General features: G+C 38.0%; 1 protein-coding gene, 1 long non-coding RNA gene and 2 pseudogenes across 4 annotated transcripts; 1 reads left to right on the top strand and 3 right to left on the bottom strand.

Annotated features, from left to right (window-relative positions):
- The first annotated feature begins 211,653 nt into the window (after positions 1–211,653).
- DIAPH3 (diaphanous related formin 3) lies at positions 211,654–696,216 on the top strand. Of its 3 annotated transcripts, none has more exons than XM_070578871.1 (28): positions 211,654–212,382; positions 239,635–239,667; positions 259,541–259,708; positions 285,816–285,920; positions 328,836–328,966; positions 353,886–353,960; positions 354,047–354,116; positions 359,195–359,331; positions 361,468–361,573; positions 384,300–384,410; positions 384,687–384,805; positions 385,628–385,744; positions 389,923–390,041; positions 392,849–392,913; positions 396,992–397,096; positions 400,356–400,664; positions 401,426–401,540; positions 438,588–438,683; positions 445,794–445,888; positions 450,423–450,524; positions 482,348–482,587; positions 498,467–498,596; positions 515,400–515,525; positions 523,502–523,665; positions 542,938–543,073; positions 579,715–579,810; positions 580,292–580,351; positions 694,994–696,216. In XM_070578871.1, exons 1-28 carry the CDS (start codon positions 212,203–212,205, stop codon positions 695,254–695,256), a joined length of 3,573 nt encoding a protein of 1,190 aa, XP_070434972.1. In that variant the 5' UTR covers positions 211,654–212,202; the 3' UTR covers positions 695,257–696,216. The 3 variants fall into 3 exon arrangements, with proteins under 3 accessions (XP_070434972.1, XP_070434970.1, XP_070434973.1); XM_070578869.1 differs by having other exon boundaries at positions 211,695–212,382; positions 361,468–361,577; positions 384,304–384,410; XM_070578872.1 differs by lacking the exon at positions 239,635–239,667 and having other exon boundaries at positions 212,014–212,382; positions 361,468–361,577; positions 384,304–384,410.
- Positions 332,039–356,912, bottom strand: LOC103568052 (uncharacterized). The gene is made up of 3 exons (XR_011528105.1): positions 356,736–356,912; positions 339,063–339,220; positions 332,039–332,239 (listed from the first exon to the last, which is right to left on the bottom strand). It is a non-coding gene; the product is annotated as an uncharacterized lncRNA (long non-coding RNA).
- On the bottom strand, positions 630,610–694,457 carry LOC103551339 (large ribosomal subunit protein eL31-like; annotated as a pseudogene).
- A 330,626-nt stretch (positions 696,217–1,026,842) lies between the features above and the next one.
- On the bottom strand, positions 1,026,843–1,038,659 carry LOC103551340 (small ribosomal subunit protein eS7-like; annotated as a pseudogene).
- Positions 1,038,660–1,082,184: the final 43,525 nt, after the last annotated feature.

Below are 1,082,184 nucleotides of genomic sequence, written 5' to 3'. Positions count from 1 at the left end.
CTTTCTTGTAACGACTCGCTCCATTCACCCCGCTTTTCGACGCGCCCCGACGCAAAGAAAAGAATGCAGTCGGGTTTTTTGGAGGCCCCACCGGCAAAGCGGGTTGTCCAGGTCGGACATAATGGAAGTGAATGGTCAACCCAAGAAAACCTGCACTTAAGGGACGTGAGAAAATCGGGAAGTTGTGTCAGTGCTTGTTTTTCTTGTCGCTGTGCCACTGGGCCTGATCCTACCCCACCCTGGGACGTTGGTGCGTACACTGCAAAGCATGGTTCCCATGCCCGTTAAAAGCCATCTGACGGGTAAAGCTCAGGGGCGGATCCCCGAGTGAGCATGCGCGGCGGCGTCGCCGAGCGGCGCGAGGGCGCTCTAGCGCGATTGGGCGGCCGAGACCCACGCTAGCCAATCAGGGAGGAGCAGGCGGAAGAGGCCGCCCCCTGGGGAGACTAAAAGTTTGCCCCACCCTCCAAGGTGTTTCACCTCTACGATGCGCTCGGGAAAAGGAAGATTTTGAGCGTCTGTGGTCCCAGCTGCCAAGTCTAGGGCAGAGACTGTTAAGAACTTAAACCACATTGCGGCGGTTGCTTCATCTGAAGCAGTCATAACAAACACAGACTTAAAGCAGAGACTGCGGAACTGGGCAGAGCCGCTCCTGCGACTGGGGTGTAAATTGACAGTTACAGAAGGAAAGAGATAATTGCCCTGGGTGGAGCTAAAATGGCTTAGTACAAATTTTTCTCATTTTAACTTGGGTGTTCCATTTGGGCTTCCCGAAAGTCATAGTTTTAAAATCTCAATGCTTAGCTTAGCTCTAATGGTATTGAAATACGTTTTCAAGCAGTTTTAGAATCAGAAATAACTCCATCCTGTTCCCTACAATTTATAGTAATATGCAATGTTTAAGCCATTGTATGCTACTAATATATTTCGATAGGCACCAGTCATCATATCCTGGAGTCAGGAAAAGATTTACCATTCCGAAAGTAAATAGGTGACTCAAAATTAAATTGCTAATCATTTTTGTTGGTTGTTAAATAGTATCTTTTCTTACCAATTATTTACGTTTTGCAATTAGCGTGGCTTGGTAACAATGAAAATGATATGTTGTCCTAATCATCAGAATTCGTCACTGGTTAATGTGAAGGCTTTACACATTTGTTCTCACATGAAGTGTAATACAACAAGAAATTATCATTGCGTGGTGCCTACAATAACTTTAATAAAACGCTCCACAGAACACTAAGTTCCCATACTTCAGGAAATGCTTTAAAGAATGGGTTGAGGATTCACCTTGCAGAAATTTGAAACAGTATGAGCATCAAAAAGAATAATTACAATAATTGAAGAAAAATTTGGATAAAGAAAATGCATGAGTTCAGAGTGCCACTAAAAGAAAACAAATAAGGGAGGATGAAAACTTTTCTTTCAGAGGAATACCAGATAATAAATGTAAAACAAACAATAAAATTAGAAAAATCATGATTTTCCAAATCGATGACAGTTGATTCAGGCAAAGTTATCAGAGGATGCTGCAAGCCACTGGGTGAATGTTTGTAGGAGTACAGGATCTTCACATGCTCTCAAAGTATCAAGCCATAACTTACTTATTACAAAAGAGAAAACATACCTTTACCTTAAAAAAAAACCACTGCCTTAAACAAGTGACAAATGCTGGAATCACTAATAATGGGATAATCTGATATTATGTGCTTACTAATGTAATGCAATTAGAAATATACATCATCTAAGAAATACTCTTGCCAAAATTGTTTAACTTGAATTTAACCAAGCTTCTAGACAATGGTTCCCAACCAAGGGGTGGATCCCCACCCTACTCCCCACCTCGTATTCCGCAGGGCACATTTGACAATGTCTAGAGACATTTTTGTTTGTCATAAACAGAGGGGGGGAGAGTTGTTACTGCATCTCATGGGTATAAGCCAGGGATACTGTTAAATATCCTGCAAGGCACAGGACAGCCTACCCCAAACTAAAGATTAGCTGGCCCAAAATGTTGAGAAGCCCTGGTCTAGATATAATCACAAATCTAAAGCATATGTAGGCGATATTGGAATAAGTTAAACATGAAGAAAAAGGCAGATAAATCCAGAATGTGGCATGTTTCACAAGAAACCTAGCCTGGACTGTTCAAATGAGCCAATGTAACTTTTTTAAAAAGGAGAATTCAAGGGGCCAGCCAGGTTGTGTAGTGGTTAGGTTCATGCACTCCCCTTCAGGAGCCCAGCATTTGTGGCTTCAGATCCCAGGCATGGACCTACACAGCACTCAATCAAGCCATGCTGTGGCATGTGTCCTACATACAAAATAGAGAAAGATTGGCACAGATGTTAGCTCAGGACCAACATTCCTCACCAAATAAAAGAGAGAATTCTTTCAGATTAAAGAGATTCAAGAGCCATGACAACTAAATGCAATCCTGGATCTTAAAAAAAAAGATTTTGTGGTCCCTAATCTTGGAAATTTTATGCCACACCATTTATGGCTGAAGAGTTGTGGTATCTACAACTTATTTTCCAATGATTCAGAAATAAATATATATATATATATATATATATACACACACACATATATGTACATGTGAGAAAGAAGGAGAAAAAATAAATGTGGCAAAATGTTAAAAATGAGTGAATCAAATTGAAGGGTCCAGATGCTCATTATGTATACTTCTGAAATTTTCTCTAAGTTGAAACAAAATAAAAAGTTAAGGAAAACATACGGATTATACTAATTTCTTTCATACCAAAAATTTTTAATTGGAATTTTATAGTTCTGTTATAGTTCAGTTAGTCCTGTATAGTTCAGTTAGTTCCATTGAAAATGGTAGCAGCTGACTAGTCGAAAAAATGGATTTCCATTTTATTAAGATAAATCATTGATATACAGTAAATGTAAGGTCTACAGTGAGCTGAAAGTTGGTGGAAATGCCAAGGATAAGAAAAGAGCTTTGTTAGGTACAAGAGGACAAAAAAGAAGAGTTAGATTTATCTTATTAATTTATTGGGCTCAATGGAATAGGTGGACCCCTTCCTCACATCATATACAAAAGTTAACTCAAAATCAAATATAGATTCAAATGTAAGAGCTAAAAATATACTGCTCCTAGAAGAAAATTTAGAAGTAAATCTTCATGACCTTGGGTTAGGCAATAGATATATCCAAAGTACAACTGAAAAAAGAAAAATTAGATAAATTGGACTTCATCAAAAATTAAAATTTTTTGCTTCAAAGGACACCATTAAGACAGTGAAAAGACAACCTACAGAATTGGAAAAAATATGGGTTAGTACTGAGAATATATAAAGAACTCTTACAACTCAGTAGTAAAAAGACAACTCAGTTAAAATATAGGCAAAGCATTTGAATAGATATTTCTCCAAAGAAGATATACAAGTGGCCAGTGAGTAAATTAAAAGATGCTCAACATCATTAGTCATTAGGGAAAAGCAAATCAAAAACACAATGAGATAGTTCACACCCACTAGAATGTCTGCAGTTAAAAAGAAGGACAAAAACAAGTGTTGGAGAGGATGTGGAGAAATTAGAACTTTCATACATTGCTGATGGGAAGGTAAAATCGTGCAACCACTTTGGAAAGCAGTTTGGCAGTTCCTCAAAAAGTTAAACATAGAGTTACCATAGGACTCAGCAATTCTACTCCTAGTTATATACACAAGAGAAATGGAAATATATGTCCACACAAACATTTGTGTGTGGCTGTTCATATCAACATTATTCATAATAGTCAAAAAGTGGAGAATGAGTGATGTCAGCAACACGGCATAGTGAGCTATTCCCTTTACCTCCCCCCCTTCAAAGTACAACTAAATGGACATTCGCTGATCAATGGAGGATACCCACACAGTACAACAGGACCCTTGAGAGACTCATGCAGCTATACATCTGAAGGTTGATGGACTACCCCTGGGGAGGGATTGGAGATAGGTGAACACTCTCTGGCTGCCCAGCAGCCCTGTGCATCCATGTGATTGTTCTCCCAGCTGGAGTGCCCATAGCACTGCTGCAGCCCCAAGGTGGGAGTGTGCCTTGGCACAACTGCAGGAACAGGTGATGGCAGTCCTGAGTGCCACATGATCGCTTTCCCATCTGGTGGGAGAGTCTACAATGCTGCCATGGTCTGCAGAGAGTGGCTCAGGCTTGGACCCAGTGGTGAGGCCCCACGCAACAAGCACAACAGCTGGTGCAAACTAGGAGGAGATGGCAGTGGATCTGCATGCCCAGGAGAACAAGTTCCCAGCTACCACAAATCCCCATAGTACTACTATGGCCCAGAAGTGGGGAGTGCATCTCGACAGGACTTTGGGAACAAGTGGCAGCAGGACTGAGCCCTCATGCGGTCCCTTTCCTGTCCAGTGGGAGAGCCCACAGTGCTGCTGTGGCCCCCAGGGAGTGGCCCAGGCTCTCATCCAGGGAGGAGGTCCCATCCACCAAGCACAACAGCTGGTGCAACCTAGGAGGAGATGGTGGTGGGTCAGCATGCCCAGGTGAATGAGATCCTGGCTTCCATAAATGCCCATAGTACATCTGCAGCTGCAAAGGGGGTAGTGTGTCTTGGCGGGACTGTAGGAATAGGTGGTGGTAGCCCTGAGGTGCTGCATGATCACTTTCCTAATCAGTGGGAGAGCCCACAGGGCCACTGTGGACCTAAGGAGTGGCCCAGGCTTGAACAGGCACAGCTGACAGGGATTGCAGCAGGCTCAAAATACACAGCTCCTGATCCACCACCCAGTGGTGGCAGGTGGAATCGACAACCACATACTATCACTATGTGAAGGAACAAATCCACTCCATCAAATACTATGAGTAGGTATATTAATACTCCAGACCAGGCAAAGACAAACACCCAGAAAGCAGTCCTGAAGGCAAAGAAATTTATAATCTAAATGACAGAGAATTCAAAATAGCTATCATAAAAAACTTCAATGAGTTACAAGAATAGTCAGAAAGACAGTACAATGAAATCAGGAATAAAATCAATGAACAGAGGGAATTCTTCACAAAAGAGATTGAAACTATAAAGGAAAACCAATCAGAAATGTTGGAGATGAAACATACAATGAATGAGATAAAGAAAAATGTGGAGTCCTTGAATAACACAGCTGATATTATAGAGGACAGAATTAGCAACTTAGAGGACAGAAATATAGAAATGATTCAGATGGAGGAGGAGAGAGAACTAAGACTGAAAAGAAATGAAAAAAAATTCCAAAAAATACCTGACTCAATTAGGAAATGCAACATAAGAATTATAGGTATTCCAGTGGGAGAAGTGAGGAGAAATAATCAGAGAGGTTATTCAAAGAGATAATAGATGAGAACTTTTCAAACGTGGGGAAGGAGCTTGAATTACAAGTAAAAGGAGCTATATAACTCCTAAGTATATAAGTGTAAAAAAACCTTCTCCAAGGCATCTGTTAGTAAAACAGGCAAAAGTGAATGACAAAGAAAAAATATTAAGGGTAGCAAAGCAGAAGAAAATAACCTACAAAGGAATCCCTATCAGGCTTTCAGCAGATTTCTCAGCAGAAACCTTGCAGGCTAGGAAAGAGTGGAATGATATGTTCAAAATTCTGAAAAACAAAAATCTTCAGCCAGGAGTACTCTGTCCAGTGACAATATCCTTTAGATATGCTGGAGAAATAAAAACTTTGCCAGATAAACAAAAGCTGAGGGAGTTCATTGCCCCAAGAACCCCCTACAAGAAATGATCAAGAAGTCTCTCATACCTGAAAAAAAAAAGAGAAAGTGTTTCCAAAGCATTGAGCAGGGAGATAAATGGGCAGAAAAAATTCAGAAAATTGTGACTCTCTATCAGAACAGTTTAGCAAACAATTATAACATTAAAGATAAAGGGAAGGAAAACATCAAGAATAACTATAATCACTTCATTTTAACCACAAACTCACAACACAAAACAGAATAAGTTGTGACAACAATAACTTAGGTGGGGAAGAGGAAAGGAGATGGAAACTGCTTAGATTAAGGAAATAAGGTGCTATCAGAAAATGGACTATCCCATCTATCAGATCTTTTATACAAACCTCATGGCGATAACTAAACAAAACATCAGAACAGAGACACAAATGATAAATTAGAAAAAACTATCATAGAGAACCAGCACACTGAGTTGACAGTCTGAAATACGTGGGACAAGAAACAAGGGAAATACAGAACAACTGGAAAACAGGTGAAAAAAAGTTAAGCCCTCATATATCAGTAATCACTCTGAATATAAATGGATTGAATTCTCCAATCAAAAGACACAGTGACTGGATGGATTAAAACACAAGACCCAACAATATGCTGCCTCCAGGAAACAGATCTCAGCTCTAAAGACAAGCACAACCTCATAGTGAAGGGATGGAAGATGATACTTGAAGCTAATGGTGAACAAAAGAAAGTAGGCATTGCCATACTTTTATCAGACAAAGTAGACTTCAAGATAAAAAAGGCAATAAGAGAAAAAGAAAGGTACTATATAATGATGAAAGGGACACTCCATCAGGAGGACATAACACTATAAATATATATGCACCTAACACAGGAGCACTAAAGTACATAAAGCAACTATTAGTTGATCTAAAAGGAGATATTAACAGCAACACAATAATAGTAGGGGACCTTAATGCCCCACTTACATCAATGGATAGATAATCCAGAGAGAAAGTCAACAAGGAAATAGTGGAACTAAATGAAAAACTAGAACAGATGGACTTAATAGATACATAGAGAACACTCCACCCCAAAACAGCAGAATACACATTCTTCTCAAGTGCACATGGAACATTCTCAAAGATAGACCACGTGTTGGGAAACAAGGCAAACATCAATAAATTTAAGAAGACTGAAATCATATCAAGCATCTTTTCTGACCATAATGTTATGAAACTGGAAATCAACCAAAAGAAAAAAGCTGGGAAAGTGACAAATATGTGGAGACTAAACAACATGCTACTGAACAACCGATGGATCATTGAAGAAATTAAAGGAGAAATCAAAAAATATCTGGAGACAAACGAAAATAAAAATATACCATTCTAACTCATATGGGATACAGCAAAATTGGTCTTAAGAGGGAAATTCATAGCAATACAGGCCCACCTTAACAAACAAGAAAAATCGCAAATAAGCAATCTTAAACTACACCTAACACAACTAGAAAAAGAAGAACAAACAAAGCCCAAAGTCAGTAGAAGCAGGGAAATAATAAAAATAAGAACAGAAATAAATGAAATTGAAACCAAAAATCAGTAGAAAGGATCAATGAAGCTAAGAGCTGGTTTTTTGAGAAGATAAACAAAATCGACAAACTCTTGTCCATGCTTACTAAGAAAAAGAGAGAGAAGTCTCAAATAGATAAAACTAGAAGTGAAAGAGGAGAAATTACAATGGATACCACAGAAATACAAAAGGTTATAAGAGAATACCATGAACAACTATGTGCCAGCAAATTGGACAATCTAGAAAAAATGGATAAATTCTTAGACTCATACAACCTCCTAAAACTGAATCAAGAAGAAACAGAGAATCTGAATAGACCAATCACAAGTAAAGAGATTGAAAAAGTAATCAAAAACCTCCCCAAAAATAAAAGTCCAGGACCAGATGACTTCTCTGGAGAATTCTACCAAACATTCAAAGAACATTTATTACTTATCCTTCTCAAACTATTCCAAAAGGTTGAAGAAGACAGGACACTTTCTAATACATTCTACAAGGCCAATGTCACCCTGATCCCAAAGCCAGACGAGGACAACACAAAGAAGGAAACTTACAGGCCAATATCGCTGATGAACATAGATGCAAAAATCCTGAACAAAATATTGGCAAACCGAATACAGTAATACATTAAAAGGATCAATGGGATTTTATGATCAAGTGGAATTTATACCAGGAATGCAGGGATGGTTCAACATCCTCAAATCAATCAATGTGTTACACCACATTAACAAAAAGGAATAAAAACCACATGATCATTTTAACAGACATAGAGAAAGCATTTGACAAGATCCAACATCCATGTATGATTTAAAAAACTCAATAAAATGGGTATGGAAGGAAATCACACCAACATAATAAAGGTCATATATGACAGTCCCACAGCCAACATCATACTCAATGGGGAAAAACTGAAAGCCATCCATCTGAGAACAGGAACAAGACAAGGGTGCCCACTCTTGCCACTCTTATTCGACATAGTACTGGAGGTTTTGACCAGAGCAATTAAGCAAGAAAAAGAAACAAAACAAGTCTAAATAGGCAATGAAGAAGTGAAATTCTCACTATTTGCAGATGACATGATTTTATATGTAAAAATATCCTAAAGAATCTATCAGAAAACTATTAGAAATAATCAACAACTACACCAAAGTTGCAAGGTACAAAAGCAACTTACAAAAATCAGTTGCATTTCTATACTTTAATAATGAATCAACAGAAAAAGAACTCAAGAATACAATCTCATTTACAATCACAAAAAAAGCATAAAATATCTAGGAATAACTTTAACCAAGGAGGTGAAAGACTTTTACAATGAAAATTATAAGACATTATTGAAAGAAATCGATGATGACATAAAGAAATGAACAGATATTCCATACACATGGAATGGAAGAATAAGCATAGTTAAAATGTCCATACTCCCTAAAGCAATCTACAGACTCAGTGCAATCCCAATCAGAATCCCAAAGGCATTATTCATAGAAATAGAGCAAAGAATCTTAAAATTCATATGGGTCAACAAAAGATCCCGAATTGCTAAAGCAATCCTTAGAAAAAAGAACAAAGCTGGAGGCATCACAATCCTTGACTCCAAAATGTACTACAAAGCCATAGTAATCAAAACAGTGTGGTACTGGTACAAAAACAGACATACAGATCAATGGAACAAAACTGAGAGCCCAGAAATAAAACCACACATCTACGGACAGCTAGTCTTCAACAAAGGAGCCAAGAACATACAATGGAGAAAGCAAAGTCTCTTCAATAAATGGTGTTGGGAAAACAGCCACATGCAAAAGAATGAAGGTAGACCATTATCTTTCATCATACACAAAAAAATTAACTCAAAATGGATTAAAGACTTGAAGGTAAGATGTGAAGCCATAAAAATTCTAGAAGAAAATATAGACAGTACACTCTTTGACATTGGTCCTAGAAGGATCTTTTCAAATACCATGTCTACTCAGGTAAGGGAACAAAAGAAAAAATAAACAAGTGGGAGTTCGTCAGAGTAAAGGTCTTTGGCAAGGCAAAAGAAACAGGAATCAAAACAAAAAGACAACCCAAATGGGAGAAAATATTTACAAATCACATATATAACAGGGATTAATCTCCAAAATATATAAAGAGCTCATACAATTCAACAATAAAAAAAACAACCTAATTGACAAAATAGGCAGAGGATGTGAACAGACAGTTTTCCAGAGAAGGTATACAGATGGCCAAGAGGCACATGAAAAGATGTTCAACATCAGTAATCATCAGGGAAATGCAAATCAAAACTACAATGAGATATCACCTGCTACCTGTTACAATTACCAGGACAAAAAACCAAAAAGTGTTGGAGAGAATGTGGAGGAAAGGAACCCTCATACACTGCTGGTGGGAATGCAAACTGGGCAGCCACTATGGAAAACAGTATGGAGATTTCTCAAATAATTAAAAAGAGAAGTACCATACAATCCAGCTATTCCACTACTGAGTATTTATCCAAAAAACTTGAAATCAACAATTCAAAGAGACTATGCACCCCTATGTTAATTGCAGCATTATTCCTAGTAGCCAAGACGTGGAAGCAACCCAAGTGCCCATTGACTGATGAATGGATAAAGAAATGTGGTCTATATATACAATGGAATACTACTCAGCTATAAAAAAAAAGACAGAATCATCCCATTTACAACAACATGGATGGACCTTCATGGTATTATGTCAAGCAAAATAAGCCAGACAGAGAAAGACAAACACCATATGATTTTACTCATATGTGGAAGATAAACAAACACATGGACAAAGAGAACAGTTTAGTGGTTACCAGAAGGGAAGGGGGTTGGGGGCAGTGGGCATAAGGGGTAAAAGGGCACATATATATGGTGACTGACAAATAATAATGTATAACTGAAATTTCACAGTTGTAATTATTGTGACCTCAATAAAAGTTAAAAAAACAAAGTAAAAACAATCCAAATGTCCATCAACTGATGAATAGATAAATAAAAGGAATGGAGTTCCACAAACTAAAGACAAGGGAATTTGCTGTTAACTCTTTAGTCATGATTCTAGAACTTAGGATTTAGAACTTGAATTTTTAGTAGGAAGACAAATTGAAATAGCTGACCTGTAAAAATTGTTTGATTCCTAGAATTCTATGATTCTAAATCTTGTCATATGAACCTCATTTCCTTTTTATAAAACGAGTTTCTGGGCCAGTCCCAGTGGCCTACTGGTTAAGTTTGGTATGCTCTGCTTCAGTGTCCTGGGTTCAGTTCCCAGGCACAGACCTACACCACTCATCTATCAGAGGCCATGCTGTGATGGCAGCTCACATACAAAATAGAGGAAGTTTGGCAACAGAGTTAGCTCAAGCCGAATTTTCCTCAGGAAAAACAAAAAGTTTTTTAACTAGTAAGTACAAGAAATAGGGTGTGGCCATCGGGATAGACTAGGTTACACCATGACAATAAACCACCACAAAATATTAGTGGCCTTTAATCAAAAATGTTTCTTTTTCTTTCATGTTTTAGTACAATGTGGATGTCTGGATGATAGGGAGGAAGGCCTCTGATCTTAAGGGTCATCCCCACTCCAGGACCCTGATAAAGCACCATCTAGAAGATTGCTCATCAAAGCAGCAGAGGAAAGAAGGCTCTGGAGGATTTCATGCTGGAAATTAAATGCTCTGCCAAGACTGGACTTGTAACAACACAGAAAGTCAATTACCAGGTGCCAAAAGGTGAAGAGCCAGAAAGACTCAGTCAGCAAGAGAGATTAATGGCTATGGTAGCCAATGAGGTGCCAGTATTGTTTGTAATAACAAAGCCCTGAAGATAACCAAAATATCCATCAGTGGGGGAATATTTATATAAGTTATAGTGGGTACTATGTAGACCTTACCAAAAAAACGATGTAGATCACTATGTACGCACTAGGATATATTAGTCAGATATTTATGAGTAATAAGAGAATAATAGCAAGGTTTTTTAATATGATGAATTATTACAAATCATTAAGAAAAAGGCAAAATTCTCAATAGGAAAATGGGCAAAGTATTTGAATAGGCAATATACAAAAATAAAATCTAAATAGTAAATAAATATGTGAAAATGTTTAACTACATCAATAATCACAAAAATAAAAATTAAAACAATGAGATATCAATAAAATTTTCATTTTCACCCAACCAAAGGGCAAACAAAAGGTATCAAATGTTGGCAAAGATATGGGGAAATTGATTCTTTAATACACCGCTCATAGGACTGAAATCAAAACAACCACTTTGGAGAGTATTTTGGCAATATCTAGCAATACTGAAAATGTGCATACCTTATGATCGAGCATTTTCATTTTCATTTTTATTATTATTCTAGAAAAAGATGCTCATTGATGTATTGTTTAAAATAGAAGAATGAAAACAACTCCAATATCCAACTAGGGGAAATGGGTTAAAAGAACAAAAAAGGTGGTATATTCATAAAATAGAATGCTTCATGTCAGTTTAAAGGAATACAGAAGACCTCAGTAGCTCAGATTGAGTAGATCTCAACAACATAATGCCAAGCTAAAGAAAAACAAAAGAAGAAGAAAGCACCTTGATAAACATACACAGAGTATTATTACATTATGTGAAATTTAAAAAGCACATGCTAAAATATATATGTATATATTCCAACACAGCTCTCTGCAATGATGGAAGTGTTATATATCTATACTATCCAATATAGTAGTCACTAGCCCACATGTGCCTACTGAGCACTTGAAATATGGCTAGTGCAAAGGCAGAACTGATTTTTAAATTTTTTATTTTAATTAATTTAAATTTAAATAACCACATTGGCTAGTAGCTACATACTAGACAGAACAGATATATTTGTGTCTGGATGTATAGATGCATACATATGTATGTAGAAGTTGAAAATAGATTTGAGGGGTACATACCAAACTCAGAATACTGTTGAAGTGGGGAAAAAGAGAATGGATCTGGCAGTAGTTGCCAGAATTTTTTGCTTTTATCAGTAAAGTTTATTTCTTTAAAAAAGAATAGAAGCAACTATGACAATATATTAATTAGTATTCCTTGGGTAGTAAGAATATGGATGATTTTATATTATTATTTATGCCTTCATTACATTTTAAATATCTCAAAAAAGCGAGTTGTAACACTATTACATTACGTGATACTTTATAATAGTATGCTTTTTTCTACAGTATACTGTCCTATTGTTAATATAATCAATATGAAAAAAACAAGAAGAGAAAAAGGAGGGGGACAAAGAAAAGGACCATCATAGTGACCTTCAGAAATTTGAAAGACTCTCATGTAGAAGGAAATTTAGGCTTGTTCTGGTCAGTACCAGAGGATTGTCCAAAGGACTAAAGAGGAGAAGATTTCAGCTTAATATAATAAAGAATCTTCATCTAGAGGCAGTCCAACAAGGAAGCAAGCAACCTCCAAACAGACTGAGTTCTCCAATGGTAGGAGTATTCAAGCCTCCATTAGATGATCAATTAGTGGGAGTATTATAGAAAGGAATGCAAGCAGTTAGACTGGATCAGTGGTTCTCAAAGGATTTTCTAAGGAGCCCTATTGGCTCCACTTGCCTCAAGAACCACAGTAGGGGGCAAGGAGAAGGGTCAGCCAGCTGGAGTCTAGGCCCCCAAGCCCACTCAAAGCAGAATAGCACTTCTTTTATCTGCTTTATACACTGCATTTTGATGAAAGATTTAATTTGAATAAAGGATTCAACAAATAAAAAAGGGTTTTAAGAACCATGAGACTAGATGAATAAACCAGTCATTAATTCAGCAGGGATTTATTGAGTCCGCAGTATGAGCCCATCACTGTGCCAGGCCCTGAAGGTGAGATCAGCAGTCCTGAGCTCTGCCTTTGAAGCTTATAGTCTATCTGAGGATAAAAACATTCAATTACTTATACTCAGTTAGTTAATTTGTTACAGTTGTAGGAAGTGCTATGAAGCTATGCAACCAAACATGAGATCTTATGTATGATACTGTGGATCCATATTTTCATCATTAAAATGACTAATTTTTAACTAACTTGATTTTGTGTTATGTATTTTACGTGTCTTTGAATGAGGCTCTTGTCTGTTTATTCAAATACCATTTTAACAAAAATGGACTTACAGACTAGGCATGGGCAGATAGCAGTGAATAAGACTAGTGGGGTCCCTGCCCTCACAGAGATTTCATTCTAATTATTTAGAGAAGAAACCATGTGTTTTATTTAGTAAATTAAATATTAGAGGTGAGCACTGTGGTTTTTATCAATTACTATAAAATAGAATGTGAGCATAATTGGGTATAAATACAGCAAAATGAGTTATAAGTGAAGAGAAAGATTGAGAGGACATATGCACAAATGTCACTAGTGAGCTCTCTGGGTGGTCATAGGAAGATGATTTTATGTCCTTCTTTAAATGTATGTATATTTGAAAAAATTAGCATGTATTACTCTTATAAAAACATACAGAACCACTAACAATATGACAGAATAGATTTATGTGGCATCTCTTTTTTTTCTTGAGGAAGATTGGCCCTGAGCTAACATCTGTGCCTGTCTTCCTCCATTTTATATGTAGGACGCCTGCACAGCACTGCTTGATAAGCAGTTCATAGGTCTGCACCTGGCATCTGAACCAGCGAGCCCCAGGCTGCTGAAGCAGAGCATACAAACTTAACCACCACACCAGCAGCCTGGCCTCTATGTGGCATCTTTTATTCATGAAATCTTGGAGTGTCACATATATGTCATATATATTTTATGATATATATTTTAAATTTCTACTTATGTTATTTGTTGTGGATATTATGAATTATATATTTAAAATACTATTTCTCTAGTTTAATATTTCACTTGACCTAGGTATCCTACACATCCTTTTCACTTAATCATTTCTTTTAAGTCACTGAATACTTCAAATATCTTTCGTATTTCCCTGAACATTTCCAAATCTATATTAAGTAGTTCTGATATGCCATTGAAGTTCCAGTAGATGTAATAGAAGTTGTCCTGGGACTCTTTGGTTTCAATAGCACCTAACTTTAAGTTGGAAAAAAAAAAAGGATGTATAAAGATACGGGGGATTCTATAGAACCCAAACGCAGGAAAGTGGGAAAAACCTTAAGAAGGACTGGAAGCAATAACTGAAAGCCACTGGACTCCCAGGCAAAAGTCTGTCTCTACATCTCTGCTGCTTCCTGCCCATCTTCTTTCTTTTTTCTCTTCGTTTTTTGGATTTGCAGTGAAGAGCTGCAAGCATGGGGACAGGACGCATGGGCAGTGAAGAGGTGCCTCTTTTCTCTTTAATTTGCATGGCAGAATATGTCCTTAACCCTTACATTACATGTCACAGTTCCAGCCCCCAGAGAGACTCACTCTCAATCTTGACCCCAAAGGGAAATTTCAGGGAAGGCACTCCAGCCTGGCATGGGTAAGGAGCCCACCATGGGGTTCAGTCAACATGGTTAGGTCGGGTGTAAATGCGCAGCTTTGAAGCCTTCCCCAGAGCTCACTTACTGTCATTTACCCCTGTTCCTGGGTACTTTAGCCACTTTCCAGCACACTGATAAGACTGATCTAAACTCATTTGTATTAATTTTAGAACTAACATCTCACAGGAAACTACATGAAAGAAAATATAAATATGCATTATTCTTTGCCTTCTTTTTTCAGCTGATGTGAACTCTTCCCTTAGAGTGGTCAGTTAAGCAACGAAACAAAACAAAAAGCACAGCAGGCCTCAAGCTGAAAATCTTTGTAGACAACAACATCTAACTATAATTAATAACATTGCTTTGTTTTCATTGTATTTAATCTTTACAGTCAATTTATGGCAAATTATTCCGATTTTCCATTTTCCATAGTGAACAAAGTTTCCTGTCTAAATACACATAAGATTTTAAAAAGTGGCTCTGGTCAAGAACATCTATTAAGCAAACAATAATACAGGAAGTATATGGATATGGCAAAATTGTGAGGGCGGCTTGTGAACGACTAAAATTAGGAAAAACTGCATTATGTTAAATATCTTCCCCCTTTCTGTGAAATCCTTACTGATAAGCTTGGTGCCAGGGATCAGGTATTTATTTTCCTCCCTCCATTCCCGTCACTCTTCCTGTAGCACTGATCCAAGCAATGCCTTCCATGTGATTATCCTGTGCATGTGGTAGACTTTTTCGGTTGTTTTTTTTCTTTTGATCCCTGCTCACTAGCTGGCATACTGCGCTTTGACGGAATGTTAGTAGGCCAGAAAAGTTGAGCTGGGCTTTGAGACTTTGCTCTCACGGTCCAAATCTCTTTGCTGGCTTTCCAGGGCTAAAAATAGTGAGAGCTCTGAATTACCAGCCAGGAGACACCTCTGATAATTTTTGCTATAAAGGACTCGGAAGTGGAACTTTCTAAGCCCAGGGAAAATGAAGCCGGTTCACATTTGCTTTCATGCCTAAAACGTCTCAGTAATAAATAAAAGATTGGTTATTACTTTTCAAAGCTTTGTTATTTTAACCCCTCTGCTCATTCAAAACTATCCAATTAACATCTGTCTTCCACTTCTCCAGGAAGACCTTTAGACACAGGTCAGCTCAAGCAGAAGAGGATCATGTGGGCAGAGATTAGGGAGGTGTTTGACAAATGGGCTCTATCTAGTTAGCACTTTTAAAAAAAAAAAAACTTGGCTCATAACTCTCCTTTGACCTAGGTAATGGGAGTTCTTACAATGTGCTACACATCTTTCTATGTATTAGCCCATTTAATCTTAACAACAAAGCTTTTAAGGACAGTCTGTGTGTGTGTAAAATCCTTATTTTGCAGATGAGGAAACTAAAGCCAAAATTTGCCTGGTTGGTCAATGGAGAGCTGGCGTTTGAGCCTAAACTTCTGATGACAAGTTATCCATCCTCCACTACCTACTTAACCCCACCCCACTAGTACATGCTATTCCAACCACATTTTTGTGATTTTTGTAAACTCCCAAAGCTACCCTGGATTTGGGGTGGCACGAGAAGACTCGAAAGTGAGAAAAGAGAGATTAGGATTCTAGGAACAGCAAAAAATCAAACAATAAACAAGACAGCCAGATTGAAGAGAGTGTGGATCTCTAAATTTCAACAACGAAAAACTATAATGATGTTTTCAAATAGATATTTTAGTAAATGTTCTTGAAAAGGATGATAAATGAAGTAATTTTGTAATGCTTCTGCTTGACTCAGAATGAACGGAAGAGAAGGTAACAGTTAAGTTTTTTTTAGACATAAGTTATCCAAATCATTACTCCAAATATCCTTCAAAATTCTAAGTCAAATAAAATCATGGCTAATTAAATGTTAATTATAGAGAGTTTATTAGCGTGATCCAAATTTTCACAGACCTTATCTGCCTGTGGCTTCAAATGAGGCTACATTAGCATTTAGACACCAGTTTGACTGTCACTCTTCACAACATAACTACAGAACTTAAGCATTACTTGACTACCGCCCCCTGCAACCTCCCCTGCCCTGGCCCCCAAAATAACGAATCCTAGTTTTGCAAGGATTTCTCAGGAGCTTTGTAACACATGGGCAGCAACAGTACTCCACTGTCTTCTTTTCTGGCCTCTTGTTTCTATCCACTGGCTTGCAACCCACTAGGGGAAAGGACCTGGATATTATAATTGCTCCATGACCTCTTTGAAAATGCTTTCTCTGTCTAGACTGTTTATTACTGCCCCCAAACCTGCAAAACCTAGCTATGTCAAAACAGCAATGTGTTCCCTCCGCTGTTTCCTGTGCATAAAATGAGGACTGCCCCTCTCTGAATCCTGGTGCACTTGGGGCACCTGGGACCCAAAGCAGCCCTGTTCAGTCTGTGGGTCTCACAAATTCCTTTTGAAACAGTTTTTGCTTCAGCTCTTGGATTCCCTAAAGCTCAAACAAGAAACGGCACTGCCCCCTCCCCTCTTCAGTCCTGCTGAAAACTGCCCTAAAATCTAGCTCAAGCAAGTAGGTGTCAGGGAGCTCACGAGCCAGCCTGTTTATCAGACACACCTACACTTAAACATCCTCCTGCAATATTAGTTTCAATAATTAAGATTTCTCATATATAAGAGTTGTATTTTTTTTACACAGATGGATAGTTTTAAATGCATTAAGCTCTTTTTCTAATTAATGAACAAACACAGACCCATTTTATGGGATATTTGTACGTTAAATTACTATAGAATTGAGATTCAGCAAACCTGGGTTTAACTCCTGACCCTAGAATGACCAGTTAAATGGCCCCACTCACATCATTTACATCTCTGGGACCCTGTTTTCACTTTAGAGGGTTGGATTTTTGAATAATTGGATTATAAAGTCTTCTAGACTCTCCTAATTTCTATGATTTCAAGTGTGATTTTATAATTTCAAATTATTGGTAGGTTGGCAAATTGTATTTTCAAAGATGGCTGCACCAATATATACCCCATCCCACATGCTCTTCTCACAGTATGACATTCACATGCCTCCAATGACAGGTGGAGTTGATAATTCCTCCTTTTGGATCTCTGTACCTTCTTTGATCATTCCAATGTGGCAGAAGTAAGGCTGCTTGATTTCTGAAGCTAGATCATAAAAGACAAAACAGTTTCAGTGTAGTATCTCTCTCTCTCTCTCTCTCTATATATATATATACACACACACATTATACTTGCCTTTAGACTCCAACTATCATATTGTAAGGAACCTCAGCCCACAGAGAAGGGCCATGGGTAGGTGTTCCAGCCAACAGCTTTAGTTAGACCCCCAACAGATAATCACCAGTAACTGCCAGACATGTGAGTGAGTGAGTCTTCAGATGATTCAGCCTTCAGCCTTTGGCTCTTCCAGCTGAGGCTCAGATATCGTGCAGCAAAGAACAGCTGAGCCTGTGGTGCCTTGTCTGATTTCCTGCCCCTTGGGAACCATGAGAAGGAATAAGTATTATTGTTTTAAACCATCAAGTTTTTGGGCAATTTGTTAGACAGCCAAAGTAACCAGGACCTGGGATATGAGAAACTAACATGTACAGATTGCCTACTATATGCCAGGCACTATGCTGGGCCCATTATTGGCATCATTTCTTGTAGTCTGCACTATGACTCAATATTTGCTTTTATGCTATATTATTGGACATATCTATGACTTGTTTTATGCCAATTTTTGGGTCAGTAATGCAACTCCAAGCTACAACATTGTCCCTTGGGAAAAATAATTAATCCTTTAAGAAGTTCCATTTCCCAGTGCTCTTCCCAGAAATGCCCTGTGCTGCCTGATTCATACAAAGGAAAAACTACCATGAAGTAATGAAAACCCATTTCAGGGTTGATGCTCAGAGAGAAATGTTTAATGTTGACACTTTTGAAAAAAGTACTTTTAAAATGATTAAAATTGAACTCTAAACTGCCTTTCAATCTCTAGGGTTTAATTCTGTAAAATTATCAATCTATTTTTCGGACACCTTTTAAACGAGGAATTTTAGTTACTATTGTAAAATATTTCTTCTGCCTCTTTTCTCATAATAACTAATATCCAGTTTTCTTAAGCTTTGCTGAAGGTAAGAAGTATAAAGAAAAACAGCAGTCAAATGAGATACAGGTGTTTACTCATAATTTTTAAAAAATATGTTTTATGACCAGGCCCTGATTTTTTATAGACATGCAGCTGGGGCTTATAGCTAGTGTTTCAGGAGGATACCTGTTTCCCCCAGTTAGTCTCTATTGTGCAAAAATAAAAATAGTAAATGTAGTAATGTGGTAAAATTATATATTACACATAGATATTGATATATGTTTAATTTTATGTATTCATTATAATTGGTGCTAATTACTATCAGACACAAATATTAGCATTATTTATTATAGATATTTATTACAAATATTATTATCACTATTTTTGTTGACTACTCAGGGTGGAAATTCAACCCACATTGAGTTCAAAACAGCAATGCAAACTGCTTTGTTTTATCGGTCATCAACAGATGGAACAGATGCAGTGTTTTGTTGACAGATAATATTCAGTGGTATATTGGATCTTCAGCTAGAAACACTGGTGAATATTAAAGTCATAAATAATTCAATCCTTTGTAGCATCAGTGTATGACCTCAAAATAACTCTGTTAAATCTGAAGCCACTGGTAATGGCCCAAAGTTCAGGAAGGTCAAATCATATCTTGCCACATATAGTAACACACTGTAATACAGAGTTTCAACAAAGAAAAATACGGTTAGCATAATAATGAGGCATTAGCTGAAATACACACAGAGTTGTTGACCTGAAACAAAAAAATCTACAGAAAGGATGTGTTCTGAAGGATGCTGACAAAGTAATTAAAATAACTAGAGAAATAGACCTAGCTTAAAACTCAGCAAGTCATAAGTCCTGTCTTAGTCACTTAACCTCTAACTTATGCTCCCTGATCCTTGAAGACTATTTTAATATTCAGTTATTCAATAGAGTAAATTCAGAGCATTGCCATATTTAATTCCAATGCTCCTGCCATAAGCACCTCTATTTCCAATACCAAAGTTTGCATGATTTCCATAATGTGCTAATAATGTCTTTTACTCTTTGATGGCTCTTTACTAACTGTGCTCCTAGCTCCTTTCTGCCTCAGATTTCGCCTCTGTGAATCCTCGCCTGATTTACCCAGACAGGATTGCTGCCTCCCACCTCTATGTTCATATACCGTTTTGTATATACATTTTCTAAAGTTCTCACTGTATCACATTGATATCACTTATGTATTTATCCATCTATCCATTTCTCCTTTCACATTGTGAGGTGTTTAAAGGCAGGAACTGTTATTTCATCCTTTTACTACTCACCGTGGTCTCAGAACTTGGTGGTCAACAGTGAGGACCTGGAAGTTAGACACCCAGGTGTGGATCCTGGCTCCACCTTTTATTAGCAGTGTGATACTGGAAGAGTTGCTTAGCTTCTGACCTTCATTATCTCCTAAGGGACCACCCTAACAGGATTGCTTGGAATATTAAATGAGATAAAATACGTGTGCAATACCTGTTACACAGCAAATACTCAGTAAACATTGGCTACTGAATGTAATAAATGTTTACTGTCATCTGATTAACTTGAAGTGTTTACTCTAGGTTAGATCAAACAGACTGAAACTCTATACCATTCATCTTTTCTGGGTTAAAAGAATTTCACACTCTTATGAAGTTTATCCAACAAATCTCCAATGCATCATGGGCAGTAATATAAAGAATCCATAGACAAATCCATAGTCAAAACCTGCACCTGTTCCAGGACAGCCTCAAAACCACAATATGATCACCACCATTTTAGTAGTTACCAACTTATACTAAATTCACTCCCCACAATCTTTATTGATATGGGAATGCATTCAAATTAACTTGTTAAAATTTAAATATGAAAATGGATACATTATTATCATTATAGAAAATATTTTATTATGTATGAAAGATTCAAAATATATCAAATATTTAATATCTTTAGAAATGGTAACTAATGGTAAAGAAGTAGGAGCCATGGTGGAATAGTTTTTAATTGTGTTTTTCCATAAAATAGCACTGGCATTATGCTTAGCCCTATACTAAATAACGTGAAAGTCAATATTGCAAAATATACAACCTACAGGCTCATGTGAAACATGAGCACGCAGCAAAGGTAACAATCAAGGATGTGACCTGTTCAGTGTGCAGAAGGGCAGGTGAATTCGGTGTGGAATCTGATCGTGCTCCTGCTACAGGGCCAGGAGCTTGAAACATTTTGCATTATTCAGTATCAAACTCACCCTGAGGATGAATTTCATCTGGATAATTGGCTGGATATAAGTTAACCTTATTCATGGCCCTGGACAGTAATAATAATGAGCTGCCAGCTGCTTGAAGCTATAGTCCTGAATATAGGACAGTGGCTGAATGAAGTGGAAATGTCTGTGTAGAGCAGAAAAGTCAGAAGTCCTTCTCACGGGAACTGGAGAGTGTTTCTGAAATAGAGCAAAAATGAACATGTCTCTCCCATCCATGCCAACGTCTTTGTTGTATAAGGACTGAAGATCCTTCCCTCCTCTCCACGTGAAAATGCAAAGTAACACCAAGGACAGCTCCTACTACTTAAAAACAATGTGCAGGAGGTAGGAGGTAAGAACTGAGCTGAATAATAAACTATTCAACATTTCCTTCCATTATCACTGCTCTTCATTTCTTTTTGTACTTAAGCTCTTTTCAGAAACGTCAAGCAAATAGTCAGGATGGTATTACCTCTAAATGCACACTCCATCTACAAATGGGGGGGTTGGGGTGGGGTTTGATCCTTATTAAACTGTCAGGCTTTTAAAATTCAAGGCTCTTAGAAAAGCCTAAGTAAATTAATTTATTCTCAAATTTAGACCTTTCAGCAAATGATAGCTTAAAAATTGATTATTCTGACTGTAACAAAGTAAAATGAGATTTCCCAGTAAGTATTAATAAGTGGAATTAAATGTAACAAATAAAAATGTAAATAGATTAGTAATGCCTTGAATTTAGATCATTTTTGTTCATTAGACCTCAAACTATTTATTAAGTGTATTTCTTTGTTCTTGTTGCAGCACCATACAGGTTTCTTTTAATCTTCATTTTAGCAACAAAAAAACTATATATGTGTGTATATATAAAGCTAAGTAACGCTCTTGGTAATTTTGATGGTGAATGAGTTAAAAGGAGAACTCAGGAATCCTGAGCAACTTAAGTTAATAAATATATTAGCTGTCACAAATTCTCAATCAATAGCCCTAGCTAAGATCCTTGTTATACTATTGGCTAACTGAGAAGAATAGAAGGTTTTTTTGGTTTGTTTTTTAACTCATCCTCGTAATATCTATCGGTACCCTCAGGTGGTAATAAGTTAGCATTCACTGAAGTAGTTAGAGGAATGTGACCAACCCAGTAGAGAAATACCTTTCTTATTGAAGGAAATCTACTCGTGGACATGCAATCAAAAACTTCACAGGGGTAGAAATAATCTTTAAAGCTCTTCTTTCACAGCAAAACTCCACCAAAGACTGACTTTCTCCAATTCCTCTCATGCCATTCTCACTTAGACTCACTCCAACTTGCCCCTGATGCTCCACTGAAACTCCTCTTGTCAAAGTCACCACAAACCTTCATATTGCCAAATCCAGTGCTCAGTCTTTCCTCTTCATTCTTTTGGACCTATCAGCATTGACATTTAGCACATTGTTTTATCAGCCTTGACAGTGAGCACAGTTGAGGACTTCTTCCTCCCTGATACAAATTCTTCGTTGGCTTGCTGGACACTATACTCTTGATTTTCTCCTACAAAATAGACAAAGAAACTCCATAGAAATCGACCCATTTGAAAGATTTTTTTAAAATGTATCTATGCTCAGAGAGGCACTCTTTGCCAATACCCTACAATCCAAAATGCCTGAGGATCCAGCAATCTGAAGATTTGCAATAATATAAAAACACAATTCTCTGCATCAAATTAGAGAAAAGCAAACAAGGCAGGAGGTGGGAAACCTAGCATGAGATGAAACTGGCACTTAGAAAAGTCTGATGCTCAGGCTCCTATCTAGTATCTCTTGTTATGAATTCTTTTCTTGCAAAAGGGGATTATTCTAATTGCAAATAATTCTAATTATTCTAATCGCAAATATTCAGTGGGCTTGCAGCTTGAGGGCTAAAAGCTGTTTCGTTATTGCCTCCTCACTTGCAGACCATATGTTCACTGTGTTGTGAGACAAAGGACAAGATAAAGGCCTTGACACTGAGGTCTGGGGAAATAAAGAAGAAACTGAAGGTGGTGGCTAAGAAGTACAAATGCCCTGCCCAGATTCTAAGTTGAAAGACTCTGATTTAACAGGATAAACAGATTGGGTGATTAACCCATGGAATTGCAGACACAGAGTCAACTAAATTCTTAAATTGCTTTGCTAGAGAAATCTTAAATTTAATAAACAAAGTTAGTGATTGCTCAACCCCTAAGTTCTAAGTAACACTAGACCTCCTCTCAGTGATGTCCTGATAAATGGTAGAACTGGCTGTAGGGAGGGGGACCTTGATTCATAGCATTTTCCAATTTCTGTTATATAAATACCCTCACCATTGCCATTTCAAGCTGCCAATGTAGGTCACTGAATAAGCAGTTGGGAAGAGGTATACACAATTGGCTCTCACATTGCCTTCTTTGCACTGAAAGGAAGTGGGCTGCTAAAGACATGCATCCACCAGCAGCGGACTCCTCCCTAATGCTCATTATCTGTGGAGGATACTAGACTAGGGAGATTCTTTCAGAGAGAGGACCAGAGGCAGCCGGATGGTCTGACCAATGAGTTTTCTTTACTTCGCAAGCAAAAAGTCCATATTTTTCCCTATCTGCAGGATTTGAGATGTACTATTGAATCAGTGACCACTCTCAACTTCTTTGAATGTTTGTTTCCTAGTCTAGCCTTTAGGAATTTATTTTAGAATTTTTAGGAGTTCTAAATTGAAATTAGCCTATTTCAATCTATGGTTGCATTTTGAGTATATTGGAAGTGATTAGGTTTTGCATTTATCCATAGGTTCTCAGATCATGAGAATTATATCTGGACTATTTGAAAACAAGCATCATCCAGATATCTTAAATTTAGAGTTAGATGCAGTAATTAGACTAAACAGTGGAATTGTCTCCCTTTGGGAAGGGCAGGAGTGCACATGGAATTGTGTGTCATTTTGTGCCAAGCTAAGGCATGTTTGGAAGTTTATATATCTAAAGAAAGATGCATATTGGTGTTGAGTTGTCACAGGGTAGACTCCTCTTGATTTTCTCTAGCTAACAGTCATTCTCCTTCTTTTGCTAACAGTATTGTATCTGGATATCTTTTGGGTCCCCATTTCTCTCCCACTCTCCTCCATGCAGTGAGGTACCATTTCATCTTTTGTTTCAGAGAAAAGCATATGACTTAGGCCTAACCAGTCAGACCACTGCTTTCCTCTAGGGAGTAATTTGATCTAGGATGGGCATGTAACCCCAGTTGGTCCAGTAGGAATGAAATCTAGGACTTTTGCTGGAGTTCCCAGAAAGCTTTATTTTCTCTTTTCTCCTGGACTTGAATCTTTTGAGATATAAGCCTGGAGATCCAGCAGCTACCATTTAGGTCCTTAAAATGATACCCCAAAATGGACAGCATGATTGAAAGAGGTAAATTGATTTATTTTAGCCCCTGGATTAAGGCTAACCTGAAGAAATATGGTTACATGAGGCAATAAGTTCTTTAGGCAGTTTGGATTGGATTTTCTACCTCTTAAAACTACTTCAAGTACTTCCCTTAGCTTATTTCAAATTAAAGAGAAAAAAATTTACACTAAATTATGGAAGTTTTATCTTGTAATACTTAGGATTCCTCAGATTCCCTTAGTCACAATCTACTTTTTTAATTAAATGGAATGCTACCATTTCAAAATAATCAAATCACATTTAGGAAAGATAGAATACTGATTACTTTATTCTCTGTCTGCTACCTTTTCAAAAACTCCAGAAAATTAACGCATAAAACAAACACTTGCGTATTTTATGTTCACTAAATTAAATAGAAAAATCGAGATGTCCACAGTAGCTGGTTTCTGTGACATTGCCCCAGCCCTGTCATCTATGATCAAAAATGCTGCTGCCATCAAGATCTTGTCTCTGCCATGTTCCATTCAATTTTATTGACCCTCAGACCTGTCAGATTTCTTGTTTCTACAGAAATCAAGATGATAAATAGCTCATATAGTGAAATAATTTATATTATCATAATAGCAGAAGGGTGTGCTCTAGTAAAATATCCCTTTTTGCCATAGCATATAGAAATATTTTGAAACAAGCTGAATTTTGTTGCCCTTCAAATCAAAATTGTACTGGAAATTCCCACTTTGCCAAATTATTGCAACAATTCTAGTGACTTCTTTTTAAGGCATAAGTTAAACTAAATATGTCTTGAAAGAGCACGGGATTTTGATTATGACAAACCTTCACTTACAAAGGACAATTAAGTATCATCTGATACAGGTAAATTGTAACCCATACATAAAATTAATATATCTGTTTCTTACGTTTAATGATCTATAGCATAAAATAATATATTTGATCTTTTATTGAACAAAGGTGTTACATTTTCTTTTTCCCTTTCCTAAACAATGTGTTTCTTTAACATTTCCATCTTCCCATTCTTATATTCACAAGAAATGCTGTGTTCCCACTACTACATGAGGATCAGATAAATTCCCAGGTTGTTTCTTGAACTATCAGGACTTACTTGTTGGTCTCTGAAAGGCTATAGTTTGAACAGAGGAAATTAGACACCAAATTTATATCTTAAGAAAAATATGTAGGCACTGAATAGGATACAGGAATCCAGGGAAAATTCGTTCTTCATCTGCTGTGCTGGGGCTAGACCCTACTCGTTCAGAGCTCAGAAGGCACTTGGCAAAATTAAGTAGATAAAATGCTATATCTAGTCCTCTGGCTTCAAGTTCCTTCTCCTTGAGATAGAAGTGGATTTATTTTGCCCATTTTGTAAAATTTATGGAAGAAGGATATTTTAATCACAATGAGTTAAAACCACTGTCTTTCTCTACTTTGTATTGGAATTCTACTCTGTAGGCATTTTGGGGACTTGCCTAAGGGGAAATGAGTTAGGCGTACATTTAGTTTGGGTTTGGTAATATATATTTATGTAGTTTGTAAGCACTTCCCTCCATAGTTGTTACTGCTAGCTGTCCCAGTGTAGGAATGACCTTTACCTTACTGTGCAGATCCACCCAGCCTCATGATACAAGGACACCAGTGACAAACTGGTTAATGAGAACTATCAGATCAGTCACTGCCTAAGAGATCTTGAAACATCCTGAAATCCAATAGCTCTTGTATGAAAGAAACTTGATAGAGGTTTTCCCAAATTTAGCACCAATATTAAAATTGTACATGGATTTTTTAACAGGGAGTTGTGAAGCTGAAACATTTCTAAACTTTGAACAAGAATAAATAAGTTTAAATTAACTAAGCTAGAGGTAAGCCTGAGTTATCTTTCTGTTCTCTGGATAAAAAATTTATGTTCCGAAATTATTGTCATATAAAGAGATAAGCAATGAGTATGCAGCTAAAATGTGTAAGGAAAAAAGGATTATAGCAATGTATCAGGAAGTTCATCAATTAAAAGAATTTTGTTAATTTTCTGGATTTTGTGATCTTTGTGGTATTTCAGGCTTTTGACATTTGTAGTTTGTTGTGATTTCTACTTTCTTTCTAATACTCACTTTCTTACCAAATTTTATATTTATAATTTTGTATTCTTTTTCTTAAAGAAGTCCCCTCACCAAAATTGTATAGGCTTCAAGACATGCAAAACCTGGATCCACACACACCTTCAAAATAAATATCAGTACAATTCTATTTGAATGAAAAGTAAAAAATTCTGTCCATTATCCAGGAGTTTCCAAAAGTCTAGATGATTTGCTGAAATTTTAAAAATCCCACATTCAAAATGACTATCTCATCAAATAGTCATAATCAATGAATGACATGCCAGGAATAGATACATTAGAATCTGATTTACAGCCTCAGCCAATTCCCCAGGCAATGAAATCTCAGTTGTTTGTGGGTTCAGACCCACAAAAAAATTAAAGAAAATTTTAAATTACTCTGGTTATCATGGAAAGTCATGTTCTGGCTCTTTGCCTACTTATCATATGGTTCTTCTCATCTAAACACAGCAGCAAGTTCTTCCTTTACATTTTTATTCAATATCTTTTGGCTAAGCATAAAACAGTTGCTATCAATTTCTCACCAGTTCCTGAACATTCCTAAGTCGAAATTATTTTAGAGTAGTTATTCATGGGGCTTGCGAGTTGAAATAAAAAATTACTGAAAATCAATTTCATTATAAGCTTTGAAGTAAAGGGAAGTTGCATCAAAAAACTTGACTGGTTGGTAGGTGGTATTTACTTATTTTACTCTGGAATGCTACAGCACAGCAGCTTTTAAACCACTGAAAAACCCAGCTGGTGATTTTCTGAAATACGTTCCCTGTACATAATCAGGGAAGTCTCAGCTTGACTGGGTGTTTGCACAGAATTCACTGAAAAGAATACATCTGTATTATTTCATAGAGTGACTTCATTTATAACATTATGCACTTTCCTTCTCATAGTGGATGCTTCAGTTAATGATCCTGTTCCATAGCAGGTTGGATATTTTCCCTGGTGGGTATCAAAATAGTAAGACTAACAAACGGTTCTCAAAACCCTGAGGACAGTTCAAAAATCAAAGTTTGTAGTATTTAATGGGCCAAAAGCCTAAGGTTTGAAAATCATGCATACATAAGCAATGTGAAGTGGAGAACACTCACAAATTTTAATGGCCCAAAGTGTTACTAACTTCTACGAGGAACAAGAGCTCTTCCCTAACCCCATTCACTCCAACTAGTGAAAAGAGTCGAGGGCAAAATGGAGTCCCAAGTACACACAATTTAAGTCTTGATATCAGGAGAGGACATTTTAGTGGTTATGGCAAAGATATAGTCAATAGAATTCAAATGAGTCCGTTATCCTCCCTTCCTATGCCAGTGGACTGGCTTCTTCACGCTCTTCCCCTCACTGTGACTAGTATGTCAAGGTAGAGCCTGAGGGTATTTCCTGCATGGGAACCACACCTCACCCCAGCTTAAACGATGTAGTCCTTTGGGGTACTGAGACATCTGAGAGCAAACAGGGCCTTTTACCAGCAGAATCCTTACTGAGGGTGCTTTTACTTTGGAGGGTCTAGTGGATGGCAGGGTGGGAGCAGGGGAAGAAAACACACAAGCTCCTCTCATCCTTTAAAGAGAGAGCTCTCTTTTTTTCTGCCGAACTTCATAGGTGAAGTTTCAGGGCATCAGGGTCAGTGGTTTAAGCCAACCAAAGTAGACGAAGGAGCAGGCCCCCACTTGCCTCTGGTGTAACCAGAAGGAATTCTCAGGCTTCTTGTATCCAATTACTGCACAAGCAGGTGGCTAGTTAGAGGGTTTGACCAAAGCTCAGGCATCAGATTTGTGTATTATGATGCTTGTGGGCATTAGGCAGGTAACATAACTAAGCCAAGCAGGCCAGGCCTAAGGAAAACAATGGTATGAATGCCATGACAAGTGATCAGTGCTGCTCACCTTCAGAGTCAGGGGGACAGGAGCTGTGGCAAACTGGAGTGCCTTCTCTGTCCAAAGTGGGAAGCTGCCCCTCTACTCCAGCTGATTGTTGCCAGGCATCCTAATTTTTAAAGGAAATTGGAAATTTTTGTGTGAAATTTCCCGATTTTTAAAGTTTTAAGATTAATTGATTAATCAATTAATTGAGACTTAAAAAACACCACGTTGGCTGATACGATGCAGGCCAAGCAAAAAATTATCTGCAGACTGGCTATGCTTTATGAGCTGCCAATTTGTAGTCTCTGCCAGGTGTGTACCATGTTATGTGATCTTGATGTCCCTGTGACTCTGTGTAGCAGTAAGTTTTTGTCTGAGGAATCAAGAGATCTGGGGTTCCTCTCATACACTGCTGGTGGGAATGCAAACTGGTACAGCCACTACGGAAAACAGTACGGAGATTTCTCAAAACATTAAAAATGGAAATACCATAAAACCCAGCTACCCCACTACTAAATATTTATCCAAAGAAGCTGAAATCAACAATTCAAAGAGATTTATGCACCCCTATGTTCATCACAGCATTATTCACAATAGCCAAGATGTGGAAGCAACCCTGGTTCCCATCAACAGATGAACGGATAAAGACGATGTGGTATATATATATATATATATATATATATATACACACAATGGAATACTACTCAGCCACAAAAAAGGACAAAATTGTGCCATTTGCAACAACATGGACGGCCCTTGAGGGTATTATGCTAAGTGAAATAAGCCAGACAGAGAAAGACAAATACCATATGATTTCACTCATATATGGAAGATAAACACATGGACAAAGAGAATAGATTAGTGATTACCAGAGAGGAAGGGGAGGGGGAGGGAAAAAGGGGTAAAGGGGCACATATGTATGGTAATGGATAATAACCAGACTATTGGTGGTGAATAAGATGCAGTCTATACAGAAACTGAAATATGATAGTGTGCACCTGAAATTTACACAATGTTATAAGCCAATATGATCTTAATTAAAAAAAAGAGATCTGGAGTTCCTATCACTTTATATCAGATGGTGGAACTAACACTACCTACATAATAAATAATAGATTTTAAAAACCAAATGGGACAGGGCCGGCACCATGGCTGAGTGATTATGTATGCACGCTCTGCTTCGGCGGCCCAGGGTTTGGCCAGTTCGGATCCTGGGTGCAGACATGGCACCACTCAACAGGCCATGTTGAGGCGGCATCCCACATGCTATAACTAGAAGGACTCACAACTGAAAAAATTATACAACTATATACTGGGAGGATTTGGGGAGAAAAAGCAGAAAAAAAAAGAAGATTGGCAACAGTTGTTAGCTCAGGTGCCAATCTTTAAAAAACAAAATGGGAGACTAGAATTCAAAGTAATGTAATTATTATATTTCATTGAATTGGAATTGAAGGTAATAATTTTTCTTTCATTTTCATCTCAAAAGCTACATAGAAAGAGAAAAACCAATAGGATATAAGCTAAGCTACAAGCTATAGAGAACACAGAAAGACTGAAGTGCTATAAAATACTTAGGACAATACCTAATATGTATGAGATTTTCGAGGATAAGCTTTTACATAGGATAAATTAGTCAATTCTCTGATTTTTAGAATAGATAATGTTAGCACCCAGAAAAAATAAGTTATATTATATCTGTAAGTAAGAATAGGAAGCTCTATCTATAGAAAATCTGAAAGTGTACCATTAATATATGAGCTTTCACAATATGATTCAACTCAGGGGAAAACCCCAAAAACTATACCACATTTGCTTCATTTTACAAATATAATAAAATAACTGCATTTATTAGGAAAAACATCATAGATTAATTTAAAGCAAATAAGCCACAGGCTCTCTGCAGATAATTTAAAAATAACTCATTGGAAGCTCAAGGAAATGTGAGGCATGAATTAAAAAGACCAGGTTTCTGGAAGAAAAAAATTCTTCATGGTTGATTGCAATGTCTAAAATAATGCAATGTCAAATACACTATCACAGAAAGGGATAGAGCATTTCTTTAAAAATACAAAGATTGCTCAACGGGCAGATAAGGCAAAAATAAAATTATGTGAGGAAGAAATATCCAGGGCTAACCTTGAATTAATATCTCAATGATGTATAGAAACACATACACACAACAGGAGTACCAGTAAAATGGGAAATGTGAATAAGTCGATGGACTGGTCAATGTTAATATGTTGATATCCTCGTTGTGATATTGTACTGTCGTTCTGCAAGATGTTACCACTGAGGAAACTGGGTGAAGTCTGCATAGGATCTCTATCTATTACTTCTTAACAACTGTATGTGAATCTACAACTATCTCAAAACAAAATTCTTAACTTTAAAATGGTAGCAAAAATGTAAAATATCAATAGTAAGTTTTTAAAATATTGAAAGGTAGGAATCTTGCTAGACAGGTACTTAATAACCACCATGGAAAACACGTACAGAGGAGAATAGAGAGAGAAGAAATGTGTTGTTTGCTTCAGTCAGAGAAAGACATGAGGGAATTTCTCATTTCCATATTGTCCTTTGAAAGAGAAAGGTAGCTGGTACTATATGAAATATTGGCAATTACATACACTAGCCTCAAGTTAGTAGTAGTTAAGTTATGGTAGTTCAGAATCTGTAACCTTGCTGTTAGACACTTATAAGCCTGAGGGTAGGCACAATGCCTTATTATGTTTGTATACCTACTGCCTATGAGAGTACCTGGCACATAATGGGCATTCGATAAATGCTTATGTCTCTATTTTTAAGAAAAGGAAAGAGTGAATGCCTGAGGATTAGTGAAATGCCAGGGTGAGCACTGTCCTCAGGAGGCAGGATAACTCGGTGAGTAAGTGAGTGGGCACTGGACTAAGACTGCTTGAGTTCAAATCCTGCTCTGTTCCTAACTAGCTGGGCAAGTTAGTCAAACTCTCTAATCTTTAGATACCCACCCTTGAAATGAGGATGATGACAATAACATTACCCACTTCACAGGTTTTGGGGAAACTCGAAAAAGTTAATGCAATAAGAGCCTATTAGCACAGAGCCTAGTACACAATAAACACTCAATGAACATTAGTTGTTACTGTCCATAAGGAAGATTCCAGTACTAACCTTGACAGTTATAGACCAGTAATCTTTCTTCCATATTGGGTAAATTAGTTACAACTGGGATAATAGTAATCAGTAACAACTAAGGTAAATAGCAAATGCAAGAAGATAATCCTTGCACATCTACTGGAGTTCTTCATAAATACAATCGTTCACTAAATACTTAGTAAATGGCAGATGCCTTATGAAGTATTTAACTCAATTCTAATAACAACCCTAGGAGATGGGTACTGTTATTATGCCCGGTTTAAACATGAAGAAGCCAAACAAAAGAGGTTAGTCAACTAGCTAACAAAATCAATCAACTTGGAAGTGGAAATGTCAAACTTTAAGCTGAGGGGCTGCCCTGAGAGCCCGTGCTTTGATGTCCACATGACAGTTGCTCCTTTTGTGGGATAAAGAAAACTAAAGTGTGATCAAGGACCTAAATACCAAAGGACATACGGTAGACTGTCAGTGAGTACATACTTTATTAGACAGTAAACACCAAAAATAGTGAGAAGGGGATCTCAAGCGTTAATAGAAATTATTTCTAATGGGTATCTAACAAGTTTGGGATAGTTTTATAAATAAAAAGTATGCATGAAATACTTCCTAATGCCTTGATGATTCTAGAAAGAAACAACTAAAATGATCAAGTAATTTCTGGAAGAATAAATAGAACATTAGTGACTTGGTTGCCTCTGAAAGAAGCTGAGTGACTGGAAGACAGAGAGGGTTAGAGACTTACTCTTTGTTATATGCCTTTTACACTTTTCTAATTTTTTTCTTTTCTTTTTTTGTGAGGAAGATTGATCCCAAGCTAACATCTGTTGCCAGTCTTCCTCTTTGTGCTTGAGGAAGATGGTACCTCACTGATTCATGCCAATCTTCCTCTACTTTGTATATGGGATGCTGCCACAGTGTGGCATGAGGAGCCGTGTGTAGGTCCATGCCCGGGATCTGAACCTGTGAACCCCAGGCCACTGAAGCAGAGAGCACGAACTCAACCACTCCACCACAGAGCCAATACATTTTTTTTTAATCATGTATTTACAAAAAGAAATGACTAAAAGATTAAAATGACTAGGGCTTGAAGAGTATGTTTGGGTATCCATTTTGATACTATAGAAATCTAAAGTCTCACATAAATTATCCCTATGTAAATACTGGACTAGACAGAACTTGGCTTCAAACCAATATGGTATTTATGGTTTTTCTTAAACTTGAATTTATTAATTATTACATTAACTCTAGACTTCACATAATCTCATTACTAAATACGTTAGTAATTTTTATTTTTATGTAACTTCAGTCTTTTGATATTAAAGTTTAATTAACATGTTAGACTCTGGTCCTAATTTTATATATTTGTTTGCTAGTCCAGTATAACAGTAATGAATTTTGTGGCAGGCTGAATAAAGGTCTCCCCAAAGATGTCCACGTCCTATCCCTGGAAACTGTGAGTATGTTACCTTACATGGCAAAAGGGACTTTGTAGATCTGATTAAGTTAAGGATCTTGAGATGAAAGATTGTCCTGGATTATCAGGGTGGACCCAATGTAATCAGAAGGGTCCTTATATGAGGAAAGCAGGATAGCCAGAGAAGGAGATGTGAGGACAAAGGCAGAGGAAAGAGTAATGCAGCCACAAGCCAAGGAATAGCATCTCTAGAAGCTGGAAATAGCAGGGAGCAGATTCTGCCCTAGATCCTCCGGAAGAATGCAAACCTGCTAACACCTTGATTTTAGCCCTGAGAGACTCATGTCAGACTTCTGACTACCAGAACTGTAAGATAATAAATCTGTGATGTTTTAAGACACTAAGTTTGTGGTGACTTGTTGCAGCAGCAAAAGGAAGCTAATACAAATGCTGTGTTTCCAGTTCTTTGAATATTGTAAATCAGAGAACAGATATATGGATAATAGTAAAATCTGAAGACAATGCAACACAATAAATAAAGATTTTACTATAGGCAAGAGGTTTATCCACAAAATTAAAGGTTATTATAACAGGAGGAAACAATGACAAAACTAATTATATCAACAACATATCTGTAAACACTAAATAATTGTAGAAGTGAAAACTCATTATTAAAATTGTTTGATTAAACAAATATTTATTGACCTGAGCTAGGTGTCAATCAAGGTCTGAGGCCAGGTGAATTGATCCAGATCTATAGAGCTGAGCAGAGAGCAAGAGCAGAATGTAAATGAATAGGTCAGCCATGAGGCCATGAAGGATGAGGGAGTGTTTCTGGAGAGAGAGCATGCAGAGTGGCCATGACACAATAGAGTGCACAGTGGTGGGAGCCTGTGGGTAAGGAGAAAGCCTGCACTTGCACCTGTTGGTTAGGACGGAGCTGTTAGGATTTTCCCAAACACCCAGGATGGCCACGGTGGTTTACCCAGTTCATGATTTCATCCCTTAGCTGCAACTCAATCATCTACAGAAGACAAGTAGACTTCCTATTCAGACCTGCAGTATGAGTATAATTGATTTCTCAATGGCTATAACGTCAGCACATGGGGAATCAGAACTCTTGTTCTATCACCTAGTTTTATAAAAGAAGAAAATTGGGGCTGGCCCCATGGCGGAGTGGTTAAGTTCGCACACTCCGCTGCAGGCGGCCCAGTGTTTCATCGTCGGTTCGAATCCTGGGCGGGGACATGGCACCACTCATCACACCACGCTGAGGTGGCGTCCTACATGCCACAACTAAGAATATGTAACTATGTATTGGGGGCTTTGGGGAGAAAAAGGAAAAAAATAAAATCTTTAAAAAAAAGAAGAAAATAATCCTGATAGTTTATTTAATTTCTATGTCCCTTCATTCCCTCCTCCTCCCCATTGTCATTTGGTCCTTGAGCCCAATAAGGATTGTGAAACATTTATAAGAACCTTTTGACACATCTTAGTTTTAACTTTCTTTACCATGAGTTTTTGTGAATATAAGCAATAAATGTTCCAAACACTGTCTTTGGTTTAGAGCAATTTACTTGTAATGACCTAAATATATCTTCTCTTAGAAATAAAAAATGGAAAGAAGAGAGTGTTGCTAAGCAGAATTACAATTCTTTGGTAAACAGAATTAACATTTGTAAGATGCAAATATGAAGAGTTAAATTTCATATAGACTAATATAATCGTTCTATTTCACTGTCGTGACTTCTTAAACAAATTTACCTAAGTTTTAAAACAAAATTGAAAAAGTTTCTTGTCTTAACTCATTTAAAAGCAAGTTAGATATTTTGTGATTATATGGGATAATTCTAACTAGACTTTAAGAGATAATTCAGAAAAATACTTGTATATACCAAAGGACTGTTAAAACTTAGCTTGTCTTTACTATGCTCAAATTAATCACCCTATTATCTTCATTTCACAATTCTCTACACTTAGTTAAACACATAGTTCACAATATATTAAAGGATGATACCAGAAAATAAGATTAGATAAGCCTTCGATATGATCAGTAAATCAAATTAAGTTGACTCTAGACTAAAGATAACGGGAGAAAAACTATCCTTACACTTACAAGGAGATGATGAACCAGGAATGTCAAGCACTTAATACTATGCTGTCATTTACAGAGTATCTTCCTACAAGGAAGGCTGAAATTGACTCTTGACCTTGGCTGTAGTTACGTATTACCCAAATTTTTGCTTCTCCTGATTTGTTTTAGAAACAGAGAAAGGCTTGTACACCCTGTTTGTTGGGGTGCAAGGAGGTACTTTGCTATGGGTCCTTTCTGCTCCATAAATTGACTTCCCTGGACCCAGTGATGGATCCAGGCATGAGCACTCAGCCTAAGCTGGGCTATTTATGCCACCTCAACTCCCTGCTACAGTGATTCCAGGAGATGGGCAAGTGACTCAAGAGGAGCCCATCAAAACTTTCCCCAGGAGCTGAGGTTTCCTTCTTTCATGATGATGAAACTAAGAGAACGTTAACTTTGGGCTGGGCTTCTGCTCCCTCCACTGCCCTGAAACTGCCCTTGTCCATAGCACAAATTAACTTCAGGTTGCCAAAGCTAGTTGTCACTTTTCTCTTCTTCTCTTACGTGACCTCTCAGCAGCATTCAAAGCAGTTGACCACTTTGTCTACGAGCTGAAAAGTTTATCCTCTTCGGAATTTTTCTCTTGGCTTCTATGACATCACATTTTCTGGATTTTCCCCTATTTCACTGGCCATTTCTTCTAAGGTTTCTTGGCTGGCTCTTCCTTCTCAGATGCTCTAATTGTTGAGTATGTTAAGATTCTTTTCTATTTACACTTTCACTCTAGAGGTTCTCATCTAGACCCTAGGGTTAAATACCATCTGTGTGATTATGGAACCCAAATCTCTGTTTCTCCACATCCATTTTCTCACGTTTACCTATTTGACATCCCTCTTAGATGTCTTTGGAATCTCAGACCTACCATGATGGAGCATAATTTGTGATTCTCATACTCTACCATCCCTGAAACTAAACTATCTGCTTCCCTCTCAGTTTTTTCCACCTGACTAAATAATACCACCATCAACCCAGACCTAGTTGGAAGCATCAGAAATATAGTCATTATTCTTAATTCCTCTCATTCCCTCAGCTTTCAAATCAACAAGATATGTCGATCTACCTCCAAAACGTACTCCAAGTCCACTCACTTCTATCTCCGTTATTACCACCCTAGTCCAAGACACCATGATCTCTTACCTAGACCACGGCCGTACCTTCCAAACTGGTCATTCTACTTCTGCCTTCTGTGTACAGTCACTTCTTGCAACAGCATCATCTAGCTTCTTGTCCTTCAGATTCAGTTTAACTTTCACCTCCTCAGAGGAATTTTTCATGACCAGTCATCGTCAGATAGTCACCCTATCCAGTTTTAATTTTTGGCATAGCTTTTGTCTCTCCCTCTCTGTCTCTCTAGCTCAGTCTCTTTATCTCTCTTTCCTTAATTGACAGTTTCTCATAGTTGGAACCTATGCTCCATGCCTTGTGCACCTCTGTGCCCCTAGCACTAGTACAGAGTACAGACTTGATAAACATCTATTTAATGACTAATCAAAGGAGTAATTATGCTCCCCAGGAGCCTCTTTGAATAATTTTAAATCCCTTTAAATCCCTTCCAACCCATAAACCTCCGTGTATTTCACAACAGCTCTCTATACTTCTACGCCAAGTCATCGACCTTGCCCCCATCATAAACTTATTGAGCTGTTTCTAAGAAGCACCTAAGTTTATAAAACTGAGGTCTTTATCTTTTACTTAATGATTTGAAAGGCTCTTTATATGTTAAGATACTACCTTTTGTCTATAAAATTGCAATTTTTTTCTTATTGTGTTATTGGTACTTTAAATTTGGTAATGAGTTTTAATGATTTTTATTTATTATTGTGTAGAAGTTTAAAATTTCATGTTACTATCTTTAGTGTTATGCTTAGAAATATTTTTCCTTCCCTAAAATTATATGAATATTGATCTATTGTTCTCTGATATATTTTTTTGCAAAGTGCTTCATTTAATTCCTCTGAAATTTGCTTCACTATCAGGTGGGTGGCAAGGATTCAACTTTATTCTCATCCAAATGGTAAGCCATTTGTCCCAATACCAGTTATTCATAAGTCTGTCCTTTTGCCAGCAACGTGAATTTGAGGCAGTATGTGTGGTGGTTAAAAGGATGGCCTTGAGTTCAGACAGCCTGGGTTAAAACCAGGCTGATCCTCTTATTTACGTGTTGTCTAACGTTTCTAAAGTTCAACCTCTTCATCTGCAAAAACGGAATAATAGTACTATCTATTTCAAAGAGTTGTGGCAAGAATAAGATGAGACAATTGTGGAAATACTCAACATGATTCCTGGCACATGGTAGGCTTCATTACTATTCTTATTAATGTTAGTATTACTATCCTTATATATATCTATTTAATATCTGGTAGGGTAACTCCCCATTTTTTCCTAAGTTTTTCTAAATGTTTTTATTTCTTAATATAGCCTTTCAACTTGAAATGGAATTTTGGTTGAAATTGTATTGAATGTATAGATTAAATTATAGAATTGCCACATTTATAATATACAAGTCTTCCCATTCAGGAGGACAGCATATTTCTCATTTTTCAAGTCTTGTTTTAAAGAACTGTTTTCCTTTTTTCCATTCTTATTAAGCTTATTCCTAAGTAATTTACATGTATATAATTTTTTTTGCAAAAAACAACTATATATATTATTACTATTTTGAATAGGATCTCTTTTCTCATTATGTTGGTCTAACTGGTTAGCTGTACTCAGAAGTCTATCATTATTTAACAATTTTTTTCTGAAAATGTGGTCTTAGCCTTTTTTTATTAATGACATATATTTTTCTTTACTCTCTTTTTTCAGTGGTCAGACTTTTGCAATATTTGTTTATCTTAATGGCCTTTTAAGGATTTTGTATATTGATTCTATTCTTGTTTTGTATATTTTATTGTTCCTGTTTTTAATTTCTTTTTCCTTTTAGATTTATTAATTAATTCTTCCTGCTTTCTTTTTGCTTATGTTTTTGGGGTTTCTTTTCCTCAACTTTTAAGCTGTGCACATTATGCATTTAAAATATAGCTTTGGTTATATCCCATAGAATTTTCTCCCTTGTGCTGTTCTCATGCTATTTTCTAAATCATCGAGGACTTTCATTTCCAGTAATTTTAGGCTAGAAAATTCAACATTTCCATGGAAAACAACTCAATGTCAACTACCTCCTTAAAATGTTATTGATTAAATTATTGGCATCCACATATATTCAATGTACTGTCCCACTTACTAGTTTCAGTTTTCACGTTTAATTCTCTCATCCTTCTGGAATTTAGGTTTTTAGGTGTGTATTTGTTATATCTTGCTGGGTAACAAATAGTGCAGCTCAGTGGCTTGATACAACATACATTTATCTCAGTTTCCATGGGTCCAGGAGGCCAAGTACAGCTTAACTGGCTCTTCTGCTCAGGGTCTCACAGGCTGAAATTAGGTGTCAGTCAGACTGTGATTGCTTCTAGAGTTTGAGGTTCTCTTCCAAGGTTACATGGTTGGTGGTAGAATTCACTTTCTTGTAATTTTAGGACTTAGGACCTTCTTTCTTACTATTAGCTGAGGGTCACTCTCAACTCTGAGAGGTCCCCGCAGTTCCTCACTACATGGCCCCTTCCAGACCCTCTCACAACTGGGAGGTTTGCTTCTTTAAGGCCAGCAGAAGACTCACTGACATCTAAACCCTCTTTTAAAGGGCTCACTTGATTAGCTCAGGCCCACTCAACTTTTGATTGATTTGAAGCTGCCCGATGAGATACCTTAATCTAATCTACGCTATCACAGCAGTGACAGCCATCGTATTTAAAGGTTCTGTCTATCGTCAAGTGCAGGGGATTATACAGGGAGTATACACTGAGGGGCAGGAATCTTGGGGGTCATGTTAAAATTCTGCCTACCACAAGGTGTGAAGTATGTCACTTAATTTTTTTACAGAAAGAGCCCCAGTTTTTTCAACACAATTCATTGAATGGTCCTTTTCTCAACAGGTCGCAGATGCCATATCTACCTTACAATATGTGTCTCAGCGTGTATTTGGCTTTATTCTGGAATTTTGATCCTGATCTATTGGTTTGTCTGGAGGTCTTGTAATATTTTTAGTATCTGGTAGGGCTAGTTCTACCCCACAATTCTTTTCTTTTTTAAGAATTTTCATGTTTTATTCTTTTATTCTTGCTTTCTACTTTTCCTATGTAAAATTGAGAAACAAGTTTTCTAGGTAGAAATAAATCTGTTGTATTTTTATTAGGACCACATTAAATTAGCAGGTTAATTTAGAGGAAACTAATCAAGCATATAGTATGTCTCTCCATTAATTCAAGTATTCCAAATGCATCCTTCCTTTGTGTTTGAATGTTTTCCTCATATAGGCCTTGCAAACTTATGAAAAAGTAGGTTTAGAATTTTAATTTTTTTCCATTCTTGGAACAGTTACAAAAGCATTGGAGTTATCTTTCCTTAAAGGTTTTACAAAATTCCTGTAAAATTGCCTGGGCCTAGTAATGTTTTTAGAAGATCACGCTTTGACAACTGCTATTTCTTCTTGGAAATTGGTCTGTTTACATATTCTATCTTTTTTATGGTAATTTATTCATCTCATCCAGGTTTTTCAATTTATTTGCATAGAGTTAAGCAGAGTGATCTCAAAATTCTTTGAGTGTCCTCCTTTCTGGAGTTACTTTCCTACTGTCTCTGTATGTATAATCTTTGTAGTTACATTTTCCCTATGTTTTTCCATGATTAAGTTAACTAGTTTATGTACTCTATTTTCTTCTTCAAAGACTCAGATTTTGGATTTATTTATCAATTCTATTTTTCTATTTTTTAAATTCATTAATTCTGCTTTTGTATTTATTAATACTTCCTTCTATTTCCCTTAGGTTATTTTGCTTTTCCTTTTCAAAGCTTTGAAGTTGCTAGCTTAGTTCATTTATTTTTATTCCTTCTTTTTTAAGTAAAGTAAATATTTAGGGCTATGACCTTTTTTTGAGCACTGTTATATAGTGTTTTCATTACCATTATTGTTATATTTTTAAAATTCTTCAATTTCAGTTTATAGCTCTTCTTTGACCCATGACCAGGTTGTTTAAGAATTCTTTAATTATCAAATGAAGGGATCTTTTTGTTCTGATTTTCTTCTAGTTTTATTTTATTGTAATCAAATATATCGATCGAGGATTACTCTATGGTCCAATTAGAATCAATTTTTGTAACTACTCCATGGGTATAACAAAACAAGTCATATTTTATATTTTCAGGAATAGAATTCAACATGCTTGAATCAGATTTCTTTTAATAATGTTTTTCAGGTCTTTTAAGACATTAGTCTTCTACGTTAGTGTATTTTTGTCCATTTCTCCTTGTAATTCTATCATTTATGCTTTATGAATGTTATGACTCTTTTGAATAGTGCATAGATTTTCATAACTTTTATATTTTCATTGTCAATTGTCCCCTTTGGCATTATATAGGACATTTTCTATATAATACCTTTTGTCATGAATTCCACTTTATCTGATATTGACCTCTTAAGATAGACTTTAATTTCAACTCTTCCAAAAGTTTTAGATTTGCCTTCTGCATACAGAACAAAGTTAAGTTTTGCTTTGGTCTGTAATCTGAAGAGATTTTTTCTTTTAATAAATGAGTTAAACTCATTGACATTTATCAGTATGATAGATATGTTTGGCCTTAGTTCTGTCATATCATTCTATGTTATGTTATCTGATGAGAGTTGTTTGTTTTTAAAAGTCTTTCCAATGTAGCTTGTTTACTTTTGTGTGAATGCAAGATTTTTTATGTTTAAGAAAGCCTATGTTTTTAACTCTCTATTTGCCTTTATTTCTTTGACACTATTAGTTCCCTGTGAGGATCAATTATAATATTAGAATATTTTCCCCTCTTCTTGTTCACTTTTGTCCCCCAATATGAGTCAAAAAATTTTATTTCTTAGTGTTTATTAAATTTTCTTTTACTTCCAGTACTTGACTGTTAACTTGAAATAATATCCTTTGACTTCTAGATATTATAGACGAGACTATCCCCATCTTTCTCCCTCTGACTCTGTCAATTTTGTTAGCTACTTAATTTTGAAATTGTGGGGACATACAAGATTTGCTTTCTGTCACCCTAGTCTTCTTGTTTGTTTTAGTCTTAGTTCTATAGTTAAATATATTTAATTCACACTGTAAGTTCTTTTGCTACTGTTTTCCTAGTCATTCTCAGTTGACGAAGTTTATACTCCAATAATTTCCTCAATAAGGGTTCATGAGGATTCTATTCCTTGAGTTCTTATGTGCTCAAAATGTTTTCCAAGGCCTTGAAGGAATATTTGGTTGGATACAAAATTGTTAGCTTAGTAGCTTTACTAGGATATAGCTTGGTATTGACCATTTCAGGTCAATTTTCCTTGAACTAGTGTTTACCCTTTCAATAGGCTGATTTGAAAATTCTTCTCACCTAAGAAATTTTTTTTGTATTGTTTTCCACTGATCTGGTCTTTTCTTTTCAGGAAGATTAGCCCTGAGCTAATATCTGCTGCCAATCCTCCTCTTTTTGCTGAGACAGACTGGCACTGAGCTAACATCAGTGCCCATCTTCCTCCACTTTTTATGTGGGATGCCTACCACAGCTTGGCTTGCCATGTGGTGCCATGTCCGCACCCGGGATCCGAATAGGTGAACCCTGGGTCTCCAAAACGGAATGTGTAAACTTAACCTCTGCGCCACCAGGCTGGCCTCTGATCTGGTCTTTTTTAAGGACTCCAGTTATGTACACCTTGCATCTTCTTTGCCTGACTTCTCTAATTCCTCTTAACTCCTTAAAAATATTTTTTTTAACTTTTCCTATTTCTATTCCTTTAATCCCTTATATCTCCATGAACTTTCCACCATGTCTATTATCTTTTGCTCTATTACAGTCCATGTCTATTTTTGTAATGCCTTTACCTTTTTTCTTTTCTTTTTTTTTGAGTTCTGCCACTTCATATTTCATTTCTTTCTATTTCACAATACTCTTACATATAGTCCCTTTTTGTGGTTTCTTTTTACAGAAATAGTTTCATTTACCATTTTAAAAATATTTGTTGCGAAGCACTTAGTACCAAATGTCAACTATTCCATGGTATCATTTTTTGGAGAGTATTCAGTTTTTGACTACTACTCACTTTTATCTTTTTTCTATGGTATCTTTTTATCAATTCTGTGTGAGTTTCTTTTTCTGATCAATGGTTTTTAATGAGTGAGATTTTCCCATACTGGGTATTTGCACTTGTTTCCCATGGCAGGGTTCAGAGCATTGACATTAAAACTACTACAACTACACTTCCAAGGATCTCTTACTTTTAATTTAATACTGTACAATTAACAAGGCACTTTGGACACATGCTCTTATTTCAATTTTCGTTCTATCGATACCCTGTGAACTAAATAGGATAATTATTATACCCATTTTTCAAATGAGAAGATTTGGGATGAAACAGATTATAAAACTTTTCTGAGTAGTAAGTGATGAGAACCTGATCTCCAAGTCTAGGCTTCACTAACAAATATACATAAACTAATACCTCTTTTTGTGCTTAGCGTAGATAACTTTCCTTTAGGTGCTTCTACGCCTTCTTAAAGTTGGCAATGAGACACATTTTGTTACTGCAGTTGCTATGAAAAGACTAGACGAAAGAGTAAATTTATTTATTGTTCATTTCCTTCTTATTTGAACTTTACGTAGAATTTGGGATGATCTTATGGAAATATTGTATCTATTTCCTGTTCAATGGGTAACTAGCTGATTATTTAACTTTGTGGGTCTCAGTTTCTTTACCTTTAAAGTACCTAGGCCTAAACTCAAATATCTAAAACTAGTATTCAAAGACACTAATTCTCATTATCCATTGAACTGAGGCAAGACTATGACATCTTGAATCAAACACAAGATTGAATCACAAGATGAGACTCTCATAACCCTAATTTTATGCAAGAAAAGTAAACACACAGTTTCCTTATGGGAGGAGACAGCATGAGAAAAACAACATACATTCTATAGACCCCCTAGTGTCTTTATCAGCCTTAGTTCTCCTCCTTGCACGATAGTTCAGTTTCACCAAGTATCTCAAGGTAAGACAAACTGAAACTGATAAACTAATGCCCAAGGTGATTCCATGGGACAGAGAGTTGGAAAGCCTCTTCTTCTGCTCTTTTTTCTACATTTTGTTCATATCTCTATGTCCCTCCCCTCATTGCCTTGCTTTGATGTAACATTGACTACTGTTTTACTTTTCTGACTCAACAAACACATAGTTTGTACCTACCACATGCCAACACAGTGTTAAGGACTGGAGTCAGTGCTTGAGAAATAACTCTTATCGAAAGTTATAAAACTTTGATCTATTCTGAGGGAAAAAGCTATGGAAATTCAATCAATAAAGTAGGGAGGCTGTTGTACTACAGCTTATTGTTATATTCAATCTGGAAATGTAACAACAAACATACTTCGTGGTGTGCACAGTTTTTATTTATTACATATCATTTTCTCCTTCAGCCAGATTTGTGGCTTATAAAAATAACCAAATATTTGCTTACAAATTGTTATAATGAAAATCTGTAGCCTGCTGCAGTAAGATTCATGGTCATGATAACTTCGAAGGCATTTGTTTGTATTTAGAGTATGGGGGAATAATTTAAATTTAAAATTTTTGCATAAATTATTTATATGTTGAGTCCAAGATACAATGCAATTACAACATTTTTTTAGAAGTGAGGCAGAAGTTTAAAATTTATAAATACCTCTTTACATTTTGGTAGCACTATAGTTTTCTAGAAATCTGTATTTTTTGTTGTTTGAATAGCAGTTAGTTGTTTTCACTCTCTCTAACAGATGGAACCAAAGCATTGTGAACATTGTTATTAAAACAGCAAATGAAGCTATGAAAGAAGTGTTACATTGCCAAGTATTCATCTTGCAAATTAAATTCTACAACTTAGCAGGTGGTTTAAGTTCCCTTTAGAAATTTAAAATGAGCTTATTTCATTTCTCTGTAGTTTCACAGAAGCTCAGGTTCACTGCTGCATTCACTCACACAGAATCTGTTTGCATGTTTCTTAGAACTGACAGTTGGGAAAATATTTGCCAACTCTCACTCAAAACGGCTCGTGATTGCCACACGCACAGAGGAGTCTTCAATTTCCTTCACTATTAAAGTCTACTATTTGTTTCTGGAGTCTGTTTGCAAGGCCCTGATGGATCCAAAAATTTAAAGCCCACATTCAGCGTGTTTTTTGACTATCTGATATAAGTTATCATTCAGGTACTGGCACTATGTTACCCAATACAGAAAACTGAATACTAGATGATAATTGCTATAGACTGAAAGTTTGTGTCCCCCCAAAATTCATATGTTGAATTGTAATCTCCAGCATGATGGTATTAGGAGGTGGGGCTTTGGGGAGGTGATTAGGTCACAAGGGTGGAGCCCTTATGAATGGGATTAGTGCCCTTATAAATGAGACTCCAGAGAGCATCCTCTCCCCTTCCACCATGTGAGGACACAGCAGGTGTCATCTATGAACCATGATCTGGGCCCTCACCAGACACTGAATCTTGCAGCACCTTGATCTTAGACTTCCCAGCCTCTAGAACTGTGATAGATAAATTTCTGTTGTTTATAAGCCACCCAGTCTATGGTATTCTGTTATAGTAGCCTAAACTGTTTCTAATTTAGAGAATGACAGTGAAGTAACTGGCACTTCCAAAACTCTACAGGACTGCGCTGATGAACCATAGCAAATCAGACACATTAAAGAGCCACCTTTCGCAGTCATTTCAGAGGTGATGACGTAGAACTACCTTTACTGCTTCTAATGTCACTGCCATAAGATTAATATCACAAAAACATCATTTCCCCTCCAAAAAATTTTCCTTCTACCTACAGAATAAAACTTAGACTCATCATTCACAGACTTCTTCAATTTTGCCCCCAAACTCTTTTTACAACTACTTTCTCAACAGATTTTCCTGTTCCAGGTAAACTGATCTATTTATTCATTGTCTCCCAAGCCAGTTGGTACTACTTTGCCTACCCCTCTGTTCACCTGTACCTTCCTTCTCCTCGTTGATCGTCTAAATCCTTCTTTACCCTGCAGGCACAACTTAAATCACAACATAGCGAAATCCTCCTTAACCATCCCAGATCACCCTTATTTCTTTTCTTTTAAGCCACTTATTACATGGTAGCTTGCACTGTTCTTTGTTTTCCGTGTATACATTCAATCTCCCTAATTAGAATGTAAGGTATGGATGCCATTTTACACACCGAATTCCTAGCACTCCAGTATGCAGGGCATAGTAATCAGCAATATGTGTTGATGTTGGTAAGAGAACCAAGATTTCTCCAGGCTACATCAAGAAATATACAATACAATTAGGGCTAGCTCATAGCCCTTGGAGTATAAAATTATAGCTAAAGTTTCGCTTACCCAGCATGCTTTCTCATTTCCCTTCTTGTGGCATTTTTTTGGGGAACTCCACCGTCTGTGTGAAGTTGTAAATTTTAGCACTGAATTTGTCAGAACAGGCTGGTAACCAACCCCAGGATATTAATAAGTTTAAGCAAAAGTTGATTTCTCACTCACACTATGTCCAGTGTACTTTGATTCAGAGCTCTTTTTCACATTATCCTTACTCTGGAACCCAGGCTAAGATTCCAGGTGCTATCTGGTACATTGCTAATGAAGAAGCAGAGGAATAAAGTGTGTCAAGTCATGTACTGGCTCTTAAAAGTTTCACATAGAAGTGACACACATGTACTGGCAGAAGGCTAACCATAGGGATCAATGAAATAGAATTGAGAGCCCAGAATTAAATCTTTACATTTATGGTCAATTGATTTTTGACAAGGATGCTGAAAAAATTCAATGGGGAAAGAATAGTCTTTCCAACAAATGGTGTTGGGGCAATTAGATATCTACTACCTCACAGCATACAGAAAACTTAATTCAAAATGGATCATAGACCTAAATGTAAAAGGTAATTATAAAATATAAAGTTAAATGCAAAAGCTAATATTATAAAACTCAACGTAGGACTAAATCTTCATGACCTCAGGGTTCTTACATATGACACAAACAACAAATAGCTTCTTCAATATGACACAAACAACAAAAACAATTGATAAATTGGACTTTGTTAAAAGAAAAACTTTGAGCTTCAAATGATGTTATCAAGAAAGTGAAAAAACCCAAGGAATGGGAGGCCTCGCAAATCATACATACTAACAAGGGACCTGTATCCAGAATATATAAAGAACTCTTACAACTCAACAATAAAAAAGACAAGCAGTTAAAAAATAGGCAAAGGATTTGAATAGACATTTCTCCAAAGTAGGTGTACAAATGACCAATAAACACATGAAAAGATGCTCAACATCATCAGTCATTAGGGAAAAGCAAACCAAAATCAATATGAGGTACTCACAAGGATAGTTAAATTTAAGAGACAGAAAATAAGAAGTGTTGGTGGAGAAATTGAAACCATTATATATTGCTGGTGGGAATGTAAAATGGTGCAGCTGCTTTGGTACATAGTGCAGCAGTTCCTCAAAAGATTAAACATAGGGTTACCACATGACCCAGCACCCACTCCTAGGTTTATACACAAAAGAAATGAAAACGCATGTCCTACACAAAAACCTGTAAACATCATAGCAGCATCATTCATAATGGCTAAAAAGTGGTGGGTGGATTTTATGGTATGTAGACAACCAAAATATCCATCAATAGATGAATGGAAAAACAAAATGTGGTAAACCTATACAATGAAATATTATTCAGCCATAAAAAGGAATGAAATACTGATTCATGCTACACCTTGGATGAACTTTGAAAACATTATGCTAAGTGAAAGAAGCCAGTAACAAAAGGCTACATACTATATGAAACATCCAAAATAGGCAAATCCATAGAGATAGAAAATAGATTAGCAATGGACAGGGGAAGGGAAGATGGGGAAATGAGAAGTGACTGCTAATGGTTATAAGATTTATTTTTGGAGTGATGAATATGTTCTGGAATTAGATCTTTCCACAACTCTGTGAATATACTGAAAACCACTGAGTTGTACAATTTAAGAGGGTGGATTTTATGGTATGTGAATTAGATCTCAATTAAGTTACTTTTTTAAGTGACATCCATCACTTCCGCTCACTTTCATTGGTCAAAAAAGTCACCTGGTCATGAGTTACTCCACTGAGACAGGGAAGCGCAATCCTACCAAGTGCCTGGATGGAAAGTGGAAGTATTTGGTGAACAGTATTAATGATGACAAAAGGTGCCCTCAGTCTTTAGTCACACAGGTAGTTGTGAGTCTAAGGGCAGGACAATTGTGATACGATGCCCTCCTGGGTACAATGATTGGTCCAGTAGTGGGCATGTAACATAAGCAGAGCCAACCAGTCCTTTCTTTCGATGGATGAATATTACAGACAAAACATTCTTGGGATTACTAAACAGGAGGATGGGAGTCTGGGACTACCAGAAGCTCTATATGAGCTATTGGCCTTGTGGAGAGAGCCTGCATCCAGCTGTGACTTTTCAACCCCTGGATTTTAAAGATGCAGAAAAATTCCGATTAATGAGTCATTAACAGCAAAATGGAATTCTAATCTTGTAATTCCTTGCCCAGCAGATGTCTCACATATTTCCTGAGAAATCCTGACAGTGCTTCTTCTTTGCCATCTTCTGGAATCTGCTCTCTTCCCCATACTGTTTGCAATGCCTAAAGGCAAAACGTTCCTCCTTCCCCCATTTCTCATGCTCCCCTCATGAGATCCTACAACCTCAGGATCCATCTTTGATGTTGCCCCAGAGTGAAAAGGTTTTAATGGGGCTTATTCTTTCTGTGTTACTGCCTGTGCTAACCACCTTCTAAAATAGCTCCTAATGATCCCCAACTATTCACACATGTATGTGTAATCCCCTCCCCTTGAGAGTGGGCTGGACCGAGTGACTAGCCGCTAGCAAATAGAACATAGCAAAAGTGATGAGACGTCACTTCCAAGATTAGGTTGCAAAAAGACTCTAATTCTGATTTGCTTGCCCTCTCTCACTCTCTCACTCGCTCACTCTGACAGATGCCAGACACTATGTTGTGAGCTGCTAGATGGAAAGACTCACATTGCAAGGCACTGAGGGTGGCCTCCAGCCAACAATCCACAAGAAACTAAACCCTGTCAATATCACTTGAGTGAACACGGAAGTGGATATTCCCCCAATTGAGCCTTGACATTTCTGCAGCCCACCTGATACTTTGATTGCAGCCTGTGAAAGACCTTGAAACAGGGGCCCCAACTAAGCCATGCTCAAACTTCTGACACATACGAACTGAGATAATAAATGTTTTAAGTCACTAAGTTTGGGAGTAATTTGTTATGCGGCAATAGATAACTAATACCATGCCCCCTCCTCAAAATCTTGACACAAGCTTTCTTTAGGTCAGGGTTGCGAGTCATTATGTATACCTTTGCCCTAAACTGTTCTAAAAAATTATCCATCCTTACTGACTCCTTATTCAAGGCCCTGAACCAAGCAGATTCACCCTGTTTCTCTTCCTTTCAGTGAGCTGCTTCCTCACCCCAGTATGCTGCCCAGAGTGGTTAAAATGGGGCTCATGCCTCCTTCATTGCTTGGTGGTCTTAACCCCAGAGTTTCAGCCCAAGGTACCCAGTTGTTTCCTTTCCCAAGGCTGCAATGCTGCTTTCACACCACAGAGCCTCGTTCCTCCTGGACACTCTCCAAAATGCTCCAATCTACAGTGAGCATGCAGTTAATCACCCACTATGGGAAGCTCATTATAATAAGTTCTGGGACTGGATGAGAATCAGGATAATAGTAAAGAATAGGCTGAAGCAGGCTTTTTATATGAGCAAGTGATGGTTCTACAATGAGCGTCTGATCGTGTCCCTGCTACTTTCAATTCTCTGGTGGCCCATCAACCTCTACAGAATGATGTCCCCGCTACTTAGCATTCCCCTTCTCATGCTGTCCCCATCATTGTTCCTCGCATCCTGGGGTCCAGCCATGCTGGATTCCTTGGCATTCCCTAGACTTGCTAGGATCTCTCATGCGTGGTGTCTTTGGCATATGGCTCCCTCTGCCAAGGATGCTAATTTCCAGGTTTCCTGGTGCTTCAAAACTTAGCTCCTACAGCACTTTCAGACTCTCTAGGGAGGTCATTGCTCCTCTCCACTCTGTCCCTCCTCCAAGCAAACTCTTCCCTGAGGTAGAGAAATATTGTTAAGATTGGTCATTTTAAAGGTATTTTACTGATCACTGTGAAAGGAAATGTGCTTTTCCCCGGGCTGTGCAAAGGGATCAAAAGGTGAATCCATGTGAGGCAGTCCTTGTGGTTTCCTGACACGCTGCTGAAGACATGCAGTGAGCTCAGAGACTGCTCTGCAGCCTCAGCCTGAGGGGGCCAGAGATCGGTAGGAGCTGGGGGGAAGGACAGGACAGAGGACACAAAGAAGGATTTTGGGGCCATTTTTGTTCTAGGCAACTTGCCTAGCATAATCCCCATAGTCTGTCATAACTCACTCATTGCAACTGATTTAGGACCAAATCAGATCATTACTTTCTGTGCATACACTTCTCTGTGGGACTTTGACAGAAGGGACTACTGGTTAAAAAAGGATTGGGTAACCCACGACTCCTCGTCCCAGCTGTCTATCTCTGTGTATGTAAATGTATATCAACATCCCATTTGATGTGACCCTTTTCCTCTGAGAGGCTGTCCATGGCTCCCAGGCTGAGTTGGGTCTCCTCCTCTGGGCTCCCATAAAACTTTGTATTTACGTCTGATACAGAACATTAGGCGTTGATTATTCTTTAACTCCGGTGTTTCTCCACAAGACGGGGGTCTTCTTGAGAGAAGTGATAATGTCATTCACCTTAGTATCCTCAGGCCTAGTATGGTTCTTGTCCCATGGTATTTTCTCAACGTGTGTTTAATATATGAATCAATGCTCTACAATGCCCTAGTTCTTATCCAGTCTTTGTCACATGATAGCAATTAATCACATATTATCTTGACCTGTTCTGTAATAAGTTAGTGTTTACAAGTCTCATCACTCCATTCAGAAATCAAACTCCGTTCATATTGATGTCAATTCCTGTCCCCGTCTTAGCCCCATTCCAGATGGTCTCGATCACTCTTGCATCTGCAATCTACTCTGCCCTGCTTCAAAATTAAATGAGAAGATATTGAATCTGTATATCAACTTTCTCATCCAAGGAACCAAAGGGGTATAAAATATCCAAGCCTAACATAGAATTGCTAAGTGAGCCCATAAATCCATCCAGGAGAACCCTATAAATAACTCCACTGGCAGCTCGGGCTGCCTAACTGGCTTCTGCTGCCTGGGTCTCTAGGATTCTTCTGTCCTAGCCAACACCTCTTCACGTCCCCACTCACACACACACACAACCTTAACCATGCTGGTCAGAGCTCTGGCTTCCTGTGCGAGCTCTGGCTTCCTGTGCGAGCTCCGGCAATGTCTCCTGCCAGCAGCTGGGATCTGCCCATCACCTTCTTCCTGCCAGCCCTACTCCCAGGGGATTGGGCCCAGCCTGCCCTCTCTTGATTTGGTGACTCTAGTGACATAAAAGACCTAGCCAGCGCCTGAAATATAGTAGGTAGTAATCACTTTACTTCTCTTGTGTAACCTAGTGGTCCCCTAAGGCTCCCCTCCTCCTCAGATCCGGGAGAAATTCCCATCCACAGGCCAGTGCCGCCTGGACCCTCCCTGCAATTTCGCACAGCGCACTTCCCTCAACTCCTCTGGGAAGGCTTTCACTTACGTCCTGAACATCCATCTCTACCTTTACACCAGTTTCTACAAGAAATCCAACAAAATAAAATATTTCATAATTTTCTGTGGACTTTTCTTCAAGTTGGGAGTCTCTGGGAGCATGGGGGTCTCCAACACAGCCTTCTACTATCTGGCTCTGCTTCTTTCACCCATTGGTGTCCCCACAGGGGAGGACACCTCCCTGACCTCACCTGCTGAGCACAGACCCAGGGACATGTGTCTGGCCTCACGCAGCAGTGCCTCTGCCAGGAGTTTTGGTTAAAAAATGTTTCCTCCTTCTCATTATGCTTGTTTTGGATGCAGTTTCTAGTACGATTTAGTACTGTGTCTGATAACAGTTCCTTCTCTGGAAATCCCTCCACTTCCCACCCATTCGTTCACCTTCCCCAGCAGCAAAGCACCCTTTTGTTTCTGATGCCTATTCTAGCACTGGACTGCATTTGCCATGCCTTGGATGTGTTGGCCTGTCCCCCAAGATTTGGTCTCCTGTCCCCCAACTGATCCTATATTGCTTACCACTAAACCCCTGCCTTCGGATAACCCTCCCAATTGACAGGGACAGCAAAGCTTTCTCCATTTCATAGATGTGTGTGCTGAGCCCGAGGCGGTCTTTTCTCCTGGATCTGCACGCAGGGAAGCAGATTAATCAAAGAAATCTTAAGCAGGCACTGTTTGTTTTGCATGAACAAACAGCAATTGCTCTTTGTTTAAATTTAATAGTTAAAAATGAACAGTTCTGGTGATAATTACCACATATTTATATTGGCATTTTACTTTTTAAGTTCCACAAGAACAGCAGTTTAACTAAATTGAATCATATTTATCAAGCCAAAGGTTAAGTACTACTGCCTTTTAAAATTAGAGAATCCAGTGAACTGACTAAGAAAATGCCCCAAATTAATAGCCATGTGTAATATACATGTCTTTTGTTGGGGAAGGAGTGAGAAGAGAAGAAAGAGGAATTAACAGTAAATCAAAGGAAATAAGTATAACATTTGTCTACTAATATAGGGGAAAGTACAGAGAAAATCATCATTGCCACTCACATTTGTACATGCTGACTTTGGTCATTGGACGAATGAAACATTTGTCATAGAACATACTGCAGTACAAACCCAGCACTAAAAACTTCACACCACTAAACTAATCCTGCTGAGGCAGCGCTTACCACTATAAGTGCGAATGTCAACAGTGGCATTTTTAATAAGAATATGGTTAATGATAATCTTGTGATTTATGAAATACATTGCTGGTTTAAGAATCTTGCTTAATTTTAATCCTATTTCAAACCACCACAACAAAGAGACATTTTTTTTTTCATTGTGACACCTCTCCTTAAAATGTGTCTTTTCAGTGCGTGATACACAGGTATTTTAATTAAAACTCATTCACTTGGGAGCTTCCTACCTCCTCCTAGTAAATAATTCCAAGTAAAAATGTTTGAAAAGAGACTAAGTTACGAATTGAAAACAATTACCAGTGTAGAATTAAAAACAGAGTAGATTACATAGAACATGTTTATAAAAATGTGCCTTTAGTTATTTTTACTTTAGAAATTTAAGACACAATTTAAATTATAGAATTAAAGAACTGGAAGAACTTTCCAGGTCCCCAAGATCAACCGCTCCCCACTTTCCTAGTTAGGGTAACAAGAGGTTAATTATGTACCTGAGAATACACAACTGGTGTGTGTGTGTGGGGGGGGGGGGTGCAACTGATACAAAAAGCTCCTGATTTCTAGATTAATATTCTTCCTACAACCTCAGTGTTCCAGTAGTAAATAAAATTAATTTGATGTATTAAGCTTCATTGTATTTTAATAGATCAATTTTCTAAATGAAATTAAGATATCAATATTTCAACCAGTCAAACCATTGACTTTGTGTGGATATATTTTCATGTTTATAGTATTTTACAGATTTAATATTCAAGATATTCTTTCCATAGATCTAATTTTCAGTCCCTACAATTACTCAAGGTTGAGAGAAGGGTAAGACATAGACTTTCAATATTTGCATCTTTTATGCCAAACGAGAGTTCAAAAAATTAGTTTCGGTGAGGTTTTAATATTAAAATACAACTTGAAATGTAGAAGAACACATTAATAGGAAATATATATTCATTCTCAGATAGGTAAAATGCTTAATCCATTATTCCTAAGATGATTTTTTCTGTTGTCTTATAAGATTAGTTTGCTGATTCCATTTTATTAGAAAAGTACTTTACAACACCCGTTGAACAATACTTCAGACAAATAATCCTTCTTGAGAATTTGTAATAAATCAGTGACTTTCTGACAATTAAAAATAGAAATAACCTTCATATATCACTGTATCAGATAAGCTGTTTCCAGCTACAAGTAACAGAAATCCTAAATTAAACTGCCTAAACAACAAGAAAAGGTTTCAGTTCATGAAACAGAAAGCTTGCTTTGGTCGATTGGGCAGTTCAACCATGTCGTCAAGGACTTTGGTTCTTTTGATTTCTTTGCATGAGTGTCCAAAATGCCAGCTTCATCCTCTATGAGGTAGGTCCTAGCATTATCCCCCTTTTACAAATGAGGGCACTTATGGCCTTAAAATGATGCCTTCATGGTCCCTTCATGGTCATAGAATGCATACCAGTAACAATTAGGGCTATATCATTTACATCCAAAGGTAGAAACAGATGCTAGCTTCCTGTTCATCTCCAGTAAAAGAAAGGAAGAATTTTCATAGAGGTCTCTAGTATACTTCCTCTTGGATCTCATTGGCCAGAATGGGGCCTCACATTCATTCTTGTACCAAAACACTGGCAAGCAGGGTAGGATTACTTTTAACTTAGACCCATCCTTGAGTCAGGGTCAGTTCTCCAACATTGCATTGCTGTTACTCAATGAGGAGGGGAGAAACTCTGCACTGAGCAGAGGAGGCCCCAACTTCCCATGAAACACTTTACTGTCTTGACTTCCATGACATGACGCTCTTGGTTGGCTTTCTAGCTCTTGAGTCCCCATTTCTCTGTCTCCTTTTCAGGCTCCTCTTCCCTCCTTCTAAATGTGGAGTTATCCATGCCTTGGTCTTCTTCTTTTTTCTTTCTCTAAATCTCTCCCTGGATTATCTTACCCATTCCTGTGGTTTTGAATATTACCCTGAATTGGTAGCCTCCCATCCAAAACTTTTTCCTGAGCCCCATTCATATATCCAGCTTTATTCCACGTGGACATTCAGAGACTCATGTTTCTTCCATTTTGTGTCTCCTCTCTCTCCTACAACAGTGGTTCTCAAACTTAAGCATGCATCAGACTCACTTGAAGGACTTGTTAAAGTGTGAGTTGCTGGGCCCCATTTTCAAAGTTTCTGAGTCAGTAGGTCAGGGTTGGCACTAGAGAGTCTGCACTTCTAAAAAGTTTCTGGGCAATGATGATGCTACTGATCTGGAACCACACTTTGGGAAAGGGTCCTAGAGTGTTGCCCTCATACAAATGTCTAAAGCTGAGTCACTGCCACAAAGAGGGTGCAGCCAGTGGGAAGGGAGGAAAAGAGAGGATAAGGAAGATATGTCCATTGTCCGAGGCATTAGCCCTAAAGTTTTATACATCACTCCCACTGACATTTTATTGGCCCCACCTAAGGGAAGGGAACCTGGGAAATATAAGGCAGTTGGGTGGCCATTTACCTGGCTACGTTCTAGAGCCATAAAAGAAGAGGAGAGTGGGTTTTGGTGGATAGCTGGAAATCTTCACCCTTCTCCAATCTTATAATACCAACTAATAAATAGCCACACTTGCTTTCTTTTTTCTCCAGTGTTCACCAAAGGTCTTCACACTTGCTTCCACACTGTCCTATGCCCAAGTCTTAATTTATGAAAGTGACTGAGTGACAACATGGAGCAGCTAATGCCATTGGAAAAAGACTTTTATTATTTACATTTCCCAAGAAAAAGGGACACACATATCATACCGTGCAGGGACAAAGGAGAGGTACTAGGTATTGGTCAGGTGGCAGAAGCCAAGAGTGAGTAAGAGGAAAGCCTAGGCTGAAGTCTTTATTGGAGTTTCCAAGGGAAATGTGAGGCAGGGCAGAGTAAACAGTTGAGGATTGGCTAGTTTGAATCATTCCAGCAGGCTTTGGGCTATAGGAGTGGTCTCTAGTTGCCTGGTACCTGGCCTTGGGATGACTTAGGGCAGGGGGGATATTGGCTTGGTGTGCGAGAACTAGATAAAGCGGTATTTGGGGGTATAGATTCAAGTTGGTTGGTTGGCATACGAAAGGAGTGCTTCCAGCCGGGCCTTTTGCTATCTCTAAGAATCGGCTAGCCCTGGGAGGGATAGTCTTTCCCTGCGCCTGTAAGGCCTCCAAAATGTCAAACATCATAAGATGAAGAAAATAAAAACATGACTAATATACACATACTTCTCTCTGCTCTGCATATGGCTGATTCCTTCTCATTCTTTGGTCTCAGTTTAAATGTCACCTCCATACAGGGGTCTTTCCAGAAACATCTTGCTTTAGGCAGACATTAGTATACTCCACAGATCCTTGTTTATTTCCTTCTTATCACTCATCACAATGTAAACTGTATTTTATTTTTTAATTTAATATCTATCTCCCTTGCTAGGAGTCAGCTTCATCAGGACAAGATCCATGTCCCTTTTGTCATCTCTCTATTACTCATCTGGGGAGATAATTTTTGTTGGTGACTCAAAACCATTTCTCTTCCCCTCTTTCTTACTAGCAGAATCCCAATTTCATTCAGGTATTGGGAGATTCTTGATGTCAGGGAAAATGGTCTAGGGGCACGCAAGAAATCCAGTTCTAGCCATTAAGATACAATTAGAAATTGGGAAAATCTTCTGTGAGTTGTGTGAGGATGTAATGTCTGGAATTGAAGCAGCCATACTGCAACCATGAGGGAAAGATCAAGAGAATTGCAGAGATACTAATTCTGAGACCTGACGTCACTACCCACCTATAACCACCTATCAGTTATTAAGGGAGATAATAAAAACCACTATATGTTTAAGGCATTTTCTGTTGAAGTGGTTAGATGCAGCCTAAAGTATTGTGACTTAGCATACTACTCGACACATATAAGCAGTATATGCACAATTAATGCAGGTATTTGCTGTTGCTGAATGACTGGAAGACTACAAAGGTAAGGTAAAATGGGAAAGGTTAAGGCAGATATCCAAATATTTTAACCTACATGAAGGACACAATTTTGTTTCTTGGGTTTAAATTTAGGGAGAAAGAAGTGGGTACAGGGCACATATTACATAGACTAGCTATCTTTATTAGCCAACTTATACAAATGCTTTTTTATTCATTTAAATAAAAATTTAATGAGGACTTACACTTTGCAAAGTAGCACATTAAGGAGTCATTTAGCATACTATTTGAAAATACAGGCCACTTAAATAAAACCACTTAAAATCTGGTAACCTTAAGGCAAGTCACTAAATCTCAGTGAACTTTAGTTTACTCCTCTTTAAAAAGAAAATATTCACACTTTAAAAAGTTTAGTGTGATGAGATAATACATGTAAAATGCTCAGTGTCCTACATGCCTAGCAAATAGTAAACACTCAATAAATAATTTTATAATTGTTATTATTATTATTATTAAGCATAGTTGGAAGAAATGGAACATAAAGGTGAAAAATACATAGCCTCTTTCCATAACTAAAGTATCAGAGAACATGTAATTTACATAAAACAACGTAAAGAATGTCAAGGAAGGAAAAGCCTTTCTGCCTTGGAGAATCAAACGATGTTTCACTAGAAGAAGAGACAGTGGATCTGGACTTTTGAGGAAAGGTTGCATTTTAACACACAGAGATGTGCATGGAAGCACTGGGTCGTGGTGGCTGGAAGAGGGAGAACTGATATAAAGTTATAGGCCATAAAACATGGGGAAAGGAGGGCAGAAGAATACAAGGCAGTTTGGGTAATGGCTGATAGGATGGCTGGGTACCAGTATGACTTACAGAGGAGGCCCGTGGAGATGAGTCCAAGGAAGGGCTATATCATGCAGGAGTCTCAATACCTCACTAAGAAGCCTAGAGCCTTTTTGGCAGGCAGTGAGGTGCCATGAAAGGGTTTTGAAGCCGGGCAAGAAAGTGACGTGATGAAAGTGTGGCAGACACTGTTAATCGTCTTCCCACAACCATTCTTTCCTTTGATTTGCCTAGCTTGAATGGATGACGGCTACCAGCTCTGACAATGTAACACAACTCTGAGCGATGATGTATAAGGAGAAGCTACAAGGTGCTTCTGGAAAATAAAATTTTCTTTAAAGGGAAAGATATATGAGGAGAAAATCATTTTGCTATCTCCTTCTGCATCTGCTTCCCCTTGCTGAACTCAGGCTGTGAATTCTGTTGTGTGGGGTTGTGGTGCTTAGAGCTTCAGCAGCAATCTTGAGCCCATGAGGAAAGATCTTTCTCACACACTGAGATAGGCTAAGTGGGAAGATTCAAGAAGCCTGGGTCTTTGATTACGTTATTGAGTCAATTCTGGGCTTGCCTACTCCCAGATGGCCAGTTAAGTAAACTGTAGATATATTATCATTTAAGCCACTATTGGCCAGGTTTCCTGTTATTTATGGCCACACCATTGCAACTAATGTTGAGAGGGATGTTTTAGGAAGATCCATAGGGATCCATGAGGATGGATTGATGCAGTGATGAAAATGAAGGCAAGCAATAAAAAAACAACTATTGAGCATTTGTATGCAATTTTTAAGTTAAGAAACACATGTATAGCACTTACAATGTACGAGACACTATGAAGCACTGTGCTCACTTAATTCTCATAAAACCTCTATGAGGTTAGTACCATTGTTATTACCATTTTTCAAATGAGGAAACTGAGTCATAGACAGGTAATACAGTTTTCCCAAGGACATGGAGCTGGTTGGTAGCAGAATGTTTACCCAAGCAGTCTAGCTCCAGAGTCTGTGCCCCTGACCACTAGCACACATTTGATTTGCACACAAGTGCTATCTTACTTCTATATAACAATTCTATGAGGAAAATGCCACTATTATTGCCATTTTACAAATGAGGAAACTGAAACAGAGAGGTTAAGTAATTTAAGGTCACACATGTAACAGGGGATGAAGTAGAAAGTCAAACCCAGTTCCACCTGACTCCACAGTTCCAAGCTCGATGCCAGATTCTCAGCAAGAATACTGTTCCAGACGTCTGAATCAGAGGAGTAGCTTCAGAAAGGTAAAGGGAGAAATTATGCAATGCAGATTGCGAACACAACTTAGACAAGAGTTAGGGGTAGATTATATGCAAGGGGAAAGGAGGAAAGGTGATTCTGTTTTTTCAAAGCTAAGTGAAAACACAAGGAAATTTTTTAAAAAAGGAAGTCTCAAAAATGAATATTTTAAATTTGTATTCTGAATGAACTCTTCAAAATCATTGTCAGCATATCTAATGAGTTAGGGTCAATGCCAAAAGCAGATATTAAGATGAACTATTACTTACGTGGCAATTTCTGTGTGCATCTAAAAATGCGGTCCAAGAGGAATGAGTAGGGGCCTCTTCTGCTTAACGCTTTTGCAGTTTAAGATCCTTGGGGCAATCTCTAAACAAAGCTCCCGGATAACCCCCTTCCCCTAGAAGTAGGGTAGGATTGCCTGCACAGACTCAGGGCTCTGCCACAGCCATACATAGTTTCCCTCAGGTGTAGGAACAAGGAATCACTTGTTTTAAGAACATGAGATATCATATCAGTACGGAAGGAGTCTCATGATATGACCTATAGTCATAGGGTCTCTGTGGGCTATTTCCTGGACTTCCTTCCCAGGGCCTATCTGCACACTTGCTGTAATCTTTCATCACTCTGTCCTTCCTCTTCCAGAACCTTACTTCTACCCCTTGGACAAGGCAGATGATTTTTCTTTGTTTCTGTAGTCACTGTGGGAGTTTAGCTCTAGGTCAAGGCTTTGGTTTGGAGTTAAAATTACTTTTTTTCATCTCCACCTGAAGCTCTATTTGGTGGCCTCCAGAAATTCAACTTCATTCATTCAATGCACGTCCATTAAGCATTGACTAAGTGCCAGGCACCATGCTAGAAGCTGAAGATATGAAAGCGGTGCTTCTCAAACTGTAACCGCTTAGGAAACACCTGGGCACCTTGTTAAAACTGTGGATGTGAATGTAGCAGGTCTGGGATGGGGCTTGAGCTTCTGCATGTCTAAAAGGCTCCCAGGTGAAATCCGTTTTGAATAGCAACAGGGGAAGGTGAGAATATAAACAAGCAACAAAGATTTATAGATGCTACGATAAATATGTGAGAAACTGAGAATGGAAGAGGGTTTCCCAAATTTCTCTGGTCTGCATTGCTTCCTCAGTAACCTCCTCTGGACGGCTCCTGATTCATTTCAGTCCTTCTGGTTCTAGCCTAGACCTCTGCCAACAACTCCTGCTCTACATATTTGCTAAACACCTACTCACAACGAATCTTCTCTCCATGTCTGCAAAAGCATCTTTCTGCACCACTGTTTCCCTAATACTCTTCCTTTGTTCCACTAAAACCTTTACAGAATTCCCACATTCTGGCTTCTAATTTCTCATCCATGGTTATCAATCACCCTTCAGGAAATGCAATTTTCCACACATACAATGCTGAATTCTATAATCTCATACAACACCGAATTCTATGATCTCATCCTTATGAACACTAGTGTATAAACATACACATTATACATTTATATTCATATGTTGATCCTTTGTATATAATCATAATAATAGGTAACACTACGGAGAGCTTAAAATATGCCAAGCATGGTGATATATCATAAAATCCTATGAGATAGGTACTAACATTACCCCATTTTGCAGATTGAATACAACTGAAACAGAGAGATTGAGGTCACATTGCCCTCATGGGCAACTGGTGGAGCCATAATTTGAATATCATATCAGCAGTTAGGTCTTCAGAGAATGAAACCATTTAAAATAAAACTAGTTACGGTTACGTCTACTCACCATTGTGGTAAGTTTGGGAATGTGTGTTAATCATTCTTATGGCATCGGAAATCTCCATGACACGGAAGGAATTGGACATTTTCTCCTCTCCCTATGGGTGGAAGGGTCCCGGGGGAGATCTGGTATCTAATAAATGTGCTTTCAAACCTGGTTAAGTGGCTGTGCCATGGCAACTTATGGCCCCAGATGAGTCACTTAAACTCTTAATTCAACTCTGCCTTATATAGATGAGAGATTCACTTTTATTTGATGCTTTAGGTTCTGATGAAGCTTTTCAGTCAAGTGTCTCGAAATGCAAATACAAATTTTGGTTTTATAGAATCATCTGGGTTTAGCAGGAAATCTGATCTCACTAGAGAATTGTATCATGTTGGGTTCCTTTTATGCTGTCACTATAATTGAATTGCCTTTTCGCCGAAAGGATTATTCTGAACTCACGGAAAACGTCTTAAAAAAAAATAAATGACAATGAAAGCCCAAAGGACATTCAATATGAAACCAAATTATTATAGCATTAAAGGATCTAAGTTAAAGCCATGAAGGCAAGAAAATTCAAAGCAAGGTTTTAGGAATAAAATTCCTTCAGTTTCATGCCTTGCTGCATGTGCACGCGACCACTTTCTTAAACATATAGAAGGGAGGAGAGGCAGTGAAATTACTTAGCTGTCAACTACCTTGGACCTTTAGATCAGTGAAGGAACTCAAAATGTTGGTAATAGGAGCAGGATCAGAAGGGAATAATGATCTTTTTTCTGTTTTTTTTTTTTTTTTTTTCAAATGAAGCCTTTCATTATTACTATTCTCATCTATTCTTTGTCCTTGGTATTCTCTTCGGCATATTTCCCAGAAGCTATCTTTTGGCCATCAAAATGATGCCACAAAAAATGAGATTCCATTTCAAGAGTTATTACTCTCCCTTCATCTGACCTAATTACCTCCCACCCCTAACCACCACTGCTTCCCAGATTCTGTCTCCTCGTCTTCATTTTCTTTCTCCCTATTGGCCCATCTGAACAAGAACACTATTTCTTTATTCTTTCCATCTGACCCTCCATTAAACCTCAAGTACAAATGCATTCCTATGTTAGTGCCTTGACTAGATCTCTGTACCATCTGATGACCACGTCCGCCTGTTTCACTATGCATGCACGTGGGGTGTTCTAATATACGCAGGCAAGGACAGTGTTCCTGAATCAGTGGGCAAGGAGCAGCTCTTGTCTATTGCATCAGACCATTCAAAGGGCCTTGAACTTAGCTATCATGTGCTTCTTATTGAGCCTAAAATTAAATGTTTCCTGGCTCTTCCTACAACAGAGTAAATATTCTAGAGTCACTTTCATTCATACTGGATAACTCTTTTTCTGTAAGTTACAATAATCTCTGTCAGCTCCCCAGATTCTTTTTCTATGACAACTAGAGGGTGTCCCTGCCTTGTATAGGCTCTGGTGAGTACACAGTGCAGGTGTTTATCCAGTGTTGGGAACAATTCTCTCTCAATTGTGTTTAGCAGCATCTTTGGTTCAGTCGTGTACACAGATTTGCAATTCAGAGCATCAGGCTTAATATATTTCTCTTCTTTCTCCCTTTGGAATCAAAATGGTCTGAAATTTGGTGATTCCTCTTGCATGGTTTCAATTCAGTAAGTTAACTTTTCCTTTCTGACTATTATCCATGCTACAGGAAAATCACAGAGGGCAGCAAATCCATCTAGATTCCATTTTTTTTAACATTAAATCCAACAAAGTCAGCAGAAATATGCCGATTAATCTTTACTATGCACAATTCTTTAGCTCTGTATCCCTTCTCCACCTATTCCAATTTGTTAACACAATGCAGTTCTGTGTCTTTTTCACAAGATGGCACTATAACTTTCTGTATTTATTATCAAGCAGGGAAATACAATAGAATTCTAACATTTATAGTTTAAATTACATAAATTGTAGTTGAATATTAAAGGGAATATAATAGCACAGAACTATATGATGATCTAATTTTCTTTAAGATATTTTAACTCCCTTTAAAAAAGTAATCAGTGAAAATCAAAATGAACTCAAGGAAACTTGTGTTTTAATTTCTCCCTTGTTTTTAATATCAATTAAATCAGGAAAGCCCTTTTTCTTTTAGAATGACATGATATGGTATTTCCAGTGGTGCAGAGATACTAGACTTCTATTTATTTTCTACTTTCTTGATTCAGTTTTTCATAAATACTTACCTGGAGGGGCCTGCCCAGTGGCACAGTGGTTAAGTTCTCACATTCTGCTACGGTGGCCCGGGGTTCACCGGTTCAGATCCCAGGTGCAGACATAGCACTGTTTGGCCAGCCACGCTGTGGTAGGCATCCCACATATAAAGTAGAGGAAGATGGGCGTGGATGTTAGCTCAGGCCCAGTCTTCCTCAGCAAAAAGAGGAGGATTGGTAGCAGACGTTAGCTCAGGGCTAATCTTCCTCAAAAAAAAAAAAACTTACCTGGAGATCAACCATTCCATTGTCATTAATATATAAAAATGTCAGGGTTTGTTTTTTTCCAGAAATTTAGGCTTGAGGGAAATCATAGAACTATGAATTCAAGTTGGAATCTTACTATCATCTATGAGTGCAACCCTATAAAGAGTAGACATTTTGCCAAAGAAGACATAGACAATGGAAGTGATAGGAGAAATAAAAGAAAAGGTAAAGAATTCATAATTATTTGAATTCTTCTATGTCTGGGCCCTGAGATATGCATCTCATGTAACTCTATGGAATAATACTAGTGAACAATTACTGAGCACTTACTTTAAGCTAAAATACTATGCCGGATTCTTCAGTTAATTCTCAAAGCCCTGTGAGGGGATTACTATCATTACCCATGTTTTTACTTGGGAGGAACTGATACTCAGAAGGTCATTCATTCATTTCTTCTCTCAACAAGTGATTACTGAGTGCCTACTATGTGACTTGAACATTTGAATGTGACATATTTGGAATTAAGCCTAGAATCTGCTGAGCCTAAGACTCCTTCACTTAATTACAGAACTATAAATAATCAATTTCTCAACACTAATGCATAAAGATACATGCAGCCCTATGTTCATCACAGCCTTATTCACAATAGCCAAGGCTTGGAAGCAACCTAGGCGCCCATCAAGGGACAAATGGATAAAGAAGATGTGGTATATATACACAACGGAATACTACTCTCCCATAAGAAATGAAATCTGGCCATTTGTGACAACATGGATGGACCTTGAGAGTATTATGGTAAGTGAAATAAGTCAGAGAGAGAAAGTCAAATACCATATGATCTCACTCATAAGGAGAAGAAAAAAAAAGGGACAAACACATAGTAACAGAGATTGGATTGGTGGTTACCAGAGGGGAAGGGGGGAGGGAGGAGGGTGAAAGGGGTGATTAGGCACAGGTGTGTGGTGATGGATTGTAATTAGTCTTTGGGTGGTAAACACGACATAATCTACATAGAATTTGACATACATTATAATGTACATCTGAAATTTATATAGTGTTATAATCCAATGTTGCTGCAATTGAAAAAAAAAAGAATCAATTTCTCAGATAAGCCTAACTGGAAATTCAGTGGTGGAAAAGAGAAAAAAATTTCACTATAAAATGAGTAAGCAAACTGATACACCACCAAAAGCAGCATTAGTGTTTTGCTCTCTGTGTTTTCCATAATGTTGATTTAAAGCTCCTTTACACAAGGTTCAACTTGGCCAGAATATGATGTATACTTTAATTATATAACATTTCAATAGCCGCTTCTTGAACACCTAACCTGTACCACAGTAAAAAACAATTTGAGGGTAAAAATAGACCAAGAACGAATTCTCATTAAAATGGTAGGCTGAGCAGAAGGGGAAAAAAAACCCCTCTATCCCTCCAACAACAACAACAAAAAAATAGAAATCTCATAAAACGTTTTAAAGTATTTTATTTTATTATTTTGTGCCGCCTTGTAGCTTTTGGTAAAAAGGTCCCCGGCAGGGGATGGGTGCGGAGGCAGCCCCATTTAAGCACAAGCTCATGCTCTGGGGCCATAGCACCCCACACCCCCACCACTGCCCCACCCTACAGGCACCAGGTGCAGGTGCATCAAGGGCTCAAAGGCAGCGTGTTAAATTATTTTAACAGTATGTAGCCAATCTCAACACTTGGAAAAAAATCTCCAGGTTAAAATGAAGATGGAATTTAAAGGCTCAGAGTAAAAAGGGATTAAAGTTGCACTGCCCATGAGGCACCAGGATACCATAACAAGGGCCTTAATACTTTGTGGAGATGAAACTTAAGGGACAGATCCTGTACAAGCAGGAATTCCATTCTCTGCCTAAAAGGAGAAGGTGAGAAAGAATTGTCCTGCCATGAGGTCATCAGGCCTTAGAGCCCAGAGACAGCCATCTATCTGCCTGAGGATGAGGAGGAAACAGTCCACATGGAGGAATCAAATCTATACTTAAGGGAAATGATCTAAATTGACACCACCCACATTATGCAGAAATCTCAAACTAAAAAACATGATGGTTCAGAACTTCAGTCAAGCGGATGTAAAACCACCTGTGAGGGATGCCTTCCAGGTTCAGGTGAAACTGCTAGGAAAGGTAACTCTTATGGAAGATGAATTTGTAAGTAGTAATTACATGAGAAAGTTTAGTGGCCAACAAGAGGACCCTCAGTCCCAACAAAGTGGAGATTTCACAACTATGATAATAAGGTAATCTGAAGGGGAGTTTAATATAAACATGTTTAAAATGTTCAAAGAGATAGAATATATAGTTTTTAAATGAGCAGATAATTAAAACTGAAAGAAGTTGGACCATTAAAAAAATCATGGAAAGGAAACAGAGTCATTAAAAATAACTCAATAGATTTGGTAAATAATTGTTTAGATACAGCAGAAGAGAATATTAGTGAATCAAAAGATAAATCTATGCAGATAACCCAGAAGGCAACACAGAGAAATTAAAAGATGGAAAATATGAAAGAAAAGTTAAGAGAAGGAGAAGATAGAATGAAAAGATCTGGATAGGAAGAGAAAATGGCTAAGAGATTTTCAGAAGTGAATAAAGACATGAGACCTCAGAATAAAGAAGCACACATTGTTCTGAGCACGATAAATAGAAACAAATTCATTCTTAAACCCATAGGAATATTGCAAGATACAGTAATTAAACTTAAGAGTCATGTGAAAGAATCATGTTTACTTAGAAGTAAACAGAGAAAAGACATATTAACTCCCAAAATGGACAATCTACATGAGCATTGACTTTTCATGGGCATGAGAAGATAGTTTAAAAAAAAGAAAAAGTGCCAAGAGACAGTAACTATACTAAGCCAAATTTTATCCTACAGCAAGGGCAAATTAAAGACACTTCCAGATTTATTTATAACACCTAAAAGAAGTATAAGTTGGAGGAAGGGGTGGAGCAAAATGGCAGGTTGAGCTGACCCTGAATTCTCTCCCCTCCAAAATACAACAAAGGATTGGAAAAACGGAATTTCAGAGAATAAATCTAATGCCAACACGTTAGAGACTTACAATACCAAGAAGGCGAAGATCATAAACCTTGCTGACGGCCTCAGAGGAACTGGAATGGGTAGGAGAGAACGTGGCTCCCCGCCTAGAGTCTGCGATCTGCGGCGCGGGTCTGGGAAGGAGCAGAGGAAGGGCCGCGCGACCAGGGGATCATCCAGGACTCCTGCCACTGGTTCAGTGGAGACCCGCTGACGAGGAAAAGCTTCCGTGTGCAGGGATCCCATAAACCCAGGGCCTCAGGAGATCAGAGAACAGAACTGATCTGAATCCAGATCGGAGTGGGAGAATAGCAGCCCTTCAGTCCTGGCAAAGCGCACTGGGTGCCGCCATCTTGCCGGAAGGCTGAGAGCTCAGAACACGTGGCTCTCGACCCCCATCTAGTGGCAACAGGCTGTAACTGCAACCGAATTCTACCACCATGCGAAAAAACCACTCCTCTACCATCCAACAATTTATAAAAGCCCCAGACCAGAAGGAAAACAATAAAAACATAGAATTAAGTCCTGAGGACTTGGAATTAGGTAAACTAAGTGATAATGAGTTCAGAGCAGCTATAATAAAAAAACTCAATGAGGTAGAGAGAAAGATAGAGAAACAAGCCAATGAGTTCTGGAGTTACTTCACAAAAGAGATTGAAATCATAAAGAAGAATCAAACAGAATTACTAGAGATGAAAAACACAATGGAGCAGATAAAACAGAATACGGATTCCCTGAATGCCCGTGTAGACACCATAGAAGAGAAAATTAACATAATTGAAGATAGACAGGCTGAATGGCTCCAGACAGAGGAAGAAAGAGAACTAAGAATTAAAAAAAATGAGGAAAATCTCCAAGAGATAATGGATTCAATGAGGAGTAAGAACTTAAGCATCATAGGAATTCCTGAGAACATGAAAAAGGAAAATGGAGCAGAAAGTGTGCTTAACAAAATTATTGAAGAGAACTTCCCAAATCTAGGGATTGATGGAGAAATGTGTGTAGAGGAAGCTGTCAGATCTCCTAGATTTGTCAATGTAAAAAGACCTACTGCAAGGCACATAGTAGTACAATTGGCAAGAAGGAAAGATAAAGAAAGAATACTCAGGGAAGTAAGAAAAAAGAAGAGAATAACCTATAAAGGAGCCCCTATCAGACTTTCAGCGGATTTCACTACAGAAACCTTACAAGCTAGGAGAGAATGGAGTGGCATATTCAAAGCTTTAAAAGATAAAAATCTACAGCCAAGAATACTCTATCCAGCAAGAATTTCCTTCAGATATGAGGGAGAAATTAAATCTTTTCCAGACAAACAAAAGTTAAGGGAATTTGTAACTAAAAGCCCTCCACTACAAGAAATCCTCAAGAAGGCTCTCATACCTGAAAAAAGAAAAAGGGAGAAAGGGGTCACAATCCACAGACTAGGGAGACCGATGGATAGAACCAGAACAAGATAGTAAATATTCAACTATAGCATTAGGGTAAAGGTAAGGAAACTACCAAAGCAAGGACAATCTTATCAGTCTAACTACAAATTCATAACACGAGTTGAAATAAGAAATGAAAATAATTATTTAGGAGGGGAAGAGCAAAGGGTCTAAATCAGTATTGGCCAAGAAAGTAAGAGACCACCAGAGAATAGACTATATTATACACGAGATTCTAAATACAAACTTCAGGGTAGACACTAAAATAAAATACAGAAGAGTCACAAATCATAAATAAGGAAAAATCTAAGAAACCCAGCATAAGAAATTGCAGTATTAAATGGGTAGGCTAAAGCACACAGGAAAAGAAATGCAGGAAAACAAGATAATGAGTGACAGATTGAGAGCATTAAGTCCACATGCATCAATAATCACTGTTAATGTAAATGATTGAACTCTCCAATAAAAAGACACAGAGTGGCAAAATGGATTAAAGAACAAGATCTAACAATTTGTTGCCTCCAAGAAACACACCTCAGCCCCAAGGACAAACACAGGCTCAGGGTGAAGGGGTGGAGGACAATACTTCAAGCTAATAGCAAGAAAAAAAGGCAAGTGTTGCAATTCTTGTATCACAGAAAGTGGATTTCAAAATAAGACAGGTAAAGAGAGACACAGAGGGACAATATATAATGATCAAAGGGACACTTCATCAAGAAGAAATAATGCTTATAAATATCTATGCACCCAACACAGGAACACCAAGATTCATAAAGCAACTATGAACAGACCTAAAGGAAGATGTTAAAAACAACACAATAATAGTAGGGGACCTCAACACCACACTCACATCAATTGACAGATCATCCAGACAGAAAATCAACAAGAAAATAGTGGAGCTAAATGAAAAACTAAAACAATTGGACTTAATAGACATATACAGATCACTTCACCCTAAAAGAGCTGAATATACATTCTTCTCAAGCATGCAGGGAACATTCTCAAGGATAGACCATATGTTGGGAAACAATGCAAGCATCTACAAATTTAAAAAAATTGAAATAATAACAAGCATCTTCTCCAATCATAATGCTATAAGACTAGAAATTAATTACAGGAAAAAAGCTGAGAAAGGCACAAAGATGTGGAGACTAAACAACACACTACTGAACAAGCAATGGATCATTGAAGAAATTAAAGAAGAAATCAAAAAATACCTGGAAACAAATGAAAATGATAGCATGCCATACCAATTCATATGGGATACAGCAAAAGCTGTATTAAGAGGAAAATTCATCACAATACAGGCACATCTTAACCAACAAGAAAAATCCCAAATAAGCAATCTTAAACTACACCTAACTGAACTAAAGAAAAAAGAACAAATAAAGCCCAAAGTCAGCAAAAGGAGAGAAATAATAAAAATCAGAGCAGAAATAAATACTATTGAAATGAAAAAGGCAGTAGAAAGGATCAATGAAACAAAGAGCTGGTTTTTTGAGAAGATAAATAAAATTGACAAACCCCTAGCCAGACTTACAAAGAAAAAAAGGGAGAAAGCTCAAATAAACAAAATCAGAAATGAAAGAGAAATAACAACAGACTCTGCAGAAATACAACACATTATAAGAGAATACTACGAAAAACTATATACCAACAGAATGGATAACCTAGAGGAAATGGATAAATTCTTGGACTCCTGCAATCTCCCAAAGCTCACTCAAGAAGAGGCAGACAATTTGAACAGACCAATCACAAGGAAAGAGATTGAAACAGCAATCAAAAACATCCCAAAGAATAAAACCCCAGGACCAGATTGCTTTCCTGGGGAATTCTACCAAACTTTCAGAGAGGATTTACTACCTATCTTTTTCAAGCTATTCCAAAAAATTAGGGAAGATGGGACACTTCCTAACACATTCTATGAGGCCAACATCACGCTGATACCAAAACCTGACAAGGACACCACGAAAAAAGAGAACTACAGGCCAATATCACTGATGAACATAGATGCAAAAATTCTAAACAAAATTTTGGCAACCAGAATTCAGCAATTCATCAAAAGGATCATACATCATGATCAAGTGGGCTTCATACCAGGGACACAGGGATGGTTCAACATCCGCAAATCAATCAACATGATACACCACATCAACAAACTGAGGAATAAAAACCACATGATCATCTCAATAGATGCAGAGAAGGCTTTTGACAAGATCCAACAGCGATTTATGATAAAAACTCTGAACAAAATGGGCATAGAAGGAAACTACCTCAACATAATAAAGGCCATATATGACAAACCCATAGCCAACATCATACTCAATGGGCAAAAACTGAATGCCATCCCCCTGAAAACAGGAATGAGACAAGGATGCCCTCTATCACCAGTCTTATTTGACATAGGACTGGAGGTCTTGGCCAGAGCAATCAGGCAAGAAAAAAGAATAAAAGGAATCCAAATAGGGAGGGAAGAAGTGAAACTCTCGCTGTTTGCAGACGACATGATCTTATATATAGAAAACCCCAAAGAATCCATTGGAAAACTCTTAGAAGTAATCAACAACTACAGCAAAGTTGCAGGGTACAAAATCAATTTGCATAAATCAGTACCATTTCTATACTCCAATAACGAACTAACAGAAAAAGAACTCAAGAACACAATACCATTCACAATCGCAACAAAAAGAATAAAATACCTTGGGGTAAATTTAACTAGGAAGTGAAGGACCTATATAATGAAAATTACAAGGCCTTTCTGAGAGAATTGGATGACGACATAAGGAGATGGAAAGACATTCCATGTACATGGATTGGAAGAATAAACATAGTTAAAATGTCCATTCTACCTAAAGCAATCTACAGATTCAACGCCATCCCAATCAGAATCCCAATGACATTCTTTACAGAATTAAAACAAAGAATCCTAAAATTCATATGGGGCAACAAAAGACCCCGAATTTCTCAAGCAATCCTGAGAAAAAAGAACAAAAGGGGATGCATCACAATCCCTGACTTCAAAACATACTACAAAGCTACAGTAATCAAAACAGCATGGTACTGGTACAAAAACAGGTGCACAGATCAATGGAACAGAATTGAAAGCCCAGACATAAAACCACACATCTATGGACAGCTTATCTTCGACAAAGGAGCTGAGGGCTTGTAATGGAGAAAAGAAAGTCTTTTCAACAAATGGTGCTGGGAAAACTGGAAAGCCACATGTAAAAGAATGAAAATTGACCATTCTTTTTCACCATTCACCAAAATAAACTCATGGATCAAAATGGATCAAAGACCTAAAGGTGAGACCTGAAACCATAAGGCTTCTAGAAGAAAATGTAGGCAGTACACTCTTTGACATCAGTATTTAAAAGGATCTTTTCGGACACCATGCCTTCTCAGAGAAGGGAAACAATAGAAAGAATAAACAAATGGGACTTCATCAGACTAAAGAGCTTCTTCAAGGCAAGGGAAAACAGGATTGAAACAAAAAAACAACCCACTAACTGGGAAAAAATATTTGCAAGTCATATATCTGACAAAGGCTTACTATCCATAATATATAAAGAACTCTCACAACTCAACAACAAAAAATCAAACAACCCAATCGAAAAATGGGCTGGAGACATGAACAGACATTTCTCCAAAGAAGCTATACGGATGGCCAATAGGCACATGAAAAGATGCTCATCATCACTGATCATCAGGGAAATGCAAATCAAAACTACACTAAGATATCACCTTACACCCATTAGAATGACAAAAATATCTAAAACTAATAGTAACAAATGTTGGAGAGGTTGTGGAGAAAAAGGAACCCTCATACACTGCTGGTGGGAATGCAAACTGGTGCAGCCACTATGGAAAACAGTATGGAGGTTCCTCAAAAAATTAAAAATAGAACTGCCATACGGTCCAGCCATCCCACTACTGGGTATTTATCCAAAGAGCTTGAAGTCAGCAATCCCAAAAGTTCTATGCACCCCAATGTTTATTGCAGCATTATTTACAATAGCCAAGACATGGAAGCAACCTAAGTGCCCATCAACAGACGAATGAATAAAGAAGATGTGGTACATATATACAATGGAATACTACTCAGCTGCAAAACAGAACAAAATCATTCCATTTGCAATAACATGGATGGACCTTGAGGGAATTATGTTAAGTGAAATAAGCCAGCTAGAGAAGGATAATCTGTGTATGACTCCACTCATATGAGGAATTTAAAATTATGGACTAAGAACAGTTTAGTGGATACCAGGGGAAAGGTAGGGTGGGGGGTGGGCACAAAGGGTGAAGTGGTGCACCTACAACATGAATGACAAACATTAATGTACAGCTGAAATTTCACAAGATTGTAACCTATCATTAACTCAATAATAAAAAAAAAAGAAGTATAAGTTGGCCAACATTTTCCTCTTCCACAAGAATGATTTTCTTTTGAATGAAAACTTGCCTGGGGTGGCCCCTTGGCCAAGTGGTTAAGTTTGTGCACTCCGCTTTGGTGACCCAGGGTTTCACAGGTTCCAATCCTGGGCATGGACATGGCACTGCTCATCAGGCCGTGTTGAGGTGGCGTCCCACATAGCACACCCAGAGACATTCACAACTAGAATATACAACTATGTACTGGGGGGCTTTGGGGAGAAGAAGAAAAAAAAACAAAAAACACAACAAGAAAAAAGGAAGAGGAAAAGGGGCCAGCACCGTGGCAAGTGGTTAAGTTCACACACTGTGCTTCGGCAGCCCAGGGTTTGGATCCTGGGCATGGAGCTAGCACTGCTCGTCAAGCCATGCTGAGGCAGCGTCCTACATGCCACAACTAGAAGGACCCACAACTGAAATGTGTATATACACAACTATGTCCTGGGGGGCTTTGGGGAGAAGAAGGAAAAATAAAATCTTTGGAAAAAAAAAACAACAACTTTCCCAAAGCGGAGATGAGAACTGACGAGTACAGTAAAGTCCACTTCTGGTTAAGGGAATATGTAAATACTGGGATCAAATCTGGAAAGTATTTGCTCTGTTATTGTCTGTCCTGCTACAAGAGGTTGTTAGTTACCTCCTGAAGAAAACTCCTGTTACATGAATGACAAAATAGATTTAAAAAAACCAAAAACACTTTCCTTTCAGTGAGACAGTTAGAGAGCCATAGTTTCAGATTCCAAAATGTCAACAATAAAGGTTTTCCTTTAAGAATTTCGTGTGTAGCTATAAACCCAATGCGTTGCTTTTTCTCCAGCTGCCATGTCTATCCTTGAGGCAGGAGTAGACTGAGGAAATGTAACTTTTAACATTTTAAATTTGGGGCAAGCCAATTCTTCCTTGTGTGGGTCTGTCCTGTGGATTGCAGGGAGTTTAGCATCTCTGGTCCCTACCCACAAATTTCCAGTAAGTCTCTCACCCATGTCAGCTATTTTGACAACTAAAATATTCCCTATATTTTTGGAGGCACAGTTGCATTTCACTGCAGGGCTGATCGCTTTTCTCTTTTTTTTTTTTTTTTAAAGGTTTTATTCATTTGACTTTTTTTTTTGAATCACCACCAGAGCTACCATCAGCACAGTGCTTATCTAAATGTATGTTCCTATCGTCTTCATCATCCATTGTCTTATCACCTAGGCATTTAAACAAAGCTGGCTGCCACCAGAGCAGCAGTGTTGTTCTGGTTGATGCTAATTACCAGTCTCAGTCCAATTAGAGCCAATGCAATCTATAAAATATAATGTCCCCTAATTAATCATATTAAAGTCAATTCAAGTTATGATAACTCATGTGGTCGCAGAGAGGCTCATACCTTTGTCACCTCTGCACTGTTTCTGGTCCCCTACCCCTTGACAAATCCTCCAGATTGTTCTTCATTCTGAGCCCTGAGTACTCGGCCCCTCAACCTCTTACCCACACATCCTGTGTGCACCTAGAAATTCAACCTCAGATTCATATTGTGTAGAATATATTAGGTCAAAGTCTGGGGAAATCAGTGTTTAAGCCCATTTGAAAGTCAGTGAGAAAATTTGGGAAGAGCACCATTACTTCCCTCCTGGAGACAGAGCATTTTCAAAACCATAAACAAATAACAGGCAGAAAGCAGCGAAATGTTTCTTGCTGACCTCCCACCTCCACCCCCAACCCAAAATCCCAGGTATAACTGAGCCGGGCAAGTAAGGATGTGGTAAAGATCTTCAAATAGGAAACCAGTCTATTCTTTTATGACAAAGTATTTTCTCATGGAGATAAAACAATCTCTCCCATTAGAGAATAGAGTGAGAAAAAATGCATTTGGTAAAATGAGTCCGTAACAAAGTGATGAGACAAAAGGTTGCTTCCTTTAGCAGACAGGGTATTTTTGAGGCCCTTTGAGATTGTGCAGCCTTGGTGTTGGAGGCACATAACACAGAGACTACCTATGTAAATGCAGGAAAGGAAATGCAGCAAGCTGTCAGCCTGGGCCTGAGGCTTAGGAAGAAGACAAAAGGGAGTGACGACAGAGCTGCCCGGAGAAGCAGCAGCCTCTCAGTCCTGTGCTACACAGGTAAGATGAGTATCCAGGAAAAAGCGTGCAGGAGGCTGAAGAAAAACACTGAAAACTGCTGAAGAAAAAAGAAGGAAGAAAGAAAATTGTGCCTACATCTGTGACATTTATACCTGGGACATCAAGGATTGAATAATATCCAATGATTCATTCTTGCATCCATCTTCATTTGTTCAACAAGTTTTTATGGAGCTGTTATTACATGCCTGACACTGTGCAAGGTGCTGCACAAAGATGAGCATAATAAAATCCCTGTCCTTCAGGGTTTGTGAAGAAAATTGACAAATAAACAAACAGACACAAAACAACGTGATCAAGTGCTATAGCAGAATACGGGATGCTGTGGGAACTTAGAAGAGAGAATGACTTTTTCCTGGGGTCATAGAGAAGGCTGGAAATACTTCACAGACTGTGTCTTAAATGGTGAATTACAAAACTAAGACAGAGCTATAGGACAGGATGCTGAGGTACAGGAACTACAATTGGTCCATGATGGTCAGAACCCAGGTTGCCTATGGGACCTGGAGGATGAGGCTAGAGAGGCAGACAGAAGCCTATTTATGAAGGACTTGTGCCAAGATAAGAAGTCTTGACTTCATGTTGTTAGAAATCCAGAGAGAGTAAAGAATTTCCAACATGGAAAATATGGCCAACACTTAAAGAACTATCCAACAGCCATTCCCAACTTCTTTCTTCCTTGCCCATCTCTCTCTCTAGAAACTACAAAAAGCTATATATTCATTTTCCCGGTCTCCCTTGCAGCTTACATGGCCATAGGACCCAGTTCTGGTCTATGTGACATAAAAGGAGATCTCCTGGGCAGGGTTCTAGGAACAAGTTTTCTTCCCTGATAAAAGCAGACAGGCAAGTGACAGCAGCTCTGTCATCACCCTAGCCACACCCTTGCTTCTTGTCTTTTAATTCTGAGGCCTGAGGACATGATGCCTGGTGCTGCAGGGAAGACCAAGAGAACCGCAGAAACGTCAACCAAATGCCCCAAAATTTGGAGCTGTTGATCTAATGCCCAAAACATATGCATCCAGGCTTTTGTTACTTAAACAATATTCTTATGGCTTAAGCCACCGTCAGCTGCAGTTTTCTGTAATACAAAGCCCAAAGCATTCTTAACTGTTACAGACAGTGAGTTATTAAGAATTACCAAAATGTGGGATTCATAAACTAAATTTATTCTAGAATTTACTGAGGACTCTAAATCAGTATTCCACTGGCTATTAAACAACTTTGCAGTGTTTGCTACTTGTGCATTGCAGATACTTGAAAGGCCTCCTACTTTCTGGAAGTATCTTTTATTATCAGTATATCAACAGTGTTATGTTGGGGTTGGTCACAGTTCTTATTCACCACTATTCTTATTCTTTAATTATACAGGACTGTTAGCTTCATCATTATCAATTTGTTTTACATTCTTTGGTTAACCTTATAGTATAGGCTTATTTTCATTTGACCTATAATTTTCCAAATACTAGACTTTAGTTCATGTGTTCACTGTGGTTCAAATAGAACTCAGCCATGTTGCTACTGACAAAGCAGTAACTCTCACCAAAAACTTGTTCGTACAAGGACATTTCACTGGTGATGGGCTACTACTGAATTTGTAATATTTTTTTACTTACAAATGCTATCAGGGTGTCATAAAATAGCATATGATTATATGAACTTAAGTATGAAATTATGCTTGTATTCTTTTCCTAAAGAGTAAGCAATTCGTGTGTTATGAAATACAAATATTTCCTAGTTCCCTCTTTTCCTCATTCACAGAAGTATTCTCCACTCTATACGGGTGAGCAGGTTTGGTCTTAGATTCCTCTAGAATATTTTTCTAAGATTGCTCCTGCTGGGACTGCCTAACAGTACTGCTAATCACCACTTGGTACTCTGACCCATAGACCACTCAGCCGGGCTGATACCGTCTTCCCTGAGGCCAATGTGTTTTTTTGGTCTCTTCAGATAAGTACATCACACTGTGCAGGTATCTGCAAATTTCTCTACTGGAGCACTGGCAGGGAAAGGATAAATTTCTAGCTAACATGAAATTTTTAATTTGGGCATCAAAAGGAAGGGCACCAGAGACTTCTACCTTCACAAGGAGGTCAGTCTTCCTTCACAGCCTGCCTCTCTTGCTTATAGGATGCATCATGGCCCCTTCTTCAGTTCTCTCCATCTGGACCTCTACTCCTGGGAACACACAACATCTTTGCACAGGTAAGAGACCCCATTTCCCGGTTTTTCCCCACTTCACATCACACAATACTCCAAATATAGACTTCAGTCAGGAGATTAGGGTTAGATTCCATTTCCATGTATGAAAGTGGATATTGATTTTCTGTTTTGAGAGCCTGTTCTACTCTCCTGGTGGTTTCTTTACGTGTAACATGCAGATAATCACAGTATCTTTCTCACAGAGTGGCTGGGAGGATTAAGTGATAGTGCCCAGCTTATAACAGTGACTGGCACATAGAAATTGCTACAGAGGAGTTTGTTTTAAAAAAATAATGTGGGAGTTCCTTTGACTAGCGTATCTAATTAAGATAGGTATACCTCCCAATGACAAATACCAACTTTTCCTGAAATAGGATGGTCAAGTCCTGTGCCGGGGCTATTAGTTTGTTTAAATAAATGAATAAAAGTACTAAGAGGTTCAAATAGTACTATTCCAAAAAAATTTAAATGCAGGAAAAAAAAAAACAGACTAGAAAAGGGCGTTGGACAATTCAAAAAACAACGTAAGAAAATAGTGAAATTAAAAGTGAAATAACAGAATGGGAAATATAGTAAGAAAACATATTATGGAAGCACAAAGAAAAAAGAGGAAGAAAATCAGGTTTGTTTCATTAAGCAAGCCTCAGAGTTAATGAATCCAGTTTCCTGTGGATTATGGCCAGGAGAAAATGAACAGTTTAGGCAACAGCCAATCCTCACTGGATGCAGAGGTCCAGAAAATTGCCAAGGCAATAGCAGCTATTTATGACATTCTGAGAAGAAGGGATATTGGGAATTTCTTTTTATTAAGCAGCTGAGACAATGGCAGGATCCCATCAAATGGTGGAGGTGAGGAACAGAGCATGTCCAAAACTTGGCAGAAATGCAGCCAACAGCAATACAAATGTCAGGGATGCTCTAAGTGTTTCTTGAATTCAATTGAGTTGAACGATAAAAGAGTTGTAAGAACAGTGCTAAGAAATATAGAAACTAAAGGAGAAACAGAAGGAGAAGCTGTGTGCTTTACAGCCTCTATAAAGCCGGGCATGGCTTTTAATGCCAAAAGAAAACTTGGCTTTGAATCCTGACTACATGTCATTGGACAAGTTATTTAAATGCTCTGAATCTCAGTTTCCTCACCTGCAAAAGGGAGACAATACCAGAGGGTTGTTACAAGTCTGAGTGAAATAATGTTATGTTGTTCCTGCCTGTTTTCTAGGAAGTGCTCCATAAATTACGGACCTTTCTCCCTTTCTGTAACTAAGAAAGTTTTTTCATAATGAAAAATAAGAATATTAAAAAATGAGAAAGCATGAAACATAAAAAATGCTTTGAATGGGATTGGATTGTGTTTGGACTACAATTAAAAGTGGAAAATAGCTGAAAGGGGTCTGAGATTTATTTCAGTTCTCTAAAAAATCAAAGAATTAAATTACCAAGCATAGTCCTCCATGCTGTATATAGTTAGGCTAATCAGAATAGGATTGGCTTTAGACTTATTATATCTAACTCAAACTTATATGTCCTATTTCCTAAAGTACATCTTTACTTGAATATCTCATAGGCATCTCAGACTTTGCATGTTCAAAGCCAGTCTCCTGAGTCTCTCAACACACAGATCTCTTTAGGGATTTCTCAGCATGATACATGGCACCATGTTCATTTAATTGAAATGCTACAGACAAGAAGTTCCCTTAATATATCCTTTCCTTCAGCCCTCACATCCAAATCACCTTTTCAACCTACCTCCAAAATCTGCCTATTATTCTTCATATCTATGGGTACCCTCTGCTCCAAACCCCTGTCATCTCTAGTCTGGAATATTGCAATAGGCTTCTACACAGCTTCCAACATCCATTCTTGCTTGCTTACAGTCTATTCTTCACACAGACGTGAGTGATCTTTTGAAAAGGTAAATCAGATCACGCCATTTGGATGCTAAAAGCCTGCAATGGATTCCCTTTGAACTTGGAGTAAAATTCCACTCATTTCCAATGCCTACAAAGCCCTAAATGATCTGGCCCGTGGCTGCTGCTCCACCTCCTCTCACCCCACATTCCACCAGGCTCACAGACCTTTGACAGTTTCTAGAACATTCCACGCTCTTTGTTATTTCTGGGCTTTCATGTTTGCTACTTCCTTTGTCTGGAAAGCTCTCCCCCCAGCTACTGACATAGATGACCCCAGCCTTCTTTTAGTTCTCAGACAAGCCTTTTCTGAACATCCAATGTAAACAATTCCTGCTTTTTACTTTCAATCACTATCACAACCTGTAATTATTTATTGATTTATTGCTTTAGCTTTTACTTATCTGTCTATCCCACTAGAATTTAGGCTTTATCAGTGTAGAGACTGTGTCTGTCTTATTCTGCAGTATATCCCTTACATTCAGAACTTGCCTGGCACTTATTAGATGCTCAATAACTATTTGTGAAAGGAGTGAATTTTTAGCATATTCCTTATATTTCTCTTTCTGTTAATGTGTATGTGTGGGTATATACATTTACACATATACTCACTGCTTTAAACAAAAAAAAAAGTAAGGCCCCATAAGAGTGCAATCAAAAGGTTTTCTTCCTTCAATTTTCCCATCATTTTTTAAACATGTGCATTTTCTTGTTTCTGTGGTTATTCAAGCCAAACATGAAGATTACTTTCTCCCGCAGTAATTAGCTCCTTCTGGGAAAACGTTTTAGAAAACTTCTTTGTCGGTCTTGCCCAATTTGAGCACTGGTCTTAAGTTAATTTTTTTATTTTGCCCCTTATACTTCATCTCAATTGGCAAAAATATTGATTGACAGCTTAAAATCCACGTCCCTCTCTTGGAGAGGGAATTAATACAGGGATTAGGAAAGCCCAGCACAGGTTCAGAAATCCACTGGCTGCTACAAATTTGAAGTCCAACAGAACACCTGGGCCAGATGGTTTAAACGTGCCTCTTTACTAAGAACTTAGTACAAAGAGGAAAATAACTCCCTTGCTAGGTAGTATGTTTCAAAGGGTTTTAGAGATGGGAATTAAGCTAATGAAAACTGGTGAATAAACCAGGTGAATAAACCAATTTTTCTTGTTGAAAATGCAGGTGGTACTTTCCAGCGCAGCTGCTACATTTTAGGGGAAGATAATAGTAATATATTTTTCTAATTTTTCTATTTCAAACAATTGTTTTTTGAAAAAGTTTGAAACATTACACAGATGCAAGATATTATGATAGTTTTTAATATTATTAACATTGACATTATCATTTGCATAAGTTATCGATTGCTGTGTAAAAAATTTGCTCTGAAAACTTGGTAGCTTAAAGCAACAATATTTATTATCTCACAGTTTCTATAGGTCAGGAATCTGGGCCTGGCTTAACTAGGTCCTCTGCTCAGAGTCTTTCACAGGCTGCAATCAAGGTGTCAGCTGGTTTGCAGAAACCTCAAGGCTCAAGTGGAGGAGGGGCCACTTTCATGCTCACTCACGTGGTTGTTGGCAGGATTCCGTTCCACATGGGCTGTCGGCTGGAGGCCACCCTGAAATCCTTGCACTGGGGGCGTCTCCATAGGGCAGCTCACAAGAGGCAGCTAGCTTCAGCAGAGCAAGCGAGCAAAGGGGCAAGAAAGAGTTCTATTAAGACTGAAGCCACAATCTTTTATAATCTAACGTCACAGGCACATCCCTTCACTTCTGCCATATCCTATTGTTAGAAGCAAGTCACTAGCTCCATCCTACATACAAGGGGAGGAGATTACACAGGGAGTGAACCCCAGGAGGCAGGAATCTTTGGGACCGTCTTAGAAGCAGTGTTCCACATCATTATTGCTTTCGGTATGCTGAAGTAATGTCACATTGTACTTAAGAGGACAAGCTTTGAAGTTGGAGAGAAGAGATTGAGTCTCAGATCGGCTGTTTATTAGGCATGTGACTGGACAAGTTGCGTAACCTCTGTAAATTTCCATTTCCAAACCTCTCAAAGTCTCATTACAGTGTCAGAGGGGGCATTAAATGACTAGTACTTAGCAACTAGTAAGTAATCAACTAATGCTAGTAATTATTATCAGTATAATATGAGACCATACAAGTGACAGAGCCATCAATATTTAGAAAGGATTTGTAAGTGAAAAACCCAAAACCTGGGATGATGTTGATGATCTCAATATAAGTTATATTGGCAGTCAGATCAACAATCTATCATTAGCCCCTGTGGATTCTACTTCCAAAATATACCTTCAATCTATAGGTTTCTTTCTTTCTCCTTGGACACATTCTCTTGCCTGATGACAGAAACATCCTCCTAATTGGTCTCCCCAGTTTATCTCTTTAAGGTTCTCCACTGAAGCTTCCATACAGCAACCAAGGTGATCTTTAAAATATTTTAAAAGACAAAATCACTTTCTAATACTTTTTAATGGTTCCTCATTCAACATGAAATTCAAGTATTTTAATACGATCTACAAGGCCTTGCCTATTTTTTCAACCTCATCTTCTCTCACTTTACCTGGCCCTTTATACTCAGCCACACCAGCTTTCCTTTGAGTCCTTGAACTTGTCAAATTCTTGCATGCCCCAGGGCCCTTGCACATGCTATTTTCCCTGTCTGAAATCTTCTTCCTCAAAGACTTCATCTAGCTGACTTTAGTCATCCTTCAGGTCATAGTACGTATCACTTCCTCACTATGGGCTTCTGTCATCCTCCTCCTCCAATTCAAATGGGGCTTCTCATTATTATTTCTTATAGTATCTCGTGTTTTTCCTCACAGTTTCTAATTTTGTAATTTTGGGGTATTATATGTTTAATGTCTGTCTCTTGTGAGAGGGCAGAGACTGTGTCTGTTTAATTCACCATTCTATATTCAATCTAATGTAATACCTGACTCATAGTGGTTGGGGTTTTTTTTCAATGTTAGCTCTATATATTTTGAGAAACACTTAAGTATACAAAAGAAGCATGCAATGTTAAAGAGATGATGTGAACAATATGGGTGGCTTGTCTAATGGAGAGTCGTGTTTTTTCAGGAAACTGAAGATGCTCAAAAGTTGCTCCCCTGGGGCTGGCCCAGCAGCATAGTGGTTAAGTTCATGCTCTCTGCTTTATCAGCCTGGGGTTCGCTGGTTCAGATCCTAGGCTAGCTCCACTAGCACTGCCGTCAAGCCATACTGAGGCAGCATCTCACACAGAAGAACTAGAAGGACTTACAACTAGGATACACAACTATGTACTGGGGCTTTGGGGAGGGAAACAAAAGAGGAAGATTGGTAACTGCTGTTAGCTCAGGGCCAATCTTCAGGAAAAAGAAAAATTGCTCCCCAATTTTTGTTAGCGACTCTCTAAAAATGAAGATCTCCATTTGATAAAAATATACAAATTTAAAGTAAGTGTGCAGTTCAGAATAACCTGCCATTTTCATATTGCCTATGTCCCGGAAAATAAACAGTCAATAAAAAAATTCCAGAGAGGTGAGACAAAAGACTCTCTTGATCTGTACCGTAAAAGTAAATATCACTTCAATAGGTAGGAATTCACAGAGAAAGTGGCGTCCTTGAAAACCAATAGCACTGAGATGGCAGGTCACGAATCTGGTGATGGGGCTAAGATGTACAATAAGGCCTATTTTCTCTGGCATCATATTTAAGGACAAAAGAACAAAATCTCAGTGCTTGAACAGCAGCATTCACCCTAATATGAAACTCCCTCCTTACTTTAATACCTCAGCCTACCTTCGACACTCTATCCCCTGGTAAAAGAGGCACCTAGATGTTCCACACCTCAGGAATACCCATATGCATTAGAGAACAGCTTTCTCCCTATTTTGTTCCACTTTAAGGATAGTGTTTGATTTTTTTTTTATTTTAGTGAGGCCATATTGGCTTATAACATTGTGTAAATTTGGAGCGTACATTAGTTTATTTTAGTTTCTGTATAGCTTGCATCATGTTCACCACCAATGGTCTAGTTTTTATCTGTCACCATACGTATGTGCCCCTTTACCTCTTTCACCCTCCCCCTACTCCCGTCTCCTCTGGTAACCATTAATCTGTTCTCCTTGTCTATGTGTTCTTTTTTTTTTTTATCTTCCACATATGAGTAAAATCATACAGTATTTGTCTTTCTTTGTCTGACTTATTTCACTTAGCATGATACTCTCAAGGTCCAGTCATGTTGTTGTAAATGGCATGGTTTTATGTTTTTTATGGCTGAGTAGTATTCCATTATGTGTGTGATTTTTAAAAATTAAGTATTTAAAGATGTAGAATAGTCTTGTTATTTTTTATTTTATTTTTTAGCTGAAATAATAATATTGTGGGGTTTTGGTAGAATCAGTATCTCTTAGAGATATATACAACACTTACAGATGAAATGACATATTGTCTAGGAATTGCTTCAAATGATTTAGGGCACTGGTGGGGGCTGCAGGTTTAGATAAAGCATGAGAGAGAATTTTTGAAGCTGGGTGATGACACAGGAATGTTCATTACACTATTCTCCTTATTTTTGTTTGAAATTTTTAAGAATAAAAAGTTAAAAAGTATCCTTACAAAATGTCTTTAAAACCTCCTAGATTCCATATGCCTGCTTTCCTTCTCCCAACTGCACCTTAGGTTACAATGCTGACCATACCACCCTTAAAACCCTGGTAACTGAGAGTATGGTCTGGTCCAGATGCTTACAGTTCAAATTCTGTCTCCACCACTTATTTAGTGGTGCCTTATGGTATAATACGCTTAGTCATAACTTACTTAATATGCGTTATGGCTACATGCTGCAAGAGGCAGCATAACCTTTCTGTGACTCAGTTTCCTTTTCTGTGAAGTAGGGACAAAAATACCAATCTCAAACCATTGTGAAGAGACAATGAAATAATGAATGTTAAATGCAGAGTCGGACATGTAATAAGTGATTATTCAGCTAAGAATGCCAATCATTTCTAAATTAATTCAACCGATTACTTATTGAGTGCTTACTCTATGTGGGCAGTGTTCTAAAGGTAGCTATTATTCTTCTGAGACTTAGCTATCAGCTATAGGTACACAGAAACACTGAATAGGGGAAATTTGCAGAAACTGAAGAGTTGGGCTGAAAGAGGAAAGGCACCAAAGAATCAGAATGAGGGAAAAGGAAATAAAGTCGTGGGTGCTGGTTTGACTATGTTTTCCTCCTTTGTCCCTGTCTCTTTACACAATAAGGGACAGATAAGAGGACATCTTTGGTTTTTGAAGGACTTAGACTCCATGGGCAGAAGATGTCCTCTGAGCGTCCTCTTTATAAAAGATAAGAACACAATTGCCTGGTTAATACGAAAAAAAATCTATTCACTGGGAATCCTTATCCATTCAGTAAGGATAAACCCAGGAGAATTTTTAACTCAAATTCAAAACCTCAGGGGAAAAGATTCATGTGGATTTTATTTGCATTTCTTTTTCAGGCCCCTCATCTCAGTCATGTGTCTGTGTCACTTATTGACCCCATAGCCACCATGGTTTCAGAAAGACTCAGAAGCAGGCAGGAAGTTTCTTCCAGGGAAAAAACATCATTGTCAGTCAGTGCCACTATTCTCCATATGCAGCTGCCCTGTCCTGTCCCCACCCACTAATTCTCCCCAACCTCTGGTGAGGGACCTCAGACCCCCTGGGGCCCGAGCCCTGGTATGGATCCTTCTGATTTCCTGGTCTTCTGCTGCCTGTCTTGACCGCTGGCCCTCCTGCCCGGGCCCTGCAGCCCTCCTGGCCTGGCGCTGTCCACCTCTCTCTTCTCCGGGTCAACAGTTTCGTGCACCTGCTGCCACCTCGCACCTCAGTGCTGTCTGGAGAAAGCAAGAGCAAGAATCAGGACCTTGGAGACTAAGACTCAACCGTAGCAGAATTATTGGGAGGTGGATCACACACTAGAAAGAGAAACAAGTACACAAGAAAAAAATTTTTTTAACAGCATATCAGTTTCTTAAAATGTGGAGATTTTGTCTCTTTTGGAGTGTATTTGAAAGACTTAGAAAAATAAAAAAGTTTACATGAGTCTCAATTCTATTATCTAATGCAGGGTGAATGCAGGGTGACTTTGCTTTTCATGGGGAGAGGCCTCCTCTCACCTCATCCTGTGGTATCTGACAAAATGAGTCGACCATTATATTCTTTCGAGTCATTTCCTCTTTCATCATATGTGTCAAGATCTGAATTAAAGGCTATTTATTTCTTTTAATTTCTTCTTTTCTTTCTTTCATTTCTTAAGTCAACAGCCAGGGAGAGAAAGAGAACCATCCCGTAGTATCCACCAATGACATTTGTAGCAATTACAGGAGGCAATTTGAAACTATTTGGCTGACATGATCTTTAAAAAAATTGCTATGAGGGGCCAGCCCAGTGGCGCAGCGCTTAAGTTCTCACATTCCGATTCTCAGTGGCCTGGGGTTCGCTGGTTCAGATGCCAGGTGCAGACATGGCACCGTTTGGCAAAAGCCATACTGTGGTAGGCATCCCATGTATAAAGTAGAGGAAGATGGGCATGGATGTTAGCTCAGGGCCAGTCTTCCTCAGCAAAAAGGGGAGGATTGGCAGTAGTTAGCTCAGGGTTAATCTTCCTCAAAAAAATAAAAATAAAAATAAAAATAAATAAATAATCGCTATGAATTTTGTAGAATAAATGAGGCTCTCCAATGACTTTTTCCTAATTTGGATGTATAGGAGTAGTGGGAGTTGGCGGAATACCCACTTTGAGAATTCCGGGGGGAATCTGCAGAATTCAATTCTCTAAGTGCTCAGTGTTGCCCTGTACCTATTTATCCATCCCGTGTTGATTTCCTCTTGCTAATTCCTCTTTTACTACTCCTTCTTGTGCCCTGTCTACTGTCTCCTCTCTCCTTCTCAAAGACTTCGTCCCTTTGATTATTTCCTCTCACTCTTGCATTATCCCCACCCCCCTTTCTACTGGATCACTCCCATCAGCACAACAGACATGCTCTGATGTGTCCTATTTAAAACAACCACCTTCTCTTATCCAATATTTCCTTCCGGGTTTCTCCTTATTTCTCTTTTGCTTTTCACTGCAAAATACCCCTCAAGACTTCTACACTTAGTGTTTGCGCTTCTTCATCCCATTCTCTCTCCAAATAACTTCAGTCTGCTTTCTGCGTCCACCATTCTACCTCAATGTATAGTGCGCATCTAAACCTTGACTGTGCAAAGCATCCCCGCCTCTTTCAATCATCTGTCGTCCAGTCTTCCACAGTCCAGATGACCGAACCACCATCTGCCCAGAGGCTCAAGCCAAAAATCAAAGGGACATTTGTCTTCACCTTGTTTCTTCCTCCTCCTTATTCCAACCATGAGCAAATCCTGTCCTTGCTTCCTCAACATATTTCTAGAATCTGCCCATTTCTCTTTCTACTTACTATTACTACCCTCTTCCAGGACAATGTTTTCTTAAATGGGTTTATGCTTCCATTCCTGCCCCACTTCAATCTATTTTGCACAAAGCAGTCAGGAGTAATCTGTTTAAATGCAAATTGGATCTTTTAGCACACCCTTTAATGGCATCCCATTATACCTCCAATACACTCCAAATCACCTTATCTCCTACTCTTCCCTTAGGGCACAGCCCAGGTGTCACTTTCTCCAGATTAGTGTTCCATGGCTCCACCCCCAATTCTGCAGCAGTTGCCCTCCCCAGAGCCACTGAGCAGCCTGCTCTCCCCCTACGGCCCTATCCCACTATTTTCCTTGCTGTCTGCTGATCTCATTATGCTGCAAATTCTTTTAGAGCTGGGAATATGCTTATTGTGCTCATGATTATATCCCAAGCTCCTAGCACAGTGTCTAGCAGACAGGATGTCCTTGGTAAGTAATTATAATACAGATGGATGAAAGGCTCTCCCTACCACGTATGTCTGTCCCCTGTAACCACAATAGTTCACACTCGACATCACTGTGGTAGATCCTTCTCCACACATGTTATTGATAAAGAATCTTGTTGCTGATTTAAGTGAATTTTTTTAGTCAATACAAATTTATTGAACTTTATTTGATGAACATAAGGCAAATAAGATAAGCAAGCAATTTTTGCCGTCTGTGGAAGACTCGGAGACACGAGAGGCCTCTGTGAGGGAATTTTCTCCTGTAGTGCCAGCTGCCACAACTACATGTGGAATGGTGACAGATATTTGAGAACTTCAGTCTGACGTTGCTGCTCACACAAAGATCTATCCTAAGGGCCTACATCTAGGAAAGATAGTCAGTGAAAAAAATAAAATTATAGGCACAAATGGGAGTAAAAAGGTTCAGCTTAACCATTTTTCTTCTAGGTATAGCTTAAAATTAATCCAAAGCTCAATGTAAAGTATATCCCATTTGAGTTCTTCTGAACTTGATTTTTTTCCAAAACACCTACAATATATGTTAAAGAAGATAAAGTTTATTCTGTTTTAATTAATTAATTCACTCATTCATTCAATAAATATTTATTGAGACCTTCTATGTGTAAGGCATTGGGCCAGGCACCAGAAATACAGCAGAGAAAAAGGCCCAAAGGGTCCTCATGGAGTTGATATTCGAATAGAAAGGTAGATGCTAAACAACCACTTACATAATCCGTTTTTTAGTTATAATTGTGACAAGTGCCATAAATAAGAAACCAAGAAACTGAGAGCACATGGAGTGGATGATTTCCAGTTGTCCTTCCATATGTGTCCTCTCCTTTCTCTGCTCTGCGCTATGGCCTGGGAGGCGGATTTCTTTGGGCTGCATCCCTGAATTTCCTTGCTCTCTGGCTTTCCTTCTGGTTCAACAGGAGAGATGAGGGCAGAAGGGAATCAATGTCAGGGCAATTCCTCCCCGCTCCCTCCCGGCCCACCACGGTGTGGCAGCAGTTGCATTGCTCTCTTCAGGTCCTGGGAACCACTTCCTTCCCTTGTCACTCAGGCCTAGGGGTGGTCACAGCTCCCACACACCAGCCTCACATCGGTTTTCCTTAACCCTGCATACACCTGAGTGAATCATCTCCTTGTTGAACTCAGCGGTTTTCCAGTTTGAATGTGCCGTCTATTTCCAGTTGGGATCCTGACTGAGTCCGAGCAAATGGCTGGGGAATCTGACTTAATTTAGACACAAGGGGTGAGGACAAAGAAGACTTCATTGACCAAGTCATATTTTAGCTGCATATGCTGAAGGACATAGCTTTCCTGGTTGGTTCTTCTTACACCTCCTCTCTTCTTTTCACATCAACTTAGAAACATCGGCATGCTCAGCGGAAAGTCACGGCAAAACGTCGTCAATTGTTCTCTTTATCCCTTTTTTCCACTGCCCTCCCCAAATCCCAGCAATAAACACTTTCTTTTTCTGGTTTCACCAGAATGGTCCCTCCTCAGATAAGTCTTTATATCCTCTAAGATATTTCCTTCTTCTTTACTCTTCCCATCCCCCTCCCTGATCTTTCCTATTCTGTCAATATCCCCGAAGTATGTGCACCCTCCCCAGTGTGACCACAATGTGACCAGTGCACATCTTCTCTCTCACTGCTCCTATGTCTTCGGCCACACCAGACCACTCGCTGTTCCCCTGCCTGGGTTCACAGTTTTTCTTCTCCTGGATAATCCCAACCTCACCTGTCCCTTCTGTTGAAATTCTATCCAGTTGAAACGCCACTGCTCCACAAAGCCTTCCTAAAGTTCTCAGCAGGAGATATTCACTTCCATTTTTTATTGTTCCCATAGATACTCTTTTTTTTTTTTTTTACCTTTCTTGCACTTCCCACATGATTTATAGTTTTGATGTTTGTGAAATGTCTTATTTCCCTCCCATGATCATCAGCACTGAGAAGACAGAGACTACTTTCTCTATGGAACATCGACAACAAAACATCTAATACAATGCCCAGCACACAGTAGGCACACTATGGCTTTTAGTATCCATTTATACAGATTTTATCTTCTATGTTGTAGAAAATCATTTTAAAATTATTCCCTTATACCACAAAATAAACGAAAACATTAGTGTGCTCTGTTTGTATGTGGTCCTTGGCATGGTTACTTTCATAATGTGCTTTTTTATTGCAATGTAATTAAATTGTACAGTTAAACCAAACATAATTAGGGGAAATAGAGCTAAGAATATTTCCTCCAGTTACAACTTGGAAGGCCTGAGTTTCTCCCTCCATTTCCAGTCTTTCACCATTCAAGAACCAGTCATGCCAAAATATTTATCATCTCAGGAAAAATAAAATAGTCTTTTAAGGGCCTCCAGATACCACATAGCCGCACAGAGCTAGAGCAGTGGGACTGGGGCGTAGACGGATTAATTGAGGGGGAAATGAGAATGTTTCCCCCAGCTTCATGCTCCATGCCTCAAATTGAGATTTCCAAAAGTTCTCCTCCAGGACGATTTTGTTATGTCTATTGTTTGCTCTGATAATGTTGGAAGATGAGGAGTTTGGGAATTTTATCTCAAAAGAGACTTTTCAATTCTATATATTCCGTGAAATTGAATTTGGATTGAAATGAGAGTTTACTTTAAAGAAATATTTAAAATAAAGTAATAATAATAACTACCATTGATTAATCATCCAATAACTCTTTTAACCTGATAGGCAGCTCCAATGCAGATATTATTGTCCCCATTTCATAAGTGATGAAACAGAAACTCAAGATGTTAATTGCCCTGTTGCAGGGCACACTTTTTAGGCGACAGCTCCTCCTCGGTCCGGTGCTCATGTTCTTAGATACTGTGCATACCTCCTCCTGGCAATACCACTGGGGTGAGCGCACATTAGCTTGGCCATCCTCTGTGTATAGTGCAAATGTTCCACAACTCTCTGCAACCTGCACTGCCCCAGAAAGGCTCCTCCTGAGGGAGGAGAGCTGGACAGAGAACTAGAGAAGAGATGGCCTGGCTGGAAACACACTGGGGAAATGAACCAGACAGGATGCACCCGGAGTGGACCGACTCTATTCAGCGTCCTCCTGGGGCTTCCTTTGACTTCTAAACTGACAACAGCTGGGAAATGAGTCTGTTAATCAGCTGGGAAGGAGAGTCTGTGGAAGGACAACAGAAGGACTTCCTGCCACGCACGCACAAGTGAGCATGCTTTGAGAGCATATATCATCTTCTATTTTAAAAATCACCCCTGTGAAAGCGGGTTTTAAAGTGATTGGATGGTAGATTTTTTACCTCACTTTCTGCGCATATTTAAATACATTTTTTCATCAGTTGTTACATAAGTTGTTTAAACATCAAAACCCTCAAAGACATAGAGACCCAAGAAACACATTTCTTACTGAATTTGAGCTATATTTTTTTAATCGAGAAAGCCGTTGTCGAGTGGTTTTTCCTATTTTCTATCTCACGTATTACAAAACACCTCAACAGTAACATGAGAGACAGTGTTCAGAAAGCAATTCCAAACACATTACAAGAGCTGCTTTGGAAAAATGAGTCAAGTGAGTTTTTTCCTTTTAAAAGCCACAAAAAAGAAACACCCTTCTTACAGGGCAATAGGTCGAAAAGGGGATAAGAGGGGGAACACACTATCTCATCTAAAATCTTGCAGGCAAGAACGTTTATTACGGCAGGAAGCAGAAGGTGAGCCCAGCTTATAAAGGAGATCCTGCAGGCGAGGGAGATGTGTCTTGCTGAAACATTGCTGCACAGAACGAACCTTTAAAGCTCGGACTCTGAAGGCATAAACCACTGTCAAATAAATCTCAACTGATGTATTCATTTTTAATAAAAGAAAATGCAACATAGCATGGCCACAATAATATGTAATTTCATCCTTGCTTTTCGATTCTCAAAGGTTATTTAATTTTCCTTAAAACATTACAGAAAACTGGAAAGAGTGTGATGAAAGTAAATATTCTCACCTAGAATGATATTAATTTCATCAGCATTTTCCCTGCCATTGAGAAACAACAGCAGAATATTCAAATATGAAGGTCCATCTGTGATTTATCTATATAATAATTTTAAATTCTCAGATTGACACATATTTAGGAGAGCGGGCAGCTAAATCTTTTTTCTTTTCAAATTCTTTAAAGGTCTTTTATTTGGATATTTAAATTTCCTACAAAGAAGGTAACTCCCACAGAAAAGACATAAATATTAATTGTGAAGAATAAAAAGAATTGAACAGACATGGGGTATTTGATTAAAAACGGTTTTCCATATGAATAATCCATGGGATTAACTGCAGTCCAGAAGCAAACGACTACCAAGGCTGTTTCCAAAAAATGTCTGCCTTAGAGAAACTAACACGTGGCAAAGAGAACAGATTAGCGGTTACCAGAGGGGAAGGGGGTTAGCGGCTGGGCATAAGGGGTAAAGTGGCACATTTGTATGGTGACTGACAAATAATAATGTACAACTGAAATTTCACAATGTTATTAACTACTATGACCTCAATAACATTTTTTTAAAATGTTTTCTTTACTGTGACACTAGGTTTTGACCTCAGCTTTTTCTCTCTCTCCTTTTTTTCTTCCCTGTTTTCCTTCTTGCATTCCTTCCGTGCTGTTTTCAAAGTAGGATTTAAGTTACTGACATTAAAGAACACACAAACAAGGAGGTAAATGAAATAGAAATAAGTTACTTGAAACTAACGACTTTACTACCGTCCTCTACGAAGAGTGTAGACTCTTTCTGTGTCACTGACAATGCAGCTGAGTGAGTGTCATGGTGACCCAAGCAGATGTCAGGCATTCTTTTTCAATGACCAGAGTCATTAGTTAATTCCCCTCCACCAAAGCCCAACATATCAGAGAAAATTCTAGTTTCGAATACATAACTATATTTAATGTAAGGACGCCTTTCTTGAAGCTCACTTTTTTCAAAGGAACAGATATAATTAATCAAATAATTCATGAGTTTGGTTCAAAATATCTGGATGAAATTCAAGGAATACTGACTTTTAGAGATATAGTGTCTAAAACTTTAGTTTTTATGTTGAAGAAAACCTTAAAAAGTTAAGGAGGAAAACAGTTGGCAGTTCCTCAAAAAGTTAAACATAGAATTACATATCACACAGGAATTCTACTCTTAGGTGTATGCCCAAAAGAATTGAAAACAAGTACACCAACAAATACATGTATGTGCATGTGCATATCAGCACTATTCCTAACAGCCAAAAGGTGGAAACAGCCCAAATGTCCATCAACGGATGACTGCGTAAGCAAATTGTGGTCTATAAATACGATGGAACATTACTAAGCCATAAAAAGGAATGAAGTACTGATACAGGCTGCAACATGGACAAACCTTGAAAACATTATGCTAAGTGAAAGAAGCCAGACACAAAGGTCCCATACTGCATGGTTCCCTTTATACGAAACGTCCAGAAGAGGTAAATCCATAAAGACAGATGCGGGCTGGGAATGAGCAGCAACTGCTTACTGGATGCAAGGTGATGAAAATGTTCTGGAACTAGACAGAGGTGGTGGTTTCATAACATTGTGAATGTGCTAAATGCCACTGAAATGTTCACTTTAAAAAGGTTAATGTTATGGGGGCTGGCCGGGTGGCATAGTGGTTAGGTTTACACTTTGCTTTGATGGCTTGGGGTTCATAGGTTCAGATCCCAGGTGTGAACCTAGGCACCACTCATCAAGCCATGCTGTGGTGGCAGTGTCCCACATACAAATTAGAGGAAGATTGGCACAGATGTTAGCTCAGGGCCACTCTTCCTCACACACACATAAAAAAGGTTGTTATGTTGGGTGAATTTCACCTCAAAAAAAAAGGAAAGAAAACCTTCCAGAAAAAAAGTTAAGGAAGGAAAACACAAAGCCATGGAACCTTAAATTATGGCTCAGAAAAATGTGGACGTGAGGCATCAGATAGTCAAAATTTGATGTAAATGAACATGCAATAAGATCAGGAAACAGAGAAGAAAAGTGAGCCCAATAGCAAGTACATTATGAACCAAAAACGTCCATAGAAAGACCTACTCAACGAAAGCAAACCCTCTCTAAAGCAAAGTTGGGAAAGCTCTTTTTAAATGAATGAAATGTAAATAACAGAATTGTTTTCAAAATTTATATTATTGAACCAATTACCTAGTAAAGGTCCTAATTTAATTATTTTGGTTGATAATAGGTAACCCATTTATAGTTTATTAAATTAAATAGTTATTATCAAATGTATGATGTAATTCAAGGAGTTTAAATATGCTCCTTCAATCTTATTTACAGTAGAGTTTTGCTTCATAAGCCCCATTTTCAGAAATTAATGCAAAGGAAAATTTCGGTCTGTCTTTAGTCTGTTGTCAAAAAAACTCTGAGTATGTTAGGTTTAAATATTTTTTAGCACACAAAACAAAGAACTATATCAGAATAAGGGATGTGGAGCAATTCTTAAATACAAAAAGAGCACTATAAAAGTCCACATTTTGGGTCTGAGTTATATAGATGGTATGATACAGTTATTTCAAATAATTTTAATGATTAGGGTAAGTTAATCTGAAAAAAGGAGAAAAGCAATTTGAGAAAATGGAGACCATGTTGAGTACAATACAGAAGGATAAGAGAGCAAATAGGAAAAAGAAATGGAAAGTGTTCAGGAAGCAATTACTTGCTCTCCCAGGGTTCTGTGAATGATCTAACAGTAGGTGCCCTGGGAGTGGAAAGGGGCCACTGCGAGTGAATAGGACCTGAGGGAAGTAATCAGAGATAAGAATAACGAGTATCAGAGGCACAAGACACAGAAAAGAGAGAGAGGATGACAAAGTTTACAGCCTGAACTTCAAAGACATTGCACAATGAGAAAGCAAGCTAAAGCTGAGAATTGAATAAAGAGTCTGCTTGCAAATATTATGAAAATGTAAGTTGATAGAATACAAGCTCACTGAAGGAGGCAGCAAGGGCGTGTGGCGAAACCTAGGAATGATGTGGAAAAAGCAGAAACATTATTAAAAGCATAAATGAATATTTAGCGTTCATGTTCAAATGGGTAGATAGAGGTGAATAGGTCCTGTGGTTCAGAACATAATTCTGAGAGGAAACAATTTTGGAAAACTACAGTCTCACTTTAACTGAAAAATAGAAAATTAGTCACTGGCAATCAGGGATATACTGGGGCCAGAGTATCTCTTCTAGAAGTTTCAAAGAGATGCAGTTAAGAGAAACTAAAACAGAAAAACCCAGAGCCTTTCCCAAACACTGTGTAATTGGGGAAATATCTAACAAATAGCACAAAGTAAATATTGGGCAGAAAACAACCAAGAAAAATCATATGAGAAATCATTTCTTATTATATATCACATTTATGAACAAATGTGAAAATTGAGGAGCATATTTAACTATTTGAATTATACCAGAAACATGTTGTTCCATCACCTCACCACCTCTTCAAAAATATTTATTTATACTTATTCATAAATATTGATGTCAAGCGAAGTGTCTTGTCTTTAATTACTGTTTTAAATATCAAATGATATGGTTTTACATCCAACTTTGTCTCTTTCCAGCTGTATCACTTAATATTCCTAAGCCTCAGTTTTCTTCTCTGTGGAGTGGAGCTAACATGCAGCATATGCCACTCCTTGTTGTCATCGAAGGATCGTATGAGATAATGTTGTGAGGCATTCTGCAATTTGTGAAACCCTACATTAATATTAATTTTGTTGTCACTAGTATTATTATTAGTCGTGAATGGTCATCTTGCCAGTATGCCTCAGTCAAATAATACGGAAAGGGTAAAATGGTTATGGTCGAAAACAATACAAAGCTTATTTGGTATATAGATTTAACATGAAGCTAGAGAAAATAAGTTCACTTTTTTCCTATAGAATTTTTTTAATTAAATGCTATATTTTATTAACAACCATATTTTTTGTCACAAAAGAGGAAAGGTGCACATTAAAAAATGCTTCAAACAAAAATTAGTCCAGTGTAATTAGTGTGAATTATGAAAATGCCAGCATATGAGTATATGTGCCCTATTATAAAAACCAAGTGTTTAAATAAGATAAAACCGCCTCCTGAATCAATATGGGGTCTGAGTTGAGTTGCGCTTTTCAAACATAGAAAAGATTGTTTCTAATTACTTTTTCCATAGGTACCAAATTTGTGCGTTTTATTAAAATGTTTCAAAAAGAAGTTATCAATGTGGTATGAACATTTGTATGCATTTCAGCCACTCTCAACGTATCTTTGGCCCTGACTAAGAAAGGGAATTTAAACATCAATCTAGTATAGAATAATAGATGGGAAAATGCTAACTAAAGTGGAAGGAAAAAAAATTCTTCCAGAATTTTGAGTTCAGCATAGAAATACCTGCATAGATTTTGAATCCTAGGAAGGGCACGTAAAGATGGAACAAGGTTCTGAAAGAGGTAGAAAGTGACTGACTAAAGAAACAGATAGAGGGTTTGGCCTTGGAAAGGAGAAGGGAGCATCTGAGCCTCAGAGACAGGGTGAAAGGAACGAAGTGCAGGTGTGAATGCAAAGAGTTTATAGATGGGGGGCAGGATTTAAGAAAGGTCATGCTCAATGGCCTCAATTTTCTTGATTAATTGGGAGGCAAGATTGTCTTCTGAGAGTGGGGCAGGGAGGGGCAGGTGGGGGAGGCTAAAATTAAAAGCAAAACCAAATGAAGCATTAGTCATTGTCACAGATTCAGGACTGTGATTAACCCTAAGAATGTTAAACTTTTTTTGTCCTTTTTACATCTTTTCCTAAAGCTGTAAAAGATGGCAAGCTAGAATCTTAACTGTGGTACATGGCCATCAGATTATCCTTTAATTGTCTATGTAGCTTCCACATTTTCTCTCATAAATATTCTTCACTAGACTCCCAGAGATACACATAGTTTGTGTTTTGCTCTGGTTGGAAAACCAATACACTAATCTCCAACTCTTCCAAGTTATCCATGCTCGCAAAAATTGGTTCTCCTCAGATTGATAAGAGAGGTCACTTCCAGGGCCCCATGTATGCATGAGGCTGTCTCTTAGCAATAATATCATTTTGAAACCTTGATTCCTACTGAATATCTTAGTCTCCAAAGATAATATTCTGGGAAAAATGCCTACAATTTCTACACTAATTACTACGGTGTTCCAAAGGAGGCTTTGTTTGAGGGTGAAGTCAATTTGTCCTCTTCTTTCAGATTGTCAGGAAACAGCTTAAAGATCTTGTCCTTTCCATTTTTGCCAAAAAAAATTGTCAGATAAAGAAAAGTTTTGAGTATCTTGCCAACAAAACTTACCTGTCCAATTAGCAAAAATGAGCATCTTTCACCCTCAAACATTGACAAAGATTCTCTCCTTGACCAAACTAATCAGCTCCTCTGAGCTCTTTTTCAACTAGGCCTTGACTTTTGAATTTCTGTGTACATCTCTGCATTGTCTAATTTTGGCAAGAATCCTGGGAAGTCAGTTTAGCCAGAATCCCTCATCCTCCATATCTGGTCACCCTTGACATCTAATCTTGTCCTCCACAATTGCCCAGGTGACATCTGATTACCCTGGCCTGCCTTCAGCAAGAATCCTGTTAGGTTGGTTTTGCCAAAATTCTTCTTTACCCCTGATGATTCCTCTTAGCAATTTTCTATCCACTGACCCCCACCCTGCTCCTTGACTCTATATTCCCATTTTTCCTTGTTGCATTTGGAGTTGCTCGAACCTCTCCCCTCATTGCAAGACTCCATTGCAGTGGTCCCTACCCCTATCATGTAGTCTCCCTGAATAAAGTCTGCCTTACTATTCTATAAGTGTCAGGATTTTTTTTCTTTAACAACATCAATAGTTAGTTGTGGACTTAGAAAGGTGACCCAAGCTTCAGTCCACACAACGTAAATTTATCAAGCCACAATCAAGTGGGACCCATACTTTGTGGCACCTGGTGAAATAATTCTTACTTTTGGACAAGTCTTTTAGGTGGATCCAAGATAGTTGTATCAGTTTATAGCTACATTCAAGGGAAACAAGATATTGGAATCTCCAGGAGAGAAGTCTGCTGACATTTTCTATAAATAAAGGAGCCCCCTTGAGTCTTGAATTCATCTTCATGAAGTCTTGGAATAGTTGTTCAAAACAGCTGGTGCAAGAAGGATTTTGGACTCCTGGGGCTGGAATATGTGAAACTATTAAGCTTAAATACCATCCATAGGTGAAGAAGACAGGAGAATATATACCACCTGAGCCTGACTCATACTGAAAGCACAGTTTCATCACCCACCTCCATCTACAGCCAATTCACATGGAAACCCAAAGTTATGGGTTGTATACACTGCAATAATAAAGCCTCCGATGGATGGCTGGGAGAAAGGAAATGACGAAGCTGCATCATGTCCTAGAAATAGCTGAGAGTGATTCAAAGAGAAGGAAGCTCAATTCGCTAAAGCACATCCTGTCCCCTTACTAACGATCAGCCCACGAAAAGCTGTTGCCATGGCTGGTCCTACACATGTCTGAGCACTGGGAATCGGCGGTTTGATAGTGTGCATTGATTTGAAAGTCACGCATCTCAGAGATCAGCAAAGACCCAGGGCCCAACCAAACATGAACACCCAAGGAGAGGCAAAACAGGATGGCATGATTGCATTTAAGCACATCTGCTAACTCACCTTCCAACCATCCAACTATTAATAATCGTAGTTCTTCAATAAGAGAGGAAAATGCAGGAAGGCAGCTGCTGCTCAGAGCCACTTTATTTTACCCTAGGCAAAAGCAAATGTAATTTAAGATGGCAGTTCTTCCTTTGTTGCTATTAAATAAGATCCTCTGTGGGGCCAGCCTTGTGGCTGAGTGGTTAAGTTCGCGCACTCGGCTTTGGCGGCCCAGGGTTTCACCAGTTCGGATCCTGGGTGCAGACATGGCACCACTCATTATGCCATGCTGAAGCAGCATCCCACATAGCATAACCAGAGGCACTCACAACTAGAATATACAACTATGTGCTCGGGGAATTTGGGGAGAAGAAGAAGAAGGAAAAGAAAAGAAGAAGATTGGCAACAGATGTTAGCTCAGGTGCCAATCTTTAAAAGAAGAAAAAAGAACCTCTGTTAATAGTAGTGTGTGAGTGTCGATTTCTTGATTTTAATAATATATCATGGTTATGAAAGAGGCTATTGTTGGAGAAAGCTGGGTGGAAGGGTCACAGGAACCCTTTTGCAACTTCTGTGAGTCTTGTATAAACAGTTTTTAAAAATCAACCAAAGCAAAACAAAAAGATCTTTCGGCATACAAATTTGTCGCAATCTGTCTCCAATGACCTAATAGTCAGAAAAAGATTATATACATTATCAGCAGAGGAAGTGGTTCCCTTCCTATCCCTGGTCCAGGAGACTTCTACCTTGCTCACTGCTTCAAGGTGGCAATAAAGGAGATGTGAGGCGTAGGGCCCGTCTATGCAGGTGCAGCACTGGGGCAGAAATGTATTAGGGCTTCTGGGTATTTGTCATCTGTGGGGAAACAAAGTTCACAAATCCCATGGTTTATGAGAGTGTGGTGCAGATGGGCCCAGGCTGAGAATCCCTGAGCACATAATTTATGTCTCATACCTGAAGTGGGCCCTTGATTGGCCCAGGGACTGGCATCCCACTTCCAGGTCAAGGAGAGAGGGAAAGCCAACCTCTCAGGCCCTCTACCTCCTCCATTTATGTCCCTGTCCTTCCCATCCTGCCAGCCTCCCCCCTGCCAGCCACACGAAACCAGCCTAGCCCTTATTGGTCCTCCATCCACCCAGAGGTGAACTAGAAACTACTTCTCTGAACTAGTAATGCAGACCTGTCTTGCGCCCATGTGCTCTCCACTGCTCACTGCTCCAGCCCTACCTCTACCCTAGGGATGAGCCCTTCTCTAATTTCCCACCAAGCCAAAGCAAGGCTCTGTTACTAGACAGGGCCTAACTGTACCTTTTATTTTCTTAATTTGGCCTATCTTGTTTGTGACTATCACATTTGATAGGACTATACCACACCTGCTTGGATCACGTGTTACACACTACCAGTTCATCAGAGGGATGTAGAAGAAAGCATTAACACCATGCTTGTTAGCTAGCTATGCATTTTGACCAATTTAGACACTATTCCTGAGTCTCCAGAAACATGCAAGAGAGATTAATGGGAGAGGTAAGGGTCCTCATCTCTACATGCATTTGACACCCACAATATTTTTACTGCTGAGATACCACCTGTGGCTGATGTGGGAAAGATCTCAGATGGGCGACGAGTAAAGCGTTGGAAGAGAGTGTCATGAAAGATACTGGACAAGCCGGTGCTTCACTGTGACAGCAGTACTGAGAAGCATTGGGTGAGTATGAGGAACACAAAACAGAGATAATACAAGATATAAGAAGACAGAAGGAGGCAAAAGATAAGAAACGGACGAGAAATGGAGACACAATATTGACTTGAACCATACGAAATAACCATTTGTGTAGGTCAAAAATGGAATATTAGCAATTTCATAGTGTTTAGCCTAATAAAAAGAGGCTTGGTATGGTCTCATTTATGATATACTTCAAGAAATAAATAAGCTACCTCATGTCCTTGATTAGTTTATTCATTCATTTAGTAATTCATTTAACAATGACTTATTGAGCTTCTACTATGTGCCAGGTAGTGTTCCAGGTACTGGCATTCAGCAGTAAGCAGGACATCCAAAAGTCTCTGCCCTTAGAGTTGACATTCTAGTAGAGAAAGACAATAAATAAAATACATACATATATATATATGTATCTATACACACACACATAAATACATATACACACACACAAAAGTATTGAAGATATATATAGTATGTTAGTAATATATGTACATATAGTATTACTTTCTATCATAGTATTATCTAACATGTCTAATATTTCATATATATGTATGTATAAGTAATGTATGTATTAATGTATATGTAATGTACGTTTATATATGTATGTACACATATATATGTATGTGCATATATGTATATATTTACACACATATATGTATTACAGATATGTAATATGTACTGTGAAGAAAAATAAATAGAAAACGAAAATATAGAGTGACAGGAGGTAAACAATTATAAATAAGGTGATTAAGAAAGGCTTCATTGATAATTTGACCTTTGAGCAAAGATGGAAAGGAAGTAATGGAGTAAACCATGAGGATATCTGGAAGAAGAACCAAAAACATCAAGGTAACACAAACGCAATGAGCAAAGAGGAGAGTAACAGAAAGTGAAGTCACAGAATTAATGGGAGCCTTGTCATATAGGGCATTGTAAAGCTTTTGTCTTTTACTCTGAGTGGCAAGGAAGCCACGAAAGGGTTCTAAGCAGAAGAGAACTATACTCTGACTGACATTTTTTTTTTTAAAGATTTTATTTTTTTTCCTTTTTCTCCCCAAAGCCCCCCAGTACGTAGTTGTATATTCTTCGTTGGGGGTCCTTCTAGTTGTGGCATGTGGGACGCTGCCTCAGCGTGGTTTGATGAGCAGTGCCATGTCCGCGCCCAGGATTCGAACCAACGAAACACTGGGCCGCCTGCAGCGGAGCGTGAGAACTTAACCACTCGGCCACGGGGCCAGCCCCTCTGACTGACATTTTTAAAGAACCACTCTGGCTGTTCTTTTGAGAAGAGACTCTATAGGAACAATGACGGGAGCAGGGAAAGGAGGTAGAAACTATTATGGTAATCCAGGGGAGAGAGCAGGCAACGGTGATGGAGACGGTGACAAGTGGTCAGACTTGAGGCATATTTTGAGAGTAAAATGAATAGGATTTACTGAAAGGCTGGACATGGGATGTGAGAGAAATAAAGGGTCAAGGAAGACTGAAGTTTTTGGTCTGAACAACTGAAAGAGTAAAATGGGAGGAAGTGCAGTAGAAGCAGCTAGGGGCAGGGTGTGGGGAATAAACTATGCAGGGTTCAGTTTACGTGGTGTTAAATTTGAGAAGTCTATTAGACATCTAAGAGTCATAATATGATGATATTCATTCCAGAGCCAAGGCCATAAACATTTTCATATATTTATAACTTTCAAGCCCCCTCAAATGATTGCTTATGCTGTGATATAAATATCTAGTTGTTTAAAATTAACTTTACTTTTACATAACCCATATGTTAACATATTCTTTTTCCAAATGCACTGGAATTATAAAAACTGACTGCAAAGAGTGTCATGCACGAATAATCAAAGGTAGAATCTGATCCAAATTATTTTGCACATTAATCACATAATTTGGAAAACTTTGCTTTAAAAAAAAAACATAAACATACTCTTCCATTCTGGCCAATGTTGATTTCACTTCCAGAGTCATCTGTGTTGTCAATACTCTGAAAATTAAAAACTATCAATTCCACTTTATCCACATGTACATGAGAAATAAAATCTGGCTTATTTCAAATTTTTTAAAAAATTCATGAGCTTATATCTGCTGTTCAGTCATGCAGGACTGTAATTTGCTACTCTTGTGTTCTCTTCATTTTTAAAGTTCAGCTTATTTGACTCTCCGGTGTCAGAACAAATGTGTCTGGAGTCTTCCAAAAGCATGTACATCATCCCTTTTCACTTCACAGAGTTCCAGAGAAGTCAGGATCTGAGCCTGGGGCGCTCAGAACACGAGTTTGCTGACCCCAGGCCAGTGGGTCACAGCAATCATCATGACTGTGGATGAGAGACAAATGGATATGCGAAGCAGAAATACAGTTATATGCACGTCATTACTTCTGCGATCGAAGTGGCTCAACTTGAGCATTTTATCCCATCTGTCATTTGGTACAACAGCCCTTAGGTAAACAAGAAAAGGGCCTTGGATTTCAATTAGCAGGAGAAATTCTTGGATGGCAAAAAGAATGAAAAGAGAAATGAGGGAAAGATGCAGTTCAGGATAAGGATAGAATACTTTAAAAAATGGACAGAAGAAAGAATGGAAGGAAGGAGGGAAGGAAGGAAGGGTGGGAAGGAGGGTGGAAGGGAAAGAACAAGCCAGGGACTCTCCCCAATCCAGCTTTGTGTTTATAATATTTCCTCCAGTTTCTTGCTGCCTCTTATTTCCTAGCCACTATTGTGCTAAGTAGTTTTCAGATTCTGACTAGGATGACTTTGTGATTTCTGTCCCTCTATTCACCTCACCCCACCTCTTTCCTTCTATTAACCATCAAAAAGCTTTGAAACAGACAGGCACGCCTATTAACCTAAACATAACATTTTGATCTAAGTAAAAATCCAGAGTGAGTAGCTGCTTGTACAATTAACAGTGTACTCCATTTTAACCCCAAGACTAGCAGGGATTCCTTCCCAACACCTCGTAAGGAAAGAACCGCTTCCTCCCAGTCAGCGAGAACTACAATAAACCCGCTCTCTTATGCTTGGCATCCTATATGAGAGAATAAGGTGTTTGAATAGGGAAGGCTGCAGACTGGCATTTTTAAATTAAATTATCCAGATAATCGCACAATTCTTTATATCATTATGCTAATATACCCACACAGCAAGCTAAAGGCTTGCCTACCATGCTTTTTATTCTGCTTAGGTGCAATCACTGAGCTCTCCTACGCTCTTTTTCAGTCGCTAGATTTAAAAGAAAAGTAAGCAAGCAAGGGAAAAAAACTAGAAAGAAGAAGGAAAGATGAGTGATTTGATCATCAAAAACCCCAGAGCCCTGTTAAAAAGTATTTGTACTTTAAAAAATCTTTTTTGCTGAAAGCTTTTTCAGGAGAAATAAATTATACCGACTCTATATAAATAAAAGCAGAAAGAGCAAAGACAAACATGAACATATATTACCAATGCCATTCGTCACACGTAGTTGACACTTCAATCTAACCCGGCAAATGAAAACACAGAAGTTTATAGAGTTATAGGAAGTAAGCAATTTAAACATACCAGGGCACAAGGTCATCTAATAACACAACTGGGAAGATGTGCCCTTTTCTTTTCTCTTTTTCATCCTTCCAACTCTGTCAGATACTGATTGATAACCGTCTTCTTCACAGGGCGAGGCAATCTTCAAATCAGATAATTAATAACAGCAGTCCAAACGGTCCTTAACAGGTCCACCTTCCTCTAAAGTCATAAAACAAAAGGACACTCCCTACTATCCTTACGGCACAAGGTTTCTCTTTCTGTAATAAAGTAATACATTTCTTAAGTAATTAGTTCATTAATTTTAAATGTGATTCCCAGGACAAACTCTTTGAGATACTTAATCTTTCTTAAAAGTGCGTGTGGTTGTAAAAATCAGTTCTCAGAGCACTGTCACCACCAATCATTAACGGTCTGAATGGGTCAGGAAATACAGAGCTGCAAAAACACATCCCATTTGTTTTTGAAAGCAAACCTCCAAGGCCGGTTTAAAACCAGAAACCATATCCATGTCATGCAGATGCCGTGCTAAACTTTACGGTTCCAATTAGGAACGGACAGTTTTCAATGCACTGCTCAAACACTTTGCTAGTCTATATGTAAATACTTCACTAAAACCACTGAACGGTGATGGAGTTCAATATTAATATCACAAATTAAAGATGACATCTGAATGCCTACTATCCAGAAGAGCGATCAGAGCTCATGGCAAGGCAATAATCAGCGGCTTAAGCAACTTTCAAGCACCATGGGGGAAAAAACAAATGTGATGGAGCTTGGAAATTGCACTGGTGCATGAAGAACATACCGTATTAAAGAGCAACTGCTGATTGACCTGGCGATGAAGTGGAGGATATGACCATATGCTTCCATAAAGGACATTTGGAACTGGTTCGAGATTATCCCCTGAGAGCTCACGACCATTACGTGGTATATTCCTATTAATTGACAATGTAAACTTTATCTGTAACAGTGAAATAAGCTGTCAAAATAACAGCCTGTCCCCCTGGGAGGAAAAAATTACCTGAAAATTATCATGCCCAGCATATTTTCCCAACAGAAATATCAAGAGTTATGATGCCTGGATTTCCCTTTAGTAGTCATCATCTTGGAAAGAGACATGGTTCCAACTTCTTTACTGGGATAATTTGGATGGAGAGACTAGGTATGTTAACGTGGGAATAGGAATATCAAGTTAGAGAAGAGGGAAGAGAGCAATCAATGAAGAGTTTACCATTGAGCAGGAGGCCCTTTGCCATATGCTGAGAATGCTCTTCGGGGCCTGCTTCCTTTGTTTAAAGATTGGCACCTGAGCTAACAACTTGCCAATCTTTTTTTTTCTCTGTTTCTCCCAAAATCCCCCCAGTACATAGTTGTACATTTTTAGTTGTGGGTCCTTCTAGTTGTGGCATGTGGTATGCCGCCTCACCGTGGCCTGATGAGCGGTGCCATGTCCGTGCCCAGGATCCCAACCGGTGAAACTCTGGGCCGCTGAAGTGGAGCGAACGAACTTAACCACTCGACCACGGGGACAGCCCCATGGACCTGCTTCCTTTGGTAAGTCATGTTTTGCTATAGAAACGAATAATAAAGAGCAGGGAAGGGAGTGTGTCTGATGGCCCCAGCCATGCCGAAACCGAAAGATCTCCACACAGGAAGCTATGCAGTTCCCAAAACACTGTACCACCATTTCTTCCTTTACATTGGGAGAATGACAAGAAGTAAAGGTGAGCACACAAGTAAATAAATAGTATTTCCCTGTGACAGTGTGTGCAGGGTCAAAAGAATAGACCCTGAAGTGAGGCTGCTGGTGTTCAAATCCCGGCTCTGCTACCTACCAGCTGTGTGGCCTTGGGCAGGTTACTTAATCTCTCTGTGCTTCAGCTTTCCTATATAAAATGTGGCTACCTCACAGGTCAGGGTGTGGTATAGACTCTATAGCTACTGCCTCTTATTCTCATCTCCCTGAGCTTATAGCAGTCTAGGGACATGTTTAGGGAGCAAATGAAGAGTCCAACAGTTGTTCTGGCCTCAGTTCATCCTCTTTCTGCTTCAAAAGTGAGAAGGGGAACTTTAAGACTCTCATATAACCCCTTTTGGCTCCGCTGAAGAACCCACATCCTGGGCTGTTGTTCCTGCGAATCTGGGCCCAGGCAAGGCTGCTCCTCCACAGGCACCTTCTCTACCTGGGACAGACACTGGGTAGCAGGCGGGGCTGCAGGCTCCGCTCATCCCCGCTGCCTTTCTTTGTACTGTGTCTTCCCACAAGTTGCTCTGCCCCCAAGCACAGGGAGATAGACCCAGCACCATGTAGAAAATAGAGTCACCCCACTGTGAAGCCCTGTCCCCCTACTCTTCCTCCATAACTACGGAAAGCACCATCTCACCTGGTGTCCTGGGATCACCTCCTAAACAAACAATTTGCATTAGAATCCTTGTGTTGGGGTCTTCATCTGGGGAAACCCAAACTAAGACGCTCGACTGGTGTTTTTTTTGGTGGTATCACTAGGGCCTGAAATAGGGAACTTCAGTGGTTAACACGGCTTTGGGTGTTGCAGATACTATGTCAGCCACAGCAATGAGGCAGGCACCTGTCAGCAGGGAAGTGAGAAATTACCATCAACCCCAGCATCTTATGCCAATCTTCGTGATTTTTATTTATGGCCTACTCCTTTTCTGAATATTCTTTTGCTCCAAGAGGCTTTCAACCTGGAGTGTTAGAAGAAAAGAAACAGGATATAGAAACAGTACTAAAGAGAATGTTGCTTTATGCTATAATTGCTGTGAGTGTGGAGACAGACTGCGAAGAACAGATGCCACATTGGACTGAGATTTTTCTCACCTGCACATTTTCCAGGAGGCCGACACAAATGGGAGGATGTGACATGAGAGCAATCTCCCTGTAACAATCGTCTACCACAACTGAACAATCCATAATGGATATAATGGAGAAAGCAAACAGTAATAAAGGTACACTACCTCGCCTCTGTGAGATCAAACAATGCCCAGGTTGATGGAGGGTACACTTTGATATCTCCTGAAAAGTCCATATTTCTGAATATCGCTGAACTACTAAGACTTTTCCTAAGGTAAGGTTAAAAAAATAATTGTGGTTTAGCTTCTATTTCAAAAGGAGAACAAACAGCTATTTAAGTTCTGTGAGAGAAAACAGAGACCCAAATATAGACAGAGTCTCTGACCCATTGCAGAGCAGAAGAAAAATAAAGCTGAGCTGTCCGTTAATACCTGCCTTGAATTCAGGTTTTGTCGGAGTGGGTAGGACAGGCAAGATATTATTATTTTTTAATGGCTACTTCAACAGAGATGTTCACACTAGCATTGTTCTTGGGAAAGAAGCTTCCATTTTGCAAGATGCTTGTCATACTCCAATTAAAAACAAATTTATTGTTAAGGGGAAGTAGAATATCGGTTTCCTTCCACCTGTATTTTGTCTATTGTTGGAAATCTTACATAAAGGAAAAGTTAGAGGCCGAGAAGAGCTTTTTATAAGTCCAGAGTGGGAAAATATTGCCACTTAAAAAATACCATTTCTGCAAGAAAGCAGAGGTGTCAGAGACAAAGAGAAAAAGAGGGAGATGTGTCAGTCCGTCAATAGTATTTATTGAACACTCACTGTGTAGGGAGAACACAAAGGATGTAGCACACTCCTCGTTAATGTTCTCCAGGAGCCTGGAAACTGACGGAAGGGCAAGCATTAACCCGAGGAAACACTTGCAAAGCCTATGAGTAATTGCAACTTTAAAGACTTGTGTGTGAGCCACTGTGAGAGTGAGAGAAAGAGTGTGTCTGTGTGTTTAAAAGGAGCTTGAAAGTAAGAAACAGCCATGGTAATGAAATCAGAGAATAAACGCCGCTGAACACAGGAGAAATGAAACAAGAATACAAATTATCCTGTGGCACTTTTGTCTTTCAGTTGACTCTTCTCTGAGTGTAAATCAGAAGTGGAAAGAGAGCACTTCCTTGTCATTGGGACATCGTGTAACTGGCATCCTACCATGTTTGATAGCTAACGCTTCAGAGATATGCATCACATGTGTTACTGTTCCACCTCACGCAAGTGATATGACTTGAAAATGCAATGACAGGAAGCCATATTGGGGAACAGAAATTGTTTACGTAATTGCTTGGTCTGTTGGTGAATCCAGGCCTTCATTTAGAATTCATTATTTTATAAACTGCACAAAGGGATTTCCAAGTTGTCAAGCTTGGTTTGTAAAAAATAAAATAAAAAGATATGATAAAATGTCTGGCACAAGCTTTTCTGACTTTAATTTTTTTTCCCTCCATACTATTCATCTTCCCAGTCATAGCGGGTACTCCATCAGCTGTGATAGCTGCTATTTTCTCTGGATTTAGATCAAACAACCTCAGAACATCCATCAGGGCCATTTTTACATCCTTTCTCCTTTGATGCCAAACCCCAAAGATTCCCCATCATGTACAGTCTGCAAGTTGTTGGACTGACAAGCATTAGTAACCTTGGAATGTCACCCAGACACCAGCTTTCATCCTGGAGGAGGCTAATGAATTTTGCTGCAACCAACTTGGTCTTGAGATGATTTTTCTTTAGGTCACCTTTCATAGTTAAAATAGTTTGCTTTCTTATAGTTTACTTTTTGTCTGTAAAGTGTGGGTGGCAGAAAGGACTGAGCCTGAGGACAGAGTCTAGAGCACAAAATCCTGATACCCGCTTTTAACACTGTATATTTTCAATCATCTGGACAAAATTCTAATTTCTTAGAGTGTCTTCATCTGCTAAATATGATTATAAAAGTATAGTCCACTATTTAGAGTTTTCAACTTTTTAAGCATGAGATACCCTTTAAAAATAAGTACATACAATATACATACATTTAATATACTTTTATATATGTATGTGTAAGAAATTAGAATTTTGCCCAGATGATTAAAAAATGTACAGCGTTAAAAGCAAGTATCAGGACTTTGTGCTTCAGACTCTCTCGTCCTCGGGCTCAGTCCTCTCTGCCACTCTAACTCAGCAGACAAGAAGTAAACTATAAGAAAACAAACTATTTTAGCTGTGAAAGGTGACCTAAAGAAAAATCATTTCATGCACACACACACACAGACTCCTATGTGGAATTAATTATTCATTCATTATACTTTAAAGGAGAAAATACAGAGTGACATAAAGCTAACTGAATAAAATTTTCAATGAATTTGTATTTTATTAAGCACAATAGCAACTCCATGCACTTTTTAAGAGGATAGTATACACAAGTGGGAGACATATCAATTGTCAGTGCAATCTTGGCCTGCATAAAAGCTTGCCTGTCTTCAGAATAACCTTGTGCCACAGATTTAAGAACCACTGGTCTACGGATATAATATGCAAGAAGTATGTCTGGGTCTGTTACGTGCTCATGGAGAGAAGAGTGTTAATGTGGCCCAAGTCAAGTGTTCAAACTCAGCATTCAAGCATTTTTGGAATTAATATTTGTTGAAGACTAACCACATGCATTTCACCAATGTTAACCCACCCATCACTGGGAGCTGACTACACCTCAAAATGTCAAACCCAAATAAATGAATAAATATATGTAACCTAAGTTTTCCTCCCTCTCCAGTTTATGGCTACTGGTGGAGGTACCTGAAAAACTGACGTCATCACTGGCTCCTGCCCTCACCAGCATCTTGCAGGCCTTTGGCCCCTTGAAAAACCCACCCACCGGGTATTTCTTTCTGCATCTTCACCACGCGACTCTCACGTGCCCAGTGCTTTCCTAGCCTCACTCCAATGGGCCCACAGATCCACTGGGGGGCGCCAGCGCCCTCCACGAAAAGGCGGGCTCTGGGGCCTCCCGAAGCAGCCGGCCGGTCATCGCAGAGGATTGTCGCCTTCCCTGACGGCCTCTCACCGACGCTTCACCGTGTTTGTCACAGGAGAGGAGGGAATGCCTCTCTGTCCCACTTTGTGTCACTCTTTATCAGCTAGGCATCCAAAGAGCAGACGTCTCCCTAACCCCGCATGAAAACAGCTCCCTCGGCTCTGCCTGCAGGCACCATTCCACGGAGCTCGTGAGCAAGAGCTGAGGACCTCACATCTGAAATGTGCCTCGTGCTCCCCTCCCGGTCCTAGCCTCTCTCAAGCCTGCCCCCAGCCCTCTCCCCGCCACTTCTTCTCAGGGCAACTATAGTGGTGCCTCTCAAACTTTTATGCATCCGAATTACCTGCGGATCTTGTTAAAATGTAAATTCTGATTTAGTAAGAGTGCCCTGGGCCTGTCTCTTTTATTATCAGGCTGACACTAGGCACAAAATTTAAGGGCGCGACAAAAAACGCAGTCATCAAAATAAATATTTTAATGCAACATTAATAGTATTTAATGCAATATTTTGAAATATATTTCATTATAATCTAGTTATTTTAATATTATATTAAAGTCATATTGATATTTATTAATGATTACATATTACTATAATATTTATAGAAATATTTCATTAATACAATATTGAAAATAATGCAATATTTTGAAAAATACAAATTAATACAAAAAATCTGTGATGAACAAAATATCAGATTTTGAATGCAACATTGAAGATCCCCAGCGATGTTGATCAGACTACATTTTCAGCAGCAAGTTCCCATAGTCAAAAACATTTTTCATTTCCTCTGAGAGGTCTCACACCCTGTTTTACCAGTTACGCACCAGTCTGCTAATTTGGGCGCATGCTAGGACCAGTGATATATATACAACATCTCATCTCATCCTTCCAACAGCCATGTGAAGTATTTATAGTTAGCTGAGGAAACATACTCTAGAGCAGTGCTTCTCAACTGGGGGAGGGACAAGTTTGTGCCCCTGGGGAGACTTAGCAATGCCTGGAAACAGTCTGGGTCGTCACAAGATCTGAGGGGTGTACCGGCATCTGTCGGGGAGATGCCAGCGATGCTGCCAAGCATCCTACAATGCACAGGACAGGTCCCCACAACAGAGAATTATCTGGCCTATAATGTCAATAGTGCCAGGATTGAGAAACCCAGCTATAACCCACATGAAGATGAAACCGCAGATAAGAGATGTCATAACTGAGTTCGAATTCAAGCTTTTCTGACTTTAAAATTTTTTTCTACTCCTCTTTCTTCACCAGAAAGAAAGCATTTCTGCATCTAACTCTGGGCATTGATGTAGTCACAGTCAATAGATAATACCTCTTTATGTATAAAGGCACAATATAAGAAAATTAATAATACCTGTTTATGTATAAAGGTACAGTATAAGAAAATCAATATTCTTAGAGGAACAGCCCATTGAGCGACAAATAGAAAAGGTTAGGAAGAGTTGGTACATGCTACTAATTTAGAGCCAATTAAGGATGCAAGCTCATTGTGGTTCTGTAGAAAGTTGGCTTCAGCTATGTTTAATGACAGTAAATCTCGAACCACAGTCTCCGGTGTGGAATTTGGAAAGCTTAACTTACCCTGGAATTTTGTGGCACCTTGGATTTGAAGTCAGTAGAAACTCCTCCAGCTTTCTAAAATTTTTCTATATCTGTCACTTGATTCATAATGTCAGATGCAAAAAAAATGCTTGGAAACATCATTTAAATGTGTGACATATGAATTAATGAAACATCAATATAACGTTTCCATCTCATAATGACATTTTAGGAGCATCACAAATGATAGGCGCCAACCTTACTCTGTACCCCTTGTGATCACAAAGCTCCAAGGTGTAAAACAACTACAAATGGTTTTAAAGATCTTAAAGTTCATTTTGCCTGCTCTGTACAAATATTTAAATATACATGTACTATATTAGTTGATAATTATTGCGGAGCTATGAATTGATTATTTGCATATCCTCTTTCAGCTCCAAAGCCACCTTTCTTTGATCTGCTCTGGGATGCTGGGGCTGGGGTTCTATGAACTACATTTCCAGGCTCCTTTGACATCTACCTTATGTTACGTTCTCTAAGGCAAGTACAGGAGATTGGAAAGCAGAAGGAAGAAGGCGTTTATGTCTTGTGCTTCAGCTTCTGGACACCATTGCTCCAGCCTCCCTGCGCCAGACATGTTGTCCCCCCTCAAGGGACTGACACCAGCAGTAGGGTGAGCTAAGGACCTACCCTGAACTCCTAGGTTCAGATGACCTCTTTCTTTTTTTTCAGTGAGGAAGATTGGCCCTGAGCTAATATCTGTTACCAATCTTCCTCTTTTTGCTTGAGGAAGATTGCCACTAAGCTAACATCTGTGGCAAACTTCCCCTATTTTGTATGTGGGATGCCACCACAGCATGGCTTGGTGAGCAGTGTGTAGGTCTGTGCTGGGATCAAAACCCATGAACCCTGAGTTGCCAAAGCGGAGCACAGGAACTTAACCACTGCACCACTGGACCACCCGATCTCTTCTCTTTTGTTCTCCCAGGCCTAAGGATGGTAGCTGCTCCCATCTGTGGGGGATTGGTTCCAGGAACCCCATGGATACCAAAACCTGCTGATGCTCAAGTCCTTTAGTGGCCTTGGTTCCACGTCTGTGGATTCCACGAACCGTGGGTCGTAAACACAGCAGTGCGTGATATGTGGTTGGTTGAATCTGCGGACCTGCATCCCACGGGCTGCCTGTGTTAGAGCTACTTCAGCATTTCCTTTACGCTGTTTAAGATTTCAAACTACTTTGTAAATAATTCCCTGGATGACATCCCCTCTGCTTGACATACTATTCTGGCTTCTATTTTCCTGACTAAAACCTAGATATAGGATATTATAACAATAAAAATAGAGAGTATATGAGATATAACAACAAAATACATGCAGGACTGCTGATTCCACCTTTTTACATACAGCTCATCAGTCGTGCATTTCTCAGTGACCCTACTGGGAATAACATATGTAAAACATTACTTGCTTGGAACAGAAAAGATTCATAAAAGGGGTATATTTCTCTGCCATTCATAGTTTGTTTTTTCCCCACCAGAGGAAGTTGAAGATTAGGCGGATCAAAATTATTGGGAAAAAAAAAAGATTCCAGCTGTGTGACCAAAAGAAGCAATGTCTGGAATGTATTTCAATAATGTATCTCAACCAGATGTTAACTAGAGTTTTCTCCTCCTTAAAGAGCACTGATGCCTGTCCAAAAGAAACACTTTAATCATCCCACTTTCCCTTTGGGACTGTGGAAGATTGCCACTTGCAAATGCTGAAGGCCTAGTCGATCATGTGTGAGTGTGTATATGTGACTGTGTATAACTTATGTTATTCTATTTCTGACTTCCCTGTCTATTTTTAACAAATGCTTCTCCATTTTTCCATACGTCTTGGATGCTCTTAAGTCTTAAAGAAATGTGAATATTTTGGCAGCCTGGCTTCAGTCATCTAAATTATACTACGCCATAACTGTGTTTTCCCTAAAACACAGAATCCTAGGAATGTTGAAATTTTCTGAATATTCTGACAATCATTTTATTCCATATAAACACAGCAGTTAGTGATTTTATATCAATTTCGATAACATTTGGCAGGTAGGTAGGTAGAAGATAGATAAATGTATCCTTATAAAACCAGCTAGACATACGATAAAATATAATACCTTATTGTTCATAATAGTTACGTTAGAAGAAAATATTTCCTTGTCTTCATTCATGTGACTGCACTGAGGTCTACAGATAACAGAACTTTTTTTTTAAAGATTGGCGCCTGAGCTAACATCTGTTGCCAATCTTTTTAGTTATTTATTTTTTATTCTTTTTCTCCCCAAAGCCTTCCAGTATATTCCAGTTGTAGGTCCTTCTGGTTGTGGCATGTGGTACGCTGCCTCAACGTGGCCTGAGGAATGGTGCCGCTGTGCGCGCCCAGGATGGGAACCGGCGAAACCCGGGGCCGCCAAAGCAGAGTGCGTGAACTTAACCACTCGGCCACAGGGGCGGCCCCCAATAGAACTATTTAAATGGCCACTTTTGGGGTAAATTTTATGGTATGCAAATTATATCTCAATAAATTTGTTTAAAAAAGAAAAATAAATAAATGGCCACTTTTTGCAGGTTACCAGTGGTCCAACACCATGAACTGTCCCATGAATGTGGAACGACACCTTAGATGCTAGCAGGAGTACCAGGGAACATGAGCTATGGGCCCTGCTTTATTATTCAATAGTCTCTAGCAGAAACGGATGGGATAATCACGTGTCCTTATATCAGTGTGATAAACTTTGTAAATGCATGCACATACGGAGGGCTCTTTGTGTTACACTGAGACATACTTAAGTGGCAGATAGTTCACGGTGGAGAGGCCACGTGGAAGTTGGGGGAATAATTACAGTGACCTGTGATACGAGTCTGTTGTCTTAGCCTAAGTCTCTCCCAGGAGAACAAAGCCTGAGACCTAGGGTTTTGTGCATGTAGTTCATTTGGAAAGCAATGCCAAGGACCAGGAATGCAGGAGCAGGGAAAGGACAAACCAAGTGTGCATTATTGAGTTGGTCACCACCATGGACAACCAGAGCTCTACCCTGCTGGTACCTTCAGAGTGGCTGAGTAGAGTGGTCCATCCAAAGGATCACAGGGAGAAGCATTGATCTCTTGGCCCTAGGATCTCCCTTGCATCTCCTTTGCTTGAGAGTTGCCCATTGGGAGTTAACTCCCTCCAATTCCCAAAGGCCATAGGTGTCCCGTGCCACAGCACAAGGAACCCAGGGCAGGGAAGAGAAGTGGTGCTTTCAGCATAAAATGGGTCAGAGCTTGTACAGACATGTTCACAGTAGCCACGGCTACGACACAAAGCAAGACTGACAGGACAAGGGGCAGTGCCCAAGATAGGGCCAAAAGTCTCTAACAGAGTTTAAGCGAAGAAGTCTTCTACAAAAGAGATTTGGCCCTCTCTTTCACAATCAATGTTTTCATGAGGAAGTACCTGTCAATATGTCCTGGTTTATATTTTCTTATTTTTGTAAACTATCTCATTTTCCCAGACATTTCACTAAGAACTAATTCATTTCTTAGCTCTTGTGTAAGTGACATGTCATCAACTTTGAAGAAAGGGAAACTTTCCTGTCTTCTTTTAATCTGGCTAGGATTTTAATCCTCATTGTTTACCGTAACTACCTACAGGGCCACCCCTACCTTGGGTGGGGGCAAATATTTTTTTCAAAGAGCTACTGTCTATATGAACAATTTGAGTTACCCAAAATCAGATTATTAGCACCATTCTGATGGCTCATACAATCCTTTAAAAGAAGTATTGAACTAGGGCAAGAAGGATTTGCTCACCAGGCTGCCCTCCAGGAACCAGCAGCTGGACATAGGGCTCCAGGACAGCCCTGCCAATGTAAGTCTCGGAGCTGCTCAGAGCATCTGGCTGACCCCACACTTGAGGGGTGAGCGAGAGGATTAGGGAGCATCTCAGAGAGGAGCAGTGGAGCCCAGGCCCACACAGTAGTGGTCTGGCTTAGGGCACCCTGCTGGGATGGCATTGCTGCTCTGGCTGGTCCCAGCCACCAGAGGAGGACTTTGAAGATTTTGAGGAGGGTGCTCCCAAACACAAAGGGGAAGGAGGAGGGAGGAACTGAGGTCCCTCTGGCCCAGGGCCCAGAGCTTTTTCCCGCGTCTAAGGCAGTATTGGTTCTCCTAGTCACCTGCTTTTTCAAAAGCATCTTTTCTAGCAACCAAATCACTGTTATTCTGGCAAAATAAACACTTGGAGTAATGGACTTTTTCTTTGTGTGCTAATGCCAAGCATTTATAAATTGGGCTTTATAAAGTGCAGAAATATGTATATATATTGGGAACTCAGTTTTATCTGCAATGCATCCAAGGGGCAACTCATTAGCAGCATTAAAACACCATCTCCATGCTTTATATATTACTCTCCAGACATTCATATTCCACTTAGAATGTACTCCTGGTTTGAACAGAATGGAAGGCATCTCATTTTCATTTGATCTGTAACAGAATCGATAGGTAACACTGTATGTTTTCTTCTTTTCTTTATTTTTAAAGATGCCTCTTTCTTATTTTAAACTTGGTTAATATTTCTTGCAACCTATATTTATATCACAGATTCTACAGAAAACCACATTATCAAGGTCAGACAGTACAGATATTGTCACATATACCCTTTCTTAAGAAGACAGCATTAATACTGCTGTTGCTATTGAACTATTCCTGTTTCCATGAGGTTAACATATAAAAATGTATTATTCATGAAAGAAAATGCATTTCATATATTTTGCCAATTGTTATTATTGTTCTAGAGGGGGAAATAAATGAAAATGGTGGTAGTTGTAGAAATGCATCCTTATTCAGAACTTAATACACAATACCAATTTAGACCACTTACCTTCTTCAACTTTAAGCCTTCCATTAAACTGCAAAGCTTGATGTCAGCTAAACTCTATAAATGTTAATTTAAGGTCAAGGTGCTCCCGGGAAGCATTTGAATGCTTAGAGCAGAGCCGGAGAAAACTTCTTTTCAAAGATTTATGGGATGATATGGCTCCTTTCTGAAAAATAGGAACTCTATTTCTACTTTTTCCAATCATTTTCTATTTCAAGCTCTAGGACACACTTTCTTTTATGGATCTTTCTGAGATATTTAATAGCATTCTGGAGATGTTAAAATGCAAATTTTTTCCATGTGTAATGTGTAGTGTCTCTCCAATTTAAACTTCATATAGTAATGCCAAATGCTTTGTATAGTGAGGAATGAATCATCCGTAACGTGGGAGCACCTTTGTCCATAAAGATAGCCAAAACACAGATGCATCATTTCTAATATTTAAATCCTCATGAGATAGGGTTTTTAGCCAATAGTCACTTTTTCTGAAACTGAATCATGTGCCAAAATCCATTTACGGTTTGGTTCAAAGAGGCCCAGGGTCCATTTTCCTTTGTTGCCTAAGTTTGTGTTTGGAATAAAGTTGGACACACAGGAATCTAAATATGGTCCCCTTTTTTAGACTACTAAAGTTTCTTTCAACAGGAATCTGGAATCTTTTTTGGGGAGTGGGTCAGAGGCGGCAGCACAGTTTATTATTTGCCTGGAAGCCACGAGACCATTCTATGCATGAATGTGAGGTGTGAGAGTAAAGTCTCCCAAGGAGAAAGGAGGCATCAACACATATTCATACCTCTCTCTGGGATATGGACTAGACAGGCCAGTTTACTGACTCTCCTAGGAGGCCCCCACCACAGCCACGGGTCAAGGAAGGCAGATCTACATGGTCCCTTCTGCATTCTGTATAATGTTTGATATAATACACCATCTCCTACAGCAAATGATGAAAGGCCAGCAAAGATATAGGCTACCCAGAAGTTTGTTAGATGGTTTGATACAACAGCTTTGTCCAGAAAGGGATGCTGTCGATTAGGCAGGACAATGAGATTTTGCTCTCAGACAATTCAAAGTGAAAAAAGGAAAAGAAACAAGTGAAGCATTTAGCAGAGGGGTGGAAGGTGAAAGGATACACAGAGAAGGCTGTTTGCAGAGACCATGAGGTAATAAAGGTTATAAATGAGCAGAAGCCCTAAAAATACCAGAGTCGTAAAGTAGAAAATGGGCATTAGAGAGAAATTCCTCATAAACGTGAGGAGAAAGAAGTTAAGTCGTCTTAATTACAAAATACCAGAAAGCACACCATCTCTGCCAGGCCTGGTTGTGAGCCTTTTCCTAATTCCCTGAAATACTTGCAGTCCTCATCCCATTTTTTCACAGTAAAGTTCTTGTTCATTGAGATAAGCTGAGTTCTTTGCACAGGACCAGCAAAAGGGGCCATGCTGGTAGCTTAAGGAGCTTCCAGGTAAGGCTTTGAAATTGACTAATGGCCCCTTATCTTCTGATGGAGGACTCTGGAGATCACTCTGGAGACAAGAGGTTGAAGCACGTAGATTGACAATGGTTGCACTCCTGAGGAAAGTTCTGTCTAAATAGTACCTCTTTTTTGGTGGGGTTGGGGACCGCTGGGGGTGTGGATGTGACTTGCACAGCAACAACAGGAATCCAGAGAGAGGCAGAGTAACTGCTACCCCGAGGGCCTGGGGGAAGAATGCCAATCCTAGACTCACCTGAGTTGATCCTGTGAGACCTGGTTTTCTAGAGAAAAGCACATCTTGAGGCCTCTCCTCTGGTTATCTGAGCGTGGAAGAAAGACTCCAAAATGAAACAGGGTCTCTGAGGCCGTGACACTACAGATTTGCTGCAACCAGTGTTGGCTTCCCATTAGGAACTGGTTCTCTAAGGGAGAATCTGGTCTAAAATAGAGTCAAGAGAGTAGGAGTGAAACTCCAATAAACTCATTCAGCCTCATGTGTGGGGTGGTAGGATGTGGTAGAAAGAACCTGGGGTAAGAATTGGGAACCTACTTGCAACTGAGAGCATCTTGCTTCACTTCTCTGGGCCTCAGTTTCATTGGTGAAATTGGGTGGGGGGATTAGATAAACATTGAGAACCCAATTCTAAAAGCTCAGGGTCTTTGATTTGACCCTAACACTTCCAGAGATTGGAGCTCTGCTCTCCCTGGCACGAACTCAGGGATGGAAAGGAATATTTTTCTGATAAGAGCTTTGCAATTGTTGGTTTTAATTACCATCCAGTAACTTCCGAGATTGTGGGTAGGTATGTAAATATTGAGTCATAGTCTGCTCAGACTCTATAATGTTTTGACCTGATCAAATGTATAAGATGCACATGTGTGAGAAAGGATATAAGTCTCTTTAGTAGGCAATGTAAACAGCAGCCTATGGGGTAGGCTGGAAGGGCCAGGGAATTGCTTCCTCTCTTGAATCCTCAGGCAAAGACTGACCACAGCTGGTATACAACTGCCCGTCAGGTGGGATAATTTCAAGGCCCGTGTCCTGCCCTGGGTCCCAGAGTGGTGGGATTTGGCTCCAGTTGCTCACAGCTAAACCACTCTGTAAACCTGGCCCTCTGAGCTAGCGTCCATCCTCAATCTCGCACCTGCCCCATCTACCCGCAGTTGAGGAGGGAAGTCCTTCATAGAATTCCCATTGGTCTTAGGCTTCTCTGACAGGTTCGCACTGCAAGATGAGAGGACCTGTGCTTGCCAGCAGTCGTCTTAGTTTGGGGTTTCCCTAGAAGCAAACACTGAGACAAGATTTTGAGTTTATTTGGATGTGATCATAGGAAACCATGAAGGAGAGTATAAGGCAGGAAGACAAGAAAGGCGTTTTCAAGCCAGCTTGCACTGCAGACAGCTGGAACCAAATCTTACGAGGGAAACTCTGGGACCCAGGATAAGACACGTGCCTTAAAGTTATCCCACTGAGGAGCAGTCATATACCAGCACTGGTCAGTCTCTGCCTGAGGGTTTAAGAGGGGAGTCATTCTCTGTCCCTTCCACTCGGCCTGATAGACTACAAAACGGGCTCTGGCAGCAAGAGAAAGCTGGAAGCAAAGAAACGCAGGTGCTCACAGTTGGAAGTCACTGAAGCAGTAAGGGCAGGGAGATGGGACTAGGGGAAGACAGGGTCTGTTATGAGGATGCTGCCACTTTGTACTTTTACATGATATGAAAGGGCAAAATAAAAGCCCATTTCCCCTTAAACTCAGCCAAGTGGCCCTGTGTTCCAGCAGTCCGCCCAGCCAGCTTTATGAAGCTTGCCAGCCTCGGTTATTCCTGCTATGGAAGCGTATTCTGCTCAGCAACTGCACCCTCAGTGTTTCACCCTGAAATTAAAATTTTGCCCAGTTGAGAGAAAAGATCAAGGAGTCTGATCATTGATGTCCGTGGATAGGAAATAGTTCATAGATTATTTACTTATACATTGCCTCTTTCTAAAAAGGATCTAATACAAATATCATCATAGCATCACAATATTTTAGAAATTTTCGAAGTTTTTGAAACAGCCAGTCAATTGAGATGTGTAACATATGTTTGTATGCTGATAGGAACAGGGATCTTACATCCTCATGTTTTTGGACAGAGTTATTCAGAAGTTTTTTTCTTTACTCGTCTATGAAAAAATACATCGTTGCTCTTAACAATGTAGTCAGAATTATGTTAGCTTCTGGGACTACAATAATGAAAAAGATATGCCCCCTACACTCAAGGAAGTTTCCCTCTAGTAAAAAAGATGGAAAAGTGAACAGCCAAGCACAATAGCAACACAATATGTGGGATGAGCTCACTGATTAGATGCATACGGAGGGTGCTACATAGGAGTGTACCCACAGGAGGGACAGCACTGAGTCTTGGGGTGCTGTGGACCAGAGGGAAGAACATGAGTTAATAGTGAAAAGGGCAGTGTCTGTGTGTGTGTGTGTGTGTGTGTGTATGCACCTCTCTTTTTGTATGTCTGTTTGTGTGAATTTTGAGGGCAGGGTAGTTCGTTTCAGGCAGAGAGTGCACATGTGCAAGTGCCCAGGGCTCGGAAAGAAATGGTGACTTAGGAAAATGGCAAGTAGGTCGTTGTGACTGGAGCTTAAGGTGGAGAGCAACGAGAGAAAAGATTAGAGATGGAAGCAGCAGCCAGTTACACTAATAAGCCAGATTGAGGGTTTGGATTTTAGTATATGGGAATGGAAAGTTATTGAAGGCTTTTAAGGACGGAAATGACATAATCAGGTTTCCTTTTCAGAAAATTACTCTGGCTGCAATGTGGATGAAACAGCAGAAGCAGCAAACTGGAGGCCAGAAGACCAGCCCTGAGACAACTGCAGAAATTGAGATGAGAGATGATGGAGTTTTGGATGAGGTGGTAGCAGTGGGGATGGAGAAAAGTAGGCTATTACTCAAGCTTTCCTTGTCACCCCAAGCAGATACAGGCAACCTTCCTCTATTCTCTTTGAATACTATACATAACTCTATGGTTGCATTTATCATGACCTATTATAATTGTTTGCTTGCATGTCTATTTCTCCATTGGACAGTAACTTCCCTGAAGGAAATAAATGCGTATTTTCATCTTGTGTCCAGTCTGCCAGCTCTCTGCCTGGTACATGGTAGTTTCCTAGACACTTGTTGAAGGAGAAATTTGTATCCCTTATACATTTCATCCATTATTCTAGTTCTACCACTTGGTACATATGTAAGCCTGTTTTGTATTTAAAGTCTCCTCAGAGCTCCCCTTTCACTTCCAGGTTCAACAACCTAATCTTTTCAATGGTTCTGTGTCTGACTCGGTTTCGAATCCTTCACCATCCTAGTTCACCTAATTATGCTAAAATCCTAGGACTGTGCCTTGCACTTCTGGAAACTTCAAAGAGAAAAGCCAAGTTCCAGAAGGTTAATGAGACTGAAGAATCTAGCCAGCACTATAATGTTGACTATTGCCCACCTGCAGCCTGCATGATCCCTTTGTCTAAAGGCCAAGCTAGAGACTAAAGCAGAAAGAAAGTCCTTTAGGGAAGTGCATAATTTCCCCATATATCCTACAATAATACCATCTATGCAAAGATTAGGGTGGGGGTGGGGAGACTGTGGAGGAAGTTTCAAGTGGGCAAAGGTGGATCCAGCCTCACTAGCAAAGAGGACAAGGAGAAATGACAAGTTGAAATGAGAACCCAAGAGGGTCTGCATTGCAGTCTACCCCTTAGGCTGCCCCAGAATGGAGTGTCAACTTCAATCCCGCTCACAAGTTACCAACCTTCTCTTGTCCACAAAACTAAAGCGTTTAACATTCCTTGTCATTTTCCTTTAGATATACGTATATAAGCACATGCTTTCTAGCAGGAGAAGGAGAGAGACAGCAACATTGAAGAATAAAAGTTCCATTGTTCTGTTGCTTCTAAAGTAAATGATGGAAATTATAAGCTAATTTACATATGGGAGATTAGCAGAGTATCCCTTTATTCCTATTAATATATTTTCCCTTCCTAATTATAAAGATTTGAATCTTTTTGAAACAACTTTATACAAAACATTTGTGTGGATATAAGAACTGCATGTTAAATGCTAATTCTGGATGAGTTATTTGCATAACCTTACAAAGGAGCTAAATTGCTTGTATTTAATAATAAATAGAGAGTTTAAAAAGGGTTGCGGATATCTTGAGAGAATGTGAAACAGAGAAAAAATTTGCTTCTATTTTAAGATATGGAATTTTTTTTTCCACTTTGAATTTAAAACTACTCTCCGCCCTCCAGGGAAAACTTGTCCTAGCTTTCCGATAAGCTTAATATTCCAAGGCTCCTACAACATGACAATTCAAATACATTGAAGGTGAAGAGCTAACATGTTTTTAAATGAACATGGATAATTTTCAAAAGATAATAAGCTGCATCTAAAATAGTTTTACATTTGGAAAGTGGACACTTTCGAAGACTGTAGATTCTGCATGCGATAGCGAAATGGAGAGAATTGTCGAAGTTATCCAGAGAATTCAGGGAGAATCAAAACGCAGAAAGAAAGATGAAAGACTTTCCTTTAAGACATGTGATTTGACAGTTCACGACTCATGTCACAGTTGTCATTTCTGTGGGTGAGCAGGAAAAACATGCTAGTAGGTAAAAACATGAAATAACTAAGATGATAAATACATCTAATTTTGATTTGATGCTTTTGCTTTTTGAAGACAGGAATCAGTCTTTTATCAGCACTCAATACATAGACACTTCATCCATCTCTTTTTCCTCCTCTCAACTCTTTGCTTAATTGACTCCGTACTCTCGTGGTTTTCCTGCTATCTCTCTGCCAATCCCTCTTCAGACTCTGTGGCTGACCCTTCTTTCTCTCTTTGACGTCTAATTGTTGACCTCTAATTCAATCCTGAGCCCTCTTTTCTTTTTCTATCACCTTCTCTCTACGTGATCTCTTCAGTTTCCATGGCTTTAAATTCTGTCTCTATGGCCCAAATACCAAATTTACACCCCAAAACCTGTCCTCTGAGTTCCGGTTTGCAGACACCTGCCAGCCATCTCCTCTCAGATGTCTGCCAGCATCTCAAATGCAACAAGTCAGTCCAAAACTACCCTCTTGATGTAGCTCACCACCCACATCTCCCCAAACTTCTCCACTTTAGCAACTAGCACCAACCACTCCACCCATTCTAGCTGCTTGATATCAACACATTATTTCTGTCACTTCTACGTTGAAAAGGCATGTGAGATCCTTCCACTGTCTTTCACTTCCACCACTGTTACCCGAGTCTGATCCACCGTCTCACATGAACTATTTTGTTGGCTTCCTTGCCAGCTAGTGACACTCATGTCTCCTCCAACCAGTTTTTCTCACAACAACAACAAAAAAGTAATCTTTGTATCTCATAAATTGTTACCAGCTGCCTTTCCTTAGAATTGACAAGGATATTCTATATGCTACTGCAAAATGGCTAATCTAGGTTGCCACAAGTTTGACCTGATCTAGGAACGTGTCACTTTTTTATTAAAACCCTTTCGATGGCTTCCTATTGCATAAGAATAAAATCTAAACTCCTTACAATGATGTTATAGACTGAATGTTTGTGTCCCCCCCAAATTCATATGTTAAAATTCTAACCCCTGATGTGATGGTATTAGGAGGTGCATACTTTGGGAGGTAGTTAGGTCATGAGGGTAGAGGTCTCATGAATGGGATTAATGTCCTTATAAAAGAGATCTCAGAGAGCTTCCTCTCCTTCTGTTATGTGAATACAAAGCAAGAAAATGGCCGTCTATGAACCAGGATGCTGACCCTCACTAGACACCGAATCTTCCATTACCTTGGTCTTGGACTTCCCAGTCTCCATAACTGTAAGAAATAAACGTTTGTTGTTTCAGCCACCCAGTCTATGATATTCTGTTATAGCAGCCCAAACGGACTAAGACAAATGGTCTACAAAGACCCCTCATGATGTTGCCCTTGTCCATCTGACAAAATTACCCATCTCCTGTCCCCTCCACCTTTCTCACTTCCCTCCAGCCACTCTGACCTTCTTTCAACTCCTCAAATGTTGCATATTTTTTCCAGTCTCAGTGACTTTACACATACTGTTCCTCTACTGAAAATAACCTTTCCCCTCCTTTTTGTGTAAGCGACTCTTTCAGTTCTCAGCTTAAATGCCCCTCCCTTGGAGAGGTCTTCCCTGCTACCAGTTCTGAGTGAGCTCTCCTCTACAATGTACCATTTGTCACTCTACCCAGTTTGTTGCCTTCAAAGCAGTGATCATCATTTGTATTTTGTATTTTTTTGTTTACTTGTTTATTGACTGCCCCTTCTAGACTGCTAATACCCTAAGGACAGGGGTTATACTTGTTTTATTATCTAAGAAGCTTAATATAATGCCTGTCACATACTAGGCCTTCAATAAATATTTGTAGAATGAGTGAAGAAACGAATAAATGAATGAGCTGAGGGCAGTTACAAAGGTAAAGTTTTCTACAAAATTCTTGGCAGGGGAGTGACACCAGTCAACTGCTTAGTATCTGAAAACTCAGTGGTGGGTGGCTGTAGTTAGCTACTTGAGGACTTGCGCTTTAGGGAAGAAATTACGACCAATAGCAACATTTTCATTTCTGAAGAATGTTAACAGTTTTGGAATATAGCCTTTCAAAATGTCAAGTGCCTATTGTATTGAGGTTTTTAATGTTTTCAAATGATTTAAACTAAATTGCATTCTTATTATTTACTCACAAAACACTTGTATGGCCCCGAGGAATAGGGTCAAAGCCTACAAATGAAGACAGAGAAGTCAGCACACAGAGACTGAAGTGGACTGTCAGTGCAGGTCTCCAATATTTCTGGCGTGAGATGGAAAACATCATGGCAAGATGACTCTAGAGTAGAATTACTCACCAGTGTGGGTTGAACCAAATGACTTTAACTCTGAGAGTATATGAGTCGATGACTCTCAATATATTCAATAAGTTGATATGGCTCCTTGGATTTCAATGCCATTTTCTCTGTTCCAGTATAATATTTCCTTGAGTCCTAAATATTGCTTCTACAGTTATCCAGAATAATTACCTATGCAAGGATGAAATAAAACCCTTGGCAATTCCAAAAACTGCATTACGATCTGCCAGGGAATAGCCTCTGCCCCGCTGATTCCTTTGAGTGACGTTTCGAAGCTGATTATTAGCCCTATCCCGACAGATATCCCACTGCAATCAACATCCTTCTTGTGTTTGCCTCAATAGGGATTTTCCCTTAATAAGAAATATAGAATTGGGTTCTTAGTGATAATTATGATAATAACTTTCAAAGGACAAGTATTTCCCTTAATAAATAATCCTTGTCTGAGAGCAAGCATCCTTGAATTTTATCTTTGCTGTTTTTCAAATGAACATTTTAAAAATTCACTTTTGATACTTGAGACTTATGCAAGGATAAGTGGAACTCAGAAATGACAGATTCTGCTTTTATGTGGATATGAATGCACCCAATGACAACAGTAGGGGGAAAATAAGCAAATTTATTTATTAAGGTCTTCTTTAATCTTCCAACGCCAAAGATAACCTCAGACTTATATTAAATAAAATATCCCACCTTTGTCCTAAATTAATTGAAAGGAACAGAGGATACCATATCAACATACTGTTAACTTTGTAGTTTAATACAAGGCAGGTGATGTTAGGATGGCTTGAGGCGACTTAGCACCTCCTATTTTCCATCTGCCATCCCCCAACCCACCTTCTCCACCTTCGTTGATACATAGTTAAGTAAAAACAGAACATTTGCTAGGCTATAGCTATAAGCCCCCTGTCTTCCCTTAAATTCACATTGCTGCCTCTAAGCTGCTCATATATGGTAATTCTGGACCCACGATTGGAGACAGCGATATGATGAGGTAGCTGAAACTATACAAAGGTTCTGAAGGAATACAAAATAAGACAAGTGGCTGGGAGCCAGTGGGAGTCTGTACAGGGTTCTCATGACACAGTCTCTACACCATCACAGTTCAAGGCTGATGCCTGAATTTCCCTGTTACAATGTAAGAGCCCTAAACAGACAGTTGAGAGAGCAGGGACCTAATTCGGTCATGCCTCCATTAGCTGGGGAGCCTTACCCAAGGCTTCAATTTCCTCATCCTAAAAGTGACTGCATGCGATTTCTGTTTATGGGAAGATAAAGTAGATGTCATTTCCCTATTTATCCTGTCAAATACAACTTCAAAACCCTAGATATTACATATAAGACAGATATAAGAAGACACTGAAAGGTAAAGAGAAGGTAGACCAACAAGAGACCTTGGACATGAGAAAAGACACGGTGACAAGTTCTCTAAGTTTTCTTTTAGTCTCATATATCCTAGACTTGGAGTTAAAGAAGCCAACAAAATGGAAATGCCAGTGGGGGTAAGGAAAAAGCCACAAAAAAACACCTGTTCTCTCTAGCCAAAGGACCAGCAAACAGTAGTCCAGTAAGACAGAAAACTTTTAGACAATAAAAGCCATGCACCACAGAAAAGACTGTGGCCTCACCCTCACCCATGCTAAAAAACGTTGAGTGGAGTGAGGAGCTGAGAATTCTGCTTCCACAGGGCTATAACAAGGTGCCCCAACACCCAGCAGGGTGATGTCTGAGAAGGCCAAGTAGGAAGCCAAGACATTCATCCCTGCCAACTGCTAATGGGCCCCCTGCCCCCATAGTATCATTGGAGACCACATGGGAGTCTGTAGTTCTGCCCTTGTCCAGCAGTAGTGAGGCACCCCTCCCCCTCCTTTCTGGGATAGTGACAGAGGAAGTCTAAACGAGAGTCAGGACTGTCACCATCAACCAGCAGTAACAAGGCCATCTCCACTACAGTGTCAATGGAGACCACAAGGGAAGCCGAATGTCCTATGCCAGCAGTAATGAGGATCCCCCCCATCAGGTGTCAACAGTGGCTGAATGGCTACAGAGGCTACCTCCACCTGGCAGTAATAAGGAGGTACCCTCCCTTTTCCCCAAAAGAGCAATGTCAGAGAAAGAGAGTTAAAATAAAAGGCTTAAATAAGATCTAGAGTTTCATAAAAAATACAAAAATGTCGGGGCTGGCCCCGTGGCCGAGTGGTTAAGTTCGCGCGCTCCGCTCCAGGCGGCCCAGTGTTTCATTAGTTCGAATCCTGGGCGCGGACATGGCACTGCTCATCAAACCACGCTGAGGCAGCGTCCCACATGCCACAACTAGAAGGACCCACAACGAAGAATACACAACTATGTACCGGAGGGCTTTGGGGAGAAAAAGGAAAAAATAAAATCTTTAAAAAAAAAAAAAAAAAAAAAAAAACAAAAATGTCCACATTTCCTTCAAAAATCAGTCATCATACAAAGAACAAGGAAGATCTTAAACTGAATCAAATAAGACTATTGATAGATGCCAACATTGAGATGACAGAGATGTTAGAATGATCTAACAAAGATTTCAAAGCAGTCATCAAATGCTTCAGTGAACAATTACAAACACTCTAGAAGTGAATGAAAAATAGAATGCTTCAGTAAAGAAATAGAAGATGTAACAAGAATGAAATGAAAACCTTAGAACTGTAAAATACAATCACCAAAATAAAATGGACTCAACAGCAGAATGGTGGAGGCAGAGGGAAGAATCAGTGAAGTGGAAGATAGAACAATAAAAATGATCTAATCTGAACATCAGAGAAAACAGACTAAAGAATAAAATGAACAGAGACTTAGAGACCTGGGGAACTGTAGCAGAAGATTTAACATTTGAGTCATCCAAGTTCCAGAGGAGAGGAGGATAAGGGTGAAATTGAAAAAGCACTCAAAGAAATAATGATTGGAAAATGCCTGAATTTGGCAAAAGACATAAACCTACAGATTCAAGAAGCTGAGTGAAGCCCAAACAGGAAAAAAACACAATGAAATCCATGACAAGACACATCACTAAACTTCCGAAAACTAAAGACAAACACAAAATCTTAAAAGCGGCCAGATAAAAATGACACGTTAACAACGGGGGAAAAAATAATTCATGTGACAATGGAATGCTCATCAGAAATCCTGAGGCTCAGAAGAAAGTGAAAATCAAAAACACATTGAATGGGATGAAAATGAAAATACAACATACAAAAATTTGTGTGACACAGATAAAGCAGTGCTGAGAGGAAAATTTATAACACTAATAGAATATGTTAATAAAAAGGAACATTCTCAAATCAATATCCCAGCTCAAGAACCTGGACGAAGAAAAGCAAATAAACCCAAAGCAAGCAGAAAGAAGGGAATAATAAAGAGCAGGGGCCAATGAAATTCAAAGCAGAAAAACATTAGAGAAAATCAATGGAATAAAGAGCTGGTTCTTTGAAAAGATCAATAACATTGATAAACTTCTAGAATGAATAAAAAAGAAAAAGACAAATTACCAATATCAGGATGAAATGGAGGCTATCATTAAAAATCCTGCAGACATCAAAAGATAGTAAGAGAATACTAAAAACAGATCTGCACACACAAATTTGACGACTTAGAAGAAATGGACCAATTCCTCAAAAAATACAAATTACCACCAAATCACCCCATATGAAATAGGTAATTTGAATAGCCCTTTAACTATTAAGGAACTGAATTCATAATTTTAAAAACTACCAAAAATAATTCTCCAATCCTAGATGGTTCTACTAGAGAATTCTACTAAACTTTTAAAGAAGAATTAACACCAATTCTACATGTAATCTCTTCCAGAAAACAGAAGAGCAAAGGACAGTTCCCAATCCATTTTATGAAGCTAGTATTACTCTGACACCAAGACCAGACAAAGACAGTGTGAAACAAGAAAACTGTACACCAATATCATTCATGTATATAGATAGAAAAATTTTAACAAAATATTAGCAAACAGAATTCAGAAATATATAAAAAAGAATTATAGGGCCAGCCTTGGTGACCTAGTAGTTAATTTCAGTGTGCTCCACTTTGGCAGCTTGCGTTTGGTTCCCAGATGCAGACCTACACCACTCAGCTGCTGGCGGCCCACATGCTAAAAAATAGAGGAAGATTGGCATGGGTGTTAGCTCAGGGCAAAACTTTCTCAGCAAAAAAAAAAAAAAAAAAAAAAAAGAATTATATATCATAAACAAGTGAGATTTATTCCAAGGATGCAAGACTGGTTAAATATTTGTAAATTATTCAATGTAATCAATTCTATGCAATCCACTAAATTAAGCAAAGAAGAAAAAAATGATCAAATCAATCAATGCAGAACAATCATTCAACAAAATTTAATATTCATTCAGGAAAAATAGGAATAGAGGAGAATTTACATAACTTGATAAAAAGCGTCTACACAAAAACCTACAACAAACATTACACTTAATGGTACATTGTAAGGTCATCTGCTTTTATTATTATTATTCAACGTAGTGCTGGAGTTTCTATCCAGTGCAATAAGGCAAGAAAAGGAAATAAAAAGCATACAGATCAGAAAAGAAGAAATAGAACTGTCCCTATTACAGAAAACATGTTTGCCTATACAGAAAATTTCAGATTCTACCAAAAAATCTCCTAGAACTAACAAGTGAATTCAGCAGTGTGGCAGGATACAATCTACATACAATAACTGATTGTATTTCTATCTATTAGCAATGAACATATGGATACTGACATTAAAAACACAATACCTGTACAATAGCTTAAAAAGAAAAATACTTAGGTGTAAATCTAATAAGATGTGTACAAGATTTATATGCTAAAAGTACACAACGCTGAGGTAAGTCAACAAGATCTAAACAATAGATAGAAATAATTGTGTTCATAGATTAGAAGAGTCAACATAGTAAAGATACCAATTCTCCCCAAATGGATATACATGTTTGACACAATTCCTACCAAAATTCCAGAAAGGCTTTTTAAAGATACATGTAAGATTATTCTAAATTTTATATGGTAAGGCAAAGGAACTAGAATAGCCAAAACAATTTTGAAAAAGAAGAACAAAGTGGGAGGAATCAGTCTACCCTGTTTTAAGATTTACATAGCTACATTAATCAAGAATTAAGACAATCCAGACGTCCTCCAGTGGGTGAAGGAGTAAATAAACTGAGGGCCATCCATACCAAAGAATACTGCTCAGCAATAAAAAGGAACAAGCTGTTGATATATGAAACAACTGGATGAATCTCCACAGAATTATGCCGAGTGGAAAAAAGCCAATCCCAAAAAGTTACACTTCTATAACAGTGTTAAAATGATGAAATTATAGAAATGGAAAGCAGATTAGTGGTTGCCAGCAGTTAAGGAGAGGGTGATGGTGGGAGGGAGGTGGTGTGGCTATGAAATGACAACATGAAGAATATTTGCGGTGACGGCAGCGTTCAGCATCTTGGCTGTATCAGTGTTAATATCCTGGCTGTGATATTGCATGATAGTTTCGTGAGATGTCACCATTGAAAGAAACTGGGTAAAGGGTACACAGGATCTCTCTGCATTTTTTCTTTTACAATTGTCACAAAATAAAAAGTCTAACTTAAAAAAGAAGGTATCAGCTAGGGTAGTTTCCTCATGTCACTTCTTAACTCTGAGAGACTCTCATTCAGTTATTATTTTGGTTGAACTATTGTAAATACATAATAGTGTAAACATAAGACACAAAGGCTAAAGTAAGTAACAAACTTTTAGTATTTATGATTAAAGTAGAAATAGGTCACTAAGTTGAAAATTAATAGACTATATTCAGAATGGTAAATTCTCCTTGCATAGTCATCTCAGGTTGAGAATGACAACTATAGGGTCAACTTGTGAAATACTATTTGGAATAATGCAAAAGTCTTATGTTCTTTTTACATAATCCTGCAAACAGCCTATAGAAAAAAACTTCTATCATGTGAATGTGGCCCGGTGCCACAATAGGGGAGAGTGAATGATAATTTTGCATGCTCCACGAAATGCCATTCTAAAGAAACACAGGGTTATATAAATACTGTTCATTCTGGCAAATACAAAGAGAAAACAAACTATACACATCAAAACCATGCAAAATAGAACAAAACAACCACCCACTTCCGCAGAATCGCATTCCCTAAATGTAAGTCATCCACTCATTCTGACTGACTCTTCTCTTTCGCAAGCAGGAGTCTCGCTGGATATGGACAAAGATGGGATGAGTCCACAATATACTGTCTAGCGCTGAACTTATGTCAAGAATCAGCACTGGGGGTCAACATGAAATTGAAAGTCAGGCAGGCAGTCTAACTGGCTTTAGTCCAAGGGGTCCAAGATGAGAGGCCAAGTTCAGATGTGAGGCAGCGGGTCAGAAACCAGGAGGAGCAGAAATTCCACCCGGAGCAGAAAAAGCCTGGAGAAATTCTCCACACTATTGGGGCATAACTGAAGACATGTTTATATGGCACCTGTGCTCTCACTGTAGGTCAGAGACAGCTGCTAAAGGTTGCAGGTCAGTTCGGACACATTTATTTGACAGATATTTACTAACAACCTCCTATCCATGCTGGGCTTTGTGCCAAGTACTGAGGAAGCAGAAGCCGTTAAATGCTTCAGTTGAGGTGAGGCTAAGGGAGCAATGATCAGGCCTGTGAAAAGATGGAGGTAAGGATGGGGCGAGATGGGTGCCCCCAAAGAGGCATTTCTATTGTTCTGCGGGTTTGTGGTGGTAAAGGGATGGAGAAGGAGGTGGACCAGAGAAAATGTTGCTGAGATTATGCCGCTTGAACTGGGTCTTGAAAGGACGAAAGTGAAGGTGAGAAGGATTGGGAAAGAAATTTCAGGCAGAGGAAAGGAGAAAGAGTCTGTGTCAAGGTACTGAGGCTGGAAAAGCCATGATGCCTCTAGAAAATTTACATTTCTGAAGAAATTGACCAAGTACAGTTGAGGATTTGGGAGAGACTAGACAGAGGCACTGGTGAGGGCAAGGCACAGAACTGAGAGCAAGGGCATTAAATGAGGACTGCACAAAGAAAGGTGGATCCTCAAGCCCTACCCTATGCTCAGGATGCCAGGTTCCAGGCTCCACAGCAGAGGATTATTCTAGACCGGTGGTTCTCAAATGTTAATGTACATTTGACTCTTTTGGGGATCTTGATAAAACACAGATTCTGATGCAGCAGATTTGGGCAGCGGCCTGAGATGCTGCATTTTCAACAGGCCCCCAGAGGATGCTGATTCTGCTGGCCCATGGACTTCACTATGAACAGCAAGGATTTAGAGTGCACTAGACTCCAGAGTGGTCATGGAAACGTTACATTGGAGTGAGAGAAGAAAATGTTAGAACTTATGTTTATATTCTTTGTCAAAAAAGTAAGAAGAACTTTGCTACAGTAATAAACAGATCAACTCTGACACCTTCACTCACTCTGTGTAGACTTGACGTGGTTCATATGTAAAGCATTCTGAAGGAGGGGAGGGCATTCTATAACTTTGAGGCATTGACAGTGGCACCTTTTCTCCTACATCGTTTCAACTTGTAGCCACATACTACAGTTATAATATAGTGTTCTGTGGATATCTGGATTATATTATCTAATTTTAACTGGTCTTCATAAAATAGACAAGTAGCTTAAAAGGATCCCTACACACAAACCACTGATCAAAAGTAATACTAGGAATATAAATACAAGTGAGCAATCAGGTGGCAGTATTAATGCTTCTACTGCTCCTGGAATAAGCTCTTGGTAGCCACACAGTGATGTCAGAACAATGATTCCAAGCTCTGACTCCAAGTTGGTTAAAAATAAATCAAAACTACATATGACTATCTGAAGTATGGATTTAATCTACTAACATTAGCAACTAACCTTGCCAATAAATGTGTATTTTTCTTTGAGATATTAGCAAAGCTGTCATGATTGGCAAGACTTTTTAAAACAAAGCATCTTCATGGAGCAAACCTCTACTACTTTTCAGCCACATTTAAAGACATGTGATACTCAATCTGGGACAAAATTTTATTGAATTTGATGACATTTTTACCAACTGCTTTTGCATTTTCTTACATAATAGCAGAGGCAAAAAGTCACATACTGAAGAATGACTTGGTCTTTCTGGTGGAGTAAAAAATTGCTGAAAGACTGCATGAAAACAATATGGTAGCCAACCACATGAATACCAAATAGTGATTTGAGGACGCCCCCTCTTCTAATCCCAGAGTCATCTCCAATCAGCCAGAAGCTGAGCATAGCACACAGGAGATTTTTAATGCACCTGAAAGTGGCTTACATCACTTTTGCTCATACCCCATTGGCCTGAATTCTAAACTTGACTGCAACTAACTGAAAGAGGTTGGGAAATGTCTACCAAAATTTTTAAAAGAGCTGAGTTGGAAGTCAGTATCTCTGAGTTGAGTCAGACTGGAGGCTGAGAAGAAGTAGACCAGGAAACTATCGTATATCATATACTTGATGGTTAAACTGTGTGCATGTCGAGTTTTGAAAATTATTTCAAAAAATAAATCTTTAAAAATAATAGGGGCCGGCCCAGTGGTGTAGCGGTAAGTTCGTGTGCTGTGCTTCAGCGGGTGGGGGTTCGCAGGATCGGATCCCGAGGATCTTCAAGCCACACTGTGGTGACATCCCACATAAAATAGAGGAAGATTGGCACAGATGTTAGCTCAGCAACAATCTTCCTCAAGCAAAAAGAGGAAGAGTGCAACAGATGTCAGCTCAGGGCCAATTTTCCTCACAAAAAAATTAAATAAATAAATATAAATAAATTTTTAAAAATAATAAAAGCATAAAATAAATAAGCATCCAGTCAGGCATTTAGGACAAGTAACCAATCAGTTTTGGGTATGCGATTTTCTTTTTTAAAGTTCGTATTGCTTTTTGAGGATATACCAGTACTTAGGCCTGATGAAAATGTAGGTGGTAAAACAAACAGGAAAATAATGATTAAAGTCAGCTAATATTTTATTCAAAATACATGTAAATGACTTTTTACCAGATTCCTACAAAAATAATGACAACAGTAATAGATATTAGGTGTATTATGAAGACTAAGCATTAAAATGTATGAATCTAGATGGGTTTACTTTTTAAAATAATTAGTCTATAAACTAGTATATAAAATAACCATTTTTGAAGGCTTGATTGATGTCTAATAATATTCTCTAGAATTTAGGGGATTAATCTCATTAATTTTGCTAGGCTAACAACAAAAAGCACAGAAAAAAACTCACAAAATAGAGACCATATAACAGATGACTGTTCTTATTACCTCCGGAAATAGTAACTCCCAGGGAAGACAAACTGTTCATCATACTGCTGTAAAATGAATGAAAGTTGCAATTTAAAATTCTAAATCCTGATAACATAACTGTATAAGAGGGGAAAGTGAAATTTACAAGGAACAATTAGAAAAATTATAAATACTTAGGTTTTCTAAAATTATTTTGTAATGTATTTGATTGCTGAGCTATTAAGATTTTTCTCTCATAAAATTATAATAAATTCCAGGCAGTCTGAAAATCCTATCAGCAGGAAGCATGTGTCTTTTTTTTAATGCAATGTGGCTTTAAAATGAGCAATTCCCAATTATTAACCTTAAAACATCTCAACAGACAGAAATAGAGATAAATGCTTTGTTTTTCTGGAGCTCCACACCAGGCATTTTCACCCTCTCCTCCCTCCTTCATAGGAAGCAATTAAATCTTTGCATGTAAGATTTACAAGTCTTTGGAAAAGCAAAATCATTACAACAAAACTATGTGACCATTTGAAAAGAGTATCAGGGTAGGTAATAACAATTGAACTTTGAGTTATTAAAGCAGTAAATTTTTTAATCAATTTGGGAGGTATGATGGGTGTCTGAAATCTTTACTTGATATTAAATGATGTTTCTCTCCTAAGAGAAGCATTCTTAGACTGACCTCTTAAGGTTTCTTCAAGACCTAAGTCAATTATTAGTTTTTCCTCAGACTTCCTAAGGAAATAAAGAACCTTTAAAAGTCAGTATGGTAGGGGGGTGGGCACAAAGGGTGAAGGGGTGCACCTACAACATGACTGACAAACAATAATGTACAACTGAAATTTTGCAAGGTTGTAAACTATCATAATCTCAATAAAAAGTTAAAAAAATCAATATGGTATTTGTTTTATTTTGTATAATTCTTAGGGAAGTTAGCTGTCATATAAGTCTTAGTTTTTTATAAACACACTTCTTTTGTAACTTGATGCCAGGTCCAGAGTTGCTAGAAGCAATAACATCATCATTTGCACTAAAGTTTAATACGTGATGATATTTGACAGGTCACAGTTGATGACATCATGTCAGGACAGTGTCACCAACAAAGGAAGGAAACAGGGTGCTTAACAGGTCCAGTTTTAAAGTAAGCATACTTGAGGTTGCAAACAGGATCTGAAAAATGCACGATTAGAATTTGTTTCAAATCTTCTGGGAAATTCTTTCAGCTCAAGAGAGTGCAAACACCATAAAAAAATCTTTCGGTTGTCGAACAGCTGAATGCTGATGAATGTGGACCTGAAGTGCTCACACCAGCAGATTTGCTGGATATGGTACTGGTTTGGGGAGTCAGCACAACACTGTGTCCTCATGACCCGCCAAAGTCCAAGGACAGGCCGCAGCGCAAAGATATGGATAACTAAAGACACAGTTCAGAAACATACAGCTATGAGCCAAGATCAATTCAAATATGCCCCAAAATATTTTCAAACAGATGGAACCGTGTATTTGGTAGTAAAATGAACAAAAATTCTTACAGTACTACCTCTATCCTTGATGTGACCTGCTATGGTCTAAAGGTTTGTGTCCCCCTGAAACTCATATGTTGAAATCCCAACGTCCAAAGGGGATGTTATCAGGAGGAAGGGTCCTTGGGAGGTGCTTAGGTCATGTAAGTGGAGCCCTCATAAAGGAGATTAATGCTCATAAAAGAGACATCACAGAGCTCCCAGCTCCTTCCATCAGGTGAGGACACAGCAAGAAGTCACTGGCTATGAATCAGGAAGAGGTCCTTCATCTGAGCACAACGATGTTGGTCCCTTCATCTTGGTTTTCCCAGGCTCCAGAACTGTGAGAAACAAATTTCTGTTGTGTATAAGCCACCCGGTCTGAGATATTTTGTTAGAGAAGCCTGAATGACTAAGACATGACCCTCACACCTCTTACCAGGATTACTGATACAGCCCCGAACTCCTTCAGTCCCTCCCATGACTTCTCAAGTTTGAATGTGAGCTCTAGCCGCACTAATCTTCCTAAAAAGATACTCTCACTATTTCCTTATCTTTCCACGACTTCTGTACTTCAGTGAGGTTGGCCTTGGTAGAAGATTGTTTGCAAAAATGGCTGCTCCGTGTGTTCTATACCCTTTGCAATGTGGCTTTGCAGTTCCTCCTGCTAAGACGTGAAGTCTAATTCCCTACCACTTGAATCTGGGCTGGCTTTGTGATATGCATTGACCAATAAAAGGTGGAAAAATGATAGCGTGCCAGGTTCAAATCTAGTCCTCAAGAGGCCTGGCATGCTTCTGCTCTTGCTCTCTTGTACCCCTGCCACGTGAGAAGAACAAACACAGACCAGCCAGCTAGAGTATGAGAGACTACGTGGAGGTAAGCTGAGGCGCGCCGGCCAACAACCAGATGACAAGCCTAACATGTAAGTGAGCTATTCTGGACCAGCCAGCCCCCAGGCGACAGCAAGCCCAACTGAGATCCATTGAGCCTGGCCCAGATCAGCAGAACCACCCAGCCAACCTGAGACTAACAGGCAACAGCAAATGTCCTTTGTTTTAAATTGAGAGGTGATTTGCTACATAGCAATAACTGATAAATGTAGCCCCCACAGATTCCATGATGTCAAAACAGATGTTTGGGCACCTTCCTCTGTCCACTTTTAAGACCGAGGTCAAATACCATCTCACAAAGCCTCTTAGACTACTTCTGTCTATATAAATATCTCCCTTGTTCAGCTTAGTATTTTTCATTTTTCGTTTTTCATTTTTCTCTGTAATGTTTCATATGCACCTATTTGATTCTACAAACCCTGAGTTCCCTCAGTCCCTAACACAGAGTTAGCTCATCTTGGATACTTATTAAAAACTTACTAGCTGAAAGCAAACAGATTTGATATTCTCCCCACCCATCTAACCTGTGGCCTGGTTTAGGCGTCAATACCGGCTCCCTCAATTGACCATGTCTTAGAACTGATTCACAGGTGCAAAAATTTCCCTGTTGAAGATCTTTATAAAGAGAATTGATGGCTATATAAACACACTTTACTTAAACCATCAATTTCCTTTAAGTGAAAGAACTGTGTTGATAGATTTTTCACATAGATAGTTTTTTTAAAAGTTGAAGAGAATTCCCCCTTTGTAAGGGCTATCAGTTTTTGTTTCTGCTTATTAAGGATGCACTTCATATTCATTTTACCTGACACCACAGGAAATTGTGCATGCCTCAGCCTACATAATTCTGAACTTATCTCTGGGATGCTTTGTCTATTATTTCAAACTGTCACAAGGTCGGTTGACTCTTAACATGCATCAGGTAAAATAAGAAATATGTATATACATACTAATTTAAGTACCATAATAAATTCCTATATTCAGTATCATCCATGACCACTTCATGTTCTAATATCACTTTTTTCAGAATAGATGATCCTTCCACACGATGCTGCAGAAGTTACGCCTTGGAGCTTCAGTGCAAGAAACAATGAGAGCATATTCAACCCTTTGCTTTCATTCATCACCTCAATACAATTTCAACAATTAGATTGAGTAATTTAACTATTTAAAAATTAATTTCTTTTAAAGGTAAGAGGTTTTTCTTTTACAGGCTTTTCCTTAGAAATCAAGAAATGCATGGCCATTAGTGAAAAACTTGTCTCAGTTCAAAACTCTTATTCTAAGATTAGTGTTAAATAATGAAAGTACTAAATATTATATACAGCCTACTGAAAAGGCAAATTTAAACCAATTTACAGCTTGGATCATGCAGAAATAGTTATTTGTTAGAAGTGGTATAAGAGTAGCTCTTCTTTATTTAAAGGTAACTATTGACTAAGTATTTGCTTTGTGACAGGTACCTGTAAAGAACTTTAGCTTTATGATCTAATTTAATTTTCACAATAAGCCCATGAAATAGGTATTAGTATTAGCTTCATTTTTTGCTAATAAGGAAACTGAAGTTCTGAGAATTTAAGCAAAATTGCCCATAATCACATAGATAATGAACCATATTTTTTTAATTTATTTTTTTATTGTGAAATTTCAGTTGTACGTTAATATTTGTCAGACACCATATAAGTGTGCCCCTTCACCGCTTGTGCCCACCCTCCACCACTCTTCCCCCTGGTAACCACTAAATTGTTCCCTTTCTCCATAAGTTTGTTTATATTTCACAGATGAGTAAAATCATACGGTGTTTGTCTTTCTCTGTCTGGCTCATTTCACTTAGCATGATGCCCTCAAGGTCCATCTACGTGGTTGCAGAGGGGATGATTTTTGTCTTTTTTATGGCTGAGTAGTATTCCATTGTATATATACAACACATCATCTTTATCCAGTCATCAGTGAATGGGCACCTAGGTTGCTGCCGTGTCTTGGCTATTGTGAATAATGCTGCAATGAACATAGGGGTGCATAAGTTTCTTTGTACTGTTGATTTCAAATTCTATGGATAGCTACCCAGTAGTGGGATGGGTGGGTCATATGGTATTTCTATTTTTAATTTTTTGAGAAATCTCCATACGGTTTTCCACAGTGGCTGTAGCGGTTTGCATTCCCACCAGCAGTGGATGAGGGTTCCCTTTTTACCACAACCTCTCCAACATTTGTTGTTTTTTGTCTTGCTTATTATAGCCATTCAACGGGTGTAAGAGGCTATCTTAGTGTAGTTTTGATTTGCATTTCCCTGATGATTAGTGATGTTGAGCATCTTTTCATTTGCCTATTGACCATCTGTATATCTTTGGAAAAATGCCTATTCATATCCTCTGCCTACTTTTTGATTGGGTTGTTTGTTTTTTTGTAGTTCAGTTGTGTGAGTTCTTTATATATTATGGAGATTAACCCCTTATTGGATGTATGATTTGCAAATATTTTCTCCCATTTGCTGGGTTGTTTTTTCATTTTGATCTTGGTTTCCTTTGCCTTCCAGAAGCTCTTTAGTCTGATGAAGTCCCATTTGCTTATTTTTTCTTTTGTTTCCTTTGTCTGAGTAGCCATAGTATTCAAAAAGATCCTTCTAAGTCTGATGTTAAAGAGTACACTGCTGGGGCCGGCCCAGTGGCGCAGCAGTTAAATGTGCATGTTCTGCTTCTCGGTGGCCAGGGGTTCGCTGGTTCAAAGGCCGGGTGCAGACATGGCACAGATTGGCAAAAGCCATGCTGTGGTAGGCATCCCACGTATATAACAGAGGAAGATGGGCATGGATGTTAGCTCAGGGCCAGTCTTCCTCAGCAAAAAGAGGAGGATTGGCAGTAGTTAGCTCAGGGTTAGTCTTTCTCAAAAAAAAAAAAAAGTGTACTGCTTATATTTTCTTCCAGAAGTTTTACGGTTTTAGGTCTTACCTTCAAGGTTTTGGTCCATTTTGAGTCTATTTTTGTGTATGAAGAAAGACAATCGTCTACTTTCATTCTTGCATGTGGCTGTCCAGCTGTCCCAGCACCATTTATTGAAGAGGCTCTCCTTTTTCCATTGTATGTTCTTGGTTCCTTGTCAAAGATTAGCTGTCCGTAGATGTGTGGTTTTATTTCTGGGCTTTCAATTCTGTTCTGTGGATCTGTATGCCTGTTCTTGTACCAGTACCATGCTGTGTTGATTATTACAGCTTTGTAATATATTTTGAAGTCAGCCACCAGCTTTGTTCTTGTTTCTCAGAATTGCTTTGGCTATTTGGGGTCTTTTGTTGCTCCATATGAATTTTAAGATTCTTTGTTCTATTTCTGTGAAGAATGTCATTGGCATTGCATTGAATCTGTAGATTGCTTTAGGTAGTATGGACATTTTAACTATGTTTATTCTTCCAAGCCACGTGCATGGAATGTCTTTCCATTTTTTTATGTCACTATTGATTTCTTTCAATAATGTCTTATAGTTTTCTTTGTATAGGTCTTTCACCTCCTTGGTTAAATTTATTCCTAGATATTTTATTCTTTTTGTTGCAATTGTAAATTGAATTGTATTCTTGAGTTCTTGTTCTATTAGTTCATTATTAGAGTATAGAAATGCCACTGATTTTTATAAGTTGACTTTGTTCCCTGCAACTTTGCTGTAGTTGTTAATTATTTCTAATAGTTTTCCAATGGATTTGTTTAGGGTTTCCTATATATAAGATCATGTCGTCTGCAAACAGCAAGAGTTTCACTTCTTCATTGCCTGTTTGGATTCCTTTTATTTCTTGTTCTTGTCTAATTGCTCTAGCCCAAACCTCTAGGACTATGTTGAATAAGAGTTGTGAGAGTGGGCACCCTTGTCTTCTTCCTGTTCTCAGAGTGATGGCTTTCAGTTTTTGCCCATTGAGTATGATGTTGGCTGTGTGTTTGTTGTATATGGCCTTTATCGTGTTGAGGTACTTTCCTTCTATACTCATTTTATAAGAGTTTTTATCATGAATGCATGTTGGATCTTATCAAATGCTTTCTCTGCATCTATGGAGATTATCATGTGGTTTTTGTTCCTCATTGTTTTAATGTGGTGTATCACATTGATTGATTTGCAAATGTTGAACCATCCCTGTGTCTCTAATATGAATCCCACTTGATTGTGGTGTATAATCTTTTTATTGTGTTGCTGTATTCAGGTTGCCAATATTTTGTTGAGGATTTTTGCATCTATATTCATCAGCGATTCTGGCCTGTAATGTTCCTTCTTTGTGTTGTCCTTTTCTGGCTTTGGTATCAGAGTGATGTTGGCCTCGTAGATGCGTTAGGAGTTTTTCCACCTTCCTCAAATTTTTGGAATAGTTTCAGAAGAATAGGTAGCAAATCTTTGAATGTTTGGTAGAATTCTCCAGAGAAGCCATCTGGTCCTGGACTTTTATTTTGGGGGAGGTTTTTGATTACTTTTTCAATCTCTTTACTTGTGATTGGTCTCTATTTCTTCTTGATTCCCTTTTGGAAGGTTGTAAGAGTCTAAAAATTTATCCATTTCTTCTAGATTGTCCAGTTCTTTGGCATATAGTTTTTCATAATATTCTCTTATAATCATTTATATTTCTGTGGTATCCATCGCAATTTGTCCTCTTTCATTTCTAATTTTACTTATTTGAGCTTTCTCTCTTTTTTTCTTAGTAAGTCTGGCTAAGGGTTTGTAAATTTTGTTTATCTTCTCAAGGAACCAGCTCCTTGTTTCATTGATCCTTTTACAGTCTTTTGTTTCAATTTCATTTATTTCTGCTCTAATTTTTATTATTTCCCTCCTTCTGCTGAATTTGGGCTTTGTTTGTTCTTCCTTTTCTAATTCCGTTAGGTGTAGTTTAAGATTGTTTATTTGAGCTTTGTCTTGTTTGTTAATGTGAGCCTGTATTCCTATAAATTGCCCTCTTAGGACTACTTTTGCTGCATCCCATATGAGTTGGTATGGTATGTTTTTATTCTCATTTGTCTCCAAATATTTTTTGATTTTTCCCTTTGTTTCTTCAATGACCCATTGGTTGTTCAGTAGCATGTTGTTTAGTCTCCACATTTTTGTTCCTTTCCCAGCTTTTTTCTTGTATTTGATTTCTAGTTTCATAGCATTATCATCAGAAAAGATAGTAGATATGATTTTGATCTTATTAAATTTATTGAAGTTTGCCTTGTTTCCCAATATGTGGTCTATCCTTGAGAATGTTCAATGCTCACTTGAGAATAATGTATATTCTGCTATTTTTGGATGGAATGTACCCATTAAGTTCATCTGGTCTAGTTTTTAATTTAATTCTACTATCTCCTTGTTGACTTTTTGTCTGGATGATCTATCCATTGATGAAAGTGGGGTGTTGAGGTCCCCTACTATTATTGTGTGGTTGGTAATATTGCCTTGTAGCTTTGTTAATGTTGCTTTATGTACTTTGGTACTCCTGTCTTGGGTGCATATATGTTTATAAGTGTTATGTCTTCTTGGTGGAGAGTACCTTTTATCATTATATACTGCCCCTCTATGTCTCTCTTTACCTGCTTTATCTTGAAGTCTACTTTGTCTGATATAAGTATGGCAACACCTGCTTTCTTCTGTTTGCCATTGTTTTGGAGTATCAACTTCTATCCCTTCACTCTGAGCCTATGTTTGTCTTTAGAGCTGAAATGTGTTTCCTGGAGGCAGCATATTGTTGGGTCTTGTTTTTTAATCCATCCTGCCACTCTGTGTCTTTTGATTGGAGAATTCAGTCCCTTTACATTTAGAGTGATTATTGAGACGTGAGGGCTTAAGACTGCCAGATAACGAGCCATATTTTTGACATTACATGCCCCCAGCTTGCTCTTGTTTTCAAGAAGTCCAGATCTATCTCTAAGGTTCCTCTTGAGATCATTCTGACAGCAAAGCTTCTTCCTGCTTTCACACCATATGACCTTTATCTAGGTAGCTGCTACCTTCTCTGACAACCAGCACAAGGGAGTGGGTATGCTGCATGTATAGTTTCTTCACATGTATAATTTTAATGTCTGTGTCTTGTTTTAAAAGTCTGAAAAACTCATTAGTCCTAAATTTTTACAAACTTGAGTGTTGAATCTTTGAAAAATATTTATGTGTTAAAAGAAGATAACCAAAAATGAATTGCTTAATCCAAAGGATGTAGTTACTAGTGGTAGAATTTTAGGCAGTTGTGAGGTTGTGTAATTAGATCAGTGGTTCTTCATCTTGGCAGCATATTAGAATTATCTGTAGAGCTTTAAAAAAAAAAAATCCTTACCCAGGTGCCAGCCTGGTGGCATAGTGGTTAAGTTTGCACACTCTGTTTTGGTGTCCCAGGGTTCATGGGTTCAGATCCCAGGTGCAGATCTGCACACCACTCATCAAGCTATGCTTTGGCAGCATCCCATATATAAAATATTGGAAGACTGGCACAGATGTTAGCTCAGAGACAATTTTCCTCGAGCAAAAAGAGGGAGATTGGCAAGGGATTTTAGCTCAGGTCCAATCTTCCTCAGCAAAAATACCCCCCAAAAAAGTCCTTACCCAGTAATCCCCAGAGGCCTGATTCAATTACTTTGTGTGGTGGATACTGGATAGCAGTGTGTTTTATAAAAGCTCCCAAGGTAATGATAATGGTGAACCAGGGTAGAAAACCAGTAATTTGGTTAAGAAGGTCACAAAATAGCTACATATTTAAAAAATTGGATCTGGCCTTGATTTTCCTCAGATGGTGTGTCAGTCTGTGGTTCTCCAAATGAAACACAAATTTCTCACCAACATGAAGTAGGGGCACTTCAAGACTTTTAAAGAGCTTTTTCTATGAAAGTACCAAAAGAAAACATGGAGAGAAATGTTTGTAACTCTGAAGTGTGAAATGCCTAAGTAGACATAAACCCCAGAAGCCAAAACAAAAAAAATTGTTAAATCTGGCTACAATATGATCAATTACTTTTGCATAGGTAAAATCACCATCAATAAAGTGAAAAGAGGGATGGCCTGGTGGCATAGTGGTTAAGATCATGTGCTCTGCTACAGAGGCCTGGGGTTTGCAGGTTCAGATCCCAGATGCAGACCTATGCACCATTCATCAAGCCATGTTGAAGCAGAATCCCATATACAAAATAGAGGAAGATTGGCACAGATGTTAGCTCAGGGCCAGTCTTCCTCACCAAAATAAATGAATAAAAATAAAGTCAAAAGGAAAACCTCAAACTGAGAAAAGATATTTGCCACATGTTGACAAATGAATAATTTCTCAAAATATAAAGGGCTTGAGAGGGATGAGTGGGTCAGGAGCAGCAAAACCATAAAAGCAGTGACACTTTGCAACCAAACCTTGGTTTCTAAATACCATCTTCCATTAAAAAGAACTAGATTCCTTAGAGAAATGGCTGATTCCAGTGCTAGAGTAGTGAAAGGATGAGATAAGCCTGGATGTCAAAGGAACCAGCAGGAACTAGCTTCTCACTGGCTAAATCTGGGACAACTTGAGTATCAAAATAAATATAGTAATTTATTAAAATCCGTTTAATAAAATAGAAATCCACAAGTCCATACTGATATAAATAAATAAATAAATTGAAAGTTAGGTGAGGAACAGGATATTTACACAGTCTTAAAGTATCTCCCCACAAAATACTTACTAATTAAAAAGGAGAACATGTAACTTTACAGACAAAACTGGCAGACATCACTTTAATCAGGTGATCTAAGTTAATATCATCAGTAATGAGATAACTCAAAATCATATTCCATCTGATAGGATACAATGAGAACACAGCATCCTTTTATGGTATTCATGCCAAAGATGCATAACATGAATCTAATCACGAGGAACCCAGTCGAAGCGTATTCAGTAAAACACAACCAAAGACTGCTCCGTAATCTTCACAGTGTTAAGATCATGGGAGTCAAGGAAAGACTGAAGAACCGTTCTAAACTGAAGGAAACTAATGATACATAACTACATGCAACATTTGATTACAAACCAGATCCTTTTTCTATACAGGACGTTATTGGGACACTTGGCAAAACTTGAATGGAGTCTTAGGATTAGATGGCAGTAAAATATCAATTTTGATCTCCTGATTTGGGGACTTGTCTTGTTATCTAGGAATATGCCTTAGAACTAAAGTGCTTGAGGATTATGAGATGTCAGGTCAGCAATTTACTCTCCAATGGTTCAGATAAAAAAGTCTTTGTACCATATTTGCAATTTTCCTGTAAGTTGGAAATTGTTTCAAAAAGATTTCAATGCACTGGAATTTATTAGGAAAGCTCAATGAGATAGAGATATGAATCTACATATTTTCCCCTAAGAAAAGAAAGAGCAACAACAACCCTCTAGATCCTAGATAGGGCCAAACAATATGAGAATTTGCTGGGTAAGTATCAAAAATCTTACCTTGAGGTTCCAACCACTGGTCTTTCCTTGCCTTCTGACATTTAGGATGACTGGGAATAGAGGGACTTCTTGTAAGAGAAATGACTTTTATTTCTTTCTCAAAATTCAATGGAAAAAGGAAGGAATCTGTAAAGAGAAAGGTATATTAATAAATAAAGCCCAAAAGTTCTGCAGCAGCTCTCTAGCAAATCTGAACATTTAACTGCATTAAAAAAATTGTTTTAGCTACAGGTATTTATGAAGTTTCAACAAATATTTCACAAGTACAGTTTTTTCAGAAGTATACTAAATTTTTTTAGAAGGCTACCTCTTCTCAGAGACAAGAAAGACGTACTGTTCATTGAATTAGACCTTAGACCTCTGGAGCGCATCTAACCCAAATACCTCCTGCTGGATTATAACCCCCATGCCTTTTGTTCTGCCCTGGTGGGTACAGAGAACAGATGGAAGTTGTCCTCTGATCCTGTGAGCTCCAGGGTCTACAGATAGACAGCTTGCCCCCAATGCAGGCCTGAGCACGCTGCAGCCATGCCATGCCCCGATTCCCTGCAGATCTCCTCCAGCCCATGTCAAAGTTGATGTTTCATGGTTCACAAGCTTCACAGGCAACAAGTTCTTCAGAACAGCAATGCTTACCTCCCAGCTGGTGGTGTTAATCCTCCTGAATTGTGTCACTTGTGGACCGAGCTAAATGAGAAAGGGTTGAAACTGCCTTTCATTATACTCTGAGGATATCTATGAGACACACAATGGTCATATTTCACCCCTTCCTAGAGTATAATCATCTTTCAAACAAGATTGCTTCTTAAGAAGAAACAAGAAAGCTTCTCTTCCCAGACTTCACCTACTCTACAGAAAGAACATGCATTCAGTCTCATGCTCCTCCTTCCTTACCCATCCTCCTATGAGATTATTAACCAGCCTTCAAGTGGAGTGACTGAATTGCCCCTTCATTTTTTTGCTGTCACCTGATAGGAGATGAGGGCCCAACATGGAGAGTGCCACAGGAGAAGGAAGCCAAAGACAGTGATAACGCTAAAAATAGAGAAATAACTAGGGATTTCTGTCCCTGGGAAATCTGAATTCAAATGGTTTTTTTTTTTTTTTTTAAAGATTTTATTTTTTCCTTTTTCTCCCCAAAGTCCCCCGGTACATAGTTGTATATTCTTCGTTGTGGGTCCTTCTAGTTGTGGCACTGAATTCAAATGTTTTATACCTGAAATAAACCACAGGAAATCAATGAATCTTCATAAAAGCACAGAGTGGGAGAAGACTTTATAGCCGCTTGTTCCGGTTATACCCTGTTCACCACGGACATTCACAGAGGTCCTTGAGCTCTAATTCACACTCTTCCTTTGCAAAACTTTTTTCTTTCCTCCTTAGATCCAGAGGAAGCAAGCCTGGTCACTATAGTTTATGAAGTCCTGACCCTCTGCCTGGAAAAGGATACACAGATTCTATATTTCTTAAGCTTCTCAACCTCCCTATGAGTTAGGAGGTATTATTTTCCCCATTTCTCAGATGAGAAAACTGACTCTTAGGTCAAATGACTTATCCAGAGCCACAGCGCCTATGAGTGACGAGGCAAAGATTTGAAGACAGAACCATCTGATTCTGAGAAATTATTTTAGTAATCTTATTTTTGAAAAATAATTGTACTATTTGATGTGTAGAAAAGAATATATGTAACATATTTATAATGTTCTGGTTATCTATTGCATAATAAATCACTTCAAATTTGTTTGTGGCTGAAAGCAGCAATTTATTACTGTCTCTCACAGTTCTGAGGATTGATTCAGCTCCGGGGGGCAGTTCTACTTGGGGTTTCTCATGCGGTTGTAGTCAAATGGTGGCTGAAGCTAGTCATGTGCAGGCTCAACTGTGCTGGACACCCATGATGGCTTCTTCACTCGTCTAACTGGTGCCTCAGCTGGGATAGCTGGTCAGACACCTCCCTGTCTCCGTGCAGCCTCTCCACGTGGCTAACTTGGGCTTCCTCATGGTGTGGTGGTCTCTGGGTGGTTGGACTTCCTATACGGTGGCTTACTTCCTCAAGGTGTGTGTTCTAAGAGGCCAAAGAGGCAGACACATGGCTTCTTATGGCTTAGGTTTGGAGTCACACAGCATCACTTCTGCTGCACCCTCTTGATTACATCCCCAGGTTCAATGTGGGAGGGGACTACACAAAAGCATGAATATTGGGATGCGTGTTGCATTGGAGAGCCATCTTTGTAGACTGGCTACCAAATATAAGTTACCATGTATAATCAAAACACCAACAGGGCCAGCCTGGTGAGTTTGCATGCTCCGCTTCAGTGGCTCAGGGTTCGCCAGTTCAGTTCCTGGGCACCAACCTATGCACCGCTTGTCAAGCCATGTTGTGGCAGGTGTCCCACATAGAAAATAGAGGAAGACTTATTCTGGGTTTTTTTTGCTTTTTATTAAGATTATGATCATTTACAACCTCGTGAAATTTCAGTTGTACATTATTGTCAGTCATGTTGTAGATGCACCACTAAACAGAAAGAAAAAAAAAAAAGAAAAAGAAAATAGAGGAAGATATACACAGATGTCAGCTCAGGGCCGATCTTCCTCAGCAAGAAAAAGAAAGAGAGAGAGGAGGATTGGCAGGTGGATGTTAGCTCAGGGCTAATCTTCCTCAAAATAAAAAAAGATAGAAAAAAACAAAAACCACCAATGGCCATCAATCCACCAGTCATCTAAAGAAATAAAACATTACCAACGCTATTGAAGTTATTTGTGTGTTTCCTCCCGACTCATCTCCTTGCCCTTTGTAAGTGGTAAATCCTATTCTGAATTGTGTGTTTTTATATCCTCACTTTGTTAAAAAACAGTATAAGAGTACAGACTGTTTAATTTTGCTCATGTAAAAACTCTATTTGAATGCTATCATACAGTATATAGTCTTCTGTTACTTTCTCTTTTACCCTCAAAACTCTATTTGTAAGATTCGCCTATTTAGTTGCATATAGACTTGACTCACTCATTTTCACTGCTGTAAAATATTCTGTTGTGGGAAATACCACAATTTATCCATTCTCTTGTTAATGGATGTTTGAGGTGTTCCTATTTTTTGCTACTATACACATCACAGCTATGAACATTTCTGAGCTTTTCTCTCGAGGTACATATATTAGAGTTTTTCTCAGACATAGACCCAAGAGGAGATGCTGGGTTATAGGTCACAGGGAAAATAGTCTTTTAATTAGTTTCCCTATCTCCAGGCTCACACTCTTGGTAGAGTGATCTTTCTAAAATACATATCTGGTGTTATTCCCATTTGTCAGGGCCTCCAGTGGCTCCCTACTGGCTATATCAGTTGTTTTCAAACTTTTGTGTACATTAGAAGCACCTGAGAGGCTTGTCAAAAACATTGGTGTCCTGGTCCTGCCACTGGAGGTTCTGATGCCATCACTAAAGGCAGACGTGTGTGTTTTAACAAGCTCCCCAAATAATTCTGTTGCATATCAAAATTTGAGAGTCACTGGATACCTGCTAAAGTCTCAACTCCTTACTCTAATGTGAAAACCACTCCACAATTTGTCTCCTGCCCACGACTTCAGCTTTACCTTTTGCCCCACCTTGTCCAGCCGCCTTGAAGCCAGCAAGGCCAAAGGGCTTGAAGTTCCTGAAATGCTGCCTTCTGCCCCGATCCTCATCCCGTCTATTTCTTTTTTTTTTTTTAAGATTTTATTTTTCCTTTTTCTCCCCAAAGCCCCCCCAGTACATAGTTGTGTATTTTTAGTTGTGGGTCCTTCTAGTTGTGGCATGTGGGATGCCACCTCAGCATGGCTTGATGAGCGGTGCCATGTCTGTGCCCAGGATCTGAAACGGCAAAATCCTGGGCCGCCCAAGTGGAGTGCACGAACTTAACCACTGGGCCACGGGGCCGGCCCCTAGTCCCATCTATTTCTTATTGTTGCACCTGTAGTTCTTTATTATGATTATTTTTTACTGTCAGTCTCTCTTTACCAAGGAGAAAGAAATTAGAAGTCAAGAAACCTTTCCTACTGTCAATGAATCTCCAACATCTTACCTAGTACCTAGGGGTTTAAGGAATATTTGTCAAACTCACTGATTTTCCCAAGTTCACAAAATCAGTTAATGGGCCATCAGGGACAAGAACCTAGAGCTCTTCGTTTCTAGTCCAGTGATCTTTCTACCCCATGCAGTTGGTCTTAATGACTAAACATCACATTATCATTGGGTTCCCAGTATCTGGTCTAGAAGGAGAATGGTGACCTTCATTCCTCATTCTTAGGAAAAAAGTGCAAACTCAGTCCTGAAGGATAATATTGAAGAGAATATAGGAATATACATGTAACTGCTCAGACCTCAATTTCTTCCCCAAAGGACTAAATTATGGTTTTCCAAAGCATAAGAAAGTTTGGTTCTATTCACTTTGGTAAATATCTTAACTTTGAAAGTCTACCATTGTTTTTAATGTTGCCTTCGGAAAAGCCCTATCTACTTATTTCATCACTCATCTTATTCCTATTTGTTATAACTTTACCTTCTCTTCCCTGTAAGTCTTTTCTGTATTATTTACAGTTTTTCCACTGTTTTTATAGAAACCCAGACAGAGTATGTGGAATCTATACAAAGATACCCATATTTTATAATGCATGTTTGGGAGATGTATTTTGGAGTTCCTCCACAGAACAGAATGTGAATGGAGTTGTTGTTGCTGTTGTGTTGTTGATTTGGCTTCTAGCTCTAGAATTCTCTCCAAATGCTTTCTCAATCAGACTTCTCAGCTCTTCCATAATTTAGTGTTGTCATGCTTCTGAATTTCTGCTCTTTGTAGAAAAGCCATGTTGTATGCAACTTCAAAGAAAATATAAACAACAAAAAGATTTATCTGGAAAATCAATTAAGGTACTTATTGGTTAAACGAGATTAATTCCACATTGAAATAAGCCAGGATATTTCCCTTTCGTGACAGATCCCATTTTACTAATATGAATTCTTGCCCTGACAGTGAGCCACAGCAGACAATTTGAGACAAGAATAACTAATTAAAAGATACATTTCATGAAGCAGGTGACATTGACAGAGTAGGAAATAAGCAAAGCAGAGAGGCAAAGCAGAATTCACAATCTAAAGATGAGGCACCGAAAAAAATTCCACCCTTTCAAGTGGTGTAGGTATTTTCTTCTGATGCACAAAAATGCAGAAGGCAATTCAACCCTTTAAAGGACTGTTTTTCATCAGCTTTGATCTGAAAATTGAGACAAGTGTTTGGAGCGCTGTCGCTGATAAGGAGGAGAGTGAGGGCTGGAAGCATCCTTGAACAGAATGTGGTTACTCACACCCTGAACGATTAAACACTCACTGCATTTTTTTAAAGGCAAATTCCACAAGTCACACGGTTTCAGAAATCATTACAGAGAAAAAAATCACCGCACACAGTACTTTCATAAGAGCAAAAGCTGTCATGACCACAGAATACCAAAGCATAAGCTGTGCACGGATTCCCAGTTTCGTCTTTAGTTTTTCTTATTTGTTTCTAGACACTGTTTTTCTCTGCCACAGACAGTGTTTACAGTCTCTGGCTGGCACATAATGAAACAGAAGCAGAAAGCCTTTATTATGGTGTTAGTACTTTAGAAAGATACCGACATAGCTGAGTATGGGACTTCCTTTTGCTTTATTTTATGTTTGCTCTCTCTCCTGGGGAATGCTATGTCCTTGATCTGAGGATCCTAAGGAATCCTAGGTCAGCAGGTTGTTGATAATTCAAAGGTCAAATCATAGACCAGTTGCATGGTTGAGATGCAATCAGTGAGACCTAAATTATTACTGACATTTCCCTCCTAGAAGAGGAAGAGACAGCCCATAAGCCAATCTTTCTGTAATTCTAAAAGCTAGGGTCCAGGCCAGAGGTAGACTGATAAAGAGTGAAATTTCCCCAATTGGCCTGGGTTCAGTTGTGCAAAATTTGACCATTTTATTCAGCAGCCCTCTCAGCTTTAAGGAGGCAAGACAACACTCCACAGCTAAAAAAAAAACTTTTCACTTAACCATTGGCCTTTCATTCCCTCTTTGCATTAGCAGAATGTGTGAAATCTCTTTAGAGTTGCACCTTTTCTGTATCTGTGCTAAATGTGCATGTGAGACAAAGTAGTTAATGAAATAATTTAAACCTTACTCAGCACCCACTATGGGGCGGACCCTGCAAGACTCTGGAGACACAGAGAGGAATCAGACGTAATTATGCCAGGCCTCAAGTGGTCAAGGTCTAGTCGGGGAGACAGATCTGTAATCACCCAATTACAATATGATGACGTAATGTGGCAAATGCTGTAAAAGGGCCTACACAGGGAGCTGTAGGAGGAGAGAGGAGGATGAACTCATTCTGCTGGGTTTCCAGAAAAAAAGGAACCTCGGACCATGGGGCAGAGGAAGTGAAGTATTTATCAGCTGAACTGGAGGTCTCCAGGTAGAGAAGGCATAGAAAGTCATTCCAGAAAGAGAAAACTGCAAAAGCCAAGACTGGTTGAGTGTTTGAAAAGGTGTCTAGGAAACAACTAGCGTGGAAAGTTTGTTATCTAGTGACTTCATCCAATAAGGGGAAACCTTGGAGGAAAGAACTAATCGCCACTTCTAACACTGGCTTACAGAGGAAAGCAGAAGAAATCAACATTAGAGCTGTTTTGAAAAGGGAAAGAAGAGGTAGAGATGGCTCAGAGAGGCAGCAGGCAGCGTGCCAGGGAGGGAGGAGTGTCAGAGAAAAGAAAGCCAGCTCCAGACCAGGGTCCTTTTTACATCTTGTTTCTATGTCCATATGTCTGTATGGTGGTGTTCCGCCACACGCCCATCTGGGTGAGCAGTGCAGGATAGAAGCCAAGAGACCAAAGAAAAGACCCAGAGACAGCAAACTAGACATATGGGTTTATTGGGAGTTACTTACAGGGAAGGTCCAGCGGCAGCCAGCTGGACAGGCAATGTGCATCTGCTACTGGCCCCTGAGAGAAGCTTACTTAAGTAGGCAGTGGAACAAAGGCTGCATGCTTGCCAAGGGGGGCTGTCTCTCTATGACCTGCATTCCAAGGACCAGAGTCCCCCCAAAAGGCCCCCACTGAAGGGCATCCATGTTCCCTCAGACCTCCAGGTCTTTGTGCTAATTTTCCCACGAAAAAGGAGCTGGGTTGACCAAGCCCAGGACTGTTATCATCATGAGTGCTGGCACATAGCCAAGACAAGAAGCCTCAAGGACACATGGTTTTTAAAGGGGCACGTCAGCTAATGCCCCTACAGGTGGATTCTTATTCATTTTCACACATTACCCTGGTCATCAATCTGGTTTCTTAAGCAGAATCCCTTGAGTGACTGGGTTCAAAGATGTTTCTGGGCCTTGCCAAGCCCTAGAGACAGTGCAGTCTAAACCCCAGAAGAGAGACATAGGCTAGAGGTCCCCTTAGAAGAAGAAAAGTAGAAGCCACACAAACACTGCCTCCACAGAATCTGGGATCTTCCAGAGACCAACTCTTTGGGAAAATTGAGCCCCTGACAACAGTAAAATTGGGGAGAAAAGCAGAGACCTGTTACCTGAATGACCGGGGTCACTCAGCCGGAATTGTTACTGACGATGGGAGCAGTGACTGAGGAGAGAGAATTTCCAATCCAGTCGGGGGCTCTCCAAAAAGTAGGGGCAGATTGAAATTTGAACTGAAGAGAGATTTCTCAGGGAAGTGTTCCCTTATTCCCATAATAGGTCAGGTTTCTTTGTTATATTCTCTCCAAGAAGCCTCTCTCTCACATCATAGTCCTTACCTCAGTTTAGATGACCCAGTTTCATTTTTATGATTATTTCCTTAACATCTTTCCTCTTCCTGTTAGAATATAAGCTCCCAGAGAGAAAATTCTGTCTTTTTGCTCCTCATAACACCCTCAGCACAGAGCCTGGCACATAGTAGGTGCTCAGTAAACATTTGATGAATGAATGCACAGTTCTTTCCTTCTTTGGGGAGATTGAGCCATAATCACATACATGGTCATAAGTGTAAAATGGCTGCTGGGTGTGTGACCCATGAGTATGTCGTAGATGACTTACAGTCAGGAGACAGGAAGGAGGGTAGCATTTGCTGAGTGAAAGCCTTGGGGAAGGAGCTAAAGACCCCTGAAGGCAGTCCCCCCTGTTACTGAAGGCAGGTGTCCTTCGCTCAGCTTTCTCTCCGCTCGACCCTCCACCACAATGAATTTCTTTCTGCCCCTTGAACATGACATGTTCTCGCTTGTTTCCAGGTCTTCATACATGCTTTTCCTTCTGCCTCAACTGACACCGTCTCACCGGTTTTTGCAAACTGTTTTATTAAAGCATAGCTATGCCCATTCATTTACATATTATCTATAGCTGCTTTTTTGCTACAATGACAGAGTTAAGTACAGTAGTTCCTCCTTATCCACAGTTTCACTTTCCACAATTCCAGTTACCGATGGTCCAAAAATATTAAATGGAAAATTCCAGAAATAAGCAAATCATAAGTTTTTAAATTGTGCAATATTCTATACTCGGAAGGTATGATGAAAACTTGCGCCATCCAGTTCCCTCCCTCCCAAGACGTGAATCATCCCTTTATCCAGCGTATCCACGCTGTGTACGCTACCTGCCTGTTGTCACTTAGCAGCCGTTCAGGTTATCAGATCGACTGTGGCAGTATGGCAGGGCTTGTGTTCAAGCAAACCTTAGTTTGCTTAATAATGGCCCCAAAGTACAAGAGTACTGATGTTGGCAATTGACATAGGCCACACACTTGATCTCATCTCATAGGCATTATATCATCTCACATCATCACAAGAAGGGTGAGTACAGTACAATAAGATATTTTAACAGAGAGAGAGACCATATTCACATAACTTTTACTACAGTATATCGTTATAATTGTTCTATTGTATTATTAGTTATTGTTGTTAATCTCTTACTGTGCCTAACTTATAAATTAAACTTTAGCATAGGTATGGATGTATAGGAAAAACCATAGTATATATACATAGTTTGGTACTATCTGTGATTTCAGGCATCCACTGGGGGTCTTGGAACGTATCTCCCACGGATAAAGGAGAACTCCCATAATTGTGACAGAGAGTTTATGGCCCATAAAGCCTAAAATATTTACTATCGCTCCTTCTGGGAAAAGTTGGCAACATCTGTTCCAGATCTATCTTACAATTTTCAGGAAATATAGTGGACTTAAGATTAAGTTAAATGATACAACAATGACGCGATGAGCCAAATCCAGAATGTGGCACGTTCTATCCCAGTTTCTTCAACAAATCAATGGCATTGAAACAAGCAGAGAGATATCATAGTATCCAAGAGATGTAACAAACACATATGCTTCCAAGAGGCCAAGGAGATAAATAAATGGGTAAAATTTGCCAAATATAAAATAATTGGGCATGAGTGGTAGGATCTAAATGAATTCAAATACAAATTTAAAAAAATGTCATGGACCCAACAAAACACGTTGGCTGACTGAATTTGACCAGACACAACTAACTTGTGAGCTCTTGTATGGATGATGAATGCTCCTTAATGCAGTTGTGTACTACTATTCATTTATTTCTCAAGCTTCTTCAAATTAAATACCTGATATTTTATTGTCTTAGTTACTAATAGGTCTATTTATCACTCCCCTGTCCTTTGGAATTTTATCCTCTTAGCTTCTTTTGACTTGCAATACTAATGTTTTTCTGCCAATGAACACTAGTAGGTGTTTTCCCAAGAAGAATCACGTCATGATTGTCTACTCACACATTTTTAACCTTGTTAGTTCCATATGTACTGTGTTTCTATTCTTTCTTCTGTTGGAAACACCTCGTTGAGTACCATCTGAAAGTTTAATAAATTCTTTCTTTGTTCCTTCATGGAACTAACAAGAATATTAAACGAAACCTTTTAAATAGCAATCAGAAGTTGCACAAATCAGTCTTTGACTAAGTATGTGATCTATGTAAAACTACTTAATCTCGAGGTACTTCTCCATTTTGGTACTTTTCTCCATTGCTTCATTCTTTCCACTTCTTTTCTTTACTACCTTGAGCACAGTTACTTATGAATCTATCTCCTGCTTTTTATAAAAATCAATGTCAAAGTCATAGAATGGCCAAGTTGACATACTTTCCACTTTAAAAATATTTTTTTGTTTGTTCTCACTAAGTAAATATTGCATGAAAGAGTCAGAGGAAGGAGTTCTTGCATGAATTTGTTTCTTTGGTTCTCATTCAATCACATGGTGATTAAAATGTATGTTTTCAAAATGCCAACAGTATAATACAAATAAAATATGTGAAGTGTTCTAAATTTCTTCTAAAACAATGATAAGATATGTAAGTTAAATGAAACCATATGAGATAAATGAGAATTTCTCACAGGAGCGGTAGAATATGTATAGAATTACAAATGACACATCTATAAAAAGTTGCCTAAACATCCCCTTTGAAAATTGAGGGCCAAAGAACCAGCAACTTAATAGAAAAATAGGGGAAAGACACAAATAGCAACTCGCCGAAAAGATACAATAATGGTCCATGGTTTATAAAAATATATTCAATAATACATTTCCCACTCAAAATAAAAGAAATTCAAGTTAAAATAATGCTGATATACAAGTTCTCACATATGTAAGTGGTGATGCGAAAAAGTATGACAAAATATTTTGTTGCCCAAGTTGTAGGGAAAGAGGCACACTCATACATTGCTGGGGAGAATGTAAACTAACACAACCATTTTGAGGGGGATTTGGCAATATCTAACAAAAATATATATGCACTTACCTTTTGGCTCAATAATCCCACTTCTAGAAATTAATCCTCAGGATACATCCCCAATAATATGAAAATGTACATGCACACAGTTACTCATTTCAGCATTATTTATAAGTGCATAATATTTAAAACAACCTAAATGCCCATACATCAAAGAATGGTTGAATAACTGTGGTATATCCACACAGTGAAGTGCTATGAAGCTGTAAAAATAGATAATTAGGAAGATCTTTATTAACTAATATGGATTAATTTCCAGGATATACTTGTAAGCGAAAAAAGCCAAGTGCAAAAGCATATCATAGAATGTATAACAGAGTGTGAGAAAATATACATATATCTTCTCTTTTATGCAAACAGAAACACAGGAAGGATAAACCAGAACTAGTGAGATTGGTTACCTAAAGGAGGTGGATAGGGACTGGATGGAAAGAATGGGAGAACAGGAAGAGGATGAAAGGGCTGAGGAGAGAGTGACACTTTTCTGAGTATATCATTTTATTTTTACACAGTTCTAACTTTTGGAATCATGGTAATTACATAGTAATGGTAGTTATACTCAATAAATAGTTAAAATGAATCAGGAAGTGGAGGAAGACCAAAATGGAATACAGACAGCAACAAATTTGGAAAGAAGTGTTTGGACTATATATTGTAATGGTAAAGACAAAAATAAACTATACACAAATATTATTAGTTACTAAATCTTTTCATCCTGGGGTATGGGTTAGCTACTCAATAACTACTTTATGTGTATTCTAGAACTACGCAAATAAATACGTTGTCGATAGTGGAAGTCTAGTTTTTCACTGTTGGAGAAGGAAATGAGGTACGCTGCAATGAACCATGAAGAGATGGTTCGGAATGAGAGGTATGAGTATGAACTCATGGTCTTTAATATATTTAGAGATGGATGGAGTAAAAGATGTAGATGAGAGTGTGGGGGATGTATGTGGGTGTATACATGCTTATATTTCTTATCTCTTTTCTCTGCGAGAGCTTAGAAACAGTGACACCTCAGGACCGAGCCCACCTGGCACTCAGATCTTCATTTCACTTTAAAACCATTCTCCAGGGCCGGTCCGGTCGCCAAGTGGTTAAGTTCGCGCACTCCACTTTGGCAGTCCAGGGTTTTGCCAGTTCGAATCCTGGGTGTGGACATGGCACTGCTCATCAAGCCATGCTGAGGCAGCAACCCACATGCCACAACTAGAAGGACCCACAACTAAAAATGCACAACTATATACTGGGGGGCTTTGGGAGAAAAAGGAAAAATAAACACACTGTTTTAAAAATAAAAAATAAAATAAAACCATTCTCCAGTAAAAGTTGCCAAGCCTCCTTGGCTGATTCCAGGGTTGGGGCAAGAAATATACAAGAGGAGCCTGGAACATCTTGTGGTGCCACAAAGCAAGGAAATGCTCAAAAACTGATGAGGGCATGTGAAGAAGGGCACAAGATTTCACTTGAGAAAGGTCCCGTGGCCAAAGCTGGAAGAACCAAAAAATAAATAATGAGACTAATAGATTATAACCTATAGAACAAAATAAAGTTCCATTAGTCCGTACTGACAGAAATAAGTAATATTTTTATGCGGGCCTTTCTTTTCCACAATACCTGCATCTATCAAGATAGGGCTAGTATTATTTATCTTGCAATATTGTTGTGAGGATTAACTGAGGGAGAGGGTTTGAAAGAATAGTTCAAAACATGTGGAAGGTATCTATAAATGTTAATTTATTTTCCTGCTTCATTTTCTTTGCACACAATCATTTCCTGGAAAACCAGGATATCACAATTTTGAAGCTGAATAACTGGTAGAGTTTTGATTTAGTTTTAGAAATGTGGTCTTGGTCTTTTTTTAGCAGCCTCCTTCAAAATGGAACTTTCTACCTATAGAAGTGATAGTTAACCTAGAATAGTCATTAGGAATTCATTATCATTCCCCTATGCATTCCTGCCCGCAGCTTCTTCTTCCTTCCAGGAAAATTGTGGAAGTGATGCTCAGACTTAGCTGTCAGAATGCTGTGATTCTGTGCAGGCCCTGGATAGCTGGCTGTCGGGGAGCACTGCAGGCTTAGAAGAGGCATCTTGTCTCGTCCTCGGTGCACAGCCCTCTAGGTAGAGCAGCTGTCATGTGAATAAAGATGCTGATCTCCCCTGGAAGAAGTCCCAGCTTGGCCCTTTCAGCAGTTTTCTTTTTTCTGTCTTAATATTTGGTTGATCCATTTTTAGGGTTATTAAAAAGAGTTCGATGAACCAGTATTTTCTAGGCATATTGTCTTCTCCTTCCGACGGTTAGTATGATCCTTGAAGGCAGACAATATTTCTACTTCTCTTTGCTAACCCCTTAGCATCTAATTTAATAATCTGCACCCTGGACTTGATGCTGTCAATCCAGTTTTGGGTGCAAACGAATCTTAGGAAACAGATATAAATCCAATCCTTCTGTTAGATAGAGATAATACTACCTGCTTTTTACCTATTATATAGAAACGTGTGGTCATATCATTTTTGAAAAGTTAGAGAAACATACTATGATTTGTGTATGAGTGCTTTGGACTCTTTGGCATAAAGACAGATAATTCACTGAATATACTACTTCACTTACTCAACAAATATTTACCAAGCATTCATAATAGCCCTGGCATTGTGTTAAATAGTGAGGATGAAAAGACTCTCTTTAATAACCCTAAAAATGGACCATTCAAATATTAAGACAGAAAAATGAAAACTGCTGAGAGGGCCAAGCTGGGACTTCTTCCATGGGAGATCAGACTTAGGGGTAAATAAATGATAGCATCTGCCCTCAATGTGTTTGCCGTCAAATAGAGTGTGATATATGTGTAGATATGTACACCAAAGTGCCATGGTTTTATGTGCATGGCACAAGGTACACCGAGGCACAAGGAAAGGCAAGTAATTCTACTGAAATTATTGAGAAAGACTTCCCAGAGAAATCATCAATTTGAGCTAAGTTGTACAGGTAACCTGCCAGCAGCATGAAGAACAGATAAATGACTTGACTGCAAGCAAGGAGATCAGTTAGGAACCAATTGCAAGGGTCCAGGCTGGCGACAATGAGATCTAACGCAGTAGAATGGAGAGCACCCAGCACTGTGCGGGGCTCGTAGGAGGGGCTGACTGAATATTTATTGAAAATGTGAAAGAGGAACTAATAGAGATAATAATTGATAAAGCAGATGTGACACAAATTAATCATTCATTCACCAAGCATCTATTAAATGTCAAATACTGTTCTGGGTGATGAGACTACAGTGTTAATAAAACAGACTCTGCTGTCAGGAAATTTGCATTCTGATGGGGAAGAGAGAATAAACAAATCGACAAGTAAGTATAAGTCATGGGTGTGTAGGTTCTGTGAAGAAAATGAAGAAAGATAGGAGCACTAGAGAATAGTAGAGGTGCAGGTTGCTTTTGTTATGTCATGTGGTCCAGGAAGGCCTCTCTGACAGACTTTTATATCAGCGAAGAGTTGAAGGTGGGGAGCCATGCGAGTATCTGAGGGAAGAAAGGTGCGGGTGGAAATAAGAAGGCTAGTATTTCTGCAATGAGAGAGAGAGGCAGAGGACGAGGGCAGAGAGGAAGAATACGATGGGATGATCTTGGGCAGATTGGTATTTGCCAGAGGCGGTGGGTAGGGAGTGGGAGAAATGGGTAAAGGTGTTCAAAAGGTATAAATTTCCAGTTATAAGATAAGTAAGTCCTGTTGATGTAATGTACAGCATGTTGACTCTAGTTAACGATACTGTATTGTATTCTTGAAAGTTGCTAAGAAAGTAGATCTTAAAGGTTCTCATCACAAGAAAAAAATATTTATAACCATGTGAGGTGATGGACGTGAACTAAACTTATTGTGGTGATCATTTCATAGCATATACATAAATCATTATATTTTACACCTAAAGCTAACACGATGTTATATGGCAATTATATCTCAGTTAAAAAAAAAGTGACCCCAGGCTTCTTTGTTGGATTCCTAGTGCCATCCAACCAGATACATAGTACAGGAAGACAAACTGGGGAGGTGGTGAAAGATTTCAATTTGAATACGTTGAGTCTGAGGAGTCTAGGGGACAGCCAAGAGGAGATGCTTAGTGAGTAGTTGATATAGGAATGTGTAGCTCAGGGAGACTTTGGAGCCGGAAAGGAGAGTCATACGCTTATTTGTAATAGATGTATCATGGGAGTTGATGTGGTCACTGGGGAAGGGGTGAGAGGAGGAGAAGAGGACTGGAGTCAGCACCTGAGGATTACCAGAATTTTAAGAAAGGGCAGAAATAAATGAGCCTGCAAGCAAGACTGAGAAGGAATGTTGGGAAGCAGGAGGAGAAATAATAGAAATGTGGCATCAGAGAAGTCAAAGGAGAAGAGGTTTCTCAAGAAAGGTGGCTCACCCTTGAGCAGTCAGTAGGCTTTGGGGAACAAGTCTTCCTTAGGAAGAAGCTGGAAAATCCAGGAGCGAGAGGAAATAGCTAACTGAGGAAACTCTGACAGGCGACAAGAGAGAAAGGGAAAAGAGCATTCCACTCGGAAGACTGCTTTACACGTGAGAACACCCACTCCTTTTACTAAGCTATGATCCTGGCATTATTTAAAATTTTGATACTTCATAAATTGTGGATTTTTTAGCATTATTTTTTTTAAATATTGCATTAAAATATTATGAATCTTGATTATGAAGTTTTTTGGTGCCCCTTAAATTTTGCCCCAGAAGCAAATGCCCCACTTGCCTCATCCTAGTCCCAGCCCTGTGTGACACAGACACATAGTTTGTCCACCAATAAAAATGTTAGGATTAATCATACAGGTAAGAGGTTAATTCTGGAACAAGGGTTGAGGACGAGAGATGTAGGATTTAGGTAGAGATGGAAATGCTCTGGGGCTCAGGGGTGTGATGGGCCTGGATTCCAGGAAAGCAGCAATGGTCAAGGACTTCCTCTGAAGGACATTATACAGAAAGGCAGCCGCAAGGGACTCCCCCTGCAGATGGGTCTGGCTTTGAATGTCAGCACGTATGATAACAGCCATTAGATGTTCACTAAGTCTTTCTTCTATGATCTAACCCTGTATCTTCAGTAAAGTCTTCTTTCTTCTAGTGACAAATGGTTTACTGCCCAGCAAAAATATCCCAGACTCTCACTAATGAGCTGACATTATTACCAAATCATGAACCCACGCAGTACATTTCTTTATTTTAGTACATTCCTTTCCTTTGATGTAGCATAATTTATGTCCTTCCTCTTATGATAGCTTTTTCTCCATCTCTGTCTGATATATCATGCAATAGAGTTATGAGTTTCATATCTCTACTGCTTTTCTAACAGTAAAGTGCCACCCGCTCCATTGATTGGCATAGTTTTTATTCTGGTTGAAACTTAATTCTTTACTGCTACTGATTTGCAATTTTCACTGGTGATAAAGAGAGAACAAGGAATCCACTTGTGAGTATCAGAGTTCATAGTATTATAAAAATAGCTAGTTGACGGCAAAATGTCCCACTAGCCAGTCTGGAAACTTAAGTAATTATTTTGTCAGGTATCAGAACAGGCATGTATTCATACTCTCCTTGCCAATGGTGTGATGGTAAACATTTAACAAAGAGCTCTCCTAGTTTCTCAACTAGAAAATAAAAAAGCCCTAATTTTAGCAGATGTTAGCTCAAAGCTAATCTTCCTCAAAAAAAAAAGCGCCCTAATTTGTTTTTGTATTTACCAATTTCCATGGTACAAATGCTCTTTCCATGATTGATTTCAAGCTGCCAACCTGACATCACTAAATGCAGAATGGAAAGACTTGCACAGTGGCACACTCTTATATGTTTCTACCATACAGACACAATGAATGCATAAAAGTATAAATAGTTGTAAAATAATTAGGAAGTGATGGATTTTGAGTATCTTTTACTTTTAAAAAATAATAATTTACCTAGTTCTAAGTTTACAGAATTTTTTAGCAGTCACTTGCAAAATTCCTAAAAATTTACACTCAGCTCTAATGAGCTTGTATGACACAGATCTAGCACAAAACTGCTCCCATTCACCTTAGTGAAAAGGAGTGACTTATGAGGAGACACATCTGAAGCATAAAACTCCTTCTTGATAGGACTAGCAGCAACTCTGAGAGACGGTGGCTGCCGGCATTGAAGAAACAGTGACAGAGAAACTGGGAGACTCAAGAAAAGAAGCTTTCATTGCAAAGGTACAAGAGTAAAATACATTATCATACTGTCTTATCCTCTGAGAAATTAATGAAGCTTTGACACATCCAGTTTTGTGCTATACAAGTAGGGCTATGCTATTGGATCTGCCCTATTCTGCTACTCTGCTGGGTAACTTTGTTTAGGAACTTGAAATGCTTTTCCTTTCTAGGTTTATAAAAACCAAGCATCCCACTCGGGAGTTGGAAAATGGGGGCTCATCATAAAGATGTTTAGTCTTCTTCAAAAACAATATAGGATATTGTTATTGTAGAGTAATGTCTCCAGAATCACAGTTCCTTTGAGCAAAATAAGACTGAGCAGTGCTTGGGTTGGAAGAAAAATTCCACTCTCCTCAGTCTTATGTCAAAGCCAGAACAACTTAGGAGAATGTCTTTGCACTATTTCTGCTATAGATTCCCTCCAGATGGGCCGTATTCTGGACCCACGTTCCCAGTGATCAGTCACCAGGATGGAAAGGCCTGGACCTAGGACAAATGCAAACTTTGATTATTGGGAGGACACTCATTTGGGAGAGAGGCCAGAGAGCCAACTGCTTATGTGCTGCCCCAGAGCTCCAGACCATCACACCTGAACGCAAGTAGGGAATGCAGACTTGAAAGTGCAAGCTTTAGCCTGTGGCCATTTCTATTTCTAGTGACAAAGCATAATACTGCAATGCAACTTTTTCATGAATTTAGTTACTATATATTATTATTTTCTAGTTAGGTGCTACTTAATGAATTTCCATTGTTTGAGGAAATTACATGTTGATTGCTTCTCTATTCTGGCTATGAAATCTGCAAGTCAAACAAAGCATTTTTGCAATAAGGCAGTGGTTTCCCAATGACCTTCCAGATAAGGGACACTTCCTGAGTAGTTCCACTCTGCTGCGGAGTTCTGAGTAAGATTTTATTTGATAAAAGAGTTTCCTCTGCTCAAAAATTAGGTTTGAAAACCACCAGTAAAAGAAAAAGAAAACTGTGCCTGTGTTACATGACAAAAGAAATTATGAATTCATCTGGAAGCATTGGAAAGTCACTGTTGGAATTTGGACTATGATACAAGCAAGTTGGTTTAAAGCTGAAAGAGATGTGAAATAAGCCCTCAATATTAAATTGAAGATTGTTGTCCTGATATCATTCTTACTCAAAGACTATTGATTTTTTTAAAAAATCAAGCTGTTTAAAAATATTGTGCTAAGGAGGAAACATGTTCAATGACAAATGGACTGCATAAGCGGTCTTCACAGGGCCTTATCAAAGCTTTTCACATGGTGCTTGGCTGGTTTGTTTTGATGGGCGGAATCTGAGTCAGGCACCCTTATCTAGCTTCATTATTATGGATATAAACATGGTTCCTGAGACTCTCACTAGTTGCACAAAAGGAGATTTTTTAAAATACAGCCTGATAAATTCCCCATTCAATGAGAGCTGGACGATGTTTTTATTCCACTGCGCTGTAGCCTGAAGACATCTGACCTGAGTTTCTGCAAGAAGCTGTTGTTATTGGAGGAATATTTAGAGTACAGTCCTTGAATATGACTCTCCTCTCTTCTCTTTCTCCAAGCCAGGTTTAAGTGCTTTTCCCTCCATGTTTAGTAATCCAAGAGAATCTAGAATGAAAAACAGGAAAGAGGAAAGAAGGAATTAAGAGCTCTGCCAAACATCTGGAAAAGCATTTCAGAGAAACGTCAAGCTCACTTTATCACTATTATTAATTCAGATCAGTCCAACTCACTTGGAAAAAAAAGAATCGTTTTTGATCTGAAGCCCCACAGAGCACCACGTTTTCTACTTCTAACCATCCCTAGTTTGTACAGTTGTTCTCTTATGTTCTTTCATGACTCAAAAGTCAAAAAGGATTTACTTGGTAGGTCAGGAAAGAAAGAAGTTTTTCATTGGGGTGAGTAATATCAGGCTTTCAATTTCTTGGCAAGGGTGTTCTCTACTGGCTGGGTATTATTTATTATTTCTTGTAACAACTGAGTTATTTCTTATGACAAATCTGAGGAAGGAAACCTTATTATCTGTACTTTGTAGATGAAGAAATTGGAGCTTAGAGAGATTACACAACTTACCCAGTGTTGCTCAGGGAGTAAGTGGTAGAAAAAGGATACAGATCCAGGTGGTGGGGTCCCAGGGTCTATAACAGTAGAGTCAAAGGAAATGGGAAGTGTAAGTGTACCACCTGTCAGTCCAGGAATTGAGACACAACAAAAGGTGAAGAGCAATTGCTCTTTTCCTTTGTGTAAGGTCAAATTTGCATAGGTCAAGTATTGAGTAACCTAGTGAGCATGTGTACATCATCATGCTGTAATTAAATAGAAAGGGAAAGGAGAAAGATGGGCAGGATAGGATGGGTTTTTTTATTTGGAGGCTAGAAAGAAGGGATTATAGGGAATAAATAAGTGGGAATGGGGAGGAAAACAGAAATTATGAGAAAGGAACAGAAACTAGAGAGAAGTTAACTCATTCAAGTCTAAGAATGCATGCTTTCTCCTTTCCTTCTTTCCTACCTTCCTTCCTTCCTGGTTTTGTTATTAAGCTCTTTCAGATTCTGAGGATCATAAACGTGCTCAGGGCATCTCAATTGTGGTAGTTATGTGCAAGGATACTGAAGAAAATAAAGAAGCTAAGGAAGTCAGGAAAAGCAGAAAAAAATCCAGCAGCTAAACCACCAGGCCTTGGGGATAACAGACGTTTGTTCACAAAGTCACAACTGGAACAGCATTCAGCTACCAGCATGGTAGTATCTCATTATTTGTCCTCCCCTTATCAATGGGCCTCCAGTGTCTCTCTCTATCTCATCTTCTACTTCTCTTGCCACCATCTTGATTCTTCTGACTCTCCTTTCTACCTCATGGCTTTTTCTTACTCTTGACTTCGACTGCATCATTGCTTTGCCTTCTTTCTGTATACATCACAGCTTCTGCCAAACCATCCAAGAAAGTCTAGTTCATTAATTCTTTCATTTGCAGAATATTTAGTTAGGATTAGACTCCTCTCTTATATATTCCCTTGACATTCATTTCTTCCCTGTATTGAATACTTTTTAGAACAACTGACCACTGCACAAGAATCCCCATAACTGTCCTTTCACCCCCATAAATGTGGACCCAATAGCCATTTTGTACATGATCCCACTCCTCTATCAGCCAGACCAGTGCCCAAATCAGCCAATCCCAGTGTCTTCTCTGGCAATTTGAAACAGTAACAGAGAGAATGAGTCAGTGTCTCCAGGTAATTTGGCGGTCCTTTCTCCTCGCCTATTCACATACTGTCTTGTTTTGCTCCAACCAGACAAAATTCAGCTCTCTCACTCATTTCCATTAAAATATCTGGTCATCATGAGTATTTTATAATTTTTGTAGTCTACTGTAAATGAGGTGAAGGGGAGAGAAATCATTCAGTCTCTTCCTTCGCTCTCCTTCCTGACTCTGTCTCTCTCCTGGGTCACATTCAATCTTCTCCCTGTTTTATGCATAGCAGTTTAGAGTAATCATCTTTTGCAACTTGAGCATGCCCTGAGGGCTCAGCCACTAAGCCAATCAGCTTATCAAAGTATTACTTTCAAACTAGATATTCCTCCTCAGGGGAATTCTGGTCAATATAATTATCTGCTTCAGACAGGTTTGTACTTGGGAGCTGTGACTAGCTTTATAACAGCACTCAGACTGGGGAGCAAAGAAGTCAGTCTTTGGAAAAAGATAAAGAGAAGCAGAGAGGGCAGTCGGAAAGAGAAGACTTCTTAGGTAGACGATGGCTCTCGAATTCTTGGCCCTGTCCTCCCTGAGGTCAGGCTGCATTCCTCCCCCTGTGGTCTGTGAAGTAGCCCATTACCTAATGAATTCCCTTTTTAACTTAGATTAGCTAAGCTACTAGTTGTCACCCAATAACCCTAATTAATTATTCCCTTATCAAAAGAGCATCACTTTTGATTACTATTGTCAGTTATCTCACCTGTGCTCTCCATTTGATTGAAAGCTTCTTAAGGGCAGGGGCTGCATTTGTCTTGCTCACTGTTTTATTCTCAGCACTTAGCACGTTTCCAGGACACTCAACAAACATACAGTTACTGACTGCCAACTGTGTACCAAGCACTATTTTACGCACTGTGATGATAAAGATGTAAGACACGGTCCTTGACATCACAGTGCTTAGAGTCTAGTTTACTCCCAAATCAGCCCAGCTCTACTTCTACTTTAACTGTCCCTTGCATTAGTTAGGACTCTGAGCTTTGGTGAATGGGGCAGTGTTGGCTCAAGTGACTAAATCTCACAAGGGGCAAGAATGAAACTGGGCCTTGAGGACAGCTGGAACCAGGGACAAATATGGTTAGGACTCTTGTTCTTCTCTTGTCTCTATCTATAGGTTGACTTCACCAAGTCAGACATTTCCTCCTAAGTATGGAAGAGTAACCATCAGCAGTTTTCATGTTTCCGTTATTCCAGCTTTACCATGATTTTCCATGGTCCCCACTTGAAAAATCCTGAAGAAGACCTCCAGTTGGTTCAGTTGGTATGAAGTATACTTCTAAGGGCCGTCACCAGGATTATTTTAGTTTGGGTTTCCATCCCTACAGCAATCACGACCAGCAGGATCTGTACAATGGTGGCAGTTTCCAACATTAGCCACACAAAAGGGACATGGCCACGAAGGAGGTAGGTGCTCTTCTGGGCAGACAAAATAACAAAAGTCTGCCCACTCCATCCCTTCATCCTCACATCTAGCAACTCTTTTCTCTGACTTTACTTAACAAATATCTATTAAATGCTCATTTAATGCAAAGCATTGTGTCAGGCTTTTAGACTAAGCATTTACATTTTATGTATCAAAATTAATTTTTTAAAGGAAAACAAACATCTTTTCTTAATCCCTGTAATCATAACCCAATTTTTCTTTCACTTATTTTTCAGAGTCAGCACAGCAAAACCTTCAAGCACTGGGTTATCTGGACCATCCCAGTGCACATGAATTACGTGATTTTATCTTTTGTTCCTATCCTTGCCATCCCTAATCTGTCAGGCAGTCCTGAATCTATACCACCAGGCTTGTTTGTTCTACTTCTCTATCCTTTTATCATGGTTCCATTAACTCACATCCAAGGATGTCAAGAGAATAAATAGCCCAATAAAACAAAAGAATATACTTCTAGATTTAAAAAGAAAGAAACATACAAGAAACACATAAATCATACTGTATGACAATAGCCCAGAAGATTGCATGCGAGGATCTTTTTGTTTTCTGTAGAAGAAATGAAAAATGGAATTTCCACGCCTTGCATTAGCACTTGACACGTGCAGTTACTGTATACTGGCACCAAAAAGGAGGGATGAGTGTCAGGAATAATTTTGCCTGAAATAAGCACTATTCCATGGTGGATGACCATACATTTTCTCTGGTGATCATCTTATAATCGGGGATAATTTAAACATGAGTCTAAGTTACATTTTGTCTAAGAAATCCTTAATCATGGACATTTCCTCCTAGAAAAGATGGTCCCTTACAACATGGGATGGGCATGCCAACTTCCTATCACTTAACGTCACACCTATATAATGGAGACTCATGTCTCCATGAGCTCTTCCCAGATAAACAGAAGGCGCTTGTCCAAGAGGAATAAACACCTGGCACACAGGTTGCTAAGAGCTCAAATGAAGATCAATTTGTTAGCCCGACCTAAATGTTCTCTGGATCTCAAATTAATCTAATGTTATCTGACAGTTGGCACTTTCTCTATCTAACCCAAAAAGACCACTCTTTGCTCAGGGTCTCATCACTCTTTTTCAAGCAGTAGTTGTTATTTTGCCTCCTGGTGCTTACCTGCTGCTTCAGTAGGGTACATTGTTTCCAACTCTAGCACCCAAACTCCAGCGGAATATAATTCTAAGTCATTCTAAATCAAATGTTTCGTTCCTGGAGTCAATACTAATGTAAGGCTAAGCCTGACAGGAAAGGAGAACATTTTTTTTTAGATTCTCTACATGACTTGAATTAGAAATAAATTATATTAGCATTTAAAAATGCACTTTAAAAATCTCTTAATTTAAACTTGTAGTTTTACAGTTGAGGAAACTCAGACTCCAAGAAATAATTTCCCCAAGGTCACACAGATCTTAGTGACAGAGTACTAACTTACGCTAGAACATAATTTTGTTTTATCTTAATTATGGAGAAAGTGAAACTATTTAACTGTTCAAAGTATGTTCTATACATTTTAATATGTTTGGTTATGACAAACAAAGGAATTTTTTTTTCTGTCAATAGAAAGCTGGATTGGCGAGCAACCAGCAAGCTTACCCACCAGCTTTTATAGGTTCACAAGTTAGGAACTGCCTTACCTTTCCAGGAAGTGAAGATTCAGTATAACAAGCTTGGAGAGAGAGAAGGCAATGCAGAGTGGAAGAGAAATCACTGAGGAGGTCATCAGCTGCGGATTCAGAAAACCTGTGCCCCACTCTCCCCATTTAATGAGAACAGGCTTATACTACTACTATCCTTAGTACTATTACTATTATTATTTAATGTAATCTAACCTCTGATGTCCTCCAGAGCAAGCTCTGCATGCAGTTTACAGCTCTTAGGAATCTATTCTTTTCTGACCAAAGTCTGTCTGCTGTCCTCGGGAAGCCTGCGTTTTGCAAACAGCAGCTTGCTGACAGCTAAGACTGGAACCAAAGCTTTTCCTTATTATTCCCCCTGGAATCTAACCTGATCTCCTGCCTGAGACAGGGGAGATGGCTTAACAGGAGGACAGAACACACCACCGGAATCACACTGCATGTGCCTCAAACCTAAGAGTCCAAAGGGCTGTGTGCTCCCTGAACACCCTCCTGGGCTTGCAGATTTCTCTTGTTTACCATTTTGGCCAGCTGGTCAATTCCTCTCCTTTCTGGCTCTGCCTACCCTCTCTGCAAGATTACCATACAATGCTACAGATTTTCCCAAACATCTGCCCATTTTATTTATTCAGAAGTGACAGCTCTCCAGCTGGCTATGTCTGACCTACTATGGAGACCAAGTGCTGTTAGGGAAATTTTGTGTGTGTGTGTGTGTGTGTGTGTGTGTGTGTGTGTTTATGTGTGTGAGGAAGATTGGCCCTAAGCTAACATCTGTTGCCAATCTTCCTCTTTTTGCTTGACAAAGATTGTTGCTGAGCTAACATCTGTGCCAGTCTCCCTCTATTTTGCATGTGGGATGCCACCACAGCGTGGCTTGATGAGCGGTGTGTAGGTCCGCACCTGGATCCGAACCCATGAACTTCAGTCTGCCAAAGTGGAGCATGCAAACTTAACCACTACACCTCAGAGTCGGCCGTGGGAATTTTTTTTCTTATAATTTCAAACTTTCTCCTTTTAAGATAGTTTAATTGTGCATTTGTTTAACATCGGAGTGAAATTTAAATAAAGGGAAATTCACTAACCTTTCTATGCTCTGCGGGAGGCATATTACAAAAATTACAAATCCAGTGACAATAGTACCCAACAATGAAAAAGAATGAATTCTAGCTGCACATACATCATGGATGAATCTCCCAGACATAATGGTAAGCAAGAAAAGGGGGACACAAAAGAGTACATGCTGAATAATTCTGTATTTATCAAGTTCAAAAGTAGCAAAACTAATCTACAGTGATATAGGTCAGACAGCGGTTGCTGTTGGCAAGGATATCAACTGCGAGTGGGCACCAAGAACCTGCTGGTGCTGCCAGGAAAGTTCTGCCTTGATCTGGGTGGTGGCAAAATTAATTTATACTTGTATAAACATTCACCCAGTTGTAGACAAGATTTGTGTAATTTACTATAGAAAAATGTATATATAGTATGCTTTAATTTTTAAAATTATAAAAGTATATTTATACCTCCATTTAAAAAAAATTTTTTAGGGGCCAGCCCTGGTGGCCTAGTGGTTAAGTTCTGTGTGCTCCACTTTCATAGCCATGGTTCAGTTCCCAGGTGGAGACCTACATCACTGATCTGTTAGCAGCCGTGCTGTGGCAGCAACCCACATAAAAGGAGAAAAAGGGGAAGATTGGCAACAGATGTTAGCTCAGGGTGAATCTTCCTTACCAAAAAAAAAAGCTTTTTTTAGTCTGTAGTCCTAGCCTTTGTCAGCAGGCAGGCCAATGGCTCCACCCAGCCCAGTTGCTCCCTCAGGCAGCAAGCCTGGCCCGGCTGTTCTGCAGACGGGGTGGCTCCCCACCTCCTTTATTGCACTCAGCTTGGTCTTCCAGTGCTGCCACGATCACCTGGTTTTCTTTCCTGTTTAGAATCATCTCCTAGACATTCAGGGTACCCACAACCTCTTTCTGGATATGCCAGACATAACCAAAAGAACACTTAGAACTCCTCCTTCAAATATTTAAAAATTATTTTAAATATAACAGCATCATAATAGCAAAGAATATTCTGGTAGATTCATAATCCTCACAAAACTAACGCAAGAAACACAGGAGTGGGATCCCAATGGCTATAGCATGCTAACCAGTCACCTGTTTTCCTATGTCTATTTTCTTTGTCCCTCCTTGGCTCTATGTATAAATAATTTAACAGATATAATCATTCATATATGTAATATTTTTATTTAAAAATTCATCATAGTATTTTGAAAAATGTTTCATTAAATTGATATACTATTATTTAACTGCCTCTTCTCATTTTGTAGAACATTTGAAGTGTCTCCAGTTTTTTGAGATTGTCAAGAACGAATATCTTCAAGTATGTAACTTTTTTCATCCTTTTGACACTGAGCATTGTTTAAATTCCCAGGGACAGGATTACAGAATGGGAAGACCTGTATGACTCTTAGGGCATATAGGCAAATTTGCTTGAGAAAAGGATCTTACTAATTTCTAAGCTGCTAGCAATGTTTCACCACAGTCTTGTCAATATTAAATAATTTCTTTTTTTTACTAACAGTTTTATTAAGCTATCACTCACATACCATCCACACTCATTAGCAGTCATTCCCCATTTTACCTCCTCTCAGCTCTTGGAAACCACTAATCTGCTTTCTGTCTCTATGGATTTGCCTATTCTGGACATTTTGTGTAAGTGGGCTCATACAACATGTGATCTTTTATGTCTGGCTTCTTTCTCTGAGCCTAATGTTTTTTAGGTTTGTCCATGTGGTAGCATGAATCAGTGTTTTATTCCTTTTTATGGCTGAATAATATTCCAATGTATGCAAATGACACATTTTTTAATCAGTTCATCAGTTGATGGACATTTGAGTTGTTTCCACTTTTTTGCTATCATAAACAATGCTGCTATGTGCATTTGCGTAAAAGTTTTTGTGTGCATATATTTCAAATTCTCTTGGATACATAACTAGGAGTGGAATTGCTGTGTTATAATAGCTCTATGTTTAATTTTATGAGGAATTGGTAAACTGTTTTCAAAAAAGGCTGCACTATTTTACATTCCACAAACAGGGTACGAGGATTCCAATCTCTCCACCTCCTTGCCAACACTTGTTATTATTCATCTTTTTTATCATAGCCCAGTATGTGTGAAATGATATCTGACTGTGGTTTAATGTACATTTTCCTAATGACTAATGATGTTGAGCATCTTTTCATGTGTTTGTTGGCCATTTATATGTTTTCTTTGGTGAAATGTCTATTTAAATCCTCATCATCTTTTTTTTTTAAGATTGGCACCTGAGGTAAAATCTGTAGCCAATCTTTTTTTCTTCTTCTTCTTCTTCTTCTCCCCAAAGCCCTCCAGCACATAGTTGTGTATTTTAGTTGCAGTTCCTTCTAGTTCTGCTATGTGGGACACTGCCTCAGCATGGCTTGATGAGTGGTGCTAGGCCCAAGTCCAGGATCTAAACTGGCGAAACCTTGGGCCACCGAAGTGGAGCACGTGAACTTAACCACTCGGCACAGGGCTGGCCCCTTAAATCCTCATCATTTTTTATTGTGTTATTTGTCTTTTTTTTCTTGAGTTGTATGAGTTCTTTATATATTCTGAATACACTTGATATATGATTTGCAAACATTTTCTCCCATTCCTTGGGTTGTCTTTTCACTTTCATGATCGTATCCTTTGAAGCACACATGTTTTTAATCTTGATGGAGTCTAATTTATTTATTTTTTCTTTTTGTCACTTGTGCTTTTGCTGTCGTATCTAAGAAACCATTCTGTAATCCTAGGTCACAAAGATTCGTGCCTATGTTTTCTTCTAAGAGTTTTATAGTCTTAGCTCTTAGATTGGGTTTATCAACCATTTTGAGCTAATATTTGTGCCAAGTAGTGTCCAATTTCATTCTTTTGCATATGGATATCCAGTTGTTCCAGCACCATTTGTCGGAAGACCATTCTTCTTCCATTGAATTGTCTTGGCATTCTTACTGAAAATCAATTAACCCTAAGTGTAAGGATTTATTTCTGGATTCTCAGTTCAATTCTATTGATCTATTTTTTTCTGTCCTTATGCCAGTAACATGCTGTCTTGATTACTGTATTTTTGTAGTAAAGTTTGAAATCAAGAAATATGTGTGCTCCAACTTTTTTCTTTATCATAATTGTTTTGGTTATTCTAGATCCCTTGGATTTCCATATGAATTTTACAATAAGCTTGTCAATTTCTACTCAGAAAAAGAAGCTGGATTTTGATAGGTATTGTGTTGAATCTGCAGATTAATTTGGAAAGTGTTGCTAAATTATCAATGTTATGTCTTCCAATCCGTAAACATAAAATATCTTTCCATTTGTTTAGATTGTCTTTAATTTTTTTCAACAATATTTCCTGGTTTTCAATATATAAGGCTTGTGTGTCTTTTGTTAAATTTATTCCTAAGCATTTTATTCTTTTTGATACTATCACAAATGTAATTGCTTTCTCAATTTCATTTACAGATTGTTCATTGATAGTCTATAGAAATACAATTGAGTTTTCTTATATTGATCTTTTATCCTACAACCTTGCTAAACTCGTTTATTTGTTCCGATAGTTTTTTGTAAATTCCGTTAGATTTTCTCTATATAAGATTGTCATATGCAAATAGAGGTAATTTACTTCTTCCTTTCCAATCTGGATGCCTTTTTTTTTTTCATTTTCTTGCCTGCTTCTTCTAAATAGTACCTATAGTACAATGTCAAAGAGAAGTGGTAAGAACAGACATTCTTGTCTTGTGCCTGATCTTAGAGGAAAATATCTATTCTTTCACCATTAAGTATGATGTTAGCTATGAGCTTTTATAGATGACCTTTTTTGAGTTAAGACAGTTCCTGTCCATTTTTAGTTCACTGAGTACTTTTCTCATGAAAGGGTATTGGATTTTGTCAAACGATTTTCTGGGTCTGTTGAGATGATCATGTGATTCTTTTCCCCCTTATTCTATTAATGTGGCATATTACATTGATTGATTTTTGTATGTTGAATTACCCATGCATTCCTGTGATAAAACCTACTTGGTCATGTTATATAATCTTTTTTTTATATGTTGCAAGATTTGGTTTGCTAGTATTTTGTTGACGACTTTTGCATCTGTATGCATAAGAGATCCTGTTTGTAGTTTTCTTGTGAAGTTTTTGTCTGGTTTTGATATCAGGGTAATACTTGGCCTATAGAACAAGTTGGGGAGTGCTCCCTCTTCTGTTTTTTGGAAGAATGTGACAAGGATTGATGTTAATTCTCCTTTAAATGTTTGGTAAAATTCACCAGAATATGATTTTTCTTTTATATATTTAAATAGTATGATATTAACACAATGTTATTTTAGCTTGTATTTCTTTAATAACTAACAAGGTTAAACATTTTCCCATATGTTTGCTTGCTAATTATCTCTGTTTGTGTGTATTGTTTGTTCATATCCTTTGTTCATTTTCATATTGGGGTCTCAGTGTTTTTCTTATCAATTTTAATGAGATTTTTAAAATAGTAACCCTCAGACTGTTATATTTTCATCTAGTAATTTTTCACTATCCAGAAGTATTAATGTATTTTAGCCACGAGGAGGAAAAGTCAGGTCTTAAAAACACTTCTGTTTATAATTTTCTCACGATTTTATCCTGTTGGCATATAAAATTACTCCATATATAGGAGGGGAAACAGGGATTCACAAATCTAATTAAAAATAAATTTATGGGGCCGACCCGGTAATGCAGCGGTTAAGGGTGCACATTCTGCTTTGGCGGCCTGGGGTTCACTGGTTCGGATCCCTGGTATGGACGTGGCACCGCTCGTCAAGCCATGCTGTGGTCGGCGTCCCACATATAAAGTGGAGGAAGATGGGCATGGATGTTGGCTCAGGGCCGGCCTTCCTCGGCAAAAGGAGGAGGATTGGCAGCAATTAGCTCAGGGCTAATCTTCCTCAAAAAAATAAATAAATAAATAATAAAAAAATAAAAAATAAATAAATTTATATTCCTTAATACCCAGACCAATTTTTTAAAAATTCATTTTCTTGAATATTTGTTTTTCCTATGCCAAGCTAGGCATATGTATCAGACATATCAGATCCGTCAAGTTTTATCTTTCCCCTGACTTCTTGCTGATGGTTCCATTTAGTGAGTTTGACGTATTGAGTTACACGTCTAAATGCTCAGTTCAAAATTTAATTCAACTTTCCCTGACTTTTGTTTATGCCAGGAAAACATCAAAATGAGAATCAAACAATTTAACCAATAAGAACGATAAAAAATTAACTCTATTCACTATGCTAATGAAGAGTTAATGAAGAAGAATTGATGAGTCCTCTGTAGTGTCAAACATTTGAATAACAAGACCAGTTGGCATAAGTTCTGATTAGAGGGTTTTAAGCTAAAGTATCATTCCCCACAGGCCTATCACAGTGCCTGGACATTCCTCATTAAAATGTATTATTTGTGACTAGATCTGGAAAAGTCTTATTCTGTATATATTTTATACGGGTTATGTTTGTGTATGTTTAAATGCAGGAAAAGTGAGTAAAACACACAGAGACACACAAAGGGGTATTTTTGCTAGCACACATTAGGAGTCAAATCACTCTTAAAGTCTGCCTCAAGAAACTAATTTAAACTGGCTAGTAGAGATTTTGCTTGGCTCTTTGCACTGTCACTGGAAACAAAACTGCAGTTTGTGTTGGATGATTTTTCTCTTGTACTCTGTCATCACATTAGATGGGTATGCACACGGCTATTCAATGTTTTCTCATTCCAGACCTACAGAAACGATGAATGCACTGACTACACGGAAGATGGCGAAAAAGTTTACTTTGTTTTAATCATTCTTTTGTTTTTCTTCCTTTTTTGGTCCATTTTTCCTGATCATAAATTGTCTCGATTTCTATAAATTTTATTCCTTTCAAAAGCATCCCCAAAGAATACCTATCTATATATGCAATTTAATAAAGTATAGCTATTGCTAGAAGCTTGCTCCTTTTTTCCCTAAGTTATAATTCTCATTCCATTTTTTGAATTAGAGGAAGCTACAGGCTCTATCATTTATGTCTACATGATCCTTGTACAAGGTACCTAACCTCTCTGGGTCTCAGTTTCCCCATTCTTAGTAGAATGATAATTCTTTCCTTTCAAGATGGTTGAGTGGCCGAGTGGTTAAGTTCGTGTGCTCCGCTTCGGCATCCCAGGGTTTCACTGGCTCCCGATCGTGGGTACAGACATGGCACATCTCATCAAGCCACACTGAGGCGGTGTCCCACATGCCACAACTAGAAGGACTCACAACTAAAAGTATGCAACTACATACTGGGGGGCTTTGGGCAGAAAATGGAAAAAAGAAAAAAAATTGCTGAGAGAGTCTACCAAACTTTTGCTCCAGCCCTCTTAGCAGATGTAGCAAGAATAGAGGCTGCTGGCCAAAGGGCAGATAAAAGGCAGCATAGGACCGAGTAGGATTATCAAGGATCCAATCTTGTCTTCTCTGCTGGCCAGATGACTCATAGCCCTTCTCCATTAACTGAAAAGTCATCTAGGATGATGAGAAGAAGAGAGAGAAACAAATCTTGAAATACCATGACTGTAAAACCACAAGTAACCTAGCTAACACAGCAGTGACTGAGCCCACCGTGAACCGGCCGGATTGACTTTTTTCATAACCTGCAGCTGTGAGGCTGCCTCCTTACAGTCCAATAAATACAACAAGCCCATTCTCTTCAATCATAGTTGGATCTAGGCTGACAGATAATTGGAAGATTTGAGGAAGAAAGTTTAAAGACCATTTCTGTACCCTTTCTCCTTATTATTATATCCTTCGTGGATATCCTATCCATTATTATATCCTAAGTGTTGAGGTCAACACTTAGACATCTGCTTCCTTTTGAAGCAGGAAAATTTGTGAATCTCCACTTGAAAACTTTTCTCCAAACTTAAGTCACCATTTATGTTTGATCTATTGCTAATGGAAATATTCTACCCAAAGTCCAGGAAAAATGTACCCTTTACTCACCTTACTCACCAAATCATCAAATTATAAAAGTGTCTGCAGTTCTGACTATCATTGTTACAAATAATTTCAACTAGATCTTCAGAACTTGAAATAGATAATAAGCATGACCATTAGCAAGAGCCCAGAGAGCAGAGGTCAAGAGTTAGGTTTTCAGAGAAATTCAAGGCTTCTAAAAGCTTTAACATAGGAAACTATCAACTCTTTTTTTTTCTGAGTAAGATTAGCCCTGAGCTAACATCTGTTGCCAATCTCCCTCTTTTTTCGCTTGAGGAAAATTAGCCCTCAGGTAACATCTCTGCCAATCTTCCTCTATTTTATATGTGGGTCACTGCCACAGCATGGCTGTCTAGTGGTGTAGGTCTGCACCTAGGATCTGAACTCGCAAACCCAGGCCACTGAAGTGGAGCATGCCAAACTTAACCACTAGGCCATGGGGCTGGACCCTTATCAACTCTTTACATCCAGTGAATGGATATGTTTTATTCATCCAGGGAGTACACATTGATGCTGTGAAGGAAGCACTTCCCTCCCTATAGACAACTTTCTTATCACCATTGCTGATAAAGCTTCCGACAAGAGTCAACACTATGCCTTCACAATATCTCTTTCTACAACTGTGAGCCCTTCTCAGCACATCAGTGAGAGCAGGAAAGTGAAGAGCAAATGAAAACAACTTGAAAGAAACGTATGCACCCCATTTCTCATTACAGAGTTTAATTAAACTGAAAAATTTTCCCTAAGTTTGGCCCAAACTCATTTGGCAGCAAAACCTGAACTGAAATAAGACTGTTTAACAACTAGTTATCCTACTTAGTATGAATATTCATTTATTTCTCTGCAAAAATAACAATGTGCTTGATTACAGGGCACAGACCTGTTGGGGATGTTATATTATATATGTCAGCACATTACGTAAGTTATATGCATTAAATTACCTTCCTGAAACTCAAAAATTTCTGAATTCTAAAATACTTCTACCCTCAAAGGTTTTAGCCAAGGAAGTGTGAATTTGTACTAGTTTTTCCACTTAGGTCTGTAGAATTTTTCTAGACACTTTTACTTTATGTGGCATTATACCTAGCCCATACTCCTGATCCTAATTGTCTTATCTGTATCCATAAATTATAACATATCTCGTCTTAACCAGAGTACTAGGTAATTAATGGTTGCTAAGCACTTAAAATGATCATATGTGTGTATACATATATATAAAACATATGTATGTTTATGTGTATGCAAATACAAACACACAGAACTGCTGTACCAAACACCTCGAATTTAGTAAACATGGGTTTATAATTGATACTTTCATTTAGTGATCTATTTCTCAGAGGCAAATCTTTAATCAAAAGCCGTGACAGCACGTAGGAAGGAGCACCACTGAAATATCTGGTTTTAAAGAGGCTATCTTCAGGCAGAGAACTCACAGATCTCTGCTCACGTTGCTAAATATCTTTTTGTCTTTGTGTGTGAGGAAGATTGGCCCTGAGCTAACATCTGCACTAATCTTCCTCCATTTTGTGTGTGGGATGCCGCCACAGGATGGCTTGATGTGCGGTGTGTACTTCCATGCCCAAGATCCGAACCTGTGAACCTCAGGCCGCCAAAGCAGGGGGTGAACTTAAGCACTACACCATGGGTCCAGCCCTAAATTGCTAAATATTTTAAAGAAGCCTGACATTCATCACGGAAACTGATTTATCTATGTATTGTTGAAAGAGCTTATATGTGACATCTGTCTTCACACTGAGCATTACAAGCATTTCATGTTGCTTACATTGCAGGAAAGCTTAGGTTATATTATGGTCTTCAAAGGTTGCAATATATATTCTCTCTATTTGATTTTGCATAATTAGGATAACAATAGCCACTTCAAGAGTTCTTTTGAGGATTAGATAACACATTAAATGTCAAGCCCCATGCATTCCACATGGTACCATTGTGAGATAATATAGTTAGCATTATTATCCCCAGTTTTCAGATGAGGCCCAGAAATTGTAGGTGGCTTGTCCAAGGTCACATGACTAGTAAACTGGAAAACTGACACTTGATCTCATTTTGCCGGCAACAAGTTCAGTGTTTTTTCCATGCCATCTCACTATCTAAAATAATGCTGTTATCTTTTACCATAGCTTTTTGCAAAATGGAAATTGCTTTGTTATTTTTGCTGATTATTCAAATAATACTTATTATATAAACAATTGCACAGATCTAAAATTGGATAGGTATAAAGGAAAAAAAGTAAAAAAATCACTCATCTTCTAATCATCCAGAGAGAACCATGTTTAATTAGGCGTGTTACATCTAAGACATTTTTCTATGCATAAACACATGTAAATGCAATATAACAATAAAAACAGGATAATAACATATCACATTTTATAGTGTGGTTTTTTTCAGATACAGTAGTCCCCCCTTATCCATGGTTTCACTTTCTGTGCTTTCAGTTACCGGCAGTCAACCCCGGTCCAAAAATATTAAATGGAAAATTTCAGAAATAAACAGCTCGTAAGTTTTAAATTGCCTGCTGTTCTGAGCAGCATGATGAAACTTGTGCTGTCCCTCTCTGTCCCGCCCAGGACGTGAATCATCCCTTTGTCCAGCATATCCACGCTGTACATGCTACCTGCCCGTTAGTCACTTAGAAGCCCTCTCAGTTACCAGATTGGCTCTTGTGGTATCGCAGTGCCTATGTTCAAGGAACCCTTATTTTACTTAATAATGGCTCCAAAGCACAAGAGTAGTGATGCTGGCAATTCAGATATGCCAAAGGGATAGTGTAAAGTCCTTCAAGTGAAAAGGAGAAAATTCTCAACTTAATAATGAAAGAAAAAATCATATGCTGATGTTGCTAAGATCTATGGTAACTTTTATTACAATATATTGTTATAATTATTCTATTATTAGTTATTGTTGTTAACCTCTTACTATGCCTAATTTATAAATTAAACGTTATCATAGGTATGTCTGCATAGGAAAAATCATAGTATATATAGCGTTTCGTACTAACCATAGTTTCAGGCATCTACTGTGGGTCTTGGAATGTATCTCCTGTAGATAAGGAGGGACTACTATAATAATCTACTACAAACACCTTTCCATGTCAATAAATAAATGTTTTAGTAATGAATTTCAAAATACATAATAAAATGTACAAAACTGTACCTTTCTAAAACACTACTTAATTTAATCTTAAGATCCACAACCAGTAGAAAAGTCAGTCTGGCCAATTCTTGGTTAGCTCAGCCACTCAAGTGTTTTCTTGGTTACTCGTGGTTTTACGTAGCCACATCACTTCAGGATGTTTTTCTCTCTCTTCTCCTTCCCTTCACCCAGCATGATTTTTCGGTTAATAGCAATGGCTATGAATCATCTGGGCAGCAAAGAGGACAGGGTTGGATTCTCAATGATGCTCTTCTGTCCTATGCTGTCTTTTATCTGTCCTTTGGTTAGGAGTTTTTATTCTTGTTACATCTGCTAAGAGGGTTGGAATCATTCCTCTACATTTGGTTGTCAGATTGTACATTCTCCATCCAACCTTGTTTCAAATACAAGGTCTCTTCGAGTCTGCTTACCATCCCATCTTTTGTGGTCTGTTCAGTCTGCTGTAACCAAAATACCATAGACTGGGTGGCTTAAACAACAGACGTTTATTTCTAACAGTTCTGGAGGCTGAGAGATCCAAGATCAAGGCACCAACGGATTCAGTGTCTGGTGAAAGCCCACTTCCTGGTTCATAGACAGCTGTCGTCCCACTGTGTCCTCATGTGGCGGAGAGGACAAGATAGCTTTCTGGGGCCTCCTTTATAAGGGCACCAATCCCATTCACAAGGTCTCCACCCTCAAAACCTAATTATCTCCCAAAGGCTCCACCTCCGAACACCATCACATTTCAGGGGTAGGACTTCACATGTGAATTTTGGGGGACCAAACATTCAGTCCACAACACGATCTGTACCCTTTCAGCTGCTCTCCCAGTGCCAAACTAAGGCTCCCGTGTGGACCACCTGCTGACACACCTAGCACAGTCATTGTTATTCTACTGCTAGGGTACCATGTTGTGGTAGGCTGAATAATAGCTCCCAAAGATATTCACATTCTCATCTTTGGAACTTATGAATATGTTACTTTACATGGTCAAAGGGATTTTGCAGATTGATTAAGCTAAAGATCTTGAGAAGGAGAGGTTATACTGGATTATTTTTTGGGCCCAATGTATAAGTCCCTTATAAGAAGGAAACAAGAGGGTCAGAAGCAGAAAAGGAGATACGATGATGGGAGCAGAGAAAAAGAGAGAGTGAGAGAGAGAACAAAGGTAGCCTCTAGAAGCTAGAAGAGGCAATGAATAGATTTGCTCCTAAAGCCTTGAGAAGGAATGCAGGCCTCCCAACCATCTTGATTTTAGCCCACTGAGACTAATTTTGGACTTCTGACCTCTAGAATTATACGTTAATAAATTTGTGTTGTTCCAAGTCACTAAGTTTATGTTAATTTGTTATAGCAGCAAAAAGAAACTAATACACATACTGAACAGTTTCTTTAAAAGGCCTTCAGTGTCTCTGGGCTATATAGCTAGGGAAGCAAAACATAGATACCCTCTCCATTGGCGCCCCCCCCCCCAACAGAAATTGGATTCGATTGTCCCTACTCATCTCACTTTCAAAGCTTGGCCAAGAGGGATGCAGGGAGCTATATTCATTCTCAGAGACCACCAGCAGTAGCCAAGTCTATTACTCTACTCTCTGTCTTTGAAAAACAAATCTGTATCTCTTCCCAGAAAGGGGGAAAATTTGGCCAAACATTCTTCCAAATATATCATTGTTCTTAACACTTCATAACTTTGGCTTCTAATATGCAAAACCAGACTTTTCAAACTAGCTATCTTTATCTCACAAAGTCCACTTCTTGGAAAGCTAAAGCTTCCTGATTTAACTTTAAAATTTCATTCACAAACAAATGAACAAATGTGTTCTCTTTGTCCTCTTCTTGAGTCAATGAAAGCATTGATTCAATGATAGGTGGGTTAATATTACCTGTTGTATCATAACTCTGTTTGTATAGACCTCCATTAACATTTTTAAAGATTTTATTTTATTTTTTCCTTCTTCTCCCCAAAGCCCCCCAGTACATAGTTGCATATTCTTCATTGTGGGTCCTTCTAGTTGTGGCATGTGGGACGCTGCCTCAGTGTGGTTTGATGAGCAGTGCCATGTCCGCGCCCAGGATTCGAACCAATGAAACACTGGGCTGCCTGCGGCGGAGTGCGTGAACTTAACCACTTGGCAACGGGGCCAGCCCCTCCATCAACACTTTTAATGACTGTAGAATATTCCATTATATGGTTACTCTAGAATTTATTTACCTAATCCTCTTTCATTGGACATTTTTATTGTTGTCAAATTTTTACTAGTATAAAAAAATACGGAAATGATCGTTCTTGTACATGCATTTTTGATCAGTTATGAAATCATTTCTTTAAGGAAAAGCCTTAGGAACAGATTTTCTAGGTCAAAGTATGTGCACATTTTACATTTGGAAACATTGCCAAATTGCTGTTCTTTTTTGTTAAGTAAAAGAGGAATCATTCCCTTGGTTGTACCAATTTTTGCTTGCACCTGTGCTCCAGTGTGTGAGTACTTAATTATCCACACTCTGTCCAACTATAGGTGTTATTCTTTTTTTTGTATCCTCAATAGACCAAAAATAATGTCAAATCTATATTTCATTTTATCTTTGATTATTAGGTTAATGATCTTTTTTGTGTTTACTGGCCGTTTTATTCCTTTTCTAGATACACAATCATAGTCTCAGCCCATATTTTTATTTTTGTCTCCTTCATATTAGCCTTAATATGCCATTCCAATTTTTTCCCCATGCTTGTCACTTATCTTTTTACTTTTTATTTTACTTTTATGGTTTCTCTGCCCCATAAGATTGTCAAGTATATCAATCATTCCTTTACATGTTCTGATTTAACTAGTATTCCATCTTTTAATTTTTGTGCTGTTTGTGATTTGCAGAATGTGATCCCTGAATGTTTGGATTAAGTAGGAACGTTTAAATATAAAAACTTTTCATTGACACATGTCAACAGGCCTTATAACAAATAAATAAATGTAGTTTGATTTACCTGAAGATTCAGGGTCTTTAAAAGCTGTCAGTCATAACTGAATGACTTTCTGAAGTTATACAGTAATATTTATAACAGCTTGTCCCCAAGAAAGCACAGTCATCTAATGTTTGTGGTTCAGTTAATGAATTATGTTTCACTTTTGGCATCTTTTACTTCTACAAACTAAAAGACTCTCTAGAAGCCATTCACCTGAGACTTCTCTTTCTGCCATGCCTGTTCTTCACAGAATTGTTTGAATTTTTAAGAGCATTTGGAACACACGGTCCCTAGACAGTTTATTTTAATGTTGCCTCCTGCTAGTCATACTTAGGTGACAGGAGTCGAATCACTATTGAATGTTCCAGAATTACCTCTGCATCTGCTGAGAGGTTGGTCTGCTTTATTCTGTAGGTGCATACCTTGCGTCTTTGAGGGAAACGTATCCTCTAAAATTGCCAGGGGAAGCCCTGGGACAGTGTTTACACTAGACTACCAGATCAAGCGTTTTGACTAAAATGAACAGTCAATTCAGTTAGGCTATTTAACTCGCAGTTAAGCAAGCAGCTGTTATGTGAATTAACGAAATCAACCACTGATTTGGTATTTTGTGAACACAAACTCTATCTTGGATTCTTTAAGATTGAAATCATTGTTATGGCTGTGATATTTTTTTTCCACACACTATTGTCCTTGGTACTCTGGAGTGTGTGTGTGTGTGTGTGTGTGTTGTGGAAAGGAAGGTGGTAAAGAGAGAAATTCATCATTTAAACTGTTTTATAGGTAAAAGTTTTTTTTTATTAAGATTATGATAGATTACAACCTTGTGAGATTTCAGTTGTACATTATTGTTAGTCATGTTGTGGGTACACCACTTCACCCTTTGTGCCCTCCCCCCACCCCCCCTTTTCCCTGGTAACCACCCATCAGTTCTCCTTGTCTATATGTTAACTTCCACCTATAAGTGGAGTCATATAGAGTTCGTCTTTCTCTGTCTGGCTTATTTCGCTTAACATAATACCCTCAAAGTCCATCCATGTTGATGCAAATGGAACGATTTGGTCCTTTTTTATGGCTGAGTAGTATTCCATTCTGTATATATACCGTATCTTCTTTATGCAGTCATCAGTTTCTGGGCATTTAGCTTGGTTCCATGTCTGGGCTATTGTAAATAATGCTGCGATGAACATAGGGGTGCATGGGACTCTTGGGATTGCTGATTTCAGGTTCTTAGAATAGATGCCTAGTAGTGGGATGGCTGGGTCATAGGATATTTCTATTTTTAACTTTTTGAGAAATCTCCATACTGTTTTCCATAGTGGCTGTACCAGTTTGCATTCCCACCAACAGTGTATGAGGGTTCCTTTTTCTCCACAACCTCTCCAACATTTGTCACTCTTGGTTTTGCATATTTTTGCCAATCTAATGGGTGTAAGGTGATATCTTAGTGTGGTTTTGATTTGCATTTCCCTGATGATTAGTGATGATGAACATCTTTTCATGTGTCTGTTGGCCATACTTATATCTTCTTTGGAGAAATGTCTGTTCATGTCCTCTGCCCATTTTTTGATCAGGTTGTTTGTTTTTTTGTTGTTAAGCTGTGTGAGTTCGTTGTATATTATGGAGATTAATCCTTTGTCAGATAAGTAGCTTGTAAATATTTTTTCCCAATTAGTGGGCTGTTTTTTTGTTTCAATCCTGTTTTCCCTTGCTTGAAGAAACTCTTTAGTCTGATGAAGTCCCATTTGTTTATTCTTTCTATTGTTTCCCTCATCTGAGGAGTTATAGTGTCCAGAAAGATTCTTTTGAAACTGATGTCAAAGAGTGTACTGCCTATATTCTCTTCTAGAAGACTTATTGTTTCAGGCCTAATCTTTAGGTCTTTGATCCATTTTGAGTTTATTTTTGTGAATGGTGAAAAAGAATGGTTAATTTTCATTCTTTTACATGTGGCTGTCCAGTTTTCCCAGCACCATTTGTTGAAGAGACTTTCTTTTCTCCATTGTAGGCCTTCAGCTCCTTTGTCAAAGATTAGCTGTCCATAGATGTGTGGTTTTATCTCAGGGCTTTCAATTCTGTTCCGTTGATCTGTGCACCTGTTTTTCTACCAGTACCATGCTGTTTTGATCACTGTAGCTTTGTAGTATGTTTTGAAATCAGGGATTGTGATGCCTCCAGCTTTGTTTTTCTTACTCAGGATTGCTTTAGCAATTCGCGGTCTTTTGTTGCCCCATATGAATTTTAGGATTCTTTGTTCAATTTCTGTGAAGAATGTCCTTGGGATTCTGATTGGGATAGTGTTGAACCTGTAGATTGCTTTAGGTAGTATGGACATTTCAACTATGTTTATTCTTCCAATCCATGTGCATGGACTGTCTTTCCATCTCTCTATGTCATTGTCAACTTCTTTCAAGAAAATCTTGTAGTTTTCATTGTGTAAATCTTTCACTTCCTTGGTAAAATTTATCCCAAGGTATTTTATTCTTTTCGTTGCGATTGTGAACGGGATTGAGATCTTGAGTTCTTTTTCTGTTAGTTCATTGTTAGTGTATAGAAATGCTACTGATTTATGTATGTTGATTTTATACCCTGCAACTTTGCTGTAGCTGTTGATGGTTTCTAATAGTTTTCCTAAGGATTCTTTGGGGTTCTCTATATATAAGATCATGTCGTCTGCAAACAGCGACTTCTTCATTGCCTATTTGGATTCTTTTTTATTTCTTTTTCCTGCCGAATTGCTCTGGCCAACACCTCCAGTACTATGTTGAATAGGAGTGGTGAAAGTGGGCACACTTGTCTTGTTCCTGTCCTCAGAGGGATGGCTTTCAGTTTTTGTCCGTTGAGTATGATGTTGGCTGTTGGTTTGTCATATATGGCCTTTATTATGTTGAGGTACTTTCCTTCTATACCCATTTTATTGAGAGTTTTTATCATAAATGGGTGTTGGATCTTGTTGAATGCTTTCTCTGCGTCTATTGAGATGATCATGTGGTTTTTGTTTCTCATTTTGTTAATGTAGTGTATCACATTGATTGACTTGTGGATGTTGAACCATCCCTGTGTCCCTGGTATAAATCCCACTTGATCATGGTGTATAATCTTTTTGATGTATTGCTGTATTCGGTTTGCCAGAATTTTGTTGAGGATTTTTGCATCTATGTTCATCAGTGATATCGGCCTGTAGTTCTCCTTCTTTGTGTTGTCCTTGTCCGGGTTGGGGATCAGAGTGATGTTGGCTTCATAGAATGTGTTAGGGAGTACTCCATCTTCCTCAATTTTCTGGAATAGTGTGAGAAGGATAGGTATTAAATCTTCTTTGAATGTTTGGTAGAATTCTCCAGAGAAGCCGTCTGGTCCTGGACTCTTATTTTTGGGGAGGTTTTTGATTACTGTTTCTATTTCTTTACTTGTGATTGGCCTATTCAGATTCTCCATTTCTTCCTGGTTCAGTTTGGGGAGGTTGTAAGACTCTAGGAATTTGTCCATTTCTTCTAGGTTGTTCAATTTGTTGGCATATAGTTTTTCATAGTATTCTCTTATGATCCCTTGTATTTCTTTGGTATCTGTTGTGATTTCACCTCTCTCATTCCTAATTTTATTTATTTGAGATTTCTCTCTTCTTGGTGAGTCTGGCTAAGGGTTTGTCGATTTTGCTAATTTTTTTGAAGAACCAACTCTTTGTTTCATTGATCCTTTCTACTGTCTTTTTTGTTTCAATATCATTTATTTCTGCTCTTATTTTTATTATTTCCCTCCTTCTACTGACTCTGGGCTTTGTTTGTTCTTCTTTTTCTAATTCTGTTAGGTGTCGTTTGAGGTTGCTTATGTGAGCTTTTTCTTGTTTAGTGAGGTGAGCCTGTATTACAATGAATTTCCCTCTTAGGACTGCCTTTGCTGCATCCCGAATGATTTGGTATGACATGTTCTCATTTTCATTTGTCTCCAGATAATATTTGATTTCTTCTTTAATTTCTTCAATAATCCATTGATTGTTCAGTAGCGTGTTGTTTAGTCTCCACATTTTTGCACCTTTCTCTGCTTTATGCTTGTAGTTGATTTCTAGTTTCATAGCATTATGATCAGAAAAGATGCTTGATATTATTTCAACTCTCTTGTATTTATTGATGCTTGCTTTGTTTCCCAAAATATGGTCTATCCTTGAGAATGTTCCATGCGCACTTGAGAAGAATGTGTAACCTCCTGTTTTTGGATGAAGTGTTCTATATATATCTATTAAGTCCATCTGGTCTAACTTTTCATTTAATTCTGTAATTTCCTTGTTCATTTTCTGTATGGATGTTCTATCCATTGGTGTTAATGGGGTGTTAAGGTCCCCTACTATTATTGTATTTTTGTTGATGTCTTCTTTTAGTTCTGTTAAGAGTTGCTTTACAAATTTTGGTGCTCCTGTGTTGGGTGCGTATATATTTATAAGTATTATGTCTTCTTGGTGGAGAGTCCCTTTTATCATTATATACTGTCCCTCTTTGTCTTTCTTTATCTGTTTTGCTTTGAAGTCTACTTTGTCTGATATTAGTATAGCGACACCTGCTTTCTTTTGTTCATTATTAGCTTGGAGTATTGTCTTCCATCCCTTCACTCTGAGTCTGTGTTTGTCTTTGGGGCTGAGGTGTGTTTCCTGGAGGCAGCATATTGTTGGGTCTTGTTCTTTGATCCATCCTGCCACTCTGTGTCTTTTGATTGGAGAGTTCAATCCATTTACATTTAGAGTGATTATTGAAATGTGGGGGCCTACCACTGCCATTTTATGTCTTGTTTTCCGGTTCTCTTCAATTTCCTTTGTTTCTTGTCCCATGGTTTAGTCTGTTCTGCTGGAGAGCTGCTACTCTCTGTTGTTGTCCTTCTACTTATCTCCTTTGCTCTTGGTTTTGTAGCCCCTTTCCTTTTTTTGATTTTTCAGGAATGAGGGTTTTCCTGAGCATTTCTTGAAGAGGAGGTTTTGTGACAATGAATTCCCTTAATTTTTGTTTATCTGGGAAAGATTTTATTTCTCCATCATATTTGAAGGATATTTTCGCTGGGTAGAGAATTCTCGGCTGCAGGGAATATATCATTCCACTCTCTTCTAGCCTGTAAAGTTTCTGCTGAGAAATCTGCTGATAGCCTGATGGGGGTTCTTTTGTAGGTTAATTTCTTCTGCCTGGCTGCCATTAGTATTCTTTCCTTGTCATTGACTTTTGCTAGCTTCACTACTATATGCCTCAGGGTTGGTCTTCTTGTATTGATAAAGTTTGGAGATCTATTGGCTTCGGTCACATGAAATTCCATCTCTCTCCCCAGGTTTGGGAAGTTCTCAGCCATTATTTCTTTGAATAGGCTTTCTGCCCCCTTCTCACTCTCTTCTCCCTCTATAATCCTTACGTTGCATCTCCTAATTATGTCAGATAATTCTCAGAGAGTTTCTTCATTTCTTTTTAGTCTTAGTTCTCTCTCCTCCTCTGCCTGCAGCATGTCTGTATTCCTATCTTCAAAATTGCTAATTCTTTCCTCCATATTATCGGCCCTACTGTTCAGTGTGCCTAGATTCTTCTTAATCTCCTTTATTGTGTTCTTCATTTCCAGTATTTCTGTTTGGTTCTTCTTTATAGTATCGAACTCTTTTGTGACATAGCTCCTGAACTTGTTGAGTTGTCTATCTGAATTCTCTCTTAACTCATCGAGTTTTTTAATGATGGCTGTTTTGAAGTCATCATCATTTAGGTTATATATTTCATTGTCTTTGGGATTGTTTTCTGTGTATTTGTCATTTTCCTTCTGTTCTGGAGATTTAATATATTTTTTGATATTGCTTGATGGTGTAGATTTGTGCCTCCGCATAGAGATAAAGTTTAGTTACTGCTTCCACTTGTTTCTACTGGTGTGGTGGGGGGACAGCTGTTTATACTGCACCAACCAGGAACCCTATCAGCTGTTGCTAACTGGGCCTGGGCCCCTCCTCGCAGTCACAGTGGTCCTGTGGGTTCCCTCTTCAACTGTGGGGGCCGTCACAAGGGGGCTTCAGGCTGCTGGTGCCTACTGTTGCAAACCACCTAGATGTGCTCCCTCCTCAGGGTCTGCAGTGGTGTTATGGGCTTTCCCAGAGGCCAGGGGCAGGATCACTTATATTTGCAGCTCTGTCACTGTCGGCAACCACAAAATCTCTCTTGTCCACTATGGGTCACAGCAGGCAGCTGGCGGGCCGCTGCCCCGTTTGGGATTCTCTCCGGCAGCCTGCTGGCATTGTGGATGCTGGGTGGGGCCTCTCCGCTAATGGCAGGTAGAGACTTTGCCTGCTGCCCAGACAGAACTCTGGAGTTTCCCCCCCGGGCTGTGGGGCCTGCCGCTGGAGCTCCACCCGGCCCCAGTCCTCTCCCAGGAGATCTCCGGTAGTCCCGAGCCCCTCCCAGGCAATAGCCTGGTCAGTGGGGCGTGCGGCGGCAGCTGGTGGGCTGCCGCCCCGTTTGGGATTCTCTCCGGGAGCCTCCTGGCATTGTGGATGCTGGGAAGAGCCTCTCCGTTAATGGTGGGTAGGGGTTTTCCCCACTGCCTCCGGTGTGTAACTCTGGAGCTTCCCTCTGGGCTTAGGTGTAATTGTGGGGGGCTTAGGTGGGGCTCTGGTCACCTGTTTCCACTGTCTCTCCTCTGGTGTGCGCTCCCTCCTGCCCTTGGTGTGTGGTGATGTTCTGGGGGCGTCCACTGGAAGAAAGCCACTTGCAGGTACTAGGCTGTTCAGGGGTCAGGGTCGGAGAGTATTCACCTATCTCCACCTCCTCCCAGAGGGAAGTCTGTCCACCTTCCTATGTATAGCAGCGTGGGTCTCTCAGGCATCCTGAGATGCTATATGGATATCCTTTGTTAAGCGATGAATGTCCAATTAGTTGTAGATTCGAAAGGGGAGAGACAAAGAAGACTACTCACGCCGCCATCTTGGATCTTCTTAAGTGAAAGTGTTTTAACATGAGATTTGTTTTTAAATATCAGTAACTCCTTCAAAGACGTTCTTGATGAACTGATATTAATAAACGATTCTCTAAATAAACTATTATAATTATGTTCCAAATAACGTAAATGTCCCTACTTAAAAGAACTAAGTAAAAGATACTTTAGAATATTATACAGCCATTAAAAAGAATGAACATAAATTTAAAACTCCTATTTGTTGATTTTTTTCCTAATCTACTTCTACCAAGTGAAACTTACTTCATCCAACTATAAACATATTCAAGAATTGTTAAGCTGTGAATGGAAGTAAATCCAATGCATTTATTTTTAAAAAAATAAGAACTTCTGGCTCAAAAAATATTGTATTGAATATTTCTAAATGTTAGATAGCCGGAATGCTAGAAATCTTTAATTTTGCTAAAACAGCTTGGTTAAAAGTTGAGTCCACAGGTACTATGTTTTTTCCCTGATAAATTCAAATAGATTATATGAAAATATCTGATATATTTTCATCTTATAATCTTTACTACAGACATTCAGAAAGCTTTGATTTCTCTTGAACACATTATATCTAAATCAAATTCACTTTTTTCCAGCAAAAGTTTCAGAAAGACTGCACAGAAGTATTATTAATGTTCAAATACTAGACATTTTCTAGATAATTCTATAGAAAAGATAATTCTGAATAGGATTTTTTTATCTTGATAATGTCTTGCTATTCGTTTTTCTTGGAACCATTTTTTCCTGAGATATGCAATTTTTCTCCTGTGGTGGGAAAACCACTATTTTGCTAATAGCTAACAATATATCTCCCAGATGGCCATTTGCTCTGCTTTGGTTCCTTGACCTCTTTTTTTGACAGTGCGAAATTCTTTTCAACAGATTCTTTCTAAAGATACCCACTAGCTTTTAACAATGAGATTTGCAAGGAGCTCAGTAAGCCCTCTGTCTAATTGCTTTTCATCTCTGACCAGCTTGTCATTTTCAGCTGCTGAGTTATGTGCCCAGAATACCTAAATTCCTTATCATGCTTGTTATCAATTGTTACTTTGGCAAGATCTTTATTATTCCTAAATTGCATAAGTTCCTTTTCATTTTTTTTGTTGAAGAAAGATTTTTTTTAAAGCAATTTCAATGTCATAGGCATTTTAGGGACATAATTAATTTCATGCTTGTTCTCATTTATTAGCAAGCTTACTTTCTTTGTTTGTATCTCCTTCCCTTGATGTATTTGTTAACACCCCACTGATTAGTGTTAATCCTCTATATTATTAGAATATTTTGCTTACTTGCAAACACATATCTTTTCAACTACAGTCTTGTCTCCTTATCTGATGTGTTTGCTTTGCTTCCTTGTCGTCTTCTCGTTTCCCACACAAATTTTATTTGTCAAAATCTTTTAGCAGTATGTACTCAAGCCACTTGTTCTATAGAGTTCTCATTCCTAAAGGAGTTAAAATTTGCTGGTTTTTCATTAAAATCTCTTAGACTGAGTGCTTCCTACACACCTCTTGATTTTAATACAATTTTTTCTCAAGCACTTGGAGTATTTGGGATTTTTTCTCATGAATATTATATAGTCAAGTCTCTACTATTATACTGGAATCAATAATTTTCTGCCCCCACATCTGCTTTTATATCTATAATATTCTACAAAATGTCTTTTAAAAATTCCTAAAAAGAGAAACATTATCCTCTGTCTCTTTTGTAACACCTAAGTCTCTAACATTTAAGAAAGAACTAACTTAAGAATATAATGATTCAGGGCTGGCCTTGTGGCCTAGTAGTCAGGTTTGCGTGCTCCATTTAGGGGGCCTGGGTTTTCACCAGTTTGGATTCTGGTCGCGGACCTAGCACTGCTCATCAAGCCATGCTAAGGTGCTGTCCCACATAGCACAACTAGAAGGATCTACAACTAGAATATACAACTATGTACTAGAGGGCTTTGGGGAGAAGAAGAAGAAAAAAAAAGATTGGCAATGGTTGTTAGCTCAGGTGCCAATCTTTTAAAAAAAAAAAAGAATATAATGATTCATTTTGAGGACTTTTTGGATTTTGGAATTTTCTCTCTGTACAAGACTACCTTCGGGCTGGCCCGGTGGCACAGCGGTCAGGTGCGCATGTTCTGATTCGGTGGCCTGGGGTTCACCGGTTTGGATCCCAGGTGCAGATATGGCACCGCTTGGCAAGCCATACTGTGGTAGGCATCCCACATATAAAGTAGAGGAAGATGGGCACAGATGTTAGCTCAGGGCCAGTCTTCCTCAGCAAAAAGACGAGGATTGGCAGCAGATGTTAACTCAGGGCTAATCTTCCTCAAAAAAAACAAAAAAAGACTACCTTCTACTTACTTATTAGCAAATAACTTGAGACAATTTTTTGAAATGGAAAAAATACAACCTATTTTTTAAAAAGTGAGTCTTAGAACTGCTATTTACTAGCTATGATCTTAGATGGGTTATATAAGTGATCTGTGTCTAGTGTCCTCATCTATAAGTGGTAATACAAGAAGTAATTTTGAGAATAAATTAAGTGCATATCATTGAAAGAGCTATGTAAATTGCAACACATTCTACATAAATTAATTTTCATTAAAACTCCCTCTTTGTTGATGTAAGAGAGCAGAAAAATGTAATGTTAATTAATTTATAGGTAAAAGTTTGATCTGGAGGAAAGTGTATCCATTAAAATGAGATTAGGTGCAGGAATTCAGGTTGGAGAAAGGAGGAAAAAGAGAGGTCTTCTTATTCTTCTCTTGAAAGGCTTAATTCTCTTTTTTTTTCACTTATGAGTTATTAAAGTTAATTAAGAGAGCCCCTTTAATCTCTCACATCATCTCTGTTTTCTACTTTTCTACCTACCTCGTAATCTCAGAATAGCTGTGACCTTGAGCTGGAGGATGCAGCCAGGTCATACAGACTCTGTAGGACAATGTGTCATTATCACTGCCCCAAGGGGCCTTTATAGACATTTTATACCTAATCAGCTCTCCCCAGTGAAAGTTTAATACCACAGATTTAGTGTACATCTATTTCTGTACTGTGGCCCTTTGGAGAGCCACAAACCCTTATAACTAGCTCAAATTTTTTTGGCCCTAAGTACTAATTTTAACTGTCTAAAGGGTTATTTTTGCCCCTGTGGGAAATTTGTGCTAGGGGGACAGATGGGAGAATTAGCACTTCAAGTTCATCATCATCTTCCTGTCCAATGTCATAAAAAGACTCCCCTTAGCTGAAAACAACTGAAAGCCAGGAGGCAAAGGAGTACACAGTTATAGTCTATACAGGTCCCCCTCCTAGGACACGGAAATGGATGGAGAAGGGTGAAGAATGGATCTGAATGGGTGAACAGGAGATATTAACACAGACAATAAGACAACAGCCATGGGATACATTTTTTATGCGGTGGTTTTGAGAACAGCAAAGTCAAAAGTCAGAGGAGTTGATGTTCTAGAGGAGACAAAGCAGACAGGAAATCGGAGTAGTAAAGAGAGAGCTTAACACAAAAAGCAAACCAACAGCAAATGGCTGGCCAACTCAAGACCGAGCTCTTCTTCCCAAATCTTAAATGCAAGAGTCATCAAACCTCACACTAGGATCGACACTCTTCTGCTGATATCTCAACGGGTTCTTAGCTCATTAAGGTTCTGCCGTGGATGTGGTCCAAAAGATTGAGTACAACATTTCATTTAGTAGAAGGATAAATGAGGTTCAGGAGAAGAAGGCATGTGGAAGATAAGAACTGGTGTCTAAATCTCTAATACACCCCAGGGCTTTCCTGGTACATCCCGTTAGACCACCACATTTCTCTTGCCGATCCAAATTTCCCAATTCTTTCCTAAAGGCTTCTACTTAATTCTTTTCCATTTCACTTACCTTCCCTTTAGATTTTACAAATAGTTGTAATAGTTGTAAACTTTTACATTGGGAAATCACACTTAATAAATTATTCTCAAGCATTCACATATTTGACTTTTCCAGTTTTGACTAATTATGAATGATGCCAAATTTTCAGGTCATGTAGTAATTTGTAATTTTGCTGGGGGTGCTAGTTTTAATTCTTTGGTTTACAAGGTAGCTATCCCTTAGCTAGGAAGTAAGGTTAGCCTACTTTCCTACATCCACATTCAAATCAGCTTTGTGTTCAGGCAGTTTACATTTAACCATACAGAGCAACTCATAAACACAAACCCCTTGTGTTTAGCAACTCAGATGGTCATTTTATGGCAAGAATTATGCATTATGGTGGTATTTAGAAATTGAGGAAATTTCAAAAGTATGCTGAGGGTCCATCATAGTTGAAAATCTAAGGCTATAAAACATCAAAGAATGAAATTTCTCACAGGATTTTAATTTTGTTATTTTTTGGATGGCAGCAAGGAGAAGTCTTCAAAAAATGCACAATTGGAAAGAAAAAGGAGACAGACTTAGTCATTACTCTCTTCCTGATAAAGTCCTACAACAAAGCGAGTTTTCTCAATTTATCTAACACCCTTCATAGGAAGCACAAAAATGAAACAAATGTTAATTTTAAGAGAATAAATACTGACTCTGTTCTCCTTAGAATAAAATTACATATTCCTTTGTAAAAGAAAAATGGCAGAGTTAGCACAGAACAATGAACTCATGTTACTAAGAATTCACAATTAAAATATTAAAATTCTGACATTATAAAAGTGCTCATAAACCCACAACCCTCATTTGATGTCAGGATGATATTGTAGTCATTAAAAATAATATTACCTAGAAATTCCATTCTAAATGAAGAAATTAGATAGAAGAATTTTATTAAATAAAATTAGCATTCCTAAAGATGTTTGAAATCTACTTTGGGTAACTTTTGCTTTTGTGAACTATAAATATGAGCATTAGGTACGTATTTAAACCTGATGAGTCCCATTTGCTTATTATTTTAATCACATATTGAGTTCTGCAATTTGCAGGAAATACCAGCGAATTTATATTCAGAACACCTTTCAATGAGTACGTGCGTATTTAAATACGTTAAAAGTAAATTTCTTAGCAGTATGACACCTCAATAGGCACAATATGTAGTCAACTTAGCACTAGAGAGGAATTGTATTCACCAGTATGTTCATCAGTAAAATATAGAACATATTTATTTTTGTCTACACAGTACAGCAATATTGGCAGACTGTCAAACTTTAAAAGAAAGTCTGAATCTATCCCTTAGCTTTACTTTATATGGTATTAGAAGTAAATATCAATTAGTGATACAGTTTATACAGAGTTGGAAATACGCAATAGAACTGCAAACTTTTTTACTGATATATTTAATCACACAAATGACAGTATGACAACAATAAATAGACATTTTAAAAGGTTATTTTTCCTTCTGCCATGTAAAATAGAAAAAGTCTTCTATGGACCATTGTGAAAAATCAACTTTTTTCGTTGGCTGAGTTTCCTTCCATTCAAGGGTGTATGCATTAGCAATGAAATTCTCAAACTTTATTAGTGGGGATATTATTCTGTGAAAAAACGTCTTTTTTCTTTGTGACGGAGAAAACAATATTCACTACTTTATAGAGTCTGACATTTTGCTTTATCATACTGCAAATGTAGAAACAAAGATTTTATGAATGGTTTTGTTTTCAGATTTTAGGGGATACATAAGATTTTTATAACAAAATTATCACTTTTGATATACTCTAGTAAACTACTAGTTTCACTATCTTCATATATATACTGACTCTCTAAGGGGACATATTTTGAAATCTCAGGGTTCGTTATAGTTCTACCGCAATTATCTTCGGCTTAACCAGAAACATCTTTGCAAATCATACCAAATTAATTTTTTCCACACCTCTTTTTAGTTCTAGTGAATTACTTTTCTTTGAGTTAACTATCAGCCTTAATTTGTAGATAACAGTTCTGCTCTAGGTATATTTTAGTTACTTCTAAGTAGAATATAGGACATAGGACATCATGGCCCCAGTTACTTATTCTACCTCTTTCATTAAGAATTAACGTTCCATGTTTTCTTTTTCATTGCCACCTACATAATACCTTTCTCTTCTCAGTCAAGTATACTTCCTCCCCTTCTTCATAGTCTTCTTGAAGTCCTACCACCCTTCTATAAACCTTTTGCAAATAAACAGAATTGTACAATTGCCTTTCCCAGTAAGTGGCATTGAATACTGGCCACTGTGGAAGACAGGATAATGGCCTCCCAGAGACGTCTGTTTCCTAATTCCTGAAAACTATAAATAAGTTACCTTACATGGCAAAAGAAAATTAAGGTGCAGATGGAAGAAAGTTGATAATCAGCTGACCTTAAAATAGGCAGACTATACTTAATTATAGAAGTGAACTCTTAAAAGCAGAAGGGAAAACTGCAGAGTCAGTGAGAGATGCAGTGATATATAAAAAGGCAGGCAAGATTTGAAGCACGACAGTACATGCAAATCATGACATTTGCAACTATTTAAAAAGAATCCACTAAAATTATACTAATTTTTGAGAGATTTCCATAAATAATTATTGAGTGAGAAGAGAAAATGCATAAAAGTGCAGGCAACATGATCTCAGTTTTGTAAAATAAACATTGACCAAAATGCCTACACAGGAATGATGTCTTTGCATGTACAGTAAGACCATAAAAATGACCATGCAAGCTGAAACCATGCAAATTGATCTTAATAACAAATGGAGAAAACTGACTTTTCTGAGATGTTTAAAATTTTTAGTTAAAATATTGAAGTTTCTATTACTGCCAGTTAGTTACAAATGTACAGAGAAATTAACAAATTATAAAGCTAATATTTAGTAACCTGTAAATGAAAACATTAGGAGTGTTAAGAATGAAATTATTTTATTTCTTTGTAAAAAAACTTAATCTTCTCAAGAATACTTAGAAGAGTACTGCCTCTTTCTCATTGGATAACTTAAAATGGGAAGCAAGCATCTTTTCTATGCCTTGGTGAACCGTTTGATTCAGCTTCTGATGCTTATCCTTTGCACTTTTAATGATGTGAAATATCTCCAGAAATGCCTTTAACGTGAGGTTTTTCACTAGCATCACTTCCTCTGAGACGTCATTCTTCTCATCACAATCACCTTCCTCATTTGTGTTGATAAGTTCACCTTTGCTAAGGTTCTCTGGCTGCATAGCTAGAGTCTCTTCAATGATAGCAGTGGCAACATTCCCATGGCTGGTTATTTCTTTCACAACACCATTTATGTTTCATTCAAATTTCACTTCCAGCATTATGACTTTTCTTTTTTTGCTGCACTTTCATCTTTGTTGTCCATTTCCCTCTTTTGATTATTTAGTTTTGTAGAATGTCATGTGATTTTATCACTGGGAGACAAGGAGGCAACACAACTACATGCTTTGCTGTCTCTGCATGAACTGAATAAAAGAAGTACAGTGACCAATCACCAAGAGATTTTGAAAGAAGTGACATGATTGGTCACTGATCATGGTACACATTTGTTATTTACACAATGATTTGTTGGCTGACAAGCTATCAGTGAAGTTTGTACTTTATACTATCATTCACAGTTAATATACCACGGCAATCAAAATTTGAACCACTTTGTTGGGAGGCTATTGTTATTTAACCGAACTGTGGTGAGTGAAATTCATTTATGTAGGAACTGTGCAAATGAAGACTTCCTGCATATAAACATATGTGCATGATTATATAATCATATATTTAAAAAACTTTTTAATTGTAATAAAAACATGTAACGTAGGGGCTGGCCCGGTGGCGCAGCGGTTAAGTTCGCACGTTCTGCTTCTCGGTGGCCCGGGCAGGGTTCGCAGGTTCAGATCCCAGGTGTGGACACGGCACCGCTTGGCATGCCATGCTGTGGTAGGCGTCCCACGTATAAGGTAGAGGAAGATGGGCATGATGTTAGCTCAGGGCCAGGCTTCCTCAGCAAAAAGAGGAGAACTGGCAGTAGTTAGTAGCTCAGGGCTAATCTTCCTCAAAAAAAAAAAAAAAAAACATGTAATGTAAAATTTACCATTTTAACCAAGTGTGCAGTTCAATAGCATTAAGTATATTCATGTTGTTGTATGACAGATCTCCAAAACTTTTTCACCTTGCAAAGCTGAAACTCTATATCCATTAAAGCAACATATAAGTTTTATATGGTTATACAATCATGAAGAAATATCAAAGGATTCTTAATAGGTTGTAAACATTTGTTAATGGAAAGAGACTGTGCTTCTGAATTAAGGGAGGGAGAATTAGGCAAAAAAAACAGAAAAAAAACTGTATTAAGACAAAACATATGCCATATTATCACATTGGTATACATATGGTAAACATAAAAATATTTGTGTGTATATACGTGAATAAAAATAAAAGTAATTGAACATAAAATTAAATTAGCAAAAATTGGGAGGAAGAGATAGCAGAAGGAGTAGAAGTAAGCTAATTTTCTCACCTTTCATAATGGAGTCAGGTGATACTGTTGAGCACCAATAAATTGAGGAAACAAGGAATAAGTATAATATTCAGTATTATGGAGGTAATGACCAGAAGAACTTGAAATAAAAACAGCTAAATGTGGTTATCTCTGTTAAATAGAACGAGGAGTAAAGAGTGAGATATTTTTTATTTGGTGCTTTATAATCTTCTATAATGTTGGACTTTTTATTACCATTTTTATTTTATTTTTATGACTTAAAAAAATAGTAAACCTAGTATTTATTCTCTGGACGCTCACAATCAAGTTATACACTATGTGTTAAGAATTAAAGTACCACACAGGGCAGTATCATTCAGCAGTATAATGATCTGTTAGGAAATATGTATATGATATGATGAATTTCTCTTAAGAGGTGAAGTTCAGTAGCAGCATTAATGAAGAGAAAGGAGACACTACATTTAAAACTTCTGTGATCATTATGCAGACAGTAATGTCTAACATCATAAAATACTAAGATGAATTAAGGTAAGTAGCAGGACAGCAATAAGAACATTAACCTAAAAATTTGAAACCAATTTAAATGTTCTATGGTCAGCTACACTATTTAATGGGAAACTATGTCAGTTTCTTCCTTAAGTGGATCAAGGCCCTTTAGCGTTACTAGCATTAGGCAGATATAATAGAAAAATGGATCCTGATCTAAAAGGTTTCCTAAAACATGCTTGATGTTGAGTAATTTTAGTAGAAGTCATTCATTTCTTTCAAAACTAGTCACATTTAAATCATGGCTTTAAATATAATTGTGGGCAAATTTCCAGACTTCCAGAGAATGTGTGGATGTACATGAATATGGGAGGAGGAGAGTGATTGAATTTGCCAGAATTTATGAGTAAAAATCAAATAATGTTTTATAAGTGTTAAATACCTCAGATAGCATGAAGTGTGGCAGCAGCTGTGTTTGTTTTTTTCTTACTGCTGTTCTTAGAAGAATGCATTTTGGTATTTTTGCATGGAGCTAAAGAATGATGTGGATTTTTTATTTATGCATAATGTAAGGTTGTGGTTGGTAATAGATATTCTTCTCTCTAAGTTCTAGTATTGAAAGATGATATATTAATGTGAGAAATTAGATTTTGTTTACCAAGAAGAGCAGAAGATTCAATTGCACTTTCTCAATACTAATTTTCAGAATGGCTCATGTAAACAGACAGAAAGAATGAAATAAATTAGCAAACCGCATGTAAGAGAACATCTGTTGTCCAATCTTATACATGGTAATTAAGGCAAATAGACTATTCGTTTGGTCCCTGCTATCTCTGAATGCATGTGAAAATCCATCTTGAAGCTATGACTGTTGCTTTTCCAGGATTATTATAAAGGTTTTGAATCCTCAAAGTTAAGAGAGAGAGAGAGAGGGAGAGAGCAGTCATATATTCAACATTTAGCATACTTTCTTCAAGAAAAAGAAAAGGATTAAACATATACAGAGGAGGTTCCATGAATCAGTACACATAGAAAACTTTACATTTTCAGTTACATATTATACTTTGCAACCACACACACACAAAAACCTACTAATTATCAACCATAATTTAAAAACTTTTTTACTTCTCAGTTTAGTTCTAAGGGTATAGTCCCTATTAACAAAAGTAAAGCAGGGAAAAGAATCAAGGTAGTTAAATAGATAATTTTCAAAATGTTTAACTTTTAAGATCGACTGTTTATGTTGGTAATTGGGCAATTCTCCATGTTACTTGGACTGTGTAACGAAAGTAAAATGTTCCTTTATGTTTTTCTTTTACCAATTCTCTTGTCTATAATAAATCCCCTATTCAGCTCTTCCTAGAAATTAAACTTACTCTCTTTCTCTCTGAGGGTATGGACAGGCTCTTTCTAGTCTTCGATAAACTCTCAATAATGCACAGGCAGGGCGCAACTAGTATACCCACGTGTGAAAGAGAGGAAGCTCTGGAATATAGTTCAGACAGTTGGATGAGAAGGGCACAACAATAAAACAGGCTGGATACTGGAAAGGCGATGGCCAGCAGGGAATATCTATAAAAGGGCTTACCTAGGATTCTTAGGAAAGTTCTATTTGGTAAACTTTTAAAATTCTCTCTGTTTATCTTCAAATCTTCAGAAAACCTTCTTTTATCATTACAGACTGTCCATCTATAATGAGGGGAATTAAGGGACAGATCGAATCTTAACAAATAATGTGCATTGTATTGTCTCTACTTGTGAAAGCCTGCTCTGGAAAAAGGAGCCATAGTCTTCATATTATAAACATGAAGTTTCTTGTCTCCTGCTCTGCCATTTGTCCTCCAGCTTTCTCTCAACCATTCTATATGTGTGCTTGCAGAAACGGTTTACAGCCTCTCAGAGTCACTGTGCAATTTATCTTTACATATAAATTTGAAAACTGTACCACTATCCCAAATTAATGATAAAAATTTTTATACCTCAGGGTCCACACTAACATTAGAAAATGTAAAAGAAACTAATATTTATTGAATGCTAATAAAGTAGTATTAATCTTCACAACTGTGGATCAAAAGATTTAAAAACTACAACCATTAGGGTGACAAGTAAAACCCAGTGGGTTTTAGGTGGAAATTTCAATTTTGCCTGCTCTGGATATTGTTTTATCTCATCTTTGTCAGTAAGAGTATCCCAATTTCCTTTGAGGAACTTCCCGCCAATTCCTTGAGGATTGGACATATCTATCCAGCCTTTTATTCCACTCGTATAACTTCCCTTCTCCCCTGCTGAGTCCCTTCCACAAACCTAGGTATTTTACTCAGGTCTGACCCATCAGAGCCCTCTTTGAATTTAATTGTTGAATTAGCAAAGAAGACTGGCTAAGGGGCTAGCCCGGTGGCGCAGCGGTTAAGTGCACACGTTCCACTTCTTGGTGGCCTGGGGTTCACTGGTTCGGATCCTGGGTGCGGACATGGCACCGCTTGGCAAGCCATGCTGTGGTAGGCGTCCCACATATAAAGTAGAGAAAGATGGGGACAGATGTTAGCTCAGAGCCAGTCTTCCTCAGCAAAAAGAGGAGGATTGGCAGTAGTTAGCTCAGGGGTAATCTTCCTCAAAAAAAAAAAAAAAAAAAAAAGACTGGCTAAGCCACTCTGCAGTAGAAGAGAATGAGGAAAACAGAAAGAGAAACAGAGAAAAGTGGATATGAGAGATATTAGGGAGAAAGAGAGAAGGTAGATCCTGGTTGGCCCGAATCTCTAGCAGGACCATCTTTATGGGCATGCAAGCTGTGCAGTCACACAGGATTCTGAACTTGGAAGGGCCTTGGTTTAATGCTCTATTGTAGCCATCTTGAAATTCCCAATCATTTTTAAACAAGGTATCTTGCTTTTGCATTTTGAAAATTATGTAGCCAGTTCTGATCTCCAGGTCCAGCTTCTGAGATCTATTTCCTTCTATTGTATGAACTTCCCTAGTATTGTTCTCTGCTTTATGGGAAAATAAAATGCCTTTTGAGCTTAAGCTAGTTTGAGTTGAGAATTCGTGACTTGCAATGGAAACAGTTCTTGACAAACCTGCACTTTCTATCAGTCCTCAGGTTGGATACCTTCAACCTGATTATCTGTGAAGGATAAATTATTCACTTATGAATGATTTATGACACAGTTTTAACACTAAATGTTGTTTTCCTGCCATCTGTCATGCTTTCAGCTAACTTCACAACACCAATTAGATAGTCCATGGAATGAAAGCTAATGTTAACAACTCCTAAAAATATACGTATTTCATATACATATTTTAATATATGTAAATATTTAAAATATATGTTTTTAAAATAGAAATATATATGTATATATATTTGATGCCTATATAGCATATAGCAAACACATGTCATGGAAAATTATGATTTATGTTTTTAGAGTGATTTCCAGTTTATAAAATGTTTTTACATACAACATATTACTATAGGAAGTTCACTATTTTGAATAGAACTACGAGGCCATTGATAGGTATGGGGGATCAGAATTGGCCATCCCAAAATGTGTCTCTTTGGCTTGATTATGTTTAAGAACAAAATACTCTGAAAGAAACGTTGACCTTCCCCCTAACTGCCTAAAAGAATTTAAGATAGAAAGTCTGTTGTTAGGACAGGCCATCACCATAGATAACTCTGGGTATAGGTAGACTGGGAGGGTTCTTGCTAAGCCCATTTTTAACTATCAAACATTTGCTTTTCCATTTCCATGTGAATTGCCTTCCTCGCCTTTGAAGTCCCAAACCACTACCCCCAACATCCTCCTTTGTATTTAGCTGAAGATGATATTTAAGCTGGCAGCTTGGCCATTTTGGCAAGTTACTCAGCTTTCTTGGGTTTCTCCCATGTATACATGTTATAAAGCTTTGTTTGATTTTCTCCTTTTATTCTGTCTCATATCAATTTAATTCATATACCATCCAGAAGGACCTAGAATGGATAGAGGAATTCTCTTCCTCCCCTAGATAGGTAAATAAGCCATCTGGTAATGGGTACATTTTCACATTTGAATATTTCATAGATAAATGAAAATTGTATATAAAAGCATGGTTTACCTACATCTGAAACTCAGTTTGTGGTATTGGTCATCAGATTTTGGTAAAGACATGGAGAAGTAGAAAAAAATCTATCAATGATCAACCAAAACAACTTACAAGATCAGGTGCTGCTGCATCAAAACAGAATCAAAGACAGGAACGCCTTCAACTAGAAGAGTGAAGACTAAGGGAGGAAAGGGTCAAAAGGCATGAAATCATATGTATTAATTAGATGAAAAAGAACATGTACTTCACATTCTGACACGTTAGAATGAAGTTCTGTCTTCTGAAACCTCACCTTAGACAGTTAAGTTGAACTAGAAGTATTACTTCACTTCAAAAACCATTTGGGAAAATTTATTAAGGACAGAGGAATACATGGTTACTAAAAGTAAATAGATTATGTCTGAATATTAAGGTTGAACATAGATTTGGTGGAGGGCTAGCACATGTTTCCCAGTCTTGTGGTTTTATCTGACAACAAAGTGAAAAAAGGAAGAAAAAATTCTGGGCTAGAATACCCTGGGTGTTCATCTTCCCTGAGGACTTCAATAGGGCTGTGATACTGTCTTTTCAGCATCCTCCACAGCTCTCCTCATTTCTTCCTCTGCCAGCTTAGTTTGTCCTTGCTCAAGACCACTCTTCAGGAGATGGGTAAGGTGCAACTCTTCCTTGTCACAGTGTAAATGAAGACAGAATGTTTTATTTTGTTTATAACAGCTTACTTCTTCCTGTTAGTAAGACGTGGAAATTAGGTTTAGGGAATCATATAACTGAGAGAGGTGAGAAATAGAGTTATAGAAATGGCAAGACCTTAAAATGAATTCAGGATTTAGTAACCATCTGAAGGAAGACGACAGATGGTAAGTTTAGAGATGCACAAATATAATGGGAAGAGGTCAGATGAATTTCGATCGCAATTGCAGAAGAATTGCGTGATAGTTTTGAGGAATAAGAAGAGAAGAGAAACCATATGGTGAGATGATAATTAGGCTCCAGCATTTGCTTTTAAGAAAAGAAAAATCTTGGAAACTTATTTATGAAGATATAACCTAAGGTAAAGGAAAAGATTTATTGGAAAAGAGAAGAAAGAGATGGTCATATAGGTCTAAATTGCAGAATTTTGGAGAGATTTTACAGTAAAATTAAGACTAGGAAAATGAAGAAAGGAACTATATAGTAATTTAGACAACACAGAACTATAAATCAGGCTTCCTAATTATAGAAATAGTAGAACAGTACTGAGAAATTGAACAGAGTTCCCAAAGAAATTATTTATAAAAACTAATCAAAAATGTTTTGACACTGAAAATAAACAGAGTGAATTCCCTGCTTATTAAAATGCAGATCTCCCTGGGGGCTGGCCCCGTGGCCGAGTGGTTAAGTTCGCGCGCTCCGCTGCAGGCGGCCCAGTGTTTCGTTGGTTCGAATCCTGGGCGCGGACATGGCACTGCTCATCGGGCCACGCTGAGGCAGCGTCCCACATACCACAACTAGAAGAACCCACAACGAAGAATATACAACTATGTACCGGGGGCTTTGGGGAGAAAAAGGAGAAAATAAAATCTTTAAAAAAAAAAAATGCAGATCTCCCTGTTCACGTCCAGGAAGGGAAACTAGACAACTTGTGACAGTGCAGAGAAGGGTCTCTGCTGAGTGTGGGTGGCTGGCTCAGTGTATTAAAGCCTTGCTAAACTCAGGGACCACTCCATTCTCTAGGTTAGGTCTGCGAGTTTGTTTCTTTTAAGGTCAACAGAAGGTTGCAGTTTCATGACATCAAAAGCAAGTCGAAAGGTTTTTCCTCTGCCTAGTCTCCAGTCTAGGCAATATTACCCCACTGGTTCGCGGCAGTTTCTATTTGAGAGGTCTCCCATCTTCTCATTCTTTTGAACTATCAGAGGGGTGTGAAGGTGGAGTAACTGGATTTTAAACCCAAGAAGTAGATGATTACATAACCTTTCCAGAGCGGCTTTTGTGGCAGTGGCCCGTAAAATGCGTTGGAGGGATAAGAGTAGAGTTAGAGAAAGCAGTTAGAGGCTGGTTTGGCCACGAAGGTGAACAGGGAGCAGGGCCTGGTCTGAGGCAGGGGCAGTGGAGCAGAGAGAATGGATTTGAGAGGGATTGAGGAGGAGGAATTGACAGGATTCAATGGGTGTGAAATGGAGCAGGTTCTGGCTTAGATCACTGGATAGGCTGTGCACCTATTCATTGAGGTGAGCTTACTGGGTGAGACACAGATGCAAAGAGAAGGACGCTGAGTTCGCTTTTGTATGTGTTGGATTTTAGGTGTTTGTGGGTTGTCTCAATTTTTCTTCTTTCCAGTTCTGATCACCAAATTTCTGATGAATATTTTTCTTTACATTAATTACTATACTCCTTTTTTAAAAAAATTAATACACTGAAAGTCAAAGTTATCAATCCTTTAACCTCATCCCCTACTCACCAGAAGAAAAAACCCAACCTCCCATTATGTGTTAATCTAATTAGTCTAATTCTCAGAGGGCAAATTTATTTCATTCTTCCTTTCCAGATTTTGGGGTGGCGCTCACTGATCACCCTGCACCATCTTGACTTGGATGTAATTTGTCAAATAGAAGGAAAAGTCAGAGAGAACTTTCAAGATTTCTATCTAGAATCCTGAAGAACAGTCGTGGTGCTGGCAAACGTTGGCAACTGGAATTGGGATTATGGGAGGTTCAATTTTGTTATATGTTTAAATTAGGAATATCCAAGTAGAATTGTGATTTCATAGAATGTCAGACTAGATAGGACTTTCAAGGAGAAGGAAAGTTAACATTTATTGAGCATATAATACGTACCAAGCACTTCATTAGCACTCTTTCATATCTGTTACCTCAATTAATCTTGATAAATGCTAGTAAATTATTTCTCCTATTTTGTAAATGGAAATGGAGATTCTCAGATGATAAGTAAGTAGCTCAAAGTGACTCACTTATTTAGTGGGTTATTTAGAGGACTTAGATCTCTAAATGGAGGGGCACTGAGATCACCCTTGGTACCACATACCAAAGGCATGAAAATTGGTGCTTAGGGGGCAAAAAAGTTGGTCTCTTTTTATGTATAAAGCACAGTGCATAAGCAAATATACAGTATATCTAAGGTATCAAAACTTCATAGGGTGGCAATAAGGAAAAATGTGTACAAAGATTCTTTAAAGGGGTGATAATAAATAAAAGGTTGAGAAACACTGATTTAGATCTCATTTCATTTAATAACGTTTTTACTCTTTTCTTTCCTTTTTTGCAGAATCCTTTTTTTGTTTCACATGAAACCTCATGTTGAACAATAATACATACAACATGTAAGAGCAGTGTTGGTTAAAAATGGAGAGAGGGCCCAGAATCATGCCATTTCTGGTTCCTTTTCCCTCACCTTCTGCGGTGGCCCTTGAGGTATGAAAGCTTAGGTCTCTGAGCATCTTAGCTTAAATATCTGAGGGACAGAATTTAACCTCTTCATTTTGCAGATGAGTAAACTGAGGCAAGCTTGCAACATGTAAGCCTAACTCCTCTGGTCATTTTATCATTTGGAGGTCACACAGAAAATGGACCTGCATCAGGCTTTCTACCTTGAGGCATACTACAGGTGAGACATGCTATCACACTGGGAGATGGGAAGAGAAGGAAGAGCCCAAGCAGAGATCAGGGAAAGAATGTTTAGAGAGATGATCAGAGAAACAAATGAGAAGAGATGTTCAAGAAGAAGAAAAGTCACAAGAAAAGAAAAATTTTTGTAACTATGTGAGGTGACGGATATTAACTAGACTTATTGTGGTAATCATTCTGCAATATATACAAATACCAAATCATTATGTTGTACACCTGAAACTAATATAATATTATATGCAATTATATCTCAATAAAAAATAAATTAGGGCCGGCCTGGTGGCATAATGGTTAAGTTTGCAGGCTCTGCTTTGGTGGCCTGGGGTTCGCAGGTTCAGATCCTGAGCACGGACCTACACACCACTCATCAAGCCATGCAGTGGTGGTGTCCCACATACAAAATAGAGGAAGACTGGCACAGATGTTAGCTCAGTGACAATCTTCCTCAAACAAAAAGAGGAAGATCGGCAACACTAATTAACTGGCAGCATAAAATTAATTTTTTTCTTTTTTTGAGGAAGATTAGCCCTGAGCTAACATCTGCTGCCAATCCTCCTCTTTTTGCTGAGGAAGACTGGCCCTCAGCTAACATCTGTGCCCATCTTCCTCTACTTTATATGGGGGATGCTTGCCACAGCATGGCTTGACAAGCAGTGCATAGGTCCACACCTGGGATCTGAACCGGTGAACCCAGGGCTGCAGAAGCGGAGCATGCTAACTTAACTGCTGTGTCACTGGGCCGGCCCCCAAAATTAATTAATTAAACGTTCTCTGGTGACGTGTGACAGCAGTTTCAGGACAGCGGGCAGGCCACGCTTGATCTCACAGGAAATTACATTTCAGACATGGTCAGCAAATTGGTAAGGATGCTAACTTTGCTAACTATTGCAACTAATTCTACATTACCCTTCATGACTGAATAGAAACGTCAATACGTTAATCATGGCAAATTGACAAAACAATTTTTAGTCTATTGTATTAAGAAGGGTTCAGCTAAAGAATTAGAACACAAAGCAGATAATGCATGCAAATGGACGCCTTCAGGAGAGGCCTCACTAAAGACAGGTTTTGTGTACATTTGATTTTATAGTATGTCCAGAACACAGCGATTCACCTGAGAATAAAAAATGCATATATGAATGATGACACAGAGACATAGACGAAAGAAAAAGAAAATCTGAAAATCTCTATTGGGCACGATAGAATTCTCCTAGTTTATTTTACACGTATTTTTAGCTTTGAATGACATTGTTATGATTTGCTATTGTCAGATAAATTATTATCCAAGTGACTCAACAAATTATATTTGGGCTTTAGTAATTGTCCTTTAATATGAAGGAATTAAACCATAATCTTACAACAGTCTTAATAATTACTTAATTCCTTTTTGCTATTTATTTCAAATATTGTGCGTGTGATCCTGGTGGTGACATCTAACACTTTCAACTGAACCTTAGTTAATGTCTCACACTAATAGGAATATTTCTGTTCTCCTTTAAACAGCTCTATCATCTACAAACATGGGCAGATTAATTTTCTAATCAAAACATTCTGGGAAACTATTAGGCATGACATTAAACTATGTTATACTAATTGTATTCCCTATGAAAAATTTCTATCTGAACTTACAGCATAAGACCCTAGAGAAAACTTACCAGAGCACAAATTGCTGAAATATGTTTTAAGAAGAATCACATATCCATAGAATAATTTAGCTTTTCATACCTACCTTCAATCAACTCAGTTCTCCACAGTGATTCCTTATGGTAGCAAGATCTTCTTGCCCTTGTTAAATAGATTTTTTTTTTAAAAAAAAAAAAAAGGTGTTACTGTCTCTGTCAGTGTGTAATATGGCAAAGAAAAGTATTTAGCTCTATGGAAAACATTTGTCCAAAATTAATATTCGCTTCTTGCTGGAATACTCCTCTCATTGAAGAAAAAGAAATAACCAAACCAAAGTAATTGTAATATACCAAGGGAAAGAAAATCATTTAGCAGGGGTCAGACAACATTTTTCCATAAAGGGTCAGCCAGCAAACATTTTAGGCTTTGCGGTCATATGGTCTCTGCAGCAACCACTCTGCTCCACGGTTGTAGAGCAAAAGCAGCCACAGACAATTGTAAAAGAATGGGCAAAGCTGTATTCCAGTGACATTTTCTTTTTCTTTCCTTTTTTTTTTTTGAGATTGGCACCTGAGCTAACATCTGTTGCCAATATTGTTTTTTCTTCTTCTTCTTCCCAAGTGGAGCGCACAAACTCAACCACTCAGTCACAGGGCTAGCCCCTAGTGACATTTTTTTTTTTTTTACAACAAATAGATGGCAGATCAAAACCGCAATGAGACACCACTTCACACCCACTAGCATGGCTACATTCAAAAAGTCAGATAAAAAAAATTGTTGGCAAGGATGTGGTGAAATTGGAACCCTTATGCCCTGATGGTGGGAATGCAAAATGGTACAGCCACTTTGGAAAAGTCTGGCAGTTCCTCAAACCTAGTTACCATATGACCCAGCAATTCTTCTCCTGTGCATTTATACAAGAGAAACAAATACTTATGTCCATACAAAAACTTGTACATAAATGTTTATAGCAGCATTATTTATAATAGCACAAAGGTAGAAACAACCCAACTGTCCATCAACTGATGAATGGATAAACAAATGTGGTATATCCATACAACAGAATATTACTCAGACTTTCAGGGATATTTGGCAACGTCTGGGGAAATTTTTGGTGACATCTAGTGGGTGATATCTAATGGGTCAGGAATACTGCTAAACATCCTACAATGCACAGGACAGCCCCCCGTAATAAGAATTATCCAGTTCCAAATGTCAATAGTCCTGAAGTTGAGAAACCCTGGTGTAGACTCCTACATTGAATGACTATATCAGTGATCATTCTGTGCATATAATTTGCTTTTTTCCCATCTAACATTATGTTGTAAAATAACAGCAATTTTAACTAAGACAAACAAGTGTGTGGAGAGTGTAGAAAGAGCCATGACCCAAATTGGGTAGGGCAAGCAACACTATTATATCTTGCCATTGAGAGTTTGAAATGAAAGTGCAAAGTCAGTGCTGATGGCCAGATAATTATTCAAATACGATGTCATTAAGTACAAAGTGCTGTAGAATTTGTGTACAGTGAAAGCGGTAAAGTTAAATCAATTAGGCTTGTAATTAAATGGTTCTTGTTTTAATCCACTGACCACTTGGAAAGCATTCACAAAGAAGTGAATTTGTAATTTAATCCAAAACTGAAAGAGGGAAATGTTGGTTTTCCTTGTTTCCTAGCTCTCTGCCTCTGAACTACTTTACGAGAGAGAAGGGAAATGCATATGGAAAAGAGAGAACAAAAGAAAGTGGAAAGACAATCTGGAGGGGAGAGAAGATATTTTATTATTCAAACTTATAAAGAAATTAAACTTAATGGCATCTTAAAAGGAAATTAATGATTTCTTTTTTCCTTACATGGACTTAATAGCTCATTGTGGTCTCAATGCCAATAAACTAAGATTTTTCTGGAGGAAAAGGAAGAGTTAAGGAACTCACAAGTTCCCATATTTCTGTTAATTTGTGTATTTTGTTAAAAACTTGATATGAAGCATTTCCAATAAACAGAAATGTACAGAAAATAATAAAAGAGACACAAGATACCCACCACTGAGATTAAATATGTGTTAACATTTTGCTAGATTTACTTCGAATCTTTCCTTCTTAAAAAATAAAACATTTATAGACACTTCGATGAGGATTATTTTGGGCTGGTTACTTTTAAAAACTGCAGACAGGAAAGAAACTCTGAAAAGTAGAATTTACTTACCCTTTGTTAAGGCACATTTACATTTGTAAAGGAAATCTCCATCTGTAAAGGTGTCCCCCTCTCTGCATCAGGAAGGGGGTATGACCTTATCTCTAGAAACTCTTAATGGAGAAGGCAAGGACTTAAGTCTGCATAATAATCTTACTCTTGTTTACCATACTTGTCTGGTAACCTCATGTAGCTGACTCCCCCCACCACCAACATCCTGCTTTGTCTTTGCCTGAAGATGATATTTGGGGTGGTTGCTTCAGCCATTTTGGTGAGTTGCTCAGGTTGCCTGAGCCTCTCCCATATATACATGTTATAAAGTTTTGTGAAGAACCCAGAGTGGATAGAGGAAATGTCTTCCTCCCCTACAGTTTGGGGGACTTGGATGGGATAAAATTTCACTGGCTGTGATGAGGATCAAGGCTGCCCCAGGGAGAGAAGCCTAAGGTGACCTGCCCTACATACTGATCTATATCATCCTAGGGAAGCATAGGATATCCTGACTTAATCTGATCTGATTCTTATCTAAAGTTATAGGACCATCCAATAACCAGATCCCCCCTGCACTGATACCATTTTAATGACTTTTTTTTTTACCTTTGTCTTGTAAAGAGATAACTCAATACCTATGCCTTAAATTTAGCCCTAACCTCAACCCATGTTTGCAGCTCTTTACTGCCCATGGGTCCTGTCCCACTGCTATCCCATACTATTCTCTGAATAAAAGAGCACTACTGCCAGAACTTGAGAGTACAAGAAATCTTTCTTTCAACTCCTTGACTCACCAAGCCCGCATCAGCTTTAGCTATCAAGTTTCAGTTTTAATTCCTTGCCCCTTCTTCCTCTCTTCTCTGGAAGTAGGTGAAGTTGTTGTACGTATTTCCGTGGTGTTTTTGCAGTGTTATTATACACACACGTATTACATTTATATATATGTCAAAAGTTCAGAAATAGATGAAGTAATTAGTAAAAGTTTATTATGCATACACCAAAAAGACAATTTGCAAACTGAGAACACTCAAAGCAAAACACGGAATGAGACTCAGGGGTATATTGTTAGAAAGCAGCTTATATAGTGAAAAGGCAGTGACTATTTATTCTTCACAGTGATTGGTTATAATATTAGAATTTTCAAAAATGATAGGGAATTGGTTAGCGGTCACTTCATATCAACCCTGGAAAACAGTTTTGCTTGTGATTTCCACAGGCACAAGCAAGAAATGATGCAGGTCAAATTACTCTCGCAAAATAAGCTAAATTAAGCTTTGCCTGTCTGGCACAGACCTCCTAAAACGCTTGGAATTTCCTAAGTGATGACAGCAGTAACGCTGTCTTTTGGTATATTAATGAGGAGATTTTCCACCTGATGTTGGGGGCTGGTTGCCAGGAGAACCAACCGTGTGATTGGAGGGTTGGAACTTTCAGTCCTACCCACCTGACCTCTGGGGAGCAGGGAGGGGTTGAAGATTCAATCAATCGCCAATGGCTAATGATTTAATCAATCATGTCAAGTAATGAAGCCTCTATAAAAACTCAAAAGGACAGGGTTTGGAGAGCTTCCGGGTTGTGAACATGTGGAGATTTGGGGAGAATGATGAGCCTAAGAGAGCATGGAAGCTTTAAGCCCTTTCCCTATACCTTGCCCTATGCATCTCTTCCATCTGGCAGTTTCTGAGTCATATCCTTTTATAATAAACTGGTAATCTAGTAAGAAAGATGTCTCTGTGAGTTCTATTAGCGACTCTAGCAAATTAATCAAACCCAAGGAGGTGGTCGTTGGAACTCTCATCTATAGCCAGTTGGTCAGAAGCATAGGTGACAACCTGGACTTGCTACCCTAGTGTAAAGTGTGTGTGTGGTCAGGGGGATGGGGGGACGGTCTTGTAGGACTTAACCTGTGGGATCTGATGCTATTTCAGGCTAGATAGGGTCAGAATTCAGTTGAAGTATAGGATGCCAAGCTGATGTCTGAGAATTGCCTGGTGGTGTGCAAAAAGACCCTACACAATGAAACCATTTTGTGCTATTACAAGTGTTCAAGGAACATCTTTGTACAAGTATCTTTGGGCTTTTCTAGGGAGACATCTTGATATGGAATTGTTCGGTCATGGGCACATGTACCTTCTCCTTTTCTAGGTATTACTGAGATGCTATCCCAAGTAGCTGGATCGGGTTTGCACTCCCATCATCTGTGTAGGAATTGCCATATCCCTACATCTTGGCTAAAACTTTGTGACATGGGATTTTGTAATATTTAGCAATATGATGAGGATAAAATGGTATCTCACAAAATTGCTTGTCATTTAAAAAAATTGATTGGAGGCGATCAGTCTCTTCCCTTAACTTTTCATAACTTTCTCTCTCATAATCAGTCAAGTGTTGCATGACAATGTTTCAGTCAATGATGGACTGTGTATACGATGTTGGTCCTATAAGATTAGTACCATATACCCTAGCGGTATAGTAGGCTATATCATGTAGGTTTTGTGTAAGTACACTCTATAATGTTCGCACAATGACAAAACTGCCTAATGACACATTTCTCAGAACTTATCCCTGCCCTTAAGTGACATAAGACTGTAGTCGTGAAGAGTGAACCCTCACAGGATTTCATTAGTGATTGTCTGGATGCTGGGACTGAGCAGAAATGATAAAGGAAAGAAACATGTTCCTGATTCCAGGCTTCTTCAAGCTTGCCTTTTGTCTCAGCCAATTTTGTCCCACCTCTGTGTACCCAGCCGGGCACAAGGTAGCATTTCCAAAATTGTTGACTCAGTGGGGTCCACCATCTCCTTCTTGTTGGGAGGGAGTCAGAATGAGGGGCAGTGCATGCTGTCATGAGGCTTAAAAAGTAAACACATATAAAATGTACTTCAAAGAATGGAAAACTTAGACAAAGGTATTATTTTCACAGGTTGCAGTTGCGAAGAATTTCTGTGAGAAAAGTGTCAGAGCACTCTATGTGAAGATTGAAAATTAGTTATAATAGCTTTTGTTTATTTATATTTGGTACCTTCTACATGTTAAGGACATAAGAAAGAAAAGAGCAGCCCTTGACATCAGCGAACTAGTTTGGCACTTAGAGCTAGGCTTCAGTCTTTCAGAAGCTGGCTTGACACTATAGCTAGGAGATGTTGTTCTCCTGAGGGACATAAACAATCTCACAGAACAACAATATCAGACAAAGTCACTCTGGAACTGTGTTGAAGTGAGACAAAACAGGACCACTTTCAATTCTGTCTAAGCACAGACAACAACAAGGACAGCGTGCAAATCACAAAATACCAGACACCCCTCGCTCCATGGCTGCTGCTTCATCAGTTATAGCTTTAGCCTCACTCTTTAGCCTACCTTCTAGATAAGATTTATTAAGATACTCACTCATTGAACTGTCCCCAATTCCTGACAGCACCCAAGTTCACATCAAGCCTTCCCACTCTGCTTCCGAGGAGTTGTCCCAAATCCCCTACCCAAAGCCCAAACCCTTTACGTCCTATCTATCACGCTCTTCCTGAGCAACTCCATGGTTCTCCAGAGGGCACATTCTCACCCCCCAGGAGAATAACCTCCATTGTTCAATTACAGGTGTTCTTCCTGGTGGTCTTCGGTAAAAGGGGCTTTCACAGACATTTCCAAGAGCTTTACATAAGCTATCTCATTTAAGCCTGACAATACCCATTTGGTTGGTATTATTATTATCCCCCTTTTGCAGATGGAAATGCAAAGAAAATTAAACATCATCTCCAACATCACATAGCTAGTAAATGACAAAATAAAATTTACATTTGGGTCTAATGGTCATCGAAACATATGGAACTACTTCAAGTTCTCCTGACCTTTCTGTCCTGCTGGAGTTTTCCCTAACATTAGGTGCTCTCTGAGGACAGAGACAGGCACAGAAAGTCTGGTACAGTAAAAACAAATAAAAGGTAAAAAAAAAAAAAAAGCTGTAGCATGAAGACTTCCTGGTAACTAAGGCCCATTTTCTGAACCTCTGTGATAATCTGTCCCGAGTTCCTACAGTTGTTTCTTGTACCCAAATCAGTGCAGCATGTTTACCAGTCTTGGCCCACATCACCTCCTTATAGTCAGAAGATGGATAACTTAAGGAAATAGTTCAAAGGAAAAGATGACTTTTAAAGGGGGAAAAAAAGCGCACTAATGTGTGAGAAAACTTCCTTAGCCTTGTAGCTTGACCTTGGGCATACACAACAGACTCTTGCATGGTTTCAGCTCAAGGCCCCTCACTACACGCCCTTGAAAGTTTTTCAACTCTGCTCTTGACCCCTCTTGGCTTGCTCCTGCCTGGAACGCCGTTTATCTGAGGGTCCCACAAGTCTTTTCTGCCTAGTGAAAATCTGTACATCCTTCTTTTTGCTTTTCCACATCTGCTCCTTCAGATTTATCTCCCCTCTTTGTTCTCAATGAACTTTTAAAATAACTGCTTTAATATTTACATTACTTCATTATTTCTGTAAGTTTGTGAACCACAATAGCCTGTGAGCTCCTCTAGGGCGCGGCCCGCGCTTTCTGAATTTTGGCGGACCTGACACCCAAGAGGCGGCACTCAGTAGGCGCTCAGTGAATAGGTCGAAAAAGCATCCTTTTGGAGCGTCGTAGGCGCTGTCGTCATCTCCCGCCTAGCACTCCGCCAAGCACAGATCCTAGAACTACTTTTCCCAGTGACCATCGCACCGGAGCCTCCGAAGACGTGCAAAGAGAGGGTTAGACGGTGATTTCACACTCCAGCGCCGCTCAAATGGTGGTGCAGAGAGGGTCTCGCCTGCCTTCCAGGTTAGCACGAATCCGTTCTCCAAACTCCAAATAAACACAGACAAGTGACTTCCTGGTAGGTTCTCTGCACATCCCCAAACGGAATCCTACCCTGTGCCCTTAAGGTGAGCTGTCTGGGCCGCCAAGAGGCTTGAGTGGGGAAATGAACTGACAGCGCAGCCAATCATGTCTCGTTATGCCCGGAAGGGGCGGCTCCCGGGAGTGTCATTGACCAAGGGGCGCGGGATTGGCGGGTCCCGGGCCGTGCGCGGTGGCGGGAGTTTTCGGATGTGTTGGCCGCGGCCCCGGCTGCAGCGGTTGGGCTGAGTCCGGCCGGTGGCGTGGGCGGCGGAACCGAGAAGGCGAGTTCGCCACTGATCCTTGAGCTCCCAGTCTGTGGCTTGCAGAGCGGCTGCCTTCCTTCTGTCTTCCGGAGCTGCGGGGAAGGATGGATCGGCACCGGCCACGGCTGCACCACCCAGCGCAAAGCTCCTCCGCCGGGGCCCCCTGCTCCTCTTCCGCCTTGCCCCGCAGCAGCCGGGAAAGCAAGATGCCGCGCAGGAAGGGCCCCCAGCACCCTCCGCCGCCCGGCGGCCTGGAGGAGCCTGGAGAGAAACGCCCCAAGTTTGTAAGTTCTGCCTGGAGCTGGGGTGGGGAGCTCCCGCCTTGCTTGCGGCTGCGGCTCAGTCCTGGCATACTTAACTTTAGTAAACTGACTGACTTGGCTGACAGCAGAGGGTGGGTCCACAAGGGCCTGGGAGGCTCAATTTTGTTCTAGATTTCCAAAGCTGCCAGTCTCTTCTTAGGTTTACGACGACAGGGTCCAATTCTGTTTGACTCCTTTGATAAATACTGATCATTGTGTTGCCCAAATTTCTTCAGGCTAACGTGGAAGGCAGTTCAAATGTGTATGTATTGACGTCACCTAGGTGGACACTGCATTTTTTAAGGGGGACTTCTCCCCACCCTCCTAGCTTCTGACGGTATGAGATGAATCAAAGTGAACTTTCAGGTGATTCTGTTTCTTTTTCTGCTTAATATTTTAATTCAAGAAGAATTTTTTAAGGTACATATAATTTTCCAAGTCGAAACAGCTCGTTTTAAAACTTGGCGGGCCATGTAGTCACTGCTAAAGAATGTTTTGTTTAGATTGGAAAGAAGTCGAAGTATTTGAAACTCGCTGTTCTGTTACTTAGTCACTTTAACACTAAGGGAAGTGCCATAATTAGCGCTTTGTAAATAATTTTGTTGGTATCAGCTTGTAAAAGAATAGGCAGTGATGATTGTTTTGTTGTGTGTGTGTGTAAATAAATCACATAGAAGGTTGATAGATTTGGGGTGAGTCCAACAGAATTGAAAATTTAGTACTGACCTCTCCATTTTCCTTGGGAGTATGGAAAACATGTTTTTTTTAGTCATAGGTGAACTTGTACAGTCTGTGCCTTCTCTAAACAAGTAAAAATTGTTAGGAATTTAAGTCAGGATACACAAATTAAGTGAGTAAAGATTTGTGGATGAGAAGTGAGTTGCTAACAGAAATGATGGTTGAGTAAAACTGGGAGCAGAGCTGTGAGATATATCAGAATACTGAAAATGAAGGACAACATGGATTAATTATGCTAAATTGTCAAGATGGCCATAGGAATGGTGAAATTTTGCAGGAGGATCAAATATGTTGTTGATTGTTATCTCGACAGAGCTGAGGAATAAATAAGGCATGGTTAAGTTCACAATAAAGATTCTACCCAATCCGAGAAGCATCTGTGGGGCAGTGACTTTTCTTCCTTTTACAGTCTACTCTCTCGGTTAATAATGTCATTCTATTTTGTGTGTTAAAAAGGTTATCGTAAGGATGAAAAGACATCTAAAAGACTTTTAAGCTCTAAAACTAATAAACATATCTAAAATACTGTTTGTTTTTAGGTAAGGGTCTGCTGTGAGTCATGACTTCATAATTAATTTGGAAGTAATTTGGACCTTTCATAATCTCTGAAACTAATTTAGATTCTTGCTTACATGGTAATTTCTTCAGATATGTTTTCCATTTCACTAATTCTGTCATGAGCTATGTCTAAACTGCTGTTTAACTTGTTCTGAATATTTAGCAATTTTTTATTTCTGTAAGTTCCATTTGCCTCCTTTCAAGTCTGCCTGGTCATTCCTGATAGTTCCTTGTTTCTTATTTTTTTATTTCTTTAGAGATTTCCTACTTGGCTCTTCGTGTTCTTTATTTGACAGGTCTGGTGTGTGCCATCTTTGAACTGTCTGCATTGACTCGCACTCGTGGTGGCTTGTCCTTTCCCCCTGTGCTTGTTGATTCTTGTAAGCTCGTTGTTTTATCTTAACCTGTCTTCTAGGAGGCCTAATTGGGGATGCTTTTCTCTGGAGGTGATTTGAGTCTGTTTCCACCAGAAGCCAGGGGGTGGTGCTGATTTGGGGCCACCTCCCTAATGAACTAGGACTTTCAGGGGACCTGGAGTTTCAGGCTTGGCTCTAACTCTCTCCCTGGCCCGAGACTCAGTATCCCAGTCTGAAGGCTGCCTTTTCAGCAGCTGTTCCCACTCAGCCTACTTCTCACTGCTCTTAGTTCCACCGTGGTAACTCTTGTTTTGAGGATGGAGGGTGATCTTTGGAGATCTCATGAGATCTCGGCAGTGCTTCAAAAAGTGATTGTTCTCTAGTTCAGGCTGCTGGACTGCTGGACGTCAAGTCGTTTCTTGGCTTTCTCCTGATTTAGTATGATGTGATGTTAGCCTGAATCTCTTCAGGTTACCTAGTCGTTAGGTCACCTAGTTGCCTGGGGCAGCTGCTTTTGAATGGAACAAGTAACGTATGTATTTTAGGTGTCTGATGTTTGTGTATTCTACAAAGCTGCAAGCTGGTAGTGCAACTGAGTGGTAAACCGGCCGCTTGCTCCTGTCTTAGTTTAGGAAGTCAGGAGCTCTGTACCCACTGAAATCCTGTTTTACTTGGGGCCTTGATAAAGCAGACAAACAAATCTTTGTTTTTTACTGAATGTATCGTTGTGGGTCTCAAGTTACTTTTGAATTGTGTATAAAGTTTGTAGCATAGAACCTCTATAGATGTGTGTAAATAGTAGAAATTAGTCTATTGTAAATATATGATAGTTTGGCTGCACAGGGAATTAATTGCTTTTGGGCTGTTTGTGAACCAGCCAACTTGACTTCAGTAGGAAATATGGTAAGCAGTGAGTATTGAGATAATTACTGAGGATGATTACTAGGGGACCAGAGGCAACTGGAGGAGGCTGGGAGGACAAGGCAGGTACCTAGGTGAAGGCATTGTGAAAGCAGATAGAATTGAGTAGGATCATTAAACTGGGTACCTGCGCTAGGTCATACCCTCGGTACTTGGACCTGAGTCCTATTTGCCTTCTAGGACCAAACAAAACAGTTGTTCTGCTCATCGTGAAAAGCCTTTCAGTGATACTGAGCACTTCATTCCTACGTCCCACTGTTCTTAGAAACACACAGTCCATACTGTGGTGGCCACCAGATCCAGAGTGAGAGCAGGACATGCACCTTCTGGAGAAGTCTCCATCTCTAGGATGTGGGTTAGTCTTTTGAAAGGATGCCTGTAAATTCTGTGATCCAAGATGACAGAGTAGCTGTTCTTTTTAATTAAGAATATCCTGTAAAAGTTCTCATAGACTTTAGTGTAAATCTTGCATCTGATCTCATGGTTTTCATTGAATAGATTGTTAATTATTGTCTAATTATTTCATTACAGTACCCTCAGTTTTGGTTGTGAGAGATTTTTCACCCTGTCCATTAACATCTGTATATCCACCCTGTTTGGGCATTGCTAGTAATAACAGTTAACCTTTCTGTGTGAGCCAAGCACTGTTCTAGGTGCTTTATAAATATCAACAACCCTATTAGGTAGGTGGTATTATTAGCCTTGTTCGTCAGATGGGAAAATGAGGTACAAAGGTTAAATTGCTTTAGGGTCACACACCTGCCAGTTGGCGAGGCTGGGACTTGAATGTAGGCAAGCTGGTTCCAGAATACACATCGTTAGTCACTGTCCTGTATTACTCTCCCATGCTGTTGGCAGTTTTCATCTTTACTGCTGCTTTTCTCATTCAGGAACCATGAACAATGGTTAGGAGTGCCTTTAATGAATATAGAATTCCTGATTTCCTGCTGATAGGCAGGTTGTTGGGTGGGAAGAGGTATCAAATTGGAGAACTTTTGTTGTTTGTGCTAGGAACTTGAGGAGAGTTGAAATCAGAGTAAACCATGAGATTAGAGCATGCTCACCTAATTGCTTTGGGTTTATTTGGAGGCAGGTGTGGTAGGCTGGATAATGAACCCCCAAAAGATATTCACGTCTTAATGCCCAGGACCTGTGAATGTTACCTTACATGGCAGAAAAGGACACTGCAGGGATGATTAAGTTAAGGCTTTGTAAGAGGGAGGTGTAGGGGGATTTGATTACAAAAGAGAAGGCATGTGACTACAAGGCAGATTTTAGTGATGCAACCGCAAGTCAAAGAATGCTGGCAGCTGTCAGAAGTTGGAAGAGGCAAGGAACTGTTTTCTCCCAGAGCCTGCAGAGGGACACTGGCCCTTCTGATATCTTGATTTCAGCCCAGTGACACTGATTTCAGACTTCTGGCCTGCAAAACTGAGACCATAAATTTCTGCTGTTTTAAACCCTCAAATTTGTGGTAATTTGTTATGGCAGTTCTATGAAATGAACTCAGCAGCTACAGCGATGAGGATGACCACATGCAAGGGTTTGGTTTAACAGTTTATAAATGGATGTTGTGGGAGAACCATCAGATTCGTTCAGATCTCTTCCTTGTGGTATCATTTTATTTTGGAAGGTTTGTGATTTGGGGGGGATGTAAGATAACCACAGCTTGGTCCTCTGGAATAACAACTAGAACCGTCATTCATCTTGGTGTGCTGCATCGTTTTCATAGTTGCTAGAAAGCTGAGGAAAGATGGAGGTGATTTTTGTATGCTCTTTTTTGAATTTATTTCTTAAGTCTGTAGCTGAAGTGATGTTTTTAGTTGTCCTAGAGGTAAACTGGGAAGAATTGGAGATGATGTTCTAAATTGAAGGCATTAGGCACCTGAGTTTTATTCATGTCAAAATTCCACCTAACCCATCAGACATTGAAAGAAACTTTCCTAAAGTAAAATCATTTTATTCAGGCCAGACTTCTAAGTAAATTGCTCTGAATTGTCCCAGACTTTCTTTCCTTTCTCTTTCCTAACAGAGAAAATAAATTTTTTTTCTTGGTTAATATATGACTTATCAAAAGAAAATATATCAGGTGGATTTTGGGGAGTACATTTACTGCTGAAAATAGATGATACATAGTATTTATTATTTCTGCATTGCTCTGGATCTTTTCTTTGTGGGTAAAAAGGGGTGGGAGCAAGGATGATTGTTTCAGATTTAGAGCAAAGCTTAATTGCTTTTTTTCAAAGACTCATGTCTTTAATTATGAAGCAAGCCAACTGACATACATTTATTATGCTGTGAAACCTTGCATCTCATCTAGTCTGTCTTGTAGCAATTGCTTCTGAACAGATGTTACCTGAAACACCTTTGTGCAGTTGGTAGAATGCTAAAATTTGTCATGCTTTTATTATTGTTGTCTTGAATTAACTCTACTTTATGGCATAACTTTATTGCTGTGTCCTAGAATCTTTATATATTTATTGCCTTATAAATTGGATTTAAAATTGGCTTTTTATATAGAATATAAATTAACATGTGTATAACTTGTTTATGCTTGCAGAATAATACAAGAGAAAACTGCTACGTATTACACTAATGTAATTGTCTTTAACTCAGCACATAGTATCCTCCAAACTAGGAATGAAATGAATGCTACAGAATATGCTTACTATTACACTCTGCTTATTTATCCCAGAAACTAATTTGACTTTTAGATCTATAAAATATAGATTAAGCGTAACCTTTTACTTCATGGGATATTAAAGATCAAAGCATGAGCTTTCTTTGAACAGAATCTACAAAGGTAACTTTTCTCTCAGTAGCAGCAGGGTAGCGTTGAAATACCTTACCATTGGGGTAATTTTCTCAAATAGCAAATCCAATAATCATTATTAAATTAGGGGAGAATTTAAGAGTTTCAGTAAGTTAAGTTTGGTGTTGGGATATTCAAGTTACTACCTAATTAATGTAAACTATTTGGAAATGCTTGTTATAGGTTTTATTTTTCAAAAGACCCACCACCATCCTTTCTTACACTTTTTTGTAGAAAAGGCATGAATAACATTTATGAACAGCGACTTGTATCACTTTTGGGGCTTGAATCCTAGCTGTATGAACTTGGGCAAGTTACTAAACCTCTCTGTGCCTCCATTTCCTCGTGTTTAAAACGGGGTTGTTGAGAAGATTAAAAGTTAATGTGATGGTCCTAGAATAGTACCTGGCTCATTGTAACCTCTACATAAAGATTTACCGTTTACAAGGGTTGTTGTCTTTGTTGTTATCATTTGTAGTAATAGTTGTAGTATAATTGTTGTCTATGTTTTAGGGCACTGGGGATATTACATTGGATGTTTGAATAACCTTCTTATCCTGGGAAAATTTTAGTTGGTCCAGGCTTTTTCCTCATGGTGTGGCAGAGGCAGAGTCATTGTGTTCTCAGTTCTTGTCCTGGCATGCCATGTGCCATTCAGATTGATGCAGAGTTCTGATTCTGATGACTGCATGGTCAGAGCAAGTTTCTGAAGCTTTCTGAGGGGTTAGTTCTTTATTTGTAAAATGAGGATCAGGCAGCTATGAAACTTATGCACAAATGAAAGTTACAGAAAGAAACCTACAAAGGAAACAACCTCTAACTTAGAAAAAAAATTCATGTGATACTCGTGTGGACTTGAATGATAAAAATAATGTTACTTATATATTCATAGATATAAAACTAAGTATAACTCTTTATGCTCATGGCTCTTTTACAACTATAAAACCAAAACAGATTTACATATAAAATTCAAAACAAGACTATAAATCTAATAAAATTCAAATTAACAACATTAATTTAATGTGATTGATGATGTTTAGCTGAAATGAAGTCATCATTGTTGGATTTAGTAGTAGAAAGATATGTGTGTGGTTTGCTGTTTTCCTTTATGTCAGCTTGACTCTGAGATGGAGATGGAATCTCAGAGGCTGAGGAAGCTAAGTATAGACTGACGCATCCAAAGACCAAGCCCCACACTGGTGGTAGAGGCCTGTCATTGAACGTTGAACATTTCTGTCTTTTTCACAGGTCTTGACTTTAGGCTCTGAGTGAAGCAGTTAACTCTTATACATCTGTTTATGATAAAAAGAAAATAGCCATAGGTAAACATTTTTTTAGGAAATTGTATGAAACTGTTGAAAAAGAGCAGAAAGAACTGGAGCCAATAATATCAGCATCTGTATTCCTTTTTCTCTTGAAATTTCACTTTCCATAGCTGTGGGCACGTGGTTCCTTAAGGAGTGTCGTTTTAGAATTATGAACAGTGTTTTGGAACTGAATTCTTCCTATGTGGAAGAGCTTGTGAAAACCTATGTGGCATGATGTTGCTGTTGTTTGGCTTTCTTCTGACGCCATATTGGCAGTACCCACAAATGCAAGTGTGGTCAACAAAAGTGCCTGATGGAACATAGAGTGGTCATTCAGATTGTCCAGAATATGTTTACTTTACTTCTCATGTTTACAATAATCTTGGAAAAATACAAAATTTAATAAGTCTTATAAAAATGAAGAGTCTGTGGAAGGACCCTGCAGATCTCAGTTTGAGGAACCTGGAGATGACTTATGTCAGGAAGTTAGAAGACAACTTGAATACGGCGAAGGTTTTGCACCTTTAGTCCTGTGTCTAGTGATGAGCTGAAAGTGATTAGTAGGAATTTATCAGTAGTGAAGGATGCATACAACATGCTTCAAAACAGTTTATTTCTAAATAGTTTTCTAAGGGTAAACGTTTCCCTTGCAATCTTTAAAAAATATATTGTATCGTAACGAAGAGGTATAGAATGTCATGTATTGCTCACCAATAACCTTCGGAAAGGAAGCATCATAAATTCCATTGAAATGTCCATTTCCTCCCATCATGTCTATATCTCCTTCTAATCTTTGCCTTCATTTCCTTGAGGTAAGGGTTTACAGGGCTTTTAAAAAATTTTAAAATTTTGGTTAGTGTTTTTTTTTTTTGGGGGGGGCGGTGGGAATTCCTATTTATATTTGTCTCTCTTCCCTAAAAACAGATCCGTTAATGGAATTAATACCCACTAACTTTCTAATCTCTCCATCTTTGGGGATCATAGTCCATCTTAAATACCAGAAAGGAATGGGGGACTAGGATTTAATGTATCAAGTATGTACTAAGGGCATTCTGTGTGCTGAGGGGCTTGGGGTATACCCAAGTAACTATGGTCCAAGTCAGATCTTCACGGTTAAAGATGGCTAAATACCTCTTTGTTTCTCTCCAAGGAAATTATTCCTAATTCTAAGCATTCTGAAAGTTAAAAAAAAAGTGGGTACTTCTTTTGGAGTTATGGTGTAGAATTTCTGGAAACTCTTAGTAAGATACACAGATTAGTCTAATTGTAAGATCCATAATATTGCATTTATTTGGCTAATTTTATTATGAAGTAACTTCCTAAGATGTGGAGAGTTTATCCTGTAATTGCTGCATTTTCCTGTTTATTTGTCATAAAATGAAACTTTGTATCATTCAGTTTTTAACTAGGATTTGCAAATTGGTGACATTAATTATGGACTGTACTATAGTATTAAACTGTTTTTGTTTATCAAACCCTTGGATAGAATGCAATTCATGATGACAATTACAATTCATTTCTAATGAAAAATTTGACAGTCTGAGAAATGAACATGAAAAATAGAACGCATATAATCTGCATTCAGAAATTCAATGTGACAGTTTCATTTCCTTCTAAAAGGTGACGGTCTCCAATAAAACCATGTTCTAACTTCACTCAGCCTCTCTTCTGAGGTATTATTTTGCTCTTATTGATATGTTATCTTGAACCTGCTTTCAGTTGCTTTATGCAAGTGTCTATAAGCTTTTGAAAGTCACTTTCTCGGAGGGGCCTGATACAGGCTTGAGCTTACAGCAGGAATTTGAATGCTTGGCTAATTGAAAGTCTATGCAAAATTACTCTTGTAACCTTACACCGCCTGGTTCATTAATCTGTTCATGATTAATTTAAATTTAAATGTTATTAATATACTCTAAATGTCTATTTCTTTTTTGTAAAAGATTTCAGTGGTAGTGGGCAAGGGCAGATAAAGACTACCAGAAATATATCTGGGTCACTGGAGAACTGAGCCTGCCAACTCAAGCTCCTCCAGGGCCTGGCAGTGTGGCTTTAGAATCCCACCCCTAACCACTGTGATAAAAAGGGCTTGGGCTGGATTCAAATATGGCTATATATCCTTGGGCAAATAATTAACTTCTGTGCCTCAGTTTTCCTGTCTGTAAAATGGAATAGATAATCGCAGTATCTACGTTTATAGATTGTTGTGAGGATTACTTGAGGCAATGCATGTTACAGTAGCTTGGGCACAGTGCCTAGCAGTTAATACATGACAGCTATTATTCATTTTATTCTTTTGATTCTCAGACTCCAAAGTAGAGGAGATCCCATTTCTGTAGTGTTGAGCTCTCTAGGCCTGGTCATCTTGAAGGGTCTGTGATGGGATCTTGGTTATTGACAGCCTTTTGACCTTTCTTCTCCTGCTTCCCACCCCCCTCCCTCCTCATTCCTCCGTTCCTGCTGGACCCCTGCATTGTTTCCAGGGACCTGACTTTAATTAAAGTGGGGAACACACCAAGAGGTTTGGTCCCTGGATGTATTCCTCTCCTTTTGTTTTATCCAGACCTCCAGGGCCTTGACCTTGCCTCTCTTTCTTTCTGTCAGCCTCCTGCTGACAACATTTGCTCCACACTAAACCCACACTCCACAAAAGTAACCCTGGACCTCCTTTTGAATGGGATGCCTTCACATTCCTCACCTCCTCAAACCTAAGGTAGAGTATAAATAAATAATAGAACCTCTGGCCTCTTGTCCAGTTGTCTCAGCTTGCCAAGCGTGGTGCAACCTGATGGGCTTCTTTGTGGCTTAACCGGACCGCTGCTTCCTGGTGGAAACCCCTCCCAGCTGCATGAACTGATGGCCTTAGACTATCGGCCCCCAAATTAGCTGGCTCCTCAAAGCTGCTGGATAATAATCCTCATCAAAATAGCTACATTTATTCAGCTCTCACAGTGGGCTGGGCTCTGTTTTAATCACTTAATCCTCACACAATGCTTTGAAGTAGGTACTCTCACCCTCCTTGTGTTGCACATGGTGAGGCTGAGGCGAGGGAGAGGTTTGGGAACTTTCCCGAGGTGCCACAGCTGGGAATAGAGAATGATGGATATGAACGCAGCCAGTCTGGCTCTAGAGCCCTCACTTTGAATTAACTCTTTGGTTGCCTCCTTTTCCATTTTTCTCAGCATTTATGCTAAACCGTTATCCTTCTCTTGACCTCCTCTATGGGCCTGATTTCTTTTTGTTGTAGTGTAAATAGTTTTTTAAATTGACAAAGTAATGTATGCATCTCTTAAAAAGCCCAACAATGTAAGAGTACAGAGTGAAATTCACTAAGATTCTTCCATCCCAGACCACCAATTCAGCTTTTTCCAATGCAGAGGCAATGATGACTTTTATGATTTTCCTTTGTATGCTTTAGTGATATTCTGTGTGTATATGTAAAGCACCTGCTTTGTACCCACACGGGAACACAGCATGGCATGCTTAAGAGATCTTAAGAGATAGTTACCCCTGACACTCACCTTGACACCTTCAGAGAGAAAATAAAGGCTGTATTACTTGAATCTGCTCAATTTCCTGCTATTACAGCTGTAATCTTCTATATCTGCAACTACTCTTCTTCCTTTCTGCTCCAATATCCACAGAAGAAATGTCTGCTTTCCTGTTTAAGGCTAGTTCCTTGACCATTGTACTTGACCCAGCCCCATTCCATGGCGAATGTTTCACTCTTTACTGGTTCCATCCCATAGAATGTTCAAACATCTTCCTTTATGAAAGAAAAAGCAGGAGCAAAACCAACAACCTCCCTCTCCAAGTTTCCCTTGACCCATCGCACCCTCTGAATACTCTGCTCACCCTCCTTACTTTATAGCCAGATTCTGTGAATTAGTTGTTTTCATTTATTCAGTAAATATTTGAATGCCCTTTCTACCACAGTACAGGTGGGTACAGTTTGGTCCTTGACTTCAAGAGGCTCGCTTTCAGTCTGGTGTGGAGAAAAGACATGTGAACCAACAAGCATGAAGTGCTCCCGGGGAGTCCATGTTGTAGAATCTTTAAGAACTCAGGCTCTGGAGTTAACCTGTATTTGATACCTGCGTGACCTTGGAAAATTACTTTGTTTTTTGTTTTGCTTCTTCGTTTATGAAATGGGAGTGATGGTACCTATATTATAGCTTAGATATGATGATTCCATGTGTTGTAATGGGGGTTAACACAGATAATAGTAAACAGCTCTTAGCTTGTTGCTGCTGCTACGATGGCATCGTGAAATGATAGAGGGCGCTCACAAAGCAGGGATTCGGTCAGCTCCCGTTGGTTCCTACACCTTGTCTTTGCTTCTGTCGTTGCACTGAAATTGCTTTGGCAGATCAACAACTGCCAACCTCGTGGCTGATTTGCAAGCTTCATCTTACTTGACTTCTTCCAGGTGTTAGCACTGACCCCTCACTTCTTGAAGCCTTTGCTATGACGCGTTCTTCACTTCTAATCTTTGCTCATCCCCCTTCCTACCCTCTTAAATTATTGTTCCCAGAGACTGTCTCTTTGATCTGTTACTCGTTTTACTTTGTACCTCCTTCCAGCATGAGCTCATCCATTTCTTTAGCTTTTACCACCACCTAGGTCAGTGCTGTTCTATAGAACTCTCTGTGATGATGGAAATGTTCTGTTCTGCTGTGTCCAATTTGATAGTCAGCGGCCACATGTGGCTAATGTTACCAAAGGGCTGAATTTTTACTTTGATTTAACTTGAATTAACTTAAATAGCCATATGTGGTTAGTGGCTAATGACGGACTTTGGCCCACATTCATGTTTCAAGGGACTGCCTGTGGCCCTCAGAGTCTTCACCTGTATGCCAGACTGCCTTCCAATGATGTGATGATTTACTCCTGCTGGATAACATGCACATCTTATTCCAGCAAAGATGATACAGTTTCATAGCCTCTGAAGCTGCCCTCAATGGTAGGTTTATGAGCAAAACAACATCAGTGATGACAGAAACAGGTATGGGATCACACCTGTTAGAATGGCTGTCATCAAGAGGACAAGAGAGAACAAGTGTTAGGGAGGATGTGAAGAAAAGTGAACCCTTCTGCACTGTTGGTAGGAATGTAAATTGGTTCAGCCCCTATGGAAAACAGTATGGAGGTTCTTCAAAAAATTAAAACTAGAAATAGCGTATGATCCAACAATCCCAGTTCTGGGTATATATCCAAAGGAAATGAAAATTGGATCTCAAAAAGATATCTGCACTCCTGTATTTATTGCAGTGGTATTCACAATAGCCAAGACATGGAAACCACCTAAGTGTCTGTCAACAGATGAATGGATGAACAAGAGGTGGTACATAGTACAGTGTAATATTATTTAGCCACAAGAAAGAAGGGCACCTTGGTATTTGTGACAACATGAATGGACCTTGAGGGCATTATGCTAAAGTGAGATAAGCCAAACAGAGAAAGACAAATACTGTATGACATTCCTTGTATATGGAATCTAAAAAGGCTGAGCTCGTGGAAACAGAGTAGAATGGTGGTTACCAGAGGCTGGAGGGTCAGGGAATTGGGGAGATGTTGTTAAAGGTTACAAAGTTACAACTAGACGATAAATAGGTTCTGGAGATGGTGACTCTAGTCAACAGTACTGTCTTATATATTTCAAAGTTGTGAAGAGACTAGATCTTAAATGTTTTCACCACAAAAAAGAAATGATAATTGTGTCATGTGATAGAGATTTTAGCTAAAGCTACAGTGGCAATCATATTGCAATAAGTAAATGTATCAAACCAATACATTGTACATCTTAACCTGACACAGTGTTATATGTAAATTATATCTCAATAGTAATAAAGAAATAGATATGAGAGAGTTATCTTCATATTCTTGCAAGATCTGCAGTCCTCAGTAATTTGCATTAGGTTATTAGGATCATTGGGTGCCTTCCCAAGCCTGTCTCTGTCAGCTGCTGACCTCCCCATAACCTTTGTCAACTTGTTTTATTAGTGTGCTTCAATGGTGTGGTGATCAACATGAAACTATGTATTTTTAGAAGTCCTTTACAAATATACTTGGGTTATTGCTACAGTCATTGTTGAAGTCTCCTTTGGCATTGTTGGAAGATTGCCAAGGGCACGTTAGGCTGCAGTTGCTTGACCTTGCAGCTTGATTAAAGAAACTGGTGTGTTCAAAACCTAACTTGTGACATAAAATGCTATGTGTTGGAATTTCACCGTGTCGTAATATGACTGAGCGCAAGGTTGGTGCAATATTGAGCTGCTCTGGATCTAACCCATTCAAGGAATTCTCTCCCCAAGTTCCTTTGGATGACAACTGCAATGAAAAGTGTTAAGGTGAGGAATCCGTGTATTTCAGTTTGTGTAGCCCTGGCAGGACAGTTATTTATATTATTTTTTGAATCACCAAAAAGAGAAAATAAGTGACCCAGGTTACTTAATTTTTCCTCTAGAACCTACTGGATTATGAATTCCTTCATGGCAGATGGTGTGTTTGATAGGCCTTTATATGCCAGGCCTGGCGTGATATCTTGTTAGTTTAGGTACTCAATCACTATATCCTGCTTGGTTAATATTTCCAAAAGAGATGTGAAATGTAATCCACATTTTTTTTTTTTGTTTTGAGCAAGATTAGCCTTGAGCTAACTGCTGCCAACCCTCCTCTTTTTGCTGAGGAAGACTGGCCCTGAGCTAACATCCATGCCCGTCTTCCTCTACTGTATACGTGGGACACCTACCACAGCATGGCTTTTGCCAAGTGGTGCCATGTCCGCACCTGGGATCCGAACTGGTGAACCCCGGACCGCCGAGAAGCGGAACGTGCGAACTTAATCGCTGCGCCACCGGGCCGGCCCCTGTAATCCACATTTTATGCTTAGTACTAGGACTCATGTAACAGCTGGAATTGTGCTCTTTTTCTCCCTTTTTTAGATAGTAGCTTTGTAAATATGCAGTAAACCTTTTGACTCATTTTCAGTGACAAACCAATTTAGAGGGTAGTAATAAAAAGTGGTAATCAAATTATGCAAGAAAACTTAGTGGTGATTTAGTTGTTTAAAAAAGAGTTCAAATTTTATCAATAATTTAAAAATGAAATTTTCTTTAATTAGCTCTTGCTCTGTAATTAATTTCTTACTTGAGTGGGTTTCTTTTTGAATGACATGTTGGATGTGGATATTTTTGTGCCTTATGTTTTAGTTTGAATTGGGAGGGCATGGTTTATCAGACTTGTATGTACTAAAGCTTAAATCCTGCAAATAAGAAATAAAAAAACTATTCCTTACATTTCTATTATGTGCATGAGAGAGCAACTGTAAAAAAATAAAGGGGGAAACTCTCTAGCAAAACATACATTCTTGTTAGTATTAGTCAGTTTATGGAAATTAAATTTCCTTCATCCCCACCTTCTTATAATCACTCACCTGAACTTTTTTTTTTTGTTTCGGTGAGGAAGATTCACCCTGGGCTAACATCTGTTGCCACTCTTCCTCTTCTTTTGCTTGAGGAAGATTAGCCCTGAGCTAACATCTGTGCCAGTCTTCCTATATTTTGTATGTGGGATGCCTTCACAGCATGGCTTGCTTGATGAATGGAGTATGTCCGCACCCAGAATCAGAACCTGTGCACCCAGGCTGCCAAAGTGGAGCTTGCAGAACTTTAACCACTCAGACACAGGGCCGGTCTCTCACCTGAACTTATTGTTTTTTTGGTGAGGAAGATTGACCCTGAGCTAATATTTGTTGCCAATCTTCCACTTTTTGCTTGAGGAAGAGTGTCTGTGAGCTAACGTCTGTGCCAATCTTCCTCTAATTTTTTGTATGTGGGATACCACCACAGCATGGCTTGATGAACAGTGTGGAGGTCCATGCCAAGGATCTGAACCTGAGAAGCCCGGGCCACCAAAGCGGAGTGTGAACTTAACCACTGTGCCACTGGGCCAGCCCCCTCACCTGAACTTCTAAGATAGGATTTTGTAGTCGGTGTTGTAACACTTAATAATCATCCAGTTGGAGTTATGCTCATTTTTCTAAGATTTCATTTTCAAATGTATTGTCCCGTAAACAGCTCAGAAATGGCTTCGTTTCCACTGGAAGTCTTCCTCCCTAGGTTTGTTAACAGCAACTGTCCCGTGGAGCAGGGGGCACTGAGCGAAAGGAAGGGGAATGAGCCTGGGTTTTGGAATCACAGTCAGCAAGGTTCCATTCCCAGCCAGGCCGCTCAGTCAGCTCTGGCAAATCACTTGTGTGACACTTATTTTCCTGATCTCTGAGATGGGGATAATGGCTAATTTATAGGATTGTTGGGTGTATTTGTAATTATGGTAAGTCCTCAGTAAGTGGTGGTAGTGATGATGATGGGGCAGGCTATGTCATATGGGTACCTAGGGACCCACTTTGCAATTGGGTTCGGTCTCAGTTGAGGTCTTTCTTGGCTTGAAGGAACAGACCCCACCGCCCATCCCCCCTTGCAATATCTAGTTTAAGCTTGGAAAAGACAATTGTAATGACACACAGGGGTGTTTCCAGGGATCAAGCACAGTAAGTGTAGCTAGGCCTTGCAAGGGATTGGAAGTGAGAACTGAAAGCTGGCAGCTTCTCTGAGCTGTCTCTTAGTGGTCATACAGTCTCGTTTTGCTTCTCACTAGGCATTTCCTCCACTCTTGTATCTCTGTGTAGTGCGGCTTCTACTGCTTTGATCTCACACAGCCCAGCCCAGAGCCTCAGTTCCAGATATACATGTATGCTCTTGGTCCATGTAAGAGCAGATCCTGGTTCTCATCTCTGAATCCCAAATCTAGATTACTGGGAGAGTGAGGATTTACTTGGCGCTGCATGGGTTTAAGTGTTGAGCTCTGTTCACATCAGCTGGCGCCAGAGCAGGCTCACAAAGAACAATGAAGACTGCTGGTCCCCCATGACATAGAGAAGAGCTGTTGTGCACGAGTCAGATAAATGACATGTGTCTACCGTATCTACCAGTGTACGTCTTTGGAGATTCCTTGGTGACAGTCTTGGTAGTAGAAGACTGAGTTCATAATAGTTTGCCCAATTTAGTGGTTTCTAACCCTGGTTGCACATTAGAGTCACCCTGGGGGAGCTTTAAAAGCACTTATGGCAGGTCCCACCTTTGGGTATTCTGATACAGTTGGTTTGGGGTGCTACTCAGGAATCTGTAGTAGGAAAAGCAAACAAAAGGTCTTCAGGTGATTCTCATGTGTAGTCAGATTCAGAACCACTGGCCTAAAATGTTCCCTGCACTGTGGTAGGTCTAGGGTCTCAAAGATGAGGGAAAAAAGATCCTTACCACGTTTGAAAAAAAAAAGATGTAAACATAACTGTAAGACAGTCATCAGTGACCCAAGGGAATTATAAACAAAAGAGCTATGGGTGGACAGAGGTAGGATCATCATTTCTTTTTTCTTGAGGAAGATAAGCCCTGAGCTAACATCCACTGCCAATCATCCTCTTTTTGCTGAGGAAGACTGGCCCTGAGCTAACATCCGTGCCCATCTTCCTCTACTTTATATTCGGGATGCCTGCCACAGCATGGCTTGATAAGCAGTGCGTAGGTTCATGCCCGGGATCTGAACCAGTGAACCCTGGACTGCTGAAGCGGAATGCATGGACTTAACTGCTGTGCCACTGGGCTGGCCCCGGGATCATCATTTCTTGATGGTACTCAAGGTTAACCCACCCTTACTATAAATTTATATGTGCAATACATACTTTGTCTGCTTCCCTCACATCTCATTCACCCTTCTAGCTGTCAGTCTCCTGAGGCCCAGGTGACATGCTGGCTCTAGGGATGGCGTTGGGAAACTGCCACTGCTTGGAGTTCTCAGCCCCAAGATCTCAGGCCCAAAGAAAAATGACAGCATGTGAAAGCCCCAGCAGCTGACATGCAGCAAAATGGAGCTGCTGGCAAAGTGACCATGACAAAAATCTGTGCTCACAAGGAGCCCAAGCCCAGTGGTGGAGACCTGCACACATTTACATCAATTACAAATGGATTTAAGTGGATTAGAGAATGATTATAGGGCCCCAGGGGAGGAGGCTGTCAAGGGGGACCTTGAGGAGAATGATGATGACCTGAACCAAGGTGACACTTGTGGGGATGTTAGTGGGGAAGGAAGGGGACCAATGTTTATCAAAGCCTCCTCACCACCAGGTGTCCTAGGTTGTGTGCTTTACTTGGCCTTCTAATTAAGGCTCCTAATAAGCCTATGATGGCAGATGATTTCTATTCTTCTGGTACAGATAAGGAAACAGGCTCAGAGTTTAAGTGCCCAAGGTCACACAACTGATCAATATCAGAGCTGGATTCCAATCCAGGTGAGTTTGATCCTAGAACCCAGGCTGTTTGCCTCTGCCTGGTAAATGCAAGGTAGTATATAAGCCTCTCACAGAAGAGACATGCTTGATGTGGGAGAAGCTAGAGAGTCTTCCAGAAGCTAATGGCATTTGAAAGGTGAGTAGGTGGATGAGCAGGGTAACAGGAACAGGCTGAGCCCAGGTACAGAGAGGAAAGGGACAGGGGTAGTGTCTCTATCAGAGCCCAGACAGGAAATAGAAAGCTTGGTAGGTTGGTTGAACGTGGGGACTGCTTACAAAAGTATTGAAAGGGAAAGGGCAGAAAGGAGATGCTGTCTGAGACGGTCCCTGTGGCTGTGCTCAGATAGCTGTGGGCCACTATTCCATTTGTGTCAGACCCTGAGGGAGGATGCCCTGGGGCTGCCGCTCAGACTTCTGAGGGGCCTGAGGGATTATGTAGGAATTAAACTGTTGTAATTAGAATTTTTTCTCGCCTTCTTTTCTTCAAATGTGCTGGGTTATTCCCTCCACCCCCTCAGACTACTTCTATATTTAAAAAATTGGTTTTGTTAATGCAGTAGAATTAACTGAGTTGGTCCAAAAATTGCCTTTGTGGGCTTTACAGTGTTTTGGGAGTATTTCTAATACTTTCTAGTCAATGACTCCTTGTAGCAAAACCAAGTCAGCCACTTAAAGGGCTCTGAAGGAAATGGTTATTTGAGAACAGACCTGTTTCCTTCCCTGCTGTGTATGTTGTATAATGTGCAGATTCAACTATTACTTATTGTTTAAGTTGATTATTTATAACTTGTTTTATACTGAAGCATTTGTGCCTATTTCATTAGAAGAATAAAAGCCCATGTCCTTAGGCCTGGGGCTTATCTGTCTCCTTCCTTTTCTCTGACTTCAGTTCACGTAGCCACGCTGGTGGCCTCACACACGGGACACGCTCCTTCCTGATGGCCTTTGTTGTGGCTGCGCTTTCCATCTGAAACACTTTCCCCCATATCCACACAGCTACCTCCTTAGGCCACTTTCAAGTTACTCAAACACCACTTCTCAGTCAGGCCTACGCCGACCTGGTCCCCACGTTTACAATTGCAACCTGCACACCCTCCCACCCTGCTTTCCGGCCTCCCCTTTCCCTGAGCTGCTCATTTTTACTGGAGCACTCATCACCTTCTAACAGGCTCCCTAACTTATTTGTTGTGTTGATTGTCTGCTTCCCCAATGGAAGGTGAGTTCCTTTAGGACAGGAATGTTGTTCTGTTTACTGATGTGTCCCTTGTCAAGAAGAGCAGTGCTTGCTGAGTGAATGAATGCTTTAGGAATCTCTCATTCTGTATGAAGAACAAATTCTGTATTATAAGTTTTGCCTAAATCATGGCTAGAAATTCATTTGACTTTAGTCTTACATCATTGCTATGTTTGCACGTTAATGTGTATTTAATCATATATAATCATTTATAATTAGCAAGTAGAGACTGCTTTTTCTTCCAGTCACCACTGAATACCTCTGTAATGGTGCTTATCACACTGTCCTGTGTTTTGGTTATTAATTTGTCTTGCTGCGCTTTTGGTTTAAGCTTCTAAGGGCAGGAACTGTGTCCTCTATTTTTAATGTGGTGTCTCGCAAATATTGGCCGCCTAATTATGTTGCATAGTAGAAAAAAATTAGGATTATGAGACTAGGTCTTGCATGAAAAATTGTAAGTCTTTTATTATATTTTGGTATCATGTCCTCATTTGCATTAAGGGGTTATCAGCTGAGTGGTAATTTACCTTGACTTTCTCAAGATAGCATGAGATCGTTTACATTTACAAGAAAGAAAAATGATAGATTTCTTTTATTTCTCCCATTAATAAGTGTCATAAAATAGAAAAATAAAGCTAAGTCAATATGTTATTGTTGCCACAGAAATTGAATTTGTGTCAAAAGGATTTGCGCTTGTGATGTAGTGATTCGCATATTTTTCTTGGAATTAAGTCTCTAGCAGGTGACAACATCAATAACTCAAAAAACCAAGGAGCTTTTTGAGATTGGTTAATTTATATATGTGAATTAGAAAACAAATGAATAATGTGCTTAATGGATTCTGACATATTTGAAAATATGCATTAAAAAACCCCAGCCTATTAAAAAGTCTGTGTTCACAGTATTTACTAGATTTTTTAGATTTTCGTTTTTACTTCTTGTGCTAATATGTACATTTTGATTTGAAAAGGAACTAATCTATATTCTCTGCTTGGTGTGAAAAGTATTATCCATAGTAACGTAAAAAGCTTTTCTCATTATAAGAATAAATATGCTCATTCTAGACAACTGGGAAACTACAGGAAAATATGAAAAAAATTGCTCCAAATCCCACAATCCAGATACATGAAATCAACAATGGTTCCTGTCTTACTTTTTCCGTAAATGTGTGTATTAATGAAGTTGGAATTATATTGCATATGCAATTTTAAATACAACTTTTTTTCACGTAACCATGTCTTGTGAGCATTTTCCTATGTCATTATAGTCCGTATGACAGAACTATAATTTATTTAATCTGTCTCATATTCTGGGAAGTTTTAGGTTGATTACAATTCTAGCTACTTAAAATAACTGTAGTGATACATATTTGTGTATAAACCTTCGGTTGTATTTCTTATTTCCTAAGTATAGATTCTAGAAGTAGAATTACTAGGTTAAAGAATATGAACGTAGGATTTGTTTCGCTGAATTGTTCTCTGAAAAGGTTTAACCAAATTTGCTTTCCTTATGATGATGCTAGAATGTAAACAAATGAAATCCTTCTCAAATATATGTAAACTGATGCATGGGCTGTATTAGCCTCAGAAATAGTTTAAGTTTGTGTCTTGGACAAGACCTGCAGGGGGCTGAGGCACTCTACTCAGAAGTAACTGGTAGTTTGGATAGGCTTCAAGGTGATTCTGGAAGCTCTGGGTCCATTTTAAATCTTCCACCTAATACTTCAAATACTTTTCAGCTTTCTTCAGATGATGGAAAAAGTTCTTGGGCTCTTGTGACCTAGAGCTGAACCTCCTTGTAAAGTGGTTCAGAGATTTGAATTGCTTTTCCCTGGACCTATTGCAGAAGAGTTTTTGACCGGGTGTAGTGTAGTGAGAAGAACTGGAGCAGCTGAAGAGAATGTCTTAAAATAGCTATGAAAACTCTGTTACTAGAATTTGCTATTATGTTTTTCCTTTAATTTTATCTCATTGTTGAATGAGTTTATTGAAGGGAAAAGAACTCTAGAGTTCTATTAGCATAAAAAATGTCTTGGTAGGTGTCCAGCCCCTGTGATGTGAAATGTAGGTGAGATGTCCAAGGAACAATTTGATAATTGATGTCTCTAGAGAGGTGGTTGTTTTCTAGCAGTGATAGTGCAGCCTCTTGATCCTTTTGAAAACCTTGTGTTCTCTTAGAAATGAATCTTTTCGGGGCCAGTCGTGTGGTTAAGTTCACATGCTCTGCTTTGGTGGCCCAGGGTTTGTGGGTTCGGATCCTGGGCACAGACCTACATACTGCTCGTCAATCCCTGCTGTGGCAGCGGTCCCGGTACAAAATGAGGGAAGATTGGCACAGATGTTAGCTCAACAACAATCTTTTGTCAAGCAAAAAGAGGAACATTGGCAACAGATGTTAGCTTAGGACTAATCTTCCTCACCGAAAGAGAAAAAAAAAAAAAGGAAATGAATCTTTTCACTTCTGTGGATGCTTGAATGATGCCTCCTCCTGAAAGCTGATCTTTCTTGATGACTCTTCTTTCCCAAAGAAGGAATTATGGAAAAGGGAGGTTTGGGTTCTTAGGTGGGTGAGAGCAGAGAAGCCTTGGTAATAGATTATGGACAGGTGTCTGTCTTTCTGAGGTAGGCAGGATTATGGGTTTAAATAAATGAACAGATCAAAAGAAGTTGGAAAGCTTTTCCTAATTCTCACCTGTTCCTAACATCTCCTCTCTCGCTTTTATCCACCTCAAACTAAAAAAAAAGACCACATGAAGAGCCAGTCAACTTAAAAGCTTTTCTTTACAGTATCAAAGAGCCAGCTCTATTCTTGTCCTCAGTGCCATGAAAGCTACAGTATTATTTTTGGACCCTTCTGAGATGTTAAATCTGGAGCCCTTGAAGAATATTTTCACATCTAGGTGTGTTGTGTAGTTGCCCGGGAGATGACCCTCAGACTCTGTAGGTGTGTTCAGTGTCGTGGTCAGTAGTAATAAAACTTTACACTTATACAATGTTTATAATTGGTATTGAGATTAAAATACAGATGTGTGGACCAGAAATGTTAGGTTAAATACATATTCCTAAGTGTATTGATGGAAAGGAATAATCCAGACTTTAAAACAAAAAGTGAGCAACACTTGAACATACCATCCTCACCCACATATTATGGTTAAGACTGATCCTTGCTTTTCTCCATGAAAATATAACTTTGTTGTGTCAGTAACCTGTTACTGATTCATTTTGACCAGCAGATAGTGTCGTGTCATGGTTTGATATAATAAACAATCTTCGATACTTTGGAGTAAGTATATGCTTATGAGATTGAGTTTTACCTTAGAGATAGACTAAGTGTTAGAGTAAATGCTGCAATTGGTAATTCATCCCACATACCAGAGATTGTTGAATTCTCTTAAAACAGTGCCTCGCATTTCATGGCAGTAAAGCCTGTCCCAATTGCACCAGCTCACTGTCTCTCTGTTCTTTGAAATCCTCTTGTACTTCTCTGTACCCTTCGTTTAGCTCATTTCAGGGACCCTGGTTTTAAAGTGAGCCACGTGACGGGAGATTCCTACATATGTAGGCTGAGGGGATGTTTAATGGCGAGAGTGGTGGAGTGTGGAGCCGAGTTTCTCACACGGTCCTGGGCTTGCTGGTTGCTAAGCCCTGCCTTAGACATTGACTCAGAATCTTGGGAAGCTGAGGCTATGCAGTCTCTGTTTACAAAGATAACCTTGGTGTGTTTCTTTTTAAAGGTTGGCACCTGAGCTAACAACTGTTGCCAATCTTTTTTATTTTTTTGCTTTTTCTCCCCAAAAACCCCCCAGTATGTAGTTGTATATTTTAGTTGTGGGTCCTTCTAGTTGTGGCGTGTGGGATGCCGCCTCAATGTGGCCTGACGAGCGATGCCATGTCTGCGCCCAGGATCCAAACCAGCGAAACCCTGGGCTGCCAAAGCGGAGCGTGAACCTAACCACTCAGCCACGGGGCCCACCCTTCTTGGTGTGTTTCTTGTGCACATTAACAAGCTGAAAATTAGCTGGTCTCTCTAGACCTAGTTTATGAAAATTGGGTCCGATTCAAGTGCATTTGAGGCATTCATCTTACAGGTTTTCCTCTAGTTGGTGATTCCTCTTAATGACCCAGTTAAATGATGTAAATTTAATGTAATTAAATTGCAATAGCAAAAAACTGTTTTAAAATATTGCCATGTATTCGGCTTTGAGGACAGTGATCCAAGTCTACCGGCTTGACACCTGGTGGTGGCTGTTGTGAACCTAATGACATCAATAGAAAGGTCTTTTAATTTCTGCTGGTTCAAATGTGCTCACCAATGAAAGAAAAAGTAAAATTGGCTGAAAGTCTTGGGCTACAGCTTGGGATCTTTTTTCCCCATTGTGTGTGGAGCTTAGGAGTTTGTTGCTTTGTACTATATAATTTATCTGGACTTTGTTACTTACTTGTAAAGTAAGTTGGTGGGGGAAGGACTGTTTGTTCACACCTCCTGATATTTACAGCCTTTCACACAGCGCTCTGAAAACTCTAGATCTATTTTTTGACAGCATGTACCGTCTTCAGTGAAGGTTTTGATGCCTTGCTTAGAGAGGAATATAGAGACCTATGTTCTGTGTTTCTCCCTTTTTTTTCAGATCCTATGTTCTTTTGAGGAAGAAATCTATAAAGCCTTTTTCTCTCAATTCCAGAATGGTCCGCTTGACCATTCATCCTAGGAACGGCCATTAGCAGAAACGTTGTCACCTATGTATGTGATGCTCCTGCCTTTTTTAGGGAGAAAACAGAATTAGCAAGTCGAGGAACATAGGAACACAGGAAGAAGGGTGAGGTTTTGGCTTAGGAAAAGAGTCCAAAGGTGCTTTCATTCCACACGTTAACCAGTTACCAGTGGTCCTGTCTTTAGAACTGTTTATATTTTGATATTATCACCAGTTTTATTCTTTCACGTTGCTATAAAGCATGAATAACACCTATAGAATCCTAGGCTAGGTAATATAACTAAAGATCACAAAGTCACATGTAGGTGTGAATATTTTAATATGTCTAAAACTGTATGCTTTTAACTTTGTTTTGCAAAACACTAGAGTTGCTATTATTTTTAAAAAGTGTTCCTCTTTGCTTCCAATTAATAGTCAGATTTTAAGTTTCTATTTCCTTCTTGGTGTGGACATCAGCAAATACTGCTCATGGACTGGATTGCTGTGTGAGGTTCCTATTTTCCCAACCAGAAGATATAGTTAAAGAGCACTGCCGGTAAATACTTCATGTAAGTGTCTTGGTTAACCAGGTCTTTAAGCAGTACCTCAGTACCAGTATAAAAGCAATACTTTTTTATAATATTTTTTTTCTTCTTTAAATTAAGGATGCTAGCCTTGTAGTTTTATATCTACAAAAACAAGGCCAAAACCTCACAAAATTACCTGAGGATTTTATGTCAGTCATTCCTTCCCTTCCTCCCCCTCCTTCCACTTTTTAGAAATCTATAAACAGGTAGGACCTTGAGATAATTAAACTTTATAATAAACTTGAATTAATATTAACATTCAAACATCCTATAAAAGGGTGCCACTTGATAGAACTTTTACAGTTTTTCATTAAGTATTTAGTGTTTATTTCTTTTTCCTTCAGGTTTGAAGTGGACTGCGATTGGGCATTTCAGTTTAGGGAGAATTGCTCATGCTTAGATCAATTCGAATTTTTTAATGCTAGCGTGCTTTAGTGATTTCCTTCAGATTGCGTGCTTGCAAACAAATAGCTATGTAATCTCTATTTTCTGAAAGCTGAATCTTGAAGTGAAGCTTATTCTGGCTTTACTGTTTTGACGTAGAAACCAAAATTTTTAGATCAGTTTTCCAGCTGTTGACTCTGTTAGTCAATATCTGCAGCCCTGTCATGGGCCCTTGAATTTGCTGTCATTTCCCACCCTATGGGCTTCTCTTGCTGGTGGTGCGAATCGATAGGTGAGTGTTTTCCAGAAGAGAAGGAATAATGAACTTGACCTTAGCTTCTTGCTTTTCTCTCAGACTGTTAAACTTCCCACACCTAAATTCCTTTGAGTTTTCTTATTTTTCCATGCAAGCTACCCCTGCATTATAATTCTAATTCATCACATGTTCTTTTTTGTGAAAGATTGTGTATAATAATAGTTTGTAACTGAACTCATGCATGCTTATATAGTTTAAAAAAGGTCAAGCATTTAACAAATTAATTGAAGCCCTTTAAAAGCTAGACTCTCAATAAGATGGTTTAAGGATATATAATATTTTAAAAAATGACAAAAATGGATCCTTATGTGTCTTGTTTCTACACAAGAGTGACTGCTCTTTTTCTGAAAGTTGTGAGTCCACCTCTAAAAGATTGTCCAATTCTAGGCCTTTGAAGGTAGATAGAAGTGCTCCTCTTGGATATTTACATCTTCTGGATTTTGTATCATGTAACCCATATCCCCTGCTTTTCCCATCTGGTACTTTACTTTCTATATCTTCTGTGCAGTCTTTAGTTCATAAATCTTGCATGGGCTCTACTCTCATTTCTCTTAAAATTGTGTATTTTCATTGTTCTGTCTTTTTTAACATCAGTTTTATGGCATTTTCCTTAGGCAACTCAAACTAGTATTTGGGAATATTTCATTTGTGTAAGTAGATGTTTTCTCTTTATTGTGGCATCCTATTCTAAATAGAATTTCAGCTTTATGCTTTTTCTTTCGCCTTACTTTCTAAGCATTACGCCACCTAGAATGCTATTGTTAGAAGTTGGCTATATTCCTTTCTTCTTGTCAGAGGAACTTGAAATGACCCCTTTCAGGTGTGATGTGCATTGTGATTGGGGTGGTAACTCTATCTGGAGAATGAAAGAGATGTGGTTAACCAAATGCACTGGGCTAGAAAGCTCTGTTGACGGCAAAGCACACAGACAAGGGGCGGTGAGAGGAAGGGAACTCCACGCCACCTTTCCAGGGCTCCTTTCTCTGTCAACTCGAGAGCCATGCAAATTTGGGTTTAATTCTAGTAATGATCTCCTGGATGAGACTGTGGCCTGAAGTGCCTCAGAAATTTTATAGTCCTGCCTAGGATCACGCCCACTTTTAAGGACCTCTGTGCGTACTTGTTAGTTTCAAGGGCTGAGAGTAGTATTGATGAAAAGCAAGTTCTTCAGTCCAGAATTAAATACTAACCCTTTTTAATTGAGTATTACTTCTTTGCTCCTAATTTAGTAGGCACTTCATTCTGGAACCTAGCGGTGTGGCTAATGGCTAGTGGTGTGGTCATTTAGTCAGTTGTGTTCTCTTTGCTAGATAGAAAACTCATTCTTGGTCCCTCCAGTTAATGTTTTCTCTGCACTAGAAGTGACATTTTGGTGGAAGAGAGAAGAGAATCTGGGATAGTGATTTACTCTGGACAGATTTTTAATCTGGATCATCACTGAGGTAGATCCATGGTCATAAAGGTGTATTCCAGCATACAAACATAATGATAAATTTTGTTCTGTTTGGGGCTGGCCTGGTGGTACAGTGGTTAAGTGCACACATTCCGCTTCGGTGGCCCGGGGTTCGCCGGTTCGGATCCCGGTGTGGACATGGCACTGCTTGGCATGCCATGCTGTGGTAGGCATCCCACATATAAAGTAGAGGAAGATGGGCATGGATGTTAACTCGGGGCCAGTCTTCCTCAGCAAAAAAAGGAGAATTGGCAGCAGATGTTAGCTCAGGGCTAATCTTTCTCTGTCAATAAATGTTGAATTGAACTAGGTACCACTTATTCTGTAAGATGATGAATGCTAACACGTGTTCTTTTACACTTATAAAATTAGTGCTGTTGAGTTTGGCGCTGTATCAGACAATGCTTCGCTGCTATTCATAGGGTTTTTCAAGGCCAGTTTTTTTGGAAGTGGGTGGCCAGATCTTTCTTCCTAGTCTGTCTTAGTCTGGAAACTCTGCTGAAACCTATCCACCATGAATGACCCTGCTGGGATTTGAAATACTGGTGGCATAGCTTTCAGCATCACAGCAACATGCTGCCACCACAGTATGACAACTGAGACAGGTGGTGTGGTTCCCTGACTGGGAAATGAGCCCAGGCCACAGTGGTGAGAATGCTGAATCTTGACCACTAGACCACCAGGGCTGGTATTTATAAAGTAGTAGATCTGATTTCCTATTTAAGAAATGCACTTGACCCTTTCTCTTCCCATTTAAAGATCTAATGCTAAGATGAATAAGAGGAGGGAGAATTGGAAATTGATTCCAGCTACTTGAATACAAAATCTTGCCCAACTCCAAGTTTATAAAACTTAGATTTCTGTTTTTTTTCCTCTCTAAAGACTTTTTCTTTTGAACTCCACTTTGCAGGAAACTAATTTATTCACTTTCTAAAGTGGCCTTATGTTTGTCTAGCAAGGAAATCAGCAAAAGGGTTCTCAAAGAAGCTAACAATGAAATTGAAAAGTGTCTACTGTCACCACTGGTGATAAATCAAACTGATGTTAAAGATGCAAATAGTCATTCCGGTACTCTCTTCTTCGTTACTAGAATTGTTTAAGTTAATTAAGCCAGCAAAGTACTTCATTATCTACTATGCTGCATGCTAATGGTAGATTTAAAGTTTCAGTGTTTTATAATATGAAAAACTTCTCAAAATCTTATGTAAATCTCCCTCCATTGTGTTCTAAGTCCATATACTTAATGGTAATTAATATTGTTAATTGGGAGAATATATTTATTGTACCGCAGTTAGGTTTCTAGTTTGTGAGGTTTACAAATCCAAGAAATTTTAGGAAATGTTTGAAACTACCACATTCAGGGTGACTTTTGTCCATCTTCTTGAGATAGTGATTAAGACAATATATGATGCATTTTTTATTAGACTGTCAGGAATTTAATTTTACTGAACTTAGCATTGTAGAATTTAAATGTACTCTGTTAACTGAAATAAAAAAACATAAATTTCTGACATGATTGGTTTCTTTTGTTTGCAGCACTTAAATATTAGGACACTGACGGATGATATGGTAAGGTTATCCTCTGTTTTCTTTGTTAATCTTAACTAACCATGTATTGTTGATGGTGTGCTGCACTAACCTCTTTGAATTTGCTAAAAACCGCATGTTTTGGAAATGTACTGTTTTTATAGTGCTATCGTAAGAAGCAGAACTGGTAAAATACCTTAAATTGTTGTATTTAAATAGTAAAGGAGACTAGTTGATATGTTAACTTGAAAAATTTGTTTCATCACAAATTGTTAGTCAACTTGGAATCATTCACATCAGCTCTCATTCTCTGGGATGAATTGCACACTTCAAAAAGAGGTAGGAAAAAATAGCTAAAGACATGTCAGCTTTTCAGGAATATGTAGCTGCTAATTAAAGTAAACCAGACTAAAATATCATATATTTTTTAAAATTTTGCTGAAAAATGAGAGAATCAAGCATGCCTTACTGTATGTTCTGCATGTTGAAAGTGATAGGCTTGCTTATAAGTAATTAACACTTTATAGCATCGTTATAGATTTTTGTATGTTCAAGTACATTTTTTTCTGAGAAATGTATTTTTGAATGTGACTCTGGTTAATGGTAAAAGAGTAACAACGAGAACAAGACCCAAATAAACAAAAACACCAAAAATATATAAGCTTGATATAGAGGACAAAGCATGGCATTCTATTGGCCAGGCTTTGAATTCAAATTCACCTTATATGAAATATGAAACAGAGTGCCTAGGACATAGTCAGCACCCCAAAAATGTTTAGCACCTGTGATATCCAAAATACCGTCTTAAGCACCTGGGTAAGGTGGACATGTGAAGATGAATGAGACATACATCTTGATGTGAGGGATTTAAAAAAGTTGGGATAGAATGTTTATGCTTTATCCCTATGGATGGTGTCTAAGAAAAGGATATTTATGTAAACTTCTCTGGGTAATATTTATTTTTCATATAATAGCATTTAGAAATCTGTAGCAATGTGGAGCAGTTATGCAGATTATGTGATTTCTCACCTGGAAGGGTAGACGTTGTCTTCATTGTACCACTGAGTGCATTGCGGGTCAGATAGGTTAAGTAAATAGCTCACCCAAGTATGCACAACTGGCAAGTGGTGCGGCTGTGGCTTGAATCTTGTTCATCATATCTCCAAACTCATACTTTTAACTGTGCTGACTCAGCCTTCAGATGGCTTCCTAAGGCTGATAATAAAACCATCTGCAATTTTTTAATTATTATTAGTTTTTGGGGAGGAAGATTAGCCCTGAACTAACATCTGTCGCCAATCTTCCTCTTTTTGCTTGAGGAAGATTGTCCCTGAGCTAACACCCATGACAATCATCTTCTGTCTTACGTGGGATGCCTCCACAGCATGGCTTAGTGAGTGGTGCCGGGAACCTGTGAACCCTGAGCTGCCAAAGCAGGGCATGCAAACTTAACGACTACGCCACTGGGCTGGCCCCCCGTCTGCAATTTTTATGTTTGAACTTTTATGAGAATATACAATGGTATATTTGTAACAGCCTTATTGAGATATAATTCATATAGTGTACCGTTCACCCATTTAAAGTATACAATGATTTTTGGTATATTCAGAGTCGTACCACCATCACCACAATCAATTTTAGAACATTTTCATCACCCACAAAGAAACCTTGTACCCTAAGCAGTCACTCCCAATTATCCTTAATTCCCCCAACCTAGGCAGTCTACTTCCTGTCTATAGATTTTCTTCTTCTGGACATTTCATATAAATAGAGTCATACAATATGTGATCTTTTGTGACTGAATTCTTTCCCTTAGCATAATGTTTTCAGGGTTCATCCATGTTGTGTATATTGCTACTTCATTCCTTTCTGTTGCTGAATAGTGTTGTATAGGATGATACTTTTAGGTTTGTTCATATTTTACGGGCATTCTACATTGTTTTTCTCTTCTCATCCAGACTCTGTCCTAGCACAGTGCCAACCCACAGTCTCTACCCCAAGTTCTAGAAACAGTTATGTTATGGAGTGGCTTCAACAGGCCACTCTAGAAGGCGACTTGCTCTGATCTTATATTAATCGATAGGTTCCTCCTCGGTGAAGACTTTCTTAATCTCCCTTCTCCATCCTGCCTGCATTTCTCGACTCTCCCCTCGTCCTTGCAACTGGTCAGAACTTGTGGGTTTTACCATAGTGCCCTGTGTGTATTTTTATTAAAGCAGTACATCATTTACTGTGTTTCTCACTAGTTTAAACCTTTTGGAGGCAGAGACAATGTGTTATTGTTAAGGCTTCCAGGCATGTTGTCTGGCATGTGTGAAGCATTTTCATAAATTTATTGAACAAATGAAAGAATGAGTCGCTATTTTGATAATCTGCCTGGTGGTCTAGTTTCTTTGGCTCTGGGCTGGACTTGGCCCTGGTCAGGCTTCCCAGAGATGGAATCTTGCCTTTGCACAGGGTAGTGAAGCTTTGACAAGGACCTGTTATCAGTCTTTCTGACCACCTGCCTGGATCGCTGACTGTTGCCCTGCCCCTGCCTTCATCTTAGATGTACGCACGACCGTCTCTCCTGGATTCCTTGTTGACCCCCTTCATTTTGACTCACTGGCTGAGCCGCTGTCTCCCCAGTTCTCACTGTTCTCTTCTGATCTTGCATTTTAGCCTGGCTCTTGTTTAGGCCGGGGCTTGCGTCCAGGGAAGGCTCCAGCAGGCAGTCTAGTTTAGGCAGCTGGCTCCATTGTTGTGGAGGTTGGAGAATAAGCATGGCAGTCTTGAGTACGACGCACTGAAAGTAAATTCTTTCTTACTCGTTGACTGATGCAGTGTGGAAAGAGCATTGGATTTGGAATCAGAAGACTTCTTGTGGAAAGACAGGACTTCACCACACTGTGACCTTGGCAAATCAATTATTCGATTGTTCCCTTATTTGTAAAGCAGGACTGATTATACCTTGTCTGCCTTCCTCATAGGGTTTGGTGAGTTTCACTGAAGCAGCAGTATGTTGAACTGCTGCATTCAGTTCTGTCCCTTTTTAACCTCCTTTAAACATATTTCCTGATGTCTGGACAGGGTGGTGTGATGCTTTTGCAGTTGAACCTTACAGGGGGCGTGCGTGTTGCAGATCAACGCAGAGCTGGGAGGAGGGAAAAGCTAGCTGGATACTGAGGGCTTTTTATTTCTGGTGAGTTAGAGCTTGGGGAAGCATTTGCTGCTGCTGCTTTATGTGCTAGCAGTATGTTTTCTAATTAAAGGTTGCCACCCCCACAACATACACGTTGCCTGTGTGCTTTTAATTTAGAACTTCTTAATGTGAATAGCCTTTTTTGGGCAGAGCTTGAAAGAAGGTGTGTAAAAATGGTGTCTGCTGTAGTCATGTGTTTGAATAACAATATTTCAGAGACAGGAAATAGAAACATCCTGGGAAGCGTTAATGTTAAAAACCCATTTCTTTAAGTTGCTTTGTTAAAGTCCTGCAAAAGTACTTCACATTTCAAGGTTATTTCTTGAGTCTCTATCAGAATTTAATTTCATAGGATGCTGTTCCTTTAAAGGAATGAGGTATTACTCTAGCATTGAGGTCCCTGGGCAAGAGTTAATATACTTTAAACAGTGTTCGTTCTACAAATATCTGAGCATTCACTACGTGTAAAGTGTGGTCCAAGGTGCTAGGGTAATGGAAAGGTGGAAAAAAATCATTTAGCTTACAGCTTCCCATTGTTTATACCTGGGTTGAGAAGAGAGCTTTCCTTGTAGAGGCAGAAATGTTGGGAAGAGGACAGCAAGGGGAGACAAGTTGGAAAAGGTAAACTGGAAGAAATTGAATGTGGATGTCACAATACTGAGTTATCCTTCAGTTCTACTGAGGGTTTTTCAAGTCTAGGAAGTATTTTGTTTTTTTTTTTTTCTCTCGAGGAAGATTCTCCCTGAGCTAACATCTGTGCCAATCTTCCTCTATTTTATATATGGGATGTTACCATAGCATGGCTGATGAGTGGTGTAGGTCTGCACCCGGGATCCGAACCTGCGTACCAGGGCAACCGAAGCAGAGTGTGCCAAACTTAACCGCTGTGCCACGAGTCTGGCACCTAGGAGTTGTTTTTGATTTGTTTTTTTCTCCTTCTTTACAACCATTTGTCGAAAGTGCTGTGCTCTTCCTGATCATTTTTATCTCTTTAATCCCGCTGCAGCCAGCATTACCACTGTAATCCCTTGTTTGGCCTGCAGCAATGGCTTTCATACTTTTTGGACTAGGACCCACTATAAGAAATTTTTATTTTGTAGCCCAGCGTACATATACAAATTCTGTCTCAGTTGAAAGAAAAGTTTCCAGAACCAATATTTAATGTTTCTGAGCATAATGAGCTCTGATCTTTTTCTTTTTTTTTTTTTTAAAGACTTTTATTTTTTTCCTTTTTCTCCCCAAAGCCCCCCAGTACATAGTTGTCTATTCGTTGTGGGTCCTTCTGGTTGTGGCATGTGGGACGCTGCCTCAGCGTGGTCTGACGAGCAGTGCCATGTCCGCACCCAGGATTCGAACCAACAAAACACTGGGCCGCCTGCAGTGGAGCGTGCGAACTTAACCACTCGGCCACAGGGCCAGCCCCTCTGATCTTTTTCTTTCCATTCCTCTTTACTCCTCTCCATTCCATTTACAAAAAAAAAAAAAAAAGAAAAGGTGATTCATTCCAGGGCATTGATTTCATGACCCATAAATGGTTCACAGTTATAGCTAGAAAAACACATTGGCTTGTACAGCAACTAGAAGAAATTCCGAGATTTGTTCTTACTTTATGACTTGTAGTTGAATGTAGGAGACCTGGGTTAGAGCTGTGTGACTTTGCAGAAGTCATTTAGCTCATGAGCCTCTGTATCCCTGTTTCTAGGGAATTTTAAGGGATAGATTAAAAATCTATGCCAAAATGCTTGGTCAATCATGGATTCACAGTATTAGTGGTGTGATTAGTAACATGTACTTTTTTTATCGAGGTATGATTTACATACAATATTGTGCCCCAATTTTAGGTGTCCAATTTGGTGAATTTTGACAAATGTGTGCAATCGTGTACACACTACAATTGTGATATAAAACATTTCCATCACCCCTAAAAGGTGTGCCCTTTGCAGTCAATTCTCTTTCCCCTTTCTGGCTCTTGGAAAACACTGATCAGCTTTCTGAACTATAGTTGGTTTTTAGGATTTCATATAAATGGAATCACATAGTGTATTGCCTTTGTGTCTGGCTTCTTTTACTTAGTGTAATGCTTTTGAGATTCCTCTAGTGCTTGGGTGTATCAGAAGTTTGTTCTTTTCATTACTGAATAGTATTGCATTGCTTGGTAGTACTATTGGTTTATATGTACAACAGTTAGTGTTCTAGCCAGTTTTTGGCTATTAGTAAAGCTATGAACCTTGGCGTGTAGTTCTTTTTGTGGATGTGTTTTCATTTTGGGTGGGGAGTCATGGTAAGTGTATGTTTAACTTTATAAGAAACTGACAAATTATTTCCCCTGATGACTAATGAAGCTGAACATCTTTTATTGTGCTTATTTGCTATTCTGTCTTGTTTGAAATGTCTATTTTTTTTTAAAGGAAATTATTTTTTTTTAAAGATTTTATTTTTTCCTTTTTCTCCCCAAAGCCCCCCAATACATAGTTGTATATTCTTCGTTGTGGGTCCTTCTAGTTGTAGCATGTGGGACGCTGCCTCAGCGTGGTTTGATGAGCAGTGCGATGTCCGTGCCCAGGATTCGAACCAACGAAACACTGGGCCGCCTGCAGCGGAGTGCACAGACTTAACCACTCGGCCACGGGGCCAGCCCCTGAAATGTCTGTTACTAGATATAGGGCTATTCAAGTGATCTATTCTTGAGTGAGCTTTGGTAGTTTGTCTTTCAAGGAATTCTTTCCTATCTATGTCATTGAATTATGAATTGTTGTGATATTTCCTTATTTTAATGTAGGATCTGTATTGATTTCCCCCTTTTCCAATCCTGCTATTGATAATTTGCCTTCTGTTTTTCTTCCCCTCCTGCTTAGTCTGGCTAGAGGTTTGTCAATTTTATTGGTCTTTTCAAAGAACTAGCTTTTGATTTCACTCACTTTCTTTGTAGTTCTTTTGTTTTTATTTGTTTTGTCTTGATTTCCTTCCTTTGGCTTTATTCTTTTTCCTGGTTTCTTAAGGTGGAAGCTTACATAATTGATTTGAGAAATTTGTTTTCTATAAGAATTTCATGCTATAAATTTCCCTCTGAGAGCTACTTTAGCTACATCATTTTCTGAGTGTTCAATGTGTTTTCTAATTCCCTGTTTTCTTCTTTAACCATTGGTTGTTTACGTTTATGTGTTAACTTTTAAATATTTGAGGATTTTCCTGCTATCGTTAATACTCATTTGTAATTTAATTTCCTTGTGGCCAGAGACCCTAGTTTGTGTAATTTCAGTACTTTTCAATTTTTTGAGTCTTGCTTTCTGTCCCAGAATGTGCTCTATGTGAATGTTCCATGTGCTTTCTGCTTATGTTAGAACTGGTCTATGACTAGTAAATAAGTCAAGTTGGTTGATAGTGTTTACGTCTTACATTCCTGATTTTTCTTTCTGCTTGTTCTAACAATTTCTTGAGAGAGAGATGTTGAAGTCTCCAACTATAATTTTGGATTTATTTCTCCTTTCACTTCTGTCACTTTTGCTTCATGTATTTTAAAGCTCTACAATTAAGTGCATGTACATTGAGGATTCTTGTAAATCCTTTATCATTATGAACTGACCCTTGTTATCCTCAGTATTACTCATTAGTTTCTAGTCTTTGGAAGTTTACTGAATTTATCCACTCTTCTTGATACAGTTGTCTCCTTCCTCTTTGATGAACAAATATTTCTTGGCGTCTGTGACACCAAACTTTATTGGTTTCATAGCCCTCTGACCTTTTCTATCTCTAATGTATGTTTTTTCTTTCCCTATCTAAACTATTGTTATTTCTCAGATTTCTTCCCTGAAGCCACTGCTCTCCTTTGTATATAGTGCTTGACTTGGGTGATTATCTTTGTCTGTATCTCCGTCTGTGACCTTTTTCTTCAAGTTGAGACATGTTAGTACACTGGTCTACTGAATACCTTCATATAGATGTCTCTTCTATACTGGAAACCCCACATGCCCCAAATTAAACCTTTCATGTTCCTCTTAAACTTCTTTCTATTCCTATATTCTCATAGAAGGTAGCGTCACCCTTTCAATGTTTCTTTCTCTTTATTCTAGAATGTAGTTCCTTCTCTCAATTCCTTCTGTCAGAGTGCTGGGCTCTGATTGTCTCTTGTTAGGACTCTCACAACAACCTTCTTTTGCTCCCTAAAAAACCAGCTCTCTGCATAGCAACTAGAGCAACCTATCTAAATTGCATATCTGAACATATTTTACCCTGTTTGAAACTGCTTCATTGCATCTGTTATCTACAGGTCAAGCTTAAGCTCTTTAACATGGCATATAAGGCCTTCATGGTAGGACCCTGCCTCTCTAACTCGATATGCATCTTTCAGTCAACATCCAGGAAACTTCCGGGGAGTAGAAAGATGTGAGATAAGTTGCTGGAGAATTTACTTAGGGAATGTAGAAACATAACTAGGGAATTGGGGTTGCTGACTGGAAGAAGGTGTGTTTAGTGATAATAAGGACCCTGTAATTGTTAGCTGTGTGCTAAGTAGTATTCTCAAGGTTAGCTTTATAAACACACTTAGTTTTCACAAGCCTCTGAGTGCGCATTATTCCCATTTTTAAAGATGGAGAAATTGAGGCAAGAGAGAGATTAAGTTACTTGTTCAAAGTTGCATGGGGCAGCCAGGAAAACTCTGGCAATCTGGCTGTAGAGAACATAATCTTTACCAGGAGAGTTAGACTGCCACTTAAGTGCTATGCCTTTCTCCACAGAAAGTGCCAGTGTACAATCTAAAAGTATCTTTCCGTATTTTCTGCTTTTCCCTTGAAGCCATCTATATGAGACTTCTGACCTTTAAATTGACAAGGAAAAATTGTATCAGCCATTGATCTTAATCCTGAGAAAATTATAATTGTAAAGGCATTGTATCTAGGATATTTTCTATGGCATATGTTTCCTATGATAAGAAGTGATTTTGAATATTTCTAGAAAACAAAACAGGTTTATCCCAAAGGAATAATGATGTGTGTGACTGAGAAATGTCAACTGGTAAAGGATAGGAGATTTTTTTAATTGCAGGGGACAAAGTGGTTTCTGCATGGAAACCACTTCACAGATCCAGCAATTGCAACCTGTTCCCAGATACAAGTGCAGGCTTTTCTGGTTCCCCTCAAAGATCCCCACCAGGAATGGGGTCCTAGAGCCACTGAGGATGTCATCTGGGCTGTGGGTAGGTTCTGATGAGTGCTTTGAGAAGCTTTCACTGTTCTCTGTGGGCCTCCTGACTCACTCGATGTGACTAACTGCTACGAGACAACTTGAGCACATTCCCAGTGTCTTCTGTGAGACTGGTTTGCTCAAAGATGAGTTCCCCAGATGAACATTCCTGATAGGACTGGGTTTTGTCTACCTGCAGTTTATTCTTGTACCTACTTAGATATGATGTCTTGTGAGATATATGCTAGATCAAACATCATATTTATGAAAGAAAATAGATTGATTTGGTTATCTGAATATGTGCCTAACTTGAGAGTCAGTTAATAGAACATAAATCATTAGCTTTAAAAGAAAAGAGCTCAACTTAAGAGAGTTATTTAAAATAATTTTATTGTATTGGCATAGTAGCATATAAAGCTTCCTGTACTATAGTTCAAGTTCATTTTGCATTTTTATAAACTTGTTATATTTTCCTTGGTAAGTTAAAAACAATGTGTGATAAAGCAAAAAGTATAGTATTTTCCACAGTTTTTCTGTAAAACTGTATACTCAAAATGTACTCTTGTTTAAAGTAGAAATATCAGCATGGACTGGGGCAACTGAATGTATGTGGTAAAATACATCAAAACAAGTTCTATAAAATTAAACTATTCATTAAGTCAGGTGGGCCTTTCTGAGCCCATTAATGTGAGTTAATTAGAGCTTCCTGTACTTAGATTTTCAGTAGTAACACTTAAGTACTATCTTAGAATCTTTAAATATTTATGGGATAGTTTAGAGTGCTCCTCCTCAAATCAGTGGAAACTTGGGAATAAGATCAAGAGCTCTCAGAGTTGAATATACAAGATGTAGTAGGGTGTGCAGACTTGTTTATTCATCCCTTTATCCATTCATTCATTCGTTAAGCGCTTATTGAGTGCCTAGTACTGTTATAGGAATAGAGAGATGAATAAGACTGTCTCTGCCCTCTGGGAACAGCGGGGAAAAAGATACAGTGTACGGAATCAGTGTACAGTTGTATTGCAGTGTGATAGTGGATGGAACAGTGTAGAAGGTTCAGTGGAAGTGATTACTTTGATCTCGGGGAAGGTGACTTTAGCTGAGTGTTGAAGGACAAGTCACAATCCAGGGGCAGGAGTTGTAGTAATTGTCTACTCTGTAACAGTTTAACTTCCTGGATATCAACTGAATTGGATTCCTAGTGTCAGGTTGGCAAGTTGAAAGCAATTGTTGACATCTTTAGATGATTTTTGTGTATTGGTGATATTGCTCTATGTCTTTTAAAAACTGTAATATTTATTTACAGAGCTAATTTATATTTCCTTTCAAGTATATAGTATAAGAATATTTGAAAATTTGCAATTAGAATTGTACTTTGAGTAGATCTGGGTAGATATAACTTTGGGATTTTTTTGGATATTAAATCCTTTTTAAGTGATTTTTTGTGTTCCTTTCCTTTGAGTGGATGTTTTCCTTACCTACTCCATGGTATTGTATTGCAGAATTCAATTCTTGTGTTTAGTGGAGGGGACTGCTCTTTGATCAGTGTTGAGAAGAGTCTGGGATTTCTTATTGCATATGTAAAAGACATAACACCTAGCATTCTTTCTGACATTTTTGAGAAGGAATTAGCAAGGCAAGAAGCAGTGGCTTGCATCCCAGACGTGGAAGATGGATAGCTATTCATTAATTTATTCACTTAACAAATAATAATAGAACACTCATTACATGCTTAGAACCATGCTAAAGTTCCAGGAGTAGTTTAATGAATAAAATAACAATTCCTGTTCTCAAGGACTTTTACCTTAGTTGAGTAAGCATATGTAAGAGGCAGTTTCAGAATAGTATACATATTATGTAACGGTATGTACTAGGTCTGTGGGCCTCAAATCCAGTCTTGAGAGTCATGAAGGCTCCTTCATAACATATAGTTCAAACTGATTGCTGAAGGTTGAGTTGAAATTAGCCAGATTAAGGGGATGGGATATGAGTTGTGGGTGTGGATAGGTTCTAAGCACAGGAAACAACATAAGCACATTTAAGACACTCTAGCTTATTCATTACATTTAGGTCATAAAGTGTACGGGTGGTAGGGTGGTGATGGAGATTGTCTGGAGAGGAAGGTAGTTTCAGATCAAGATGGACCTTCGAGCCATGGTAAGATATTGGAATGTCACCATCTGAGTAATGAGGATACAAAGGTTGAAAGGTTTTAAGCATGGGAGTGAGGGACGTGATTGGATTTGCCTTTCAGTAAGATCAAAATGATGTTGGTTGTAGAGAATACCTCAGGAGTGGTAGGGGTAGAGGGGCAGTGAAGACACGGAGGCAAGTTAGGAGGCTGGAGCAGTTGTCCAAGTGGCATGAAGTAGGGTAGAGCCAGCGGAGACAGAAGATGAATTAAGAGGATATAGTCCACATGATTTGATTTGTTTCATTATTAATTTTCATTAGTTATTACAATTTAAATCACTTTTCTGTGACCTAAGTCACTTCAGAAGTCATAATCAATCCATATCATCAACAAGGACCTAGATGCTTCTCTCCCTATTCAGCTCCATTTCTTCTTCTAATCTGGCATTAACTCCTCTGGGCTTCTCAGACCCTCCCATTTTGCCCTTTGGAACTCAAAGCCTGTCTTTGAATTTTGCCTTCTTTCTTGCTCTAATGGAAACCTAGATTTTCTTTGAAGACTTGACTTTCCTGGTGGCTTCTTCCTTCAAAAGCTGCCATCTCTTTTTGAGCGTTTCTGTTGCATTTCTCCTGTTGGGCTCAACTGTGGGTCTTCTAGTCTCTCCCACTGATTCAGTGAAGGCGTCAGAACTTGAGTTACTTTCTTTTCCATTACTATTTCTGTTATTATTCCATAGCTACCTAGCAGGTTCTTAACCTGTGGTCCATGGACCACCAAGGGGTCTGTGGTAGAATTCACGATGTCGTTGAACTTAGTGGGGGGTAAAAAGATTAAATCTTTATTTTCATTAACCTTTAAGTAAAATTTAGTATTTTTTTTAAAAAAATGAAATAGGTGAAATAAAAATACCAAACACACACAGTGTGGCATTTGACCTGGGACTTTCAGGTCAGAAATCACAGATATTGTCAAAGCACATTAGTTTTTGAAGATTTTTCAAAATATGGTTTATATTCAACACTATGTTGAAATTAGACTTTGTTGCCTTGTGTTGTGTAATACATTCATGAAGATGAATACATATTACTCTTAAAATTTTTATATATTTTCAAAACCCCATTTATTTAGTTGTCTTTGTAATTATATATATTTTAGGCATTTAAAAGTGTTATTCTAGGAGGAGCTCTGTATTAGTCATCTATTGCTATATAACAAATTATCCCCAGACTTATTGGCTTAAAGCAATAATAAACACTTAACATTTCACTTTCTTGGGTCAGAAATTTGCCAACAGCTCAGCAGCATGGTTCTGGTTTGAGGTCTTTCATGAGGTGATGATCAAGACATTGGCTCAGGCTGCAGTCCTGTGAATCATTGACGGGGCTGGAGAATCTGTTTCCTGGGTGGCTTGCTGCTGCTTCTTTCTTTTTAAAGATTGGCAACAGTTGTTAGCTCAGGTGCCAATCTTCTTTTTTGCTCTTCTTCTCAAACCAGCCCCTCCCTCCCCACACCCCAGTACCTAGTCGTATATTCTAGTTGTGGGTGCCTCTGGTTGTACTATGTGGGAGGCCGCCTCAGCGTGGCCTGACGAGTGGTGCCATATCCGTGCCCGGGATCGGAACTGGCGAAACCTCGGAAACTTAACCACTCAGCCACGGGCTGGCCCTCAGGGTGGTTCACTTCTGATTGGCAGGTTCATGCTTATTGTTGCTGGGCAGCCTCGGTTGTTCCCTGTGCGGCCATCTCCACTGGGTGCTCTGCAGCAGTTAGCTGCAGGGTGCATATTTCGTGTTGTAACTTATTTTCAAGCAGTTTAAAGGAATTTCAGAGCATGATTATTAAATATGTTTCTCATTTCATAGTATTAAAATACTATATGAAATCTAAATATGAACAAATGATCCTAAGTAGGTAGTGTTTTTGGGGGCGTAGCGTAAATTTTCTTCATTTCTAAGAAGCCTTTGGCTAAAGAACTTTTTATAATTTCACCAAAATGCAAATTTAAAGCTGGGGAAGCGTAGGATTATTGAAGTTAGAATGCAGTAGCAGGTGGGTCGGTGGGAATGTTACTGGTTGATAAGATTGTGATCTATGACTGGGATGGTTAGCCTTTCACACCGGAAACAATGAATGGCCAGTTTTACCCACACAATGATATTTCTTTACAATAGTGATGTCACTAGCATCTTAGTAAAGACCATGGAGCAGGCAGGCATACTGTTGAGCTGTTAACATGTACCGTCTCCTGTAATTCTCATGTCAGCCTCACAGGGTTTCCTGATGTATCGCCTTTCCAAAGGCTCTTTTGAGGTTCTTTCTCCACCCCAGAATTAATCACTGATTCCTATCTGCCGCTGATTCACCTGGATTAGGATTTTCTTGAGGGCATTTACAATATTTTACCTTAGTTTATAATTAGTCTTTATCGTGTTATTCCCTTTAGTGGTAAACATCTGCAGGGGCAGCACTATATTTTATGGATTTTATCATCTAGTCATTGTTCTTTCACTCATACCTTAATTGACTGCTAGCTGTCTGCCAGCTACTGTGCTATAGGCACACCATGTAACAGTGCCTGTCATAGTTATCTGTTGCTGTGTAACAAATTCCTCCAAAACTTGGGGACTTAAAACAGCAAACAGTTAATATCTCCTACTGTTTCTGTGGGTCAGGAACTTGGTAGTTGCTTAGCTAGGGGGATCTGGCTTGGGATCTGATGAGGTTGCAGTGAAGATGTTGGCTAGAGCTATTTAAAAGTATTGTTCGTGAGGAGCTCTGCAATAGTCATCTGTTGCTGTGTTATAAAAGTCATTTGAAGGCTCAGCTGGGGTTTCCAAGATGGCGCACTCGGACTCACGTGGCTGTTGGCAAGAGGCCTCCATGCTTCTTTAACTCAGTTCTTTGCCATGTGAGCCTTCCCTAGGTGGTCTTGAGTGTCTTTCTGATCTGGAAGCTGGCGTACCTCAGGGTGAGTGATCCAAGAGGGAGCAAGCCAAAAGCTGTAATGTCTTTTATGATCTAGTCTTAGAAATCACACTCCATAATTTCCACTGTATCCTATTGGTTACACAAGTTAGAGGACCATTTGGGGCCACCTTAGAGACTGGCTACCACAGTGACCAGGACAGTTGATGATTTGTCTAGCATGACACTTATATTTTAGTGGGAAAGAGAAAGAGTCAATTACAAAATAAATGAAATAATTGCAGGTTTTCATAACTCATATGAAAAGACAGATAAAGGAAATAAATGTGTGCTGTGATAGAGAATGGGGAGTGTGTAGGCACAAGTGCTGCTTTAGATAGTGGTCAGCTAAGGCATTTCAGGTCTTTTAACCTGAAGCTGAAAGGTGAGTAGTAGTTTTATTTGCTATTTACAACTCACTGTGATAGGTACTGTTGTGAAAGGTTTAAGTAGCTTGGTTAGGTTAACAAGCAAGTGGCTGGGCAGGATTCAGAAGTCAGACTCTGGAGTCATGTTTTCAATCAGCAAGTTTCTTGTTTAGTAAAACTAGTTAAGAAGCAAAGCTATTTTACCTGTTAGGTGTTTTGCTCCTCTTAAATATAGTAGAAGATTGTGTGAAAAGTGATAATTTTGAGTGATATATTTTTTTTCTGGTTTTCAGGTATGCATTCACATACAATTGATTCTATAATTATGATGAACTTTTATTTGCTTAATTCTGCTGGATTGCATGAAAATATCTACTTCCTTTTAGGTTCTGAGGAAGTATGTTTATGATCATACGTAGTTTTTCAGACTTTTCAAATTGTAAGATGAGTAATTATATCTTCCTTTTGTTTTAAATTACAAAAAAATTGGTGCTGTATTGTTTAATATGTTGGAGTAAAAATTGTTTTCTCTGTTAGTGTCATACTATAGCTAAAAATTCAGAGTTTTTTAGAGACTGTTTTTTGGTTTAATTAATTTTATTTAAACTGTCATTACTGATTATCAGTGTGAGATAATACTCAGTAGGGTGCTCACTTAACTTCCCCTGAAGATAAGTGATATTAATTTATAAAACAGTACACCCCAGACACAGCTGAAGCCATATTAATTAATTGTGGTGTCCCACCACCAAATAGCATTATAATAGGATCCCTCAGTCTTATGTGTGTTTAACCAGTTCTTCAACAAGGGCAAATTATTTGTGTGTTTCACCTATTTGATTTATGTTTCTAGCTCAACTTTAGAGAAGAATGTCATATAAAACTAAAAATAGCTATGCAAGTGCACAAATTGTAAAAGACACTCCCAGCCAAATACAAAATAACAACCAACTTAGTGTAGGTATGATAGAGATTTCTGTTGTGTTTTTATGTACAAAAGTATTTTAAAAGTTTGCTTTTATGTTCTCTTGTGACTTGCTTTAAGCAAATTGTATGTGCAATTCCATGAAAGATAAATTAGAAGTGATTTTTTTTTTTCCCCGCTTATGACTGGGGTCATAGTATCATGCCTTTAAAAAAAAAATTCTTTAGGACATTTAAAATGATTTGATAAAGTTCACTTTGCACCTAGCTTTGTAATAGTGTCCAGATTATGTGGAATCTACCTCTGTTGCTCAATAGAGCATCACATACCTGGGATTGCTTTTACTTTAAGCCCAAGGTATTCAGCAAATTCAGTTTACTGTTCTAGTACAGGAGGGAGGACTGTATTTATTTTTCTCCTGTGCCTCCTTCCTTATTTTGCCTTTCATCTCTTATAATCAGGGAAAATAAATAAAAGCATTGTATTGAAATTATGAAACACTGATCTTTTGTATCATATTACTGTTTGGATCTTTGAAGATTTAGAAGCTAGAAGAGGGATATGCTAATTTTTTCTATCTTGCCTTTAGCTAGCCATGCTAGTTGGTAATGTGCAAATTTGTTTTTCCACATTGACAAAACCCAAACTTGCCCAGAATTTAGGTGCTAAGCATATGGGGGAGGTGTTCTAATTCCTCTTCATTATTGCTGTACAAATTCTGATATTGTTAATTGATACAAATGCAGTTCTAGTTGTAAAAACATAATGGGTTGATTTTCTTTTTTTCTTTATGCTATTTTATAAGCTAACTACTATGAATCTTTTTTTTTCTTCCTGAGGAAGATTTGCCATGAGCTAACATCTGTTGGCAGTCTTCCTCTGTTTTGTATCTGAGCTTCTGCTGCAGCATGGCCACTGATAGATGGGTGGTATAGGTCTGTGCCTAGGAACCGAACCTGGGCTGCTGAAGCAGTGTGCGCTGAACTTAACCGCTAGGCCACCAGGGCTGGCCTGAAATTTTTATGTATAGAAGTGTTTTGGAGTTTGTCCTTGACTATTTAGTCATGTAGTTTCCTTATTGTAAGGATTAAACAAATGCATTCAACTTGGTGCTACATTTCAAGCTCTTAGCACAGTGTGTGACATATAGAAGGGGCTCAGTAAATATTAGCTGTTGTTATTTTTGACTTAGATTTTTATTTTAAAAAGTTTTGGGTTTTGATGAAAACTAACATTTGTTGATTTCTTCTACCACTGATGGAACCATTAGGTAATGTATTCATAAGTTAGCTTGTGAATTGCTTAAGCTTACTATTCCCATTCATTGACATGTTTACATTTGTGATATTGATGTTGCATTAATGATGTTTTGCTTAATTTCACTTCATTATAAGTTTAGCATCTTAATTAAGTTACCTTTTTTTTTTTTTTTTTTTTTGTGGTGTGTGAGGAGTCAGCATAGTTTCTACACCCAGGAATTGCTATTACCTGTATAGAAGTGATGGCAGTGAAGTAGTGATTCCGGAGACAGAGTAACCAGTCCCATTTCTTAAAACAATTTTTTTGGTGTCTCCTAGTTTTTTAAAACATGTATCAGAAATTGGGATACTTATGTACTGGGGATAGTCGCTTCTGGACATATATTCATGTAGAGAAGATTTTATGTTTCTGGGTTATTCCAAAGTAGGGAATGTTTACGTTGGTGAATGAGATGCCCCTCTTTTTTGCCACTGTAACACATGGTATGTAACTCTTGCTACACTTTCTATATAGCTAATTATCTGTTTATGTGCTTGTCTCCTCCACTTGATTGTTATTTACGTCATAAATAGCTCATTTATCTGTGTACCACCATCAACCAGAATAACTTGTCCACTGCTCTTCGCTTCTTTTTGTAAATTTGGGCTTCTATCTGGTATCGTTTCTATTCGGCCTGAAAAACTTCTTTTGACACTTTTTGTAGTACAGGTCTACTGGAGGTAGATTCTCTCAGCTTTTGTCTGTCTGAAAATGTCTTTATTTTGCCTCCATTTACAAAAAGTATTTTCACTGGATATAGAATCCCAGGATAACAGTATTTTTCTTTTCGTACTTTAAAGACGCCATTGCATTGTCTTTTGCCACCATTGTTTCTGGTGAGAAATTAGTAATCATTTGTCTCATTTCTCTCCTGTGTATAATGTCTTCGTTTCTCTGGCTGCACTTTTACTATTTGCCTTTATATTTAATTTTCAGCAGTTTGACTATGAGATGCCTAAGTGTGGTGGTTTTTTCTTTTTTCTTTTCTTTTTTTTTGATATTTATTCTCCTGGAGTCTGCTGAGCTTCTTGGATCTGTGAATTGATATATGTATACATACATGCATATATATATGTTTATCAATTAGCTCAGTCATTATCTTCTGGCATATGTCTTTTGTACCATTCTCACTCTCTCTTCCGCTTCTGGACCCCAATTACACTTATGTTACAACATTTTGTATCGTATCCCAGATCTCGGTTGCTCTGTTCTTTCTTTTCCCATTCTTTTTTTCTCTTTGTTTCGGTTGGATACTTTGTATTGATTTTATGTTAAGGTTCACCAGTTCTTTCCTCAGCAATGTTCAGGTTCTGTTAAGTCCAATCTAAGGAATTCTTCATTTTCTGATACATTTTTCACTCTAATCTTTTTTTAAAAAAAATTTCATGATTTTGCTGCTGAAATTCCCCATCTCTCATGTGTGGTGTCCACTCTTTTTATTATATCCTTTAGATTTTTCTAAATCCTGTTTTAAATTGTCTAGTAATTTCACCATCTGGGCCATCTCTAGGTCTGCTTCTTTTGACTGTGGGCCACATTTTCTTCTTTGTGTGTAGCAATATTTAATTGTATGGTGGACATTTTATTTAACTGTAGTAGAGATTAATATTTACTTCCAAGAAAGGGCATGCCCTTGTTTCATGCTGCTAGGATAGGGGCTGAGTCAATGTGATCTCTAGTTGAGCTGGGTTTGGGCTTCCTGGCTGCTTCAGTTTTACTCAGCTCATCTGTGGCCTCAGATGTTTTGAGGGCTTGGGATCTGAGCAATAATGAGGTTCTGGCAATCAATTTTTTGACTTCACAACTGAACTATTAGCTTGCAAAACTGGAGTATCTCTTTCTGCTTTAGAGTCCTGATGCCCATTTTTAGAGTTACTGAAGAGTTCTCTTTTCCAGTTTTACTTCTGGCTCTCTGTTGCTTTAGGAAATCTCTCTGACCTGGTATCCTGCCCCCAGTCTTCAGATGGCTGCTGTCCTGTTCTCTCTGAGGGTCTGGAATGAGTCGTTGGGACTTCTCTCAGCTCTTTGGCCTAGTCCAGAGCCTTTGGAGGGCAGCTGCTTTGCATTGGGAGAGAACTTGCATGCCTCAGGGAACATCTCGATCAGCTTTCCTGCCCTGTCCCCAGCCTTTGGCATACTCCTCTGTGCAGTTGGTGAAGACCTGAGGGAAAGAGTTGGTGGATGGTAGGTGGATGTAGACTTGCTCCATGGCTGGGGCTTTGTGACTGTGTCTCCTTGGAATTCTAATCTCTCATGCCAGCACCGATGCGGCTGTCAATAGTTCATTTAAAAATTTGGCTGCTTTTTCTTTACCCTTGTTTAAGTTATTCTTCTTCTCCAGCAGGAATAGAGCAGCTTGTCACTTCCCAGCGTTCTCACAGCTTTCATTCTGTCCTCAGCTCCCTGATGGCTGGAAAACAATAGCAAGTACAGTTTTGTAGGTTTTCTGGCTTCTTTTGGTTGTTAGGATGAGACCAGTGGTATTTTGTGACCACTTGGTAATCCTGCCATAAGCTGTTGCATCCTTAGTACTTTAGTGCTTAAGTCATGTTAGATGGACTGTGTATGACTACAGTACATAGTAGTTTTCTTAGGCATTATCCTCATAGTGATTTTAAAGACCTATTTTGAAAGATAAGCATCATCTTTGTATCTCATTGCTTGATGATGCACTTCATTAAAGAAGTAGGATTTTTTAAAATACTGTGACTTATTGTCCTTTTAAATTGAGAATTTTAAGTGTCGTATTTCTTGGGGCTCTAGTAGGTCTATCCAGTAGAACTTCCTGTGGTGATGCAAATGTTCTGTATGTGCTTTGACCATATAGGAGCCACTAACCTCATGTGGTTCTTGAACACTTGATATGTGGCTAGTGCAAATAAGAAACTGAACTTTTAAATTTAATTTACATTTAAATAACCACAAGTAGCTAATGGTTACTACATGAATAGCACAGGCCTGTGTACTACACACATGGTGGCAAAAACAGTAGTTTAATGTGCACAGTTATGCTGAACCAAGTCACAGAATTGTTGTGCTTTTTCAGTACACTTCCATTCTTAATACCTACTTTAATTTTAATTTTGCCTTTTTAATTGTTGCCGCTTGAAGCATTGTATGTGTCTGGGTTCTTTGTGTGGAATAGAACTCAAGAAATTCAAGCAATTTTCAATAAATGAACAATTAGCCTTGTAAACTAATAGACATTTTCTGATATCAGCCAACTATTGGATGAAACAGTTGTAGAAGAAATCTCCTTACAACAAAAATCCAGCTTTATTTCCTGAAGCTTTAGCCACCCTGCTCTCTAGTTGTTCATGAAGCTGTTCAAATACAGACCGGCCCAAGTAAAGAGAAATGTGATGTTTAGCAGGCCAACAGCCTATGGAGAGAGAGGTAGAATTCAGTTCTTAAAATTCCTAAATCTCTATCCCCCCCACCCGTTACCCCTAGGAGTGTAGTATGCACTATGGAAACGGGGCTGGGGGGCAGGGCACTGAGTACTAGTTTGATTGCCACCTGCTAAATTAGCTAAGTTACCTTTGTAAAACTGCTAAGTTTGCTAATCTGTAAAGCAAAGGTCACTTGTTATTAGAATCTAAATTCTATGGTTTTAAGATTAGAAGGAATCTTTTGAGATTGACTGATAGCTCTTCTACCTTTAGACAGGATGGTTACTGAAAACTTTTCACTTACTTTTACATTATTTCTTTTAATTTTAAAGATGCCAGTGCTGAATGCCTCCTGATGAAATCATAGTGATGATGTGGTTGACCCTGTTTGTCTTTTCATTTTGGGAATTAGATTAATGTTGTTGGAGAAGGAAAATACTTACATATATGCTATTTTATCTTTCTTTGTAGCTGGACAAATTTGCCAGCATAAGAATTCCAGGGAGCAAGAAGGAGAGACCGCCACTTTCCAACCTGAAGACTGCGTTTGCAAGCAATGACTGCTCTTCAGAGATGATGGAAAACATCCCAAAGCCACTGTCAGAGAACGAGCTCTTAGAACTTTTTGAAAAGATGATGGTAGGAATTTTGATTCCTTATAAAATGTTTGATGTAAAAGCCTTAGCTTTGGCTCGTGTTGATGGAACACTAAACATATCTGGAACTCATGTTTCATAGGGTGATTTCTGATATCATTTAAGATAGTACTTCAGGCATAGAGAGCTTTAGGATTATAAAAATAAGAATCTAAAGAAAAATGTCACACCAGTTGTTTTATACAGAATACATAAAAACATAAAAACTCTAAAGTATCAAAGGATATATTTTTGTCTTGAATAGATTATCTCAGTGGTTTGTCTGGGTTCGGTTAGATATTAAAATGATGGTGACAGTGCTCTGCTGTGTGCATTGTTAAGTTTGATTACTTTCTTAGTTCGCAGGATACCCAGGTTCATATAGTCCTGCAACCGTTATATCTGTAGAGACTGGAACTCACTCGTTTTGGAGGATGCCTTTTCTGGTGGAGATGCCTGGTGTCATTTGAGGCCACCTTCAGTTGGTCCTAAGTGATGATGATTCTCTGACAGACTCAGCTTCTGGCTTTCAAGGTGGCTGAACTAGTTTATATGACCAATAACCCCCATATGTTAAGCATCTTCAAACCATTTACTACAAAATGAATGCTAATTTCATCTAAATAGATTATTTTCATATATAGTTCCTCTTAAGTTGCTTGTCTCCTAGGATTCACAACAAACATTTTGCAAAATTAAATGAGTAAGAAATGCTAGAAGGTAGTATTTAATGATTAAGTTCTTTATAAGTTCAGAGTAGACAGAAATTACTTTAAATTTTGAAATACCTCATTAGCTGCAGGGGAAACCCAGAATGGAAAGGATATTGTAATAGTTTGGGGGATTTAAGCGGAGAGGGTGAATTAGGGGCAGATCTTAACTTAGGTGAGGATTTGGATAAGCAGAGGGAAAGGGCTTTCCTGAGATGAGTAAACTGCAGTGAACAAAGAGCGAGGGAGCAAATTGCTCAGGGGGGGACCAGTGAGAGGTTGGAAAAATTACACTGGAATGATAATTTGGGGCGGTTTATGAAAGGACTGTGTATGCCATTCTAAGGAATTGTATATTATCTCAGCATCGTGATTTATTTTGTATCTGTCTAATCTTTCACCTATTGCTTTTGACAACCTTATTTAGTTTGTAGGGAAATTATTGCATTCACCTATTTATTTTAGAGTTGTAAGATGTGCTTGGAATTTGAGAAAAAGTTGATGGCTGGTCTCTTCGTTATTCAGCTGGAATCAACAATATATTTGCCATTGTGCCGCCTTGTTTTCTATGCATCAGCAAGTGTTTGTGTCCAGCATTACACATGGGGCTTCAGAATATCCCAGAAACAAAGAATGCCGAGTTTGTGTCTTCATAGGATTTTCAGTTAGTGTTAGGGATCACTAACTCTTCGTCACTGAGCATACATTTTATTAGTCTTGTTTTGCTTGAACCGCAGGCTTGGGAAATTCTTACCTGTTGTATCAGCTCTTGATGAAGTGCTAATTTTGGTTGTAATAACCACACATGTATAACTCTTTATTAAGTCTTTTGTCACCATGAGTTGATATAATTTCAGCCTAGAACAAAGAAAATCTAACCTATTTTTGCTAGCTTTTGCCTCTCTTAATGAAGCCTATATAAAGGTAGCTCTCTTTAATGCCACTGTGGAAGACTCCAGATGGAAAAGTACCCTTTCCTTCCCCTCATTCGTGCACTATATGTGGGACCACTCACCTTAATTCTCTGTGAGATTCTGGAATGGTATTTTTTTGGTTTACTTGTGACTACCTTGTTAAGAAATACCAATTTTGCTTTTGGATCCTAATTGCTGGTGCCATCTGAGTAAGTAGAGTGAGTAGGCTAGTGACGTTAGACATTTACAAAGACCACATTTTATTACCACAAGCCATTAAAAGTACAATTACCTAAAAAAAAGTAGTGAACATAGTTTGATATTCTGTTCCGAACATGATTACTTTAGAAGTATTTTTCTGTTAGTCTTACCCTTCTCCCGGCTAAGAGTATCAATTTTAATAGTATGTACAGGGCAGATGGATATTGACACTTCTGAAGTGTTTACAGAATACGTATTTAATAACTGGGCCAAATCACTTGTTAAATCTAAAACAGGTCTCCCTCTTGGCAGAAGATCTTTTTCAATCAAACTCAGTTTACTCAGCAGAAGTAAAATGAAATTCTTGCTTTCCCAGGGCTGCCCAATTTGCTAATGAATAAGTTTATCACAACAAGATCTATTTAAAAAATGAGTGCCAGCCTGGTGGCATAGTGGTTAAGTTCGTGCACTCTGCTTCAGTGGCCCTGGGTTCGCAGGTTCGGATCCTGGCCATGGACGTACACACAGCTCATCTAAACCGTGCTGTGGCAGCATCCTACATACAAAATAGAGGAAGGTTGGCACAGATGTTAGTTCAGGGCCAGTGTTCCTTAAGCAAAAAAGAGGAATATTGGCAACAGATGTTAGTGCAGGGCTAATCTTCCTCACCAAATAAAAAAAAAAATAATAAAAAATAAGGAATAGGTTAACTTTCCTTTCTGATTCCTTGGCCATATCACAGCACATTGTAAGGAAAACCTGCTGATTCTGAAGCTGAGCGGGGTCTTTTTCCTTCCTTAAATGTGGGTTAGTGATATTTCTCAGGCTTTTCAGAGTACCACAGTTTTGACAAATTTAAAGCTATTTCTGTGGAGGATGCTAGATTTAGCTTGGGTTTGACTTTTGGCTTGTACCTATCTGTACTATTTCTATTAATAAAAATTCTTTTGAGGATGCAACACTCAATCTGCCATTTTAACCTTTTGGTATTTGCACCTACCGAGGTTTCATACCATTTAAAAGTTGCATCTAGAGTCTTTGTTTAGACATTGTGCAATTTAAAAATAATTTTTACTTAATGTTATCCAAGGTATTTAAATAATTTTTACGTGAAGTGAAAACTTTGTTTTGAAGAACGCCTCTTTTCCCTCCTCAAGACAGTCCTTTGAAAGACAGTGTGCTGACTTGATTACTTAATGAATGCGAAGTACATGCCATACTTCAGCATTTGTACTCCTTTCATTTTTATTTAGGAAATTGGTTTGTTTGGTCTCTGGGTAATAGTTTCAATGTGCTTTTTTAAAAGTAGTGATGAATGTTGAGTTATACTTCTTTTTAAGGGCTTTTCCTCTTATCTGTCTTCTGATTAAAGCAGAATTTTTACCTGAAAGCTCATCTTGGTTTCTCTGTGGGTCTTGGCTATAAGAAACAGTTGTGTGAACATCATTCTGTATACAACTTTGATTTCTGGAAGTCACATGTCAGTGGTTGTTCTCAAACTCACTATAGACATATGTAACTGGTGTTTTGAAGTGAGCATGGTAGGTACAAGCTGAAAGTGACTTAATTATTCCAGCCGTTGCCCCTTTAAAACAGCCCTCTTTCCTTATCCTTCCTGCCTCTGGATTAAATTCAATGCAGGTTCCAGAGAGTCCCAGATAATAAAAACCCTAGTTTAATGTAAATAATTTAGTTTTCATCCAAAGAAAGCTTCTCCCTTTCCTGTTCTAAACCTGCTCCACTTGGAGCCTCCAGTAGGGGCTGCGGTTGTTGGGAGTGTGGTTGGCCTCTTCTTTTCCCCGCTTCACTTTTCTTTCCTACTCTAGACTGAATCTGTCACCTCCAGGATTAGACTGGAGGTGAGGGGAGGAGGAAGAATAATATGCTTTCTGGTTTAGAGGATTTATTATCTGGCATTGGTGCCCTGGGGTGTCCAGTTAGTTTCTCATTGCAGCTGTAATAAATTATTACAGGTTTAGTGGCTTAAAACAATACCAACAGGCTGTCTCATAGTTCTCTAGGCCAGAAGTCCAGGTTGGCTCAACTGGGTTTCACAAGGCTGAAATCAGTGTCTGCTGGCTGGGCTTTTATCTGATGCTTTGGGAAGAATCCTCTTCAAGTTCATTTATGTTGTTAGCAGCATCCAGACCCTTGCTGTTGTAGGACTGAGGTCCAAGTTTCCTTGCTGACTGTCATCTGGGGATGGCTTAGCTTCCAGAAGCCTCTTTCCTATCCTTAACGTGGGCCCCTACATCTTAGATACATCAATTTCATCTCATGCTTAGAATCTCTCTGACCTCTCCTTTTGTGGCATCTTATGCCTCCATCTGGAGAAAGTTCTCTGCTTTTAAGTGCTCATGTATTAGATTAGGCTCACCCAAGATAATCCAAAATAATTTCCCTATTTTAAAGTTTGTAACCTTCATTACATACAAAGTCCCTTTTGTCATGTAGTATAACATATTTGCAGGATCCAGGGATGAGGGCATGGGCATCTTTGGGGGACCATTTTCCTGGTAGAGGTGTTGGAGATGACAGGTGCTGATTCCTTGCTCCTGTGGTATTTGTGTGGTCCGCCTCCTCCCAATCTCACCTATAATTCCCTTGTCACTGGTGACATCTCCTTTGTCTGGCCTTCTGCCCCTGTCTTCCACAAGCCCATTCCTCTGCTGGGGTCACCTTTTGGATGCAGTATCTCTTAGATGGCCCAGACCTTCTGCTTCCCTGGGATCTACATCCTGTTCACGGGAAGTTGATGTATCCTTTGCCCCTAGCTCCTCTCTTTTCTCTTGTTTTCATCAGAGCTTGTCCTCTACAAAGAAGAGTTTACTCTGGCTCTTTCTACCCATAACTTTTAATTTTTTCTATTTTTTTCCCCACATGTTTACCTCTCTAACTGTAAGTGGCTTTCTAATTGTCAGATCCTGTTTGCAACATGTAGCACTGCTGACCATTCCCTCTTGTTTGCCTTTCTCCTTTTCCTTTGGGTACCATGACACTTCTTTCCCTTTCCTGATTTTCCTCCGTTCTGGACAATGCTTACCAGTTAGTAAACTGGTTTCTAGGTTTCCTCTTCTGCCTGTCTCTCTATTTCCTCTGACTGTTGCCTCTGGGTATCTCGTCCTGTCTTTCTGCACTTTGATTCCCTACACTCTCCTCTGGGGGGATTGGAGCCCTTTCATGTTGTAGAAGATCCCCTATAATCAGATACCTTGCTATGTCCTCTACAGAAGAGCAGCTGTAATTGAGCTCTCAAAAAGATGCTAAACCTCGACAAACCAGAAACTGAACTCATCATTTTCTATTTTTTCCCAGTTTTATTGAGATACAGTTGACCCATAACATTGTGTAAGCTTAAGGTATACAATGTGATGATTTGATAAATGTGTGTATTTGGAAATGGTTACCATAGTAAGGTTAGTAAATAAATCCATCACCTCACATAGTTACCATTTTTTTCCCCTGTAGTGAGAACTTTTAAGATTTACTCTCTTAGCAACTTTCAAGTATACAATGCAGTATTTTTTTTTTTTTTTTTAAGATTTTAGTTTTCCTTTTTCTCCCAAAGCCCCCTGGTACATAGTTGTGTATTTTTAGTTGTGGGTGCTTCTAGTTGTGGCATGTGGGACACTGCCTCAGCGTGGCTTAATGAGCAGTGCCATGTCCGTGCCCAGGATTCGAACTGGTGAAACCCTGGGTTGCCGAAGCAGAGTGCGCGAACTTAACTGCTTGGCCGTGGGGCCGGCCCCTACAATCCAGTATTCTTAGCTAGAGTAATCATGCTGTACACTAGATCTTGAGAACTTATTTTCTAATTGCAAATTTGAGTCCTCTGACCACCTTCATCCTTCTTCTCCACCCCCTGGCAACCACCAGTCTACTGTTTCTATGAGTTTGGTATTTGTAGATTACACAGATAAATGATACCATATAGTATTTGTCTTCCTCTGTCTGACTTATTTCACGTAGCATAATGCCCTTAGGGTCCATCTATCTTGTCACAAATGGGAGGATTTCCTTCATTCTCATGGCTGAATAATATTCCGTTGTGTATGTATGTGTATATATACATACCACGGTTTCTTTATCCATTCATCCCTCAATAGCCACTTAAGTTGTTTTCATGTCTTGGTTATTGTGAATAACGTTTCAGTGAACATGTGAATACAGGTATCTCTTTGAGATACTGTTTTCATTTCCTTTGGATATATACCCAGAAATGAAATTGCTGGATCATGTGGTAGTTCTATTTTTAATATTTAATATTTAATATGGAATCTCCATATTGTTTTCCATAGTGGCTGTACCAATTTACATTCCCACCAACAGTGCACAAGAGTTCTTTTTCCTTAACATCCTCGCCAGCACTTAATATCTCTTGTCTTTTTGATAACGACCATTTTAACTAATGTGAGGTGGTATCTCGTGGTTTTGATTTGCATTTCCCTGATGATTAGTGAAGTTGAGCACCTTTTCATGTACCTGTTGGCCATTTGTTTATTCTCTTTGGAAAAATGTTTGTTTTTAGTTCTTCTGCCTATTTTTAAACTAGATTTGCTTCTTTGCTAATGAGTTGTATGAGTTCCTTATATATATTTTGGATATTAACCTCTTATCAGATTTGTAGTTTGGAAATATTTTTTTCCCATTCCGTAAGGTTTCCTTTCATTTTCTTGGTTTCTTTTGCTTTGTAGAAGCTGTTCAATTTGATAAAATCCTATTTGTTTGTTTTTCCTTTTGTTTCTTGTGCTTTTGTTGTCGTATCTAAAAAATTATTGCCAAAACCAACGTCAAGGAGCTTTTCCTCTGTTTTTGTCTAGGAATTTTACAGTTCAGGTGTTAAATTTAAGTGTTTAATCCATTTTGAGTTGATTTTTGTGAGTGATATAAGGTAGCAGTCCAGTTTCATTTTTTTGCCTGTAATTATCTATTTTTCCCAACACCATTTATTGAAGAGACTATCTTTCCACACTGAGTATTCTTGGCTCCCTTGTCAAATATTGACCATATATGCATGGGTTTATTTCTGGGCTATTGCTTCTGGTCCGTTGATCCATGTGTCTGTTTTTAGCCAGTACCATATTGTTTTGATTACTACAGATTTGTGATATAGTTTGAAACTAGGAAGTGTGATGCTTCCAGCTTTGTTCTTCTTTTTCCAGATTCCTTTGATTATTCATGTTTTTTTGTGGTTCCACACAAATTGTAGGATTGTTTTTCTTTTTCTATAAAAATGCATTGGAATCTTGAAAGGGATTGCATTGAATCTACAGATGGCTTTGGGTAGGATGGACATTTTAACAATACTAATTCTTCCGATCTTTGAACATAGGATAGTTTTCCATTTATTCGTGTCTTCAGTTTCTTTTCAGTGCCTTACAGATTTCTGTGTACAGATCTTTCACCTCCTTTGCTAAATTTGTTCTTGTGTTTTAGTGCTTTTCAATCGATTGTAAATGGGACTGTTTTATTTCTTTATCAGTTCATTTTTAGTGTATAGAAATGCAGCTGATTTTGGTATGTTGATTTTGTATCCTGCTACTTTACTGAATTTGTTTATTCTAACAGTTTTTTTCAGAGTCTGTAGAGTTTTCTCTATGTAAGATCATCTGCAAATAGACAACCTTACTTCTTCCTTTGTAATCTGGATGCGTTATATTTCTTTCTCTTGCTTGACTGCTCTGACTAGGACTTAGAGTATTATATTGAATAGGAATGGTGAGAGTGGGCACTCTTGTCTTGTTCTTGGTTAGAGGAAAAAGCTTCCAACCCTTCACCATTGAGTGCGATGTTAGCTGTGAGCTTGTCTTACGTGGTCTTTATTATGTTGAGGTATATTCCTTCTATACCCAATTTGTTGAGGTTTTTATCATGAGATGACTCCCACTTGATCCTGGTGCATGATCCTTTTAATGTGCTTTTGAATTCTGTTTGCTAATATTTTGTTGACAATTTTTGTGTCTGTACTCATCAGGGATATTGGCCTATAGTTTCCTTGTAGTATCTCTGTCTGCCTTTGGTATCAGGGTACTGATGGCCTGGTAAAATGAGTTTGGGAGTACTCACACCTATTCAGTTTTTTGGGGAAGTTTGGGAAGGATTCATGTTAATTCTTCTTTAAATGTTTGGTTTGCCATTGAAACCATCTAGTCCCGGGTTTTTCTTTGTTGGGAGATTTTTGAATACTTCTTCAATCTCTTTGCTCATTATTGATCTGTTCTGATTTTTCTGTTTCTTCATGATTGTTTTGGCAGTTTGTATGTTTCTAGGAATTTATCCATTTCTTCTAGGATAGTCTCTTATATTCCTTTGTCCAATAGTCTCTTATAATCCTTTGTTATATATCCCTTTTCATTTCTGATTTTAAGTTGTCTTTTTTCCTTAGTCTAGCTAAAAGTTGGTCAATTTTATCTTTTCAAAAAGTCGCCTCTTATTTTCACTTTTTTTTTAATTCTCCATTTTATTTATTTCTGCTCTAATCCTTATTATTCTTTTCCTCTGCTAACTTGGAGCTTAGTTATTTCTTTTTCTAGTTGTTTGAGGTATAAAGTTAGATTGAGATTTCTTCTCTTTTTTTAATGTAGACATTTATTTCTGTAAGCTTCCTTTTTGGTACTACTTTTGCTGCATACCATAGGTATTGGTATGTTGTGGTTTGGTTTTCATTTGTCTCAAGATGTTTTGATTTCTTCTTTGTCCCATTGGTTTTGCAAGATTTTGTTGTTTAATTTCCACTTATTTGTGAATTTTCCAGCTTTCCTTTTGTTACTGATTTCTGGTGTCATACCATTGTGATCAGAAAAGATACTTAATATAATTTATATCTTCCTGAATTTTTTTGTGACTTATTTTTTGGCCCAGTGTATGGTATATCCTAGAAAATGTTCCATGTGTGCTTGAGAAGAATGTGTATTCTGCTACTGTTGGATGGAATGTTCTGCGTATGTCTGTTAGGTCCATTTACTCTATAGTGTTGTCCAAATCTGATCTTTCCTTACTGATTCTGTCTGGATGAGAGTGGGTTATTAAATTCCTCAACTATTATTGTATTGCAGTTTATTTCTCCTCTCAGTTCTGTAGTATTTGTTTCATATATTCAGGTTCTCCGATGTTGGGAGCATTAATATTTACAGTTGTTTTATCTTCTTAATGAATTGACCCCTTTATCATTACATAATGATCTTCTTTGACTTTTGTGACCATTTTTAGCTAAAGTCTATTTTTTTCTGATATAAGTGCTTTCTTTTGGTTATCTTTTATTTTGGAATATCTTTTTTTGTCCCTTCACTCTCAGCCTAAGTGTGCTCTTAAAGCTAAACTGGGTCTATTGTAGGCATCATATTATTGGATCTTGTTTTCTTAATCCATTCAGGTATTCTATGTCTTTTGATTGGAGAATTTAATCTATTTATGTTTATTGATAAGAACTTACTATTACCATTTTGTTTTCTGTCTTGTAGGTCCTTTGTTCCCTGCTTCCTCTTTTGCTGTTGTGAATTGTGATTTGATGACTTTTTATGGCTGTATGTTTTGAATTCTTTGCCATACTCTTTTGTGTAGGTACTACAGGGTTTTCCTTTTTGGTTATGATTGCTTAACTTTGATAGTATACAGAAACTTTATACTTCTCCTTCACTCATTTTTTTAGGTTATTAATGTTACAATTTGCATTTACAAATTATTGCAGTTATAGTTATTTTTAATAGGTTTACTTTTTTTTTTTTGAGGAAGATTAGCCCTGAGCTAACATCTGCTGCCAATCCTCCTCTTTTTGCTGAGGAAGACTGGCCCTGAGCTAACGTCCATTCCCATCTTCTTCTACTTTATACGTGGGATGCCTACCACAGCATGGCTTTTGCCAAGAGATGCCATGTCTGCACCCGGGATCCGAACCGGTGAACCCTGGGCCACTGAGAAGCGGAACATGGGAACTTAACCACTGTGCCACTGGGCCGGCCCCAATAGGTTTACTTTTTAAAACTAGAGTTGTGATTTATGCACCACCATTGCAATATTAGAGAATCTGAGGTTGACTATATATTTACTTTTATTGATGAGTTTTACACTTTCATATGGTTTTATGGTGTTAGTATCCTATTTCAGCTTGAGGAACGTCTGTTAGCATTTCTTTTAAGGCAGGTGAATGATGATGAACTTTCTTTTATTTGTTTGGAGAAGTCTTTATCTCTACTTCATTTCTGAAGGACAGGTCTGCCAGATGTGATATTCTTAGTTGACTTTTTTCTTTTAGCACTTTGAATGTTTCATTCATTCATTTGGTCTGCAAAGTTTCTGCTTGATAATCTGCTAATAGGCTTATGGGGACTCCCTTGTTTGTGATGAGTTGCTTTCCTCTTCTTGCTTTCAAAATTCGCCTTTTCCTTTTGGCTATTTAATTATACTGTGTCTTGATGTAGCCCTTTTTGTTTCAACCTGTTTAGAATCCCTTGGGTCTTATGAATCTGGATGTCCATTTCCACCCCAAGTTCAGGAGGTTTTTAGACATTATTGCTTTAGACTTTCGGTCCCTTTCTCCTTCTCTTCTGAGATTTCCATAATGGATAGATTGTTTCTCCTGTTGGTGTCCCATAAGTCTTATAGGCATTTTTCAGTCTTTTCTTTTTGCTCCTCTGGATGGATAATTTCAAATGACTTCTTTCCGAGTGCACTGATTCTTTCTTCTGCTTGGTCAAGTCGGTTCTTCAGTTCAGTTATATTTTTCTGCTCTAGGACTTCTGGGTTTTTTTTGGATGGTTTTTATTTCTTCAAACTTCTCATTTTGTTCATGCTCTTTTCCTAGTTTTGTTTAGTTGTTTGTGTGTGTTTGTAGAGCTTTTTAAAGAGGATTATTCTGAATCTTTTGTCAGATAATTCATAGGTCTCCATTTCTTTAGGGTCAGTTATTGGAACTTTATTGGTTTCCTTTGGTGGCGTTGTGTTTACCTGATTCTTCGTGATACTTGTAATCTTGCATTGGTGTCTGTGCAAATGGGTGAGTAATCTCCTCTTCTAGACTTTACAGGTTCACTGTGGCAAGGAAAGACCTTCATCAGTGTTCTGCTGTCCCAGCCGATTGAATGTGATGTTCTTGACTAGGAATGTGTGAGGGGACCTGTCTGGGCCCATGTTTACTCATAGCAAGCCCCACATATGTTCCGTCATCACCACTGGGGCCAGTGTGTTGTGGCTAGGTGGGCCCTAATGGTTCTTATGCTCATAGGATGCACTTCAGCAGGAAACCATTAGGAAACTTGGAAGAACAAGATTTATTACTCATAGATCCTTGAGGGTACACAGCACACCAGAGGGGCTACACAGTAAGGTCATGGGTAGAGAGAGAGGGGGAGTACAAGCCTGGGGTTCTACTTTTATTAGGGTTGAGGGTAAGGTGTGTAGGGTTTTGTGGGTTCACTCTTTATTGGCAAACTTAAAGCATAAGAATGGGAATTATGGCACAGGAAGGGAAAAGCAGGGTCAGCCAAGCGGTCAGTTAGGTAGGTTACTCAGGGCCTTCTTAAAAGAAGGGGAACTTCATGGGTGGGGTGATCTGGTGTTTAGTCAAGTTGTTTTGCTAGTAGCTGTGTCATACAGCTGGCAACACGTTTATTAGAGATGGATGTCTTTCAAATATTGCCTTGGTAATCAAAAGCTTAATGTCAGCTCAGCTCGGCCTACTGGATGGGCCAGCTGGTAGTGTCCACTGGCTGGAGGGGCTTGCTATCGTGGTCTCTAGTTGAGAGATGCCACTGCCCAGGCTCTGAGATCAGGGTAGAGGAGTGGTGGTGGTGGTGCTGCTGCCTGGGCTCTGCTGTTGAATGAGCTTTCTGACTGGTCTCTGTGTTCAAGTGTGTCCACTAGTTGGTCTCCCTGGTAGGGTAAGGCTGTTAGCTGTGCTCCACAGTCAGTTGGGATCACTAGCTGGGCTCTGTAGTCACCTCTGGTCTGGCAGGGTCTCAGGCTGTGTTTCCTGGCAGGGCAGTGCTGCTGGTGGGACTCCATAATTGGGCAGGGCTGCTGGCTAGGTTCTGCAATCACTCTTGGTTGCATGTGGCCTTGGGCTATGTTCTGTAATCAGTGGGGCTGCAGGCTTGTTGTGATGTTGAGAGGGGCTGTAGTCTGGGCTCTCTAATCTGGTAGGCAGCTGGCTGTGCCCCTTTGTTGGGCAACCTTGCAGACCAGGCTCTCTGGTGGGGTGGGGCCTCCAGCTGTATGTGACAGTTATGTGGGGCTGATAACTGCTCTGTGGCCTAGTAGGATTGTTGTCCTGGCTTCCTGGTTGGCTGGGTTGTTGGCAATGCTTCGTGATTTGGTGTCTTCACTGGCTTGGTTTCCTGCCTGTAGAAGGCCACAGGCTGTGGTCAGCATTGGGGCAGAGCCATAGGCTGTGCTCTGCTGCTGAGTGGGGCTGTAGGATGGGCTCTGTGGCTGCCTGGGTTGTCTTGCCAGGCTTCCTGGTTGGGCATGACTGGAGACTATGCTCAATAGCTGGGTGGGCTGTGAATTTGTTTCCTTGTCTAGGTGGGCTGTAGGATGTGCTCCCTGGCTACTAGGCATTTGTGGCCACAATTCCCACTGGGACACGACTGCAAGTTATGTTAGCAGTTTAATGTGGCTTTGAATTTGCTTCCCTTTCGGGGTGGGTCTGTAGAATGGACTCCAAGGCTGGTATGGCTCATTGGCTGGGGATGCACATAGAGCAGAATGGCCTTCTGAGCTCGCTGGTCAGACAGGGCCATTGTTTGTGCTCTGCAGATAGGCAGAGCTCCTGCCTGGGATCTCTGCTTGGGTGCCGCTGCAAGCAGGATCATGGTTCACCAAGATTTGAGCACTGGTTGCTGTTTAGCCCCACCCCCCTTCTTCGTCTCTATCTGATCCTCAGTGGTTTCCATGAGGAGAGACTTGCATGGCCCTCCCGGGAAGCATCCCGCAGTGGTAGGGCACCTGGCTGTGCACCTTGAGCTTTCTCTTCCCACTGGAGAAACCAGGAGACCTGAGGTACCCTCTTGGTGTGGTGCAGTCTTGTCCTGGCTTGGGGGAAGGGTGATGCAGTCAAAGTCAGATGTTCCTCCTACCCTTCTAATGCTGTCCTTGTCAGTCTCTGTGGTTCAGGGGCATGCTTCATCTTGATTCCTGGATTCTGGGATTTTTACAATGGTATCTTGTCTACGGATAGTTGCTAGTTGGTCTTTTTGAGAGGAGGACCGATGACGGAATGACCCATGTCACCACCTTGTTGATGTCACCTCTCCAGCATGTTCCTTTAAAAACAAACAAACAAAAACTCCTGCTCCTCCCTTGATACCCTTTCTCAGAAGCCCACACTGAAACCTGGAAGTCATACTGGATCCCATTCAGGCGTTGGTCACATCTGCTCATTTCTCTGTCCTTATTAGGTCCTGATTTTATTTCTCCCCTGTTCAAGCTTTCCTGATCTATTATCTGGGCTGGTGCACTGGCCTCTTCTGTCTGCCCTTCCATGCTTCTGCTGGAGAACTCTTATTCTCACTTTAAATCTTAGCCCAAATGTTACTCTTCTTTGACATCTTCCCGTGCTCTCCCAGACCTTAAGCCCGCTTCTCAGAGCCGCTTATGTGTAAATCCCTTCTGGAATTTATCCTTTTATTCATTATTTTGCTATCCGTCTCCCCACTGGGTTAAATCTATGGAGCATGATCCAACTGGTTTATCATCCCAAACAACTGCCTGTCAAATTAAGTGCAACTTCCTAACTTTTAAGGTTTTTAAGATACTACATTTCTTTTCGCCTTAAATTCTACGTTTAGATGAAAATTAGCTTTAATTGCTAGTTTTCCCAAAAACACAAAAACATTAAAATAATGAACAGGAAGAAAGATTTCATGCATCCATGTCTGTTTTCTCATGTTCTCTATTAGCTGAGAGAATGAAATCTTTGCAAGAAAGGTCATCTGTCAGGATGTGATCATTAACAGGTGTGAAATGAGTGCCAAGGATGATAAAATTATTCTGATAAAAATTATTTAAATTTTGGACTTTCTATGATCACATTAAACATGGACGAAATGGTCTAATAAAATTGCACAAAGTACTTAAGTATGAATAGTGATGCTCTAATCTTTCTTGGGAAGATGTTTATCAGGCTTCATCGTAATGTAGGTGGGAGCACATTTATAAAATGCCGTTATCATTATCATTATCTCTTAAGCGTGTGTTTGATGTGTCTACTGGCAGTAAGAGCTTAGATGACCTACTATTTAATTCATGTATTAGCTTTTAGTGTGGGGAAATGTAGATAATACTAAAGGCATTCACAATTTGATTTTTGAAACAGTTTTAAGTGTATAATATAAATGTGAATCTACTTTTATTCAGCAGTTTTTTTTTTTTAAAATAAGAGTGTTTTAGGTATACAAAAAAACGATAGAACTTAATACAACAAACACTACCACAGATATAATTGGAGTACCTGTGTACTCCTTCCAATCCCATTCTTTCCTCTTCCTTAATTCCTGAAGGTGAACAATACCCTGAGTTTGATGGTTTTGTTACTGTAGGTTGCAAAACTTCTTTTCTGTGTAAAAATGACAGATGCACAGAAAAACGTTTTTTCTTTCTTCTGAACCATTTGGTAAATTGCTGACTCATTGCCCCGTAATCCCCTAATACTTTAATATTATTTCTTACAAATAAGGACGTCCTCCTACATAACAAAAATATAACAGCAAAGTGAGAAAGTAAATGCTGATCAATTGTCAGCTAATCCTCAGACTGTGTTCAAGTTTTACTGGTCGTACCAAAAATGTTCTTTATTGCAAAAGCATCTACTTCAGAATCATGTGTTGCATTCAGTTGTCATGTTTTTTTTAACCTCCTTCAGCCTGGAATAGGTCCTTAATCTTTCCCTGTATTTTATGAATTTGATGCTTTGAAGATTCTTCCTGGTTAGTTTGTATAAAGTCCCTGAGTTTGCATTGGTATTATAAGGCTTTTTAAGTTCTGCAAGCCTGCTGGATGTAAGCAGGTTACCTCCAACTTTAAACAGTTTATTGTTTTATGCTCATAAGTGAAGTTCAACATCTCTTCACAAGTTTATTGGCCCTTTGGTTTACTCGCTGTGAATTTCTTGTTCATATCTTTTGCCTGTTTTGTTACTGGGGTTTTTGCTTTTTTCATATTGGTTTGTAGAATTTGTCACATATCCTGAATAATGCTCGTGTAAGTTTATGTGAGTTCTAAGTATCTTGTCCCGCTCTGAGTCTTGTTTTCACAATTTTGTTTGCGGGAGAGGGATTAAGGACTAATATCAAGTACAGAAATGTAAAATTCACTGTTGTCAGATTTATCAGTCTTCTTATGATTTGTTCTTTTTGTATATTTAAGAAATCCTTCTCTATTTTTACGTCATAAATCTGTTCTTCTATATTTATTTCTAAAATTGTTAGAATTATATATCTTTTTGTCTGTGAGACATGGATCCAATTGATTTTCTACATGGATAACTGGTTTTTCCAGCATCATTGATTGAATAGCCATTCTTGTCCATCATTTGTAACACTTCCACTGTTAAATATAATTTCTGAATATATGTAGTTTGCTTTTGAGCTTTGATTTTTCTCATTGGTCTATTTGTCTACCTCTGCCTTGATATCGAAGACCTCCTTTCTCTCTTTAAAATCATCTTGTCAATTCTTGACCCCTTTGCATTTTTATCTTAATTTTACAATCAATTAGTTAAATTTCATTATAAACGCTGTTGGGATCTTGACTGGAATTGCAATGAATTTATTGATTTAGGCAAAATGGATACCTCTGTGATATTGTTTTCCCATCTGTGAACATTGTATATATTATATCTCTAGTTATTTAAATTTTCTCTGTTCCTGAACAGTAAAAATGTATAATTTTCTCCCTAGAGGTCTTGTACGTCTTTTATTAGATTTATACCTTGGCTTATTTCTAGTATGTAACTAGTATCTTTGAAACATTAAATTTTCTAAGAATATTAATTTTTATGTATTTTGGTATCCAGTAACCTTATAAAATTCTCAGTTTTTATTTGTAGATTCCCTCATTTTTCTATCCATAGAATCAGAATATCCGTGAATAACTTTTCTTTTCCTATTGTCATTTTTTTCATTTTCTTTTCATTGCGTTGACTAGAATTCTACAATGAAAGAGGCTAAAACTGTCTTCTTGACTGTTAATGTTTTTCAGATCTGAGATTTTACTCCAAACATAATAAACAAACTCTGAATTGGGGAAACTGAGAACCTGGTCTTTCCTGAAAATTTTCGTGTACCCACCCAATATCTGCCCCACTTTCATCTTCTGTCTTCCAAATGAAGATCAAATGATGATTACCTCCATGATGCCATTTTTGATAACCCCAGAAAAGAGAGTTAATGTTTTTTCTCTATTCCTAAAGTATTTAGTAAAGGCCTCTTTTCATTTTTCATTTCAGTCGCTTGAATTAAGTTGGGTAGCCTCTCACTAGCCTAGCCTTCCAATAGGGAAGATGCTTGGCTCAGCTAATCTTTATCCTTTCAACTTGAGTATATCTTCCATTACTGATGAAATGAGTGTATATCTATGTACATTTCTGTTTTATTTGTTGATTCATTAGATCAGTTTTCTCATCTTTTTATAGCAAATTTGTTGGACTATGCATATTTAACTTTATTCATCTTTGTCTCCTTAGTGCCTTCATAGTGCACATTGAGTGTATTGTCAAATAAGTTGATCTGTTTATTCTGATTTGGTAAGGACCATGTTTAAGCAATCATGGTATACATTAGTACACACAGAGTTAAATGTTGAGATGTCTTTGTTCTTCTTCTTAGCTTTGTGGTCAATTCAGACATCTTTGAAACATAAGGTCCAGAGGAAGAAAGTAGAGCTCAAGTGAACTGATAAAATCGAATTTGATGCTTTCTGGTACAGTTGTTGGACAGAGGGTTCATCTTACTAACTTTATTCCGTGTTGCCACTCTTTGGGTACATGCTAAGGACAATTTTTTTTCTTTTTCTATTTTTACTCTTTAATCCTTGGTGTGAAGGATTTATGCACAGATATTTCTTTAGTCAGATAATCGAATGCCTATTGTGTTGAATGTGTAAGTGATATCTTAAGGGTCACCAGGAGTCTGAAGGAAAAGAAAAACCCACAAAGACTCCTTTGTGTTAATTCTCTAAGCATTTATTGACTGCTATAGATTCCTACCAGCAGTTAGTTTATTTTAAGTATTAGCATTCTTTACAAATCTACTTTTCTGTATCATGAGCACTTTTTATTTCTTATAAACTGAAAAAGTATATTTAAGGTTTACCAGATAAAATGAGAGCGGTCCTATCAGAATGCTTTGTTCTGGTCTATTAGTTGTCACCCTTTTCCTCTCCTTTACATAAAAATTGAAAAATTCAGGGAAAAGTGGTTTAAAAGCAATCCAAATAATCATCCAAATAGGAGGAGGAGGAGGAGGAGGAAGAGAGTATAGAATGTAAGGCAATTGTCAAGTTGATTCATGGGTTGTGTTTGTCACAGGGGGATAATGTCAATGCCTAGTTGTTTCTTCTAGATCGAGATAAATGAGAAAATAAATGATTTAGGAGCATTGGATTTTTGCCTGGTGGGAGTTTGCTGAACCAATCAAATGGTTAGGGGAATTTTAAAAGGATAAATGTATGGTAATATTTAAACATCCTCTTTTACTAATAAGGAAGTGTGCAGGTGCAGCCTTTTCTAGCTGTGAAGGCTTTTTCTCAGTCCTGTGTTCTTCTCTAGAAAAGTCAGTGTTTGTATCTTCAGTCAAATGATCATTTTATCCCTTATGTAATTTATGAAGAAATGGTCGTTTAGAAAAGCAAATAAATGAATGAAACTCTATCAGTAGTAGTGTTCTTATCTGCTGGATTACATAACAGTTATCTGGAATTGTAAGTGCATAAGCTTGAACAGTTCAAGTTTTTATTCCAAAATAAATTAGAGTTGTGCAGTTCCCCGCATACTCATCTCATTTGTTATCTATTCTGCTAAAATTTATGGTATTTGAAAAAAGTGATATTTTCTTGTTTTGTTTGTTCCTTGGTTACTGGCATTAGGATAAACTGAGATTTGGTTTCACGTTATTTCCATTAGCTCCAGTTAGAATATTTGGTCAAATAATAGTGTTTATGAGTTCATTGTCAATCTCTGGGTAAATAGCATTTTCTGGCTGCTGTCCTGTTAATGAGCTAGCCATCTGATTCCCTATTAATTTTAATGGGGATTGAGTAAGGACATTGTGGATAGAAGAGTGAAAATCCAACCCACTTGTGGTAAAACCAAAAGTAATAACCTCTTTATAATCACATTTATGTAAAAAAAAAAAGATTATTATAAAGACTTATATAAGAACATAGTTAAAAATGATGGACAAAAGAAAGATAAGCTATTTTATAATTTTAGCATATTTATGGACATCTTGAATAAAAGTGGTAATAAATTTAATTCCCAGTTCCAGGTTCTTGGTTGTATTCATCTTTTAAAGGTTTTTAAATTTTACTTAAACCTAATCTAAGAATAAAATTTATTAAATTGCAGAACTAGATAAGATTCAGTTAATGCGCACTATTTGAGAGTACATAATTACCTGAATGAGATCATGAAGTCTTCGTTTTTTATTTGGCACTAAACTGTTCATGGTAGTCAGAATCCACCTCAGTAATGATAAGCATGAGCAAGACCTTTTGACATTGTGTGATGTGGAAGATGAATTCCAATGTGGTGAAAGATAGAATTACACGTATAGAAGAAATATGGGTAAAACTGCTTATAGGATGTTGAGCTCTGAAGTCTCAGGAGAAGTAGTTAGGGGATCATTGTGAACCTCTTAAGATGCTTAACCAATCTGTGGCAGTAGTGATGCAATGTTAGCAAAACTGGAGACTGCTACCGAGAACAATTATATTGGCTTTAACACGTGAAACAAAACAGAATGCACTACTGAAATGAGGTGCTTGCTGTTAACTTAATATGCATTAATGTTTGGTTTTCGTTTTGCTGTGCTTTCAATTTTTGCCTTCCGATATTATGCTTATTGACCCATTAGTAGACTGTCTTTCCCATATCTATTTTATAATTCTAGTCATGCCTCTGCCTGTCTGTAGTGTTTTCCTCCCTGGGTGAATTAGCTTGCACCTGACCATCTTCAACTTGCTGCTTGTATATATTCGCTTAATTCTCCAAATAGTCAATCATTTTAAATTTAATCTGACTCTCCATGGTGTTAACTATCCCACTCAACTTGATATATGTAAATTTAATGAGCATGCTGTCTTGTAAAATCCACATCCGTGAATGAAAATAAAGAGTCTAACGTTTGTAATTCAGTTGAAAAACTGTCCACTCTGTTTGCCATTCTCTGCTTCATTGCTCCTGGTGCTCTAACTAGTTGCATGTATGTGCATGAGAATTAAGATTATGTCTTTTTTTCCCTCTGTTTTGCCAAAGAAAATGTGGAAAATATTTATTTTGTACCAGTACTTTATCAGTCTAGGATGGAGTCAAGATGTCTGTTATTGTCTAAAAATAGCAGCAAATGTAATTTCCTTGTTTGTGGGAACTTCTGGCCCATCCAACACAAAGGAAGGATCCTTTGGACTATCTTAGAAGCTGCTGGCTTGACTACATGTCATGGACCTGGTTTTCAGGTCAGGGCTGCCACTGACCTGTTTGGTGTCCTTGTGCAAGTTAGGAAAAGGTGTATGCCTTCATTCCTCTGAGCGGACATAGGACCACACAAAGTCACACAGCTTGGTGAGTGAAGTCTGAGTGGGATCTCAGCCCCATTCACCCCTTGAGCAGGTGCCCACTGGGCAGGGCTTGACCATACACTGACCCTGTTCCAGGTCACTGAGGGTTGTGTGTGTGGTTCTGCTAGTGCTCCCTGAGAATGTAGTGGATTTCAGCTTGGCCGGTTTTACCTGTGTCAGTACCATTGCCTGAAGATTCTACCTCGGGAACTGGACCTTGTTTCCTTTAGTGTTTTAGGTTGGGGCTGTGAGTATTATCCTCTAGTTCCAGCTCCATTTCCCAGAAAGTTACCTGCATTTCATATGTCTGTCCCAAAATAGGATTAGTAAATTCTATTTGGGAACTTTTGTTACATCTCATTTGTTTAACAATTATCTAAAAAGTAACCACTGTGGCCTATGCACTGTGAGACAGCAAATGTGGAAAAAAATGTTTTCAATGTTATCTATGAAGGAGAAAACAAGTCATATATAAAGGAGAGCTAGGGTTGAGGGAAGGGTTTTTTTTTTTTTCTTTTAATTTTAATCCATTAAGGATTAACCTGTTTATATACTGAGACCCAACCAACTAAGAAGAATTCAGTGGAACAGGATTGAAAAAGGATAATTGATGTGCAATGCCCTTTTAGGAGGTGAGAGGAAAGAGGATCCAGAGCAGAAATGAATGGGATTATCTTTAGATAGATGCAGGAATTGGCACAGAAAGATTAGTATGCAAATAAATTGGTAATATAAGAAACAGGAAATTGAATGCATTCTTTTCACAGAGGGAAATTGAAATTTGCTTACTGAAAATAACAGGTAGAAGTGGCAGTTGCATAGCTCCTGGGTAATGGCAAGTTTGAAATAAGTACCTTAGAGAATGTGAGAAGGAGAGGCTGGTAGGATTTCCCATAAGTGTTACAGGAAGTGATGGATCGTAGAGTTAGTCTGTACTGGGAGAAAATGAAGGGGGGGATGTCAAGAAGCTGGGGGTTTTACTGAGGTCAAGGAATAGGTGGCGTGGGAGTGGAAGAAGTGAAAAGAGAAAATTGAGGTTGGAGAAAAGGATCATGGAGGAGATGATGATAGCAGAGGTGGAACAGTTTCTAGATGATGAAAATGTCTAAGTGTGGTCATGAAGACTGCGGTTGAAGAAAGGGAATTGAAGATTGCTGGTGGTGGGGAAGCCAAAGACTGGGTGGCAAGGCGTGGGATGACAGAGGAGTCAACACACAGTATTGGCAACATAAGAGAGAGGTCAGATAATATTAGTGCCAAAAGAGATTGGATTTTAGTTGATAATGAAGATAAATAGTGAGGAAATAAGAGGGGAGAGAGAAGATGGACCAGAGTTCAAATCTAAGCCATAGGACTATGGTCAACTTAAAGAATTTCTGTGAGCCCCAGTTCTCTTATCAATAAAGAGAGGATAGTAGATACTCCAAAGGGTTATTAGTGAGGATTAATTAAAAATGTTTGTTTAGCTCAGTGCCTGGCCCAAGAATTTAACCATTACTTAAGATTGTTGGAATACTAAGTCTTTGTGAAAAGATGTAGAAAGGGTTACTGGGAGAATCAGAGCAGATTTGGAATGAAAGTGGGAGAAAAAGTGAGCAACTTGAAGTTTATGTTTTGGAAAATTCCAAAGGTGCCTGGCCTTTAGATTTTGAATGGAATTCTGTTACCTGTGTCTTAACTCTTTCTCTCCATCGTGTCGGATTTGTCTTGATAGTGGTTTCTTTACTTCCTCCCTTCCATCAAATACATGTGTATTAATTGTAACCAGGTACACTACAAATTTATTCTTATTTACTGGACATTTAGAAAATTATTTTTTTAAGAATGAGGGATGTTCCATTTTTCTGGTTCTTTTCAAATTATTTTTATACCAGAATTTTTGTGACTGTTTCAATTTAGTCTTAAATTTTATTTTGAAATAATCTTAGACTTACAGAAGAGTTGCAAAAATAACGCAGAGTTCTTGCATACCCTTCACCCAACTTCCTCTAATGTCAACATCTTATATAGCTTTAGTGCAATTATTAAACCTAAGAAATTAATGTTGGTACAATACTAACTATAGACGTGATGCAGATTTTTCCAGTTTTTTCACTCACGTGCTTTTCTGTTCTAGGATCCAATCCAGGACCACACCTTGCATGTCGTTTCCCAGGTCTCCTTAGTCTCCTGTAATCAGACACTTCCTTATCTTTCATGACCTTGACGCTTCTGGAGAATCCTGCTTAGTTATTTTGTAGAGTGCCCCTCAATTTGGGTTTCTTTTTGCAGTGTTACTTCTGTTTCTAAAATCTATCCCTAGTACCAGTCAGACTTGCACAGCAAAACAGCACATAGTGATTCAATTTAGGTACATTTTTTAATTAGAAAGTAATTAACTAAAGGAAAATTACTTTTTGGTGTTGCAACTCCCAATTTCCCCAGGCAAAACTGTGTCTAAACATGTACATGAAGGTAGTGCTATAAATGAGTTAATGTATAATGTATGTTGCTAAGGTATTAATACAACTTTTACAACCAAAACAATAGTTACTCCTCAGACAGACAGAAACTGAAGTTTTGATGACTGCTCACATATTTCTGAGTGAGATATATTCAGCTCAGTAGCCAACTGATAAGGTTTTTCCATTTTAAGAATATTTACCTCATATCCACTGAAATATTAGCCTTATTCAAGTTACTCATCCCACCTTATTTCATTGTGTTCTATGTATTTTCTGTTTAGTATTTTATTTATTTATAATATTTAATGAATTGCATACATATATACCAATATATTGATATATCGAAGTAAACTGCATTTCAGGGCTATTTTACAATCAGTAGCTGCAGTGTCATTTTGTACCTATTCAGTGTGGTAGATGTCTCTACCTATCTTTGAATGGAAGAATTGGTTAATACATGGTGGTTTATATTGCTTGTGTATGTGGGTTTCTGTATTAATCAGTTCTGCTTAGAAAGAAGCCTTATTCTAATATAAAGTAAGTTATTTTCAAATGATGTAGTGGATGCTGGTGGTGCCCCTCCAAGACTCCCTTCCCAAGGCTGGTGCACCCACACCCCAGGTGATGAGTGTTAGCTCCAGTGGCTCACAGCTGCCCCCTCATCCAGAGATTTGGCCTCAGGGAACTAGAGTCCTGAAGCTAATGGCTGACTGATTTGGCAGTGTGGATGCTGGCTTCTCCCTCCAGGTGCTACTGACAGCAATGCATTTCAGGCTGAAGCGAGAATCCAGCCGAGGCCACCTTTTCAGTTGTCTCTTCCCCGTCCTGCCTTGCTTCTCTCACTCCCCTTATCCTGGGAGTATCTCTCCACCAGTCTGCACCTGAATCCCTGTCTCAGGCTCTGCCTCTAGGGAACCTGACCTAAAACAATGGAGGTGCAATATGATCATTTTAAGCAGATGTAAACTAAGTAACGTGAGAATTGATGACTTGCTCACAAGGGACCCATTATAATTTCCTGGAAATTGCCCTAGACTGGGAGTCTAGGCCCTAGTTCTAGAGTTGCTAACAACCAACTAGCTCTGAAAAGTGATTTCATTTCTGTGAGCCTTTATTCTGTAATATGTGGAGCTTATCCTATGTGATATTCAGACTCTCATGTTGAAGGTTTTCTCTTAATGCAGGGGGTTATTAAATGAAGATGCTTGGCTCCCCCGAGGCCCCCCAACTCTAGTTTCTTAGATAGCCAGGGAGGATGCTTAGCTTAACTCCTCTGGAATTGAAACATGGATGTGCACTTTCTAGGAAAAAGCTTCCAATACTTTTTCCAAGGACTTTGTGACCACCAGAAGTTCAGTACCAACATCTCAGTTTTCTTCTTTTAGCCCTTTATAATAGAGATTTGAAATCTCTTCTAAAAATACTGCACCCTTTATACCTACATATATACGTACGTACCTATTTTTTTTTCCATTGCTCCCGTCTTTCTCTTTTTCCTTTTGTAAAGGGCAGAGTTTTTCTTACTCTTTCCAGTGCCATTTCCTCCTGGACCTACAGGGAATGACCGCATGTTAGATGAAGTTACGTGCCTGATGAGTGCTCCTGGAAGATTTGTGGTATTATGCAGTTGATTCCAAACTTCTTGGTAGTGTCATTTCTTCTTTATTTCCTTTTCGTTTTTAAACAGGGACTGTCATCACACTTTTGTCATGAAGCTGAGTGCCATATTTAGATGAGAGAGGTGGGATAAACCAGAGGAAAGAGGTTGGGAGAACTCTGGGTCTCTTCCTTAATTCCAAATACACCATTTTTGTGTATGAGCTCATGTCATCTTGAAGATGTGTTTCCAAAAAGAAAGCAGTAGTCTTTTTTTCTTTTGACGGTTCACTTTGAAATTTTATTTTGATTTAAGCCACGGCTAATGGGATTTCTGATTTTATTAATATTCTGTATCTGTTAAGTATTTTAATTTGCTTGTTAGAGATTGGGTCATATTTGGCCATTAGAAAATAGAAGTATAGTGAATAATTTGAAACAGAGGTTCTTAGTGCTCTTAGGGCCCCACATCTTTTATAACAACTGTTCCCTAACCAGTCCATTGCTTTCTTCCAGTGAAATTCTTTATAGATAATATAAGCTATCTATACTCATAATTTAAAAAATATCAACAAAATGTCTTTCTGTACTACATAGTAAAACAGTATGTGTTTCAATATAAACAATTGGCTGTGACTACTCAAGAAAGTACAATAAAGTCACATTCTTGACTCTTCACCTCATGCCACTGTGAGTACAGCAGGTGACAGAGTAGGTTGATAGAGGTGTGCTGTTCTGGTGATTTACGTACCACAAGCAGTATTGTCCTGGATATGTACATTTCAGAAATGGAGCACAGCTGATGGTAAAGCTTAAAAAAAGAAAAGAAAGTACAGTGTAATTATAATTTACAAAATGATTAGATTCTTGGAGAATTCAATGTATATTAAAACCAGGCAACACAAAGTATTTAATATGTAACAATTTACATTCATTTCATTTTACATCTAATTCCATTGAATTGGAGTCTAGGCTTAGAGAATTATCATTCTCTCTCTCTTTTGTAAGATTTGTGCATCACTCAGTGGTACACAGGACAGTTTCTCATTGCGTAGGACCAGCCCAGGTGTTGCAGAACGTCTAGCACACCTTTCCCCTGTAAATGCTAGTAGCATCACCTCAGTCACCATGACAACCAAAATGCCTCAAGGCAGTTCCAAAATCCTTCCTTAGTGGTGTTAAAGCCTATCGAGAATCACTGGCTTAGAAAAATGAAACAAAACAAACCGTTGTTCCCATAATAGGATATTTCTAACCAGAAGAGCCAAGAGTGACATTACTAATTACTGCCTTTTATTGGAATGTCAAATGGAACAACTTCTAAGATCTTAAATATTTATATCAAGGTGAAATGAAGGGAATTTTGACTTTTAAGTGCTTGAAGGGTTTGGTAGCCAAAAACTGAGTCAGCTAAAGACATAAACTACAGTGTCTGATGAATTGTAGCGCCCTTATAAAACTTGGAAGAAATTTAACCTGCTGGGCTCCATAGGTGATCCCAAGTCCTGATTTTTATGGACCCGATTCTGAGGGGATATGGATTTTATACATACATTCAGGTGTTTTACGTTGCATATCACAAATGACCTAGGGCTAAGATCAGGAGGAAATTTATTTGAGCTCCTTCTCCTTCAGCCATTTGTCTTAGCTTAGGCTTCTTTCTTTTGCCAGAACAGCCTCTGAAACAACTTAATTAATAGATCCTGGTAGCAATTCACATATTTATGTGGCTATGCTTGACTTGTATTTTTAGTTAGAATTAGGCCTGTAGCAGGATCCAAGTTCCTTAAACTTATTTTGATTGGTGCTAGTGAGAAATGTCGGGTGTTTAGGTAGTACCTCTTTTTGTGGGTGTAACTTTGATGTGATTTAGAACAAAGAATAAATTAACTAGTTAATGAATATTTTTGACAAGACTGGAGATAAAGCTATAGAATGTGTCACCTTTTGCTGGGACCAGTACTAGGTATTTGATATGTGCTTGTAGCTATCAGATTCTCAGAAGTGGTTGGCTTGTTTACCTTTTAATTTTTATGATACATGGAGCAGCTCTTTCGAAATGGGGCAGGATAGCTTCAGGTGCAGCTGTTGGGGGGAGAAAATGTGTGTGTGTATATATATGTATATTATATACATATAAGTTCAAATTGTGAATCCTAGTGACCTTATGAAAGGCAGAAATTGTCAACTGTCTAATTATCTATAGTGATATGAATGTAATTTTACTAGCCTGCTGTGAATTTAAAAAGTTTTTTTTCTGGTAAATGGTTTTTACTTGTTAAAATGATCTAGAATACTTTCTTCTCTGTATCTCCAGCTCTTTTCTCTCTCTTTGCTCCAGGCAGAACTACACGTAAATCATTCCAAAACAATTAATGCTGCTTTACGCACAAATTATTGATTTTCCATTCATAGTGTATGTAGAATTGCTGCTCTACTTAGATTCTAAAATGAGGCTTTTTAATTGTGTTTTCCAGGAAGATATGAATTTAAATGAAGATAAAAAGGCACCATTGCGGGAAAAGGACTTCAGTATCAAAAAAGAAATGGTGATGCAGTACATTAATACTGCTTCCAAGACAGTAAGTAAAACTGTCAAGTTGAAAAATATGTCTGAAACGTTGTAGGATGGAAAACAATGCATTTATCTAATGAAGCGCTTGAGTTTGTGGGTAACTGTAATCAGAGGGCATTTGAATGTGTAATTAAAGGCACAAATATTATAATTTTGTTTAATTTCAAAATATTTCTCATCTTAAAACTTTGAAACTGCTTTTTTTTCAGCCAGATTGCTAAGAAATGCTCATTGGTTGATCTACTTGCTCTCAGACATCTTTCCTTGTTAGTGAATTAAGATGGATATTGATTTCTAATGTCACTTATAAATTGGGATAATGTTTGTATTATAGAAAGGCGAGAGTGCTTTTACTCTAACTACCTAAATCAGAATACATAATAGTGGCTTAGAGGCACATCTTTAATGTGAGTTTCCCTATGGATAAAATTATCTTGTAACAAATTATAAATGTAGATATATGAGAGGAGCATTAAGCCTCCACATGGCTGCCAGTTTTCCAGGGAAACATGAAATATGTGGGTGGAAGTAATGACTAAATGTCTAAGAAACCACGCCTGGCACACAGAATCAATTACATTTATTTCATGGAACAACAAATGAGCTTGACCAGTCATATAAAAATTGTGAATAAATGGATTGGTTGAAAAATGTAAAATGGAAGCTAATGAACAAGCGATTGGCAGAAAGACAGTAGAAGATGATGTTGACTGAATTTAAAATAGAATTGAACTAGAGAAAAATAGCTTAACACCTCATAGTTTTCACCAGATACTTTAACCTAAGACCAGGTTACAAGAATATAAGTTATTTATACTTTAACTCCATTTATCTACTAGACCACTCAGTGACTCTGAGGTATTTCTTTTGGAAGAAAGATTCAAATGATGTTTAATTTTTAAACGTGTCTCATGTTTTGGCAGCCTGATGTTCAGCTGTAGAAATGACTGAGTACTGTGCTTTTTCCAGCTCTTTATGTTAATATGCTCTGTATCCTGCTGTTGTGATAGGAATTGCTTTTGTCCCTTAATGATACTCAGATATCACAAATTAGCATTAGGGGTCTATGAGTCGGAGTTTGCGGAGTTTGCGTTTTGGATCGATTTATTTATCCTCTGTTTGGTCTTGGGCATCTTATTTTACCTCTCTGATCCTCAGTTTCCTCATCCATAAGATGTGACTAATACCTGCCTCATAGGTTTGTTATTAGAATTAAATTGTCTATGCCATGATTAAAACGTAACAGATATTTTTATAACCAATGGCCGCCTCTTGTGGTAGCAGAGATGGTAGTAGTAATTGCTTTTTGTTTTTCTTTGTGATTTTTTTTTGTTGTTGCTGTTGAAATCATTATACCATGATTAAAAATATGAGTAAATATATTTCAGTAAAAATACTAATTTATTATTTGTGAGTCTAAATTTCTTAGACATTCATTTGTTCACTCAACACATTTATGAAATACCTCTATGTCAGGCACTATGTTAGGCCCTGGACATGGAGCCCCAGGAGAGTCTGTCACTGTCCTATAGAATAGGATAGTACACAAGTAAGAGGAACAGACTGTGTAAAGGGAGGTGAAATGTGATGTGGAATAACAAACCGGGGGGAGTGGGGCTGGTAGAACTGTTTTATATCGAGTCATCAGGGAAGTCGGCCCTGTGAGAGACTTTTAAATCCAATAAGCATGAATTCACTTACTATAATTGTAAGAGATACTATGTTAGTTAGAATTGGTTTAGAAAACCTTGGCATAATACTGCATTTTAATTCTTAATTTTGAGATAATAAAGAGGCTTTTTAATAGAAGAACAAACCATTTTGAACTTCATTATAGTGGGTCTATTTCAGTTTGCGTTCACTGATTTTTAAATGTTAATCCTCTAATCATTTTGGAGTAAGGTTGGAATTTATTTACCAGAATAAGATAATTAGATTATCAGGATTGAAATAGATGAGTTATCTAAAGTATGAGTAAAGCGTTGATTCATTTAATTAGTGTGTGGAGGATCATGGCTTTTCCTAGGAGACTTCTGAATAATTTGGCAGATGGTTAACACTGTAGAAAGTTCAAGCTGACCAGTCATCTATTTTTGCTCTGAAAGTAGAAACACATTTTAACTCTTGGGTTCAGACTTTGTCAAGCCAGTGTATTGAGGTTAATGAGTACTGAAGTAGTTTCTCTGAGAAAAACAATCAAAATTCATAGATAGGTTGTCTTAGAGAGAATGTGGGGAGTTTGTGTCAGATACACTTCTATCATTTTAGCCTTAGAATTTGCTTTGAGATTCTCTTTTGTGGGTAAGCATTAATATTATTTTTTGGAAAGTGGTAGTGATACCTGCAAGTGATGACTTGAAAATACTTTAGAAATGTTAACCCTCTAACTAGCCCTGAAGTAGCTAAGGTTGGTTTTAGAATAGGAAAAAACCAAACCAAACCACCAGTCAAACTAGGTTATTTCCAAGACCTTAGTAAATTTCAGTTTGGGTAGCAAAATAGTAAAACTGAATTTCTTCAGTTAGGAAAGATTATTAAAATCTTATTAAGCCAAGTATATTTAGAGACTAAAAATGCCAGACTCACATTTTCCTAACTTCCTAAGGATATATGATCCAGGTTTAGCCAGTACCATCTGATGGGCAGGTCTGCTGGGGGCTTCTGAGAAAGGTGGTCCCCCCAACCCCATAAAGGGCTCCAGAGAAGGAAAGCCAGTGTTTTCTGCCGTTCGACGTGGTTGTGAGAGGATGGGGGATGCTTGGTGCCGACATCATTGAGCTGCTGCTCTGGCCTGACACAGTCCTGCCTCTAGACGTGTCTGTTATGTGAGGTGATGCATGTTCTTAAGCTGCTTCAAGTTGGGTTTTTGCTTTGCTGCTGTAAGCATCCTAATATACCATCCAGAGACAGTTTTACTATGTGGGATCTTTATCTCTAATTCACTCTGGAAAGTACTCATTCTATCCAAAGGAGCATGTTGAGGTACCTTCCCCTCACCAAGTATACTCAGAGCATAGTTGAGAGAGGTACTATGAAGCTCGGTGGCCATTCCTTGGTAAATTACTTGGAAGGTTTATTGGAGAAAATTTCTTCCAAAAAGAGTAATACAGACTTTACTTTTGTTTGACTACCAGCTGGAAGGTAAGACTATTCTGCAATTAGTGCTAAGGACCTTGAAAGTAGGATGTGACATGATAGTCCAAGTGGAAGAGAATCCACAGTTCTTGAACAATGTAAGGAGAAGAAAATGCTGGAACAGAAAAGAGGATCTTTTAAGCTGTAATTGCTTAAGAATTTTCCCCATTTTCTAAATGGAAGGGAACTAGGGTTTAATATACAAAACTACCATATAAATGTATTTAATTATGCTTAATCTCACTGTGAGAGTAGTTCTTGTTCTTTATTGTGGTTTAATTATTTTTAATCCTTTGCTTCCCTTAAAATTCTTAAAGCACCCCTGCAGATACCATTAAATGATGATCTTTTTGTAATTAAGATTCTTCTGCTTTGAGCGGACAAACCAGGCTTAAGGAGATATCCTAATAGAGTTGCTGCCTTCACCAAGGTTTCTTTTTGGTTTGGGTGTATCATACCCCTTTTCTGTGACACCAGTGTTTAAGTTGGTGTTTATTTCTTGTGGGGGCTTTAGTTTTATTCAGGTTGAGCCATCTCTGAGTGTATTATGTCTGGGTAATATGAAAGTCTCTCGTGACAGAGTTAGCAGAAAGCCAGCCATGGATTAATTTATGCTTAGGTAAAGAATGTGTTGAAAAAGATACCTATAGAGAGTAGGATTTAGATGAATAAGGTACATTTTTACCCATTCTGATGCAAAGGATTAGTAAAAATAAAATATTCACTCTATCTTTTCCATCTGTAATCTGTGATAATACAAAACTGGAGAATATGGATACTCGAGAGGCCAAAACCTGTATCCTAAAAAGTGAAAACAACCCCCCGCCTCCCCCGGCCCCCGAAGAAGAGGCTCAGAGGAGGGTGAGAGGGAGTGAGGAGGAGAACCAGCAAGAACTAGTTTGAGAGACAGGAAAGGACCAGAAAGATGTCTGGGCCTTTGTAGGGAGGTGGAGTTTCAGGGAGAGACTGAGAGAGAGAAATTTAAAGAGTTTTGAGGGAAAATTTGTTCTATGTAAAATGCCTTCACTGTGTCTCCAGGAGCCGTAGAGACAAGCATTTGCTCATCAGTGCTTTTGGAGTTGTCATCTTTTTCTTTTTCTCCCAATTTATTTTTGTATATTGAGATGATGAGACTTTCCAGGCAGTTTCCTTCCAGACAGGTTACAACCAGGCTGCTCCCTGTCAGCGTGTAGTCTTTTTGGGCCGTGCCATTAGGTGTGGATAAAATGCTTTAAAAATTTCTCTTCAAAATTTATACTTCTAGATCCTTATGAATGCACTAGCTTGGAACCAAAAAGTTCTTGTGGGCTTCCTGCACGCCCCCCCCCCCCCACCCCAGTACCCCCGATATATCATTGGAGTTTATATCACAGCTGCAAGTAACACACTCTTTTTAGGTGGGCTGGTATCTATAATAAGGAAGGCCCAAGCTCACATTTCTAAGCTTCTTAATGAGCTCATCCATCCTTTATTTCCTGTTTGTTTGATTTCTTCCTTTTTGATTTCTTTTCCCAGGGACTAAAGCAGAATTCCTCTTTTATAAGTGCTCTTGGAAGTTTATTAGCTTCCTTTGACTTTTTTTCTTTCCTAGTCAATCTGGACTGCAGTCAAGTAGTGCATTTATTAGAAAAGTTTGGATAGTGTTTAGCTTCACTCCTTGAACCCTTCTTTAAGTATTTCTGTAGTTCTTGCTTAGTCTTCTTTCATAAGAAAGTTAAATAACAGGTGTTGTAGAACACAGTTTTAAAGGCACATAGAAAGACTGTAACAAGTTTTTTTTTAAATGGGATGAAATGACTGAGTGTAAGTGGAATGCATTTAAGTGAGGGATTATAGATTCTCGTGAATATGTGTATGTATATATAGCATTTAAAATCAACTTGAAAGGTGTTATCACGGTACCTCTTGTTCCAGCTCAGTAGGACATGATGTTCTCAAGTGTGGGGGACATGGTTTTCTACAGTATCATCCTTTAAGGCATATCTTGATCAGAAAAAACTGTTTGGAGAAAATAGAAGTCATATGCTCAGATTTGTGTGTATTTTCTCTAGGTAGAAAAATCTAGATTTGATTTGTTTTAGCATTGATTAGTTAATATTGTAATATCAGTGAAGGCCTTTTCATACCTTCCAATGTCTATTTTTCTTAGAGTTGAGTTTTTCATGTTAATTTTGGAAAGCATTGTGAGATACAGGTAAATGAAGTTCTTTTTATTTTCTCTTTTTGTTGTTGTTATTTAAGAGGCTTATATTATAACCACTAAAAAGTTAGATGAACAAGACATAGTTTTACACATTCTTGATAGTTAACCTAGTTTATTTTTTGGCTTATATTTCAGGTTAGGGATTGATTAAAGCACCCCCGTTACACAAAACCTTGGTAAAAATTTGAGGCTGGTGCTTGGTATTAGACACTTACTTATTTATCAACAATGCCCTTGCTTGTGATACTTTGCTTGTTTGCCTCCAGGTCTCGCTTGCTGACTAGGAGAAAATTTCAGCACCTCAGGGCAATGAACCAATTTCTTGTTAAGAGTATTTCCTAATAATCTATCTGGCTCTTTAATTTCCATTTGTGCCTATATAAGACAGGTTTTATTTATATACAATTAAAATTATCTTCCAACAGCTCAGATTCATCCAGCTTCCTTATGTGTTATTTCTGGGCAGCACCAGTGGCATTTAATGTTCTCTGCTATTACTGCGTTGTGTTTTTGTTTAGGCAGGATGTGATAATGAAGAAAACTCATCTTTTCTTCTTCTTTTTGAAGGAAGAAATTGTATTAGGTTCAAAGTAGAATTGTGTAATTTTGGTGTTAAACCTTATAGTTAAGATACCTTTTCTTACAGTACTTTTTAAAAAGACTCACCAGATACAGAAACATTATTTACTAGAAAATTTGTTAGAATTTTAGAACATGACATGGTCAATGACACTTACATCATTTGTGGCCTTAGAGATCATCTGAGGTTGTTTTCTTCTTGCTTATTGAGTTGTTACTTGGTCTAAGATATTTTGCTATGCTCATGCTTGCTTTTTAGATTTTCATGAATGTAATTAAACTTATCATGTCTGATAATTGCAAAAGTAATGAAAACTTTGAAAGTGCCAGAAAGAAGAGGCATGTGCTTATCATGGAAATAAGAAAATATCCATATGCAATGAATCTTTTGAAAGAAGGAACAGTTCTGAAGGAATAAGTGAAAAATTGAGAAGTGTTATGTATGTACAATTGTCTTTCAGTGAATGAAGGGGAAAAATAATTGATGAAATGAGGGGAAAGACGTAGCCAGGAACAATGGCTCTCAATCTTGATATCCATTAGAATCAGCTGGAGGACTTTAAAAATTTCCCTATCTGGGCCCTACCGTTTAACAATTAAATCAGGATTCCTGCAGATGGGACCCAGGCATCAGTATTTAGTCAAGCTCTCTCTGTGATTCCAGCGTACAGTCAAGGATGAGAGCTCCTGGGCTGTCCAAGGTGAGCCTCATCACTCCATGTCTTTTAGAGTGATGTTAATGCTTCAAAAGACTGGGAGTCAATAGAATTTAAAGGCTAAGCATGGTGAACATTTACTCGTAAAACTGTTAGCAAGCCACTGTGGCTTCAAGGCTGGTTTGCATGCACATAAAGTCAAAATGAGTGTTCTAGTGGCGTACTGTAATTAGATTCCCTGTGATACTTGGCCACCTGTAGAAATCATCAAAGGGGAAGGTTATCTGTGGTAACAGAAGAACCTAGTCCATTTTGGAAAAACATGCCAAAAGAATATGTATTAGCAAGGAGAAGAGTATGCCTGGTTTTAAAACTTCAACCTCCCTAGTTGGTGGCAGTAAACTTAAACGCCTCTTAATTTAGTTTGGACTTAAGAGGACATCCTTTCAGTTCTTACTTATTCCTAAATAGAAAAAATTCTGTATACTTAAAAAAAGAAATCCGTAATGGGTTTATCATCTTGATGTGCAAAAGGCATTCATTCCTAATTTCATGCTTCCCTGACTTATTACCATTTCTTAACTGGTGCCGTATAATGGTTTCTCCCCACCCCCAAGAAAATAGGAATGGTTGGTGTAGCTTCTTACCCTCAATGTAATACAGAATTATTTCAAATCCTTTCAATATCAGAAAGGATAGATTTCCAGGGTAGTTTTAGTAAACTGGGCATTCTGTCCTTGGGATTTATTGAGATGTGAAAACAGAATAGTCCAAAAGTAAATTCAGACAATCTTAACGTTCTGACTGCTCCTTGAATGTTTTTACTGTTACACTAGATTGTTTTGGTAGCTTTTTTCTTGGGAAAGCTGTATTTCACTGTTTTGGTGACATAAAATAATTTTCTAGCACTGTTGTTAAGGATGACTTTGTTATACTCTCATTTAGTATACGGTTTCGTAGTTATTGAATTGTTTTTCATTTACATTAGGTCTGGAATATATCTTAGAGCATCTCTACATTTTACAAGTGAGGAAAGACCTGGGGAGCATGTGACATCCCCAAGTTAGTGCTGCAGCTAGACCTAGAAACCAGGGTTTCTGATTGTTTTAAAAACATTTTTATTATAAAGTAAAAGTTACAGAAAATATTGAAAAACAAATCTGTAGCTTAATGTTATCCTAAGAACACTCAGATTCATGCAGGACCTTGCCAGCCACCCTAGAAAACCTCCCTTTTGTCCCTAAAAGTAATCACTACCTTGACTTTTGTAGGAATCCCTTCCTCGAGTTTCTTAGTTTTATTACCCAAAGCACATCACCAGACACCATAGTTTATCTTGCTTATAAAATTTGGAATATCTTTAAAAGTTTTTTAATCCTCAGGTTCCCCATCTATTGATTTTCTCTGGGACAGTCTGGATATGGCCGACAGCACACTCATGGTGAAGTTCACGTTTCTCTTTCCTTTGTATTTCCTGCCAAGTGGCAGCTAGATCCAGAGGCTTTGTCAGACTCAGGTTTGATCCCTTTGGCAGGAACATAGGAAGTGTTCTGTTCTGTTATTAGGAGGTACTTCATGTCTGGTTTATAATTAAAGTTCTATAATTTCATTTCCGTTTATTGGTTGGAATGCGTTTATAGAGAGACATTTCCTCTCAAATACTGATTGACTTGTGATACAGGAAATTTAGGATAAATGCTTGATTCTGTATTTACCAGTTTTCAGGATGCTGAATGGGTTCCCTGTCATCCTCTGAAGGTGACCAATTATTTTTAATGTCAAGAATTTATGCATCACAATTATCAGTCTTAGTGAAGCTCAAATTGTCCCATCTTTGACCAGTGGGACCTTGTCCCGTTGGCTCCTAGTCATTTGGCATGGCCTAGTAGTTTTGGATTGTTTCACACCTACTGGTAAGATAAGAGGATACAGGCGCCTCTCTTTTCCCACACTAGACCTGAAATCAGTCATTTCCTTTAGTGAGAAATGGTATTTCAAGAACATTCTGGGGGTCAAGAATGCGTATTGCTAGTGGGTTAATCACTGTTTGTAGGCCTTTTCAGTGGAGGGAAAAGCAAAAGAAAAAAGTATGTGTGAGTATTTAAAAAATGTCTTTTGCATATGCCATCCGCCTCGCTGTTGTGTTTGTTGTTGTGCTACATCTACATTGAGCATATAGTTAGTACATTTTATACTTGTTTCTTTCTGCTTCTCATTTAGTCTTTACATCTGTGAATAACTGTTTATTCTTCTGTTTTTCTAACTGTATTTTAATGTTCACTACCTGTCCTTATGTTGACGTTTCTCTAGTCATTTTGTCTGGTTGGTTCTTAAGTAGAGTCCTCTGAAGGGCTCATGGAAATAAAATTCCCCGAGTTTTGCATGTTGATAACAGTATATGCCCTTTATTGTTTAGTCAGTTTTACTGGATATAAACTCTTTGGCTCACAAATTTTTTTCCCTTAGGATCTTAAATTGTCATTTTCTTCTAGCATAAAACATGACAGCATTTCTGTCAAAAGGTCTGCTGATAGCTAATTTTTATTCCTTATAGGTTACTAGCTCTTTTTATCCAGAGTCTGAGTTGGGATTATAAAATATTCACTACACTCTCTCATTATATACTTGCTTTGGTTTTCTTCTTCAGGGATCCTATTATCGGTATGTTGGATTTTGTATATCTTCAAAATGCCACTTTTTCCAAATCCTTTTTATCTTATTCTCTATTTCTTTTTGATTTTTAAAATTTCATTTATTTCATTTCTGAATCTCTTATGACATGATTTATTATGTTTTCCTCTTCTTATATTCCTTCTAGTTTAGTCTTCATTTCTGAATTTTTTTTTTCCCTCCTGGTGAGGAAGATTAAGCCTGAGCTAACATCTGTTGCCAATCTGCCTCTTTTTGCTTGAGGAAGATTGTTGCTGAGCTAACATCTATCCTGGCCTTCCTCTATTTTGTATGTGGGATGCTGCCATATTGTGGCTTAATGAGCGGTGTGTAGGTCCATACCTGGGATCAGAACCCATGAACCCCATGCCGCTGAAGCAGAGTGCGTGAACTTAACTACTATGCTACCAGGCCGGCCCCTTAATTTCCCTGTTTTCCCCTGAATTCTCTCATTTCATTTTTAAGTTTTTCTAATTCTGCCTTAAGTGTTTCTTGTCATGACTTGTATATTTTCTTAATATCTCTTAGCTCATTTTGAAATTGCAAGTGACAGTTTGACCTATGTTGTGGGTTTGTTTTTGTGGTATCCTTTCATCCTCTGTAGGAATGTTCTGCTCAATCTTGATTTCACTCCCAGCACTTTCTCCTCAGTGTGTGTTTGTGTCCTGGGAGGGAGCTCTGGCAGCTCGGTATTGGGAGTTCATAGAACATAGACTAGCTCCAGTTTCTCGGATCTTTCCTGCTCCTTGCACTCGCCCACAATTGGGGCAGGCTAAACCACTCAGTTTCAGCTGCTGTCCTCATATTGGTCTACTGTGATCTCTAATGAATACCTCTGGGCTATTTTGGGGGTTCTCTTGTTTTCATGTTGATCAGACATCTTGTTGCTTTCTCTGCTTCTTCCCACACAGATGTTGATACTGTGCAGATCTTGTGGGTGTTAGTGGTTTGTCTCCAACTCTTTGTATTTTGAGGATCATGGAGATACCTTGTTGCTCAATATTGTTCGGTTTTTATTTTTGCTATTTAGTTGTTTTGTTTCTTTTTCTGTAGGTATCCGGGGAGTTGCAAAAACTATACTGCTGCTGCCAACTGCCCAGATTCTCTGGTCTTCTGATTTTGCATCTCATGTTCTTTTCTTTATTCTATGCCAGTTTATGTCTTTGGTTAAAAAACAATTCTGGGTTATTAGCATTCTTCCTCTCGCTTGTCCCCTCATGCCCCACTCCCTTTGACTTTCAGGGGGAGAAAATGATGATATATTAATGAATGACATTTTTTCTATGTAACTTTAAATGATAACTCTCAATTTTGCTATTTGTGTCACCCATAAACTTTCATCAAACCTCTTAAAGGTCCGTGACCTACAAATAGATTTAAATAAAACAGTAGTTTTAGTCTTAATTTCTATATCATGTTTGTGCAGAGCTATCATCTTCTCATATAATTTCAATAAGTTATGCAAAATGCATCCTTTTTTATATCCCATTGATAGTTGGAAAATTCAGACTGCCCTTCAGTACTTTACCCCACCCCTGGAAAAATAGGTCTCATCTGCTTGTGTGTGTCTATAAATTAGTGAGTGTGTTAAATCTATCGCAGCATGAAATCACTTCAAGCGCTGTGAAAGACTATCTTGAAGAATTTAAATTGATTGCAGATGTTGGTGCAATTAAACAGGGCTGATGAGCTCAGAATCATATTTCTCAGATTTGAATATGAATGCATTTAAAAAAATTATGGTGATGTACTCCATGTAAATGGAGTTCATAGGCATCTGAGAGTTTCTATCACCTTGTGTTTTAAGATGATTTAGCAATGTGAAAAGTGATGTGTGACCCCCTTATGCGGATGCCTATATTACTTAGAATGAAAAATGTATGAGTCATCTGAAGTATGTAGTTCCTTGCCATCCTTAACCAATTAGAATTGACAGTGAATGATTATTTCCTTTATTATTTCATTTGTCTACCAATTTGTCTTTTGTGCCTATAATTCATTTAAAAACTTTTCTATAGACAGGAAGTATAATGTTATTTCATCCCAATTTTTAAGGAAAAAAAAAAAAAGAAATGGAACAAACAAGCCAGTGAGTTGGCTTAGATGATAAAAGCAAGGGATCTCTTTTTTCCCTTGAGGTCAGACCTTTTGACTCGTAGAACTCTACCTACCTTTACTTGTTTTGGCTTTAAACTGCTGAAATGTAAAAGAAAGTTTTCTATTTATTATTTTAAAATATAACCTACTGGGTTGCAAATTAGAAAGTGAATTCTGAAACAAGAGTGTAACAAGATTAAGTAGAGTGTATGGTGTGTTCATTTTCAATTTATTTCAGATTGATCCGTGCACATTAAGTAATTAAACTCATCAATTTCTGTAACACATTGCAAAATGTTATGGACATTAGGACTTTATTATATATCTAGTGGTGAAGTACAAAAATGGTGAGTAATTGTATTTAGATACTGTTTTCAAATACTAAGAAAATTACTGAAATATTACTTGAAGTATAGAAACTAATGACTTGAAATAGGAACAAGGAATACATTGTTTTTTTCTAGATGGTGTGAATTAACACTGTGTTCTACAATATTTTATAAAAGCTTATTTTAATTATCACAACAGACTATGCTTTTTGTTTTTGAAATTAAGAATCCAGCTATGTTACTTCTACCTTTGTGATTTCAGAAAATTCATTATCCCTTTTCAGACTTAATTTAATAAACAATAAAACTTAGGAGTTTCATGTGGAAACTTATGAAATAGGAAGTAGGGCAATGATTAAAGTCTCAAGTTAACTTGACAGCTTAAGTCTCTTAAATTTGTCTTATCAAAGTTTAAAGAACAGCGTAAAATGGGACTGGGTGAATGAATGCAACAGCTGAGGCGTTCTTAAATCTGATTCATACTGGAACAAATAGTTGAATAAAAATTATTCAAATTGGGCATTATAAAGCATATAGTACTTTTTTCTACTTAAAACATAAAATTATATATTCACATGCCAATCTTAGGATATAGAGCGAAGCCTTTTTCTTTGAGTCGGAGTGGCTCCTACTGTGGTTTGTCCTACCTAAAGCATATCCATGAAGCATCATCTGTGATTACCATTTTTTGACCAAGAATTTACACTTGTCAAGAAGTCTAAGTTCAGCCTTCAAAGAGATTTGTATGATTTTTTACAGTGTGATCTCGTCAGTTATCTTGCCCATACCTGATCGAAATTTTTTTAAGCAACTTGTGTTACTCTTTTCTAAGCATTAATTTATCATAGAAACAGCTCTTTTCATTCTCATATGATTACATTAACAATAACAGATAATATCACAGTTCATAAACAGTTTGGGGTACAAAAACTCAACTCTTGGTATTCACAGAATTGAATTCTTGGGAGTAACTGTGTGTAGCCTACAACATGCTTTCGGCATCACTACAGACATGCATTACTTAATGACAGGGATACCTTGTGAGAAACACATCATTAGGTCATTTTGTAATTGTGTGTACATCATAGAGTGTACTTACACAAACCTAGATGATTTAGTCTAATACACACCTAGGCTATATGATGCTAATCTTATGGGACCACTGTCATATATGCGATCCGTTGTTGACTGAAATGTGCGGTGCATGACTGTGTGTGTTACAGAATAATGGAAAGCCTGACGTTGCATATCTGTCTCCAGCACCTTAAAGAAGTCTCACTTTGATGAACTTGATGATTTTCTTCCCTTTCTCTCTTCAATGGGGTCATAAAAATAGAATTTTCTGTAACTTGTTTTATTTTTTCCCCTACTTAACTGTTACTACCATCTGTTAGAAATGACTGACTCATCTCAAATTGACTCAAAGGAAAACAGGAGCTTATTGGCTTGTTTATCTGAGTAGCCCTGGGTGTACTGGCTCCAGGCGGTCCTGGATCTAGGTTCTCAGATGACCTAAGGACCCAGTCTTTCTATGTCTCTTAGCACTGCTTTATTGTGTCTTGGCTTCATTCATAGAGGTTCTTTCCATGGTATGTCTAGACAGTTAGCAGAAGCTTCTGGCTTAATTCGTATATTTTAGGTCAGTATTATCCAAAAATTATAGATCACTCACCCCTTCAATTTAAAAGAAGTTGATCATATATGCCACTAAGCCCATAAATGTTTGTCATAAACGTGTCCTTTGTGCTAGTACCTCATATTTGTTATATTCATTTAATGTATAACATAAATTAATGTATATTTTATTTCTAATATATATGAATTGACATTATAAATAAGTTGAAGTATTAATATTTCACTTAAATTTTGCCTCATATTCACAAATGAAATTGATTTCTTTTGTTTTAATCGCATTTTAGTTATGCTAGATTCGTGACATAAATTGATAAACATGCCTTTATTTTTCTACTCAAATATTTTTACACAATGTACAAGTTACTGCTGACTTGTTATTTTCAAGAACTATAAAACATTCTTGGCTTGGTGTCTCTCTCTCTGTTTTTTTTTTTTGGTGAGGAAAAGATTGGCTCTGAGCTAACATCTGTTGCCAATCTTCCTCTTTTTGCTTGAGGAAGACTGTTGCTGAGCCAACATCAGTGCCAGTCTTCCTCTATTTTGTATGTGGGATGCCAACACAGCATGGCTTGATGAGCGGTGTGAAAGTCCACCCCCAGGATCCGAACCTGTGAACCCTGGGCCACCGAAGTGGAGCATGTGAACTTAACTGCTACACCACCAGACCTGCCACTTGGTGTCTTTTTAAAGATAAATTTTTAACTTTAAAAATTTCTTTTATTAGTTTTTTTCTAGAAATTATAGTCCTGACTCCCAATTTTAAATGTCCTTTATATTTTAAATTACCCATTCTGTTTTGTATCTTTTAACTGAATCTATCATACCAGTTCAGGAATGTTCTGGGAGCACAAATGTGCAGTAACCATTGCAGTTCCTCAAAGTTCATGTCGACGTCCATCTTCTCCACTTGCCTGTGCTCGTTCTTTTATTCTTATACCAGCTAACCAGCTCCCATCCTCCATTTAGCCACATTTAACTAAGGACTTAGTTTGAATTTGCTGTTTTCACTTCAGCATTGCCACCTTCTTTGCCTGTTGGATTAGTGCTCAAGGGCCCTGAGTAAGATGCGACGTGTCCTCGCTCTGCCTTTATGTATTGCACTTGGAGGAAAAAGACAAAAACATACATCGAGGTCATGTGTCATCTGGACAAGACAGATCCCTTTAAGACAATATTGTCTTTGTGATTCATGATAATCCACTTGTGATAGGGATCTTGAAGCCTCATAACCTGGATTGGTCAACATGCTAAGACTCAGTGTGCATTTTGTGAGCAGGTATCGAATCTAAGCTACTAGGGGCTGATGTATAAAATTCCAGATGTCACTTTAATAATTCATAATCAGAAATATTATTAAGGAGAAAATTCTTGTTTTGTCTCTTTGTAGACTAGTCTATATAGGCAGCCAAATGATAGAGAGTTGCTTGCTTGGTTTGTTGGATGATCCACTATGAATATAACAGGGTGTGTGCCCATAGTATCATATGCTTTTCCTATCTTTACTCTTCTCATACTTTAGGTAGGTATCCATCGAATTAATGTGATAGATTGAAAGCTCCATGAAGGCAGTGCAAACTAGATACTTAGGTTAATATGTCTGGCACCCCCTTTCCTGGGGACTCTCAGTGGGACTCTGCACAACTGTGAGTCTCTGGACGTGTCTACAGGTAGCCATTGCAGACTACTTCCTCCTATAACACATGCTCACTACTGTTAGAGTGCCCTGAAATTGCTGAGGTCGTACTTTCTATGGTAGTTAAATTCATTTTTTCTTGATGTTACACTTGATTGTGGTGCACATGTGTAGTCTCTTGGGTCAATTTAATAGGAAGCTCAGTTATATTTTGCCTTTTTCCTGAGTTAGTTGTAATTTAAGATTTGGGGATATTTTACAGTTGACAAAGTGTATCTCTCCCTGAGGGTCACTCCTTGCCTGGTTCCCTTTTAAAGGAGAGTGTGACAGGAACTGGCGGTCTCATTTTCTCACTAAGTATTTTGATTTTATAGCTCATGATCTTGATACATTTCCTCCTGTAATTTTTGAGAATTTTCTTAGGACACAAAGGCTGTTTAATCAAAATGATTAGAAATTCTAAGATCAACTTGTTTAGTAATCAAGTAACAGTCCAAGTGTCATTCATTTATTCAGATGCTCAAATTTAAAATTATTAAAATCAAAGATACAACTTAAAAAGATAGAGTATCACTTAATGAGGTGGTCTACAACTGAAATGGAATAATTTCTTACTATCTTATTGCTTTGTCTGTTCTTCAGTGAAATAGATATATGATTTCTAAATACTTTTCACATTAAAAGTTCTATAGAACGAATGCTTTTCTTCTGAGATGATCAGAATTCAAATAGCATCTTAATGCAAAATAAAAATGAATGAATAGAATGGCGTTAAGTAATTACTTTTGTGGAATGCTTATTTAAAATCAATACAAAATCCAAGTTAAGAATGTGGCTAGTGGGGAGTGCTCTCAATAAAGGTATTTAAAATATAACAATTCAATAATCTTTTTTTCTTATTTCAAAAATAACGCATTGTTACAGAAACTTTAGAAAATATAAGACATCATAAAGAAGGAAATAAAAAATCCTACCAACTCAAGATGAGGCATTCAGCTAAAATATTGAGGCTATTTTGATTTTGAAAAAAGCCTAAAAGAAATTATTATAACAGTAAAACTAAGGTTTCTATAGCAGAAGCATTAAATGTGACTTTTCCTATTGTGTCAGAGTTTTGGCAGAAGCCCAAAGGCTAAGGATAGCAGGTGCCAGAACAATGTGGGCATGAAAAGAGATTGTGAAACTGATTGTACTACCCTTAGCTTGTCATTCACTTCCAGGCTGTATAAGAATAGGTTCACAAATATTTAAAAAATGGAAGATTGATAGAGAAGCTTTCTTTGGAGAGAGAGGTGTCAGAGTGCTATGGCATTCTCTCTGACACCTTTTGAGGGAGTAGAGCCAAATGAGTGAAAATTTGGGAGAACCACTCAGAGATTGACTGTATCCCTTGCAACGTGGGGACATGGGGTTTGGAAACTGACTTTATTTGCAAATTGTAGGCTCTAAAGGCAAGAGATTATGTGAGCTACTTTGGTGGTAGAGCAAGCAGAAAGGATTTAGGGGTATTGTTGGAACAAGTTGGATTTGCACCAAAACATTGACCAGATGTGGACCTCTCAGAAAGGAGTTGCCTTTGAGTTGTATTGGAAGGAATTTTGTTCAAGGGGACCACCTGCATGTGCAATGACCCTAACAGAGTCTGTGTAGGGTGGACTGCTAAGTCTCAGCAAAGGAGTGTCTGAGTCACCCACATAAGCATCCCACAGAAGAAGGAGGCAGCATTTGCATATCAGCCACATGTGGAGAACAGTGGCCCCGGAGTACAACTGATGCCTGATTACAGCAGTTTTTAGCATTTTACCTTTGTTTCCTTCCCATTCTCTTCAGCCCTAATGGTGCTGGAGGATACCCACTGATTAGGGATGGTGGAATTGAAGGACCAGGTGAGAAAGTAATGAAGATACACAGCCTTGTTCAGCACTGTAGATTTCCTTATCGTCGGAGTGAGGGCCACACTGAGGAAGGGGAGGAATTTAAGAGTGAAGTTTTAATATTGGACTTGTCTTTTCAGCAAGAAAAATTCACTCTTCCTTACTAGGCTGGATAAGTTATATGAAATGTAGAATGTCATTCTCAGGTGATATTACTAAAATAATCTTGACGTGAGAGAATGTTTTTAAGCAAGTTTAATTCCAGAAATTTTAAAGGAAAGGATAGGTAAATTTGTTAACATAATAAAAACTTCTATATGGGTGGTGAGGGGCAGAAAGAGGGAGTAAACATAAAGTTAGAAGAGATGAAAAACTGGAAGAAAATACTCTAATGTGTAAAGAACACCTACAAATCATTAGGAAAAAGATGAATAACCCAATACAAAAAATTTCACTTAATATGAATAGGCAATTTACCCAAGAAGAAATAAAATGGTGACTATCCATTTGAAAAGATGTTCAATCTCAATATGTAAATTAAGATAGGTATGGAGAGCATTTTTTATCTGTCAAGATAGAAAAGCTAAAAAAGATTGCTGACAGTGTTTGGTGAGTGTGTAGAGATATATAGCAATACAATCTTTTTGGAATATAATTTGGCAATATCTATTAAAATAAAAAATTTGTATACCCTACTAATCTAACAATCCCACTGTTTTGAATCTATTTTTATAATAATAGCTTGAAAGTATAAAGATCTACATATAAGACTGTTATTTGCAGCACTGTGTAAGATGTCAAGAAATTTAAAACAACCAAAATATGCATCAATAGAGAAATGATTAAGTAATTTATAGCACATTCATGTGGTGATGGATAATATAGCCATTAAAATCAATGCGTTAGATGTGATTTGGAAAATTAGCTGATATAAAAGAAATGATACAGGAGCATATGGATGGTACCAACCAATTGTTGTTTAAAGAAAGTTGGTGTCTGAGTACATACATGTAAATGTGAATGGATTGTTGTCTATGTGTTATCTACCCATTTAAAGGAAAATTCTTGACGGATTCTCCCCATACTTTTACAAACATTCCCAATGGGCACATCTGGCTAGTGTTGGAGGACTGAGGCAAGACCTTCATTTCCTTGTATACTTAAAAAGGAGTTGTGGAATTATGACTGACTTTTAGTTTTTTGTGCTTTTGTGTATTTCTCACGACAAACAATTGTGACAAAAAAACCAAAGAGGATGATGTAGGGTGAAGAGCTTGGGGACAAGGGAGGAGGGCACCTGTCTACCAGATTCCGTCAGACCTCTGGATGTGGCAAGACGTGACCTGTGAGTGTCAATGCAGGCATTGATTGTAGGCTACAGTAATCCATTCTTCTATGTGCAAGAAACTTGGGGAGGTTATTGTGAACTAGGTCTGTAGTACTTCAAGGAGCTCATGGTTTAGTAGAGACAAAATGTATAAGCAGGTGAGAAGAGTACAATGGGATATATGGTAAAGGACTGGATTCTTGCTAGCAGCACAGTGGTGAGAATGCATCATACTCCGTCTCAGGCAGTTAATGGGTGAGACCCTGGACTCGAATCAGCCCCTTAGCTGTGTAGGGGAGGAAGACATTTCCTCTTCCCAAATGGGGGTTCTCCTGGATGGAGAACGAATTAAATTCACATGAGACAGAATAGCAAGAGAAAATTAAACAAAGCTTTATGAGGAACCATGGCCCGGGGCCTTTCTTCCCGAAGGAAGAAAGGGCACCGAAGAAGTGGGGTGCACATAGTGGTTATATACCCGCAAACAGGGTGTTTCACATGTGATTGAAATGTCCCTTTTACAATAGTCACGAGGCCACTCTGTCAGCACAGAACTCGATGGAAACCACAGATAGGTCTGCTGTCCCAGTGAACGCAGCGGGCTGGCAGGTGTGTTGCCTCGGGCTGGGCGGGGGGGGGGGGGGGGGGTGTCACAGATGAGCCCCGCAATCGGTTCCCAGCCTAAAGAAAGATGCTTAATCTTTAAGGAGATGCCAACGTTGGGAAGGGGAGGGAAGTCAGTTACAGGAGGTTACCAGAGAAGCACAATAAAATGCAGATTTTATGTCCTTGCCTTTGGGATTGATTAAGAGTTTTTAGAGAGAGAAAGTCATCTCCTTTCTTCTTCCTGGTACAGAGAGGGAGGCACCTTTTACAGATAGAGATTTACCTTACAAATGTAAACGTGTCCCAACAAAGGGCGAGTTCCATTCCTCAGAGCCTCCTTCCCTGTTCCAGTTTATCAAAAGCAATCAGCCTCAAATAATCCTCATGCCAAAGAGACATATCTTGGGGTGGCCAATTCCAGGTCCCCACAGCTGGGAACCTAAGTGCTGTGACAGGCTGCTCCTACTGTGGCTTTTTTATCCAAGTTTTCGGGATTGGTACCAGAAAATGTCTTTTTAGAATAATGTTTTCTTAGCAGCAACAAAATCTGATGTTGTTCCTAACAGAGCATACCATTTTTGTCTTGTTTACCAAGTCATTTGCCATGGTGCAGATGGCCTAATAACATGGACCACATTTCAATTAGAAAAATAAAAACAAATCAGCAGAGCTAATAGTATGCTGTTTGCAAAGCTTTTAAATGTAACTTGGAATAGCACACAGATTCATTTTACATTCTTGTAGTAAATTGGCACTCATTTAATAATCACTTTTATTTACAGAATTTAGGTTTTGGAAACATCTGGATAAATCTATGAATAATTTAAATGTTCAGTTTGTGATCATTGCCAAATAGTGTTTTAAATAAACATAAATGCATATATCTGTGTGTGACAATGCTGGATGCTGTAAATACCAAAATAAATGAAAAATATAGGAAACCTCGAGACTTAACTCATGGAAGAGGTATATTACTACATTAAAATTTATGGAAATATTGAAGTATTTCATGTGATTTTTCTGTCTGCCTTTGAATTTATTTAGTATTACATAAATTGATATTTTCAATCTGACAAATTAGGGGACTAGGTCCGATAACGTCTAAGTTACTTTCCATTTCTGAAAATTCTTTGGTTACTTCCTTTATCAAGAAATATCACATTACAATCCCTGCTTTCAAAGCCATTTAATTGAAAACTTGATGTTTTCATTTTAATATACATTTTCAAAAGTAATGTGTAATCATTGTAGAAAATACTTATAAACCAAAAAGAGGAAAATGAAAACTGTCTATAATTTTTTCACCAGCGAGAACTGTTGTTAACATTTTTGGTTACTTTTTTTCAGTTCTGGAAAATGAGGTTGAGAATACCAACTGCCAAGGCAGCCTTATTGCTATGTTTTTTTATTTCAATAGTGTACTGATTATGTTCCAATTCATTTTATTCTGAGTATTGTTAGAGACCCTTAGTCATTGTAACTCATGGTAAGCAGTATAAGGTAGTCTTTGTAAAAGATACATTTGTCGTCTAGTTTTTTTTTGTATTATCCAATTCCCCATTTCAGAGAAAATTTTAATGTTTTTAATGTTTTAAAATTTTAATATATAAAAGTGAAGACTGATAGAATACTTACCTGTAGAGAACAGCAAGGAGTATACATTTTCCCCTGAAATTTATGAAATTGGCCATGGCATGACAGAAATTAGTTTTCACGTTCATTAGTATAAAGATGTGGTTGAAACTTACCAATAAAGTTAACTTAGCAAGAAGAGAGAAACAGTGGAGCCGTAGTAAAGCCTCTGTGAGGTGGGTAGAGGAGGGGAAACCCAGGAAAGGATTCTGAGAATCTGCTACAGCTGTATCTACATCTATAGAAATGATATAGAGAAGGAGAGAAGAATAAGACGGGACAGTATAGGGACAGGAAGGTTCAAGTGGAAAAATACAACAGTGTTTTGCTTCAGGGAGATTGGTGGATGGACACTGAGATGACACATGGATTAGAAATTCCCTGATGGTCATTTGTAAGAGGAACTCTGGGAGCGGGTTGGTGGGGAAGGTAATAACCAAATCCATGAAGGCTTACGTAGTGAGTGTGCAGTGAGGACGGGGGTGGATAGTATATATGTGTTATTCTTATCAGTTTTCTGGTGGTGATAGAAAGAAAAGAAGTGAATTATTAGCCTAAAGGGACGCAGAATTGAGGGACTTTTGATGAGAGGATGAGTCAAGTTGAAAGGTTTGTGGAAAAGGAATCTCTGCAGAGAAAGAGGGAAATGGGTGCAGGGATTTGACTGCTGGGTTAATGTTAAAAGTCTCTAAAATAAGGAAGCCCACGTATTTTTCTGGGCAGGGAGATCAGGTAACGATAGAAGAAAACTGGCTTCCTTGATAGAAGACGAAGGTTGAGTTTAATTCATACTGCCTAGTTTCAATATTGTTAGGCAAGTAAGGGGCAGAGTCGTGTGTTAAGAGTATGGCAGAGATCAGGATAGAGCTTGGAAAAGAGCTAATGGGTCTTGAACAGGTATTGAAGGAATGGGATAGGAGTAAAAATTTCTGAAAGCTATCGTGAGGGCTCGTTTGAGGTATATTTGGAAAATATAAACAAATACTAATGCAAAATAATGGTTCCTAAATTCTGTTAAATGCGAGAACTCTTTTTGTAAATATAGAGTCTTACATAGCCCCCCTTCACCATTTCCACCATCATATCTCAAAGGTAAAGTGTATCTATTCTGTTTGAGAAAGAGTGGTGGGCCTTAAAGACCATGGTTAAGCCTCTTATGGTCAACTCTGAGATATGTCTACAGAAGCCTAGAGTCTAAGGGGTACAATATAGACTGATAAAGATTGTCATGATAGGAGACAAGTAGAATGAACAGAAAAGGAAGATGATCCAGATAAATTAGAACCTTGATGTCATCTCCAAGAAGATGTACAAAAACAGTGTAGCAAATAAGGTTACTATCACTTGATTGGCTCTCATCCTGTCTTTATGTTCCTATTGAGACACTGAGTATGAATAACTTAGGGGGTGAGGGGGAGAGCGTGGGAGGAGGATGGGGGGAGCTTTGGGAGTGAGGTCTGGGGACTAAAGGTAGATGCTGCTTCTGGATTTGTATGTAGCCGTTGTTGGGAGTGGGGTGTTGGAAGGCTTTCTCAAGATCCCATTTCGTGGGGGCTGCAAACAGCACCAATGCTTCAGTGACCCTGTTGCTGCCTTCAAGTGTAGCTTCTAAAGTTCAAGGAGTGAGTTGCAGTGGCCTGTCAAGTTTGGGTAAATCCAATGTGAGTGTTATTAAAACTTCCTAGGGATCTCAAGAGGGCTTCATGGCCCTGTGTCAGAGAGCCCCAGATTCAGAGAGCTCTTGTTATGTATCCTCCTTTAGCTCACCTATATGCTGAGCCTGCACATCTGATTTCTCAGTTCTTTCCTCCTAGCATGAGAAGGTCTCAGCACGGGATATTTGGGGCAGCAAAATGTTGACATAAATTTTGTCTTACCTGGTCATTACCAAATGGTTATTATGTAGTCCAATTTTTTTCCTCTTCTTCCTCTAAATGTTAAGAGGAAAAATGGTGGAGTTATGTAGAAATAAAGCCTTTAGGGATGTAGGTTTTAAAATGAGAACAAATGTATAAAATTTTAAGTACTTTCTAAAGTTAAGTATTAACCATCATATCCATAACTTTCTGGCCCAGTATCTGGAAGTGAAGCTTACTTATGGTATAAAAAATAGAAACTCAAAGGATAAAAATTGTGTGTTAAGAAAAAGACACATTTGTCAAATGGAGACTCTAAGTGTATTATTACCGTAGTTCTTGGAAGTAATTTAAATAATACTGTCAATTATACTTAAATTTCAAAAGCTTTAGCTATTGTATGTTAAGAAGTAATTAGATTTCATTTTCCTTAAACCGTGTAGTGATATTTTCTTCATATAAACATGGGGAGACTTAGGAAGACTGACATGGGTAGTGAAAATGGGAAATAATTTAGTACTGATTTTTAAGTACTTTTACTGGCATAAAAACCACAGTGTATCAAGCTTAGCAGTTCAGTTAGATAAGTACATTGCAGTGTTAGTCAAATGTCTCTTAGTTGTCAATGATAGAAGCCTGACTTGTGCTAACTTGAACAAAAAGGCAGTTTATTGACTCTTCTACTTGGAAGAGAAGGGATGCCTAGAATGAAGATCTAACGCCGGGACTTCCTCTCTCCTCTCCTTGGCTTCTGAACGTTGGTGTCGTCTTCTCTGACTTCTCCCAGAAATGGAAACTTTGAAACTGTAAAAGAAAACGTAGACATAATCAACTGTTTAAAAAAGAAGCTAAAACTCTTTGTATAACAAACTAAGCATAGGCAAAAGACAATAGATGTGGTAAAAAAACGTTTCTAATGATTTTGACAAAGGGTTAATACCTATGCCCCACAGTGACTTTCACGAATTGACTGGAAAAAGAAGAAATCTGATAGAAAAAATGGGCTAAGGATCTGAAAGGACAATTCAAGAACAAATCCGAAACGATAGAGACATATGTAAAGATTTGCCATTATGGATATTCAAATTAAAGTAACTTTATGCTCATCAGATATTTTTACTCTTCTAGTGGGGATGAGGGGAAAAAGTACTTTCATATATTGCTAGTGGAGCTGTAAAATGATGTAGCATTTTTGAAAAGCTCTCTGAAATGTCTGTGAGAAAGGAAAATATACATGCTCTTTGACCCAGAGGTTCCACTTTTGGGACTCTGACAGAGAAATGAAAGCACCAATAGGTGGGGAAATATGCACAGAGATGTGTTTCCTTCATTATTGTTTACTATGTTAAAACCTTGGAAACAAAAAGTAATGGCTGAATAAGTTATGGCTATCCATACCGTGGAGTATTATGCCAATGTTAAAAAAAAAAAAAAAAAAAAAGAATTAGTTACACTAGATAACTTGAGAAACTTCCCTGAGGTGTAAATCAGAGGAAAACAAGATGCAGAAAATTGTATAAGATAATAACCATTAAACAACAAACTTTTGCCAGTATGATTTTGTGTGCATGTGTGTATACACATTATAGGGTTATGTGAACATTGGTTAAAATATGGAAGGGTATATATCAGAAGTTTTACATGGATTACCTTATAATGAGAAGGAGGATAGAGGAGCTAGGTAAAAAATTTTACTTTTATGGATTTATGAAAAATTACATATATGTGTGTATGCACACAAATGAATGAAGAAATTAAGAGTTTTAAAAATTGACACGTTTATCAGAAGTGCGGTCAGTTTTGGTTACACTCAGAAATTATCACTAAAGGATTACGGAATGTCATATTTAAATTCCATGGCTCAAACTGGAGAAGTTGAGAAACATTGAAGACCCTAATCTTTGGTTATAAATCGAAGATGGCAGATAGATTTACTGTGAAGGAACTAAACTTGACGTAATGGCATATCTTATTTACTTTTGTATCTTCCCATCCTAGCAGGGGTTCAGCTATCTATCTGTATCTTGCCTTTAATAAATTTTGGTTGAATAAAGAGATGCATATGCTTATTTATCTAATACACACACACACACGTACACACACATCAAGCCATATATGTATATATGTATTGTTTTTAATAAATATTGGTTGAGTAAATGCATTAGAAGATGTAAACTGAAAGTGAATCAGACTTTCAGCAAGAATTTTTAAAATGTGCTTTAGAATACTGATTACATACATGTAATAAGCACATAACTCAGGAAAGATCTTTAATTTATTGTCACTTTGATACATTTAGTTTAACTTGTTATTTATATTGAGATGGTGATGAAATGAGATTGGTGGTTGATCATTGATCAATCTAAAATGTCAGTTTTTGCCGAGTGAAGGTGAGGGGAATATCAGTTTGTCTTAGATTTTTCAGCGGTTTGAAATTCACATGGCATTGTGCCGTTTTGATTTTCACAAGAGCTCTAGTTTCACTGAAGTCAGGGGTTGTGTAATTTTTCTCATGCCTCCATCTCAACCTGGAATGTGGCATATGCACAATAACTTACTAATGAGTAAATCGGTGATTTATATCCACAGTATGTGCTAAACACAAATTAGTCTAGCGCAACGTACTTTTAGGTAGTGTTCTAGAGCCAGTTTCTCTGTTAGTTGACATTACATTGGTTGCTTGTAATCAGCCATCTGGGAGGATTCACACCATGTGGTTTGGCAAACAGTTCCAATAAGTTGTTGATTTTCTTTTCCTAAGAGGTGGTTGTTAAACATTTACCAGCAGCACCACTGTATTTAATTATGAATCATGGACTGTGATATGGTGACTGGAAAAATGGGAAAATGAATTCTACATTCCAGAATTTGATTGTGATCTAATTATTTTTTAGGAATTGGTTAAGTGTAACATTTGTAATGTATAGAATGTTTGCTTTTCTTACATTTAAAAATTTTATAATTTCTGTTTTATGCTTTCTTATTAAAAAATTCAGGTATGAATTATTCCATTGCCATTATTAGATTTGGGAATGGTAGTGCTTCAAGGATAACCCAATTATTATGCTCAATAATTGGCTTATTGCTTATGATATTTATCAATGAATGGAAATGGCGCTTAAAATTATATTTTGGTAAATTTGAATTTCTTGTTTATAAAGAAATGTTTTAAGTGTTATATTGTTTTGATATTTAATAATTTTTAAGGAATATGTGTTTCTGCAGATCATTATGAGAATTATTTATCATTTTGAAATATGTCATTCAAAACAGTGATTAAATAATGCCTTTTCAGGACCGCTATGTTTTCTTCTTGGTTTTCTGTTGACAAATTAGATGCCTCATTGCCCTTCCTCCGACTTGCTGTACCCCAATTTGTGCAGTTCTTTATGGAGCACCTCTTTTTGTTGCTCAAAGCTTTGATGAGTGGACTGTTCCCTCCTCTTGAGTTAGCAGTGATGACAGTAGTAGTTGATGACAGGGCCTGGCAAAATAGCCTATTTATAAACTGCTTTGGGGATTTATGAGAATTGTTTTTTAAGATCCAATCCGGCGATGAAAAATATGTTGATGGATTGACTCAGGGCAGGTCTCCAAGTCATGATCTTTACTTTGAGTCATTATAATAGCAGTGTATCTCTTAGAAATGTTTATTCTCTCATTCATTCATTCATTTTTTATTTAAAGAAACATCATTGTGTACTATGCAGTGTTCTAGGCAGTAGAGATATTGCGATGAACAAAACCGACCATGTCCCTTCTCTCATATCAGGGACATGGTCACTGTTTCTACATTTTAGTAGAGGAGACACTAAATATGTAACATAGGTCAAGTCTGGGAACACAAGGGATTTGTATTAGTTATTTTTTACTGTAAATACTTTTGTTCAAGTTCTTCCATAATTCCAGAGCTTAAGGATCTGACATGTTTATCCTTTCTACCAAGACAGGTATCTTTGTGCTTTTGGCTCATGAGGAGCAGTGCTTGGTAGATATCTGAAGGAAAGGTAGAAGATAATTAGAAGGAAATATACTGAATTACTGTCTAAGAAGTAATGATACTGAAACTACTCTGGAAAGGAAGGAATTACTTCCCAAATTGATAAGAATTCCAAGAGTGCAATTCCAAAACTTAATAGAGATTTTCACTGGTTTTATTCATTTCACTATTTTTACCATGTAGAACACTGCCTACATATAATACATGTCAGCAAATATTGTTGAATGAATGAATGAGTGTAACTGTATTGTTTTAACCAACTGCCCTAACATGGTTTTGATCAAGGTAGGATTTTAAAAATTTCTTAAATGGTTTGAGTTCCTATTTTCTGGAATGCATATAAAGCTGAACCCAACATTTATCCTATTCCCAAGAAGCTTTTGTTGTGGTAGGAGTCAGAAAATATGTAAATATGTTACTGAAACCATCTAGGAGTAATTAAAGTACAATAAGAGAAATAAGCCCAAGTGGGAATTGGAGGGTCAAGATTAGCTCCTGCTGAGGTGATTAGAAAGGTTTACATGGGAAGGAGGCATTGGTAGGAATGAAGGACAGGGAGGATCTAAATATTTGAGGGAGTAGGGATGTGGAGGTGGAGAAGGCTGAAGGAATCCCACTGGCAATGGTGTGTGTATGTGGATTGAGAAGGTGTTCATTTTATATGTGGTGAAGTTCCTATGCAGGAGAACGGTACGATACGAGTTTGAAAGGGTAGCCTTGGAGATTTTTTGTTTCCTAGTAGAGCATTGAATATTTTTGAGAAGAGTGGGGTGGTTCGAGAGAGACTCCTTTGTGTCTATTAACAGGAGAAATGAATTTCCCTGTATTCTGTCTTTTAAACTCCTTGGGGATAGAACATATTAGGTTCCCTTATGTGAGGTGAACACACTTTTGTGATGAACTCTAGTAACTCTTTCCAGCTGTTTGTTTCTTGTTTGTTTGTTTAAGGTTATAACAGAACTGAGAAGATGACTTCCTTCGGACAAGTTCGCCTGAACTGGCCTTGGCTCTCTAACTTTGTAAGCCTCCTCAGAGGTGTATGTTTTTGTCTTCCTTACTGTTGCCTGAGTATCTTTCTAACATGCAGCTCTTTGTACTGTAATTCTGCAGTGGCTTCCTCTTCTTTGTGGGTAACGTCTACTTTCCTTGGTATGAGGTAGATACCTTCCACATTCTGGTTCCTGTGTATTTTGTGCTTCTATTCTCTCTACTCCCTATGCCACCTGCAGTGTAGCCATGTAGTTAGTTCCTAAAATGCACCAGCTCTTTCACCTAACTCTGCCTGGGCCTGTGTTGTCTGTGTTCTTCTGCTTCTCACTCTGCATCCTTTAAGACCTGGTTCTTAAATTATCTCCGCTGGGAAGCCTTCTCTGATTTCCCAGGTGGCAGTTGGGACACCCGCCCCTTCTGCTCACTGAGAGTGGATTCCTATGCAGGCTGCTCCTCTTGTAACTGTTTAGATGCTCTTTCTCACCAGATGATGAGCACCTCATGGGCAGAGTTTTCTCTCCCTCATTTCTGAGTTCCAGTATTCACCATAATGGTTAATTCATAATAGAATGAATCTGTTAGATGGATAGCTGTGTTTTGTAGAACATCCTAGAAATTATGTACTTATAAAATTGTTACCATGTGACTATCAAAGTTTTTAAACTTAACATCTGCGGAGGCTCTTAGCAGGAACATAGTAGTTGTTCAGTAAATTTAAGTCCCCTTCTTTACTCTCATTTAAGAAGCATTTATACAGTATGTGTTTAGAACAAAATAATGCCAATTATTTTGGGAAAAAGAAAAGAAATATGAGACCATTTCAGCCTTTTCATATCTGTATAGTTACAAGGAAGATGATCATAAACAAATGAATAGCTAACCCCCTTTTATTGGACTTTACTTGCTTCTCATTTTGATCAATTCATGTTGCTCCCTCCCTCACCTACCTTGTCAACTATGGGTCCTTCCTTCCCTTCCTTTGCTTTGATCTATAAACTGCACAGCTTTAAAAACTACTGATTTAAAAAAGGAGAACATATGCTGACTGTGACAATATCAGATACAGTTTCACAACTTCCTCCACCCCATAAGCACTGAACATTTTACACTGAGGAAACTGGATGCTGAAGTCCCATAACTGGTCATAGTGGGATGTGAATATGATCCAAAGATCTTGTTTGTTCCTCTATGCTGTTTATTTTTTGTCCCATATTTAGCGTTAATGTTATTTGTATGGAGAGTAATCTGAAAAGTGTATTAGATTTTGTACTCTTCTGTATTTTTGAGCTTTTTACTAACATAAACAGCTTAGATTTGTAGGTTAGCATGTGGATATGAAGGGGCAAGGTGGTTTTCTTCCATACATCAAGAAAAAGAAGGAAGAAAAAAAGGAAGACAGGCTTACACTGTAAATGCAAAAGTGACACTTTTAAGTACTACTCAGAATTGTGGAGGCAAATAATTGTCTAATTACCTGGAGAGACTGAAAAACAAATTGCCTAATTTTAAAGACTGGAACAGCTGGTGTTTTTTTACCCTCTTACCCCCTCTCCCCCCTTTTGGTGAATGCCCAGTGAAGTTTTGTTGTGGTTTTTCTTTTTACATAAACATAATCAACACAATAAAGAAGATAATGAGCCAATGAGTAAGAGCATCAGCACATTTTTTTCTATGTGTTCGGATGTGCCGAATAGATCTTTATCCTTCATTGAACCATCAAATAGAGGCTGGCAAATTAGAACATCCGCGTTGATTTAATCAGCTCCATCCACCCCCCGACTTTGGGCTGTGTGATTTTTTTTTTTTCTTTTTTAGTTTTAAAGTGCAGTTTGTTCAGATTGAACTAAACATTTGCCAGTTCTAAAAGGTATACTGAAGATGCTAAATAAGAATAAGTGGGCTTATTTGACACAGTATAACTTTTGCCGTTTACTAACATTGGACAAGCTGTCAGAGTAAGCGCACTCATGTAACAGTACTCGGCTGGAGAAATAGGACCATGCTAGCAAGCTCAAGTGTCCCAGTCACTACGCTTCCTCCTCTCCAGGATAATTCCTGTCCTGACTTCTAACACTACAAATTAAGTATTTTTCCGTTTTGTAAATGTTATTTAAATCTTTTTTTTTTTTTATCATGGTAAAATTCTCATGCATAAGATCCATCACATTAACCATTTTAAAGTACACAATTCATTGGCATTTATCTTCACAATGTTGTGCAACCATCACCACCATCTAGTTAGAACATTTTTACCAACCCCAAAGGAAATGCTGTATGCTTTGAGCAGTCACTCCCCATCTTCTCCTCACATCCTCCCAGTAGATTTGGCCAATAGAAACCCCTTCATGCTGGTTCCTTTGTCCTCTGGCATATTCCCATCATTCTTTGAGCACTTCCTAACTTTTTTGTATATATTTTCCTAGCCTCAGCTGTGGAATCAGTGCTTTCTCCAAGTGGTTCCTTTGAGAAGAGAATGCTATTTAGAAAAGAGTACCTGGGTGCTAGGTCTTCTGATGGGATGTCTTTACTGCTAGGCCCTTTCAGACAGAATTAGAATATATATACATATTTCATTTTAGGATTTTCTTCCCATCCCTCTTGATTTTTTGTCTTTTTTGAGTATGTGAAACACCAATGTAGTTCCGAAAGTCAGAACTGTGCATAGAGATATATTCAGAGAATTGTTACTTTCCCTCCTCTCTCTAAGCTGTCTACTCCATCTTTTCTACCTTGTTCCCATCCACCCTGTGAAGGTATACAATCTCATTAGTTCCTGATTATTCTTTCCTGTATCATGTTGTACGAATAAACAGATAGATGTTCTTATTTCTCTTTCATAAACACAAGGTAATATACTTTAGATATTCTTCTAATTTTCCCACTTAAATATATCCTGAAAATCATGCCTTATCAGTTCATAAAGATGGCCTCATTCTTAACTGCATGCTGCAGTTCATGCAATGTGTTCATGCTGCGTGGTTCACCATGACTTATGCAGCTACTGGTCTTTGGCTATGGGTAGAAGCAGTTGACTCTTAACTGTTACGGTATACCCTTTTTGAGCCCTGAAAGCTAAAGAACACCTCAGTTCTGGTCATGGTAAGCAGGTAAGAAGTGTTATAACATCAGGATATTGCGTTAGCAGTTGAAGCAGCACTTCTTGAATACGTAAAATAGCCTAAATATTCAAATGTCTTATTGAAGGCAATGGGCCAGTGCAGGAAAGCTTTCCTGTGAGTAGAAGGGAAGTCAATGCTGGTTAGGTATTGATGAATAATAAAAGAAATGTAGTGTGTTGAATTTCTTCTATTATTATTTCAAGCTAATTTCTAAATGGCTTAAACTAGTGTTGGATCAATTTTTTCTCTTTTTCTACAGAGATTTTAGAAACTAAAAGTGAGAGCAGCGGATTTTCTATATTTTATCATATTTGTAAAAATTACTTGGTAATCTGAACTTTTAATGTATGCTATTTTTAGTGTACTCTAAAAGCAGGCTCAAATTATAGGCAGAGTTCTTGGTACATAATGGTTCTCATTAAATGTTTATGGGAAAAAGTTATATATTTTTTTAAGGAGCTCTTTGCTAAACTTTATTTTGTTGTTGAATGCACCTTTCTGCAGTACTTGTCGTTTCTCATAGTTTCTACTGTGAGTTTGCATAATATCATCTCAGAATAACAGATTTTATTGGCAGTGGAGGTCTGTTAGGATTGTAAATATTCTGAGAACAAGTAACTCATACTGCAGTGACAGCTTAGTGTTTCTGTTGATCAGTGACATTAGAGATGCTAGAAATCATTTGAAAAATGCAAGGGAATTGTTGCAATGCATTTTAATAGCAATGTACATGATAGTAATTTAGATTATAATTACCCCCTTGGCAGCAACTGTGCTTACCCTTGTTTTCTACAGTGCTGACTCTGCTGCTTTCTTAAAATATTGTCATTATCAATGCAAACCATTTCTTTAAATAGTCTCCATTTTTGTATTATCTCATTCATCTTCACAGGTCTCATCACCTGAAGAGGTACCAGGAATTCAGGAATTACAATACTAAAGAGAAGCAGAGGCAGTTAACTTATAGTTACTAACATAAATGAAAACCCAGAGACGTAGAGATACACACATTCACGTAAGAGTACACAGACACACTCTCTCATCACCATGAGAAGTTAGGCTTTTTGAGTATTTTGGTTTTTTTGTTGATGGAAGTTTTCTGTCTTCTGGAGTTTACCTGCGAAAAATTGTGAATATCATGAATATCATGGAGAAAGTGAATATCATGGAGAAACATCTTGGGTCTAGTAACTAAATTCATACAAAAATCACTTAACATTTCAACCTGTTCTTGCAGTCCCCCATATGTACAGTTTTTAATTTCTAGAAGCTTTGTATTTTGGGTCTTTGTGTTAAACTCATAAACCATTTACCTGTGGTTTAGGATATTGCATGGTGAATTTTATTTTATTATTATTTTTTCTAATTCTGATTCATTTTTGTTATTTTTAAATTATTTTTTATTTTACTGCAGTAACATTGGATTATAACATTGTATAGCTTTCAGATGTACATCGTAATATATTTCAAATTCTGTGTAGATTACATGATGTTCACCACTCAAACACTAATTATGGTCCATCCCCTCACATGTGAGCCTACTCACCCCTTTTGCCCTCCCCCCACTTCCCCTCTAGTAACCACCAATCCAATCTCCCTGGTTATGTGTGTGTTTGTCATTGTTTTTACCTTCTACTTATGAGTGAGATCATACGGTATTTGACTTTCTCCCTCTAACTTATTTCACTTAGCATGATACCCTCCAGGTCCATCCATGTTGTCACAAATGGCCGGATTTCATCATTTCTTATGGCTGAATAGTATGCCATTGTGTATATATACCACATCTTCTTTATCCATTTGTCCCTTGTTGGGCACCTATGTTGCTTCCAAGTCTTGGCTATTGTGTATAATGCTGCAATGAACATAGGGTGCAGGTATCTTTATGCCTTTGCATTTTCAAGCTCTTTGGATAAATACCCAGCAGTGGGATAGCTGGATCATATGGGAGATCTATTCTTAATTTTCTGAGGATACTCCATACTGCTTTCCATAGTGGCTGCACCAGTTTGCACTCCCACCAGCAGTGTATAAGGATTCCCTTCTCTCCACATCCTCTCCAACACTTGTTGTTTCCTGTCTTGTTAATTTTAGCTATTCTGACCGGAGTGAGGTGATACCTCATTGTAGTTTTGATTTGCATTTCCCTGACAGCTAATGATGTTGAGCATCTTTTCATATGCCTGGTGGCCATCCGTAATTCTTCTTTGGAGAAATCTCTGTACAGATCTCTTGCCCATTTTTTAATTGGGTTGTTGGTTTTTTTGTTCAGATGTGTGAGTTCTTTGTATATTTTGGATATTAACCCCTTATCTGATATATGGTTTGCAAATATCTTCTCCCAATTGTTAGGTTGTCTTTTCGTTCTGTTGATGGTTTCCTTTGCTGTGCAGAGGATTTCTAGTTTGATGTCCCATTTGTTCATTTTTTTGTTTGTTTGTTTCCCTTGCCCGGTCAGACGTGATACTTGAAAATATGCTGCTAACGCCAATGTGGAGGATCAAGGATCAAGCCAGTCAATGTAGGCTGACAAGTAGCCTAAGGGATTGCTGTTGGGTGTGGCCAGTCCCTAGAGCAGGCTGACTGCCCTGGCTGAACTGGATAAATCTGTGCTCTAGTGGGTGTGGCAGACCCCTGGGCTGTTAGAAGCTCAATGGCATCCACCGGGGTCTTTGGCAGCCCACCTGGACCAGGTCAGAACAATGGCCCCCACCAATGTCTCAGTCTCTGGAGAGGTCCCTCTTCTCACAAAGATGCCCCCAGAGCCCACCAGGTGATTCTCCTTTCACCAAAGGACTGTTAGCCTTCTCTCTGGTGATTCTAGGTTGCTGAGGTGGGTGAGTTTGTGTCTGGGCCCTTTAAGACCTGGGTCTTTTCAGCTTTCATCCGATAGCTTTTCTGGGGGTGTCCCTGCTGCAGTTAATAGCCAGTGAAGCCAGATAGTAAGACCCTCATCCTAGTTGTGCTGAGTCTGAAGGATGCTTATAGCAGTTTTGGCCCCTGCTCTGGACCTTTCTCCTACAGGGAGGGCTGCATACCTTAGAGTGGCTCTTGCCTGGCCAGCTGAGAAACTCTACTGCTCCTGAATGTGGCTTTTTTTCTCTCCAGAAGGAATTTCTGCCTCTTCCGCCTTAGTCAGGACGGTCCCTTGTTGTGGGAGTTCTTTTTATCCAGTTTTCAGTTTTCTCTTCTGGGTAATTTTTCCAAAAATAGTTGTAACCTGGTTTTGTTTGTGGGAGGAGATGAGTGCAGAGTCTGCTTACGCTACCATCTTGACAAGATCTCTCCGCGTGGTAAATTTTAGTATGGGCTACCTTCCAGGAGGAATAAAGTGTGATTTTAATGAGCTGAATAATAGTTTACAGCAATGGAAGTAGTGATGAGGGATGTAATTTGTCTTCTGTGATCTCTCAGATAATCTAGGTAAACTTTTGCTTAAAGCAGCTACCATGTGTTAGACACTCTACGAGGTACTAAAAGGTCATTGTCCTGAGCCACATTGGCATTATGCTGTGTCATCTTCCTGCAAAGCATGTAGACTTTCTAGATTTGACTTTTTACTTTTATTATTTTAAAGATCAGGTCATCATTTAATGATGGATTCTCCATGGTTGTGTAGAAATCATTCAATTATTTGAAAAATGAAGGAAAATTCTTCAATGCTTTCCACTGGTAACGGGAAATTTGATATGTTTTTAATATGTCATAGAAATGGTATTCCAAATTACTCTGCAAATAAATAAATGAGATAGAACAGTGAAGAAACATACTCAATATCTCTTACCCCTGGACTGAGATGGAATGCAGGCATTGAGGCAGGTACAAAAGAGTCTATTCTAAGACAGGGCAAAGGAAATGGTTTCTATTACCTTTAATGGTTACATAGTAGAAGAAAGAATGTTTGGTTTTAGAGAAATAGAAATTGTAGGGGAAATAAGTTGTGAAAGGATGTATTACTTTTTATACCTTAGAATACATTTAATAAGGAATCCAACAAGAGATACTTTTCTTTCTTTCCTGCATTTGGTGTTTTAGAATAAAATTTACTAAGGGATTAAAAAAGATTTAAAAATTATGTTGGATAAATATCCTTCTAATTTTTGTGGTGTCAGGCAGACATCCTTATCTTGGTAATGTGCTTTGATACCACAGGGGATAAAGCTTTCTAAGTATTTTCATCTTTGTGGCTAATGGACTTAGAGATATGCAGACATGAGTATCCTTCCCCTCTCTCCTCCTGCTTCCACTTCCTTTGAAGTTATGTAAAATCAAAGAGACACAAGAAGAGCTGTCCTTTTAAGGATATTTCTGATTTATTCATGTAACATATTTTCTCCCCTCAATTTCCTTTCTTTTATACCTGTATTTTGATAGTAATATAATAAAAGGGGAGAAATTGTGTTGAAAACTAATCTCCTAATTATTGGTCTATTTCCTGTGTCTTTAATTTGAAATACTGCTTTCTGAGTAACCATTTTTTCAGATTTTTTTTTGTGTGACTTCCTCTCCTTTCTTGTTGTAATCCTGAGTCTGTGTATACCTTCCATTTTATTATGATCTCATTCATTCATTGAAGGCCAAGCATTTTACCAGGGCCTGGTGACACAGTGATAAATTAGGCAGAAGCACACGCTGCCCTAGTAGATGCATTCTAGTGGAGAAGAGGGCACCACACAAAGAGGTACTGCAGAGTTCTTATTCTTAGAAGATTTGGCTACTTAGCTCATTGCTTTTCTTCCTGTTACTACCACTGCTGTCATCTTTACTGACTTCATCATTCATATAGATGATCCATCCAACATTCATACTGTCATTTCCTTGACTTTATCACTCCCGATGATCTTTGTTTTTCCACCCAATCTCAACCACCCATTACCTTGGATAGTAAAATACCACCTATAAATATGGTTTATAGACTTCCTTTCCTGAGTATTATCTATCTTTGCTACTTAATATTCCCACTTTAAGAAATCTGTAACCCTTTTACAACTGCTAATCCATTGACTTTACCATTTTTTCATATCCATCACCTCCCCACCCCCACTATGCCCTTCTCTCCTTATTTGATCTCAGATGCACAGTCTTCTGTTTACTTGCATAAACCATCAGTTTGTTTGCCTCTCAGTCCATATAAATGCTTGCTTGGTTAAGCTAAACTTCCCACCTCTGCATTTGTACTTCTGCGCTGCGTGCATCTGGGAGGAAGCATACAGCCCCACTGACTAGTGTTTCCTGAATGACCACATGACCAGAGTTGACAAGTGAGCCCTTAACAGATATCCTGCCAGATAGCCCTTGTCAGTGCACTTCTTTACTTTCTGAAAATGATTTCATACCTTTTCTTCTCATACCTCCAGCTCTGCATCCTCACTTCTAGCTGATTTTATTGATGCTTCTATCACTGAGACCATCGAAGTAATCGGAATAGAACTGCCATACCTCATTTACTAATCGCCAGATCTAACAATCTCCCTGAAACTCTTCCCTTTGATTCTGCTTTTGCTTTTCTTGTAGTCATACACTTTTACTGCAACTGTGTGAGGTCAATCCTTTCTCTTGTATAGTAGGTCACATCCTCTGTCACCTACTCAGAAGTTTTTTTATTCACTTGTTTGTTTTCTTGCATCTGTACCTACCTTCTGCATCATCAATTTCTTCTCCTTTGCTTGGTCAGTCCCATCAGCATGCAAACATGGTGTCGTTTTCCCTCCAACCCCCAAAATCACACACAAGTTCCCCTCTAGCTACTCCCCTCATTCTTTGCTCCCATTTACAGAAAATCTCAAAAGAACTGTCCATTCTTCTTGATCTCTCACCAGTCCACCACTCAAGCTGCTCTCGTCAGGGTCACTATTATCGATAGATAATGGCACCATTCACGTAGTTGTTGAGACCAGAACTTCAGCGTCATCTTTGAGTTTTACTTGTTTCACACCTCACGTCTGAACTATCAGTAGGTCTTGTCTGATGTACTTCATATTGAGTAGTTCTCATGCCTTCCATCACTGGCATCTTATACTAGGCTACTGTCAATGCTTGACTAGACAACGCAATAACCTTCTAATTGGTCTCCTTATTTTGTATTTTGCCACTTAGAGCCTGTTCCTACATAGTAATTACAATAATCTTTAAAAAATGTTTATTAGGTCTTATCATTTCTATGCTCAGTACCCTCCAATGGTTTTCCATCCACTCAGAATAAAACCTAAAATCCTTATCATGGTTTATAAGACCCAATCAGGGCCCAGTAAGCTTTTTCTTAAATGGCTGGATAATAAACATTCTAGGCTTGTGCATCACATATGGTCTCAATTGCTTCTGCTGCTGCTTTCTTTTCCTCCTCCTTCTCCTTCTCCTCCTCTTTATTTTTACAAGCTTTAAAAAATGTAAAAAACCATTCTCAGCTCAAGAGTCACACAAAAACATTTGGCACTCAGTCTGTAGTTTGTCACTTCCCTGCCTCCAGGATCAGACACCTGCCTGTTTTGCCTGTCCTTGGCATCTGTAACTCTTTGTCATGCTCACTGGGATTTAGATGAATCTTCTTGTTGTCCTTTGAATATGCCAAGTTCGTTCCTACCTTGGGGCTTTGCATTTGCTCAAAATACCCTTCTCCCAGAATTCCCATACCCCCTCCTTCTCTTCACTCTGGTCTCTGCTCAAATGTTATTTTCTTAGAGCCAAAAATGTCATTTGCTCAGACTTGCGACTCTTAAATAGCTACTTCCCCATTACTTATTCTCTTCCGTCTTCCCCGTTTGAGTAGCTAGCCCCACATATTTGCTTAGGCCTAAAACCTAGGAGTCATCTTTGACTTTTATTTCACCCCTGTATCCACATCATATAACAGTGTCTGGCGCACAGTAGGTGCTCAATATATCTTTTAAATAATAAATAGTAAAGTTATCTTAATACAGATTGGTGAGTGTTATGAAAAAGGAATCTGCAGATGGGGGACTCAGTTTATGTGACTCATAAAAGGCCTGTCCCGCAAAGTTAGTCTCAGCCCAGATCTAACTGATGTCTAGGAGTAGGCCTTTAATATGGCTGAAATGGAGAATTATTTTATTTTATTTTTTTTTTAAGATTTTATTTTTTTCCTTTTTCTCCCCAAAGCCCCCTGGTACATAGTTGTATATTCTTTGTTGTGGGTTCTTCTAGTTGTGGCATGTGGGACGCTGCCTCAGCGTGGTCTGATGAGCAGTGCCATGTCCGCGCCCAGGATTCGAACCAACGAAACACTGGGCCGCCTGCAGCGGAGCGCGCGAACTTAACCACTCAGCCACGGGGCCAGCCCCTGTGGAGAATTATTTTTAGCCAAAGAGTTTAGTCTGTTTTTCCCAGTGTTAATTGGTAAAAATCTACTTGCTGCCTCATTTAAAATGTTGTCCACTTTTACCCCCATCCTCCAAACAAACACCGGAGATTGTTAACAGCACTCCTTCTATGCCTTGAATGAGAATGGCTCCAGAGAAAAGATTGAGGGGTTGCTCTTCATCTTTCATATAAATGCAATCATACACTTAAGTACTCTTTTTTTGACTTCTTTAACTTAGGACAGTTTTTTAGATTCATCTATCTTGTTGCATTAGCAGTAATGAAATTTTTTTATTGTTGTGTAGTATTCCATTGTATGGATATCCTACAACTTGTTAATGAATACTTGGGTTCTTCCCAGTCTTTGGCTGTGCCTCCTGCATAACAGCTAGACGTGCAATTTCTGAGTGCTATCGTCAGTGTATATTTAGCTTTAAAAGGAACTGCCAGACTCTTTTTCCAAGTGGCAATACCATGTTACATCTCCACCAGTCATGCAGGAGAGTTCCAGGTGCTTCATATCCTCACCATTCTAGAGGGTGTGTAGTGTCATTTCATTTGTGCTTATAATTTGCATTTCTCTGATGACAAATGATCTTGAACATCATTTCATGTGATTATTGGTCATTCATATATATTCTTCTGTGAAGTCTTTTATCCATTCTTTTAAGTAGACTGTTTGTCTTACTACTGTTGAGTTATAAGAGTTTGTTAAATGTTCTGAATGCAAATCCTTTATGAGATACATTTATCATTGGGAGAGGCAGTCTGCCATGGGCCCTGAGGATCCCTATATATTCTTTCTGGTTATGGCAAGAATGCAAGGCCTGACTTCTCTTTATTCAGGCCATTTCTCAGGGTTGTGTTTGTAGTGAGCAGCCTTAGAGATGATATTCTATCTCTGTGGACAGTGAGCAGATTGTTACTGTTCACCATAAAAATAGTGAATCCCCCAAACTCAGTGTTCCTCCCCTATAATGTAGTCCACTGCGTGTCCAGGCATCCATCATCTGTTACAGGGCCCTGCGTGGTTCCCGTGGGACTCGGTAGCTTGGGAAATGAACATATGCGTAATAAAGTCCTTTGTGTCTAATTCAGGAGTCTTGTGTTTTCTGTCAACTTCCACGAAACAGTAACAGGCTGACTTATCTTGTACTTAGGCTAAAATCTCAGACTCTGCACAGTTCTTGACATGTATTGCAAATATTTTTTCTTAGTCTATTGCTTACCTTTCATTTTCTTAATGAAACTATCTTACTAAAAGTCTTTTAAAAAGTGGAAGGTTTTAATTTTGATGAAATACAGTTTTATACTTAGTGCCTTCGGTATCCTAAGAAATCTTTGCCTTCCCCAAGGTAGTGAAGATTTTCAATTATGTTTTCTTCTAGACATTTTACAGTTTTAGCTTTTGCTTTTAGGTCTGGAGTCTGGGTTCACTTTCTTTCATATTAACGTTGTTATTCCAACACCATTTGTTGAAGAGATTCTTCTTACCCCATTGAGTTATGTTAACACCTTTGTTGAAAATCATTGACCACATAGATTCAAGTATATTTCTGGACACTCTATTCTGTTCTGTTGATGCTTATGCCATTCTAATTTGATTATTGTAGCTTCATAGTAACTCTTAAAATCAAAGTCCCCAACTTTATTCTTTTTCAGAATTCTTCTAGTTTAGGTCCCCTGAATTCCCATATGAATTTTAGAAGCTACTTCTTAATTTCTGCAAAAAAACTTGCTGGGGTTTTGAAGGTGATTATATTGAATCTTAGATGAATTTTCAGAAGATGGATTTCTTAATATTGAGTCTTGTGATCCATGAACATAGTATAACATCATTTAGGTCATCTTTCATTTCTCTTCACAGTGTTTTGTAGTTTTCAGTGTATAGATATTTCCCTTCTTTTGTTAAAAATGTCCTTAATTTCTGTTTTTTTGATGCTATTAGAAGTGGTATATTTTAAAATTTCCTTTTCCAATTGCTGATAGTATTTAGAAATACAAATTATTTTTATATGCTGAGCTTTTATTATGTAACCTTGCTAAATTCATATAGATAATCATTTTGTTTGCTGATAGAGACAGTTTTACTTCTTCCTCTCTGATCTATAGGTCTGTTGTTGTTAGTGACTTATTGCACTAGCCAGGACCTCCAGTACAATATTGAATAGGAATGGTAAGAGCTGACATGCTTCTCTCATTCCCAGTGTTAGAGAGAACAATATCTTCATGTGACCAACATAGAAATTATAGTAGCTGGAAGACTTTATGAATGGGGACATAAAATATTCTATTCTGTGTTATTAAAGCAAACTAAAGCATTATTAACATTTTTGGAAGCCTGAACTCATCCCTATAGGAATTTTGCTGGAAGAACCTCATACAATGTGGATTCACTTAGCTATTTCATGGAATGACATCTTTTGGTTCAACTGAGTTTACCTATAACTATAGTCAGAGGGTGGGAAAGTAGAGGTTCCAATGTTTTAAGATAACTAAATCCTTATCTTTCCTAACAGAAGTCCAAGATTTTATTGAAAACTTACAAGTTTAAAAAGTTCGGAATAAGCACATAATTTAGACATATTACGTAGCTATCAGAAGAAAAGGGAACTAAAGTTAAGTGAATTAAGTGATTGCCTTTGTGAGATAGGGCTAAGAGGTGGGCAGGTGGCTTTTTATTTATTTTTTTATTATTTTAATATCACTTTTTTAATCCAAATGTGCTTATTGCCTATTCTTATATTTTAAAAGTATTTACTATATCGGGCTTACCCAAATATTGTTGAAGAAAATAATTCATATTTTCAGTTTTGGTTTGATTCTACCAAAATCATAATGATTTCAATGATAAATTCAGAAAGGGCTACAAAAGATTATCTAGTTTAACCTCCATTGAAATGTATATATATATTTGGATAAAAATATTGGACTGATAGCATACACAGGAAACTTGAAAAATTTATACCACCAAGAAATTGTAAGCAACTTACATACCCAATAATGATGGTCTAAATTAGGTAAGTAATAGTATGTTAATAGTCTGTAGGAAGGAAAAAAAATCATTTTCTTTAAGACTTAAGTATTGATAATTGGAATATGTTTGTGAAATATTAGTCTATGATAAAAGTAGCTTATACGTATCATATGTTTTTGTAAGTATGTGCAGGATATTGTGTACATATCTATATAAGAGAAAAATGCTTTAAAAATATATCAAATTGAGTCATTTTGAGGTACTTTTTTCCTGTTTTTCTGTTTTCTAAATTCTCTGTGTCAAGGAATACTTTGGTAATTTAAAGCAAAAAAAACACATCAATAATGTTGGTACAAGTTGAATATATTCTTTTTAATGAGATATGATATAGTCATTGATAAAAAATTGGATATTAATTTTCAGTGCTCTTGCCATTTCCTTTCTCCTTTCAACTTTATTATGTAATCGTCTTGAGATTTTGCCGCTGAATTTTACTTTAGTAAATTGCCACTTTGCTATTTATGAAAATGGCCTGTCTTCCCAGGGCTAATTTGTTTTGCATTATTGGAGTGTTTTCTTCTACAACATTATAGCAAGTTAATAAAAATGAAATGAAATGAAAAAATATATCTAATTTCCTGCCATCCCAACTGATTTGCTTTTGAGCATGTACAGTTCCCTTCCTTCCCCTTGGATGTGTAATCTGTACTTTTTCAATAGATAGAATTCTGGACTTGCTAGTTTGATATCCTCATTTCTTATCTGGACCATATGTGTACCTTCTCAAGAGGACTTTCTGCTTTGGTGCTTCTGATCTCAGAGTAAAAGTCAAAGTTCTTTCGGTGGCCTGTGAGCCCTCTCGTCCCCTCCATCATAACTTTTTTCCAGGTATCCACATGGTTAGTTTCTCGCCTCCTTCAGAGCTTTATTCTAACACTCAAGTTTGAGGCCTTCAGATTCTTGTCTGTGAGGCTTTCTTTGACCACCCTGTGTGAAATAGCATCCACGTCCTAAGCTCTTTCTTCCTCTTCCCTTCCTCTGTTTTTCTCTGTAGCACTTAGCACAATCTATGTTGCAATATGTTTCAATTATTTCTTTCATTTGTTGTCTCTCTCTCTATTCTTCCTCTCAGAGAATAAAGCTCCATGCAGGCAGGGATTTTTGTCTCTTGTTCATTGTTCTATTTTCAGCACTTAAAATAGTGACTGGCCGGGCGGCCCTGTGACCGAGTAGTTAAGTTCACCTGCCTTGCTTCGGCGGTCCAGGGTTTGGGTGCAAACCTAGCACTGCTTGTCAAGCCATGCTGAAGCGGCATCCCACATCCCACAACTGGAGGGATCCACAACTAAATCATACAACTATGTACTGGTGGGCTTTGGGGAGAAGAAGAAAAATTTAAAAAAAAAAATTTTAAAAAAGTGGCTGGCACTTAGTAGGGAATTAATGTTGGTTGAATAATGAGTGAACTCCAACTCTTATAATCCATATTTCATACTGCTGCCAGGATGATCCTTCAAAAACTCCCCTGGAAAAGCTAACTGTATGGTAGTGCCTATCCCTCTGTCATCTGGCCTCTGTCTTCAGTTGTGTGTGCTTTTGTTTTTCTTCTGGGATATACATGGGTGTTATGTTTTAGTCTGGAAGATATTCCTTTCTAATTCTTTGTCTCCCTAACTCTTACCTTCTCTCTCTTCCTTAGGCTTCTCACATGTGCTCTGCCAACTCAGATTTTCCTCCTTTGGGTCCCTGGGTACCGTGTCATAGGAATTAGACTTCACTGCAAAGTCCTGTTTCCTTGCTTCCGTTTCTCCTTCCAGACTTAGGTTTTGATAATCTCTGTGTCTACAGTGCCTAGATCTAGGTGCTTAATGATAGTTGAATGAATTAATGACTTACAGCTTTTTGTGTTAGTTGGATTATTAATTTTAATAGAGTCATTCTTGTATTGTTTTGATTTTTATTTTGCATGTGCCTAAAATCTATTACTGTATTTTAAGGTATTTTCTGTCATGTGCCCTGCATTGTTTTCCGTGATATTTTAGATTTGAAAAAGTTATTATTTTAATTTGCAAACCTCTTGATAATGTTACTGTCTTTTGTAGATCCCATGAATTATGAATTTATAGGTTTAATGGGCAGAAGTAAGGAAATCATTCCCTCAAAATAATACTGCTCCGAAGAGTTGTGTACACCTGTTAAAATGAAAGGTGGGATTAATGTTATTTTAATGGATAATCTTCACACAGCATGAATAAAACTTTTTTTTTTTTTTTTTTTTACTTTACAGGGAAGTCTTAAGAGGAGTCGGCAGATCTCATCTCAGGAATTCATCTACGAATTGAAAATGGGGTGTGCCGATGAGAGACTTGTCACGTGCCTGGAGTCCCTCCGTGTATCTTTGACTAGTAATCCTGTGAGGTAATTCATCTGCCTGGACGTCATCAGGGCATGTTACTAAATTAGACAGATGTCATTACTCTTTCATTTTTATTTAATACTTGTTTCATGTCACCTGTAAATAAATGGCTGATATACCTCAACAACTTTTCCAGGTAAAAACTGAATACATAATATTTATATGCATGAAGAAATATAGTCTCAATAGTACTTTTGAATTTGTTACTGAGTGATAAATAGCCTATGGTCTTTAAAAAACTCATTGTTTTTTTTCTTAGAATTTTTAAAAACTTAGAGTGTTTTTAAAGAGAACGATCCTGATCAGAAGCTATCAATGTGCCTGAGTTTCACTCTGAATTTTGGGATTGTATATATACTGGCTGATTCCTGTTTGACATAGCAAAAAATACCTTTTTTTTTTTCTTTATCGGAAATGGTATCTTTCTAAGATCCCATAGGTCAGTGTTGTCAGATTTAGCAAATAAAAACACAGGATGCCCAGTAAAATCTGAATTTTAGACATGCTTACACTAAACAATTATTTGTTGTTTTTCTGAAATCGACATTTAACTGAGTGTCCTCTGTTTGGCAACATTACCATAGTGTGTCTCTGTTTGTTTTTAGCCTTTTTTAGCCCAGCATATTTTCAAAAAATTTTAGCAGAAGTTGTTATAAAATATCTGAGCAGTCATAGAATCAGAATTTCAGGGCTGCAAGGGTCAAAGATAGATCAGTTTTGACTTGTTAATTGTGTAATAAATGAATGCTTATTTCTTCATAAGAATATATCTGTATGTGTGTATATATATGGATGTATGTGTGTGTGTATATTCTGAGGGCTAGCATGCAAACTATCATTGTATGTTAATGGTTTGTAAAAGAATCTATTCCCTCTGATTAGCTCTTTTTTTGATGTTTCTGTAGTTAGGCTATAGTATGAAAAAATCTCTGACAGCACAAGTATTAAAACAAAAAGATCCCAACTTGTGAGACATGAAAAGTGAGTGAGGTTTAACTAGAGTATGAAGAGTGAACAAAGAACCTTTAGTATATTTCTATTTTATCTTATTTTTCTATATTTTGCCATTGCCAACCTGTTCTCTACATTGTAAACCAACGGTGGGCCTGAGCCTGGGGACTTCCTATGTCTTATTTACCTCTCTTTACCAGGCACAGTGCTTAGCATATAGAAGGTGCTTGGTAAAGATTTGTTGATTGAAAAGAGAGGTTTGATGTTAGCCTTCCTCATGAGGTTTTACCTTGGTGATTTTTAGAAATTAACGTGAATTAGTAATTTATTGGACAGGTATAGTCATACATGAAGAGCTCTGGTTTCCAGCTTAATCTGTACTTGTTCAATGTATTCATTTAAAAAAATAATTATTGAGCACCTGCTATTTTCCAATTACTTAGATGTGGGGCTTGAGTGAATGACAAAGCAGATCCAGGCCCTGTTCTTATGGAGTTTAAATGTAGGAAGAGGGTATTTTGGGGTTGATTGGGGAATACACTCATTTCTCCATTTATCTGGCAGCCACTGGGGACTGGAGATAGTCATGACTTTCCAATATAATTAAAAGTAGACTTTTCCTTTACCTTTTCTTGTCTTCATATTTTGAGTAGATGAATATGATAACAAAAGATAAACTGAAAGGGTTTTATGTATGAATTCAAGCATGTTACAATGGATACAATTATTTATTATGATTTCACCTAAAAATTGTGGGGAATAATGCTATGTCTCTTTCATTTGAAACTTATTTAAAAAACCTAAAAACTTATGGAATTATTTCCCCAAGAGTGGCCAGTTCTAAAATACATTAGAGGAATTCACAAGTGCTGTGGCTGTTTCCTACACAATAGTCTTTTTAATTGAAAAGAATAGAAAAATTTTATTTTTGGAGAAATTTTTCTGAAATCAGAGCACTTTATGTAGACAGAAGATCGAGAATATACTTGATTCTTTCTGTGTCCATTGCTCCAATTAGAGGAATGACTTAGCTGGAGATGTAAAACTTGAAGATATGTCTGTGATCAAATCTTTGGACTTGGCTGTTAGTTATGATGTGTCTGCTGAGAAAGTCAGTTTTTCGTATTTTCTTTTTCTTATCTTTCTTTATGTACAGTATGTGACTATAGTAGGAGAAGGAATTCTAATTTTTGTAAGCTTTTGAGATCATTGTTAGACCTGTGGTGATATTGGGGAAATTAGAGTTAAAAGTCTTCAATGTCTGTGAATAGAGTTGAAAAAGAAACAAGTGAACTGATTAATGATGATTCTCCAATGCTGCTTTGGGATCAGGATTTATTTAAATCAAAAGTCAAGGAAAAGTAGGAGTCCCCCCCCATTAGTTCCCCTTCCCCTGCAGATATGCAATATTTTTAGAGCCATTCATCAACTTCTGAAACCCTGCCTAGCAATTATGAGCCATGTCAACCTTTTACTATTTGGACAGTGAATTATGTGAAAACTAGTGTATTAAATTCAAGATTATTGGCTTTGCTTTATGAAGAGTTGATCTGAAGTTCACATAGTTCTTCTGTTTAAAATTTTATTAATTATTCAATATTCTTGGCGACAGTTTTGAACTAAAAGCACAGTTGCTTTGTTTTTGGAACACTAGCGAAATGAGCAACTGCTTCAAATTTTCAAGTACAAACTTTTAGTGAATCTTGACATAGTCAACAGTTACATCTGAGCTATTGAATACATGGAGGTGGAAACGTGAAAAGGTAGACGCTAACATCATTGTGATTGATATCAAACATTTTAGTCCATACCCATCTATACATGTAGCAAATTAGTTATAGAATGCATCTTCATTTTCTCAATTTGATGCAGCTGTTAAGGACAAGATTTCTGTCTCAGAAAATCTAGTCTTATCAGGTCTTTGTATTTTGTGATTTTAGGCTTTATTTTTCCTTTACTCACAGTTAATATGCATTTCGAACTTTATAAGAAGTATTTTCTCACTAAAGTTAGCTTTTTGTTAGATTTCTAAGGAGGTTTTGGAACTAGGTTTGATTATATAATTATAACTTTGGAAAATTTTGCAGTAATATATATGTTTACTGCAAAGCAAATGAGCAGCATTTGTGAGTCATTATTCCATTTATTCAGGATCATGTTTGGAATCTAGTTTTTCTGCATTTCTGGGCTTGAAAACACAAAGCTGGTGGAAGAGTTTAACTTTGGAGTTGATGAACTTTTTGTGCCATGTACCGCACGTGTGAAGAGAGAAATAGAAAAGCTGGTGGCAAGCATGAGATCAGCGTACTCAGTATCAAGAGGACCTGAAGAAGAAAAGTCAAGATAAAAAATTTTGAGGATACTAATACTTTGACTTATTTTAAAAATTACTTATATAAAATATTAAATATATAAAAAAGACTATCATAACAGTAAAACAAGTACCCACCTGCCTATTAACGAGGCTAAGGTATAGAACATTGCCTACAAGGTGGAAGCTTCCGTGCATCCCTCTTTGATTCTACCTCCCCTTGTCCCACTAGCCTGTGGTAATCACTTTCCTGAATTTTGGGTTTATCATTTCTTTCTCTTTATTATAGTTTTACTGTGTTTATATTCCTAATTAATATATTGGTTGGTTTTATATATTTTTGGGCTTTATGTAAATAGCATCATCTTCCATATGTTCTTCTGAGACTTGTGTTTTCCTCTCAGTATTACGTTTCATAGATTTATTATGTTGATGTGTGCAGCTACTTACATTTCATCACAATCATTTTTCATACCTTTGTTTTCTATATTTTAGGAGTATCTATTGTAAATAGCGTACGAATGCTTTTTAAAAAAGAATCCTATCTGATACTCTGTCTTTACCTGGTAGTCTTATCTTTTCATATCGATTGTGAAAATATACTGGAATTTATATCTGATATTTCATTTTGAATTTTTAGTTGATGCTACTTTTTCCATGTTCCTTTCCCCCCTCCTTCTGTTCTTTCTTCCTTTTCTGTGATCTCCTCCTGCCTCTTCCTCATCCTTAAATTCTTTTGGCTAGATTTTTAGTTTCTTATTTCGTTTTTCCTTATTTACTAATTTGAAAGACATATTCTCTTTTGCTGATCATATAACAAAAAAAATTTAACATACACACACTTAAAAAGGGAATTTAAAATGCATGTACTTAAAGAGGATAAAAATAAGCAATATCTCTTTTAATTTGAACCTAGGACTACTTTAACACCAATCATCCCCTCTTGATTTGTGTGCTAGTTTTGTGTGATGTTTTGTTTTTTTCATTTTAATATTATGAATTAGCTGTTATTACTACTGAGTTATACTACAAATATGTGTATATGTATTTATTTACATACATTTATATACTCATCATTCTTTTTTTTGTTTCATGATTTTTTTCCTCTGATTATTTTACTTTTGCTTCAGGTGTATCATTAAATTCCCTTGGTGAGAGTCTGTTGATGGTAAACCTCTTAATTGTCTCACAGTGACTTAATTTGCCTTTACATTTGAAGGATAGTTTTCTTAGGTCATGGAATTGAGGGTTTTTAGATTTCATTTCTTAGTACATTGAGGATATTATTTTCTCTTCCTTTAATTTCTGTTTTTGAGAGTTTGGCTCTTTATCTAAAACTCATTCTTTTCCAGGTAATCTGCCTTTTCTCTCTGTCTGGTTTTATGATGTTTTGTCTTTTTGGTGTTCTATAGTTTTATGTGTCTAGGTGGAATTTCTTTCTTATTTATCTTATTAAATTTTTTTGGACTTCCTGAATATGATTGATGTCTTTCATAAATTTTCTGGATGTCAGCCATTATCTCTTTGAATATTGGCTTTTTCTCTATAATTTTGTACATATTAGACCTTCCTACTCTGTATACCATTATTTCTTAACCTCTTTATAGTTTCCATCTATTTGTCTCTCTCTACTATAGTCTGGATATATTTTGTTTAGATCTTCTAGTTTCCTAACTGTTTGTTCACAGATGTCTGTTTAACTTATAAAAATTTCCAGTATTATAATTTCATCCCTATAATTTCTTCTTGGCTCTTTAAAACTCTGTCATTTTTCATAATTCTATGCTCCTCACTTTTTTAATCCTTGTGTTATTTCTTTAAATGTATTACATTTCTCAGAAGGCTACAAACAAACTTTTGTCATTTGGTCATCAGATCTGCTGCTCAGTAGTGAACTCCTCTTGATAGTTTGTTGTGTGTCTTTGCCCTAAAGTTTTAATGCATATGTTAGTATGTTCATATTTATTTAAAATTTTTTTTTACCTTACTCTTGATTTTTCTTTTTTTGAAGATGAACCTCAGAAGTTGCAGTTTTATTGCCCTACAGAATATTAACTAGTTTTGTCATTTAATTAGCATTCTTCTTCTTTCTTTTCTTTAAGCCTCTAAAAATACTTTGATTTTTCTAATTCTTTTTCAATGAGACTCACCATTTTGCTGGTCTCCTCATTAATGAGGTAAATAAATACTTGACACTGCTGGCTTTATTTGGGCAAGCGATGTTTTTATCTCTTTTGAAAAATCATGCCTTGATAGTACAGATTTGTGGAATGTGTTAATATTCCTTGGAAACGTCCTAGAAATTCACGGAGGGAGTGAACCTGGTAAAAGACTGTGATTCCTACATCTTCTCCCCCTCCCAGGGTTGGGGGAAGGGACAATGAATTTGATGAAGAGAATGGGTGTTCCTTGCGCGGGGAAGTCTTTCTGCCCTTCCTCCATCTGGACGGCCTGTCCCCCAGGACTTCATCCTTCCACCTTGCCTGAAGTCCTTCCTCGTAGGCAATGGATTCTATCAAGGACGTTGTGGTGAGGTGAGGGGTGTGGTGCAGGTAATTCAGAGCACGTAAACTGAAGCATCTACAAGTCAAAGCTTTCTCCTACCAAGGTGGACCTCTTCTTAAAGCTTACTAATGCTGCATTATACCTAAATAATACCTAAGAGTCTCTAGTGCTTTCCTCAGTCTTAACAAAGATACTTTTCTAGGAAGTAACTGAAGATGCAATCAGAATCAAACTATACATACGCATATGTGTATATTGTATATATTGTCAAGGTCCTTCAGGAAGGCAGAAACGGAGCAGTCTACATTTAAAAAAAAAATTCGTTATCATGGAATTGGTTAAATAGGGGATAGACTGAGAAATGAAAGGGGCATTGAGGCACTCCAAACATTAGCAACAGCAGGAAGCTGCTCCACTCCTATGCTAGAGAAAGAGGAGAAGGCAGTGTTCTGGAAGCTCATGGGCTGGTGTTGAATGGCAGAAACTGTATCCATGGGGAAGATGCAGCTGTTGCCAGAGAAGCTGCCAAGGCAGAGAGAGAGGGAGAGAAATACCCTGGTTTATTCTTTCTTCCCACCTTCCCACGGGCCAAACCTGGCAAGGAGCAGTTGATGACAAAGCCTGGAAACTGCAGCCTGCAGGGTGAGCCCCTTTGAGAGCAACAGAATTGTACAACAGTGAAGGAGGGAAGTGAGAGGAAATGGGCTAAGCTCTGGAGCATTATTCTGTGGGACTCAGAATAGGTCAATGAATATTAAATTCCCATTTCTTCCAGTTTTTAGTTTCATTGGCCATTTAGGTTCTTTATCTTATTATTAGGAGATGTAAAGAAAAGTGCTTTTATAATATGCTCTGGGGCCTTGAATCAGGTCAAAAACTTCCTAAGAACACAAAGGGCCATCCTGCTCTTAATTTCTTGAAACTACCTCTATTTGAAGATAATCCGCTTGGTCTAACTAAATAAATGGTCACTCTCAGCTTTTGAGACCTTTTACCGTTTATTCCGTTTCCTCTAATACAATTGCTGTCTTGTTTCACACATGCAGAATACTGGGTTTGGTGGTGGTACTAATTACACCCCCTTTTTGCCTTTGAGTTCTGAATACATTAAAAGTAGATACAGAAGTGAGAGAAGGAACAAAAGATCAGCTTTACTGCTGGAAAAACTGAATCGCGGTGCACAGTTGGGACTTGACGGTGAAATATACTTCTTACTTCTGCCCACTGAATCGCATTTGCCGTGTTGCCATAGGAAGAGAGAACAGATAACTGCAGGCCTGGGTCCTGCACGCTCAGTGTCTTTTCTGCACTTTCACCAGTTTGATAAATCAGTCCTCCTCATTGGGGGATATTCAAATAATAAGGGGGAAGAAGTGACCGGAAGTAATCCCCAGTGTTCCTTTCTGGGGAATATAGAAGGCCTCTCCCTTTGTAGAAATGAGAGGAGGGTAAAAGGTATTCTTATTAATAATATGCTCCAGTTTATTTTTATGCCCATGACATGTTTTGGAATTTTAGATTAAGGCGTGAGATACAAATTTTTTTTTTTGAATTAGCATTAGAAATTAACAGTATGTACAGATTTATGGTGATAGTAACAGTGATAATTCCTGAGAGGGGCAAGAGTGAGTAAAGGTTCTCCTAGATGATTTACGTGCTGGTATTTCTTTTGTCTTTCCTTTCTCTCTCTTTAATGATGATGCCAGGGAGGCAGATAATGCAAGTGGCTCCACATTTTCTTTCCTGTGCTGTTCAATATGGTAGCCACTAGGCACTTGTGTTTAAATTTAATTAAAATGAAATGAAAAAAAAAATCACTTCAGGTGCTCAAGTGGCACATATGGCTAGTGGCTACCATATTGGACAGCACATTTAGACTATTTTTGTCATCATAAAAAATTCTGTTAGTGCTACTTAAACACCTTAAGGTATTTTGTGTAGCCTCTTTGACATAACTACTGTATGATTACTGTGTTCTCATAGTCCTATATGAAAGGACTATGAGAATATATAAAGGAATTAAAGTATGGAAGATTAAAGATTATTTTTTGAAACCTCCAAGGAGGTTTTAAATGGACATTCACATCAAGAGAGACTTGAGAGAAGATGAGTGATCTAAGGACAGCTGCCTTCAACAGAGACTGCTGTCGTGGCAGGATAAGGCTAAGGGAGTGGGCTTCATACTAGCGATTAAGGAATAGAAAGGGAGAGGAGAGGATGTCTGACAGGCCGTGCTGTAGCTGTGGTCCCTGGTGGCCTTCACTGTGGCTGCCTATAGCCAGGGATGAGGGAATCAGCAATACGGCGTGTCATAGAAGTCACAGAAACATCCCCTTTGGTAGGTTAAAAATATTAGTGGAGTGCGTTTTTTTAACAGAATTTTTCTCAGAGAAATGTGCTTGCCTTTTCCTCTTAAAAGCATTTTTTGCTGTTTGTTTATGAGCAAGTTAAAGTATAAGGTAGGATGTTAATGTTGTTCTTTTTATTTAGACACTGCCATATATCTTAGGATATGCCTTGTATTATTTATTTCTAAATTATCATTCAGGATCCATAATTTTTATGACAGTATTGCTTATTAAAGAAATATTTTTTGAAAATGCCCTCTAATTTTAGGCCATTTTGCTGTCCTTTCCAAAGTACTTTATATGAATGAAATATTAATGAAAAATGCCCTGGAAGAAAATAACTATTAATGTTTTAAAATGAGTACTAACTTGATATATTTAAAGGGCAAGCCATTACTTTTGAATGCTTTGAGTCCTTCCACAGCAGTGTCATTTTTCTGAGAGACTCTCCAGATCCAGTGCTCCCCACTCATAGGAGGCTTTTTCTTTTGTGTACTGTTATTCAGATGATAACTTGGTTTTGGCTTATGGATGTATTAAAATGTTATAATTATTTGGTTTCAAAGTTAACTTTACCTGTATCTTAAAAGCTTTGACTTTGAATGCAAGGTTAAGAATAAAAGTAGAGTACATTGGAAATAGAGTAATTGCTTCTAACAGAGAAATACATATTTTCTGTACATGGTGAATAAGAGCTGTGTAGCTCAATTTGTACTTGATCTGAAAGGTCCTAGAATTGTAAAGTGCTCCTAGTGTATTTTAAAATACATATTTCCCAGTCTATTTAAAATAAAATATAAATTGCTGTTTGAATAGCCAAGATTAATTTTAAAAAAATCTCAAATGTAAAGTCAGTCACAAGTCATAGGGTCTCAAATCTTCATTTTAAAAATAGAGCAGTTTGGGGCCGGCCCGGTGGCGCAGCGGTTGAGTTCGCACGTTCCGCTTCTCGGCGGCCCGGGGTTCGCTGGTTCGGATCCGGGGTGCGGACATGGCACTGCTTGGCAGCCATGCTGTGGTAGGCGTCCCACGTATAAACTAGAGGAAGATGGGCACGGATGTTAGCTCAGAGCCAGGCTTCCTCAGCAAAAAGAGGAGGACTGGCAGTAGTTAGCTGAGGGCTAATCTTCCTCCAAAAAAAAAAAAAACAAAAAAAAACAAAAACAAAAATAAACATAGAGCAGTTTGATAATCAGGCTTAAAAGGAAGAATATGTGACTGAAAACTAATTATTTGAAACGATTAGATTGCTGTTGAAAAGACAACGAAAGATAGTGTTACGCCATAACAATTTGGGGGAAATACTGCAATTAAAGTTTCTCATGGATATAGGTGAGATGTAAGAAACTTCCCTTCTTTTCAATGAAATTGTGTGTGTTTTTAGAGAATGTAAACCTTATGTTTCAAACCTATAACAGCTATCAGCATAATGTTATTTACTGAATGCTTTGATTTCTTTTGCAAAGAGAAATATTTTCAGCTGAAAAAATTTTGAACTACAGGCACTAAAGGTCCTAGTCAGAATCATATAGTTTAGTCCTTAGATGTTTTTTTTCTGGCCTTGTTACTATGTGTTAGAGTATCGCTCGGTGAGTTAAGTAAAGAATTTAAAATATCATGATCTTGGTCTTGGTATTCCCTAACATATCTATACATAAAGGAATATTTAACTATACATACATAAAGAAATACATAACTATACACAGAGAAATACATAACTATACACAGAGAAATATGTAACTATACATAAAGAAAGGCCTTAACACAAAGGGAGGCATAACATAAAGGCAGTAGAAGAAAGTTTTAATGTTTATGATTCAAAAAACCTTGTAGAGTAAAACTCAGTCTTATCATCCATATTTCCCATGGATTTCTAGTCCTTTCTTATGGGACAATATACATCAGAAAGAAATAGGTATAGTTTTCATGTGTTAAATCTTTCTTATGTTAAAATTCATAAAAGATGAGAGAAGAAATGCCCACCTTGGGGTGGAACCACTAAAGTCACCTGGCCAAAGAGAAGGTAGGCTCCTTGGAATAGATGTCCAATAGCTGCACAGTGATGGAAATGTTCCACGTCTGCACCACTGTTGAGTACTTACCACATGTGGCTGTTGAGTACTTGAAATGTGCCAGTGTGACTGAGGAAACAAATTTTAATTAATTTAAATATTTACATGTAGGTAGTGGCCACCCTATTGGGCAACACTGTTTTAGAGATTAGAAATTCATGTAATTTTCCTTGTGCGCTTGTTTGGAGCCTTTCACACTTGAATCTCTCTAGGTTTGGCTGCTCTCTCTATCCTGCTATGAATTTCTGAAGAGGGGACAAAATAGTGCTGTAGAACCTTAAAATGGGACTCAGAAGAGAAGGTCAGAGTGCATGGTAAACGAATGCAAATAGTCGTGAGAGAAGAGGGAAACTGAAACTTGAAATAAGGTGAAATGCATGAACCTGTGCTGCTCATTTTTCAGGATAGGAGATCAGGTGTTTTGAGCATCTTTATACACCTCCGTGTTGAAAAACGAGAAGACATCCAAGGGCTTCTCCCTGTCCTCAGATTGCTGAGATTCCATTTGGAGAGAAATGTCTCATGCACATTAAAGAATAAATGACACCACCAGCTCTTATCTAATTAAGTCCTTAAGTGTGTGGTATGGATAACAGGCCACTGGGATACAGCAGAGGAGGTCCTTGTTAATCGCCCCATGCAACAAGCATTCCCAGGGGCTGTGCCAGGGACCACAGTAACAAGAGGCATATGGGTGAGAGACCTAGAAAACAAGTAAATAAAATAAAACAAAAGATATCATTAGTTCAGTTAAGAAAAAATAAGGGACTAATAGTACTGGATAGAGAGCTTTTAGATGTGAGCTGGTTAGAGAAATGATTTCTGAGGTGGTGAAGTTTAAGCGACCAAAAGGACAAGGAACTAGTTAAGGGGAACTTAGGCAGTGGTACTGGGCCTGGCTCACTTCTTGGGTAGCAGAGACCCTGAGGTAGGGACACAGTGTGGCAGGAGGGTGGAGCCATCACAGGGGTGGGCAGTGGCCAGCTCATGAGGGTCTTAAAGGTCCTGGTTGGGAAATCGGATTGTTATTCTAAATTAGTGGGAGACTATTAAAGAGTTTTAAGGAGGAAATGACATAGGCTAGCTTACTGTTTAAAAGGATCACTCCTGCTGCTGTGGGGAGAAGAGATTGAAGATAGGAAGATGGATAAAGAGATCAGTGGCTGTGGCAATACTTAGAGGGATGATGGGGGGTGGTGTGGATAAGGGTTGTAGTTGTGGTGGGTGGGAAATGGGGTGGATTTTGTAGAAAAAGTGGAGGTAGAAACTGTAGGACATGTTGATGGATTGGATGTGGGGTGTGAATGAAAAGGAGGACTAGATTTTTGACTTGAGCAAATGGGTCCATAAGTAGGGCTGTTAACTGAGATGGAGGAAGATGGTTGTTATTACTGGTTCCATGCATTTTGGAGAAAAAAAATTAAAATATATCTTTTAAACGTGTCAAGTTTGATATATCTAAGAGTTGCACAGTTTGAGACATCAAGCGAACAGCTGAATATGTAAGTCTAGACTTCAGTGGAGAAATGTGGAGTGGAGATATTTGTCTGTTGTTTATATGTGGATTGTATGTAAAGCCCTGAGAATGGCTGAAATCCAGGGTTGGGATGTGCGTGTTTGTGTGCACGTGTGCAGAGATACAGATGGGTTTCCAGAAAAAGCCCTGAGGAGCTCAGTGATTACTGTATACATGGTCCAGACAGGGCGGAGCAGCCAGGAAAACAGATTGAGCAGTGGCTAGTAGGGAGGAGGAGAACCCAGAAAGGCTGATTTCCTGAACCTGAGAGAACAAGAGTGTTGCAAATACAGGGTGGAAAACCACACAGAATGATACTGAGAGGTGAGGCAAGATAATGCTGTTCGAATTGGCAAGAGGAGGGTTGTTGGTGACTTCTGAGAAAAGCGATTTTGTGGAGTCTGGGTGACAGAAGCCTGACTGAAGTGAGATGGAATGAAGAGATGGTTAGGAAGTACTGACTATGCTTGTGATGAAATCATTTGAGACTTTCTGCTAAAAAAGAAAGGAGAGAAATGGGCAGTAACTGGAGGAATATCTGGGGTCACACAAGTGAAACCTAGTGAGCAAATGGAGAAACTTAAATTAGAGAGAGTTCAAAGAAGGAGGAAACTTGAATTGGCCCTTGAAAGATGAAATGGTTTCATTTGTTACAGAAGAGGCAATTGTTTGGAGGGGAGCATCATGAATGAAACTAGAAATGAACTTAATAGAATCAAGGGCAGATTATGGACTTAGTATAAGTTTATGGACCGATCTGGTCTGTTGGACTAGTATTGGGCACTAGTAGCAAATATTTAGGGTGGGAACAGATGATGGAAGGCCTGAAATGTGATGATAATTTCTCTTTCCCCATTTCTGGCTGTCAAATTAGTCTACATTTACAGTCATACGTTGCTTAACAATGGTGATACGTTCTGAGAAAAGTGTCGTTAGGCAATTCGGTTGTTGTGTGAACGTTGTAGAGTATACGTACACAAACCCAGATGGTATAGCCTACTACATACCTAGGCTATATGGTACTAACCTTACGGGACCACGTCGTATATAGGGTCTGTCATTGACCGAAATATTACGTGGCTCCTGCCTATAAAATGAACAATTCAGTTAATACTTTCCTGAAGTAATGATGTGTTTGATTTGATACTAAGAAACCTACTTATTAATATTTAGTATGTTTTAAACTGTTTCCTGGTCTACACTATATTTCTTTTAACAGTGGATGTAAGTTTTGATTAGAGCACATACTAGTATATGTTATTTTAAATCCATAGTTCTCTTACTGTCTTTTCATCTAAAGATCAAGAACTCATGTTTCTTATATAGGTACTTTCTTTTTCATCATTGTTGTTAGTCTGTTTTTTTCATTTTACCTGGAATACTTTTTCTAGACATTTTATGCCTTTGAATATGTTATAGCTAAAAAGTAACTAGGAGAATAGACTACTCAGTTTGTTGCTCCACTGTCTCATCTAATATTACAAGTGGGAATAAATGACTTGTTTCAGATGTATAACTTCTTTAAAAATCAATTCCTAGAAAATATACATATTAATGGTTGTATTTTGAAGTTTAATAGATTTTACAATCAGAACATTATTTAGTTCCTGCATTCCCTGTCTGGCTGTATAATTTAGCATAATTTTTGTGGCTGGACCATTGAATGCGATGTGGGTGTATGTTTATTTTGCCCTACAGGGCATGCTGATTGCATTGTACTCCTCCCCAGAACTGTTCAGTTTAAGTATTTAGTCACCTTGCTAAGAGCAGGTGAAAATGAAAGCTTAAAATAAACTATAATTATATTCAGCATTGGTGATATATTACTCTGACAGAGGAATGTAAATTGGATCTGGATATTATACAGTATTAAAGTTGACCTTCTAAATTTAAAGTATGAAATTTGTTACTTTGTCACATGTGACCAGTGATATATTTTTGTCCCCTTTCAAGAAGCTTCTTATATTGATTTTCAGCAAAATAACTTTGTGTTTCCCTAGGCATTTGTGTAAGATGATTATTTGGGTAATTAAAAAATAGATTTCTTATTACAAAAAAAATAAGTTCATTACAGAAAGATAAGATAACACCAAAACAAAATGAGGAAAAAATGTATAGTATCGCCTACTTGGAAAGACACTATAACTTCCTGGGTGGAAGTGTGTGTGTCTACGGAGCAAGTCCTCTGGTTTAATGCTATTGGTTAGTTGTTTGAAAAAGTTTGTTAAAGCAGGGAATCACAAAATAAGTGGTTCAGTTATACCATAAACTTTCTTTTTTTTGATTCAAAACATAAGTATCCATTTTTTTCTCTAGACATTTGATGTGGAGCCTAGACCTTTTCGGGGAGTAGGCACAGGCTGATTGCATAAACTGCACCCATGATGCACTGTTGTCTGCATATTGGTGTTTTAAAGTGGAACAGGAGTGTAGAGGCTCTTACACAGTAATCTGGGTATAGAGTATTTTCTCTTTTAAAAAAAGTCTTTTTGATGATATCTCTTAATAATTTACACTTGTGTCCACATCTCCTTCTATAGCACTTTTTAAAATGTCATCTTTTGAAAAATGTTTACAAAATATTATGGTTTTTATAGAAACAGCAACTCTTTTCTCAATGATATGTTGCCTGTTTATGTAATTTACTTAAATTATATAATTGCAGTAATAAATAGAACTGGCAAAAATGGATTTGGAAATGAACCCAGCTGGATCTTGGTGGGAGGAGAAGCATGTGAATGTAGGAGAGAGGAGGATATTAGCCTTGAATGTTCATTATGCCATGGGTGTTAATCAGTGTTTCACACATGGAATGGAAACCAGCAGGTATTTGAATGAGCTGATCAGGTAGAAAATGACTAAGAATGTGTTTGTACATGCACACATTTCCTGTATGTGAACAAAAACACATTTTTGAACAAAAATGGAGAATACCATATTAGAATTTCTGCTTTTTAAACTTAAGCTACGTTAGCATCTTTCCATTATCAAGATTGTAGGCATAGTTTTCTTTGATTCAGGATTTCTTCTAGCCCCTGGCTAGGTTAGTGGGTAGCTGCCTTACTAGCTCCTTTAGCATTTTTTTGTTTACCCTGTCATAGTGTTTATTACAAGCTATATTAATTGTTTTATTTACCTGTTCTTGCTCCTTTAGATTTCTCCCATTAACTGTTTATCACTTATTATCTTTATTCTAACCATTCCTTTTCTTTAATTCTTCTGCAATCAGAATTTCACTTCTACAGAGTTATTTATAAACTTCTCTTAAATTCGGTTTTTAATTTGACCTCACTTCAGCAGTTTACCCTTGACTCTTCTCTTTTTAAAACTTCCTCTTTCCTTAGGATTTGTTATCTCATCTTCACTTGGTTCTGTTCTTAGTATTGTCACTGCCTTTTCTTAGGTGCCTTGGTGGGAGCTTCTGCCTAGTCGCGCACTTTAACAGTGGAGATTTCAGACTTGATGTCTCTGTGAGGGTGGAGTAGATGTGCTTTTCCTTCTTCCTCCTCTAAGTCCAACTGAAAAATCTAACATTACGTGTGAAACAAATACAAGACAACGGATAGACTAGGAACCAATGAATGACATGGTGGTGAGTTCTACAAGTTTCCTTTTTGCCTTTATCCCAGATTTGGAGATATGCTAAATCTGGAACCCAGAAATGCCAGTAGACATAGACGAAAGTTTCAATGGAAGGCTGCTCTCTTAAGCCAGAGGAGCAGCCACCTAGTCAGAAGACTTTAACCATAACTAGTCAATGCCTGCCAAATACCACAGAAGAAAACTGGTGGCTGGGTGGCTCCTTCCCACCCATACCATCAAAACAAAGTGGGGAGCCTGGATTAGACTCCAGACAGCAGTAATGAGGTACTCTTCCCTCTCCCCATTGAGGTGGTGTCAGACGAGACTTAGTAGGGAGTCAGAACTTTTACCGCAGTCCGTGGTAACCGTTCCCACTCGCACCTTGGTGCCACAAGGTTACATGCTGAGTATGATGAGACATTCCTACTTCTCCCTGCCAGGAAGGTACCATGGAGGCTCAGTAGGTAGCTCAGGCTCCTACCTATGTGCAGAAGTAACAAGGAACCTCTCCCCTCAGGTGTCATTGGAGGCCAAGTGGGGACATTGGACTTCTGTTCCCACCTGGTGGTATCAACTTGGTACCTTTCCTTCCACCAGTAGAGCAGTGTTACAGGAAGCCAGTTAAAAACAGGATAAACCCAACGAAATTCACACTAAGACATATTGTAGTCAAACTCCTGAAAACTAAAGACAGAGCAAAATATCTTGAAAGGAACAAGAGATGGCACATTAGTTATAGGGAAAAAACAATTGAGGTGACTTTGGCATCCTCATCAGAAACTATGGAGGCCAAAATCTAACTGGTAAAACAGTTTTCAAAGGAAGAAAGCGAAGAACTCGGTCATCTCAGAATCTTATGCGCTATGCAACTATCCTTCAGGAAAGGAGGAGAAATCAAGGCATACCCAGATGAAGGAAAACCCAGAGAATTTGTGGCCAGCAAACTTAGCCTAAAAGAATGGCTAAGGGACGTTTTCTAAGCAGAAAGGAAATCGTTAAAGAAGGCACCTTGAAATGTTAGGAAGAAAGTCCAGTGTAAGTAAAAATATGGGTAAATAAATAGAATTTCCTCCTCTTGAATTTTCTAAATTATGTTTGATGGTAGAAGCAAAAATTATAACACTGTGGTTCTAAATGTATGTAGAGGAAATACTTAAAACAATTCTACTATAAATGGGGAAGGTAAAGGGACTTCAAGGGAGGTGTGTGTGTTTGCTGGGCTGCCTAACAAAATGCTACAGACAGTGTGGCTTAAACAGTAGAAATTTATTCTCTCACAATTCTGGAGGCTTGAAGTCTTAAGATTTTCGTCTGACGCCTCTTTCCTTTGCTTGTAGATGGTCCATGTCTTGCTGTGTCCTCTCAAGGTCTTTTCTCTGTGGGCATGTATCTCTGGTGTCTCTTCCTCCTCTTATAAGGACACCAGTCATACTGGATTAGAATTCTACCCTTATGACCTCATTTAACATTAATTACCTCTTTCAAGGCCTTATCTCCAAGTACAGTCACATTGTGGGTTTAGGTTTCAATTTTGAATTTTGAGGGATTCTGTTCAGTCCATAATATGAGGGAAGATTTTTGCAATTCACTCAAACTTGTAAAATGATGACACTGATAAACTTGTGATATATTATGATGTAATACCTAGAAGAACCATTAAAAAATTATACAAAGAGATATACATAAAAAACAATAAATCAAAATGGAATTCTAAAACATGTTCAAATAAACCACAGGAAGGCAGGGAAAAGAAGATAGACAAACGGAACAAACAAAAACCAAAAAATAAATAGTAGACTGAAGCCTTAACATATCAATAATTACGTTAAGTATAAATGGTTTAAATAAACAAATTAAAGGAGATTGGCAAAGTGGATTAAAAAAATCACCTAATTATATGCTTTCTATCAGAGATTCACTTCAAATATGTTGATATAGGCAGATTGAAAGTAAAAAGACAATAAAAGGTTTATCATGCAAACATTGATCAAAAGAAAGCAGTTGTGGCTATTTTAAGACCTCAGAGTAAAGAAAATCAAGTGATTTTTATATAATGATAGAAGGGTCAATCCACTAAAAGACCATTTCTAAGTGTGCATATGTCAAACTGCAGATGTGCAAAATATATGAAGCAATAAATAATAGAACTGAAAGGAGAAATAGATAAATCCACAATTAGATTTGGAGAATTTACAACTCTGTCAACAAATCACTAAAGATATAGAAGAACTCAACACCATCATCAAGCAAAAGGATATAATATATATAGAATACTGTATAACATATAGTGTTATTTTATTTGTGTTATATGTAGCACTTTATGACAATAACAGAATATATATTCTTATTCCCACAGAAAATATACTGGGATAGACAGTATCCTGGGCCATAACGCAAACCTTGTCAAATTAAAATTGAGATCATACTGAATGTGTTCTCTAACCACAATGGACTCAAACTAGAAATCAAGAACAGGAAGATCTCTAAGCATTTGGAAAGTAAACAACACATTTCTATGTAATCCATGGGTCAAGAAGTCTCAAGGGAAATAAATAGTGAACTAAATCAAAATACAACATTTCAAAGTTTGTGGGACACATCTAAAGCAGTACTGAGAGGGAGGTTTATAGCACTTATACATTAGAAAAGAGGAAAATGCTCAAATCAGTTTTAGCTATCACCTCAAGGCTCTAGGAAAAAGAACAAAGTAAACCCAAAGCGGCACAAGGAAGGAAATAATAAGATCAGAAATCAATTAAATTGAAAACAAACAATAGAGGAAATCAATGACACAAGGAGCTGGTCCTTTGGAAAGATAATAAAATTGACGAACTTCTATTAATATTGATGAAGAAAAAGAGAAGACACAAATTACCCATATCAGAAATGAAACAGGAATTTCATTACAGACCTGACATCAACAGAGTAATAAGGGAATACTACAAATAACTAAACACACAAATTTGATAACTTAGATGAAAAAGATCAATTCTTTGAAAAGCACAAAGTATTTCAACAAACCCAATATGAAATAGAGAATTTGAATAGTTTTCTGACTACTAAGGAAATTGAATTACTATATTAAAACTCCCAGAGAGATCTTCAAGTACAGATGATTTCGCTGGAGAATTCTACCTGAAATTTAAAGAAAAATTAATACCAATTCTACACTGTCTCAGAAAATACAAGAGTAGGGAACGATTCACAGTTTATGAAGCTGGTACTGATACCAAAAGCAAACAAAGACAATAACAGAACAAAAACAAACTCCAAACCTCCAAGTTTACAGACCAATGTCCATCATGAATCTAGACACAAAAGTCCTTATTGTAATGTACTATATCAACGAGGCTACAGAAGAAAAATTGCATGATCATATCAATTGATGCAGACAAAGCATTTGATAAAATTCAACACCTATTCATGATAAAAACTCAGAAGAATAGGAGTAAATGTTATAGATTGAATTGTGTCCCCCAGAAAGATGTTTAAGTCCTAACTGTCACCTTAGAATGTGACCTTATTTGGAAATAGGGTCATTGCAGATATAATTAATTAAGATTAGGTCATAAGGGAAAGGAAGGGGCTCTTAATCTAATGTAACTTTGTCCTTATCAGAAGGAAAGAAGAGCGAGCGAGAGGGAGAGCCTACGCACCATTTGATGACGGGGGTCAGGAATCTGGATTAACAGTTACCACCAGGAGCTAGGAAAAGGCAAGGAAGGATTCTACTCATAGTTTCAGAGGGAGCCTGGCCCTGCTGACAATTTGATTTGGGGCCTCTAGCCTCCAGAACCATGAGAATAAATTTCTGTTGTTTTAAGTTACCCAGTTTGCAGTACTTTATTATAGCAACTTTAGGAAACTCATACAGGGTGGTAATTTCTTAACTTGATAACATGAATCTACAAAAATCCTACAGCTAATATTATATTTAATGGTGAAAGACTGATAATTTTTCCCCCTCAGACTGGGAACAAGGCAAGGATGTTTACCATCACCACTCTTAGCATGGTATTAGAAGCTCTAGCCAGCTCAATGAGGCAAAAAAATGAAATAGAAAGCTTATGAATCAGAAAGGAAGAAATAAAACTGTCCGTATTTGCAGATGATATGATTGTTTACATAGAAAAGTTCAAAGAATCTACAAAAACTCCTGGAACTAATCAGTTCAGCAAGATTGGAGGTTTCAAGATAAACAGAAATCAATTGTATTTTGCAAGATGAAAAAGGTTTAGAGGTTTGTTGTATAACAATGTGCATATAGTTGACAATACTGTACTGTGCTCTTAAATATTAAGAGGGTAAATTTATGTTTTATACTTGAGAAAAACAATCAACTGTATTTTTATATGCTAACAATGAACTTTTGGAAAACACCATTTACTATTCCTCCAGAAAGAAAAAAAAACTCTTTGTAAATCTAACAAATTATGTACAAGACTTTTATGCTGGAAACTACAAAATCATGATGAAGGAAATCAGAGAGTGTCTAAATAAGTGGAGAGAGATCCTGTGTTCGTGAATGAAAATACTCAACTCTGTTTTCTTGATCATTTCGGTTGCTGGCAGAATTCAATTCCTTGCAGTTGTGGGACTGACAGCCTTATTTCCTTGCTAGCTGTCAATTTAGGGTTTTCTCAGCTTTTAGAGTCTGCCCGCATTGCTTGCCTCATATTCCCTTTCCTGTATCTTTAAAGCTGTAAAGGCAGGTCGAGTTCCTCCCGTGCTGTGAATCTCTCTTCTTTCTTCCAGCTCCTTTGTCTAATCCAGCTGTGGAAGGGTCTCAGCTTTTAAGAATCATGTAATTAGATTGAATCTACCCTGATAATCTAGGGTAATCTCCCTATTTTAAAATCACCTGATTGGCAACCTTAAGTCTCTTTTTAATCCGTCTTCGCTGTGTGAAGTAATGTAATCATAGGTTCTGGTGTTGGGACGTGGCCATCTTTTGGGGACGCAGGTGAGATGACTCTGCCTACCACATATGCCTAGTCCTTCAATGGCTTACTATTCCCCAGGGCATTGCATATAGGTTTTTCACAAGCTCCTTCCTACCTGTTTGACTTTATGTCTGATATAGCCACTTGTGGTGCTCAGCACAGGCCATGTATTTCATATTTAATGCCTTTGCAGGTATTCCCTCTGGCTTAGAAACCTCTCTTCCTTTCTCTGACTTATCCTTCAAGACTCAGGTCAGACATCAGCTGCTTTGTTCCCAGGAGAGGTAGTTGCTGCACCTTCTGTTCCCTTAGTACCATGATTATAGCACTTATTACATTATGGAAATAGTTTTGCTCAACATTTGTCTCAACAACTACTCTCTGATCTTTTCAAGGGCAGAGAACATGTTTTATTCAGTTTTGTGTTGCTCATACCTAGTGAGGATCAAGCACGCAGTGAGCCACTGAAGGCTCACTGACTTTGTTAATGAACACTTGAGTTTTAGTAGTAATGAACATCACCCTTCGAGCAGCAGTCAGTCAAGTCCTAAAATGGGATATAGGACAGGGACTCCAGATTCATCATCCTTGGTTCAGTATGGATAAGTACCAGTTCTGAAATCAGAAGTGATGTTTCTGGCATGAAGGTTGAGATAGGCTCAGTGATGCCGCATAGAATATGTCATCTCTTTGTGCCTTTTTCTATGCCTATGAAGTAGGGGTGTGTGTCTGGGCACCAGCAGACCTAGATGCTATTTCTACGTGATCCTAACCTCTCTCCATATGTTCCTTTCCTTATATATATAAGTAAGAGGAGATTCAGTTTCATTCTAAAACCATTTGTTGAGTGCTTAGTCTGTTCCAGGTGCTGGGGATTTAAAAACAAATAAGAAATGGTCCCTATCCTCCACGTGAGATCACCCTTATGATCTGGTAGGTTTATTCCAGCTCTGACAATCCATGAGGCATTTGTCTTTCCCTTCCTTAGGGCACGTTTGGGAAGAGAAGTAGCTTTAACTTTAGTCCGTGGGAAACACGCTTGGATGGTGCTTTGTTCGTTGGCCAGGAAGTAAATCTGAGACCTGACTGTTGCCTCATCTGCTCAATGAGGTGACTGTATTTGCTTCATAAAGCCAACAATGCATTGAAACCACTGCACACATTTGACTTCATCCTGTGTCTCTGGAAGCAATAACTGAATTTCAAAGCCTAAGCTGCTTTGAACATTTAAAGGTGGTTTGAACATTTATTTCCAGAGAACTGCTCTCCACCCCCCTCCTTTTTTTCTTCTTCTATTACCTCTCCACCTCTTCTTTTTCTCCTACTTCGAGACCCCTGCTAGGAAGTGCTAAATAGTAATAAGTTTTTCTTGAGGCAATTAAAAGAGACGAGTTTCATATTTTCTGTTATAGAATTTTAGGAGGTAGATTTTCTGTTAAATTAGTACTTAGCACATTACTTTTCGCTGTTTTAAAGCAATTTTTTCCAATACAAATGTCATACTAATCTCTATGTCATTTCTATTCATGGAGAAGAAACATTTGCACAGTGCTTATTCATCCATGAATGCAGTTTATAGTTAAACCACATAATGCCTGAGGGTACTGTGCTGACAGGCACAGGATGAATTGTACAGATTTGGTTTCCTGAAGATTGATCATTTATAGATCAGTTGATAATCTTTTTTCCAGGTTGCTTCTTACACTGATGATGAGAAATTTTTCACCTTTGTGGAAAGCTATGGATTTCAATAAACCTCTGTCAGTACAGCAGACCTACCTACTCAATATCACTTTTTATCTTGAACATCTTTTCCAGAAGAGATAGGAAGTCGTATTTGCCCCATCTTTAAAAATAATATTGCTGAAAATAATATGGGGCGGGGAGGCAGAGGTTGTGAGAGAATGGGTTTGTGAATGACAACTTGTTGATACAGCAATATGTTGGCCCTGCAAAATTTTAGGAAAACAGGGAGACATTTTAGGCATATTTATGTTTTAGTATTACCTTTTCAATAAAGTACTTTCATCAGCTTTCTTTTTCTGTTTAAATATTATAGTCTTTCTTTGGTTATCGAGCATCTTTGCTTCCTTTCCTCCCACCCTGTCTCACTTTTCTTGTTTTTGATACATTTTATAAAATGTAAAGTGTAATCTGGCTTTCCAAAGGCTGTTGCCAACTTCTTTGATTTTATTGTTGAGTAATTAATTCCCACCATGAGTTAAGATTGTAGTGTAAAGTAATTGAATATAATGCCTCTTGACGTTCAACTGTAATAAGTTTGTTTTATAGAGAATTAGTTTATGTGTAATATATAAGTGGACTAAGTTTTACTTTAATAATTCATATTCTACAATGTAGAAGAGAGTTATCTAGTGGGGCCAGAAATGGTTGACTTGAGAACTTTTGTGGGTCCCACTCTTTTAGTTACAGTTGTATTACGGATGATCAATTTTAAAAATAGCTATATGTTCTATTAATAATTACTCAGACTGGGAGACTTAACTTGGTTTACTTGGATTGATATGCTTCCTAAATTTTCTAGTGGGTTCCACAATAAGCATATTAAGTGCAACAAAGTGTCTTTGTTATATTGACATCATTTTAAATTACTTTGTATATTTTAGCATAAGGTGATTTTAGGAGTAATAACTTTATTTTCTGCAATGATTTAAGGTGATAGCAGTATGAATAATCCTAAACCATTTCTATTAGCTTTAGAATATCTTTATGGATATACTTTTGAATATAGAGATGGTTGAAAATCCACTTCAAACAAAATTTTGAAGCCCCACTGTGAGATACTAACACAGGAGGGCCTGACGATCCGTGTCTTGTCCAGGCACCTTGGTGCCAGCCCAAGTAAAACTCTCAAATTACTCTTTATGTGTTTGATTTCAAGCTTCCCTGCTGCATGTGAAATAAGAATAAATACAGAATAGGATGTCAACAAGGCAAACAGTTAAGCGGGATGCTGTAGGTGTTTTCATGAAACATGAAAGCAAGATTTGAAATGCCTACAGGTAATCTGTCTGTTGCTGATAGTGGAGAGTAAACTGTTCGCTTTTGAAGTAGCATCTTGGTTTGAAAACATCAGCTTCTATTTAACTCTTTTCCCTCCCTTAACTGTAATAGTGATCTTCAGTCTTTTCTTTTACAGGGTAGTGCTTTTCCTGTTTAAGTATGTTCTTGAATTAGTGGTTTTCACAGAGAAGAGATGAATAAAATAGTCTGACAAGAGTCTGCCAATCTAAATGGCAAATTGCTTTGTTTTGGTGGGGGTGTAAAATCAAATTTGGAATATTTGTAGGCAATTAAGCTGTGTTCACAGAAGTATACAAATGAAGATGCATTTTTTAAACGATATTTTAATTTTTCATGCAAATATGTTGCATTTGGTTTTTAGGCTCATTTTCATGGGAAATGTTATTGTATCTTAAGTGAGAAAATGGTATTATATACTGATATGTGACTTAAACTTTTTATTTATTCTTTATAATGTCCTGATTTTGATTACTGGATGAAATTTTGTTTTTAGCATTCCATTTTCAAAAGCTTCACATACACATAAAATCATGCATATGAACAAATGTATATACAAACAGGTATATACAGTGAAATAGGCAAACATCTATCTTTTTCTTTCCCCCACTTTTTTTTTTTTTTGCTGAGGAAGATTTGCTGTGAGCTAACATCCATACCAATCGTCCTGTATTTTGTATGTGGGACACATACAGCTGCCACAGCATGGCCACTGACAAGCAGTATAGGTCCACGCCTGGGAACTGAACCTGGGCTACTGAAACAGAACATGCTGAATTTAACCACTAGGCCTTTCCCCTACGTTTTTGAAGACAGATTGTTACTATTTTATTATTGTCCTAGGTTTTCCAAACACAACTGGAAAAAAGTATTATTTTTATTAGGATAGTTTTCCTATAATCAAATGAGCTGTTGTCTAATGGCAGTGACATCTTAATGGCATACAGTACTGTGCTTGCATCATTGGGTTTCTGTAATAGAGGCAGTTTGATCAAGATGAAAATATTTGTTTAAAAAGCAATGAAGCTCTTTTTTTAAAAAACCACTTGAACTTTGAAATTTAGGAAATCATTAAGACTTATAAGGATGCGTTTTAATGGTTTGGGCACTTCTCCTAAAACATCCCTTTTCAATCCTTTGATTAATTTTTTCAGCCCCCTTTTTCTTTACGTAGATCTGAGTCGTCTTTAAGTCTTACTCACATGCCCACTTTCTGCTCTTTGGAACTGTCCAAGGTGAGGCTTATCTGGTGGTGTGCTGGCAAATGTTTAACAACCAGCTCTCTGGGTGGGGGAGGCGCTCTGATTGGCAGCATTTGCTGATTTCTGTGATCTACTTTCAACGTGGCAGATTTTTAGCTACTAACATGATCTCACTGGAGATGGAGCATGGAAGAAATGGGCACAGAGTTAGCTCTCACAAGGCAAGTGCAAGCTGGGTTAAGCACACCACTGGCTTATCCTAACTTTGCTCCTTTCACAACTAAGATTATGAATCATGAATGATTTTGTACACAGTGTTATTCTTACATTGTATTTATTATCAGAATATAACAAGGGCCAAATATATATAGTAGCATTATTGTCATATTCCAAACTAGAATACCGACAACGTATAATTACCTTTATTTATTTTTTTTCCTGTTTTTCAGTTGGGTGGAAAGCTTTGGACATGAGGGGCTTGGATTATTACTGGACATTTTGGAAAAATTGATTAGTGGCAAAATGTAAGTATTGCTAATTATTGTTTTCAATTAAACTACATTTGCGTGTCCAATTATAATTTCCACTCTGATGTCTTATGCCAATGCAGACAAGAAAAAATTGTAAAGAAGAATCAACACAAAGTCATACAATGTCTAAAGGCCTTGATGAATACACAGGTATGTACATAGGTAATCAGATTATATGTGTTCTTCACCGGTTCTTATAGTGAGCTTGTGGATTAGAATTGTGTAAGAAAGAATTTGCTCCAAAGTGATGTATTACTTTAATATGTCGTTCAGTACATAATGGAAAAAAATATTCTATTGATTTCTAGTTTTGTGTCAAATCAACTATCTCCCCACAGGAGAAACTTGGTGATGAATAGACCCTCTTCAGATGCTGAACTCCTCATGTGTAGATTAATTCTCTCTTGCTCCATGCTTCTCTTCCTTCCTTTCTCTCCTCTTTTTTGTTTTCCCCCTTCCTCTCTCCCTCTCTTTTTTAATTTTCAAAAGGATAGCACGGATCCGTTTAGAAATCATACGTGCTTATAGAATGTGATCTCCAGTAATACTTATTGCCAAAGCATGAAATTGGAAAGAGTTGGTTTTTATAGTCTAAGAAGTTAAATCTATAATGAAATTAAGGTAAAGAGATATGAACAGGTCCCAGAAATGGAGCAGTGATGCTTAATACAGGGAATATTGAGACCAAATATAATATGACGTATGTGCAGAGTTTGCATATTTACAGATGACACATTGGAAGAAATACTTTAAGCTTTTACTGAAGTTAGATTTATCTGCACTGTTTCTTTCTTTTTTTTTTTTCTAATATGGTTAATTGCAGAAATTAGTTCTATCCTGTGCCATGTCTTTAGCTCCAACATCTAAACACATCTGCCTCATGATGTGTGCAGTAATGATAGGTGTTTTAGTTGCTGTTAGACAACAGGGGAGGAAGTTTTACTTATGGTAGTGTGGTGATTTGTGTTTCATTCCAAAACCATCTGTATATTTCTGAGTAATTTTAATTCTTAATATTTTGCTTTAAAGTAAACATTTAGAGGACTACACACTTAAGTACTGGTACTTAAACTATTAACAATTATATTTCTTTCCTTCCCCCCCCCCTTTGGTGAGGAATATTTGCCCTGAGCTAACATCCATTGCCAGTCTTCCTCTTTTTGCTTGAGGAAGATTGTCCCTGAGCTGACATCTGTGCCAGTCTTCCAGTATTTTGTATGTGGGTCACCACCACAGCATGGCCTGGTGACTGGTGTACAGGTCCAAGCCTGGGATCCAAACCTGTGAACCCCAGGCTGCTGAAGCAGAGTGGGCGAACTTAACCACTATGCCACCGGGTGGCTCCACATTTATGTAGCAGATATTTATATTTTCTAACTCTTTAAGTCTTATTAAGTTACTTATGTGTTTTTCAGCATTTTCTGGAGCTAAGTTTTCTTTTTTCTTTTTTTTTGAGGAACATTAGCCCTGAGTTAACATCTGCCACCAATCCTCCTCTTTTTGTGGAGGGAGACTGTCCCTGAGCTAACGTCCATGACCATCTTCCTCTACTTTATACATGTGATGCCTGCCACAGCATGGCTTGACAAGCCATGCGTAGGTTTGCACTCGGGATCCGAACCAGCGAACCCTGGGCCGTCGAAGCAGAATGTGTGAACTTAACTGCTGTGCCACCGCACCAGCCCCTAAGTTTTCTATTCTTAACCAATGAAATATTTTTCACCTCCATGTCCCTCTAGTCAGTTACGTTTTTCACAGAAAATATCTGATGTAGAAATCGCTAGTCCTTTCTATATTGAACTCATTGTTCTGTGAGAATTAGATTTTAGATATGTTAAGTAGCCTTTTGTAGAATCTTTTAAAAGTAAATGAATAAAGGAACCAGAAATTGGTGAGAGGGGAGAGCTCTTTCCACACTGAGTACATAATTCTGCTTTAGGAGACCCCTTCTAAAGTGAGAATATAGAAATTGGAAATTTCATTAGTCATGGAAAGGCTGAGGGTAGGGAAAACCTAGGAACTATTTTTCAAACCAAAGGGGCATGTAGATCATAATTAGAATTTAAGAAACATATCATGGTTAAAGTGAGACAGTATATAGAAGATAATATTCATACTCGGTTTGAGACTGAATTGGAGAGAGAGTAAACTGTGTATTTATCTTCTAGTTATATAATGTAGTTTATTCTTGTAATAAGATATTGTGTTGCTTATAGTTTGTATACCTGGAGTTGGAATATATTGCCATTTACATTTATTGCTATCACCTGTGCAAATAAGAATAAAAAGTTACTGATCCTTGGAATTAGTATTGTAATGTCTGAAATTTTCGCTAAAGTTTATTTTTTTTCCTAAGACCCATTGATGGTTTTTCCTATACCTCATGTGCAGTGTTTACAAGAGTTCATTGAATGATGAAAAATATAGGCTTTAAGATTAAAAAAAAATGTGGTACCTTATTTGGTACTAGTAATTACATAATTAATATAATGCGCAAACTTGATAATGTCATATGAAATTAAATTTCTTATAATACTAAATTGGGCTAAATATTTTTTTGGTGGAAGGGGATTGTGGATATTTGCTAGGAAGAAAATAAAAGGATGAAAAGTTAATCTGTTTAAATTAAAAGGTAGTTAGAACAGGAGCTTCAGTTTGATCAGTTAACTTTTTGTGTGTTGCTTTGAGGCGTGTACCCCCAGCAAAGGTGCTTTCCTCCTGAAGCCCAGCCCTTTACCCACGTTATCGCTGCTACTGGGAGTAACTCACCAGGGTTGGCTGTTCATCATCAGTGTAGTGATGACAGTAGATGTAGATAGAAGATAGATAGAACAGATGATACTGTTCATGTAAGTGTTGGACATCCTACACAGGGATTTAAACTGTTAACCCTCCCCTGCCTAACACATCTTCAATGGTCTGGAATTCCGTCTGTTAGGTAATAATAGGCCTTGTGTAGAAGGCAAATGGCACCTGGCATTGGTCCTCTGTTTAGAACACATGAGTTTTCATATAATCCAGAGTGGATCTTTGACACTCAGTAGAGAGACATCCTTAGACCCTCCAAAATTTGTCACCACCTCTCTAACCTTGTAAGAGCCTTCATTTAATGCACTTTAGATGCCGGCCTTGGTAAGTTGACTATTTCTTTCACAGACTCAACAGTTTTTGTTTTGCGTTGTTTAAATAATTGAATGAGAGTAATTATGTACAAGTAGGCAGCAATTCTGTTTTTAGTTCTAGATACTGAGTAGTGGTAATCTGGCCTCATTCCAGTCTTAAAATGAGGGCTACACACTTTTGTGTTAGCAAAATCAGAGAGCACTGCCTATGATGGAGCTTTGGGTCACAGGATGATGGTGAAAACCATGAAATCAGAGAATGCTCCTATTCAACTTTTTACACATCATGGTTTAGGGCTGGAAGGCTTGACAGAAGGTAGGTAGTACCACTTGGAGAAGATACGTATGAATTGCCTTGAGTGGCTGGAGGATGGGGAGGTACTGGCTAAGGACAGCCAGGTGGGTGGGAAATGAAGAGGAAATGTGGAGGCAAGCTTTCCTCAATCCTCAAGTGTCTTAGGACAGAGGCAGCCCCTCGGTGCTTGGTAAGCATTGACTGACTGACTTTTTAAATTGGATCTAAGTGGTACTTTATAAGGCTCCGAGAATTCCCTAGAATGATTATTAAGGCATATTGTAGTCTCTGGCCCTATGCCTGCGTTTTTGTTCTTTGTTTCCAGTAATGAAACAGCCCAGGGCATCACAAACGTGAGCATTTCCTGGCTGGTTTTTCCCTATCACCAACAAGACAGAGAAGTCTCTCCAAAAATCATATCCTGGGGCCCTTGGCCCTTCTGATTGTACTTCCATCTTCGTACCTGTCTTCCTTAGATAGTGGTTTTAAGCAAATGCAATATTTCAGCACAGTGTGACAGCTTCTTTACATAAGTGCCATGTACAAGATAGGAAAGTTTTAAATAGGATTTCATAACACTCAAAGCGTCGGGTGTAAGCTTGTTATAGATCCAACTTTGATACTTATATCTAGTGCTAATTTTGAGTTTAAGCCATAGTTCATAAGTCTGTAATTGAGATTAAGGTCCTTTTTAGTGCTTAGTAATAATTCTAATCAACCAGTTTCTCTTTAGAAGGATTCTCTGGGATGCATGGTGGATAAATAATAATTGTTTTATCCATCTATTCATCCTCTCTTATTTGATACTTATCTTTCATAGATTACAAGTGGGCTGTAAGAGACATATGCATCCTTATATCAAAACAAAAAGTCACTAACATAACTCCTTATCTTCTCATTGGATGTGACATCCTGGCAGTAGCAAATCAACTTCGTCCTTATCCAAAATCATCCCATTTGTAAAATAATGTGTTTATAGCTGCATTGTCTTTCTTTTGATAAAATATCGTTCTGATTAGAATACATCTGCTCCTTATGGCAGTTTGTACATGATATCTGCCCAAATCATCTTTCAACTTTCACCCATTTATGAACTAAGTGTTACTGTCTAGGCCTGCACTTTATAACGTGGTTGCCACGTGTGGCTATTGAGCACTTAAAATGTGGCTAGTCTGAATGGAGATGTGCTGTAAGTATAAAATACACACTAGATTTTGAACAGTTAGAAAGAAAAGTAAAACATCAATAAACGTTTCATATTGATTGCATGTTGATAATATTTTAGACGTATTGGATTAATTTTATTAAAATTAATTTTACTTTTTGCCTGAAAACTTTATAGTGCACGTGTGGTTCATGTTATATTTCTCTGGGACAGTGCTGATCTATGTATTTACTTGTGGTGATCTCTCTGTCACCAACCTGCCTCCCCAGGAAAGTTCCTGGTGGCCTCAGTGTCTGGTTCAATATCTGACTGTTCATTTTGTATATTCCCGTTGGGAAATCTCAGTGTTCCTTGCTGCTTCTCCCTTTTTCCAGTTGGCTACTCATCTGTCTTAATAATTATCAGTTGTATTGTTGTAAAATCACTTTTGAGGGCTTATGTGTATTTGGTTGATTCTCATAATTCTTGATGTAAAGTGAATACCGTATGAATTTTTTTTAGGATATTGTACATTCTTTATATTTTTCAGCTTTACTAAGTGTAAAAATGTATTATCCTATAAACGTTCTTTATTAACTACATTTTATTCAGGGCACTATTTTCCCAACCAACTAACATTTAACCTCTTATTTCCAAAATGTTATAGTATGGCTTGGAAAGAATTATGAGTGAAGAGAGGAGTCTTTCTTTATTAGCCAAAGCAATCGACCCTGAGCACCCCAATATGATGACAGATGTGGTTAAACTCCTCTCTGCAGTCTGCATTGTAGGGGAGGAAAACATGTAAGTCTTCTCAACTTATTTCTCCAATTACGTACTCATTTAATACAGTTTGATTCATTTAATGTTTTCATTATCCATTCTAGTTTAGACTAGAATTTACTGTAAATAAGTCAAGTATACTTAAGCAGCTGATTTAGATTCATATTGGCTGAACGGAAATGTTTGAGTATTTCTCTTAATTGATGTAGTAGTTACGGGCTAACATGTTTCTATGAAAAACTGATTTCTTCATCATATTCTAAATGAAGGCTTTGAAAAATACACAAATGGGTTCTGTCTCTTATGTGATTTTTTAACGTACATTCTCTTGTAAAAGTAAACAACATACTATTGGAAAATCTATATGTAAGGCAGACTTAGAAAGTGATTTAGAAAGTATGTAATAGTACTTTACTGGTTGAGGGACATAGTCCTCGACCAAAAAGTATACACTAAAACTGTAAATTTTAAAGACATTTTCCACATTTGTTAGGGCTGTAACTAAAAGACCATTCCATGCATATTAAAAGATAGTTTTGTATGATAAACCTTTTTTATAAGGTTTATTAAAAAAACCTTTATAAGATAAAACCTTTATTTTATAAAATAAACCTATTTTCTTTTTAAAGAAGATTGGTGTTCTTGTTACAAAGGAAGTCTTTAAACATTATTTAAAATGCCTTTTAAAAAGGATAAAGATATGAAGACTAGACAACCAGAAGAACAGACAGAAATAGCCTTCTCCTATGAGGGCAGACAGAGCCCTAGAAGCGGAACCTCCTGCATGCATTTGAAAATTGTTCTTGTGGTGACCCTGCTGGGGTGGGGACTGCTGAGCTGCGCGGTTTGGACTAGTTGGGGAGTCACAGGCACCACTCAGCCCTGGCCGTCTGCGCCCATAGGGACCTAGAGCGTTCATCTGTAGATGAGGCCGTACTTGCTGCAATCCCAGCATGCGCAGTGAGGCGTACAGCTTCTGCACTTTCCCTTTCCCATTTTGAAAAGGCTATATTAATTTTGACTTAGAAACCTGAGTGGATTTAATGTTGACACACAAAATACTTCCTGTGCTCCCCCTCCCCCTTTCTTCTTTTCCTTCTCCTCCTTCCTCTGCTTCCCTCCTTCCTCCCCTACTTCCTATTTCTTCTCCCTCCTCCTTTCCCTTTCTCCTTCCCCTTCCTTTTCCTTTTTTCTTTCTTTCTTTTTTTTTTTTTGCTGAGGAAGATTCGCCCTATGCTAACATCTGTGGCCAATCTGCCTCTATTTTGTGTGTGAGCTGCCAACAAGCATGGCCACTCAGGAGTTGTGTAGGTCCGTACCCAGAAACTGAACCTGGGCCACCACACCAAAGCATGCAGAACTTAACCCCTAGGCCATGGGACTGCCCTCCCTTGTTTTTCTTTATCCTCTTTTTCCTCCTCTTCTCTTTCCTCTTCCTCTACTTCCGTATTATTTTTATTTCTTGACTTCAGAATAGGTTATCAAAATGATAAAATGATGTAAATAACATTTGGGACTACATGTCTGTGTCCACAAACTATGTGAGCTTCTACAGTATGCTAGGTACTGTTAATACAACTATTCTTTAAAGATGTAGCAAGTATAGTTCTTGCATAACTATTATTTTTTATATTTGACTACAGTTCCTTACTACTATATATTTTTGGCTACCAAAACTTCACTTACACTAAAGATGAAGTAGAATGTATTGGTTCAGAGCATTTATATGGTGCTCACTAAGACTCTGGTTTCAGATCTTTGTTCTACCATTTAGTACATATGAGTCCTTGGACAAATTTCTTAACCTTTTTCTGCCTCAATTTTCTAATCTACAATATGGGATAATACCTATATCATAGGATTATATACATTAAAAAGAGTTAATATTTGTAAACAGGTTCAAATAGTGTGTGATGTGTAGTAAGCACCATATAAATTTTTGATAAATAAACATCATTATCAAGTTATACTGAGGAATAAATGAACTAAAGCGTATAGTTAATGCTGGGTACATGCTGTGTACTCAGTAAGCTACTTTTAAAATCTTGGTTACCTAGGAGCAGTGACTCTGGAATTTAGTAGATCAAGCGATTGGATTATGGCATTTGGGTTATTTGCTGTTTGCAATTTAATTAATTATTTAAAAATTTTCAATAGCCTTGAAGAAGTTTTAGAAGCTTTAACAACAGCTGGAGAAGAGAGAAAAATTGACAGATTTTTTTCTATTGTGGAAGGTCTTCGGCACAATTCAGTTCAGCTGCAGGTAGGTTTTGTGGATATCATACATATTATTTTGTAACTGTTTTCTGACCGGCTTACATTTAATGCTATAGCATGAAACCCTGCGTACCGTTTAATATTTTATAGCATTTTAAATAAATGTATAGAATTCTAGTTTATACTATATCATAATTTATCTTATAGATACAACTTGGTGATCCCCCATGATTATTTCCTTAGGTTACTTTCCTAGAAGTTGACTTACTAGATTTCTCTATAAAATATATAGTCACAGGGGGCTGGCCCCGTGGCCGAGTGGTTAAGTTCCTGCGCTCCGCTGCAGGCTGCCCAGTGTTTCGTTGGTTCGAATCCTGGGCATGGACATGGTACTGCTCATCAAACCACGTTAAAGCAGCTTTCCACATGCCACAACTAGAAGGACCCACAACAAAGAATATACAACTATGTACCGGGAGGCTTTGGGGAGAAAAAGGAAAAAAATAAAATCTTTAAAAATATATATATATATAATCACAGTCCATGAATTGCTTATGCTCTGTTAGTCTTATTAGTTGATTATTATAATTTTTAAGGAGTTTTGGTAATTAACTGAATTATGCCTTCTCATTGTGTTAGTTTTCATATCTGAAAAGTTGAGAGTTTACATGAGTAGTAATGAGACTGAGATACACTTATAGAGATTCTCAAAGATATTTAAATGCTCCCCAAAAATCACATAATGTAATATTATATTATAATATTCAAAACTGCATAACTAGTGTTCATTTAATGTCTCCTTTCTTTAAAGAGACAAGAGTTTTTACTGCTATTAATGTTGATAACTGACTTCTGCCTCCAAATTTCTTTGTTTTATCTAATTGATGTGCTTGTCACCTGGCTGTTGAGATTTTTGGAAGATCTTCAATCAAAAATTCGGAAACCAAGGGGCTAATAGCTATGAAGTAAATCTGTTTCACACTTAATAGTAAAAAGTTATAGAAGTTACAGTTTTTGTTTTAAAGCTCTGTATAGCTTGGCCATTTTATTGTTTCTCATTGTGGTAGGGATAGACAAGCTAAATCTTAGTGTTAAAAAATAAATAAACGGGTGGTGTTTGACAAAATCAGAAAATGTTAGGGACTATCAAATTAATAAATTTATTGTGACATTTCTCTTCATGATGTTTGTGAGGATGACGTTTCTGATGGTAGTGTTTGTGAACGGCTAGTCAGGACCTCTGTTGTGAATTTGTTTCTCTGGGCAGTAGACAGGCTTGAACATCTGAGTGTGTGGTCCTTATTGCATGGGCCCATTATGGAGCTTCTGGAAGAGCCCCTCCTTACTCATCTGGGAGTGTGGGCATCTGGGATGTGTCAGCCACTTGTGACACAGACCTTGCTTGTTCCCTCACTTGGTGTGCTAGGGTCTTTTAGTTTGTAAACTGTTACCCTCATTTCCCTTCTCCTCCTTTCTCATCTGTCCCCAGATTTCCTTTTTACCACAAGACCAATGAAGAGTAAACCTGAAAGAAACTTTGTAGAGAAAAGCTGAACAATTACTTGATCTGAATTTTCCTCTAGTACTCATGTTACCTTTTACTTACATAGTATTTGCACAAATTCCAGTAGGTAATTAGATTAATTTTGGTCTTTTGTGCATGTTAGAGGACATGTCTGATTTTAAAAATCTCGTTTATGAAATGTAATAGTCACATACAGTCTTCATCCCCTAAGGAAAGACTTTTTTGTGTTGATATATATACGTTTTGTGTCTAATCACACGTGTTACAGGAGTAAGAGGTAATGTCTTGTGATGAAAAGAATAGACTTCTGAGTCAGGCAGGCTTGAATTTAAGTCCTAGCTCTTCACATCCTAGCTTTGTGACTCTGGATCAGTTCCCAAATCTTCTCTATGCTTCTTTTCTCCTTTGTAAGATGGCGATAATAGCAGTGCCTGGCTCATTGTTGATGTAGGGATTACATAGGATAATGTATTTAAAATGCACAGTGCAGTGCTTGGCTCATTAGCATAAGTGTTGAGTAACTGCTGGTTTTAAAAAGTAATTTTGTTAAATTAAAAAAACAAAGTCAGTGAAGAGTGGAGATTGAAGGTATCTTCATTTTTTTTTTTTTCAGAAACATTACCAGTGTTGCTATTAAAATTGTTATTTAACTATGCAACCCAGCAATTACACTCTTGAGCACTTATCCGAGATTAATGAAAACTTTGTTCATGCAAAAATCCAGACACTAATTTTTATAGCAGCTTCATTTGTCATAGCCCCAAACTGGAAACAACCCAGATGTACTTCACCAGGTGAATGGCTAGACTTTGGTACACCCATACCACAGAACACTACTCAGCAAAAAAGGAATGAACTGCTGTTGATAACATACAGCAACTCGCATGACTCTTTAAAGAATTATCCTGATTGAAAAATGCCAATCCTGAAAGATTGCAAACTGTATGATTCTGTTTATATAACATTCTTGAAAGAACCAAGTTATACAGATGGAGAACAGTTTAACGGTTGCCAAAGTTTTGGAATGGGGTCTGGGAATGTGTTGGGTGTGGCCATAAATAAATAGCAGGAGAGAGTCTTGTGTGATGAAACAGTTCTGTGTCTTGATTGTGATCGTGGTTACAAATCAATACATGTGATAAAATTGCATAGAACTGTACATGTACAGACAGATGAGTGTAAAGCTGATAAAATCGGAATAAGCTCTCTGGATTTTACCAATTTCACTTTCCTGGTTTTGGGATTGTACTATAATTATGCAAAATGTTACCACTGAGAGGAATTCTGTGAATACTTAGGACCTACCTGTCCTTTTTCTTTTTCTTTTTTTTTTGGTAACTTCCTATGAATCAATAATTATTTCAGAATAAAAAGGTTAAAAAACCTTGGTAAAACTGGGGTCCCAGCTTTGTTTACAGCAATGTTACATCACTTGGTGTTTTAAAGCTGTAAGGGAAGGGATAAAAAAATGGCTTATTAAGAACGAAGCCAAATTTTGCCCTGGTAAATGACATGATCCACTCATTAATTGGAAAGTTTGAGTGTTACCTTAAAATTCTTGATTATTTATTGTGTTAAATTTGTTTTGGCTACCAGATATTCAGGTAAATTTACCTGATCTTTTAAAACTTGAATTGATTACCATATGAACTTGAAGCCAAACTACATGAATCAAAAAAATTCTTGGGTAAATTTAGTCATTTATGTTATATGTAATTACTCTGGTTTTACTGAAGGTGCTATGTTTTGGAAAAAAGATTTTTATAGTTCCGATAAATTTATATTCAGCTGGTTAATGTCTGTAGAATACTCTGAAAGAGAAGCATAAATTAAAAATTGGGAATTAAGGGGTCAGCCCCACGGCTGAGTGGTTAAGTTTCTGCCTTCTGCTTCCATGGTCCAGGGCTTTGCTGGTTTCGATCCTGCGCGCGGACCCAGCACCACTCATCAGGCCATGCTGAGGCAGCATCCCACATAGCACAACCAGAAGGACCTACAACTAGAATATACAGCTATGTACTGGGGGCTTTGGGGAGAAGAAGAAAAATAAATTAAAAAAAAAATTGGCCACAGATGTTACCTCAGGTGCCAATCTTTAAAAAAAATAAAATTGGGAATTAGGATTACTATTCTATAGAAGACATTAAAACTTGAATTAGGAGCCGGCCCAGTGGCGCAGTGGTTAAGTTTGCACGTTCCGCTTCTCAGTGTCCCAGGGTTCACTGGTTTGGATCCTGGGTGCGGACATGGCACTGCTTGGCAAAAGCCATGCTGTGGTAGGCGTCCCACATATAAAGTAGAGGAAGATGGGCATGGATGTTAGCTCAGGGCCAGTCTTCCTCAGCAATAAGAGGAGGATTGGCAGCAGTTAGCTCAAGGCTAATCTTCCTTAAAAAAAAAAAAAAAGAATTAAATTTATTTGTCTATCTAGAGATTTGATATAATTTTGAAATGACTTTTTAACAGCTTTTATGAGATAAAGTTCATATATAAAATTTACCCACATATAAATTGTACGTTTAAAGTGTACAAATCAGTGTTTTTTGTTTGTTCACAGTTGTGCAACCTTCACCCCAATTTTAGAATATTTTCATCAACCCCAAAAGAAACTCTTCACCTCCCTTAGCTGTCACCCTGAAAGATCCTCATTCCCTCTAGCTGTAGGCAACCATTAATCTACTTAATCTCTATAGATTTTCATATTCCGGACATTTGATATAATATTATAATATGTGGTCTTTTCTGACTGGCTTCTTTCACTTAGCAAAGTGTTTTCAAGGTTTATCCATGTTGTACGGATCAGCACTTCATTTTTTTTCTTGCCATATATTCTATTGTATGGATATACCACATTTTCTTTATCTGTTGTCAGTTGGCAGACATGTGGGTTGTTTCTACTTTTTGGCTATTATGAATAATGCTCCTATGAATGTTTGTGGAGATCATTTCTTTATTTTTTTTTTTTCCTTTTTTTTTATTTTGCACTGCTGCCCAGGTGTGAGCTGCGCATCCCACAGGGCAGCCGGGGAGCAGAGGGAGGGCGCACTGAGCTGCCCGGGTGGGGCGAAGGGGGGCGTTCCCTGGAGAACTGGGGTACAGCAACCCTCCTCCAGACCCCTGTCCACGCCTAGCCCTGCGATCTGACTAGGGCGCAGCTGCTGTGGCCTCCCACAATCATGGATCAGGCTACAGATCCCCCTTTGTCCCCCTGACCTGCACACAGCTCAGTGCCTTTTACACCCTAGTCTGGTGGGTCTGGGCTTCTCAGGCACCCCTGGGCATCTCTCCCTGGAGAGCTGTCCCAGCCTCCCGGCTCGGAAGTGCATGCAAGGCCTCAGGCAGGCCCCACCCTAGGGACGCCAGACCCTGGTCCAGCTGACCCCAGGCGCTGAAAATCAGACCCCAAGGACTTGGGCAGACTTTTTTTTTTTTTTTTTTTTAACTTTTTATTGAGATTATGATAGTTTACAACCCTGTGAAATTTCAGTTGTACATTATTGTTTGTCAGTTGTGTTGTAGGTGCACCCCTTCACCCTTTGTGCCCACCCCCCCGCCCCCTTTCCCCTGGTAGCCACTAATCTGTTCTCTTTGTCCACATGTTTAAATTCCTCATATGAGTGGAGTCATACAGAGATTGTCCTTCTCTGTCTGGCTTGTTTCACTTAACTTAATTCCCTCAAGGTCCGTCCATGTTGTTGTGAATGGGATGTTTTCATTCTTTTTTTCATGGCTGAGTAGTATTCCATTGTATATATATACCATATCTTCTTTATCCAATCATCAGTTGATGGGCACTTAGGTTACTTCCACATCTTGGCTATTGTAAATAATGCTGCAGTGAACATTGGGGTGCATTGGACTTTTGGAATTGCTGACTTTAAGTTCTTTGGATAGATACCCAGTATTGGGATGGCTGGGTCATATGGTATTTCTATTTTTAATTTTTGAGAAATCTCCATACTGTTTTCCATAGTGGTTGCACCAGTTTGCATTCCCACCAGCAGTGTATGAGGGATCCTTTTCCTCCACAACCTGTCCAACACTTGTTACTTTTTGTTTTGATTATTTTTGCGATTCTAACGGGTGTAAGGTGATATCTTAGTGTAGTTTTGATTTGCATTTCCCTGATGATCAGTGATGATGAACATCTTTTCATGTGCCTATTGGCCATCCGTATGTCTTCTTTGGATAAATGTCTGTTCATGTCTCCATCCCATTTTTTGATCGGGTTGTTTGACTTTTTGTTGTTGAGTTGCGTGAGTTCTTTATATGTTGTGGCGATTAACCCTTTGTTGGATATATGACTTGCAAATATTTTTTCCCAATTATTGGGTTTTTTTGTTTCAATCCTGTCTTCCCTTGCCTTGAAGAAGCTCTTTAGTTTGATGAGGTCCCATTTGTTTATTCTTTCTATTGTTTCCCTTGTCTAAGACATGGTGTCTGAAAAGATCCTTTAAATACTGATGTCACAGAGTGTACTGCCTACATTTTCCTCTAGAAACCTCATGATTTCTGGTCTTACCTTTAGGTCTTTGATCCACTTAGAGTTTACTTTTGTGAATGGTGAAAAAGAATGGTCAATTTTCATTCTTTTGCATGTGGCTGTCCAGTTTTCCCAGCACCATTTGTTGAAGAGACTTTCTTTTCTCCATTGTATGCCCTCAGCTCCCTTGTTGAAGATTACCTGTCCGTAGATGTGTGGTTTTATTTCTGGGCTTTCAATTCTGTTCCATTGATCTGTTCACCTGTTTTTGTACCAGTTTCATGCTGTTTTGATCACTGTAGCTTTGTAGTATCTTTTGAAGTCAGGGATTGTGATGCATCCAGCTTTGTTCTTTTTTCTCAGGATTACTTTAGCAATTCGGGGTCTTTTGTTGCCCCACATGAATTTTAGGATTCTTTTTTCTATCTCTGTAAAGAGTGTCATTGGGATTCTGATTGGGATGATGTTGAATCTGTAGATTGCTTTAGGTAATATGGACATTTTAACTATGTTTATTCTTCCAATCCATGTTCATGGAATGTCTTTCCATCTCTTTATGTCCTCATCCATTTCCTTCAGGAAAGCCTTGTAGTTTTCATTGTATAGGTCCTTCACTTCCTTAGTTAAATTCACCCTGAGATATTTTATTCTTTTTGTTGCAATTGTGAATGGTATTGTGTTCTTGAGTTCTTTTTCTCTTAGTTTGTTATTGGAGTATAGAAATGCTACTGATTTATGTAAGTTGATTTTATATCCTGAAAATTTCTAAAAGTTTTCCAGTGGATTCTTTGGGGTTTTCTATATATAAGATCATGTCGTCTGCAAACTGCGAGAGTTCCACTTCTTCCTTCCCTATTTGGATTCCTTTTATTCCTTTCTCTTGCCTAATTGCTCTGGCCAGGACTTCCAGTGCTATGTTAAATAAGAGAGGTGATAGAGGGCATCCTTGTCTTGTTCCTGTTTTCAGGGGGATGGTGCTCAGTTTTTGCCCATTGAGTATGATGTTAGCTGTGGGTTTGTCATATGTGGCCTTTATTATGTTGAGGTAATTTCCTTCTATCCCCATTTTGTTAAGAGTTTTTATCATAAATGGCTGTTGGATCTTGTCAAATGCTTTGTCTGCATCTATTGAGATGATCATGTGGTTTTTATTTCTCAATTTGTTGATGTGGTGTATCACATTGATTGATTTGCGGATGTTGAACCATCCCTGAGTCCCTGGTAAGAATCCCACTTGATCATGATGTATGATCCTTTTGATGTATTGCTGAATTCGAGTTGCCAAAATTTTGTTTAGAATTTTTGCATCTATGTTCATCAGCAATATCGTCCTGTAGTTCTCGTTTTTCGTGCTGTCCTTGTCAGGCTTTGGTATCAGCGTGATGTTGGCCTGGTAGAATGTATTAGGAAGTGTTCCATCCTCCCTAATTTTTTGGAATAGCTTGAAAAGGATAGGTATTAAATCCTCTTTGAAAGTTTAGTAGAATTCCCCAGGAAAGCTGTTTGGTCCTGGGGTTTTATTCTTTGGGATGCTTTTGATTGCTGTTTCAATCGCATTCCTTGTGATTGGTCTGTTCAGACTGTCTGCTTCTTCTTGACTTAGCTTTGGGAGATTGTAAAAGTCTAAGAATTTACCTATTTCCTCTAGGTTATCCATTTTGTTTGCGTGTAATTTTTCATAGTATCTCTTATAATCCGTTGTATTTCTGCGGCGTCTCTTGTTATTTCTCCTCTTTCATTTCTGATTTTGTTTATTTGAGCTTTCTCTCTTTTTTTTCTTTGTAAAACTGGCTAGGGGTTTGTCAATTTTATTTATCTTCTCAAAAAACCAGTTCTTTGTTTCATTGATCCTTTCTACTGCCTTTTTTGTTTCAATAGCATTTATTTCTGATCTGATTTTTATTATTTCTCTCCTTCTGCTGACTTTGGGCTTTGTTTGTTCTTCTTTCTCTAGTTCAGTTAGGTGTAATTTGAGGTTGCTTTTTTGGGATCTTTCTTATTTGTTAATATGTGCTTGCATTGCGATGAATTTCCCTGTTAATACAGCTTTTGCTGTATCCCATGTGAGTTGGTATGGCATGCTATTATTTTTATTTGCCTCCAGATATTTTTTGATTTCTTCTTTAATTTCTTCAATGATCCATTGCTTGTTCAATAGCATATTGTTTAGTCTCCACATCTTTGTGACTGTCTCAGCTTTTTTCTTGTTATTAACTTCTAGTTTTATAGCATTGTGGTTGGAGAAGATGCTTGTTATTACTTCAATTTTATTAAATTTATAGAGGCTTGCCCTGTTTCCCAACATATGGTCTGTCCTTGAGAATGTTCCATGTGCACTTGAGAAGAATGTGTATTCTGCTGTTTTTGGATGAAGTGTTCTATATATGTCTATTAAGTCCAACTGTTTTAGCTTTTCATTTAATTCCACTGTTTCCTTGTTGGTTTTCTGTCTGGATGATCTGTCCAATGATGTGAGTGGGGTGTTGAGGTCCCCTACTATTATTGTGTTATTTTTAACATCTTCCTTTAGGTCTGTTAATAGTTGCTTTATGAACTTTGGTGCTCCTGTGTTGGGTGCATAGATATTTATAAGCGTTATTTCTTCTTGATATAGTGTCCCTTTGATCATTATGTACTGACCCTCCATATCTCTCTTTACCTACCTTATCTTGAAATCTACTTTGTCTCATATAAGTATTGTGACATCTGCATTGTTTTGTTTGCTGTTAGCTTGGATTATCGTCTTCCACCCCTTCACTCTGAGCTTGTGTTTGTCGTTGGAGCTGAGGTGTGTTTCCTGGAGACGATAGATTGTTGGATCTTGTTCTTGAATACATCTTGCTACTCTGTCTTTTTATTGGAGAGTTCAATTCATGTACATTGAGGGTGTTTCTTGATGCATGAGGGCTTAATGCTGGCATTTTGTCACTCGTTTTCTAGTTTTCCTGCATTGCTTTTGTTTCTTGTCCTGTTTGTTTTGGCCTACCCATTGACATCTGCAGTTTCCTATTTCCTTAATTATTTTTTTGTGTCTCTGTTCTGCTTTTAAGGTTGGTGGCTACCCTGAAGTTTGTATTCAGAATCTTGTGTATAACATAGTCCATTTCTGGTGGCCTCTTATTTCCTTAGCCTAAACTGATGCAGTCCCTTTCCTTCTAAGTTATTCTTGTCATCTCTTATTCCAACTTGTGTTGTGAGTTTGTGGTTAAAGTGATAAGATTGTCTTTGTTTTTGGTGTTTTCCTTCCCTTTATCCTAATGGTATAGTTGTATATTTCCTATCCTATTCTGATTCTATCTATTTGTCTCCCTACTCTGTTTTGTGACCCCTTTTCCCCTTTTTTCTTTTTTCAGGTACGAGGGCCTTCTTGAGGATTTCTTGTAATGGGCGTCTCATGGCTACGAAGTCCCTCAGCTTTTGTTTGGGAAAGATTTAATTTCTCCCTCATATCTGAAGGATATTTTTGCTGGATAGAATATTCTTGGCTGAAGATTGTTATCTTTTAAAGTTTTGAATGTCATTCCAACTTCTCCTAGCTTGTAAGCTTTCTGCAGAGAAATCTGCTGAAAGTCTGCTAGGGATTCCTTTGTAGGTTATTTTCTTCTGCCTTGCTGCCCTAAGTATTCTTCCTTTGTCATTCACTTTTCCCAGCTTTACTACTATATGCCTTGCAGTAGGTCTCTTTACATTGACGTATCTAGGAGACCTGAAAGCTTCCTCCACACATATTTCTCTCTCATTCTCTAGATTTGGGAAGTTCTCTGCTATTATTTCTTTGAGCACAGTTTCTGCTCTATTCTCGTTTTCATTGCCCTCGGAGATTCCAATTATTCTTATATTGCATTTCCTCATTGAGTCTGCTATTTCTTGGAGATTTTCTTCATTCTTTTTTATTCTTAATACTCTTTTCCTCTGTCTGGAGCCATTCAACGTGTCTGTCTTTGAGTATGCTGATTTGTTCCTCTGTGGCATCCACATGGGCATTCAGGGAATCTGTGTTCTGTTTTATCTGATCCATTGTATTTTTCATCTCTATTATTTCTGATTGATTCTTCTTTATAGTTACAGTCTCTGTTCTGAAGTAACTCCAGATTTCGTTGATTTGTGTCTCTGTTTTACTTTACCTCATTGAGTTTTCTGATTATAGGTATTCTGAATTCATTTTCGTTTAGTTTACTTATTTCTGAGTCCTCAGGGCATAATTCTGGGTGCTTATTTTCCCTCTGGTCTGGAGTTTTTATGAATTGTTTGATGCCAGAATGGTTTTTGCGCATAGTGCTATTATTCGGTTGCAGTTACAGTCTGTCGCCACTAGGGTGGGGGTCAAGAGCTGTGTATTCTGAGCCCTCTGCCTTCAGCGAGATGGCTCGCACAGCATGGGTGGGGGTGGGAGGGCCACCTTCTCTTGTTGCAGACCCTGTTTCCCAATCAGCTCTTGCTGTCTTCTCTCCTGGGGTCTTGGCTTGCTGAGGTCACCCCACATGAAAGCTTTCTCCTGTAAGAGGGCTTCCGTCTGGGCTGCACAGCCATGGGAGTCCTGGGTGATCCTGTGGACGTGCAGCCCATCCCCCACTCCTTCCCTCATGGAGCATCCCACGGCAGCGATCCCAGTCTTTAGGGGAGGGAGCAAAGATCTCTCTTACCCCTTCCACCTCCTCTGAGTGGGGCTCCAGCCTCTCTGCCCTCCTTTGATTGGCTGCTGTGGGTCTCTGAGGATTCCTGTGCTATTAGGATATTTTTTTTCTTGGAATATGGTTACTCTTTTTTGTTGTATGTTGGAGGGGAGAGAGTCCTGGGCAAGCTCACTCCGCCATGTCTCTGATGTCACTCAAGATCATTTCTTTTTTAACAACTACTTATTTGGTATATTAAGGGAATAAGGATGGAGAGGAGGGCTAGCAGCAACAACTTCCTTTGATAGTTGTGCAGGTCATGTATTTGATTCAGTTCTTGAGAAATTTTTACCAAGATACAGGTGGCTGATTATATTTGACTTTGTGAAACTAATTGCCTTAGTAGTAAGTAATTATATTTTCTGTTATGGTTAGTAGTGTCATTATCTTTTGATGTCTTAAAAAACACTAAAATTTCTTGACATAATTTTTAAAGTTTTTCTTTTTAAAGATTGGCACCTGACCTAACAACTGTTGCCAGTCTTCTTCTTTTTTGCTTTTTCTGCCCAAATTCCCCCAGTACATAGTTGTATATATATATATATTTTTAGTTGTGGGTCTTTCTAGTTGTGGCATGTGGGATGCCACCTCAGCATGGCCTGATGAGCGGTGCCATGTCCGTGACCAGGATCTGAACCAGTGAAACCTTGGGCCACCAAAGCAGAGCATGCAAACTTAACCACTTGGCCCTGGGGCTGGCCCCTAAAGTTTAATTTTCTCTGAGAAGTGAATGGTCATTTTAGCATCATTTAAATTTATTTCTTTTTCCTGTTTCTGATAAATTCAGGTTAAATTTCTCTGCTGTTAATTAAGAATGGAAATGGGAAGCATTGTTAAGTCTTATTTTTCCCTACTCAACCATTTTGTTGTGGATTCTTAGTCTTTAATGAAGTTTCTCATAATTATTAAGCCTAATGTGTGAAATAGCTAGCAGGTGTTAAGCTTAAGTTAAGAATAAAGATGTTGTTTTCCAGATAGCTAACTTAAGGGGCAAAAAAGTAGATTTCTCTTTTCTGGGATCGCTGATTGTGCTCTGTTTCCTTTAAAATGATCAAGCCACACTTATGAATATCTAAAAATACTTTTCTCTCTGGGTGTTTCTGAATTTTCTCAAAGTATCTTTTAGAGCTTGCTGGTTATCAATTTCCCATAAAGCTATTGCTCTAAGTGCCTATTTTACTCCATTAGCTATATAATTTGCATTTATTAAAATGTACTAGTCTGAGTGATATTAGCAAATCATCAAATTAAAAATAAAGCTTGTTTGTTGCTGAATAAAATAGAAACCAATTGTTTGGTTTTAAATTTGGAGGAAATGGGAGATAGTAAAATTTAAAAAAATCCTCATTGCTCTTTTATTGCAAAGTATATTTATAACAAAGTACTTTTTAAAGGGGCATTGTTTGATTTTCTTGAGTCAGATAATAATAATGAAGAAAATCTGACTGCCTATGATTGTGATAGAATTGAGCATACTTTCATTGCCCTCCCCACATATAGAATAGTAAGAAAGGAAAAAATTGAGTGCCAGAAATGAAATTATTCTTGGGCCTTAGAGAGTCTTTCTATCAGGAAAGAGTACAAATGTAACTCTGGGACTTAAAATAAATGTATATTCCTTTCTTTTCTCAAGTGTATCAGACAGAGGTTTTTATCTTCAAGCAACATTATCCTCTCTAGGTAATTTAAGCAGGAAATGGTACCTTACAGAATTTCTTGCAGGCCCAGGAAACCACATGTGGATAGTATATAGCTAGAAACAGAGGAAGAAATGCCAGACCACAGCCAGGAATGCTCTAATGGAAACACCACTCCCAACATCTACTCTGGCCAGCACCCAAGACACTTAAGATGGACAGTAGAGCTTCTGCCACAGCACTGAACCCTCCATCACAGGGTCCAGGCTTCATCTGTGTGATTGTCCTCTCCTGTTGGCCAGGTCTGTCTTAGTAGAAGAGGGTTGGAGTATGTGTGGGTGAACCAATCTCTAGTTTCTGCCACACTTAGATTTTATCTGTTATTTTCATTTCTCTCCTTTTTGTTTTTTTTTTTTCCTTCCTATGTGTGTCTTTTTTCTTCTCTTGTTATAGCCTACTTTGCTCGAGTATCAGAAGCTTTATCTTGTTCTAAAGAGTTTGTTGAAACCTTTGCTGTTGGTCAGAGGGCTGTTGAATTGTGGTAGATTTTTGTCTGGAAAGGAATCAAAGTGTGGGAATCCCAGAGTTTTTTGAGGTGGCTGTTTGACCCCTGCACATATATTCTCATGCACGCAGTGACAGCATGCTGTACCTTCTCTTTCCTATGGTGTCTTCTGATCCAGTCCCCTTGGACTTGTGGCTGGGGACTGTCAAGAACATGAAGGTTCTGTGATTTTACACCACTTGTAAACTAACATGTTAGTCTGCCACATTTTATGAGTGCTGTCAGACGGCATGAACTCCTGGGTCAAAAAACAAAGGACTTTATTTACCCACAGCAATGGCAGTAGCATGAGGATCAGCTTTGTATCAGCCGCAATTTCTACTTGCGGTGGGTCATGTTTTAGGAGAGAAACCCTGAGCTAAGGGAATACAGCTCTTATATCATGAGCAGTGAGTACTCTGATTGATACAGGCTGTGACAAAATCTTCTCAATTCGTCTCACAGAGTAGTTAATTAAGGCTACTGGTCTGTAGAACTCCAAGCAGCAGGTTGAAGTGAACCTGAGTATGGATCTCAGTCATGCCTTCCAGGCCCCAGATCCAGTCAGCTGAACAAAACCCATCGACCATAAGGGTCTACCTTAGAATGCCAATACAGAATGATGTATTAGTGATTGTTCAGATGTCCCCTTGTTCAGCAAGGAGCAGGGCTAGGACAGTTCTCTCATCCATGACAACCCTGGCCAGTGAGTTGAAGCTGACCTGAGTGCCTTCCAGGGCTAATGTGGTGTCATTGATCACTTTGGCTAAAATCAGGGACAGATTTCTTACCACCTTTTCTAATTGGGAGAGTCTCATCCCATGGATTATTGCCTGTAAGGTGCACATAAATAATGAGTCACTTTCCCTCCAGGAAGCTCCCTGGAGTAACTAAGGGTAGCCTCAGTTTGGAGAGATCTCTGTGATTGTTGCCTGAGGGCTGCATGGTGTACCAGTAGTATTTCCTTAAACGTTTGAACATCTCTTATGACCATCTCTAAGGTGTAAGTCACGGTGTGTTTAGAGAGCGAAGCAAGTTATTACCCGGCTTCTGCAGAAAATATATAATCTTGAAGGTGCACATGGTGCTCCTGGAAGGAAAATGTTGTTTATAGTTGTTAGGGTCTCCCAATTGGTACCTTTGTCAGTTGGGGGCTACCAGGTGACAGTGCTTTCAACGTGACCTCCCAGCTGGCTGATGAACTTCAGGATTCTCAGTTTAGGAAATAATTGAGCCTAGTCCTTGTTTTTGGAGGGACTGTCTGAAGACATAGCAGAGATGGCAGGTTGTGCTATAGGAGAGCAACTTTGAGCTTAGAGAAGCTGAATCTTTTATAATGGGCTGTAAGTGTGCCTGCCTTTTGCTCTGGAGAAGAGATGCTGTTGCTATCTTCCAAGGTTGTTTGATCATCCTTGTAAAGATCATGCAGAAAGGCCATCAGCATCTCTACATGCAACGCATGCAGAAAGGTAAGAGACCCAGGGAGAATTGTCTTGCAACAGGGAGCAGCCCACTAAACGCTCATCTCACCTTCTTAACTTATCCTTCATTCTGTTGCTGCTAGTGTTGTTCCTGTAGTTCATTGTACCTTGATGTAGCTTGGGTGGATCAAACCATCATTAATTTTAGTTAATGTGATACCACAGAGTGTGTTTTCTACATTAGTTACCAACTAAAGCATTTTTCCAAAGTCTCTTAGAGAAGAGGAGAACTAGTTCTTTCAGAGAGCCAACATGAATAAGGGAAGAGATGGGGAAACTTGTTCCAGAGGGGCGAGATTACTGTTCTCTTGTCTTTGATGCTTTGATGTGAACCTATGGCAACTATAGTTTCTGAGATTCATCACTTAAAATAGAGTAAAATCTTTTAACTTAATTGCCTCCAGGTTTCTCAAAATTTGATTTAGTATATTTTTAAGATACTGATAGTTAGCTAGGTTTTTGGTGTGCTTCTGTGAACCACTTATTTTTGCTATTACCTAGTAAAACTATAGTCTCATAATTTCTTTACCCACTATTGAAATACATAGCCATTGTTCTCTTTAGTTTTTTTTTTTTTTATTCTGGTAAAATATACATAACATTTACCATTTTTAGAATTTTTAAGTTTACACTTCAGTTGTTTTTGAGGATACAGTTGAGTGGCATGGAGTACATTCACATTGCCATGCGACTGTCGTATCTTTAGGCTTCTTAAGATCTAGTGATAAAGTTGATGAACCAGTGGACAGGGGTGGTAGATATATCCTTCTAGGATCTATGGACAGTGGTGGTTGGTATGTCCTTCTAAGATTCCTATGGTGGATATTTCTATACCCTGGAATATATTTTCCAAACAAGCAAAAGTCAGGAATATAATCCAAGCCTTTGGTCTCTGAAACTGTTACTGGAGGAAAATTATGGTCCAAACACATTCAGGTATCTGGCGTGCATGTAGTCTTAACAAGTGTCTCATAGTTACATATCAAAGTGCAGAGGGTGGGCACACTTAGAGAAGACTAAGAAAATGTGGAAGTATTAATATGAAGCTTCATTTATAATACTTATGAATCAGACAATTTGAAAATTATATTTTTGCTGAAACTTGCTTTGTGGAACAAGGCTGTGTTAACTGGGTCCTCTGAGAGCAAGAGATTTGATGTGCAAGGGACAAGGGGAAATGCCTTTGAGGGAACCCGGAGAGGGAGTTGGGGGAGGCTGGGAGATGCCAAACTCAGTGCAGATCTGACCTCAGGTGAAAGAGAGAGGGAAGGAAGGAATGTTGGATGGAAGTGTCTTAGGCTGCCCTGCAGTTCCAGGAGAACTTGGGCAAGGTGGTTGGGGAATCCTTGAGCCAAAGTCCCGTGTGTACCAGGATCAGGCCCGTTTTAGTATTTTTGCTATATTCAGACATTGGCTGGGAACAGCCCATAGGAAGTTTGACTTCAGCTCAAATGTGATAGAATTCGGAGGGCAGTGGCTGGGGCTCTTGGTCATTTATACTCCCAGCAGTCAAAGATGGAGAGTTGCATTCACATGGCTGCTGCAAAGACAAAGTTTTTCTTCAGTCTCTGGATTTCGCTGAGTTCAGGTGCAGAATAGATCTTTGAAAACTTGATTGGAGCACACTTTACCATGTCTCAGAAAGTAGCAAAAAACGGTGTTTTTTTATTTTAAAAAATGGAGAATTTTCCCCATTATATATGTAGTTTAAGTTCATTAAGATATTAAAAACAGAGTAGGAAAAATCACCCTTAGTTGAGTTATAATGATTAATTGACAAATATGACATTGAAACAAATCATAGGTTAAAGAACATTTCTGGATTTAGCTGAGTTTATTTGCTTCCATTTGTAAATGGTCAAGATGTACCCAAGTTTAATTTTGCCTGAAACCAAATAAAAGTCTTCCTATAATGAACAGTCATGTCTTGATGTGCTCTTTCTTTTTGTTTCAAACATCTCCTCCCTCATCCAAAACTCACTGTTAATAAAGTTATTTTCAATTTCAAATAAGTTCTCATATTTAATGAAGGACAAAATGAATAATACAGAGTATAGTAGACAGTTTATTTTTAAGACCATTGTTGGGTCATTCTAGAAGGATACAGAGATCAATTTGTTTTAATTCCTCTTTGTTTTGACTGCTAGTTTTATTGAGGTTTGCATCAGTAGGATTAATATATCAGTGCAAATCGAAATGTTAAACATATTAAAATGGAATAGTAAATAATATGCCATTAAACTAGTAGACATTAAAGAAGGACAGTAAAATAATATCCTAATATGAACTCATATTGTCATATGGAGCTACCTAAGTATAAACTAGTAGTTAACGTTTTTGTCCAGAATTTACTGCCAATTTGCTGAGTATATATAATATATATTTCTTCACTTATATTACAATAGATCGCCAGAAAGATAGACTGAACTCAAAGGTAACTACAAAGTTTCATAATTAACCAGTCAATTAGTTACTCAGTGACTGCTGTGCTCTAGGTTACGCTAGATATTAGAACTAGAAAGATGAATGAAATATACTCCTGCCCTTAAGAAGCTTGTACTCAGGAACTTAAAACTAGCTAATATTTCATATTAAATATGAAAATAGCAATACTAGGAGTTTCAACAAAATGCATGGGAGGACACAGAAGAAATTAATGATGTCTTGGGGGAGTGTTTGAATAAATACTTTAAAAATCTAAGTGTGTTTTCCAGTATTCCTGTCCATATGCATTACAGTCTCTTGAATCCTACAGTTTATTTCTCTGAATCTGTATGGGATGGATGCAGTTCCCTCCTGCTCCGCCTTGTTCTCTTACTGTCTCTGTCGTTTACAGAACATTTAATTGGAAGTATAAATAAAACTATAGAACTTCACATCTGCTGATATGCTTTACTATTTCTGTGTCTACATAATGCAGTCTGTTTAGTTTTCATTCTGAATTAATGTGTATGATTTTAAAATTCTTTGGAGTTTCTTTATTTGCACTGGAGGCAAAATATTTCTCTGTAAGCATCATTTACTCATTTTAACTTGATAAATGAGAAATATGATTGTGCAAAGAGAGAGAGATGATTTCCGCTGTGGGGTGGGGAAGATGAATAGCAGTCTACGCTGTATCTTCTAGGCCCGGATGATAAGTATTCAGAGATTCTGATAAAATTTTTAAGTACTTTACTGGTACTCGTTTCCAATTTTCAGTGTAGTATGGCCATCATTTTATTTGTAAAAGCATCTGTTTATATTCAGAGTGAATGTGTTGATCAAAGAGTAAACTTTCTAAAGAATCCTTGCTTTTGCTGTTTGTTAGATGCCTTCTCAGTTTCTTCAGCACGATCATGCAGGAAGCATCTGCTCTCGTGGCCTTTGAAAAAATCAGACAGGCCTTGTGGCTGGGCCTCAGGCATCACACCTGTTAGTGTACCTTGAATTTTGTGCTTAAACTTGTTTGTCCAAAAAGGGTCAGAAACCAAGCTTACAAATGCATACAGCGTTTATTTTTTCTCATTTTTGTGTTGAGGGTAGAGATAGATAGCAATAAATAAATAGTGTACTTGGGGCAATTTACATGATATGTATTCACATACACCTTCTCAGCTTATTTTCAAGGACAGAAAGCTGCTTTGCTGATTAAGTGATATAGATTCTGGCATGCTCCTTTGTCTTGCTGTTTAACCTCTTTCTACTTCTAATGATTTTCCTTTGATCATTTGCCTCGTTCTTAAGATTGCCTTTGACCAGTTCTATCCCTCATATTGAATATCTTTGAGATTTCTATTTACAGTTTATCTACTTTGTACCCTGCTGTGTGCCTTTACCTTCTGGTTTATGACATGGCTGACATTTGTCCCACTATTTGTAATTACTGTTTTGGCTGCTCATTTTCCTAATTTTTGACTGTGTGGGCTTGGCTGGTCTCAGTCCTTGCAGTGCATCTTCAGTGTCTTGTTGCTCTTGAGGAAATCCTCCACTATTCTAAATCCTAGAGACACACCCACCCCCACACCCACCCCCACCCACCCACCCACACCCCACCAGCTAGAAGTTATGGTAAAAATACTTTTTCTGATGTAAGGCTCTTTCTGATAATTGGTGCAAGAGTAACACAATGAGCTTCCAGTGTTTGTTTTTCGAATCATTAGAATTGAGTCCATGATCTAACACCTGGAGATAAGTATCTTATATATAAGCTTTGTTTAAATCAAAGGTTAGTTAGCAGTGTTTCTAAAGTATAAAGATGCATTTGAAACGAGGAGAATGTTTTAGAGCCAGTTTTAACTCTATGTTTTTGTTTGCTGGTTGCACATGGTATATGTGAGAAGGTAAGTGCTTTTCCATGTGGAACAGCAACTCTATCCCTTTGTAGAAATTGTTCTTGTCGTCACCAATTTGCCAAATGCAGTGGTAATTGATTAGTCATCTTCTTTGACCTACTGGAGCGTTTGACACAGTTGATCACTCTCTCTGTTGAGACAGTTTCTTCCCAAGCTTCTAGGACACCGCAGTCTCCCTGTTTTTCTTCTACCTCACTGGTGGCTTTTTACATTACTTTAACTTATTTCCCCAACCTACAAATCGAAACTTAGAATTGAAATGCCCCGATCAGTTCTTGTACCTCCACTTTTCCCTCTGCTACTCCTGAGATGATTCCATCTAAGATCTTGGTTTTTACACCATGGTAATCTCTTTCTTGAACTGGGGCCTCCTACATCTGATTTCCTTCTCCGCTTTATTTGACGAGGATTACCAATAGATATTTCCAACTTAACATCTCCAAAAGCAAACTCCTAGTCTTTCTTCCCAAGTAGGTTTCTCTTGTGGTCTTTCCCATCCTAATAAATGGTAGGTTCATCCTTTGAATTGCCCAGGCCGAAAACCTTGGAGTCAATCTTGACTCCCCTCTTTCTCTCATAGTGATTTCTGTCTTTTTTCATAGCTGTATCCCTAGCACCAAGAACAGTGTCTTGGCGATTGGTAGGCACCAATATATAGGCTTTGAAGGAATGGAATGCATGAGTTGCTAAACAGAGTGGGTGAACTGCAGTCTGATGCCCAGAGAACCTCAGGTTAACTTAGGATGCTCTCAGGAGGGCAGAAGCTCCTTGTCTTCTTACCCTCATCAGTTCAAGAAGGAGGTAGCTCTTGTCATGCTGTTGAAACAATTAGTGTGACATAAGGCAGATTAATAGAGATCATATGCTACATTTTTGGAACATCACACTGAGCACGGTGATTAAGTTTTTAAGATGAACATCTCACTCTCATTATTTCCTTGAGTTTCTGTTAATATCCCCAGCTGACACAGGGTAGGTACTCAATAACTAATTTTTTTAAATGAATGAATGATTCCTAATGTACATTTCAATCTCAGAATTCTAAAAGCGAGATTTTTCTTCTTTCTCTCCTCACATTTTATCTCTGTTAATAGTACTACCTGCTATCTATTTGAACAACAAAGGTAGGAAGACTCCTGTAAATTCCTTTCTTCTACCTCAACCTAAACCTCATGTCCATCCAGACATCAAATTCTATCAGTTCTTTTTTCTTTACATTTCAGATGTTGTCCAGGCCCTCCACATTGTTCACCAAAGTTGCTTCTACAGTAGCTTCTTAACTTGTACCTTTTGCTTCTATTATTGCCTCTCCTTGCATAAAATCCTTTATGATTTCCCCTATTTCTAGTTGAATCTGAATTTTCTGACTTGGTACACGAGGCTATGCCTCATTTCTATTGACTCTTTCCCCTGCTCTTCCCTTCCCACCCTTACAAACCACTCAGGAGATCTGAATTCCTTATAATTCAAAAAAAGGGCCCATGTCTTTGAACATGTTAATTCCTCTGCTTAGAGCATCCTGGTCTTCCTCTTCATCAGGTTTGCCTTCTTATTCTTAAGAGTCAGTACTGTTACTCAGCTGTCCTTGTTTTTATTTAGTGTCTCCATATTTCTGTTATATACCAAACGTATCTCTTATAGAACCTGGTATGGTTCTTATTAGCCAGCTCTGGTGGTGTAGTGGTTAAGATTTGGCACTCTCACTCCTGCAGCCCGAGTTCATGTCCTGGTTAGGGAACCACACCACCCATCTGTTGGTTGTCATACTGTGGTGGCTGCATGTTGTTGTGATGCTGAAAGCCAGGCCAGTGGTATTTCAAATACCAGCAGGGTCACCCACGGTGGACAGGTTTCAGTGAAGCTTCCAGGCTAAGACAGACTAGGAGGAAGAACCTGGCCATCAACTTCCAAACAAACAAAAAAGCCATGAAAACCCTGTAAATAGCAGTGGAATATTGTCTGATATAGCACAGAAAGGAGAGGATAAAGACCAGGCAGTGTTCTGCTCTACGGTACACAGGCTTGCTAGGAGTAGGAATCGACTTGATGGCATTAACAACAAGTATTTTTATCATCGTACATATTTATCTTCATTTGGGTAGGTAACATATCCTGTTTATTTTACAGTTCATGAGGCTTTTACACTGTCTCTAGGAATTGCTTTATATAGCATAGATGCCAGATTGGCACCCACTTCTGTTGGTATGCTATATTAGTGTGAAATTGTGATAAAACAGGTCTATATATCTCAATTTAAGTATTAAAAACCTAGAAGGAACTCTTTGGTCTTTATCTTGATGATAGAATTTTTTACCTATAAGGAAACAATCAATACCTTATGCTGTATCCTTGTATATATTCATAGATATATGTTTGCATGATATAAATTAATCAGGGTAGTTATAGGTCATGATGATGGCAAATCACCGTTAGAATTGGGAAGGGACTTTTATAGAACTAAATTCATTATTTTAACTTAAGCCAATTTTCGGTTTTTCCTTTTATGGAGTATCGCCTATTTAGAATGTTTCCTGGAAATAATTTGAGTTACCTTTTTCCCTTCTTTCTCCTCAATTTGATGCTACTATTGTTATACACATGTCTACTTTCCATTTAGGTGCTATTTGCTGCTAATTTTTCTGTTACTTATTTTTGCTGCTTTCTTTGAGTTGTCTATAATTCCTGTCTTTTCCAGAAACCTGGTGACTAAGACTGATTTAATTTCTCTGAACGTACAGAAACATTATTTGTATGCTCTTTGAGATCTTTTAAAATTGCATAGTATTGCAGAAAAAAAATGTTTATGGATACTGGGTAATGACTGGCAAGGATGTGGAAAGAAAACATTTTAAACTTGACTTTTTGACATGAACTGGTTACAGCTCAGTGAATGTGTGCTGGAAAGAGAGACTGTGTTTTAAGTTTCTTCTCATTTTTTCTTTAAAATATGTTTACCTTTCCCGGCTTCTCTCTTCTGGCACATTTTCCACCCGTACTTTAAACAGTCTGAAGTTTTCACAGTAGAGGCATGCTGGTCAGATTTTAGTGTTTATATATCAAATACAATTACAATATATTTCAACCAGCAGGAACTGAGACCCCTCTTGGTGTCTTAATCCAAAAACGACATTTCAAATTCATAGAAACCTTGCCTTAAGGGATGGAGAAAGGACAATTTAGGGAGCAGCATGAGGTTAAACATATTGATCAGTAGGTTGGTCATTCTTGCTAGACTTTGGTAGAATGTAGCCATCAAAAAATAACATTATCATCAACAACAAAGAATACTTTGCTTCTCTAGAGGCAATCTCTTTTGCTTCCATTATATGGATTTTAGATGAAAGATCTATTTCAACCAAGGATAAAAAAAAGTGGAGAGGTTGAAAGTTGTGGTGTAAAACATGAACTGAAAAATACAGATTTTTGTTTTTTATCATTTAAGATATATACTAAAGGATTTAGTTAGCTATATTATTTCTTTATGCCCTTCTTAATAAGCATAACATTCAATAATTTTGAATTTTTGCCAGTGTAAGACCCATTGCTTGCTAAATTAACTCCTAGAAACTAATTGTGTAGTGTTCATAATATAGTTTTTGGTTGTAACAACTCTGTTACTCAGATTCAGACACTTGTTGGCCTTGAAGTCTTTGGGACTTTGGGTTTCTCTTGATGAATGGAAAATTATTTTAATATCCTATTTTAGGTAAATGTTGTTCATCCAGTAGAGATTTAGAGTTTTACAACTAGGATGTGTTCAGTTTATGTTGTGTATATAAGGAATAGTATTTTTGGACAAGCATCTAACTTTTGGTTAGAGTGAATTTTCTTATGGAACATTATTGTCTAATGTTTCTCCATCTCTTTCCTCCTGGGAGAACCCCCAAATAAATAAAAAAATAAAAACTCCACTGAAACTATATTTCTTGTACAATTTAGAATTGACTAAAATATTTTACATGCAAGTTATTGTTTTAGTAGATTCTCCTGTGATGGAAGATATTTGATATACTTGGAACAAAAACTTCATATTTCAGTTTTAGCATTCTTAATGTTGGGAACCACGTGTAAGTCTCGCTGTGTAATGTGTTATAGGTAGCATGTATGCAGCTCATCAATGCACTTGTTACATCTCCTGATGATTTGGACTTCAGGCTTCACATCAGAAATGAATTTATGCGTTGTGGATTGAAAGAGATATTGCCAGTAAGTGCCCTGCAGTCTCCTTATTAATATTTAAATTAGAGGAGTACTTGAGTAGAGGGAAATTTAGATAAATTACATTCAAGAATAATTTATCTGTGGGGAAAAAAGGCTTGAGTATAAAAATCTATTTTTGAAATATAGATTTGAGTATTATTTAACACTTCAAATGTTTGAATGCTATAAATCAAGTTGAATGGTTGGTTGATTTCTGCTTTTCATTATTTTTTTGCATTATTAAAAACAAAACTGTTCATAATTTCTATTTAATATCTCTAGAATTTGAAACGTATTAAGAATGATGGCCTGGATATCCAACTTAAAGTCTTTGATGAGCATAAGGAAGAAGATTTGATTGAATTCTCCCATCGCCTTGAAGATATTAGAGCTGAACTTGAATATCCTCTTGTTCTGAAGTTTAGTCAATATGTTAAATTACTGCTAAACTCCAACCAACCACCTACCATCCCCCAAAATATTTAACTTCTGAAGCCATTCATATGTAAACAGTATGAAATCAAACACTTATGAATCAGAAGGATGTTTGTATAACGCTTTCTTATTTTATTAGTTTAGTGTGTGTGTTTTTATGAAAACACATATGTGTAAATGATTGTTACAACCTAAAAATGGATTCTGTTAGACACTTATGTGTATGTGTACAACCTATTCTTTTCTATTTTTATGTTTGGCACTCCCCTCCCCCCAGTGCTTTCTAGCATTAGGAATAGGGTAGCCTCAGCCGGCTGGTTAGCACATTCCTGCACCTTGGGTGCATACTCACGTGAGCCTCTGTTAACACTGTGGATCTGCAGATGTCTGTGCTTTTCCAGAGATCTGCCAGGTTCCCATCCAACAGGGCTTCTCCATGGTATATGATGCCTGGCTCCAGCTGTCTTGATCAGGACACCCCTAGGTCCCAGTATTCACAACCAGCTGCCTACCACCTTTGCCGTCAGCAGCATCTGGGCTCAAGAGAGGCAGATTGGTTGGAATTGGTTGTAGAGGAGAGGCCGGATGGTGTTAGGTCAAATCATCATTTGCACACAGTTTTTCTCCTACTCTCAATCCTAACTACCTGTGTTTTATCGTATGTTGAGTATACATGATGCCTATTTTAGGGTAAGACAGACAGTAATCTGAAGCTTTCAGAGCAGATTCTCTGTCATGTTATCGCAACTGTTTGGTGTAGAAGGTCAATAAATCCTTAATCAATTTACTGAAGCATATGATGTTTACAACATGGTGTGGAACACAGTTAAGGAAACCAGAGCAGAGGGATACTTTATTTCTATTCTTCAGCATCTTTTGCTGATTCGAAATGATTATTTTATAAGGTAAGAGGAAGCTATTTTCTATTGTTTTCTTTCACTAATAAAATTCTATTAATTGTGAAATACACCTGATGTTTGATTTGGGCAAGCAAGTAATTTTAAGATTTTCATTTCAGTCATAATATTGATTCATGGGATGTGTTGTTTCCTCTGGGCATATATTTAGATCGATGATGGTAAAATGATATTACTGTCACTTTTTAAGCTCCAGTGGATTCTTGGTTATGACTTTTCATCTGAATAAAGATGCAAACTGGCAGTGAATGACTATTTATCCTGTGATGGATAATATTTTCTGGTTAGTTCTTAGACAGTAGGAATAATGTTGTGTAAGTTTGTTTTATAAGTTATGAGAAGGGCACTAAGCATTACTTATGGTTGGTGTTTAAGTAGCTAGAAAGTGCCTAGAAAATATAGTTGCAATTAATGCTGCTAATGTATTATAAAAGCTAAACAAGTGACTTTTCAAATTTGATTATATCCTAGCCATCTTGAGCTTAACAAATTGTTGATCCTGTCTGTACCTTACCTCTGTGTAGCTATATATGGATATCAACACCTTAACTAGCTGGGTTGTTATGAAGAAGAAATATGGTAACATGGTTCAAACTGGCACATGGTTTATGCTCAATAAATGTTCTCAATATCCTCTTTCTGCTTTTATTACCGTTTTATGAGGGAAGCTGAGATTTTTTAATATAAAACCATTTTTGGGGGCTGGCCCTGTGGCCAAGTGGTTAAGTTCGTGCGCTCCGCTGCAGGCGGCCCAGTGTTTCGTTGGTTCAAATCCTGGGCACGGACATGGCACTGCTCATCAAACCATACTGAGGCAGCGTCCCACATGCCACAACTAGAAGGACCCACAACGAAGAACATACAACTATGTACTGGGAGGCTTTGGGGAGAAAAAGGGGAAAAAAAAATCTTTAAAAAAAAAACAAACCATTTTTGTTGTCACCAGTTTAGCTTTCCTGAAATTGCATTCTCAAATACCGTGGGTAGTAAGTCTTTTCTTATTCTAATTTCAATTAGAAGGATTTGCTAGACATGTCTCATTCAGGCTGTGTCTTCTGGGTGACATCAGAGAATATAATTTAGTCTTTCTGATGTACCTAACTAGAAGGGAACGAATCAAAAATGTTAAAACTTTAAATTCTTAAGATGGATAATCTGTACTTATCATAATCTCCTCCCTTTGTAAAATTGGAGAATCCCATTGGTATTCTGAAATATGAGTTTAGTAACCTGTTTTGATGCTTTAGTTGCTTCTTTCTAATATTTTATTAAAAATCACTTTAAATATTTATTTTTATAAGTGCTAGATAGAAGTACTAATAGATTAATTAAATACTATTTTAAATATTGTAGGTACCCTGCTAATTGTAATACTGTAATTCTCCTCCAGATTTACTTAAAAATGAAACTGAACCATCCATTCACGCTCACGTAACCCCATCCTTTTCTTGATCTCTGTGTGGTTGGTCCTGTCTACCTCTGGTTGTTTGATGCTGTTTTAGTTTCCAAGAATTCAAGACTGTTGTTTGCTTTTGAAGATTTGAATGTGTCCGTAGTGCTCCAGGAGGGTTATATCTTACTTATGACCCTAAACTCTTCATCTGTCCTACAAGAGGACATGTGATTGTGTCTAACATCAAAACAGATGACAAGGCACAGCTGTCCTGGGGCATGCTCAGACAATCCCATCACTTTAGTGGAATCAAGAGTTTCAAAGAAATATTAAATTGTAGCATTACCAAAGTGACATTAATAAGGCATAGAAGTTAGCTATTTTGATCATCTTTTGAGTATCAGCTTTTTAATTTGCTGCTTGTTTATATTGCTTTTTTCTTTGGCTCTTTAAACCTCAGGCCCTTGGTCTTTGTTCCAAATATGGGTATGAAGACAGTGTTTTCCTTATGACTGCTGTAGTCAAGACGATTCCATCTGTTTTTCCCCGTGTTCCAAAATTCTCATAGTTGTTTTCGTTATTTATTCTTATAAAGAAACTATATTTTTATTACAAGGTTGAGTAAGAATTATGGTCAATTATGGAGTATTTTTGAAATACATTTAAAATTTTTTTTACTTATTTAAGTTTTTATTTACGTATAGTAAAATTCACTTTTTTTGGTGTACAGGTCTATGAATCTTTTTCTTTTGGTTTTGTGTTCATTTTTTGTTTTCACTATGGAAATGAACCTGGATTTTACCTTTTCAGAAATTTTAGATTATCTGAACGTTTTGTGTTTCATGGCTATTTTAAAGTAATATTGATATGAATAAACATAAGTTTTTTATAGGTAGACTTTTATTACAGAACACAAAAATATTCTCATTTAAAAGAATTAGTGGATAGGAAAATTAGACTCTTTACTCACTTTCAGTTTTGGAACAAAAGGAAATTTTACTGAAATGGAATGTGATCAGAGACTATATGTCAAAGGCAGCCCTGGCAGTTAAGAAAAATCAAATGCAGCAAGATAATCGGAGGTGGAGTAGAAGATCAAATTCAATACTGTAACAAATAATTAGTGGTTTACCATGTGCAAAATGTCATGCCAGCTGAATGTGCATGGGAGATAATTTCTGGTATTTGGTAAAAATACTACAGACAAAGTAAAGATGACTTGAAATATTCTCCAACAAAAATGATGTTTTATCAATGAATTAATGATAATTTATGCTCGTCTCTTAATTAGGTTATTCACATAATCCTCTGACATATTCACTGACTAACCAATATTGCTCATAGAGATTATTTTCTGAATTTACATTTCTGCAATACAGAAGTACATTATTCTTTGCTAGTATTGCCTCGCCAAAAGAGTTTTTGCACGAAATTTGAGCAACATTATGAATGAGCTCTTTAACTAGGAATTCTGGACTTGAGAAAACATTTAGTGAAATAATGACTTTTAAAAAAGTGACATAATATCTTATGTTGAAAACATGTCTTAAAACAACATTAGGATAACACTAAATAAGAGTAAAAAAGGAATGGAGTGTATTGTCTCAATTTTCAGATGTGATAGATATAAATGCATGCTGAATTTATGCACCTTAAGTGTACATCTGGTTATTATGGGTCAAATATTAGGGAATGGGAGATTATTTCTTTGAAGGAAGTAGAGAAAATTGAGGAAGCTGAGCGTTAGTTGTCTTTGCTAATGGTAAGCTATAGTGAATTTTATTCAGTGTAATGGATGGTTTATTAGGTGTAAGATAGGAAGGTTATAGGCAGTAGTTTATAGGAAAGGAAAGCGCAAGTGGCTAGAGGCACCATCACATACGTGGTGAGGAGGGTTTGGAGAGGAGAACCGTGCAAATGTCATTGAAGGAAGAAATCAACCCTAGAGGGGTGTTGGGAATGGAAAACTGAATCTCATTAGAATAGTGCCCACCCTCTCCATCACTTTAGTACCTCATGAGGACCCACCCTCTCCATCACTTTAGTTTGCTTTTGTATATAAAATCCTCTGGATATTTTTCACATTTGTTAGCTTGAGTTTAAGGGATGTTGTTTAGCTTATTACAAACGTAGGTGGACTGAAATTAACTATGGTGACAACATGAACCCTGTTTAGAGATTTTAGTTAAACTTTAATTTTTGGACAAACATTGTTATTATACTAAATTTCTCTAGGTGTTTTTTTTTTGAGTAAGAAATAGTCATTTGATATTTTATATAGTTTATAGTATCAGTTTTTAATTTGCTTCCACAAACATACTGAAAATAGTATACTGTATGGTTTTAAGAACCTTCCAAAGAATTTTTTAGAAAAGATTTCTTTTTGGTTTGTATTAATAAAATGAATTAATGGTACCTATTTCAGTATAATACACAGGTAGCTTGATGATCTCTACCAAGGACTACTTTTAAGCACATATCACTTCATCTTAATATTCTCTCTTTTACTGCCTACCAATTAAGTCAAGGTTCTGACTTTTATAATAAAATCATCTTTAAAGCACACTGTATTTGCTAAAAGTTATAAAAGCTATTGTCTTAAAATCATTCAAAGAAAAGTGATAGATTGTATTTACTCTCACTCCCATGTCAAATCTGTTATATTGACTGTTGAAACTATATAATAGTAAATTATTGAACTTGAAATCATGCTTAACAAAAAAGTATTTTGATTTGGCAGAAAGTTACACTTTATTCTTTTCTTTGGTTTTAGACAACAGTACTTCAAATTAATTGATGAGTGTGTCTCTCAGATTGTATTGCATAGAGATGGGATGGATCCAGACTTCACCTATCGAAAAAGACTGGATTTAGACTTAAGTCAATTTGTTGGTGAGTATGTCTCTATTATTTAACTGCAAGTATCTTACTGTCCTTTACTCCATGGGTTTGCTCTAGAGTATTGGTTCTTACAGTGTGGCCTGTAGAATTCTGAGGGTCCTTGATACTGTTTCAGAGGATCCTAATAGTCAAAACTATTTCTATATTAATACTTAGACATTATTTGCCTTTCTTATTATATAGATGTTTGCACTGGTGATCAAAAACGAGGGTGGTAAAATTGCTGGCACTTTGTTAAGAATCAGGGCTGTGCCACCAAACTCTTAGTAGCCCTGTGTTCTTTACTCCCATTAAAACAAAACCACAGAAACTGCCACTTTTACTTAAGAATAAATCATAAGAACTAAAAGATATTTATTTTAGTAAAAATCTGCCCTTGCATATGCGCATTGTTTTAATAACCTCTGTGACTAAAGAACTAAAAAATATTAATTCTGATAAAGAGCTAAAAATATTAATTTTATTAAAAATATACCCTTGCATATACACATTGGTTTAATATTCTCTGTGACAAAATTAGATGTGTGCATGAAGAATTTCTGCTCCGTTCCAAAGTACAATGAGAATTGAGTTGTGAGGTGAACTGGCTGATTTTTTTTTTTACTTCAAAAGAATGATTGTCATACAAACTGTGGCTACTCAGACTTGAGTGTTTGGCAGTTTGACGTCAGCCAGTGTGTGGCTATAATCAATGGGAACAACTGATAGAATTTGTTATCAATGATAAAATTTGAGCTTTCAAGTAAAAATTGGAAGTTTGGAAAACTTGTATCTGCTACTGTCAACTTCCCAATACTAAATTTTTTTTCTGATGAGATCAGTGGTGATATTAACCTATATGATTATTTTGATACTATATAATGAGATGTGTCAACATTTGGAGGATCTACATGACTGCAAATCACTCTTTTCCAAATGAACAGTGCCTGATGTTACAAATTCTGCATGGGTAAAAGATTTATGGATTTTAAAGTAACAGAATACAAAATATTCATTGATGTGATATGTACTTCCACATTGTTACTAATGTTTAAGAAGCTACCATATATCAAATTTTGATGTAACATCAAAAAAGATTACCATTTTTTCTTCGTATCATATCTGAGTCCATGAAGAAGTAGGAAATGTATAGAATGAGTAAGGAACTGAATAATATTTGTGACACACTGGTAAAGAAAATGCTTGTTTCTCTCTATGGGAGAGAAGCAATTAGAAATTCCTGGAGGTGGTAGGGTCACAGAAATTAAGAAAAGCGTGGTTCAAATATCCAGCAAACTAAGATGTGGAATGCTCTTGAATAGTATCTGAAAAGGAAACTTACTCCACTTGGACATTAGGGATGCTTTTTTCTCTAGTAGATGAGAAGTTTTAACATTGAACTCTTGAGAGGAAAATATAATCCTTGAATACTGCTTGGCTGTATAAGAGAAACATATTTACATAGTTGTGATAAATTCATTTTATCTCTTGGTTTTAAATGTTTAGAATAAACTTATAGACACAGTGCAGAAGACTTAAATACAGCAGAGATTGCCACAGTATTTACATGGATAGCTGAGAGAAGATGCGAGGTTGGGCAGTAGCAGAGACAGATGTTGGAAACCTTGGGCATAGATAACTTGATATATTATAGTGGGAATTGAGATGCTGTCTGTGTGAGAGGAATCAGAGGTTTAAGTATTATTTGGTGCTACAGAGCTAGCAAATTTAGAAAGTAAAATTATCAAAAAATTGGGATTAGAGAAGGAACAGGACTTTGATCTTTTATAAAGTAGGAAGTTATCTATAATATCTTAAATAGATAAATCAAGGAATAATGGTGTACATATTTTATTTAGAGTTAAGGAGCTAACAGAATAATCAGAAAGAGCTCTAAGAGGTCACATTTAGGGGTGGGATTGAGTTTGTAATGCAGTGATTTGGTTGACTGCTACTTTTCATTATAAGCCCTTCTAGAATATGTTTTTTTGAACCATGTTCTGGTATTACTTTCATTAAAAAAAGAATGGATAAAATACACCACAAGAAGTCCATGTGAATCACTTCTGCATAGTATCCCATCATGTGGATATACATTGTAGCTTATTAATCTATTATTGATGAGCATTTATTTCCAATTTTCTGCTAACATAAACATTATTTTAATGAATGTTCTTGCTTAAAGGCAAAGTCCTGGAAATAGAATTGCTGGGTGAAAGAAAATGCATATTTTAAATTTTAGCACACGTTGCCTAGCTTCTCAGCAGCAAAGTTTCTTAATTATACTTCCACTATTGTGTAGGCGAGTCAATTTCTCCGTGCCATCTTCAACACTTCCGCATTACGGATCATTTAATCTTTGCTATGTCTACTTTATATTTTCATATTATTAGAGAAAATCAAATACCCGTTCATATGTTTTAGCAATTTTTAGATTTGTTATTCCTAATTTTCTGTTCATTAGTATTGCCCATTTTCCTAGCTTGTGTTGGAGATCATCTTCTCTTCTTCCATCAAAATATTTATGAATTAATGATAGAAACCTTTGAGTATTCTATATTAAATTGAACTCTCTCCTCCTTTTGCCTAACACAAATTTAAAATTGTAGTTGGGTTTGTCTTTCCCTTTATATTTTATGGTCTTAGTATCATGCTTAGAAAATCCTTCTCCATTCCAATATTATATTATGTTTCTCCTTTTTGCTTATTTTATTACTGGTACTATTTCTGATTCTACGATTTTCTTTCTAAACTTTTAAAGTCATAATAATTTTAAGAAGTACTGGAATAAAAAAAAATTCCTTTCATTGCAATTTTAGATATTTGCATAGATCAAGCGAAACTAGAAGAGTTTGAAGAGAAAGCATCAGATCTTTTCAAGAAAGTAAGTAGCTTTGCCAGACTTATGTGGGGAACCACTGCAGGTGTGTTTCTGCTTCAGGGGCTTTGCCTGTCGTCCCATTTTCTTCTTTACCTCCTTCAGGTATTTGCACAAATGCCATCCTCCAAAGAAGACTTTCTAGACCATTATATTTAAAAATTTTAACTCCCCACTTCCAACTCTGACCCTCCCCATGCTGCTTTTCTTGTTCTGTCGTATTTGTCACCATCTCACATGTTATATGGTGTGTGTGTTTATGTGTGTATATGTGAATGTATTGTCCATTTCTCCCTCTAGAGTAAACTTTATGAGGGATTTTTGTTTGCTTTCTTCATTATCCCTGCACCTAGGACAATTCTGGGCCTAAGAACTGAAAAAATATTGTTTTGATGAGTGAAGGAATAAATGATAGAACAAAATGCATAGAGTCAAAATTTTAAGATTGGAGTGTTTCTCAAGAAATCTATAATTTAGGCTTTCAGATTGAAAATATGTCTAAACATTTTAAGAGAAAAGTTGCTTTTTGTTTTGGTTAAAGTTGTTTCGTGAGATCAAGTTGAACCATATAGAACTGTCATTTTCATAGGTCACAAGTATCAGCTATCACCAGTTTCATTTGTTTCAGCCTAGTAGTATTGCTGACTATCCAGTCCTTCCCCCATTTTTCTTTAAGGCCCTGTTTTATGTTTTTATCTCTGCTTAGCATGTACCCGCTAGACTTTTTCTCTTTTTTTGTTGTTATTGTTGGATTCTTCATTTTAGGTGGTCACTCTGATTTGAATTCTTAGGGCTTTTTTATCACATCTAAGAAATAATAATTACTACAAACACCACTTCAGTGATCATACACTAATGAACATTTATTCTGTGTTGGGAACCACGCCAAACAGTCTACATTTTTGTTGTATCAGGCCCTACATGAATCTTGAGAGAATTGTACAATTTTATAAACTTTTAAGATAAAACATAACCGCAAATGGTGGACACTCATACATTAGCAGTAACTTCTGAAAACTTCGTAAATGTCCTAAGAAGTCTTAAAGTTGACCAAACACTCAGTGAGAAGTTATTCTATCCAGGCCTTTGGCTGCAGGCTAGGATTGCAGCTATGACGATGATACCGTCATTGCCCTGGAGTACTTAGTTTAGTGGCGAAACAAATTAATGGATCATTTAAATTAAGTGTCATAAGTGTTACAGCTGATAGATATTTGTGTTGTAGGGTGAACCCTCGCCCTGCCAACTTTGTATTCTAAGCTCAGTAAGCACTTGTACTCTTCATGGGGAAGTAGTAGCAAGCTTTCAAGTACTTGATTTGGATGTGTCCCAGAGAGTAGAAATTTGCCTTTGTAATCATTTTTAGGTATATAGTTTATATGAGTGGTGTTAAAGGTGATAACTTTCTCAACACATTGTTTTAAAATTGTAAGCTTTGAATGTAAGTAGAAGAAAGACCTTGTTCAAGGTTAGTTGTCTCCTTTTAGTCAGAAGTTATATATCTTTTGTATGTTCAGAAAATACTGTTTACTCCATAAAAGATTTCCGTTGCCATACCATTTTGTTTATATCAGCAAGAACTTCTTTCTGATAGCTTTATAAGGACACATGTAAATACTTTGCTTTAGGCAGGAAGCTATCATAGTTGCTAGACACATTCTTTATTTTGGTGCATAAATTTGAAAAATGAAGACCAGAAATGTCAGAAAGTACATAGAAAATATTGAATTATCAACCTTCTTGTACAAATGCACTAGTACATTTACCCCAGGGAATGAAATTAAGCAGAGCCTCAACCTTAACCGTGTTTCTTGACATTTTTGCTTGTAATTTTGTAAGCGTAATATTGCTCTAGTAACTCTTTTTGGAGAAGAAGCCTATCATATCAGTTTTTATAAAGTACATTTTTAATGGGGATTCATTTTATCCCCAAGGCTACTGTGATTTGACTATAGATACTGTGAAAATGCTAAAGCAAAGTTTATATTTCATCTGACCCTTTTATAGGGGAGGATGTAGACGTTTATCTCTTTGGTAAGTAATACAGATACTTGCAGTATGGCCAGGGTAATTTAATAAATTCTCTTAGCGTGTACTAGATATGATGCTGGTTGTTTTCGTAGTTTCAACTTTGTTCACCTAAATAATCCTTCTTCTGAATCTTACTCTAAGGCCTTTGAGATAGGATAGTGCACCTATTGATATTGTGGAATACTTCTTCATCCTTACTCTCATAAGAATTTAGTTTTTTATTTCTTGCTAAGCAGCAGTAAACATTGACTGAGCAGTCAAAAAAAGAATAGAGAAAATGACCTGTCAAACATTTTTGATGCTGGGAGATTGGGGAACTTTAATATCTGATATTGGCAGTTATTCAATATAAAAAGGAAGATTTGACAGGAGTTGGCTCATCTCTTCATCCAATAAATATTGAGCTTAATTATAAATGTAAAGGTTTGGAAAGTTGATGAATAACATAGAAAATGTTCTCACTGTTAATGAACTTCTAGGGTAGTCAGTGTTACTGAGGTGTGTGATACTACAGTTTGAAATTTTCATATTACAGTGTGATAATTGCTATGGTAAAAAAAAAAAAAAAACCCTGTGTATTATGTAAGCTTTTAGGAAGGATTCTTCCTCTAATCTTGGGTGGCCAGAGAAGACTGGCCCAAGGAAGTGATAGTTAATGTGAGCCCTGATGGATCGGTATGAGGCGACAAGGTGAGATATCCAAGGAGGAGGCATGCTATATAAATCCATTTTGAATTTCCTGCAGGTGTCTGAAGCGTAAGATTTGCACAATCAAGTCACATCTCTTACTTACTAGCTGTATGATGGGGGCCTAGTAACTACCTCTTTGTGTTAAGAGCAAAAATAAGATTCACATATAACAGCCCTCTGGGGACTGTTGAGTTTCTGTATTGTTATTTTCCTAATTGAGATTTGATTGTATTTTAAAATCTCAAGGCTGCCTTTGTGAAGTAGTTGCATTTTTTTAATGATTCTTTTTTTCCATTTTTTTTTTTTTAAAGATTTTATATTTTTCCTTTTTCTCCCCAAAGCCCCCTGGTACATAGTTGTATATTCTTCTTGTGGGTCCTTCTAGTTGTGACATGTGGGACGCTGCCTCAGCATGTCTTGATGAGCAGTGCCATGTCGGTGCCCAGGATTCGAACCAACAAAACACTGGGCCGCCTGCAGTGGAGTGCTCAAACTTAACCACTCGGCCATGGGGCCAGCCCCTTTTTCCATTTTTTAAGAGAGAATCAAACACTTGTTCTTATTATGAGACAATACCGTCTTTAAGTTCACTTCTGTTAGGGGAGGTTTTCAGTCATGATAGTGGGAAGGTGAAGCTGTTTGAATACACAAAATGGGACTTGTGATAAGTGGCTGTATAAATTAGAAAATTCATTGGATTCACCAAATTTTACTGTTTGCCTCCTCCCACAAGGTATGACATGAGGGACTTTGAAAGATTAATTTATCATTTACCTCCCAATGATTAATCTTTGGGAGGTTAATGATAAATAAGACCAACTTTATTCTCTTAAATTGTTGTTGAAGTTTAGAGCCTACATTAGGGTCCTTAAATCTGAAGACATTGTAAGAAAAGTGATACATTTAAAAAATGGGTTATTTATTAATAAACAAAGAATATTAAAATGGACTTCTTTTAAGTCATGTTGATCAACTTCAGATAAGTTTCAGGTGTAAGATTTTGTAGGTAGGAGCCAGGGAATTCACTACAATGCTTTGCTGTCTATTATTTTACACAAAGTCACAATGATATTTAGAGACTTTTAGGAAAAATGCCAGGGTTGTGATAACTGTGGGCCAGTTTGCTCTGCTGAGAGGAGGTCACAGACTCCATCTCTGGCTTTGTCTGCTCCCTTACAAATGAATGATTGTGTCAGGACCTGGGGGGACCTAGAGAAAGGCTGTGTGTGACTTAGCAAAAATCTACCACTCCTTTCAAAAAAGTTTATCTTCTACTGACAGATCATTAGAGTCATATTATTCTATGAAGAATAGTGCTATTCATGCCCATCTTTCTTTCTCTCTCTTGTTTTCTTCTTTTCAGTTTGAAAAAGAGTTTACTGACCACCAAGAAACTCAGGCTCAATTGCAGAAAAAAGAGGCAGAGATTAATGAGCTTCAAGCAGAGTTACAAGCTTTTAAATCACAGGTAAAATACCATCTATCCAGAGTGAATTTAGGTATTGAAAGCTCATCAGGGGAGCAAAGTTCATGTCATATCTTCATAGCATCAGATTTTTAGACTTCAATTTCACTTGTGTGTTTTTATAATATTGCTTATATGTATTTCTATTCTGCTCTGTTTATGTTTTAGAAATTATTTTGCCACTTTTTTATGTGCATTTTTAAGAATGTCTAGACTTTTACTAAGTAATCTGCTGCCTTGTGTTTCATTTGGGTTTTATTCCTAATGTCACATGTTTCCTAAGTAATTAAGCATAAAGGGTAAGAAAGTCTTTTCCTCTTAGATTTGTCATTCATCACTGATCTTTATCCCACTACAGGAAATTATTGCTCAAGCTATTTATTTTGCAAAACCTTCAGCCTATGGGTACCTTGCAGTGAAAGATAACCTCTAGCTGAATGAGAACATTTTCTGATAATTTTTCAATTTCCGAAAGTAAACAGATTTAAAACATGACAAAAAAGAGAGCGAATCTGGATTATGAAGCAGATAGCTCACATACACCCTCTACACATAAAACATTTAGATAGCAAGAAATACATCATCTGCATGTTTTAAAGGGATGAAAGTAAGAAGGGAGAATATTCAGAGCTAAATTTCTTTATATACATTTACATATAGGATGAGTGATATGTATAGTTTTGCTATTTTCCTTTCATCCTAATTTATGGTTATATTGAAATAGTCTCAGGTATACTATTTCTTATGTTAGTATACTATTTTCTGTATTACTGGCAATTTTTTTTCTTTAAAATACTTAGTGGATAGTTTTGTTACAGAGTTTATCTGAAGATACTCTATAGCTATCTGTTAGTGTTCAATTTTAGAAAAAAAAAATGAAAAGCTCCTATCTACACGAAAATTATTCTCAATGATCTTTCTTTAGTGTGCAAGAAGAGAGTACAACAACTTATTGAAATTTTTCATCTTTCCCATGAGGCTCCTTGTCTTTCATATTAAAAGAAACATTTGATTCTGTTGTATTATTCAAATTGAGTTATAGACAATGGCTGAAATATTTATGAGAAGTTTTTCCTGGTCTGGTCTAATATAAATTTAAAGACTTTCTTTTCTTTTTAATTTTTCCCAGGTGAAGGATTACTTGTAAATTTACTAGGAAATTCTAGTTTATTAAAAAAAAACATATTTACTGTCTTTGGCTATATTATTGCTGCATATGCTTTTATATAAAATGGGAATAAATTTATGTTTTGAAACTGAGGGTAAAACAAGGAGCCTCCTGCTTTAATTTGGGAAAAATGGTGACCTGTGTTTATGGCTTTCATAAGCAAGCTTGGAATTAGAGACGATATTGGCCACCATATTCATTTTGAAGAACAACTGGCAAATTCTTCTTTGGATTAGTGTGTTTCTTGTGAAATCTCTGCATTTGTCTTAAGATAGTTGCCTTTGATCAAAGCTCTGCTGATTATGAAGGTTATGAATAAAATATGTTCTATTTATGTTTCCATTCCTTTAGTCACTTAATAACCTAGCATTTTTAAGCGCTGGGCATATAATGGTGAGCAAGATAGTCATGATGTCTGGCCTCATGAATGATATATTCACATAGTCTATCAAATGAACCTAGTCTAGAGCAGAAATTCAACCATTAATAGTTAAATATAAAATGTATATTTAGTGTGAGTACAATATACATACATCCTTAACATTGAAAGGACAGTACTATGCATGATCACAGCATCCCAGTGAAACACTAAACTGATCCTTCGTTATAGTTAATGTTTTTGATAAGGCATGTTCTTTCACTTACTATTTCAACTTCTTTTATAACACTTTTTCTTTGTGTAGGTCTCAGATGTTGATTTAAGGCTTTTATACATGATCTGTTTGCCATAATTGTGCTATAAAACTTTTAAAATGACATTAACATTTACTAAATGCCCACCATTTGCAAGATAGTTTATATGTTTGTTCATATATAAATATATATATATATATATATATATATATATATATATATGACTCAGAATTGAAGATAGTAATTTTGGGAAAATAATCATATCACAAAAAATTATTGATCAACCTAGATCATCTTTATGATAATCAAAATGCATCCATTAAATTCTTATCAAGCCATGGAAACATAAGGACGAAAGGACCAGTGGCCACATTTGGCTCTTTTTCTCACCCGATTTTACTTTGCTTCTCTGTGACATTCGATGTTGTAGAATAGCCTTTTTCTGGGTCACTCTCTTCACTTGTGATTCATGACCCTGTGCTTGCCTTTTCTTGTCTTTAATTCATTTATGCTCCACATATTTAGTCAATAACTGTTATTTGCCGCTCTCAACTTTGGATGCTGGGGAAAGAGTAGTGAATTATACAGACATAGTCACTTCCCTCATGGAGTTTGTAATCTGTCAAAGAGGTAAGTGCTAATGATTTCTTAAATAATTACTTAGCACTTTTGACCAGAGCTATCAAGGAGAAGTATAGGGTGCTATCACTGTAAAAATGAGTGGTTAGATAAGACTTTCCTGAGGATGGGACATATTAGCTGGGACTGAAAGGACCAGTAGGAGATGGCCAGGTGAAGAGAATGTTCCAGACAGAGTGAATAGCATGTCCAAAGGCCCTGAAAACAGTAGAAGGTTGGCATATATACAGAATTGTGTATGAAATTCACTTGAAAGACCAGTACACAGGGAACAGATTATGATGGGCCCTTGTAGGTCCTACTAAGAATTTTAGATTTTTTTTCTCAGGGGCAAAGGCATGATGTGGCAATATTATTTGTCTTTTTTTCTGTATGTTATTTTTAATTTTGTTTTTTTTTTTTTACTTCTCATTTAAATGCTAATGTTCCATAGAATTCTGTACATAGACCTTTCCTCATGCTACATACTCTGGGTGAACTTATCTATTCTTGTGATTTCAACTTTCACCTAGAAACTGCTGACTTTCAAATCTTTTAGATGCATATAGCCATTTCCTTCCTAGACATCTCCACCTGGATGGCCATAACTTTCTCAAAATGGGGAATAATATTTCTGGAAATTACACTTTTATGAAAACAAAAGCTATAATTGTATTCTTAAATTTGGAAAAGACTTTGGAATTTTGTTCTTAGGTTAAACCACATGAAATTAATGATATTCAATTATTTTTTGTTTAAAATAACTTACTTTTGAGGAAAGTGTACTTTTTACATGTTTTGTAGAATGTTCTTAGTTATGTTCCTTATTTTTTTCCCCTCTAGTTTGGTGCTTTACCAGCTGGTACAAATACCTCTTTGCCCCTGTCAAAAGAAAATGGAACCAGCCACCCAGCACTTCCTCCTGCTCCCCCACTGCCCTTTTGTGGAGGAGCGCCACCTCCACCCCCTCCCCCACCCCCTCCTCCACTCCCAGGAATGCCGATGCCATTTGGGGGTCCTGTGCCTCCACCACCTCCCCTGGGATTTCTCAGTGGACGAAACTCTCCTCCTCCACCAGCCCTGCCATTTGGGTTAAAGCCAAAGAAGGAATTTAAACCTGAAGCCAACATGAGAAGATTGAATTGGTTAAAGGTAAAACAGAAATAAATGGAGGAAAACATACTGTTACCTAGATTAAAATTTAATTTTGTATTTACTTATATATAATTTCCAGTGAGAACCCTAATCAAAGTGACACTAAACAAACTGGCTTTCTTTTTTTTTTTTTTAATAAAAGTGTTGAGACAGAGCCCTTTGCTCTCAGCCAAAGCTTTCTGGTTTATCAATTTGATGGCAGTCGACTCTGGTAGTTACAATGGAATTTGATTTGTAATTGATAATTCAACATTATCATGATTAAGTCCTATATTTATGAAATGTTTCTCAAAAGTACAAAAAAGTTAGTGTTCTTACCAAATTTTCTATGTTGGTAGCCATTGGGAAAAGTATTACTAGTTGTCAGAAGCTGATATTTAGTCGGGACACAGGAATTCTGAATCCTGCAGGAAGATGGTTTCGTGGTCACATAACCTTGGAAGTGCTGTGTCATGTATCCTGCACTTGGAGAGTCATAGTGCACAGGAGTGTTCCTAAAGACTCTGAGAAGAAATAAACGTCATTTCATTCGGCTTCAAATCCCCAACTACTTAATAGTGGAATCTTTTTTTTCCCCTAATAAAACCTTAACTTTCTGCAGAATTTGTATTTCACTGAACACACTTTGGGGAAAGTCTTGCAGGGACTGCTTCCTAAACGTCTGCAGACAGCTATGGGAGGCTGGGTCTCCACGGAGCGGTTGGGTTGGGACAGATGAAACAGCCAACTATTTATGAATCAGTCGTCTCTGATTGCAGATCAGACCTCATGAAATGACAGAAAACTGCTTCTGGATAAAAGCAAATGAAAATAAGTATGAAAATATTGATTTGCTTTGTAAACTGGAGAATACATTTTGTTGCCAACAAAAAGGTAAGTTTAACATCTTGGTTATTTGTTAACTTTAGTGTTATAACACTGCCACTTTTTATATATTAACTTCTAGAAAGTATTATTTTAAGAGAAATATCCATGATATTTTTACTTTATTAATGGGTGTAAATAAATGCTCTAATGAAAGGCTTAAAAAGCAAATTTTGTTATTTAGAGAATCAAATAAGCAATTTTAAAATGCAAATAATTAATACAAAACTTTAAGTTTTCTATATAATACCTTTGTTGAACATGTGCTAAATTAACCCTTCACGAAGGAGGATATTTTCAGAGAGAATTTTAGCATGAGAATTCCTTTTAGTTAATGAGAAATAGAAAAACAAAAGCAAAATATGAGCCTTCCTCTAGTCAGGATTTTAATACCATTTAATATATTAGTAGAGTCACATGGAATAGAATATCAAATTTATAAAGAATCTTGAAATTTAGCTTGAAATACGAGTGTTTGAGTAAGTTATATGATCTTTTCATTGAAGCAATGGAATTCATTTCCCAAATTTTGTGATAACTTTTACCTATTCAGTGTGATTTTTTTTTTTAAACATTTATGTTTAGGTATTACTCTTGTCTGAAAATTGAATTTATTTCATCCAGTCTTGTGAGCCTACACCACTTTTGTTTCGGGGCTGATAGCTATATACTGTTAAGTTAATTTTTTAGTAGTATGTAATGCTTACATTTTAGGTCTTGTAGTACAAGCCACTTGGATCAGTGATTATCTTTAATTTTCAAAAAAGAACACTCTTCACCATAGACTTATGCTGCTTATGTCCCTGGGCTCATTGAGCACAGAGAGAGCTGGAGAGGGGGAGGTTGTGCTGGATGGAGGTGGGAAGGCTTGATAAAGAGAGGGGAGAATTGATCACTTAAAATGCCTACTATGTACTACACATCATGCTAGATGCTTTATATCTGATTTAACTTGATCATCACAGTAACCAAGGGATGTTGGTAGATACTAAAAACTCATTTACATTCCTTTGAAATACTTTCTAAAGTATGATTGTAAATTAGCAACACTTTCTAAAAAGTAATTCCAAGTTAGAAACTCTAAAAGGTAATTGTAAATCAAGGTAACTTTCTAGAATTTGTGGTAAATCGAAAACCTTTGGCAGAAGTTTTTGAGCACTGTTGGTCTCGACCAAAATAGTAAAAATGATGTATTTTGATCTTTGAAGACAGGGGGAATTTTCTCAGCAAGCTTATCCTAGCAAAACTTGTGAAGTAAGCAGATCTTAATTTTACCTTTTGATTATGGAGAATCAAAATTTTCTTTGAATAAGATTAGTGCACTCCTCAGGCAATCAAGGAAAATATATGGCAGTTAAAATGTGTATTTACATGTAAAATGCTTCAGAATTTCAGATTTCATAATCTGGAATTGATTAGTTTTCCCTTTGCTTTCCTAATAGGTGTAAATGGTGGCACCTAACGCTATTTAAGTAATACTGCCATCCAGCTACACTCTCTCTTTTTTCCCTCTTTACTCTGATTACTTTCTTAATTAATGAGGCTCAAAAGGGAAACTTGTTAGCATGTCTTTAATTTAGCTGTAGTGTTAGCCCTAAATGAAATAATTGGACCTTTAAAAAATTCTTAAGTCATCTAACTTTAGCCTTCAGATTCAAGGTTGAAAAAAACCAATGTATTTGCTCACTCTAATACTAGTTATAAAGGTTAAGGTAAGGAAATGATCATTTTCTGAATATTTCATACATCCATCCCTCTGCCTTTTGCTCATGCTGTCCTCTCTACCCAGAGTCTCTCTTTCATTTGAATTAGGGGCTGGTACAGGGCTATGACTTCTTTTGTCTCAGCTCAAATGCTACTTCTCTTTTCTGTGACAGTGGATATTTCCACAGTGCATAGAAAAGATGTGGAAGCCCAGGGTTGTAACCCTGGGCAATGCCAACAGAAGACATGCTGTGAAGGTCACTATTTTTTGGTCTGAATTTTAAAGAATAATTCCCGGAAAGTATTATGAGGAGTCTTAAGTGTGCTTTTGGCTTTACTAGTAGTTGAGTATCTTATTGCAAAAGGCCGGTCATTGCTGCCTTCCAAAAATATTTTATAGGAAAGATCAGAAAGGAAGACAAGAGAAAGGTGTCTGGAAAACTTAGACAAGCCTAAGGGCTCGTGGAGTTGGCAGATTGCTCCTTGTTCTCCTTATTCATGGCCTGGCTGCTGGCTGTTAACATTTGCCTGTCTCCATGATGCCAAGGTTATTCTGTTTGAATCAATTTTGTAATTTCCACAGAATTCAAAATGAAAGCTAGTCACGTATTTATTGTTCAGTCCAAGGTGGAAATACAGTTGCTCTCCACTCCCTAGCAAGCAGAGGGAGGTAGAGGCATTGGCTACTGGCTGATTTTCCTCATTGGTTTGCATCGCAACTTGGCAGAGAAGGACAAAGGATTCAGATTACCCAAGAATAGTGAGTTGTTAGAGAAATGGTATATCTGTTTTTTATCGCAGTAACTCTTTGGACTTAGAAACAGAGCTATTTCTCTGATTACAAAGGTGTATCTTCCCTCCCAGGCATTTAAAATGGTAGATGCCAATCCTTTGCTCTTCTAAAGTATTGGAAATAAGCAGAAAGAAGAAAGGAACAGAATCCAGTCATTTAAAGAGAGGCTTGAAATTTTCTCTCACATGTTCTATACTTTTTGTTGCTAAGTATGGCTTTTTATTTTGTTTTTTAACAGAAGACACTGCTTTAGATTTCTGGAACTTTTAGATTAATATGATTGGGTTTTAGAGGTCTCATACTCTAAGAGTTGGAAAAGGAAGATGATGTAATAATACCTAGAGAGCCCTGTGGTGTACCCGTCCTTGAACTGGGTCATGTTCATGTTACCGTGCTTAATCTTTACCACATCTCTGAAGAGGGTTTTCTCCTGCATAACAATTCTAACTCCCCCAAATGCCACCTTGCTGCACCTGCTTGTAGACATAGCAAGATACTCAGTTAAGAGCTTGGACATTTCCTCTTAACTCATGTTGCCCTTTATTGTGTATTTATATATTTTTTTAAGTGGATTTTAGTTATTTTGTTTTTTAAGCTAATCTCCTCCCTGTGATATTTATAACATTGTTTCAATGGGAAAGTGCCTGGTATCATATCTTAAGGAGTCTAGAAACCTCCTCTCTAAGCCTTTTCCTGTGAAATCAACATTTTTTCCTGATTCAATTCTATCACTTTTATATCTTATGTTGCTATTAAATATCTCACTTTGGAGCTGGCCTGGTGGCGCAGTGGTTAAGTGTGCATGTTCCACTTCAGCGGCCCGGGGTTTCCCGGTTCAGATCCCAGGTGCGGACATGGCACCACTTGGCAAGCCAGGCTGTGGCAGGCATCCCACATATAACGTAGAGGACGATGGGCATGGATGTTACCTCAGGGCCAGTCTTCCTCAGCAAAAAGAGGAGGATTGGCAGCAGTTAGCTCAGGGCTAATCTTCCTCAGGGGGGAAAAATCTTACACTGGTTTCCTTGCTTCGCTGAGTTCTGAGTTTTTGAGATACATCTTAGCTTTTCATATTTAAAATTCTTCTGAAAAGAACATGTAGGCATTTTTCCCAATCGTCTTTTTTCTCTTCCTCTCATTCATTTCTCCTGCTTTTTCTCTCTCCTATATTTGGCCATCACTATTCAAGTCAACATTTCTTGGGTACCCCTCGTATGCTGGGCCTGGTGTTGAGCACTGGGGACACTGTAGTGAGAGAGGCAGATGTGTGCCCTGTTCCCATGTTGCTTTCACAGTCTCAGTGAAGCTCAGTCCAGTTCTTGGTTGAAGCCGAAGAATGAAGAGTGGAACAACAAATGCTGATTTTGATTTTAGAAACGACTGTGATATTTTATTGTCTTCGGCTTCTGTTAAGACTTAACAAGGTTATAAAAGAACATTGTTTATATATCTCTTCGAAATTTAATCACAATATTCATATATCGAACATTTGGTATCATCAAAATAATGCTAATGACCTGCGTATTTTTTACCAGATTGGTAGCATCTGTTGGTTAATTTTTACATGCTGTTGGAAAATGGATTAAAGTGTACTAACAGGTTATCAGTGTTGGATTTATCAACTAAAATTAATATTAATTACTTTCATTATTCACAAACTGTTAACTTAATAGGGATTAAAGTGCTTTCTGAAAGTATATGCATAGTCTAATTCACTTAGACCGATTTATTATGAAAATGTGATTCCACAATCGTTAGCTTTCTGAAGTAATCACATTTTATAACAGGTGCATCATATTTGCCAGATAGGGCGAGTAAACTGGTTTATAAATAATTTCTCAGCTGAACAGTTATGGCATATGGAAACGGTTAATGGATTATGCACTTAAAAACAAATCAAGCTTAGATTTCTGACATCATAGTTCAGTGGACAAAGTATTGGGGTAGGGAGTGATAAGCCATGGATTATTCCAAGGACTTGGCTGTGTTCAGGATGTCGCTTTGTATTTGCAACACAATTTATTCCTTTATATGAACAATAGTGTATAAAAGTATCCTTAACCACCTCACAAGCCTGCATTAAGATGAACGATGTAATTTATAACAGAGAAATATGTTTCTAGGGAATGCATGTTAATAAAGAGATGATGCCAAAATGAATGCAACATCTCTTAAACATGTGAAAGGTTTCTGAAAAGACATTCGACAAACACTATTTGGAAAGATTAGGGAGGAAGTCAGTGGAGAATTAAATATTTCCCTAGGGATTTATCATTTGGTTTTTGTCTGTGGCTGAATCTCGAAAGAACTAAAGACGTAAGGAAATTATGAGATAGGTCAGGAATGTCTTGTTTCACCATTAGAAAGTATCTCATTGTTACCGATTATATTGTGTTTCTGAGTTGCTAAAGAAACAGATACTTATTCTGAAAGCTTTAGAGAAATAGAACCTAAAGAGAGGGGCTAAAGAAAGTGGGTTTATTTAACCTCGAGCTGCAGGCAACTTTCAAGTCCACGAAATGCTTCGCTTACATGCTTGGTTATAAGCATATCTTTGGCATGATGTGATAGAAATTTTAAAGTTCCCTATGAATAGGCATGTGTCTTGTATGTTGTACAGATGCTATAAACAGAAAAGGAGGCGGCTTGAACTTGTGAGTATTGGGGGATGTGTGCCCATACACAGAGGTTGTTTTTCTTTTTTCTCTCTTCTCTTGGGCTTCTTCCATTGGAGAAAGGAATGATATTAGGGCACTGAGTTCAACTGGAGGCCCTTGACTAGTGGTAGACTGGGGCATGCTGTCTTCCTTTCATATTACAAGTCTACCTTGGTTGGTACTTTAATTCTGGTAGCAATTTTCAGTGGTGCCCCGTACCCATCGCTCCTTAACAAAATTGTAAAGCCATTACATTCCATTGTTATCACACACCTTTTTCTCTCAGGGTTCCTCTCCCATTTTCTTCCCATCTTCTGCCTCATTCGCCATTGACTCAGGGCTCAAAGTGCGCTTCCCTATTTCAGGCAATTATTCTTTGCCTTGTCTGCATTATGCTCTATCACTCAGGGCTCCCCCTCAGAAGTAGTGCACAGTATCATTCACCTGAAAATATAAATGAGGCTCATCCTCCTGAAAGTGCTATCTTAATCTTAAAATAACACTTTGTAAATCTGGCTCTTCACTTCCCCTCTTCTTACTCCACCCTGCCCTCCTCATCCATCTCTATACGCACCATTTGCCAGAATTAGAAGAGAATCCTGTGGGTGAGCATTGTCACTTGATTTCATTCTTGGAGCACACAGAGAGTGAGGTCATGGTAGGAGAGTCATAAGGAGATGCAGGGGGCTTCTTGCTGGATTATGTGCTGTAGGAATTTGATATTAAATACTGTAGTAAATTCTTTATTAACAGAAGAAAACTTTATGATAATAACTTTAGTGTATTTTATAGCCTTGAATTTCACCCATTAGATTTTGAGGTAGTTATATATTCATGTGTTTAGGTAAGTTGGCCATTTTTTGTCCCTCGGGGTTAAATCATTTGGGCATATGATCTTATACTTTGTAACATATTCTGTGCATTTAACACAACCTTTCACACGTTTGCTGGCATCTGAGGAGAACACCAGGTTAGAGACCCTTGGTTTTCACAGCTCTAACTTGACCAAGTGCATGTCTGTACTTAAAAGAATAAATACTTCAAAATCAGACACATGCTAATCCAAGTGTTCTTAACTTGAGGTCTGTGAACTTGGATAAGAAAAAATAACACCATCACTTTCATTAACCTCTAATTGAAATTTAGCTTTTTCTTCGATTATAAATATAGGCAACACACACAGCAGTACCCAGGCCAGTTCTACTTGTAAATTTCCCATCTACTTTCATACCACATTAGAATTATTTCAGATACCTCAAAATATCATTGAAACTCATCACTACTTCAAAATTAGAGTAGTTACATCTGCAGCTAGATCTCATTATTTAATACTTTAATAAAGAAGCATATTTCGTCAGTTGGGTCCTCCAGGAAGCAGACGCTGAGATGTGGGAAGGCAAGAGGTGTTTTTAGGGAGCGTGGGGTGGGTAATGCTTGTGAGAGGTAGAAGGTGGGGAAAAGCAGGACTGGGCAGGGAGAACCTTAGGCCATGATGCTAATGTGACAAATTTTCAGCCGCCCCAGCTGGGAGGGGGCTCTGGAGCAGAGAATGGCTGATAGAGCTTCAGCAGGTTGGGCCCTAATAGCCAGGCCTTAGCACTCCTGTCACGCTCGGTCATTGGCTGGCAGATGCCCAGGAAGAGCCTGGCCTAGGCTCAAAAGCTAAGGAGGATCCTGAGGGTGCTGACAGCTTGGAGCCTGTCAGCTAAGTGCACTTCTTGCAACAGAGTGGAAAGTTCTTTCCTAAAGGGAGATCTGAGCAGGACATCTCCATGGCTGCCATGCATTTATGTTAGTTGCTATTTCATAAACTGGTGTTGAATGCATTTTGATAGCTGCATTTGAGTATAATTTGCTTTCTTTGAAGTCCTCTATATTTTGTGCATTTAAAAATTATTCTGGGGGCTGGCCCCGTGGCCGAGTGGTTAAGTTTGCGCGCTCCGCTGCAGGCAGCCCAGTGTTTCGTTGGTTTGAATCCTGGGCGCGGACATGGCACTGCTCATCAGACCACGCTGAGGCAGCGTCCCACAGGCCACAACTAGAAGGACCCACAACGAAGAATATACAAAACAACTATTTACGGGGGGCTTTGGGGAGAAAAAGGAAAAAATAAAATCTTTAAAAAAAAAAAAATTATTCTGAGAAGGAGTTCAGTTCTATAACAGTCATTGGAGTCCAAGGGAAAAAAGGTTAGGAACCCCGCTGCAGTCTTTCTGATTTGTGGTGGGAGTGGGTGGAGGTCAGAGGTCTGCCTGGCCTCAACTGCAGCCTTTTCACGAATGTGTTTTTTATTTTAATTCAAGAGGCCAGTATGTTATTTGTAATAAGATATTTCATCCAACTTAGGATAATATTTTACAGTGGTTTCAATAGCGGGCCATCCATTTTTGAATACACTTTAACACACTGTGGTAATGCATTTGTTAATAAAAGCATATATCAAATCTGGAAAAATGCAAAACTCACTCCTTAATTAGACAATAATAAAACAACCGTATTAATAATGTATGCCTTTTTTTTTTAGTAGTTTAGTTCATTTATATGATTTTACTTGCTCTCCAAAACAATCCTATGAAAGAATCAAGGCACATGTTACATACATTTTATATGTAAGAAAAAGTTACTCTTCAAGTGAAATTCAGCTAGAAGGAGCCGTCACTCTGAATGGAATACAGATCTGAGTCTGCAGCCATTGCTCCTTCTGCTTTGCCACGCTGCTTCTCTGATTAAAAGGAATCCTATTATGTTTTATTTAAAGTGCTCTTCTTTGATTTAAAATAATTTTCCTCTCGTCTCCTGCCCCCTTACCACTGCCCCACAGCAGTTCATTCTGATCCCACAATTTATATTAAAGGCTTTAAAAACTTGCCGCTTTTTATTAAGACCATCTTTCATCATTTGGTACCTCTATTCACTTCTGTAAGTATTTGAGCTGTAAATACTAACACCATGCTGTGGAGTGCACGGGAGCAGTGAGGGACCGTGGAGTCCACCCTACAAGTGTGCGACCCTGGCTTTTACCACTGTAGTTGTTTTTCCTCTAAAATGGGGGCAATGCTACCCATCTCACAAGGTTATTGTGAGGATTATATAATGAATATTTTAAAGCATCTTTTGCAGTGCCCAGTTCATCGTAGTTTCCCAGGAAATATTAGCTGAACTGAAATTTTGAGAATGCACACTCATTCTCACTTGTCAAGTTTTGTGTATCATCCTTGAATCTTCCACAATAGCAGCAGGTCAGATTTCCTCCCTCCAGCTCTGGCCTCACTTCCAAACGAAGCCTTCTAGACCATGAAACTGCTATGTTCACTGGCCTATTACAAGTCACTTATGAAGACTTCTGTAACACTGGTCTGTATGATTAACTTTAGAAAATAGTAGTAGAAGATTATTCTGTACATCTTTTTTCTTTCATATTAGTTTATGACTTAACTGTCAAATGCTTTAAGTTCCTAGAGAGAGGAATTTGTTGAATAAGGAATAAATATAAAGACCTGGTTTCCACCCCCCCTCATTTGTTTCACTATTTCTGAGTTTCTCCATGACTGTTTCTTTCAGTTTATGTCGTTGATGTAATGTATGAATAAAAACTGAAGATTTTAACCTTGCTTTTCTTGGCGTGATTCAGTTTGAGAGCATTGAGCTGATGACTTGAGAGTGATCTTGAAAAGCTCATTTAGTTCTTTATGAAACCTCACTGGTTTTTGTTAATAATTCATTATTATTTTTGACAGTTATTTACAGCTTCCACGATTAGTGAGGATGGTATGGATGGCTTAATATAATTATGGAACTGGGATGCGTTAAGGCGTGGGGAACCTTCAGTTGATAGGCAAATAAGAGCGCCACAGAGAGCTTATGGCCTCAATTCTCCCCAGGGTTTGCAGGAAGGATGATAACTGTTAATTTTCTTAGTTTCATAGAGTGCTAGCAGAAGGCTCAGAGGAGTGATAATTTTTCAAGAATAGATTGCTTCTTTTTTTCTCCTCCAGCTTTGTGGTTTAAGCTAAAGGAATTATTTAGGTGAGTCGTATACAATTGTTGAAATTCTACTGTTTTGATGTGTTAAGAACTTCATATGGTTTAGCCTAATTCTTGCTTCCCAGACTGGTGACAAATTAAGGAAATACATGAAGAGATGTCGTTGGTTTACAGCTTAATTGAAAATGAGTATTGATATTTCTACTTCTATAATAGCTTGTTATGTAATAGATAAAGGGGTAAAACTCTTGAAGTAGAAAGTATTTATCTCAGAATGACTTATAGCTCCCAAATCCAAGATTGGAAGACTTTGGAATTTGTGAGGATGTTTGCCTGCAGGAAACAGTATCCAGTTAAAACTGACTTAGACAAGGGCCAGCCCCGGTGGCCTAGTGGTTAAGCTCGGTACACTCTGCTTCAGTGGCCCGAGTTTGGTTCCTGGGTGTGGACCTACACCCCTTGGTTAGCGGCCGTGCTGTGCTGGCAGCCCACATACTAAAAAATAGAGGAAGATTGGCACGAATGTTAGCTCAGGGCGAATCTTCTTTAGGAAAAAAAAAAAAGAAATGATTTAAACAAGAAGTCTGGTGCTTGGTGGTTCTGGAGTTGGTAAATTCAACATCCCAGTGATGTGAGGACTCTAGGTTAGCTTGTCTGTTTTCTTTGCTTTCCCTCCAGTTTCAGCATAGCTTAGCTAGCAAAGGTGGGAGGAATGATGATGCTCACAAATGGGGCTTTGTATTAGTTTTCTTTTGCTTCTATAACAAGTTTCTGCAAATTTAGCAGCTTAAACAACACACATTTATTGTCGTAGAGTTCTAGACATTAGAAGTCCAGTGTGGGTCTCCCTGGGCTACAGTCAAGTGTCAGCAGGGCTACTGGACAGCTCTAGGGAGGCTCTGTTCTGGAGGCTGTAGGGGAGAGTCATGTTTCTTGCCTTTTCTAGCTTCTAGAGGCTGCCCACATTCCTCATCTTCAGTGGCCCCTTTCCTCCAATCTTCAGTCAGTAGCAGCTAGGTGAGTCCTTACAGTCCCTCTCTATCACCTGGCTTCCTTGATTACATCTTTCTCAGACTCCGACCTAAGCAGGAAAGAGTCTTTTCAAGACACGTGATTAAATTGGGCCCACCTGGATAATCTGGGCTAATCTCCCACTTTTGGGGTCTTTAACCTCAGTCATATCTGCCAAGTTCCTTTTTCCTTGCAAGGTAACATAGTCACAGGTTCCAGGGATACGACAGGGACAGCTGTGGCAGAGGAGGATGGAAGGGGTGGGACAATGGGATGCCATAAAATTGCGACATTTCACAAGGTGCTTGGCCCTGTTAATTCCACTCATTAAAACTAAGTCAGTTTCCTTCAGCCCTGCAGTCCCTTTGCAGGAATGCCATTTTAGGGTCCTGTGGCATTTTGACTTAACTTTTTAAATCATTTGTTCTGTTCACTAAATGTTTATTGAGCTTTGGATCTTTACTAATCACATTAACATATGTTTTTGTTATCACAGCTAAGAGCCTTTCTGGAGTTTTAGGAAAAATCCCTATAAAATGTCTTTCTAAGTGCCAGGAAAGATTTTTTTTCCCCTTCTTCATTCAAATCTACCACATTTAATTAATGTGCAACAGGTATCACAGTCTATTGTGTATTTCCCAGTTTGCAATGTTATACTATTAATGTCATTTTTTTCTGGGAAATTATTTATTTTTTACTTCATGTTTTTTCCAAACCAGAAATACCCTCTGAAAATATACAGTAAAGAACCTTTGGCATTTAAAAACAAATTGGTTCTTCACTCTCACTTGCTCCTTTGTATTTTAAGGAAGAAAGAGAGACTGGTTCTAATTTAGAAAAAGACTTTTTATATGTTACTAACTTTTGGAAGATAACTGTCTCTACATTGATGTTTAAAGACAATAATTTCCTCACCTTAAAGTTTAGTTATATTTTAAAATACAGAGTGTTACTCTTGTTTTATGATGTTTCACAACATATTTTTATCTGAATAATTATTTTTATGTGATAGGGACTTTGGGAACAGGGACCTTTTCCTGGTCCAAATATTCCTCAGACCCAATAAACATCTATAAATGGATGTGAATATGTAATTTTGTCACAACCTGGAAAACATATCTTATTGTAATTGCATATTTCACTGGATAATGTAAAATGCAATATATAGAAAGCTTAATTGGAAAAACTTCATCACTGAAGGAAATAGCATTTATCAAAACATCTAATGCTACCATATTTCACACAAAATAAGCAATTTATTTTCATCTAATTGTTGGCTCTTAGTCATTTGCCAGTCTACACTTCTGTCATCATATTGCCTTAGACTCGATCTTCGTGAAGCAAAGCTCTTCTTCCTTCTTTAATCTTCTTTTCTTTTTCAATTAGAGAACCAATTATTTTTCAGCACTTCACAGGTCACAGTGGGACAGTCTGGCTCTCTGCTCCTGTAGCGTTAGATTCGACCCAGAAGAGTTGAAACAGCCAATGGGATAATTTTGTTTTTAAAACAAGGGACATCAGTCTTTGGAGTGTGTATATTTTGCTATTTTAAAATTATCCTTTTTCTGAAAAGTGTTTTTTTTCAATTTTCCCAGTTTTATTTTACTTCCTTTAAAATCTTACATATCTGTATAAAAGTGAATATGAGCTTTTTAAATTGGCCGATCATTTGTATTTCCATTACATGCTCTCACAGATTGAGCTGTGTTTTCAATACCAGCAGCAAGAAAAACAGCAGTTTGTGTCAGCTTCAGTGTGGTGACAAGACTTTTATAATAGGATTACTATATATATGTGTATATTTATGTATGTAGGTATATATACACACACGTATATGTGTATATGAAAGAATATTGTTCCATAAACCAGATAAATCCGAAATTGACTAATCACTGGATGGCTGATTTTTTTTACCCAGCAAGATTGTTGAGTGCAGAGTAGGCAAATGACTTGATCATCCCATGCCCACTTTTGTATCTCTGAGGTGTACTTTATTGAAAAAGCTCTTTTTGTGAATTTGTTCTTGATGAATAAGCATAACCTACCACCTCAATAAATCAAAGCTTCTCATTATTCTTGTTTTTGTTAGGGTTGTAAGAAGGCCAGAGCAGCTGTTGGGGGAAAAAAAATAGAAATGAGAGAAAGAAACTGACAGACACAGTAAAGGCGAAAATGAGTAACTCAGCCCCGGTAACTGTGTCCAGTCCTTACTTCATAAGATTTAGGCCTTTGTCCCATTTTAATGTGAAGAGGCTGAGGCTCAGAGTGGTTAAAAATGTGGCCCTCAAGGTTACACCATTAGAAAGGCAAAAATCCACCTCTTCCTGACTTCATACCTTGTCTTCTTTCTCTCTCTCCTGTTGGGACATGGAGAGAGGGAAAGACATGAGAGCATATTAGAGGGGGCGTCAGCGGAAGTCCATATACATTGATATGGAAATGACCTTGTGATCAGCTACCCTGACTACCAGTGTAGCAAAATGGACACCTTCTATTTTTATCCTTTAAACTTGAGGAGCTGTGATAGCCATTTCATTTTTCTTTTTTTTTTCCAAACCATTTTTCTTAAATAGCTCCCATATTGTTTTCTCATACTCTTTCTCTTTTTAAGATAGTAATGCAAGGTGTTCTCAGATTTATCCTCCCTAACAAATATCACATTTATCATATCCCATGTGTGCACACATTCTAAAGGTTTGAAAAGAAAAAGGACTTCTCTGGCATTCCTAGCCTCCTGCAGTTAGGTCCAACTTCTTGTTCTAGCTTTATTCTTCCTGCGATTTTTCTGCTCTACACACCATACTCCAGTACCTTTGGTCTACTTTTCACTAAATTCAGCCATGCATTTCACTGCTTTTCCCTTGTCTTTAACACTTTCTATGAAAATTTTAATTTACACTTCCTACCCATTCTTTATCTCCTAGGGAACTTCCCCATGGAAGCTGCTGTTGCCTTGTTGACACGTGTCTTGGAGAGATTGCCTGGATTCTGCCCGTGGCCTCCACCTTCCTTGCAACTGACTCTCTGCCTTCTCATGGCCAAGCCCTTTCTCTTTGTACTGGGAGAATGCCACCGCCTTTGGAAACTCTTCTCTCTCCTGTTTCTCAGCTTTCAAACTTCATCTTCTACTACCTTCCCCTCTGATCTTTCACTTCAGCCACACTGGAGAGCCTCCATAATGCACCTCAAATATGCCAGGTATACTCCTGCCTTGGGCTCTTTCCTGCCTGGAACATTCATATTCCAGATATCTGCTTGATTAAGGCCCTTACCGCCTCCAAATCTTGATTCAAATGTCGCCTTCTCAATGAGGCCACTGCACTTACCTCCCAATTTAGTACTGCCATGTTTTTTCCATACACTATCCCCCTAGCTCCCATCCCAATTCTCTCTACCTTGTTTGTTTTTTTTTAATGTCATTTATACTTTCTACCGTATTGTTTATTACTTATTTACTAGGTATGTGTTTGTCTTTTTTCTCTCTCTGCCCTCATTGCAATTTAAGCTCCTGTATGAGAGGGATCTTTGTTCATTTACTGATGTTCCAAGCAATCTAGAAGAATGCCTGACACATAGTGGGCATGAAATTAATGTTTGTGTGAAAACAAATCAAATGATTTTTGTATTCCTTTAAAAGCAGAAATATAATAATTTCAACCTCCTCAAGCAAACCGTCCTTTTTCACTTTAAGCAAATAGGAATTTTGGAAGGAGAGTAGAATTATTTAAATGATCTAGATTCCGATTAACTCTGCCATTGATGACTTTAGCTCTGAGTGAATAACAGTCTCTTCTGTAAGTTAGGTAAAAAAAATTCAGAATAATGAAGGTGGTTGAGAGTGGGACAGGTTCAGGGTCTAGATGCCAAAATGATTCACCCTCCTTGCCTGTTTCAGCATCAAGAATCTATGTAAGAAGGAGGAAGGTGTTTAGGAAAATTCTGTGTTACTGTTGAATGGATCTTGATTTCATGTCTGCAAAGTGGCGATAACTGTTAGCAAACAAATTGTAACACATTTTATGGTTTTTTTCCCTGAAAATTTGCTCCTTTTTTGGGTGTTGATTTTGTTGTTGTTATTAATTGAGGTGAAATTCACGTCACATAAAATTAACTATTTTAAAGGAATAATTTAGTGGCATTTAGAACAGTCACAATGTTGTGGAACCACCTCCTCTATCTAGTTCCAGGACATTTCCATCAGTCCAAAGTAAGACTCCATACCCATTAAGCAGTTTCTCCCTATTGTCCCTTCCCTTGAGCCTTGGCAACCACCAATCTATTTTCTGTCTCTGTGAATTTATTTATTCTGGATGTTTCATATAAATGAAATCATGTAATATGTGACCTTTTGTATCTGACTTCTTTCACTTCGCATAATATTTTTCAGGATCATCCACACTGTAACCTGTATCAGTGCTATATTCCTTTTAATGGCTAAATAGTATTCCATAGTACATATTATACCATGATTTGTTTATCCGCTCTTTCTCTGATGGACACTTTGGGCTGTTTCTTCCTTTTGGCTATTGTGAATAATGCTACTCTGAACATGTGTGTATGTGTGTTTGAGTGACAGTTTTTAATTCTTTAGGGTGTGGACTTGGTAATGGAATTGCTGTATCATATGGTAATTCTATGTTTAGCTTTTTGCGAAACTGCCAAACTGTTTTCCATAGCAGCTGAATTATTTTATGTTCTCACCAGCAATGTATGAGGGTTTTGGTTTCTCCATATCCTTGCCAACACTTTTTTCTTTTTTGACAGGTATTGATTTCAGGCGTTCAAAAAATTCAAAATTTACTGAATTATCCTTTTATAAAGCTTTGGGCATAACAAAGAAAATCACGTTTGTTAACTTCTCTTCTTATAGAGCTAATAAAGGTTTTAGTCAAATAGAAATCTTGGGATACAAATAATAATTAATTATAACAAATTTATTGAGTGGATGGTGGTATAGGATTCAAAGGTGTTATGACTGGGAAGCTTGCAATTTTACGTGAAAGATAAATGTGTTATGGGTTATTCTGTATTATAACTATAAAGTATATGTGTGTTAGTGCAGTAGATATAAAATATTACTTATGCTTTTTATTAAAATTATATAAAGATACTTCACTTAACTATTTAAACTGCTATAAATTATTCATTATAAAATAATTACATTACAGAAAATTTAGAAATGGATGAAAGAAAAATACCACCCTAAACTCTACTACCCTACTTAAATTCTTTGTAGGGTTTGGCTGTATTTCCTTTTATCCTTTCAAAATTTACATATGCAGTATAATTTCTTGTTTTCATATGTGCTTTCTGTGCTGTTAAGTACCTTTTATAATATCTTGAATGACCATAGAGTATTGGGCATAGTCATATAACAACTATTAGGCATATTTAGAAGTCTGTTGGTTAAACCGGGGTAATTAGAAAAGACCTCATGAAGGAGGTAGCTTCACCTTGCTGATCCTGTACACACTTCATGTCTTTCTCTCTCTCTTAGAGAAATGTTTTCTGTGACTTCCCAGATTAGGGTAGATCTCTTTGTAATTCAATCCGACATTGCTCTTTATTTTCATTCATAGCACTGATTTGTGATTTGACTAAAACTCTTATTTGTGTGTTCATTTAGTGTTCTCTCTTCCTGTTAGATTGTAGTCTTTCCATGGGCAGAACTATGTCTTCTCTCCACTGTATTCCCTTCACTCAGGCCAGCGTCTGATGCGAATTGCTGCTTAATAAGCATGCTTGGTGGATGAGTGAATGAACACACAGGGAGAGGGAACCAAGAGTTTGAACATGTATATGGGGTGTTTGGGGGAAATATGTAGGCTTGGGAGGTAAAGAGTAACAGAGGAGTGTATTTCACTTTCTATGGGGATGAGGAGATAGATGGAGCAGTATTGCTGGAAGGTGAACCTCAGAAGAGTTGTGTTCATATTATGGAAGTCTTCGTATGCAAAATTGAGGATTGAAATTTTGTTCTGTCACTTATATAAATAATTTAAAATATTAAATATATTAAAGGACAGATGGCCCCCAACTTAACGATGATTCGACTTAGGATTTTTCGACTTTACAGTGGTGTGAGAGCGATACACTTTCAGTAGAAACTGCACTTCAAATTTTGAATTTTGGGCTAGTGATAAGCAGTATGATCCTCTCTCATGATGCTGGGCAGTGGCAGGGAGCTGCAGCTCCTGGTCAGCCACGCAATCACAGGGGGTAAAGAACTGGTACACTTATGACCATTCTGTCTCCATACAACCATTCTTTTTTTCACTTTCAGTGCAGTATTCAGTAAATTACATGAGATATTCAACACTTTATTATAAAATAGACTTTGTGTTAGCTGATTTTGCCCGACTGTAGGCTAATGTAAGTGTTCTGAGCACGTTTCAGGTAGGCTAGGCTAAGCTATGATGTTCAGTAGGCTAGGTGTATTAAGTACATTTTTGGCTTATGATATTTTCAATTTATGATGGATTTATTGGGATGTAACCCGTTGTAAACCGAGGAAGATCTGTATATTCTCTCACGAATGTTGAAATGTTTTGAATACGGACATAATATGATATAGTCTGTACTTTAGGATGAAAATTCAGTATCAGGCAGTTCTGTGTTGCAGTAGAAAGTCCAGGGGCTGGAATATCTGTTAAGAGATTACTTGAATTACCCTGGGGATTGGTGATGAAGTCCTGAATCTAGGTTACTTCTGTGGAAGTACAATAGATATGAGAGAGATTTGTGGAAGTATAGTCAGCCAGGTTTAGATAATCATTAGCTGGTGGACTTTGGAAAGAAATGCAGTCACAAGATGATTTAGGTTTCTAGGCTGAATTAGGCTGCCGTCTGTCGATTTTAGGCTGAAGATAAAGGGGTTTTATTTTGATCCAGTTGACTTAAGATGCTGTTATGGATCTCCACTATAGGTTATACCATAGCCTGGCAAAGCTTTTCTGTAAAACACCAAATAGTAAATATTTTAGTCTTTGTGGGCCATATGGCCTCTGTCACAGCTGCTTAGCTGTGCTGTTGTAGTGCAAAGCTAGCCACAGATTCTACGTAAAGGAATGGTCATGGCTGTGTTCCAGTAATACTTTGTTTATAAAAACAGGTGGCAGATCAGTCTTGGCCCGTGGAGCTATAGTTTGCTGACCCGTGGGTTATATTATTGAGATTTTATTTCGTATTATTATTAAATCATAGTGGATCCCAATGTGGGTTCTGGGATTTCCTTCAACAGTGGTCACTAATAGGATGTAGGACTGGAGAAATGGACCTTTGTATTTGCTTTTATTTGATGGTCCACTTCCCAGGCATTTGCGACTAAATGTCAAATAAGCAAGATGGAGAAAGGGTATAGTAGGAACTACCCTAACAAGTTTGATCAGGAAATCTAAACCGAGTGGTGGGAGAAATAAAGGTACGGGGGTGTCAAAGAGAAACTAGCTAGAAGTACAGGGACTAGATATTTTAGGAATGTTAAGAGCAGGCTTCTTGGACATGAGAGTAGTGGAAAAATGTGGAATTTTAAGTGCTATATCTTGGAATAAAGACCTTGCAGGAATAGGTCTAATTCTAGAGAGTCAAATAATTGTGCAGCCAGAATGTTGGACTGAAATAATGGAAACAGAAGCAAGATTCTAACACAGAAATTAACAATGAAACGCTTCAGCTTTGGAATCAGACGTCCTGCTTGGAATCCCATCTTTATGATTTTCTGACTTTGGATGAGTTTTCGATCTTTTTTAGATTAACTTCAATTTTCTCATCTGAAAAAGAGGGTTAATAGCTAATTACAGGATTATTAAGAAACAATGTCTGTTGAATGCCTAGTACAATACCTGATTCACATTACTTCATAAATGGCAACTATTATCATCATCATATTTTATTTGTATTGCATTATGATAAAGAAGGAGTAGCTGTCGAAGCTTTATGAATGGGACATTGGACTGGATATTCTGTAAATTCCCTTCCATATCTAGGATTCCTTTTGTTTTTCCCCATTTGTTTATTTTTGGATGTACATCGTAATATATTTCTAATTCTGTGTAGACTACATCATGTTCACCACCTGAAAACTAACTATAGTGCATCCCCTCACGTGAGCTTAATCCCCCCTTTTGCCCTCTCTCCTCCCCTCTTCCCCTATGGCAACCACCAATAGGATTCCTTTTTTATTGATATCATTCTAGGTTTCTTCAGTGATATTAATTTATTTCTGTGAATTCACATTTTTAGAGCATAGTATGTAGTGCCACTTTTTTGAGTAGTAAATAATCTTAAGAGATTTAGTACAAAAAAATTATCATCAGAAAGATGTGAAACTCACTTCTTTTTTATAGTCTTTAAATTAGATCATAAGTTCAGATTATGTCTGTACTATATCAAAATTATTGCTTCCATTTGTGAAATGGTACAGTAAACCAGGGTCAATGGTTGTCATTGGTTTATTTCAAAATAGAAAAGTGTTAAAAGAATTGGGCAGTGGGCCATGCAGAGTTAAAGTCAGATGAGACTGCTGTTTTTGCTAATGACATTTCCTTAACTTTTTTGAAAACTATTGAACATGAGCATATGATTCTTTATACTAATTGTAATGCATTACTGTACCCCATAATCTGTGAGAGCATTCACCTCTGCACTCTGCCTGTCCAGCTGTTGTCTTGAACAATTATCAGCAAGTTATTATTCCAGTATGAGCTGTGTCATGCTCGAAAGTGGGATGAAAAAATGTTAATGAGCATGCATGAATGTCGGTTGATGAAGGTTAAGTGGTTGCAGATACGCTTTCTGCATTCTTTCCTATGAATGTGCAGACTGAAGCAATGGTTTCTGATGAGGGATTACAAACAAATGGTCCTGATTGACAGTTCTTGATTTAACATTAAAATGGTATCTAAAGGCAAATTCTGTGTTTCAGCTGAATAATAGACACAGTGTTGTTGACCCCTGGTGCAGCTCCATACTTCAGCATGTTTTATTTTACAATTACCATTTTTTTCTATTGTACCAGATTTTCAAATTTTCTCATCTTGTATTAGACGTTATTTTAAAGTTGTGCCTGGTGGTGGTGGTATAGTTTTAAAAAAAAACCCAAACATTAACATGTCCATTATCTACTTATGTTTTTAGAATAATCACATTGCAATTTTCAGTATGATCAAATTAAAATATTATGTACAATAGCTGTTCAAGTTGATAAGCATAGGCCAGTACTCATCAGCAATATGTTCTTTCTCTTTGTGTCTGTTTTTATGTATTTTTAAATGATGACCCAGTACTTTTCCAGCATTTGTTATTTGTATGCTAATTAAAATTAGCCGTACATATTTTCTTTAGGAATTTTTTGAATTGATTTTTGCGAACATTGCATTTCACATGCCATAGATTGAGCATGAACTGCAAACACAATTTTCTTTTAAAGAAATGACAATGTAAGGAACGGTATTATGTAGTGATGGTCTTTTTTTTCTCATTGTTTTTTTCATCATTAATAATCCAGAACTTGGTGTTCTAACTGGAAGCTGTGCTTTGTAAAGCATAAAATGTTATACAAATGTTTGTTTTTAGCTAACCTATTTTAGCTGAAAGGACAACACATAATGATCACAATGCTTTGCAACTTGTAACAACAAAAAAAAGTGGGAATGTTTGTTAAGTATAGTATTGTAAAGTAGGATCTATAGTGATCATTTTATCATTTAATAGGTTAAAAAATTTGAGGGCTAAATATAGTAGACTTAAATCTTTGCCAATAGAACCATCATTTGACATATCTGGGTTATTTGTTGATAATTGGGAAATATTTTCTTACTTTTTTATGTGCCTTATGGAGACAGCTCCCTACAACTTACTGCCTACTTAATATAAGATTTTTAAATAATAATCCAGAATGTTATTCATCATTTTTTATATAAGCAGATTTTTAATGGTTGAACCTTTTTTAAAGTTTAATTTATAGATTTTTATTTTTTCTGATAAAATTCTGAGTTATAGAAAATACTCATGCATTAACCGTGAGTTGAAGGAAACAGGACAGGAATACCCTCCGTACCTCTTGGCACTGGTTTCCACATCTGTTCTGTAAATCAATATTCCTCTGCAGAAGAGGGCCTTCTTATCTCCCGGCGCAGCAGCTTTGTGCTTAAGGACTATTTCTCCTCGAGCTCTGTAATCCCTATTGTATTAAATGCTTAAGTCTTAGTGCTCCTGTGGCTTTTTTTCTGTCAGCGAGTGAAATTGGATATACAAATCATACTCCCTCAAGGCTAGCTACTTCTTAATACCATGCCTAGGATTGCAGTTATCTACCATCAGCAAGCAAAGACTCTGGTTTTGGTTATTGAATCACTCATGGCAAATCCTGCAGCCCAGCTGACCAGCCGGTTGGCCAAGCAACAAATCATGTTGGATACCGCTCCTATGAAAGGTACTGTCCTAGCTCCTGGGATACAGGCTGAGCAAGACAGATAAAGTTCCTGCTTTCAGGTAGTATATTTTCAAATGGAGAAGATGGAAAATAAATTGGTAGACTAAGAAAAATAACCATAGTTTTTGAATGTACTATAAAAGTAATGAGCAAGGCATGTTGATGGGTGCTAGGTTGGAGAGGGTGGTCATGGAAGACCTCTGAGGTCATGACATTTAAATAGAGATTCAAAGGAGAAGTAGGAATGTGCCAGGCAAGGAATCGAGGGAGGAGATCTCCAGGTTTAGGAAAGAGCGTGTTCAAAGTTCCTCCGATTGGAAGGAATCTGTAATCTAACATCCATCAGAAGTTCAGTGTAGCTGGAGCATATTATGTGAGGGTGAGAATGGCAGGAGATGAGGTTTGAGGCCTGGGCTGTTTGGAAAAGCTTCATGTAAACATCTGAGTTGTTTTCAAGGATGAATATGCTTTTTGAAAGCAGGAAAGAAGGAGAAGGCTAATCCTGCAGAAGGAATGGTTGGAACAGAGAGAGAATCAGCACTCTTGAAAGGCCTGTTAGCCTAAGGCATAGGAGTGTAGATGGTGGCACTGCTGGCCTGCCAGATAGGGTGGTGGTTGGTGTTACAAGGCTAAGAGGTGGTCTGCTATGAGCCTAGAAACATTGATGCTGATGGCAAATTCTTTCTAGATTCTCTGCCTCTCTCCTCTCTAATGGGAGGTATAAAGGACTCTAGCCCCTTTCTTTCTAGTACACAGAAAAGTTTGTTTGAAACATATTAGTGTTAAACACAGTAGTTTTGACTCAACTATGTATTAATAAATAAATGGATATATTTAAATAAACTATCAAAATCCATTGCTTAAAAACATGGATGGCAGTAGAAGTCAAATCTCTCCTCTCTCCAAATTCCGTCATTATTGTTCTGTTTCCCCGTGAGGATTGGTATGTCTGGGATCTCAGAGATATACTAGGAGTTCATGTGTGATGATAATTCTTGAAATAAACCCTCCTGTTCTTCAACTGCCTTGCACAGAATAAGGCTGGAAATGACTGAAGCTTTTGCTTTCTGGGTTTGTTTTTTACTCAACATTTCTTCTACAGTCTATAGAAAAGTTGTTCAGAACTGTATTTTATTATTTAGTGTGTGTATATGTATATAAATTCATACATTTAGATCTAGAAAGTGACTCTCTGTGGGGCTGAGAGGAAATGAATGCATTCTAATCCTGTCCCCTACTCATCTTTCAAGGCCCACACTTAAAACCCCTGACTATGTAGACTTCCCTGATCAATCTGGCCAGACGTTATTGTTTTTTGCTTCTCTGAACCTTCATCTTTTTTCTTGACTGACCTCATTTCTTTTAGTCATTGAAAAATGTACTAATTTTTTAGTAACTCTTTTACTGGATTTCTTACTGGATGTATATCAAAAGGTGCTTGACTTCTCTAAAACTTTTCACCTTATATAAATGATTGTATTATTGTGTAATTTATCTCTGCACATCTGATGGCTCCAATTTCAATTGAAATTCTTTAAGGATGAGGACTATGTTTTACTTTTCCATGTCCTTCTGTGGATAGCCTCAGTGCCTTCTGAGTGAGGGAATGAATGAATGAATAAATGAATGAAACAATTGAAGATTGTCTCTACAGTGACAACGGAGCTAGGGGAGATCTCCGTACTGACAACTAGTGCAGGTCCAATTGTTATCATACTCTAATAGGGCTCTTGGCCCTGAGTGTCCTCCTCTAGGAGATGGAGTATGGTGCGGTGAGAATGCCCTAGACTCCAGAAGATGATTTCCAGTCTTTAGTCTACCACTAGGCAGTGTTATGGCCTTGAAGAGGTCAGTTCTCTGGTCCTCAGTTACATATCTATAAAATAAGAGTTCACTTTAGCTTAACTTTCCATAAGTTACCAAAATAAACTTTAAGAAACATCAAAAAACCCATTGTATCTAGGCTCAGTAGGACGGGAACTCTGCTAATGGTGGTAAATTGATCATTTTCTTTTCACATAAGGGAATGAAATTATCACTCAGACACAGTAAAAAGACACAACTAAGCTTATATGCATAAGAAAAAATATGTGTAAGGATGTCCACTGTAATAATATTTTTGATAGTGAAAGTTTAGAAACAACTTAAGTACTCATCAATAAGGAAAATAATTAAAGTATATCGTTAAATTATGGTACTGAGGTGATATACAGTCATGTCCCCCATAACAACGTTTCAGTCAAGGATGGCCCACAGATACGATGGTGATCCCATAAGATTAGTACCGTAAAGCCTGTATGTGTTGTAAGCTCTTCCATCTGGGTTTGCGTACATATACTCTGTGATGTTCACACAACGGCAAAATTGCCTCACGAGACATTTCTCAGAATGTATCCCCGTCATTAAGCGGTACATGACTGTACTATGGAACTGCTAAAAGTATGTGGTAAACCCATTACATATGAACATAGAAAAATATCCAGGGTTTATTGCTTTGTGAAACAAGTAAAATGTAAAGCAATGTATATGGTAAAAGCTCATTTGGTTAAAAAGGAAAAAAAAATCCCTAAACTGTGTATACATCTGTTTGTGTATACATCTGTTTGTGTTTACATACACACTGATACACATATTTATATTCTGTGTGTAGCTTTTTAGAAGACAGAAGCAGTAGCTTTTGTTTCCAGTAGCTTTCTTTGGGGAATATTTGTAGTAACAGGTAGTAAGGTAATGGAACCTTCACTTTGTGATGTACTTCTGTAGTGTTTGAATTGTTTTACAATGAATTTTTAAAATTTCTTTTTCCTCGGGAACAATTCCAGAATAATAGGGCTATTAGCTGAAATAGTATGTTTAGTCTTTTTAAAAATTCCTTATATATTTTATGTGTGTATTGTTTAACTGGAAAGGTGACTTTGCCTTAGTCAATGTAAATGAATCCCCAAAATGGTAACAAGATTTGTGAGTCATTTGTTTTATTTTTAAACATTCACGGCTTAAAAATGACCTTAGCTTTCCAAAGTGAAAGAAATTTTTGTCAAGTATATTACATACACAAGTTTCCATTAATTCAGTAAACTGCATTCAGAAAGCAATATATTTGATAGTTAATTATTCCAAATGGTGCTGGCGATCAAAAGGGACACCCATTTGTAATGAAGGGAATCTGGGTAACGGTTCTCCTGAAGAATGTTTGCTCAAGTGTGAGGATAGACGTAATTGATGAAATGAAAAGTTGCATATATCTTCCTCAGGCTTAGAAGGAGCAGCTTCTGAAAAGCTGAGAAAGCATTGTGAGGATTCAAGTAACTAAAGAGACATTGAGTGCGGGGATAAGATTTTAAATTTGATAATTTGAGGATAAATATTACATAGGCCACTAGAAATATGTGTTTTATGTGTTACATTCTTTTTGGGCATTTGTATGTACCTATTGGGAAGAAATAATTCTTTTGTAATCCTTGCCGACTTAGTCTTTAAAATTTGGAATATAATTGCTGCTGGTATAGATGTTTTTTCCTACTAGAATTGCAGGAGAATTTATATCCAATGTGAATTTCTCAATCATGATTTGAAAAGTCTAATGTAATATAGCATATATTTCTGAAAAAAAAATTGTCCCCTGGCCCTTTTAGCACTTGTGCATCCCCCTACCACTTACAGAGCAAGATAGTCTTCGCTGTCTCAGTGTGCCCTGGGCCCGTTCTTGTGCTCCAGAGCTGTTGGTCTTGTTCTCCCATGTTGCTCAAAGGACACTGTGAGACAGTCTTTCCGTGGAGATCCAGACAGGAAGCTGGTCACAAATACCCTCTGCTCTGAGGCTTTAAAAGCTTCTTTGGTTTCCTTTCACTCCCTAAGACCCTTCTTCCCCAGCCTATTTCCATCTCTGGGAGAAGGAAGGGAGCACACCCTGTATCGTTGGGTCTAAAATCTGGTCTATCTCCTCTGATCCCCTATAAATTCTGCCTTGGCCCAAGGAAGGCTTCCTTTTCTTTTTGTCTTCCCTGTGTCTGAGACTCTGTCCTTACTTTATATTTTGCATCTTTCTTTTCTATTGCTGATAGAAGGATCCTGTTCTCAGTTTTATGTAGTTACAGGAAAGTTTTGTAAATGTGTTAAAAACTTTTCTCCCTTTAACTACCCAGCTCTTGCAGTTGAACCACATAGCTTTCAAGACTTGTCTCACTGCAGATATTAACAGAAATCTAATTTTATATTCACTGTTGTGGAATGACCTCTTATTCTAAGTGTTATCTTTCCCCCAGAGGAAATAAATGTCATTGATCCAGAAATGGCAAGGCTATGGGGAAAAAAAAACTTAGGAAAGAAAAAACAATTAATCTTGAGTTACCATCTCCAATTATTATCTGGCTCTACTTTCTCTGGAGGGTAGAATGAATCTTAGTCATTCAGCCTTTAATTTCGTTCAATTCTCATGTCATCACATTTGTAGTTTCTACTGTTGGGCCAGATAAGCTCTAACTAGCCAGCATGGTAAAATTTCCAGAGTGGAATAAGCACAAGAATAGGAGTCTAAAATCCTGATGTCCCTCACCAGACTCGGCCTCTCTCTGTTTCAGTTTTCTTGTTATAAAATGAGTGTTTATTAGATGATTTTCTACTCTCCATTTTAATTGGGGGGGAAAGGGGTTTGAAGCTTTCAGAAATTCAAGTTGTCATTTGATATATGGTATTGATGTTTCTAACATAAAGTAAAATAGTCTTAAGAAAAGAAAATCATTTTAAAGAGTAGGAATTTTGACATGCACCAGAGAGTTCCAATTAATAGGTATTCCTAGATGTCAAAAGTGTTGTTCTGTTTAGTCTTTCATTTCCTGTTCTGCATTGGCTTGTTGGTATGTGTCTTTTGAACATTAACTTTTACTGTCTGACATTTTCATGAAGCAGTTAAACTAGAGATAGTTTTTAATTAGTAAGACTGGATAGTTTACAGTAAGGGATATTTCAGTTCCTGTAAAGATTCTTCTCCACTGAGATGTTAATGCTTCTCTGCTCAAGTGTCGGGTGGCCCAACATAATTGTGAAGTAATTGAGTTTAAAGTGAGATTCTCTAATAAGATTTAAGCCACTGCATTCCCATTAATGAAAGGTTTCTTTCCTTCCTCTTTCACAGAATAATTCTGTTAAGTACTTTGTCTTTTCTTTTTAATAGCGCATTTGGTTAATATGCTAAAGGTAAGATTTCTTGGGGAGGCAGGATGGAAGACATTGGGAAATGACGATTTATAAAAAGCCTGTTAACTTTAAATGTGGACATTGGGAAGGAGGTGGAAATGTTGCTTATCTTAAACTTTTAGGAGTTTTTGTTGGAGCTTTGGGATTATAAAGCACTAAGGATTCTGAGTCCTGTCTTGGATCAGCTCTCCTTTTTACTTGGTAAGATATATGCACGAGGATCCACAGCAAAAGGGAGAGAAAGCACCATTTTATTGTTAATGTGGATTTATCTGAATATGCCAAATAGAACTCTGGTCTTGGGTTAGTAGTTTGAGACAGAGGCCTAAGGCTGGCTCCTTCTCCAGAACCCAATACTGTAGGTTATCCATGTGCCAGCTGCCTATATGGAGCAATGACCAAGAAGATGAGACGATAAATTTCAGTTCTGGAAAATGCTGGGCTCTCTTACCTCCATACTTACCTTTTAAAGTGGAAGGGCAAGAAGAGGGTGGAAAGAGGAAGTAAGAGCTTCCTTTCATATAAAAGTCCATGCTTGCTTTCTCCTTATACATTTCTAATGACAGAGTAATTGGCATGGGCTACTGTATTCTTAGAAATCTGAGAGCTGGCTTCTTTCACTTAGCAATAATACCCTTTAGTGAAATAAGTCAGAGAAAGACAATTACCATATGACTTCAGTTATATGCGGAGTATAAAAAACAACAAATGAACAAATAAAACAGAAGCTCACTCATACATGCAGAAAACAAACTGATGGTTGCCAGAGGAGAGGGGCGTTGGGGGATGGGCAAAATAGGTGAAGGGGATTGAGAGGTGGAAACTTCCAGTTATAAAAATAAAGAGGTCATGGGGATGTAATGTACAGCATAGAGAATGGAGTTAATAATATTGTAATAACTTTGCATAGTGACAGATGATAACTAGACTTATCATGGTTATCATTTCATAACATATATCAAATCACTATGATGTATACCTGAAACTAGTGTGATATTGTATGTCAGTTATACTTCAATTAAAAAAAAGTCTGAGAACTGAGTTGTGACGTACAAGAAAACGGAAGTATGATTAGGTTCTCAAAACACTGAATTGCTCAAGAATTAAATGCCGTGTACAGTTTGGAGAGGTAATCCAGGGTGAAGGGTAAGAGAGGAAGGATTCTTTTGTAGCCGCATTGTCTGTGCCATCAGATAAGCAGTCAAACAAATGTATGTATATGTGTGAGGTATATTGTGCAGTGGATAAACACTGTCTCTGTCTTTGACCAGCTCTTAAGAAAGACCATATGCATTTTAAATGATCCCAGTTTGGTCTGGTTTGAGACTTTTGAGGTCACTTAGATTTTTGTCTCTTCGTTAAAAAAAAAAAATTGACTGTCCTCATTCCTACATAGACTTTCAAATGAAGAAGAGGTCGAATTAATATTATTAAAAAGGAGAGGGTGATTTGAAATCCAGCCTTATAAATATCATTTTCTTCTATTTTTTTATTGTGCTCGATTTACATAGCACAAACTTTTACCATTTAAACCATTTTTAAATGCACAGTTCCATGGCATTAAGTACATTCACATTGTTATGCAACCATCAGCACCGTCCATCTCCAGAGTTTTCTCATCTTCCCCTACTGACAGTCTGTACCCATTAAACACTAACTCCCTTTTCCTGTCTTTCCCATATAAAGATTATTTTTTAAAACATTTCCCCAATCATGGGGAATTTTTTAAAACATTTCCCCAAAACATGGCCCCTGCTAGTCCTCCCTAAACTAGTTCGCTGTAGTTGGAAGCCTTATATGGGACATTTGGGTTGCATATAGGGAAGATGATGTACTGGAAGAGGTCTGTACGTGAGTTAGGAGTTTTATATGGCTGTGTAGGCTCTATACAATAGGAGATCCAGCTTGAAGGGAAGATAACATAGATATACAAGTAGCAAAAATCCAGATTTAAAAAAAAATAGTTCCAAGTTAGGGTGATTTTGGATACAAATTATCACGTAATTGTTGATTCTAGAAAATAGACCAAGCAAATAATGGAGCTCCAGTCGAGTAGGCCAATTGGAGACCAGAATGATCTGGAACACTACTAGCTGGCAGCATCGTAGAACACAGGAATAAAGATTCACTGATGAGAAATGACTTCTCAACTGAGCTATCAGAGATAAGAACATGAAATCAGAGGGACAGGATAACTAGTTACCTGTCAGAAAGGCTATATAATAAAAGTTGAATTGAGTTGAACAAATACCTAGGTATTATCTCCATCTTCTACTCTTTGCCACACTGGTGCATGTGTGCACAGATACACACACACACACACACACACACACACACACACAGAGTAAAGCATTTTTTGGTTAGAGATGACATATATACCCCTTTCCTAGGGCAATGCTAAGCCTGTAGGTGGAGATAAGTTCATGATTCTTATGGTAGGGGCGAGGTACCAGAGCTTCATTTTTCTAATACTAAGACAAACGTTAGTGTGAAATTTGCACTGATACTCCACACTCTGATTAGTTTTTTGCAAAAATACAGGATCATGAAGAATCCAAGCATGCTGTCATTGAATAGAATTAAGAACATTGTAAAATTCTGCTTCTTAAACCTGAAATTCTTTCTCAGTATTTTAGCATCATAGTGATTTCTATGTCTGATCACATTTCTTCTATCAAGTTTTGGATAATCACTCTGGCCATTTTGATGAAACTCTGTGTTATGTTTTCCTCACACTCTGATCCACCAGGGATGGTCTGCTCACTATTTAATATGACATTGCTTTTTATCTGTTGGTTAATATAATTTATTGTTACTTTTTCTATTCCCAAGTTGCTTAGCACTATGTGTACAAATACTAATAAGTTGGCTGATTAAGTCTTTCCATTCTACAGCATGCTCGATATTCTGAATTACCTGCGTCCTCATTTGGATTTAATCCTTCTTTTAAATTAGGAATGTACACTGAGTTCTCATTCTTTTTATAATAGGGTTTTTTTTTTTCCCCTTCAGTACATTCTCTTGTGTATGCATTAGCATATCATGCATTAACTTTGGTCTCTGCTTTGTAATTTTTTAACAGAGATAGAGTTCTACTTTCTAATATCATTGGAGGATATAGGAGAGTGGGTTGCACTTGCAAAAACAATAGTTAGTAGAAAAATTATTTTTTATGCATACACATATTATTCCATGACCGGGAAGCACCAACATTCTGGAAGAATTTATGGAGGGCAGGTACTAGAAAGATGACTTTTATAGTGGGGAGATTTTGAGGATACATAATAAAAAATTTAGGGATGTTTTTATGAGAATTTATGATAAACCAAGAAAGATCATGTGAGAACAGGCACCATTTTTCTTTTAGCTGAGATTTTAACTCTTTCCTGCTGCCTTTTACTTTTCTCCCTCTGACCTTTGGTCCGTTCAATCAGAGCTTATCTCAATTTGTAACTAATTTAATTAAAAAATTAATACTAAGATATACATGATAAATAGGCTTAACTGTCTCACGGTTATTTTTCTCCGAAATGTACAACTTGTTAAGTTAAAGTTGTTGAATGTATGAATTTGAAAGATTTTGATATTTTATTTGGTTTGAACTCCTGTTTTTCTGCTGTCTAAATCTTTGGTTATGAAGAGTTGTTTACACAAAAGGGGACCTCAGGAAAGTGGTTCTTTTGGTTTGTAGTGGTAATACTTTTGAGATGAGCAAAATTGCTAATTTCTGTGATTGCAAAGGCCTTTAGAGATCAAGCACTTTTTATAAAATACCTTGATTGGTTTGTTATTTCATACAGGAATAGAGAGAGGAGAAATGAATGCTTTTTAGGTCAACTATGTGGAAATCATTATCATTTTGAAGTATATGCTTTACATTTTTTATAGAATATATTCCCTATGCCTTAATAATCCTTTTGTACATGTGATAATGGTAAAAAAAAAAAAAAAAAAAAACCACTAGATACAACCCTAATTAAGTGCTTGTTAAACAGTGAAATTTTTTTCTCTATTCATGTATTGAGTTGTAGAGAAAAGTCCCTCAAGACTGTTTGTTTTGTGACGTTGTCTACTAGCACAGAATGTCACATAAGGAGAAATATGCATTTATTTGCTGCACTTCTGATGATTGCTGTAGTTGAAATAATTTATTCCACATAATTTTATTTAGTGCTCTAGCCACTCTTCTTATATATTATGTAATTCTTAGCCTGGAATTGCCAAACAGACAGCTTTTTGCTAGTATAAAATACTCTGATTAGTTATGGCAGTCATATATTAATATTTGAATAGAAAAATAGCCTGTTTCTCACCCTGTCTATTTTCTTTGTAGTTTGGTACAGTCATTTATTTGTGTGCCTAGAAATATTAAAAGTGGGTTTGACAGATCAGATATGACTAAAGCTATTTATACAATTTAGGTTTTCAATACCAAAGCATTTACATTGATATTTTGCCAAGAGGGTATTGCTAACTTAAAAAATAATTCATTCGAAGTTTTTACTTTTTTCTGGGTATTCCATATCTTCTGCCTTCCAGCTGCCTAAATCTTTGAAACCATGTTATCCTATCACAGCCACCCAGTAGTAGTAACCCTCAGAAATCTATTTTCCTTTCACAGCCATTTGGCTCTTCTTCAACTCTGACCCTTGAGATTCCCAGGTACCTTCTATTCATCCTATATTGCTGAGTAAATGAACGTTATCCAAAGTTGCCACCATTTGAGAGCAGTAATAGGTGAATTCTTGACTTCTTTCTTCGGAACTGTAGTTTTTTCACCTAGCTTTAAATGCAGCTCATTCAGGAGACCAAACATTTCCCGTCCCTCCCTCAGGTCCATTCACCTTCCCACTCACTCTTCCACTGAACATGTACAACCAGGGAAAATTTGATCAAGTGTAAAGGCAAAACTTGGGGAGTTATCTTTTTCTTATGTGCCTGATTGTGGACTGTTTTCCTCATGCAGGTTCCTGGCCCCGGAGGCTGCTCTGAGCCGGTGGTGGACAGAGCCCTTGTCTGGGTTCTGTTCAAAGCCAAACCGTGGGCAAGGAACTGGTATTCTCTGTGCTTAGGGCTTCTCATCAACTTCATATTTAAGGGCTGTTCTGCTTCTAAAATTTGGACCCTATAAATTTTTGAGACTATTTATGAGCCTCTTAAAAACTCAGTAGTTAGAAAGCAAGAAGAAAAACCACTCTTATGCAAATCTCCAGTTTTCATATGTCTCCCTACTCCCACCTTTCATCCGTTTGAACATTGTGCTAGACCTCAGGTTTCATTTCCTAAATAATTGACTTATGCTTGCTTTATTTCTGCAGTTGAGTTGATTTTATTGGCTTCTCTATGTCATAGAGAATGCTTACTTAATCACGTATACTTCCTTTTATCCTCTCAAGACTAGTGTAATAACAATCTAATGAACAAAAGGTATTTTATTGTTAACATGTAAAATTTAATAGCATTTGTGCTAAATGCATACCAGAAAAAAATTAAAATGCTTCATATTTTAAAAACATATTGTTGTAAAGTATATTTTACCAGGAAGTACCAATAAAAATAGAATAAACAATTATTAGTAGCATTTACTTAGTTAAAATATTCAATTATGGAAAGAGAAAAGAGTGGTATTTTATACCATTTGTGCCTCTACTAGCTAGTTATACATTTAGAGCTGCATATTCTAGAAATTTTTGCAATGGTAAAATAATGTATGATAAAATTTATGTGGAATCTTATTCCTGAAAAAAGGTCACAATTTTAATCAATCTGATTAGAACATAATGGAAAATGAACTGGAATAAGATGTATAACCATGTTCCGTGGAATTATGATTTTTAATGGAAAATTTAGTATAAAGGAAAAGATTTTGAAAAGAGAGTCTTTATATAATTTTGCTGCTATTTTTGGCACTTTGAAAATAGAAAAGAATAAAGAGAAAATGTAATTAAAAAAGACTTTTTCAGTTTATGGCTCCCGGCAATATAGAAAGTTTGCCATCTTTGACTTCATTCTGACATAAAACCTTTACAAAATGTGGCATATGCTGTGTTAGTGATCAGAACCAGTTTTGAACAGTGTTAATCTTCTCTCAGAAGAAGTGCAGCCTTACACAACATCTCTAGGGAGTAGGATTAAACACAGACCTCTGACGGCAAACAGGTAGATCACAAGTATAGATGACACTAATAATCGGACTTTATGATTCAGAGTTTCATCATTCTTGAGACAATCTAGTCTTTTACTGAAAGTGTGTTTTGTACTAGCTTTAGAAGAGGAGTTCTACCAGTGATGGGGCATGAGTCTAAAATGTGCTCTCCTATCGCCTCCTCAGTTGTGATTAGGCTCTGATTCTTGTCACTTACTTCTCTGTCACTGTGGAGAGCAGGGGAGGGTTACAAGAAGGTAATTATCACCTCATTACGTTCTCACAGCTCCTTAGGCTGGTGTCCTAGCCCATAGACATAAGCCCTAGTGCAGTTCAATCGCTGGTTCATGGCGGGTCCGGGGTGTAGGCCCAGTGTTGAGATTCCAAGCCCGAGTTCCCTGCAGGACCCTGCCTTCTCTCCCAGCTACTGTCTCAGGGGGATACTGTCAGCATGGGTGACTGAAACAGGATTTTGTGTAAAAAAAACAAAAAAACCCCTTTGTTCCTACTGAACATCCTTCTTTTTTCGTATTCCTCTTTAATGCATCCTTCTAATTGTCCAAGGTTTAGATCCTGCTTTGTCAGTGACCTTTGCATAAACATTTTCACAGGTTTTACACTGATTTGAGGTAGTCCATTATCTGGCTGCAATTTTTTTTCAACATCACTTTTCATTACTTCTCAGTATGAAAGATTTTATCCAAATCAGTCTGTTTGGATAATAGACTGATTATCTGAGTTCATATCAATAAAAGCATATTCCTACTTTGTTTTTTTTTTGAATCCTGCTGTTTGGCTTTTTAGAAAACTTCGCTTCTTCCTATCTCTTTGTCCGTATTCTCACTATTTCAGTTCCATCTTTTCTCAACCATCCTTTGACTATACGGTAGCAGAGAAGAGAGAAGAAAACCATAATTTCATGGCATTATGAGTGTGCTGATACATTAAACTCAGTGTGTAATTTGTCATTTTTATAAAAAGACAGAATTGGTTAAAATTGCTTCAGTCTCTGATGTGGAGGTTGAAGTAGTCAAGATTGCTTGGTAGAGTTTTTCTTTTCAATGTGACATCTAACACATTACACAACTAGTAGAAATAATATTGGAGTCAAAGTCTGGTGATTATTCTTTTGTCAGATTTGTTGCTTAAAGTTACTTACTCTGAGCATTATTTTTCTCATCATGGTTATAATGATGATAACAGTGGTAGTGGTATGACTATTATGAAAATTATACAAGAATGAGCGACAGCATGTGTTCAGTGCAGTGCCTAGTAGACATTCAATAAAGGTTACTTAAAATTTAAGATTACTAGTTTCTTTAGGTAGACTAGAAAATGTTTCAGAATATGAAAAGATACTGGTGTTGAGAAATATTTAAAAAATTAGAATATGCCCATTTCTTGAGGCTGAAGATAATAAAATATAATATATACATTTTCTAAAAAGTAGAGGATTGCTATTTGGTCAGATTAAGGAAAGGAGGTCCACTAACATGATTTTTATTAGCCTTGAAATTTGCCCTGAAATTAGTCTGAACATTTTAACCAATATAACAAAACAAGAAGGTTTAAGTATTGGGAATAAGGAGACAAATGTGTCATGACTTGCTGGTACCTGGAAAACCTGTGACAGTCCGTGGAATATCTAATAGGACTGGTACATGTATCTCCATTCCAGATTTCTCTTCTCCATATCTGTACATCCAGCTCCCTCTTGTTCCTGACCACTGAATGTGCAAGAGTCCTCAAACTGAGCATGTTTAAAACTGGACTAGTTCAATCCTGTTCCTATTTGTTGTTGAACTAAATAAAGAGCACCACCTTCGTCTGCCTGATTGCTTAAACCTGAGTTCCCCCTTTATTCTTCTGTAGTGTGTAGGTTCATACATACATATATATAAGGAGCCATACACACAGGCACACATACACAGATACATACATCCAACAGACATTTGTTGAGCACCTGCCATGTTCCAGACCTTATTCTTGCCATTAAGGATACAATGGTGAGCAAAATTTCTACCCCTAAGGAACTTGCTTTCTAATGGAGGAAGAGAGACAATAACAAATTTATGATATGTTAAAGTGCTTTGGAGGAGAAAAAAGGGGCAGAGCGATGGTGATAGGGGATGATGAAGTGGGGGGAGTTGCTATTCTATATAAAGCAGTAAGGGAAGGCTTTTCCATTAAGGCTTAACAGGAAACTTTTGCTGCATCATGGTGAAGAGGCTGTGGTTGGTCAAGCCTGGAAGTGGGGAGACTAGTTGGAAAGCAGTGGTGATTCAGGTGAGAAAGAATTGTAGTCACAAGCAGGGAAGTAGTAGTAGTCAGGGAGAGGGTGAGAGGGCTCATTTTAATGATGGATTGGATGTGGTTGTGAAGGAAGTAGTGGAAAGAAGGATGATTTCGAACTTTTTGACTTGAGCAGTTGAAACTAAAGCATTCCCGTTTTCTGAGATGAGGAAAACTGCTGGAAGAGCAGGTATAGAGGTGTCTGTGTTTTTGGTGTTGGACATGTTAGGTTGAATGTGCCCGTTAGACACCTAAGTAGAGATGCTGAGAGCAGGCAGTTTGACGTTCAAGTCTGGAACTCAGGAGATAGATCTGGGCTAGATTCTACTCTTGGGACTCATCCCATCTCTCTACCCCAGGTGACAGCACCGTGTGCTCATTTGAATTACCGTTAACCCCCTTCTGACTTACCCTTCTACCATTACTTTTGCTACTGTTTCAAAAATTCACCTTTAAAAACTGGAGTTTTTCTTAAGATGCAATTCTTTTGATTTCTCTCACATGTTTAAACATTCAGTGGCTCCTTATTGCTTGTAGGATAAAATCTAGACTTCTCAATCCGACTTAAATGGTCTTGCATGATCTGGCGCCTGATTCAATTCTGAGGTCATTTTTTTCACTCGGTGATCTGTGCTCTTATTATTCTCAGTTCATTCTGTGCCCTTCAAGTTCTTGCACCTTTAGACCTTTCACTGTCCTTCCATTTTCTGTGCCCTTTCTCCCATCTGCCCAAAACCTTCTCACCTGCCTAACTTACTTTCTTTTTCTAGCTTTTGCTTAGATATCATTCATTCCATGAAGACTGTCCCTGATAAGTGTGGGTTAGGGAGCTCTTCTTTATTCTCCTGTGATTCTTACTGAAACATTGCAGATATGTCTATGTATTGTAATAGCCATTTACTTTGCAATCATCTCTATTGGTCCTTAAATTCTGTGAGGCCAGGATGTCTCTACTTTTTGTATGTTTATTTGTTTTTTTGGTGAGGAAGTCTGGCCCCAAGCTAACTTCTGTTGCCAATCTTCCTCTTTTTGCTTGAGGAAGATTGTTGCTGAGATAACATCTGTGCCACTGTTCCTCCATTTTGTATGTAGGATGCCACCACAGCATGGCTTGATGAGTTGTGTCTAGGTCTGTGTCCAGGATCTGAGCCCACAAACCCTGGGCCACTGAAGCAGAGTGTGCAAACTTAAGCACTGTGCCACCAGAATGGTCACAGGATGTTTCTATTTCTTTAGTGTTGTGTCTGTGTTCCCTGGCACAGTCCCTTTTAGTTGATGCTTAACCAATATTTCTTATTTGAATGAAAGGATGAATAAAATGGCTGATGATAAAATATATATGCAAAATTTAGCAAAGTTTCTATATTGCAGCAGTAACTCGTTAGGAAGTATGGGGGGGAGTAGAATTAACCAATCTCCAACCCCCACCCACAATGCTTAGTATAATTTAGACATAAATTACCTAACACTAACAGTAAATATGCAGGTTGTCTATGAAGAATACTGTTATGTTGAATAATTATAGACAAATGTCATTTCATGATTAGAAAGTTTGAAAATTGTCAACATATCAAATCTCTCAGTCTGTTTACAAATGCCTTGCAATTCAAATATAATTCTAATGGATTTTATTTTTGGAACTTTTGAATTACTCAAATTCATGCAGAAAAATGAGTTAAAGTGAATTAAATTTAGAAAAGGAAGAATAATAATTCAAAGAACCAATTAATAAAATATATCATAAATCTACAGTGCTGAAGATGGTGATAGTAGTTCAGGAGTAGTATATTGAACAATGGAACAGAAGTAGAAACCCAGAAAAGCACGTATAACATAAAAGTGTAATGTAGAGTCAGTTGAGAAAGATGGTTGATTATTCATAAAATGGTACAGAGATACTTAATTTTTTTAAAAAATTAAAATTTCATCTCTGCCTCACACTATGTACCAAAGCATATAATTATAATATGCATTTCTGATATAAAAGAAATGTAATTGTAATGTGCCATCTTATGTATGAAGATGCTTTTTGAAGTTTTTTTTCCCCTAGCCTTAGTGATTTATTTGTACATTGCTAACTGAACACTTTGCTCCATTGTTCTTTGTTATCAAGATCCTAATTTTGTAAAGATGACTGACTTTAATCAGAAGGGCTGTCCATGGACACAAAGGAGAGGACAGCTGAAATAGCCACAGTATTGGTTACAGCTGGTCACATGTTGTTTAGCATGACGTATTTATTCTCTTATTTTTTACTTTTTTTTTTTAACCAGGGATAGAGAGGTTAAATGCATTTGTTGATTTTAAAACACTCATAATAAGCTGAGTATCAAAATTTGACTCTCTCTCCAAGATTTGGAAAACAAATTGTAGACAGTCTACTCTTCTAGGTTCATATGAGCTATATTTTTAAATAAGCTTGGTATATGAGGTGTATCAAACAAACAGCTGTGTGTGTTTTTGTTTGGCTCTCTTGGAGCTAACTTCTTAACCTTTTCTAAATGTAAGTATATTTATTTTTATCATCGTGTCCTGTGTGCTCTTCAAATGAGCTAACTGCGCTTATTCTCGCACCTGATGGTATTGGCTTCCATAGTGCACGTCAGTTTTTCTTTTTCTTGTTAGACCTTCAAATATTTACTCTTAGTTTTTCTTGCATAAGAGCCACCAGTGCCTATTTGGAATAGTTTAAGTCCTGGGATGTCTCTTTTATTATTTTTACGGTTATATGATTTAAAAGATTTGTTTTTTCGAATTTTTAATGACAGATAGGTCACATCCTGTCCTTTTTCAGTTGAATGCCATCCTGACCCTAACATGGATCTATCCTTTCTTTTTACAGAGAAAAGGGAAGAAGATGATTTTGAAGAGAAGAAAGCTATTAAGAAAAAAATTAAAGAACTTAAATTTCTAGATTCTAAAATTGCCCAGAACCTTTGTAAGTATCAAATTTTGGTATTATTAAGTTAGCAAAACACACTGGAGGTGGTTTCTGTTAATTATTTCATTTTATTTATGACTTATTTTTCATTTTATTTTATTATTAGTGTTTGCATAATAAATTCAAAGATAACTTTCCTTTAGGCAAATTTTGAGTTAAATTCTTCCAAAGATTAATGCATACTGGAAAATAAAGCTAAGAAAAGGATTGAGAATGAAAATATGTCTCCTGTGACTGAAAAGAAAGCTGCCCTTTCTAGTCTCTTTTTTAAGTATAAAAATAAAGAATTAAGAATTTGGGTGATGACATCATATTTTGAAAAACAAAAATGGTAGTGGATTATTTCTTTTATTCCTCTGAATCTCTATTATTTGTAATACTTGATCACACACAAAGGAGGTTGGAATATTAATGGAAACAAGGATGATGAATAAAATGAATTCCATTATCCCATCTGAGCAGTTCAAAGTCTTTCCTCAAAAGTACTGACTGGAAATATTTTAGATTTAATTACTGTTACAGGAGCTAAATACTCAGTGTTGAATTATCTGCCTGACTGAATTACTGTGGGAGAAGAGGGCAAATAGTTTTACTTCTAACTCATTTCTAACTGCATCTTAAATGCGTCAAAGATAGTTCTGCTTGGAACTGAGATAATATGTCTGTATATATTACTTCCTGATGGAGCAAGAGAGATATAATGTGGAGAATCTAGAAGCATGAAGAGTTAACATGGCTTTTAGTCTGCTCTTCAATTACTATATGCCTCCAGTGAGCTTTTAACAAATATTGGAACAAAACAGTTCTTCAGTGAGAGGATAAAGATCCATGCTATTAACGAAAGAGGGAGTTAAGTTAGATGCAATGTGTGCAAAAGGCAGAGTTGACATTCCTTTGGTGTGAGTTTTGGAACCACCTTCCTTTCATACCATGACAGAGGGCCATCCATTTTCTGCAGTGTAGGCCTGCTGGTATCCCATGGATGGTGTGCAGACATTAATGCTATGGCCAATATGCGATTTTTTATTTCTGATCATAAGTTGGTTGCATGTTCGAGAAGCTCCAGTGCTCTTTCCCCTGCACCCAGAATGGCAGTTAGAATGGTGTCCATCACCCTGATGTGAGGATCATAGGAAACAGAGCCCTGTGTTTCTGATGTGCGATGGACGTGCAGTCTGAATTGGAGATAATTTTTTTTGTGTGCTTAAACCACTGAAATTTGGAGGATTGTTACATGATACATGTTACTTCAGGTAAGTTTCCCACCTAAAGGAACACTGTCTCAGCTCAAAGCATGATTAACTTAGATAATGTCTAAAAGCTCTGTACTCTGTCATCTGAAAGAGATGATTTTTTTCTTGAAAGATGTCCATGACCTGCATTACGATTTGCCCGCCTTGAATCTAAACAGCCTTGTTAGGGGTCCTGCAGAAATACCATTTTGAATAGAATTCTTTTCAGATGGGTCAGTCATGTTAAGCTACCGTCTAAATATCCATCTCAAAGTTGAATAATTGACTTGTTGGACAGGGTTCACTAGTATTATTTATATGTTACAGAACATGTGCTAAATAGGATTTCAAATTTAATTGTAATAGTTAATAATTACTGGTTATCTTTTTGTGCTAGTTCTGCATTTGGCTCTTTAATCTTTACTACAGCCCTACCACATAGTCGTAGCACTGATGTTATAGATGGAGAATCTGGTGGGTGTAGCAATTCAGGGACTTAATAAGGTTGTTCATTTCGCAAATGGCCACTAGCTAAAGGGTATATCTATTCCTGTTTTGAGGTAACAAAATTACGTTATCATAGAGAACAATACTGTGTGTCTTGTTTGCTTTAGCTAGAGGATATATATCCATTCATTTAATTGTTAAACATGTTTTAAAGTATAAGATCAAAAGGTCCAGAATTTATCCCCTGTCATATTATGATGTAATCCATTCTAGAATTATTCTTGCCCTTTCTTATTGTAACAAGTGTTATAATTTAAGCTTTAAGAAGCTTTAGCAGCCTATAATCTTTATTGTAATTATAGTCTGATTCACGGCTGGTTTTTGTCTCTGAAATTCGGAGTCTTTTGAGATATACTGAATATATCTCATACATTGACTCTATCTTGTCACTTAGAAATCGAAGATACTTTCTCTTAACTGAAATGGTCTGTAGAATTGTGAAGAAAGGATCTAAAATTCACTGATTTGTTTACCTATTTCAAGGTGGGTTAAGTTGCCTATATTATGCATTCGTAGAGGTTTTGGCACAGACTCTGGAGTCAGCATAAAAGATTAGAATTCCAGCCGTTCTAGGATCAAGAGATGGCTCGGCAGTTGTACAAGCTTCATGTGCTTTACCAGACTTTTTGTAGTGGGTATTAGAGCTGTAAAGGGAGGAACCCTGGAATCGATGAATTAATGTAAAGGTTTAAATATTTATAAGTTCCCTTGCAGAAAACATGTGTGAGTGGCTACAAAATTTGCACGCTTTACACTCCTTCACTGAACTCCAAGCTTCCCTCTGGGGTCGATATCATCACATTTTGAAGGATAAGTGCATGTTAGTAAGAAGATTCACTTTAATGGGTCTTTTCGAGGCTTTGAATGATTATCTCATATTATTCTCAGAAACTTTTAAATATTTTTTTTTTTAAAAAGGTTTTTGCTTGTGTTCTGAATTGTGTGTTATACATTAGGCCATTTTCAACACTTCTGTAAATCTTTTTGCCCTAGTGTTACAGCAAAGGTTTTCTAAAGAACTTATTCATAAACTATGTAAAACATAGTTCACTCTTCATGTGTTATTTGTTGCTATGTTAATTATACATCTTATTTATGTTTATTCTCAATATTTATTTACTTAATTGTATAAATGAGATGATACAGTTTTTTTATCTGCGAAGTTAAGGGGTCCCCAAGACCACTCTTAGGTTTGGTGATTGTTAGAAGGACTCACAGAACCTCCTGCAAGCTGTTTTACTCCTGGTTATGGTTTATTACAGTAAAACAATACAGGTTAAAACCAGCCAAGGGAAGAGGCATGTGGGGCAGAATCCAGGAAAGTTCCAAGCATGAAGTTTACAGTTGTCCTCTCCCAGTGAAGCAAGCCATGGACAGCACTAGCTTGTGTGTGTGACAACACTCACAGATTATTGCCCATCAGGGAAGCTCACCCAGGCCTTGGTGTCCAGAGTTTTTACTGTACACCAGTAAAACCATTTACTGATGGTTGAACCCCTGCTTGACTGACCTCAGTTTCCAACCCCTCCAGAGGTCAAGCTGACCCAACACCCCCACCATAAATCACATTGTTAGCATAGACTACTTGGTGTGGCCCTGTGCCCCCCAGTAAACAAAGACACTCTTATCAGGCAGGACATTCTAAGGGCTTAGAGAGTACCTCACAGGGGCAAGACCTTAGTTGGGTAAACGTAATCCTTTACCACAGAGTATGCCAGCTATTTTTCCCAGTCCATTTTGTTTTCATATTATTCATTTAAAATTATTTTAATTATATTATGACATATATTACCCATGAGAGAATATATCAAATACATGATATGATTTAATGATATAAATCAAACACCTGTAGCCAAAAAAATGGAACATTACTAATACTTTAGAGACTTATATATGACCGTTTCCAGTCTTCTCCCCTTTCTTGTGAGAATTAACCTTATCCTGAGTCGTGGGTGAAATATTTCCTTCCTTTTCTTTATAGTTTGACCAACCATGTACATGTTCCTAAACAATAAGTTGTTTGGTGTTTCTTTTTTTCTTTTTTTTTTGGCTGAGGAAGATTCACCCTGAGCCAACATCTGGTGCCAATTTTCCTCTTTTTGTAATGTGAGCCACTGCTACAGCATGGCCACTGACGGACGAGTGCTATAGGTCCATGACTGGGAACCCGAGCCCTGAAGCAGTGTGCGCTGAACTTAACCACTAGGCCATTGGGGCTGGCCCTAAGTTGTTTGGTTTTGACTTTGAATTTTACATAAATAAAATCATACCATGTTAATGTATCTACCTGTAGGATATTCATTCTCATTGCAGTTTAGTTTAACATTCTTTGAATATTATACTTTATTCATTCAACCCTTGGTTGATGTTTGGGTTGTTTCCCATTTTTTGGTGGTACCAAGGCAGGTTGTGGTAAACTATGGCCCTTAGGCTAAATCTTATCCACTGCCTATTCTTTTAAACATGATTTTATTAGAACTTAGGGCATTTGTTTACATATTCTTTATGGCTGCTTTGTGCTACAGTAGCAGAGTTATTGTGGCAGAGAATGCATGGCTCACAAAACCTAAAATATTTACTCTGTCGCCCTTTGCAGAAGAGGTTTGGTGACCCCTGCTCTAAGTCTATACCTGATCTGTGTTTGGACCAGTTTATTCTCCCACCGTTAGTGCTCCCACTCTAAACCTCACCAGGGCTTAGTGTTTTACAGGAATCTAGTGTGGCTTTTTAAAAAGTTTATCATGTTTGAGGGTTGTTAAGCTTCCGTGTTCTGATAATTTGTCTTTCTATAATTCTGGAAAATTCTCTGACATTTTCTGTTTAAATATGCTTCTTTCCTGTTCTTATTGTGATTTCCTTTTGAAACTTCAAGCAGACATTTCCTAGTATCCTTACTCATCTTCTGTGTCTCTTAACCTATTTTTCCATCTCCTTGTCTTTGTGTTTTGGATACCTTCTTTGCCAATGTCTTTTACATCATCAATTTTCTCTTTATCTAATGTCTAATCCCTATGTTGAGTTTTCAATTTCAGTAGTTTAATATATATATATATATATATATTTTTTTTTTCTAAAAGTTCTTTTTTTCTCCCTCAAATCTTCTTGTTTCATTTTAATAATGTCTTTTTCTCCCCCTGGCCGATAATTCAAACTTTTCTTTCATTTAAAAAAATAATTATTTCATTTTCTCCCAGGATTTCTGCTTTCCTTCCTTTTAGGACAGCTTAGAAATGCTTTTAAGATTAAAAATAGGGGCTGGCCCTGTGTCCTAGGGGTTAAGTTCCGTGCACTCCATTTTGGTGGCCAGATCCAGTTCCTGGGTGCAGACCTACACCACTCGTCAGTGGCCATGCTGTGGCTGTAACCCACAAACAAAATAGAGGAAGATGGGCAACAGATGTTAGCTCAGGGCGAATCTTCCTCAGGAAAAAAAAAAAAAGATTAAAAATATTTTTTTTAAAAAGATATTTCAAAGGTTTCTCTCTAGTTTGCCATACTGCCTGAGATATAAAACTATCATTTATTTCTCTTGCAATTGGTATGTTATGCCTCAGAGTATTCTGTCTTTTTTATCTTTCTATTTTCTGTGTTTTGTTATTGTATCTATAGAGTGGTTTCTTGAGTGAAAATCATTGTTTCTCAAAGTGAATCAATAATTTCAAGGATTCTGATTAATGCTACTCATCTTACTAACTTTACAATCCAGATACATCTTACCAATTTGCCTTCTCAATTTGCTTACTCCTGAGGTTGAACGTATTACATTATTCTTTTCCTTATTCTTTTTGTTGAGTTTACATACATTTTTCTCATTTTTGTATTTGGACCTCATGGTGCTATAAATGAAGGCAAAAAAATGCTCTGAATTTTGAGGCAAGTTTGTTCCCCCAGCATCCTTGCTTTTCACTTGTTTTAAGAGCTTTGACATTAGTGATTTTCCTTTTATGTTGTCAGATAATTGGTCTTTTCACATGGTTTCTGATGATTTTTATGGTTAAGAAGTTCCCTAATCATAAATGAGCTAATTTGCCACGTTAAATTTCTTTTAGTATTCCTTTTTGTTAATATTTACATTTAATTCTACAGTCACATGCAAGTTTTGTACGTGGTGTACAGATTTAGGTTGTATTCTCTCCCCATCAATTACTTATTATCTTGATCACATAGTTAATATATTTTTATGCTCTCGTGTCTACTACAGGGTTATCCTTTTATAATTCCATTAATCTCTGTCTATTACAATATCATTTAGAGCCTTAATTTCATCTTGTTCTTGGGATATTCAGGATTATACCTGTCTATAATTTCTAGCACTGTTATCACATATTTATGATGGTTTGAGTTCAGAAATGTGTGAATGAAGCTGGTGATAAGAATACAGACACTACCCTCGTTATTCATCTGTAGATGAGACATGGTATCCTCAGGAATCAGGAAGACAGTTTATTCCAGGAAAAAGGCAGATCATGTTTTCTGAGTCTTTTGAAAAAAATGTCTTTATGTGAAAATTTCTACAGACAAAATGACATAAGTTCAGCATATAAATTAGTGGGCTATTGGTAGCATGTTCTGAGGGTGTTTGAGAAGTTTCATCTCTCACTGGAGAGAAGAAATATACTAGTAGAATTTGGGGGAAACAGCATTAAATCTAATGCTGTGAAAATATCCGTATATGCCTCGGTAGTTTTTGAGAAGATCATTATGTTTTAACACTAGATATATGAAGTACCAAAAAGAAAACGTAAATAATGTTGGAATTCTCAGTAATAGCGTATTATCCCATCTAATCCATTTGGATAGTTTTGCATGAAAATTTGTATTTTCATATTCGATATTTAAGCTTTAGTTACATGCAAAGGCTATTTCTCTGGCATATTGTCTACAATATTTTTGAACAGTGAAGTGCTATTATTGCTTGCAAAAGTCTTAATGTACTGCTTAGCAGTTTTCTTAAGATATTTTTTGAACTACTTAGTGGGGCTGGGAGATATTCTACAAGCTAATAACACATGTTTAGACATATATGCACATATTGGGGCTTTATGGTTCTTGTCGTTCCAATGTGATATTTTTATAGGATACTAAACATACTTTTTTTTTTTAAATCACATGAAAACTGGCACCATTTCTATGATAGGCTAATAGCTAAGTGTTAAAAATCAACCTCAGGACCAGCATAATAATATAGGACTATTGTTTAAACACTAGTTCTAAAACTAGAGAAGGATATAGTATGCACTAATGAAAGTTTCTCACACAGTAATTATATGTTTAAAATCTCTCATTTTATGAATTATTTTTAATTTTACATATAGAACTATATCTCAAATTCTTTTCTTACCTTATACTCTTTTCCCCCCCCTCTTAGCAATTTTCCTGAGCTCTTTTCGGGTGCCATATGAGGAAATCAAAATGATGATATTGGAAGTGGATGAAACACAGTTGGCAGAGTCTATGATTCAGGTAAACAAACAGGCAGAGAGCTTAAATTCCAATATTTCATTGCAAGCTTCTCATTAAATAGAAATCTGTAAGTGAAGCAAAATTCTTAAACCAAATCATTCAACTGGAAAATCATTGCTGCATAATTAGTTTTAGCATAACTTCTGCGTTGCCAGGAGATGAAACTCTGCATCTTCTCTTAACTGCAAACTAAATATAATGCTATCAAAATGATTACATTTCAATTATTTTAAATCTGTTTCTGAAAGGCAGATTGTTTAATTTTACGTATATGTTTTTGTTTTTGCTACAGTTAAGACTAGTAATACGTTAATTTAAACTTATTTGTGTATTTTAGAGCATGTTTTTCTTAGGCTTATATGTCATGTAAAGGTGTATTATTATTTGGTATAGAAAATTGAGGGAGTTTTCTCTTTAGACTTACCTCTATTAACAACTCTTACTTGAGTCATTTGTGTTCCTATAATACTAGAAGTTGTTTGCGTAGTATTTTGAATTCATTCAGAAGGCTGGAAGACTTTTTAAATGGTTTCTGCTCATGCTATTTAAGGAATCCTAGTGTGGTGCCAGAGTTATTCGCTGAATTCCACATAAGATGTCCATAATGTGTATTTTGGTAAACTTGAAGTTGGAGAATCAAACCACAAATTATATAGTGAGAGAATATTATCTTCAGTTTACTCTTTTCAACAAATGATTAAAATTTTTCTAGACATTTTAGTCCATCAATAAATGGTATCCTTAAAAGTTGTTCTTGGTTTTGCCTCTCCTATCTTGTTTTCTAATATGGTGGTCATATAATCCTGTTAGTGATTTGTTGTGTGAGTCTCTGAGACTTATAAACCACCTAATTCAACAACTCTTCTTTCAGCATTTTTTTCTCCAGCAGTTTCTTTTTCCTAGGTTTTTGTCTGTCTTATTGTTGACTGTGTATGTGCCCTGTTGTTGGGGATAGATTCCAAATTCCTTAAAGAAAATTTTTCTATTTAATACATGTTTGTATTTTTTATAATACGTTTATTAAATATTTATGGAGTAGCTTTTAACTTGATACATGAATGTTTTGGATCGTGTGGCTTTTGTTGTACAGAGGTGGGGAAACAGTGTTTGCATTTTTAAATTCATGTCCAAAGAACATTCAGCTTCATATAATTTATTCATATATTAGTTTTCTCTTCTATAACAATTTGCCACAAATGTAGTGGCTTAAAGTAACACGAATTTATTTATTTTTATGTTTTATTTTTTATTTTTTTGGTTAGGAGGATTGGCCTAGAGCTAACATCTGTTGCCAACCTTTCTCTTTTTGCTTGAGGAAGATTGTCACTAAGCTAACATCTGTGTCAATCTTACTCTATTTTGTATGTGGGATGCTGCCACAGCATGGCTTGATGAGTGGTGTTGTAGGTCTGTGCCTGGGATCAAAACCTGTGAACCCCAGGCCGCCGAAGTGGAGCATGTGAACTTAACCACTATGCCACTGGGCTGGCCCCAACACAAATTTATCATCTTACATTTCTGTAGAACAAAAGTCTGGCATGGTCTTTACTGTGCTAAAGTCAAGGTGTTGGTAGCCTTGCACTACTTTCCACAGGTTTTAGGGAAGAGTCTGTTTCTCTGTCTTTCCCATCTCCTCATGGCTGCCCACATTCCTTGGCTCGTGGACACTGCCCTTCATCTCCCAAGCCAGCAATGTTGGATGTCTCTGTTCCTTTCTTTCATAGTCGTATCTTCCTCTCTCTCTACGGCTCTGTTTCCCTGTTCCACTTTTAAGGATATATGTGATTACATTGGATACATCCAGACAATCCAGGAAAATCTCCCTATTTTAAGGTCAGCTCTTAGAAACCTTAATTCCATCTGTAACCTTAACTCCCTTTGCCACCAAACCTAATATTTTAATAGGTTCTGGACATCTTGAGGGAGGTTGGGTCATTATTTTGCCTACAACACTTAATAAATATTAAATCGATTTTATGAAAATAAAAATCTTTGGATATATGCAAAGTGTTCATATATTCATTTAAAAAGAAGAATTTCATGCTGTTTGAAGTCTTATTTTTAGTTTTAAAAATATGTTCCTAATTGTAGAATGAAGAACTTCCTATTTTTGAACAGGGCATGGAAAAAGCATTACTTTGTAATAATTATCATTTTAGTGATTTGGCTTTGTTCACTGTCATTTTATTTTGGCGTATTTAGTTATTGATTTATATATAACAAGATTTCAGTAGTATGCCATTTTTGATGTCATTTTCCCTCCTCATTCTTTACCCATTTACCTTTGTCACATCAGTCGTCGTCATCTTTTTTTCTTTTTGGTGAGGAAGATTGGCCCTGAACTGACATGTGTTGCCGATCTTCCTCTTTGTGTTTGAGGAAGATTGTACCAGAGCAAACATCTGTGCCAGTCTTCCTCCATTTTGTACATGGGATGCCACCACAGCATGGCTTGATGAGCAGTGTGTGTGTCCACACTTGGGATCCGAACCCACAGCACTGGTCTGCCAAAGCGGAACATGCGAACTTAACCACTACAGCACTGGGCTGGCCCCACATCAGGGTTCTATTAATTAATTCATTTAGCAAATATTTTCTTGTGCCCACCTTGCACAGGCATTGTATTAGGCTCAATTAGACGTAGACTTTACCTTTTTGGAATTTATAGTTTGGCAAGGGAGGTGACATTTACATATAGAATTATAACGCAAGATAAATATGGCTATATTAAAGTTGTTTTAGAACTAGATAAGGTGCTAGGTGTGTGAATGTGTGGAGGGAAGGGTACTGAGAGATTGAATATGGTGTGGATATAGAAAAGGGCAGAGGGATTGTGTGGGTAATGTAGCGAGGAGCAATTATTCTGGCAGTAGTAATACCTTGAGCTGTGAGGGAAAAGCTGGGTGTGTGGGGGCAGCTATGACGAGTTTAGTTTGATAAGACCTTAGGATTTGTGATGGGATGGGAATCTTGGCAAAGGGAGAGACAAAGGAAGGTTGGGCCTGTACTCTTACAAAGCACCATAGTTTTATTACTTTAGGAAGCAGAAATAATGAAGTGAAAAATTAATAAATTTCTGATGAAAGTCTAAAAGTTAATTATATATTAACTAAAAATATTCAAAGGGATTTGATGGTCATCCAAAAGAATGCTGAAGACATTCAGAGGCCCAGTGTAATAAATAACTCAAATAATCCAGCTGTCAACTAGAATGATGGAAAGAAAACATAACCAAGTCTTTTGGTCTCAGGCAATTTTATGTGGGAAAATCATATATCTGTGATGTTTTTATTCAGTTGGTAGCATTAATAGTGAATAATTTTTTTAGGGATAATCTTAAATTGCCGCTTTTTCTTGTTTGTTTGTTTTTGGCCAGTCAACCAAGTTTTTATCCAAAGGTACACAGTGAGTTAAAAACTTGTTCTTTGATCTAACTACTTTGATATGTAATGTTCTCTAACAGCATTTTTAACTAATAACACCTTTGGGGGATTTTTTTCCCCCATAAATTTATATAGCATGATGTAGGCTTAATTATAGTTTGTACTTGCCCCTTGGCCTGTAGAGAATATACTGATGCTATAATCTGAGTTTGTGAGCACCAAATACTCTTTTTTTTTTCTTAACTTTAATATCAATACTCTAACTTGTTATAACACTATTAGAGTCAATTATATTTTGATACAGAAGTTCCATATAGACTTTATCCAAGGGACGGTTTAATCATTTGTTTTAACAGAAAAGCATAATTCTCTGTGTTCCCTTGGTCTTTCTCCATTGGAGGGTTTTTTGGGTCTAAGTGTGTGGTTTGGGAAAGCTTATGCATGGACAAAGGAGCAAGAACAACCAAATGAACCCGTGGTTTGTGGACTGCAAATGCTGCAGGCAAAAGGATGTTACAGCCCAAAGGATCTCTTTGTATGCTTTTATCTGCAAAGTATATCATTCTGTGTCTTCAATGCCTTTTCAGATTTTCTTTCACATCAGAAAATTTACTTTGTCTTTGTTTTAGAGAGAACTTCATTTTTATTATTAAAACCATAATCATGTTGGTTAGGTCTTGCAAGCACTGTCATTAAAATTCCCTTCATTTCTTTTCTATTCTTTCCCTTGCCTTTTAGTAGCAATATGATGATTTCTTTTATCCCCCTGAGTGAAGTGTTAAAATATATTTGGCTTTGCCTGAAATCTCTGACATTTAATTCCCTAAAGCTGAAATGTAATTGATCACATTTATCCAGGTGAGAAAGCTGTTCCTTTGGTATAGGTTGAATTCTTCTTTCTCAATTATGTAGCTAATCAAATAAACATTCAGTAGTGCTTGATTTGAATATATAATAACTCTGGATAGAGAAGAGGAAAGTGCTTTCAAGATGCAGAGACTGTAGCTTATGGCTTAGTATAAGGGAGGTTACCTAGAAATAATACTACAGATTAACTTCTTCACTGCTTTCCTTCCCATAGTTTATTGATAAATTTTCCTAGAACTCAAACACATTAAGTGAAGATATTTTCTTTTGGTTTTAATTTTTAGAACTTAATAAAGCATCTTCCTGATCAAGAACAATTAAATTCATTGTCTCAGTTCAAGAGTGACTATAACAACTTATGTGAACCCGAGCAGTTTGCTGTCGTGGTGAGTACTGTCTCTCAGAGGGAACTCTCTTTGGAGGGGATTTTTTATACTGTGCAAAAGCAGGGGAAAGACAATGTCCCACCTTGTCACATTATTATTACTCACAAACCTTTAATGTCCATCTTGCTTTTTTTTTAAACCTAAGGATATTTATGGGAAATTCTCTTGATTTAAAATATATATTGAAACTCTAGCCTTAAATTAAGTCCAAGGGGCTTTTAAAAACTATAAACATGATTTTTTATATTCTCCGTTTAATGTCCAAATGTAAAATGAAAACTGTATTCCTTGTGACTAGAGAGTATATTTATGATTTATTCTAGAGCTCTGTATTCCAGCATATTGTGAGAGTAGCTTCAGTTTCTCATCCTAATCACTCAGTTCAGTTCATCTCATATTTTAGACTCTGAAATTAGAAATATAGTCTCTTTCTTGGCAATGAGGGTGAAAAATGAATACTTTTAAAAAAAATCTTTGAGACACCTTGATAATCATCTTTTTCCAGCCTCCTGTTTTATAGACGTTGAGGTCTGAAGAGGTGAAAAGACTTGCCAGTGTTATATATTAGCTGTGTTGCAACTTAAAATTAAGATTTTTATCAAGCTTGCTTTCTCCTGCTTGTTCCCCCTATCATTAAATTATCATGTTGAGGTTGGTTACACTGAGTCATCATGACTATACTTTAAAATAGTGTTGTTTTATTTTTATATAAGATTTTTTTCCCTTTCATCTTCAATTATATTATAACTGACCTCCAGGGATGTGATGGAGCTGTATTTGGTATAATTGTGAAAATTTGAGTTGGCTCAGTAAATGGCTGTGTCTGCACACTGTATTTTGCATGTTGCAGGCATTTGCTGTTAACCTCCTTCCTGTCTCTTCATAAACTCATTCTACTCAGCCCTGCCTGCAGCCCCTTCCCCCTCTCCCTGACCCAAGTTCACAAAGCTCTGAATAGAACACAGAAGATGAAAAAGCAGTGTTTCCTATTTGCAGTCTTATAATTTTTATTATACAATTTTTTAACTTATTGTCTTTACAAAAATGTTTTTCATTTTTTTTTTAATCCAATTCTCCAGGGCACTCTTTTCTCCTATCCTTTTTTTAAATTTCTTTTTTCTGTCTTGCCTTGCTTGCTTTATTTTCTGTTACCTATCACTTTGTTTTTCCTTTGATCCCCATTTGATGCTCTGCTTGCAATGTCTTCCATATGAGAATAAGTGAATAAGGGAGAATTTGCATTAAATTTTTAACCACAGACTACTTAGAGTTTTGGTTTTTGCCCATCCTTTTTGAGTCTTGAATGAGAATCATAAAATGTAAAATTATAATTTTGAAATATTTCCCATGCACATTACAACTGAAACACAAGCTTACATGAAAATGTCTATTTCACAAGTAACTTTTTATGTTGCATATCATCACAGAAGAGATTTATGATGATTCCCATATTCTAGTGATTGTCACAGAAGAATGAGCTCAAACTTGCAGATATTTTAGGTTTATTTAAAATAGCCAGGTTATGCCCTCCTTTGAAAATCTAGAGTCTACATCAAAAGATCTATGATTTACAAGCATTGTACTTGTAGGGGTCAGAAAGTTAAAACAACTATATTTCCAGATACCAGGGCTAGAGGTTATAGTTTTGGTTTTAAGATAGAGATAGGCCACTTCTGTTTCAGGACATGTCAATTCAAACTTGACTTTGAATACACACATTCAATGCCAGGTCATACTTGACTGCAAATGGAATATAATGTGGAAAGAGGAATGCTGTTGAAAAACATCTGCTATGGACAATATGAACAGTGCTTTACCATCTGTTGATTATGAATATTCTTGAACGCATTGTTTTAAGTTCTGGTTTGTGTGGTACTAACACTTTAAAATATAGTTTTTTTGGTGAAGAAAGGAGAAAGTAAGTTGAGGGAAAAATGAGAACTTCTTACATTCTTTCTTTTGTCAAATAGTAACGTTCTTCAACTTTACCTTTTTCCATTTTAACTTTTCACCATTCCCAGTCTGGCTCGCCCTACTCCTTACTCCCTCCCTCCAAATGAAGGGAAATTTGCTTAAAGTTGCAAACAGTACTTGAGAATTACCAAAAAGAGTGTGTGGAACAGTGTGGAATGCCTGAAACTTTTTGTTCTTTCTGAAATAAAAGCTCCATTTTAAGTTTGCTAATTCAATAAGGAGTCATATGTTTTCAATTTATCAACATGATATAAATAATAGAATAATTGGGTGGTTTTAGGAAATTGATTATAATTGGCATGCATATTTCTGTAAGATTTCCATAACACTAAGTTTTACTTTCAATGAAACAATGAAAGTACATTTGCATCCAAGATGGGCAATTAACTTGAGGGAAACTAACTGCAGATTCCTTCAAGACTTTTATCTTAAAGGAAAACATTTACTTTTTAACTAATCCTAGATTCAAAGTACTCATCATTTCTGCCTGAAAAATCACCAGAGTCTGCATGCGGGGAATAGTCAGTTTGGGGATAACCTTTGCTCCTCCCCACACTGAGCTAGGGCCAAAGCTTCCCTTTTCATTTAATTTTCACCATACAAAAACTTGCTCTTAGCTCTGTTTCAACTTCAGGCTCTCTAGACTGATATTATGATTTCTGGCATTGTTTTTATTTTAACAACAATCAGTTAAAACTTGACAGTTGTTACTTGCCAGTCAGTTTAACTTTATTTTATCCAATTATGTAAATTCATTAATTTGATTCATGTGAATTACAGATTTCTCAGAAAGGTGTGTTCTGTTTAAACAAACATCCAAATTTGATACAATGGCTAAATTCACCACAGTTGTTTGCATTATATAATCAACTTTAGTTGTACACAAGAATTATGTAAAATAATGAATAAAAAGCAGCTCTACCAGGACATTGGTGTTAGTTTATGTTATTTTCTCTTTAAATGAAAGGCAGTGTGCAAAAGCAGCACATCCAAAATGTTAGTAACCAGTGTTAGTTACAGAGCAATTAGAATATATAAAATATAACATGTAAATTAAAAATATGTTTTACTTTTATCGTATATTTCTTACGTACGACTTTCCAGACCTCTATGTCCCCTACAGTGTGGTATACAAATGTGCTATTCAGAAATATTATGGTAATATCCATTAAATCATATGTCCTTGAAGGTTTCTTTCAACCACTATTTGATATATCTATATTCTCTCCAGGTTTGCTGTAATAGACTATCGTATCCACTTTTGTTTCTCCCTCGAAGTTGGAAGCAAAATTCTTTAATGTTGATACTATTTCTATTCCTAAAAAAATAATCTTAAATGTGAGAATACTAGATCTGGATACTTTTATGGGTACCAAGGGTTTAGTCATTGATGTATTATTTCTAGTAATTCAGCATCTTAAGGTCTTGAACGAATTCTCCTTGTAGTCCTTATGACTTGGGCACTGGCTGATTTGAGCAGGACAGTTGTCAAAGTGTTCTAGAGCTGGCCCTATCCCTGCGTTGTAGTCTAGTTGTGCTGGTGACGTGGTGGTGGGTGGGCTGGTATCTTTTAGAATTGACATCCAGTGCTATGAATTCAGGGCCTAATAGTTTAATGATACTATAGACTTTTGTTTTTGTAGCTGATTATAGTGTATTTATATGTCCTCTGTTTTCTGGGAGAAACACATTAGCAAATCTGAACAAGCTGTCATTTAATGCTGAGAGACTAAGGGTTCTGGTCAAATGCTACTTTAGGGGGGTGCTCTGGGAGGTGGTCCATTTCTGTCTTATTTTGTGTGACTTGAAATGGATGAACCACTTGGCATTCTGATTTTATTTGTTGGTTTACGTTCTGGGCAGAGGACACTGAGTACTGACTGACATGCTTAATTTGAAATATTCTTTTCCCTGCACAGTCCAGGACAAAACTTTTTTTGTTGAGAAATCAGTTTCTATTTGGCATGCCTAGTAGCTTCATGCTTTATTCAACTTAATTTTCTATCAATATGATTAAGAAATGAAAACATATTTCTTAGGAACTCTCAATCATTGAATCAATTGCCTGTCTCTTTTCTCGGATTCCTTCCTTCTCTCTTCAGCCCCAATACCTCCTCTTTCATCCTCCCAAAATATTGCCTATTTACCAAAGGTTGGTTGCTATTGAGTAGAACCTGATTTTAGTTGTATGACTGCATCTCGTACATTTGCAGTGTTTCTTTGATCAATAAACCATTAGGTAAAATCACTGTGCTCACAGTGGCATGGTTTAACCATGTGAGAAATAAGATATGTAAATATTCAATGGGATCAGAAGATTAGCTCAAGTTTGAAAAGAGGTCTAAAATTTGCATTTTAAACTTGATGCACTAGACTTTCTTTGATTAAAAATTCTAGGTTTTTGAGTATTTGTCTCCGTGTTATTTAATTCTGTTAAGCAGCTGTTCTTCAAAGGAATCAAACGTTTATAGGAAGATTGAATTGAACAAATGTCCTGTTTGTGTACTGTATTTTGATCTGCCACCATTTGGTGTCACTGTAGGGCAGGGCTTTTAAACTTTGTTCAGTAGAGGGCTCCATTATTTTTAATCAAAAAATGTTGTAGGAAGTTCATGCATATTTCTGTGCATTCAAAATGCCTCATTTTAAAATGCACCCTAATATTCTTGTTGTAAAACATTCAAATAACATATAAAAATATTGAATACAAAGTGGAAGTTCCTTGTCTCCCACTACCTCATTGCATTCTATACAAATGATCGTTTTTAACGTTTTGTTGAACTCCCAAATCCATTTCTTAGTATTTACAAATGTATGCACATTTCGTGTGCACATTTAAAAAATACATTATTCTGTAACTTTTCAGCATAAAATATATTTCAGAAATTTTTTTCATGATGCACTGCACTGTTTTTGAAATCTTATGTGCTATTTCATGGTCTGTACTATGACTTTTTCTTTTAACCATGCCCTTAGTGAGGGATCATTAGTTCTTGTTTTGCCCTGGGTTTTAAAAAAATAATTCTGTATACATCTTTCTATATGTATTTGAAGGCAGTGTATATAGCAGTTATGAGCATGGACTCTGGGTTTAAATCCTAGATTGACCTTACTAGCTGTATGATTTGGGGTATTCATTTTTTTGGACATCACTTTCCTTCTTTATGAAATGGGACTGTATGAGTTTCTATTGCTGCTGTAACAAATTACCACAAACTTAGTGGCTTAAAAGAACAGAAGTTTATGTTATAATTCTGGAGGTCAGAAGTCCAAAATACACCATCAGTGCTGTATTCCATCTGAAGGCTCTAAGGGGGAATTTATTTCCTTGCTTTTTCCAGTTTCTAGAGGATGCCCATATTCCTTGTTCATGGTCCAGGATCACTCTGACTTCTGCTTTTGTCATTGCATCTCCTTTTCTGACCCTCTCCTCCCCTCTTATAAGGACACTGGGGTTATGTTGGGCCTACCAGGATAATCTCCCTGTCTCAAGATCCTTAGTTTAATCACGTCTGCAAAGTCCCTTTTGCCATGTAAGATAACATATCCAAAAGTTTCAGGGATTAGTTTGTGGCCATGTTTGGGGGAATCATTATTCTGCCTACCACAGGGACAATAATAGTGCCTACCTCCATCTCATTATTCTGAGTATTAAACAAATTGCTGTAGTGAATATGTGTAAATCATCTTATAATCATAAACTCACTATAAAGGTTAGCTTCTGTTTTGGGTATTGTTATGTCTCTAGGAAAGAGTCCCAGAATTTGAATGGCTATACCAGAAACTATTTTTATTCTTTATAGTTACTGCCAAATTGTCCTTCCAGGAGGCATGTCAATTTACACTTTTATGAACAATATACTTGAAGATTCTTTTTCTTACACCATCACCAATACTTAATATTACCTTTCCTTTTTCAGTTGATTTTTTTCTTTATATTTCCTGATTATTAAATTTCTTCTTAGTATTGCCTATTAGTGTCTTTTATTTTCCTATTATATATTTTTCCTTATTGTTTATAGGAACTCCTTATATCATCTATATGTTACTGCTTTGTAAATACTTGCAATTTTTCTCATGTGCCTCTCATTCGTCTTTCAGCTTTTATTTATGATGTCTACTGTACCTTGTGTTTTTGAAGTTTGGGTTTAAAAGTGAATTGAGATACACAAGACCCATGTTACTCACTGATGGGAATGTGTCCTGTGTATTGGGACAAACTTTGTCTTGGTACCTAATAAGAGCATGGGAAATCCAGATTGATTGATTAAATCTTTAGTTATAAGGAACATCTTGTAAAGATGTAAAATGAAGAGTGAAATGCCAGTGAATATCCTTTTCACTGGCTCCCTAAAATCCTTCAGTTGCTCCTCATAACTTTTACATGGATGTTGAAATTCTTAGACTAGTATTAGGCCTTTAAAAAAAAACAACAACTTCATTGAGGTGTAATTGATGTACAATAAAATGCACATATTTAAAATGTAGAACTTGATTCATTTTGACATGATTACAACCATGAAACCATCACCATAATGAAGGTAATGAACATACCCATCACCCCAAAATGTTTCCTTTTCCCTCAGGCCTCTCTGTTATCCGCTCCCTCCTACCCATCCACCTAGCATTTGGTCTCTAATAAAGCAATTCCTGCCATCCCCTCCTACCTCTTGTCTAACTTTTCCCCTGTTCATCTTTTCTCAACAACTTGCTGTGTTCTGTAGGCACTGTGCTCAGGCCTGTTAATATGCTTCCTTTCCCCGTTCTTTTGCTTTGAGAAAGCCTGCTCTGGAATGCTTTCCCTAGCACTTCTGTTATTCCCTACAAAATCCAGTATCCTTCCTCTTTGTTACCATAATGCCCTGTCCATACCTCTAAATGGCTCTTATTATCCTAAATATAGTGTTATTTTACACGTCAGTCTTCATTTATGCTCAGAAGTTTTTGATGGGCTGGAGTGTGTCATGCTCGTGTTTATATTCCCAACACATGACACAGCTTCCAGCATGTAGTGGAAACATGATATTGGCTAAATGAATGTATGAAATAAGGAAGAGATGAACAGAAAGGAGGGAAAATATATAGCAAGAACAATAAAAACAAAGTTTGAAAATTTTTTTAAGGTTCACAGCAAAATTAGGGGGAAGGTACAGAGATTTCCCATAAACTCACTCCCCCCCCCCGCCCCGCCATGCACTGCCTCCATATTATCAACATCGCTCACCAGAGTGGTACGTTTATTACAATTGATGACCCTCCATTGGCACATCATAATCACCCTAAGTCTATAGTTTGCATTAGAGTTCACTCTTGGTATTCTACATCCTATGGATTTGGACAAATGTTATAATGACATATATCTATCACTGTGGCATCATATAAAGTATTTGCATTTCCCTAAAACCAATATTTTTTTAAATCACTTTTTAAAATAAAAATCAGTATTTGAGATAATTATTTAAAGTTTTCTTAAAATGAATCTCTAGAGAATGACTTCTCTGTAGGTGAGAATGGCTCAATTCAAAAGTAGACCAAGTAACCAACACTTCTGAGCATGAAAGTCTGAATTTACACTTAAAAAAAAAGTAGAACAGGGGCTGGCCTGGTAGCACAGCGGTTAAGTTTGCATGTTCTGCTTCGGCGGCCTAGGGTTCGCCGGTTTGGATCCCGGGTGCAGACCTATGCACTGCTTGTCAAGCCATGCTGTGGTAGGTGTCCCACATAGAAAGTAGAGGAAGATGGGCATGGATGTTAGCTCAGGGCCAGTCTTCCTCAGCAAAAAGAGGAGGATTGGCGGCAGATGTTAGCTCAGGGCTAATCTTCCTCAGAAAAAAAAAAACCCGTAACCATCCTATGTGATTCTGCCACTTAACTTGTACACTTGTCACAGTATTTGACTGTTCTCCTGATACCACACCAGCGTTAGACTTGGGAAATGATCCTTCTTTAACTCAGAAGACCATGTTGTTTAAGTCTGAGAATACTCAGTGTACCCTATACAGTACTTCTTTTGGTATTCAGTGGTTTTATTTTCTAAAAGGTGCTGGAGAAATTGTGATTTGATGTAAGAATCATGGCTTATGGAAACACCTTCAGAAAAGACTGAACAAGATAGATGAGGAAGCTGAAAGAATATCTCCACTGAGCCATCGCTGTCCCAGACTAAATGCCTCCAAGTCTTTCTTTCATTCCTTAGGTGTTGATTATTTCAAATGCTTTGCAAAGGTCCAGATATAAAATCACTCATGTTTCACAGATTATCTCTTTAAAACTTAACAAAAGACATGGAGTTAGTATGATATAATTTCTTCTTCAAGAACTCTTTTTGGCTTCTTGTAATTACTACTTCCTTTTCTCATTAATAATTCATCTTCGCTCTTGTCTGTCAATGAGAAAAATCTTGCCAATCTCTCCTCCTGGAAAATAGAAGTTCTGTTCATCTTCTGTTGTTTTTTGGTACCTGTCCACTTGTCCAAGATCTCTCAGATTTCATGATGCTTTAGATAGCAATCTCATCTGCAAATCTTTCACTACCTAGGGAGGACATTTGTTTAGAATAATAAACTATTATGACTGTGTTCAGAGCTATTTACATCTTAGAGGTCTGCTCGTCTTAATATCATAAGCATTCAGCTGTTAATCGGTTATTCTTGTCACTTTTCTTTGCAACCTTCTTGATCTGCTTCTACCAGTTTCCAGGACTTAATATAGGCTCACTAGCACAGATGGGTTTTCTTTCACCTAGTTCAGGGCTTATTAATTTAGCTTGCTTTTGCTTATCATTGATTTGTAGCCTAAAATTCTTCAGACATTTAATACTTCTATAATTTTTCTTATAGTCTGATTTCTGCTTTCCATCTCCTTCAGCAGTCTGGGTCAAAATAGTCACGATGCCATTTGAATTTTTAAACTTTTAGAAATTTTGTTGGTTTAAGTAGTTAAAATCACTTGTCAGCTGAAAAATATCTTTACCTTGCACATCCTATTATTTTCTCTGAAGATCTTATTTTCCTCACAGATTTCTTAATTCTTCCTACACATGACACGATGGAGGTAGACATTGACAAAACTCTTAAAAGGGCTTTTACATCTTTTCTTTATGTGTTTAACAGGTAGTATAAAATAATTTGTAACAGATTTATCGATTTAAATGAATATACTAAAATTCACAGAAGATTAGAGGCTTTTTGATGGTTGAACTTAACATGGCTTCACTGCTGATAGATCGAGTATATTTAAGTACCTTTCTAATATTGATTTGACTCTCATTAGATGATTCTAAGGGAAATGGCTCCAGGTAGCAACTATTCTATTAATGTAGGTGTCAGTCTTTTGGTGTTACAGGGCCTTGGATTGCCAGATATTTTATGGATGAACTTAGACCTTGAGATTATGTTGATAACTATACCACTGTCCGATACGTTCTATTTGAATATCTTGTGTCCTTGGTTCAGCAAAGGTTCACTCATTCATTCATTTATTCGACAAATATTTATTGAACACCTGCTATGAGCTGGGTGTTGTTCTAGGCTCTGAGTTTACTGCAATAAACATGTCTCTTTCTTCTTCTTGGTCCTACCTTTTAGTTGAGTTTAGTAACAGTATACACATAAACAGAAATTTAATGTAATATTAAGTAATAAACACTCCTCAGGAAGTGGTGGGCTGAGGGTAGCATATGTGTGCGTGATTAATATAGTTAGAGAGGGCCTCTCTGAAGAGGTACTGTTGGAGCAGAAGTCTGAGTGACTTTAGTTAGCTGTCTAACTATCTTGGGGAAGCATGTTCTAGACAGAGGAGACCAGAAGCACCAAGGCTTTGAGTGACAAGTGAGTTTGGCACAATTGAGGCCAGTAGCTGTGGCAAAGTGAATGAGGGGGAGGGAGACTAGAGGTAACATTAGTGAGGCCTCCAGGAACTTGCAGCCGTGGTGTGAGGCATGTGGACCTTACTCTAAGAAAGCCATCAGAGAGTTTTAAACAAAGAAGTGAAATAATCAGATTGATGCTTTAGATTTAGATCTATTATTCTGGTGGCTATTTGAGGAACAGGTTGTGGGATGGGAGCATAAATGGAAGCCAATGGCCAGTTAACATGCTATTACAGTGATCTAATTATTAATGTGACAAATAATTGGGGCCTCACAGACTGGATGGCAGTGTCACTGGTGAGAAGTCATTAGAGTCTGCATATATTTTGAAAGTAGAGGAGACAGGATTCCTCATAGATTGGATTTAGGGGGTGAGAGGAGTCAAGGATGGTTCCAAAGTTCTTGGCCTGTGCAGTTAGAAAGATAGAAGTTTCTGTTTACAGAGATGAGGAAAAGACTTGAAAGAGAAGCAGCTTGTGGGAGGGAAGATCACTTGAAATGTCTGTAGACGTCCAAGTGGACCTATGAAGCATGCAGTTGGGACGTGAGCTGGGAGTTCAGGGCTGGAGGAATAGATAAATGCCACAATAGGTGGGATTTACAGCTATGGGACTGAATGAGATCACCTAGGGAGTGAAGTAGAAATGTAACACAGGAAGCAGTCAAGGGCAAGGGGAAATATGCAAACCTTACTGTTTTTCTCAGTCTTTTCCCTAGAGTGGGACTCATCATCAGCATGGTTTTATTTGTTTCTGCTGCTACCACCTCTCTGAGGAAAATTGCCATCCCTGGTCTAGGGAATTGTACAAGGTGATTTTATAATATGACACTATTGCAGTTTGTTTCAAATGCGAAGCAAGAGCAGGAGTGAGAGGGCTGTTTGGCATTTGTAGGATATAATTCATCAGGGATCTTTGGAAAGAAGCTATTGGTCATGAGAATATGTGTCTGTGGAAAGAAAGAAAAAACTACTTTTGCTGTCGTAGGACAGAAAATGGAGTTATCTCTAATACATCATCATAATAAATGCATTGTGCCTATATTACGACCTAAGATAAAGTTAAAATGCCAAAAGTGTGCAAGCCTATTTCTTGATAAAATAACTCGTTTAATCAAGGGATTGAGTGCATTTAGTTCAAATCTACATCAAAATAGTAATATCAAATCCTGCCATTAAGAGGAAAAATCACTCACATACTACCAATTGTGTTCTCAGTGGAGTGGGAGGATAAGTGGAATTGAACTCTGAATGAATTCTCTTATGAGCTTTTGTTACTCTTGTTCCCTTGAAATTAGTAGAATGTCAGCTATATTAAATAACTGTGCAGTTCCTTAATTTATTAGAACTAATAAAAACACAGCATGATCAGAATAATATGCTATTTCATTGAGTCGCTGACTCTGATGAGCTTCTCAAAAAGTTTGAATTTTCAACTGTGATTTATTTTGATCTTCCCCATGTTTTTCACTTTGACGTAAAAGGTACAGAATTTTGCTTGTGTTTTATATAACGTACATGTAAAAAGCATGAAAGAATTTGATAATATTAAGAAATAATATCTACCTCAATTTATCTTTAACACAGTCTGTTCTTAACATAACAGCTAGTGACTTAAGTCAGATAATATTCTGTGTCTGCCTGTAACCATCTGGTGGCTTCTTACCTGAGAGGAAAATCCTAAATCCTCGCAATTGTTGACGAGGCTCTACATAATCTGCCACTGCCTTGGTGTTTCTTACCTCATCTTCTACCACTCTCCCCTGGCTAACTTAGCTGTAACCACATGACCTCTGTTCTGTTCTTCAAACATGCCAATTACATTCTTGGGGGTTTTATACTTGCTCTTGGGGGTTTTATATTTACTCTTTACTTTCCTTGGACCTTGCTTCCTCCAGATAACCAAATGGCTTGCTCCCACGTCCTTCCGTCTTCTGTTCGTATGTCAACTTCTGGAGGGCTTCTCTGAGAACTTTGTTTAAAACTGCATGCCCAGTTGCCCACAGCACATCTTTCTCTCTTCCCTGCTTATTTTTTCCCAAGTACTCATATTCTCATTTACTGTATTGTGTTCTGTCCATTAACCTGCCTATTAGTCTATCATAACAATGTCCATGAGAGCAGGAATCATTCTCTCTGGTATCTATTGGTGAATTCCTAATGTCTTGAGTAATAATCTCGCATTTAATAAGTGCTCAATAAATATGTGATGAATACATAACTTTCCCTAAGGTACTTTATGATTTATTTTAGATCCTGAAAAGCTGGAACCATTTTCCTACTATTGAAACATGAATCGAGGCTAAAACAACTTCATCTTGGTATTCCAGATTGCTTCAAAAATCCTTTATTGCACTTCTAGTCTAATTAGACAGATTTGGGTTTGAATTCTTAATTTACCATATACTGGCTATGAAACTTTGGACAAGTTTCTTAACACTCCTCAATTTAATTTTCTTTCTTTATAAAATGCATGTGAATTTAGAACCTATCTCATTAGGTTGTGGTGAGGTTTAAAGGAGAGCATGCATGTGTGTAGTCAATAATAAGTGCCCAATTATGTTAGCTGCTATTATTATCATCATATTTTTATTTTGAATGTTTTCTTCTCATCTGTCTTGATCAAATTCAGGACCCACTTTCTTTCTTTGGAGCCATTTCCTACTTTACAGTTAGAATTTTCTCTCCCATTGTGCTGGGAACCTCTAGCATATTTTATATACGTGCTTTTGCTCCCATTGCTGTTTTAAGAGTTACTCTCTTAGTGTTATGGACAACCTCATAATTCTAGATCCAACATAAGTCCTTTCATTTCTCATGTTGTATGTTCTCGACCTGGGGCAGCATTTCACCCTGTTTGCTTTATCCACTTTCTTGCTTTTCTTTCTTCTGGTTCCCATGTGCTTCTTGTGTGACTACTTCCCTGGCTCTTTTCTCATTTCTTCTAACACTTAAATCAGCATCTTACATTCTGTCCTTTCCTCTCATTCCTTTTAATACCCTCCTCTCTCAATGATTACATCCACCCCAAAATTACTTACTAGTAGCTCCCTTTGAACAATTTTTAATTCTTTCAGAATTTTTTCACTTTGGCTTTTAAATACATACTTTAATCCCTTACAAAGAAGCAAAAGGGATGAGTTAGGGGTGATACATAAAGGTAAGTACTGACTGATGAACATTTCAGTTATGATCAATTATCATGACTCTCAGATCTTATGCTGAGACACCATTCTGGAGTATTTGTTTTCTGTTCATGGGAACAGCTGTCCAGAATAGAATTCAAATTACTGAAAAACTGATAAGGATACTCTTCTCTTCTATATTAGTTGCATGTGTTGGAGCCAGAATTATGAGCTAAAAGGTTTTTACTTCTAGCTCTCTGACTAGGTATATCCAACTGAGGACCTTAACCTTAGGAATCCCCTGAAATTGAAGTCATCCAGTTGCATACAATAACAGCTTGATGGTTATTATAGAAAGTGTGCTCAAGGACAAAAAAAAAGATTCTACAAGTTCATGTTAACTATATGCGATATTCCAAAACAGCAGGTTAGCCTTCTGCTTGTAAATCATCTCATGCAATGGGAGAGCTAGAGGTGATTAAGATCTTGCTCTATGTTAGTGTAGTCTGATTATTGTCTTAATATGGTATCTGAGACTTGTTACACTTAGAAGATGAGAGTTTGGATAACAGGAGCAGGAAGCGAGATTAATTTTGGAGTGTCAGGTCAGTGACATAAGTATTGCACCAATTGAGCAACTGTGGAGCAGCCAAGTAATTACATGACCGGTACACTATTTGACTTTTGTACAGTGATGTACAGTTCACAAAGTATGTTTATATACATTTATCTGATAGATCCCTCACAAAAGCCCCTTAGGGTTGCAAGAACTGAAACTCCTATAGAATTAGGTGACTTAACCAGGAAGCCTCACACCTCATAAATAGAAGAGGATTCAAATGCAGGATTTCTGACTCCGTATTTCCATGTTGTGTTTTGTCTCCACTGTATCATGTGGTTTCTAGACATGAGCCTTGGTCTACTGGCAAAGAAGTGGATGGATACAGGAGGTGGAAAAAAGGCAGATGAATGCAAAAGGAAAGATTTTTAAAGATAAGACTTGAGCCTACTTTGTGTTTTAGCTCAAGACCAGTTCTATCTCGGCTTTTCTTTACAAAAACCAAATACTAACCATTTTTTATCTTCAGAAACTCAGGGCCCAATAGGAGGGAAATCCTCCGTCTTTCCTTGAAGAGCCTGGTGAGTGTAGATGTTTCTGGAAAGTGAACTACCTTGTCTGGCTCGTTACTCTTTGTGCCTGACCACTGACTTCATTTGAGAAGCCTTTCCCTCATTTTTTGTCCCCTGGTTGACAGGGAACTGGAACTCTGATGCTAAAGATAACGGCTCTTGAAAACTTCTGAGATACCCAGAAGCAATTGTATAAAGTTTTATTTAACTTAATTTGCAATGTGGCTCCTGGGACAGAGGGTGGCGGTGTTTTAGTCCTGCATTTATTCGGTTCGTTATAGTACTTGTCTGACGTTTTTTCCCCCTCTTAGCTTATATTTTTATTTTGTATTGAATTGTATGTTTCATTAAACATCCTTATCTTTCATACCAGACTTGGCTGTTTTGAAAGGATAAATGTGTTTGTTTTCTTCTCTCTAACATTGGGTCAAGTTTCCTGTCCTGCAACTCAGCTATTATCCATTATTACTGCTATTTTTCTTTCTTTACCAAGGATGCCAATTTTGTATCCAAGTCCACATATTATATTTATTTAAGGGATGGGCTAGGAAACAGCCAATGTGATTTTTTTCCCCCCTTTAGTGAAAAGTTAGTGTTAATTTATGTACCACCAGCATCACCCCTACCAAATCATTTGACGTATTATTATAATTTTTCCAAATTCCTATCTGCTAGGAAAATCTTATTCTCTTTGTGTATGTGTATATGTATGTATCCTGTACCACATATAGTGCATTGACTTATGTTTATACACTAAATAGTTATGATTTAGTATAAATTTTAATATGTTCAAGAGTTTTCAGAGTTTGTGGCTTTATGCTGAAACTGTGATTGGACCAGTATTTATTCTATCAATTCTTTGTTCATTGATGTCACATTATGTGTTTCTTCCTATAGTAACTATGTGACATTATTGGAGTTTTATGCTATGGGCAAGTAGAGTCTTTCTATCCTACTTTATCAATGTTTTCTTTGTAAGTAGCTCCCCTTGGAACACTAGCCACAGTAAAGCACCTAAATCATTCTGATCAATTGAATGCCAGTATGTTCTGAAAGGATTTAAGCTTCCAGCAGCTTTTGTATTATAGATTTCCTTGACACTATCTTTGTTTATGCTTTTCCTAAGTTCTGACCCAGAGTTTTTTTAAAACGTTCTATATTTTGAGTGTAATTAAGAGAAATCTAGTTCAGTTAGCTTCATGACAATCCATTGCTTTATTGCTTAATTGTCTGTTTTCTGTTCTATTCTCATTCTATTACTTTAGCACTTTTTTTTTTCCTTGTTTACTTTTCTCAGTTTTTCCATTAAGAGAGGCTATATCTACTGTGTTCTTAGCCCCTTATTTTCTTACTGGATTTTTATAACCTCCTTTGGAACCATTCGTGATTCTGACTGTTGGCTTTAGTAATTACCTCTCTTGCCAGTTAAAGACTACTTTTTTATCAACTTTATCCCCCCTCAAATGCAGATTCCCACCTATTTTTCCTAATCATGGGTCTTAGCTATACCCTAATCCTTTGTTAATGTCTCCTGTCTGAATCCTACCTTCACACGTCCTCTGTCTCATCACACCTTAGTCAGTATCCGCATAGTTCTCCATTCTGTCTGAAATGCAGACCACAGACCTGGCCTTTCTGGCATCTTCGGACAAAGCAATAGACACACTTTATTACTGAACGGCAGAGGAGTTGCCTGAAAATGTATCACAGTGATTTGATTTGAATGCTCCCCAAACTCACCCACCAAATCAATGGCTTGAACAGAAGCATGAACCCAAACACCAAATGAGTTTCTGAAAGGCCATTGATTTGTTTTTAGAAGTCCCTGAATGAATTTTATTTGTCTTAATGTAGAAACAGAATAAAAGCTGTGAACAATCAATGCTAAGAAACACAGCAAGGTGTCATTCTTAATGGGCCTGGGTTTGGAATGAGTACAGAAACGCCTTTGCCATTAATACCGTGGCATCAGAGAAAGAGCAAGAATTTGTAAAATGGCATAGGAGAAATTAAAGTCGGGGCAAGGAATTGTCATGAAAGAGTATCTGGGGAGAGTTATTTTAAAATATGAGCTAGTTAGCAAATCTTGCAGGAAAAAGGCCCTCTCATTCTTCATTACTTTTGAATAAACTAATCTGCAACATAGAGAGTTTTTCTGTGTCATTATCTCTTACCTCCACTTTCCCGACCCTGCCTCCCCCAAGTACCACCCAAAACTTTAATGTCTGTTAGTGAGACCAGCTTCTGGAGATAGAGATAAAAGGGTCAACAGGCTGGAATTACATCTGAAGATCTTACTGTGTTCTATATTTTGTTTGAATCCTATGTCCAGCTCCAACTTTCCCTTTTACTCTGTGACTAGCTAACCCTTACCTGGTCTACTGATCATTCTGGAACATGTAATAAATTAACCGCTTGCACGTTTAGAGGATTTAGTCAAAGTAGCTCTTGAATGAAAATATCGTGTTTATGGTATTTTAATGATTTCTTGTAATCCTTCTTTTAAATTAAATTCTGAAAATCAGGCAGGGATTACGATGCCTTTGGTGTTTTTGTTTCATACATGTTAATGAATGGCAATGGGAAGCCAAATTTAAAGTAGAGTAAAGTGTGGGTATTAATTCTAGAAGAATATCGTTGAGAAAAGATAAAATGTCTAGGATGGTGATGCTGGGCCAGTCTGTCACAACTGTGTATATTTTCCTATTTGCCATTTGTTGATTACCTACTATGTTTCAGGCCCTATGCCTCATGTTTTGAATGCATTGTTATTTTCCACATAGCAGCTAGTGACCTCTTATTATAAAACTAAGTGAGATAATGTCACTTCCAAGCTTAAAATACTTGGATGCTTTTGAAATTTACTTTGTTATATTAATGTAGCCACCCCAGCTTTATTTTGATTAGTAATAACATGGTATATCTTTTCAGTCCTTTTCCTTTTAACCTACTATGTTACAGGTAGCATATTAGTTGAGTATTGTTTTTTTTTTTTTAATCAAATCTGATGATCTCTACGTTTTAAGTGGAGTGTTTGGCTATTTTCTTTTAATGTGATTATTAAAATGGTGGGGTTTGGGGCTGGCCCCGTGGCTGAGTGGTTAAGTTTGTGCACTCTGCTTCAGCGGCCCAGGGTTTCACTGGTTTGGATCCTGGGTGCGGACGTGGCACCGTTCATCAGGCCACACTGAGGCAGCGTCCCACATGGCACAACCAGAGGCACTTACAACTAGAATATACAACTAGGTACCAGAGGGTTTGGGGGAGGGGGAAGAAAAATGGTGGGGTTTGAATCTACCATCTTGCTATGTATTTTTTATTTATCTCATCTATTCTGCGGTACTCTTTTTCTCTTGGATTATTTTAATAACTTTATCATTTTTTTGGCTTATTAGTTATACTCTTTGTTTTATTAGTAGTTGCTTTAGGGTTTATAATATATATTTTTAACTACCTTCAACTGATGTTATACTACCTTATTTGTGTAGTGTAAAAGCCTTACAACAATATACTCCCATTTTCCTCCCCTTGGGCTTTGTGCTACTGTTATTATATGTTTTGCCTGGGCATGTGTTTAAAACTCTTAACACATTGTTATTATTTTTACTTTCAACAATCAGTTGTCTTCTATATCTATGCATATGTATACCATTTCCAGTGTTTTTCACTCATTTGTGTAAATCTTAATTTCCACCTAGAATTGTCTTCCTTTTGCTTGAAGAACTGTCTGTTACATTTCTTCCGATGTTAATGAATTCTTCTAGTTTTCTGTCTGACAAAGTCTTCTCTCACTTTCATTTTCAAAAGTGTTTTCATGGGTATAGAATTGCAGGTTGGCAGTTTTTTCTCTCAGTACTTTAAACATGTTACTGCACTGTCTTCTCATTTGAATGATTTCAGGCAAGAATCTACCATCATTCTTAACTTTTTTCCCCGCTGTAGATGTGTCCTTTTTTTCTTTGATTGTTTTGAAGATTTTCTCTTCAATGCTAGTTTTATACAATTTGATTATTATGTACCTTGGGTTTTCTTCATTTTCTAATACTTGGGGTTCATTGAGTTTCTTGGATCTGTGGATTTTTAGTTCTCATCAAATTTGGAAATTTTTTAGCCATTACTTTTTCAAATATTTTTTCTATACCTCCCTTTTCTCTATTTCAGGGACTTCAATTACACATATTTTATTATGAGGCATATCTTAGGCCTCTTGAAGTTGTTCCGTAGTTCACTGATGCTCTTTTTGTTTTTCATTTTGGATTATTTCTATTGCTATATATTCCAGGTCACTAATATTTTCTTTTCTTTAGTCTAATCTGCTGTTTTTCCCATTCAGTCATCTCAGATATCACAGTTTTCTTTTCTAGAAATTCGAGTTGGGCATTTTTGTTTTATGTCCTTCATTTCTTTACTTAAAATCCTCAATCTTTCTTCAACCTTCTAAAGCATATGAACTGTGGTTATAATAATTAACTTCCTCGTCTAGTAATTGTGTCATCTATGCATTTCTGAATCTGTATTTATTAAGTTTCTTCCTCATTGACTGTATCTTCCTGCTTCTTTCGGTGCCTAGTGATTTTTGGTTGGCTACCAAACAAAGGTTTTACCTTTTTGAACTCTAGATACTTTTATATTCATGTAAATATTCTTGAGCTTTGTTTTAGGGGGCAGTTAAATTTCTCAAATGGTTTTATACTGTTATGGATTGTTTTTAAGGTTTGTTACATGGAATCTGAGTAGCCTTAAATCTAGAGCTTATTTTTCCCCAATATTGAGGCAGTACCCTTCTGAGTACTCACTATCCCAGAAATTATGAGGGTTTTCCACTCGGGATGGTGAGAACAGGTACTATTGTCAACCCTGTGTGAGAATCAGGCACTGTTGTCTCCAGTCCTTTGTGCTAATTCTCTCCCTGGCCTTGAGTAGTTCTCCCACATGCCTGTGCTGATCAGTACTGCAGTTAAAGACTGGAGGGGGATGCTCTTGAGCTCTCCAGAGTTTTCTTCCTGTGCTACTCCTTTCTGCTACTCCTTTCTGGTGCTCTGTTCTGAGAACTCTAGCTGCCTTGGCAGTCTCAGACTCCTAGTCTCCTGAACTCGTGGAGAACTCCTGGCTTCCCCTGGGTTCCTTCTCCCTGTGCTGCAGTTTGGAAACTTTTTTTTACAGTAAGCTGGGGCAGTCATAGGGCTCACCTTGTTTGTTTCCCCTTTCTCAGGCACCACTGTCTCACACTGCCTGGTGTTCAGTGTCTGAAAATGTTGTTTCAAGCAGAGGGGGCAAATCCAGTCTCTGCTATTTCATCTTTGGCCAGTAAGGGAAGTTCCTTTTGGATCTTCTGGTGCTTTCTAATTGAATTATAATTGGTAAGATGATCTAGTCTCTTTTTCTTCAACCTACTATTTTACCACTCTCTTCCTTGTCCACTGTTTCAGCCATATTCATTTTCTTTTCCCACCTCAGGTTTGCCTTTGCTCTTGGTGTTCCCTCTGCTTCAGCTCAAATGCCACTTCATCATGGAGGTGCTCATAATGATGTCTTCCCATCATTCTCTATCTACCTTACCCTATTTTTTGCTTATCCATAGCACTTATCCTTATTTAAAATGATGTTGTCTGTTTTGTTGTTTCTCTATCTCTTTCTCTCCCTTTCTTTGTCTTCTTGCTTATAGTACACTTCATTTGGACCAGGTCCTTGTCATCTTATTTTCGGTATGAGTCTCTCGGTCCTCAAACTGTGTTTGGCATGTAGTAAGGTTCAATAAATATTTGATACATAAATGAATGAGTAATTATATCTGACTCTCACATAACTCCAGAGATGAGCATTACCATTTCATAGATGAGGCAACTTGTTCACTCAAGCAGTAACTATTACAGCTCAGCTGTGGACCATAGTTTTATGACACTGGAGGACACAGTCTATTTCTAATGGTGGCAGTCACTCTTGTGTTTCTGTTTGCTGTGGGTGCCCACTTTCCTTGAAGTTGCTTTCAGTAGTGGTTTCTGGATGTTTCAGTACTGGAGCAATTTATTTTTAATATTTAAAGATTAATTTTGAGTTAATGTTAGATACAGACTACTTAGAATGTTGGACATAGGGACTTATTGAATTATTAAATTGTTGAACTTGAAATTAAGTTTTTGGAAATCTTGTTTCTATTTTTTCTTCATTGGGATTTGAAATCTTCTTTATAAATAACTAAAAAGTGGGACATTTAAGTCCGTAATAGGAATTGTGGCGTGTTGTTTTTGTTGTTGTTATTGTTTTTTGGAATCAAAACATGATGCTTTCTAGTCAGACTGTCTATGTAGTATTGAAATTTTATGGCACAATCTGCTTAATTTGTTTCATTTGTGAAAACAAAACAAAACATCATTACAGTCACATACTAATTACTAGCCATGCATCATTCATTTGAAATAAAGCCTACAGCATTTCATAGTTATAAGCGAAAAGGTCTCTTATGATTCATCACTTTGCAAACAACATTGTTTTAAGGTTGCCTGCGTATCATCTAGTGCCTGGGAAGCATTTTCTGTATTCTGCAAATCTCAATATGCAGGTCTTACATATTCCCATCTAAGACGACATTTGGAACGTAATGGTAAAGGGGAGACTGGACTTAAGGAACTAAGTTACTATAGAGTGAGGCAGTTCTGTCACACTTGTGACTTAAAGTGTAATTGTTGTAGATATAGGCTGATTTATTTTATGTCTCATTCTTGAAGCCATCTGGAATGGGTCCATAAAGTACATTTTTAATAAAGCTGAGTAAATACTATAATGGCTGTTTAACTCAGTGCACTGTCACCACTAATACAAAGGTAAAAATTTGATGAAAATAGGTTATATTCCGCTATTTACAGAGTTTCAAAGCATCTTCCTATAAATTGCGTATTAATTATAAAGGAAAAAAGACAGTAACTTAATATTGGAAAAACGGGTGGCCATCACCCTATCCCAATGTGTATGTAAAATACATACTTTTTTCTCTTCTGATTAATATATATGTATGGAGAGGAAGAGAGAGAGAATATGATAAAACAAATGGGGTAAAATGGAAACAATTGGTTAATCTGGTATTTTTTTGTATTCTTAAAACTGAAATTATAAAATGTTTTTAAAATTCTATTTACAGTAACATGAAAAACTGTAATATACTTAAGAATAAATTTAACAAAAGCCATATAAACCACTAACAATGATAAAAGTGGACAAAATATGCAAGTCATCTGTTTTAAGACAGTACACAACCAGTGGAGAGAAAGTGCAAACCTTGGGAGAACAAACTCATGAACTCCCTGAACGCCCAGCTTTTGGCCTGGTGAAAGTTTGCCAATTATAGTACGAGAGTTAAAGTTTGAGCAGAGGGTGTGGTTTTCACCGAACTGAGGAGGCAGAGATCAGAGTTCATGACAGCTGAAACAGCTGGAATCTGCAGGGCAAACCATTTTAAGGGAAGGAATTGTACAGAAAAGGATTCTAGTAGTTCCTGTGGGGATCTCCTTTGACTCTCTTCCTGGAGGCTGGGGCTGTTCATTGGCTGAGTAAGATTTGCCTGGTAGGACCAGCTCCAATGTGAGAGCAGAGCAGAGACACTGGAGGTCCAGCATTATTGGAAGGCTTTGGAATTCTGATCCTGCCAGGGTAGAGAAATCTTCTTCACGCTTCATTAATTTAGTTGTCATTCACTCAAACAACTGGCAAGATTGTACTTTAGGAATGAAGACCACACCCTAAAGGAGTACCTACTCTGCACCTACCCTAACAAAACCTATAATCAAGTCTTTCAGACGCCTCTGGGAAGAACGTTTGGAGATTGAGTCCTACCAAGTTAGAGGGCTAGGGAAACACCTTTTACTTTCCACAGAGCTTCCCTAACAAAGTGTAAACTCAAGCTGTACGATTGAAGGTGATCACCCAGCAATTGACTCGTCTGTTAAAACAAGAATGAACATTTTCCAAAGGAATATTGCAGCTCAAGAGCTGTTACAATGTTTCAATATTTTACTAAAAGGTAAAGAATAATAAAATGGGCTGTATTGTCAAAGAAAAAAACAGCCAAATAGACAAGATGGCCCAGATTTTGGATTTCACGTGCAAAGACTTTAATGTGGATATTATAAATATGTTCAAAGAACTAAAGGAAATTATCTTCAAGAAATCAAAGAAAACATGGTCTTAATTAAGGAATCTTTGCAGGGAAATGAAACTATAAAAATTGACCATATGGAAATTCTCAATCTGAAAAGTTCAATAACTGAATTGAAATATTTAGTATGTGGGTTTAATAGTGTACTGGAAATAGTCTAAAACACCTGTAACTGGAGTCACAAAAGGAGAGGAGAGTGAGATTCGGTTGACAAAATATTGGAACAAATAATGGCCAAGCAATGCCATATTGAGTGAAAAACATAACCTGTTGGTTCAAGAAGCTCAACAAACCCCACCCAGGATAAAGATAAAGAGAAACACTTTGGCATATTCTAGTTAAACTGCTGAAAGCCAAAGGTAAAGAGAAAATCATGAACGTAACTTGAGGGGGGAGAAAAGACACCTGACAAATAGGAAAATGAGGATGAGAGACTTTGCTGATTTAGCAGAAATAATGGAAAGCTGAAGTCAACGGAAGAGGTGTATTTAAAGTGTTGAAATAAAAAAACCCTGAAAACTCAAAATTCTCTACTTAGCAGATACCCTTGCAAAAATAGGGTTAAAAAAAGACATTTTTTAGTCATGTGAAAACAGAGTTTGTGAACTGCTCTGCAAGAAATGCTGAAGATTATCCTTTAGACCAAAGGGAAGTGATACCAGATGAAAACTCAGATCCACAAAAAGGAATAAAGAGCACCTGAAATAGTAAGTAAACTATATAGTAAATAAACTGTGTTTTGTTTTCTTCTCATAATTTACTTAAAAGAAAACTAATAATTAAAAAAATAACACTCAGGATGGGGTTTACATGTACATAAAAGTAAAAGGTAGGATAGTAATTGCATGAATGATGGGATAGCACAAATAGAATTGTCCTATTGTAACATGACACACAGGAAATGAATCAGGAGGTGTGAAATGTGAGTGAAATGTTGGAAGGGTGAGGTAGGAAATGAAAAATATGAACAGGTACAATATTGACTTAATAACTCTAAATAGAGTAAAATAAATAAATGTGCATATTGTTAGTCCTAGAGCAACTCAGAAAAATGTAATAAAAAGAGAGTTAAGAAGCCAGTAGAAGAGGGGGCCGGCCTGGGGGCGCAGCGGTTAAGTTCTCATGTTCTGCTTCTTGGCGGCCTGGGGTTCGCCGGTTCGGATCCCGGGTGCAAACATGGCACGCTTGGCATGCCATGCTGTGGAAGGCGTCCCACATATAAAGTAGAGGAAGATGGGCATGGATGTTAGCTCAGGGCCAGTCTTCCTAAGCAAAAAAGAGGAGGACTGGCAGTAGTTAGCTCAGGGCTAATCTTCCTCAAAAAATAAAAGAAGCCAGTAGAAGAAATAAAATGAAATACTAAAAATCGCTTAATTAACACAAAAGCAGGAAAGGGACAAAAGAGAGGTAAAAAGCAGAAAGGACAAATGGAAAATAGATAGTAAACAAGAAGAAGAGTAGCATAGCTATATGTATTTCAGAGAACGTATATTCTGAGGCAAAGCATATTACAGGAAATAGTGACATTACACGTTGATACAAGGAATAATTTACTAGAAATAATCATCTTAAATGTGTATGCACCTAATAAAAGAACATTAAAATTCATGAAGCAAAAACTTGCAGAATTAAATGGTGAAATAGGTAACACTCCAATTATAATGAGATTTTAATGTACCTCTTTCAGTAAATACTAGGAAAAGTCGACGCCCCCTCCCCAACTCCGCCCCAGCCCCGTTGACCAAGGTAGGCCATATGGTAACATAAGTTTCAGTAATTTTCAAAAGATTGAAATCTTGTATGTTTCTCTCTAAAACAAAATTAAATTGGTCAATAATAATAATAGAACATCTCTCCCTGTTTGAAAATTGCATAACATAGTTTTTAATTACTTGTGGACCAAAGAAGAAATTATTTTGAACCTAATGAAAGTAAAAACACTGAAAAAGAAAACCACATTCTCAAATTACAGATATCAGGAATCAAAAAAGGGAATTCACTACAGAAAATTAGAGACCCATATCATACCTAAACACATATGCCAAAATTATCAATAGAATATTTTTGTATCAAATATTATAATGCATGAAAAGGAAAGGATATCATGACCAAGTGGTTCAAGGTTGGCTTAACATTTGAAAATTAATTAATATAGTTGACAATATTACCAGAAAATAGGGAGAAAAATCATATAATTATCTAGATGTAAAATAAAAAGCATTTGACTGAATTCTACCTTGTTTATGATAAGGAAGAACTCTTAGCACCTAGAAATAGAAGGAAATTTCTTCAACCTGATAAAGACATCTGTGGAAAACGTGGAGCTATCCTCATACTTAATTGTGAAAAATTAAATGCTCAGTCTTTTATGACTGGAAACCAGGCAAGGATATCTATTCTTACCACTCTTCAGCATTATAATACATATTTTAATCTGTTTAATAGGAAAAGGAAAAGAGATAAAAGGCCTGTACAGTGGAAATGAGGAAGTAAACCATCTTTATTTTTAAGTGACCTGATTGTTTATGTGAATTCATAAAGAATCTACAATAAGCTTGTTAGAAGTAACTGGTGAATTTAGCAAGGTCACAGAGTAGTCGGTATGCCAAAATGAGTTGTATTTTTTCTCTACAAGCAATGATATATTGGAAAACAAGTAAAAATAGTACTATTTACAGTAGCATCAAGGAACATAAAATACTTAGGGATACCTTTCACTAAACGTGCAAATTTTCTACGCTGAAATCTACAAGATATTGCCAAGAGAACGTAAAGAAATTATAAATAAATGGAGATATTTACCATGCTTATGGCTCGGAAGACTCAATATTAACATTTCATTTTTTCCCTCAAATGACCGATAGAGTCCTGATACACATATTCACGCACCCAATCAATGCCAGCATGTTTTATTATAATAATCAACAACATGTTACCAAAATTCATACGGCATGCAAAGGACCTGGAATAGGCAAAATCAGTTTTGCAAAAGAACGAACTTGGAGGACTTAGATTACTGGTTTGATATCAAGACAGTCAGGCTTTGGCTTAAGGGGATACAAATAAACCTTTTTCTAGAAAGTTTAGAAATAAACTCAGAAAGATATCATCAATTGATTTTCAACAAAGTCTTCAAGACTGGAGAGCGGAGAAAGGAACTTCTTTGTATCAAATGATGCTGCAAAACTTGAGTATCCTGTGGACTAAAATGAATCGCAACTCCTGCACCACACCACACAGAACAATTAGTGAGGGATGGAGACTAGCCCTAAACAGGCCAAAATAAAATGTGAAGCATCTATAATAAAACACAATATTGGTAAAGGGGACGTAAAATGGTATAAGCCACTTTATAAAACAGTTTGACAGTTTCTTATAGAGTTATGTATACATTTACACTCTGTCTTTTGGATATTTAATAGAAATGAAAAGACTCATACCAGAATATTCATAATATCCTGTATTAGTTTCCGTGGGCTGCCTTAACAAACGTCGACAACCTTAGTGGCTTAAAACCACAGTAATTTATTCTTTCCCGTTTCTGGACCAAGAGTCTTAAATCAAGATATTGGCAGGGTTGGTTCCTTCTGGAGACTCAGAGCAAGAATCGGTTCCATGCCTCCCTCCTTGCTTCTGGGAGCTGCTCCTTGGCAAATTTCTTGACTTCTAGCATTACCTCAGTCTCTGCCACCTTATTCATTTCACCTTCTCCTGTGTGTGTCTTTCTCTCCGCTTTCTATTAAAATCACATGGCATTGGGTTTAGGGCCCACCTAAATATTGTGATATTTATGTTGTCATATCTGGAGAGCTTTAACTTAATTACATCGTCAAAGACTGTATTTCTAAATGTCACATTCACAAGTACCTGGGGTTAGGACATAGATATATCATTTTTCAAGTCCCTATTCAGCCCAACCAACTACATAGCCCTAAACTGGGGGAAAAAACCCAAAAGTTCAACCATAGGAAAGTGACTAAACAAATTTTGGTATATTCTTGCAATGAATTATTGCTCATTAATTAAAAGGAACGAAGTACTGAGTCACAACACAAACATGTAAATGAATCTCAAAGTCATTTCGTTAAGTGAAAGAAGCCAGACACAAAGTGTTTCCTGAAAGTTTCAGTAATATAAATTTCAAGAACAGGCAAAACTAAGTTATAGTGATAGAAATCAAAACATTGGTTTCCTCTGGTAGGGTGAAGATTGTCTGGAAGCAGACGTGAATGAATTTAAGACCTCAGAATTGTTCCGGGTTTTATGCCAGCTTTTTAATTCATCAGATATGAAACTTATGTGTTAAGAGTGTTTGCTAAAACTGCCAAGTTAAATAAGAAGTTTCTCATTCTGTGACTTTACCACTTGCAGATCCTGAGTATCCACAGAGCTCATTCGGACCTCTGGTGAAATCCTTAGTGGTCCAGAATTGCTAAGTGTTTATAAACAAAGATAAAGCAATATTTGTCATCTATAGCCAATTGTCTACATCTTGACTAGCTGGAGAAATATATATTTTATTCTTATGGTATTTTTTGTATAATTTTTGGCTTTACCTTGCTCCTATGAAAAAATGTAAAAACATACCATATGTACTTTGCTGTTGTATAGTTTTAAAAATTAATTTTAGCTTAGGAGTTTTAATATCATAAGGGCACATTTATTTTAAAAACATTTTTGATATTCTGAGCACTACCCAGGCATAAGGCACTTGAATAGCTATATTTTTCATGCCTTTCTTAAAGTGAAATCAGCTTTTTTTTTGAGAATTCTTGATATCATGAAATTAATGGCCAGCTAACAGTAAAGCTAGATATTTTTCATATAGTTTAATTAGGAAATCAAGTTTCATACTTCTTCCTAAGTTTCTTAATTCTATTATTAGATCATATTCCTTTCTCAGATGTCACTTTCTTCCCTCAACCTGTTGTCATTTTCTCTCATCTTGTCTTTCACAAAGATGGATTTGTTTTTTCACATTCTCCTTGCTCATCACACCTCTCCCACAGAGAGGAGAAGAATTAGCTAATACGGAAATATGAGTGGCGAGTGCATTGTGGAGGGGACAGCAAAAGTGGATCTGGAAAAAATATTAAAAATTCTGCACAACAGGAGGTATTTGGATATACCAAGGAGAAAGGAAAGAAATGTGAAGTAGAAGCAGGGAGAGCTCACAGCAGGGGCATCTCCATAGTGGTTTATCTAGTAACTACTGTAGAGAAATTAAAGTCCATTCCTACTCATAGGAAGACGGTAGAAGTAGTTTGAGTGTTGGATGATTTTTAAGTTGTGGTTATTAATTTCCACATTGTGTGGCTCTGAGTGGCATGGATACTTGATTGACAGCAAGTTAGGTCTAGGCCCATGTCCTGCTGGCCATGTGACCTTGAAGGAGCCATTTAACCTTCCTGAAATGCTTTTCCGTTATTCCTTATAATTATGTATTTATAAACTGTATAAAGTAAAGGTTTAGAGCACTCAGTAAATTAAGACTGAAGCTGGTTATCTTTTCAATCAGTAGGTCACTCATAGTGTTAGAAAGTTAAATGAATAGATAACTAGGTTTATAATGACTTTTAAGGAAGAATAATAAAGATATGGAGCACGTAATAAAATTTCTTTTGAGGTGAGCCTACATAAGTCTGCAGCAGGAAGATGGGAGGGACCTGACAAGTTTTGAATAAGTTGGCTCTTGAAAATCCCTTATTTATAAAAGAAACTGCATAAAGAGAACCAAATATGGTGTTAAACAGAGTTGGTATAAAAAATGTCAAATTGATTCCGGTTTTTCCCCCCCGTAGAATAATGGATAAAATTAAAATTACATGTGTAAAACGTAACCATAATGAGATTATGGGCGATTACATCTCCCTGGGGACTTTTTCTACTTTTTACCCTTTAAGACAGATGGCAAGAAGTAGATGATCTTTGCTATAAGGGCAGCAACTAAGACTTCTGTGCCTCTCATAGCATTGAGTGGGCACCCAGTCAATACTTGTTGGTTCATTGATTTTCTAAAGGTCTCTTCATCTTATTTTGTTCCTGCTCCGACAACACAAATGTTGCCAACTAGCAAAATTTTGAAATAAAAATTAACCTTAGGATTCTGGATATTGCCGCTTGTTTGTTTCACCAGTCACTGTTTTTAAGATTTATTTCATTCTGGCATTTGACACCTATGGTGGTGGGGTGGGAAAGATTGCAAGAGTACTACTCCCTGCCTTCAAAAAATAGTAGTGAAATCAAAGTGTTTTTGCATTCTTTTTATGCCTTTAGATTGATCTTCAGATTATAACTCATTATTGTTTGATTTTGGTGATGTGAGTTGACATTGTTACATTGCTGAGATTCTGTAACAATAAATTTAAAAGTTACCTGTGTGAAAATGAAATCCTAATTTCCTCTAACATTCTAATAAGTATCTTAAAGTCACTTTTACTGTAACCCTTTCTTTCTTCTTTTTTTTTCTTTTTATGAATTTGAGCACCATAGCTCTCCATTTCTGCATTCAGCCTAGCCTTTGGCCGATAAGTCAGAGTTCTAAGTTCCTTACCAAACAGAACACACATCCCCAGTGTTGAAGAGAATATGTGAACTGATGAGAAAAGTTCTTCAGGGTTTTTAAAAAGTATTTTACCTTCCCCCCCCGCCCTTTTTTCTTTGATCTCATCTAAAAAAACTTTGATTTGACTGAGAAAAAGAACACTGTTATTATTATCATAGATCCCAAGATTTAGGTATCAGAACATTAGCTTTCATTGAGATTGTATTTTAAAAGGGGGCAATCATTTGGCTCTGGGCTGGCTAGATAGTAGACTAAAGACAGGAACTGGCTCCAGGTGACCTCTCAAGTTCCTTTCCTGCTCAGGAATTTTGTTCACTAAACACACATACTTCCTATCAGTCAAAATACTAACTTTTCTAAATTTGGAAGAAAGAACAATATGAAAAGGATATCTAATTTAAAAAGTTGTGGTTCAAAGACCTGTTTTTAGGTTACCTCTCCTGACTTTGCTTTGTCAGGGATTTTCAAGAACGCATAGCACTGTGTTCTGCATTACATCATAGCCTTACTCGATCTTTTCAAGGTACCTGTCCCCAGTGCCAGGTAGACTCATTACTCATATAAATCTAGGTTATATTTTTCTAGGAAAATTAATTACTTTATACTGGCTACATATGGTTAGCTTGTCAGCAGGAAAGCTTTAACACATTTTGGGGTAGTATCATTTAGGCATTTAAGAAGTGATTTTTCTCTTTATGCGTGAAATAGTACACTAACATATGTTAAAATTAATACATTTTGTAATACTAACATTTTGCATGGGATACTGGAGAATCCCTCCTCATGTTTATTGCAAAGTACCAAATACCAGACGTCATAATCATGAATAAGGGCACAGGCTGAAAAGAGAGATGCCACGAGCCCATTATATACCTTTTGAATGGCCATAACTCGATGTACTCCTGTGATGTCTTATTATTCTAAAGGATATATGAAATATAATAGAGCATTATACAGAATTGGGCCAATATAATATGAATACCATTTGCAATGTTTGAGGATAAAAATTCCAGGGAAATGAGTCCCTCTAGGAGCATTTTTAAGACATGTGAAATGACTTTATGAGAAGTAATCCCTGCTTAAATCTACTTTCTGGGGCTGGCCTGGGGGCGCAGCTGTTAAGTGGGCACGTTCTGCTTTGGTAGCCTGGGGTTTGCCCGTTCAGATCCCAGGTGCGGACATGACACCACTTGGCACGCCATGCTGTGGTAGGCATCTCACATATAAAGTGGAGGAAGATGAGCACGGATGTTAGCTCAGGGCCAGTCTTCCTCAGCAAAAAGAGGAGGATTGTCAGCAGATGTTAGCTCAGGGCTGATTTTCCTAAAAAAAAAAATGTACTTTCTGTGCTAGACAAACAATGTCCAAAGTAAAGGAAGGATTCATCCCACTGAGAACTGGTATTCTAGTATGGCCTCAATTTGTCTTTCTAAAATTTCATATTGCTTAAATTTACTCTCTAAAACCATTGTTAGTAACATTTGTTTTCATTTTTTTAATGCCTTTTTTGAGCTTATAGTTTTTTACTCTTTCCTAGGAGAAAAAGCATTTATTTCTTCTAGAGAGAGGAATTTGAAGACATTCCTTGAAGTTCTTTGTAGAGGAGACTTATTGTTATTTACATTAGTTGAACTCTTAGAACCTTGGCTGTATACACATAAACATTTAACCTGTCAAATGGCTGGGAGAGTACTAGATGTAAAGTAGATATTTATATTATTTGCTAAGGAACTTTTCAGTCACTGTAAGGATTTGGTCCATCTGAAGATATTCCCTCAGAGGTATCTGCTGCGAGCTAACTTTATTGCTCAGTTCTTGTTAGATGAGTATGCTGGGTTGTATTTTTATATTATTAAGGCAGTATCTGTATTAACCTATTGGATCTAATAAGTTCAGGCTTTTGTATATATATTTCATTATATTATGAACAGATAGCTTTCTGTCTCCTAAACAGAAACTCTATAACTTTATATGACATTATTTTTTACCCCTTCCTTTAGGGTCTGTGGCTTATAGAACCATTCCCTATTTTAACCCTATCGTGTTCTGTCATTACGTTTTTTTTCTGACCTTGCCTCAAACTGCTTTTGATATTTACAGTAGTAGTTGAAATTCAACAGTTTAACTATTACTGCACCATCAATGTGTTTTAAGTCTCAAATCCTTAATGAGTTTGGTCGAAGAATTCATGTATAGCGTAAGTGTAGTGTGTCTACAGGCTTCTGGTAAGTGGCTGTTCCCCTCATGTGTGTTGATGGAACATGGAGAAGTAAGTTTAAGGCAAGAACTTGATGACCCTTCTGTTGTCTTTTTTGACACTTTCAACCCCCCCCCCCCCCATTCCCAACAGGGAAACCCAGAGTCCCAAACAGGGTTAACTGGGCATGTGATAGCTCTGTGGCTTTGTACTGCTTCTGTCTCCTGCTCCGCCCATGTCTCCTGCCTCTGAATCTGCTAATTTAGTATGTGTCAGGAGTCATTCTACTTCCCTAGGTTTCTGAAGAAAGTCAATTTAGTACAAATTGGGACCTATTTACTCTCTCTCTAACACATACTGGTAGTCAGCAGGGTTTCTGAGGACAGCAATAGCTTTTTGAAGAAAACAAACCCTTTCTAGGCCTTTCTGAATATGTTTCAAACATGACCCAGCATATTTCAGTACAGAACAAAAATTAATATGAATGCTTTGTAATTTGTTGCTTCTGCATCCTGTTAGCTTTGTAAAATTTAATTTTTAAAATTATATGTACTTTATTACTTAAACTCTGTCACTTGATGAAAGCTTTCTTCTCATTGAGCATCTAAATTGTTAATTTTTTCTTTGAAGGATGACTCTGGATTCCTCGGAGAAACAAGCAGGTCTTTTTTTCTCTCCTTGCTCTCAGTTTTAGGGGACGTATTGCTTCTTCGGTACTGTCATACCAATAAATCATCCCAGATTACTTGCCGTCGTATAGTACTAAAGTATACCATACATTTTAAAGGAAATCTGCTATTTTCTTTTCCATCAGATGAGCAATGTGAAGAGACTACGGCCACGGCTCAGTGCTATTCTCTTTAAGCTTCAGTTTGAAGAGCAGGTGAACAACATCAAACCTGACATCATGGCTGTCAGTACTGCCTGTGAGGAGATAAAGAAGAGCAGGAGCTTCAGCAAGTTGCTGGAACTTGTATTACTAATGGGAAACTACATGAATGCTGGATCCCGGAACGCTCAAACCTTCGGCTTTAACCTTAGCTCCCTCTGTAAAGTGAGTTTGTTTTTTTAAAACACATATTTGCCTGAACACTAATTCTTAAATGTCAGCCCTGATTACATTATTTAAATATTTTTATTTTGATAGGCTCATTATCAAGAACTTGAACTGAACCATGAACCCAAACCCAGACTGAACTGAGCTAATTTACTCAACCTCTGAACTAAATCCAAATATTAATTTTCTCTGATCTGAAAATCCAACTGAAGAATTTTGTTTAATAACAAAATTGTGTCATAAACCTGTGCTTTCTCAAACTAATGAAATGGAACATGAAAATATTATTTGAACCTAGCGTGCTAACATTCAGTTCAGTTACCTGCCTATCATGGTATATATATTGAGAATTGCTAAGGATTGCCACTAAAATTTTTACCTTAAACTATTTAAATATTTCTTTGGATTTTTTTATTTTTGAAGAGTAAGACTGCTTTGTATAAAGGGGAAATCATTATATTAGGAATAAACATATCTCAGATGTCATTGATGATTTTGAAATATTTCTCTCTAAATATAATTTTAGAGGATATGAAAATTGAGTAAGTTTAGAGATTTTTTTTCACCTGGGTAATTGCACAGATTAAATTTTCTTAACAGCAGATATATTCAAGGTTCTGTATAGCAGAGCTCTTTCCTAAGAAATGGGCCATGGTAATAGTGCTTTATTGATCTGCTTACAACAAATTCTTCTCAGTTACACATCACAAGAAAAGCTTTCTCTTGTTCTCGACCTGGTAACGTCTACACTCCCTGATTAAGGAATTTGGTTATTGCTATTGCCAGTTAGATAGGGAAGGTGAGAAACAATTTCAGCTTTAGCTATGAGTTTACTGAATAGTTAATCTCGTGTGCTTTCGTGACTTTTCTTACATGATTTCCCTAACCTAAACCTCCACTTGGTGTCAGTGCTTTGTGAACACTTTCGCTGTCCCATTTCCATCTGTGTATTTTCCTCTCCTTGTTTTCTTAGCCTGCTGTGTTCAGTTAAGATCCTAGCAAGGGTGATGCACTTCATAATACATTTATTGGAGACTTGGCACGTTTATAGAGTGCGTACTTACTCCTGTGCCAAATGCTTGACCTGATCATCTCACTTACATATGTGGTTAATATTTACCTGGCATACATGGAACTCATATTTTTCACATCTAAACCAATAATTGTGCTTAAATGTTTTACTAGGACTATATACAAAAAGTCATGGCAGCAGCATTAAGAGAGAGAGGCTAGCTCAGCTAAGGGAGGGCAGTTAAGCATTCCGAGAGGAAGAGGAATTTGGGCTGGATCTGGAAGGATGAGTGGATGTTCCCTGACAGGAAAAGGCATTCTAAGGACGAGTCAACAGTTTGCAGAAAGGGTTATATCATGTGTGGGTGTACCGAGTGATCCAGTAACGGTTGGTGCCCAGATGGAAGAGGAGTGGAAAAAATGGAAATGAGATGGTAAATTGGTCTAGATGGTGAAGAGCCTTGAATGCCATGCCTGATGGTGAAGGTGTTATGGAGCTGTGTTAGTTCTGTAAGGCAAGTCATGTTATCAGATGTCTTGTAGGAAGAAGATTCTAACAGCAGTATGGAAGAAAGTTAAGCTGCACTGTCCAGTACTGTCACCTTTAGAAACAAGTGACTCTTTACATTTAAATTAATTAAAATTTAAATAAAACTAAAAGTTTAATTCCTCAGTCACACTTGTCATGTTTCAAGTGAATCGTTGTCCATACGTGCTAGTAGCATAAATAAAGCACATTTCCATCATTGCAGAAAGTTCTGTTGGACAACACTGGGTTAGAGGGTTATAGTGGGGAGATACTTGGTGATTGGTTGACATGTAGAATGTGACCTAGGAGAGTGATAGACATAGTTGAGCTGAGGAGACTGATATAGAACCAAGACAGTGTGGGAGATGAAGGAAAAAAGAAGAGGGTCAGCGAAAACTCCGTGCTACTGACATATTTGAAGTGGATGTCAAAAGAGAATGAACTCAGGCTGTTGGTGTTTCCTTCCCTTTGTTTACCTCAGTGTCCTTAAGGGCATCTGACTGAAGCTGCTTTATTCAGCTGTTTACCGAATATTAGTGTGTCCCCTGTAAAACGCAGCCTGTACTTTGAGATGATGGAGGTCTGAGCCAGGGTAGTGGCAAAGGGGGTTGAGGTAGAACGGGAGGTGGGATGGAGGGAAGCGCACACATTTAAAGAACATCTTGGGATTGTCAGGGTGTGGCGACTGTGAACTTGGGGGCTGAAGGATAAGGGGGCTCGCAAGACTGCCAGGTTCAGGCCTTCCCTGAGAGGGGAGGCAAAGGAAGAAGAACAGGATAAGGAGCAAGATCGAGGAGCAGCTAAGTCCACATCTACGAGTCTGCTGGAGTTTAACAGTGCAAGTGTCTGTTCCTCTTTAGATTTTGTATCTCCGTCGACTCAAAAAATTGACCTCATGACCTCTCTCATGCCTTCCTTGAAAGAGAGCTGTTGACAAGAGATTAGGTCTGGTTAATCAGATGGAATAGCCTAATACAGTGCTTGTACGTAGTAAATACTCAATAAATAGCTGTTGAATGAATGACAATGCAGTAGACACAATGTTGTGTCTCTCAGTTATTATGTAGTTGAAAATAGACATCTTCTAATATTGATATACAGTCACTGATAGCATAGTAATTTTAAAATCTTTTACGAATGCAGCGCATGCTGTCATTGTTTTACTATGGTTAATCTACAAACCAGTTAATCTGTCTCTAGATAATAGAATTGACTGTGTTTTCAGCCAGTAATACTGGATATTTTGATCATCCTTCTTAGGAGCCTTCTGTTGTGCAAGAAACAAAATAAATAAAACTTGATTTTTTTTATTAGCCTACATGTCAAGTTGAAAGCATATATTGAACAAGATGATATCTCATCATGTTTGTTATCAGAAGGAGCAGCTTGATCTTTGACAATTGTGATGGAATTTTCACACTGAATATAAAGTATTTGGTTTGATGATAAGCCCCCACACAGGGAACCTCCATATTTATTTGATAGTAGAAAGACAGGGTAATATTTTAATCTGTTAAAACATGCTAGGTAATTATATGACATTTAGTATTCTTTATCCAAAATCTTTACTTTTAAATGCCCTTTATAAATTTAGCTCAAGTATGAGAAGTGCATGAAAATTCACATTAAATTCTTAACTTTGGATTGTTTAGAGATAATTATATGAATTGTGAATTCCATATACATTATAGTTTAATTTTAGGGATTGTATTATATCTTTGTATACATTTTTAATTGAGATGGCTAATTATAATAACTGAGTTCAGAGAGAAAAGATTTGTCTACTTTCTTTTATTCTGAAGATTTGATATGGCTTATGATAAATAAACATAAAGAATGAAATGTAAGATAAACTAGAATCTATTATTAAAATGTAAATTAAAATTAAAGTAGATGCATAGGTTTGAGGCTTTCTGGTGGTGAAAGTGTAGTGCAAACATGGTCACAGATGTTTTCATGAGCTAAAAATAGTGCTTTCTCTGATTCTCAAAAGCTGAACTTCACAAGAAAGTTTGCATGTGTATTATTATAAGGGAAAAAAGTAGTGTTGAGCAGTGTTCTTATAAACGGCAAGGAAAAAATTAATTCCGGGGCCAGCCCGGTGGCGCAGTGGTTAAGTTCGCACGTTCTGCTTCTTGGTGGCCCGGGGTTCACTGGTTTGGATCCCAGGTGCCGACATGGCACCGCTTGGCATGCCATGCTGTGGTAGGCATCCCACATATAAAGTAGAGGAAGATGGGCACGGATGTTCGCTCAGGGCCAGGCTTCCTCAGCAAAAAAGAGGAGGATTGGCAGTAGTTAGCTCAGGGGTAGTCTTCCTCAAAGAAAAAAAAAAATTAATTCCATGAGAACCATCTTTCCCCCTCCCCTCTCCTCCACCCCTCTCCTCCTCCCCTTCCTATACAAATATGTATTCAGGGCCTCTTGGGGCCTGACACTGTAAGAGAACCCTCATAGTAAGGTACAAAAGTACTTTTCAGTTATAGTAACACTATTCTAGTTTAAGAAAAATGATGTAAGTATCCTGCTTTCTGATAGCTTGACTTTTCAAAAGGATGAACCTCAGAATTATAACATAGATGAATGGATGGACTACTCGTCATTCATAAAAGTCATCCCAAGATGTTACTAAACTTTAGATAAAAATAGGATAATAGGTAGTCTGAGGTTATATTCTTTTTTCAGGACTTTTGTTGATTAAATGCAAATCCATATCCTTAGAAATCCAGTCAGCAAATGGTAGGTGCTTGCCTGACCAAAATACCTACCTAGAAAAATTTGTATGTGGTTAATATTGGAGTTAGTTTTCCGAGAGAACCTGTTGGTAGGGCCAAGATCTCTTTTTGTCCAAGTAGATCAGCATTCTAGGAAAAGAATGAGTTGACTCAACCATCAGAGTTCAACACCATGCTAAAATATTCGAGATCATTTTAACTTGTAAACAGTAAATATAAAAGCAGATGTTGTCAATCCATTCACAATGGCTATGCCATGAGTTTAATAATGTTTCCTAATGTCTAATGAGGTGTGTGATTTCTGAATAACAAATCATCCCAATCAGTACAACTGGATGTAGCTGTAAAATGTAGCTCTTTGTTCTAAGTAATTAAATAAACTAATTACCTATATTGGGATAGTAGATATAAATTTTGGAAGAGTTTATCAACTGTGATAACTAGTTTTTATCAGTATTTATGCTGTTATTTTTTGGGAAAATTGTAGAAATAAGTAACTATTGCTTCCACTATAGATTTATCCATATATCACTGTAGAAAACATCCTCTTGTCTGTGGCAGTAGAACCCGCAGTGAGTTCATCTCAAAGATGGAGTCATCAAAGACACATAGTAATGGGGCTGTGAGGTTGGGAATTAGGTGTTCAAAGAGTGGGAAGTAGCGGGTAAGATTGCTTCTGTCCAAGTTCTCTTTTCAAGTGAAATTTGTACCTGATCTGTAGATTCTTTTTACAAATTATAGGCTAACCAAAAGTAGAATAACTTCACCAAAGCTGTGATAAGGGGAAGATTTTAGGAGGAAAAAAAGCTTTATTTTTCTTTGATGCTGCCACCAACTCTAGTGAATGACTTCTTGAAACTGTGAACAGTTTTTCCTGTAGGACATTGATTCTCAACCCGGAGTACCCTTTAAGAAACACTGGTTCATCAGCCCCACATCAGGTTACTTCAGCGTGTGTGGATGTGGATCCTGATCAGCGTCATTCTTTGTTTTTTTTAAATTGGCACCTGAGCTAACAACTGTTGCCAATCTTCTTTTTTTTTTTCCCCTGCTTTTTCTCCCGAAATCCCCCCAGTACATAGTTGTATATTTTAATTGTGGGTCCTTCTAGTTGTGGCATGTGGGACGCTGCCTCAGAGTGGTCTGATGAGCAGTGCCATGTCCGCACCCAGGATCCCAACCAGTGAAACCCTGGGCTGGGGAAGCGAGAGCATGTGACCTTAACCACTCAGCCTTGGGGCTGGCCCCATCAGCGGCATTTTTAATAAAGCTCCTCTGGGTGATTTTAAGGCACAAGCTGAACTGAGAATCACTGTGTCTGTCCTCTGCCCTACTTGCTTATCCCAGAATGGAAAATTCCTGATTGGTGGTCTGCAGCCAACAAACCAAGCAAACAAACTTAACAAAAACAAAACCTAACAAATGGAAAAACAAAAACAAAAAAAAGAAACAACTCTACTTCTTCACGTAAGGGTGAGTGGTGAAAATATTTTCTCAAACTGCTGCTTTTCTTTCGTGCCAAGCTGAGCACTATTCTGAAAATGCAGAAAAGGACTGTGAATTGCAGGCACACAGTGGAACTGGAATAAGTGGATGGCCAGTGTGCTGAGTTATTTTTCAGGGCTCTACCTTATACAGGTAGAGTGTCAGTGATTATAGAAAGCAGGAGAAAAATACTTCTGCCTGTCAGTCCTACAGGGTGATACTGTGAATCTTTTTTGTGAAATTTGATTCTCATATCATCTTTGCTTTTATTCTATGAAGTTATTTTTAAGAAAGACCTCTGCCTTAAAAAAGAAAGAAGGAAAAAAGACCTCTGCCAAACAAATCCATTGTTCCATCTGCATTCAGTGTTTTAGAGGGATTTTTATTCTTTATCGGATTGGCAAAAATCACACCAGTAAATTTTGGCATCCTTTGAAAGTAAAGCAGTTTTTGGCCAAAGACCTGCAAATAACAAATGCCATTCTTATTTTACATCCAGCCAATTAAATCACTGAAATATTGACTTCCAAAAGCCATGTGAAACTATTTAGAAGTCTTAACCCTCTTTGACTCATTTGTTAAAATATTTAATCTCTAGTATTTTCCAAGAAATGTTTAGTTGGATTTACTAAGTAGTGTTTTTGATAAATTCTATTCATATTACCTTCATTTGTTTTTTCAATTGCTATTCAACGTTGTAAATTAGGATTATTCTTTTAATAGAATTATAAAAGATAGAGTGGCTTTTCTCAAGAACAGCAAAACACTGCTTGTGTGCTGTCATCTCATTTCTCTCATGACAGGCAGTGCTAATCTGTCAAACTCCTTTTCTCCCAGACAGCAGCCTCAGAATCCTCCTCAACACCATAGTATAAACAGCTACTACCCATCAGAGGTAGCACCCGAGTTGAATCTTACCAACCATCTCTGGTTTAGTCCAGTCTCCCATTTTTGTATATTTTATAAATGAAAAATCAAAAGCAAGACATCTCAATTCTGATATCCTATGAATCGTACTGTTTACCTCTCCTTTATAAAGAATCTGCATTGGTTTTACATTTTTGGAATCAGAGGCAAAACTTGCATCATTATTTATATAGTAATACTTAGTATGATGTAAGGAATATTTGGTCTTAGGTGGTGGGGGAAAGTATGATGATAAAAATGGGTGCACACCTAAATCAGACAAGGACATTACAAGAGAGGAAAATTATAGACCAATATCTCTCAAAAACATAGATGTAAAAATCCTCAACAAAATATTATAAATTAAAACTAACAATGTTACATACCATGAGTAAGTGGGATTTATTTCAAATATGGTTTTACATTTGAAAATCAACTTATTTAATCCATCACATCAACAGGCTAAAGAAGAAAGGTCATTGGATCATATGCATTTGACCCTAGGCAGACAAGGCATTTGATAAAATCTAACACTCATTCATCATAAAAAAAAAAAAACAACTCTCAACAAACTAGAAATAGAAGGAAACTTTTTCAAATTGGTGAAGAACATCTACAAGACCTACACCTAGGATCGTACTCAATGATTAAAAACAATGTTTTCCCCCTAAGATTGAGAAGAAAGCAAGGATGTTCCCTCTCACCATTCTATTCAACATTGTACTGTAAGTCATAGCTAATGCAATAAGACAAGAAAAGGAAATAAAAGCTGTATAGATTGAGAAGGAATAAATAATTCTGTCTTTGTTCATAGAGGAAATGATTACCTATGTAAAAAAAAAAAAAAATTGACCAAAAAAACCCTTCCTGGACCTAATAAGTGATTATAGCAAAGTTCCAGGACATGAGGTTAACGTAAAAGTCAATCACTTTCCTAATACCAGCAATGAGCATTTGGGATTTGAAGTTAAAGACAATATCATTTACATTAGCACCAAAAACGTTAGTACTTAGGTATTAATGTGAACAATATCCAAATGAAGAAAACTACAAAACTTTGATGAGAGAAATTGAAAAATCTAATGAAGAAATAGGTATTCCATGTTCATGGAAAGGATATTCAATATTATTAAGATGTCAGTTGTTCCCAACTTGATCTATAGGTTAAATGCAAACCCAATCAAAATCCCATCGGGTTATTTTGTAGTTATTGACAAACTGATCTAAAGTTTATATGAATATGTAGAAGACCCAGAGTAGTCAACACAATACTGAAGAAGAACAAAGTCAGAGGGTTAATAGTACCTGACTTCAAGACTTACTATAAAGCTACAGTAATCAAAACGTTGTGAAAAATAAATAGACAAATATATTAATGGAAGAAAACATAGAGCCCAAAAGTAGACTCACATAGATGTAGTCAACTGATCCTTGACAAAGGAGCAGAGACAATTCAATGGAGAAAGAATAGTTCTTTAAAGAAATGGTGCTGGAGCAACTAGACTTAAACATGAAATGCAAAAAAAAGGTTTCTAGACACAGATCTCATACTGTTCACAAAAATTAATGCAGGTCACCGACCTAAATATAAAACACAAGACTGAACAACGTATAGAAGGTAACATAAGAGAAAGTCTAGGTGATCTTGGGTTTAGCGATGACTATTTAGGTACAGTGCCAAAAACATGACCTATGAAAGAAAAAATTGGTAAGATGGTCTTCATAAATTAAAAACTTCTGCTCTGCAAAAGATACTGTTAAGCGAATGAAAAGACAAACTACAGAGAAAATCTTTGCAAAATACATATCTGATAAGGGACTTGTATCTAAAATATACAAAGAACTCTTGAAACTCAACAATAAGAAAACAACACAATTAAAAAGTGATCAAAAGACCTGAGTAGACACCTCACCAAAGAAGATTTACAAATAGCAAATAAAGGTATAAAAAGATACTCAACATCCTTTGTCATTAGAGAATTGCAAACTAAAACAACAATAAAACAAATCTATTTAGAATGGCTAAAATCCAAAACACTGACATCACCAAATGCTAGTGAGGATGTGGTACAACAGGAACTCTCATTTGCTGCTGCTGAGAGTGCAAAATGGTATGGCCACTTTGGAAGACTGGCAGTTACAAAACTAAACAGAGATTTAACATGGGATTTGGTAATTACACTTCTGTATACCCAAAGGAGTTGAAAAGCTGCATACAAATGTTTGTAGCAGCTTTATTCATATTTGTCAAAATTTGGAACCAACTGAGATATCCTTTGATAGATGAATGTATAAACAACTGATAATCCCTGCAATAGATTATTCAGAAATAAAAAGAAATGATCTCTCAAGACAAGAAAAGTCATCGAGGAAACTTGAGTGCATATTGCTAAGCTAAAGAAGCCAATCTGAAAAGGCTATGTACTCTAATTCCAACTATATGACATTCTGGAAAAGACAAAATTATAGCGACTGTAGAAAGATCAGTGGTTGCTGGGGGTTGTAGGGGGTGGGAAGAAGGAAGAGATGAATTAGGTAGAGCACCTGGAATTTCTTAGTGTGGTGAAACTCTTATGCGTGACACTGTAATGGTAGAAGCATGACATTATGCATTTGTCAAAACCCATGCAACTGTAGAACAAAAACCAAACCCTACAGTAATAACCCAGTAATCTTATATATCAGTTGTAACAAATCTACCATACTAACGCAAAATGTTACTAATAGGGCAATTTGCGTGGGTGTGAAGGGGAGAGTATATGGGAACCCTATTTTCTGCTGAATTTTTCTGTAAAGCTGAAACTGCTCTAAAATATAAAGTTTGCTAATTAAAAAAATTAAAAGGTAAGCATTTAATTTAAAATTAATGTGTTTCATCCATTTATATTAACTAAAGGACATTGAGCTATTTTAAATCTCTTGTCGAATAAGGGGGCAGTGTAAATATAACAGAACATTGAACAATATGATAGATAATAGCTAAAATTCTACTAAAATGCAAAAATGCTTTCCATATTGAAGTTTCTTACTGAAATCTAAGAGAAATATGTTAAAAATATAATTCAGAGAAAATGTGTCTGCAGATATAGTAGAAGTTAGCTTATGTTAATTGTAGAAGTCCACGTTATTTAAAGCATTTTTTATATAATGTTTCAACTCATTATCATTTTAAAATGAAAATTAAGTAATAATTATAAATCTTTATCTATGAATACCTTAAGTTTATCTATTTTTACCTAGTATCAATTGATCTCTACCTATCCTTAAAATTATTATAAAAGTTTTACTATGACATTAATGGATATAGTAGTGACAGATGATGCTAAGTATCTTGTTTTATGTATATTAAGATTTTTGCTTCCATTAATTTTGGAGGGATGCAGTCTTTTGAAAAATTTAATCAGCACAGTGATTATTTTTCTAAATGTAAATACATATCAGAAAACATTATCCATTCTATAGTTGCGGTGGTTTTTCTAGTGAATCTGTACTGTACATTGACTTTTTGAGCTTCTTATCTCAGCAAATATGATATAATCTTTGGCAGTTTGTATTCACACATCCATTTTCATGTGGATACCTTTAACTTATTTAGAGACGCCATTTCATACATATACAAATTACTTTATTCTGCAAAGGATTTAGGATAGAATATGATGTTAGTAAATATACTTAAGTCTGTTAAAGGTTAAACTTTACAGATATCTTTTCTTTCCAACCATATTCATATATTATTTTGTTAGCACTAATCTATTAGCAAAAATGCAAAGACTTGATGTTTGATAGGATTCAGGTGGAATTTTATTAATTTTATAAACGAAACAATAAAAAGAATGTCATACTGTCAGAACTAGAAATGACCTCAAGGTAGAAGGTGTCTGTTTTAGGAGGAATATCCAGGGTAAAATTAGTGGGTTATAGGTCTTCAGTATTTTAATTTGTATTAATGCTTTTCTTAACTACCATTTTGTATCCACTGTGTTTTTGAGGATTTTGTTTCTTTTGTCCATAATAATAAACTACCCTAGATAAGGATTTTTGTGGAGGAACTATGTTTTTTAGTGGTTAAGAGCTTGGATTCACACAGACAAGAATTCAAATCTTGACTCTACCAGATAATAGCTATGTGATCTCTGGGGTATGGTATGTGATCTCTCAAATCTCTCTCTTCTCCTCTTTAAATAATGGATATAACACTAGTTCCTTCCTCATAGGGATGTAGCATGTTTTAAGGACTAAACATAGTTTTTGGTTAGTCTCTGTCTTACAGTAAGTGCCAGATTAAGTAAGAGCTGCTACTGTCATCCTCAAGATTAATACTATTCTCAAGTGAGAGTCTTCTAGAATGTTCTTGGGGCCATTGAAGATGCTCATAATTTCATCTTTTTTCTGGTGTTCATCAATGTCTAGAACATCTAAAAAGTCAGTGCTATTTTGATACATACTTAGATTGTAGGAACAAAGTAATGGGGGAACATAGCAAAGTTAGTATTTTGTCAATATTCTTAAAATATGTTTCATTATTCAAAGAGTAAGAAGTCTCAGTTCTTTGAATTCTGGAGATCACCAAGAAGATACTAAATTACATTTTAGGAATTTTCATGGCTGTGGCTAAAGCAATGGAATATTCATTAAATGTCATCCAAATTTGTGCTGAATACCTGAAAAATATTCCAAAAACTTGCATTGTGGCTACAAAGGAGTTTTACTCAAGACTGACAACTTGGCCATGATTTATTACAGGATCTGCTTTTAACATTATTTTGTCTAGAATGAACAGAGTGGTTGAAGAAACTCCATCCATCTTATTGTTTGTTTGACATCTACGCCACATTAAATGTACCTTAAAGAAACAATATATAAGTGAGAAATTCTACTTAACAGTGGTGATTACTCATCAGTATGATAAATCTCTTGACAATAATACAAAAGGAATCCTGTCAAACAATGTCTGTTAAAATTTAAAGAATATTTTTTAAACCTAAATGAATTTTTACAGTAAATATCTTAGCTTCATTTTCTTTCCAAGCGTTAGTTGTATAAAGAGTGTTCAAGTTGTTCTTTCTCTTTGACAGAATTAGTGCTATCTTCCAAACTTTATTTGTTCTATTTCAATCACTGATTATGCTTGATATGAGAAATTAGTAGAAATAGAATGTGCCCTTTTAGTTGTTAACGTTTATCATAAAAGTGAAAAGAATATTGAGCAAGTAGGTAAAGAATTTGATAAATACATTTCATTGTGCTTTCATACTTTTGGAAACCTTCCTTTTTTGAAGTAATTTGAGGTGAGGAGGGAGGGAGTAGAGTAACGGAGGCAGGAAGAATACTTTGGCGGCATTGTGCAATTTTTCCTGAGAATATTAGGGCCTGAATGAAGAATCTCCTCCCTGGAATCTAGAGCTGCCTGGTAGTTTGTAAATAAGACACCAGGCATTATCAATAAATGGTTGCTATCTGTGGTTCTTATCTGAACTTCTTATTTATTAGGTTTAATTTAAAATTGATTTTTTTTTGAAATTTGATTCTATGTGTGTCATAATTGTTAAATACAGATTTTGGAAGGATGAGAGAATTCTAGTTGCTATTCAGTGAGTGTACTTTTTCATATGAGACTATTACCAATATACTACTTGCCAATCAGTTGATGTTTTCAATAATGTAGCCAGGATAGTACCCTCCTTTATAAGTTAGTGTTTAGTTTTATGATTGTCTCTGAATATTGAATCTCATACTTAACATTTATTAAATTGGTAGATGCTATAAACTACAGTATTTCCAGAATTCTAATTCTGAATTCTAATTCTTATTGCTCATGAATAAAGATCAAGATTGATCCAGTTGGTTGTTGTTGGATCATAGAGATTTCTTGATATATTAATCCTAGCAGTTGCTGGTTGTTTAGCTATATCACAAATAGTACTGCAAAGCTCTTTCCAGCCTTGACAAATTATAGAGGTAGATGGTGCTTGTCGTAATCAGCATTCCACACAGGCTGTGTATCTAGTGTCACATGAAAGGAGCAGGGTAAGGACGTGTATGAACTGGTGACAGCGAGGAGCTGAGAGTCCACAGTAGGGATAATATTCTCCAGGTGGTCATTGCTGTAAAACGGGGGGAATATAAAAGAGCTTCATTGCTAGGATGCTTTAAAAAAAAAGCCCAGGGGCCGGCTCTGTGGCTGAGTGGTTAAGTTCGCGTGCTCCGCTGCGCGGGCCCAGGGTTCGGATCCTGGGCGCGGACTGGCACCGCTCGTCAGGCCACGTTGAGGTGGCGTCCCACATCCCACAACTAGAAGGACCTGCAACTAAGATATACAACTATGTACGGGGGCGGGGTTTGGGAAGATAAAGCAGAAAAAAAAAAAAAAAAGATTGGCAACGGTTGTTATCACAGGTGCCAATCTTTAGGAAAAAAAACAAAAGCCCAGAAGACAGCTTTTATGCTAATTCTTGATTATACAACAGAAAAGTATTATATTAGTGAAAGCTTGCTACTTTTACTCTGGCTTTATCCATTTAAAATGATAGCATGAATGAAATTATATAGTCAGAAGGTAAATTTAATAAATCGGATTAACATTCTCAGTGTATGTGAAAACTGAAAGTCATAGAAAGATTCTAACTGACCCAAGCACACAAAAATAACTTCTAAACGGAGATGATAACTAGGTTTCTTCATTTTTATTCTAGTATTTTTTTAATTAGATCTTGCTATGTCTACTAACACTAAGCCCACTATAATATATACTTAATATGTTTGGAGTAGAAATTGAATTTAGAGTTCCCTTTCTGTCTAGTCGATGTTTTTATTTTGCCTGTATGAAAACCAAGGTCCAGGAACTTGCCCAAAGCTATATAACTAGTTAAGGGCATGTTTTAGCATGACTAGATCTTCCACACATGTTAGTGGCACTGAATCTAGCTGGTAATCGAGTCATTTTTGAAGTGTGTGCTTTCAAAACACTCAGCTGGATGTTGTGATCTATGTTCCTTTAAAAAGGCATCAAATAATGGACTAAGTGTTGATATCAGTCAGTTTTTAAAGTGCCAGGAACCATTCTTTTGGTTTGTGTGTTGAATAGGTCATTGGAGGATTTGAGCCTGTTATGTGAGTAATCATGTGAAAGTCAGGCTGCCTAGGAGGGTAGCTGTGTGTTTCCAGGGATATGATAGTTTTTGCATTAATAAGTAGCATCTGTTAATATTTGTAATGGCACAGAGTCCCTCCCATTCTTCCACTATTGTATATTAACTGTTACTTGGTATTTTTCCGATAGTGATATAATATTTAGTGATGTAGAATTTGAAAAATATTACATATGGAGATATATATACATACACACACACCTATTTTAGAGTGGGAAATTGTTGGAAAGGAAGCAAGTCAATAGGGCTGTGACAGTTAGGTATGCCAAGAATTTCGAGCTCTAAATTAAATCCTGGTGTGAAAAGATTGATTTTTTTTCCCTCCTTCATACGTATTTGTGCTCTGGGTGATTACTCACTTGTGGGGAATGCTATCAGATTACGTATTTGCCCTGTGTTCCCACCCAACACCCCTTACCCCCAATCACTGCACAAAACCCCACTATTCATTGTTAGATTTTGGCTTAACCACTTCTCCCTTCTGATTGCATTTCTTGGGCATTTCAGACTAGGATTCATCTGTGCTGATCTTCTCTTCAAGTCCTGTCCTTTCGTTCACTCTAAATACATGTTTGGGTTTATTTGATTAACTTTTTAGCTTTGGGAGCTAAGAGATCACAAACCAGTGCTCCTAGGCCATTTTACTCCTCTAAGTTCTAACCCGCAAAAGATTCTCAACAGTTTATCACCCCCCAGGAATGGAAGATTAGTTCTTGGGGAGCAAAAATATCTCATCTTACTGTTCTTAAATGTAAAGCACAGATATACATACAATGCATAAACAGATATACAGTATATCTATGGTTTTGAAATTTCATAGATCCAAGTGATTAGGAGAAAGGTGCCTAAAAAGCTCCTTAGCTGGCAATAATGAAAAAAAAACTTGAGAAGCACTATTCTACACCTATGTAAATCTATATTCTGCCCAGACATTTCCTCTTGGATGTTACTTAACAGCTTCAAACTCAACTTGTCCAAAACTGAAACAATCATCTTCTTTGCCCACCCCACTCAAATCTGTTTCTCATCCTTTCTGTCCGGTCTCAAAGCCATCACCTGGGTTTCCATGCCCAGTCTGTCTCATTATTTCTGTTCCCAAGGCTTTACCTTAGCTCAGGCTGTCTTCTCTCCCTGCCTGGACTATTGCTACAGCTTTAAAATTATTCTTCCTGCTCCTGTTTTTACCCTTACTGTAATCTTTTATCCACACTGTGCTAGAGGGAGCTTTCTAAAATGTACATCTGATGGTCTCTCATCTGATTTAAAAATTCCCAATTCATAGGGATCAGAATCCTATTCCAAATGCATAGTGTACCTTTCCTTTTATTTTCCGGTCTGGTCTTAACTTCCCAGATTTCTATCTTTCTACCCTCCCGACTTGCCCTCCCCAACACACACTTTCATTTTGGAATCACTCATTCTCCTCAAGTGTGCTATTTTCTTCCTCATATATGGCCTTTTTCAAATGCTGCTCCATCTGCCTATGACATTGCACCTTTGAATTTTCTCCTTCCCTTTCCTAACCCCATACAACTTCTGTCTTCCAGTGTTCAGTTCAGATGTCATGTCCTCCTAGATGTACTTTATGATTATTTTTACCATACTGTTTGTCACACTAGGGAACGTAGTCCATATTTTCTTTTCTGGTTTTTTTCACCTAACAGCATCTTAACAAATTATTGTCTCTATAATTCCTACGGTATCTAGTAGGTGTTGTAAAATATGTGCCAAATGAAAAAATGACTGGATGCCCAGGGTGGTTTTAAGTACCACTATTAAATAGACTTTTAGGTTATTCTATTTTCCTAGGCATTTCACCATGTATTTCTTGCTATAAAACATTGCATACTCAATTGAATTAAATAATGACTTTGGCCAAATAGCCATACATAAAGAGTAGCTTTTAAAGTATTTAAATATTTGCATTTCAAAAATAGAATTAACTAAATTTATAACTCATTTATGTCTTACCTACAAAATACAGCATTAACATTATTCAGGTAGACAGATTATCAAAATATTTTTGACCCTTTGTGTTTTTTCTCCCTCTCGTCCTATTTAGCTAAAGGATACGAAATCAGCAGATCAGAAAACAACACTACTTCATTTTCTGGTGGAAGTATGTGAAGAAAAGTACCCTGATATCCTGAATTTTGTGGATGATATGGAACATTTAGACAAAGCTAGTAAAGGTTTGTGTTTTTATAGAAAACATTTCACTGCTCTGAGTCTTCAGTTAATACTGAAAGACAGAAAGTAATGTCTTTTATTTTAACATACTTGCCACTTTGTCACAGAGTTTTCATACTGAATGTCACTTTAAAATTAGAAAGTTGTAGGACATTTATTTTGTGAGTTGTCATTATTGGAGCTATGAGTTTAATTTGTTTGGTTAGGTGAGGCCCTGTATTCAAATATGCATGGTTTTGCAGTTTAAAGCTTGTGAATACCTGCCAGCCCCACCATCTCTGCTGCTAAGCCTCCTCCACTGAGGTCAGTGTGATGCTCCCTTGATTCAGTGTCATTCACAAGCACTCGGGGACAGTTATGTATCTGAGCCAAGCACCTGTAATCAATGACCACCTTTTGCCTGAGTTCTAAATCTGTCTCTGCCCACCTTGCAGGAGGAGCCTGCTTTCTTTGTCCTAGTAGAGACCAAACCAGCATAGATTCCATTCGTTCCTTCCTAGTGCCCAAATTTCTAACCTGCTTCTAGCCCCTACTGTGGGCTCCGGTCAGGTTATGAAGGGTTATAGAAAGGATAGGACCTATCATTAATAGTTGGTTATAATATGATTCAAATGCAATTTTTTGACCACCTGAAAAATCTTGTTTTCATTCATATTTCACATGGATTCCATGGAAAAAATTTTACTTGCTCCAACAACCAATTTATGAATATGCATTTGTATGAATATAGACATGTGTATGTATATACATATGTATATATATTTGTATATACATATATATTTGTGTGTATATACATACACAAACTGTATATGTTTGAATGAATACATATGTGTATGAATATATAGAAATGTATGGATATACCGTTTGGAAGACAACTCTGAAATGATGGACCTGTATTCTTTTTGTGTTAACCACTGGTCATTAGTAATGTCAAGCTATTTTTGTAATCTGTTTAATTCCTTCTTAAAATTAGAATTTGTCAACTTGAAGGATGCTTTTTTTCTCTATTGTAGTGACTATTCCTTCTTAAATTAAAAAGAAAATCACTTTTAGCATTTCCTACCTCCTTTAAATTGTTCTTCTATAAAATGGAGGCTGTCGCACTTTATCTGCAGAGAGTCACGTGATTGTTTGAGGTGTTCTTTGAGACTTTTTCGTGAGATTTATATTTCTTTGAAGTGTAAATCTCATACAGCCTGTTGGGAAACAAAAAAAAGTTGGAAATATTCTGAATTTTTAAGGCCAAAAATAAACTTTTTACTTTACTTTTCACTCCTACATCCTGATGTTCTAATGATATTAGAATTGCTTACTTTGCCCTTGTGCCACCATAAAGTGTCCTTGGTATAAGAAGGTGATGTCCATACATATATAGGTGCAAGTGTTTTAATGGAATTTAAGATATTAACATATTAAAGAATATTAACATATTAAACGACGTGAGATAAAGCAAAAGGGCACAAAGAAACAAAACATTAAAAATAACTCAGTGACAGTCAAAATAGCTTTTCAGTGAGTTGTTCGTTAATTCAGGGATGGTGACTTTCCTAAAACGAAATTTCTGAAATTTTGGAGTAAAATTTGAGTAAATGGGACGAAAAAGAATTGAAAATGAGTTTCTTGATGAACGTTAAGCTTGATGAGTAACAGAGTAGTCGATGAAAAAGTGGTGCAAAGTGCCTTGAAATACAAAGGAAATTCTTTTTCTGGGGAAAAGATAGTTGAGTAGTTAATAGCTTATATCAACACTAGGTCATTAGCAAGAATTCAGTCAGTGCAAGCATTTTCTGGTAAAAGCAGTTTGCATTTATGATCATTTGCCATCTTTCCTCCTAGTTCTAAAACCTTATAAGTAAATTGGAATGTACGTCTCTTTCAGATGTGTTTTTTATTATAGAATTTATTTTCTAGCAGTTTTTGCTATGAATTTTTGAAAAAACATCGTTTATCTGTTTTGACTCATTTTATTGTACTTAAAATTCTGGATAAATATTACAGTATTTTGCTTGTGAAAAATATTTAGCTTCCATAAGGGCTTGCAGAGTTGTAACTTGGTAATTAGACTCTTCTGTTTGTTTTCCTTTTTGGCGTTTCCATGGGGCATTCTGGGGCCTTCGGGGTGTTTAGTTTCCATCTGTTGTAGCGGAGGCACGCAAACGTGTTTGGGTCAGCAGATACCGTTAATGTGTTTCAGAGGGAGCAGACAACTTCGTATTTGAAGTGGAAAAGTCATCACTGAGATAGTTTTTTTATGGTATAGGTGATGGTTGAGCATAATTTCTTTTTATGATTACATTACCCTATTAATGAATGAGATTTTAGAGGAATAAATGTAATGTTTTCGATGAAATAAGTCTGTTTGCTTTGAAGAAGTTCAGGGCTCTTATATATCATCATTTAAAAGTTTCCTGGTTTGAAATCTCCTCAGTGAGCTATCACATGAATTAAAAAGTACCTTTGTTTTTGAGACATAACAAATCCTGGTCATTAGGTACTCCTGGATCAGCAGGGGGAACTTTCATTGGAACTAATGAGCTTAACTGTATGACGATTTTCAAAAATCTACTTCATTAAGGCTGCTGCTTCTTTAAGAGATAATGGCTTACAGCTCTACTGTTGTATTTCAGTGAAAATATTTGGGGTCATTATTATATCCTGTATACCATTGTAGTATTTCTTTCCTTTACAGATTTCTAAGGGTTGAAGACATTTTTCTCTTATCTAAATGGTTGAAATTAATGAGCTCTAATCTATGAAGGTTTTATTGATTATTTCACAATAACCTGCTTCATTATTAAGTTGGAATGGTATTTTATTAATGAGTAGAGAGTATGCCAAAACTGGGGGGGTTTGGGGTGTAATAAAATAAAATCAAAGTTTACAGCATCACTTTGTTCAGCTCTGTCTTATTTAGGGTTATCATAGCTCTACCACATAGTTCCATGCTTCCCTAGATAGTCAACTCTGAATTCTGGAAATGCCATGCTACTCCGTTCTGTAACTCACTTATTCACTCATTCATTTAACAAGAACGTGGTGTGTGATTACTCTGTGTCGGAAACTGTACTCTTGTCTTGCTGCTGGTCCAAGGTATAGTTTCTGTATCTTAGTGCAACCCAGGCTCCCTCACTGTTATCTGGCTTCTGTCCCAACTGGGTCCTCCCTGTTACTCTCAATATCCTTTACTTTCTCCTCTTATTCTGTGCAACCTCTGGGTATTACTGTTATTAGCCTAGTACTGAACCTTTCTCTTTTTTTCTCCCTATAGCATCCTCTTAGGTGACCTCTTCAGTTCCTAAGGGCTTAAATACTATCAATATATTAATGACTTACAAATTTATACCCCAGACTCCCCATCTAAGCTCCACTCTTTTATGTCCAACAGCTTACTTGCCATCTCCAGCTACATCGTAATACATAGATCACAATATGCCATGAAATGTGGCTCTTGATTTCTACACCCTTAACTTTTCCTCCCTAAATTTTATTTACTTGAGAAAATCCCTTTTTGTGCACTTTCTTGTGATTTTTCTTTTCTCATTTCTCCTGTCTGTTTGTAGCCTTCTTCACTGAGAGCTGTGTGGTAGATTCTAAGTTAAATCTATGGGAAGTGGCAGCTGTGGCCTAGAATGTCATCTGGTTCTCTCCTTCGTTAAGTAACTTAAAGCAGCTATCACCTTCCCTTTGATGCTTTTTCCTGGTGCTTACTGGGAACCTCACCTGAGTTTCTGTACATTCTACTCGTTCCTTCAGAATATATTTGTAAATTTTCCAGAAAATCTTAGTCCTCTGTTGAAGAACTACTTGTTCCTGACTAGAGAGTATCCCTTGAACTGCTGGGGATGAAATTGGTTTCCAGAGAAAGGCAATATTCAGGTTATTATCAGAGTGGATTTAATGAGTGCTTATTTCTGATGTTTTTCACTTTTTTTTCATTTCCAAATTGTTAGCTTTCAGGAGCCTTCCTTGACATCTTAAATTTGATTTTTGTTCTTTCCATTTCACAGACCTCTTTGCTTTTAAGACTGTTTGTTTGCTTTTAGCTAGTAATTCTTGGGTCTGACCCAAATATTTGTCTACTCAAATACATTTCTTGGTTTCCAATTCCTTGTGACTGTCCAACATTTTATGATAAATGCCTTGCTAAATACTAAATGTTTATCTATCCTTCACCTACTGTGAGCACTTAGAGCACTTAATTTCCAGGTGGCTGCCACCTGGAAACTGCATTGTGTTTGAAATTTCAAATTCATTTGCTGTAACAAGCAAAAAGCCTTTGCAAAGGCTTCCATTAACCTCCTTATGCTATAGCCTTCCAAAAATGTCAATTAAAATTTATTAGCGAGTTTGATATATATGTTGAATATTCGGTATTAGTTATTCAATTGCATTTTATATTTTAAGTGTACATTGTAAATACATAAAAATATTTGTTGGGCAACAGAATTAACTAACATTGTGTTAGTTGGAACCATTATGACATGGAGATTATAGGTTAGGGCCTCAGAATTTTACAAGATAAATAATTCATTTGGTGTTTCAAATAAATTGTAGGATATTAGAGTTTTATGAAAATACACATTAGTGTTCATTTCTGCCAATACAATGAAATAATTTGACAGGACACATTGGTGGTGGGAGGCTTTAAATGAAAATAATTTAGAGAAGACAACCATGTAGGATATTGCTTTAATCGAATTGTCAATAGAAAGCACAAAAATATATTCTGCAGTGGGCTAAATTCTGTCTCCATATGTTGAAGCCCTTCATGTGCTAAAGCCCTAAGTCCTTGTACCTCAGAATGTGGCTGTATTGGAGTAGGACCGTTAAAGAGGTGATTAAGTTAAATTGAGGCCCATAGAGTGGGCCCTAATCCAATCTGACTAGTGTCCTTATAAGAAGGAGAAATTTGGACACACAGCAGGGATGGGCATGCATAGAAGATAGACCATGTGAGGACACACAGAGAAGGTGGCCATCTGCAAGCCAAGAAGAGAGGCTTCAGAAGAAACCAAACCTATCGACACCTTAATCTTGGACTCTAGAACTGTGAAAAAATAGATTTTTGTTGTTTAAGCCACCCAGTCTGTGGTATGTTGTGACGGCAGCCCTAACAAACTAATATACTAACTTAAGACATTTTTCTTGCTTAGACTTTTTTGGCTGTAGAGTAGAGTAGGCTAGACTGAATGATGTTTTACTTTATCAGATCAGATGAACAGTCATAGACCTGCTGTGTTGGATGTTCGCTAGTAATCATTTTAGGAATATCAAAGGTTCTTGTACCAACCATGAGTTATTACATGATTTTAAATAATTACAAGTATGCCTCAGTTCCTTTTTTGAATAGACATGACACATAAATTAGTACCTATATTAGGGAATATTGAGGCATTCTAAATAAATATGTTCACAAACATTCACATTTAATTTCAGAGTTAGATGTATGGAATTCTATATAGATTATTTATAGATTTTATCTTGGAATGCATTCATTTACACTAGAGTATACTAAGTTTTTGTCTTTTACTCACTATATCTCTATGTATATTTCTTTACCAGTTATCTCTGTTTTGCTACTATAATAGTTGTAATTTTATTATAAGCAAATAGCTGAAAGGCTAGTACCATTATGAATTATCTGTTGACACTTTCCCAAAGGGAGGTATGGATAGGCGGTTTTACCTTTTTTTTCCCATTGTCCTATGGAAAGAGTGAAAACACTTGGTGTCTCCAGGCTGTGTAGCACTGGTTCTGCAGATCGATGGTGGAGTGACAAGCTATGTCTGGAAAGCTAGTCTATGACTCCGGTGTAGTTAGGTGTCAGTGATCTAATTTGATGATCTGTAGCCATCTAATAAGTAGATTTAGGAATTGTAAAATAAAAACATTTTAATATTACTGCAAGCCAAATATAATAAAAAATAAATTTATTTTAAAAAGTGTATTTCATATATAGGTTTGCATGTGCTTACTAAAAGGGCAGTATATATAAAATTGTATGTTAGACAAATTAACATTTTTAATATTAAAAAATACAGTGAAATATAACTGGGCCATTCACAAGGTAATTATAGGATTTATGAAAAATATAGAGTACTGTGAGTACGATGTACAGGTAAGGGGACACAGGTCCAAGTTGTCTGATAAACAGCGTTTTATTTAAATCCTGCCAGTTCATTTCCTGGGATTATCTATATAGAGATGGTATCAACAGTTTAAACTGGAGACTTGAATGTGAGGTGTTGCACTATTTTATACTGCAAGTTATGAACTATTTTGAAAAGCAGCAGAATGGAATATAGAAAGAACACGGCCAAAATCCCTAGAAGGCCTAAGGATTATGTAGAGTGACACTGAAGAACATTGGGTATGGAGGAACTATACTTGCAGCTAAAGATTGCTTTTTGAGATCCTGAGCTAGGAACATTTCCTGAATCGGCTGCTGCTTGGGTTGATAGATGATGATGATGAAGAAAACCACTTCAGGAAGACCTCTATATCTTTTTGGAGGTTAGCAGACAGAAAGTGGCATCAATACAGCATTAATCTTTTTGAGAAACTAACAATTTACAGTGTTTGCAGATTTCTGGCCAGCTACAGATTTGAAATAGCTACTCAAACAGTTCTATCAGTGTCACCTATGAGCCATAGCTAACATCAAGTAACAGGACGGTATCAAAAGTGAAGCCCAAGGTCTTGGAGCTCTGTTAGACTGCTGACTGTGAAGCAGTATTTACTGCACCTCAGTTTTGCAACATGAAGTAGGAAATTACAAACAAGGTAGATGAAAGAAAATTTCAGAATGAGAGCATTCTGAATGATAGCTTAACATAGCAAATCTGTGTACTATAAAGAAACCGAAGCAATAGATGGAACAAACACATTTATGGCAATCTGCTGACTCTCATTGCTCACACGGTTGACATGTAGCTGATGGGGTGAAGAGGCATGGAGTTGATCAGATGCTGCAGGTAGGATTGCCAGCTGCTCCGCAGAAACCAGACTGTGTTTATGCAGCTTGCGAAATATTGAATTATTATTACTAGTAGTTTCCTGGGGCTGCCATAACCAATTGACACACACTAGGTTGCTTTAAACAACCAAAATTTATTCCGTAACTCTTCAGGAATACAGAAGTCTGAAATCAAGGTGTTGGTAAAATTGATTCCTTCTGGAAACTCTCGGGGAGAAACCATCCAAGCCTCTCTCTTGGTGGCTGCCAGCAGTCCTTGGTGTTCCTCTGCCTCCATTTTCGTATTGCCTTCTTCTCTGTGTCTCTGTATCCACACCTCTCCTTATAAGGACACCAGTCATTTGATTTAGGGCCCACCCTAAATCCAGCATGATTTCATCTCGAGATCCTTAACTAATTCCCTCTGCAAAGATCCTATTTCCAAATAAGTCATGTTCTGAGGTGCTGGAGGGACACTGTTCAACCCACTACAGTTGTCCTTGTTGTCACTCCCATAACTTCGTGGAGGTGCCAGGTAACCATCGTCTTTGAGTGTTATAGAATTGTTAAGGGCAATTACACTGATAGGTATATATATGGAAAGCATTTATCATTATGTTGTGAAATGTTTTAGTGTTTAAAGGTTATTGTTGATGAGCTTGTGAAATACCCTTATATCATCATATGCAAATGCTAAAGCAGTTAAAACTGAAATTTATAATATGCCTCTGAATTTAAGGAATTTTTATTCAGTGACTATTTTTTGTTGATGCATATCTGCCTATGCTGTCACTAATGATGCACGTAAACATGAGACTGTGAATGATATATTATTATAGAATTTAATATATATTCTCAAAAGTTATTTGAAGAGACTGTGTCTTACCTGAAACTTAAGCAAGCTTTAGAATACAAAGCCAAGAATTTTGTAGATTTATGTTACTGAAAAACTGTTACACTTTTCTAAAAATTAAAGAATATACATATAGGAAATTATGCAAATCATAAATGTATAGCTCAATTCATTTTCACCAATTGGACTTACTCGCATAGGAAATGGAATTTGAAAAATTAGTTTTTATTTTCCTTCCTCTGCTTCAGACTGGGTCACTATTTTTATTTCATAATTTGAACCTTGACATAAAATTTCCTTTGAAAGAGGGTTTCTACTACTAGAAAACTTTAAAAACAGGTAAAGTCCAGCAACTTCTTCAACAAGCTAGAGGTTATTTTTTTCTGGAGGTGTTTGCATGTTATGTAAAAACCAAATCTACCAGCCCAGAATTATTAAGGAATGCCATAAGAAATATGAACTAACACTTATGATCAATGATATAAGTGATAGAAACATCTAAAAAAATGTTTGCTCACCTTCATAGGAAAACCTAAGGAAAATATGTTCTTAGGTAATCTTCCCATCTCTCCTCAGAAGAGGTCATCTTTAAGTGTAGATCTGAAATTGATCAGTAGGGAGACCCTTTTGTCATGTAAATGTGTCTATCACTGTGATGGCACTTTCTTAGCAGCTGTCTGTCAAACTACATATTTTAAGGAAAAAAGGATTAGTGCTCCTTAATAGTTTGTGATATGTTTTGCCCCTATACAGAAAGAGCTCTTCCCCAAAAGTTTATTGAAACTCTCGCTGTGTAGCAGACTCTATGTTAGACGCTTGTTTTAGTAAGGATTAGACTTGACTTTGAGTGACAGAAAAAAAATAAAGTGGCTTATATAAGATTCATTCATTGTTGCACAAGTTGTTTATTGAGTGCTGCTTCTATCCCCAGTACCATTCTGGATACAGGATGGAGCCATGAACAGAAAAGAAAAGTCTCTGAACTCTTAAAGTTTCTATTTTAGGTGGTGGGTACAGAACATAATACTAGAAAAGAAGTTAATGTATACTATGTGAGCTGGTTAGCTCTGGAATTCCAGGGCCTTTTGTTTTGTTTTGCAATTTAGGTTGAGTGGTCAGAGAAGGTGGCTTTTGAGCAAAAACCTGAGGGAGGTATGAGGAGGCAAGGCATTTGGGTGTTTGAGAGAAGCACTCTGGGCAGAGGGAAGAGCAAATGTCTGGGCCCCAAGATGTGGAAGTGAGATTGGAACAGATGGAGAGGGGAGGAGCACAACAGGAGAAAATATTAGAAAGATACAGATCCTATAGGACGTCACTGGCCATTGTAAGGATTTTGACTTGACAGTCATATACCTCTTAATGATGTTTCAGTCAACGACGGGCTGGATATATGATGGTGGTCCCATAAGATCGGTGCCATATAGTCTAGGTGTGTAGTAGGCTATACTATCTGGGTTTGTGTAAGTAAGTGCTATGATGTTTCCACGATGATGAAATCTCCTAATGACACATTCCTCAGAACATATCCTCGTTGTTAAGTGACGCATAACTACTCTGAGGTGGGAATACATTGGAAGGGTTTTGAGCAGAAGAATGAGATCTGACTTGAATTTTCAAAGGATGGTTTTGGCTGCCAAGTTGGGAAAAAAAATGTAGAGGGACAATGGCAGAATCAGTGAAACCTGTCAGATGCTGTAATAATAATCGAAGGGAGAGAGAATGTTGGCTTTGATAAGAAAGAGGTAGCAAGGGTGATGAGAAGTATTTAGACAATTAAGCTGCTTTGAAGGTAGAACCAATAGGATTTCCTCTATGATTGGGTGTGTGGAGTATGAGAGAAAGAGAGGACTCATAACCCCAGTCATTTACTGAGATGTCACAGCAGATTCAGGGAGGAAGGTAGAAGTTCCAATTTGAAAGCCTGAGTTTAAGATGCCTATGAAACATCAAGGAAAGATGTCCAATAAGCAGTTTGAGTTCAGAGGAAGTTTGGAATTTTTCAAGTCCAAAGATATGCAGTCCAGAACTTGTTAGGTTGCATCGTCCCCAATAGCCATACGTGGAAACTCATCTCTTAATTAGCAAGTCAGTCACTCTATCCTTAATGTTTACCCTGAGACACCTTAAAAGCAATAACACCTCCCTCCCATACACATGCATGCAGTACCCTTGTTCTGAGGGAACATTCTGAATATTGTTATAGACATCTCTATTGTGGACTTCTTTCATTTAATATTTACTGTGTTCTTGAACACCTTATCTGTGGAAAGGAATTTTCAAATTCTTATATGTACACATGATCTTTTAATAGATAGGCTTCTCTTACTAATACTGCTTTCTCTTCTAAAAAGCTGTTTTGCCCTTAACACCCTCTTCATTGGATAACTGGCTACTCACTTAGCATTGCTTCTTTCACTTTACCTTTGCCTGTTACAAACCAACCTGTGTTTATTTTGAGTTTATGCTTTTTCAAGATCTTGCTTCAGTTTTGTACTTTTTCAAAATAATGGCTTTATAATGATATTCTAGAGCTTAGGTTTTGTTATAGGCCTACTTAATGTTTAAGGATTTTTCTAATGAGGTTTTTGTCCATCCACTTTATTTTTTCCAACTTGCATTTATAAAATATTCTTATAGTTTTATAGAATATCTTTATTATTACAAACGTCAAGGAAAAATTTTTTTTTGGTGAGGAAGATTGGCCCTGAGCCAACATCTGTTGCCAATCTTCCTCTTTTTTTTCCCCTCCCCAAACCCCCAGTACATAGTTGCATATCCTAGTTGTAAGTCCTTCTAGTTCTTCTATGTGGGATGCTGCCACAGCATGGCTTGATGAGTGGTGTGTAGGTTTGTGCCCAGGATCCAAACTGGCAAACCCCAGGCCGCTGAAGTGGAACAGGCAAACTTAACCACTATGCCACTGTGCCAGCCCCAAGGAAAACTTATTTTGTTGGGAACCTGAAATGATATAGTCCCTAGTTTCCTTCACAAAACAGTTGTGTCCAGGAGCATAGGAAGGTTAATTTAGTTTGAATGTTTATGTTGTTTTATGGTAATAAGTTGTTTAAGCCTTTTTTAAAGAAATCAATTTCCCTGGAATGTATCATGGTAGATAAGAACGAGTGTGACATTTCTTAGTAAGCTTGTTATGAAATAATGACCAAGCCCTCCAGGAGATATTCACAGAAGATTATTATTTAATTACAAAGATTCCGTAAATGTATGCAATTTCTATTCTCCTTCCTTATTTGGAATCTTAGTAAATCATAGAGGCCATCGTATTACAGAAAGCCTATATTCATGAGTGCTTTTAAACTTAAATATTTATGGTTGTGATTTTAACTTTTATTCAAAGCTTCTTTAACATCTCTAGTGTATAATTATCATAATGACAAGGCACTTGGAGACAAGTCTGTGTTTTAGATGTTAAGGTTTTAGATATTTAATCCATTGTATTTTCCCATTTCATTTTTAATGCTTTTATCTCGAGAGGTTAAAGTTAAACCCAAGATCCAATCCTTTCACAAACATTGGAGTGTCTGCACTATGTCATGTAACCAAAGATACAAAGATGAATAAAGTATGTAGTCTTCCTTGAGGAATTTCCAGTCAATTGGAAGAGGAAGACACATAAAAAGATAAAAGCGTAGTGATAAAAGATAAAGAGTATAGTAATTGGAAAGATTGTGATAATTACTAGGTCTGATGGGTAGGGAGGGCACCTCACCAGGGGGCTTGTTGGAGTTTTTTCATTCCTGTTATGAAGTATGGATAGGAGTGGGGTGGGCAAGGCAAACAGACACATTATTTCTAGCATCCGGTGCAGAATGGATGAAGGGGTTTGGGAGAGGGAAACTACAAGCACAGTGTTGTTTTGGGAGTAAAGCATGGCTGAATATGGAGTAGAGCCAAGCCAGGTTGTGGGTGGAGCTCACATATTGTCGTGTATGCAGGTTTACTGGCAGGGTTTAAGCAGGGAAAGAAGGTCTTTAAATCAGTGTTTGTCTGGAAACCCCCATGTACAGTGTGGGGAAGGCATTGGAGGAAAATGATAGGAGACCAGAGATCAGAGGAGAGATAAGGGTTCCAGGTGACTTGAATAGTGTTCAAGCAAGGAGTTCCATACTATTTGTCAAGTTAATGTGAGGGATGTCATGATTGTTTAGATCTTAGGGTGTTAGGAGAGGGAAGAGTCAAAACTAACGTTTTCTAGCACAGGAAACAGAATTCATGGTTTTGCTGCCCCCTGAGGTGTGGAGATTACAGATGGGTGGTTGATTGTGGGCAGAGACAGATGACGTCTGAGGCAACTGGAAGCCATCCCATCTGATTGAATGTTAAGTAAAATGCAAAAGTTGAAATTGCCTTACAGTAAGCTAGTCAAATCTTTTTGATGATAGCTATGTTTTGTTACTTCTGAATAATGAAAAGGAATAAAAAAATAAGATTAATTTCTTGGCCGAGGAATGTGAGAAAGTTGAAAGATGAAAGTCATACACAGGTCACATATAGAGACACCAGTAAATTAACACTTCTTTGAGGGTGTACAATTTAAAACTCTCTGCTCTAGTTGGGATTTCTAATACAAAAATATATAGTCACTGACCTCAAAGAACTTGACATGTGTGAAAAGTGTGGCTAAAATTATGTTTGAAGATGTATAAAAGAACTATCTTTGTAAATACAATTGCTGAAAAAGAAAAACACCAAGAAAATTCTTAAATGCTGTTTAGTTTTACCCATCAGATGACTTCAGATACTGTCGTCCCTCAGTATCTGTGGGGGGATAGGTTCCAGAACCCCTGTGGATGCTCAAGTTCCTTGCTTAGCCCTTTCTATCCTCGGATGCGGAACCTGGGGATACGGAGGGAGGGCCGACTGTATTTTGCCAGCCTGGAATTTGCATTCGCCATTCTCTCTTCCAAGTGTTCTTTCGTGTTTGTTTAAAAACCAACAGTGAAAAATTGTTCAATTACACTTAAATTCTCTTAACTATAATGTACAATTAATATAATCAGAGAGTGCTGAAGCAAAGTAATGGCTTAGTGGGATTTCCATCTGTAGAGTAGCCACAGAACCAGTTTTAAGGCAGCCTACTTACTCTTTGTGATGTCAATCATAAATGTTTGAATATACCCTAAACATTCCTAGTATTTTACTCTTGAAATTAGCTACTTTTCTTCTTAGCCTGACTTCCTCAACACTGTTCCTGGCATGATGATGATGATGATGATGATGATGATATTGATGGGTTTTTTTTTTACTTTCCTTTGATTCTAATATTACTTATTTCAATCTTTAAGCACTTCCTTTCGTATTAAGTTCTAAGAATAAGAGTAACATCACATAATGCCTTCTGTTTAAAAAAAATTCTTCATCCAATGTTAGAGCATTTGATCTTTTATAAAATATCTGTGAGCTAAAAATATGAGGTGAGATTCTTCCCATTTCACTGATGTGGAAATTGAGCCAGTGAGAAGTTGCTTCAAATCACAATGATAGAACATAGTTCCTGACCCACTGGCTGCCAGTGAGTTGGAGAAGGCTCAAAGGATCATCTAATCAGCCTTTCATCTGAACCTTAAATCCTTCTCTCATCCTACTGAGAAGCACTCACTCACTGGGATGGCTCTATGTTCAACTACAAGCAGCTGGCCTCCTCTGAGGGCAACCCAGGCTGTTAGGCAGTTTTGAGGATGACAACTCATGAATCAAAAATATACTTCTTTTGGGAATGGCCTGGTGGTGTAGTGATTAAGTTCATGTGCTCCCCTTCAGTGGCCCGGGTTTGTGGGTTCAGATCCCAGGTATGGACCTACGCCACTCATCAAGCCATGCTGTGGTGGTGACCCACATATAAAAAAAATAGAGGAAGATTGGCAATAGGTATAAGCTCACGGCCAGTCTTCCTCAGCATAAATAAATAAATAAATAAATAAATAATATATATATATATATATATATATATATATGTGTGTGTGTGTGTGTGTGTGTGTGTACACTTCTCTTACACCTCCTCCCTGGAGTTCTGCCCTCTGACCAGACATGCACTTCTATATCCATATGGTATAGTAAATTTTCCTGGTTCCTGGCATACAGCTCCTAAAACCTTTGGAATTTCTTATGTGATAAGAGTGTGTTATGTATGCTAATGAGATGACTCAATGCAGCTGGGGGGAGGGAGACCCTAGATAGCTTCAGTATGGGTGGGCTAGTATGGGTGGACTGGTTGCCTAGGTATCAACCATATGATTAGATGGTTAGAACTATCAGCCTACCCTCTAACCTCCAGAGAGGGGAGAAGGCTGGAGATTGAGTTCAGTCACCAATGACCAATGATTTAATCAACCATGCCTATGTAATGAAGCTTCAATAAAACTGAAACAATGGGACTAAGGAAGCTTCTGTTTTGGTGAATATATCTATGTGCTGGGCAGGTGGTGCACCTGCACCACCTCCTCCCTCCCCCATTCCTGCCTTATGCTTGTCTTCCATTTAGCTATTGTGAGTTATATCTTTTAGAATAAAAACTATATAGCAAGTAGAGTATTTTCCTGAGTCCTGTGAGTCATCCTAGCAAATTATGGAAAATAAGCAGGGGGAGTAGGTGTGGGGCATGGGAACCCCTGAATGTGCAGCCAGTTGGTCAGGAGTATGGGTGGTCTCTGGGACTTGTGACTGTCCTCTGAAGTGAGAGCAGTCTTGTGGGTCTGAGTCCTTAAATCTCTGGGGTCTGTGCTAACTCCAGGTAGTTGGTGTCAGAATTGAATTGAGTTGAAAGATGCCCAGTCTGTGTCGGAGAATTGGTAGGTATTGTAGTGATGTATTAGATGTCAGGAAGAAACAAATAATCTAACTAGGTCCCTTTCCAATCTTTACCTTGTAGTTTTTGTTACAAGGGAGTTCCTCAGACTTTTATTTGTCTTTTCTCTAGATATTTCCCAAACTTTGTGTGTGTGTGTAGTAAAATTTGATCAGTAGACTAAATCGTAATATTTTAAATATGTGGTTTTGTTCAAAGATATGTTAATACATTAAATTTAAATGTTCATTTAAAAAATATAGTAGCAAATCTATCTGTCGTCCATCCAGAATGCTTGAGTATATTCCCCCTGGGTTTAGCCATATGTGGATTACCTGTGATTGCACTAGGCAAGAATGTACAAAAGAAGTCATCATGTGAAAACTACGTCTCTGTATTTAAATGTTACTGATAGGTAGGTAGGGTTGTAAAAAATAAAATAATTTATGTGGCTAGTAATTTATAGCAAAAAGGTAAAAATAAAGTCTTGGATTAAAATGCCTCAGTTCAAATTCTGGCTTCACCATTTTTTCAGTTATTTAACTTTTACTTCACTCACTCAACTCTGGTTTCATCATCTGTAAAACAGGGAGAAGAACAATACCTATTTCCTGATGTTGTGAGGATTAAAACAAATTTATTAGTGAAAAATGTTTAAGATAATACCTGACATACATAAAGACTCAGTAAATGTAGCTGCTATTATGACTATGTTATTGTCACTACTAATACCATTATGACTATTACTACTACTATTATTATGCTACTAAAACTCTTGTTTTTTGAACCCAATTCACAGCATAAATTGGTAGTATGGCTTATAAACTTTTGAGCACATATTTACTTAATAAAATGATTTTATGTCTTTTTGAACTTTATTTAATGAGAAATTTCAAAGTTTAAGGACGTATAAAAGTAACTGAACCACCTGTAAGATTTCTTGAGAAGTGATAGAGGAAATGCTAATGAGACGTTAGAGGAGAGATCAAATAGACTGGCAAAAGGAATCTCTTCTTGTAATGCAGATAGAGATCTTGGAAAGAAGCAAAACACGATTTGGAAATGAGAAGAGTAAATGAAACACCATAGGTCTGATCAAATAGGTGTCTTGGCTGTGAATAATTGACAGACAGACATAAAAATGAAAGAGCATGGCATAGGAAATATGTGTTACCACCATGAGCAGTGTACAGCAAGATATTTGGGCACATGAGTGAAATAGATTGAATTAATTAATACAATAAAGGCTATCGTGATAGAAATATTTTATGTTCACTATTGATTGAGTTATTGTTTCAAATTTAAGGATCACAGGGGAAATATGAGTAGCAAAAACTATGGAGAAAATATCCACCAGTATGACTTCTGAACACCGTCACTACAGTGAGAGCCAAAGGTTCAAGAATCATCACTCTTTGGGCATCAACAGCTATTACATGTAGCTCTCTGGAGAGTTCAATCGTTGGATTCATTAAACATTATATCTGAGAATTAGCTTTCTCACTGTGTTTACAACAAAATATGTTAAGGTTTTATTAACCGCTATTAATATGTGAGAATAGCAAACGTTATTTTATGTACAGCTAGTTTAAAAAACAAAAGCAAATAATCCCCATGTTCTGATACAACATTATTTTTCATGCCTCTCTTCTATTCCATTGTATTGAACAAGGGTTGTAACCATACATTTGTTTCACATGTTACACAGATAGCCTCTGATGCCTCCTCATTCCTATCGTAGATCAGCTTGGACGATAGAGTACACTTTTCTCCATCTTTCCCATGTATTCACTGTTGCTTCTCAAGAGATCATGATTTTGAAAAATATTAAAATTCTACTGAAATAGCTTTAATTTTAAAAACATAGTCTTTCTTTGCCTCTCTTTATCTGAATAGACTGATTATTTTATAGTATTTATAGAGGTGAAGAACTCTAACTTGTGCATTTCTTAAGTGTGGTTTGTTCATTTCCTAAATTTCATCTTATGTTTTAAAGACTCTTATTAAATTTCCTTTATTCCTAGATTTAAAAATCAAAAAGTTATCAAAGAAATAGTGAAATTTCTCTTTCCTTTATTATAGTGAATTTTCTTTATCATTGTAAGGCTTTTACAAATGTTTTGTTTCTAGAGTGTTTTACCTTTTATATATTGTAATTTTGTCCTTTCAAGTCATTTAATATACACTCTTTTAAGTCTCTGTAGAAACGCTGGAAAAGAATCTGAAGCAGATGGGAAGGCAGCTTCAACAGCTTGAGAAGGATTTGGAAACCTTTCCCCCTCCTGAGGACTTGCATGATAAGTTTGTGACAAAGATGTCCATATCCTTTTGATAGCTAAATAACTGAAGTCACTAGTCAACTAGAATTACAATTTATTTAATGTTATAAATATGCTTGCATAACCAGAGGTCACGCTATGGTGCCAAATTGTAGGTTTAACCTTCACCTCCTTGCAGGGAAATTTATCAGTGTTTATCTATCATGAATAATGCCGAAATGTATTCTATTGGTTTCAATTCTTTTTTTCTTTTTATCAACTTGGATAATATTTTCTCTCATCTTTTCCCTTCCATATGCCCTATTTTCTTCTGATTTTCATGGTAAATTGAAAGCATATGAAAACTTAGTTTGAGGAAGTTTGAATCTAATGTCATGATGTGATTTAGATATTTTGAAATGTTTCATGAAGCAGATAAAGACTTTATAAGCTGGGGTGACTAGTCAGCTTACTTTCAAGGGTTGAAATATATTAAAAATTACCTCATGTTCCACAAACTTTAATATTTCCTTTAGAAATAATACGTAGTTCCAAAATAAAAATTGAGTTTGTCACAGTCACTGCTTCTGTAGGTGTTCTCCAAACCCAAAATAAAGTTGACAAATATGAGTGAATGTATATAAAATTAATATCATGAGGCTTGTGTCTTGCCTAATTTAAAGTTTCTTTTGAATTCAATTATCTTTGGTTTCACTATCTTTGTGGCTTAGTCTCTAATGAGTAATTGAAGTCATAAACTTCATTTTATTTTCTGAAACTGATGTTGAGTTACTTGGCAAACCATTCCGTGAAATTAGAGACTGCTATCTTTTCTGTTATGATAAAGTATTACTACTGTGAGTTATTAAGATCCCATATGGATTTCAGAATTCCATAACCAGTATAACCCACTTCTAAAATGAGCTCTTATAGATACTCCTAATATTTTATTTTAAACTGGGATAGTTGAAAGAAAATAACTACTTTTCCTCTATCTCTTCTCCCCTGAGATTTGGTGAATCACAAAATTATTATTTGGCTTGTCATAGATTTTATTGCATATGCTTTCAGCTTAATTGTGAATTAGTTCAATTTTAGCTTTCTTCACTGTCTCTTTTGGGAAATATTATAAAAATGCACTCCAGCAACAATCAATTCAGGCTAATGTGTTTGTTTCCTTTCCTATCTTTCCTGCCCTTCCAGTTTCTTCTTCTATTAGGCTGGACGCCTTTATCACTACACTGGAGATGGTTGTTTTTTTTAAAACTAAAGATGGAGTCTGTTTATCCATCAAAAATATATTTTTGTACCACCTTCTCATTTGACAAAGTACGCTTTCTAAAACTAAATTGGTCATTGCAGAGTGACATCAGTTTTATCATCCTTTGCTTTTTTCCCCTCAATCATTTTATCTTGTTAAAATATTCATGACAGTTTATTTTAATCATTAAGTAGTTTTAATCAAAGTACTTATTATTGTTCCCTACAGATAGAAAACACTTTAGAAAAGATTTTGCTTGCATAAGGTTTTTGGTAATACATTGTGAGTGTGTTAATTATGAAGCTTAGGTTTCTGGAACATATATCCTAAGATACATTCCTGAGCTTAGAGTAAAGGTTGTAGAATTCTGCTCAGCAGACAGTCTCACGACCTATCTATACTTGTATTCGTATGACACAAGAAGCTGAATGATGTCGGCTTCTTGAAAGGTATGCAACTCATAAAAAGCAACCAGGAGGAAATCAGAAACAGGAAGGATGATGCTTTGTTGGAAACAATTTTTCATTCTGAGTACAATTATACTCCATGGACAAGAAAGCAGCTACATCCTGTTGCTAAATATCACAACCTAGAAGCCTCTAATGAACTGATTAGCATTCATGTATCTCTTGGAAGTCAGATATATGAACAGTTGGTGCACTTTGCTATTGACAAAGCTTATAATCATAAATATTCTTTGCTGAGATTAGATTGCACTCGCTTGCTTTTCATCTTTGTTAGACATACTAGTTTTGAAGTAATTAAATTCGTTCATTGCAAAGCTTTGTTTACTTTAATTAGGACTGACAACAAGTCAGATTTTGAATATTAAATACATTTATACAGATCTTATTAAAATGACAAATTGTGAGGTTCTTAGATCTTAGAAAATGGAAGAATTTGGAAACTAAACTGCACAATGAATAAAAATGTATTTAAAGTTTGGGTTATTAATGCTCAAGCTCTGTTTATGTTTTAAGTTTTGGTGTTTATTAGTTGAAGCACATATCAAACATTTGGTTCATCAGCCAATTCTGAAAGAATATGTGTATTATCTAAGTTCTTAAGGATGTATTTTTACAAGTAGATATTTAAACAATCATGATGTAGTGAACTATTAAATAATCTGTTAATTGAATTGGGTTAAATTATAATGATACGATTTTGTTTTAATATGAAATTTCACTATTAACATTCAATTATAGTAAATTTTTATTCTTCCAGTGCACATTCTTCCTCTACATTCCCTCCTTAATGTAAAATACTGTGAATCCAGTACATCCTTTAAAGGGCATGCGCAATTATTTCATACATATCACATTGACTTTCTAGTAATAAGTATGTTACTTTCCAATTGCTAAGTCTGGTTAGAAATATAATTAGATTTGAATAGTTCCAGTGTAAATGTTTGCTTGAAAAAATGTGTAACAAGAATTCATGGTAGGGTCACTAATATTGTTATATGCAAACTATTACATGTGAGGTATACATACTTATTAAATTTTCATCAGTGAGAAAATTAAGAAAATGCCAGGATTTGTGTTATCCAGGACCTGTTCTTTTCTTTTGACCTTTAAATTCTGGACTATTTCTTATTTTAAGGAAAATAACAGATAGAGTCTAGAGCATCACCCTTGAAATTCTCCTTGCACAAGAGTTTATCATTCTATTTTCTTCTCTTTCTGCCACCTCTCCTGAGGCTCTTAGAAAAAATCATCTCGCTAGACATTTATGTATTTTTGTGTTTATTGCAACTTAAATGACAAGTTCCTTGACTCTTTCCCATATTAAAGTCTTTAACTTTCTTCATTACAATCCCACTTTGTTTTCACTCTTTCTTTTTGTTGTTCCGCTATATGGAGATATTTTAGGCACTTCTGAAATTACTACTCCCTAGATGCTAAACTCATCCCAATAAATTCCTTGAGAGAAAGACTTAAATCTTACTTATGTCTATAGTCCACGTTACATAAAGCACAGCATTTTTCACGTAAAGGAATTCAATACATTTTTATTTAATTCAACTGGGGTTAGGAAGTAACAGAAGAGTGGAGTGGGTGAAATGTAAATTGTGTAGTCCACAGTCCATTTTCAAGAGTGGGAAGTTGGGTAATTGAGTGATGTGTAAGAACAGATTTTTATTTTCTTGAATTAGACTTCTCTCTCCTCCCTTTCTTCTTCTTTCTCTCTTGCCTGTCTTCATTTAACCCATTCTTAACAAGCTTTTAAGACTCAAGTTAAACTATCCTGCTTCTCTTCTTCTATGGATCAAGTCTATAGTGATGTTTTCCTTCCCTGAAGTCTTACCACACTCACAGAGGGTGCTACACAACTTAGTGCTCACTGCTGCTTTAGAGTCAGACCTCAGTTGTTTCAGTCACTGTCACCTTCTTGGCCAGGACTTCCCTGACTACCCAACGTAAGTTAGCATCTATTGCTATATAACATCACAAGCTTTCATTTTCTTCATCACGCTTTTTACTATCTGAATATCTCCCTCTTTTACTTCTTTGTTATCTGTCAGCATACTCTAGAATGAATGTTGCATGAAAGCAGGGACTTTGCTTTTCTTGTTAGCTGCTGTTTTCCCTGGTGCCTAGAAAAGGGAAGTATGACAGGGTTCAGTGAATACTTATAGATTAGCTGCCTGGCTGGCTGGATCCTGGGTACTTAAGAAGATCTATAAAAGGTATTAGACATGTAGGACTGATTGAAGCTGGTCCTTGTAAGATGTGTTATTGGAAGTAGTAGACATCCTTGATGGAGGAAGTGCAATAATGAGGGCAAAGCATGAGAATAAATGTGGAAGATATTTGTGCTGGGTAGTTTGGGAATGAGCAATACTTGCTGACCAGGAGTTGAATCCCAAATCTTAGTCTTGTTATTTAGTTGACCAACACTAAATATTTGTGGTTCAGTGTGTGTGAACACAGATCTGGTTGTCATATACCTTTCAAGTGGGAGGACTAGAGTGGTTCAAATAGAAATTTATGAGAATTTGGCCTAGTCCTGGTAAAGGAAAAGAAAATATATTTCATAAAAACATCAAGTAATTGTATATACATCAATATTTTTGTAATAAATTTTATCAAATGTTTATTTTGTTGAGTAGCTCACCTGTTTCTCTAAAGCTCTTTGCAAGTATAGGGCTTGATGCTAAGCCAAAAATAAAGCCTTACTACTACTGACATGAGCATTACTTTTAGCTGGAGTTTAATAATTGGCACAAGAACGACTACGTTTGTTTTGTCTTTTGGATCATGATGATTTTTTTGTCTGAATGTTTCACCATCCCTTAATGAGGGAGTAGCCCATCAATAATGATGTAGAGTGCTCATTAATGTAACCATTTATTCCATCCTATCAGACAATCATTTTAAAATTCTGAGAATTAATTTGGCTATTTCTAAAATTGTTTCAGTTCAGTCACAATTTTGCCATTCTTCTGAGGGATTCCAGTTATTCAAAGCTCCATTTCATTTCCTTTGGGAGCAAATTGTTTTATAGACAACAATGATAAGAAAAATTAACTTATAAAGCTCTCTAGCTGTTAGAACAAGACCATGTAATTTCCATGGTTTTGGCTCTTGGTCTTCTTCCCACCACATCTTTTAATAGAATTGTACTCTTTTGGGGCCAGCCTGGTGGTGCAGCTGTTAAGTGTGCACAGTCTGCTTCGGCGGCCCAGGATTTGCTGGTTCACATCCCAGTTGTGGACATGGCACTGCTTGGCAAGCCATGCGGTGGCAGGCATCCCACATATAAAGTAGAGGAAGGTGGGCATGGATGTTATCTCAGGGCCAGTCTTCCTCAGCAAAAAGAGAAGGATTGGCAGCAGATGTTAGCTCAGGGCTAATCTTCCTCAAAAAAGAAAAAAACAGTACTGTTTTATTAACTATGCCCAAGCATATTTCTATTTCATTTGATTCTTACCTGAACTTTTCATTCGTACCTGAAAATTTAAAAAATGTTTTAGAATAATACTTACAGCTTTATTTTAACCTATTTACCAAACTGATTCTTGAGAGTGGGGATATTCCCAAGAATTAGAATAAAATTACAAGTATTTATGAGTTGCCTATTATTAGAACTCAAAGCCTTACAAGCAGTGGAAAGGGCAGACAAGGAGTAGCTGTAGAAGCATGCAATTAGAAACACCCATCAAAGTAGTGTCCTTACCCTATTATCCAGGATAATTGCTTTTTCAGCGATTCTCTTAGCTCTCAACATTACATCCAAATTGTGTGTGTGTGTGTGTGTGTGTGTGTGTAGGCCTACATGTGCAATTTTATGAATAGAAGTTCCATACCTTTCGTCAGACCTTTGAGGAGGCCTGTTACCCTCCCCACCAAAGTTTAAGAATGATGACTCTAGGGTGAAATAAGTAATTGGCACCAATGTAGTTGCAGATGATTAGACTTAATACAGCTAAGAAGGTGGAATACAGCATCTGGAGAAGGAGCTGACAGTCAGAGGTGACCACCCTCCCCCAGAAAAGAGGCTGCTGAAGGACAAAACACTACCAGGGAATTGGACTAGAAGGGAAAACTCACGACTTCCTTACTACAAATACTACATATGCAGTGGAACAAATGATCACTCATAGCTGTAGAGATTAGAGAAGAAGGCTTTGTGGAAGAGGAAGAATGGAACGAAGTCTTGAATGATAGGTTTGACCAAGCAAAGGCAGAAAACAATTTCTCTTTTAGACAAGAGTTAAAGATGCATAAATAATCCTTGTAGATATAGTCTCTATCTGGGACATAAATAATTTTAGGTGAGAGTGTATAGATTGAATAAGTAAACCAGTGTTGATTTCTGAAGTTACAAGGTAAACGAAGGGATGCTTATTTCACAATACAAATGAATCATCATGTGTTCCATTCAATGATAGTTTCTGAATGCATTTCAAATGTGATTTTTTTTTACATAAATTCACTTTACCTACAACATTTCATGAATATGGATTATTTCACAAGACAAAGTATATAGACCCCTGTCCCATGTGACTATATTGCTGTAGTTTCTTGTGATTTGACTAATTATGCAAAATCTTTTGTTTTTCATCCAAGAATTAAAAAATGATACCACATATAAATGCATCAACCATTGTTACTGTATGATCTAGATTCTAGAAGTTATGAAGAGGCATTTTGCTATTCAGATGAAAATAAACTGAGGCACAGAAAGATCTATCCATTTTCTCAAGGTCGTTAAAAAAAAAAAACAGCTCTTGCACTAGAATCCAGACTCTCTACATTCTAGTCGTCTCTGTTCTAAAATACTATTTTTATAGCTTTTTATAGTATAAAGAAAAACAGGCATAGAAGGGCAATAGATAATCTGAACTGGCTGTGGACATGGGTTACAGGTGAGTTGTGGTAGACTGTGATGCCTTGATTCCTTGTGGGCACGTTGGGTTCTAATTATTACGATTCATCTTTGCCCCCTGGGGTCGCCATCTATCTGGCAGCCGTTCTGCTGCTTTCGTTTTCCGTCTTCCGTTCTTTTTCTCAAAAGGGCCTGGATAAGTCTCCTTATTTCATCCTCCGCTGGGGAATGCTCTGACCAGAGGAAACATGTGTTTTTTAAATGGTGGAGAATTTTTCTTTTTAGATGTAAACATTCCATTTTTGGTTTGTTATTTTGCTAATGTCTTTTCATCCTTTTGCATTAGAGAAAATAAGATGACTTCAGTAAGTTTAATTCTGCATGTTTCATTTCTTTATATGTCCCAATTTAGAGGAGCCATAGACAATTATGACTGATGCTCTAACAGAGTCATCTTTTCAGAATGTGGTGTGTTGATTTTATAGCCGACTGCATCAGCAGTCATACCACAGAGGAAATTCTATAGTTTGTCTGGAAAATGGGTTCTAATGCCACCACCACATTCACACAGTGAGTCTTCTCAGTCTCAGTGTGTTTGAACTAAGTTTTCATAAATCAGAGAAAAACATTTCTGTATGTCCGTGTCTGTGTTATCATTATTTTAAATTGTGTAATGCCTAGAAGAAATTATGTACCAATTTTCCCAAGGAGAAATTTTAAAACATGAATTTACTTACATGATATAAGAAGTTTTTAATGTAACTCTTAAATTTATTTTTGATTGCTTTTAGAACCTTAAAGCTTAAAATGAATAAGTAGGCAATAATAATACCAAGTATTTATATGTACTACTAAATGCCATTCGTTTTTCTAAGAACTTTGCACATATTAACTCACTCGGTCCTCACCACAGCCCTATGAGATAGTGATAGTATTATTATTCCCATTTTATAGGTGAGGAAATTGTGGTACCAGGGAGGTGAAGGCATTTGCCCACAGGCATGACACTACCAAGTGTAGGAGCTAGAAATTGACCCCAGGTTGTCTGGTTCAACTGCTATGCTTATGACTGTTACTGGTTTCAGTTTCATCGTGATTGCAACTACTGAACTAGAGTTTTAAATCGTATTGCATCATCTGAGTAATATAGGTAGGCAAATAGGAAGAAAAATTTCCTTGACGTCAATGCTAAACGAAAAATTTTAAATATATAAATATTTAATTTTTCTGATAATTTTGCCAGAGTTAATTAGAAATCAAATTTAAGATTTTCATCGCTGTACAGTATAGATTGAATTTTTAAGAATGGTTAACTATGAGAGGTAATTTTGGCATCTCGGAGATGTATAATAGTGGCTAAAATTAAACTGAAACATTGGTCTTAAAGATTTTTTTCCCCCTAAGACATTACTTTGTAAATTTCAGAGTACCTTAACTATGATGTACAGCTTTGTGATCAGTGCAAAAGAACAATATGAGAAACTTTCAAAGTTACATGAAAACATGGAAAAGTTATACCAGAGTATAATGCAATACTATGCCATTGATGTGAAGAAGGTGTCCGTGGAAGACTTTTTGACTGACTTGAATAATTTCAGAACCACAGTCATGGTATGTTAAAAATTTAATATGTTTTTAATATAGTATGTATATCTACACTATCTCATCTATTATTTTATTTCATTACTTCATTCCACTCCTGTTGTCTATAGTAAAACCTACCTTTTCTGATGTTGAAAGTTAGCTTAAAAATTTCGGATTTTAAATCTATTGAAAAATGTGTGGTTTGTTCTCTTTTTTGGCCTTCTCAACATTAAGCTATAATCTGAAATTTTGATTGAAAAAGTGACAAATTCTGAAGTTTTTCATAAAGACTCCCCTCCTGGTTGATTAGAGAGCACTTTTATAATACGTTTTTGGCTATGAATTTGTTTCTTTATACTTAAGATCAATTTGTATTTTTGTGGTATAATTTTACCAAATTCCGTGTAGCTCTTATGAAGCTTTTTTTCCCTTGTCTTTTCTTAATGCATTGTACAATAAGCTACCTGCGATTTGCCTTTGAATGGATTTTATATTCCTAGGGTTTCCTTTAGATACTTTAATAGGGAGGTCAGGTCTTTGATGTGGAATCCTTTCATTTAGGCATTAAAAAGATCTTTTGAAAAGTATTAGCTGATTAGATGGGGGGAAAACCACACATGTATTAAAGTGAGAAAGTATTGTTACCTCCCTAGGGAAACCAGCGATACATTTCTACAACGAAAAGTAATGTTATTCTTAATAGATGGGTAAGTCATTTCTGTATTTCAGCGAATGTTTGTGGGGATTAAAAGTTCTGAAGTATAAAGAAAAGGAAGGTTGAATTTAGAGCTCGTTCTTTTAACTCTCAGGAAAACTTTTCTTGCTGAATTTATTGGATTTGGTTACAATCTCTTGGTTATGATTAGATAACCTTTTAATAAAAACTCAGTATTTTTTTTTTCTTAAGATTGGCACCTGAGCTAACATCTGTGGCTAATCTTTTTGTTTTTTCTTCTTCTGCCCAAAGCCGCACAGTATGTAGTTGTATATTCTAGTTGTAGGTCCTTCTAGTTGTGCTATGTGGGACGCCACCTCAGCATGGCTTGATGAGCAGTGATAGGTCCGCGCCCAGGATCTGAACTGGTGAAATCCTGGGCTGCTGAAGCAGAGCTCACAAACTTAACCACTCAGCCAGGGGGCTGGCCCCCAAAACTGAATATTTTGAAGGGAAGCTAGTCTGCAATTAATACACATTTACTCACAGCTCTGGTGATTTCCTCCACAAATTCAAAGTGATTCTTTAAATTATTTTTTCACTACCAGAAATGAATTTGATTATTAAATACATTTATTGTGTACCTATATGTGTGACGTATAATATATTTTAATTTTTATAATGTTTTATGAGGCAACATGGCTTCGTGGAAGTAGCAAAGACTTTGCCATCTAAGTATGTATTCCACACTAGTTATGTGACTATAAAAACTATTTAACCTTCCTGAGCCTCAGTTTCCATATTTGTTAAAGGGGATGTTAAGTCCTTTCTCATAAGAGTGTTTAAGTATTAAATGAGATAATATGTATTAAGTATTTATCACAGCTCGTGTCATGTGGTAGTTGCTTGATAGATTGTTATGTGGTAAAAAGTTAACTCCATGGGCCTGAGGTACTGAAATCCTGAACATTTCAAAGAAAGTACTGGCCCTTGACTGGATCTCAGGAGATCGCCTATAAGCCCTTGGAATACCCTGCCTGATAAAGGTGTCTTTGTAAATCTGGGCCTTGGGCTAAGCTAGGTAGTTGATGCTAAATACGTGATTTATGGTGAACAATTTTCGTTCACCTCTTAGTTTGCTATTTAATTCCATACTATTCAACTCTGGAAACCAGGTTAACTTCAGTGAGTCAGTATGAAAATATTAGTGATAGATAGGAAACTTTAATGTGTCGAAGGTCTGTTCTGGAAAGCCACATTAATACAATAGGCAAAAATACGTATTTTCTTTTTAAGAAATACTGTTAAAATATATTTACCTTGTTACTTCGTGCACTGGCATTCATGATTCCTGGTCATGAATGAGCAGCAAATTTTACTGTAAATTGGAGGTCCATTTTGTCTCACATGTAAGGAGCTGGAACCACTGTCTTCATTCTACACCTGCCCCCCACTATGGCAGTTTTCCATGGAATGTTTTCTCTCAAGTTCAGGCCACTCTACTTGCTGTTCCCTATGCCTGGAGCACTCCTTCCATATTTTGCCTGGGTGAATTATTGTGCTTAGCCTTCTGATCTCTGCCCAGACTTCACTTTATCTAGTAACAGATGTTCCCATCTACAATGAGTGACATTCTCTAACACAGATGCTGCCAACCAAGGGCCAAGTGCTGCATTCATTCATTTAATCCTTACAACCACCACCAGATGTGGTATGTGTACTATGGTTATTCCTGTTTTACAGATGAGGAAACTGAGGCTTACAGAAATTGTGACTTGTCCATTGTTACACAGCTGGCAAGTGGCTGAACTGAGATTCTAACCCAGGGAGTCTGGCTCCAGAGTCTGTGCCATATGTGGCTGAACTGTATTAATGCCTATTAAATGTAGGAATTACGATTAATAGGACTAACAGGACTAACTTGAAACTTAACTCCCCCAAAATAAAAAATGTGGCTACTTTTATTTTTAATAGTAATTTAGTTTGTGCATAATTTATCTAAAAATATTTGTGTTTTAGGATTGCCCTAGAATTTAAACTTAAGCAGTTAAAGAGTGGCTCACTTTTATTCAAAGCCGTTTACTATACCTTTGACTAACTTATACAATCTCTCACTAGTGTTACTAGGATCTCACAACTAATTTGCATAGATATAACTGTTCAGGTTCTTTTTTTTTTTTTTTTTTCCTTCTCTCTGTCTCTCTCTGAGAGCCTTTTTCCAATAACTAAAGAAGGAACATCTGTTCAGTCTGCTGCCTCAAGCCATGTAGGCCAAGAGGGAAAAGTTTCATGATCTTGTAGCCTCCTCTGAGGAACAGCTGTTCGTTGTAACGGCAATTTAACTCACCCCTTTTCTAGTTAGGGATTCTCAACTGGGAATTAATTTGTTGTTGTTTTAACAATCTAGAAAGTATGCTTGTTGGGGATGGTTTCTATTTGGAACTATGATCAACTTCCAAGAAACAGAGATTACGTTTACACTGTAATTTTATTTAGCTTTATTTTTATCACCATCTTCAACAGGACAAAACCAAAACCAGTTGCCACTGATTGAGTTGCTGAGACCCTTTACTCGATGCTTTACATGTGTCATCTCACTTAGTCTTCACAGAGTTTTTGTGAGGTACAGAATGGTACCCATAAGGTGGCTGCGGGGTTGGGAAACTCACTGCCTTTGCAGAGTCACTTCAGAATTGATAGGGGTGAGGATTTGAATGGAGGCTTGCCTGACTACAAAACCTGTCCTTTTTTTTTTTTTTTTTTTTTAAACATTTTCAAGTACACTGCTGCCCGGAGAGTTTTTAAGAAAAGTCAAAATGTAATTTTTTAAGAATGTTTTTGGTAACTTAGAGGAGATCAGCACAAGACCTACTTTATTTCCTTACTCCTTGGTAGAATAACTTTCTATTTACATTGATGGGCTCAAGATAGAAGAATGTTTGCAGATCTGGTTCTGTTTCAAACATAAAATGCTCTCCTTTAAAATTAGAGACCTATTAATGTAAAGGCTTGTGGCCAGGGTGAGGGTTAAAGCAAGGGGTAGAGAGTCAGCACCTCTCTATGATAGATTTTTATTTCCTATAGGACTCGCACAAAGCTTGAAGGTCAAATTGGAGGTACTAGGTGGAAATGTTTGACCTCACACTACAGGCTGAGTAAATTGGTGGCCTACCAGGCATCAAGCTTCACCAGATGAAGCTCATGCCTTTAGTCTTATAGTGTTGTATAACAATAATCATCGTTTTCCACTTGTGGCTGGTTTTAGATTCATTGTTACACGCCATTGTCAATGTACCTGTTTTTCATAGAGATATGCAGAATTCTAGAGGATAAATTGAGCTCATTATGGAATTTTTCTTGAATCTTGCTAGGACCTCCCTATCCCCCTTTACCTTATTCAACAGCTGTAGTATGTCCATGTTTGTCCTTTGAGTTTAAATCCAGTTCTCGTGTCTCTCTTTGGTCACTGTGGGCTTGAAACATAGTCTGTCCTGGTCCAGCTCCCCATTCATATTCATATTAGAGAATTTTGCTCAAACTGCTTTTACTCACCAAAGCCTGAATTAACATGGTTTCTTCTTTAGCAATCTCATTTCTTATCCTGATCATTGAAAGTTCTTTTGCTGTTCTGTTTCTTTAGCAAGAATTATTAGCACAGTGCAGCGACACTCCGAACTCCTTAGGCAACTTTCGTCTGACACCTCGTTTGTTTTGCTTAACATCTCATCTTAGAGAAGTACTTCCACATTCTGCACTCCTTTGTTATTTGTCCCCTTCTAGATACCATGTTTGAAAACAATTTTTCTGCCAAATTATACTTATTAAGAATATGTTTTCTGTTTTAATTGGAAATACGTAATTGCTGTGTAGACCCTCTGAGTTGACAATTTCATATGTTCCCATATAGAATTGATATGATTACACTTAAAGAAGTCAGGCTTTGGGGTTTGTGTAGCTTTTTTCTAAGCACATGAGCATTTTCTGTTGGGATTTTAAAGTACTGAAAAGGAACTCGACATCCTTTATAAGTAGTTTCTAAGACTGCATATTTGGATACCTTGCTTTAGGGTTAGGATTTCAAGGGCAATAGAAAGCAATCTGCCTTAAAAGGGATTACTGTTGTGCACACAGAAAGTGGGGAGCCTTGTATTGTCTCTTTTTTTCTTTTTTTGTACACTGGGTTTACATATATATGAAAGTGCTGAACTTTGAAGTTTTTATTTTCTAATCCATAAAATCTAGTCTGTTCCTCCCTAAACTTTATTTCCCACAGATTTGCCTCCCATCTGAACTATGTGATGACAAAGAGAAAGGATTTTGTCTGATTTCTTCAAACCTTAAGTGGTTTATGAATTCTGCCTGCAATAAGCTTCATTCTCTTTATTTGTGTGTTTGTTTTTAATAGTGATGATTTGCTGTCCGCCTCACTGTTGGGAAGACAGCAGTGGTTGAGTGCAGGCTCTGACATTAGAGAGTCATTTAACCTTACTGAGCCTCAGTTTCCTATTAATAACAGCATGTGTGTCTTAGGAAGATTACATTTTGAAGATCAAATGACATAATGTACCTATAGCCTCAAAACAAGTTAGCTATCTACAAAGAATAAAAGTATAGTAACTTTCACCTTTCCCATCTCGTTATAAAAAGATTGATATTTTAAGTATTTTATCCCTTTTTAATTTTATGCTTTCCTATAGAATACTTTGAACTAAATAAATAGCTACCTATATTTCATTGATAGTTGTGTCTTTAGATTATTTCTACAATTTTGTTAGAGTTATGTTTCATCCATTTAAGGATTTGTCATTCAGCTATTTTCAGACTTCAAGTTGAATTTTGGTTCCTGCAATTAAAATACACTGTGTAGTGAATAAATATAAAATCAATTATGTCATTTAATCTTCCTGCATGTGTTGATGAAATACAATTTATTAAAGTACTGATTTACCAAACAAAAATGAAATCATCCAATGAAAGGATATTTTTAGTGTAAAATATTTTTCATACAGAGGACAGCCAGAACAAAATTCATTTTGCCAAACCATTTAAATTATAAAAATTTGATGCTTGTCAACTCTAAATGTCATTTCTGATTGCTACTATATAGACCATCTCAGTGACCAACAGAAATTCCAAGGTGCTAAGTATTTTTGGTGTGTTTCTTATATCTTGTAGATTGACTCATATGTTATCAGAGAAAAGAAAATCCTGTAAAAGTCCTATGGCTGGATGTTGAGCCAGCTTATGTAATTATAATAGGAAATATCTTCTAGCCTTGCTTATTTTGGTGAGCTTATGACTTGAAAATCATCTTCACTGGCACCCTTGTTATTTTGAGATCATACTTGGAGATAAAAGCTCGAAACCTAGAGCAACATAACTATTCTAACTATAGGATCTTGTTTTCTTCTTATCCTTTAGTATCTCTTTCTTTAAGGAATTACATCAATTCTAGGTGCTAAATATTTTGGGTTTGCAAACTTGAAAATTAATCCTGATAGGTTCTTCTAATCTTTATTCTTTAGGCTTTTCACAATAAAAACACACCTAGACTAATTGGCTTCATTTTTCTCTTTACTGATAAGATTTATTCTTACTATGCATTGCTCAGTGGGATACTAAATGCGTTTGACTGACAGGTTCTGTGTGATTAAATGTCTGGTGATTTATATTTCCCTTTTGCATTTTAAGTATTTTGTTTGTTCACTGAAATAATATAGCAAAAGGTAAAGACTGGATTATTCTAATATAATAAGATCAATGATTGATAATGGAGGGAAAAGAAATCAACTAAATAACAAACACATAGCAATAAGTATATGAACCTGTGTAATTCAAAAGGCAGCACTAAACTAGGATATCACAAACAAAAAATGAATAAAATGGCATATTCTTTGCACATTGGATATACTGGTCTCTCCACATTCTGAGCAAGAGAAAGAGAGAAGACACTATTAGCTAAAGGCTACTCTTTATATTGTGTTTTAAACATAATCAGGTTCATGTGGAATTTTGTCAGGTTTGAGTTGGGTGTTTTCCTTGAAGAGATGACTAGCAGTAGCTCAAAAAAATGCTGCCCTATCACTAAGCCTACCTTTAAGCACAGTTCTTCCTGGCTGTCATTGTGGGCCAAGCTGTGTCCGTATTTAGCTTCACAATTGGGAGAGAGAAAGAAAATTAATGGAAAATCATGTCCTGCTTTGGGAAAACCTTAAAAATGAGCATTTTGTGGCCAGCCCGATGGCCGAGTGGTTAAATCCGCAAACTCTGCTTTGGCAACCAGGGTTTTCACTGGTTCGGATCCTGGGGGCAGACATGGCACCACTCATCAGGCCACGCTGAAGCAGCATCCCACGTGCCAGAACTAGAAGGACCCACAACTAGAATATACAACTATATACTGGGGGGATTTGGGGAGAAAAAGCAGAAAAAAAAAAGAAGAAGATTGGCACCTGAGCTAACAACTGTTGCCAATCTTTAAAAAAAAAAATGAACATTATATACTTTATTAAACAAGTTGATGAATAGATTGAAATATCTCATTTATTTGAGAATTTTGCCAAATGTTTGAAGGAGTTGCAAACAGACTCATTGCAAAGTTAATGAAGGGTCAGCCATGTTAATATTTGGTGGGCTAGTAAGTAATTTGTTGTTTCACCTGAGTCTGACTTTACAATAAAGAGCGACTTGAACCTGAAACAGTTTAATCATCAGCCCCTGCACATCCTTTGGGACATTCTCAAAGGATAGTTTTCCATTTTCATATGTTTCACGGTCATAACTAATTCAACTAATTGACAATAACTAATAATAACAACTAATAACTAAGAAATGGTTCAACTAAAAACACCTCATATTGAATGTTAAGGGGATGAATTGTTTGTACCAGTGTATAGTATGTCATGCTCTCCTGTTCTCCTTGATAGCATTTTTTTATTGGATTTCGTAATACCAGAGAAATTAGTTTGATTAATTTTTACTGTCATTCTGGATTCCTTTCTAAAGCATCTACTGTGTAATCCTTGCAGATTGGGGTTTCTAAGAATAAACTTCTTTTCCATGAGGTAGTTATAGCCCATCGTTTATTTTTTGCACCTGGAGGGGAATTTTATATTTAGTAATAAAAGAAAGTAATCTTGATCGAAAACTGACAGGTAGATCACATACGTTTTATATTCTTAAAGACTTTTTTGACAAGTATTAATCATAAAAATATTATTTTCTTTCGTGTTCCAGTAAAGGAATATGTACAGGATGCATTTTTAAGTGTTTTTAAGTTAAAATATTTTCCATTCCTTCCTGAAAATGTAGTCATCAGGAATTTCTAGAGAGCAGTCCCTTAGTGTGGTTGAGCATCGACTCTTCTCAAGGTTGGGTGAACTCCTAGCAAAGCATTTAGTGGGGATGTGTTGGACTCTTTCGTGGTGGTTTACTTTGAGGAAATTAGTCTGTGTTTTCATGGTACCTAACACCCATCCCTCTGGAAAGCATGCAGATTTAAATTCAGTTTGTCTAATCTCATTTTGGCAACTTGAGACAAAAATTGAGTACTTTAGGCAACAAGAAAAGATTTCCGAGTTTAGTGAAAACTGTACTAAAGAGACCCCTGGCTTACATACATTAAATATTCATTAATGTTGAAAGAAATAAAACTGAAAAGACATTTATAAGCTTTTCAACTTTTTTTTTTTCCATATAACAAAATCTCCACTAGTTTTCTAAGTTACGAAAATATACAGGCTATTATCACATGTTGAAAAATGTTTAGTTGGGTAGATGAAACTATTTAAATAGGCTAAGACTCAGAAATAGAGATGAAGTACAATCAAAAAGTCAGGCTCTATGGAAGTCTACTTCTGTTTTATACTCTCATTTTTATATTTTATTACAATATTATCTTAGAGCATAAAATAAGACTAATGTATTTGTCAAGTAGGCCTATTTGGAATATAGTCTATTTCTTAAGGTTTTTTGGGAGAGGAGTAATATGCACATTGATCTTTTTAAATTTTGCTTTTGGGGAAAAAACAAAACAACTATTAATTGTAAGATTGGGCAATGTTTTAAGTTAATTTATCAGGAATGTCTAATTTCAAGTGCAAGCACTACTTGAGGAGAAAAACACAGGATGCTAACTTTCGTTTCTAGAATAAAATCTTATAAAGCATATTAGATTTAGAATTATTAAAATCAATGTTTCTATGTATACATGTAAATTAAATCTGTAAAAGTAAATACCCAGACTTGTGGTCAAGATTACATCTTGCCTTCCATATTTAATTCACCTCTATACCTTCCCTGCCAAGTAATCTAAGCTGTGTTGGATGCATGCTTTAATGGTACTTCCTGTCAACTCAATATACAATCACATTCCAACATCTCTGAATGGAAGGCACTTAGATTCTCATAGGAACTATGATAATTGGCACTCATCCAATATAATAGACACATATGTAATTGATGTAAACTAGAAAATGGGTCTTCCTTGATTCATTGCTGGATAAATAATTGTGTGACGCACTTGACTAATGATATTGTAATACTGAGAATAATATTATAAATTAGTAATAATGAAAGTAATATTAATAATTACTAACATTTATATAGGGCTCACTATGTGCCAGGCACTTCTGTAAGCCATTTACCTTATTAAATTCATTTAATTCTTACAACATTCTCATAAAGTAGGTACTATTTTGCCCATTTCACAGAAGAGGACTTGTAAAGATACAAGTCACACAGCTATTTAGTGCCAGATGGAAATTCAAACAAAGATAATATGACTCCAGGTTTCCTCCTTCTAACCATTATACTGTCTTTCTAATATGCAGTGATAAGCTCAGATCGATTTTTTAAAAAATAATTTCTGAAAGTAGTGAAATATTGTATTTTGAAGACATTCTTGATTGTCAATTTAACAAACTTTTTTTGAGTGCCTACCCAGGACTGATTTTATATGGCTGTCCAATGTTAAATTGTTCACCTTTGGATCCTAAAACACACATGTATAAGGTACCCAGAAAAATATATAGTGTATAAGAACTGCCACATTATACAAAGCACGTAAGAAATAAAGATCTAAGTGTTGGTCAGTCATCTACAAGAACACACTTTTGAGGACTTTGCTTATCACAGTATGGTAGTGGGGGCTCTTAAAGATTCATCCCACCACAATACAACAAACTATTTTAAAACATGGCTGTGTTGTGAGAAGTTAGGGGAGTCTCCAAGGGCAAAAAGGGTTAAAGAGAAAAGAACAAAGCTGAGACTTGTGTGTTGAGTGTAGGTACACAAAGGGGAAAGCTAGGCTTGCCCTGGGATGCCAAGAACAAGACCAGGGCTTAATGCAGGGTGAGCACACTGAAAAAGACGAGCCTAGGACAAAAGCAAATTAAATTTATCTAGGTTAGAAATGATCCCTGATTATTTACAGAAGCAAATTCAAGGCTCTGTGCAGGTGGCCATTACAATTTAGGTCCTTAAGATTCTTGCAAATTAGGTTTAATCAAATAAGAGCACTTAACCCCAGTCAACAACCACATAAAAAAACAAGGGGTTGGGGTAGTGAAATAATCGGGAAGAAAACCAAAACAACAGATAGAAACCCCCAAGACTCCAGATATGGAATAACAATATGTGAAATGTTAAAGGAATTAACAGATGAGATTAAAGAGAGAGAAACAGGAGACTACCAAAGATGCCCAAGCAGATTTGAAAAAGAACCAAACAGAACTTAAGGAAGTGGAAGCATGGTGGTCGAAATTAAACATTAAATGGACTAAAGAGCGGATTATACTCAGCTGAAGAAAGAAATGGTGAATTGAAAATAGATCTAAAGAAATTTTCCAGAATGCAATCCAGAGAGATGGTATGATTAGAAGTATAAAAGACTTGTTAAGGAACTCTTGTACACTGCTAGTGGGAGTGTAAACTGGTGCAGCCACTATGGAAAGCAGTATGGAGTATCCTCAGAAGATTAAAAATATATCTACCATATGATCCAGTCATCTCACTGCTCACTATTTATCCCAAAGAGCTTGAAAGCACAAATGCGTAAAGATATATGCACCCCTATGTTCATTGCAGCATTATTTACAATAGCGAAGACTTGGAAGCAACCTAGGTGCCCATGAAGGGATGGATGGATAAAGAAGATGTGGTATATATACACAATGGAATGCTACTCAGCCATAAGAAAGGATGAAATCCTGCCATTTGTGACAACATGGATGGACCTTGAAGGTATTATGAGAAGTGAAATGAGTCAGAGGGTGAAAGTCAAATACCGTATGATCTCACTCATAAGTAGAAGATAAAAACAACGACAAACAAACACATAGCAACGGAGATTGGATTGGTGGTTACCATAGAGGAAAGGAGGAGGGGGGAGGGCAAAAAGGGTGATTAAGCTCACATATGAGGGGATGGACTATAATTAGTTTTGGGGTGGTGAACATGATGTAATCTACACAGAATTCAAAATATATTATGATGTAATCTGAAAGCTATATAATGTTAGAATCTAATGTTACTGCAATTAAAAAAAAATAAAGATCATGAATGGGAAAAAAAAAACATGGAGGACAGAATGAGAAGACCTACTACTTGTATTATCTAAGTCTCAGAAGGATAGACTCAAAAGAATGAAAGCAAGACAATATTCGAACTGATGGCTGAGAATTTTCCAGATCAAGATTCCACAGAACAGGAAATACAAGCTATACCAAACCAGATTAAATAAAATTTACTTGAAAAAATGTTGTAGTGAAACTATAGAACACTAAAGGCAAAATCTTAAAAGCAGCCGAAGAGAAAAGATAGGACCACCAGTGCAATTACAGTTGGGTAAAGGTGACTTCTCGTCAGCAAAATGTAAGCCAGAAGAAAGGTATCTTCAAATGTTGAGGGAAAAAAACTCTTCTTCCAATTTGGGATACTCAGCAAGAGGTCTTTTTAGAAGAAGGACAAAAATTAAACTATTTGCACCTAGACAGATAATGATAATGTTTTCCATGAACATCCCTCTGTTAAAGGATCTTCTAAAGCAAGGATTAGCTAACTTTTTAACTGGCCAGATGGTAAATATTTGTGGACCATATAGTCTCTGTTGCAGCTACTGAGCTCTGCTGTACCAGTGCAAAAGCAGCCTTACACGGGATGTAAATGAATGGGTGTGGCTATGCTCCAATAAAACTTTACTTACAAAAATAGATGACCGTCCAGTCCAAGGATTGTAGTTTGCTGATCCCAGCTCTAAAGGATGTATCTAATGAAGCAGTAATTATTTCTTTCAAAAAAAATGTTTGCAAGACAAGCAAGCATACCTACCATGAAACTAAATGTAAAGAAACAAAGTATACAATAAAACACTGTGTAGATTGTTTTGTAGAAAAGGGGAGACAGAGCTTAACTATTGGACGGCACTGTTATATAAATTGGAAGAGATGTTTGCATTTCAGGTGTTTTCTGTTCTCTGTTTTGTTCAAAAGGGAGGAAGGGAGGTAAAGATATGAGTGAATGTTAGGCCTTGTTAAGTTGTTAGTTTGTGTGATGAAATTACAATGATAACGAGTAGAAGGATAGATCCTAAACCATAGGGGGAGAAATGGACCAAGAAAGACATACAAAGAAAAAAATGAGCATAGATAAAGGCAAAAAATATAGAAGGAACAATGTAAGGTAGTAGAAACAAATATTTTATAAATCACAAAAAATTTAAAAGACTGTAAGATTGGATAAAAAAAATCTAGCCTTGGGCTGTTTGAAATATACCTATAACCCAAGGATATGGAAAAGTTTGAAGTAACAAAACAGGTAATGAAATACAAGACAAATATTAATCAAAAGAAAGAGGAAAACTATTTTAATAACAGTTAAAACAAACTTAAGGGAATATTACTTCACCATGATAAAAAGTTTAACTCAACAGATAGATACAATTAAAAAATGTGCATAATAACATAGCACCAAAATAAACAAGTAAAAATTGATAAACTCTAGAAATAAGTTGACAGATTTAGCATTATATTCCAAAACTTCAACAAAGTTCTCTAACTTATTGATGTCAAGCAGAAAAATATTGTTAAAGACATGGGAGCTTTAAATAATTCAATTAACAGACTTGATTCGGTTAATATACATAAAATCCAGCTCAATAATTAAAGAATATACATTCTTCCCAATTACAAGTGGAACTCTTATCAAATTAATCACGTACTAGAGGCCATGAAAGAAATCCAGGAAACTGATAAATTTCTAAGTTTCAGCTTCATTCATTGACCACAATAACATGAAGTTAGAAATTAAAAAAGGATGAATATTTAAAACCTCTAATTTGAAAATTCTAAAAAAATTCTCATCTGTCAAGGAAGAAATCATAGGAAAAAATTAGACCTGAAGAATATTGAAAATACTCCACATCAGAATTTGCGGGACACAGTAATACTAGCATAAAGAAATTTACACCCTAAGTACTTATATTAAAAAATTAGAAAGACTGAAAATTAACAAGATAAGTATCTGACTTAAGAAGTTATATAATCCTAGAGAAAATAGGAGGGGAAATAAAGGAATAAATGAAGGAAAAAATGACTTAAGAATTTTTAGAAGCCTAAATGTGGCTCTTTTATAAAGATAAGTTAATTAGATAAATTTCTGAAAAGATTACTAAAGAAAAAAATAATATTGAGAATACAGCAAGGACTATAACTACAAATACAAAAGATAGTAAAAAAGAGAAGCAAATAGTGTAAAAATTTGTAGACCAGAATTGGAAGTGTTGATGAAATAGATGACTTCCTAGAAAAAAATTATGTATTGAAACTCATTTAAGAAAGCTTGGATAAGCCTATAACTAATTTTTAATTTAATGACCTACTTTGAATCTTCCAACAAGTTAAATACTTGGCCCAGAAAGTTTATAGAGGAGTTTTACCAAATTTCAACGAAATAATTATTCCAAACTGAGTGCTAAAAATATATATTATGACCAAATGTTCAAAAAGATAAATTCATGTCCAGAAAAGACATTAAAAGACCCAAGTCAATGGAGAACCACATCACAGTCATAGAGACTCAATATTGTACAGATATCAATTCTCTCTAAGTTAATCTACAAAATCAGAGCAATTCTTTTCAAAAGCCTAATAGGGCTTTTCAAAAATCTTAATAATCTATTTAGTCATTTCTTTCTTGCCTTATCATACATGTATACTAGCTAGTAGTTAAATTCTCATTATTAGGTTAAGAGAGTTCCCTTTGTTCCTAGTTTCCTGCTTAGGGCTAGAATGTTCAACTAGTTTGTTAAATTGTCCCAAATATGAACAAGGGTTGATTTTTATCGAATGTTCTCAATCTATTGAAACTCAATGTGCTGAACTATGTTTATGGATGTTTTAATATTAAACTAGACTTTCATTTCTGGGATAAACTCAACTTGTACTAAAACAGCGCCAAACATCAATTCATATATGACCACTTGAAATCCAGAAGAGGTGGCTTTGCAGCTCAGTAGGGAAAGGATAGACTAGTTGTGAAATAGTTATGAATCAACTCATTTTCCTTATGAAAAAAGTAAATTCAGTTCCTACCTCATACCATTCCAAAATGTTGATTCCAGATAAAGTGCGTACTGAAATGTAGGCAGCATCATTAAAACTTTAAGAAGGAAATATAGGAGAATATCCCTGTCTTTTAATTAGGGAAGGATTTCTTAAATAAGATATAAAAGGTCCAGCAGTAAGAGAAAAGAGACTTTGACGTAAATTGAATAACTTCTGTTTACTGAAAGACAACATAAATAAAGTGACAGTTAAAATCCAGGATATATTTATAAAACATATAAAACTGACAAAAGGTTAGTCTCCAGAATATTTAAAGAACTATAAATCATTAAGAAAATGATTAACAACCTAATGGGAAAATGGGTAAGAGAGATGAACAGGCGTTTCACAGAGTAGGAAATACAAATGTTTTATAAACATGTAAGAAGCTACTTAAACTAATTAGTAACCATAGAAATACAAGTTTAAAACATGATATGATACCATTATATACCTACCAAACAGGTAGAGGACTGATGATAACAGTCTTGGTGAGTATGTAGGCTATGATTAAACACAGATGGTAGGGATGTCCACTGGCACAACCACTCTGAAACATTTTGACATCGTCTAGTAAAGATGAAGATGAACCTCTCCTTTTATTTAACAACTCCATTCATATCCTAGAGAGCAGTGGGTTTCAAACTATTTTGACCATAACCCACGCAATGGGACCCAGCACTCTTATGTGTATGTATTTTTAGAACAGAAACAAAAGCATCAATAATACTTATCCATACTGCTTGTAATTACATTCTGAAATGTTCTGTTCTCTTTACCTAAAGAGTGACTGTCAAGAGTTTCTAAATAGATTTAAGAACCAACTTACCCTTACAACATTTATACACAGGGAGACAGATACAAGATGTTTGTATCTGCATTGTTCATCATAGCCAAAAATTAGAAACAACTTAAATCCTGCTGATAGTGTAAATAATAAAACACAATTTAACATTGTAAGCAACAAAAATGAAGTGCAATTTATCCATAAAAATATGGATGAATCTTAGAAACATAATGTTGAGTGAAAAATAGCAAGTTACAGAAGCTTATAATAAAGATGATGCTGTTTTCAAAATACTCAAAGGTAATGTTTATGATAATAGCCACAATTTACGAAGGATTACACTCTGCTAGACTTTTCTAAATTTTACACACACACGCACACACACGCACACATTTAAATTTACTGGCATTTGGTCATTTTGGTTTCTCTGAGAGAAAATATGTTGTATAATGCTATAATGTATATTTAAACCAGTTGTGGCAAAGTTCTTGTTATTACATTAGTTATATATAAAACATAAATTAGAGATGGGAAATAATTGTGAGCTGATGTATTTTAATTTCTTCCAGAATACACACACACATATATATTTAACACGTCTCTATGTATTTTTTTTTTTTTTTTGAGGAAGATTAGCCCTGAGCTAACTACCGTCAATCCTCCTCTTTTTTCTGAGGAAGACTGGCCCTGAGCTAACATCCATGCCCATCTTCCTCTACTTTATACGTGGGACGCCTACCACAGCATGGCTTGCCAAGCGGTGCCATGTCCGCACCTGGGATCCGAACTGGCGAACCCCGGGCTGCCGAAGCAGAATGCGTGCACTTAACCGCTGTGCCACCGGGCCGGCCCTCTATGTATTTTTGTATGCATACATTTATTAATATTTTTATATAGATATTTTAGAATCTGCTGTCACCAAAAAAGCATGTGAGCCTTAGGAACTCAGGTAACTTATTGATTATGTCTTTGAAATGAACAGTCAAAAATGTGACTGAAATTTTAAACCTGTCTGCAGTCATTCCTGTAGACTTGTGCCCACCGACCTCTCAGACGAGAGCATGGGCTAGGCTGTATCTGGGAAGTCCTGCAAGCACTCAAAGAACTTCTTTCAGCATTGCTTAGCTGAAAGGAGTTGGTGACAGTGCAATTTATTTGCCTATTGACTAAATAGAAAACTATGTCAAAAATAAGATGATTAAAAAAAAGATGTCTTATAGCTGTCTCTATGTGTGGCTCACCCCTAATTTTCCTTTCTGGCTTCGAATTTAGAGTTGAAGTAACAGGCAATTTTATCTAGAATCATGTGGTTCTCTAACTGTTCAGGTTTTGTGTTTTAGGCTACTTCTACTTTTCAGCATTTAGAATGAAAGAAAATCTCAAATTACTGTTTGAACTGGGATGTTAGTTTCAGACTAAATACCTATTTCTATGCTGTCTGTTGGTATTTTTCCGGCTAAAGTTCTTCTCCTAATAGTTATAATGTCAGAATAAGATATGTTTTAAATGAGATAGACTCTTAAATGAAAATCAATAGTGCATTTTCCATAAAACAAAATAGCTTTAAGAACTACTTCAGACGTTATTTTTAAACGTAAACATTATTTTTATAGATCCTAGGAAGTAGTTTTGACTTTTTATTACCCAATGGAATACTTAAAGGGTGTGGCCATTATATCTGGCAGTACGTGGTCTATTACACGTTCTCATTGAAATGCATCTAGTCACTAATGTAGAAAGTTCACATCAGAAAATTTTGTACTTTAATAAATTTTTTGAATAAGGTACGTGATATATTTTTTTATCTGTTGCGATTTCCCCTATTTATTTCCCTCAAGCAAGAAATACAGTTTTGATTCCTGAATGTTTGATTCTTTTCTCTACCACAATCCACTTTTCCTACCCCATCTCCCTTATACATACACACATGGATGCGCATGCACACACACACACACATACTGATATACACACTCATCTTTGAAATCCCACTTATTTTCTACTTTTATGTTGCCTTCTCCTACTTTCCTAGCTTATGTTGATTTTTATAGCAGCTGTTGTCTTATGGCTGATATTTGACATATACTGCCATAATATGGAGCAACATGGTAGAAAAAACATAGACTGTAGCTGGCTTTCAAATCTTGCCTCTACCTCTTACTACTTTCATTCTAGTGAACAGGTACTTAACCATTCTGTGCCAGAATAAAGAATGCATTTCAAAGATTAGAGGGATTGCATATTGAAGAATCTATCGTTACAGCTGCTATTTCATAGCTTAGCAATAATAATTAGTGCTAATATAGGTCGTGAACTGTGAAGATCATGAGAATTTACCTTGTTAGCCTGCTAGTTTCATGGATGTTGACAGAGGACACAATGTGCAATCAGAGACAAAGAACAGTTTACTACTCACAGCAATAGCAGTAGCTAGAGTAAACAATTTGGTAGATTCCCGAGCCCAAATTCCCACAGGGCAATGAAGAGGGCCAGTTAATACCTACATGCATAGTGGTTTGTATTACTGTAGGGAAATCCTGAACTGAGAGAACCCAATCTTATTTAAGAGGTAGGGCCCCAACCTGTGCCCCAGTTTATCATACTAGACAGTAAACAAATCCATTTGCTTGAGAAGAGACACTACTTCTATGTTCCAAGACTGCTCATTATACCAATATCCTTGAAAAGATAGTTTGGAACAAAGGTACTTGATTAGCGCTTATGTCTTAGAGTGCTTAGTCTTGCAACCTTTTGCTTGAAAATCTCCAATTGTTTCCCAGTCCTCTTAAAATAAAATCCAAACCCTCTATCTTGGCCTAGGAGTTCCTAAGTGATCTGTCCTCAGCGTATGTCCTGACCTCATTTTATACCAGCATACTGGCGCCTTCCCCTCTCTCAAACCCACCTACAGCCTTTGCTGTTTGTTCTTCCCCCAGATTGTCACCTAGCTAGCTCCTTGACATTCAAGATTCGGATTGAATCAGCTCAGCAAGTAAGGCCTTATCTGACCACCTAATGTTAAGTAATTCCCCAGGCATTCTATCACATCGCTCTGTTTTATCTTTTTTTCGTAGAAGTATATCAAACTTTTTTTTATTGTTTATTGTCTGTCTTTGCCTCCTGCCCAACCCTATCACACAGAATGTAAATTTGTTTTAGAGCTATATGTATATGTCTCTCTCTCAAGTCCTTATAATAGTATCATTTACTGCTCAGTCTCTCCCTAAGTACGTATTGAATGAACAGATGGAGGGATGACATAATACTCCTTCTACTTTATGCTTTTTGTTCCTCATTTTTTTCCTTGTACTTTTCCTTTCATTGTTTTGGTCAATAATATTAAACTTTATTATTTGATTTCTAATGAAGAACTTGTATTATCTCTAGGGTTAAAAAAAATAAGACTATTACAATAAAGAAGAAATTAAAGCTCCTCCCAAAATAACATAAGCCACCTACTTGTTGATGTTTAATAATACACTTTTCTGTTGAATCCTATTAGTGATAAACTAGCAGTTAGATAACCTGTTTGGATTCACTGGTACTGAGAATACCATAGTCTCCATAGGAGATTGTAACACGATGCCATGCTGTTTGTTGGCACTTAGAAAAATCCGTGTTTGCCTGCTAATTCCCACTAATGCCACGTGAGAGGCATTTGTTGATCTGTATAAAACTTAGAACACAAGAAATTAACTAATCACATATCTATTGAGATCTTATGGTTCACATGTTATTATTGGTTTTGATGAACAGTCAGAGGGCCTGGTTTTGAAATGCCAAGTATTTCTTTAGTCATCCTTATGACAGTTCTCTCTGTATGAAATTGTAATGACTACTTTATATTACAATTGGTCATTTAACAAAATTTTAGCTCCTTTCTGTCTTCAACTGTCTTTCTTGTACTCAGTAGTTTGCTTAGTGGAGGCGGTATGGGAGACTAATACATTTGCTAGACACTCTTTTGGAAATATGTATAGGAAAACAGTTTTGATTTGTGAATTAAATGCTTTTTTATTTTTAGTTTCTGTCTGCCTTCTCTTAGTTGATTCCACTAAGATGAAGGTGCTTTAAACATAACAGGTAACTAATTTAACAAGGGTTCATGTGCTAATCTTTTAAAAGACTGTGGTATTAATATAAGAAGTAGCTATTATCTAAAAGATATTTAATCACAGTTCTACAGTTTAATAATTTTCCGTTTTCTTTGTGGAATCACTGATTAAAACTGATCGTTTTTAAAAATTTATTTGTAATAGCAAGCAATAAAGGAAAATGTCAAAAAAAGAGAAGCAGAAGAAAGAGAAAAACGTGCCAGAATAGCCAAAGAATTGGCAGAGAAAGAAAGACTTGAACGCCAACAAAAGAAAAAGCGCTTATTAGAAATGAAGACTGGTGAGTACTATCAAATTTGCTCTTTATACTATGTATTAAGTATATCAGTATACTTAAGATATATACTGGTTACTTTATTAGCAGTTTAGTACACTTGGGCAAAAAAGGAAGATATGACCAGTTATTTGTATAGTTAACGTGTAGAACAATTTCTTTTTTTTTTTTTATGAGCTTCCCCCCCTTTAGTTTACTATCCCAGTAGTGTTTTCATTCTGACATGGTCGTAGGTGATTTGGGTCCTCTAGCCTACTGTTGCAGTTCCACTGTATTCACATTTCTTTGACTACTGCTTCAATAAGTAATCTGTAATAATTTATGCCAATTAATAAATTAACCACTTCAGGAAACTGTGGGAAATTCTGAAAGACAAGTAACCTGATTTCTTCAACAAAATACTCTTAAGGGGAGGAAAAAAGTAATAGAGGGAAAACGTTGGTTAAAAGAGATTCAAGAAACATATCAATCAATTGCAATAAATGGAAGTTATGTGTGTATTCCAATCCAGACAAATGCCAAAAAGAATGCCAAAAAAAAGCAGTCTGAAAATTTGAATACTTTTTTTTTTGTAGACATGACAATGTTGTTGTGAATATGTTTTAAAGTATCTTTTAGGAAGCGATACTGAAATGTTATAGATGAAAAGACATGATGTCTGGGATTTCAGTCAAAATAGTCTGGCGTGACTAGGAAGTAGGCAGGTGTATAGATAAAACAAGATTGGCTCTAAATAATAATTGCTAAAGTTGGGTGATGGGTACTTGGAAGGGAAGGGTGGAGAAAAGGATGTGTTCACTATACCATTTTCTCTGCTGTTGTATATTTAAAAAAAATTTTAATAAAAAATTCTTGGAAAAAATTTTTACAAAGACAGAAAAGTACAGTTCTATAGAGATATGTCTGTATATTTTCAAGAAGCAAAAGAATTAAGTAAATTGTAGTTAGGTTTTCACCCCCTCAAAATTCTGGCTCTCCCACCTCCAAGTCACTAAGGATTGCAGAAGGCTTTAATTAAAATCCATCAACTTCACTGCTAAATTACCATAGTTTACAACTCAGGGCTGCAAATTCACCTGAGGTTTCCCCAGGGCAGACTGAGATGCCTTCTTTGCTTTCATTTTTACTGACATATTTTATCTTTAATAAAGCAAGCTGAGTACCTTAATGTATCACACATGTTTCTTACAGGGGAAAAAAGTCATCTAAGCACAATTTCTTGTTTATAAGAGTACACTTGAAATTCAGGAAGTGTTCTCAGAAATATCTTAAAATGTTAACAAAAATGGAGATCAGAAGGCTTAGCATTGATTTAAAAAATGCTTCTGGAAATCATTTTTAAAATAATCTATTACTGCCTAATTTACCAGACATTCTGATAGTTGAGCATTAGCTCATTTAGTTTTGGTTACAGAGTCATCTACATGAGTTACTTGATGGCAAATGGGATGTGTTCTTTGTCGGTTTTGCCCAAGGGTCTATCACACAGAGCTGCTCAGCAATTCTTTGTTCTATCAATCTGGAAAATTAGAACCTGATAGGAAGCAAAAATTTTAATGAAACTTCAAATCCAATGTAATCTTAATAATGTTTTCATTTAAATTTATATTTCTTCTGGAGAGTTCCATTTTTAAGAATAACTAAGTTTATTTTTCCAATTTAAAAATAATACTTTAGTGTTATAGAAAACACGTAAAACATAATAGATAGATCAAACGACAATTACCCATACTCCTCCTATCCAAAGAATCACTGTTAATATTTTGGCAAATTTTTCTTTCAGTTTTAAAATTTTCTACTTTTTGGTAATAGCTATGTGATCCTAGAGAATATGCAGTTTAGGGTCTCACTTTCTCTTGCTGAACTTTCTGAATGTTTCATGTTATTCTTAATTTGTAATTCTTCATTTGTAATTTTTAATATCTATGTCATTGCATCCACTGGATATGCCATATCTAATTTAACTTGCATTAGTCAGTAATGAAGTCATAGAACGATAGTTAGTTCCATCTTTTCACTGTGATAAATACATTTATGCAAAAGTAACTAACAAATGTTTATACTTTTTAGGATATGGAATGGAAAAGGATAAATATTTTTAAGACTTTTGCTGCATGTTGCCAAATTATTCTAATTTCACCAACTTTTAACATTAATTTATGAATGTGCCTTGGTGTTGAGTATTCTCATTTTTTCAGATTTTTGTTAATCTAATAGATTAGGAAATTGTGTTCTATTATCTTAGTTTGCATTTCTTTGAGTGCTACTGAGGTTGGACATTTTTTCAAGTGTTTGTACTCCATTTGTATTTCCTCCTTTGTGAATTGTGTCGTCTTAGTCTTTTTCTTATGGATTTACAAAAGTTAGCTCATTATGTATCAGTATTTACCTTTTAAATTTATTTTCTCAGTTTGGCTCTTATTTTTATATCTTGACATATAAAAGTGTTTTGAAGGGGAGCAAAATATGCTACCCAAAAATATGCTACTTTAGCATATTGATTATTTTGAATTAAAGTTACTTGAGAAACAGCCTGAGCAAGAAGGACAGTCTGACCCTTTGCCTCCCTGAAAGCAGGAAATAAATCTCTCAGGTGAAAAGTACCCTTCCTGTATCAGGAGAAAGAGGGCACCCTTATCGCCAGAGATGGGGAATTTAGGGCCAAGAAGGCTGTAGGAACCAACCTGGTTACTTCCTTACTAATTTATCACCCCAAGCCCTACTTTCTTTTTCTTGTCAATTCTTCACAAATTTATTCTTTCTTTGTCTAAAAGGTATAAAAGCTGCCTGCTTTGGTCACTGCTTTGAATCTCATGTTTTTATGGGTTCCTGTATATATGAAATCAAATTTGGTTTTCTCCTGTTAATCTGTCTTATGTCAGTTTAATTATTAGACCAATCAAAGAACATAGAAGGGGAAACGGGATAAGTTTTCCTCCCCTACAGTTTCCACTTTGTTGTATAATGCTTTATTATAATCTTTGCTTTTATTATTTTTTTCTATCTTTAAGTTTAGAAAGTCATCTTTTCAGCAATTTATCTCCTTCAATTTTTTTCTAGTTTCGGTCACAGTAGTGCGCCCTTATCCATGTGGGATGTGCTCCAAGACCCTCAGTGGATGCCTGAAACTGCACATACTACTGAGCCCCGTATATACTGTTTTCTCCTACCCATACATACCTATGATAACGTTTAATTTATAAGGTAGGCATAGTGAGAGATAACAATAACTAATAATAAAATAGAACAATTATAACAGTAGACTGTAATAAAAGTTACATTAATAAAAAAGTTACTTTAATAAAAGTAGATCTTAGCAACTTCAGCATATGACCTTTTTCCTTTCTTTATTAAGTTGAGAACTTTAACCTTTTCACTTAAAGGAAGCACTTTATGGCTTCTCTTTGGCATATGCGGGTTGTCAGGATCACGCCTTGTGCTTTGGGCTATTATTAAGTAAAATAAGGGTTACTTTAACACAAGCGCTGCCATACTGTGACAGTTGTTGTGATAACTGAGATGGCTACGAAGTGTCTAATGGATAGGTAGATCATACAGCATAAATATTCTGGACAAAGGGATGATTCACGTCCTGGACAGAGCGTGGCAGCACAGCACGAAATTTCATCACACTACTCAGAACAATGCACAATTTAAAACTTAGAATTGTTTATTTCTGGAATATCCCATTTTAATATTTTCAGATAATGGTTGACTGCAAGTAACTGAAACCACAGAAAGCAAAACCACAGATAAGGGGGATCTATGATATTCGTAATACTATTCTGCTCCAATTATTCGTAATTCTTCCTTAATCGTTCATATATTTGACCTATAGGTTTTAATAAACTAGGGTCTGTGTTTTCTGAATTTTACCAAAACTGTTCTAATATTTAACCATAAATTATGGTTAATAATTGGTTTATGTTGTTTTCAGATAGGTAATTTTATGTTGAAGACATTTTCTATTGTTAAATACCAAAATAGATTTGAATATTTTTTATTTTTAAAATAAATTTCAAGAAAGTTTTGCATCTTTTGTTAATCAAATAGCTCATCTTATTTAACTTATTTGATTTTTTATAAGACTTTTTCTATACTATCTCTTCCCAAGTATCGTCTGCAAATTATCATAGATGAGTCTCAAATAATACAAGGCTCTCACTTGATAAGGGTTTCCAAAGCCTTTAGTTGCTGAGGTCCATGTGTGCCATACATACATTTTGACATTTCCGAGAGAATGTTCTTCAAAGGAGAGTCTGGGGTATAATGATTTATGTGAATGACATTAAATAAATCCTGTAAAATAATACATCTTTAAAATAAATATGATATACATGTGTGAATATTTTAATAGATTTAATAAGGAAGTCATTTAATACAAGGTGATAGCATTTGTTACAACAGAAAGCTACAATGTGGAAAGCTACTTTTGGAACATTTTCTCTTTTAAAAACATTTGAAAATTTTGGAAATCAACTTGGATTTTTTTTCTCATAGGCTATGGAATTTTAAAGATATATCACCAATTTCATAGCACCTAAACATATAATTTTTTCACCAAAATGAAAGACCTCTTCTAAAACCCCCCAAAATGATGATTATTCTGAATGGTCTTTAGTTATCTTTTAAACATAACATGACTATTAATATAGAAGAGCAGAGTATTCACTCTCAATATTCATGTAGCTGTTATAGCCAAGTAAGTCATATAAGTATCAAATATATTATTATTTATTTGTTGATAACTTTTCTCAAGTTTAAAAATAGTACAAATATGCAGTCACCTTTTCCTTTCCATGTTGGATGTAGAATATGCTTTTTGTCAAATCATGGTTTTCATAACATTTGGAGGCTTTAGGAAGTAGAAGTTACTAAAACAGTATGTCTAATTAGCACGTGATTCCTGAAAATATTCTTATGCAAAATATCAACTTTTGATACTTTTAATGGATGTAAATTTTATGCATTTTTGATATTTGCCAAATACTATCTTTAATAAAGACATTGTATTATTATGAAAAGTATAAGTGCTATGGTCTTCCGTTATTATTTTATTGGTTTGGAAAAGAAATTTAATAGCTAGGCCTCTTTTATTCATCAACAAATAGTTCTTTTCTGTGTGGTGAGATTATAGTGATAATAAGGATAAATAAGGTCTCTGCTGTAATAAAGTTTAAAATTCTAGTGAGTGAGGGGCTGACCCGGTGGCGCAGTGGTTAAGTGTGCAGGTTCTGCTTCGGTGGCCCAGGGTTCCCTGGTTCGGACGTGGCACTGCTTGGCAAGCCATGCTGTGGTAGGTGTCCCACATATAAAATAGAGGAAGATGGGCACAGGTGTTAGCTCAGGGCCAGTCTTCCTCAGCAAAAAGAGGAGGATTGGCAGCAGATGTTAGCTCAGTGCTAATCTTCCTCAAAAAAAAAAAAAATTCTAGTGAGTGAATTGGACAATCACATATATAAGATAATTTCAGATTATGTAAAGTTGTATGAAGTAAACTAAAACAAGATAATCCAATGCAGATGGAGACTGAAGATGGTCAGGAGTGACAAAATTTGGTCTTAGAGAACTAAGGAGAATATTAATGTATATCAGACTTACTAATTTAAAATACTGGTTATAAACTCCTTAGAAATTGGTAGGATAACCAGGCTCGTGTTTATATGCTATACTATATGTGCTAATATAGTGTATTTTTTAAATATCTTATTGTGAGGTCAGCTAGCACTTTATGTTATTTTTCTTTGGTGCTGCTCTAATCTTTCTAGAAGTTGTCAGTCTGGCTTTCCGATTCTTAAAAAAATGTAGAAGGGTGAAATGTTGAATTTACATTAGTGTTTTCTCACCTCTCTGGAGCAGGAACTTTTTGTTTTATCTTATTTTTGTAAGTAGGACACGCACCCTTGAATGATAGAGGAAGAGAAAAATCTTCACATAATCCCACCATAAATCCCACAGAGAGCTTCCTTCCACATATTTTCATGACTTTAGTATTTTCACCATGCAAATAAGAACTGTGTTTTTTCACAGTTGTAGAAATGCGTGTGTCACCACCTGAGGTAGGAGAGTAACTTAAATCCCTGCTCTTTCTTATCCCTCCTACATCATTACTTGCCCTTGGCAGGAGAGCGGCAACTGTTTTTAAGTCTACCGTTTATTATCACTATCATTTCAGAATGTGGTTTTTGTTAATAGAATGCAAATAAAGATAGAATAGTGGGCTAAATTTTCCTAAGAAGAAAAATGAAGCATTAAAAATCCTTTTGAACAGCAGAACTAAGAAAACACAGCATCTTGTATTATCATGTTATAGCTTTAAAAGGTTATTTTTCTCATTTTTGTTTTCTTTAAAAATGATGAGCCTCGAGGTCTCTTAAATATTCACATAGAAAATTTTGGTTATTTCTGTTGAGTGATTTTGTATTAGATTAAACAAACAAGCAAATCAACCACATTTCAAAATGTCTTTATTTAATTAGTATGTCAATTTTGAATGCATTTTCTGAGGTTGATGTTTAAATTTGACTTATTTTAATTTACAAGACACCCAAAGTATTAAACATCTGATGTAGAAACTAGTAACTATAGACATTAGTGTTTATTTAAAGTGCATAGCTATCCTTATGTGTAATCATTTCTAGTAAGACAAATAGTAATAGCAATTTTGTGTGATTATGTACAAGTTTTTTGAAACTGCATTTCTGTGTCTTAATCATAGAAACGAATAGGGCATTTGATAATGGAATTCAAATATTATGCTTTAAGACTTCCTGAGAATGTAAGTTGATTCACATAATTTTTAAATAGCTCATCAGAATGGCCTTGAAAATGGACCCAGTGTTGTATAATTATGTTTTGTGGGGGAAGTAAATAGGAGCTTATTTAATGGAGCAATAAAAGCTATATGAGCAGCTCCTATATTTTAGTCTTTAGGTTACAATTTGTTTATTATTTATTAGATTTAAATGTCTCATTTGGTGCAACTTCAGTCTATTAAATAAAGAGATAATGAGCTTTTAGAAATCTGTTGTTTACCCACACGGCCAAAACTGCTCCTTTGTTTTCCATTCTGCAATTTGGAATAACTAAGCAATTAGGCCTCCATTTTAGAGGAAATGCATGTTACATAAATACTACTTGGGAATGTCTGCCAATCTCAACAGATATGCAATTAATGTGTGTACTTGCTTTCATAAAGTCTTTGATGATTATGCTGTCCTCTACAGATATCATAAAGCTTAGATCCTTTTCCATAATTGCATATATTCTAGTTTTGTGCAATAGTGCTTTCAGTTTTCCAGCATTATTGGCAATTGATGCATGTAAGTAGGTCAGTAGTTTTAATCATTTCTCTGTTTAGAAGAATATAACAAATTACATTCCGTTGGTGTTGATATATTTCTCTTTTCTTACCTTCATCTTTTATGGAATAGTAATAGTAATAGTAATAATAATAATATTTATAGGACCAACAGCACCCACTACTACTACTGTTTATTGGTCACATATTATTTGCCAGGCTCTGCATGTGTTCATTATTGCATATAATGCTTGCTACAAACTTAGGAGACTATTTTTATCAAAGAATTGTTTAATTTCTTTGGATAGGGTCACAGATTTAGCAAGCAGTGAAGCCAGTACTCAAGTTTTCTGACCAGAGGCCTTTTCTTTTTCCTTCTTTTTGGTAAGGAAGACTGGCCCTGAGCTAACATGTGTTGCCAATCTTCCTCTTTTTGCTTGAGGAAGATTGTCACTGAGCTAACATCCATGGCAATCTTTCTCTCTTTTGTAAGTGGGACGCTGCCACAGCAGGGCTTGATAAGCAGTGGATGGGTCCGCACCTGGGATCCAAATCAGTGAATCCCAGGCTGCTGAAGTGGAGTGTGTGAACTTAACCACTACACCACCAGGCTCATCCCCAGAGGTCATATTTTTATTGTACTATTATTCCTTTACTCCTGATGATTCAACCATAGTGCAGGAAAAAGGGGCCAAAATGAATTTGAGTAATTGATAATTGGCACTAGCCTATACTTATATATGGAGGTTGACAATTATCTTCCCTGGAAACCTTTGAGAGGGACAACTATCTCTTTGGTACCATAATCAATAGTTTTAAACTATATAGCATCTTCCTTTGTGTTGGGAAATTTTGGCAGGATTCCCAAATTAGGAATGTTCCCCTACTCTGGTTCAGGTTCTACTTTGATTCTTCTGTTTATCTAAGGACTTGTTTATCCCAGTGCCCAGAGCTAGCAGGATAAATTGGCACTACCCTTCCTGTCTTGAAGGAGGGATTTTTCAATGGTCTGAATAGTTCTGGGCCCAACAAGGCTCAACAGTTTTGAAGAGGGTGGAAACGTCTTTAGTATTTTCATTGTTTGACCCAGGTTAGAATTTAAGGAACCAGGGAATTTCTAGTATGGTAGTTTTTGGAAGGGGCACAAACCTCATATTGTGCTTTACTTGAGTACAAGTGCCCTGTGACACCCCCACCCCTACCACCAGCTCCACCATGTAACAATTATTTTTTCTGATGATATTAAGAGACTGAGACTCTATGAATAATATCAAGGGGTGTCTCGTCAAAAATTTTTCCAAGAGTCTCGCTAATTGTTATACAGGTTTTCATTTGTATGCAGTAGTCCTTTTCTCTGGAATAACACAGCTTCAACTGTGAAAACTCATGCAGAGGCCAACCTTTGTGTGCACTAGTATATGTCTTCTCTGTGTAGCCGTACGAGGCTTACACACCATCCTCTGTCTCCTTACAAAAAGCTCCACATTTCTGAGAAATTAGGAGAGGAAGCACTCAGACTGCTCTAGCACAACATATCTTGAAACGGTGATTCTTTTTTCTTGTTTTTACTTTGTTGTGTGTGTGTCATTCTGTTAAACATCTTTATGGTGTACATCCTCTTACTAATTGGTTTACTGCTCATCCAATATTTGAAAACCATTTTCTGTTTTTAAATTTATTTTTTATTGAGGTAACTGGTTTATAACATTATATAAATTTCATCATTATGTTTTGACTTCTGTATAGACTACACTGTTTTCACCCCCAAGTAGTTGGTTTCAAAATGGTTTTTTGTTGCCCTTTTTATGAGTATTATATAAAATTAACTACATGCTGAGTATAAAATAGACTCCAATTTTTGTTGTTTTAAATTTGTTTTGGGGTGAAAGATTAAGTGACACTTACCGTAAACTTTATTTAGGGCAAAATAATTTCAATCTTTATGGCATAGCAGGGATTACTTCTAAGAATTTTATCAAAGACATCTTTATATTAACAGTGCTTATTCATAACTTTTCTGTTACCAAGCACAGATTCACCCTGTCCACATTCTAGGGCAAGAATCATATCAATCAGCTATTTTTCTCTTATTACAATGTGGAAAATGCTATAACTTTGATAACATCTACTATATTTATTGTATTATAGTTGAAAACTGAATCACCGTCGGCATCTTCTTTATGTGTAACACTGAATACTCCTCAAGTAATTGTCGCGCCTGATCAATAGTTATTTTCATAGTGTACACTTTCCAAACCCGTGGATTGTTGTCACAATGACCCCTTCTGTGTCAGATTGACAATCCTGGGGGGAATTACCATTTGTATTTGATGGGAAGTTATTCTTTTTAATTTCAGAGATAGACAATGAGTATTGTCTTATTTTCAGATATAACCGTAAGTCTCTCCAACTTTTAAGAAACTTATTTCACGTCTATTATCTAATGCGCATTCTTGAAATATTATGTAAATCTCTGTCTTTAGCATTTACCCTGAAAAACAGAGGCCTCCAGAGACCTCCAATTTATTTTAGATCCATAAAAAGATAATCCTTTGAACCTGGCTGGTACCTTTATAGAGTCCAGTCCAACAATTTCAAAAAAGAAAAAAGCATATATTACAGTTGAAAAAGAAGTGAAATTTATACCATCCCTCAAGCCTAATACATATTGGTGTCAGGCAAAAAACAATAACAACCAATCAGACAAAAATTGCAACAAAAGCAGGATTGCTTAGTGCATCAGGGCAGCTAAATCCACTGTATGTCTACAGTTCCTTTTGCAATTCAAAAAATGCAAACTGCTCTGAAAACCAAAAGTTTTGAAGTCACTTTAGTGCCTAAAGTCATTTGATGCCAAACCTGACCTGAACTGGTAGGAGGTCCCATCAAACGTGAATATTCATGGTGAAGAAATAGCAAGTTTAATTAGAGGATGCTGCCCTAGGGTGCTCTGGGTGTGTTATGGTTTTACAGCATATACACCTTTTTGACCTTCCTACTGTCTGAAAAACTCTGATTCTGAAATATCTGACTGCAAAGGTTGCAGATAAGAGACCATGAACTTACACTTCTCAGTGACTGCTCTCCGTCTCTTTTGAACTGGTTACTCCATCCGCTCTCTACCTCACGCACAGTCATTCCTACTTCTCTGCAGTTATTTCTGGTGTTCTCTTTGCCATAAATATTTTCCTCTAATTCTTAAATGACTGAATCTAACAAAGTATGATTTAGTTCAATTCTTGCATTCTTCAAAATGTCTTCTCTGAATATTTGTCCTTGATAATAGATGATCTCTTTTCTATAAACCGTTATAGTCTTGCCATATAATTTATGCATGCAGTATTTCATTATGCTTATTTCATTTCCTTTAGTCTTATGCTTCTAATAGATTGTACACTTTTCAAGAACATGGCCTTATGCATTCTTTATCTCATAGGACCTAGCATACTGTGTGCACATAGTAGATACCACAGAAGACACTCAAGATTTGTTAAACAATTGATAAAAATTTAACTAGTCTAAAGACATCTCTTCCATTTCATGTTCAGTTTAGCATATTGTTATTTATGTGGAAAGTAAACATGTAGATCACACTACAGCCGTCGAGCCACAAAAGGCTGCAGCTGTTTTTGTAAATAAAGTTTATTGGAAAATAGCCACACCCATTCCTTTACATATATCGTCTGTGGTTGCCTTGGTGCTACAAGTGCAGAGTTGAGTAACTGGGACACAGACCATACCACATGTCCCACAAAGCCTAAAATAGTTCAATATTTTATAAAGGGCTATCTGGGCCTTTACAGAAAAAGTTTCCCAACTCCTGATGTAGATCAATAATCTATAAAGACTGTTCTTTGATTTTTATGACATAGAATTTTTAAAAACTGTCAACTTTTTTCTTATCTTCCTGTAGCCAAAGCATGCATTTGCAAAATGGCCAATCCATGTTGGAAAATGAGGATCTAGAAGTTAAGTAAAAATATTGATAAAAATAATGGTAATTGTTAGGGAAAACTTAATCTTTCAGCATGTTTGCGACAGCAAAGAATTATTTGATTTTTTAGATTCTATTAATTTGAAATGGAAAGTTGTGCAGTTGAACTTTCAAAATGCTAGCATGCGCCTGGGCTGCCGATTGTTCCAGTAACCAATCTAGACAACCATTATACTCTTACCCTTTCATCCCAGCTTATAGTCCCCAGTATTTCTGTACTATTGTTTGTATATCTTTTGAGATGAAAATATCAATGTGTCAGAAGGTCATAGGGGGAGCCAGGTTTTTATTTCTTTATTAACAGGCTGTTTCTTTTCTCTTCCTATTTTTGGTCATTTGACATTAAATCCTTAAAGTTGAAGGAAATCCATTCAATGGTGCTGAACTTGGTCTTGAAGGTTACTCAAAGTCTAAAGTGATTATCTTGCGAAATAGAAAAGGAACTCGGTAGTATTTGGCTTTTGTTGATAAATAAATATACTCTAGGGCAGACTGGGAAAATTAAGCAGAGAAATTGAATATTTATGTGTTACTTGAAAATAGCATAAGTAGGTATTAGTGTTGAGATGAAATTAGACATTATTTTGTAATAGGATTTTAAAATATTGTTTCCTGGATAGCTTCCTTCCTCAGATATTCAATATTCTTCAAGAATTAGAAGCAGCATAATATTAATGGAGTTAACATCAAGGGCAGCCTTAACTCAGGCTAGGATGCCCCAAGGCAGGAAGAATTTGACAGACTAGTGTAATAACAGAAAAGAAATGACTGGCTGTTTTGGGAACAAGCAATTACTGGGAGACCATTGCCTGACTAGAGTGAACTGTTATCATAGAACTTCCACGAATAATTATCATTAATGGATAAAAGTGACAGTAATTTTAGTTGAGTATAATCCTTTGAGTGTTTATTTTTAAAAGTATTAGTGCTATTCATGAGGGAACTCTTGCGAAGTAGAAACATCTTTTTTGTCAAATTAGGGTTGCATCAGAAGCTGCATCACTAACTTTCAAGAGTGTTGTGTACAGAATCATTGCATTAAGAAGCTAGATAGTTTCCCTCCAAAGTCGTTCCAGCTCTGATTCTCTGACTAGCCGTTAGTTCTAAGATTCTGAATATGTGTGACAGTTCCTCTTTTTAACTTTACTGCCAAGTAGCCTTCAAATGTCATAAAATCAAGAAGATTGGTGAACAAAAAGGGGGACTGTCTTAATTCAAAAGCCAAGAATTAAGAAAAAAGCAGTCTTTCGATTGTGCTTCAGATGTATTTTGTAAGTATTGCTTCTGTTAGTGCTGAATTGCAGTTATGATCTCTTGATTCCAGTGGATATTCTCGTTGCTAATTAGGTTGCATTTTCTTTTGGATTCACTTTAATAAAAGTACTTTGTTTTTTTCTTAGTTTGCCCTCTATTTATTTTGATATTTGTTATGGAACAATGTTGATCTCTCAAAAAGCGTAGTGCCTTTTGATAGTAGTAGTCACTCGTTATTTCTTCAATGCGTGGACTGTTTTTATTAGATAAATGCGAAATGAATCAAATCTATTAAATATTTTAATAGATTATCTACCATTTTGCTGTGCCTCTGTTGATTATACTCTTATTTCAGCTTTGGTAGATGAAAATATCATTTATGATGGTTCAGAACACATTTCATCCTGGCAAAAAGACCCTAATGCTGCTCTTCTTCTCCATAGACTGCAACCTTTAGAGAACTTTCTGCGGGATGCTAAAGAAGTTTCGTTCAAGGAAACATGGGGTTTGGGATATAGTGTGTTCTAATTGATTCTTCCATTTCAACACTCGAAGGTGCACAGCATTGCTATCTGAGGAAGTGCTGTTTCCTAAATCATGGTATCAGTTGAGACCGAGCACAGAGTGTCTTAATGTTATATTTGGAAGCATACTGGGGAGTTGAAGAACTGTTTCTTCTCTGCCTGGACAATTAGAAGAGCCCAAATGATATCAAGCTTTGTTCTGAACTGCTGCACTCCTACGGTGGGGAAAGCTGGGGGACGAATGCTGTTTTTCAAATCTTTCCTCTCCCCCATGAGAAAATTCCCATTTTATGTTTGGCACCATCCTATTCCTAAACATTGCACTTTGATATAATAGAAATACAATAGTAACTCAATCGGTATTCATCAGCTTCTAAAAAGGGAAAGGTAAGAAGAGAAGGGAGAAATATCTCCAACAGTGTTAATCATTGTTAGAATCTGAGGGACTCTTAAAGATATAAAAATGTCCATGTGAGTATTACAGCTTAGCTAAGGGAGGCCTGTGCATTGCATGCATGCTTCTAGGCTGTTCCAATTTGAAGTCTGTTAAGTTTCAAAACAGAAATCAAAAATTTTGAGAATTTGGTGCATTCCTCCTAGAGACTTATTAGAGTCCTCCTTGGAGTAAAGGTTTATCTCATTTCATTAATTAGATGATATTTATCTTTTATAAAATATGAAAAAAAGGAAAATGACATGAAACATTTACTATAGTTATTTTAAATGGTATTTCAATTAATGTTCTGATTTGGCTATAAAAAGTGTGCTTTTTTATACATGAAAATCAAACATACTATTATTTCTCAATAAATCTTACAAAAATAAAAATTCTTTTATATGAAATTAGCCCTGTTTAAAAAAAAGTTTTAAAGTGAGCTGCTGTTTCTAATATAATGTCCTTCCATTGCAGATGTTAATAAGCACTTTAAAAATATTTATGGAATTCATGTCTGTGGGCAAAAATTCCTTAATCATACATATTCTATTTGAGTAGACCCACTTAAAGGTAAATTGGCCTAATCTTAGGACAAGATGTGACATCTGTCAAGTTTGTTTTATGTGCTCTTACAGTATTGGTAACAAATAGGTATTTCATAGCCATGAGAACAAAATCAGATGTGCAAAGATGTAACTATTTCTAGAAATGTAGTTTAATTTCTAATTCTGAACCACCAGCCTGCCTAACAGTAAACAACGTAGTCAATTCTCTCTCATTATCTCTGCCTCTGTCTCTCTTTCTGTTTCGCTCTCTTTCCATATATGTGTTTTAACTCAGTAATTCCGGTGTACAATTGTTAATCATAATTGAAATTCTCTTCCATGCTCTCTCTTATTTTCTTTCTCCCTAAAATGGACCCCAAGCTTGAAACTCAGCTTGGGGCACACTTCTAAGGGTACGCATTCTCCTTGGTTCAATTCTGTGTGGGCCTGAAACAGTTCCCTGTTTTGACATAATTTCTCCTGTCTGCTTTTGGTAATGCTTATGGCTATTTTGCTCTTGCACGGTAACCCAGGGGATCTTTTGGTTTTCTCTTGGATATCTCCTCTGCCCCTTGACTTTGGTGATTCTCAGGAATGTCTCCATGTTCTTTGCTTAATCTTGCACTTTCTCTCTGCTAACTTCTTTTTCTCCCCGCCTAGTGCCTGTGGGAAGTTACTGTGCCCCCACCCCCCCACCCCCCACCCCCACAGCATTCAACCACTGTGAGGGCTTCTGCAGCCTTCTTGTGCTTAGATTTGTTCCCTGGCCGCCTTTCAGGAGCACATGGTACATTTGCACAATGTATCAGTGGATCTGCCATTCTCCCAGTTCTGCATATTGGACACAAGATGCTTCCATTCTTTGATTCTACTCCCTGTAACTCCACGGGAAGTTCTACCCTATCACTCCTATTTCTTCCTAGAATGAAGAGCAGTGTGCAAGGCTCCTACACTGCATGGAGTCTCCTCCCTTCCCAGTCTCTCTCCCTGCAGATGGGGGCATCTTTTCCATTCACAACCCAAGAATGCGGTGTGCGTTCTCTCCTATGTGGATAGTTTCTATGTTGTGACTAGTCCTTTTGGCTTCCACATTAGCATGGAAGAAGGGAGGGTGAGTTGGCATCTGAGCAGTGGTGTTCAGACCTCTATTGGTCCTTTGAAAGACAGAAACTTGAATTAGGTGAATAACAAAGGAACATAGAGTGAAATGAGTCAGGGTTTCCAAGCCTGGGAACCCATTGGGCTGAGTAAATTGAGACACGGAGGCATGAGATTCATATTTAGACAGCAACAGCTGATGTAGCAGGTCTAAAATGATCTTTGGGTAGAGCAGTGGGAAGAGATGAGGCTACATTGGAAGTTGAGAGAGTGTGGACATACTTTGGACTTTTGCTTCATCCTGTAGGCACATCCATGGGCGCTGAGCAGAGTGGTGATAGGGTCGTCTTGTAGAGAGGTGGCTCTGATGGCGAAAATGCAGGTGGATTAGAGGATGTGGGAGAGTAGAAAGTCAGACCAGTCAGGAGTTAGGAGACTGATGCAGTTTTGCAAGAGATAACCTGAGAAAGGATGTACTGAGAAAGAGAAGACAGGATAGCTTTGAAAGCCAGTTTAGAGGTAGTACCAATAGGGCTTTGTAGCTGATTGAGTGTGGGGAGACAGGGAGAAACTTTCATGATGGGGTGGATGATGTCTATACTAGCTTTGAGACACATTGATTTTGTACCTCCAATTTAAAGCTTTTTTATCTGGGGGATAATTGTACCTAAAAGGGCCTGGCATAGGGTATGAAACCAAAAACTGCACATAAATGTGAACTTCTTTCTTAGAGGAAAACAACAAACTTCTTTGTTAACAAAGACAGTTTAGGCATTTTTTTTTAACTACTACCCAAAAACGTTTGAAAACAAATCATGTTAGTGCACGAGGATAAACTGGAGTGGCCCTCTCCTGGAGAGTCGGGGATGCGGTAAGGTAAGGCAGAGAATGTGTCCCATTTTCCCCTCGAAGGGAGACCCACCCCTTCCACTTCAGCTGAAATCAGCTCAGGTATTCAGTTGCAAGGCTCTAGGCTTCTCATTATTGAAGTTGGCTTTCATGTTTATTCTCCTGACTTATGTGATGTTGTTTCAGTCAATATTTTGGGGTTTTTTTTCGAGCAGTAAGAATACTTTACGTAGCATTCCAAAAGACATTCACAAGGCTCCTGTATGATTTGCTCTTGTGGTTATTAAATTTCTGACAAAATTGATAAAAGTTGGCATTGGAATACCTTCCTCATTAGTAGAATATTACTATAATGGTGAAAAGAAAATCCATCTTATCAAAATGTTTCCTTCATTCCACAAATATTTATTGAGTACACGTTATGTCATGGAACTATCCTAGGTCCTGGGACACAGCAGGAAACCAAAGAAGCAAAATTCACAGCTTTTGTGAACTTCTATCCTGGCAGAGAAGACAGACAACATTTAAGATATATAGTGTTAGAGGTCAATAATTTCTAAGGAGAATACAATAAAGTAGGGGTAGGGGGATAAGAAGTGTTGGAAGGCGTGACATTTTACATAAGGTAGCTTTTTTCATTTGCCCCAGTTCTCGATGTTATGGATGGTGTTGCTGCTCTCTCGGAATAGAGGCAGTGTCGTTTAGTGCTGAGTGCTCCAGCCTAGGGGTGGGTGACCAGTGTTCCAGTCGTGGCTCTTCCAGTAGCTAAGTGATAGTGAGCAGACCCCTTAGCTTCCCAGAGCATGTCTCCTCATCGGTAAAATAAGGTCCCTTCTAACTCTTGAAAATTCCATCTATATTCTGTAAGTTAATTTTTAAATAAAAAACATGCTGTTAGAGCTCAAGCAATCAAAATTTGCTTAGCCCTCCACTTATTCTATAACAGTGGTCTTTATTAAAATATAAACTATTAGAAGACCCCTTTCATTTGGCAATAAATGAGTCTCTCTCCTTGTGCAGTATGTTTTTTTGCTTTCCATTTGGTTATAGGATTTATTTTAAAGTTAAATCTATTTGGAATGTCTTCCCCATGTTCTTGATCAGTACAAGAGAGACATGGGTTTAGAAAAAGCTATTGATATGCGGAATTTAGAGAAATACGTATGTATGAAGGTATGTATATATGTATATGCACAGATCTTTTCATTAATGATCTCATGTTGGTTACTTAGTTTGCTGTCTATGCTGTCTTAATTTTCTGAATGGAAGGTGTTTATACGTATGTAGAACAGAAATGAAAATGTCATATATTACAGAATTGGTTAACCTTTTTATAGATTGACAGCTTTTCACTTTCCCTGACAAATACTCAATCAGCACTTCAGCCTATTAAGAGCAGAGTTCATTAACATGCATAAACCATCAGAATGATGTAGTTATAATGCATCTTTAATGTGTGACTTATACGGTGTAGTGTAGCCCCTTAGTCTTGTAATAAAAGGTAGAGTGGCCTCCAGTGATCAACAAAGTTCTGAGATCAATTTAACCTGTATAAAACCTTTATCCATAACAACTGTCATTAGGAATGACTAGCATTTCACTAATTAGCCCACCATTTACAACCCATAAGCTTCTCACAGATGGTAAATGTTTATAAACACCCACAGATGTGTGCACAGCTGACTCTCAGTTATCCGCAGGAATGGGGGACAGATAATTTAGATTCACTTATAATACAAACCCCTCATTTTAGCTAGTTTCAGTCTCCTTTCTCTTTGGACTTTGTACCACAGCTGTTAATGAAGTAGCAAATTAACTAATCTAATTTCAACTTCTCCTTATTGATGCACATACCCCCTGGTGAAAACACTAATATGTACAAATGTGGTCACAAGGTGGCTGGCAAGAGGGTGAAAATGGGACGCACAAGCTTAGATGAATATATTGAGCACTGGAGAATTGTTCATATACATTTGTAGCTGTGTGTCTAATAACAAGTTTCAAGTTGTGAAACCACAGCAAGCCACCCACTTCAATGGTGTTCTTTCTGAACTCTCTGGAACAGAAGAGAACATCTTAAATTTGAGAGAAAGGAAAGGACACTATTTCCCTTGGCAGTCTGGTCCTGTGCTAAAATCATTTCTTTTCAGTTAATTCTTCCTGTAATTGAGTCTCAATTTTTCTTTGCAATGTCAGCCTATCTACTGTCTCATGCTGAATGAAGATGAAGAGATGGAGATACAGTAATTTGAGTGCCATGTTTCCTTTCGCCCAAAGAGTCTTGGGTCTTGCTCTTCTCTTATAGGTTCTTAATCGAAAACTTTCATTCATTCGTTCGCCTTGGTGCACTGGGCTGTATTTCACTTGTCCAGGCAAGTGTAAAGGTTGTATGTGATAGAAAGCACTCAGAGCCAGGAGGCATGTGAGATAGCTGAGGTCCACAGAGCATTTACAGAATGAACTGTGAAGGGCAACCATTTTGTTTCCTGGTGACCTACAGAATGTGTACTTTGTCTTCAGGCTGAGGCATTCACAAGTTAATACAAGTTGTTTTCCAGAGTTCCCTTATTTAGGAACATATTTTTATTTCAGCTTATTGGAGAGGAAAATTAATTATTCCATAATGGCATATTTGAAATATTCCAAGGTGTTTAAAATTTATAATGGATTAGATGGGGCTCAAAATTAGTGTTAAGAACTTGAACAGCAGAAGAATGTGGCACTGAAGAAGGAAATCTCGCACCACTGGAACTGTCCAATAGATCTGTATCTTTTCAGATAAATAATACATTTGTTTTTATTGTTGTTTTTCATTGAGGAGGATTTGTAAGTGCTAACAGGTTATATAAGAATCCTATTGGATATTTCCCTAGTAAGAAAAGTGACTGAGAACACATGGCTTTGAGATGTGAGATCCTTCTACGTGTACTTGCATTCATCACTCACCTTATGACTTGAATAAGTGGTACCGTTCACTGAGATAAGGACCATAGGAGGAGGTGGAAGTTTGGGGGAAATGATGATGAATTCAACTTTGTAGATGTTACATTTGAGGTGTCTCTAGGACTCCTGAGTTACCGTGTCTAGTGAGTGCATGTGTAGTGACTAGGGTGATCAACTCATCCCACTTTGCCTGAGACTTTCCCAGTTTTAGCACTGAAAGTCTGTGTTCCAGGAAACCCCTTAGTCCTTGGCAGACAGAGATTCTTGGTCACTCTAGTCCCAGCTCAGGAATAGAGCTTGTGCTGGTGATAAAAAGTTGGAAGTTCTCATAATACAAAGCTTTGGGAATTAATAAATCACCAATGGAGAATGTGAAGAATGGTGTAAGTATGAGCAGCAGAAGAAGAGCCAGGATGAGAGCTTGAGAAGGAACACCATGGAGGTCGTAGGGAAACCAAGAAATTCTGACATTATGAAGCCCAGAGACGACACAATTTCAAAGGAGAAGGAGTAGTCAACATTGCCAAATGCTGCCAAGAAATCATAGAATAGACAGACTGACAATTGTGCCGTTGACTTCAGTTCAAAGTAGAGGATAGAGAGTTGATAAATGAGTATGGGAGGTAAGATGGATGTAAGAAAGAGTTGTAACTAGAGGGAATTTTGGGGTCAAGGGAGGGCAAAGCAGGTGTTTGAATTTGTTTAAATGTAGTTTGGGAGGAATGAGAAAAGGGATGTAAGGAGAGAATGATACTCAATAGAGGAAGGTTCTGAGGGTGGCAGGACAGAGTGCAGAGGATAAGATACCAGCACAGGCAGGGGAAATTATCTAGAGAGTGACATGCTCTGCTATTGTGATGCATGGGAAAGGGGAAAGGCTGATTTACAGATTTGATGGTAGGAAGTTAAGGGTGTTTTCATCAAGTAGTTTCTATTTTCTAGCTGAAATAGAGGAAGTTCTCTGCTGAGGAAGGGCAGTGGTTGGTGGAGAGGCTTGAGGGAAGTGTGGAAGCACTGAGACAGACCCTAGCAGGGGTGGGAGCAAGAGCCTCCTGGTGAAACATAGGAGTGTTGGATAGTAGTAATGATCCAGTTGAGACTGGCACCTGCGATTATGTACTGGTCATGATCCTGCAGTCTTATTTTTTTTTAGCTTTTTATTGAGATTATGATAGTTTACAACCTTGTGAAATTTCAGTTGTACAATATTGTTTGTCAGTCATGTTGTAGGTGCACCACTTCACCCTTTGTGCCCACCCCCCACCCCCCTTTCCCCTGGTAACCACTAATCTGTTCTCTTTGTCTACATGTTTAACTTCCACATATGAGTGGAGTCATACAGAGATTGTCTTTCTCTATCTGGCTTATTTCACTTAACATAATGCCCTCAAGGTCCATCCATGTTGTTGTGAATGGGACGATTTTATCCTTTTTGTGGCTGAGTAGTATTCCATTGTGTGTGTGTGTGTTTGTGTGTATATATATATATATATATCCAATCATCAGTTGATGGGCACTCAGGTTGTTTCCACATCTTGGCTATTGTAAATAATGCTGCAATGAACATAGGGGTGCGTGGGACTTTTGGAATTGCTGATTTCAAGTTCTTTGGTTAGATACCCAGGAGTGGGATGGCTGGGTCATATGGTATTTCTATTTTTAATTTTTTGAGAAATCTGCATACTGTTTTCCATAGTGGCTACGCTGGTTTGCATTCCCACCAGCAGTGTGTGAAGGTTCCTTTTTCTCCACAACCTCTCCAACACTTGTCACTTTTTGTTTTGGTTATTTTTGCCATTCTAATGGGTATAAGGTGATATCTTAGTGTAGTTTTAATTTGCATTTCCCTGATGCTGAGTGGTGATGAGCATCTTTTCATGTACCTATTGGCCATCCGTATATCTTTGGAGAAATGTCTGTTCATGTCCCCTCCCATTTTTGGATCAGGTTCTTTGATTTTTTGTTGTTGAGTTGTGTGAGTTCTTTATATAGTGTGGAGATTATGCAGTCTTATTTTTTACCATGATTACTTAGCAGCTGGTGTATGGTGCCAAGAAGATGGAATTTGAGGTTCATTTAAGTTTTACCAGGAGCCTGAGAAAGGACACGGATGGAGGAGGGAAGTAAGATACTGGTTGGTGAACTATGTTCAAAGCGATGAACCACATAGTATAAGCTACATAAGCAAGGAAATGAAGACAGTGGGGCTAGAACATTGGAGATTTCCATGGACAGATGATAGAACTAGTGAGAGAGAGAGAACAAATTAGAAGTAAAATAAAACAGTTGTGGGTGGTGGCAAAGTTCAGATTATGGATATGAGAGTGAATAATGGGAAATAGAGAGGAAACATCGGTCCCTGGAGATGAGGGAGGTCAAAAAACTGAGAGGATTTGCTGTCGGATTAATTGTTTGCATGGAATTGAATTCACGCAGGATGATGGCAGGACTTGTCTTGAAGAGGAAGACTGAATCGGATGACAAAGTCTGTTTTGAATGAGAGAGCAGACTAGTGCATGATCAGATGACACTGACCCAGAGGAATGGCGGTGGTATAACAGAATGACATGTGTCTCAAAGGAGAGTGCTTTTTACATGATGGGGAGGAAGTAATATCCAGTTGTAGCACTAGAGATGAGGGAGTAAACAGTCTCCTCTCCTCTACCTACACCCCTGCAGACTTTAGGTACTTAATGTGTGAGAGGATGAGCAACATGTGCCAGAAGAGGGCGGTGGAGATCATCTCTCCAGTTTCCAGGTAGAGCCCATTTCCAATTAAGATCAAAACGTGAAAGGAATGTTCACTGAAGACATTGAGGTAGTGGAGAAGTTGTTTATGCTAATAAATGCTGGAGGAACTAAAGATCAGGAGACTTACCTCTTGGGCAGCAGTGACCCAGAATGATAGTGATAGTGCTTTGGCTGGTCTCAAGGTTTTAACCCAACTATAGCAATTGCCCAGTGGATGGGTTGTAGGGAGGGACCAGGAGACCACTGCAGACTGGACTGATTCTAGTATTTCCAGATACTCCTGGTCCTAGGAGAAGTGGGATGTCTGTGGCCTTTCTCTCTGAGGAAGGAGTCCTCTGTGACCTGCATGTCATTAATTGCCAGGTTCTGGGGAAAAGAATCTGGCTCCCAGTGAATTTGAGGAAACCTAATGTGTGCTTAGTTGAGTTGCTGGCTATGAAGACCACTGTCTTTTTGTGCCTTGAGGCATTTCCTAAAATACCTTTAAGTACAAGTCAGCAAAGCTAAGGATCTGAGTACTCCTCGGTTACCATGCAACACCTCTGTGTCAAAAGTCTGTAATGGAGAGAATGTAAGCTTTAGAATCAGAAAGATACAGGTTCAAATCTCCCCCTGCTACCTACCCATGGGAAGGCTTTGAGCACATTACCTTACCTTCTTGAGCTCCAGGTTCCCTGGCTTTCAAATGGATTTGACAATAGCTACTCCCCAGGGTTGGAATGAGAATTAGACTAGAAAACCTAGGTAAAATGCTCTACCCAGACCCTAGCAAACAGGCATTCAATCAAACTGATGGTTCCTCATGTATCTTAATTCACATTTAGATTTTTGTTCTTTTTCTCTTGCATTCCTTCCTTTCTAAATAAAATTATTCTCAGACTTATATCAGTTTTTATTTGGGGCCTTCTGTATTCATTTCGTCAGCTTTTTGCAGTCGAGGGAAAAATCTTCCATTGTTCTCTTGAGAGTGTTTAGCATATTTTTGCTCTAGTTTCTTTCCAATTGTTAATGAGTTCATCCAAAGTTCAGTTGTCTCCCATTTTCATGTCTTTTCTGTTATTTGCTTTCTCCTGAAGCATATGTCAATTCCTTTTCCTCCCCACTTTCCACTCATTCAGATTCGCCTTATTGTCTTTGCTTATTGTCCTTTCTTTCAAAAATATGTTGCTGTTAGCCTGATTAGGATTTTAAAATTTCTTAAGTTTGTAATATTGCCACAGTCTCTGCATCTGATTGGGGAAGGGATGGGGAGGGAATACCATATTTGTGCAGAATAAGTCTGTATTTCTCTTTTGAAATGAAGTGAAAAAATAATGAATACTTAAACTTTGAACCACAAATTCATATTACACGTGAACCTAGAAGTTGAATCTAGTAAAATTACTTTGTTTGGGCAAGGTTGGCAGCAGTGAGGTGGTGTTTAAGAACATTCTTGGCACCCAGAATGCTAATACACAGATTTTCACTGTTTGTTGTGTTAAGTGTAGGTTTCTGTTTTAAAGTGCAGATAAATCATGTCTTCAGAAATTTAAGTGCAAATACAGGTATCAGAGAATAACCCATGAGATCATCGCTGGCAGCCATTGCTATACCTCTGAACTACTGTCTCTGTATTAAGCAATTTCATAGCAGTCAGCTTTCTTTTTTGGAAGATTCATCATACAGGTAGTCACGAATTAAGGGTTGAAATTGCTCTTAGACTGTAAGTCCAATGAGAACAAGGAGTGGAGCTGGTTTTAGTACCTGCCACATATTCCTTAGTGCGTATTTGTAGTATTGAATTGAACTACAGACTTTATAGTTTTACATTTCCCACTACTTCTTGGACAAAACAGTTTGACTATTCTGCCAACACCTCAAAATCAATTCATCTGAAACCTAACTTATCATGTTCCACATAAAACCTGATTTTCATGTTCTCATTTTGGGTTAATGATACCACCATTTTCCCAGTCACCCAGGCTTGACACCTTCACACTATGCCAGCTTTAATCATAGTGAAGTACAATTTTGATTATTTCACACCTTTCAAAAACATTCTATGGCAGTTCTTCAGCCTTGAATCCAAGCTCCCTTGGCCTCCCTTCCTGACCTTATTTTCCCCTCCTCCCACTGTGCACCATATGCTGCTGTCAGAGCTTGACTGTTGGGGTCCCTCTGGGCCTCATTCAGTGTTCCAGGTACCACTTGCTGAGAGTGGCCCTCATGGCCTCAAGTCCATTTATCCCAGCTTCTCCTGAAAGAAAATTCCTGTGAAATCACTATTATTCCCTAGCTTACTTCCATTTTTTTTTTTTTTTTGATTCTTGGTATTGAATTAAGCATTTTCATTTTCTCTCTCAGAAATCGTTTCATTCCTTGTTGAAAAACTTTAGAAGCAACTAAGCCATCGAAAAGTCTTTTTCAAAATTCTTCCCTAATATAAGAAAATGTTAAAAGAAGTCTAAAACATATCCTAATATATTTTCAGCAGGAAGTAAGCAATTGCCAAGCTTAAGCACTGTCAGGCATGTTTCTCAGAGTAAAATGAAGCTCTTGTGGGTGACAAGTGAAGCTTCTACTCCGCAGAGGTGGTGCTGTGCCATGTAATTAACCTTTTCGTCTCTGGGCTACTGTGTGATTAAAGGGTCATGGGTGTGCCCTGTGTGTGGAGTCACAACTTGTTAAATGTCATTATCATTTCACATCCACGTATGTATTGAAATAGATATGTTATTTTCCCTCTGACATTCTGTGCTTTTGCAACTGAAGGCATCTGTTCAGCACCCTAGACCCTTATGTAACACACGAGGACAACTTTGGCAACATTCTTTTCGCCAGGGAGTCAACACTGCTTTTGAAATTTTCCTTTCATTAGTAATTGTTAGACTAGGTCACTGTGAGCAAGTTAATCAGCATTGGGCACTGGAATACTTACATGGGAGACGTGTTAACAAACATTTAACACAGGAAGAATGGTGAAGTAATTGCTAAGCAAAAAGTCAGAAAACTCATCCTCTGTGTTGTAGCTAATACCTGTGAGTGCTCATAGAAGGGTCTGTATCCAGTGTCCTTATTGATAAAATACGTGATTGGCTTTTTTCACTTCCTGTGTTTTGCAGGTGATCCATATCAACAATTTAAATATGCTTCCTTATTTTTTCATATCTGAACATATTTCGGTATATGAATGTCATAGTTTATTTAGTCTGTCTCTTGCAGATGGGCATTTAGGTTGTTTCCAATCTCCTATTTTTATAAACAACATTGTAATGAACATTCTTGTATGTATGCTCTTGCACACATGTGAGTTACAAATAGGATAATTTTCTTAGAAAAGAATTATCTCATCAAATGGTATATGCAGTTTTATTTCTGATACAGAGTGTTATTTTTATAGAGAACATTGTAATGAACATCCTTGTGCTTATACCCTTGCACACATGTGAGTTACAAAATAGGATAATTTTCTTAGGAAAGAATTCTCATCAAATGTTACGTGAAATTTTATTTCTGATGGAGATTGTTCAGTTCCACTCTGAAGAGTGTGCATTAGTTTTATATTTTCATCAACAATGTGTGGTGTGAGCTGATTTCCAACCTTTACCAAGTATCTTCTTTATTTATAATTGCCATGCTGATAGGTGAAAAATGATCTCTCAGTGATGTATTTGGAATATCTTAATTATGAGTGAGGTTGAGGATTACATCCTCTGTTTAAAAGCCTCATTTCTTTATTTTTATGATGAGTTTCTTGAAATATCATTTGCCTGTTTTTTTGTTGTTTATTAAATTATTGGTCTTTTATTTTTGCTAAGTCATAATATTCTTTTATTTCGAGAAAATCAGTCTTAGGGAATACCTGTGTTTCAAAGTTTTGTTCTGGTTTCTCCTTTCATTATTTATGTGTAGACTTTGTTCTTACTATTTCTTTGATTTGTAGACATTTAGTATATTACAATCTGTATGACATTTGGCTGTTTAGATTTTTATTAGATTTTTTCATTCCAGAACTAATGAAAAATATACTTTTTCATATTGTCTGCTGTACTTTGTAATTTAACTTTTTTATGTGGAAATGTTTGATTCACTTGGAATTTATTTTGGCGTAACCAGCAGAGTGAGATCCAAATAAACTGCCGTCACCAGGGTAGTTATTGAGTATTTTCTTATCCTCTACTGATTTGAAATGCCACATTTTTCATGAATCATGAATTGAGTTTTCATGTGTAGTTGATATGAATTGCCAAGAGCAGTATATACTATGCTTTATTTTCCAAAGTTATTTAGTCACAGAACCACTCCCACAACACACACGCAGCTTCTTGTGGGACTAGCATTATGTAGTACACACCTTGGGAAATTCTATCTTATTAAAGTTTTGTTTTTGTTTTTTATAACGTGGGATGTCTAATACAACCCAACTAAGTTTTTCCTATAATATTTTGTAATGAGAGACTCATTCATTGATTGTATGGTTCCTTGTAAATCTTGTGCCTTAGGTATGCTCACGTCCAAAAATTCTTGTGCCCTTTCTATTTGAAAGGAGAATTAAATGAGCAGACAGGTAGCTTATTTTTCTGGAATTCTGCCAATTGTTTACATTAGTTTTAAAAATGAAAGAACTTTGATAAAAGATTCCAGAAGAAGGTAAATTAGATATCTTCATTAGTTAAACTAAATGACTGTGATGCCAAAATCATTTTCTTACAACAGAACCTAAATCATGAGAAATTTGGAAATTAAAAATTAATACCAATACCATATGATTTGTTACAGTATATTTATATTACCACTTTTTCTGGTTGTTTTATAATTAAACCATGCTTTTGTACATGACATCCAATAATGGATTTTTTTTTCTAGCACTGGAGAGTGCTTGTAAGAAAAATCCTTTATTTTACAAATATCTCTAGAACTCTATTTAATATAAGACATGAAATTATTTAGACTACAATTTGGATACAATGTAATAAATCATATAATAATTATAGTTTATACATTCAAATGTTTCTGTGAAGTATTTTTCACTCAAGCTTTGAAAATATAGCCTTATATTTTATCCAGAGCAACTAAGAGAATGGCCCCATGGTCTGTGCTCACAGTTGCGAGATGACTGCCACAGATCCAAGCATTTTCAAGATGGCAGGAAGCGGGTAGCAACCAGTGATGGCAGCCCCCACTGTCCCAACTCCAGTAGATGTTTAAGATAGGAAGAAGAGAGAGAACAGTTACTGACATGTGCCTCTTCTATTCCTAGAAACCTCATAGCAGATAGATGTTCATTTATATTTTATTGACCAGAAATGCATCACGTGGCCACCTCTAGTTTTACTGCAAGGGAGCCCCAGAAAGTGAGGTTTTTAACTTTTCCAGCCTCTGTAGCAGAAGCAGAGAAGGAAGAAGAGGGTAGGAAATGGATGTGTTGCATTGCCAGTCAGCAATGTGTGCCATATTAGTGAATAAGAATAATCATCATAATATTAAAAATAATAGCTAATCGGGGCTGGCCCCGTGGCCCGGTGGTTGGGTTGGCGCGCTCCGCTGCAGGCGGCCCAGTGTTTCGTTGGTTCGAGTCCTGGGCGCGGACATGGCACTGCTCGTCGGACCACGCTGGGGCAGCGTCCCACATGCCACAACTAGAAGGACCCACAACGAAGAATATACAACTATGTACTGGGGGGCTTTGGGGAGAAAAAGGAGAAAAATAAAATCTTTAAAAAATAATAATAATAATAATAATAATAATAGCTAATGTTTATTGAGGCCTTACCATATGTGAGGCACTATTCTAAGCTCTTTACATGTATTAGCTCACTTAGTCCTCACAACAACCTTTTGAGGTATATACTATTGTTGTCTCCATCTTATAGATGAGGAAATGGGGAGGCACAAGATGGTCTTTGAGAGGCTCACAGCTGGTAAAAGTAGGAACCAAGATTGAAGCCCAGCATTTTGACTCCTTGACTTTGCTCCTAGTTTTTCTCTTTTAGGACAACAAAAAAATTTCCTTCTTTGTAAAAGATTCTATTTTTTTCCTTATAATTTATAATAGGAAATATATTTAGTTCAAGTTGCACAAATACTGAAGAATAGTGGAGAGAAAAAAATATTAAACTATTGATTTTTTAAAAAATAAAATTCCATTTTTTATGGTTGAAAGAGAACTGTTCCAATTATCATTTTATCAGTTAAATCCCAATGAAAATTGTCTTTCTAACTCATTTAACTCAAATGAATTTTCAGTTTCATATCTAGATTAAGACAAGTTCAAAGACTTTGTTTTAAATTATTCCTGTCATTTTGCTGTCTAGTTTAAGTTGTATTTGAGCTTTGTTCTAGAAGGTTAAAGACTGAACTAGTTTACCAAGTAAAGCAAATATAATCTGGTTCCCAGAAGGTCTGTCACCAGCAGCATAGAACAATAATTGATGAAATTTGGTTAGGGCAGCTCTCTCATGTTTCTTTTAGAAAGAGTTGGGTTAAACTATGAATCCATGAATTTTGTGCATCAGCTACACACTTTCAACAATTCTTTCAAGGAATTGAGCTTTGCTTCTCCTATTCCCACTCAAATTCTAAATGGTGGTTTCCGTAGATCTCTAACTGCTACTGAAATCATATAAAATGTATGTCAGTAGACGATGGGAGTAAAAAGAGAACTTTAAAAGCACATGCAAAGTAAACACAATGGAAAGTGATCACAGGTTGAGAAGAGTCCTTTCTTCCTAAAATCCCCTTTACATGTTAGTTTGCCTGTGGCTTTTCCTCAGCTCTCTTTTTTTTTTTATCACTACACACACTCTTCTTAAGAAAGCTCATGCCCTACCATAATATCAATAACTACCGCAACAAAGATGACCTGTTATCAAGTGCTTACCATGTGCCAGGCACTCTGCTGAGCGTTGCACATAATTTATCTCCTCCAACCCTCCCAATAACCTTGTGAAGTAGGTGCTATTCTTATTCCCACATTAAAGTTGAGGGAAAAAATGGGGGTTAGTAAGGTTAAGCAATTTGTCCAAGGTCACACTGATTGCTAATTGGAAAAAATCCAAGTTATTTGAATTCAAAACTTGTGTTCTCTACCATTTCACTCTGCTTACACTCTTTTCCATAGCTTCAAGTACGACCAGTTTGCTTCTAAGTTAAACCTATTAGTATAACCAATTCTTCCTCCCCAAGTTTTAAACCTGTGAAACCATGAGCCTTCTGTATACCCTTAATCACCTCAACATTATCCAAAACTGAGCTCCTCTCTAGGCTCAGCCGCATTCTACCACCAAACAAAATAATTCAGTTCTTGGTGAATAATATCTACAAGTATCCAGTTGGCCAAGATGGATACCTGGAAATTAGCCTCAACTTTATATTTTAATACTCACCTCCATGCAGACCAAGATTTTTCTGTTCTTTGTCCTTTCTCTTTTCCATTTTCATCACTTCTGTTCCTCACCTGGGCTTTGCAATCACATTTTGCCTAGATTTAAATCACTAAACCCGTCCCTTCTTAGAGTGATCTTTCCAAAGTAAAAATTTGACTGTGTTATTTCCTAGCTTAAAATGAGTTAATGGCTCCCTTAAAGATAAAACCCAAACTGCATAGCCTGGCATAGTCAGTGCTGATACCTCCCTCCTCAGCATCACTTCTCATCCCTCCCGCACTGGTACCCTGCTCTCCATTCCTACAATATCTGAGTTCTCCCAAGTGTTTCACATCCCTGCAGACCCTTGCCTTGTACAGCTGTTCTGTGAGCTCTAACACGGCCTTCCCTCTTCAGGAAGCTCTAGCAAATGTAAAGCTATTCTTTAAGTCTTAGGTATCCAGGAGGGCTTCTGTGTCTGCTGTCCCTTCTCCCTCTGCCCCCTGCCAAGTGTCCTTCCTAGGCTGGAGAACTCCACATCATACTCCTCGTGTTGTGTTGTACCATTTGTTACCTCTCTTATTCTCCTTATCAGAGGAAAGCACATTTAGGTCAAGAATCAACCTCTTGGGGCCAGCCCAGTGGCGCAGCAGTTAAGTTCGCATGTTCCACTTTGGTGGACCGGGGTTTGCTGGTTCGGATCCTGGGTGTGGACCTACCCACCACTTGTCCGGCCATGCTGTGGTAGGCGTCGCACATATAAAGTAGAGGAAGATGGGCACGGATGTTAGCTCAGGGCCAGTCTTCCTCAGCAAAAAGAGGAGGATTGGTGGCAGATGTTAGCTCAGGGCTAATCTTCCTCAAAAAATAAAAATAAATTTAAATAAATTTAAAATGAATCAACCTCTTATTTCATCTCCTCCTCCTCCTCCTTCTCAGTCATCTTTTCCTCTCAGGAACTTTTTTTAGCTACTTTGTATTTATCAACATAAGGTCTGCAAAATTAAATGAAATGTAATAGGCTCATAGCATAAGAAAGTATCTTCTCCCTCACTCCTCTCGATTCCATCCCACATCCCAGAGGCAATCACTTTTAATTCTTAGGGGTTTTTTCCTAGTATTTACCACTTTCCTATTTCTAGATAATATGCCTAGACTATTGTCAATTTATTCATTTTCGACATTACTGAATTCCTGTAAGTGGTTGAATATTTAGCTCCCTTATGCGCTCTCCCAACTTACAATCTCCTCGGGTACCCGTCTCCTTTACCCCTGCTGTCTGCACATAATAATTGTATCACAATTGATGGTCAAACGAATGTAAATATTTCTCCCCTCCAGTTAGTATTCCATGATTGTTTCCTGTTGGACAACAATGTTATTTCTAGGCTTATACTAACAATATTTTTTAAAATTTGCTCAGTATTTATGCATACCTGTCACTATTTTATCCAAAATCTGACAGCTCTGTGAAATAAGCAGCCGTCATTTTTGCAAACATTCCCACACAGCAGACTTGCTTTCAGTTCCCTGGCTGCTCTTCTCTCCTATGGCCCAGTTTTCTCCCATATGATCTCAACTGGCTGCTCTGGGCCTGGAACACAAGTGTCATCCTGGGAATTCTTTTTGCCACTTTGCTGTTTTGTCCCCTCACTTTCCCTGGATCTCATGTTTTTCTTTTTTCTTACATTTCTCCCTTGTTTTGCAAAGGCACACCTTCCAGTAGCTTTCTAAGAATGTTTGTATAGGGGTTTTGCATGTCTGAAAATGTCCATTTTCAATACTCATCTTATTGGCAACATAACCATCTCTTCATTGGAAATAATTTCTCTTCAGAATTTGAAATCCATCTTTCCCATCTTCTGAAATTCAGTGTTGCCATTGAGAAACCTAGTTGCATTCTGATTCCTTCCCTTTTTATGTGACCTATTTTGGTTTGTTTTTAATGTTCTGGAAGCTTTTAGGATTTTCCCTGTATCCTTAGTTATATGTAATTTCAGTCTTGTACTTTGACTTGAGGAAAATGGAATAAAGGAAAGAATGTTCCTACTGTATCACTGCCTTGTCTTTTTTCTCTTGCTCTTTATATTTAGCTGGTTCCCAAGATCCTGCATCCCCTGATGGAGTCATCTGTACTCGCAGAGTGCCACTAGCATCTATGAGGAAAAATTAAAGTCTTACTCTCATATTTCCAAGGCCTTTCTCAGGGTCTGGCCCATAGTTCTGAATGAGTATTTTTTGTAATATGCAAATGAGTTCTGAAAATATCACCCAAATTTTTGTCAGCATTTGAGGCCAGAATGTCCAGCTTACTTCCAGAAGTTATCTGAAAGTCCTTGCTAGCACCTTGCACTCAGATGTCCAAAAGGAAGCTCATTAGTCTCTTCAATATTTGTTCCCCACTGAACTCAATATTATGAAACATTTTTCCATATTTTCTGTTCTTCCAGTCATAGGCCCTAGAGACCTCAGACATGTCTGAGTCACTCCATAGCAGCTCCACCCTCTGCGTATCCTCATGTTCTCATGATTCTTCTTTAGAAATACCCTTACCTCTTCTTTCTCCATTCCCTTTACACTTTGCAATTTTTAAAAATACCATTTACAAATTGAGCAAAGTGAAAGGTTATTCAGACAGACCAAAGCTTTGACTATTTCAGTTAGTCTATTTATTTAGAAGAGTTTTCACAGCAGGAGAGAGGCTATAGATATTTTGAGTATAAATCGTCTTGTAGTTAGAGAAATTGAATTCTAATCTACAATAAAAACCAGCTAGTTTTTCTTTCTCTGGTTTGTATTAGAATAAGGTAAATGTGAATCATTTAAATACTATATTATACCTCACTTTTGGTTTTATTCATATCTTTTGCCTTTGTACCTGTTATTCCTTCGGCCAGGTATGCTTTTCCCTCCCTAGTCTCTGCTGTGGCCAACTGCTGCTTATTTGTGGGGTCCTAATTCACTAGGAGGCCTTACATCTCCAGGATATCTATCAGACTCCTGTAACCATCACACTTTTCCGCCTCTTGAGAGCAGAAAATGTTTCTTGTTAACTCTTAGGGCCTAGGTATCCTTAGTGCCTAGTAATGTCCTGGTACGTAGTAGGCCTCAGTAACCATGTGTTGAGTGAATATTCTAAATGCCTCTTTTGGTGAGGAAGATTGGCCCCGAGCTAACATCTGTTGCCAATCTTCCTGTTTTCCTTTTCCTCCCCAAAGCCCCAGTGCATAGTTGTATGTCCTAGTTGTAGGTCCTTCTGGCTCTTCAATGTGGGACACTGCCTCAGCACGGCTTCATGAGGAGTGTGCAGCGCTTCACCCAGGATCCAAACTGGCAAACCCTGTGCCACCGAAACAGAGTGCATGAACTTAACCCCTACGCCACTGGGCCAACCCTCTAAATGCATTTTTAACATTTGAAATAACATCTTCACTATATGTCCGCATCTTGCACATTGGATTCTATTAATAATCTACTTGTATTTCTGACCAGAATTTCCCTTAAAAATGATGTTATTCAAAGCCATAGTAAAATACAATATAAAAAAAGTTATTTAATTTCTGTGTCTAAAACAATGCTTGAAACAGAATAAAAAGCAGATATTTCATGAACTTACCATAGTGCACTATAGAGTTCATTTATGAATTTATTTCCCTACATTTTTATTTCACTTAGCAATTTATCAAGTGCTTTCATTTGTGTTATCTCACTTGATCCTCTCATTAACCCTAGACAGGTATTATCTCTATTGCACATGTCACAAATGATTATATAACTGGTCCATGTCTCATGGATCGTTAGTTAAGAGCTCAGACTAGAATGCAGTTCTTCTTACTTTGGTATTGTGTTTTTTCCATTATGCATGTGGGGGTGAAGGCCAAGAAAAGCCATCAGCTCTGGGAAACAAGAGCGGGGATAGAGATTCCAGGTGGAGAGCGATAGGCAGGAGAGAGAGAATGTTTGTGGAGAATCACAGGCAGTTGCCTTTAGCTGAAGAATAGGTTGTGATTTGGGAAGTAACAGATAAGATTGGAAAAGCGATTAGAATCTGTGTCGGGGGGCAAGTGGATAAATTAGGACTTTATAGTGTAGGAAATGAGAGATATTGAGAATTTGTGACTGGAGGATTGAAGATCATAATTCTGCTTTAGGACTTATCAGTGCTGTATGGTATGAATAAGAGAGAGAAACTAGAAGCAACATGACTCCAGGCAACTCGTGATATTTCAGGTGAAAAATAATTCAGTTCTGGGCTTCTAGCATAAAGTTTAGTCAGGAGAGGAAACAATGGATCAGTTCTTGAGATATTGGAGAGTGTGCGTGAACAAAGTTTGGCGACTGAATGGACATATAAGACAAAGAGAAAGAAAAGAACAAAGCTGTGTTGTTTACAATGGTGGTGGGAATGCACTCCCACCACGTGCCAGGTCCTCCCTCTCCGTCTATGACCTTTATTCTCCTGCATGATTCGTTCTTCCTACTGACCATATTAGTGCCCCATTTGTTAAGACACTTTCTGCGTAATACTATCTATAGGTATTAAAAGTAAATGAAAGCCACTGCCTTTGATGAGCTCACAGTCTCGTGGTAGAAACCATCAAGTAAACAATTTGTAAAGGATTTGTTGCTAGAGGTACCACATGCCTGTAGGACACGGAAGGGAACCCAGTTCAGCCCACGCGGGTCAGGGAAGAATTCTCTGTCTTGAGGGGGAAGGAGTTAGCTTGGTGAAGAAAGTGGGAAGGATGCTGTATATAGAGAGAACAGGATGTTCAAAGGCATTAAGTGGAGAACATGGAGCTGTGGTGTAAGTTGTTTAGTAAGCCAAACGTGTCAGCCTCTATCTCCTAAGAACAGTGGGATTATCCTACCTAACCGTAACATAATTATCACACTCAGGTAACTTAACATTGGTACAATATAATCATTTAATATCCAGCTCCTTTAAAAATTTCCCTAATTATCCCAATAATGCCATTTATAACTGTTTTACAATCCAAGAGCTAATCAACGATTGGGTGTTGCATTTAGTTGTTATGTCTTTTTAATCTCCTTTAATGTCCTTTAATCTAAACAGTTCCCTAACCTTTTCTTTTCTCTTTCTCTTGATGATGGTTTCTAAGAACCATGGCCAGTTATTTCACAGAAAGCCCCTCAGTTTGGATTTCTATGATTGTTTCCTCACACTTAGATTCAGGTTAAATATTTTGGTGCCAAGTACTACACAGGTTATGTTGTGTCCATCTCGGTGCATCACTTCGAGAGAGGATTGATGTCAGTTATCCCATCGTTGGTGACAGCAAATTTGATTATTTAGGTAGGGTGATATTTGCCAGATTTCTCCATATCCTATTCCCCCACATCCTTATATACAATGGTTTTTGTAACCATTGGTGATTTCTGCCTGATTCATTCTTACTATGTGAGTTGTAATGTGGTGAATTGTCTATTTCCTTTATGTCTTTGGCATCCTTGGTTGACATTCTTCTGTAAATAAGAGCTTTCTTTTACCCCATATTTATTTTTAATTTTTTAGTGTCAGTATGGATGCACTATTCTTTTCTTTTTTCCATTGTATAATAGTCCATTCCCATCATTACTTATCCAGTGCTCAAATTGTCCTAAATTTGGTCAAGGCTGCCCTCCAGTCTGGCTTCTCTGCCCTTGTGACACATCTCTGTCTTTGAGCACAGTCTTATTTTCTGGCACAACAATATGTGCCTGCCTCATTTCACACTTTCTTGGTCTCAGCCCTAGAATCAGCCATTTCTCTAAGTGCTCTGGTTCCTGTCAGTGAGTAATGATATTTAGAAACCAAGATCTGAGGGCCAGGTGTGCTCATTGCTACAGCAGTGTCATTAACTTCTGGGCTCTTTTGGGGCATCAAGCTAGGAAAAGTTGTTTTGTTGTTGTTGTTGTTTTTAACCTTGAGTTTGTATTGATACCTAGAAATTTAACCCAACACTTCATGGTTCTTCCTTTCCTTCTCCCATTCCATATTTGCATTTCCTTTCCCACAAGGAGCATCCTTGCTGCCAACAACATCAACTTATTTACCCACCTGCTCAGTCTTATCATACACACATAGTAGTTTGAGAATCACTATGTCTATACCACCACCAACAGCAAACTTACTAAGGAAAGTTCAAATTGTCTTTATAATTTTTTTTACTTTAAAGTGTATTCCATTAATCTTATGCTTGCTTCCTTATAGTTTTAGATTTTTAAAATGTTTCCTTTTACTAATGAAGTATATACACAACCTTAACTATTTGGCATTACCTGCAGTTCTTTTTAGGAAAACTGTAGTTTTGTTTGAGTGTAAATTTTTAAAGATAGCTAGGTATTTACTAATTAAAGTGTCTGAAATATTTAATGTATTTTAATTAAAATAGCCATCAAGCCACTTTAGAATTAAATTTACATGTGAATTAACAACCTCCAAATGCTCTATTTCTCACCCACCTTTTTTTGATAACACCAACAAGGTTTAATACTTTTCTAAAAATATGAAATAGAACCAGATGGAAAAGGGCCGATACACATTTATATTTATATATCTGTTTATAAGCTGTAAATGAGTGTGTTATTTGTATTTTACTGCATTCATTTGTCATCTGTTCCCTATAAAGGGACTGTGTCTCAAAAACAAAGAAATAAAAAATCCAGAGGAAAATAGTTTTGTTACTTCAGACATACTGTGTACCAGCCATACAATTTCATAGAGAATTCCTGCAGATAACCCCTCTCTAAGGGACAAAGAAGTCTTTGGTGTTTCCTTGAATTTAGAATGGGCCAGTAGTTTCTTTGAAGCCTTTTTTCCTGCTTTCTTTAAATAATATAGCATTGACAACTATAAATGTGATTATTACAAGCTGATGTGATATTTGTAGCGAGAATTGGCTCTATTACCACCTCTTTCTTAATTATATACAGGATGTCGATTTAAACTGATCATAATGAGATGCAGTCCTTTAGACTTTTGAGAGCTTCTTTTGGTTTATTTTTTATTATAGAAGACAAACTTTTCATACATCCTGTAAGAGTTTGTAGTGATTGTTCTGCATCACCTGAAGTCAGGGGACAGTTATCCTCTGATGTGAAGAATCAGTTGTTGGGAACATGTTTGCAAAAGTTGGCCTGGAAATATAATTTTGTACAATAAGTTTAGATGGCAGAATCTCAGTAACAACAACAAAAACCCTCTCCCACACCTGGTCGATTTTAGAATAGAAGCTAATGCTTTGAAAATAACCCATTTCGACCAGGGAAATGTGATTTATGATAACCTGAGACACAGATATGACTAGAACCACATTCCATTTAAAGTTATTGTGCCATCAGACTATAAAAGCAGTGCTCTGAAGTGAATCCGTGGGACTCGATTCTCTGTAGTGGACAGTAACACAGGCACTAATGAGACAGATTTCATTAAAAAATATTTGATTTATAAGAGAATTAAAGTCCTATCTTATTTTGAAATTGCTGGCTTAGTCCTGGCATCTGATCTTTTCTCCCCCTACCATCACCATCACCAGTTTCTGTGTATGCTTTGACATTGCTATGGTAACCCTGAGAGCTGATGGAATTCCCTGCATCTCTCTTCACAGAGGGTGATGAGACAGGAGTGATGGATAGTCTGCTGGAGGCCTTGCAGTCGGGGGCTGCCTTCCGCGACCGAAGAAAAAGGACACCGAAGCCGAAAGGTGAACTTTATACTTGTTTCATGTTACTTTCTAGGGAATTATCACAAAGAACAACCCTTTTTTTTTTTTTCCCATTCTTTTAAAGTCATGTGTCAAGAATGTAGTGCTGTGGGCAACAATTCTTCAGAAGTTTCATAGGTTTGCATAATTCTTCCCTTGTAATGACGGATATCAGAGAGAAAAGCATTCCAGTTGGCCAATGTCAGTAGCACATTAACAAATCAATGCACTGAACCTAGAAAATCCTGATTAGTGTGACAAGTCTCATCTAAAGAACCATATGCACCTTATCCCGGTGGAGTTTACAGTAGCATAATTAAATGGGAAGTAAAAGTCATAACATTATTGCTTCAAGTATTTCAGGGTTTTGAAGCATTGCTTTGCTTCCAGAAATACTTAACCTTGGAAAAAGTCCTGTTATACTTCTTGAGATGAACAGACCTCTATATTAAGTTTCTTTTAATTTTTTTTTTCTTAACAGATATTCGGCAAAGTCTCAGTCCAATGTCTCAGAGGCCTATTCTGAAAGTTTGTAACCATGGTAATAAATCATATTCATAAATTGCACATTCTTCTTATCTACTTTTATCCTGTTGCTCTGTGATTTTAGTAGGTTGCTGTGAAGTTCTCAAGTTTCAATATAACTAAAATAGTAAAAATGTGTGGATGTACATATTTGCTATGAGCTTGTGTACTCATATTTCCCGTTCCTACGTTATTGCCTTGAAGTAGTGTCGAGCGTTCTTCTTTCAGATCTCGAGTTGAATTATTTTTACTATTATTGTTTGAAGTTAACCTCACACATTTCTGAGCAGTGTTGTCCAGTGCATCCTTTCAAAAGCAGTGTGCTTTTGTAATACTATTTTAAGTAGTGGATTTACTTTACATCAGGATACAATTTGAAATATTGAATCTCTTACCTTGTTTACTCTGCTGTATTTGCCAGTACAGTTTGAAATACTGTGACCAATATTTTGGCAAAATCGTTAATACAGAAGAGCTTCTTATGGTAATGTTGTGGAAGGATGTGCTAGAATGACTAAAACAGGGGAGTTAACTTAGTCTCTGATATTTATCTGAGATTGACGCCTTTCAAAAATCTCTAACCAACTCCTGCACACCCAACTTCATGGAGCCCTCTTCCTCTCTTCAAGGTGCCAGTTCATGTTGATTGGGTTTTATTTGCTTTGGTTCCCTTTCCTTCACTGTTACGTATTATGGAGATCTGTTTAACCTTCCATAGTGGAAAACAGATTCATCCATTGTGGTTGCCATTTATTCGGAGTGAGATTGTCACCAAAGTTTGCCAGATTTATAAATGGAAAAATACTTGACAGATTTCATTCAAGGGTTGTTTTGGGTGCAAGTGAATTGAGTTCTAGAAGTATTGATGTGTGACTGAGTGGAGAAACTTGTGTCAAATTTCTACCATAGCCTAAAACAATTATGAGGTAAATAAGAAAAAGACATGGATGTTATGAATTCTTAATAGCTGTAGATCCTTACTGCTCAAGGTAAAGTATGTATAGTAGAAGCTTAATAAATGAAAGGAAAGGTAAAAGTCTGTGGCAAAATTTTAAATAGATCTTTTACCTCTTTTTCAAAGTATGTTTTTGTTACTGTGTTGCCTTTTCCTACTCTAATAATAGGAAAAAAGAATTGTAATAAGTCAGAGAAATTCATCATGGATAATTAATCCCTAACTTTGGGTTATGATTGAGAGTCATTGTGACATACTAAATAATGGCAAGAAGTGTAGAGGATAGTGCTCTCCTGGAACTTAGAGATGATTTTGCTATAGATGAATAAATGGAAACTCGGAGAGGCTGAAAACTTCCCAAGAGGACAGAGCTAGTTAGTGACACAGAAATAACCATAATAAGGTTTGATTTTTATCATGTTTCTTGTTTGAGTACATTTAGGGACTTTGATTTTTTTATTATTAATAAAATAGATAAAATAAACAACTCGGTTCCCAATATAAGTCGTTAAAGACCCACAGCCAACACAATGATCATAATATGGTTATAATGGCATACATATACCCATGCTATGCTTAATTTAAAATAAATATTTTAGGCATTATGTAGGGGGAAATTATTTAAGATAAATTTGTACACTAGCCTTGGGAAACCCAGTCCTTCTGTGACTAATGTTAGTAAAGAGTCCAGGCTACAAAGGCTCATCTATAGTTATTTATAAATTGTGGCATTTTGGTCCAGATGAAAGAAGCAGATGAGCATTGCGTTTCTGTCTTGACCAAAGCTGATATATGTACTATCTTAAGTTCTAAGGCTATTGTGACAATTAAGCTATTATGTTGTACAGCAAGCCAAAGGAGGTATACCATAAACATCGAATTCTCTGTTCTCATATAAATGTAGCAGATTAAAGTGTTTTTAAACTTATTTTTCTTTGCTATTTCTGTTGTGTTTCCCCTGTACATTTCTAACCAGGTAGAAAAAAAATTGAAATGACCAAGTTAATCTTTGAGGACTGTATGTATAAAGATAGATTTGTTAGACTAGACATTGAAAAATACAGAATTTGGTTCAGGAAAGTATCTTCATTGAAACAAAGATCATGATTATTTTTAGAAAAATGATATTTCAGAGTTTATTTTATAATCTTTGTATTTCTAAAACTTACTTTGTTTTCATTGAAAATACTAACCTTACAGCTGAACTATGTGATTGAAATGAAACCTTTTTACTCTTTAATTTGCTTTTCATATACTTAAACAAAACTTATATCTGATATTTATGTTTTCTACAAGTATATAGTAGTTGATATTATCTCAATCTATTTTTAAAAGATTTATAAGATTTTCTATAATTATTTTAAATTTGTTTACATCCTAAGTAAAGTAATAATAGTATTATTAATAATAAGCTAACATTTACTGAGTTATTTGGCTTACTAAATGCCAAGTAATATTTTATACGTATCCCATTTAGTCTTCTCAATACTCCTATCAGATAGTCAATATTTTTATTTCCAGTTCATAGTCAAAAATAACCAAGGATTAAACAGGTCTGATAGTTTGCTTAAGGTCCTGTGGCCAAATTTCAAACACGGGCCTGTATGACTTCTGAGTTCAAGTTCTTAATCTCTCTGCCATATTATGCTTTAAATACAACTGCTTGAATCCGTATCTTTTCCTCTTCTCATCTTTGAGCTGATGAGTCATGTGTGTACATTTTTTTTTCATATGTGCTTCAGAAGCACAGAAATTGTACACACTAACTTGTCCAGCCCTTGTGCTGTGCTCCAAACCTCTACCAAAAATACGTTGGTTAAAACCTTTACATGTTTTATCTTTAGCTTTGCCTGTTAAAGCCTAGGCAGAAATTAAGTGTTTGGTATTTTTCCATGCTAAATCTTCACTCATTCATCCATTTAGCAAAATTTATTAAGCACTTGCTAGACACTTGATATAGAGATACCCTCTAAGAAGTCACCATGCAGTTGAGAGACTGACAAGTAATAATTCCCATATATTCGGTTAATGCCAAGGTGTAGAGGTAACACGCAGAACTTTGGGAATACCAAGAAGTCTGGAAGACCATTCCAGACTTTATAAGAATATTCCAGGCTTGGCTTCTCGAAGGACCTGAAATCCTACCTGAGTTTTGAGGAATGCGTAGAAATGAGGCCAAAAATCTGAGGGCAGGGATAAGCTAAGAAGCGCAGCAGCATGTGCCCACTTTCTCAGAAGGTCTTTTCTGAACCCACTCTGAACGCTGTAAAACTATATGCTCTTATTAGCATATAGCTCTCATTAGCATATACTGTTAGCTAATATAATTCTCTTAGTAGCCCCTGTTTGCTCTTATTATCACTCTGGTTTTTCTCATTTTGCAATGCTTATTTCCCTTATTCCCTTATTTTGTTCTTATTTCAATGTCTGCCACACTACTCCTGAGTCCCGTCAGGGTGGGGACAAGGTAATAAAGGAGGAGATCTGTCCTGTTGACTGCTGTAACGCCAATGCTTTGCTTGGTTGGTGCCTGACACATGGATGTTTAGTGAGAATGTGTTGAATGAACAGGCATGTTTATGTTTAGGCTTGAATGGAACAATTAATGTATTGAGCAAAATCAGGTCTTTGGACGTCACCCAAATAATTGGGATTTAATATGCCAAGTGCTAAAGCTCCAGCTGCGAACACAGTTAACCCCCCTCTCATGTGCTCCTTAACATGTCGTCTGTCATCAAAAGGAGATATTTGATCATCACTGGTCTATACTTCAAAAGGTTGTTGGATCAGATGTGGAGGGTGCAGTTCAATCTTGATTGGATTATTCACTCCTTAGAAGTGGAGGGTTACTTATTAATTAGATTTCTTTCACTTGCTTAATCAGGCAAAATTTAACAAGAATAAATAAAACAGGAGAAAGCATCCACTGATGAGTACAGGGCGTTATCTCGTTTCTTTACTCAACACAGTGTGTTCCAAACCTAAAGATTTTCTGTAGCCTGTAGAAAATAGTAAAACCTCTGCTTTTAAGAAAAGATCATCAAAATATTTAGTAATGCATTTTTTGTAAAGATTATACCATATTTGGTATAATTTGCTAGTGAATCAACTGGCCTGATTGAAAATAAAGGACCAGATAGGGAAGAAGTATATTGAGAGTTTGATTCCAGACCAAGAATTTTATCAAAATCTCCAAAAAAGGGGGAGATTAAATAATTATTAAAAATTAGTGTTTGATTGCTGGTTTGTTACAGATTTTCTTTATTTGTACATGTTATATTTTTACATGTATGCACGTGGGAAATTGACTTTTGAGCAGGAAAACGACAGGTCTGAGCAGTGTGTATAGAACTGAAGTGACAAATGTTGGAGAGAGGAAAGAATAGAAGGAAAAAAAGGACTTCACAGCACCTGATGCCGACATGGATTGGCTACTAGGGATGGGGAGAGTCAAAAAGTTTATCAAGGTTTGAGGAGAGAAGCCAGGTCGAGAGCTCACAGAGTATTGCTTAATGCTGTGTAAGAAAATGAGTTATCTAAAGAAAAATCGTTAAATCTAGGGAATGGCAAGTCAAGGATTGAACCTTCGGAATAGACACGAGTGAATAGCGAAGTGAACGAGAAGCCTAAAAAAGATGCAAAAATAGGGGGAGGTTGCGTAATAGTGGAGCCTACATTATGAAGGTTGAAAGAAGACTTTGAAGAAGTTCATTTCCTCTTTTCTTTTTCTTTTGTTATTTGTTTCTTTCTTTACACATATCAGTGGTATACCACTGAGTGACTAGTGTTTTTCAGGGTAAATTAATTCCTACTTTCTTCAAGGACTTCTCCTCCCCTGTACACTATGTGGACTCTGTAAAACATTTGTGACAAAGGTTTCACAAGTAGGAACTGTTTAGCCACACCTTGTGGTGTGTCTGCCTGCAATTTGATTGCATCCTCATTAGATGGTTCTCTTTTCATTAAGTAGTACAGTGGGATTTTTTTTTCTCAGCTAAATGGATATAGAGTAATCAGAAAGAATTCTATAGACTATATGCAATTAAAATCCCTAATGATAAAACTATTTAACTGTGACAAAATAAGATAAAACATAATCAAAATTTTAGGCAAACACATTTTTTAGTGAACATCCATAACCTAAACAAAATCTTGCTGTATTATCTTTACACTAAATCAATTCTTAATAGCCTTAATTTGGATTTGATTATCTATTTTTACTCTTCCACTTATATATGGAGCTTTGAGAGATTTTTATAGAAATAAGATTGTACTGCCTCCAGGCACAGCTGCTCTGCCACTCTTAGATTTGAAGTCAGAATTAAATGTGAAGCTAGTTAGATATCTTTGAATTAGCATATTTCTCCACAAAATAACTCTAAGGGAGGCATACAAGACAGGCTTTGTTGTCAATATATCAAAACTTCACACGTAACCATCCCTTCTCCCTAATCCACTCGGTCTTGGGTCCCCTTATTTCTTGACCTACCTTCTCCCCAAGCAGCAAGAATTTGTCTTGAGGCAGAATTATGAAATTTCTAAAGTTTTCAATGGTGTCTGCTCAGCACTAGCTGCCTTAAGGCTTCTTTGAAAACAATGAGGACAACACCAAACCAGTCCTTGTCTAGAAAACTTTATCTGTCAAAGTCATAAATGTTGACAACTACCATTTCTATTTCTTTAAACTCTATCCTATTTTAAAGTAGAAAGAACATAAGGAATAATGTGGTAAAAACTATATGATTTTGCTAAAGTCATTGGCTTATTTTCTTGAGAAAAGTTTTTTGTTCTCTTTCTGATGAACCTGTACCTGCCAAATAACCTAAGAAAGGGAGCTATTAAAATACTACTTGTTTTTGACACCCTTAGACTTGGGCTTTCAAGCAGAATCAAATGCTACCTGTAACTGTCAAAAGACTTAAATATTTTTTAAGAAGACTTTTCTAGGCCAGGAATGGAGAACAATTTGGGTGATTTCACATTTTATTTAAACATCAGTCTCTTATATTTACTATGTAGTCAAGCAGAAAGAAAAATGGACTCAGCAGGGCACCGGCCTAGGTAAGGATGCCCTGTGGCTAGATGCAAAAGGCCTTTCTAATTTATAGTCAGGGCAGGACAACCTTTTGGCTTAGTCATTATCAAACAGCCTCTTAAGCATGAACAGATTAGAAAATTCTCAAGTAGTAAGGACTTCAAGTTGTTTTAAAAGGACATTTATACAAGAAATAGCAAATGCCTCTCATTTAATGAACATTCACAAATGTATGCTGAAGGCTAGTACTAAATTGAGTGAAAAGGAGATAAAGAACTATTTTATAAGGAGAGCAATGTCATTGTCTTTCCTGAAATAGCTGTTATGATAATATGTCTCTTGTTCTGTTTGTGTTCCATAGTGGACTATAATTATTGTGATCTTTTAAATTTTTTGGCCCACTCTAAGTTTCTCCTTTCCTTGTAGCATAGGTTTGGAATCTGGGTTTATTAGGGAGTCCAATGGATAGACTTTAAAAGCTTCTTGAACTCTGTACTTCTGTTTTAGATTTTGTGTTTGGGCATATATTTTTTTCCAGGTGAGAGGATCTGTTGATTTTATCAAAATCTCCCAAAAAAGAGAGATTAAAGAATATGGATTTTATTGTTTGATTGCTGGTTTGTTACAAATTTTCTTTATTTGTACATGTTATACTTTTACATGTATGTATGTGACATTTTCCACGTCTGTGATTATGGCAATGAAAGTTTTGTTCTCAAATGATTTTTACTATAATTGTCACTTGAGAATGAAACTTTCATTGCCATAATCACAGATATGGAAAACATGTCAAATGGCTGATATATCTACAGTTTTAGTGACAAACTATGTAGGATAAATAGTTAAAATCCAATAAATGGTGCTACTCTGGAGGTTCACTCAGGACATAGGGAGGAGAAGGCATCATCTCTACCTGGGATGGGCATTAGTCTGTTGGATCTGCTGGGCAGGATGGTGTGCAGGGCTCTTCTGGGCAATGCAACTTGGGAGGAGCAGGCAGGGACAAGAGGAGCCTGAGAAGGAGCAGTCAACAAAGCCATGGGCTTCAGAAAGGCCAGGTAAGGGAAGGGTGGAGGAACACCTGGGCACAGATTGGAATTAAAGAACAGAGGCGTCATTGTTCACCTCAGGAAGAGCAGTTTGGGTAGAATAGTAGAAACTGAAGCCAGACAGCAGTGTTTGGAGGAGGAGTGGAGGCTATTCTTCCTAAAACCCTGGATATGAAAGAAGGAAAGAAAAGGGAAATAGCTGGAACTAGAATGAGTTGTATTTTAATGAGTGGGTTATATTTCTTTGCCTTTTGCTTGACGTTGGCTTCACTGTCTTTGTATTCTGGAGGGAAGGAGATCTGGAGGGGAGGAATGAATGTTGAATGGGGCAGAAGTTAGAGCGAGGTTCCTGGGGATGGGATAGGAGAGGACAGGTGTGGAGAACCTGGACATTAAAAAGGAAGCGTGTGCCGAGCGAAGTGGATACAAATATTGAGTAAAGGAGAGTATGGGGGTCTCACCTGGTAATGTGTATTTTCTCTGAGCACTAAGATATAAGGTCTCCTCCTGAAAGTGACAGTCTCTGGGTAGGGAAGAGAAGCAAGGGCAATGGAGGAGGGCGCACATCTGTAGGGACTGTGAGAGGTAGCTGCTCAGGGAGAGGCAAAATAACTTTTGCATCAGTGGCCAAACTGGAAAGGGAGATTATTACATGTGTAATAATAGCAGTCTGTAAAGTCTGAGGGGAAGAAAAGTAGCCAAGGTACTTCCCAGGCCCTGTGGCAAAAGGCATTGGTTCTCCAATAGCCTAAAGGTTCTAAAAGTTCTTGTCTGAATGTAACCATAGTACTCAGTTGGGCAGGGGGTAGACTGAGTGCACTTTACAGCACCAGCCAGGGTCATGCCACTTTTTAGAGAATAAGCTATGTCATGTTTTAAAGCAGTGCACTGGTTATTTAGGAAAATAATGGAAATTCTGTTGGACATCTTATACGATGCATGTCTCAGCATTGTTTGGCTGTGTGCTACCTATGAGTAGCCATTCTAGCAGGGATGGTGGTGACCCCCACGCAGCAGGCATGTGCCGACTCCGTTACACATCTGAGATCAATTCCTACAAAAACGAAACTTGGTGCCAAACTCATTATTTCTAAGGTACCCTTAGATTTATGTTTATATTTTATTTTATTTACCCTCATTAAAGGTCGGTTTGGAGCAGCCACAGATGTAGAAAACACTTTCCAAGATTGTTGTCAGTATTAAAAGTAAATGTTTTGCAAAGCGCCCGCCTGGCACATAGGAGTTACTTAAAGAGGAGCAGTAGTTGTTCTTATTCACTATTTGGGAAAGCAGAAAACTAGCCAGATTTTGGAGTCCCGTTTAGAGAAGGCTTGAATGATCTTGCCAAGAGTGACCTTGAAAAGCAGCGTGGAGTCAGGTTGGGGATTTAGAGGCAGACAGGTCTCAGTTGGATTTCATTGACTTACTAACAGGGTGACTGTAGCAGATTATATAACCTTTGAGTTTCCTCTTCCTCAGCTGTAAAAAGAGAAATTACGCTACATGCATCAAAGACTATTTGGAAGATTAAGTGAAAGTATGTGAAAATACTCGACTACAGTACCTAGAATGGAGTAGATATTCAATAAATTCAATATATGTGAGTTCCTCCTCATTCTTTCCCCTTCTCCCCCTGCCTTCCATGATGCATTTGTCAATAGAAGGTTATACATTCTTGAGCAAAGTGACAGTAGTTTGCAGAATGAGTGCACTAATTAGATTGAAATTAATTTTCTTACTATGAATAGTTCCTATATTGCACTTAAAGTACATTAATTGGTATGAACTAGTTTATAAGAATAAAAGACAAAAAATTAAAAGACTGTAGAGACTTTTGTTTTAAAGTAAAGATGTTTTTACCCTTTTTCCTCTTGGGCATCACCACAAAGCCACCAGGAGAAGGAGTAACAAAAAACAATTTCAACTCCTGTGAAATCAAGACATTGTAACCTGGAACAGCAACATATAAAGAGAGAGAGAGAGCTGGAATCCAAGTGTATTCGTGTCCAAGGCCGCCATAACAAACACAGACTGGAGGCCTTAAAACAAAAAATTATTCTCTCTCAATTCTGGAGGCTGGACATCTGAAAGCAAGGTGTTGGCAAGCTTGGTTCTTTCTGGAGGCTCTGAGGGAGAACTGTTCTGTCTCCTCGCTTCTGTGGTTGCCAGCAGTCCTGGGTCTGCCTTGACTTGCATCTTCGTAACTCTAATGTCTGACTCCATCCTCACATGGCACTCTGTGTGTGTGTGTCTTCACACGGCCTTCTTATAAGAACACTAATCATTTGGTTAGGGCTCACCCTAGTCTATCATGACCTCCTCTTAACTTGATTACATCTGCAAAGACCCTATTTCCAAATAAGGTCACATTCACAGGTACCAGGTGTTAGGACTTGAGCATAAATTTTGAGTGACGCAATTCAAAGCAAAACAATAGGTGACCTCAATGAAAAACAGACTGACTTAGTCCTCATAGCACCACATAAGAGCTCAGGAACCACTGGTGGGAAGAATGAGGGACAGAGCTGAAAATGGGGGGGATGGTAGAGGAGCACCTCCATCCAGGTAGTGTGGCTCCAAAGTCCAGACTTGGAACCATTATGCTGCACTTCCCTCCTCCCTCCCTCTCCTCCATCCGGGAGATGAGAGAGACACTGTAAAAATCGTCCTAGAGACTCGAGAATTGGGATACGAGCCAGAGGTTAGGTGCCTTATTGTAGGTCTTCATGGGCAACAAGCGGGCAATCAGGATGGGAAGACATCTCCCAGAGTAACTTAGTTTATCCCTATTAAGATATAACCAGAGCCAAGATCTCTTCTTTCATTCATTAATTATCTCCTTTTCTCCTAAGATACGCTAATTGTGCTTCGTTTTTCATTTTCCTTTTCTCTCTCCCAATACTGTGTATGAATCTAAAGGGGACTTCCCTTTGTTCTAGCTTTCAGCTTATCATTTTTATGTCATACAGAAAATAAAGTGCCCTTTAATGTGCATTCCTAAAGAGTGATAGGAGATGAGAGAGTCAATAATGGTAGTGCCTCTAGCTCAAGACAATAAAGATGCTTTTCCATATAAAACGGACAGTCTTCCAACCTTTGTGTGTGTGTTTCGTAGATAACATCAGCCGGTGATTTTGCATCACAAGTCTGAATATTTTTCTTCTCTTGTAATTCTTAATGTGAGAGAAAATAGCAATGGAGAAAATCAAATACTCTTTTTTTGCCTTTTGGAGCGAAAGTCTGAATAAGAACTTAAGGGCTAATCTTTATCCACTGAATCCTTAGAATGCAAGAGAATGGGATGAAATTAGTATTTTGAAACATTAGTCTTAGTTATAATCACTGGCTCTTTGTAAGTAAGTGTCTTAATACATTACACTGGCCTCACGAAAGCCAAGGATGTAGCTAGTATAGCTAGAACTGTTTGTGCTTTTGAGGGAAACAGTGGTATGACTACTTATTATGTAGTCTAGGTAAGGAGGTAAACGTTAAATATTTTTCTCGTTTACAAAAGTCCATAAATTTATTGAAGAAAGCATTGACGTGCGTTCAGAAAGCTGCATGTCCCATTGACTCCTAAGTAAATTAGGAATTATTAGCATTAGCCATCATGTACGTTATTGTGATGTGACAGCATGTGGCTTAAACAGTTTCACCATTTATTAGCACTGATATTAGAATAAATGATAACGATCATTAAGTGCTATGTACATTATCATTTAACTAATCATGCTTGCAATCTCCTTTATTAGTCAAACCTCTTTTGGTTAATTAGAGGAACTGTCTAATCCTGATTTCTAAAGGAATCATGAAATAAAGGAATATTGAAATATACTAAAGAAAACAGTAGTGCAGACCATTTACCTCATATATCGAGTTCATTTACCTTTACTTAGTCCATTATAGCAGCCTCAAGGTTAAAAGGTTCTGGCATATTTTTAAATTTTGAAAAATGATGATTGGGCCTATTAAATTATATATGCGTACTTTTCCCATTAAAGCACTTATGTGGCAGAAAGTGCTAATATGATATGCAAATAAAAACAAATTTCTCGTTTACCAACATATCCGTATTGAAAGATGAACCAATAAATACTGCCTAGATTTAGCATTAAAAATGTTAATAACATCTTGTTTTGTTTTAGTTCTGACATGCTAGTAACTCAAAATCTATAGAACTTCACGGCTACAAAAATAAGACACAACTAAGAAACTTTTATTATCAGTCTTTTTGTTACTTATTAATATATTTAGCCTGAGGAGTTCTTAACCTGATGTTTGATAAACAACGAACAGGGTTTTATTTAATCCAAAGGATATTTTATCACTAGGTGAAAAGCATGTTTTTGTATCTTTTTCTTAGTCTTCCCCATGTCCCAATAGAGGAGAAAAAAGATAGAGAAAAGGATCATTTAAAATTCATTGTGTTGTCATCATGCAACTTCTCGAATCATGATGATGATGCTCTGTTTTTGAATGTGCAAAGACAGAAAGAAGTGAAGGGCCTTGTGTGTGAAGAGATAGCCCGTACAGCCCTACACGGCGGAGAAAAGCACTGCCGGAGAGAGTTCCTGGGTCTGTGCTCCACCTGCAGCTTTGCGCAGTCGCATCCTCTCTAATAAGTCTCAAGTTTTCATCACTTCTTAAACACTGCTCTTCCGTTTGCCACTCACTTGTGGGAAGCTGGACATGGCCTATTACTCTCCATTCTATTAACCTCTTTTCTCCTCATTTGCTGATCCCCATTCCCTTTCCTCACCTAAACAAAAAAAGACAGGATCCACTCAGGGTGAGAAATAAATATATTCTGTGATGGAATGAAGTAAGGAAAGTCAGTAGCTAGGCACTATGCTATAGAAACTTGTAATATTTCCTAGGAATGAACTCAGTGTCTTCTACATAGTTGTTGTTAAAGTCAGAAAAAGGGAGCATTTGAGAGTAATTTTTTAAGTTGTTTTGCTATGAGTTTCCATATCCTGCTGGTATACTCTCCTTGTGGTCGTTTCTGTGTCCCTGTGCCCATCTCCCTATCTGTTTTAAAAAGTGTAATTTATTTTTTCCATGTTGTAGCCCCATATAGTTCATCACATGTTCCTCTTCTAAACAGATCTCCAGTCCTATCCAGAACCTCTTTGTAGTTTTCCACTCAGATCTTCTTTAACCCTGTTACTATCCTCTTTCAACATATACCAAACACTATTTCTCTTTTGATATCAGGAATAAGGCTATAAACGTACAAATTATTGCCTCATCGAAACTCTCCCTGTTTCAGTAAATTACTTGGCACTGTGTGTTATACTGCCCGTGGAGGTTTTTTGTTTTGTTTGAACTTACCTATACTCTTTTGCTTCTTCCTTCATTTTAATTGTAAACTTTATATTGAAGAATAACATAAGTATAAAAAAAGTATGCAATTCCTAAGTATATGTCTTGATCAATGCGCATAAAGTGAACTTACCTTTGTAATCTGTACCCAGATCAAGAAACAATATTATTAGAAATGCAGACACCCTTTCAGGCTCCTCCCATTCCTAGCCTCACATCTGCACATATCCTGACTGTGACAGCATAAACTAGGCTCTGTCCTTTTTATAATAGAATCATGCAGTTTGATCAATGTTGTTGTGTGATGTTATAATTTGTTCCTTATTGTTATTTAGTATTTCACACTATGAGTATATCACAACGTTTTTCTTTTGTTGCTGGATATTTATTTTGTTTCCGGATTTTGGCTATTACAAATAGTGCTGCTAAAAACATTCTTATGTCTTTTGGTTCTGTCATGTATATACCTGGAAGTGTAATTGCTGTTTCATTGGCTATACATATGTTCAGCTTTTATGGATACAGCCAAATAGTTTTCCAAAACGATTGTACCAGTTTATACTTCCATCAGAAATGTATGAGAGTTTGATTTCAACAGTTCTGGTAGAATATCTCATTGTAGTTTTGGTTTGCCTTTCCCTTATGAGTAACTTGAGTACCTTTTCGTATGCTTACTGGCTTTTTGGAATCCTGTTATGTGAAGTGCCTGTTCAAGTCTTTTGCCAACATTTTGTTGGTTCTATTGAGAATAAATAGACTTTGACACAGTTTAGAATTCCATCATAACACTTATGTCAAACTGTTAAAGGAAAGACTATGTCACTTTGTAGTAGTGTAATACTCCACATGGCTCAGATCTTCCAGTAAGAGACCTTAGAATGACAGGTCTGGTCAATATTATACATTAGTAGAGCAAGCATGTTGTAGATTCTGCTGCCTGCTTATCCTCTTCTGTTAAATTCCCTTTGGTGTACCTGTCCATTGTCTTTTCCTCATTGTCATGTGATAGTAATCCAGGGCCCCTGTAGCTTCTCTGACTGAACTGTGGACACTGCAAGAACATTATTCTAGAAAAGCAGACCATGGCTTGGTAAGACTTCAGAAAACTACCTCTTAAATGAGTGAATGCATGGATGAGTGAATATGTGAATACATGGAGGAAAGAATAAACAAATGACTACATAAATGGGTCTTAAAGTCGGGCCTCCCCTCTAAGTCTAACGTACATTCTATTATGTCTCACTATTTACTATTAATCAGGAAGTATTGCTGGAGTGTGGTGAACCATTGCCATAGAATCTTGTCCTCAACTTCTAGCTCACAAACATGAATTGAGTGAACTCTCAAGGTAACTAGTTTATAACACATTTAGATCTAATTTTATGGTAAAACTTGAGCGGCTTTTTTATAAACTACTTTTAAATACACAGACTAATTACCAAAGAAAAAATGCTGCTTATTCACCCTAAACAGATTATTCAACTGTTGATGACTTAGATCCAGATTAAGAGAATAAGTGTTTAAATTTCTCCTAGAAGCTTACTCTCATTCATTTGTCTCAAAAAAATCTGTAGTGTCTTCCAAGAGCAAATTTGCAACATATTAACTAAGGTAGTTTTAAATTGAGAAAGAGTTAATATGAAGAATAAACTACTCTTATTTTTAAAATGTTGATTCTATTCTGTCGAAGAGCAAAAAGGTAGGTGGTTTACTGACTAAGTATCTCTTCCTAAGTATACCACTTACCATGTTTCTTCCTCTGTAAAATAGTTATTATTCTTTTATGATTTAGATGTCTTTCTTTTTTTTAGACTGAATATCCATTTTGATCAATATTTATAGTCAAGATCTAAAATATGGCAGTTCAGTATCTAGTCTATTTTGATGCTACATTTGAACCAATTGAGCAACCTTTAAAAGTAAAGTAAATATTGTTTGTTTTGAAATCAATGTATTTGAATTTTCTGATGGAAATGTCTATTAAGAGTAGAATATTTTAAAAATACAGGAAAGCATAAAGGAGAAAATACAGTTTACCCATAACCTAACTACAGTCACGTGTCGCTTAACAACAGGGATACATTCTGAGAAATGTATCGTTATGTGATTTTGTCTTTGTGCAAACATCATAGAGTGTACTAACACAAACCTAGATGGAATAGCCTACGACACACTTAGGCTACATGGTACTAATCTTAGGGGACCACCATCGTATATGCAGTCCATCATTGACTGAAATGTTGTTATGCAGCACATGATGGTACTTATATATAAACATCATTGGCCTTGACCTTCCTAATTTTTAACGTACACACATTTTTAAATTCAGACATGGTATGCGTAAGTTGTGTTATGAGTATTTTCCATATAACTTGAATTCCTCTTTTAATGTTGTTTTAATGGCTGTATCATATCCTGTAATAAAGATGGGCCATACATTACTTAACCAGCCTCCCTAGGGTTTGACCCTTACATGGTTTTGAAATTTTTACCATTATAACAAGCAGCACTATTTCTTTAGGATAAGTTAACAGATACGAACAATTTAAGGCTGTACGTGTTACCACACTGACCTGGGTAGGCTGAGGGGATTATACTAAATTATACTCCCGCCAGCAGCCAATGGCAGTGTCCATTTTAAAATTTTCAACAGCACTAGATGTGTTTCAAAATTTTTACCAGTTAGACAAAGTATGTCTCTTTGTTGTTTTGCATTTTTCTAATTAACAGTGAAATTGCTTTTTTTTTCTCTCTCTCTCTTTTATTATAACTGACAAAATGTGAGAGGCAGGAAGACCAGAAACAGAGGAGGGGAGAGAAATTTTCCCAGTACTTCTTATCAAACTATGTCATCCATTAGGAAAAATCATAAACTTTATTATCTTCTCTGTCTTATTTCTCCACTAGGAGCAATTATTATTACTGTTTATTTGTGATGGTTTTTCACTGCTGCCAGTCCAGGAGTAGGCTTTATTTATACATTTTGGCTGTTAATACATACAGTCAACTCTTGACTTATTGGAGTAATGAGGTAGAAATAGGGGGATGGAAATCAGAGATAGACCTAAATGCCAGTGGCACATAACTGGTTAAGGGATAGCTAGAATCTCAGATGGACTCTCACTTCCATCTCCAGGGGTTTTGGGTCATTAGGCAGCAGCTTAATCGATCTGTAAAGATGGTTGTGACTAAACTTTGTCCTCTTGATGCCAGCAGAGCCAGTTGAAAGGTAAAGAAACTGAGCCAACCAACTACTTAAGTTTTTGCCCAGACTACTTTAACACCAATTTTAATAGATTGTTTTCGCTGAGTTTACCACATGAATCCACTTGATGAAAGATATTATCAGCAGCGAAGGTAACTGTGCATTATGATCATTTTGCTAAAATGTGACTTTTTAAATTTATAACTAAATTAATATACCCTGTTTACTTTTAGGAAGAATTTGAGATGGCTTACAAAATAAGGCATATAATAACCCTGCAATTATAGGAGAAAACAGATGCTATAAGAAAACAGAAGAAAGTTGGATCCTTAGCTTAGAACCTTGGTTCTCAACTTCAGCATCGGTCAGAATCACCCAGGGGGCTTATCAAGACACAGGTTGCTGGGCCCAACCTGGAGTTATTGAGTCAGCAGGTTTGTGGTGGGCATGAGAATTTGCGTTTCTCTCAAATTCCCTCATACTGTTCATCTGGAAACCACACTTTGAGAACCCCAGGTCTAGGTCATCTTGGTTCTTTTTTGAATATTTGGAATCGTCATTGATTAATATTAGATTTTTATTAAATAGTTTCTTTCGTGAACTCTATATCCCATTCTCTGATTATACGTAAGAATAGCTATGTTATTATTTTCATAAGGCTTTTCATATGGATGTAAAGGAAATGATTGGTCATATGTCCCAGTGGTTCTGACCCTTGGCCAAATTAGAAACACCCAGAAAGTTTTTAAATAATGCCAATATGGAGCCTTATCTCCACACATTCTGATTTAATTGGTCCAGGATATGGCTTAGACACTATATTTTTTAAAACTCCTCTTGTCTTTCCAATGTGCAGCCAAAATTATAAGCCATAGATAGGTAGAAAAATAGCCCATATTGCTGACAGATGATCAAGTTGTTTCCTTTTTTCTTTTTCATCATGTGCGTAGCCACTCATTCGCATTTTTTATCTGTGCGGTATGTTTTTGTTTCTGAAGTGTACCGTTTTGTTCTTCTCTTCATTGAACTTCATCCTGTTTTTGATGAACCATTTCTCTAATCTATCAAGGTCATTTTAAATTCTATTTCTTTCTTCTAAAGTGTTTAACCCCTGCCCAGCTAAGTATCATCTGCAAGTTTAATGAGCAGATTTTCAATTTCCTAATTGAGACTGTGCTCATTAAGTTTTAATATTTTATAGCAAATTATTTCTACCATGTGGGTGATGCTACCTTGACTTTGCCCTGGCCGTGCACATTTTCTTCATTATCAGTGAACATTTATTTCTTGCTTGGAAGTTGTATGGTATTGAATCAGGTTCTGTGACTTCTAAATAATTGAAAATAAGTGCTGAATCTGACTCCATGTAGTATTAACTCTAAGGAGAATGTGTATATAATATAAGCTGTATGAACTACACAGAACATTTAAACACAAAAATTGAACGTTGAAAATATAGTTCATAGGTCGGTTGGATGTAATGATCCTAACTATGGCTGTGTAGAATAGAGGTTAAGAGTACCAGCTGCTACTCAGTAGCGGTGAAACCTTGAGCAAGTTACTTGCTCCTTGTGCCTCAGTTTTGTCATCCATAAAATGAGATCCTAATCATTTTTGCCTTGGTTTGTTGTAAGGATTTAAATCAGATAATGCATGGAAAATTCTCAACAGAGCCTAACACATAGCAAGAGTTCAAATAAATAACAACAATTAAGAGTCGATTAATTGAGGAATTGATAGATGGTATTTTAGGTTTGGTTTGACAGGACCAGTAATTAATAATCCAAGTGATGCAAGGATGATAGGTCTCTGTTGACTAATGAGGCTAATCTGGAACCTTTGGTTTCTACAAGATTAAGCATGTTTTTCTATAAGCAAAAAGATTTTAAATTTTCATTCTCAGTGTACTATGTTTATTTTTGGAAAGTGTGCTTTTGCAGATAATTATAGCTATTAAGTGGCAGAGCTAGGATTCAAACTCAGGACTTACATCTACAGGTCGATAATTGCTAAATGGTAAAAACAGAGGGGGGCCGGCCCCGTGGCCGAGTGGCTAAGTCCATGCACTCCACTCCAGCAGCCCATGGTTTCGCCAGTTCGGGTCCTGGGCACGGACATGGCACCGCTCACTAGGCCATGTTGAGGTGGTGTCCCACATACCACAACTAAAATATACAACTGTGTACTGGGGGGGTTTGGGGAGAAAAAGCAGGAAAAAAAAAAAAGAAGATTGGCAACAGTTGTTAGCTCAGGTGCCAATCTTTAAAAAAAAAAGGAGGGAATAGACTGCCTCAGATATAAGGAGTGAAGGGAGTGGGAATCTATTTTAGAAAAAGAAGATTCCGAAAGGAATAAAGTAGCCAGTATTTTACCACTTAGTATTTGTCGGACATTGTTGAGTGCATTCTTTACATTGTCTCAAACTGAGGCTTGGAAAGGTTAAGTCACTTGCCCCAAATCATAAAGCTGATAAATGACAGAGCCAGGAATTGCACCCAGATCTGTGACAGCAAATTCCATTCTCTAAATCACTTCAGTAAATTGCCTATCTTTGAATGGAATCAGGAGATTACTTTTTCTGGAACAGGAGATGTGCTAAAAAATATGAATCAGAGTACAGCAAGATAGGGTAGAGACAGGAGTTGTGTTCACTTCCTCACTGTTCTGTGACAGAATAAATGGGAAAAATAAGCTGAGGGATTTTCTCTGGAGTTGAGCATGTATTTAAATTGGTTAAATAGCTAAAAAGTGACAGTGCCCCAGGAGAAGGAGGCAGGAGAGGGTCGAGATGAGGGTTTTATAAGTGGAGATAGATTGGAAAGGGGGGGTTAGAAGGTAGGCAATTTGTACACTTTATCTTCTCTTCTCCATTGATTTGCTTAAAATAAGTAAACCTCAAGGGTGATCTCTTTGAGCCCATAAAAGCTAACCCTTTTTTGGTGAAACATACATTTCTATGGCACTTTACAGTTGTCAGAGTGCTTCACATACGTTATTTTGTTTGATCTTAACGAACAGGTGGACACTTTTACAGTTTTGCTTCTATTATCCTAAAATATCCATAAGTACGAGAAACATATTTATACCAAATTGGATAGAAGCCACAGCTCTCCTGGAGTTTCTTTGCATAAACCCTTATTATGTGTTTATTTCATTATAAATGACAAGTTTAAGCATGATCAAAAATTAAAATGTGGGTATTGTTAGGAAAATCCTGGCCATCAGGCAGTGTCATGGAGGATCTTTGCTTTTCTTCCCTCTCATTTTACACCGTCCTTTTCTATCTCAAAAATCTCAATAGTGCCACTGCTCAAACATGTTCGAAATGAAGTCATTTTCCCTGTGTAATGCAGTTTTGAGTCCTAAAATATCAGTTTGATAAAAAACCATATTTTTCAGGCTTGCATTACTGTAGCATTTGGAGTCATAAAAAAACAGCTTTGTCCTGCATTTTGTCTGAATTCATAAATTAGAATTACATAAGTATCTAGTGATTCATGAAAATAGAAACCTCTGATGTTGAATTTCCTGGAAAGTCTTCTAATATTTGCCCTTTACTGTTAGATTGGACTAAAATCAGATTTAGTCAAGTTTGTCTTCTTTTAAAAACAGTTTTTTAAACTCTAAATTATTTCTGTTTTTGTTCTTTGACCCGCCTTGATTGGCATTAACCTAGGATCTATGTAATACAGTGTGATCTGAACTACGCAGACAGCATTTCAAAGCTGTAAAGCAAGATTATTTCTGCCAGACGGAAAAACATTCTTACCTGTCATTAAAGCTACTTATTACTTATAAAGTGTTTACTTGTTAAAATAATTTTTTTACAACATGAAAATAAATTTCTACCTAATTAAAGGATACAATTTCTGGTCAAACTGTTTATATGTTTGTTTTCAGGCATTTTGTATCAAAAGCAGTACTAGCTAATATGCTCAGTGAAAGTTCATTTCTCTTTCTGTCTCTCTTCTCTCCCCACTCGTCCACATCCGCAGGTAATTATTTAAGAAATTTGATCAAATTGAGCATCATTATGCTTATGACATATGCTACTACTTTTTTTCATTTAGACTTTTTCCATTATAGAATTTGTACTTACTGTTACCCTGAAAAGAGACTGAAGCGTTAAAATTCCTGGCAGTTACTGAATCTCTTTGCACCTTGGTTTCTTCATCTGTCAATGGGAAGAAATTATACCCCCTTATAGGGTATTTGTGAAAACTGAGTTAAGCCACACAAAGCACTATGTGCTCAATAGATGTGAACTCTTATTATTGATAATAATATTTTCATCCCACACTGACAAGGATGTTGGCTGGGAAGGAGACTGTGCTCTGGAAATATTTGAGTTTTGAAAATTTTAGAAAAGAAGATCGTCATCTGCGAAATTTTACCAACTAGCCTCATTGTTCTGTGTTGCCTGAACACATCCGCTTTCTTGGCTCATTAAAAAGTGCTCCTGGATCAGATCCATGGAATGGTTTATATGACTATGAGTGGCACTGATCCAGTTATGTAGCTTGACTGCAGAGCCATTTAATGGTAGCCAAGGTAGCTTATTTTTGTGTCATTTAGATTATTTTTTCCATTTTATTTATACTACTATCAAACCAATTTCAAGATATTTTCAGTTTTCTACTTTAAAGGTTTACTTCAGAAACAGTGTGATAGATATGCTCCTGTTTGATTTTAAATTATTTAGAAAACCTGCAAGATTGTAGCTCTTGATATAAATTGCTTAGATATTGTTGCTCCTTCCTTCTTATAATTATAAACCTCTAGACCTGGGTTGACTATCCAGGTGTAAGGAAGCACACGTTCATTTTTCACTGGTTGTATACATTTACGTCATAGCAACTGATTGAGGAAAAAAAATGCGTTGGTAAATAACACTGTTGCAGCAATAAAAGTAAGCACTGCTTCTTAAGGTAGGAAATAGGAAAATCGAGTTCAGAGGAATCTAATTTAATCACTCTAATTATTTTACTGGAATTTTAAAAGAATGGATCGATAATGATATTTTGTTTCAGGCTGTTAACAGCCAGAATCTTGGCTCCCAAGATTAAGAAATCAGTTCTTGTTAATTAAACTTAAATATGATGGCAGAGATCTTTGTGCCGCGAAGCGAGAGCCTGATCTCAGGCTATTTTGTTCCGTTCTTGGTATAACGCAGTACACTGTTCTCAGCCAAAGCCCTATGTTGTCTGGGCAACTCCCGTTGCCATGGCAATGAAATTCTTTTGCGGGAGCAGGGCGAATGCTAATTGTAGCCATTTGTTGTTCCTTCTGTCGATCCCTTAACTAGCACAGTTGTAGAGCAGCCAGAAACTCTGGGTGAACAGCACGGAATGCCCCCAAATGCATTGCTGCTGAAGGCAACCGGCTGCTCTGCTTAAAAAATCATTTGAGCAGCCGACAGTGCTGACAGTGCCACTATGTGGGCAGAAGCACAGCTTGACTCAGACCCTGACAACTGTTGATCTGGGACTTAGAGGGAAAGAGAAGACTGTTTAAAACCTGTTGAGAAGGTACTGATGACATGGAGATTAATTTGACACTAGTCCCTCAGAGGTAGGTGCTAGGCATATCATAACAACTGTTTATCCAGGCTAAACTCAATACTGAAATGCCCAGAGGCTGTAGGAGACAGATCAATGGTTCTTCTTTTTATTTCCGTCTGAAACTGCATTACTGTGGCCTAAGGTAAAAATATTCATTTGGTTGGAACCAACCAGTTTTAATTCACATAGGTATTATATTCAGTTTGTACTGGTAACTCCCTCCTCTCTTTATAATCCCTTATTATTTAGAGACTTATATATAAACCTTTATTTTTAGAGACTTATGATTTAACTGCCAGAAATGAGTTGAAACTGAAAATCAACTCAACGAAAATGAGAACAGACCCCCTTTTGAAAAATGAATGACGAAGTGATATCTACCAATTGTCTGGTCTTTCATGCTGGTTTAATTTGAGAAAATGTTCTTAAACCTGGCAAGAAGTAATTCATTGTAAAACCTAATTGCTGTAGGTACTTAGGGAAGAAAAAAATTTTAAGAATAGTAAGAGAAAACATGTGAAGTACTAGTAAATCATATCTTCCCTTTAAAAATGTATTGACCCAGAAAAATGGTCAAGTGCGTGAGGTTTTTAAAACCAGCTACTGTGTAAATATGGTAATAAATTTCAAGGTAGTTTTTTAGTTATAAATTTAATGTATATGCCTCCTAATTGGATAGACTGAAGGTACATCCTGGCTGAAATGTTCTTAAAATTCAGAGGAACTAATACCATAGGCTTGTTCAATCAAGCTATTCCTCACTATAGCTTTATATTTGTTTGTATTGAGATAGTCAAAATTGGTGTAAAGATGGCCCAATTGTAACTACAAATTCCTCCTTTTACTAGAGAACAGGGGAAGAAGTCCTTTCAATTCCATGTGATGTTTCTTTTCCTTGAAAGAATTCCATGTATATTAATGTTTTTATGAGTTGTCCTGCTCTTTCCAGAGACAGCTATTCAGTGCCCTGAAAGAAATTAGTTTCTGACAATAGTGATCATCAGTCATTTGTGTGTTTCAAACACTGAACAAGTTAGTCCTGTCTCATTGATTAAAACAGGTACTCAGTCCATAAATTCCAAGGAGAACAGACTTAAAATTTGTTGAAATTTTCTAAGACCTACTGTTTTCTTCTTTTCATAATTTTTAATTGACAAAATACCTATAAACTACATAACTAATCTATTTTTAAATATTATATACATCTTATATGTGAATTTTATATGCAAGGTATCTCAGATATTCCTTAATAAGCCCTATGGAATATTAAATAAAGGTTATTATTATTAAATTCTCAACTTTAACATATTTGGCTGTATGAAAACACTATATTCCCAGCATAATGAATGAGAAATTAGCTCTAAAAGGTAAAAAATACTCTTAATTCCTCAGTCAACAGAGATTAAATTACTGCCAAGTTTACCACCAATCATGGCTTCTGGTCCCCTCAGATGATTAGGTCTCCCATAGAGTTCTGAGAACAAATGAAGTCTAAAACATCCTTGCCATGGGGCTGCACATCCATTTTTCCTTGACAGGGAGAATTTGTGTTAACGCAAAACTTAGCAGTGGACTGGATTTCCATCTGGCAAGAAAGATTTCCATCATGATCTGGCCACGAGAGCCCTCTGGAGAAATAAGAGTAGACAGTCCATCCTCACTCTGCCAAAGTTCTTTTCCTTAATGGCCAGAGAGAGGCCTAAATCCTGAAAATGGGATAAGGGGCGTGTTCTAATATCAAGGAGTGTTCTGAAAGTGCATAATATTAAATCTTATCACAAAATCCAGCTGTTTGTGGTAGCTAGAGCCCCCACCAACTTTCTTCCAGGGGCAGAATCATAACCATTGCTTATGGTGTTCCATAGCCTTCCTGTGTAAAAACCTGCAGCCTAATTGGTCCTGTTGGATGGTTTGTAGGCCTTTGTTTTTAGTGATACAACATGCCTGACATCTGGCTAGCTAAGCTCATTTGGGACAAGACAAACCAAAGCATTCCCAAACATTTTCTAATGGAAGGTGACAGTCCACAGACTTTTAGAATTGGGTCACTTGTTTGGAGTGGGACTCGCACAAGGACCTGAGAAGGAAGAGTTGACTATGAGGAAAAGGAATCCAGGGACTAAACTGGTTCTCTTACCCTCGGTCTGGTGTGGGTGCAGGATAATCACCTCCTGAAATGAGAAGAATACAGTCACATATCATTCACATGTGAGACAGTTGCCCTCTCGAAGAGAGAGCGTATCCTTGGTAGGGTGTGACTCAAGAAACCCAAGAGGAGATGATGTCTGAGTGCTCATGAGGTTAGATGGCCCTCCATTTCAGCTTGAGAGTTCTTCTGTAGTGGGCCCCAGTGGCCAAGACAGGAACTGATAGCTTAAAAGAACCACTCCATTGGGAAAATGAGAGAATGAGTGACCTGAATTTTAAAATTCTGTTTTAACCCTTGCTCAAAACACTCCCTTCTCATTCCTCCTTTTAAATAAAGGAAGCTTGAAGGGGCTGTGTCTCACTATGATTCTCCCAGGAAGGTTGATGACTATTCTAGCAATGCATAGATGGAAGCAGGCTGACTTAAAAATCTAGCTGCAAAATCTGTACCTTATGTGGATATTTAGTGAAAGATTCAGTCACTCTTGATCTTTGCCATTGTCAAGCCTTCCCAGGACATTATCTGGAAATCCCTCCCTGGGTATGTATGCTTCAATAACAGTCCTGAATAATGGTGGTAATTTTTTTTTCATATATTGGTGATAGGTAATATGGGTCACCTTGGCAACCTGTTAGGTATTTTTTTGTAATTTTCTGTTGTACAGTTTGGCTGACTTTTACAGTTATATTCTCAATAATTTTCATCCAAACATGTCTTATTCAGGGTTTAGCAATGTTATCTGAATTATTTTTAATTGTGCCCAGCAGTAACCAATTTGCTTCTAAGAAAACTGGTCAAAAGTGAATGTTTCCAACTACTGATTATATATTCCTTTTTTTTTTTTTTTTTTTTTTGCACCTCAGCGTGATTTTATAACCTTTGGGTGATGCTAGTTCAAGTTTTTAGTTTTTAAAACAGATTCATTTTTCTCTTTGTCATTCGTTACATGAAAATGATTAGTCAAGCTCTTTAAATTATAAATTATACATAATGAGGAAAAACTCTAGTAGTGGTTCCAAACCTTACTGTGTGTCGGGATCAACTGGGCAGCTTCTTTAAAAAGTAGTTTTGTATGCCTCATTCCGGACCTACAGAATCAGAACTTCTCAGAGTAGGTGCTCAGGAACTTTTTCTTTAACAAATGCCTCAAAAGATTATTGTGTGCCTGAGATGTCTCTGGTTTGAAAAGAAGCATTTTGGAAACAATGATCTGGAGTAATATTTCTCACCTTTTAATATCAGGTTTCAATGTGAAAACAAGGCTAGAAATCTTGATGTCAATTCCAGGAATATTCAAAACTAACTGGCTTATATTTTGCTTTTTGGTTCTTTTTTGATCTTTGTTTTTTTTTCTAAAAGGAAAATATTTCAAATATTTGAATATAAAAGATACATATAATGATGTTAAATAGGTAATGTAAGTGCTGCTGACTGAAAATATATTGAAAGTAATATAGAATGGGGACAGAATTACTGTTTTCAAGGTATAAAAAGCTGTTGAAAAGAACACCCCAGAGTGCAAAAAAATTAAAATTGTGACTGCAAGAACCAGCAATTGGAAAGATTTGTTTCAATCCATATCCTTCCAGACTATTTTCTTAGAGCTTGAGAATACTTCAACATTAGCAAAAACTGCCAGATAAGCAGAGTAGGTATAATTGGCTGAAACTTAATAAGAAAATTTCTTTGTTTCAAAAGTAATTCTTAGAAAACCCTAAAGTATGCATGGATTATATGCATTCATTTATGATCAGTTTGCTAGTGTAGGGCAGGAAGACATTTCCTCTACTCAGTCTGGGTCCTTCTGGCCAGACAACAAAGTAAATTCACATGAGACAGAATAATTAAACAAAGCTTTATAACATATATACATGGGAGAGACTCAGGCAAACTGAGCAACTCACCAAAATGGTGGAAGCTCTCACCTTAAATACCATCCTGAGCTAAAGACAAAGGAGGATGTTGGTGGTGGGGGACTCAGCTATGGGAGATTACCAGAAGAGCATAGTAAACAAGAGTAAGAGTATTATGCAGATTTAAGTCCTTGCCTTCTGCATTGATAAGAGTTTCTAGAGATAAGGTCATCCCCCTTCTTCCTGGCACAGAGAGGGAGATACCTTTACAGAGGGAGATTTCCTTTACAAATGAAAATGTCTCTTTACAAAGGGTTAAATTCTACTTTTCAGAGTTTCTCTCATGTCTGCAGTTTTTAAAAGTAACCACCCCCAAATAATCCTTATGCCAAAGAGACATATCTTGGGGTGGTCAATTCCAGTCCCCCACACTAGTGACAGTTCACCTAGAGCTGAGAACAACTCTAGGTCCAGTCTGCTGTTCCTTAGCTGGTAGCAACTCTTTGTTTCAATAAAGTCTGGGCTGCTGGCTAACTGGAGTATAATGAATGATAACTTAATTTAACCTATATATATGTGCAACTTTGTTTTACCTCAGAGGTTACATATGGTTGGGAACTGTTAACCATTGACTTGCAGCTAATTCTCAGTTGGGCAAGGAAGATCTCTATTGCACACACCAGCCCTTAGTGAATCTGTTTCTTCTCTTGACCTACTAAAATCATGAGAGAACTCAACACCCTTGACCCTCCTTTGCCTGCAATGCCTCTTCCAAGAGATTTTGTTCCCCCAATATTGGAAGTATCATTCTCCAGATATACCAGAAGAAATTGCTGAACCTTTGGCATTCTGTTTTTAAAAGATAGTTAACCCCTAGGTTAAACTTTGTTCACCCTTGAAATAGTATTGGCCCCTGCCATGTTGGCTTTTGGTCCTGTCTCCCTTCTCTTATGCCTTCTCTTTCATTTTCTTGCTTTGCTCTTGTTAAACATGCTGACAAACCTCAGGCTGTGTGTCAAAGCTGGAGGAGAAAGAAAGACAAAAAAGTAACTAAGTTTTAAACTACTTCCTTCCTGGCAGGCTGAAGTTGTCAGTTCTTATGAAAGCAGCTACGGCAAGAAATCTTTCTGGAACAAAAAGGCTCTGAGTCTTACAAGTTGTCCATAAACTCCACTCTAGTCATTCCTAACTAAAATGCTTTAGTCGCTCCACATCTTGGGTCATTCCCTCTGTTTGAGATTCTTTTCTTCCCTTGTCCGGGCGCACTCCTGGTTTCAAAGCTCTCTTTCAAATGTCACCTTCCAGGCCCACTCCCGCCCCACTCCTGGTCAAAGAAAAATAATCCCTGCTGCTCTGTGCTGCAATAGTAGGCTCTGCCTCTATTATGACTTGGTTAGTTTTGATGTGCTTGTCTCTCTTAATGGAAGAGGAACTCCTGGAGGGCAGGGACCACCTTCTTCATCTTTGATTCCCTGATGCCTAGCAGAGTGCCTGGCAGAGATTGTATGTTATTCGGTGAGCTCAACGGTGATGATTATTTCTACCCATAATGTCATCTGTCCCAATATCATATTTTTTTCGTATGCTTGACTAGTATCATCAGTCCGAATATTGAATAGTACATCTTCATCTGGTAGCAGACTTACCATAATCATCTTTAAAAGTTGGGACTTTATTTTTGGTTGTTGCTCTTATTGTATTTTGAATGATTGATTACATACATGCAGGAAATTCACAAACCATAAGAGTATATATAGGTCAGTGTCTTTTCTCAAAATGTACTCACCATGTAACCAGAGCCCATAGGGTTTTTTAGCAATATAGAAATTTGCCAGAGAAAATAATTGATCCTAACATAAATTTAGTGTAAGAATAGCATGGCCTGCCACCATTTCACTTGTGTGTGTGTGTGTGCGTGCGTGTGTGTGTATTTTGAGACGAGGAAGTGGCAGTGATTCCTGTCATGTAGAGACTTTTTTCTGCTATTAAAGTGCTTTTTTATTCTCCCTGTTGCAGTCCCTTGGCAATTTCAAAGGAAATTGAATTTAAATATGCTCTTCTAGCTGCATTTAAATGTATGTAAATGGCTTGTAAATAAAAACTGTAAATGAAATGAAAATGCTTTACAAATATCCCATTAATTCCCCAAGCATCCCTATATGACTCTGAAAAAGGCAGTTGTCATAGAGTCGAAAGGCCAGAAGAGACCCTTCAGTAGATCTATGAATAGCCATTACAGAAAGATAATTGGCCACTTCTTGTTTAAAATGTTCAGAAAAGGGAACTTCATCCTTTTTCCCGGCAGTCCTCTGTATGGGCTGTCATGCAAACCTGTGAGAGGTGAGGCAAGGGTGAGAGTGTTCTCTCCTTGGGTGGTCATCCCTCTGGCATTCCCATCAAAGTGCATCTGGATCCTCTTATCCCACCTCCTGACTACAACCCAACCTGCTCTTTATTCCCTTCCCCACACCGGAAACCTCCTCCCTTGCCTCATCACCACCACCACCACATACACAGCACATTTGCCACCAAGTGCAATGTATCCCATCTCCATAAGGTCTCTCAAATCTGGCCATCCTCTCTTTGAGTGCCATTGCCTTCTTTCAGTCCATTGTCATTCCTAGCCTGTTTTGTTGCAATGATATCCCTTCACTCTCCCTTCCTTCTGTTCTCCTCCCATCCAATTCATTCTTTCATACCACTACTACTAAAGAGATCATCCAAAAATACAAATAGTTTCATGCTCTGTGTAAATTCCAGCACTTTAAAACGTAAACTCCCCACATGATCGTGTATGTGCCTCCCCAAGCTCATCTTTTTGCACTTTATCACCAGATTCCACCTTGTCTTATCACTGGCTGTAGTTGAGCCATTTACAGTTCCCAGCGTGCCCCACAATTTTCAACTTGTAAAGTTCTTTCATCTTCTAGGGGTGTTGCTCTATATTTCACATTCCAACATTTCATTAAGACTAAACATCTGAATGCCCTTTTTGAGAACACCTACCCCCAAAAATCTACCATTTCTTCAATTCTCTTGAGTCCTGTTATCATTCGTGAAGGGTGAATTGTCAAAGGTGCTTAAATATAACCATAAGATATGATAGAATAAAGTAAAAACATTTTATGTGTGTAGTTGAGATGTGTTGATCTATTCTTTTTATGCATTCCTTTTTTTTTCTCCTCCTTTTAGTACCTTTATGCTTAGATTACATAGTGGGCTTTTTAGATTACTACTCATTTGCAGATTGCTGAAAATATTATGGGGAGGGATTGAGATGGATGAGTGGCGAGAGTGAGTTTGTATAGTCTCAATCAGATTCACGTTTCTTCAAATGTTTTCTTTTTATTGCACTGGGTTCCCTCTTACTTTTCAGTGTCCAGGTAGTTGTGGCACTTGGTGGTCCTTCTTCAGTCATAGACTTTTTGTGATGGAGCCTAGCGACCTCACTTCTTCACCTGTAGCTGTCTCCCTTGGCTGCAAGGGTGATATGTCACCATTATTTCTCTTAAACCCCACATCTTGTACTGTACTGCAGTGTTGGGTCTGTCTCTTCCTTGTCCCAGCCATTCCCTCTAACCAAATATCTTTCCAGGCTCTGAAACTTACTTTTAGAAAATCTGTATTTTGCTGAAAGTCTGCAAGGGTATATGTCAGCAATCAGCATTCTCCATTTCAGTGCAGATATGCCTCTTAGTATTTAGTATGTTATGATCATTTCCATTTTTCTTTGAAAATTGAGGAGTTTTTTACGTTTTAATTTAACCTTTTTTCTGCTTTTAGCTTTGACAATTGTGTTGTTTCATTTTTGAACTTTTTACTGAAATATTACATACTTGGAGAAAAAGGCACAAATTGTAAAAGTATATAGCTCAATATATTTTCTCAAAATGAATAGACCATGAACCCCACACATAGTAAGGAGCAGAACATCACTAGTATCCCAGAAGCCCTATTTTCTGTCCCCTTCCAGTCTCTAACTCCTCTCTTTTTCCCTCTCCCCCACCTCCCAAGGATAACCATTCTGTGCCTTCTAAGACCATCAGTTGCTTTTGTTTGTTTTTGAACTTCATATTTGTTCGTAATGCCTTCTTTCACGCAACATGTCTGTTAGATTTAATCAGTATGTTACACATAACAATTGTTTGCTAATTCTTACTGATGTCTAACATTCTATTATTTGAATAATGTATAATTTGTCCAGTCTGCTGTTGAAGTGTGTTTGGTTTGTTTCCAGTTTGGAGATATTCTGAATAGTGCTACTATGAACATTCTCAAACATGTCTTTTGGTACACATATGTGTGCATTTCTGTCGAGTATACACTCAGGAGTGGAATCGCTGGATCATAGCATATGCATTCACGAATACAGTCATGTGCTGAGTAACAACGTTTCAGTCAACGACGGACTGCGTAGACAACGGTGGTCCCATAAGATTAGTACCATATAGGCTAAGTGTGTAGTAGGCTCTGCCATCTAGGTTTGTGTGCGTACACTCTGATGTTCTAATAACAACAAAATCGCCTAACATCTCTTTTTTCAGAACATGTCCCTGTTTTTAAGTAATTCATGACTGCACTACCAGAAGATTTTCCAAAGAAATCTTACCAATTTATACTTCCATCAGTAGTGAATGAAATTACAGTTGCTTCATATTCTCAGCAACACTTGATATTGCTAGTCCTTTTAAATTCTTTTGTATTTTAACCATTCTGCTGGTGTGCATTTGTATTACTGTCATGCTTCACTTCATGTTGGGGATACCTTCTGAGAAATGCATCATTAGGCAATTTCCTCGTTGTATGAACATCATAGAGTGTACTAAAGGGGAACCAAATTTTCTACCCCACAATGTGTCTCTTTAACATGGAGATTATTTTAGGCTGATTATTTTTAAGAAACAAGAGACTCAGAAAGTTTTTTTTTTGTTACCTCCCCCTTAAATGCTTAAAAGAATTCAGATAAAAGAATCATGTCTCAGCAAGCAAGCTTTCACCTTAGCATAACATGAACTAGGTGGTAGAGAGGAACCTAGAAAAGCCTGTTTGCTGAGCTCCCCTCTGTGTTCTTCTGTTTCTGTGGCCAAACACTTGTTTTCCAAATGATTGGCTTCTTTCCACCTACCTGTGAATTGCCTGCCTTCCCTTTGAAGTCCCTGACTCTCCCCACCCCCATCTTCTTTTGTCTTTAGTTGAGGATGGTATTGAAGGTGAGGGCTTCAGCCATTTTGGTAAGTGATTCATTTTTCTGGGGTTTCTCTCGTGTATACATGCTGTTGAACTTTTGTTTATTTTTCTCCTGTTAATCTGCCTCATGTCAATTTAATTCTTAGACCAGCCAGAAGAACCTAGAAGGTTAGAGGAAAATTTCTTCCTCTCCTACAGTCACTTACACCTAGATGGTATGGCCTACTATACACCTAAGCTATATGGTACTAATCTTATGGGATCACCATTGTATTTGCAGTCCACCATGGACTGAAACATCGTTATGTCACATGTGACTGTACACTGGGACTTTAATTTGTATTTCCTTTAATCTGTAACCTCATTTATGAAGTACCTGATCAAGTCTTTTGTCCATTTTTCTGTTGAGTTGGTCTTTTTCTTATTAATTTGAAGAATTCTTGATGTATTCTGGATCCAAGTTCTTTGGTGAATATATGTAATATAAATATGTTCTTCCACTCTATAGCTTGCCTTTTGACTTTTTCAGTGGTATTTTTATGAACAAAGACCTTAATTTTAATGTAGTCCAATTAATTAACTTTTTCCATATGTGTGAATATGGAAAAGTTAACAGTTTTATCCTATTTAAGAAATCTTTGGACCAGCCCCGGTGGCCTAGTGGTTAAGTTCAGTGTGCTCCACTTCTGTGGGCCGGGTTCAGTTCCTGGACGTAAACCCACACCATTTGTCTGTCAGTGACCATGCTGTGGTGGCAGCTCACATACAAAAAGAGGAAGATTGGCAGTGGATAAGTGGATAAGCTCAGGGCAAATCTTACTCAGGAAAAAAAGAAAATTCTAGGAAAAATCTTTGTCTACCCAAAGGTCGTGAATATATTATGTTTCCTTCTAAAAGCTTTTTTTTTAACCTTTTGTATACTGCTACTATCTAGAATATGAAGTTTTTAATCTTCTATTTTTTATTTTTATTTACATCTTTATCCTGTATTTTTCATCCTTTTTCTTAATCTTTTTTATTGTGGTATAATACACATAACATAAAATTTACCATTTTAACCGTTCTTAAGTATACAGTCCTATGGTATTAAATACATTTGGATTATTGTACAACCATCACCAGTATCCATCTCTGGAACTTTTTCATCTTCCCCAGCTAAAATTCTGCACTCATTAAACACTAACTCCCCATCTTTCTTATATATTTTTAAAGGATAATATTTTTAACACTTTCCACTTTTCTTATAACAAAGTTAACTGTACCAGATCAACATTCACAAATATATTTTAAGACCTTAATTCCTAATTTTTACAATCCCTAATTCCTAACTTTAAAGTGCAAACTGTCAAAAAAGAATATAGCTTAAATATTTGAAAATGTTTTACTCTTTGTTTTATATATTTTTGATTTACTTTACATAATTTTGATTTAGCACTATTATGTTAAAATGACATAGCGGAGGCAGAAAAATATTCTTTTGTCAATTTAAGGCAATATTCATGATAAAAAAATCAAATTAGAAACTATGAATGTGATTGGGATACAAGTAGTTTCCAGACTTCTTTTTTTCTATTTCAAAATCATATTATGGTGAATAATATCCAAATAGGTCAAAATTTGGAATTTAAGAGACTTTATTTTATAAACTTTTATTGTGGATATATTTGCTATATTTGAATTGGGCTATACATGTTATTTTTGCATGAAATTTTTATCAGTCTGCCTAATCATTTTTAACTTATTTAATATTATTTAAATAATTTAACATTATAGAATGGGATATATCTCTTAAAAAGTATCATTTTGCAACCCTTTTTCTTATTGGTGGCAATACTTATAACTTTGCCTTCTGTTGGTATTCATCTCTCTGAAATACACTTAAATCTGTAATATTTTCATTATGTAGATTTGGGAAATTCAAATAAGTAGTACAATGGCATAAATGCTATCAGAATGTTGTTTCTTTCCCCTGTATAGATATTTACTCACATTTTCTCTTTGTATATTTGTGTCCCATGTATGCAACCCCCCAAAAAAATTCCTGTAATGAGAGGAAATTCAAGAAGAAGCTTCCCTGTGTATTTCTTCTTTCCTAACTACTTCATCCTGTGTACCCAATTCTCTTTCCTTTAAATTGCATCTGTTTAATTTTAACGTTTGCTTTAAGTTTATCGTGTTTGTCTTGTCAGGGATGACAGCTGGTTAAACTGTAAAAATGACCTGTAATGGCTAGAGTGGGTGCAGGAAATAACTAGTCACCTTGCTTTCCTACAATTCCAGGTCATCACTTAACCTCACCCCTGTTTGCTCACCATCCCTTTTGTCTCTTTTCCCTTCTCAGCCTTAGGAATGGATTCCTTGAGCTACTCCACTGTTCACCAGCTCTGTTTGAGAGAATACCCTCTATGCTTTTGGGCTACACCTTCTCCATTCATCTTCTTGTTCCCTCATCCTCTGCTTCTTATCCCCTTATTATAGTGTGAAAAATATGAGGGGGTAGTAAATATGTTGTTTCTCCAGTATAGATCAAATGATTCTAACTTGTAAAAGAAAGGTAGGTAAGTTATGTAATTCAAGCCTCTTATGTTTCTTGACCCTTTACATCCAACTTGATGAAGTTTTTCTCAAGGTGCTTAAGCTAGAATTTAACTTGTTTTCACTTTCTTCCATGGCACTTTTATTTACTGCTTAAATGTCCATTGGTTGCTAATTTTACAGATTATAGAAGGCCTTGGTCCATGGTGTTAGACTTAGCATATGGGAAATCCCAGCACACAGACTAATTAAATGTCATCAGTGCTATCGTTGTAATTAATATCATAAGATACCATTTACTGAGCCCTGTCCATGTGACAGGCACTGTGTACTTATCTTAACTCTTACAATGGTTCTGTGAAGCAAGTCGGACTATTCCCATTTCCAAGGTAAAGAGGGGTGAAATCATTTGTATATCGTCTCATATGTAGAGTATGGTAGAGGTGGATTGGAACTCAGATTCTTCTGACTCCAAAATAGATATCTCTTAAGTTCTATGCTTAATTATTCTTAGGCAAGAATGTATTTTCTAAGGAAAGAATATTCTGAAATGATTCTGCAATCTACCCTTGAATAAGTAAGTAAAATGGTTGTATACACGGTATCAAAAATGTGAATGATGTATGTCTGCTAAATTTTTATGATTGGCATGTAAGTATGCTCTTGTGTATTTTCTGTTGTCCTCCATTGCATTTTTGCAGTGCTTAACAGGAGTCAGCACAGCACTGTAGTAAGAAGATATGCATTGGGGTAAGCAGACCTGGGTTCAAATCCCAGCTTTAGTATTTACTTAATGTTTAATCTCTCTATACCTATTTCTTCTTTAAAATTCATAAAATAAGTGTACTTTGTAGATTGCTACAGGTACTAAATAAGATCTGTGGTTAAAAGCTTTTCACAGAATGCTTGGTCCGGAGTAATACTCATAGACATGAAAGACCATTGAAGCTACAATAGTCCCCCTTATTCACAGTTTTCCTTTCCATGGTTTCGGTTACCCAAAGCCAACCCCAATCTGAAAATATTAAATGGAAAATTCAGGAAATAAACAACTCATAAGTTTTAAATTGTGTGCTATTCTGAGTAGCCTGATGAAATCTCACACCATCCAGCTCCATCCTGCCAGGGATGTGAGTCATCCCTTTGTCCACTGTATATGCTACCTGCCTGTTAGCTTAGTAGTCACTTAGTAGCCATCTCTGTTACCAGATAGACTGTCACAGTATCACAGTGCTTGTGTTTAAGTAACCCTTATTTTACTTAGTAATGTCCCCAAAGCTCAAGAGTAGTGATGCTGGCAATTCATATATGCCAAAGAGAAGCCCTAAAGTGCTTCCTTTAAATGAGAAGGTGAAAGTTCTCAACTTAATAAGGAAAGAAAAAAAATCGTATCCTGAGGTTGCTAAGACCTACAGTAACTTTTACGACAGTATGTTGTTATAATTGTTCTCTTTCATTATTAGTTGTTGTTAATCTCTTACTGTGTCTAATTTATAAATTAAACTTCATCATAGGTATGTATGAATAGGAAAAAACATAGTATAGGTAGAGTTTGGTACTAGCCACAGTTTCAGGTATCCATTGGAAGTCTTAGAATGTAACCCCCGTAGATAAGGGGAACTGTATTGTCAGGTACTGGTGGTATTGTCATTGATCCTCAGAACAGCACTGTGAGGTACACATGTGTAGGGGTGGAAGACAATTCCTCTCCCCTCTAGGTCTTTCTGGCTGGGCTTTGAATTAAATTGACGTGAGACAGAATAACAAGAGAAGATCAAACAAAGCTTTATAGCATGTATTCATGGGAGAAACCAAGGAAAACTGAGCAACTTACCAGAATGGCTAAGGTTGCAACCTTAAATACCATCTTCAGCTAAACACAAAGGAGGATGTTGGGCGTGGGGAGAGTCAGTTAAGGGAGATTAGCAGAAAAAGCACAGTAAACAAGAGTAAGGTAATTATGCAGATTTAAGTCCTTGCCTTCTGCATTGATGAGTTTCTAGAGTTAAGGTCATCCCTCTTCCTGGTACAGAGAGGGAGATATCTTTACAAATGGAGATTTCCCTTACAAATGTAAATGTCTCTTACAAAGGATAACTTCTACTTGGTTTTTAGAATTTTTCATATGTCTGCAGTTTTTAAAAAAAAAATAACCAGCCAAAAATAATCCTCATGCCAAGAGACACATCTTGAGATGGCAAATTCTGATCCCCCACACATGTTGATATTAACATTCCCAATTAACAAATGAGAAGATGGGTCCTTGCAAGTAATTAACTGACCAGCTCACATCACTACATCCAACGTAAAGAATTTCTAATTCTTGTATCTGATCAGGTTTTTCTGCTATACCATGCAGCCTCCAACAGTTCAATATTAGAATGCTAAATACATTCAAGATCCAAATTACAATTCAGTAGATGAAATGTGGTTAGTTTATTTTATACAACACGTTTTTCTAGAGGATCACATTTTTAACAAAATGCAAATTCAAGACTTCAAATCCCTTTACTAATCCCTCTACTAACAGTTGTTAATTTTAATACTTTGGACCTAAGCATGTGGGATAGATCCTTACGGCATGGTCAGGAGAAACAGGAGGCCAGTGAGAAGTTTAAACTTCACCCTTGAAGTATTCTTAATACATGAAATTGTATTGCTTTACTGCTGTGTTCGAACCATGGAAAAGCCTTTGGTTGTAAACATAGTCAAGTTTTTGTGGCCAGATGATGTGTTGGTGAAAATATCTCAGTATACAAGGAGGCATCTAGATAATATGTACAATGGTCAAACTATCTAAAATTTAGGAAGATACATTTCAAGTCCATCTGTAACTGCTATTGGAACAGATGTAGAACTGACTTGATCTACAGAATTCCCTTATGGGTGCTGCAAGCTATTATGTGAAGGAGTAGATTTTTAAAGTGATGCCACTTAAAAATGTCTTCATGGATTACTAGCATGTGTTAATCATATAACGTTGACAGTATTGTCTTGTGCACATTTTCTTCTTAGTAGTCTTGGTATTTGACAGTAGGTGAAGTCTATCTCAGCTGGGGCCCGCCTAGTGTAACAGCTCCTTCTCCCCCCAGCACAGGGAGGGAGGAAGTGAGCTTAAGGGAATATGACAATTCTTAAGCAATTTAGCTGCTGTTTTGTCAAGTCAGCATGTCCTAGGTCTGGGCAGTGCAGACAGCTCAGTCTCTCTGGAGGCTGCTCTGCTGAACCCTTCCTGCTCCTTCAGTGGTCACTCCAGATCCCCCCACCCCATTCACCCACACCCTCTTGCTGCTATCGTTCCCTCACCATGGCAGGCCACCTTCTTGACCAGGATCTTTCTTAATGACCCCAGGCCATTGTTACCATGGGTACCAGTTCTGGTCAGGGAATTCTATAAATCAGGTAACTTTACATTTTAAGTGAAGAAGATAGGTCTTGTATATTTCTGATTATGGCAACTAAACTTGGAAGGTGAGGATTTATGTATAAGGCAGAAGTGAAACTAATATTTAATGAGCAGCTACCATACGCCCAGGGTTTTCTTGTCTAAGTTCATTCATTTCAAACTTAAATCAACCTTTTTGGGGTAAATGCATTTTACAGATTAAAAAAAGGTGAAGTTAAGAGGGAAACTTACCCAGGGTCATACATCTAGTTAGCTGAACTGAGATTTATGTCAAGCTTTGTAAGCAAACACATTTTGGGGTTTGGAGCTGGTAGAACCATTAGTGTCTTAGATACTGTGTTCTCTTTTATATTCCATGGCTGGTAGGACCTCTTTGGCATTGTGTCTCTTTTGTTTGCCTGTAGTCCTAGTGCCTTAGTTTTATTCATTTTTTTCTATGCTTGATGCTTAGCTTAGCATAGATCATATAGTAAGTTCTTGATAGATGGTAAGTAAATGAGCACACAAAGAATATAGGGTTTGAAATCAAGCAGAACTGACTTCAAATTCAGTTTAACATAACCTCATGTCATTTTTTTTGTAATTGGGAATAAAAATGCCTACCTTAGAGGTTTGAGAAGCCAATGAAATCATGTATATGAAGGACCTATCAGTGCCTGATGTGAACTATGCATGCTTAATGTGTTTCCTCCCTTTTCTTCTCCTCTCTCCCTGCATAAGTGCTTTATGTTGTTATGAATTATCTTTATTTTACTCTTATTGTGCAAGATCCCTGCAAGAATCATTCATTCCTGCTTGAATTAGCATGCTACCTAATACCATGTCAAATGTGTCCAGATTTTTTATTAAATATTTTTGATGTTGATAATTGTTTGGTAAGGTGTTACAAATTCTCAATTGTTCTCCAAATTGTACAAATTATTTCAGTATTGTTTTCTTTTCCTGAAAATGACTAGGTGTTATTCAACACCACAAAATATTTAATGTGCACCAGTCTCAGTCCATAGGTAATAACTTTCTCAGAAAATTTCATATTTTCATATCTGCAAAGTAAAGTCATCTGCATGTACTTAATATTCAATGCTTGTTGACTAATATTTGCTTATAATATTCCATTAGGTTTTTACTTCATTTTTGTAATGACACTGTGGAATAGTTAAAAAAAAATTTTTTTTGAGAAGTTTTGTTGACACATTTTTTTAAACAGTCAATTAAAAGCATGACATCAGATCTGAAATCATCTGAAAGGAAATGTCATTTTTTTCTTCTAAATGTAGAATTGCAGAATTTCAGAGTGTAAAATTTTCTCTTCCAAAGTTTTAGTGGCATTTTAGACACTTACTTTAGAAATCAAATTAAAGAATAGGAACGGTATGTGGTGTCAAGTTAAGAGATTACTTACATGTAATATTAGACGCTTCAAGAAATAAGCTTTTGGCATTAATCTTGCTTAACAGTTATATTTTTAAAATTTGAAAATAAAATCAGACCAGATGGACTGAGAGAGTGGCCAGCACCTTTCTGCGTGGTAGAATTGCTATTGATTTATGACAAATGCCAGTAAGAGCAGGCAGGGACTGGTTTGTTGCTGTCAGAGGAGAACTAAAAGCAGACAGGTTTTGTTATCAATCACTGGTTGTCGGTGTAAGACAGCAGCCGCTGTTATAATTGATTTGATGGCTCCGAATGACTTGAGCTTTAGTGGCCAAAGCGGATTGTGGCAACTCAGCCATGCAAGACATTGACATGAAGAAGAAGTGACATGACTCCTCAGAGGTGAAGTCAGATGACTTAAAGGGGCAAATTTACTCACCAATTCAATAATTCATAAAATTCAACTTTTGATATGAGATGATGTTGATGAGCAAAAAGAGAAAATTAGGTTTTTGTTTTCAATAGTCAGACTTTATAGTGCTTTTTGTTGGATTAGACTATCCTTTCGTGTTTTCTTTTTTCACCCCCAAGACTCTATTATCCATAAATAATACTTATTATTATATTTGTTTTAATGCAGAACACATATTGTGTGTGATTTCCATTACTAAGCCATTTGATGGGAATGTGAGTTGGGGGGAGGTGGTGGGGACAAAGAAAGGGGGACCATAAGAACTAGATATCTACTTTCATCTATGGTCTTGATTTCTGAACTCTAAGATTATGGATAACTTGAGTTTCATTGAATCAAGCAACTTCAGGAACTAAACACAATGAAAGGTGAGAGTTACTGATAATATCATGCTTCATTGCTATGTAAATCATGCCAGATTTCTGAGTGCACATATAGATCAATCAGTTGGGCAAATATACAGGTGTTTGTGTGTATGCGTGTAATGGCAACTTGGTTTCTATGCCAAAGTTTTCAGGCGTAAATAGATTCTGATCTGGGCCAGTTAAGGAAAATGTTTCCTCTCAGCAACTTACTGACTGTCATTCACTTCCTGGAGTATTGGGTTGAGAGGGCTCAATTGGAAAGAACATTGTGCTCACTTAGTGATGTCTGTGATGGGTGCTGAAAAGGAAGGTGACAGATTACTACATATTTGCCCTCTGAAGCGTACTTTAACCTGTTGAGGTTGACAGTGGAAAGAGACTAGGGTGAATATGTGCCTTGGGGTTTTTTTTCCTAAGCAAACATATATCAGAAACCTAAGGGCCATGATAGTGAAGGTACAGAGACTTAAATATAATCTCTCATATCTCGGATATCATTCTTCAGATTTTATCTATAATGAATTCATCAAAGGTTATATGTTTTTCTTTTATAAGGATATCTACCAGAAATCTTTCAGCGTATTTTTATTTCAAACTTTAGAATAAGATGATGGGACACACTGATTACATCCTACTTTTTCAATAGGAGATTTTATTATCATCTTCTTAGTAGTTATACTCAGATTATGGTGTTTTAAATTGAAATTTTTATGGAAATTAAGTTCTGGCTTTGTTTTTAGAAAAGGAAGTCACTAGAAATCTATTTCTTCCCAGTTTTACTCAATAATGAACATTTTCTTATTAATGTGCTTATCTATTGGAATTTTTCTTAATAGTCTTTTTTGGATAAATTACATGTAATTCAAATAGTTCTCAATAAGCAATGATATAAGAATAAAGATTAACATCTAAGTGAGTGCCTTAGAAATTACAGAATCTAGATATTGAAGGAATCTAAAGGTCTATCCCTAGTGGCTTTGAAACTTTTTGGACTTCAACCACATTTAGAAAAACATGATACACCAAAACCTACTGCATATATCTGTGCACACACTTACCTAAATACCCAAAGACAAAAAATGCACAATTTTTACCTTTGCTTCATGTGATGTAGTCTATTTTCGTTTCTAACTCAGTCTGTTCTAATCTACTGTATTCCATTTAAAAAAGAATGTATAATGGCAGTCCTGGTGTATAGAGACCTGAAATTTAGAAAATACTGTTCTATTCTAGTTCTCTCATTTTACTGATTAAGAAACTAAAGCCAAAACTGAGAGGTACCCTTGTCCAAAAAAAAATTAATGCTAACACCACAGTCTCCTATTAAGAAGTAACAAAGATTAGGCTCCAGACCCTCAAGGAATTTATAGACTGAATTGTAAAGAACACAAACACAGTTAAATATATTACATCATTAATAACCAACCCCTTTAATACTAACTTATAATAAATAGAACTATAAATAAATACTTAAGATTATAGTAATAAGAATACAGATAAACTAAAAAGACTTTATAAACAAAATATTATTTGAACTAAATTTTGAAGGAGTAGAGAATGGTAAACTATTTGTTTCAGAAAAGGACCTTTTTGGGAAGGTTTTTTAACAGCATTCTGTACAGATCAGAAAACGCGACAAATCAAATTTTACCAAACAATGACAATCAGAGTTGGAGTTTGTTAACTCACTTTGGCTATATAAAGAACATTATGCTGTTATTGTTCTGAATTAATCTAATATCCCGCAAAGAGTCAACATAGTTTAGCACAGTGGATCAGTGCTCATAATAACAGGCTTTTAAATATTCTCAGTGACACAGACACTAGGATGCTGACAGATGATCAGTAGAGACCATCTAGATGTTAAAAACCATCAAATTCAAGTGAAACCACCAGAAAAGAAGCTAGAAATCTTTCTAAATTTAGGTATAAACATTTTCATTTCAGCTATGAAAAGCTCAACAACTTGACTTTTGGGTTCTTCTCGCTGTTTTCCTTTTTAATAGGTATATTGGCCTATGGCTAACAAGCAGCCTCGTGTGCTTCAAATATGACAGTTATGTCTTTTACGTTGATTTACTGGCTCATTCTCTTTCTAAGCTTTTTAACTGTAGTGATTGGTGTAATTACAGAGCTGCCTCTACTGTGTGAAGGCACAATTTGCAGGTCAAAAATGTTATACAGAAGTAGGTATGGTGGCTGTCTAATTAGGTTGCTTAATATTTATCAAAATGGCATTCATTTTTGTTGTTGTACTGTTGCTTGTCTCAGCGTTCCAAATATTCTTTCTTAATATAACTATATGATTGGATTTTCTTTTGAACTTTATGAGACGTTAATCAGAGTTAAACATTTAAGCTCGAAATACCATTTGCTGTTAAGCATAAAATCTACAGTTTCTTTATCAGTGTTTTATAGTTTAATGCTGAGACATTCCCTCAATACGTATGCATTGTGTAGCTCCCAGGAGTGTCTATTGTAGATGCTGGGGCTCTAGCTATTCCTTCCCTTGTAGATAAGGTCCACCTTCTCTTGCATCAGCAAGTAAATAAATAAATCAAATAACAGCTTGTTATAAATGCTGTGAAGAAAGTAAATGAGATGTGGTCATTGGTGGAAGCCTTTCTTAGACAGTGACGTAAGAGCTACAAAGTAAAGGGAGGCCCTGGAAGGTCCCAGCTAATAAAAGAGCAAGGAAGAAGCAATGGTGAATGGATGGGGTCAGGAAAGATCTGGGCTTATTAGATGAACCAACAGAAGAGCGATGTTGATGAAAAAGTGGTGAATGAATGGCAAAGATGAATGAATGGAGAAGTTTTAGAGAGAGGCTGGGATAGAAGGCAGTGGCCTTTGTAGGTAAGGTAGGGAGTTTGAATTTTATTTGACAGCAATAACAGTATCTAATTTTTATTGAGCACTTACTAGGCACCAGGAACTGTGCTAAGTATTTTATATGTGTATCTTATTTGATCATTACAACATCCCTGTGAAGTAGGAGGTAATATCTCTTGTTTTTAAATGACAAAAGTAAGGTTCAAAAAGATTAAATAACTTGCCAGTATAACAACAGCTAGTATGAGGAGGAGTGGCCTCAAATCCCAATAGTCAGGTTCTATTTAAGTTCTTCTTTTTTATAGATCTTATATCTTTTTATATCCTTTTCCCATTTTTATTGTTTCGTCGGTGTTTTTCTTAATTATTTATAGGAATTCTTTATTCATAAAGATATCAGTCAACATTAAGTCATTTATAATAAAATTACCTACAGAATTTTCCTTAGAAATAGATAAGCTTATTCTAAAATTCAAATAGAAAAACAAGCAAAAGCTAGGAAAAGTATTAAAACTTGAGAAAAACCAGTAGGGGGTCTAGCCTTACCACATATTAAAATATGAACCAACAAACAAGAAACTGGGAGAATATATTTCAACTCACAAAGACTAATTTCTCTTTTATATTCTTTTTGATGCCCACATTGTCAGACTTGTCCAGTAAGAGCCCTCTTCAAGTTTCTGGGTCCCTTTAAAACCACACCAGGCGTTTTTTTAATAGTCCTTCCAGTTGGGCAACAATATGTCCTAGGCTCATTTTGACTATTTTTTTCCCCTTCTGCAGAACTGGAATCAATTGCTCTCCACAGATACTCACTTTCTTTAATGGAGAAGAGAGTTGGAGACCAAAATGTAGGTATTAGGGCTGCATGTCAAATTATATGTATAGTGGCAGACTGACTGGTAAGGCCACACCAGGCCTCTTTAATAACAGACTAGACAAGAAATCCCTTTTCTAAGTTCAAAAGTTCACAATGGTTTATTTTTCTCTGCATCACATCTTCCTAACAATAGAAATAACAGGCGACATTTATGTAGCTACTACTGTAGCTGGGCAGTGTTTTGCCGTTACATGTACTAACTGATTCTCTCATCACAAAAATTCTATAATTAATAGGTGTATATATATACCTATTATCTCTCTCTATATATATAGGTATGTGTGTGTGTGTATATATATATATATATATATATATATATATATATATATATATTCAGTCTTATGTATAAAACTGAAATGCCGTTTATACCTACCTCTATTGAGAGAGAGAGAGAGAGAGAGAAAGAGAGAGAGATGAGGAACTTTAGGCACAGAAATGTTAAATACCTTGCTCAAGGGGCTGGCCCCGTGGCCGGGTGGTTAAGTTGGCGCGCTCCGCTGCAGGCGGTCCAGTGTTTCGTTAGTTCGAATCCTGGGCGCGGACATGGCACTGCTCGTCAGACCACGCTGAGGCAGCGTCCCACATGCCACAACTAGAAGAACCCACAACGAAGAATACACAACTATGTACCGGGGGGCTTTGGGGAGAAAAAGGAAAAAATAAAATCTTTAAAAAAAAAAAAAAAAAAAAAATACCTTGCTCAAGGATAAATAGCTAGTAAATGGCAGATGTAGGATTCAGACTCATGCATTTGTCCCTATTCTTTACTTGAGAAAGATGGATGGATGACGATAAGGACTCCTATGGGGAAAAAGTTTCCAAATGTCCTTGTTCATTTTAGGCAGACATTTGGGAAGGAGGCAGACTGTGTATCAGCCCAGACAAGTTCTAACAGTCCTCTTCCCTGAGTATCAAATACTTGTTTACTATGCTCTATGTGACCGCGTGGATATAGAACCTAATTATCATCCCAATTTCCTGCACAATAACCTATACTCCTAAGGAACTATATTCTAGATTTGACCACCAGCTGTTGCCAGGGGAAAATAAACTCCCTTTGTTACTGCAGGTCACAGTGACCTTGCAAGAAATCCACAGAGGTTTGCTTTGTTTTGAGGAGGTTTCTTCAGATAGAGCTAATTCACTGACCCCATTGGGAGACACGGTAAGGAATAAAACATTTAATGTAAAAAAGAGCCTGTTTCTTTGAAGGTCTTCAGTCTTTTTATAGAAAAAGTAATTTGTGTGAAACGCCTTTATCAACTAAGTTGATATTTTATTATTATTGTTGATTTCTAACCTCTAATCTCTGCTACATTCACTGGGAACTTTTAGCCAACAGTCTTGCACACTATTATTTTTAATGTGTTTGTATTTGCACCTAAGGCTAATTTTTTTAAATTATTATTATATTTCATTTTAACACCCACTTGCTTGCCTGTCTTTCTCAAATGTCTACTGAGGACAGTTAACCATTAATTGACAAGTGAAACACTTGAGATAGGAAGAGTCCAACAGATCACCCCTCTTATGAGTGCAGGGCTGCTAGATCAGCCATCTGTAGACTCTTAGGCTGAATCTGTGACTTAGTGGAAATGGAAGAAATACGTGAAGGGTTGTGGATTCCTGACTTGGCTAACTGGACCAGGAGGTTCAGTTATCTCCTGAGGCCCTGAAGTAGGTATCAGGAGCTATATACGTAGCACAGAGCCAGCGATGGAAAGGCCAGAGAAATAAGAGCAGACATATGGAACCCAGCCATTGCTTGGGGCTGATGGTTACCCTATCATAAAGTGTTATGTTCAGATTAACTCATTCTGTCTGTAAGCAACCTAGTCATACAAATTCAGAATTATTTGATTCATTGATTCCTGTTTTGTTGTATGTGCATGTTGGAGAAAACATTAGTTACATGTAAACAATTGCGTACGTGTACACATATGTAGGTACACACCCACAAACACTATATTATTATATATAGAGATGAAAATAACTGGTTTGTACAAAATGCTTTCTATAAACTTGGCTATATGAAATAATAATATATGCAAATCTATATATTTAATTCTAGAATAATGTTCTTGTGAAGTTCAAATTTATGTAATACAATAGGCTTTATAATCTGTTAAATATGGCAGCTACATTTTCAAAAGAAATAATTCCTCGCCAAGTTAATAATCAGGTTGGAGTTTTAATAAGTAATTATAAATTTTTAGCAGAGAAAAGGCATTGGTCATCAAAGCAGATGATGTTATTTTTTTTCTGTCCTTTACCTTTGTAATAAGTCTTTTTCTTAAGTTGCTTTCTGCTGTTTAAAATGGTAGCATTCGTGTTCTAGCAATAATTGTAGAGGTTTGAGTTATTATAAACTTTGAATATCAATTTCTCCCCTTCTGTGACAGTTCCACCACTAGGGAAGTCAGGCTTGCAAGGTCTAATTACTGCAGCGTTTTGATATCCCCAGCTACAGTATTGGCAGGAATTTAAGCCATGGTAGAATTCATTGGTGACACCGTTGTAACTAAAAAGCACAGAATCTGTTTTCAAGCTTGTTCCGGATGGAATCAAGTATTGGATGATGTCAAATAGTCTTGCTGTAAGTTCAGAAGTGCCTTGGACGATTCTAATATGAAATGCTAATTATTTGCAATAGAATGTAAATAAGGTGGCACTAAGTCTTATTTGCAGTGACTAATGAAAGCTGTTGTACTGTAATCAGTGAGATACAGAGCAACGGGGCAATTCATTAGCAAAACCACAGTTGACACGCAGTTAATGCATGCCAGTCTGGACTTTCCTTTTGCTTCTCTTTGCTTCTATTATTTCTTCTCGTGGATAATAATAAGTCCCATATGGAACACGTATAATAAGGATAAGAAGAAACCAGCAGCTAAATTTTGCCAAGCTATGTCAAATATCTACAGACTCTAAGTCTTCCTTAGCTTTTCTTTGCATATGAAAAACAACTGCCATATTAGGCTGATTGAAAATATAGTGATTTTCTAGTCAGCAAATTGCTAGTCTGAGAATATTTCATGTTATCTCTCCAGACTTGAGCAAAACTTAACTGTGCTGCAAATTATTTTATTTCCAGATATATATTACATTTCAAAGTTTAGCCACATTTTTGCGTCTCATACTTTAGCGGTAGAACACTTTTAAGAAATAAAAATACTAAATTGCTTGATACTGCTCTCTTCTCTGTGTTAGAGAGTACATGCCTTGGTAAATAAAAGTTGAAAATCTAGAATAGCTTTTCTGCTCTGGGCCGTATATTCATCACAGCAACAATAGTGCAGGATACCATACTGTTTTAAAACTTGTATAGCCAAATTTCTAACTTATATAACTATTGAAGTAAACACAACGATTATGCCTTATTCCTCAGATGGAAAAATTAGGAAGGTGACTTCTATTGTGTGCAATTTCTAGAACTGTTTCTTTCACTGACTATTCATGACTCCCATAGAGGAAGCCAGCTCATTTGATTCAATCAATATTTTATGGCCCATCTCTTTTTAAAAAGAATTTGATGTAACTTGTCTATTTAAAGGATGAAGAAGAAACTGCAAAGTCAATACTGTGATTTATTTTTGAGCTTCTTGACAGCCAGAGGTACAAAAGGAAGCAGCACAGGTTATAGAGTGCCAAAACTTGGGCCGCATCTCCTGGGCAAGAACATGCATGAATCTAGGTTCAAGGAAACAAAACGCAGGAAATTCCCAGAGTCTGAGGCCAGTTAGGAGTTTCATTTACTCTTTAGTCTCCATCATTTAAAGTGCCCTAAGTTGCCCACACTTAGCTCTTTCCTTCTGTCTGAGGTAGGTATCTTAAGTCCTTAGACAATGTCGGGCCCCTAAGCTGCTCTAGAATGAGGTCACTCTGCAGTGGTCATACATGCAAGGGGCTTTCCACAGCTAGGATTGCCACATGTAACATAGGATGGTCAGTTAAATTTGATTTCCAGATAAGCAATCAATACTTTTTTTTTTTTTTTTTTAAAGATTTTATTTTTTCCTTTTTCTCCCCAAAGCCCCCCCCCCGGTACATAGTTGTATATTCTTCGTTGTGGGTCCTTCTAGTTGTGGTATGTGGGACGCCGCCTCAGCGTGGTTTGATGAGCAGTGTCATGTCTGCGCCCAGGATTTGAACCAACGAAACACTGGGCTGCCTGCAGCGGAGCGCGCGAACTTAACCACTCGGCCACGGGGCCAGCCCCCACAATCAATACTTTTTTAATATCACAATATCGCATAAATACTTTTTAAATATAAATGTGTCCCCAATATTGCATGGGACAAACTTATACTAAAAAATTATTCATTATTTATCTGAAATTCAAATTTGAGTATCTTTATTTTTTATTTTGTTTTCCTAAATCTGGCAACCCTACCCACAGTCTGCAGGTAAGCCTCCTGAACCGTAAGAGGGGACTGGGGGTCCTTTTATCACAAAACCTGAAGGCCCACGGTGACAGATAATCATAGTCTTATTTTTCTTCTAACTTTCCTTGAGTCTTTGATGAGGATAAATAGAAACACTGTTATTTTCTGGCAAAGAGAAACTTAGCCAAAGAATCTTTAGATAATAACAAAAAAAACTTTTATCAAGAGACCTGAATATTTCAAGTCAAGTGAACTATGGATTGATGGGAAAAGACCACATGCAACACGGTGTAGTTCAATTAAGTTTCCAGTTGAAATAGCCAGAGGCAGAGCATCTTCTGGAAAGGTAGATGGCTGCATGGCAGGAGTGGATGTAGCGTCTCAGAACCCTATTGCCTCTAAGAACTAATGGAGGCCTGCGGCTGCCAGGACGCTGTTCCCAGCAGGTAGGGTCTCACTGAATTTGAGAAGCTTAGTTCTTAACGGGCTTGGGGTCCTTTTATACTTGGCGTTTTAAATCCTGGATATTATTCTGGAAGTACTTATACCAACAACCTGGACACTTCAAGTCTAGGGACTATTTTAAACATTGGTCTCTCCTGGTCCGTGAAAACATCTCAGTGTCACCACGAACAAATCTTCATTCTGAGTGAGGGAAGGCTGTTAGAAACCATTAGCCCTGGAGCAGTATTTTGGAGTGCTCCATTCCCTGTGGACCTTTAAACCTTGCATTGCTCTTCCTCTCCACTACAATTTGGAAATCGGTTTCTTGTAAGAGGTATGTATGTGCTGGCACATGTCTAGATAAGGTTTCAGCTGCAAAGGCCAAAATCCGGTTTAAGCAGAAAAGTATTTATAATGGCACATTAAATGGATTATAGTGTCATTGGGAGGACTTAAGAAACGATCTAGACTGAGCTTTGATGAACATCAAAAGCCATCACACAGGCCACCAAGGCAATTACTCCCTCCTCTATGATACAAAAGCGGCCTGCTGAGTTGGGAAACTGCTGCTTCAGCTGCTGGCCCCAGAACCTCACTGCCATTCCCTGACAGGAAGTCCCTGTGATCAGGAAGCTACCACCATTCCTGCCAGCCACACAACTGTGCGGCGCCTGTTACAGTCTACACTAGCCTAACAGATACCTGCCTTTCTCCTTTTCAGCATCCGCAAAGCTAGTGGCCAGATATTGGAAACTCTGCTGATGCTATAAGAAAGCCAAATGCTTCCAATGTCACGCTTGCGAGAAAAACCAGCAGCATAGCTTCTACCTCACTTCCCACTTCCTAACCTTGAGCAGTTTGGAGACTGGCCAAACCCACTCACATCCAACTGCAGGAGGATCTTTATATGGTTTTTAGCTTTCCAGCCAGTACAATACAGGAAAGCACTCCAGTAGGTGGTTAAAATGGGCGTTGACTGTCAGTCCACCATAACCAGGACCCATAACCTTATTTACAAGTAATAGTCACATCTCATTAATTTGTCTGGCTCCCCACAAAAGGGAAAAAATCAATAAAGGCCATGTTATAAGCATCTTAGACGCCTTTTGGAAAATGTTTCTGAGGACCTTCTGTAAATTATTATTATTTCCATCCATAAGGTCAACATACCAACTCTTGAACAATGGCAAGCTTTTTTTCTGGTCTTGAATTCCTAAGGGCTTTGAACATAGAATCTTTGACAGGGATAATTAGATGTCTTATGGACGATGTTTTGACCACAGTTTTATATCAAGTGTAAAAGCTTCTTTTTATGACTGTATCTTTATTCAGAAGCTTTTGCCTTGCTTTTGCTGTCAGCTGAAGCCCAACTCCTGAAAGGACACATGCAGCCAGTACTATACCAGCCATTACTTTGATGGTGCTCATCTGATTTCAGAACTAATCTGTCTTGATTGGTTCTGCGTTGGTCCCTCCAGACAGAAGCAAGTAACCTGATGGGACTGGAATTCCTTCCCTCTGTCACCTACTATTATGGCTGGGTTGATGGCAAGTGGGACATACTCAAATCCACCCAAGTTTTGTTTTGTTTATGGTATAGCCTTTTTTCCACTGTCATTACCATTGTTTTGTCAGTTGGATGCAACATGAAAAGGTTCATAGGACAATGGTGAGAGGCAAATAGGTAGAATTAGTGATAGTCCAGAAATATTTATATGGCTCTTACACCCATTTTTTCCTTGGGATTTTTAACCCACATCATCAGTTCACCTAGTTCTTACACAGATGTGGAAATGTTGACAAATAAATTTAAAAGAAACATGAATTAACAGCTTGAGTACTGAAGTATGGTTCCTCCTTTTATATTACTTGAGGAACCATAGTTGTATAAAAATCACAGTGCAATAAATTCAATAAAAATCATCTTTATTTATCAAAATAACATTTATTACCAGGACATGAAAAATGAAACTGACAAAGTAAGCTACACGTTCCTATCAATCTTTTGAAAGTTTCGTGGATTTTCTCAGTAAAACGGCCTTACTTGCAAATTCCATTTGAGCTATTCTACTCAAATTTTCACATAAGCTGGTTATAATTGTTAACAATCCCTTTTGGGAAGATGGGTGATTTTCTTTTTACTAGAACAAAAAAAGATGTGTTATAGTGTAAATGTAAAATATAAATCAAAATTCTTGATTGATATAATGTTTAGAGAGTTATTTGTGGAATTTTTCAGTATAAAAATTTTAGTCAAGTGTACATTTAGTAGGTTGTATTCTTTGCAATTGCATTAATAGAATAAATATATTAGAAAAATAAAAATCATGCAAATTAGGGCTAAGTTCCTACAATGCTTTTTAAATAGCAATTCTCTGCCCCACCCCACGTAAATACTTTTTTAATTTTCACTTGGGGATTATTACATGTATTAGATAGTGAATACTTGCAGAGGAAAATGAGTTATTGGTGCAGGTAAATAAATGGGCTTATAATGTTTGCTTACTGGCTTAAATAACTACCAATAACTGTTCTGCTAAGCTTCTACTCGAAAAGTCTAATCTTTTTCCTCTGTGTTTACCTAAAGTCTTCCTCATATATTCAGCTTTATAGATAACTGTCAGGCACACACAGAGGAGAGCACTTGCAATAGTGGTGCATTTTATTCTTTCAACCAGCATTTTTGAGCACGGATGACCTGCAGAACCCCTGACTAGTTGCTCGTTACAAAAATGAACACAATGGTTCCTGTCCTGACGTACTTCAAAGTTTTGCGGAAGAAACGATTGAGGCTTATATCACATTGTCTATATTTATTAAAAAATTTTACTTCCAGCTTTTTATGAACTTCTTTCATAGAATAAGCCTCCATATTTTCATTAAACAATAGCAATTCCTAATATTTCAGACATAGTACTTTATTAATTTTTTGGAATTTTAAAATTTTAATTTAATTTTGACTAAGTAATATCTCCACATGGTTCAAATTGAGATTTTCAAGAGAAAATACCGTGAAAAATCCCTTTCTTCCCCTTGTCCTCCAACCAGCCAGTTTCCCCTCCCCAGCATAAATGTGTGTTGGTTAGAATTAGGTTCAAGTGCATATAGAAGAAAAGTCAAGTATCATTGACTTAAATACTTCACTTAGCCAGAGACATTTGAAGGTGTCAGTCTGATGCTCATATGGAAGTTCCACAATGTCATCAGGGACTTAGACTTCTCCTGTCTTTTTTGTTTGCAGTTTTATAAGTTTATTTGACAATCAGTGGCTAGCTCTCATCCACATTGACTGTAGATTTTTGAAGGTGGTGACAGGTACATAGGTAACCAACATATAGAGTCTGTTTGGTGAATCTTCATCGTCATTACATTTTCTGGACAACCACACATGGATATGGTATGGGGCATTCCTTATTCCTTTGGCCCAGGCAGCTTTGTTGAGCCTGGTGTCAATGCATACTTCTGAAGTTCCTGTCTTCTTCATGGCAAATTTCCAATTTCTTTGAAAGCCTATGGGGCATGCTTTTTGAAGCCCACTCCATGGCTGAGCTTGTGCATGTTGATGATGTATTCTCTGGTCCCCATCTCGTTGATGGCAGGCCTTCTCGCCACCCTTCTTCACAGGAGCCGTTCTGCCAGGCCCAGCTTGGAAAAAACAAAGGGGAGGGAGTGTCTCCTCCTGTCTTTATGTTTACCATCTTTATTCTTTAGCTTCTAATCTCAAGGCTGCCTCTTGGTCCAGTGTGGCTGCTGGAGAGTCATCTGTCATTTCTATAGCTTGAGGAGGAGAAAGAAGTCAACAAGAGCCAAAAGGCATGGCTCTATAAAGAGCTTTCCCCAACACCAAGGAGAAGAGATTGAGGGAGAAGTACAGATCACAGGGGACTTCATGTTAATGAAGTGCCTGTGCTAGATAGGCCATGAGCAGCTTGAGAGAAAGTATTGCCCGGAATGGAATGTCACCAGGGACAACAGCGGCCAAAGGCAGTTCACTTATTTCACCTTTTTGCCTAGGGCCAACCTTTCTTCATATCCTCTATGTATCATAGCTTGCAAGTTAATTGATTCTTCATTAAATCATAATGTCTTATCTGTTAACTAAAATTTTACCTAGAAATATGAAATAGAACTGATATTAAATATCATTTTTGACAGTTATCTTCCTTGAGTAAAAATGTGGCTCTATGATGCTGCATTTCAGCTCAAATTGCACAGGTATGTGTGTCTCACTTCACTGATACACTGTGTTTCAAGCAAGACATTTTATTTTATGGCTTAATTTCAAGGGAAAGAAATATTCTGGAAGGAAGGCATTATATGGGGTGTCATAGAAAAGAGCAGTCTACTGTTTTTTGTGCTGAATAAAACTGTGAGGGCTTTTTAGAAAGGTGCATTTCTGTATCAGAGGCAGACTCTGAGCTAAATCTCAGGGAGAGAAATGGACTATCGGTGGTCATTACAGTCTACTTATTTCAGGCTTGGATTCTGAATATATTTTCTATAAATTACTTTTAGAGTTGGGGGAAAAAAAGCTTTTTTTGAGGTGGCACTGCCACTAAAATATAGAAATGTGAAATATCTATTACTTCTCACAGAAACCTTAATAAAACATATGAAAAACTATAATCTTATTTTTTCAGCTTTATTGAAGTATAATTAACAAATAAAATTGTAAGATATTTAAAGTGTACAACGTGATGATTTGATCTACATACACATTGTGAGAGAATTGCTCCCATTAAGTTAATTAATATATCCAATACCTCACATATTTACCTTTTTAAAATTTTTTTTTTTTTTTGGCAATAGCATTTAACATTTATTCTCTTAGCAGATTTCAATGATACAATACAATGTTATCAACTATAGTCACCATGTTATACTTTATGTCCTCAGAGCTTATTCATGTTACAGCTGAAAGTTTCTACCCTTTTACCAACATCTCCCCATTTCCCTTCCCCCCAGACCCTAGCAACCACTTTTCTCCTCTCTGTTTTTATGACTTTGATTTTTGTTTTTTTTTTCTTCTTTTTTAGATCCCACATATAAGTGTTACCATTTGTCTTTCTCTGTCTGGCTTATTTCACTTAGCATTGTGTCCTCCAGGTTCATCCATATTGTCGCCAATGGCAAGATTTCCTTCTTTTTTAAGGCTGAATAATATTCCGTTATATATACACATACATATGTGTAGAGCACATTATTTTCTTGATACAGTCATGCATTGATGGGCACTTAGGTTGTTTCCATACCTTGGCTATTGTGAATAATGCTGCAGTGAACATGGGAAGGCAGATATCTTTTTGAGATAGTGGTTCCATTTCCTCTCTAATCTTTTTCATAATTGAAAACCAACTCAAAGTGCTACTGTGTTGGAATATAGCCTACCAAAAGGATTTAGCAAATAACAATTACTTTTTTAAAAAATATTACTTTTTTCTGCCTTTCTCAGCATTTCACCATCAAAAATCTCAATTACACATACTATATAGTATATGCACTGATATGTATTTGTTTATTTATTTTGTGAGAACTATTCACCCTGAGCTATCTGTTGCCAATCCTCCTCTTTTTTTTTTTTTTTTTGCTTGAGGAAGATTAGCCCTGAGCTAACATCTGTGCCAGTCTTCCTCTGCTTTGTATGTGGGATGCCTCCACAGCATGGCTGATGAGTGGAGTAGGTCTGCACCCAGGATCCAAACCCGTGAACACAGGTCGCCAAACTGGAGGGCATGGAACTTTAACCACTCGGCCACAGGGCTGGTCCCCTATAAGTGTTTATTTTTAAGAGATGTTACTGGAAGACATTATCATTTGACTTTGGAAATTTGCTTATGGCAATCTCCTTTCTGCCTAGGATCACATTAAAAGGCACATCACAGTAAGCTCATTCATTAAACAGTTCCTATTCAGTAGCTATAAATAGGATTAGGTAGTCTGTTTTATTTAGGCCAGTAATACTTTGGTGTTTATAATGCCTTTCCTGGAATAAAACACTATCATTGTTTCTGAAAATTTGAATGGATTGTCAAGTGCTAAACAGATTTGATTTTCTTTTTGAGCTATTCAAATAGATTTCAGAACAAGAGGAATTTAGCTTGTAATTACAAGGACATCCCATAGTACCTTCTCTAAGGGTTTAGGACCTTATTAGGGTTGTTTATGTTCTCTGATATTCTTTTTAAAGGGAGGAAAGTTCAGTATGAGTTTTTTCCTCATCACAGGCAGCATGGTGTCAGGAAGGTAGCCAACAGCATGACCTTGGCCTTTAAGGCTGTTTCCTCACCATAAACTGGAATAACAGTTCCAACCACATGAAATGTTATTCTGAGTCTAAAAACAAATTAATATATAAAAGGACCTGGCTAGTCCCTGGTATATACCAGTTCAGGAACTATTGATTTTTCTTTCTTTCTATTGTAAATTTCCATGTTGTGTGTTTAGTAATCTCTTTAGAGATGATTAGAAATAAAAAGTTCAATATGATTAGTGATATATGGGATTATCCATTTTAATAATTGGTTTTTTACATTTGAACTCCAAAGCTAGCAGTTTGGAAGATTTATCCTCCTATACCTACAGTTTTCTTGGTTGCTACCAAATCAATGGCAGCAGTGTTGAGGTGGGTTTGTGGTTATGTGGAAAAGTCACCTATGTTTGTCTTGCGTAAGTAACTAAAAACAATCTAATCATAAGATTTTTTGGTTCTATAAATACATTATTTTTCATGTATAATATTCATTTGTAACCTAATAATAGGCGCTTAGTCGGAAAGTAAGATTTTTTCCTAAAGGCTCTAAGTAACTGGTCAGATTGCACACTTGGCCTTGGTTGGACCAGGAAGACTGGGCTGTTTGGTAACAAATTAATGCAGGACTTGGAGCTAGACACCATGGTAGAGGCTGCAAGTTCCTGCCATCACTGGATGGCACTGAAGGCGACTGGCTAACACATGGCCACCCTCTGTGCAGACTGTTAGCAGGTCCCTGAGAAACTACGTAAAAATACTCGAAGTGCTTACAGCTTAAATCAAGGCATATAGTTTGAAAATTGAAAAATTGTGCCAATAGATTATAAACTCTTAACTTTTTTTTAAAACTTTTTATTAAGATTATGATAGTTTACAACCTTATGAAATTTCAGTTGTACATTATTGTTAGTCATGTTGTAGGTGCACCACTTCACCCTTTGTGCCCTCCCCCCACCCCCCTTTCCTCTGGTAACCACCAATCAGTTCTCTTTGTCTATATGTTTAACTTCCACCTATGAGTGGAGTCATACAGAGTTCTTCTTTCTCTATCTGGCTCATTTCATTTAACATAATACCCTTGAGGTCCATCCATGTTGTTGTGAATAGGACGATTTTATCCTTTTTTATGGCTGAGTAGTATTCCATTGAATATATATACCATATCTTCTTTATCCAATCATCACTTGATGGGCACTTAGGTTGCTTCCATGCCTTGGCTATTGTAAATAATGCTGCAGTGAAAGTAGGGGTGCATGGGACTTTTAGAATTGCTGATTTCAAGTTCTTTGGATAGATACCCACTAGTGGGATGGCTGGGTCATAAGGTATTTCTATTTTTAATTTTTTGAGAAATCTCCATACTGTTTTCCATAGTGGCTGCACCAGTTTGCATTCCCACCAGCAGTGTATAAGGGTTCCTTTTTCTCCACAACCTCTCCAACATTCGTCACTTTTTGTTTTGGATATTTTTGCCATTCTAACAGGTGTAAGGTGATATCTTAGTGTAGTTTTGATTTGCATTTCCCTGATGATTAGTGATGATGAGCATCTTTTCGTGTGTCTATTGGCCATCCGTATATCTTCTTTGGAGAAATGTCTGTTCACGTCCCCTGCCCATTTTTTGATAGGTTGTTTGATTTTTTGTTGTTGAGCTGTGTGGATTCCTTATATATTATGGAGATTAACCCTTTGTCAGATAAATAACTTGTAAATATTTTTTCCCAACTAGTGGGTTGTTTTTTTGTTTCAATCCTGTTTTACCTTGCCTTGAAGAAGCTCTTTAGTCTGATGAAGTCCCATTTGTTTATTCTTTCTATTGTTTCCCTCGTCTGAGGGGTTATGGTGTCCGAAAAGATTCTTTTGATACTGATGTCAGAGTGTACTGCCTATATTCTCTTCTAGAAGACTTAGTGTTTCAAGTCTAATCTTTAGGTCTTTGATCCATTTTGAGTTCATTTTTGTGAATGGTGAAAAAGAATGGTCAATTTTCATTCTTTTACATGTGGCTTTCCAGTTTTCCCAGCACTGTTTGTGGAAGAGACTTTTTTTTTTCTCCTAAATTCTTAACATTTTAATGACAAGATTTCTTTTAATTGTTTCATGAACTCAGAGTAGTTCTAAGGTAATTGTTAACTTACTAGGTTTTCTATTTTTTCTAAAATTATACCAGCCCTTGTCAGGCCTATATTTTGATTCCTATTTAAAATTTCAACCCTCCTGGACTCTTACATTGCAGATCTTTTGAATATATTCTGTCAGTGTTTTGAACATAGTAAGTATGTGCTTGATATATATCGTTCTCTGCTTCTGCTGCATTTGGTGATTTTACCACAGTGTACAAATTTTTACAGAATAAAATTAAATTTAGAATTTTTTTATTATTATTACTTTTTATTTTCTTAATACGCACACCTTCACTGTAGTCACAGTCATCATAAAGACGGGCTGATGTAATAAAGTGCACTGCAAAATACTCAAGTATTCCCCTGTTGGTAGATAGTTAATCTCATTTAAAACAGACTTTAATGAGTGAATTTTTTTTTTAATAATTCTGTCAAACCCACTCATTTTATATATTAAGGAACTTAATAGAGGGAGTATAACATTAAAGACCAGCTTTCAAATCCAGTCTCAGCCACTTATAGTGTGGCCTTTTTTGAGTTATTTAAGCTAGCTTAGGTTCAGTTTCATATTTGTAAATGGAGATGATAATATCTACTTCAGATGGTTTTTATGAGCACTTGAAGCTATTCAGATGTGAAGGGTGTAGTATGTTGCCTGGCACAGAGCACATCTCTACGAGAGGTACCTGTATTTTTCCTGTCGACATCATCATCATTATCATCTCTTTTGAATGAACATTTCTTGGATGCCCAAACCCAGCATTATTCCTGTGAATGTAAGAAAGATAGAATCATGAATATAACTGAGGAAATCTGTTAAATGACATTTGTGCATTAAGATTTTAAATGTAATTAACATTAATATGGCCAGTCCATTTTAAAATGTTGTTTTTTGCAACTTACTCTCATCCTTTTACAAAGGGCAATCTTTATGTGCTCAGTGATATCATTGTCTTCTTGCACACTTTTAAAAATGTTTATGTGCAAGTGAGCACTGTGTACTTTCACTTACATACCTCATTTACTTCTCGCAATAAATGTGGCAGGTGAAGATTATCGTCCTCATCTTTCTTTTTTTATAATTTCAACAACTCTTAGGCACAAAGTAATTTTGTATCCAAATAAATAGAGTAAAATCTATTATAAGAATATAAGAATAAGAATAAATAATGAGAAATACACCTGTGGTGAGAGATTTCAATATTCCTTCTTTTACTTACATAACTTGGTAAATCTTTTCCATCTGTGTATTCAGCTTTGATTTTGGCTCAGGAAGCTTTGCTTTTCATTCTTCTTTTTTTTTTTAAGTTATTTTATTGAGTTCATATTGGTTTATAACATTGTGTAATTTCAGGTGTACATTATTATTTATCAGTCTCTGTATAGATTTAATTGTGCTCATCACCAATAGTCTATTTTTTATCTGTCGCCATACATATGTGCCCCTTTACCCTTTTCACCCCCCCCCCCACTCCCTTTCCCCTCTGGTAACCACTAATCTGTTCTCTTTGTCCGTGGTTTATCTTCCACATATGAGTGAAATCATATCGTGTTTGTCTTTTTCTGTCTGGCTTACTTTGCTTAATGTAATACCCTTAAGGTCCATCCACGTGCTTGCAAATGGGACAATTTTGTCTTTTTCTATGGCTGAGTAGTATTCTGTTGTGTATATATACCACACCTTCTTTATCCAATCAGCCATTGATGGGCACTGGATTGCTTCCACGTCTTGGCTATTTTGAATAATGCTGCAGTGAACATAGGGGTGCATAAATCTCTTTGAATTGTTGATTTCATGTTCTTTGGATAAATACCAATTAGTGAGATAGCTGGATCATACAGTATTTCTATTTTTAATATTTTGAGAAATCTCCATACTGTTTTCCATAGTGGCTGCACCAGTTTGCATCCCTATCAGCAGTACACGAGGGTTCCCTTTCTCCACATCCTCTCCAACATTTGTTATTTTTTGTTTTGGTGATTATAGCTATTCTGACAGGTGTAAGGTGCTATCTCATTGTAGTTTTGATTTGCATTTGCCTAATAATTAGTGATGTTGAACATCTTTTCATGTCCCTATTGACTGTCTGTATATCTTCTCTGGAAACATGTCTGTTCATAACCTCTGCCCATTTTTTGATTGAGTTGTTTTTTTGTTGTTGAGTTGTATGAGTTCTTTATATGTTTTGGAAATTAACCACCTGTCAGATACATGACTTGCAAACATTTCCTCCCAGTTGGTGGGTTGTCTTTGTTTTGTTCCTGGTTTCCTTTGCCTTGCAGAAGCTTTTTAGTCTGATGTAGTCCTATTTGTTTATTTTTTCTTTTGTTTCCCTTGCCTGAGTAGACAGGGTATTAGAAAAGATGCTGCTAAGACCAATGTCAGTGTACTGCGTATATTTTCCTCTAGGAGTTTTATGGTTTCAGGTCTTCTATTCAAGTCTTTAATCCATTCTGAGTTAATTTTTGTGGATGGTGTAAGATAATGGTCTACTTTCATTCTTTTCCATGTGGCTGTCCAGTTTTCCCAACATTTAATGAACTATTTATTGAATTTATTGAATATTGAAATAAATTTATTGAAGAGACTTTCCTTTCTCCATTGTATGTTCTTGGCTCCTTTGTTGAATGTTAGCTGTTCACAGATGTGTGGTTTTATTTCTGGGCTTTCAATTCTGTTCCATTGATCTGTGTGTGTCTGTTTTTGTGCCAGTACCATCCTGTTTTGATTACTATAACTTTGTCGTATATTTTGAAATCAGGGAGTTTGATACCTCCAGCTTTGTTCTTTTTTCTCAGGATTGCTATGGACATTTTGGGTCTTTTGTTATTCTATATAAGTTTTAGGACTTTTTGTTCTATTTCCGTGAAAAAATGCATTGGGATTCTGATTTGGATTGCGTTGAATCTGTAGATTGCTTTAAGTAATATGGACATTTTAACAATGTTTATTCTTCCAATCCATGAGCATGGAATATCTTTCCATTTCTTTAAGTCTTCTTTGATTTCTTTCAATAATGTCTTATAGTTTTCATTGTATAGGTCTTTCACCTCCTTGGTTAAATTTATTCCTAGATATTTTATTCTTTTTGTTGCAATTGTAAATAGGATTGTATTCTTGAGTTCTCTTTCTGCCAGTTCCTTGTTAGCGTACAGAAATGCAACTGAGTTTTGTAAGTTGATTTTGTACCCGGCAACTTTGCTGTACTTGTTGATTATTTCTAATAGCTTTCTGGTGGATTCTTTAAGGTTTTTATATGTAGACTCAATGTTGTCCACAAACTGCGAGTTTTGCTTCTTCCTTTCCAATTTGGACTCCTTTTATTTCTTTTTCTTGTCTAATTACTTTGGCCAACACCTCCAGTTCTATGTTGAATAGGAGTGGCAAGAGTGGGCACTCTTGTCTTGTTCCTGTTCTCCTTTTCACCATTAAGTATGATGTTGGCTGTGAATTTGTCACATATGGCCTTTATTGTGTTGAAGTACTTTCCTTCTATACCCATTTTATTGGGAGTTTTATCGTAAATGGATGTTGGTTCTTGTTAAATGCTTTCTCTGCATCTATTGAGATGATCATGTAATTTATTTTTTTTTGAGGAGTATTAGCCCCGAGCTAACTACTGCCAGTCCTCCTCCTTTTGCTGAGGAAGCCTGGCCCTGAGCTGACATCCATGCCCCTCTTCCTCTACTTTAAATGTGGGACACCTACAACAGCATGGTGTGCCAAGTGATGCCATCTCTGCACCTGGGATCCGAACCAGCAAACCCCAGGCCACCAAGAAGTGGAACGTGCGAACTTAACCGCTGTGCCACCAGGCCGGCCCCATCATGTAATTTTTATTCCTTATTTTGTTAATGTGGTACATCACTTTTATTTGCATATATTGAAGTGTCCCTGCTATAAATCCCAATTGATCATGGTGTATAATCTTTTTAAAGAATTGCTGTATGTGATTTGCCAATATTTTGTTGAAGAGTTTTGCGTCTACATTCATCAGTGATGTTAGCCTGTAATTTTTCTTCTTTGCATTGTCCTTGTCTGGCTTTGGCATCAGTATAATGTTGGCCTCATGGAATGAGTTAGGAGGTGTTACATTGTCTTCAGTTATTCAGAATACTTTGAGAAGGATAGGTATTAACTCTTCTTTGAATGTTTGGTAGAGTTCTCCAGGCAAGGCATCTGGTCCTGGCCTTTTGTTTTTTGTAAGGTTTTTATTGCTGTTCCTCTCTATTCTTGTTATTGGTCTATTCAGATTCTCTATTTCTTCTTCACTCAGTTTTGGGAGGTTGTATAAGTCTAAGAATTTATCCATTTCTTCTATGTTATCCAATTTGTTGACATATAGTTTTTCATAGTATTCTCTTGTAATCTTTTCTGTTTCTGTGGTATCCATTGTAATTTCTCCACTTTCATTTTTATTTTTATTTTCTTGAGCTTTCTCTCTTTTTTTTCTTAGTGAATCTGGCTAAGGTTTGTCAATTTTGTTTATCTTCTCAGAGAACCAGCTCTTAGTTTCATTGATCCTTTTTTTTTTTTTCTTAGTCTTTATTTCCTTTTTTTCTGCTCTAATTTTTGTTATTTCCCCCCTTCTACTGACTTTGGGCTTTGTTTGTTCTTCCTTTTCTAGTTCTGTTAGGTGTGGTTTAAGATTACTTATTTGTAATTTTTCTTCTTTGTTGAGATAGGCATGTATTACTCTAAATTGCCCTCTTAGGACCACTTTTGCTGCATTTCATATGAGTTGGTATGGTGTTTTCATTCTCATTTGTCTCCAAATATCTTTTGATTTCTCCCTTAATTTCTTCAGTGACCCATTGGTTATTCAGTAGCATGTTGTTTAGTCTCCACATTTTTGTTCCTTTCCCAGCTTTTTTCTTGTAGTTGATTTCTAGTTTCATTATGGTTGGAAAAGATAGTAGATATAACTTCAATCTTCTTAAATTTGTTGAGATTTGCCTTCTATCCTTGGCAATGTTCCTTGTGTGCTTGAGAAGAATGTATATTCTGCTATTTTTAGATGGAGTGCTCTCTATATATCTATTAAGTTCATCTGGTCCAGTTTTTCATTTAATTCTGCTATCTCCTTGTTGACTTTTTGTCTGGATAATCTATCCATTGATGTAAGTGGTGTGTTGAGGTCCCCTCCTATTATTGTGTTGCTGTCAGTTTCTCCCTTTAGGTCTGTTAATAGTTGCTTAATGTACTCTGGTGCTTCTGTGTTACGTACATATATATTCATAAGTGTTATGTCCTCTCGGTGGAATGTCCCTTTTATCATTTTATACTACCTCTCTTTGTCTCTCATTGTCTTTTTTATCTTGAAGTCTGCTTTGTCTGATATAAGTATAGCAACACTTGCTTTCTTTTATTTGCCATTTGCTTGGAGTATCATCTTCTCTCCCTTCACTCTGAGCCTATATTTGTCTTTAGAGTTGAGATGTGTTTCCTGGAGACAGCATATTGTTGGGTTCTTGCTTTTTAATCCATCTAGCCACTCTTGTGTCTTTTGATTGGAGAATTCAATCCATTTACATTTCGAGTGATGACTGATATATCTAAAGGGCTTAATACTGCCATTTTATCTCTTGTTTTCCAGTTGTTCTGTATTTCCATTGTTTCTCTTCCCTTGTAATTCTGACTGCTATTTCTGTTTCATGGTTTCCTGTAGTAGTTTTCTCTACTTTTGATTTGTGGCTCTGTTCTGATTTTTTGTTTAGTGGTTACTGTGAGGTTTGAATAAAAGATCTCATAGTCCGTTTTCTGATAGACTCTTATCTCCATTAGCCTAAGCATGTTCTATCCCCTCCTCTTCCCCTTCTGAGTTATTGTTGTTATAAATTATTCTGTTTTGTGTTGTGAATTTGTAACTAAATTGAAGTGTTTATAGGGTTTTTTTGATGTTTTCCGTCCCTTTATCTTTTAGAATTTTTTGCTAACCTGTTCTGATAGAGAGGTGCAATTTTCTAATTTTGTCTATTTCCATGCTCAAAACTTTGTAAGTCTTTGCCTTTTTTGTTTCAGGTAGGAGCACTTCCTTCATCATTTCTTGTAAGGCTGGTCTAGTGGTGATGAAGTCCCTCAGCTTGTGTTTATCTGGGAAAGCTTTTATTTCTCCATCATCTCTGAAGGATAGTTTCACTGGATAAAGTATTCTTGGCTGAAGTATTTGTCCTTCCTTATTTTCAGTGCATCATTCCATTCTCTCCTAGCCTGTAAGATTTCTGCTGAGAAATCTACTGGAAGCCTGATAGAGGTTCCTTTGAAGGTTATTTTCTTCTGCCTTGCTGCCCTTAATATTTTTTTCTTTGTCATTGACTTTTGCCACTTTTGATAGCATGCCTTGGAGAGGGTCCTTTTGCATTGATGTAGTTAGGAGTTCTATTGACTTCATATACTTGAAAATCCAGTTTCTTCCCCAGGTTTTGGAAGTTCTCAGCTATTATTTCTTTCTTTTCCTTTTTCTTTTTCTTCTTTTTTCGTCGTCTTCTCTCCAAAGACCTCCAGTACATAGTTGTATATTCTAGTTGTAGGTCCTCTAGTTCTGCCAAGTGGGATACCACCTCAGCATGGTTTGATGAGCATTGCTAGGTCCACACTCAGTATCCTAACTGGTGAAACCCTGGGCTGCTGAAGCAGAGCACACAACCTTAACCACTTGGCCATGGGGCCAGCCCCTCTGCTATTATTTCTTGAACAAGCTCTCTGCTCCTTTCTCCTTCTCTTCTCCCCTTGGAATACCTATAATCCTTATCTTGCTTTTCCTAGATGAGTCAGATATTTCTTGATGAATTTCTTCCTTTTTTTTTAAATCTTAGTTCCCTCTTCTCCTTCACCTGAAGCATTTCTATATTCCTATCCTCTAATTCACTAATTCTATTGTCCATAACATCAACGCTATTTTTTATGGTTTCTACATTATTTTTTTATCTCATTAATTCTGTTTTCATGTCCAGGATTTCTGTTTCTTTTCTTTTTTTTTTTTTAGAGCTTCAGTCTCTTTGGTGAAGTATTCCTTCTGCTCATTAATTTTATTCCTGAGCTCACTGAAGTGTCTTTCTGAGTTTTCTTGTAACTCGTTGAGTTTCTTTATGACAACTATTTTGAATTCTCTGTCATTTAGATTGTAAATTTCTGTGACTTTAGGATTGGTTTCTGGAGAGTTGTCATTTTCCTTCTCTCTGAAGTATTACTGTAGTTCTTCATGGTGTTTTATGAATTGATTCTTTGCCAGCACATTTGTGGTAGTATCAGGTTGCAGATTCCCCCTGCCACCACTCCAGGACAGGTGGCAGCAGGCTGGAGCTGTGTTTTCTGATCCCACTCCATCTGCTGGTACTTGTGCAGGTCAGGCTGCTGTGCATTTGTGTGGGCTGGCCACAGCTGCTCAACAGTTTGCACTAACCTGGGCAGGACCTCTGCACTTGACAGATTGGTCACACACCACAAGAAGTGCCTCTTTGTTCGGTGGATGGGGCCACTGAACTCAGCAGGGGACCAGCTGAGCTGCTGTGCTAAGCAAGAGGGGCACCCTGTGTTGTGTGGGTCTGTGCTATGCTTGCAGATAGCTCAGCTGAGCTGCAGTGCTAGGCAGGAGGGGCACCTGTGCTGGGACTGAGCTGCCACCACTCGGTGGGGAGCATTCATACAGAGGGGGCCACTGCAGCAGTGGGCACTCCCAAAGGCCAGGCTGCCCCTTCCTCCTCTTACAGTCATGCCAGGCCAGCGTCTGAGGATCCACGACCTGGTTTGCTGCCACCGGGTAGGGTGAGGGGTGCGCTCACCCAGTTCCACTACTTCCCAGGGTTACAGTCCACTCACCTTTAGATGTATGGCTGCACAGATCTCTCAGGCATCCTGTTGTGCTGTGTAGGGAATCTTCTATTGGTTAACGAATGTCTGTCTAGTTGTTACTTAGAGGGGAGAGGAAGAGGGAACAACTCACTCTGCCATGATGCTGACATCACTCTTGTCCTCATCTTAAAGAGAAAATGAGTCTCAGAGAGCTTATAGGACTTGTTCAAAGATACACCTGGTCTTGTATCACTAGGTCACTATTAATTCCATTAAACCACCACTACTTTCTTAAAGTTCTGTCATTGGGGCAAGCTATAGGAGTTTCTTCTCCTCTGCTAACTGGGAAACAGATTTTTGCCTCACTCTAAAGAAAAACATTTTAACAGTCAGCTCTGTACAATGATGGCTGACTTCCTCTATGACAGAATGACCTCCTATCAGTTGTAAGATTCAAGCATACGTAGATTTGTTGGTGAGCAGGAATGTTATGAAGAAAGTGAGGTTTACATGAATGACTCAGTTTTGTGTCTAATATGAAGACTATCCAAAGCTCAAAATTATACCTGCTAGTGAGTTGTTTCCTCATCCCGTCCTCTAAGCAGATGCCATGTCTGGAAGATTTTGCCTTCACAAAGTTTCTTTAGAACCCTCAAAAATGTAATGCTACAGGACAGATTCATTAAGCAAATATTTTATTGCCTACCATGTGCTGGGAACTTTGCTAAGCAGATAATTTGTGACTTCTTCTTAAGGTGAATTCTGAATAATTCCTTGAGGACAGAGAAAATTATGTGTTCTCATTAACATCTAGATAATAGGTGGTTATGTAAAAATGGTAACAATGTTGGATGAAAGGAAGACAACCATATGCCACATGTAGATAGGTAAAGGGGAAATAGAGGATCTGCCCTACTTCCTAGCAAATAATAAGCATCTCAATTTATAAGACGTTTTGGTTAAAAGACTAACAATTATTTCAGTATTACCCCCTCATCATTCATCTCCCTACTTCCTTATGTTTGGCGAGGGTGTTGACTGGTGACTTTTTAATTTTGGATGGATAGAATAGTTACTTTTGTTCCCCCAGAATAGTTTTCTTATAAAATTGAGCTGTATATTACATGCTAGAAAATGGTATTGCATGCTCTCCATACTCCCTGCCAGTTCCCTGAGGGCCCCAGTCAGCCACCTCAAAAAGACAAAAAAGCTTAGATTTCTTGATAAGTGAGATAATAAATGCACCTCTTCTTTAAGGCATTTTAATAAGCAATCTGTCACTTGAAGTTGGAGCATCCTTACTGGCATAGACAAATGAGTGGAAGACACACTATGAAAGTAGAGTTGAGGATGTAGCATTTTGTTAGAGGAAAAAGGACAAGAAAAGAGGTAAAGTTATGAACAGAGGTTTAAGATCTAGACATTTGTTTTCTTTTAAGTAAAACTTATTTCCAGTTTTCATTCAGGGCGCAATGATGTCATCAGAGATTTGGATTCTTTTTAACCTTCCTCTGTGCTCTCTGTGGCTACTGTTCTTGAGCTCATGGACTCAGGCTTGCAAGATAACTGACATCTCACCCACTCACAGCCATGCCCAAAGACATCTGGGTCTGGGGAAGGGCTCTCTTCTCTTGAGTCTCTGTTTTCAAGAAGGAAAATCTTTCTCAAAAGTCCTTAAACAGACTTTTTAAGTCTTAGTGACCAGAACTAGGTCAGGGGACCATATGGGTGGCTGGCTCTGCCATCAAAAAAGCATCTCTGTTAATTCTAAGAGCTCACCAACTGCTCTTCCTTCCTCAAGTCTTAACGCACTTTAGTCCATCCAATACTACCACCCAATTTTTCTACCTAAGACACATCTGATCACCTCATTCCACTGCTTCAAGATTGTTGATGGCTTCCCTTTGCATACTGAATGAAGTCTCTACTCCCACCTCTTCCCCATCCCAGATCACGCTGCACAGTGCATACATAATGTTAGTCCTTGATGGAGGTAGGCTGGATTCTAGTTCTATTAATTTTGAAATATTTGTAAACACATTTCAGTTCACATATTGAGGTTTTTTTAGGTTTCAAACAACAGAAATCTTCAGGTTACTGCAGATGATGGATTATCTGAAGAAATAATCAACAGTATTAATTAAGCAAATATTTATGGTACACTACTTGTGGTCCAGGCACTGTGCTTGGAGTACAGGATTAAACAAAACACACACAGTATTGTCTTCAAGGAGCCTATAGTCTAGAAAGAAAGACTTATAAAAATGAACAAGTAATTGTGAGTGTGGTAAGTGCTAAAAAAGAAAAGTAGAGGGTGACAAAAGACCTAATAACAGGAAGACCAACCATACTCTGAAAGTGAGCTTCCCCAAAGAAGTGGTGTTTTAAGTAAGAACTGAATAAGTCTGAGCTGGGTGCAGAAGGTGGGTCTGGGAGCCAGCTCTGTGGAGAATGGATGGGGAGAGGGAAGAGTTAGATTGGCTGGAGACCAGTTAGGAGGAAACTGCAGCGACCCAGACAAGAGATGGTGGTGGCTTGGACCAGAATTGGAGCAGTTGAGGACAGAGAGAAAATATAGAACACGGTAAGGGATTGTATGTGGAAAATAAACCTCTGACTCATGAGTTACTATCTTAACCAGGTGGATAAGACTATTGTTTCCTGAGGAAAGGATCACAACTTGGTTAGAGAAGTAGGGGCCAGAAAAACTTTGAAAGCATGTCAGCGGCTAGCCAGTCAATCACTTGGAGAACTAGAACACTGTTCAGGATATTGCCATTTCCCTGAGGATGCTGTGCCTTCCTAATGATGTATCCTCTGTCTACCTCTGCCTCTACCTGTTCCTATTGTCATTTCCAGCAGATATAATGTTTTTACCTTTTTGCCTTATATTTATATTTGTCTTTCTTGACTTTATGGCTCTAACCCACTGCCTTTTTTCTGGAACTTGATTTTAGTGTTCTTATGCTATTTGTGTCCCCCTCTCTGTGTTTCATTTTCCCACAAGAGGAATTTACAGGATGAGTTAGATAATACCAACTATAGAATGTCCTGTAGGGCAGCATCTCCTGCCACTTGTCCCATGAGCAGTTGCCATTGCTGCATGACCAAAAGCCTGACAACTTTATCCATTCAAGATACAAATATTTTTTTTTAGCATTAACTATGTGCCAAACAATGCATTTGGCTATGGAAAGATCACATGCCTTGTAGTTATTAAAGCTCTGATCTACATTCTGGCTTTCCCATTCACCAAATATATGAACATAGACCAAAAATTATTCTTCAGTTCTCTGTGCCTTGATTTCCTCATTTCTAAGTTAAATACATGTCTTGAGTTGCTCTGAGGATTCAATAGGGTAATACAAGTAAAGGGCTTAGTTTATTCCTATGTATCATTAGTGGTGGTGGTAAGGGGGCAGTCATGGTGATGGTGGTAGTAAGAGTGATGGCGGTGATTGTGATAGCAATAGAGGGAATCATTGAGCCAATGGGAATGGTGTGGTAGGAATGGAGGTAATAGCAGACAGTTTTGATCGTGACAGTTGTGGGGTGGTGAGAGTAGATTACATGCACAAAAAACTGTCCTTGACTGCTTTGTTCGGAAGGGCTATGGATAAGAGAGGCACTCAAAGCTTCAAGGACTGTCCAGTACAAAGGAGTTTTTAAATTTAGTTGAGCTCTATTGTTAGGAAACAAATCACTATGCTCACTTAAACTTGGACCTTGGAGAGTATATTTTATGAGTTCAACACTGAATTACTTTCACAGTTCAAGAACACTGACAAAGTGACTTAAAAGTGTACAATTATCGGGGCTGGCCCCGTGGCCGAGTGGTTAAGTTCGCGCGCTCCGCTGCAGGCGGCCCAGTGTTTCGTCGGTTCGAATCCTGGGCGCGGACATGGTGCTGCTCGTCAGACCACGCTGGGGCAGCGTCCCACATGCCACAACTAGAGGAACCCACAACGAAGAATACACAACTATGTACCGGGGGGCTTTGGGGAGAAAAAGGAAAAAATAAAATCTTTAAAAAAAAAAAAAAAAAAAAAAAAAAAAAAGTGTACAATTATCTAACTATTTCAGAAAGTCAATTTAGGGATGGAAAGTCTATGTTAAAATGGAAAGAACAATGCTCACTTGCATCTCCTCTAAAGAGCAAGTTAAAGGCTCACTTCTTGGCCAGGGTGCATTATAGTCATTCACTTACATCCTCTGAGCTTTTTTGTCTTTCTGACAGAAAAACTGATTTCAAAGCATAGCTTTGTTCTCTGTAATAAACTGTGTTGTATAAAAACTTGCAGGCAGAATTCAGAACCCAGTGTGAATATTCTCTTTGTTTTAATTATGTTTGTTACTTGTTCATTTGAATAGCTTTGGTAAAAATTCTTATAAAAAAATGTAGTAAACAAGTTTAAAAAATTAAATGAAATAATAGCTAACATTTGTTTAAGCCTTCAGTTTATAGATCAGGCACTTGCTAAGATATTTACACATGTTATCTCACTTTGTAATCACAGCAGTCATGAGATGAGAGCCAATATTGTCTTCATTTTACAGATAAAGAAACTAAAACATAGACTTCCCCACACAAAATGCACACCTCATGCTTCTAACCACATTGTTAACTGAGGAAGTTCGTTATGATTCCTTCCTCCTTGATTGTTTCGCCATAACGGGATAAGTAAGGATTGAGTTCAAATTCAATGGAAGTTAGAGTCTATACTTTTTGGAGAGTTGAATCACCGTTTTATCAACATATCCATAATCTCCCATATTTTAGATTATATGTCTTTTTCAAATTGAACTTTTGATTATCATTCGTTGTGTCATTTTTTAACTTTAAACGTAGAGAGTACATTTGAAATAACCATAATAAAGGTTTTTTTCTTTACTTGAATCTATGGTAAGACATTTGTAGATAAACTATGATATTTTTTAAACAACTTTTCCACCTTAGCTGTCATCCATCTCTTATTTTTCAAAAAGACCAACTTAAAAGTAAATCATTTTAAACTGATGATTCTAAAAAGCTACAGTTTGGGGCTGGCCTCGTGGTCGAGTGGTTAAGTTCGCGCGCTCCGCTGCAGGCGGCCCAGTGTTTCGTTGGTTCGGATCCTGGGCGCGGACATGGCACTGCTCGTCAAACCACGCTGAGGCAGCGTCCCACATACCACAACTAGAAGGGCCCACAACGAAGAATATACAACTATGTACCGGAGGGGCTTTGGGGAGAAAAAGGAAAAAATAAAATCTTAAAAAAAAATAAAAAGCTACAGGCTCACTCAAAAGTTATTCATTAAAAATCTGAAAGAATACAAAAGGTATGTGCCCATTTAAAAGCTTTTTATCAGCTACTGATTCATTTCAAATGAGCATAGATCTTCTGCATTTTTCCATAGATTTTAGTAAGTTTATATGTGTCTGAATGCAATTATCTCTAGGTTATGGGAGGACGTGACTTTTCAGTTTCCTTATTCATCTTTATAGCCCCATACCTACCAATTAAGAAAAATCATGCATGTCATTAAGGGTTTTTTTGAATAAATCCACTTTTAAATTAGTTTTTCATTGTCCATGATGAACAGTCTGTTTTGTTTTGTTTTTTTAATCCAGAACAAAGGCAGCATGTTTTGGGGATGGGGGTTTGTTATAAAAAGAATGCATCTTCTTTAAAATATTCAGAAAATGCAATCCAGAAACAGGTCAGGGGTGTGGAGATATACATTTGAGAATTCTCAGAAGTCAAATGGTATTTAAACAATGAGACTAGAGTAGATTACTTTGGAAATAAGTGTGGATAGAAAAGAGGTAATATTCAAGGACTGAGCCTTGGGACTTGCTAACATTTAGGGCTCAGGATGATGGGGACAAATCATTACACTGAGAAGGAAAACCAAGCAAGGCTGATGTCCTGGAAGCCAGAGGAGGGATATTTCAGGAAGGAGACAGTGACAACTGTGTCCTGTACTGCCGAGAGGTCAAGTAAGGTAAGAACTGAGAAATGACCATTGGATTTATTAAGGAGGTGACTGGTGACCTTGAGAAGGACAGTTTGGCGCAATGGGTAGAATAATTGCAATGAGTTCAAGAGGGAATAAGAGAAATTAGAAACTGAGATTATAGATCACTCTTTCAAGGAAGTTTGCTGTAACAGGAAGGAGAAAAAATGGATTAGTAGTTTGAGGAGAAATTGGAGTCAAGAAAAGGACATTTGTTTAAGATGAGAGAAATAAGAGCATGTTTGTTTGCTAAAGAGAGCAGTCCGATGATGTGAGGAGAAATAGATGTTGTTGGAAAAAGATGAGTGGATTGGGGGCTGGCCCCGTGGCTGAGTGGTTAAGTTCGCGCGCTCCGCTGCAGGCGGCCCAGTGTTTCGTTGGTTCGAATCCTGGGCGCGGACATGGCACTGCTCATCAAACCACGCTGAGACAGCGTCCCACATGCCACAACTAGAAGGACCCACAGCGAAGAATATACAACTATGTACTGGGGGGCTTTGGGGAGAAAAAGGAAAAATAAAATCTTTAAAAAAAAAAAAAAAAAAAAGATGAGTGGATTGCTGGAGCGTTGTCCTTGAATGAGAGGTTATGAGTTATGGGTCGCAAGTGGAGGGATGGACCCAGTCAGAGCTTGGACACTTAGTTGGCAGAAATGAGAGGGAAGGTAGAAGTATGCGGCCACAGTGAGGTGAAAGATGCTACCAGTGACAGGAGTTTGTGGAAGTTCTTGTCTCACTGGGTTAGTCATTTTCATTTCTTCTCTCCTAGTTTAAGAATGTTATAAAAAGCTTTTTTCAAACTTACAGTTTATTTAAACCACCCTCACAGAAATATTAAACCTTGATATGAAGTGTATCATCAGCTCCCCTAAGTTATAAATTTGGGGAAATTTAAACTTTCCAGAAATACCAGATTTTCTACTTCAGTCCTTTTGGTTCCAATTGCCTTTAATATGTTCACCCAATTTTAACTTTCTAAAACCTTATTCTGCAGTTTTCTTCCTGATATGTTGTAACTGTGAGAAAGTCCATTTTATTTCTCTTAGGTTTCACATTTAACTTGAGAAAACCCTGTTTTCCAGATATTTAACCAGTTTCTAAATTACTTAACCAGGTGCCAGCGTACTACATTTACTGTACCAAGTAATGATTACTGATTGCTGGTCAATCCACATTCTAATTGCTTTTTCCCTCGAGGTAGTGTTCTCCTGGGGGAAATTGTCAGCTGTTCAATGTTTTGAGACCAGAAACATTTAAAAATGCATTAAAACTTAAACTTGGAGCTTGGTAGAAACACATTGAGCTGGCTTTACTACTAGGTTCTAATCACTTCTTTCATGTAATGAATATGATTTCATTTTGTGTGAAATCTGTGTTCTCGGACAGATGGGTATAACCTTTCTGAAATTATTTCCACAATAACTGCTAATAATATAATCATAATTACTTCCTTGCATTTCTATGTATGTGTCAATTCTCAATCAAAATATTCCCGTAGAAAATATGTTATTAATATAAAATATTAGCATATTTTTGTTGGGAGTTTCAGTTTGAAGAAATTGATTTTAACTCTCTTTATTGTCCGAAAACGCTAGTATAACTAATCTAAGTTATCAGTAGCAATCTGAGAAAGACTAAAAGGTGAGAAAAAAAGAAGACCTCCCAGGGGCTACTTTATTTCCTGTTACTGCTAGCAGATCTCTCCTAGTTGAAGCTTATTTTGTTCAGGAATCTGGACAATAAAAGAAATAGCCTCTTAAAGTGGTGACCTGTGGCTTATGGACACTTTTGAGTGTCTCTTCATTTTGGGTGCTCTAATAGTTTATCAATAAAAATGTCAGAACATTTTACAAAGTGCATTAAGAAAATATATTGAAGTGAGTTAATCACCATTATTTGCAGCCAACTTTCAGTTTCATAATTTGTATTTTATTCACATCCTTAATGTTTCTCTTTTCTTTCTTCTTCCCTGTTTAACCTAGTAACTCCTCAACTGAAAATGGGAAAAGATGGCTTTTTCTTTACTGTGGTTTCTTATTATATGTGTTATTAAGTGTGAGGGTGATTCAGAATTTTAAGATGTAAAAAATATATGCATACATGTATCTTAAGTGAATGACAACAATGTATAGGAAAACTATGAAGCATTATGGACACAGTTCAGTATCATGAAACACAAAATACAGCTGTTAAAGACATGCTTTGTAATATTAGTTCAGGGAAGTGTTGCATTCTAAGCTGTGAAATATGGGCTTTGTGAGATCTAAATAATTTCTTTTATCATAACAATTTCTAATCTACTTCTCTGTATTTGTAATATACTAATTGTTCTTCTATGGATTCGTTAATTCTCACCTTTGAATGGGCATTGTTTAACTATAGGACTAAATTATATCTTTAACTATAGGACTAAAATAATGAAACAAAACACTAAAATACTTATTTCAACAATATTTTTCACTCATAAATTTTCCCATTTCTTGAAATTGCCTTCAGACCTAGTTTACAAACCACACAAGAAAAGAAGTCCCATTTATTTCATAGTCTTCCCTCCTCGATCAGAAATGATTTTAGGAGTTGCCTCTTTTATCAAACCTCATTCCAAAGGCTTCTGATTTCTTCTAAAGTCAAATCTACTTTCAAGGGGAAAATTTTTTGCCACCATCGAACACAAAGATGCTGCAGGCCCTTAAGGCAATTATAGAAAAATTGGCGCGTTGTTCTGAGCAGAATCTGAAGGACGTCAAGGGAGTAAGAGAATAACTTCCCCTAGAAACGTTTGCAGGTTTGTTGTTAATTAGGATCCTCATATGTCTAAAAATCCATTGTTGCTCTCTTGTCATGAGTCAAGAAAGTACATTTTCTGGTGTCTTTTTTTTACTCTCTATTTTTGCTCGTCTGTTTCTTTGGGGTATGGAATATGCTGTATTCAGTTTTGAATGCCTAACTCTTAACATACTCTTTGGCATGTATAAGGGCCTAGTAAATGAGAGTAGAAAAAATATCTATTTCTTGGGAGGACAAATTAGTTCTTCTTTACTTAAGAATCAGTTTTCTTCAGGTTTCCTTGTCTTGCCAATGCAATGGTCATAAATTCATTCTTTCCGCATTTTTTGAAAACTGAGGATGCAGATGTGAAAAAATAGACAAAACCTCCAGCCTCCTGGAGCTTGCATTCTACTGAAGAAAGAAGATGATAAACTAAGTAAATAAAATACATAGTGTGTTAGGAATGGTGAGGTATGCGAGGAAAAAAATAATAAAGCAAACTTCTGCTTCTGGGTGAGGGTAGAGCTGGTGGCAGAGCACCATCCCTGCCAGATAAAATGCAACTCATCCGAGAGCTGTGGAAGCGCTGAGGACCAAGGGAACTAATATTTTGGAGAAAAGTCTACATTTCACTGATACCTGCCGCTGAGATGTGTACGTGCACCTGTCAGATGATACCTGTAGCTGCCAAGACTGGAGGCTGGGAATCTGGCCTTGGCCTCAGAAAGATGGCAGCTACTTTAGCTACCAGCCAAGTTTTGGCAGTCGTCTGGGGCTGGACTGACAGAAAGGGAGACTGGAGGGGCCTCAGCACAGAGTCAGTTCCCCCTTTATGGTGTTTACTGTATTCTGAAGCCTTGGGTCACCATGAGGAGTTGCATGAGACTAAAAGTCCAAGCAGAAAACATCTTGTTGAAAAAATAACAACCTGCCAGGCAATCACTGGAAAACTCTAGAGGGCTATGCCCTAGGAACTAGGGCAAATCAGACAGACTGAGTCTTACTGAAAGAGCAGCTTAGCCTAGGGCCAGCTCAGTCCCTGATTGGATTAAGGTACTCACTCTTTCTAGGAGAGGAAAGTGTGAACCCTCAGGTGGAAGACAGTATCATCTAGGGCAGCCTGTGTTTTGTTTTGTTTTGTTTTGTTTTTAGTATATACAGAATGTCCAGATGTCAATAAAACATGTCTAGGCTTGTCAAAAGATAGGACATATGGACACACACACTTACACACACACACACACACACACACACTAGAAAGACACATGCAGATGATCCAAACATTAGTTATTAGACAAAGACTTTAATTGAAATTAAAATATTCAAGAAAAAAAAGGAAAAATATTAAGTAGATGAGAAGATGGAGAGTTTTACCGGAGAATTAGAATCTATAAAAAGAACCAAATGGTGGGGCCAGCCTGGTGGTGTAATGGTTAAGTTTCCATGCTCTGCTTCAACAGCCCAGGGTTCGTGAGTTCAGTTCCTGGGGGCAGGCCTACACACCACTCATTAAGCCATGCTGTGGCTGTAATCCCACATACAAAATAGAAGAAGATTGCCATGAATGTTAGTGACAATCTTCCTCAAGCCAAAAGAGGAAGATTGGTTAACAGATGTTAGCTCAAGGCTAGTCTTCATCACCCAAAAATAAATAAATAAATAAAATGGGAATTTTAGAATTGAAAAATACAGAATATGAAATTAAGTCGATGGTTAAAATGTCAATTTAGACAACTAGAAAACAGGACTGGTGAACTGGAAGACACGTCATTAGAAAATATCCAATCAGAAGCACAAAGAGGGGAAAAAAAGGAAACATAGAAAAAGTATAATAGACATGAGACATATAAAAATGTTTAACAGTGCTGTCCAATAGATATAGTGGGAAACGTATGTAACTTAAATAGCTGAAATTAATTTTAATATGTTTTATTTAACCCAATGTCTTCAAAGTATTATCAACATGTATTAATATGAAACTATTATTAATCTAATGCTTTCTTTTATTCATGCAACATCTGTGAAATTGGTGTGTGTTTTACACTTTACCACATCTCAATTTGGACTCTCCATTTCAAGTGATCTATAGTTACATATGGCTATGGCTACCATATTGGACAGCTGAGATGTACATGTATGTAATTAGAATCCCAGAAGAAAGAGAAGAAAGGGGATAGAGAATGCTAAATATTGGTAGTGGGGGGCATGAGGAGGTATATAATTTTAAAGAGAAAAATGAGGGAAGGCCTCCCTACAGGGCAATATTAGAGGATAGACGTGAAGGAGATGGAGGAGTGAGTGAGTCTTGCAGATGGATGAGGGAAGAAGAATGAAGACAAGGCAGGAGTATGCTGGTACTTTTTAAAATCATCAATGAGAGCGGGGCCAGCCTGGTGGCATAGTGATTAAGTTTGCAAGCTCCACTTTGGCGGCCCAGGGTTCATAGGTTTGGATCTCGGGCACAGACTTACACACTGCTCATCAAGCTGTGCTGTGGCAGCGACCCACATACAAAATAGAGGAAGACTGGCACAGATGTTAGCTCAGCAACAATCTTCCTCAAGCAAAAAGAGGAAAATTGGCAACAGATGTTAGCTCAGGGCCAGTCCTCACCAAAAAGAAACCCCAAGAAAACAAAAAGGAGGAACATCAAGGAGGTTCGTGTGTGATGGAGGGATTAACTGGGAGACTAGAAGGAGATTAGATGAGAGAAGCAAAGGAAAGCCAGATCATGTAAAGCCTTCATAGACTTCTTGAAGTTTATCTAGAGAAAAAAAGAATATATCTGTATATTTTCATGTTTTGATTAGTCACTTTCTATTAGGGGGGGAAATCTCAAGGCTTAAAAATTAGCTTTGGTTTTTCTACTGTCAGTAACAAAAAAATAATACTTCCTAAGAGTGACTGACTAGTAAAGTCACGTAATGCTGATATGTTCCTAAATGTGCCACTAAATACACAGTGTGAAGACTCAGGGAAGGTGTGTGTTTTGAGGTTGGTTTTCAGAAGCCCTTTCCCCTTAGTCTGTAGGATGTGATCAATCTCTGTTAGCATAAATTTTTAAATAACTTCTCCATACTGTGAATATAATATCTAGCAAGAAAATCAATAGTTATTCATTTTCAAATTTCTTACATTTTGTTTTCTTTCTTAAAGATTGAAAATAACCACATTCAGTTAGTGAGTTAAGCATAGATTTCTTTTTTTAAAATTATAAATAGCTCATTCTTTAGTATATTGTTATGTTGAGAGACAGGAAGATATCAGTAGTCATGTGCCACATAACGTTTCCGTCAACGACAGACTGCATATATGATGATGGTCCCATAAGATTAGTACCATATAGCCTAGGTGTGTAGTAGGCTATACCAGCTAGGCTTGTGTGAGTACACTCTGATGTTTGCACAACAAAATCGCCTGACAACACATTTCTCAGAATGTATCCCCATCGTTAAGCAATGCCTGACTGTAATTAGAAAGATAAGGCATTTCCTCATGTGACAAATGAAGATTTTAAAACTAAGGATGCCTGAGTGTTATATATTGTCTTCCTGTTGAAAGGTATGTAAAAGTGTAATTCCTATAGCCAAAATGGGGAAATAAATGTCAATCTTCATTTTCGGAGGTTGGATGAGAGGATTCATTATGTTAAAGGAACTATCTTAGAAAAGGAAAACAAACAGTAAGAAGAAAAGGTTGAGAAGTTTAAGGACTGGGTTTCTTCAGGGATTGATATTAGCTCTAGGCTTACTTAACACTTTTACAAATAATCTGGAGAAAGGCAGTACTTGGTCAAATATCAAAGGTTTTAGACAACGCAAAACTTTCTAGTTGGAAAGAGTCAATAAATTGGTGAGGATCCTCAGGGAAGTCCATGCAGCTCTATGCAGGTGGGCAATTGAGTGCTGATATGGGCAAATGCCCATTTCATATATGGCTGGTCATTGAAAATCCAGTATATATAAGTGTGTGTGTGTGCCTGCCTTTAAAGCAGTGGCTTTTTCCCTTTTTGAAGGGTACCCAGCTTCTTTTGAAAATCTGATTAAAATTAAGAACATTTTCCTTAGGAAAAAGTTCATAATCCCCACAATAAGAAGTCATGTTTCAAGGTGATGGTCTTGAATTAACTAAAAAGTTCAGAAATAATTTTTCTGAATCTGTTCATTGAACGAGTGAGCAAATATTTATTGAGCTTCAATTGTAAACTCGGTCCTATATTAAGTACTGGAAATACATAGAGACCAAGACAAGCTTGGCATCTGACCTCACCTCGCATAGCTTAGAATTTGGGGAAGGAAGTAGATAATCAAGCATTTGTGTTGCAGTATAACTGTTCTCAGCTCCATGCTAAAGTGCCGTGGAAGGCTCTGGAGGGCCACCTAATTCAGACTTTGGGGGAGAAACAGAGATTTCAGAGATGGCTGTGAGGGGAACATCTAATTGACATCCAATGGTTAGCTTCAGTTGAAATTTTACCAAAAAAAGTCCAGGCACAGAACTTTAGTATGTCTATATTGCAAACATTTAGTATCTGTAGGTCTGATACACCTTGAGAAAGGTACAATGGAATAAAACAACTAATACAAATGGAAGGACAAGAGCAATTTTTTCAATTTATGATGTTTTGGACTAGAAGGCTGAGAAAGTGCACTATAAAATAGACATATATATATGTGTATATGTATATGTACATATGTATAAATATCAATTTTATATATATATATATATTTTTTTTTTTTTTTTACAGAGAATGAATCAAGGTTGTGTTAGTAAAGACTTATTTACCAAATCTCCCAATACTAGAATAAAAGATAAATATCCTTGAAACTTGATCTGAATAACATCCTTTGCTAAGTAAATAAATTTCTGGACTCATCATCCTAAATAATCTGGAGAAAGGAAGAGAATATTAATAGAAGAGTGACAGGAGTACTAAAATCTATTTAACATTTTAGATTGATTTCACAAGGATAACCAAGCAGTCTTTACTAGAGTAGTCATGACTTACTGTCATAGCAGACGAACCCTGGACTGTCATTGACTTAACACAATAAAGGTTTATTTTTCTCCTACATGGGTTGGGCAACCTCCCTGGATTAAGTAGCTACATCCTCTGGAAGACCGTGGTCTCTGTTGAAGGGAAAGGGGAACGGAGGAGACACTTTGACTCTTAACTACTTCATCCCAAAGGTGACACACATCACTTCAACTCATACTCAGAGACCAGAAGGAGTCACATAGAAATGTAGGAAGGCACATGGAATATTTGGTGAACACTGTGTCTGCCACACCCTCCAACATTACATTCTTTGGGGACACATCAACAAAAATATTACGGTGGCTTAACAGAGGAATTTGTGTGTGCCCGTATGTGCACCCCCGCATGCACGTATGCATCCCTCTTTTCCAGGGTTCTCCAAAACAAGTTCCCACCAGAGAAATATTTTGCTACTATTACAAAGATTTCTGGCTGAGTGATTGCTGGATAAGAGAGAAGCGGGTAATTTCTTGTTATACTAGAGAGAGAGATGCTATTATTAGAATTGCTATTTCCTCCCCTTTATTGTTCCTCAGCGCAGAAATGACGGACTAAGTGGGAAAATGGTGGTACCACTGAAAAAAATAAGAAATATAAAGAAGAACAGCAGGTTTTTCTCCCTAGGACAAAATAAGTCTGCGTTTAGACCTGAACAATTTGGAGAAGGAGAAACCAACATTCTATACCCAGATAGAAATGGAGATATGCAACTCAAAAAAATGTTTAGCATACAAATGTAATGTTTGGAGCCAAAAGCCTGAGGTTGAAGCCATGGAGACAGATGTGCCTCCTAGGGGAGAGTGCCTACATTTAGTGTTGACAGTGTGTGAGATTCCAGGAGGAAGAGGATTACGGAGGTATAAGAAGCTAATGAGCAGTATGACTTTAGGGGCAGTAAGGAAATACTAAGAAGTTTGGAAGGAAGGGGAAGAAAAAGAATAGCTCTTTCCACCTGACTTAGAGATTAGAAAATCTGAGCAAGGCCATCATTCTAATTCCGCTCCAACAGACCGTGCAAGGTCACTAACTGCCGGCCCTTCCCCAGTGGGCTCTGCTTCCAAACGCCAGATCGATCAAAGTCCCTGGGCCGTACGTGAGGAAGTCCTGGAGAAAGTCCAGCTCCAAATCAAGATGGAGTGAGTGCCTGAAATCACTTTCTAATAAAAACCTGGAATTAAGACCAGTCTCTGCCTAAAAGTGTTCCTGAAGAGTGGGACACTGGAAAATAAATCAGGAAGTCAATATTAAAATGCTTACTGTTGAATCCGCGTCTCATGTTTTCTCTGGATCTCTTAAGTAGGAGAACAAATCTAGTCATGTCCTTCGTCATGTGAATTGTTGAAATCGCCTCTTACCTGGTCTCCTTGCTTCCCCCTTTACCTCCCCTGGTCTATTCTGAACACAGCCGCCAGGGTGAGCTTGTCCAAGAGTAGGTCAGATTAGATAACTCATCTCAACACCCTCCAGTGAGATAAGAGACTACAAGGCCAAACCATCTGTCCCCGTCCTCTCTCTGACCGCCTATCGGCCACACCTGCCCTGGTTTACTCCTCTTCAGCTGTCTCAGCCACCTTGCTGTCCCTGGAACATGTTAGTCTTTGTACTTGCTGCTCTTTCTCCCTGGAACAGTTTTCCTTCCAAAATATATGCGTGTTTGCTCCGTCTATCCCTGCAGATCTCTGCTCCATTTTCGCTTTGTCAGAGAGGCCTATTCTGACCATCCTCTGTCGAATAGCAACCTCAACTCACCCTCAGCATGCTTACCCTGCCTTTTTCTCCATTTTACTGGCCACCCTCTGTCAGACGATGTGTTCACCTGTTTGTCCCTTGTGAGCCTCCTCCTGCCTTACTCCCAGAATGCAAACTCCATGCGGGCAGGGACCTTTTCAGTTTTGCCGTCTACTCTTCCTGGAACAGAACTTGACCCATAATAGTTCAGTAACTAATTGTTGAATGAATGAATGAATGAATGGATATAAAAGCTGATCCTTTGCAGTCACCTATATTGCATTTTAATATCATATTTTAACATCCAAAAGGGGCATATGTTAATTTTAAATTTGTATAGATTTAGCTTCAGGAATCATTATTTTTTTCATTTTGCCTCCATGAACACTTGTGAGCAGCTGTTGGGGACCACTGCACCATGCCATCCTAATTCTCTTAAATCTATTAATCTTTGCCATGTAGTATTTGTGTTATTCATAGGAAATAAATTCCTTCAAGCTGATTTAAGGAAATAAGAATATCGCTTACTTCCTGTTTTTAAGAAAGCAGGCATATGGCTCACCCCATGCTACTCCTCTTGTCAGGATACTTATACAATGACAATACCTTTTCATTCCCTAATTTTGCAATGCTTGTTTTTTGCACATTTGCTCCATAATGTTTGTACAATAGAGATTTTAAAAAGATAGATGAAAGAGATATTTGCTGGCGCTTTATCTTTAGTATCATTAAATATTATTTTCATTTTCAAGTTGCCGCAGCAACTGCTGTGTTTGAAAGTTTCCAGGTGTAGCAAGTTGTCACAGAAGGTTTGTTGTTACTTCTTTTATTTTTTCTCCTTTTCTTTTATTAGTTGTTTTGAGGCAGTAAAATAGTCTTGTGTTCCTTCGTTAAAGAGACATCATTTTAAGTTATTTTGAGTCCTTGTGAAGACCAGTTTACCACAAGGAATCAGAGACAGCAGACAGGAAAAGATTTTAAAACCCCATATTAAGCTCCAAGTGAATTTATAATCAGATAACCTATTTAATTTTTTTAACGATGCACTTTGTAAATATCAGTGCAATAACTTGTTGTAGGGAGAGAAATAATAAGAGCATGAAATGTATCGATAAGTATAAAAAGGAGGAAGACAGATGTTTGAAAGGATGCTGCCCCTATTTCAATAGCCATAAAATAAGTGTTCTTCGGTTTATGCTCATTTGTGCATTTGTGTTTTATTGGGCTTTCCTGGGTGTTTAATTCTTACCAATATGTAACAGAGTTCTCATTTCTTTGACTACTAGAATTTAAAATATTAGTTAAAAAAAAGCCCAGGAGCATTATTTATTTCTAAACAAAATTTTATGTAGAAGCAATCATTGTTTACAAGCACAATTAACATCTTACAATGAAAGCATAGTTATTATGCTTTCTATTTCTAACCCCTTTGTTGCAAATGTAAAAACATTAGTGCAACATGTAAGGTTTTCGTAAGCCAGAGGAACAGCTGAGACAACCTGAGTGTGGATAAAGAAGGGAAGGCGGCTGAAGAGAGACCACGAGGGCATCCTGGCATCTAGAGGTCCTGACAAGGAGGGCGAGCTGCAGAGTAGACTGCACTCGGGCAGATGGCTCTTGAATCATAGCACCTCTGCTCCCTGCCTTACTCCTCCTCTCTAACTCGAGCTGGCAATCCACTGCCGCTCATAAACTGTTGACATTCTCTGTCATAACCGAAAATCAGTGCCCTAGGAAAATTGTTTTTAAAAAAACATTAGCACAATAAATAAATAGTTGATAATGAGTTGGATGATTTAAAGTTGTTTTTAAACATCGTGGACACTTGTTCTTTGCTTTTATCAAGGGATAGTCTTTGTTCATAGCCTGCGAAGATGTGAAAACCCAGCTTCCAGTCCTCAGATTCTGGGTGGTTCCAATGGTGAGCCTCAAATAGGAGTCACCTTCACTAAAGGGAGGAATGATTCTTAGATCTGTCACACATTTACAGTCATCAGCCTCTCACCCTCGAAGAGGCAATATAGTCTCGTGGTAGCTATGAGGATTAATGGTGAGTCACACACTGTTTGTAGCGATATTTAAATAAACTATATGTATATGAAATAATTATAGGTGTTGCTACAGGAGCCTCAATTCCTGCTTTGAAAAGCGTTTCTGCCCTCTTACCTGTCTTATTGTCAGCATGGAGAGTACTTTGAGGAGCTGTGATTATTATTTCCTATTGATATGTCAGAAATTTTACAACCATCATTGGCTTATACAGCCCTCAGTACACCAAGTGCTAGTCAAGTTCTTAGTCACGTTAAATGATTCAGAGGTTTGGGATGAGATAATCCACATCTCTGGGGAATGGGATCCCTTAGTTCATTTGAAATACAATTAAAAGTTTGTTTTACAATCAGGACAGAATTACAAGTTTACTTTGACTTTCTTTCTGGAAGTAAAAGCAAATACATCTCAATTAATAAAATGAGAAGATGTTTTTGGTTTCTTTATTAATGGTTTACATAAATTTGGGAACCTAATCATATACAAAGAGAAAACATAAAGCACTGTGGAAAATTCAATTTAGCATTACAGAGATTACTGCCACACAACAGCTCTTTATCTGTACTAGTATATAAAAGCATTCTTAACAGTGCATCAATTTTCACAGCCATTTAGTAGATTAGAAAGCGATTGTAAACAGCGTAAAACCCACATTAACTCCTGTCAACATCCTGCCTTTTGCTCAGTTATGGATTTGTTTGAAATAACAATGAGATCTAAAGTGATTGCATCGACATCACAGATGTATTATAAATATGAATGAACCCATTGTAATGGGATGCGTGGCACTATATGGCAGGCGTTTGTCTTCCCTGTCATGGTAACAGGTTTGTAACATAAGGGAACATGGCATTGTCTCCAAGAAATAACTCCACGTGTTCTCAAATGGTAATCACATCAACTGACATGTTTTCAGATTGCCCTAAATTTTATATTCTAATATTGTACCATTAATAGCCATCTGTTGTTTAACGTGAAAAAATCAATCCAGATGATATAAAATCCATTGAGCTATTTCTAAAAAGTGATTATTAATTTAAATAATATGTCATTTTGATTTCTAGTAGATTATCTTGATTGATTTCGGCCCAAAAGCATAAGATCAAGTCACAGTCTCATCTGAATAGCAAGTAGTGAATGGAATTGGGTACGGTTAGGATGGAAATTATTTTGAAGGAAAGACAAGAGCTGTACCCCTACTTTCCGAGCCTCTTCAGTAAGGATTTAGTAAGCTGCTGGGGTTTTTTTCTGTTTGGAAGATGAGAGTGTATATCCTTCTGATTTTTGTTTTGTTTTTTAAAGATAACCACATTTGAGAGGTTTTGGTGGTGGAACAGAGAATTTTTTTAAAAGACATTTTTTCATACTATTAGGTTAGAAGAAAGGGTACCAGTGCATATCTTTTTAATTGCTTGATTCAGCTTGAATTGTCATTCTTTTTTAGATAAGGGTCATTTTATTCTTCTACTTAATGTCCTTTTGTTGAAATAATTCTTCTTCTGGTAAAAGTTTAGTACTAACTTCTTAAGTACATCTTTTAGTCTTCAGAAAGAGTAAATGCATGTTTCACTATCAAAACCATGAATCCAATTGGTTGTGACAGTTCACTTATTAGCAGATAATTTACCTGATTCTCGACCTCTCTTTTTTGTGAAGAACTTTACAGTTACAGTTTCCTGATGCTTTGGCAAAGGGGCAAGTGGTCATGGAACTAATATTTGTTTACTGACTTTTACATGTGAAGTACAGGTGGTCCCCAATTTAAGATGGTTCGACTTACAATTTTTCGACTTTACCATGGTGCAAAAGAGGTACACATTCAGTAGAAACCATACTTTGAATTTTGATCTTTCCCAGGGCTAGAGATATGTGGTACGATGCTCTCTCAAGATGCTGGGCAGTGGCAGCGAGCCACAGCTCCCAGTCAGCCACATGATCGCAAGGGTGAGCGACTAATACACTTACAACCATTCTGTACCTATCCAGAACATTCTGTTTTTCACTCAGTACAGTATTCAATAAATTACATGAGATATTCAACACTTTATTATAAAGTAGGCTTTGTGTTAGATGATTTTGCCCAACTGTAGGCTAATTTAACTGTTCTGAGCACATTTAAGGTAAGCTAGGCTAAGCTATGATGTTCAATAGGTTAGGTGTCCTACATGCATTTTTGATTTACTATATTTTCAATTTACAATGGGTTTATCAGTATGTAACCCCATCATAAGTTGAGGAAGATCTGTACTCTGCTTTGTGCTTTACATACATTGTATTATCTCATTTAATACATTCTCCCTTTGGCTTGTAAATATTTGAAGGAGAGAATCATCTGGATGTATTGTAAACAGTGGCTTCTTTCCAAATACACAGTTTATTTGCAAAAGCAAGTTCCAGGAGAGAGAATATAGGATTAGTATTATTCCCCTTGGCTTTCCTCTTCCTAACTGTAGTTCTCATCTGAGTTCCAGTATCAGGGCAGATGCGAAAGTTGCATGGTACACGTCTCTAAGGGAAAGACATTTGTTCTTGCCTTCAAGAACATATCAGCTACACCCAGGAATAGTTACTCTCACCACTTTTTCCTTATAAAGGGGATACTTAATGGGACTGGCCACATTGTATCTATGGGAATCCTGTTTTTCAATTGAGACTACTGGCAAGATGAAGCCTCACTAGTAACCTACAAAATACATTTCACCAGAAGCTATGGCAGTGGTTCAAAGTTAGACGATTAGTATATTCATTTTTATCAACTGTAGCACTTTATGATGCTTATGGAAATATTCTTAGTAAATTATTCAATCAGATAAATTTTACATGAGGGTTTTACTAACAAGTCTAAAAAATTATTTTCAACTAAATTCAGTCAGACAGATGGATTTTGTTCTCCAGGTGGTTGCGTATTTTTTGCTTGATAACCTATTTGGCAGCACTCTTTTGAACCTGTGAATATTTATATTTCAGGGCCCTCTCAATAATTAAGAAATCCACATTCAATACCAGATGTTCCAAATGACTAAACAACTTTGTTTCATTCTAGAACTGTAACATTTTTTTTACTTTGTTTTTGTTTTTAAGAACGTTTCTCCAAGAATCCGGAACAAAGCAAGTATTTACTCAAGTCTCATGTTCACTGAGAAGCTACGTTAAGGTTAATTTACTTTATTAGGCAGAAATGTAGGCATCCCAAGAGCATTATTTATTTTAGAAGCTATAAAAATTAGCTGTTTTGTCGTGTTTGGGGTTACTTTTCTTCTTCAGTTGTCAAAGTACCCAACTAAGAAATTTACCTTTAGAAACTATGAAAATATGCTTTCCTGCAATGTATTATCTAACTTGTGACATACAGCTTTAAATTTTTCTTTTAAGAATTGTGCTAGAAATGAAAAATGGCGTATCTTCCTTTGTAGTGAGCTAAACCAAAATCAGAGTACCAACCTCATACGCTTATTCTTGGAATAAAATCCTGACCTGGAAAATGATTCTTGATTCCTATAGCAAATAAAATCTTGAGTATCCTGTGGCGGTTGGGAGTCAGACACAATTCTCTGAGTTTTTTTCAAGTCTTTTATTTCATTTTACCTTGATTAGTTACATTTCAAGAATTATTTTTCTTGGTATTATTGAGGTGGATTATTGGTTATTAATTTTAAAGCCAAAGAAATTTAATAGGATCTCATACCTGTACTTTCTGTATAACGGTAGGCAAATTGAAGGTGGAGTAGTTGAAGACTTTGGTTTATGTATAGCACCACAAAAATAATTCAGGATCACAAAAATAAAGTCACTTATTTGAAAAATCACATTTGAGGATGTTACTAAGGATTTTTCTTTGTGATGAATTTAGAATGTTATATACTAAAGAGAATGTCATTTCATAATTTATTTCAGAAACTATTTCCTTGAAAATTCACTTTTGGCCTAAGTTTTAAAATGAGGATTATAAAGATCGTTTAAAATTCAGATTAGAAAATATAATTTCCAATATGTATTATGGCTCCAAATTCATTTCGCGAGTAAGAAACTCAAATGTGTCGTATAATTTTGTGACAATTTTGTCTTTTTACAAAAAACACTAGATTGTCTTCATTCTTTTGAAGATATCCCATGCTTCCTGAATTTTGCACAAACTTTGTTACTTTTTTCTGTTGGGGAACTATGCTGTTTTCGTTCTGCAGTTTGTTTTTATGTTACATTGCAATACTAGGATACTGTAAAATGGTTCTGTGATCCAACATAAAGAGCGTTTGCTTTGAATTGTTTTTACAAGTAGGAAGGAAGGATTTGCACTGATAATTCTCTTCATTCTTTGCAGTAATAACATATACTTTTAAAACTGAATTCTCTGACAAGCACCATCAGAGAGATGCATATCTGGCCAGCACACACTCCTGCTTAATGTCTGTTAGTGGCTTTCCATGGTTCTTGGAATAAAATTTCAGACCTCTCCAGTCTTAGGCGAGTCCCTCTTACCTTTGGCCACTACATTGCAACCACAAGAGCCTTCCATGCAAGGGCTTCATGCTGTTCCTTCTGCCTGGAATGCTGTTCTCCCACTAAACCTATCTTTCTAACTCTTTAGTTATCTTTCTGGTCTCAAATCTTTTCTCATAGAAGCTTTCCTGTAACTGCCTTGCCTCTAAAACTTAAATCAGCTCCCCCGTTACACTTCATAATTGCATCCTTTACATTTCCTTCACTGTACTTACAAGTTATAATTACATATTTGTTTGATTATTTGTTTAATGCCTGCCTCTCCCAATAGAGTGTAAGCTCTATGATTAAAGAAAGAGTTGGAGTCAGAGGAAAGACTTTATTATAATCAATATTTCACACTTTTGACAGGTAAATTAGACCAAAATAACTCCCAGGGAGTAACACAGCCTGAAAACCATGAATTCAAGGAGAGACTATGTAGTGCGATACAGGAAGAGCACAGACTGATGTTCAGAGGCCTCATGGAGTAGCAGGATGGTGATGGGGTGGGGCGGGATTGGTTTTACATGGAAAAAGTGTACCCTAACTGTTCATTTTGGGCATGTCTCCTGACCTCTCTGGGCCTCAGTTTCTTTGTTAGTAAAAGGAAACCTAAAGTTCTATGACGATAACATTGTCAGCCTCAAACAGAATAGAGAGAGGCTTGGGCTCCAGTGTTCTTTGGTTTCTGGAAGATGGATTATAATCATGAACCATGCCAAGGATTCCAGACAGCCAAGAATATAGAGCTTCAAGGTGGGGGTGCTGAGGGATGGGGTGAAGAAGGGTTGGAGGAGGGTGATAAGTGACATCTTTGCCTCCAAATTCACAATTAGTTATTTACCATTCACACCCCCTCTTAGATCCTTAGTCCTAAACCTCAACCCTCCTTTTTCTAACCAAATTTCATAGATAAATTCTCAGGATTCAGAACAATCGCTAAGAATTTAACTATGAAAGCTTATATTCTTGTCTAAAAAAGAAGAACCAACCGAAAATTTCTCAAAGCTATGAGGAAGCTGGGCTGAGTAAGATTAGGCGAAAAAAATTCGTTCTATTTTTAGTTATCAAAAGCTTAGAACAGAGAATACTATCAACTACAGCTGGGGTATTCTACATTTTAAATTCTATACTTGGCTTTTAAAAATCCTTTTTTACTTGTCTTAGGCTGAATGAAGTATTTTAGTCCTAACGTGTACATGGTATTAACTCTACACTGAAGGGTCCGGATTATTTTTAACTCATGTTTACAGAGGCTCAGTGGACTGTATCCTTTTGCTTATGTTACACATCAAAGAAATACAGTTTACTTAGTCCTAAACACCCTCAGTCAGCCATCTGCAAATGGATTATGGACTTGCATATGAAAAAGTTCCTCCTCATAAATTTAAAATGTACTTGAGCCGAAGCATTCTTTCCTCTCTATTTCCTTTTCTCTCTCTCCAGCTTTGCTTTCTTCTTTTGCTTATGTTACTAGTTCTACAGGCGTTAACTAAAATTGATCTGTATACAGACTGATAGGTTAGATGAGCTTTGATTCTGAATGCTCCTGAAGCGTGTGTTCACAGTGAAACAGTGTCTTACTTATAGTCAAAAAGATTATAATTTTGTTAATGTAAGGCATGTTAGTTTAACAAAAGTAAGCATAAGGACATGATTGAAATAAGCCAGTTTTTATTTTAAATGCTGATTCTTTGCCGTAATTCCTCAAACACTAAATATCATTAGGCGAACTTTTATAATCTGAGATTTGATGTAGTTCAACAAAAGATTGGTAAAGGTTGGTAATGCAACACATGGAGATAAAAACAATACTAATGAAATAAATAAGCAGAAATTCCCATCTTTCATGCCGGGCAGAGGTCTACATAATTTCTTGATTTAGTCATCTTCTTTCCTTTAGAAAATCCAAGAAGATAAAATAGTCTAAGATGCCCCAATGTGGACTGATTTTGCTTATAAACTAATTTTGATCCTTTCCTTATTAGTCCTTTTTTCCAGCAATTACTTAAATTTTTTTATGACTAAAAAGCATGACAGTTCACAGCCCAACTCCCTCCCTCAGTATTCCTGTCACCATTTCCCCAAATCCACCAGACCCTTTCACATCCTAATATTTCGTATCTGCTCCTCCTTCTCCTGAGATGCCCTCTCCCGCTTCTTTATTTGCTAGACTTGTGCTCACTTGTCAAGACTCAATGCAAATGTTACTTCCACAGTCAAGCTTTTGGAGTTTACTTCCTCTGTCCTCTTAGCTCCTGCAGCACTTTTTTCCATAGCTCTGTTTTAGCACTTATTTGTAATTTATTTATTTTAATAATATGCTTCTCCCTGCTAGAAATAAGTGCCTCCAGGTCTAAGACCTTCATCTTTGCATTCCCAGCCCCAGTACAATGACTGGTAGGTACATAGACGGCAATCCATTAGTATTGCTTCAGTGTATGAATTAAGTAACCAGTTACATGAAATGTCTGACAGACAGTCTTTCACTTTGAAACTAGTTGTATTCCCAAAGTTAATTTTTAAATCAGTTGTTTTGGAACTCAAAAAGCAATTTCCCAAGGAAACAATGTTATAAATGGTGGTTAGGTTCCTAGGCTAGCCCTCAAGAGTCTATTTAACGCATAATCTAGCTGAACCACTATAGTTGTAATGAAAAACAGCAGAAAGCAACACTGTTACAAATGTGCAGTGTTTTCCTTACATTAAGTAAATACAATTCCTCTTCTGTGTGGAAACTGCAATCCAGGGCAAATTATTCCAATGGGCAGGTATAACATGACCGAGCAACAAGGGCAGGATTGTTGAATCTAGGCCAAGTTCTTTTACTATCTTGCCTTATAAATCATTTAACTTTACTATGCCTGTGTTTCCACATCTGTCCCCCCAACTTAGTATTTCTTGCTTGCTCCCCCTGAAGAAAAAGCAAGGTAGTGTATATAAGCGTTCATTGAAACATATAGAGTGTTATTCAAATGTAATGTGCATCATAGTATAAAGTACCCACAGACAAATGAAATTAAACTGAATTATGAACATTTGAGGGAGTTGAAAATAAAGTAGCAGAGTTAGGGTTTTAACCTCACTTGGGCTGATGCCAAAGCCCGGAGCTGGATAACCACCATGTTACCCTTCCTCCACAGCAACCAGCTCCAAAATACCTGAGTTACTCTTCTATGCTTTAGTTTCCTCTCGGGCAGATTGACATTCGGATTAGGTGACCTTCCAGTTCTTTTAATCTAAATGTCTGTACTTTATTTGGACAGAGTGGTAACTTTGGTGGGATCAAAAATGTCCTAGAGGGGTAATAAATACAGTTTGAATTTCTTCAATTTTCTCTCCTATGATTAGTTTGCTTCAAGTACCACTTGCATACATTCTATCTATTGCTTGATAAGATTTTTTTTCCTTCATCTGCTGAATATGCTCACCTTGAAACCAGCTTGTTCCCCAACATCTTCCGTCAAAATCTATGTAGAAACTAACTACTGTTGCATAGCATGTCCATGCAAACTTGCAGAATAGCAATCTTTGTGTTCCTTAACTCAGAATTCTGGTTTCTCCCATGAAGAGGGAAGTTTCCCTTGCATGATTTAAGAGCTGCTCAATTGACTCTGGTGCAGTAGATATATGCTCCAGCTAACTGTCTCATCAAACTTCATTCCCTATTAGGAGCCATCTGTTAGCCGATGACTACTGTGTTTATTTTTTCTTTTAGTGCAACCCATTTTAGTTCCTTCATCTGCTTTTACCAGACCACCTGCACTTCCCACTTTCCCAACTCATTCCTTCCTTTCCTTCTCTGTGGGTGAGGGCAGAGGGTCCGCTGTCCTCCAGACAAAATGCTTGAGGCTCAACCCTTCTCCCTGATTGACTCCATTGCAACTGGATTGCTCCCTCCTCAGACCGTCCAAGCTCTCTTTATTTTCTGCCCCTTATTTAAACGTCCCCAGAAAATTTTTGGCCTTCGAGGAGACTTTCTTGAAAAGAGAAGTTGATGAATTCTTGGAATCTTTGACTTTCTGTAACAAGAGATTCATATTTGTCTCTCCCTCAATCATTGCTTTCCTTCTGTGCCTGAGGGTCAGCTAGTGCATAATAAACATGTAACCCCTTCCAGGTAAACAATTGTAATTGGCTCAGACTACAGAAACATTTTCTGCATGACACAATTTGATTCTAAAAATGTTAGTGTTAGATGACTCATGTTATGTGTTTTCTTCATTGTCTTAGTATGTTTATCTGCATGAGTGTCACTTGTCCTGAATTATAACATCTACTAGGTGGGACCTTTGTAGCATTTTTAGTAGATTTCCCCTTAGGTAGGGTTCTCTGCAAATCATTTCTGATGCATCATAAGTCCTATTGTTACTGCAGAGCTCAGCTAAGACCCTGCCATTGTGAAGCCTGCCTTCATTTCATGTCTTCCTGGGGAGACCTCATGCTTCTGAAATCCTATTGCATTTATTGTGTGCACAACCCATCTGGCACTTCAATACTACTCAAAATGAGCCAACATAAGCTCCTCTTTTGTCCACGGTCCCTTTCAGCCCAGCAACAGTACCTTAAACTTCTTGGTGGCATCTAGCTCTATAGCGGATATGTATAGGTGCTCAATAAACCTTCATTGATTTGTTACTCAATTACATATTGACTTATTTGTTAAGTTGAAGTTTTCAACTGATCTGTTTTTTGACCTTTTCAGTTATTAGTTTTTTGTCAGTGTTTTCGATTACCCAGTCGCATTTTTACCATCAATAGGATAAGCCAATAAATAGAAGGCTAGAGACATTTTTAATGTGTTTGGGAAAAGAAATTGAATAAAGAAGTTGACTTTAAAATTGCAGATGAATATTGTGTTAGTGATTAACTGTAGCAAACATATTTTGAAACAGTTTATCTAGCTGAGAAAATGACCTCAATAGGGCCGTCCCTTGTGACCAGAGTTTCAATGGCTTCCTTGAAAAATAGTCATTTTAAAGTTTTTGTTTTCTTTCCCTTTAATCTCTCATGTTATGAATAATATTTAGTTGAACTCCCAAAGCAACTGGGGGAAGAAAATCTTTGGTGTTGATTTTGGATAAAATATGAGACATTTACTTTTGTGAATTTTAAATCTCGGAAGACTTTAACACAGTCTTTTCTCTGGGCTCTTGTGTCATTCAAAGATTTAAATGTAAACACTGGTGTGTTTTTGACCCAAGAAAGCTCACTGAAACACCCAAGTATGAAAGTTTTAGTTATTAATATCTATAGAATTTCATTATTCCTTTAATTACCATTCTGGGTAATAATGTGTTTGGTTGTCCTGCCTCTCCTTCTCTAGGCAGTTCATAAAATAATCATCCTAACGTTACACTACTTTGTAGTTGCTTATGTCTCTGAGCTTTTTATTTTACCCATATTTACTTAGCAACCAAGTTAATTGTTTAGAAATTATTACTCTAATTAATTATGCTCTGAATCCTTTAGATACATCATTTCAAAGCACTGACATGTCAAATCTTGTCATGACTTCTTGTCAAAAGAGTTAAAACTCTACTTCGTATATTTTTTGCCTTAAAGGAGCCTTTCTTTCTATAAATTTCAGAACCGTATTGATCACACAGCTCATTAAGAGACCTGAAGATTCATATGGTCTTTAAAAAGTGTATTTGTTGAGGACAAATACTTATATTAGATCAAAAGTTTTCTCAGCTATAATTCCCTTTTATAATTGTTGTTTAAAAGTCCAGACTAAGTTATTTCTCTCTGGTTTAAGCATGTTGGCTGATTTTTAGACCTGGGTGAATTTCACTGTAAATTGCTGTGCGATGTGACTCGAGTACCCAGGAGCTGTCAGGATGGCTCAGCGATTTAACATTGGTGTCCTGCAGCTTTGACTGTAATCAGCAGATGCTGTGGTATTACCATAAATGTTTTCCTAACTGCTTCTGTCAAAAAGAGAAAATTCTTCCTGCACCGAGGCTGCTGCTTCTGATTAAATTCAGTTCGCCTTCTCTTGCATAATTAATGTCCCATGATGATCTCTAACCTTTTGTTTTTAATATTGCCTCTTGGTCTAGACTCACTCTTTGTGGGGAAGCTCAAGTAAGAGCAGACAAAGAGAAATGGACGGTGCTTTTACACGAACCCCCAGCACCTCCATGGCTGAGGTTGTTACTGTTTTATACACCATCACCTGTCAAAGATCATGAAAGGTTCTGGTCTTTGCGGCAGTGTTCATTGTTGTGCCACTGCGCTGTTCTACCTCTGAAGGCTGTTTCTGCAACGCTTTGGTGCACATGGTTTTGCCTGAGGCTGTGTGATGATAGGGTCTGCTTTAGAATGTGCTTACCCTGGGTGTGTAAACTGGGATAAATGTCTGGCATGAACCAGGCAAAGGCTTCCTATTCTCCTGCAAAACTTTCTGTCCCTCTAGACCAAAGTGAATCAGACACTGTGTGTGCCACAAGAAGGTAAAGGTATGCAAAACATAAGTAGGTTAAAAATGAACGCCTGTTTTATCAGGGAAAGCATGTTTTTACGTTATCTCAATGGGAAAAGATCCTTGAATTTGTTAAATAGTGGTACTTTTTCCTGGAAGAGCCCAAAATGCTTCATCGTTTTCCTATTTATCCTTTTAGAACCTATGAGAACTCCTGCCTATAACCACCTGTGAGTTGACTTTGTTGTTTCTGCTTCAAGTGGAACATTGATGTGACTAGATATCCTTGGGGCAAGCCCAGTGGCATAGTGGTTAAGTTCGCGCACTCTGCTTTGGCAGCCTAGGGTTCGTGGATTCGGATCCCCAGCACAGACCTACACACTGCTCATCAAGCCATTCTTTGGCAGCATTCCATATACAAAAAATAGAGGAAGACTGGCACAGATATTAGCTCAGCAACAATCTTCCTCAAGCAAAAAGAGGAAGATTGGCAACAGATGTTAGCTCAGGGCCAATCTTGCTCACCAAAAGAAAAAAAAAAAATATCCTTTGTGATGTTATTCTTACAGTATAATATAAAAAGTATACATGACATCTCTAAGGTATTAAATCAGGTTGGTAGTAACCAGCAAATTTATAGCTTAGAACTGCTCTGTAATCATGTTATCTGAAATTAGGATTCTGACTGTTTCCTTTGTTTCAAAAGAAAGGATAAATGGCTGAGCTTCTCATTTTCTGCAGCTTATCTACTTTTTTCTCCTATAGGAGATTCTAGTAACAAATATTTATCACATTATTTTTATTATTTTATTTTCTTCATAGAATCAAAGAACTTTAGAATAGAAAAGGATCTCAGAAAATTGTTCATTGTGGACTGACAAAGCTGAACCTAAGTAACACAAAGCCACAAAGAATGGCACATTTAGTTTGGGAATTTCCAACTCTTAACTACTGAAATGTTAACTTTGAATATAGATTTTAGTTTATCTCAGATTAAAACCAAATAAAAGAGAAAGATGGAAGTTTCAAAAGAAATATATCAGCCACCAAACAGATTCCAAACTCTGTTACTACAAACTCTTTAAGCTTGTAGCTGCTTAGATCTCCTGCAGCTCTAGTATGTTCTTTCTTGCCCCCACACAACCACCAGCAATACCACGCCCCCATCTCTGTTCATCATCTCTTCAGATTAGCCAACCACTTCTACAATAGAGAGCAGTCCCTCCATCAAAACAGCTAATCTGCAACCCAGAAGACAATGGCGGTGTGCCACGTGAAACAGAAAGACTTTGAAGTTTTCATTCTGCATCTGCTTTTTCTTAGCTGTATCAGTGGAATAAACCACTTGACTTCTGGGCTCAATTTCCTTGTCAGTAAATGGAGATGAACAATGACCATGTCACAGGAGGATTAACCTCACGTAAGATTAGCTGTGTGTGCTAATGTGTCCACACACCTGCTTCTTTGAGACCTGTATTTGATAGCCAACGAGAACTAGGAAGATACTTAGAAAAGGCAGGAATATAAGAACAAGAGGGCTTATATTTATTAAACAAGAGAATTCAATGCTTCTTCCTAGTCTGTTTCCTCATTCCCAGTTTATTCATGAACATGATGTGTTAGTGACTACTCAAAAAAATAGTCACAGATGTGTCTCTTTCAAGAAATTTGAAGGTGAGAGTGGAAGGAAGTCACTTAGAAAAGCACTAGCATTTTAGGAAAATGTGAAATGTTTCTCTGGCTCTCAGAAAGAAAAATCTCATTCCCGTCCCAACTGCTCCCCCCCCCCCCCACCCCGCCAAAAGAAAAGCTTTTCATAATTTCTTTCTTAACAACTCTAGATGCGCTGAAATCCTCAGATTTGATTTTAAATGTATTGCTGTTATTATGCTTTAGAAGGAGGCTGTCAGATTATTTTAAATGACAAAGGGCTGTAATTCATAAGTGTTGCAGCTGCCATTCTCATCGGTAATATTCGGAATTTGGATATCCACCCACCTTATCCCCAGCAAATTAACACATAAATACACATCACAGGATTTATCCCTTTAACCATGAATGTAATGACACTATATGTAAGCATAAGCCAGTTTGCTGATGAGATGGATTACATTAAAAGTATTAGAAATGAATTTTTTCTTTTTTTTTTTTTTTACGTTAAAAGACGTATCTTGATCAGTTATTCCAAAAGCATCTATGGCTGTTTTCACCCAGAGTTATGTGACTTCAGGAGTGTCTGTTACTAATCTATTTGCTGTAACCATCAGAAAAGAGGCCCATTCAAGATGTGTTATAAGAGGACGCCTTACAATGTCTTCCATTTGTATGATAATCTATACTTAACCAATGAGCTTTCATATATATTGTTTTTCTCATAAAAATCCTTGTAGATTTGGCTTATTTAATCATCCCGACTAAACAAAGAAAGGTGCTGAAGTCTACAGAGATCAAGAATCATTCCAGGATACAATAAGTGAATGATAGAGCTGAGAAGAAACCCTTACAATTTTTCCTTTTAGATATAAAGTAACCCTATCATAGAGCACCCTCTGATCTAAGGAGTCACAAATGTAGAGTTTGCAGCTCACCAAATGAGCCAGGGAAAATTAGTTTTGGTCCTCTTTCATGTAAATCCAAAGACCAAATGAATCAGTGAGCCTGCAGCTTGATAAACGAAGATGTTGTTCCATGGCAGGAAGCTCAGTTAAAACCAAATCTGAGAGACAGCAGGGAAGGGAGTAAAGCAAAACTTGCTTCTCACAAAAGGGTCTTTAATTTGCCTGAGGAGATCTTCACAGCCCTCTCCAGGAGACCCGGAAGAGAGTCACAGCAGCAAAACCACAAGCGAGCGTTGTCAGGATCTGACAGATAGGAGCTGACCCCTTGGCCTTGTTTTTTTCCTGTATAATGGGGATATTAACAACTTCTTAAAGTATGTGTGGATTCACTGGGGAAATGTTATTAATGCTTTTCGTCCTGTCTGTCACACACAAAGCCACCATAAATGGTAGCATTATCCTCCTCACCATTTGCATAGGACCCAGTAAAAGATTTCTTTTATAGAATGTAGTAAAGAGGATAGATATTAAATATGTATTTGCACAAACACATTATGCTTATGGTAAGTGCAATGAAGGAAAAGAACAAGGTTCTATGAGAATGAACAACAGGAGGTTTAGAGGTGGGGTGAGGGAGGGTTCCCTGAAGAGACTTCGTGTGCCAAAGCACCTTTGATCTGGTTTCAGGCTGACTGTGGTGAGAATGGGAAACTGGGACACCAGGCTCTTAAGAGAGTCCAAGGTAGAATGATGAATTCAGAGCATTCTCCCTTTAATAGTACAGCATTTACAACAAGGAGAATAATAGGACATTAACCACAATGAAAGAACAGTGGAGGCAGCCACCATTTTCAACTATATCTGGAGCCAAAGTGTCTCAAACTCGGGACTTCTGATTACAAATCCTTCTTCATACGTTATTCTTCAAATCCTGCCCAATTCATCCTTCTTAACTATTTCTGATTTGATCCACTCCATACCTGCATTTCTACATAGGCTCCTTTTTTCTCTTCCTGTCCCCTGCCTTTCAATCACTCCCCCAAATAGCCGAGTTCATTAGTTTGCCTCAGAATATTTCCTCTAATTAGGCCCTGTTTCCTTCAACATTGCTCATATTCTTTTCATTCACCATCTACTGCTACACATGACACCCCTGCCCCGCAGGCCTAAGCATTTTCTTTTGAAATCTAACACATCCACAGGAATTAAACATGTGTGTTTAGTATTTCAAAGGTGTGGATCCCAATTTTGCTAAAAGCCATAACAGATAGCAGATCCAATATTGCATTGAAAAAAAAAGAGAGGCGTAATTGACTACTCAAAACACTTTGAGTGCTTCTTGCCGTTTCTCCTTGTTATACAGGGAAGATGATAAGCAAATATCTCTGTAGACATCGATGTGATTAGATTATACAGATTAGATTATATATCATATCTGTGGATATCGATGTGATTAGATTATAAGCTTCCTAAAGGCAGGAACCATGTCTACTCATTTTCTGCTATATCCTTGACACTTAACACAGCATGGGCCCCTGGACTTACACAGTGTTTTTTGACTAAATGAATGAAAGCATATTGTCCATCTTATATCCTACAGTATGCCAAAAAATTGTGAAACATAGTCCCTGCCCTCTTGAATGTGGAATCTACGATGACATACGTCACATCTGCATGTAAAGTACTGCTTTTAACACCACAGGGGATGGGAAGAACACAGACCCTGCTCCAAAGAGTATGGTCTTGTTCTCAGCTCTTGTATGTAGGAGAAACAATAAAAAAATGTAACACCAAGTAGACCAGGATACACAACAGATGAGAGAAATGCAACAGAGGCTCAACAGCAAGTGACATCACAACCTTTTGAGAAATCAGGAGGTAGCATTCACTGAGATTTGAGGGATCATAGGTTATTATAGATAATGATTAGGACAGAGGAATAGCAAGGGGTTAGTATTACATACAGAGTTCACTGCATGAGTACAGCTAAAAAAGTTAAAACACGTGTCTTAGTTTAAGGAATTGCTCCATTTCCTAAAAGAGTGGTAGTTTCCTCAAGCATGAATTACTAATGAGAGAAAACTATCTGCAAAATTTTTAAATTTAAAATAGATCGAGGCATTTGTGATTAGTTCATTTAATTTTTTTAAAAAACTAGAAAATTTTATATCTCTGGGCTGTACTTGGTACAAATTGGGTAGTATTCATTAAAATGTAAACTTTTTATGTGCAATAACGTCAAAATAACTAGCTTTGCATAATTTCTAAAGTACTAGTGAATCCAGGCCATAGATTTTGCTTTTTCTATGAATAACTAGTTATATTGCAATTTTAAGTATAGGCAGTACTTGATGCTGTAGAAGGAAAAACCCTGGAAAAAAACATTCTGGCTCTGTTTCACTAGAGAGCCCAATAGATTTTTAAGCTATTTGTCAGAAACAATATTGATAACCATGAAGTGTCCCTTTGGTTCCTTGTGCTAATATAGGAATGCTATCTGCTTCTCTTTTTTCACCATGTATAGTTTATTTTTTAAAAGTTAGATAACCATGCTATAGTTGGGAATCTGGAGGTGAAACAGGAGATTTGGTCTTGAATCCAACCTCCACCCTAACTTGCCTCCTGACTTGGGGCAGGTTTCTTACCTCTCAGAGCCTCCTTTCCTCATCTGTGAAGTGGAGAGAATAAAAATCATTCTCCCTTAGGCTGTATGATGATTCATGTAAAACCCCCTCATGCAGACGGGCACTTAGTAAGAACTCACACACATTTGTATTGTTTTTATTATTAGTCTTTTGTAAAACAAAACCTGAAATAGGGGGGCCGGCCCGGTGGCGCAGCTCTTGAGTGCACACGTTCTGCTTCTCGTTGGCCCGGGGTTTGCCAGTTTGGATGCCGGGTTTGGACATGGCACCACTTGGCAAAAGCCATGCTGTGGTAGGCATCCCATGTATATAAAGTAGAGGAAGATGGGCATGGATGTTAGCTCGAAGCCGGTCTTCCTCAGCAAAAAGAGGAAGATTGGCAGTAGTTAGCTCAGGGCTGATCTTCCTCAAAAAAAAAAAAAAAAACCTGAAATAGGAAAAAACCTTACAAACAATTATCAATTGTACTTTTATTAATTGTAATAATAAAATGGTGAGAAAGTACATATATTTTTGTAGAACTAAATCTGAGTTTCACCTTTGCACATCATGTTATAGTTGAAAATTTTTTTAACAAAATATTTTTTGGTTTGTCACATAGTGAACCTCATTGGACAGATGAGGAGTGACCCCCCCCCCCACCATGATAATTACTTCTTTGGTCTGATAAGTAGGGCTATGACACGTAAGATAGTAAGATTGGTATATTCCAGGAGAAGAGAGACACAAGATATTACATTAGAGAAATAAAATGATTCGTATTGGAAGGTTCATGAATATTAGAGTTACCAAATGGACTTGGCAAAACTGCAGAACACATCGCTTCTCTGTTGTGCTCTAGAAGAGGCCATTTCATGTCGTGGGATTTCATTAATTGCAAAGGCTCCTAGATTCTATTAATTGCAATAATTTCTTTCCTCCTCCAATTAAATGAGAGCCAGTATAGAAAGGTAGTACCATTACAAAATCTAAGACCTTTAGAAACAGAATAATTAATTAGCAAACATATTATTATACTGTAATAGTTGTAAAAGAAAGTATTATGTTCCATATTATTTAAATCACTAAAAGTTATTCAGGGTACTACAATGCCCACTTAAGTTGAATGATTGGTGACAGGTGTAACTGTCTGACCTCTAGTGGCTATAGCTTATAGCTGCATCTCAGTTATGGGCTGAAAAAAAACCCCTGAGACTATGGAAAGAAATCTTTTCAGATCCTAATAGTAGAGTTCTATTATTGTGAGTGTATGATTCACTTCCTTGAATTCCTACTAGTCTAATTATTAGGGTACTGCCTCAAAGAACAGAGTTCAGAACGAACTTTGTTAAACTGTGAGTTCAGGTGCTTGAAATGTGTCGGCAGATCCTGCCCTGAGGCCCAGGAGCCAAGTATTCTCTACATGTTTTGTAGACATTCTGAAGTCCATAGCAAGCTTCCAGCATCAATGTTCAGCATTATTTTATAGGGTTGCATGAAATATTTTTAAAAATATTGACAGGCTATATATTAAATGTCTATATGAATAATATGTCTTTGATAATGTCTAGATGTTATGGGTTTATGTGAGTATTTTCAGATTCAAATTGAACAGCATTACTTTCCTCTTATACTCCATCATGAGTTAAGGATGCTGTTTGAAACAGGAAGTACATTGGAATTGACCAACAATTTGGGGACATAAACCTCTGACTATACTGAACCACTAAACTAAGTAGACTTAGATACGACGTTTAATGTGATGCTCCAAATTGAAAAAGACTAAGAAAATTTATCTTAAGATTGAAGAATAAAAAAGAGAACATTCTGCCATGTGGTAGTAACATATTTTGCTTTGTCTTTAACATAAACCATACTAGAATATTTGACTTAATTTTTTCTTTTTTCTTTTTAGAGGTTGGCACCTGAGCTAACAACTGTTACCAATCTTTTTTTTTTTTTTTTCTGCTTTTTCTCCCAAAGCCCCCCGGTACATGGTTGTGTATTCTAGTTGTGGGTCCTTCTAGTTGTGGCATGTGGGACGCTGCCTCAGCGTGGCCTGATGAGTGGTGCCATGTCCGTGCCCAAGATCCAAGTCTGTGAAACCCTGGGCCGCCAAAGCGGAGCGCATGAACTTAACCACTCAGCCATTGGGCCAGCCCCTAATTTTTTCTTTTCATACTTTGTATCTCAGTCAACTGAGAACTTTCATCTCAGTAGTTTGATGAACCATAAATTGCTAGACATTTATGGCTAATGTGGATCTCCAGTAATTTTTTTAAATTTCAAATACCACATGGACCATAAAGTTTCACATACTTCGAGCCTGCTTCTGCGCTAACACTTGTAGCTCTTTTAAGAGAATATACAACAAATGGAACAACTAACAATTGCTACATGTTGTCCTCTGTCGGTTTTCCTGCAGTCAGCACCTTCTTTAGCTCACTAGGAGTACTACACTCTAATTCCTTTCTTTTCTGCCTGCTGTATGGTACATTTCTAGTGCTTTGTGTTTCATGTTACCATAGAGACAGGAGGTGCTCCAAAGCCCTGGGAAGACGGTAGAAGCAGGTCTTTGAGGAAACAGTCCCTGCTGGCTAGAGAAGCCCGAGGCAAGAATCTATAGCAGTAAATGGAAAGAGGGAATTGTGCGGTCAGATCCCACTGTGTCCATAGGGGCTTAGGGAGCACAGGCCAGCCAGCGCTGCATTCAAACTGAGTTGTTTACAGAAACCGATTTTGCAGAGATCTCAGTGCAGCCTGGGGTTTCATAGGCACCAAACTTAGTGTTTTATTTGCAAGAAAACAACTGAAGTGACATTGACCTATTCCTTTACTGTTTTCTCATTAAACGGGAGCAGCTTCTAAGAAAGGTCCTCTTTGCCTGACTTATTTTGCCGATCAAAAATCTCACCTTTAAAACGCAGATCGATAATTCTTTGACTCAGCCGACACCATCAGAAGTCAAATTGCAGTTTGAGCACAAGGGTCTCTACAACCAGCACCCAAATCACTGATCCAAATATGCTAGTTCTAGAAATGAGTAGTTTATATTTACCCTAAATTGTTATATATTCCTTCCATATTTTAGATGCGTAACTTAAAGCTTTTAAACATGTCTCTGATTTAATGAATTGTTATATTTCCTAGTATATTATTTCAACTAATACTTGTTAATAATTTTTATTTCAGGAGAAAGCTGCTAAAAGATTTTTAAATAATATAGATTTTTTTTCTCTTGCCTTCTTACAGATGTGTGTGCAGTAAGGCTTTATAGGGAAGGGAGGAAGAGGAAAATGAAAAACTCAAGAACAAAACAATGTGAAATAGAATTTTAGAACAAATGTTATTTTGTGAATTATCTTTAAAACTAGTCTTTTTGAGTGGATAAAATCCATACTCAGGCTGTTTGCTGGATTTTTGTCACAGATCTAATAGTCTAAGCAGGGAAAGAATTCAGAGAAATTCAGAAAACATCAACATATCTTCCCAGTTTCCAGTTCAAGGGCATAGTATGCAAAATTGTACTTTACAGGAAGAAGGCCAGTGATCTGTAAATCTGTAAATGGAGTGAGGTTGAGTAGTCCTCTGAGGCACTCAGTTTCCTCAGATTGACAGTAGGAGGCAGTGGTGTACTAGCCTGAGCTGCTCTCCGTAAGGTACTATCTATGACTCATGCCAGATTTTTTTTTTTTAACTCATTTTCTAGAAATACATGAAACCAAAATCTTAGAAGTAGTTTCAGATTTCATAATGAAACTTGGTACCATCAATCCAATACAAGATAATGCTGCTGGGCTATGAATAGAATAATCAAAAAAGGCAAATCTGTCAGCTCCTAACAGTGACAACTCTGCACCTCAGCCCCATATAGGTCCTGTTCCAGTAAGAATAGAAGAATGGCAAGAAATAAAGGTCAATCTCATTTTGGAAAGAAGGAGAGTCACATTTAATAAGTTAGATCCTTCTAATTTTCACTGATTTACTAAAATGTGGACAGAACTAAGAAGTAAAAGTAGAAGAGTCAATAACTGGTGCCCTGGTCTCTGTGCTTAGGTGGCTGGATAAACATAGTCAAAAGATAGACAGTAGCAACAGTAGGCATGACATATTAGCATTCAAGCTTCATGATTGTAGTTGTAATCTTTAGCCATTGTCTATTTTACCATTTTAGAAGTTATCTAAGTCCGAATTACCAAGGAATATACAACTGTTCCTTCCCCTTTATAGGAAACAAAATCACAAGGAAATGCCAAATTTTGGAACACTGCATTCTTTCACTTGATTATTTTTCAAGTAGCTAAAAAGAAAAATATATTGGAAAAGCATTTTCCTTCTGTGATAACTGATTCCGTTAATAGGTTATCTTTCATTTGTTGACCTAATCTCAATGAGGTATGTGTTTGGGGATTTTTTCCATGGTATTAGGGATATATTTATATCCGCAATTCCCTGTATAATTCAAATAGTACATATTTATTTGATAACTAACCATGATTAGTGTACAATCTGTGACCATGAAATAGAGCTGGGTTTACTAGTCCAAATTACATAGGGAAATAAATGCAGATATAAATACATCCCTAAGACACAGGAAGAAAATCCAAAATACATACCCATACAGGACTGGGCTTGTGATCTTGGTTTTATGACTTTTTCTCTAGCCAAGTGAACTATACACCCCTATACGGTGACTTATAATAAATTATAGAAGTATTTTAGTAAATATGGAGAAATGAACAATTAATTTTCGTTAGGACGTGGATTATTCCAATTTGAGTTTAACTTTTACTAAAGTTTAAAAATTGTTTTTGCCACAATTCCTAAATTCTTTTTAATAGTAATTGTTAGCTTTCTAACAGTAGAAAATCCAACTTGAGATAAAGTTACTCATCACTGAAATTTTCTATAAAGATATCTAACTCAAAAATATTACAGGTTATAGCACTGATAGAAACTCCAGGTTCTAGAACTGTACTGTCTGGCACAGTAGCCAACAGCCATGTGTGGCTCTTTTGCTCTTGAAATGTGATGAGTCTGAATTGAGATGTACCATAAAGTGTAAAACACATATTTGATTTCAAAGACAGTACCAAAAAAACATTAACACTTTCATTAATATATTTTTTACTTTGCCTACATGTGTAAATGATAATGGTTGATATTTGGCTAAGTAAAATACATTATTAAAATTAATTTCACCTGATTTTTTCCCCAATATTTAATGTGACTTCTAGAAAATTTTAAGTTGCATATGTAGCCCACTTTTGTGACTCACTGTGTTTCTGTTGTACCACATTAAACAAAATATGTCATCAGTTTTAATTGCTATTCAGGTAATATTATTCTGAAATGTTTTCTTTGGAAAGGATTCATATAAAACATTAAGTGAAACAAGGTGGTAAAATTATGTCATGTTTAGGTCAGTCACTCAGGAAATAACCTATTTAAGCATTCCTTCTAAGGCAGACACTATTCTAAGTACTTAGTGGTACTCCAGTGAATGAAAGAGGTGAAGATCTCTGCCTTCGTGGAGTTTACATTCTAGCAGGTTAGATCAGAGTTAGATGGATATAAGTTTGTTTTTCTCACTCAAACATATTACTATCTTAGATATGTAGTATATATTTAGTGACAGTCTGGGGAAAAGTAAAGGAACATTTCTATGTATACAGTCATGCATAAAATTATTTGAATTTAAAATGGTCTTCATCACAATTGTATCCCAGGATTGAATTCTCTAATAGATAAAGACAGATTGTTTTAAGGAGATTTTTATCAGGCATAGACTGAAAATCAGCCTCAAGTATTGTCTATCTGGAAGTTTTTTAAATGTTGTATTCAAAAGGATTCTATGAGCATAAAATTCTATTGTTTTATTTTACTAGATACTCTAATTGAGTTTAATTTTCCCAGAATTTTAAACTATGAAATGAATATGATTTTGCATGTTCATGATAGAAATGACAGGATCCTAAATGTGTGAAGGACTCAGCACCTAGCATGGTAGCTAAATACTCATTGAATTAGCTAATGAATTGACTTAACCATAACTTCAACTCGTGATCTCTAGAGTAACAGTTGAAGAAATTGTTGCTATTTGGCTTGGCAAAGAGAAGATTTGGGGAATGTGCTATCTGTGTTTGAATAGTTGAAGGGCTGATGGGCGGAAGAGGAATTAGACTCAATACAGCCCTAAAGGGAAAACTCAGTGGGGCCAGTGACTAAGATTTCAGGGGAATAAACACTAAATAAATATAAGGTAAAACATTTGGTTATTAGAACTGTCCAAAGGAGCAATATGTTGCCTTGTGAGATTGTGAGGATATGACTGGAGGTCTTAAACTCAGGCTGGAAAACCACTTGACAGGATGCTGAATAAATGGAATTCAAGCATTGGGTGGATGGTTCTACCAAGAAACTAAGAGTCTTTCCAATCCTGAGATTACATGATTCTATGAATCAAAGTGAAATGGAGTTGAAATAGCATAAATTACTCATTCAGAGGAAACATCTGTACTTTGGAAATATCTAATAAATGATGAATTAGGAAATATGAAAAAGGAAAATACTTGAAAGCACACTATAAGATACTACTTAGACATGGCTTCAGGAAAATATTTGGGTCCTATAGTATTTATTTAGCTGGTTCGGTTCCAATAGAGCTTCCTAGTCATTAGCACTGGGAGTGGGCCTTTCCTCAAACCCCTCAAACGTGAAGTGCTGTTTACATTTCACAATATGTCTATTTTCCCTAGCCTAATCATATGTCCCCAGAGCCATGGGGGTGTAAGATTTGGATTGGGTTTGCCAGAGGCAAATAGCACAGTCTGTGTGGCCTTGACAGTTCTCTTCTCTAAATCTCAATTTCCTCATTTATAAAACAGTTATTAATACCTATCTTTTAAGTTTGTTGGAAAAATTTTTAAAATAACGTGCAAAGGGTTTATCAGATATATGTATATAGTATATGTTCAATAACTATAATATCAAACCATATCCCAGTGTTATTTCCCCACCCTCTTCCTCATAAACCACCAGATCATCTGATCAAGTTATTTAATATCTGGTATCTATTAGCTGACAGGCAATTGCATGCTTTAGAAATATCAACTTAATAACTGCTAAGCCACAGACTGGCGACCACAAATGCGTAGTAGCTGAGACAGCTGTCAGTAACAGATAGCAAGACTGCTAAACAGATGCTCTCGTCAGTTGCAGTATGTTAGTATGAAGAGGAAGCTGCTTTAGACCTGAAAGTTTGGTTTGAAAATGTGTTGTTTGAAGTAATGGGAGGCCATTTAGATAGAAATGCCTTGGGAGGCTGAGGTGCGCACCGTATTGAAGCTCTCCCATTAGGCCTGGAGATGCAGATGTGGGAGTCTCCTCCCCAGACAAGACAGTTGAAGCTGTGAGAATCTTGGTGAAGAGAATGTAGAAAGGACAGAAAGGTGGGCCAAGGATCTAACAATGAGAAATGGCCACACAGAGAGAGAGAGATCATTGTGTTTGGGAGGGGTAGGGAAGGTAGAATAAATTATCAAAGAAGACTAAAAAGGAATCATCAAAAAGTAGAAGACTAAGCTTGGTAAAGGGCCTTATCGTGATAGAGCATGATAACCAGGAGTCTGAGGACTTGAGTTTTATCTCTGGCTCTACCCAAAAGTTGTGTCTGCTTCTTCAGCTTTATGTAAAACAAGTTAAATGTATCCATGATGCCTCTCTCACAAGAGTGTTGTAAGAATCAAATGAGTGGATGTATGGGCATGTTTCCAAACTATGGAATAGCCATATATAAAGGTCATATGATGATACTAATATTATCAATTATATAATAATACTCAATGAGTAACATCCTGTAATGACTTATGACACCAGCTAAGTATGTAACGACTTATGACACATCTGGAGTTAGGCCACACTTCACAGGTCACAGTTCTCTAAAAGACTGCCCTCACCTCAGATACCAGCTTCATGTTTGGGAATTGCCAGTCCACCCTCACTTCTGACCAGCTGGCTACAAATTCAGGGGTTTTCCTTATTCAAGTTTGATAATTTAATTCACTAGAATGACCCCTAGAACTCAGGAAAGCAACTACTATTACAGATTTATTATAGTAAAATGACACAAGTCAGAACCGGCAAAACAGAGACCACACATAGGGTAAGGTCTGGGAGGGTGTCAAACATGAAGCTTCTCCTGTCCTCAGGGATACCGCAGCCCCTAACTCCAGCACATCAATATGTGACAATACGTATTGCCAACACACCTGATCCTCAGTGTCCAGAGTTTGTATTGAGGCTTCATTATTTAGGCATGATTGACAGGGTTGAACTCAATCTCCACGCCGCCAAACCCTCTAATCACGTGGTTGATCTTTCTGATGTGGCCATCCCCTGTCCCAAATCACTCATGACCGTAAACTCTCTAGGAGCCCACCATGAGTCACCTCATTAGCATAAATTATCAGATGTGGTCTGAAGGGCTTACCATGAATAACGATGACACTCCTATCACTCTGTTAATTCCAAGAGTTTAGAGGCTCCCTCCCAGGAACCAGGACAATAGCTAAGCAAATTCTTTATTGCTCACATTCAAAAGTGTTGCAACTGTAAGAAAATGCATGAGAAAATTCCACTGAGTTTAGGAATGTTGAGGCTTCGGGTGATCTTGTAGGGAGCAGTTTCCATGGAGAGAGATGGATGAAACCCAAATTAGAATTTGCTAAGAATTGGGTAGAAAGAGGAAAGCAAATGGAGGGGCTTTCACCTCAAGTAATACATTATCAATCAGAAAGACATGCAGTTGAACAGAAGGGTTTACATTACCATTCTCTTTGGAGGAAAGAGGCTGTACTTACCCTGGATGTCCTGTGCTCAGGAACTTGCATCATCTCTCGTACCTTTCAACCCTATGATCAGTGAGGAAGCCCAGCATCAGAAACTGCAAAATGGCAGTGCCATCTTTGAATTTTTATTTAAAGGGCAGTGATATAGAACAAGATTGAAGAGAAGTGTATATATGATAAGTTTCTGCAAAAAAGTTCTAGTTTCTCAATTATCTCTTTTATTCAGAGAGATCTTTTATAATCCTCTGCTTTGTCTATTTTGTTTGAATTGGGGGAATAATTGTTCTATTTTGTTACTGTTGTTTTTACATAATTGGTTCCATAAGAGTTTCTTAACACTCCTAAAAGATTTTAGCTGTATACAAAATGCCCTTTTGCTCTTTTTATCATTTTTATACATTTTCAATACAAAAGGTAAAATAAACAGCAAAGTGAAACCAAGGGAAGACGATTATTTATAGCATCAGTAAATCAACACTAAGGAAAACCACAGGGATATGGGCTGCTGGCGGCCAGCGCTAACTTCGATTATTGCATAGATTAAAAACATATATTTGTCACACACTTTGCTATCATGTAGACCCAGTAGTGCTTTAAAAATTATATTTATTGGCCATTCTTTTCTCTCACCAAAGTAAAGCCATTGCTAGGGTGAAACAAATAGCTACTTAATAGGTCAAAGTAATAGTTAAGAGCAAAAAGTAAAGAATTGTAAGGGAAGATCAAATTTCAGGAAGACTGAATAGATTCAGTCAATTTGGGGCACCAGTGTTCTGTAGTTTTCCTCCTGTCAAAGCTGGCACAGACTCATCATTGACCACAAAAGGCAGGAGCTCAGTTTTACATTTCATCTGAGACTTGTCGCTTCTAAGAAGTCAGTGCCCATTAGAACCACAATGTGATGGGGGATCAATACTGACTTAAAAGGAATAATGCCTCTTTCTGAACCATAACTGGTATTTCCTGCAGCAGAGAGGGTTTTCCCAGGGGCCATCAGCCAGGGCCTTAGCTTTGCCTTCTTAGCTCAGGAAGCGTAACTACCGTTGTCTTTAATATTTCCCCGTTTGGATGCCAAGTTGTGTATATTTAGATTTACTTTTTTGTCAGCAACTTTCCCAGTTTCCTCTGTCCCTTGTGTTACTCAAGAAACAATGGAAATGTTACCTCAAGATGATAGTTTTTTGCGGGGGTTTTTTTTGGCTTTCTTTGTCATCCAAATCTATAGTCTGCCAAAGGTGTGTGGGATCCAACAGTGATGTAGTTTACGGCTTTTATTTTCATTTTTAAGTCCAATGGGTTCTCTATGTTTAAAAGCCATTCAACTTTTCAACAATTTTCAACTTTTCATTCACTTTCAGGAAAAAAGCTGTAGTGGGACTCCAGAATCAATTTTTATAGAAAGAATCATATGAGGAATTAGAAAAACTCACTTATTTCAATGTCTTAAAGGAAAATAGCATGTGTTCTCACCCTGTTTATTTCCACAGAAATGTAAATATATGCTGTGTGGATTGGATTCCCTTACTGACCTGGTACTAAGATAGGAGCTGGTCCTTGCCAATCTGTGCTACCATCACCAACGACCCTGGATACTGGCAGTCGTCCTACATAGATCCACTTCTCTTCACAAACATCAATTGCAGTATCTCAAAGGGGAAAAAACCCAGCAGCCTTGGATTCAATTCATAAAATAATAGCACAAGTGTCCTCTCTTTGGAGAGTTAAACAGTCATTCTTCTTTGCCTTAATATCTTTAGATTCCATTTAAAAATGTGTATTGGTAAGGATTTGAGTTGATGGGAAATACAAAAATCCCCTAGCCTTATCTTTCATTGAAAGAGTCCATGTGTCCAAGTCTGTCATCTTCTATTCGGAACTAATTTCGTACCAAAAGGAGGAGCCCACCGGCCTGATATTATAATTTAGTTCATGCCTCTGAGCACCTATATAGAGTTCTCTCCAACTTACAGAGTTGGCATCCTCCTGATGTTTGAAGTGAACCATTTAGAAACTATATGTATGTTTTAAGCACAGTAAGTACATGGAATTTGGGTCTCCAGTTCAGCCCACATGAAGCCACCAGTCGTGGACTTTTAAAATAATCATAATGGCAAAAGACACCTGGCCTTGAACCAACATTGTAATAAAATTTCTATATCAAAGTGAGCTTCCTCTAACCTGTAAATGCTTTCTCTAGTTGCAGCGGGGCAGGAGACTCCTCCAACCCAACTTCATCTATCTGCTTTGCAATTTAAATGTGACTCCCTCCATTCCACCATTTGAGTTTCCCATGGCTGTGGACAAAGCAAAAGGAAAGAAGCTGAGGACCTAGATGGGAGCTGTTGGGATGCTGAGAGAGAATGTGAGGGCTGGAGGAGGAGTTATCTAGGAATTTCAAACAGAGCCATCAGCTCATTCTTAAAGAAGCCTTTGTACCCTTTCTGTTTTATTTCTTCAGTGCTCTCAGGAATGGCCTGTTTCCTTTTTATATCATTTTGGCTGTTGCTTCTCATGAAAGATTCTCCACCGGAAACCACAGAGGAGTTAAATACCAGCTTGGTTTCTCTCTTATCATTTTGTCCCTAAAGCACACCCGCTGCTATTTGGAGTTTTCTCAGAAGAGTAGAAACATTGGCTAGCTCATTGTTATCCACCTAAGCCTCCAAAGAAGTTCAAAGAGAAAACAGTAAAAGAAAAACGCAGGCTCTGCCGGGCATTTCATCCTTGGATCTGGTATAGGTCAAATAAAGAAGGGCTGAAATATCCAAGTGGATATACAATCCTTGGTTTTAGCAGTACGCAGTTTATTAGTGACCTTGACAAGAGCTGTTTCAGAAGAGTAAAGGGTCTAACGTATGATTGGAGTAGCTTCCAGAGAAAAATGGGAAGAGAGGAATTAAGACAGTAGGAATAGGCAAATCTTCTGAGATGTTTTGCTGTAAAGGCAGTCAACAATTAAGGTAGTAAATGGAGCAAACGGAGATTTTCTTTCCTCTAAAGATTGGGGTTATTACAACATACTTGTATGCTGAGAGAAATGGTCACGTGAAGAAGGAACACTTTATAATGCAGTGGAGAGAGAACACAGCTGCCAGAGGGATGTCCTTGAATAGATAAGTGAGAGTAGTGTGTGGTGCTCACTTTGAGGGATTGTCCTCAGAGGGGAGCACGGAAGATCCTAAGGCGGGAAGGAGTATATGTTCACACGATGAGTAGATAGGGGGATGGGGAGAAGCTTATGAGAGTTCTCTTCTGCTTGCTTCTATGAATGAGTTAAATGAGAGTGAAGGAGAACATATTGGATGTTTGATAAGAGAGGTGAAGGTGTGAAATAGTTGTCTAGGAGAATGGAAGGATGAATGGACTAGGGAATTGTAGAGGGATTAAGGTCATACTTGAAGCTCATGGTCATGAATTTAAGTGAGACCTGGAAAGAAAAGGAGTACATATGTGACCTTGGACATACTGTGCTAAGGTAATTTACATAGGTCTACTATCTGCTTTACACAGTTATTGGGACAATTAAGTGTGTCAGAAAGCATTTCGAAGTCTAAGTACAGGATATCGTTATTATGAAACTTAGCTTTGAATTACTTAGCACTTCCCCTTGGCAAAAAGCTTTTCAAATTTCTTTAAGATGGCCTTAGTATCTCTAGAGACAGCATTTGGCTTCTGCCGCTGATTTCCTCAGTAACTAAGTCTAAGCAGATGACTTAACTTCTGCTTTTACCTCTCAATCTATAAAATGAAGGTGGTAATGTTTAAAGTGCAATCAATGCTTTATAAATAAAGGTGCTATTTAAATACAAGCTATTAATAAAATAGTATTTCATCCCTCACTGGTATGGTCACCAGAAAGTCAGAAAGGTCAAAGCATCTGAATAAGCCTTGGGTGGCAGATGCCTTCCTTAGAAAGCTTTGAATGAGGAAGAGAAAGACGAATACATTGAAATAGGTGTCACCCACATTATTTAATTCTCACAACTACTCTTTGAGATTGATTATTAGAACCTGAGACTCAAGAAGGTTAAATAACCTGTTAAAGCCAAGTGGTAGAGCTTGGATTTCAACCCAGATTTATCTTAAAATCCCATGCTCTTTTCTCTTGGCGGTATAAGGAATTGAGCTTGATACATTATAGCCAGAGAAGGTTTAGAATACTCTGTGTTTATTATAGACTCATATTTTAGCCAATTTAATCTCTTCTCTGCCATCAAAAATTTAACTAGAGTTGCCCAGTAGCAGAATAAACTGGTTTGTTGGCAGTATTATCATGATGGAGTCATTTACAGGAAATCAAATGACGAGAAAAGATAGGGACATCCGGGGGAAGGAGCAGTAAGCTGACTAAAAATTTGCACTTAGCTACAAGTGCAGTTTTCAAACACTCTTTGGGGCAGGAGGGTGGGTGCTAGAAAACATTTGTGTAGTCATGGGAACTGCAGGAATACCATGTCTGCTGTGCCCTTTACTTGCAAACGTAATATGTACCTTATAAACTATAGAGCATAAATAGCTGTAAGAGAAAATCACTGCTCTGTTAGATTTTGAATTTTGAGTAACAATCACCTACCTGATAGAGAATGTGATAGGAAAAGTGTATTTATTTTCTTCCAACAGCTAAGAGGTGATCATACTTCTAAAATTTGTTGAGATTGTCCAAGAAAGTGTGTAAAATACTCATCCATCATTGGAAGCCCCTGGTCAGGAAATGACAGTGCAGTAAATATCTTCAGCAGCCACCTTTTAATGTACAAGCTGTTTTCGGTTGGAATTTTCAGCACTCACATAAAACACACTGTCATGAGTGACTGCTTGTGCTCCAAAGTCATTACTATTGGGATAATGGAACATCTCTCAGCGAATAACCAAAAAACTTTAAATGTCATGTCAAGTTTGTTGAAACCATTTTCAAGCCCCTTCAAGGTTACATGAATATTGAGGGTATCTCTTTTTTAAAGGTTTGAGATCTATGAGAGAGATCACTCATAAGGTTGAGCGGTGTGAGTCAGTTAATTAAAAGAAAATCTAGTGTTCTTTGCAAAAGTCAATCAGCCAGAGCCACTTAGTCATTAGCTAGTGCAACTCTCGCCTTACAGCCTTGATGAGTTGAGATCACTGTCACTCACCAAGAAAAGAATGTGTGTGTGTGTGTATATGTACACATGTCTGTATGAATATGTCTGTATCTATTTGACAAATTATGATGTACTTTTGACTTGCTAGGAAGATTTAAAAATTTCCCTACCAAATTCAGTATTTCTTTTAAGGGAAATCATTGACTTTTAAAATTCCTATTACAAACTTTCCTCCTTGGCTTTGTTTGAAAAGGGAGTTAATCTCATTATTATTCAAAATAATGCTCATCTTGAGTCATAGAGTGTGGAAATACTTCATTTACCCAATGCATATTTATTTTTATTTTTTTATTGAAGTATAATTGACATACAATGTTCTATTTCAGATGTACATGATAGTGATTCAATATTTATACATTATAAAATGATCACAATATGTCTACTAACCATCTGTCACCATACAAAGTTACTGCAATATTTATTGACTACATTTTCTATGCTGTACATTACATCTCCATGATTTATTTATATTATAACCGAAAGTTTGTACCTCTTAATCCCCTTTACCTATTTTGCCCAAACCCCAACCCCTCCCCACTCTGGTATCCACTAGTTTGTTTCCTGTATCTGTGAGTCTTTTTGGTTTTGTTTGTTTGCTTTGTTTTTAGATTCTACGTATAAGTGAAATCTTTTGATATTTGTCTTTCTCTATCTGACTTCACTTAGCATAATACCCCCTAGGTCCATCCATGTTGTCACAAATGGCAACATTTTCATTCTTTTTTATGGCTGAGTAATATTCTGTTGTGTGTGTGTATACACACACACACTCACACACACACACACACATGTCTTCTTTATCCATTCATCAATTGATGGACACTTAAGTTGCTCCCAAATCTTGGCTATGGTGAGCAATGCCACAATGAACATAAGGGTGCATACGTCTCTTCAAATTAGTGTTTTGTTTTCTTTGGCTAAATAGTCAGACATGGAATTACTGGACCGTATGGCAGTTCTATTTTTAATTTTTTGAGGAAACTCCTTACTGTTTCCATAGTGGCTACACCAACTTACATTCCCACTAACAGTGTATGAGGGTTCCCTTTTCTTCACATCCTCGCCAACACTTATTATTTCTTGTCTTTTTGATAGTAGCCATTCTGACAGATGTGAGGTGGTAGCTCAATGTAGTTTTGATTTGCATTTCCCTGATGATTAGTGACATTGAGCATTTTTTTCATATGCCTGTTGGGCATCTGTATATCTTCTTTGGAAAAACATTTATTCAAGTCCTCTGCCCATTTTTTAATTGGTTTTTTTTTGATATTAAGTTGTATAAGTTCTTTATATATTTTAGATGTTAACCCCTTATCAATGTATGATTTGCAAATGCATTCTCCCATTCAGTAGGTTTCTTTTTTGTTTTGTTGATGGTTTCCTTTGTTGTGCAAAAGCTTTTTAGTTTGATGTAATCCCATTTGTTTATTTTTGCTTTTGTTTCCCTTGCCTAAGACTGGTCCAAAAAAATATTGCTAAGATCAGTGTCAAAGAACTGACTGCATGTGTTGTCTTCTAGGAGTTTTATGGTTTTAGGTCTTACATTCAAGTCTTGAATCCATTTTGAATTTATTTTTGTATATGGTATAAGATAGTGGTCCAGTTTCGTTCTTTTGCACATAGTTGTCTAATTTTCCCAACACCGTGTATTGAAGAGACTGTCCTTTCCCTATTGTATATTCTTGCCTTTTTTGTCATAGATTAACTGACCATATATGCATGGGTTTACTTCTGGGCTCTTTATTCTATTCCATTGATCTTTGTGTCTGTTTTCATCCCAGTACCATTCTGTTTCAATTACTATGGCTTTGTATGAAATCAGGGAGTGTGATACCTCCAGCTTTTTTCTTTCTCAAAATTGTATTGGCTATTCAGGGTTTTTTGTGGTTCCATACAAGTTTGGGGGTTTTTTTGTTCTGGTTCTGTGAGAAATGTCATTGGTACTTTGGTGATTTCATTGAATTTATAGATTGCTTTGGGTAATAGGGACGTTTTAACAATGTTAATTCTTCCAAACCATAAGCACAGTATATCATTCATTTATTTGTGTCATCTGCAATTTCCTTCATCAGTGTCTTACAGTTTTCAGAATACAGGTCTATCACCCCTTTGGTTAAATTTATTTCTAGGTATTTTATTCTTTTCAATGCAGTTTTAAATGGGCTTGTTTTCTTAATTTTTCTTTCAATAGCTCATTATCAGTGTATAGAAATGCAACCAATTTCTAAATATTAAATTTTTACTGTGCAACTTTACTGAATTAATTTATTCTGTTATGTTTTTGGTGGAGTCTTTAAGATTTTCTATATATAATATCATGTCATCTGCAAATAGTGACAGTTTTACTTCTTTTCCTATTTAGATGCCCTTTATTTCTTTTGATTATCTAATTGTTGTGGCTAGGACTTCCAATACTGTGTTGAATAAGAGTAGCGAGAGTGGGCACCCTTGTCTTGTTCCTGATCTTAGAGGAGATGCTTTCAGTGACTGACCATAGAGTATGATGTTAGCTGTGGGTTTGTCATATATGGTCTTTATTATGTTGAGGTACATTCCTTCTATACCTACTTTGTTGAGTTATTATAAATGAATGTTGAATTTTGTCAAATGCTTTTTCTGCATCTAATGAGATGATCATATGATTTTTATCCTTCATTTTGTTGATGTGGTTTATCACATTAATTGATTTACAAGTGTTGAACTATACTTGCACCCCTGAAAAAACGCCCCTTAATTGTGATGTATGATCTTTTTCATGTATTGTTGAATTCAGTTTGCTGAATTTTGTTGAATGCAATATTTTGTTGAGGATTTTTGCATCTATGTTCATCAGGGATATTGGTCTGTAATTGTGTGTGTGTGTGTGTGTGTGTGTGTGTGTGTGTGCTGTCTTTCGTTTTGATATCAGAGTAGTGCTGGCCTCAAAGTAAGTTTGGAAGTGTTCCTTCCTCTTCAATTTTTTGGAATAAATTGAGAAAATAGGTTTTAACTTTTCTTTAGATGTTTGGTAGAATTCACCTGTGAAGCCATCTGGTCCTAGACTTTTGTTTTTTGGGAATTTAACTACTGATTCAATTTCATTACTTGTAATCAGTTGATGCAGATTTTCTATTTCTTTATCACTCAATCTGGGCAGGTTGTGTGTATCTAGGAATTTACCCATTTCTTCTAGGTTTTCCAATTTGTTTGGCATATAATAGTTCATAATACTCTCTTATGATCCTTTGTATTTCTGTGGTGTCAGTTGTGATCCCAATGCATATTTATTGAGCACCTACTTTGCTCCATGCCCGTTCCAAGCATCAATGTTACAGGAGTTTTTAAAACAATGTCCCTGCTGACTTGGAGTTTACATCCTAATGAAGAGTAAATGGACAAGAAAATAAGTATATGATATGTCCAGGGGTTATGAGTTCTATGAAGGAAAAGATGAGGGGTAAGGAGATAGTGATGAAAAGAGTGAGTGCTGTTTTAGATAGATAGTCAGAGAAGGCCTCTCTCTATTTAGAGCTCATTTGAGGAGAAACCTGAATGAAATATAAGACCCAACCTTGATAATAACTGAGTGATGGGCATTTCAGGCATAAAGAAGAAGTAAATAAGCATTAATGCTAATGAGATGGTTGTCTATTTATATTTTAGTTTATTCTTAACTTCTGTGTGTTTATTTTAAGTCTACCTTATTCTGTTGAATATTTTTTCATTCAGTCTATCAAAGAGGACTTATTTATTGAGAATAATTATTTCAAATTTATGTTTCATAATGTGCATAGTGCTTGCTAATCACAGTGATAAGTTTTATGTTTCTTTCTTCCTTACTGTAGAAAATCAGAAAGGGCAGTTGACAGAAGGGTCACGTTCACACTACAATATCAATTGCAACTCAGCGAGGACTCCAGTCGCCAAGGAGCTTAATTATAATCTAGACACTCCTACGTCCACAGGGAGGATCAAGGCAGTCGAGAAGAAGGAAGCCTGTAATGTAGAAAGCAACAGAAAAAAGGAAATGGAACTTCTTGGCTCTGTTTCTAAAAACGAATCCATTCCTGAAGTTGAAGCCCTGCTGGCAAGATTACGAGCTTTATAAATTAAACTGGTAAAAAATGATTAAGCCAAATATAAAGCCATGCTCTAAGCTATAACACTTGAAAAAATTGCTTTTTATATAAGTGACTTTATAGCATTTTAAATTATGATATATATTAGAAAAATAAAGCTAAATGCATGATTGCAATGCTTTTTCTACGTACTTGAGGTTTTGGCTTATTCAAGGTTGTAATAAGCTTTAATGCTTTCTTTGTCTCCTTGTATTCATGTGTTCTACATTTGGTGGTTAAATTATACATAATGCTTTAGAGAGCAGGTAGGTGGCCGTGTGTTTAGCCGTGTGTCCTTAAGAAAATACCATCTTTCTAAGTTACCGTAATTTTTACTTTACTGTTTTCAACATTAATGAATGTGGAATCATCAACCTCAGGTCTTGCTACATATACATGTCTATTCCATGGATGTTATTTATTTGGGCCCAGGTTTCTCCTTAATTGGCATCTACATGCTATCAATGTAGCATCAGAAACATAAAACTGAATATAACAGAGCTGTGAGGAAATGATCGTTATCATCATTGTTGAATTCATGTTAATTAGACCCTCTATGAGACTATAAGACAATTGAGCACATTTCAAAAAATGATGTGATAGGAATGTATGCATTCTCTTTGCAAAATGTACATGCTTTTGTATAAAGTGAATGCATACAGTATTACAGTGTTGCTGAAACTCTTAGCCAAGAGAGCTTCTTTTCCCCTGGTAATTATGACTCCGGCATAAAACTGCCATTTTGGAACTTCCCAAGTAACGGATTTTTTTTATTTCTCTGAACGAACTTGAAATTGCTGTTTCTTTGATCTGACAATCAATAACTTTAGCAAAGATCTGAAGTGTTTCGAGGAAACTTTTCCTGTGAAAATGTTGCGAATTTACCTCATTTGGGGCAAATTAACTCTTAATTCTATATCAAAGAAAATAAACTTGCCACTTGCACTAAATGAAGAAATCGCTTTTGTTCTCTTTTTTTTGCGGTTGGCGTATTCCGTGGGTAAGCAGCACACAGATTGTGCTCTGCAGTCTATCTAAGCATCTATTTTGCTTTATTGTGTGCAGTAAGTAAGTGACTTCTCCTTTAGCTCCAGTTAAAGAGCAGTTATATGGAACTAGTCTGGCGAGGTCCACTGCTTTTTATTTCCTTGTTTAAGTTGCCACCTCCTTTCAGCTCCAAGTTAATAAAGTTAATTAATTAGAACTATGAACCAGGCCCTGTTTATAGACATTGGGGAACAGAGTGTGATCCGTGGCCAATGTGGGAATAAATTGTTCTTGTATGTATTGCTGAAATGTTCATTTTGCCCTCCAGTTGTGATTCCTATTTTCCTGAAAACAAATCTTAAAAATCAAAAAAGGTGAAGGATATTTACATATTTAAGCAGACAGGAGCCCTAGCAGCAAGGAAAGACATTAAATGACAGAAGCTGACTATTGGCTCTTAACATGATTTTGCAAAGACTTAACGCTTTTCAGAAACAAAACTGAAATTCAGCCAGATAGTTTGGACACACCAGGTGGCAGGTGAACACTCTGGAAACTTGGGGCCAGGGAGCAGCCACGGGGGAGAAGCAGCCTGGCCGTAAAGGGAAGAAAAGATGACACAGACTCCCAGGGGCAGAGGAAGGCAAGCAAGTCCTGAAACTGAGCAGTCGGCCCCTAAAGCATCTGTCTGCACGAGCTGACAGACAGCCTTCTAGCAGGAGGGGGCTCCAGAAGGGCCAGGAGAGGAGGACTAGCGGAGCTGGCATCCTGCAGGTCAGCGACCTGCCCCTCCTCTTCCTTGCTCCCTCCCTCTTCCTCGCTCCCTCCCTCTTGCTGACAGGAGCTTGTTCTGAGCAGACCTGAAAAGTAGGACTATAGCTGTGGAGAGAGGAACACAAAGAGTTGACAGAGGTAAGAGCCAACAAGAAGCACATCGTTTTCTGTTGCGGATATTTCCTTGGTAAATGCCCCTTCAACAATGGGCAGGAGGGTATAATTAAAGTTTTAAAATTCATAATATTCTTTTAGCCAACTGTAGATGGAAACTATAGCGATGACCTTTAATTCGAGGATAGACATTGAGATACAATTTCATGTTTCTGAGCAAATGTTCATTTGAATTAGCAGATAAAAGGCAAACTCGAAACCAGCTGACACAGCTCAGTGCCCTTGAGGATGTACCATCCAGGGCAGTGACAAACCCCAAATAGACTTTCCTCCCCTTTCTCTCAAATCAGGCTGGAGAGTTTGGCAAGAACTCACAGACAACTGAGTGATCACTGATTTGTCCAAAAGCCAAGACCTGCTGCTAACAAGTTCTCCCAATCAAATATTTAATTTAAAAATAAGGAAAGCAATCTAACCATATATGCGTGTATGACCTTTTTTAACATTTGACTATTTAAACAAAATATGTCTAAATGCACATTTCAATAATTCACATCAAAATTTTCTGGTGAGTCTACAAAATGCAATTATTTATACAAAGTTGCTCCAAAACTCTCTCAGTTGTTACCATACTATTTATTCAAAACAGGAGTTATTAATGACTTTGAAATGTTATTTTAGCCACAAATGATTGTTTCTGGGTTGATTCATTCTTAAAGTCTCATAATCCAATGTAGATCTGAGGTTACTAGTTAGAAACTAAATCCTTTAGGCTATAATATATATCTGTGCTATATTTTATTAAACTCTTTTATAAGTAAGCACAAGTGAACTGGGAGCACCTTTGATGATTAGTTTTGTGGCAACCTTTTGAACAAACTGTGTAACTTTTAGAGAGTAATAGGTCCTAATATATAAACTGTTAATTTGATTGAAAATCAAAAAAAGTGGCATTCATATTTTTCTTCATATTAAAATTTTTGAGGTCCAGGAATGGTAGCTAGTGGTGAGCCAGTACTCAATTTTGTCTGGTGAATTGTTAAAAGGTAGCTATTACATGCCCTTGCCAGGCATGAGTGTTCTTAGAACATGTCCTAGGGCCAAATTGTTAAACCGTTTTGCTCTAAGTGCGACTATTTAGCAAAACACCTGGAGTTGCCAAAGAACCATGGAGACTGGATTGCTTTTCAGAACTGAATCCAAGTCTCCCCATAAAGTGGAAATAATGGAACCTTAAACCGTAAAAGTTCATTATTCCTAAACAGCCCTTTGCCTTTTAAAATGAGTATAAAGAGAAGGTTACAACTAGGTTGGGCCATGGGTTTGAGGTTGAAGGAATGTTAGCTGTGTCCTCTAATCAGGGTTTGACTGTAGAGGCCTCTTCGTCTCCTATTCTTCTATTTAGATTTGAGTGTCTTTTGACTTGATCAATATTTTCATTTAGGCATCTCCAAGAGACAAGAACTTACAAGGAATGTTGGTGTCTTTCAGGAAACCATAAAATGATAGATTTTTTTTTTTCCCTCTACTATCCATTTTGAAACTCCAACCATTGGACAAAAAATGTTTTAAAAGTTCTAGATATTACTTCCTTACAACAAATATCGCCAACATTCTCCATGTTCCTGCAGGTCTACATTATTATACATTTTGTGTTTGAAATCTAAGTTTTTTAAAAGCATTCTGATGATGGAATTGGAAGCCAGATTTCTGGATTATCTCTTCAGGGCAGTCTGTTCATTTTTTTTTTTTTTTATATAACAGCCTTTTAAAGTAGTTCAATAAGTCTCTATTATGCAACCTCACTTTTTTTTTATTGCATCTAAAGTTTGAGACTTTCCGTATTTCTCCTGCATTTTTATTCCAAGTTATTAGTTGAATTATAAACCTATTTCTAAAAATTTCTCTTTTCTCCTTGATTTCTAACTATGCGTTACTAAAAATTTATTTTAAAGATGAGTCGAAAGGAGAATCACTCTAATCTTAATATCTTATGTATAATCTGACTAGGCGTGCCTGATGGTCAAACATGCGGCCTATAATAGGAAGCTATAATAAAACAATTAAACAGATTGAAACAAGCGTTCTGGTGAATTATTTCCTGAGAGCAGGACCAAGCCCTCAGATACGTAAAGTCTATCTATCTTTCTCCCAAAAGTGTCTGTTTTCAGAGACATTGCTGGTTCCAGTGTAACAGGTATATTTTTGCATCAAAAAACAGATTAGCCATAAATATTTAATAGCATGTGTATTTAATTTAATACACTTAATAACGTGTAAAGACAAATATAGTTAGGTACAGATATATATTAATAATATGGAAATGTCTATTTACATCCTTTGTAATAATTGAGGCTCAGTATGTGTAAAGCGTTCTCTATAAAAATACATCAAAATTAGTCAGTAAAGGTTTAGACCTCGTAATTAAAGTAACTGACCTCTGCGGGAAGCTTGATTTTAAAATAAGATATTTCTTTCTTCCCTCATATTAGGCACAAATACTTGGCCCTTTCAGTGCAAAACCAACTAGTTGCCTAATAAAAGCAAACAGGTGCCTCTCCAGCCAGAAAAAAATGACATCTCCTTTGGAGGGTCTCTTCTTGACTCCTTTCCTTTCTTTAATGACCTAACAAGAGCCATTCTGATGATTGTAAGAGCCGAGACTGACATCCCACACCTGTGGCCTACCCAGAGCATAAGAGTCCAATTTGACTGTGGTAATAAATAAAATCTTGTCATACTATTACAGGATGTTTGGCAAGGACAAGAATTAAGGCACCTTTACAACTCCCAGAGGAATCTGGTGATATTTCTAACGTGATCTCACACATCATCCTGTCCTGCCTGACCTTCCTTGTATCACCTTCCTGAATTATAGCTTGCATCCGTTACCCTCTCCTCCTCCTCAGCCTCTCTCCAAAAGAAAGGATTGCTGACCTGAAGAAAACAAATCTGGGGGTTTTTTTCAGTCTTTATAAGAATGTCAGTTGAAATGTCCTGGAAGTCACTCCATATGTTTTCTGCAGAACATTTACTGCCTCCATTAGATGAAATGTTATGTCTCACTTTATGAAATGAATACTAAAAGTCAGATATTAAAGGACCTCCTCAAGAAGTGTCCAGCTTCATTCCTTGATAACTTCTGGGGTCCCGAGATGTTATAGGAAACGTTATGTATTCACCGAGTTCACCAGTTTACCACCCACTTTTTCGCTGATTATTTCCTTTATCTGGCAGTCTTGGGGAAGAGTTGCCTCTCAGGCACTTCCTCATGAATCCGTCTAGAAAGGGAGTTTTTTGATATGTTGTAAATAGCTTTTCTCAAACTCTCCAGAGAAGCTTAACAGCTTCTGTCTGATGAGCCAAAGGAGAGCACGCTTACATAAGAAGAACAGGCACACTTCAAGGACGCTGTGAAGTGTGGTGATGCTAGTGTCACATTAGCCTGCCATTGCAGGCATGCCTGTGGGACCAGATGTCCTGTTCACGTGGAATAACCTCATTTGGGATGACCATTTTGGGGGCATGCCCCAAGTACAACATAAGGAAGCAAATTTTGACTTCGATAAGCCCCAGTCTTCTGAGAAGCCGGGCTTCTGCTATTCTTATGGCTTCTCTTTCTCTATACCTGAATGCCCTTTGAATTCTTTAGGTAGATGGTAACAGCAAAGAGTTACCCTTCCATGAGAATATTTGCATCTTAACTTACATCTGACCTGTGAGAGTTGAATATCTACTAGTGCAGAACTGAGAAACAACAAGCTGAGGAAATCTACCCTCACTTATTAAACTGAACCCTGAATCAGTCACACCTTCCCCATGGAATTCTTTCAGTCTGAACGCCCTTGTTAGCACCACCCTGTCTTCAAGGGGAGCTGCTTCCCCTTAATGCTGAGGTCAAAGCATGAACGGAAGTCCCTTTCCTCCATTCTCCCTTGCAGAATTGAGACAAGATGGAACTTTCAAAAGATTTTACAAAGCTCTGTGTAGAAAAGTAGAGGGATAAACTGAGGCAGCAAGATCTATAAAGACATCCAAACTAATAAACCACAGTTCTCATTCTCCACAGCAAACACACCTCGCATCTTGAAGAGAAGCTGGTGAGCGCAGTGTTCTGGTAGGATAGCAGGTGATGAAGGGGCCTAATGGTGCATTCCTGAGGAACAGCTCAGTCCCCTTACAGCTTCAGGTACCCTACGAATGGCAACCATTGATTCAGTCCCAGAATTATATCCCCACTTATCTATGAGGATTGTCTCGGCATGTAGGCCTTTCCTAAATCTCAGAAACTATACACCAGGCCTTGCTTGAACTGTAGAGTGTTGTCAGTCAACTATAAAAGAGTCAGTTGGACCCTCGGTTTGATGTCATTGTTGATTTGGCTCTGTGGCTCCTTTGCTATAAGCTGCATGATGCTAAACAGCAACCACCTTCACCAGAAGCCACACTCACTGCTGGGCCAACAGCAACTGACCGGAGGGTGTGGGTGGTGACAGACTACACACACGTACAAGAAGTTAGGAGAAGGGCAGAATAAGAAGCATAAGAGAAGGTTTACTGAATGGTCCAAAAAGGAATTCCTTCCCGGTGAGGGCTGGAAGCAATACAGATGCACAAGTGTGTCTGACTGTGTTCAGAAGGAGGGAGGACTCAGAGGACTGAATAGCCGTCTTCAAATCCTTAAAAGATGCATGTGGAAAAGATAATGAAGTTATCTGTGTGCCTCCAGAGGATAGAGCTAGGGCCAAAAGTATGTATGGAAAAGCATTTTAGCTGTAGAGCTGCTCAATGATGAGAGGCTGTCCTTCAAGGTTATGAAGTCATTGAGCCTTAGAATACAAGACTTAGGAGGGAGGGACATTGGAGGTCATCTAATTCGAACCCCATGTTCTCCATCTGAGGAGTGAAGTGACTTGCCCCGCACTGGAGCCGATGTCTTCTTGCCTCCCTTATCACACAGCCTCTCTCACCAAGTTACCTCATCAAGCAGAGGCCAGTCTCTGTTAGACTGGGAGATAATAGAGGAATCTGTTCCTCGAGTGGAAGGTTGGCATATGTAAGCACGGAAGGATTTTATCACTCTTAGAACCTGTGTTCTGTGATTTTATGGAATCGTAAGTGGGCACCCCAGCCTTGGCAATTATCACCTTCATGCCATCACATATTCTGCTTCTCTCTTTGAGGGACATAATAACTGTCTTAGTTTATTCATGTACCTGCACCAGGTCTTGCAACTGAAATAAATGAGCACCACCCTAGAAAGAAGTGGTCTGGAAAGGCAAAAAGCCTAGTGAGAAACAGCTCCTGCTGAGCATCTGGGCTGGTGCGCTGCCTCAGTCTGAGCAATAAAGCAGCTCATTTCCAGCATGTGAAAATGTACTGAGTAATGAAAACCTTATCTAACGTGGGTTACGCACTTACATGCCAGGCACTGTTGTAAGCGTGTTATGTGTCTTATCTCACTATATGTGTATAACAACCTCATGAAAAGGAATTGCTATTGGAGCCCATTTTACCAGTGAAGAAACTAATGAGTACAGAAGTTAAGTAACTTACCCATGGTCACACCACTAGTAAGGAGTGAACTCAAGACCAAAATCTAGGCATTCCCAAACTCCAGACCCCGTGATCTTAAGCTATGCTGTTTCCCTGCATGATTCTAAACTGCTTCCTAGAAAAACATTTTCCAGGAGGCGGTTTATCCTTATCCTTTCTTATCCTTTGGGACAAGAATCAAACACCTTGCCTCCCTTTCAAACTTTGCAGGCAGTTTTGTAGTTGTCTTTATAGATGACTCACCATTCAGCTTCATTATTTTGTTCCCAAATGCTATGATTTCCCAGAATCTCCACTGCCTATAACCAAAGATGAAAATGGATGAATTTTATAAAATATCTCCTCATTTGAATTCCTGCCACTGCTGCTTCTCTTTGAGTATGGGATTGTCAAATAATCACACATAAATTTAAGGTGAATAAGTTTAAACATAAATATTTGCTGCCAAAGTTGGTCAAAATGACCAACAGTTGACAGGAATTTAGGGTCCTGTGAGATTGGCCAGTGTTCCATGCACTGCTCCCCCCAGGAATGCTTTCCTGCATAGGTGAGCAGCTTGTCAAGCCCTCGGTGTTTTGAAGACTCATGAGATTTCTGTAAGTATGGTATGTACACGAGATGAGCTCTTCCCAAACCGTTAGCCTCTCTGCAAAATAACAACGTTCATCATTTTTGTTTGTCCCTTGGCTTACTTTTTTCTTTCCCTCCTTTCTTTCTGAATTTAAAAGGAAATGGAAGCACAATATGTAAGACATAACTTCGACAAGACTTATTTTTTGCCAAAGCAATCACTTTGTTTAAAATAGGCCTTTTAATAATATCAAGAAATTTGAGTGCACTCAAGTTTTGGGGTTTTTCTTAAATTCAGAATGTGTAGTTTTTAGGAGGCTAGTCCACTCATCAAGGTATTTCTCAAACCTTTGATTAGTAGCAAGCTGTGCATTTTGGAAGAACATATTTTGAGAGATTTCTGAGTTCTGTCATTTGGCTAAGAGACAATTTATGTTCCACTCGTACTGAAGGTAAGAGATATATTGTGGATGAACTTGGTATTGGCCTCCCATAGGTATGCTTTTTCCATTCCATAAACAGCAATACTGACAAATAAATAACTGAATTTTTTAAGACAACTTAAATAAAAAGCAAATTTGCCTGTTCCTGCTAAAGCATTCCAGTATAGGTTTCTATTTTTCCACCATTTTTGTTCCCACAGTTTAATCCTTCTAAAGTTAAAAGTTGCTGACATTATCTTAGTACACAGATCTAGGGCATATGTTTCCATTATCTGATTTGCTCAGAGAGAACAAGGGCTATGTTTTGTTAATCACTGTATCTTCAGTGTCTTGTATGATACCTGGCATAAAGCTCAATAAAGTTTACTTCAACTGTGTTGAAAATAATTAATGAACAATCTGTTTAATAAAAGAAGTCCAAAGGATCCATTAGAGAATGATCTGGGTTTATTCTTGGACAACTCTTGTCCTTTTGCTAAAGTCCATGTACGTAAAATAGCGATTAGATGCAAGAGTCCGTCATAAACTGTTCAGATGTCAACCTTACCATAAACCAATTCATTTAATAATGCCAAAGACTGTGCTGAATACCCAGCATAGAAAGCTCAACAAATATAGGCCCTGCCCTAGAGGGGTGTATAATCTACCAGGGAAGATAAACACAGAATAAGTGTGCTTGGTATGGGAAGTACAGGCTTTAGGAGGAGAATATAATGGAAGGCTAGCTGAGCTAATGGGGGGATCAGGGGAGCTCTCCCAGGTGGGGCCTTAAGTTGGAGTGGAAAAGATGGGCAAAACTAAGCAGGCAGAGAGAGTGACAGGTAGAGGGAACAACACGTGCAGAGGCTTTGAAGAAGGAAACAGCATGAAATTTTCATTTGGGGGCACAAAATAGGTCTGAGATTGAGGGAAGCTAATCAAGCTAGCAACCTGCTTCCTCTATGACACATAGACTCATATATTTTTCTTAAAACATTGGAAATTTTTAAAAAATTTGACAGAGGGTTGTATAAATTTTGCTGAGCCAACTACAAAAGGAAAATAGCTAACAATTACTCATGGTCTCAAACATCCTTAAGTGTTGTTTTATCTTCATAAAAGTAAAATATAATTAAATTAGGAGGCTTCAAATTTTTATTAATTTTACATACATCAAGATTTCTGTATTTATGGTATTCCAGGGTGAACATCTGTTATTATATTAATTATTTCAAAAATTAGTCTGCACTAAATTGTCTTGGTATTTAAGGCAAGCTCATCACTTTCCTACTGGATACATTTTCAGTATGTGCTTTCATGTGTTTATTTTAGAAAATAACCATAGAGTTTGAGATTAACTCTGTCACTCTAATTTTTAACACTACTGGTACAAAATGCTATTAGATCACCCACGTCACTGTGGGATGTACATTCTTTGGAAATGATGAGGAGAAAAATAAGAATATGTAAAAATAACCATTTGTCTGATTTTTTCAGAGAACTCTTTTTCTTTCCCTCTGTATCTACATAGTTTTCTGACAAATACTAACAGTGGGGTTTTGTCTAGGATCCATGCAGGCAAAGTTGCAGCCACTAGGGAGCTTTCTGGAGACAGTAATTTTCAAACAATAGAGAAAAAAATGCATAGATCAGCCAACTAATTTATGCTACATCAATTCTACCCACCCAGAAAGCATGAAACTTTAATATGACATCATCAAAGTCAAATAAGCCAAACAGAAGCTACTCAAAACAGCCGGGCCCTTTCATCTACACAAGTTATGTCATGCTGCCTTTGAGAACACAATGTATTCTGAAAGAGCAGGGCGGCCATGCCTCGAAATTCATGTTCTATTAGACAGCAAAGATTACAAAAGACGTTCAAAGCAAAGTGTCTGGGAACCCAAGTTGATTAATGTGTAGGCTTATTTCACTTCAGGGGTAAAGGACGAGAGGGGAAAAAGACCATAAGCTCATCTGACAACTGTAAAGGTCATAAGGGAAATGATGGTAGGTAAGGTGAAGTTGTCAGGGAGGCCAGAGACCTAGGGCTCGGAACGTGTGGCAGAGGCTCCAGGAATGAGCTGCTAGCCATCCAACATTTCAGACCAAGTGAAAAGGGCAACGGAAACATGAGTCCCTAGAACCCCAATCCGAGGGCCCTCTTCCCCAATAAGTGAAATGGAGCAGATTATCCGGCACGAGGATTCTCAGCTGCTGGCTCCAAGGACTTTAGGGCTTCACTAAGGTCAGTGTAGTTTAAGTGCCTGGCATTAAACTTGTGATTGCCGAGACATCCATTTCAAAGACAACCCCCCCAAGGAAACATATTGCCAGCTACACAGCTAGATAAAGAGCTGGGCTGCCCCATCCATGAACTTTCCCTTTTAGAATGACCTGGGTAACCTAGAAAACCAACCACTTGAGTGATCCTGTTTCTCCCTTATCACTCCCTAATTCCTGCTCTTATGCATGAAATTCACCAATAAAGAGTGAATCCGTGAAACCTTAGGTACCCCACCTTCAGACCCGAATAAAGGCAGAGCTCCAGGTTCACATTCCCTCCCTCTTTCTCTACTCATGACCTCATCGTGTGACCCTCTGATGTGCCATGTTCCCTCCAGGACCCGTGAGTAATAAATCTTGTTCCTCAAATTTCCCTGATGGTTTTTTTGTTTGTTTGTTTGTTTTTACTAAATTACAATCTGTAATCATAATAAGACCCACAAAGGCCAGCCTAGCTACAACATTGGCCCCGGTGGCAGACGAAGGGAAAGGCCTGTGGGGGTTCGCCATAAGTAGTATGGGCCAGGCAAGTGCTTGGGCATCCTTAGCTGAGACATCACTATCATTAGGCTGGGACCAAACAAGAAAGTCAGATATCTCATATTCTCCTGCTCTCACTGGCTCATGGAAGTCACCCTGACACAGGCCTCTGGGTCCACTGAGACGTAGAACTAGCTGTGCTAGGTAATCACCATCACGCAATATTGTAGAGCAAGGATGTGGACAGACCCTCAGCCGTTGTAGGGCTGGGACAGGTGGCCCCATTGGTTTGGTTCAGGGAAAGCTCCAGCAAACAGCCTGAAGAAGTGCCTGTCCTTAAAGATCATATAAAGAAAGACAAGCAAGCCTTACAGATCTGCTCTTTCATGAACTCCACAGAATTAGAGTCCTGGGTAAGATGGAAAAAACTGAAAAATTCTCAACCATTTATGTGAATAGGTCATTAGTCTCCCCAAACTGATAAGAATGACAGTGGATATCAGTAACGGTCAAAGCCTCATCCCCAATTTCTGGGCCTTGCCCTTCCCTAAAACCTCCCCACTTCATTTAGTTAAGGGCTACAGAGCTGTTGGCGAACAGCTAAGAGCTTCTTCCTAAAAAGTGGAAAGAGCATGGAAAAGAACATACAGGCTCCTAAAGCTTACATAGCAATGACAGGGACAAAAACATTAATACAGAAGAATTCATCACCTCTTTCTTTCCAACCCTACATCCCTTTCCCTGGATCTCTCCATGGAGGTTGGGGTAGTAAGGGACGAGGGGAATACCTGGGGAAACCATAAACTAGTGTAGCAGGATTTACAACGAAAAGAACAGAGAGGGGCTAGCAAAAGGAGGAAATGAAAAGAGGAGGAAAATGTAAAGCAAGCACCATGGGTAGAAATGTTTTTATAACCAGTATAAGGATTTGGTGGTGATGGATGGGTGAAAAGAAATCTGAAGACATTTTTCTCCGTGTACCAGGCATGAAGGCCTGCAGAATTCCTTCCAGAAAACCTTTAGGAAATATCCATTTCCATTGGAAATGTTATTTCTCAAAGCTTCTGGAGTCAGATTTGTGGAATATGTATAAATGGCCCAGCTATACTCGGGTAACCTCTGAGACAGGCTCAAGAAGAGCAATCAAAACAGTGAGCTTATTCTAGAAGGAGACAACTCTTCTGAAATTTCTACAGCCTATTCCAGAACAGCACATGTTACTTAGTTTTTGTTATAACTGTCATTTTAAACCTTTTGTTTCCTCTAAATATAAGACTTGTTGCTGCTATTTTTGCACTTTCAAAACTGTAGTTTCAGCTTCCAGATCACATTACCATCCCTAATTGTAACAAACCAAACGGTCCTAGTGGAAAATACCACTCTGCTTAACTTTTGGCATCTGAGATATACCCCACAGAGTGTGGCTCTGTATCACACTGAGTGAAAAGATGAACAGTTTCACACCCAGGAGATCAAATTAACTAATGAGGTAAATCTGACATTCATGGGTGAAACACCACAGTGTTTAAAGATTCGTCTGAAAAGGACTTTACAAAAAGTCATTAGAGAAAAAAAATTCATTCTTGGGCCATTATGAGCAGCTCTTGAGAATTTTTCAGTATTTTAGTTAGGGTAGGCCAGACAGTGGAAACAAATAGACCCAAAGACTCAAGGCTCGCTCAACATGATAGCAGTTAATGTCCTGCTCACTCAGCAATCTACAGAGGTTTGGGGTTGGGGTTGGGGTAGAAGCTGCACATAGTTGTTCAGAGCCCAGGCTGATGGTAGCTCTGCCATTTCAGCATGTGGCTTTGCGGTTGCCATGGGTGGAGAGGTAGGGAGAGTAGTAAAGAAGCCTTAAGGAAAGAATACCATGGAGGAAGGGACAAGGAATGTTTTCCTGGCCAGGCCTGGGAGTAGCACACACCATTTCTGCCCATGTTCCATTGATGAGAACTTAGCCACATCACTCTGTGGAAAGCTGAGGACTGTAGTCTAGCTGTGTGCACAAAGGAGGGGAGAACAATGGAAAAACTGTCGATCTCCACCGCAGCCACTACTCTGAGCTTACTTTCTGCCTTTAGAAATATTATTTACTGGAGAAATGTTTTTAAATATTGAGCAGCTAGTTATATGCATAAAGGAAGAGGAAACAATTATAAATCTGAGTGCAAGAAATTAGAACAATGATGATGCCATGGATGAAATTAAAGAACTGGGAAGTGTGTATACACGTGTGTGTGCATTGGGAGGGAGGGATGAGAAGGATGGAGGGGAGAGGAGTTTTGGCAATAGGAGAAAATAGATGGAGTGAGAGCAGGTAAAATAATAAAAAATATATAATTTATATGTATTAATAATTATAGAAGGCCCACAATGCAGGGGTCCTCTGTTTTAAGGTGACAGTATTATGTGACAACATGAATTACAGATTTTTATTAAATGTTTTTTATTAAATATTTTTATTAAATGTTTTATTAAATGTTTTTATTAAAATGATCTTTTGAGGGGATAATGACTGCTAAATACTTTCCTACAGGTAGGAAAGATAATGATAAGGAGAGAGCAGATGGGGCTTTTTAGTTTATAAAGCACAGCCTACCTTAGGAAATTCAGTTAGAACACTAGAAACTACCCCTAAAAAATTTTCATGGCAACTCTTATGGAATTACAAATATTGGCCTTTTCAAATCACAGAAAACTCACTTCGTTATATCCTGCAGTCAGATAAATTTAGTTTTATAGATGTCTTGGTTTTTTATGTAAAGATTATGAATACAAATATAAAGAAACTGAAAAATACCTGGAATTTCACTAAAAATACCTGGATTCCCAATCACTACTAACATTTTGGGAATGAAATAGGTTTTCCTGTTGTTTTCAAACGGAGAAATATACTGTTCCTATATTTCTCTATGTCAGACGTGATCTGAGTCATCACCTCTCTGGCCAGTGGAACTTCCATCACAGTCACATCTGGACCTCTTCTCACTCCTTCAGGAGATACAAGATTCCCAGGCTAAAATGGTGCCAGAGAAACTGGAGAGGAGCTCTGGGTTCTTAGTCCATGTGTTTCTACGTCTTCATCACTGATCCTTCAGCTCCCAGAGGTTCTGCTGAGAACTGGTCCTCAAGTACCCTCTGATCTTTTGAGCGGTCTGCTCTCAACAGTCAGAGGCACCCTTCTGAGTCCATCCTGCTGGCGACTACACTGACCCCAGACTAGCAGAGATCATGCAGAGTGGCCGCACTCTGTGTCCAGCCACCACAGCCTTTCTGAATTTTGTGTTCACACTCCCCCCACTTTTCTTTGTGGTTTTCCCATATATGTACATACATATGTATACTTGTGTGTATATATATATTCCTAAACAATGCATTTTAGTCCTATTCCACCCCCAACTTTTCTCTATTCATTTCTTTCCTCTGTAAGTTAGGAAGTTACACTCTATTCTTTTAGTAGTTTCCATAGCTATTTTGATAGTTTAAAAGTCTAAAGTTAGTTAATTATTTTTATTACTCTTTGTAATTGAAAAACTCAGTATTTTCCTTTCAATGTAGGGAGAAACAGTACTTCCCTTCTGTATTTCTCCATGTAGGTCTCCTGTACTACTTCCACTAACCATTTCACTTCTGATGCTGCCGGTCACCAAATGGGTGGAGTTTTTTTCCTACAGCAAGAAGCAAGTCTCAGACGCCAGCTGGGCGGCCTATGATTTAACCCCCATTCTGACGTTGTTTACTCAGAGAGAGTGTCAGATCGCACAGATTAAGGGCTCAGTCCCACAAAACTGTCCCTCTACACACCCATACACACTTTAGATGTCAGTCGTAAGCCCAGGTTATCATCTTCCTGCTTCTGACCAACTCACGATAGATCGGAAGGTCCAACAACTCCCTCTTTGGGTTCAATTAATTTGCCAACTCGGCTCATAGAACACAGGGGAACACTTACTTATGCTTAGCAGTTTATTAAAGAATATGATAAAGGACACACATGAACAACCAGATGAAAAGATACATAGGGCGAGGTCTGGGAGGGTCCTGAGCACAGGACCACTTTGTCCCCGTGGAGTTGGGTGCGTCATCCTCCCAGTGTGGATGTGTTCACCAACCTGGAAGGCTCTCTGAACCCCCTAGTACCGGGATTTTATGGAGGCTTCCTCACATAGGCATGATCAACTATTAAGACCATTTCTAGCCCCTCTCTCCTCTCTGGAGGATGGGGAGTGGGCCTGAAAATTCCAAGCTCCTAATCACGGCTTTTTGGTGACCAGGAGCCCTCCAGGAACCATTAAGGAGCCCACCCAGAGCCACCTCATTAGAACAAAAGATGCTTCTAGTGCTCTTATCACTTAGAAATGTACAAGAGTTTCAGGAGCCCTGTGTCAGGGACGGGATCAAAGACCAAATGTTAGAACAAGAGAAGCTCCTAGTGCTCTTATCACTTAGGAAATTACAAGGGTTTTAGGAGCCCTGTGTCAGGAACCGGGGGCAGAGACCAATACATATATTTTCTATTATTTCACCCTCTTCTTCCATGTAATACAAACTCCTTAAATATTTTAACATCAACAAGACCCTTTAAAACTACACATTTAAGGGGCCGGCCCCGTGGCCGAGTGGTTAAGTTTGTGCGCTCCTCTGCAGGCGGCCCAGTGTTTCGTCAGTTGGAATTCTGGGCGCGGATATGGCACTGCTCATCAAGCCATGCTGAGGCAGCGTCCCACATGCCACAACTAGAGGGACCCACAACTAAAAATATACAACTATGTGCTGGGGGGCTTTGGGGAGAAAAAGGAAAAGATAAAACCTTTAAAAAAAAGAACTACACGTTTAAGTTGTCCAATATTTTACTGTAATCTTTTTATAACTCCCTAAATTAGACATTGTTATCACCGTTTTACACAATTTTTTTTCTTTTCATTTATCCTGTATTCATCAGTAGCTTTGCTTATCATTTCTTCTTTATCTCAAACTTTTCTGGAATCCTTTTGCATCTACTCTCAGAATTTCCTTTAATAAGAGTATTGGTGGTAAACTCAGTTTTTGTTTAATTGAGAAGTTCTCTATTTCATTCTCATTCTTGAAAGATAGATTTTGTTTGCATATTTTCTTTTAGCACAATGATGATATTATTCTACAAGTTGCATTGTTGCTGTTGAGACATTGGTTGTCAGTCTAACTGCTGGTCTTTAGAGGTGATCTCGCTTGTCTCATTGACTGCTTTTACATTTCTTTATCTTTGGGCTTCTGAGGTTCTCTATGCCCTTGTAGGGATGGCTTTGTTTTTATTTATTCTCCCCAACATTCATTAACTTTCCTGAATTTGAGCTTTAGTGTATCTCAACTTCTGAAAATTTCTGGCCATTTTCTCATTGAGTGTTGCTTCTTTTCTGTTCTATCATCTTTTGGAACTCCTATTAGCTATGTACAAGAGTTTGTCTATCTTCTGTATCTCTTAAATGTGCTTTTAAATGTTCTATTTGACACGCTATGTGGTGCTCTGGATAATTTTTTCCAATCTATCTTCCAGGATACTAATTTCTCTCCAACTGTGTCTAATCTTCCATTTAAAACCACCCACTGAGTTTTTAATATTAAGTATTATATGATCATTTTAGAAATTCATTTGCTTCTTTTCCAAGTCTGCTTGGTTGCTTCTAATAGCCTCTTGTTCCTTTCTCATATTTCTAAGCTTTTCTTGTATTTACCTGCACACATTAAATATGTTATTTTATAGTCTGTGTCTGATAATTCGGATATCTAAACAGTTGGCCAGTTTGTATCTTCTGGCTCTTGCTTCTGGTGACTTGTTTCCTTTATTTTTGAATGCAAGCTCATTTTCTTTGGAATATTATCTCTGAGAGTCTTTGAGGCCTGGGTTGAATTTGCACACCCTCAGAGAGGATCTACACTTGCATCTGCCAGTTGCCGGGGGCAACTGCCAGCTTGAAGTTTCTTAGACTAACTGCCACCAATAATGAGAACTCTGTCTGCAGAGCCCCACTAGGGCTGGCAGATCCTCAGGGGAGGATTTCTCCATTCAGTGGAAGTGCACCTGTCCATTCAGTACGAAGGTGGTCATAGGCAAGTTTCCTTGCCCTCTCCTTCCATGCAACAGGGTTAGTGCTCATTCACCCTTGCAATAAAAGCATAGCCTTTGGGGTCCCAGTGCAGGCCCATGCTTTATCTTGTCTCCTTCTGCCGGTACAACCATCAGAAAGACAAGACGTGTGTCACCAGAGTTGGCAGACACCCTCCGAGTGAAAACTATTTCAGTCCTCACTTAGCTCACACTTTAACATCATGTTTGACCTCTGCAAACTAGTTAATTTTTTCCCAGCTCAGCAATACATTTCAAGAGCTTTAAAATTTTTTATTCAGGGGCCGGTCCTGTGGCCGAGTGTTTGGGTTCGTGTGCTCTGCTTCAGCAGCCCAGGGTTTCACCAGTTCGAATCTTGGGCGTGGACATGGCACCACTCCTCAGGCCATGCTGAGGTGGCATCCCACATGCCACAACTAGAAGGACCCACAACTAAAAATACACAACTATGAACTATGTACCGGGGGGCTTTGGGAGAAAATAAAATCTTTAAAAGAAAAAAAATTTTATCCAGCATTTTTCGTTGTTTTCAGGAGAAAAAATTCAGGCTGTCTATTCTGCAATACTGACAGTAACTAAAGTTTTCCCAGCATTTTTTTCTCATATGTCCTCTTTAAAAAGCATGCAGAGTCTTATATTTTACATAACAACAATAATGCATACTGTATTATTTCATATTTTCTTGATGTACTTAGAAATACCCATGCACATGCTGTAAGATTATAAAAATATTCAAATATGTGTTCTTCTAATATTTTTAGAGTTTGGCTTTTTTTTCTATTAAAATATTTGATTTGGGCTGGTCCCGTGGCCGAGTGGTTAAGTTTGCATGCTCGACTTCAGCGGCCCAGGGTTTTGCCAGTTTGAATCCCAGGCGTGCACATGGCACCGCTTATCAGGCCATGCTGAGGCAGTATCCCAAACAGCACAGCTAGAAGGACCTACACCTAGAGTATACAGCTATGTACTGGGGGGCCTTGGGGATAAGAAGAAGGGAAAAAAGAAAAAGAAGATTGGCAACAGATGTTCTCTCAGGAGCCAATCTTTAAAAAAAAGAGTTCAAAATCTTTGATTCTTCTGCAATTTATTGTGATATGAGTAGTGAGGCTGAGAATCCAGCTTTTTATTTCTCAGAAGTGGCTGGCCTTTTATTGAATAATCAATAACACCTTTAATTGAATAATCAATATTTTTCCCTAATGATTAGAAATACTACCATTTTCACAAACTGTATTCTTGAAAGCTGTCCTGGTGTCTTCTTGTGTGGGTTTCTAGCTCTCTGTTCTCTTTAAATGATCTGTCCTGCATTTTTGCACTAGTGTTAGTTTGTTTCAATGAGCGAACTTTTATAATCAATTGTAACATCTGATAAATTGAGAACCCTTCCATTGCTTTTACTTTTAATCTTTTCCAGAATTTTCCTGACTATGTTCTTGAATATTTTTTCTTCCAGATGAAATTTAGAATTATTCTATTAAGATTCCCAATACGCCTGTTAAATTTTTGACCAGGACAAACGTGGTAATTTCCATACCCTCCTTTAGATTATTTTACAAATGGTGTCATTAAAATATGGCTGTTGTTTCCTTCAGGGAGCAGTCAGAAAACAGATGGTACCCTTAAAGTGTTTTATTGAAGAGAGGTTAATAAAGGGGCTACTTCCAGAGGTGTGGGCAGGTGTGAGAGAACAAGTGGAATGAGGAAGCAGCCAGGGACAGGCAGTAGGAAGTCGTTGGTACCCGTGAGCCTGCAGGGGCAAAAGGAGAGACCCTATGAGTAGAGCGCATCCCTTGCCCGAAACTCGGCAGGGAAGGGAAGGGGTAGAAAGTTGACAGGCCACTAGGTACCCTGACCTCCCACTTCCTGTCCTCTGATCTCTGCTGGTGCCTCCTATTGGACAAACCCAACTGGAGGCCAAAGAACAAGGAGTCTCAGTGGAACGATTTATAAATGTCAGCCTCCTGCAGCACACAGAAGGCCAGAAAAGGGACCAGGAGGGCGAATGACGAGCACAGCTCAATTTATAGCATGGTAGCTTTTAGACTCACAACACCGAAGTGTTGTTAAAATTTGAAATGTCTTCACAGAGAAACTCTATTGAAAGTCATTCTAGAGAAATAACGGACTCATTATCCTGTAGCCAGATGACTTTGTGAAAATCAGATGCATTGTTACCTGAATCGGTAACAGTTGTTTTTCACTTGAGCTATGACACGTTCTAGGCTGCAAACCTTCCTTGTCAGATGGGAAAGTTGACATTTTTCTGGTGACAGAGAACAGCAGCAGGCAGATTGCCTGTTTTCTCCATCTCTTCCCTCCACAGACACAGAGCCTCATATCCCGTCTATTACAGGATGATCTCTCATTAGCTTCAACTCTGAAACACAATTTTCTACATCCTGATTGTAAAATCCCCAAAGATGCCTCAGAAATTTTTTTTTTCTTCCAAGAAATGCAGAACAGTAAATCTTTCCACAAAGAGAATCCACACAAACTAAAAAGCAGTAGTTTAAATTCAAGAGCACCTGGAAAGAGTGCAGAAATCAGCAGGTGAGAACAAATTGGACCCTTTCCAGGAAAGGTTATTTGGGATCACAGCTCCCCTCCTTCTGCTAATTTCTCTACTGGCTTAACCACACGAATCTGCGGCCAAATGCCTTTGACTCAGAGTGGGAAGTAAAAACCCCAGTGGAATCAGCCTCTGTCAGTCTTCTGCAAGATGGGCGCTTTCCCTCCAGACTTTACCTAGGGCCAAGGAAATTTTCGAGCCTTTGTTCTAAAGAACAGACACAACCCGCTCTTCCTGGGAAGCCCAGAGCAGCAGCATGCAGATGCAGAGCAGACAGGCTTCAACCGAAGGACAGACGTGGGCTGCAGTGAACTCTCAGCCTTCACATTATCGCCAGTCATCTCCCTTATTATGTGCCAACAGGGTGGCATTAACCACGAACCATTGTTTTCCATGGAAATAATGGCCTTCAGTACTGATAATGTGCCTTGGCATCAGGGCATCAAAGCAAATGCAGAGAATGCCCCTGTGCTGGCCTTGGCTGCTCTGATAAATCACCCATCAATGGAGTCTCAGAGAGAGACTCTAGCAAATGAACAGATTATTGAATTTTTTCAGGTCATTTGAAGTATGCGAGCCTGCCTAAGATAAAGAAAGCAAATAGGTCTGTCTCTTTTCTGTGTCACATTCTTTGTGATGTGAGTTTTTGAATAGAACAGGGTAGTGCCAACCCTAAGGCCAGGTTCACTCTGGTTAATTTTAGTACATCATTTCTGGTTAATGCACCATGGTGTGGATATATTTTTTAAGAATTCCAGAAACAAATCTGTTTTATTTTACTTTCTGGAGATGGATTTTACATTTCCTTCTTGACACTCCCATCTCCCCCCAACACCCCTGTTTCCTCCTGGGGCCCTCTGCCATCCTAGGTCACTTACTAATGCTTTCTTCCTGCGTTAGGTGTCTAAATGGAGTCATCTCCAAGGTCTGTCCTTGGGTACCATGCTTCCCTTTCTCTACTCTCTTGGCCTTTCATCCAAGTCTGCATCCACAGCACAAATCTCTCCCTTGAGCCCTCAATTTTCTCTTATCTGTTGGATACCCCACTGTATGTCCCTCTGTTATCTTCAACTGTGCATTTGGGAACTCAATTGGCCATTTCCTCTCAACACCAAAGCCCCTCCTCCCAACAACCCTGTTTCTTCCCTACTAGCCCTATACCATTTTCTAATGCTTAGGATGAAGACATCAGAGTTCATTTTGCAATTTCCTTCATTTCTTCACATTCACTCTCTCAGGTGAGACTCTTATCATCTCTTACCTAGATTATTACAATAGACTCCTAATTGCTCCTCTCTGTGCCTCTAATCTCTTCTGATTCCATTCATCAGAGGATGCAGACAGATTAATCATACTAAAAAACCACTTTAATCACATACCTTCGTGTTCCAAAAACTTGATGTGGCTCCCTATTACCTGTCTAGTAAGTTATTGACTCCACAACTTAACACGAAGGGAGCTGCAACAGCCTCCAGTTAATTCTAGCCCTCTCATTATTCCCTGGACCAGGGGCCAGCAAACTGCAACTCACGAGCTAAATTTGGCCCATCACCTGTTTCTGTAAATAAAGTTTTGTTAGAACACAACCACACCTACTTGTTCACATACTGTCTCTGTCAGCTTTCACACTATAAAGGCAGAATTAAATAGTTGCAACAGAGACTATATGGCCCTCAAAGCCTAAAATATTTACTATTCAAATCTTTATGGGAAAGTTGGCTGATCCAAGTTCTCAAGATGAAGAACTAGAAACCAGGTCCCTAGTATTTTTATTGAAGGATGTTGAGAATAAGAAACTCTTAAATTAAGAGATAGGGGCATACTCATTAGGCTCGATGGTGTCTTTGGGGTACCAAAGAAAGATGCAAACAGCAAACAACTCTGAGCATATCACTGTGGCAAGAGGGCAGTTTCTGGCTGGCAGAGTCCATGTGTCGCAGGGCACATGGAGAACTCATACAGCCCAGAATATTGGAGGGGGAATAGTGTGGTGGTTAAAAGCAGGTAGTTAAGTCCTATTGGACCTGGGACTGAATCCCAGCCCCACCACTTATTAGTTGAGTGGCCTTGGGCAAGTGACTTTTCCTCTTGTATAACACAGAGGCAGCTTAATTCCAATGAGGCCACAGGAGTGACACACTGAGACTAATGCCTACACATAGCAGGTGATCAAAATATCATTTTATTTACCTATATTGTTTGTAAGATGCTCAAGCCTTTGGTTTCTGTGTCACTCAGGGACACACAACCAAGGGAACAGCAGAGAGAACAAGATTTTGGCCCTACCACTCTTCTAAGGGAATGGGCAGGGATAAAGATTAAGCTACTGTAGGTTTCTAGCAAGATGCTCAAACCTGGGGCGTACCAGCTGGTTTAAAGTGTGTCAGGCAGAAGCTAAGGGCCAGGGTAAAAATTAAAGTCTGCAGAAAAAGGGGAGTAAACCCAGGAATAGAACTTCCTGAAAGGCCTGGAATTCCCTGGTCTGAGGGCAAATGTATGCTTTTTGGTAGGCAGGCTCCTGTGGGGAGCTTCCAGCTTCTCAGATAGTCTTCTTGCGGCTCCCCAAACTGTGTCCCAATTGGCTTTCTCCAGAGCATCCACATTTTCCACCAACTTTGCAAAAATGCCCCCATTTTGAGCCCTCCGACTCACCAACTGTTTATAAGTATTTTAAGCAGATATAGCAGAATTAACATAAAATCTATTTATAGGACTTTTTCCTGAGGAACTTGAAGATAAAATGCGAGCAACGCAGAAGTCCTCCTGGAGCTGCTTCGGTACCTGCAGAAAGGTAGATTAGAAAGACGACTGCTGTCTGATGAATGGTGTGAATCTTCTTCCGGCTAAAATCCTGGAGTTTTGGTGCAAGCTGTGTTGCCAACCCACTGGCAGGCCAAGGCAAATTGCTGCTGCTTGCTGTGCCTCAGTTTTCCCATATGCAAAGTGGAGATAAAAATATACCTCCCCACCAGGGATGTTCTGAGGATTAACGCAGCAATGTCAGTGGAGCACTTTGTGGCGTGATATACCCTAAAAGTATTACCATTATGAAAATGCACAATGTAAGACTCTATTTTTTACTTTGTGACTTTGATGGCATGAACAAACTTCACCCTCCAGCTTTTTAATATGATTATAAGCCCTTTACAAGAATACAGCTTTCACTCTGCACAGCGGGATACATAATATTTCTTATAAATTTAATTTAGAAAACGGCAGGAAAATAATGTTAAGGATTTGCCTTAAACCTACTAAAGCAAGGCAATTCCATTAATACTGCCACTCCATCTTTAACTCGACACACTGGGCTTTAAGATGACAGTCTTCTAAGATCCCCGTTATTCTTTGGAACAATAAAGGTAAACTTGATAAAGGACACATTTTGTCTCTGAATTTTTTTTCCTAAAGCTGCCTAGTCAGATCCCTAACAACCCCCTTAATGTTTATTCCTTCTTTTGAAGCAGTAGTCTAAAAAGTTCTGAGGTAAGTTTCATGTTGACTTCCAATAATGGATGCTCTTCCCTTAGCATTCCGCTGCCCACCTAGAACTTCTAAATGCCTGCGGTCACAGCGGAGCTGGTTTAAACTGTATATGCCATAAAAGGAAGTGGAATTGGGAAACTTTTAGCTTTTAGTTAAAGATGAGAAGCTACTCTCTTCAGGGACTGAAAAATGATTTATTGCTTTGGACAAATTGTCATTGGTGGGAGGGCATATGGATCTCTACCTTGGAAGGGACCTGTATTAGTTTTCTGTGGTTGCTATAACAAAGTTTCACAAACTTAACGGCTGAAAACAAAATACATTTATTATCTTACAGTTCTGTAGATTACAAGCCCAACATGGGTCTCACTGGGCTAAAATCAAGATAGCGGGACTCTGTTCCTTCTGTAGACTCCAGGGGAGAAACTGTCCTTGAGTTCCCTGGCTGGCTGTGTTTCTTGCTTGTGGCCCCCTACCTCCATCTTCACAGGCAGCAACAGCCAGTCAAATCTATCTTCTATCATCACTCTGATCTCCCCTTCTGCTTCTCTCTTCTACTTTTAACAATCTTTATGATTACAATTGGCCTACCCAGATAATTCAGGATAATCTTGCCCATCTCCAGGTGAGCTGATTGTGACCTTAATTCCATCTGCAACCTTATTTCTCCTTTACTGTGTCATTTAACATATTCACAGTTTCCGAGGATTAGGATGTGGCCATCTTTGGAAGTGCGGCCTATTATTCTGCCTACCATAGGACCCAAATATATTCCCCAACTCTTGCTACAGTGGACAGCAGGGGTCCCACAATCTACAGGGTTGGTGCGATGGGATGATGTTCCTGGTGTAGGAAGGTGTACGGGACCACTGACTTTCCCTACCTCTCAAGTTTCTCACTCCACAGGCAATGCCTTCTTCCTTGTCAGGCCTTGCACACCAAATCCCATCTTCACTCTACTAGTGGGTGAGAAGCTCATCAAATCCATCTCAGTGCTGACATAAGCATCTCATGTAGACACTATCTTCCTACAAGTGATCTGAATGCATTTCAAATGTTCTGAATACTGACTGCTGAAGCTGAGTCCTCATTCTAGACCTCTGCCCTACATTTGGTGAAATAGCAACTGATTTGTGTTTTTGTGTTCCTGAGTGAAGCCAAATCTGACCAAGGTTAAACTCAATAATGAGCGGTTAATGCCTTTGTTATAACACATCTATGTGGCAAGTAGGCACTACGGTATAAATCCTTTGTATACAGGATATCATTTAATCTTTCAGATATATATATCTTCAGAGAGGTAAAATATCTTACCGAGGTCACAGAGTTTTATCACCTTGAACAAAGCCAGATTACTTTGACTCTAGAATCGTGTTGTGCCTTCACTTGGGTGGCCAATACTTGCAGGCACCCCGTGCCCTCATACATCTCAGGACACTCAGAATCCCTTTGTCAGTGCACTTTCTCATCCCCTTCCCCTTATCCTTGTATGTACAGAATCTGTCTTAGGGCAGACTCCCTGGTCAGAAGCAATTGGTTAACTACTCTAGGAAGTCCTTATCCTGGAAAGAAGCCCTAAGGAGAAATGAAGAGAATTAGGGGAGAGTTCCCACACCCTGACACTCTGACAAGAAGCACCTTTGGTCGTCAGGGATCCTCAAATCATTCCATAGGGCAGCTGTCTATGTTTCAGCCACAGCTCAGCCCATATGGAAGCAAATGAAGCCAAAAGCATCCCTCTGTGAGATTCTATAGTATTCTAGGAGGGAAGTGAGTTAGACTGACTGGCAACCAAAGATTAATTGGGTCTGTGTAGATAAGTGGTTGATGGGACAAGGTCAGCCTCTGCTCTGTGTCAGCTTGAAAGAGGATGTTGGGAGTAGAGTCACGAGGCTGTGAAGGGCGGCCTCAGGGTCAGAATGACAGCAGCTCAGGGAAGGCTCTGGGCTGTGAAGTAAAACAACCACAAGTGTGAATGACCCGGGGCTCCAATGATGTGCAGCAGAGATGTTCATGCTTTCAGACTGATATTCACGTGACTGAAATCTCACCCACCTCGGGAGCCTGATCTACACTAAGGGAAAGCCGACTAGATCATCAACCAAGAGTTTACCGTTTACTAAACAGAGTGTTAAAAGGTTTCTCAGTCCCAAAGGTTTGAAGTCTTTGTGATAATGTCACAGTAAGGTGCAGTTAATGCAATGCATGGGTGGCCCGTTTAAAATATTTACCTCTAAATGAGCCTATTAAATTTCTAAAAATATTGATTCTCTAACAGATATAGCTCTTTCCCCCAAAGACAGATTAAAAGAAAAACCACATCAAATGCATAGGCGGGCATCACTCCTGACCCATTTGAAGCTCGGAACTGTAAAACAGCCCTAGCTATTTCTTATTCTATGTGGATATTCATCTTCAAGGGAAGATTTGGGGTAGAGAGGTCAAAGGAAAATAGGAAATTAAGTACTAGAAGAGTTACCATGTAGAAAAGTAATTAGATTCAAAGCACACGATTCCACATGGCAAAACTGGGGACCGCTGTCCAGGGCAGCCCATCGGTCACTCTCCCGGAGTGAGCCTGCTTGCGGCAGTCACTGGGCCATGATAGGAACTTCAGCCTTGGAGGCCCCACATCTCAGTATTTGGTTTTCCCCAGAGATGAATAAGTTCAGGGGACTGAGTCAAGCTAACCAAACTCAAGAGACTAAATGTAAACACAATGTTATCTTATTAATATTCATTGGAAAATACGATTTTATTGGCAGCAGGACAGTCACAAAGCAGGTATGTAGGAAGTCAAGTTAATAATCAGAGGGCTTCTTGATTTGCAGAAAATGATATCAAAAGAGGTGGAGGCTATTGAGGCGTGGTTCCTCCAGGTCATGGGATGACTTATTAGAGTGGTCCAAGCACACAACAGAGTGCACCTAATAACATAATAAAACCAATATTTTATTGCGAGCTTTCTACATGCTCACAGTTATTGTTCCTATTTTACAGAAGAGGAAATTGTGGCTTAGAATTGATAACTTGTGCTAGATCACATACGCTACAGAGTGAGAGATTTGAGGTTAAACCCAGGTCTGTCTGACTCCAAGCCCAGACTCTTACCCACCGTTGTGTATTTCCTCCACGCTCACTGGAATGCTTGGATTCCCAGATTTACTGCCTCTTTCCTGACAGTGTTGGGAAAACACTGCCAAATCCTTGCTTTCTGACTCCCCTTTGTTTAAGCTGCCACATTGACCGTTCCTTTCTGTTAACATAATTTTTCTCTTATCATCTCCCTTCTGATTCATTCTTTATACTGCAGCCATGGTGATCTTTCTGAAACATAAATCTCATCCTGTCACTCCTTTGCTTAAAACCCTTAATTGGGTTCGGTAGGATAAAGCGCAAACGCCTTTGATTTGGTTTCCAACTCTGATGATCTGTCTGTGGCTCACTTCTCCATCTTTACCTCTCCACCCTCTTCCCCATCCCACTTGATACTCCTGCCATATTTAACTTTTTTCCATCCTTGAAATCTCAATCTCAAACTCAGGTAATTTCTCCCACTGTCTCTCTGGCTCTCATTCTTCCTCTGGCTCTGTCAACATCTCTCCATATCTTTCTATCTCTCAATCTCTCCTTTTCTCCTCACCTCCTCTCCCTCCAGCTCTTCTTCCCTCCCTTCTTTCCTAACTGACATCATTCATCCATTCACTCCACAAATATTTATTGAGCATTCAATATATTATCAGGCCCTGTTCTAGGCTCTATAGTTATAGAACAAACAAGATAGACATGAGCATCTATTTTATTGGTGGTAGACAAACAAAAATCAAATAAGCCAATAGAGAGGCAACCCCCTAGATTGTGAAAAGCGGTATGTAGGGAATCAAAGTGGTGGTGATATGATGGGGAAGGAAGAGATAAATGAAGATTTCTGAGGGTGTGACTCTATGCTGTGATCTGCATGATGAGGAAACCAGCTACGTAGAGATTAGAAGGAACAGCCTGTACAAAGGTTCAAAGTTGGGAAGAAAGTTGGTGAATTTGAGGCACAGAAAGTCAAGTATGGCTAGGAGTAGGCCATAATAGGAGGAGTTGAACTCGGAGAGAAAGACAGGAGCTATATCATATGTGCCTTCATAGCCCAAAAGAGGAGTTTGGATTTTATTCCATACAAGGGGAAGCTACTTTACACTGGTGAGTGGAACAATCTGGTTTCCTCTCTTTTTTAATTGAGTTAATTGGCATATAACTAGTTTCCATTTTAGACAGTTCATGCTGGCTGCTGAGTTGGGCACGGATGGCATGCGTGTTGGGTTGGAAGGGGAGGGTAGAGGCAGGGACCCAGTGAGGACACCACTATGTGGGTCAGGTGAGAGATGATGGGGCCGGTGGAGGATAGTGCCTGTGGAGATTACGAGAAAAGGGTAGATTCAGGGTGGTGCTTGGAGTTGGCAAAGTAGTTTGTTTCTGGAATGTATTGGGGGTGAGAGGTCAAGGGAGGTGTGAGGCTGAAGGAAAGAGAAGAATTGAGGATGACTCTTACAATTTGGTGTAGGCAACTGAATGAAGGTAGTGATGTTTTCACAGCTGAGCAAAACTAAAGGAGAAACTGGTAAATAAGTGCTGTAAGTTCCGGGAGGGCAGGGAAAAGTATGCAAATAATAAACATCTGATATATTAGTAAGTGAATTCAGTGAATTATTTCAACTTCTTCTACTCACTCTATCTGGGTTGGATATTAGCTTGATCTCAACACATGATTGTTTATTGTGTTTTAACATCTCAGCCATGTACAGATTATTTCTTGAGTTCATTTCTTTATCTAATCTCATATCCTAGATTTTGATTCTAATTTTACTTGTAGCAGCTGCTGAGGGGCCTACGGAGGCAGGGGCTATGCTTTATTTGTTCCATCACCAGCACTTAGTGCAGTATCTAGCATGCAGCAGATGTCCAGTAATAATTCATTAAATGAATAAATTGACCAATGTCTACAAAATACCTGGAGGCAGACTTATACTTTATCAAACATTTCATGACAATTGGGGCGTTGGGGATGCCAATAATCTGTCATCTCCCAAGTCTGGTTTTTCACAATAGAGACAGCTAGGTGAGGCAACATATGTGTTTATACAGGGATATTATTTAAAGGAATGTATTATTTGCAACAAGACAAAAATGAAGCTTCAAACATTCCTATGACTCTATTTATCAGTATCTATTTTTTTAATGGGAAAAATCACTTGGAAACTCTTCCTACTAAGGAAGCCCATGGGAACAAAATGGTGATCTGAATGTCCCAAGCTTAGATTTCTGAACCAATTTCAAGTAGCTCAATTCCTCTGCTATAAAGCAAAGGATCATACTATTTCCTCCCTTCCTCCTACCTACTTTATGGAGACCTTGATGTGAGGATGAACTGAGAAATGAGAGTAAACACCCTTGCCTTAGCAAGTACAGAGTGTTACATAATACCACCAATTTGAGCAACATTCATATTTATCCAGTGAAGTTTGCCTTCTAATAATAAGCATTTAATTATTCTGTAATACCAGGGCTCAGGTCATTTCAGTTGCAAGTTCTAAGGTTGAATAAATACACAAAGCTGCCTGATACCATGTGCAAGGCTTGGACTCCAGAACAGCTTTTGTCCCATTTCAAGAAACAGGGTCAAGAAAGATTTGGTTATTAAACTGTCATATAGTGAGGTCTGTTGTGGTTATAAAGTCCATGACAAAAACACAATACACACTTTAGGATGCAGAATAAACAAACACCCTTCTGGGAGTGACAGAAGTTTAAGTTTCTTCCAAGAGTAATTGCAGGTTTTTAACAGAAAGGAATGATGAGTAAAGATCCTACTCTTAACAAAATTTTCCCTGTTAGCAGCGACACTAGAGTGACGAAAAGATCATGTAGGTAAAGCAATCAGATTTTAAACCAGATTGTATCTAGTGCTTTAGATTTATCTATCATTTCTGAAGTTTTTATTTGCTTGCTGCAAAGAAGACAGGATTCTCCTCTGAGTTAGAGAACGGATACCAAGACAGACTAACTGGGTGATTGGGGAATTATTTTTTACAGCAAAGGGAGAAAAAAAAACCAACAGAAAAAGCAGGAGTTAACTTGTTTTCCCATACAGGAAAACAAAACAAACTCCTTCAGTGTAGCTAGGTCTTGTTTTGTCTTCCAACAAACCCCCAAACACAGATAAAGTGCTTCAAGTGCCAATTTGAATTTGGCAGGCAAGTTGGGCTGCAAATGATCTAATTTATCTCAATTCAAATCAGCTTAGCAAATTTGGAAGATGCTCCATGAAAACAGGTAACAGGGGAGTCACAAACACATGAATTTTAAGGTCTTTAAGCACAAGTGACTTCTTAGGACAAACTACTTCCTGTTATCCTTCCAGTAAATGGGGCACGCGGAAACCGAGACAGGACGGCTACTGGGTAGAAATTTTGCCTATTTAAACGCTTGGCTCAAAAATAAGAATTACAAACCACCTGCCTCCTTTTCAGAAGGAAAGAAACTTTCAAAAGGCAACAATCTAGCTGAAACCCTAGGAAGAAGTGGGAGTACAAAGAGAGGCCGCAGTGGGAGAACACAGTAATTATTCAATAATTATTGGCAGTGAATAAAACGCATGAAAAGCAGGTGTAAATTATAACGCAAGAATGCCATCATATTCTAATGGCAGTGCCTCCTCAGTTCAGGAAAGAGCACCCCCATGGATTCCTTTTCCAAACCCGTTACCTTGCTTAGAGGAGCTTTAAAAAGAGCTGCCGACTGTGGGTTTATAAAAGTCACAGCCAATTTAGTAAGAGGATTGGGACCTGGGTCACCTAAGAATTTTGGAACTTCACCTTCCCTTTTCTGTTTGGCAATTTTAGTGTAAAATGTAAACTCTAAATTAGTGATTCGGTTCCTTAACTTAAAAACAATAAGAAAAACAGCACAGAAAGAAAACTGAACCCAAAAATGAAGCTTTTGGGCACGGGCAGACCTATTGCTATTTTTATGGCAATTAGGGCCACTGAAAACAAATGATTCGTGTTATACCGTGCCTTATGTTGGTATATTGCTTTATGGTTTACAAAGTGCTAGTTTTTTCTTTTTTAAGGATTGGCAACTGAGCTAACATGTGTTGCCAATCTTCTTCTTTTTTTTTTCTTCTTTTCTCCAAAGCACCTCCCCCACTGCCTCCCAGTACATAGTTGTATATTCTAGTTGTGAGTGCCTCTGGTTGTGCTATATGGGACACTGCACCAGTACAGCTTGATGAGTGGTGCCATGTCCACACCCTGGATCCGAACCGGCAAAACCCCAAGCCACAGAAGTAGAGCGGGCAACCTCATCCACTTGGCCACAGGCCAGCCCCCTACAAAGTGCTTTTATATCCACTTTCTATGTGGCTCTCAGCAACCCTGTTTTAGGAAAGAATTATTAAGTGAAACAAGGGGTATATAAGGTGTCTAGCATGTGCTGCACCTAATTGGCACTTTACAAGTGAGAACATTGAGGTGCAGAGAAGTTAAGTGAAGAGCCCAAGGTCACATGTCCCGTTTGTGCCAAAACCACCTCACATCCAGGTCTTCAGATTCCCAGTGCAAACCACTCTTCCACTACCTCATACTGACTTTTTGGGTTCTCAGTGCACAGAAAGAGACAACCTGAAAACATCCATTTATACAACGGTTTCCCTTACTTCTGTCCAAGGAAGCTGTTAATTGGTTGTAATGTCAAATGATTTATATGTCACCTCCTTATTTCATTTCTTTTTCCTCTTCTAGAGGTGATGATGGGCAGAAAAATGAGCCATCCAAAGGGAGAGGGAATTTCAACCCTCAACTCATGAATCAGTCCTGCTTTAATGAAAAATTGCAGAAGAAGATTCAAGACTTTTTTCATGTACTCATTTCTTGGTTATACAACCTCAAGCAAATAGTGCATTTATCTGATCTCTGCACAGTAGAAACTTTCTGCGTCGTACTCTTCAGAGTCTTGGTGCCCACCCAGAACCACGTCAGCCTGGGATTTGGAAAACATGGGATTGATTTTTAGCAATACACAAAACTGGAAGCCTCAAGACTCAGAGGAGATTTCTATACCTGAATATCTCCGCCTACCCTTAAATGTTCCCAGGGAGATGACCTGCAATTGGAGCCTTGGTAAGACTTCAATTTATCCCCTCCCCAAGGATGATGCCTTCATCTATATGTCCCATCCAGACATCTTCTGAGCTCCACAACCCAATCCAACTGGCTCCTGGTTGTCTCTGTTTGGATGTCTCAGAGACCCTTCAAAGTCAACATCGTAAATGTAATTCATCATTTTTCTCTCAAAAATGGCTCCCCTTCATCACTTGAGTGTTGGAGGATGACCACACCATTCACTCATTCTAGCTGAAACCTGGGCGGCCACAGCAGTGTCTGAGTGAGCTCCCAGAGAAGGCTACCTGGCTCTTCACTCTGCTGGCAGGATGCAGGGTCCTGGAATAACAGGAATTCCCAGTGAGAGACTATTCCCATCAACCTCCTCCAACCTCCACCTGCTTTATCCCTGCAATTGCCTAAAGAACAGTCCCCAGAACTCATCAACCAGCTCTACCTAAGGCAGGGGCCAACTAACTACCTGTTTTTTGCAGTGACGTTTTATTGGGACTTAACCACCTCCATCTATTTATGCATCATCTATGGCAGCTTTTGCTCTACAAAAGCAATACAAGAACAATATTGTATCACTTTACTATAGAGCTGAGTGGTTATGACATAGAGCTTATGTTCCATGAACCTGAAAGTGTTTGCTCTTTGGCTCTTTACAGAAAATGTTTGCTGACTCCTGCCCTAAGAGAACATCAGATGAATCCCATGATTCCTACACCCTTGTGACCTTAGACCCCACAAAAAGCCCAAGTCTCCCAGGACACAGCATCAAAAGTGAAACTTCAAGACTGTAAGTCAAGTCATGCCACATCTGACTAATCAGTCCTCCAGAGTTTTCCCAACACACTGAGAATAAAATCCTGAGTCCTTATCATGGTTTCTAAACTTACATAATCAGACTGCCTATTTGACCTCATTTTTTATTCCCTTTCTCCCCAGTCACACTTTCTATCTACTTACCCTGTTTTATTTTTCTTCATAGCAATCAGTACTTGACTGTGTTTGGCTGAAAAATTGTCCCCAAAGAGTCCATGTTCTAATCCCCAGAACCTGTCAATATGTTTGTTACCTTACATGGCAAAAGGGACTCTGCCAATGTGATTAAGACAAGGATGCTGAGTTGAGAGATCATCCTGGATTATCTGGGTGGGAAAAGAGTTCAAGAAGGAGGAAGGAGGATCGGAGTCACAGAAAGAGATGTGACAATGGAAGCAGAGGTCAGAGATGCCTTCATTCAGATGCCACTGAGTAAAGGAGGCCATGAGCTGAGGAATGTAAGTGGCTTCAAGAAGCCAGAAAAGGCAAGGAAACGGATTCTCAGAAGGAACACAGTCTTGTTGACACCTTGATTGTAAACTGTAAGATCATTTTCAAACTTCTGACCTCCAGAACTATAAGATAATAAATCTATGGTGTTTTAAGCCACTAAATTTGGTATTTTCTTATAGCAGCTAATACATTGACATTATGTTGTTTCTTTACCGATTTATTATGTGTTCCCTAATACAATGTAAGCCCCATGAATTGAGAGGTTTTATTTCTCCTTTTCACTGCGATGTGCTCAGCAGCCAGAATGGTGGATATTTGTTGAATTAATAAACATATACATAATTGTAGAAAAATGAATGAGAATCACTTCTCCCTGGCTGAAGCATATCCTTCATGCTTTCTTTTTGCTATGTGGCACTGGAACCAAAGACCACAATAGACAGCCCAGGGGACGCTTTTGACCTGGTGTGTCTGGATTTTCATGCACAATCTGACAGTATCAAAGAACAAGTTCTGAACTCTCTCTAGCACCCAGATAATCTGCCTCATGGGTCATCTTCAGAATATTAAAGAGTTCATTTTACTTTCTGGAAAATTGTCCATTTCTCCTATGTACTGAGTGATAAATGAGAAGATGGATTAACAGGAAAGGCACTTTCTGGAAATTGAGTCGTCAACTCACTTAAGCCCATTTGTTTCTCTTTCTCACTAGAATATAAGCTCACAAGAGCCCAGAATGTCTAATTTGCTGTTTCATCCTCAGGGCCCAGAAGCGTGGTTGGTATTATGTAAGCTCTCAATCAGAATTTAATGAATGAATGAATTTTCTTTAATTTCTCCTTGCCCTCAACCTCAAATCCAGGCAACCTCCAAATCCTATAGATTATCTTTCTTGGCCTGTTTAAATGTGCCCTCCCCCCTCCATCTCCTCTGCTCTTGCCTTAGTTCAGGGACCTCACTTCTCCTGCTGGGATGAATGTGGTATTCTCTACATTCCCAACCCCTCGGCACACTGCTGCTAGAAGGGTTTTCTCAGATGTGATCATATTAACCTCCCCTCTCCCTTAATACTTCTTCAATGGCTTCCCCACTGTCTGTAGGATGGAATCCTTACCCCTTGATATGGCATCAGCGATCGTCCATATTCTGTCCTGAACCTGCAGCCTTATGCCATGCTTGCCTTCTGTCCCCTTCCCTCAATCTCATCACACTGTGATGCCCAAAGTCAGGCTGTTGTTTAGTGTGTCTGTGCCATCACTTAGGATTCCTCCCTTGTCTGTGTTCTAGTTATCTATTGCTATGTAAGAAACCACCCCCAAAATGCTGTGGCTTAAAACAAAAACAATCATTTACTATTATTATCTTTCACGGTGGTAGAGATTGACTGGGCTTACCTAGGCGATTCTTGCTTGTGTTCTCTTATGAGGTTGCTGTCAGATGGTGGCTGGGCTAGAGTCATCTAAAAGATTTCATATGTGTGGCAATTAATAGTGGCTGTGGGCTGGGAGATCAGCCAGGGCTGAGAGCTGGGGGCCCTTGGTTCTTCTCCACGTGGGCCTCTCTGTGGCCTGGGCTTCCTTACAACATACTGCCCAGGTTCCAAGGGCAAGCATCCCAAGCAGACTAGGTAGAAGTGGCATGACCTTTTCTAACCTGGCTCTGAAGTCACACAGAGTACTTCTGCCACATTCTACTAATTAGAAGGAGGCACTAGGATCAGTCCTAAGATCAGCCCCTATTCAAGGGTAGGGGAATTCAACTCCAACACTTGATGTGAGGAGCATCACGCATGTACAAGGAGGGAAGGAACTGATGGTGACATCTTTGGAGACTAGCTACCACAGTCAAGGATGCTTTCTTCTCTTCCACGCCACTCCCACAAGCAACACACCACTTACTTTCAAGACAGACTTCACTCCCGACTCCACGCCTCAAGGAAGAAGTCAGCCCACCTTCCTTTCTAGGCCTACTCTTCCTCTTGTGGGCTTCTCTCTTGTCATCTACACCATATTATTTAAATTATTTGTTTACATTTCTGCCTCACCTAAACACTTCAAGACCTGAGTCTGTGTTTTTTCTCTATGCCTAGGCAAGTGCCAGATACAAGGTAGGCCCTTAAAAACATTTGTTGAATAATAAAAAAAATCTGTTTCTTTGTTTTTGAGAACTAAATGAACCAAAAACATGCTTCACACAATTGGCGTTTGAGAGAAGGAAGTTCAAATGGAGACGCTGACGGGTGTACCCCGGGAAGTTCGTATCTGAAACACCTGCGTCTCCCTACGTATTGGTGGGATTTCGTAGGATCTTAGGCATATTCAAGACCAAAAAGAAAAAATTACCTCAGCGTCAGGAGGCATTTTAAACTCATTTGATGAGGTCGAGGGTCACAACTGTAAATGGAACCTTCTGCTGAGGGAAAGGGGAATTTTGAATGTCAATGAGCATTTCAAGTGCTGGTAAGCTGGAAACATCTTTGGAGGTAGAAAAAGCTTCAATGCTTTTTTTTCCCCTCCATGGACTCCAGCTGTTGGTGGTGAGTGCCTGCAGGGCGCCAGGGCACCTACAGAGATAATGGGCAGGCTCTGGAGCTCCAGCTGACACCTCACTAGGAATTATCCCCAAAGTTTACTGACTGATCAAGTGCAGAATAAATTAAGAAAACGTTTAGCCAGGAGTGATAAGTAAATCTAAAATACTTCTCTATTCAGATTTAATTTTCCAAGCAATAAAGTTCCTAATATTAACAAAGGTGTTGGAGCTCCTAAATTATTTTTTTAAATCTTTTGAAATTTCTTTGAATATCTCTTTCCAATGACTAATCGGGAGATGACACCAAAATTGCAGGTGACTTGAATCGTTCCATCAGCATTACAAAGCCAGCATTTTATGGATTCAGTCCTCTTGGATTTAATTTCCTAATTAGCTTTTAAAAGAGAAGTACAAAGGTTAAAAGCTGCTGCCTTTCTAGAATTCAAGTGTTTAAAACTCCACTGCCAACCTGGAAACTTAATTTCAAAATTAAACAAAGCAATCTGTACAGAGCATCTAAATAAATATCTAATAAAATCTGTTTGTAGATTAACCAAACTGAGACTTACGACAAATCTTGCTATGATCTGCTCCTTTTTTAATTTAACACTTTGTGGGCATAAATAGTGTCTTCATAAACCCCATACTAAGGCTCATTTCATGCTGTGGGCAAGGTGTGAAACAGCAATTTTATGTATATGTCTAATATTCTTTCAGCTGGTGCTCTAGATCAGATTAATAAGAGGTGCTGATTTTTTCAAGCAGTGGTTAGAGAAGCAGGGAAGAATTATGAAGGGGAAGGGCAGGCTTGGGGACATAATGACTACTGTACTTCTCGAGAATCATGTCTGCATAATACAGTTTTATTATTTAGTTTGACTCACCAAATTTTAAATATTTTCAGCCATCAAGTATATTCATCTTTTCCTGATTTCTTTCATGATTTTATATTTAGAAAGCTCTTCCAAATCCAGATTTTAGAGAACGTACACCCCTACTTTCTCCCATAATTTATTTATATTTTTACTGAGGTGAAATTCACATAACTAAACCATTTGAAAGTGACATTTAGTATATTCACAATGTTGCAAGACCATCATCTCTATCTAGTTCTAAAACATTTCGTCGCGCCCAAAGGAGAGTCTAAGCCCATTAAGCAATTGCTCCCCATTTCCTGTGTCCCCCAGGCCCTGACAATCACTAATTTGCTTTTTGTCTCTATGGATTTACTTATTCTGGATATTTCATATAAATAGAACCACACAATATGTGACCTTTTCTATCAGACTTAATGCTTTTGAGGTTCACTCACCTTGGAACATGTACTACTTCATTCCTTTATATGAATTATATTTCATTATATGATATACCACATTTTGTTTATTCATCCATTGATGGATATTTGGGTTGTTTCCACCTTTTGGCTATTGTGAATAGCGCTGGTTTGAAGATTGGTGTACAAATACTTGTTGAAATACTTGCTTTTAATTATTTTGGGTTTATACCTAGGATTGTAGTTTACATTTTCATGTTTATTTTTTTACTTTATCTGTAAAGTTACATTCTAAATGGATTTCTAAATTGTCAATCTCACCAAAATCATTTATTGACTAATTTATTCTTTATCCTGTACATTTGTGGTTCTATTGTTTTGCTGGCTTCTTCGAGAATCAGACACTTAAAAAAATTAGTGTAGCTCTGAAGATTTTAAATATCGGGTTAAGAAAGACCTCCTTTATCATTCTTTTTTCTCAAAATTTTCTTGGCTGGTCTTACCTTTTATTTTTTGGGTTAAATTTAGAATCACTTCTGTCAAATTAAAAAGATATTTCATTCCTGTTTTTATTGAAATTGTACTCAAGGTATATATGTTATTTTGGAAGAAATTGACATTGTATCCTGTTTAGTTAGTATGCCTCTCCATTTAGTCACATTTTCTTTGGGATCTTTCTATAAACTGTATAGTTTCATTTTTAGGGGAGGAAAAAAACTCTCTTCCTCTACCCTCCTAAGTTCAGTGGCTGGGGCCCAAGAATCGCACTGATAAAATACGTTAACAAGAGAAAACAATTTTAGTTACTTACGATGACTGATGACTTGAGTTTCATAAAGAAATGAGGCTCAAGGAGGTGGTCAGATGTTTGGGGCTTATACACCGTCTTATACCAAACAGAGGAAAAGGCATTTGGAGCTTCTGGGTGGAAGAGGCAAGTTATAGGAAGGTGATGGGAGGAAATGGATGGCAAATAAGGGTTCTCTTATACGGATAAGATCCCTCAGAGGATCAGAGGAATCTCAGGAGTAGCTTTCTTCCTGGTGTGGAGATACATTTACAAATGGAAATTTCCTTTATAAAATGCGACATTTATGCTCTATTTTTAGACAGAGAGAGGTGAATAGCTTTTCTTGCCTTTGCTGGTTCTCGATTGTCTTAAACTCAAAATAATCCTATGCCAAAGAGGCATATTTTGGGGTGGCATATTCTAGTACCCTTCACATTCGTACTAGTGTTGCATGGGTAAGGTGTCTAGCTATTTTATGTTTTTATTACTTTGTGAATAACATTTCCTCCCAGTATTAATTTGGAGACATTTATGCTTTTAATCTCACTTGTTAATTCTAGTACATTTTCAATTTATTATCTAATATTTTCTACATAAACTACTGTCTACATAAACTTACAATTTGTAAGTAACAATAATTTTTTTTCTCTTTTTCAATAGCCATATTCTTATATCTTTTTGTTTGGTAAGAACTTGCAAGACAATAGACTTCATTTTATTCATTTTTATACCTCCAGTGCCCGGAAAAATGTATGAGTTTAAAATATATTTTTGAATGAAGAAATGGATTTTGCATAATAATTATTGTCATAGGCATTCTTGTTTCATTTAGATTTTAATAGAAATTCTGACAGTATTTTACCATTGAATATATCAATCTTTTGGTTTGAGGTAGGTATTCATCATTATAGGAAAATAGTCTTCTATTTCTAACTTTTAGAGACCTTAAAACTAAGAATGGGAGTAAATTTTTATCAAATGCCTCTTCAGAATGTACTGAGATTATCCTATATTTCCTACTTATTTTGATTTTTTAAGTGGTACATTAACAAATTTCCTGTGACAAATTATGCTATTGTTGGTGGATTATTGCGTCCAAGTACTGTTGCATTCAGTTCACTAGTACTTTATTTGGAATTTTCACATACAAATTTCAAAATTCGTTTGGAGGATGTGAAGATCAAATGCTTGCCACTGAGCTCACTTCCTGCCTCATTCTCCACTGAGTGTGGCCCATGTGTTCCTGGAAGGAAGGGAACTGATACCAGAAAGGATAGTATTAGCACAGCCTCTAAGGAAATAGGGCCCTGGTGTTGCACATTGGAAGTCAATCCTCATTTTCTTCAAATTCTCGGAAACCACAAACTGGCATCAGCTACAGTGATGTCTGATGCTTATCAGGTCAAAGCACTTCCACCAATCCTTAATTGCCTGAAGATTTTTCTTCTCTTTTCCATAGTCATTTCCTTGAAGGAGACTTGAGCTATCTTGCATTTTCCCACTTCACGGGATGGTTTTATTGTTGTCATTTACTTGAGATAGGTCCAGCACTGTTACTTGCATACACTTTGTTGGGTATTAGAAGTCAAAACCCATTCATGACAAGTCAGAACAACCGGTAGAAAGAGGATTTAACAATTCATATGCAGAACACAACCACACAGGATAATCTGAAAAGAGTGATACCTGGCTCACTGTTAACCATCTGGTGTCCTAATACCACAAGCATAGTGCCAAGAATGCATAGCCCCAAGAACACAGAATGCAGTCTACCATGCAAAGCTTTGCTGCCTCAGAGCACAGAATAGTGTTCAGAGAATGGGAAAAATCATGTACTAACCTATTTAAAAAAAAAAAATGTTTCTGCTGTAGGTTGAATGTTTGTGTGCCCTCCACCACCAAATTCGTATGTTGAAATCCTAATACCCAATGTGATGGTATTAGGATGTGGGGCCTTTGCAAGGTGCTTACATCATGAGGGTGGAGCCCTTATGAATAGGATTAGTGCTCTTATAGAGACCCCACAGGTCTCCCTCTCTTCTTCCACCATTTGAGGACTAAGATAGTTTCAGCCACAGTCTCATGAGTAATCAGTTCTACTCACGACAGAATTAATCCAAATATGCATGTTTCAGAACACACCCCAAAGACAAACAGAAGTGATTATTTTTAATAATATGCCAACCTGAATTATAGAAAATATTATTACTTCCTTACAGATAATGTAAAGTTGACTACAATCTAGGCCCATTTCTATATGAACATAGTAGATTTGGAAGGGGCTAAAACAATGTTTGGTTTGCTCAACCTTATCTTTTCAATCATACTATGAGTGAGGTTGTGGAAATATTTCTTTTTTTTTTTTTTTAAAGATTTTTTACTTTTTCCTTTTTCTCCCCAAAGCCCCCTGGTACATAGTTGTGTATTCTTCGTTGTGGGTTCTTCTAGTTGTGGCATGTGGGACGCTGCCTCAGCGTGGTCTGATGAGCAGTGCCATGTCCACGCCCAGGATTCGAACCAACGAAACACTGGGCCGCCTGCAGCGGAGCGCGTGAACTTAACCACTCGGCCACGGGGCCAGCCCCGGAAATATTTCTGATATTCTCAGGCTGTTATGACTTGCCTAAGCAAGTTGACTTGATCAAAAGTTAACGCTACATTCACTCGATATAGTATTCACAGTGCTTGGCACATTCTAGGTGTTCAATAAAGATCTGTAGACTAAACAAATGAATAGATATTTCTTGTACCCAAAGATGCAACTGATTATGTTTGAATAAGTATGAAGAATTGACCAATATTTTTTACCCATTTGTCAAACACTATAATATTTGAAATAAAGAACTGGGAAAAAAAATCACCAATTTCTTTGAAGCTACTTAAAATAAAATATCACGGCCAGAGACCCTGGTAGGAGTAACCCAAAAAGTTATGCACTCAAGGTTTATGTTAGCACATTCTCTTCCTCTCATATCTTCTTAGTAACCAAGAAGGGGACAGAACTGAAGTGGGGGTGGGATGGAAATTCAAAATGGGCTTCAGGGAAGAGCAATAAAAATGATAAGCAGGTTGGATATATGATTATGAGGAAAGGCTGAGGAATTAGGACTTTAGATAGGTAAAAAGGAGAATGAGGAAAACTTAATATTTTTCTTCAAGGATATGAAAGGTTATAAGGAGGAAAGTGCTGACCAGCTGTTCTTACTGCCACAGAGGACAGAACTAATAAAAAGAGGGACACTTTATAGAGAAGTAATAGAACTTCATGGTGAGGCCTATTAAATGCTAGACTCTATTACCAAAATAGGTGGGGGATAGGATAGATCAGTGGCTCTCAAGTTTTGCTAATGGACTAGCATCAGCAGCATCACCTGAAAACTTGTCAGAAATGAAAATTCTTGAACCCTGCCCCAGACCTACTGAATCAGAAATTCTGGGGTTGACCCTCAGCGGTAGGTTGTTTAACAAGCCCTTCAGTTGATCCTGATGGATGTTAGGTTTGAGAATCGTTGGGGTAGATGTTTTCTTGTAGAGTGCTTAGTTTCCAGATATTCTTGTGAAGCAAGGGTCTTGACGAAATAAAAACTTGAAGCGTCTTCCAGCTTCATATTGTCTATCTTTTGTCAAGAAGACACCCCCATCAATGTGGTTTATATCCATCAGTGCTGATAAACCTCAAGGGATAAAATCCATCTACCTTGAAAGATAAAGTTAGTGGCTGTATTGGGGTATATAGTTTGTAATCAGCATAGTAAAAACTGCCCCGAAGTAAAAGGAAATTCCTTTTGCTCTAGAAGTTATTGAAGATACTCCACAAAGAGTGCCACCTTAAAAAAAAAAAAGTAAACCATCAGCCCGATGTCAACGTTTTCAGGATCTAGTGAGAGATGCGGATGCCCAGAATGGTGATTATGATTAGAGACGCTCTTAGGAAGCAGAGTTAATGAAGAAATGTGTACAAGAATACTCCATCCTAGGGAGAGTGCTGTAAAGTAAGCCTTCTCATACTCTGCTAGAAAGAGGTAGAAGGCTACAATCACAATCTTTCTGGAGAAAAATTTGGCAATGTACCTTAAGAATCTTAAACATGTTCTACCTCATTAATTTACTAACTTAACCTAAGAAAACAATCAGAGGTATAGTCTAGAATGTTTGTTACACTCTTATTTGTAGTAGTGAAAAATTTTAAAGCAATTCTTAATTGCCTGCTGATTTTTCATGTAAATATATTCAAAGGAATAAAAATGTCCAGTATATAAAGGATATACGTAAAGGGATAAGTGTTCATACATTGTAATGCCAAAAAAATCATCCTAGAAATGAGACCCAGTTAGCATGAGAGACTCCATATCTAAACACTGACCCCCTCCCCCGCATTTATTCTCGCAGTGTGCTTTGGAGAAACACTTAGAACTGCATGTAGGCAAGCTAATTAGTAGCCAGTCAGTAAACACGAGAGAGAATAACTTGTTAGCAGAAGATTTAAGTTCTCTGCCCAAATGGTTCCTTCTCTCCCTGATAGAAAAATAACTAATGTTTTCTTCGATTCCTCAGGAATGTCGCAGTCAACAGATCCAAAATTTTTGTCTATGATGAGGCAGCCAATGGTCTGGGGTCATCCAACACCTGGCACTTCTGAGCCCTCTCCCCTGTCTCTGCTTCTTTAGTCACGTTCATATGTAAATATTGCTTTTTTAACCTTTGTATCCCTGAGCTTCACATATGCAGGAAACTAGTGTTTTTAAGATTATATAGCCCAGGTGGCCTCCTGCTGAAGTTTTGGCTAATTACAGGTCCTTGTAAAAAACTGAAGCTTCCCAGATCCCGACTTCTCGGCTTCCTGGCACTGGAATCTACCATCTGTCACCGGGGTGTGGGGGTGTGGAGGAGGGAAACCACCAAGGATACTCACCTGCAGATTTCCTTATCTCCTCCTCCCCCTCCCTGAAAACAGCCACATTCCTCACAACCTTTAAAACCCCTTGCCTCCTGTCTTTCAGGGAAACGAATTTGAGGGCTTGCTCCTGGCTGATGTCACCTGAAATAAACCCCCTTTCCTTGCCATAAGCCTGATGTTCCAGTTTTTGGCCCCTCTTGTGCGGCAGGTAAATGAACTTGTATTTGTGTTCAGGAACAGAGACAATGTGAATGCCCATCATTAAGCAAATGGCTAAATACACTCTGGTAAGTGATACCACAGACTATTATGCTGATGTTAAAAAGAATAAACAAAATTGAGACCATTGGCATGAAGGAATTGCCTTGATGCATTGTTAAGTGGAAAAAGCAAGATGAGGGGAAGAATTCATAATATATTTTCACTAAAAACAAATAATGACAATTGCCCATATATATGTACGTATGGTTGTTTATGTTTATAATTATATCAGAACGTGTGAGTGTGGAAGAAAGCCAAATACAAGTGTTTAAAAAAAAGAAATATGGCTATGATAAAAATAACATGTATTGTAAGGTCCTGTCAATGTAAAATTGTACAAATTTATGTGTATTTATTGGTTGTAAGATATTTCAAAGTTAGTTTGCTAACAGTTGGTCTCTTTGGGTTGTGGGATTTAAGGTGATTTTTGCTTTATTCCTTATCCTTTCACATAGTGTTTGATTTCTTTTTATAATGAGCATGCAAAGCAAGACATATAACATTTTTTTTTAATTTAAAAAAAGGGTCCCACCATTAGAAGTATAAAAATGAACAGAATCCACTAGTTGTCATCATTTAGGGAGTAGGAAGAAGAGGAAAATCTGTGTTGCAAAGTATGGATGACCAGATATCAATTTTCTAGGCAGGTATTAGATCTGGCTGAATGGAAGGGAAGACGTTGTTAAGGAGAAATGGTGGAGGCAGCAGTTCCAACACAGTTTAGAGTTGGCTAGTGGGAGGAAATGGGCTCTCAGAGTCTAGAAGTATAGGCATTCTGAGATGAAGGAATACATGTGTCTAAGGACCACCGAGACTAGCATACCAGCTCTGCTGGTGATTGAGGAAGGTCTGAGTTGGGGTGATTCCGGGAAGCTTCCCTGTTTATCTCTGGCACTAAAGTTATCAGTTCATTCTAACTTTCATGGTTTCTGCTCTCTACATCTCCCTGAATATTCTCTGCTCTGCCCTGCTTGTACTTCTGGACAACTGAGGCAGTAAGACTGGGAGGAGGAAAAGTAGGAAAGATGATTCTTGACTCCTGAATCTTTCCCCCTCCTCTGGTCTTTCTAGCACTTACCATGGTTTCTAGTTTCTTATTTGTTATTGCATGTCTGTAGTTATCTTTCAAGTTCTTTAACATTACAATATGATATTGTATGATGTAAAACTTAGGTTAAGCCAATACCTGGGAATTAATGTAGAAAGCACAAAGAGTAGTCAGCTAGGGGCCATCCCAGTGGTGTAGCAGTTAAGTTTGCGCACTCTGCTTCAGCAGCCTCGGGTTCATGAGTTTGGATCCTGGGCGCGGACCTACACACTGCTCATCATGCCATGCTGTGGTGGTGTCCTACATATAAAAGAGAGGAATATTGGCACAGGTGTTAGCTCAGGGACAACCTTCCTCAAGCAAGAAGAGTAGGATTGACAACAGATGTTAGCTCAGGGCCAATCTTCCTCACCAAAAAAAAAGTGGTCGGCTAGTATGCTAATTAAGTGCAGCTGAATGGTCAAATAACATTCTATCAGACAGGACCACACTCCAGAGGTAGCAATCACAGGCCCTCCTCTTATCCACATCTTCATCAACAACAGATTCTTTCTAGTTAGCATATTTGATGTCAGAAATAGGTTTCTATTTGTATAAAATGTAGCCTGTTGCTTAATGTAGGGAATATTAGAAATGAGCTGTCAGTTATAAAATTAAGGTATTAAATATACATTGAAGGTTTAATAAATAGCATGAATAAGGTATAAGAATCCAGCAAGACTTGTGCCTGTACCCTTAGGGATTGCTCTTACAAGGTCTGGTCTGTAGTCATGAACTCTGGATTCTGTCAGGCCATCAGAATGACAGAATCCTGCCTCTGGAAATTTGGCATTGTCCTGGAATGAGCCTTTCATGCAAGGTTCGTGGTTAAAGCATCTGAAAGGAAAGAGAGCCAAGGCCTTCTTCAGTCTACAGAAGTCATACGAATTGTTTCCTTTTTTTGGTAAGGAAGATTGATCCTGAGCTAACATCTGTGCCAATCTTCCTCTATTTTGTATGTGTGATACTGTCACAGCCTGCTTTGATGAGCGCTGTGTAGGTCCATGCCCAAGATCTGAACCCGTGAACCCTGGGCTGCTGAAGTTGAGCACATGAAGTTAACCACCACGCCACTGGGTTGGCCCCTGAATTGTTTCTTTAATACTTACTGTGCTAATAAAACTTTAGTTAATAAACATCTATTGGTCTCAGACTTGTTTTTAGCATAACCTGTTTTAAGGAAATAGCTGACTGTCTCCACTTCAAACTCGTTTAGTGGCTGCCATAATCTAGAAAAGACTCTAAGAATTGTGCATACGGTTAATAGGTCAGTTTGCAATAGTTGATATTTTCGTGTATTGTTTTCCTCCTTTCTTAGGCTGTAAACTCCTCATCTGGTTGATACACTGGCAGCTAGCACAGGGACTGCTATGACAAATGTGTGGAAATAATTTGGTGCATGTTATGAATCAGTTGCCTCAGGTCTCCAGCTCTCATTCTTCTTCTCCAATCTTCCTGCTGAAAGTAATCAACGCATCAGGACCTTTTGAAGATTCTCAGAGCACAACCCAAAGATTCAATGGGTCCTAACAGGGAAGAGGGGCTCTTTCCAGCTGAGTTAAGAATTGTATTCTCAGGCCCTTGGGAAAGAGTGCATCATGGCCACATATTTACCCAAACTTCCTTTCAGGAGTGGTTGTGGCCAACTGGAAAAGTGGAAATGGAATGGTGCAGTGATAAAAAGAGTGGTCATAGAATCAAACAGCCCAGTTAAACTGGTGTCCTCCACTTACTGGTATGATTTTTTTTTTTTAAGGAAGATTAGCCCTGAGCTAACATTTGCTGCCAATCCTCTTCTTTATGCTGAGGAAGACTGGCCCTGAGCTAACATCCGTGCCCATCTTCTTCTATTTTATATGTGGGGTGCCTGCTACAGCATGGCTTGCCAAGTTGTGTGTAGGTCTGCACCCAGGATCTAAACCTGTGAACCCTGGGCCATTGAAATGGAACATGAGAACTTAACTGCTGCGCCACTGGGCAGGCCCCTACTGGTATGACTTTCAGCAAGCTAGTGCCTCAGTTTCCTCATAAAAACAGTAATGACTTATAGGTTTGTTGGGAGGATTAAAGGAGATAATACATGTAAAGTGCTTAGAAAAGAGCCTGCTAGGCCTGAGGTAGGCTCTAGGTGATAATTAGCATTTCTTATTACTATCATTATTTTTACTGGGAAACACAGAGTTGTGAATAAAGTGTTTGGGCACCAGGTGCTCATTTCTCTAAGTGTTTTCAAACTGAGAAGAACATTGAATTATCTGGAGTGCCTGTTAAATATTTGGATTTTCAGCCTCTGCCCCTGGAGACTGATTCACCAAGTCTGTGATCAGTAGCAGAGATTCCCCTCAGGTGATCCTTAAGATAAGCCAAATTGGGGAAACACTGCTTTAAGTGAATAAGGAAATAAATTTCTAAGCACCTGCAATCAACAGTTGAAAGTTGGCTTCTGATGAAGAAATCTGCCTAGGGCGGTCTTTGGTGCCTCAGGGCACCTTTTGGTAGTGAAAGCTAATTTTCTTTCTTAAAGCAGCAGGTTAAGAGTATGGACTTTGGACTCTAAAACACTTGAGTTTGAATCTGTTACTGAAGTGTGACCTCTAGCCTTGCTCAACTTCCATGTTATTGTAAAATGTACACAATAACAGTTCCTTCCTCCTGGGATTCCTATAGGATTAAATGAGAGAGTCAAAAAAAAAAGCAGAGGTCCTGTACAGAGCATAGGCTCAGTAAGTAATTACAACTCATAACTAGGATTAGTGATAATCATGCTTCTTTTTCCAGTATGGCTGAATGGCTCTTACTGAACCCCACCCTCCTGCTGATAACAACAATAAATTCTGGGCAAAACTGAAAAACCAATGACTTGAAGGCACTGGAGAGTGAATAAAAGCTGGCACAGTTTGGAGAGGAGTTGAAGGCAATGGCATGGATGAGTTACCTACTTTTCAATAGTATTTAGTCTGAAGGCAGGCCAAAGTTGGCATCAAGATATCGCTAAAACTCTTGAAGAAAATTCTGTTTTTCTTGCCTGAAGAACCATAGGACAGAGTTGGGGGCAACCACAGCTATTGGCAGGTGAAGGGGAAATCCCAGAGAGCTCAAGAGGGCGAGCTCCAAATTCTGTTATAAACTCTGCCTAAATTTCTGGTTAACCGCCTGAAGGGAAATGGAGGCACTATGGACAATTAAACCGGAGCAGTTTCCAGGTATACATGACTCAGCATGTCCACTGTAGGCAGTGCATGCACTGAACCATGTATGTAAACGCTCTTATGTAACCTATACTGGCCATGTGCCACTTTTGTGTGACAGTCCTATAAAAATGGTAGCAGGGAAAGCCACTGGGCTCCCTCCCGCTGCTGGCCGAAGAGAATAAAGCATATCTACACTGCCATTGGCTCCGTGCATCTTTTTTCAACTCCCCAAACCCCAACGTCCAGTCCTCAGCCATTCCCCTCCTGCATACACTGCCAAACCATGGAAGCATAGAACAGACTCTGGCTAAAGATTAAAGAATAAATTGAACTCTAAGTTGTTGCCCAGGAGACAGTGTTTTCAGTTTTAGTCTAACCAAATAATCTCTTGCTAAAACAGAAAAGCTACATGCTTCAGAGGAATATAAAAGAATTCAGAGTCTAAAATACAATATTCACAATATTGAGGATATAATCCCAAATAATTTGAGATTCAAAGAACCAGGAAAATAAGACCCAATCTCAAGATAAAAGATAAACTCTGAGGTGACCAGGAAGTTAGAATTAGCAGACAAAGATTTTAAAGCAACTATTTATGCTTAAGGGCATAAAGAAAAATACGTCTACAACAAATGAAAATATAGGGAATCTTAGAAGAGAAAAACTATAAAGAAGAACCATTTGGACATTCTAGAAGTGAAAAGTACAATATCTGAAATTTAAAAAGTCACCAAATGTGCTTAACAGCAGCATGTAGATGACAAAGAAAAGTCAGTAAACTTGAATGTAGATCAATAAAAATTATCCAATCTGAATAATAGAGAGGAAAAAAGATTGAAAAAATTGAATAGATCTTTGGGGACCTATGGAGTGATATAAAAAGGTCTAACATATGTAAAATTGCAGTCTCAGAAGCAGAGGAGAAAAATGGAATAAATCCTAATTCTAATCCTCACGTGAGTGAATAAAGACAGGATAAAGACTAGGAAGAGGCGTGGAGAAATTTATCAGAACTATACCCTGTGGGAAGAAGTTCTTTTAGATGCCTTCGTGTATCATCTATTAAAACCCTTATAAATAGCATCTCCTATTTGAACTGTTGATTCTTTTTTAAGCTTCTTCCTTCCTTCCTTCCCTCCCTCCCTCCCCCTCCTCCTTCCCTTCCTCCTCCTTCTTCCTCCCCTTTTTCTTCTTGTCAAAAAATATTCGTGTCCCTGCTATATTTTCTCGAGAAAAAGAATTTTATCTACTTCTTATTGCAAGCGTCCCACTGGAGAGTACCTATAAAGCTCTTTGCTTGGTTATAAAGGCTCAATGCATGCTTGGGTTGAATTGGGGGTGTTTCTCTTTTACTGGGAAACTGGAGTTGTTTTTCTTGAATCAAACCTTAACAATGCTTTAAAATTGCAGTGGCTTAAAGTAGCCTGCACAACAGAGTTTAAGCTTCTTATTTTGAGATCCATGCTCATTGTGACTTATGTTTGTATAGGTTTCCAGGCTCACCTTAAGCTCTCACCAACTAATTTATACCCAGAGCTCCCTGTTGCTTTCTGTCTCCACATTTCCTCCTCCCCCTCTGCTTATCTGCCTGATGAGATCTACCCAGCAGTAAAAAAAAAAAAAAAAAAAGAAAAAACATGTTCATGTACAAACTTCTCTGAGAATCATCCCAGACCATCCCAGAGAAAATGAACCGTTCTTTCCTTTATACTAACGTATTAAATCAAATCTAAAACACAATTACCCCATCCATGTTATCATTTCTGAAATCAGGATGCCTTTATCATTGGTAGCATTTTACAATTCCTGGTGGCCGGGCAGCAGTCATACCGTGGGTGTTGTTTCATGCACATAGTGAAAGTTGGTTATAATTTACGGAAGGCTTACTGAAAAACTGCAAACCCTCATTGTTAACAGACAACTTAAAAGACTTTCAAAGAAGGATCATGAGTCTTAATTGTTTGAAACTCTTTCACTGACAATTTTTCCATAAGGTCAAGAAAGGGTCATCATCAAAACTTGCAGATACTTGCAGAAAGAGTATCAGCAACTTGAAAGAAAATCCTATACCGTGTAGAAAGACACAGACATGAAAAGCTCTGATTCAAAAAGTGACATTAAAAAGGCAAACTCTGAATTTGAAGAGTTTCAAGAACACCTTAATCAATTTATTTCACTTACATATTTCTTTTAATGTAGATATAGTATGATAAAAATCTATATCTAAATAAGTTTGAAAGGTTCATTCAATAAGTATAAACTAAAGATTATAAGTGATAAGAAAGCATTCTCTCATAATTTAAGTAGCGGTAGTTTTCCTTAATAGTAGATTTTATAATTCATGGTATCTTAGATCTGTTAAAATAAAGTATTTCTGTATATTCTATTATTGCACCTTTCCTTCAGTATTTCATTTATATGTTTGACATCTATCGAAATCTATTAGCTGTAACTGTCTTAACAGCCAAGTGATGTTATATACATACATATACATATATAGAATCTCCCTGCACAAAGCACAGTGTCTGGTATATAGAAGATTTTAATAAATATTTCTTGAAATAAACTAAACAAAACTTGTAAAGGAGACCAAAAGCTGATAAAGTCAGCATGAAAAAGATCAAATGGATCGGAAGCAGTCCTAGGTCAAAAATGCTCCAGGCAGGAAACCTTCTTGGCTAACCCCTCCCATTGGCTCTCTGTTTAGATTGCCATTGAGATTCTAATGTCTCCACATCCGGGACACCTTACTCGAAGGCTCTAGGAAGGGTCTAGTAGAGACCATGACATAAGTGCAAATAGGAGAGGAGTTGCATCCTAGGAATCCAGTGTGAGTGGCTGCGTAGCCGTGTGGCAGTGATAGACACTCAGCACGCAGAGTGATCCAGGACCAGTGGGGAAGAAGAGCAGCTCTAAGAGACGGTGGCCTTATGTATACGGTCTTTAGACCCTTTTTTGCTTATTTGCCCTCCCACACATTTAAAATTTACCTCAAAGGTTTTTCATCATAAGTTTAAATATCTGCAAAAGATGCAATTTCTGATATTTTGTAAATACTGACATTTAAATATGAAACTCCCACATCACTTTTTAAGTGTATCCCATGAACCTAACACCATAAAGATTTAATATCCACTATCATCCAATTTAAGCATAAATGATTAAGCTCTTCTTTAAATTTGGAAACGTTCATGACTCTCCTTTGTCTCCTTGAACCTGAGTTTCCAATTTCAGGAAAGTACAGTATACCAAAAAGACTATCAGACTTATCAAATGACAATTGTACCTATTATTTTTTTAATTTAGAAGCACCCTGTTTACCCAAACTCAACATATACTCAGAAAGGACAGAGAAAATAAAAGTACGGTTAATTTTATTACACTTTTTTTCCAGTGTTATATGTTTGCTAAAATACTATTATCATGTGGCTCAGTTTTTCATCTAAAGCTTAGATTTGAAAATTTAGCTCATTCATGATCAACATAGAGTCTACTTAGAAAGCAAGGACACACTGTCAAATTGATCAATCAAGTCAGACTTCATCTCAGAAGATGTCTGACTTCATTTATTTTTTCAAAGATTGGCACCTGAGCTAACATCTATTGCCAATCTTTTTTCTTTTTCTTCTTCACCCCCCAACCCCTCAGTACATACTTGGATATTCTAGTTGTAGGTCCTTCTGGTTGTGCTATGTGGGACGCTGCCTCAGCATGGCCTGATGAGCGGTGCTATGTCCGTGCCCAGGATCTGAACCAGCAAAACCCCAGGCCGCCAAAGCAGAGTGTGCAAACAACCACTCAGCCACAGGGCCAGCCCCCGACTTCATTTTTTTTTAAAAAAATTTTAAACTTACTGTGAGATCACTATACATTCACAGAAAATTTCAAAACCAGTAGAGAGATCTCATGTTTCCTTCACCCAGTTTCCCGCATGTCTATATCTTACAAATCAAAACCAGGAAACTGACATTGGTGCAATGTGTGTGTATAGTTCCCATTTATCACATGTATATGTTCATGTACCCACCATCACAATCAAGATACAAAACAGTTTTATCACCACAAAAACTTTCCTTATGCTACCCTTTTATAGTCACACCCACCCTTCTCCCTGCTGCCATTCTTAACATCTTTAAATTGTCTATTTTATTATTTATTTATTTATTTGGTTGAGGAAGATTGTCCTTGAGCTAACATCTGCTCCAGTCTTCCTCTATTTTGTACATGTGACACTGTCACATCATGGCTTGATGAGCAGTATGTAGGTCTGGGCTCAGGATCCAAACTCATGAGCCCTGGGCCGCTGACGCGCAGCATGTGAACTTAATCACTACCCTGCTGGACTGGCCCCCAGTCTGTCATTTTATTTTGTTGTTTCCTGTTTGATTGCTCTGTTTTTTTTTCTGTCTCCCTGTAGGTTACTTAAACATATTTTAGAACTCCATTTTGATTTATCTATAGTACTTTTGAGGGTATATCCTTGTGTAAATTTTTTTAGTGGTTAGTGGCATTACATTATACATACATAACTTATCACAGTCTGCTGGTATTGCCATTTTACCAATCTGAGTGAAATGTAGAAACCTTACTTCCCTTTAAGCCCCTTTACCTTCCCATTTGTAATACGTTTCTTAAATAATTCCTCTACATACATTGAGAACTACATCAGAGAATATTATAATTTTTGCTTCAACCATCAAACATAATTTAGAAAACTCAGAGGAACAGGGACGTCTATTGTATTTACTCATATTTCTATTCTTTCCATTGTTCTTTCTTCTTTAATAATAAAAATTCTTTAGAAGAAATCTGTCTTCCTTTCTGTTTTGAGAGACTCCTTTAGCTATCCTTTTCCAGTAGCTCTCCTAGTAACAAATTCTCTTAGTTTTCCTTCTTTGGAAAACGTCTTCACTCCCCTTTCTTCCTGAAGGATACATTTGCTGGAGATAAGATTCTGGGTTGATAGTCCTTTCCTTTCAGCCCTTGAAGAATATTTTAGCATTTCTTTCTGGCCTCCATGTTTTCTGAGAAGAAATCTGCCATCGTTAGAATTTTTCCTCCCTTATAGGTAGAGTGTTTGTTTCTTGCTGCTTTCAAAATTATTTCTTTGTCTTTAGTGTTCAGAAGTTTGCTTATGATGTGTTTTGGCATGAATGTCTTTGGGTTTATTCCATTTGGGGTTTACTCAGCTTTTTGGGTGTAAAGATTTATAACTTCTACCAGATTTGGGAAATTTTCAGCCATTATTTCTTTGAATGCTTTTTAAGGACTGTTCTCTTTCTCCTCTCCTTCTGGGATTCCGATGGCATGAATGTTAGATTTTTTTGTTGTAGTCACAAATCTGTAAGGCTCTTTTAATTTTTTTTCAGTCTATTTTTTGGTCTGTTGTTCAGATTGGGTAATTTCTATTGTTCTATCTTCCAGTTCAGTGATTCGTTCTTCTTTCATCTTCATTCTGCACTTGAGCCCATCCATTGAGTTTTTATTGCAGCTATTATCCTCTTCATTTCAAAAATTTTCTTTTTTAAAAATTAATTAATTAATTAATTATTTTAATTGCAGTAACATTGGATTATAACATTATATAGCTTTTGGATGTACATCATAATACGTTTCAAATTCTGTGTAGATTACATCATGTTCACCACCCAGAAACTAACTATAGTCCATCCCCTCACATGTGAGACTAATCACCCCTTTTGCCCTCCCCCCTCCCCTCTACCTCTATGGTAACCACCAATCCAATCTCCAATGCTATGTGTTTGTTTGTCATTGTTTTTATCTTCTGCTTATAAGTGAGATTATATGGAATTTGACTTTCTCCCTCTGACTTATTTCACTCAGTATAATACCCTCAAGGTCCATCCATGTTGTCAGCACCCTTCGATACCTCAGCTGGTAGAGCGGAGGACTGTAGAGTTACTAAAATTTTCATTTGGTTCTTTTTTTATATTTTCATTTCTTTGTTGAAACTTTCTTTTTTTAATTGTGATATAATTGAAATATTATATTAGCTTCAGGTGTACAACATAATGATTTGATATTTGTGTATAATGTGACATGATCACCACAATGTCTAATTAACATCCAATGGTTATAAGCTTCTTTTTCTTGTGATGAGAACTTTAAGATCTACTCTCTTAGCAACTTTAAAATATGCAACACAGTATTACTAACTATGGTCACCCTCCTGTACATTACATTTCCAAGGCTTGTTTATTTTATAACTGTAAGTTTGTATGTTTTGACACTCTTCACCCATTTCACCCCACCCCCCACCTGCCACCTCTGGCAACAACCAATCTATTGTTGAGAACTTCTATTTCTTTACTGAGACTTCTTATTTTTTCCCTTGTTTAAATCATGTTGTAATTACTCAGTGAAACATTTTTTATCATGACTGCTTTAGAATCTTTGTCAGATGTTTCTTCCATTTGTATTACCTCATTGTTGGATATGTTGATTATCTTAACTCATTTGAGTTAGGATTTTCCTGGTTCTTGGTATGATGAGAGGCTTATTATTATATCCTGGACATTTTGAGTATTATGTTATGAGACTCTGGATTTTATTTAAATCTTTTGTTTTAGTAGACATCTTCTGATGTTATGCTGGTAGGCCAAGGTGGACACTGCCCAGTTGCTGTCAGGTGGTATAGATGTCTAGGTTCCATTAACACTCTGGAAAGGGTGCCTCGTTACTATTGGGCAGGGGTAGATGTTTAGGCCCCTGCATGTGGCCTCCACTGACACCATGAGAGAGGGAGCTCTTCTTACCACTGGATGGTAGCAAAAGTCCTGTCTCCCTACTTGGCCTTTCCTGACATCACCCTGGCAATAGGGAGGCACACCTTGTTATGGCCTGATGAGATGGAAGTCTGAGCTCCCCACTTGTCCTTTGCTAGTGGGAGTGGGGGTGTGGCCTCAGGTTTTTCTATAGTATGTGGCTAGAGTATGGCAATTATTGTCTAAATGTCTTCTCTTGCTAGGCAGCCCTTTCCTGGTCCTTTGGAAAGAGAGAGTAGCCTTTTGGGGGGACTATTTCCTGTACCTATTGGTGTTTCTGGGATTCTCTAGTGTCCAGTCCAGGGTATACCAGGCAAACAGAAAAACCACAGAACTCACCACTGTGTTGTTCTATAGGTCCCAAGGTCCCTCACTGGTCTGCCTTCTTCTCTCCACCTTCTAGAGTCTTCTTGTTTGTTTTTAATATAATATCCAGAGTTTTTAGTTGTACTTAGAAGGAGGAATATAAAGAAGTGTGTCTAAAGAAGTGTGTCTATCTTCTCTTAGCATTGGAAGTCTCTCTGATTTCATTATTAAATTAAATAAATGTGTCAATAAGTGAGTTTTGAGGTGTACAATAGAAACTCTGAAGAATAAAATTATGGAATACATCTTATAAAACTGATTACTAAAATAGTTAAATCAATATTTAAATACTTCAGATTTAATATTATAACAATTTATCCCTTTTGTACTAAGGTATAAAAACAAAATAATTCAATATGTAGTTTCCTATTACTTAATTTGCAACAATGTAGTATAATATATAGGCAAAATCGTAACTTACCAAAAAAAGAGATTATAATAAAAAGCCATGTATTCCTTAGAGAAATGTGTGCATGTGCATATGTGGTGTGTATGTGTGTATCATATTTTGGTGTTTGACTGGTAGGTATAATTAAATCCTATTCAGATATAAACATAAGAAATAACACCATTGTTTGAGTTTGACACTATGATCAAAGTTCCTATGTCTGAAACAAGAGACTGGTATATAAACTGCTAAAAATGAATCAGTCTGGCAGCTAGCATAATCTTATATTTTATTAATAGGGGTAGAAATATTAAACTTTTCATAAGATGAAGATCAGAATAAATATTTCAAGGTTTGACTAGATAAAATAGTTTTAACTACCTTGTTTAATAACACACACCAAATCCTGAAAGAAGTCATACAGAAGTTTATCTGTGGGTTTTATCTAATCTATTTTCAAAAATTTGGAATCCTGGAAAACACGCCACTTACATTGAAAAGATCTACGTCACTAACCCATACTGTTTTGGCTGACGGAAGGTGCTATTTTTTTTGGCTGATGAAAGCTGCTTTTTCCCAGCTAATAACATGTCTTAGAGATGAGCATTGAGAATAGCTGAAAAGAAGTGCTTACATTTAAATATATAAAAAAGGGACATTTTTAGTGTTCAATATTTCCCACAGATGCTCTTTTTGCCTTGCTTTCAACAGATTCTCCCTCATGAATAATGAATTCTTTGATAATAGTCAGGAGATAGAAGTAAAGCCATTAAACAAAAATTATCATTACTCCCACTTTATTTCATTTTTACTTTTATCATTAGCCCCACTTTATTGTATAGCTGCATTGTATTGTATATCTGTATATATAGAACATCCAAACAGTGACCCACATTTTTCATTTTTAATGCCCACCTTCATTCTTATTAGGAGCAAATAAAAGAGAAAGAACGACTGAAAGCCCTAAGAACTGACAGTGTCTTGAGTGGTCATGAAAGGAAGTATTCTCACCTGTTTTTGGCACCCTGACAATTTTCACACTGGGGTTGGGGAGTAAGGCCATGGCTCATTTTTGGTAAAGTGAGAAAAAGGGGCTATTGGTGAACACAGGTGCATACTTGGGGAAATCCTTTTTAGGAAAGGGGATGAGTGGAGTTTGAGAAACTGGTAATTGATTTTCTTAAAACTATAGGGAGGTTCTGGTTCAAGATGGTGACATAAGAGGATCCTGAACTCACCTCCTCCCATGAACACACCAAATCTACTGCTACGTATAGAATAACTACTTCTGAAAAAAATCTAAAAACTGGCTAACCGATTCCTATGAATCGGGCGAACAAGAGCAGGCCCACATTGAAGTGAGTAGGAGAGGCTGGGACACAATCTAGTCGTAAACCACACCCCGGCAGGGTGGCTACAGTTAATAATACTGTATTGCATATTTGAAAGGAGCTAGGAAAGTAGATCTTGAAAGTTCTCATGACAAGAAAAAAATTTGTAACTATGTGTGATGATGGATGTTAATGGACTTGCTGTGGTGATCATTTTGCCGTATAGGCAAATATGTAATCATCTTATACACCTGAAACTAATATAATATTATATCAATTATACCTCATTAAAAAAAATTCTTAAAAAAAACCCCAAACTATAGGGTTTCCCATATCCCTTGGAAGATTTTTTTATATTTCCAGGGCTGTGAATACCCTAGTTTGACAATTCCTGCACAGATCACTGCTCTGGCATATGGATCATGGGAAATGAGAAGGAACAGGAGAACTGAAATGATCTTAAGAACCTAGGAAGAGTGTCTCCTTCAATAACTGTTAGACTATCAGTGTGTTTGGTGGTAACACTAACACAGAAGTTGTGAGGATAGCAAAATACATGCTGAATTTGAAAACTTTTAGAATTGCCTTTTTTCACTTTAGAATAACCATATATTCTCTTTTTGTGCATTCTTGCTTATTCCTGAAATTTTGACTCTCTTCATTAAAATTATATGGGGTAATAATCCATTGATAGAGGTTTTCAAGTTAGCTGGAAGGGTACCAGGGTCACCTAATTGGATTAATTAAATCAAACGATGAAGCTTTCTCAGGGCTAAAAATACTATACTATGCTCCCTTTCTCATTTGACAAGTTTGACTTTTATTGATAACATTGGCATTTGTGAAGAAAGGAGATGAAAGAACTTGCACGTTGCTTGTCCAGCAGTTAGAGAAATCCTTAGGATTTTTGCGGCTGGAATTAGGACCTATTGGCTGGGGATCATTAAAATTGTAAAAATCAGAGACTGGAAGCTGATGGTATATAACATTCTTGAATAGGAAAGAGTGAATTGATATGATCATTGTTTCTGAAAAGCAAGAGTAGAAACTTGATATGTCAGAACCTACAGGCATTTTATCAGCCTCCCCGTCCTCCAAATCCGCGCTCATTAGCTTCGACCAGGTCCAGTGTGGTTAGTTTGTAGCTCGTCATTTCCCTCCCTCGCAAAGTCTTATGAGACGCTTATCAAAACATTTGAAGGAGATGTAAGAAAGAAGTTCTGTGGAGTAAAAACCAGGCTGCCAAGGGCTGTGGTCGCCATCACTAAAGATGGAGACTTTTGACAGAGACAGATCTCTCAGCTTCCTGAAGAGGAATTATGCATTGGGGTCCATGATCTGCGTGTCTGGATGTCATCTATTCACTCACTTTGTTCTGTATCCAATCAAGGAGGATCACTTTTAGGGAGCAGTACTTGTATCCATCTTGGATGAACAGCTCTGAAGCAGGAAGTAGGATGGAGTTCTTAACGCTTTTATTTAAAACATGTCTAGGCCTACATTTACAGTTTTGTTAGGTCTTTCATTAAAAATTCCTTTGAATAAACTATAATTAATTTATGCTGGAAGAACAAGACAATGGAAACTGTGCTTCTTTTCACATGTTACGGCTGAGTGAATTGATTCTAATCACTAAGTCTGTACATTTGAATTTTAGTTCTCTGCTTTTCTCAGTAAGCCCGTAGTAACGATGAGCTTGGGATGGAGGGTTTATAGAAATATCTTTTAATGGACTTGATGTAAAGCACCAAGAAAGTTCATAATAATTTTAATTGATAATGAGGAAGCAGAGGAGCAGAACAGAAGACAGTTTCTTAATGTTTAGAGACTTTGAATTTATTGTTGCTTTTGCAAAGTCTGTTAGTCACCCTTGACAAGAAGCCCGCAATTTCAGGTGTTTGCAGTTGCCTGACCCTTCAAAGCTACTCTCCGTGGGCTCTTTATCTGGGCTGGCTGCTGGAAGCTCTGGCTGTTTTATATTCATTATTTGATTAAGTACTCAACAACTTTATTAAGGAGGTATTGTCCTCATTTTGTAGCTTGGAAGTGTGAAGTTCAGAGAAGGTTTGTCCATGGGTCATAGCTGCAGTCACTGTTAGAGTTAGGATCCAACTCAAGTCTGCTCAACTCAGCTGGACGTGTCTTTTCTACTACATTGTTCTATGCACCATCAAAGCAAGGGGCAGAGTGAACCCAGACAAAGGTTCTCAGGAGCTGGGTGACATTTTGTGTCAGACAGGACTGAGAGCAGGAAAATCTTCTCCAGGAACATTGCCCACTCCCCACTGAGCAGCGAGTCCCAGTTGGTCCCTATTGTCCTGGTCTGTAGAAAAAGGTTGAACTCTAAAGTAAGGTTCATAGTTCTAGGTCTAAGCCCCCTACCCATCCTTTAGAGCTCATCGTAGACTTGATCCCCTCAAGAAAACCTTCTGTGACACCCCTCTAAAATGGGTTTCCAGATCACAATGCTTATCAAATCATGTTTACTTATCTGTCTCCCAGTAAACCATAAAATTTGTGAGTGCTTTGTTTACTGTTGTTTTCTCAGTATTGTCGACGAAAATAATCCATAACTAATCTGTAAAGGAAAATTTGGCTGAGTTTATTCTGAGCTGAAATCTGAGGATTATAACCTGGGAGAGTCTTTCCACAAAGGAACAGAGCACTCCAAAGAAGTGGGGGTACATAGGGCGGTTATATACCCTCAAAGAGGGTGTTTCACATATGATTGAAATGTCCCTCCCACAATAGTCACAAGATTGCCCTGTCTGCACAGCGCTTGATGGACACAGCAGGTAGTGGGTCTGCTATCTTCGTGGGCATAGCAGGAGGCAAGTCTATTGTCTCGAGCTGGGCGGTCACAGGTGAGTGCAGCAATCAGTTTCTAGCCTAAGGAAAGATGCTTAATCCTTAAGGAGACGCCAATGTTGGGAGGGGGAGGTAAGTTGCACCTTTATCTCAAGGGCGTTTTGCTCTTGCCATAGGGAATCTCTAAAGCAGATATACAATGCATGCTCAATGGCCTCGGTCAGGCCCTTTTGGAAAGACAAGGTCAGGCCGAATTAGGTTTACACCAAAATGGCTTCCTCATATATTCCAATATATCCTATTACTTGCCATTTTTATTTGACAGTATCTAGCAAAATATCTGGAGCTCAATTATTTGTTGAATAAATGAAGAATGTCATTAATTCCCTGAATTACTTGGAAATATGTCCAGGTCTCAGTTTCCCCTGATGAAAAATGAGCATGTGATCTTACATGATCCCATATGATCTCTAAGATCAGTTCAGATGTAGGGTTCTAAGATACTAGCTGCAAGCTATGCATCCTACTAGGAGATATTTGACCCCCTTGACCTAAATTCCAGGAGCTTTTCTTGCTGACTGCTTCAGGGAAGGGAAGAGACTGTCTTAATCCCTTTATTTCCCAGGATCTATGCTGCATGCTTAATATATAACCATTGACCAGATGGATCTTTAGTCTTTAGTTCCCGTTATTCAATGTACACAGACAACAAAATCTATTTCATCAGCATGATCATGTGGCCTTGTACAGGCAAGATTCTACATCTGGCTCTGAGACAAAATTGAAATGCTCCATAGGTGCCTTCATTTAAAGATATCTAGTTATGGTTGGTGGGCAAAGTCTCGGTTCCACATTAAGCCATAGAAACTTAGGCCTTTAGTGACTTCCAATATTTCACTGACATTTTACAGCTGAGGAACTCTGAGATCCTTGGAAGTGGAGTGATTTTTCCAGAGACCCATAGGCAAGGAGTGACAGAGCAGGAACTCAGTGCCAGGCCTTCTGACCCTAACTTGAATGCATTTTTAATCCCTCATGTTGCATTCAATAAGTCAATTATCTTGGCTCACCAAGACTAGCATCCTGAATATGCAAGTCACTGATCACACACATGAAGGAATGACTTATTGCAAACCCATCACCATTGCTTGAAACAGTATCAGACACATACCCTACCCCTTAAAAGGCATTATAAACAATGATGATATTGAGGAGGGAACGTGCCCGCTAGGACTCACAGTTCGTATATCTGTCTTTGATACTATTGAAATTCCCACTGGGAACCAGGAATTTCCTGCCTCTCCTTACCTCCTTCAAGAGGAACATCAAACTAGTGTGTTCCATCAGTCAGTAGATTCTATATTTTCTCTCTAGACTGTCAGGGTCCTTAGGGCAGTGTCCATGAGCATTCTTTTCAAAAACCCACATCCATCACAGTAATTATCACACTGAGACATCCAATCCATAGATGCTGAATGAAAGGGCCTAGAGAACTGAAATGACTTGTCTAGATTGAATGAGCAATGAGGAAGTTAAATAAATACTGTATTACTAAAAGAAAATAAAAACTTAAATAACTTTGCTTGTTTAAGACATGTATTTCCTTCACTGTTAGGGACTTCCTGCAGGCTTGCTGGATTTGACTCCCCAACACTGCAGTTTCATCTGCTGCAATTCTGTGGATCCAATCTCTCCTGTTCTAGCAATTGTCAAACTGCTTCTCTCACTCTTTTTATTTTTGGTGAGGAAGATTCGCCTTGTGCTAGCATCCATTGCCAATCCTCCTTTTTTTTTTCACATGAGGAAGACTAGCCCTGAGCTAACGTTCATGCCAATCTTCCTCTACTTTGTATATGGGATGCCACCACAGCATGACAGATGAGTGGACTAGGTCTGTGTCTAGGATCCAAACCCACAAACCCTGGCCTCCGAAGCAGAGCATGTGGAAATTTAACCACTCCGCCGTGGGGCCGACCCCAACCTGCTTCTCTTTTAATGCAGCATAACAAACTATTTTAATAATGCATTTGTTGTACAGTGAGGTCCTCTTAAATCTAGTTCTCATGGCCGTTTGGAAGCACAATATACTTATATTCTCAAATTTTACTGTTGAAGAAAACTAAAACCTGAATATTTCCCTATCATTCTGATAAATTTTCATCATGGACCCTCATATGAATAGCACAGTTTAGCCAATGACCTCTTACAGATAATAGACCAATGTATCAGAATTAAACAGAGCTGAGTCCATGCATCTTTTAAAATCATCAAATACAAAGTCCTCCTGGTCACATAAATATAAACGAAAGCTTGATTGTATCATGGTCTGCAGGCGTACAGTGTGTGTGATGATAGCTGGCATGCCAGCATAAGCTGTATGGTTATTAAAGTCAGAGATGAATTTTTCCAGCAGTGCCTTTAAAGTTTGGACTCTAGTTTTTTCTTGTTGGCCACATATTGTAAAATCTACATATTTCCCACCTATTTGTGGAAGGAGAGGATTTTCTTAGGAGGCCATGGCAGTGCTTTGGATGTCAGCTCCAGGTCTAGCATGAGGGAAATGTGTTCTCCCTTCAGACCACCATGTGCTGGCTCTGTGTCCTCAGCACAACAAGACCCCCATTGTCCTCAGTGGGGTGGTTTTGGGAAGCTAGAGAAGGATTGCACATCACTGCACTGATTCTGACATAAGCTAGACTGCAGATGGCTTTTCTTTGGTCCTTTCCAAGAAAACCCCTAAGTTTTTCAGAATTCCTTGTCGTTTATTCTCCAACATGAACTCTATAGGAGAGAGAATCCTCAAGTTCAGTAGGAGGAACGAGATTCACAGAGGTGTGCAACAGTTGACACTGGCAGAAAGAATGGCTTAGAATATTTTTTTCCCTCTGATCTCAGAAAAGGATGCATTCTGATCATTAATGGCTTCAGAATTTCTACGTATTAAGTTGAACCATGTGAAATTGCTGACATTCAACCATTCTTGACAAAGAAAAAGGGTTATTTAAAATGGTTTAACCTAATAGAAGGGGCTTAGGAACAGCAAGTTGGTTGGAGGTGGGGACTTGGGAGGCTTGGAATATATGTGATGTTTTTTTCTTGTATATTTATATGGATTGCTTAAGGGAAGCAGTAATGGGGATTACTGGGGGGAGGAATCCTCTCAGTAGCCATTCCTTGATACCGCTACCAATTCTGGGCTTGAGAGAGAAGGCAGGTGAGTGGGGGACCTTGATATAATCATCAATAGTTAACACTAGTTCATTTTACTTTCATATGCACACTCTTCCATTTTGGTTCCTTCTGTCTTTCATTTGCCAGTGACCTGAAGAAGAAAGAAAGAGAGAATTCACCAGGAATTAGAAAATAGCCCCCCAAATATATCAGCTATGAATAGAGTCAAATTTCAGTGAAGCAGAATCAGGCATATGAATCATACACTGTGATTTTACTAGTGTAAGCACTTACAGGAGCAATTTTTCAATATGAAAGAATGTATTTTGAAAATCAAGGAAAACATACTTTAAGCACTCAGTGGCAGAGTGTGTGCATTCTATGTAGCACAGGAATCCTGGCCAAATAGACTGTATATGCATGGCTTTGAAGCTCCCTCTCTGTTTCTAGGGCTCTCCTGCGTTTGTGTGTGTGTGTGTATGACTTAGGAGACTACAAGACATCCCCCCAATTTTTCTGCTTCCTAGCTTCAGTCTTGGATGCCACTTAGTAGAAGGAAAATATCATATGATGGTTCTGTGCCCTCAGCATAAGACCAGAGGCGTGGTCCCGGGATGTTAAAGCTGTTCATTCTACAATTTAAATCCTCTGTAAAATGTTAAGTACCCCTAGGAAGGATGGCACGTTGACTTTTTCATTTCCATTATCTCAAATCTCCACTCCATTTTGGAGTCCACCTGTTCTTAATTCCCTACATGTTTTGCAAGTTTTTTCTTGTCTTGCTACGTCTACTATCACTCCCTTAGTTCAGTCTCTCATCACCTTTGTCTTGGACTTCTGCAATCGACTCCCAGTGGTCTCTCTGCCTCCAGCATTCTGGTCTTGTCCTCCTCAAATGCATTCTTCACACTTTGGCCAGGGTGATCTTGGTAGCACTCCAAGCTGAGAAGTTACTCTACTGTTCAAAACCATTTCTCCATAGGGGAAAGTCTGAGTGTCAATCATTATACACAATGACCCCCTCTCCACCCTCCCATGGGATGATTCCATCTCTTGCACTGCCCCTTCACACAGGCAATTTGCCACATACAGCACAGTGCCTCACACCTCCTCCCTTTGCTCAGGCCCAGAATGACTTTCTCCAAACCTGGGCCCACAGTATTATTACATAGTGACACCAATGAGGAATTGTTCTTGCATTCATCCATTCATGTACTCATTCATTCTTTCTTTCTCTGCTCTATTGTAATGGATAGAAGGTTAAACCACAGGTGATACTGACTTTGCTTCTACTTCTATTTCAGAAAGAACACTAAGTTTCAATAAGTGGAGCTTTGGAGCCAAAGGGGAACAAAAGGGTGTTTTGACTTGGATTAATTGTCTAATATTATTCTTTAGAGGTGGGTTCTAAACTTGGAGTCCATGGACCTTGTGTGTCAATGTGTTTCTTTTTGGGGAGAAAATCTATAGCTTTATTTAAATTCTCAAAGGGATCTAAGACTCGAAAAGATGAAGAGCCAATATCCTAGAGAAAAGTATGTGTGTGTTTAAGTGTGTGTGTGTGTGTGTGTGTGTGCGTATGTTCTAACTACTCCTTTTTTCATTCTCAGAAAATTTCCTTCCATTTTAGACCATTTCTACTCACATGCTATTTGCAATAAATTGCTTTTTCTTTTGCACATTCCCATTTATGACTCAATTGAAAAATCCTCACTGAAATTTTAAGTCATTCTTTATCTTTTCCATAAAACCATATTATTGGTTAAAAAAAAAATGATGTTTGACAGTCAATAGAGAACATTTAAGCCTTGGCTTCGAAGTTTTTGAAAGATGTCAGATTACAGAAATAATGATTGCTTTTATCAAGGCTCTATTACTAAAGATCACAGTCACAAAATAAAGTTTGTCAACACAAGTTAGAAAAGGGTAAAATGACAATAACAACAGCAACACAGATATAAGAAAATATCCAAAGGGGTTAAAAGTACTGTTGTTTAAAATATATACTTAAATCTAACATGAAGAAACAAACATAGATATTTGCAGACAGATTAAAAGCCTATCGAATGCTCAGTTAAAACACAATAATAGGACTGTGGATGTGAAAGAGAATTTTTATTTTGAAAGAAAAATTATCTTAGATGGAAGTTGAAACTGAGAAAATTTGTACAGATTGTATGAAGGAATTTGCAAACACTTCCCCTGATATCTAAATGCATAAATTTTTGCAGTAAAGAATCAAAGCTTGAACTTTTAAAATAAAGACAATTGAGAAAGATGGATGTTTTTATGCTAGGAAGAATAATTTAATGTAATAGTCTCAAGTGTTTTCTTTCTTCTGTACGTGCTAAGTTTTCTTTCTTTCTTTCTTTCTTTCTTTTTGAGGAAGATTAGCCCTGAGCTAACATCTGCTGCCAGTCTTCCTCTTTTTGCTGAGGAAGACTGGCTCTGAGCTAACATCCATGCTCATCTTCCTCCACTTTATATGTATGCGTTAAGTTTTCTAAGACATGGTGTGCCTGGGAGTCGAGTGGGATAAAGGTTCTGGGAAATTTAGGTAGGGATTGGGCTTCTTCCATTTTGGATAGGCAGTAGATGGTTGAAACTATGAAAATGAGGTAGAGTGTGCAAGATGAAGAAGGAGAAGAAAGAACTAGGAGAAGGGGGAAGAAAAGGAAAAGAGAGAAGGAAAGTAAAGAAAGAACAGGAAGAAAAAAGGACAAAAAGGAAAAGGAGAGAGGGAGGGGGAGGAGGGCAGCGAGGAAGGGGGAGAAAAGAGGGAGAGGAGGGAAGGAGGAAGAGGGAACTGGGAGAAAGGAGATTACAGACTGCTATAAACTTGAACTTTCAGACCCTTCTTGGTGGGCTGGAATGCCTAACTTGTGATTGCTGTGTGATTCTGAGGAATCTTGAGAATCATGTTCTCTGACCCCTAAACTGTCTGGAAAAAGGTAAAGAGAGAACATTGTGGAGGCAAGATCCCAATGGCTATGCATTTGAAAAACATTAGATGATTATCTTCTCATAAGGTCTGAACTGGGGCCAGAATTTACAAGAGCCAATGTGATTATGCCACGGGATTCACTGGTCCTCTTGTGTACCCCACCATCCAGAAGCAGCTGGACTGATAGCTCAGTGGAATGGTCCACTGAAGACTGGGTTATCACTCTCTTGGGGTAGCCCCTCCTTGTGCAGCCCACGTGCCATTCTACAAAATGTGAGTTTGACCTGAATCAGTGACTAAAATCTGGTGCTGTTTCCTCCATACCCAGAACACAGGGGTCCTGCAACCAAGGTGTGGAAGTGGGCGTGGCTCGTCTCACTGTTATGACCAAATCACTCCAACAGCCTTTGATTACTCTCCTTGTATCTTTGGAGTCTCCTGGCTTAAGGGTATTAGTAACCAAGAGAGAAATGTTTCCGTTGTTAAGAGATGCAACAATGTTGGAAACTGAGATTGCTACTTGACCATCTAGCATTCTTCTTGCTCCTGGAAAACAGGAAAAAATGAAGGTTCCATGTTAACTGAGGTGGTTGATCCTTATTATCAGTGGGAAATAGGGTTCTACTGTACGATGGAGACAGCAAGGATACTACATGGAACTCAGGGAATTCTCTGTGATGTCTCCTAGTTTTTCCTTATCCAGTGATAAAGATAAGAAAACTGCAACAACCCTCTACAGGCAAGATTACCAAGGGCTTATCTATCTTGGGAATAGAAGTTGGGTTATCTTACCAAACAAAGAATCCTGACCAGCTGAGGTACTGGCTGATAGCAATGGGAACACAGAATGAGTAGAAAAGGAAGGGAATAAAAAATACTACTATAACCTTGTGACGAGTTCAGAAATAAGGACCGCTGTACTTACTCATCTTTTCTTCTTCACTATTTCATGCATATGTTCACACATTTTTTTCTCCCCAAAGCCCCAGTACATGGTTGTATATCCTAGTTGTCAGTCCTTCTAGTTCTTCTTTGTGAGTCGCTACCACAGCATGGCAACTGACAGACAGGTGGTGTGGTTCTGAGACCTGGGAACGAACCCAGGCTGCTGGAGCAGTCAGAGCATCAAACATTAACCACTAGGCCATCAGGGCTGGCTCTATTTGTACATTTAGTCTCTCTCCTGTTCCCTTCCGTATTTTATTTAGAGTGAGTAAAGTCTGCAAAATAGCACATAGCTTAAGGACTGTCCAGAGAGAATTGTGAAAGATATTAGTTGGATGTGGTCCCATTTATTTATTTTTGTTGCTTGTGATTTAAGTGTCATATCCAAAAAATCATTGCCAAGACCCATGTCAAGGAACTTTCTCCATATGTTTTCTTCTAGGATTTTTATTGTTTCAGGTCTTCCATTTCAAGCTAATTTTTATGAGCAGTGTAAGATAGCGGTCTAGTTTCATTCTTTTGCATGTGAGTATCCAATTTTCCCAGCACCATCTCTGTCCCTTTTAAATAGCCCTTAGAAACTCCTTGTTTCATCCCCAGAGCTGTCTTTTGTTGCACGTAATCAAGAACTCCGCCTGATGTTCCATCCATTGCCTACCTCCTACCTTATGAAACTAATTTACGAAGTTAATAATTCATGAAACGAATTTATTTAGGTGACTAGGAAGATTCCTGAATCTTAAGAATTGTAGGCAAATGACAGTTTCCAGATATTAGTCTGATGTCCATTTTCATAGATGGAAAGTGAGGCTCGCAAAGGTCAAGTCACTTAATCAAGAGATAGTACTACTAAGTAGCAGAGCTAAGGCCTCCCAATAATGCTGTGTTGCTCTATTAGGTAATTCTCTTAACTATCCAGAAGAGATGGGAGGAGAAATTGTCAGATCTGAGTATATCACAACTACATTTTAAGTTCATTGTCGTCGGAATGTATCAATATTCACTGAAAAGATTTGTCTATTCTCAGTACACTTCTGCTGTGATGAATAAACCACTTGCCAACACAGGAGAATTAATTCTTAGAGGACACCAGTAATGTGGGTCAGAGATCTCTTCTAAACATTTCCCATAATGTATGAATGAAACCTTTTCTGCTTATCCTTTCCAAGACAGGAAGGAGGAGTTCTGGAAATCATGAGTCTTCCTTCTTACTTGTAATACATTCCCCTGGCTGTGCAAGGCAGGGCCTAGAGCTCCTCATCTTAAGGCCCCCAGCTGACTTTGTTGGTGCCAAGAAGCTCCAAAGTCTCTGCTTTCCCTCCTCTTTGCTCACTGTTGGGCTAGTGCTTTCTCTTAAACTACATTACAATCCTTTCCATTACTTCTTTTCCCCACAGAATGGAAGGTTCTGGAAGAATGTTCTTTGCACCTATTGCTTAGATCTAATAGCTTTTGCAGATGAGGGAAAAAGTTTTCTGGTATTTCTGAAATAATGCCATACTTGACTTCATTATTTCTAGTTACAAGCCTTTCCCCAGGCTAAATAATTGTTCTTCTTTGCACTGTTTGCACCTTTCAAATCATTGCAGACTTTTCTTTAGTCCTGAAATTATAAATATTTATCCCCATTAACCTTTTTATTGGCGTCACACTTGGTGGTTCTGAGTTCAGCTTTGTTCTCTATTCTCAGACTTTTTCAGGTTGAATGCAGGGCTCCAAATTAGACTTCTTGTTGTAAGCTCATTTCCATAGAATTAGGAGCAAGGAACATGGAATTTCTTCTCTCCATAAGGCAATGTTTTTGTATTTACCCTAAAATAGGTCTCCCTTTCGGGAGGCATGGTAGCTTTCATATAACATCATAAAACATGTGTATTTTTTTTTTTGAGGAAGATTAGCCCTGAGCTAACTACTGCCAGTCCTCCTCTTTTTTGCTGAGGAAGCCTGGCCCTGAGCTAACATCTGTGCCCATCTTCCTCTACTTTATACGTGGAACGCCTACCACACTGTGGCATACCAAGCGGTGACATCTCCGCACCCGGGATCCGAACAGGGGAACCCCGGGCTGTGGAGAATTGGAACGTGTGAACTTAACCACTGCGCCACCGGGCCTGCCCCAGCATGCATATTTTGAGTCACTTTTAGATGTTTCTGTTCTTTTCCCCTTTTTCCTTCCCTGTATTTTTAATCTTCATGGGTTTATTTATTACTATGTTGTCTTTACTGGTCCTAGCAACAACTCTTAATTTAGCATCATCTGCAAACTTCATTTAAGTACCATTTGCTGTCTCTGCAAGATCATCAATAAAGATGTCAACCATAGCATCTTGGAAAGTTGCTACAACACTACTTAATCTTCAGGAAAAAGTGAAGACATAGAGAAAATTTTCCTTGACATAAAATATTGAGATCCTCTTCTTGTTTTGTTGACTTGCGGGACCCTCCCAAGTGTCTGCTGGGAGGCAGCCCACACCTTTAGCAGACACTTGGCTATCTGCTGCTTCTTGTCATGTTTTTGCTGTGTTAAAATGAGTTTTCTTAAATAAAAAAATATATGTATATCGCTGGGTTGTGTTAAATCGACAGGAAAAATGTCAAATATTTCTCAAAATTTGAAAAGTCGATGTTTGAGAAGTCAGATAAGCAAAGAACTGAGGAATAAGAGATTTAATTCTCAAAAAAACTGATTTTGAAAGAGAGAATTTTATTTTCTCAGGAGGTGGGTGTGGGTAGAAAGTTGCCTAAAAAAAGAAAGGAACTCATCTATGTGCCCTGGTTGTGATTTGGGTGAAATTTATATTTTTCTCTCTTTTTCTCTTCTTATCTATTCTGCTCAGGTCTCCCTACATTATTCTACATCCATCTGGTGGCCTAGGTTTGGGTAATAAATAAATGCCCTCCAAGCTTTATGACAGCCTCTAGACTCTTTATTTCAAACCATGGGCCAACTTTGTAGGCATAGCAGTTAAACACGTAACCTTTTTCTCTTTATGTTTTCTTCTTGTCGCTCACCTCTTTTATCCTCCAGAAACTCAGACACAGATACACCACTCAGGCGTGGGTTGTCTGACCTTTTCAACTCTCCAAAATCTGACCAATAACTAGGAACCAAACAGAAAAGAAAAATCTATGAGAATTCAAAATAGATAGCCCACGTCCTGAAGTTCATCGGTTTTGATTTTACAAGCAATTCCAGCCAGTTGGTGGCAGGATAATTTTTGCAGGTGATTATTTATGTTTTCTTTGCTGTATTTTCCACTCCTCTCCCATTTTTAGCAGGTAGAAATTTTCAGGGTAGAAAGCATAACCTGCTTAAGGGCTAAAGCATTTTCCATCATTTGTAACATTATTCTGGACTCCAGGTTTCACAATATTTCCCTAAACATTACTAGGGGAGAGAAGAAAGGTTTACACAAAACTGGGAAGGTCAAAACAGATCTGGAAGCCCTGGGACCCTGTTCCTTGGCAGTGCTAGGGTGGGGGTGGGAAGTGATGGCAGAAACATCCCAGAGGTAAGGCCTGTGTTATGTACCTATGATGGTCTCAGAAATTCTCCTGTGCTCTGTGCAGAGTTGGAACTTGGAGGAAACATACATCTAATGTGCATTGACAGCTAATGACCCTGAGGGCTCCGTAGAAGACCTTGCCACAACCTTGTGGGAGGAGTCCAGTCATACTCATGAGTGAATTTCTTGCCAGCAAGATGGCCTGGGGCTTGGAGTCAGACTTAAATCGATTTAAAGATAATAAGGGAATATGGTTACCTTTTGCCACCTAAATTTGTGGTCTGAGATTTATTCTTGCTGTGTCTGATTATCTAATTGCTCAATGAACAGTAATCTAAAGTTGGTAATTGGTTTACTGGCAGTCACAGAGAGTTTCCACTACTGACATAAGGACAAAAAAGCCCTTAGATTTTTTGGGAACAGTTAATAAAGGATCCCTGAGCACTTATCATGCTCCAGCAGATGTGGAAAAGATTATTGTCCCCAAATAACCCTTCTTTCCTTCTTCCTCTAAGTCATAGGGCACATCCCCTCCCACTATATTTGCTGGCCTCCCTTGCAGCTAGATGTGACCATGTGACTAAATTTTGGCTAATGGGATATGAACAGAAGTGATGTGAGCAACTTTTGTTCCACATCCTTAAAAATAAAATTGCTGGAACTTGTTGCTCTCTTTCCTCCTTTCTGTAGGCTAGAGCAAGGACATGGCACCAACTCAGCTTTGATCATGCAGGAAAGGAAAATAACCCAGAGGAAGGTGGAGAACCAAGATAAAATAAACCTGGTTCCCTGAATGACCTTGCAAAGGGGAACTATTCAACAAGCCTACACCAGCCAGACGAATATATGAGAGAGAAATAAACCTTTGTCTTATTGAAGCCGTGGTATTTTTAGTGTCTTTTTTTTACAGCAACTTAACATTTACCTGAACATAGATAGCAGATAACAATATTTGCTGGCTATAATAAAGCTTTGTCAAAAATGTAAACAACAATGTTAATATCCTCTGTTTAAGAAGTAGAGATTGAATTACACAAATTTTGAAAGAAAAATGTGATGTTTAAGTTTTAGGCAATACTGTATGCGTAAACATAAGCTTCATCCTTGAATTTTACATTTAATGTATAATGAGCAGCTCCACCTCCCCTCTCCCCATATCACTAAATATTCTTTGGAAGCATTCTTTTCAATGATACAACATCTGGATATACATAATTTATTAATGAGTCTCATATTTTAGGTATTTAAATCATTTCCAGATTTTTGTGTTATTTGCAGCGCTGCCATGAATATTTTGGTAGATAAATCTTGGTCTCTATCTTTTATAATTTCCTGAGGATGATGCCTTAGGGGTAGAATATGCTATATCACCTTTCCTCCTTTTTCCAACTCTGGACCACCCAAGACCCACCTTCAAACAGCCCCAAAACAAAACTTCTCTCTATGTACCCAAAAAAGAAAATATTTAAAAACTAAGTTTTACCCAAATTTGCCTCTAGAATCAAATCCATCCTCTGTAATATGGACTGCAGGACCCTCGTCAACTAGCCCACAATTTACCTTTTACAATCTTGTCTTTTATTATACCTGTATATGAACATTCTGCTCCAGTTCAAATACTCTACTCCTTGAATGCACCTGAACATTTCCTACCTTTGTGCCATTTTGCCTAAATGGAACACCTTTTTATCTTATTTCCACATAGTCATACCTTCAAGACACTACTTAAAATTCACCTCCTTTATTCAGAGTTCCTGGAGCTTCAGTCCTCATGGGTATCTGCTACCATGGAGCTGTTGGAGCGCTTCTGTTTTTATTATAGTTTGGCCTACACCTCACATGACACCTCTAGAATAGCCCTAAATGACTACCTTTGCATGGCTCTTGAACTTTTACACATGTATGTATAAGTATAGAGGATACGTTTGGAAGTACTTACTTTCCCAGGCCCCCATAAAGCTAGACTATGGGTGCTCACAAACCTCCAGCCAAACCCATTAACAACAGATGAACTTCTGAGCCAAGGGCAAACAATGCAGAGTGACTATAATGGTGAGGTGAATGCTCTCTGACAGAAATGAGAGACACAATGCTGGTCATTCTGAAGTAATGGACTTGAGTTACGAGACTCAGGCTGTGTTGGGCCATGTTTTGATATGCAAGCAGAGGAAACCAGGTAAGACGGAAAGAAATTCAGAGCAAAGAATTCAAGAAAGGCAGAGATTAGAGAATTTGTCATCATGAGAGGGAGAGATTAAGTGCCTGCCTCGATTCCTAACACCATTCTGATTTCCAATTCTAGTTTATGTGAGGCTCAGCCATATTTCCTTTTCTTTTTTGAGATAGCCTTACAATAAATCACTATTTTATTTGAGTTATCTTGAATGGGTTTCTGTTTCATGTGATTTAAGGAACCTTGAATGGGACAAGTCCAACTAGGGGTCCATGTTCTTTAATGGAAGGAAGAATATCCTATACTTTGTTGCCTCTCTTGCAGCCTTGTCTTATAAATTGGCTTGAGCAACTTCTTAAAAATTTTTTTTGTCTCTTCACAATCTCTCATTTCTATTACAAATGAAATCCTCTCAAAAAATGTACCATATCATCTATACATTCCTAAAACTTCAACATTTATTTGGGTCTGATTGGATCTGAGTCCCAGTTCTATCATTTACCAGCTGTGAGCTCTCGCTATAAAGTGAGAGAATTATACCAGAACCTGCTAGAAAGCCATTTTTACCACTGGGATTAGAAACCATGATTAACTACCAGGGGAAGAAATTTGAGTTAGTGCCTTAACAATTACATTCATAATTTTCCCACTGAGCAAGTGCCATATATAGAATAAAAATATAGAATTTTTAATAAAAGCTAAGCTCATCAATAGAGTGTATAAAAATATTACTCTATTTGGGGTTGGAAGATGTAGCACTCTATTCAGATACAGTGTGTGTTTATTTAAATATCACTTAAAGGAAAACAAAATAGATGTAAAATTGGAAGGTAATTGAGACAATGCTATTGGATTTAAAAAAAAATCTAAGACAGAGAATGAGATCTTTAAGGTAATGCATTATCCAATTTGGTATAAATGCTCATATTTAACAGATATCTTTATCTGAAGAGGGTGATAAAAAGAGCTAATGTTTATGGAGTTCTTACTCCGTGCATTGTACTTACTTATTACATGCATTATATAAATCAACCCGCAAACAGTCCTATGATGTGAATTCTGTAATATTTTCCATTTTACAGAAGAGAAAATTGAGGTTTAGAGAATAAAATTATCTTCCCAAGGATTTGAACACAAATAATCTCTCCAACTTATATTCATGTCGAACCATATCACTTCATTTATGACTCTTTTTTGACACGTAAGAGTGAAGAAGTCAATCTTACAATATTATGGTATTTCTTGCTCTCACCTGCTAGTGTGGGACCTCCAGAGCCTTGTAAAGTTCAACCTAGTTATTTCTAGCAGTGTCCAGAGAGTGTTTTGTATGTGTTAATGACCAAATCTGATTGGCCACCATGGGGTGCAGCAATTACTCAGGGTCAGATAATTGAAAGGACTCGCAGGACTCTAACAAGGTATGCTCATGAAAGATTTATTAAAAGCAAAGTATACACAGCACCAGGAGCAAGAAAGCACAGAGCAACGTTAGAGAGGCCTGGAACACCTGGGCGCAGCTTCCTTTCTCAGTTGCACAGAATGTGCTCTGTCTCGGGATCATGATCCACCAACATGGGGATGAGATACCTCTCTCTGGGAAGATGAGGCACAAGTTTGCTTGGAAGTCTTTTGTACCTCATTGATCACACAGGCAAAATCAGGCCGAGTGACCAGGTAAACCAGGTGGGGACCACCAATCTATACATTTTCACTAAACAATGCAGACAAGCTGGCACCAGGTGCCTCCAGGGGAATTTCAGGCTTTAAACAGCACATTATAAATCATGAGCTAGGACATTTCATTCCGATCTTGGCCAAGGGTCTGTACCATGGCTCCAAGCATCCCTGGAGATGCCTGAAGACGAGCTATAATTTAAACTTATTCTTACATATGTGGATTTGTCATTTAAGAAGTTCTTCCCTTGCTCTAGGCCAGCACTGACCAATAAACTTTTTGTAAAGATGGAAATGTTCTTGGTCTGTGATGTCCAATATGGTAGCAACTAGCTGTAGCAACGAGTGGCTATTGCGTGCTTGAAATGTGGCTAGTGTGACTGAGAAACTGAATTTTAAGTTTTATTTAATTTTAGTTTAAAGAGCCGCATGTGGATAATGGCTACCATTAAATAGTGCAACCGTAGTCCCTCCCACTGCTGGACTTGCCTGTATTTGCTGGGCACCATTGTGTCCACTGGCACCACTGAGGCTTCCATTTGGTACTGTTTTTCCTTATGGGTAGTCCTGCCTCTGGTAGGCATTGCTGTTGCTCCTGCTGGATATGGCTCTGTCCACTGGGCACCGCTGTGCCCTCTGTAGGGTATGGTATAGTGGGTACTCTAAGACACCCAAGGTGATTGGTAAGCACTGTTGATTGCCTATACAACAGCCATACCATACCCCCACTTGTATGCTAGCAGAACCTGCCTCCCAATCTAGAGACTGAAAATCCCAGGCTCTCATTTTCCCATCTCGTTTGCACTTACCGCATGAGCAGGTGACCCAACTCTGGTGAATGCAACCTGAAGGAATGTCCACTTTCATTGCTAAGAAAGGTTTCCTCTGAAATAAAACAGGGATGCATGGGAGGAAATAACTCTTTTTCAGGCAGATATTGAGACTGGCAATCCCAAAGGGACTGCTCAGGGGAAATCTGAGGACCAAGTCAATTCTCTGAGCATGCCAGTGTAGGAGGAGCCTGGCTCCTGATAACATCCTTGCATGACTGAACCAATCCCAGAAACAGCTACTTCCTGATTTCTCAGTATGTTTATGATAAAAATGGTGCTTCAAATCTCACAGTACTTTTGGTTACAGCTCCCCGCTCCAAAGACATGACTGCATGGCGGGCTGAGGTAGGAAACAATTTTAATTGATGACACCATATTTTACTCAGACTTACTCCTACTGAGGCTTAGTTACTTAAACAAAACCAAACCAAACCGAGCAAACGTTAAAAAAAAAGTGGATGGGAGGTAAGAAAATAGAGACTCTGTGCATAACAAACCCTCTCAGCAAGCTGGACCGAGTAGGACCGTAACTGGAGGGAGACACAGGCACCACAAGAGCATGTTGGAATACTGATGGAAAAACAGGACAAACACAACACACAAAACAACAGAGACAAAACAGAACAGGGAAAAGAAGTGAAAGAAAGAGCCTATATGGAGGAATCAAGTCGTGTCTGAAAGAGGAATGTATCTCTGATTTTCAAGTTATTATTGCTCATCACGTCTATCCCTCTCTTTCTTGAATCTTTAAGGTCCTCCTGCTTTGTCTAACTGTATTCCTTCACCTTATTTGCTTAGGAGAAATTTTTAGAGAAGTAAAACAATTCAGAGGGGAAGCACTTCCTAGACCACTCGCTGATCTCGTTGTCTTCCCTCCAAGAGGCAACCACATTCTGAATTGGTTGTTTACTTTTCCCACACAAGTTTTTATTCTTTAGTACATATGGATGTATGTATAAATAAAACACAGTATTGTTTTTCATGTTTTTCAATTTTTCATAGGTCTACCCTACTCTACATTTCTTTCTGCGATTTGTTTTGTTTTTTTTGCACAGGATTGTTACTGAGCTTTACTCATTTTAAAACATAAAAGCTCTGTTGATTACTTTAAGAGTCATACAAAATCCATTGGTTCAAGATACCATTTGGTTATTTTCCTGTTGACGGTAAGCTACTCATTATTCTTAAATTTTTTTCTTTTTTTTTTCCCAAAGATTGCCCTGGGCTAACAACTGTTGCCAATCTTTTTTTTTTTTCTGCTTTATCTCCCCAAACCCCCCCGTACACAGTTGTATATCCTAGTTGCACGTCCTCCTAGTTGTGGGATGTGGGACACCCCCTCAACATGGCCCAACGAGCGGTGCCATGTCTGCGCCCGGGATCCGAACCCTGGGCCACCGCAGCAGAGCGCGCGAACTTAACCACTCGGCCACGGAGCCAGTCCTTTAAATTTTTTCCTTAAACCAAAGTTTACACATATAGTTTAAAAGAGTCGAATGGTTTTATAAGGCTTATTAAACGACTCTTGCCACCCCTAGTCCGGAATACCCAGAGATATCCAAATGAAACTTTTGTAGCTGATTTGTTTGGTATTTGCCTCTAAAACACTCTATTAAATGTTTGTAGCACTACTTATTTTTACAATTAGGCTTTATTTATTTATTTTTATTTCCCACTATGGGAGACAAAATTTTAGCTCTCTTTCCCACAAACACCTGCCTATACCACACACTGTCATTCCTTTCCTCCGTCTTTTTGGGATGGTTTTATCACAATTTTGATTTGATCAATGTATAATCTTTATCATGGCTCTGAGACCACGAGCAGAATTGCGTTGCACAGTGATCAATGACTAATTTTTTTCCTGTACAACTTTTTTTTCTTTGGGAGTTAATAATAGTCATTTTGTTTATTTGAATAGTTTTCTGTGTGCTTATAATTAATGCACATTCAGAACTTCTCCTAGTTGGGTAAATATCCTCTGAATCCATATAAAAACAGTTGATATTCTCTCAATTTCATCTTCTTGAAGTAATTTCTACCAAAACCTTGTGATCTACTCCCATCTGGAGATCTACTTCACCATGATCTTAGGATCCAAGAAATGGAAACCAATTCCCGGTTTCAGGATCCTATATCTTTTCCTTTCTTGATTTTCTTTCTCATTTTGATGAAGCCCACTGTCAGCTTCCTGAGACAAGGTCCATGGGAGGAAAAATTTTTGAGACCTTATTCACCCCTCACAATTATTTGATAATTTCACTGGGAATAGAATTCTAGGTTAAAAATAAGTTTTCTTCAGAATTTTACCAACATTGAGCAATTGTCGTCTAGACTCCAGTCTGTTTATTGCACGTCTGGTGCCATTTTGATTCTTGGTTCTTGATATAAGTCAGGAGTTAGCAAACTACAGCTGTGGGCCAAATTCAGCACATGCCTGTTTTTGTTAATAAAGTGTTATTGAAACACATCCATGCTCGCTTATTTGCATATTGTCTATGATTGCTTTCACACTACAACAGCAGAGTTGGGTAGTTTTGACAGAGATTGTAGGGTCTGCAAAAATCTAAAATATTTAAGATCTGGCTCTTTACAGAAAAAGTTTGCCAATCCCTGATATAAGTCCTGGGTTTTTTTCCTCTTTAAAACTGTGTAAGATTTTGTCTCTAGTGTTTTAATGTATTTTGGTCCATGTTCATTTATTGTATTGAGCACAGTGTCCTTCATTTCTGGTATATTATCTTGAATTATTCCCACTATAATTTCTTCTCCTGTCGTGATTCCTTCATTTTTTATTTTTAGAGCTTCTGTTATTTGAACTGTCCTCTATCTTTTCTTTCTTTTTCTTTAAAACTTTCTTCTCCTTTTTAGTCTAATTTCTGGGATATTTTTATAAATATTTTTTAAAGTTTCTGTTAAGATTTTTGCTTCTGCTATTATATTTTAATTGTCTTGCCCCCAAACACAGTCTCCTGTTCTCATTTCAATATATACTTCTTTCTCTCCAAGGATAGTTAATCATAGTTTCCCTTTTTAATTTTTTTTGAGGTAACATATAGCTTTCTTTTTTTGACATTTTCCTCTTTCTGTTGTAGCCTCTGTCTTCCACGTTTTCTTTATTTTTGTTTATTTTGGTCTCTGATTTTCATATTTGTTGCATTCCTCAAATGCTGGTAATCCTCAGCTCACATTTATGTGGGACATTAAATAGTTCTTTAAAGCTTTATGCCTGTAAGTGGTCTTGCCACTGTGGGCTTCTCTATAAAGTGATCTGACAGGAACTTTTTCTGGAGACACCCCTGATATCAGTGTCACTGAGGCCTTTTCTCTCAGGCTGGTCAGGTTATCTAGGGAAGGCTCTTCCAGTATCTGGCCTAAGAGGTTTAAACCCAGAGTTAAATGGGAGAAGAGGTCTGGCAGTCTCCATATTTAATATGATTATTTTCTCTGAACCCCCCTCTTTAACTCTCTCTAGGCTGTCAGCTGAGTCTAGTGTTCTAATCTAGACACTATCTGTTCTATAGCTCATCTTCTGCCTGTGTGAGAGAAGGAGGATTGCCCAGTTGCACAAATGAGGAATGGGATCTGGGAGGGGCTCTATGAGGAACAGGTGGATGGCAGCTCAGCTCCAATACACCTTCCGCTCCTCCTGCCATCATGACTCTCCTATATTCTTGTCTTTACTGTAGGAGCTAGAAGCTCAGCAACTACAGTCCCAGGAATTACTTGCTGGCCAATTTCTGGATTCAAGCCAACGGGAGACACACCTACAAGATTGGAAGGCATAAAAAGGTAGAAACTGTATTATTGCCCTCTGGCAGCTGCAGGCTCTTTTGTGGACTTCAGAAAATATGAGATTTTATAGCAGCCTCAGAGTATTTCTTTGCAAATCACTCGCTGTGATGCTCCAGATAGCTGTGATCATCTTTGGCATTTTCCTGAAGTTCCTGCAACTTCTTGATTCTCTGAAAACTGACAGCAAATCTGAGAGGTAGCCATGGCTTTCTCTGACCTGCATGTCTTTGCTTCTTCCAACAGTTTTATAAGCAGCCAATTCTCTGTATTGAATCCCTTCCTGGCTGCTACAAAGTCTAAGCGATTCTTGAACGGACTTTCAGCCGATCCTTCTGTTTTCAGCTTCACCTTTATCCCACTTCTAGAGGTAACTTAGTAAACTGGGCAACTTCTCGGCTTTCCCCACCGTAGGTTTTCTCAGATTTGATAAATCAATAACTCCTTGCTCACATACTTTTCAGACTCTAAAATTTTGATGTCATTGTCTCCTCTGCATCTCTTTTTGTTGTTGGTGGTTTATACGTTTTATAAAAAAATTATTTTGTCTGTCATTTTATAGCGGGTTTTGGGAGGAAGCACAGGAATTTAATATTGCATTCAACCTACCACCAGTCTATATCAACTTCCCCGTTCGTTCTTTAACCCACCCCAATCTGGACACCGGTCTCCCCTCCAGCAGCCTCTTAAACTGCTTTCTCCTTGACTCCAATTAAGCCGACCTTGGCGATAGTCCTTGAATGCACTAAGGTCTCTCCTGGTTAGGATCTTTTGTGTATGCTGTTACTTTTGCCTGGTTCCTCTCTCCGCTCCTCTACAAGTCTAAACCTGCACCTATTTTTTAACATGTCTCAGAGAGGCCATCCCTGACCCACTCATATATAAATTAGGTTTTCCCCTTTGTTTCTCATAGAAAACAATTCTTTTTCTTTATTGTACTTATATGTTACAGTCATATTTACTTATTTATTTAATGTCTACTTTGTACCTACTATACATTATAGGATCTCCATCCATAATTGAACAGATAGAGAAAAATTACTTTCAAGAAAACTTACAGAAAGGAAACAGTAGGTGTTGCCCGGTCTGACTTCTGGGACAGCAGCAATATCCTTCAAATGGAAGAGACATTACAAAAGATCAACTTCTTAGAAGACTCACTCTCAAAATATAAATTTCCCCATCCTGTTTTAATTCCACACACTATTATCAAGGAAAAAAGAGAACAGGATCAATTTACAGCCTATGAGGCTTAGTGTCCCCATAAGCCCTTTTTTTCTTCCTTTCCTTTTTTTTAACAGAAGAAACACACTCATTTTCTTTTTCATCCCTTTAGGCTTGAGCCTGTTGAAAAACCTTCCTTAATAGTGTTCCAATGAAAAAAAAAAGAAAAAGGGAAGGTGATGAGAAAATTAATATAATGAAATAATCAATGCAAATGACATTCCATTGTCCAGAAAAAACCCTCAATCAACTCTCTTAGAATTACTGAATCTGATGAGTAATTGTGGCTTAATCTCTAATTGTAAGATCAAGGCATGCTGTCAGAAGTAGTGCCAACATTAAACAGACATTTTATGGTGCTCATTTTAAGGTGGAACTTTAAAGAAATCAAAAACCATTAATCAAAAACATAAATCATCCACACCAAGTATTAACTGAAAATCCCTAAATCTGGTAAAACTAAAATTTATATTCCTCACTAAACAACACTCACTAGTGCTTTATTTTTCCAATGTATTCAAGAGCAGAAAAAATTTGCAGAAAAATTTTTATAAAAATTTCAAATTATATCCTTATCACATAACTGAGTCTGAAGTGTGTCCACAAAGCTAAAGAATCAGGGTTTTTGTAGGGGCAAATTGGGGAGGAACAAATTTATTTATAGTGTTTGCTCTATGAAAATATATAACAATGTATCCAACTCCTATGTTGTTTTGGGAAAACAATTTAATAATATTTTATAAATGCACACACATAGCAGCTTATAGTTTATAAAATGTTTTCCCATGTAATACTCATTTTATAATACATTTTATTTTTATAATAATTTCATAACCTCATTAGACCTTATAAAATGCTGTGACCAAGTTAAGCGATCATTAATTCTTTCCAGCTTTGATTCTGTATTTTCAAACCATCGCTCTGCCTAACCACAAGCACAGTGCAGTAAATTCCTCTCCTGTGTGTTTCTGTGTTTGTCTCCATCACTTTGGTGTTCTCCCAGTAGGCACATGGAAGGGCATGCTGATTAAATTAGTCAAATTAACTCTTTGCCTGACTCCATCCTCATTAGGCTAATGAGCAGACTCAGGAGTACATCAGTGTGTCTCAGTTGTCTTAGGTCAGAAGCGCTGTCACTAGGAGCACCAATGAAAAGTTGTAATTGTGACACTTGTTAGGAGTTTTTAGCTGGCAGCTCATTTTCCATCCTTTCTCAAGAGCAAGCACGTGGCTCCAGTGAATAGAAGCTGTAACGGGTTGGGAAATCTCATTTTCTCTGCTGGATCATTGTAAAAGAAGGTGTAATTTTGTTTCCTCCCCCAGGAAAGAGTTTCTTGGGCAGGCAAGTGTGAGAGATGTTGAACAAGTATTAATCAAAGGGGGAGGAAATCCTATTATAACCATAAGGTGCTGTGAAGTGATAGATCTTAATGATGGAGTAGCCATGCGAGTAGCTGCTCTCCAGATTTGTTTTGATTAAGTGTGTTTGTATGTAGGGGATGAGAGAAGGTGACTTGGAGATGGATTTGGGGGAAAGACAGATGAGGAAGGGAGAGGTAACAACCAGTTTCAAAGGCTGAGTGCCTTCTGATTCTAAAAGGCATACTTCTGCTGTCCAAATCACACAACAGAGTATTCATTTGACTAAGTGAGATTTCGTATACTATATATTAAGCATGGATCTAAAATTTTTGTACTGACCAAATGATTTTCAGCACTTGGGTACATTTGCAAAACTTAAAACCCTGAAGGTTGGTAGCAAAGTGGCCAGCACAAAAATGGGTGCCAAATACATGTTTTCGAATGGACAGAAGGGCACTGTGAGCAATGGTTATGTTTAGATATGACAGCCGCTGAGTCCCAGTGGGAGCTGGCAATGACCTGCACAATAGCTTCCTCTGGGCAAGCAAATAGCGTGGTTGAAAATCCTGTAATACATCCAGGGATTGTGGTCCCTTTATGATGGAAGCCCTTTATTGGTTTTCTAGCAGGAAAAAAAATTGCTATCTCTAACCCTATGAGAATTGGGTGAGGCAGAAGTTTCTTTCTATGGGCCTCTCAGGAATACAATTACAAGACCACATAGGCCCGGAAGTAGAAAAACATGCATAGATACAACCAGCAAATGTCTAATATTCTGGAAATTATGAGAAAACTATAAGTCTTTCTAAAAAATATTAGCTATTAAAAAAGTATGTCTTTATAGGGCACAAAACCCCTTTTTTAGTTCACATCTTAATACTTCCCAGTTGTGTGACATTCTCCCAGACAGCTCAAAGCATTGATCAGTAGATCCCAGAGCTGTGTTTATGGCTCTGTGGCAGCTGAGAACGTGGTCTGTTGGGAACCACAGCTGATCTGGGGAGTAGCTGGCATAATTCCTGTATCAACAAAGTCTGTTTCTACTCTTCCCAACTTTTTCTTTGCCCAGATCTTGCCAAGATGCCTAGCAATTGTGGAACACCTAGATCCATCTTTGCAGTAGGGATCAGGCATACCATAGGGCAAGTACCACGGCAAAACAAAGGCTTTTAGTAATGGAGCACTCCTGTCTCACAACACTGTTTCAGATTTCACCAGCAGGTTTTTGTCCTAGCTCTACCTCCTACCATCTGTTTGTTCTTATTGTCAGTCTCCCCACTTGTAAAATGGGGATAATTAAACCACCTGTATCATAGGGTCATTGTGAGGATTAAATGAAATAATCCACGGATAATTAATATTCTGCTTAGCACATAGCAAGCACTCAATAAATGTAGCTCATTGGGGCTGGGGCTATTTCTTGAATCTCAAAGTATTACAGTGATTAGTGACATATCCCTTTTATTTGATAAAATATGATTTTTTTATTTGATGAAATAAAATCTTCCTAGCCAAGAGGAGGACCCAGGGCTACTGTGGGCCCACGGAAATGGAATGGTTCCTTGATGATTGATTTCACCTTACAAAATGAGGAGGATGCTCTTTCCCTATTTTTCTCTATTGGAGGGAAGGGCTATGCCAGCAAAGTGACTTAAACCCTAAGTACAACTGAGCTTGGTGATGTAGATATTTTAGTGAATACCAGCCGGTTCCTACCCACTGGGCACAGAGAAATGGACTTTTAAGGTGATACTGAAGTTTTATAGGAGTTTATTGAGTATGGAGAATATTCCAGAGCGAACCATCCCAAAGGGACAGAAGTTTAGGAGTATAGAGCAGGCCTGGGCAAATGTGAGGGAGAATTGTCAGTGATATGTTATCTGGGGCAACAGTGAGGTGTGGCCCAAGAATCTGGAAAAATTACCCTCAAGTGTTTCTATGAAACAAATATTTAATGTATCAGAGCAAAGACATGTGATTACCTTAAAAAGGAAGATGGCTCCCAGGCTAAAATTGAAGGGAAAGTATTCATGTGGCAAAAGGAAAAAATGTCTAAATCTGAAAGCTGACTGGTCTACAATAGGGCAGGGCAAAGATGGACTTTCCATCTCTAGACTATCCAGAAGACTGGGTTTCCTGAACCGTAAGCCCAAGAACCTGGCCTGTGGAGCACAGATATCCCACAGACCTCTGGTGACTTGACTACGGCAGCCATTAAGGTTGGCAGTAAGCTTCTGATGCCATATCCAGCAAGCAACCTTCTTATGAGCATTGCACTGTTCAGATCTACCCACAGAGAATTATAGTTTTTTTTAAATAATACTGTGTTAATATTGGTTTATTTTTTATTTATTTATTTTTATTGAGGTAACATTGGTTTATAATATTATATAGATTTCAGATGCACGTCATTTAATTCAACTTCTGTATAGATTACATTGTGTTCACCACCAAAAGTCTAGTTTCCATCTGTCACCATGCAATTGACCCCCTTTACCCATTTTGGCTTCCCTCCACTCCCTTCATCTCTGGTAACCACCAATCTGTTCTCTATATCAATGTGTTTGTTATAGCTTTGATTGTAAGTGAATAAATTGACATTCTGGGTTCTTAATGTCAGTCTTGTGAGCTGGGTTGGTGTGAGTCATGTCCCTGAGCCCAATTACCTCTGCAAGTACTGACTGCTGGATTTCCAACCTCTTATCCATGACCTGGACCCTTGGTGACCACACCAATGTTCTCCCTCTCTGTGGGGACCTGTCTGAGGCCAGTTGGCTTTTCCCAGGAAGTATTGCTCTGTTTTTCTCAAACTGCAATATGCACTTGACAAAACCGTAAGGGGAAATCAAAACCTTTATCAATACATGTAGTATTAATATTGTTACCATCACCGTTGATGGGAAGGGAATTCAAAACTTGCCTCTGAATTTGAACTTCTTTCCAGAGTCTTCCAAATACTAAAATACTACAATAGGACTTTTCCACCTACAGAAAAACAAGAACAAAAGACAAGCCCCATTCACAAAAACCATCTCACCTATTTTTTAAGTAGGAACGTGTTAAGATGAGGTTTGGAAAACAATAAAACTAATATTAATGCCATAAATTGCTGTGAAAGCTGAGCCTTGAGCAGATGCACGAATGGTCTCTGGCACTATTGATCAACAAATGCTATCAATGCCTTAAGTTTGTAAGTACTTGAAATCTTTTCTAAAGTTCTTTTCCTTCTTTCCTATCATTTGATATTCATAACAACCCAGTAAGGTAGTAGAGAAGTGAGTGTTATTATTCCTATTTGAAAAGGTGAAGAAACTAAGAGATCAGAAGTTTATAGGGCTTCCCATATAGGACATCAAATTAGTGGAAGAGTAAGAAGAGCATAAAGACTCACCTCTATTCTCTATGTCTTTCCCCCCCAGTGCACCAGACGGTTTACTCATGTTCGCTTAGGCTGTTGACAACAATCATGGCTGCAGAATTGATTGCAGAACCTCTCCACAGATGGTAGCAATGAATAGATCTGTTCCTTTCATGTCTATAGATAGTCGCAGCCTAGGAACCTTCAGCTCTCATAATCGTTCAGTTTAGTTTGTGGGGACTGTTCTCCATCAACATGATCACTCTGACCCTTTATTATGCATTGCTTTCCCACAAATTGTGATGGCATCAACTCTATATGATCAATTCCATATTTCCACGTCTTTTCAAGATGTTTAGCCAGGGATGAAAGTCTAGTTTGCTGTCATAGAAAAGTTTGATTCCCATAGAGGCATCAAATCTGTAATTCTGGTCTTTTCATTACAGTCTCTGATTAAAAAACATTGCCTTATCCTTTCCAACACAACTGGCAAAATGGCTATGTATTCTTTTATAAATTCTTCTTACTTTGTTGCAATCTCCTTCTGAGACTTCCTGTTTTTCACTGATTCTGCTCTGGTTGGTTGAAAATGCTAGAACATTTTTCTTTTTCATCACATCTGTTCTCTTTAAGTTCCTCTGCAGCCTTTCCAAACCACATTTAAACTTGGTGGGATTTGTTTTTTCTTTAAGATTCCTATCAAACTGAATTTTTAAGCCAATCACAAGAAATAATAACTATAATATAACTCCTCAATTTTCAGTAATATGGTAATTCTGCCAATGAGAAGGAAAAGAAAATTAAACTACTAAGTGCATTTTCATACCATGCTGGGAAGAACAACCATAGGAAATTATTGGATTGTCGTTTGTAAATGTCTTAGTATAGAACCTGGCATTTTGCTAAGTAACCCCCCCCCCCCGCCCGCCACCCCCACCAAAGGGTGTGAATGATCAGGCTAAAATCTTCTATAAAGGTAAATGTGAATGAGATGATTATAAATAAAGAAAGGAAACTAGAGAGGAAGGAGAGAGAGAAAGAAAAAGAGAGAATGAGAGAGTGATTGGAGAAAGAGAAAGCAGTGCTCAGCGCAAGTTTGTGTTATGCAACGTCTGACATGATACCACCTAATACAAGGATCAGGCAGGATTTCTCCACATCCATTGAAGCAGGAAGCTCTGAAACTTTCTGGCTTCTTTAGAACAACATGCAATGGATGTAGCTCCTGCAGTTCCTCTGTTTGTTCCAAGGAATAGGAACTGGGGTGTAAGGAACAACCACAGAACAGTTCACTGGAGATTTGTAATCAAATTTTTAAAAAATTGCATTTTCATTCTTCTCCCATTTTGGAAATGCACCACTTATTGAACGACATGATCAAGGTGCTCCACAAAGCATTATAAATATTTCTATAGGCAGTTGTAAAGGATATTGCCTCTGGAGACGTATGTTTGTGGTGTTTTCTATAAATACGGCTCAGGTCAAGGCCTGTCTATCTTGACTCACCGGTATTTTGAGCTATGTTACCGGAAGTCTGGGGCGGGTGGGGATGACTTAGCAAACATCAGTCCATTCTGAACCAATAGGCATATCGAACCTGATATTTGACTACTCAGGATAGAATGAATTTAAATCACGTCAGTCTCCCATTAGCGGGAACCAAATGCAATAAGCTTTAGGTTTACAGAATTACTTTATGGAAAATGACATGAATCAGAAATTAAGTTTAAGATAAAATGCAATTTTGACAAAAGTACATTACAATTAGCATTAACTGTATTGATTGGTCTATAACACAGCAGCATTTACCAATGCAATCTAGACGCATCTGCTCTCCTGTAACTGCTTATTTAGGTAGAAGTTTATGAGTTTTCTATGCTAAGTGTCTTGCCTTAAATCTCTTTTTCTTTCACATTAGTGAATAGAAATAAGAAGCTTTCTCCCTTATAAATACAGACCAGAAAGAGATCAATAGAATGTCAGTAACATGTTTTTCAAGATTAATAGATGTTAATAAAGTGAGGTAATAAAATTGCTAATTGGATTCAGAAGGTAGAACTGTGGCAAGGAATACTTTTTAGAGGGTTTTAGAAATTTACTCTTCCTATTATTGGAAGGAGGTAGATGGGAGGACAGTGCTAGTGTTGGGATCTGGAATGGCCTAATTTCCTTTGGAAAGCCTCCACTTGTTGGTTTGCTGAATCTCGTATTCATAATTTCCTTGGAACAGGGTGCTCAGTTTTCTTCGATTTTCTTCTCCGTTGCAAAATGACAGGCCTCAAAATTACTTGATTTCAATTGATACTATTTTCTCTGGAAAGCTGCAAAAAAGTCAGCAGGCAGCAATTATTTATGCATTTACTATTTCATTGTTAGTACCCATATACCTTCCAACTGGAAGTGCTACAAATAAACATTCACATTTGCCAACTTTCACAATGCTACATTGGTAACATATTAGCTATTGCTATCTTTTCCTATGTGTGTATATCCATACGTCCATGTCCTTCCAGAAAAGAATATTCTGTATACAGTTGGAAGAATTTTAATTAAAAAATAGCTGTAACTTTGATTTTAAGATAGAATGAAAGGAAATACATTTTTACTTTTAGACCTATTGTTGAGGTAATTTGAGGCCTAAGAAATAACGTCTTTCATTAACATACTTATTTGCAGAGAAGTTCATCTCTGAATATTTAGTAGATTGAAAAGTCTTGAAGAGTGAGCAAATCTTATACACCTTTTTATTTGCCACAGCATTTAGTAAGATCTCTAAGTACTTTACCTGGGAATCTGTAATCTTCTGGCTTCAAAAAAGAATTGAAGGTATACTATCACTGAAGACAGATGTAGAGTAGAATTGCTGAAGATAAAAGGAAAGAATTAAAATTGATAGGTGGGAAGAGAATTATATTCTAAACCAGGATAATACTGAATTCTGCAATTTTAGCTCTAAGCTTCCTAAGACAAGAAATAAAACATGATGGATAAATATTTCTCATTATTGCATGCAAGAAAGTAAATCATTTTGACTAGAGCAACAAGCTTTCACTGAGAAAAAGAAATCTGAAATGGATTTATCATATGGCTCTGTATAGGGAGAATATTGAGCTGCATGAAGTCTATCTTAAAGAGGATTTTTTTTTTTAAAGCAGAAATGTCCTTGGTTTGATTATTTTTTTATATTGATATTTGAAAAAAAAAAAAAAAAACCCTGCTTGCCTACTATTACATGTAACTCAGCAGTCATGATGAAAAAAAATGTTGTGTGGAAAGATTGTCGTATCCCAGAAATTAGATGGCTGCCTAGAGAGTTACATAAACAAAGAAGAGCTGGAAAGAGTTCAGCACAATTACAGCAGCAACAAAAATCAACTCAGGCAAAAATGGCCCTAAACAAAAGCCTTGCCCTGGTGAGCAGCCAAGGGAAGTTAGACTGGGCAGCACCCTTCCTGAGAAATCTCTGCTTCCTAGTTGGGAAGGCTTTCCTCCAAAATCCTAAGGTTTTCTGGTCATTTTATCTAAGAATTCTGCCCAGAGCTATCTTTGTTAGGTTCCACATCACTCACCTCACCCTGACACAGACATCAGGCAAAATGGCTCTCTTTTACCCCAGTGCCTTTGCACATGCAGCCCTGTCTGTTAAAATTCTCCACTTCCTGCCACCCTCATCCCCCTTCACTCCTCCACCCCCATGTCAACCCCCAACCCTCTCCCTCCAACGCTGGGCCCAAACCTATTTATCAGTCCAGAGGTAGTCTCTGCTTAAATGCCACTTCCTTCATGAACTCTTCTCTGACTGCCCGAATCCCAAGTTAGATGTGCTCAGATCAGTGATTCTCATCCCTGGCTCCATATTAGAATCACCTGGTATGCATCTGAAACATGCCAAGGCCCAGGCTCCGCTTTCAGAGCTTAACACTAGAGGGTTCTACTTTCATTGGTCTGGGTGAGGCACAGGCGTAGAGACCTTTGAGAGTTCCTCAAGTGATATTAATGAGCAGGTAATGATATGAACCTCCTTTTCAGCTCTCTGAACTTTCCTATCATGACATGTACCAATTCAACTTAATTCAATGCCAATTTACTGAGCATCTGCTATGTGTACAGGATAATTTGGTGAATAATTCAAGAGTAAAACAGACAGGATCTCTACCTTTATGGAGCTTACAGAAGAGCAGGGAGACAAATGCTCAACGAGATATTTATAAGTGCAATGAGTGATTAAGAGCAACAGCAGTAAAGGTATGATGGTCTGCTATGATGAAAACAGTTCTCCAGTGTAGTAGATTGAGTCATATTTTATACTTCTTGATATCCATCCTTTTATAAATATACATCTCCACCCCGACTGCGTAACTTTGCAGTGCCTTCTCACAATGATCACTTTCCTGCAGTGTTGATGTTGAGCTTGGTCATGTGACTTGCTTGGCCAGTGGAACGTTAATGGACAGCATGGAGCAGAGGATTTTAACCTATTTGACCTTTGGTGCTCCAGTGATCCACTATGAGGGGAACATGCTCTGAGAAGCCTGTTCCCCAGAATGAACAGAAGTATCTTAGACCTGGACCCAACTCACGACAAGGAGCCAGGCCCAGCCAACCTTCAGCCTGAAGCAGAACCTTCCAGAAGAGCCCAGTCTGGATCAGGCAAATGGCAGAGACCTGCAGACTTAAACCATTTTAAGCCATTTTTAAACCAGAAATCCATAACAGTATTCATTTTGATTAAAAATTGGAATACATGCCTGTTGTTGTAAGCTGCTGAGCTTGAGGGTGGTTTGTTACACAGCATTACTGTGGCAATAGCTAACCAATATACCAGTCTGGGGTTCAGACCACACTCTGTCTGCTTAAATAAACTGTGTTTACTTGTTCATCATTGTATTTCCTATTCCTATCACACTGTGTAATATGTATCAGGTGCTCAAAAAATATGTGTTGAAGGAATGAACATATGGTCCCTGACCTCAGTGTTCTCACAGCCTAGTGGGTGAGAGAGTCCTGTGAGCAAACAGTTACAATGTGAAGTGATAAATGCAGTAATAGAAGAGTTGTGATAACATGGATGTGGAAAGCCTTCATGTGTAGTGTTACCTACACCAAGGAAGAGGGTCAAAAACCAAGCACTCAGATTTGAACATAATAAGAACCACTTACTCTATCATCGGAAGGTTTTATTAAGCTAACTGGTGCAAGCTGGGCTACTTTCAAAATCACATAAATAGAATATTTCCTATAGTGACTCAACAAATTGTATGTTTAAAGATTTTCAACATATATGCTGAATAAAATGAGATATATAAATATACATATATATATAATCTACATTGCATGGAAGGAAAAGGGCAGTGGGCTTAGAGGTGAGGTCTAGTGAAACGAATATCAGAGAGTGGTAGACTAGAATAAGTGTTTAAATACCCTGAAAAAGGAAGTTACTGCCTTGTGAATTAGATTGAGAACTCATGAGAAACTGGACAGAGGGCTGGGGAGTGTGGGTTGGGGGAGAAAGGGAAGATCACAATATAGGATGTGCCTACTCCCTATTTCCTACTTCACATGAAAAATAAAGGTCCTTCCTGAATAATTGGTGACCAACCAGTGTATTCTCTCTCTGACTGAGAGTTCTACTTGACCCAGCCCTCTTTGCAGGTGGCCCTTGGAGAGTTTATTGATTCTTAAATTGGTCAAGGTTAAAAATGTGTTGTCATTCTTGACTGGGTATTGCAGAGAGAGATGTTTAAGAAAAGGTTATCTACAGCAAAGAAACAGCAAGATAGTTCCCAGGGCTGAGCCTCCCAGCATTTGCTAGGTCAATTGGTTAGCTTTTCATTGGAACCTCCTCTACAAGCCTTGGGCCATCACTCTGTCTTCTTTACTAAGCCAGTTACTCTCCTCTATCTTCTTTCTAGCTTCCAAAAAGTGTATTGAAATCTCTATTTTGCTGAAGTCTCTTCTTTCATTCTCTTTTTCCTTGTGGATTAATGCCCTTTCACTGATATTTTAGCTGGGTTTGGGGGAGCTTAAGAGAGTGCTGTCAATTTGCCATTTTTAAACCAGAAATCCATAACAGTATTCATTATGATTAAAAATTGGAAACAACCTACATTTCCAAAAACAAGGAAGTTGTTGAATAAATCGAGTGGATGTACGTGCTGAAAGAACAGATAGGTACTAAAAATCATGGCTTTGAAGATTATTTAATGACAAGGAGAAATGCTCAGAATAGAAAATGATTTAAAAAGTCAGAATATAGGGGCTGCCCCCATGGCCAAGTGGTTAAGTTCACGCGCTCCACCTCTGTGGCCCAGGGTTTTGCCAGTTCAAATTCTGTGCGTGGACATGGCACTGCACATCAAGCCATGCTGAGGCGGCATCCCACATGCCACAACTAGAAGGACCCACAACTGAAAATACACAACTCTGTACTGGGGGGCTTTGGGAAAAAGGAAAAATAAAGTCTTTAAAAAAAAAAGTCAGAATATAGAATTCTCTTTACAGTCTGACCTAAATTCTCTCGCTCACATATCAAAATGATAATAGTTAATATATTTAGATGATGAGATTGCAGTAAATTTGCTTTATTTCATTTATTTCAAGACATTCAGCTTTTTTGGGTTACTTTTACAATCAGAAAAATTTTTTTTAGATTATTTATATTACATATGCCAATATTTTCTTTATATCTAATTTTTTAGAGAGCCAATCTCTCCAATCTTGACTATAGATATTTTTACCTGTTGGTGAGTAAAGCAATTACAATTTGGTTATTTTACCATCCAATTACAAAATTGATTGGATACATATATTTCCAAGGCCTCAAACTCCCAAAATTTAGATGCTTAAAAGTCTCCAGGCTACCATTTCTTTAGGGACATTTTGGTGCTTCCCACCACTTTCCAGCTACATAAAAGAAAGTGGTAGGGTCACGGAGAGAAAAGTCTTCAAGATTAAGCATTACTAACATGAATACACACTTCAGTCATCTGCCCTTATGCGTTCAGCTTTGCACAACTGGGTATGAAAAACATTCACATTTCCTCTATATTAAATGTTGTAAATTACATCCTCAAAAGTCCCTGAGGTGTACCTAACAGTCACACTAATACTTTCAAACAGCATGACCAAAGCAGGAAGTTACATCCGTAAATAAGACAGGAGGTTCTGCTTAAAGCCTCACCATGGGACATTTCATTTATTTTGAATCTGTGTGCAATGATTTGTTCATTTCTAGGTTTTCAGATTGCAAGCAGTCTTCTAGATTATAGAGGTGAGAGTATTAACATTTTCATCTGGGTTGTTACGTTTCTTAGCTCAAGTGAGAGGTACATCTATAGTCAATTACCTTAAATGTCATGATGGTTTTTCTTTTTCTTTTTTTTTTTCAGTCTATTGCCCTTGAATAAAAATCCAAGCTCCCTGCCATGTTCTTCAAGGTTCTGTGTTGCAGACTGTAAAGCAATGTGAAAGGAATGAAGAGGGTTAGTGAGGGTCTTGAGGGATGGTCAGAGATGGCCTCTTTCATCTGAAAGATGAGAATAGAGCAGAGAAGAGCACAGAGAGCCTGTGATGGATGGAGCGTGGCACTTTCAAGGAATAAAATGAAAGCCACTGTGGCTGAAACTCAGGGAGCAAGATGGAGAATCATACAGTATGGGACTGGAGAAGTTGTGGCTTTTCAACAATATTGTTCTTGACTAACCCAGATCTCTGACTTGAGTGTTATTGACTCCTCCTTAAAGTGTTGATCTAATGTCCTGCGTTCCTAACAACCAAAGCCACATGCCTCTTCCTGCCCAGTTTTCTGCCCAGTAAGTCCACACTACATGCAGCAACGGAGCAGGAGACACTGAGGTGCACTCTGCTCCCGGGGCAGAGTGCCCTGCAACAACTTTCCTTGCTGGCTGAAGACAACCTTAGACTTGGAGTTACTTCTTATGGGCCTGCATGATAACCTTGCCCTAGATTCAGATAAGAGAGAACTTTGGAGGTAACCAGAAAGTAACCTAAGAAAGTAACTTTACTCATTTAGTAAACATGCAATGCAATTTGTGAGAAATTCATGTACTTCAGTACACAGGGGTAGGATGAATGAGTGTGAGATATGGGCAAAGAAAAAGATTAATGTCCGTCTCCTCTAGTTAGCTGTAAGTTCTATTAGGAAAAGGACAATGCTTAGTTTTGCTTGTCATCATATCTTTGAAGCCTAGAAGAGTGCCTGGCATACGGCAGGTACTGAAATAGTGTTGGTGATATGAATGACTAAATGGTTGATTGTAGGGCTGGGACATGGAAGGTACAAGATGAGCCTGGATCATCTTCTTATGTCAGGTTTGGAAGCGATCAAAAAATGCATGGGCAACAAAAGCATAGAGAAGCTAGCTTGAAGAGGCTTTCACTGGCTCAATCTAGGACAATTTTAAGCTTGAAAATAAATAAGAAGAGTAACCCATTGAATAAAATAGGAGTCTGTGAGTCTGTACTGATAATAATTAGATAGTAAAAAAGATTGGGAAAGGGAGGGCTCTTCCTTAAAAGGATAATTCACACAGATAAATGTGGATGGAGTAGTGGATTTAGAAATCCACATTCTTCAATTATCATAATAAGGATTGATTTGGGCAAGAATTATCAATGGATGCTAAATGTAGGGGGAAGAGTGTGGAGAAGTGCAGGATATTTACATGTTCTTAATACAACTACCTTCAGATTCTTATTAGTTGCAGTGATAAATTCAAATAAATGACATGACCTAGATTAAACACAGTCTAAACGCAATATGTAATCTTAGACTGAATCCTGCACTGGAGGTCAAAAAAAAAGTTATAAAGGACTTTATTCGAACAATTGACAAAATTGGAATATGGACTGCTTAGATAAAAAGTATCATATCAATGTTAAATTTCCTGAAGTTGATAACTGTACCATGGATACATAAAGTAACAGCTTTATTCTTAGGAAATACATACTGAAATGCTAAGGGATGAAGGGGCATGCTAAATGCCACCTATTCTAAAGAAGTTCGGGAGGGAAATTTTATACATAACACATGCATACAGAAAGGAAAAGATAGAACAAATATTGCAAAGGTTAAAATTTGTGTATCCGTGTAAAGGATATTATGCTATGTATTATTTTTGCAACTTTTCTGTGAGTTTGAAATTAGTTCTGAATAAAAAGTTAAAGAAATAATATAGCAAATACATAAAACAAAACAAAATAAGGTCAGAGAGGGTACAAGCTGAGAGCCACTGCTGGTCAAATAATGGGAGGAATTTTGACCAGGGGAAATGAGAGGCCAAGGAGGTCTTTAAGTCAGGAAACCAAGAAGCAAACAAACCAAAAAACCTAAAGAACTTTTTAGGAGCAGAGATATGGAGGAGGGAAAGTAAAGGCATAAGGGAGAAAAGAGTCCTGTTCAGCTAAAGTCTATGAAATTATAGAGATAAATCAGCAATGGTAGTTTGGCAATATATTGTGAGAACCTGTCTTACATGTCTAAGTGCAGATTATCAACTCAAATTCAAACTATATGATAAATACTACATCCTTTCTTAATATAAGATAAATTATAATAAGAACCACAAAGAAAGGTTTTTTAAAAAAGTATGCTTTCAGAGAAGAAAATATTATTTCTAGTGCTTTCTAAATCTAAATAAAAGCTGATCAAATAGTCCAAATGTGTTACTCATATATTTAGACATAGAACTAAACCCCAAATATGCTGCTCAAAAAATTAAAAAAAAAACAACAAACGAAAGACCAAGACAAGTTATTACAGCGAACTTTGGACCTAATTCAAATTCCCTCAAAATTTTCTTCTTATACAACTATTTCTTAAATTGCTGAAAAATTATTTTCTAATCATTGACAGCTCTCTTCTTCCTTCCAGTTACTTCAGCCTTCACGATCAACCCTTTATTTGGCTTTCAGATGCAAAACTGGTTGTCATCTCAAGGCTCCCCTCTTTTAGCTGGGAACTGCTCTGCCTCATGTGGAATATCCAGGGCAGCCAGCTGCACGCTGACGCCTCTCCATTCTAGGCAAGGAGCACATTCTGCTGGCCCTTGTGGGAGTTATCAATCGATCCAAGGATCAAAGGCAGCTGTGAGGTCAAGGGGCTGAGGCTGGCACAGAGCCCAGGAGGCTTAGCCTCCAAGGAGGAGGTAATTAGTAGCTTTGTGTTTCAATGGAGTGAAGTGGGTAAAAGCCAGATTAGAGAAGGTCAAAGAGAGAATTGAAGGAAAGAAACTTAGGGGAACAAGTGTGAGCTTTTTCTAAGAAGAATGACTTAACCAAAAGAACAAGGTTAAGAGGAGAAGTAATGAAAGCTGGAGGAGTCAACAGGGGATATTGCACTCTCCTGGGACATAGTTCAGAGTGTGGATATGATGAGCATAAGGCGGATGGCAGGACTGCCAGATGAGGGGGTTGAAAATAAAGGTTAGAAGCAAAGCTCCCGACTATGAACAGAGTTGGGGAAATCGGACCTGGAGAACTTGAATCCAACAGAGTGTAATAAGAAGGGCATTTAAATCCACATGTCAGAGTGGTTAATGGATTAGAAGCTGTGAAAAGTACAAGTGGGACAAAGATGAAAGAGAAAAGAGTGTTATTAAAGAAAAGGGAACAGAGAGAGCTTCCAGGAAGAAATATTTTATGTTAAAAACAGTGGCTAAGCCAACAAAAGGAGCTCAGCACAGTGTTCTTTTATAGGTGCCCATAAGATTTGTTATTAAAAAAGTTTTAATCATAAAATATTTGCTTCATAAAAAACTACATTTACTATACGTATAAAATATAAGGCATAATAACAAAATGAACACTCATAAACCTACCACCCTACCCTAAGAGCTGGAACGTTACCAACACCCCATAAAAGGGAAGTCTGAGCTCGTTCCCCTGACTCCCCGCACAGAGGTAGTGTTGAGGTCATGCATGTGGGGCTTATCTTTTCTTCTTTAAAATATTTTTTCTACATATGTATACATCCATAAATATTATATTGGTTAGTTTTCTTTCTTTTGGGGTTTTATAAATATGGTACTGTAGGACCATTGTACCCAGTTTTATAAGCTGTGTCACTGATGTTTGTGTTTTGTGTTAGTCAAGTTTCTCCACAGGGGCAGATCCAATAAGAGATAGAGATATATTTGTTTATTTTAAGGAATTGATTCATATGATAGTGAGAGCTGGCAATTATGAAATTGGTAGGCCAGGCTGGAAGGCTGAAAAAGGAAACTTAGGCAGGATTTCTGTGTTGCAGTCTTGAGGCAGAATTCCTTCTTCAAGAAACCTCAATCTTTACTCTTAAGTCCTTCAACTGATTGGATGAGGCCCACCCACATTATGGAGGGTAATCTGCTTTATTTAAAGCCCTGTTGTTAGTACTGTTGAGTTGATTCCAACTCCTAGTGATCCTGTGTACAGCAGAGCAGGACCCTGTTCAGGTTTTTTTGTGCCATTGTCTCACCTTCCAGCACTATATCAGATAATGCTCTGCTGTTCACAGGGTTTTCATGGCCAATTTTTCAGAAGTGGGTGGCCAGGTCATTCTTCCTAGTCCAGAAGGTACACTGAAACCTGTCCACTGTGGGTAACTCTGCTGGTATTTGAAATACCATTGGCTTGGCTTTCGGCATCACAACAACATGCAGCCACCACAGTATGACAACCAATAGACAGGTGGTGTGGTTCCCTGACTGAGAAATGAACACAGGCTGTGTCAGTGAGTGCCAAATCTTAACCACTAGGCCACCAGGCCTGGCTACTTAAAGTCTACTGATTATAAACTTTACTCACATCTAAAAAGTATCTCCACAGCAACGTCTAGACTAGCGTTTGACCAAACAATTGAGCACCATAGCTTAGCCAAGTTGACATGTAAAATTGATCATCACATGTTTTTAAGAGTCACCCTTATTGTTGTGTGTAGCTTTAGTTCATTTCAGCTCACTCCTCACTCCACTATTTCTACATTCTCTCATCAATTGACGCTTAGGTGTGTCGATTTCTCTGGAGTTATGGACTGCAGTAAACATTCGTGTGCATGTCCCCTTGCGCACACATGCGAAAGTTCCTCAAGAGTATAGGAATGGCATTGCTGGGTCATAGACTATGTTTATTTAACTTTAAAAGAGAGTGTTAAACTGTTTGCTAAGGTACCTCTATCAACTTATATTTCTTTCAAAACATTTAAATAGGTACAGCTGTGGTTTTCAATATTCAAGTTCCTAAAACAAGTTTAGATACATGAAAAGAGTCAAATTCATTTGACGATCTGATCCTTATTCACACCCTCTCTCCCCTTATACCACTGTATTTCCTCCTAGATTATTTAGAAGCTGGAATGAGAAGTGAGGCAAGCTTTATAGGGAGCTTTTAATAAAGACATTGTAAGCCACTCCTTCATACAGCAAGTATTTACAGACCATCTGCTATGTGCCCAGCACTGTGCTAGGCATTGGGCAGGGTATATAATGGTGGATGATGCCCCATCCATGCCTTCATAACAAAGAGTCTGGAAGGGAGATAGATGTATAAGTAGGCAATTATATCAGTGCAAAGATTGAGTAAGTATACTTGCCAGTATACAGTAGGGGTACTTATTTATAGTCTTGAGGATTGGAGGACATTTCATAAGATAATTTAACCACTTATGGTAACTATAATATACAGGCATTAGTAGACATGGGTAGATATATGCATGGGTAGACATGCAGCATTATATCTAATAAATATCTGAATTGCTATATAGTGTCTATTGGAGTTTGTACTCAGCCTATCTCCCAGGGTTGTACATTATAAAACTTCTCACATATACAGAGAAGTTCAGCGAAGCAGTGTTTCCATTATCAACAGCAAGAAATCACTACTGTCGAGTTGGGAAAGACTAGTAACAGGGAACCAAATCTTCCAGATCATGCCAAAGCCATCTCTGAACCTGCTTTCTGGATGTTTCTCCTATCTCTTCGAGCAAGCTACCAAGGAAGCTGTAGAAGTGAGTTTCTTTTTTGATCCTGACATGAGCCTAACTTGAAGCAAGAGCTTAGGAAGAGGGCAGAGACATTTTTATTCCCTCCCAGTGTTGACACAAGGTAAAGCCCTCGTGGGCCAAATGTTTTTCATCTGCTTGAGTTGCAGGATGTCGTTCACATAAGTTTGCTAAATGATACAGTTTATTTCTAAATGAGCCTCTCCTCAGAATAATAAGCATTTATTTCTAGGGTAGCGGCTCTTAGCCTGTTGTTTCTTTGCTGCATATTTGTTAACAAGTATATTTATTAAGAATGCAAGATCTTTCCTTTGCATAATTCATTTTCTGTAGCCACTCTTCATAATCAGGTCTTTGCAGTCTGTAATAAGCATCTTTATAGGAATGCATGACTATAAAAATGGGCTAAAATTCAATACACAGAAGCAGTGAGCTTCAGACCAGCTAGCAGGAAGATTTATTTTAGCAATATAGCTCTATGGAGGCTGCTGCCTGGTACTTTTTATCTAGCTTACAACATTTTATCTCCCTATGTCGGTCAGAGTTAGTCCTAAGAGTAGGATTCATCTTTAGGAAACCGTAAGTGTCAATAAAGTACGCCGGTCGTGCAGAAGGCTCCCACCCCATGCATGAGGAGTATAGCACACCATCCCAGTAACATAACAGTTCCTTCAGGCTCTACAGTTTACCTGCCCCTTCTGTCAACCTGTCTGTCTCCTCTCTCGTAGTAAGACTAGGAATCATAGTCCTTGCAGTGTTACCACAAAAGGAGGGAGGGATGGGTGTGTGGGGCACAGAGCTGAAAGCAGGGTCATTAAACTGCACTAATCTTTGAAATCCTCAGCAGTCTCCTTCTTCCTACTTGTCTAGAATGCTAACAGCCTGTTGTATGATGTCCCTTCACCAAATTCCCTCACCTCCAGTGGAGGATTACAGAATTTTGGGAGAAACCTAACCCTTCCAGAGAAGAGATCTCCAGATACTGGCATTTATCTCTGACCCAAAGCCTTGTTTACTTCAGAGCTAAACATCATCCAGTTTAGCTCATAGGTGGACAAGTCATACCCACGTGTACCACACTTCGACTGATGGACAAGTTATAGTCGTGAACACTGAGCTTCTAATCAGCAGCTTTGGAATTGCCAGCCTTAAATGTGAGTGCTCAGCCAGGGATCACTATATATGAGGAGCTCATCTGACATTAAAACGAAAAACAAACAAATAAAACAAGGACCCATAAAAAACAGAGACAATGCAGAAATCCATATTTAATATCTTCAAAGCAATAAAAGATACTACATCTATAAAACAAACACAAGAGGCTATAAAAAAAAGAAGGGATTAGAAAGAGCCCTTAACATTAGAAATACGGTAGTGGAAGGCACAATTCAAAAGAAAGATTGGAGGATGAAGTTGAGGAACTCTCAGAAAATAGAACAAAAGGAGACAGAAAATGGAAGAAAAGGAAATTAGAAGACCAATCCAGAAAGTCTAACATCAAAGTAATAAGAGAGACGTAAAAATCAAAGATGAGGAAATTATAGGAGAAATAATCAAAGATTTTCCATACATGAAATAACTTAAAAATACAAAAAAAGATCTTCCTTTTTTCCCTTCTTGGGAGGCTGCTGAAGATGTGCTCAAGCAAAGTAGGGAGTAAACGAGGAAGACCAAGAAAAACGGGTGCCTGTTGAACACGAGAGATGGAAGAAAGGGAAGCCCTAGGGTGTTCTTGGGAGGAGGGGCTGACTATTCGATACAGTTAAACATCTGGAAACATTGGGAAACTATTAGAGAGACTTACATAGAAAAGAAGAAGCAATTATTAACGTTAGGAAAAATACTATACAAGAGAGACAATGCAATCATAGAACCCTTCTTGACCCAGTACGCTATTTACATAGCTATAATAATAGAAAACAAACAGTGTGATATAACAACATCGGGAAGAAGAGTGGATGAGAAGCAAAGATGAGTGGGGATGATGATGCAGGAGAGTCAAAGTCTCAGCCTTCATAATAAGATCCATATATTATGTCTAAAATTGATGAATCAAGAAGGAGCAGTACAAGGATATTATTTAAAAATATGGAGTTACACATTAGAAGAAACCTATCAAAGAGTGAAAAGAAGTAGGATCTGACGAACGGGCTTAGGGAGACAGGAAATCTGGGGCAGGGGCTGCTGTGTTTACCAAAAGCCTTATAACCTACTTCATGTTTAAACTGTGTGATATATTCCATTGATTTTGTTGTTGTTAGTGCTGTCATGTTGATTCCAACTCCTTGCGATCCTGTGTACAGCAGAGCAGAACTCTGCCTGGCATTTTTGTACCATCCTCTCACCTTCCAGGGCTGTGTCAGGCGTTGCTCTGCTGCTCTGCACAGGGTTTTCATGGCCGATTTTTTGGAAGTGAGTGACCAGTTCCTTCTTCCTAGTCTGTCTTAGTTCGTCACCATGGGTGACACTGCTGGTATTTGAAATACCAGTGGCATAGCTTTCAGCATCACAGCAACATGCAGCTGCCACAGTATGACAACCAACAGATGGGAGGGTGTGGTTCCCTGGTCAGGAAACGAACCTGGGCTGCTGGGATAAGCAAGCTGAATCTTAACCAAGAGACCATCAGGGCTATTTCTACTGAGAGAAATAAAAATTAACTTTAAAAGTAATGTGATAAGGATTTCTTAATATAAATTGCTGTACATAACTCTAGTTTTTTCCTTAGGATTGATCATTAGAAATGGAACTACTGGGTCAAAGGATTTGATCACTTTTGAGGTGACATATATATTAACATATGTATCAGTTTTCTCCACTGCTCTTGGCAATGCAGAGAGTGCCCATTTGCTCACAAATCCATCAATGTGAGTACCCCCATTAAAAAAGATTTTTATCTGTCTGATGAGCAAACTACTTTTAAATTAGTTTTAAAAATTAGTTTAGGCTCAATATTTTATTTTATTTTGTTTATTTTAACTTTTGGTAGTGCCTTAGGCAAACATAATAATACATCTATGATAAATGATTCATGTCTTACATAAGTACAAAGATTAAAAGAAGAAGGTAACCTTTCAACCCCTTTCTATTCTCCACTCCCCTGCCCAAGAGTGACCAGGCTTAAGTTTCAGTTAACTGAAACCAGGGTTACAGTTTATTTTCTTTACATATATAGATATACATAAAAAAATATATATATACACTATATGTATACAAGTACATATACAACATATATACTAATATATAATATACACAAATATATATACATATATAAATATATATACAAATACTTATTTTTATATAAATGGAATCATACAACCCATGTTGTCTTGCAAATTGCTTTCTACACTTAAGAATATATCTTGGAGGGGCCAGCCCAGTTGCCAGAGCTTAAATTCACATGTTCTGCTTCTGTGGCCCAGTGTTTGCTGCTTTTCTACACACAGCTTGTCAAGCCATGCTGTGGTAGGCGTCTCGCAGACAAAGTAGAGGAAGATGGGCACGGATGTTAACTCAGGGCCAGTCTTCCTCAGCTAAAAAAAAGAGGAGGATTGGCAGCAGACGTTAGCTCAGGGCTGATCTTCCTCAAAAAAAAAAAAAAAAAAAGGAATATATCTTGGAAATCTCCCCAGGTCAAGTTTCTTAAACAATATTTTCCCTTACGCATTTTAAATACTGTGACATAGTTGATGCATGGAGGTGGATCACTACCTCAAATTTGGTCCTGATGACTTTACACAGGTATCAAGAGAGTATGAAAAGGCTTATTACTCACATAATGAGGTTGTCTGGGGAGAACAAGACAGTGTCCCAAGTTGGTCTGAAAATGGCTTAAGAAAGCAGAGAAAGGAGACTTTACGGTGGTTGGGGGGCTGTGGCCGGGGTAAAGTTTCCCATGACTTGGATTGTGGCTTGTGTGGTTTGAACATGTTGCTGGGGTGAAAAGAGGGAGCACCAAGCTTTCTTATTAGCTTGCCCAGATGTGAGGCAGCAAGGATGGGGGTGGAGGGGGTGGGGGGAGTGAGGTGGGGTGGGAGGTTGGAGGAGTGGTGGGCCTTGAAAGCTGTCAGCAGTCAAACATCAAAAATAGAGTCAGACTCTTTATTACACAGTGTTTGCTATTCCTTGAGAGCTTAGTTACACAGATCCTCTTTACTCTTGGAAAACAATCCTTATGATTTCACAAAAGTAGATAGAGCTCAGTGACAGACTAAGGTAATGAATTTGTGTTTTTTGTTGGTTTAGTAGCTTCCCATGCATGGCGGCCGCACTCCTGATGGCAAATGAAGGGCAGTGACAAGCCACCATCAAGCCGGCACTCACAGTAGCATACAGCACCATTGAAGGTCTCCATCTGGAGAGGCTGATGCCCTCCTGCTCCTCTGGCTCTGGGCTCATTTTATTGCTCTGTGCAAATCAACCCACCTCGTTCCTGACAGTGAATGTTGCCAGCCTTATTGTGCCCAGATTTTTAATATGGCCCGTGTTGCTTCAGGCCTGTTTTCCATATGCCTCTGTAGGGCTTTCTCTGTCTGTTTTCTGGAAGTGAGTTATATTCTGCTTTGGTCCCAGGAGGAGAACTCATCTTTAGTCCCCCCCTCTCAGAGCTCTGTAGGCACAGAGATTAAAGGTGGAAGGAGGCCTCATATTTTTCCAATCTCAGAACCACAGGATTGACTATTGTCTACTCAGCAAGTGTGACGGGCTAAGGGAGAGTAACCAGAAGGCATGCTGACTGAGGTCTAATCATTGAATTTTGGGTAAATGCTTGAAAATGGCCTGTTGATAGTACATAATAGCCAGAACAATTATTCTCTCCCTTGCAAAGAATTCTAACTAATGTGGAAATGTAAAAGAAAAGGCTGAGTGGAGAACAGAAGGTCTAAGGCATCAAGAGCTTGGCTCTCCCGGCAGCACTTAGGGCACTAGGAAGTGTTTAGGCCCAATTTGACATTTCAGATCAAGCAGATTAAAGCCCATGGTTTTCTCCACCTGGCATAATCCTAGCCCGTGGAAGCCACAGTTAATAATTATTTCCCTGAGCCTAGAGAGAGTTCCACAATAGAATCTCTTTTATCCTGGCAAACCGAGGGCGTGTTGTGGCCAGCATTTTCAAAGCTGGCAGACAAGGTTTGGCTTGCTGTGGGTGAAAATGTCTTCAGCATGACAAGTGCTGTTGTTCCCTTGTCCTCTACCACTTTCCAACCACCTTTGCATCACTAATCTCTCAAGTCCACTTGTGTTCTTTGCACTTCAGCGGGACATTGCACTTGGAAGAACTCATGGGCATGTGGGGGAAAGGAGGGAGAGTTTTTATGGCTGTACCTCTTTAGGATATATCAGCCAAAGGTCCACAATGGGTCCTGTTTAGTGAAACACTTTCGAAACTTGAGTTGCTGACAAACTGAAGGGTAAGGACACTCACTAATGACTACAAGGTGGGGTCACTCACGATGCAAGAAATTATAATCTAAGGCAAACCAACAGATGAATATTGGGCACCTGCTTTGCCCAGGATTCTGTGCCAGATATTAGGGGACACTCAAAGCCACGTTGATAAAATGGCAGATAATGTTCCAGGGGAAGGAGCTATAAGGCAGAGTTTCTGCTGTTGACTCACTGTTATCAAACCACAGGCACCAGCTTTGTTTCATCATTCGCAAGTGATGCACATTTGCCCAGTAGCTTTTCCTAGAGGTAAGTCTTTGGAGACAGCTACTAATCCAGTAATTATTACAGTTTCTTCTGGAGATGTAAAGTCACAAATACCATCAAATAAGGTAATGTATATAACTCACAGCACTATGCAAAGAACACAGTGGTCACTTAACTATCATCATCTACTTGAAGATACATGTCCTATCCCTTCTCATTCTTCCTTTTTACTTCTTCCTTTCCCACTCAAGTCTTTCCTGCACTCCCTTCCTCTCCATTTTCCTCTCATTGACTGATCCTGATATTATTGTTGGCTGTCTTCTACACAGATGCCCTCTCTCCTCCATTGGGTTGGAAGCTCTTGAGACTAGGACCCGTGTTTCTGGATTTTTCTCTCCACTCTCACAGACTAGCACAGTGCCTTGCTGGTGGATTGACTTAGACCAGAAAGTGATCTGTAAATATAAGATCTTATCTCAAAAGAGGGTTACCTCTCAATGGGAATTGCCTACCTCATTATGTTTTTGCCCAGTTTAAAGAAGGACAGAACACTAAGCCCAGAGCCCCTAAGTATCAGCATAATCATCTTGTCCAGCCCAGCATGCATAATGTATGAAGGTGGAGGAAAAAGGAGAGGGACAGAGGTGTTGCTAGGCAGTAGCTGCAGCTCTTTTTCTGTATTTGATGGACTTCAGAACTGACCAAGGCCTTCTTGAGGAAGCTTTGTAGCCAAAGGATGGGAGGAAGATGGTTTATTTGGGAGCTTTCTTCCTGCTGCCTGGACTCAGAAGAAGATTCTCTAAAACCATTGACTTTCTGCCTAAGGGATTGACCACCTGCCAGTAATACATGCCCAGGGAAAACCTTAGGCAAGAGTGCTTAAGATAGATGCAGACATTTTCTTCACTTTTCTGAGGAAGAAAGGAATAAAAAAGGAAAATGCTGCATGGAGATATAATTCTTTTCTCAAGACAGTAATACAAGGTCATTGGTCATTATTCATGGATTCTATCATGTGGGTATCGGTTATCCAATACGATGCTCTTTATAGAAATCTCTTCCCCTCCATTTCCCAACCTTTTATAAGCACTCACTTCTGCTCCTCTGAAGCTTCTGCCCCCTATCCAGACCTTCAGATTCCACATACCCAACATGGTTCCCCACCACGCTCAATATTTCCTTCCTCATCCCATTGTATCAGTTACCTCCATCAAATATTACCTGTCTCCTGTCCTATTTGTTCAGGTCCTGTTTGCTGACTTAAAATCCATGCAAAAAATTCCTTGTGTCATTTCTTGGGAGAGCCTTTGCTGTATAATGTACTACTTCCATTTTAACAAGATTCTCCTAGGAACCCAACAGTCTAAATCCAAAGAAGAACATCTAATGGTGAGGTTTTCAGGCACAAAGCTAGACTAGTGAGGATAGTCTATCCTGGTGGGGAGGGACAAAGCTTGAGCCTTTGGTATTCCATTTCTCAGGTAGGAGCAAAGCTTTGGGTTTTACTTGTAGTGCTCAGCTACCATGACCGAGATGTGCTGTAATACATGTCAAAAACTATTTCCTGGCTTGGGCATCAGGAAACCTGAGTTCCAGTTCCCGTCTACTGCTATATAGCTGTGATATTAGAAAAGTCTGGGTCTGAGTTTCTCATTGGTAAAATGAATGTGGAGGTTAGGTAATCTGCAAAGTTCCTTTCAGCTGTGATTCTACGACTTTCTGATACAGGGCTCCGTAGAACTCGATTTAAATGTGGCAGCAGGAAACAATCAAATGGTACTTAGAGAGGAAGGTGAGTGGATTTGCAATGCCTTTGTAAATCTAGTAGTTTTGTCAGTTCTGTGTAAAAGGCAGCTATGGAGGTAGTCCTTTCGTAAGCACATCTAATTTGTATGGAACTTCCATTGCTGAAGTACAAAAACTCAGTGCTAACACTTTCAATTAAGTTAAATGACTTCACGTTCTGTTAAGTTCAGGCTGGCCAGGAATTTCATGACTTTTCTCTGACTTCATTACAATAATGCTTAGCACTAGGTTCGCATGGGTGATGTCTACTCGACAGTATTTTCATAATTGTACAGCTATCATCAAATTATGTTGATTCATGGCTGGATGAAAAATGACAGTGAATAGCATAATTGTGAAATTTCACAAGACACTGACATTTGTGTTTAAAGCACAGAAAAATTCAGCAAGTATGACTACTACAATGGAAGTGCAATTGTGAAGACTTCATGGAAAAGTTCGCGGATTCAAATGTAATTAAACATGAATTAAACATGATGAGCTACAGGCCTAATTCTAGCACTGCTGAAGCTACATTAGGGAAATCCACTTCAGGAATATGACCAGCTTTTTTTTAAACATATGTCAGATGCCTAACATATGGTCTCCTAAGGCCTCCAGCATACCTTGGGTGATCTAGGGCAGTCAACGTATGCTTGGCGCTGTTGAAGGTCTAGCTTATTGAGCCAAGAAGCCAAGGAACATAATGACAAATCAACGCATGCTTGTCAGAATCTCCCCTCTCCTTTAGAATAAATATTATAAACTCAAAGAACAATTTGAGCCATAGTGCTGTGTTTTGACTTTTTATGCTGGTGCAATAAACAATAAATCATGAATGTAGGCTAATGCCTACTTACAATTAATTTAAGGGGATGATAACAAAGTAAAGAGGTAAATTTCATAAGCCACAACCACAAACAAAATCAATTGTTTGACAGCTCTATACCTTGCATAGGTTGAAGGACACCGGTTACATGGAAAACAGCTTCTTGTTATACTATCTCTCAGCTCCCAACCTCCCTTGCACTCCCATCCTCCAACACCTTTGCACTCTTCCCTCAACCTCAAAGAGAAAGAATAACAAGTTAGGAGTCTGAAAGGCGGAAGTGCAGGCTCAAATCTTCCATTCACTGCTGTTGAGGGGGTTGATCTGCTTCTTTTGGTGTCGGTTTCCCTGCATGTAAAATTAGAATAATTATATTACCTTTCCTAATCACAGGTCTCCTAAGTGAATGTGATCTTGTGATAAACGCAAAAGTCCTTCATCTGTATCTAGCTATACTAATATCACCTAAACAGAAAACACACTTGGCTGGCTCTGTTCTCTGCTCATATCTTCAATGGACGATGGGAGATGATCAAAATCGTGATAATAACTACATCAACGATGACCATTTATTGTATTTCCTCTGTGCCAGACACTATATTAAATATTTTATATTTGCTTTATATGTTTTTACAGAGAATTTAATTGTATGGCATCATCCTTTCTGAATCCTAGAACAGTAAAGAGTAAGAAGAATAAAAATGTCTAAAATGTAGTAGCTAGTTTCTTTTTTAAAAAATCATGTAGTTTTCTGGCCATAATTACTGAAGTAAAATATGTTTCTCCATTATGCCAGTGGTTTGTGGTCTTCGTGTTGAAAGAGTTGTGGCTGTATCCTGCCCCAGTGAAGGACTGTGGGAACATAAAGTATTTTGCCATTACATCTCATAGGCATACAAAGGAAGTTTCCTCCATTCAGTGCTTTATTGTTTTTCCCCAGTTCCAGGTATACCAGAGCGACCCCTTTCAATATGAAAGAGATAAGTCTGGAACTTGAGAAGCTCACTGCCCTCAAATAGTGGAGGAGATGAATAACATAAGCAGCTTGTAGGCCTGATTTGGATAAATAACAATGACAGATCATTAATGGAAGTTCAGGCCTATCTTGGAGGTTGACGTGAAAGAGCACAGAGATGTCCTTTTGCAGCGCAAATTTCAGGGCCTCTGACAGAGACAGGGTCTGCTACCTGTGACCCTCCAAGACGACTGTATTTTCATGTAAAATCTTCCTTAAGGTTATAAGGATTAGAAGCCTCTTTCGGCAAGCTTGTGTAATATAGGCGGTGGGAGAAGGGACTCTGTTGATCAGCATCTTCATTGTTATCATATGACCATCTTCTGATCATCAATTACCCAGAAAATGCCAGTCAGAACTTGATTTCCCACTCTGTGCAATGCAGTCTTTATCCTATCTGTGTCTATGCTCAAAGATTTCAAACAAGTGAAAAAGCAAAGAAGAACATGCAAATGAGTCATTCCCAACAGAAACCAAAGTAAGAAACAAAGAAAGAAGTCTTCTAGTTAATGTGCTTTTTATCCCAAGTTGCTCTGCCTATCCAGAGATGGGTTGCAAAAACCAGGAATGCAGTCTTTGAACCATTGAGGGTCCTGACTGGCATTATATTAGCAATTCCTTCCCCCTTAGCCTGGAATCTGAAGCCTCCTGTGCCCTTACTTAGTTCTCTGTGCACCTGTGTAACACTGGGATGCAAATCATCAAAACCTCTGCTAAGTATCTCAGTTATTTATTTATTTATTGAACATTTATTGAATTCTTACTAGGATATTATCTAATTTTTCTGAGCACTCTATTTGTATGAGACACTCTTCTAAATATTTTATATGTATTACCTCATGTATTTGTACCTCACAAAAACATTATGCAGTAGGTATTATTAATATCCAAATATCATACTTATTATTAGGGGAAGTAATTATGTTCTCCAGGTTTTAAATCATTTGTTTGCATGTTAGAAGATTTTGTTATTTTCCCTGTAGTATGTCTTCTAAGGAACAAAGGCAGGGAACTCTAGAAGATGTATTTAAAGGGGAGCAGAGTAGAGACAATGAGATAAATTAGGAGTCCAGTATTATATTTCAGGAAAGTAATGATGACAGCCTAACCATAACAGTGAGAGTGGCGATAGACATCAATAGAGCTGTTAAGGAGTATTTGAGAGGGAGAATCAATAGCATCTGTTGACCAATTGGGTGTGAAGGGCAAAGGATAGGGAAGAATCTAGAAGGATTCTAGGCTTCTGGTTTGGGTGGCTAGGGGTGAACTGAGAAGCTATCAGGGACAAGACGTATCAAAGAAAGCATTTTTGTGAGGAAGCACATTCATTCAATTTGAGATGTGATGAGCTAGAAATAGTTCTGGGATGTCCCAATAGAAACTTTTAGTAAGCTCTTGGACAAAGTAGTCTGGAACTAGGGAGCTCAGGGTTGCTATTTGAAAGTGCTCTGTATATAAGTGGTCGGTGATGGCTAGTGTGGGTGAGATTTTATACGTAATACGTCATTATGAGAAGGGAAGGGAGCAGAAGAAGAGAAGTTAGCAAAAGAGATCATGAAAGAATGGAGAGAGGAGGGATTGGTGTCACAGAAGCCAAGAGAAGAGAAAGTGGCCAACACTGTTAAGTGCAGTGAGTAAAATAAAGGCAGAAAAGTATCTGTCGGGCTGTTGTTGATTTGGTAAGAGCTGTTTCAGTTGTGCCAGGTGAATAGGAGGTGACAAAGTAGAAATCTTTGAGTATAAAAAAGCCTTTTAAGTCACCCGTGAAAGTGGAGAAAGAAAAGAATTAAAGGGATGACAATTCTTTTGAATAGGAGAGACTTATTGGCTAAGAGTAAGTAGCAAAGGAGAAGTTGAAGACAGAAGAAAGGAAGGGAGGATGTAACTGATGGAGCAAGCTCTTTGAGGACTCGGACACGATGTGACCCTGAGTGCACGTGGAGGGCTTAGCTTTAAGCAGCAGAAGCGCCACCTCTTCTGTGAGGTAGATCTAGACACCTTTTCAGGTCAAACGGTGGGAGCAGGAGGTAGAGATAGTTCTATCTCTGTGACTTTTATTTTCTTCATAAAATAGAAAGCGCAGTTGGCTGAAAGTCAAGGTGGGAATGGGATTTGATGGGAGTGGAGACAGTTCAAAAGAGCTCAGTCAGATGTTAACTTTTTTTTTTTTTGAGGAAGATTAGCCCTGAGCTAACATCTGCTGCCAATCCTCCTCTTTTTGCTGAGGAAGACTGGCCCTGAGCTAACATCTGTGCCCATCTTCCTCTACTTTATATGTGGGACGCTTACCACAGCATGGCTTGCCAAGCAGTGCCATGTCCGCACCCGGGATCTGAACCAGGGACCTCTGGGCGCCGAAGCAGAACATGTGCACTTAACTGCTGCGCCCACCAGCTGGCCCCCAGATGTTAACATTTTTGAATGGGATCTTGAGAAAGGTGGTTGGGTACACCAGGAACTCAGATGAGGTGGAGGTCATTAATTAGCAATCATGCCATTTTGCAGTTAGGAGAAATTTTTTGTGAAGTATTTTATCCCCAGACCAGGTATATGAATGAAAATGCAGGTATTTGAAATAGGTAGGGGATTTTCCCAGCAGGTTCATCAGAGGGACAAAGATTCAAGGACGGGTAAGTGGGATAAGGGAGGGGGAGAGCTTGCCTGGTCAACTTTCTATCCTCTCTGCTTCTTGATTCTTCTTCTCCCCCAATTCACAAACCACTTGCTTGCCCATGGACCTTGATTCTACTGGCATAGTTCACACATCCCTTTTTTTAGCCTTGGATCCTGCTTCTAGCATCTTTCACAGTTCTTGCCTCAGGCACCACCTGATGCCCAGAACTTCTGCCATCTGGAAATCCCTCATGATGCTCAGCCAGGCCCCTGGGATCAGATCCCTGCATATTGACTCCATTCCAGAGCGGGCAATCATTCACTGCATACCCTGTGCCCAGTGTTTGGCCTCTTGGCTCCTTGCTGGAGGTGGTATACCTCCTCTCCAGGAGGGTCAGTCTCTTTCCATTCAGGTTCCACATTGTCAGGATGTGATATTTTTGTGGGAGCTAGAAAAGAAAGGGTCAGAAAGCATTACCTTATTTTTATCTCACTAAATATGTCCTGTGGAAATGGCAGAAAGAAGAAAAATCACTGCGAAGCATTTAGTCTCCTGCTCTTTGAGATTGAAAGGATGATAGCATATTATCAGGTAATACAGAGTGGCTGATAAATGGTCATATATTCAAATATTGGTCATATATTCCAATTTTCTGGAATAACTCCAAGAAATTAGCCCATCCCTTCTCTACATCTTTACCATGCTTTACTGGACCTGAGAGGGTCAAAGCCAGAGCTAGCCTTGTATTTTATGGATGTCAACAGGCTGCTGGCTCTCTGCCTGGAGTGTCCTCCTGCTCTCTGCTTTGTATGCAGGTCATATCCCAGAGCCATTCTGTGAAGCTGCTGCAGGGTTTCCATCTGTCTTGAGCTCAGCAGAACTTCAGGGATCGCAATAGGAGATGCACGTGCACTGACAGGATTTTTATTCCACCCGATGTTGATGGTTGATAAAGAAGACAAAAGAGAAAATTTCACGTATTCAGGCTATTCTTTTTCTGTTCAGTATTCATTCAATAAATAATCATTGATGGCCTACTAAGTGCCAGGCACTTACTCTCCCTGGTGCTAAGGATACTATAGAGAACACAAATAGACATAAATCTTTATAGTCCAGTGGGGCAGAAAGACAGTAACTAAATAATTTTTGAGATAAATGTTGAATTTTAACTATAATCAGTGCTATAAAGAAAAAGTCCATTGTACTTTGAGAATATATGAGAGGTACCCTGCTTTATTATGTGGGGGTTAGAAAGGATTTCTTAGAGGAAGTGACATTCGAGTAGAGATATGAATGATGGTTAGGAATTAACCAGATGTAGCAAAGGGGGAAGGAAACATTCTAGGAACTGAAGGATGGTTGTGGGCTTGAGTTCAGAGAGTGAGGTGAAGTGTGGGCCAAGACAAGTCTCCAAAAGGGAACAGTCCAGCATGGTCTTTCATCCACAAGGAAATGGGAAGCATTTAACATTCTTTAAACTAAGGAATAATATGATTAGATTTATATTTGTGAAAGAGCATTCACTTCGGGTGCGGTACAGAGGATGGATTCAAGGCGGGAAAATGGATAATGGGAGAACAGTTAAGGCGCCTCTGCAGTGGTCCAGCTAATCGATGATAGTAGGCTGGATTAGGTTGTGCCAGTAGAGACTAAAATGTGTAGATGAATTCATGCCATGTTTTCGAGACAGAACTAATAGGACTTACCGATAGATTAATGACCCTCAGGGCAGAGAGAAAGTGGGGAATGATGGACGATTTCCACGCTCTGGCTTGGGTGACTGTGTGGATGGTGGTGACAGTTAGTGTTCCATCAGAAGACTAGGGGAGAAGAAACTTTGGTTAAATCCTAAAATTAATACAGTACAATCATGTGGATTTTTTCCCATTTCATGTAAAATTCACAACTCAAATTATTATTAATTTTTTAAAACTTGGAAACAAGTTATTCATGAAAAGTATACTTGCAGGTCATTTGACACTGTCATTGGAAATACTTGTAGTCAAAGATAGAACAGGTGCATTTGCAATAAGAGACATAATATTTATACAGAAATATGTAGAACAAAAACCCAAAAGGAAGTGGGAATTTAATGCTCCCGATAATGGAGGGATGTGTGTGTGAGTGTGTGTGTATTTTTTGGTTGTATGTAGGAGTATATGTGGGCAGATTATAGTCAATTGATGAGCTTATTCCCTTAGCTACCGCATCCATAAATTTGCTACAGTCTTCCCCCACCTTTGTGTGTCATGAGTATAGTAGACCTTATCCTCCTGTGTAATGATAAATTGAGAGAGATTTTCTCCTCATTGGTTTTATGGATATTTCTTCTCCCTAAAATCTGGAATAATGTTTTTTCTTTAAGTTACTGTAAATAACCATTCAACTTCAATACTAAGTATTCCAGCTCTTCTTTTTTTCCCGTAGTTCATTGCTATTGCTATTTTGTGTTAGATGGGGCACTGGGTCCAATTATAGCTTTGCATTTAATTACAAACTTTGCATATGTGTGCATTAATTAGAAGACTTTATTGCTTTGTATTTCATGGCTGGAGGTTGTGAACTATAGCAATCCAATATACCACTTAAGGGGATAATACAAATTTAGAATAATAAAAAGAAATTTATAATGATTATCTCAGGCATTCAAAGTATTGTATAGAAAAATAATAAAGCGTAAATACAATATACACAAGAGTCAAGCCCATTCTCCTTCTTTAATTAAGAGGTTTAATCTTGTAAAGAAGGCATTTAAAGATCTGGCACAATATATATTTGACATTCATTTAGGTTAAGACTCTAAAAGTAGGGCCTTAAAAGTGTGTTTACACGTGCCCGCCCTCTAGAAGAAAAGAGATCATGATATTAAAACCCAATGCTCTATGGTCATTTGCATATGGATAAAGTGGTCCCATGACTATGAGGAAGGACACAAGTTGCTTGAAGAAGCCTTAAGAATCAAGAATCCTATTGCTACAAATGAATGAACCTAAGTAACTTTGGAAAACAGTATTTTGGCTGAATACTGTAACACCAAAGACAAAAATAACCATACACAAATGCTGTAATCTAATTAGTAAATGTCTTTCCCACGGAAGAATGGGTTAGAAATTCTGAAACACTTTATATATATACTAGAGTTGAACAAATGAGATCATATATTCACTTACTTAAAAAAATAATAAAGTAGATAATCAGCCAGATTTCTCACTATTGGAGAAAGACATGAGAAATAAGGAAAAGGAGAAGGCTAAAATGAAACCTGTGATGTTGGCCTGGAATCAGAGATATCAGTATAAACTCATGGACTTTGATATATACACAGATAGATACAACAATATAGATGTGCGTATGCACGGCTTAGTATTTAGTATACACACAGGTATTTCCTACTTCTGTCTTCTGAGAGAGCCCAGAAACAATGACACCACAACAGAAATGAAGACAACTGGTGTCCAGATCTTGGTTTCTAAACACCATTCTTCAAAAAAAGGAACCAGGGCTTCATAAGGAAGTAATTTTTTCCTGGGGTGGGGCAGGGGAAACACAAGATTAACCTGCATCATCTTGTGGTATAAGGAAGTGCTCAAAAAAGGGAGGGTGCTTGCTGTGAGGACACAGAGTCAACCTGAAGGAACTCTTAATAGCCAAGGCTGGAATAATTTGAGCAAGAGAATAAATAATGAAAATATTGGATTATAATTAAGATTTCCTCAGAGAGTGCCTACAAAGGGTCAGGCTTATTTGAGAGGAGCTGGCCCTAGAGACCATGAGGAATTCCAAGAAGGAGCCTAGGGACCCAGGGGAGGACATTGGGCAGAAGTTAGCTTTGGTTCTGTTGGGAAGGGAAGTAGTGCCCTGAAGGAGCAGAACCTGGGGAGGACAGTGAAGGCAACAGAGAGGTGGGCTAGGAGACTCGAGCTCTGAGGGGAGCCCAGCATCATTTAGGCAGAATAGGTTCAAACGGGAAGAAGACTCTGGAGCCTGGGTTAGGTTGGTCATAATGGCTATAGCAGGATTGTTCCACTCTCAAGATTTGGGATCAACAGACCAAATGGTCTCCTTGTTTTCTTCCAAAGGATAAAGAAAGGTCTTTTGGAAGGAGAGTGGGAAGGAGTTTCCAGGACTGGCATAAATGGCGTGCCTGATCTGTATCTCTTTGCAGTGAATATATTGGCTCCTTTCTGAGGGAGAGGCCTCTGGAAGGAGACCTGAGAGACCTGGCGTTCCCTTACCATGGGGCTCTCAAGGACTCTGAGAGCAGAACATGATGAGGAATATTATGAATTATGCTTCAGGAATATGATATTAATTATGAGGAATATGGTTACCTCGTGCTGCTTTTCTCCATGTTCTGCTTAGGCTCCCCCAGCTGGGGTAGTTTGAATAGTTAGTCATCAGCCTAACAGCTTTCCTTAGTTCCTTTTATACCTTCAACTAATTGCTTTAGATTATCTTGATTACTTCCAAGATAAATCCTCTTTTATTACTATATAAACTTTAAGTAAATTGCATCCTCAGAATTATAAGGGTAAATTATATGAAATATTACAGATATAAGACTAGCAAAGGATTAAATAGAGCCACTGGACTTGATAGCATCAGTAACTTTTCCTTCTACTTCAAATGATGACAGGATGAATGGCTCTGTGAAGAGAAGTTTCTACAAAGCTGGTCCTTGGACTAAGACTCCATGAAATCTTAGAAAGTAAACCTCTCTAAGATTCGATATGACCAAGTCTCTGTCTTCTCAAAGTTATCCCAAGCCAATACTGGCGATGGTGGGGGTGAGGAAATGGGGTTAAGAGTGAGGATTCTGGTTGCCTATCTAGTACTCACTCCTTAGCTCTGCTCTTAACACAAACTCAGTTTTGTTCAGTAACCTGCCGTCCCCACTGCAACCATATGGAGAAGTGTATCTTACCTCTAGCTCCAAAGGCCTGATTGGTTTAAGGGGTATCACTTGTTCATTTATTTTAAAAATATTGAGAGAACTCTCCTATGTGCTAGGCATTGTTTTAGGTAAATAAAAACGTCCCAAATCCCTAACACAATGATGTTGACATTATGGTGTGTATAGAAAGAAAATGTACAAATAACAGGGCAAAACATATGGTGACAAAAGCTAAGGAGGAAAACAAGGCCTTGGCAGGGCCAGAAGGGAAGGCCGGAAGACAGGATTGGGGACCGTTGCTATTTTAAAAGGGTGATCGAGGAAGGGCTTCATAAAGTGACATGTTCTCCTTCCCTGGTCTTGCTTTAAAATTAGGTCAATTCTGCCAATAAAATCAGAGAGGAAGTCTACTGGAGAACTTGTAGGAAAACGTTTCCTCACAACAAAGACAGATGTAGGAAGAGAGAATTTCTCTTCTTCCTCTGGATGTTGTTATAATTGGATGTGATGCCAGAAAGAGCCGCAGATGCCTTGCTACCAGCTTGATGACACCAAGAATGGCAGGGTGGAGAGAGAGAGAACAAAATTTGGACCTTGATTGTTTTTCTGAGCCACAGAATCAACTAACCTTGAAGTCTGATCTGTGTCTGTGCTTCTTGTAATGTGAAATAGTAATTTTTCATATCATGTATGCCAGTTTAAAGCAAGGCTTCTTCTACTTCTAAGATACAGCTGAAGCCATCCTAACTGATGTAGAACAGGTCCTAGTAGCTTTGATAGATCGCAATAAACCAGTTTCCAAAATTCTAAGTAGATAGGGTAGGAACTTAAGGCATTGGTTATAACACTGGCATTTTTCCTGTACACAATCTTAGACGTAAACTTAGCAACTTCTTGAAGCTTGAAGCAGTTAGGATAGAAAAACAGATACCTGTTAGAGTTTATTTGCCCAAGACAATGACATAAGAGATTTCAGACACCATTCTTGAAAACCTCATATTCAGGGAATCATGGTCCACATACGCTAATTTACAACTAAGCGTGGAGAAGAGCTGTGTAGGTGGAGGGGTGCACAGACGTGGGTGAAGACAGCCCCATAATAAGTAAGAGCAGCGATTCCAGATGATGTGGAAGCACTGGAGTGGCTGTGATGGTGCTTATGGTGGGGAGTTGGCCACATTGAGAGCTTGCAGTTAACCCTTAAAAAACTCTCATTGTAACCTGACAGCTGCTAAGAACTACAGTCTCTGATTTCCTTGCCGCAAGTTGCTGACTGTCGTAGGCAGAATAACAGACCCCCCTTGAGCCAAGATGTCCACATCCTAGTCCGTGGAACCTGTGAATATGCTATGCTATATGGCAAAAGAAGTTCGCAGACATGATAAAGGTTATGGACGTTGACATGGGGAGATTATCCTGGATTATCAGGGTGAGCCCAATTTAATCACCTCAACATTTAAAAGCAGGAAACTTTTCCTGACTGGTGTCAGAGAAATGTGATGAAGATGTAGGAGAGAACCTAAGTATGAGAGGGACTCCACCCACGTTTGCCAGCTTTGGAGCTGCAGGAAGGAAACCACGAGCTAAGACATGAGAGTGGCCCCCAGAAGCTGGGAATGACCCTTAGCAGACAGCCGGCAAGGAAATGGATGCCATTTCTATAGCAGCAAGGAACTGAATTCTGCCAATAGTCTGAACGAGCAAGGAAACAGATTTTCCCCTAGAGGCACCAGTAAACGAACACAGCTCTGCTGACACCTGGATGTTAACCTGGTGACCCATGTCCACCTTCTAACCTACAGAACTGTGAGATAATAACTGTGTATTTTTGTAAGCTACGTTGGTGGTGATTTGTTATCGTAGTGGTAGAAAATGAATACACCCACCTAGTAGAGAGTGGTGTCCTGAGTGGATGAAGTGCTGGACAGAACTACTGGAAGGTGTGGAGGGGGTCGGCAAGGCTTGAAAAGTGGAGCGCAGCCTCAAAGTGGCCCAAATAAGCAGAAGGCAAAGGGGTCAGTCTGAGTGTTGTGGTGAAGAAGACGTGCAAAGTGGTTAGGAGGCATAGCAGTTGTCTATTCCATGTAACAAACTACCCCAAAACTTGCTGGCTTAAAACAACAACAGTTTTCTGGGGGTCAACAATTTGGACTGGTCTCAGCTCTTTGGTTCTTCTGCTGAGCTCACTTGGGCTCTCTCATGCATTTGTGGTCAGCTGCCAGTCAGCTTGGCAGCTGCTACTGGGGTTTGACATGCCAGCCGGGGAGATGAGATGACTGGCCATGTGTTTCTTACCATCCAGAAGATCAGCACAGACTTGTTCACAAGGTTGCTGGCAGGGGTCTCAAGGGCAGCACAACACACTTTTCAAGACACTGCTTGTGTCATATTTGTTACTGCCCTGTTGGCCAAAGCAAGTCACATGTTTGGCCCAGAGGCAGTGTATTCATTTTCTGAGACTGCCATAACAAAATATCACAGACTGCGCAGCTTAAACTACAGAAATTTGTTTGCTCAGAGTTCTGGAGGCTGGAAATTCAAGATCAAGGTGTTGGCCAGCTTGGTTCCTTCTGAGGCTTCTGTCCTTGGCTCGCAGATGGCCTCCCTCTTGCTGCCTTTTCACATGGTCTTTTCTCTGTCTGTGCATCTCTGGTGTCTCTCCTTCTTATGAGGACACCAGTCACAATGGATTAGGGCTCCACCCTAATGGCCTTATTTTAATGTAATCACCTCTTTAAAGAAGTAATCTCCAAATATGGTTACATGATGCGGTACTGGGGGTGGGGACTTCAACATATGAATTTTAGAGGTACACAATTCAGCCGATAATAGTCAATATGGGGGGAGATGACCTAAAGACATGATAATGGAAGTCATAAACAAGTTAGGGGGGCCATTACCCTAACATTCTACTACTGAAGGTTATCAAAATGTGGGAAAGGAACTGAAAATTCAGTATTTCCCAAGGTTGACTTTGTTGAAGATACAGTGTCTTAGAGAAAGGGTCAGCAAACTGTGGCTGTGGGCTAAATCTGGCCCCCAAAATACTTCTGTCAATAAACTTTTATTGGAACACAGCCATGCCCACTTACTTGTATATTATCTCTGGCTGGCTTCCTGCTACAAAGGCAGAGTTAGGTAGTTGCGACAGAGCCTACATGGCCTCCAAACTTTTAACCTATTCACTATCTGGCCTTTTACAGAAACAGTTTGCTGACCCTAGTTTAGAGAAGTCATGAATCAAGTGGAGAAAATATAAAATAACCAGACAACCTGCAGTGGGACACATACAGTCCAAGGGTGGGAAGGAAGGTGGCAGGCACAATTTCTCTTGCTTATTTCTGATAAACAAATTACCAAATAAACAGATAAACAACAGTTCTGGAATTGTTACAAGGATTGGTCCTAATGTGCGGCTTATGAAGTTGGCTGAAACTCTTTCTTGGAGTGCTGTTTTACACAGCCTTGGCCACCCACCCATCTGCTGCCCGTACATCTCAGTCCTTTCAAGTATTGTCTAGAGATATCCAATTGTCATACGCAAAGAACAAAGTAAGAGACTCAGCTTTGATAGGGATTTCCCCTCCTGTGATATTTCATACTAAGCCTCATTCACACCCAATGCGAAGGCAGTGCTGCTTTTAAAACCCATTTCACAATTTAAAACCAATTCTGTTAAGCATGACTTCAGCTGTCACTTCTCGTTATTTTTGGAGAAGCTTGATGCTCATAGGTTTGAAACATCCCATCCATTTGTTCAATAGGCTTCTGATAACTATCCCTGCCCATTGGGTATGAAGTCGACACCAATTATGCAGCTGACTGCCTTAATGATAGAGTATTTTAGAGCAGGCCACGGTGGCTTGTAGATGTTACCGTGTCTGGATGCCTGGCACTTAAAGACCTTCAAAATTGGTGCGATTTTACTATTGCTGCAGGTGAAGAGTGCAGAGAGAATTTGGGAATGAGCGAAAGTTGATAGTAGGCTGAGGGCTGTCTGCACTGCAGACTTGGTCTGTAACCCCGTTGGAATCAAGAGAAGCAGGCTTTCAAACTCTTGCTACATAAGCCTTGTTATCGCTGAAATAGACCACTTGAGATGGAAGTTCAGACGGATTTGCTGCTGATGACAGCTCACCAGGACCCAGCTCTCCATTCAGGTACATTGATATGCATATTCACTCTACTGGAAAAAAATCGTCTCCTCTTCTACCCTGGGACACTGCTTCTGTAGGCTCTAAATCTGCTATTTTATACCCACCTGCTGGTACAATATAAGCAGCCGCAATAGGCATCAAGCTATGAAAAGCTCCGAGGAGCACTATTGCAGTGCGAATTGCTTCCTCGCTCTGTGCTGTTTGGTGATTGCAAGATGGATTGCCAGATTAGCACAGGCACACAGTGTTTGTGTAAGGAACAGGGAGGGTGATTTTTTCCTGCTTCTCCTACCAGCTATTTCTTACCAGTCCCTTTGCTTCCTATAAAAAGTGAGGTATTTGTTAATGTCATTTCTTAGTGGAAATTCAAAGGGCAAAACCACTGACTCAAGCCCAAAGTGAAACTACTGTGTTTCTTTCCGCCCTCAAACTGCCAGATAAGAGCCTCTGACGCTACTGGCCAATGGGGCCACTGGCCTATGCAACTTCTGGTTTGTGGAAGCTTCCAGCACAGCATTTTGCTGTCCTTTGATGTTCTATAGCATGAACTAAGTAAATAAACATAGCCACATGTCCTGAATGCAGAAAGTTGTTTTCAAAACACAAACACAAGTTGACAAAACAGGTAGAACTCTAGGCAGCCTGAAGGCGTGGCGGCTGCCTCATTCTTCGGGAGCCGCTGCAGCCTGTGTGGGTAATCTATGTTAACATTTTGTCTTCAAGACTTTGACCTCACTTTGATTCAAACATTCTAGAAAAGGATTCATTTCTTCTCCCTTTCAAAGCTGTTTATCTGGCTTGGAAAATAGCTGCTTTAAACAGAAGCCTTTACACTTGTCTGGGTAAATTCTGTTCCAATTTTTGTTTTGGCCACAAGTCAAAGATAACAGCTGTGCGCTTGTGGGTTCACTGAACTCTACGTGCTTGTTGGCTGCATCACCAACCAGAGGGAATAACCAATAATTAGAACATTTCGGGTCATCTTGGGAAGAACAGAGTTTTCTCATGTTTGGAAAGGTGATGTGACCTCCCTCTGATTTTCCCAAATGTGGATCTGTCAGTGACTGTGTGTGGAGCTGAATACAAGAGCCTGGACTCATGGCCGTTGTGTCTTCCCTTTCACAAAATATCACCTGATAAATGGAGGCTGAAAACTATATTTAATGTTTTTCAGCTTAACTCTGGCTCTGCAACAGGCCTGAGCGGTGACAACACGCAAAAGTACTCGTGTATTCCTAGCACATCAGCATTTCTGATCATAATGATTTGTGACTCAGACCTTGAAAGCTGTGGGGTTTCTTCTTAGTTGAATCAATACAAGTTTACATAAATATATGATTCTGTTTTCCTTTTGTTCTTGCTTCAGCATTCATGTTTACTTGCTGGCAACAACAGAATGTGGGAGGGTAGAGGACAAGAGAAATGAAGCAAATAAAGAGACGATTCAGAAGAAATTACTTGGGTGGGTCCTAGTTTCTTTCCTGATTATGACTTTTTTGTTTGTTTCGTTTATGAAGGGTAATGTGTTGGAATTTTCATTTGGAAAGATAAAATTTATCCTATATATTTAAAGAATGCAACCATTCATATATTACATTTGATTATAAACTAAAGGCATTCCTATAAAGTATAAAGAATATAACCGTCCCTATGTTATATTTGGTTATAAACTAGTCATTGCTACACAAACTGCTTGTGTATCAGGATATTTGGTGTGCTAGAGCTTTTCATATCAGTAATAGGCATCCTAAAGCATTAATCCAACAGTGAAATAGAGGCTGATTTGCTACTGATGCAAGGAGCCAGTGAGCATTCCTTCTGCGTTCAAAATCTCCCTGAGTCAAGGAGACAAGGTTGGCAAGAGATATGGTGATTATTTTTCGCTTGATTTTATGCCATGAGTGGGAGAACCTTTCACTTCCACTTGAATAACCATAAGGACGAGGCAGAGGCCACCTTTTCAAAGATTCATCTATAGGATTGTCCCTGTCACGAGTAAGAACCCATCACGGATGCCCCCTGTCACTCTGTGGTGGAGTGCCCTGGGCACACGAAGGCTGCAGCTTTCTGTGCATGTGCTGTTTGTGAAATGCACAGTGCCCAGCTGAGGTAATAGGTGGGGTCTAAAATTCAGGACCCTCCCCCCCAACCCCGCTTCTGCTCAACAAACTCTGGGCCCAGGGGGCTGCAAGCCCTTAGCCTTGGCATGGGGATGTGTCTGCATTTTTCCATGTTGGCTAGTGGTAGCTCTGAGCATGTTTGTGCTTCTTGGCGTCAGTTTGAACCCAAGACCCTCTACTTTAATTATCCCTGACTTCCCGAGTCTTAAATCCTATCTCATTAAGAAAGTAAATGAATGATTGTTATTGTTGGTTAATACAGATACAGTTTCTATCTCTGGGTTCATTTAGGTAAAGTCCAGCCACAGATAGATATATGTATGGAATAGCCACATATTTCCCATTTATTTCTTTAAGAATACTTTCAAAGACATTTTATAATCAAGGGAAAAGTTAGAACTAATTTGAAAGACTATATGCGTATATTATATTCACTCTATTAACCAGCTTGGGATTACTGGGATAGATTCTTGAAGTGTAACCTAGATCAGGACTGATATTACTGGTTGGTAACAGGGAATCCTGCCTAAAAAGCCACTATAGGAAAATATCAGTAGCGTATCCTGATACCGGAAGTTATATCTTCAGAGCACAATGCATACCACCCAGCAGTTTACAGTCTCTGTGTCCCTGAGCGCGGTTTCCTAAACTGGTCTTGAGAACAAAGGGCTCTGAGGAAGTCAAGACTGTTTAAAATTCTTTTCAAAGATAGAATATGTGACTTCAAGTGGAGGAGACTGAGAAACACTCATCTTTCTGAAACAGGATACAAAGATGCCACTGCACTTCTGGGTCACATTTCCTGTCTGCTTGGAGCATCTCTCTAGGATTGAAGGAACAAAGGGAGGTGGTAGAGAAAATTCATTGAATCCCAGAGATGCCTGTGCTTGTAAATTACTTCTGTGTGAAGATTTAGAATCTAGGCAAAGACAGAAAGTGTGCAGCAGGAATTTTTTTCCTCTTCAGCATTTCTGGCAATGGACTGATTGGTGTGAGAAATTAGCTGTCTTGCTAAGAGTTAGGCGTAGCATCACAAACGGTACTTCAAGGAAGCCTTTGTTTCTAGTATATTGCTCTTTAAACCACAAGCACTTTCCAGTAGTTTCTCTCATTACTTTAGTCACATTGTCACACAGGGGATGTAGGAACAGAGCGGGTCTCTATCTAGCAATATGCTTAATTTGATTAATTTTTATGCTAGTGCTTTTTCTCTTTTATTTCTCAAAGTGTCTTTATCTCATTCACTTCTGGCAACATCACATAGGTGCTCATTTAACGATGAAAAAAGACCTCCAGAGTGTCTCCTTCTGTTGTGTGAACTTCAATGAATTTAATGACTAGAGCAAAGCAGATCTCTTCCCAACATGCAGGAATAAATTATGATTTAGTTTTCTAGGGACTGAAAGAGAAAATCATAGATATTTCTATTAAAGAAACAAAAGCCAATTTTCTTATATGTCTGAAGTTAGATATTAATGATCATTACTATTATTATCCTCATTTTATTCCTATATTGAAGTCATTCTTTCTGACCCACCTACATCATGAAAAATAAGCATTTGGGGAAGGAATAAATCAGTAGATATGGTATAGACAGCAGTGTCTTAATGAGCATCAATTCCCTGTTTCTCAGGCTTTTTACCTTAAATCGTTAGTCCCTTCACAGTGTTTAGTAAGTGCTCTCTTTAGCTTAACGAAAGAAATATTTTTTTAAATGACCTACTGTGTGTCAGGCATGGTAATAGCTGCTTTTTATTTGTTATCTCATTTCATACTCAACGATCCTGTGAGGTAGGTGGTGATTTATTTTACAGATGAGGGAATGAGCAAAACAGAAGTCAGTGGGGGGCAGAAGAAAGAACTGGGGTTTCGGTTGTTTATCATCTGGGTTCTGACTTTAATAGGTTTTCTGATCTTGGAATTAATGTGGTCCCCATGTGACATTTGGAAGGGATAGAACAGAGCTTCATAAGACAGTCAGGAGCTGTTCCCACTGGGAGACCACAAGTGTGCTTCTGGATCTTTCCAGAATGAATTATTTCTGAGCCCCAATAGGAGCTGGTGCTGGTGCAAGCACATATATGGGTGCCAGACATGGCAAAGGCTTTTGCTTTGGGCCTGTGATGACATAGTTCCACCCACTCCAGAGCCCTCAAATATTGTGTAATAATAAGGACTGGTGCTTACTAAGCATGTACTCTGAGCAGGACCCTATTCTAATGGCCTAACAAGTATCAACTCATTTAACCCTCAGGACCCTATGCAGTAGATGCTAATATTATTCCTATTTTACAGAAGAGAAATCTGAAGTAGGGGTTGAGTAGCATAGAGGTTAAGTCACTTGTCAAAGATCACAAAACTAGTAAGCAGAGGAATTGGGTTTGATCCAAGCCAGGCTGGCATCAGAGCCATTGCTCTTTAAAGCTTTTGGTTATTGCCTTTCACCCAGGCCCTTTAAGAGTCAACCTTTGAGAAGCCGACCTTTTGGGATGAGGCTCCTGTCCCCAAGGCTCTTTCTTTATTCACCTCTTCCTTCCAAGTCACTTTCTTCTCACTTACTTTCAGTCTGGCGGAATCCCTTCTTCTCCCTTACTGGAACCTCAACTCTCCCGAAACCCTGTTTTCCTTTTGTTCTTACAGAGTAGGTAGCGCATTGTTGGGTTCAGCACCCTTGGAACCCAAACTGTCAGTAACTGATAAACTAGTTTCCCTTTCTTGGAAGGCAGGGTGGTCTCAGTCCCCGAATTTTCTAGGAGGGAAGCAAAAATGTTTACATTCTATTCTTTTAATGTATCCAAACAAACAAACAACAACAACAAAGCAGTTGAATTCAGACAAGTCGGTACGCATCCTGTCACAGAGATAGTCAAAGAGTAGTTCACAGAATTTTAGCAAAAGCTTAGGCTCTGGTGTCTGCCTGTGTTTACATCTCCACTCCTCTACATAACTAGCTGGCTGAATGTGTAACCACTCCTAATCCTTAGTTCATCAACTATAAAATAGGTTTAATTTCCAGCTCATTGAGTGGTTGTGGGAATCAATGGAGATGGTGTGTAGAGTGTTCATCCCAGCGGCTGGCAGTGGTAAGCTTTTAATGAGAGATATTTTCATTAATTATGATTCTTAAAGCCCCAGATGATTAAAAAACTGGCTGAGGCTATTGCAGTTTAACTCTACGAATGCCTCGAAGACACTCACTGTGTCTTGGAGTATCTTAAACCAGTTTGGGACCAGCCATGCTCTGACAGCCCCTCGTTCATTGAACACTTTGCTACACGGGGGTGCTGCGCAGAGTGCTTCTCACATGCTTTTTAATCTTCACAAACATCTTATGGGACATGTCCTTCTCTAGCCTCATTTTGCTCAGTGGTTAAACATCCTGTCCAAAGTGCCACAGCTGGGACAGAGCAGAGGTAAAACTTGAATCCAGCCCTCAGATCTTGACCATTTATATTTGGCTTGAGACCAGAAACAGAAGCAAGGTGATTCAGTTACTGGAACCCAGGTTTTGGATGCAGACAGTTTAGATTCAAATTCCTCATAGCTAAGTGAACTTAACTCCTCAATCTCTCTGAGTCTCAGTTTCTTCAACTAGAAAATGATGCTCACATGACCAGTGCTGCAGGACTTTTTCCAAGAAATAGCTAAAATAACGATCAGAGTCTGGCGTGGATGTTAAATAGGCCTGGGGCTGAAGAAGACCCCCACTTCCCAGAGTACAAAACATGTGAAGGCAGAATGGGTTGGGGTATTTGTTGTCAGCCCACATCAGGGGAAGTGAGCCATGGGTTTACTCAGCGTAACGAAGCTTCCCTAGGGTGGGCAGTCTATTTCCGCAAAACCCACTTTTCAAATTGTAGGATATGACTAAGAGGATCCTCTACATATAGAAGACATAACCATCAATGACCAACTGTCTCTTTCAAGACGTAAACCTGACTCATTTATGATCAGGTTGAAACTGTAAATTAACTACTTCTAGTTCGGCAGTTAGAATAATGTGATCATGAAACTAAGGATGGGCTAGATTCTGAAGGTGTGAGGATGGCATTAAAAGAAGTCAGTTCAGGGCAAGTGAAAAGTTGGATAAATTTGTAAAATATTGCCCAAAAAGCCTGAGTTAGAAATTCTACTTGTTCAGCCTTTTGAGGCCATTATATGCATCATTTTGACAACAGGCATAAAAGGGAGATATGAATAGGTGAAAATTTTGCTTCCCTGCAAGGAATTTTACTGGTTTGATTTCAATTATAGAGGGAAGACTTATTTGTGTAATATTTGAAATAAAAATTTTAAATGTGTCTAAGGTGCTAAATGAAAAAAATCACAATTCTGTAAATGTCAATTCATTCAACAGGGCATTGTCTGCGTTTCTCCCCAGCAAGTAGGGAAATGAAAAATGTCATGTACACGCAAGGTTGACAAATTGGTTTTTCTTTGTGAGTACACATCTTTGCGTTAAGAATAAGAAAAAAATATTTCTACTTGGTAGATTTAAATGCTCAATTCATACCATTTGGCCCATTTAAAAATTGCTGAGAACATAGCAAAAATTGCTAAGAAGAACATAGAGGTAAAATATTGATATTCCTGGGATGTTTTGATATTTACTGGTGATGCTTTCTTAAGTATCACCTGCTCCACTGAAGCTGAATTCAGAAGGTAAACCATAATTTTAGATATTATTATTTACTTTCAGCATTTCTAGATAGAAAATATAAGATGTTAAAAATACTTCAAAATGGCTTGATATGTAATTTTTGTTCTTTCTTCACTCGGAATTCCTGGATCCACATATGATTTTTGCTCTAAACTTTGCTCCTGTGAGAGCCCACAGCCCTCAGAATAAATATAAAATACATAATTTTTCCCTTGAGGTCATCTGTAAGATGATTCCCCAAAAGACTACAAAAAAAATTGCTTTTAAACAAAGGCTAAAGATGGAGTTTTGGAAACTCTGATTAAACTTCTTGAAAAGTTTTAAACCAAGGCAAAAAGGGACAAGTAAGCCTGTAATGGAATTCATCTTGCCAGCAGCATCATATAGCATTTGGTCTCCTGAATGCTGGCTTCAGCAGTGATTTATTAGAGGACCAAGTTCATGTCATTGCGCCTGATCTTCAGAGACCTGGCTTCAAATCCTGATTTTACTCACAATTGAAAATGAGGCTCGTGGTTGGGTCCTAGCCCCTTTGACATGATTGTCAGCCTGCACTCCAGAGAATGGATGTCTTGAAAAACAGGGAGTGTTAACTTGCAGGTCAGGGACTCAAGTGCCTATCAGTGGAGATTTTATCTGTAGTGAGGCTGGGAGGGGTTGTGCCTCCTGACCCTCTCAGTGGGACACTTATTAAATTGCCTGACAAAGTAGGGTAATACAATCCTAATGTCCTCCTAAGGAAGCTTTTGTCCTTTCCTTTTTTTTTGGTCACAGCTTAAGAAAATGACTAATTATTAAAATTTTGGAAAAGAAATAGCTCTGGGACTTGGAAGGTCTGTAAAATCTTAAAGGCAGCCAATTTTCTTTCTTGGCATTTACTTGCCCTGTGCAGCTTATAAACAGTTTCCATGTGGCTGCTGCTTCAGTACAGACCTCTGATAAGAGGATGGGGAAATTAGTTTTGTGGAAGTCTGTCAGTCGAAAGGTAATGGGTATGCTTAAGTGTAATTTTCTCTTTCTTTCTTTTTTCTTTTTTACAAATGGCCTAGAGAAGCTTAGAGAAGGAGGATTGTTTGCTAACTTTTGTGAGAACAATAGGGAAAGAAGACGATTTATAAAAATTAATTTTATAACCTGAGATATGAGAAAAAAAGCCAATCAATGTAATTAAATTCAATGTTAAATTTAAGAGAAGAGATTTGTAAGGATACAACCAGAGTTTAATGCTAATTTGTGTCAGATCTTGCCTTAATGTGACACTGCCTCTTACTTTTGATCGGAGGTCCATATCATAGAAGAGGGGAGATGATGGATCCCACAGTGGCAAGAGCTTCTTGGGAAAACGTATCCCGTTCATTATTCCCTAACTGTGGGGAAGGGGACCATGGAGCTATTTTATTTGAATATCATCTGAGTGGATCCCTTTTGGTAGAGGGGGAGGCTGCTTCAGACAGATGGTTTCTTTCCTCCACAGAAAGGTCATCTCACTCATAGAAAAAGGAGATATTCTCTGGAACAAATTATGGTTCAGCCACCCTGTCTTGATAGATGTTGAATGGGGGGTTAGTGGGGGGGTGACTCATGATACTGACTTTCATTTAACATTACCCTTTCAATGCACTTACTAAGGGCCAAGCACCATTCTAAAGACTATACTAGTGTTAGCTCATCTACTCCTCATAACAGCCCTGTGAAGTAGATGCTATTATTATCCCCATTTCCCAGATGAGGAAATTGTGGCACAGAAAGGATGAGACGCAGTTCAGATATCTACTAAATGGGAGAGTCAGGATTCAAACCCAGGCAATCTACTCTGGAATCCTTGCTCATTCTAAGCTGCTTAATGGTGGTGCACTCCTGACTAGCTAGTTTTTCCCACTAAACCAACCACAGACTGCCTACCACACTTTTGGTGCACAAGATGTTCTAAGGGTGCCACAGCGGCCATCCTGACTACAGGATGTAATCCGTTTTGAATTTGGCATGTGGTGCTGCAATAACTCATCTGGTCCATGATGGTTCCACTTTAAAATCTTTAGTCTGGCTCTCAGAGCTTGTTAACTCTGACTGAGCATCTCCAGGCCTACCAAAAATCTGCATCAGAATCCACTTCTCAGAACAACTAACTCTTGGAGGGCATTTTTCTGCAGCCGTTCAGGAAGCTTTTCCTGACCCCACTAGGTCTTTGCTGCTGTTATATTGATAAACCTGTGTTGTTGTAATTGCCCTTTCCCTGATAGTCTCCCTTATAATATGCAAACTTGGTGAGACAGGGTTTAGCCTTATCTGTCTTCTAGCGACTTCTGCTTAGCAAAGCACCTGATCTATAGTAGACACTCAAGGCTACTCAAAGAGGTTCATTCACTGCATCGGGCCAGTGGACCTTTGCTGCCTGGTTCTCGTGGACTTCCATGCTGCGCCAATGAGCAAAGATGGTCTCGTCTCTAACTCAGGGAATAAAGTTTGTGACTGATTTTACGAGGTTAGGAAGTAGCTTTACTTGTAGCACTACTTGTCAAACAAGATTTAATGATTATTAGCGATCCTGAAATAGAAATGGGGAAAAAAGTGGGATTTTTATTTGGCAAAACTACCCAAATATTAAACACCAATTTCACAGACGAAACTAGAGGGACTTTAATTGCCTCTGGACCCATTTTACCAACTCTAAGGTGACTTAAAAAATTAGGATAATAGTAAATACAAGGTTATTATAAAAGTACAAGAAGTCATTTAGGAGGAGAAAAGCTTCCTTCATATTTGTCCCGTTTGTGATTTATGATACCTAAATTATCGGATGTGGCCTAGTTGCCAACCTCCCTCGACCTAATGGCCCATCTTTCCTAAATAATCTAACCTCTTAGCCCTCACTCGACACACCAACTCACTCTAGTCATCTCTGCTCCCCAGAGTCTTCCAAGTCCGGTTTCCCTCGTTGTCACCTGAGGTAATTTCCCATTTTTGTGTGGCTGTCTCTCTCACTTCTGTGTGACTGCAGACACACACAGATACACACACACAAACAGTGTAGAGATTTTATCTTCTTTTAGTTTTTCCCCTCCTCTCCACAGTTTTATAGTAAAGATCAGAAGATAGCAGGGGTGTTTGGTGGATGTGGAGGGAGGAAATAATTGAGGATTAAATTTGGCTACTCCTCACCTTCTAGATGCGTGGCATTTTCTTATCTGCTTGTAGAAGAGAGTTAAGGTTTACTTGGCTAGTAAGGAGTTATTTTCAGGAGTCCAGAGGATTTTCCAACAGGAGTGGGTTGGGCTGTTTGCTGAAGCAGCAGAGATTATGAGCAACCTGGGGAGGATATTTGTAGTGCTGACCTCCAAGCAGGGATGTGCGTGTTAGATGCAGCCTCGCTTTGAGGTTTCTACGGCGAGACTATTTCTACATCTGGTGAGTACATCACTGCTTAAAAAATAAACTAAAAATTTGAGAATAACCGCATCCTTGACAAGATGTAGCCTTTTCTAAGGAGGAATGCTCAGCTGTTTAACAATGAATTACAACACTCCACAGCTGCCTGGGCAGGAAATGAAGAAAATTATCCTGGCTGTCTCAAAATGGGTGTTTGGGGAATGGAGCAAGGTATAAGAGTTGCTATAGACTATTCTGGAATTAGGGCACTGAGCCTGCCACTGATTAATCTTATCTCATATTACAGGCCCCTTGGCTATCAGATTTCAGATAGTATTAAAAAATTTGAACCATCTAAAATCAAACAGCATGGTTACATAGATTCCAGATAGAGAAGAGTGAAAAAGAAGTCTATTTTTGACCACAACCAGGTTCCCCTACTTCACCCTTCCATCCAATGAATAAATTGCATTAAAAAGAATTAATATCTGAGTTACCTCAAAGTCTAATATGATGGAGCGATGACTACAGGGGTATCATTTGATAATCATCATTCTGGAAGACAGCTGTTCATATTTTTATAAAAAATGTGGTCATTGAATAACTGCTCATCTAATGGCTGTTTTGTGTGCCCTCTATTCTGCTTCACAAAGTTGCATTTTCCAAGCACAGCTAAGACCGGAATAATCCTCACCCCTAGAGACCTTCAACGTCCCCGTTGTCCTCAGCAGTGTTCCTCAGACCATAACGTACATAGAAATCACCTAGGGATTTGTAAAAATGCAGATTCTGATGCTTTTGGTCTAGGACGGGAGTTGGGCTTCTGCTTGTCTGACAAGGTTCCAGGTGCTTCTCAGGCTGCTCTTCTTTTGACCACACTTTGGGTAGCGAGGGCCTACAGGATAGGTTGGACAATGAAGGCAATATACGCTTTGCTTCCAACCACTTTCCTAAGCTTATTTCCCATTATGTCCTTGATTGGCCATAGTCACTCCACTCTCTGGCCTTCCCAGGCCATTTTTGTTTTTCCGGATACACACACACCTTCTTCTGCTTCTGTGCTTTTGGGATGTTAGTCCTCATCAATGTCCTGTTTGCCTTTATTAATCCAGAGAGCTCCCATTCTCCACAGGTCCTTCTCAGACTTGTCTCTATCCCACCCATTCATTAGAATCACTCTTTCCCCATCCTGCTATCCTCTTGCACTTTGGTTAGAAATCGATTTTGCAACTTACTGCTGTCTGCCAGACTATACATATTGGGTGTGTATCTGTCTCTCCCAATGAACTGTGATCCGCCAGTGGGCAGCAATCTCATTCTATACATCTTTGCTTCTTCTGCAGCATTTTGCACAATTCCTGCATAGAATAGGTATCAATAAAATCTGCTAAAATTGAATAAAACTCAGAAATTGTGTGAAACCACTTCTCTAGATGGCTTTCTCGTGAATAGATGAAACTGACTGGCATTCAGGTAAACCTCTTCAGTGTTCTTTCCTGAGAGGATATGTCTTACTCCTTGGTAGTTAGGGATCACTCCTGGGCGTATTTAGAAAAGGTTTTGATTTAGAGGATCTATGAATGTGACTATGTGGGCTAAGCTTCTTAAAGGGGCAACCCTGGTGAGAATCACAAAAGAAAGCCGAGGCTGCTTCCTTTGCAGACCATACAAGCTGGTTTTTCATTGTTGCTAATGAGAGCCACTTGTGTTGACTGTCTAACGGGAAGTACCTTAATCCTCTCTCATTAGACTTCTAAAATTAGCCTTATTTTGCCCTGTCTGAAGAATCATGAGATGTGCCATCTTTTTACTTTTAGGTGGGGTGACAGGAGAATTGAAGGTTCGTGCCTAGAGTCTGGAAGGACATTCTTAGCTGGGCATTATTAATGAATAAGCTTTTTGAATCAGGGTGACCTGGACTCTAATTTTGGTACTGCAATGTATTAGCTTTGTTATCTTGAACGAAGTATTTAGCCAAGTTGAGCGTCAGTTTTCCCATCTCATAATGGAGTAAGTCATACTCACCTTGAAGGATTATTGACATTAAACGGAGGAAAGTGTATCAATTACTTGGCATGCAGGTGTGCAACAAATAGGGGTGGGGGTTATTGCAGTCAACATTCTGGTATATCACTAGTCAATCTTTCAGCACCTCAAGTTCATCATCCATGTTTATTGATCACATCTTAGCTATTAAGAGTTGGGAATGAGAGAAGGGCTCTTAAGCATCCAAGTTCGGCTTCTTTTTGCAGAACTCTGGCCACTGTGTTGTGCTCACTGGCCCCTACTAGTGGCAGGAGCAATGAGTTTATTGGTGACTTGATTGCATTCCAAGTCCATCAAAACTGGGACTTTTAATCCCCTCTAGATAATGGACTCATTTCAAAATCTCATGAAAGCTATTAACCTTCTCCTAGGAAAAAAAAAATGCATGCATTCGTTCAATTTTGCTTTTATCTCCTGAGGGTTGATGGGTCCCAGGATGCAAATCACTGGTTCCTGGATCTGTTTATAAACTTTCTGATTCTTCATGAAGCAACAAGCCGAGAATGACACAATGAAGTTGAGCTGGCACAATAGAAGACCCGAAAGTTTAGTGAAAGGACAGAGAGAATCCATACAACCCTCCCCCAATTCATTTTCCCTGCTAGGTTTCCCTGGAAAACTTAGAGCAAAGAGGGCTACTTAAAGGGGAGGGGAGAGTAGTTTGATGACCTTTCCTGTCATATCTTGTGCTGAGAATCATTGTCATTCACACATGTCATTACATGGTTTTGACATAAAATGATGATCTCAATAATTTGCAGTAAAAGTGAATAACATCCCAAGTTAGGAAACTTCTTCAGTTTTAGACGTGGAAAGGAAGTTGCCCAAGCAGTAAAGTGTACTGTTCACCATTTATCTTGGTCCGGGTGGTAGATCTGTGTGCAGGCTGACTTGCATTAATAAACATTAACACAGTGGCTGTGGAAACATGTCCAGGCCTTGCTCATCAGTTCCCATTTTCATACTTCCTGAGTAGGCTGGGAAACGTGGAAGGACAGCATGAATTCAATTTAACAGCCCAGTAAGTGCCAAAGAAATGATCACATTTCTGAAACTAAAGTGTTTTAAACAAGATTTTTTCAGATGGTAAAGAAAAGACAAATTCCTTGTTTAGTAAACAACGAACACTTTATACATTAATCATCCACAGACATTAAGTGTAATCAAAGGTTTCGTTTTAGTTCAAATACAACTTATGTTCTCCAATTAATTACTTACAGGACTACGTAGTTTGCATTTTTAAATGAATTTTCTGCTTCCCAGATGTCTTCTTTTAGGGATGCTGTGACCTTTCTTAGAGAGGCTGGTTCTCTTAGCACAGTGTTTTCAGGCCTTCTTGGGGTGTGAAAAAATACTAAGTACCACCTGCCATATTGGACTCAAAAAGGAATTTGTGAAGTTGGAATGTAGTTTCTACATTTAAGTAGGTTATAGTCTTGGCAAAGAGGCTGTGAGTTGAGATGATATAATTCAAATTTGATCTTTTCCAGAGAAACATCTTTATAATGGAGTTATCTTCCTGACCAAGGGTCAGGTCTTAGTGGATTCACAGAAATGGGGCTATCATAGTAGTAAGGAACCTCAAAGGTAATCTTCTTTTTTGAAGTGTTATTCTCCCTTTCAGAGGAGACAAGTGAAATTTATTTAGAGACTAAGTGTTCTGCTAATATGCCACCTAGGGGTGGGCTTTTGGAAAGTGAGGGAAGGATCTAGAACAGCACTGTCCAAGAGAACTTTCTGCAATGATAAAAATGTTCTGAATCTGCACTGTTCAATACAGTAGCCACTAGCCCCATGTAGCTACTGAGCACCGGAAATGTAGCAAGTGTGACCAGGAAACTGAATTTTCAATTTATGTAACTTTAATCCAAATTTAAATATAAGTAGCAACATGTGTATAGCATAGGTAAATTAAGCCTAATTTCAGGCATTTTGAAAGGCAAGAACTAGGTAACAAAGTGAAAGGTATAGCCAAGAGAATAAAATCTGACCAGATAACTATCTTGCTGACTGAACTGGTTATTTCATAATTAAGTTTAAGGATCATCAATCTGCTGGTCAATATCAAGGAATTCTAGTAGTTTATAGCATGATAAAGTCTCAGAGTCATTTAAAAAACTTTATAGTACAGGGAAGAAAAGGCACTCAGACAATCCTAAAAGGCACAGACAAGTACCAAATAAAATGTTTAGACTTAGAACAAAAAACAGATGCCATATCTCACGGTAGAATTAGCACAACTTTAAAGAGAAATTCCTTAGGGATAATGGCGGGAGTTACCATGGAAAACTGTGCAATATATTTTGAAAAACAAAACCTAAAATGTTTTTGACTGTGGCTCGCCATAGGTCTAGAAACAAAATTTATGCTTCTTATAATTCCTTCTACTAATTTGGTTTTACTTTCAATTTTAACACAACTGCTTTAAAAAAAATTATAGGAAAAAGCACACGAGACCTAATGTCTTAGCAAATTCTTAAGTGTACATTACAGTATTGGTAACTATAAGCACAACGTTATATAGCAGATCACCAGAACTTTTTATGTTTCATGACTGACACGTGATACCATTGAACAGCAAACCCCAATTTCACCCTCCCCCCAGCCCCTGGCAACCACGATTCTACTTTCTGCTCTGACCAGTTTGACTATCTTCGATACCTCATATAGATGGAATCATGCAGTATTCATCCTTCTGGAACTTGCTTACTTAAATTAGCATGACGTCCTCAAGCTTCATCCATGTTGTGGCATATGACAGAATTTCCTTCCTTTTTAAGGTTGAATAATATTCCTTTGTATGTGCGTAACACATTATCTTCATCCATTCTTCAGTCAATGGACATTTAGGTTGTTTCCATTTCTTGACTGTGGTAGACAATGCCGTAATGAACAGGGGAACGCAGATATCTCTTGGAGAGCCTGATTTCAATTTTTTTTTTTTTGGATAAATACCCAGAAGTGGGATTGCTGGATCATACAATAGTTCTATTTTTACTTTTTTGAGGAGCCTCCATACTGTTCTCCATTTTACGTTCCCATTAACAATACCTAAAGTTTCCAATTTCTCTACATCCTTACCAACACTTGCTATTTTCTGTTTTATTTATTTATTTATTTTTGTAGTGGCCATCCTAATAGCTGTGAAGTGACATCTCATTGTAGTTTTGATTTGCATTTCTCTAATGATTAGTGATGTTGAGTATCTTTTCATATATTAATTGGCCATTTTTCTGTCTTCTTTGGAAAAATGTCTTTTCAAGTCTTTTGCCCATTTTTAAATCAGGTTGTTTTTTGCTGTTGAGTTGTAGGTGTTCTTCAAATATTTTGGATATTAATCCCTTATCAGATATATAGTTTGCAAATATTTTCAACCATTCCGTAGATTGCCTTTTCACTCTATTGTTTCCTTCACAGTGCAGAGCTTTTTTGTTTGATGTGGTCCCACTTATTTATTTTTGCTTTTGTTGCCTGTGCTTTTGGTGTCATATCCAATAAATCATTGCTAAGACCAATGTTATCAAGATTTTCCCCTATGTTTTCTTCTAGAAGTTTTACAGTTAGAGGTCTTACGTTTCAGTCTTCAATCCATTTTGAGTTGATGTTTGTGAATGGTGTAAGATAAAGGTCCAATTTTATTGTTTTGTATGTGGATATCCAGTTTTATCAATACCACTTGTCAAAGAGATTATATATTCTTCATTGTGTATTCTCAGCCCCCTTGTTGAAGATCAGTTGGCCGTACATGCATGGGTTTATTTCTGGGCTCTCTATTCTGTTCCAGTGGTCTACATGTTTGTCTTTATGCCCGTACCAGACTGTTTTAATTACTGCAGCTTTGTAGTATGTTTTGAAATAAAAAGTGTGAGGCCTCCAGTTCTTTTTTTTTCCCCCAGCTTTGTTCTTTCTCAAGATTGTTTTGACTATTTGGAGTCCTTTGTGGTTCCATATGAATGTTAGGATTGTTTTTTTCTATTTCTATAAAAGCTACCATTGGGATTTTGACAGAGATTGCATTGAATCTGTAGGTTGCTCTGGGTAGAGTGAACAATTTAACGTAGTAAGTCATCCATTCTGTGAACATGGGATATCTTTCCATGTATTTGTGTCTTCTTTAATTTCTTTCAGCAATTTTTTGTAGTTTTCAGTGTATGGATCTTTCACCTCCTTGGTTAAGTTTATTCCTAAGTATTTTATTCACTTAGATGCTATTGTAAATGGAATTATTTTTTTCCTTTCCTTTTGGATTGTTCATTGTTAGTGTATAGAAACACAATCGACTTTTATAGGTTGATTTCATAGCTTAGACTTCACTGAATTTGTTTATTAGTTCTAACTTCATATGTGCGTATGTGTAATCTTTGGGGTTTTCCACCTACAAGATCATGTCATGTGCAAACAGAGATAATTTTACCACTTCTTTGCTGATTTGAATGCCTTTTTTTTTTTTTCCCTAATTGCTCTGGCTAGAACTTTCAGTACTATGTTGAATAGAAGTGGTGAGAACGAGCGTCCCTGTCTTGTTCCTGATCTTAGAGGAAAAGCTTTGGATTTTTCAGTGTTGAGTATAATGTTAGCTGTGGGCTTTTCATATGTGGCCTTTATTATGTTGAGGTACATTCATTCCTTCTATACCTAATTTGTTGAATGGTTTTATGATGAAAGAGTGTTGAATTTTATCCAATGCTTTTTCTGCATCTATTAAGACAATCATGTTGTTTTAATTCTTCCTTCTGTTAATTCTATTATGTGATGTATCACATTGATTGATTTTCATATGTTGAACTATACTTGCATCTCAGGCCTAAATCCCACTTGTTCACAGTGTATAATCCTTTTAAAGTGTGTTCAATTTGGTTTATTACTATTTTGTTGAGGATTTTTTTCATCTATATTCATTAGGGGTATTGGCCTGTAGTTTTCTTCTCTTAAAGTGTCTTTTTCTGGCTGTGTCAGCAGAGTGATGCTGGCCTCATGAAATGAGTTTGAAGTGTTCCCTCCTCTTCAGTATTTTAGCAGTTTGAGAAGTATTGGCACTAATTCTTCTAGAAATGTTTGGTAGAATTTACCAGTGAAGCCATCTGGTCCTGGGCCTTTCTTTGTTGGGAGGCTTTTGATTTCTGATTGAATCTCCTTACTAGTTATAGGGCTGTTTAGATTTTTCTATTTCTTCTTGAGTTAGTCTTGATAGGTTGTCTGTTTCTAGGAATTTATCCATTTTGTTCAGGTTATCCAATTTGTTGGTATATAATTAATTGTTTATAGTTGTCTCATAATCATTTTTATTTCTGTGGCATCAGTTATTAACGTATTTTCTTTCATTTCTGATTTTGTTTATTTGAGTCTTATTTCTTTTACTTAGCTAGTCTAACTGAAGGTTTGTCAATTTTGTTAATCTTTTCCAAAAACCAATTCTTAGTTTTGTTGATTTTTTTCTGTTGTTTTTCTATTCTCTATTTCTGCTCTAATCTTTATTATTTCCTTCCTTCTGCTAACTTTGGCCTTAGTTTGTTCTTTTTCTAGTTCCTTGAGTTGTAAAATTAGGTTGTTAACTTGAGGTATTTCTTGTTTTCTACTGTTGGCATTTATCACTATAAAGTTGCTTCTTAGTACTACTTTTGATGCATCTCATAGTTTTGGTATGTTGTGTTTTTGTTTTCATTTGTCTGAGATATTTTCTAATTTCCCTTTGATTTCTTCTTTGTTCCAATGATTGTGAAAAAGCGTTGTTTAATTTCCGCATAGTTATTAATTTTCCAGTTTTCCTTCTATTATTGATTTTTAGTTTCATTCCATTGTGGCTGGAAAGACAGACAGTATGATGTCAATCTTCTTAAATTTATTACGACTTGTTTTGTGACCTAACATGTGATCTATCCTGGAAGTGTTCCATGTTTGCTTAGGAAGAATGTGTATTCTGTTGCAGTTGGGTGGAATGTTCTGTACATGTCTGTTGGGTCTATTTGGTCTTTAGAGTTGTTCAAGTCTTCTGTTTCCTTATTGATCTTCTGTTTGGAAACTCTACCCATTATTGAAAGTGGGGTATTAACATATCTTACTATTATTGTGTTACTGTTTATTTCTCTTTTCAATTCTGTCAATGTTTGCTTTGTATATTTAGGTGCTCTGATGTTGGATGTATATGCATATGTTTCTAATTGTTATACCTTCTTGTGAATTGACCCTTTTATCATTATATAATATCATATCTTTGTCTCTTCTGACAGTTTTTGCCTTAAAGTCTATTTTTGTCAGATATAAGTATGGCCACTCTTGCTTTCTTTCAGTTACCATTTGCATGGAATATATTTTTCCATCCTTCCACTTTCAGCCTATGTGTGTCCTTAATCTAGAATGGGTCTCTTGCAGAGAGCACATAGTTAGATTTTGCTTTTAGTTTTTTCATCTATTCAGCCACTCTATGTCTTTTGACTAGGAAGTTTGATTCATTTACATTTAAAGTAATTATTGATAGAGAAGGACTTACTATGGCTTTTTTTTTTTTTTTTTTTGGTGAGGAAGATTTACCCTGAGCTAACGTCTGTTTGCAGTCTTTCTCTGTTTTATATGTGGGATGCCTCCACAGCATGGCTGGTGAGTGGAGCGGGTCTGTGCCCGGGATCCAAACCGTCGAACCTGGGCTGCCAAAGTGGAGCACGCAGGACTTTAACCACTTGGCCATGGGGCTGACCTCTTACTGTTGCTATCTTGTTAATTGTTTTCTGTCTGTATTAGTGTTCTTTTTTTCCACATCTTAGTCTGTTCAAGCTGCTATAACAAAATACCATGGGCTGTGTGGCTTATAAACAATAGAAATGGATTTCTCACAGTTCTGAAGGCTGGGAAGTCCAAGATCAAGCTGCCAGCAGATCTCTTCTGCCATGTTGCTGATTCTGATGCCACTCTTCTGAGTATCTAATTTTGATTGTGTTTAGTGCTCTCATCTAAGCCAAATGATTGCAAAACACTATTCAAAATCTTCAAATTTCCCATTATACTTATATAAGTCAGACTTCTCCAGATAAATATAATATTATATATATATGTTTTTCTTTTAAGGAACTGTCTTACAAGATTGTGGGAGCTGGTAAGTCTGAAATCTGTAGGGCAGTCTGGTATACTGGAAACTGAGACAGGGTTTCTATCTTACAATCTTGAGGCAAAATTACTTTTTCTCTGTGAAACCTCAGTTTATCTCTTAAGGGCTTCACCTATATTGAATAAGGCCCACCCATATTATCATTTTCTTAAAGTCAGTTGATTTTAAACGTTAATCATTTCTAAAAAATATCTTCAGCACATCATCTAGAATAGTTTTGACCACAAACTAGACACCATAGCCTAGCCAAGCTGACACATAAAATTAACTTTCACAATAGTCTACGTTTTATAAATTGGCTAACTTAAGGTCACAGAGAAACAAAGATTGTCAGGGCAGAAAAGGGCATGGGAGAACATCTAGCTGAGGTTTTCATTTTACAGATGAGGAAACTGAGGTGCAGTGGGGTAGAGTGACTTAGTGGGGACAATGTGAATTAGTGGATAGAACTTTGGAGTCAGAAAGATATGAATATGATGGTCAGGTTCATCTTTTATCAGCTTTGTATCCACGGACAAGATATGAACCTCTCTGTGCCTCAGTTTCGACATCTTTAAGGTGGGAATTATTTATCATTCTTATGGTAACGTTTTGTAAGAATAGTCTGTGGCAGAGAGTAATTGCTCAATAAATGGAAATTATTATCATTATTGACAACATTGTGGGCTCTCCAAATGTAGCCTTTTTTTTTTTTTTAAAAAGATCTTATTATTTTCCTTTTTCTCCCCAAAGCTCCCCGGTACATAGTTGTATATTCTTAGTTGCGGTATGTGGGACGCCGCCTCAGCGTGGCTCGATGAGCAGTGCCATGTCTGTGCCCAGGATTCGAACTGACGAAACACTGGGCTGCCTGCAGCAGAGTGCACGAACTTAACCACTCAGCCACGGGGCTGGCCCCAAAATGCAGCTTTTTACTTACTTGAGAACTCAGCTGGGAGGAAACAAAGAGTGTGACTATCCTAGTTCTTGGTTCTCTATCACAATGGTGCTGTCACTGACAATGTGAAATTATGTTAAATGTGATAGACTATCCAACTACACGTACTTTTAAATCTATGTAGCCCTCACTTATTTATACTGAAATAAAATCAGGGGATGTTCTGTCGGTTGCTGATTGTTATCCGGGTTAGGAGATTCAGGAAGGTATTCCTACACAGATTCAAAAATTACGTTGAGGACTGTTCTGGTGGGGAGACCGGGGTCCATGCTGGATGGATTTTTGAGGTATTGATCCAGGGCTGTTTGTTTTGTGGCTCTCGTGTTCTCATCATGAATGTACCTTTGCAAGCATAAGCCTTAGAGATCACAGTGCTGTCCTCTCTCCTTTGAAGCAGAATATCTGTTTTTGCTGCCTTGAGCCGCTGGCTCACCAGCTTAGCAGCTTCTGCGTGCTTGCGAATGTTATGCAGAGAATACCTGTGTTGGCAGAGCTTGAACTAACCCAACTTGCAGAGAATTTTCCATCGTTTGATCCTTTACCATGTTGTTGCTTCATGATGTCAACAGCCTAAAAGCTTTGGTTTGAGTAGTGGCCAAACGCACAGGCATTTGGGACTGAGTTTGACCCTTAATCCACAAAATCAAAAGTTCTTCTCTGTCAACCACAGGTCCTTCTTGTTGCCTTATAAAACTGGATTACTCCTGTTACTAGAGCACTGCCTTTTCCTTTTACCAGTCATTCTACAAGCTTTTCTACAGATATGCCAATAAAATAAGGAGACACTACCCCCACTACCCACAAATATAGTAGAAAAATTGCCAACTGAATTTGTTTTTGGAAATCATTTTTGTTTAAATATGTTTGAAACTCACTTTCTAGAACTGTTTTTAAAATGCCTTCTGTCACAGTTTTAACACAAGAAAAAAATTAGTGTTGTTATGTTATAATCATAGGATATTCTTCTAGGCTTTATTGTACTTTTCCCCCTCCCTTTTTCTCTCTTTCCTCCATTTCTTCTTGGAGGATGGGAAGTGGGGGAAAGAACAGAGGAGTCAAGGCCAAAGAGTCAGAGAGAAGCTAGGGGGACCTGGATGGGGAGCATTCCAGGAAGATTACATAAGGGAAAGCTTCTCAAACTTTAACGTGCATAGAAATCTTCAGGGATCATGTCAAAATGCAGATCCTGATTCAGTATGTCCAGGGTGGGGCCTAAAGGTCTACGTTTCTAACATGTTCTTGGGTGATGCCGCTGCTGCTGGTCCACGTACCGTATTTTGAATAACAAAGACTTAGGGAGAGGAGGAACCTACGAGATAAGGAATACTCTGTATGAAACAATTTACAAATTTGTTCAGTCACTCCTTACAACAGCCCTGTAACAGCCCTCATTACAAATAAGATTTCAGACTCAGAAAGGTTAAGAAACTGAGCTGAGCTGGGATACGAGTAAGTTTCTGAGTGACACTGGGGATCACATGTGGCCTCCTCTCAGCGCTGCCTCTTGTTGTTACTATGTGTGCTGCCCTCCTTCCTCCTGATGCCCAGTCCCCATCAAGGTGCGTACATTCTGCTCCACGGAGGTTTCTCACATCAGCTGCCCTTTCCACTCTCAGTTGTCCAGGGGCTTTGGTTTAGCTACAGCTCCCTTCCCTGCTCCCAACTCTTCTTCTCCTCCAAGCACCCTACACAGTGCTGCCAGAGTGATTTTCAAACTGCAGCTCTAATCAGATGCTCCCCTGTTCCAGAACCTTCTTTGCTCTTTGGCTTGACATTCAAGGCTTTCCATGATGTCACCTCCCTTCACAGGTCGCCTGCATATCTGCTGGGCTGCAGCCAAAGGGAGTTACTTCTGTTTGCTTGACTAGACCCTGAATTTCCCTGTCTCCAACTTTCACTTTTTTCATCTTTCTCCTGCAATGCTTGACCCTCCATCTCAGCACATTAAAATCCCTCCCAGGCCTTGTTTGTCCCCCTCAGCCAAACATCGGTGCTACCTTCTTTGGAAATTCACAGAGCCCTTTGCTGACAGCATGTTTCTTATTCCATCCCATGTGGTATCCACACATTTGTTTGTACCAACCCCACTCTAAAGCAGGATGCGAGGCAGGGTTCACAGACATTATCATCATTTAGTACCTGTGTAACCCTCCCTCACCCTGCATATCAGGGGCTCAGAGAACAGAGCGAGCACTAAACAATATTTCATGAATTAAGTTGCATGATACTGTAAGATTGAGAGTCATGAATGGGATTAGATGGTCAACAAATTATAAGTTAAGTACTCTTGGATTTCTTAGGTTTGTGTATGTGTGTGTGTGTGTGTGTGTTTGAGACTCTAAGTAGCTAACTAAACTCAGAATAAACCTATGCATTAAAACAGCATGTAAAGTGTCCAATGCTCGTTCTCATCAGCAACTGCAAAATGCAACAAACAGACCCCCGACTCGTAGGATTACATGAGATTTTCTGAATCAACAGCCGTGGAACAACTAGAACAGTGCCTGGCACATAGGAGAGGATCACCAAAGGTAGATTTCCATCATTTTGTTCCCTAACTTAACGGTATAGGACCACTGAAGAGATTTCTTTGATCTAGGAAGATTGCACCGCAGTGAGAAGGAAGTATTTGGTTTTCAGCTTTATATTTAACTGCCAGGTGTAGAAACATCTTGTGAAGTAGAAAGTGGGAAGGCACATCTCCCTGGAAACCTTTTTGATATTCTTAGACAAATCAGAAGAGCAATGAATAGCCACTGATAATAACGATAACTCACTAGGCATCATGCTCCTTTGTCTTGGCAGAACAATTTAAAATGACTGCCACTCTTGGTAGTTCTCCCATAAAGCAATTTTCCTGCTGACTCAGTTTCAAGGAGGACTATCACTTCTTCACCTACGATGGAGACTAAAGAAGGAAGACAAAATACGGTACAGACACCAACTTGGTAAGAGAATTATTCAAATCACCACTTCCCTTCTCTGTGTTACTAGAACTGACCCCTAGGTCACTAGCATTGATGTCAAGATAGAAAAGATTCTTCCCTGTATTTATGGACGACTGTGACCCTTAAATTAAAAGGTGCGTAAGAATCCCCTGGGAAGTCTGTTACAAATGTAACTTTGAGAAATTCTGATTCAGTAGTTATGGGGTAGGACTTAAGAATCTGATGCAAGGAGCTCTTGGATCGCTTTACAGTTTTCATATACAGTTGAGGAAATTGAGGGTCAGAAATGCCAAGTGACCTTCCAAAGGTCACATGGGTAGAAATATAGCAGAGTCAGCATTCCAGCCTAGGTTTTTTAAGCCAGTCCATAGTTATTTCCTCTAACTCACAGCTTCCTCCAATTACCTAGGAATATGCAACTCAAAAATTAATGTATATGTGAATTAACTTGAAAACTTGTCAACATGTAGATTCTGATATAGTAGGTCTGAGGAGGGGCCAGAGATTCTGCATTTCTCACAGGCTTCTGCATTTCTGCGTTTCTGCCAAAGTTCCTGGGTGATGCTGCTGCTGCTGGTCTGTGGACCACACTTTGAGAAGTAAGGATTTAGGACATCACTGGGCATGGATTGAAGCATTTAAGGAAAAGAGAGCTGGCTATGAGCTGGAGTAAACTTGCCCTTTCTGACTTTGTAGCCTCTACTGTGGATAACACAGGATTGAGCAAATGGAAGGCTACTAGGTAAATAAGAAAAGTTAGTTGCTAGAAGACCCAGGGAAATCAGGTGAGCCTAAAATCAGGTGGTGGCCCCGAGGAAATCTTGCCTTACCTTTTTTTCGTCTTTGGTACAGTTTTCATGGTGATGTGTTTCTCTTGGAAGCTATTGAGGAAGTTTGGTGAAGGCAGATTCTTGTTCCTAGAGTTACGTACAAAGTAGCAGAAAATGGAGAAGATGCATGGGAAGAAATAGAATGGAAAGCATGGCTGGCATTAATATGGATATTTTTAGGTTATGAAATGACCTAAAAACAAAAATAAAATGAAAAACACTTATGTGTGTTCATAAGCATAGTTAACAGTTTCAAAAAATATCATAACATTAGGTTATGGAGTCAATATTATTGAACCAGCAGAAGAAAAATGGATGCACAAAATTACCTGATATTTTTTCTGAAATTTTCAAGACTAGTTGTTTCATACCTCTTGAGAAAAGAGAGAAGAAATAAGAATCTGCACTGGAGTAGAAGTATTTCATTTGGCATAAGAAAGAAGTTCAGAGTCTCTAAAGTCTGAAAATAGTATATTGGGAGAGGATACAGACACAACATCACCAGAAATTTTTAGAAAGTGATACTTCTTCTCTGAAGAACTTTAATCAATCAAGATTTGAGTTTCTATTATGTGCCAGGCACTGGGCTGGGTCCTGGGGATACTGCAATGATAAGATATGGTACCTGCACATGAGACAGGAAACAGATGTGCAAGCGGACAACTATAATACAGATTTTACCTTATGACACTTGTACTGGGTGAATACTGTTCTCCACAGAATTCAAGTCCATACAGAACCTCAGAATGTGTCTTTACTTGTAAACAAGGTCTTTGCAGATATAATTAGTTACATTACAATGAGATCATATTGAATTAGGGTGGGCCCTAAATCCAGTATGACTGGTGTCCCTGTAAGAAGAGAAGACACACGGAGACACAAGGAACAAAGTCATGTAAAGACAGAGGCAGAGATTGGAGTTATGCTCCAAGCCAAGGAACACCAAGGATTGCTGACAACCACCAGAAACTAGAAGAGGTAGGGAAAGATTCTTCCCTTGGCTCTGAAGGGTCTTTGGAGGAAGCATGGCCCCACCAACAGTTTGATTTTGGATTTCTAGCCTCTAGTACTATGAGAGAATAAATTTCTGTTATTTTAAGCTACCCAGTTTGTGGTACTTTGTTACAGCAGCCCTAAGAAACTAACATAACATCTATGTGCCATCCACCTTCCAGGTGGAGTCATGAAGTTAATTCTAAAGGCACACGATGGGTTTGCGACATGTTGACTTGACCAGGCTGGGCAGCATTTTCCAGGACTCCCTTCCCTGTATGTTTTGATTAAGGTGGGCCACAAGAGACAGTTTTGTGCAAGCTTTGGGGGGCACAACTGTAATAGCAGCAGCATACTGCTTTTATACTTAGAAGGGCAGGGCAGGGTCACCAGGTGCTTTCATGTACATGGGTGCTCATCTGCTTATCCACCTCATTGGTGTGGGGCAGCAGCCTGGCCTACAATTGCCCCACCTTCCCTTGGATCCCCTTTCAGGTTCTCTGACTCCTGGACAAGGTGTGTGTTTATCTCTGTGGTGAAGCATCCATCTTCTCTTGCAGGAGACAGTGAGAAACTCTGCACGGGTTCTAGCTTGTCCTCCTCTCTTCATTTACATCCATCTTCCCTTCTGGGCTGCCTGCCTGTAGATATCAAGCTCCAACGTCAGACACAAAGACAATAGCCTCGCAGAGACTATTATCCAGCTCCCTCAATTTTGTAAAGTGAAATTCCTATAATAAATTGCTTCTCTGATTGGACCCTCACAGATACAGGTACTCAGAGCCCCATAGTTTAGTCCCAAGGTTTCAGGCAAGATAATCTCTCTTTGTCTACAGATGAGACTGCTGTATTTTAAAAATCCTTGCACCCAGGGTTCTTGAACAGACCAGGTGAGATGCCAAATGGTGTTTTATGTGAACTTACCTTTTGTGCTTTTCAGCCTCAAGTGAATTTAGTGGCTCAGCATAATGATCTCTCATTTCCTCTCCCTCGTGTTTGTGACACTTCTCTTTGCTCTGCCACCACAGAAAAAGAAAATTACAGTCAGCACCTACTGTTTCCTGCCTCTACTCCTGCTGGGAGCAGTAGGCTCCAGGGTTCATATTCTGTTTTATAGGCTTTTTCAGCCATCGTTCGGGAAGACCTTGGTTCAGCTGTCAGCATGGAGCATGGCTGTCTGCAGCTGGAGCGTCAGAGGAGAGCCTTTGACTCCATAGTGACAACCCCTTCCCTTCAACCTTGTCCTAGATCTCTTCCCTGAAAGCCAGACAATGTAATCTGAGGCATCCTGGTGCTGAAGGGAACAAGATGAATCACAATGATAATGGGTGTTAAATTTTTTTAAGCCTCCCACTCTCTGTGAGTAAAAGCTGGACATGACATTTGTAGCTGGCTCTACCAGGCAGTTTTCCTTGTGCCAGCACTGAGTATACTTTCCTAATATGGCCCACAATAAAAGCTTCATGCAATTATAATGAAGATCCTGTAGCCAGAATGAATGACTCCATTCACTGCAAACATAGAACTTGCTATGGATGTTCAATTACATTAGATGCCTCCTGGATAGCATAGAAGGGGAGGTGAAATGGTGATGTCAGCTTGAGGGAAGACAGGTTAGAATAAGCAAAAAGAGGCTTGCTGTTCTTCTAGTCAGCATGCCAATAGAATGACGTCTGCAACCTGGCACTCTGCTCTTAATAGGTTATTGATAGTGGTCTTTACTCACTATACTTAGAGGATCCTTCCATAGCTCCCCTTGGCTCACAGGGCTAAGCCCCAATTCATTAAGGTAGCATACAGGTCCCTTCCCAACGCAGCCCCAACTTACTGTCTCTAAACCATTGACCATTCCTTTAGAATCTCACTTGCCTGCCTATTTCTGTGCCTTTATTTACTCTTTTCTTTCTGCAAGGACTTTTCTTGCCTGTTTTCTACTTTGGGAACTCCTACTCATATTTTAAGAACTAGCTCAAACATTACTACCTTTGACATCCTCAGACAAAATTAAGAGTCCTGTCTACTGTGTTCCCACAGCACATTTTATGAACTCTTGTTATAATCCCCAGTGCAAATCATGTAATTATTGACTTTTCTGTCTAACTTTAAAATTTTGAGTTTCTGTGGATGTCACTGATTCATCAGAACCTAGAACAGTTCCTGGAACGCACGTGGAATTAATAGCTTTTCTTTTTGAAGAAAATTGAATAGTATTGAGAAGAGAGTAATTGACTTGGCCAAAGAGCATTAAATTAGGGGTTTGGGCACCTCAGTTCTAATCCCAATTTTGTTCATCTCCATACGATCTTACAAGATTTTTAATGACTGTTTACAGCTGAGTGACATTGACAAGTTTGGAGAGTCTCAATGTCTTCTTGCCTTGATTTCTTCATTTGCTAATTGGTGAATGTGGTAACTTGCTAACTCATACGTGTGTCTTGAGAATCAAATGAAATAAAAAATATAAAAATGACACCCTCCTCCCCTGAGAGAGCATAGAGCAATGCTAGTTATTTTCATGAACTCTCTCCTCATATCTTCAGAGGTTGGTAACTCTCTGACGCTGGGCTGTCAGAACAAGCTGACTAAGACTGAAGGTTTGTTTCTCTGACACCCATGTTTGAGCGGGAGGAGGTCCAGTGAAGGCCAGTGGCTTCTGAAACTTAGGAGAATGACCTTTGCTATGTTCTCTGTTGCTTGTGAGCTTTCCCGCTCCTTCGCTAGGCTTCTAACGCGTGCCATACACTTGGTAAAAATAGTGGTGATCAAGAGGAAGACATGAGTTTGAAATCCCAAGTCAGTTAATAGACTGAACTCCCCAAAAATAATTGTTCAACCAATGAACAATTCTTGGGAGGCTCTGGAGAGCTGCTGAGGGACATTGTGGCTCTTCAGAGGCCTTTAGGATGGACGAGATTCTTATTGCTCCAGGATGGCCCAGGGCTCCTCTTAGTTGAAGCTGTTTCTCTCTCCTCCTCAGGTACGAGTTAGCATAACAATTTTCTTTGGCAGTTGGGTTCACTATAACCCAGGCAAAACTAAAAAACGGGTAAAAATAGTGTCTTCACATCCCCCTTACATATACTCCCCAACATTCTTATAGGCTCTTGCCCTTACCTTCTAGTTTGCAGGAGCCTCATTTTTCTTCTTAGTTGTCCAAATAGCACTGTTCCTTTTTGTCTTCCCCCAAAGAACAGAAAAGAATTAGTAGCTTATTGTCCTAATGATGAAAAATAATCACTCCTTTATGGATTCATGAATCTTCCTTCTCTCTGTCTCCAGGCTTTTATTGAGGCTAATAAGTACAATTTCCAAACTGGCTATTGTGATACAAACTGTAGAGGAACATTTTTCTCTGATAATTTCAACACCTTTGCTAATTAATAGTTTTGGACATCTGCATGTTTGATTATGACGTGTATTGTCAGAGTTTTGGTGATTTCTCTTGTGTCTATAGAGAAAAGGTGGACTTCAAACACTCTCAAAATGGAGATTATTAAAATCAGGAAACAGTTCATGCCTCTTGGGCAAGTCAAAATAAGATGATCATTTGATATGGGGGGGGCAGTGGCGGAAGCAAGATAAAAAGAACAGATTTTATTTTGCTTTTATATTAACAACACAGATGGTCACGCTACTGAAGACAATCACATCTTAATAAATTATAGTTACACGAGCAGCAACAAAAAACCAAGAATGAATATAAAGCAAAGGTATCATGCTTCTTCATGAAGTTTAGTAATAAGAGTTGCCATTAACATGATGTGTTTTCAGCCGGTCAGGTAAAAATAAAATTTGCTAATGAGATATGACAACCTTAAATAAGGCATGTGGAGAGAATTCACATATTAGGTACAGAAAAAAAATAGTTTTCTAGTTATAAACACAAGATATTTGTATCTCATTAGCAAAAAATAAAACTTACTAATAGGTGATAGCCTTGTTATATCAGTGACATCAAGAGTGCCTTAATTGTCGTAATTCTGTAGAAGAGCCTGCTATTTATGTTAGCAAAATAGACTAAAAATATCCGCCTGTGAAAATGAATGATTTATTGCTATTCCCTAAACAGGAATGGTTTCATTTAAAGCAGTAATAAACACCTGGCATTCGCTCATCTCTGCTTTCTCTCTCTCTCTTTTTTTTTTTGGTGAGGAAGATTGTTTCTGAGCTGACATCTGTGCCAGTCTTCCTCTGTTTTGTCTATGGGATGATACCACAGCATGGCTTGATGAGAGGTGTAGGTCCGTTTGGGATCTGAACCCAGGAACCTGGGCTGCTGAAGCAGAGAGCGCCGAACTTAACTGCTGCACCACCAGGCCAAACTCTCAGCTTTCTCTTTTTCTCCAACATCTCTCTCCATTTCACAGACTCTTAGTTGGGAAGGAACAGTGAGGTCACATTCTTCATCCACTCATCAGATGCATGGATCTTTTCCAAAGAAACACGAACAGACGAAGGGCTTCAACTGCTCTGGTGAGTGACTTCCTGAGGTCACCCATTCTGCCTTTGTATGCCCCTGACTGTTTGGAAGTCTCTCCTTTCTGCATCTCCCTTACAATGGCCCTGGCTCTGCTCGCTGGCACTCCAAAGAATGGTGACAACCCCTCCTGAAAATGTCAGCCCTTCAAGAATTCATCAGGTCATGTGGGGCCTTTTTTCACCCCTCAGACTAAGCATTCTACCTTCTTCTAGCATTCCTCACATGGCAAACTTCAGAATCTCTTCACCATTCTGGCCACTTTCTTCTGGTTGTTCACACGCTTCTTAAATGTGATATCAACACGGAAGGCAATGCTTCAGGTGTGGCCTAAACAGGCAGAACAGGACTATAATTTTCCTTAATCTATATTAAAATGAACATATATTAATGCTGTTTGAACTCAAATTAACCCTTTCAAAGTCATGTGAAATTTTGATTGGAATCAGTGACTTTTTTTCATCATCCAGCTACTAGACAATGTCCTCATTCCATCCTATTCTTGTATTGTTATTTATGTGGATGCACATGTTGGACCTTTTATGGATTCCTACTAAACTTCACTTTAGGTTTGATTTATTATTTCCGCTTAACACATTTTTTTCAAAGAACTTTCGGAGTCTGAGAGAAACTTAGAGATCATATAGTCCAATCCCAGCCAAAGATGTAAAGTCATTGACCTTAGTGAGAGAAAGAGTCAGAGCTCCTGAGGTTTCATTGCATCCTCTTCCCTCTCTTGGTCCTTTGTCTCTTGTAATCTCTGCTCCCAGCAATATCGCCTTTGCCTTTAGGTTGTTGAATGGCTGATTTTGTTTAAGAGCCACTAACTTTAGTTTGGATAACGACTGTAAAGCATTAACTTGAAAGATACTTTCTCTTTTCCTTTCCAGAAGAAGACCTGAAATGCCATCCATTCCCTGTCTGAAATCTGGTCTACCCTTGATCTTTTGGGAGACCAAGTTAACGATCATTCTGATTGGTCAGCACTTACCTCAAATTGCAGTTGCCTTTATAATAATAGCAAGAAAAAAGATGAACCTCCTTATAGTGTTGAGATTCGGAAAATGTTAGTTCTAATTCTTGCAGCACCTCCTTGGGCAAATGAGTTACTCTCTCTGGGCCTCAGTTACTGAAATAAAAAAGATGGATTGTGTTTTATGCCCTCATGATCAGTGCTTTGGCTATTTATAGAAATACCATGTTTCCCCTGTTAGGGAAAGTTTAAAATTTCATCATTAGAAATTGAGTCCTCTGTGCTAAGGCAAGAGTTTCCCATTCAAATCCAAACCCTCCATGGGAGAGTTAACACGTTTAAATTAGCTGCTAATACTGTAAAGTACAGCTTTTGGGGAGGTTGCCAATGGACTAGTTGAAGGAAGCTTTGGATTGGATGAGCTTCACAGTAGGAAAGTGTAAGTAGAAGATAGTGGAGAGATCCCATACTGGGGAGCGGCCTGGAATCAGAAGGCCTAATGTGCTATATGGGGGTGTCTTGGCAGCTAGAAGTGGACTTAGAGGCTGTCAGCCCAAGGGTGTAAAGATGATGACAAATTATTGTAGGAACTGGAAGGGAATTAGGAAACCATCCAATTCAATTCCCTCATTTCACAGATGAGGAGACTAAACCATAACTGCCATGCCCAGGGTCACACAGCTGGTTAGTGGTAGGGTCAGGTGTCTGATTTCCGTGCAGTGCTTTTCCTCTGTATCATGAAGATAAACTACACAATTTTGCCTAAAATGGCACTGCTATCAGGTTCTAGCTCCATGCAAAGTGAGAGGGATTGATGAGGTGGTTGAAGCAGTCTCTTTGGGAGTAGAAAATGCCTCTCTCTGAGGCTGCACAGCCGTCCTCTCAGTAATGTGGGCAAATCCATCAGTGCGGTCTGTCTCTGCAGAGATTGGCAGAGACCACAAAATAGAGTCCTCTTATATTGTTCTTCTGTGGAGGCGGATGGGACTGATTAATAGAACTCAAAGTCCTGGTTGAGATATTCACAGAATGATTTTGCTGCTAAACATTTTGTCCCAGATGAAGACAAATTTCATCAGTCAAATGGATCCTAGATGAGTAGAGAATGTTCCTGGAATGATGTGTGAAAGCTATATCTGTGGAGTCTTTAGGGAGGTAGCCACCTACCTCCTCTTTGCTCTCTCTTAGGGCACGTACTGAGTAGTTTTAGCATTAGCATTTTTAGAATTTGTTCCTGAAGGATCACCTATTTGGGATTTCTCTTGAGGCATCAAGCTTGCTCATTGTGGCTGAATAACTATTCGTCATCTCCTTCCACCTGCTTTGGTCTCTTTTTAAAGGAAAGCCTTTAGGGATAACCCCCACATAGACCTATCTCTGCATAACTTGGGGCCAAGGGCAACCTTGTTTCTTTAATTTTGTTTTTTTTTTTTTGAGGAAGATTAGCCCTGAGCTAACATCTACCGCCACTCCTTTTCTTTTTGCTGAAGAAGATTGGCCCTGAACTAACATCTGTGCCCATCTTCCTCTATTTTATATGTGGGACGCCTGCTGCAGCATGGCTTGATAAGTGGTGCATAGGTCTGCACTTGGAATCCGAACTGGCAAACCCCAGGCCACCAAAGCAGAGTGCATGAACTTAATCACTAGGCCACTGGGCTGGCCCCTTGGTTTTTGCGGGTTTTTTGTTTTTTTGTTTTTTTGCTGAGGAAGATTTGCCCTGAGCTAGCATCTGTTGCCAATCTTCCTCTTTTTTTTTTTTTTTTTTTGCTTGAGGAAGATTAGCCCTGAGCTAACTACTGCCAATCCTCCTTCTTTTTGCTGAGGAAGACTGGCCCTGAGCTAACATCCCTGCCTGTCTTCCTCTATTTTATACATGGGACACCTACCACAGCATGATTTTTGCCAAGCAGTGCCATGTCCGCACCTGGGATCTGAACTGGCGAACCCCAGGCCGCCAAGAAGCGGAACAGACGAACTTAACTGCTGTGCCACAGGGCCGGCCCCTGTAATACAGATTTTAATTCAATAGGTCTGGGATAAGGCTCAAGAGTCCGCCTTTCAAGGAAGCTCCCAGAAGATGCTGCTGCTGCTGATCCATACACCACACTGAGTAACAAGGCAAAGTTCTAGGTTAGCCTGAGCTTGAGCTTGGGGACAGTCTTGTGAGGTCTGCTTCAGCAGGTTTTTCTCCACTCCATTCCCAGAAGAGTGCTTCACCAGGACCTTCCTGGGCCCAGAGGGAAAGTTATTGAGCCTGTCAGGCACTAGCAGTGAACATGGATCTTTGCACCGAAGCCTTCTTAATCAAATCTGCGATATTTGTGGGTGGGACTCCTTGCTTGCACAAACACCCTACATTTGCCCACAGTAATTAGGTAATTGAATTGCAAACAGTAATTAGCTGCCTAACTGCCTGCTTGTTCATGCAGGTATCCAATTTGCTTTTGAAATGTGGGCTTATACTGGCGAAGATGGAAGCTGCCGCTAAAGTCTGCAGACACAATTAAAAAGGCCCATTGAAAAGCTGGTCCTGAGTGAGCGGCTGTTGCCTACTTCTCCCTTATTTTTCACTCTATTTCAGTTACTCTGATTACATTTTTCTGTGACTCAGAGAATCTCAGTTCCATTGTGTTACTTAAGAGAAATGAGAGGTGGTATTGGACGACTGTTTTCGACTGTTTTCACGTCTTCAGGATAAAATTAAAAACTAAGTGTTGTGCAATAGAGTGACAGCTGGTCTGCTGCTTTCCTAGTGAATTGACAAGCTTGTTTACTTCCTGAGAACTTGTCTCTCCGCGCAGCCCACCATGAAAACAGGTGAGGGTTTCTGCTGCAGGCTGTCGCAGACCTGTGGCATACGTGCTCCAAATAGTGGCTTGACAAACTCAGTTCTCTTTTAACCTGTGCTCACTTTTATAACAAAGAGGAAAACAGCTAGGTGTTGGAAATGTCTGCTTCTATGATGAAGTGAGTTTGTGTCCAGGCTTCCCCAGAAGCTTCAATGAGGATATTGGGTGATTTTCCCTCCTCCCTTTCAGAACTGTTAGTTCTTTTAAAACATGTCTCACAATCTGCTCTTCCCACCTATTCTAACGTCTACGATTTGGACTCGACTGTACCCTGGGCTGTGGGGTCCCTGAGCATCACTGTGCCAAGCTCTGCTGAGGTCGGTAAGGTCAACTAATTCACATCACGCCCTAGGGCTTTTCTGAAGCTGCTTCTAAAAGGTGACCTTGAACCTGCTGACCTGCAGGTTCAGGGTTCAGCTCAGCTGGCCAATACATTGTAAGAGGTCAAAATCTTTGGAATACATAATTATTCCAAGTGTAGAACAATGGAGAGTTTTTGTTGGCATAGTGTGCAATCTTTGTAAATTATATTATGATAGTATTCATTTACTAATACTGCATGCTAAGTCATTGGTCTTTTCAACTCTTTCATGTAACAGTTGTTTTGACTAGATTTTAGGATAAGGGCTAAATTTTAGGAGGAAATAGTATCTTGCAAAATCTCCCTTCAGTCCCTTTTTTTTAAATTGAAGCATTATTGACACAAATTTAACTTTTTTAATTGTGTGGTCTTCAACTTTAAAGGGTATCTATAAAAGGGGATTTAGAAACATTTACGCTAGATTGTTGAAATCTACTTAATTTTAATTTCATTACGACATGCATGAAAGGGCCAGTGGTCAAGGCTCTTACTGGAGCTTTCAGAGGTGGAAATCTGAGGCATCATTAGAAAAAAATGAAAGGGAACAAAAATCAAGGACATTTTTATATTTTGCCTAAAAGAATAAATTAGGATACAGAAAACTATGGCTTTTAAAAATAATAAGGAATCAACTTATATATTAAGATGACAAATTAGAACATTAACGACCGTTGCTCCTATAAGATAAAGAAACAGGGTATATAATTTTAAGATCCTCCCCTGCCTTTTTTTAACTTCTTTACGGTATTCTTCAAAAAGCACACTAAAAGTCTCCCTAATATTGTTCCTCATATACTAGGGACTGTAAAAATCCTGACAAGGACTTCTTAAGGGAATTTACTTTTGCTTTGTTTCTTTGAAGAGAAGAGAGTAAGTTTTCTCAGTGTACACATTTGATCACAACATTGAACCTGGTTCTTCCCCACCCCTCCTGGAGCTGCCTTAGTTTGACCTTCATCCTTCTCTGTTGGACCATGGCAATCTCACTGAATTGGTTGCCCCTCATCTTTTTTCCTCTTCTCGTGCACACTGTCCATATTGTCACCAGAATTATTTCTTTAAAACAAAAATCATCTCATTACTCCAAAGGCTTCCTGATACTCAGAGATAAAATCCATTCCATAGCATATAAGGCCGTTCACAATCTGGCTCCTATCTCTTTAGGCAGATCCCTCGGCAGCCTGCCTGCCTGGCCATGCACCCAGGACCCTTGTCATAGTAAACTTCTCGATATGCCCTGAATGTCATGTCTTCTCATTACACTATGTCACTTGGTCCAGTGCACAGGAAATCAGACGGCAGTAAAAACCAGGGACCAGTTGTAGGGTATGGTCAGAACTCAGATAAGAAGGGAAGAACTTATGGGCAGATAATTGGAAGTGATTGTACTTTAATCCTTTCAAAGGTTTATTGAGTAGAAAGAACACTTGTCTAAATAAGCTCAGTGCGTAGCAGTTATCCATATCACATTGCTTTATAACCAACATTCAAGGAATTATATTAGCCTCTTGGCTACAGAGCATATGGAAGTCCAGATGGGTGTAGGTTTTTTTCTCTTTTCATTTTGTTCAACTTGTGCTGACGGTATCAGATTTTCCATCTCCAGAGTCGTGGCTTTTTCTTGTAAACACAGTGAGTTCGGAGGAAGAGTAGAGGAAAGGCAAAAAATGTGTTTTATGGGGAGAGGACAGAGTTCACCTTCCCTCTTAATGTTTAGTAATACACAGGTAACCGTGACGATCATCTTCGTGCTAGCAGGAAAAATTCAAGGTTTGGTGCTCTTTAGGAAAGAAGCAGTTTATAACACCTGCAGCTTCATGGAGCTGAACAAATTTTTTGGTTGAGTTAAATTTTCCCTTTAGATTACCTATAATCTGAGAACGAGGGTGAAACTTTTGGAAACAGCATCCAATCTTTCATTGTGCTGCTTATTCTGCCCTCTCTACCCTGTTACGCCCCACAGGTCAGGGGCCCTGGGTCTTCTAGCAAAGAGGAATGACCTTCACTTCCAGGAAGAGGAGAGGAGAGGACAGAGGGGCAGCAGTGCTGATACCTAGTTGGGAGACGTCTCTCAGGCTTGTTCCATGCTTCTTTCCTGGGAATCTTGGCAAATGAGGGGAGGAGAGGAGTCCTTATGCTAAGGACTAGGACCCTGCGGGTAGACAGACTTTACATTTGTATAGACCGTCATAAAAATGTGCGTAGCCATGATCATCTTTCAGTCACACAATCTAAGCGAGCACATGTTCACCCACCAATTAGGACGACACTTTGTGTTTGGGTCACTTTACTGAGAAATTTAATTAAACGATAATGCCAGATATTTAATTAGAAGAAGCAAAAATCACCCTGTACTATGTGAAATATAATAAAATCACATGTGCTCATACTGCCAGCTGCCCTCTTGTGAGGGCCCTTCCCTGATTGGGATTCAGACTCATCCAACAGGAAACAAATTCAATCAATGGAAAGTCAATCATGTTTAGAGTTGTCTCCTTTAGCTAGATAAGAGCCTTGTAGCCAGACTCTCTAGAGCAATGTGAAAACAAAGTGAAATACCATGATTTATGATAAGATCAAACTGCCTTTCTCCTAGCTAGAATAGGCAGAAAAGCTGAATCAGATGACTCAGAAAAGCCCAAGGCAGTGATTTTGGAAGCATACAACTTGCCTCACCTATGTCTGTGCTAGCTCTAGAGCTGCCCCTCAAGGAGAAGGTATGTTCACTCATTCAACAGGTTCTAATTACTATGTATCTACTACGATGCCTGGAATTAGGGAAATCTAATGAATGTGATAAATTTCTGCTTTTCTAGGAGTCACTGTCTGCTGAGCAATACAAACAAGAAGGAGTATGATGGCTGCCAATCTACTTAGAGATACACTATTTAGACAGCTCCTAATTGCACCAGGCATGGTGCTAAGCAAGGTTTGGAAATCTACCAGGATCCCATCTTCTGGTTTGAGATTTCTAAAGCTTTCACTCTCCTGATCCACACTACATTGATTTATACAGCCATTTCCTCTTTATTTCAAGAGCAGAAGGGAGAGGCTGGCCAACTTCAAGTGCCAAAGCGGGTTACACTGCCTTAGCAGTTCAAGTTTTGCTCATTCTTCCTCCATTCAGGCACATCACAGAGTTGTAGCTTGTACAGTTGAATAAGATGATACCTACATTCATCTTTCAAGCAGGAGGAATGTGAAAAACTTTATGAACGGGGGAGTCATGATCAGTGAGCCCAGGAGGTGGTTCTCACTTTGCTTGCTCTCATGGACAATATGTCCCCCCATAATTCATGTATTGAGGTTCTAAACCCCAGTATCTCAGAATGTGGCTTTATTTGGAGATAAGGACTTTAAAGAGGTAAAATTAAAATAAGGTTGTTAAAGTGGGCCTTATTCAATCTGACTGGTAAGAGGAGAATAGGACGTAGAGAGAGACAAGGGTGGGATGCCTGTGTGAAGTAAAGACTCTGTGAGGCCACAGCGACAAGGTGGCCATTTGCAAACCAAAGGGAAAAGCCTGGAACAGATGATTCCCTTATGGCCTCCAGAGGAAACCAACCCTGTCAGAACTTTGATCTTGGACTTCCAGCCTCCAGAACTGTGGGAAAATCAATTTCTGTTTGTTCAGCCACCCAGTCTGTGGTAATTTGTTACGGCAGTCCTAGCAAACTAATATACTTGCCTTTATATCTGGAGTATTCTGTGGTCCAGCAACTTGATAGACTTGCCTTTCAAGGTAAGAGGAAGCTTACCTCTCCTAGTTTCCATTCAGACAAGGAAAGGAGCTTGATTAGTCTTCCCTCTCTTCTTATGGCCACCAAACTGGACACATTATGAACATTACATTTACTCTTTGGGGCTCTCCCGAGTCCAAGGAGGTGCTGTTAACTTTGTCTCATGTGGAATGAGTTCTTTAAGACTAGAATCTGAAAGTCTCACAATATTTGCCATTTTAATATCGACATGCTTGAAGAGAGGCCTCGGAAATAAATGACCACTTCAGATCCGTTCTGGCTCAGTGACCCACAAGCGTACCTTGAAAGGACTTTGATCTTCTCCAAGGCTTTATATAAATTCAAAGTAGTTAGTATTTCTAAAATATCATCTGCGATTAAAATTTTTTTTCTATTGGATGCAATTGAAAATCACATAGATAATATTTAATAATCAGGAGATTGACATGTAAATCGCCATTGTTTGAAAAAGCTCACTGATGCAAAGATGTAATTTTCTCTCTCTTCCCCAAACCAGTAAGAAAGCAAATAACAACTTTCTTGTAGTCCTGTGGTTAATAGATTGAAGATTTGTGTTGGGGGATATTAGAAATGCTTTTTTCTGAAGGTTTCGGGTTGATAAAGTGTTAGATAATGCAGGCTTTTTACCAAAATTCATTTCCTCTGCTTAATGACTAATTGCGGCAAAATAGACATGGCTTCAAAATCACGTCTTTTCCATTTGCATTTTTTCCTTCTGATTCTTAGATTTAAAATTCCAGTTGTGCTAGAAATCATGATATGTCTAACACTTTTTGAAAATTACATAGATCAAAAGAGAAAGCATGTTCATAAAAAGCTTTGATAGCCTCCTTCTAATAAGCCCCCTTTTAGACATTTTTAATTTATACAGAAAAGTAATGTTCAATTGGGAAATGCTCAGATATTGTGCTTTCAATCCTTAATTTATGTGATCAGCTTGAGCCACATGGTGCACATTATCCCTAACTTGTTGGCAGAGGGGAAAATTTAGCTTGATAATATTTTCTACCCTTTGTGAAAAGAAAATATGCTTATTAAGGAACCCAGGAGGCAATGCTGAGCTGCTCCTAGCACAGGTACGAGCCCAACGTGTGCAGAGTTGCTATGATTAGGCTAACGGAGACTTTTGCCTGTCCAATTTTCTGCTGCTCTGGTCCCTGAGAGATTACTAATTTCTTTCTTATCCTATAGCCAAATCCAATAACAACAGAAGACAACATCTGTGTTCAATAGGTATGTTTTTGCCAACTTACATTAAATAATTCATTACGAATGTTGGTAGGGCTGAAATTAGCCCTTATTAAATATAGAAGCAGGCATCACACCATTCCTTGATGAGAGCAATCAACCCTTTAATGATTCCTCTCTCCAAGTGATATTGTCAGGACTTTTAATTTTTTTTAAGCATTTCTTACTCACCAACTGTTTCAGGTTAAATCGTGTCCCCCGCAAAAGACATTGAAGTCTTAAACCCCAGTACCTGAGAATGGGACCTTATTTGAAAATAGGATGCTTATGATGATCAAGTTAAGATGAAGTCATTAGGGTGAGCCCTAATCCAATATGACTGGTGTCCTTATAAAAAGAGGAAATTTGGACACACAGATAGACATGCACATGGAGATGCGTACAGAGGGAAGATGGTGTGAAGCCACAGAGAGAATGCCGTCCACAAGCCAAGGAACACATGAAGCCACCAGAAGCTAGGAGAGAGTCAGGGAACAAATTCTTTCTCAGCCCTCAGAAGGATCCAACCCTGCTGACACCTTGGTTTCACACTTCTAGCCTCTAGAAGTGTGAAACAATAGATTCCTGTTGTTTAGGTCATCCAGTTCATGGTCCTTTGTTACAGCAGCCCCAGGAAACTAACACACCAACTGACTAGGTCTACTCTATCAGGCTTAGGATATTTCCACCAACTGGAAGTCTTTGCATGGATTACACACGCTGCCACGTTAAATAATCATCTCATTTAAAATTGCACCCCCAGGCACTTTCTATCTCCATCTATTTTTCTCTTTAGCATTCATTGTTTTACACACAATATATGTTTCTTTGTTCTTTTTGTCATCTTTCTCCTTACTAGAATGTGAGCTCCACGAGGGCAGGAGTGTTGACTGTTTTGCTCAACAATATCCCCAGCAGTGTACAAAGTAGATACTCAGATATTGTGAAATGAATGATTGAAAAAATTAATTGCTTCCTCCTCGTTTTCATCTCACTCCATCCCACAGAAACCTCAAGGCCTGTCTTACTCTGAACACAGCCACTCCACAGAGACCACTGCAAGGAAAAAAAAAAGAAGAGGAAGAAGGAACGGTAGTTGTATATGAGATGCTTGGAAATTTACCTGATTGAGGAGGAATTTCATTTGAAGTTATAAATAGTAGGAGAGTAAGATCATTATTCCTTAGGATAGATCTTTTCATCTTCCGTTTTTATTCATCCCTAAACCTTGAAGTCAGCCCATTTCAAGTCTATGAGATTTCAATAATTTTTGAATAAGTAACATTTATTTCCTAAAGGATAGCACAGTGATTTTGAATGTCCATGTTTTACTTAAAATTTCTGCTTTTAGGTTAACTGCCCATAGGGAAAAGTCATGGATTTATAATCTGCTTGGGTTCAGATTTTCATCCGGCTCACTTCAGTAGGCATTGTGTGTGAGTGAACGAATCATCAAGCCTTACTTTAGGGTTCTGAGAGGGTTTTCAAGCCTGTGAAATTACTGTGTAGTGGGGAAGTGAGCTGTGCTCCATAGTACTGGCCCCTACGTGCAGGCCATTTTATTATTGCGATGAGGCTATGGTGTCCCAGGTTGAGTCCCTTCCCCAACCTCTTCTAATCTAGAATAATATAGTCCAGGCTTCCAAAGGTTTTGTTCAATTTCTCTCAGGGTTAGCCTGATATACCTCATTGATCACCATATTTTTATTTTGCTTAACTTGAAATTTATAATTCACTTGTGGTTATATTTCCAATCCCAGAACACAGAGAAGCGATTGTCTGAGATCAGAAAGTCTTACCACTCGCTGTACATGTGGCCTTGGGCAAGGCAAATGATTTAGCCTTTTGAAGTCCATGAAAAACAAATAACAGTAGCTAACCCTACAGGATTATTGTTTAGAGAAAAAAATGTACGTAAGGTTCTGGAACATGATAGCCATTTTACAAAGGCTGTGGATTGCTATTTCCCCTGTAGGCTGGCAATTTTGATAAATTATTTACTTAACCTGCAGGCTCTAGGCTGCTCAGACTTCAGCGGAGCCTTTCCCCACAGGTGTGGACAGCAAGGGGTGCCTCTGATCCAATTCGACTCTTCCTCATTCTAGATATGGATGCGATTCTGTGCATGAAATTCAGGTTGCAGGTGCTAAGGGGAGAAGGAAGGATGTGTGTAAATTCTCAGAAAGAGCCTCGAGGACTCTCTGCTAGAGTCTTCCATAATATCCCACTTGGAAAACTCCCGAGTGACCAAAAACACTCTTGCTTTGATAGTTGCTGTGATTGTCCCAAATCCACCAGGGGATTTGCAAGTCCACTGCTGTACTGCTCAGGCAGAAACACTTAGTACGTCCTTGGGCAACAACCTCGCCTGTTTTTCACAAATAGCACTAACTCCCAATTCCACCGAGGTGGTGTGGATGCTCATTAAAGCATTTCCCTAGCATACAGAGAAAAAGGAAATCAACTTGAAAGATAATTTATGAGCAACCTTTTTCAGTGTTTGAAAATATGCCAGCCCATCTAGCAGAAGCCACTCTGGTTTTTATGGATTTTTTGTTATTGTTGTTTGTCATTTTGGTATGATAACCACCTGTAGTCATTAACTCTCCCTATTTCGAGCACAGTGTCTCAAACATCTGCCACTGCAGCCAAAATGTCCCTCAACAGATTTAAACTTTATGTCCCTGAAATGGGAATTTCACCTCCCATTGTTGGAATTATGCATATGTCTTCTTCAGCCTGCAGTCTGGTGATTCTCAACTCCAGCTCTGCATTCCTAAAGCGTCGGCACCACCCTGCTCATCCTTGTAACTGCGCTTTTGTTTGTCCATATTCCCCTAAGTGTCTTATCTCTCCTGTTGGACTTCAGTCTCCCTGAGGGCAAATATGAAGTGTCTTGCAATTTTATGTCTCAGGAAATGCTTATTGAATATATTTTGCATGCAGTTCTGTAGACATAATAGTACTGCACAGTCAACAGATGGGGGAGAAAAGGGAGGAGGGGGAGGAAACGGAAAGAAATCGCTTTGGTTGTTTCTTTCAGAGAAGCGATTTTATATAGTCATCCATTGGTCAAGGTCCTGAATTATCACAGCAACTCGAATTATCCATATCCAGCTGAAAACTTTATGTTTATTTATGTTGGAGGTTTTCTTTTCCATTCTAAACCTAGGTTCTCAAAGTAAAGGATGCTAGATTGAATTTCCCCTGCAAATGGTTTATCCTGGAAATCCTTTTCTCCTAAGCCCGACCCTGAGTATTTACAAATGCTGCCGCTAATCAGTCTCACCTCAGTAAGTTATCCTGAGACATCACGACTTTGAGTCTCAGAGGTTTTAAAGATATTAACATTCTACTATGATGCTTTTTTTTTTTTTTACTGGAAAGAAACTGATGTAATTTGACCTTAAAATATGAAAATGTGATTTTCCATTCAGACAAAATACAGGCTTTGTATCTCATGGACCACATTTCCTGTAAATGCCCTGTGTGTGTTCTAAAGGATGTATTTTTCATGGTCCCTAAGTGAAACTTAAATTGTGTGTGCTCCAAGAGATTTTGCTTTCCAGAATTTCCTGAAGGCTTAAAAATATTTACAAGTATGAACCACAATATGAATATAACTCACCAACTAGGTGGCAGTTATTTTGACTAAAGAATAAATGTGTTTATTTTGTTTAGATATAGATAGCTTATTCTTGTAAATGATGAATATTATGCTTGTGTGTTTGTTATGCAAAGAAATGTAGGAAATTAGACATAAAGGTAATTGTATAATGAAGTCCACATGGAGCTCTGTGGGTTCCTCAACAGGCTGGAGTCACTGTCTTGATCAGAATTTGTCCAGGCTCGACACAGGCAATTTCTAGATGGGAAATCAGATGACACTGGGGAAACCAAAATGTATTCATTTTCCTTAATTTAAGACATAAGCTACCAGGACATCATCTGCGGGAGCTGAGGACAATGCTGCCCACGGCCTCTTTTCAGACCTTTCAAGATAGCCCCGCCGGAATGCTTTTATGGAGCTTAGAAAAGATCCAAATTAATCTGGAGAACAAAAGTCTTTCTAATGTCAGGTCATCAGAAATGGAAGACGAAGGAGATTGGCAACATTCCTGTGCTGCGGGCTCAGGATTCCCGACAATGTCCAGTCTGCGTTCAGGGAGGCAGAGAGTAAACGATGCAGAGACATCTTAGTGAGCATTGCCTTTCTGAGCTCATTTGCCTCACGATCGAGGCCAGGGAATGAATGTGCATATGTATGTGAGTGTGTGTCAGTGTGTATGTGCTGTGAATCTATGTGCAGTGTAGGTATGTGGTGTATATGTGTGTGGCTTATATGTGATGTATGTGCATGTGTGTGTGTGTGGTGCTGGTGTGTGCACTGTATGACATGGTTCAGTGTATATGTACACACGTGTATGTGGTATATGTGTGCGTAGAGTGTGATGTGTGTGGTATGTGTGTAAGTGTGGTATAAGTGTGTGGTACATGTGTATATGTTTGATGTGTGTATGTGCATGTGTGTGTGGTATATGTATTGGTGTTGTGTGTTTGGGGTATGTGGTGTATATGTGCTTATGTGTAGTGAATGTGTGTGTTTTGTGTGTGGTACGCATGCGTGTGGAGGATTACTTGTACATATGTTTTACTGAAAGAAAAGTGCCTCCAATTTTTATCCCCTCCAATCTGCACGCCTCTTTGCTCCAGGGTTATCTTTCTAAAGCACAAAGCTGAGCTTAGCTTATCCCTGCTCAAAAAAAAAGGGAAAAAAAATGGTTCCCCAAAGCTTAGACAAGGCAATCAAGGGCCCTTCTCAGTCTGGCTGCAAGCTGCTTCTCCAGCCTTCGATGTCAGCCAGCAGTTGCCTGGCTCTGCCCTCTTCCTCTGCATTTCATACACGGTCTCAAGGGAGGCAGGTGAGTCAGACATCAGGAGAAGGAGGGAGCGTGGGCTTGGAGCCAGACTACTGAGTCCTCCCTGCCATTTATGAGCTACTTGCCTTTGGGCAAGTTACTTGATCTCTCTGAGCTTTAGTTTCCTCATCTATACGGTGGGAATGATAATAGTACCTCTTCTCATTGAAGAATGAAGATGTCATTGTGAAGATGAAACAAGTTAATATGTAGAAAGCACTTAAAATAGTGTCAGGCACCAACTGAGTGCTGTGTAAGACAGCTATTATTTGCATCATCCCTGGGACTTGCACTGGCCTCCATTTATACTTTTGTTCTCCCTTCCTATGTGTGTTAAAAGCCTTCCTAGTCCAGTTTAAACGTCATCATCAAAGCCAACTGTAATACTTGAACTAAGAAGCATTATAGGTCAATGATTTAATGCTTGGGTTATGGATCAGAGAGATCCGGGGTCAAATCCAGCCTCTGTTCTACATCAACTCCTTTTTAAAGTGTAGCTTTCTTATCAGTGACCCAGAGGTACTACCAAGCCCCGCCCCCCCCCCCCCCCGCCTCCCGCCCCCTGCTTTCGAGTATTGTCAGTGTTAAATGAGCTAATGTATGGGAAGTGTGTGGTGGAGCAGTCCTCTCCAGTTTGGATTCCCTTAGCATTTCTTTTCCTTCTGGACACATATCCAATTATCTACCTTGTGGTATACTTACCATGTGCATATCTATGTTGCGCTAATTATTTTTCTTTCCCGCCAATGCCTGCTACAGTGCTATGTTCATGATATGCCCTCAAAAAACATTTGTGGAATAAACAAATAATGAGAATGGAAGAGGAATCAGGAAGTGAATCATGAACTTCTAGGGTCAGCCTAAAAGCCATTACCGTAAGAATATATAACGATATTGATAAACATTCAAAGAGCTGCCTTCAAAAGTTTCATAGCTCAAAGATCCCCTGAAATCTTTGGAAGGCAAAAAAGACTTTTAAGAACCTACTTTAAATTGTTTTCATCCCCCATTTCTTTTGTTGTCATGTGGTAAGGAAGGCTGATTCTCAGGGTCATTGCAAATTGATTTTGTGCTGTGCGCTTAAAAGAACTGAAGTAGGTTCTTAGAGTTTTGTTCACTGTTACTGCTCCTAAGGATTCTCATTCTGATCATTGATTTAATTTTTTTCTTTTGGTAATAGCTTTTTGAACTACAACAAAAGAAGAATTTTAGGAAAAATATTAGCCCTGTGGATAATTGCTATGGGACTTTTTTGGTGGTGTAAATACATGTGTAGAAATCCAGCAGCTCAGATGATTCTCAAAGATCAAATTTTGTTGAGTGCAATAAATATGATGTATTTCTGGTAGTTATGTTTTAAAATGCCTTTAAAGGTCTTTGTATAATTTGCTATGGAAATTTTCATGATCTGTAGTAGTAGTCAAAATGTGGAAGGTAAGAGGGAATTTGTGTAAAATATTGTATTTTATCATTTTGTTATTTGTATACTTTAAAGAGAGTGTTTTAAAAACATATATTTCTTTCTTAATTTTTCTCATTGTACTTGAAAAGGACTTTCAGTTCACCTGTTGTAACAGTTTAAAGCAGAATCCAACAATCGCCTTTGTAAACATCAGAACTGGTCCACAGACTCCAGAGGGACCCAATCTTTAGCAGCCCGAGTTGGCCATTTGGAGATTGATTTTATGAATTGGTATTCAAAATGTTTCTTGCCTTGATAGAATGTAGTCTTTTCCTCCACCTGAATAGGAGTCTATAATCCACCATTTTCTCAGATTCTTCAGCTGTTTTTTCAGACAATGCTCTGCTGGGAGGCTGTGTCCAGCCATCCTACAAAACAGTAATAAATGGACTGTGCCCTTTGCTGTGGTTTTAGTCAGCACCTTGGAGAGTAGAGGTTAAACCTTAAAGAAGGAAGTGATGAAAAATAAAAAAGGAAATTTCACAAGGTGATAAGAAAATCATTCCAATTATAAGTGGGAGATGTATACAAAGGCTCCATTAGTGAAATGGCTTTCCTCACTGTTTGAAAATTAAAGGATCCCTGGACCTAAACCCCTTTAAAACCCCCAAACAAGACTCCTGCCATGGCAGGAAGTCAATTATCTCCATGGCAACCAAAACAAATAGTGAATATTGCCTTAGCAGACAAGATGGATAAAAGGTGCATCTAAAATTAATTTATGTGTTGGCATCAGATACTTGAGATGAGAGAACTGGTCCATAAAGTACCCAAGAGGAGCTATTAAAAGAGAAACAGAATAAGTCCCTTGTTAAGTTCCCAAGAGAGCTGTGGTTGAAACATATATAAATCCTTTTTGCCACTGCCTTTAAGGGGGAAAGTTGTCAATATGTCCCCATTTACATGGCTGCTTTGATGATGGCCCCCTGTAAATCTCAGGCCTGCCAAGGAATGTTTATTAAGAAGTGCCTTCAAGAGTGATCTCTTAATCTATCTTCTTGTATGGTTGGGGATTTTTATTATTACTATTATTCTTATATACATAATTCTGAGATGCAGAGATGCCCCCAAAGATTAAAGTTCAGAAGATTTTGAGTCTGTAAAAATCTTGTGTTAAAAAAATAGGAAGAAAGAAAAAAGAAAACACACAAACACACAGAATCCTCAGCAGCAAGTGCGGAGCTGTAAATTTTTCATTAAGTATAGAAATTAAGAACACTAATTAAGCCACTGTGTAGAAAATAACTCCAAATATTAAAAGGAACTTTTCAGGAGGAAAAGTGTCTCTGCTTTTCTGTTCCTGGAGATGTGGCTTTTGAAGTCAGGGAGACTCCCGCAGGGAGCCTGCTTTGTGGGGAGTCCATTTCTTGCCCTAAGTGGGAAGATGATGGGACACAAAGGCTGAGCAGGACGCAGACCCCAACTACTCCCTGTTAGGGCAGAGCTGTTTCCCCCAGAATAGAATCACATTTAATGCTTAACCTGACTTAGACTTCCTCTTTGTAGTAGGTTCCACCCTGTCCCTCCACACCCCCTTTCTCCATAATCCCAGTTTCCTCTTTCACATGCAACATTCAATCCCACCGTTTAGCTGTTTCTTTCTTCCTGGGATCTCTTGCCAATTTCCCATCCCTTCTACTCACCCTGGTTGCACAACTGGATGAATATAATAGCTCCCTAATTTACCTGGCCGTCTTCTTGCCTTCCCCTCTCCTATCTTTCCTACACACTCATTGGATTGTTTTTTTCCAGAAGATTGTTTTATTTTTCACTCCTTTACTGAAAAACAATGACTTCCTGTTGCCTGTAGGACACAACCCAAATTCCTCTATGTAGCATTGGTGGTTCCCCACCTTCTGACCTTAACCTGTGCTCTGACAGATCTCCCTATCATTTGCTTCCACAAATCCATCATTCTAATCATTATCACTTACCACAAATGCTTTATACTTTCCCATGTGTCTTTTCTAGTGCAATTCTTGTTACTTATCTGGAATAGCCTCCCCCATGGACATTGGCCTCTTCCTGTCCAACACAAAGAGCACATCTTAGGCAATTCTTAAAAGCCAACTCGTATTTTACCTCCTCAAACACTTTCTAATCTCCCAGCCCTCATGACCTCATTTTCCTCTGAACTCCAATAGTACTTAGTATCAGCAGTAGGCAGAATAACGTACAAAGATGTCCATGCCCTGGTTCCTGGAGTCCGTGATGTATTACATTATAGGGTAATAGGGACTTGGCAGGTATAATTAAAGAAATAGACCTTAAAATAGGGAGGTTAGCCTGGATTATCCAGGTGGTCTCAATCTAATCACATGAGCCCTTAAAAGCAGAGAACTTTCTCTGGCTGCCATCAGAGAGATGTGGCAGAAGAAGAGGCAGGTGAGATGTGGCAGAAGAAAAAGGAAGAGAGATTCTAAGCATGAGCAGGATTTGATGAACTATTGCTGCCTTTGAGATATAAAGGCCCACAGGCAAGGACTAGAGAGAGCCCTCTAGGAGCTAAGAGTGGACCCCCGTTGGCAGCCAACAAGAGAATGGGGCCTCAGTCCTTCAGCTGCAAGTAGCTGAATCTGCCAACAACCTGGATGAACCAGGAAACAGATTCCTCCCAGAACTTCCCAATAAAAGCACAGCCATGATTTTGACTTCGTGAAATCTGGAGCAAAGAAACCAGCCAAGCCAACCCAAGCTCTGACCTACAGTACTGTGAGATAATAAATTTATATGTTTTAAGCTACTAAGTTTCTGGCAATGTGCTATGACAGCGATAGAAAATTAGTACAATATCCTTGCTGTGCATTTCATGAAGTGTGGTGTTCAAGAGACTGGGGTTTGGAATTTAACTACTTGGGCCCGAATCCTGTTTCAGTCCCCACAAGCTGCATGACCTTGGGCAAGTTATATAGCCTTTCATGTACTACAGTTTCATCATCTCTAATAGGAAATTCTATCAAGGGCTGGCCTGGTGGCATTGTGGTTAAGTTTGTGTGCTCTGCTTTGGTGACCCAGCGTTCATGGGTTCAGATCCTCAGTGCGGACCTACACACCGCTCATCAAGCCATGCGATGGAGGAATCCCACATTCAAAATAGAAGAGGATTGACACAGATGTTAGCTCTGTGACAATCTTCCTCAAGCAAAAAGAGGAAGATTGGCACCAGATGTTAACTTGTGGTCAATTTTCTTCACTAAAAAAAAAAAAGAGAAAGAAACCTATCACTCATGACAAATTGTAGAATTATAATGAATATTAAGTTAGATGTTACAGGGGCTGGCCTGGTGGCACAGTGGTTAAGTTCACGTGTTCCACTTTGGCGGCCAGGGGTTCGCGGGTTTAGATCCCAGGTGTGGACATGGCACTGCTTGGCAAACCATACTGCGGCAGGCGTCCCACATATAAAATAGAGGGAGACGGATGTTAGCTCAGGGCCAGTCTTCCTCAGCAAAAAGAGGAGGATTGGCAGGAGATGTTAGCTCAGGGCTAATCTTCCTCAAAGAAAAAAACCAAAAAGTTAGATGTTACATATAAAGACGTTAGAAACATGCCTGGCACATATTAGCATTCCATAATGCCACATTTTGTGGCTATTTATATTTACAATGTATTTCTACAACTGGATTCTAAGTTCCTGAGATATGGAGAAGCAATGAATTAAAAGTGGTCACAAACTCTTCACAGCTTTTCCCGTAAATGCATGAAACCTGTTTTTCTCCATCACTTCCATCTGGGCTGGCCTTTTACTTTCATTCTCCAAAAGAATATGGTGGAATTGATGCTGTGGGAGTCTCAAGGGGGCTTGCAGTTTTTGCTCTTTCTTCTTTGGAATGCTTCTGCCATCATGTGAAGAAGCCCAGGATGCAAGGTCAAGTGGAGAGAGGCCCAGCCATCTGTGCCACTTCGGACATCCCCACTTAGGCCCCAGACCACCGGAGCACCCAGCACCAGCCAAGCCACCAGCTTACTGCAGCCACAGAGTCCAGCAGAAGCATGGTCCACTGAGCCCACAAAATCCTGAATTATAATAACTTGTTTTAACCTGCTCGGTTTCATTTTTGTTTGTTTTATTTTGACAGCAATACATAGCTGATACTGGAGATTATCTCAAATTTCTTTGCATTTTCCCCAGTAGCATCCTTGGGACTTAGCCCAGAGCCTTGTACATTATAAATACTCATGTGTTTCTTAATGCAATTATTACCTGCTCTTTCCTTGATTCTTTAATATTAAATTTCTTTAATTTTATTTAATTATTTATTAAATTGCAATTTTTAATTTAATCTGGTTGTAAAGAAGTCTAAACACAAATTTGCAAACTAGTTTCATAATTTGGGTCAAAATAGACTTATCCTTAAACTATGTAGTCAGGATAAGACAGATAAGAAAAGCGTCATTGAGTGTAATAACTGGGTAAATGTGTGAATAATACATCTTTGACTTTTTATGCTGATTTTGCACAAGTTGTGTAGTTTCTGTGGGCCTCCATTAGCTCATCCGTAAGTTGGGAGTCTCATATCAGGGGAGCTCTCCAGTGTTTTCCAAACCCAGCATTCCACCATAGAACCCCCTGTTTACAGACCTGGTGTAGACAGCTGTGGCCTGGGGGCGGGAAGCGCTGAGTTCATTCCAAGTGTAAAGCAGTTGTCAGAGAGGAGAGACTGTTGCCTTTGTGGTAGAAGCCAAGACACAGTGGTCACTGGTTTAAGCGATTCTGTTTCATGATATGTTTTGTCATTTGTTGGGAAGGAAATTAATTGGCGATTTTTGTCTGGCTCCCTCTGTCCATATCATAAAGTACATCACAATTGGCAGGTGGCTGGCAGCCTCAGCAGGGAAAAGAGAACACAGAATCATTTTAAGAATGAATGGGCCTCTTCTATCTTGCCTAATGGCAGTTTCTTTCACATTTGTGTTGCAATAGACACATGTTGCAGCAAGGCTAGGAGATACTGAAGCTTGTTCTGCCTTTGGTCAGCAAGGAGAAGTAGGAAGATAATTTCTTAATCTAAATGAATCTAAATAATATCTTATGCCTCTAGGGACATAGTTATGAATACAAAGTATTTTTTGTTGTAAGATTACTGCTCTCTCCTAGTAAATACGTGATACTGATCACAGCAAAATGAAAATGATCTCTCCCTTTGGACGAAGTATCCAAGTGCCCACTTCTGGAAGGTCAGTAGTGGTTGGGTTACAGATAGCGACAATGGTGTTCTGTCCACTCTCAGGTCTGACGGTATACAAAGCTACTGCCACTGGCCTCCTGTTCTGTACTCCAGACCCTATTTCAGTGGCGCGTTTCTCTAGTCCCTTAAACAGCCATAAACCTCAACCTTCACTCTTCCTCTTTGCCATCCCCATCCCCTCTCCTGATTCTAGCCTTTCTTTTTTGAACATGTTTTTCTTCAGCTCTTTGAACGTATTTATAGTAGTTGCTTTAAAGTCTTTGTTTGCTAAATCCAACATATGGGTCATCTTGGGAATGGCTTCTTTTGATAGCTTTTTTACTGAATGTAACTCATATTTTCTGGTTTCTTTATGGATTTGGTTATATACCAATCATTTCTGATGGTACATCGTAGAGATTGGAGAATGTTGATTTTGTTTTAGTAGGCAGTTCAGTTATTGGCTGATCACCTTGCCTTGGGGAACCTTAGCCTTCGCTATATGCTTTGTTAGGGTAGATGTTTGGAAAGACCAAGGTGTATTCCACCTTCCTTTAACTTGATGGCACTCAACCTCTGTACTCTGTTTTCCTGCAAATCTTATCACAGTTTGGTTTTAGGCTTTGCTTGGGTGAGTCTGGGGTAGGGCATTGTCCTTACTTCTAAGGAGCAGATTTTTATTGTCTCTGGAGGATGTCCAAGGTGTTAATGGCTTTTTAACAAGCACTGCTGGACCACTAATATCTCTTCCATGTTGAGTGCTGAAGTAACCACTCGCTGGGAAGCCTCGTGTAATCTCAGTCTGCTTGTGCACAGTCCAGCCCTTGACCAAGGACTCATGAGGAACCCATCTCACGCTTTTGGAGTCCCTTCTCTGTGTAGCTTCTGCCTCTGGGGTCCTGTCCTATAGATTCCTGATGCTTCAGCTGCCCCAACGCTGATCTCTGCCTTCCCAGCTCAGATAGACTGCCACGAACTGCTTGGGCTTCAGCTCACTGAACTGTAGTCAGGAATCTGTCCCCAGTCAGATAGCTGGGCAATGGCTGAGAAATAGCTGAGAAAGAATGCGATCTTTCTCAGAGATCACAGCCTCACTGTGGTCCAGTGCCTGAACATGGTTGCCTCATGTGTTTGTCCCTGTGTTATGCTTGTTTATGATGGGAGGGCTACTTTGGTACTAGTTACTCCACCATTGTCAGAAATTATTATCATCTTCATATAATATTAATGAAAGAGCTCTTCTGTATTTATTTGACATAGTATTTTTTAGTCATACATCACTCCTTTGCATACGTCCACAACAAAATGTAAGTGAAATGAGTTAGATAAGATATTCCTAAAACTTCAAATTCTTTTGACTTACTTCAATTTGAAGTTGGGGCTTGTATTTTTCCGTACAGTAGAGCTCTCCGTGCCATTGAGATCACTGTGATGCGGCATTTCTCAAAAGACTGATCTATTGATTCTGTGATTCTCTTTCAAGTTGCTGTCACTTCTGAATTTTGGTGTTGGTACTTTTAAGGAGTGTAAATGTGCAGGCAGTGTCACGTGTGATGGCTGCTACCTGATCCACTGTAATTATAAGATGTCATAGACAGTAAGAAGGCATCCAGATTTCAAAGATACTAACATGTAGGAAAGTGTGGATATTAGAATTAGTGTAATTTGGCACTTGACTTTTAAACTATATGTAGCTTATCTGCGAGAAAAATAGAAACCAGCTATTAAAAGAATAAAAATGTTTTTCTTATATCATGGGGACCATATTTAGCATGACTCTAGAATTGGTTGCCAGTTTCTGCTGTTGTAACAAACACTGAGTATACAACTTATTCCACTGGTAATTTTTATTAGTGCAGCTAAATAGAGGGTAAAAGTTAATTTTGAAAGTCAATGTGAAAAAAACTGAGTAGAAGAAAGAATAATATCTACCTCTAAGAATCTATCTGCCTCTTGACAAGAAGTCAGGAGACATGAGTTCTAAATTTGTATATTAATAGCTAATGTGTTGGTTACTGCTCCGTGAGCTTTCAGTGGAAGCTTCCTTAGCCATGTGAGTTTAAAAGATTCCTTGGCTTTCTCCATCCCACTCGGAAAGCACACTGACATACTTACGGCACATGGGCAGCTCCAGAGATGGCCCATCTCCAGCAAGTTGATCACCACTGCTCCCCCAAGTCAGGGTGCATGTTATCAAGAGTCAGTGGTGTTTGGACCCAAATCTGATTATGACAGTTGCACTTGTTAATGCAACTATATATTTTTATTAAATATAACATAATTCAATGAAATAAGAATCCCAATAGAAAAAAGGTTATTTTTGTAAAAACTAAGTTCAATGCATTGGAAGGATTCAATCAATACAGTGTATTTTTAAAAATGCTGTTGAGGGAGCCGGCCCTGTGGCCTAGTGATTAAGTTCGCGTGCTCCACATGGCAGCCCAGGGTTTCGCTGGTTCGGATCCTGGGTGTGGACATGGCACCACTCGTCAGGCCACGCTGAGGCGGCGTCCCACATGCCACAGCTAGAAGGACCCACAACTAAAAAATATATACAACTATGTACTGTGGGATTTGGGGAGAAAAAGCAGAAGGAAAAAAAAAGATTGGCAGCAGTTGTTAGCTCAGGTGCCAATCTTAAAAAAAAAAATGCTGTTGAATTAGCTACAGGTGAGACAACTACGACAAATTGGGACACTGTAAAAATCCAAAAGAATTCTGTGCTTAGATTGACTCATAAATGTCTTTCAATTTTTTATTCTACTTTAAAGGAATGAAAACTTTATGAATAACTGGAAAGCCAACTGGAGGTCCCACACTCAAAGAAAAGGCCTTGGCCCTATGTGAAAGACAGATAAATGAAGATATATATATATATTAGGTTTAAAAATGTATAAGATTATTATATATTGTATATATTAGGTTAAAAATATACATAAATACATATATTAGGTTAAAATAAATAATTTAGTGTTTATATTTTTTAATGAAGCTTGTCTTACACTGACATTTTGTGTACACTTGGCTTTATTACATGGAATGAGAGCTTGCAGTCTACAATCATTATGTCAGCTTTACAGATGAGGAAATCGAAACTGAAACCAAGAGAGGTTAAGGAATATGCTTTGGTCATATAGCCACCAAGTAATGGAGATGGGATGCTCACCCAGGCAGTACAATTGCAGAGCCCTCCACCCTCAAGCTTAACAGCCTCTCACTGACTTCCTGTGTGTACTTAGAAAAGATATTCAGTGTCTCTAAATTTGAATTTTTTTTTTTTGGTGAGGAAGATTGGCCCTGAGCTAACACCTGTTGCCAATCTTTCTCTTTTTGCTTGAGAAAGACTAGCCCTGACCTAACATTGCCTATCTTCCTCTATTTTGTATGTGGGATGCTGCCACAGCATGGCTTCATGAATTGTGTAGTTCTGTGCCCAAAATCCAAACATGCGCATCTGGGCCATCAAAGCAGAGTGGGCTGAACTTAACCACTATGCCACTGGGCTGGCCCCATTGAATTTCTTTTTAATCTGTGAATTCAGGGAGATGTATCAGATATGTTAGGTCTTTTTTTAATTCTAAAAATTTAACTTCTATGACACAATTCTCTGCCACTTAAGTATAGCTCTGATACTTATGTTCTTCATGAGTACCTTTACTGGATAGATTCCTACTAAGAGCAGGTGAGGAAAAATATGTCCAATTTTTATGTGAATTATCACTACCTCATACTGATAACAGCATGCCTAAATTGGGACAATCCTACTAAGGGATTCTGAGCTTTTCTTTGATGATTTTACAATTATTCCAAGTTTCAAAATGTTTTTTTAAGAGCTCAAGACACTGATGGGGTAAATGAGCTGGAGTCTCACCAGTGGTGGCTTTGAGATACAAATCTCTGAGGCAGAAAAAATAACTCTTGCCCAGGATGACCAGTATTAATCTTTGGCCTCTCCTGAGGATCTTTCTTATACCAAAGCTGGCTTTAAAATTTCCCTTGTCAGATGTCCTGTAACTAATGCCATTTGAGTATTTGATACCTAAGTTCAAACATTCTTTTTGAAAAATGCTCACACTCTGTCCCTTCTGTGGCCTTATTAATCTTTGCTGGGCTTGAATAATGAACAGCCTTTGGTAAGAATCTAACACCACAGTCTGCTAGCCCAACACTTGTTCCGGAAACTTCCAACAGTCTCTCTGTGTTGGTCAATATGTGTTAGGCATTCTCATTCACTTTAATCATAACTAAAAAAATCCGCCATTATTTGGTTAACTTCTCAAAAGTTTTGACATTTTCAGTCTCTATCGGGCAAGTATATCAAAGGCTGGATTTTGTCAAAAACCTGTGCACGTTTGGAATCCTAAGTGTTTTTATGAATAGAATTGAACTAAAAATGTATATAAAATAAATGATGTTGATTAGTATAGAGTGTGATTAAGATTGTATATAATACTGCATGAACAGTTATCACCAGGAAGGTACAATGTTGCAGTGTATGAAGAAAATTCTATTTTCACATAGTTTATCATTAGACGTAGGTTAGAGAATTTTCTAATTAATTCCCAATCAATTTTTGGCGGAGTTTGTTTCTTCTACTTCCAGGAGATAAAGAGCATAGCAAGGATAAGCTATTTCTGAGTTTTTCTGTTTTTGTATTCTCTTACCTCAGCTCTGCATTTATCTCTGGGTGTTCATGTACAATGATCTAAATGAAATTTTTGAGATGAATATTAGTTTTTCACAACATACCAACATCTGTTCCCAGTCGAGGTAATAGGGTTACAGTCAACAGGATATGAACAACTCATGGAAACTTTCATGTTGGGAAAGCTCCTTCTGGGACAACTGAAAGATGGATTTTCTGTTTTGTAGGTGAGTGCCTTCCGTTTGAGGCTGGGGGAGCACTGCAACTGGAAGATGACATGGGTTAGGGCTGATACAGCCATGAATCTCAGACATGATCTCAGACCAGCCACCCGAGGAGCTTTGTTTCCTGTTTAAATGAATTGTTCAGAGATGGCGTCTCTTACGTGGAGAAATGCAGTAAATGAAAAGACAGGGGGAGAAGGCCGACTGTTCTCAGAGAAGCCTGAAGAGTTTATTAAACATTGTTTTATTTCAAACATTTCACTAGGAGAGTACATGTAACATAGACCTAATGTCAAGGTGGGAATGAGGAAAGTAAACAAGCGTATCTCAGAATATGTGGCTTTAAATGGATTCTTTAGTTATTTTTTTAAAAAGACTTTGTTTTGACCCATATGAAAATTTTAGGTTTGAGGAACAAAGGGAACAAAATAGGATAAGTTACTAGCAAAGGTAACAGAAGTAATTACATACCTTCTTGCTTTTTCATATTTATTAAGCTTGTTTAATTCTATTTTAAGGCACTTTGTGTCACATGGCATATTGGTAATTATTTTCAGTGTGAAACCTTAGCAAGGTTCCAGGTGCTCTGGTCCCAGACACTGTTTTCTTCCTGTTCTGAGACAAACACCATAGGAATGTTTGCTGCATCTCTTTTCCCAGAATCCCCCACTTTCTAACAGAGCTGCAGACTACACCTGAGGATCTTAGAAGTCTTTGCCCACGTTTTGGTGAACTTCATTTGTCACAGCTGCTCCAACAGGGTGACTGGCTCAATTTCCTCATTAAGTGAAAGAAACAATGTTTAGTCTATACTCCTTGAAGCATGCATAGCCTCTGGAACTATTTTTGAATAAACACCGTTTTCACTAAGATGACTTTTCTCCCTGTAGCTCTTTGTCATTCTAGGGGATTGATAGCCCAGAGGCTTAGTTTTGAGGCTTTTCTGTGCCAGGCACGCAAACCACGCCACCGGATTTAGGCAATCCTGCCAGGCAGAGCTGCTGCTTACTCAGGGAATTTCCTCAGCCACTTATTTAAGATCCGCCAACCCAGGCACTACCGAGAACTTCTCCTTTCATTTAAACATATACACGTCTGTGGAAAATAAATTCTCCCTCCTTCTGCCTTCAGCCATTCCTGTATATACTTACCGTAAATGAAAATAATCTGTGGGTTCTGAGACAGCACCTCCTGAGCTGTTCACCTCTCTGTTCCTCTCACTGCCTCAAACCAGAAAGTCCTTTTTGAAGCTGGGTTTGTCCTTAACCAGAAACCTCACCAGAGAACTGTGCAAAGAAAATGTGTATGTGTGCTTGCACGTTCGGGGAGGGAAGGAGAATAATACCTTTTAAGAATTTCTTACAATAAACCATTAATTAGAAAATTTCAGAGTTCGCTTAGGTCCTAGGGGAAGTACATGGACAAAAGCAGGCCCCAAAATAGTTGGATTCATCTAGGACAAAATTATTCTTAGGGTTTTATTGAATGGTTTTATCCCTTAATTATAAGAACAATTTTTGAACATAGAGTAAGTCCTGTGAGGCGCCACTTTGTTCCTTGTAGTGGTAATTTCAAAAATGGCACCCTTGTGACTTGACAGATCCTATGTCATTTCCAAAAGTGCCAAGTTTATACTCAAGACACAGGAAAAATCAGGAATATCTGCATACATCTCAATCAGCTACTTCCTCTCAAAGAGACTACAATTACCAATGTACTACAAAGCCAGGGTTTCTGAAGGTGTTGTCAGTGCCACCTCACCAAGCTCTCAGGAGCAGTGACCTTGGTTCACCTTAAAATGATTCTGCCTTTGCTCTGTGTTTTACAAGGGTTTCGCCTCCACTATGCTGTTTCACTACCAGGCTCTTATCTCAGCGGAGAGTCAGTGCCAGCATCCCCACTAACATTTCAAGAGGGTAAAGGAAAGAACTCCCAGCTCGGGTCAGAGGTGTCAGGATTCAGAGACCTTAACACCAGGCTCAAGGCTGAAATCTGGTCTGAACATGACAAGTGAAGACAAAATGGCCCAGCATTGCAATGCCCTCAACTAACAAGTACCTGTTATTCAAAAAGACTTTTAGAGAACATAATGGTGTAACATGGAATAGAAAAACGTCAAGTTGAAGGAGAAAGTATAGAGTGTCACTTGCATTTTCAGAATTGATGGCATGTGTTTAAATAATTTAAAGGTTGTAGGTTCTAATCCCACCTTCAAAGCTTTCTTATATCTTCCTATTTTGTTTCCAAGTTTATTGTAACACGGTATTTATGCATTATGGTGAAAAATAATACAAATGGGTTTAAAGTTATTTTTTTCTTTGGGACAAAAACGTTGCTATTTAAATGTGAAGTAGGAGTTTCTAGTTTTATAATTTACTTTTGTCCGTCTAAGGTGTTGAACCAGTTGGAGACTGAAACTATCAACCCATTCAAGATCTTACTGGATAGCATGCGCTGTTCAATCTGAGTTGCAAGAAGTGTTTCCGGATGAATACTCAACAGATATCCAGTAAGACTACTCATGCTTCAAAGCCTGTAACACCTGGCTAGTGACCAAACATTTTTTAACAAAGTAACTAAAAGGATTATCAGTTATAGTACATATTTTATCCCCTTACATTGCATGTTCATAGCAGACCTATAGTAGATTTTCAGAGAGAATGAGCTCCACCCTTACTGTGTACGTGGGAATGGAATACACGCAGAATCAATGAGTTCAGCCCCACAGTGTAAATGCACCTTCATACATTCTTTCTCCAACTCCCATTGCCTAACTGTACACAATAAATGTGTTGCAGAGATTTGACTTTCCTCTCTCCACCCTAATAAAAAAGAGAGCATAGGGGGCCAGCCCGGTGGTGTAGTGTTTAAGTTTCTGCACTCTGCTGGTGGCTGGGGGTTTGCAGGTTCCCATCCCAGGTGCGGACCTATACACTGCTCATCAAGCCATGTTGTGGTGGCATCCCACATACAAAATAGAGAAAGATGGGCATGGATATTAACTCAGGGAGAATCTTCCTCAAGCAAAAAGAGGAAGATTGGCAACAGACGTTAGCTCAGGGCCAATCTTCCTCACCAAAAAGAAAAAATGAAAGAAAAAGCGAGCATAAGTTTCCTAGAGTTGTTAGCATGCTCATGATCTTTCTGCATTTCCATTTTTGGGAAGTTTAGGTCACTGTACAACCTCCATCCAAATCCTTGTGGGCAAATGCTTAAAGATGAAATTTCTGAGGGAAACTGTTTCTGGCTGAAGCTTTGTCAAGGGGTCATAGGATTCTTTGGAAGTCTAGGTATTCATGTTACTGCACAAAAATGGGGTTCTCCTACCAGATATGCAGAAAAAAGCCAATTAATTACAGTATCAGCTTTTGGGAAGAGCAAACAGCTTTCTTGCTAGATCAAGCTGCTAGGAGACAGGGGGCCTATGCTCTCTGATCTGTCTACGCTATTCAGGATTTAGGGCAAAATTTAAGAGATTAGGGAGAATAGGCTCGTACACGGAAATGCTGGTGGGGCCGGTTTTGACTGGTGGGCTTCAAGCATTGATGGTAAGGTTCTAAACATTTATGGTAAGGCGAGGTAGGGGTTTTAACACTGGATCTTCCTGGGTGACGGACCCCTCACTTCTGCTGAGAGTCTGACTTTTTAAGTTCCAGTCATGTCCCAGTTCTTTGGTTCTGTGGGCAGGAGAATCTTTGGTTCTGCCGTCATGTCAGGTCCAGATTTCTTCCTCTGCACACGCTCTGGCTACCTGACTTTGCAAATTTTCTGAAAAACAATTCTTAGTCGCTCTGTTGATAAGAGGTGGAGTCTGTTTGAACTGTCTCTAGTGGGCCCATGGTTACATTCATGGGATCTAAGTAATAGTGGTCCATACTGATGGGACCTGTCTTCTGGGGAAACAGACGGACGTTGTTTAGGATGATGTTTGAGTGTCAGGTTTACTATCAAGCAGGATCAATCTTTATCATGGGGGCTGTCCTGTATCTTGTAGAACATTTAGCAGCACCCCTGGCTGCTATCCTGTACATGTTTGTAGCACTTCTCCTCTGCTCCCATTTGTGACTATCAGAAATGTCTCCAGACATTGCCAAATGTTTCCTGGGAGGCAAAAATCACCGCCCCCAGCCCCCCTAACCTGGAAACCAATGGGTTAAAGGACTATTCCACAGCATCCTGATGTCAGTACTTGGAGTTTCAATCTCATCTGAGTTAACATGGTAGTAACAGGATATTGCATCTATAATTCACAAAGTGCTTTTCACCTAGAGCACTATATTTAACTCTCCCGACAGCCCCAGGACATGTTTGTTGATATTCTTCTTTCAAGAATTAGAGACTGGCTCAGGGCTGATAAGTGACAAACTCTTAAAGTGACAAGTGACAAAACAATGTGGGATTTCTGGGAGACTCGCTTTGGCCTTCAGCCCCTGCATTGCTGCGGTTCACTTTGTCTAACATGACTGCGCATTAGATTGTCGTATTAATTTCTCTTATGCTGGGGCTGGAAGGAATCTTTGAAGTTTTTTGGTCCATCTTCCATCTTAGGAGAAAAGTGAGTTGCAGAGGAATCGGTGACTTGCCCAGGTAACAAATGTGGCAAAGTGAGGACTTAAACCCGTGTCTCCAAACTTCCTAATCAGTGTTCTTTTCATTAGGTGCTGCTGGATCAATATTAGATGAATGAATGAAGAAATCAATACAAACAAATAAATTTGGGGGCATGTGTGTGTGTATACTGATGAGGAGAGCTACTGGTTGTATTCTCCAGTGTTCAAAATGGTTGTAGCTGGACTCTCCCAGTATTATCAGGCATAATATTTCTGCCTTGGAATGAATATCAGAACGAAAAAAGAGGTGGTGGAAGGAGGGGAGACTAATTTTTGGACTTAAGAAGACAGCATTTCTAGTAAACTTCATTCCACCCCCCAACTCCCTAACCTCTTTCCTTATTGTTGATGAGAAATTGTCAAATCCTATAAACTCAACCTGTGCGGTGAAGGTGCGATTGTCTGCCAGGGCTGGGCTGTCTGACAATCCAAATGCTCTATGCTAATAGCACTCTTGTCATGCACACTGATCCTTTGTCTCCGTGCCCCAGAGTCTTTGCTATGCAAATCAAACCACAGGGGCACTTTAACATGTAAATCACATAATCTCCCTCATGTGGGGTGAATTGACAGGATTTTGAACTCCTTGACTGTTGGGAGGTAATAAGTGGTACTTAATTTAACCGGTATTATTGCGCTGGGCACATCTCCTACACTGGGCATCGCTCAGTGGGGCCCGCCACAGCAGGCGGGGAGCTGGTGTGATTATTAACACTGCTGTCAAAGGAATCAGAGGGCCTCGAACCTCAGAAATTCTGACCACCTTTGAGGAAGAAACTAAGTCATTCCTCAGAAACTCTTCTGAGCTCTGTGTCTCCCTTGAGGGCGAGCTTTTCTTCCTTAATTAGAGAATGAACACTGAATCTTCCTGGGAAAGGCTGTTTTCAGTCTGTTTCACAGGTAAAAGAGCCAAGGAGAGTTAAAGGGACATTTCAGGCCCCAGAGCTGGGAGGGAGTCCAGGCAGGGGTGGGAAGCCAAACCCACGTGGAGGCTGTGGAAGGCCGAGCTTTTGCCAGCTGCCTACTGCAGACCTGATCCCTAGTTTGGGGCTAAGTCCCTTAAACGCTTCATGCCGGCTTCCTTTCCAGTAAGACAAGGATAATGCTAGGGATAAAGGGAGCAGTGACCAGGTCCTGTTTGTAATGACAGCCGAGCTGCTTGGGCAAGATGGGTTTCTTCCAGAAATGAAGTGCTATTCCATTAAAATGTGTGATCTCTTGAAACAGCCTACCCTGTTTTGGAGTGTGCGGACTGGCTTTATTTGTTGGGAGCTAATGGATGAGAACAATATCCTGGCTCTCCAGCGTCAGTTTGAGCAAGGCACCGTTAAAAGGCAACTCCAGCTTTTAACGGGCTGTTGCTCTCCTTATGTGTGTTTGAAGGGTTTGACAGTGGGAACGTGCTCATTTCAGCCATTACCTGGGTGGCAGTCCCCATCTGGGCACTGTTCCAAGGCTTCTTTTGAGCTGACTATTTGGAACTCAATATACATTTTCTCATGGAAACAATGGCTGTGAGGCTTCTTGGATGGTGGACAAAAATTGATCGGACTCGAATGTAGGCGAAATACTGTGCATTTGCAATTAAAAGCTAGCAAGAGCAATTAGAAGCAAGTATGAGAAATTCCCTTTTTAAAAAAGTCACATAATATATTTAAACCTATGAAAGCACTGCAAAACTTAAAACCACAAGACCCTTGGTCTGAGCTGTCTGCCTTAGTCTGGAACATTTGAAGGAGTGGAAGCAGGAGTCCCTTGGAGCATTCCCTTAACACAGCACCAGAATTTCGGAGAGGGAAGGAATGAAAGGGGGACACTGTCCTAAATGGAGAGAGGAGAAAAGGTGGCAACATCACCCTAAGCCGCCAGACTCTCTCCACTTCTTGGGCTGTTCCTTACGTTATTGGGTGAGAGGGTGTGTGGATGCCGTGGGGCACTGCCCACATCCCCCTTCTGGTCCAAGACACCTTTTCCCCAGATTTTGGGGGTTTTGCTGCTGAGGGCTCACAGCTGAGCACCAGCCCAGGAATTGCCCTCTGCTTGCAGGGGCTGCCTTGCCCAAGGTCATGATGCTTTCCTGGAGCAGCCCTCACCTAATAACCTGTCAGTTTAGAAATATTAAGCCCTGGGCTCCTTGCCTTAATTTGGGACAACTCTGAAGGACCATGCTAGCTTCAGAGCTCTCTGTAGGATCTGCTTCTGTTGTAACTACACCTCAGTTCAACCTCTTCCTCTACCTCAAACCTGTTTCCTTCACTTCCTTGCACACGTTGGTCCTAACTGCATTCACCAATAAAACTGCATGCAAATCTCTGTCTCAGACTCTATTTCCCCTGAACCTGACATAAGACGGACAAGGAAACAAGTACAAGTAGAAATAAAGAGGTGGTCAGTTGAGACTGTCCATTATTGGTGGTGAAAGTGCTGAGAGCTGGCCTGGAGGAAAGAGGAGCATCCGTAAGAACACTAGCAGAGCAAACACTGCACTAGAGATGATAGGAGCTATTCTGGCAGGGTAGGCATTTAATATTATTTCTATATGAAATAGATCCAATAAGTTGGCCAAAGCCATCAAAGGAGTCCAACCTTTACACAAAGAGCGGTAAAGAATTCAAGTGAGCTGCTCCTTTAGGCCTGCACTGTCTGATCTTCCTCCAGAGTTTCAGCTGGGTTGAATGACACAGGTCTGTCTCTGAAGCAATTTGGAAGTCTCCTTGCTTTCTCGGGAAGACCTTCTTGTTGAGTTCCAAGCCTGGTATTTCTGAATAGGATGTTCAAAGATTATTGATCACAGAAATGTCTTTCCTCCAAATGACTTCTTGCTGCCAGCTGCAGTCAGTCATGGTGCCAGGTTAGGGTGGCGATTTGCTCAACTTGTCAATCTGAGGTTGGGTTATGGTGTCATTCATTCCATGGCTCTAGTTTTTAGTTTTATCACACGGAACTTTTTCCTGTGCACCAGACACATATTAAAGAAATGCACAGTATGAAAAAGTATTTTAAAGATTTCTGAGAGCTAGCTGTCTTCCCCAAATGCTAAGACTGAGGTATGTCCAACAAAGAGGAGACTCCCAACTGTCAAGAGTTCCTGGCACTATGAGAGGCCTTTGGAGGCGGGGCAAGGATCCTGAGGTCAGAGTGTAACTATCTCCCATCCTTGGGTGACTGGAAGGAGGTACTTAAGAAACTGGCTGTCAGGGTCCATCAGTTCTTGTTTTCAAAGTCTGTTTCCCTGAAGATCAAACTGATCTTCCATGCTCTTATGGCAGTTCACTAAACAGTTTGAAGGCTCAAAAATGGAGAATTCAACCTGATATGCTCGGTAAACCCCTGAACAAAACATTATTTTCATGCTCTGATTTTTAGCTATTGTTTTCTGGAAGGATGAAAAATGTAAAACTGTGGTGTGATACTCATCCAAGGATCAGGAGCCTGCAGGAGGTCAAGAACACACAGGCTTGTTCTGAAGGCTGGAGTGGGTGGTTTAAACTTGATCATCACAAATCCAGCGCTGTGTTGGCTGGTGTGGTGGTACAAGGGCCGAGTCTTACGAGGCAACCAGAATGTAAACCTAAATTGTAGGGCAGAGTTTTTATATGATTGCTTTAGAGAGAGGCTTTCTTACCATGTAAATAAGAGATCATTAAAAAACTCTATGATTTGGAACCATGGGTACATTGAGATGGGTACATAATTTCTTCAGAAAAGACCTAAACCCATCATTTATTAAACAAATGTCACTGAGGTCCAAACAAGTGGTGTTGAGCAAATGTTTGAGAAGCTCTAAAGTGGAAATTTCCTTCCAGGAAGTTTGTAGATTTTTTTTACGTAGTACAGATGATTCCAGTATTATTAATTTTTAATATCTTAGGAATAGTATAGCATTTTTACGGATCTCGGGGTAAAACCCAAACTTCTTATGAAGGGATATAAAAGACCTATTGTGACTCTGCCCCTGCTAATCTTTTCACATACTGTGTTCCTCTCACTTCATGATCCACTCAGTGAGGACCCTGAATGTGTCTTGCTTTCTTTTTCATCTGCTCTTCTCTTTGCCTGGAAGACAATTTCCACTCAACACCTTTCCCTAGTCCCCTCTCCTGAAGCTCCCTTTGACTTGTTAACTCTTACTCATTCTTTGGATCTAATTTTAAATTTCATTTTCTCTTGAGAGGACTTTTATGCTCTAAGACTGGATTAGGTGCTCCCATAATGCTCTGCGATTTTCCCATTGTATCAGTCTGCTAGGGCTGCCATAACAAAATACCACAGACTATTTCAGTGAAAGAACAGAAATCTATTTTCTCACAGTTCTGGAGGCTGGAAGGCCCAGATCAAAGTCTGGCAGGATTGGTTTCTGGAGAAAAACTCTCTTCCAGGCTTATTGATGGCTGCCTTCTTGCTGTGTCCTCACAGGGCCGAGAGAGAGAGAGATTGAGAGCTCGCTCCGGTGATGTCTCTTCATATAAGGACACTAATCCAGTTAGATTAGGGCCTCCCCTTGTGACCTCATTTAACGTTAATTACCTTCATAAAGGCCACATCTCTAATACAGTCACATTAGGAGTTGAGGCTACACATACGAGTTTTGGGGAGACCCAAACTTTCAGTCCCTAATGCCCATCGTATGTCTTATCCAGAGCACCACTCACATTGTAGTTTGTGAAAATGTACTTCAGGGGGGCCAGTTACATAGACTACAATGTGAGTGGTGCCCTCTAAGTGCTCTCGTCATACTGCATTGTGATTGTTTACTTGTCTTTATCCTTCACTAGAACTTAAGTTTTGTGAGGGCAGATTCATGCTTATCTTGTTTTTCACTGTCTTCTCAATACTGCCCACAGTGCTTCACAAATAAAGACACTTGAACATTTATTGAGTAAATAACTTTGACAACCAAAACACAACAGGATCAAACCTGTGTGCGACAATTGTTCTATTCATTTGAAGACAGTGTATTTGCTTGAATCATGGGTTCTGGTGCAAAGACACATTAGCTATGTCTTCCTGTCTTCCTGTTTTTCTCAAATGGATGTCTTTATCAATTGTGCTTTCTCTAGAATGTACTTTAACCATCTTCCTTCCCACATGTTATTTCTTCCCTGATGTTATCTTCCTGCACCATCCTATTTTTCCCTTCTGTGCTTCACAGGTTCTGACTATCTTGACCCCTCCAAATATTTCTGTGAAGGTTTTTTCAGATAGAAACAGACCCAGAGAGGTTGAGACTTTCCCAAAGCCATTTGGTAATACACAAGCAGAGGAAGACCTAGAAACTGAGAGAGGGAGTTCGGGACATTGCGGGACAGAGCATTCTCCACCCTTTCGGAGAATTTCAGGCTTCTCTACGTTAGGTCAGGAGGTGGTGGGAGTGGAGAAGGGGAACAGGGACCAGGGAGGGCAGAGTAGTGTATTGGAAAGAACACTCAGCTAACCCGGGGATATTTGAATAATTACTACGTACAAAGCACTAAACTAGATGACATGCAGCTACAAAAAAGCTTAAACCAAGATTCCTGGAGATTATAACCATTTGAAAGATACTAATTCGTGAAAACTTAATGTTCAGTACAAGGCAGGATGTAGGAAGACTGAATGATTATCCAGAGAGCAGAGTCTTAGGAATTAAAAGGAGAAAGATCATCTTGGGCAGGGATAGTCCAGAAAACAGTCATGAATGAGGTGAGCTAGAACTTTTCCTAAAAGGTTAGCTTTGATAGGCTGACTTTAAATGTCTTTCAAATTCATCCTTTCCATTTAAGGCCACAGACTTAGATCATTTGGTCATTATTTCTTAAATAATCTTTCTTTAAATTATAAGACTAACATTCTCATTTTAAGAAATTCAGACAGAATGTATATAACAAAGTGTGAAATGACCCACAAGCTCAGAAACAATGAAAATTTAAAAACCAAAACAAGATCATATTGTAAAAATTATTTTGCAACTTGGTTTTACCCATTGAAAATATTCCTTCTCTAAGATCTTTTTATTTCAGGATATACAGCTCATTCTTTTGTCTTCCCTTCTTGGTTAGCCTTTGGTGGAAGACCATTTTAGTGACTCTGGCCTCTTCCAGTACATCCTTTACCCAGTTACTAGCAGTAACATTTTTATAAAATGTATGTACAATTATACTATTTCTTTGCTTAGAGTCTTTCATTGGCACCTGCATCAGTTAAAAATCTTTTGGTTGAAAGAAACAGAAAACAAAACTCAAACTAGTTTCAATAAAAAATAGAATTTTATTGGCTTGCATGACTAAAGATACCAAAGTAGGTGGACTTCAGACAAGGCTAGATCCAGGGGTTCGATATAGTCAGAGAAGCCTTGTTTCTTCCTGTCTCTAGTCTGCCTGCAAGAGTGTCTTTATTCTAAGCTTTATGCTAAGGTTTTTCTCCCTCTTAGTCACTGTGAATCCTGTACAGTTGTCTCAGCATTATCATTAACATTTTTGGGTTTTGTTCTGTTTGGACAATCCCTAAAACTATCTCCACATGGAAACTAGGGGCTGATGGGAAGTGGAGAATGTATGCTAATGTAGCAATCACATATTTGCACTAAAGCACTTTATTGTTTTGGGAGTAAAGTCCAAATTATTTGGCATGGTTTACAAGGCCCTTCACCACATGGTCTCTTTTTAGCTTTTCAATTTTATTATTTGCTCATATGCACACTCTATCTACTATGGCAATGGTGGTCTTGCAATTCCATATTCATTTCATGTATGTTCATGTACTTTTTCTCTTTTCTGGAATTACTTAGATTAAATGTTACCTCCATGAAGCCTTTATTAACCTTTCTCTGTTACCAGCTGTGTATGGCTTCTCAAGTGGTACATTACACAACTCTAGGGGTGTCATCACTCACAAATATATGGTGAGATGAATGTTGTCCCTTAGATTGTGCAGTGTAAAACCTTCACAACTGTACATGGTGACCCTGGTCTGCTTTCCTTAATATTACACTACATTCTAATGCTTTATTTAAATGTCTACCATCCTTCAAGTCTATGAGCTTCATGAAGACTGGCACTGTATCTTAATAGTACAGTTACATTACCAGCCTCCTCTAGATCTGTTCCTTTCTTGTCTGTCAGCTGCTAAAAACACTAAAATATTTGTTGAATGAATGAAAGAATAAATAGTTATCATTTTTGAGTGCTAAGTTATTTCTTTGAAATTTATTTAACTATTACACCATTCTTAAGAGGCTAGGTATTATTTCCCTTATTGCAACTGAGGAAACTGAGGCTCCGAGAAGTTGGGTCATTTGTCCAGGGTCACACAGCTGGTAAATGACAGAACTGAGAAGCTCTCTTTTGTCTCTGAAGTCAGAGTTTCTCAGTTCTGATAAATGGTGGACAGAAAGTTCCAGCACTGAGAATGGTCGTGTCTTGTTCAGTTGCTTTAACTACATAATGAAAAGATTAACCATGCAATCTGCCTCACAGAGTTCCCAGGATTAAGTGAGATTATCTATCCAACTGTGCTCTGAAGCACAGAGGTACATAACACTATGCAAATATAAGGTATTATTTTATAATGATAGCTTGGTATTCAAAGCTTCCAACTTCATAATTAGCTTAGGATGCATGTTTTAAAGAGACGCATGTTTTAATATTTTTATGGATGCAAAAATGGAATCTTGAAATACATTTGCTGATTGGTGCTGTGGCCCCAAAGGGAAGTGAGGCAGCCTAATTTTATGGCCCATGTGCAAGGCCAAGACCACACAGCCTCACAAGAAGTCTTCCTTTTGCTGTTAGTTCTCATTAGCTGAATTCAAATTCCAGTGGTGATAATACACAATTCTGTAGCTGCATATAGATTCTCCCTCTATAAAAGGAAAAAAAAAAATCTATAAATGTAATCATCTCTCCCCTGTCAGCTAATGTAACACAGTAGTAACTATAAAACAGTTTTCTTTAGATGCTTTTGTGCGATTTATTCCTCCTGCCACGGATCAGGATATGAGCAGCATTTTGTTTCAATAGAGCCTTTCTGTTGCTTTGAACCAGTTACAAAGGGTGTCTGTCTATACCTGGACACAGTCCTGCAATAGAAATGAGAAAGGCTTTTAAGCCTTGAAAGAAAGGAAAATAGAAGGCTAGTGGCAAATTGTCGTTTCATCACTTTTTGTGGGGCAAATATTATATATCTGGGAAAAAGATTTTTTAAAAGTATACAATTTAGGAGTGTCTAAAGGTGTTTTGTTAGGTCAATTGTGTATCAGGAATTTAAAAGGAAGGGCCTATAGATCTTTAAATACCCCCCAGGTAAGGTGAGCTTGATCTATTATAAATTACACTTCCCACTCCCTGATCTCGGAGAACCGCTTTCTGTCTCGCTTTCAGTATTTAAAACCTAAAATAATATAGACCTGACTACCCAGGGGTTTGCCTTTTGGCCTGGTGCTTTGTCACCACAATTGAGATGGGCAGCTTGGAAGCAGCAGCCCGTCCCCCAGTGTAATTCACGAGAGCAAGAGGCAGTGTTGTCTGCGTTTTTTCCAGAGGCTGGCTGGAACTAGACTCCCCTTGAACTTCTGCCAAGGCACATCACTAAATAAGAAGGAGGTAAAATAAGGATAAGATTTAACTGCCTCCTTCCAGGGAAGCTGGGAGATACTCTCACTTCCTTTTTTAAAGTTGGAGGCAATTTTATTTGTTTGGGCAAATCCTATGGGAAATGAATAAGTAAAATATCAACTGACATGCTTCAGTAGGCTGAAAATAGATCCCAGTACACGATTTCTTTTTTATTTATCAGTCATATACATTTATTCCAGGTTTGCTTTTCACAGCCTCTCAGAGTGGGAGAATCAGAGATAGGAATAGCTAACAGGCACAGATCTATCTTTCTTTTGGGGTTTCCCTCCCTAACCTTTTATTTAAAAAGATTTCAAACCTACAGAATAGTTGAAAGAATAAGACGAACATTTTGCACATTGACTTTCTTTCTCTTCCTCTTTCTTTTTGTCTGAAGTTTGAAAGTAAGTTTCATGTAGAATCATGATAGTTCATCGCTAAGTACTTTGCATATATCTTCTAAGAACAAAGACACGCTATCATGATCATATCCATATCAATTAACATTGATACAATAAATATTGTAACATGCAGTCCACATGCAAATTTCTTCCAATTGTCCAAAGAAGTTCCTTTACAGCTATTCTTCAGTTGAATTCAAGATCCACGGAAGGATCACACATTGTATTTAGTTATCTTATGTCTTTGGTCTCCATTCATCTAGAACCACCCCCCCACCCCCCAACACTGCCTATTTTGTCGATTGCAACATTAATATTTTTGAAGATCCCAGAACAGATGCCTTATATAAAGTGCCAGAATTTGGATTTGCCTGATAACATCCCACCAAGGGTGCTGTTGGACTACCTATGTTCAAAGTCTACTACTTTTCCCTGTGGTTATATCATCAAGTTGATACGTGCTTAGGTTCAATTGCTTCCGTTTGTATTCAATCTTAGAATTTGCTTTTGGTAAATCCTTTTTAATTTAAATGCAATTTTTGAAAATGTAAAACATTTACATGGCTCGAAAAGCAAAACTACATTTAAAAAAACCTCCTCAGAGAAGTCTTATTCCTATTCCATCTATCTCCCAATTCTCATTCACCCCTCTTAAGGGTAACCACTTTTATTAGTTTCTGGTTTATTCTTCCTATATTTCATTTTGCAAAAATAAGCAAATAAGTTACATATAAATATATATGTGCATAGGTATATAACATATGTATATATCTATATGTACACATATATGCAAATGCATATATAGATACATACATATTTCTGATTTTCTGTCTTGTAGTAAAGGTTTTATACATATGTATATTATAATATTCTTTTGCATCTGCTTTTTTTCATTTAATATATCACAGCAATCCCTCCACATCAGCTCATAGAAGAACTTCTCATTCTCCTCATGGCTGCATAATACTCTATTGTGTCAACCAGCCTTCTGTGGCCGCCAGTTTACATTTTTTCAATACTTTGCTATTACAAATAAAGCCTTGACAAGTAACCTCATGCTTACGTTGCATTGTACTTGTGGAGGTGCACTTGTAGGTGTGATGCTGAACCAAAATGTAGATGCATATGTAGTTTTGTTACATATTACAAATCCCCCTCTGCAGGTTTCACCTTTCTGCACCTCCACACACAGTATGTGAGTGTATCTGGCACAGATATGAATACATTGCATTATCTCGCTGAATCCTCACAACAACCTTCTCAGGAAGATACTTTCATTACCTCTATTTTACACATCAGAAGATAAGGCTCAAAGATCTTGATAAACGTCTCCAGGGTCACTTGGCTCATAATGGCCCAGCTAAGATCTGAACCCAGGCTCAGGCAGCTAACCACCTCACTTACCATGTGTTGCCTGCCTTAGGCTGCATGAATCATATTTTGGTGTCCCAGTAAAATGAATGGGAAATCATTTATTTCCAGAAATGATGTTCCTGAAAATATCAAGGAATGCTGAGGAATCAAGAGAATTTATAATCTCAAGGAGTGTTGGAGGAGTAAGAGAGCAGTCTTCGTGCTCAGCCTGTTTCTTAAGGTCAGGTTCAATCAAAGTTCCTAGGTCTGAGCCAAAGATTTTGATCTAATGAGTGCAGCTATGATAGCGGAGTCTCTAAAAGATAAGAAGTTTTAAGAAGCTCCCTCTGTGGAAGCAAGTCATGGGGGTACAGGTTGCTGAGTCTAGATCTGAGACAGAGGGCATTAGTAGGAGAAAGTCAGGGATCAAGGCCAAATGTAAACAGGAGAGGATTTTAGGCAGGCTTCAATCCCAGCAGAGAGCAGGAGAACTGAACCAGAACCCGGAGAGAGTCTAAGGACACACTTACGTGGTCAGGATGGAGAAGTCCCAGGGGAGAATGAGACTATCCAGGGACTCAGTCTATGGCAGACAACAGCTAGTAAATAACTCATGTCAGATATAGATAAATGCTACGATCCGGGGCAATGGAGTAGAAAGCAGTTCGGATATTTAGACAAGAGCTCTTCTCCGAGGGGGTGGCATGTGAGATAAGACATGAGTGAGAAGGAGGAAATGGCCATTCAAAGTCTTGGGAGAACAACCTTCCTGGCAGAGGGAACAACAAATGCAGGGGTTCTGAGGGGAAAATGAGCCTTGCAAGTCACGTAACATAAAGAGTGCTATGGCTGGAATGTATTAAATAAGGGGGTAGTAATTGCAGAAGGAGGGCCAGGGGCAGATCGGATGGGACCTTGTCGGTCAGGTGAAGAGACTTTGGATTTTATTCTAAGTGCATCCTGGCATGCTTACGGGAGGCAAGTTCCAGTGGACTTCTAGAATGAGTTGCATTTTAGCCATCAGAGAATGCCTTTAAATTCAATTCTATGAGGTATGATGAGTTTCAAGGAGATATAAATAGAAATAAGTGCTATTGATTGCCGTATATTTATTTCTTTTTAAGGAAGAGTTATTTTCATTAAGGCGGGCTATAAAAGGAGGCTGAACATGAAGTTCGGCCAGCAGTGTGGGTTAAAGGACATTTATATAAGAATAAGTACGTAACTACTTACATTTACCACCTCCAGATGATTCATCAAGAAAGGATGTTCTTTACATTCAAGTAGGAATAAACTACTTGTTTCAGTGATATATGCATAGTAAACATATTTCATTTCATGAAAAGAAGCAAGAATTTTAAAATATTTTGTAATGTGTCACATGTGAAGCTCATAATGTGTGTCACTGATGGATTTAAATAGGCAGTACCACCCCACACTCTATTCATCAAATCTTCATATTTTGTGGAATCAGGTAAGAGAAACTTTCTTTTGATTAAATCCCTCATTTTGCACTCAGTATTTGTATAGATTCCTGAAATCAGAGAGACTTGTAACATTAGGAAATCAAGCTAAGTTAGGGTTGTAAATCCTCGAAAAATAGAGTGAAAAAAGTTGAAATATGCCATATCCTAATCATGAAACAGCTGAAATAGAGTAAATGGTAAGAGCATAACTGAGAAGGAACATTGATATGAAATGTTTCTTTTCAGTTGAAATGAAATGAATGATAGTAAATATATTTAAAAGTCATGACAGACACATCAAAAATAAGGGTAATTTAGTACCAAGTCAACATATGAGAAAAAAACCCAAACATAATATTTAACATTAAAGCAAAATCATAATTAGCCAAGTAAGAATTCAGTAGACACACTAAAAATATGTAAATGTATTCTACACATCCTAATTTTCTTTATTTCATAGGCTGAAGTATAAGGTACATCAACGATCCAGGTATTTTTAAATATCTATGTGTTTGATATAATGCAGACCAAACATGTGGAAATTTTACTGAATTTTCTACTTTTAGCTGGCTATTTAGAATCATATAGAAAGAACCTGAACCATCTCTTTAGATCTATAAATTAGGCACAGGTAGTTTTCCTTGTGGGTAAGATATAATGTAATAAAACCTGAAGAGTGACCATATAATCAACTAAAGATTGTAGCTGTTTGATTACGGAAGATGGCCATCATAGATTTATTTAATAAACATTTTTTTAAAAGTCCTTTTGTGGAAATTTATCTGTTGGGTATGTATGGTTGATGGAAATTCCCACTGAGACAGGGAAAGAATTCCAGTTCTTTTAATGCAGCTAAAGGATACAACTTATTGTACATAAATGTCCAGGGGCCCCTGACAGCATGTAACTGGGGTGAGGATGGCTTCAAGCTCTTCCAAGAAGCTTGCCCCATTACTGGAGTGAGTCACTCTCAGTCTCTACTGTAACCGATGAAGACTCTGGCTCCCTGTCCACCCTCTTCCCCATGTATCACATTCCAGAGGGTCTGCTATGAGGATGGCTGAACCATGAGCCAGCTTTCCAGGCGTCCCGTTCCACTAGCAGGTGTATTGCCATAGGCTGTTACTAGTTCTTTCTTAAAAAATGATCAGATCTACAGTTCAAGACTGTGAAATGTAGTCAGTCTAATTGACTGATGCCATCCTAATGACACTGTAGGGGAGGAAGACATTTCCTCTACCTTCTCTGGGTTCGTCTGGCAGGAGAACGAATTAAATTCACATGAGACAGAAAGCAGGAGAAAATTAAACAAAGCTTTATGAGGACCATGGCCTGGGGCTTTTCTTCCTGAAGGAAGAAAGGGCACCGAAGAAATGGGGTGCACAGAGTGGTTATATACCCCCAAATGGGGTGTTTCACATATGATTGAAATGTCCCTCCCACAATAGTCACAAGATTGCCCTGTCAGCACAGTGCTTGATGGACACAGCAGGTAGTGGTCTGCTATCTTGGAGGGCGTAGCAGGAGGCAAGTCTATTGTCTTGAGCTGAGTGGTCACGGGTGAGCGCAGCAATCAGTTCCTAGCCTAAGGAAAGATGCTTAATCCTTAAAGAAATGCCAACATTGGGAGGGGGAGGGAAGTCAGTTACAGGAGGTTACCAGACAAGCACAATAAACAAATGCAGATTTAAGTCCTTGTCTTCCCCATTGATTAAGAGTTTCTAGAGATAAGGTCATCTCCTTTCTTCTTCCTGGTATAGAGAGGGAGGCACCTTTACAGATAGAGATTTACCTTACAAATGTAAATGTCTCCTAACAAAGGGCAAGCAAGTTCTACTTTTCAGTTGCTTTCCTGTCTGCAAAGTAATTAGCCTCAAATAATCATCATGCCAAAGAGACATATCTTGGGGTGGCCGAATCCAGGTCCCCACAATACCTGGGGTCTAACTTATGAGTTTAGATTTGATCTGGTAGGCAATAGGGAGTCATTGTATATTCTTGAGGAAGGGAGTACTAAGATAAAAATGATGTTTGAGGAAAATACTGATGACTTCTTTGGCGTGACCCAGAGATGGGAGCAATGGAAGAGAGGCAGAATAAGTGATAAAGGTATGATACCTATAGGTCTGTCTACCTTTCTCTACTGCCTTTGGTTTCAACAATTTTCTCTGCTGTGTTACTAGCCTGACTCAAGAACCTTTTACAGGTAATCTTGCTGGGAGGGAGGAAATGAAGGAAAATGGTTGGTGGCATTTAGGTACAAGCAAATGTGTCTGCTTCTAAGGGGCCAGCAGCCGTGAATGGAAAGATCAGATGTGGTGACAAATGTTTCTTTGACAGAAGGTGTGATTAGCCTGAAAAGTCACAGAGATCAAAGTTCTTTGAGAAATGCCTATATCCAATGGGATGGTGAAGAACTGACTAAGCTTATGGTACAAGATTATTCACAGAGTTGATCCTGGAATAGTGTCTAAAGAAGAATCTAAGAAGGATGCACAACCCATGTGTATCACTTAGAGTCGGGACAGGAGGTAAAATACATACCTGTTATTTTAATAGAAAGAAGTTAAAACAAAGAATTATTCAATACCTCTTCCTAATAGGTACTGAAGAAATGGAAAGGCAACAAGGGAGCACTAAGTACCACCCTAGGGCTGTAGGAAGAGGGAAGGGGTTGGAATTATTAATTCGGAGTGGCTTGGAAGAGGGGCTCTGCAGATCTGCTGTCCCTGAGAGGTTGGATGCTGTTGGTTCTGTGAGTGTTGCAAACTGGAATCAGCTACTATACTGGAACAAACCGCTGCTGTCAGAACAAAGAAGAATTGCTAGAATGACAAAGAAGAAAATAAAGCAACAACAGAAAACCAAAACAGGAACAAGATGCAAACAAGAGCGAGCAACCTCCCTCTAGCGCCCCCTTGTGGCAGAGTTTAACAGGGAGCCACTGGCACAGGAGGAAGGAAGGTTTTTCTAGAGTCTCAGCCCTGAGAACATAGAAGGTAGGGTGTGAGGCTGAGATAATAGTTTAATAACTAAGAAACCCAGGGATAGGTACTAGTTGGTGGGATGGGTGTCATGAATAGAGTGGAGTGATCAGAAACACCTGCTGTGGACATTCTTTGACAGAACATGCTTGAGACAAACGATGAGCTCATGGCCTTTTCTAGAAGGAAGACCTATATATCTTCAGATTTTGAGAAGCTAATGGTGAATAATAATAATATTATCAGGGGACCAGTCCTGTGGCTAAGTGGTTAAGTTTGCGTGCCCCACTTTGGCGGCCCAGGGTTTCACCAGTTCGGATCCTGGGTGCGGACATGGCACCGCTCATCAAGCCATGCTGATGTGGCATCCCCCACGCCACAACTAGAAGGACCCACAACTAAAAATACACAACTATGTAGCAGGGGGATTTGGGGAGAAAAAGGAAAAATAAAATCTTTAAGAAAATAAATAAAAATATTATCAATAGTACCATTTCATGACTACTTTTTATGTACTAAGCAAAGTTACGAATATTATTTCATTCACTCTTCATAACCACGCAATGAGGGCAAATATTATTATCCCCATTTTGCAGATAAGGAAAGATAAATCACAGAGAAAAACATCCAATAGGATGGTGGATCAGGCTTCAAACCCAAGTCTGTCTGATTCTAAAGCGGTAGTAAACTGCTACTTGAATTTGGTTCATGATTTTCAACTCCATCAAATCTCTTAAAAACAGCTATCAGGGAATGCCTTAGTAAATTTGAACTACCAACATGGGAGAGTATGTCTAGAAAAACATGGCAAAAGTCAAAATTTGTGTTGAAAATGGAAGCGCTCATTCAAAAAACATCTACTCTTCATGAGGGGACTTTGTGGCAACCCCGTGAATGCTCCATAAATATTGTTCAGAAAAATGAACCAATGCTCTCTTTTTTCTATGTGTATTTTTCTTCTGGATCATTTGTCCTTCACTTGCTTGTTTTGGCATGTTGTAAGCCTTCCACGAGGGTTTGATGATCTTTGGTTGACCATTTATACTTTGGTGAAGGCACTAAAAACCTGTGTTTTGTTGATAGAACTTGTTGACTGGGGTCCCGCGGTGTTTATCTGACTTTTTTTGGGGGGAGGGGAATCTCTAAATATCAGTATCTGTAGGTATTTTCTCTGGGTACTAAATTAGAAAAAGTTTCAAATTTATAGAAAAAATTTAAAAATAGTGCAAATATACCTTTTTGGGTTTTTGGGACCATTTGAGAGTAAGTGGCTGACATGATACTTTTGTATGTATTTCCTATATACAAAGACTTTTTCTCATACACCCAAATTGTATCCATCAAAATCAGAAAATTAGCATGGCTGCCATCTAATCCTCAGACCTCTTTTAAGTTCCCCCATAATGTCCATTACAGGAAGAATCCAGGCTAGAATCATGTATTGCCTTTTGCTGTCCTATCTCTAAGGCTCCTTCAGTCTCCAAACGTTTCTCAGTTCTTCCTCAACTTGTATGACCTTGAATTTTTGAATGTCAGTTATTTTGTGGAATGTCCTTCAATTTTGTGTTTTACTGATATTTCCTCATGATTGTTTTCGTGTCAGGCATCTTCAGCAGGAACATCACAGCAGTAAAGCTTCTTATTGCATCCTATTAGGTGGTGGGGCACAGTTTTGATTTGTTGAGTGAGGTGGTGTCCTACCAGGCGTCTCCACAGTGATGATACTCTTTTTTTCCCTTTGTAATTAAGAAGTGTTTTGTGTGGGAGGTACTTCAAGATTTTGTAAATATCCTGTTTTTCATCAAATTTAATTAATTAGTTAATATCAGTATGAACTCACAGATTTCTGTTTTGTTCAATGGTTATATATGTTACCATATTTCTTTTGATGCTTAAATTGCCCCCGGTTTGACTAGCAGGAACCCTTTCAAGATTAACTCTGTATCCTTTTGACACATCCCAGTCATTTCTTGACCACTTCTTTTTCTCCTGGCACAAGATGTTCCGGGCTCATCTTGAAGTTTATCAGCCTCAACTCTGGAATCAGCCCAGATTCTTTGTAGCAACAAATAGTGTTTAGAAACCATGATCTGCATGCTGGATATGCTCTGCTCAGGTTCCAGCATGCTGTTCTAGGCCGCCTTGCCCAACCCCCTCAATTCTCCTCATCCTAAGTGGGAGCTTAGGTTCTACTGCCCCACGGGCTGCTTCTGTGCCTGCCTTCGTTACTCATGCAAAACTACCTATCGGGTTTGGCCCCAGCTACTGATTTGAGAAGAATTTTTCAAGAAGAGAAAAGAAGAAGAAGATCTAAGACCCATGTTCTACAGGAAACTTTCAGAGGAATGGAGAAACTTCTGAAAGTTGGAGTGGGAAAGCAGAACCACACTTGTAGAGCTCCATTATGATTTCAACACTAAGAATACAAACGTACAATGTACACGTATCCTTAACATACAATCTCTAAACCAAGTCAATTGCCTTACTAGGTCCTCAGCCAAAAAGGAACAATTTGATCCCACATTCATTGAATGAAAACATGGCTACAGTGGATTTATGAAGAAATGTCTTGGTTTGGATTCCCCAGAAGCTGGCTCTGAGATACGGATTCAAGTGTAAGTAATGTATTTGGAGGTCATCCCAGGAAATACTGGGAGAATGAAGAAGTGAACCAGGAAAGGGATGAAGACAAGAAAAGGTGTGTTCTGAAGTCTAGAAGGCAGTGAGAAGACATTTCATTTATCCCAACTGATGGCCAAGGAAGCAGTGATATTTATCTTTCAACCCTCATTTGTCATTGGTTGAGGATTCTGAGAGGCATTAACTCTCCAGATTTCTGGCTGACTCTGACCATGGGCTGAGGGTGCTCCCACAGCCGGGGGAAAAGTCTTCAGGCAAAGAGTTGCAGGTGTTTGCATGCAGGATGTAACCTAAGACACACAGAAAAGATATCAACAGGGCGCTGACAGTGTTTGCTACAGATGCTGTGTCTTTTCAAGGCTCTGTACCCTAGAGAGTATATACTACTGTAGGGAGATTTTCAAGGGCAGGTTAGATTATGCTGTAATTTGTGTTATACCCCAATGAGACTAGTGAACCAGAAAAAAACTAATAATATATAACATATAGTAATATAATGATAACTTATAGTATCCCATATTTTGAGTACTTACTATAGTGTTATAGTGTTTTATACAGATTAATCTTCAAAGCAACTCTTTAAGGCCAGTATTGTTAAGCATTTACATTTAATGTATAAGGAAATTAAGACTTTGAGAGGATTAGAAAGTTGCTCAAGGAGACACCACTGGTAAATGGTGCTGTTGGGTTATAAATCGAGGCTGGGAAGTTCCAGAGCTCACACTCACAGCCACTTTCTCTGTTTGCTAAAGCAAAGCCTTTGGAACTTCCCCAAAAGCATTAGAAAGAAGACCTCCAAGGAGGAACCACTGAAATGCTCCCGTAATCAGTCATCCAGTGAAGAAACATCGATCAGTGACGGGGAAGGCAAGGACTTTGACAGGAGGTCTGTAAACGCAAGTAATCAGCTTGAGTTCTAATTGGAACCCTGGTGTAAAATTTTACCCTGAAGAAATCTATTGCATTCAGAGCATCAGTCTCTTCTGTGGAACTCACTTCCGGCTTCTGGGGACTGCTGATGAAAGAATCCCAGCAAGTGCACTAGGGAACTGGAGGCTAGGGAAACACCATTCGCTGTTCCAGGACTCCGAACTGAGAGCTGATGTGTACAAGCCATACACTTGGGATCTTTCACTCACTTTTCAGTTTTAAAAAAGTTACCATGCTTGTCCCTTTTGATTCGGATTCTGACAGTGTAGAAATTCTTAGTGCAACTAAGACTCTTATTTGCAACCTAGAGAGATACTTCTTGTCTCCCAAAAATCTAGGAGAAAAGGAAAATGAGTATTGATTATAAAGTCAGTCTAAATTTAATTCTGAACAGAAGCGATTAAAATCCATGTTAAGATGCTATAAAAATAACTTGCACAGCATTTTTAAATGTCTTTAAGAAAGTAACAAACTATCCTTGGGACATAGGTGCAGTATGGTGTGAATATGTTTTTGATTGAAACAAGGCCACGTTGTATTTTAACCAGGAAACTTTGTTTCAGCTTAAATAAATAAATAAGTACATAAATACTCTCTTGAAAAATACAATTATTCAGAGGCATTACTTGTATCTGAACTGATGACCTCTTTAAGTGCGCGCCTAGGAAAATGAGTAGAGCTATGAATCTGATTAATGTGGATCTAAATTGAAGAGGTTTAAAGAGTTTATTAATCCAAATCTAGAGGAATCATTCAACAAAGGGAGCTAGACAAAAATTATCAAGGAGTCATGAGAAAAAGGGAAAACTGCGGGGAGGACAGTACTAGCCTGGCATTAACAAGCTCTATCTAACGTTCATACCGCTCTTCACAAGACTTTCGAAACTACAGAGATATCCAGCAATTAACTGATTTTTCAGGCCCTGGACAGAACTGATGAGTAAGTCATTTAGCTTTGGTCATAGCTGGGACCCAAACGGATCAAGAAGACACCTTTTGGTTGTACTCAATCCCCCCAGTCATGTGTTTCGTATGAAAATAATCAAAGTTGTCTAGCCTTTTTTTCTGGGAGAAGATAGATACATTTTGGAAGAGCAGATCTTGGCTTTCCTGAGACATATACTCCAGCAATCTAAGGGAGTAAGTGCCAAACTTCTCCACTTCCCTCCACAGATTTTGAGCGATTGTCTTACCTTCCTTCTTAGGCCCACACAAGGAACTTTTAATAGTAATCACTGAAATCTCAATAAAGAAAAGAGATAATAAAAAAGCAATGAAAATGTTTCCATCTGGAATCTCTTCAGATTTCAGGGTGAATAAATTGGCAGATACCTGGTGGAGCCCTGGGGGTCAAAAACTGAGCTCATTTTGTTTCTGTATTCATTTCTCCATTTTCTTCCTTGTCAATTGAATAACATCTCCGCTGATTTTCTGGAAACTCAAGCCTTCCTGATGGCCATTTGTCTCTCCCTCAGCTTCCATGGCTGCTGGCGATGTGCACTCAAAAAGCACCAAGGTGAAGAAAAAAAATCAGGAAATAATGTTCATCTGAGTACTCTCTTCCAGAATTTCAACTAAGTTTGGAAACTGAAGCCAAGCGGCAAAGTAAAGATTTTCTTTCCATGGGTCTTCTAATTGCCCCAAAAAGGCAGACCTTGGGAGCAGTGAAGATTTTAAGCATTCAAGGTGTGTTGACTGTAGGCTGGCAGTCATAAGGCAGATGGCAGGGAACTTGCTGGAAGGCTGAATTTTCACTGGTGCCAAATAGGGCTGGCTGCGCAGTAGTTAAATGGGGTTGCTGTCAAGGAAAGAGATGCTGTCCCTCCCCTACAGGGACAGCTGAACCACACACTTCCCTCCTTCTCCGGTTCCTAGTTGCCCTGGGCATTTTTCTCTGTTACAGCATTTCACTCTTGAAATGAATGGCACTTAGCGGGGAAGGTGTCTTTGGTAAGTATTTTACAACAGTGCAGGAGTTAACAGTTTCTTTTTTCATTAAAAGTGAGTTTTTGGTGGCTTTGTGACTGGCAGCCTGGAAACTTCTTACTTCCCTTTGAAGCAGTCATCTCACAAAGAGTCTCCTTTTCCCAGACATCTGCCAAAGAGAAGGTTATGCTCCTTTCCTCCCTTCCTTCCGCCTTTGTTCCCTGCTTCCCTTCCCTCCCTAGAGTTGTAAGAGAGATTTTTGCAAAATCTCCGTGAATATGCACAGGGAAAGATGCCAGATAATGCAACAAACAACAGCAACAAATTATTTATTTGTTAAGGTATGTATATGTATGCTTATGTGTATGGGAGAGAGTTTCAAGAAAAACTTGGGTGACATAGAAGGTAGTTATAGTTCATTAAAAAAGATAACATAAAAGAGAGGAGAAAAGAAAAATAGTATTCAGTCACTTTACAACATCAGTAGACATACCAATTATAATTTTTTAAAATGTAGATCTGCTGCTGTTAATATTCCACTTACAGCCAATTAAGTATTGACAAGGTAATTCTCTTGCGAGGGGGATAATGTAGCGTTCCAAAGTCAGAATGTATCCTCCTTAAGGACAGGCATTATATCACCGTTATTACTGCTGCCCAGGGCTTACCACAAGGCTTGGCACAAAGAAAACACTAGATAAAGATTTGTTAACTTGAATAAAAAAAAAGTTAGTAGATCACTACATCATGAACCCTGCAAAAGTATTTATGAGATCTCAGAGAGTGACTCTGTGTAAGTGGAGGCTGATTTATCTGCCGTTCTTCTGACCCGCACTTCATTAGCACAATCACTCTTCTGCAGGACGATGCACCTGAGACATTACAAGCGCTTAAAGGATCATTGGAAGCATCCAAGAAAAATTTGATTATATTCTGTATAACGCTAGTACTTTTCGCCTGAAGGGTATTTTACTGGACTTTAATTCTTTGAAAATTAGCAATCCATTAATGATATAGAAGATAAATTGCTGTAATCAGAGTCCATAATTAACCAGAACACCGAATGTGTAGTGATGAACAGAATGTTTTCAGGTGGACAGAGCTGGGTTGGAATGCCGATTTGGCTGTTGCTAGCTTTGTAATCTTGTGTAATCCTAAACTTTGGATTCCTCTTCTCTGTAAAATGGGAAGAATAATACCTGCTTCTCCCCAGGGCTGTTGGGAGGATTATAGATAATATACATGCTTAGCACAGTGACAGGTACTTGGTAATCCTTCAGTAAGTAGCCAGAATAGGGCCAGTCGCCACCTTGATGTCAGTACTGTGTGCCTCATTTGCTGTGCCCTGTGGTTATTGTATGGAATGTGTACTGGGAGAGAGGAAACCCTGAGTGTGTGCCACTGGGCATCCAATATTTCTGCTCTAGGGCTTGGAGCCTTACACTAAGAAGGAAAGTGATAGGTACTGGAAAAGCTTTTCCAGTGTTTGGCAGCATGTTATTAGTATCATGGGTGGAATTAGTCTAGATGCATATTTTTCCAAATATAATTTGTTGCTTTCTAAGGTGGATCTATACACATACCTATGTTTTTCCTCCAGTCCCAGAGGCAATTTGAGATCAGTTCACTGAAAATACCATCTGTTCTTTGTAGTCATAAATAAAAAGAAACTGAATTTTCAACATCACTATGAGATTTGTGGTTGAATAATAGGTGTCAGATACATTGGTACCCATTTCTTTTAACTGTGAAGTTAAATGCTTGTGACTTCATTGAGTGTTGGGAAGTAAGATGTTAATAACGTGATTATCTTTTTTCCTTAATGAGAGGATATTGAGAAGCAGGTTTAGGAAAATTTATTGAATAAGATGCTTGAATGAAGGAAAGATGAGTTGGCTGACTTTGCCTTCTCTCTCTTGGTGGGCCCAGGTTGGAGGGATGGGGAAGAATTCATGTGTTGTTGCCTAGAAGCTTGGGTTACCCTTCCTGGATGCCCAGTCTCTTCTCTGTGAGCTAGATAAGGGTTGAAAGTCTGAGGAGATTCTGTTTTCTGACAACAGCAGGCTTTTGTAGGCATAGAATCCTCAGAAAGTCACTGCAGAGTTTCTGGAGAATTACAGATTCTCCCCCATCTCTCCACCCCGCTCCTCCTTCCGTTTCAAGAGTCCCCAAGACCACCCTCACTTCCGAGGCCAACTGCAAGTTCAGAGTTCCTCAAGACCATCCTCACGTTCCACAATTCACTGGAAGGACTCACAGACCTCAGAGAAGCCATTATACTCATGGTTAGGGTTTATTATAGTAAAAGGATGCAGATAAAATCAGCAGAGGGAAGAGTCAATTGGGCAGGTTCCAGGAGACAAGGCATGAAGCTTCCAGTTGTCTGTTAATGGAGTTGTGTGGACAGTGCCTATTTCTCTCAACAGCAATGTGTGGCGTTACACATGGAGTACTGTCAACCAGGGAAGCTTACCTGATCCTTGGTGTCCAGAGTTTTACTGGGGCTTAGTCACACAGACAGAGTTAACTGTTCCATGGCTGACTTTAGTCTCCAGTCCCTCCAGAGGTTGAGCTGATACCACATGAACCAATGGGTAAAGGTTCCCCACTATAAGTAACTTTGCTGCCATAGACTATCTAGCATATCTAGCATTGCCACCCCCCCCCCCCCAACAAAGTCACTCTTATCAGAGAGGACATTCCAAGGGTTTAGAGATTACTTCCCAGAGCTGAGGGCAAAGTCCAAACTTCAATCTGGGCAAGGTTAATCCTATACTGCATACCACCGTGCTCTCCTCCAAAACAGAAACAATTTAAGATCCTGATACAGAATTCAAGTGAGGTGGCTACGCAGAACCAGTCAAGAAGTAGCATATCCAGTCTAGGTTCTACTCATTTTTGGCCCCTTGATTTCCTGAAAGAACTTGCAATTGTGAGCAACTCTTTTTTTTGTGAGGAAGACTGGCCCAGAGCTAACAGCTGTTGCCAATCTTCCTCTTTTTGCTTGAGGAAGATTGTCCCTGAGCTAACATCTGTGCCAATCTTCCTTTATCTTATATGTGGGATGCCACCACAGCGTGGCTTGATGTGCGTTATGTGGGTCCATGCCCAGGATCTGAACCCATGGATCCTGGGCCACTGAAGTGGAGTTTGCAAACTTAACCACCACACTACTGGGCCAGCCCTTCAGTGACATTTTCTATGTAGGTCGGATCCTGCCAGAATTGAGGAAATGGAAAAATTCTTGTAATTTGACTGCCCTTTTGCACTCAGGCATTACCTTACCATACCATAAAAGATAGCCTGGTAATCTATGAAATTTTATTTAAGGGATTATTTATAAATATTATTTTCCTAATCCTTGCACCAAATTTAGCACTGGAAAGCAACGTCCTCATGTTTGAGAGAAAATGCACATCCCTGCTAGTGTCTGCTATAGGAGCACGTTCTTCTGAGTATGTAGGCTCACTCATGGCAAACACTGTGCAGAAGGCTCTCTTGGGAATTGTCAAGAAAATAGAATGACTTCCTTCCTTTAGTTCACCTTATTTATTCATTCATTTGAAAAGGTGTGGGAGAGCAAGCCTTAATCAATGTTTGAATTTTCTCACTACATTTCAAACCATCCTATTGTTAGGATGTATTGAGTTATTATTAAAAGTTCATGTCCCTCCATATCTCACCTTCTACTTGAGTCCAGCTTTGCATTCAACTCAGGAGTCATAAATCCAATGCCTATGGAACTAGGTGAGTAATATAAATGTGTGAAGTGGAACAAGTATATGACAGTAGAAAGTTCTGGAGAGTGGGGCAAAGTAGAGATTATCAGTCTGCTAGGGAATTCATATCCAGATTAAAAAAACACCTTACTGGCAAATACAACACATCTTTTGGCAGCATAGCCCATGAACCACCAGTTTGGGACCCCTATTACAAAGGGATAGAGGAGCAAATTCCCAAATATTAGTAGGATAGAAGATAGAGCTTATCATTTGGCTCAACATTTCAAATGTTTTCAGATTATGCAATCTGCTTGATGGCTGTAAAGATTTAGTTTTGCAATTTTCCTAAGAAATGTAAAAATAAAAGCTAAACAAAGAAGTGTACCAAACACTGGCTGGAGACATCAAGCAAGAAAGATTACCTCTGCTATCTTACTCATCTTTTATTCTTTATGATATGGACCTCACCTGGAAAGGAAGAGACGGTAAAAAACTTTTGATTTAAAGTGGCTAAGGTGCTCTGTGATAGGAATAATAGAAATACATATTTTCAGGTAACAAGAAGTAAATAACAATATCTAATTTTTAAATTAAATTCTAGACAGTTAAACAAGAGTGAGAGAGAGACTTACATAGTAACATTTTTGACATTTCCAATCTAATTTAAAGTCACACAAGGTATACAGTCTATCAAATATATTTATGGAGAGTGAATCTGTGTTTCATGGAGGTTGATGTGACGTCCAGCTTCCTGCACTTCCAGCACATAGTAGGCATTCAGTAAATCTTTACTGAATTAATGAAAAATGCTTGCATGGGTCCCTTCTTAGGGCCTACTGAGTTTTCTGATCATGTATAGCCCATATCAAATGAAAGAAGACGAAATATGCACAGTAAACAATGGCATCTTCTTTTTACTTTACCCAAAATAAGCAGAAAAGGCCACTGTTTGAGGGGAAATTATTCTTTTGATAAAACTCCAAGTTTTTGAACTTTTATAAGGCCAACCTTCCCAGTGTGATTTTAGATCCAGGGAGTTTCAGTAAAGAATTGGTGTAAGCACTCACAAGTTTGGGTGCTTATCCAAACTGAAATTAATCTCTGAAGCTTTTGAGGTTTTCTGGCTTCTAGAAAAAGCTGAGAAAGCCAGAGGGGGCAGAGAAATCACAGAGAGAAACCAAAGAGAGTGATCACAGGAAAAGTTACAGAGGCCAGAAAGATCATAAGGGTGGGGAGGAGAGCAGAGGAGGGCACGGAAAAGGTGACTGAAATAGAAGAGAAGGATCACAGAGGAGCAGAGGTAGCTTGGAGGGAGCCAAGGTGGCCAGAGCAATCACAGAAGAGATGCTGAGGGCAGGGAGAGCACTAAGAAAACAGAGCTGAGTGGAGAGATTACAGAGGAGCAGGGGTGAAATTGTGGACAGAGCAATCAGGACGGGGAGGAGGGGCAAGAAACATGTTCTCAAGAAGGGCCAGGCTCCAAACTCCGACTACTCAAAGGGAAGGACGTTTGTAAGACCTTTCATTTTGATTGTGATAGTCTGAAACCTGGAAAAGATGTTTCTCTCCTTCCTTTCCTCTCTTTTCTTCTCCCCTCCCCTCATCTCATCTCCTCTAATAGAAGAAGTAAGAGAGGGGAGAAAGGAAGGGATTTGATGTTTTTCCTAGGTATTTTGCATTTTGATTATCAATACCTTATTCAAGACTTAAAAGATGAAATTGACTTGAAATAGAATATAAGTTTATCTTTCTTCCTTCTGAAAATTCAATGTGAACAAACTACTGTATTTGAGGAGAGGGAAAAAAGCATGCTTTTTAATAAACAAAATGCTAGCAATACTACAGCAAAATAAGTGTTTGAGTGTTTACATATTAAACAGTAGCGTTGTTTCCTGGACAGAATCCCTTTATTACACGATGAAAGAGCAGCTTGAGTGTAGCAGACCATTTATGCGTGTCACAGTGCCTGGAATCACAGAATTTTAGCTGACCTCCTTGGAGTTTTCATCTCTTCCCAGTTCAATCCCATCTGTTACAGATGAAGAAATACACATCCAGAGAAACTGGCATACTGTCTTAAGGCCATACACTCCTTAACAGGAGGACTTTAAAGTTTGTACTAAACAAAATTCTGACAAGATGTGTAATCTTTTGCATCCTCTCAGGTTCTGAATCTTAATTTGTGTGTAGGCTATGTTGAGGTAAACTGTCAAATGTAATTGAAATTAACAGCAGAAAAGCAGCTATTTTAGTACGACCCTTGAAATAACCCTTTGGCCTGTCTTCTTGGTACTTTTGGTGGGATGTCTGCCTGTTTCCGTTGTAACATGTTGATAAGAGCCAGCTCCCTTTCTTTTCCCCACATAGCTCTCACCTGTATGCCCTAACCCTGTCCAAGGCAGTTTGTTTTGTTTTGTTCTGTTACTGTAAATATGTGATGTTTATTGAGAGGGAGGGTGGGAGGGAGGAAGCAAGTAAGACAGTAGATGGATAAGCCATATCCATCACCAGTATAGAAAGATCCAACTAAGATCATGGCAATTATCTTCATATTTGATATACAGTATGGAATTTTTATCATTATATAACTTTCCTTTTCTCCGACCCTCCTTTACTATTGAACAAGAAACCAAGAGAGCGCAGTCCTTATTCTTCCTAACTTCTTAGGCTTCCTGGGTAAGAACATGCTACTCTCAAGCTCCAGCACTAGTTTTCATTTCAGACCTTGATCCTGAGTTAATGCAGTGGAAACTTTTTAAATGACTTCTAACTTCCAGCAGTAACTGGATTACAACAGCTCCTCAAACTACAGCCCTATTCTACTCATCAAAATAAAGTCCTTTCCATCCATTTCAAGATTCATCCTAATGACTTCATTATGTTATTTATTCTTTTCTCAATATAGTTGAAATAATTTCTTTATCAATAATCACATGCTTGTTATCTACTGGAGTGGAAGAATTCAAAATATTAGTAGGCAGTCAGTTTTTTTTAGGTATCTCACTAGAAGACAAGATGGAGCTACATGAAATCTTGTTCTGATTTATATTGACTTATGTGCATCTGTCTCTTCTTCCAATTGGAAGCTCTTTAAGGTTAGAGAGTTTGATTTCTCCTCCTTATCTAACCCCCCACAGTCCGTGGTGTGGTGTTCAGAACCCAGTAATTGTAATTTCTTCACTAATAGATCTCTGCCCAGCCTCCTCAGGTTCTCGAGAAGTATGTTTGATTTGTTCAACAGTTGGTATGGGCAAGCCAACTTGACTTTCTTCAGTCACTGCTACCATGATCCTTCGTTTTGTATTTTTCAGAACTGATCTTCTTGACTACTGTCTTTGGTTTTCTTATGCCTGGTTCTTTGCCCTTTTACTCTGAGAAAATAACACCTACATTACTTCATGGACTTGTGAGGACAAAATGAAATGCTTACACATTTGGAAAGTAGGTATAGAAAACGTCACAAGTAGATGTTCTTTTTATAGAGCTGTTTCCTTTAGTGTGAAAGTAGAGAATATAGGTAATTTACTTGTGAAACAGGTATAAATATATTATACATAAATTTGAGACATAGAAATGTTAGCAATTCTATATGTTTAATAACAATTAAAAACAAATTTTTATCAGGCCAATTATCAGTAGTAGCAATCGTGAAAAACAACAGGTAATAGAAAAACAATTTTGTTTCACTGTTTAGTGGACTGGAGTTCGCAATTAGAAGCAAGCACCAGTTAAATGTGCATGATGCTTGATCATCTGCACACTCTGTTATCCTGGCCGTTATCCACAGGCTCAGTAAATGTTGTCAGGCAGGAGTGTAGACTCTGGAGCAAGGTTGCCTAGGTCAGATCTGGCTCTTTTACCTAGTAGCTGAGGGATATTTTTGCCCCTTTTTTGGTCAAATGGAGGTGATAGAAATGAGAGCAGCTAACTTTTCAGAGTGTTGTGACGATTAAATGAGTTATCGTCCATAAAGTGCATAGAAAAGTGCCTGGCTTATAGAAGGTACCATAGAGTTGTTAGCTGTAATTATTCTATTATATCAAAACATCTGCATGAAAACAGAGAGGTATAGCCAACCATTCTGGATTTGTTCTCCAAGACATTTAACATCAGGCCATTTATGAATATGTAGACGGTAGGTGTTGCCACTGTCTCACTTCCAGCCCTGGCTGAGCTTTCCCAGTGAAGACCTCGGATTCGGCTGAATAAGGAGTGTAAGGTGCAGCAAATAGTAGACTGATTCAATAAGTGAATGTTGTGCAGATGAAATCAAACTGGATAACCTGCCATTCCCAAATGGTCAAGAGCGCAGGTGATGGAGTCACCTTGAGTCCTCATCCCAGCTCTGCCATTGGCCAGTTGTCTGGATCACATCTTCCAAAGGGGAGGCTGCATTGTCATGGCACAGCTCCGAGCCCTGGGCAAGGAGGGCACGCTGCATGGATATTAGTTTCTTTTCAGTTTGGCTGACGACACATGTTCTGTTTTGTTTCAACTCTCTGGCTTTGCTTTAATGACTTGGGAGAAACAGCAGATTTTCATTCCTTTTTGCAAATATTTTAGCACTTAAAGATTGTCATTCACACAGTTGTTACATCGATGACTAAGCAAGCCTGAGCCCTGCTTGAGCAGGGTTTGTTCCTGGGGAAATAGCCTGTCTGTTTCTTCTCTGCCTCATCTGCCATGTATATTTCAGTTGTTAATTGGAAATGGAAATGTTTCCAAGTTTTCTTCTTCCCTGGGTATTGATCTTTTGGGTGAACATGAAGTCTTAACCCCTTAAGCTTTATCACCGTGCTTGCTCTACCTTATCAACTCAAATGGATTTAGCATGTATTATCAGTATTTAGATCTTGACTTTCTTTCTACTTCTTTCTCTTTTAAAGCAATCTGTCCAGCTGCAAACCTCTTGTTAGAGGAGATTATATGATTGTTTTTTGGTTTTATAATCTGTTTGAAGAAGAAGTGGCTGCACACTTGAGGATTTAAAATGATGTCTCAACAGGAAACAGCTTCTCTGTTGAAAACCTGATTTCTCACAGAGCTGCTTTTTCTTTCTTTATAAAAATTTTTTCAGATTTGGTCACATTGCTACCAGGACATTTTGTTTTATTTAAATGCAACAACACAAACATTACTAATCTGGTTTCCTCAAATTCGTTGGTACACTCCCTGTCAACAATGGTTTTATCAGCTATCAAAATCTAATTGAAATGGCAGTGCTGCATGTAGTCATCCAATAATTATCAAATAAACAGACTGAAAATTCAGATGCATTTGAACAAAAGCCATCAAAGCAACATAAACAGGAGAAAAGGTAATTAAAGAGCTTTCTCTCTTCAGCTTTCAACATTACAGATTTATTTAAATGCAGCTCTAGCAGGAGTCCTGAGGTGGATTGACTGGCCAAATTTGTTGGCAGACACTATTCTGAAATGTGTCCCATTAAAAATACGGTAAAGAAATTTCAAAAGCACGATAATTATGGCACCTCAAAAGCACTCTTTACTTCTCCCTCTGAGAACTTCTGTGGTAATGTGCACATGTGACAGTTAATAATAGATGACAAAAGGCACTGCCCTTTATCATCTAAACACCAAATCTTCAGAGGCTTGGGCAAATAGAACAGTCTGGTCCCTCACTATAAAACTGTGACGTCAAAAGGCTGCTCTGCACAGGCTGTAAACCTCCAGTTGGGTTTTCACCTGCTGGGGAAAAAGAAGCTGCCTAACTCTCAGAGGCTGTAATGCATGAATGCTAGCAGTTTAGCAATAAGAGATTCAAACTTTTGAAAGAGAACTAACAAAGCCCTAAGAATAAGCCCTGGTCATGAATGTATATATAGTCCTGGGGCTGGTTGGCATAGCAACTATTTCTGAAAACCCTGGTGATGCTTAAGTAAACAGCTGAAGCACAGAGCGAGCCTCAGCTAAGCTGGGTCCATCTGTAGTACCAGCGTGTGAGGATCAGAACAGGAACATTTTCTCCAGAGAATCAATGATATTTTGGTATCTCCTCCTAATAACTCTATTGTTCTCAGCACTTCATGGCAAGCCCCTGGTTCTCTCTGTTTTTCTGTATGGCCATTGTGTTGAACAATCTCAACATGGATGAATCTGACTGAGTTGGTTTTGGATAACGAAAAAGGGTCCAAGCCCTATATCTTTCATCTGTTATTTGCCAAGAACGTTCAAGGAAAATGAATTGATTCAACAGCAACTCATCATGAGTTTCCAACAGAAATGATAGCTGCTGAAGCTTTTACTTCAAAGTTCAGCACACCGGGTAATTGCAAGGGTTTTGGAAACAGACAACTCTAGCTATAGTTTCTCGCTCCACTAGGAAACGCAGCATGACACTGGGCATACTACTGATCCATTGAACCTGTTATTGATCCTATCTGCAACTGTTTTCTCATTTGTAAAATTAGTATAGTAATAAATACCTCATGGGCATGAGGAGTGAATACGATATTGTATTTAAAGCGCTAAGTGTAATGCTGGAGAAATGGCAGTGCTCACAGCCACTGCTGTGTTCCTACTCAATGGGCATTTTAGAAGTTAATGAGTTCAGTGTCCACCCTTTTCCACATGATTCAGCATTAAATCCTGACTCTAAGCTGGGTGTGGTGGTCTCATTCCCCTGACAGGTGGCTCATTTGTGGTGGATGTGTGATCTAGTTCTGGCCACTGATAGAGGAGGAGAGTTCTAGGTAGACGAAGTAGTGGTAAGGGATTAGGTGCACTTGGAGTAGGGTAGTAAGAGCTCCCAGGAGTTTCAAGGTTACAGAGTAGACAAAAAAAAAAAAACATGTTGTGGGAGCTTTTACACACTTGTAAGTGGATACCCTTAGATATTTGGGATTTGTGAGTAATAAATGAAAATTTCTGTTTGGGCTAGGCTTCATTGTATGTGATAATTTTCTGGAACTGCACTATGCATGCTATTGCTTTATGAGCATTTTTAAAAACACACGGTAGTGCTTTGAAAAAATATGTGGTTGAATAATTCACCTATGTCTTGTTTCTGTGGAGAAAGGACACAAAAGAAGAATTCTATCTCTTGGAAACTTTTGAGTTCTTTCTGGAAAAACCTTTTCAGACACAGAAGAGAGTATAAGTAAGGGTTACAGCTGATAGATATTTTCCTTCTTTGGGAGTCTGGTCTATCACCCACTTCTGAAGAGGGAAGAGACTTTATGAGAAAGAATCAGTGGTGAGGCCAATTTGAGTCTCTTTTATTGATAACAAAAGAACTGTGCTTCCAGAGGAAAATGAACTGAGAAACACTGAGAACTTCTGAGTGTCTGGAAAAGAATTCTGAATGTTTTATATTCAGACTCCTGTTCCTTGATACCCATATAAATCTTTGCCCCCAAAGTTGTCCTTCTAAGTCCAAAATGATTTATGTCTTTCTTGCTTTTGTCCCTGATAATTTTAAAGTTTTGTGTTTCCAAAAATTTGGAGTGTTTTCATAAATCGTATCTTTTTCTGATTAATATATGTTAAGATTTTTTTACTCTATAAAACTCAGGACTCTACAAAGAAGGATGAAATAACAAAGGAGGAAACCTAGTGTCTGTCTGTGAGCTGTAAGTTGCAAGTTCCTCTCCTTGGGAGTTTCACTGAATAATCTGCCACTAATATGATGCATGGTATTGTCTTGGCAGTTTATTATTTTGAGGCAATAGAATATAACACATTGGAAGGAGCTATCTTGATCTATTATATCAAGAATCAACAATTTATAGCTCTGTCTGTTTGGTAGTAAAAAGACACTCTCTGAGAGCTGGAAGGCTTGTTTGTCTATGTAGTGATAAGAATATGGTCCTTTAAAAATATTTGGGTATCATTACATTTGTATAGTGTCTGTGATTAGGGTGAGAATTCCTTTGTTTGCAACCTTGTATTTTACATAAACATATGAAATACACGTATTTGTTAGATATACACTATTGTATCTAATCTCCACAATAATCTTATGAGGTAGGTTATGTGAATTTTCCGAGCACAGATGAAGAGCCTGAGGTACAGAGGAAGTTATATAACTTGCCTAAAGTCACATAGCAAATGAGTGGCAGAGGGACTCAATCTCAGGTCTTTTGACTCCTAATGGTATTGTTTAATTTTTTTTTCACAACTGCTTTTATGAGCATCTGTTAGCATAGGGCTAACACAATTTATTCATAACCACTTTAATATAATCTTTTGGAGATGCTATCTTCACCCAGTTTTAAGGGCGTGGCTAAAGGCTGGTCAGCTCTCCTCAGAACAACTGGTTAAGTCCATATTTCAACCATTTCCCTTATGGAGGTCCCACACTCCAGGGCTAGTAAGTATCCACCCTAATTGCCCCAGGGACAGATACCAGACAACTAGGGCAACCCCTATGTCCTGCAACTTGAGGAATTATTCAAATTAGCTGGTCTGCAGGAAGCTCCCCACACCTAGCTAACTCTGCTCTCCTTGCCATACTTAAGCCACCTCCTCCATCTCCAGCTTGCTGCTAATCTTCCTTGGTTCAGTTCCCTGTGTGGTCCTCTCTGGTAGCCTTTTCTCATTTGGAGCTGAAGTAATAGAGTTTTGCCTTTCATCTATCAGAGTTTCCTTGTGTTGTGTCTCATCCTCAAAAGAATCTTTAAATCTTATACAACACCACTTTGGAGCCTAAATTTGTCTCTAACCTTTTTAGTTGAACTGTGGTATTACTGGAAAAGCTTTGGATAGAAAGACAGGTCACTGGGCTTCTACTTTATAGGCTCTGTGTGGCCTTAAGCAGCTTTATTTAACCTCTCTGAATCGCAGCATTCTCACTTGTAAAATGAGCAATAACCCTAAATGCAATAGTTCCTGTTCTGGGTTGGAATTGCATTATTTTGTGGTATAAATTGGTGTTGCCAAAGTATGGGGCTATCCGAGGACAAATTGAAAGGAATCTTCAACTGGAAGTCAGTTGAATCTTTTAGTATGGTTTATCCACATTCAAGTCATGATAACATGATAAAAGATATCATGAAGTAATCCTTATGTCAAAATGATAGAATAGCACACAAAACTGGACTTTAGCTAATAAAACAATAATGACCAAAGCCTATATAGGCTGGTTGCTAGCCCATCATTATGGCACTAGAAACTTGCCTGTTAAAGGATTCAGAAAGTGTCCCTTCCAGAATGTAACCTATGAATTCTGAGACCATTCGTTAAAATTCCTTTGAGATTGTGTGTTTTTTCACTCTCTCCCTTCTTTTATTTCATTTTTTTTTCTGGCCAGGAACTTCAGAAGCTGCTGAAGCTGCAGATTTTGGTGTCATTGACCTGTCTTCCTCTTTGTTTGGTGGTTGATGAATCCTTGGAGAGAGGTGTCTGCAACCCTGATGGAGAGCCAGAAAATAGAGCTTCTGTGAACGGCAGCCCCTGGACGCCTGATTTTTCTGAAAGATAGGCTGTTGATCAGGCAAGCAGAGACTTAATGATTTATGCCTTTAAGCTCAACTCCAGATAAAGTTAGACTATATCCTAAAGCGGACATAGGAGGAAAAGCTATTACAGCGCTTTGCTTGTCGGTGATAAATTCTCAAAAAAAAAAAAAAAAAGAAAAAGAAAAGAGAGAGACACATATTGTTAAACAGCTTATATTTGAAGTGGTTTCCAAAGTTCAACAACCCAGGAATAAGGATAATAATAGAAGAGGAAATCTTAAAACAATTGGGTCCGGCTCATCCTCTTCCCACAGGCTTCTTTTTATTCAAGACTGAGCTGAGTTTTTATGCTGTATTTGTATTTTGGAACCAGAATGGATGAAAACTTGCATGGCTAAGGATTGGAAGAAGCATGAGATTTTCCTTTAATCTCTCAGTATGTCTTTTCTAAAGACAAATGATTATGTTTTAATAACCTAGATAAGAGATGGGTTCAAGATTTTTCCTTGGGATTAGAAATAGGATTAAGAGTCTAAATTATAATATCAAACAGTCTGGAGTGTCTGAGAGGTTCTGCTGGTTTGATAATTGATTAGACCTCTTATTTAGATTCAGTAAAATACTTTCTCTATCATGTCTATTCCAATTCTACCTATCCTGTAAGGCTCAGTACAGGTGAAGAGCCATTTCCTTCAATGGAACTTTCCATTGAAGAGACTCTAGGACTCTATGCAGATGCCCTGAGATCTCTTTGCCATTTCTGTGTGTTCTCGCTTGGTTTCAGTATGCTCTTTCTTCTGACCACAGGCACCTGCAACTTTCTTTGGAGGATTTCCCTCAGGCTCCTGCAGTCACTTTGCCTGCATGTCCAAGGGACTCTGCAGAAAGCAGGAGTGTCTGGGAACTTACCTCCCCCTCGGAGGCCCTTGGCTAATGGGTGACTGGTGTAGAAGTGTGGAAGCTCATCTTCTTTGCCTCAGGACAATCTCTGAGGCACTAACTTACATTTCAGATTTCCCATGTGGGATCAGGTGGAGGCATTCTTCTGTGAGACTTTGAAATATTGCCCGGCTTGCCTTCTTCCCTTTCCCTGTCCTGCTTTCCTCAAGCCCATAGCAGTCTATTTTGGGAGCACTTTCATAATGCAAATCCTATCTCAAGGTCTGCCTCTGGGGAATTTGACTTAAAACACCACTTTTCTGGCATCCCTTTTTAAAAAAAAATTCTAACAGTAATCACTATGTGGTCGAACACTAGGTAATAGACTAGGACACATTCTTGTTCTCTTTTCACTCTACTGACGTTTTGATCTCTCTGATGGTGGCTGGAATCCTATCTAATGTCTACTATTTTTACTTTGTTGTTTTGTCCCTCATTTATATCCAAAAAGATCTTGGGAGCTTTACAACAATGAGTAAGTAGAATAAAACCAAAATCAGTGAATAGAAGACAAAGATTGGGAAGCAAAAAATAAAAGGAGGGGGAAGGAGGAAAAAATCAACAACTCTAGAATGAGAAAAGCAACCAAAATCAAGAATAATATCTAGCTTGTACTTCTTAGCAGCTAAGAAAAAGAAACAGCATTTCTTAGCTAATTTTCAATGTTTAGTAGTATGAAGTTATTTTGGTTATCTATTGCTGTGTAACAAATTACCCCAAAATTTAGCAGCTTGAAACAACAAACATTTATTATGTCTCACAGTTTCTGAGGGGCAGGAAATGAGGAGCAGCTTAGCTGGGTGGTTCTGGCTCGTGGTCTCAAACTGTTGGCAACAGCTGCAGTCATATCAAGCCTTGACTGGGGCTGGAGAATCCATTTCCAAGCTCACTCAAGTGGTTGTTGGCAGACTTCCATTCCTCACTGGCTATGACCCTGAAGCCTCCCTTCTTCACCTCCTGTGTCTCTCCACAGGTGGCCTGAATGTCCTCATGAAGTATCAGCTGGCATCCCCCGGAGTGACTGATCTGAGAGAAGGAGGGAAAGCCAAGACAGAAGATTCAGTCTTTTATAACCTGCTCTGGGAAATGATAAACCATCACTTCTGCTCTATGTCATTGGTCTCATAGACCAACCTTTGCCTAAAGTAGGAGGGGACTACACAGTGTCTGAATGCCAGGAGCTGGAGATTGTTGGGGACCATCCTGGAGGAAGATGATCACAGCAGTATATCATATATATTCATTTCTCCTGAAAGCTGATAAGGTTGAAAAAGATAGTTCAAAGGAGAACCACATGTGTACATTTTTTTTTGTATGCTATATACTTGTCATATAAAGAGTTTTCAATAAATATTTATGGATATTCAAAATTTGCTAGTATTCCAGGATGTTTTCTCCATAAAGAAGAGTAAGTCAACTACAAGTATTGAGCACAAATATTCTGTATCAGATACTGCACTCGATGCTGACTTGAGTATTCATAAGTCCATCTTGTTTCTACAGAAAGTGTCATAGATATGTCACTTCCTCTGTATTTCAAATGCTAACACTCTAAAGCAAATGCTTAGATTTCTTCAGCAGTTTCTCAATGCACCTTCCTCTGTCTAAATTCTCTTCATCCTATATCTCACTTTCATCATGTCATTATTGCTTAATGACTCATTACTAATAGAATAAAGTCCAATCGCCTTGACTTTTCAAAAGCAGACTTCATCTATACAAGTCTCTATTCCATTGCTTCCATCATGAGCCCTTTACTTCAATTTGGAAGTATTCTAACTGTATTCCAAATATCCATGCTAACTTTTAACTCTTGTCTCATTGCTGTTTCACCTACTGGGAATTTCCTGTTCTATTATTTGGTATCTCTAAGACCTTGTTGAATCAGTATTTCCATATCTTCACCGCCTCTACCTTAGTTCAAATCCTCAGTATTTCTTGGATTATTATCTTACCTGTTTTTTTTTTCCAATTTCTAGATTATTTCTGCTTCAATTCATCCTCCATATTGCTCCATTGTTTTTGCAACATGTCGCAGTGATCATATCATTTCCTTGCTTAAAATGAGCAAAACACCTTGAGGGTTCGGAACTTAGTAGGTATTCAGTAATCATTAGTGGCATGAATAAAAGATCCAGGTAAGGTCCCATTCTCCATTTCCATGAAGTCTTTCTATAATTCTGCCTCTCACTTTGATGTTTCCCTCTTTTGAAGTCCTGTGATTGTCTGTATCACTCATTTTGATGTTCTGTAATGTGCTTCCTCTTATTATCACCTAACTCTTCTCTTTCATTCATTTATTCGTCATTCATTTATTAATTCAGCTCATTCCTTGAGTACCTACTATATGCCATACACTGTGCTAAATCTTGGAGGATACAATGATTAGGAAAAACAGACAGGGTTTCTGCTTTCGTAGCCCTTGGAGTCTAGTTGCAAATAAAGACAAAATTAAATAATCACATCAAGGAGGGTATAATAACTCATTGAGAAAAGTACTACAAAGGAAGGGCATGTGGTCGTATGAAGGCACATAACATAAGAACCAGCCCTAGACTCAGGCTTCAGAGAGGCTCCTCTGGCGAAGTGACTTTTGAGTTGAGATCTGAAAAATGAGTGGAAAACACATAGCAAAGAAGAAGAGTGGGGGAAAGAGTGAGGGCAAAAGAGAATGTTTTAAGCATGCAATGGCGTGCGTAATGACCATATGATGGAATAGAAATTTAAAAGAAGGTCAGGGTGCTTGGATCCAGGAACAGAAAAAGGACATTAATGAGAAAACTGGTGAAATCTGAATAATGTTTGGGATTAGTTAATAGTAATGTACCAATGTTGATTTCTAAGTTTGGACAAACCAATCACAGTAATGGAAGATGGTAACATTAGGGGAAAATGAAACCGAGTCAGCAGGCAGTATATGGGAACTGTCTACTATGTATGCAACTTTTCTACAAATCTAAGATTGTTCCAAATTAAAAGTTTATTAAAAAAAAAAAAAAGGTCAGAATAGAAGAAGCTCAGAACATAAAAGAAGACTGGTGCAAGATAAGGCTGAAGAGTAAGACCAGGCCAAGACTTCCAGGGACCTTGTGCGCCATCTTAAGAATGTTGCTCTTTATCTTGGCAGTAGGGGAAGGCTGTGACGGTTTTAAATAGTGAATGTCAAGGCACAGCTGCATTTAAAAGTATCACTAGCCAGGGGGCAGTGTGGAAAGTGGATTAGAGAGGTAGCTGGGTGGTAAAGGAGGCCAGGTAAGACATTCCTGCAGTAATTCAGGCAAGAGGTGAGTTAGATTAAGATGGAACAGACTATGTTTTTGGACTGCATTTATCTTTTCTTTCTCTTTAGCATCTATCACAGAATTCCGCACATAATATCTACATGATACATATTTCTTGAATGAATAAATGAATAGATAAATGGATGAGTTAATGAAAAAGGATCAGATCAGGTTAAGCAGTCCCTAGAGGCAGCAGCCCCTTGGCAACATCGTGGTGACCCCGTCCAAAACTGTAGGGCTGGGACTGTTGCTTTCTGACAAAATCAACAGACTTCCCCTCACAGTTTTTCCTCTTACTTTCAGGGACCCTTACTCCAGAAATGAATGATTCCTTGTCTTATTTTTGGAATGCCCCGTGCTTGCACAAAGGTTCAAGGAGGGCCACTGGGTGAAATGCAGAGGCTCAAGAGACACTTTGAAAGAAAACTTGAAAGCATTGGATAACTGGAAATGCAAGAAACAAGTCAAAGTGTGATGAGCCGTCTGCACAACGGCTTCTCCTTTTGAGCAAATTCATCCTGCATTTAATTTGTATTTTGCCCTTTTGGCCATAAAAGTAATCTTAGCCTTCTTAGAGACATCCATAATTAGGAGTTCTTCACCTCCTGGGGGACAGTTTCTAATTTCCCCATGGATAAGGGAAGCCTGGGGAAGGGCTGCAGAGGGTGGATGAGGAAGGCGCTGTACCAAGAGTGCTGTTTGCTCACTTTGGCTGAGACTCAGCAGTGTAGGCAGTGGCAGGTCTGAGTTTTCTGCAAGCCTTTCTCATTTGAAAAGACAGTGCAGGTTTTTTAAGAACCATCTCTGGAGCTAATTGGAAGATCAGGAGGAGACTGCTGGGTTGCTTTCAACCTAGAGGAAGAAGAAAATAAGAATGATTAACATTCCAAGAGTATTTCAGCCAGTTGACCCTGAAGATCCCCGTTTCTCTCCTAGAATCTTTGTTCTACATTTGTGCTCAGTGTTTAGAGAGGGCTATCTCTACTCGTGTTTGTTTTCTAACACATGACCAATTTTAGCCAATGGAGTTTATATCATGGATCTCAGAGGTTAATCTTTTCCCTTTCTTGTCTTCTCTCCTTCCCAGACATGCATTCATTTGACTGGCAGCCTGGAAAATTGAAAAATGCCACAGGGGTTATTAAGGTTGAAATCGTTTCTGCTCTTTGAAGCTCTGCAAGCCAGTTATTGCTGCACCTATAATATCCAGGCATCAGAATAGCACGTATTGTTCTTCGCTTGCCTGACACAGGCCCATATCAGCTGTAACACCCAGATAGAATGAAGGGGTCTCAAGATGTCATTTCTCCACTCTGAAATATATCCCTTTAGTCGATTAAAACAGAGTCCCTGAAGTTGTTAGAATGTATGCTGTGTCTTTGTGCACACACGTTTGATTTACTTTTGTTCTTATTAAAAGGGTAAGCCTAGAGAAAAGGAGAAAAGAGAATCTTCCATAATCCATATTTTAATAATTGCCTGAGTGCACATTTACCCTACAGAGACTTTCCTGTTTCTGTAACTATTTACTTGGCTCTTTTATGAAATGTGTTTTACTTACCCGGCCTGGTAGACCATGACACAGCTCCTGGCCTATCAAGGAATCCTGTATTTGGCTCCCCCTGAGCCATTATGGCATATGAGTCTGTCTGTAGGATGGAGATATTATTTTAATGGATCTTTTTTTCACAATAATGGCTCCATATTGTGTAAATTGTATTGAGCAATTATGATATTAATATATAAATATTGAGAAAACCATTGGGGAAAAGTTACTGTGTGATTGAGATAGCTTATTTTCCAATGTTAGTAACTTCTTCATTAATTTTTTTCCATAAAAATATGGAGGGAGTTTAATTCACATTAAAAACTTATAAACATTTATTTTTTAAAAAAGACATCATTTCACAACCCATCTCAATAACAGGAAACAATACCACCCCTCAACTGGAAAACCTCTACACATCCTCCAAACAAAAGAAAGAAAGGCAAAAAAAAAAAACACCCCAAAGCCAAAGTACCCCATGCTAACAAGAAACTTCAGAAAGATTCTTCAGGAGAGAGATTCGTTTTTTTCTATTTAGCTTTAGGGCAATAATCTTTTTTTTAAACCATGTTGCCCCAGGCAAACGATTCAATATTAGCAGTAACGCCTGCTTATGACTAAGAATAGGAGAATGGAAAATAATCTACAGTAACACAAAGCTCTGATCATAAAAGTGAACTTAAATGCATGTCCTTCTTCAAAAATTCCATGCATGTAGTTGGCCTACTACTGTATTGGGATATCAATCAGGGACCCTGTAGGAAACAGAATTCATTCCATATGGGTCAAATGCGAAGATTTTAATAAAAGGAGTACTGTCAAGGGTATGGGGGCTGGGATCAAATGGGAATGCAGGAAGGATGGTGAGGTGCTCCACTCAGGGACTGAAAGCAAGATGTCATTACCACACCCAGGGCTGAGGTGCTGAGGGTCTGAGGGGAGAAAAATGTGTAATTGGAACCCAGTGAGCACTGGAACTGTGGAGGGAAGGCTGCTGTCATAGTGAGTGGACATAGTTGGCACCGTAGACGTGGCATGAAAATGGAATGAGTGGGGAAGAAATACCCCAACCTCTCTTCTCAGCCAACCTTCTCTTGCTGGTAGGTCCATCAGCCAGCCCCACCCAGAAGGCAGCCAGCAAGAGAGAGCAGGAGATGTGGTCTGCAGGGGCCCCCTCCTGAGCATCAAAGTAGGGCAGAGGAAGGAAAGAAAGAAGTGCAAAAACAGAAAATATCCAAAACAGTTGGTTTTTGGATCACTAAAGAGTTAGCATTATTGATGTCTATTGATGTCTCAAGAACTAAATTAATATTAAGGGATTATACTTTTTACCTTTCATGAGAAAGAATCTAGAAGTTCCATATTTTGTTTCATATGAGACAACGATTTCAAAATGATCATTGGCAGGTTTTTCTCTTGCTTTGCAAAAATATTCAAAAATTTATCTAATAGTCTAATATCCATATAGGAAATTATAGTTTCTAAAGGACTTTTCACAGACAGTATCTCATTTAACCCTAACTAAAACACTAAGAGATAGGTATTATTTGATTTTTTTTACAGATGAGGAGACTGGAGCTCAGAGCATAAAATGACTTCCCCAGTATCCTAAGTTAGAATGAGCTGCATCAAGATGCAAACCTAAGTCCCTGGACTCCAGCTCCCAGGTTGTCTTGCACCACTCTGCCTTTTTCAACAGAAGAATGTCATAAACTTGTGATAGCAGATATGCTGAAAGAACAGAACTGTCTGTACCTTGCAGAAAATTGCATTTGCAGGGCAACTAGAGTCTTCACATCCGGTAAGCTCAGTTTCAGAAAGTAAAGGACCATCCAAAGTATCAAGTCCAGTGGAAGGAAATGATGCAGGGAGAGATTCAAGGGAAACATTTGGGAGGCAGAGACTGGAAAGATATCCTAAGGCAATGGCAAGAAGTAAGGAGGAATCTTTTGCGAGGAGTGTGCATTCCTGAGAGTGGTTGGGAAGAGAGTATTAAGGATGTAAAGCAAGGCTTCTCAAGTGTGAAGAAGGCTGATACATTTCTTAAAATATCATGCATGGACCACTTACATCAAAATCACCCGGGTTGCTTATTATGAACGTCTACACGGATCTCCTGTGTCTTACAGAGTCAGAATCTATTTGAGAGGAGCTATGCAGTTTGGCATTTTGACATGTCCCTCCATTAGCCAGCCCCCCACCCCTGCCCTCCTACACACACACAGTGGTTGAGAACTACTGAGAGAGAGCAAATTTAGGCAGCTTGACAAAAAAGAGCTCTGTAGCAGAACTATAAATATTTGGTCAGAGCTCAGTTTTCTGGCATGGCTGAACATAAGCCATCTGATTACCCGTCTATCATCCCAACTTCTGTTTCTTTGCTTCAATCATACCTTTGAATAAGCTTTTCAAATTGTATTTTCTAATTTTATGCTTTAATAAACAAGGTATATTAAACGTAAATTGACTTTTCAGACTCTTATAGTGCCTTGAGTTAAGTATTTTAAACATCAATTATGGTAAACATTAAAGACGTAAATGTAGTAAACTGAGAAATAGAGTTGAAACTGTACGGATGCTAAGATTGCTTTTAAAAATGAATTCCTAATACCAGCAAGTGTTCTTGTTATTTAATCTCATTTTCATAAAAGTAATGAGCAATTGAAGAATGAGCAACTGCAAGACCTCTAAGGTGAGATTATATGGCTGCCTTTTTTTTTTGCAAAATTAATTATCAACAACAGATGAAGTCATCTGCAAGATGTTTTCTAATCAACACTAAAAGCTTCTTTTCTGTTTTTATCATCATTCTTTTGCAGCATTCAAAACATTATGTATTCTTTCAGCATCAATAACACTTCAACTTCCTATCAACTTGCTTTATGACTCCAGTTTTTGGGTGCCAGGTATCTGGGGTTAAGATGTTTATGCTATGGAACGGAATATCGATTTTCATTGTTTTCAGTAAAGGTTCTGTTGGTCATTTGGAATGTCATCCTGTAGAACATGGATGCTCTACCTTCCTTCCCTATTATAACTTTCTTTCCAGTTGCAACCCTATAATGAGTCGCCTCTCAAACAAATGGCATTTCAAATCCTGTTTAACAACAGTTTTAAAACAGTCCCTGAGGCTGGCTATAACTTAACTGTGAATCTATAGGCCATATCTACAGATAGGCTTTGCTGATTTGTAGAGAAGCACAAATACTTTGTACCTAGTAATCTTAGGTTGAGTTTGAACCAGTTGTAGAATTTTCCTTTGTTTCTTGCAATTCAGAATGGCAAACATATTGTTGTTTTTCCCCTAAATGAAGGTAGCACTATTGATCAACCACAAGAACAAGACATGTTTGTTGATTTTTTTCTCCGTTAATGAGTTATGTTTTAGGGTGAGTCTATACACTTTGAATCATTTTTTCCAGTAGTGGTCATAGGTTTGAGTTGATCTGTTTAGACTAGAGCTTAGTCCCTCTTGCATTAACATCTGTGGTTTTGATTTGGCTGCCCTGGGTTGAAGCTACAATCCATAGTCATGGAACCAAACCAAAATAAACAGCTTATTCCAGAATTAACTCAAGAATTTGACCTCATTTGCAACATGCTCTACACCAGAGTTTATTGGTTTTAACCTAATGGCTATTTTTAAAGTTAAAGTACTTATCTTTGGAGACTTTTCCAGAAAATCCAGCAATTACTTTTTCAAATATCCATTATTTCTTCAGGGACATATTTGATAAGAGACAGCAGAAAATATAAGCATTATATATTTTGGTATAAAGATAACACAGAGCAATCTCTGTAGTAATTTCCTGTAAGTTCTTATCAAAGCAATTTAAAGCAAACAATTGGGAAGTGAAAATTAAATGTGATCACCTTTTTTAGAGAAGTGTGATAATCAATTTTATTGATTTTCCCCCCTTCAGAGCTGACCAGTTGTTTTGTTTCCCTGTAATGTCACCTCAGCAGGTACCTCAGAGAGCTCTCTATAAACTGAGAGATCCTTACAGGTGTAACCACTGGACCAGGCCATCATATTTAAGATAGCACTTTTATAAGACCTGACACTGACTTGGGTATTATTAATTCTTGGACTGGTATAAAAAAAAATCACTCAGTTATTCTTTTAAGGTTTAATTACATATATGCATGAGTGTGTGCCATTTCTCACACCCAATTTTCTTTGCCGTCTGTTATGCTATTACTGGAAAGCAGATGTTTATTATAAATTATATTTCTTTAATATGTGGCTAAGTAAAGATATGGGGTTGAATTATTTATTTTTTGAACTTCTGCCTAAAACATTAAACGATACTAATATCAACTCTGCAGAATCTGTTTAAAAATAGGAGCAACTGGGGTGCAGTATTTCTTGACTGAATGCTAAGGCTTTCATACAGAAAGAAAGCCAGGAGGTAGGAACAATTGAAAGACTCCAAATGCATCAAGTTCTAAAAAAGTCAAAAGACAAGCTAAGGCTATGAAGACTTCTTGTCATATTCATTTCTTTTTTCCATCTATATCGTCAAGAAACTGTAGGCCTATTGAGTTCTTTCAAAATTCTTGGCTGGAAAGCTGTTTTCAAACTACTGTGAATTTTTCTATTTTGTAAATAGGAGAGTCTTTACCCTTAATTTGACGATATCCTGAAATTAAAGGAAATTAAGGTACAGCCGAAGATTTTCCCCCAAAGTTATCCTTACTTGCACGATTGCACAGAAAACAGCAACAAAGAGCTGCTGATTCCCATCCTCTCCATTTGACAGTCATTGCAATTTTTCCTTCGTCTGTTTACCATTTGAAATTTTGGCATTTTCTCCTCTATATTGATATGAAACAGAAAAGCTTGACATGACAAGAAATTGAAACTATTTATATATTTCTTTCCTTGTGGTTTAAAACATATGCAGTTGTCTCTCTAAAGTACGGTTTTCAACTGGGAGTGATTTCGCTCTCCCTCACCCCCCAAGGACATTTGGCAAATTCTGGAGACATTTTTGATTGTTATGACTTCAGGGTGGGAGGGGCTACTGGCATCCAGTGAGTAGAGGCCGGGGTGCTGATAAGCATTCTGCAATGCACAAAACGGCTCCCACAACAAAGAATTATATAGCCCAAACGTCAATAGTGACGAGGTTGAGCAACTCTGTTCTAAGGCAAGCCCCTCCCAAACCTTGCCTGACCCTGGAGTCCATCTCTGGCTCAGCTGCCAAAGCTTTCACTGTGTACTCACCACTCCACTCCACTGTTGGGAGGAACATAGTTTTGTGAAATCTGAAGGCTTAAAAAAATTTTTGTAAAGATTTAATTTTTCCTTCTTCTCCCCAAAGCCACCCGGTACACAGTTGTATATTTTTAGTTGTGGGTCCTTCTAGTTGTGGCATGTGGGATGCCACCTCAGCATGGCTTGATGAGCTATGCTAGGTCTGAGCCCAGGATCTGAACCTGCGAAACCCTGGGCCACTGAAGCGGAGTGTGTGAACTTAACACTCGGCCACAGGGCCGGCCCCCTTAAAAAATTTTTCTTAAACCTCACTTTCTTTAACTTTGGAGCATTTGATCCTTTTGGCACATCTTTCTTTGGTTTGTTTATTTCTGATTTTCTTCATACCTCACTTACCACTCTATTTTTATGTCTTTTTGGGTCTGCCTTTCATCTTTGCATTCTCTAAACAGTTCTAATCTTGGGCATCCGTTCTTTACTGCATTCCTCGTGTGCTCAAACACCCCTGACACTACGTTATGTGCTTTTTCTGAGCCCTCTTCTGGGCTGGCAGGGCCTGGGGACCTGTCCTGCTGACTATTTTCCTTATCCCACTTTGGGGTCACACCTTGGCAGGTCCTGGGCCCACGGAGTGTCGTTACGTGGAGACCCTGGTGCTAACAGATGCTCACCTTTCAAATCAGGATCTTAACACTTCAAATCACAGCGTTGCGGGGAGCCTCAGAAGACCCAATTCATAAAGACGTCATTGACATGGAGTAAGCAGGGAGAAGAACCCCCATATTTCCCCCTCATTCATGGTAACGGGACATGGGTACCCAGCAGGATGTGTCTGTAAATGAATAAAACGTTCACAAACAAGACAAAATGCCTTGGCACTACATAAAATAGATGTCACTTGTTTGATAACAGACCAGAGAAGAGATAGGGGGAAATGTGGAACTTCAGTGGGCGATCCTTTAGGTAGATATATTCTGTTCCTACAACCCATTTTAGCAGTTTCACTCTGGCTGAAGTGGTTTCTCTCTTGTTACTTAACCTGTGTCAGAAAATTCCTGTGTGCAGCACGGCAAATTACTGCCAAATTCTGTCTTGGAGATGGCTGCTCTTCTGTCACAGGTGGGAATTTTCCAGTGCATAAAAGTGTGAAAGTATATTATAAGGGTGTGAATGTTTTTGTAAACAAGATATTCTAGATGTTACTTCTACCCACAATTTACTTTTGTGCTCTTTTTTTTTTCTGTGCTTTGTAAAATCTTTCAAAATATCATTCAGACGGTCTCAGTCCATCAAGCTAATCCACTATCTCTTACATTTTCTCCCATTTTTCTGTCCAGTTGTGGCAGGACTGACCTTTGGTATATCATTAGGCATTCCCTACCTCTTTCTGACAGCCATTCTGGAGACTGGAAAACTCAAGGTTCGCCTTATCAGACTAACTGTGTGGCCATGAGAAACAGTTCTGGCCAGTGAGACAGAAATAGAAGCCTTCAGGGGGAATGGAGGCTCTGGGAAGGCTTTTACTTTTCCTAATGAAAGTGGCATATACTACATACATATACCATAAGTGCTACTCATTCCTCCTTTCTTCCTCGCCCCTCCTTTTATCCTTTCTCTGCTTTTTTTTCTGTTGTTGTTGTCTTGAATGGAGTTATGGTGATGGGAGCTGCAGCAGCCATCTTGTGGTCAAGAGGCAGGGCCAGAAAATCTCAGAAATTCCAGCTCTTATCTTTTCAGACTGCAGAACTAATACCAGCAGCTGCCTATCTCTAGACTTTTTGTTACATGATACAAAGAAATCCCCATTGCTTTGAATTGTTGTCCATCACATTTTTCTGTTACGTGTGGCTGATTACATTCTGATATGGTTATGTTGAACAACACATTCGAACCACCTGTGAATTCTCACAGATCTTCTCCATCAATTCCTTGTCTGCTAAAAACTTCCTTCTTTCAAGAAGGCATAAGTAGTTGACTCCACATCCTGCATCAAAGTATATTCTCTTCTTTTCATGATATTTATTGAACACTATCATTGGGCATCCTTTTACTTTTGAGTTTGCATTATTAATACATTGCGCTTTACAACATTAACAGCTTTTATTTATTTCTACGTTACCCTGTAGAGATATTTTTCTTTTTGTGTTTTGCTTTTTGTCTTGGAGTCATAAAGTCTAGTTTTTTTTCTTTTTATTCCCTTAAGATGTGTAATACAGAGCTCTCTTCTTATTAGACACTTCAGTAGGTATTTTTGACGGATAGACACACTGCACATTGAATTCTGTCAGCTGCTACTAGGCAACCAGGAAGGGTGTCAGTGAGTGGTGGTATCTGCACATACAGAGTTAGGCCTAGGCATACTTTCATAGCGTCACTTACTTCCGCTGGGGAAGAGCAGACTTGTAACTAGCCTTGCCTCTGTCTTCTGCTCAGAACTGCTTTTCTCAATAGCTCCCCACGGCAGGATTCCTCTCAGCGCTCCAGCCTGAATGTTTATGTGGCATGTACATTAAGAGAGTTCTTTTTTTCAAAGTACAGATCTTTTCTTCTTGATTTGGCATCTGACTGTGGTTATTTCTATTATTAAACATCAATAATTCATATTATATAACAGTAGTTATTCAGAATGAGAAAGTATAATAGAAAGTAATAAGGCACCTTCAGCTATGCATTGCTTTACAACACCTACATGATTTAATGTTTTCCATATTTCATTTCTAGCTGTCCCTATCATTTCCATTGAATTCCACATGCACTATTTCCTTTACACAAGAATTTATCTTTTTTTCTTAAAGGAAATCATTGAAAAGGCCCATAGATTCCAACCTTTAGAATGTTGACTTCTTTCCTTTACACAAATACTTGAAAACCCTCATTAATTAGAAACAACACAGCACCTCCCACATTCGTGTTGCTTCTGTGTCATCTCTGACAGTTATGAGAGACAAGTATGTTCCCTCCCCTTGCTGGTGCTGTTCAAGCAGTAAAACTTAGAGGAAAATGTGAACAGTTGCAAGGATGTAGGAAATCAGTTAAATGTGGTTAAGGGCTAACATGTACAATGATTCAATCTTAAGTAGAGACAGGAAACACCTAGCATCATCTTATTTTTCCATAGCATCAAGAATTTGAAGTCTTAAATAGCCTTCTTTTGTCATTTCTTCAGGAACTGACTTAATATCCTTGTTTCTGATTTGAAAGCAATAAGGGAAAGACAGAGAAAGACTGCTTTCTCCTTTTTCAAATTCAAAAGGACCGCAAGCTGGGATGGACTGGTTGATTGGAATGAATTGTTCAAGCCCACGATGAAGGCTGTGACACATCTTTAGAAACCCTGAAGACCCCTTCATGCACCCAGCACAGGGCGACCCAACTCTCGTCCTACCGGGATGCACAAAAATTGAACTTCCTGATTGTTCCCTTTTTGCAGTCTTCCTGTTAGATTCTCGCTTGAAAGGCAGGAAAGCTGCTGGCAAATGCATTTGATGCACAAGTGTACTATGAGATGAAAGTGTTATGGATACAGAACTGTTATCACACCCAGCGCAGTCTCATTTTCACTGGCACCTCAGCTATCCATACACTCATGGCTTCCCGACAATCCACTTGATTACAGTCTGGAAATGACTAGGTTCAAAGTCAGGCTTACGTCCTGGTCTACTTGTGGAGATTGTTTTCCTTTCTCTCTCCCTACTGCTTTGTTTCGACCTCTCTTAATTAAAGAAGCAGAATCTTTTGACGCCTGAATTCTGCGTTCAACTCACTTTTGTTGTTGATAAATGGAAATGTCCCAGCCAGGCTGCCTGGAAATGTGTTGCTGAAGAGAAAACACTGCTGGCTGGAAGACATATCCGGGCATGTCTGCCTCAGACATCTGTCTAGAGACCAAAGTGTAGCAACCCAGAGCAGCCAAGCCGGAAGCTGCCACCATCACCTGTGACTGCTTAAGCCACTTTTCTTTGTAACCTATCCTTCCTGCTGCTGTTTCTATCTTGTTACACTCAACCACTCCACCTTTGTACACATGGCAGGGGCACAAGTTATGGGCACGGAAGCCTCCTGACTAGTTACCTCACTTGTAGCTCTCGAAAGGAGGGTGTTTCCTGAGAATATGATTCCTTGAAGTGAGTGGGTGTGTTCAACTGAACTAGCTGTGGGAGAAGATGTTTGAGAAGTCACTAATGATAACAGCTGTCACTAGCATCTGCGAGCTTTTTACAGTTACAGAGTACCATTTCGTACAGCATCTCATTTGACTGTTACACAATCCCTCACAGGAAATGATATTATTAAGGTGGTGTTATTATCCCTATTTTAAAGATGAGAAGACACCTTTGACAAGTTACACAAATAGTGAAGTCAGGACCAGAATTCAAGTCTGTTGTTGCTACGCACTTTTGACCATGCCGTGCCACCTCCTTCAGAATAGTGATGAATACCTTTGTGAGGCCAACGTCTTTGAAAATCTGGTAAAAGCTCTGAACGTTTCCAAAGAAATATGCACATATACTTCTACACACAACATTTTCATCCAAGGTTAAGGGGTTTATGATCAACTGTCCCCTAGTTTATGGGCCCTGATCTGAAGACAACAAGCCACATTTTGGGATGAGAAGGTAGAAACAGGCATGAGACCACCCAGGCCACCAATGAAGCCTATCAGGGCAGGGAGCCACGCCAAAATGAACCAACTGCCTATGCATTTCAAGAACACTTATGTAATTGTTATTGTTATTGGGCACTTATTTGTGTCAGACGTTCTGCTAAGCGCTTAACAGGGATTATTTCATCTCATGCTCACCACAGCTCTCTACCTTAGGTACCGTTATTGTCCCATTTTCCAAAGCAGCACTGAAGTTTAAGCAACGTACCCAAGGTTGCAAGATCTTTGAGCTTGTTGGTGTTTGAGCTGGGATTTGAACTCAGGCAGATTACCTCCAGCTCCTGCCTCTGTGTCCACTATACAGACTTTCTCTTTCAGTTATGATGTGGAACCAGCCACGTGGGTTTTGCTGAGGTTTGTCTTCATCGTGACTTAATTGTCAGTGTGCATGTCAGGGAGCTCACTACCAGCCTTTTGCAGACAGTACCTTTATTGAGGACTCTGTGTTTTCTGCCTAAGAAGAGCTCCTTGAAATATTGCATTATTTTATTCTCTATGGTTTTCAATTTATATCAATGCTGTCTTTCCTTTGCATTGGTATTGTTTTTATGGTGCTAATTGACTGTATTTTATAACTGGGATGATTCTTCTCTCTAACTTAAATTGCAGGTCCCTTGGGTGGAAACCACATCTTTGTATACACGGTATATTCTAGCGTAGTGCTACTCAATCTTTATCATGTACACTAGTCACTTGGGGGTCTTGATAAAATGCAAATTCTGATTTAGTAGGTCTGGGGTGGGACCTGGCATTCTGCAGTTCCAAAAGGCTCCCTGTTGATGTTGATCCTGCTGGTCCACAGATCATGATTTGACGAGCAATGTTCTAGAGCATACAGTGCTCAATGTCAACCTATACAAGCAGCAAAGAACACAGAGGGCACGGGCTGCCTATGTGCTGGGACCAGGCTTACTTATTCGACAAATATTTATTGAGCTCCTATTGTGTGCCAGAGACAGGAAACAATAGATTTTAACTCTGATTCTCTCACTATCCTAATTCAAGGATGATGGAATGGATAATCTTATTTTCACTTTGTGGGTGGAGTAAGGACCTTTATCCACGATTAGCTGGGAGCCAGTATGGTACACTGGAAGAAGAATGGCTTGGCAGTCAGATAGACTTATATTTTAATCCTTCCACTGCCCATAATTTCATAGCCACGTGACAATTATTTATTCTTGAGTGAGTAGACAAACTTTTGTTGAACACCTTGCAAGGCCCAGGCATTGGGCTAAATGCTGGGAGAATAAGGGGCTTGTGGGCTCATTCCAGACACTGGGGGAAAGACAGTCAAGTAAATCATGCACTGCAGATGAGCGTGATAAGCGCTGTGACAGAGGAATGGGAGTGCTGTTTAGAGAGAATAGGGATCAACATCTAAATCAAATTAAGGAGCAAGGAAAAGTTTGTTTGGAGTATGAGTTAGCCAAACCGATGGCAGGGGTGGTATGATACATGATGAAATGGACTTTAGGGGCAGTTTTCAGGGCTTTGGCTCTCAATCCAACTCAAGGCTGTGAATTATTGGCTAAGTGACTTAACTCTTTAATCCTCAGTTTCCTAGTCTGTAAAATAGCAACAATCACTGTAGCTTCTGAATGAGGATAATACGAGCAATTCACATGGAGCACTTGGCACAACACCGAGCATGGGTGAGAATTCATCAAACGGAGGCTCTGGTAGAAACGAGTAGGTGTGAAAGAGCATGTTGCATGACAGATCTGAAATTGGTTCCATCTGGCTGAGGTGAAAAGTGAGAGCAGAGAAATGGCAGGTGGTGATCAGAAGGAACAAGCTTATAAGTCTTTTTGTACTTAGACAAGGGGTTTGAGAAGAAATGTACAAAGATGGCAGTGATGATGGTGGTAATAGTAGGTGATGTGGGAGCTGATGGGGGAATAAACTAGACTGTATATGGTTTGGTCAGCTTTAGTTTCCCCATCTGTGATATGAGAGCTTTTCTGACCTTAAATTGAGCTCCTCTCTGCAGAGGTAGGTGGATCTTGTGGCCTGAGGCCCAGGTTCTCTCATTGGCTTCATTACTCTGCCCAGATATCTGATCCTTCTCTTTGTTCTCTTCAGCTTGAGTTTCTGATTCCTGTTGCCTAACTCCCAGATGTGTCACCTTTGGCCACCTCAACAAGGTTACCTGGGAACTCACTGAAAGCACAGCTTGAACTTAGAGCATTGTAGGTGCTCACTAAATATTTACAAACGTTGAGTGGATGAGAGTGGATATTTAGTAAGTTCTTGCTGAATATCTTACTGGTTTTCATCTTGTCTTGATTGATCTTCCTAAATTTGACCACTCCTTGATTTATGTTCCTTATTTGATTATCTCTAATTCAACTAGACTCACAAATAGCCCTATTCTGAAAGATTTTTTTTCCCACAATTCTAATGTGAGACTTTTTTTTCTTTTTTTTTTTTTTACTGAAGGGGATGTATTCCTATTTAGTAATTACTGAGTACTTGAACATTACAAAGAATGAAAAAAATTGTTCATCTCTTTTGGGTTCTCTCTTTGTAGGTTTTGCTATAGTTTTCTCTCTCTCTCTCTCTCACACACACACACATACACACACATATGTGTGTGCATACATGTGCTTATGTCAGGCTTAATGAGAAAAATGTGACAAACTTGGAATTTACTAATTAGTGTGTGTGGGGGGGTGTGTGTGGTGTGTTTAGGTGGCGTCCAATATGTTTCTGCAATAACAAATCTATAATTTATTTGAACTTGGTCTCAGTGCAACATGGAGTTTTGGTTTTGTCCTCTCCAGATTTTCAAAGTAACTTGCTCCCAAGGCTTCAGTTGTCTGCTTATGAAGATTTACTGTAAACTTGGTCTGTTTAAATTGTGAAAACAGACTTCCCTGCAGAAGGAAGTCAGAGATGAAGTTGAAGTATGGATGCAGAGAGCAGCTTGTATAAAATGAGAAACCCAGAGAAAGGAAGTCATTCTTATTTTTAGTTTATCCTTTCTGGTTGTTTGGCTGATGGCTGCTCCGGGGGACAAGTTTGCTTCCTACACTTCCGGTGCTTAACCCATCTTTGCACCCCCTCCTACTATGAAAAAGAAATGTCTCTATTTTAGATTTCATTGTCTCAGCTAAATGAACAGCCTGGGTTTTCTTGTTCCCAACTTTCTCTATAAGAAAAGATCAGGTACAAGTTACTGTTTCTGGCTGACTGCTGAAATCTTGTGTGGTGTTATGCCAGCTACAGAGCTCCAAACTGGGTTTATGAATGGAAAAAGGAAGGAGAATGTAGGCAAGTCCAAAAGAACCTCAAATTAGACCTTAGCATAGAAATGATGTTAGTGGTTGGGTAACCTGCACTTTGCAGTAAATTATCTCTTTTCTTTTTGGGTTTGTGTCAGAGTGTCCTGCCATCTATGTAGCTTTCTTCTTACTCATCATACAAGCATTAAGTGGGAAATTGGGGCTGTTAAGGTGACAGTTTTATCTCCAGTTATTTATATTTTTAACTAACATGTTATTTTTGCGACCAATATATGTTAACAACTTCTAAAACATACATGTTAGATAACTTTATGGTGGATGGAGTGAAATAATTCTTCATGCCCCCTTTTAAACAAGACCAGCTCATATGTCAGCACCTTAGTGTCCACCGAGAGTGACTTGGTGTGTGTGTGTTGCAATGAGATAATGAATTTTAATTCACTCTAGGGAAAAAATGATTCTCAACTCAAAATCAACCTAAACTTTTTATGTTTAAATCTTTTTTTTTTTTTTTGGTTTTTCTCCCCAAAACTCCCTAGTACATAGCTGTATATTTTTAGTTGTGGGTCCTTCTAGTTCTGGCATGTGGGATGCTGCCTCAACATGGCCCCATGAGCAGCGCCATGTCGGCGCCCAGGATCTGAACCAGCAAAACCCCGGGCTGCCAAAGTGGAGTGCCCTAACCCAACCACTGGGGCATGGGGCCAGCCCCTGTTTAAATCATTTTATATAGTTGAACCGAACCATTAGATCACTGTATGAATTACTTAGTTTGATTTTTTGTGTGACAAAACTCTAGAAGCAGTGCATATAATTTGTTAATTTAGTGTATGTAGAGTCAAGAAACAAAGGTAAAAGGACTCTCTTGTGTATAATTAATCGCACTTTGCCATGAAACAAAGGTCAGATTTCTTCTGTGTCTTTGTCTTCACTGCTTGAATGGGTAAATAAATATGTGTCATTTGGTGAAGTTGGAGGGGAGGAGAGAATCATGTATAATTTTAATGCTTTCCCTGCATTTATGAAAATGTGTTTCAAATTTTTCTGAAAATGCATTTACTTTTCTGAATCGTAATTGCCAATGCTTATGCAAATATTGCGTAAACCTTAATTTCTTTTTTGAATACTTTCCACATGTGATCTTTGCCCTTCCTTTTATTATTTTACTTCGGAAGACTTAACCTCACTACAGACAGTATTTTCCCCCAAAATTGCTGTGCTGAAGTAGACTGATTATCATTGCATAAATATCATCTCCAGATAAGATTTATTGACTGCCCACCCGTGGAAGGCACTGAACTAGGCCTTGCAATAAATGTTATTGAATAGCTTCCACCTCCGTTCATAAGATCTGTGCTGCTCAAAAGTAAGGCAAAAATTACCTCATATCCTATTTCCCCTGCTGTACTCTGAATGTAGATTTATAGCTGGATTTCTTCTTTCTACTTTGTGATCTGGAAACTCGCATTATGAAGTAGTTGTTCTTCCCAGAAACTTTTTAGATCTTTGTGAGCTCTCTTTTTTATTACTTTTTCATGCTGATATGCTCTGGCATCAAGGAGTCCTTAGAAGGGATATCTATTTGCCTATTTCTTGGTCATTATAGAAAACAAGAACTTTTTTTCATAAAATAAGAATTCGGTGCAAATGTGAATCATATGCTAAAGTTCCATTCATAATAGAAAGTTCATCACTATTCATCTATTTGGCAGTGTTTTGGGTACTTTCAATTTTAAAAATTAATAGGATGCATGGATACATGATTAGATTTTTAAAACATTAAAATAAATTGGGTTTAAAAGAAAAAGAATGAAAAGATGTGTTTGCTAACACTAAATGCTCGCTTGAGTTTAGCATCATTTGGAAAATATATTAAATAATTTGTATGAGAACATTCTGGAGATGTAGGTAGGGAATAAATGCGATCATAAATTTGGATCTTAGAGGAGGATGTGGGGACATTGCCTCACTTACTCTTCGCTTTTAGAGATTTGTATATTCAGTATCACACTCAGGGTATGGCTCTGAACAGATGGGTTCAAATCACGGCTTTGTCTTGCTTTATTGCATGACTTTGGACAACTTAACTCTTCTGACCCTCCATTTCCTTATCTGTGAAATTGGAGACAGTTGTCTATTTACCAGGGTGGTTGTTATGAGTATTATAGATAATTTAATGTAAAGTGCCTTATACATCATCAGTGTTAGATATATCGTAACTATTAGTATGGCTTTTAGCACACCTTGAAAATGTGTTTAAAAAATCCTGTAGGCCTCCAAAATTATATTTGATCTGTAAATTTTATTAAACCTACCATGTTTAGAGGGGTGTCCTTCCCGCTTCTCTCTTAGTTTTCTTATTGCCTTATATTGCTTGCCTTAATCAACTAGTTTATAGAAAATATGCAATGTGTAATCACAAATGAATTTTTTAAAAGCCAACATAGCAGGACTTAAACATCCACATGAGTCCTTTAAAGTGCTCCGTAGGGAAGCTCTATATTACATCAACATTCCTGCCATCCTTTAAGATCATTGTAGAGCTTCCCTTTGAAAATTGCCTTCAAAGTCAATACACAAGCCACCCAAGGAAATCGATTACATTGCTTTAGAGTCAGTCCTCGTTCATATTGCAAAGAAAAAGTGTCACCTAGCTTGACTCTTCCCGTTGTTAAGATAATATTTACCCTGAATTACTTTTAGCTCTTCCCATTTTTTCTTTTTCTTTCCCTTCCTTCCCTCTTTTCTTCCTTCCTCCCTCCTTCCTTTTTTTTTGCCTGCTAATTCAATTTGATTCAACAAATGTTTATTAAGCATCTATTATATGTAGCATCAGTGAACAGAAAAGATCACAAGTCTTACCCCCATGGAGTTTGCATTCTAGTGTTCATTTCCCTCTTTTCTTAAGAGCAACCTGATTCCCCTTGGGGAATTCCCTCTCCGTCTGTGGCAACTCGGTGGAAAGGTAAGTCCACGTGCTTGCTTTCTCACTAAAGAATCCCAAACATCTCTATAGGTTCTTCAGTCTAGATCCTTCTTCTCACCTCCAGTCCTGCCAAGGGTAGCTTGCCCAGTTGGGCACTATCTCCTGGGAAAATTGAGCCTTGAAGGTGATGATGTAAGAAGCAACATGTTTTATTCATTCTAGTCACAGCAGTGCCAGGGTGAAACTTTGTTTCCTCTCACTGAGACCCTGTGGAGCTGCCTGTAGCCTGTTCCCCTCCTGACTTGCCTTTGGTCCTGTAAACCCCTACATTTTTCAATATTTGTTTTTTCTTTTTGCTTACACTGGAGAGCTAAAGTTGGTTTCTGCTTCTGGTATATACAGATGATATGCCAGCTGCTGTTTCAGCTTCAATGGTGATGACAGGTTTGTGTTAACAGAAATGTTTGTACAATTATTTGAATATATCATCAGATAGTGTCCTCATTATTTCCAAAAAATATAGGAAAATGCTGATACAAGTAATCAGAAATCTTGCAAATGAATATAGTTGAGATAAAAATGGAAATTTAGCATGTCAACAATGGAGAATCATTAGACTCTTGGAATTAAGCTAATTGACTGCATTCAATTATGAGCAGAAAAAAGAAAATCAAAGACGATGTATTGAGTACTAAAAATATACAATCAAATGTTGTATCTCCAAGGAAAAAGGTATAGGACAGATTTTTAAAAATAAGAAATAATGCTTTAGCTCTTTAGAAACTTACAACACATATTTTTTAGTCAAGTTTCATCCTATTGGCACTCACATGTTTTCAGTATTAATTAGGTAGCTAGGTAACAAACAATCAGAAAACTTAAATATCTAAGCATAGGGAAATGGTTAAATAAACTAGGATACATTTATACAATGAAATATTATATAACCATCAAAAATCTTTTCTCATGAATATTTATGGATTTGGGAAAATGTGCACATAACACAGTTACTCAGGGAAGAAAAGAATATTAAACTAAATGAAAAATATGATCTCAAATTTGCTTTTAAAAATCCCATTATATACATGCAGAAAAAAACCTGGAAAGAAATACAGCAAAATATTGATTCTGGGTAGTGAATTTGTGGAATGTTTTTATTTTCTTTTTTGAAGTTTCTTGTATTTTCTCAATTTTATAAAACTGAGTTTGTAAAATAGGCAAGAATTTTTTAACAAGGAGAAAAAGATAAAGATAAACATTTATATTTAGAGTTAAAGATTTGAAAATAAACTAAAAAAATATTTAAACAGGTCAAATGAGTGGGACAAGAAATGAAAATAGGACTGACATTCTTGAATAGATTGTCTTTGTTTATATCTTCTTAAATTCTGGAAAATCTCATGTTCTACTCTTTTGTGTTTAAGTAACTTTGATTGTCTCTTTTGTTTTTGTGGTAATCATATCTCTTCGAAAGTTAAAAATCAGAGGGGTGTGAGAAATTAGCCAGTGAATTAAACTCATGTAGAAACTTGGCTGGAAATTTCAGCTGCTCACACTGATTTTCTACTTAACTATCACTACTCTATCTTATTCTACCTCCAACCAGCCTCATAAATAATCCATTATCAAATCCACCTAAATTAATTCTACTTATGGGAGCAACTCAAAATTTCAGATGTCTTAAATCATTAAAACAAATCCTTAAAAGAATAAACACAATGAAACTCCACTTGTATTAAGAACTGGTTATAAACTTAGAAATAGCCACAATCCAACAGGGCTTAGTATTACTTACACATAATATTTTTTAAAATTTTAATCAGCACAGTTTTATATGTTTCTCTAAATTCTTCTTAATATTTTAAGCTTCTGCTGTGATTTCTATCCAGATATGGTAATAGACTAGAAAAAAATGAGTGTAGTTCCTTTTACACCTCCAAAAGTAAATTCTTTGCTTTATTTTGTGACAATACTGGCTGTAGCCTTGGTAGTGATGTACTGGGACATATTGGGCAAGTCCATTCTCCCTTAATGGGCAGTATTGTGTCATACAAAATACCTTGGATTGGGATCTTGTATGTGTTGTGTTGAATATAAAACAACAGCAGTGACAAAAGGCATCAAGTACCTTTACAAGAAGGGCCTCCAAACACTTTCCTGGATAACTTGATATGTATGTGACATAGGATGCCAAAACTTCCAAAATAACTTACAATTAAACCACAGCTCCCCTTAGGCATGAATAATACCTGGAAATATCTGGAAATCTTGGCTCTGAAATTTTAAGTAGCACATTTAATTTCTCTGGTTTTCAGACATATGCTTGACTAGACTGTAGACATTCAATCTCTTCATTTTTCATCCGAGCAAACTCTTGAATGTGAGTTTGTTGATGCCCTTGGGGGAAGTTTTGTGTGCATGCTCTGCTTCGGCAGCCTGAGTTCACGGGTTTGGTGCTGGGTGCAGGCCTACTCCATTCATCAGCGATGCTGTGCAGGCATCCACATACGAAAAATAAAGGAAGCTTGGCACAGATGTTAGCTCAGGGACGATCCTCCTCACCAAAAAAATAAATAAATAAATAAGATAAATTATCTTAAACTCAACACATGTTTAAAATACCAAATATTCACTGATTTGTTGATGCAAAAATGGTAATACAGTGGATGTGATTCTAGCTCAGAATTTTATCCTTAAAGCCGGACATCTCAAACACCACTTGACTGTCTAATAGACATCTCAAATGTGACATATTCAAAATTGAGCTCTTAAATCTTCTACCCTAAACATGCTACAACTGCAAGCTTCCAGCATTTAGAAATGGCAACTTCATTCTTACAGTTGCTCAAGCTCAAAACTTTGGAGTCATCTTTGACCCTTCACACTGACATCTGGTCCTGAAATCCTCTTAACTCTACCTATGAAACATTTCCAGAATCTCACCACTCTCATCACCTCCAACACTGCTCCTCTAGTCCAAGCCATCATCATCTCTTGCATCATCTTTAAAACAATTTTTTTTAAATAGGTGTGAAATTCGCATAACATAAAACTAACCATTTTAAAGTGAATAACTCAGTGGTATTTAGTATATTCACTCTGCTGTCAACTACCATCTCTATCTAGTGCCAAAATATTTTCATCATCTCAAAGTAAAACTTCACACCCATTGAGAAGTTACTTCCCAAATCCTCTTCCACCCAACTCCTGGAAACCAGTAATTTGCTTTCTGTCTCTAAGGATTGACATATTCTGGATATTTCACGTAAATGGAAAGATACAATACGAAACTTTTTGTGTCTGGCTTTTTTCATTTAACATAATGTTTACGAGGTTCATTTACATTGTAGCAGGTATTAGTACTTCATGCCTTTTTATGGCCGCATAATATTTTACTGTATGTAAACACCACAATTTATTTATCCATTCATCTGTTGACGGATTCCTGTATGTATTTTTGTAATAGATGCCCAACTGGTCTCTCTGCTTCTATTTTTGAATTCCTACAGTCCTTTCTCAACACAGGAACTAAAGAGAAGCTTTTAAAACATGTCAGATTATGTCACGCCTCTGTGTAAATCCTTCCATATCACTATATCACTCAGGCTAACATCCAAAGTCTTTATAAGACCGTACAAAATCGTTACTACTGCCCTATAATTGTTACCTCTCTCATACCTCACAATCTACTACTCTCTCTTTTACACACTCTATTGCAGTTACAACGGTCTTCTCCAAAGTCCTGAATGCACCAGGCATACTCTTGCTTCAGAGCCTCTGCAGTAGCTTTCCCTCATAGATCCCCATGGCTTACCCCTTTATCTCCTTCAAGCCTTTGTTCAAATGCCTTCCACAGCCTTGCCCTTTGCCTTCTAATCCAGATCCTTCTTCATATGCTCTATATTTTTCCATAACATGTATCAACATTGGACATGCTATATAATGTACTTATTGCCTAGAAGTAGACAAGTTCTTCTAGAAGCAGATCCTGAGGCAAAATTTGAATGCAAGTAGTTTATTTGGGTGATGACCCCAAGAAAAACAGGTAGGGGAGTAGGGTAGTGACTCAAAGAGTGGCAGGTTATTAAGCAGATTTTCTCTGTGGGCAATTGAGGCTCAATTGTTTTGCACCAGGAGGCAAGGAAGCTGGGGTATACGTCTATCAGCACCACTTGTGTCATTTGGTGAGAGGTGTTTCCAGGGCTTCAACACTAATTTCTACCTTTCATTGAGTGTGGGAAGAATGTGCTCCTGATGCTCAGGCAGATAGTTGCAGTTGTTTATAGTTAATAACCTTCAACCAATGAGTGTGGAGGAAATGTACACAGGACACTAATGTCATCAGCTCTACTCATTTATTGTGTTTGTTGTATTTATTCCTTGAGTAGAAGATAAGGTTTACAAAGGTAGAGACTTTTTCTGTTTTGCTCATTGATGTAAACACAGTGCCCAGAACTCTACCTGAGACCCAGCACATTCTTCCATAAATGCTTTTGAATGAATGAATGAATTATTGTCTGAAGTAGCCTATATTTAATTCTAAATCTGCATGGCTTGAGCAGTGTTTCCTTTGGAGGATGCAATTTTGTTGCCTCAAACATTTTTTAGGGTGGCTTTCTCAAAAGTGATTTTTTGGTTGCCTTCTCAGTTTGCTGAAGTTATTAAAAATCAAAAGTTCTGGTCAGGAAGCAACAGATTCTTTGTCTGTGATGTGGATAGGATGGACTGACCTATATATTGTGTGTGACAAGGACTTCATAACTTAAAGCCACAGCTGATCATACACCCCGCAAGTCAGATTACTCTATAATCCTCTCTCAGATGGCTACACTTCTTGATTGGATTTTGCATCTCTTTAACTCTTAAAATATGCAGAATGCTTTTCCTTCTAACGTTAGGGACCTCTGAACTTGATGACACTTTTTCCATATACTTTTTGTATGTTTTAGTATCTCAATTCTCAAGAATTTAAAAAAATGTCTGTTTGAATTTTGGACATCTCATGTAGCTTCCGAGTTTATTGTACTAAAAGAAAGTTTTTATCGGACAAAAACTTATTTGGAAGCTCAATGCACCAACAAATAAATTCGGGCCCCAAGAAGTGTGAGGTTTGGGACCCCGCCATCTTGAAACCACCTGATCACTATAGAAGTCCTGAAGGCACAAAGTAGGTCCAAAGAAATGGAAGATTGGCAGAGACCCTCCCAATCCAAACTTTCAGATTTTCTGTGCAAGAATCTGCTCCCTTCTTTTGGACTCTTCTTTGGCTTTAATTAGACTATAAACATAACCTGAAAAGCTACCATTCATTATACATCTGCTGTGTACCCGACACCATAGTAATTTGACTTTCATAGCCATCCTGCAACATAAGTAAAATTCTTCCCATTAAACATGCAGAAATAGGTGCAGAGCTAAGTTGTCAGTTTATACAGCTAAGTGGCAGAGCCAATATTTGAACCAATCCTGTCCTAAATTTTCCTAGATGTGAACAGTGTTTTGTCAATTAGTGGATATTCAATAAAGAACAGTGAAGAACCAGTGTTTTATACAAACAGTGCTACTGATTTTTTTTTTTTTTGACAATGCTCAAGATCTAGGATCCAGAAGAAGCCCTCTACTTTTTTACTCTAGCATTAAATTCATAAATTCACCAGTATTTTACATGAGAATTAAAAATTGTATTGGACAAAAGTTTTTATCTGCAACATAGGAGTTTTAATGAAAATTTCTTAAGCAGAAAGGGGATGATCATTTAGCTTTGCAGTTTTATCCACAAGGGGCAGATAAATAAGCCCATTACAGAAGGATGCGGTATTGTTCCAAATGCCCTTAAAGATCCTTAGATAGTGGGGAAGAACAGAATCATGGGGCAGGTGGGGAAACATCCCCAGTTGAACTGGTGTTATTGTGTACATATTCAGAGAGGTAACGGAGATCAGAGGTGAAAGAGAAAGTCCTATATCAACTCTAAGATCATTATTTTGACCAGAAATGAAATAAGCTTTCAATGAAACCAGTTCAGGTAAGGGAAAAAAAAAGAAGAGAAACAGAATGCCAAGGCATATTGAAATATCTGGAAGCTATAACGGTGAGAGCAAATTAGTTATAATCATTGGATTTTTATAAGAAGTAGCATGACTGCAATGTCTGTTTTGCAACTAAATATTCTGTCTTATATCATGAATACATCTTTGAATAATGTTCCTGAATTTGGTATATTTATACTATAAGTGTATAGTAATTTAGGTAATTGTCATAATCATCACCATGTTCTAGATTGCTCTCCTAATCCCATTTCTAACCACCCGTTCCTTCAATGGGACCCAAGAGATGCAAAATTTGGGGATATGATTATGTAGCCAGCTGCCTTTATTAATGAGATTAATCTATACTAGACAGAAATTAAATATTAAATTAATCTATATTAGACAGAAATTAAACATTCCCTTAGAAGCCCCCTAGTGTGATGTTTCCAAAGCAATATTATGATTTATGTAAATCATATGCTGTAAAAGAGTTTGGGAAGATTTAATGTAATACTCTGCATTCAGAAAAAATTTCACAAAATCGTCACAAAAGACATGAAAATCTAAACTATTTAGAATTTTAGGAGGTCTCTAGAGAGAATATTCCTTAGCCTTTCACAATGTGTTCTAATGTTAATATCATTCATTAAGTGTAAAATTTTCTTATTCCTAATTCTAATTTTTTCCTTCTGCATCATAAGGTTATTTCTTTAGTCACCAACTGTCATTACCTACTGATAATGAAACTGTCATCCTAGCCCATCCTACTAAGTTCCTTTAGACTCCCTGGTATATTTCTGGGTAACTGAGGTGTGGTATAGCCAGCCAGGCCCTGGAGCTAGACTGTTAGAGTTCAAAATGCTGACTGTGTGACCTTGTGGGCAAAATTACTCAATCTCCCTATACCTCAGTTTCTCATTTATAAAATAGAGGCAATAATAGCGTATAGCTCTTATGATTGTTTGTATACTAAATGAGATTTTGTAAGTAAAAAATACTGGACAGTGTTTGGTATATAGTAAGTTCTCAACAAAATTAGCTAATATTTTTCCTACCTTTTTATTTTGAGATAATTTATTTTTGACAAAGTGGGGATTCAGTGATCCCTGGGGTCTACAACTACAAGCTGAATTTCCCCAGCTGTTTCTTTCAAATTTTCTCTTTTATTAAGTAATCTCACCAGATGTCATATTATAAAGTATGAAACAACTGTAAATATTTGAAGTTGTTTTTAGCCATGTACTAATTAATCCAAATCACTTTCGAAAGGCTGAGTATACTGATTATTTTGAATACGTCCAATGACTGGGATCCCAGACATTCCATCGAATCACAGTGTAGTTGTCTTTGTGCTGGGGATTTTCCTTTTTGTTTAATGTAAATTATTGTCTGAAGCAACCAGAATTCATTTGTTGTTGGTTCCATCACTGCCTAATAAAAGCAACTGGTTCTTATCTTCTTTCTAGATCTTGTTCCCTTTGTGCACTAGGTTTATAGTAATTATGTTCGCCCTTAGTTGGTTTTGCCTTTGCTTTTGATTGAACATAGACTTAGTTTTCTTGATCTCTGAAAGCAAGTCTGGTTTTCACCTTGTGTTTGATAGTTTGTCTCTCTCTCTCGCTCTATCCATCCATATTAATTTTTTTTTTTGTTTGTGTTTTGTTTTGTTGTTATTCTCCTGTAAACTTGATACAACTTTTTGTGCAATGATTGTGCCCCCAATACAGGTGTTTTTCTAATTTTGGTTAACCGATAGTTTTGAGAACTGCTGCTGCTGAAAAATTACCTTTCTTGTTTTACATGATATGTCTATTAATGCTATCCGATACAGTGTTTGCCTTTTGGTGACAGTGTTACACTGCTGACTCATAGTCACTTTTTCATCCTTTATTTCTTCCCTAGTGAATCACAGAACATTTGTCTTTATTAGCTCTCACAGTATTGATTTCCACCCTTTCCTTCTTCTATTGATATCAAACCACATTTCAATCTTATCTTCCAAACTAATTTCTAGTGTTTTAACATAAAAATATTCGAGTGGGAAAAACGTTTTTGAATGAATTTCAGGAAGTTCTGTTCTGTTTCGTTACATTGTGAAGAACTAGGTATGCAGAATCTTGGAGGACAAGAGGAAGAGTTCAACAAATGATTGACATTAGTTTTCTTTTGCCCTGAAGGGGGCTTTGTAGATATAAATTAGCAATGGCCATTGGTGTAGACTATTTTGTCGTGGAAACTAAGTCAGGATTTTATGTTTACAGAGTCTATAGAACGTGCAGAATCGTGCTTATCATCAAGCAACATTTATCGAATGTCCGCTATATATAGACTCCATCTTAGAGGTGATGTTGAATAACATAGGTTTCTTTTTATGATGATTTAAAACATATTGCCAGATTATATGAGTGTAATGGATACAATTTTGAAGTTTATTTTTAGCCAATTAAATGTCATAACTATACAACAGTTACAGAATGTAACGTTCTCCAAATATAAACATAAGCATGTTATATTGCATACTCCAAACCATTTTCTTTTAGTCTCTATATTTCAGAAAAAATTTTTTTCCCATTCTTTAGAAATAGTTGGCTGTTTAAAACTTAACCATTAGAAGCTTTCAGATATTTAGTCTTTTATGAAAAAAACTTTATTTTGAAAAATATAATATTAAATAACTGAGTTGGCGCCAAACTACCAGCTCACAGTTTACATCTCAACAGAAACAAAACATCAGAAAGTTTCATGACAGAATTACTACAAAGAATGATTAATTGGATCAGGTTTCTTTCACATATGACTTTGCTTTCTTTATGGCCTCATTTACTTGTGGCCTCTAAAGGGGTGTTTCCGTCATAGTAGGTATAGGCAATTCTTTATTCCTTTTAGGAAGAAAAAATCAAAATGACAACCCTTTATTTTTAAACGATCAACTGCATTGTCCTTGCCATTTCTAATGATAGCTATTTGTTGAAAGTGACTGTAAAAGCTGGCATAATCTAAAAAGAATATTGGTTGTATCTATTCCAGCTGTGAAGATTTTTCAAACAGGAAAAGCATAATTTAATTTGCTTCTCCATTTTTGATATTAAAATTTACAAGAGAACTCTGCAATAGTCTCAGGTGGGCTCAAGCAAGGGGCGCCAGCTTGAAGCATCACTGTAAAAATCCGATACCAGCTCACAGGGCTGCTGCGGTGCAGACGGTCCATACTTCATAGACAGAAAACATGAGGCAAAAATCTCTGTCTGTTTCTTTTCAGTGTAATTTACTGTGCAACTTAAACTCTGGACCTGTTCAATGGTCCTAACAGCAGAGTTTCTAGGCCAACGACTAAATCAGCTGGAGTGCCCTGCATTTGCAGACAAGCCTTATGATTTACAAAATTTAATAAGCAGGGCCCTCATGACACTTCTCCCCAAGATTCTACTTTTATAATTGCTGCCAAGAAGGTTGTCCAGGGAGCATATACCCATTGGCATAATGAAACCTTACTTTTTTTTTTTTTGCACAAAAGCATATAAATATACTCCTACTATTAGTAATTCATTAACAATGAATAAATTCTTGAGTGTTCCCCTTGCCGGATGCAGCAATACATTAGTGACTTTTTTGCATTGCTTTATGGGAGTGATATTTCTTGGGCAGTATTTTTGTGAATGTCTGCCAGATAGAGTACAGACAAAGGTCAGATGACTTAACAGTTTCGCATCTGCTCACTGATTCTTTAGGTCAAGGTTTGCTGTAAGTCAAAGTCCCTTGTCACAATTTGAAAGTTTATCTCTTGTATTGAGGGAACATACAGTGTTTTGGTTTCTTTGTCTTTATTTTCTTTAAAAGGTACAACTATTTAGCAACTTTGCTTAAGATATCTGGATATTTGCTTCTAGCATATCAGCCTGGATTGTGTTGCACTGTCTTATCAAGAGGGCTCTTTGGGGTCAATTTTGGTTTCAAATAAAAAAAAAGTCTTTGGGATGATTCTATTTCTTTAAAACAGGGATTGCTGTCACCAATCATGCTTTGCCAGCCTTGGATGCCCTGGTTTGTCCATTGTGCCATAGTGCTATGTGAGAAGCCAGCGAAAATCACCACCTGATCCACCTGGAGTACCTGGCTTGGTTAACAGTTTCTTGGTAACTGGTGTACCTGGTGGTATCATTTGCTATTAAATAAAATTACACTAATCATCACATCTGAATTAGAAGTAGCCCTGAGGTTACTCTTTTGAAGGGATGTTGTTGCTGTTGAGATTGCCTAGAAAAAAGAATGTATCTCCCATTGTTTTAAGCTTATTCACCCTTCCTTTTAAAGATAGATTTCCTGATACCAAAAAAGCCACATACTGCAAATCTTTAAATTGGTTTATCTTCTGTGTCCTGTTTCCTGTCTCCCATTGTTCTTGTCTCTTTTATTCTCCCAATCAACAGTCTTGTTTTCTGTTACAAGATTCACATTCATGTAGCTTTGTTCCCCAGCTCTTCTTTTGCCATTCAGCTCAGCTCTGGGGGAATTGTATCCCTATTGCAAATATATACATTTTACACTGTTTGGGAAGATTGGTTTAAATATAATGATAAATGTGAGGAAAAATAGATATATTCTATTATCATAACCTGCCTGCTCTATTTCCTTTCCACGACAGGGAGTTTTCATGGGTGCATGGCAAAACAAATTGCAATCACCTGGGTGTTTTCCACTCTCGTTCTGTCATTCTGAATGAAAAATACATTTATTCTTTAACTGAGAATTAATAAACCTATACATCTAGCTATCTCTCTCTCTCTCTCCACACATATCTCGTTTTATACGCATGGGCAGATGATAAGCAACAACTAAAGAGAACAGGTTGAGAATATTTTTCTTCTGGGATCAATGAAAAAATGTTTTATGTTCACATTTAGACATTTAAGGCCTGGGGTAAGACAGCTTTTAAGGTCAACCAGAAAGGAAGATTTTCCTCTCTTAAGCATCTATCAACAGTCCTTGGGAGAGCAGTCGGCACTAGCATAATTTAATATGCCTCTTCTGTGAAAAGAATGCCTCCTTGACATCATGTCACAGCTTGTGCTTCAGCTGAAGATTTTCAGGTGGTTTCTGTTTTGCTGCATTGATTTTCTTTTATCATTTTAGTCACAAACAGTTCCAAATGTCTTTTTTCCTTATGTGTTCTAGAAACAAGGAAAATAAAGACTGAAAAATTATGCATTGCTCTGGTGCTCTCTTTCCATGCTTGAAACAAGGATGAGTTGCTACCCTGCAGATGGTAGGCAGCCCCATTCCAGGGTCTGCTGAAGCTGCAGGTCGCCTGTGGTTAGACCGTGGCAGACTTGTTGAGGAGTAAGCACCAAGCTTAACAAGAGCAGCCGAGAAGGGACAGACAAATCGGATGATGTCTTTTACCAGCAGGGGCTGCTGCAGAGCAATAATAGTTGGGGATGTCCAAAATAAAATGTCTAAGAAAGTTTGTTCGGTTGGGGCAAGAGATGTGGGAGAGGGAAAGGGACAGAAGATAATGAACACCATTGAAATCAGCCAGGGAAATAAAGTGCGTGTGCATGTCCAGCAATATACGATACAAGATTCTTGAGAAAAGAAGAATGAAGTAATATAGGGGAGTTCAAGATTAGTACATGGCAAAGTTAACTTTTTAAAATTTTGAGAATCATAAATATTTTTGCAAATATAACTAGAGATGCCAATTTAAGATTTCAGAAAAATGACTCCCACCTCCCCCCCCCCCCCCCACCCCTCACCCGGCAAAGACAAACCACATGGCTTGAAGATATTACAGTACATTTTCTTCTGGGGAGGTTCCTATTCAGAGAAGTAAATCAAACATTTGAATACGTTTTCCATTATTTGTTTCTTTAAGACAGTCTTCTGTGAATTGTGATGCTTTAAAAATATATGGCAGTTGCACAGATGGATAACACAAGTTATATATTTACTGAAGAAATTTATCTGGAATATACGGACGTATGCTGGTGTGTCATATTTGGAAGGGGAAAATTAAGCTGTATTTTCTTAGAGAGGGATTTTCCTCTGTGTTTGGAATAGTGAGAGTTGTGAATATAAAGATGTGTTCTGGAATATCTTTCCCCCCCAGAATTCCAGAGTTGAGTGAAGGCATAGGAAAGAAAATACCAGGATACTGTCTGTTGAGTGCACATCGCACAACGCTGGGGAGCAGGTGGTCCTTAAGTTTTCATTCTGTATGTAATCCAAAAGAGCCTTGTTTATTTAAATAGATCCAATCTTAACAGCAATCATGGTAAATTATTTAAGAAAGGATTCTAGTTCTAGTAATAAAGAAAGTAAAGGGAAAGTATACATGGAATGAAGAAGCTAGAACTCCTGTTGGCAGAATCTCACGGACGAATAGTGGCTCCAATAGAAATGCATTTGCTTTGTCCAGCAGTTCAGGAATATCAGCTAAAATGTCATGCTAAATGAAAGCAAGGAAATGGAAGAAACTGTTGAATTTAGCTTTGTATGAGTCCTACAAACACTTATGTATGCATTGGATTTTCTGATATCTAATTTAAACACGTATCGATCAGAATTCTTTTAAAATGACATTTGGTACCCTGAAAATGGTCCAGAAAGTCTTTATGAAATGATATGTTATCACTCCTTCCAGGTATGAACAGGGATTAGCTGAAAAACTGGCTGAAAGCTAATGCATGAGTGAATCAGTTTATAAGAGTGATACCGTCTACGAAAGTCTTCAAAAATTCAGTTCACTTCAATGAAAACTTATTTAGCGCCTACTAAGTGCCAGATACTATGTTAGGAATTAGCAACCATTAGAAGAATAAGGGAATTTCATTGACCTAAAGGAACCTAAAGACTAGTGGGAGAGACTTGAGTAAATTTCAAAACAACAGGAAAAGTGATGTGAAAGGGAGATTCCTATTGTGCTGGAGCAGTTCAGGGTGTGGTGCGTGTATCTTTGCTGGGGGATGTAGTGAGTAGTTATCCCAGACTGGGGAGTCAAGATAGGCTTTTTGGAGATGATGCACGAGTTGATTTTCAAGGATTAATTGCAATTTACTGAGGACACAGCTCTCGAGATTATCTTAATTAAGTGTTCTACCATCTTGATTTTTAAAAACCATTTTATATATACGACTCTGTCTTATTTTTCAGAACTTTCAAATTAAATACTTCTAAGGATAGCCTGACACTTCAAAGAATAGGATTCAATCATTCAACAAATCCTTCCATTAATTTAATGTATTTTAATATGTGAGATAACCGCTTATTTATTGACAAGAAATTGGTAAACAGTACTATGTGCGAGGCAGTGTTCTAGGCACTGGAGTTAGAGCTGTGAATTAAAGACTTTCTCTGGCCCCGTTAATCTTCCATCACATTGCACGGGTCTAAACCAAATCTATGAACAACAGCTATTCCAGCCTATAAAACACATTCATATGGCTCCTTCTTTTTGGTGAGGAAGATGAGCCTTGAGCTAACATCTGTTGCCAATCTTACTCTTTTTTTTTCACTTGAGGAAGATTAGCCCTGAGCTAACATCTGTGCCAGTCTTCCTCTATTTTGCATGTGGGATGCCTCCACAGCGTGGCTGATGAGTGGAGCAGGTCTGTGCCCAGGATCTGAATCTGCTAACCTGGGCTGCCAAAGAAGAGCAAGCAGAACTTTAACCACTCAGCCATGGGGTCAGCCCCTCACATGCCTACTTTTATTTATTTTTACAACTGTTCTGTGAAATGGTGGGACAGTCTGCCTTTGTTCCCCTCCTTTGAGGCAGTTTGAAGTGCTTGCACATCTGTGAAGCATTAAATATGAGGTACATAAACCCAGGATCACTTCTTCTCCATCTTGACCCTCAATATGACCCTGAACTTTAATTTTTGAACTTTAAGTTGAATCCTGTTTATAGCCTCTTGGTCAAATTTAGAAAATCAAATTCAGTAAATATTTGTGGTTACCATAGGTCAAGTTCTGTTTAGTGTTGAGACACCATTTCAGGGAGCTTATAGTATAACCAGAGGATAGGAGTCACAAAATCTCAAATAAATACATATTACACACTGTGATGAAACTATAATGGAAAGGCACATTGTGCTATGAGGAGATATAACGGGGTGGAGGAACAAAGGGAGGGTAGATTAGTGAAGGTTTCCAGTAAGGACTTGTTCATGTGGGTGTTTAGGAAGAGTGTATTGGAGTCAGCGTGAGAAGTTGTGTGTGTGTGTGTGTGTGTGCGTGTGTGTGTGTGTAAGGCAGAGAGAGAGAGACTCTGGGAGGAGAGAAGAGTGTGAACAAAAATATAGAGGCAGGTTGGTATAGTCTGTGTTGAGGAATGAAAGGGAGAGTGTGTAAGATGAAGCTGGAGAGCTGGAGAGGTAAGCAGACACCAGGTCAAGCAGGGCCTTGTAAGATCTTCAGAGCCATGGAAACTTTACTAAAGAATTTTAAGTTAGAGGGCGACGAGATCAGATTTGAAATATCATGTTGTTTGCAGTGTAGAGAACCAATTAGACAGAGTCAAGAATAGATGTAGGGGAACCAGTGAGGGGTTAAGTACAGGAGTGTAGGGGAAAGATGATAGTAGTTTGAACTGGGATGGTAGCTGCAGGAATGAAGAGAAATAAATTAATTTAGGAGATATTCAGGTAAAATCTGAGGGCTTACAGAATCATTGGATATGGAAGTACAAATATTACTCATACATTTCTGAATTGTACAGGTGACATTCACTGAAACAAGAAACACTGTAAGAAACCACGTTTGGGATGGGAGAAGATCTTGATTTCATTCTGGGGCATGATGAGCCTGGAGAGTCTTTATACCAATGGAGATTTTTAAGTAGGAAGTTGGGTTTCTGGGAGTAGAGGTTAGACAGAGGGGAGCGAGTATATACAATGAGAATCATTAATATATAGATGGCAGTGGAAGCTATAGTTATGGAAAAGATCACTTGGAGAGAGAGAAAAGGGATTGGAAATGACAGAACCAGTAGCCAAATATTAATAGCCAAGGAAAGGAAGATGGATCATGAAGGAAGATTGAGAAGAAATAAACAAAGCAAAATAAAATTAAACTGGAAAATGTGGGTCTTGTCACTTGGGCCTAGGAAAGAGAGTGTCTAGAGTGAAGAAGTGACCAATGGTATTGAATATATTCCTAAGAGGTCCAGTAGGATGAAAAATGAAAATGCCAGTTGAATCTGGCCCAATGTAGGCTGACCATAATGAAACTCAAAGACTACTTGCATGGGGCAATGGGCTGGGAGAGAGTTGGAAAGGGTTAGAGAGGCTGATGGCAGCATACGGCCAATGAGGCCAGACCTCTCTGCTGAGAAATGTGGCTTAGAGGGGAGATGAGTGATAGATGGTAACTTGAGGGGGATGCAGGCGTATGGAGGGTTTTTGAAATTTAAAGCAAAGCTTGGGCATTTTTAGCAATAAAAAAGATCCAGTTGAGGAACTGTTCTGGTGGTGTGATGGTTAAGTTCAAGCACTCCGCTTCAGCTGCGTGTGGTTCATGAGTTCGGATTTCCTCCATGGACCTACGCACTGCTCATCAAGCCATTCTGTCGTGACATCCCGCAGACAAAATAGAGAAAGATTGGCATAGATGTTAGTGCAGGGATAATCTTCTTCAGCAAAAAAAAAAAAAAAAAAAAAAGGATCCAGTTGAGAGGGAGGAGATGAAGATATAGCAGAGAGGGAATAATCAACAGGTTACAGTAGAAGAAAGAGAAATGTTTCTAGGAAGGTAGGAAGGATTGAATCCAAAGCGTGGATAAATGGATTCACTTAAAGTAGGAGAAAGGACCCTCTTGTGTTGTAAGAGGAGGGAATCAGGGAGGAGGATGGGTGGGATGTAGGCAGTTTTCAGGATCTGGCAGTGGGAAGTGATGGCGTTCCCATGTGGTGCTTTCTATTTTCTCTGTTAAGTGGGTGTGGAGTCCATTAGCTAAAACTGAGATGGCGAATTGTGTTGGCCTATGGCCTCTGTGTTGTTGGAATCTTAGTTTCCCCTATGGAGTTTGACTTGGTTTATCCCTTCTGCTCTAGACATCATGTACTGCATTCCCTTGTCGGACTCTGGCTTTGGAAATTGGAGTGGGCTTGGGGTCGCCAGATGGCCTGGGGATCCAGAAATATCTGAATCCTATTCCAGACCAAAGCCAACTTTCTTGAGAGAGATATCTAACTAAGACATGATGGAAAGGAAAAGAAGTGAGATTATATTGCTAACTTGACTTGAGTCCTAGACCTCAACATGCAGGATTCTGAGACTGGCCTGGAGCATATGGATGGTCCAGATGCCTAAAGCATTGCTCTCACCAGCCCTCTTGGCCCCCATCATCAAAACAAACAAACAGCAAGCTTGAATTTCGGATCATCCCTCATTCCAGCTGACCAGATGTAAAGGAATGGAATATATGAAAGTACTGTGTCCTCAGTACCTTAGACAAGCTGCCCCCAGGCCCAACATGGCACAAAGTCCTGGCTTAGCTGCTGGAGCAAGAAGAACATGAGCTCTTCTATTCCAACATGACGCATGTATCAGGGGTAGCATCCACTCGGTGGAGCCCTGATCAGCAGTTCTGGGGAGGCCTCACAGTCGTACATCTGGGACATATACCCAGAACTTCTTCCTGCAGATGTAGTACACTTCCCTCAATCACAGACAAAAACTGTCCATGAATCTAAGTTTGGTGGACATTTCCGGGTTTGGATATATTATTTCATAGTTGAAATAAATTATTATCCTGTCCCACTTCCTTAGTGTTAGCCAAATACTCCAATGACAGTAACAACTAAAACACATTCTGTTGACATTGTTGATCCAGATGCGATTACTTTTTCTTTCTTTTCTTGCATAGCCTAACTTCTCTGACCTCCACATCTACTTCCTTGCTTTTCTCACTGACTCCATCAGCTCCCTGTCATCTACCTTCTACCCCAGAGAATACTCTCAGAATTCACTGGTAACTTTCCAATTATAAAATCCAAATTTTTTCTTAGTGCATATTACCCTTAATAATTATAGAATTAGAGGCCACTCATTTGGCTTCTGTGGCAATTTATCTTTCTGGTTCTGCTTCTGACTTAGTACTGCTCAGTCATGGCTACTTGCTCCCTGTTCCTCCCATTCCACATCTGTGGATATTTATTAAAACTCTGCCCTCAGCCTCTATGCCTTTCCCCCTCTACTTCTTCCTGGAAGACCTTTCATGACTCCAATTATCACCCCCATGCAGATGAATCCAAAATTTATTTCTCTATTCTTGACATTTTTTCCCAGTTCTGGTCTCACATCTCCAGCTAAATTACACAGAAATCCTACTGGGTACCCTGCCGGAATCTCAAAATTAATAGGTCTAATGCTGAATTAATTATCCCTTGGACTTAGTTTCCTTTTCAGTAAAATGACTAGAAGATCATCTGGATGACAGCAGAGGTTCTCATACCTGACTGATCCTCAGACTTATTCCGGTGTGAAACGCTGGAGTCAGTATTCTAAGAAGCTCTTCAGGTGTTTCCAGTGATCAGCCAAGTTGGAAGCACTGTTCTAGGGAGAGGATCATCAAAGTAATTCATCTTAGGTCCTAGGATGTCATAAATTTATTCTGTACCCTCGCTTCTCTCAAATTGGCACTGATATTTATTAGCAATGTGATACTGGGAGAGCTATTTTATTTCCTTGAGCTTCAGTCCACTCATCTGTAAAATGCATATGAAAATATCTATGCCGGTTATTGTCATGATGAGTAAGGGAGGTTAAACGTGTCAAATATACAGTTTAGTGACTTGTATACAACAGGAGCTTTCTAATTTTCCTGCCTCCACTCTACCCTTTCTAGTCCATTCTCCACACCACTAACAAATTGATTTTCTGTAAGTGTCACTTTTATTTTGTCACTCTTGCTCATGACCTCAGTGGTTTCCCATTACCTTCAGGAATGATATTCAGACCCCTGCTCCAGAGGCAAATATGTCTCTTCACAAGCAGTTTGTGGTGTTCAACTACTTTAATTTCTGATACGGCATCCATGTAATTAAAAATTCAGAGAGATTATTTTCTAGAAGTATGGATGTTAGTGATATTGACATTTGGGTCACGTCCCCCAGTTGAACAATATTAAAAAGTAGTCAATATCTTGTTATGCTAGGCCACAAAAACTTTGTAGCAGAAAACCATACACTTGCAATAAAAATATTAAAAATAGTGGAAATAGCAGATAGCAATTTCACTGCACAAGTATATTAAATACTTCAGCTACATAGATCTCTCTAGCCCAGGAACTTCTGGGAATAGGCCCCTGAGTGATGCAGCCAGGTCTCCCTTGGCTCTGAAACACATTCCAAGTAACCTATAAAGGATTGATTACAGATCTGTCTTTGAGCTGATAGCAGGAAGGGAGAGAAAGCATGAAAATTTTGGATGCCTGGCTAGAATCAGAAGCAGTAGCAAAAATAACTTAAATGTCTTACTAGTATGGTTTTATTGTGTTGGCCTCCTTTAATCCACGTGGGTCATTTACTTTTTACATCGTCAGGTGCATTGTCACTTTACTTTTTCTAGTTCCCCTTGGAACTAGAGTACGATTGTGGAAGAGTACTATTGTCAGCTGTTTGGAGTAAAAAGGCTTCCCCAGAATGCCCCAAACCTAAGTACCTTCCCTGACAGGCACCAGGCCTGTACTGAGGAAGGATGCTAGGGTCTATTTCTAACCATTCCTCTTCTAAGTCTACTTCCTTACTTTCAATGCCCTATACTGTTCCAAAGTATGGCTCTTCCCTGATTTATTCAAAAACGTTCCTATTGATAGAATTTTCCCCCCATTTTCTTATTTAACAACGCTATAACAAACATCCGCAAATGTGACATACCTGAGTGTGTTTCTTTAAAATTGATTCCTGTAAATAGAGAAGGGGGGCTCTGCTCTGGGCCTGGGTCCTCTTACCATGTAGGAACAATGCTAATGTTCCCCACAGTCACCTTTAGAGAAAAGATGCAGGTGACAGAGTGAGGAAGAAATTGGAGGTGAGAATTTCCTTTTTCTTGTATTTGTTAGCTACTTCTGCAAAAGTTTTACATTTCAAAAGTAGAAATTTATAATAAGTTGAATTTCTCAATTAAAAATGAGCAGTATAGGAAGCTCCTCATGCTTTTTGGCAGGAAGAAGGAGAGAACACAGTGATGCTTGTTGAGCCCCTGTTTAGGATGGCCTTTCTTGGAACCAATAGAGCAGGAGTTATCCCCTGTCTCAGGATGAATGGGTCTGTGCACACAGACACTGTGTTAGTTATTAAATTTACTTCCAAAAGAAGTGTTTATCTCCAAATTTGCTTTTATAAAGAAGTGATTAGTGGGGCCTCAAGCCGTCCCTGCTAAACACTCCTTTGAAAGTCTCCTTTGTTGTTCCCTCCCCTCAGCTCTTCCTCTCCCTGTCCTTCAGCCTCCTTCCCACTTGTAGATCTGGCATTAAGACTTGGAATCTTTCTTTAGATTTTCATTTCAGAACTTAGGTTACTGTAGCTTTGTAATATGTTTTGAAATCAAGAGTGTGATACATCTGATTTTGTTCTTTCTGGGGATCCACTTGGCTATTTGTGGTGTTTTGTGATTCCATATGAATTGTAGAATTGTTTTTTCTATTTCTGTAAAAAAAATGTCACTGGGATTTTGGTAGAGATTACATTGAATTTGCAGTTTGCTTTGGGTAGTATGGACATTGTAGCGGTAGTAAGTCTTCCAATCCATGAACATGGGATATCTTTCCATTTGTTTGTATCTTCTTTAATCTCTTGCATCAATTTTTTTTTAAGATGAGATCTTGCTGTGTTTTGTGTTTTTCGGGGGGAGGGTGAAGAGATTGGCCCTGAGATAACATCTGTTGCTAATCTTCTTCATCTTCTTCTTTCTTCCCCCTCAAAGCCCCAGTACATAGTTGTATATCCTAGTTGTAGGTCATTCTAGTTCCTCTATATGGGATACTGTCACATCATGGCTTGATGAGCCATGTGTAGGTCTGCGCCCAGGATCTGAACTGGTGAACCCTGGGTTGCCACAGCAGAGAATGGGAGCTTAACCACTCAGCCACAGGACCGACCCTCATCAATATTTTGTAGTTTTCATTATACAAGTCTTTTACCTCTGGTGCAGCTGCTGTGAAAAACCGTATGTAAGTTTCTCAAAATATTGAAAATAGAACTATCGTATAATCCAGCAGCCTTACTTCTAAGTATTTTTCCAAAAGCATTGAAATTAGGATCTCAAAGAGATATTAGCACTCCCAAGTTTGTTGCAGCACTATTCACAATAGCCAAGATGTGGAAACAATCTAAATGTTCATTGACAGATGAATAGATAAAGAAAATGTGGTGTATTTCAGCCTTAAAAAAGAAGGAAATTCTGCAACATGGGAGAACCTTGAGGACATTATGCTAAGAGAAGTAAGCCAGTCACAGAAAGACAAATGCTGCATGATTCTACTTATATGAGGTATCTAAAATAGTCAAATTCATAGAATCAAAGAATGGAAAGGTGGTGGCCAGGGGCTGGAGGTAGGGAGAAATGGGGAGTTACGAATCAATAGGCATAAAGTTTTAGTTAAGCAGAGGGAATAAGCTCTAGAGATCAGCTGTACAACATTGTACCTAGAGTCAACGATAATGTACTGCACACTTAAAAAAATTTTAAGATGGTAGATCTCATGTAAAATCTTCTTATCACAATTGAATAAAATTAAAAATAATAAATAAAGCTGCTGTATATAAAAAGAACTTAGGTGAATAGAGAAAGGTGGCTAAGAAACTGACCTACCACGTATGAATTGTGCTGACCTGAGCAAGGAATTTAATTTTCCAGAACCTCAATTTTCTTACCTGCAAAGTGCTAACTCAGGAATTCCCATTGCACAGGTTTATTGAAAGAACTAGATGAGATACTCTATGAGATGCATAATGATATTTATCTAACGCTCCTGCTATGGCTCCTTGTGCATGCCAGGTACTGGGAACATGTTTTGACAATTTCTTATCATTATGTTCATTAGTCAATACCAAATTACTTTCCCTTTTGATATAACACATGCTGCTGAAGGAGACAAAGGAGAGAATAAATGAGATAGTAGAATTATTGACAATTTCTCTGAATTCCCTGAGGTCTGCTTTTACCTCTCTCCTTTGTTTAGGGCTCATTTTTACTTTTAACTTGTAGGCAAGGCAAATAAATATTATTTAGAAGATATTTGGGTTCCTCTATGCCCTAACAATATTTCCTTTCATCTCTTCATCACCAGAAAGGCCATAGCAATGATCAAAGTGGCTTGTACGAAAGGAGACTGTCAATGGAGAGGTGCCTGTCCACTAACTCACCTGGAGAGGATTCTGACTTGCTAAGGCATTGTTCTCCAAGGGGAACTGATTATCTGATTTGATCTGTCTGTTATAAACATAAAATTCTTCCTCCTAAAGTGAAATGTCTTCATTAATTTGTTCTGATAGACATATGCATGTTCTTTGAAAAAAATTGAGAAGTGAGAATAAAGGATAGGAATCCACTCACAAGACTATTACCTGGAGATTTTTTAATTAATAGAAAGTTATTTCACTCTGTGAGTATAGCATAACACTTCCTAATACACTGCTATTGATAGCCATTTAAGCTGCTTACAGTTTTTAAAGATAATAATATACAATGCAGTGGTGTATGTACACCAAGTTTTGCCCATATGTCCAAATCTTTCAATAAATTCTTACAAGTATAATTTCTCAATGAAGGTATGCGTTTCTGAAATACTTTTAATGCATATTTCTAATATGTCTTAAATAAAGGCAGATCACAAAAGACCTTGTAAGTTATTTAAAGTCATTTTAGATTTAGCATAAGAACAAGGGTGAACCAGTGAATTATTTAAAGCAGGAACGTGATGTGGTCAGACTTGAATTTTAGATAGCTGTATTGGTCAGAGTTCAGTAGCAAACAACAGAACACTCTCTAGCCAATCTCAGCAGACAGGATTTATTATAGGATATTAAATAGCTCACAGATTTGTTGGAAGGGCTAAAGAATCAGGCTCCAGGCTGAGCTTCCAAAAACAATTGCATGAGTCACAGTGCCGTGCTGGCTGGCAAAGGAACTGCTGTGTTTGTGGCCACCACCTCCTATTCAAGAACCTCACTGCCTTGGCCACGCTCAGGTAAGCTGCTGAATCAGGAGCTGCTGCTGCTACCATGGCTTGGGCTTGGCAATCAGGAAGTTAGGGACCAGCTGGACATCAGAGTAATTTTTCCCAAACCTGGCTGCACATCAGAATCACGTGGAGTGATTTACAAAGTACTGATACTTGGTCTGCACCTCCAGAGATTGTATTTAATTGATCTGGAGCAGGGCCCAATCATACTATTAAAAATAAAATTAAAAAGCTTCTCTAGGTGATGCTTGAGCGCAACCAAGGTTAAGGATCATTGCACAAAGATCTTCAGGAAAGCTGCTGCAGGATCACCAATTAGCTTCCCTGCCGGCACTTTCAGAAGAGCTGTGTGACTGCCTCTTCATCATACTTACTTCTATCCTCCAACCTGAAAAATCATTCTGCCTGGGAATTCCGTATGGAAAACCCAGATTGAGAGTAGACTGGGAAGTATAGTCCTTAAGCATGTCTGTCAGCCTCTGTTCATGTTGGCAGGAGGGGCTAAAGTGGTGCTGAGGGAGCCAGTCTGTAGTATTTTCCACAATAATTCAGTGTGAGGATAATGAACAGTGTTAACTCGAAGGATGTAACATTTAATGTTAGGAGACCAGTGGGGAAGGAGTAGAGGCCTCTGTTAGTAATTCAGGGAATTAATGAAGGGGTTGATTTAGGATGCTGATAGTGGGGAAAGCATGGAGGACCCTATTTAGAGAAGAATTTAAGAGAGAGAATAAGTGGACTTGGACATTTTTAGATGTGAGGGTTGATGGAAAGGAAAGAGAAGAATAGCTAGAATTTTGACTTGGGCAATTTGTGGAACAGTTGGACCATTTGTCTGGGAAGGAGTGGGTTGGGGTTTAGGTGAGAACAATGAATTTAGTTTTAACCATATTCAGTTTTGGATGTTTATAGAACCCGCAGATGAAAATGTCCAGTGGGCAATTGGCTAACCAAATCTTGATCTCAGGAGAGAGAACTGAACTGAAGGTAGAGATGTAGGCATACTTGATTTTAGTGAATGCCTGGGATGGATGAAGTCACCCAGGGTTAGGATCTGGAGAAGAATAATGAGAAATGTCAATATTTAGAATATTTCTTCAAAGAAGATATTCAAATGAATAAAGGCACATGACAAGATGCTAACATCATTACTCATTAGGGAAATGCAAATCCAAACCACACTAAGATAACACTTCAGACCCACTAGGATGGCTATAATGAAAAAGATGAACAATAGCAAATGTTGTCAAGGATGCGGAGAAATTAGAACCCTCATACATTGCCGGTATAGCCACCTGGTATAACTGTTTGGCAGTTCCTCAAAAAGTTGAATATAGAGTGATCATGTGACTCAACAATTCTGCTCCTAAGTATATACCCAAAGAGAATTGAAAACATGTCTACACAAAACTTGTACATGAATGTTCATAGCAGTATTGTTCATAATAGCCAAAAAGTGGAAGCAACTCAAATGTCTATCAATTGATTAATGGATAAACAATATATGACATATCCATGAAGTGGAAAATTATTCAGCCATAAAAAGGAATGAAGTTCTGATACATGCTACAACTGGATGAACCTTCAAAATATTCTAAGTGAAAGAAGTCAAACCAAAAGGCCACATATTACGTGATTCAATTTACATGAAAGGAAGAGAGTAGGTAAATCTACAGAGACAGAAAGTAGATTAATGTTTGCCAGAGGAGGAGAGAACAGGGAGTGATAGTTAATGGATATAGGGTTTCTGTTTGGGCATAAGAAAATATCCTAAAATTAGATAATGGTGATCAATGTGCAACTTTGTGAATATACTAAAAACTATTGAATTGTATTCTTTAAATGAGTGAACTTTATGGTATGTGAACTATATCTCAATAAAACTGTTATTGAAAAAACTCAAGGGAAGAAAGCATTCAAGAAAAACATCTAGAGGTCAAAATTGTCAATTGCTGTCAAAATGTCAAGCTTCTATTGCAACAAGTAACATTGGTAAGAGGAATTTCAATTGTCTGTTGAGATGAGGGTGCAAATCATATCGACGAGTAGATGGGAGTTGAGAAAATACAGACTGTGAGTATAGACAACTCTTTCAAGAACTTTTGATGGAAAAGGAGAGAAATAAGGTAATAACTGGAGAGAATGTGAAGAAGAAAGGTGGATTTAACTTTGAGGTATAGTTTTGTGTTTATTTGGGCAGGAGAGAGACTCATGCATAATTCAATTCTGATGGAGAAGGTTGGGAAGAGTAAGCTGACAGGAGCGAAGGAGAACACGTAGATTGCAATTCCTGAGAAATCAGGTAGTAAGGCTTGGAGTTCGAGAAGAGTAAACAACGTTTGAAATGACTGCTTTGAAAAACAGGAAAGAGATGACTAGGAAATAAAGCTGCTGGGTAGCTCTGAGGGTTCCGTTAAGGCCTTGAATTAAAAAGTAGCACACCTTCATTAATTCATTCTTAATACTATTCACTGAACACCTACACCGTCCTCAGGATAGCATACCCAGCCATATAGTGCTTTGTGTGTGTGTGTGTGTGTGGCAATCAAGGGTTGGAGTTTTGCAGGGAGAGTGCAGCGGAAGTACAGTGGTGCAAGAGAATTGAAGATGTTGGCAGGAGAGCAACTAAAGTGAAAGACCACATTGTTTGAAATAGGTGGGGGGGGAAGTGAGTTCAGAAATGGGTTAATAAAGAAGAAATTAGAAGAGTGAAGCAACTAGAGGTCTTGGTCAGGTCAAAATAATGTAGGCTATGATTTATTGCATGCTTCCTCAGGAGCATCATGCTAAATGCTATTGGTTACATTATCTTCTTAACAACAAGTAGTATTTCCCTAAGAAAAAACAGAGGTGTAGAAAGGTTAAGAAACTTGCTCATGTTCACACATCTTGAACATGGCAGAATTGTTATTAAGCCTGGAGTGTCTGACTCTAGAGCACCTGCTCTAACCATTGGGATACTCTGAAGCTACAGATATTGTACAAGTGGCTGAGTGAGAGAATGGAAATGATGGGAGTGTGATTGTTAGATTGTGATGTTTAAATTTAGGAAATCAGACATGAACATTTCAAGTGGGGACAAAGGACCAGGGCCCATCCACAGGGATGTGGGTAGCAGAATTAGAATGGTTAGGAAGACATTGAAATTATGGAAATAAAGGAATGTTTGAGACCAGCTTTTGGTTATATTTTCTATGTGTACGCTCAACTTTCTGAGAATGTTGGCAAAACTTGGAATAGAGAGGAAGACTATGAATCAGGTTCTGAAGTCTCCAGTAAATGAAGGACAAGGAAAAGGAAGTTGGTGGAGGACAGTGATGCTGAGAGGATAAACATGATACAAGATGGTGGGTAAGGAATGGTTTGGAAATCGCAGAGGAGACCATATTGCAATATTTAAGTTTGAAGTAATTAAGACTCTACTGGAGAGAGCAGGAGGAGAAGTACTATTCTCAGAGAAGAGCTAGGGTTCATTTTAAGGCAGTGGGCCTTGACCTTTTTTCTTTTGGATTCCTTTGAAAGGCATTTGAGAATTTGATGAAAGCCACAGAGTTGTTTCCTGGAAACTGTAAACACACATATACACAAAAATTGCATATGATGTATTCTATTGAATGGAAAATTGATTTCTTTTCAGAGATAGAATGCAAAATCAATCTCCACAGATAACTGCATCTTTCAATCTTGCTTTTTCATGCAAACAACAAATGGTCATTTCCTTAAAAATTGACATAATTCCAAATTATGCAAATTTAAAAAGTACATTTTAATATGCTTTAAAGCAAACCTTAATGAGAAAGCTCAGGTTTATTCATAAAAAGGAAAGAAAGAAGGAAGGAAGGAAGGAAGGAAAAGAAAGGAAGAAAGAAAGAAAGTAGGACTTTGATGTGGAATATACTTCTCTGAGTATTACTTGGACATTTATCTTTCTTCTGATGCCAAGAAATATGGAACATTCTGACTTCAAAAGTTTGGGGCAGGAAGTGGAACCAACTCACTGAGAGTTCACTTTGACAGATGAAGGTGGGCTTGTGTAGGAAATTCTAAACATCATCCAAGTCTCCTTGTTGAGTAGCAGTTGAATTCATGTAACGTCATTTCCTTTGTCTTCAAATCAAAGAAGCTACCTTTAAGAAGGACTATGACACAGATGCTGTTGGGGTCAGCAAGAAAATTATAATGAATTTTAATTTTCAGTTTTTGGCAACTTCCTGCTTGCAGAGACGTTAAAACTTTGTCATTCTTACTTCTAGACTGTGGAAACACTTCATTGATGTTACTTTTATATAGTCATCTACCTCCAATCTTCTCTTTAAAGTGAACAGCTTGACCAGATATGCACGTGTTCTTCCAGTAGCCTCCCTGACAATGACGGAGGACCTTGAGTAAAAAGGTGTGTCACATTAATGTGGCCAACATGGCTTCCAAATAAGGCAAATCACGAACAGACTCTGTTGTGAAAAAGTGTTCTTGGAGTTGTCTTTTCTTTTTTCTCTCTCTCTCTCTCAACAAAAAAAGTGAAATATTTGTTCAGAGGTTAATCAGATGCTTCAAGATTTGCTCTGTGGAAAATCAAAAAACTGGAACAAAAGTAAAGAATTTCACACTCTGCTTTCATTTCTTGATGAAACCTCAGGAAAAACTGGTCAATCATGTTCGGTTTCTGATGAAGTGAATGACTTTCTCAGTGGAAAACAAGATTTGATGCCAATATATACTGATGGAGATAGCAATGAATCACATGGACATATGGAGCTTCTTTCTTCACTCAGCTAGCGAAAATATCAAGCACACTGCCAGCTCAAGTCTCTTTTCACTTGTTCCCTTTGCCTAGAACATTCTTGCAGACATCTGTATAGATCACTTACAGCTTCCTTTAGATCTCTGCTCAAATGTCATCTTCTTAGAAGTCCCCCGATCTCCTTTTATAAAATGGCTCTGAGCTTGTCCCACAGCAGCTGTTAGCCCTATGCCACACTTGATTTTTTCCATAGCTCTTTTTATTACGTGACATAATTATGCCTGTTTATTCATTGTTTGTCTCTTGCACAGGGATCTATGCTCCCTGAGGCCTGATGCGGTAATTTTGTTCACTTCCATTATTTACGGCACCTAGAAGAGTGTTAGGCACTGACAATAAAAATTTGTTGAACAAATATCCCATCTGAAAAAAATGCAGCATTTTGTCTGAAGATCTCCAGAAAAAGAGGGTTTCTGTTTTTCTCAGTTGTTGCCCTTCGCTGATCCCTCCTAACTCCCGCTAGAGGCTTCTCACAAACGCTTCTGGCCTTTCCATCACCACTCTGCAAGCTGCTGTCCTCTCCCTGTGCTGCTTTGCCTCAAGCATAAATAGAGCCTATTTATTACCTTCTCCAAGGCTGTACTAGCATGTTTTACTAAATATATGAGGTTTTCATAAGAGGATTACAGAGTAGAAAAGGAAAACTTAGAAGTCAGTTCATTTGTCATTATCTGTCACAGGGGGTTCCTTGCTGACTTCTTCCCTTGGCACTAGCCATCCCACAGGTTGGTGCAATCTGTGATCTGAGCCTCTCTTCCTGCCTCCTCCCTTTCCTGAGTCTCAACTACCCCATAAATCCCAATCCTAGAGAATAAAAGAATAATCCTTTCTTTGGCCAGACATGCGACAAGTTAATATCCTCTAGCATTAAAAAAAAAAATCTAACAAACTCCTCTTGCCCAGAAAGACATCTTCAAATTTCTTCATTATATTAGCTTACTTGAGATTACAGTACAAATTTACTCCAAAGACTTTAATCTTCTATCAACAAAGTGATCATTTAAGTTTTTCCTCTACCTTGATACAGTTTTCTTTCCACTACAGTTTTCTCCCAGAATTTCCAAATAGTTGTGGTTTCAAGAACAACTTCATAATTTCTTTCTCTTTTTTCCTCTCCTTCTTTTTTGTCTTGCAGTACAAGGGTCACCCTGGCTGGGTGCAGAATTGAGGTTAGAGAGGAGTAACACCAGAGGCACAGAAAAGATCGTAGCTATTGTAGTAATAGATGAAATTAACTTGGACAAGAATGATGGCTGTGGATATGGAGAGAGGTAGATGCTTGTGAGAGATATTTAGGGGGTTCAATGAATAGGATTTGGAAAGTGAGTAGATGTGACGTGAAGGGTGAAAGACACTGAGGAGTCCAGGATGGGTCTTGCTTCCTGGCTTGATAAAGTTTTGGTAATGTTCCAGTCTTTCAATTCAAGTGTTCTCATAAAAAAATTGGTCTGCAAATTCAAAGCAAACCTTTATATTTGCTAGATTCATGCTTCCATTCATACAAGCCTTTTGAAACAAAAAAGATTGTGGCTTCTGTGCCGCATTTCAAAGATAAAAATAAAATTAACAAAAATATGGAAGCATCCTTATCATTTATTTCCTTTGAGGTTTTCTGCAACTTTCTGCTTAAAGTAAACAATGATAGATCTCTTTAATCTTAAGGCAGAGACGTTTATTTTTGTCAATAAGAAATAATTCTGGACATTGTAATATGGTTTTAATGATCATTGCATATTACTTGATCATTTACACTAAGCAACCCAGACCTTTTGTAGTAAGATAATGTCCTTATAATATAGCAACATTTTTTTTACAAAGACATATTTCAAAATAACAGGAAGAAAACTGAAAAATTAATCTTTTTAAGCATGTCACTGACCCCTTGAAACATAGTTCACAGACTTCATGTCAGAACCTCTGAGTTCTAACTAAGGTGAAAGATGGATTGTTCAGGAAGAGTTTGAAGATGCAGGGTTAATCAGATTGGGGTTTCAACACAGTTGAAAGATTTGGGAGGGAGGGGAACAGTGGGGCATGGCTTAGTGAGAAAAAGCACCAAGTGGTTTGGGGGGCTGAGGAGTGGGTGAACAAGAAGGCTTAGTTTGGTCACAAACAAAGATGACTGGAGTGTGAAGTAGCTGATTTGAAGGTTGACACATGATTCATCTTAGCCATTCTCTTATTGATGGCGAAATGCATGCTTCTCAGAAGGTACCAAGGATTTGGGTTGGTCACAGCTCCAAAGAAACTTGTCTCTCATGGATGGGAAACTGGCTCTGTAGGAGTAAGCAGGGTTCCATATTGATTACTCCGAGTCTTGGTAGCAGTTAACACATCTTGGAAGCATTTCAGAATTGTTTAATGCTTATTTTGTTTAATATTTGACCTTGGCCTCATTATTTTCTTACAAGGAAATATAAAGGAAGTACATTGCTCCTTGTTTTCATTAATCTGGAAAAAAGAAAGATGAATTCCTTAAAAGAAAATCAAGACAATTTTCCTTTCATATCTGTTACCAAAGTGCCTTATTGAATGCATGTCACTTTTCAGTGTCTTCATTCCAAGCTTCAGGAAGTGATTACACCCAGTTTGTTGAAAGGATCCAGACATTTTCTTATCTCTTTTGTACAAATGACATACATTTCTTATGTCATTTCATACAGTGACACTGGGTTATGTTGTTCCTATTTTTCTCTGCCATGACTCTCTGTTCCTTTCCTCCATATATTTAGCATAATTTACCAAATTAATATTTGCAAATTTGATTATGATCTCTCACTAGATGTTGGATGTCAAGGGAGCAAGAATCCTGCTTGTTCTATTTCCTCTTGTATCTCCAGTACCTAACCCAGTACCTGACATGAGTAATTGCATAATAAAATATTTCTTGATTAAGGAAATGTATTTTAAAGACACTTTTTTGCCCTTTTTCTATCTTCCTTTACATAATTTCTATGAAGAAAACATTTTAATCCGTCTTTATGGCAGAACATTTTCTCACTTGAAGGAGGAATCTGACCATGTCTACAAAGAACAAATTGTGCACGATGGTTAACAGTTCATGTGTAAATAATTTATGAATTAAAAATATCTTTTGGCTGTTCATTATTCAAATCAGATATTTGCATTGTCTAATTCTCATTGATATTGTTTGAGTTTTTCTTTGGTGGCATAACTCAACTTCTATTCTTTCTTGCTGAAAAGAGAAAAGAGTCAAGTATCATTAGATCCTGGTCTGCTTCTGGCTTTATATGGGAATTTGGATAAGTCATAACCTGTGAGCTTGAGCCAAAAACTCACATGATTATATTTTCCCCCCACAGAATGTTTTGAGGATAAAATGAGATAATTATGCATACATATTTATTGAATACATTTACCAAAACAGTTCATGTATAAATACACACGCACACGTAAAATTGTTTCTTTTGATCTGGCTGTGCACACAGTTAATATTTAAATGATAGGGAATGACCACTTAAAAAATGATCAAAATAGTGATGGTGACTATTTATTGGCACTTTGAAATGTGCCAAGCACTGAGTTAAATGCTTCCCATGTATTTTCTTATGGAATTCACACAAAAATATGATAATTATTTTTTCCATTCCCACTTCCACCCTCTCATTCACCCTTGATCTTTGTGAAATAAGGTGTATCCATCACTCCACTGAATCTTTTCTTCTCAGGGTCACCAGTGGCATCTGTGTTGACAATGCCAGGGGTCAATTACGCCCTCATCTCACTCAGCCTCTCTGCAGCATATGACAATAGGTCATTCCCTCTTTCTTGAAGCACTTTATTTGCTTGGCTCTAAGAAACTACCTTCCCATAATTTTCCTCATCTTCTTGACCTCTAAATATTGGAGACTCTTGGAAGTCAGACCCAGGACTTCTTTTCTTTTCTGTTTTAACACTCTCCTGTAGGGATCTCACACAGTCCTCATAGTTTAAATATATTTATACTCTGATAATGCACAAATTTTACGATCCATTCTTGGCCTCTTTCCTGAATGCATGCTTGTATATCCCGTGGTACTGAATATTCCCACATGGATACCTAATTAGTATCGTGAACTAAATTCTTCATAGTTCCCCTTGTTTTTACCTGTTCCTTATTCAGTCTCCATTGACTCAGAATCATTCACTAGAATCATTCTTATTTTTCTTCTCACAACTTACTTTCGAACTATCAGAAGTTATGTTGAGTCTACTTTCAAATGCATCATGAATGTAACCACTTTTAGCTGCTACCAAGTGTCATCTTCCTATTTAAGCCGCCACTCTCTCTTGCCTGTCCCATTGTAATCACCTTTGCTTGGTCATTCTGTATCCACACCCAGTTCCTTAGAGTGTATGCTCCACATAGGACCCAAAGTGATCCTCTCAATACATAAATTGGATCATGGTACTCCCCACTCAAAAATTTCCAATAGCACTCCATCACAGAATAAAATTCCAAATCCTAATATGGTGTACAAATGCCTGTACTAGTTAATCCCTGGCTATCTTTTTAATTTGACTCATAAGTCACTGAGCACCAGCCTCATGGATCTCCTTGGTTTTTCTGAAATTCACCAGAGTATTCCAGACTGTGAATGTTTGCATTTGCTCTTTTCTCTGCCTAGAAAGCTCTCCCCCAGGTATTCACGTGGGCCACTTTCTCCTGTCCTTCAAGTCTCCGCTCAAATGGCACCTCCTCAGAGGCTTTCCCAGCCCCTACTCTTGTCTGATCACTATCAGCTTATTCAGAATTGGATAATTGGAACAATTATGGCTATCCAAGTGATATTTCATTTTAACTTCCTAATTATAAGTTTCATGAAGGTAGTTCACTGTAGTAGCCTTACCACCTAAACAGTGCTTGGCATATGGTCATGTAAAATAAAATTTTTATTTTTGGAGAAGCTTCTGTGGTCAGTCTGATTTTCCTTCTGCAATAGTATAGGTAACTGACACTCAGAATAGTCAAGTCTCTTTGTCAAGATCACATAATTAGTAAATGGCACAGTCGGTATTTAAATACTGATCTGAGTATAAATCTTGCACTTTTAGCCAGTATGCCATACTGTTTCCTTTTTTATACTGTGCCGTCTTCACTTGATATGCAATTATCTTGGAAATTCAGGATCCCCAAATTTCCATAATCATTTTGTTATAATTGTCAAAATATTTGTATGTGTGCTCACATTTCAGCATTTGCTGCCTTTCTAGGATTTAAGGTCCACACATATTCACGCTTATCAGCTTATGTTTCAGCTTCCCTGAAGGAAGATTCAAAGAGGAGAAAAACACCTTCCAAAACATCGATGCAAAAGATTGTTGAAAACAATCAATGACACATCACTGACAATTGGATAAATGTACAGATGCTAAGAATTTCAAACTATAAAGTGAAAGTGATATAGTCATGTGACTTTTATCTCTTTGATCCCATGTTCAAGTTTCACATAGGCCTGAAGCAGTGCTTAAACCACAACATCTTTACAAGAGGAGCTATTGGCTTGGGCATTAGAGAGGACCTAAGGAGGGTTGCTGAAGGCAGGTTTTACTGATTTTTAACACTAAAAAGATTTCTGTAAAAGTAGATCTGGCAATTGTCTTTTTAAGATGCTCTTAAGAAATGTTAGATTTTCTCCTCTCTTAACCATTACTCCGTTTCCATTCTGCCCACATTTAAAGAAAAACTTGAATATGGAAGACAAAGAATGTAACATATCAGTTTTGTCTAGATTTACAACAATGTTTGGATCAAAGTTGAAAAACCAGTCTTGTTTATCTAATGCCAAGAGTTGGATATTTGAAAATACCCGAATAATTTTTCACTTTTCCATGAAGTATAATAATACTTAGTGATTACAGAATCCTAGTTCTACCACAGCCACCTTGTGTATACTGCCGAACTTCTTTTTTGTGTATCAGTTTCCTAATCTGTAAACTAGGGATAATACTAGCATCAATCTCATGGGATTTTGGTGAGGGTTAGATGAGATAATGCTGAGTACTTAAACAGGCTCTAGCATGCTGTCAGGCCTCAGGAAACACCAGTCATTATAAAGTCATTATAAAGTGTGAATGACAACTAGATCAGGGTTTCTTATCCTTGGCACTGTTGACATTTTGGGTCACATAATTCTTTGTTCATAGGCTCTGTCTTGTGCATTGTAGAGTGTTTAGCAGCATCCCTGGCCTGTACCTACTAGATGCCAGTAATAGCCAACCCCTCCCCAATTCTGATAACCAAAAATGCCTCGAGATATTGCCAGATGCCCCCTGGGGGGCAAAAAATCACCTTGTGTTGAGAACCACTGTAATGGACTAATGGTTTATAGATGTTATCTCTTAATTTTCACAACAAGCTTATGGGGTAGATAATAATCTTATCCCATTTTTACAAATTTAGAAACATTAAGTATTTACCCTGAGACACACAGCTGGTGAGGGTAGAGCCGTTACTAGAATCAGACTGTGACTAACAACAAAGCTTTGATGATGTGTTAGTTAGTTATGTCTCCAGTTGATGGGTTGTTCCTTAGCGCAATGCCAAGACGTCTACATTCCATTCTGTTTCTGCTGTCTCCTACACAGGATCCTGCAGTAGACTTGGGCTTGCTCTATCTGCCCTTACAGCCCAGTTTCCTTTCTCCTTACAGCTCGCTGTTCTTCTTATCTGCACTGAAGAATGCCGTACTTTTCTACTAGGACCCAACTGATGAGTGAGGCTTCTCATCTCTCACAAAATATCCATTGCATTCTCAGCTTGACATTAAAGCAAAAGTTTCCACTCATAATTGGCAACAGATACAATCTGCACTCCTGGTACTGGTCAATGAGAGGAACACTGGACCAAATTTTGCTTAACATTTATTACAAGCTTAACTGAGAAGAATGAATTCAGGAATTTTATCAAAAGAATTTGTAGTGCTTTGAGAACATGGTAGACAATAAACAAATAAAATAGATGGATAAGTCTTCCCTTGCTCCTAAATAAGACGTTGAGTATGCTGACCATGGCCTTTCCTACACATTTTCTGGTCTTAGGTTTCTAAGTTCTTTCTATTTTTAATGATGTAGATTTGTATTCAGGTAGGAGGAGCAGAGAGGGAGATTGATTTCCGTTTTTCTGTCTTTATCTTACTGGAGGCCTCTGTTGCTTTTTTTGCTTTTATGGCTCCCATAATATTAATGTATTATGGATTCCCCTCTTACCTCTGGCCAACTCCTTGCTGTTTCCTTTCTTGGCTACTTTTCTTTTGGCTAACTCTTAAATAATTGTTGTGTCCCAGGGTTGGGTTCTCAATTCACAGCTCATCTCACTTTCTATATTCTTTGAGCAATCTTATCCAATCTCATGGTCTCAGATACCATCATTTACCAGTGGATTCCAAGTCTGTATCTTCAATTTAAGCCTGTGCCCTGAGCTCCAGACTCATCTATCCAGTTATTAGCTGAGCATCTCTACAGGAAAGTTCCATAGACACTTCTGTTTCAACATGTTCTCCCTAAATTGGCTCCTTTTTCAGTTGGTGGCCCCACCACCCACCCAGTTGTACAAGGTAGAACTTGTGCATCATACAGAATTTTGTAATCTCTCGTCTCTCCATGAGATGCCCAATCAACCATGAAGTTCTGATAACTCTACTTCCTAAACATGTCTTCAATTCATCTTCTTCTTGAATATTTACTGTCACTGTCATTATATTTCATCACAACTGCTGCCTTTACCTCTCAAAAGATAAGATGTAAGTTGTTACCTGATGTGGCCCCTGCCTTTCTCTGTCACTCTTTGTTTCTACCAACTGCCTTACACTGGGCACTGAGGCAACACTGAGCCGTTGGTGATTGTTTACACCTAATAGATTGATTTTCACTTCTCTGCCTTGTTCAGCTGCCCTCTTTGTATGGAATGCCTTTTCCCTCATTATCTCAATCTGAAAGTTTTTGCAAAACCTTGCTGTTCACTCCCCAATAACTCCCTCCCACAATCCTCCAATACAATTGTTCTGGTTCCCCTTATATAATTACTCTTCCATATTGCTTTATAATCTTTAGATTCTCTATCTCTACCTCTATTTATCTTTTCCACACACACAGCCAACTCTGTGGGGCAAAGACATAGCGAATGCTCCATAAATGTTTGTTAAGTGAATGACTGTGTCAACTATCTCACTGGTAACAATCAACTTTTATAAAAGAAATTTTAAAAATAATGATCTCTCAATGCAGTTAAAATTTTATGTGATTTACAGATGGAGGTTAGCCCCAACTCATAAATTAAGTAGAAGACTATTACTTTTATTCATCTAAACATCTTCCAGTAAATGTTTTCTTGGCTTGTGGCAGAGATCCTGAGCTGTCAAGCTAGATGTTGGTATAAACCTCTTATGTCATAGGAAGCAATGTTTGGTCGATGGATTAGATTCTGGGTAGGAAAGTGGGATGGTGAATCCTGGGCCAGCCTTCTTGGTCAAATTTCTTTGCTCCAGCATGCTGCTCTTGGAGCTATTCCTCTCAGTATTCCCTCTGGGGAAAAGAGTGGGAAAAACTGCCAACAACAAAAGTGTGCACGTACTTTCAACTTTTTATATTAAACACACCATTTAAAAAACATAGGTATAAAAAATATAATGTCGCAAAACATAGAGAAAATAATTTTTCACATTACAAACATATTTTGGCTTTACTGAAAGGTTCATTGCAAAACTTATTTAAGGAGTGAGGTCTCAGTAAATTAAAAAATTATGCAATTAAAAAGCTATTTCACACAACTTTCCAAGAGCAGATTGGAGATATTTGAAGACACCTGTTCTTTAGATTCATAAACATACATTTCCTTATTAGTCTTTATATCACTGTATGAATATGCATTTAATAGCCCTTTTCATTGTTGTTTAAATGTGACCACATTTATGATAAATGTTATATATTTGTATATGGATTATGTTCGTACACAAAGTAATAAGCTATTTAAAAATGTCATTGTCCTGAATATTTATAAAATATACTGTCAGTGTTAAAAACAATTTTATGTAATAGATGTTCTGTGGTATATGCAACACATGCAGTAGTTGTTGAGTGCATGATTTAATGTGTATTATGAAATAAAATCATTGAAGGTTATAGTATGTTTGTTATTGACTAGTTTTAACCAAAAACTCACAAAGTTTCATGATTATTTTCTCTCTCAAAAATCTCTCTGGTGCCTGAAAGACATCTATACAGTTGTAAATGGTGTCATAAGGATGTCAAACTTGACTCAGGTGGATGAACAAGCCATTATTTCTCTCATTTGTACTCATTTTTAATGATCAGCAAGTGAGCCTGACAGTATTTTTGTGACACTTTCAATCTATAGGACTGGGAGAGCTGCTGTTTATGCCTCTCTCACAGGAGACATTAGCATTAGCAAGCTGATTCTTGCACTGCCTGGTGCCAGCTACAGGTCACATGGTGTGAAGGCAGCTGTCTCTTGGGTGGGTCGCACCACCTCTATTTCCCAGACAACAGTTGGCCAAGGGATCTTACACTATTAACATCAATGTGAACCAAATGCCAGCTACCTGTATTATGACTTCGGGTCTAGGAAGAGAAGCATGGCGCTGCTAGGAAAACCCATGCACGTCGCTCATGAGAAGCAGGAGTTACATAGGGCAGGTGAACAAAAGAAGTCATTAAACTCCCCCTTGTCCATATCCAGTCAACTGACACTGTTGCCCCCGCTATTTTAAATCAAGATGAACAAATTCAGGGCTACTGACACGCTGATTTTAGAGCGACATAATTTTCTTTTCTAATAGTTTATAGACATCTGCTGCAAAACAACTAGAGTTTATTCATTAAAACAATTACTTTGATTTTCAATCATGAACATTCACTGAGATCCACTAATATTAATAATATTTTTTTGTGCGTAGTTGTTAAAGAGGAAGGAAAAGAAAATTACCATATTTTTTCAACAGGAAAGTTCTCTCTGTTCTTGGTGGAGAAATTAAGCTCTGAGAGCAAATATGACTCTGAAGAACAGTTCTTAACAGAAAAATATATTATTGCATTACTATTTATTGAATTTTTTTAAAAAAATATTTCTGATTGGCAGAGCTTTGCATAATAAATGTTAAAAAGCTTTCCTTTTTACTTCCTGTATATTTCACAATTGTTGGCACTTTCACTCTAATGTTAGGATAATATCTGATCGGTTTATTAATCGTTGGTCTATCTAGAATATCTTAGTAAAATTTCTTCCTGCTTTAATCAGAAGATGAAAGAATTGGGAAAAGAATGTAAGTATCCTTTAAATTGTGGCTATACAGTGGCAGAACAAACAGCTGAAAATTGAAAATTGGTTATTTGCCTTGTTTTAGGTGAAAAGAAAGACAAGGGAAAATCCCATTATTTGAACATAGTTTTTAAAATTAACTAAATTGGTTACTTGGTGAGATACAAACTAAAGCTTGATTGGAAATATATGTTTTGAGGAGACATTTTTCTCAGGAAAAGAGTTGCATATCCAATTTCTCCTGGTGCAAATAGATGAGTTCTTTTTGCTAGTTTCATCATTTGGAAAACAAAACCATCAGAATCATTTTTTTCTGCCCCCCAAGGAAATAGTAGTGTTATCATTAAATTCAGGAAGTGGATAAATGCTGAAATAACATAAACAGACTCCATTGTATATAAATAAGCCAATTTAAAGTAATTTAGTAAAGGAAAGCTTCTATTGCTTTCTTAATTTTTTCCTAAACACTTTGTTTTGTTGGAACATGTACTGGGCCTATAAGTTTTAATGTTTTTTTTTCCGTTTACATTCCCCTCTGGGGTTTCAATCCAGTAAATTCAAAAATCATTGCCTTTGGGGGATTTATTGGTATTTAAAAGCAGATTCCAACATCTTACAAATTGCAGCTGTAGTCTGTGTAAGGTAATGGTCAATAAATAAGGGAGAATAAGAACACTAAAGCTAGATTGTGAGGCAAGAAAGGAAAAAGCTTACTACATTCTTTCTGAACAAACAAAAAGGCATAATTGGAAAAATTCATTTTTATGTTTCCTTACATTAGATGAGACCACTGAGTGAAACATTCACTGATGAATTACTCCTGTAATCTGTATAGGAAAAACAGCTACTGGCAAATTAAAGAGTCCTGGAACAGAGCCACGAGAACTAAATGGCTAAAAATGAAAACAGGCAAACATTTGAGAGTATTCTACAGAATACAGATCCTTCAACATTTCCCCCTTTCCACTGGTTAATTCATTGTCATGGAAACAGAATTTATCAAAATGTTCTTGCTCACTCCTAGTGACCCAGTGAGTAGACTTACAGAGCTGGCGAAAGGTAACTCAGGCTGCAGCAATTTTTACAAATGATACGCTGCAGTTCATAAATTGGTGAATTTTGAATGGTGCCATTGTGTCAGTTGAACAGGTTTCCAAGTCTCAAGGGTGCACTTTTTTGTTTGTTTTTTAAAATCTGCCAGGCAGAGAAACCAGAAACCTTTGCTAGTGATTGAACACAGATGACTAACCCCACGGAAAGTGACCAGTTTTAGGCTTTAACTCACCTTTTCCCCTCGATTTGTTTTTTTCCCCCTTGTCTAAAGAATGTTCAAATCCAGTATTTGGTAGTATTTCTTTGGTTCATTCACCTGCCTCACAGCTCTCTTAGCTGTTCCATAGTTGAAAGATGTAAAAATCCTCACTCCTCATCGCAACCATTTCCCCTTATCTCTAGCAGAAGCGAGGTGTTGGAATCACAGCCTGACAGAGCTGGACAGCCCTAAGCGGACATCTTTGCCAGACCTGAGTTAACCCCACAATGGAGTGGCTTCTTGATTTCAGGAAAGTGACATGAGGAATTCCCTTAGGAAAAGTGCCATTTCACTATTTAACAAAAAAGTAGACACCATCCACGTAGCTGCCAAATTCAGAGAAGGTTGATTTTTTACTTTATTTTATGTTCGCAATTAGTGACTTGTTGTCATGGAAACCACACTTCAGATGATTCTCGAACTTGAGTGGCTGGATGTGATCAGGCAGAAGCCCTCCCTCTTTTGTAGGCTCAGTAGTCAATGTCTCTCTCTTTGGTGATTCTGATAACAGAATCACATAAAACATCTATAAACATGCAAAATAATAGCACAGGGCAACATCAATTAAAGCTGAATATTCAATAATTCATTCTTTAATTAAGGCCCTTTCCTCTTTTTTCCTGAAGTTGTAACCTTTCAAGTGTTAACACAGACATAAGAACTAAATCATTTAGTCAAAGAAATCTTTTCTAATTAGCAGTTTCTGATACACTAATGAAGAAAAACAAGATTTGAAATTCCTTTTTGGTTTTTAAGGTTTAATATAGAAAGCAAAATGAAAGGGCTTCATTTGGAAAGTCTGTCCAAGGTGAAATAACTATGGTTTGAGGCCCTAGCCTTTTTCCGTGCATGCTGCTTTTGTCTCTGAGTGAGAGAGGGTTGGGGTTTATCATCGTAACAGTGTAGCTCACTTGTGGCTCCTGGCAGCCAGCAATAATTAATCTATATTGAGACTGCAGGCTAAGTGTCCGTGTCTGCATATGTGACTACTCTGTGTTGGAGCTGGGAAATGAAAATCTCCAACCATCAGAGCAGCTCATCTTTAAAAAGGAAAAATCAAACACTCAGGCCCTCTAGATTTATTTGCTGACCTCTGTTTGAATGCAGAATTCACTACTCTTCAGAAATACTATTATGCAGCAGGTACACTAAGTTCTCTAAACGTGTCTGCCTTTCTTTCCTCTCCAGGGATGGGGAGTCCGCTTCTCTCACTGCCTTCATCAATACTAATTCATGGACAAGAGGCCCTTAGGAGAGGGGACGAACTAGGCCTGGTTAATTTTCTTTTTTAATTTAAGGGACGTGCTGGCATTTTTTTTTTTCTTTTTTTGCTAGTGAAAAATAAAATTGACTTTGAACATCTTTTCAATGAAAACTGAGTATAAATTCACAATAAGTTTTATGTAACTGAGGTAAAAAAGTTGCATTATGTTACATGAGGTGTATGTTACATGATATTTACATTACAGGATGCATACATATTGTGGGTCCTAAAGCATGGTAACATTTGTAGCTGTTGTGTGAAAATGTAATTGAAATGATCTGGCTGACAGTCACTGAGCCAGACTCCTCATTTTAACAGTTATATTCCATTTCTTAGTTTAGATAAATCTTCTGACCTCTCCGTGACTTAGTTTCTGCATTTTTTTAAAACAGAAAAGGTGGGGCCAGCCCCATGGTCTAGTGGTTAAGTTCATGTGCTCCACTTCAGTGGCCCAGGGTGCACCGGTTCGGATCCTGGGCACAGACCTACACACTGCTCATCAAGCCATGCTGTGGCGTCCTCCCACATACAAAATAGAGGAAGATTGGCACAAATGTTAGCTCAGGGCCAGTCTTTCTCACCAAAAAAAATAAAAATAAAAAAATAAAATAGGAAAAGTATCTGATAATTTTAAGTTCCCAGGGACACGTATAAAGGCTATTTGAGTCTTGAAGCACTCAATACGCTTTGATGAATGAATAAATGACCTTGGTATTTTCTTTTGCAAATTGAACAGTGACAGCTTTTGTTTTCTTCTTTTGTTAAGACAAAGGTGTTATGAAGAAAAAGATTTTCCTCTTCTCCCCTAAAAATCTATCTTAAGAAACAGATTAGGATGAAATGCCTTGTTTACAGTCATGTAGCAACTGGGTTACAAGGTACGTGAGACTGGGGAAGACTGGTAAAATGGGAACGCCATACTGCTTCACATTTTGTGTCTCTTTCTTAAATAGGGATTTCTACTAGGAATGTAGAAGGTATCACTCTATTTCTTGCCAAGAAACAGTACACACAACAATAAAGATAATAGAAAAGATGTAATGCACAAGGGCACCTCTTTTGATTCTGAGGTCAGAGAGAGTTAGTTAAACAAGAACAGGATTCCTAACTTCTTTCTTGTAGTCTTTACTCATACTCGGCCCTCTAGGTGGAGTAGAGTAAAGCACTCTCTCTTCTCCTCCAAGAAAGCTGCCTTGAAGGTCAAACACAGTCAAGACCCAGAAAGAATGGTGCTGATACTTGGTGCCTCTGGCTCACTGCTGTGTGTCACACGTGTTCAGAGAAGTTAGTTGAATATGATCCCTTGAAAACTAGGGAAGAGGAAGCATATTCATATTTAACTTGGATTCAAGTGAAAAGTGAGCACTAATAGAACACTGTGCTTTCTTACTACATTGATTTTATCTGCTTCAGAAAATGAACAGCATAAACTGAAATCAGGTAGATGAAGAATCCATTTCTTCAAATAGATTGTGCTCTTGAGGGGAAAATCACACACACACACACACACCCGCTATGTTTTAGCACACACAACTTTTTCTCTCTGCCTCATCCAGCCACATGTTTAGTAGAGGATAGTTGAACATATTTTGGGACAGGTGACACAGGGAAATAATTTAAGGAATGAGATCATCAAGGATGTGCACAGCTGCTCTTGGGGACGTCACATCAATCTCTGTACTCACTTTGTAGCTGTCTGTCTTGGCCTGTCACCAGGGTGCTTTGGGTCCTAGGGGTAGCCTAGTTTTGCTTCTGATGACTCTAAGAGTTTACCTTGGGGCTGTCATCAGCAGTGTTACATTTCATACTCCCTGTCCTCCCATGGATGTGGTGGGGGATATGGAACATGGTATAAACCAGAAATGGAATTCAAGGAGACAAGGATATTTTGAATCAAAGTTACCACTTTCTTTGGGAACTTAAGTTTACTTTTTGCAACCTGTTACCAAAATGTCTGAGAATTCAGATAAATTCATAACATACCAAGAGATCACCTTGCCAACCGTCCCTTCCAAACATGAACTAGGAAGTAGCTTCTTATTCTTAACTCATTTGATCACATGACCTGTCTTCTTAGGTCAGAGATGATTAGATCAGGAATTGGCACCTAAGCCAAATACAGTCATCTTATAGGTTGGCCAACAGCCTGTCAGGTGGTTTGATGAAGGGATTCTGTTCAGTAGGGGTGCTGATGCTGGAGTGTGATTAACCCAGTCAGATTCTCTCTTATTGAGTAGAATAGGAACGACAGAGAAGGACACAGACAGTAAATTGATCACAAAGCTAGGAGACACACAGAAAAAAGGCAGCAGGCATGACATGGTAGAAGCCATGTAGGCAAAGAACATGAGGTAGAGAGGAAGAAAGAAGGTATCCAAAAAACAGACCAGACCCACTCACAGTAGCAAAGTGATCTGTGAGAATAGTGACTGCTAAGTTATGTTGTGTGACTGGTCAAGTTGCTCTGATGGAACAAAAAGCATTTAAATCCTCTATGACGCTTGCTCCCTTGACGGCTGAAGATGGTTTCCTCTACTCCCTAATTTTGCCTTGTGTTCTCACAACAAATCTCTTTAACTTCAAAATTCTCAGCCATTAGCACTTTAAGTATTTCTTCTGTTCTTTTCTCTCTTTCTTCTCCTTCTGGTATTCCTATATACGTTATACTTTGTGTTTTTCCCACACTTCTTGGATATTCTCTTCCTTTTCTTTTTCAGTTTTTAAAAAATCTTTTCACTTTTCAACTTGAGAAGTTTCTACTGCCATATCTCTGAGCTCACTGATTCTTTCCTTAGCTGCATCCAGTCTACTCATGAGCCCATCAAAGGCATTCTTCTTTTCTTTTAGTGTTTTTGATTTCTAGCATTTCCTTTTGATTCTCTCTTAGAGTTGCCATCTCTATGCTTACATTACCCATCTGTTCTTGTATGTTGTCCCCTGTTTCTGTTAGAGGCCTTAGCATATAGTTAAATTCCAAAATACCTGCCGTATCTGAGTCTGGCTCTGAGCTTGCTCTCTGTCTTCAGACTGTGTTTTTTGCTTTTTAGCATGCTTTGTAATTTTTGGTTGAAAGCCAGACATGATATATTGGGTAAAAGGAACTGAGGTAATTTGACCTTTCATATGAGGTTTCATATTTATCTGGCTAGGTTTTTGGCTGTGTTTACTATTTGCTGGAGCTGTAGAAGTCAGAGTCTAAAATTTCTTGTGGTGTCCTTGCTTTTGTCTTCTCTATTGTCTTTGGATTTCCCTAAAGGCTCTTTTGTAAATAAAGTCTGAGCCATGCAGTTCTTTTTAGCTGTAATCCTCTGTTATTACTCAGGAGCCCTGTTGATGTAGTGATAAGATGTGCACGTGGGAGTGGGGAAATCTTTCCATAGTCCTACGATTCTGTCTAAGGCTCAGTTTTGTTTCTTCCCTCCTTAAGTGAGACAGGAAGGCTAGAGGGGGCTGCAGTTGAGTATTTCCCTTCCTCTAGGTCTTTTAGGCTCTGGTAAAATAGTTTCCCTTACGGAAAGCCTTTGTTAAGGAGAACAGAATGCTCTAGGCATATTTCAAAGTGGTTACTTTCACCCTCTTCTGGAAGCATGAGGAAACTTTTCTCTGCTTTTTCAGTAAGAACCTGGTGGATCTAGTGGAGGTACAACTCATGAAAATGTAGGGGAACTCCCAAGACTGGGTCTCCAGGAGTTTTTATTTCTCAAGCTAGTCCATGCTCACTCTTTAGCACTAGCCGATACCCTTTAGGTATTCCTAATGGATGCTAGCTCTAGGTGAGCTTTCTTCTCCCAGTAAACTGTGATCTTCTGTATCTGCCTGTCTCTCCAGGGTTTGGGATGGTGGTTTGCTCTGTGACCTCAATTCTCCAACAGATCTAAGAAGAATTGCTGATTTTCAGTTTGTGCAGCTTTTTTCCTGTTGTGAGGATGGGAATGACAACTTCCAAGCTCTTTACATGTTGGACTGGAAAATGGAAGTGACCCCTATTACCTGTGTTGACAAAAATAACCCATAACCAATCTATAAATCAAAATTGAGATGAGTTTATTATGAGCCAGATCTGAGGACTAGCTTACCCCGGAGCCTTCCTTCCCCAAGAAAGGAAGGGCACCAAAGAAATGGGGTGTACAAAGTGGTTGTGTACCCTCTTGGAACAAAGAGCATATATCACCTATGATAGGAATGTCCCTTTTACAACAGTCACGAGATTGCTTAGCCCCCCGACACAACACAGCTATTCCCACAGTAGGTACCACGTCTACTATCTCGGTGGACACAGCAAGAAGCAGGTCTGGAAGGGTGGTCACAGGGTGGGCGCAGCAATCAATTCCTAGCCTAGGGAGAGATGATTATCCCTAAGGAAACCCAGTGTGGAGGAAGTTGTATCTTTATCTTAAAGGCATGTGTTCTTGTCTTTGGGACATAGCAAATGCTTAAAGCAGATATGCAATACATGCTCAATGGCCAAGTCAGGCCCTTTTGGAAAACAAAAAACAAAAAACAAAAAACAAGGTTAGGCCGAATTAGGTTTACATCAAATGGCTCCCTCATATACTCCAATATCCTATTGCTTGCCATTTGTTTGTCACTTGAATTAACATAAATTCCCCTCTGTTCTTTGCAACTTATAAAAATATGAAGAATAAACGTTGTTTAAGACTTGGTTAAGAATCGTTGTTTCAAAAAAAAAAAAAAAAAGAGAATCGTTGTTTCTATCTTTGTTTTTGTTTTTTTAAGTTGGCCAGACATGATCCCTCTTAGCACATTTGAAAATTCTCTTATTAGGCGTTCAAAAATTTGTTTTTATTCAGTACGAGCTGAGGCAAATCACCTGATTCATTTCTTTATCAATTTCTTCATTGGAAGAAAAGAGAGAAAGAAAGAGAGAGAGGTAGATATTGAGATTTATCTAATATATAATCAAGTAACCATAGAGGAAAACTGCTAGGAATTTATTCAAGGAGGGTATTTAAAAAATATGGAGTGCTATATAAATCTTGTGTGCCCTTTTTGACTATTTTGAGGCACTTAAAGTGTTTTCTTAAGGTGATATATTTTAGTGTCATTTTCTCCCTTTAAATTCCTCTTCTCACCTCTCATTTTTAGATGTGCCATTATTTCAGATAACTCTCTCATGTCTACAATTTTATAGGAATAATTTGTGGGCAGGTATACTCTTGAGAAAGTATTTACTTATTATCAATTTTAAAAATAGACCTGTTGTATAAAGGGAGTCTTTGAAATAGAAGCTATGATATCAATCATCAATCATCAGCATAACAATGTAGTTTATATATTGCAATAGGGATTCCATCACTTTCTCTGCTTTTTGTTTTTTTCCGTACATTTTCAATGCCTATACTCTATTAACACCTCTTGCTTGTACTAACATACTTGTTTTCATGAACTTATCAAATTTTCTCTCTCTGTGTATTAAAAACTTGTTGGGTCAAGAAGATCGGCTTACTAATTCAAGTTTATAAAGGATGAAGCACTTGCCCTTGAATTTATATCATCGTTAGTGCTTTACAGTGTCTTCAAAGAGAAAAGAAAAAGCCCTTTAGAATAACAATGTTTCTGTTTTTCTTTTTAGTTATTTAGCTCCAAAGTAGCCTTGAAAGATCAGCTATCACACAATCCTGGAGACATTTTTTTCGGTTTAGTTATTTATTTTATACTGAGGGGGGCAGAAAGGATGCGTGTAAAGAAAAATAATTAGGTATGACAGGTTATTTGACAGTTTGCTAACACAAATTAACCTTCTTTTAAGACTGCCTGCATGTGAACATCTAGGTTTACTCCAGTTTGACAAAGCGTCTCAGTTTGTGGGACTGTCCTAAAGAATGTAAAGTTTGGAGGGTGGCAGTGGTGGAGAGCAATGACACTTCTGCTCTATTCTGGGCGCTGTGAAGCTTTCCATGAAGAATACAATGTTTTTGCTTGGTTTGGGATCTGTCTATTGATGTGTTCATCTCAGAGCCGTCTCCAGAGGATATGAGTACTTTGGGCAAAAATGCCATTTTTACTTTCTCATTTAATGGTTGAAGAAACTAATGCACAGTGAAATGATGTGGCCAAGGCAGGGCAGTAAAATTGAGATCAGCTCACCGTGCTCATGTTTACATCCTGTTGATTCACCGTTAGCCATTGTCTTAGTCCGTTTGTGCTGCTATAACAAAATACCACAGATTGGGTGGTTTATGAACAACAGAAATTCATTTCTCACAGTTTTGGAGGCTGGAAAGTCCATGCTCAAGGCGCCAGCATTGTTGCCTTCTGGTGAGGGCCCTCTTCTTGGTTCATAGCCCACACCTTCCCATTCTGTCCAAACATGGTGCAAGGGCTAGGAAGCTCTCTGGAGCTTCTTTTGTAAGGAGTTAATCCTATTTGTGAGGACTCCAGTCTCATGACCTCCCCAAGGACCCACCTTCTAATACCATCACATCGGGCATTAGGATTTCAACATAACTATTTGGGGGGACATAAATTTTCAAATCATAGCAGCCATTTTGCTTGTGGTGTTCTTGAGTTCAGAGTTAAATCTCTTCCTTCTCTAAATCTCTGGGGCTCTTTATCTGTCTCTTAGGGCACATGCAACACTACAGATTATGCATTAGGTACTCATGTGTGTCTTATCTTCTCTCCTGCTCTCTGGGGTCTTTGAAGACAGAAGAAACCTATCCTTACTCTTGAATGTAAAATGTCAATACCAACCCATAAAGCTAATAATAAAAATAAGTTATCTTCCATATAACAGTTGTATACTTTAAGGAACAATTTATTGTATGCTATACGAATGAGAATTTCAAATAGAATCCCACTAATGTATTCTAATTTTTTTTTTTAATGAGAAGAAAGAGTAGACACATACTGCAGTGAAAGCCAGTGAAGGACTTGAGTAATCCTATAGACCAAACTCATCTTTTCTTCCTATGCCTTGGACAGGAAATTTATGGGACCAGAAGAAAAGATTTTTTGATATGATAAGACTATATGACTAAAAAACAATCTCTTATAGCACTTAGCAGAGGAGAAAATGAGCCTCAGAGCTTGCAGAGGCTTCATCTCAATTTTGAGCATCCATTGCCTCACCTGCTAGTACTCCTCTTCCTCCTCTCTAGGCACATCTGTCTTTAACATCAACAGCATAAACTTTGAATAATCCAGCTCTCATCTTCTGCTCATCCCATCCCAATTCATACTTATCAAGTGAAAAACTGATATCACCTCTGTGGTCATCCTCAGCTTTCTTTTTTTTGCAACATGTCAGCATCTGACCTCTCCCCTCCCTCACAGCCGGGTTTGAGAGATTTGAAGTTTCAACTATATATTATCTCTGTACCTTTCTGATATTGGTAATAGAACAGGTTGGCTGGAAGACAGATTGTGAATGAGAAACTGTGTTTCTCCTAAACTGTGAACATGGCTTTATACTCTTGAAAATCTAGCCTGAAAAATGACTTCTGCTCTCCTAGTCTAGGGTAACTGCAGTTCTTGACCATTTTCATTTTGCCTCTTTGACATAACTCAGTTGTGGAAGCAGAGAAAAGTGATAGAAGTTCCTTACAGGAAATCTGCCCTTAGGTGTCAAACCCAGAGATTAGTTCTAGATTAAGTTTACAATGCCCTTGCTACTTGGCTAAATTTCAATTTTTTTTATTTTAAAAATAACTGCTTTAGGTTACATTTATTTTTGTTATTATTACATCCTGTGGGGTCAATATATTTGATTTTGGTGGGTAATCAAGTGAATTAGATATCATAACACAGATCGCAAACATCTCATTGGTGTCACCAAAGTTTGGTGAGTAGGGTCTGTTTGAAATATGGTAATGGGAGAATAGATCCAATTGAATAGAAATCGACTTTGTTTAGTGGAGAAATTCACAATAGTGTTCTGTGTCAATATCATCTATGCCTGCTCAGAAATCTAAAATCCCAGGAGTAGAAATTTACTGGCAATCACTGGAGTGTGAATGAAAGGTGAAAGGACAAATGTGATATTATTGTGAAGATGTACTAACTGTCATTTGGCCTGATATTAGAGATAAATAATTTATTTCTGATTTAGGTCGTATAAGTTGCACAAACATAACGTATAGAAAGAAGGGGAATTTCAAAAATTGGGGATGTATAATGGGACTGTCATTCAGCTAAAAGTATAACATCTGTTAAGTTTTTACTTGCTTTGTCTCAAAAAGTATCTCCCAGAGAGTTATGGAAAACAACTGGAAATAATGATTACTTTTTATCTGTATTTGAGTAACAAAGAGATAACTTTTGACAAAAATAGAAGTTGTTATATAACTAGGGAGGACATGGTCATACCTTTTCAAGGTTTGTGATAGCAAGGAAAGGAAAGAGTAGATATACATATTCCTTGGATTCTGGGAAAGCAGATTTCAACATGTTCAGAAATGTGGTCAGCATGGTTTCATGGCATGAAAATCCAGAGGGACAGCTGTCTCAAGAAGAATGTGATAATTGAAGGCTTATCATTTAGAAAAGGGATTGGATGTACTGAATATAAGATGAGAGCTAGAATGAGTGGATAGAGGGTAGAGGAAAACAGATTTTCAGCTCAATGTAAGGAACAACATTCTAACTTTCAGAGCTATCCAAAGATAAAAATGGGCTGGCGTGGGAAGAACAGACTTATTCATCACTCGATGTAGCCAAGCATAAGCTGGATGACTTCTTACCTAAATATTCTGGAGAAAAGTTGAGCATTAGATGGGCAATTGGACTAGGTGATTTATGATTTTTTTCCATACTGAAATGTGCTAATTATTGATGAAAACACATGCTATGGTACAGCTCAGTTATTTAACTCTGCAGTGGGTAACAGTATGTGCTCTATTAATAAGTACTTCTTTAAATTGTGCACCATATTTTATTGTGTCCTGTTAATAATTAGTAAAACTGTCAACTAAAACTTCTAATTGCCTTTTTTCTCCAAAGTACACATGGTTAGCTTCTACTGATTCAACTATACAAACACTTCATCTAATGGGGCACAACACTAAAATTGTTTTGGCTACTGACCTCACTATAGTCACTTAAATAAGGTGGAAATTTGTTTTTCTTCTACTTAAGTCAAATGTGGAGATAGACTGTTGTATGGGAGCTCTAGAAAATCATCAGAGACCCAGTCTCCTTATATCTTTCTGTTCTCCATCCTCAAAATCACAAGGTGACTCTTGGAGCTCCCACCATCATATCTTCATTCCAGGCAGGAGGAAGAAGAGCAAGGGGCAAAATGTTTTCCCTAGAGGTCTCTTACATCTCAATGTCCACTTCTATTTACAAATGTGGCTGGGAAATATAGTTCTTCAGTTAGACGCATTTCCCAGGTTTCTCTTATTAAGCACAAAATGGAGAAAAGCAACTTTAATCTTTGCCACAGGCATCTTACTTCACATTATCATAGTTGGGCAAGTAATGACTGCTTTTCTTAGTACAGATATAATTTTCAGTGACACATAGCCAAGGTCTAACAGATTTGTAGATATCCTGAGCAGGTTTATAATTTGGCATCCTTTAAAAAATCATTAGTCTTTATTTGTTCAACAAGCCTTTAGAGGAGATGCTGAACACTTAATGAGAAAGAAGGAGACAAGGAGAGAAGCTGGTTGGTGGCCTCAGGCTTTCTTTTGTAGATTTGAAAAAAATCAGCCCTGTGTCCGAATTTGTTTACCTCTCTCAGCAAGAGAGAAGACTCATAAGTAACAGGACATAACCTTCTTCTTAGGTGGCTAAGCTTCTTAACCTGGTCTTTTGAATCTATCAATGTGTTCATTCGCTAATCCAGTAATCTAACAATTCTGTTGACTAGGTATCATATGCTAGGCAGTGATCTAGGCATTGGGAATATGGAAATAACTGAAATAGACAAAATTCCTTATTCCTTTGGTTTGCACATACAGTACCATTCCTAAGAGGTGTTCTGGGGAAAATTTTCTCGCTTTACATTTTACATGATGTTTTAGCCCCCTGCCAATACAGATTGGCAGCTATAGCAGCTTTTCAGCTGGCCCACCCTTTTATCCAGCTCTCTGCTTGCTGGTTGCCTCCACAAGGGAAATCAGCCAAGGTGATAACTCACACTCTCCATTTCCCTTTATCTCTTCCTCCATCAGAGTCCGTATGCACCCCTCTGGCAGTTCCAAAAGCCTGTCTACTCCCACAGCATCTGATCTCTTTTAAAGGGCCATATCGGCCAAAATTACCTCTCTCTACTTTTCCCAAAAATTCTCTCAAAAAGCTCTCATCTCTTGTCAGGTGTTATGCAATTTGGTTACAGTGTTTTGTTTTGTTTTAAATCTCATAGTTATTGATTGCTTGTGCCTCTGTGCCAAGAGCTCATTGAACCCTCACAAGAATTCTGGGTAGTCAGTATTCATATTTGCATTTCAACCATTAGGAAATTAAACCTTAAAGAGGTTAAAAAATGTGCTCATGGCCATTGAGTGGCTTGCTGGGCTCTAACTCAGGTCTACCAGGCACCAAAGCTCTGCTCTTAACCATTAAATGCACACGTTTCAAGCTTTCCAGGCCTGAGGAGCTTAACTCCCTCAGAGAGCATTTGGATTATATTTCTTTAAAAAGGTTGTCTATTAACCTAAATACATAAATGATTTGATGTGTATACGATATACTCTTTCCTTTCACCCACACATTGTTCTGTGACTGTCTATTCTCCAAATAATGTTGTTGGCATCTGTTCCTGTCTCTTTAGGAAGGTGGATGTCAAAAGGTTCCAAGAATGAAGTGCATATACCCTTTGACTGATCTAGGCAACAATCACCGATGACTGGAGTTAGTAGAGAAAGTTGGCTTTAACTAGGGCAAGTTTTGACATCAGAAACGGTGAGCTGAACTTAAAAGGAGGGAAGATGGGACAGCAGAAACAATGTGGATTTTGGGGATAGGCAGCTCAGAGTTTCTGTCTTGCCTTCACTACTTACTAGGTATAAAAACATAAGTTATGGGGCCAGCCTGGTGGTGTAGCAGTTCAGTTTGCGTGCTCCGCTACGATGGCCCAGGATTCGCCAGTTCGGATGCTGGATATGGACCTAGCACCACTCATCAAGCTATGCTGTGGTAGGCGTCCCACATATGAAATAGGGGAAGGTGGGCACAGATGTTAGCTCAAGGCCAGTTTTCCTCAGCAAATAGAGGAGGATTGGCTGCGGATGTTAGCTCAGGGCTAATCTTCCTCCACAAAAAAGAAAATGTAAGTTATAATGTCATTCCAAGTATCAATTTCTTCCTATTTCACTGCAGATAATAATATCTGCTGATTAGTCATATTGTGCAGAAGAGGGATAATATGCTTAGAAATTTTCATTTCAATTGGTCTGTGGTATCAGCAGTTTAATAAACTCCTCAGGTAGAATTCCAATTGGTAAATGTAGAAGGAAATCGAGAAATAGAAACTCACTGTTAGACAACACCTCAGTAAGAACTGTTGTAGACAAGATCTATTGATGAACGTTAAAATTAGTGGGTAAAATTTTGAGGAGAAACAGGATTTGCCTAGTTTCAAAGTATCGAGATATTTGTTAACTACTAGGGGAAAGATTAACTTCACAGTGGAGAAACCCAGTAGATTTGAGTTTAACCAAGTTATCAAGTTAGTATCACCAGGGATAAGACATCAATATTATGAACTCCTTGATATGCTGCTTTGAGAAGGGTTCGTCACTTCTGGGATACTTTTACAACAATTCATCACTTCATTCTAATCGTGAGAAAACAGCAGACAAACCCAAATTGAGGGACATTCTAAGAAATAACTGATTAGTAATCTTCAAAAGGATCAAAGTTGTGAAAGACAAGGAAAGACTGAGGAAATATCACAGATTGGACAAGACTAAGAGGAAATATCAATTAAGTGCAATCCTGAAGCAAAAAAAGGACATTAGTGAAAAAACTGGTAAGATTCTAATAAGATCTGTAATTTACTTAATCATACTGTATCAAAGCTAATTTCTTGGTTCTGATCATTGTACTATGGTCATGTCAGGGATTCATGTTATAGGAAGCAGGCAGATATAGGAAAACTCTCTGTACCATTTTTGCAACTTTTCCCTAAGTCTAAAATTAATTCAAAACAAAAAAGTTAAAAAAAAAAGTCTTCCGTGATTCTACTGTGTAACCAAGATTGAGAACCTCTGGCTTAGAATGTAGTAAATTCTCAACAAATGATAGCTATTATCAACCCTGGATAAATGTCATACATGACCAATCAGCTTTGCTGTTGGGGAAGCATGGCTCATTTTTTATGTTTGTCTGACCTGCATTTGTCTTTCCAGAGAGTAATAGTTGAATATATTCAAATATGACATAGTCTTGAAAAACGTGAGTCATAAAAGAGACTTTTGCATGATTCAACTTTAGAAATTGTATGTTTTTCTAGATAACAAGAGAACACCCCCTGCCTCCCTGTCAAACTTTCCACATTAGGAACGTGAGTGACCTTCACCGCTACACAACCCTCGCTTTAAAGCCTGAATTCTCTCATTCCTCACTAATTTTGTGACTTGTAATGAATAGGATGGGGTGCCTCTTTAAGTTTGGTTTCTCATAGGAAAAAAAGACAATAGTATCCATTAGTCATTGGACATTTTTGAGGGCAGAACAATGATCTCGTTTGATTAGAAGGAAGGAAGAGGAGTTAAGGAGGAAGACTTCTGTTTATTTTCCAGGCCCAAATTTAGAAATTCAGATTGTTTCTCTTAAGTAGAAAATGTTAAGTAAAGCATATTTTCCTCAGCGTGTAGCACCCACAAGAGGGTTTAGGAAGGAAGGAGATGAGAGTAGCTGTTTACCTGTTCATAGAGTTTTAAAATAATTACTTGTATAGGCAAGACTGCTCCATTTGTAAAATTAGATAAGTTGGAATAATAATTTCACTACAGTTTTTATAACAGATTTTGAAGTTCTTACTTCTTCCAAAAGGATCGCCAAATAAAGGATTGGTTGCTTATGTGTTAAAGTGAATATGGAAAATGTAAAATTTTTTAATGGAAAATATTCAGTTTTCCCCCCCAAGTGATGACAGCTTAATCTGAGGAAGCAAGGGCTCTAAAACTAGTAGTTCAGAATGTGACGTGGTTATCTGCGTAGGTTGCTTACATCTTCATACTCTTTTTCCTCATCTGTAAAAGGGGTTAATAATAGTGATTTCCTCATAGCATTGATATAAGGAGCAATAAGATAGGTTTTTCAGAAGGTGCCTAGCATAGTACCTGACACATGGTAAATACTACATATACATTACCAATTTTGTTTTTTTTTCCCCCAAGAAGAATGAAAAGGAAAGAAAATGGAAGAATGGGTTAATGGGCAAATTCTGTAGCCAGTTCTGCTGGAACCTGTGCATAGTGGTCTGCACCTACATCTTCCTATCACTTAGCAGGGTGTTTCTCACTAGTTCTTGACATATATTAAGAGTTTGAGGATTATTGCTGAATAAATTAATATACTCATGCTCTTGCAAATGCCCTCAACTTCTTTGACTCTCCATGCCTCCTCCATCTTGACCCTGCAATAATCCATATTTCCTTGAGACCACATACCCAGATTCTCCTTGGATATCCCTAAGCATCTGAATATTGCTAGAGAAAGTTACGTGGCTGGGCTGACTGGCTTCAATTAAATTTTCGCACACCTCCGATGGACCTTCAGCACTACTCAGAAATTGTTTCCTCAGTAACTTTGCTTCACAGCAAGATTTTAATTTCAAACTTTCTCTCTTTTCACACCTCCCACCCTCTCATTCTTAGCTAAATATCTCACTTCATTTTTCATTCAGAAAATAGAAAACATAGAATGAAAACTCCATCTGCCACAACTAAATCTAGAAACCTCAGTTTGTTTGCCCCCATCTCTATGATGTTCCCACCTGTTACTATGGAGGCCATCCCTCCATGGGGCTATGAATCCTGTCCACTGACTCTCAATCACCTTGTCCGATATACATCCACTTTCGTGCATCCTCAGTCTTTCCCACTTTCCTTGATTATTTCCACGCATATCAAACAAGTCCCTCTACATTCCATCTTAAAATATGATCTTCTATTGATCTGACATCCACTTCAGCTATTGCTCCATTTCTTCATTTCTCTTCAGAGCCCCACTTGGTGAGTTATCAAGTCTTATTTTCTAGCTCTATTTCACCTTCTGTTTGCTCTTCATTCCCCTCTAACCTGGTTTTCACCTTCACCATTTCATTGAAGGTGGTGGGTTTGTAATTTGGTGGGTTCAGTTCAGTTCCCATCCAATTTTCAGAAGGATGTATTAGGAAAGTCACTGGGCCTTAAATCCAAGCCACAATCTCTAGTTTTGATCCATCAGTAAACGATAATTTGATTTCTAGTTCAGACTCCTATCGACATCCTAGGAAAGGAAGAAAGAACGGTCATTTATTGGCCCCTGAAAACTCCAGCATCTTTTTGAATCTGCTAGGAACATTGAAAAATAGACAAGGACTAGAAATAGACAAGGACTCAAAATAGTATGGAGATAAGTTTTTCTGAATGACTAGTTATTTGGTTTTAGCAAATAAAGCTCATGTTGATTTTGACCTTGGAGGGTCACAGCAGCTAAATATGGCTGATGTCTCAGAAGCAAGGATAATTTTGGTTAGATGAGGGCCTTGGTAAGCACAGGCTTTATGGACAGGCTGAGGCAGCAGATGCTGACCTGAGCCAGGCAAGTGCAGCTTCTCCCTAAATGGCATAGTCAATGTATGGATTAGATTATCTGGAAAATCATCTTTTCATCCTAATTAAGATTTGCCTCCAAACAAGCAGAGCTTCAACATATGGAGTGAAAGTAACTAGAGTTGAGGAACTCAAGAAATTGACAGAGAATGTGTCAGATGGCAGACAAAAATGGAGAACAGGACCCTGAGTCAAAGTAACAGTTTGTAAATTTGGTTGGGGTTTTTAGTAGAAGAAAATCAGGGAATGTTTTGTATAACTTTGAAGTATTTCCATGAAAAATAACAAGAATATTTTTTAAGAATTTTGGTGTTTAAAGTGTGCCAGCTATTTGGAGAATTTACTCAAATGAATCACATGAATCATCTCAATCTTAATGGGCACTGTTGGCTCCACCTCTAATTCACATCTCGAATACAGTCACTTCTCACCATCTTCACTGTTTCACCACTGTCCCAGGCATCATCATCTTTTACCTGGGTATTGCGATAGCTGCCTGGTCTCCCTCCTATGCTTGCCCCTCTGGAGTCCACTCCTCTACACAGCAGCCAGAATGACCTTTTACAAATGTAAATCAAATCATACCACTCTCCTGCTTAAAATCCTACAGTGGTTCCCACAGCAATTAAGTTAAAATCCATATTACTTACCATGATTTACAGGGACCCTACATAATCCAGTCCTAACCATCCCTTATCATCTTTCCTCCTGACAATTAGGCCTCAGCTGCAATCCCGGACCATTCTCTTTGCAGAGATTTTGCATGTTTTATTTCTTCTGCTTTGGAATACTTCCTCTTCCTTCTTCCTCTCCCCTCTCTATCACTCATTCAGATCTTAGTTCAAACGTCATCTTCTCAGAGAGGCATTTCCTGATCTCATTATCTAAAGCAGTGTCCAACCTCATCCTCTCATCTTGTCACCTTCTAATCCATGGCTTGTTTTCTTCTTTCCATAACATTATCGCCCTCCCAGATCATCTTGTTTATGTATTTATTTATTGTCTGTCTTGTCTCGCTAAGTTGGAAGCTGTATGAAGACAGGGACTTTGGGTCACGGTTGTGTCCCTTATATCTAAAACCATACCCGACAGCCAATGAATAATTGTTGTGCTGTTTATTAAGCTATTTGCCGGCTCAGTATCAAACTCATCTTTGTATATTCTGCTTTGTCCAGCTGGGGCTGGGACCCTGCAAATCACATTTCATCCTTAGAACTGGTTCTCTTTTAAGCTGCCAAATGGGGGCAACAAGGGAAAACTGCAAGGCTGGGGAAGGAAAAGTCTTCCTCCTCCTTGTTTTTCTGTTGCTGTTGCTCCTGGTGGCAGTGCTGCAGCACCATTTCTTCACCCTGGTAGGGACAGTTGATTCAGCAGGAATTGACTCCAATTTGCAGATTTTCACACTGCCACAACCAGCCCCAGCATTCTCTCTCAGACCCGCCAACAGCAGTCTGCAGCAGCCTTCTCAAAAGGCTGAGTCCCAGCTCTATGGGGACCTTCTAAGCCTGTAGGCAAGCACCATCCAATAGAAAGAAAATGCAAGTCATACATAAAATTTTAGACTTTCTAGTAGTCATAACAGTACAAAAGAATTAAGTGAAATAAATATGTTATTTAACCCAATGTATCCAAAAAATATTATCATTTCAATGTGTAATCAATAAAAAATTACTGAGATATTTTACCGTTCTTTTTTCATGCTAGCCTTTGAAATCTGGTATTTTACATTTTCAGTGCATCTCAATTTGAACTAGTGACATCTCAAGTGCTCAAAAGCCAGTTGTGCCTGGTGGCTACCGTGTTGGACAGTGAAGCTCTAAACTTAGTATTTCCAACATCTTCCCTCATTCGCCAGGCCTGGGTGAGGTAGCTGTGTTCTGCTCTTACTACCTCTGTAATACCTCCAAGTTTCCAGTTTTGTAATAGTTAATAATTCTTTGTCTAAATTCTCTTTATTGAAATAAATGGTCTGGTTTCTCTTCCTTAACTGGATCCTATCCAATACTTTTGTCTAATAAATTAATGGAAAAATAAGACCTATATATCTTAAAATGCTACACAGATGATATGGTTTAATCGATCTCTTGGAACAAGGTAAAAGAATTGAGTACTCCTGAAGAACAGAGCATGGAAGAGTGGACACGTAATCTGAGATCTCCTCACATGCGAGAGGGGGAGATTCGGTCTTTCCTTTGGACTGTGAGTAGTCTGATTTTGTCACCCTACCTCTTCACTCCCTATTATATCCTCACGTCACAGAGATGTGACTATTATCTGATGGATTTTGGCCAAGGTTTTTTATAAAACCGTGAGATGGGTTTTGGAATTGTCTAGTACAAAATCAAATTGAGGTATAGTACCTTTGCCTCTAACAATTTAGGTAAATTCTTAAGTTACCTTTTGTAGACTCTATTGTCAGCTACATCTATGTAAAGTTTAGGCAACTTAGATTAAAAAACAAACAAACAGATCAACAAACAAAAAACCCTAAGCATTTACTTGATTATAGGAGCCTGGAAACCAATTTAATTGTATTCAACTTTTTTTTTTTTTTTTAAAGATTTTATTTTTTCCTTTTTCTCCCAAAGCCCCCCTGCTTTTCTCCACTCGGAATCATTATTCTTCTGTTGTCTAAAGGATATACTTCCCTTTAGGACTTGAGGAGCATGCCTAAGCCAACACAGATGGAGGAAAAGCCTTTTTTGGGCCATCTTTTCTACCCCCTACCTCGTTGCATCTCATCTCTCATCTTTCCCGTAGACTTGCTTCAATTTATATAGTTGTGTATTCTTCGTTGTGGGTTCCTCTAGTTGTGGCATGTGGGACGCTGCCTCAGCGTGGTCTGACGAGCAGTGCCATGTCCGCGCCCAGGATTCGAACCGACGAAACACTGGGCCGCCTGCAGCGGAGCGCGCGAACTTAACCACTCGGCCACGGGGCCAGCCCCAATTGTATTCAACTTTTTAACGATATTCTGCCAAATTGCTTTTTGTGTGCAATTGCAGCTTTGGGGTCAGCATATTTTATGTTAGGAAATCTGAATGTGAGTGAAAGATGTCTTTTTGCCGTATGCCAAGAGGTTAGACCATATCTCCATTTGTTTAGGTCAAATCGTTTTTGTAGCAGGAAGGTGCCAGGATGGGCTAGCTCTGATTTCATAAAATCAAGGCAACAATCCTTGCCCTTAACATGAGTTGGAGACTAAAGGGCTCATCTCTTGGATCCTTTTATGGATTCGATGAATTTAATTCTATTCACTCTCTCTTAGCCTTTTTGTGCTTTGTCCTATTTTTCCTTCCCTCATTCTCTGGCATTCTACTGCTGCTTTTCTCCACTCGGAATCATTATTCTTCTGTTGCCTAAAGGATATACTTCCCTTTAGGACTTGAGGAGCATGCCTAAGCCAACACAGATGGAGGAAAAGCCTTTTTTGGGCCATCTTTTCTACCCCCTACCTCGTTGCATCTCATCTCTCATCTTTCCCATAGACTTGCTTCAATTTATATTTCTCATTATAACTTTCTGTAACTTTTCATTCCTTTTGCCATTCTCCAGCTTTTCCCCTCCCACTAATATAAATTTTCAGCACTTAAATCAAGACTTTTCTCTTCAAGGCAGTATGTGAACTTTAGTTAATCCTCAGCGTACGCTCTTTTATTACCACTGCTGGATAAGGCAGGAAGGAGATTGAGACTTTCCCAGCTCCCAGAGGGGTCAATTTGGTGCCAGAACTAGAAGTCTGATAGGGCTTATGCTTAGTTCTTTATTAAGAACGGGAGATAAAGGCTCTGTCTCTCTCACATAATAGTTGCCTGGATTTATACAGTGCCCTTTTCCTGAGGATCCGAAAGCATCTGAACACAATTTGCTGACAGCCTCACAGTGTCCCAGGAAATAAATGCTTTCCAATATACCTGTTTGCTAAACAGAATCAGAATACGTCAAATAGGATTTAGGCAATGGGACAAAAATAAACAAAATAGTCTCCCTCTTCCTTTCTTTCCCTTTTATTGGGATCTGAAGGGGACTTGGTGTTTATAAGAGAACTCTGCGCGTGTACTTTCTGCAGGCTGATGCTAGTTTCCTTGGCAGAGCTGTGTGCTATGCAAATCAGTAGCTCTGGGAGATACAAATCTTACAGGCTGAATGGATTTTCTGTGGGCCAAAGGGCATTTACAAATTAATTGCAAAGCTGCCCTATGACACTGTTGTGAAGTAGATTAGCAACTTGCCCAAAGTCACATTGCTTATGAATGCCGGCCTGAGAGAAGAGCACCCTTCTCCGGAAGCCTCCCCATCACTCCACGCTTGGCCTCTGATTCTTCCCTACCAGTGAGTCATACAAAACTGCCATGCTACCGGAATGCTTCCAGTTGCAACTGGCAGCAGTAAATGCATTGAAAGGGATGTAGTCTCTTAGCCACTGCCTCACTCTGCTACTGGGTGGGATTTGGCTGCTCTGATTGCACGGAAGCTTCAATTTCCTCCGGGGTGAGGGTACCCACAAGGCTGTCTTCAGTTAACGCAGTTAAAGCTCTGCCTCTTTTATGAGGTTACATGCCCAAGGCCGTGAGCACATGTGTAGGAGAACGGCTGAGTGGCAAAGTGAATGATGAGAAATGTCTCTATGCCTTACTTTACCCAAGGCATCGGTATTAGCTTCCTGTGGCTGCTGTCATAAGTTACATCAAACTTGGTGGCTTAAAACAGGAGAAATTTATTCTTTCACAACTCCGTAGGCCAGAGGTCCAAAATCAGTATCACTGCACTGAACTCAAGATGTCAGCAAGGCCGTCTCCCTCTGCAGGCTCCAGCAGAGCATCTGGTCTTAGTCTCCGCCAGCTTCTGGTGACTCAGGGCTTCCTCGACTTGTGGCATCACTGCATTCTCTGCCTCTGCGGTCACATCACCTTCTCCTCTTCTGTATCAAATCTCCCTCTGCCTCTCTCTACGAGGATGCTTGTGATTACATTTAGGACTCACCTGGATAATCCAGGCTCATCTTCTTATCTCAAGATCTTTAATTTAATAACATCTGCAAAGATGATTTTCCCACAGTAACATTCACAGGGGCCCTTATTCTTCCAAGGTAGGGTGCTAGATCAAGGTAGGTATTTTTCTAATCTCTAACCTCTTTAAATATACTTTTTTAAAAAATAGTTTCATGTTAAAAATTTAAGGCAATTTGGGTTTTTTTTTTTTTTTTGAGGAAGACTAGCCCTGAGCCAGCATCTGCCAATCCTCCTCTTTTTGCTGAGGAAGAGTGGCCCTGAGCTAACATCCGTGCCCATCTTCCTCTACTTTATATGTGGGACTCCTACCACAGCATGGCTTGCCAAGCAGTGCCATGTCTGCACCCAGGATTCGAAATGGCAAACTCTGGGCCGCCAAAGCAGAACATGCGCACACCGGGCCAGCCCCCTAAGGCAATTTCTTTCTTCAGTGATATAGTGCCAATGAATACTAGTCACCTGGTGTTTGTTATGCGGTTTTGTTGTAATGGGGAATTTTTCTGGTTTGGTTGTATATTTGCTGGGCTGTAGACAAGGTTTGTAATGTTAGGATATTCTTTTTCCCAGACTCAAACCTATCAACGTGCATTTGCTGGATTGGTACTTTTGACCATTCAGAGAAGGAATGGTAAAAGATTAAAGTTCCCTTGAGTATTATGTGGCTTAGTTTGTTATGTGGGGTTTGGGGAAGATTTTTCTTTATGAACCATTTCCTTGCCTCTTCTCCCTTCTTGTCATGTAACCGATATCTTTAGTATCCCATGGCATTTATATCATCTCAGAAGTCTGTTGCTTTTATTTCCTTAAAGGAGTCTAAAGGGTGGAAAGTTTAGGTTTTCACTGCTACTCCTCTCTGTTTGCTCAAGGCACAAAGTACTTTTTTCCTACTGTTTCTTTGTCTCATGGTTGACATACTAAAAAGCAGACAGGATGATACTTGGAACATTTTGAAATTTGCTTACATTTATCATGGGCTGAGAAGTCTCTTAATAGAGAACTATACTTTTCAGATGGATTTCATACAAATGTGAAAAGAATTTCAATCTATTCTCAGATTTTGGAGGAAAACACCTAAAGGCTTATGATTAGATTTGAGTTTTGCTGAATTGTAGGTTCAAAGAAAGAATCGTGGGATGTGAACTCATGTGAAATAATGATTATAGAAACTGCTTTTGTTTTGAGCAGAAGCAGCAATACTAAATTCAGAAACACATCAGTCATGGAGGCATTTGCGGCTGGTTTATAAGCTACTAGTAACTTATGTGGAGAATAATCATCACAAAACTTAGTCATTGTTCTTCTTATCTTTTCATGTATTTTTCACTCAACTTCCTAGGTATATTGTTGAACATTCCGTTTTCCTAGAGCAATGAGAAAAATACCTCTTAATTGGACAGGAAGTTTCATTTCTCCCAACCCGTATTCTTAGCCCATCAATATAAACAACTAGATGCAGCCCACACAGCTGCCTTGGATGGCTTCGTAGGATGTTTAACCACCATTAGTGCTTAGGTTCCATAGATCATGTTAAAAAAAGAAAAATAGACATGATATATAAAGAACCTGGAGAACAATTTCTTCCTTTTTAAATTCCCACACCTACGTATCAAGTCCTGTTACAGCTTCTTCCTCCTTAATACCATTCCAATTTATCCACGTCTTTTCACATCATTACCACTCTCTTGGGTTAGGCTATCATCACCTCTTACTCAGGTTATTAGAACAATCTCCAAACTCTCTCCAGTCTTGTCTTTTTCCACACTAATAGCTTGTGGTCTTTCTAAAACCCCAACTGCGTGATTAAAACTCTTCGGTGCAACCCATAGTCCTCAGGATAAAATCCAAACTCCTTGACTTGTTCTATCAGACTTTTCATGATCTTGCTTTTTATCTTTTCAGCCTCGTCTCCTATCTCTTCTTCCATCACACTATAAATGACAAGATGCTGATAAGTTTGTAAATCCCTTCCAAATATGCTTCTCTTTGCCTTTAAAGACGCTGTTCCCTCAGACAGGAAAATCCTCTCTCTGTCCTCCTATTGCTTTTCCCCATTGCTCTGTCTCCCCTTTTGCTTGATTAACTCAGTTTAGAAATTGCCTCCACCTGGGAGGCCTCACTAACGCCCCCTCCCCCAATTATATTATTTTCTCTTTCTACCTGCTTCCTCAATTTAGCACTTATTGTGCCTTGATTTTGTCTTTGGTTTTTTAATTTCCTTGCTAAGCTTCAGGGCAAGGAATGCATTTTGTTAACCCTTGTGTTCAGATAATGGCATGCAATAAACATTTATTGACTGAATGAAGAGCCCGCATCAAATAGGTTTGTCATGAAAATGAGAATAGACAAGGAAAAGACAAAAGAGATGCTAAGTGGAAGTGTCAGCTAGTTTCATATTTGCTATCACTGCGAGGAAGCTTAATTTTCTTTGTTCTGCTTTCTTCTCCAAAGAAGCAAAAGTGCTAAAAGCTTTGCAAAATAAAGCTTCTTGTGTTCCTACAACTTACTTATGTAGTCTCTACATTGGTCTTAATAAATGGTATCTGTTAATCACCACAAGTTCTTCCTGCAGCTTTAACTTACTTAATTTAGCTCTAATGGTTTTATTCTTTTAAGTATTTCATGTGTTCTTGTTGATTCCTGTTAACAATTTTGTGAAGGACCTTTGACTTTCATCAGAGAAAAAATAGACTATAGTTCGATTTCTGGAATGTTGTATTTCATGATTGTGACCATAGCCATGAAATGCAGCTGCCCAGAGAGAAGGCAGCAACAATGTATTGGAGGGACATGGCACTCTTCTAGGTGTAGGGAACTGTCAAATACTTCATAAATGTAGCCCCATTGGATCTTACTTTTTTTTTTTCCTGCTTTTTCTCCCCAAATCCCCCCAGTACATACTTGTATATTTTAGCTGTGGGTCCCTCTAGTTGTGGCATGGGGGACATCACCTGAGCATGGCCTGACGAGCGGTGCCATGCCCAGGATCTGAACCAGTGAAATCCTGGGCCGCCGAAACAGAGTGAGCAAACTTAACCACTTGGCCAAGGGGCCAGCCCTGGACCTTACTTTTTTGTTTTTATTTTTTAAAGATTTTTTTTTTATTTTTTCCTTTTTCTCCCCAAAGCCCCCCAGTACATAGTTGTGTATTCTTCGTTGTGGGTTCTTCTAGTTGTGGCATGTGGGACGCTGCCTCAGCGTGGTCTGATGAGCAGTGCCATGTCCGCGCCCAGGATTCGAACTGACGAAACACTGGGCCGCCTGCAGCGGAGCGCGCGAACTTAACCACTCGGCCACGGGGCCAGCCCCTGGACCTTACTTTTTATAGTTGCACCTTTTAATTGGGTAGTAGACTTTTTCTGACTTGCATAACTCCACAGACCTTAAGCCAAAATGAAGAAAGTTAAATATTTAATGAAACATGGCTTTTCCTAAAAGGTTTGTTTTTACTCTGTCTCCTAACAGCTTAAAATGCAATTTAAAATGAACTCTGTAGCTATTGCATTGTTTCTGAAGTCTAAGAAAATGAAGTAATTAGCAGGAAGACAGAGGAATAGATGCTCAACCCTCCATCTACTCCACCCTGTGGATCTATCGGACATTTCTCAATGAATGTTCTGTTGAAAAACTTAATATGTAAAATACTGAGCTTGTTTTTTCCTTCCTTCCTTCTTTCTTTCTTACTACATTTACTGACTACATTTTCTTACACATTTATGTATGTGTCATTCCATGCTACTTCCAGAGATGAAGGCCCATGACTACTGTGGGGGACTGGTCTTGTCCATGCCAAGATATGTCTCTTTGGCATGAGGATTATTGGGCTGGTTGCTTTTGATAAACTGGAACAGGGAAGGAAGCTCTGAGGAGTGGAACTTGGGTGCCTTTTGTTAAGAGACATTTACATTGTAAAGGAAATCTCCATCTGTAAAGATGCCTCCCTCTCTGTACCAGGAAGAACGGGGATGACTTTATCTCTAGAAACTCTTAATCAATGCCAAAGGCAAGGACTTAAATCTGCATTTGTTTACTGTACTTGTGTGGTAATCTTCCAAGATCGACTCCCCCTCCACCCCCAACATCCTCCTTTGTCGTTAGCTGAGTATGATATTTAAGGTGGGGGCTTCAGCCATTTTGGTGAGTTGCTCAGCTTGCCTGAGCCTCTCCCATGTATACAGGTTATAAAGCTTTGTTTAATTTTCTCCTGCTATTCTCTCTCATGTGAATTTAATTTTTTCTCCGGCCAGATGAACCCAGAGAGGGTAGAGGAAATGTCTTTCTACCCTACACTACCATTAAGGAAGTTAGCATCTATATGGGAGGAAAGAAGATAAATCACTATTACAAAGCAGTTTCATAAATGGAGTGTTAAAGATATGCAGAGATAGTATGGGAAGAGTCTTCTACTCAGTCTGGGCCCAGTAGTGCAATGAGAAGAAAGGATTAAGATTACGAAATGCTATGTGGATGAGCGAGGCATGAGCTGATACTTTGAAGCATAGGTAATAAATAGGAAATATATGTAAGTGGAAAAGAGGAACAGAAGGAAGGGGACAAAGACAGTGTGCAAATGTGAGGAGAAAGAGCAAAGAATACTCAGACACCTGCACAAGGTTTGGTATACTTGGAACTGAAACTTGCATGAGAGTGAGGTAGGGATTGGCGGGGCTGGGAGAGGACACAAAGTTGGAGAAATAGGCAGGGTCAGATATGGAAGCATTTTGTACAGGTTAAAAAATATTTTTGAACACTTAGATACATTGCTAGGCAATGACAATACACAAATAAATTAGAAAAAGTGCTTGCAACAAAAGAACTCAAAATTTAGTAGGATAGAAAAACATGACAACAAATAATTGCAATAAATTTGGTACCGACAAGAATTTGGATGTTATCCAAATGACTGGGAGGATGTGGAGAGTTTTCAGTGAGAGAAAAGTGTGATTCCATTGCATTTTGGTATCTCTCAGTATGGTAAAGAATGAAATGGAAAGTTGTGAAGCCAGAGATGAAAACATCACTTGAGAGATTCTACCACACTGATCTAGGGCAGCTATGAAGAAAATACCAGCGGGCATGGGCAAGTGGAGACAGAGTTGTGTGGCATTCAGGAGATAGCAGCTGCAGGGCTTGAGGATTGCTGGACTGTTATGGGAGAAAAGAACGTTGAAGGAGAAGATGACTCCTAGGTTTCTGATTTAGGAAGTAGAGCAAGAAAATTTTCTGTTGTTTTGACTCTGTTGGAAGTTTGGCTTCTGCAGGGTCATGCTGGCAAGGAAGCTCTTGCTTGTCTCTCTATTTCCTTTGAGGAGGAGGATTGGTTATTCAGCTTGCTAAGAATTTGATATTCATCAGACAATGATTTATTAGAGGATGGGCTTCTATCCTTAAAATAAAGAACCAGGCAGAAGACCTCTCCTTTCTTTGTCTGTTCTTATGGGGAGGAGTTCTTCTCTGCATCCTGTCTCTAGGTTGTGAATCTGCCCTTGATGCTTATTGGGAAGTGCACTCAGGGTCTGCCCTGTAGACATATTACTCTGTTTCCCCACCATTTGACTTGGGGACAAAAATAAAAGTTCTCTTGCTACGTCTCCAGTATAGCTCCCCAAAGCTCACTTTTTGTTATTCTTCTTCATCAGTCATTAATATAGATGATGTTTTGGTCCCATTTGCTACTGATCTTTGCATGTATGTTCTAAGGGCCAGAAACTTGGGGTAGAGAAATAGGTCCCAGCTTCTAATGAGTGACTGAGTCCCATTCACCAAGATGGGAGAACACAGAGTTGACTATTTTATCCCTCTGAGTCTTTTCCTTAACCCCCTTTTCCTTTCTCAGGTGATGGAGTAACATCCGCCTTCACTCAAGCTCTAAGCTTGATCATCACCTGTAATTCTTCCCTCTCTCTCATCACCAAATATAGCAGTTTCATCCTTGAAACTACGCTTGAATCCATCACTTCCTTTCTATTTCAGTCATCACAGTTCTGGTTCAGACTCCCATTCTCTCCAACTCAGATGACCGCAGAGACTTTTTAACCAGTCTTTCTCTCTCCAGTCTCTTCTCACTGCTCTCAGAGTTTTCTTTAATGTATGCATATCTGATCATATCACTCTGAGGCTCAAAAACTTCAAACTCATTATTGCTTACAAGAGTCACCTTCCAACTGTAATGCCAACCTGCACGTGGAGTGGTGCAAAGGAAACTGGCTTGGGTGGCAGAAGATTTGGGTTCAGTTCTGTCTGGATCTAGTTATCCTGCTTACAGCAGGATACCTGTGGAACCATACATACACTCTGCCCTTTCTTGTGTGCTGTGGCTTTGTTATCACATTTGTTTAATAAGAACTTTCTTTCTGGGCCTGGCCTGGTGGTGCAGTGGTTAAGTTCACATGTTCCGCTTCTCGGCAGCCTGGGGTTCGCTGGTTCAGATCCTGGGTGTGGATGTGGCACCGCTTGACATGCCCTGCTGTGGTTAGGCATCCCACATATAAAGTAAAGGAAGATGGGCACGGCTGTTAGGGCCAGGCTTCCTCGGCAAAAAGAGGAGGACTGGCAGTAGTTTGCTCAGGGCTAATCTTCCTCAAAAAAAAAAAAAAAAAAAAACTTTCTTTCCTATCCTTCACTAATTTCCCCTGTTGAAATATTACTCATCTCTCAATTCCAGATCATATTCAACTTTCTCCACCAACCCTTGCATGATCCTCTCAGTTGGAATTAATCATTCCTTTGTAGGTACTCTCAGAGCACTCTGTTTATAAATCATTGAAGATGTTCTGCATTTGCCCAAGTATATATTTTTCTCTTCACCATAGACTTTAAACTCCTTAATGGGGAGGGTGCATGTGTATATTCTTTTATCTCTTCATACAGGTGGTAATGTCTTAGTTGGTAAGTGTTGCTTAACTAAGGGGACATGCTAAACATGTTATTCATTAGGGAATGTTGTTTCTCAATGTGGTCACTTTGGGGACTCTCATTCATCAGATGTGAATGACGAATTTCCACATGAATTTTGGAAGTTTCCAAATATTACATTCAGCCTCAATAGACACATATTTAGTGAGAGAATGCATTTTAATCTTAAAATTAAATTCCAAAATAAAGTATCAAAAAGGTCCAGTGCAATAGAAGAATGCTTGTATTAAGTATAGCCTCTCACAGTAACACTCATGGACAACACCCTGTTGAGTGTGTGTGCTTTGTGCTTGTTTTATGAAATCACTAACAATATATTTATTTGTGCTTTATAACCCTCCAAAGATGATTAAATAACTTTCTTGTTTCTAAAAAGTTCTTTGTGCTGAAATAGCCTGTTCTTGTGGAGATAGAAAATTGCTTGGTCATTACGCTCTGCCTAAACTCTTATTTTAATGTTGAAGATGCTGACCACGTTGATGATTCTTTACTCTAAATACTCATCTAATTAGAGTTAGAACACAAAGCTCTAATTTTGTCTTTGTGGGCAGAAGAGGGTGATTAATTGCTGCCTATTCAAAAAGTCAGTTAATGGAAAGAAAAAGAAACCAGCCCAGTGTGGGCTTGCGTCCTCCTTTTCTTGACCAGAAATGCTCATGGGGCACTTGTCTGATTTAGGCTCTTGAGATGTGGAGATAAAAACTATAGCTAATTGTATCTTTAGAATGGGATAAACACTGGGCTTTTCTCTGAGTTTCAGTAGAGAGTTTCAGTATCATCGATGATGCTTGCCATCTGAAATTGGACGGCTACAATCAGAGTAATTTTCCATTTAGGAGCCTCCTGCAGCAGCTGAATGCTGGCGGAGCACTCCAGTCCTCTGTGCTTGATAACTTCGTGGCCTTTGTAGCACTAGGGGTGAGGAAGAGGGTAGAGAAAATCTTCTTATATCTTAGCAACTAATTGATTTAGTAGGATTCATGACATTCAACAGACATCCTTATTACTTGCCTTGTCTTGTCCTAAATCCATCTCAGACCACTGTGACATGGAAATGCAATTTCTTTCTGGAGCTACTTAAGTAATCCTGCAGTGTCTAACAGTGTCCAGTGTTCAGTCTGTTTTCCCAGCATGCTACTTCTTCAGTTTTGTGACCTGATTTGAGTGAATGACATGCATTTTGGGGGAGAGGGCTGATGTGTGGATGATTTACACAAAAAGAAAAAGGAACTTGCAAAAGGAGAGTTCATCTTAAAAAGGGAGAAATGATACAGTACCAAGATTTCGATATGCAAATCAACCAAAATAAACCGTGCTGTAAGGTGCTTGACATGTGCAATGTCGTTTAATGAGGTATAGTTATCCTAGCTATTTGAACTGCTTAAAAATCATTGTTAGCATCTGGTGAGAATCTGCCAAGTTTTACAGCTAATCTTCACACACGCACAGAGGACTGCGTTTTGGTTACGACACAGAAGAGAGGATACTTGCTCATTTTTCCACGCGGAGTTCTTTGTCCCCTTTCTCCATAAATTTTGAGTGGTCATTCCCTGACTCAGGAACTAGTGGTTTGTGCCAAAGCCCCTTTTACTTATGGTCGTAGATTTAAATATTGGGAAAGGGAAGAGTAAGTGCCTGAGAAAGCTGGTTTGAGATGGAATTAAGCAAATGGTGTAAGAAAAATAAAAGGGGATCAGACTTATCTAGTGAGAGGAGAAGGGGTTCCTGGGGGTGCTAAGAACAAGCATTCCCAGTATCAGACATCAGTTATCAGGGATGCAAATAGCCAGCCCGGCTACTTGTTGGGTAGAGCAAGATTTGGGGGTAGAGGGAGAGAATAAGATATTCCAGGTGCAGGGCTCATAGAAGAGGCTGCCTCCAATCATTCATTCATATGGAAAACACATTTCCAAGTTGACTTTTCTATAGTCACGTTTTGAGGAGTTGCCACATTAATCTAAAAATATAAATTTATCCAAGTAGCCTAATCATACAAAAATTTGGTTTCCCTTCCTATCTAAATGTTGTCAAAACTTTTCACCACTTTGCCAAACATGTTTCCTCTTTACTGGAACATGTTAAGTGGGTTTCGAGAGGTCCCCACAAGTGGAGTTTGTTTGGAAATATCACTCTTTTGTTCTGTTGGCTGACCTTAATTATTTTTGATTTTCCTCTGGAGGATCAGAGGATTTGTCTGCTTTTTCTCCTTGAGGATAAAGCAGGAACTTCCAAATGCCCAGGAAAATAAATGTGTTCCTGACTAGTTGCCCAGTAGAATAGTATACCTGAAATTATTCTTTTTTTATGGTTATTAGTACTGAATTATGCTGGTAAAATGGTCTAAGATCCTATGATGAGAAGAGCTATATAAATATGAAATCAGTGTTAAACAACAACTGCATCCTCAAAGGATATTGGAAATTCACTTATCTAGATTTAAATATGAGAAAGAGCATGAAATGTGTTAGCTTCTGAGATAGGGATGTGGATAAATTTGCTGCTTCATATATATTTGATTATTTGAAGTCTCTTCTGATTTATCCAGCTGGCTCTTCCCTACTGGATTGACATAGATTTTAATAAACTGTGTTTCTTTCATGTTTCAGCTACCCGTAGGACTGATGCCATTAAGGAGGATGACACAGGGTGTGCTCCGATGACTGCTGCTGACCTTCAATAATCAGGGAGCAACATCTTTGCTCTAAGAGACTAGAAGCGGCAGCCTGAGCGTGCTCTTCTAAATCGTTTATTTTTAAGTTAGAAAATTTAAAACATTTCATAGGAAAAATTTCTTCCATCTTCTACCTTCTCTTTTTCTAAATACCTATTAAGATGAAAAGGTGTAAAATATTTATTTATCCAGGGCTACACTAGAGACGCTGCAGGGAAGGCCAGTGATGTGAAAGACAGACAGGGTGGGGATATTGTCCTAGGGACCATCCCTGAGGGTTTCTTCTTTTAGTCCCACGCCTACGGAATCTCACTGACATCACCTTTTTTTTTTTTTTCTATTTTTGTTGAGATATAATTGACATATAACTTCGTATAAGTTTAAGGTGAACAACATAATGATTTGATACATGTACATACGGCAAAATGATTACCACAGTAAAGTTAGTTAACATCCAGCACCTCGCGTTATCTATGCTTGCCAACTCGCTGTTTTCAATTACTCTTCTCCTTTCTCTTTTTACTGCACTCAAACCATCTTTTAACCCCCACCACACCACTGAGACCAGTCTTATCAGGGTCATGTATGATTTCCTTACTGCTAAATCTAAAGATTATTTCTCACATCTCATCTTACTTTGGCCTATCAGAAGCACTTGACATAGATAATCACTCTGTCCTTGAAATACTTTCTTCAACTGACTTCCAAGACACCACATTTACCTGGCTTTTCTTTTACTCTTCTAGATACATCTTTACCATGCTCTTTGTCTCCCTAATTTCTAAATGTTGGAATGTACCAGGGCTCACTCCTTAAACTTTTTCTCTTTTCTATTCATTCTCCTACACTGCCCAGCAGATCTCATCTTGTTTCATGGTTTTAAATACATCTACATACTTCCGATGTCTGTATTTCTATCTCCCGCTTCGGATCTCCTCTCTGAACTTCCACATCCAAATACGCCATATACACAATGCTTACTCCATGATGTTTGTGGAGATTCTAAGAGACATCACACACTTAACATTTCCCAAACAGATCTGCTGATATTTCCCCACCTCCAAATTTGATCTTACAGCTGTCTTCCATATCTTTATTGATAGAAAATTCTTCCACCTACTTGTTCTAGCCAAAATCTTGGTGTTATCTTTGACTCTTCTCATTCTCTGGCATTCTACATATGATTTGTCACAAATTCTACTGATTCGATGTTCCAAAATATATCCTAAATTTATCCCATTCTTACCACTCCCACTACAACTCTTGAGTCACTTGCCTGGATTAATGCAACAGACTCTTAACCAATCTTCCTGCTTTTGCTCTTGCACCTTTTGGCCTATTTTCAACCAAGCAGATAGAGGGCCTTTGCATTTGCAGTTCCTTTATCTGGAATATTCTTCCCTCAAATAGCCACATGGCTAACTCTTGCTTCACTCAGATTTTCGCTCAAAAAATCATCTTCTCAGTGAAGCCTTATCTATACGTTTTATCTAAATTTCATCTTCTTGCCTCCATCCTGACACTTCCTTCCTTCTTTACTAAATTTATATTTTTTAGACTGTCCCACAATTCTACAAATTTCTTAGTTACTTTGTTTATTGTCTGTCTTCCTCACTAGAATCTAAACTCAATAAGGGCAGGAATATTAGTCTGTTTTATTTTCTGCTACATATCCTCAGTGTCTTGGCACATAAAAGGTGCTCAAATATTTATTGGATAAATGAATGAAAATATGAACGCTCATATGGAAGATGTTCCTGAATCTGTGAGGCGTATAAAATGAGTAACATTGTGGATTTTATATACTTTATTTATTCCTTGGTATTTTACGAACACAGACATGCTTTTCCAGCAGACTAGGGAAAGAGTCTTAGAACTATGTGTGTATTGGGGATCATTGCTTAGGGTATAAGGTTCTTTTAAATGAATAAATGTTGTTTTTACAGAGTAAATAGCATTCTAGGAGCTAAGACTATTAAAAAGAAAAGGCAGACCATTCTAGATGTGGTGGAACAATTAAGTGAAGTGACAGAAGAAGGAGGGAGATTGGTGAATAAAAGGACCAGTTTGCTTAGCTGCAGGAAATCATCTTTTGTATTGAAAAAGATGCAAGCCCTTGAGCAGAAATGAAGCTTGATTTCTCATTTTTCAAAAGGAGATATACATATCTGACTTTCGTGGTGAGCTTCCGTGATTATCAAAGGTGATAGATACTTCTGAACACTAGCTTCTGAAATGCTACACAAATGCAAGGGGTTATTTTAGGGTGCTACCATCCAAGAAATGATCCAGGAGGGAGTATGAAGCAATCAACAGTACAGAATGGAAGTCCTAATTCATCTAGAGGCTTATTGTTTGCTATTAGGGAGAGGTAGAATGTGGTTAAACCAGGATGGTCTGATAGATTGTTGTGGTCTGTGGTGCATAAGAGGTTAAGGCAACTGATTTGAAATCTAATGGAATTTCTGTGCGTGGTTTGGAGAGTCTGCTCCCAGTAACTCCTCAGGGCTATAATGCGATTTGAAGCGGAGGAGGGACTGAAGGCATAAAGTAGGTTTTGGGAATCTGTGTACAAAGTAAACAGCATCTGGCCAATCACTCTGGTGGGTATGAATTCCAGGGAAGAGATCACCAGAGAGTCCATGATAAACACTTTGGTAATGTTATATACATGGAAGACAAAAGATGATAGAGGCAACACAGAACAAAACAAAGGGTTTTAGAGGTTGAGCGGATCTTGGGTTTGGCTAGTAAGAGTGACAAATCCTGGTAAAGCTAAAGAAAACATGGCAAATCAAAATATTCTGATTATGCCCACACCCGGGTCTTACTCCCTTTGTAGTTATGAAGTTTTTCCTCATTTCTAACCTCCTGTAGCAATTTAAGCCTGTCTCCTCTTTTATAATGGTCATAAAATTATTCAGACTCCTTTTAAAATACAGCTGCTGCATTTGACTCTCTGATCTCCTGCAGCACTGAATTCCACTGTGTGCAGAAGTATTTCATTTTATTGGTTTTTAAATTTTCTTGCTGCGCCATTCATATGAGTACTTATTCTCATATTGTGCGATGGCATTTTAAGCTTGGAATTGATAACTTTGTTCCCCCTGTACCTTTCCTAATCTTAAATGGTGCAATTAAGTTCCTTTCTAACTATGCTCTTGTCAGGCTGGAGAAAGCAGGTTTTTATAATCTTTCATTGCATGTCAATCCTGCCAGACACCTTACCTCCCTTACAGGCCTAGTCTGCACCTCTCCACTATGCACGCTGCGCACCACCCTATAATCACCACCAGGCAGCAATTGTGAGATACTTTGAAAATCGTGAGGTCATTACCTGATAAAATCTTACATTTAGGTAATGCTTTTATCCACGAAGATGCCTGTTGTTCTTTGCCAGCAATCTCAACACTCCAGACAGCATCCATCCTGCGAGGAGGAACGTGAATGTCAGTGTCTGTGTGTGGCTCCTTGAAAGGGGTTTGCCCCTTCTTTGTGCCCCCTGCAAGGCAGGGAGTATGAGGATCCATAGAATGGTCTTGTGGGTCTTGTGGAAGGGAACCGTGTTTGCTGTTGCTGCAGGCTGGTCATTTAGGGCGGCCAAGCAAAACCCAACTAACAAAGCCAAATAAAATAAAACAGAACACTGAGCAGTTGCTAGAGGCAAAGAAAAGTGTCAGTCCAGGTTTTTGTTATGGCTGTGCTTTAACCATCAGTGCATGGAAGAAGCTCTGGACTGGCACTAGGATAAGGCTGTGTAATTGGAAGTAGGCAAAGCACAGATGCTGATTCTTATTAAATATCTGCAGGTTTTAGCAGTTCTGCACACATTCCTTTTAAAAAGAGGAAAAGTCCCACCAAAGAGATTCACAATGTACTGTTAACCTGATCTGTAGTTCTTTGATGTGTCCATGTGGCTCCTGCTTCAGGGATGGTTTGACCAACTCTATTAGGAACCTGCCTACTGAAGGTAGGGGACTCTTATTTCTAAGGACAACATCAAGATCCTGTTGATGTTCGACGTTATTTAATGCCAACTCTTCAGGGATCACGCTTGGCATAGGCTTTTCCGATTATCAAATAATACATGAAGCAAAGAGGCATCAGCTGCTATTACATATCAGATGTTCTAAGGTCCAGAAATGGAGAACTTGGCAGAACTTTGTCACACAAAGAACCAGTGCTAGATTCTGAAATGCAGGGCCAGGACGAGGGTGAGACCCCCAAGACCATTTTATTGATCCCCATACACTTTCATCTTGGGTTCCAAATTTAAGGAGGAGCTAACAAACTCAACAATTGAGATAAATAATGTTTCAATGCAATATTTAAGTCAAAAGTAGTACAAAAAATCCACAATGAACAAAATATCAAAATTTTAAATAAAGACAGCCCAAAGTTAACTCACTTTTTCCTTTTGCCTCAGGCTCCAATATAGATTGGCATGATACTACAGCAAAGGCGCAGACTTCCTTACCCCTCATCTACAGGGATGTGATAACATCTAACTACTCGGCTGTGTAAGACTTCTCTCTGGCGTATTTCTTAGGATTATTTAAGGTTTGGTATCTACGTTTCCAAAAAACTGCCAAATGCCTGGAGTTTGACTCTAGCTTCCCTGGGCATTACATTTCTATTGACATCACTGAAAATGCTGCTTCATGGATTGTAAATGGTACTATTGTGTGGTACTTGTTCTCAACTCAGATCACTAATAGAGAGAGTGGGGATGCTTTTGTGTGTTGTTTTATTGGATGTATATTTTCAAAATCACAGGCCCAAAGAGGAAGAAGAAAGAAAAACATATAATTTCTATGGAATTTTTATAGAATCAGAATTACTTAAAATGGACAAATAGGGTCCAGCCCAGTGGTGCAGTGGTTAAGTTCACATGCTCCACTTCGGCAGCCTGGGGTTCACAGGTTTGGATCCTGGGCACAGATCTACACACCACTCATCAAGCCAAACTGTGGTGGCGTCCCACATACAAAATAGAGGAAGACTGACACAGGTGTTAGCTCAGCAACAATATTCCTTACCAAAAAAAAAAAAAAGGACATATATATTTATAGATCTTGAGAATTAAGAGCTGCTTATGCTTCTGATTTGACTCTGCACTGCTGCACTGTGGAGAAGCTCAGAATATCAATACTGGGGTAGTTTTATCATTCACCTGTCTTCTCCTCAAGGCTCTATTTGAATGGATAACAGTCACAATAGGGCAGGATGAAGATTTAAGTAACTGCCCTATTCACCATTTAGGTCAACTGCAGAATTGGGCTTGGCCCTGAGGCCAAAATGAGTCTTCCTCCTCCATCCCCACTGTCTTGAATTAATCCATTCATTGCAGGAGCAGGATGGTAGAGTCTGGCTTACATTAGTTTTTCTTGGGAGCTGGAGGTTGAGTAAATGTCTGTTGTTTTCAGGTAGACAGAGTCAAAAGACTGGACTATGAGTGAACAGAGACCTTCCCCATGCTAACTTCACCCAACAGATAAATGTGGCCAGTGTAAGTCATGGTTCTCACCAGAATTAGCGCTGGAAGAGAGAACTTAAAAGTTCAGGCTGGTAGACATATTTCCTATATAAGGCAGAGATATTGATGAAAAGGCCAACTTTGTAAGCCTAGCTTCTTTTCCTAGACAAGAGCTATGCACTTGCTTAAGACTGCTATCCAAATAACTAATTATCAATAATTTCAAGGGTTGTGGTTATCAGCACACCTCAGAAAAGATTAGGTTCAGCTCTTAAAGGTAAAACAAACAAAACAGTGTAAAACAAAAATTAGTGCCTTAGACAAGACGAAAATATATTTATTTTCATGTAAAAGTCTAGAAGTAGATAGTTCAGAGCCGCTGTGGTGCCAGCACTGAGATCTCTTCTGTCTTCTTCTACCATTTGTGGCTGCCATTTTTAAGGTCAGCTTATGGTCTAGAATGGTTAGTCTAGCTTCTGTCATCACGTTAGCGTTCCAGACAACATCAAGAAGAAACAGTTGAAAACAGGGTAAAATGTGGACATTAGTTGACTCTTAAAAAAGCATTAAGAAACTGCTATTTGACTTCAGTTTATAACCCATTGTGTAAACTTGGATCAATCATCACACCTAGCTGCATAGGAGGCCGGAGAGTTGGCATATTCTGGGTGGCCAGCAAAAATTCAGAAGAAGGAAATATTAAGGAAGAAGAAGAGAATAGCCATTGGGGTGCAGTGTCCGCTCGAGCACAGCCATCAGTCTCAGAACTTTGGGAAATATGGAACAGTTGCTTATAGCATCAGCTCATAAGTCTTTACTTCTTGTTGAAGAGTGAATCACCACATTTGAAGGGCTGGATTCTCAACAACAGCAGCCCAATTACTTAATCATTAGGCACTTGAAATGTTAAATGCACTAATAGTTTTTATTAATTTATTTTGTTATTGCGGTAACATTGGCTTCTAACATTATATAGCTTTCAGATGTACATCGTAATATATTTCAAATTCTGTGTAGATTACATCATGTTCGACACAGAACGACTAATTACATTCCATCCCCACACACAGGTGCCTAACCATCCCTTTCGCCCTCCTCCCTCCCCCCTTCCCCTCTGGTAACCACGAATCCAATCTCTGTTGCTATGTGTTTTTCATTGTTTTTAATCTTCTACTTATGAGTGAGATCATCCAGTATTTGACTTTCTCCCTCTGACTTATTTCACCTAGCATAATACCCTCCAGGTCCATCCATGTTGTCACAAATGGCCAGATTTCATCATTTCTTACGACTGAGTAGTATTCCATTGTGTATATAGACCACATCTTCTTTATCCATTCATCATTTGATGGGCATCTAGTTTGCTTCAAAGTCTTGACTATTGTGAATAATGCTGCAATGAACATAGGGGTACATGTATCTTTATGCATTTGTGTTTTCAAGTTCTTTGGATAAATACCCAGCAGTGGAATAGCTGGATCATATGGTAGATCTATTCTTAGTTTTCTGAGGAAACTCCATACTACTTTCCATAGTGTCTGCACCAGTTTGCACTCCCACCAGCAGTGTACAAGGGTTCCCTTCTTTCCACATCCTCTCCAACACTTGTTGTTTCCCGTCTTGTTCATTATAGCCATTCTCATGGGAGTAAGGAGATATCTCATTGTAGTTTTCGTTTGCATTTCCCTGATAGTTGATTATGTTGAAGCTCTTCTCATTTGTCTGTTGGCCATCTGTATATCTTCTTTGAAGAAATCTCTGTTCAGATCTTTTGCCCATTTTTTAATTTGGTTGTTAGTTTTTTTGTTGTTGAGATGTATGAGCTCTTTCTATATTTTGCATATTAACCCCTTATCTGAAATGTGGTTTGCAAATATCTTTTCCCGATTGTTAGGTTGTCTTTGTTTTGTTGACGGTTTCCTTTGCCGTGCAGAAGTTTTTAGTTTGCTGTAGTCCCATTTGCTCATTTTTCCTGTTGTTTCCCTTTCCCGGTCAGACATGGTATTTGAAAAAAATGCTTCAAAGACTGATGTTGAAGAGTGTACTGCCTATGTTTTCTTCTAGAAGTTTCATGGTTTCAGATCTTACATTCAAGTCTTTAATCCATTTTGAGTTGATTTTTGCTCATGGTGTAAGATAATGATCCACTTTCATTCTTTTGCATGTGGCTGTCCAGTTTTCCCAACACCATTTATTGAAAAGACTCTCCTTTCTCCATTTTATGTTTTTGGCTCCTTTGTCAAAAATTAGCTGTCCATATATGTGTGGGTTTATTTCTGGGGTCTTGATTCTGTTCCATTGATTAATGTGTGTGTTTTTGATCCAGTATTATGCTGTTTGGTTACTATGGCTTTGTAGTGTATTTTGAAACCAGGGAGTATAATACCTCCAGCTTTGCTCTTTTTTCTCAGGATTCCTTTGGCTATTCGGGGTCTTTTGTTGTTCCATATAAATTTTAGGATTCTTTGTTCTATTTCTGTGAAAAATGTTGTTGGAACTTTGATAGGGATTGCATTGAATCTGTAGATTGTTTTAGGAAGTATGGAAATTTTAAATATGTTGATCTTCCAATCCAAGAGCATGGAATATCTTTCCATTTCTTTGTGTCTTCTTCAATTTCTTTCAACAATGTTTTATACTTTTCCGTGTACAGATCTTTCACCTCTTTGGTTAAGTTTATTCCTAGGTATTTTATTCTTTTTGTTGCAATTTTAAATGGGATTATATTCTTAATTTCTCTTTCTCCTTCTTCATTTTTAGTGCATAGAAATGCAACTAATTTTTGTATGTTGACTTTGTAACCTGCAACTTGGCTGTCTTCATTTATTATTTCTAAAAGTTTTTTAGTGGATTGTTTAGGGTTGTCTATATATAAATTCATGTCGTCTGGAAATAGTGATGGTTTCACTCCTTTTCCAATTTAGATCCCTTTTATTTCTTTTTCTTGCCTGATTGCTCTGGCTAGGAATTCCAATACTATGTTAAATAAGAGTGGTGAAAGTGGGCATCCTTGTCTGGTTCCTGTTCTTAGAGGGAAAACTTTTGGTTTTTCTTCATTGAGAATGATATTAGCTGTGGGTTTGTAATATATGGCCTTTATTATGTTGAGGTATTTTCCTTCTATACCCATTTTATTTAGAGTTTTTATTATAAATGGATGCTTTATTTTGTCAAATGCTTTCTCTGTGTCTATAGAGATGATCATATGATCTTTACTCTTCATTTTGTTAATGTGGTGTATCATGTTGATTGATTTGTGGATGTTGAAACACCCTTGCATCTCTGGAATAAATCCCAATTGATTATGGTGTATGATCTTTTTAATGTATTCTTGTATTTGATTTGGTAGTATTTTGTTGAGGAGTTTTGCATCGATGCTCATCAGTGATATTTGCCTGTAATTTTCTGTTTTTGTGTTGTCCTTGTCTGGTTTTGGTATCAGGATAATGTTGGCTTCATATAATGAGTTAGGAAGCCTCCCCTCCTCTTCAATTTTTTGGAAGTTTGAGAAGGATAGGTATTTAGTCTTCTTTGAATGTTTGGTAGAATTCACCAGGGAAGCTGTCTGGTCCTGGACTTTTATTTTTTGGGAGATTTTTCATTACTGTTTTGATCTCCTTACTTGTGATTGGTCTATTCACATTTTCTACTTCTTCTTGATTCAGTTTTGGAAGGTTGTATGATTCTAAGAATTTATCCATTTCTTCTAGATTATCTAATTTGTTGGCATATAGCCTTTTATAGTATTCTCTTATAATCTTTTGTGTTTCTGAGGTGTCTGTTGTAATTTCTCCTCTTTCATTTCTGATTTTATTTATTTGAGCCTTCTCTCTTTTTTTCTTGGTGAGTCTAGCTAAAGGTCTGTCAATCTTTTTTTTATTTTTTCAAAGAACCATCTCTTGGTTTCATTATTGTTTTCTATTTTTTTGTAGTCTCTATTTCATTTATTTCTGCTCTGATTTTTATTATTTCCTTCCTTCTGCTGATTTTGGGCTTTGTTTTTTCTTCTTTTTCCAATTCCTTTAGGTGCACTGTCAGATTGTTTATTTGAGATTTTACTTGTTTGTTGAGGAAGGCCTGAATTGCGGTAAACTTCCTTCTTAGAACTATTTTTGCAGTATCCCATAGATTTTGGCATGTTGTATTTTCATTTTCATTTACCTCCAGGTATTTATTGATTTATCCTTTAATTTCTTCATTGACAATTGATGTTCAGTAGGATTTTGTTTAATCTCTACATTTTTGGTGCTTTTCTGATTTTCTTCTTGTAGTTGATTTCTAGTTTCACACCTTTGTGGTCAGAGAAGAATGCTTGGTATCATTTCAATTTTCTTAAATTTATTGAGACTTGTTTTGTGGCCTAATATGTGATCAATCCTGGAGCATCTTCCATGAGCATTTGAAAATAATGTGTATTCTGTGGTTTTTGGATGGAATGTTCTATATATATCTACTAAGTCCATCTGGGCAAATGTATCATTTAAGGCCAATATTTTCTTATTGATCTTCTGTTTGGATGATCTATCCTTTAGTGTAAGTGGAGTGTTAAAATCCCCTACTATTATTTGTGTTACTGTCTATTTCTCCTTTTATGTCTGTTAATAGTTGCGTTATATATTTAGGTGCTCCTCTGTTGGGTGCATAGATATTTACAAGTGTTATATCTTCTTGTTGGATTGTTCTTTTTATCATTATGTAGTGCTCTTTTTTGTCTGTGGTTGCAGTTTTTGTTTTAAAGTCTATTTTGTATTAGTATTGTTACCCCAGCTTTCTTTTCTTTGCCATTTGCAGGCAGTATCTTTTTCCATCCTTTCACTTTCAGTTTGTGAGTATCTTTAGGTGTGAAGTGTGTCTCTTGTATGCAACAGATATATGGGTCTTGTTTTTTTATCCAGTTGGCTACCCTATGCTTTTTGATTGGAGCATTTAGTCCATTGATATTTAAAGTAGCTATAGATAAATATGCATATATTGCCATTTTGTTAACTTTTTGCTGGATATTTTAGTAGTTTTTCTCTGTTCCTTTCTTCTTCTCTTGCTCTCTTCCTCTGTGGTTTGATGGCTTTCTTTAGTAATATGTTTGATGTCCTTCCTCTTACTTATTTGTTTATTTATTATAGGTTTCTAGTTTGTGATTACCATGAGGGTCATATATAACATTCTATGTATATAGCAACCTATATTGAGTTGATAGTCTCTTTAGTTTGACCTCTTTCTAAAAGTTCTACTCTTTTACTCCCCTCATCCCACATTTTATGGTTTTGAAATCATATGTAATCTCTTACTTTGTGTGTGTCTATCCATTACCCTCTTATCACGGAAATAGGTAATTTTAGTACTTTTGTCTTTTAACCTTTATATTATCTTCATAGGTGGTGATCTGTTACGTTTACCATATCTTTGTCTTTACCAGTGATTTTATTTCCTGTTTCTTTTTTTCTGTGTGATAATTTTCTTATTCCTACTTGTGGTCTTCTCTTTCCCACTTAAATAAGTCCCTTCAGCATTTCTTGTAGAACTGGTTTCTTGGTGAACTCCTTTAATTTTTGCTTGTTTGGGAAACTCTTTACCTCTCCTTCCATTCTGAGTGATAACCTTGCTGGGTAGAGTATCCTTGGCTGTAAGTTTTTTCCTTTCTGCACTTTAAATATGTCATGCCACTCTCTTTTAGCCTGTAGCATTTTGGCTGAGAAGTCCACTGATAGCTTTTTAGGGTTTCCTCTGTGTGTCACTCTTGCAGCTTTTAGGATTCTCTCTTAATTTTTAATTTTGGACATTTTAATTATAATGTTTCTTGGGGTGGGCCTCTTTGGGCTTATCTTGTTTGGAGTTCTCTGTGCTTCCTGCATTTGGATGTCTGTTTCCTTCCTTAGTTAGGAAAGTTTTCAGCTATTATTTCTTCAAATAGATTCTCTGTCACTTTGTCTCTCTCTACTCCTTCTGGGACACCTATAATACTAATGTTAGTAGATTGATACATTGATATTGTCCCAGAGTTCCCTTAAACTGTTCTTATTCTTTTTCATTCTTTTTTCTTTTATCTGTTCAGCTTGGGTGATTTCTTCTAGTCTTTCATTCAGCTTGCTGATCCATTCTTCTATATCATCTGCTCTGCTACTCTGGTGAATTTTTCATTTCCAGCATTATATTCTTCATTTCTGATTGGTTCTTTTTTATATTTTCCAATGCTTTGTTGACATTCTTACTGTGTTCATCCAGCCTTCTCCCAAAATTAGTGAGCATCCTTATGAGTTTTTGTTTGAACTCTTTGTCAGGTAGATTGATTATTTCTGTTTCATTTAGTTATTTATCTGGGGTTGTCCTGCTCTCTTGCTTGGAATGTATTCCTTTGTCTCCTCATTATACCTCTTTCTGTGTGCTTATATCTATGTATTAGGTGAGTCAGCTATGTCTCCTGATCTTGGAGAATTTGCCTCATGTAAGAGACTCCTTTTGAGGCCCAGCAGTGACCTTCCCTCTTGTCACCAGTCCAGATGTTCCAGGAGTGACCCCTGTGTGGGCTACATGTGCCCTTCTGCTTCAACAGGGCTGCTCTTACTGCAGGTACCCAGCAAGTCTAAGTTTTCCCTCCTTGGCTGGCTGTTTGTAAATTGGGTTTGGGGAGCCCTAGCACAGTTGGCTGCAATGTCTAATAGCACATTCCAGGTGCAGTTTTTCTTTTAAGTGAGTAGGCACCCAGTGTGGCTGGTAGCTAGGCCTAGGGGCTTACAATTTCTATAGATCTCAGGCCTGCAAGGCTGTTGTCAGCTCTCTTAGGAGTGCAGCTGAGTGGGGCTGGCCCCAGGCACAGGAGTGCCCAGGCTTTGGAAGGATGAGCCAAACCCTTTTGTGGCTGTTTGTGTTGCACGGATCTTCTGCCACTGATAAGCCCCACCCCCAACATGTCCACACACACCATCAACACATTTCTGGCCCAGACACACTTTCCAACCCCCTGGAGCATACCCAGTTACTCCTCTGCAGAAGCCCCTACACTCTCCACCTTCACCTCTCACAGTTCATCTGCTTCCCATGCAGGCCATGCCCCACAGAGGTGGACACACTTGCCTGCCTGCAGAGGATTGACTCACCCCATCTATGGCCAACAAGTAGCCTGAGGGCTTGCTGTTGGGTAGGGCCAGTCCCTAGGGTGGGCTGCCTGTCCTGGCTGAGCTGGATTAAATTGGTGCTCTAGTGGGTGTGGCATACCCCAGCTAAGAGGCCACAGAAAGAACTCCAATGGCGTCTCCCAGCAACTGTGTCAGCATGCCTGTACTAGGTCACAACAATGGCTGCTGCCCATGTCTCAGTCTCTGGAGAGGTCTTACCTCTCACCGAGATGCACCCAGAACCTTCCAGGTGAGTCTCTTGTCACCAAAGGACTGTGCATCTTTCTTTCTGGTCATTTTAGGTTGCTTTCCGAAACAGGTGAATTTGTGTATGGGCTCTTTAAGAGCCAGCTTTTTTCAGCTTATGTGGATAGCTTTTCTGGGGATATTCCATGTTGTATTTAATAGCCAGAAAATCTATATATTATGAGACTTGTCTCAGTTGTGCTGAGTCTGAAGGATACTTATTGCAGTAATGTGCCCCTGCTCAAGTCCCCACTTCTCCAGGGAGGGCTGGGTATCTTAGGGTTGCTCTTGCTCTGCTGTGAAGCTCTGCGTCTTGGGAAGGTGGCTCTTTTTCTCTCCAGAAGGAATTTCTGCCTCTCCCACCTCAGTCAGGACTGTCACTTGTTGCAGGGGTTCTTTTTATCCAGTTTTCAGTTCTCTCATTGGGTAATTTTTCCAAGAGTAGTTGTAAACCTGGTTATGTTCATGGGAGGAGGTGAATTCAGAAACCACCTATGTCACCATCTTGATGAGATCTAAAATGCATTAACTTTTGTGTTCTACCTTTTACTTTTGATAAACTTATTTTTACTACCTGATCACTTTATTAGCACGTGATTATGCTGGATTTCTTGCTTCCTTTATATTTCTTTCTTTTTTTTTTAAGATTTTATTTTTCCTTTTTCTCCCCAAACCCCCCCAGTACATAGTTGTGCATTTTTAGTTGTGGGTTCTTCTAGTTGTGGCATGTGGGATGCCGCCTCATCATGGCTTGATGAGCAGTGCCATGTCTGCGCCCAGGATTTGAACTGGCAAAACCCTGGGCTGCCAAAGTGGAGCACACGAACTTAACCACTCAGCCATGGGGCTGACCCTCATGTATTTCGTAGTGATCATCTATTTGATCATTTTCTCTTTATTTCCTTAACTTCATCTTTCTTTTTAAAATTAAGTGTGACCTTCTTAACTACTACATTCTAGTTCACTGTAACTGATAGTTGAATCTTATCTGCTTCTTACTTTGCAGATTATTTTAAAAGATTTCAAAGCAATGTGTAAAAATACCACATGGATCTACATACATTCTTATGTTAAACAGGAAAGGTTACACTTTGGTATCCAATAAAAATCCATAAAACTTACTCAACATCTACATAAACATAAGATCAGGTTTAAGTTACTATTGCTTTGACATTAAAAACTTATTTGTTCCTACCAAAAGCAAAGAATATTAAGTTTAGGGCTGTGGCAATTGTTAGCATTAGAAAATTTAGCATTTATGGTTCTGGTATTCCTTGAAGGATCCAAACTTCCATAATTAGAATGAGGGAAAACATACATACCTACTTCCTAGAGATAATGAATAATATATCCCTTGAAAATACCAATACAAATTTGAGTAATATGGCTGCTAGCCTGAAAACTGTATGAATTTCATTTCCTGGTGAGGAAATCTAGCCAGTTGCTCAGCATCTGTATCACAATTAATGGAGTTCATAATTTTGAAGATTGTAGAGTTCTGAGGATGCATTCATTGAGAATGCCAAAGACATACAGTATCATATCAATTTCCTGGAGGTCCAATCCTGCATAAGGTAAAGTCTCATAATTTAGAAATAAGAGAGTCAACTATGTTGTTGGCTGCATAATATTTATGATTCTCCAGCTCTTTGCTAAAAGGAATTCTTAAACAGCCAGGTGAATGGAGAGAAAATTTGTCTGCTTGGGTAAATAAATAGTAAATTTAGCAATTTTGGAAAGGGGCAATATTAAGACATAGTATAAATATTTGTTTATTAAATTCTAATGACCTAATAAGTAAGAAATTTAAAGACACCCATTATTAAGGATATGGCAGCAAATTCCTCCCTTTGTCCCTTGGTTTAACTCATTATTTTGATCACCACATGGCTGGGGTCTATTCTGTACTATTCTGTTCAGTCTATTTGTGTATAATTAATGATAATTAGTAAATTGTCAGGAGGTAGGGCAATCAAATAGAATCAATGAATATTGAGACAACCTCAACTTGTCACAAAGCAATATTCCACGTGCCTCCCTATGGTAGATTTCATTTCAGGAGTCTTCCCACTGCTGCCCATTACAACTTTACTTTACTTGGGCAAGAGTCATGAGTCTCTGTTAAGCCTTTCATGCTCAAACATAAGTGGCTATTTTTTTTAACTTTAAGTCTGATAAAGGTAGGATCTGTGCTTATTAGAGTTATACCTATAGACTGTAAATTGTGACATTGCATTCAAGATTAATGAGGTGAGGCCAATGAGATTTTCGTCTTGCATGAATAAAAAACAGTCTCAAAGTCAGATTTTAAAGATAGTCAAGGAGGCTTAAGCAACCTCCTTATATCTTGTGGATCTTACTAATGTTCCCTCTGGATAATTGCTACTACATAAGCTGAATTTATCTGCCAATGAGAAGGAACTAAATCAATGCAATGAGCCAAAAGAAAGAAAGCATATGATGCTCTTGACTGTAGAATTCATTGCCTAAGTTGATAACAAGTAAGTAAATAACATTGAAATATAGCCAACCTCACCCCACACTAGGAAGTAAAGAGAAGCAGAGAAAGCCAAGTGATTCCAGCCAACTTTGGTGCTATGTTATTTGTTGCTTTGATTAGCACTAAGCTTGCAATGCCAATCAAAGGACATGGAAACTTAGATTAACAGCACACTAATGTTCTCAATATTGCTAGCTTTGGTTCCAATTTTGAACTTTCAGATTTCTTGTTTCTCTTGTATTAACTGTTTGTAACCTTTCTCTAATCATAAAATTAGACTGGTTTTGAGTGTTGTTAAATAATGTAAATTTGTGATTGTCTTTTACACTTTTGCTCTGTCAACAATTTACTGTTTGTAAACAAGGAATTTATAAAAGCGTCAGTGGGGCAGCACGAATTGTTGTCTTCCTTAAATAAGAAAACGCTTATAGTCTGAGACTGCCTCAAGCAGTGTTGATAAGTCCTTGATAAAAGGGATGTAACAACAATCTCAACCAAAGTTTTTCTTAAGGCGCCGTGAATATGCAGGGTCAAAAAATTTCTGTTTTCCCCTTGCTTGGAAATTTCAAATAGATCGTCCTCTCTGAACACTTTTCCATTGCTTGAGAGACTATATAGGAACACTTCACTATTTTTGGCATTCAGAGAATTCCCTTCTTAAGAAGCATCTTGTCCTGAGGGAATGTTTGGAGATCCATGGTTGTGTTATAAAAAGAAGTGCTGTGCAGTGAAAACACACCTCTTCATAACTCGGCAGCTGGCAGAGCTAGAAAACGATTCTGAAAAATGAACATTCCTGTTTTGTTTTACTTAAATTTTCTTTTCTAGGGAACTAGTGGCCAAATACATACATTCAAGCTGTATCATTAGGACTTTCACAAAGGCACACACACACACACACACACACACACACACACGGACTCACATTTACACACAAAGCTAATTGAAGATACAATCATGGTACAAGTGTAATTTGCTAGCCCCTTGCTACTGTCTGTTAGTGGCCACTTTGCTACAGGCTATCATTTTTATTGCCAGTGGGAGTCAGTGATAGGCAGAGAATTATTGCCTGATAATGACACCATTACTGTGTGTCACTACTGTATTTGGACTTGGGGCTATTTGTAGCTTGTTTGATTCCCAGCGCAGAGCTGTAACTGAACAGAATATTCTAAATGTGCACATTTGTTATCCAGATACCATAGATCAGGGTCAGCTGGGAAGCAAGAGACAGTACATTCAGGGCTGCTGTAAACTCATGTTGAGTTATATCTGTGCACCCAACCCAACACCATTCACTCTTGGCATTTTCAGATGGCGCAGCCGCTGTAGTGGTAATTTGTGCATATTTGTGATCGAAAGTAGGTCCAGTAAGGGAAGCCATATGGTTTGCCGTTCAAGTCTGATGCACTCGTGAAGTAACAGATGCAAAATCAAGCACACCTGGAATTCAGAGGCAGAAGCCCTGACAGAGCAATCTGTTGTGTAACACCATATATGTTTGAGGATTTGTGGGGATGACGTCCCTACAGAAATAACCTGCCTTGATAGAACCCATATCTTAATACACAATCTGCTTTGGCTGTTGGGTATTTATTTTTCATGGCTGGCTACATTTATACTTGCATTAGTGTATTAGTTTTCGGTGATTGAATAAATATAGTAGCAGACAGTTTATTTGAAGGAGTAAAAAGAATAGCATATACCATTTGAAAATGCAGGTAGTGCCTTAGCTATACTCTCCTGCAATGTTTTGGTAGGGTCTTTGTGAATGTAGAGAGCACGCTTACGTATGGTGGGTGGTGTGTATGGTCATTGCTGAGTTTTGTGTAACTAAATGTGGTGCTTCTTTTGAATTACTTTTGTGCTCTATTAGTAGTGGGAACACCTCTGGTACAGAGACTGACAGTGTTGCAGAATGTCACATGGATTGCATATACTAGATTATTGAGGTCAACTATTAGTGTATAAAACTAGGCTCAAGGGGGCGTTGGACTGAGGTACGTTTGGCAGTTAAAAAGCCCTCTTTTTTCTGTTGTGTGCTAATGCAGCAACCCTGAACGACTGACAGTCAGAGGGGTAGTGTAGGCACATAAAGACATAGAAGCTTCATGGTCTGGGGATATATAGAAAAGGCTCCTTTGGTTTAGGTGGTATGACCAACATCTGAGCTGCTGCTGGAGGATACATTAGCCCATCTTGGAGAAATTTCAGGATTTTTTTTGCCTGTGGGAAACAAAGAAAAAGAGCAAAGTTATCTACAGTGGTCAAAAGATGTGCTTCTGTATTCAGCAACTGTGTTAGGGGAGGGGAACGTCACTGCATAGATTAAGAAGAAACTGCAAGTTGTGACATTTTATATAGTTTCATATGAGAAGGATAATAAAGGAGAGTATCATTATTCTTCAAGAATATTGTATAAGCAGTTGTTTCTTAAAAGGTAAAATTCAACAATGGGCTTTTTCTTTTTTTAGTGAGGAAATACAATTTTAGAAATTTCTTAAAAATAGAGAGATGTTGAGGAAGAAGTGTGGGTCAGAGGGACAAATCTGTGCAGGTCATCCAGATTTTGAGGAATGAGAGACACAACTAGGAAAGAAATTGCTGCGCTGTGGAAAGATTTGCGGTATTCTAACCCAAGTGTGAAGGCAGTCAATAATGAGAAATGCTCTGACCAAATGGAGTTCAAGTTCTTGATCAAAGTTGCCCCATTGATGACAGATACCCCATTTCTGGTTGTCTTCGCAAGAGTACACTTAGTTAATGGTAATAACATTATACTTAGGGACAAAACACGCAGATTTTTAAAGAGAGGGAACCTAATTGCTTCCACTTTGGGAAAAGTCTAGGAGCAATTTGGAAGATTTTGTTCCAAAAAATATGTAATGAATGCAGGGGCCAGCCCACTGATGTAGTGGGTTAAATTCGTTTGCTCTGCTTCTGTAGTCCAGGGTTTGCGGGTTCGGATCCTGGGCACAATCTCACGCACCACTCGTCAAATCATGCTGTGGCGGCATCCCACATACAAAAAAAACAGAGGAAGATTGGCACAGATGTTAGCTCAGGGCCAATCTTCCTCACCAAAAAAAAAAAAAAAAAGAGCAATTAATGGAAAGAACATAACTTTTATACAAATAGATTAATCAGGTTGCATGGAGAAGAAGACTTCCAGGTACTGCTACTCCTACATAATCTTATCACGCCAATATTCTATGTCTATCTTACCTCTCTGGTACTTACTAGCACCATGACAACTTGGAAGAAAAGCCAAGAAATCAGGAACTCTGGACTAGGAAAAGGGAGAAGCTTATACTCTTGGGTTCCTGGGAAGGGTTTGAAATCAACTATGTAGTTTCTGCTTGAGTTTCTCTACCGTCCTTGACATCACAGCCGTAAAATCGCTGCACCGCTGTGTCAGCTTAGCTCATGTTTTTTTTGCAGTAGTAGCATGCATTTGGAATATAGGTACCAGGGCATATATTTTGTTTCACTAGCAATTATGCTACACAGCATCCATATGTCTTGAGCAGCTAAGAAGAGCACCAGGGTTATTTCAAAACAGTTTGATTTTTTAATACATTTGTCAAACATGTATATAGTGCTCCATATATGCCAGGCACTGTTCTTAACACTTTACCAATTTTAACTTATTGTCATAGCTATAATTAGATAATTCCTGGTAGAGTGTGGCAGAATTTATTTTGGCTTGAATAATTCAGATTATTGAAAAATGTATTACATGTATATTGAGAGAGAGGTTCAAAATGTTAATGTGGAGAAATCGGACCTAAAATCCATATTCCCTCAGAGTTCTTTATATGTGGTTCATGGTTCTCAAAGGAGCCCATGAATGGACTTCCAGGGACTGCGTTTATGGGTCTGCCTATTCATTTTTTATGGGAGAAAGAGTCTATGTTCTTTGTTTGACTCCCAAAGGCATCGGCTACTCACAATGGTGGTAAGTGGTTCACATTGCTTAGCTTCCATCATCACCTCTTCCTTTTAAGTTCAGTCTTGTATAAACAAATTGAAGAGGAAAATTAAAATATTTACTATGTTTGCAGGATGCAAATTGGTGATGTTGGTGTGGAAGGATTTTAGTTAAATTTCCTCTCTTAAAATGTGTCAAAATCTGGAAGAGCAACAAGAAGAAAAATAGAGGTAAACCCTTTAAAAACTGTCATTAGTGCAACGAGGATAGAGAAACCACACGAAACTGCAAAATATTAAATAAAACTCCCGAATCCTGACTGCCTAGCTTGAGACAAGAGAGTTTGCAGGGATCTTCTGCAAGTCTTCTCCAATCCAGAGAAAACTACAGATTTCCTCCCAAGGGTCACAGTCCTGAAAAGAAGTGGTAACTAAGCATTTCTGCTATCATGGAATTTACACAGTAGTGTGGAAGACAGAAAATAAAGTGTGAACAAGGGAATTTTTGATAATGATAAATGCTCTAAAGAAAATAAAACGAGGTGATACGTGGAGCATCTTGCAGGTCAGAGGTCAGGGAAGCCTCTGTTTGAGGGTGACATTTGAGCTGAGACCTGAATATCAAAAATATATCAGCCTGGCAAATATTTGGGGTCAGAAAGTGCCAGGAAGAGGGAGAAGTAAGTAAGAGGAACCCAAGGCAGGAACGACCTTGGCAGGAATAAGAAATAACAAGAGACTTATCATGGCTGCCTTGAGCCAGTGGGAGACGAGGTAGGAAAAGGTAAATGTTATAAACCACGATGAAGTAATTGAGTACAATTTTTAAAAAAATCAAGAAGTGGGAAGAATTGGAAGTAGACTAATTTCTTCATCTTTTGTAGCAAGGCATTGGTATGTTCTTCTGAAGTTAACATATGTTTGTTAAATAGCATAATGATTCCAACCTCTTAAAAATTTAAAGCCAATTTCTTAATATTTAAAATGCTAATATCTCTCTGGTAGAGAAAAAGTTTAAGTTCAGCATTCTCTTCAGTTGCATTTTTTTCAAAGGAAAAATAATTCAAAGGAAATTTAACATTTGTTTGTTAAAAGTAACATTGGTATGGTTCCAGATTTGAAAAATTTTTCTCTCTCTTTCCCTTTTTCTTTCTTTCCCCTCTCCTTTCTTCCCTCCCTCCCTCCCTCCCTCTCTTCCTTGTATATAGATAGGATGTGCATAAGATGTTTGGAATGATGTTCACCTAATGGCAATGATGAATATTTTCACTTGTTATCTGCTTGTTTTATTTTTAGTTTTACAATAGGTATGAAAGGTCATTTAATTGTGTTATTCATATTAATATTTTGGTGGCTTTTTGCTGTTGTAATTTTTGCTCTTATCTCCTTTGGCCTAAGATTTTCCTTTTTGAGGAAGGTTAGCCCTAAGCTAACATCTGCCACCAATCCTCCTCTTTTTGCTGAGGAAGGCTGGCCCTGAGCTAACATCCATGCCTATCTTCCTCTATTTTATATGTGGGATACTTGCCATAGCATGGCTTGATAAGTGGTGCATATGTCCACACCCGGCATCTGAACCGGTGATCCCCGGGCTAAAGCAGAGCATGTGAACTTAACTGCTACACCACCAGGGCAGCCTAAGATATTAATTGAGTGATTTTGTGCATGTGTTTCTTCCTTTCTCACTTCATTTCTAGCATTTAAAAATTTTACCCAAGATCTTTGATCATCTTTTATAAATTGTAGCTTTCTTACTTTTTCAGAGATACTACAATATGAGCAACTTTTTCAAGATAGTTCCTAGCTTTTTGTACGTTCATGAATTTGAACACTTTCTTCCAGCCTATCATATTAAATCCATATTAAATAGGACCTCATTATTTTTGTATTGATCTTTAATATCTTTCTACTGGCAAGACCTACGAATTAACACCTTATGATAAATTTTAGTAGCTAATGGCTATTGATGTGACAGTTTAAAAATGACTTGCTGTAAATCAATTTTACATTGGATAGGAGAGTTTTGGAACTGCCAGCTTCTATTTTTTGATACATTCTTTTAATAATATTCTCAAAATAGTTGTATGTACTTATCTTTAAGTTTATATGTAAATGCACATCTCAGAATAAGTATTTTTGTCAATAAACTGGTTTTAAAAGAGTTGATCTAATCTATTCCTTTTATTTTGTCTTTAAGTAGCTGGATCCAAGACTGCTCCTTGAACTCAGCAGCTAGACATGAATGCTGTAGTGGATTGTACTACGGTTCCCAGTTCTTCACTCTCTTCTTATTATAGGTTTATACATTCATGCTTTTTACTATGTAACTTTGTAGTACCTCACATAGTCCATTTGGTGAAATGTAATTCCTTGGCTACTTGACTTGGACCTGGTCATGTCACCTGCTTTGGCCAGTGAAATGTGAAAGTAACCAAAAGCTTTAAATGTGTTGTCATTTGCTGCCACTTGTTTTAGTCTCTTGTACTTCTGCCCCCTGTCCCAGGTAGTTCTTGCCTCAGAATGATGAAGAAATGTAGAACAGACCTGAATTTGACTTGCAACTGGAGTCCAGCCAAGCCCAGAAGAATCTAAGTGAGATCAGCCAAGATCAGCGGAACCACTGTTGATGCATAGTCCCATGAATGAAAAAAACAAATGCTCATTGCTTCAGCCACTGAGATCTTGGAGCTATTTTTCTGTAGCATTAGCATAGCAATAGACGACAAACCCGATCATTTTTTCTAAAAGATTTTATATTTTCCTTTTTCTCCCCAAAGCCCCCCAGTACATAGTTGTATATTCTTCATTGTGTGTCCTTCTAGTTGTGGCATGTGGGACGCTGCCTCAGTGTGGTTCAATGAGCAGTGCCATGTCCGCGCACAGGATTCAAACCAACGAAACACTGGGCTGCCTGCAGCAGAGCGTGTGAACTTAACCATTCAGCCACGGGGCCAGCCCCGAAACCTGATCATTTTTAAAACTAGATATCTTTACTTACATTCTGGTCCCATAAACTCAATTACTTGTAAAACTAGGGTCTTCATTCATTAAACTGACTCCGGTTTGTGATTACAGTTGTGGTTCTGCCACTCTATGCTATTGAAAAATTTTCTTAATTTCAGTAAACCTAAATTTTCTCTTTTATAAAACCTAATAATATCTTCTGTATAGGACTAAAGATATATGTGAAATAATTTAGCACAAATATAAACACTAAATAGGTGTTCAATAATAGCTGTTATTTTATATTTACATTGGATTTATTCTGAATTCCACAGAATTCTAAAATATGCTATTTACCACTTTATGTCTTTACCTTGGCTTTTTGAAAATTAATACAAATATCATTGTATAAATAACAATTTTAGGTTGAATAAATGCAGACTTTTGAAATAAATTTCATGAAATAAGAAGTCAGGCTTATTAGTTCTTTGTAATCACACCATCAGTAAATATTTATAAAATATTCATAAGGCCTTTGTCAGAGTAGCAAGTCCGAGAAAGAATTGCCAGCATACTTATTTTTGTGAGTTACGTGTCAGCCAAGATGAGGCCACATGACATTTCCGATCGATCACAGCCTGTGGAGAGCAGAGCTGGGGTAGGAGCACAGTTTAGAGAAGAAAGTGGGTGATGGATTCATTAAATGAAGGTTAAGTCTGAACCAAGATAACAAAATTATGCGCAGATAAGCATCAGTACCTACAAATAAAGCATGTGTATGTGAGGTAGGTAATACAAGCTTCTGAGGAAAATACCACATATTTTCTGTGCTGTTGAGAAAAAGATTAAACTGAGTAAGCACTAATCAGTAATATCCAGAGTGACTTACACCTGATTTTAAGGGCGATAAGTCGTGTCCTGCATGTGTACTGGGTGACTCCGATGTATCAGGCCATGTATGTACCAGGCTACGTGAACAGGTGAAGGAGACAGATATGACTCTGCATCCATGGAGTCTACAGTCTTGATGGGAGACACAAAAGCCATCTTTTGAAAAATTTTCCTTTCAATTTCACAAACACACGTGTCTTTTTCCTGCCTCAGGTCAGAACCCTTGCACATGCTTGCATTTTCTCTTACCTCTGCCTCGAAGGCTTTTCTCCTTTCTTTTGGCAGCCAACTATATGCAATGACAAGCTGTGACTTGTTATAAAGCGATGGAAATGAGTGTAGAAAGAGAGGTAACATTTATGTAGGAACCGGAAGGACGAGAAATAGCCGGGCGCGCTTGAGGAGGGGAAGCAGCGTGACATCTCAGAGAGAAAGGAGCTTTGCCTCTCCTGGAAGTAGAAGGAGGCTGCTATGACTGGGGCAAGCAGAGTAAGAGCCGGGTCATGCAGGCCTGTGGGTGGTATATGCTACCCAAAAGGCCAAGGATTATATTTGAAGTGCAGTGGCAAGCTCTGGAAGTTATTTTAAAGGGGGAGGGAGTGGTGCCTAATTCGTTTCTGCTTTAAAAATCTTACTTTGTTATATGGAGACTAGATTAAGGTTGGGGAAGAGAGAAATTAGGAAGAACAGTAAGGAGGCTGTTACAGAAATCCAGGTGAGAGGTGATTGATGACCTGGAGTAGGATGATGGTTATAGAAAGAGAGAGAAGTGGGAAGATTCAAGAGTTATTTTGGATGTAGAAACAACAGAGCTTGGTGATGAATTGGACATAAGGAGTGACAGAGGGAAAACTTAAAGATGACGTCTAGGTTTCTACAAAGTTGAATACCAATGGTCAAAGGAGATTGCTGGTAGATTTGTAGACCAGGCTGCCGGCTGGAGACATGCCTAGATGACTGATCAGGAATAACAGTGATTTAAAGAGGGGCTTTGATCATAAAAACTGAAGTGCAGACAGAGCACAGTGGCAGGTGGGACTCAGAGAAGAGAGAGGCAAGGACAGGCACGTGTCTAGACAGGTCATGTTCACAGGCTATTCTTAGTCTGGAGACCTGGTCCCACCATAATGTTTCAAAACAGTGCTAGGCAACCCAGGCAGGGTGGGGAACAGCATCAAGAGAGAAAAAGCGATGGAGTGAAAAGAGGTTGCAGAATCAAGCATGTCTGTGAAACAACTGCTGGTTGCATGATCTTGGGTGAGTTACTTGAATTACTTAACCTTTCAGAGCCTCAGATTCCTTATTTATTAAATAGGATGAAAATATTTACCTTGTATGTTTGTTATGGAGATTAATTCAAGCAATGTTTACAAAATACCTAGCATATAGTAGATGCTAAAAATATAGTTCTCTTGGCCTCCCCACTGTGTAAATTAATTCGATCCTTGAGAGCTCTCACTCATTCACTACATGACTAATCATATCCTGACACAAAAGGACTTGGTTCTTGTCCAGCTCCCCTCTAGCTGTCGAGTGGGGAGATAGGAATGAGAAAGGAGGGAACTAACAATTATGGTATGTTCTTAATCATATGGTAGAGTCTAAATCACACTATACTATATACCATATTACGTGGTGTTAAATTCTTTAATTCTTAGATCTTCACAGCCACTATGTGAGAACAATATTATTTGGTTTCTCTTATAAATAAGGACACTTCAGACTTCTTGAGATCTGAGCAAGGTTACCAAGCTCCTGCCAGAAGAGCCAGGATTGGAACACGCCGGAACTGATGCTTGTGCATTTCTCCCTCTCCATTGTGTGGCCTCTGCACAGGCCTTTCTGAACTTTAGCCTTGAAACAAGTCCTGAGTCCCATAGGAGGAAATTGTCATCATCTACAAAATAGTGTTTTCTTTCTGGGATGGACAAGAGGGATCTATTTGTGGGGAATGGTTTGGGAGGAGTTATATCCTCTTTGAATTTGGAAGAGCTGAGTCATCCATTCATGGAATTTAGTCCTCCTTCTTTATTTTAGAGATGAGAGACTCCTGAGTCTCTGAAAGGTTCTTTGACACCCTGAGATCTTTCAGCTAGTGGCATTTTAACTCTTTCAGTTTGGTAGTCTTTCAGTATTTCCACCATGCCTCAGGCATCTCCTCCTCAGATTTTTTTTTTTTAATCCATGATTCAATCCTTACTAGAAGTAACAATGATTTTTCTCAGTAATAGGACCAGTGAAAGACATACACATACACACATGCATTTCCCCTTTGATATCTAATAGCCATCTCAATTCTGATGTGATCAAAATGGAACTCAACTTTCCCGCCTCAAATCTGCACACCTTCCTCTACAGCCTTCCCTTTCTTAACAAATGGCAACTCCAGGACATAAACCTCAGCTATCCTTGACTCCTCTTTCTCTATGGAAATTGACATCGGGATATACGTCAGTCCTGCCTTTGAATTGTCACACCCTCCACTGTCACCTCCCAACATCTTTTAAATGGACTACGGCAATAACCTTGTAACTAGTCGTCTTGCCTGCCCCTCCCGCCCCCCACCTTCTCCCCATCCTCTTGTTCTCATTCTTTTCAGAGGAGCCAGACTGGCCCACTTACAATGTAAAATCCAAAGTCTATACAATGGCTTCCCTCACCCTGCTTGATCCGAACTCTGACATCATGGCCAACTTTTCTCCCCCACCTACTTGGCGCTAGTCACATTGGCCACATTTTAGTTCTCAAACATGCCAATAAACTGTCATCTTGCTATTCTTTCTGCATAGAACTCTCTTCTCCCAGATAGGTAAGTGGTTTATTTCCACACTTGTTTGACATTTCTGCTAAAATAACACCTTGTCAGAAAGTCTTTCTTGACTACTTATTATAAAATGGCAACACTCTCCTCAAACTTCAACTCACTTTCCTCCATAGCGTGCATCATTGCTTAACATTGAATACATTTATTTACAGTTTTTCCCACAACACTCTCCATCCTGCTTTGCATGTACAATCTATAAGGACGGGAGCTTTTTCTCAGATTTGCTTCCAGTTAGAATAATGCTTGCCTTGAACTAGGAATTCAATTTGTATTTGTTGAATGAATAAATTGATGTTAAAAATATTTGCGATATAACGTCATTCTTGTACGTTGGGTTAAAGTTCTTAAGTATATTAATTTTATCTATTTTTTCTTTGCTCTTGTAACTGCTGACATCAGGCACTCTTACAATTAACTAGGGCTTTGATAAGAAATATTCCCAATTTTGGCGAGTTGCAATTTCTACAGTAAAACCTTACTATTGAATGGATAATATTATGAACAACGCATTTCCAGCAAAAATACTGTGAAATAAAATGCATCTTCATAGTGCTCATTTTTAGTGTAGAATTTTTGTCTTATTCCCATGTAACACTAGATTCTGCTGCATTTATTTTATTTGCTTTAAAGGTTAATGCTTATTATATTTGGGGAGCTAGAATTGAATAAAAATGAAAACTTTTTCAATGCCATCAACAGATATGTTCTCAAGAGTTTTTATCTATTTTTAGTAAGTTTTAACATATAGTGGAACAGGTAAGGATTCTTTCTTCCTGACAATTCCCATGGACCATCATTTGTGCTGCAAAGATGAAGCTCTGCACTTTAACTTGTCTTTCAGACAAATTAAGACTGTCGTACTGAATTTCGAAGCATATGCACTTGAAATTGGAAGTCCACTGTCAGTGAGAACTTATGGTAGCCACATCTTGCCTCCTCTCCTGTGATGTGATACAGCTAATCTCAACCGAACTACTTCAGATGCTTGTTACTGCTGCAATGTCAATGAATTTAGAGTGGTAATCAATTAACAGTAAATAGGTTTCTTTGTCACTTTGGAAGCATCCCAATGAAGGTAAAGAGAGAGCGGAATAAGGTGATAAATAATTTATGGCTGGAGAAAATCCCTAATTCCTTCTGCCCACTTATAGGTTCTAAGGTATTTTTTAGGGGAAACATGAGACCCATAACCAGGTACCTGGGACACAAATTAACTCTGTTTAAGAAAGAGATATTTAAACTTAAAGATGTGGCAATTTTGTTGCTTACTCCTGGATTTTATACAAATGCTGCAATTGTAAAGGGCCACTTCTCTGTGACTCTCCTGAGGAACTCTTTGCCATTTCTCTGTTGCTATTTTGCTTTTTCTCTTGATCTCTCCTACAGGATTATTTTCTAACTTGTTTACATCTCATTTTATACGAGTAAAGTGGATGTGCTAGTGTACACACTCACCATAGTTGTTTTCGTCCTCCTCTGGTAACTCTTTTTCTGTGCCTCTCAGGGTCTCCTCTTGGCTAAGCGTTCCTTTTATTAGTATCTTGATAGCTTGGAGATGGTGATTAGGACATTTAGAGCTTTGAGGCTTGGATGCCTGATAGTCTTGCTCAGCATGGATGTAATTCCCCATTCATTACCTGTCTTCCTTGCCCTGCTCTTCCTAGGTGTGGGTAATAAAAGCCTGTCTTCCCTTAATCCACCCCTGAGGCAATGGGGAACCTGTGGTAACAGTTCAGCAGCTCCTTCCTCACCAGTGATAGTGAATTCACAGTCTAGCTTGTCCATCCTCACTATGCACCAGTAGAGTCAGGCAGCTGACCAGGAGGTCTGGCTTACTGGTGCTCTCCTCAACACTTTAGCCCCTCCCCTAAGTCTAGAGGCTAGCCCTACCTGTTGACTAGGACTCTAGGTCCCTCTTTTAGATCCTGCCAGCCCCTTAACCTGGTTTGGATCCCACTTTTGGTCTTTTTTGGTTTATGTTGTCCTATATGGACCTCTCTTATCTGGAGCTCTCCTACACATTGTACTGAGAACTGCCCCGCATTGAACTTCATCATCCCAGGTGCACCTGCCTTTCTCCCTTAAATCAAACCCTTAGATATTGGGATCTGGCCCAAGTTGAAAAATGAGAGCTCCCTGGTCCCATTGAACTTGGGGATTTTGTATTCTAGGAGGGGATAGCACTTCTGTTTTTCCAGATCCACTCATCCTGTCCTAGTATTAGTTAGCTGAAAGCTTTGGGGATTTAGGAGTGGGACTAAGTCTCAATGCTAGTCCTGTTCAATAAAAAATTACGACCATCGCTGGCATGAGAAATGGATTTATATGAAGCTAAAGAATCTTAAGTTTCAGGGTCTTCATTTGCATGGGCCCCTTTTGATGCCCTGGCAGTGGCTCCAGCAATGTGTTCACATAGACATACACTTTGGTAAATTTGCAAAAGTAAGATGTTTTAACTGCAGCCCATGAAGACCACTGTGTCTTTTCACCCTGACTCTGTCATATTTCCACTCATGTCTGATGGTATTGCAGTGGGCCAGGACATTTATTTGGATATGACTAAGGAGAATGTGAGTGAGATACATTTAGTTTAGGTTTATTGGAATGGATTTACGTGCCTAGCAATTACTTCTATGAGCAAGCCATGCCTGGTGGGCCAGCCTTGAAGGTGCACAGCTTAGATCTCCCTTCTAGAGAACACGTTGTCATATTTCCTCCAGCTACTGCACCTTCAGATCTACCACAGAATCACGCCAAGACCATGCTCTCCCTAAGCTGCTCTCAGCCAATGACTGAGCATGGCTGGAGCTCTAGAGCCAGACCATTCCTGCCCGATGCAGAATGGGCAATCTGTGCCCTGGAGCCGTGGCTTTCTCAGAGCTGCACTGCAGTCTTAGGATTCTCCTTCCTTCTCTCTTTCCTTTCACAGGTATCAGATCTTCATCATATTTGAAAGGTTCTCTATACCTTCTGTTCCCCCTCTTCTTTATCTCCCGTGGGCATTCCCCTCAATAAATCTCTTGCACATCTAATTCCATCTTGGTGTCTAGCTCTCTGAAATGACACAGTTAAAGATTTCACAAACTAGTCTCTGTCAGATCTTTGTTTAAACTAAGGTTTGACTGACTCTGATACCAATGATTTTTACACTACACTGTGTTGCCTTTCATCTGCCTAGTAGTCCATCAAATATTCTTTGATTCCTTAATCCAAACTTCAGATCAAGGTCATCTATTTTCAATGACTTCCTAGCATTTGACAATATTTCCCACCTCCCATCCTGACTCCAGAGCGTTTTTTCTAATGTTCTCATCCACTGCAGCCCTACTGATAGATACCACACTCCACCCAAATAGACTGTCATTGCCGGGACAGACCTTTGTTTGTGCTGTTCCCCCTGTCTGAGACAGCTTGACCTATGCAGATTTCGTATTAATGTCTTGCTGATGTGACATGAAAATCTGACTTCTACAGTAGTAACGTAAAACTCATACTGCTACAATAAAGACATCTGTGACAAACTGGTAAACAAGTGGCATTAATTCAAAGAACACAAGATTAATCATTGTTCCAGAAAATTTGAAATGTCTTAAAATCTTATAGATTAGTTATGAAAGACACTTGATATTTTCTCAAATTTAGCAATTCTAAAAATTTACACATTACCAGTAAAGAGACGTGAAGCTTATAGAAACTTTTGCAAAACACTGAAAAAATTTCTTTTGGTCCATCATGCTAGAGAAAAGATTTGATTATCTATCTGTGAATGGACTGAATTGTATTTCCCCAAAATTTTGTATGTTGAGACCTTAATGCTCAGTGTGACTGTATTTGGAGATGGGAACAAGAAGAAGGTAGTTAAGATAAAATGAGGTCATAAGAATGGGTCCATAGGATTAATGTCCTAATAAGGAGATATCAGAGCTTGCCCTCCCCCCTCCCGCCACCATGTAAGGACACAGTGAGAAGGCAGCTGTCTGTAGGCCAGGCAGAGGGTCCTCGCCAGCAAGGGAACCCTGTCTGAACCTTGATCTTGGTCTTTTCAGCCTCCAGAATTGTGAGAAAATAAATTTCTGTGGTTTTTTTGGGTTTTCGTTCTGTCTTTTATTGTGAATGATATTTTATTTAGTCATTTTTGTTTACAACTGAAACTGTGGGAATTCATAATTAACGTCTTTGCCCGTGAGCTTCTTATAAACACCATGAAAAGTTTCAACTTCGTGTTCCACATTGTTCTGCTGTGCCTGGTCCAGATGGACCTTTGTGAGCTGGCTGCCATCCAGTTTCATGACGTTTCACAATTTCCTTTGGGAAAATCAACTCCTCCAGGATCGCATCGTGCATGGCAGTCAGAGTGCGGCTCCTGGGATGCTTTGGCCTGTTTTTTGTGCGGGTTTTTTGAGTTGGCTTAGGCAGAATTCTCCCCTGAGCAGTGAAGACTACGTGCTTCCCACTGAACTTTTTCTCGAATTCGCGTACTAGCCAGACTTGGGTTTTCTGGAAAGATTTCAGTTGAGGAACAGGAATAAAGAAAATAGCTTTCCGACCACCACCAACTTGTATTTCCTTGGCTGCCGTGATGTTCAGCTCCCTCAGCTGGGCCTTAAGGTCCGAATTCAGCTCCAGCTAAAGAAGCGTCTGGGAGATGCCGGACTTGAACTCCTCAGGCTTCTCGGCATTGGGCTTCACCATCTTCGTGCTCGAACTGAAAAGCCCGTCTACAATATTTTGTTATGGCAGCCTAGCCGACTGAGACATGTTCTCTTTTTTCTACGCAACAGCAATTCTCAACCAGGTGTGATCCCCCCAACCCCGGGAATATCTGACAATATCTGGAGACATTTTTGATGGTCACAACTATGGGGATGCTACTGGCATCTAGTAGGTAAAGGTCAGAGATGCTGCGAGAATTCCTACAATGCATAGGACAGCGTGTCTCCCCTCTCCATTTTGCCTGCTCCCAACAAAAAATTACCCAGCTCAAAGTGTTAATAGTGCCAAGATTTTGAAACCTGAGAAACTCTGCTATAGAAAATGATATAGAATCTTGTCTTATGAAGAGGTGATCAAAGAGGATATAGCCAATTATACGGGAAAAGTATTATAGGGAGATGTTAAGCAGATAATTAGTAAATATATTATCTTGTATTTTCTGTGTTTTGTTTGTGATATTTTCATATTTTTAAAACTTGTAATTTATAATTTTTATTTTCTTAAGTAAAAATTTATTTTTATACCCAATTTGGTATTCTTTTTTTAAAAAGATATCTCTCAAAATTGTGTAATCTTCAGTTCTCCAAATCCTGAATTCATTCCAGTTTAGAATTAAGATTAAACACTTATATACAACACTAGTAAATTTTGGCTTCATTATGATTCTGGATCTCAGCATTATCGTTTTATTTTTTGGGTATGATCTGACAATCTAAAAATGCTTAGTAAAGTTTAATGAAACAGAACATTCTTATAAGTGGAATAAAATGCTGTTATTATCGTATATGTAGGCAAGAGATTTGGCCTTTCTCACTAAATCCTCTTTGCCCTTTGCAGAAGATTTTCCTAAGCCGTTAAATAATAAAGCATTCACGGAATGTATCCTGGGGTCTTTTATTTAGTGGTTTATGTTCACATGGGAGTCATCCATAACTTACTCCTGTCTTTCACCCCACTTCTATAAAATTAATTACTAAGTCATGCCAATTTCAAAATTTCTCAAATATTTCCCATCATCTCATTATCTTATTTAGGGCTTCCATCATTCCTCCACTGGACAGCTGACCAGCTTCCTATTTGGATTGCCCACTTCTACTTCATAGTCTATACAGCTACCAAGATGTTCTGTCTGTTAAGGTCATCCACCCATCTGACCGTGTCAGTGCATGTTAAAATCATTCAATGATTTTCTATTTTCATTTCCATTTGTAGGTATCAGAACTTGTTCTTCAGAAAAAATCTCTAGCAGAGGCCTAATGTCTAACACTGATCCAGCTGAATCAGGGGAGGGGCCAGAGCCTTCCCTCCTTAGACCATTCCTTATTCCTTATTCCTATTCTCTGTGGTCCAGGGGCACCTTCATGATACCTATGTGAGACCAGAATGACAGGAATAATTTACCCTCCAAACAAGCACACTTCTGAGAGCGAATGGGGAAATTATTGCTAATTATGCTGTGATAATAGGTGAAAGTAAGGCTGTCCTAGGCATATTAGAAAGTATTGGCACCCCTGGTAGCTCTTGAAGTGTAATCTGCAGACTCCAGCTGCAAGTCAACACGATCAGATTGGCTGGCAGATTTCTGGACCATGCCCTACATCTAGAGAATCATAATCTTGAGCATGTGGGAGAAGGGTAGGGCAGCTCAGTGAGGCACAGTTATCACTGCTTGAATGGATTTGCTAACCCTTTTTTGAACATGCTTTGAGACACTTATCGGCTTACACAGTAGTCCCTGTTTATCCATGGTTTCACTTTCCGTGGGTTCTGTTACTTGCAGTCAATCAGTTAGAAAATATTAAATGGAAAATTCCAGAAATAAGCAATTCATAAGTTTTAAATTGATGCCGTCCTGAGTAATGTGATGAAATCTCATGTCATCCTGCTCTGTTCAGCCCTGGACGTGAATCATTCCTCTGTCCAGTGTATCCACACGGTTCATGCTACCCATTAGTCACTTAGTAGTCCTCTCGGTTATCAGACCCATCATCACGATATCGCAGTGCTTGCATTCAAGTAACCCTTATTTTACTTAATAATGTCCCCAAAGCACACTAGTAGTGCTGATGACAATTGGGTATTCCAAAGTGAAGCCCTAAAATGCTTCCTCTAAGTGAAAAGGTGAAAACTCTCAACTTAATGAGAAAGGAAATCATATGTTGAGGTTTCTAAGATCTATGGAAACTTTTATTACAGTATACCGTTATAATTGTTCTATTTTATTATTAGTTATTGTTGTTAATCTCTTACAGTGCCAAATTTATAAATTAAACTTTATCATAGGTATGTATGTATAGCTTTTTATTGCTGAAATTATCTTAGTGGATTATTGTTATATTATTTTTAGATATCCATTTTCTTCATTAAATTGTTGGCTTCTCAAGGGTAGAGGCTATGTCTTACTGATTTTAGAACATCTCATACTACTTGGCACATGGTAGTTGCTCAATAAGTAGTTGATGAATAAATAAGTTGGTAGATGAATAAATGAAGATAATGTTCACTACCTCTCCTAATCCAACTGGCTCCCTAAATAACTATTCTGGGGTCGACCTCAAACTATCCGACAATTTATTTTTCCTAAGTGATTATATTATTATGTTCAGAAAACTAGCTAAATGGGTGTGTGGATATTAAAGTCCTAAATCTAGTATATTTGCTTGAAAATGTCATCATATGAGATTTTAGAATCGGAAAATCTCTTAGATTTCTACACTTTACAGATGAGAAACTGAGGCTCTGAACAATGCATCAGAAATTGAACAAAGATGAGTCGCTATCCCTGAGGTGGCAATGCAGGACTGTGTTCCTGACACTTTTCTAAAGTCCCTGCCCCAAGAGGTAATGCCTGGCCTAATGTTAGGGGCAGGCACTGAATAAGATAACATCATTTTGTTATAATATTATAGGTCAAGTTACTTAAGAAGCAGACTCTTGAGATGGAGTTTAGCTGGCAGGATGCTTATTAAGGAGCACCTTTTGGATGAACACTTGTGCAATGGAAGGGAAGAAAGCAGGGTTGGGCAGAGGAAGAGGCTGAGCTGCAATACAGTCCCAGTGATTGTTTCTGTTGATCCCAAAGCTCCAGGGCAAGACCGGCCCTTCAGAGTTGTCCTGGGTTCAGTCAGGATGGCCAGCACTTTATACTCCTGTGTTGAATGTGGGCTACCTCAGAAAAGGTCTGACCCGGGTTGAGGCAGTTCTCTGCATTTGAGATGATCCCTAACTGGCTGAAAGAAGAGGGCTGGCTCCCAGCGTTAGGGCACCAAGTTCTTCCTGGAAGGGAGGATCTAGGCAGTGGACCGCAGTGTTACTGTTATGGCACAGAGGGCACGGTCTGCTTGCTGCAAGACAAAAGCAAATCTTCAAGAGGCAAGATGGTGTCAGAGAAAGAGCATTTTATTACAGCTTGCTAGCAAGAGGGAAGATGGCTGACTAATGTCCAAAAGAATCGTCTTAAGGAGGGCACACAATCTTGAAGCAGTTATATAGGCCAGTGGGTTATAGGGGAGGGGTTAAGAGTGTTGACCCTCTGGTGTTACAGACTGGGAATCGCCACACTAGATCTTTCCGTTTCGTTGATGATGGCTATCAGCATAGACTCTCTGTTTGGGGGCGGTCATCACATTCCTAGGGAACTCAACAGAATGAAGTTATCGTCTTACCACAGCTGGGAGGTATATGCACTAGCAGGGGTCATAAAATCTACAGATCAGGTGGATCTCCTGGAAGGTGCAAATCCAGCTGGGTTAGTTAGTTAGAGGTTGTTCAAAGTTACAACATGGTCTCTTTTCTACCATATGGCTTCCCTTAAGTCAACCTTGTGTTGAGCCAGTTTCATTACTATAAGAAGCTTTCATCAGGATAGATTTTTATTAGGGATATGGATGAGGAATCTTCTTTGAATCAAGTAACCTAAGCTGATGGAAGGGCTAGACTTGTCAGTTGGGTCTCAGTTCACAATGCAGCCGTATATAGAGTGATATAATAGCAAATTTAGATGAGAGGACTCTGAAATTCTTGCTGTGATTTTTTGGAGATTTCCTGGATCTCAGTTTTTTTGGAGAATCTTTGTTACTATGTTGGGATATGTGTAGAATTTTAGCAAATTCCTTTCAGTATGGATTGAAGTAACTTTTGTTTTCTTTTCGATTATTTGATAACTTAGATTTCTTAATATAAAATAAGGTTTGACTGCATTACAAAAATAAATCTGACAATCATGGTGAACCATTTTTGAAATATAATGCTGTAATAAATTTCACCAATTTTTACTTAAAATTTTCAAATGTGTATGTATATGTGAAGTTGGCCCGAATTTCTATTTTATCTATTGTTATATTTAGATATTAAGGTTATGCAAAAAATAGTAACATAAACTGGAAAACTAATCATATATTTTTATTTTCCAGAGGGGTTGTATAGCACTATACCTTGTTGCTTTAATTTGGCACATTTTTGCCGAGTGATTAACTAATTAACTTTTAGATTCCTTCAGTGATTTCTACCTCTTCTGGGTCAATTTTGTTAATTATATTTCCTAGGAAGAAAAATGTCTTTTATACTGATATTTTCAAAGATTTAGCATAAGCTAATACCTGGTATTATTTTTAATCGTTTGTGTACTGTGCTATGTATCCTGTCTCATTCTAAATTTTAGTATTAGGATTTTATTTTAAATTACATTCTTTTAGAGACTAGTTATTTTGACTGATTTCTTTTATTTTCAAATAACTCCTTTTTAGATTCATTAATTCTGCTTTTTAATTTTTACCTTAAATTGTTGATTCACGCATTTAAAAAAAATCGTTTCTTCTAATTTCCCTAAAATTATTTTGTTATTCTTCCTTTACAATTTGTGGAATTACAGATTTAGTTAACATTTTTCTCCTTTATTTCTTTTTTCTTTTTTTAAATAGCAAAAACATTTAAGATCAAGAAAATTAGTCTTTTGAGTAACTTTGGCCATTTCCCAGGTGTTTTGCATTCAGTTTTAACATTTGTGCTACTTAAAAATTTTTCTATAATGGTTATTTTGATTTTTAGTATAGCTCTTTATGAGGCTGATAAATTTTTCAAATATTTGAAATTTTTGTGTGATGTTTTGATATTTATTTGTACGGTTTTTTTTATTTATTTATTTTTTTTTGCGTGTGTATTAGTTTCAAAGAATGTTTACCATGGAATTTTTGGAGTTTTCTTTTAATTTTACTTATACTTTTTTTAATGGCATCATATAAGAACTATTTTTGCAAAAGTTCCACAGATCCTTGAGAAAAAGAAGTGCATGTATTTCCATTTTCCATATAGAGTTCAATATAAATATGTTGAAAACATTATTAAGTATTTAGGATTTTTCATATCATTTTTAATATTATTTACTTATTAAAGCCTGTGAACATTGTGTTAAAATCTCTACCTCCTATATTGTTTCTATTTATTTTTAATTGGTTTTGCTTCATTTATTTTATATTACATTATAAAGTATAATTGTTTATGACTCCAATGTCATTAGTATAGATTGTGTCTTCATATAAAAATAAGATTATGCATATTTTAATTTTTGTTGAAGGCTTCTTTTCTGTTATTAACATAAAGTGGCTGTTTCTTTTTCCTTGGATTGAACTGCAGCATTTTGTTCAAACATTTGCTTGTAACCTTTCTTTGCTATTTTGTTTTAGGAGGCCTATCGCCACTGGCTTCTGTTTTGAGGCCGAGTCTAAGAGCTATCTTTCAGCAGAGGTGTTTATGATTATAAATGTTACATCTGATTTTATTTTGTCACTTTGGAGATTTCTATATTTTGCTGTTTTGTGTGTTTTGCTTCTCTTAAAATTTTCTTTGCTCTTTCTGTCATATGAAATGTGTTCATTTAAATTTTTTTGGCTTAATCTTTTGGAAGAAAAAAGCCTCTGAAAACAGTATTTTAGAGGTTACTTTTAAAATTAAAAAACGGCATATTTGAACATATATTTTGCTGATTATCAGTGTCATGAATGAACCAGAAACGGTTGCCACCCTCCTGCTACACGAGTGCCCACTTTCATCCACACTTTCTGCTTCATAGCGTTTTTGATAAGATAGGGGATTTCGGAATGAAAGGATATTATTAAATTATTATATATTAACACTAAGTACCTATTCTTTCTAAATCATTTTTCATATTTTCTTTTACAATTATTATCACGTTGAAGTGAGTTCCATGCCTTCCGTACATCCTTTTATATCATAGCTTCACTTCTTGGCTCTCTTTTTAATTGATCTTTTTAACAGTTAACGTTTTCAGAAAGAACTCTGGGGATGTCTTTTGTGAGCCTGTGCGTTACGAAGAATAATTTTCTCCTGTCTCATTACTTGAATGATCACTTGGCAGAACACAGGGTTTGGTGGCAACTCTTTTTTTTATTTTCCCCCAAAATACATATCTCCAAGTTGTGTTTTTTTTTTTTTTTAACTTTTTGAAAATGATTTTTAAGGCTATAGAGAAGCCCAGGGCCAGTGGCAGAGGTTTTCTTCTGAGAGCTGGAACTCCTGTGTGGCCTGCCCCCAGCCTCAGGAATGTAGGATTTGCTCTTTCTGTCTTAAAAATTCACAACTTCGCCAGAATATGATAAGAAAAAGGTAAGACCTTTTGATGTAAGACCTGAGGTCTTTCTTGAAATCTTTCCTAGATTCCCTTACATAACTTAGGCAAACATTACAAACATTTTAACGTATTGGGGAAACATAAGAACATTTGACTCTATTAGGAAAGCTTTACTCTTTTATACCATTTATTTTTTATTCTGTCATATTTGTTGTGTTTTTTTTCAGGAAATCAATTATCCATTTCTTATATCTTTATTTTCTGCCTTCCATTTTAATTACAAAACTTTTCTTATCTTCTCTTTCTGTTGGAGGAGGTCATTGAGAGGATGTGACTGCTGGTTGACCCATGAGTTGGATGCTGGCAATCAGAGGCTCCTTACCTCCTCCCCTGGCCTTGGAAGGTACTTCTGCCCACAGTAGGAACGGGTTTCAAGGACACAGCCTTGCGAGTAAGGTGTTGCTGAGATCATCTGGACTGAATACGTGACTGAACCCAAGTAAGTCCTCTATACAAGCTTTTAGATTTTGGCGAGCATGCGTAGAGATCTGCTCATATTGCTGCTGCCCAGGACAAGTCTTCTAAGTTAACTTCTCTTGTTTGTTAAACTGCCACCTACCCATCTGGTGTGGTCTGCTCCTTTCCTCAGTTTCCCCTTGTGCTCTGTGTACAGGGGCTAGTTTATGAACCAACACCTTCTGCCTTCTTGAAGTGCTTCTTAAGTTCGTTGCCTATTGGACTGACTTAATTTTCTATAATATTGCTAATAATATCTTGCTCATCCTTTATCCTGAGAGTGCCTAGCTCTTTGTAAAGACATATTGAATGAATGATTTACTTTTATTGTAATTTTATATCATTATAGTCTTTTGTTCTTTTTTTAAAACTCCCTGATCCAGTTTCTTTTCTATCTAAATGTTAACATTATATTGCTTCATAGATCTATGTTTTCTTCAGTTTCATTGGGAATAAGGTTCTTGCAAGAAAGAATTTATTATTTTACCATTTTCTGTAATAGATCTTTTTTCAAAAGTATACTTTTCTTTTGCATTTTTAGTACTTACATCCTTACCCTTTTTTAAAGTGCAGACTATTTTCATAAGTATCATGCCTACCTTTCTTTGGTTTTATTGTTTTCTTTCCCTGAATGAGCAGAGTATGTCCCACCATGACATTTGGATGCAAACAGTGTTGGCAGTTTCTCTTGGATTAGCCTCACTGTCCACTTCACAGCTGTTGGAGCTGTCTCAGATTTTAAACCAGAGGCAAGTGTTGTTGGTGTTAAGAGTCTCTGAAATTCCTAGTGTTTAGATGGCCTTTCTGTAATAAGGTTCAGCTGGCTTTGGAGGGATCTGTTTCCTGCTCCAATTGCATTACATTGCTGTGAGCTGAGGAATAAATTCCTGGATAATTGAAGCACTCGTTATTTTTTCCTTTGCCAATGATAGTGAATAAATAATCAACAACCTTCTCACTGCTCCCAGATCTCTCAAGCTTAGACCATCTCTACAGCTGCATTAAGGCCCCTGGAGGTCAAGCATCACATTTTCATAAGCTTCGCTTTCCAGCCACATGTTTTATATTTCCAGGAATTATTATCTTGCAATGGGTAGAAAGGGTGGTACTATTTTCACATGGGCATGGATCGCAGGAACGTAGGCTCATGTGGGCAACATGACTCTGGCTACATCAGAAAGCGAACTGCAAACACATAGTGGAGTCTTCCATTTATTGGTCAGGAATGTCTCCAATGAGGCAGGACGGAAGTCGTATTAGTAAGGCTGGTTCTGGCTTTGGCACTGAAGCACTAACCCGCCAAAGTTAACCCTTCAGTTTCTGACTCATGGAGAGATCTGGAAGATCCAAGGGGAGGGGCTGGAACACTCAAGGGACTAGAGCAAGTGGCAATTAGGCAGCTGAAATTAAAATTTCAAAATTTTACTAACTCGTATGGCTGTACCAGTATAGATGTCTGGCTACCTCCTGCCCCGTCCTAGTATTTTTCCTTAGAAAAATGCCTTGTTTAGTTACAATTTCTTTGGAGTCGTTAATTATTTCTAGTATCTGATGGGAATAAACTTTGAACCATTTTTTGAGTTTTCAAGGTTGTTTCATTGTGGGATACCATGGAGGGGAGATAAGTCATGGAGTATTATAACTATTTAATCTGTTTCACAAAGGAGGATATAGAAACTCAAGAACTTTGTCTAAATTAACAGGGCCTGTGACTAGAATCTTCTTTTCCTCTACTCTTCTGCCTCTTGCCATATTGAAATCTTGGATCATATCCTTTCCTGTGTGTAGCTCATCCTATAAGAAATAGAACTATTGCCAAAGAAACTTTGGTTAGGAGCTATGAATTTGAACCTTGGCTTTGTTACTTACTTTGCTGTCTGATCTTGAATGACTCACTGAATCTCTCTGAATTTGGTTTTGTTCACTGTAAAATATGCTTTCCAGAAGATCAGATAAAATAAAGGGTGTGAGAAAGTTTAGTATGTTATAACATTGAAACGTTAGTTGTGTATGAATGCATGTGTGTTTTATATTTTCTATGAGGTTGAAACATCATTGATGTTATGTGTTTGATCCCCTCTTAAAGAAGAATGCATTGTGTATGGTAGATATTATATATATTTGCTCACTAAACATAAACATAAAGTGGGCACTGATCATTTGTTCAATTCTGCATAATTTAGGTGAGGGCACTCTGAGCATCTAACCAGACTTTATTAAATGTGAAGGGACGAGCCAGCCATGGTGCTCTAGTAATTAAGATTCGGTGCGCTCACTGCCACGGCCCGGATTTGTTTCCCGGTCGTGGAACTACACCATCCACCTGTCAGTTGTCATACTGTGGTGGCGGCTCATTTAGAGAACTAAACTAACAACTAGGATCTACAGATATGAACTGAAACTTTAACAACAATAATAAAAAAAAGTGTGAAGGGATACACTAGGAGCTACGAGCCACTGGCTTACTAGTTCCAACTGAGCTCGGTTTGGGCTCTCCTTCATGGGCCCTGTGCTTAGGTCCATGCCTCACCCGAGGACTGCTGTTCTGGTCAGTTCCTGGCTTTCCAAGCCTGTCTATGACTTCAACCTATGTGCATCAGAGCACTGCAGTTCTCTCTAAGTAAGAAGGCAACATAAGTTATCATCCAAACCAGGATGCTCATGAGAATAAAAGGTGCTGTTAAGAATTTGACCAGGATAGCAAGAATAAGCTGGGGCCATCCTAGGCAAGCTTGGATATATAGTTTCCAAAATGATAAGAGAATCACCCATAGTAATGAGAAGGAGGGATGAAGTTGAGGAGGGTGTCATTTCCTTATAGAACAGGTTGATTTTTTAAAAAGTCATTCCTGTAGAAAAGCCAACTAACCATGCTTAGATTCAAACAGTCCTAAGCATTTTCCATTCGCATTTAGAAATAATTATTTTATCTTGCTATGAGAACATAAATCTAAAACTTGAGATTTGGCTTGCCAGCTATTCTTTTTCAGAGGACACACACAAATTCAAGCAATTTACATTAGAGTTTAGATATTCCATTTGTAAAAATACCAGCTCATAAACTTAGAAAATATGGCTTCATATTCAGAGATCTAATTTATAAAGTGTTACTTTGCCACCCACTTTTAGCTGTGTCTGTTAAATAGAAACAACATTGTTTCCAATAATAGCTCTTGAAAGGTGTGTTTCCATCCTGGTTTATTCCTTAATTGCAGAGACTTTTATTGTTTAAATTGCTCATGGTACTTTTGGAAACCCTACCTGAAACCTAAGCAAAGCGCTGAGCCATTCCCCCTCCATTTTTCATCAAATGTTTCCACTCCCTCCCTTCTTTCTTCTCCTGTACAAACACAGACCTTTATCTGGCAGTAGAAAGAAAAATGCATCTTATGAAAGCTTTGGAAAAGGATTCAATTCCCTACATCAGAGGTCCACCTCTCCTGGGACCTCATTATTTCTTTGAGGTTCTTGCCCTGCAAGTCAGGTCTGTCCTCCTGGCCCTCCTTCCTGTTTTTTCAGCCTTCTGCTCTCCCATCAAATTCGTCTAGAGAGGTGGAGTGCACTGTTTTTCCAGCACTGGCCAATTCCCCAATAACGTAACTGTATTTCTAATGTTTAAAACAACATGTTAAACATACCAGAATTTTTAAAATATAAAAAACAAACACCTACGAAGACCAGAGAAGTTTGGAGTTTAAAATTTTTCTTAAGACAAGAAGATCAAGAGGACACACGGATATGGGAAAGTTTGATTTTTCTGTTAAGTGCAAAACAAACAAGGCAGGGGGGAAAAAAAGCAGGGAGGGATGTCCTGACAAATGTTGCCAGCAGCCTGAAACCAAAGAACATACTTAAAAATTCTGTCTGCTCAGGTGAAAACTTGACAGGTGGCACCCTGAACGTAGCTGGACATGTTCAGTCTGCCCTACCCTGTGGCTTCTGATGTTCCTGAGTCTTTCTCCAGCAGCCAGACAGCTCAGTTGATGTCTGGACATAGCACAGTGCTCCCGTCCACTGTTTCCAGGACATCAGCACCTGGAGGCTGTCGGTAGATTTGCTCTCTGTGGAGGACGTCTCTTCCCTTTTTCTTTTTGTCACTGGTGGTGCGGAACTGCTTCTGCTCATCATTCTCTTTTAATCTGGCCCAGTGATAAAAAAGACCTACTGGGGCCCGCCTGGCAGGTGAAGCATCCAGATGCTAAGCTCCAGGATTAATTTTTCTAGCGCTGGCATCTGGGAGGCAGCTTCTTTCCCCTGGCTTGGCTGGCAGACTGGGTTAACCCCTCATAGTCCAAAGGTTCATTTGATGTGTCAAATTAGCAGTCTGGCTCTCTTGGCAGGCAGAGCCACAATGATGCTCTTTAAATGCAGGAATCTGTATTTAAACATCAGATCCTTGAAGTTTTATCAGAGCCTTTGTCCCGTGAGGGACAAAAAAACAACAGTCCCTGGAGATGATGAGAAGACTGAGTGATGTGCACGCTTTTTGAAGCAACACCTGCGGAGTGTGTTCTGAACAGGGGAGGCCATTGTCAGCATCCAGCAAAAGAAAGGAAAGGCAGAACCTAGGAAGAATGTTCCACTAGCTGGAAATGATAGTGGATGGAAAAATTACTTCAGAAAGAACATAGATGCCATCCCCACTGCTTTCCCCCCCTCCCCCCCCAACCTCTCACCCTCCTCTCATTCTAATTTTGCTTTTGTTTGGTGAAAGCATCTTCCTCGTCCCCAAAAGTCAAGAAGAAAATTTACAGTCTGACTCTGCCTTGGTGAAATCTTGCCTCAGTCGTGGCGTTTTTTTGTTGCTGTTGTCGGAAAGTTTACGACTGAGTGGCTGCAAGCAACAGTACTTTTGAAAGGGGCTCTAAATATTAAACTCATTTCAAGTGTGACTTGAGACTCAGGCAGACGGCAGGAGTGGTGATAATTTATTACTCTTCAGAAGCCCTAAAGCAGAGTAAATATAGATTTACCAATGATAATAAGAGAACAACAGATCAATTTGATTTTAAGTAAATCCTTCCCCCCAAAAGCCAGAATTTGATTAATCCAGGGCAGCTTGCTGGAGTCACTGGGAACTAATTGAAACATAGATTGGTTCCTCTTTTCCTCACATGGTTAAATGTACCCAGTGAAGAAGGGAATATTCTGAACTTTTTTTGTTGGCACTGACTGTCAGTTCTTCAGCAATTGCTTACCTCACTCAAGTTTAAGTGTCATATGTCTAGTTTCAAAACAGTCGGGAAGTCTGAGATAATTTATTCATTATGGATGCAGAAAAAGCAGCCTCCTCCAACGATCCCATAATGGAATTCTGAGGCTCTGTATCCAGCTTTGGGCCCAGTCTGTGTGCGTAGATGGCTGCCTGGAACTGCTCTCAAGGACCCAGTAACGCTCATGCAACTTCTTCTGTTTGTGACCTAAGGATAGAAAAGCCCTACAAATTCCAGAGAGATGTGGTAATATTTTAGTGTCATGAAAATCTGACTAGCACTTTGAATTTGTACACTGCTTTTTGTTCCGAGTCTCTCAAAGAACTTTTGAAACATTTATGTGATTCACAGATATTTGTGACTGGTGGAGATGAACTCAGTTTTAAAGCGGGAAGAATGAAAAGAAGAGAGGGTAAGGACGTATCTAGCAGTACCAAGAAAGTCAATGCCAAGATGGTCTAGAAGGAAATATCCATGAGGTCGACCAACGAGCCACGTATGTAAGAACTCAAGGTTATACAGAGTTTATAAAAGTATGGTAAGAGTGACCTCTTATATTTTACAGTTTACAGAATGCTTCTACATGTGTTCTTGAATTAGATGCTTGAGCAATTCTAGGCTGAGATTTGATTTCGAGTTTTAGGCGAAGAAACTGAGGAAAAGAAGGTGACCTCATCTCAACTAGAAACTGGTGTACATAGTGTATTGAGTCTGGGGCCGAGGACATTTGAATCAATTGCCCAGTATTTTTTCTTCTAGTTTGGTCCATTAATAAAGTTGCTATGGGGAGTTTCGAGGCTGCTTTTGTCTCTTTTTAGAAGGTGACTGCTGATAAAGAATTTTTTAGCTCCAGGGATTAAAAAAATTTTTTTAAACATTGGGACTTTAGCTTCATTCATGTTCATGGGCTCTGCCAGTTAATTTACTGTTTTTCCCAGGAACTGGCCATTATTCCATTTACTTTAAGCAATAATGATGGCAGTGATACTAACTCCATGAAGTCAAAAGGTTGAAGAATGTCTCCATAATGGCAAAGTCTTCATATTTAGGCTGGATTTTTATTCTGGGGAATTTGATAAGCATTCTTTTATAGGATTATGCTTGAGAGTTAAGTGGGTATTTTCTGAAAGTGCCATGAAGTTCTGATTCTGTTCATCTGAAAAAAAAAAAAAAAGGGATGATTTATGCACAACTGCATATAAAGATATGTGCACTATATTCCTGTGTGTCCTGGAAGCTCTATTACTTTTTAATATTGCTTAATAAAATTGAATATGAATTTTTTTAAAGGTCTTACTTTGCTTTGCAAAATAAATAATAGGTCCAGGTGGCTTTTGTTCTGCTATAAATTTCATTACGACTTCAGGAAATTTCTCCGAATCGTGTTGCTGCCCACTTTTGTAGGTGAGATATGGGGTGAAGGATTTGCTTTTCTTTTAATCCCTTTGTCTCGGAATTTCTCAAGTGAGAAAAGTAATCGTAGGAAAGGGCTGTAGAACTCTGCTTTGACTATTACTAGGAAGGGAGTATCAGAGAAAATGTTGACTAATGAATTTTTTCCAGTGAATTATGAGGCCTATAATCAAGCCTTATCAGTCCACTGCTCTATCAAATCTGGTTAGCTAACAATTTTCACCACTATTAATCCCTGGCTGGGGTTCAGTGCTTTGGATTTAAGCTCTGACCCATAGAGAGGAAATAAAATATAGAAAGGTAGTCTGCTTTGAGAAAAATTCTGAGTCAAGGTATTGACAAAGCTGGGCCTTTGTAGGCCAACAGTTCAGAGATGTCTAGATCCTGAATTAATTTCCAATGACCTGTATGCTTTGAAATTCCTCCTTCACTAAGATTTGTTAGAGGAAGTAGTTGGGTTAAATTATGCTGCCTAAGTGAATGGAGAAAACTTGAGAACAGATCCTAAAACATAACCCTCTTTTCCTCCTGCCAGTCCTCAGAGGGTATTGATGATACACAACAGGAAAATGATGAATCATGTTATTGGGAGAAGAGCTCTGCCTTGCTAGATCAAGGCAACCTTGAAGAGAGGAGTGATTCTGCCTTGCTTATATGGCTGAGAGCCAGGCTCGTGTGTGTATTTCCTACCTGTATTTCTGGGCTCAGTTTCAATGCACTTGCTCCATGACCCTTCTCTGATTTTCCTCAGTTGTGAATCTTCATCTTTCGGATTTTGCATATCATTTTATCTATATCTTGGATGCCCTTTATCAATCTAACATTTTATTATGATTATACACTAGATTTTCTCTTTTCTACTTTTAGACCTGAAGGTAAGTTCTGTGTCATTTATTTTGGAAAACTAACAGCATTTAATCTTGTTCTTTACATGTAATATGTTCTCATCGTATATTTGTTAAATGACTCAATGGGATCCATGATAACTGAATTTTTATGATTAACTGTCCTTCAAAATGAATTCCATGAGATACAACCAAATAATGAAATCATATATCCAACGAGATACAAATATAAGCATACTATTTCCCTTTGTAGTAGATACATTCTAGTAAAATTTAATGTTTTAAAGACAAATTTAATTTCCTTATTTGTTTTCATTTTAAAACTGAATACAGAGTCCTATGGGGGAAATTGCTTAAGAATTGAAAATTTATGACTGGATAAAGTATTATGAAGTATTTTATTTCTTTTGTTGCTGTATTTTTATATTTCTTTATATTTTTTACTCACGTTGTTCTTGTTATCATTTTGGCAAAGCCCTTTTGCACAGGAGAAATCTTTTAAAATTATATATTTGACAGAAAAAATAATTTCATGATGAAAGAATAAAATGAACCTTTTAAAATGTTGTGCTGAAACATGGAAACTGTAAAGATTATATTAGATGAGGGAAGAGAAATCTGATCCTGTAAGAGGAAAATTCATCTTTTAAGGGGGGATGGGAGGTAAGTTATAAGTGCCTGCTTTCTTTATGTAATTCCCCATAGCTATAACTTACATTTATGGGGTGTGTAATTCAGCTTAGTCTAAGTTAGTCTGTGCTAACAGACTACCTGAAAGTCTGAGTGGCTTACACAATAAAAGTTCTCACTCACATTCTATGTCTATTATGTGTTGACCATGGCTCTGCTCCTCATTCTCTTCTCTGGGGGGACCAATAGGGTAGCCCCTATCTGGCCATTTTTTATTTTGTGTGTCAAAGGATAAAACAATCACTCAATATCTGAAACAAAACCTTAAGCTGAATTTATTGCTTATTTAAGTGGGAGAAAGCTATGCAGATCAGGCATACATTCTTCAAGCAAAGCAGGGAACTGATCTCTTTTAGAGCTTTTGGGAAGGAATTTGGGGACTGGCTGACCTGGATGAGAGTGTGCTGACATCAGCGGTAGAAGCATGGATACTGTGGTGAGACTGCTGTTCACTAGTTGACATGCAGAGACTATTGCTTTTACAAGTCCATTCCCTACTTAAGGACTTTTGGGAGTAAAATGCTGTCACTGATTGGCTAGTGTTCCCAAGCAGTTGTGATTATTACCATGGCTATGGAACTGTCATTGACTGATTAACTAGATTTAAAGAATTCTGGCATTTACTTGTTCCCATGGCTTCAGAACAGTTTTTTTCTAGAAGTACGGAAGCTTTTATTATTTCATTCTCCCTTGGCAGTGAGAAAAGAGAAGATGGTGGAACCACATGAAGGCTTTTATAGCTTCTGTTTGGAAGTGACTAATGTCACCCCCATTCATGTTTTATTAGTCTAAGAAAATCATAGAGACAAACTTAATAACAATCTCCAGTCAGCCCGCAGGGAGGGGCAGCAAATATTTTGAACAATAATACAATACTACACAGGTACAGGATATGGTAGAAGTCAAATGCAATGCACTTATAGCCACAGAAAAAACATAATGTTTCTTTAAAAATATAGCCAAACAGGGGCCAGCCTGGTGCCACAGTGGTTAAGTTTGCACATCCCACTTCAGTGGCCCAGGGTTTGCCGGTTTGGATCCTGGGTGCGGACCTATGAGCCCCTTATCAAGCCATGCTGTGGCAGGCGTCTCACATATACAATAGAGGAAGATGGGCACAGATATTAGCTCAGGGCCAATCTTCCTCAGCAAAAAGAGGAGGATTGGTGGCACATGTTAGCTAGGGGCTGATCTTTCTCAAAAAAAAAACAAAAAAAATAGAGCCAAATGCTATTACATGAAAAAAAATCCATTTCTGATAGGTTTTTAAAACCACCTTCGCATAAGTGTCTTCATTTGTAGCACTATAAGACTGACTGATAGCAAGGAAATCATGTTTAAAAATGTCATAAGTTGTGTTCTAATGTTTATTTTCTATAGAAAATTCTAAGGAGCGAAAACATATCCCCTAGAGCTTTATTTGTGATCCCATCTGACTTGCAAGAAGAAAAACATGACCCACAAAAAATAAGGCCACACATAGCTGCAAGAGCAACCCATTGAAACGCCACTTGAATCATTTCACTTAAAATTTCTTCACTGGCTTTCCAAGGGCTGGAGTGGAGAGTCCAACTACTCTAGACTGGCATTTCCAGTTTTATTTATTTTTTTACCTCATATTAATGTGATCTCTGATAATGAATTTAATAATAAATGCTATTATTATTATCTAGCTTTGAAGACTCCTAGAAAGCACTTTAACATGAAGTTACTCACTTAATATCGCATAAACCTTTGCTTATGCTTGAAATGAAACCAGCTAGCCCAACATTGAGGCTCCGAGAAGTCCAGGTCAGGGGGTGGAGCTGGGGCTTAGTTTCAGGTCTAGTGCGCTTTGTTACCACCACATATGGAGACAGACAAATTGACTGATTTGTTACTCTCACTCAACACCTTTGGCGTTAGTTACTTTTTGCCCTTAATCATATTGTCTCCTCCTTCAGAGTGTGCATCAAATGGTCCATCAATGGGTAGATGAGACAGTGCTGTTTTATCTAGATTGACTAACTGACAAGATTTGTCAATATTGAACAGATTTTCTCTATTACTTAAGTGGCCACTTGATTAACTTTGGGCTCTGAGACATTTTCCTGAGTTTTATTTCATAGTATGTATTTTTTAAGACTTTATTTTTTAGAATTTTTTTTTAAAGATTTTATTTTTTTCCTTTTTCTCCACAAAGATCCCCAGTACATAGTTGTGTTATGTTCTTCGTTGTGGGTCCTTCTAGTTGTGGCATGTGGGATGCTGCCTCAGCGTGGCCTGATGAGCAGTGCCATGTCCGCAACCAGGATTCAATCCAAGGAAACACTGGGCCGCCTGCAGCGGAGTGCGCGAACTTAACCACTCGGCCACGGGGCCAGCCCCAAGATTTTATTTTTTTAGAGCAGTTTTAGGTCCACAGCAAAACTGAATGGACGGTACAGAGATTTCCCATGTATTCCCTGCCCTCACATACATATAGTCTCCCCCATTGCTGACATCCCCACCAGAGTGGTATATTTGTTGTAATTGACGAACCTACATTGACACTTCATGATCACCCAAAGTCCATTGTGTATCTTAGGGTTCATTCTTGGTGTTGTACATTCTGTAAGTTTGGACAAATATATAATAACGTGTATCCAGCATTATAGTATCATGCAAGGTAGTTTCATTGTCCTAGAAATCCTCTGTGCTCCACCTATTTATCCCTACCTCCCTCCATAACCACTGATCTTTTTATGTCTCCATTGTTTTCCCTTTTCCAGAATGTCATGTAGTTGCAATCAATCAGTCTTTTCAGATTGGCTTCTTTCACTTAGTACCATGCATTTAAGTGTATACTGTGTCTTTTCATATCTTGATACTCATTTATTTTGGCCCTGAATAATATTCCATTGTCTGGATATGCTATGGCTTGTTTACACTTTCACCTACTGAAGGGCATCTTGGTTGTTTCCAAGCTTTGGCAATTGTGAATAAAGCTGCTATAAACATCCAGGTGCAGGTTTTAGTGTGAACATAAGTTTTCAACCCCTTTTGGTAAATACCAAGAAGTGCAATTGTTGCATCATATGGTAAGAGTATGTTTAGCTTTGCAAGAAACCGCCAAACCGTCTTCCAAAGTGTCTGTAGCATTTTGCATTCCCACCAGCAACGAATGAGAGTTCCTGTTGCTCCACATTCTTGCCAGCATTTGGTGTTGTCAGTACAATATTTTTAAAGGAAAAATTAATATAATTTCCTGAAATTCCAAGCTTAGCTTAAGCTCATAGGCCCCTAAGCTTATATACAAACCTTCAGATACTTCTAGTTGTACAGACATACATTGATAACCAAGGATATAAATGTAGATAATAATAGTGATGATGATGATGATGATATGTGACATTTATTGACTGCTTATTCTGTGCTTCAGGCTGCATTATCTCCTTTAATGCTCATCACAATAGTATGTATGAGAAGTAAATTGTATAAACTCTATTTTAAAGATAAATAAATCTCTATTTTACAAACACTGCACAGCAGTAAATGGTGAACCTGGGATTCAAATTCAGGTAGTCTAACTCTAGAGCCACTTTTAACCGCAATGCACTCTGTGTTCATGGTAATAAATATGCGTGTATGTGTGTGAGTCCCATCACATGCTGTTTATTATAGAAGAGCCGGAGAAAAAATAGGAAGAATGAATCCAAGAGATTACCTGAGTAGGTGTCAGTTCTGTATATGTTGTTGGAGCAGTATTTATTCCCAGGTCATTGCCTGCAATTCTGCCATATAAACTAGTATCTAGCAAACTGGGTCCCAGGTTTCTTAGCTTTTATCAGTATCATCTTAATGACAACTACATATGTCTAACATAAAGCAACTTCCCCACGCTTTCCTTTCTTGCTCCACTTCTGAATTATTTTGGACGGCTTCCCTCTAGTACTCAAATTGCCGAACAATTTAGTCTTTGAGTGGCATGCTGCTAATACACTCCAGACACCACTATGTGAGTTTAAATCACCTAATGCCAATAAAATACTCACTTTCCGTGTCAAACAATGTGTGGAAGAAACATGCTTCACTTCCACTTATTGGTGGACATGATATATTGGCTCTATAAACGTAGTACTTAGCATGCAAAAACATAGTTTTCAGATAAACAGACTATTTTATTCTCCTCATTTTTCTTCCCTGGATATTTTTTCTCAAAAGTGTATGAAATATGTTTTGTTATTGCCTTGCTTGGCAATTTCAGGTTGGTTTCTTTTAGGATGTACAGGTTTTAGATTCCCAAGCAGAACAACGAAAGAAACACTGTGAAACCTGCTTTCTGCAACAGCCCAAGGGGATGGAACAAAGTCAGTCGCCCGATAGAGGTGGTCTTTAAGTAAAATAAATCAAATAAAATTGTACTGGAAGCTTTGAGATTAGCTTCAAGTGGCTGTTTTAGGCAAGAGGGCTGAATTTGTGAGAATTCAAGAGAAAAAACAATTTCTAAAGCGAGGGCTCTTTGTTCCTTCTGACTCTTCTCTTCTTTGTTCTAAGAAATATGAAATGTTGACTAGTCTGTGATTCTCTTTCTCTTCATGAGATTATACAAGGTGTACACTATGGTACTTATCATGAAAGAAGTTTGTAAAAATTTGGAAGAAGTTGAAAGGCGTATCCTAAGGCTGCTATAACAAATTGTGACAAATGGGTGACTTAAAACAACAGAAATGTATTGTCTCACCGTTCTGGAGGTTAGAAGCTTGAAATCAAGATATCAGCTGGGCTGTGGTCTCTTCAAAGGCTCTAGAGGATGATGCTGTCTTGCCTCTTCCTAGCTTCTGGTTGTTGCCGGCAATCCTTTGTTTTCCTAGGCTTATGGATACATCATCCCATCTCTGCTTCCTTTGTCACATGGCATTCTTCCCTATGTATCTCTTTGTCTGTGTCCAAATTTCCCTCTTCTTATAAGGACTTAAGGACACCATTTTTCCAATTAGTGCCCACCCTTAACCAGTATGACCTTATCTTAACTTGATTACATGGGTAAAGATCCTATTTCCAAGTAAGGTCATACTCACAGGTACTGGGGGTCAGGACATCAGAATATCTTTTTGGAGGACATAATACCACCCACTGCAAGAGGCAAGCCTGTATAGCGGGAGAAGCACTAGATTTGGAGTAAAGGCATCACCAAGTGTGGCTTGGCGGTAGGGGGTGGTGGTTAACTCTCTGCATAATTTTCATCGACTTTGCCACCCATTTTTTCAGGTGGACTATTGAAGTTTTTTTCAGTCTTGTGTTAAGTGCTATGCAAAGGCAGCTTTTAGAAAAGTCTGCTAATTCCTTCTCCCAACCTGATTGTCAATCCCAAACTCCTCGAAAGTAGAAATTATGGAGCAACTGACGGGATCAGAAGAAAATTTACGGGTGTGGTCCTACAGAAGTCTGATCCCAAAGTAACAGTGATTAAATCTAGCGAGAGAGACCAAAAACCAATTTTGAATGTGACTTTTGGAACATGACATGGAGAATAATCAGATACATGGAAAGCCCGCAACAGTTTAAAGTGGGTTATATTGACAAAAGATCAGCAAGGTTGGACTAGAAGGGACTGACACTGTTCAAATTGCAAAAGTAACTCTGTATCCTCGACTTTGTTTACATAGAAATCTAGTTGAGAAAGAGCTACTCAGCTGCAAACTCAGGCCCTGTGATGAATAAAGAAGGATATCCCAGAACCGATAGACAAGAGGGCGATAGAAACATCTGAGGAGAACATTGGACAAGAGAGTCATTCCCGGGGAGTAAAACTAGGATCTGATCAAGGAATATTACCCAAAACTGGAACGGAGGATCCTGGCAATGTTTTCCCAGAAGGACTTCAGAACTGACATTGAGTAGTGATTACTCTGTTCCTCTCATTCTCCACATTTTTAAATGGGGATGTTGTTGCGGTTATTCTTTTGTAGGTTCATTTTCGTATTTTGGGTTATGAGAGGCTTGTCTTTTTAGTTCAAATATCTCTGGATCACAAGGAACCACAAAAAAAACTAATGTATGTCACAATCATGATGCCATGATTAGGTGAGCCTTTGGGAGGTCTTGGGAGGTGATGAGTATATTTAGCCTGTGGGATGGATGTGAATAATTGTGTCCAGAGGGCTTCTATGGTAATTTGATTTCCAAAATTACCCGAAGTTTCCATCCTTCCCTTTGTTCTTGCTCTCTGCAATGTAACCTTGCCGCTTCTGCCATCAAAAAGTGGAGTCTGTTTCTCCACATCTTGAACCTGTGATGACCTTGTGACTCTTGTTTTGGTCAAAAGAATAATAGCAGAAGTGATGCAGTTCCAAGTCTACCCCTATGCCTCAAGGTGCCTTCCTCTCTCCCTCTTGGAATCCTGCCATTTTCAAGAGAATAAACCCAGTTAGCCTGCCAGATGGGAGACACATGGAGGAGAGCTGAGCCTTCCTGCTGGGGCCCTAGGAGAACAGTTAGTTCCAAGCTTACCTGCTGCTGACTGCAGGTGCATGAGTGAACCCAGCTGAGAGAAGCTCAGCAAGACTCTTTTGTTGGGTGCAGACTTATGAGAAATAATAGATGTTGTTTTAAGAGCACTACAAATTTGTGCAGTTTCTTATGCAGCAATAGCTAACTAATACACCTAAGCCAAACAAGGGGGAAAGATCCAACAGAATCAGAAATAGATTTGGGGGATGCTCTCCAGAAGGTATGATTAGTGTGTATTCCATCTTAAGGATTCTGGTTAGGCAGTGGACTTGCCAGTCTGCCTCTGTCCTATTTTAGCTGTTATCCTAACCAAAGGGGCTGACTGGCCACAAGGCTAGGGGCCCCACAGTGACTGCCTGTGGTTTGAAGCCCTGGTAGAAGTTGAAGAGGGTTAGAAAATTCCATGCTATGGCTTCCTCATCTATTTCAGGGAAGTATGAAGTAGGTAGGTGGTGGTGGGAGAGTTAGCAGTGAACACCTCCCCAGTGAGGGCATCAGGGCCACTTAGCTGCAGTACAGAGACAGACAGCATAGGATTGCAGCCAAGGGAAGAAACTCTTGCCCTTTTTCTTCCATCCTCCTGTATCTTCGTCCTGAGAGACGCTAAAACCAGAATGAGCAGTAGGAGGCATGAAGAGCCAGTCATTCTCACCTCCCACTTCAAAGGCTCATGGTTGGTTTTGGGGATAAAGGGGAATAGAAGATTGGGGTTTGAAATTACTCTCAATTGTATTTTTATGCTTTAAAGTGGCCTCAAATCTAGGGAATCTGCCTAAGATATCATTAATGAACAGAAAAGATTTGACAAGAATTGGAGAAAAATAAAACTTTTTCAAGAACATAACTGAGCAAGTTAAAATTGTTCAATAAAATGACTATAAATAGCTATCAATACTTTACTTTTGCATCTGTATTTTACAGTTTATGAAAAAGCTTTACAAACATCTGTTAGTATATATCTATCAATAAATATAACCATAACATTCACTTAAGTGTTTTGTAAACTGCAAAGTTTATGAAAATGAAGTGTCCTATCAATTATAACTTCAAATATTTGTTTTCATTTATGCTATTATTTTAAAAGTAGAAAGAAAGAGCTACTAAATATCTAAAATTACTTTGATTTGCTCCAAAATTGAATGATCTTTCTTATGTCCTGTGATGTTCTTCCATGACTGGTTACAAAATACAAAAATAAGAGAATTTCTAACTTTCTGCAGAATTTATACTGTAGAAGTTATACTGTTCATACAGGATATTTCAAACTTTAGAGTCAGTTTCAACCCAGAAAGATTCAGTCTTGTATGCAGACTAAATTATTGAATATTTGCATAATATCCACTTAGCTGAATGTTCATGTGTCTTACCCACTGCATATTCAACACTGGGGCGATGTTGCTCTTATGGGTGTTTCGCTCTCTGTGTTAGTCAGTGTTCTTCAGAGAAATAGAATCAATAAGATGGAGAGAGAGACAGATTTATTTTAAGGAATTGGCTTCTGCAATTATGGAGACTGGCAAGTCCAAAATCTGTAGGGTAGGCCACTAGGCTGGAGATCCAGAGAAGAGCCGATGTGCAGTTCAAGTTCAAAGACCATCTGCTGGCAGAAGTCTCTCTTGCATAGGGGAGGTCAGTCTTTCGTTCTATTCAGGCCTTCAGCTGATTGGATGAGGCCCAACCATGTTTTGGAGGGCAATCTGTTTTCCTCAATGTCCACTAATTTAAATATTAATCTCATCCAAAGACACCCTTACAGAAACATTCAAAATAATATTTGATTAAATATCTAGGCACCATAGCCTGGCCAAGTTAACACATAAAATTAACCATCACATTCTCTTTGTGTGTGTTTATTCCTAATCTGAGTGTTAGACCTCCCGTTAATTAGCTTTCTCCAAAAGATTTTGGGGTGAGTTCTTTGCCCTCCTTTTTTCTTCTCTTTAATTAAGGATCTAGCAATTATTTAGTAATGATTTTAGAGCTAATAGACCAAAATGTTGATATCCTATTATTGATAGTTATCTTTCCATGGACTCCTTTATTATTCTTACTGTATATTAATCTGTAGGGGTAAAATCTTATATATTTGGGTCTCATATCTAGGTTATAAGATTATTATGTTCATCCAATTTAAGTATAAATAAGATCTTGATTTTCCAATGCTGTATTCTCAACGACTGAATTCTCCTATAATGCTATACTCATGTTTACTTACCCATACCAACAAAGACTTGATATCATGGGCCTCCTCCTGAGGGCTGTTCATCCTTAGGACTCACAGACTCACCACCACCCATCTAGCCAATGAAGCGTGTCTCACTCTTGTGTCCTAAGGCCATTCTGTACATATCTGAAATTTATACTAACTCCAAGCTCCTTACTTATGATGTTGAATTCATTACTTCTCCTCCCACTTTCCATCATCACTTTACTCCTTAATCTTTTTTTTGGTCTTTATTTCTGAATAGACTATAATAGGTTTCCTTCCCTCCTTCCTTTCTTCTTTCTCTCCCTCATTCCTTTCTTCCTTCCTTCCATTATTGCCACATGGTAATAGCCTTTTAACCAATCTCTGTGTTGTAATCTTCCATCTCCAATCCAATGGATATAACTGGGTTTATTTTCCTAAAATTCAATTTGCTTCATAATATATTATTGGTTACATAAAATATTATTTTACATACATGAAATACACTATTATCTACGTGAAAAAAATTGAAACTTACCCTGACGTTCAAAGTCCTCCACACTATCCGAGTTCGTCTCCTACTATTTCCAAATATGAACACTCCATTTCAGCAAGGATGATCTTTTTATTCTTCCCCAAATAATCTGCTTGTGCTACACTTTAAGCCTTAGTTCAAAACGTTCTTGCCAGTCACCTCAGACCTTTTGCTTGTTTCCTGTCCAGGTTATACCAGACTTCAGGGCTCAGATGCACTCTGACTTCTTATAGGCACCCTTCACTAACTACTCCCATTATATCAATCTCAACTGTCAATCTCTCTGTACAAAATAGGGCCTTTTAGTCGTCATGTTTTTTAAATTGTCAAATGAAGATGACGTCTAATAACCAATTAATTATATTTAACCTATCTTTTTTAAAATAAGATTTGTAGACATTTCCTACATGTATATTTTTAAAGTTCACACTCATTTTGATGTACATTCTCTCATTTGATCCCCACAACACTCCTACCAGGGAGGCAGGACAGATGTTAATCTTATTTGAAGATGAGAAGACAGGCTCAGAGTCATAGGTTCAGGCCAGGTGACTGGTAATGTGTTTTGAGCACAGGTCTTTTGACTTCTTTTGTCATGCTAACATATGCCTCGAGATTGTTGGATAGCTTAAAAGGATGAAGTATGTACATGGGAGCATTTTATAATCTGCATAGAATTATGCGAGCAAGGGTTTGAACAATTATATTTTATATGTTCTCTACCTGAGGAGCAGGGATCACATTTTACATTCCCAATATTGATTTGCTCAACAAGCTCCTATTGCTAGTTTATTATGTGTTCTAAATGTACTAGGATCTAAGGATATAAGGATGAAAATATATGTTCGTGCTTTTACAGACATTTATAGTCAAGTAGAAAAACAGACAAGTAAAGACAAATACAATACAACATGGTAACGCTTGTCATGGAGGCATGAAAGACTACGGTATAGTGACAGAAATGGAAGGGGTCTAAATTTCTAACTTTTTTGCCCTTCTGCAAATATGAAAACCTTATCGTCAGGAAGGAAGAAAGGAAATAAGGAGTAGAGGACGAAGGTGGCAAAGAAGGAGAGAAAGAAATGTTTACTCAAAGCAGAAAGAAATATAACAAATATCTGCCTTATGTCTGGAACCACACAAGGTTCAATGACATATTTAATCATTAGGAAATATCATGAAGCATCCTTATCATTGTCACCATAATTGAAAGCCAGCAAAATTAAAGAACTTTCTCAAAGTCATACAGATAATACTGAGTTCATAATAATGGTAATAAATTGTATTGTTGAGTCAAATACCAGCTAAAATGCATTGTCTAACACATTTTTTTTTAATTAAAAGTAAAAACCCATCTTTCCCTTTATCTATTTTTTATTTTAAACATGATTATGATCACACCTGAAATATCAACAGCCTAAAATACATTTTGACACAATATGGTCTTAGTTATGTTGAATGAGAAAAAGACAGATACAGCTTAGCAAAAACAAAAAACATCCAGAAAAGCTTCTTTTTGTGATATTACTATTTTAGAACATTTTGAGAACTTCTACCTACTTATCAACTCCATACTTAGTCTACTTTGAGAGTTCAACCAGCCATTGATAATTGAATAATGAGCCAGATTTTTGCTAATAATACATCTTTGCTGTTCTTAAGTGTTCAGCTGCCACCAAGAGCAATCTGCTGAAGCTGGAAAGAGTACTATAGATCTGAGATATAAAGATATCCACAGTCGGATTAGCTGGGTGGTGATGTTCACCTGCAAAATTATATATTAGATCTCTGTACCCTGTCAAATATTTAAGTAGGAAATCAGGAAAGAAAGCCTTTGTCAGGCTCTTATTTGGAACCAGATGTACCCTAGACTTTTGTCACCATCTGCATATTTAATCTTAGATATGAAAACATGATATTAATTATAACTGCCCCATTAAATACATGGGATTGTTTAGGACATGGGGTGGTGAACGTGTCTTTCAGTGCAGGTGCTATGATTCTTAGTAGAACTATAATATTCATGGCAAGTTGGACAATTTATTTATAATTCACCCTGAGTGAAATTCATTTCATCAAGAAAGTATGTAGATACTTCAATCATTAGAGAAATCACGGTCCCTTTCGTTGTAGTAATTTTTCTTTTTATAATAAAATTCTTTTCTTATGGAAGAAAAACGGCTTTGCTGTAATTGGTTTCTACTATACTTTATTCTTTTCTGCATACACCTGTCTTCTTATCTGCATGTCTCTCAGATTTAAGGCTGCAGCATTGGCTCTGGTTCATGGTGGTATTTGTGATGCACTATGGATTGAATTGAAATCCTTTGAACTCATTTAGGCTGTGTCATTTTATGGCAGATTAATTAAAATGATTCGTAGTTACTTTAGCCTCAGTGGGAAAAGAGAACAGGTTTCTGATGTGAAATTCTCTCTTTGGGCTTCCTCGCTTCCTACCTGATTACTTGAGCAATCTCTACATTACTATGTTTCCTTTACAAGTTATTTAACATTGATATTTGAGTTGCATTCATAGGTAATTTAGGGTTTGTGGACAAAAATCAAAGCTTTGCATTGCCAGGTGTCTGTAACTCAATATCTATCCTTGAATCAAGGGACTCACCAACTTGCTGGGAGAGGAACTTCACAAACACTGGATCAGGCTCTGTCGTTATGATTTGTTCCAGCAATACTTCAGCCCAATCTGCTTGAAACGTAAAAAGTGGAGAACGCCTTATGCTGCGCCACCAAGTTGCCAAAAAACTGACTCCTGGGACTACTGCTTTCTAGACAGTTCAAATTCACAACAGGTAACATCAAGTTCTCGCACTATTTTATCTCAGACTGGTGATCCTTTTATATCATATATGAGTCAGGAAATGATAATCACCTTCTGTCTTATTATCCATGGACGTTTTAGCTTCAACTGTAATCAATATCAAAGATTTTGTTTGTTTTAGGCAATCCAATAATTGAGTGAAATATTTCTAATAGAATACTGTACTAAGTAAGAGGAACAGAAAGTTAACTGTTGGTTACTTCTTCCTTCCTTTATTTATTTATTTTTTGGTGAAGATTAGCCCTAAGCTAACATCTGCTGCCAATCTTCCTCTTTTTGCTGAGGAAGACTGGTCATGAGCTAAGATCCACACCCATCTTCCTCTATTTTATATGTGGGACGCCTGCCACAACAAGGCTTGATAAGCGGTGCATAGATCCACGGCCAGGATCTGAACCGGCGATCCCCAGGCTGCTGAAGCAGAAAGTGTGAACTTAACCGCTGCACCACCGGTCTGGCCCCTTTTGGTTACTTCTTTAGTTGATTTTCAGTCTTTCTCTTCAAATTTTTGCCCTCTATTTCTCCCCCTTCCAGATTTCTGCTCCCATTTGATTATTTTACTCCTCATTAGCTCTGCTCACACTTACTAACAGTTCTCATAAAAAGGTGTTCTAAGAGAGAAGGGAAAAGATAAAATATAAAATCTTAAGAGCTGAAGGGGAATTTAGAAAACATACAGTCCAATTCTCTCATTTGGAAAAGAAATTTTAGATTTAAGTGTTAGTGAATACCCTAAAATATTGTGAAAGAGATCAACTTGGCAGAAACTTTTAATAAGTAAAATAAGATTTGGTGTTATATGGAGTTTTCATTTTCAATATCTCTACCAAAAATTGAGAGTTGAATAGTGAATTCAGAAAGTCTAATAATACTATGGATGATAACATGATGTATCTTACTTGTTTCAATGGTCTGGTTTTAGCAGGTACTATGATAATTATTGCTGTTAATTCACAGATATAAAGCTATAGCTCATAATGGTTATATCACTCATCTAGTTTTTCAATATTCTGGTGGTCTTTGATTCCCATTTGAAACTTTTTTCTCTGTACCTTGTTGCACTGATGGTAATTCAAAACTAAAAAGAATTGTTGATATGTACTTTGGAATTACACTTGATTTAATTTTATCGTATGTTTATGGTCCTGTTTTTTAAAAAATGGAGACTATCCTAAGCAGCTGTTTATGTTTCGGATTTGAAGTTATCGACTGTGTTACCATATCTTCTGATAGACGTTACTCTTATTCCCGTAACACTTAGGGCTTCTAGTTTGGATCAGTCAACTTTGGATATTATTACACACTCTCTAATTCGATGCCTTCTCTCCCAAAGACACAGCAGAGGTTCTACAAAACCAGGGAAGCTGATTTTAAATTGTTAAAAACTGATGGCCTGGGAGAGTGTCAGGCCTCTCTCAGCCCCAGGTCCTGTTAGTAGCTACAGGAGGGGACAGCCCATTCTTTTGATTGCCATACAATTGTCCAACCAGTGTGGCCATTGGTTCTTTCAGGACTGCAGGCCGCGAAATGCTGGATCTTCCCTGTGGTTCATTTGGTGGTTCTTTTGGTATGTGCCCTCACACCTCTTGCTTCTAGGCTCCTCTCCAGCGGGTGACTGGAAAGTTGATGTAAGTCCCAGTTACCTAAGGTGGTATACTTTGGACTCACATCCAATTTATGAATCCTTGAGTGCTGATTTCCAAGAGTGTAGGCTATTCCTATGCAGTGTGCCTCTTGCTTTCCCTCTTATTCTCCTGACCATTTCCTGGCCACAGTGGAGCACATTGCTGCCTGATCGCTTTACCATTTTCAGATAGAAGCCAAGTATCAGTTTCCAGTTTTGGAGTTGATGGATGGAACATCATGATAAGAGAAATAATTTAAAATTTCCACCACTACCAGCCTCACCACATGGAGGAAAGGGCAAAGAAGTAATTATCTCAGGACTTAACCCTTCTCAGGAAGACAACCCATCCTTCCTGGCAAGAAAAGTTGCTTTTTGGAGACTTATTTAAACTGTGAGATCCTAACACCATAAATCAAGCTTCCTTTGAACATGACTATACAGAATTTAGCATCTTTAATTGTTACCTGTGAGCCATTTCAACTGATATCCTTGGACTAGTTAGTAGCCCCTAAGGGTGGCAGAAAGACATCTCAGCTGCTACTTTATTTATAGAGTACTATATGTTTAGATAGATAGACAAATGGATAGACAGATATGCATTATAGACATATATAAATTATCCATTATATTTCTATTTTTGGTAATCATGCCTAAATAAAGTGATTATGTCCAAAGGACTCTAAATGACACTTGGTAACAGGTATTTAAAGTTCAGGTATAGACCAAAAAGAGCTGATCTCCGTCACAGGCCTGTTCTTAGAGCACTTCATAATAAAACCAGTACCAAATTTTTCTATGCTAAAAAATGAAGATTCTAGGACCACACCACTGCTGAGTCAGAATGGGAAGGAGCATATGGAATCTGCATTTTAAGCAAATATCAGACAGCATTTTCAAACAGATGAAGTTTGAGAGTCACTGATGTAAGCAGTGGGGAGCTGTTGATGAATTTTGAATAGAAATGCCACAGGACAAAAGCAGTATCTTTATACACCAAGTGGGTATGGAGGATGGACTGGAGGAAGGAGAGAGGCAAGATAGCCCATGGAAGACCCCAGGTAGGGAGCCTTGTAATTGTTCAAGTGAGAGGGTGGATTGTTGGTGCCAGCATGAAAGGGAATGAAGGATGAGTACAAGGCACATGATAAGTTACTATGAAATCACAGTACAGGGAGGAGGCATCAAAGGTGATTTCAAGCATTCAAGCTTAGATGATGGGAACACTGATACCCGCTCTTCACCGTGAACATAACTGCAGAGGAGGATAGTGGCAGCTGCTGCCTGTAAATCCATGCTGATCTGTAGGAGGTTTCATATCCCACACATGTGAGTCAGGCTCTGTTTTGGAGCACGTCTACCCATAACAAAACTCAGGCTCTGCTCTGCATGCGGCCTCTCCCTCCCCTACTCATCATTTGGAAGCAGAGTTAGAGAGGTGGATAAAGTTTGGTAATGTGAATGCTGCCATGTTTAGGCTGGTGTTGGGCTTAAGCTTCAACTAGTTTTTATCCGACTAGGTAATTTTATTTCAAAGCAATTTTTAAACTGCTCATAATATAATTAAAATCTTTCATATTTATATGTTGTTTTACAAAATTCTGTCATGTGAGTCATTCTACCTACCCTTCAAAGCAGCATTCTGAGCTAGACTGAACAGGAGTTATTCTTTTCGTTATATCCATGAGGAGAGTTCCCCTGTTTGCTGTTCCTGTATGTGGCGGACACCTCAGTTCCTACCCTTCATCTACCTGGCCTTCAAGCCAGTTCAAATATTTCCTTTCTGAAAGTTTACCCAATTCCCTGTGACAATCTCTTATTATTTGATTTGAGTTGCTCTAGAGCTTTCTGTACATTTGCATTATTACTCTTATTTCATCGCTCTTTAGTTATTTATTTCTTGTCTCTCTCTGATCAGACTGTGGGCTAGGCGAGCATCTCCGAGTCAAGGCTGCAATTATGTTTGTTCTTAGCTAAGAACAGGGGTGTCAGTTGAAGAAGTGTCTATAAACTCACGCCATCAAGCTCTAGTCAAAGAGTCAATGTAGTCAGTGGGCATCATCAGATTCCTGCTGAATCACGTTCCACCCTGAAGTCAGGGCTGGGGAATGAAGTCCAGACAGTAAGACGAGGGGAAGACTGCAGTTAGAGAAGGTGAAAGGAGAACACAACCAAGGATTTCTTGATTCTTCTTCCTGAGAGCTTTGCCTTGAGCTCAGTCTGTTTTATTTCAGTCAAGAGGTAGTAGCTGCAGGGGTCTCACTACGGATCTTTTTAGATTATCCATTGTATTTTAAAATCTGCCTAATTGTGCTCCATGAAATGCGCTGTTCACTAAGCACGTTATACACAATCCTGATACACTTTTCCCTTTCATCAGTTTAGGAAACGCAGTGAATGAGCTTTATTAACTCGTGTCCCACAGTGGCCTCCATTGTCATTATCTATGATATTTTACTTTTTTTTCAGGCCTTTTTAGAAAGCATTCAGAGCTGAATCAGTTTTATCTATAGTTGAATTTAAAATTCACAGGGACCATTTTAAATGCATTGTGACAGTGCAAATAGGCAACATTTACCTGATTCCCTTCATCCTCTAATTTTGTCATTCTGCTGAAAAGAGCTATTGATTGTGTCGGGCATGATTTGCTCTTTATAAAACCATGTTGCTTATTGCTCATGATTCCATCATCCTCCAGATTTTGATAAATTCCATCTCGTTGGGTCTGTTTTATTATTTTTCTGTTGATATTAGACTTAGCAGGCCGTCATTTTCAGGTTCACCTCTCTTGCCTCTTGTAAAATGTGTACTTGCCCTGTATACGCTAAGATTATCTCTCTCTATTGTACAGTTGATACTACAGAGACTAAAATTTCACTATTTGAGCTTTACACAATATATTAAGCATAGCTATTACAGAAAAGCCTCTTTTAAAATGTAAACATTGTGGGAAGTGTGACATAGCTTTAATAATTCAGTGATAATTTGTTTTAGTCAACTTGTTTTATATTGAGGTAGCATCATGAGCCTTCAGGGAGGGGAATATGAAAAGGAGGGAAGGGATGGCAATTGGGAACAAAGGGCAAATGAAAGGATGTCAATGCCAGCTTCTTGCCTTCTAGAAGAAATGACCCTGTTTTTTCAAGGATGGGATCTTCGTTAGGTATAATTCTTCCACTCTTGCCCTCCACAAGTATGCCTATAATAATGCTAGAACAAGAATTAAATACAAAAGTATAATCTACATTAAATTTAGAAAAAGAAAAAGTACTTAATTCACAAATCACTTTGAGGGTACTGACACTGGAAAATGCATGCAATTTTAAAATGTTGTTTATTTTCCAGAAAAAGAATGTGGATTCTCTGCAATGAAAATAAATAGCTAACATTTATTGAACACATTGTATGCATGTGCTCATTTAATTCTCCAAATACGCTTACGAGGTAGATGCTATTATTCCCCACATTGTACCTATGAGAAAACTGAAGCTCAGAGAGGTTGCTTGTGCTTTGAAACAAAGCTAAGAAGGGTGAGGCTGGGATTCAGACCCAGGGACTCCAACAGCAGAGCCCATGCTCTTCAGCACTACCCTCTGTGCTCAAGCTAGTGGTGACAGGGTTAATGCTGTATGTTGGAGTCTTCATTTTCTCTTAAGCCTTGGAGGGATCAGGCTTCCCTCTGGTACTTATACTCGCTTGTTCCGCTTTGTTTTGTCTGTTTGTTGCTGGTTGGTAAACATAGCCTGTCAAACACTGAAATGTAAAATGAAGAGGGAAAAATGGACTTATTGCATAATGGAAGTGATATTTGTGAAAGTCTATGGAAGAAATTAAAAATCCTTCCAGTTGAGCAGACATTCTTAAGGTGAAAAATAAGGAATGCAGTAAAACTTTACTAATTTAAAATGAACAAATGCAATTCTGGTATTCTTTTGGAGGAGTAGGGAGTGTTAACTATGTTGTTTTAATAAAAATGACAAGTCCTTATTTAATGCCTAGAGTTGGGAAATCAGCATGCTGGAAGTAGAAAAGCTATTTTAACATTCTGTTCAGTCCTGGGTAGGCATAGTTATATTAGTATTCTTATTCAGCCGTTCATCTACTCATTCTTTTATTTACTCATTCATTTAATAAATGCTCACAAGAACCCACTGGGTGCCAGTTGGCCACAGGATACCTACTTCCTTGTCGTAAGAAATAGAGCAGGATAATGGAAAGAGCTACGGTACGTCTAGAACTGATAAACAAAGGAAAATCTAGTCGTTATATAGTTTATGAACTGAATTTCTTATATTTTGTTATCGATTCAAATGTTTACTTTTCCAGAACATATGAGTCATTTCATGAGGAATTTTCTATTCTATCAAGAATATATAATTTAATGGTCACTTTTTGCTGAAGGTTATTAATATTGGCTAAATAATGAGGAGGATTTTACCAATAAAATAATTCACTCTGTAGATACATTGGAAATTGTTCCCAGGTATGCTGGGAATAGGGATTAAATATGTACTGTGCAATTAAATACCTAGCAAAGTAGTGTGTTTTTCTTAGAAATATATGCTTAATTTGATTACTCAGGACACAGACTATGAATAAAGAGGCTGTTATCAAGATGTAATATGTTCATCATAATTTTCCACAATCATATTTGTTACATTTTGTATATATTACAATTTGGCACTTTAAAGACGGCCTAGAACACTTGGAAAAATTTTTGGAATTATATAATTATGCATCAACCCGATCCATGAAAATTTTGCCTAGAACCTTAATTGGGAGCATAAGTATAGTTTTCTAACGTGTGAGATTTCAGAGATTTAGAGCATTGCTGTTATTTATTTTCATTTTTCTCTTCCACAGGAGTAGATGGATTCTATTGACATAATTACACTAGTCAAGATAGCAAATTATTTTCCATGGTTTTTATCATTTCCCATTATTTTGTTTGCATGAATAAGCTTATTAAGTCGTTTTATTTATAAGTACAAAGATTCTCATAGGCCACCCTTTACAGCCTACATCTTTCATTCCCTCTGTGAAAACGTAAAGTCCTCACAGCTGCTTTGGTGACATACAAAGCTCCGATTTGTTTGAAAAAGCTTCAGTGCGCATAGGCAATGTTTAAAGAGGCTTTGGAAAAATAAAATGTAGAAAGCTTTTAAAGCAGATGTAGGGATTCTGTCAACTGAAAAGCGAGTCCAAGAAGGCAGTGTACATTGGAAAACCATCCAACTTGGGTCATTAGTTGCTTCTTGAGGTTAGCCTAACAGCCGGGGTATTCTTGTTATTGACTGAGAGTCCTTATTAACCAGGGATGAATTCAACCCTCTTTTCAGGGTCCTCCAAGATAACTGTGATGGTCCAATTCAGGAAAAAAGTAAATAATTGTAACTGCCCTGTTACACATATTTTGCCAAGGCAATAAAAACTGATTTCTGAGATGTCGGAAAGCCTTTTTAATCATCAAAGAGCATTAAAATTACGTAGTCATATTTTTCTTTCTGTGCTTAAAATATTCCTTTTGCTTTGAAGTATTATTTTAGTTCTCTCTGAAAATAATATATTATGCATAAATAATATTTCAACTAACAATATGAAAACTGATGTTAGTTTCCTAATTCCATGTTTACTGAATGTTGGTTTATGTCCTGTACTTGATGCTGTGGATGATATAAAAAGTTAATAGGCGAAATCTCTGCCTTCAAAGAAAGTATGCTTTCTTTGGGGTAGAAAAGAAATGCATAAATGAATTATTAAACAGCAATGGAAGGAACTCTAAACAATGTACTGAACTCTTTATGTTAGAAAACGTAGATGACTACATACCAAAGTGATTTAAACAGGCACAATAATCTTCTTAGAACGTTGCGGTAGGAGGCAGAAGCAGTTCAGAGAACATTCAGGTTTTGAAAAAAAATCAAGATTTAATGTCTGGTCCTGCTACTTACAAGTTGACTAACTTTGATTTCCCTGAGATAATTCCTACCTTACAGAGTCCTTTCAACCATTGAGAAAGTAAAGATCAAGCATCAGGCTTAATAAATTTGGATCCACCAATTTTCTTCTTTTTTTTTTTTTTAATTAAATGAGAGAACATGTGCATGTGGAGGATCAAGGAGACTTGGGGGCTTTTTCTGATAGTCTTCCTTTGCCAAGAGCAACAACAGAGAAAAGAAAGTGGAGAGGGGCTGTCTGAAGTAGGTATTGAAAAGGATTAAGGAAGTGAGGAAGGATGATTGGATGGCAGAATGTCTTCTAGTTCAGCGCTACTCAAAATGTGGTTGGTGGAGCAGTGTTGGCTCATGAACTGCTTATGCTGAAATTAGCACAGAAATGGAGAGTTAAGTGTTTGAACATTTTTATAGCAATTTCATAGAGTAATTCTATATCAATTTACTAGTAAAATTTGGGGCTTATTTTTTTATGTCTTCATTTTTTTTCACTTTTCTAATAATCTTTTTATTGAATTTTATAGACGTGTCCGTCTGTGATTGGCTCTTCAACTCAAGTAGTTTGAAAAGCTCTGTTCTACTAGACAATTTGAATTACACTAATTGAAGGTTGATATTTAGCACAGTTTTTTTTTGTTTGTTTTTTGAGGAAGATTAGCCCTGAGCTAGCATTCGTGCCCATCTTCCTCCACTTATATATGGGATGCCTGCCACAACACAGCTTGATAACCAGTGTGCAGGTCTGTACCCGGCATCCGAACCAGTGAACCCTGGACCACTGAAGTAGAGTGTGAACTTAACCACTACACCACCGGGCCAGCCCCTAACATAGTGATTTTTTTTTTTTATATATAGCTAATTGCACAGCTCCTCCTGCTTTTAAACTGTGCTATACACAATATGTTATTATCAAGGTGGTGGTGGCATCTGGAGTTTTGAGGACATCATGGCACCAACTGGTCTATGGCTGCTTGAATGAAGGACTTCCGGGAGACAGGGGAAATAGAGAGAACTTTTGCTAGTGTCATAGATGAGATGGAAAACTTGTAAACAAATTGGTGAAGGTATAATAATGCAGAGCATCACAACAGCAAGGGGCTACCAGTTGTCCAACAAACAGCACTGAAGCAAATACCAGGCCCTCTAGAATACTCACAGGACCATGGACACGTTGATCCAGCCTGGCCAGTGCTACGCAGGTAGACACCAGCAGTCAGCATTTCCTTCCCTGGTGACCTACAAAACCCAGTCTTAGAATCTGGTAAACAACTTGAGGAAGACCAAAGAAGAAACATCTGGCATTGTAAGTAAACCAGGTTGGAAGGGCAGGAAGACATCTACAAACAAAATCTCTCTGTTTCCTCTCCCATTTCCTCCTGATTCTTGCCACTTTTCCTTTATTTGTTCTTGTGTGTGTGTATATAAAGTTCTTAGGCACAATTGATCTTAGACTTTTGCATTGTAGATGTCAGGAGTCCAGGATGAGCTATTTTTGGATTTGATGGCTGGAATCAGGACAGTCAGCACTAACTAACAACAGTCTATAGGTTGTAAGTAAGTTGTCAATGAATGCCCAATTTTATCCTTCCTTTTCGAAGGAAAAGGCAAAGTAATCTGTTTGCCTATCACTTCTAAGCTTATGTAATTTTTAAAGGATTCTCAATAACTTTAAAATAGATTTTTACCAGTTTTTTTTTTATTTGGAGATTTTTCTCAGGTATCCTTCTTGAATAAGAAAAGACCAAAGGCAGAATGACTTAATTAAAGGAGCCCCAGAAAATTATTTTGGCATTGTTTGTTTTTTTACCTTCTGTTTTGAGATAACTGTAGATTCACATGCATTGTATGAAAAAATACCATGACTCCATGGAACTTTCACTCAATTTCCCCCAAAGGTAGCATCTTGCAAAACTGTGGTACAATATCACAACCAGGAAATTGACATTGACACAATCCATGGAACTTAGATCTCATCAGTTTTACATGCATTCTTTTGTGCATGTATGTGTATATTTAGTTCTCTCCAATTTTATCACATCAGCAGATTTGTGTGACCAACACCACAGTCAAGATACAGAACATTTGCATCACCAGGATCTCTTGTGATATCTTTTTATAGCCAAAGTCATTTTACTCCCTTTCCCTCTCTTAACTTCTGGAAAACTCTAGTCTGCTCTCCACCTTTATTATTTTGTCATTTCAAGAATGTTACGTAAGTGGAAATGTAGAGTACGTGAAATTACATAATTGACTTCTTTACTCAGTGTTAAGTCCTTGAGATCCACCAGGTTGTTGTGTGTATCAATAGTTCATTCCTTTTTATTGCTGAGTAGTATTCCATGATATGACATACCACAATTTTTTAATTCATTCATCTGCTGAAGGACATTTGGATTGTTTCCTTACAGTCTTTTCTTTGTAATTGGAACACGTGTCCTTCCTTTTGGAAATAGAGGATACATTGACTAAGTGCTCACATGCACCAGCTGCTGTGCTAAACATTTTTCATGCACCAACTTCTGTACAGAACACCTCTGTTCCGTGGGTGCTGTTATTATCTGCACTTTACACGTGAGAACAACCAGGTTCAGGTGAATTAAATAGCCTGCCTCAGTCACAGAGCGAGCAAACACTGGAGTTGGAGTATGAACACAGGCAGATTGATTCCAGAGTCTAAGATTTGATTTTCTCTATTTCCCAAAGTAACAAATTAAGTTTAGTTATAGTTTTAGTTTGGCCAATGTATAATTTCATATATTTGTACAAATTTTTTGAATACATAAGTAAATAATGAAAAGAGATAGCAAAACATATCTGACATATAAATGGGAAAATATTTATTTACAATGGCTGTTCATTACTCCTGAATGCCAATTTTATATTATCATCCCATAAAGAACTTAGTTAAGCAAAGGGACTTGTAAATATTCATTGGACTATTCGTTGGGCCCCAGGGCTGAGCGGAAGGTGGGTGGGGAAGGGGAGGAGTGCGTTGAGGGGAGAAGGCTACATGTAGGATCCTGAGGTGATGAATTTACAGTCCTCTCAGGGCGATGGCCCTTCACTGGTTCTCTGCTCTGTATTGGGTGATGTCTCCCATATTAGGAGGGAAGTCAGATTGCCCTGAGAGACTTGGGCTTCTCCTCAGGGTCTGAAGATTAACCTCCCTCTGGACCCAAAGTCTCCTGTTGAGTGAGTACCCCTAACCTGAAGGACTAGGAGTAATCACAGTCCCTGGGTAGAGTGGCAATGTGTGGGCAGCAAGCACAGCAGTCCCCTACCTCCGTGAGGTACACTCATGGAGTTTAGGCAGCAAGTGGCCCTGGCATTCTAAGAAGCTGTGTATTTACAGGAATGGCAGGGGGGCCACTGCTGGGAAGCTGAGGTTTGTCTTTTCTTTGGAGAAACTGGAGAGCTTTGTTGGGGTGATTCCAAAACACAGGCCAAAGCCTGCACGCTTAGTGAGAATTTGGGGATATGGTGGGTGAGGGGCAGGGAGTGAAGCAGTGAAGCACACCCAGTAATTTGGTGGATAATATGGCAGGAACCGTTAGTGCGACAACATGAGGGGAATGTGGGGTCCACTCGTTCACATCAAAAATCTGAGTGATGATTCCTGAGGGAGTGAAGGGACCAAGATGGGTGTTACCAGTTGCCATATGGGGAATATAAGGTCAGCAGGAGGATAGGAACCCTGGTAGATTCTCTCCTTCTCTTGTTCATCTCTTTTGATCCTTAAGGGCGTTACAATGGCCCTAGGTAGGTCTCACATTGATAATTTCAATAAATACTTTCTAACAAGATTTGTAACAAAACCTAGGAAGTGTGTGATCTTGTGTAAAACACACACATACACATCCAAAGGGCCAGGAGTGAAGAGCCCTCAACTCTTGTTCTGATTTTGCAAAGTCCTTTGGACAAGTCACTTCATCACTCACGGTCCTCACATATAAGATACTAGGGTAATTCTGAATGACTTAAGCTTAAAATTGTATAATTTTGTGAAAAACACTGTAAACATTTCCATGTTACATTGAACTACCACACTTCATTACTAATACTATAGTTATTAAAATGTAATGACTCATATTTCAAAATTATTTTATTAATGTTTTCTGAAGATATGCGTATCTTCAGAAGATATATACACATATGTATGTGTGTGTGTGTAGTGTACAAACACATATATATAATTTCATATAATTTCTCCATTATTAGGAAATAAGTGAAGAAGACTCTCTTTTTGGGAGTGTACCATTATTGGCTTTAAATATTTGCCTTGCTTAGATCTCCCAAATAAAAACACTGCTTTGTTTTTTAGGCTGTTTTTACCCATATTTCAGCTGTGAAAGTGAGATTGCAGCCAGGAAAGGCAGGGGTAGACTGAAGGCTGCTAAACAGGGGGAAATCCATTTGCTTAACGGAATGGCCTGTGTGCTGAGGGGAGCAGAAAAAGAGAGTGGAATTTAAATGGGCAAGGAGCTCCAGAGGTCCCTGTGCCAAAAATGTTTGCTCTTCAACGCACCAAAGATTCCTTTAGAATGGAGCTTCTTCCTTGGGGAAGAATGATCATATCCGGACCCGGAGGAGATCTGTTAGGGAGCTCATCAGGGAAGGAGGGAGATAGGAGGAGATATGATGAGAGGAAAGAAACAGAGATGCGGCCAGCAGGGCTCAAGCTTTTAAGGTCCTTCTGCTCTAGGCTTTCCTTCCTCTGTATTGCGCATTCAAGGATTCCCAGCTTGAGGGAACCGCCCTGGGAAAACCCGGAACGAAGTGCTTCTGTTATGATTCTGTCCTAACATTAGATATAAATTGCCACTGATAAGAATAACTTTACAGGGAAATTATTCTTAAGGAAGAAATTCATTGTCTAACTAAAATAAACAATTTCCTCTGAATCTGAATAAAAGCAATAGTCTTCAACAGAAAACTCCTTTCAACACTAGACTCATTTCACTGGGTTTTTAAGTGTCTAACCCCAGCAATGTCTTTTATGCTCATTAAAAGAAAACCTTTGATGTGCTTTTGTTTTTAGAGGCTTTACATCTCATTTTTGCTAATTTCTGTTAAATAAAAAACTCTTACAAGCTGTCGTTTTTTTCACGTGTTAACAGGTGTTTTTTTTTTTTTTTAATGCCACCAAGGATATTCTGATTAGCCCCAATGAATAAATTGTAACAGTAAATTTTGACTTTGGTATTCACTTCTGATTATTTCACTCCTGAGCACTCCAACTCTGAGAGGAGCGAAGCAAGTCACTTGTATGAAAAAGAAAACAGAACATATTAGAATATTTCTGTATATGAAATAGTAAGTTGTTACAATAAGGCTAGCTAGTGTTCATATAATAGTTGTAGTAAACAAGTTATCTGTTTATGATAGCATCCTGTAGAACAGCTATTATTTATTATCACAATTTTAGATGAGGAAATAGGAACTCAGGAAGTTTAAGGACGCTGACCAAGGCATATAAGTAGTAAAGGTTCAAGAAAGATCTTGAAGTTTTGATTTCTAATTGGATTTTTTATTTCTTTTCATTATTTATAAATTTATTTTTTAACCACTAAAACAAATTGAAAACAACAGTGACAGCCTCCTCTGTGCTATGTGGTTTTATGACAACTTGTTAAAATGAAGCATCTGATGAGACCCTAAGAGGAAACCTCAAAGTGGTCATCCGAGAATCCTGTCAACAGCTCTTGAACCCCTTGACCATTTCAAGAATGTAAAAGGGGGAAGAAAATGGAGAGAGAAAGTGACTTGTGAGACTACTCTGGTGAGGGAAGCGACACTTGTGTGGCTCCCAAGTTCCTAGAGAGGGGAGGGGTGGCTTCTCTGCTTCAAGCCTAGAGAGGCAGGCTTCCAGCAGCTCAGAGTGCTCTCCGTGGCTTCCTTTCATTCAGGTCTGAAGGCCTAGAGTGAGGCAGAGGGGTACAGTGCCACTGCTGGTTACTGCGATCTCAGCTGGGCAAAGGATGGGTGTGCATTTCCCATGGACCACATGGGGCCACAGGAGAGAGAGAGCTGATTAAAATTCTGTCTAATCAGGCGTTAGGGAGCACAGAATATTTCTAGGGCAGAGAAACTACTCTGTGTGATACTACATTGGCAGATACTTGTCAATATACCCTTGTCCAAACCCATAGAGTGTGTCACCAAGAGCAAACCCTAATGTAAACTGTGGATTCTGGGTGATGATGTGTCAACGTAGGTTCATCAATTGTAAAAAATGTCCCACTCTGGTGGGGGATGTTGATAGCAGGGGAGACTATGCGTGTGTGGGCAGGAAGATATGGGAACTTTCTATACCTTCCTGCTCAAATTTGCTATGATTCTAAAGCTGCTCTAAAAAATAACATATTAAAAAAAAAAAATCCTGCCTAAGAAGACCACTTCAGAGGGTGAGGGGACACCAACAACAAGAGGAGCCTAAATCCCAAATTAGCAATCTAGGGAGGAAGAGCAGGAAACAGAGATAAGAAATCCTTCTTCCTCCGCACCTCCCGGGTTCCAGCTCCAGCTGGCGTGGGAGTAAGAGGTTATTTTGGAATGGGGAACAGAATGTGTATTAATATATTGAACTGGATACTTTTAATTACTGAGTAGAGACTTCAGTTTGTAACTTAAAGGAGTTGGACTTTCTTTTTGTTGTTTAGAAACAAACCACCAGGTTATTGAGTTAGTGCATTTCTTTCCATTTTGTTCTTTTGCTACTGTGTGCATCAATTTTTATTTTGCGTTTGTGTTTTCCTGTGATAAAATTATCATAAGTATTTCCATGCTGTTATGTAATCTTCATAATCATCATTTTAATGACAACATTGAGTTCCCTGTATGAGTGCCATAATTTGCTTTCTCTTTCTTGTGCTGTTGGATATATAGGCTATTTAGAAATTTTTTAAATAGTCTTTTCCATATTTTAAGGTTGGTTGGTTGCTTGCTTGTTTTTAGGATATGGGCTTACTATCATTAAAATTTTTATAAGTATTGCTTATAACTATAACTTGCTCTGCTAATTGTAATTTCAACTTCCACTGTTACCAAATACAAATGAGAGAAAATTTCTATTTTACCCAAGCCAGTTTGGAGAGTTATTTATTTATTTTTTTAACATTTGCTAATTTAACAGGCAGGCAACCATTTTTCACTGTAGCTTTGGTTTCCATTTCTTTGATAACTAATTGGGGCTCGGTGTTTTTAAAATTAATGTTGTACACTAAAACTATTACATGCTTTGCTTTATTTATTGAAGATATTTTCCCCAAAGGTGAAATAATTAGAAAATATTAAAACTCTAACAGATACATGGTAAAATAATATAAACAGGTAGTATACTAGGGTGGAATGACAACTGTGAAGTGAACCTGTGAGACCGTGCTCATCTCAGTAGTTGTCAAGTAGATGAAAATGAGGACAGCAGTGGGGTTTATAAGAATATTACGCCTTTGTAAATTTGAACTCAATCTTTTATTTACCTTTCATTTTCCATTAACTTTTTCACATGGAAAAGTTTCTATTTTTAAGGAGTTAAGTATAGGGTTATTTTCTCTCTCTCTTCTTTTCTTTTGCATGTTTGCTTAATCAGAAAATCAGCCTTTCTTCAAAAATGGATATTCAGATCAATTTTCTCTATCAAAATTTAATTTTTTAATTCATCAGAAATGAATTATGTTGAATGGTATGAACTGAAGATATACATGGATCCCCTCCTCCCAGGGCCGTTTATTGGATGATCTTTTCATCATTCCTTGATTTGTGATGCCTCTTTTATCATATATGTAATAGAACTTCTTTTTGGTCAATTTCTCTATTGCAATACCCTGTATGCTTATCTGTAGATAAGTAGACCAGTGTTTTAATTACTGTAACTGTACACCTTGTTTTAAATATGTGGTTTGCTGTTTTTCTTTTGAAAAATTTCAAAGATATTCTCATGTGGTATTCTAACAGATGGAGTTTAAACTATTTCCTTAATATTCAAAACGGAGCCCATTACAATTTCATTCTAATCACATTAAACCTTTGCATTAATCTGGGAAGATTTAAAATCTTGACACTATTGAGAAAGATAAAGGAATACTGGATATGCTTTTTTTCTTAGATATAATTATAAAATAGTTTTTTACAGTTTCACCTCTATGCATCACTCACTTTTCTCATTGGGATAATTCCTACTTAGTTTTTTGTTGCTATTTCTAATGAGAATTCTTGAATTTGGTGTATAGAACTGGAACTGATGTTTTTCATATCTATCTTTTACTATTCCTCTGCTGAATTTCTCTATGAATTCTATTTTTCAATTGACTACTTTTCTAGGGCTTCTGTGTCATATCTTCTGCAACCAGCAAAAATATTTTCTACTTCTTTCTATTATAGTTTCACTTATTTTTGGTTCCTAAATTATGAAGTTGATAAGAATTTCTTGAATATTGTTAATTTTGAATTAGATAGAAATCTTATTTCTTTTACTACTGATTTGAAAGGAAAAGACTTTAGCACTTTCTCTACTGAGTATGAAACTAGACATTATTTTGAAATAAACACTCTGAACCCATCTTTCTTGTCCTTTTCAAAGGGTTTTAAAATATAAATGGGCATAACATTTTATCAAATGCGTTTTTGCCACTCCATTAAAGGGATAAAACAAATTTTTCTTATTTATCTTTTTTATGTGGCGTATGATGTTAATCAATTTTATAAACTTAATCCACTTATCATTCCTCAGATGAATATCTTTTGGCATAATAAATTGTTGGCTTCTTGTTGTGCAAAGCAATCATGGACGGCCTCACTAGCGAAGTAGAATAGATTTAATACGGGATTTATGGGAGGAAATTTATAGCAGAGAAGAGTACAGCACAGGCAGATCAGCCAAAATCTCACTGTTCTACAGTTTAGAGGAGCGTAGAGAACTCGTGGTCCACTGCGGCTCATGTGCCAGTAGAGGGAAGCCCCGCCCTGGTCTGGCCCTGTGCATTCACGTGAGGGCCAGGCAACATTTATGTTCGCATAAGAATGGAAGCTCCCTGGTCTGGAAGGGGCCTTTTTAGAAAACGGAACTCTTGGAATGTAGTGGCTGACCTCTGCCTGTTCTTCTCATGAGGCGATTCAGGTCTTCTGACTGAATTAGCAAAAGGGAGAGAAAATAAACTAGGGTTATGTAGATTTGGCTCTCCTCTGTTCTCTATCACTTCATTTACAAGTTAACAACCACGTTCATCAAGATACAGTTTTTTGTTTCTTTAATTTTCTATATAGTCCTGTATTTTGTACTGTATTTCCTCTAAAATAGCAGTCATTTAGGACTATTCCAAGTCTTCAGGGTATTTTTGTTTGAACCATGTGATTAATTTTGAACTTAACTTTATTGTAATTGATTCTAATTGTTTTGCTGGGTCTGACTTGTGTTAATTTTATGCCTCTTTTAGCCATGGTTTCTCTTTCTTTTTTGCGTTCTATTGAATAGAAAATGTTCATATGTTCTTATCTTTTACAATAATTTGGAAAATGGAGAATTTGGTTTTAACTTTATTAGTGGCAAATTTACCAATTTTTGTAGATTTCTTAAAGTTGTATTTGTGATGCTTTTATGAGAACAAAAAAATCACAACTTAACTCTGTTTTGTGGAAAAGCAAGCAATATGGTACTTTTGCTCCTTTTCCTTTCTATCTTATGTACTTTCCATTAATCTAATCTGAGGTTGAAAGCCTTGTTATTTACAAGTGCTGTTTTATTAAAGCATATTTTGTCATTTGTCTCCTATGTTAGTTTCCATAGTTACATCAATTATTTACTTATCACATCAACCTTTCTCCTAGTAACATTTAGTGATTTCTGAAGTTATTTCTCTTATAAGTTTCAGTGTTTAACGCTAGTTCTTTCCTATTCTACCATGACTTCCCAATGATAGAGTATTAAATTCGATTCGTTTTCATTTTCCAGTAGACTAATTAACATCTTTAATCTCTTTCATAGTAGTATTTGAGTATATTTTCTGAAGCAATGAAGGTCTGCGATTGCCATTCTGCTCTCAGTCACGAATGCCAGCTTGGCTGGTTACCATGCCTTTTTGTGTCATCACCTCCCTCTGTCGCCACTGCCAAAAACTCAAAGATATTTCTCTATTGTTTTCTGCAGAGAAAAGAACAACAAAATGGAACTTTCTCTATTATACATTAATTCTTGGGAGATTATTTTTTTTTTCAGTTTAGAAGTTTCAAGATAACTTTTATTTTCTTGGGGTTCACACAATAAAGTTAACAGGAAACACACTGCTTATTAAATTTGCCATGAACACAGTGATCCTTCTTAGTTTCTTCGGTGTCAGGACCTTTCAACTCTGGAAAGATATATTTTTATTATAATTTACTTTGATCCTTTTTTTTCCTCTTTTTTTGATGACCATTATTTGTAATCTGAATCTCTGTCATTTAACCTGAATTTCTATTATCTTCTCTCACGTTCATACGTCTTCATTCTGAGTTGTAGGATTACATCTTAAGCTTATCCTTTTCTTCTTAAAAATTTATTTTTCTGCTGTGTCAAGTCTGCTATTTGGTGTTTCCAAGAGAGGTTTTTTTTTTTTTTTAGAAAGATTAGCCCTGAGCTAACATCTGCTGCCAGTCCTCCTCTTTTTGCTGAGGAAGACTGGCCCGGAGCTAACATCCATGGCGATCTTCCTCTACTTTATACGTGGGATGCCTACCACAGCATGGCTTTTGCCCAGCAGTGCCACACTGGGGATCCGAACCGGCGAACCCCGGGCCGCCAAGAAGCAGAACTTGCACACTTAAATGCTGTGCCACCAGGCCAGCCTCATTATTTCAATTCTTAAATTTAAAAAATTTAAGTTTACTCTCTTCTTATTTTTGTTTATTTGACAGAAACATGACTTTACGTCTCACTGAGAACGTAAGTCAGAAATTAAAAATTCTTTTTGCATTTTCTGGAGTAAAACTGTTTCTGGGGAAGGATTTATTTTTAACGTTTAAAATTATTTAATACAAAAATACATGCCAAAAATTGCATAAACATATGTACAGTATAACAAATTGTTAAAAGTTGACACCATATAATTCCAATCCAGGTCAAGAAGTTGAACATGGCAAGCATCCCCAAATCTTTTTTGTAGGACCAACTACATAATTTATAGGGTACAGTGCGAAATGAAAATGTGGTGCTCCTTTTCCCAAAATTATTGAGGATTTCAAGAGAGCAAGAACAGAGCATTACACCAAGCACAAGGGGGCCGGCCTGGTGGTACAGCGGTTAAGTTTGCACGTTCCGCTTCTCGGTGGCGCGGGCATTTGCCAGTTTGGATCCCGGGTGCGTACATGGCCCCACTCATCAAGCCATGCTGTGGCAGGCGTCCCACGTATAAAGTAGAGGAAGATGGGCACGATGTTAGCTCAGCGACAGGCTTCCTCAGCAAAAGAGGAGGACTGGCAGTAGTTAGCTCAGGGCTAATCTTCCTCAAAAACAAAAAAAAAACAAAAACAAGCACAAGGCCTTTTTGAGCATGTGGCTCATCACAACAGCACAAATTGCATGCCTAGCTCTCAAAGATGCTGTGAGGTGTAAATAGCATCATGTATGTGTGGCCAGCATATTGAATAGGCATGATACATGGATTTTAATCAGAATGAAATTTTCTTTTCTTTTCTTGCACATTCAGTTGGGGTAATTTTCTCCTGCCCCTGGAAGAAAACTCCATTTGGCCCAAGATAAGAAGTCAGATTTTTAGATAAGACATGGTTCTAAAAAAACTTTAAGTCACAAATATTGTCTCAGTTAACTAATTGAAGTGTCTAATACTGTATAATAATTGGAGCTCCTAACTTTTATAGCATAATCTTCCTTCTCTTAATTTGGACCTGCTTCAGACTGGAGACTTATAACGGAGAAGGTGGGGTCCTCTACCCATACTCACCTGCTGCTCTTCCACTCTGCCTGGGGTCAAGTGGGGGAAGAGATTAAGAGGATAGGACAACCATTGCTTGGTATTGTGACAGACTGTTGGCCTTGGCAGATTGTCCAAGTTGCCTTTCTTTCCTCGTGATGTGTTTAATGCGTGCTTCAGTTCAGAGGGTGCCTCCTAGCTCCTCTCCTGCAGTTTCCCGGAGGATGCAGCTCAGTCCTATGGTGGTTTGGGATTCCTTTCTAAGCCACCTGATATCCACCTACTGCTATTGCTGCATCTTTCTGCTGTAGTCTGTGTAGACCTTAGACCACACTATTGGACAGGACCCAGGATATTGGACAGCACTCATGACAGTGTTTTCTCCCACATGTCCTACATCTTGTTCTGGGAGAAGACTCAGTTTCTTCTGCTCTGTTGAACTCAGGGACACAGACCAGACCCAACGCTCTGCCACCAAGTGAGTTAAGCCAGCCCTCCTCTGCCCAAGCAAGGGTCAGACATCAGCTCACAGGCTACTGTGTGCATGGGTCAGGTCCTGGTCCTCTAGAGCGCCCAACTGTTAGCATACACTCCCACACACTTTGATTAGTCCTATTGAAGGCTGGGCTGTCTTCCTCACACCATCCCTCCCTTCCAGCTAGGCTTGGGGTTAGAAAGGCCTCCTAGGAGGACAAGAGCTTCTGCCAAAGATACATAGTAAAATTCCCACAAGGACACAAATTTGGGTTCCAGAATTCAAATCTATAAACTGTAAGTGTGTACTGTTTTGAGTTTAATGAAAAACAATACTTTTTCATTAGGATATAAAGACAGTGAAACTTACACCAAATAAAACTGACCCTACCTTGTCACAAATGATCAATATCCTACCCAACCTCACATCGTGTGCTGGGCATTTTGAGAATGGAAAGCTAGGTAGAGGATGGGAGCCAGCTACCAGTAGTATTGAATTTACATTATCTTGGAGTGCCTTATATTTTACAGTATTCCTCATCAATCTCCTCTCTGACTGCTTTTTCAAAGCTTACGGTCTCCAGGAATCATGAAATAGGTTTTCCAGCATCCTTGTGTAAATCCCGCATCATTTAGAGTGGGAGCGGTTTTACTTTCACTTTGCTGTCTGGTAACTATCTGTTGGAGCCTCAGCCCTTCTAATATCCTGAAGCATATACAACATTTTTAGAATACTCAAAAACTAGTAGGAACCTGTAATCTTCCATAGATCCTATGCAAGTTTCTTTTTCCTATTTATTGGGAAAGTTGCTGGAACCCATTTCATGGTGGACTTTGGTGGAAAAGATGTTCCTTTAAGAACTGAAGCAGAAGGAAAGTTAGTGTGTATCATCTCTAAAACAGTTGTGGTGCACAGTAGATATTTTTAAAATGCCATTTCCTCTCTCTAGGGAACATAAAGTGACTTGTAGCTATCCTGGGAGGAAAAGATGGGGAGGCTTCTACTTAGGCAGCTAGATGAATTCCAAAGTTCTTGCATGAAGAGGCAGAAAGAAACTTCAAGGAAGAGACTTTATATGGAACCCAAAGGCAAAATGCAAATTTGGTCTGAGGCAACTGAGCTTCCACCTTACGAGGTGGAACTCCAAGAACCATTTAACTGGAACAGCTAGTGGAAGCAGAGAAGTGAAATTAAGAGAGCAGATTCCAAAAGGGACCCTAACTCATGAATAAGGCATAAGGAGAATTGTGTCAAACCCTAGAAGAACGCAACATTTCATTGATCTTTTTTTTTTGATGTTGAAGTGCATAGAAGAGTCTTTCAAAAATAGTTTTATGAGTATTTTAATAAAAAATTTGAAAAGAGATTTCTAAGACATCTAGCATTCTTCTCACATATCAGAAGCTGTTACTTAAAAACGGAGAAAAATTAGTGTTGGCATTTTAATATTTAATATCAACATTCATCAGTTCATTGCAATGTTTACTTACTTAATAAATCCTGAGGCTTTATCATGCCAGGCACTTTGTGAGAACTGAGGGTGCAACAGGGAAGAAAACCAGATGAAGCCCTGTGCTCGCAGAGCTTGCCTTCTACGGCGGGGAATAGAGAATAAACAAGTTAACACAGAAAAATGCAATATTTCATTTGGTCACAAGTGCTAAGAAGAAAAATAAATAGAGGAAAGGATGGAGGGGAGAAATAAAAGGTGGAAAGATCAGGCAGGGTTATTTGAGACAGATTGGTCAAAGAAGTGGTGGTTTCTGTGGTAAAACTCTCATACCTAAAAACAGTGAGGAAGTTAGGCGAGAAGATGTTTGAAGGAAGAGTATCAGGCATAAGAGCAAATACCAGTTCCAAACGTTAAATTAATGATAACCTTTATAGACGTAGTAATAATAGAGACAACAGTGACAGAAGGTACAGTCTGTGAATTGCATACTATATTTTCATCCATTGTTCTAAACAATTTCTGTATATCTTTATGTTAGTGTAGGCATGTTTTGATGCTTTAAGGGATTGTGATTAAGTGTGTCTGTGTGTGTCTACACAGAAGGGACTATTTGTAGATTTACTATTCTTTTAAATTTTATGTTTAAAAAATTTAATTGTAGATTTGTGTGCCACTGTAAGGAATAATATAGAGGGATTCTGTATGTATTTCACCTGGTTTCTCTCAATGGCAATATCTTGGAAATCTAGAGTACAGTAAAACAACCAGGATATTGACATTGATACTCAGATTTCACCAGCTTTACATGCACTCATTTGCATGTGTGCGTTCTATGTAATATGTGCAGATTTGTGTGACTGCCACCACTTCAAGATACACACAGTTCCATCACTATAAGGATTCTTCATGCTGCCTTCTGTAGACACACCAACTCCCTTTCCGCTCTTGCTGCCAGTCCCTCACTCCTGCTCACCACTAATCTGTTCTCCATCTCCATAATTTTGTCCAATAATGTTATATGAATGAAACCTTACTATAGGTAATCTTTGAAGATTAGATTTTTTGCTTAGCATAATTGCCTTCAAGCTGTTGCATCTCTCAATAGTTCATTCTTTTTTTTACTCTTGAGTAGTATTCCATGGTATGATTATATCACAACTTGTTTAACCATTCACCTGTTGTAGGATATTTGGGTTGTTTCCAGTTTTTGGTTATTACAAATAAAGCTGCTATAAGCATTTGTGTACAAGTTTATATATGAACAAAATTTTCATTTCTCTTGGATAAATGCCCAAGAGTGGAATTGCTGGGTCATATGGTAAGTACATATTTACTTTTGTAAGAAACTGCCAAACTGTTCTCCAGAGTAGTTGCACCATTTTACATTCCTGATAGCAATGTATGAAGAATTCAGCTTCTCTGCATCCTCTCCAGCATTTGATATTACAGTTATTTTAAAGTTCAGCTATTTTAATAGGTGTTATTTTACTTTTTAAAATTAGTGTTCAATTTATCAAACTTATAAATTCAAAATACATGCTTTAAGTATGTAAGTGCAGCTTGTGTGACTTAGTCTATTGATGGGTCTAGAAAATTTTAGCAATTATTTTTGAGGGGCTTTTTAATAATATTTGGTATCATTTACATATTTAGTTAATCACTTTTCACTCATTTTAAGCTACATTTCTACACTTAATATGATTGATTTCCTTTTAAGGTATTTCAATTGTCTGACTAACAAATAAACCCTTTGGAGTACTTAAAAATCAAAACATTGATTTGTACACCTTACATATATACAATTCTTATTTGTCAATAGGACATGTGATGTCTCAATAAAGTTGAAAAAAGAAAAATAAAATAATTCTCCATCCTCCAAAAAAATTTCTTATAAATCTAACAAATTAAACTTTTCAATGAGGTGAAGCTAGAGTTCTTCTAAATGTCTCAGTGTGCCACATGATGGCTTTGGACTTGTGATTTTTAAATTGACAGCTCAGTAAGTTTATGCATGCTAAATTCAAGTTACAGTTTTTTGACAAAAGTGCAAAAGTAATTCAATGGAGGAAGGATAATCTTCTCACAAAATGTGCCGGAACAATTGGACATCAATAGTCAACCAAAATCAACCTCGATCTAAACCTCACAAATATAAAACTGAGTTCAAAATTGATTGTTTCGACCTAAATGTAAAAGATAAAACTACAAAACTTTCAGAAGAGAATAAAGTAGAAAATCTGCATGACTTCGTGTTAGGTGACAAGTTCTTAGACATGGCATCAAAGCTACAAAAAAAAATTGATAAATTGGACTTCATCAAAATTAAAAACTTTTGCTCTGTGAAAGACCCTGTTAAGACAAAGAAAAGACAAGCCACCAACTGGGAGAAAATATTTTCAAATCTTATGTTTGGCAAGGAACTCAGATTCAGAATATATGAAAAACTCTCTAAATTCAAAAGTAAAAAACCCAAACAGTTCAATTAGAAAGTGCACAAAAGAACAGAACACTTCACTGAAGAAGACATATTAAATGGAAAATAAACACAAGAAAATATGGTTAGCATTACTAACCATTAGAGAAATGCAAATTAAAACTATTATGAGATACAATAAAAATGAGAGAGGACATTCTTGCCTTGTTCCCAATCTTAAAAGTCTCCAGTTTCTTACCATTATGTATTACTTTAGCTATAGGATTTTGGTAGATGGTCTTTATCAGGTTGAGGATGCTTCCCTCTTCTTTTAGTTTGCTGAGTATTTTTATCATGAATGGGTGTTGGGTTTCATGAAGTGTTTTCTCCTGCATTAATTGATGTGCATATGATTTCTCTTCTTTATGTCATTGATATGGCAGATTACACTGATTTTCAAATGCTGAACTAGCCTTGCATACTGGGACTGAATCCCACTTGACCATGGTATATAATTCTTGTTATACATTGTTGGATTTGATTTGCTAATATTTACTTGCAGATTTTTTTTTCTACGCTCATGAGAAATACTGGTCTGTAGTTTTCTTGTGATATTTTTATCTGGTTTTGTATTAAAGTAACACTGGCCTCAGAATGAGTCAGAGAATATTTACTCTGCTTCTATTTTCTGGAAGTGATTGTGGAGATTGGTATTATTTCTTCATCAAATATTTGGTAGAATTCATGAGTGAAACCATCTGAGCTCGATGCTTTCTTTTTTGGAATGTCATTAATTATTTATTTAATTTCTGTAGTTGATATAGGCCTGTTCAGGTTATTTATTTTTGCATGTGTAAGTTTTGGTAGTTTGGGTCTTTCAAGGAATTGGTCCATTTTGTCTAGATAATAAATTTGTGGTTCTGGATTTGTTCATAGTGTTACTTTATTAGTCATTTAAACTCCTTTTTCATTTTTGGTATTGGTAATTTTTGTCTTTTCTCTACTTTCTTGGTTAACTTGACTGATGGTTTATCAATTTTACTGATCTTTTCAAAGAACTAGCTTTTGGTTTTGTTGATTGTCTCAATTGATTTCCTATTTTCAGTTTCATTGATTTCTGCTCTAATTTTTATGAATTCTTTTATTATGCCTTTTCTACAGCTTTAGGCTAAAGCTGATTAAATCTCAGTCTTTCATTGTCTTTCTCTCTTGGTTCTGGGACTTTCACAAATGTTTCTCCAGTGGTATAGCTCACTGTCCCCCCACTCCCCCCCCCAGCTCTAGCCTTCTCAATCTTTTTCCTTGTTCACTCTGTTTTCTCCCTGCTTCACTGAGACCAGAAGGCTCAAGGGAGATGAAATGAGGAGAAATTCCTTTCTCCCAGCAGGGATAAAATTTTAGAATTGTGCTCTGGCAAAGTTCTTTCTCCTGGAGAGTAGGCCATTTTTATGGAGAAGGCTTTAGGCATGTTTTACGATATTACTCTTCCTCTCCCACTATCAGAGCCTCCATGCACCTTGAGAACATGTAGAGTTGCTGGACAGAGATTCCATGAAAGTGTGGATGCCCTTCTATGACTGTGGCCACCAGGAGTTTCTCACTTTCACTCCAGACCACACTCAGTCTCCAGCAATTTGCTAAAATTACCCTTTAGGTGTGCCTACCAGTTTATGGCTCCACTGGCTTCTGCTCCAGGTAGGCAGATCTCTGTTGGTGTGTCTTTCTGGATGCGCCTATCTCTTTAGATCTCAGGGTAGCAATTTGTCCATAATCTCAGTCCTCTTCTAGGTCTAAGAGAAGTAACTGGTTTTCCGTTTATCTAGATTTGCTCGTTATAGGAATAGAAATGACACATTCTCATTTCTTTATATATTGGAGTTGAAACCAGAAGCCTCTACTGTGTTTACTTTTAAACATGTCCATGTTTAATATGAAGTCTTTCCCTTTTGAAAGATGTTGACTATTAGGAAGAAAATTACTGTCTTGGACAATTGGGGTTCCCTACTGTCTGAGCATTTGGCCTATTATGTGACTTGAAGTTTCAAATGTCCAGGTTGTTCTTTGTACTATCTCCCCTGCCTAGTGCTCTGCATTTTTATTAATAAAAAACTATGTGGGCTGGCCCCGTGACCGACTGGTTAAGTTCATGCGCTCCGCTGCAGGTGGCCCAGTGTTTTGTTGGTTCAAATCCTGGGCGTGGACATGGCACTGCTCATCAAACCACGCTGAGGCAGCGTCCCACATGCCACAACTAGAAGGACCCACAACGAAGAATATACAACTACGTACCAGGCGGGTTTGGGGAGAAAAAGGAAAGAAATACAATCTTTGGGGGAAAAAACAAACAAACTATGTCCTGGGGTTCAAATTTCAAGAATACAGTGGTTAAGTAACATAAAACTCTATTTTAGCTTCTGGCTTGGTGGAATCATGGAAGCCTGACAATTTTCTCAAGTTGATCGTTTTATTGGATTTTGCATTTTAAAATCTATTAGGATATTTAAATATCTTCATGAGTAGGTCTAAAGGTCTTAACTTGATAGAATATGTAAATGTGTTTTCTGCCTTATGCTTAAACCCTTTGATCTTGACTGAATCCTGCGTTCTCAGAATCCCAAACATTTATGGATATTTCAAATACCACTAACTAGATTTTGGGTCGTTCTTTTGATTTTGTTTGATTTAAGGTCACAATTTCTGAGGTCATTCTATGAAATTTCAATCTTTGTATCAATCTTATGAAGAAAGAATATTATTCATATAGAAATAGATACTTTGAGAAACCAAGTAACATGTTTTTCAAAGGTGCAAATTTAGTTAAGGTTAGATGAGCAACAGGCAGAAATTTTCATAGCAGGAGACATAGTGTCCTATGTATTCATGGACTATTAAGAAACAACATCCTATTAGGGTTGTAAGGAGAGAGAGATCCATCACATCTTATCAGGGGCACTGGGAAAGTGTGAAAATATCACTCCTGAAAAGATAGAAACAAGATTTTACATCTTTATGTGTTATAAACTTCACCTCTATAAGGTATGGCAACATAGTCCTAGTTATAAGTGTTTAAATGTCTAAATGTATATGACATTTTAACTCAACAACTTCTCAGTAGTAAATCTCTTCTAATAGAGTTCATACTAAATCTTTCCATGTGTGAAACAATTCTTTTGTACTGGTTGGGATGGTGAGAGGAGGATTCAAAAAAATGTCAACACCTTTGTATGTATCTAAAAATGTAACATGCAAGAGTAATGAGCGCCCCTAGTACCCAGATCTTGGTTTTTGAATACCATTTCCTACTCAAAGAAATGAGGAATCAGAAATGGTTTACTCTTAGTCTTGGGCAAGGGAAGTACATGGTTAGTTTGGAACACCTTTTGGTATTAGAAAGTGAGGAAGTACTCACAAACTTATGGGGACATGTCACAAGGGCATAGTAACCGGCCTGAAGAAAACCTCACTGGCCAAATTTCAAACAATTTGAACTTCAAAATGGATTATGATGATAATAGATTGTAGCACATTAAGTGAAAAAGAATAAAAGAATCCATGAGTCCACAGAGATACTTCTCCCAAAATAAAGTGAAGGAACAAAGGAAAGCTCTTCTTTACAGAATGCTAGCTAATAAAT

The sequence above is a fragment of the Equus przewalskii genome, chromosome 16 (genome assembly GCF_037783145.1).
Source record: "Equus przewalskii isolate Varuska chromosome 16, EquPr2, whole genome shotgun sequence".
In the NCBI taxonomy this organism is placed as follows: Eukaryota; Metazoa; Chordata; class Mammalia; order Perissodactyla; family Equidae; genus Equus; species Equus przewalskii.
This window is presented reverse-complemented; position numbering and strand designations above follow the sequence as displayed.

Coding starts and splice junctions, on each gene's coding strand:
- DIAPH3 (XM_070578871.1), top strand. CDS start 212,203: ATGGATCGGCACCGGCCACGGCTGCACCACCCAGCGCAAAGCTCCTCC. Junction 359,332..361,467: donor ATTGTAGGGGAGGAAAACAT/GTAAGTCTTCTC, acceptor AATTTTCAATAG/CCTTGAAGAAGTTTTAGAAG. Junction 438,684..445,793: donor TAAAATTGCCCAGAACCTTT/GTAAGTATCAAA, acceptor CCCCCCTCTTAG/CAATTTTCCTGAGCTCTTTT.